This window comes from Pseudophryne corroboree, chromosome 5 (genome assembly GCF_028390025.1).
Source record: "Pseudophryne corroboree isolate aPseCor3 chromosome 5, aPseCor3.hap2, whole genome shotgun sequence".
Classification (NCBI taxonomy): domain Eukaryota; kingdom Metazoa; phylum Chordata; class Amphibia; order Anura; family Myobatrachidae; genus Pseudophryne; species Pseudophryne corroboree.
In genome coordinates, this window is record NC_086448.1 from 791,421,130 (window position 1) to 792,574,562 (window position 1,153,433).

The 1,153,433-nt window shown below is 46.0% G+C and overlaps 1 protein-coding gene and 1 long non-coding RNA gene across 2 annotated transcripts in view; both read left to right on the top strand.

Moving 5' to 3' along the window:
• The first annotated feature begins 69,042 nt into the window (after positions 1-69,042).
• DGKB (diacylglycerol kinase beta) lies at positions 69,043-972,160 on the top strand. Its single transcript, XM_063924421.1, has 24 exons — positions 69,043-69,271; positions 133,972-134,048; positions 202,915-202,935; positions 205,585-205,738; positions 216,504-216,647; positions 218,796-218,845; positions 221,732-221,806; positions 232,120-232,239; positions 270,962-271,079; positions 308,318-308,406; positions 308,487-308,603; positions 357,881-357,979; positions 426,946-427,062; positions 474,219-474,292; positions 477,088-477,162; positions 485,135-485,220; positions 487,485-487,574; positions 488,290-488,450; positions 522,897-522,961; positions 713,474-713,564; positions 759,175-759,370; positions 890,658-890,778; positions 895,015-895,075; positions 964,965-972,160. The coding sequence occupies exons 1-24, from the start codon at positions 69,193-69,195 to the stop codon at positions 965,070-965,072; spliced, it is 2,388 nt and encodes a 795-aa protein (XP_063780491.1). The 5' UTR covers positions 69,043-69,192; the 3' UTR covers positions 965,073-972,160.
• Positions 972,161-999,814: 27,654 nt separating this feature from the next.
• Positions 999,815-1,153,433, top strand: part of LOC134929473 (uncharacterized) — a 181,922-nt gene continuing 28,303 nt past the window's right edge. Inside the window, exon 1 of the long non-coding RNA XR_010178578.1 lies at positions 999,815-1,000,482. This is a non-coding gene — a long non-coding RNA (uncharacterized LOC134929473). The remainder of the gene's footprint in view (positions 1,000,483-1,153,433) is intronic.

The following is a 1,153,433-nucleotide window of genomic DNA, read 5'->3' on the forward strand; positions in this document are numbered from 1 at the left end:
CGCATGCGCAAGGTTCGCAGAGCGCGTGCGTTTAGTTATTTTACACAAAAGTTAGGCATTTTACTCACGGCATAACGAGGATTTTTCATCGTTCTGGTGATCGTACTGTGATTGACAGGAAGTGGGTGTTTCTGGGCGGAAACTGGACGTTTTCTGGGCGTGTGCGAAATAAACGCTGGCGTTTCTGGGAAAAACGCGGGAGTGTCTGAAGAAACGGGGGAGTGTCTGGGCGAACGGTGGGAGTGTTTGTGACGTCAAACCAGGAACGAAACTGACTGAACTGATCGCAGTGTAGGAGTAAGTCTGGAGCTACTCAGAAACTGCTAAGAAATGTCTATTCGCAATTCTGCTAATCTTTCGTTCGCAATTCTGCTAAGCTAAGATACACTCCCAGAGGGCGGCGGCTTAGCGTGTGCAATGCTGTTAAAAGCAGCTAGCGAGCGAACAACTCGGAATGAGGGCCCTGGTTAGGTTGGTGTTGCTATCCTCTGTTCTGGTTAGCGCTCTCCTTTTGTTTATCGTTGTGTGTTGGCTTGTTGCCTCACCGCTGTTGTATTCTTTCTTCTCTCATATTATGTCCGTCTCCTCGGACACAGTTTTCCTAGACTGAGTCTGGTAGGAGGGGCATAGAAGGGAGGAGCCAGCACACACATACACACACTAAAGGTTTTAAAGTGCCAGGCTCCAGTGGACCCGATCTATACCCCATGGTACTAAAGTACAAGACCCCAGTATCCACAACGGACTAGGAGAAAAGGAATTACCGGTAGGTATTAAATTCCTATTTTTACAAGCTTTAGTAAATTGACCCTATAAAGTGTAATGGTGTGTACACACGGTGAGATTTTTCTAGAGATTTTGACTATATAGTCAAAATCTCAAGAAAAGGTAGTGCAGATCGCAAGGTGAAAGTCACCTTGCGATCCTGATGCGCGGTCCCGCCAGGTCGGCATCGCAAGAAAAGATAGACTGTGCAGGCAAGTCAATCCTTGCTAGATCGGTGTACTATCTAGTTCATCTCACATGTCAATGACATCTCACATAAGCCAAAATCTCACATAAGCCAAAATCTCACATAAGCCAAAATCGTAAGCACACATAGTACAGATCTCAAGAAAAGTTAGTCAAAATCTGTCCTATCTGGCCTCCGGGGAGTTCAAGGGAAATCGCAAGTAAAAATAGGACATAGCAAGGATCTCACCGTGTGTACACACCCTAACTTTCTCAATTTTGCTTCCGATGTGAAGAGCCGCCCAGAAAGGAAAAAGGCACCCACCGATGCATTCACAAATGTACGTATGGCTGCAGTCGCATAATTACGATGCATACACAAAAGTTGAGCACCAGCGGCAGTTGCAGTTGACCCAGGCCTAATTAGAATAATGAGAATGCAGTCGCACCCGTGCCATGTTTTTAGTTGCAATCCATTGCAATTGACATCAGACGCTTCCTGGCAATCGCTATGCGATTGCACGTTGCTGGGCCTGTGATCGCATTGTGGCTCTGATGCATGAGCAGTGCTTATGCAGAGCATCATAAGCGTGCACAGGACATTTTATTAGGGGGTACACGATTAGAAGGGCGTGTTTAGCACCGCCTATTGGGCATGGCTAACACCACCTATCAGGTGTGTCTACCTCCGCATATTGGCACTCAGTGCAAACGAAATAATATAGAGAATTGATGCACAGATTTTATATATATATATATATATATATATATATATATATAAATAAATAACTCTGTTTACTATATGTTAAATTTGTATATTGTATTACAATAGATTATACCCTAATCTCTCGAAAATATATATTGATATTGAATTTGAACTTCTCCTCCAAGAGGAATGCTGTATTCTGTGGCATTGGCGTGGCACATGATGAGGAGAGAGAGAGCGTGGGTGGGAGCATGAGCGGGTATGTGCGTGGCATACCATCATCACAACACATCACACAGGTTAGAGGAACTGGGAGTAGGATTACGTCAGTGATGCTGCACCCATACAAATGAATCATTAACCGTCCCGGGTGTCCGGGCAGCCAGGCTGAGCAGAGGGGGTGGCGGGCGCAACGGACAGAGGACAGGAATGAGCACACTCTGTGATCGCCGATCACTGCAGCAGCAGGCGTGTGTGAGGGGGTGACAGACATTAGGGGGTGCCTGTGCGCACCAGGAACCCCCCCTGCGCATGCCTATGCAGAGCATGTGCAGTCGTCCGATAATCGTCCGATTTTGCTAAATTACAGCTGAAGCTGAATAAGGCCCTTAATTGCAACTTCGGACACATCATATGGTGCTTGCAAACACTGTTACTATTAAGATGCATTTGCAGTCAACTCAAAAATTGGTAATGCGTCCGTTTTCCCAGATGTGTCAAGCAGAGAATCAGGCCTGTTATGTAGTTTGGGTTCTTGGTCAATGAATGTGTTGATTTAGTAGCAATTTTTCTGTATTTTTATTAAAAACCTGTATATTATAGATGGTTTCTTCATGTCCTTGAGATTATACTTTATCACTTTTACAGTTACATTTTTTTGCACGTTTGAGCCTTTTTTTTTTATTTTGTTTTGTTGGTTTTTTTACTTTTTTTTTATTACTTGGCATTTCCTTTATGTAACAGCAGCTGAAGAATTTAATTGTCAGTATTTCTATCATTAATATATGCTTATCAATTAACAGCGCGCCATTTTATTTTATTTTTTGGCTCTCTATTTTTGAAAACCTAAGCAATTTTCTTACCTATCAATTTACTGAGGCCTGAGGCATGCAGTGCCTCTACATACAAAATCTCACTCATTCAGAGTAAAACAATCAGTATCACGGTAGAGGTTACTGTTGCTGCCTTACAGCCTTGTGGTCATGAGTTCATTTCCTGGCAAAGGCTGTAGCTGTGTGGACTCGCTAAGGGGGTAATGTCCTTCTTTCAGTATTCAACAAACAGCGGTAAACTATTGGTGGCAATGGGAACCAGCACAGCCTTCCATAGTATTGCCGAGACCCCGCCGGTGAAACAGTCATGCACATGTGCAGAGTGGCTGTTGCGCATACGCATGACACAGAAGCCTGTCACTAGCAGCGCTGCACAGAGGAGGACATCGCTGAGGAGGGGGATGCCGCTAGACTGAAATAACGCACCTCACAACTTTTGTGAAATGTTGATCAAACCTCTGTGTATCGAAGAGTCTGGCACCTGCGACTCACGCCCCCTTCCTCCTCGTTTTCGTCACCCCCATTGTCAGAGTCGGGAGCTGTTGGACATGCCTCCAGGCCCACTATCTACAGAATAGATGTGCACGTCATCTATTCGCCGCTTCCTCAGCAGATGAGAGGGGGCCTTCTGACGCCCATCCCCCCACATGGTACACTGTGGACACTGCCAAATAATGGGCCTGTCCCACCAAAATCCTTATTTTTGGGAGGTATGAAATAATCTCAGTAAAGTCAGTTCAGGGTTAGGACATACTTGCCTACCTGACCCTCTCCATGGGGATCATTCCGAGTTGTTCGCTCGTTATTTTTTTCTCGCAACGGAGCGATTAGTCGCTAATGCGCATGCGCAATGTCCGCAGTGCGACTGCGCCAAGTAAATTTGCTATGCAGTTAGGAATTTTACTCACGGCATTACGAGGTTTTTTCTTCGTTCTGGTGATCGGAGTGTGATTGACAGGAAGTGGGTGTTTCTGGGCGGAAACTGGACGTTTTATGGGTGTGTGCGAAAAAACGCTACCGTTTCTGGGAAAAACGCGGAAGTGGCTGGAGAAACGGAGGAGTGTCTGGGTGAACGCTGGGTGTGTTTGTGATGTCAAACCAGGAACGAAACTGACTGAACTGATCGCAGATGCCGAGTAAGTCTGGAGCTACTCAGAAACTGCTAAGAAGTGTCTATTCGCAATTCTGCTAATCTTTCGTTTGCAATTTTGATAAGCTAAGATTCACTCCCAGTAGGCGGCAGCTTAGCCTGTGCAAAGCTGCTAAAAGCAGCTTGCGAGCGAACAACTCGGAATGACCCCCCATGAGGGAGAAAATGCTCTGTTCCTGGACTTTCCTGGTAATGTATGATTGCCATCACCTGTGGTGAAACACCTTTCTTATCAATTACCTAGCTCACCACAGGTGATGGCAATCATACATTACCAGGAAAGTCCAGGAACAGAGCATTTTCTCCCTCATGGAGAGGGTCAGGTAGGCAAGTATGGGTTAGGACGCTGTCACCAGTAGACACGTGAGAGTAACATGGTTAGCTGCTCCTGGTTGGCTGTAAGAACAGATGTATTTCACAGTCTCCGAACTGACCTCCCCCCCGCTGATTTTCAATCACGGATATCAAAGTGCAATCCTGAGGGCTGACAAGCAGCTCACAGCATACCCGCTGCGGTATCCAAAACATCATTTTGTTTTACTAGACGGCTAGGTGCCCGCACACCGGAACCTTCACTTCTCATAAATTGTTTTCTCTTGGAAAACAAGGTAACAAGAATCTGTTATGATACAGAATAAAGCCTGAGACATTTTTTTATTTTGTGGTTGAGGACACTGTGACAGCGCATTGAATGGCGTAGAAGAACACATAGGGCCTCAGTTGGAACACAGCGTTGTGGAACACAGCGGAGAAATGTTTTTCTCCTACAGGCGTCTGAGTCACACTGTGCATGCATCCCGATTTCGTTTCTATGCAGGGTAGCAGAAATGTAAGGAACGGGGAGGTGGCTAAACAGTTGCACGGAGATGCTTCGTCTTATGGGAATGTTGCATTCCTGCCATGGGCATGGGGGGTCATTCCGAGTTGATCGCTCGCTAGTAGTTTTTAGCAGCCATGCAAACGCTATGCCGCCTCCCACTGCGAGTGTATTTTAGCTTAGCAGAAGTGCGAACAAAAGGATCGCAGAGCGGCGGCAAACTTTTTTTGTGCAGTTTCTGAGTAGCTCAAAACCTACTCAGCGCTTGCGATCACTTCAGACTGTTCAGTTCCTGTTTTGACGTCAAGAACACGTCCTGCGTTCGCCCAGCCACGCCTGCGATTTTCCTGGCACGCCTGCGTTTTTCCAAACACTCCCTGAAAACGGTCAGTTGACACCCAGAAACGCCCTCTTCCTGTCAATCACTCTGCGGCCAGCAGTGCGACTGAAAAGCTTCACTAGACCCTGTGTGAAACTACATCGTTCGTTGCAGTTGTACGACACGCGTGCGCATTGCGGCGCATACACATGCGCAGAAGTGTCATTTTTTGCCTCATCGCTGCACAGCGAACGAATGCAGCTAGCGATCAACTCGGAATGACCCCCATAGTGCCTAAAGCAGTTGAGTACAAAGCCAATGAAATGCTCACACAGGAGGTCATACTCAGATCGGGAAACGGTGCCCACCATAGGGATGATGGAAGTTTCGATAGTGTGAACGATGGTGCGTGGAAGGGCCCACCAAGGGTTCTACAAACGCTGACAGCGGGCCTCTTAGTCCTTGCATGGATGCTCACCAGGGAAGGGTTTTGTAGTCCATTAGCATAAAGACACAGGTGCAGTCTTGTCTCTGTCCGGCTCAGAATCAGCCCCAAGGCTTCTGCCAATCAGCTGTTTGGTTTTTTTTTATTCATGGAATGAGAGATTGTTACTACAGTAAGAATAACAAGAGTTTTCTTTATGTGACATTGGACATGTAGTATTAGTATATATTATTAGTGAGGTGCACTTTGATGGTCGCGTTCAGCAGAGATGATGCAATATGTTGCTGATATGTTAGTGACTGTAATGAGCAGGTGTCTGACACGTTTCAGCCTCATTGATGCGTTACATAATTCATGACTCATCACAGATTTACATTTAGTTTCTATTCATCCGTTATTCGCTCACATGCAGTGTTTATTTTGTCGTAGAAATGTTGACTAAAAGTTTATTTTATGACTAAATTGAATACTGAGATCCACTGACTAAATCTTGACTAAAACAAAGCAAAACAAGTGACTAAGGGGGACATTTACTAAGCAGTGATAAGAGCGGAGAAATGAGCCAGTGGAGAAGTTGCCCATGGCAACCAATCAGCACTGAAGTAACATCTATAATAATATGCATACTATAAAATGATACAGAGCTGCTGATTGGTTGATGGGGCAACTTGTCCACTGGCTCACTTCTCCGCTCTTATCACTGCTTAGTAAATATCCCCCTAAGGGCCTTATTCAGTAAGGATTGCAAAATTGGCGATTCACAATCCGGCTGATTATTGAACAACTGTGCATGTGCAGCGTTTGTATTGTGCACGCGTGAGCAAAAATAGCTTCAGAAATTGCGTACAGATTGTGATCGCAATACAGCCGCAGTTTGACTGACAGGAAGCCGGCATTTCTGGGTGGAAACCTGCGTTTTCTGGGTGTGTCTGAAAAAACGCAGGCGTGCCCAGGCATTTTTAAGGAGGGCCTCTGATGTCAGCGATGACCACTTCCAGCCTCGATGTTCCAGGAATTGCGTATGGTTTTGCGATCAGCCTGCATATTGCGATGCATTCGCAATTCTTGCAAAGGGCATTTTTTCTCAATTTCTAGGCGACAACTTTTTGAACGCAGTAACTGCAATAGGCAAAACCGTGTGCACGGCAGGGGGGGGGGGGCAGATGTAACATGTGCAGAGAGAGTTAGATTTGGGCGGGGTGTGTTCAAACTGAAATCTAAACTGCAGTGTAAAAATAAAGCAGCCAGTATTTACCCTGCACAGATACAATGTAACCCACCCAAACCTAACTCTCTATGCACATGTTACATCTGCCCCACATGGGGGGTAATTCAGATCTCTCGTAGATGTGCTAAATTGAGCACATCTACGGTCATTTACTCTGACATGCGGGGGGACGATGCTTTTGCACACGTGCGTGGGGGGGGGGAGCAGAGTCAGACATACGGGGAGGACTAGCATGTCTAAGAAACTGATCGTAGATGTGCTAAATTTAGCATGTCTACGATCAGATCTGAATTAGGCCCCATATTGCACTGCAGGGGGGGCAGATGTAACATATGATTTAGATTTAGGTGGGTTATATTGTTACTGTGCAGGGTAAATACTGCTTAATTTTGCATGGGTGTGGTATTGAAGGTAGATAGTAACTAGGTCGACAGTGTCTAGGTCAACCACTGTTGGTCGACATGTTCTAGGTCAACAGGGTCTCTAGGTCAACATGTTCTAGGTCGACAGGTCAAAAGGTTGACATCAGTATTTATGTTTTTTTTTGTTTCGTTGTCTTCGTAGAGTGACCGGGAACCCCAATTAGTGCACCGCGTCCCCTCGCACTCGGGCAAGGTGCCTCGCTCCCCTACCGCTGCGCTCGGCACAGGTTACCGTTCCCAATTGTAGTCCACGTGGATCGCTAAGTATGAAAAGGTTCAAAAAAAGAGAAAAATTGTGAAAAACTCATGTCGACCTTTTGACCTAGAACATGTTGACCTAGAGACCCTGTCGACCTAATTACTGTCGACCAATAGTGGTCGACCTAGTTACTGTCGACCTAGAAACCGGATCCCCTTTTGCATGTAGCCCACTAATGTTAGCTTTATTTTTACACTGCAATTTAGATTTCAGTTAGAACACACCCCACCCAAATCTTACTCTCTCTGCACATGTTACATCTGCCCCACCTGCAGTGCACATGGTTTTGCTCAGTTGTGTGTTTTTTTCAATAAGATATTCCATTTGGTGTGCCAGTCCTATCTGTGTTTTTTCTTTTTTGCTAGGGAGCCCTAGCTGCCAGGGCATACTGGCACTTGTGGTTCACCAAATATCAGTATGCCCTGGCAGCCATTAAAATTGGTGCTGACTGGGTTTGCTGGGACATGTAGTACTTCAGTAAATTTAAATATTATTTCTAATATAAAATTTTGTTTACAACCCCAACACCCTAAGCCCAGAGGTGTTGGGATGAGTGCATTCAGCACAGGGCTGTTTTATCGTAAGGTGGGGGTGGGGTGGTCTGCATGTTGCTGGCAGTTATAATGCATCCCGGAAATGCTGCCCTGCGCTTCTGATAAAATAGGAAAAAGAAAATGATTCCACTTTAGTGCAATAAGACGAATGTGTCCCTCTTTCTTTATAAAAACACGGTTACAGAGAAGATTCCCTTAGGGTTTGCAAAAGTAAGGAGTGCCAGTGGGGTCAGGTTTATATATCTATATATCTGTATAGTATATAATGCAGTGTATGTGACCAGCTAGGCCAAATACAACATCTGTAGAGGTTACTGGTTGCTCAGCTGGTGATTTTGCACAGAGACAAGACGTACTGTAAATAGTAATGTGGACGTTAATTATTATATCTCTGTAATCCAAAGGATCTTGGTTTTTATCCCTTGGTTCGGCTCCAGCTTATTAACACCGTAAATCAGTAGCTGTTCCAGGGTGGTGTTATCTGTCCATAAAAACTTCAAAACAGACCTGAGAGACGCACAAATCTCTGGCAGTGTGATGTGCACATTGAGCACAGTAGGACTCTCATCCAGAGCAAATGCTCAAACTGGGAGCTATTTACTAAAGTCAAATGAGCTGCTGCTATCTGATTATACAACAAAATACGGCAGCAGGTCCTACTGACATGACCGCCCAGCAATGCTTAAAGGGAACTTGGCACCAGAATCTACATTGGCTTTTAGTTTATTGCATAGCCCCCCTCCCCCCCCCCCCCCCAATGCAGTGTCTAATAAGCAATACAATTAGTGTTCCCTTGTAATTGCCGCAACTAGGGGGGCCCTAAGGGGGCATGTGCCCCGGGTGCAGAATCTGAGAGGGTGCTGGAATGGGTACTCGGCCTTCCTTCCCTCCTCTTCTCAGCCCTGAGGGCTACCTTTTGTCTGGTCCCAGAACACTTGGTGCAGGTCCCCGCTACCCAGCACCACCAATGTGGACTTCTGGAAAACCCCCCACCCCAACCCCTGGCTACTGGAAGGCTAATGAATGGTGCAGGGGCGGGGTCAGCTCCTGTGCCTGTATAAATGATGTGTGCCCCTGACCCTGTTCCCCAGCGCTGGATATGAGGGAGCATGTTCGCAGCAGCTCTCACCCTATAATAAATCTCTGTCTCTCCATGCTCCATCCTACCTCTCTCCGCCCTGCAGCCTATGTCTCTTTCCTGCTCAGGGCCCCCCGGGACCCCCACACTGCTGTAACTGCCCTCACCTGCCCACATGCATGTACTTGCACAGGGGAGCAGCAGCAGGCTCCCAACAATTATCATCTGACATCTGCCTCCGGCAGTCACCAGGGTATGGAGGAGGAGTTTCCGGTTCAAGTGTGAAAGTGGCTGGTATACGCAGGGCTGTTTCTAGGCAATTTGGCTCCCAGTGCGAGATTTAAAAATGCGCCCCCCCCCTAAGATCTAAAAACAAAAAATGTGCGCGCCTGAGGCGCGCGCGCTCCCGACAAGGGTGTGTGGCCTCATTAAAATGGGCGTGGTCTCATTAAAATGGCCGTGGCCTCATCTGATATCACGGCCACCACAGGAAAAAAAAAAAGACCACATTTTACACACTACGGCAGGCAAGAGTCCCCATTTTACACATTACGCATGCACATGTCCCCATTTTACACAGTAGGCAGGCAAGAGTCCCCATTTTACACAGTAGGCAGGCAAGAGTCCCCATTTTACACATTACGGCAGGCAAGAGTCCCCATTTTACACATTGCGGCAGGCACGTGTCCCCATTTTACACAGTAGGCAGGCAAGAGTCCCCATTTTACACATTACGGCAGGCAAGATTCCCCATTTTACACATTGCGGCAGGCAAGAGTCCCCATTTTACACATTGCGGCAGGCAAGAGTCCCCATTTTACACAGTACGCAGTCAAGAGTCCCCATTTTACATATTGCGGCAGGCAAGAGTCCCCATTTTACACATTGCGGCAGTCAAGAGTCCCCATTTTACACATTGCGGCAGGCAAGAGTCCCCATTTTACACATTATGGCAGGCAAGTGTCCCCAATTACACAGTGCAGCAGCCAAGTGTCCCCAATTACACAGTGCAGCAGGCAAGTGTCCCCAATTACACAGTGCAGCAGGCAAGTGTCCCCAATTACACAGTGCAGCAGGCAAGTGTCCCCAATTTACACATTACGGCAGGCAAGTGTCCCCGATTACACAGTGCAGCAGGCAAGTGTCCCCAATTACACAGTGCAGCAGACAAGTGTCCGCAATTACACAGTGCAGCAGACAAGTGTCCGCAATTACACAGTGCAGCAGACAAGTGTCCCCAATTACACAATGCAGCAGGCAAGTGTCCCCAATTACACAGTGCAGCAGACAAGTGTCCCCAATTACACAGTGCAGCAGACAAGTGTCCCCAATTACACAGTGCAGCAGGCAAGTGTCCCCAATTACACAGTGCAGCAGACAAGTGTGCCCAATTATAAAGTGCAGCAGGCAAATTTTACACAGCGTGGCAGCTGGCAGGCAAGTGTCAAGTGGGGGGGAGGAAGGGAGAGAGAGAGACAACTTACATATGAAGGATCTTCCCGCTCTTCGGGTTGGCCGTCTCTCCTTCCTCGCGCCTCCTCCTTCCAGCCCTCCTCCGTCTTTTCGAGTACTCCTGCTTGGGGGGCGGAGTTTCGCGGAAAGACGCGATTGCGTCGTGACGTCACGACGCAACCGCGTCATTCCGCGAAACTCCGCCCCCCAAGCAAGAGTACTCGGAAAGACGGAGAACAGGGAAACCGGGACCTGCAAAGTGCCGCGGCGGGCGCCCTGTGCGGTTGCTCGCCTCGCCCGCCGCAAGAAACGGCACTGGGTATACGTCTCCCAGGTGCTGCTGCTGTATGGTGAGCAGCCTTTGCCGCACTCAGCAAATGGAGTTGTAAAGGCAGACAGTGCCTCCGTGTGGGTTGCCGGCAGCAGCCACAGACCACAAAAAGGAGAAGAGCGGGAAAGAGGGGACGAAGAAGATGACTGCATATACCACAGCCAGGAGTCTGATGAGGGTGGTTTAGTGGCAGTGCCCCTTGTGTGTGTGACAGTGTGCCTATCTCCCTGCAGTCAGTGGTATATGCTGATGAACAACAGCAGGGCCGAAACTAGGATTTTTGTCACCCGGGGCAAGGTAGTCATTTGACACCCCCCCCCGCAAAAAAAAAAATTTTTTTTACAATAAATAAAAATAATAAAATAAAATAGAAAAAATAAAAAATAAATGAATAAAAATATTTTTTATATATATATATATATATATATATCTCTTTCAGAACTTTTTTACCTGAGAAACTGCCTTTTCTAACATAAATTTCATATCCAGGAAAAAGTGTCCCCATTTTACACAGTACGACAGGCAAGTGTCCCCATTCCCCATTTTACACATTGCGGCAGACAGGTGTCCCCATTTTACACATTGCGGCAGGAAAAAGTGTCCCCATTTTACACATTGCGGCAGGAAAAAGTGTCCCCATTTTACACATTGCGGCAGGCACAGGTCCCCATTTTACACAGTACGCTGGCAAGTGTCCCCATTTTACACATAGCGGCAGGCACAGGTCCCCATTTTACACATTGCGGCAGGCACAGGTCCCCATTTTACACATTGCGGCAGGCACAGGTCCCCATTTTACACAGTACGCTGGCAAGTGTCCCCATTTTACACATTGCGGCAGACAGGTGTCCCCATTTTACACATTGCGGCAGGAAAAAGTGTCCCCATTTTACACATTGCGGCAGGAAAAAGTGTCCCCATTTTACACATTGCGGCAGGCACAGGTCCCCATTTTACACAGTACGCTGGCAAGTGTCCCCATTTTACACATAGCGGCAGGCACAGGTCCCCATTTGGCAAGTGTCCCTATTTTACACATTGCGGCAGGCACAGGTCCCCATTTTACACAGTACGCTGGCAAGTGTCCCCATTTTACACATTGCGGCAGGCACAGGTCCCCATTTTACACAGTACGCTGGCAAGTGTCCCCATTTTACACATTGCGGCAGGCACAGGTCCCCATTTTACACAGTACGCTGGCAAGTGTCCCCATTTTACACATAGCGGCAGGCACAGGTCCCCATTTTACACAGTACGCTGGCAAGTGTCCCCATTTTACACATAGCGGCAGGCACAGGTCCCCATTTTACACATAGCGGCAGGCACAGGTCCCCATTTTACACATAGCGGCAGGCACAGGTCCCCATTTTACACATTGCGGCAGGTGGTGGAGGGAGAGAGAGAGAGAGAGGAAGGGAGAGGGGCTGACTTACATTTGAAGCGGTTCTCGCCGCTCTTCAGCCGCCTCTCCCTCCTCGTCTGCGCGGCTCCGGGCTCCCCCTTCTCCCTCCTCCGGCGGGGTTTCGTGGAATGACGCGTTTGCGCCGTGACGTCACGACGCAATCGCGTCATTCCGCGAAACCCCGCCCCCCGAGCTGGGCACTCGGGAGAAGGGGGTTTTTAAAAGTAAGTGCCGCGGCGGGTGTTAGGGGGTCTCGGCGCCCCCTCCAATCTGGCGCCCAGGTCGCCTGCCCCCCTAGCCCCCCCCTAGTTTCGGCCCTGACAACAGGACTAGGCTGCAACCTGCAACTAGGCCGCAATATATATTTTTTATATCATAAAAATAGCTAAAGTCACAGAATTTGGGGGTAATTTTGTTCCTACGGTATTATTAACCCAAATAACATTCATTTCCACTCATTTCCAGTCTATTCTGAACACCTCACAGCTCACTATATTGTTTTTATCCAGGTTAGGCCAAAAGGTTGCACCGAGGTAGCTGGATGACTGAGCTAAGCGACACAAGTGTGTGGCACACCTACACCTGGCACATCTAGGAGTGGCACTGCAGTGGCAGACAGGATGGCAGTTTAGAAACTATGCCCAAAAAATGCTCCAAAGAACACATAATGCAAAGAAATAAAGTGCAAGATGGAATTGTCCTTGGGCCCTCCCGCCCACCCTTATGTTGTATATTAAACAGGGCATGCTCAGTTTAACAAACCCATCATTTCAGCAACAGGGACTGTCACTTGTGGCCAGAGGCCTCACTTCCCTCTTATGTACCTGGTACGGCAGCAGGCGTGGCTTCGCGTGCTGACCCATGGGAGGACGTGACTTCGTGGGAGGGGCATGGCTAAGCGCCCCGACCAGCATTTTCATCACTCCGGGGGTCCAGGAGTTGCGGCATGCCTCTGGAGAATGGCGTGTTTGCAGTTCCAGCTCCTACGTGGTGACAGGAGCCGGGTTGCTGCTCGTAATATTACAGTGCAGCACCCGGCTACTGTCACCGAGCAGGAGCCGACTCTTTGGTGTCACCCCTCAGCGGATGACGCACCCACCTTGTGACGCCACTGCTTGTGGCTGAAATGATTGGTTTGTTTGGGCCCCCACAAAACTATTTTTTAGAAGGACTTCCTCCATTAAGTAATTAAGTATGTTGATGATAGGCGTTAATCTCCTATATATTAGCCTAAGTCTGTGACTCTGTGCGTGCCCGTAACGCTAGGCGGAGTCACAGTGGCTGCATGCAGGCCAGGAACAGTCCCCTCCCTCGGTCCGCCCATCCCCGCCCCGTCTCCGCCCAGTGCCCTGTCTCTCTCCTCCCCGTACACTCCCTGTGCGTACCCTGGTGATCCTGCAGCCGGGGAGCGGGGACTGTAAGCCGGACGCGCCGTCACCGCACAGTCCAGAGGAGAATGCCAGTGTGCTGCCTCCCCTCCCACAGCATTCACCCCCACCCGTGGCGCACGACGCACGGCCCTCCTTTCACCCGCGGCACACACCGCATCCCACCCGCGCCGCACGGCCCTCCTCCCACCAGCGGCACACACCCCTCACCCAACAACTGCACTCCCGCCCCTCCCCCACCTGCTGAACCCCCCACCCGCGGCACCCCCGCACCACCCCCATACCACTTCTCCCCCCCCGCACCCTCCACCCCACACTCCCCTCCAACACCCGCAGCACTCCCGTCCCCTCCGGTAGCACCCCCCTGCCCCTCCCCCACCCGCAGAACCCCCCCCTACCCCTCCCCCACCCGTGGCACCCACCACATCCATCCCCCACCTGTAGCACCCACAACCCAAAAAACCCGCAGCACCCCCCCTACACCCATCTCCCCCCCACCTACACCCACGCACCCTCCACCCCACCTGCGCCGTACGGCCCTCCTCCCACACGCGGCACCCCACCCGCGCCGCACGGCCCTCCTCCCACACGCGGCACCCCACCCGCGGCGCACGGCCCTCCTTCCACCCACAGCATCCAACACATCAGCCCCCCACCCGCGGCACACGGCCCGCGCCCACTTGCACCACACGGCCCGCGGCACCCCGCACCCTCCCACCCGCGGCACCCCGCACCCTCCCACCCGCGGTACCCACAGCATCCACCCCACCCGCGGCACACACCCCTCACCCAACCACTGCACTCCCATCCCCCTCCCCCACCTGCTGCACCCCCCCACCCCTCCCCCACCCGCGGCACCCCCGCACCACCCCCATACCACTTCTCCCCCCCCCCCCCGCACCCTCCACCCCACACTCCCCTCCAACACCCGCAGCACTCCCGTCCCCTCCAGTAGCACCCCCCCCCGCCCCTCCCCCACCCGCAGAACCCCCCTACCCCTCCCCCACCCGTGGCACCCACCACATCCATCCCCCAACCGTAGCACCCACAACCCAAAAAACCCACCCTCTCTCTCCCCCACCCGCAGCACCCCCCCTACACCCATCTCCCCCCCCCCTACACCCACGCATCCTCCACCCCACCCGCGCCATACGGCCCTCCTCCCACACGCAGCACCCCACCCGCGCCGCACAGCCCTCCTCCCACACGTGGCACCCCACCCGCGGCGCACGGCCCTCCTTCCACCCACAGCATCCAACACATCAGCCCCCCACCCGCGGCACACGGCCCGCGCCCACCCGCACCACACGGCCCGTGGCACCCCGCACCCTCCCACCCCGCGGCACCCCGCACCCTCCCACCCGTGGTACCCACAGCATCCACCCCACCCGCGGCACACACCCCCTCACCCAACCACTGCACTCCCATCCCCTCCCCCACCTGCTGCACCCCCCACCCCTCCCCCACCCGCGGCACCCCCGCACCACGCCCCATACCCACTTCTCCCCCCCCCCCTGCCCCCCACCGCCCCTCCCCCACCTGTGGCACCCACAGCATCCACCACATCCGCGACACCCGCGGCGCACGGCCCTCCTTCCACCCACAGCATCCAACACATCAGCCCCCCAACCCGCGGAACACGGCTCGCGCCCCCCTCCCACCCGCACCACATGGCCTGCGGCACCCCGCACCCTCCCACCTGCGGCACCCCGCACCCTCCCACCCGCGGTAACCACAGCATCCACCCCACCCGCGGCACACACCCCTCACCCAACCACTGCACTCCCGTCCCCACCCCCACCTGATGCACCCCCCACCCTTCCCCCACCCGCGGCACCCACAGCATCCACCACATCCGCGGCACACGCCCCTCCACCACCCGCAGTACTCCCCGCCCCCTCCTGTAGCACCCCCCCCCGCCCCTCCCTCACCCGCAGAACCCCCCCTACCCCTCCCCCACCCGTGGCACCCACCACATCCATCCCCCACCCGTAGCACCCACAACCCAAAAAAAAAACCCTCTCTCTCCCCCACCCGCAGCACCCCCCCTACACCCATCCCCCCCCCCCCTACACCCACGCACCCTCCACCCCACCCGCGGCACCCCCCTTATCCACCCCACCCGCCGAACCCACACCATCCACTACATCCGCCCCCCCACCTGCGGTACTCCCCCCTCCTTCCCGCTGCACTCCCTCCCCCAACCGTAGCACCCCCCCCCCTCCCCCACCCACAGCACCTCCCCCCATACCCACCTCTCCTCCTCGCTACACCCACACCCCACCAGCCCCCTCCCCCACCCGCAGCATCCACGACATCCGTCCCCCACCCGCGGCACACACCCCTCCCCCACCCGTAGCACCCACACCCGCAACACCCCTCCCCCACCCGCAGCACCCCTGCACCTCCCCCCCCATACCCACCTCTCCCCCCGCATGCTCCACCCCACCCGGCCCTCTCCCACCCGCGACACCCACAGCATCCACCACATACGCCCCCCCTCCCACCCACAGCATCCACCACATCCACACCCCACACACGTCCCTCCAACACCCATGGCACTCCCACCCCCTCCCCCATCCGTATCACCCACACCCGCATCACACCCCTCCCCTGCCCGCAGCGCATCCGGACCCCCCGCAGCCGCCACTTCCTCCAACCACAGCACCTCCGGCCCCCTCCCCCACCCACACCTTCCCTAGAGCCGGATTAAGGGGGGGGTCCCGTGGATACGTATCCCCGGGCCCCCCTTTCCAAAAGGGCCCCCTGCCACACCACAGATCGGATCTCTCTTCCGATCCGATCTGTAGTGCTGTAGAGATGTGACCTGTGTTCCAGGGCACATCAGAGCTCCAGGGTGCAGGGGATCTGCGTCCCCTGCAGAGGACAGCGCCTGTCAGTAAGCGGTGGGTGTCCGGTGCAGGGACCAGGTGTTTCCCTGCACCAGACTGGAAGTGGCGACGGGCAGCGGCGCTTCAAACTTGGCGCCGTTTTGCCAGCCAATCTGAAGCGCTGGCGGCGGGAGTTCAAATCCGGCGCCGTCCGCGAGTAAATCATGGCTCACGGGGCGCCGGCCAATCAGATTGTCTCACCGGGTCATTGGCCCCGCCCACGGCATCTGACGTCAGATGCCGGGCGGGAGCCGAAGAAGACGACCGCGCGGAAGAGCGCAGAAGACACCGAGCGAGAGCCGAAGAGGGAGGCCGCGCTGAAGAGCGGTGAACAGCCGGATGGAGGGAGAAGAGCTCCGGTGCCCGCTGAAAAGGCCGGAAGACGCCGTGCTCCTGATGGAAGATGACCCGGACCAGGTGAGGCCTCAGTGAGGTGGTTTCTCACTCACCCCCCCCTTTCCTCCCTAGACCCTCAGGGATCGGGCACTAGGCCCATAGGTACAGTCAGGCCCTCCCGGCCTGTGGGTATGTAGTCGGGCCCTCTCGGCCCGTGGCCATTTATAGTCGGGCCCTCCCGGCCCGAGGTGCATGGTGGGCATTAGGCCCCGTTAATAGGTGCACCCCCCACCCCTCTCTTCAATAGGGACCCCACTGTCTAAAGCACCCCGGGGCCCCCATGGTCTTAATCCGGCTCTGCCTTCCCCCATTCGCGGACCTACCACACCTTCCCCTTCCCCACCCGCAGCACCTCTTGACCACCTATCTACTGGCCTGTGTATGTTCAAAGGCGTGCAGGGGTTAAAGGGGCGTAGCCCCAACCGACGGTGAGAAGAGCGCCCGTAGGGCGCGATGAATCACCTAGTTACATTATAATCTTGTACATTAAATGTCATGTCTTTGTCGCAAATGACTTAACATGGAGGAGGAGCCTAGATGGCTAACGTTCCTACCTCTACTAAATGTGACCTCACAAATGGAGCAGATGCCTTGACAAACATTGTCAGGATTGGGGTAAAAATAATCCCACACCCAAGAGGTGGCTTTTTTGGTCTTATGCCCAGGCATTGCAATGGCTTTCTTTTTTTATCATGGTCAACTGCAGTCACTGTTGGCTGACTTACACAAACAAAATCATCAACATCTTCAGTGTCAGATAGTTCATACATTACCCCCTCATCCTGTCCCACTTCCACACATGAATCCTCAATTTGTATTATGTCCTCCTCATCATATTCATCATCACCAAATTACTTGTACTGCTCCCAACATGTTCAGATGGTTCAGAAATGGTGGAAGGAGGTGAAAGAGGCTTCTCCATGATGACAGTGTGAGAAATGTCAGGTGACGTGGACAACCCTAAACGTTCCTTAAGAATGTCTGATGGTTCTGGTTCTGAATGCGCAGTTTTTCTTATTGCCTCTGCAGCTAACTTTCCTTTTTCTTTTTCTTTGCCACACTAAAATTAAATCATTTTACATACCCTGGCCTAAGCCCTCTATGCCCCTGGGAATCTGCCTTAGCAGATGAAATTGACGGACTTGCATTGTCAATGTCATGACTAGTGGCAGCACTAGTAGTAACCTCCATTATCAACACAGAGTGGGGTTGACCTTCACCGACAGAATTGCACAAATTAGTCAGAAATATATATATTAAATAATTACACACTGCGGTTGACTTCACAGACAGCGTTGCACAAATGAGTCAGAAATATATATTATAATAATTACACACTGCGGTTGCCTTCACCGACAGCGTCGCACAATACGTGTATGAGTAGAAAATACTATACTGCGGTCTGACTGGCAGTGTCACAGTACTTATGAAAATAAAATAAAAACTGTATAGTACACTGGGGTACAGCACATACCAAAAATATAGCGATTTTTTTTATAATTATAATTTTAGGCTTTTTGTTTTTAGCCTTTATTATTTTCATTTTACACTGGGCCAGAGTCCATGGATGGACGGACATATCACCTCTTTCAGATACAGCAGACATAGCACCCCTTTTGAATACAGCTGACAGAGAGACTACCCCTTTTTGAGATACAGATGACAGAGAGATAGAGCACCCCTTTCAGAAACAGCAGACAGAGAGAGAACCCCTTTACAGATACAGCAGACAGACAGAGCACCCCTTTTTCAGATACAGCTGACAGAGATAGATCACCCCTTTCCAATACAGCAGACAGAGACCTCTTTACAGATACAGCACACAGACAGAGCACCCCTATTAAATACAGCAGACACACACAGTGCATCCCTTTTTCAGATACAGCTGACAGAGAGAGCACACCTTTACAGATACAGCTGACAGAGAGAGCACACCTTTACAGATACAGCTGACAGAGAGCACCCCTTTTAAATACAGCAGACAGAAAGCACCCCTTTTTCATATACAGCAGACAGACAGAGCACCCCTTTCAAATACAGGAGACAGAGAGCACCCCTTTTCAGATACAGCTGACAGAGAGAGATCACCCCTTTTCCAGATATAGCTGACAGAGAGAAAGCACCCCTTTTTACATATACAGCAGACAGAGAGAGCACCCCTTTTTCAGATACAGCTGACAGAGAGCGTACCCGTTTTTCTGATACAGCACACAGGGCACCCCCACCCGCCGCATGCCATGCCATGCAGTACTGAGACGGACGCGTCCGTCCAGTACACTCTCCAATACCGGAGTGAAGATGGCGCCGATAAACGGGGACTTATAAAGAATCCAAAAGCCGCGAGAATCCGACAGCGAGATGATGACATTTTGCCTGGATGACGTCATCGAGGTGGGTGGGAAAACCCGAGCCAGGCTCGAATCACGACTCGGATCGCAAAGTTCGGGGGGTTTTGGTTCTCAGGGAACCGAACCTGTTCATCTCTACTAAAGACTGACTTGCGAAAAGTAGAGGTCAGCGCTCTTTTATTGGTTCATGTCTAACACAGCGCAAAAGTAGGGCTCCTATATTCTGGATTGTCGTGGCGCAATTTTGCCTTAGGATAGATCATCTGCTCTTTTCTTCATTTTAGATTCCAAATTAATTGAAACCTTTATAGGAAACTATTCTCCTTCTATTCATTTAAGGGTTGACAGGAGACTGACTTATGGGACAGTACGAGAGATCGGACAAACAGAAAACCAGCACACACTGGAGCCTGCATGCAGAAACCCGCGCTGCCCATAGATTTTATACCGGCTGTCACAACAGTCATCGTAACATTTGCTCTTGCATCCGCCTATGCTAGGAACAAGAGATCCTTCAGAAATAGACGTCACTTTCCCATACGTACTAGTCACGCGGAGCATGAGATACACGCCCCCCATGACACTCACAAGACACGCCCACAAGTCAGGGTAGTTTCATCCTATTGTCACCACCCATTTTCCGCCCGGAAACATCCTATTTCACAGAAAGACAGATCCTTCCAAGATCGGATGGATATATACATAGATGCATAAATTTGCATTTGCACCTGCGCTCTGCACATAAATTAAATTCGCCATTTGCGTCCATGAACAGAGATCCCCATTGTGAGGACCCCTGAGCTCCGGCAGGTGTCACAAACAGCTATACTGTCATCTGGCAGAACCCCGGAGCAGAGAACACGGATCACATTCAGCAATATACTGTATAGTAATTCATGGACCATATTGTGTTGTTTGTTGGAAGAAAAAGCGTAACATTTCACTTCAATTGCCAGTTTCTACAAACTGCTCTCGTTGATCTTGTGCTTTGTCAAATGTGTGCGGAGAACGGTTGCTGTACCATTTGGCAGGCTACTGTACAAAAGAGCAACATCTGCTACAGTGAATGGGGAACATTCCGCTTGTCAGAGTAACAGTGTATACATAACATATACACTAGGCGTCATCCATATCACATAACAGATATTAATGTTGTGCCATTGATAAGGAAAGCTGCAAAGACTTTGGGGTATGGCTCGCTGGATTTAGAAGGGACATAATAGCAAATGCAGAACTACTGTACGGTACAGTAGTTATGCTTTTGATATTAATGCCCTTTAAAAATCTGCATGTGGCGATTTTGAAAAAACACTGCTTAGTAAATATCCCCCCTTATTATGGATTTTAAATAAAACATATCATTCGTCATGGAAATAGAGTGGGAAAGAGCAAACAGAGGTAAAACTTGGTTACTTGCTAAAGATCAATCTTAACACCAAATTTAGTAATTTGTGCTACCTAATCAGAATGAATTAGTATCTACTATTTTACTGGCTTAAAACAAACAGTAGGAGGTATGATCAAAGGCGATAACAAAAAGAAAAATAAGGATGTGAAAATACGTAACTTGTATAGTATGGAGTCCTTTTCAGGTAATTATCTCTCTTTTGATCGTCTCACAGCATCCAAATTTTATACATGTAAACAAGAAAAAATACACACACATGGGTGGTATTGCATGATATATAGATTATACAGCCCGTGAATGTCCAGAAAGGAAAATTCTGAAGTGCTAGAACCAGATTTTGTAGATGATAGGGATAGTATCTCGCCACCACTACACTCTGCTTAATTGACGTACTGAGACTCACATCAAAACTGGCAGGACCAGGTGTGTAAGGGTATCTTTAATACTTTATCCCACGTGATATAGAACAGGAAACGGAGCTACTACGGGTAACGTACCCAACTCACTTGTCAAAGAGGATTATTCCACATATAAAGGTATCTTTAAACCAGGATCATGAAGATAGCATCCAAAAATGATTCAACAGAATTTATTCATAAAAAATGTATAAAACAGCATTCTGCTACTTTTCTGTGATAATTCCACATTCCAGATTGTACAATAGCATATAGGTCAGATATAACAGACAAAAACAGGTGTAATCCGGTTTTACACCAGTACTGTAATGTAGAGTACGCTTCTAAAGTAGTGTCCACATGAAAAGAACAGAATTTCAATAAAAATGGTCAATAAAAATGGTAAAAAAACCTCACTGCCTGGTGGCACCAACGGCGTTTCGACGACTCGGGTCTGTTGAATCATTTTTGGATGCTATCTTCATGATAATTACCTGAAAAGGACTCCATACTATACAAGTTACGTATTTTCACATCCTTATTTTTCTTTTTGTTATCGCCTTTGATCATACCTCATACTGTTTGTTTTATGTTAATATTTGATCTGTTATTTGGGCAGATTTGTTGAGGTTATAGATTGGGCTGACAACTTTGCGCCAGAATTTACACTATCCCCTTTTTTTGTTGTATTTTACTGGCTGTTTAAATGACTGATGCTGATTATTTATAATTGTCAGAACTTTAAATCCAATTTTTTATTTAAACTGAAGCCGGATGCTGACACTTGACATAACTGTCATATGTCAGCATCAACCAGACATCACTTGAAGAATAATTGCTCTCTTGAACAGCGATGGATGTTTTCATGCATTCGTTATCCAGAGATTATGGGGGGTGAGGAGGAGGAGGGGGGGCATGGTTGGGTAAGGAGAAGTTGTGAAAAAAATGGGCAATCCTGTTTTGTTACTACAATCAAATATAAAGTAGCATCACAAACAGTGGCGTATCTTTAATAGTGGCAAGGTGTGTTGTGCACACAGGGCTTTAGGTCCAGGGATGACCGCTTGATACACACTGCACCATTACTTACCCCTCCGGAAACCTGCGCAAGTAGTGGCAGCTCTGCAAAATCATGCACACCAGAATCTAGCGTGGTGCTAGAGTCTACTAAAAACAAACACACACATCTATATTAGGGGTGTGCACTGACCCTCCTGTTTTGGTTTTGGATCTGTATTATCTTTGTGTTTTGGATCTTTATTAACTTTGGGGGTCATTCCGACCCGATCATGCGCTGCACTTCCTCGCAGCTGTGCGATCGGGTTGGAACTGCGCATGTGCAGCGGCCGCGTTGCGCAGGTATGTCCAGGCGTTTGGAGGGCGGATGTCCGACGTCAATTCTGGGACCTGCAACGCTGAATGGATCGCACAGGGTAAGTAACTCTTACCCTGGTCTTTTACATAAAACTTTTTTTGCATAGCAGGGCTGCACAAGCGTTCACAGCCCTGCTATGCAGAAATACACTCCCCCATAGGCGGCGTCTAGTTGATCGCACGGGCAGCAAAAAGTTGCTACCTGCGATCAACTTGGAATGGCCCCCTTTGTGTTTTGGTTTTGCCAAAACCACCCTGATGTGGTTTGTTTATAGTTTTGGATCATTATTTAAAAATAAAATAATAATAATAATTTTATATATATATTAGAGATGTGCACCGGAAATTTTTCGGGTTTTGTGTTTTGGTTTTGGATTCGGTTCCGCGGCCGTGTTTTGGATTCGGACGCGTTTTGGCAAAACCTCCCTGACAATTTTTTGCCGGATTCGGGTGTGTTTTGGATTCAGGTGTTTTTTTTTCAGAAGCCCCTCAAAAACAGCTTAAATCATAAAATTTGGGGGTAATTTTGATCCTATAGTATTATTAACCTCAATAACCACATTTTCCACTCCATTCCAGTCTATTCTGAACACCTCACACCTCACAATATTATTTTTAGTCCTAAAATTTGCACCGAGGTCGCTGGATGACTAAGCTAAGCAACCCAAGTGGCCGACACAAACACCTGGCCCATCTAGGAGTGGCACTGCAGTGTCAGACAGGATGGCACTTAAAAAAATTGGCCCCAAACAGCACATGATGCAAAGAAAAGAGAAAAAGAGGTGCACTGTGGTCGCTGGACGGCTAAGCTAAGCGACACAAACACCTCAATATCACAGGAATGATTTGTTCTAATCAATGGTATTATTGGTCCAAATCACTGGAAGAAAATGACAAAATCACTGGAATTATTCGTTCTAATCAATGGTATTATTGGTCCAAATCACTGGAAGAAAATGACAAAATCACTAGAATTATTTGGCAAGATCACTGTAATTAATAATTATAAATCACTGATATTAATTGGTAAAATCTCGCTATCGCCTGCCTAGTGAAGTGGAATCTAGATGGGATTTTGTACCGGGGACACAATAACTTCATCAATTGTCTAAATCCCACTGCACTAATGGCGTAAAACGGGCACACGTCTAACAGCGCACTGATTATACTGAGCACTGATTATACTGATCAATCACTGATTATACTGAGCACTGATTTTACTGAGCACTGATGATACTACGGAGAACTGACACTGAGCAGCGAGAACAGCACTGGACTATTGTTCTGTAGTATACTGGTCACCACAATGCAGCACTGACACTGAGCACAGATATTAAGCACTGATCAGGATACTAGAAGTGACACAAAGCTGCAAGATACAGCAATGGCCTACTGTACTGTACTACTATATACTGGTGGTCACCACAATGCTGCACTGTACTACTATATACTGGTCACAACAATGCAGCAGATATTGAGCACTGATCAGGATACTAGAACTGAGTCTGACACGGAGCTGCAAGATACAGCAATGACCTACTGTACTGTACTATATGTATACTGCTGGTCACCAAAATGCTGCACTGTCCTACTATATACTGCTCACAACAATGCAGCACAGATATGGAATGGATACTTGCAGTGACACAGAGCCTGCAAGATACAGCAATGGCCTACTGTACTGTACTACTATAATTTAGAGATGAGCGCCTGAAATTTTTCGGGTTTTGTGTTTTGGTTTTGGGTTCGGTTCCGCGGCCGTGTTTTGGGTTCGACCGCGTTTTGTCAAAACCTCACCGAATTTTTTTTGTCGGATTCGGGTGTGTTTTGGATTCGGGTGTTTTTTTCAAAAAACCCTAAAAAACAGCTTAAATCATAGAATTTGGGGGTCATTTTGATCCCATATTATTATTAACCTCAAAAACCATAATTTCCACTCATTTTCAGTCTATTCTGAATACCTCACACCTCACAATATTATTTTTAGTCCTAAAATTTGCACCGAGGTCGCTGGATGACTAAGCTCAGCGACCCTAGTGGCCGACACAAACACCTGGCCCATCTAGGAGTGGCACTGCAGTGTCACGCAGGATGTCCCTTCCAAAAAACCCTCCCCAAACAGCACATGACGCAAAGAAAAAAAGAGGCGCAATGAGGTAGCTGACTGTGTGAGTAAGATAAGCGACCCTAGTGGCCGACACAAACACCGGGCCCATTTAGGAGTGGCACTGCAGTGTCACGCAGGATGTCCCTTCCAAAAAACCCTCCCCAAACAGCACATGACGCAAAGAAAAAAAGAGGCGCAATGAGGTAGCTGACTGTGTGAGTAAGATAAGCGACCCTAGTGGCCGACACAAACACCGGGCCCATTTAGGAGTGGCACTGCAGTGTCACGCAGGATGTCCCTTCCAAAAAACCCTCCCCAAACAGCACATGACGCAAAGAAAAAAATAAGGCGCAATGAGGTAGCTGACTGTGTGAGTAAGATAAGCGACTCTAGTGGCCGACACAAACACCGGGCCCATTTAGGAGTGGCACTGCAGTGTCACGCAGGATGTCCCTTCCAAAAAACCCTCCCCAAACAGCACATGACGCAAAGAAAAAAAGAGGCGCAATGAGGTAGCTGACTGTGTGAGTAAGATAAGCGACCCTAGTGGCCGACACAAACACCGAGCCCATTTAGGAGTGGCACTGCAGTGTCACGCAGGATGTCCCTTCCAAAAAACCCTCCCCAATCAGCACATGACGCAAAGAAAAAAAGAGGCGCAATGAGGTAGCTGTGTGAGTAAGATTAGCGACCCTAGTGGCCGACACAAACACCGGGCCCATTTAGGAGTGGCACTGCAGTGTCACGCAGGATGTCCCTTCCAAAAAACCCTCCCCAATCAGCACATGACGCAAAGAAAAAAAGAGGCGCAATGAGGTAGCTGTGTGAGTAAGATTAGCGACCCTAGTGGCCGACACAAACACCGGGCCCATTTAGGAGTGGCACTGCAGTGTCACGCAGGATGTCCCTTCCAAAAAACCCTCCCCAATCAGCACATGACGCAAAGAAAAAAAGAGGCGCAATGAGGTAGCTGTGTGAGTAAGATTAGCGACCCTAGTGGCCGACACAAACACCGGGCCCATTTAGGAGTGGCACTGCAGTGTCACGCAGGATGTCCCTTCCAAAAAACCCTCCCCAATCAGCACATGACGCAAAGAAAAAAAGAGGCGCAATGAGGTAGCTGTGTGAGTAAGATTAGCGACCCTAGTGGCCGACACAAACACCGGGCCCATTTAGGAGTGGCACTGCAGTGTCACGCAGGATGTCCCTTCCAAAAAACCCTCCCCAATCAGCACATGACGCAAAGAAAAAAAGAGGCGCAATGAGGTAGCTGTGTGAGTAAGATTAGCGACCCTAGTGGCCGACACAAACACCGGGCCCATTTAGGAGTGGCACTGCAGTGTCACGCAGGATGTCCCTTCCAAAAAACCCTCCCCAATCAGCACATGACGCAAAGAAAAAAAGAGGCGCAATGAGGTAGCTGTGTGAGTAAGATTAGCGACCCTAGTGGCCGACACAAACACTGGGCCCATTTAGGAGTGGCACTGCAGTGTCACGCAGGATGTCCCTTCCAAAAAACCCTCCCCAAACAAAATAAAAGAAAATAAAGAAAAAAGAGGTGCAAGATGGAATTGTCCTTGGGCCCTCCCACCCACCCTTATGTTGTATAAACAGGACATGCACACTTTAACCAACCCATCATTTCAGTGACAGGGTCTGCCACACGACTGTGACTGAAATGACGGGATGGTTTGGACCCCCACCAAAAAAGAAGCAATTAATCTCTCCTTGCACAAACTGGCTCTACAGAGGCAAGATGTCCACCTCATCATCATCCTCCGATATATCACCGTGTACATCCCCCTCCTCACAGATTATCAATTCGTCCCCACTGGAATCCACCATCTCAGCTCCCTGTGTACTTTGTGGAGGCAATTGCTGCTGGTCAATGTCTCCGCGGAGGAATTGATTATAATTCATTTTAATGAACATCATCTTCTCCACATTTTCTGGATGTAACCTCGTACGCCGATTGCTGACAAGGTGAGCGGCGGCACTAAACACTCTTTCGGAGTACACACTTGTGGGAGGGCAACTTAGGTAGAATAAAGCCAGTTTGTGCAAGGGCCTCCAAATTGCCTCTTTTTCCTGCCAGTATAAGTACGGACTGTGTGACGTGCCTACTTGGATGCGGTCACTCATATAATCCTCCACCATTCTTTCAATGGGGAGAGAATCATATGCAGTGCCAGTAGACGACATGTCCGTATCCGTAATCGTTGTCAGGTCCTTCAGTCCGGACCAGATGTCAGCATCAGCAGTCGCTCCAGACTGCCCTGCATCACCGCCAGCGGGTGGGCTCGGAATTCTGAGCCTTTTCCTCGCACCCCCAGTTGCGGGAGAATGTGAAGGAGGAGATGTTGACAGGTCGCGTTCCGCTTGACTTGACAATTTTCTCACCAGCAGGTCTTTCAACCCCAGCAGACTTGTGTCTGCCGGAAAGAGAGATCCAAGGTAGGCTTTAAATCTAGGATCGAGCACGGTGGCCAAAATGTAGTGCTCTGATTTCAACAGATTGACCACCCGTGAATCCTTGTTAAGCGAATTAAGGGCTCCATCCACAAGTCCCACATGCCTAGCGGAATCGCTCCGTGTTAGCTCCTCCTTCAATGTCTCCAGCTTCTTCTGCAAAAGCCTGATGAGGGGAATGACCTGACTCAGGCTGGCAGTGTCTGAACTGACTTCACGTGTGGCAAGTTCAAAGGGCATCAGAACCTTGCACAACGTTGAAATCATTCTCCACTGCGCTTGAGACAGGTGCATTCCACCTCCTATATCGTGCTCAATTGTATAGGCTTGAATGGCCTTTTGCTGCTCCTCCAACCTCTGAAGCATATAGAGGGTTGAATTCCACCTCGTTACCACTTCTTGCTTCAGATGATGGCAGGGCAGGTTCAGTAGTTTTTGGTGGTGCTCCAGTCTTCTGTACGTGGTGCCTGTACGCCGAAAGTGTCCCGCAATTCTTCTGGCCACCGACAGCATCTCTTGCACGCCCCTGTCGTTTTTTAAATAATTCTGCACCACCAAATTCAAGGTATGTGCAAAACATGGGACGTGCTGGAATTTGCCCATATTTAATGCACACACAATATTGCTGGCGTTGTCCGATGCCACAAATCCACAGGAGAGTCCAATTGGGGTAAGCCATTCCGCGATGATCTTCCTCAGTTGCCGTAAGAGGTTTTCAGCTGTGTGCGTATTCTGGAAACCGGTGATACAAAGCGTAGCCTGCCTAGGAAAGAGTTGGCGTTTGCGAGATGCTGCTACTGGTGCCGCCGCTGCTGTTCTTGCGGCGGGAGTCCATACATCTACCCAGTGGGCTGTCACAGTCATATAGTCCTGACCCTGCCCTGCTCCACTTGTCCACATGTCCGTGGTTAAGTGGACATTGGGTACAGCTGCATTTTTTAGGACACTGGTGACTCTTTTTCTGAGGTCTGTGTAAATTTTCGGTATCGCCTGCCTAGAGAAATGGAACCTAGATGGTATTTGGTACCGGGGACACAGTACCTCCAACAAGTCTCTAGTTGGCTCTGCAGTAATGATGGATACCGGAACCACGGTTCTCACCACCCAGGATGCCAAGGCCTCAGTTATCCGCTTTGCAGTAGGATGACTGCTGTGATATTTCATCTTCCTCGCAAAGGACTGTTGGACAGTCAATTGCTTGGTGGAAGTAGTAAAAGTGGTCTTACGACTTCCCCTCTGGGATGACCATCGACTCCCAGCAGCAACAACAGCAGCGCCAGCAGCAGTAGGCGTTACACGCAAGGATGCATCGGAGGAATCCCAGGCAGGAGAGGAATCGTCAGAATTGCCAGTGACATGGCCTGCAGGACTATTGGCATTCCTGGGGAAGGAGGAAATTGACACTGAGGGAGTTGGTGGGGTGGTTTGCGTGAGCTTGGTTACAAGAGGAAGGGATTTACTGGTCAGTGGACTGCTTCCGCTGTCACCCAAAGTTTTTGAACTTGTTACTGACTTATTATGAATGCGCTGCAGGTGACCCATATCCTCCTCATCCTGGTGTACTTCAACACTGACATCTTCAATCTGACTATCAGGAACTGGACTGCGGGTGCTCCTTCCAGCACTTGCAGGGGGGCGTGCAAATGGTGGAAGGCGCATGCTCTTCACGTCCAGTGTTGGGAAGGTCAGGCATCGCAACCGACACAATTGGACTCTCCTTGTGGATTTGGGATTTCGAAGAATGCACAGTTCTTTGCTGTGCTTTTGCCAGCTTGAGTCTTTTCATTTTTCTAGCGAGAGGCTGATTGCTTCCATCCTCATGTGAAGCTGAACCACTAGCCATGAACATAGGCCAGGGCCTCAGCCGTTCCTTGCCACTCCGTGTGGTAAATGGCATATTGGCAAGTTTACGCTTCTCCTCCGACAATTTTATTTTAGGTTTTGGAGTCCTTTTTTTACTGATATTTGGTGTTTTGGATTTGACATGCTCTGTACTATGACATTGGGCATCGGCCTTGGCAGACGACGTTGCTGGCATTTCATCGTCTCGGCCATGACTAGTGGCAGCAGCTTCAGCACGAGGTGGAAGTGGATCTTGATCTTTCCCTAATTTTGGAACCTCAACATTTTTGTTCTCCATATTTTAATAGGCACAACTAAAAGGCACCTCAGGTAAACAATGGAGATGGATGGATACTAGTATACAATTATGGACGGACTGCCGAGTGCCGACACAGAGGTAGCCACAGCCGTGAACTACCGTACTGTACTGTGTCTGCTGCTAATATAGACTGGTTGATAAAGAGATGTCGTAGTATGTATGTATAAAGAAGAAAAAAAAAAAAAACACGGTTAGGTGGTATACAATTATGGACGGACTGCCGAGTGCCGACACAGAGGTAGCCACAGCCGTGAACTACCGTACTGTGTCTGCTGCTAATATAGACTGGTTGATAAAGAGATGTCGTAGTATGTATGTATAAAGAAGAAAGAAAAAAAAACCACGGGTAGGTGGTATACAATTATGGACGGACTGCCGAGTGCCGACACAGAGGTAGCCACAGCCGTGAACTACCGTACTGTACTGTGTCTGCTGCTAATATAGACTGGTTGATAAAGAGATGTCTTAGTATGTATGTATAAAGAAGAAAGAAAAAAAAACCACGGGTAGGTGGTATACAATTATGGACGGACTGCCGAGTGCCGACACAGAGGTAGCCACAGCCGTGAACTACCGTACTGTACTGTGTCTGCTGCTAATATAGACTGGTTGATAAAGAGATGTCGTAGTATGTATGTATAAAGAAGAAAGAAAAAAAAAACACGGTTAGGTGGTATACAATTATGGACGGACTGCCGAGTGCCGACACAGAGGTAGCCACAGCCGTGAACTACCGTACTGTACTGTGTCTGCTGCTAATATAGACTGGTTGATAAAGAGATGTCGTAGTATGTATGTATAAAGAAGAAAGAAAAAAAAACCACGGGTAGGTGGTATACAATTATGGACGGACTGCCGAGTGCCGACACAGAGGTAGCCACAGCCGTGAACTACCGTACTGTACTGTGTCTGCTGCTAATATAGACTGGTTGATAAAGAGATGTCGTAGTATGTATGTATAAAGAAGAAAGAAAAAAAAACCACGGTTAGGTGGTATACAATTATGGACGGACTGCCGAGTGCCGACACAGAGGTAGCCACAGCCGTGAACTACCGTACTGTACTGTGTCTGCTGCTAATATAGACTGGTTGATAAAGAGATGTCGTAGTATGTACGTATAAAGAAGAAAAAAAAAAAACCACGGTTAGGTGGTATACAATTATGGACGGGCTGCCGAGTGCCGACACAGAGGTAGCCACAGCCGTGAACTACCGTACTGTACTGTCTGCTGCTAATATAGACTGGTTGATAAAGAGATGTCGTAGTATGTATGTATAAAGAAGAAAGAAAAAAAAACCACGGTTAGGTGGTATACAATTATGGACGGACTGCCGAGTGCCGACACAGAGGTAGCCACAGCCGTGAACTACCGTACTGTACTGTGTCTGCTGCTAATATAGACTGGTTGATAAAGAGATGTCGTAGTATGTATGTATAAAGAAGAAAGAAAAAAAAACCACGGTTAGGTGGTATACAATTATGGACGGACTGCCGAGTGCCGACACAGAGGTAGCTACAGCCGTGAACTACCGTACTGTGTCTGCTGCGACTGGATGATAAATAATGATATAAAATATATATATATATCACTACTGCAGCCGGACAGGTATATATATTATATAATGACGGACCTGCTGGACACTGTCTGTCAGCAGAATGAGTTTTTTATAGAATAAAAAAAAAAACACCACACAAGTGAAGTCACACGACGAGTGTTTAACTTTTTCAGGCAATCACAATATAGTATACTACTAACTATACTGGTGGTCAGTGTGGTCAGGTCACTGGTCAGTCACACTGGCAGTGGCACTCCTGCAGCAAAAGTGTGCACTGTTTAATTTTAATATAATATGTACTCCTGGCTCCTGCTATAACCTATAACTGGCACTGCAGTGCTCCCCAGTCTCCCCCACAATTATAAGCTGTGTGAGCTGAGCACAGTCAGATATATAATATATACATAGATGATGCAGCACACTGGGCTGAGCAGTGCACACAGATATGGTATGTGACTGTCTTGTACTCCTGGCTCCTGCTATAACCTATAACTGGCACTGCAGTGCTCCCCAGTCTCCCCCACAATTATAAGCTGTGTGAGCTGAGCACAGTCAGATATATAATATATACATAGATGATGCAGCACACTGGGCTGAGCAGTGCACACAGATATGGTATGTGACTCAGTCACTGTGTGTATCGTTTTTTTCAGGCAGAGAACGGATATATTAAATAAAACTGCACTGTCTGGTGGTCACTGTGGTCAGTCACTAGTAAACTCTGCACTCTCTTCTACAGTACTCCTAAGCTCCAGTAAATCAGGTCAATCTCTCTCTCTCTCTCTCTCTCCTAATCTAAATCACTGTACTCCCTAACAGCTGCTCCCCGTCCCCAATCCTCCCCACAATTATAACTAAGTCACTCAGTCTTTACTCTTTTCTACTATAACGGAGAGGACGCCAGCCACGTCCTCTCCCTATCAATCTCAATGCACGTGTGAAAATGGCGGCGACGCGCGGCTCCTTATATAGAATCCGAGTCTCGCGATAGAATCCGAGCCTCGCGAGAATCCGACAGCGTCATGATGACGTTCGGGCGCGCTCGGGTTAACCGAGCAAGGCGGGAAGATCCGAGTCGCTCGGACCCGTGAAAAAAAACATGAAGTTCGTGCGGGTTCGGATTCAGAGAAACCGAACACGCTCATCTCTACTATAATTATATACTGGTGGTCCCCACAATGCAGCACACTGAGCACAGATATTACCAGGTGTATCTCACACATCGCTCAGTACAGATTACAGGATGTATAATCACCAGGTCTATAAAACACATCGCACAGTACAGTAAATAGGGTGTATAATCCCTAGGTGTATCTCACACATCGCTCAGTACAGATTACAGGATGTATAATCACCAGGTGTATAACACACATTGCTCAGTACAGTATATAGGGTGTCTAATCCCCAGGTGTATCTCACACATCATTCAGTACAGATTACAGGATGTATAATCACCAGGTGTATAACACACGTCGCACAGTACAGTATATAGGGTGTATAATCCCCAGGTGTATCTCACACATCGCTCACTACAAATTACAGGATGTATAATCACCAGGTGTATAACGCACATCGCTCAGTACAGTATATGGGGTGTATAATCCCCAGGTGTATCTCACACATCTCTCAGTACAGAATAGATTACAGGATGTATAATCACCAGGTGTATAACACACGTCGCACAGTACAGTATACAGGGTGTATAATTAATTACCAGGTGTATCACACACATCGCACAGTACAGTTTATAGGGTGTATAATCCCCAGGTGTATCTCACACATAACACAGTACAGTATATAGGGTGTATAATTCCCAGGTGTATCTCACACATCGCTCACTACAGATTACACGATGTATAATCACCAGGTGTATAACACACGTCGCACAGTACAGTATACAGGTTGTATAATCCCCAGGTGTATCTCACACATCACTCAGTACAGTATATAGGGTGTATAATCCCCAGGTGTATCTCACACATCGCTCAGTACAGATTACAGGATGTATAATCACTAGGTGTATAACACACGTCGCACAGTACAGTATATAGGGTGTATAATCCCCAGGTGTATCTCACACATCGCTCATTACAGATTACAGGATGTATAATCACCAGGTGTATAACGCACATCGCTCAGTACAGTATATAGGGTGTATAATCCCCAGGTGTATCTCACACATCGCTCAGTACAGATTACAGGATGTATAATCACCAGGTGTATAATACACATTGCACAGTACAGTATACAGGGTGTATAATTAATTACCAGGTGTATCACACACATTGCACAGTACAGTATATAGGGTGTATAATCCCCAGGTGTATCTCACACATCACTCAGTACAGATTACAGGATGTAAAATCACCAGGTGAATAACACACGTCGCACAGTACAGTATACAGGGTATATAATCCCCAGGTGTATCTCATACATCACTCAGTACATTATAGGGTGTATAATCCCCAGGTGTATCTCACACATCGGTCAGTACAGATTACAGGATGTATAATCACCAGGTGTATAACACACGTCGCACAGTACAGTATACAGGGTGTATAATTAATTACCAGGTGTATCACACACATCGCACAGTACAGTATACAGGGTGTATAATCCCCAGGTGTATCTCACACATCACACAGTACAGTATATAGGGTGTATAATCACCAGGTGTATAACACACGTCGCACAGACCAGTATTCATACTGGTCACAACAATGCAGCAGATATTTAGCACTGATCAGGATACTAGAAGTAATGGCCTACTGTATTGTACTATATGTATACTGCTGGTCACCAAAATGCTGCACTGTCCTACTATATGCTGCTCACAATAATGCAGCACAGATATGGATAGTATACTTGACACAGAGCTGAAGATACAGCAATGGCCTACTGTACTGTACTACTATAATTATATACTGGTGGTCCCCACAATGCAGCACACTGAGCACAGATATTTGCAGCACACTGAGCACAGATATTTGCTGCACACTGAGCACAGATATTTGCCGCACACTGAGCACAGATACGGAGCTTTTCAGGGAGAGAACGCAGCCACGTCCTCTCCATTCAATCTCCAATGCACGAGTGAAAATGGCAGCGACGCGCTGCTCTTTATATAGAATACGAATCTTGTGAGAATCCGACAGCGGGATGATGACGTTCGGGCGCATTCGGGTTAACTGAGCAAGGCGGGAAGATCCGAGGCTGCCTCGGACCCGTGTAAAATAGGTGAAGTTCGGGGGGGTTCGGATCTCAACGAACCGGATCTCGCTCATCTCTAATATATATAACCTGTTAACATCATATAATTTGTGCCTTTTTCGTTTACTACGGTAGTATTAACATTAAGTTCCAGTTATTTCCTCACAGCTCATAATATTGTTTTTACCAATATTGGAAAAGGCTGGTTACTAAGTGGCAGTGCAGCAGCACAAACAAAAGGCAGTTTAAAGCACATCTATGAAATCCTGCCACTCAGCAGTGGCAGAAAAGAAAAGTGGGAGAAAGGACAATTCCATATTGTTGGATATTAAAAGTAGGACATACACAATTTAACTAACCAATCACTACAGGGACTACCATCTTTGTGGCTACAGTGCTTGGTTTGTTTGGGGCTCCACACATTTTATGGAAGGACTACCACTGATTACTAATGAGGAGGTTTATGATGAGTGTGTTAATAACATTATAATTTTGTAAAATAAATGTAATTAACTCGCTGCATGTGACGTAACATGGAGGAGGTGCCTAGACGGCTGACGTCATTACTTCTACTAACTTTGGCCTCACAAATGGAGCAGATGCCTTCACAAACATTGTCAGGATTTACTGGTGATTTCTGCAGTGCTGTTGATGACATGGGACTACGGAGGGTAAGTATTAAAAGTAAATCGGTGCAGGGTCTGCATTGGGGCTCCCCAGGACCCCAGGGGCCCATGTGCAATGCACATACCCATTATAAATATGCCAGTGACTACACAATTATCCCCCTTTTACACATTAGGCATGTAGAGTCCCCTTTTACACATTACGGCAGCAGAGTTCCCCTTTTTACAAATGAGGCAGGCAGAGTCAGAGAGAGAGAGAAAGTATTATACTATTATATAGCAAGTTACGGCCCTGGGTGAAGTTATTATAAATATTATAAATTTAAAGGGAGTGAGGCATAGAGAGGAAGGGGTTTATACTCCCCACCCTCCTAAACTCCCTCTCTATGCCTCCCTCTATCTAAATGTATAACTTTACCTCTCATATTTAATAACCCTCCTCCCTATGCCTTTTTCATTTTCTTTCATTTATAACCTAACCTTCCTTGATACTTCTACCGCCCCCCTCTCCCCCACCAATCACTTATAATGATATTTATATACAATAAAAATTTATTTTATATACCACTCACTACCCTCAAGTGAGGGAAGGTGAGGGAAAGGTCACCTGAGCACCTTTTTGCAGCACACTCTGTGCCTTTGCTGCGTTGGGCTGCTGCTGCAGGGTTAGAGTGTATGAGGTAGCGAATGAGCTGAATGACATGTACTGACTCCTCCCCCAACTAAAGCAGCAGCAGCTCCTCACGGTGCAGGGCAGTGTGGGAAACAGCTGGTAGAGACGTCATCATGTCTATCTCAAGTCTGTGGAGGCACGGGGGGAGGGGTTGCAGATATTTGGATACTGCCTTGGCAGTATTGCAGTCCCAGAAGGACTCACTTGCAGCAGAGGCGGCCGGCGGGAGTGAGTGTCAGTGTACCATAGCGTATCGGCTGTGTGGGTGTGCTGCCAGATGGTGCGCCCTCAGTGCATTTGCGCTGTGGTCAAGGCACCATTGGCACACACCTAGTTATGGCCCTGGCCCGGGTGACACTGCCCTCCCCCCTTCCCCATTTCCGACAGTTGCACAGTGTTGAGCAGCCTCTCTCCTCAGCCCAACACACGGAACATGCTGCTGTGTGCTAGGGATGTCAGTCTCCACTTCTTCTCCCTGCATGATGACAGGAAGTGGCGCAATCACGTCTGACTAACCACCTCCGCTGCCGCCCACTGGTTCTGACACCGGCGCTCGCTACATGGATGCACAGAACTTAAATTTTTAAAATATTTTGGATGAGCGGGGTCTGGCCACACCTCTGCATAGGCCACGCCCCCTCTCATTACCAGGGCCTTGCAGAGCTGTCAGCTCCCCTCTCCAGGTTACAGTGCTCTGGGCGATGGCCCTGACTGTAGTCAAGTAATTCACATTAAAGCTATGCCATTTATTATTACATTTGATATTGTCCTACAATGGACTTGTTCCACTTAGAGTGTCACATGACTCATTATGAAAGTTGTATCACTTGTTTAGCTGCACCAGGGCCGTAACTAGGTGTGTACGGAGGGGGCACCGCACATAGCGCTGCAGGTTAGGGGGCGCTGTTGGCGGAACTTGTCAGTTATCTATTTTAATTACTTTCACTTGCAACTTCCCCCCTTTTTGAAGACCAGCATCTCCTGACAGCCCCTGTCTCCTACCCTGACCCCTTCTGTCACTGATACCTATACAACATACATGAACTCACTTTGAGATTTCTTTGTTATTCAGTCACACTGTCCTTTATTACATTTCAAGATGCTGACATATCCGGGATTCTAACCCATTGCCTTTGCATTGCAGGCAGACAATCTATTCATTGAGCTATCTGTCTTTACATAGAAAGGTAGATCATTCTAACTATTTGAATCTTACCTTGTACTTTGTGAATAAATTATCAGCATTGCAGCTGAGCAGATCTATGTAGTATGTGGCTGGAAGGATTGGATGTGTGGCTGCACACTACATAGATCTGCTCAGTTGCAATGCTGATTAGTTATTTACAAAGTACCAGCAGCTTCATATAGTGTTCATAGTTTTTATGCAGAATCAAATAGCTCAATGAGTAGGGTGTGTGATTAGAATTCAACAGGTTATAGGTATGAATCCTGGGTATGGCAGTATATTGAAATGTGTTATTTAATAAAGAGTATTGTAACTGAATAACAATGAGCTCTCAAGTTACTGTAAGTGCATGAATGTGGTATAAAGAGGATTTGTGTCCAAATCCATTTTCTTGCAGTGGTCTATAAATGTATGTGCATTATAAAAATGTGGGAAGGTGCATCATAGCATGGGCTTTCTCTGGGATCAATCGTGTCATGCCCCTTCCCCATGAGGTATGCGCCTTATGTCCCTATTGGAAAAATGGGGGGGCAAATTCTTTCTCTGGCACAGGGCACCAAAAAGTCTAGTTACGGCTCTGAGCTGCACAGTCCAGCAGTTACCCAATCTGTGGGGGCGTTTTCGCACAGCAGGCAATCAGCAATAGACTGCGTATGCACCGCAATGTGCATGCACGTCGCAAACAACAACAGGCATTGCCGGACAGTGACATGCTGGTGCGAAAATTTAAATCGTATAGCCATTCGCAAGCTGATTGACATAAAGAGGGCGTTTGTGGGAGGTAACTGACCGTTTTCTGGGAGTGTCAGGGGAAACACAGGCGTGCCCAAGCGTTTCCTGGGAGGGTGTGTGACGTCAGCTCCGGCCCCGATCAGCCTGTTCTCATGGCACTGTAGGAGTAAGTCCTGGGCTGCGCACACACTGCACACAGTGGTAAAACCATTCGATGGTGAGTGAGGTGCGAATGGATTTGCAGCTGTCCGCTGACTGAGGGATATTTTGCAGCTCGGCGTACAAATGCGATCGCACACTTGCACGACGAATATACACTACCCCTTGGGCGGCGACTATCTGATCACAGGAGAACAATTTTAGCAGCCCAGCGATCAGGTCTGAAACACACTATGGGGGTAATTCCAAGTTGATCGCAGCAGGAATTTTTTTAGCAGTTGGGCAAAACCATGTGCACTGCAGGGGGGGCAGATATAACATTTGCAGAGAGAGTTAGATTTGGGTGGGTTATTTTGTTTCTATGCAGGGTAAATACTGGCTGCTTTATTTTTACACTGCAATTTAGATTGCAGATTGAACACACCACACCCAAATCTAAATCTCTCTCTGCACATGTTATATCTGCCTCCCCTGCAGTGCACATGGTTTTGCCCAATTGCTAACAAACTTGAAGCTGCGATCAACTCAGAATTACCCCCTATGTCCGCCTGAGAAGGCAATCTGCACATGATGAATACCGATCCCGTTTCTTCTTGCACTTTTGCCTGTGAATAGTAATAGTTCTTATTTATTTACAGCCGTGTACGCATATTTCATAAATAATTCCCAAATAAATAATTGTGTTTCTTTAAATGAGATGTAATATTATAAACTTTGTCCGCAGTTGTGTCTAATAGTGCTCACAGACTGTACATTGATTCGCACCCTGAAGCAGGGACAATGATTTGCTGTCAAAGCGCGCATAACTGACATGTTGTGCTTTATCATTTGAGCTGTTTTTCCTGTATGACATCACCTTGTGTCTAATATGGAAAAAATAGCAAAATATTTCATTACATTTAATGTTTTAACAAAAGTGCAGCGGAAAGTTCACTGAAACTAAGAAAACCATACGAAATGTCTGTAATTGACCCTGTTGTTTATAAAGTTTCACAAAATGAGACTTTTCTAAATCTGTTAATTAGAAAGTCAATGACCATGAGAGCGAGTCATCGTCTATGATCCGGATGTGGTGATTATATTATGCTAATCTGTTGCCTAGGTAGAAGATTTTAAGTTATTTTGCATATAAATAGCAGCATTACAGGACTTTAGAAACCACATTACTCGCCTCCACATCTTGAAAGCAAACTGCTATTAAATAAAAAGTACTCATTAGTAATGCAAAATAAATAACAAATGTTAATAATAAAATCACATTTATTGCATTGGAAGTTGGAAGTAGTATTTATTAATAATTTATAATGTATCAAAGAAGATTTCTAACTCTCTAACAATAAAAGAAAACGATGCTATGGAACCTGGCAGACACCCACACCCAGGGGCGGATTCAGAAGAAAATGAAAGGGGGGGGGGGCACCATGATAGGGTAACGGTAATAGTTATATTTACATGCATCTAAGGCACGTGTGCTCCCAGATAAGGGGTGTGGTATCACAGGGGGTGTGGCCTCACAGAATAAGCCATCAGGTAATGAATGGCTGTAGGAGCGCATCCTGGTTTATTGCCAATGTTTCACCCTGATGAAAAGACTGATTGGGCCTTGAAATGTTGGTCACCTGTTCCATTAGTTATGGGAGCCTGGACGGCACCCCAGCACAATATAATTATTATAGTTTTTAGTTGGTGGTGGCAGGTGCAGCATATCTTGTTCTGGGCACTGCAGTGAGACTCAGACTGCAGGACACGAACTGCCCATCTTTGATTAGCAGAAGCAGCCAGCTGGATCTCTAACAAGCAGCATAAGACATCTGCAGGACAACCCTGTCACAAGTACACAGGCCGCCTTCTCAAAGCTGGGCCTGAGTGTGACTGCACCTAGCATGGTGGTAAAGGAAGTGGAGGAGGAAGTGCTGGGAAACTGTGCGGTACAGTGAGGGCTAATGAAGCCTTCTGCGCCGTCATAAGTAACAGTCTAACTCGATGCTGGCATTTGAACCCCGCCTGGCAGTGGGGTAGGTAGGTTGCGGCGTGAGAAGGGGGAGGCTGGAGCTGCAGCTACAGCCTCCCCATTGGTTACCACACGGACTTGCTGTTAGAGCCGTGGTGGGTCCTAGTGCCTGCTGGCTCTTTTATCAAATCTGACTGACGGAAATAGCAGTAGTGCTGCTGCTGTTCTCCTTTTGAAAAAAAAGAAGTCAGAAATGACAGGGGGGGCACGGGCCCGAGTAAACTCCCCCTGGATCCGCCTATGCCCACACCCGCCACCATCAATTAGTGGAGACCCCCAGAACTTTGTTGCCCTGGGCCCCCACAAGCCTTAATCCAGCCCTGGCAATGTGCAATTTCTCCACTGGTCCATATCTATGCCTTGCTTCCATTATTCTCATAGTGGTTAAATATTCTCTGCGGAGCAGCTTTGGGTTTACATTTACCATAGGGCACACAGCATACCATTCACCCGAATCACATGTACAGAATCAACCAATCAGCGCCTGACAGTTTCAAACACAGCTTGTAAAAAGACAGTTAGGAGCTGATTGATACTTTATCTCTCTCGACTTTATGTCTCTCCATGCTCTCATAAATCTCTCCCTTTATACCAGTTTCTCTGTAATTTCACCTGGGTTTACAGAGAAGAGCATGGATTTCCAGGGGAGCAAAATTTGGGATCATGGGAAGAGATGGGCGTACATTGCTGAGTCCAGTTTAGATACAAGAGGGCACATAGTGTTGCAGAAACAAGATTTTGGTATGAGGTACCAGATTATTTAGATGTGACACAGGGGTTCAATAGACACATTTATATAGGGGTGTTTTAGTGTTCATTCTAACACCCTGCACCACAGGGGCGTGTCAAGAGAGGAGAAGGCCCATGTGCAGACTCCGTCTGGGCCCTCCTCCACTCTTGCCAGCAGCGTTGTAGACTCTGGGCACTAGGGTCCCAGAGTCTAGTGCATATACGAGGTCTCTGAGAAAATGGCACGGTGGCCATTTTCCCAGAGATTTTCTTACTGCGCATGCGCAAAACCCCGGGAAAATGGCCACTGTGCCATTTTCCTGGTAATTCCAGCAGTGCTGCTGCTGCCAACACGGCACCCATTATAATTACACCACTGCTGCACCTGTCACAACCCGTGAAGTTCCTCTTTCCTGTCTGAGGTGAGGCTTTCTGCTCTGGTGCTTCTAGCACACTTTGGTCTGTATCTCAGCACTGAGGCACAGATCAGAGTTTAAAAAGAAAAAATGGGAGACTGCGCTCACTGGTGGGGGAGGGAAATGTAGGGAATTGGTGCTGCTAGACCTGGAGGTGTCCAACCTCCTACTGAATTATGAATTGGATATGGTCAGTGCACTCAGATGTGAGGATGTGTGTGAAGATTTGAAGGCTGAGAGGAGGGGGAGGGGGGGAGGAATATCCAACGCAGTGACCAACGCGTTTCAGCAATAATGACTTTGTCAGCATTATTGCTGAAACGCGTTGGACACTGCTGGACACTGCAACACAATTATTTACCACACTTTACAGCTCTCTCCCCCGGCTGGAGAACGAGGACTGCCCGAGAGATCCCGCACCAAGTGACGCATCACGTGACGCGGCTACCAGGAAGTGACCAACAGGACCCTAAGCAGGCGAGTGCAGCGTCTGCTGCACCGCACGGTGTTCAAGACACCACGGACTGGTAGACAACAGCACTGGAGGATACAGGCACGGAAGCTGAGCCGGCACAGGCGCGCTGAACGCACCCCCGGCGGTAAGTAAAAGAAACAAGCCCGTAACCTGTTTTCCTCATAGTGGTGCACATAGACATCAGCAATACAAGGGTCAGACTAGCGGGACGCCGCAACAGTCTCATACCCCACGAACACTGATAAACTATTATACTCATACTAAATACATAGGTCATATCCACCTATAGTAAAGGTGCCCTAACAGGAACACCTGACATTCACCCATCAGGGGTCACAAAGGGTGGTCTGCATGACACACCTGATAGAGACTTTTTTACCCACAAATAAATATCAGATCTCAAATCAGTACAAACATAGTCCTCATTTCGTTAATCATTTCACACACAGTCATTGACTAAATCAATATTCCCCCCCCCCCCTCCCCCCTCCTCTCAGCCTTCAAATCTTCACACACATCCTCACATCTGAGGGGGTCATTCCGAGTTGTTCGCTCGTTATATTTTTCTCGCAACGGAGCAATTAGTCGCTAATGCGCATGCGCAATGTCCGCAGTGCGACTGCGCCAAGTAAATTTGCTATGGAGTTTGGTATTTTACTCACGGCATTACGAGGTTTTTTCTTCGTTCTGGTGATCGTAATGTGATTGACAGGAAGTGGGTGTTTCTGGGCGGAAACTGGCCGTTTTATGGGTGTGTGCGAAAAAACGCTACCGTTTCTGGGAAAAACGCGGGAGTGGCTGGAGAAACGGAGGAGTGTCTGGGCGAACGCTGGGTGCGTTTGTGACGTCAAACCAGGAACGAAACTGACTGAACTGATCGCAGATGCCGAGTAAGTCTGGAGCTACTCAGAAACTGCTAAGAAGTGTCTATTCGCAATTTTGCTAATCTTTCGTTCGCAATTTTGATAAGCTAAGATTCACTCCCAGTAGGCGGCGGCTTAGCGTGTGCAAAGCTGCTAAAAGCAGCTTGCGAGCGAACAACTCGGAATGAGGGCCTGAGTGCGCTGACCATATCCAATTCACAGATCAGAGTTTGCTAGACACAGCAGAGCATAGAACGACACCTCAGGCAGGAAGAGAAGAGGAACTGCACGGGTTGTGACAGGTGAAGGGTGCTAGAATAAACACAATTGATCCCTGCTTCATGGGAGGACACACAGATGTTTCCTCTCTGCAAAAGTAGTTTAATTTTCTGGCACAGGAGGATATGTATCAAGCCTTGCATAGAGATAAAGTGGAGAGAGATAAAGTACCATCCAATCAGCTTCTAACTGCCATTTCACAGACTGTTGGGTCTATTTACTAAGCTTTAGAGAGAGATAAAGTACCAGTCAATCAGCTTCTAAGTCTAACTTCTTTCACAGACTGTTGGGTCTATTTACTAAACTGTGGAAAGAGATAAAGTGGAGGGAGATAAAGTACCAGCCAGTCAACTCGATTGGGTGCTACTTTATCTCTCTCCACTATATCTCTCTTTAGTGCTTAGTAAATAGACCCCTGCATTTGAAAAATGGCAGTTAAAAGCTGATTGGATGGTTCTTTATCTCTCTCCAGTTTATCTCTCTCCAAGCTTTGATACATCTCCCCCACAAGATGATACTTGAAATCTGATGCATTTTGCTGCTTCCGGGTGCTCCTCTGCATGAAAGTGAATTTCTATGGCCGATTGTTACCAAGGTTACAAACCCCTTCAAAAACAACAAATAAATGACGCATGCAATAAATACTCAATGTCCCCTCACTCTTATGAATAATGTAAGACATATAAAAGGCTAAACTGTGCATTATTTAAAGATAATAAATGAAAAATGTGAATGAATAAAGAGTATCAGAGAAATATCACGTAGAAGGAATTGGTTAGTGAGAATTGCTTGGGATTTGCTTTATTCCATGGTTAAATGATTTCAGACCTGTCATGTAGCAAACATGACGTTTGGGAAGTGCTCTCTGCGAAGGCATGAAAAACAGGACAGGAATAGAACGTTCATGTGTGATAGTACAAACCTGGGACGGAATAACCAGTTCTACATTAATGACTTTCAATGTTTTAAAACATCTTCCACAAAGTAACAAAGAAAGTGTCTTTTACTCTACAACAATAGCAGATACGTCGTAGTGTCCTTGCTGCTTTACAAGTTGCCACACTAGATCCTCGACACATGTATTCTCCCAGAGATTGGTCATTAAAGAGCCTATTTATCAAATAATGGGCATAATTCAGACACGGGGCCTAATTCTGAGTTGATCGTAGCAGGAATTTTGTTAGCAGTTGGGCAAAACCATGTGCACTGCAGGGGGGGCAGATATAACATGTGCAGAGAGAGATAGATTTGGGTGGGGTGTGTTCAAACTAAAATCTAAATTGCAGTGTAAAAATAAAGCAGCCAGTATTTACCCTGCACAGAAACAAAATAACCCACCCAAATCTAACTCTCTCTGCACATGTTATATCTGCCTCCCCTGCAGCGCACATGGTACGATAATTTTCCCGGTGATTTCTCTGGAGAGGTAAATAAATATAATGTATGGGCACAGGAGGACCCAGCACACACTGCATATGCGCAGGTCTTGGGGAGCAAGTTGCCTAGATCATGTCCCAGATGATATCTTTAGTGCGCACAGGCAGATATTCTGGAATATGGCGGCTACACCATTTTCCCGGTGATTTCTCTGGAGAGGTAAATAAATATAATGTATGGGCACAGGAGGACCCAGCACACACTGCACCCATTAAAGCTACGCTCATGGGGTTGGTCATGCAATAAGGTCTACTGGCAGCAGATATGACGCTGACAGACATTCATTGCACCACGAGGCAAGAGGAACACTCTTTGCAACCTTATTCTACCTAAAGTGCCCCCATGGAAGACAAATCCATGGATAATATTGATCAATGATCGGAAACCAATAAACTGGTCCAGGTAACAGGGCTATAGAGTCGTTATGCAAAACTTACAACTACAACTCTGAAACTTCTATTTTACTACTGTCCAACTGCACAGCCCTGCCAGGGATAATGGGGGTCATTCCGACCCGTTTGCACGCAGCGGTTTGTCGCTGCGGTTCGAACGGGTCTGTAATGCGCATGCTCGGCGGGCGCACTGCACACGTGCGTCTTTGCCCGGCAACAGGTGTCGACGGGTTACGCCGCGTCCTACGAAGAAAGCAGTCGCAGAGCCGACCGCAAGAATATTGACAGAAAGAAGGCATACCTGGGCGGATCCAGACCGTTTTCGGGGAGGACAGAAGAAAACGCAGGCGTGTCCAGCAGAACGGAGGGCGGATGTCTGACGTCAAAGCCGGCCCCAGCATCGCAGAGATCGTCGCACAGGGTAAGTCTGTCCAGGCCTAGTCTACTTTTGCTTGAAATTTTTTTCGCTTAGCAGGACTGCACAAGCGATCGCAGCCCTGCTAAGCCAAAATACACTCCCCCATAGGCGTGGACTAGTTGATCGCAGCAGCAGCAAAAAGTTGCTGGCTGCGATCAACTCGGAATGACCACCAATAACCCGTCACAGCTATCACACACATCTAACTGGTCAATAAGGGAAATAGGTCAAAATCATTCCAATTTTCCTGCATACACTGCAGCTCGGTTTCAAAATACACGTACAATGTTATTCAGTGCAAGTGAGTCATGTAAAAGCATATATTAAATGTCTTTGTCTTGTGCTTATCCCTAAGGGATTCATATGACTTGTACTTACATAAAAGGAATAACTCTTTTCAGCAGCAATGTTTGTGTGGCTCTAAGTATATGGCAGCTGTGCTGTAAATATAACTATTCTCGCAGAGCTTCTAAAAGCCGCATATTGAAGTTTAGATTCAAGGACAATTGCGATCAGGCTTTGAGTTCTGACAAAAGAAGCCGCCTTGAACTCAGCTTGTTCTCTCGGTAGCGTCTAAATGGATAATGGGGGTAATTCCAAGTTGATCGCAGCAGGAAATTTTTTAGCAGTTGGGCAAAACCATGTGCACTGCAGGGGGGGCAGATATAACATTTGCAGAGAGAGTTAGATTTGGGTGGGTTATTTTGTTTCTGTGCAGGGTAAATACTGGCTGCTTTATTTTTACACTGCAATTTAGATTGCAGATTGAACTCACCACACCCAAATCTAACTCTCTCTGCAAATGTTATATCTGCCCCCCTGCAGTGCACATGGTTTTGCCCAACTGCTAAAAAAATTCCTGCTGCGATCAACTTGGAATTACCCCCAATGTACTGAGTCTCTCCAGCAAGCCATTGTGTACATTGGCACCTATGTCTTCTTAGTACTTTATGTCCGTGTTTCCTGCTCTGCTGGTTGCCCCGTGCTTTACACATTTTACGGAATATAGTAATTCATAAATCCAGGAAAACATGGAGGAGGAAAACACACGTGTCTCGCTTTTGTAAAATAAAATTTAGAACCGTAATGTTACATTTGTTTCTTAAAGATCAACTGTCGGGATAAGTGAACATTTTTAGATTTAAAGCAACAATTCCAACACAAAAGCTCTGTTTCTTTTTTATGCATCATATTTCTGAGCTGTCTTTCTAAAAATCATTATCTCCTTTTTAAAATCTCTCCAGAGAGAAATGTACAGTTCCACAGACTCACAGATCTCAGCATGACACGTGAGTGAGTTGTTTTGAAAGTAGGCAGAACAGAAAGAGCTTAGTGGAATGTTTCAAAGACCCTCTGCTAGCTGCATCATGTGTCACGTGACTGTGGTTTCCATGGTAGTTTATAACACTACTATACTCCTACAATGCCCTTGACTGGCCGCATGCACAAGAGGCACCAACTCACTTTGGACATGCATCCATGCTTGACTACTTTTAAAAACTAGTTTCAGGGAGATTACAGTTGGTAGTACAGTAGAATGTACTGTGCAAAGTTTGGCGCATCGTTGAGGGGTTGTGTCATGCTCTGCGCAAAGGGCACGTCCAGCTCCACATATGGGCATATTTATGCTTAAATGCTAAACCTCACACGTCAGATGCATCCGCGCGCCACTCAAGCACACTTATCTTATAAAATAAAGACACAACAACTGTAATTGGCGTGAAAGGGGTCAGCTTTTATTTTCTGACTGATAGGGAGGCCTATTAAATACTAAAACTAAAATGCAGACTTCCCTATCTAACTAAGGTGGCGGGGAGAAGAACGGTTAAGCATGATAAACGTAACATGGGTGATCAATGTTATAATACAGAAAAACAAGCAATAAAAAACATATGTGTGAGGGAGCCTTCTGCCCCAGATGTTCCGGGATCGGCCTCCTGCCTCCATCCCAGACATCGAAAATCAAAAATCCAAGGACAGGGGTCGGCCTTCTGCCACTACCCCTGCCCCACCAACAGTTGCAGGGACGGAGGTACGCTCCGCCCCTACATGGTAAAAATTGGGCCACCGGCCCCGCCATCCACATATGTTTATACCAGTTATATGGACCCACTTGGTAAAGCGATGCCCGTAAACTAATTATAAAACTATAAAATTTACCTAAAAGTACACCCAAACTTACTAACCTTGAACTCATAATTAAAATTAAGTAACCGTTCAGAAACCGGCCACCAAAAGCCGACACAATGAACCCGACTGTAGAACAAAATTAAAATAAAAACCAAAACCAAGTCCCCAGGGCGGGAGGGCGGGTCATGAGAAGAGCTGAAAAGAGGGAGGAAGTACCCTGTCAGCAGCCTATATGTATGACAGGCCAGCCCCTATACATGATCCAGCCAATCAGCACCTCGGACCCTCTCCACGTTCCTCCCACCACAAAACATTAACCCCTTCCAAGCCAAGGTGATGCACTGAGCGGCGCTGCGGAAGCCCCGACGGTTCGTTTATGCTGCTATGGTCACAGTATGTTCCCTACGCAGTCTTAAACCTCACACGTCAGATGCATCCGCGCGCCACTCAAGCACACTTATCTTATAAAATAAAGACACAACAACTGTAATTGGCGTGAAAGGGGTCAGCTTTTATTTTCTGACTGATAGGGAGGCCTATTAAATACTAAAACTAAAATGCAGACTTCCCTATCTAACTAAGGTGGCGGGGAGAAGAACGGTTAAGCATGATAAACGTAACATGGGTGATCAATGTTATAATACAGAAAAACAAGCAATAAAAAACATATGTGTGAGGGAGCCTTCTGCCCCAGATGTTCCGGGATCGGCCTCCTGCCTCCATCCCAGACATCGAAAATCAAAAATCCAAGGACAGGGGTCGGCCTTCTGCCACTACCCCTGCCCCACCAACAGTTGCAGGGACGGAGGTACGCTCCGCCCCTACATGGTAAAAATTGGGCCACCGGCCCCGCCATCCACATATGTTTATACCAGTTATATGGACCCACTTGGTAAAGCGATGCCCGTAAACTAATTATAAAACTATAAAATTTACCTAAAAGTACACCCAAACTTACTAACCTTGAACTCATAATTAAAATTAAGTAACCGTTCAGAAACCGGCCAACTGCCAGGTTACCAACCTGCCACCGCCACCTACTCCGAAAAGACTAATTAAAAGGGATCTAAGAACTGAAGCAGAACAAAACTAACTAAAGAGACATAAAAGTAGAATACGGACTAATGCAACGAAACCCAAGAAAAACTACCTAAAGGTACCTAAGAATGTGAATAAGGTCCCCCAAGAAGATCAGTATACCAACCGCAGGCCATCCCCGGCGGAGGCCTCTACGCCCCCACCAGCGAACAGACCGCAGCTTTGGCCGGGCCAGCCCAGACACGAACAGCCCGTAGATGTATGAATGGCCGTCAAATCATATAAAGTGCGGACCTAACCGCCGTCCTGCAAAAGAAGGGTGTGACGCGGGTTAATAAGCAAAATAAATATAGTATGAGTAGTAGATGGGCAACCTAACTGCGTCCCTAACGGGGAGGGGGTTTTGGGGGGAAGGGTCGCCCAATTTGACTTGAGGCAAAAACACAAAACTTCGTTAGCCGGCAAAAGCCGTAATTAAAACCAACGATAAAACAAAAATTCCTCAAGGCCCCCGCAATCGCAAAGTGCAACTGCGGCGAGCGGCTAGTCCTCAAAGGGGCGCACTGGGAGGAAAAGGCCTGATATAGCGTATGACTGCACCAGACCTCCACCTACCCAGTGCCCGGACTTCGACTTCGGACCAACCCGCCGCAGCGGCTGCTGGCGCAGCGCCGTTGCGGAAAGAGTGAGTCCCAGTGTCGGCCGGAGATAGACCCAGGTACAAAAAACAACGTTCCAAAACCGACCGGGAGTGATATCTGGACAACGGGGAACCGTCACGATGGACGAGCTACCCGGTGGGCGTTGGAGGCCGAAGGGACGAACAAGCCCGGGCCGCGGGCACTGGACAAATGCCCCGCGCATGAGCCTGACACATTCGAACCCACAGCCCCCTGCCGACTACGTCCGTCGTGGAGCGCTGAATCCGACACCACAAACCGTCGGGGCATATGACGACGCAGGCTGCCAGCACGGGTGAGGCTGAAGTCTGAGAGACGGACCCCAGCTCACCCACCCTGAACGTACCGTGGAAAGGACATCGTAAAGGCCACCATGAAGAGGCGAACCCGTATCCCCAATATCGTATCCCCGTATCGTGAGCGCTGAATCCAAAATCCCAAACCTTCGGGGCGTGCGTCGACGGCCTTTATTGACTGAAAGGAAGGCCTATTAAATCTAAACTTGTATAAAAAAAAAAAAAAAAAAAAAAAAAAAAAAAAAAAAAAAAAAAAACTCCCTGTCTAACTAAGGGACGGTTGAAAATATTTATCACACCTAGCAGGAAGCAGACAGCTCAGGAAAATAAAATATCTCAAATCATAGTTGAAATAATAACCTAAATGTTGGAGGGCCTTCTGCCCCGATGTTCTGGGATCGGCCTTCTGCCACCATCCCTAAGGGCCTGCTACCCTAGATGTTCTGGGATCGGCCTTCTGCCACCATCGCCAAGGGTCCGCTACCCCGATGTTATGGGATCGGCCTTCTGCCACCATCCCTGAGGGCATGCTACCCAGATGTTATGGGATCGGCCTTCTGCCACCATCCCTGAGGGCCTGCTACCCAGATGTTATGGGCCACATAGCAGACAGCAGACATCTCAGGAAAATAAGATATCGCAAAATCATAATTGAAATAATAACCTAAATGTTGGAGGGCCATCTGCCCCGATGTTCTGGGATCGGCCTTCTGCCACCATCCCTAAGGGCCTGCTACCCTAGATGTTCTGGGTTCGGCCTTCTGCCACCATCGCCAAGGGTCTGCTACCCCGATGTTATGGGATCGGCCTTCTGCCACCATCCCTGAGGGCATGCTACCCAGATGTTATGGGATCGGCCTTCTGCCACTATCCCTGAGGGCCTGCTACCCAGATGTTATGGGATCGGCCGTCTGCCACCATCCCAGCCATCCCGAATCCAAAGCAACTATGGGCCATCTGCCTTGTGAGGGGTCTTACCCACTATGGCCCCTCTCCAGAAGGTAGCGCAGGAGCCAAAGACCTGTGGGTTAAATCCTCCAATCCGCACACAGAAGCAGGACAGAAGTCCCCTTGGATTAAAGTTGCAGGAGCTAACTGCCGAAACCACTGCCAGTCGCCGCGAGAAAGGGTATCATCAATTTCGTTGCGCTCGGCTGGGACATGCTTGTCTCGCAACGTAATGTTGTTCACCCAGCATAGCAAGACTATCTGCGCGAAGACCCGCAGTCCAGCAAGGATGTGGACTCCTGCCTAATGATGGCAAAAAACCACGCCCAAATGGTCGCACCAGAAGACCACCTGTCTGTTATGCAGTGCATAGCGCCAGAGCGCCACTGTGCCCAATATGGGAAAAAACATCCAGCAACAGCAAGAATCGCAAGCACCAGAGGCGTCCGTGAAAAACTCCAGAGAGGAGGGGAAACGAACTAGAAAACCGTCCAAATACGTAAATCCCGTGAGTGCTAACTAAGAAAATGATGGGGGTGTCCAATCCAAACTGTCGGCCATTCCAATTTCCCACAGCAAAACTCTACCCATTGGGATAACGTTCCAAGCAAAAAGAAACAGGCCCAAGAAGGATTGCGCCTGTTGTAGAGTAAGCTTGTCCACGGTGAGCTCATAGAGGAAACCATCGGGAAGACGCAACACCGTGTCCCCAAGGAGCCTTCAGAGGCCCCCGACCGTATCCTTCTGAATCCTGAGGTAAACGGAGGGACCCTGCCAACGGCCACCGCAGCAAGACGACGCAGCGAACAGAGCCAGGTGGGCCGAGCAAAGAAATCATCCAGGTAGTGCGACATACCCCGCTGGCCCGCCGCTTGCTGAGGACCCCAGTGGAGGAAAGAACTGCACCTTGCAAAGTCAGCGCACGAGAGAGAAAAAACCCCACAGGGAGGCAGCGATGGATATAATAGCCATCATCCAGTTGAAAACCCATAATCGAAAGGCGAAAGGGTGCAGCGGAAGGAGCGAAATGCTGACGCGATGTCCAATTACACATAGCCGCCCCCGGACCAAACGACCGAATGGCATCTATGGTCGAATCAAACTTACAGATAGGTAAACGACCCTACCTGATAATAGGGATAGCCTTATTAACAGATGACCCGAGAGGACAGGTAAGATGGATGACAAAGCCTATCATCCCGGCCAACGACAAAGCGGCCGCAACCTTAAGCCAGAGCACACCCGGAAACTACCGAGCCGAATGCAAGTTCGTACTAGCCCCGTGATCCGCCAGACCATGCATCGGCAAGAGGCAACTAGGTGCGAAAACCCGAGGTAAGAATAGGGCGTCCACCGGCCGCGTGAGCCGTCACAGCCAGGGTATGAGCGCTCGAAGTCTAATTGTGGAGGGGGCTGTGGCCAACGCTTGGGGCCGCAGGAGCGCGGCTCAGCGGGCCGGAATTACCCCTGTGCCGTGTACTGGGGCAGTCCTTGATCCCGTGCCCTACGCCACAGCTGATGCAGGAGTGACGAATGCGACACCCCCGCCCCAAACCGCATTGGGCAGGATTGAAAGTGAAGAATTAACCACGCCCCCGCGCCCCATGAACCACCGCAAAAGCTGGCAGAATGAGAGGCCGGTCGTGGAACCCGTTGTTCCTGCTGTACTCCCATATCCTTTTTACCGAAGGTATAGATCTGCCGCCCATGCTGTTTGCCCCGGAAGTTCCAGTAGTAACGCCGCCAAGTATGGTACAGCACTTGTATAAGGAATTGAAGGCGCACGATGTTCATGTGTTCGACCAGGCGCGACTCTGAGTAACACGCCGCCAAGATCAACATGCACCTAACTCAAGTCGTGTAGGAGCGCAAAGCGTCCTCGCTGTTCCGGCCCTTTTGCTTAGCCGAAAGCAAGGCTATACGAACATCACTAGTAAGAGCAAAATATAAGCAGATAGGCCCTTACGGGTCCGGTCCCAGACCGGGGCCGGAGACCACGGTGCACTGCCGTGTTGGCACAGAGAACAGTGTACTACTCCCCCGACACTTGCGAGGCGGAATAGGTTGAATGCCGTAGCTCGCTGCGTTTTTGACCCTGCAAACTGTCGCAGGAAGGGGACACACCCTACGCGGATGTGGAGGCAAGGGAAGAGTCCGTGCCACTGCGCCTATCGCGCTTGCCGGTACCCCTGCGCGCACTGTTGCCGTTGCGAGAGGAGCGGGACTGAGTACTAGTTCCCCCCCCCCCACTACGGGGGTAACTGCGCTCCCGTCGGACCAGTCAGGGCCCGATGAAGACTCACCAGTAAGAGGGGGAACTCCGTCCGTCCCAGCAGCCGCCGTACTCTTGTAGATGCGTCGACTGACTACATTCCTGGCCCGGCGTCTGCGGCTGGGGAAACAAAAGCGACAATGTTCCCCCGTTCCCCAAACGGACCCGCAGCCGCGGGGAGTGGAGCAGGCGGGGCGACCGTCACGCCAGAGGACAGGAGAGATTGCGCATTGTTATCTGTCAAAAGGCGGCGGCCCATCCCGGTCTCCCGGGTACGGAGGATAACAAGGGAGCTACCGTCGACACGGCAGCAGCACAAATAGCGGACAAGGTGGTGGCGTTCACCACGGGATCAGCCGCCGTGACAGGGGCTCTAAAATCAGACGCGTCACGCGATTCGCGCGCCCCACGGGAGGTACACAAACCTCCCGTCGGGAGAAAGGCCCCGGGAGGCGAAGCCGGAGAGTCGCCAGAACTAGAAAGAGGCGGCTCAACGTCGGCTGAGTGCTGTCCGCTGCACCTACGGAATTAGACATCTGGACGCGGGGAGGGACTGATCGCTCGCCTACTGTCGTCGCCCGCCGCCCCCGTATGAAACCGGTAGGGCTGCAAGTTGACGGCTGGCGGCAGTACAAAGCGGGCCACTAGCCGGCGGGAGGGGCCGGCATCACGGGTCCAACCACGGCAGGAGAGGTCAGGAGGGCTGCAGAACGCCCTCTTCTAACCGGCCCTGCCCTATCCGCAACTGGTAACGGGGGATGTAAAACCGCAGAGCGGGGGCGACACCCCGCTCTGTCGGGGGAGGGCTCAGGCCGGACCTGACCGGCCGAAAGGGGGGGGGGGGGCGGCGGCCAGATGTGTCTGGCCTCATCGGGCCCCCCAGCTGGCAGTATGAGAAGCCGCACACAGACGCTGCCTAGACTGCATGTGTCAGGCAGCCACGCGACCCCCCGCCCGGTAACCCCAGTAGTGGAGGTCCGTGGGTTCCCCCCACCTTTTTATTTATTTATTTAATTCTTTTTTATTATTATTATTTATTTTTTAGATTTTATTTATTTTATTTTATTTTATTTAAAATAAACATTTCGGGCACAGTAGCGCCCCCTGGTGGCAGCCAGCCGCCGATCCACGGGCCGGGAGCTCAGTCCTGGCCCCACGTGATCGGAGCTGCTGCTGGTGGCGCCTAGCGACGGGCTCAGGGACGGCAGAGCACCGTCCCTGGCAAGCCGCCGCGTGCGCCCTCTATCCCCCGCGCTCCGTCCCCCGCCGCGGCTAGCAGCGGGGACGGAGAGCGCACTCGCGGGGGAGCACGGGCGGGCCGCTGAGGCCGGCCGCACGCGCCCAGAACCTCTCCGGCAGCCGCAGCAGGCACTCCCCGGGCTGGCTGGACCTCAGGACGTCCAGGAGCCGGGCGGGGGGCAGCGGTGCGAGCTGACATTCTGGCGGCCATACGGGAGGCACAGAGCAACTATTAACCCAGGTAAGAATAGAAGGGTAAAGAAGGAGAAGTGGGAATATAGACAGTAAAAGAACAGAGGAGAGGGAGTGAAAGAAGCAGAAAGGGATATGTTAGAAGTATGGTAGAGAATAAAGGTATAGGATATATTAAATGAGATCAATACTTACAGTCATGAGAAGAGCTGAAAAGAGGGAGGAAGTACCCTGTCAGCAGCCTATATGTATGACAGGCCAGCCCCTATACATGATCCAGCCAATCAGCACCTCGGACCCTCTCCACGTTCCTCCCACCACAAAACATTAACCCCTTCCAAGCCAAGGTGATGCACTGAGCGGCGCTGCGGAAGCCCCGACGGTTCGTTTATGCTGCTATGGTCACAGTATGTTCCCTACGCAGTCTTTCTGTGAATCTTGCCAGGTTGACTGAAACTATGTTGATAAGTATTTTTATTTTTTTTGGTGTATTAAATGTTATTTCATTGTGAACATTGGACCACCTGCTACTTGTAAGCCCCACCTATTATTTTCCATACCTTTATACTATCTTCCAGATACTAAATAGTTTAATTAAACCCCACTTACTCCAGTCGGAGGAGTTGATTGTTATATGTAATACTACAGCTACATTAAATATACTTCCTTTCAAAATCACGCTTATCAAGGTAGCCATTATTATGATGTTCTATTTGAGAATCTGTATATAGTGTTATACTACCTTTGAACATATATTTTGCTTAAAAACCATTGATTTACCATATATGATAAGAGATGACAGATTTACTTTAATGATCATCACAGTACAACGTTTTGTTAGAGATGTGCGGCGGGCACTTTTCGTGTTTTGTGTTTTGGTTTTGGATCTGGATTGGATTAGCCAAAACCACCCTTTTCGTGTTTGGATCTGGATGATTTTTGAAAAAACAACAACACAAAAACAGCTAAAATCATAGAATTTGGGGGTAATTTTGATTCTACTGTATTATTAACCTCAATAACATTCATTTCCACTCATGTCCAGTCTATTCTGAACATCTCACACCTCACAATATTGTTTTTAGGCCAAAAGGTTGCATTGAGGTGGCTGTATGACTAAGCTAAGCAACCTAAGTGGGCAGCACAAACACCTGGCCGATCTAGGAGTGGCACTGCAGTCACAGACAGGGTGGCACTTTTAAAAACTAGGCGCCAAAGAGCACATCATGCAAAGAAGAAAAGAGGTGCACCGAGGTCGCTGGGTGACTAAGCTAAGCGACACAAGTGTGCGGCACAAACACCTGGCCCATCTCGGTGTGGCACTGCAGTGTCAGACAAGATGGCGCTTTTAAAAACTAGGCCCCAAACAACACATGATGCAAAGAAAAAACTAAGCGGTGCAAGATGGAATTGTCCTTGGGCCCTCCCACCCTTACCTTGTTGTATAAACAGGACATGCACACTTTAACAAACCAATCATTTCAGCGACAGGGTCTGCCACATGACTGTGGCTGAAATTATTGGTTTGCTTGGGCCCCCACAAAAAAAGAAGAAATGAATTCCCTCACCAAAAAAGAAACAGTTCATCTCTCCTTGCTGGCAAACTGGCTCTACAGAGGCAAGATGTTGTCCTCATCCTTCGATTCCTAACCCCTTTCAGCATGTACATCCTCCTCCACCTCACAGATTATTAATTTGTCCCTACTGGAATCCACCATCACAGGTTCCTGTGTACATTCTGGAGGCAATTGCTGGTAAATGTCTTCCTGGAGGAATTTAGAATTAATTTTGATGAACATCATCTTCTCCACATTTTCTGGAAGTAACCTCCTACACCAATCGCTGACAAGGTGAGCGGCTGCACTAAACACTCTTTTAGAGTACGGACTGTCTGACATGCCTACTTGGAAGCTGTCACCCATATAGTCTTCCACCATTCTTTAAATGGTGACAGCATCATATGCAGTGACAGTAGACATGTCAGTAATCGTTGGCAGCTCCTTCAGTCTTAACCAAATGTCAGCACTTGCTCCTGACTGCCCTGTATCACCGCCAGCAGGTGGGCTCGGAAATGTCATCCTTTTCCTCGCAGCCCCAGTTGCACGAGAAAATGAAGGAGGAGCTGTTGAAGGGTCACGTTCCGCTTGAGTTGACAATTGTCTCACCAGCAGGTCTTTGAACCTCTGCAGACTTGTGTCTGCCGGAAAGAGAGATACAACATAGGCTTTAAACCTAGGATCGAGCATGGTGGCCAAAATGTAGTGCTCTGATTTCAACAGATTGACCACCCGTGAATCCTGGAAAAGCAAATGAAGGGCTCCATCCACAAGTCCCATATACTTACCGGAATCGCTCCATCTTAGCTCCTCCTTCAATTTCTCCACCTGCTTCTGCAAAAACCCGATGAGTGGAATGACCTGAGTCAAGCTGGCAGTGTCTGAACTGACCTCACATGTGGCAAGTTCGAAGGGTTGGAGAACCTTGCACAAGATGCAAATCATTCTCCACTGCGGTTGAGTCAGGTGCATTACCTCTCCTTTGCCTATATCGTAGGAGGATGTATAGGCTTGAATGGCCTTTTGTTGATCCTCCATCCTCTGAAGCATATAGAGTGTTGAATCCACCTCGTTACCACCTCTTGCTTCAGGTGATGGCAGGGCAGGTTCAGGAGTGTTTGCTCCAGTCTTCGGCACGCAGTGGCTGAATGCCGAAAGTGGCCCTCAGTTTTTCGGGCCACCGACAGCATCTCCTGCACGGCACTGTCATTTTTAAAAAAATTCTGCACCACCAAATTAATTGTATGTGCAAAACATGGGACGTGCTGGAATCTACCCAGATGTAATGCATGCACAATATTGGTGGCGTTGTCCAATGTCACAAATCCCCAGGAGAGTCTAAGTGGGGTAAGCCATTGTGCGATGATGTACTTCAGTTTCCGTAAGAGGTTGTCAGCGGTGTGCCTCTTACAGAAACCGGTGATACCAGTGGCGGAACTAGCGAGCAGTGGGCCCAGGTGCTACAAAATGCTTTGGGCCCACCCTCATTCCATCCAAGTCCACCCCCTCGCCCCTGGAGAGGATCTGGTGAGGGGGACCTGCTCAGGGCCAGAGAAATGGATACCTAGCAACAGTGCCGTAACTAGACATTTTAGCACTGTGTGCAAGAAACGGCATCGGAGCCCCACCCCTGCATGTAAACAGGGGCAGTGCGCGCCTTAGGCACGTGCAAAAATACATAGGGGCGTGGCTTCGTGGGGAAGGGGTGTGGCCACAAAATAATACCAATTCATAAAACGGTGCACAGTAGTCTCCATTATTCAAATTACGCCGCTCAGTAGCACCACTACACCAGGTAGAGACCCTTTTACACCTTACGGCGGACAGATTCCACTTTTTACACATTACGGCAGACAGCGTCCCCTTTTTACACATTACGGCAGACAGCGTCCCCTTTTTACACATTAAGGCAGACAGCGTCCCCTTTTTACACATTAAGGCAGACAGCGTCCCCTTTTTACACATAACGGCAGACAGCGTGCCCTTGTTACACATAGCGGCAGACAGCGTGCACTTTTTACACATAACGGCAGAAAGCGTCCCCTTTTTACACATAACGGCAGACAGCGTGCCCTTGTTACACATAGCGGCAGGCAGCGCGCACTTTTTACACATAACGGCAAACAGCGTGCCCTTGTTACACATTACGGCAGACAGCGTCCCCTTTTTACACATTACAGCAGACAGCGTGCCCTCGTTACACATTACGGCAGACAGCGTTCCCTTTTTACACATTACGGCAGACAGCGTGCCCTCGTAACACATTACGGCAGACAGCGTCCCGTTTTTACACATTACGGCAGGCAGATTCCCCCTTTTTACACATAACGGCAGACAGCATGCCCTTGTTACACATAGCGGCAGACAGCGTGCACTTTTTACACATAACGGCAGACAGCGTGCCCTTGTTACACATTACAGCAGACAGCATGCCCTTTTTACACATTACGGCAGACAGCATGCCGTTGTTACACATTATGGCAGACAGCGTCCCCTTTTTACACATTACGGCAGACAGCGTGCCCTCGTTACACATTACGGCAGACAGCGTCCCCTTTTTACACATTACGGCAGGCAGATTCCCCCTTTTTACACATTACGGCAGACAGTCTCCCTTTTTACACATAAAGAAAGAAAGAAAGAATTATACTTACTCTCTCCGCTGGCTCAGGCTCCTCGGTGCAGCTTCTCCAGAGACCCCGGGCAGGAGAGCAGGAGGAGGAGGGAGGTGGAGGAGGGAGCCGCAGCAGCGCAGTGTTATTGGTGGAGGCGCTGCTGCTGCTCTCCCAGTCCTTCCCCATAGGCTGTTCTCCGCCGCTGTGAATGCTGGGATGCGCTTCACAGCGGCTGAAGACAGCCTATAGTGAAGCAGAGGGACAGCAGCAGCAACTCCTCCACCAGTAACAAAGCGCTGCTGCGGCTCCCTCCTCCACCTCCCTCCTCCTCCTTCCCCCCGTGTCCGCTGCGCTCCTCTCCTCTCCAGGCGGCTGTGTGCTGCGGGCAGCAGTTGCCCGCAGCACACAGCGGCATGTTATGAGTCAGTTTGACTCATTACATGCTTTGGGCCCATGGACAGTGGCGGGCCCCAGTGCAACGTACTGGTTGCACTGGCGGTAGTTCCGCCTCTGGGTGATACACAGCGTAGCCTGCCTAGGAACTTACCCAAAGTTTCTGAACTTGAGAATGACTTCTGATGAATGCGCTGCAGGTGACATATAAGAGAGGATGTTCCTAGGTGGTTAACGTCCTTAACCATACTTATTACGGATTGACAAAGGCAACACACGGCTTGACACATGTTGTCCGGATTTGTGGAGAAATAATTCCACACCGAAGAGGTGGCTTTTTTGGTATTTTGCCCAGGCATGACAATGGGCTTATTCATCCCACGGACAACAGCTGTCTTCCCCGGGGCCTGATTTAAACAAACCACATCACCATCATAATCCTCCTCGTCAACTTCCTCCTCAGCGCCAGCAACACCCATATCCTCAGCCTGGTGTACTTCAACAGTGACATCTTCAATTTGAATATCAGAAACTGGACTGTGGGTGCTCTTTCCAGCACTTGCAGAGAGCGTGCAAATGGTGGAAGGAGCCACCTCTTCCCGCCCAGTGTTGGGAAGGTCAGGCCTAGACATCGCAACCGCGGACACATTTGGACTCTCCTTGGGGATTTGTGATATCTCTGAAGGAAAGCACAGTTGTTTTTTCTTGTGCTTTAACAAGCTTAATTTATTTTTTTTTCGAGAGGGAGGAGGGCTTCCATCCTCATGAGAAGCTGAGCCACCAGTCATGAACATAGGCCAAGGCCTTAGCCTTTCCATGCCACTTCATGTCGTGAATGGCATATTGCCAATTTTACGTTTCTCATCAGATAATTTCTCTTTTTTGCTTCTTGGATTTTACAAGCCCTCTATGACATTGGTCATCGGCCTTAGCAGACGACGTTGATGGAATTGCATCGTCAATGTCATGACTGGTGGCAGCAGCAGCTTCAGCACTAGTACTAGGAACTATAAGTGGTTCCTGACCTTCCACAATTTTTTCCTCCAAATTATTGTTCTCCATTTCACAGGACCACACCCCTTTATTATTACAGAACACAGAACAGTGCCCATTTATTTTCACAGTGCCCCTGTATTCTTACAACATACAGGAACAGTGTGCTTTTTATGTTTAACTGCACCCAAACTTTTATAGCAGACAGGGCCAGTGTAATGTTATTAAGACATCAGCAGCACCCCTATATTTTATAATGCCCCTGCCCCCTGTACAACACAGTGACAGCCAGGACAGTAACACACATGTACAGCTGCAGCACCCGGCAATAACACCAGTGACATCCAGGAGAGCAGTGACAACCAGGACAGCACCTCTAACACAGCACAGATACACCACAGTGACTGCAGCAGCACCCCTACAGAGCACACACTAACCCCACGCCACCACCCACAGAGAGAGACAGAGGTCTGTCTCCTTCACTCTCCAAGTCCAGAGTGAAAATGGTGGCGATGCGTGGCTGTTTATATGGGATTCAAAGCCTGGGAGAATCTGACAGCGGGATGATGACGTTTTGCCTCGTTCTGGTTTCCGAGTCTGGCAGGAAGTCCCGAGCCTGGCTCGGATCCGGGCTCGGGACATGAAGTCCGGTAGGGTTTGGTTCTCAGAGAACTGAACCCGCTCATCCCTAGTTTTGTTGTATTGTACTTTTTGTGTGTTCACATTGATGAAATTCTCTGTTCACTCACATTATCAGTAATTCCTCCCCCTGTATTTTAACTAGAGATAGCTTTCCTAGCCAGGCTCCGAGTCCAGCTCAGGTTTTCCCGCCTGACTCCCAAGACGAGGCAAAACGTCATCCTCCCGCTGTCGGATTCTTGCAGGTTTTGAATTCTATAAAGGACCCCGGTGAATGTTCCATCTTCACTCCAGCTGTGGAGCGTGAATTGAACAGATGTGTCTGTGTGGTGTCCATCCAGGGGTGCTGTATTGTCCATCCAGGGGTGCTCTGCTGTGTTGTCCATCAAGGGGCTGCTGTGTCCATCTAGGGGTGACCTGTCCATCCATGAAGGGGCTGATCTGTCCTAGAGATGAGCGCCTGAAATTTTTCGGGTTTTGTGTTTTGGTTTGGGTTCGGTTCCGCGGCCGTGTTTTGGGTTCGAACGCGTTTTGGCAAAACCTCACCGAATTTTTTTTGTCGGATTCGGGTGTGTTTTGGATTCGGGTGTTTTTTTCAAAAAACACTAAAAAACAGCTTAAATCATAGAATTTGGGGGTCATTTTGATCCCAAAGTATTATTAACCTCAAAAACCATAATTTACACTCATTTTCAGTCTATTCTGAATACCTCACACCTCACAATATTATTTTTAGTCCTAAAATTTGCACCGAGGTCGCTGTGTGAGTAAGATAAGCGACCCTAGTGGCCGACACAAACACCGGGCCCATCTAGGAGTGGCACTGCAGTGTCACGCAGGATGTCCCTTCCAAAAAACCCTCCCCAAACAGCACATGACGCAAAGAAAAAAAGAGGCGCAATGAGGTAGCTGTGTGAGTAAGATTAGCGACCCTAGTGGCCGACACAAACACCGGGCCCATCTAGGAGTGGCACTGCAGTGTCACGCAGGATGTCCCTTCCAAAAAACCCTCCCCAAACAGCACATGACGCAAAGAAAAAAAGAGGCGCAATGAGGTAGCTGACTGTGTGAGTAAGATTAGCGACCCTAGTGGCCGACACAAACACCGGGCCCATCTAGGAGTGGCACTGCAGTGTCACGCAGGATGTCCCTTCCAAAAAACCCTCCCCAATCAGCACATGATGCAAAGAAAAAGAAAAGAAAAAAGAGGTGCAAGATGGAATTGTCCTTGGGCCCTCCCACCCACCCTTATGTTGTATAAACAAAACAGGACATGCACACTTTAACCAACCCATCATTTCAGTGACAGGGTCTGCCACACGACTGTGACTGATATGACGGGTTGGTTTGGACCCCCCCCAAAAAAGAAGCAATTAATCTCTCCTTGCACAAACTGGCTCTACAGAGGCAAGATGTCCACCTCATCTTCACCCTCCGATATATCACCGTGTACATCCCCCTCCTCACAGATTATCAATTCGTCCCCACTGGAATCCACCATCTCAGCTCCCTGTGTACTTTGTGGAGGCAATTGCTGCTGGTCAATGTCTCCGCGGAGGAATTGATTATAATTCATTTTAATGAACATCATCTTCTCCACATTTTCTGGATGTAACCTCGTACGCCGATTGCTGACAAGGTGAGCGGCGGCACTAAACACTCTTTCGGAGTACACACTTGTGGGAGGGCAACTTAGGTAGAATAAAGCCAGTTTGTGCAAGGGCCTCCAAATTGCCTCTTTTTCCTGCCAGTATAAGTACGGACTGTGTGACGTGCCTACTTGGATGCGGTCACTCATATAATCCTCCACCATTCTATCAATGTTGAGAGAATCATATGCAGTGACAGTAGACGACATGTCCGTAATCGTTGTCAGGTCCTTCAGTCCGGACCAGATGTCAGCATCAGCAGTCGCTCCAGACTGCCCTGCATCACCGCCAGCGGGTGGGCTCGGAATTCTGAGCCTTTTCCTCGCACCCCCAGTTGCGGGAGAATGTGAAGGAGGAGATGTTGACAGGTCGCGTTCCGCTTGACTTGACAATTTTGTCACCAGCAGGTCTTTCAACCCCAGCAGACCTGTGTCTGCCGGAAAGAGAGATCCAAGGTAGGCTTTAAATCTAGGATCGAGCACGGTGGCCAAAATGTAGTGCTCTGATTTCAACAGATTGACCACCCGTGAATCCTTGTTAAGCGAATTAAGGGCTGCATCCACAAGTCCCACATGCCTAGCGGAATCGCTCCCTTTTAGCTCCTTCTTCAATGCCTCCAGCTTCTTCTGCAAAAGCCTGATGACGGGAATGACCTGACTCAGGCTGGCAGTGTCTGAACTGACTTCACGTGTGGCAAGTTCAAAGGGCATCAGAACCTTGCACAACGTTGAAATCATTCTCCACTGCACTTGAGACAGGTGCATTCCACCTACTATATCGTGCTCAATTGTATAGGCTTGAATGGCCTTTTGCTGCTCCTCCAACCTCTGAAGCATATAGAGGGTTGAATTCCACCTCGTTACCACTTCTTGCTTCAGATGATGGCAGGGCAGGTTCAGTAGTTTTTGGTGGTGCTCCAGTCTTCTGTACGTGGTGCCTGTACGCCGAAAGTGTCCCGCAATTTTTCTGGCCACCGACAGCATCTCTTGCACGCCCCTGTCGTTTTTTAAAAAATTCTGCACCACCAAATTCAAGGTATGTGCAAAACATGGGACGTGCTGGAATTTGCCCATATTTAATGCACACACAATATTGCTGGCGTTGTCCGATGCCACAAATCCACAGGAGAGTCCAATTGGGGTAAGCCATTCCGCGATGATCTTCCTCAGTTGCCGTAAGAGGTTTTCAGCTGTGTGCGTATTCTGGAAAGCGGTGATACAAAGCGTAGCCTGCCTAGGAAAGAGTTGGCGTTTGCGAGATGCTGCTACTGGTGCCGCCGCTGCTGTTCTTGCGGCGGGAGTCCATACATCTACCCAGTGGGCTGTCACAGTCATATAGTCCTGACCCTGCCCTGCTCCACTTGTCCACATGTCCGTGGTTAAGTGGACATTGGGTACAACTGCATTTTTTAGGACACTGGTGAGTCTTTTTCTGATGTCCGTGTACATTCTCGGTATCGCCTGCCTAGAGAAGTGGAACCTAGATGGTATTTGGTAACGGGGGCACACTGCCTCAATAAATTGTCTAGTTCCCTGTGAACTAACGGCGGATACCGGACGCACGTCTAACACCAACATAGTTGTCAAGGACTCAGTTATCCGCTTTGCAGTAGGATGACTGCTGTGATATTTCATCTTCCTCACAAAGGACTGTTGAACAGTCAATTGCTTACTGGAAGTAGTACAAGTGGGCTTACGACTTCCCCTCTGGGATGACCATCGACTTCCAGCAGCAACAACAGCAGCGCCAGCAGCAGTAGGCGTTACACGCAAGGATGCATCGGAGGAATCCCAGGCAGGAGAGGACTCGTCAGAATTGCCAGTGACATGGCCTGCAGGACTATTGGCATTCCTGGGGAAGGAGGAAATTGACACTGAGGGAGTTGGTGGGGTGGTTTGCGTGAGCTTGGTTACAAGAGGAAGGGATTTACTGGTCAGTGGACTGCTTCCGCTGTCACCCAAAGTTTTTGAACTTGTCACTGACTTATTATGAATGCGCTGCAGGTGACGTATAAGGGAGGATGTTCCGAGGTGGTTAACGTCCTTACCCCTACTTATTACAGCTTGACAAAGGGAACACACGGCTTGACACCTGTTGTCCGCATTTCTGGTGAAATACCTCCACACCGAAGAGCTGATTTTTTTGGTATTTTCACCTGGCATGTCAACGGCCATATTCCTCCCACGGACAACAGGTGTCTCCCCGGGTGCCTGACTTAAACAAACCACCTCACCATCAGAATCCTCCTGGTCAATTTCCTCCCCAGCGCCAGCAACACCCATATCCTCCTCATCCTGGTGTACTTCAACACTGACATCTTCAATCTGACTATCAGGAACTGGACTGCGGGTGCTCCTTCCAGCACTTGCAGGGGGCGTGCAAATGGTGGAAGGCGCATGCTCTTCACGTCCAGTGTTGGGAAGGTCAGGCATCGCAACCGACACAATTGGACTCTCCTTGTGGATTTGGGATTTCGAAGAATGCACAGTTCTTTGCTGTGCTGCTTTTGCCAGCTTGAGTCTTTTCATTTTTCTAGCGAGAGGCTGAGTGCTTCCATCCTCATGTGAAGCTGAACCACTAGCCATGAACATAGGCCAGGGCCTCAGCCGTTCCTTGCCACTCCGTGTGGTAAATGGCATATTGGCAAGTTTACGCTTCTCCTCCGACAATTTTATTTTAGGTTTTGGAGTCCTTTTTTTACTGATATTTGGTGTTTTGGATTTGACATGCTCTGTACTATGACATTGGGCATCGGCCTTGGCAGACGACGTTGCTGGCATTTCATCGTCTCGGCCATGACTAGTGGCAGCAGCTTCAGCACGAGGTGGAAGTGGATCTTGATCTTTCCCTAATTTTGGAACCTCAACATTTTTGTTCTCCATATTTTAATAGGCACAACTAAAAGGCACCTCAGGTAAACAATGGAGATGGATGGATTGGATACTAGTATACAATTATGGACGGGCTGCCGAATGCCGACACAGAGGTAGCCACAGCCGTGAACTACCGCACTGTACTGTGTCTGCTGCTAATATATAGACTGGTTGATAAAGAGATAGTATACTCGTAACTAGTATGTATGTATAAAGAAAGAAAAAAAAACCACGGTTAGGTGGTATATACAATTATGGACGGGCTGCCGAGTGCCGACACAGAGGTAGCCACAGCCGTGAACTACCGCACTGTACTGTGTCTGCTGCTAATATATAGACTGGTTGATAAAGAGATAGTATACTCGTAACTAGTATGTATGTATAAAGAAAGAAAAAAAAACCACGGTTAGGTGGTATATACAATTATGGACGGGCTGCCGAGTGCCGACACAGAGGTAGCCACAGCCGTGAACTACCGCACTGTACTGTGTCTGCTGCTAATATATAGACTGGTTGATAAAGAGATAGTATACTCGTAACTAGTATGTATGTATAAAGAAAGAAAAAAAACCACGGTTAGGTGGTATATACAATTATGGACGGGCTGCCGAGTGCCGACACAGAGGTAGCCACAGCCGTGAACTACCGCACTGTACTGTGTCTGCTGCTAATATAGACTGGTTGATAAAGAGATAGTATACTCGTAACTAGTATGTATGTATAAAGAAAGAAAAAAAAACCACGGTTAGGTGGTATATACAATTATGGACGGGCTGCCGAGTGCCGACACAGAGGTAGCCACAGCCGTGAACTACCGCACTGTACTGTGTCTGCTGCTAATATATAGACTGGTTGATAAAGAGATAGTATACTCGTAACTAGTATGTATGTATAAAGAAAGAAAAAAAAACCACGGTTAGGTGGTATATACAATTATGGACGGGCTGCCGAGTGCCGACACAGAGGTAGCCACAGCCGTGAACTACCGCACTGTACTGTGTCTGCTGCTAATATATAGACTGGTTGATAAAGAGATAGTATACTCGTAACTAGTATGTATGTATAAAGAAAGAAAAAAAAACCACGGTTAGGTGGTATATACAATTATGGACGGGCTGCCGAGTGCCGACACAGAGGTAGCCACAGCCGTGAACTACCGCACTGTACTGTGTCTGCTGCTAATATATAGACTGGTTGATAAAGAGATAGTATACTCGTAACTAGTATGTATGTATAAAGAAAGAAAAAAAAACCACGGTTAGGTGGTATATACAATTATGGACGGGCTGCCGAGTGCCGACACAGAGGTAGCCACAGCCGTGAACTACCGCACTGTACTGTGTCTGCTGCTAATATATAGACTGGTTGATAAAGAGATAGTATACTCGTAACTAGTATGTATGTATAAAGAAAGAAAAAAAAACCACGGTTAGGTGGTATATACAATTATGGACGGGCTGCCGAGTGCCGACACAGAGGTAGCCACAGCCGTGAACTACCGCACTGTACTGTGTCTGCTGCTAATATAGACTGGTTGATAAAGAGATAGTATACTACTAATATTATATATACTGGTGGTCAGGTCACTGGTCACTAGTCACACTGGCAGTGGCACTCCTGCAGCAAAAGTGTGCACTGTTTAATTTTAATATAATATTATGTACTCCTGGCTCCTGCTATAACCTATAACTGGCACTGCAGTAGTGCTCCCCAGTCTCCCCCACAATTATAAGCTGTGTGAGCTGAGCAGTCAGACAGATATATAATATATATAGATGATGCAGCACACTGGCCTGAGCCTGAGCAGTGCACACAGATATGGTATGTGACTGACTGAGTCACTGTGTGTATCGCTTTTTTCAGGCAGAGAACGGATATATTAAATAAACTGCACTGTGTGTCTGGTGGTCACTCACTATATAATATATTATGTACTCCTGGCTCCTGCTATAACCTATAACTGGCACTGCAGTAGTGCTCCCCAGTCTCCCCCACAATTATAAGCTGTGTGAGCTGAGCAGTCAGACAGATATATATAATATTATATATAGATAATAGATGATGCAGCACACTGGCCTGAGCCTGAGCAGTGCACACAGATATGGTATGTGACTGAGTCACTGTGTGCTGTGTATCGCTTTTTTCAGGCAGAGAACGGATTATAAATAAAACTGGTGGTCACTATCAGCAAAACTCTGCACTGTACTGAGTACTCCTAATGCTCCCCAAAATTAGTAAATCAAGTGTCTCTCTAATCTATTCTAAACGGAGAGGACGCCAGCCACGTCCTCTCCCTATCAATCTCAATGCACGTGTGAAAATGGCGGCGACGCGCGGCTCCTTATATAGAATCCGAGTCTCGCGATAGAATCCGAGCCTCGCGAGAATCCGACAGCGTCATGATGACGTTCGGGCGCGCTCGGGTTAACCGAGCAAGGCGGGAAGATCCGAGTCGCTCGGACCCGTGAAAAAAACCATGAAGTTCTGGCGGGTTCGGATTCAGAGAAACCGAACCCGCTCATCTCTAATCTGTCCTCCAGGGGTGCTCTGTCCATCCATCAATGGCCTGCTCTGTCTTCCAGGGGTTCTCTGTCCATCCATCAATGGGCTGCTGTGTCCGACACGGGGCTGCTGTGTTCTTCCAAGGAGTGCTCTGTCAATCTAGGAGTGCTCTGTCGGTCCATCAAGGGGCTGCTGTGTCCTTCAAGAGTCTTCTGTCCATCTAGGGATGCTCTGTCCATCCATCCAGCAGCTCTGCCCCAGGGTAAAAAAAATAAAAGCTTAAAATATATATATATGCCCCAGTGTACTATACTATTATTTTTCTGCGACACTGCCGGTCAGACTGCAATGTAATAATCATACATGTATTGTGACACTGCAGGTGGTACCCCAATTTCATCCACGTATTGTTGTGAGACTTTAAGTCATACCGCAGTGTAATATTTATACAAGTAATGTGACACTGTAGGTCATCCCCCAGTGCATTTACATAAGCAGAGTGACTCCGCAGTGTCATTTGTGAACAAAGTTTAGAAAAAAAATGTTGTTCAAATTGTGGTGTGTGCTTGTTGATATGGAGGATGATCATTTGTGAAGAGAGCAGGAACCACATACTAGTGCTGCAGCTGCTGCCATCAGTCCTGACGATAGAAGTCCTTCACAGTCATTTACTAAGGCCGATGCCCAAGGGCATAGAGGGCTTAAGTTAGGGCATGTAAAATCAAAGAAGCAATATAGTTTTACAGTGGTAAAGAAAATCCTCAAAAGGAAAGTTAGCTGCAGAGAAACATAAAATTTTGAATATGTCATTCACAACACGAAGTGGCAAGGAAATACAATATTTCAAAGTACCTGGAATAGCTCACCGATGTACTCTGCATGTAAGAACTCAGTAGTGTTTGAGAGGATTTTCTCCAGCTTTACTTGTAGCCTGATAATAATCCAAGCCAAACTAAAGTAGCACAATAGAAAGGGGAATGGGGCACACTTTTTGTAGTTACAAAACATAGGAAATTGTTGTTGTCAAGTTTGGCTTTTACACCTGCGTTTTTAGCTTCAACAGTTCTTTAAGAATTCATGCTTATTTGTAGTCTATAGTATACAGCACCTTGTAGGGATATTTATTAACCTAATTATCTAAAAAGAAACAAGGAAAATTTGAAATTTGTGTTTTATGGAGATGGAGATAGTTTGTTTAAAAAAGAGATAAATATCTTTTCTCCAGTGGCAGTTGCAGCGCAGTCCAAAATTTAAATAGGGGAGCCACGCCAACTGCCAGTGAGTCCCGTCCGGCGATGTTTGGCAGCGATTGGGGTGGCAGTTGGTATGGCTCCCCTAGTTTTCATTCCCAATCGTAGTCCACGTGGATGGTAAAGTATGAAAAAGGTGTAAAAAATACAAAAAAAACCTTTAAAAGTGGTGTTGATATGTGTCATCCTTTCGCGTGTCGACCAATGACATGTCAACAATTTAAACCTGTTGACCTTTTGTACCTGTCGACCTTTTCCAATGTCATCCTTTTGTCAGTGTCGATCTAATGCGTGTTGACTTTAGGTCAGTGTCATCCTAATGCATGTCGACCATATGGGATCGACCTAATGACTGTCGACTTAGACATTGTCTGTCTATACATTGGAACCCTTACAGTTAAAAGCCAGATAGAGCAGATAACAAGTACATAAATGGATTGGGTAATGTGGTTATGGATCAAAGGGTCGATAGTCAGAAGGTCAACAATGCCTAGGTTGACACCAAATGGTCGACATGCACATGGTCAACATGGACAAAAGTTCGACATGAAAAGGTCGATATGAGTTTTTGATGTTATTTTGGTGTCAAAATTATCTTGCCATCACGTGGACCACCAATTAGTGTACGGCGTCCTCTCGACATGGCTCGATTCACTCGCATTGCTTCGCACAAGATGCCTCACTGAGCTACCCCTGCGCTCGGTACAGGTTACCATTCTTAATTGTAGTTCACGTGGATGGCAAAGTATAAAAAAGTCCTGAAAATGAAAAAAAGCAAACCATGAAGCCCATATGCTGTGTCGACCATTGCCAGTGAAATTGTGTTTCCGGTTGTCTCTGAATAAGGCATACAGTTAGCGGCAAAACTTCCAAAGATTAAGGTTTAAAATACTTCTGGGTGATGGACAGTATCAAGCAGGGAAAAGACGGTATCCGGTCTCTAGGTCAACAGTAACCAGGTCGACAGTGTCTAGGTCGACCACTATTGGTCGACAGTAACTAGGTCGACAGGGTTCCTGGTCACTGTACGGAGAAAGCAACACCAAAAAAAAAAAAACCTCGACATTTTGTCCTGTCAACCTAGACCATGTCGACCTACAGACCCTGTCGACCTAGCATCCCTGTCGACCTAGTTGCTGTCGACCAATAGTGGTCGACCTAGACACTGTTGACCAAGTTACTGTCGACCATCTATACCACACCCGAAAAAGAGTGGAGATGTGTACCAGAAGCTGATTAGTTATTTGGGGCAATTTTGTTTTGGGAACCTTCTCCACTGGTCACTTCTCCAATCCCCTCCCCGGTTGATACGTCAACCCATTAGACTGTCCCTGCGAATTGGTGACTGAATGTGCTGTTAATGCGTAGTGGTAAATATATATTTCTGCACAGTTGTCATCATGACGGGTATTTACTGTGTCCATGTGTAATTGCAAGAAATAAATGACAAGAGCAATTCCGCCAGAAATCTTTTTGTATATATTTAATTGTACTTTCTTTCCGTTTCAGAGTATTAAACGCACAATGACTTCATAGAGGTTTTCATCTCTGTAATTATCCCTTCACTGTGGACTGAAGACTCTCGGGGATTGGAAGGAAATTATATCAATTATTTCTGCCTTCAGACTGTCACACTTGTCCTCTCTGCAACTGGAATCTCTATGACCATAATGACTAACCAAGAAAAATGGGTCAATCTCAGCCCTGCAGAATTCTCTCAACTTCAAAAGTATGCAGCATGTAAGTACCGCTTGCTTTGAATATTTTAATCTTCACACTTAATTTCCAGAGAGCAGTAGGCACGATTAGGAGTGAATGCATTCAGAAACCAAGTTCTACCTTTGGGACATATGAATCTACTGTGTATCTTTTATTCCTATCTTGTGATTATAAGGGTCATTTACTAAGGTCACCTGCAGACGTAGCTGTGCCGTTAACTTGTTTGCTTGAGTGGGTCGGCATGTTCTCGTGCTTATTTGCCCGCCTGCAATGTGGACCAATCATTTTAATGCATTTTAATGTCATAACAAACTTAGGGGGAGATGTGTCAGTTTGGCAAGAGCTAAAGCACTAATCAATCAGCTTCTGCCATTTTACAGGCTGTTCGGATCTGATTGATTGGTACTTTATCTCTCTCCACATTATCTCTCCAAGCTTTGATAGCTCTCCCCTTACTCGTGTATGCTGTACTTCTTCTCTGTATACTACCCTACCAATTTAATGACTTTTGCATAACAGTTGTAGCTCTTAAATAGTGTGTGCTTTACAGTAGGTCAGAAATGATGGTCTTTCAAAATACGTTAAAGGGTCAAAGGTGATAAGACCTCATAGTTGTTGAGATTGGCATGTAGATTTTCAAGTCTGATTGGCTGAAAATCAAGTGTGCGGTTTAAACGACAGCTGATCCAGGTAGACCTCTGTTGACCCACAAATATGACTCCTACATGACCCAAAAAGCAGGCTGGTATCTATCCAATTTCTAATCACATTAATCATACACCATTAGACATAAACACTTTAGTCGTGTAACACTGAGAATACAATGCAACTCCCAACATACTGTAGAGGACATTGAAAATATAAAATCCAAGGTTAAATTGGAGTACTGTATCTCATTTTTTATTCGCCCTCTTTCTACTTCTGTTCATATTGGATGATCGTGACCTGACTGCATGTGTGGGACATAAATACCATGTAACAAAGCCCCCACATGCCTCCTAAGGTTTTATGTGCCATCAAAGTCCCCAATTCCCCTTAATACAGTATATCATGCCCACTCATGCCCAGTTGTCTGCTATTTAAAGCAGCTCCATGTGCTCCTATATGACATCAGACAGTCCAGAGCTCCCTTATGCCCCTTTGTATGTCATCTGCAGCTGCTCCAGGTGTCCTATATGTCCTGAGACAGTCCAGAGCATTTTATCCCATTGTATGCCATCAGAGCCAGCCCCCGAGCCCCCTCACCATGTGCTTGGCTTGGCTTCTGGTCTACCCTTGTTATGATTTGGAGATTGGAAAGATAGTATGTGGGATATCCCCTGGAAACACCCATTTTAGGGGATTTGGTAGGCACCTATAAATGTTAAGAATTACGTGGCTGTATCTAGGAGGATTATGCATTTCTCAATGTAACATATCAACAGCTCTGACTGGTAAAAGTGTTGTTATTGCATCCGGACCAGCAGTTTCTGTTTCATAGTTCTCATACCAGAGTTAGCGAACGGCTCCCTTTGAGCAATTGCAGAGACACTCAGTCAACACTGAGCTTCATAGTTTGTGAAAGTGCCTCCTTTCCCCCAGACTATTACGAGCACCAACACAAGCCTGGCCAGGGAAGATTACGAGGTTAACATGTTTTGCTACGGGTCTTATTCTCTGAAGGTTATATACTGTATATTACTGGACTTATTTACCTGTAGAATCATTGTTTACTTTGCATTGCATTGCTTATATTAGATGTTATTTATTACGTTTAGTGTGCATTCATTATTACTGCATCCTCAGGTACTGTACCTATGTGTGGTTAAGTATATTCTAGTTATAGTATACAGTAGTTCCAGCCGTTCCAGTGCTTATTGCTGTTGAACCTTTTAGTCATGTGACATTCACTTGACATAATTGTACTACAGTAAAAGTTTAAGGCGAGAGGTGAAGTTAATATTGAGGTATTATTAGCATTTATAATACCGAAGTTAAGGCCTTTTAGGGTTGCCAATGGCGATGACCAAGGTTAAGAATTTTAGTGAGATATTGCATCATTACCCATATTGAAGTTTATATTGTACTGCATGTGTTGTTTACCTTTTTGCGTGAACAGACCAAAAGTGACAGAGTGATCCCATGCATTAAACCAAACATCACTTTACCACTTGTGTCATCATTGTGTTGGGGATTTAAGGGGTTCTCTATCTCTCTGTCATGCCGTAACAAGAAGAACAACAAGGAGCAGTGTGTATTATCCAGACCGTAACACAAACATACACCCCTAGGGGTGTAACATATGGTGGCACTGATCCGCGGTGAGCTAAGCTTACGTTCCTGGATCCATGCGCCAGTATTAGTGGTTAGTTAGTAGAGATGTGCGGCTGGTACTTTTTCGTGTTTTGGTTCTAGTTCCACTTTCGTGTTTTGGTTTTGGCTTGGTTTTGCCAAAACCACCCTTTCGTGTTTTGGTTTTGGATCTGGATGATTTTTGAAAAAAACATAAAAATAGTTAAAATCACAGAATTTGGGGGTCATTTTGCTCCTACGGTATTATTAACCTCAATAACAATAATTTCCACTCATTTCCAGACTATTCTGAACACCTCACACCTCACAATATTGTTTTTAGGACAAAAGGTTGCACCGAGGTAGCTGTGTGACTAAGCTCAGCGACACAAGTGGACAACGCAAACACCTGGCCCATCTAGGCGTGGCACTGCAGTGGCAGACAGGAGGGCAGATATAAAAAAAAAAGGCCCCAAACAGCACATCATGCAAAGAAGAATAAGAATTGCAATGAGGTAGTTGTATGACTAAGCCAAGCGACACAAGCAATTGGCCCATCTAGGCGTGGCACTGCAGTGGCAGACAGGAGGGCAGATATAAAAAAAGGCCCTTAACAGCACATGATGCAAAGTAGAAAAAAAAAGGTGCATTGAGGTGCTGAATGACTAAGCCAAGCGACACAAACAATTGGCCCATCTAGGCGTGGCACTGCAGTGGCAGACAGGAGGGCAGATATAAAAAAGGCCCCTAACAGCACATGATGCAAAGAAGAAAAAATGGTGCACCAAGGTTGCTGTATGACTAAGTCAAGCGACACAAACAATTGGCCCATCTAGGCGTGGCACTTTAGTGGCAGACAGGAGGGCAGATATTAAAAAAAGGCCCCTAACAGCACATGATGCAAAGAAGAAAAAAAGTGCACTGAGGTTGCTGTATGACTATGCTAAGCAACACAACCACCTGGCCCATCTAGTAGTGTCACGCAGTGGCTGAATGTCGAGAGTGGGCCGCAATTGTTCGGTCCACTGACAGCATCTACAGCAGCTCCAGTCACTTTCTAAAAAAATCTGCAATTGGTGGACTTATACAGCAGTACCCCAGGACTAATACTGCAGTACCCCTGGACTCATACGGCAGTGTCACACAGGATGGCACTTTCAAAAACTAGGCCCCAAACAGCACCTCATGCAGAGATGTCGAAGAGGTGCAATGAGGTAGCTGTATGACTAAGCCAAGTGACACAAACAATTCCAACTGGAATTATACGTCCAAATCACTGGAAATAATTGGCAAGATCACTGTAATTATACGTCCAAATCACTGAAATTAATGAGCAAAATCACTGTAATTATACATCCAAATCACTGGAATTAATTGGCAAAATCACTGTAATTATACGTCCAAATCACTGGAATTAATTGGCAAGATCACTGGAATTAATAATTATACATCCAAATCACTGGAATTAATTGGAAAGATCACTGTTATTAATAATTATACGTCCAAATCACTGGAATTAATTGGCAAAATCACTGTAATTATACATCCAAATCACTGGAATTAATTGGCAAGATCACTGTAATTATACGTCCAAATCACTGGAATTAATTAGCAAAATCACTGTAATTATACATCCAAATCACTGGAATTAATTGGCAAAATCACTGTAATTATACGTCCAAATCACTGGAATTAATTGGCAAGATCACTGTAATTAATAATTATACATCCAAATCACTGGAATTAATTAGCAAGATCACTGTAATTAATAATTATACGTCCAAATCACTGGAATTAATTGGCAAAATCACTGTAATTATACGTCCAAATCACTGGAATTAATTGGCAAAATCACTGTAATTAGTAATTATACATCCAAATCACTGGAATTAATTGGTAAAATCATTGTAATTATACGTCCAAATCACTGGAATTAATTGGCAAGATCACTGTAATTAATAATTATACATCCAAATCACTGGAATTAATTAGCAAGATCACTGTAATTAATAATTATACGTCCAAATCACTGGAATTAATTGGCAAAATCACTGTAATTATACGTCCAAATCACTGGAATTAATTGGCAAGATCACTGTAATTAGTAATTATACATCCAAATCACTGGAATTAATTGGTAAAATCATTGTAATTATATGTCCAAATCACTGGAATTAATTGGCATGATCACTGTAATTAATAATTATACATCCAAATCACTGGAATTAATTGGCAAGATCACTATAATTAAAAAATATATGTCCAAATCACTAGAATTAATTGGCAAGATCACTGTAATTAATAATTATACGTCCAAATCACTGGAATTCATTGGCAAAATCACTGTAATTATACGTCCAAATCACTGGAATTAATTGGCAAGTTCACTGTAATTAGTAATTATACATCCAAATCACTGGAATTAATTGGTAAAATCATTGTAATTATATGTCCAAATCACTGGAATTAATTGGCATGATCACTGTAATTAATAATTATACATCCAAATCACTGGAATTAATTGGCAAGATCACTATAATTAAAAAATATATGTCCAAATCACTAGAATTAATTGGCAAGATCACTGTAATTAATAATTATACGTCCAAATCACTGGAATTCATTGGCAAAATCACTGTAATTATACGTCCAAATCACTGGAATTAATTGCCAAAATTTCGGCATCGTCTGCCTAGTGAAGTTGAATCTGGATGGGATTTGTTACCTGGGACACAATACCTCCATCAATTGTCTAAATCCCACTGCACTAATGGCGGATACCGGATGCACGTCTAACACCAACATAAGTGTCAAGGCCTCAGTTATGAGGGCTTCCATCGTCATGTGAAGCTGAACCACTAGTCATGAACATAGGTTAGGGCCTCAGCCGTTCCTTGTTACTCCGTGTCGTAAATGGCATACTGGAAAGTTTACGTTTCTCCTCAGGCCTTTTAAATTTCTTTTTTTGGTCTTTTTACTGAACTTTGGCTTTTTGGGTTTTACACGCCCTCTACTATCACATTGGGCATCGTCCTTGGCAGACGACGTTGATGGCATTTCATCATCTATGTCATGGCTAGTTTCAGAAGCTTTAGCACTAGGAGGAAGTGGTTCTTGATCTTTCCCTATTTTATCCTCCAAATGTTTGTTCTCCATTATTTTTCTGGAGTTATACAACACAATGGGGGTGATTCCGAGTTGTTCGTTCGCTAGCTGCTTTTAGCAGCATTGCACACGCTAAGCCGCCGCCCTCTGGGAGTGTATCTTAGCATAGCAGAATTGCGAACGAAAGATTCGCTAATTTTCTCGTAACGATTACCCCGCAGTTTCTGAGTAGCTCCAGACTTACTCTGCCATTGCGACCAGCTCAGTCCTTTTCGTTCCTGGTTTGACATCACAAACACACCCAGCGTTCGCCCAGCCACTCCCCTGTTTCTCCAGAAACTCCCACGTTTTCCCCTGAAACGCCTGCGTTTTTCCGCACACTCCCAGCAAATGGCCAGTTTCCGCCCAGAAACACCCACTTCCTGTCAATCACACTACGATCATCAGAACGATGAAAAAACTTTGTTACGGCGTGAGTAAAATACCAAACTTTTGTGCTAATTTACTTGGCGCAGGCGCACTGCGTACATTGCGCATGCGCAGTTTGCGACTAATCGCTCCGTAGTAAAAAAAAATAACGAGCGAACAACTCGGAATGACCCCCAATATGCGTCACAAGAGAGCGTACCCCTACACCTCACAGGGCAAACCCTGTAAAAATTATTTGGATTAAATATTAATAACCCCTTTATTTGGAGTAAATAATAGGATTTTAATACCTACCGGTAAATCCTTTTCTCTTAGTCCGTAGAGGATGCTGGGGACACTTCAAGAACCATGGGGTGTAGACAGGATCCGCAGGAGACATGGGCACTTTAAGACTTTAAAAGGGGTGTGAACTGGCTCCTCCCTCTATGCCCCTCCTCCAGACTCCAGTTATAGGAACTGTGCCCAGGGAGAAGGACATTTCGAGGAAAAAGGATTTATTTTGATTTAAACTAAGGTGAGATACATACCAGCTCACACCTCAAGCATGCCGTACAACATGGCATTTAACCCAACGCATGCAACGGCATGAATAACGACAGCAACATGCTGACTATAAACGCAACACAACACGTGTGTAACCATAACCAATAACTGCTGATACAGTACGCACTGGGACGGGCGCCCAGCATCCTCTACGGACTAAGAGAAAAGGATTTACCGGTAGGTATTAAAATCCTATTTTCTCCTACGTCCTAGAGGATGCTGGGGACACTTCAAGAACCATGGGGTTTATACCAAAGCTCAAGAACGGGCGGGAGAGTGCGGATGACTCTGCAGCACCAATTGACCAAACAAGAGGTCCTCCTTAGCCAGGGTATCCAACTTGTCAAACTTTGCAAAAGTGTTTAAACCCGACCAAGTAGCTGCTCGGCAAAGCTCTAATGCCGAGACCCCCCCGGGCAGCCGCCCAGGATGAGCCCACGTTTCTGGTAGAATGGGCCTTCACCGATTTCGGTAACGGCAATCCAGCCGTAGAATGAGCTTGCTGAATCGTATTACAGATCCAGCGTGCATTAGTCTGCTTGGAAGCAGGAGCCCCAATCCTGTTGGGATCATACAGGACAAATAGAGCCTCTGTTTTGCTAATCTGAGCCATTCTGGCTACATAAATTTTCAAAGCTCTGACCACATTAAGTGACTTTGATTCCGCTAAGGCGTCAGTAGCCACTGGCACCACAATAGGTTGGTTCATGTGAAACGAGTTCTCAACTCTGCTCTATCTTCATGGAAGATCAAATAGGGGCTCTTGTGAGACAAAGCCGCCAATTCAGACACCCGCCTTGCAGAGGCCAAGGCCAACAGCATGATCACTTTCCAAGTGACGAATTTCAACTCTACCTTACGTAAAGATTCAAACCAATGAGATTGCAGGAACTGCAACACCACGTTAAGATCCCATGGTGCCACTGGGGGCACAAAGGGAGGTTGGATGTGCAGCACGCCTTTCACGAAAATCTGAACTTCCGGAAGGGAGGCCAATTATTTTTGAAAGAAAATTGACAAGGCCGAAATTTGTACTTTAATTTAGCCTAATTTTAAGCCCGCATCCACAGCTGCTTGCAGAAGATGGAGAAAACGGCCCAGCTGAAATTCTTCCGTAGGAGCCTTCTTGGATTCACATATTTTCTCCAAATATGGTGATAATGTTTTGCCGTTACTTCTTTTCTAGCCTGAAGAAGTGTGGGAATGACTTCACTGGGAATACCCTTTTGGGCTAGGATCCGGCGCTCAACCTCCAAGCCGTCAAACGAAGCTGCGGTAAGTCTTGCTACACATACGGCCCCTGCTGTAACAGATCCTCTCGTAGAGGAAGAGGCCAGGGATCTCCTACGAGCAATTCCTGAAGATCTGGATACCAGGCCCTCCTTGGCCAGTCTGGAACAATGAGGATTGCATGAAACCTTGTTCTTCTTATGATCTTTATCACTTTTGGAATGAGTGGAATCGGAGGGAACACATATACCGACTGAAACACCCACGGTGTCACTAAGGCGTCCACCGCTATTGCTTGAGGGTCCCTCGACCTGGAACAATATCTCGGAAGTTTCTTGTGGAGGCGAGATGCCAACATGTCTATTTGAGGATTTTCCCAATGACTTGTCACTTCTGCAAAGACCTCTTGATGAAGACCCCACTCTCCTGGATGGAGATCGTGTCTGCTGAGGAAGTCTGCTTCCCAGTTGTTCACACCTGGAATGAAGACCGCTGACAGAGCGCTTACATGTCTTTCCGCCCAGTGGAAAACTGTTGTGGCCTCTGCCATTGCCGCTCTGCTCTTCGTTCCACCCTGGCAGTTTATGTACACCACTGCTGTTATGTTGTCCGACTGAATCAGGACGGGCAGAGTGCGAAGAAGATGTTCCGCTTGTAGAAAGCCGTTGTAAATGGCCCTTAATTCCAGAATGTTTATGTGTAGACAAGCTTCCTGGCTTGACCATTTTCCCTGGAAATTTTCCCCTGGTGTGACTGCACCCCAGCCTCGGAGACTCGCATCTGTGGTCACCAGGATCCAGTCCTGGATCCCAAACCTGCGTCCCTCTAGGAGGTGAGAGCTGTGCAGCCACCACAGGAGTGAGATTCTGGTCTTGGAAGACAGGATTATCTGTCGGTGCATGTGCAGATGGGACCCGGACCACTTGTCCAACAGGTCCCACTGCAACACTCTGGCATGGAATCTGCCAAACTGAATGGCCTCGTAGGCCGCCACCATCTTCCCCAGCAACCGAGTGCATTGATGAATCGACACTCTTGCTGGTTTCAGAATCTGTTTGACTAGGTTCTGAATTTCTAGAGCCTTTTTCACTGGAAGAAAAACTCTCTGTAATTCCGTGTCCAGAATCATACCCAAGAACGACAGACGTGTCGTCGGAACCAACTGCGATTTTGGCAAGTTTAGGAGCCAACCATGTTGTTGCAGAATTGTCAGGGAGAGCGTAATGTTCTGCAGTAATTGTTCCTTGGACCTCGCTTTTATCAGGAGATCGTCCAAGTATGGGATAATTGTGAATCCTTGCTTGCGCAGGAGAATCATCATTTCCGCCATTACTTTGGTGAAAATTCTCGGAGCCGTGGACAGACCAATCGGCAACGTCTGAAACTGATAATGGCAATCCTGCACTGCAAACCTCAGGTAAGCCTGATGTGGAGGAAAAATGGGAACATGCAAATAGGCATCCTTTATGTCTACCGACACCATAACATCCCCCTCCTCCAGACTGGATATCACTGCCCGGAGAGATTCCATCTTGAATTTGAATTTCCGTAGGTAGAAATTGTGGGATTTGAGGTTCAGGATCGGTCTGACTGAGCCGTCTGGCTTCGGGACCACGAACAGGCACGAATAGAAGCCTTCTCCCTGTTGCGACAAAGGAACCCTGACAATGACTTGATTTTGACACAATTTCCGTATTGCTTTGCATACCACCTCCCTGTCCGGAGGAGAAGCTGGTAAGGCCGGTGAGGGGGAACGTCTTGAAACTCTAGCTTGTACCCCTGGGACACTATTTCCAAAACCCATAGGTCTAGGGCCGAACGAGCCCAGAACTGACTGAAGAGTTTGAGACGTGCCCCCACCGGTGCGGACTCCCGCAGAGGAGCCCCAGCGTCATGCGGTGGATTTGGCAGAAACCGGAGAACACTTCTGCTCTTGGGAACTTGCCACAGCCGGTGACCTCTTTCCCTTTTCTCTTCCTCTAGAAGCAAGGAAGGAAGACCCTGACCCTTTTTTGAATTTATTGGGCCGAAAGGACTGCATCTGATAGTGGTGCGGTTTCTTTTGTTGTGTAGGAACATAAGGTAAAAAGGATGACTTACCCGCGGTAACCGTAGATACCAGGTCAGCGAGGCAAACAAGACACCACCTTTATACGGCAGAGACTCCATTGCCTTCTTAGAGTCAGCATCCGCATTCCATTGATGAATCCACAATGCTCTCCTAGCTGAGACTGCCATGGCATTGGCCCTTGATCCCAAAAGGCCAATATCCCTCGCAGCTTCCATTAGGTAGGCTGCAGCATCCCTGATATAACCCAGCGTCAAAAGAATGCTATCCCTATCCAGGGTATCTATCTCAGATGACAAGTTATCTGCCCACTTTTCAATAGCGCTACTCACCCACGCCGATGCAACGGCAGGTCTGAGCAGCGTACCCGTAGTGACATAAATGGATTTCAATGTATTTTCCTGCTTACGATCCGCAGGTTCCTTTAGGGCTGCCACGTCAGGGGACAGAAGCGCTACCTTTTTTGGACAGCCGTGATAGGGCTTTGCCCACAGTGGGGGGTGACTCCCACTTTTCCCTATCCCCAGAGGGGAACAGATATGCCACCGGAATTCTCTTGGGAATCTGAAACTTCTTGTCAGGATTTTCCCAAACTTTTTCAAAAAGAGCGTTCAGTTCATGAGAGGGGGGAAACGTTACCTCAGGTTTCTTTCCTTTAAACATACAGACCCTTGTATCAGGAACAGCAGGGTCCTCCGTGGTATGTAACACGTCTTTTATCGCCACAATCATGTACTGAATGCTTTTAGCCAGTTTTGGATTTAATCTGGCATCACTATAGTCGACACTGGAGTCAGAGTCCGTGTCGGTCTCTGTATCTGCTAACTGGGTAAATGAACGCTTTTGTGACCCCGCGGGGGTCTGAACTTGTGACAGCACATCCTCCACGGATTTTTTCCATGCCTGGCTCTAAGAATCAGATTTATCTAATCTCTTATTTAACAAAGCCCCATTCACATTCGAAGCACTCAAAACATGTACCCAATCAGGAGTCGGCGGTGCCGACAGGGTCACTCCCACAGCCCTTTCTTTCCCTAATCCAGTCTCCTCCTGGGAAGAGCACTCTGCCTAAGACATGCCGACACACGTGTACCGACACCCACAAACACACTGGGCATAGAGGGGACAGACCCACAGTAAAGCCTGTTAGAGAAACACAGAGGGAGTTTGCCAGCTCACAGCCCAGCGCTTATCCTGGTTCTGAAATCCCTTATATAAAGCCTCAGACCCGTTAGCGCTTTTATAATTACATATACAGCACCAAAATAACTGTGCCCCCCCCCCCCCCTGCTTTGCACCGTTACTTGTACAGCAGTGTAGAGGAAGGACCAGCGTCTCTGCAGCTCTGTGAAGAGAAAATGGCGCTGATGAGAGCTGTGAGGGCTAAGCCCCGCCCCCTTAATGGCGCGCTTCAGCCCCGCTATTTTTTTAAAATATTTATACTGGTGGGGGTTCGGATTTAGTGCCTAGGCACTTAAAAACCCCATTGCCAGTCCATATTGAGGATTTTTATGCTGCCCAGGGCGCCGCCCCCCCCCCCCCCCCCCACGCCCTGCACCCTGTAGTGCCGTCTGTGTGTGGGAGCATGGCGCGCAGTGCGGCCACTGTTCGGTACCTCAAAGCCATCACTGAAGTCTTCAGATCTTCTTCTACTCACCCGTCTTCTGACTTCTGGCTCTGTAAGGAGGGTGACGGCGGGCTCTGGGAACGAGCATCTAGGCGTACCTAGCGTTCAGACCCTCAGGAGCTAATGGTGTCCTGTAGCCAAAGAAGCAGAGCCTTGAAACTCACAGAAGTAGGGCTGCTTCTCTCCCTTAAGTCCCACGAAGCAGGGAGACTGTTGCCAGCAGTTCTCCATGAAAATAATAAACCTAACAAAAGTCTTTTTCAGAGAAACTCAGGAGAGCTCCTCAGAGTGCATCCAGTCTCACTGGGCACAGAATCTAACTGGGGTCTGGAGGAGGGGCATAGAGGGAGGAGCCAGTTCACACCCCTTTTTAAGTCTTAAAGTGCCCATGTCTCCTGCGGATCCCGTCTATACCCCATGGTTCTTGAAGTGTCCCCAGCATCCTCTAGGACGTAGGAGAAAATATACAGCACAGGACAGCACCACTGAATTTATATGGCAGCACCACTGGACTGGATTTATACGGAATTATAAGGATTTATATGGAATTATACGGCAGTATCACAGGAATTATACGTCAATATCACAGGAATTATATGCCAGTATCACGGGAATTATACGCCAGTATTCCGAGAATTATACGGCAATGTCACAGGAATTATACGCCAGTATTCCGAGAATTATACGGCAATGTCACAGGAATTATACGGCAATGTCACAGGAATTATACGGCCAGTATTCCGAGAATTATACGGCAATGTCACAGGAATTATACGGCCAGTATTCCGAGAATTATACGGCAATGTCACAGGAATTATACGGCCAGTATTCCGAGAATTATACGGCAATGTCACAGGAATTATACGCCAGTATTCCGAGAATTATACGGCAATGTCACAGAAATTATACGGCAATATCATAGGAATTATACGCCAGTATTCCGAGAATTATACGGCAATGTCACAGAAATTATACGGCAATGTCACAGGAATTATACGGCAATGTCACAGGAATTATACGGCCAGTATTCCGAGAATTATACGGCAATGTCACAGGAATTATACGGCCAGTATTCCGAGAATTATACGGCAATGTCACAGGAATTATACGCCCAGTATTCCGAGAATTATACGGCAATGTCACAGGAATTATACGCCAGTATTCCGAGAATTATACGGCAATGTCACAGAAATTATACGGCAATATCATAGGAATTATACGCCAGTATTCCGAGAATTATACGGCAATGTCACAGGAATTATACGGCAATGTCACAGGAATTATACGGCAATGTCACAGGAATTATACGGCCAGTATTCCGAGAATTATACGGCAATGTCACAGGAATTATACGGCCAGTATTCCGAGAATTATACGGCAATGTCACAGGAATTATACGGCCAGTATTCTGAGAATTATACATCAATGTCACAGGAATTATACGGCAATGTCACAGGAATTATACGGCAATGTCACAGGAATTATACGGCCAGTATTCCGAGAATTATACGGCAATGTCACAGGAATTACACGGCCAGTATTCCGAGAATTATACGGCAATGTCACAGGAATTATACGGCCAGTATTCCGAGAATTATACGGCCAGTATTCCGAGAATTATACGGCAATGTCACAGGAATTATACGCCAGTATTCCGAGAATTATACGGCAATGTCACAGGCAGGGCCGGTGCTAAGGTGTTCGGCGTCCACAGGACTGGATTTATACGGAATTATAAGGATTTATATGGAATTATACGGCAGTATCACAGGAATTATACGTCAATATCACAGGAATTATATGCCAGTATCACGGGAATTATACGCCAGTATTCCGAGAATTATACGGCAATGTCACAGGAATTATACGCCAGTATTCCGAGATTATACGGCAATGTCACAGAAATTATACGGCAATATCATAGGAATTATACGCCAGTATTCCGAGAATTATACGGCAATGTCACAGGAATTATACGCCAGTATTCCGAGAATTATACGGCAATGTCACAGAAATTATACGGCAATATCATAGGAATTATACGCCAGTATTCCGAGAATTATACGGCAATGTCACAGGAATTATACGGCAATGTCACAGGAATTATACGGCAATGTCACAGGAGTTATACGGCCAGTATTCCGAGAATTATACGGCAATGTCACAGGAATTATACGGCCAGTATTCCGAGAATTATACGGCAATGTCACAGGAATTATACGGCCAGTATTCCGAGAATTATACGGCAATGTCACAGGAATTATACGCCAGTATTCTGAGAATTATACGGCAATGTCACAGGCAGGGCCGGTGCTAAGGTGTTCGGCGCCCCCCTGCAAACTATAAATTTGCGCCCTCCCATACTTTAAAAGGGACACCCAAAATGGGGTGTGGTCTTACAAGGAAGGGGTGTGACCACACAAAATGACTCCCATTTCAAATTACGCCACACAGTAGTAGTGCGCTTATGCATAATGTCCCCAGTAGTAGCGTCACTTATGCATAATGTACCTAGTAGTAGTGCGCGTATGCATGCATGATGTCCCTAGTAGTAGCGTCACTTATGCATAATGTCCCTAGTAGTAGCGTCACTTATGCATAATGTCCCCAGTAGTAGCGTCACTTATGCATAATGTCCCCAGTAGTACCGTCACTTATGCATAATGTCCCCAGTAGTAGCGTCACTTATGCATAATGTCCCCAGTAGTACCGTCACTTATGCATAATGTACCTAGTAGTAGCGTCACTTATGCATAATTTCCCTAGTAGTAGCGTCACTTATGCATAATGTCCCCAGTAGTAGCGTCACTTATGCATAATGTCCCTAGTAGTAGCGTCACTTATGCATAATGTCCCTAGTAGTAGCGTCACATGCATAATGTCCCTAGTAGTAGCGTCACTTATGCATAATGTCCCTAGTAGTAGCGTCACTTATGCATAATGTCCCCAGTAGTACCGTCACTTATGCATAATGTACCTAGTAGTAGCGTCACTTATGCATAATTTCCCTAGTAGTAGCGTCACTTATGCATAATGTCCCCAGTAGTAGCGTCACTTATGCATAATGTCCCTAGTAGTAGCGTCACTTATGCATAATGTCCCTAGTAGTAGCGTCACTTATGCATAATGTCCCCAGTAGTAGCGTCACTTACGCTAGGTCGCCACTTAGCCCGCAGCGTGGCGAGCGCAGCGTGGCGAGCGCAGCGAGCCCGCAAGGGGATAGCTGCGCTCACCACCACCCCGGCGGGATTCCGCTGCCGGAGTCCCGGCGTCGGTATGCTGACCGTCGGTTTCCTGTCTGCCGCTCACGCATACCACACCCATCCACAGAAGTGCCACTTATACACATAATGGCTAAACAGATTATTTTTTTCCCTCCAACATCTCCCCTACTTACTGTACTGTTTTCTGTATATATGCAGCCATGAGCACCCACAGAAGAGGGAGGGCTGGAAAAGAGATGCCAGGAGGACTGAGGAGGCAATCACAGGCAGGCAGAGGCAGTATGAATACTGGAGTGGGAGGAGAGTAGGGTAGAGATGGGACACAGGAGAGGAGGGACCAGTCTGGATAGGAGCACAGCTTATTGGTGGCTGGTCCCAGGGGAGGGGCCAGCAACTAGTTGGGGGTTGTGCATAACACAGGAACGATCCTGAATGAAAGCCAGACAGCAGCAGTGCGTACAATCTGTACACACAGCTATATGACAGGAGCCCAATGCCCAAACACCTGCAGCTTCATCACAGGCAGCAGCAGTAGAGAAAGTAAGGAACATACTGCATATGCAGTTACCCGTCCGGCTCCGCCCCCGAAACGCCGCCGCCTCTCTACGTTCCCACTGTAGTTCACTGCAGTGTGTTAAACTTTCTGTCATCAGTGCGGCCGGGAATCGGGAGTTCACGCTGCGTGTCTGACCACTATGTACATTAAAAGCCTGGCAACAGGGGAGACCCGCGCAGCAGCTGGATGCAGAGCAGGGAGAGCACCTATCGAGCCCGGCACCTACCTGCTTTGCATCCCTTTGCTGAGCGGGTAGCGCCAGGCCTGGTCACAGGAATTATACGGCAGTATCACGGGAATTATACGGCAATATCACGGGAATTATACGCCAGTATCACGGGAATTATACACCAGTAACACTGGATATATGGCAGCAGAGGACACCACGACTGTGACTGGTCACTGGACTGATGCTGCACAAGAGAGACACTACCCCTGGTCTGATGCAAGACAACACAGCAAAACTGCAAGGGACTTATACAGCAGCCAGCAGCACTGGGGATATATAGCAGCAGAGGACACCAACACTGTGTCCGGCTGGACTGATGCAGCATAAGACACTGACTACACTGGACTGGACTGAGCAGCACAACAGAGCACAAGACTCGCCACCCCACTTTCCCGCCCGCACACAGACACTGAGAATGGAGACACGTCCTCTCACTACACTCTCCGAGACTGGAGTGAAAATGGCCGCGACGCGTGCCTCCTTATATGGAATCCAAATCCCGTGAGAATCCGACAGCGGGATGATGATGTTTTGCATCGTTCGGGTTTCCGAGTCAGGCGGGAAAACCCGAGCCGGGCTCGGAACCAGGCTCAGAGCGTGAAGTTCGGTACGGTTCGGTTCTCTGAGAACCGAACCCGCTCATCTCTGTTAGTTAGTGGTTATGTTTTATGCGGCTCCCCTCTTGCTAGTTGTGGTCTCCAGCCTCAGTCTGTAACCTCCACTGGTGGGAACCCTAACTAGTTAAATAATATTATTTTATTGCATCCAGAAGCTAGCAGTACATAAAGGTCTATGGCAGTTAGAGAAGCTTACAGAAATGGCGGAGGGTAGTTAGAGAAGTTCCTAGAAGCATCTAAATGTCAGTAAGAGTCGCATAGTGCAGTGTTTCTCAATCCCAGTCCTCAGGACTCCAAACAGTTCACAATGACCTGGAAAATATGAACTGTTTGGGGTCATGAGGACCGAGTTTGACAACCTCTGGGACATGAAAACAGCGGCCCAGAGTACAACTGAACAAAAACAGAAAAACTAAAAGCCTAGGTACACCAAAAAACATCAAAACACGTATTGAACTAAAACTCAATGCTGTCCTGAAATTCTGCAAGGTACAGTATGGTTCCAGACATTATCTGGCCAGAAGTGGAGCAAGAATTACTTAAGTTAGTAACCTTTCTTCTGTAGCATGGGGTGAGTGGGCCAAACCGATAGTACCAGGTCCCAAAAAGGGGAATTCAGGAAGCATCTGTGGAGATTTCAAGATGACGTTAAATTCAGTGGTGCACATGCTGCATATCCCCTGCCAAAAATCAAGGCTATATTTGCGAAGAACTATTACACAAAAAAAAACCTGGCACAAGCATATCTGCAGATGGAGATGGAGGAGTTTTCATAGAAATACCATCCCATAAATACACACAAAGGACGGGTAGAGTCATAGCGTCAGATCCCGTGCTCTTGCAAAGAGCAATGGACCAGGCACTAGAAGGAAGAACAGGTACTCAGTGTTATCTAGAAGATATTATTGCCACTTGCAAGAATGATGCTGAACACCTCGACAATTCAACCAAAGCCCTTCATCGAAATAAGGGACTAGGGCTGATTATGACTGGGATGCAATGCCGATTATCAAACAGAGATCAGTCTAATTTTAGATCTGTTGCACCAAGGATAGAGCTGGGGCAAGTCCAAAATACACATTTATTCTGTAGCCGCAATGCCTATCATGCCTATTATTTAGAGAAGTACGGCTGGCACTTTTCGTATTTCGGCCCTCATTCCGAGTTGTTCGCTCGCTAGCTGCTTTTAGCAGCAGTGCACACGCTAGGCCGCCGCCCTCTGGGAGTGTATCTTAGCTTAGCAGAATAGCGAACGAAAGATTAGCAGAACTGCTAATAAATAATTATTTGCAGTTTCTGACTAGCTCCAGACCTACTCACAGATTGCGATCAGCTCGGTCCGTTTAGTTCCTGGTTTGACGTCACAAACACGCCCTGCGTTCGGCCAGCCACTCCCCCGTTTCTCCAGACACTCCCGCGTTTTTCCCTGACACGCCTGCGTTTTTTAGCACACTCCCGGAAAACGCTCAGTAACCACCCAGAAACACCCACTTCCTGTCAATCACTCACCGATCAGCAGTGCGACTGAAAAGCGTCATACGAACAACAGCAAAACTGCTAAGTTTTGTGTTAAATAACTTAGCGCATGCGCTCTGCGTACCATGCGCATGCGCATTTACCAGCAAATCGCAGCATAGCGAAAATCGGCAACGAGCGAACAACTCGGAATGAGGGCCTTTGTGTTTTGGTTTTGGTTCTAACTCCAGTTTCGTGTTTTGGTTTTGGCTTGGTATTGTCAAAACCACCCTTTTGTGTTCTGGTTTTGGATCTGGATGATTTTTGAAAAAAACATAAAAACAGCTAAAATCACAGAATTTGGGGGTAATTTTGATCCTACGGTATTATTAACCTCAATAACATTCATTTCCACTCATTTCCAGTCTATTCTGAATACCTCACAATATTGTTTTTAAGCCAAAAGGTTGCACCAAGGTAGCTGTATGACTAAGCTAAGCGACACAAGTGTGCGGCACAAACACCTGGCCCATCTAGGAGTGGCATTGCATTGGCAGACAGGATGGCAGATTTAAAAAATAGGCCCCAAACAGCACATGATGCAAAGAAGAAAAAATAAGATTTTACACACTGGTAAATCTTTTTCTCGTAGTCCGTAGTGGATGCTGGGGACTCCGTAAGGACCATGGGGAATAGACGGGCTCCGCAGGAGACTGGGCACTCCCTTTGAAAGATTTAGTACTACCTGGTGTGCACTGGCTCCTCCCTCTATGCCCCTCCTCCAGACCTCAGTTAAGGAAACTGTGCCCGGAAGAGCTGACATTACAAGGAAAGGATTTTGGAATCCAGGGTAAGACTCATACCAGCCACACCAATCACACCGTATAACTTGTGATAACCTTACCCAGTTAACAGTATGAACAAACAACATAGCATCAACCAAAGGATGCCAATATAACATAACCCTTTATTAAGCAATAACTATATACACGTATTGCAGAAAGTCCGCACTTGGGATGGGCGCCCAGCATCCACTACGGACTACGAGAAAAAGATTTACCGGTGAGTAAAATCTTATTTTCTCTAACGTCCTAGTGGATGCTGGGGACTCCGTAAGGACCATGGGGATTATACCAAAGCCTCCAAACGGGCGGGAGAGTGCGGATGACTCTGCAGCACCGAATGGGCAAACACAAGGTCCTCCTCAGCCAGGGTATCAAACTTGTAGAATTTTGCAAAAGTGTTTGAACCCGACCAAGTAGCAGCTCGGCAAAGCTGTAATGCCGAGACCCCTCGGGCAGCCGCCCAAGAAGAGCCCACCTTCCTTGTGGAGTGGGCTTTCACTGATTTTGGATGCGGCAATCCTGCCGCAGAATGAGCCTGCTGAATCGTGTTACAGATCCAGCGCGCAATAGTTTGCTTTGAAGCAGGAGCACCCAGCTTGTTGGATGCATACAGGATAAACAGCGAGTCAGTCTTCCTGACTCCAGCCGTTCTGTTAACATAAGTCTTCAAAGCCCGGACCACGTCCAGCAACTTGGAATCCTCCAAGTCACGAGTAGCCGCAGGCACCACAATAAGTTGGTTCAAATGAAACGAAGACACAACCTTTGGTAGAAATTGCGGACGAGTCCGCAATTCTGCCCTGTCCATATGAAAAACCAGATAGGGGCTTTTACATGACAAAGCCGCCAATTCTGACACACGCCTAGCCGACGCTAAGGCCAACAGCATGACCACTTTCCATGTGAGATACTTTAGCTCCACAGTCTTAAGTGGCTCAAACCAGTGGGATTTCAGGAACCCCAAGACCACGTTAAGATCCCAAGGTGCCACTGGTGGCACAAAAGGGGGCTGAATATGCAGCACTCCCTTAACAAACATCTGAACCTCAGGCAGTGAAGCCAGTTCCTTTTGAAAGAAAATGGATAGGGCCGAAATCTGGACCTTTATGGACCCTAATTTTAGGCCCATAGTCACTCCTGACTGTAGGAAGTGCAGGAATCGACCCAGCTGGAATTCCTCTGTAGGGGCCTTCCTGGCCTCACACCAAGCAACATATTTTCTCTGACGTCCTAGTGGATGCTGGGAACTCCGTAAGGACCATGGGGAATAGCGGCTCCGCAGGAGACTGGGCACAAAAGTAAAGCTTTAGGACTACCTGGTGTGCACTGGCTCCTCCCCCTATGACCCTCCTCCAAGCCTCAGTTAGATTTTTGTGCCCGGCCGAGAAGGGTGCACACTAGGGGCTCTCCTGAGCTTCTTAGTGAAAGTTTAGTTTTAGGTTTTTTATTTTCAGTGAGACCTGCTGGCAACAGGCTCACTGCATCGAGGGACTAAGGGGAGAAGAAGCGAACTCACCTGCGTGCAGAGTGGATTGGGCTTCTTAGGCTACTGGACACCATTAGCTCCAGAGGGACCGAACACAGGCCCAGCCTCGGAGCTCGGTCCCAGAGCCGCGCCGCCGGCCCCCTTACAGAGCCAGAAGCAAGAAGAGGTCCGGAAAAATTGGCGGCAGAAGACATCCTGTCTTCACCAAGGTAGCGCACAGCACTGCAGCTGTGCGCCATTGCTCCTCAGCACACTTCACACTTCGGTCACTGAGGGTGCAGGGCGCTAGGGGGGGGGGGCGCCCTGAGCAGCAATAAAAACACCTTGGCTGGCGAAAATACATCACATATAGCCCCCAGGGCTATATGGATGAATTTTAACCCCTGCCAGATTCCACAGAAAAACGGGAGAAAAGGCCGCAGAGAAGGGGGCGGAGCCTATCTCCTCAGCACACTGGCGCCATTTTCTCTCACAGCTCCGTTGGAGGGAAGCTCCCTGGCTCTCCCCTGCAGTTACTACACTACAGAAAGGGGTTAAAAAAGAGAGGGGGGCACTAATTAGGCGCAGTATAACAATACAGCAGCTATAAGGGGAAAAACACTTATATAAGGTTATCCCTGTATATATATTTATATATATATATATATATATATATATATATATATATATAGCGCTCTGGTGTGTGCTGGCATACTCTCCCTCTGTCTCCCCAAAGGGCTAGTGGGGTCCTGTCCTCTATCAGAGCATTCCCTGTGTGTGTGCTGTGTGTCTCGGTACGTTGTGTCGACATGTATGAGGAGGAAAATGAGGTGGAGGCGGAGCAATTGCCTGTAACAGAGATGTCACCCCCTAGGGAGTCGACACCTGAGTGGATGAGCTTATGGAAGGAATTATGTGACAGTGTCAGCTCTTTACAAAAGATTGATGACATGAGACAGCCGGCGACTCAGCCTGTGCCTGTCCAGGTGTCTCAAAAGCCATCTGGGTCTCTAAAACGCCCGTTACCGCAGATGGCAGATACAGACGCCGACACGGATACTGACTCCAGTGTCGACGATTAAGAGACGAATGTGACTTCCAGTAGGGCCACACGTTACATGATTGAGGCTATGGAAAATGTTTTTACACATTTCTGATAATACCAGTACCACTAAAAAGGGTATTAGGTTGGGTGAGAAAAAACTGCCTGTAGTTTTTCCTGCATCTGAGGAATTAAATGAAGTGTGTGCTGATGCGTGGGTTTCCCCCGATAAAAACTGTTAATTCCTAAAAAGTTATTAGCATCATACCCCTTCCCGCCAGAGGATAGGGCACGTTGGGAAACACCCCTTAGGGTGAATAAAGCGCTCACACGCTTGTCTAAACAGGTGGCACTACCGTCCCCGGATACGGCCGCCCTTAAGGAACCTGCTGACAGAAAGCAGTAAAATATCCTAAAATGTATATACACTCACACGGGTGTGATACTGCGACCAGCAATCGCCTCAGCCTGGATGTGCAGTGCTGGGGTGGCTTGGTCGGATTCCCTGACTGACAATATTGATGCCCTAGATAGGGACAGTATATTACTAACTATAGAGCATTTAAAAGATGCATTTCTATATATGCGTGATGCACAGAGGGATATTTGCCGACTGGCATCAAGAGTAAGTGCGCTGTCCATTTCTGCCAGAAGAGGGTTATGGACAAGACAGTGGTCAGGTGATGATGATTCCAAAAGGCATATGGAAGTATCGCCTTATAAAAGGGAGGAGTTATTTGGGGTAGGTCTAACAGACCTGGTGGCCACTGGAAAATCCACATTTTTACCCCAGGTAGCTTCTCAACCTAAGAAGACGCCGTATTGTCAGGCGCAGTCCTTTCGGCCCCATAAGACAAGCGGGCAAAAGGCGCCTCATTTCTGCCCCGTGGCAGAGGGAGAGGAAAAAGGCTGCAGCAAACAGCCAATTCCCAGGAACAAAAGCCCTCTCCCGCCTCCGCAAAGTCCTCAGCATGACGCTGGGGCTTTACAAGCGGTCTCAGGCACGGTGGGGGCCCGTCTCAAGAAATTCGAGACGTCTCCCCCTCGCCGTTTTCATAAAGTCTGCTTTACTGACGTCTCCCTCAGACAGGGAGACAGTATTGCAAGCCATTCACAGGCTGTATTCCCAGCAGGTGATAATCAAGGTACCCCTCCTGCAACAGGGAAAGGGGTACTATTCCACACTATTTGTGGTACCGAAGCGGACGGCTCGGTGAGACCATTTTTAAATCTAAAATCCTTGAACGCTTACATACAAAGGTTCAAATTCAAGATGGAGTCACTCAGAGCAGTGATTGCAAACCTGGAAGAAGGGGACTATATGGTCTCTCTGGACATCAAAGATGCTTACCTACATGTCCCAATTTACCCTTCTCCAAGGGTACCTCAGGTTTGTGGTACAGAACTGTCACTATCAGTTTCAGACGCTGCCGATTGGATTGTCCACGGCACCCCGGGTCTTTACCAAGGTAATGGCCGAAATGATGATACTCCTTCGAAAGAAGGGAGTTTTAGTTAGACGATCTCCTGATAAGGGCAAGATCCAGGGAACAGTTGGAAGTCGGGGTAGCACTATCTCAGATAGTGCTGCGGCAGCACGGTTGGATTCTCAATATTCCAAAATCGCAGCTGATCCCGACGACACGCCTTCTATTCCTAGGGATGATCCTGGACACAGTCCAGAAAAAGGTGTTTCTCCCGGAGGAGAAAGCCAGGGAGTTATCCGAACTAGTCAGAAACCTCCTAAAACCAGGCCAAATGTCAGTGCATCAGTGCACAAGGGTCCTGGGAAAAATGGTGGCTTCCGACGAAGCAATTCCATTCGGCAGATTCCACGCAAGAACTTTCCAGTGGGACCTGCTGGACAAATGGTCCGGATCGCATCTTCAGATGCATCAGCGGATAACCCTGTCACCAAAGACAAGGGTGTCTCTCCTGTGGTGATTGCAGAGTGCTCATCTTCTAGAGGGCCGCAGATTCGGCATTCAGGACTGGGTCCTGGTGACCACGGATGCCAGCCTGAGAGGCTGGGGAGCAGTCACACAGGGAAAAAATTTCCAGGGCTTGTGGTCAAGCCTGGAGACATCACTTCACATAAATATTTTGGAGCTAAGGGCCATTTACAATGCCCTAAGCCAAGCAAGACCTCTGCTTCAAGGTCAGCCGGTGCTGATCCAGTCGGACAATATCACGGCAGTCGCCCACGTAAACAGACAGGGCGGCACAAGAAGCAGGAGGGCAATGGCAGAAGCTGCAAGGATTTTTCGCTGGGCGGAAAATCATGTGATAGCACTGTCAGCAGTGTTCATTCCGGGAGTGGACAACTGGGAAGCAGACTTCCTCAGCAGGCACGACCTCCACCCGGGAGAGTGGGGACTTCACCCAGAAGTCTTCCACATGATTGTAAACCATTGGGAAAAACCAAAGGTGGACATGATGGCGTCCCGCCTAAACAAAAAATTGGACAGGTATTGCGCCAGGTCAAGGGACCCTCAGGCAATAGCTGTGGACGCTCTGGTAACACCGTGGGTGTACCAGTCAGTGTATGTGTTCCTTCCTCTTCCTCTCATACCAAAAGTACTGAGAATTATAAGACGGAGGGGAGTAAGAACTATACTCGTGGCTCCGGATTGGCCAAGAAGGACTTGGTACCCGGAACTTCAAGAGATGCTCACGGAGGACCCGTGGCCTCTACCTCTAAGAAGGGACCTGCTCCAGCAAGGACCCTGTCTATTCCAAGACTTACCGCGGCTGCGTTTGACGGCAGGGCAGTTGAACGCCGGATCCTGAAGGAAAAAGGCATTCCGGATGAAGTCATCCCTACCCTGGTCAAGCCAGGAAGGATGTAACCGCAAAGCATTATCACCGCATTTGGCGAAAATATGTTGCGTGGTGCGAGGCCAGTAAGGCCCCGATGGAGGAATTTCAACTAGGTCGATTCCTGCATTTCCTGTAAACAGGAGTGTCTATGGGCCTAAAATTGGGGTCCATTAAGGTTCAAATTTCGGCCCTGTCAATTTTCTTCCAGAAAGAACTAGCTTCACTACCTGAAGTTCAGACGTCTGTAAAAGGGGTACTGCATATACAGCCTCCTTTTGTGCCTCCAGTGGCACTTTGGGATCTCAATGTAGTTTTGGGGTTCCTAAAGTCACATTGGTTTGAACCACTTGAATCTGTGGAGTTAAAATATCTCACATGGAAAGTGGTCATGTTGTTGGTCCTGGCCTCGGCCAGGCACGTGTCAGAATTGGCGGGCTTTATCCTGTAAAAGCCCTTATCTGATTTTCCATTCAGACAGGGCGGAATTGAGGACTCGTCCTCATTTTCTCCCTAAGGTGGTTTCAGTGTTTCATCTGAACCAACCTATTGTGGTACCTACGGCTACTAGTGACTTGGAGGACTCCAAGTTGTTGGACGTAGTCAGGGCCTTGAAAATATATGATTCCAGGACGGCTGGAGTCAGGAAATCTGACTCGCTGTTATCCTGTATGCACCCAACAAGCTGGGTGCTCCTGCTTCTAAGCAGACTATTGCTCGTTGGATTTGTAGTACAATTCAGCTTGCACATTCTGTGGTAGGCCTGCCACAGCCAAAATCTGTAAAAGCCCATTCCACAAGGAAGGTGGGCTCATCTTGGGCGGCTGCCCGAGGGGTCTCGGCGTTACAACTTTGCCGAGCAGCTACTTGGTCAGGGGCAAACACGTTTGCTAAATTCTACAAATTTGATACCCTGGCTGAGGAGGACCTTGAGTTCTCTCATTCGGTGCTGCAGAGTCATCCGCACTCTCCCGCCCGTTTGGGAGCTTTGGTATAATCCCCATGGTCCTTACGGAGTTCCCAGCATCCACTAGGACGTCAGAGAAAATAAGAATTTACTTACCGATAATTCTATTTCTCGTAGTCCGTAGTGGATGCTGGGCGCCCATCCCAAGTGCGGATTGTCTGCAATACTTGTACATAGTTATTGTTACAAAAATCGGGTTATTATTGTTGTGAGCCATCTTTTCAGAGGCTCCTCTGTTATCATGCTGTTAACTGGGTTCAGATCACAGGTTGTACGGTGTGATTGGTGTGGCTGGTATGAGTCTTACCCGGGATTCATAATCCTTCCTTATTGTGTACGCTCGTCCGGGCACAGTATCCTAACTGAGGCTTGGAGGAGGGTCATAGGGGGAGGAGCCAGTGCACACCAGGTAGTCCTAAAGCTTTACTTTTGTGCCCAGTCTCCTGCGGAGCCGCTATTCCCCATGGTCCTTACGGAGTTCCCAGCATCCACTACGGACTACGAGAAATAGAATTATCGGTAAGTAAATTCTTATTTTCGCCATATACGGTGATAATATTTTGCTGTCACGTCTTTCCTAGCCTTTATCAGCGTAGGAATAACTTCATCCGGAATGCCCTTTTCCGCTAGGATCCGGCGTTCAACCGCCATGCCGTCAAACGCAGCCGCGGTAAGTCTTGGAACAGTCAGGGCCCTTGTTGTAACAGGTCCTGTCTGAGAGGCAGAGGCCATGGGTCCTCTGTGAGCATTTCTTGCAGTTCCGGGTACCAAGTCCTTCTTGGCCAATCCGGAGCAATGAATATTGTTCTCACTCCTCTTTTTCTTACAATTCTCAGCACCTTGGGTATGAGAGGAAGAGGAGGAAACACATAGACCGACTGGAACACCCATGGTGTTACTAGTGCATCCACAGCTATCGCCTGAGGGTCCCTTGACCTGGCGCAATACCGGTTTAGCTTTTTGTTGAGGCGTGACGCCATCTTGTCCACCTGTGGGAGTTCCCATCGATTTGCAATCAGCGTGAAGACTTCTTGATGAAGTCCCCACTCTCCCGGGTGGAGGTCGTGTCTGCTGAGGAAGTCTGCTTCCCAGTTGTCGACCCCCGGAATGAACACTGCTGACAGTGCCTGCACGTGATTCTCCGCCCAACGAAGAATCCTGGTGGCTTCTGCCATCGCCACCCTGCTTCTTGTGCCGCACTGTCGGTTGACATGGGCCACTGCAGTGATGTTGCCTGACTGAATCAGCACTGGTTGGTCTCGAAGCAGAGGCTCTGCTTGGCTTAGGGCGTTGTATATGGCCCTTAGTTCTAGGATATTTATGTGCAGACAAGTCTCCTGACTTGACCACAGCCCTTGGAAGTTTCTTCCCTGAGTGACTGCCCCCCAACCTCGGAGGCTTGCATCCGTGGTCACCAGGACCCAGTCCTGTATGCCGAACCTGCGGCCCTCGAGGAGGTGAGCCCTCTGCAGCCACCACAGAAGAGACACCCTCCGATGCATCTGAAGATGCGATCCGGACCACTTGTCCAACAGATCCCACTGAAAAATCCTGGCATGGAACCTGCCGAAGGGAATGGCTTTGTATGACGCCACCATCTTTCCCAGGACTCGCGTGCAGTGATGCACCGACACCTGTTTTGGTTTCAGGAGGTCCCTGACCAGAGTCACGAGCTCCTGAGCCTTCTCCTCCGGGAGAAATACCTTCTTCTGGCCTGTATCCAGAATCATGCCCAGGAAGGGCAGACGCTTCGTAGGGATCAGCTGCGACTTTGGAATATTCAGAATCCAGCCGTGCTGCCGCAACACTTCCTGAGAGTGTGCTACGCTGATCAGTAATTGCTCCCTGGACCTCGCCTTTATGAGGAGATCGTCCAAGTATGGGATAATTGTAACTCCTTGCTTCCGAAGGAGCACCATCATCTCCGCCATCACCTTGGTAAATATTCTCGGTGCCGTGGACAGGCCAAACGGCAGCGTCTGGAATTGGTAATGACAGTCCTGTACCACAAACCTGAGGTACTCTTGATGAGGCGGATAAATGGGGACATGCAAGTAAGCATCCTTGATGTCCAGAGACACCATGAAATCCCCCTCTTCCAGACTTGCAATGACCGCTCTGAGCGATTCCATTTTGAACTTGAATTTCCTCAGATAAATATTCAAGGATTTTAAATTCAAGATGGGCCTGGCCGAACCGTCCGGTTTCGGTACCACGAACATAGTGGAATAGTTAGTAACCCCTTCCCTGTTGAAGGAGGGGAACCTTTACTACCACCTGCTGGAGGTATAGCTTGTGAATTGCCGCCAGCACTACCTCCCTTTCCATGGGGGAAGCTGGCAAGGCCGATTTTAGGTAACGGTGAGGGGGCGTCACTTCGAACTCAAGCTTGTATCCCTGAGACACAATTTGTATAGCCCAAGGATCCACCTGTGAGCAAACCCACTGGTGGCTGAAATTTCGGAGACGCGCCCCCACCGCTCCTGGCTCCGCCTGTGGAGCCCCAGCGTCATGCGGTGGATTTAGTGGAAGCCGGGGAGGACTTTTGTTCCTGGGAACTAGCTGCATGGTGCAGCTTTTTTCCTCTACCCCTGCCTCTGGCAAGAAAAGATGCCCCTCTGACTTTCTTGCTCTTTTGCGAACGAAAGGACTGCATTTGGTAATACGGTGCTTTCTTTGGCTGTGAGGGAACATATGGCAAGAAATTTGACTTCCCTGCCGTAGCAGTGGAAACTAGGTCCGAGAGACCGTCCCCAAATAATTCCTCACCCTTATAAGGCAAAACCTCCATGTGTTTTTTAGAGTCGGCATCCCCTGTCCATTGCCGAGTCCATAAGACCCTTCTGGCAGAAATGGACATTACGTTTATTCTAGAGCCCAGCAGGCAAATGTCCCTCTGGGCATCGTGCATATATAGGACAGCGTCCTTGATATGTCCCAGAGTCAGTAGAACAGTGTCCCTGTCCAGGGTATCTATCTCCTCCGAGAGATTATCAGTCCAAGCTGCTACAGCACTACACATCCAGGCCAAAGCAATTGCTGGCCTCAGTAGAGTACCAGAATGTGTATAAACAGACTTCAGGATAGCTTCCTGCTTTCTATCCGCAGGATCCTTTAGGGCGGCCGTATCCTGAGACGGCAGGGCCACCCTCTTAGATAAGCGTGTCAACGCCTTGTCTACCCCCGGGGAGGATTCCCAGCGTAACCTGTCCGTTGGCGGGAAAGGATACGCCATCAGTAATCTCTTGGAAATTACTACTTTCCTATCAGGGGAATCCCACGCTTTTACACATAATTCATTTAATTCATGTGAAGGGGAAAAGTCACTTCTTGCTTTTTCTCCCCATACATATAAACCCTCTTGTCAGGGACAGGGTTTTCCTCTGATATGTGCAATATATCCTTCATTGCTATAATCATGTAGCGGATGGCTTTAGTCATTTTAGGCTGCAACTTTGCAACATTGTCATCGACACTGGAATCAGACTCCGTGTCGGCATCTGTGTCAACCATCTGGGATAGTGGGCGCTTGTGAGACCCTGACGGCCTCTGCATTGTAGGATCAGGCATGGGTTGAGACCCTGACTGTCCCAAGGCTACAGCTTTATCCAACCTGTTATGCAAGGATCTTACATTATCATTTAACACCTTCCACATATCCATCCAATCAGGTGTCGGCACCGTCGGCGGCGATACCTCATTCACCTGCACTTGTTCTGCCTCCACATATCCTTCCTCATCAAACATGTCGACACTGACGTACCGACACACCGCACACACACAGGGAATGCTCTGACTGAGGACAGGACCCCACAAAGGCTTTTGGGGAGACAGAGAGAGAGTATGCCAGCACACACCCCAGCGCTATATAACCCAGGGATTACACTGTACCTTAGTGATTACCCAGTAGCTGCTGTTTGTGATCGTTTTGCGCCTAAATTTATGTGCCCCCCCTCTCTTTTTACCCTTTTTGCACCTGGATACTGCAGGGGAGAGCCTGGGGAGCATCTTTCCAGCGGAGCTGTGAAGAGAAAATGGCGCTGGTGTGCTGAGGAAGAAGGCCCCGCCCCCTCAGCGGGGGGCTTCTGTCCCGCTTCTATGTGTAAAAAATGGCGGGGGCTCGAACATATATCCAGTGCCTGACTGGATATATGTATTATTTTGCCAAAAGGTACCTTAATTGCTGCCCCTGCGCCCTGCACCCTACAGTGACCGGAGTGTGCGGGTGTGCTGCGGGAGCAATGGCGCACAGCTGCAGTGCTGTGCGCTACCTTAAGTGAAGACAGGAGTTTTCTGCCGCCGATTTCGATGTTTTCATGCTTCTGCTGCTTCTGTACTTCTGGCTCTGCGAAGGGGGCGGCGGCGCGGCTCCGGGAACGGACGATCAAGGTTAGGTACCTGTGTTCGATCCCTCTGGAGCTAATGGTGTCCAGTAGCCTAAGAAGCACAACCTAGCCACAGTTAGTAGGTTTGCTTCTCTCCCCTCAGTCCCACGTAGCAGAGAGTCTGTTGCCAGCAGAAGCTCTCTGAAAATAAAAAAACCTAAACTAAAATACTTTCTTCTTAGCAAGCTCAGGAGAGCCCACTAAAAGCACCCAGCTCTGGCCGGGCACAGATTCTAACTGAGGTCTGGAGGAGGGGCATAGAGGGAGGAGCCAGTGCACACCAGGTAGTACTAAATCTTTCTTTAGAGTGCCCAGTCTCCTGCGGAGCCCGTCTATTCCCCATGGTCCTTACGGAGTCCCCAGCATCCACTAGGACGTTAGAGAAAGAGGTGTAATGAGGTAGCTGGATGACTAAGCTAAGCGACACAAGTGTGCGGCACAAACACCTGGCCCATCTAGGAGTGGCACTGCAGTGGCAGACAGGATGGCAGATTTAAAAACTAGTCCCCAAACAGCACATTATGCAAAGAAGAAAAAGAGGTGCAATGATGTAGCTGGATGACTAAGCTAAGCGACACAAGTGTGCGGCACAAACACCTGGCCCATCTAGGAGTGGCACTGCAGTTACAGACAGGATGGCACTTAAAAAAACTGGTCCCCAAACAGCACATGATGCAAAGAAGAAAAAGAGGTGCAAGAAGGAATTGTCCTTGGGACCTCCCACCCACCCTTATGTTGTATAAACAGGACAAGCACACTTTAACAAACCAATCATTCAGCGACAGGGTCTGCCACACGACTAAGGCTGAAATGACTGGTTTGTTTGGGGCCCTACCAAAAAAGAAGCAATCAATCTCTCCTTGCAAAAACTGGCTCTACAGAGGCAATATGTCGACCTCATCCTCTAATTCCTCACCCCTTTCACTGTGTACATCCTCCTCCTCACAGAGTATTAATTCGTCCCCACTGGAATCCACCATCACAGGTCCCTGTGTACTTTCTGGAGGCAATTGCTGGTAAAGGTATTCCCGGAGAAATTTATACTGTAATTAATTTTGATGAACATCATCTTCTCCACATTTTGTGGAAGTAACCTCCTACGCCGATCGCTGACAAGGTTACCGGCTGCACTAAACACTCTTTCGGAGTACACACTGAATGGGGGGCAACTTAGGTAAATTAAAGCCAGTTTGTGCAAGGGCATCCAAATTGCCTCTTTTTCCTGCCAATATACTTACGGACTGTCTGACATGTCGACTTGGGTGCTGTCACTCATATAATCCTCCACCATTCCTTCAATGGTGACAGAATCATATGCAGTGACAGTAGACATGTCAGTAATCTGCATCACCGCCAGCAGGTGGGCTAGGAAATATTATCCTTTTCCTTGCAGCACCAGTGGCGGGAGAAATTGAAGGAGGAGCTGTTGACGGGTCACGTTCCGCTTGACTTGATAATTTACTCACCAGCAGGTCTTTGCACCTCTGCACACTTGTGTCTGCCGGAAAGAGAGATACAACGTAGGCTTTAAACCTAGGTTCGAGCACGGTGGCCAAAATGTAGTGCTCCTATTTCAACAGGTTGACCACCCTTGAATCCTGGCAAAGCGAATGAAGGGCTCCATCCACAAGTCCCACATACTTTGCGGAATCGCTCTGTCTTAGCTCCTCCTTCAATTTCTCCATCTACTTCTGTAAAAGCCTGATGAGGGGAATGACCTGACTCAAGCTGGCAGTGTCTGAACTGACTTCACGTGTGTCAAGTTCGAAGGGTTGGAGAACCTTGCACAAGACGGAAATCATTCTCCACTGCGCTTGAGTCAGGTGCATTACCTCTCCTTTGCCTATATCGTAGGTGGATGTATACGCTTGAATGGCCTTTTGCTTCTCCTCCATCCTCTGAAGCATATAGAGTGTTGAAATCCACCTCATTACCACCTCTTGCTTCAGGTGATGGCAGGGCAGGTTCAGGCGTGTTTGATGGCGCTCCTTTCTTCGGCACGCAGTGGCTGAATGCTGAAAGTGGCCCGCAATTTTTCAGGCCACCGACAGCATTTCCTACACGCCCCTGTCATTTTTCAAAAAATTCTGCACCACCAAATTAATTGTATGTGCAAAATATGGGACGTGCTGGAATTTGCCTAGATGTAATGCAAGCGCAATATTGGTGGCGTTGTCCGATATCATAAATCCCCAGGAGAATCTAATTGGGGTAAGCCATTCTGCAATGATGTTCCTCAGTTTCCGTAAGAGTTTGTCAGCTGTGTGCCTCTTACGGAAACCGGTGATACATAGCGTAGCCTGCCTAGGAACGAGTTGGCGTTTGCGAGATGCTGCTACTGGTGCCGCTGCTGTTGTTGCTGCGGGAAGACATACATCTACCCCGTGGGCTGTCACAGTCATATAGTCCTTAGTCTGCCCTGTTCCACTTGTTCACATGTCCGTGGTTAAGTGGACAGTGGGTACAACTGCATTTTGTAGGATACTAAGGACACTTTTTCTGACGTCTCTGTACATTCTCGGTATCGCCTGCCTAGAGAAGTGGAACCTAGATGGGATTTGATACCGGGGACACAGTACCTCAAACAATTCTCTAAGTCCCACTGCACTAATGGCGGATACCGGACGCACGTCTAACACCAACATAGCTGTCAATGCCTCAGTTATCCGCTTTGCAAAAGGATGACTGCTGTCATATTTCATCTTCCTCACAAAGGACTGTTGGACAGTCAATTGCTTAGTTGAATTAGTACTAGTGGTCTTCCGACTTCCCCTCTGGGATGACGATTGACTCCCAGCAGCGGCAGCAACAGGAGGCGTACCACTCAAGAATCATCCGGCGGAATCCCGGTTAGGAGAGGACTCCTCAGTCTTGACAGTTACATGGCCTGCAGGACTACTGCCATTCCTGACTGAGGAGGAAGTTGACGTTGAGGGAGTTGGTGGTGTGGCTTGCAGGAGCTTGGGTACAGGAGGAAGAAGGGATTTAGGTGTCAGTGGACTGCTTACGCTCTTACCCAAAGTTTCACAACTTGACGCTGATGAATGCGCAGCAGGTGAAGTATAAGGGAGGATGTTCCTAGGTGGTTACCCCTACTTATTACAGATTGACAGAGGCAACAGATGGCTTGACGCCTGTTGTCCGGATTTGTGGAGAAATAATTCCACACCAAAAAGGTGGCTTTTTTGGTAGTTTGCCCAGGCATCACAATGGGTTTCTTCATCCCACGGACAACAGGTGTCTCCCCCGGTGCCTGACTTAAAAAAACACACATCACCATCAGAATCCTCATTGTCAACTTCCTCCCCAGCGCCAGCAACACCTATATCCTCATCCTGGTGTACTTCAATAGTGACATCTTCAATTTCAATATCAGGAACTGTACTGTGGGTGCTCCTTCCAGCACTTGCAGGAGGCGTGCAAATGGTGGAAGGAACCACCTCTTCCCTTCCAGTGTTGGGAAGGTCAGGCATCGCAACCGCCGACACACTAGGACTCTCCTTGGGGATTTGTGATACCATCTCAGAACGCACAGTTCTTTTCTGTGCTCTTTCCAGCTTAACTCTTTCAATTTTTCTAGCGGGAGGATGAGGGCTTCCATCGTCATGTGAAGCTGAACCACTAGTCATGAACATAGGCCAGGGCCTCAGCCGTTCCTTGCCACTCCGTGTCGTAAATGGCATATTGGCAAGTTTACGTTTCTCCTCAGACCATTTAAATTTGTTTTTTTGGGTCTTTTTACTGAACTTTGGCTTTTTGGATTTTAAATGCCCTTTACTATCACAATGGGCATCAGCCTTGGCAGACGACGTTGATGGCATTTCCTCGTCTATGTCATGGCTAGTGGCAGCAGCTTCAGCACTAGGAGGAAGTGGTTCTTGATTTTTCCCTATTTTATCCTCCAAATGTTTATTCTCCATTATTTTTCTGGAGTTATATAACACAATATGCGGCACAAGACAGCATACCCCTACACCTCACAGGGCAAACCCTGTAAAAATTATTTGGATTAAATATTAATAACCCCTTTATTTGGAGTAAATAATATACAGCACAGGACAGCACCACTGAATTTATATGGCAGCACCACTGGACTGGATTTATACGGAATTATATGGATTTATATGGAATTATACGGCAGGATTACTGGAATTATACAGCAGTATCACGGGAATTATATGGCAATATCACAGGAATTATATGCCAGTATCACGGGAATTATACGCCAGTATTCCGAGAATTATTTGGCAATATCACAGTAATTATACAGCAATATCAAAAGAATTATACGCAAGTATTCCGAGAATTATACGGCAATATCACAGGAATTATACGCCAGTATCACAGGAATTATTTGGCAGTATCACAGGAATTATACGCCAGTATTCCGAGAATTATACGGCAATATCACAGGAATTATATGCCAGTATCACGGGAGTTATACGCCAGTATGCCGAGAATTATATGGCAATATCACAGGAATTATATGGCAATGTCACTGGAATTATACGCCAGTATCACGGGAATTATATGGCAGTATCACAGGATATATACGCCAGTATTCTGAGAATTATATGGCAATATCACAGGAATTATATGGCAATGTCACAGGAATTATACGCCAGTATTCCGAGAATTATATGACAGTATCACGGGAATTATACGGCAGTATTCCGAGAATTATACAGCAATATTACAGGAATTATACGCCAGTATCACAGGAATTATACGCCAGTATCACGGGAACTCTATGGCAGTATCACAGGAATTATACGCCAGTATTCCGAGAACTATACGGCAATATCACAGGAATTATATGCCAGTTTCACAGGAATTATACGCCAGTATCACGGGAATTATATGGCAGTATCACAGGAATTATACGCCAGTATTCCAAGAATTATACGGCAATATCATAGGAATTATACGCCAGTATTCCGAGAATTATACGGCAATGTCACAGGAATTATATGCCAGTATTCCGAGAATAATTCGGCAATATCACAGGAATTATACGGCAATATCATAGGAATTATACGCTAGTATTCTGAGAATTATACGGCAATGTCACAGGAATTATACGGCCAGTATTCTAAGAATAATACGGCAGTATCACAGGATTTATACGGCAATGTCACAGGAATTATACGCCAGTATTACGGGAATTATACGGCAATATCACGGGAATTATACGCCAGTATCACGGGAATTATACGGCAGTAACACTGTATATATGGCAGCAGAGGACACCACCACTGTGACTGGTCACTGGACTGATGCTGCACAAGACACTACCCCTGGTCTAATGTAGGACAACACAGCACCACTGAAAGGGATTTATCTAGCTATACTGGAAATATGGCAGCAGAGGACACCAACACTGTGACTGGCTGGACTGATGCAGCACAATACACTGACTACACTGGACTGGACTGAGCAGCACAACACAGTACTAGACTCGTCACCCCACTTTCCCGCCCTCACACAGACACTGAGGACGGAGACACGTCCTCTCACTACACTCTCCGAGACTGGAGTGAAAATGGCCGCAACGCGCGGCTCCTTATATGGAATCCAAATCCCGCAAGAATCCTGGATGATGACTTTTGCTTCGATCGGGTTTCCGAGTCAGACGGGAAAACCCGAGCCTGGCTACGAACTGGACTCGAATAGTGAAGTTCGGTACGGTTCGGTTCTCTGAGAACCGAACCCGCTCATCTCTACTATTATTTATTGCTTTCACATGAAATAAGAATAATTTATTATTTATAATAATAATAATAATAATAACTCATATGTTCCAAAACACCAAAGGCCTGATTCTGAGTGGCACACAAGACCGAATAAGGCCACAGCAGACCCCAAGGTATCTGCATTTGGCTTGCATGATGCAAGGAATGGCACCCTGCAGTTCTGCTGCAAATTTCCACACTCTGCATCTTCTAGAGCCGCCTGAAGCATCCTAAAGACCCTAAAGGCAGTGCTCTATTTCCCAGTGCCGGCAGCCCCCCCGTACATGTATTGCCATTACGTCACGCAGAGAAGGGGCCAACCCAGAGCCCTCCTCCGGCACTTCCTGCACAGCTTGTTAGTTATTCGACTCCCCCATGGAGGTGTTGAGAGGAAATACTTGAAGCTATATGGTTATGTGTGTGTGTATGTGTGTGTCCATTATGTGTGTGTGGGTCCTGATTAACTTAGTGCTCTAGGCAAGATTCTAGCTGGTGCCCTCCCCCCTCCTCCCACGGTGGCACTGAGTAGGATGTGGCCTCATGACAATGCGTGACTAGGCAGGCAGAGGGTGTCAGTGTCTCCATCCATCAATTATCTCCCACTTGTGTCTCCAACTATCAAATCTCCCAACACCTTGTGTCTCCAGCCACCAAATCTCTCCCCCATGTGTGTTTCCAGCCATCCCGTTTCCCAACACCTTGTGTCTCCACCCATCAAATCTCTCCCCAATGTGTGTCTTCAGCCAACACGTTTCCAAACACCTTGTGTCTCCAGCCATCAAGTCTCTCCCCCTTGTTTCTAAAGCAATCAGATCTCTCCCCTTTGTTTCTCCAGCAATCAGATCTCTCCCCCTTGTTTCTCCAGCAATCAGATCTCTCCACCTTGTGTGTCTACAGACATTAAATCTCCCCCATGTGTTTCTCCAACAATCAGAATTCTAGGGACCTTCTAGCAGGGTTGGGTGGTTATCATACAATCAGTGGCGGATCTTGCCACGGGCAAGCAGGACTTTTGCCCGGGGCGCCGCCTTCCGGAGGGCGCCGGCGCCATCCGGAGGGCGCCGCACCATGGCAAGATCCTCCACTGTCAGTGTGCGCCCCAGCAGTGTCCCCCCGCTGTGCCCCCCCTCCCACTGTGAGAAGGGAACCAGACGCTATGCGTCTGGTTTCCCTTCGTGGCGCTGGTCCTCCCCCGCTCTGAAGGGAATCAGACGCTAAGAGTCTAGTTTCCCTTCATGGAGAGGACCTTTGGTGTGCGGTGCGCGATGACGTCATCGCGCACCGCACAGCATTGTGGCATAGACGCTAGGGGTCATAATTGACCTCTAGCGCTTATGCTGTGCTATGGGAGAGACGTCATGACTGACGTCTCTCCCATAGATCCGAGGAGAAGAGCGGCGCCGGTCTGCAGGGTCTGGAAACAGGAGCGGGGTACAGTAAGTATACTTTTTTTTTTCATTTTTTTTTCAGCGGCGCTACAAATGGAGGGCGTGACTGACCACGCCCCCATGTTAAGCCACGCCCCTAACTTTTGCCCGGGGCGCCGCAAGGGCAAGAACCGGCCCTGCATACAATCAGAGCCTCGAGGCAGCATTCTCTACCTGCCTTCCAGCCAGACAGTGAACTGATTTCAGCATGCTGATTGGTGGATGGCTGGAACTATCCACCAATCAGAATGCTGACAGCCATTCACTGTATGGAAGCTTTTGGAGTGAGGGTTGTGGGACCGTAGGAGGGGCAAGTTATGATTTATTTTTTATATAGGTTTCCATGAATGAGTGTGTTGGGACCCCAGTGCATTGCTTTGCCCAGGACCTACAATGCTGTTAAGACTAGCCTTGTTGAGACCCTAAATTTAGCCAGATCTCTTGCACTCTTGTAACTGCCAATAGCTCTCACCGATGGGCATATACTTGTATTGACATCCTATTCCCATTCCATTTGCAGCGGTCGTCCATGGGGGGTCATTCCGAGTTGTTCGCTCGTTATTTTTTTTCGCAACGGAGCAATTAGTCGCGAATGCGCATGCGCAATGTCCGCAGTGCGACTGCGCCAAGTAAATTTGCTATGCAGTTAGGAATTTTACTCACGGTTTTTTCTTCGTTCTGGCGATCGTAATGTGATTGACAGGAAGTGGGTGTTTCTGGGTGTGTGCGAAAAAACGCTACCGTTTCTGGGAAAAACGCGGGAGTGGCTGAAGAAACGGAGGAGTGTCTGGGCGAACGTTGGGTGTGTTTGTGACGTCAAACCAGGAACGACAAGCACTGAACTGATCGCAGATGCCGAGTAAGTTTGAAGCTGCTCAGAAACTGCTAAGAGGTGTGTAATCGCAATTTTGAGAATCTTTTGTTCGCAATTTTACTATGCTAAGATTCACTCCCAGTAGGCGGCGGCTTAGCGTGTGCAAAGCTGCTAAAAGCAGCTTGCGAGCGAACAACTCGGAATGAGGGCCATAATTGCTTTTGCAGTACATGCGACTCAAAATCAGATTCCAAATATTTACCTTCCAGTTTATTTAATTTATGCACAATACTTTTCCAGTTGTGCACAGTGCAAGGTAGGAGAGACACCTGGAGAGGGGGGGAGAGACGAGAGCTACGCACTTGAAGAGAGCTGCTAGACTGAGGAACGCTTTTATGATCTATTACACATGAGTCATAATCATTTTAATCAAAATGCTTCACATTATCCTAAAGCTAAACACTGAATCACAAGAGACCTTGTAAAAGACTTAGGCAAAGTCCCGAGGGGTTTGAAGAGATGCTTTTGAAAAATTAAATAAATCCTCAAAATAAATGTATATGGAAATAAGCTCAAAGTTCTGAACTATGTATAAAATTTTGCTTTGCCGAAGCTTAACTAATTCAAGAATGAAAAAAGAAACAGAATCTACAGTATGTTTATTTTTAGAAAAATATATTTGTATGGAGCAGGGGCGCTTTAAGAGAAGAGGAGGCCCGTGTTCAGCCTCCTCCATTCGGGCCCCCTCCTCTCTGCCCGGAGCGCTGAGAGTCTGAGCACTAGAGGGCTCAGACTCTACTGCGCATGCACAGATCTCCAGGAAAATGGCGCGGCGGCCATCTTCCCTGAGATTTCTCTACTGCGCATCCGCAGAACTCCGTGAAAATGGCTGCTGAGCCATTTTCACTGTGTTTTAACAGTGCTGCGGATGTCGGTGCGGGCAGGGCCGTCTTAACAGCAGTGTAGGCCCCTGGGCGCAGCAATGCACTGGGGCCCCTACCCATCCTCCAGTGGTAGGGGTGCTATTAGCCTCTGCATTGATGTCCCGCGGGCAATAGGTGTTGTTCTATGTGCCACTCAGCATGTAGGACCTGGAGCAGTAATTTCTGCTAATTACTCCTATACTGCACAGATGGTGGGAGATGGGGCGGGAGGGAGAACACTAAACTATAGAAGGGGGCATTGGGATGAATGAAGGGGCGGCAGGGACTACTACATCACTGCCGTCATTGGGCTGTTAACAAACGGAGCAAACGGAGCCCTCCTGGTGAGCGCACTTTATATGTGATCTATCCTACCCCTCTGGACATTCTATCCCAGTACACATCACCCGGGGCGGTGGCAGCCTCACCACCGGGTGAGAAGGGGAAAAAGACGCTACATCAGCAAGAGGAAACAGCGGTAACTATAAAGCAGCATTTATATTACCAGTTTGAAATGTATACATTGTAGCCGGGACGCCGGCATACCAAGTAACCATACCCTGTGTGGACCAGGTGCAAAGAACATATCGCTACAGTTGCTATATAACTTTAGCAACCTAACTGTTACACATGCATTCAGAGAATAAATTACTAACAAATTAACAATATATTTATTCACATGCTGATTAGGAAAAGTTCTTCTTGTTCTTGATTTGAAAGCTATGTATGCATATTAGATTAGGATTTTAGTCTTTGTTTTTAACATGTATTATGAAATAAATGTATCTATGTGCTAATTACGGAAGTCTCCTGACCTCATCTCTGATATATATACAGCCACTTTATATGTTTATTTACATATTTAGATTATTTATATTTGGTTTATTGAAATAACAAATAAATACTCCACAGCGCGGTGTTTTAACTCTTTATTTTATCAGCTGCTTGAAGGCTTATATCTTCGGTTCTGGGCATAGTAGAAACAAGCTGCCAGTGTCCACTGAAAGGGGGCAGTCCAATCTTTTGGAGAATACCCTCAAAAACACTGTAAGTCAGACAGAACCCGAGATATCTGGCTGGGAAGAGCAATTATTAGTCTTGGATGGGGACCACTGCTTCGAAGTCAGATATCTCCGGTTCCCCCAGGCCGATTTTAAAAAATCTGGTACCCCTGGAAAGAGGAGACCCTCAGCTATCAGCCTATGACCTTTAGACTCCTGGGGCCCTTGGGCAAGAGCCCATTGAGCCCATACGAAAAGACGACCCTGGGTGTGGGACTCCGAAGGGGTGAGTATTTTAAAAATGGGTGCAGCGTGCATGGTGGGGGCCCCCTCTGGACTCAGGGGCCCATGTGCATCGCACACACTGCACCCAATATGGAAATGCCAGTGGTATGGAGGAAAAAAGTAAAAAACTGGATAATGCTGACATTATCAAACTTTATGAGAAAGTTATACAGGTACTTTTGGGTAACAAAAGATACAGTAAATTGTTAGTGTATTTTGTTGTTCACAATAACGTCTTAGAATTTAAAGGGCCTATTTATGAAAATGCTTCTCTCAATATAAGAGGTTAACACTAATTAACATATGGTGACCTATAATTGTGCTTTTTACTGCTGTCCTCATAGACCTCTATGGAGGTGGCGGTCTGAGTCAGTTTTCCAGCAGGCGACGACCACATGGAATACTGTTGGAAATGTCTCTTCCAAAATGACCCCCGCCTCAGAAGAGACAGTTCTGAAGGATGCTAGAGGAGGTGGCGGCCATTTTGGGAAGGACATTTACTAGAGCAGGGAAATAAGGGATCAGGGAAATAAGGCAGGCGCAAACAGCAGTCCCCTGGAGTGTCAGTAATGCTGACTCACGCATGCAGGGGTCGGATGTCAGAATGAAGCTGCTGTAGCTGGGGTGGCTGGAGGAAACAGTCAAAACCCCTGACAATGAGCAGGTAGTTTGGCATTGGCATAATTTATAAAGAGGTATGGTCATTACTATGTAAGGCATACTGTAATAATAATAAGGCATCAGAGACATTACTGTGTGGGGAATAGCTTAATATGGTGTCAGGGGTATTACTATGTGAGGCATAATATGATGTGAGGGCCATAACTGGGGCATAATATGGTGTCAGGGGTATTACTGTTTGGGACATAATATGGTGTCAGGGGCATTACTATGTGAGGCATAATATGGTGTGAGGGCCATAACTGGGGCATAATATGGTGTCAGTGGTATTACTGTTTGGGACATAATATGGTGTCAGGGGCATTACTATGTGAGGCATAATATGGTGTGAGGGCCATAACTGGGGCATAATATGGTGTCAGGGGTATTACTGTTTGGGACATAATATGGTGTCAGGGGCATTACTATGTGAGGCATAATATGGTGTGAGGGCCATAACTGGGGCATAATATGGTGTCAGGGGTATTACTGTTTGGGACATAATATGGTGTCAGGGGCATTACTATGTGAGGCATAATATGGTGTGAGGGCCATAACTGGGGAATAATATGGTGTCAGGGGTATTACTGTGTGGGATATAATATGGTGTCAGGGGTATTACTGTTTGGGACATAATATGGTGTCAGGGCCATTACTATGTGAGGCATAATATGGTGTGAGGGCCATAACTGGGACATAATATGGTGTCAGGGGTATTACTGTTTGGGACATAATATGGTGTCAGGGGCATTACTATGTGAGGTATAATATGGTGTGAGGGCCATAACTGGGACATAATATGGTGTCAGGGGCATTACTATGTGAGGCATAATATGGTGTGAGGGCCATAACTGGGGCATAATATGGTGTCAGTGGTATTACTGTTTGGGACATAATATGGTGTCAGGGGCATTACTATGTGAGGCATAATATGGTGTGAGGGCCATAACTGGGGCATAATATGGTGTCAGGGGTATTACTGTTTGGGACATAATATGGTGTCAGGGGCATTACTATGTGAGGCATAATATGGTGTGAGGGCCATAACTGGGGCATAATATGGTGTCAGGGGTATTACTGTTTGGGACATAATATGGTGTCAGGGGCATTACTATGTGAGGCATAATATGGTGTGAGGGCCATAACTGGGGAATAATATGGTGTCAGGGGTATTACTGTGTGGGATATAATATGGTGTCAGGGGTATTACTGTTTGGGACATAACTTGGTGTCAGGGCCATTACTATGTGAGGCATAATATGGTGTGAGGGCCATAACTGGGACATAATATGGTGTCAGGGGTATTACTGTTTGGGACATAATATGGTGTCAGGGGCATTACTATGTGAGGTATAATATGGTGTGAGGGCCATAACTGGGACATAATATGGTGTCAGGGGCATTACTATGTGAGGCATAATATGGTGTGAGGGGCATAACTGGGACATAATATGGTGTCAGGGGCATTACTATTTGGGACATAATATGGTGCCAGGGGCATTACTATGTGAGGCATAATATGGTGTGAGGGCCATAACTGGGGCATAATATGGGGCCAGGGGCATTACTGTGTGGGGTGTAAGGTAGTCTTTTCCTGCAAGGTCTCACTCCTTGCAGCAAAGCCATGCCGACTGCAGTGAGGCGCATGCAAATTAGTGATGTGCACCGGACATTTTTCGGGTTTTGTGTTTTGGTTTTGGATTCAGTTCCGCGGTCGTGTTTTGGATTCGGATGCGTTTTGGCAAAACCTCCCTGAAAATTTTTTGTCGGATTCGGGTGTGTTTTGGATTCGGGTGGTTTTTTTTACAAAAACCCCTCAAAAACAGCTTAAATCATAGAATTTGGGGGTCATTTTGATCCCATAGTATTATTAACTTCAATAACCATAATTTCCACTCATTTCCAGTCTATTCTGAACACCTCACAATATTATTTTTAGTCCTAAAATTTGCACCGAGGTCGCTGGATGACTAAGCTAAGCGACCCAAGTGGCCGACACAAACACCTGGCCCATCTAGGAGTGGCACTGCAGTGTCAGACAGGATGGCAGATTTAAAAAATAGTCCCCAAACAGCACATGATGCAAAGAAAAAAAGAGGTGCAATGAGGTAGCTGTGTGACTAAGCTAAGCGACCCAAGTGGCCGACAAAAACACCTGGCCCATCTAGGAGTGGCACTGCAGTGTCAGACAGGATGGCAGATTTAAAAAATAGTCCCCAAACAGCACATGATGCAAAGAAAAAAAGAGGTGCAATGAGGTAGCTGTGTGACTAAGCTAAGCGACCCAAGTTGCCGACACAAACACCTGGCCCATCTAGGAGTGGCACTGCAGTGTCAGACAGGATGGCAGATTTAAAAAATAGTCCTCAAACAGCACATGATGCAAAGAAAAAAAGAGGTGCAATGAGGTAGCTGTGTGACTAAGCTAAGCGACCCAAGTGGCCGACACAAACACCTGGCCCAACTAGGAGTGGCACTGCAGTGTCAAACAGGATGGCAGATTTAAAAAATAGTCCCCAAACAGCACATGATGCAAAGAAAAAAAAGAGGTGCAATGAGGTAGCTGTGTGACTAAGCTAAGCGACCCAAGTGGCCGACACAAACACCGGGCCCATCTAGGAGTGGCACTGCAGTGTCAGACAGGATGGCAGATTTAAAAAATAGTCCCCAAACAGCACATGATGCAAAGAAAAAAAGAGGTGCAATGAGGTAGCTGTGTGACTAAGCTAAGCAACACAAGTGGCCGACACAAACACCTGGCCCATCTAGGAGTGGCACTGCAGTGTCAGACAGGATGGCAGATTTAAAAAATAGTCCCCAAACAGCAAAGAAAAAAAATAGGTGCAATGAGGTAGCTGTGTGACTAAGCTAAGCAACACAAGTGGCCGACACAAACACCTGGCCCATCTAGGAGTGGCACTGCAGTTTTCTAGCGAGAGGATGAGTGCTTCCATCCTCATGTAAATCTGAACCACTAGCCATGAACATAGGCCAGGGCCTCAGCCGTTGCTTGCCACTCCGTGTCGTAAATGGCATATTGGCAAGTTTACGCTTCTCATCAGACGCTTTTAATTTTGATTTTTGGGTCTTTTTACTGAACTTTTGTAGTATACTTGATGACACAGAGGTAGAGCAGTGGACTACTGTACCGTACTGCTATATATTATATACTGGTGGTCAGCAAAATTCTGCACTGTCCTCCTACTATATATACTGCGCACAACAACTAAAATGCACCACAGGTATGGATGGATAGTATACTTGACGACACAGAGGTAGGTAGAGCAGTGGCCTACTGTACCATACTGCTATATATTATATACTGGTGGTCAGCAAAATTATGCACTGTCCTCCTACTATATATACTGCACACAACAACTAAAATGCACCACAGGTATGGATGGATAGTATACTTGACGACACAGAGGTAGGTAGAGCAGTGGCCTACTGTACCGTACTGCTATATATTATATACTGGTGGTCAGCAAAATTATGCACTGTCCTCCTACTATATATACTGTGCACAACAACTAAAATGCACCACAGGTATGGATGGATAGTATACTTGACAACACAGAGGTAGGTAGAGCAGTGGCCTACTGTACCATACTGCTATATATTATATACTGGTGGTCAGCAAAATTATGCACTGTCCTCCTACTATATATACTGCACACAACAACTAAAATGCACCACAGGTATGGATGGATAGTATACTTGACGACACAGAGGTGGGTAGAGCAGTGGCCTACTGTACCGTACTGCTATATATTATATAGTGGTGGTCAGCAAAATTATGCACTGTCCTACTATATATACTGCGCACAACAACTAAAATGCACCACAGGTATGGATGGATAGTATACTTGACGACACAGAGGTAGGTAGAGCAGTGGCCTACTGTACCATACTGCTATATATTATATACTGGTGGTCAGTAAAATTATGCACTGTCTTCCTACTTTATATACTGCACACAACAACTAAAATGCACCACAGGTATGGATGGATAGTATTCTTGACGACACAGAGGTAGGTAGAGCAGTGGCCTACTGTACCATACTGCTATATATTATATACTTGTGGTCAGCAAAAACATGCACTGTCCTCCTACTATATATACTGCGCACAACAACTAAAATGCACCACAGGTATGGATGGATAGTATACTTGACGACACAGAGGTAGGTAGAGCAGTGGCCTACTGTACTGTACTGCTATATATTATATACTGCTGGTCAGCAAAATTATGCACTGTCCTCCTACTATATATACTGCGCACAACAACTAAAATGCACCACAGGTATGGATGGATAGTATACTTGACGACACAGAGGTAGGTAGAGCAAAGGCCTACTGTACCGTACTGCTATATATTATATACTGGTGGTCAGCAAAATTATGCACTGTCCTCCTACTATATATACTGCGCACAACAACTAAAATGCACCACAGGTATGGATGGATAGTATACTTGACGACACAGAGGTAGGTAGAGCAGTGGCCTACTGTACCATACTGCTATATATTATATACTGGTGGTCAGCAAAATTATGCACTGTCCTCCTACTATATATACTGCGCACAACAACTAAAATGCACCACAGGTATGGATGGATAGTATACTTGACGACACAGAGGTAGGTAGAGCAGTGGCCTACTGTACCATACTGCTATATATTATATACTGGTGGTCAGCAAAATTATGCACTGTCTTCCTACTTTATATACTGCACACAACAACTAAAATGCACCACAGGTATGGATGGATAGTATTCTTGACGACACAGAGGTAGGTAGAGCAGTGGCCTACTGTACCATACTGCTATATATTATATACTTGTGGTCAGCAAAAACATGCACTGTCCTCCTACTATATATACTGCGCACAACAACTAAAATGCACCACAGGTATGGATGGATAGTATACTTGACGACACAGAGGTAGGTAGAGCAGTGGCCTACTGTACTGTACTGCTATATATTATATACTGCTGGTCAGCAAAATTATGCACTGTCCTCCTACTATATATACTGCGCACAACAACTAAAATGCACCACAGGTATGGATGGATAGTATACTTGACGACACAGAGGTAGGTAGAGCAAAGGCCTACTGTACCGTACTGCTATATATTATATACTGGTGGTCAGCAAAATTATGCACTGTCCCCCTACTATATATACTGCGCACAACAACTAAAATGCACCACAGGTATGGATGGATAGTATACTTGACGACACAGAGGTAGGTAGAGCAGTGGCCTACTGTACCATACTGCTATATATTATATACTGGTGGTCAGCAAAATTATGCACTGTCCTCCTACTATATATACTGCGCACAACAACTAAAATGCACCACAGGTATGGATGGATAGTATACTTGACGACACAGAGGTAGGTAGAGCAGTGGCCTACTGTACCATACTGCTATATATTATATACTGGTGGTCAGCAAAATTATGCACTGTCTTCCTACTATATATACTGCACACAACAACTAAAATGCACCACAGGTATGGATGGATAGTATACTTGACGACACAGAGGTAGGTAGAGCAGTGGCCTACTGTACCGTACTGCTATATATTATATACTGGTGGTCAGCAAAATTATGCACTGTCCTCCTACTATATATACTGCGCACAACAATTAAATGCACCACAGGTATGGATGGATAGTATACTTGACGACACAGAGGTAGGTAGAGCAGTGCACTACTGTACCGTACTGATATAATACTGGTGGTCACTGGTCAGAAAAATTCTGCACTGTCCTCCTACTATATACTACAATGCAGCACAGATATGGAGCATTTTTCAGGCAGAGAACGTATAATACTGGTGGTCACTGTTCAGCAAAACTCTGCGCTGTCTTCCTACTATATAATACTGGTGGTCCCCAGTCCCCACAATAAAGCAGTGTGAGCACAGATATTTGCAGCACACTGAGCACAGATATGGAGCGTTTTTCAGACAGAGAAAGTAGATATTTTCAGCACACTGAGCACCGATATTTGCAAGCACACTGAGCACAGATATTTGCAGCACACTGAGCACAGATATTTGCAGCACACTGAACACAACTGAGAGAATGCTGCACGTCCTTTCCCTATCATCTCCAATGCACGAGTGAAAATGGCGGCGATGCGCGGCTCCTTATATAGAATACGAATCTCGCGAGGATCCGTCAGCGGGATGATGATGTTCGGGCGCGCTCGGGTTAACCGAGCAAAGTGGGAGGATCCGAGTCTGCCTCGGAACCGTGTAAAATGGGTGAAGTTCGGGGGGGTTCGTATTCCGAGGAACCGAACCCGCTCATCACTAATGCAAATGTGCCCTTTTTGATATGTCTCAACTCCGTTTCTGCACCATCTGCACATGTGGGGAGCAACACAAGTAAAGACGGTGATGTGGACATAATAGAAATTGAGAATGCTTGTGTGGAAGTGGAACATGATGAGAGGCATATATGTGTACTACTACTGTCTGACACTGAGGATGAGGATGTTGTTGATGTTGTTTGTGTAAGTCAGCCACCAGTAGTTGCAGTTCTTGCCCATGATAAAAAGAAAGTGATTGTGATGATAAGATCAAATGGAGCAGATGTCACAAACATTGAGCCTAATTCAGATCTGAGCGCAGCAGCAAATTTGTTAGCTGATGGGCCAAACTATAAAACCATGTGCACTGCAAGGGGGAGACGGGGGGACGGACGACAGATATAACATGTGCAGAGAGAGCTAGACTTGGGTGGGATGTGTTCAAACTGAAATCTAAATTTCAGTGTAAAAATAAAGTAGCCAGTAATCCAACTCTCTCTGCACATGTTATATCTGCCCCCCCCCCCCCCCCTGCAGTGCACATAGGCCCTCATTCCGAGTTGTTCGCTCGGTAAAAATCTTCGCATCGCAGCGATTTTCCGCTTAATGCGCATGCGCAATGTCCGCACTGCGACTGCGCCAAGTAAATTTGCTATGCACTTAGTATTTTTACTCACGGCTTTTTCATCGTTCTGGCGATCGTAATGTGATTGACAGGAAATGGGTGTTTCTGGGCTGAAACAGGCCGTTTTATGGGCGTGTGGGAAAAAACGCTACCGTTTCCGGAAAAAACGCAGGAGTGGCCGGAGAAACGGAGGAGTGTCTGGGCGAACGCTGGGTGTGTTTGTGACGTCAAACCAGGAACGACAAGCACTGAACTGACCGCAGATGCCGAGTAAGTCTGAAGCTACTCAGAAACTGCTACGAGGTGTGTAATCGCAATATTGCAAATACATCGTTCGCAATTTTACTATGCTAAGATTCACTCCCAGTAGGCGTAGGCTTAGCGTGTGCAAAGCTGCAAAAAACGGCTTGCGAGCGAACAACTCGGAATGACCCCCATAGTTTTGCCCATTAGCTAACAAATTTGCTGCTGTGATCAGATCTGAATTAGGCCCAATGTTTGTGATGGCATCTGCTCCATTTGTGAGGCCAAAGTTAGTAGTGGTATTGATGTTAACCATTTAGGTACCTCCTCCATGTTACGTCATTTGTGGCGAGTTCATGAAATTTATTTTGCAAGATTATAATGTTTTTAATACCTTCATCATCAACCTCCTCATTAGTGATCAGAGGTATTCCTTCCAAACAATTGGTTTGTGGGGGCCCAAACAAACCAAGCACTTAAGCCATAAAAGTGGCAGTCCCTGTCGCTGAAGTGCTTAGTTAGTTTAACTGTGCATGTTCTAGTTTTCAATATTCAACTTAAAAGTGGGTTGGAGGGCCCAAGGACAATTCCATCTTGCACCACTTTTTTTCCATTATGGGCTGTATATTTTGGGGGCATTCGTGACGGCTTATTTTGCAGAGACAAACATTTTTATTGGTTATTTCTCCAACATTACTAAGTATTTTGTAATAAGAAATGTTCCTCACACGTGTTAATTTCAATCAATCAATCAATCAATCAATCAATCAATCAATCAGTCTATCTTGTATTTTATGGCCTTTGTTTCCCAGCAGAAAAGCCTCACAAATGTTCATTGATAGATCAATAATTTTTGTATTCTTCTTTTATTGCCTTTTTGTCTTTTTGCTGGTAGGCCTCACAGAGAATATTTAGTCATTCACATCAGTTTCTGTCCAAGTGGACCATACAATTGCCTACCACAATCAATCAGTCAATCAATCAATCAATCAATTATTTTTTTCTTCTTCTTTTATTACCTCCCCTTCCCTGTACCTCCCTTGGGTCACTGAGCTAGATCTTAATTAATGAAAACATTCTTGGTTACTTTCTATGGGGTCGTATAGTTTATTAAACTGCCATCCTATCTGCCACTGCAATGCCACTCTATATCCTAGATGTGCTATATTTGAAGTTGAACAGCCACATACTGTATGTGTGCCGACAACTGCTGTCACTTAGCTTACTCAGCCAGCTAGCTCAGTGCAACCTTTTGGCCTGAACTGGAAGAAACCAATATTGTGAGCTGTGGAGTGCTCAAAATTGGCTGGAAATGACTGAAAATTAATATTATTGAGGTTAATAATACTACAAGAACAAAAAACAAAAAAAAGGCCAAATTATGTGATTTAAGAAGTTTCTATAATTTTTTGAAAAAAAAATACAGATCCGGAACACGCAACGGTGGTTGCGGCAAAGCCAAAAACATGAAGTTAATGCAGATACTGTACAAAACCAAAACCCAAGGGTTCGACACAAATCTCTAGTTTCTTTTGTGTAGTTTTGGTTATCTTAATTCAACTTGGAAGATCACCCACTGAGCACGTCCCATAACCTGACCAACAGTTACTCTAATAGAAGCCACCAACTATCTCTTGAAGTGAGTGGTTCGGGAGTGATACCATAGTAAAAGTTGATGAAAGTGGAGATGGCCTTTAATATAGACACAATGCTTATTCCCATACTTTCTTCTTCAAGAAAACAATGAGTGTGCTTTATACAGTAGATTGTCCAGAATTATCCAACAGTTCTATTTGAGTAAAATCCCTCCCCACTTCCCCCACTTAATTTATCAGTAGTTTATCCGTGGTCTATGAACGTGACACATCTTGGAAAAGGCTAATAATGTCACTTACATTCAGCATTGCAGTACACCAATCGCCATAGCAACTGGGAATTGTGTAGTTGTGAACAGACATGAAGATAATATTATAATAATAAACTGTATATACAGTAATAAGCTTTGTGATTTTCTACAAAACAAAATAATATGGGGGGGGGGTATGCAATCAGCTCCGATCATTTCGGAGATAATGAATTTGCCTCACTGAGTATTCAATTAGGGCCGTTTTCGTCCATTTTGAAGGCATTTTCAACAATGCCTTATCACCTTTTTTTAAGTGAAAAGGCATTTGCGAAAAATGCCTCAAAACCGGCCATTTTCGAGAGAAACCACGTGGATTTGCCAATCCACGTGTTTTGCCGTCTCAGCTGCAATTTTTGCCTATGCGAAAATCCGGTCCTGCTATTGCATAGAGCGAATCCATAAAAATAGCTAAAAGCTCAGTTTTTTGCCTAGGCGAAAAAAACGGAGCTAATAGAATACCTATATATATATATATATATATATATACTCCCATTCCACCAATCCAGTAATGTTTAAATAGACAAAAGCTAGAATTTATCTGAATTAAGATATTAAGATTGATTAAATATTTAGTTTATCATCCTAAACACTAGCCACAAGCTGCCATAATAAAATGATTAATATTTAATGTCTGTGCATCTGTTTATGGCTATATCCCTCAGTAGTCCACTAAACATAATATGCTGAACAAAGTATTTAACACTTTGCACATTTGTGAAAATAAATAAATTATACATTGTAATATAATGACAAAATATAACATTTTAGCATATTCACGTTTTGCCCTACACAGGGATGGTTTCAGGTTAGGATTATGGTACTCAATGTTTTTGAAAGTATAACAGAAAGGAACAGTCCGGACTCCTGTCCTAATAGAAGTGAGGTTGTGTCTGGAAGTCTACCAGCCAGTGAGAGCGACAAGGGTAGGAAGGGAGGGGGAGGGGCCTCCTTAGGAAGGGAGGGGGAGGGGCCTCCTTGCAGCTAGACACATGCTCAAGTCTAAGAAATGATATGATATATCATTGTCCGCTTTGGTCACAGCATATCAGCGCCCTCTAGTGGCCATCACCCAGAACAGTAAGCCAGTCCCGACTATACACTGTGGGAAATTAATGCACGCTACCTTTTTTGCAGCGGTGCAATCGGGTCTGAACTGCGCATGCGTATGCTCCGCAATGCGCAGGCACATCGGCAGCGGGCGACGGGGATCGCCGGACAGCGATAGATTTCACAAAGAAAGCGATCGCTCCGGTGATCGCAAGAAGATTGACAGGAAGAGGCCGTTTGTGGGTGTCAACTGACCGCTTTTAAATAGTGTCAGGGAGAACGCAGGCATGTCCAGCCGTTTTAAAGGAGGGTTCCTGACGTCAGCTCCAGGCCGGATCTTCGCAGCGGCTGAGTAAGTCCTGAGCTGTGCAGAGACTGCACAAACTTTTGTTTGTGCAACTCTCTGCACATGCATTCGCATCCCTGCTGCACAGCAGGACAGCAATTACCCCCTCCCCCTGTAGGCGGCGACTACCTGGTCACAGAAGTGCAAAAAAACGCCTGCGTACGACCAGGTCTGAATTAGGCGCACAGTCTCAGTAAATTATCTTGTCAGTAGGATTTCATGCACCTTTTTATATTTAACATGGGTATCAGCTCATCACCCTGCTTCCTTTAACACTGACCCCTTTCTTGTATTATAGATTAAGTAGCATTTAGTATTAAAGAACTGCGTAATGGGTGACACTGTGTCTACATTATACCTTCTGGAACTATTTGCTGCTGCACAATTCCAGGCCAGTTGCTATGACGATTGGTACTGCAGTGCTGAATGTATGTGACAGTATAACACTTTATAACTTATATAGACCATTGATATTGTACTCATACTATATATGTCATAAAAAAAATATTTTATATATTAAAGGTAAACAAAAAAGGCATAGACTCACAAATCTTAGACATACACTCCTGTCTCCGAGACATACAGTACACTCCCGTCCCCGAGAGGGTATGGGCAGTGTCGGACTGGGGCGTGAAGGGGCCACCGGGGGAATGCAGCTATAGGGGCCCATACTTAGGGGTGTGGCCAGCCTACAAAGGGGGTGTGGCCAGCCTACACAGAGGCTTGAAATACACAATAGTTTAGTGCAGTGTAATGCAACATATCTACCATGTATAATACAAGTGCACAGTCTGGAACCTGATCCCTAGAGGAAGGAGTGGGCCCTCAGGCAGTGGGGCCTACCGGTGGTTTCCCTGGTACCCCTGTGGACCAGTCCGACCCTGGGTATGGGTCATTAGGTCGACAAGATTTAGGTCAACAGTCATTAGCATACCTCCCAACTGTCCTGATTTCAGTGGGACAGTCCCGCTATTCTGACACTGTCCCGCTGTCCCTCCAGCCGGTTGCAGTGTCCCGCGGGCGGGGGGCAGTTGGGGGAGGCTTTGATCACCCGCTGCTACGCTCAAAGCAGCAAGTGATCTCTGAATAGATGCTGTGCACACGCGCACAGCATCTATTCAGTGCGGGGAGTGAAGCGGGGGCTGCCCAGCTGCTCAGGGAGCGCTGGGCACCCCCCCAAAATGACTGAAAACGGATCCTCGGTGCGTGGTCACGCCCACTCAGATGTAGCGTCGCCCCTCCCACCGAGGTCACGATCCTTTTTCCAGAACCGTCTTGATTCACAAAAATTAAAAGTTGGGAGGTATGATCATAGGTCGACCACTATTGGTCGACATACATTAGGTCGACATGATCATTAGGTCAACTTGTACTAGGCCGTCATGAAAAAAGGTCGACATGAGTTTTTTTTTGTTTTTTTTGTGTCGTTTTCTTCGTAAGGTGACGGGCAACCTGAATTAGTGCACCGTGTCCCCTCGCATGGCTCGCTTCGTTCGCCATGCTTCGGGCAAGGTGCCTCGCTGCGCTCAGCACAGGTTACTGTTCCCAATCGTAGTCCACGTGGATCGGAAAGTATGAAAAAGTGTAAAAAAAATTAAAAAAGTGAAAAACTCATGTCGACCTTTTTCCATGTTGACCTTTTTCCATGTCGACCTAGTACATGTCGACCTACTGACCATGTCGACCAAATGCATGTCGACCAATAGTGGTCGACCTAATGACTGTTGACCTAAGTCTTGTCGACCTAATGACTGTAAGCCATCCGAGACATACACTCATATCTCTGAGACATATACTCCCATATCCAAGACATACATATACTCTCATATCCGAGATATATATACTCCCATATCCAAAACATACGCTCTCATATCCGAGACATACACACCTATCTCAGAGACATACACTCCTATATCCGAGACATATACTTCCATATTCGAGACATACACTCCTATCTCAGAGACATGCACTCCTATATCCGAGACATATACTCCCATATCCAAAATATACGCTCTCATATCCGAGACATACACACCTATCTCAGAGAAATACACTCCTATCTCAGAGACATACACTCCTATATCCGAGACATACACTCCCATATCCGAGAGATACACTCCTATCTCAGAGACATGCACTCCTATATCCGAGACATATACTCCCATATCCGAGACATACACTCCTATCTCAGAGACATATACTCCCATATCCGAGACATACACTCCTATCTCAGAGACATATACTCCCATATCCGAGACATACACACCTATCTCAGAGACATACACTCCTATATCCGAGACATATACTCCCATATCCGAGACATACGCTCCTATCTAAGAGACATACACTCCTATATCCGAGACATATACTCCCATATCCGAGACATACACTCCTACCTAAGAGACATACACTCCTATATCCGAGACATATACTCCCATATCCGAGACATACACTCCCATATCCAAAACTTACACTGTCAAATCTGAGACATACACTCCTATCTCCATGACATACACTCTCATATCCGAGACATACACTCCTGTCTCAGAGACATACACTCCTATATCCGAGACATACACTCCTATATCTGAGACATTCAGTCCTATCTCTGATACATACACTCTCATATTCGAGACATGCGCTCCCATATCTGAGTCATACACTCCCATATGTGAGATATGATAACATGTTAAGGCCACGTAATGTATCACATTTATGTAACTGACCACTAAAGACACTGTTTCACAGGATTGTATGGCCACGAAAATAATGTGACAGTTCTGGTACAATAACAGACATGCGCCAGCTTAGAGTGAACATGAACACAAGTGTCATACACTGAACATGTCCTCTACTTATTTATGTAACGCAATTCCCTGGGTGAAGACGATACAATCCAACAGATTTGGTTGCAGTTGTGTCAAGGAGTGGATATGACTTTTTAAGATGAATATTTATCACAGCAATTATGCATGCATCCAGTGTGTACGGCTCTGTGTATGTGTTTAAGTATTGTCAAGGTTGTAGACAGACATGAATATTTGATCCCTTTGTTCTCTGCTTTGGTAACTGAAGAGAACATTCTACAAGGGCATTTCGTATTGCAAAATAAAACTTAAAGTACACAGAAGACGTTTTAATTTATGAGGGTATTCTGAAGAATTGCGCAGTATTAATGTCAGACATTTACGATGCTGGAGAACCATCGCGGTTTATCAGATGTCACAGCGTCACTTCTGTTTAGAGTCACTGTGCTGAGACATTGAGGCTTATGTGGCAATCACCGGCTTTCCTGTTCTTCTGCTTTCATTTGCAACAACCTTTTACGGTGTCCACCTTGATTTTCATTAATTGGCTTATAATAATAATAATTATTATTTTATTTATATAGCGCTCTTTCTCCAACAGGACTCAAGGCGCTTTACAGACATCAAAAACAATACACATGATACAGAGGATTTAAGTAATACAGCAATAGATAAGCAACACAGACATAAAAGAACAACCTTAAGCCCACAGAAAGCATAACGCAGGATTGGTGCAGGCATTTTGGGTAATAACTTCCAAGGGTTGTGTATTCCACCCTCACAGGTACCAAGTGCGGCAGCCATCTTGGGCGCTCAGCGTAGGATTACCCAGGGTGGAATAGTCTACCCCTAGAAGAGATGACACAAAATGGGGGTGATTTCAGAGTCCTACAGTTTAGAGTAGGGTTCCAACAAAACCACAAGGTCCATGTATTTTTCATCCCATCCACAAGTGTACCACATAGGGCAGCCATGTTGGGCGCACTTTGAAGGTTACACTGTGGGAGGTGAGCCATACAAGGGCCAAGTTCATATATGGGAAAACTGATGCTTATGTCGTAGTATGTACCCTGCATGTAGGGCGTAATGGCAAGGTGTGCATTCAGTGGAGGTTAACATTACAGGAAAAACACATGGTGGGGTGGAAGCGAGCTATTGAAGGAGAAAAAAAAAAAAGTTATACATGCCCTTTTACAATGCTTACAAGATACATCGGGCTAAATCCAATTAGCTGTGAGTTCATAAGTGCGGCTGCATATAGGGCTGCGTACACAAATCTGCCAGCCAGGGGTGAGATTGGGCCGTGAGGAGGGTGTGTTGCTGTGCCGTTGTCTGCGTTTCTACGCCATTGCAATGGCGACTTGCCCCATTTGCAGCTAATTGGATTGACCCCTTTGGCTCTCATGCTGTGTTGAATTGAAACCAGTTTGCCTAGTGTGAAAGTGTGAAAATTGTGCAAATTAGAGAACTCACGCATATGGAAAGCTTCACACATCTGACACTTGTGCTTACATCCTTGCGCATAAGTATAAGGACCAACAAACAGTTTGGTCACGCTAGTACCTGCGGAGGCCTGTACGGCATCATCTTAATAATTCTGTAGACCACCCAGTTAGGCTATAGGGACCACCCCTACTCACTGGATAAATGTCTTGTATAAAGAATTTGACAGCCGGATAACAGGGCAATATAGGTGTGTATTCAATTGATGCCTGATCCTTTCTGATGAAAAGGATCCGACATTTCAGTATTCAATTAGCGGCCAAATCCAACAGCATTTGGCTTTTCGCTGAGAATGCCAATCCGATTTATTTTAAAGTCGGATTGACATTGTCGGAAACGGGGCTAAAAACTGTTGGATTGGGCCGCGAATCCGACAAAGCACCTGGATCCACGGCTAATTCGCCAATCTACGTGCTTTCCGACTTGTCGGATTTTCCTGACTATAAATGGGAGTTTGATTGAATAGGTCGAATCTGGATTCGACCTTTAACGCCCGTTTATCCGACAAGTCGGGAAATCTGACTTGAATTGAATACAGCCCATAGTCATACTTTTCCCACTTCCTTCTGTGGATGGCAGCTCAGCCCTTCAGTTAGCCGGTAGGTAGAATGGCAAGAAATCTAGAACAACGTTCGGTTCCGTGCCACTGATGGTGGTGCCCATAACTCTCTCTAATCCTCCTAATAGACCTTTTACCATTAACCCTGAAGAAGCCACAACTTGGTGAAACGTGTTGGTTACATACAGTACTCACCACAACCTACCTTTGTTATGAGAGACAATTGAGATCTCTCTATTGGACCTCGATACTGACCTCCATCATTTGTTCTACAGATAAGCAAAAATTTCCTCTTTTCTTCGTTGTTTCCTATGTATGTTTTTATTTGGAATAAATGCTTTTATATTATACAAACTTTCTGCACTATGGGAACTTTCTATCTGTACTGAGGTTACACATTGGATGAAGCAGAGGGTGTTTAACTTCCAGTCTAGGATGGAGACATTATAGGAGAAAAGAGCCCCCTACTGATACGCTATTATTTAGTGATCACGTTTTGCGGCCAGCTGTGCGTCAAGCCGTGAGTAAGGGTCCATACTAAGTATCTTCCCATGGAAGAGCTATTTGTAGTTGCAGTGCTGTATTTGACAGAAGCCGTTGTCTGGATACAGTTGTATCCGATCCGGCAAGTGCAGCAGAGGATATATATTCATGTCCAGGGACGGCCGTGGCAACACATAATTAGCTGCAAGACAATAGATAATAAATGGTTGCAAAGCACTTAAGGAGCCATGAACCCATCTGTTGGCTAAAATGTGCAGGAGAAAATTTATAAGGCAATAAATGAAAGACATCTGAAGGTTGATAACTCATTTAAACTAGAGATGAGCGGGTTCGGTTCTCCGAGATCCGAAACCCCCCGAACTTCACCTATTTTACACGGGTCCGAGGCAGCCTCGGATCTTCCAGCCTTGCTCGGTTAACCCGAACGCGGACGAACGTCATCATCCCGCTGTCGGATTCTCGCGAGATTCGTATTCTATGTAAAGAGCCGCGCGTCGCCGCCATTTTCACTCGTGCATTGGAGATTGAACAGAGAGGACGTGGCTGCGTTCTCTCCCTGAAAAGCTCCGTAATCTGTGCTCAGTGTGCTGCAAATATCTGTGCTCAGTGTGCAGCAAATATCTGTGCTCAGTGTGCTGCAAATATCTATGTTCTCTGCCTGTAAACGCTCCATATCTGTGCTCAGTGTGCTGCAAATATCTGTGCTCAGTGTGCTGCATTGTGGGGACTGGGGACCACCAGTATATAATTATAGTAGTACAGTACAGTAGGCCATTGCTGTATCTTGCAGCTCTGTGTCAAGTATACTATATCTGTGCTGCATTATTGTGAGCAGTATATAGTAGGACAGTGCAGCATTTTGGTGACCAGCAGTATACATATAGTACAGTACAGTAGGCCATTGCTGTATCTTGCAGCTCTGTGTCAAGTATACTATCTCTGTGCTGCATTATTGTGACCAGTATGTATACTGTACTGTGCGACGTGTGTTATACACCTGGTGATTTTATACATCCTGTAATCTGTACTGAGCGATGTGTGAGATACACCTGGGGATTATACACCCTGTATACTGTACTGTGCAACGTTTGTGATACACCTGGTGATTATACACCCTGTATACTGTACTGAGCGATGTGTGAGATACACCCTGGGATTATACACCCTATATACTGTACTGTGTGATGTGTGAGATACACCTGGGGATTATACACCCTATATACTGTACTGTGCGATGTGTGTGATACACCTGGTAATTAATTATACACCCTGTATACTGTACTGTGCGACGTGTGTTATACACCTGGTGATACTGATTATACATCCTGTAATCTGTACTGAGCGATGTGTGAGATACACCTGGGGATTATACACCCTATATACTGTACTGTGTGATGTGTGAGATACACCTGGTGATTATACACCCTGTATACTGTACTGATCGATGTGTGAGATACACTTTGGGATTATACACCCTATATACTGTACTGTGCAACGTTTGTGATACACCTGGTGATTATACACCCTGTATACTGTACTGAGCGATGTGTGAGATACACTTTGGGATTATACACCCTATATGCTGTACTGTGTGATGTGTGAGATACATCTGGGGATTATACACCCTATATACTTTACTGTGCGAAGTGTGTGTGATACACCTGGTAATTAATTATGCACCCTGTATACTGTACTGTGCGACGTGTGTTATACACCTGGTGATACTGATTATACATCCTGTAATCTGTACTGAGTGATGTGTGAGATACACCTGGGGATTATACACCCTATATACTGTACTGTGTGATGTGTGAGATACACCTGGGGATTATACACCCTTTATACTGTACTGAGCGATGTGTGAGATACACCTGGGGATTATACACCCTATATTATTATTATTATTATCCTTTATTTGTAGGGTTTCGGCAGCGCCCAATTACAGAGTACATATATAATCAAACAGGAAAACAGCAATTTACAGTTGATGACAGTATAGGACAAGTACAGGGCAAATAAACAGTTACATCAGCAGATGACACTGGAATAAGTATCAGGTGGCAGAAGACTGCTGGATTTGGTGCAGTTGAAGATTATTAAAGTAAGACAAAGGATAAGCACATGAGGGAAGAGGGCCCTGCTCGTGAGAGTTTACAATCTAAAGGGGAGGGGTAGACAGACAGGGGTGACACAGATGGGGTACATAGAGAACGTGGAACAGAGGGTTAGGATGAGATTTGGCTGGGTTTGGTGAAGAAGTGGACCCCCAGAAGGCACAAGTCAATACTTAACATTGCAACATTTTACTAGAGATGAGCGGGTTCGGTTCCTCGGAATCCGAACCCCCCCGAACTTCAGCCTTTTCACACGGGTCCGAGATAGACTCGGATCTTCCCGCCTTGCTCGGTTAACCCGAGCGCGCCCGAACGTCATCATCCCGCTGTCAGATTCTCGCGAGGCTCGTATTCTATCGCGAGACTCGGATTCTATATAAGGAGCCGCGCGTCGCCGCCATTTTCACACGTGCATTGAGATTGATAGGGAGAGGACGTGGCTGGCGTCCTCTCCGTTAGAATAGATAGAGACACTTGAGTGGATTTACTACTAACTTAGTAATTTTGGGGAGCATTAGGAGTACTCAGAGTGCAGAGTTTTGCTGATAGTTACTAGTGACCACCACTAGTTTTATTTATTATTTAATATAATCCGTTCTCTGCCTGAAAAAAAACGATACACAGTCACATACCATATCTGTGCTCAGCCTCAGTGTGCTGCATGATAATATCATCTATGTATATCTGACTGTGCTGAGTGCTCACTGCTCACACAGCTGAATTGTGGGGGAGACTGTGGTGCAGTTATAGCAGGAGTACAGTGCACACTTTTGCTGCCAGTGTGACTGACCAGTGACCACCAGTATATTGTCTGCCTGAAAAAGTTAAACACTCCTGTGGTGTTTTTTTTTTTATTCTATAAACGCATTCTGCTGACAGTGTCCAGCAGGTCCGTCATTCATTATATTATATAAATATTTACCTGCAGTAGTGTTATATTTTTTTTGTTCATCTCTATCATCTTTATCATCTCTATATTAGCAGACGCAGTACGGTAGTCCACGGCTGTGGCTACCTCTGTGTCGTCAGTGCTCGTCCATAATTGTATACCTACCTGTGGTGGGGTTTATTTTTCTATCTTCTTCATACTAGTAGTTTAGGAGTCTGCTGACAGTGTCCAGCAGGTCCGTCATTATATTATATATACCTGCAGTAGTGATATATATATATTTATTATATCATTATCATCCAGTCTATACTAGCAGACGCAGTACGGTAGTCCACGGTTGTAGCTACCTCTGTGTCGTCAGTGCTCGTCCATAATTGTATACCTACCTGTGGTGGGGTTTATTTTTCTATCTTCTTCATACTAGTAGTTTAGGAGTCTGCTGACAGTGTCCAGCAGGTCCGTCATTATATTATATATACCTGCAGTAGTGATATATATATATTTTTTATATCATTATCATCTCTATACTAGCAGACGCAGTACGGTAGTCCACGGCTGTAGCTACCTCTGTGTCGTCAGTGCTCGTCCATAATTGTATACCTACCTGTGGTGGGGTTTATTTTTCTATCTTCTTCATACTAGTAGTTTAGGAGTCTGCTGACAGTGTCCAGCAGGTCCGTCATTATATTATATATACCTGCAGTAGTGATATATATATATTTTTTATATCATTATCATCTCTATACTAGCAGACGCAGTACGGTAGTCCACGGCTGTAGCTACCTCTGTGTCGTCAGTGCTCGTCCATAATTGTATACCTACCTGTGGTGGGTTTTTTTTTTCTATCTTCTTCAACCACCACCAGTTTTATTTATTATTTAATATAATCCGTTCTCTGCCTGAAAAAAAACGATACACAGTCACATACCATATCTGTGCTCAGCCTCAGTGTGCTGCATGATAATATCATCTATGTATATCTGACTGTGCTGAGTGCTCACTGCTCACACAGCTGAATTGTGGGGGAGACTGGGGTGCAGTTATAGCAGGAGTACAGTGCACACTTTTGCTGCCAGTGTGACTGACCAGTGACCACCAGTATATTGTCTGCCTGCAAAAGTTAAACACTCCTGTGGTGTTTTTTTTATTTTTTCTATAAACGCATTCTGCTGACAGTGTCCAGCAGGTCCGTCATTCATTATATTATATAAATATTTACCTGCAGTAGTGTTATATTTTTTTTGTTCATCTCTATCATCTTTATTATCTCTATATTAGCAGACGCAGTACGGTAGTCCACGGCTGTAGCTACCTCTGTGTCGTCAGTGCTCGTCCATAATTGTATACCTACCTGTGGTGGGTTTTTTTTTTCTATCTTCTTCATACTAGTAGTTTAGGAGTCTGCTGACAGTGTCCAGCAGGTCCGTCATTATATTATATATACCTGCAGTAGTGATATATATATATTTTTTATATCATTATCATCTCTATACTAGCAGACGCAGTACGGTAGTCCACGGCTGTAGCTACCTCTGTGTCGTCAGTCACTCGTCATCCATAAGTATACTAGTATCCATCCATCTCCATTGTTTACCTGAGGTGCCTTTTAGTTGTGCCTATTAAAAATGGAGAACAAAAATGTTGAGGTTCCAAAAATAGGGAAAGATCAAGATCCACTTCCACCTCGTGCTGAAGCTGCTGCCACTAGTCATGTCCGAGACGATGAAATTCCATCAACGTCGTCTGCCAAGGCCGATGCCCAATGTCATAGTACAGAGCATGTAAAATCCAAAACACAAAATATCAGTAAAAAAAGGACTAAAAAATCTAAAATAAAATCGTCGTAGGAGAAGCGTAAACTTGCCAATATGCCATTTACCACACGGAGTGGCAAGGAACGGCTGAGGCCCTGGCCTATGTTCATGGCTAGTGGTTCAGCTTCACATGAGGATGGAAGCACTCAGCCTCTCGCTAGAAAAATGAAAAGACTTAAGCTGGCAAAAGCACAGCAAAGAACTGTGCGTTCTTCGAAATCACAAATCCACAAGGAGAGTCCAATTGTGTCGGTTGCGATGCCTGACCTTCCCAACACTGGACGTGAAGAGCATGCGCCTTCCACCATTTGCACGCCCCCTGCAAGTGCTGGAAGGAGCACCCGCAGTCCAGTTCCTGATAGTCAGATTGAAGATGTCAGTGTTGAAGTACACCAGGATGAGGAGGATATGGGTGTTGCTGGCGCTGGGGAGGAAATTGACAAGGAGGATTCTGATGGTGAGGTGGTTTGTTTAAGTCAGGCACCCGGGGAGACACCTGTTGTCCGTGGGAGGAATATGCCTGGTGAAAATACCAAAAAAACAGCTCTTCGGTGTGGAAGTATTTCAACAGAAATGCGGACAACAGGTGTCAAGCCGTGTGTTGCCTTTGTCAAGCTGTAATAAGTAGGGGTAAGGACGTTAACCACCTCGGAACATCCCCCCCTTATACGTCACCTGCAGCGCATTCATCATAAGTCAGTGACAAGTTCAAAAACTTTGGGCGACAGCGGAAGCAGTCCACTGACCAGTAAATCCCTTCCTCTTGTAACCAAGCTCACGGAAACCACCCCACCAACTCCCTCAGTGTCAATTTCCTCCTTCCCCAGGAATGCCAATAGTCCTGCAGGCCATGTCACTGGCAATTCTGACGAGTCCTCTCCTGCCTGGGATTCCTCCGATGCATCCTTGCGTGTAACGCCTACTGCTGCTGGCGCTGCTGTTGTTGCTGCTGGAAGTCGATGGTCATCCCAGAGGGTAAGTCGTAAGACGACTTTTACTACTTCCACCAAGCAATTGACTGTCCAACAGTCCTTTGCGAGGAAGATGAAATATCACAGCAGTCATCCTGCTGCAAAGCGGATAACTGAGGCCTTGGCATCCTGGGCGGTGAGAAACGTGGTTCCGGTATCCATCATTACTGCAGAGCCAACTATAGACTTGTTTGAGGTACTGTGTCCCCGGTACCAAATACCATCTAGGTTCCATTTCTCTAGGCAGGCGATACCGAAAATGTACACAGACCTCAGAAAAAGACTCACCAGTGTCCTAAAAAATGCAGTTGTACCCAATGTCCACTTAACCACGGACATGTGGACAAGTGGAGCAGGGCAGACTCAGGACTATATGACTGTGACAGCCCACTGGGTAGATGTATTGACTCCCGCCGCAAGAACAGCAGCGGCGGCACCAGTAGCAGCATCTCGCAAACGCCAACTCTTTCCTAGGCAGGCTACGCTTTGTATCACCGCTTTCCAGAATACGCACACAGCTGAAAACCTCTTACGGCAACTGAGGAAGATCATCGCAGAATGGCTTACCCCAATTGGACTCTCCTGTGGATTTGTGGCATCGGACAACGCCAGCAATATTGTGTGTGCATTAAATCTGGGCAAATTCCAGCACGTCCCATGTTTTGCACATACCTTGAATTTGGTGGTGCAGAATTATTTAAAAAACGACAGGGGCGTGCAAGAGATGCTGTCGGTGGCCAGAAGAATTGCGGGACACTTTCGGCGTACAGGCACCACGTACAGAAGACTGGAGCAACACCAAAAACGCCTGAACCTGCCCTGCCATCATCTGAAGCAAGAAGTGGTAACGAGGTGGAATTCAACCCTCTATATGCTTCAGAGGTTGGAGGAGCAGCAAAAGGCCATTCAAGCCTATACAACTGACCACGATATAGGAGGTGGAATGCACCTGTCTCAAGCGCAGTGGAGAATGATTTCAACGTTGTGCAAGGTTCTGCAACCTTTTGAACTTGCCACACGTGAAGTCAGTTCAGACACTGCCAGCCTGAGTCAGGTCATTCCCCTCATCAGGCTTTTGCAGAAGAAGCTGGAGACATTGAAGGAGGAGCTAACACTGAGCGATTCCGCTAGGCATGTGGGACTTGTGGATGGAGCCCTTAATTCGCTTAACAAGGATTCACAGGTGGTCAATCAGTTGAAATCAGAGCACTACATTTTGGCCACCGTGCTCGATCCTAGATTTAAAACCTACCTTGGATCTCTCTTTCCGGCAGACACAAGTCTGCAGGGGTTCAAAGAACTGCTGGTGAGAAAATTGTCAAGTCAAGCGGAACGCGACCTGTCAACATCTCCTCCTTCACATTCTCCCGCAACTGGGGGTGCGAGGAAAAGGCTCAGAATTCAGAGCCCACCCGCTGGCGGTGATGCAGGGCAGTCTGGAGCGACTGCTGATGCTGACATCTGGTCCGGACTGAAGGACCTGCCAACGATTACGGACATGTCGTCTACTGGCACTGCATATGATTCTCTCTCCATTGAAAGAATGGTGGAGGATTATATGAGTGACCGCATCCAAGTAGGCACGTCAGACAGTCCGTACGTATACTGGCAGGAAAAAGAGGCAATTTGGAGGCCCTTGCACAAACTGGCTTTATTCTACCTAAGTTGCCCTCCCACAAGTGTGTGCTCCGAAAGAGTGTTTAGTGCCGCCGCTCACCTTGTCAGCAATCGGCGTACGAGGTTACTTCCAGAAAATGTGGAGAAGATGATGTTCATTAAAATGAATTATAATCAATTCCTCCATGGAGACATTCACCAGCAGCAATTGCCTCCACAAAGTACACAGGGAGCTGTGATGGTGGATTCCAGTGGGGACGAATTGATAATCTGTGAGGAGGGGGATGTACACGGTGATGAATCGGAGGATGATGATGAGGTGGACATCTTGCCTCTGTAGAGCCAGTTTGTGCAAGGAGAGATTAATTGCTTCTTTTTTGGTGGGGGTCCAAACCAACCCGTCATTTCAGTCACAGTCGTGTGGCAGACCCTGTCACTGAAATGATGGGTTGGTTAAAGTGTGCATGTCCTGTTGTTTATACAACATAAGGGTGGGTGGTAGGGCCCAAGGACAATTCCATCTTGCACCTCTTTTTTCTTTCATTTTTCTTTGCGTCATGTGCTGTTTGGGGAGTGTTTTTTGGAAGGGCCATCCTGCGTGACACTGCATTGCCACTCCTAGATGGGCCAGGTGTTTGTGTCGGCCACTTGGGTCGCTGAGCTTAGTCATCCAGCGACCTCGGTGCAAATTTTAGGACTAAAAATAATATTGTGAGGTGTGAGGTGTTCAGAATAGACTGAAAATGAGTGGAAATTATGGTTATTGAGGTTAATAATACTTTGGGATCAAAATGACCCCCAAATTCTATGATTTAAGCTGTTTTTTAGGGTTTTTTGGGAAAAAAACATCCGAATCCAAAACACACCTGAATCCGACAAAAAAAATTCGGTGAGGTTTTGCCAAAACGCGTTCGAACCCAAAACACGGCCACGGAACCGAACCCAAAACCAAAACACAAAACCCGAAAAATTTCCGGTGCACATCTCTACATTTTACTGGGCTGTGCAGGAGAAAATTAAAAATAGGGGAAAATAAAAATAAAAAATAAAGAATAACTTCAATACCATTGATTAGAACGAATAATTCCAGTGATTTTGTCATTTTCTTCCAGTGATTTGGACCAATAATACCATTGATTAGAACGATTAATTCCTGTGATATTGAGGTGTTTGTGTCGCTTAGCTTAGCCGTCCAGCGACCACAGTGCACCTCTTTTTCTCTTTTCTTTGCATCATGTGCTGTTTGGGGCCAATTTTTTTGAAGTGCCATCCTGTCTGCCACTGCAGTGCCACTCCTAGATGGGCCAGGTGTTTGTGCCGCCCTCTTGGGTCGCTTAGCTTAGTCATCCAGCGACCTCGGTGCAAATTTTAGGACTAAAAATAGTATTGTGAGGTGTAAGGTGTTCAGAATAGACTGGAAATGAGTGGAAATTGTGTTTATTGAGGTTAATAATACTATAGGATCAAAATTACCCCCAAATTCTATGATTTAAACTGTTTTTAAGGGGTTTTTGAAGAAAAAAAACACCCAAATCCAAAACACACCCGAATCCGACAAAAAAATTTCAGGGAGGTTTTGCCAAAATGCGTCCGAATCCAAAACACGGCTGCGGAACCGAATCCAAAACCAAAACACAAAACCCGAAAAATTTCCGGTGCACATCTCTAATTTAAACTAACAAAACATTTCAAAAATTGTAATCACTGTCTTCTGTTTTCCTCTCTTTCTTCAAGATTCAACAAAGAAACTTAAGGATGTGTTAGAAGAGTTTCATGGCCATGGAGTATTGGCGAAATATAACCCTGAAGAGGTAATCCTTCCGTCTGTTTGTCTATATTGATATTGTCACCTTCCATTGTTTAAACTGACGTATATAATATAAATAGGTCGTCTATGAAAAAGGTTCCTTATAAAAGTGACAGCTTAAGGACAGCACTTGTCTTAGTAACAATCTAGATGTTTTAGAAGATTTGTGCAAAGTTATTTAGATTGAAAAAAAGATATACAGTATATATCAACTTGTCAACCTCCTGGTTGAGCTGGATAATTGCAACAAAACTCCTGTGAAAGCACAAAGGTGTAAAAAGAGGACAAATATTCCTTGAATTGATATTAGCAATTAGACTAATCTTTGATCGACAAATAGGAATAAATTTACTATGTGGCGATTTTCAAAGCTTCCGTGTCTTTGGCACTTTCTGTTGCTGGATTTGAAAGGGCAATTATATTTAAATCAAAACCAGGAGTGTTTTTTGAATTGACTGTAGTTGCCCCTTTAAGTAAAGTCACTGAAACTGCTTAAGGGGGGTAATTCCAAGTTGATCGCAGCAGGAAATTTTTTAGCAGTTGGGCAAAACCATGTGCACTGCAGGGGGGGCAGATATAACATGTGCAGGGAGAGTTAGATTTGGGTGGGGTGTGTTCAATCTGCAATCTAAATTGCAGTGTAAAAATAGAGCAGCCAGTATTTACCCTGCACAGAAATAAAATAACCCACCCAAATCTAACTCTCTCTGCACATTTTATATCTGCCTCCCCTGCAGTGCACATGGTTTTGCCCAATTGCTATCAAAAATCCTGCTGCAATCAACTTGGAATTACCCCCAAGATGCGTTGACTTTGAAAAGCATCATAGAACATTTATCCCATAGTTTTATTAAGGATTGCAGTCCTATATATTGTTTTTTTTAAAAGCAGATGTCCAATTATGTATTCTATGTGTGGGCAGTGTCTATAGCTTGTTAGAGTATCTTCCGTGCTGTTACTGTAAAGAACTCTTGGTGCCCATACACCTAAAGATTTATCTTCCAATCTGGCTGGTTGGAAAGAAAATCTGGTAATGGTTGGGAGCAAAGGACAGTTGACCATTAGGAATGGTAAACTGTCATTTGCTCCCATCCATGTCATTTGCTGACATCCATTACCAGATTTTCGTTCCAACCAGCCAGATTGGAAGATAAATCTTTAGATGTATGAACATGAAAACCCTGACTGTCTGTTTTGTTCTCTTGGTGTAAATATGGAAGAATGGGGAATGTGAGAGCTCTTCTCAATATGAATTGCGATATGTCGATTGAAATTATCCTTTTCCAATAGATAGATTAGAAACAACTTTAAAGATGACCAAATTTCCACCATTAGGCACCTTTAAAGTTGATAAAAAATATTCCAAAATAATTGTAAAACTTTGGGAACTGAGCGACAGTAAATGATGTTGTTACCATTAAACTAGGGTCTCTCTAACTGTGGACCTGATTCAGACCTCTGCGAATTAGCAGAGGTTTGCGATCACACAATCGCCGACCCAAACAGAGTGAATACCCGCCCTGTGCAAGTCTGCGTACGCTGTGCAAAAAGTTATGCGTACGCCGGTCGGCTGCAAATCCGCTCACAACTCACTCACCATCGAATGATTTTTCCACTGTATGCAGTCTGTGCGTAGCCCAGAACTTATTCCTGCAGTGCGATACAAACAGGCTGTTCGGGGCAGAAGCTGACGTCACACACCCTCCCTGAAAACGCTTGGGAACACCTGCGTTTTTCCTGACACTCCCAGAAAACGTCCAGTTACCACACCCAAGTGTCCGCTTCCTGTCAATCAACTTGCGTACGCCTAGCGATCACAAAAGACGCTGAATTCTTTTGCAGTTTGGCCTCGCATATGCGCACTATGATCCATAGACATGCGCAGTCGATCGATAATCGTCAGCCCTGCGAAAACGCGCAACAGTGGTCAGGTCTGAATCGGGCCTTGTATTCAGTTCTTCTAGGATGTCCTCAGTTTTTAAAAGAAACAAAAACTTGTAGTTAAAAAGAACATTTAAAATGCACACAGCATCACAGAGTAGTTCAGACAGGCCCGGGAAAGACAGGGGGCGGGACTATATTCTGAGACGTCACTTAACGGGTGAAAAAACTATGAAAAATACTACAAGACTGGAAGTGAGTGGCCCTGCGAGCTGTGAAAGAGGAGGAGTGAGCCCCCGCGCAGCGTGCGCACTGCAGAGGGGGATATTTCTCCTAGTATACAGCTTGCCGAGCCCTTCACACAATACTGCATCCATGTAATAATTACCCACTCCCCTTCACTCTCTGAGCCACTGATTCTATGTCGAATCGAGGCGTGGGGACGGGGGGGAAGGCACGATCAGGGAGGAGTTACACAACGCGGATGGTATAGGATATTCTGGAAACTGTTTTGCAGATTTCCTTCCATGTAAAGTGTAAACATTTTGGAATGGGATTATCTCGTCAGCAGGGGCAAGTACTGAACATTCTCTATTCGCCTGTGTTGCTGGGAGCTTTTTATATTCCTCTGTAACTATCATTTTGTGCTAGAATTAAATGATACATACTGTACATAAACCTTAAAGTTCTGATAACAATCTGATGAGCAAAGAAAAGACATAAGCCCTGTAATCAGTTAATTACATTAGCAGAATTAATTCATTTCTTAATTACAGCACATCACCCATCTAAAGCAATCACATTACTTTAAATTGCCTAATGCATTTATACAAGAACCTAAAACAACATTAACTGTGTAAATTAAATAGAGACGTCTTCATCGCCTGATGATCTGTAGGTTGTAGGTCCCCACTTTTTAAATGGATGGAAACTGAACAATCTGTTAACTAATGAGAGCGCCAGGAGATGTCTAGATGGGGATGTAGTTAATACACCGGCTGTCGGGATCCCGGCGTTCAGGATCCCAATGCCGGAATCCCGACAGCCGGTAAAATGCCGACGGTCGGAATACCGACCGCTCCCCGGTAGTCTCACTGGAGTGATGGGGCCACGCAACCACTCGACGGAGAATAGAACCGGTGGCGAGCATGTGTTAGTATACTTATCGAACAGTTGTCGAGATCCTGCGCATTGGGATGCCGCTATTGGTATTCTGACCGCTGGCATCCCAAGCACCTAGATCCCGTTACCAACCCCCCTGAATGATGTGCTCCGGCTCACCACCTATCAGGGTGCTGAATACCCACTAGATGGGAGTTCCCAACCGCGATCTTCAAAGCACACTAACAGTCCAGGTTTTCAGGCTATCCATACATCAGCTCAGGTGACTTAATTAGTATCTCAGTTATTTTGATGTAACCATCTGTGCTTATACATGGATATCCTTAAAATGTGGACTGTTAGCGTGCCCTGGGGATGGTGTTTGGGAAACACTGCACTACAGTAGATGGTCCGCTTTGCCTGCAGGAGGCTGCGGAAGTCTTGTGATCTCAGGATGAGAATGACGCCACAGTCTGAGAGAGAGAGAAGATTGAGCAGCACACACCGTTTTCCTCTTCTTGCATCAGTGTGACAGGAAATTGATGTGATTACATTTAATTTGCTTAAAATATATGAATTCGCTGCAAGGGGTTGACCTAAATCGAATAAAAGTGACAGTGTGCTTTGTGTGGGAACATGATTTCAACTATTTTTTCTTTCTCTGACGTCCTAGTGGATGCTGGGGACTCCGTCAGGACCATGGGGAATAGCGGCTCCGCAGGAGACAGGGCACAAAATTTAAAAGTTTGACCACTAGGTGGTGTGTACTGGCTCCTCCCCCTATGACCCTCCTCCAAGCCTCAGTTAGGTTTTTGTGCCCGTCCGAGCAGGGTGCAATCTAGGTGGCTCTCATAAAGAGCTGCTTAGAGTAAAAGTTTTGATAGTTTTATTATTTTCAGTGAGTCCTGCTGGCAACAGGCTCACTGCAACGAGGGACCTAGGGGAGAAGAAGTGAACTCACCTGCGTGCAGGATGGATTTGCTTCTTAGGCTACTGGACACTAGCTCCAGAGGGACGATCACAGGTACAGCCTGGATGGGTCACCGGAGCCGCGCCGCCGACCCCCTTGCAGATGCCGAAGTAAGAAGAGGTCCAGAAACCGGCGGCTGAAGGCCTTTCAGTCTTCATGAGGTAGCGCACAGCACTGCAGCTGTGCGCCATTGCGCTCAGGCACACTTCACACCGGCGGTCACTGAGGGTGCAGGGCGCTGGGGGGGGCGCCCTGGGCAGCAATGTTAATACCTTTCTGGCTAAAAAGAATACATCACATATAGTCCATGAGGCTATATGGATGTATTTCACCCCTGCCAGGTCTCAGAAAAACCGGGAGAAGAGCCCGCCGGAATAGGGGGCGGGGCCTATCTCCTCAGCACACAGCGCCATTTTCCTACACAGCTCCGCTGCTAGGAAGGCTCCCAGGCTCTCCCCTGCACTGCACTACAGAAACAGGGTAAAAAACAGAGAGGGGGGGCATTTTTTGGCGATATTATATATATTTAAGCAGCTATAAGGAAACAACACTTATATAAGGTTGTTCCTATATAATTATAGCGCTTTGGTGTGTGCTGGCAAACTCTCCCTCTGTCTCCCCAAAGGGCTAGTGGGGTCCTGTCTTCTATCAGAGCATTCCCTGTGTGTCTGCTGTGTGTCGGTACGTGTGTGTCGACATGTATGAGGACGATGTTGGTGTGGAGGCGGAGCAATTGCCGGTAATGGTGATGTCACCCCCTAGGGAGTCGACACCGGAATGGATGGCTTTGTTTATGGAATTACGTGATAATGTCAGCACGCTGCAAAAGTCGGTTGATGACATGAGACGACCGGCAAACCAGTTAGTACCTGTACAGGCGTCTCAAACACCGTCAGGGGCTGTAAAACGCCCTTTGCCTCAGTCGGTCGACACAGACCCAGACACGGACACCGAATCTAGTGTCGACGGTGAAGAAACGAACGTATTTTCCAGTAGGGCCACACGTTATATGATCACGGCAATGAAGGAGGCTTTGCATATCTCTGATACTGCAAGTACCACAAAAAGGGGTATTATGTGGGGTCTGAAAAAACTACCTGTAGTTTTTCCTGAATCAGAGGAATTGAATGACGTGTGTGATGAAGCGTGGGTTAACCCTGATAAAAAACTGCTAATTTCAAAGAAGTTATTGGCGTTATACCCTTTCCCGCCAGAGGTTAGGGCGCGCTGGGAAACACCCCCTAGGGTGGACAAGGCGCTCACACGTTTATCCAAACAAGTGGCGTTACCGTCTCCTGATACGGCCGCCCTCAAGGATCCAGCTGATAGGAGGCTGGAAAATACTCTAAAAAGTATATACACACATACTGGTGTTATACTGCGACCAGCAATCGCCTCAGCTTGGATGTGCAGTGCTGGGGTGGCTTGGTCGGATTCCCTGACTGAAAATATTGATACCCTGGATAGGGACAGTATTTTATTGACTATAGAGCAATTAAAGGATGCATTCCTTTATATGCGAGATGCACAGAGGGATATCTGCACTCTGGCATCAAGAGTAAGTGCGATGTCCATATCTGCCAGAAGAAGTCTATGGACACGACAGTGGTCAGGCGATGCGGATTCCAAACGGCATATGGAAGTATTGCCGTATAAAGGGGAGGAATTATTTGGGGTCGGTCTATCGGATTTGGTAGCCACGGCAACAGCCGGGAAGTCCACCTTTTTACCTCAAGTCCCCTCCCAGCAGAAAAAGACGCAGTCTTTTCAGCCGCAGTCCTTTCGTTCCTATAAGAACAAGCGAGCAAAAGGACATTCATATTTGCCCCGAGGCAAAGGAAAGGGTAAGAGACTGCAGCAAGCAGCCCCTTCCCAGGAGCAGAAGTCCTCCCCGGCTTCTGCAAAGGCCTCAGCATGACGCTGGGACCTTACAAGCGGACTCAGGGGCGGTGGGGGGTCGCCTCAAGAATTTCAGCGCACAGTGGGCTCACTCGCAGGTGGACCCCTGGATCCTGCAGGTAGTATTTCAGGGTTACAGGTTGGAATTCGAGAAGTCTCCCCCTCGCCGGTTCCTAAAATCTGCTTTGCCAACGTCTCCCTCAGACAGGGCGACGGTATTGGAAGCCATTCACAAGCTGTATTCTCAGCAGGTGATAATCAAGGTACCCCTTCTACAACAGGGAAAGGGGTATTACTCCACGCTATTTGTGGTACCGAAGCCGGACGGCTCGGTAAGACCTATCCTAAATCTGAAATCTCTGAACCTGTACATACAAAAATTCAAGTTCAAGATGGAGTCACTCAGAGCAGTGATAGCGAATCTGGAAGAAGGGGATTTTATGGTGTCCTTGGACATCAAGGATGCTTACCTTCATGTCCCAATTTGCCCTTCACACCAAGGGTACCTCAGGTTCGTGGTACAAAACTGTCATTATCAGTTTCAGACGCTGCCGTTTGGATTGTCCACGGCACCCAGGGTCTTTACCAAGGTAATGGCCGAAATGATGATCCTTCTTCGAAGAGAAGGCGTATTAATTATCCCTTACTTGGACGATCTCCTGATAAGGGCAAGATCCAGAGAACAGCTGGAGGTCGGAGTAGCACTAACTCAAGTAGTGCTCCAACAGCACGGGTGGATTCTGAATTTTCCAAAATCCCAACTAATCCCGACGACACGTCTGCTGTTCCTAGGGATGATTCTGGACACTGTTCAGAAAAAGGTATTTCTTCCGGAGGAGAAAGCCAGGGAGTTATCCGAACTCGTCAGGAACCTCCTAAAACCAGGGACAGTGTCTGTGCATCAATGCACAAGAGTCCTGGGAAAAATGGGGGTCTCTCTGCTATGGTGGTTGCAGAGTGCTCATCTGTTAGAGGGCCGCAGATTCGGCATACAGAACTGGGTCCTAGTGACCACGGATGCCAGCCTGAGAGGCTGGGGAGCGGTCACACAAGGAAGAAACTTCCAGGGCGTGTGGTCAAGCCTGGAAACGTCTCTTCACATAAATATACTGGAACTAAGAGCAATCTACAATGCTCTAAGCCTGGCAAAACCTCTGCTTCAGGGTCAGCCGGTGTTGATCCAGTCGGACAACATCACGGCAGTCGCCCACGTAAACAGACAGGGCGGCACAAGAAGCAGGAGGGCAATGGCAGAAGCTGCAAGGATTCTTCGCTGGGCGGAAAATCATGTGATAGCACTGTCAGCAGTGTTCATCCCGGGAGTGGACAACTGGGAAGCAGACTTCCTCAGCAGACACGATCTTCACCCGGGAGAGTGGGGACTTCATCCAGAAGTCTTCCACATGATTGTAGTCCATTGGGAAAGACCAATGGTGGACATGATGGCGTCCCGCCTCAACAAAAAACTGGACAGATATTGCGCCAGGTCAAGAGACCCTCAGGCAATAGCTGTGGACGCTCTGGTAACACCATGGGTGTACCAGTCAGTGTATGTGTTCCCTCCTCTGCCTCTCATACCCAAGGTACTGAGAATTATACGGCAAAGGGGAGTAAGAACGATACTAGTGGCTCCGGACTGGCCAAGAAGGACTTGGTACCCGGAACTTCAGTAGATGCTCACGGAAGATCCGTGGCCTCTACCTCTAAGAAGGGATCTGCTTCAGCAGGGACCGTGTCTATTCCAAGACTTACCGCGGCTGCGTTTGACGGCATGGCGGTTGAACGCCGGATCCTAAGGGAAAAAGGCATTCCGGAAGAGGTCATCCCTACCCTGGTCAAAGCCAGGAAGGAGGTGACTGCACAACATTATCACCGCATTTGGAGAAAATATGTTGCATGGTGTGAGGCCAGGAAGGCCCCGACAGAGGAATTTCAACTGGGTCGATTCCTACATTTCCTGCAAACAGGATTATCTATGGGCCTCAAATTAGGGTCCATTAAGGTTCAAATTTCGGCCCTGTCGATTTTCTTCCAGAAAGAATTGGCTTCAGTTCCTGAAGTCCAGACTTTTGTAAAAGGAGTACTACATATACAACCCCCGGTTGTGCCCCCAGTGGCACCGTGGGATCTCAATGTAGTTTTGGATTTTCTCAAATCCCATTGGTTTGAGCCACTCAAATCGGTAGATTTGAAATATCTTACATGGAAAGTAACCATGCTACTGGCCCTGGCTTCAGCCAGGAGAGTGTCGGAATCGGCGGCTTTATCGTATAAAAGCCCATATCTGATTTTCCATTCGGACAGGGCAGAATTGAGGACGCGTCCTCATTTTCTGCCTAAGGTGGTATCAGCGTTTCACCTGAACCAGCCTATTGTGGTGCCTGCGGCTACTAGCGATTTGGAGGATTCCAAGTTGCTGGACGTTGTCAGAGCATTGAAAATATATATTTCAAGGACGGCTGGAGTCAGAAAATCTGACTCGCTGTTTATACTGTATGCACCCAACAAGCTGGGTGCTCCTGCTTCTAAGCAGACGATTGCTCGTTGGATTTGTAGCACAATTCAACTTGCACATTCTGTGGCAGGCCTGCCACAGCCTAAATCTGTCAATGCCCACTCCACATGGAAGGTGGGCTCATCTTGGGCGGCTGCCCGAGGGGTCTCGGCATTACAACTCTGCCGAGCAGCTACGTGGTCAGGGGAGAACACGTTTGTAAAATTCTACAAATTTGATACCCTGGCTAAGGAGGACCTGGAGTTCTCTCATTCGGTGCTGCAGAGACATCCGCACTCTCCCGCCCGTTTGGGAGCTTTGGTATAATCCCCATGGTCCTGACGGAATCCCCAGCATCCACTAGGACGTCAGAGAAAATAAGAATTTACTCACCGGTAATTCTATTTCTCGTAGTCCGTAGTGGATGCTGGGCGCCCATCCCAAGTGCGGATTGTCTGCAATACTTGTACATAGTTATTGTTACAAAAAAATCGGGTTGTTTATTGTTGTGAGCCATCTTTTCAGAGGCTCCTACGTTATCATACTGTTAACTGGGTTCAGATCACAAGTTGTACGGTGTGATTGGTGTGGCTGGTATGAGTCTTACCCGGGATTCAAAATCCTTCCTTATTGTGTACGCTCGTCCGGGCACAGTATCCTAACTGAGGCTTGGAGGAGGGTCATAGGGGGAGGAGCCAGTACACACCACCTAGTGGTCAAACTTTTAAATTTTGTGCCCTGTCTCCTGCGGAGCCGCTATTCCCCATGGTCCTGACGGAGTCCCCAGCATCCACTACGGACTACGAGAAATAGAATTACCGGTGAGTAAATTCTTATTTTTTTCCTTACCAGTCGGTATACAAAACAAATATACTCCATTTGGAAGTATACTGTGGTAATAACACTCCTTCATTCTATAGAGCCTCCTGTGATATACACACCCACGGTGCACGAGCAGGGTTTATTTTCCTGTAGAAGGAAGCGGCAGAGGATTTCATTCAAACATCATCATTCTCCCGAGTCAGAGCACAACCTGAATGGCCGGGCAGCTGTCTAGTTAGCTCTCCTGACACAAGGCATGTTATATATGGCCGCTGAACTGCGCGTGTTAAACTACGATTTTAATTCTGGGATGAGGTCTCCCTTAAACCTTAAACCAAACCTGATTCAGATTTGTATGGAATGTACATGTTGCACACAGTGGACTGATTATTTGCCACTGCCAGGGCTTTAAGTGGTCCTGGAGAGGTGGGGGAACTCATTTTCCCCGCCACCCGCGTGCGCGCTGCAAAATGGGTGTGTGGCCTCACTAGGAAGGGGCGTGGCCACACAATAGTACCCCCAATTCAAAATAAAGCCTCACAGTAGCACAATCTTATTCACATTGCCCCACATATTAGTGTCCTTTACACACACAATTCCCACAGTAGCAGTGCCACTTACACACACAATACCCACACAGTACCAGTGCCGCTTACACACACAATACCCACACAGTACCAGTGCCGCTTACACACACAATACCCACACAGTAGCAGTGCCGCTTACACACACACAATACCCACACAGTACCAGTGCCGCTTACACACACAATACCCACACAGTACCAGTGCCGCTTACACACACAATACCCACACAGTAGCAGTGCCACTTACACACACAATACCCACACAGTAGCAGTGCCGCTTACACACACAATACCCACACAGTACCAGTGCCGCTTACACACACAATACCCACACAGTACCAGTGCCGCTTACACACACAATACCCACACAGTACCAGTGCCGCTTACACACACACAATACCCACACAGTACCTGTGCCGCTTACACACACAATACCCACACAGTACCAGTGCCGCTTACACACACAATACCCACACAGTAGCAGTGCCGCTTACACACACAATACCCACACAGTAGCAGTGCCGCTTACACACACAATTCCCACAGTAGCAGTGCCGCTTACACACACAATTCCCACAGTAGCAGTGCCGCTTACACACACAATACCCACACAGTAGCAGTGCCGCTTACACACACAATACCCACACAGTAGCAGTGCCGCTTACACACACAATACCCACACAGTAGCAGTGCCGCTTACACACACAATACCCACACAGTAGCAGTGCCGCTTACACACACAATACCCACACAGTACCAGTGCCGCTTACACACACAATACCCACACAGTACCAGTGCCGCTTACACACACAATACCCACACAGTACCAGTGCCGCTTACACACACAATTCCCACAGTAGCAGTGCCGCTTACACACACAATTCCCACAGTACCAGTGCCGCTTACACACACAATTCCCACAGTAGCAGTGCCGCTTACACACACAATGCTCACAGCAGTCCCCCCCTCCCAATTTTAGATGTGGTGCGCAATGTAGCAGGATATGTTAAACAACCTTTGCTCACCTCCCTTATGTCTTCCATGTGTCCCTTCCGTTTCCTATGTCTGTCACTCTCCTCATGTGTGCATATCTTCATATTAGGTAACCCTCTTACTCCCTATATATTCTCCTTTGTGTCTGATCACCTTCATGTTTCTCTCCTTTACTTACCCCCTACACCTCTCACTCCCTGCTTGGGCATGCCTGCGTTTTTCCAGACACTCCCAGTAAACGGCCATCCACAAACGGCCTCCTCCTGTTAATCACCTTGTGAATGCCCGTGTGCAGAGCCGGCGTTACCCGCTCAGCAAAGGGATGCAAAGCAGGTAGGCGCTAGGCTAGAGAGGCGCTCTCCCTACTTTGCATCCCTCTGCAGTCTGTTGGTGCGGCAGTCGGCAGCTTTGTGAATATGGTCACAGTGCAGCCACAGCGTATACTTTGTTTATTGCAGTCACGATATAGTACAGCAGCAGTGGTCTTCCGGAAGTTAAATAAGAGTGTGCCAACGTGATTGCAGCAAGCTCCACCCCCTTATTCCCCGCAGCGCCTCATACTATTGTTGCTGCTGCGGCCATCCACGACGTGCTCTTCTGCGGCCACCATGAAGTCCCCGGAGTCCTGACAGCTGCGGTCATCAGCGCTCCTGGCCCCCCAGTGAGTATACCAGCATTGTGGCCACCATGGGCAGAGACAGGCAGCGCTCAGCCAGAAATCCGGCATCCCTAGCCGGCGGTCGCGGCTCTGAGCGCTGCACAGCAGTTCAGGTAACAGAGCAGAGGGAGCGAGGGCTGGGTCTGCAAATGGCGCTGAGACGTTAGGATCTTGTGATGTTCAGAGTCAGAGACCCGGACAGTCCCGATGTATCCCCCCCCCCCCCCCCCCGTGCTCCCTCCCCCCTGTTCTGTCAGTGACATCCCCCCAGTGTTCTCTCAAGTGTGTCTCCTCCCCAGTGTTCTGTCAAGTGTGTCACCCCCCTAGTGTTCTGTCAAGTGTGTCACCCCCCTAGTGTTCTGTCAAGTGTCACCCCCCCAGTGTTCAGTCAGGTGTCACCCCTCCAGTGTTCTGTCAAGTGCGTCACCCCTCCCCAGTGATCTGTCAAGTGTGTCACCCCTCCCCAGTGATCTGTCAAGTGTGTCACACCCCCAGTGTTCTGTCAAGTGTGTCACACCCCCACCAGTGTTCTGTAAAGTGTGTCACCCCTCCCCAGTGATCTGTCAAGTGTGTCACACCCCCAGTGTTCTGTCAAGTGTGTCACCCCCCCACCAGTGTTCTGTAAAGTGTGTCACTCCCCCAGTGTTCTGTCAAGTGTGTCACCCCCCCCAGTGTGCTGCCACTTTGTCATCCCCCCCAGTGTTCTGTTAGTGTCACCCCAGTGTTCTGTCACTGTGCCATCCCTCCAGTGATATGTCATTGTGTCACCCCCCCCTCTGTGTTCTGTTACTGTGTCACACCCACCGCTGTGTGTTCTGTCCCAGTCACTGTGTCAGACCCCCCCGCTCCCCCCATCTGTGTTCTATCCCAGTCACCCCCTTCCCATGTGTTCTGTCACTGTGTCGCACCCCGTCTGTGTTCTGTCACTGTGTCACACCCCGTCTGTGTTCTGTCACTGTGTCGCACCCCGTCTGTGTTCTGTCACTGTGTCACACCCCGTCTGTGTTCTGTCACTGTGTCACACCCCGTCTGTGTTCTGCCACTGTGTCGCACACCGTCTGTGTTCTGTCACTGTGTCACACCCCGTCTGTGTTCTGTCACTGTGTCGCACCCCGTCTGTGTTCTGTCACTGTGTCACACCCCGTCTGTGTTCTATCCCAGTCACAATGTCACTGCCCCCTGTGTTCTGTCACTGCATCCCCCCCCCCCCCTTCCCCTCTGTGTTCTGTCCCAGTTCCTGTGTAAACCAGCCACTGTGCTCTCCACCCCTGGATTCCAGTTTCCTGCTGGTCACTGATCAGTGCGGGTACAGGTGCCTCTCATTCCTTCCCCTCCACGCTGCACAGGTCAACCTGCCTTACAGGCACCGTGCAGAAGCAATGCCTGGCATGCGCCGTCTCTTCGGCATGCACTGTCCCTTTGTGAAGGGAGGGAGGGTGCAAATTTATCATTTGCAGGGGGGCACCGAACACCCTAGCACCGGCCCTGCCCGTGCGATCAGATTTTTCGCACCATCCCGTCGCTGACTGGCGATGCCAGTTGTTGTTGTCCGACATGCATGCGCATTGCGGTGCATACGCATGCGCAGTTATGACCTGATCGCCCGCACAGCAACGATCAGGTCTGAATCAGGCCCATTGTGCGTCCGTTTTTCTGCTTTTGCATGTAAGCGGAAGATGTGAGCCGCCGGCAGTGGGAGTCTCTAAGCAAGAGACGCATCTGGGTCATTAGCATATTTTCACAACTGCTCAACGAGCAAAATCACATCTGTGAATGCATTTACGCAATTCTCTAAAGCAGGCCCTCTATATAAAAAAAAGAACAAACTGAAAGGACCTTTCCCGTGCAGGGTAAGTTTGGGTTGTAAGAAAAAGCAATAGTGTTACAGTAGTAAAGTTTTGGCATCTTAAATACATTGGCTTTACCAACAGCAGAGATAAAAGGCGCGGGCACCAAACCGCGAAGAATAAGACTCACAGCTGAATTATTTCCTACAGCTGGAACTAAAGCTGCACTATGGTCTTTACAGTAAACAAAGTGGATTTGAAAATTAGAACATTTGACATGATATTGTTTAAAAAGAAATGACCCCACTGAAGACTTGTGGCTGTCTGGTAAAGCCAGGGCGGCTGCGTCAGTGCTTGTTGCCACTCTGAATCTGAAATTGGATGTGGCTATTTGGCCAGGGAATCACTTTGTTCCATTAAATTTTATGGGGGAGATGTATTATGGTGAGAGATAAAGTGGAGAGATAAAGTGCCAACTAATCGCTCCTGTCATTTTTCAATGGCAGTTAGGAGCTGATTGGCTGGTACGTTATCTCTCTCTGATTTATCCCTTTCCAAGTTTTGATACATCTCCCCCTGTGTTTGAAGAAGGGGGGAATTCAAGTGTTTTGCACGCTGGCAGCCACTAGATGGTGCCCGATGGAGCAGTTCTTGAGCGTGGCTCAGGAGGAGGCTGACAGATATCTGACAGTGAAGGGGGTGTGTGTGTGTGTGATTGTGGTGGTGAGGGCGGCCAACAATGTGGTGCCTAGGGGCGGACTGACCCTTAAATCCGCCACTGCCATTAACTGTTTCACTACTACTGTGGGTGTCCTGTGTGTCATGACTACTGTGGGTGTCCTGTGTGGTACGACTACTGTGGGAGTTCTGCATGGCACGACTACTGTGGGAGTTCTGCATGGCATGACTACTGTGGGAGTTCTGCGTGGCACGACTACTGTGGGCGTTCTGCATGGCACGACTACTGTGGCTGTTCTGTGTGGCGTGACTACTGTGGGTATTATGTGTAAGGTGCGCTTTTACTGTAGGCATTATGTGTGGCACTATTACTGTAGGCCTTCTGTGTGGCACTACTACTGTGGGTATTCTGTGTGGCACCACTACTGTGGGTGTTCTGTGTAGCACCACTACTGTGGGTGTTCTGTGTAGCACTACTGCTGTTGGCGTTCTGTGTGGCATGAATACTGTGGGCATTATGTGTAAGGGGCACTATTACTGTGGGCATTTTTTGTGGCAATATTGCTGTAGGCTTTCTGTGTAGAATGACTACTATGGGCGTTATGTTTGGCACGACTACTGTGGGCGTTCTGTGTGGCACAACTACTGTGGGCATTCTGTGTGACACTACTGCTGTGGGCATTATGTGTTGCATGACTACTGTGGGCATTATGTGTAAAGGGCGCTATTACTGTGGGTATTTTGTGTGGCACTACTGCTGTGGGTGTTATGTGAAAGGGGCACTACTACTATGGGCATTATGTGTAATGGGCACTATTACTGTGGACATTATGTGTGGCACTACTACTGTAGGCATCTGTGTGGCATGACTACTATGGGCAAACCGTGTGGCACAACTACTGTGGACATTCTGTGTGGCACAACTACTGTGGGCATTCTGTGTGGCACAACTACTGTGGGCATTATGTGTTGCATGACTACTGTGGGCATTATGTGTAAAGGGCGCTATTACTGTGGGTATTTTGTGTGGCACTACTGCTGTGGGTGTTATGTGAAAGGGGCACTACTACTATGGGCATTATGTGTAATGGGCACTATTACTGTGGACATTATGTGTGGCACTACTACTGTAGGCATCTGTGTGGCATGACTACTATGGGCATACCATGTGGCACAACTACTGTGGACATTCTGTGTGGCACAACTACAGTGGGCATTCTGTGTGGCACTGCTGTTGTGGGCGTTCTTTGTGGCACGACTACTGTGGGCGTTATGTGTATAAGGAACTCTACTGTGGGTATTGTGCATAAGGAGCGCTGCTGTGTGTCGTACCGTGAATTAGGTACACAACTATTTGGCGCAGTATGAATCAGGGGCCCTGCATGCGGTATCATTTGAATAAGATTGTAATACTGTGTGGCGTAATTTGATATCGGGATACTATTGTGTGGCCATGCCCCTTCCATGTGAGACCAAGCCCCTTTGGTGCACACTGTCCCTTTATTACATATGGCAGGGAGAGTGCAAATTTATTGTTTGCAGGGGGCGCCAGACACCCTAGCACCAGCACTGACTACCAGGCAGTCTACAGCGACGAGAGCCTACAGTGAATTGGTAGGGCTCCATATTCACTTGTCTGCAGCATGCAGAATCAGCATTCACTGGTGGGTCCCATCTCACAGTACAGTGGCAGGTGCACCATCACTTGCTACAGTGCAGGCTGAGCACTATCAGGCTGGTACCTACCTGTCCCCTTTTGCAAGTGTAAGCAGGGCTCCTGGAACAGAGCCGATTAACTCTGCTGCTGTAGCAGGTGCGCTGCAGAGCTCCATTGGAAGAGCAGCGGTCACACTTGTATCCCACTGTGAACCACACAGGTGCTGCTGCCCATGCAGGTGCCCCTTCAGGGCTTGGAGCCCGGAGGCAGGTGTCTCCATTGCCTCTGGGAGTTACGCCCCTGTGCAGGTGTGAGAAGGGGGGACCCCAATGGAGACTGCACACAGCCCCCCTCCTCTGTTAAAATCAGGACCGTCTTTTCGTATGGGCTCAATGGGCTCTTGCCCAAGGGCCCCAGGAGTATAAGGGCCCTAGGCTGATAGCTGAGGGTCCCCTCTTTCCAGGGGTACCAGATTTTTGAAAATCGGCCCTAGGGAACCGGAGATATCCGACTTCAAAGCAGTGGTCCCCATCAGAGCCTGTTAATTGCTCTTCCCAGACAGATCTCTAGGGCTCTTTCTGACTTAAGAGTTTTTCTGAGGGTATACTCCAAAAGCTGGGACTCTCTACTTTCGGTGGACACTGGCAGCTTGTCTCTATTTTGCTCAGAACCAGAGATATCAGCCTACCAGCAGCTGGTCCCTGCTCCAGCTCCACATGCCTAATACGCAGTTTTATATATTCGTCAGGGGATTGCTCTGGCTCCTGAACTCTCATCCCCTAGTCCCCAGATCCTCCTGATAGGTTAGACTCTCTAATTTTTTTATCCCATTCAAAGCTAAGAAATGTTTTTCCAGGAACTTGAAATATCTGCAGTCAAGCAAGCTGCCCTCCCACCAGAAAATGATTAATATTTACCCAACTTCACTATCGACCCCTCCCCTACGTATTAAACACCCTATACCACCAGGGGTGTTGGAACGTATTTTGGTTTCCTTATACACGTTACACCGCAGAGGAGACGCTTACACACGTTACACCGCAGAGGAGACACTTACACACCTTACACCGCAGAGGAGACACTTACACACGTTACACCGCAGAGGAGCCGCTTATACACGTTACACCGCAGAGGAGACACTTATACACGTTACACCGCAGAGGAGACACTTATACACGTTACACCACAGAGGAGACGCTTATACACGTTACACCACAGAGGAGACGCTTATACGTGTTACACTACAGTAGAACCGCTTATACACGTTACACCACAGTAGAACCGCTTATACACGTTACACCACAGAGGAGACACTTACACACGTTACACCACAGTAGAACTGCTTATACACGTTACACCACAGTGGAGCCGCTTATACGCGTTACACCACAGAAGAGCCGCTTATATGCGTTACATCACAGAAGAGCTGCTTATACGCGTTACACCACAGTAGAGCCCCTTACACGCGTTACAATATGCGTTACATCACAGAAGAGCTGCTTATACGCGTTACACCACAGTAGAGCCCCTTATACGCGTTACACCACAGAAGAGCCGTTTATACACGTTACACCACAGAGGCGATGCTTATACCCGTTACACCACAGAGGAGACGCTTATACCCGTTACACCACAGAGGAGACCCTTCTACGCGTTACACCACAGAGGAGACGCTTATACACGTTACACTGCAGAGGAGTCGCTTATACACATTACACCACAGAGGAGACGCTTACACACGTTACACCGCAGAGGAGTCGCTTATACACGTTACACCACAGTAGAGCCCCTTATACGCGTTACATCACAGAAGAGCCGCTTATACGCGTTACACCACAGAGGAGACGCTTATACCCGTTACACCACAGAGGAGACACTTATACACGTTACACCACAGAGGAGACGCTTATACACGTTACACCGCAGAGGAGACGCTTATACACGTTACACCGCAGAGGAGACACTTATACACGTTACACCACAGAGGAGACGCTTATACACGTTACACCACAGAGGAGACGCTTATACGTGTTACACTACAGTAGAACCGCTTATACACGTTACACCACAGTAGAACCGCTTATACACGTTACACCACAGAGGAGACACTTACACACATTACACCACAGTAGAACTGCTTATACACGTTACACCACAGTGGAGCCGCTTATACGCGTTACACCACAGAAGAGCCGCTTATGGCCCTCATTCCGAGTCGTTCGCTCGGTATATTTCATCGCATCGCAGTGAAATTCCGCTTAGTACGCATGCGTAATATTCGCACTGCGACTGCGCCAAGTAATTTAACAATGAAGATAGTATTTTTACTCACGGCTTTTTCTTCGCTCCGGCGATCGTAATGTGATTGACAGGAAATGGGTGTTACTGGGCGGACACACGGCGTTTCAGGGGCGTGTGGTTAAAAACGCTACCGTTTCCGGAAAAAACGCAGGAGTGGCCGGAGAAACGGAGGAGTGTCTGGGCGAACGCTGGGTGTGTTTATGACGTCAAACCAGGAACGACAAGCACTGAACTGATCGCAGATGCCGAGTAAGTCTGGAGCTACTCTGAAACTGCTAAGTAGTTTGTAATCGCAATATTGCGAATACATCGGTCGCAATTTTAAGAAGCTAAGATTCACTCCCAGTAGGCGGCGGCTTAGCGTGTGTAACTCTGCTAAAATCGCCTTGCGAGCGATCAACTCGGAATGAGGGCCTATATGCGTTACATCACAGAAGAGCTGCTTATACGCGTTACACCACAGAAGAGCCGCTTATACACGTTACACCACAGAAGAGCCGCTTATATGCGTTACACCACAGAAGAGCCGCTTATACGCGTTACACCGCAGAGGAGACGCTTATACACGTTACACCACAGAGGAGGTGCTTATACCTGTTTCACCACAGAGGCGATGCTTATACCCGTTACACCACAGAGGAGACGCTTATACCCGTTACACCACAGAGGAGACCCTTATACGCGTTACACCACAGAGGAGACGCTTATACACGTTACACCGCAGAGGAGTCGCTTATACACGTTACACCACAGAGGAGACGCTTACACACGTTACACCGCAGAGGAGTCGCTTATACACGTTACACCACAGTAGAGCCCCTTATACGCGTTACATCACAGAAGAGCCGCTTATACGCGTTACACCACAGAGGAGACGCTTATACCCGTTACACCACAGAGGAGACACTTATACACGTTACACCACAGAGGAGACGCTTATACACGTTACACCGCAGAGGAGACTCTTATACACGTTACACCGCAGAGGAGACGCTTATACACGTTAAACCGCAGAGGAGACACTTATACGCGTTACACCACAGTAGAACTGCTTATACACGTTACACCACAGAGGAGACACTTATACACGTTACACCACAGAAGTGCCGCTTATACACGTTACATAGATTGCATAAAGGGCACACTGACACACACACATATATATAGCAGCCACCAGAGGCACACTGACACATTGTATAGGGGGCTGCACATACCTTTGATCTGTAGGTCATAGCTCCAGCTCCCCCCGTTAGTAGACGCTGTACTGTCTCCCTCTCCCTGTTCCCTGGAGCGCTGTGGAGACAGAACAGTCACTCGGTACGCGGATCATTGCAGGTCTCCTCTGTGCGCTTGTCAGAGGAGCCTGCATGTTACTGTCCATGGTGTAATGCGGGTGGTGAGCGCCGCGGCGGGTGGAGAGAGGTGAGCGGCTGTAGTGAGAGATGAGTGGCGGTCGGCAGGTGGTAAGAGGTGAGCGGCGGGTGGGGAGCAGCAGGATGCGGGCGGTGTATGGCAGAGAATGAGTGACTTCATCAGCGCCAGAGTGCCCTCATAGTTCCAACGCTCTACGCAGCCGCGTAATCGGTATATGCATAGGGCCGGGCCTGGGTACAGCACCATGGGATAGCCGTAGTGAGTCCGATGTCCGGCCGCAGGGACCTTGGGGAAGCAGCTGCAGGACCCACTGCACTACGGAGGAGGAGGTGGCGTAAGGTGCAGCAGCGGCATTTCACCTGACCGCTCCCCTGCTCCTCCAGTATCAGCGCCTCTCTCATATTTGGGGGGAGCGAGCTGCCCCCTTGCCCCCCCCCATTCCGACGCCCCTGTATACCACCCTGGTAGTCATGTACCGGGGCCCCTTCATTTAGCCCAATGCCCCCTTCTACAGTTTAGTGTTCTCCCTCCGTCCCTATATGTGCAGTAAAAGAGTGATTAGCAGAAATTACTGCTCCAGATCCTACATGCTGAGTGGAAGATAGAACACCCCTTACCGCCCACAGGACATCAAAGTTGCCACTGATAGCACCCACCACCCCTACTGCTGGAGGATGGGTAGGGGCCCCAGAGCATTGCTCTGCCCAGGGACCCACACTGCTGTTAAGACGGCCCTGGTTAAAATGCACCTGCTAGGAATAACACCAGGCACTTGGTTCATACAATGCTCATGCACTCTGGCAGAATCTAGGCAAAGTGTGGGCAGAGGCATAACTAGTCAATTGTGGGCTCCATAGAAATGTGGGGCAGACTATGCGGTAGGTCGCGCAAGTGCAAGTGTTAAGGGGGCGTAGCCCCTTACGACGGTGTGAAGAGTGCCCATAGGGACGCGATGAATCACCTAGTGTATATATTATATAAATATATATATATATTGTAACACTGTAAGGTTGCAAGGTGCCGTTTCTTGGGGTATATGGCAGCAAGCAGCAGCTGAGGAACAACACAAGTCCAGTTTCTGGTACAACTGGCCCAGCCAGTTTTATTGTACAGAAAATAAAACAAACACCAAAAGAAAATACCTTGCCTGTCCGGCACTAACTAAACACAAGATGTTCCTAACTATCACTAAACAAAAACACAGAGTTCTCCAGTAAACACTGTATAGCTCACTTGTATCAGGAAGCGTGTTTCTCTCACAGAGATCCTGCAGTCTTCCCAGGCAGTCTCCACACCCTAATCAGGCCAGCAGCTCTATAACACTCTTACACAGCTGAAAGCCTGATTAGCCTTGTGTGAGGCCAAAGACCCGAACTGGGCCCAATGTCTGGAACTTGCCCCATCTCTCTTTCCGGGCCCTTACCCAGCTTTTCCAACAAACTGAAAAGGTTCTAACAAAACAAAACATATTCCTAGAAGTTTTCATTTTTCTAACACATGTAAGACAAGAACCTGGACAAACATACCTGCCCTCAAACACTATCCCAGTGTTCTTGTCACATATCCCCCTCCCCTGTTTCGACCTAGGGGCCGGAACACTTGTAGCCCCCAAACAGAAGATGCGGGACAATGCATCTGCGTTGGCCAATTGTGTACCCGGTCTATGTTCGACAGTAAACTTAAAATCCTGCAACGCTAGAAACCATCTAGTTACACGAGCATTCTTGCCTCTATTTATGTACATCCATTTTAAAGGGGCATGATCCGTCACTAGTCTGAATTGTCTACCCAAGAGGTAATATCTCAAGGTATCTAGTGCCCACTTAATGGCCAAAGCCACCTTTTCCACAATGGCATACCTTTTTTCATGCTCATTGAGTTTCCTACTCAAATAAATGATAGGGTGTTCGTCCCCATCTCTGGTTTGGGACAGCACAGCGCCTATCCCTACCTCTGAGGCATCTGTCTGTACCACAAATTCTTTTGAAAAATCTGGTGTTATCAATACCGGTTGTGAACACAAAGCCACTTTTAACGCTTGGAACGCTTTTTCTGCATCAGGGTTCCATTTCACCATATTTGACTGCTTCCCTTTGGTAAGGTCTAACAACGGCACCGCTGTGGTCACAAAATTGGGAATAAACCGTCTATAGTACCCAGTTATTCCCAAAAAAGCCCTTACCTGTTTTTTATTCACTGGACGAGGCCAGTTTTGAATAGCATCAATTTTATTCAATTGGGGCCTAATTAGACCTATGCCTATGGTGAAGCCCAAGTATTTGACCTCCTCCATTGCGAGGCAGCACTTCTTTGGGTTAGCAGTTAACCCTGCCTCTCTGATTGAGTCCAGTACTGCTTGTACTTTAACCAAATGGGATCCCCAGTCTGTACTGTGAATTACCACATCATCCAAATAGGCAGCTGCATATTTTCTATGGGGCCTCAAAATTTTATCCATCGCCCGTTGAAAGGTTGCTGGAGCCCCATGCTACCCAAAGGGTAACATCTTATACTGGTACAGCCCCTCCGGAACCGAAAAGGCTTTTTTTTCTTTTGCGCTATCAGATAAAGGTATTTGCCAGTAACCTTTGGTCAGGTCCAATGTGGTGAGAAACCTGGCTGTTCCCAGCCATTCTATAAGCTCATCCACACGGGGCATGGGGTACGCGTCAAACTTGGACACCTCATTTAACTTACGAAAGTCATTACAGAAGCGTATGCTACCGTCGGGCTTCGGGATGAGAACTATGGGACTGGACCACTCACTGTTAGATTCCTCTATGACTCCAAGTTCTAACATGGTTTTAACTTCTTTAGTAACAGCTTCTCGCTGAGCTTCAGGAATCCTATACAGCTTTAAATGAACCCTGACCCCTGGTTCTGTGACAATGTCATGTTTTATTTTGGTCGTTCGGCCAGGCAGCTCTGAAAATATCTCCCTATTTTGGATGAGAAATTCTTTAACCTGATTGTTCTGATCAGCTGATAATGTCTCTGACACCTTTACTGCGGGAAGCAACCGAGGTGAAGACACCGAAGGGCAAGGCTCCGCTGACAGAGACAACCTATCTTTCCAGGGTTTGATTAAGTTAACATGGTAGATTTGTTCCGGTTTTCTCTTTCCCGGCTGGTATACTTTGTAATTAACCTCATTCACTTTTTCCCTAATCTCAAATGGACCCTGCCATTTAGCTAGGAATTTGCTTTCCACAGTGGGTACCAAAACAAGAACTCTATCTCCAGGAGTAAATTCCCGTATCTTGGCACTCCGGTTATAGACCCTCTGTTGAGCACTTTGGGCCTGTTCCATGTGCTCTCTGACAATAGGTACCACGGCTGCAATCCTATCCTGCATTTGTGATACATGTTCAATAACGCTTCTATAAGGAGTGGGCTGTCCTTCCCACGTCTCTTTGGCAATGTCCAACAGCCCCCTGGGGTGTCTACCATACAACAAATCAAATGGAGAAAACCCCGTAGAGGACTGAGGAACTTCTCTGATGGCCATTAACAAGTAGGGCAACAAACAATCCCAGTTTTTCCCATCTCTCTCAACAACCTTTTTTAACATACTTTTTAATGTTTTATTAAACCTTTCCGCCAACCCGTCTGTTTGGGGATGGTAGATGGACGTCCTGAGGTGAGTGACCTTAGATAATTTGCACAATTCCTTCATGATCCTTGACATAAATGGAGTACCTTGGTCAGTCAAAATTTCTTTTGGTATTCCCACTCTACTAAAAACCTGCACCAGCTCCCTAGCTATTGCCTTGGTTGTGATAGTGCGTAAAGGGACAGCCTCAGGATATCGAGTGGCATAGTGCATAATTACCAGGACATACTGATGGCCCCGAGCAGACTTTAACAAGGGCCCCAGAAGATCCATGGCTATTCTGTCAAATGGGACCTCTATAATAGGCATGGGAACTAGTGGGCTCCTGAAATGGGGTCTAGGGGCATGATACTGGCATTCAGGACAGGAAGAACAATATTCAGACACTTCTTTATAAACCCCTGGGCAAAAGACCCTTTGTAAAACTCTTTCAGTGGTTTTTTCTGCCCCTAAATGTCCTGCGGTAACGTGACTATGAGCTAAATCTACCATTCTCCGATAAGGCTGGGGAACTACCAGCTGTTCCACCACATCCTCACCCCTTTTGACAATGTGGTACAAGAGCTCATTACAGATGGCCATGTGGGGATACGTAACCCTGTCACCTGGTACCACAGGTTCCCCATTAACAACCTTAACATTCTCCCTAGCCTTTATTAAGGTAGGATCCTTTAACTGTTCAGACGCAAACAGATCCTTCTTTACCTCCAGGTCAGGCACGCTTTCAGTTCTAACTACTATGTCTCTGTTCCCAGCAAGAGGGTCCTCACTGGACTCCCCATCTGTCACTTCCCCAGCCAAACTAGCAAAAGGCAAAGGGTCAGAAAGTTCCGAAGACACACGTACATCCATAAAATCACCGGTATTATCAACTGGCTCTTTACTTCTCACATCTGTTGACAACCGTGATTCCCACAGTTTCCAAAAATGAGGAAAATCCCTCCCTATTATGGCCTCACGCACCAAGGTGGGGACCAGTCCTACTTTAACAATTGCTGACCCACAACAAGTTTCTATATTCACTTCAGCAGTGACATAATGTTGGGTATCCCCATGTATGCAAGTTACCCCAATAGGTATTTGCTGGACCTTTAAGGGGTTCACTAAACCAGCTTTCACGAGGGTAACTAAACTTCCTGAATCTAGCAAGGCCTCTACCCGGTTACCCTCTAAGAACACATCACACATTTGTTTTTCCAGCTCAGGTGAAGGTACCACAGTACAGGCTAACCTAGCAAAGAAAGACATTCTGCGACATTCAAAGGCAGAATCACATTGCATGGGTTCTTGCGTGACTGGGCAATTGGCAATAACATGACCTGGCATACCACACCTAAAACATTTAACCACACGATTATCAACCCGTTTGGGCAGCATAGACCGTTCTAGCCCCATTGGCCTGTCTCCAGGGCCAGTGTTTACAGTCTCTCCAGCCTTGCGTTCTCTTATCCGCCCAGCAACATTTTCCCAAGGAACAGTCTTACCAGTCTTTACTGAAGGGCGCTGTCGAGGATCTATGGGTTGCTGGGTGGTCATCAGTACTTCCTCTGCTGACAAATACCTCTCTACCATGTCCACTAATTGGTCAGCAGTACCCGGGTTTCCATAGCTCACCCACTTGCGCAAGACCATGGCCAAAGATCTCAAGTAGCGGTCCATGACGACTCTTTCAACCATCTGGGGACCAGTTAATGTCTCTGGCTGTAACCATTTTTTTGTTAGCTGAATAAGGTCGTGCATCTGGGAGCGAGGAGGCTTCTCCATGGCGTACACCCACCGGTGCACCCGTTGTGCTCGTACTGACAGCGTGACTCCCAGGCAGGTCAGGATCTCAGTCTTTAGTTTATCATAGTCCCGAGCCTCAGCAGGGCTTAAATCAAAGTACGCTTTTTGGGGCTCACCTGACAGGAAAGGTGCCAGCAGACTGGCCCACTGTGCTTTCGGCCAGTTCTCACGCTCGGCAGTCCTTTCAAACGTGGTCAGGTAGGCCTCCACATCATCAGCCTCTGCCATTTTCTGCAGGAAGTGACTGGCCCGTATAGAACTAGAGCTGGTCGGAGCACTGACAGCCACATCTCCAATCTGGGCTGCAAGGCTCTGCAACACTTCTGTTAAGGCCTCTCTATCCTGACGCTGTTGCCTGTAAAGTTCGTCAACAGCTGCCTGCTGTTGTCTCCTATTTTCCTCCATTGCCACCTGCTGCTGTCTGTTGGCATCCTGCTGTAGTCTCCAATTTTCCTCCATTGCCACCTGCTGCTGTCTCCTATTTTCCTCCATTGCCACCTGCTGCTGTCTCCTATTTTCCTCCATTGCCACCTGCTGCTGTCTGTTGGCCTCCTGCTGAGCTGCTGTAGCTTGCAGCAAGGCTTTAAGCAGTTCCTCCATGTCGATAGATTTTTCAGGCGGCTTTGTAGCTGCTTTCACCCAGGACATATATCAAACCCTCAGGGGTGAGTCTCAGCAACTTCACACTGGGCTGTATCTGCATAAACCACCGTTTTCTGCAGGCCTCATAAAGCTGCTGCTTTCACTTATGCGCAGAACGGACTGCTCGCATTCTCCACCAAGTTGTAACACTGTAAGGGTGCAAGGTGCCGTTTCCTGGGGTAATCACATTGCATGGGTTCTTGCGTGACTGGGCAATTGGCAATAACATGCAGCAGCTGAGGAACAACACAAGTCCAGTTTCTGGTACAACTGGCCCCAGCCAGTTTTATTGTACAGAAAATAAAACAAACACCAAAAGAAAATACCTTGCCTGTCCGGCACTAACTAAACACAAGATGTTCCTAACTATCACTAAACAAAAAACACAGAGTTCTCCAGCAAACACTGTATAGCTCACTTGTATCAGGAAGCGTGTTTCTCTCACAGAGATCCTGCAGTCTTCCCAGGCAGTCTCCACATCCTAATCAGGCCAGCAGCTCTATAACACTCTTACACAGCTGAAAGCCTGATTAGCCTTCTGTGAGGCCAAAGACCCGAACTGGGCCCAATGTCTGGAACTTGCCCCATCTCTCAGGGCCCTTACCCAGCTTTTCCAACAAACTGAAAAGGTTCTAACAAAACAAAACATATTCCTAGAAGTTTTCATTTTTCTAACACATGTAAGACAAGAACCTGGGACAAACATACCTGCCCTCAAACACTATCCCAGTGTTCTTGTCACAATATATATATATATATATATATATATATATATATATGAATGTAAGGATGGTTGTGCAATCAATATCCTCAGTTTTTTTAATTTTATTGCTCCGTGAATATACTGATGCGAGTGCAGGCACTTCAAGTAAACAGCGTAACCACAGCTGTATAATTCCAATGTGCACTAAAAAAGAGTGAAGGCGCACTCAATGAGCAAGTATAGCAAGTAATTTAATACAATGGTAAAAGCTCACATGCATCTTAGTTTAAAACAGCAAGCTCACGAACGGTTCTCTAGTGCCTAGTGCCTCCGGATAGCAGCTGGAGACTTGTTCCACACAGCTTGGTAAGCAATAAATCTCCTCGGCGTTTGCGCTCACGGACTTGATATCAGACTACAGCGAGTCATCCACGTCCTTCACGGCCACGCCCAACGCGTTTCGTCACTGTCGGACTTCGTCAGGGGGTGTGGTCTTAGTCCCTTTGGCTTACATTTTTATAGCAAATGTCCCAATCAATTAATTATCAATCAAATCCATACATATCACAATTTACTCATAAATATAACCATTATAAAATACAGTTAGAACATACTAAACACAAATGTTAATACTATCTTATAATACGCTAAATCATCTCAAGTTCGAGAAACCGCAACCACATTTCTCAATACAATAAGTTTATTACTATTTAAAATTGAATTATCCATTAATAGACGCCTAATTGGCTGCTGTTTCTCAATCCCGAAACATATATGCCATAAGAATTCATCTCATAAACAATTTATACTCACTATGTACCTCATCTTACATTTTTTATATACATATACTTCATAAAAATCATTAACTTTAGCTTTATCATAGGGAAAAGAAATAATCCATATATATATATATATATATATATATATATATAGGTATCTGACGCGAACGGACTCGATGTCAATCGCGCAGGGCCGGAGCAAGGTTTCTCAGCATCCTAGGCAAAATTTCAGCCTGCTGCCCCCCCCGTTCACCCCGCCGTTCATCTACTGGTAATACCAGCGATGAAGCAGGAGCGCGCATCAGCGCTCACCGCTCATCGCCGGGGGCATATACACGGGGCGGTTTTGAACTGAAAGCAGCTCAACACACCAAAAGTGACCTGCTTTCAGCTCCAAATCACCCAGTGTGTATGGGCCTTAAGTGGGAACTTCAGGACAGATTGCTGCTGTAATGCTACAGGCGTTCTACCCAATGTGCGCAACAACTGCTAGACCAGGGCTGGATTAAGCCTTCAGGTGGCCCAGGGCACCTTGGGGGGGGGGGGGGGGGGTCCTTCAGTGTAGTAGGACCCCTTATACTATCTAGTACTGATGCCCCTTTCACTTTATACCACACAGTATGAGACGATATTCACATTATATCACACAGAATGAGCCGAAATTCACATTAAAGCACATGGTATGAGCCAAAATTCACATTATAGCACAAGGTATGAGCCAAAATTCACATTATAGCACACGGTATGAGCCAAAATTCACATTATAGCACACGGTATGAGCCAAAATTCACATTATAGCACACAGTATGAGCCGAAATTCACATTATAGCACAAGGTATGAGCCGAAATTCACATTATAGCACATGGTATGAGCCAAAATTCACATTATAGCACACAGAATGAGCCAAAATTCACATTATAGCACACGGTATGAGACGAAACATGGGGGACAGGGTGTCACACACGCTGGGGGTGTACAGAGCACCATAAGGGCACATGTTGTCATCACACAGGGCAACAAGGGTAGGGGAGCACTGGGTGACACACACACATAGGCAGCGGGGGGGCAGGGGGGCACAAGGTGTCATACACAGAGGCAGGGTCCACACACATGGGGAATGGGAGGGGGGCAGGAGGGCACAGGGCTCTCCAGCAGTCACTCACCGCCACCATGTCCAGTCAACCTTAGCTTGAGCTGCAGGGTGTCACTGTCAACAAAGGAGTCCCGCGGCGTGGATCCAGGCACAGCCCGAAGAGGAGGCCGGCAGCAGCAGGATCCGAGCGCCAGCTTCTATGCAGCCCCATGGTGACGCGGCGCCCGGTTGAGTAATTGGAGGAATCGAGGCACTCTGCACGAGCGGCTGCTGGAGGAGGGAGGGGGAGTGTGTGTCCGCCGTAACTGCTGGGGAGTAGTGTGGCTCACAGCTCCGGCACCAACCGCCGTGACTGGGAGCAGCGGTGGGAAGAACATGAGCACGATCGGCCATAGCAGGAGTTGATTTAAAAAAACAACAACTTCCTGGTCTGTGGAGAAGTACCGGTATGCCATACTGCCGCATACCGGCCCACTTCGACCACTCTATATACATATATATATATATATAAACACCCACTATGTAATAAAATACCAATGCTGCTCCTCACCTGTGCTTGCATGCTTGCGGTGACTATATAGTGCACACAGCCACCGACACTGACATTACAGTTACAATGTTCCGTAATTTTATTCTAGCGTATTTTATATATATATAAGATGTCATTATTTTCCCCCTTCCAGCAACCTCTACCTCTTATATATTTAAATTTCCCCCCTCACCCCCCCTTCACTTTACTGTATAAATGTACTGCTCCCCCACCCTGATCCTTTATACATACATCCTTTTAACATTTAAGTTCTTACAATTGCACGGGGAGTTCGTGCTTCGTGGCAGTCTGTTTTTTGTGGTGCGGGGCGGGAGTATGACAGGCGTTACCACAGAGGAGCGGAAGACAGTTGCTATAGCAACTGTAACAATATCCGGCAGCACTGCTTTTTACTCTATGTGCATAGAGCCGCTGCCGATGGGTTACACAGCCGCTCACACTGTCCGTGCTAAAGGGATGCTGCGGCGCGCAGCCGCCCAACTGTTATCAGCCGCAAGCACGGACAGTGTGAGTGTACGGACCCCATCGGCAGCGGCTCTATGCATATAGAGTAAGCAGCGCCCTGACGGATATTGTTACAGTTGCTATAGCAACTGTCTTCCGCTACTCTCCGCACTAATGCTCGTCAAGCATTCATCGGCAGCGTGAGCTGCCGCCCGCAAGTGGCCGGCGCCCATAGGCAGCTGCCTAAAGCTGCCTAGTGGTGGCGCCGGCCCTGCAATCGCGGCTCCACTAGAACCCGCGTCCTCTCGCGATACCAGCACATCCGCCGGAAGCTCCGCTGATACATCGATTGGACACAGAGGCTCCGTAGAGCCACGTCAGACACCAGCTGTATTCTACATACACTCAATCAATTCCATCAGAGTAATAATACCTATAAACATGATTTTACATAACCTAACCTAGAATCATATATATGTCTACAACAACCAACTACTGTAAAGAAGAAGAAAGACACAAAAAAGACATTAATTATTAGCATAATTTACGGACTCAAATCTTAGTGCAATTATATAGTTTCTCTTGTATTTTATTAATATATATGTATAATTAATGTATAATTAATGTAATCAACCTTTCTACCTTAATCGTTTAAAAAGGGTATAATGTCATATGTCTCATTTAGCCCATATGGAGCAATGGTATTTAATCTATGAATCCAAAATGTTTCTCTCTAGCTTAATTGTTTTAGGACATCTCCACCTCTTTCTGTCAATACAACGTGTTCTAAAGCTTTAAACGTAAATTTATCTAAAGATGAGTTGCAACATTTAACAAAGTGTCTAGGGACACTATGATTTGTTACTCTAATGAAAATATTACTAAAACAGGTTTAAAATCCAAATCTACCTATTACCCGATAGAATCCCGAGGGAGTTATGTAGAAACATTTTCTAATCTAATACAGTAAGATTTTGAAAAATTATGTACCAACTCTAAGAAAGGCATGGATAATTTAGACAGAAGAGTAAGAAATGCTATAAAAACCTTGGAAAGTAACTATGAAGTTATAATAAAAATGGCTGATAAAGGGGGGGGGGGGGTATTGTAGTACAAAATAAACAGGAGTATATGGAGGAGGCATTTAGACTCTTAAATGATGAAACAACATATGCCAAATTAGATAGTGAACCTAGTACTAGAATAATAGATGATTTAAAGTCTCTTTTAGATGGTGGAATGGATAGAGATTGCATTAATCGTGAAGATACAATTATATCTTTAACCCTCATCCAAGGATAGCACAATTCTACCAATTGCCTAAGATTCACAAGAGGTTAGAAAAACCTCCAGGGCGGCCAATAATATCTGGAATGGAGTCCGCTACTGCAAGGCTGTCAGAATTTGTTGATATATATATATTAAAAAATATGTGAGCAGATTGAATTCATATGTAAAAGTTTCAACAGCTGTATTAAAATGTTTGGATACTTTTGTGTGGGAGGAGGGTTATAGCTGGTGTACAATAGACGTAGAGTCTTTGTACACCAGCATACCCCACCTTAAAGAAGTTGAAGCGGTTAAATACCTGGATAGAGATGAAACCCTCAATTGTGAACTAAGAGAATTTATCCTTGATTGTATTTTATTTGTTTTGAACTGCACAGTTGAGATCTCCCCAGAGTGGCTCAATGATATTGAGACTGAGATGGCCACTCCAGAACCTTCACTTTATTCTAGAGATGAGCGCCTGAAATTTTTCGGGTTTTGTGTTTTGGATTTGGGTTCGGTTCCGCGGCCGTGTTTTGGGTTCGACCGCGTTTTGGCAAAACCTCACCGAATTTTTTTTGTCGGATTCGGGTGTGTTTTGGATTCGGGTGTTTTTTTCAAAAAACCCTAAAAAACAGCTTAAATCATAGAATTTGGGGGTCATTTTGATCCCATATTATTATTAACCTCAAAAACCATAATTTCCACTCATTTTCAGTCTATTCTGAATACCTCACACCTCACAATATTATTTTTAGTCCTAAAATTTGCACCGAGGTCGCTGGATGACTAAGCTAAGCGACCCTAGTGGCCGACACAAACACCTGGCCCATCTAGGAGTGGCACTGCAGTGTCACGCAGGATGTCCCTTCCAAAAAACCCTCCCCAAACAGCACATGACGCAAAGAAAAAAAGAGGCGCAATGAGGTAGCTGACTGTGTGAGTAAGATAAGCGACCCTAGTGGCCGACACAAACACCGGGCCCATTTAGGAGTGGCACTGCAGTGTCACGCAGGATGACCCTTCCAAAAAACCCTCCCCAAACGGCACATGACGCAAAGAAAAAAAGAGGCGCAATGAGGTAGCTGACTGTGTGAGTAAGATAAGCGACCCTAGTGGCCGACACAAACAACGGGCCCATTTAGGAGTGGCACTGCAGTGTCACGCAGGATGTCCCTTCCAAAAAACCCTCCCCAATCAGCACATGACGCAAAGAAAAAAAGAGGCGCAATGAGGTAGCTGTGTGAGTAAGATTAGCGACCCTAGTGGCCGACACAAACACCGGGCCCATTTAGGAGTGGCACTGCAGTGTCACGCAGGATGTCCCTTCCAAAAAACCCTCCCCAATCAGCACATGACGCAAAGAAAAAAAGAGGCGCAATGAGGTAGCTGTGTGAGTAAGATTAGCGACCCTAGTGGCCGACACAAACACCGGGCCCATTTAGGAGTGGCACTGCAGTGTCACGCAGGATGTCCCTTCCAAAAAACCCTCCCCAATCAGCACATGACGCAAAGAAAAAAAGAGGCGCAATGAGGTAGCTGTGTGAGTAAGATTAGCGACCCTAGTGGCCGACACAAACACCGGGCCCATTTAGGAGTGGCACTGCAGTGTCACGCAGGATGTCCCTTCCAAAAAACCCTCCCCAATCAGCACATGACGCAAAGAAAAAAAGAGGCGCAATGAGGTAGCTGTGTGAGTAAGATTAGCGACCCTAGTGGCCGACACAAACACCGGGCCCATTTAGGAGTGGCACTGCAGTGTCACGCAGGATGTCCCTTCCAAAAAACCCTCCCCAATCAGCACATGACGCAAAGAAAAAAAGAGGCGCAATGAGGTAGCTGTGTGAGTAAGATTAGCGACCCTAGTGGCCGACACAAACACCGGGCCCATTTAGGAGTGGCACTGCAGTGTCACGCAGGATGTCCCTTCCAAAAAACCCTCCCCAATCAGCACATGACGCAAAGAAAAAAAGAGGCGCAATGAGGTAGCTGTGTGAGTAAGATTAGCGACCCTAGTGGCCGACACAAACACCGGGCCCATTTAGGAGTGGCACTGCAGTGTCACGCAGGATGTCCCTTCCAAAAAACCCTCCCCAATCAGCACATGACGCAAAGAAAAAAAGAGGCGCAATGAGGTAGCTGTGTGAGTAAGATTAGCGACCCTAGTGGCCGACACAAACACCGGGCCCATTTAGGAGTGGCACTGCAGTGTCACGCAGGATGTCCCTTCCAAAAAACCCTCCCCAAACAGCACATGACGCAAAGAAAAATAAAAGAAAAAAGAGGTGCAAGATGGAATTGTCCTTGGGCCCTCCCACCCACCCTTATGTTGTATAAACAGGACATGCACACTTTAACCAACCCATCATTTCAGTGACAGGGTCTGCCACACGACTGTGACTGAAATGACGGGATGGTTTGGACCCCCACCAAAAAAGAAGCAATTAATCTCTCCTTGCACAAACTGGCTCTACAGAGGCAAGATGTCCACCTCATCATCATCCTCCGATATATCACCGTGTACATCCCCCTCCTCACAGATTATCAATTCGTCCCCACTGGAATCCACCATCTCAGCTCCCTGTGTACTTTGTGGAGGCAATTGCTGCTGGTCAATGTCTCCGCGGAGGAATTGATTATAATTCATTTTAATGAACATCATCTTCTCCACATTTTCTGGATGTAACCTCGTACGCCGATTGCTGACAAGGTGAGCGGCGGCACTAAACACTCTTTCGGAGTACACACTTGTGGGAGGGCAACTTAGGTAGAATAAAGCCAGTTTGTGCAAGGGCCTCCAAATTGCCTCTTTTTCCTGCCAGTATAAGTACGGACTGTGTGACGTGCCTACTTGGATGCGGTCACTCATATAATCCTCCACCATTCTTTCAATGGGGAGAGAATCATATGCAGTGCCAGTAGACGACATGTCCGTATCCGTAATCGTTGTCAGGTCCTTCAGTCCGGACCAGATGTCAGCATCAGCAGTCGCTCCAGACTGCCCTGCATCACCGCCAGCGGGTGGGCTCGGAATTCTGAGCCTTTTCCTCGCACCCCCAGTTGCGGGAGAATGTGAAGGAGGAGATGTTGACAGGTCGCGTTCCGCTTGACTTGACAATTTTCTCACCAGCAGGTCTTTCAACCCCAGCAGACTTGTGTCTGCCGGAAAGAGAGATCCAAGGTAGGCTTTAAATCTAGGATCGAGCACGGTGGCCAAAATGTAGTGCTCTGATTTCAACAGATTGACCACCCGTGAATCCTTGTTAAGCGAATTAAGGGCTCCATCCACAAGTCCCACATGCCTAGCGGAATCGCTCCGTGTTAGCTCCTCCTTCAATGTCTCCAGCTTCTTCTGCAAAAGCCTGATGAGGGGAATGACCTGACTCAGGCTGGCAGTGTCTGAACTGACTTCACGTGTGGCAAGTTCAAAGGGCATCAGAACCTTGCACAACGTTGAAATCATTCTCCACTGCGCTTGAGACAGGTGCATTCCACCTCCTATATCGTGCTCAATTGTATAGGCTTGAATGGCCTTTTGCTGCTCCTCCAACCTCTGAAGCATATAGAGGGTTGAATTCCACCTCGTTACCACTTCTTGCTTCAGATGATGGCAGGGCAGGTTCAGTAGTTTTTGGTGGTGCTCCAGTCTTCTGTACGTGGTGCCTGTACGCCGAAAGTGTCCCGCAATTCTTCTGGCCACCGACAGCATCTCTTGCACGCCCCTGTCGTTTTTTAAATAATTCTGCACCACCAAATTCAAGGTATGTGCAAAACATGGGACGTGCTGGAATTTGCCCATATTTAATGCACACACAATATTGCTGGCGTTGTCCGATGCCACAAATCCACAGGAGAGTCCAATTGGGGTAAGCCATTCCGCGATGATCTTCCTCAGTTGCCGTAAGAGGTTTTCAGCTGTGTGCGTATTCTGGAAACCGGTGATACAAAGCGTAGCCTGCCTAGGAAAGAGTTGGCGTTTGCGAGATGCTGCTACTGGTGCCGCCGCTGCTGTTCTTGCGGCGGGAGTCCATACATCTACCCAGTGGGCTGTCACAGTCATATAGTCCTGACCCTGCCCTGCTCCACTTGTCCACATGTCCGTGGTTAAGTGGACATTGGGTACAGCTGCATTTTTTAGGACACTGGTGACTCTTTTTCTGAGGTCTGTGTAAATTTTCGGTATCGCCTGCCTAGAGAAATGGAACCTAGATGGTATTTGGTACCGGGGACACAGTACCTCCAACAAGTCTCTAGTTGGCTCTGCAGTAATGATGGATACCGGAACCACGGTTCTCACCACCCAGGATGCCAAGGCCTCAGTTATCCGCTTTGCAGTAGGATGACTGCTGTGATATTTCATCTTCCTCGCAAAGGACTGTTGGACAGTCAATTGCTTGGTGGAAGTAGTAAAAGTGGTCTTACGACTTCCCCTCTGGGATGACCATCGACTCCCAGCAGCAACAACAGCAGCGCCAGCAGCAGTAGGCGTTACACGCAAGGATGCATCGGAGGAATCCCAGGCAGGAGAGGAATCGTCAGAAATGCCAGTGACATGGCCTGCAGGACTATTGGCATTCCTGGGGAAGGAGGAAATTGACACTGAGGGAGTTGGTGGGGTGGTTTGCGTGAGCTTGGTTACAAGAGGAAGGGATTTACTGGTCAGTGGACTGCTTCCGCTGTCACCCAAAGTTTTTGAACTTGTCACTGACTTATTATGAATGCGCTGCAGGTGACGTATAAGGGAGGATGTTCCGAGGTGGTTAACGTCCTTACCCCTACCTATTACAGCTTGACAAAGGGAACACACGGCTTGACACCTGTTGTCCGCATTTCTGTTGAAATACCTCCACACCGAAGAGCTGATTTTTTTGGTATTTTCACCTGGCATGTCAACGGCCATATTCCTCCCACGGACAACAGGTGTCTCCCCGGGTGCCTGACTTAAACAAACCACCTCACCATCAGAATCCTCCTGGTCAATTTCCTCCCCAGCGCCAGCAACACCCATATCCTCCTCATCCTGGTGTACTTCAACACTGACATCTTCAATCTGACTATCAGGAACTGGACTGCGGGTGCTCCTTCCAGCACTTGCAGGTGGCGTGCAAATGGTGGAAGGCGCATGCTCTTCACGTCCAGTGTTGGGAAGGTCAGGCATCGCAACCGACACAATTGGACTCTCCTTGTGGATTTGGGATTTCGAAGAATGCACAGTTCTTTGCTGTGCTTTTGCCAGCTTGAGTCTTTTCATTTTTCTAGCGAGAGGCTGATTGCTTCCATCCTCATGTGAAGCTGAACCACTAGCCATGAACATAGGCCAGGGCCTCAGCCGTTCCTTGCCACTCCGTGTGGTAAATGGCATATTGGCAAGTTTACGCTTCTCCTCCGACAATTTTATTTTAGGTTTTGGAGTCCTTTTTTTACTGATATTTGGTGTTTTGGATTTGACATGCTCTGTACTATGACATTGGGCATCGGCCTTGGCAGACGACGTTGCTGGCATTTCATCGTCTCGGCCATGACTAGTGGCAGCAGCTTCAGCACGAGGTGGAAGTGGATCTTGATCTTTCCCTAATTTTGGAACCTCAACATTTTTGTTCTCCATATTTTAATAGGCACAACTAAAAGGCACCTCAGGTAAACAATGGAGATGGATGGATACTAGTATACAATTATGGACGGACTGCCGAGTGCCGACACAGAGGTAGCCACAGCCGTGAACTACCGTACTGTACTGTGTCTGCTGCTAATATAGACTGGTTGATAAAGAGATGTCGTAGTATGTATGTATAAAGAAGAAAGAAAAAAAAACCACGGTTAGGTGGTATACAATTATGGACGGACTGCCGAGTGCCGACACAGAGGTAGCCACAGCCGTGAACTACCGTACTGTACTGTGTCTGCTGCTAATATAGACTGGTTGATAAAGAGATGTCGTAGTATGTATGTATAAAGAAGAAAGAAAAAAAAACCACGGGTAGGTGGTATACAATTATGGACGGACTGCCGAGTGCCGACACAGAGGTAGCCACAGCCGTGAACTACCGTACTGTACTGTGTCTGCTGCTAATATAGACTGGTTGATAAAGAGATGTCGTAGTATGTATGTATAAAGAAGAAAGAAAAAAAAACCACGGTTAGGTGGTATACAATTATGGACGGACTGCCGAGTGCCGACACAGAGGTAGCCACAGCCGTGAACTACCGTACTGTACTGTGTCTGCTGCTAATATAGACTGGTTGATAAAGAGATGTCGTAGTATGTATGTATAAAGAAGAAAGAAAAAAAAACCACGGTTAGGTGGTATACAATTATGGACGGACTGCCGAGTGCCGACACAGAGGTAGCCACAGCCGTGAACTACCGTACTGTACTGTGTCTGCTGCTAATATAGACTGGTTGATAAAGAGATGTCGTAGTATGTATGTATAAAGAAGAAAGAAAAAAAAACCACGGGTAGGTGGTATACAATTATGGACGGACTGCCGAGTGCCGACACAGAGGTAGCTACAGCCGTGAACTACCGTACTGTGTCTGCTGCGACTGGATGATAAATAATGATATAAAAAATATATATATATCACTACTGCAGCCGGACAGGTATATATATTATATAATGACGGACCTGCTGGACACTGTCTGTCAGCAGAATGAGTTTTTTATAGAATAAAAAAAAAAACACCACACAAGTGAAGTCACACGACGAGTGTTTAACTTTTTCAGGCAATCACAATATAGTATACTACTAACTATACTGGTGGTCAGTGTGGTCAGGTCACTGGTCAGTCACACTGGCAGTGGCACTCCTGCAGCAAAAGTGTGCACTGTTTAATTTTAATATAATATGTACTCCTGGCTCCTGCTATAACCTATAACTGGCACTGCAGTGCTCCCCAGTCTCCCCCACAATTATCAGCTGTGTGAGCTGAGCACAGTCAGATATATAATATATACATAGATGATGCAGCACACTGGGCTGAGCAGTGCACACAGATATGGTATGTGACTGTCTTGTACTCCTGGCTCCTGCTATAACCTATAACTGGCACTGCAGTGCTCCCCAGTCTCCCCCACAATTATAAGCTGTGTGAGCTGAGCACAGTCAGATATATAATATATACATAGATGATGCAGCACACTGGGCTGAGCAGTGCACACAGATATGGTATGTGACTGAGTCACTGTGTGTATCGTTTTTTTCAGGCAGAGAACGGATATATTAAATAAAACTGCACTGTCTGGTGGTCACTGTGGTCAGTCACTAGTAAACTCTGCACTCTCTTCTACAGTACTCCTAAGCTCCAGTAAATCAGGTCAATCTCTCTCTCTCTCTCTCTCCTAATCTAAATCACTGTACTCCCTAACAGCTGCTCCCCGTCCCCAATCCTCCCCACAATTATAACTAAGTCACTCAGTCTTTACTCTTTTCTACTATAACGGAGAGGACGCCAGCCACGTCCTCTCCCTATCAATCTCAATGCACGTGTGAAAATGGCGGCGACGCGCGGCTCCTTATATAGAATCCGAGTCTCGCGAGAATCCGACAGCGTCATGATGACGTTCGGGCGCGCTCGGGTTAACCGAGCAAGGCGGGAAGATCCGAGTCGCTCGGACCCGTGAAAAAAAACATGAAGTTCGTGCGGGTTCGGATTCAGAGAAACCGAACCCGCTCATCTCTACTTTATTCTGCTGTAGCCAATGACAGGTCGACTTGGCCTTGTGTTTTGGATCATTGTCATGTTGGAACGTCCAAGTACGTCCCATGCGCAGCTTCCGGGCTGATGAGTGCAAATTTTCCTCTAGTATTTTCTGATAACATGCTGCATTCATCTTGCCATCAATTTTGACCAAGTTTCCAGTGCCTTTGTAGCTCACACATCCCCAAAACATCAGCGATCCACCTCCGTGTTTCACAGTAGGAATGGTGTACCTTTCATCATAGGCATTGTTGACTCCTCTCCAAATGTAACGTTTATGGTTGTGGACAAAAAGTTCAATTTTGGTCTCATCACTCCAAATGACTTTGTTCCAGAAGATTTGAGGCTTGTCTCTGTGCTGTTTGGAGTATTGTAAGCGGGATGCTTTGTGACATTTGCGTAGTAATGGTTTTCTTCTGGCGACTCGACCATGCAGCCCATTTTTCTTTAAATGCCTCCTTATTGTGCATCTTGAAACAACCACACCACTTTTTTTCAGAGTCCTGTATTTCAGCTGAAGTTATTTGTGGATTTTTCTTTGCATCCCGATCAATTTTCCTGGCAGTTGTGGCTGAAATTTTTGTTGGTCTACATCAGGGCTGGCCAAACCAGTCCTCGAGATCTACCAACAGTTCACATTTTCCAGACCACATTTTCCAGACCATCAACTGCACAGGTGTAGTCATTACTAATACGATGTGCTGCATTCATTCCTAACTGACAATTCTACAGATCTCCAGGAGGCCTGGAAAACATGACCTGTTGGTAGATCTCGAGGACCGGTTTGGCCAGCCCTGGTCTACATGATCGTGATTTTGTTTCCACAGAATCCCTCATTTTCCACTTCTTAATTAGAGTTTGAACACTGCTGATTGGCATTCTCAATTGCTTGGATATCCCTTTCCTGTTTTATACAGTTCAATTACCTTTTCCCGCAGATCCTTTGACAATTATTTTGCTTTCCCCATGACTCAGAATCCAGACACATCAGTGCAGCACTGGATGAAAGATGCAAAGGTCTTTCAGGAGTCCAGAAACTCACTGACCTTATATACACACACACTGATTACAAGCAAACAGATCACAGGTGAGGATGGTTACCTTTAGTAGCCATTCAAACCCGTTTGTGTCAACGTGTGTGCATGTTATCAGGACAAAATCTCCAGGGTATGTAAACTTTTGATCAGGGTCATTTGGGTAGTTTCTGTTGTCATTATGATTTAAAAAGAGTAAACACAGTTGTTTGACAATAAATGGCTTCACCCAACCACTAACCATGAGTGAAAGAAAAGTTTGTGAGTTATCATTCATATTCTCTGACAAATGGCCAGCAAATCACAAATTCTGCTAGGGTATGTAAACTTATGAGCACAACTGTGTATATATGTATATATATATATATATATATATATATACTAGCTGAACACCCGTGCTTCGCTATGGAATTTAAAGAATAATGCCAATCTTTGTCAGGCCGCACCTCTGGGCTTCCCCGGATTGATGCTGTCAAAATTCTGGTGCTGAGGAGAATAATCCGCCTCCGTCTCTGCCCTGTCCCCCCTCTGATGCTGTCCTGCTCAGTGCTGTAAATGCTGGGACAACAGGCCAAGCTCCGCCCCTTGTATGTTATAAATGTCAGGTTTGCAGGCTGACTATGTCATAGGGCCCTAGGTCTCCTTGCTTAGCTGCGACACTAAAGTATGCCTCTGCCCCCACCCGTGTGTGCCTCTGCTCATACCCGTGTGTGCATCTGCCCTTACCCGTAGGTGTCTCTGCCCTTACATGTGGGTGCCTCTGCCCCTGAGGGTGCCACTGCCCCTACCCATGTGTGCCTCTGTGTAAATTGCTCTAGGCATTCCAGAGTTATGCCGAAAACTATGGATTTTTACATGTCACCCCCTTCCCACCCCCACCCCTAGGAGTTCTAGGGGTGTCTAACCCCCACAGTATTTCTTTCCAGATTGTAAGGCATATGTGTACCAAGTTTGGTGTAAATTGCTCCAGGCATTCCAGAGTTATGCTGGAACATATATATATATATATATATATATATATATATATATATATACATACATACATACATATGATGATAGATAGATAGATAGATAGATAGATAGATAGATAGATAGATAAGCATCTATTTATACAGCACAGCAAACTGTACTCCATAGTTACAACTTACAATAATAAGATTCGGTTTTAGAGGTGGACGCAATTGTTTTCACAACTGAGTTTTGTAAGTACAAAGACGCATCATCGATCTCACCATCAAAGTTGAACGAATGTCTGTAGGAACAATAAGCCACCGGAGCCACTGCAACTGTGCACACGGTCGGCGACTGTGGCACGCCCATGAATTGCTGGCATCACACCCCAGTTTAACTAGCCTGTTACCCCCCGTTAACGCACACTGACTTTAAATCACTTTGCATCCAAATTCTCACTGTCACCACCATCGATAATCAATCGCCGCACATGACCTTAAGCACTGTCAACCTTTAATCTATCGATTTTTTGGTAACTGTCGACCTTTTGTACTGCATATCGACCACACGCTGTCATCCTAATGACTGTCTACCTAGAGAGTGTCGATCTATTAATCCGCATCCCCTGTCTGGATGCTTACAGCCTACAGGAGTTTTAGCACAGAAATATGACACATTAGAACGGCAGCACTCTACATGCATAAGTAATGTGCACAGGACGGTATCACTTTGTTATGCACAAGTATTAGCATCTATTATATGACATCTTGTTTTATTTATTTATGCATTTTCATTTTTCCTTCTAGCATGGTAAGGCCTTCTGTCCTCCGGCCTCATAATACATTATTTTACAAGTGTCTGTAAAGCCTGCGCAGTGCATGCAAATGTGAGCGGCTACCTAACCTACATACAGTACAGTACTGTGCCGGCTGTCCATTTTCTGGCTTACAGTACGCAAGTGTACCCAGAGGTCTGTCGCGCCTAAGTACAATGGAAGGGTGTGGCCAAGCTAGCATACGGGCGGCAGTACACCAGCGTGTCCCGCTGTCAGGACGATCGGGATGCCGGTGTCACATTACCGACAGCGTCGGCATGTAGACTTGTATTGCTTGATCATATAATGGAGGCTAAGTATAACCTGTTTATCCTTCTTTACTTAAATAAATACATTGTGAGTTGGTTTCACATGTAGTACTATTTATTTATTAGATAAAAGAAGACCCATTGTAAATACACAGGTTTGCAGCGAAAGAGCTTACAATCCAGTTGTAGGTGTCTGGGACACAATGAGAAACATTAACTTTCTCAAGGAGCTCTCACCAGGACTCCAACGCACCGTGGGGGAATATCTGGCACTGAGGACATATGTGGCACTGGGAGCACAGCCCTAGCAACAAGCACTACCCCCTAGCAATGAGCATGACACCCAGTGCATGAAACCCCTGGCAACGAGCATGACACCGAGTGCATGAAACACCTGGCAATGAGCATGACACCCTGAGCATGAAAACCCCTGGCACCGTGCATGGAACCAAGAGCATGAAACCCCTGGCAACGAGCAGGTAATTTAAAAGTAATTAGAAGCCTTAATGTAGGACTTAATGTGTAATGGGCATTACGGTGTGTGGCATAATGTATCACGGACATTGCGGTGTGTGTCAGAATGTGTCACAGGCATTACGGTGTGTGGCAAACTATATCACGGGCATTGTGGTATGTGGTATAATGTCTCAGGGGCATTGCAGTGTGGCATAGGGTATAACGGGCATTGCGGTATGTGTCACAGGCATTACGGTGTATGGTATACTAGATCACGGGCATTGTGGTATGTGGTATAATGTCTCAGGGTCATTGCAGTGTGTGGCATAATGTATAATGGGCATTGCGGTGTGTGGCATAATGTGTCAGGCATTACGGTGTCTGTATACTATATCAAGGGCATTGTGGTATGTGGTATAATGTCTCAGGGTCATTGCAGGGTGGCATAATGTATAACGGGCATTGCGGTGTGTGTCATAATGTATCACGGACATTGCGGTGTGTGGTATACTATATCATGGGCATTGTGGTATGTGGTATAATGTCTCAGGTTCATTGCAGTGTGTGTCATAATGTATCACGGACATTGCGGTGTGTGTCATAATGTATCACGGACATTGCGGTGTGTGGTATACTATATCATGGGCATTGTGGTATGTGCTATAATGTATCAGGGGCATTGCAGTGTGTAGCATAATGTATAACGGGCATTGCGATTCCTGTCATAATGTGTCACAGACATTACGGTGTGTGGCATAATGTGTCGGGGGCATTACGGTGTGTGCATATTGTGTCATGTGCATTATTGTGTGTGGCATAATGTCTGAGGGCCTTTGCAGTATGTGGCATAATGTATACTGGGCATTACTATAAGGAGGTAAAATGACAAATAATGGAAGGGGCATGAATCAGGATTATTTTTCTTTCCTGTGGTGGCTAACGTCTGGGCGTGCAGGTTGCAAAACTGGGGTATAAGGTAGTCTATTCCTGCAATGCCACGCCTCTTTATGCGAAGCCGCGCCCATTTAAACAAAACCACGCCCCTTTTTGGCGCCGCGCGCCTTCGGCGCGCACATGTTTGTCCCTTTCCTAGTGCCAATTATGGGGGGGGGGGGGGGGGGGCGCCGAAGAATTTTTTGGCTTGGGGGAGAAAAATTTCTAGTTACGCCACTGACTCCAAGAGTCCTTAGTATGTCCAGTCTTAATGCATCACAAGTCATTATTATTCACCTTTAATAACATATTCAAGTCTATTGATATATATTACGGTTAATAATATAACAAATGATTCCAGTGTAGCGCCATGTGCTTCCTCGCACAATGACAAATCATTAGCTTGCATTTATGTCATTTTATGTTTAAATTAACAATTGTCCTTTTGTGCCTACTGTAACAGGTAGTGATCGAGCTTCAATACAGTCCTGTCCAATTAGCTGAATGGTAATTTATCAACAATCTGTAATAAATCAGCACTTGTCTGTATAATAAATATCTATCTCCATCAGGGAGTTTATGGGTTGTGCAGCACAACCCCCGACCTTCCACCACCCCTCCCTTACCATGTAGCGGCACCCCCCCATACCGGTTCTGGTGGCGCAATCTTTCCGGAGATATACAGTATCAGAAAAATAGTGCATGCACAGGAAACAGCTCTGGAAAAGTTCTAGACTTTTTGCTTCTCATTAGTGGAGCCATTACGATCTACTCGGAATGACCCCCTACAGTCCTGGTGATTTCTGCAAGGTAAGTATAGTCTGTGGGTACAGGGTGAAAGGTATGGTCCCCCTTTGACTCAAAACTACCCCTAGACTCAGGGTGGAGGCCATCTGCCTACATATACCGATAGCGTGCAATCGCCAAAATGTTCTGTTATAATAACTTGTAGAAATATAATTCTCCGCAGAGTCTGAACAAAACTTCCAATCTCTGGGCGTATCGTGTTCATTGGTCACTAAACTATGTGTGAGGGGTCTATTTACTAAGCCTCAGATGGAGATAAAGTAGCCGGAGATAAGGTACCAGCCAATCAGCTCCAAACTGCCATGTTACAGGCTGTGGTTGAGAAATGACAGTTAGGAGCTGATTGGCTGGTACTTTATCTCCGTCCACTTTATCTCCACCTGAGGCTTAGTAAATAGACCCCTGAGTTCTACAAAAAAGCATTACAAGAAAAAAACGGTTTCAATCCTATTCAAGCTATTGGGTGTGAGGTTTAATACAGGTTGAGTATCCCATATCCAAATATCCGAAATACGGAATATTCCAAAATACGGACTTTTTTGAGTGAGACTGAGATAGTGAAACCTTTGTTTTTTGATGGCTCAATGTACACAAACTTTGTTTAATACACAAAGTTATTAAAAATATTGTATTAAATGACCATCAGGCTGTGTGTATAAGGTGTATATGTAACATAAATGCATTCTGTGCTTAGACTTAGGTCCCATCGCCATGATATATCATTATGGTATGCAATTATTCCAAAATACGGAAAAATCCCATATCCAAAATACCTCTGGTCCCAAGCATTTTGGATAAGGGAGACTCAACCTGTATACAGTACAGTACCTTTAAGAGTCAGTTAAGATGGGATGCAAGTGTTAGTGGGGCAGATGCAGTTGTGGTTTTCCATCTGATTATCTGATTCTACCTGATTACAACCTGCAACGGTCAACTAACAAAGAGAAACTACACCTCTCATCTGACTATTCAGTAATGTAACCCGCAGCTTTTTCTCTCTACAGTATGTCCCTAGCCTATTCTCAAACCCCCATCATGCCAGTGACGTTCGGTGAGGGCAGGTACTGGTGAGGCACTGGTGCCACCTCCCCCCCCCCCCCCCAATACGAAAACACAAATAAAAAAAACAAAAAAAAACATAGGGTTCCCCTTATATTAGCAAAACGAGCACTAGGCTGAACCAGCCAGGGGTATTATGCCATAGCAGGGGAGACACTCAGTGCGGGGTCCTCCTGCCATAACATTAAACATCCCCTCACACCAGTCAGCCCAGAGCTGGAATTCCTCGGAAAGTGGGGACCCCAAAACTTAAAATGGGGTCCCTCCTCCCGAGCAACAACCAGCCCCAGTGCTATGCCCCGCACCCCCGGTGGCGGTGGGTGCGGGGTTCATGGCATACTAATATTGTTCTTTACAGTCAGCCTACAGGTCCCAGCAAGCCTGCCCAAGCATGCCGGCACTTGGAGAACCACAAGTGCAAGCATGCCCGGACTTTAAGGGGCTCGCTGGCACCCATAGTCTGCCTGTAAAGAAAATATTAAAATAAAAAACACCACACCTAATGTTTAAATAATTTATTGTGCTGGACCTTCACCTGGGGGAGGCGGCCTTTAAGCTCTTTTTCATGGCCGCCGCCTCCCCAGGGCTTCTGGCGTCTTCTGTCTTGAGGAGCTCTTGCCTGCTCCCTCCCTGCCGCCGGACTGACCTCCGCTGCCTCGCCGCTGGCTTATATAAGCCAATTGAGGGGGCGGGGCGATGACGCGGTGAGCCGTGATTGGCTCGCGCCCGCCATCTTGAATTTCAAAAATTCAGCTGAGGCGCCATTTTTGAAATTGGAAGCCACTCTCTGCTGCCGAACTCTGCAGAATGGCTGGCAGGGACTGGATTCTCTTGGATCCAGGTCCGCCGCCAGCCATCCTTTCTCCGCCGGGTCGCGCCACCGCATCTGCCCGCTGGCCAGCGGATCCAGTGGATCCGCTGGTCCAATCATATCTGGGGGATTGACAGGGGCGTGCATTCATGTGGGCTGAATGCACGCCCCTGTCATTGAGGCACCAGTATAGGTGCCGCTTCCCCATATATTTTCAATGGGCTTTTACAGCCCATGGCTTCGCCCTGCCCACTGCCCGCCCCCCGCTACCTGAATTTTAATATGTTAGCAGCGGGAGGCACCTCTCCCGCTGCCTCCCACCCCAATATACAGGGGGAAATTATTAAAATAATAAAGGAAGATATTTATCACAGAATCTGTGTTATAAATATCTTCTTTATATTATTTGAATCATTAATGACAGGGGAGGCACTGCCTCCCCTGACTGCACGTCCCTGCATCATACTGTATCATACAAGGTTTACCATTCTTATCTTACTACAGTATATAACATCCTTGATCCCCAACTCCCCTTGTATCACACCATTTCATTCATAATGACCCTCACTACTGCACTCCCCTCTATTTAACACATTTCCCATACACTTAATTTCCCTGTTACTTTCATAATCCAGTCAATGTGGTCTGTTGAATGTATCTTCTGCTTGTGTCAAACTAACCTCCATTAGTGAACTCTATCTTGAAAGCAACCTCAACTCTATCTTGAAAGCAACCTTCTGGAGGCTACCAGAAACATGGCTCCCACAATCAGACACTGCTTCTTCTGTAGGTCTCCAATACCCCTTTCACACCACACAAATAACCCGGTATCGACCCGGCATATTGCCGGGTTGACATGGGTCGGCGTGCGGTGTAAAAGGGGCATAGCCGAAATCGCGGGTCACCTGACCCGGCAATTCAACCCGGGAATAAAGCAGTGTTATACCCGGGTTGAATACCGGGTCAGTGGCTGCGTAAACGGGCTCCCGGGTCGATGCGTCCCGGGACACGTTCACTACAGCAGGAAGAGGCAGTGCGGAGATGATCTCATCTCCCAGCGCCGCCTCCACCTCCGCCCCCACCGCCGGCTCCACCACCCGCTGCTATGGCAACCCGCCCGGCATATTGCCGGGTCGGGGAAGCCCGCAGCAGCTGCCAATGCCATATCCCACCCGGGAAGGACCCGTTTCCAATTCCCGGGTGGGATACGGTATTGTCAGTGTGAAAGGGGTACAACACAGTTGTCTCCACTTTACCCACATCCCCAGGCTTGGAAGCAGATGAGGAGGCTTGCTTGGTCTTCTTTCTTTTAAGTTGCACATTCACAGTTCTAGCAACTATACCATTATTCACATTTTTCGTCTTTTGAAGTATGTTCTATCCAGCTTTTCAACCTCTTCTCGCTACGTGTTGCTGTGAACTATCATTCTCCTGGACCAGGTCATCAATTCCTGATCTTCATCAAATCTCTGCCTGGCTAACTTGTCCTCTGGTGTCCCCACCAACAACTTAGGTGATATCAGCATCCAAAACATGACCTCAATTTACTCTCTCTTTACCACTCTCCTCGCCTGTCCCAGGGGGCTGACTCACCGTGATGGTCATTACATTGATCGTTTTCTCCCGCCAAGTAGAATTACATTGGTGAAAGAATTTTCTGCTGCGGGGTACACTGGACTCCACAGGGAATGACATTGGGGTGTAGAGTAGGATCTTGATCCGAGGCACCAACAGGCTAAAAGCTTTGACTGTTCCCAGAATGCATAGTGCCGCCTCCTCTATAACCCCGCCTCCGTGCACAGGAGCTCAGTTTTGTAGTTGGTGCCATGCAGTGCAGGCATACAACAGGGGTGCAAGTGAAAAATGAAGACTTCAAGGGCTGCAGCAGAGGCACTCTGAGTGTTCGATGTCAGTCAGACATCTCCTGCTGCAGCTCCATTACCTCCCCCAGCGGCGCTGTATACTCTCGCGCCCTGGTTGCTGGGTACTTACAGCGGAGGCTCCAGTTTTTCTACGTCAGTCACACACACCACCGCTGCTCTCCAGGATCGCGTGGCCGCACTCAGGAAGGAGGTAAGAGAGTCCCCCTGGCGGGACCCGCTGGAAACCGTGATCCAGCGCGGCCGGTGGGCGGCGCGCGCTGGCTTGGACACTGTAGCAGTACAGGGACCCCAATAGACCACCAGGACAAGGGCACAGGTCGGTTTGATTAAAAACCGTTTATTATATGGCCCACAGTACCCGGTGGTGAAGTTCAGCAGGGGGATAAGGCTTTGACCTGTAGCCCCTCCCCCAGCCACAGGGCGCCATTTAGAGTAAATGTTCCCACCCTGGAGCTGCATATCTCTCTCTCCCTCACTCCCTGTCAGCGTTTGGGCACCATTAGGACAAGCTGAGCTGATCCTGGGACTGTTTGGGCAAATCCTCCTCTGTAAAGCTGCCTGCATGTCAGCGCTGTGCATTTTACAGGACACTTAAGTATTCTACATGTCTGCTGACAGTGTTAGTTAAGAAAGAGTGCATTTAATCAGGGTTATGTAGTACAAGTACCCTGTGATATACATCCAGTCTTCACTGTGCATTGTTATATCTATTGTTTTTATAGCCATAATTAGTTAGTATTACTCTGTATTGCTAGTCCAGTGCAGTTTCATTGCATGTCATAATTTCTGCATTGTACAATGTGACTATGTGTGTGTGTGCTTATAGCTGCTGTGTGACCTCCATTTTGTGTATCTCACTCAGATTGCTATCCCTATATTCTATAACCTGAGGGGGCTAAGTGCGTCAGGGTTATTATTTAATATAGGTGTTTCACAAGATATACTTTTTGTGTATTTTTCTCTGTGATTTTTGGTCACCATATACCTCTGGAATTCTCTGTGCTAATACACTACACAGGGGGTTCTTGTCAGGTATTGTGCTGCTGATATTGTACTGGGTTGCCTTGAATTGAGCTTTTAGATATGTCAGCTACAAGGAGCGACGGAGCTGGGGCTGATCCCACAGTGCGTGGTGGTGATGCTGCAGACACATTTGAGGATAATATAGCAGGTTCTGGGGGTTCCTTACCCCCCAGTGGGACCATAGCAACGGGGGTTCAAAATGACTCACCTTGGGCTACTTTTTCCACGCTATTGAATACACTGGTAACCTGACTTATGCCCCCTATGAGACCTCCTGTGCCGGTACAACCGCTTGTGGTCCTTGCGGTTAATCCGCCATGGGCAGATCAACTGTTCACTCAGTTACAGCAATTGAACCATTCACTGACAAACAGAAATCTAACCCTCGCCCGCCTAAGACCAAGGGGTCCTCTAAACGGGCCATTACTTCCTCACAATCCACCAATGTCCCAGACACCTCGTCTGATGAGGATGGCGTATATACTGACCCCACTGATTCTGATCCTGATACTTCTGATGGGGAATCTGTTTCACAGGTGGATGTTCCTGAATTGTTGGAGGCTATCAGGCTGATTCTTCAAATTACTGATGACCCAGAGCCTGATGCTGCCCCTAAGAAACTGGACAGATTTAAACGTCAGAAAGTGGTTAAACAAGTTTTACCTCATTTTGACCATTTAGTTGACATACGTCAGGAATCCTGGGAAAATCCAGGAAAGAAATTCACGCCTCACAAGAAGATGCTGGCTCGCTATCCCCTCGCGGCGGAGCTAAGTAAAAATTGGCAGACACCCCCGCCAGTGGATTCGCTGGTGGTGCGGCTGGTGGTATCCTCAGCTCTGCCTGTAACTACCATCACGTCCCTGAAAGAAACAACGGATAAGCGTGTGGAGGGTTTTTAAAGGTGATTTACACCCTAGCTGGTGCTGTGCTTAGGCCCACCATTGCAGAAACTTGGGCTGCAGAGGCCATTGAAGCGTGGGCTCAGGAGTTGGAAGCTGAGATGCCTTCCAACGTCTCTGATCATGCTAGACAATGTCTTTCGTATATTGTCGCTGCTTCTCATTACATTAAGGAGGCGGCTTCTGATGCTGGTATTCTGGCAACCAAGGCTTCTACTACGTCCTTTTTGGATCGCCAGATTCTCTGGTTGCGGTCCTGGTCTGTGGATCTGGACTCTAAGAAAACCCTGGAGGTGCTCCCTTTTAAGGGAGACATTCTTTTTGGAGAAGACCTGAACAAGATAGTGGCTGACTTAGATTCTGCTAAAACAGCAGGTCTACCTAGTACTGCTCCTCCAGTGCTGAAGGCTAAGAGTACTCCCTTTCGCTCCTTTCATCCTTCAGGGGAAGCAAAGGGTCAGGCGTACCCGAAACAGGCTCATACTTCCAAACCCACTAAGCCCAAACCTAAACGGGCCTGGGCTGCCTATCAGCCTGCTTCCAAAACTGACAAGCCTGCTGCATGACGGGGTGGGCCTGCCTCTGGGGGATCCCAGGATGGGGTGCCGACTTCTAGGGTTTACCCAGGAATGGTTGAAGACCACTTCAGATGCCTGGGTATGGAAGTCGTCACTCGAGGTTACGCCGTATCCTTCAAGAATTGTCCCCCTCATTGATTTTGCCTGACAGACGTCCCTTCGGATCAGGTGAAGGCAAAAAAACTTCATTCGGTGGTACAGTCCCTCCTGGACACAGGAGTAGTAGTACAGGTGCCTCTGGCTCAGAGAGGCAAGGGGTACTATTCACCGCTGTTCCTAGTCCCGAAACCGAATGGGTCCTCTTGGCCCATTCTCAATCGCAAGTGCTTGAACAAATTTGTGAGGGTCTCCATGTTTCGTATGGAAACTCTTCGCTCTATTGTTCTGGCCTTGGAACCTGGGGATTATATGGTCTCCCTGGACATACAGGATGCTTACCTGCATATTCCCATTGCAATGTCGCATCAGCAGTACCTGAGGTTTGCGGTTGGCAATCTCCATTACCAATTTCGGGCATTACCTTTTGGTTTGACCATGGCTCCGCGAGTCTTCACCAAGGTCATGGCGGTAATGACGGCTGTACTCCGCCGTCAAGGGGTCAGGGTCTTACCATATCTGGACGACTTGTTGATCCTGGCAAATTCCCCAGAAATTCTCCTACGCCATCTGTATCTTACTATCCGGTTTCTGCGAGCCCACGAGTGGCTCATCAACTGGAAGAAATCTTCCCTGGTCCCTGCTCAGAGCATGGTGCACCTGGGGGCATTGTTGGACAGTCACAAATAGTGGTTGTTCTTGTCTCAGGAGAAAGTCCTGAAGCTTCAGGACAGGATTCGATGCTTCCTATCTCGTCCGCAAGTGTCGATACATTCGGCGATGCTCAATTCCATTCCCGCCCTCTGCAGAAACTGATTCTTGCCAACTGGGACGGCCTGCCTCACCGGATCAAGTCTCAAATGATCTCCTTGTCTCCGGAGGTCCATCTGTCACTAAGCTGGTGGCTGCAGGACCATCGATTGAGCAGGGGTCGTCCCTTCTGGATCTCCAAATGGGTCCTTCTGGCAACGGATGCCAGTCTGAGAGATTGGGGCGTGGTGTTGGAGCAACACTCCCTTCAGGTTCGGTGGACCAGGGAAGAGTCTCTCCTCCCAATAAACATTCTGGAACTGCGGGCAGTGTTCAACTCACTGAACTTGGCCCAGCATTTAATACAGAACAGACCTGTTCAAGTACAGTCGGACAACGCCACCACGGTGGCAGACATCAATCATCAGGGCGGCACTTGAAGCCTCATGGCAATGATGGAAGTATCAAGGATTCTTCAGTGGGCGGAACGCCATCTGCCAGCCATATCAGCAGTATTCATTCCGGGGGTCCTAAACTGGGAAGCGGACTTTCTCAGTCGTCAGGACATACACGCCGGAGAGTGGAGCCTCCATCCAGAAGTGTTTCAACTCCTCGTGGACAAGTGGGGCCTTCCAGATGTGGACCTGATGGCATCTCGACACAATCACAAGGTTCCAGTCTTCGGAGCAAGGACAAGGGATCCTCAAGCAGCGTTCGTGGATGCACTGGCAATTCCATGGAACTTTCAGCTGCCATGCGTGCTCCCTCCGGTGTCACTCCTGCCCAGAGTAATAAGGAAGTTCAAGCAAGAAGGAGGAATCCTACTTCTGATCGCTCCCGCGTGGCCCAGACGGCATTGGTTCTCAGACCGTCAGGGTCTCTCGATAGAGTGTCCCCTTCTACTTCCACAGCGCCCAGATCTCCTCGTTCAGGGCCCCTGTGTATATCAGGATTTAGCCTGGCTGGCTTTGACGGCGTAGCTCTTGAAGCTTCCATCCTGAGGGCTAAAGGATTTTCTGAGGCGGTCATTCAAACCATGTTGAAGGCCCAGAAACCGGCTTCTGCTCGGATTTATCATAGGGTCTGGAATTCTTACTTTGCTTGGTGCACATCTAACAATCATGACTCTTACAAGTTTAGTACAGCCAAACTTTTGGCCTTTCTACAACAGGGCCTGGACTTGGGCCTTCGTTCTGCCTTGTCGGTGTGGTTCCAGAGAAAAATTGCGACTTTACCTGATGTTCATATGTTCACTCAGGGTGTGTTGTGGATTCAACCTCCTTATGCCCCGCCTGTGGCTCCTTGGGACTTGTCGGTGGTTCTTGAGGCGTTGCAAGGGTCTCCGTTTGTGCCTCTTGAATCTGCAGACCTTAAGTGGCTTTCTCTTAAGGTATTGTTTCTGCTGGCTATTGCCTCTGCTAGACGGGTGTCGGATTTGGGTGCCTTATCTTGTAGGTCCCCATATCTGATTTTTCACTGTGACCGGGCGGTTCTTCGAACACGTCCCGGGTACCTACCTAAGGTGGTATCTTCTTTCCACCTTAATCAGGAGATCGTGGTTCCGGCTTTTGCCTCTCCTGACTTCTCTTCAAAAGAGCGGTCTTTGGATGTGGTATGGGCTCTCCGTATCTATGTGAAGAGAACGGCGTCCCTTCGGAAGTCTGATTCTCTCTTCGTACTGTTTGGTTTTCACAAACGTGGCTGGCCTGCTCACAAGCAGACCCTGGCCAGATGGATTAGAATGGTTATTGCACATGCTTATGTACAGGCTGGCCTTCCAGTTCCTGCTACCATCAAGGCCCATTCTACTTGGTCTGTTGGACTTTCTTGGGCGGCCCGCAGTGGTGCAACCCTTGAACAATTGTACAAGGCGGCTACGTGGTCCTCAGTGAACACGTTCAAAAGGTTTTATGCCTTCGATACTTCCACCTCCCAGGATGCTTCCTTTGGACGCAGGGTTCTTGTGCCCACTACAGTGCATCCACTCCCATGGGGAACTGCTTTAGGACATCCCCAATGTCATTCCCCGTGGTGCCCAGTGTACCCCGCTGCAGAAAACAAGATTTATGGTAAGAACTTACCATTGTTAAATCTCTTACTGCGAGGTACACTGGGCTCCACAGGGCGCCCACCCTGACGCACTTAGCTTCTTTGGGTTTGTATGGCATTAGCCGCTGACACTTTCTCCTGTCGTGAGAGTGTGGTGTATGTGGCTACTAACAGTTGTCGTCTCTTTTACCTGCTACTGCATTGGACTGGTTAACAAAAACTGAGCTCCTGTGCACAGAGGCGGGTTTATAGAGGAGGCGGCGCTATGCATTCTGGGAACAGTCAAAGCTTTTAGCCTGTTGGTGCCTCGGATCAAGATCCTACTCTACACCCCAATGTCATCCCTGTACCAGTGTACCTCGCAGAAAGAGATTTAACAAGGGTAAATTCTTACCATAAATCTCGTTTTACTTCTCAAAACTTCATATTAATCACTCCTATCAGAATGCTGTGGACACTGGCAAACGGATATCTCTCATTATTGCTCATGCTTATAAGATTGAAAATATGTACTGCGTTTAAATCTCTTCTAAATCACTGTTGTGATTTGGTTTTGGCAAAACCACCCTCAAGTGTTTTGGTTTTGCATCTGGATTTGTAAAATATTGTCAAAAACAGCTAAGACCATAATTTGGACCTGATTCTGTTCCTACAATATTATTAACATCAATAGCCTTCATTTCCAGTCATTTCCAGTGTGAAATTGCACCTGAAATCATGAAGGAGGGACTTACATCCAAAACACGTGAGATTTGAGCAGAGCCGGCCTTAAGCAATATGATGCCCTAGGCAAGATTTTGGCTGGTGCCCCCTAGCACCGCCGCTAGTTCTGCAGGAGATGTCTGGCATGAGTCAGCTGGCAGCTCTGCTAACGTCGGGCTCCTTTTGTTTATGAAAATGCATCATATTTGCATTACTATGTGGCTAGGATGCGCAAACAGCTTCTGCTGATTAAAATGATATGCAGCATGCCTATATTCTGTGTGCGACTGTGGCTGTATCTGCATACGAAATTCTACATTACAGTGATTTCCAGAAATACACTGCAATATAGCATATTGTATGCCGATACAGCAGCAGTCACACACACAATATAGGCATGCCGCATATCATTTTAATCAGCAGAAGCTGCTGGTGCCCCTAAGCATGCCAAATGCCCTAGGCATTTGCCTAGTTTGCCTATGCCTAAGGCCGGCTCTGGATTTGAGTTTAGGTCCGAGCAGGGCCGGCTCCAGGCCTACTAGCACCCTGAGCGAGAAAATGTAAAAGCTCCCCCCAAACCCTATGGCGCTTCGGGGAAAGTGGGCGTGGCCTCCTGGGAAAGTGGGTGTGGCCTCCTGGGAAAGTGGGTGTGGCCTCGTAACTTCATATAATTAAACTATAAATAAATATATTTTTTCACACCCCCTCTATGCACACAATTAGCAGCCTTACGCAGAACAGCCACAGTAGTGTTCCTTACACACAATGTCTCCAGTGTAGTGCTAGATACACATGACATGCCCCGCAGCAGTGCCAGCTACACATGACATGCCCCGCAGCAGTGCCAGCTACACATGACATGCCCCGCAGCAGTGCCAGCTACACATGACATGCCCCGCAGCAGTGCCAGCTACACATGACATGCCCCGCAGCAGTGCCAGCTACACATGACATGCCCCACAACAGTGCCAGCTACACACAATAGGCCCCCCAGCAGTGCCAGCTACACATGATAGTGTTCACGTTTTAGGGCAGGGTGCTGATCACAAGGAGGGCACATTTTTAAGTAAGGAGGGCAAAATGATGTACATACTGTAATGCTTGGTGCTCCTCCACCCACATGCTGAAGCAGGGACAGTGCGCGCCAAAGGCGCGCAGCAAAAATTTAGGGGCGTTGCTTCGTGGGGAAGGTGCATGACCACAGAATAGTGGCAATTCGCATTACACCACATAGTAGTGCAGCTAATACACATTGCACCAGGTAGAACCTCCTATACACTTTGCGCCAGGCAGAGCACGATAGACACTTTGCACCAGGCAGAGCACATTAGACACTTTGCGCCAGGCAGAGCACATTAGACACTTTGCGCCAGGCAGCGCACATTAGACACTTTGCGCCAGGCAGCGCACATTAGACACTTTGCGCCAGACAGCGCACGTTAGACACATTGCCTAGCCACAGACGCCTAGTAGATACACTACATGATATGCCCCCCAGCAGTGCCAGCTACACGTGACATGCCCCCCAGCAGTGCCAGCTACACGTGACATACCCCCCAGCAGTGCCAGCTACACGTGACATACCCCCCAGCAGTGCCAGCTACACGTGACATACCCCCCAGCAGTGCCAGATACATAAATGGCCACACAGTGCAGATATGCCCCCAGTGCCAGATACATAAATGCCCCCACAATGCCAGATACATAAGTGCCCCCACAGTGCCAGATACATAAGTGCCAGATACATAAATGCCCCCAGTGCCACAAAACATAAATGCCCCCACAGTGCCAGATAAATAAATGCCCGCCGTGCCACAAAACATAAATGCCCCCACAGTGCCAGATAAATAAATGTCCGCCGTGCCACAAAACATAAAAGCCCCCACAGTGCAGACATGCCCCTACAGTGCCAGAAACATAATGCCCCCACAGTGCAGATATGCCCCCACAGTGCCAGAAACATAATGCCCCCACAGTGCAGATATGCCCCCACAGTGCCAGATACATAATGCCCCCACAGTGCAGATATGCCCCCACAGTGCCAGAAACATAATGCCCCCACAGTGCCAGAAACATAATGCCCCCACAGTGCAGATATGCCCCCACAGTGCCAGAAACATAATGCCCCCACAGTGCAGATATGCCCCCACAGTGCCAGAAACATAATGCCCCCACAGTGCAGATATGCCCCCACAGTGCCAGAAACATAATGCCCCCACAGTGCAGATATGCCCCCACAGTGCCAGATACATAATGCCCTCACAGTGCAGATATGCCCCCACAGTGCCAGAAACATAAACGACCCCACAGTGCAGATATGCTCCCACAGTGCCAGATACATAATGCCCCCACAGTGCAGATATGCCCCCACAGTGCCAGATACATAATGCCCCCACAGTGCAGATATGCCCCCACAGTGCCAGAAACATAATGCCCCCACAGTGCAGATATGCCCCCACAGAGCCAGAAACATAATGCCCCCACAGTGCAGATATGCCCCCACAGTGCCAGAAACATAATGCCCCCACAGTGCAGATATGCCCCCACAGTGCCAGATACATAATGCCCCCACAGTGCAGATATGCCCCCACAGTGCCAGATACATAATGCCTCCACAGTGCAGATATGCCCCCACAGTGCCAGATACATAAACGACCCCACAGTGCAGATATGCTCCCACAGTGCTAGATACATAATGCCCCCTACAGTGCAGATATGCCCCCACAGTGCCAGATACATAATGCCCCCACAGTGCAGATATGCCCCCACAGTGCCAGAAACATAATGCCCCCTACAGTGCAGATTTTAACTTACATGTCACTGCAGACTGCGGTTCTGGGAGCCGGGAGGGGGGAGTACTGCTGTGGGCGCGGGCGGGTGGGCTGACACAAGCGGCCGGGACACACACACAGATTGAAGGCTGGCTCCAGGCAGGAATATGGCGGCCGCAGCGTGCGGCGCCCTATAAGAGTGGCGCCCCGCGCGGCCGCTCTAGTCGAAACATGCCTGGAGCCGGCCCTGGGTCCGAGATCTGAACCTAATGCGATCACCCAAGCCGGGACCCGGTTCGACTCAGAACCCCAAAGTTTGGGTGTGTTCTGTTTTCAGCAAAACCCAACCGCTCATCTTTAGTATGACATATTACTAATTTTCCAGAGCAAAAACCTGCTCAGTCCATTCGTTTCATCTAGTTTATTCTACCATCTGTCCAGTCAGGGCTGTAATGAAGGATGTGCATTCGGTGGCGCCGCCCATTGTGCAAGACTGAGTGTATTGTACAGTTGATGACCTGGCAGCACCCAATTACAGCATGACGGAACCTGGGAAATGCAGGGCTCTCGTCTTCCATCTCCCACCCCCCAGGGCTTGTTATGTGATGTCATAATGTCGAGTGCACCAGGGACGGGGAGTACTGGCACAGTGTGCCTCTAAGCCCTGTTATAGCACTATGTCCAGTTGATCATATTCCATACTTGCCTACTTTCTTGGACTCCACTCCAGGAGAAGCCCGGAGAGGAAACTCTGCAGACAACGCCAGAGAGGGTGGGGGGAGGGAGGGGGGGGGCAGGGCCTGATGATCACATAATTAGGGGTGGGACTAAACTATGCTAATTTGCTTCATTTAACCCTGCCCCTTCAAAATGGAAATTACAATTCCCAGTTTTTTCTCCCACATTCTGCCCACTTGACTAGGAAGCGGGTGGCCACTCTTCCGGGGGTGCTGGGGACTGCCTGAAAAGACTAGGTATAAATGCCATATTCCCTCACAAATCAGTAAATTCTTTCTGATGTGCTTATTATTATTCAAGCATAGGATCATTGCTACTATCTTGGAAAAAATTTAATAAAAAATTCTGACCCAAACTCTCAGCTCCCCATCCCATGTCTCACCTCCCGTGCCCCTTCAAGCTGCCGAGGGACTCACGGAGGCTTGCATCTTGCGCTTCCCATACCCACACAGCCTGTTGGGCCACCGTCAGTCAGGCTTTCATTCCCAACACTCCGCAGAGACGTTCTGACACCGTAATAGAATAGATTATTTTAGGAGCCAGCAAGCCAGGAGCTGAGTGGTGTGATTTATGAGGGTGATTATAAGTTTGGATAGTACAATATACAGAGTTACATAATGTGATAACTCTTTCTGCTTGGTGCTGTAAATAATGATGATTCAGCCGGTATCTGTAAAGATCATTTGTAACTGTTATGAACACATCATCCTGATGCCCAATTATTGTTTATTAAAGTTGGGTAAGTTTCAGAAAAATGAAAACTTCACAAAGCTATTACTCTGCAATAAAAAATGTGTTGGACTTTCTTTTATAGTTGAAAGTGTAAAAACGTTAGAGTAAAAGAGTAAAAACAATGTATTAAAAATAGTTTGGGCAAGGAAATATCTTTTATTACAGCTGAAGAAATTGGGTAAATGCCTTTTCGATGTACTATATCTATCTATCTATCTATCTATCTATCTATCTATCTATCTATCTATCTATCTATCTGTATGTAGTCAACTGGCTTCTTATAAATAAGAAAGAGGGCGGCACTCCAATATTCATGTGCAAAAATTCTTTAGTGGATACTCATCTGTGTCGTCGTCAACGTTTCAAGTAGTCATGTGCACCGGAAATTTTTCGGGTTTTGTGTTTTGGTTTTGGATTTGGTTCCGCGGCCGTGTTTTGGATTCGGACGCGTTTTGGCAAAACCTCCCTGAAAATTTTTTGTCGGATTCGGATGTGTTTTGGATTCGGGTGTTTTTTTTACAAAAAACCCTCAAAAACAGCTTAAATCATAGAATTTGGGGGTTACTTTGATCCCATAGTAATATTAACCTCAATAACCATAATTTCCACTCATTTTCAGTCTATTTTGAACACCTCACACCTCACAATATTATTTTTAGTCCTAAAATTTGCACCGAGGTCGCTGGATGACTAAGCTAAGCGACCCAAGTGGCCGACAAAAACACCTGGCCCATCTAGGAGTGGCACTGCAGGGTCAGACAGGATGGCACTTCAAAAAAATAGTCCCCAAACAGCACATGATGCAAAGAAAAAAAGAGGCGCAATGAGGTAGCTGTGTGACTAAGCTAAGCGACCCAAGTGGCCGACACAAACACCTGGCCCATCTAGGAGTGGCACTGCAGTGTCAGACAGGATGGCAGATTTAAAAAATAGTCCCCAAACAGCACATGATGCAAAGAAAAAAAGAGGCGCAATGAGGTAGCTGTGTGACTAAGCTAAGCGACCCTAGTGGCCGACACAAACACCTGGCCCATCTAGGAGTGGCACTGCAGTGTCAGACAGGATGGCACTTAAAAAAAATAGTCCCCAAACAGCACATGATGCAAAGAAATAAGAGGCGCAATGAGGTAGCTGTGTGACTAAGCTAAGCGACCCAAGTGGCCGACACAAACACCTGGCCCATCTAGGAGTGGCACTGCAGTCTCAGACAGGATGGCACTTCAAAAAAATAGTCCCCAAACAGCACATGATGCAAAGAAAAAAAGAGGCGCAATGAGGTAGCTGTGTGACTAAGCTAAGCGACACAAGTGTCCGACACAAACACCTGGCCCATCTAGGAGTGGCACTGCAGTGTCAGACAGGATGGCACTTCAAAAAAATAGTCCCCAAACAGCACATGATGCAAAGAAAAAAAGAGGCGCAATGAGGTAGCTGTGTGACTAAGCTAAGCGACACAAGTGGCCGACACAAACACCTGGCCCATCTAGGAGTGGCACTGCAGTGTCGGACAGGATGGCACTTCCAAAAATAGTCCCCAAACAGCACATGATGCAAAGAAAATGAAAGAAAAAAGAGGTGCAGGCATCGCAACCGACACAATTGGACTCTCCGTGGGGATTTGTGATTTAGAAGAACACACAGTTCTTTGCTGTGCTTTTGCCATCTTAACTCTTTTAAGTTTTCTAGCAGGAGGATGAGTGCTTCCATCCTCATGTGAAGCTGAACCACTAGCCTTGAACATAGGCCAGGCCCTCTGCCGTTCCTTGCCACTCCGTGTCGTAAATGGCACATTGGCAAGTTTACGCTTCTCCTCAGACGATTTTGATTTAGATTTTTGGGTCATTTTACTGAGCTTTATTTTTTTGGATTTTACATGCTCTCTACTATGACATTGGGCATCGGCCTTGGCAGACGACGTTGATGGCATTTCATCATCTCGACCATGGCTAGTGGCAGCAGCTTCAGCATGAGGTGGAAGTGGATCTTGATCTTTCCCTATTTTACCCTCCACATTTTTGTTCTCCATTTTTTAATGTGTTGAATTATATGCCAGTAATATATCAATAGCAATGACCTACTACTATATATACTGCGCACAACTGAAATGCACCACAGGTATGGATGTATAGTATACTTGACGACACAGAGGTAGTTAGAACAGTGGCCTACTGTACCGTACTGCTATATAGTATATACTGGTGGTCAGCAAACTGTGCAAAACTGCTCCGGAAAAGGGGGCGTGGCCACTCAAAGGGGGCGTGGTCTTCAGTGTAGTTTACCACACCATACACCCCTTATGCGCATTATGCACCACAATAGTAGGACCCCTTATACTATCTAGTACTGCTGCCCCTTTCACATTATACCACATAGTATTAGCCAAAATTCACATTACAGCACCCAGTATGAGCCGAAATTTACATTATATGCCCCTGATAGTGCAGTGCCAGGTATACAAATGCCCCCACAGTGCCAGGTATACAAATGCCCCCACAGTGCCAGATCCACAAATGCCCCCCACCGTGCCAGGTATACAAATGCCCCCACAGTGCCAGGTATACAAATGCCCCCACAGTGCCAGATCCACAAATGCCCCCACGGTGCCAGGTATACAAATGCCCCCACAGTGCCAGGTATACAGATTCCCCCACAGTGCAAGATATACAGATGCCCCCACAGTGCCATGTATACAGATGCCCCCACAGTGCCAGGTAAACAATTGCCCCCACAGTGCAAGGTATACAAATGCCCCACAGTGCCAGCCAATTACCCCCACAGTGCAAGGTATACAGATGCCCCCACAGTGCCAGGTATACAGATTCCCCCACAGTGCAAGATATACAGATGCCCCCACAGTGCCATGTATACAGATGCCCCCACAGTGCCAGGTAAACAATTGCCCCCACAGTGCCAGGTATACAAATGCCCCACAGTGCCAGCCAATTGCCCCCACAGTGCCAGGTATACAATTGCCCCCACAGCAGCCAGTGCTGCAGCTGCTTACCGATGCTGCACTGCTGCTGCTGCTGCTGCTCCTCCGGGCTGTGAGGGACGGGGGTGAGAGTGCCGGGCGGCCCGCCAGCGTGGCTGTGTCTGGCGCGGCAGCGTATAGCGTTCAAACCAGCCGCCGGTTCGTGAGCCAATCAGAGCTCGCGGACCGGCGGCTTCTGATTGGCTGCCGGTCCGCGAGCTCTGATTGGCTCACGAACCGGCGGTTGCTTTGAAGTCCGCTATACGCGCTGCGCCAGACACAGCCGTGCTGGCGGGCGCCCGGCGCTCTCACCCCCGTCCCTCACAGCTCTCCAATCCTGACAGCTGAGACGCGCTGCCGCTCAGTCCGGCGGCAGCGCGTCTCAGCTGTCAGGATTGGAGAGTGACCGCTGGACCGGCCCACGTGGCCATCGGCCCTTCTGGCATTTGCCAGAAGTGCCAGATGGCCAGTCCGGCCCTGATGGATAGTATACTTGACGACACAGAGGTAGGTAGAGCAGTGGCCTACTGTACCGTACTGCTATATATTATATACTGGTGGTCAGCAAACTGTGCAAAACTGAAATGCACCACAGGTATGGATGGATAGTATACTTGACGACACAGAGGTAGGTAGAGCAGTGGCCTACTGTACCGTACTGCTATATAGTATATACTGGTGGTCAGCAAACTGTGCAAAACTGAAATGCACCACAGGTATGGATGGATAGTATACTTGACGACACAGAGGTAGGTAGAGCAGTGGCCTACTGTACCGTACTGCTATATAGTATATACTGGTGGTCAGCAAACTGTGCAAAACTGAAATGCACCACAGGTTTGGATGGATAGTTTACTTGACGACACAGAGGTAGGTAGAGCAGTGGCCTACTGTACCGTACTGCTATATAGTATATACTGGTGGTCAGCAAACTGTGCAAAACTGAAATGCACCACAGGTATGGATGGATAGTATACTTGACGACACAGAGGTAGGTAGAGCAGTGGCCTACTGTACCGTACTGCTATATAGTATATACTGGTGGTCAGCAAACTGTGCAAAACTGAAATGCACCACAGGTATGGATGGATAGTATACTTGACGACACAGAGGTAGGTAGAGCAGTGGCCTACTGTACCGTACTGCTATATAGTATATACTGGTGGTCAGCAAACTGTGCAAAACTGAAATGCACCACAGGTTTGGATGGATAGTTTACTTGACGACACAGAGGTAGGTAGAGCAGTGGCCTACTGTACCGTACTGCTATATAGTATATACTGGTGGTCAGCAAACTGTGCAAAACTGAAATGCACCACAGGTATGGATGGATAGTATACTTGACGACACAGAGGTAGGTAGAGCAGTGGCCTACTGTACCGTACTGCTATATAGTATATACTGGTGGTCAGCAAACTGTGCAAAACTGAAATGCACCACAGGTATGGATGGATAGTATACTTGACGACACAGAGGTAGGTAGAGCAGTGGCCTACTGTACCGTACTGCTATATAGTATATACTGGTGGTCAGCAAACTGTGCAAAACTGAAATGCACCACAGGTATGGATGGATAGTTTACTTGACGACACAGAGGTAGGTAGAGCAGTAGCCTACTGTACCGTACTGCTATATAGTATATACTGGTGGTCAGCAAACTGTGCAAAACTGAAATGCACCACAGGTATGGATGGATAGTTTACTTGACGACACAGAGGTAGGTAGAGCAGTGGCCTACTGTACCGTACTGCTATATATTATATACTGGTGGTCCGCAAACTGTGCAAAACTGAAATGCACCACAGGTATGGATGGATAGTATACTTAACGACACAGAGGTAGGTAGAGCAGTAGCCTACTGTACCGTACTGCTATATAGTATATACTGGTGGTCAGCAAACTGTGCAAAACTGAAATGCACCACAGGTATGGATGGATAGTATACTTGATGACACAGAGGTAGGTAGAGCAGTGGCTTACTGTACCGTACTGCTATATATATAGTTATACTGGTGGTCAGCAAAATTCTGCACTGTCCTCCTACTTTATTCTACAATGCAGCACAGATATGGAGCGTTTTTAGGCAGAGAACGTATAATACTGGTGGTCACTGGTCACTGGTCAGCAAAACTCTGCACTGTCCTCCTACTATATAATACTGCTGGTCCCCAGTCCCCACAATAAAGCAATTAGCACACTGAGCACAGATATTTGCAGCACACTGAGCACAGTCAGATATGGAGCGTTTTTCAGGCAGAGAACGTAGATATTTGCACTTGCAGCACACTGAGCACAGATATTTGCAGCACAATTTGCAGCCCACTGAACATAGAAACTGAGAGGACGCCAGCCACGTCCTCTCACGATCATCTCCAAATCACGAGTGAAAAATGGCGGCGACACGCGGCTCCTTATATAGAATAAGAATCTCGCGAGAATCCGACAGCGGGATGATGACGTTCGGGCGTGCTTGGGTTAACCGAGCAAGGCGGGAGGATCCGAGTCTGCCTCGGACCCGTGTAAAATGGGTGAAGTTCGGGGGGGTTCAGATCCCGAGGATCCGAACCCGCTCATCACTAGTTTCAAGGCACACAGGCCTTTTCGTCAGGACGCATATAACTGTGTCAAGTGGATACGGAGCATATAACACAATTGCCATGAACGTACCTTTATACGATGTGGATGTCCCCAGGTGCTGGCGTCCATCGTTAATAAATTTTGGGGTAAATTTGATTTCTTTAGAAATCAAATTTATTAACCCATGGAGGTCTGGATTTGGAGTCACACTCACAATTAAAGTGGAAAAACACACTACAGGCTGATCCAACTTTGATGTAATGTCCTTAAAACAAGTTAAAATGAGGCTCAGTAGTGTGTGTGGCCTCCACGTGCCTGTATGACCTCCCTACAACGCCTGGGCATGCTCCTGATGAGGTGGCGGATGGTCTCCTGAGGGATCTCCTCCCAGACCTGGACTAAAGCATCCGCCAACTCCTGGACAGTCTGTGGTGCAACGTGGCGTTGGTGGATGGAGCGAGACATGATGTCCCAGATGTGCTCAATTGGATTCAGGTCTGGGGAACGGGCGGGCCAGTCCATAGCATCAATGCCTTCATCTTGCAGGAACTGCTGACACACTCCAGCCACATGAGGTCTAGCATTGTCTTGCATTAGGAGGAACCCAGGGCTAACCACACCAGCATATGGTCTCACAAGGGGTCTGAGGATCTCATCTCGGTACCTAATGGCAGTCAGGCTACCTCTGGCGAGCACATGGAGGGCTGTGCGGCCCCCCAAAGAAATGCCACCTCACACCATTACTGACCCACTGCCAAACCGGTCATGCTGGAGGATGTTGCAGGCAGCAGAACATTCTCCTTGGCGTCTCCAGGCTCTGTCACGTCTGTCACATGTGCTCAGTGAGAACCTGCTTTCATCTGTGAAGAGCACAGGGCGCCAGTGGCGAATTTGCCAATCTTGGTGTTCTCGGGCAAATGCCAAACGTCCTGCACAGTGTTGGGCTGTTAGCACAACCCCCACCTGTGGATGTCGGGCCCTCATACCACCCTCATGGAGTCTGTTTCTGATCGTTTGAGTAGACACATGCACATTTGTGGCTTGCTGGAGGTAATTTTGCAGGGCTCTGGCAGTGCTCCTCCTGTTCCTCCTTGCACAAAGGCGGAGGTAGCGATCCTGCTGCTGGGTTGTTGCCCTCCTACGGCCTCCTCCACATCTCCTGATGTACAGGCCTGTCTCCTGGTAGCGCCTCCATGCTCTGGACACTACGCTGACAGACACAGCAAACCTTATTGCCACAGCTCGCATTGATGTGCCATCCTGGATGAGCTGCACTACCTGAGCCACTTGTGTGGGTTGTAGACTCCGTCTCATGCTACCACTAGAGTGAAAGCACCGCCAGCTTTCAAAAGTGACCAAAACATCATCCAGAAAGCATAGGAGCTGAGAAGTGGTCTGTGGTCACCACCTGCAGAACAACTCCTTTATTGGGGGTCTCTTGCTAATTGCCTATAATTTCCACCTGTTGTCTATTCCATTTGCACAACAGCATGTGAAATTGATTGTCAATCACTGTTGCTTCCTAAGTGGACAGTTTGATTTCACAGAAGTGTGATTGAGTTGGAGTTACATTGTGTTGTTTAAGTGTTCCCTTTATTTTTTTGAGCAGTATATATATATATATATATATATATATATATAAATATATATATCCTGGTTTCTGGACCGGCACTCCTCTCTCATCAGTAATGCTGCTCCGGTGCCTCCAGTGACGTGAGGTATCTACCAATGGAAAAAATCTGCGGCACTCTGAGTCTTTACTGCAAAAAGTGTGTATTTACACAAACATCCCAGGTTGGGATGTTTGTGTAAATACACACTTTTTGCAGTAAAGACTCCGAGTGCCGCAGATTTTTTCCATTGGTATATATATATATATATATATATATATATATATACGACTGGTGGTCCGGCACTCCATGTATGCATTAACTTCCCCCGTTGCCTTCACAGGTAAGGAGATATATGGCTAGATGCACCATCACTTGGAAAGGGATAAATTGGAGAGTGAAAAAGCACCAGCCAATCAGCTCATAACTGCCATGTCACATGCTGTGTTTGAAATATGACAGTTAGGAGCTGATTGGCTGGTGCTTTTTCACTCTCCATTTTATCACTTTCTAAGCGATGATGCATCTGGCCAACACAGTGCAATGGTGCGGCATTCAGGATTGTAAATAAAGAAGACACACACAGGTGTAATATCAACGTTTCAATCCTCTAAGAGATTGGCATCAGGATACAGCAAAAACAAGTACAAGAACATTACTCACCCATACTTGTATCCATCACCAAGTGCATGCAGGTCCGACATTCGCGCCAGATCCCCGGTGGCGTCCCGCATTGATGACGTCATCGGGCATAGACGCGATGCACGTCCACCATGACAGTGTACTGTCACCATAGCAACTGAGCAACAAAAACCGCTCTGTAATAGCAATATACAATGTACAATACTGCTGTGAATTATACAAATCAACTACATAAATGCAGCCACTTACAGATAATGCATCATTACAACCCAATAAAGGGAATAACGTCATTTACATAACGGTGAAAGCAACGGATATTTAAAAACAAGAAAGAGATAACATATCATTGGATTACATCCAAACGGTGTATCAACTCACTTTCCCTTTTAATGAGCAATGCATCACGATCATCCCCTCTTTTACTAAGTGGTATATGGTCAATCATGCGGTAACGTAAGCAAGGAAGGCTATTGCATGCCTTAAGAAAATGTCGAGCGACCGGTTGATCACTATAGCCGCTCTCTCTCTCTCTCTCTCTCTCTATATATATATATATATACACACACACACACACACACACACACACACACACACACACACTCACACACAGGATTCTAGGGTGTGTTAATTATAAATAAATGTTGAAAAATTACTTAAAAGTCCATATGAAAGACTTTATTGGTTCTTGGCATCACTTGGTGGCTTTCTTGTAGTATGTTCAAGGTAGACAATGGAGGAAAATCCTGTAGAGATACCCTCTCACCATAAGGAATCATCCAACAGGCAAAGGCCAAGTGGCCAATTAGTAAAAATATACTGTACCATATTTTCTCAATTAAAAATACATATATCAATATATAGGGATTATATCCAAGTACATAAAGTCAGTCAACCAATGCCCACATAGGAGAGATGTTATAAAACCCCACCATCACCTTATTTAAGTGTGTGGGGTCATCACAAAACTGGACAATGGGTAATGGTTTGAAACCCTATATGCGTTTCGTCCATAGGACTTCTTCAGGGGTAGGTAGCCACGAATAGCTCTGAGTTGAGACTCAAATGGAATTTGTCCCATAATATTAAGTTCAAAGTATTTGTGTTTACTTCTCCAGGTAACAACTGGATCTTAAAAATGGGAAAAATGAGTCCCTGCTGGTATAAATGAATCAATAGTATTCCAACGGTATACTGCCAACACTTTCAGTCCAACTGGACCCTAAAAGATCCTAAAATCTATTTTTGATGTTGTTAAAACATGACAATACCCAATTTATTGGATTATGTAGAATCCACTTATATGTCCTATTGAAATAAAAAGGATCTGGATGCTCTCTTAAAGGTATGTGTAACAAAGAGGAAATACAGTAGTCACCACATCAGAAATACATTTTAGGATCTTTTAAGTTGATATTTATTCTTATAATAATAGCAGGGTCCACCAGGCAAAGAACAGGGAAAGTCACCTGGTGAATGGCAGAAGGTCCTTTGCAGGCACATAACACAGGAGATCCACAAACACTGATGACTCGGCAATGAATGCTGGGACCAGACAGGCTTAAATAGTCAGGTGTCAGGTGAAATCCATGCTAGTAATGATTAATCAATTACCTGTCACCTGGCCAGAGAGGAAGCTTAAAAGAGCAGCACCTCTGGCACCTTCCAGGACTACAGCTCATAAAATAAGATGCCTGGTGACCCATTATGACATGGAATCATTGTACAGGAAACCATAACAGAACAGAGTTCTAATAGCCTGTGTCTGATGTGGCTATCTACATATGGTGGGATGATGTCCAGGCTACTGGATGTCCACTTGTGTGTCTTTTATTGCATCTACCTGTATGAACAAGATACTTTGGTGATATTTAAAGAGCGAAGAGAGTGCATTAATGAAGACATCACCTGATTAGTTGGGGCCGTACATCCTTACAAAGTCTTGATTTTTTTTACTAGCCTAGCCAATATAATCCAAATACAAAAATATACTGTACACTAATGACACAGGTAATGAAGACAGTCTCAACGATGACCTCGCTTTTACAATTATTTAATGACAGAAAGGAGAAAGGAATTCATTGTATCTGACAAAAAAATGTAAAGTAAAATGTTAAAGTTGTAATTCATAAAGTGATTAGCTGTAAAGTGCTTGTAGTATGAAAGCTTAATTGCCTTTTTCACGGGCAGGTGTAAAAACGGGAATATGGTGTACCACTGTATACTGCATGTGCCACATAGAACAGGGGCCTTAACAAGAGATAAAGGGGTCTATTCAATTACTGGCGGATTGTTAAAAAAGTCGGAAAAACGTCACTTTCCAACTTTTTTAGGTCGAATTTAGATTCAACCTATTCAATTATAGTTCAGTTTTTCCGACTTTTTAAAAAATCCGACTTGTCGGAAAACACGTGGATCGGCCGATTAGCCGGCGATTCCGACAATTTTTTGGCTTGTTTTCAACAATGTCAATCCGACTTTAAAAAAAAGTCGGTTTGGCATTGTCAAAAATGGGCAAAAACCTGTCGGAATTGCCCGCAAATTGAATACTGAACTCTCGGATCCGTCGGAGAGGATCCAACAGGCATTGAATAGACCCCAAAGTGGAGACGGATAAAGAGTGATAAATGACCAGCCATCCAGCTCCTAACAGTCATGTCACTGGCTGTGTTTGAGCTGGTTGTCTGGTCATTTATCTCTCTTTGGGCCTTATTTATTAACATTATTTTTACTAAAATAATGTGAAAAAGGGTGTTTTCTGTTTTCACACCCTTCTCACATTATTTTAGTATCACCTAAATGTATTAAAGGGCATTTGGAGCAGTTTTCAGAAAAAACTGCTCCAAACCCTTTAATTCACTTTTTTTTAGTAACCCACAGCACATTCCCCATACTTATAATGGGAGATGTGATGTGGCCAAATTTACAAAAAAAATAAAAATGTGAAAAAATTCCGCAGTGTGCCCTGTGATAATCTCACCAGCTCACGCTGATGAGATCACAGGGCAGCACTGCGATAATGTGGCATTTGCCCTTGGCAGAGAAAGCTGAGCGGGGACCCGGCAGAGTGGTCAGCTATTTATGTCCGATGGACACACAAGCTGATCACAGTGTTAAAATAAAAAAGATTAAAAACCAACAACATACTCACCTGTCCAGGGAGCCGGTGTCCGCTGCTCCGGTGAGCGCTGCCGGGCGCCGGGTCCCCCATATGCTGCAATGTGACCCCGGTGCAGTAAAGTGACGCTGCAAAATGGCAGCGCACTTCACAGCACCGGGGATCACAGCGCAGGAGAAGGACCTTGCGCCCAGCAGCCTCCTGAAGACTGGCTTCCTGGACAGGTGAGTATATTATCCTGCTGGGGTGGTGTCCGCAGCGCGCGGGGGTAGTCGCGCGGGGGGGGGGTGTCGACCGGGCGGGGGCGGCGCATGCGCAGCAGGACATCGGGGTATTTTTTATGAAAAATACCCCGATGATGCTGCAAAGAGGCATCGTAGGGACAGCGCTTGACCACAAGCTCTGTCCCTGCATGCGATAATTGATACATCCCTGCGATGTAATCAATTATCGCAGTGCGAGTTTGGTCGATTTTATCATCTGTCATCCGCATCCTGGATGCGGATGGTGATAAATAGGCCCCTTTATCCGCCTCCACTTCATCTCTTGTTGAGGCTTAATATATTTGGGTCCAGGATGCCCAATAACCACACAGCTCAGTGAGTCACTGGCACAAATGGGCAGCAAGAACCACTGGCAGAGTGTGATTGGAGATGTCCTGTAGTCAGCCCAGCTATGAAGACTGCATGTGGTTTATTCCTCCAATGTAGAACGTAGTGCAACGTGTCTGAGCAGAGTAATAGAATTCACAGTACAAGTATAGTGTGTGCAGAATGTGTCATACTAACATGTATTTCTCTTCTGTTACATGTGAGCTAGAAGCAAGACATTCTGAAACAAGTACGTATGGAATTTTATTTTATTTTTAAGTTTTTTTTTACCCTGCAACATTATTTATAAATCTATAGAAAACAAGATCGATCTCTATCTATCTATCTATCTATCTATCTATCTATCTATCTATCTATCTATCTATCTATCTGTCTGTCTGTCTATGGCATACTTGCCTACCCTCCCGGAAAGGCCGGGAGGCTCCCGAAAAACGGGTGACCCTCCCGGCCCCCCGGAAGAGCAGGCAAGTCTCCCGATTTCCGGGGGTCACCCCCTGCCCGCCACCCACTTAGCGAGTAAAGTGGGCGTCCCAGGCAGGCGATGACGCGATTCTTGTTGAATCGCGTCATCATAACCACGCCCCCTGCTGTATAATGCCGGTAATAGCGGCATTACACCGCGGGGGGGGGGGGGGGGGGCTGGCTTAAATGACACGATCCAGAAGCCACGCCCCCGTTACGCCTCTGGCCCACCCCCATTATGCCTCTGGCCCGCCCCCCTGTCACGTCACCTAACTGACCGCCCCCCCCTCCCCCCTGCTGAGCCGACCGGCTGCTCTCTCCCGGAGAGAGCAGCCCAGAAGTCGACAACTATGATCTATGGCAGTGGCGTCACAAGCCGGGTGCGGCCCGCACCTGGGTGTGACGCCTACTAAGGGGTGATACCACACTGTGGGCTCCTCCGCAGTGACAGGAGCCGAGCACTGCAGTGTGAAAGTCTGCTACAGTACCCGGCTCCTGTCATAGAAGAGGAGCCGACAGTGCTGGTAGACTGTCTCCGGGGGCAGCTCAGTACAGCCCAACATCTCCAGAGATGTTGGGCACGCCCCCGGAGTGACGCCCCAGCGAGGCCACGCCCATTTGTTGTCAACCACGCCCCTTTTTTGCCGCGAGCGCGTACCGGGTGTCACCACACCCGGTGACGCCACTGATCTATGGTACTGCAGATGCTAGTTCGAAATGGCTAAAGGACCTCTGACGTCATAACTATGGCAGGGGGGAGGAGCAAGGTTGGTGGGCTAGCAGTTTCACTATCCATGTCAACATATATTCCCTTTTGTAACCTGGTGGTGAGTAAAGCGGAGCGAGACACCGGGGGTACATTTGGGCTCCCATGTTCCCACCTAGCTCCTCCCCATGCTGTTGCAGGTCACGTGGTTGTGACCAGTGTCGGACTGGAGCATGAGGGGCAACAGTGGGTATGCAGTGGTAGGGGCCCATGATTAGAGGTGTGGCCAGCCTACAAAGGGGGTGTGACCAGCCACCACAGAGGTTTGTCTAACCATTATAGAGTACCTGGTCTGGACTCCTTGATAATTTATATAGTAATTAATGCTAGTGCATGCATGATAATGTGCCAGATTAATGACAGCAACGTACTGTAGAGAATACATCCTAATCCTGTGCAGTATAAGGTAACATATGTACATTCTTGCCTACCTGACCCTCTCCATGAGGGAGAAAATGCTCTGTTCCTGGACTTTCCTGGTAATGTATGATTGCCATCACCTGTGGTGAGCTAGGTAATTGATAAGAAAGGTGTTTCACCACAGGTGATGGCAATCATACATTACCAGGAAAGTCCAGGAACAGAGCATGTTCTCCCTCATGGAGAGGGTCAGGTAGGCAAGTATGCATATGTATAATATGTCATTCAAATGCACAGTCTAGAACCTGATCCCTAGAGGAGGAGGTGGGCCCCCAGGCAGTGGGGCCTACCGGTGGTTTCCCCTGTACCCCTATGGGCCAGTCCGAGCCTGGTTGTGACATCACAGGTCCTTTAGCCTGGTAGAATTTAGCCTTAACTTTGAGCACTGAGGACAGGGGTGGGAGGAATTTAAACGTTTTTACCCTTTTGGACAATCAGATTGTTGGGGGCAGCCATTATTGTTTACATGGAACTGAGGGTGAGTTAGAGGGAAGACCTGCCACTAACCCATGTTCAACTTGCGGTGTGAATGTGGGTTTCAATCCGCTGTGACGTGGACCCGGGTTTTTGGTGAAAAAGGGGAATTACTAATCTGCTTTATCAAAGCAGCGCACCAGTTTTTTAAAATGTTCAAATCTTACCAAAGCTTGCCTAGAACAGTGACGTGCGGTGGGGTGAGGCCGGTGAGGCAGAGCCTTTCCTGTCATACTAAGGTTTGTGCCAGAGTTTTGACTGTATAAAGTATATGAAAAATACAAAGAATATGTTTGAAATATCTTTTTTGCATTATTCTAATAATTTTTTTAGCCAGAGCTCTGGAGTAAAAAGTCTATGGCAGGAGAGGCAGTGTCTCCCCTGGCTAACTTTTCCGCACATCTCTGATCAAAACTCACCAAATTTCCAGGAGTTTATACTGCTGCCCCTGTGTATAATGCCCAGATGTACGCTTTGGTTCATATATTGCATGTAAATCTGGTTCTGGTACAAACCAGTGCCTCCTGAGCTATTTAGCTCACCGCACGTCCCTGGCCTAGAAAGCCCTATTTAATTTACTCACACAATAAACTACAGGGCCGAAATGTTTACTACAAACTATAATGTAACGTGGGAACCAGTCGTGAACTTTACACTGCAATCTATTGGTCTACTTAATTCACCTGGCGCAGGTGATGAGAGTCTGCGGCAGGGAGAACTTTATGCGTCCTATCTAAATGTAACTGTTATTTTTAGGCAATCGACTTTGAAGGTTTCCAGCTATTCATGAAGACGTTTCTGGAGGTGGAGCTGCCGGATGAGTTCTGCAAACACCTATTTATGTCCTTCAGTAACAAATTCCAGCACCCCAGCCCCTCCATGCAGAGCAAAACTCAACTACTGTCTGGAGGTAGGTTGTGGCCGTGTCCGTCAGAGGGAGACATTGCTATTCAGTTGCTGCTGGTTTTCTTATGAACTGATTATTTGTGTTTGAGTTACAATCAGTGGTGCAAGTAGAAATAGTGTCGAAAAATGGGCATGGTCATGTGTTATGAGGGGGGCGTGACCACATGCTGCTAGTGGGAGTGGCTACATGACACTAGTGGCATGGCCACACGATAGCCCCTTTTTTGGGGGGAATCTGGAGGCAAGGCTAAAAATATATAGTTATACCTCCAGTATAATAGAAATATATAGTAAAGCCCCCAATTTAATAACAATATATAGTAATGCCTCCATTATAACAGGAAAATACAGCTACTGTGGCACTCCCAGTAACCCTGACAAAGTGGGAGGAGCCGTCATGCTGCCAAGCACCATGGTCTTGTTGCTTTGTGTCACATTATAATTGTGGTAATGGCAAAGTGTGTGGCAGGTGGTACTGCGTACCCGCTGCCAAATTCTTAAGGGTACTCCGTACCCGAGCATACACGCATACTTGCACCACTGGTTACAGTATAATGTGTTTATTTATGCCTATCTGAAGTAAACCTAGAATCAGGGGCGCTTAAGAGAGGAGGAGGCCCGTGTGCAGCCTCCTCAGTTCGGGCCCACTCCTCTCTGCTGGCAGATCGGGCGATTCTGAGCACTAGAGGGCTCAGACTTTACTGGAGCAATAAAGGTATTCCGGGGGCGTTATAGTCAGTGGCAGCTCCAGAGCATTCCAAACTTCATATAGGGGAGCCACACCAACTGCCACTCCAAATACTGCCAAACATTTTCGTCCGAGACTCACTGGCAGTTGGTGCTGCTCCCCTATTTAAATTTTGGACTGCACTGTAGCCCCACCTCTAGAGCCACCACTGGTTATAGTGCACCTGGTGGTATTGGAGCCTACACCATAATAGTATAAACGGTGGAGACACAGCGTATTTTAGGACCACAGGGGCCTTGTATGGCTCCGTTCTGTAATGCAGAACTCCAGAGAAGCCGTGCATGTCCAGTAGCACATATTAAAGATCAGACCTTCTGACCGAGCCACAGCAGGTCCTAGAGACCGCCAGTCTTTACCTGCAAGGCTGCAGGCAGGGCAGAGTGCTCCCCATCCGACAATAATTGTCTGGGATGTACAGCATTAAGGGGTTCATGACCCCGTCCTACCCTGCGCATGCGCCCGCATTTAATGCGGGTGACCCGCAGTAGTTGCGAACGCCTCTGCCTGATTGACGAGGCGTTTGCGGGGTGGCAACACTCCGTTTTCTAGGCAGAAACGGAGCGTTGCGGGGAGGCGCTTAACCAACAGGGGTGCGGCAGCGCGAACGGAGGGAATGTCGTTGGCAATTTCGGGGCAGTTGCGTGTCATTACACATAGCCGCTCAAAACTAAAAAATGGGGGCGGGTCTCCTGCGCAGGAGGAATCCACAATTTCAGCGATCACATCGCAATTGCGGCCCCTAGCATGCAATTCAAAGGTTTGCAAATTTTGCAAAAAAGCAGGATTTGCAATCCTTACTGAATAACCCCCTTCGCAGCCGTGCGATCGGGTCGGAACTGCACATTCGCTGTGGCCGCATTGCGCAGGCGCGTCATTGCCTGGCAACGGCCGTCACCGGGCAGCGATGTCGCTAGCGAAGAAAGTGGTCACAGCGGCGACCGCAGGAAGATTGACAGGAGGAAGGCGGAACCGGGCGTCAACTCATCGTTTTCTGGGCGTGGAGATCCAAACACAGGCGTGTCGAGGCATTTGGAGAGTGGATGTCTGAGGTCAGTACCGGGACCGGCAATGCTGGATTGATCGCACAGGGGAAGTAACTCTTACCCTGGTCTTGTTCTACACAAAACTTTTTTTGCATAGCAGGGCTGCACAAGCGATCGCAGCCTTGCTATGCAATAATACACTCCCCCATAGGCAGCGTCTAGTTGATCGCACGGCCTGCAGAAAGTGATAGCGTGCGATCAACTCGGAATGAGGGCCATAATTCTTTCCAGTGTCTCTCTGCAAATTGAGCTATAGAACTGTCAGGCCAGTACTGTCAGCTGCACAATCCTAAAAGCGCTGTTTTTATGGTGATAGCTCTGGGGAGCCAGAAACTATTTTGTTTGATTAGTTGCTTCTTAGCTCTACAAGAATAATTCCAATCTGAGTCCTGTTTCCGTATGGATGTGCCTGACTGTCTCCGCTTTATAGAAAGTTCCATTGATGTCTCATCTAACACTACAGTAACTGTTATTTCTGTTACTTTAGATCATACCTGCCAACTGTCCCATAGTGACAGAAAATGGGGGTGTTGCTCGCGATTGCAACACTCCTGCGAAGCCATGTCCCCTTATCTTTAGGTCGCGCCCCTTTCGGACGCGACGCAGCTTTGCCACGCCTGGGAGTCCCGCTTCCCCATCTCCCGATGTTGGGAGGTATGCTTTAGATCACAGGTTCTCAAACTCAGTCCTCATGACCCCACACGGTTCATGTTTTGCAGGTCACCTGTAGATTTTTAAAATGTGACATTTGGTGATACACCTTGCACCTGCTGGGTGACCTGGAAAACGTGAACCGTGTGGGGTCCTGAGGACCGAGTTTGAGAACCACTGCTTTAGATGATGAGAATAGTGATGAGAATTCAAAAAAACCATATTGCAGTCTTATTACTTAAGGTCTCCCCTATGGGTTGAATATGATATCCCGGTGGACGGGATGCTGACGCTCAGAATACAGATGCCGGTATCCCGATATTTGAAATCCTGACAGGGGGGAAAGTAAGTTTGTTCCCCCCTCTACCATAGCCTGTGCTTCTCGCAGCCTAACCCTAACTACCCCCTTAGTACCTAACCCTAACCTCCCCCGGTGGTGCCTAATCCTACCCCCCCTCGCCATCTAACCCTTCCCCTGTCTAAACCTAACCTCACCCAGTAGTGCCTAACCCCCCTCCCCGCAGCCTAACCCTCCCCTCCCCAAGCAGCCTAACCCTAACACCCCTGGGTGGCGCATAAACCTAACCCCCTGTGATGTTAGTGTATTAATATTTGTAGACACTCCCTTACTAATAGGTGTAAGCCTGAATCTTTAGTGATGGTCCCTGGGACCAGGGGGATGCTGGGAAGTGGGTGGTCCAGTGTGCAGTGTGCCTGGAGTTGGATGGAATAAACAGCACAGCAGTGAACTCACATGTCTCTGTGTCCTGATGACTGGATTTACAAACGTGTGAACAAAACATGGTGTCAGAAGAAGTTTAACTTGGACTGCTAGTGCTCTTAGAGTGTGACAGAATCTTGCAGAAGTCTGTAAGGCTGTGATAGTGTCTGCAAAGCCTGCCGTGTGCTCCTCTCTTCAAACAGTGAGTAACCATGGATAAACTAGCTCCTCCAACCGGCATGCTGATGTCTGGTAACTTGTCTGAAAACTGGAAAAGACTTAAGCAAAGGTTTAATATATACCTTGCTGCATGTGGAGCTGATTCAGAGGCTGACAAAACGAAGGCATCCATTTTCCTCCATGTGATAGGAAAGGATGTGCAGGACATTTATAATAGTTTTCAGTTTGATGAGGGGCAGAATATGGTGCTATCTTCTATAATGCAAAAGTTTGAAGATTACTTTGTGCCAAGGAAAAATGTGACATATGAAAGATATAAGTTTTTCACATGTGATCAGAAGTCTGTAGATGGATTTGATCAGTATGTTACAGAGCTGCAATCACTCAGTAACACCTGTGAGTTTGGTGATTTAAAGGATTCACCGATTAGAGATCGTATTGTCTGTGGAATACATGATAATGGACTCAGAGAGAGATTGCTGAGAGAGCAAGACCTAACACTAGAAAAGGCAGTGACTATATGTAGATCTGCAGAAATAACTAGATTTCAAGCCAAAAAGTTACACAAGGAAGCTGATGTGCATGTAGTGCAGAAAACAGAGCCATGCAAACCTCCATTCTCAAGAATGAAGCTGTCTAAGCCACAGTCTAATAAGGAAATGTGTAGTAGATGTGGAAATGCTCACAATCCTAAAATGTGCCTTGCTTATGGTAAAACCTGCATGAAATGTGGTAGACTTAATCACTTTGCCAAATGCTGTAAAATTAAAAGTAAAACAACCAAAGTGCATGCTGTTAAACAAACAGATGGCTTCTTTGTGGATTGCATTGAACTTTGCAGTGCAGATAAGAAAGAATGGATTGTCCCTTTAACTGTGAACGAGATTGTCATTCCCTTTAAGCTTGATACTGGTGCGCAGGTGAATTTAATATAATTTCAAGACTATAAGACTTTTGGAGTAAAACCTAAAATTCAACCAGCCAAAGTGAAAGTTACAGGGTACACTGGGGAGGAAATTCCTGTGAAAGGTACATGCTTAGTGACACTGAAATATAAGGGACAACAGTTTAAAACATCTCTACTGATTGTGGATAAAAATGTGCAACCGATTCTAGGATTAAGTTCCTGTGAGAAACTAAGCTTGCTAAAGAAAGTTTTTATGGTGACATCACAAGTAGAAGATGACTGCAAATCGATGTTTACAGAATACAGAGACTTGTTTGAAGGTCTAGGTTGTTTGCCTGGAGAGCATAAAATAAATATAGACACGCAAGTTTCTTCAGTGATACACCCCTGTAGAAAAGTGCCGTTTGCGCTGAGAGAAAAACTGAAACAAGAGTTAAATCGCATGGAAGCCTTGGATGTGATACAGAAAGTTGATGAGCCTACTGAATGGGTAAGCTCCTTAGTAATTGTTGAAAAGAAAAATGGACAACTCCGAATATGTCTAGACCCCAGAGATTTAAACAAAGCTATTAAACGAGAACATTACAAACTACCAATCAGAGATGAAATCATGTCGCAATTTGCGGGAGCAAAATGGTTCAGTAAATTGGAGGCATCTTCAGGATTCTGGCAAATGAAGCCAGATGAGGCCAGCTTAAAGCTTTGTACATTTAATACACCAGAAGGTCGATACAGATTTCTTCGACTACCATATGGAATATTGTCTGCTCCAGAAGTATATCACAAAAAGATACACATGATTTTTGAACATATTCCAGGTGTTGAAACAATGATGGATGACATTATTGTCTGGGGATCTACAAAGGAAGAACATGATTCTAGATTGAGACAAGTAATGGAACTTGTCAAGAAAGTGAATCTAAAGCTAAACAAGGACAAATGTGAATTTGGCTTTATGGGCGACGTGGTCTCGGATCAAGGTGTAAAACCAGACCCAAGGAAAATATCAGCCATAGTGAACATGGAACGTCCTAACAACAAAGACGACGTCAGAAGATTCCTAGGAATGATAACTTACTTAGGAAAGTTTATTTCTCAACTCTCTGAACGAACAGCCTCTCTTAGATGGTTGTTGGACAAAGATAACGAGTGGATGTGGTCACATGAATAAGAAGAAAGTTGGCAAAACTTGAAACAGATCATTACAGAGCAACCAGTGCTAAAATTCTTTGATCCTGCGAAAAGAATAAGAATTTCAGCAGATGCTTCACAATTTGGCCTAGGCTCAGTGCTGTTACAAGAACATGAGGATACATGGCAACCAGTAATCTATGCATCAAGAGCACTGACAAGTGCTGAAACAAGGTATGCTCAGATAGAAAAAGAACTTCTAGCGATCACATATGCATGTGAGCGATTTCATCAGTTTGTGTATGGTCAAACATTTACAGTGGAAACTGACCACAAGCCATTGTCAGCTATCATGACTAAATCATTACATGACTGTTCCATGAGAATTCAACGAATGCTTATCAGACTACAGAAATATGATGTACACTTGCTGTACTGTCCCGGCAAATACATGTGCATTGCTGATACACTTTCTCGTGCTGTGGACAAAAGTGAAGGTTCCAAAAGTCTGATGGATGAAGAGATAGAAGCCTATGTTAATTTGATCGTAGCTTCTCTACCAGTGTCTCTTGCAAGACAAGAACAGATTAGGAAAGAAACTGAGACAGATGACACAATGAAAGTGTTGAAAGATATCATTCTCAAAGGTTGGCTAGCAGAAAACATGCATGCCCGCTGTCTATCCATGATTATTGGATGTACCGCAGTGACCTTACAGTTGTCGATGGTATTATTTACAAAGGCAATAGGTTTGTCATACCTGCACGACTAAGAAAAGCTATGCTGTGTAAGATACATGAAGGACACTTAGGAGAAGAAAAATGTAAGCGGAGAGTGCGTGAAGTTATGTATTGGCCAAGAATGAACCAAGACATAGCACAGACTACAACTACATGTGAATTGTGTCTTACGTATAGATCGAAACAAGTCGAGCCACTGAGTCCTCACGCAGTGCCAGAGAGACCGTACCAGAAAGTTGGCTCAGATTTGTTTGATTGTAATGGGAAAACGTACATTGTCGTGACTGATTATTACTCTAACTACCCTGAGGTGAAGACACTACATACAACTACTAGTAAAGCCGTAATCAATTGCATGAAGTCAATCTTTGCAAGGCATGGTGTGCCTATGGAAGTGTTCACTGACAATGGTCCTCATTTTTCCAGTGCTGAATTTAGACAATTTGCTGATGAGTGGGAATTTGTCCATACTACGTCAAGTCCCCACTATCCACGCTCAAATGGGTTGGTGGAAAGTTCAGTAAAAACTGTAAAGAGTCTCATAAAAAAAGCTCAAGAAGGTAAAGAAGATTTCTACAAAAGTCTTTTAATCTACCGCAGTACACCTTTACAGAATGGACTTTCTCCTGCACAAATGCTGATGGGAAGGAGGATTAGAGCAAATCTCCCGATACATGATGAACTGCTTAAAACACATAACTCAGCGTTGGTCAGACTGAGTAAGGAACGTCAACAGGCGAAACAGAAACTGTTCCATGACAGGCGAGCAAAAAGCTTATCTGATATAAAATCAGATGACCAAGTCCATCTCAGAGATCACGAGAAAGGTATTTGGGTGCCGAAAGGTATTGTGCAAGCACAAGTAGCACCAAGATCTTATACTATACGTACAGAGCATGGAACGGAAGTAAGAAGAAATCGGGTGGATTTAAGATCTCAACCTAACCATAATGAAGACAACATGACCGAAGAATACCCTTCATCTGACATGTATGATGATCCTGATAATGGTGAACAAACCACGATTCTAGAAAGGTCCAACATGGTCGATGAAACACAGACTGTATGAAAACACCTAAAAGGGAAATACGCAAACCTGAGAGACTCATTGAAACGTGTTAGATGATGTTCTTAATATGACGTTGTTAATTGTTGCATTGAAGCATACAGGGCTTATCTTTAAAAAAAAGAGGATGTGATGTTAGTGTATTAGAATGCTTAATATTTGTAGACACTCCCTTACTAATAGGTGTAAGCCTGAATCTTTAGTGATGGTCCCTTGGACCAGGGGGATGCTGGGAAGTGGGTGGTCCAGTGTGCAGTGTGTCTGGAGTTGAATGGAATAAACAGCACAGCAGTGAACTCACATGTCTCTGTGTCCTGATGACTGGATTTACAAACGTGTAAACAAAACATCCCCTACCCCCTCGGCCATAACCCAAACCCGCCCGCTATATTTACGGTCAGGATCCTGGTGTCAGTCTCCTGACCAGGTCGGGATTCCAGTGTGGGCATTCTGACGTCTGTCGGGACTCCGGCTACCAGGATACCCACAGCCGTCATCTTAACCGCATCTCTCCCCTATAATATATATTTTACTGACTGCAAATATGTCACTGATCCTGTTTACCAGCTTCCCAATAAGTAAGATGGGAATAAAGAGTTAAAGGATCAATACAATGCAAATATAAACACAATCGCAGGTGCTGCATGTAGAATCTGCTGTTCAGTGCGACCCTAAAGGGTTTTCTAATGAGCTTAGGGGGACATATACTAAGCAGTGATAAAAGTTGAGAAGTGAGCCAGTGGAGAAGTTGCCCATGTCAACCAATCAGCTGCTCTGTATACTTTTATATTATGCAAATTATAAATGTTACGTCAATGCTGATTGGCTGCCATGGGCAACTTCTCCACTGGCTCGCTTCTCCACTTTTATCACTGCTTAGTACATGTCTCCCTAAGTCTTTAACTCCCTCAATTTCAGTATCCTGAGTTTGCACATAAAAGGCAGCAGGTGATTTATAGTCAGCATAAGTATTTCTTATGTAAAACATACAGCGGGAGACATGAGTCACTGTTGCTACAGTATTCTCCTATTGTATTTGCTGCGGCAATTATTCTATTCTGCCAGCGACGTTGCTGCATTTATGACTCTGGCTGATAGACAGGTTGTCACTGAAAACTTTATTTGCGGGGTGTAAATCTGTAATTACTGATCTATGCTATTCCGTCATGAAAAGAAGCTGAAGACTACCAGTTGTATATCAGTATTCCCGGACCGATCCGGGCGCATCATGTAGCTGCGAATAGTGGCTGTGCATGACAATGTGATGTGAATGGCAGAATGAATGAGAATGTTTTTGTTCTAATCCAAATATTTAAGTCTAGAACAATGATGGCATTAATTTCCCTTCTGCATGATATATATATTTATATTTCCATGATGGATTCTATGTCTTTGGTTTCACACATCTTTTATTCCAATTCTGTTAAATATTCAAGGGGAAATGTACTAAGTTTTGAAGAGTGATAACATGGAGAGAGATAAAGTACCAGCCAATCAGCTCCTAGCTGCCATGTTACAGGCTGTATCTGAAAAATGACAGGAGGTGATTGGTTGGTACTTTATCTCTCTCCACTTTATATCTTTCCAAGGCTTAGTACATTTGCCCCAAAGTCTGTTTTGTACTCCCAGGAAACCAGGAACTTTCTGTTAGGGACCCCAGCCAGTAGGGACACATCCTGGTTGCCAACTTTTGGCATAGGGCAGGGCCGTGCAAGTGGAGCAGAAACTTTTGGGGTAGCACAGTAGTCCCGTGGCCCCTGCATCTGCTGCTGCAGTGCCGCTTGGAACATCTAAAGAATGCTACAGGAATCCACCCAGAGTTCAACAAGCTCTCTACATTTACCTGCCATGGCCCCGCTCCCTCGCACAACACCATCCGTTCAGGGGGCAGCCGCTCCGCCCCCTCCCGTTCAGTTATACTTGCCCCCTGTTCCCGATCAACTCTTGTCCCTTTGCTGGGACGTGCACATGCTCCTCTGCCGTCATTAGGTAATCTCTCAAATATAATGAGTGCATGAATGAATGTTTTGCAGTGTCTTGTGTGAGATATGGAGTGTTCTGGATTTATTAGATGTATGTAACAGGGGGCCTGTCTCAGAGCCAGATGCTAGTGAAACATCAGGCGCTGATGCATCTGAGGCACACTTCGCATGCGTCCAGATGGTCACCACTGGCTGACGCAGATCAGAACTGCATGGAGATCCATGTATTTCAGAGAGGCGTTACAAGGCGGTGACAGGGGAGCTTGGCTCAAGGCGACAGGGGTGTCAGGGGCGCTGGTGTCACAGACTGCGTCGGAAGATGCAGTTCTTCTAACCCCCGCAGCCAAATTCCGACAGACATTCTGAGCAACCTTTGTGAGCACCAGGGAGGATTAGTGCGGCAGTTGGTGGGCGTATCGACAGACAGACGATTGGCTGCGTCATTAGCATCAATTTGCAGTAGCAACTGCAACAAAAGTCGCTACTGCTGCTGCTTTGTGTCCACCTACAGTATAACTCACCCCCAAGGATTTGGAAATTAGGAATGGGGAACAAGCTCACAAAAGGATTAGGGTTTCAGTCCTTCCCCTCACAACATTTGTGGGTGCAATTTTACACATTTCTCAGGCAGAGTTTGGCCATAAGTGTTCCAATGGGACTTCCAGACTGACTCCCTCCCCGACCTCGACAGAGGGCCATCGCCCCAATTCAGGAACTGGTGGGGACTCTAGGGACAAATGAGAGGTATGGGTGAGAGATTTCAAGTCCCTCTATTTCCCCAACCACAGGACATAGAAAGATGGGGCAGATGGGGCATCCAGCTACAAAATTATATGGCAACTTAGAAGCTTTTGTCTGGTGATCGCCAGTCAATAAAAGTAACATTTTCCATAGGGGGGCACATTATGCCCTATAAACCCCATACTGGCTGTACACATGTTTTGTTTGAAGGAAGTGAGTCTAAAACCAAAACACATGAGGGCGGTTTTGGCAAACCCAAAACATTACAAGTTGCTGTAATACAGTTCCAAAACCAAAACACAATGGCTGGCGCTCTCTAATATCTATCTCTGTCAGGTAGTTGGTGTGGCGGGTAAGTCCAGCTGCCCCTGAGGGGGCGACATTCAGTAAGTTAGGGGCGCCAAATTGAAATTATATCTTGCCCCACCTAAAAACACTGTGGTACCCCTGACTTATATCAATGTATATTTAAGTCTACCAAGGCTTTTCAGTGTGTCGTTCATGTTAGAAAAACAGTGCAGTGTACACTGCTGACGGTAAAAGATTTCCATGGAACCAGGGCTGGGTTTTTAGTAGCAGCGTGAAAGGTCACCAGCCGAGGACGAAAATACACTGAAGACCCTTCAAAGTCATATTTAATAGGTGCAATGTAACTCAGTGCCTTTCATACCAGAAATTCCTCTCAGCGTATAGTAATAAGTGTTCCACAATAACCTTTCCTGCCTTTTCCTACATGAATTGGTCAAACAAGTAATACTGTTACGCTACAATACCGGGTTTGTTTTGTCTGTTGTCTTTGTATTACATTGTACTAATTTGTAATACAACTGTACAAATTATGACTATTTTCCCCCTTTAGGTCTTCGTATGAATTACAGAAGTAACAGTTCCTCGCGATCTTCTTCCCCTGTGTCTCTGCGACCTCCTGACGTTATCCAGCTGAAGGACATTGTTTGTTATTTATCACTGCTTGAAAGAGGAAGACCGGAGGACAAGCTGGAATGTGCGTATTAGCTTCATATTTGCATTCTGCTCAAATTCTATTCATTTTATTATCATTTTGGCTGTTTTATTTAGTAGGGTTATGACACCTTTCAACTGCCCCGATTTTCCCGCGGATCGCAGTGTCCTGTGGTGGTGTGTGTGTGTTTGTGTGTGTGTGTGGGGGGGGGGGGGGGGGGGGCAATTGGGAGACCCTATCTCACCTGCTGCAGAGTGGGGTGAGGAATTAATGTTCGCTTCCCCTCTGCTCAGACGCGGCTGTTAGGAATATTCATGTAGTCTGCGGAGAAACAAGGCGTCCAGCCGGCCGGTTTCAAAAGATGAAGCAGCTGAAGCCTGTGCAAGCCTATCCACGAGCCACCCCTGCGTCATGACTTCCTCTTGTCTAGGCCCCTCCCACATCACTTACGAACTCGTGCAAGCGAAGTCTGGATTTCTGACGGGGTACTGAGGAACGTAGGGGATTTTTCACTTTGTGGGGCAGCGGGAGTCTCCCAGTGAACTGGGAGACTCCTGCAGGATGCGGGATGGTAGGCAGCTACAGTATGTTATGTGTACATGTGATTGGGAGCATAGATTGTAAGCTCTGCTGGGGCAAGGACTGAAGCGCTGTGGAACATGTGCACTACATAAATGTTAATAAATAAATAAATAATAATAATAATAATCCAATTCTGCTTACTTTCCATTAACAAAGATAATAAATGTGTCATGTATTTAAGCAGTGACATACTGTACTGTCTCTAGCATCAAGCTCGAAAGACATTATGGGGGAGATTCAAATGTTTTAAAAGTCAGTTGGGAGTCTGTTTTTTCCTATCTAATAGACAGGGGAAAAACAGACACCCAACAGACTTTTCAAACATTTGAATCTCCCCCTATGGCTCAGATTTATCAAGCCATTTATCATTCTCCAAGACTTGAAAAATCTGGGCCTATTTCTGGTAAGCTTCTCTCCGATGTCAGACTGCATGTGCAAGTACTGTACAGTAACTGAAATGACGCTATGGGTCCTGATTCATGATTGGAAGCGGCCGTGCAATTCCATGTCATTAAAATTCGAATGCAGCAGGAGGAGTCTGTAGGAGATAGATACCACCTGTTAACACTTATGAGATCCGAGTACTGTGTCTGAGCCCCGAATCACCATCATAACCATTGCAACCATTGGTCGCCATTTGTGATGGTTACAGACACTGGCCAGCCTGCGTAAACTGACGACGCAGACCCTGGATCCGTCGCGCCGTCAAAATGTTTTTTTTAAAGAATGTTGCCAGGTGCCAAACGCCGCAGCGTGCTAACCAGGCTACAGCTGACGGGGCTGCAAACGATATTGCGAGACCCGTTCTGCACAGGCGCAGACCTCCAAACATCGTATTTGTACGAAAACCATCGGGTTTTCATACAAATATGAATTTGCAGAACTTTCATGCTTGAGAGAAAGATGCACATTTATGAGAATAAAGTACATGTATGAGAGGAAACAGCCTTTTGCATATGCCAGTAATAGTCATATCCTCTTCTGCAGACACGATCATTACTGGGACAACGTCGCCCTCTGCTGGAGAACTTAAGTCATTACAGCATATGTCATCTGTATTCAGTATGTAATTAATTGTAAAGTATTTCTGTGAATTGACCAACATATAAGAGTGAGTCAACTCTGGCCTTTTGCCACTGTGTGGTTTATGAAATTAATAAAGACAAGGCCAACCCTAGTGTTCTGTATTTCTATTTCTACCAGTTAGCGTATTTTAGTCTGTAGAAACCAATCACGCATTTGCTTTCATGTTACTGAATATTATTAGAAAAATTACTGTTGTGTAATGTGGTTGCTATAAGTTCAAGTGATTACTGGCACCAGGCCGTGGTTAGACAGAGAAACTGCACCTGCCTAAGTATGGGGCTCTAAAGACGCACCGAGACAGACACACCGCCGCAAGATGCTGCAAGTATTTGATAAATCGGTCACGGAATTAGCATAAGTCGCAGGCGTGGGTGTGGCAAGAGACTCAGCCACGCCTGCATTTAACTCACAATCAGGCAGGATATGTTTTACAAAATCCCGTTAAAATGGAATTGATTAATGATGTCTTTTTTTTCTAAACTACTTAATAAATGTTTTCTCTCCTTTGTCTTAATATTTCAGTTATGTTTCGGCTATATGACACAGATGGGAATGGTTCTCTGGACAGCACGGTAAGCAGCATATAGTTCTGTATGTAGCATGTGTGTCTACTCAGTAGCGGATCTTGCCACGGGCAAGCAGGACTTTTGCCCGGGGCGCCGCCTTCCGGAGGGCGCATGGCGCCGCACCAGGGCAAGATCCGCTGCTGCTGTGCCCCCCGCTGGCCGCCTGCCCCCCGCTGCCGCTGTTAAGGGAAACTAGACGCGTACGCGTCTAGTTTCCCTTCGTGGAGAGGACCTTTGCTGTGCGGTGCACGATGACGTCATCGCGCACCGTACATCATTTCAGTCTGTACAGGGGGCGTAAATGACCATGCCCCCTGTACGAAGCCATGCCCCCTATTGTCGCCCGGGGCACACAGCGCCCAAGAACCGGCCCTGTGTCTACTAGTAGAAAAATGAATAGAGAATGTTTCGCTGGATCATCGGATTAGCTTATTATCCTAAATAATATGATTTATCATGATGTTTTACAGTAGCTGCCCCACTAGTCTATATATCGTATTTGCCGTGGGCAAAGCAGTGGGCAATGCAGGGGTGTGGCTTGGCATAAGGTGCGGGGGAGGGGCGTGAGGTAGCGCAGGAGGCTGTGGTTGGGGTGTGGCAGCACAATCAAGTCATCATGGCAACGCGCTCTGCTATACAAGGCTCAGATTGTCGGTATTGTACTGTGGGGGTGTGGCTAAATCGTGTCATCGGAAGCCAATTGGGAGACTTGACCACTCTTCGAGCCTCAGGAGCCTCCCAAACGTTTTGGGAGAGAGGGCAAGCATGCTATATATGGGGGTTATTCAGACCTGATCGCTCCTCTGTGAATTTGCAGAGGTCTGTGATCAGATAGCCGCCGCCCAGACAGAGTAAATACCCGCCCTGTGCAAGTCTGCATACGCCTTGCGAAAAATCTCGGCGTTTGCCGGTCAGCTGCAAATACGTTCGCAACTCAATCACCATTGAAGGATTTTTCCTAGCCCAGGACCTACTCCTACAGTGCGATAGAATCAGGCTGATCGGGGACGGAGCTGACGTCACACACCCTCCCTGACAACGCTTGGGAACGCCTCTGTTTTTCCTGACACTCCCAGAAAACGTCCAGTTACCACCCAAAAACATCGGCTTCCTGTCAATCACTTTGTGTACGGCTAGCAATCAAAAAAGTTGCATGATATTTTTTTGCTGTTTCGATCATTAATCGGCCGGCTGGTGAATTCACACCACAGCGATCCGGTCTGAATCGGGCCCTATGTCTGCTGTTTATAAAGAAACTGCAGGTGTTACACGACCTCAGATGTTTCACTTACTGTACCACAGCCAGGCCAGACAGCCAACTGGTGTATCCAAACAGTGCACCTAGATATAGCGCTAGGGTCCCCAAATATACAGAGACGCCTTGAAGCGGCTTTGGGACTTAGTCACACATTTGCGCAAATATGTGTAACCAAGATCTCTGAATTCTAATATTATGTGGGATTTATATCTAGTTACTGTTATCATTCAGGGTGCTGGGGGAAACAATGTGTCCAAAACAGTACCAAGCAGTGAAAGACTGGAGTAGTTGACCAGCAAAGAAGTTACCTATACCAACCAAACAACTTCTACCTAACAATTTATAGCGTGTACTTGATGAATGCTACCTGGACTTTAATTGGTTGCTATAGGCAACTCCTCCACTCTTTTTACTTCTTGATATTGTACATCAACCATATATCGGCTCAGCAGTGAATCCTAATATAGAAGATGGCATGATGATGTCAGTCCATAATGATAGTTCCCATTGTTGTCAACCTGAGATTAGCACCTTGCGCCAGAGGTATGGTTACAGCTCGGCATAATGAGTTTGGGGATTTAGGATGCGGAATTTTTCAGGGCAGCACATTTTTTTTTTTTTTTTGTAAAATGCAGTTTTGCTGGCTGTAAATTGCTTCGTTATTTTTTTATTTCTTTTAGGATTTTGTTAACTCTGATAAAGTAATGATTAGGGCCATATTCAGTTGAAGGCAGTATTTTTTCCCCATAGTGCGCAAACTTCGGACAGTTGCAGGGATTTTGGTATTCAATTTTAACCACAGTAATTTCTATAGGCAATGGAATTAGCACAGATTTTCCTCACAGCCCCAGAAAAGGCGCAAACTTTGGAAAATTATTTTTTAATGTAAACATGACAGAACTTGGTTCAGAACCCCTTGGATACCCCCCGTCAGGCAGAGGCGGTAGCGGGGTGGGGGGCTAATTAGCAGAATTTGCAATCCTCACTGAATTAGGCCCGATATCTGCATTCATTTTTGTGGCAAAAACATTGTGCTTAATTGTATATACCCTTAGTGTTGTAGTTGTATACAAATGTTATACAGGTTGAGTATCCCATATCCAAATATCCGAAATACGGAATATTCCGAAATACGGACTTTTTTGAGTGAGAGTGAGATAGTGAAACCTTTGTTTTCTGATGGCTCAATGTACATAAACTTTGTTTAATACACAAAGTTATTAAAAATATTGTATTAAATGACCTTCAGGCTGTGTGTATAAGGTGTATATGAAACATAAATGAAATGTGTGAATGTAGACACACTTTGTTTAATGCACAAAGTTATAAAAAATATTGGCTATAATGACCTTCAGGCTGTGTGTATAAGGTGTATATGAAACAAACGCATTCTGTGCTTAGACTTGGGTACCATCACCATGATATCTCATTATGGTATGCAATTATTCCAAAATATGGAAAAATCCGATATCCAAAATACCTCTGGTCCCAAGCATTTTGGATAAGGGATACTCAACCTGTATTAGCTTTCAATGGGAATGGCACCATTTTGCTTTCTAATATATAAAATCGGTAAAGGAGTTTGGAAAATGGTGAAAGTTTTGCCCAACATCCTGTGTCCTGTTCCCTTTCAGGAGCTGGAAAGTATAATCACCCAGATGATGCACGTTGCGGAATATCTGGAATGGGACGTCACCGAGCTGAATCCCGTGAGCAAGCATTCATAGAAAATATGTGATACCTGTGTTACGCCTCATGGGGTCTATTAATGAAGCAGTGAAAACAGTGGAGAAACAGACCAGTGGACAAGTTGCCCATGGCAACCAATCAGCATCTCCCTTACATTTTATAAAATGTACTTGATAAAGGCTTCCTTCAAAGCTGATTGGTTGCCATGGGCAACTTCCCCACTCATCCTTTTCTCCACTCTTTTTACTGCCTTATGAATAGATCCCTATGTCATATATTACTGTACACTTATTTTCTGCTGCGGGGTACACTGGGCTCCACAAGGATTGGACAATGGGGTGTAGAGTAGGATCTTGATCCGAGGCACCAACAGGCTCAAAGCTTTGACCTTCTTCCCAAGATGCATAGCGCCGCCTCCTCTATAACCCTGCCCCCCAGCACAGGAACTCAGTTTGTCAGTTGGTGCTGCAGTAAGCAGGCACTTAACAGAGGGGCTGCTCCAAGCAGCCCTAAGAAAAGCTTTTTATGAGGTAAAAAGTGAAGACTTCAAGGGCAGCAGCGGTGGTAAATGTCTTGTGACATTCACTGATGCAGCTCCAGCTCTCCCCAGCGGCGCTGTACACTCCTGAGCCCTGGTTGCCGGGTAACTACAGCGGAGGCTCCGGTTTTCTTCATGTTATACACACACGGCTGGGGTTCTCCAGGATCGCGTGACCGCGCTTCGGGAGGTGGTAAGTGGGTCCCGCTTGCGGGACCCGGTCTTTATCGCGATCCGGCGCGGTCAGTGGGAGGCGGGCCGCGCGTGCTGGCGGTGGACACTGTGGCAGTACAGGCGATCCTACTAGATCACCAGGGCATGGGCGCAGGTCAGGTTTTCTCTCTAAACCAATTCTTATATCGCCCACAGTACCCGGTGGTTTTGTCAGCAGAGGGGATAAGGCAAGGACCTGAAGCCCCTCCCCCAGCCCCAGGGCGCCATTTCTAGCAAGTGTTCCCGCCCTGGAGCTGCATATCTGTCTTTTCCTCGCTCCCTGACAGTGTCTGGGTGCCATTATCCCTCAGCTCACTGTTCCTTGGAATGCTTGGGCAAATCCTCCTATGTAAAGCCGCCTGGTTGTCAGTGCTGTGCCTTTACATGACACTTAAGTATTCTACCTGCCTTTTTAGACAGTGATAGTTATAGTGCATTTAGTCAGGGTTTTATAGTACAATTACCCTGTGATATACATCCAGTTCTTACTGTGTACTGTTATATCTATTGTTATATAGCTGTGTAAGCTAGTCCAGTGCAGTATTATTGTCAGTAATAACCTCTGCATTGTACAAACTGTGACTTTCTGTGTGTGCATTTGATAGCTGAGTGGTGTCCGTTTCGTGTCTTTCACTCAACCTGCGGTTTAGAGGTATAGTGCTGCTGATAATTGTACTGTGTTACCTAATACTGCAAGTTATATCATGTCTGCTTCTGAGGGAAACGGTTCTGGGGCTGAACACACTGCCGGTTGCTGCTGAAGCCGCAGATAACTATGAGGAGAATATAGCAGCTTTGGGCTCTGGTTCTGGGGGTTCCTTGCCCCCCAGTGGGACGGTGGCAACGGGGGCAAATAATGACCCGCCGTGGGCCGCTTTTTCCATGCTTCTGCATACTCTAGTTCATAAACTGACACCCCCTATGGGACCCCCAATGCCGGTACAACTGTATGTGGTCCCTGCAGCTAACCAGTAGCGGATCTTGAAACGGGCAAGCAGGACTTTTGCCCGGGGCGCCGCCTTCCGGAGGGCGCCGGCGCCTTCCGGAGGGTGCCGCACCATGGCAAGATCCACTGATGCTGTGGTGCCCCCCGCTGCCCCACCGTCCGCTGTGAAGGGAAACTAGACGCTACGCGTCTAGTTTCCCTTCGTGGGCTGCCCGCTGCGAAGGGAAACTAGACACTACGCGTCTAGTTTCCCTTCCTGGAGAGGACCTTAACTGTAATGATGTTCGGTGCGCGTTGACGTCATCGCGCACCGCACAGCAAAGGTCCTCTCCACGAAGGGAACTAGACGCTTAGCGTCTAGTTTTCCTTCGTGGAGAGGACCTTTGCTGTGCGGTGCGCGATGATGTCATCGCGCACCGCACATCCTACTACAGTACAGGGGGCGTAACTGACCACGCCCCCTGTATGAAGCCACGCCCCCTAATGCCGCCCGGGGCGCAAGAAGCCCCGGAACCGGCCCTGCAGCTAACCCGCCATGGGCGGACAATTTATCTGCTCAATTAAAGAAGTTGGACCAGTCCTTGACTACTAAAAAGTCTGACCAACGCTTGCCTAAGTCCAAGAGGTCCTCTAAGCGAGCGCTTATCTCCTCACAATCCACTGTTGTCACTGACACCTCGTCTGATGAAGACGGCACATATACTGACCCCTTAGGTTCTGACTCAGATACGGCTGATGGGGAGGGTAGTTCACATGTGGATGTTCCTGATCTTTTGGAGGCTATTAAGTTAATTCTGCAGATTACGGATGATCCCGAGCCATCCGTCCCTCCTAAGAAACCAGATAGGTTCAAGCATCAGAAAGTGGTTAGACAAGTTTTACCTCTCTCTGACCACCTAGTGGATATACGTCAGGAACCCTGGGAAAACCCGGGTACGAAGTTTGTGCCTCAAAAGAAGATGCTGGCTCACTATCCCCTCGCGCCAGAGCTGTCTAAAAATTGGGAAACGCCTCCTCCAGTGGACTCACATGTGGCTAGGATGGTGGTTTCCTCAGCTCTACCTGTCACTACCATCACGTCTCTAAAAGAGCCTACGGATAAACATGTGGAGGGTTGTCTGAAAGCAATTTACACCCTCACGGGTGCTGCACAAAGGCCCACTATCGCAGCTACACGGGCTGCAGAGGCTATTGAAGCATGGGCCTTGGAGTTAGAAGCTGAAATCTCTTCTGACCATGCTAGACAATGCTTGTCATATATTGTCACAGCTTCTCGATATATTAAAGAGGCGGCTTCTGATGCCAGTATCCTAGCAGCCAAGGCCTCTACTACGTCAGTCCTGGCTCGCCGGATATTGTGGCTGAGATCCTGGTCTGTGGATCTGGACTCTAGAAAAACCCTGGAGGTACTCCCTTTCAAGGGATATATTCATTTTGGGGCGGACTTATATAAGATAGTGGCTGACTTGGCTACTGCCAAAACTGCCTGTCAGCCTAATACCGCTCCTTCTGTGTCGAGGGCTAAAGGTACGTCCTTTCGCCCCTTTCTTCCTTCAGGTAAAGCAAAAGGTCAGGTGTACCATAAGCAGGCCCGCACTTCCAAACCTGGTAAGTCGAAGCCCAAAAGAGCCTGGGCTGCCCGTCAGCCAGCTGCCAAGACCGATAAGCCTGCCGCATGACGGGGCGGGCCTCCCCCTGGGGGATCCCAGGGTGGGGGGCCGGCTTCTAGGGTATACACAGGAATGGTTGAAGACCACTTCAGATGCCTGGGTACGGGAAGTCGTCACTCGAGGTTACGCCATAGCCTTCAAATACCGACCCCCTCATCGATTTTGCCAGACAGACGTCCCTTTGGACCAGACAAAGGCAAAAACTCTACACTCGGTGGTACAGACCCTCCTGGATACAGGAGTCGTAGTACAGGTGCCTCTTGCTCAGAGGGGCCGGGGGTACTATTCTCCGCTGTTTCTAGTCCCGAAACCGAATGGGTCCTCCCGGCCCATTCTCAACCTCAAGGCATTGAACAGGTTTATGAAGGTTTCCAAGTTCCGTATGGAAACCCTTCGCTCTATAGTTCTGGCCTTGGAACCTGGGGACTACATGGTCCCCCTGGACATACAGGATGCTTACCTGTATATTCCTATAGCAGTGTCACATCAACAATACCTGAGGTTCGCTATTGGCAACCTACATTACCAGTTTCGGGCGTTACCTTTTGGTTTAACAACGGCTCCGCGAGTCTCCACCAAAGTCATGGCGGTGATGACGGTGGTACTCCGCCTTCAAGGGGTCAGGATACTGCCGTATCTGGACGACTTGTTAATCCTGGCAAATTCCCCAGATCTTCTCCTAAGTCATCTGGATATGACGGTCTGGTTTCTACAAGCCCACGGGTGGCTCATCAACTGGAAGAAATCCTCCCTGGTCCCTGCTCAGAGCATGGTGCACCTGGAAGCGTTGTTGGACACTCACAGCCAGAGGTTGTTCTTGTCTCAGGAGAAAGTCCTGAAGCTTCAGGACAGGATTCGTTGCTTCCTTTCTCGTCCGCAAGTGTCGATACATTCGGCAATGCAGGTGCTGGGCCTAATGGTATCAGCATTCAACATGGTGGAGTATGCTCAATTCCATTCTCGCCCCCTCCAGAGGCTGATTCTAGCCAAGTGGGACGGCCTGCCTCACCGGATCAGATCTCAAATGATCTTATTGACTACAGAGGTCCGTCTGTCGCTACACTGGTGGCTCCGGGACCAACAATTGTGCAGGGGTCGTCCCTTCTGGATATCCAACTGGGTCCTGTTGACGACAGATGCCAGTCTAAGAGGTTGGGGCGCAGTGCTGGAGCAACACTCCCTTCAGGGTTGGTGGACCAAGGAGGAATCTCTCCTCTCGATCAACATTCTGGAATTGCGGGCGGTCTTCAATGCGTTGAACCTGGCCCAGCATTTAATTCAGAACTGTCCTGTTCAAGTACAGTCGGACAACGCCACCACAGTGGCTTACATAAATCATCAAGGCGGCACTCGAAGCCGTTTGGCAATGAAGGAAGTCTCACGGATTCTACGTTGGGCGGAACGCCATCTACCGGCCATATCGGCAATATTCATTCCGGGAGTCCTGAATTGGGAAGCGGACTTTCTCAGTCGTCAGGACGTGCATGCCGGCGAGTGGGGCCACCATCCAGAAGTGTTTCAACTCCTCGTGGAAAAGTGGGGTCTTCCAGACGTGGATCTGATGGCGTCTCGACACAATCACAAGGTTCCGGTCTTCGGAGCAAGGACAAGGGATCGTCAAGCAGCATTCGTGGATGCGCTGGCGGTGCCAAGAGGTTTCGGCTGCCGTACGTGTTCCCTCCGGTGTCACTCCTGCCCAGGGTAATTCGGAAGTTCAAGCAAGAAAAAGGAAATCTGCTTCTCATAGCTCCGGCGTGGCCCAGACGGCACTGGTTCTCAGACCTTCAGGGTCTATCGTCAGAGCGTCCAATTCTACTTCCTCAATGCCCAGACCTCCTCATTCAGGGCCCCTGTGTCTACCAGGACCTAGCCCGGCTGTCTTTGACGGCGTGGCTCTTGAAGCTTCCGTCTTGAGGGCTAAGGGTTTTTCTGAAGAGGTCATTCAAACTATGTTGCGGGCCTGGAAACCGGCTTCTGCTCGGATTTACCATAGGGTCTGGCATTCCTACTTTGGTGCGCATCTAACAATTATGACGCTTCCAAGTTTAGTACAGCCAAGCTTTTGGCTTTTCTGCAGCAAGGCCTAGAGTTGGGCCTGCATCTGGCCTCCCTAAAGGTTCATATTTCTGCCTTGTCGGTGTGGTTTCAGAGAGAAATTGCGACTTTGCCTGATGTGCATACTTTCACTCAGGGTGTGTTGCGTATCCAACCTCCCTATGTCCCGCCTGTGTCTCCTTGGGACTTGTTGGTGGTTTTGGAGGCGTTGCAGGAGCCTCTGTTTGAACTCTTGGTTCAGCTGACCTTAAGTGGCTTTCCCTTAAGGTGGTGTTCTTGCTGGCTATTGCCTCTGGTGTTCTTGCTGGCTATTGCCTCTCTGCCTCTAGAAGAGTGTCGGATCTGGGTGCCTTGTCTTGTAGTTCCCCATATCTGATTTTTCACAGTGATCGGGCGGTTCTTAGGACTCATCCAGGATATTTACCTAAGGTGGTTTCTTCGTTCCACCTTAATCAGGAGATTGTGGTTCCGGCATTTGTCTCTCCTGATGTGTCTCCCAAAGAGCGGTCTTTGGCTGTAGTACGGGCTCTCCGTATCTATGTGAAGAGAACTGCTTCTATCCGAAAATCTGATTCTCTTTTTGTTGTTTGGATTTCACAAACGTGGCTGGCCTGCTCACAAGCAGACCCTGGCCAGATGGATTAGAATGGTGATTGCACATGCTTATGTGAAGGTTGATCTCTCTGCTCCTGTTCACATTAAGGCCCATTCTACTCGGTCTGTTGGACCTTCTTGGGCGGCCCAACGTGGTGCGACCCTTGAACAATTGTGCAAGGCGGCTACGTGGTCTTCCGGGAACACGTTCATAAGGTTCTATGCCTTCGATACTGCCGCTTCCCAGGATGCTTCCTTTGGACGCCGGGTTCTTGTGCCCGCTACAGTGCGTCCCCTCCCATAAGGAACTGCTTTAGGACATCCCCATTGTCCAATCCTTGTGGAGCCCAGTGTACCCCGCAGCAGAAAACGAGATTTATGGTAAGAACTTACCTTAGTTAAATCTCTTTCTGCGAGGTACACTGGGCTCCACAAGGCGCCCACCCTGACGCAATTAGCTTCTTTGGGTTCGTATGGCATTAGCCGCTGACACTTCTCTTGTCGTGAGAGTGTGGTGTATGTGGCTACTAACTGTTGTCGTCTCTTTTCCTGCTACTGCATTGGGCTGGTTAACTAAAAACTGAGCTTCTGTGCTGGGAGGCGGGGTGATATAGGAGGCGGTGCTGTGCATTCTGGGAACAGTCAAAGCTTTGAGCCTGTTGGTGCCTCGGATCAAGATCCTACTCTACACCCCATTGTCCAATCCTTGGGGAGCCCAGTGTACCTCGCAGAAAGAGTTTTAACAAAGGTAAGTTCTTACCATATAACTCGTTTTTTTGTATAACATTTCAATTTACAATGTGAGATTTCTTTCCTGTAATTTTCTTTTGTTTTTTGTTGTTGTTTTTACTTTGTTTTCTGCTTTAACTGTAGTTTTGTTTCAGAAATATTAGGAAAGTCTGAATTTGCATTCCGTGATCAATCTGAATACACTGGAAATTAGTTTAGTTAAGGAAATTAATTTTAAAGTGCAATAAAAAGTTACCACAATACAGACTATTATCGATGACCAGTAGATGGAAAGGATATCTATAACTGTATAAAATGGAACGATAAAGAAGAGCAGTAATAGTAGTTAGCAGGGCTTAAAGTGGTCCTAGAGGGGTGGTCCTGGGGGGTGGAACTCATCTCCCCGCCCCCCACCATCACATTACGTGTAGCTACTCTGCACTGGTGCCTTGCCACCTCCAGAAGCACAAATAGGGTGAGTGTGAGAGTTGTACAGAACACATCCAAAGATACAGATGGCTGCAAACAGAAGCTCATATAACTGAAGCGTTTCAGTAACAACACTGCTTTGTAAAATACAGTATGACACTCCCATTATCAACAATGTAAAGTGGTATTTCAGGAAGCAGGTCCCCAGTAGGAACATGGCTGGTTCCAGCTACTGGTCCTGCAGCTTCTGTGCTGTCCAGTCAGTTGTCACGGCAGCTACTGGCCCCTCTCGGTGGTATACAGTAGTTGGCTGCTGCTGGTTCCTGGATACATGTATGGCCATACGTGTAGTACAGCAGTAGTTGGTCGATGCTTGCATGACACTTTGGAGGTGTTTGTAGGATAGAGACTTAAGAGCAGTCTGGATAATGTTTAGTTGCGGTGTTATATGTGCATGCAGGTTTGTACTGGATGCTTTTCCATGTTGCACACAAACCCTGGTCAACTACGCTGTGATTTAGAGTTGTGCTAGGATGCTACAATTGTATCCTCCTTTTACATTTCCCCCTGCTGCAGTCTTCCCGATCTGACTAATTTGATCTAACTGCTGAAGGCGGTGAGATGACAGATAAAAGTAAATTTCTGACAGCATCAAACATAGTATTCCCAGTGTCTGGCTTGAGATCATGTTCCTCATATCTATTATGCCTCCTGGTCCTTTTACAATCCTTACTGATGCCAAACAGTTCTCTGTATGAAGGCTGACTGTGGACTCGTGAAGGGAGAAGAAATCTGTCACAGGTACATACAAAAGGATGGGATACATACAGTATATTCTCCTGACTGAAAGGCAGATGTTTCCACCATGTCTCAACACCAGTCAGACCACATGTTAAACCCGTAGTGTACCCCAGTAGGATGGCCTGTGCCCAATTATGGAACAACAGAGTTCTAAGTTTAGGTGACTGATCAGTAGATGCAGCCATGGCAGGCGATATTCCTGGTGGCTTCAGGACGTTGTATACTGTAGGTCAGTGCAGTACATTGTTGAAAAGACAAGACGAAACGCGTCAGCGTACTGTACATAGACTTGCTGACTTTAATCTCCTGTGTGATTAGAGAATTTGAGTGACTGCACTGTATGGTTTAAACTGAGAGGATGATAAAGAGGAACGCTGCACAGGAAACTCTCTTACATCAGGTGTCTGACTCTCGTCTTGAAATCTATTTCCTCATGTTGGACTGTTATTCCGGGTACCGTACTTTGGCTATACAGTATAATACCAGTATCAGCCGTCTTAAGAGACATTTATTTTGTACCCTTTATTGGCATACATTGATTAAGTCAGTGGCTCCAAAACTGTGTGCCTAGGCTGGAGTTCCTCAAGGTACTTGCAGGGGTGCCTTGGTTTGGTGGTCCAGGACCAATTCAAATTCTTTATGGCCAATGTAATAGGCAAAATCAATGCTTGTGGCTTCCCATCAGAAACTGTGTGGACAAACAGAAGTGAATCCAGCCCCTCACCACACAAATAACCCTAAGGATGACATATATGCACAGTTTACTTCATTTAATTTTTTTATTTTTTTTATAAATTTCTCTATAAGAATCATTTGGCCTGGGGGTGCCAGGAAATAATTTCTGAAACTCTAGGGCGCCGCAACTCAAAATAGTTTGAGAACCACTGGATTAGGTGGTTGTAACTTACAATACTATGGGTAAACCAGTCGCAACTATGGTCTTTTTTATATTCTACAATATTTTGTATATTGTTACATATATATTGTAGCATTATTTCTATATTATTACACTGGATGCTTGGTGTGATTTTTTTTCTTGCTCTATTGAACAGTTAGAATGAACAAATAATAGAGTTTATTTATATTACGCTTATATCCATTATTTTTATTTGTTTTTTTAGCTGTCATTTGGTGAAAGGGTGACACACACCTTGCCTATTTTTTATTTGACTAAAAATCACTGATTAAACATCATTATATTCCTTCATCTTTCTATATTAGCACATTTAAGAGGTACAGTATGTAAGCTGTTTCCGCATTTTTAAAGGGCAGGATGGACTAATTAATGGGCCTCCTAGTGACAGTCAAAACTCCGCAAATTGACCCCAACCAGAAATGTGTCAGCCGTAAAGCTTTATTTTATATGTGATTCTGAGCTGGCATTACTGATCATTGCATTTACATATTTCCTGTATACTTATTACTAGTGCTGCCCAAAAAAAAGACAAATTTTGACCTTTTTGGGGAGTATGACTCTTTGGCTGGTTCGATTTTTGTTCAGCAGCCAAATGTTTAGTTCCAAGATAGAAGACAAAAATAATTACAGTACACAACGTTACTTGTACAAGCCCAAATAGCTGTTTGATTCAGCCATTCACATAAACAATCATTAAAAAATACTAGCTTGGGGAAACTCACGCGAGCATAGGGAGAATATACAAACTCCACACAGTTAGGGCAATGGTGGGAGTCAAACTCAAGACTTCAGTGCTATGCGGTAGTAACGCTAACCATCACAACATCTGTGTTGCCCTCACCAAGACTTGGAAAATGGTTACAAATGTTCTGATTCAGAGTCGCACTTGACAGTGGCTGCATCTGCAGATCTTCGTACTGTACAAGTAGCTGAGGACATCAGAGGGATCTGGTACGCATCTTAGTGGTTCTGCGAGTTCTTCAGAGTTGCACAAAAAGTGATCCAATCTCCACGTGCAACTAAATGACTGTGACTGGGGGGCAACGGTGTGCTTGCAGGTAGGATAAGTGCGCTGTGGGTGTTTCATAGGCCTGTAGATGTCACTGCGGCATATTCAGAGGTGAGCAAATGCAGAGATTCGGGTGATGTCAGGCAGATCTCTAGCACCCAGGGTACGGCTGGTGAAATTCGTATAGATAATGGTGAAAGATTCTTTCCCAAGTGGATGTATACGGGCGATGCGGCCCCTCCTGGTGCGACTGCCTCCGAATAAGGGCGGAGATCTGCATTTATATTATTGCCCGCAAAGAAGCTACAAACTCAGACACAAATTGAGAAACGCAATAAAGGCAAAAACAAAAAAATAAAATTGTGCCAAAATATCCTTTAGATAAATGACTTGAACACCTGTAAAGGTTTCGCTTTCCATCCTCTGCTCCTAGATTCTCCATGAAATGATGAAAGAAATTGATTATGACCATGATGGCACCGTGTCACTAGATGAATGGATTCAAGGAGGAATGACAACGATCCCACTCCTGGTTCTACTCGGGCTGGAAAATGTGAGTTTTTATACATTTTGCATGTACTGAGATTACAGTATGTCCCACGGAAATCCTGTGACAATTAAACTAGAGTTAAGGCATTCTCCCGAAGGGCCCGTTTATGATTTGGGGCCAGTAGTTCTATTCTCAGCAAATCTGCTACCTATTCAATTATCGTCATCATTGGTTCAGACAAAATAAAAGTAAAAAAAGTTGTTAAAATGTTATATGAATTTATTTTGATGTTTTTTGAAATATAAGTTTTTTTTTAAATAATGTCCCAAAGCAGGATTTAATTACTGTAGATCATTTGTGCTAAATTCGGAATTCTCTTCAGTGACACCTTTGAGAACTGATTATCTTGCTCTGGTGTGGTTAAAAAAAAAAAAAGCCCTTTTTGGAGATAGTACGTATTAAATGTTGTGTATAACCAAAATTAATAATATGAAAACGCAAGTGTTTATTGCAGTGAATAAATATCATGTTCCTTTCTCCCGGAATGGCCAGGAGGCTCCCGATCAGTGGGCAAGTCTACCGGCGAGACGCCCCTCACCCGCATCCCCAGAAGTCCCCAGCAGTCTCCCGCAGTTGTTACTGTCCAGCAGGGTGTCTGATGATGTGATCCCTCTGTCTCATGCCCTGGTCTCACCCCCATTTAGGTCACGGGCAGGGCCGGTGCTAGGGTGTTCGGCGCCCCCCTGCAAACTATAATTTTGTGCCCTCCTATACTTTACAAAGGGACAGCACACGCCTTTGGTGCACTTAGGTGTGGTCTTATACGGAAGGGGTGTGGTCTTACACGGAAGGGGCATGGCCACACAATAGTACCCCCATTTAAAATTACGCCACAGTAGCACAAGCTTATTAACATAACACCGCACATAGTAGTGCTACTTATTCTCAAAATCCCCCCTGTAGTAGTGCCGCTTACACAAAATCCCCCCTGTAGTAGTGCCGCTTACACAAAATCCCCCCTGTAGTAGTGCCGCTTACACAAAATCCTCACTGTAGTAGTGCTGCTTACACAAAATCCCCCTGCAGTAGTACCGCTTACACAAAATCCCCCCTGTAGTAGTGCTGCTTACACAAAATCCCCCCTGTAGTAGTGCTGCTTACACAAAATCCCCCTGTAGTAGTGCCGCTTACACAAAATCCCCCCTGTAGTAGTGCTGCTTACACAAAATCCCCCCTGTAGTAGTGCCGCTTACACAAAATCCCCCCTGTAGTAGTGCCACTTACACAAAATCCCCCTGTAGTAGTGCTGCTTACACAAAATCCCCCCTGTAGTAGTGCCACTTACACAAAATCCCCCTGTAGTAGTGCCGCTTACACAAAATCCCCCCTGTAGTAATGCTGCTTACACAAAATCCCCCTGTAGTAGTGCCGCTTACACAAAATCCCCCCTGTAGTAGTGCCGCTTACACAAAATCCCCCCTGTAGTAGTGCTGCTTACACAAAATCCTCACTGTAGTAGTGCTGCTTACACAAAATCCCCCCTGTAGTAGTGCTGCTTACACAAAATCCCCCCTGTAGTAGTGCCGCTTACACAAAATCCCCCCTGTAGTAGTGCCGCTTACACAAAATCCCCCCTGTAGTAGTGCCGCTTACACAAAATCCTCACTGTAGTAGTGCCGCTTACACAAAATCCCCCCTGTAGTAGTGCTGCTTACACAAAATCCCCCCTGTAGTAGTGCCACTTACACAAAATCCCCCTGTAGTAGTGCCGCTTACACAAAATCCCCCCTGTAGTAATGCTGCTTACACAAAATCCCCCTGTAGTAGTGCCGCTTACACAAAATCCCCCCTGTAGTAGTGCTGCTTACACAAAATCCTCACTGTAGTAATGCTGCTTACACAAAATCCCCCTGTAGTAGTGCCGCTTACACAAAATCCCCCCTGTAGTAGTGCTGCTTACACAAAATCCTCACTGTAGTAATGCTGCTTACACAAAATCCCCCCTGTAGTAGTGCTGCTTACACAAAATCCCCCCTGTAGTAGTGCTGCTTACACAAAATCCCCATGTAGTAATGCCGCTTACACAAAATCCCCCCTGTAGTAGTGCCGCTTACACAAAATCCTCACTGTAGTAGTGCTGCTTACACAAAATCCCCCCTGTAGTAGTGCTGCTTACACAAAATCCCCCCTGTAGTAATGCTGCTTACACAAAATCCCCATGTAGTAATGCTGCTTACACAAAATCCCCCCTGTAGTAGTGCCGCTTACACAAAATCCTCACTGTAGTAGTGCTGCTTACACAAAATCCCCCCTGTAGTAGTGCTGCTTACACAAAATCCCCCCTGTAGTAATGCTGCTTACACAAAATCCCCATGTAGTAATGCTGCTTACACAAAATCCCCCCTGTAGTAGTGCCGCTTACACAAAATCCTCACTGTAGTAGTGCTGCTTACACAAAATCCCCCCTGTAGTAGTGCCGCTTACACAAAATCCCCCCTGTAGTAGTGCCGCTTACACAAAATCCTCACTGTAGTAGTGCTGCTTACACAAAATCCCCCCTGTAGTAGTGCTGCTTACACAAAATCCCCCCTGTAGTAATGCTGCTTACACAAAATCCCCATGTAGTAGTGCCGCTTACACAAAATCCCCCCTGTAGTAGTGCTGCTTACACAAAATCCCCCCTGTAGTAGTGCTGCTTACACAAAATCCTCACTGTAGTAGTGCTGCTTACACAAAATCCCCCCTGTAGTAGTGCTGCTTACACAAAATCCCCCCTGTAGTAGTGTTGCTTACACAAAATCCTCACTGTAGTAGTGCCGCTTACACAAAATCCCCCCTGTAGTAGTGCTGCTTACACAAAATCCCCCCTGTAGTAGTGTTGCTTACACAAAATCCTCACTGTAGTAGTGCTGCTTACACAAAATCCCCCCTGTAGTAGTGCCACTTACACAAAATCCCAGCGTAGTAGTGCCACTTAGACAAAATGCCCACGTAGTAGTGCCACTTACACAAAATCCCCCCTGTAGTAGTGCTGCTTACACAAAATCCCCCCTGTAGTAGTGCCGCTTACACAAAATCCCCCCTGTAGTAGTGCTACTTACACAAAATCCCCCCTGTAGTAGTGCTACTTACACAAAATGCCCCCTTGTAGTCAGTGGCGTAACTTCATCCTAGTTGCCCGGAGGCAAGATAAAATGCTGTGCCCCCCCCCAACTAAAAAAAAATGTATTTTAACTGACTCCTTTATACTTGCCACCACATCACCGACCCCTCTATACCCTACATTAAATCACTGACACCTCTATACCCTAAACTATTGACCCATTTACAGTACACCTTACCTGACAATATTATTGACCCCTCTGTACCCTACACTATATTATCGACCCCATTGTACCCTACACTACATTGCAGACCCCATTGTAGTTAAAAAACACAGACACACACGTTGGCACAGATAGGAAAAAAACACACACATTGGCACTCATATAAAATAAAGCACATAGGCCACCACAAAAAGCACATAAGCCCCTGCAGGAAAATAGTAAAACACATTGGCACTGATAGAAAAATAATACAGAACATAGGTAACCACAGCGTAAATAATAAAACACATTGGCTTCACATAAAAAATAACAAACACGCCGATAGGAAAATTAAGACATACTGTACAAACTTAATTACTGTATCACACTGTGTCAATGTCTCAGGCTGTGGCGTCCCTCACATGAATGCTTGGCGGGTCTCTCTCTTTTATTATAACTAGGGGACCCTGTGTTGTCCCCCCTCCCTTGGCCCCTGTGTGAGCCATGTCTCATTCCTTCCCCCTGTGAGAGCCATATAACACCTTCCCCTGGTCCATATGTGAGCCATGTCCCCATTCCCCCTGTGTGAGCCATTTCCCCCCTTCTCCTGTGTGAGTCATGTCCTTATTCCCCCGTGTGAGCCATGTTCCCCTTCCCCCAGTGCCCTCGTTTTTATCATGCTCTCACCACGATACAATGGGTGACCCAAGGGAGAGACAGTGGGTGATGTAGAGGATGACGGGTGAGGCAGTGGATGACAGTGAGAGCTGACAGGGAGAGATAGTGGGAGACGGAGAGGCAGTAGGTGATGCCAGGGAATGGATGACATGGAGATGCAATGGATAACACCAGGGGGAGTCTGTGGATGATGTAGAGGATGATGGGGAGAGGCATGCATTGCATGACAGGAAGAGGCTGACAAGCAAGAGAGCGGTGACGTGGATAGATAATTGGAGACAGAGTGGCATTGGGTGACAGGGAGTGGGATACTGTGAGAGGCAGTGGGTGACGCCACAGAGAGGATGACGGGCAGTGAGGGAGAGTCTGTCAGGCAGATTTCCTGCTAGGTCTGAGGTGCAGGAAAAAGGGGGCATCTGGTGCAGTCAGAGGCCAGTGCCTCAGAGACATAGGGAGCAGTCAAAGGTGTGTCGGGGCATAGGGATCAGTCACATACATAGGGAGCAGTCATGGGGAATAGGGAGCAGTCAGGGGGCATAGGCAGCAGTCAGGGGGCATAGGGAGCAGTCAGGGGGCATAGGGAGCAGGCAGGGGGCATAGGGAGCAGTCAGGGGGCATAAGGAGCAGTCAGAGGGCATAAGGAGCAGTCAGAGGGCATAGGTAGCAGTCAGGGGGCATAAAGAGCAGTCAGAGGGCATAGGGAGCAGTCAGAGGGCATAGGGAGCAGTCATGGGGCATAAGGAGCAGTCAGAGGGCATAGGGAGCAGTCATGGGGCATAAGAAGCAGTCAGGGGGCATAAAGAGCAGTCATGGGGCATAGAGAGCAGGCAGGGGACATAAGGAGCAGTCAGGGGACATAAGGAGCAGTCAGGGGGCATAGAGAGCAGTCAGGGGGCATAGAGAGCAGTCATGGGGCATAAGGAGCAGTCAGAGGGCATAGGGAGCAGTCATGGGGCATAAGGAGCAGTCATGGGGGATAGGGAGCAGTCATGGGGCATAAGGAGCAGTCATGGGGGATAGGGAGCAGTCACGGGCCAGCAGGTGAGAGGTCTGGGGTGCAGCATTTCGCAGGACATGAGGCTGGAGCTGTAACCTGCAGGTGTACACAAGGCAAGCAGACAGTGACTGACCTGCAGAAGAAGCAGCAGCACCAGCCCCGGTGCCCACGGCCTCCTGTGTCCCATGCTGGGGTTCCTGTGATGTCCGCTTCCCGATGGAAAGCCTGTGATGCGCAGTACTTGCAGCGCAGAACCCTCTGTCTGACATCCAGGATTAGAACAGCTGAGGCGGCCGCTGGTCCCAGGGAAGTGGCCAACCACCCGCAAGTGTATATTAAGATGCTGGAGGCAACCCCAGCGATGAGTCCTGGAGCCAGCTGCAGTCTACGGCCGGGCCAGCCAATCTGCCCGTGGCTGCTGGTGACTCCTGGTGGCGGGCAGGCCTGCTGAGCTACGGGGTAAATTATTCTAAATTACAAAGCCCCCCTCCTTGATTCCTCTTTGCATGCGTCCTCAGTCTGCAGGGTGGGCCGGCTGCTCAATGAAAGGTCAGTCAGCTGTCAGGACGTGGTCCTCCGCGACCACACACAGCACAGCCGACAGCCGCGCTGATGCTGATCGGCGCTCCGCCTCCGCTCGGTGGGTAGCTCTTTTATGGAAGTGATGGCAGGAAGTGCATGGTCAGGGGACAGTGTTGGAGCCAGGTGCCCCCTTCAGGGCTTACACAAAATGCCCCCTTAGTAGTGCCGCTTACACAAAATCCCCCTGTAGTAGTGCCGCTTACACAAAATCCCGCTGTAGTAGTGCCGCTGACACAAAATGCCCCCTTAATAGTGCCACTTATACAAAATCCCCCCTGTAGTAGTGTCGCTTACACAAAATGCCCCCTGTAGTAGTGCCGCTGACACAAAATGCCCCCTTAGTAGTGCCACTTATACAAAATCACCCCTGTAGTAGTGCCGCTTACACAAAATCCCCCCTGTAGTAGTGCCGCTTACACAAAATGCCCCCTTAGTAGTGCCGCTTACACAAAATCCCCCCTGTAGTAATGGCGTTTACACAAAATCCCCCCTGTAGTAGTGCCGCTTACACAAAATCCCCCCTGTAGTAATGCCGCTTACACAAAATCCCCCTGTAGTAGTGCCGCTTACACAAGATCCCCCCTGTAGTAGTGCTGCTTACACAAAATCCCCTCTGTAGTAATGCCGCTTACACAAAATGCCCCCTTAGTAGTGCCGCTTACACAAAATCCCCCTGTAGTAGTGCCGCTTACACAAAATGCCCCCTTAGTAGTGCCGCTTACACAAAATCCCCCTGTAGTAGTGCCACTTACACAAAATCCCCCCTGTAGTAGTGCCGCTTACACAAAATGCCCCCTTAGTAGTGCCGCTTACACAAAATCCCCTCTGTAGTAGTGCGCTTACACAAAATCCCCCTTGTAGTAGTGCCGCTTACACAAAGTCCCCTTAGTAGTGCCGTTTACACAAAATGCCCACTTAGTAGTGCTGCTTACACAAAATCCCCCCTGTAGTAGTGCCGCTTACACAAACCCCCCCTCCCCTGTAGTAGTGCAGCTTACACAAAATCCCCCTGTAGTAGTGCCGCTGACACAAAATGCCCCCTGTAGTAGTGCCGCTGACACAAAATGCCCACTTAGTAGTGCTGCTTACACAAAATCCCCCCTGTAGTAGTGCCACTTACACAAACCCCCCCTCCCTTGTAGTAGTGCAGCTTACACAAAATCCCCCTGTAGTAGTGCTGCTTACACAAATTCCCCCCTGTAGTAGAGCCACTTACACAAAATCCCCCTGTAGTAGTGCTGCTTACACAAATTCCCCCCTGTAGTAGTGCCACTTACACAAAATCCCCCTGTAGTAGTGCCGCTTACACAAAATCCCCCTGTAGTAGTGCCGCTGACACAAAATCCCCACTTCGTAGTGCTGCTTACACAAACCCCCCCCTGTAGTAGTGTCGTTTACACAAATCCCTTTGCATCCCTTTGCTGAGCGGGTAGCACCGGGCCTGGTCATGGCCCAATGCTACGCCCCTCTATGCCCCCTCATGCCACAACATGCCCTCCACTTTGCCGACCTGCCTGCCACCTCCTGGAGGGGGTAGCCAGAATGTTGGCATGTATGCTTTATACACAGCCAGGTGTCATGTTACCAGGGAGGGAATTCTCTGAGTAGGCAGTGTGTGACATACTGGCTTGTAGACTTGTTCTTCAGAAACGTAAAGGGAAATTTACTAAGCTCCTGATTTGATTTGAGAATGCATTTTCCTATGAAAATACAACTCAGAAATGTACTAAACACAAATCTCGGCCATGTTGGGGCAATTCGTACTGAGATACACAGCCGTCCACACAAATATGAATCATTAGACCATCGGCCAAACACGGTTGTTTGTTCACATACACCTCATACAACACGGGAATTCGTATTCTCAATCACTGCTGACAATGGGGGTCATTCCGAGTTGTTCGCTCGTTATATTTTTCTCGCAACGGAGCGATTAGTCGCTAATGCGCATGCGCAATGTCCGCAGTGCGACTGCGCCAAGTAAATTTGCTATGCAGTTAGGTAGTTTACTCACGGCATTACAAGGTTTTTTCTTCGTTCTGGTGATCGTAATGTGATTGACAGGAAGTGGGTGTTTCTGGGCGGAAACTGGACGTTTTATGGGTGTGTGCGAAAAAACGCTACCGTTTCTGGGAAAAACGCGGGAGTGGCTGGAGAAACGGAGGAGTGTCTGGCCGAACGCTGGGTGTGTTTGTGATGTCAAACCAGGAACGAAACTGACTGAACTGATCGCAGTTGCCGAGTAAGTGTGGAGCTACTCAGAAACTGCTTTGAAGTGTCTATTCGCAATTCTGCTAATCTTTCGTTCGCAATTTTGATAAGCTAAGATTCACTCCCAGTAGGCGGCGGCTTTGCGTGTGCAAAGCTGCTAAAAGCAGCTTGCGAGCGAACAACTCGGAATGAGGGCCAATAGCCAAACACTGCCGGAAAAGCATGGAGTTCGTACAGAAATAGAACTTTCATGTAGACCTGCTTCTGGCTGGTGTGTTTCGAGAATCATGCACGGATCAGTGAGATCTGTGCATGCTTCTCTGTGTAAAAGTGTAGTAAAGCGTTATATAAAAAAAAAATACAAAAATTAAAAGATTATAAAGTTCAAAAAATGAAAAAAAAAATTGAAAAACGCATGTTGACCTAGTGACCATGTCGACCTAATGCATGTCGACCTAATGATTGTTGACCTAAGTGTTCTCCATGTAATGCCCGTATCCCCCAATAAGTGTCAACCATTTTTTTGTGTGTGGACTGTTGTCATGTCGACCCTTTGACCTATCGAACTTTTGTCCATGTCGACCTTTTCCAGTGTCAACCTTTTATATGTCGGCCTTTTGTCCATGTCAACCTTTAGTCTGTCAACCATCTGAGGTCGAACTAGTGACTGTAGACATAATGCATGTAGATCTTGAAGGCCCATATAATCACCAGCACATCAATATATTCAGTATAATTCACCCACCAAAAATATGTATACTGCATGATTCCACGGACACAGACTAATACCGCATTCAGATCGCAAATGCCGGATCCCACCCGGTAAAAGAAACGTGTACTTACCGGGTGGGATCCGGCATTTGCTCCCCTCTGCTGGCTTTCCGACCCGGCAATATACCGGGTCGGTATATTGCCGGGTACCCGGGTTGAATACCGGGCGGCTCCCATTCACACTGCACCTGACCCGGTATTCAACTAGAGATGAGCGCCTGAAATTTTTCGGGTTTTGTGTTTTGGTTTTGGGTTCGGTTCCGCGGCCGTGTTTTGGGTTCGAACGCGTTTTGGCAAAACCTCACCGAATTTTTTTTGTCGGATTCGGGTGTGTTTTGGATTCGGGTGTTTTTTTCAAAAAACACTAAAAAACAGCTTAAATCATAGAATTTGGGGGTCATTTTGATCCCAAAGTATTATTAACCTCAAAAACCATAATTTACACTCATTTTCAGTCTATTCTGAATACCTCACACCTCACAATATTATTTTTAGTCCTAAAATTTGCACCGAGGTCGCTGTGTGAGTAAGATAAGCGACCCTAGTGGCCGACACAAACACCGGGCCCATCTAGGAGTGGCACTGCAGTGTCACGCAGGATGTCCCTTCCAAAAAACCCTCCCCAAACAGCACATGACGCAAAGAAAAAAAGAGGCGCAATGAGGTAGCTGTGTGAGTAAGATTAGCGACCCTAGTGGCCGACACAAACACCGGGCCCATCTAGGAGTGGCACTGCAGTGTCACGCAGGATGGCCCTTCCAAAAAACCCTCCCCAAACAGCACATGACGCAAAGAAAAAAAGAGGCGCAATGAGGTAGCTGTGTGAGTAAGATTAGCGACCCTAGTGGCCGACACAAACACCGGGCCCATCTATGAGTGGCACTGCAGTGTCACGCAGGATGTCCCTTCCAAAAAACCCTCCCCAAACAGCACATGACGCAAAGAAAAAAAGAGGCGCAATGAGGTAGCTGTGTGAGTAAGATTAGCGACCCTAGTGGCCGACACAAACACCGGGCCCATCTAGGAGTGGCACTGCAGTGTCACGCAGGATGTCCCTTCCAAAAAACCCTCCCCAAACAGCACATGACGCAAAGAAAAAAAGAGGCGCAATGAGGTAGCTGATTGTGTGAGTAAGATTAGCGACCCTAGTGGCCGACACAAACACCGGGCCCATTTAGGAGTGGCACTGCAGTGTCACGCAGGATGTCCCTTCCAAAAAACCCTCCCCAATCAGCACATGATGCAAAGAAAAAGAAAAGAAAAAAGAGGTGCAAGATGGAATTGTCCTTGGGCCCTCCCACCCACCTTTATGTTGTATAAACAAAACAGGACATGCACACTTTAACCAACCCATCATTTCAGTGACAGGGTCTGCCACACGACTGTGACTGATATGACGGGTTGGTTTGGACCCCCCCCAAAAAAGAAGCAATTAATCTCTCCTTGCACAAACTGGCTCTACAGAGGCAAGATGTCCACCTCATCATCACCCTCCGATATATCACCGTGTACATCCCCCTCCTCACAGATTATCAATTCGTCCCCACTGGAATTAGAGATGAGCGGGTTCGGTTTCTCTGAATCCGAACCCGCCAGAACTTCATGGTTTTTTTCACGGATCCGAGCAGACTCGGATCCTCCCGCCTTGCTCGGTTAACCCGAGCGCGCCCGAACGTCATCATGACGCTGTCGGATTCTCGCGAGACTCGGATTCTATATAAGGAGCCGCGCGTCGCCGCCATTTTCACACGTGCATTGAGATTGATAGGGAGAGGACGTGGCTGGCGTCCTCTCCATTTAGATTAGGGTTGAGAGAGAGAGAGAGAGAGATTGACCTGAGGCTGTGATACTGTAGAAGAGAGTGCAGAGTTTAGTGACTGACGACCACAGTGACCACCAGACAGTGCAGTTGTTTGTTTTATTTAATATATCCGTTCTCTGCCTGAAAAAAACGATACACACAGTGACTCAGTCACATACCATATCTGTGTGCACTGCTCAGCCCAGTGTGCTGCATCAATGTATATATATATCTGACTGTGCTCAGCTCACACAGCTTATAATTGTGGGGGAGACTGGGGAGCACTGCAGTGCCAGTTATAGGTTATAGCAGGAGCCAGGAGTACATAATATTATATTAAAATTAAACAGTGCACACTTTTGCTGCAGGAGTGCCACTGCCAGTGTGACTAGTGACCAGTGACCTGACCACCAGTATATATAATATTAGTAGTATACTATCTCTTTATCAACCAGTCTATATTAGCAGCAGACACAGTACAGTGCGGTAGTTCACGGCTGTGGCTACCTCTGTGTCGGCACTCGGCAGCCCGTCCATAATTGTATATACCACCTAACCGTGGTTTTTTTTTCTTTCTTTATAGTCATACTAGTTACGAGTATACTATCTCTTTATCAACCAGTCTATATTAGCAGCAGACACAGTACAGTGCGGTAGTTCACGGCTGTGGCTACCTCTGTGTCGGCACTCGGCAGCCCGTCCATAATTGTATATACCACCTAACCGTGGTTTTTTTTTCTTTCTTTATACATACATACTAGTTACGAGTATACTATCTCTTTATCAACCAGTCTATATTAGCAGCAGACACAGTACAGTGCGGTATTTCACGGCTGTGGCTACCTCTGTGTCGGCACTCGGCAGCCCGTCCATAATTGTATATACCACCTAATCGTGGTTTTTTTTTCTTTCTTTATACATACATACTAGTTACGAGTATACTATCTCTTTATCAACCAGTCTATATATTAGCAGCAGACACAGTACAGTGCGGTAGTTCACGGCTGTGGCTACCTCTGTGTCGGCACTCGGCAGCCCGTCCATAATTGTATATACCACCTAACCGTGGTTTTTTTTTCTTTCTTTATACATACATACTAGTTACGAGTATACTATCTCTTTATCAACCAGTCTATATATTAGCAGCAGATACAGTACAGTGCGGTAGTTCACGGCTGTGGCTACCTCTGTGTCGGCACTCGGCAGCCCGTCCATAATTGTATATACCACCTAACCGTGGTTTTTTTTTCTTTCTTTATAGTCATACTAGTTACGAGTATACTATCTCTTTATCAACCAGTCTATATTAGCAGCAGACACAGTACAGTGCGGTAGTTCACGGCTGTGGCTACCTCTGTGTCGGCACTCGGCAGCCCGTCCATAATTGTATATACCACCTAACCGTGGTTTTTTTTTCTTTCTTTATACATACATACTAGTTACGAGTATACTATCTCTTTATCAACCAGTCTATATATTAGCAGCAGACACAGTACAGTGCGGTAGTTCACGGCTGTGGCTACCTCTGTGTCGGCACTCGGCAGCCCGTCCATAATTGTATATACCACCTAACCGTGTTTTTTTTTTCTTTCTTTATAGTCATACTAGTTACGAGTATACTATCTCTTTATCAACCAGTCTATATTAGCAGCAGACACAGTACAGTGCGGTAGTTCACGGCTGTGGCTACCTCTGTGTCGGCACTCGGCAGCCCGTCCATAATTGTATATACCACCTAACCGTGGTTTTTTTTTCTTTCTTTATACATACATACTAGTTACGAGTATACTATCTCTTTATCAACCAGTCTATATATTAGCAGCAGACACAGTACAGTGCGGTAGTTCACGGCTGTGGCTACCTCTGTGTCGGCACTCGGCAGCCCGTCCATAATTGTATATACCACCTAACGTGGTTTTTTTTTCTTTCTTTATAGTCATACTAGTTACGAGTATACTATCTCTTTATCAACCAGTCTATATTAGCAGCAGACACAGTACAGTGCGGTAGTTCACGGCTGTTGCTACCTCTGTGTCGGCACTCGGCAGCCCGTCCATAATTGTATATACCACCTAACCGTGGTTTTTTTTTCTTTCTTTATACATACATACTAGTTACGAGTATACTATCTCTTTATCAACCAGTCTATATATTAGCAGCAGACACAGTACAGTGCGGTAGTTCACGGCTGTGGCTACCTCTGTGTCGGCACTCGGCAGCCCGTCCATAATTGTATATACCACCTAACCGTGGTTTTTTTTTCTTTCTTTATACATACATACTAGTTACGAGTATACTATCTCTTTATCAACCAGTCTATATATTAGCAGCAGACACAGTACAGTGCGGTAGTTCACGGCTGTGGCTACCTCTGTGTCGGCACTCGGCAGCCCGTCCATAATTGTATATACCACCTAACCGTGGTTTTTTTTTTCTTTCTTTATACATACATACTAGTTACGAGTATACTATCTCTTTATCAACCAGTCTATATATTAGCAGCAGACACAGTACAGTGCGGTAGTTCACGGCTGTGGCTACCTCTGTGTCGGCACTCGGCAGCCCGTCCATAATTGTATATACCACCTAACCGTGGTTTTTTTTTCTTTCTTTATACATACATACTAGTTACGAGTATACTATCTCTTTATCAACCAGTCTATATTAGCAGCAGACACAGTACAGTGCGGTAGTTCACGACTGTGGCTACCTCTGTGTCGGCACTCGGCAGCCCGTCCATAATTGTATATACCACCTAACCGTGGTTTTTTTTTCTTTCTTTATACATACATACTAGTTACGAGTATACTATCTCTTTATCAACCAGTCTATATATTAGCAGCAGACACAGTACAGTGCGGTAGTTCACGGCTGTGGCTACCTCTGTGTCGGCACTCGGCAGCCCGTCCATAATTGTATACTAGTATCCAATCCATCCATCTCCATTGTTTACCTGAGGTGCCTTTTAGTTGTGCCTATTAAAATATGGAGAACAAAAATGTTGAGGTTCCAAAATTAGGGAAAGATCAAGATCCACTTCCACCTCGTGCTGAAGCTGCTGCCACTAGTCATGGCCGAGACGATGAAATGCCAGCAACGTCGTCTGCCAAGGCCGATGCCCAATGTCATAGTACAGAGCATGTCAAATCCAAAACACCAAATATCAGTAAAAAAAGGACTCCAAAACCTAAAATAAAATTGTCGGAGGAGAAGCGTAAACTTGCCAATATGCCATTTACCACACGGAGTGGCAAGGAACGGCTGAGGCCCTGGCCTATGTTCATGGCTAGTGGTTCAGCTTCACATGAGGATGGAAGCACTCAGCCTCTCGCTAGAAAAATGAAAAGACTAAAGCTGGCAAAAGCAGTAGCACCGCAAAGAACTGTGCGTTCTTCGAAATCCCAAATCCACAAGGAGAGTCCGACTCCAATTGTGTCGGTTGCGATGCCTGACCTTCCCAACACTGGACGTGAAGAGCATGCGCCTTCCACCATTTGCACGCCCCCTGCAAGTGATGGAAGGAGCACCCGCAGTCCAGTTCCTGATAGTCAGATTGAAGATGTCAGTGTTGAAGTACACCAGGATGAGGAGGATATGGGTGTTGCTGGCGCTGGGGAGGAAATTGACCAGGAGGATTCTGATGGTGAGGTGGTTTGTTTAAGTCAGGCACCCGGGGAGACACCTGTTGTCCGTGGTAGGAATATGGCCGTTGACATGCCTGGTGAAAATACCAAAAAAATCAGCTCTTCGGTGTGGAAGTATTTCACCAGAAATGCGGACAACAGGTGTCAAGCCGTGTGTTCCCTTTGTCAAGCTGTAATAAGTAGGGGTAAGGACGTTAACCACCTCGGAACATCCTCCCTTATACGTCACCTGCAGCGCATTCATAATAAGTCAGTGACAAGTTCAAAAACTTTGGGTGACAGCGGAAGCAGTCCACTGACCAGTAAATCCATTCCTCTTGTAACCAAGCTCACGCAAACCACCCCACCAACTCCCTCAGTGTCAATTTCCTCCTTCCCCAGGAATGCCAATAGTCCTGCAGGCAATGTCACTGGCAATTCTGACGAGTCCTCTCCTGCCTGGGATTCCTCCGATGCATCCTTGCGTGTAACGCCTACTGCTGCTGGCGCTGCTGTTGTTGCTGCTGGGAGTCGATGGTCATCCCAGAGGGGAAGTCGTAAGCCCACTTGTACTACTTCCAGTAAGCAATTGACTGTTCAACAGTCCTTTGCGAGGAAGATGAAATATCACAGCAGTCATCCTGCTGCAAAGCGGATAACTGAGGCCTTGACAACTATGTTGGTGTTAGACGTGCGTCCGGTATCCGCCGTTAGTTCACAGGGAACTAGACAATTTATTGAGGCAGTGTGCCCCCGTTACCAAATACCATCTAGGTTCCACTTCTCTAGGCAGGCGATACCGAGAATGTACACGGACGTCAGAAAAAGACTCACCAGTGTCCTAAAAAATGCAGTTGTACCCAATGTCCACTTAACCACGGACATGTGGACAAGTGGAGCAGGGCAGGGTCAGGACTATATGACTGTGACAGCCCACTGGGTAGATGTATGGACTCCCGCCGCAAGAACAGCAGCGGCGGCACCAGTAGCAGCATCTCGCAAACGCCAACTCTTTCCTAGGCAGGCTACGCTTTGTATCACCGCTTTCCAGAATACGCACACAGCTGAAAACCTCTTACGGCAACTGAGGAAGATCATCGCGGAATGGCTTACCCCAATTGGACTCTCCTGTGGATTTGTGGCATCGGACAACGCCAGCAATATTGTGTGTGCATTAAATATGGGCAAATTCCAACACGTCCCATGTTTTGCACATACCTTGAATTTGGTGGTGCAGAATTTTTTAAAAAACGACAGGGGCGTGCAAGAGATGCTGTCGGTGGCCAGAAGAATTGCGGGACACTTTCGGCGTACAGGCACCACGTACAGAAGACTGGAGCACCACCAAAAACTACTGAACCTGCCCTGCCATCATCTGAAGCAAGAAGTGGTAACGAGGTGGAATTCAACCCTCTATATGCTTCAGAGGTTGGAGGAGCAGCAAAAGGCCATTCAAGCCTATACAATTGAGCACGATATAGTAGGTGGAATGCACCTGTCTCAAGCGCAGTGGAGAATGATTTCAACGTTGTGCAAGGTTCTGATGCCCTTTGAACTTGCCACACGTGAAGTCAGTTCAGACACTGCCAGCCTGAGTCAGGTCATTCCCCTCATCAGGCTTTTGCAGAAGAAGCTGGAGACATTGAAGGAGGAGCTAACACGGAGCGATTCCGCTAGGCATGTGGGACTTGTGGATGGAGCCCTTAATTCGCTTAACAAGGATTCACGGGTGGTCAATCTGTTGAAATCAGAGCACTACATTTTGGCCACCGTGCTCGATCCTAGATTTAAAGCCTACCTTGGATCTCTCTTTCCGGCAGACACAAGTCTGCTGGGGTTGAAAGACCTGCTGGTGACAAAATTGTCAAGTCAAGCGGAACGCGACCTGTCAACATCTCCTCCTTCACATTCTCCCGCAACTGGGGGTGCGAGGAAAAGGCTCAGAATTCCGAGCCCACCCGCTGGCGGTGATGCAGGGCAGTCTGGAGCGACTGCTGATGCTGACATCTGGTCCAGACTGAAGGACCTGACAACGATTACGGACATGTCGTCTACTGTCACTGCATATGATTCTCTCAACATTGATAGAATGGTGGAGGATTATATGAGTGACCGCATCCAAGTAGGCACGTCACACAGTCCGTACTTATACTGGCAGGAAAAAGAGGCAATTTGGAGGCCCTTGCACAAACTAGCTTTATTCTACCTAAGTTGCCCTCCCACAAGTGTGTACTCCGAAAGAGTGTTTAGTGCCGCCGCTCACCTTGTCAGCAATCGGCGTACGAGGTTACATCCAGAAAATGTGGAGAAGATGATGTTCATTAAAATGAATTATAATCAATTCCTCCGCGGAGACATTGACCAGCAGCAATTGCCTCCACAAAGTACACAGGGAGCTGAGATGGTGGATTCCAGTGGGGACGAATTGATAATCTGTGAGGAGGGGGATGTACACGGTGATATATCGGAGGGTGATGATGAGGTGGACATCTTGCCTCTGTAGAGCCAGTTTGTGCAAGGAGAGATTAATTGATTCTTTTTTGGGGGGGGTCCAAACCAACCCGTCATATCAGTCACAGTCGTGTGGCAGACCCTGTCACTGAAATGATGGGTTGGTTAAAGTGTGCATGTCCTGTTTTGTTTATACAACATAAGGGTGGGAGGGCCCAAGGACAATTCCATCTTGCACCTCTTTTTTCTTTTCTTTTTCTTTGCGTCATGTGCTGTTTGGGGAGGGTTTTTTGGAAGGGCCATCCTGCGTGACACTGCAGTGCCACTCCTAGATGGGCCCGGTGTTTGTGTCGGCCACTAGGGTCGCTAGTCTTACTCACACAGTCAGCTACCTCATTGCGCCTCTTTTTTTCTTTGCGTCATGTGCTGTTTGGGGAGGGTTTTTTGGAAGGGCCATCCTGCGTGACACTGCAGTGCCACTCCTAGATGGGCCCGGTGTTTGTGTCGGCCACTAGGGTCGCTAGTCTTACTCACACAGTCAGCTACCTCATTGCGCCTCTTTTTTTCTTTGCGTCATGTGCTGTTTGGGGAGTATTTTTTTGAAGGGCCATCCTGCGTGACACTGCAGTGCCACTCCTAGATGGGCCAGGTGTTTGTGTCGGCCACTTGGGTCGCTTATCTTAGTCACACAGCGACCTCGGTGCAAATTTTAGGACTAAAAATAATATTGTGAGGTGTGAGGTGTTCAGAATAGACTGAAAATGAGTATAAATTATGGTTATTGAGGTTAATAATACTATGGGATCAAAATGACCGCAAATTCAATGATTTAAGCTGTTTTTTAGTGTTTTTTGAAAAAAACACCCGAATCCAAAACACACCCGAATCCGACAAAAAAAATTCGGTGAGGTTTTGCCAAAACGCGGTCGAACCCAAAACACGGCCGCGGAACCGAACCCAAAACCAAAACACAAAACCCGAAAAATTTCAGGCGCTCATCTCTAACTGGAATCCACCATCTCAGCTCCCTGTGTACTTTGTGGAGGCAATTGCTGCTGGTCAGTGTCTCCGCGGAGGAATTGATTATAATTCATTTTAATGAACATCATCTTCTCCACATTTTCTGGATGTAACCTCGTACACCGATTGCTGACAAGGTGAGCGGCGGCACTAAACACTCTTTCGGAGTACACACTTGTGGGAGGGCAACTTAGGTAGAATAAAGCCAGTTTGTGCAAGGGCCTCCAAATTGCCTCTTTTTCCTGCCAGTATAAGTACGGACTGTGTGACGTGCCTACTTGGATGCGGTCACTCATATAATCCTCCACCATTCTATCAATGTTGAGAGAATCATATGCAGTGACAGTAGACGACATGTCCGTAATCGTTGTCAGGTCCTTCAGTCCGGACCAGATGTCAGCATCAGCAGTCGCTCCAGACTGCCCTGCATCACCGCCAGCGGGTGGGCTCGGAATTCTGAGCCTTTTCCTCGCACCCCCAGTTGCGGGAGAATGTGAAGGAGGAGATGTTGACAGGTCGCGTTCCGCTTGACTTGACAATTTTGTCACCAGCAGGTCTTTCAACCCCAGCAGACTTGTGTCTGCCGGAAAGAGAGATCCAAGGTAGGCTTTAAATCTAGGATCGAGCACGGTGGCCAAAATGTAGTGCTCTGATTTCAACAGATTGACCACCCGTGAATCCTTGTTAAGCGAATTAAGGGCTCCATCCACAAGTCCCACATGCCTAGCGGAATCGCTCCGTGTTAGCTCCTCCTTCAATGTCTCCAGCTTCTTCTGCAAAAGCCTGATGAGGGGAATGACCTGACTCAGGCTGGCAGTGTCTGAACTGACTTCACGTGTGGCAAGTTCAAAGGGCATCAGAACCTTGCACAACGTTGAAATCATTCTCCACTGCGCCTGAGACAGGTGCATTCCACCTACTATATCGTGCTCAATTGTATAGGCTTGAATGGCCTTTTGCTGCTCCTCCAACCTCTGAAGCATATAGAGGGTTGAATTCCACCTCGTTACCACTTCTTGCTTCAGATGATGGCAGGGCAGGTTCAGTAGTTTTTGGTGGTGCTCCAGTCTTCTGTACGTGGTGCCTGTACGCCGAAAGTGTCCTGCAATTCTTCTGGCCACCGACAGCATCTCTTGCACGCCCCTGTCGTTTTTAAAAAAATTCTGCACCACCAAATTCAAGGTATGTGCAAAACATGGGACGTGCTGGAATTTGCCCATATTTAATGCACACACAATATTGCTGGCGTTGTCCGATGCCACAAATCCACAGGAGAGTCCAATTGGGGTAAGCCATTCCGCGATGATCTTCCTCAGTTGCCGTAAGAGGTTTTCAGCTGTGTGCGTATTCTGGAAAGCGGTGATACAAAGCGTAGCCTGCCTAGGAAAGAGTTGGCGTTTGCGAGATGCTGCTACTGGTGCCGCCGCTGCTGTTCTTGCGGCGGGAGTCCATACATCTACCCAGTGGGCTGTCACAGTCATATAGTCCTGACCCTGCCCTGCTCCACTTGTCCACATGTCCGTGGTTAAGTGGACATTGGGTACAACTGCATTTTTTAGGACACTGGTGAGTCTTTTTCTGACGTCCGTGTACATTCTCGGTATCGCCTGCCTAGAGAAGTGGAACCTAGATGGTATTTGGTAACGGGGGCACACTGCCTCAATAAATTGTCTAGTTCCCTGTGAACTAACGGCGGATACCGGACGCACGTCTAACACCAACATAGTTGTCAAGGCCTCAGTTATCCGCTTTGCAGCAGGATGACTGCTGTGATATTTCATCTTCCTCGCAAAGGACTGTTGAACAGTCAATTGCTTACTGGAAGTAGTACAAGTGGGCTTACGACTTCCCCTCTGGGATGACCATCGACTCCCAGCAGCAACAACAGCAGCGCCAGCAGCAGTAGGCGTTACACGCAAGGATGCATCGGAGGAATCCCAGGCAGGAGAGGAATCGTCAGAATTGCCAGTGACATGGCCTGCAGGACTATTGGCATTCCTGGGGAAGGAGGAAATTGACACTGAGGGAGTTGGTGGGGTGGTTTGCGTGAGCTTGGTTACAAGAGGAAGGGATTTACTGGTCAGTGGACTGCTTCCGCTGTCACCCAAAGTTTTTGAACTTGTCACTGACTTATTATGAATGCGCTGCAGGTGACGTATAAGGGAGGATGTTCCGAGGTGGTTAACGTCCTTACCCCTACTTATTACAGCTTGACAAAGGGAACACACGGCTTGACACCTGTTGTCCGCATTTCTGGTGAAATACCTCCACACCGAAGAGCTGATTTTTTTGGTATTTTCACCTGGCATGTCAACGGCCATATTCCTCCCACGGACAACAGGTGTCTCCCCGGGTGCCTGACTTAAACAAACCACCTCACCATCAGAATCCTCCTGGTCAATTTCCTCCCCAGCGCCAGCAACACCCATATCCTCCTCATCCTGGTGTACTTCAACACTGACATCTTCAATCTGACTATCAGGAACTGGACTGCGGGTGCTCCTTCCAGCACTTGCAGGGGGCGTGCAAATGGTGGAAGGCGCATGCTCTTCACGTCCAGTGTTGGGAAGGTCAGGCATCGCAACCGACACAATTGGACTCTCCTTGTGGATTTGGGATTTCGAAGAATGCACAGTTCTTTGCTGTGCTGCTTTTGCCAGCTTGAGTCTTTTCATTTTTCTAGCGAGAGGCTGAGTGCTTCCATCCTCATGTGAAGCTGAACCACTAGCCATGAACATAGGCCAGGGCCTCAGCCGTTCCTTGCCACTCCGTGTCGTAAATGGCATATTGGCAAGTTTACGCTTCTCCTCCGACAATTTTATTTTAGGTTTTGGAGTCCTTTTTTTTCTGATATTTGGTGTTTTGGATTTGACATGCTCTGTACTATGACATTGGGCATCGGCCTTGGCAGACGACGTTGCTGGCATTTCATCGTCTCGGCCATGACTAGTGGCAGCAGCTTCAGCACGAGGTGGAAGTGGATCTTGATCTTTCCCTAATTTTGGAACCTCAACATTTTTGTTCTCCATATTTTAATAGGCACAACTAAAAGGCACCTCAGGTAAACAATGGAGATGGATACTAGTATACAATTATGGACTGCCTGCCGAGTGCAGACACAGAGGTAGCCACAGCCGTGAACTACCGTACTGTACTGTGTCTGCTGCTAATATAGACTGGTTGATAAAGAGATGTCTATGTAACTATGTATGTATAAAGAAGAAAGAAAAAAAAAGCACGGTTAGGTGGTATACAATTATGGACGGACTGCCTGCCGAGTGCAGACACAGAGGTAGCCACAGCCGTGAACTACCGTACTGTACTGTGTCTGCTGCTAATATAGACTGGTTGATAAAGAGATGTCTATGTAACTATGTATGTATAAAGAAGAAAGAAAAAAAAAACCACGGTTAGGTGGTATACAATTATGGACGGACTGCCTGCCGAGTGCAGACACAGAGGTAGCCACAGCCGTGAACTACCGTACTGTACTGTGTCTGCTGCTAATATAGACTGGTTGATAAAGAGATGTCGTAGTAGTATGTATGTTTTAAGAAGAAAAAAAAACCACGGTTAGGTGGTATATACAATTATGGACGGGCTGCCGAGTGCCGACACAGAGGTAGCCACAGCCGTGAACTACCGCACTGTACTGTGTCTGCTGCTAATATATAGACTGGTTGATAAAGAGATAGTATACTCGTAACTAGTATGTATGTATAAAGAAAGAAAAAAAAACCACGGTTAGGTGGTATATACAATTATGGACGGGCTGCCGAGTGCCGACACAGAGGTAGCCACAGCCGTGAACTACCGCACTGTACTGTGTCTGCTGCTAATATAGACTGGTTGATAAAGAGATAGTATACTCGTAACTAGTATGTATGTATAAAGAAAGAAAAAAAAAACACGGTTAGGTGGTATATACAATTATGGACGGGCTGCCGAGTGCCGACACAGAGGTAGCCACAGCCGTGAACTACCGCACTGTACTGTGTCTGCTGCTAATATAGACTGGTTGATAAAGAGATAGTATACTCGTAACTAGTATGACTATAAAGAAAGAAAAAAAAACCACGGTTAGGTGGTATATACAATTATGGACGGGCTGCCGAGTGCCGACACAGAGGTAGCCACAGCCATGAACTACCGCACTGTACTGTGTCTGCTGCTAATATATAGACTGGTTGATAAAGAGATAGTATACTCGTAACTAGTATGTATGTATAAAGAAAGAAAAAAAAACCACGGTTAGGTGGTATATACAATTATGGACGGGCTGCCGAGTGCCGACACAGAGGTAGCCACAGCCGTGAACTACCGCACTGTACTGTGTCTGCTGCTAATATAGACTGGTTGATAAAGAGATAGTATACTCGTAACTAGTATGTATGTATAAAGAAAGAAAAAAAAACCACGGTTAGGTGGTATATACAATTATGGACGGGCTGCCGAGTGCCGACACAGAGGTAGCCACAGCCGTGAACTACCGCACTGTACTGTGTCTGCTGCTAATATAGACTGGTTGATAAAGAGATAGTATACTCGTAACTAGTATGACTATAAAGAAAGAAAAAAAAACCACGGTTAGGTGGTATATACAATTATGGACGGGCTGCCGAGTGCCGACACAGAGGTAGCCACAGCCGTGAACTACCGCACTGTACTGTGTCTGCTGCTAATATATAGACTGGTTGATAAAGAGATAGTATACTCGTAACTAGTATGTATGTATAAAGAAAGAAAAAAAAACCACGGTTAGGTGGTATATACAATTATGGACGGGCTGCCGAGTGCCGACACAGAGGTAGCCACAGCCGTGAACTACCGCACTGTACTGTGTCTGCTGCTAATATAGACTGGTTGATAAAGAGATAGTATACTCGTAACTAGTATGTATGTATAAAGAAAGAAAAAAAAACCACGGTTAGGTGGTATATACAATTATGGACGGGCTGCCGAGTGCCGACACAGAGGTAGCCACAGCCGTGAACTACCGCACTGTACTGTGTCTGCTGCTAATATATAGACTGGTTGATAAAGAGATAGTATACTCGTAACTAGTATGTATGTATAAAGAAAGAAAAAAAAACCACGGTTAGGTGGTATATACAATTATGGACGGGCTGCCGAGTGCCGACACAGAGGTAGCCACAGCCGTGAACTACCGCACTGTACTGTGTCTGCTGCTAATATATAGACTGGTTGATAAAGAGATAGTATACTCGTAACTAGTATGTATGTATAAAGAAAGAAAAAAAAACCACGGTTAGGTGGTATATACAATTATGGACGGGCTGCCGAGTGCCGACACAGAGGTAGCCACAGCCGTGAACTACCGCACTGTACTGTGTCTGCTGCTAATATAGACTGGTTGATAAAGAGATAGTATACTCGTAACTAGTATGTATGTATAAAGAAAGAAAAAAAAACCACGGTTAGGTGGTATATACAATTATGGACGGGCTGCCGAGTGCCGACACAGAGGTAGCCACAGCCGTGAACTACCGCACTGTACTGTGTCTGCTGCTAATATAGACTGGTTGATAAAGAGATAGTATACTCGTAACTAGTATGACTATAAAGAAAGAAAAAAAAACCACGGTTAGGTGGTATATACAATTATGGACGGGCTGCCGAGTGCCGACACAGAGGTAGCCACAGCCGTGAACTACCGCACTGTACTGTGTCTGCTGCTAATATATAGACTGGTTGATAAAGAGATAGTATACTCGTAACTAGTATGTATGTATAAAGAAAGAAAAAAAAAACACGGTTAGGTGGTATATACAATTATGGACGGGCTGCCGAGTGCCGACACAGAGGTAGCCACAGCCGTGAACTACCGCACTGTACTGTGTCTGCTGCTAATATAGACTGGTTGATAAAGAGATAGTATACTCGTAACTAGTATGTATGTATAAAGAAAGAAAAAAAAAACACGGTTAGGTGGTATATACAATTATGGACGGGCTGCCGAGTGCCGACACAGAGGTAGCCACAGCCGTGAACTACCGCACTGTACTGTGTCTGCTGCTAATATATAGACTGGTTGATAAAGAGATAGTATACTCGTAACTAGTATGTATGTATAAAGAAAGAAAAAAAAACCACGGTTAGGTGGTATATACAATTATGGACGGGCTGCCGAGTGCCGACACAGAGGTAGCCACAGCCGTGAACTACCGCACTGTACTGTGTCTGCTGCTAATATATAGACTGGTTGATAAAGAGATAGTATACTCGTAACTAGTATGTATGTATAAAGAAAGAAAAAAAAAACACGGTTAGGTGGTATATACAATTATGGACGGGCTGCCGAGTGCCGACACAGAGGTAGCCACAGCCGTGAACTACCGCACTGTACTGTGTCTGCTGCTAATATAGACTGGTTGATAAAGAGATAGTATACTCGTAACTAGTATGTATGTATAAAGAAAGAAAAAAAAACCACGGTTAGGTGGTATATACAATTATGGACGGGCTGCCGAGTGCCGACACAGAGGTAGCCACAGCCGTGAACTACCGCACTGTACTGTGTCTGCTGCTAATATATAGACTGGTTGATAAAGAGATAGTATACTCGTAACTAGTATGTATGTATAAAGAAAGAAAAAAAAACCACGGTTAGGTGGTATATACAATTATGGACGGGCTGCCGAGTGCCGACACAGAGGTAGCCACAGCCGTGAACTACCGCACTGTACTGTGTCTGCTGCTAATATATAGACTGGTTGATAAAGAGATAGTATACTCGTAACTAGTATGTATGTATAAAGAAAGAAAAAAAAACCACGGTTAGGTGGTATATACAATTATGGACGGGCTGCCGAGTGCCGACACAGAGGTAGCCACAGCCGTGAACTACCGCACTGTACTGTGTCTGCTGCTAATATATAGACTGGTTGATAAAGAGATAGTATACTCGTAACTAGTATGTATGTATAAAGAAAGAAAAAAAAACCACGGTTAGGTGGTATATACAATTATGGACGGGCTGCCGAGTGCCGACACAGAGGTAGCCACAGCCGTGAACTACCGCACTGTACTGTGTCTGCTGCTAATATAGACTGGTTGATAAAGAGATAGTATACTCGTAACTAGTATGTATGTATAAAGAAAGAAAAAAAAACCACGGTTAGGTGGTATATACAATTATGGACGGGCTGCCGAGTGCCGACACAGAGGTAGCCACAGCCGTGAACTACCGCACTGTACTGTGTCTGCTGCTAATATATAGACTGGTTGATAAAGAGATAGTATACTCGTAACTAGTATGTATGTATAAAGAAAGAAAAAAAAACCACGGTTAGGTGGTATATACAATTATGGACGGGCTGCCGAGTGCCGACACAGAGGTAGCCACAGCCGTGAACTACCGCACTGTACTGTGTCTGCTGCTAATATATAGACTGGTTGATAAAGAGATAGTATACTCGTAACTAGTATGTATGTATAAAGAAAGAAAAAAAAACCACGGTTAGGTGGTATATACAATTATGGACGGGCTGCCGAGTGCCGACACAGAGGTAGCCACAGCCGTGAACTACCGCACTGTACTGTGTCTGCTGCTAATATAGACTGGTTGATAAAGAGATAGTATACTCGTAACTAGTATGTATGTATAAAGAAAGAAAAAAAAACCACGGTTAGGTGGTATATACAATTATGGACGGGCTGCCGAGTGCCGACACAGAGGTAGCCACAGCCGTGAACTACCGCACTGTACTGTGTCTGCTGCTAATATAGACTGGTTGATAAAGAGATAGTATACTCGTAACTAGTATGACTATAAAGAAAGAAAAAAAAACCACGGTTAGGTGGTATATACAATTATGGACGGGCTGCCGAGTGCCGACACAGAGGTAGCCACAGCCGTGAACTACCGCACTGTACTGTGTCTGCTGCTAATATATAGACTGGTTGATAAAGAGATAGTATACTCGTAACTAGTATGTATGTATAAAGAAAGAAAAAAAAACCACGGTTAGGTGGTATATACAATTATGGACGGGCTGCCGAGTGCCGACACAGAGGTAGCCACAGCCGTGAACTACCGCACTGTACTGTGTCTGCTGCTAATATAGACTGGTTGATAAAGAGATAGTATACTCGTAACTAGTATGTATGTATAAAGAAAAAAAAAAAAAACACGGTTAGGTGGTATATACAATTATGGACGGGCTGCCGAGTGCCGACACAGAGGTAGCCACAGCCGTGAACTACCGCACTGTACTGTGTCTGCTGCTAATATATAGACTGGTTGATAAAGAGATAGTATACTCGTAACTAGTATGTATGTATAAAGAAAGAAAAAAAAACCACGGTTAGGTGGTATATACAATTATGGACGGGCTGCCGAGTGCCGACACAGAGGTAGCCACAGCCGTGAACTACCGCACTGTACTGTGTCTGCTGCTAATATATAGACTGGTTGATAAAGAGATAGTATACTCGTAACTAGTATGTATGTATAAAGAAAGAAAAAAAAAACACGGTTAGGTGGTATATACAATTATGGACGGGCTGCCGAGTGCCGACACAGAGGTAGCCACAGCCGTGAACTACCGCACTGTACTGTGTCTGCTGCTAATATAGACTGGTTGATAAAGAGATAGTATACTCGTAACTAGTATGTATGTATAAAGAAAGAAAAAAAAACCACGGTTAGGTGGTATATACAATTATGGACGGGCTGCCGAGTGCCGACACAGAGGTAGCCACAGCCGTGAACTACCGCACTGTACTGTGTCTGCTGCTAATATATAGACTGGTTGATAAAGAGATAGTATACTCGTAACTAGTATGTATGTATAAAGAAAGAAAAAAAAACCACGGTTAGGTGGTATATACAATTATGGACGGGCTGCCGAGTGCCGACACAGAGGTAGCCACAGCCGTGAACTACCGCACTGTACTGTGTCTGCTGCTAATATATAGACTGGTTGATAAAGAGATAGTATACTCGTAACTAGTATGTATGTATAAAGAAAGAAAAAAAAACCACGGTTAGGTGGTATATACAATTATGGACGGGCTGCCGAGTGCCGACACAGAGGTAGCCACAGCCGTGAACTACCGCACTGTACTGTGTCTGCTGCTAATATAGACTGGTTGATAAAGAGATAGTATACTCGTAACTAGTATGTATGTATAAAGAAAGAAAAAAAAAACACGGTTAGGTGGTATATACAATTATGGACGGGCTGCCGAGTGCCGACACAGAGGTAGCCACAGCCGTGAACTACCGCACTGTACTGTGTCTGCTGCTAATATAGACTGGTTGATAAAGAGATAGTATACTCGTAACTAGTATGACTATAAAGAAAGAAAAAAAAACCACGGTTAGGTGGTATATACAATTATGGACGGGCTGCCGAGTGCCGACACAGAGGTAGCCACAGCCGTGAACTACCGCACTGTACTGTGTCTGCTGCTAATATAGACTGGTTGATAAAGAGATAGTATACTACTAATATTATATATACTGGTGGTCAGGTCACTGGTCACTAGTCACACTGGCAGTGGCACTCCTGCAGCAAAAGTGTGCACTGTTTAATTTTAATATAATATTATGTACTCCTGGCTCCTGCTATAACCTATAACTGGCACTGCAGTGCTCCCCAGTCTTCCCCACAATTATAAGCTGTGTGAGCTGAGCACAGTCAGATATATATATACATTGATGCAGCACACTGGGCTGAGCAGTGCACACAGATATGGTATGTGACTGAGTCACTGTGTGTATCGTTTTTTTCAGGCAGAGAACGGATATATTAAATAAAACAAACAACTGCACTGTCTGGTGGTCACTGTGGTCGTCAGTCACTAAACTCTGCACTCTCTTCTACAGTATCACAGCCTCAGGTCAATCTCTCTCTCTCTCTCTCAACCCTAATCTAAATGGAGAGGACGCCAGCCACGTCCTCTCCCTATCAATCTCAATGCACGTGTGAAAATGGCAGCGACGCGCGGCTCCTTATATAGAATCCGAGTCTCGCGAGAATCCGACAGCGTCATGATGACGTTCGGGCGCGCTCGGGTTAACCGAGCAAGGCGGGAGGATCCGAGTCTGCTCGGACCCGTGAAAAAAACATGAAGTTCGTGCGGGTTCGGATTCAGAGAAACCGAACCCGCTCATCTCTATATTCAACCCGGGTATAATCCTTCTTTTATACCGGGTTGAATTACCGGGTCAGACGACCCGCTAATTCCGGCAGAGTGCTTTCACATCGCACACTGACCCGTGTCGATACCGGGTTATTTTTGCAATGTGAAAGGGGTATAAAGGTCATATCTATCAAACCCATTTTTCATAATATTGTGCAGAAACTAGTCAGGGCCGTCACTAGGGGTGGTGAGAGGTAACGTTGTCCAGGGCACAGTAGTATGTGGTGCTACTGCAGATGGACTCCCCGGCACACACCCTACAACCTGTCCCCCAGGTGTGATGTCATAGCGCCATGGGTTCAGGGTCGGGTCCGGCACCAGGTGGCATAAAGCCCTGCTCCGGCCTTGATTTTATGTATCACCGCTATGTAACAACAGCCTAACGCAGGAGATTTCACAGACAAAAAGGCTAACTAGTGATGCAGATTGAAGTCCCCATTATCCTCATGGGGACTGCAGTCTGATCCCTATGTACCAAGTTCCAGAAACAGCTAGTACTATGAAGGTTCTGTTATTACAGCTAGTATATTACCTCCCGGCAACACTCACTGCGAGAGTGCGCCTCTGTGGCAATGATTCAGAGGGTCTGTTCTCACAGAAAATAGTAGGCTTCTGCCTTTAATGGACGGTATGTGGAGACCAGCTGTGCTTGACTATTATGGTGATGGTCAGGAATAGGATAGGGCTGATATGTTTCTCCATCGCTTAGAAGGGACGTATTCATCAAAGGTGTGCCCAATCGTAACAGACCATTACTTTCCGAATATATGGGAGGAGCTTCAGCTGTCTGTATTTGGGTGGGGGTAGTGACACCTAACGTTCTCCTGGGGCGACAATGATATGTCAGGGTCACACTGAAAAGCGTATTCTACACTCATGGTTGGCATTTGAATATTTCCATTTTATGGTTTAGTGATTCTGTATGAAATTCTTTTTACTTATATCAATAGTAATAGGGAGGTCATTGCTATGTAATGCTAGATATAAAATGTAAATTAATAATACATGTAAAGTCTGCCCATGTGTAAGGTGTCTTATTCCATTTACTGATGATTTGTAAATAAGGATTTTCTCACAAACGGGTGCTATAGGCAGATAGTGTATATAGTATATAATTGGGATATGTTATAATCTTGCGTTGTTATTAAAACCACGTTATCTAAGTCACTATCACTGCAAATACTGTATAAAGGTAATGGAACTCCTGAGTGATCGCTAATATCCATATTACTTACAGTGCGGGGTACATTAGCCAATAGATACTATGTTATGATTTAGTAAGAACGGACTCTGTTATAGATAAATGAATCTGTCTAGATTCAGTACACAGGTCATGGTTGCAGACAGTAATTTAGTAAGACAAATGTCCAAAAGTAAAAATATATTCTACTTTGTGACCACTAGATGGCAGGAGCAGAGCATGGAAAATACTGATATACAGTAATACCGGTCTTCACTTAAATGAGAATGTTGTTTAAAAGTTTTTTTGTACACTTTCTCCGGGTATGGGTCATAGGGTCGAGCATACTTAGGTCAACCACTATTGGTTGACAGTAAGTCGACGCCCAAAATAGATAGACACAATCATTAGATCGACATGTGCAAGGTCGACATGACTAAAGATCGACATGAGATTTTTAATTTCTTTTTTGGTGTTGTTTTCTTCGTAGAGTGACCGGGAACCCCAATTAGTGCACCGTGTCCCCTTACATGGCTCGCTTCGCTCGCCATGCTTCCCAATTGTAGCCCACGTGGATCGTGAAGTATGAAAAAGTTAAAAAAATTAAAAGAATTGTGAAAAACTCATGTTGACCTTTTGTCTTGTCGACCTAGAACATGTCAATTTAGGGACCATGTCGACCTAGAAACCCTGTCGTCCTAATGCATGTCGACCAATAGTAGTCGACCTAATGACTGTCGACCAGTGCCGTAACTAGACGTTTTAGCGATGTGTGCAAGAAACCGCATCAGCCCCCCCACTTAAAACAGGGCCAGTGCGCGCCGTAGGTGCGTGTCAAAAATAAAAGGGCGTGGCTTCATGGGGAAGGGTTGTGGCCAAAAAATAATATCAATTCATATTATGCTACACAGTAGTCTCCATTATTCAGATTACGCCACACAGTAGTGCCACTTAAACACATTACACCAGGTGGAGCCCCTGTCACACATTACGCCAAGTAAAGTACGTTTTACACATTACGGCAGGCAGAGTCCCCTTTTACGCAGTATGGCAGACAGTCCCCTTTTACACATTACGGCAGGTAGAGCCCCCATTTACATATTATGGCAGGCAGGGGCGGATCCAGAAAAAAAATAAAGGTAGCACTAAACCTAACCCTCCCTCCCACAGCCTAACTCTAACCCTCCCTTCCCACAGCCTAACCCTAACCCTCCCACCTCATAGCCTAACCCTAACTCTCCCACCCCACGGCCTAACCCTTACCTCCCCTCCCACAGTCTAACCCTCCCTCCCGCAGCCTAACCCTAACTCTCCCTTCCCGCAGCCTAACCTTAACCCACCCTTCCCACAGCCTAACCCTCCCTCCCACAGCCTAACCCTAACACCCCTCCCACAGCCTAACCCCCCCTCCCGCAGCCTAACCCTAACCCTCCCTTCCCGCAGCCTAACCCTAACCCCCCTCCCACAGCCTAACCATAACCCCCCCTCCCGCAGCCTAACCCTAACCCTCCCTTCCCGCAGCCTAACCCTAACCCACCCTTCCCATAGCCTAACCCTCCCTCCCGCAGCTTAACCCTAACCCCCCTCCCACAGCCTAACCCTAACCCCCCCTCCCGCAGCCTAACCCTAACCCTCCCTTCCCGCAGCCTAACCCTAACCCCCCCTCCCGCAGCCTAACCCTAATCCTCCCTTCCCACAGCCTAACCCTAATCCTCCCTTCCCACAGCGTAACCCTAACCCCCCCTCCCGCAGCCTAACCCTCCCTCCCGCAGCCTAACCCTAATCCTCCCTTCCCACAGCCTAACCCTCCCTCCCGCAGCCTAACCCTAACCCTCCCTTCCCGCAGCCTAACCCTAACCCTCCCTCCCACAGGCTAACCCTCCCTCCCGCAGCCTAACCATAACCCTCCCTTCCCGCAGCCTAACCCTAACCCCCCTCCCACAGCCTAACCCTAACCCCCCCTCCCGCAGCCTAACCCTAACCTCCCCTCCCACAGCCTAACCCTAACCCTCCCTTCCCGCAGCCTAACCCTAACCCCCCCTCCCGCAGCCTAACCCTAATCCTCCCTTCCCACAGCCTAACCCTAATCCTCCCTTCCCACAGCGTAACCCTAACCCCCCCTCCCGCAGCCTAACCCTCCCTCCCGCAGCCTAACCCTAATCCTCCCTTCCCACAGCCTAACCCTCCCTCCCGCAGCCTAACCCTAACCCTCCCTTCCCGCAGCCTAACCCTAACTCCCACAGCCTAACCCTCCCTCCCGCAGCCTAACCCTAACCCTCCCTTCCCGCAGCCTAACCCTAACCCCCCTCCCACAGCCTAACCCTAACCCCCCTCCCGCAGCCTAACCCTCCCTTCCCGCAGCCTAACCCTAACCCCCCCTCCCGCAGCCTAACCCTAATCCTCCCTTCCCACAGCCTAACCCTAATCCTCCCTTCCCACAGCCTAACCCTAACCCCCCTCCCGCAGCCTAACCCTAACCCCCCTCCCGCAGCCTAACCCTAATCCTCCCTTCCCACAGCCTAACCCTAACCTCCCCTCCCACAGCCTAACTCTAACCCTCCCCTACATACTTACGTTCGGAATTCCGGCATCAGCATTCTGACAGGTGTCGTGATTCTGGCGCCGGTCTTCTGACCGCCGGCATCCCATCCATTGGGATGCCAACTACCTCCCACTCACCGCACTTCACCCCCTTCAATGTCCTGCTCACAGTACTCCCCCACAGGCCCTTTAAATGTCCACACCGCAGTACTCTCATACCCCCCAGCCGCTTAAATGTCCACAGTACTGCCCCCGCCACAGCCCCTTCAATGTGCACTGCACACTCTCCCCCTCCCCCTTCAATATCCAGAGCACACTCTCCCCTTCCCCTTCAATATCCAGAGCACACTCTCCCCCCTCCCCTTCAATATCCAGAGCACACTCTCCCCCTCCCCCTTCAATATCCAGAGCACACTCTCCCCCTCCCCTTCAATATCCAGAGCACACTCTCCCCCCTCCCCTTCAATATCCAGAGCACACCCTCCCCCTTCAATATCCAGAGCACACTCTTTCCCTCCCCCTTCAATATCCAGAGCACACTCTCCCCCCTCCCCTTCAATATCCAGAGCACACTCTCCCCCTCTCCTTCAATATCCAGAGCACACTCTCCCCCCTCCCCTTCAATATCCACAGCACACCCTTCCCCTTCAATGTCCACAGCACAGTCCCACCTACTTTAGTGTTCACTTCACAACACAGACCCCCCCCCCCCTTTATTGTCCACAGCATGCTTACCCCCTCCTCAGCCCCTTCATTGTTCACAGCACACTCTGCCATGCTTCAAACTACACAGCATGGCTACATCCCTCAATATGTCCACCGCAGGCTGCTGCTGCTCTCTGCTACTACAGTAGTGCACATGATCACGGACAGACCAGCTCTTATAGCCGCGCGGGTCCTAGTGCCCGCCGGCTCTATTGAACCAGACGGGCTCTCCTTTCCTTTAGGGAATGGGGATCAGTGGCCTGTGTCTCTCCCTCCCTTCCTGAATGCGCCACTAGCTGCCAGTGTTTGACGCTGAGCCCGGGCTGGTACACACACAGCAGACGCAGCCCAGCCCCTGTGCTCACCTGCCTCCGCTCCGGAGCTGCTGCCAGCTGCCTCTCCCACAAGTGTCCCGGCTGACACAGCAGACATGTGGGGCCCTGCCCTCAGCGGAACACTTCTCCTGCAAACAGCGCAGCGGGGGACTCGCCAGCGCTGCCACGATGGACAACAACCAGGGCAGCCAGTCGGGGACACAGCGCCAAATGCGCTCCCATCACAAGTGCGCTGTGTGCAACGCACACTTTGCACACACCAGTAGTTACGGCACTGCTATTGACCTAAGTGTGGTCAGCCTAATATATACCCTTTCTCCATACGCTGCCCCAACCAGGGGGTGCTCAGTGTCTTCTCCACCATGAGCTCAGTAAATCAGGGCTGTGGTATTTAGTCCTTATACCTTTATGTGCAAATGGCCACATTATTATCATTGTTATAATATTATCCTTTATTTACCATGAGTGATCGGTAGAACCTTACATAGCACATAAATAACAATAGCGCAAACATAACAAGAAAAAGGTGGAAAAGACTTACAGTACAATACGGTGCAGAACATGGGATACAGGCAGTGTCATAGCTAGGAGTGGACGAGCAGTGCCGCCACCCAGGGTGCGGGACTTGTGGCATAATCACTCTCCCGTAGCACGCTGGTGCCACAGGGGAGTGACACTCGGTTCCATGGGGAGTGACACTCCCAGTGTTCTCCTACTTCCTGACCCAGTGACTTTGCTTGTGATGTCATGATTCCCTGCTAAATTCTTGGATACAAGCCACTGGCGTATCTATAAAGGGTGCAGTGTGGCTGCACCCATATTTTTTTAGTACTCATCCCTCTGGAGTCCCGCCCCAAAGTCACTGGCCTTGTTAAAACCCAGTAAAAATGGCGCAGCGGACATTTCAACGGAGTTCTGCGCTTGTGCAGTAAAGAAATCACTAGGAAAATGGCAGCCGCGCCATTTTCCTGGAGATCTGCGCATGCGCAGTAGAGTCTGAGCTCTCCAGTGCTCAGATTCCACAGCACTCCCGGCAGAGAGGAGGGGACCCGAACGGAGGAGGCTGGACACGGACCTCCTCCTCTCTTAAAGCGCGCCTGATACAAGCCATGTAACCATTGCTGCACATTCAGGTGGAATAGCCACATCTATGTATTAGAGATGAACAGTTTAGTTTTGATGAAATACAAACACACTTGACCTTTGGGGTTCCGAGAAGAGTCAAGTCCCGGCTCGGGTCACTTTGGGGTTCTGAGTAGAACTGAGTCTCGGCTTGGGTCATCTCTTTACTTACCTACCATCCCAGCTGTATTGCGCATTGAGATTTGTGGCGCTAATTGTTACTTGTCCTCCATTTTAGTTTTGGGGGGGGGGGGGCAGCTCCCCCTCCCCCCCAAAAATAAATAAATAAATTGAGAGTTGTCAGACAAAGTAGTGGGTCGCGGGGCTTAGTACAGCTGCTGTCTACAGTTAATATGGGCAGTGTCAGGATGGAGATAACACACTTTCCGGCTGCTGTACCTCCTCACAGCCCTTCTCTGTTTGCCTCAATGGATCTTCTCCTCCCTCCATCCAGCTCCAACCCTTGTACTCTTAAAATGTTTGTAAATATCCCTTGAAAGTATTACAGGGGTTCCGCAGCAGATATTAAAGATATGTGCTGCACTGCAATAGTGATGGCATAAGCAATTGTAGTCTATGGGGGATTTCAATTGTTCTGCCCCTGTTCTGCAATTGTTCTGCCCCTGCTGGGAGCCTTTAGCAATGGGCGTCTATTGGAGCTATTCAATTGTTGTTTTAATATACTTTAATATGGAGTTGGTCCCTCTTTTGCAGCTATAACAGCTTCCCCTCTTCTTGGAAGGCTTTCCACAAGATTTTGACGTATTTCTGTGGGAATTTGTGCCCACTTATTCTGTGAAACATTTATGAGGTCAGGCACTGATGTTGGGCGAGAAGGCCTGACTCACAATCTCCGTTCCAGTTCATTCCACAGGTGCTCGATGGGGTTGAGGTCAAGGCTGTGTGTGGGCCAGTCAAGTTCTTCCATAGTGAACTCATCAAACCATGGGGGTAATTCAGACCTGATCGTAGATGTGCTAAATTTAGCACAGCTACGATCAGTTACTCTGACATGCGGTGGGACGCCCAGCACAGGGCTAGTTCATCCCGCATGTCAGTCCCTGCCCCGTCGCACAAGTACAAAAGAATCGCACAGCGGTGATACTTTTGTACTTCAGGAGTAGCTTCTCGTCGCTGCCCGGGTCGCAGCGGCCGCGCATGACATCACGCAGCTGCCATGGCCGCCCCCCCAACAGTCTGGGCACGCCTGCGCCTGGACCGCGCCCCCCTATACGGCGGCTAAATGCCGCAGGCCCGCCCCCCCTGTTAATCAGGCAGAGGCGATCGCAGGGCTACAACAGGTGTCAGCTGTCTGGCATGCGTTGGTGCATGCGCAGTTCAGACCTGATCGCTGCTGTGCAAAAACGCACAGCTCCGATCAGGTCTGACTTAGCCCCCATGTCTTTATAGTCCTTGCTTTATAGTCCTTGTTTTTTTATCCCAATCCGCCCCGGGGAAGGTCCTTCTCTATTCCAACAGTCATGTTAGAATAGAGAAGGGCCTTTCCCCGGGGCGGATTGGGATAAAAAACCAGCCCGGGAAATGTCTTGAATCAGCCCTAATAGGGATGGGGTCTGTTGAGGGCGTGGAGTCTGTGAAGTGGGTGGGATTATTGCTCAGAAGGCCTAACTAAACGCATGCAGGGAAAGTGCAGCAAAAATTTAGGGGCGTGGCTTCATGGGGAATGGGCATGGCCATGTAATAGTGCCAATTCACATTACACCACACAGTAGTGCCGCTTATACACATTATACACGTTGCACCAGGTAACGCACATTATACACATTGCACCAAGTAAAGCACATTATACACATTGCACCAGGTAAAGCACACTATACATATTGCACCAGGCAGAGCACGTTATACACATTGCACCAGGTAAAGCACATTATACATATTGCACCAGGCAGAGCATGTTTTACACATTGCACCAGGTAGAGCACGTTATACACTTTGTGCCAGGTAGAGCACCTTATACATATTGCACCAGGTAGAGCACGTTATACACTTTGCGCTAGGTAGAGCACCTTATACACATTGCACCAGCTAGAGCATATTATACACTTATAACGTGAGCCCTCTCATTTTTTAATGGCTTCCACTGTTTGAGCACAAAGAGGTCAGTGCCACCCTACACACCCACCCACACACACACACACACACACACGCACGTCACCTACACACATAGTGGTCAGTGCCACCCTACACACACACAGGTTACCTACACACAAACACAGGGGTCAGTGCCACCCTACACACACACACACACAGGTCACCTATACACATGTCAGTGACAGCTTCCCCCCTCCAACTGATCAGTGACAGCCCACAAAAACACGACAAAGGACAGTACTAGGAGCCTACACAGTGTCAGCCTATGAAGCTGCTGAGATTTCCTTGGGACCGGCCACTCCTTCTCCTCCTCCAGCCTCTCCTATGAGCTCCTAGCTGCCCCGGGCTGTCAAACTCCCCAGCAAAGTTGCTTTCCACGTCAGCTCCCCCATTACACCGCCTCCTGGATGTCACTGCACGTTGAGCTGCTCCCAACGGGGGTGGGGAGAAGAGAAGGTGAGGGATCCGCCGCTGCTTCCACGGCCGCTCTCCACAGCCGCTCTCCAGGGTGGCTTACAGGGCTGTGCTGGGCTGATGCTGCCATGATCGGAGCTAGGGATGACGGCGGCCACTGAGGAGACGCCCGGACCAACCCAACGGAATCTGGTCCGGCATCCCAATCCACCGCCGGCCTTGCCCAAACTGTTACCACAAAGTTGGAAGCTTAGTATTGTCCAAAATGTCATGGTATGCTGAAGCATGAAGATTTCTCTTCACTGGAGATAAGGGGCCTCGTCCAAACCCTGTAAAACAGCCCCATACCATTATCCTTCCTCCACCAAACTTCACAGATGGCATAATGCAGGCAGGCAGGTTGCGTTCTCCCGGCATCTGCCAAACCCAGACTTACCCATCTGACTGCCAAACAGAGCAGCGTGACTCGTCACTCCACAGAACACCTTTCCACTGCTCCACAGCATTGGACTTGGTGATGTGAGGCTTGCATGCAGCTGCTTGGACATGGAAACCCTTTCCATTAAGCTTCCACCGCACAGTGTTTGTGCTTACATTAATGCCAGTGGAAGTTCAAAACTCTTCAGCTATTGAATCTGGCGACTGTTACGCACCATGCGCCTTAGCAGTCATTGACCCCACTCTGTGATTTTACGTGGTCTTCCGCTTCATGGCTGAGTTGCTGTTGTTCCTAAACCCTTCCACTTTCTGATAATATCACAGCTGACCATGGAATGTCCAGCAGGGATGAAATTTCTTGAACCATCTTATTGCAAAGGTAGCATCCTATCACAGTACCACGCCTGAAGTCACTGAGCTCTTCAGAACAACCCATTTTGTATCACAAACATTTGCAAATGGAGACTGCATGGCTAGGTGCTTGATTTTATACACCTGTGGCAACGGGTCTGATTGATACACCTGAATTCAATAATTAACAGGTGTGGCCAAATACTTTTATCCATATATTGTATCTGTGTCATCAGATAGGTGGTATGGAGGGTAACTCCAGCTGTCCCTAAGGGAGAGACATTCTGCGATATAAGGGTGCCAAAATGAAATTATATCTTCTCTATTGCACTATGTTCCCGGTGACTTCTCTACTGCGCTATGTTCCCGGAGACTTCTCTACTACGCTATGTTCCCAGAGACTTCTCTACTGCGCTATGTTCCCAGAGACTTCCCTACCTCACTATGTTCCCAGAGACTTCTCTACTGCGCTATGTTCCCAGAGACTTCCCTACCTCACTATGTTCCCAGAGACTTCTCTACTGCGCTATGTTCCCAGAGACTTCCCTACCTCACTATGTTCCCGGAGACTTCTCTACTGCGCTATGTTCCCAGAGACTTCTCTACCTCACTATGTTCCTGGAGACTTCTCTACTGCTCTATGTTCGCGGAGACTTCTGTACTGCGCTATGTACCCAGAGACTTCTCTACCTCACTATGTTCCTGGAGACTTCTCTACTGCTCTATGTTCGCGGAGACTTCTCTACTGCGCTACTCAGGTTGGAATGACCCCATAGTGCAGTAGAGAAGTCTCCGGGAACATAGTGCAGTAGAGACTTCTCTGTCAGTAACAAGCTTCCCTTCCCCATGCACATCTCAGAATCACACGGAGCTTTAGCTAAACGTCCGCAACACTCCAATAAGTCAGGGTGGTTCCGTCCAATCACTTTGCCGCCATTTGGTTCCAGTCCTGAAACTCCCTATTTCATGGAAGACAGATCCTTGCAAGTCCTGCCCAACTAAGAATAGAGAAAATGCAGGCACTCTAAGTACTAAAGCACTAAACACTACTAATCAGAATAATTATAGTAAACTCTGCAATATAACATAGAGTAAATGTGAGGTGATTAGCATCATTTTGGCTAAAAATATGGGACCACCAACCGCAACTCAGAATAGAACAGAAAAATTTTAAAATACATAGTCACCTCTACGCATGCACTTCTACGCAAAATCTTGCCATGTGGGTCCATGAAAAACAATACGTGGGACTCTGAATCAACCTCATTGTGTTATACTTGTCATAGGCAAACACAGGGGGTGGGAGTGGGGGGGGGGGGTTCTGGTTGCTTGGAAAGCCCCCTTCTCTTGGCCAGCAGCTCAAATTATGACCACAATACGTTTACTATAGCTGCAACAACAACATACAGTTTGAGGGACAGAGCAGTGCTGTTGCGCATGCCCAGTGTGGCAGCTTCTTCTGCCAAGTTTGCTGTGTGTGTGGATCTGAGCGCTCAATCAGTGCACTGGACCAGAGAGCAGCTGCCAGGAAGAAGAGACAGACGTCTTAGTTACCATGTGGTGGGAGAATGTGTGCTTATAAAGTGTGGCTCTGTCTCCTACTGGTTCTATTATAATTATGTATGTATTTATTTATCTATCTATTTATTATGGGATGTTTAACATTTTCAGTTCGTTTGATACAGCCTATACTCTATACTATCTATAGTGTTAATTATTAAAACAGTATTTCTTACACTATCCAGTGTATAAAAAGACGAATGGGTACCTCTATATCCAGGGTTGTTACTAGGTTCTTCCACCACTCCCTCAGACTCCTGCACAATGTTCTGCAGAGCAGGATATTGTGGATTGCATTTGGAAACCCCCTCTAGAAATCCTGCGTTTGCCCCTTCTTGTAATGGATCCTAAAAGAGAATCACACATTGGCTTACAGACTGATTTTCCAGTACTTAACCTTTAGCATTATTATCCACAGAATGTAAAGGACGATGGACAACACGTGTGGCGACTAAAGCACTTTAACAAACCGGCCTACTGCAACCTCTGCTTGAACATGCTGATCGGCCTGGGAAAGCAAGGACTGTCTTGCTCATGTAAGTAGCACAAAACCTTAATGTTTATTAGAAGTCACTGCACATAGTAGCATACACTGTCTGGTCTCCAGGCATCACTACGTAACGTTCTCCTGCACACAGCGGGCGCAGCTATATATGGACTATATACATGACAAGGCAGCCGATAAATCAGTGTTAGTGACAACCATGAGGCCACTGGGATGTGACTAGTTCTTACTGATTTGATGCAGGAAAGATAGAAAGTTTGTTAACACTTAAAAATTTTCTGGATTCCCCCAAAATGTGTTCAGATCTTCATCTAGGTCATAAAACAACAGATGTGTCCTTATTTTCCGACCAGTTTTGCACTATATGGCGTGTGAGTCATGGCGTGACTTTGATGGATAGCTAGCTTTGGACTAACGCACTCTAGTGTGTTTTTCACATCTCAGCTGCACGCAGACAGGATTGTATTGTACTAAGGGCTTAGAATGTGTGCATTTCTGAAAACCCACCAATTCATCAAAGTGTACCCCTCCGACGCATAACCTAGTCCTGAGGCCGCTCCTCTATCCCCCTGCCCCATGCCTTGACCATCTCTGCTTTGCTTACACCCTGCCATCAGGCTACCTCCCGCCTGCTTGCACCTCATGTCATCTGACTGTCACCCCTTCCTACTAGATTGTAAGCTCTTCAGAGCAGGGCCCTCTTTCCTCTTGTTGTCTAAGCCCTCTTCTCGACACATTTCACCCAGTGACCATCTTTACCTGCTCTTTCTCCTGCTGGTAAAGGCTCATCTCTATCTATGGCCACCAGCCCCAAGTAATACGGTGATTACTCCCTCGCTACTTACATCTTAGCTGTATTATGTATAGAGATGAGCGGGTTCGGTTTCTCTGAATCCGAACCCGCACGAACTTCATGTTTTTTTTCACGGGTCCGAGCGACTCGGATCTTCCCGCCTTGCTCGGTTAACCCGAGCGCGCCCGAACGTCATCATGACGCTGTCGGATTCTCGCGAGGCTCGGATTCTATCGCGAGACTCGGATTCTATATAAGGAGCCGCGCGTCGCCGCCATTTTCACACGTGCATTGAGATTGATAGGGAGAGGACGTGGCTGGCGTCCTCTCCATTTAGATTAGGGTTGAGAGAGAGAGAGAGAGATTGACCTGAGGCTGTGATACTGTAGAAGAGAGTGCAGAGTTTAGTGACTGACGACCACAGTGACCACCAGACAGTGCAGTTGTTTGTTTTATTTAATATATCCGTTCTCTGCCTGAAAAAAACGATACACACAGTGACTCAGTCACATACCATATCTGTGTGCACTGCTCAGCCCAGTGTGCTGCATCAATGTATATATATATCTGACTGTGCTCAGCTCACACAGCTTATAATTGTGGGGGAGACTGGGGAGCACTGCAGTGCCAGTTATAGGTTATAGCAGGAGCCAGGAGTACATAATATTATATTAAAATTAAACAGTGCACACTTTTGCTGCAGGAGTGCCACTGCCAGTGTGACTAGTGACCAGTGACCTGACCACCAGTATATATAATATTAGTAGTATACTATCTCTTTATCAACCAGTCTATATTAGCAGCAGACACAGTACAGTGCGGTAGTTCACGGCTGTGGCTACCTCTGTGTCGGCACTCGGCAGCCCGTCCATAATTGTATATACCACCTAACCGTGGTTTTTTTTTCTTTCTTTATAGTCATACTAGTTACGAGTATACTATCTCTTTATCAACCAGTCTATATTAGCAGCAGACACAGTACAGTGCGGTAGTTCACGGCTGTGGCTACCTCTGTGTCGGCACTCGGCAGCCCGTCCATAATTGTATATACCACCTAACCGTGGTTTTTTTTTCTTTCTTTATACATACATACTAGTTACGAGTATACTATCTCTTTATCAACCAGTCTATATTAGCAGCAGACACAGTACAGTGCGGTAGTTCACGGCTGTGGCTACCTCTGTGTCGGCACTCGGCAGCCCGTCCATAATTGTATATACCACCTAACCGTGGTTTTTTTTTTCTTTCTTTATACATACATACTAGTTACGAGTATACTATCTCTTTATCAACCAGTCTATATATTAGCAGCAGACACAGTACAGTGCGGTAGTTCACGGCTGTGGCTACCTCTGTGTCGGCACTCGGCAGCCCGTCCATAATTGTATATACCACCTAACCGTGGTTTTTTTTTCTTTCTTTATACATACATACTAGTTACGAGTATACTATCTCTTTATCAACCAGTCTATATATTAGCAGCAGACACAGTACAGTGCGGTAGTTCACGGCTGTGGCTACCTCTGTGTCGGCACTCGGCAGCCCGTCCATAATTGTATATACCACCTAACCGTGGTTTTTTTTTCTTTCTTTATACATACATACTAGTTACGAGTATACTATCTCTTTATCAACCAGTCTATATTAGCAGCAGACACAGTACAGTGCGGTAGTTCACGGCTGTGGCTACCTCTGTGTCGGCACTCGGCAGCCCGTCCATAATTGTATATACCACCTAACCGTGGTTTTTTTTTCTTTCTTTATACATACATACTAGTTACGAGTATACTATCTCTTTATCAACCAGTCTATATATTAGCAGCAGACACAGTACAGTGCGGTAGTTCACGGCTGTGGCTACCTCTGTGTCGGCACTCGGCAGCCCGTCCATAATTGTATATACCACCTAACCGTGGTTTTTTTTTCTTTCTTTATACATACATACTAGTTACGAGTATACTATCTCTTTATCAACCAGTCTATATATTAGCAGCAGACACAGTACAGTGCGGTAGTTCACGGCTGTGGCTACCTCTGTGTCGGCACTCGGCAGCCCGTCCATAATTGTATATACCACCTAACCGTGGTTTTTTTTTCTTTCTTTATACATACATACTAGTTACGAGTATACTATCTCTTTATCAACCAGTCTATATATTAGCAGCAGACACAGTACAGTGCGGTAGTTCACGGCTGTGGCTACCTCTGTGTCGGCACTCGGCAGCCCGTCCATAATTGTATACTAGTATCCAATCCATCCATCTCCATTGTTTACCTGAGGTGCCTTTTAGTTGTGCCTATTAAAATATGGAGAACAAAAATGTTGAGGTTCCAAAATTAGGGAAAGATCAAGATCCACTTCCACCTCGTGCTGAAGCTGCTGCCACTAGTCATGGCCGAGACGATGAAATGCCAGCAACGTCGTCTGCCAAGGCCGATGCCCAATGTCATAGTACAGAGCATGTCAAATCCAAAACACCAAATATCAGTAAAAAAAGGACTCCAAAACCTAAAATAAAATTGTCGGAGGAGAAGCGTAAACTTGCCAATATGCCATTTACCACACGGAGTGGCAAGGAACGGCTGAGGCCCTGGCCTATGTTCATGGCTAGTGGTTCAGCTTCACATGAGGATGGAAGCACTCAGCCTCTCACTAGAAAAATGAAAAGACTAAAGCTGGCAAAAGCAGTAGCACCGCAAAGAACTGTGCGTTCTTCGAAATCCCAAATCCACAAGGAGAGTCCGACTCCAATTGTGTCGGTTGCGATGCCTGACCTTCCCAACACTGGACGTGAAGAGCATGCGCCTTCCACCATTTGCACGCCCCCTGCAAGTGATGGAAGGAGCACCCGCAGTCCAGTTCCTGATAGTCAGATTGAAGATGTCAGTGTTGAAGTACACCAGGATGAGGAGGATATGGGTGTTGCTGGCGCTGGGGAGGAAATTGACCAGGAGGATTCTGATGGTGAGGTGGTTTGTTTAAGTCAGGCACCCGGGGAGACACCTGTTGTCCGTGGTAGGAATATGGCCGTTGACATGCCTGGTGAAAATACCAAAAAAATCAGCTCTTCGGTGTGGAAGTATTTCACCAGAAATGCGGACAACAGGTGTCAAGCCGTGTGTTCCCTTTGTCAAGCTGTAATAAGTAGGGGTAAGGACGTTAACCACCTCGGAACATCCTCCCTTATACGTCACCTGCAGCGCATTCATAATAAGTCAGTGACAAGTTCAAAAACTTTGGGTGACAGCGGAAGCAGTCCACTGACCAGTAAATCCCTTCCTCTTGTAACCAAGCTCACGCAAACCACCCCACCAACTCCCTCAGTGTCAATTTCCTCCTTCCCCAGGAATGCCAATAGTCCTGCAGGCAATGTCACTGGCAATTCTGACAAGTCCTCTCCTGCCTGGGATTCCTCCGATGCATCCTTGCGTGTAACGCCTACTGCTGCTGGCGCTGCTGTTGTTGCTGCTGGGAGTCGATGGTCATCCCAGAGGGGAAGTCGTAAGCCCACTTGTACTACTTCCAGTAAGCAATTGACTGTTCAACAGTCCTTTGCGAGGAAGATGAAATATCACAGCAGTCATCCTGCTGCAAAGCGGATAACTGAGGCCTTGACAACTATGTTGGTGTTAGACGTGCGTCCGGTATCCGCCGTTAGTTCACAGGGAACTAGACAATTTATTGAGGCAGTGTGCCCCCGTTACCAAATACCATCTAGGTTCCACTTCTCTAGGCAGGCGATACCGAGAATGTACACGGACGTCAGAAAAAGACTCACCAGTGTCCTAAAAAATGCAGTTGTACCCAATGTCCACTTAACCACGGACATGTGGACAAGTGGAGCAGGGCAGGGTTAGGACTATATGACTGTGACAGCCCACTGGGTAGATGTATGGACTCCCGCCGCAAGAACAGCAGCGGCGGCACCAGTAGCAGCATCTCGCAAACGCCAACTCTTTCCTAGGCAGGCTACGCTTTGTATCACCGCTTTCCAGAATACGCACACAGCTGAAAACCTCTTACGGCAACTGAGGAAGATCATCGCGGAATGGCTTACCCCAATTGGACTCTCCTGTGGATTTGTGGCATCGGACAACGCCAGCAATATTGTGTGTGCATTAAATATGGGCAAATTCCAGCACGTCCCATGTTTTGCACATACCTTGAATTTGGTGGTGCAGAATTTTTTAAAAAACGACAGGGGCGTGCAAGAGATGCTGTCGGTGGCCAGAAGAATTGCGGGACACTTTCGGCGTACAGGCACCACGTACAGAAGACTGGAGCACCACCAAAAACTACTGAACCTGCCCTGCCATCATCTGAAGCAAGAAGTGGTAACGAGGTGGAATTCAACCCTCTATATGCTTCAGAGGTTGGAGGAGCAGCAAAAGGCCATTCAAGCCTATACAATTGAGCACGATATAGTAGGTGGAATGCACCTGTCTCAAGCGCAGTGGAGAATGATTTCAACGTTGTGCAAGGTTCTGATGCCCTTTGAACTTGCCACACGTGAAGTCAGTTCAGACACTGCCAGCCTGAGTCAGGTCATTCCCCTCATCAGGCTTTTGCAGAAGAAGCTGGAGACATTGAAGGAGGAGCTAACACGGAGCGATTCCGCTAGGCATGTGGGACTTGTGGATGGAGCCCTTAATTCGCTTAACAAGGATTCACGGGTGGTCAATCTGTTGAAATCAGAGCACTACATTTTGGCCACCGTGCTCGATCCTAGATTTAAAGCCTACCTTGGATCTCTCTTTCCGGCAGACACAAGTCTGCTGGGGTTGAAAGACCTGCTGGTGACAAAATTGTCAAGTCAAGCGGAACGCGACCTGTCAACATCTCCTCCTTCACATTCTCCCGCAACTGGGGGTGCGAGGAAAAGGCTCAGAATTCCGAGCCCACCCGCTGGCGGTGATGCAGGGCAGTCTGGAGCGACTGCTGATGCTGACATCTGGTCCGGACTGAAGGACCTGACAACGATTACGGACATGTCGTCTACTGTCACTGCATATGATTCTCTCAACATTGATAGAATGGTGGAGGATTATATGAGTGACCGCATCCAAGTAGGCACGTCACACAGTCCGTACTTATACTGGCAGGAAAAAGAGGCAATTTGGAGGCCCTTGCACAAACTGGCTTTATTCTACCTAAGTTGCCCTCCCACAAGTGTGTACTCCGAAAGAGTGTTTAGTGCCGCCGCTCACCTTGTCAGCAATCGGCGTACGAGGTTACATCCAGAAAATGTGGAGAAGATGATGTTCATTAAAATGAATTATAATCAATTCCTCCGCGGAGACATTGACCAGCAGCAATTGCCTCCACAAAGTACACAGGGAGCTGAGATGGTGGATTCCAGTGGGGACGAATTGATAATCTGTGAGGAGGGGGATGTACACGGTGATATATCGGAGGGTGATGATGAGGTGGACATCTTGCCTCTGTAGAGCCAGTTTGTGCAAGGAGAGATTAATTGCTTCTTTTTTGGGGGGGGTCCAAACCAACCCGTCATATCAGTCACAGTCATGTGGCAGACCCTGTCACTGAAATGATGGGTTGGTTAAAGTGTGCATGTCCTGTTTTGTTTATACAACATAAGGGTGGGTGGGAGGGCCCAAGGACAATTCCATCTTGCACCTCTTTTTTCTTTTCTTTTTCTTTGCGTCATGTGCTGTTTGGGGAGGGTTTTTTGGAAGGGACATCCTGCGTGACACTGCAGTGCCACTCCTAGATGGGCCCGGTGTTTGTGTCGGCCACTAGGGTCGCTTATCTTACTCACACAGCTACCTCATTGCGCCTCTTTTTTTCTTTGCGTCATGTGCTGTTTGGGGAGGGTTTTTTGGAAGGGACATCCTGCGTGACACTGCAGTGACACTCCTAGATGGGCCCGGTGTTTGTGTCGGCCACTAGGGTCGCTTATCTTACTCACACAGCTACCTCATTGCGCCTCTTTTTTTCTTTGCGTCATGTGCTGTTTGGGGAGGGTTTTTTGGAAGGGACATCCTGCGTGACACTGCAGTGCCACTCCTAGATGGGCCCGGTGTTTGTGTCGGCCACTAGGGTCGCTAATCTTACTCACACAGCTACCTCATTGCGCCTCTTTTTTTCTTTGCATCATGTGCTGTTTGGGGAGGGTTTTTTGGAAGGGCCATCCTGCGTGACACTGCAGTGCCACTCCTAGATGGGCCCGGTGTTTGTGTCGGCCACTAGGGTCGCTTATCTTACTCACACAGCGACCTCGGTGCAAATTTTAGGACTAAAAATAATATTGTGAGGTGTGAGGTATTCAGAATAGACTGAAAATGAGTGGAAATTATGGTTTTTGAGGTTAATAATACTTTGGGATCAAAATGACCGCCAAATTCTATGATTTAAGCTGTTTTTTAGGTTTTTTGGAAAAAAACACCCGAATCCAAAACACACCCGAATCCGACAAAAAAAATTCGGTGAGGTTTTGCCAAAACGCGGTCGAACCCAAAACACGGCCGCGGAACCGAACCCAAAACCAAAACACAAAACCCGAAAAATTTCCGGCGCTCATCTCTAATTATGTATGAGAATTGTGGTGCTCCTTGTTACCTGTACTCTATTTCTGTTATTTATTTACTGTAATGTTAAGTTTTGTCTCCCTGTACTGTCCTTTGTACGGCGCTGCGAAACACTTGTGGCGCCTTATAAATAAAATGTAATAATAATAATAATTTCTCACAATTGCTGCAGTATAAGATCACACAATGATGCATGGCAGGAGGCATGGCGCGGCTCAGTCCTGTTGTTCCCCAGTCTCTTGCCTTTTTTCTCAGATTAGCGTCATTGTCGCACTGTCATAGTACGCACATCCACTAGTGGTGTACGGGGTACGGGAGCTTTGTGCTGCCATCACATTAGCAGAGCAAAACAGGTGCTAATTCAATAAAGAAAAATACTGAGCAACAGGACGCATGATGCGGCATAGTCACATTTTTTGTAGCACACATAACGGAGCGCTGCAAATAGCACGGTCAGCTGCTGATTATATTTGTATTAAGATTTCTGTCCATTCACTTGTCACTCTAAAAAAAAAGTCCCCCCCTCATGCCACTTTATATGCCATCAGAGGCACCTCATGTCACTTTATATGCCATCAGAGCACACTCATGCCACTTTATATATCATCAGAGGCACCTCATGCCACTTTATTTGCCATCAGAGGCCCCTTATGCCACTTTATATGCCATCAGAGGCACCTCATGACACTTTATATGCCATCAGAGCCCCTCATGCCACTTTATATGCCATCAGATGCACCTCATGCCACATATATGCCATCAGAGGTACCTCATGCCACTTTATATGCCATCGGCCCATCAGAGGCACCTCATGACACTTTATATGCCATCAGAGCCGTTCATGCCACTTTATATGCCATCAGATGCACCTCATGCCACTTATATGCCATCAGAGGTACCTCATGCCACTTTATATGCCATCAGAGGCACCTCATGACACTTTATATGCCATCAGAGCCCCTCATGCCACTTTATATGCCATCAGATGCACCTCATGCCACTTATATGCCATCAGAGGTACCTCATGCCACTTTATATGCCATCAGAGGTACCTCATGCCACTTTATATGTCATCAGAGCCCCCTCATGCCACTTTGTATGACATCAGAGCCCCCTCATGCCACTTTATATGCCTCAAGGCCCCCTCATGCCCTTTATATATGCCTCAGAGCCCCTAATGCTTCTTAATATGCCATCAGAGCCAGCCCAGTCCCTCATATACAGTATACTTATTTGTACATTGACATAAAGCTCAGTCTGTTAGTAAAGATCATTGTGCAGCATAGAAGGAGCCTTTACCCACAGTCCCTTTCAAACAATACATACAATTCCATGGATCCAGCAGACAGCATTAGGTGAGTGTAAGTACTGATACTATTAATGACAGGAAAACGTTGGGCAGCGCGGCCTGCAAGGTGATAACACACCAGCCAATCAGCTCCAATATGTAAATTGACAGTTAGGAGCTGATTGGCTGGTGCATTATCTCTTTCCACTTATCACTGCTTTATCACTTCTCCAGGCTTCATACATCTGCCCCGTTTTGATTGAACAACTGGAAAGTGTTCCTAAACTGCAGCTGGATTTTGACATGAAATTAAACATTTTCACACAATTTACACATTTCCAGCTGTACCCTCAATTCCCCAAAAGTATGATCAGGCCATTTTTATTTTATTTTTTTTGCATAGTACTTGTTCTGGTTTGGGAGTGACCGGCCAACTTTCATTAGACAGATAATAGATTTCTGATTTGCACCTGTAAGTGACCTTGGTAAATAACCCTTGGTGTTTTAGAAAGCTCAATGGCTTCTGATCTGAGCAAATACCACAACCCACTTACTCTTCCCTGCCATAGACAAGCAATGAATATTATCACTTTATGCCGTAAGAGTGAGTTATAGAAGCTGAGCCAAAATCCCAATCCTCCACCACAGGCATCTTCTGATGTGAGATGACAGAGTAACCAGCCAGCATTAAATAATGGAACAGTTATATTTATTACTCAAGGAGAAAGTAAAGAGACAGAGAGATGGATAGATGAGGAAGCAATGCTGAAAGTTTTATTCCTGCTAATGCAGGCAGACAATACGCATGAAACTGTGCAGTAAGCATCCATACGATGCATTGGGAAATGTATTAAAGGGACACTGAGGACTAGTGTCAGGGGCGTATTAAGAGAGGAGGGGAGTCGTGTGCAGTCTACATCTGGGGCCCCTCCTTTCTATCTGGCAGTGCGGTAATTACTGAGCCCTAGGGTCACCTTAGGGAGAACCTCAGTGGCAAACGCAGGATCTCTAGAGGGGGGTTTCCAAATGAAGTCCACAATCTCCCACTCTGCGGAACATTAGAGCAAGTGCGGGAGCAGAAGCAGAACCTAGTAACAACCCTGGACATTAATGTAGACATTGGTCTTTTTATTCACTGGATACTGATGGAATACAGTATTAATATTTAACACTATAGATGGTATCTAACTATAGATGGTCTATAGAATAGGCTGTATCAAATTTAAATAATATAAATAAGTGGTCAGGAAAAGGATAAACATACCATAATAAATGAATATAAAAACACAACAGAACCAGTACTGCACTTTCTAAGCTCACATTCTCCCACCTCATGGCAAGGCTCCTGTCTCTTCTTCCTAGTAGCTGCTCTCTGGTCCAGTGCACTGACTGAGGACTCAAATCCACACACACAGCAAACTTGGTAGAAAAAGCTGCTACCACTGGGCATGTGCAGCAGAGCGTTCCTTAAACTGCATAATGTGGCTGCAGCTCTTGTATTATATACCATTGCTATTGTTATAATTTGAGGCACTTGCTAAGAGAAGGGGGGTTTCTGGGCAACCGGAACCCCCCCCCCCCCCCCCCCCTGCATTTGCCTGTGAACCTAACACTGTGTAAGAAACTAGTGTGCATGCCGTCAAAATGGGCTTCGCAGCGGTTTCCCGGCGAATTGTGCAGCGCTGCTGCCGCTGACCTGGGACTCCGGACATACTGACTAGTGTTTTTCAGTGCTGTTTTTTCAGTTGTATTCCACAGCGATGGGTATGAGACAGGGGCGTAACTAGAACTTTATGGGCCCCGTAGCAAGATCTGCAGTGATGTGTAGCAGCAAAAACGTCCAATGCATGACAACCCTGCGCACTGATGCTGGCATCGCATGCAGTTGCTATTTACAAATAAGGCACTAACCTGGGTAAGGAGGCAAAAGACTGGAAACAGATACGGATGAGCCGCGCAAAGCACTGTGCGTCGGTGCGCCTTTATACCAATGCCTAGCAGCAGAAATACTAATGGAAAGTATAAGCAATCTTGGCTGTGGCTACAATGTGAATAAGACGCTAAATTCAGAAATAAGTACAAAGGTACGGGAATCGCTTCTCGTGGTGGAACACCAGGGCCGGGCCCTGCGTCATGTGCCGTATGTTGCAATCAGTGGCTCCTTTTGGTTCTCCATGGAAAATCCTGCACCTCTGTAACGGTTTCCTTTACTGCACCGGCAACCTAGCACTGCCAGCAAATCGTCACGGTGAAATGCGTAGGCTGAGTCACACATCCCGCATTGCCGGGTGTGGATAATGTCATCGGAATATGGAGTAACCTAGCAGTAGAAAGAGAAGATGCAAACTGGGAAAAAAGTGTATTTTCACTTACTGTACATCCATCTCTGCATAGTGCGCAGTTACACGAGCACGCGCTCACTGGACTGTGCCTATGTGAGAACGCCTTATTACAGTTCAGTTCTGCCTCTTTGCCCATAAGTGTAGATGTGATCAAACTGGCTGCACAACAGGACAAAAAGGAGAAGCTTCATAAAGCAAAAACTTGGTTTAACCACTTGCGGAGCGTGGATACATCAGCTGTGACCACACTGGGCTTTCCCTGACACGGTCGCCTCCTTGTCGGAAAAACATCTGCATCGGCTGCTAGAAGGCCTCTGGGCTCAGCACCTGGCCGGCCAGTCTGTTGCTGCAGCAATCTCCTCGCCAGTCTCCTCATCCCTAAAAGGCGTCCCCACCTGCGAATGAAGAAAGGCATTCTTCCTGCAGTCTGAGCTCAGGAAAGCTACATCTTCCCTCCTCTTCCTCGGCGACTGTGATTGACTATCCGAATGAAATTGTCCACCATCTGGGCTGACAGCAGTGCCCCCTCCGCGCGTCTTTGTCCCTCTCCCAGACAGCAGGGGTGGGCGATCTTAGGAACCCCCATACCCTGCTGCTGGCTTCTCCTCTTGGATGACATTCCCGTGTTGTATGGAAGGTGGCTGCAGACTTTTAGGGGTAAATTTGCTAAGAAGGGAGTTCTATTTAAGATGGGATGTTGCCCATAGCAACCAATCAGATTCTACTTCTCATTTATCTAGCACCTTCTAGAAGATAATACCTGGAATCTGATTGGTTGCTATGAAATAGAACTCCCATCTTAGTAAATTTACCACATAGTGTCTGATTTATAGTCAGATGGATATTCTGTGGACTGTAAAGAAAGACGTTCGTCTGATAATGTCAAGGCCCGTACACACTGGCCGAAATATCGGGCGTTCTCTTGAACGGCCGATATATCGCGGGACCGTCGGCCTGTGTGTATGGACCATATGTCTGTGAACTCCGTCGTTCACAGACGTATTGCGTCGGCCCCGCAGCACAGCCGACGGCCAATATATCTACCGATATATTGGCGCATCGCTGTGTGTGTACGGCGGTCGGCCGACCGCCCGTACAAATGCTACGGCGGCTGCCGGTGATTGACAGCTGAACTGGGCGGGCGTGTGTACACGCCCACCCAGTTCATGACGTCAGTCCCCGACGGATCGGGCAGTGTGTATGTACAGCACACTGCCCAATCTGTCCATAGATATATCTGCCGATCAACTGATCTGCAGATATATCTTTCACTAGTGTATACCCACCTTTAGTGATAGAGATAGAGCTTAAAGTGACTGCATACCAAAACTATATTGAACATTGGCCCTCATTCCGAGTTGTTCGCTCGGTATTTTTCATCGCATCGCAGTGAGAATTCTCTTAGTGCGCATGCGTAATGTTCGCACTGCGCATGCGTCAAGTAACTTTACTAAGAAGAAAGTAATTTTACTCACGGCTTTTTCGTCGCTCCGGAGAACGCATTGTGATTGACAGGAAATGGGTGTTACTGGGCGGATGTACGGCGTTTTAGGGGCGTGTGGCAGGAAACGCTACCGTTTCCGGAAAAAACGCAGGCGTGTCTGGAGAAACGGTGGGAGTGCTTGGGCGAACGCTGGGTGTGTTTATGACGTCAGCCGGGACCGAAAAGCACTGAATTGATCGCACAGGCAGAGTAAGTCTGGAGTTACTCAGAAACTGCTAACTCGGTTTTGATCGCAATATTGCGAATACATCGGTCGCACATTTAAGATGTTTAGATTCACTCCCAGTAGGCGGCGGCTTAGCGTGTGTAACTCTGCTATAATCGCCTTGCGAGCGAACAACTCGGAATGAGGGCCTATGTGGACGGAATTCCCAAATCATATAAACAAAGAGGATGACACAATAGTGTAATATTGTTTGAATCACACGATGAAGAACAACATATGATTGGTAGACGGCATGCCAGAAATTGTGTGATAAGAGAGAGTCCTGCGAGTCGTTCTCATAGCGAACTCGCACCGCAGGTTTACGCTTCCAATCCACTTCCAAACTTGCATTGATTTTCTAGATGAAATGTGTGTTTATTTGTGGTCACCCCCTCCCCTGGAAAATGTAAAGAAAAACATTAGTTTAAGGTAAAAATGTCAGGGCAGAGTGCAGTACCTCTGGTACACACCTCCTAATCATAGGCACCGCTATGGGAGGTGCAATAGGGCGACTCACCCATCCTCACACATTTGAGAGGCTCCAGTCAATGTACTGGCCCGTGGGATGCATCCACCATCTAGGGTTCCCACGGGCAGTGTAAAGTGTAAACATAGTGATAATACCCTAACTGGCTTCTCCGCTTCCTCCCTCGTCACCCCCTTTTCAGGCCGCCTCCAGGGTCCCCCCCCCCCCGCACTCAGCTTCATCCCTACAGTGTGTGGCTAGTTACTGTGGATGGGCCCTCCTCTAGGACCAGCCCTGCGCCCTTCTCACCTCCCTTTTCATATGTTCCTCAACCCTTCCCCCTTAGCTCCCCCTTCATCCTCTCTCTTTCCCAGACCACATAGGAGGTTGTGTGGAGGAGGTGGTACGGGGGCATAGTGATGCGATTGCGTCATCGTAGCCCCACCCCCACTTTACAATGCCCCCATTACCGGAATTGTAAAGCGGGGTGGGGCTACGTTGACGCAATTTAGCAGGAATCGCATCATCTCCCCGCCCCCTTCTATGTGACGGGTTGCCGCAGTGAGCGGGGGATGCGATGAGCGGTGGGGTGTGGCAGTCGGTGAGCGGCATGCGGTAGACTTGCCCACCTCCCCGAGGGGTCGGGAGTGGCACCCATATTTCGGGAGCCTCCCAGCCTTTCCGGGAGAGAAGGCAGGTATGCCTTGAATCCATTTTCCTCCCCCCCCCCCCCCCTCCCCACCTCAGGACACCGCTACCCCCCTTGTGGCATTCCCTGTGTCCTTTATACTGTTTTTAGCATAAATGTCTGCGTATGTGTGTATATGCACTTATAAATAGAGATAGGTCCTAATAAATAATTATGCACTTGGAGAGATTAACCTTAAATAGCATAATTTGCTTAATAAAGACCTGTCAGTTTTAAGGTTAATTTCTCTGATAAGCTAAAAGAACCTGGAGGTGTTGTAGTGATGGGAGGGGTTTCTGAACTTGCAGATGAGAGGTAAAAGTGTTTATTCCAACTTTATGCAAACTTGTATAAAAGACTGAAAAATTACTATACAGACATTTTCCTGTAGCCCAGCATGCCAGAATGTCTATAGTTTGATGAAAAACACTTCATCATTAATTAACCATTTGACACCTTTTAAAACCCTCCATCACTTTCCTTATGGTCACTAACAGCCTTCTATATGGTCCTGCTATCTCAGTTGACACTTTTTTGGGGTCCAGGATGGTTTCCCCATTTTATTCATGTCCTTTTCCCAGGTCACATTTTGTAGACAATTTGCACAACCTTGCAGCAAGTACCGCAAACCGATATTTATAATTGGATCTTGCATTTCTTAGGGGCTTTCACGCAATGTATACAAGTTTTATGAAGCAATCTCACACCTAATTGGACTGATCACTTAGGGTGAGATCAAACCTTCTAAAGAGTGAACAAGAGGGCAAATCTAGAAGTTGCCCATAGTAACCAATCAGCTTTTAACTATCATTTTATAGCATGTAATAGATAAATAATAGCAAGAAACTAATTGGTTGTAATAGGCAACATCTCCACATCTCCACTTGGTAGAAGGTTTAAGACATTTCTTCCATAACCACTTGCCTGGCATGGTGGCATCAGATGTTCCCTCTGCCTTCCAGCCCCCCAGTGGTTAAAGACTTCTCTCCATGGGCTATATTTATGAAGATGCAGCATTTGTAAGCCTTCAGTTCTCGGTGCTTGGAGCTGTACATTTAAAGTGGCACTAACATTCATTGTACAGCCGAATATAATTATTATATAACGCATAAACACATATATACTAGAGATGAGCGCCTGAAATTTTTCGGGTTTTGTGTTTTGGTTTTGGGTTCGGTTCCGCGGCCGTGTTTTGGGTTCGACCGCGTTTTGGCAAAACCTCACCGAATTTTTTTTGTCGGATTCGGGTGTGTTTTGGATTCGGGTGTTTTTTTAAAAAAACACTAAAAAACAGCTTAAATCATAGAATTTGGGGGTCATTTTGATCCCATATTATTATTAACCTCAAAAACCATAATTTCCACTCATTTTCAGTCTATTCTGAATACCTCACACCTCACAATATTATTTTTAGTCCTAAAATTTGCACCAAGGTCGCTGGATGACTAAGCTAAGCGACACTAGTGGCCGACACAAACACCTGGCCCATCTAGGAGTGGCACTGCAGTGTCACGCAGGATGTCCCTTCCAAAAAACCCTCCCCAATCAGCACATGACGCAAAGAAAAAAAGAGGCGCAATGAGGTAGCTGACTGTGTGAGTAAGATAAGCGACCCTAGTGGCCGACACAAACACCGGGCCCATTTAGGAGTGGCACTGCAGTGTCACGCAGGATGTCCCTTCCAAAAAACCCTCCCCAATCAGCACATGATGCAAAGAAAAAAAGAGGCGCAATGAGGTAGCTGACTGTGTGAGTAAGATTAGCGACCCTAGTGGCCGACACAAACACCGGGCCCATTTAGGAGTGGCACTGCAGTGTCACGCAGGATGTCCCTTCCAAAAAACCCTCCCCAATCAGCACATGACGCAAAGAAAAAAAGAGGCGCAATGAGGTAGCTGACTGTGTGAGTAAGATTAGCGACCCTAGTGGCCGACACAAACAGCGGGCCCATTTAGGAGTGGCACTGCAGTGTCACGCAGGATGTCCCTTCCAAAAAACCCTCCCCAATCAGCACATGACGCAAAGAAAAAAAGAGGCGCAATGAGGTAGCTGACTGTGTGAGTAAGATTAGCGACCCTAGTGGCCGACACAAACACCGGGCCCATTTAGGAGTGGCACTGCAGTGTCACGCAGGATGTCCCTTCCAAAAAACCCTCCCCAAACAGCACATGACGCAAAGAAAAATAAAAGAAAAAAGAGGTGCAAGATGGAATTGTCCTTGGGCCCTCCCACCCACCCTTATGTTGTATAAACAAAACAGGACATGCACACTTTAACCAACCCATCATTTCAGTGACAGGGTCTGCCACACGACTGTGACTGATATGACGGGTTGGTTTGGACCCCCCCCAAAAAAGAAGCAATTAATCTCTCCTTGCACAAACTGGCTCTACAGAGGCAAGATGTCCACCTCATCATCACCCTCCGATATATCACCGTGTACATCCCCCTCCTCACAGATTATCAATTCGTCCCCACTGGAATCCACCATCTCAGCTCCCTGTGTACTTTGTGGAGGCAATTGCTGCTGGTCAATGTCTCCGCGGAGGAATTGATTATAATTCATTTTAATGAACATCATCTTCTCCACATTTTCTGGATGTAACCTCGTACGCCGATTGCTGACAAGGTGAGCGGCGGCACTAAACACTCTTTCGGAGTACACACTTGTGGGAGGGCAACTTAGGTAGAATAAAGCCAGTTTGTGCAATGGCCTCCAAATTGCCTCTTTTTCCTGCCAGTATAAGTATGGACTGTGTGACGTGCCTACTTGGATGCGGTCACTCATATAATCCTCCACCATTCTTTCAATGGTGAGAGAATCATATGCAGTGACAGTAGACGACATGTCCGTAATCGTTGTCAGGTCCTTCAGTCCGGACCAGATGTCAGCATCAGCAGTCGCTCCAGACTGCCCTGCATCACCGCCAGCGGGTGGGCTCGGAATTCTGAGCCTTTTCCTCGCACCCCCAGTTGCGGGAGAATGTGAAGGAGGAGATGTTGACAGGTCGCGTTCCGCTTGACTTGACAATTTTCTCACCAGCAGGTCTTTCAACCCCAGCAGACTTGTGTCTGCCGGAAAGAGAGATCCAAGGTAGGCTTTAAATCTAGGATCGAGCACGGTGGCCAAAATGTAGTGCTCTGATTTCAACAGATTGACCACCCGTGAATCCTTGTTAAGCGAATTAAGGGCTCCATCCACAAGTCCCACATGCCTAGCGGAATCGCTCCGTGTTAGCTCCTCCTTCAATGTCTCCAGCTTCTTCTGCAAAAGCCTGATGAGGGGAATGACCTGACTCAGGCTGGCAGTGTCTGAACTGACTTCACGTGTGGCAAGTTCAAAGGGCATCAGAACCTTGCACAACGTTGAAATCATTCTCCACTGCGCTTGAGACAGGTGCATTCCACCTCCTATATCGTGCTCAATTGTATAGGCTTGAATGGCCTTTTGCTGCTCCTCCAACCTCTGAAGCATATAGAGGGTTGAATTCCACCTCGTTACCACTTCTTGCTTCAGATGATGGCAGGGCAGGTTCAGTAGTTTTTGGTGGTGCTCCAGTCTTCTGTACGTGGTGCCTGTACGCCGAAAGTGTCCCGCAATTTTTCTGGCCACCGACAGCATCTCTTGCACGCCCCTGTCGTTTTTTAAATAATTCTGCACCACCAAATTCAAGGTATGTGCAAAACATGGGACGTGCTGGAATTTGCCCATATTTAATGCACACACAATATTGCTGGCGTTGTCCGATGCCACAAATCCACAGGAGAGTCCAATTGGGGTAAGCCATTCCGCGATGATCTTCCTCAGTTGCCGTAAGAGGTTTTCAGCTGTGTGCGTATTCTGGAAACCGGTGATACAAAGCGTAGCCTGCCTAGGAAAGAGTTGGCGTTTGCGAGATGCTGCTACTGGTGCCGCCGCTGCTGTTCTTGCGGCGGGAGTCCATACATCTACCCAGTGGGCTGTCACAGTCATATAGTCCTGACCCTGCCCTGCTCCACTTGTCCACATGTCCGTGGTTAAGTGGACATTGGGTACAACTGCATTTTTTAGGACACTGGTGAGTCTTTTTCTGACGTCCGTGTACATTCTCGGTATCGCCTGCCTAGAGAAGTGGAACCTAGATGGTATTTGGTAACGGGGGCACACTGCCTCAATAAATTGTCTAGTTCCCTGTGAACTAACGGCGGATACCGGACGCACGTCTAACACCAACATAGTTGTCAAGGCCTCAGTTATCCGCTTTGCAGCAGGATGACTGCTGTGATATTTCATCTTCCTCGCAAAGGACTGTTGAACAGTCAATTGCTTACTGGAAGTAGTACAAGTGGGCTTACGACTTCCCCTCTGGGATGACCATCGACTCCCAGCAGCAACAACAGCAGCGCCAGCAGCAGTAGGCGTTACACGCAAGGATGCATCGGAGGAATGCCAGGCAGGAGAGGACTCGTCAGAATTGCCAGTGACATTGCCTGCAGGACTATTGGCATTCCTGGGGAAGGAGGAAATTGACACTGAGGGAGTTGGTGGGGTGGTTTGCGTGAGCTTGGTTACAAGAGGAAGGGATTTACTGGTCAGTGGACTGCTTCCGCTGTCACCCAAAGTTTTTGAACTTGTCACTGACTTATTATGAATGCGCTGCAGGTGACGTATAAGGGAGGATGTTCCGAGGTGGTTAATGTCCTTACCCCTACTTATTACAGCTTGACAAAGGGAACACACGGCTTGACACCTGTTGTCCGCATTTCTGTTGAAATAGTTCCACACCGAAGAGCTGATTTTTTTGGTATTTTCACCAGGCATGTCAACGGCCATATTCCTCCCACGGACAACAGGTGTCTCCCCGGGTGCCTGACTTAAACAAACCACCTCACCATCAGAATCCTCCTGGTCAATTTCCTCCCCAGCGCCAGCAACACCCATATCCTCCTCATCCTGGTGTACTTCAACACTGACATCTTCAATCTGACTATCAGGAACTGGACTGCGGGTGCTCCTTCCAGCACTTGCAGGGGGCGTGCAAATGGTGGAAGGCGCATGCTCTTCACGTCCAGTGTTGGGAAGGTCAGGCATCGCAACCGACACAATTGGACTCTCCTTGTGGATTTGGGATTTCGAAGAACGCACAGTTCTTTGCGGTGCTACTGCTTTTGCCAGCTTGAGTCTTTTCATTTTTCTAGCGAGAGGCTGAGTGCCTCCATCCTCATGTGAAGCTGAACCACTAGCCATGAACATAGGCCAGGGCCTCAGCCGTTCCTTGCCACTCCGTGTGGTAAATGGCATATTGGCAAGTTTACGCTTCTCCTCCGACAATTTTATTTTAGGTTTTGGAGTCCTTTTTTTACTGATATTTGGTGTTTTGGATTTGACATGCTCTGTACTATGACATTGGGCATCGGCCTTGGCAGACGACGTTGCTGGCATTTCATCGTCTCGGCCATGACTAGTGGCAGCAGCTTCAGCACGAGGTGGAAGTGGATCTTGATCTTTCCCTAATTTTGGAACCTCAACATTTTTGTTCTCCATATTTTAATAGGCACAACTAAAAGGCACCTCAGGTAAACAATGGAGATGGATGGATACTAGTATACAATTATGGACGGACTGCCGAGTGCCGACACAGAGGTAGCTACAGCCGTGAACTACCGTACTGTGTCTGCTGCTAATATAGACTGGTTGATAAAGAGATGTCGTAGTATGTATGTATGAAGAAGAAAGAAAAAAAAACCACGGGTAGGTGGTATACAATTATGGACGGACTGCCGAGTGCCGACACAGAGGTAGCCACAGCCGTGAACTACCGTACTGTACTGTGTCTGCTGCTAATATAGACTGGTTGATAAAGAGATGTAGTAGTATGTATGTATAAAGAAGAAAGAAAAAAAAACCACGGGTAGGTGGTATACAATTATGGACGGACTGCCGAGTGCCGACACAGAGGTAGCCACAGCCGTGAACTACCGTACTGTACTGTGTCTGCTGCTAATATAGACTGGTTGATAAAGAGATGTCGTAGTATGTATGTATGAAGAAGAAAGAAAAAAAAACCACGGTTAGGTGGTATACAATTATGGACGGACTGCCGAGTGCCGACACAGAGGTAGCCACAGCCGTGAACTACCGTACTGTACTGTGTCTGCTGCTAATATAGACTGGTTGATAAAGAGATGTCGTAGTATGTATGTATAAAGAAGAAAGAAAAAAAACCACGGTTAGGTGGTATACAATTATGGACGGACTGCCGAGTGCCGACACAGAGGTAGCCACAGCCGTGAACTACCGTACTGTACTGTGTCTGCTGCTAATATAGACTGGTTGATAAAGAGATGTCGTAGTATGTATGTATGAAGAAGAAAGAAAAAAAACCACGGTTAGGTGGTATACAATTATGGACGGACTGCCGAGTGCCGACACAGAGGTAGCCACAGCCGTGAACTACCGTACTGTACTGTGTCTGCTGCTAATATAGACTGGTTGATAAAGAGATGTCGTAGTATGTATGTATAAAGAAGAAAGAAAAAAAACCACGGTTAGGTGGTATACAATTATGGACGGACTGCCGAGTGCCGACACAGAGGTAGCCACAGCCGTGAACTACCGTACTGTACTGTGTCTGCTGCTAATATAGACTGGTTGATAAAGAGATGTCGTAGTATGTATGTATGAAGAAGAAAGAAAAAAAAACCACGGTTAGGTGGTATACAATTATGGACGGACTGCCGAGTGCCGACACAGAGGTAGCCACAGCCGTGAACTACCGTACTGTACTGTGTCTGCTGCTAATATAGACTGGTTGATAAAGAGATGTCATAGTATGTATGTATAAAGAAGAAAGAAAAAAAAACCTCGGGTAGGTGGTATACAATTATGGACGGACTGCCGAGTGCCGACACAGAGGTAGCCACAGCCGTGAACTACCGTACTGTACTGTGTCTGCTGCTAATATAGACTGGTTGATAAAGAGATGTAGTAGTATGTATGTATAAAGAAGAAAGAAAAAAAAACCACGGGTAGGTGGTATACAATTATGGATGGACTGCCGAGTGCCGACACAGAGGTAGCTACAGACGTGAACTACCGTACTGTGTCTGCTGCGACTGGATGATAAATAATGATATAAAAAATATATATATATCACTACTGCAGCCGGACAGGTATATATATTATATAATGACGGACCTGCTGGACACTGTCTGTCAGCAGAATGAGTTTTTTATAGAATAAAAAAAAAAACACCACACAAGTGAAGTCACACGACGAGTGTTTAACTTTTTCAGGCAATCACAATATAGTATACTACTAACTATACTGGTGGTCAGTGTGGTCAGGTCACTGGTCAGTCACACTGGCAGTGGCACTCCTGCAGCAAAAGTGTGCACTGTTTAATTTTAATATAATATGTACTCCTGGCTCCTGCTATAACCTATAACTGGCACTGCAGTGCTCCCCAGTCTCCCCCACAATTATAAGCTGTGTGAGCTGAGCACAGTCAGATATATAATATATACATAGATGATGCAGCACACTGGGCTGAGCAGTGCACACAGATATGGTATGTGACTGTCTTGTACTCCTGGCTCCTGCTATAACCTATAACTGGCACTGCAGTGCTCCCCAGTCTCCCCCACAATTATAAGCTGTGTGAGCTGAGCACAGTCAGATATATAATATATACATAGATGATGCAGGCATGCAGCACACTGGGCTGAGCAGTGCACACAGATATGGTATGTGACTGAGTCACTGTGTGTACCGTTTTTTTCAGGCAGAGAACGGATATATTAAATAAAACAACTGCACTGCTGGTGGTCACTGTGGTCAGTCACTAAACTCTGCACTCTCTTCTACAGTATCAGCCTCAGGTCAATCTCTCTCTCTCTCTCCTAATCTAAATGGAGAGGACGCCAGCCACGTCCTCTCCCTATCAATCTCAATGCACGTGTGAAAATGGCGGCGACGCGCGGCTCCTTATATAGAATCCGAGTCTCGCGAGAATCCGACAGCGTCATGATGACGTTCGGGCGCGCTCGGGTTAACCGAGCAAGGCGGGAAGATCCGAGTCGCTCGGACCCGTGAAAAAAAACATGAAGTTCGTGCGGGTTCGGATTCAGAGAAACCGAACCCGCTCATCTCTAATATATACTGCATATAACACAAACACATATCTATACTTATAATAGAGCTGTAATGGTTGTGTCTGTACATAGAAGTTTTTTTGAGAAATGTTCTCCTTGGGACTATGGGGGTCATTCTGAGTTGATCGCTAGCTGCCATTGTTCACTGCGTAGCATTCAGTGAAAAGAACAGCTAATCTGCGCATGCGTATGCACCGCAATGCGCACACGCGTCGTACAGGTATGAAGTCCATTGTGGTTTTGCACAGGTTCTAGTGATGATTCCAATCGCACAGCCGATCGCAAGGAGATTGACAGGTAGAAGGCGTTTATGGGTGTTAACTGACCGTTTTCTGGGAGTGTTTGGAAAAATGCAGGCGTGGCCGGGCGTTTGCTGGGCGGGTATCTGACGTCATTACCGTGTCACTCATCGCAGCAATCATCGCACAGGATAAGTAACTACAGGGCTGGTCGTTTTGCACAAAATATGTTTGCAGGCGCTCTGCTGCACAGGCGTTCGCACACTTGCAAAGCGAAAACACACTCCCCCGTGGGCGGCGACTTTGCATTTGCACGGTTGCTAAAAACTGCTAGACAGCGATCAACTCAGAATTACCCCATGTGTATGAACTACGGAAACACAAAAAAAATCAGAATTTTTGTTTGCTTGTTTGTCTCTTCGTTCTGGCATCACACAAAAACTACGGGATAAATTTGGATCGTGTTTTCACTATTGTATAGTTTAGTCACCCACAAAGGTAGGTATTATCTCAATGTGACATCAGGGAGAGGAGAAATAAGTAAAAAATAGACGTTTGACCCTCGGCGCGAGCAGTGCTCCTCAAGCCAAAAATTACTATGGGGTAAATTTACTAAAAATCGTATTTTTCCGAATGAGGTTAAAGTTCACGAATGACATCGAAAGTGTAAATTTGCAACTTTTTGAATTTTTTACGACTAATTTACTAAGCTGTCGTGTTCTGCATTTTCGTATTTACCGATGTCGATGTCATTCGTATTTTTTGGCAGTGTTTTACGGGAGTGAATTGTAAAACACTGCCGACTTTAACACAATGAATCTCGGCCGGATCTGTGAGATCCGTGCTGGGCTTCATTGTGCACCTTTCGTAAAAAATCAAGCATTGTTAAAAATAAAAAATAAAATGCGTGGGGTCACCCCTCCTAAGCAAAACCAGCCTCGGGCTCTTTGAGCCGGTCCTGGTTGAAAAAATATGGGGGGAAAAGTGACAGGGGTTCCCCCATATTTAATCAACCAGCACCGGGCTCTGCGCCTGGTCCTGGTTTTAAAAAATATGGGGGACAAAAAGCGTAGGGGTCCCCCGTATTTCTGAAACCAGCACCAGGCTCCACTAGCCAGGTACATAATGCCACAGCCGGGGGACACTTTTATATTGGTCCCTGCGGCCCTGGCATTACATACCCAACTAGTCACCCCTGGCCAGGGTACCCTGGAGGAGTGGGAACCCCTTAAATCAAGGGGTCCCCCCCTCTAGCCACCCAAGAGCCAGGGGTGAAGCCCGAGGCTGTCCCCCCCATCCAAGGGCGGCGGATGGGGGGCTGATAGCCTTTTTGACAAAATGTGAATATTGTTTTTAGTAGCAGTACTACAAGTCCCAGCAAGCCTCCCCCTCAAGCTGGTACTTGGAGAACCACAAGTACCAGCATGCGGAGGAAAACCGGGCCCGCTGGTACCTGTAGTACTACTACTAAAAAAATACCCCAATAAAAACAGGAGACACACACCTTGAAAGTAAAAGTTTATTACATACATCCACACCTCCAAACATACACACTTACCTATGTTCACACGAGGGTCGGTCCTCTTCTCCATGTAGAATCCATGGGGTACCTGTGGGAAAAATTATACTCACATAATCCAGTGTAGATCGGTCCTCTTCTGTTCTTTTTGTAATCCACGTACTCGGACGCTCATGTACAGTAATTGCATTTCAAAGGCACAGTATTTTCCATCGTCTCCCCCCTACCCCCATCGCCCTTCCCCCCTGGGGGCCTGCACAGGGAGGAAATTCAGGTCCTGTGCAATACACAAACGCTGAAGATCTACTGTACAGTACTGTTTTGCTCAGTTGGTAGCGTCAGAATACACTCATTTCATTCCCGCTGTTTAGGTGCATTTAGCGTAAAGAATCGCTCCTGCAGATGTACTTTGATTTATGTGAAACCTGTGTGCATCCTTCCATTGACTGTCTTACAATGTAAATAAAATAATACAGTGCATTATTACAGAAAAAAAAAAAAAAAAGAAAGAAAGCACATCAGCTCTCGAACCCTGGACTCCCAGCGAGGGAGGTGGGAGCCTTCACCCCTAGCCCACGACGCCTCATGAGAGATTTCCAATTTCATGTGTGAAAGTACTGCAAACAGCGCCCGGCCCCCGCCCCATTGCTGTTGGTTTATGCCTTAGAGGACTCGGACGCTCGCATTTGTAAAGCACGGTGTTTTCCTCCGCCTCCTGCTAGCCTGTTGCCCTTCCCCCATGGGAGCCTGCACAGATCATGCAGTAGACAGGGAGGGAATGCAGGTCATGTGCAATACACAAACGCCCACTGTAGTACTATTTTGCTCACTTACAGTACCGTACTGTACTGTAGGTTGCATTTAGCGTAAAGAATCGCTCCTGCAGATGTACTTTGATTTATGTGAAACCTGTGTGCATCCTTCCATTGGATGTACTGTATTGGAGATAATTTTTTTTTTTTTAAAGTGAATGTCACGGGAACACATTAAAAATAAGGTTGGCACTTCCTTCCCATTGGTGTTGGTTTACAGTATGCCGTAGTGTACTCGGACGCTCATGTACAGTAATTGCATTTCAAAGGCACAGTATTTTCCATCGTCTCCCCCCTACCCCCATCGCCCTTCCCCCCTGGGGGCCTGCACAGGGAGGAAATTCAGGTCCTGTGCAATACACAAACGCTGAAGATCTACTGTACAGTACTGTTTTGCTCAGTTGGTAGCGTCAGAATACACTCATTTCATTCCCGCTGTTTAGGTGCATTTAGCGTAAAGAATCGCTCCTGCAGATGTACTTTGATTTATGTGAAACCTGTGTGCATCCTTCCATTGACTGTCTTACAATGTAAATAAAATAATACAGTGCATTATTACAGAAAAAAAAAAAAAAAAGAAAGAAAGCACATCAGCTCTCGAACCCTGGACTCCCAGCGAGGGAGGTGGGAGCCTTCACCCCTAGCCCACGACGCCTCATGAGAGATTTCCAATTTCATGTGTGAAAGTACTGCAAACAGCGCCCGGCCCCCGCCCCATTGCTGTTGGTTTATGCCTTAGAGGACTCGGACGCTCGCATTTGCTAGTCCTCCATTCCCATTATGCATTAGCGAACTCAGACGCTCATATATTTTAAAAGCACGGTGTTTATACATTGTACTGTACATTCTTCCTTTTACACAATTACTGTAGTTGCGTCTCCATACACATACTGTACAGTACTCCATACTTTTTTCCACCGCCTCCCGTTACGCCTACAGTATTGCCAGAGCTGTAGATCAATCCGCCGCTATACTGTACGATCGAAAGTACTGGATTAGTGGAGCATTAGCGACACAGTGGTGGAGATGTGTAATGCATGATGAGTATTTAGATCGTCTCAACGCGCCTGCCTGTGATGAAACTCAGCTATCGCATTAGCGTGGCTAGACGCCCGTCTCGGCGGAGAAACAGTCAAGATAAAGGTGGCTACATCTGTATGTACATAAGTACAATTTTTGGGGGAAAACATACTTCTAGGGACTGTTTATGAACTATGGAGACAATTAATTTTTTTTGTGTGGAATTTGCACAGGGTACTCAAGTCCAAAATGTATAGAAATAAATATATTCAATATATACATATATTGCCTGCCCCAAATGCGGACAGTTATACTGTATATGTATGCATATAAAATACATCAATAGATAGTATATCTCAAGATCTGTTTCACAGGAACATCCAACTATGATATATTAATCACTAATTAGGCAGCTTATCTTGACAAATGAAGTTGAAGTATGCATGTATTTTTAAACTTACCTCAATTATATAAAAAATACTTTGGAAGGTTTGGGAGGGAAAAAAACATGTGTTGGCATTCATTTTACCTTATATGATTTCCAAATGGTTTCCAATTTTATAGAATGCAGTATGGCTTACAGCTAAAGTTATATTTTAGAGCCACTTTTACTCCTTTGTCAGTCTGATGTGCCCCATACATCTGAAATAAATGCCGCAATTCCCCATTCTGCCTGGGAATTGGGGAAATCCAACATGGTGATTTCCCTGATCTGATGATTCAACAAAAAACAAACAAAAAAGATCGAGGTGATTGCAAAAAAAATTCCTGCTGTAATTTGTGGTAACGGAATCACCACATTTTTGGTAACAGAATCACATTACAAATGTTTCCTCTTACAACTATCCTCAGTATGCCTGATGTGAGCGATTGTTCAGGTACAAAGATGCGAAAAACACACCCAGCACTAGAAAAGTCACATGGGACCTGGTGCACCCAGCGGGGCTGTTTGGCGTGACTGCATCAATAATGTATGAGGACACATCTGTTGGTTGCTCCTTTGATCCGGAAGTAGATCTAGAGAGGAAGTACAGTACCACCATTTATACAGCTGAGCTCAGTCAATTGGGTTTATTTACTAAGGTGGGAGTTTTTTTAGAACTTGTGATGTTGCTCATCGCAACCAATCAAAGTCTACTTAACATTTATCTGGCTGATTTTAGAAGATAATAGAATCTGATTGGTTGCTGTGGGCAAAATCCCCTATTCTAAAAAACTCCCACTTAAGTAAATTTACCCCACTGATTACACAGATTGCACTAAACAGTGTACTGAGAAATTTTTGAAATAATCCTGAACAAGAGTGTTTTATAATATTGTCAATAAGTTTCATCATATTTCTGGTGGGTTCCAGAGGCTCAGTAAAGGCTGAACTTCATGAATGTACTACTTAATTAGTCTTGATTTTGTTTTGAATGTACTTATTTGTAGTTGATATTAATGATTTGCACATCTTTGTATCTGAATCTATAGCCCCGTACACACTGGGTGACACACTAGACAATATGAACGATAACGATTTAAAAAAATATCTATTGTTCATATCGTCTAGTGTGTATGCTGAACGATGAGCGATGCGCCCACAGGGGCGTCGTTCTTGTTCAGTCATTATCTCCCGAAAATGCAGCTCAATTTTAACTATATCATTGAGCTGCATGTTCGGGGAGTGCGGGGAATGACGTCACTGAACAATATCGTTCATCGATATCGTTCAGAGTGTATGCACCGGCGATCTCCCCTAATTTGCGATCAGCGATATAGCACTGATTTCTAACTAGGTAAGGTCGCACAGTTCATACCCGGCTTTTGTTTGAATGTTTATGTCAATTTTTATTCACAAGTATTCCAAGTATTGAGCCATGTTGATACTAGTGATGTGCACTGGACATTTTTCGGGTTTTGTGTTTTGGTTTTGGATTCGGTTCCGCGGCCGTGTTTTGGATTCGGACGCGTTTTGGCAAAACCTCCCTGAAAATTTTTTGTCGGATTCGGGTGTGTTTTGGATTCGTTTTTTTTTACAAAAAACCCTCAAAAACAGCTTAAATCATAGAATTTGGGGGTCATTTTGATCCCATAGTATTATTAACCTCAATAACCATAATTTCCACTCATGTCCAGTCTATTCTGAACACCTCACACCTCACAATATTATTTTTAGTCCTAAAATTTGCACCGAGGTCGCTGGATGGCTAAGCTAAGCGACACAAGTGGCCGACACAAACACCTGGCTCATCTAGGAGTGGCACTGCAGTATCAGGCAGGATGGCACTTCAAAAAAATTGTCCCCAAACAGCACATGATGCAAAGAAAAAAAGAGGCGCAATGAGGTAGCTGTGTGACTAAGCTAAGCGACCCAAGTGGCCGACACAAACACCTGGCCCATCTAGGAGTGGCACTGCAGTGTCAGACAGGATGGCACTTCAAAAAAATAGTCCCCAAACAGCACATGATGCAAAGAAAAAAAGAGGCGCACCAAGGTCGCTGTGTGACTAAGCTAAGCGACACAAGTGACCGACACAAACACCTGGCCCATCTAGGAGTGGCACTGCAGTGTCAGACAGGATGGCACTTCAAAAAAATTGTCCCCAAACAGCACATGATGCAAAGAAAAAAAAGAGGCGCAATGAGGTAGCTGTGTGACTAAGCTAAGCGACCCAAGTGGCCGACACAAACACCTGGCCCATCTAGGAGTGGCACTGCAGTGTCAGACAGGATGGCAGATTAAAAAAATTGTCCCCAAACAGCACATGATGCAAAGAAAAAAAGAGGCGCAATGAGGTAGCTGTGTGACTAAGCTAAGCGACCCAAGTGGCCGACACAAACACCTGGCCCATCTAGGAGTGGCACAGCAGTGTCAGGCAGGATGGCACTTCAAAAAAATTGTCCCCAAACAGCACATGATGCAAAGAAAAAAAGAGGCGCACCAAGGTCGCTGTGTGACTAAGCTAAGCGACCCAAGTGGCCGACACAAACACCTGGCCCATCTAGGAGTGGCACTGCAGTGTCAGGCAGGATGGCACTTCAAAAAAATTGTCCCCAAACAGCACATGATGCAAAGAAAAATGAAAGAAAAAAGAGGTGCAAGATGGAATTGTCCTTGGGCCCTCCCACCCACCCTTATGTTGTATAAACAGGACATGCACACTTTAACAAACCCAACATTTCAGCGATAGGGTCTGCCACACGACTGTGACTGAAATTACTTGTTGGTTTGGGCCCCCACCAAAAAAAGAAGCAATCAATCTCTCCTTGCACAAACTGGCTCTACAAAGGCAAGATGTCCACCTCATCATCATCCTCCGATTCCTCACCCCCTTCACTGTGTACATCCCCCTCCTCACAGATTATTAATTCGTCCCCACTGGAATACACCATCTCAGGTCCCTGTGTACTTTGTGGAGGCAATTGCTGCTGGTGAATGTCTCCACGGAGGAATTGATTATAATTCATTTTGATGAACATCATCTTCTCCACATTTTCTGGAAGTAACCTCGTAAGCCGATTGCTGACAAGGTGAGCGGCTGCACTAAACACTCTTTCGGAGTACACACTGGAGGGAGGGCAACTTAGGTAGAATAAAGCCAGTTTGTGCAAGGGCCTCCAAATTGCCTCTTTTTCCTGCCAGTATACGTACGGACTGTCTGACGTGCCTACTTGGATGCGGTCACTCATATAATCCTCCACCATTCTTTCAATGGTGAGAGAATTATATGCAGTGACAGTAGACGACATGTCAGTAATCATTGGCAGGTCCTTCAGTCCGGACCAGATGTCAGCACTCGCTCCAGACTGCCCTGCATCACCGCCAGCGGGTGGGCTCGGAATTCTTAGCCTTTTCCTCGCACCCCCAGTTGCGGGAGAATGTGAAGGAGGAGATGTTGACGGGTCACGTTCCGCTTGACTTGACAATTTTCTCACCAGCAGGTCTTTCAACCTCTGCAGACTTGTGTCTGCCGGAAAGAGAGATACAACGTAGGTTTTAAATCTAGGATCGAGCACGGTGGCCAAAATGTTGTGCTCTGATTTCAACAGATTGACCACCCGTGAATCCTGGTTAAGCGAATTAAGGGCTCCATCCACAAGTCCCACATGCCTAGCGGAATCGCTCTGTTTTAGCTCCTCCTTCAATGTCTCCAGCTTCTTCTGCAAAAGCCTGATGAGGGGAATGACCTGACTCAGGCTGGCAGTGTCTGAACTGACTTCACGTGTGGCAAGTTCAAAGGGTTGCAGAACCTTGCACAACGTTGAAATCATTCTCCACTGCGCTTGAGTCAGGTGCATTCCCCTTCCTTTGCCTAAATCGTGGGCAGATGTACAGGCTTGAATGGCCTTTTGCTGCTCCTCCATCCTCTGAAGCATATAGAGGGTTGAATTCCACCTCGTTACCACCTCTTGCTTCAGATGATGGCAGGGCAGGTTCAGGAATGTTTGGTGGTGCTCCAGTCTTCGGTACGCGGTGGCTGAATGCCGAAAGTGGCCCGCAATTCTTCGGGCCACCGACAGCATCTCTTGCACGCCCCTGTCGTTTTTTAAATAATTCTGCACCACCAAATTCAATGTATGTGCAAAACATGGGACGTGCTGGAATTTGCCCAGATGTAATGCACGCACAATATTGCTGGCGTTGTCTGATGTCACAAATCCCCAGGAGAGTCATTCTGCGATGATGTTCCTCAGTTTCCGTAAGAGGTTGTCAGCTGTGTGCCTCTTCTGGAAAGCGATGATACAAAGCGTAGCCTGCCTAGGAACGAGTTGGCGTTTGCGAGATGCGCTGCTACTGGTGCCGCCGCTGCTGTTCTTGCTGCGGGAGGCAATACATCTACCCAGTGGGCTGTCACAGTCATATAGTCCTGAGTCTGCCCTGCTCCACTTGTCCAAATGTCCGTGGTTAAGTGGACATTGGGTACAACTGCATTTTTTAGGACACTGGTGACTCTTTTTCTGACGTCTGTGTACATTTTCGGTATCGCCTGCCTAGAGAAATGGAACCTAGATGGTATTTGGTACCGGGGACACAGTACCTCAATCAAGTCTCTATTTGCCTCTGAATTAACGGTGGATACCGGAACCACGTTTCTCACCGCCCAGGCTGCCAAGGCCTGAGTTATCCGCTTTGCAGCAGGATGACTGCTGTGATATTTCATCTTCCTCGCAAAGGACTGGTGGACAGTCAATTGCTTACTGGAAGTAGTACAAGTGGTCTTCCGACTTCCCCTCTGGGATGACGATCGACTCCCAGCAGCAACAACAGCAACGCCAGCAGCAGAAGGCGTTACACTCAAGGATGCATCGGAGGAATCCCAGGCAGGAGAGGACTCGTCATACTTGCCAGTGACATGGCCTGCAGGAATATTGGCTTTCCTGTGTAAGGTGGAAATTGACACTGAGGGAGTTGGTGGTGTGGTTTGCAGGAGCTTGGTTACAAGAGGAAGGGATTTAGTGGTCAGTGGACTGCTTCCGCTGTCATCCAAAGTTTTTGAACTTGTCACTGACTTCTGATGAATGCAGTCCAGGTGACGTATAAGGGAGGATGTTCCGAGGTGGTTAACGTCCTTACCCCTACTTATTACAGCTTGACAAAGGCAACACACGGCTTGACACCTGTTGTCCGCATTTGTGTTGAAATAATTCCACACCGAAGAGGTGATTTCTTTTGTATTTTGACCAGGCATGTCAATGGCCATATTCGTCCTACGGACAACAGGTGTCTCCCCGGGTGCCTGACTTAAACAAACCACCTCACCATCAGAATCCTCCTTGTCAATTTCCTCCCCAGCGCCAGCAACACCCATATCCTCATCCTGGTGTACTTCAACAGTGACATCTTCAATTTGACTATCAGGAACTGGACTGCGGGTGCTCCTTCCAGCACTTGCAGGGGGCGTGCAAATGGTGGAAGGCGCAAGCTCTTCCCGTCCAGTGTTGGGAAGGTCAGGCATCGCAACCAACACAATTGGACTCTCCTTGGGGATTTGTGATTTAGAAGAACGCACAGTTCTTTGCTGTGCTTTTGCCAGCTTAAGTCTTTTCATTTTTCTAGCGAGAGGATGAGTGCTTCCATCCTCATGTGAATCTGAACCACTAGCCATGAACATAGGCCAGGGCCACAGCCGTTCCTTGCCACTCCGTGTCGTAAATGGCATATTGGCAAGTTTACGCTTCTCATCAGACGCTTTAAATTTTCATTTTTGGGTCATTTTACTGAACTTTTGTTTTTTGGATTTTACATGCTCTCTACTATGACATTGGGCATCGGCCTTGGCATACGACGTTGATGGCATTTCATCGTCTCGGCCATGACTAGTGGCAGCAGCTTCAGCACGAGGTGGAAGTGGATCTTGATCTTTCCCTATTTTAACCTCCACATTTTTGTTCTCCATTTTTTAATGTGCGGAATTATATGCCAGTATCAATAGCAATGGCCTACTACTATATATACTGCGCACAACTGAAATGCACCACAGGTATGGATGGATAGTATACTTGACGACACAGAGGTAGGTACAGCAGTGGCCTACTGTACCATACTGCTATATATATTATATACTGGTGGTCAGCAAACTGTGCAAAAATGAAATGCACCACAGGTATGGATGGATAGTATACTTGACGACACAGAGGTAGGTACAGCAGTGGCCTACTGTACCATACTGCTATATATATTATATACTGGTGGTCAGCAAACTGTGCAAAACTGAAATGCACCACAGGTATGGATGGATAGTATACTTGACGACACAGAGGTAGGTACAGCAGTGGCCTACTGTACCGTACTGCTATATATTATATACTGGTGGTCAGCAAACTGTGCAAAACTGAAATGCACCACAGGTATGGATGATAGTATACTTGACAACACAGAGGTAGGTACAGCAGTGGCCTACTGTACCGTACTGCTAAATATTATATACTGGTGGTCAGCAAACTGTGCAAAACTGAAATGCACCACAGGTATGGATGGATAGTATACTTGACGACACAGAGGTAGGTACAGCAGTGGCCTACTGTACCGTAATGCTATATATTATATACTGGTGGTCAGCAAACTGTGCAACACTGAAATGCACCACAGGTATGGATGGATAGTATACTTGACGACACAGAGGTAGGTACAGCAGTGGCCTACTGTACCGTAATGCTATATATTATATACTGGTGGTCAGCAAACTGTGCAAAACTGAAATGCACCACAGATATGGATGGATAGTATACTTGACGACACAGAGGTAGGTACAGCAGTGGCCTACTGTACCGTACTGCTATATATTATATACTGGTGGTCAGCAAAATTATGCACTATCCTCCTACTATATATACTGCGCACAACAACTAAAATGCACCACAGGTATGGATGGATAGTATACTTGACGACACAGAGGTAGGTACAGCAGTGGCCTTCTGTACCGTACTCCTATATATAATATACTGGTGGTCAGCAAAATTATGCACTGTACTACTACTATATACTGTCTACAATGCAGCACAGATATGGAATGTTTTTCAGGCAGACAACGTATACTGGTGGTCACTGGTCAGCAAAACTCTGCACTGTTCTCCTCCTATATAATATTATACTGGTGGTCCCCAGTCCCCACAATAAAGCAGCACACTGAGCACAGATATGGAGTGTTTTTCAGGCAGACAACGTATACTGGTGGTCACTGTCAGCAAAACTCTGCTCTGTACTCCTCCTATATAATATTATACTGGTGGTCCCCAGTCCCCACAATAAAGCAGCACACTGAGCACAGATATGGAGTGTTTTTCAGGCAGACAACGTATACTGGTGGTCACTGTCAGCAAAACTCTGCACTGTACTCCTCCTATATAATACAGCTGCTCCCCAGTCCCCACAATTAAGCAGTGTGAGCACAGATATATGCAGCACACTGAGCACAGATAAGGAGCGTTTTTTTCAGGCAGAGAACGGATAAAACTGGTGGTCACTGATTAGCAAAACTCTGCACTGTACTCCTCCTATATTATACAGCTGCTCCCCAGTCCTCCCCACAATTAAGCAATAAAGCACAATCAAGTTCAACAATAAACGGAGAGGACGCCAGCCACGTCCTCTCCCTAACATTTCCAATGCACGAGTGAATTATATTATTATAATATATATTATTATTATAAGCGGCTGCTTATATAGAATCCGAATCTCGCGAGAATCCGACGGCGGGATGATGACGTTCGGGCGCGCTCGGGTTAACCGAGCCATACTGGAGAATCCGAGTATGCCTCGGACCCGTGTAAAATAGGTGAAGTTCGGGGGGGTTCGGTTTCCGAGGAACCGAACCCGCTCATCACTAGTTGATACATTCCAAATTTTGTAATTTTGTCCTTATATAATTTGTGAAACATAGTAGGAAATATAAGTATAGATTACAGTCTTGCAAGCAGGGCCTTCCTACCTCTATGTCTGTCTGTCTGCTTTTACACAGTTTTGTTCTATTACTATCGTTCTAATTGTAAAGCGCAACGGAATATGCTGCACTATATAAGAAACTGTTATTAATAATAATAATAAGTAGTAGTAGTAGTAGTTGCATTAGTAGGTAGCGAACATATTGTAATCAGTACACTTTACCATGCTCATTACTCACTTGGTGATTCCGTTACCACAACTGGGTGATTCCGTTACTTTATTAATTAATGTAACCGGGTTACAAAATTGTCACACTTTTACCAAATGTATGTACACATATTCCCAGGATGTCCCCTTGTGCAAAAAATTGTGGAAATTTAGAATTAACTCTGGTAGCTGTATTTATTAATTTTGTGTGCACACATATAGGCACATACTGTATGTATTAACGCTAAGAAAGTGACAAAGTGGAGACAGATAAAGTACCAACCAATCAGCTCCTAACTGCCATGTTACAGGCTGTGTTTGAAAAATTAAATTTAGGAGCTGATTGGTTGGTTCTTTATTTCTCACCTTTATCATTCTTCAGTCGTTGATGCATATGCCCCATAGTATGAATAGTCTCATGAATGGTGATTCCGTTACCGACTTTGAAAGTACATTAGGCTGATTTATCAAGAATAACCTACACAAGATAGCACTCGAGGGCATAGCTACCATAGGTGCAGGCAGTGCAGCTGCTATGGGGCCCAGAGCTGAGAGGGGCCCACCTTCCCTGTCACAGTTACAAGTGTTATATACATTTTTCGCCATTGGGTGGCACGTAGGGGTCCTTTCAAACTGTTTCCTTGGGGCCTGCTATATATCTAGGTATGCCCCTGGACCTGCTCATTGTAGTGTAGTATAAAATGAACTGGAGGGCATTTTAATGTTATATAATATGAACCGGGGCACTGTAATAAGGCACAATATGAACGGGGAGCACTATATATCATAATGTGAACTGAGGGAGCACTATATATCATAATGTGAATTGAGGGTACTGTGCGGCATAATGTGTACTGGCAGCTCTGAAATGTGACACAGGGTGAACTTAAGCACTACTACGATTCATAAAAGAGACATTAAATAAGGCACTATTATAGTTCATAAAATGAGCTAGGGCATTATTATAGGGCATACAATTAACAACTGCTGCAGAGAAGTGTCTCTCTAGAAGCACTGGGATAGGGGCCCCTTCAAAATGTTGCTATGGGGCCCACAAAGTTCTGGCTACGCCCCTGATAGCACTTAAGCTATTTTTAGTGTTTTTTTATAGGTGGTTTATTGTAGGCTGTAGCGTTATGATTTGTTCAAATTCGTAGTGACAGTTGTATGATGAATAGAGTTTATCGCTATAAAAAAGTATTTCCATTACCGGTAGAATTGCCCTTACTGTAGGTATTTTCTGCACCATCGCATTCAACACTCAAACCCACCTCACTGTCCTTCCCGCTAAAACTCTCTCATAAGACAGTAGAAAGTAATTCTAGATACAGCTGTTAGAAGTGGGTGGTTGAAAGTTTTATCATTCACATATTAGAGAAGGTTTGAAAAAACAGTTTGAGCAATGGTAGTAAGTTAAATCTGTTTGTCTAAATGGCGCTTGTAGCAGGCATGTTGAAATGAAAAATGGTTAGTGTGTTAGTACTTATACCTAGAACGTTTGTTTAAAAAACAGCTACATGAAAGATTATCCATTCTAAAGGTGAGTTACTTACTGTACAGGTTTTGATTTCTTTAGCACTGACTTTCCAATAGGCTATATATTTGTACCAGTGGTCACCTTAAACCTAAACTACACTTCTCCATTATTGGTTCAGCCGTTATATTTTTTTGCTTGTTTCTTTAGGGCGCTCTCATTATGTCTTAATGTTAAAAACAACTTTTTTTCCCTCTTTCACTTGTTTTTCCCTTAAATGTATAAGAAATCATCCCCAACATGTCTTCTTTGTAGGACCTTGGTTTCAAATGGTGCCACCTCCTCACCAATTTTGTTAAAACATTTTTTTTTTACCAATTTCAGTGATTGTTATTTATTTTTTTATAACAAACAAACAAAAATATTTTTTAATTGGGATTTAATTTCTACCGCAATAATTATTCTTGAAAATTAAAATGGTGAAAGTCCAGTAGGCTCAGATGAGTAGGCCTCCGCAGTAGATAGAAAGATATCACTGGGCCTCCCTTACTTCCAGGCTCCTTGGCAGCCTAATAGGATGCATTGATGGTAGTTATACCCATGGTTGAAACCTGCGGTAGAAGGTTGATGGTAGAAGGTTGACAGTGAATGGGAACCAAGAATAAGAGGAGGAATAGCAAAACAGAGAGTTGGAGAGTAGGGTTTTCCAAATCCCAGGTATATTTGTAAAAAGGTATGGGATTTAGTATAGATCTAGTAACAGTCAACATTAGGCAGACATCAGAGGCTAATACAAATATAAAGACCAGGCCTCAAAAATTTTACCGAAGTACTCTCAACTAGGGAATGCTACTAAGTCTACTAAGTCTACTATTCATAATCCAGTTAAACATATATTTTACAAAGTATGTGTTGACAATATTGCAAATGTTTATTTTAAATTTCCAAGTGTATTGGATGTGTCTTTTCATTGACACACACACATACTCACAAAATGTTTTGTTTTTCTTGTGATGACATGGATACTATGATGCCTAATGTGCCTGGAAAATCAAATGTTCAAAGCAGATGGTGTATTCCGGAAAGGCAACAAATTTACGCAATGAAGACATAGTGTTGTTGTAGGTTACAAATGAACTTGTGCTGAGTACATGGCATCTATGACAACACTTGCTATCTGGAAATGGACTAATCAGCTATTTAAGGATCGGATAAACCAATATACGGAACATCATAAACTCATATGGCTTTTACTTTCATGCTTGCCAGCTGCTCATAAGCTTATATTTTGGAAAATGTAGATATTTTATTAACAAATGACACAAGTCCATTTGGCTGCCATTAATTTGTCTTCAAAGTACTTGTCATTTGGGGGGGGTCATTTTTGAAAAAAATTTAGTTGGGACTGATTGGATTAAGCATTTCCTGCCCTGCTCTGATCAGGTTTTCTTGTTTTATATGCATAATGTTTCCTGTAATTATTGACCTTCTGAAATTACTGAAACAGCCGAAGTTGTGATTTATTGGGAGCTACTGTCGTTGTCTTATCTGGAAATGTGCTTGTGTTTCTCCTGCTAGAACTGAAAACAAAAGTTCAATAACCTACTATTTTTATTTATTACTCTTTTTAATTCTGTCTTTCAATACATTACTTTGTTTTTCCAGTTTGCAAATATACTTGCCACGAACGTTGTGTTGCCAGAGCACCACCATCTTGCATTAATACCTACGTGAAGTCAAAAAAGAACACAAATGTAAGTACTGTGCCTCTGTCTTTAGACTTTGATAGACCAAAAATGATGATTTATCTTATAAATTCTCAATTTTTTTCCAGGTTATGCATCATTTTTGGGTGGAAGGGAACTGTCCGACAAAATGTGACAAATGCCATAAAGCCATTAAATGTTATCAAGGCCTCACCGGACTACATTGTGTGTGGTGTCAGATTACGGTAAATAGTTGCATCTCTTGGTCCCTTTTTAGAAAAACTGGGTAATAAGAAAAGTGGTGATGTCCATATCAACCAATCAAATTTCATATTTGTGTAAGGCTGTTTAGAAAATGAAAGCCAATTTATGATTGGTTTCTATTAGTAACGCCATCTTAGTCTACATCACTACACTTCTAAATGTTTAGACTTTTACTGTACTTATAGAACTGGTGTAATTTATAAAAAAAACCTGTACAAAGCTAACAGCAAAAGAAATGTTTGGTAACCCATAACAATCAATCAGGCGTTTGTCTTAATTTATTATTGTTATTTTTTAAAAATCTGGACCAGAAAATAATTTAATTTGGTTCCAAAGGCTTACAGGACAGTTCATGCACAGTTAAATGTATCATTCCAATGTTTAGAAGAAATAAACATACCAGCCACTCTATCTTTATTACTGTATATTTCTGCTTTATTGAAAAAAAATATTGATGCTGAGTACTACTTTATTTTGCCCGGCCTAAAACATTCCAGCCAGATGGCACATGATATTTTCTAAAGTAAAAGCATATTTGAAGATAACTAATATAGTCTTTATTTGCTATTTAGGGGGTTTAGATTATGCAGAATTTCTTTTGGAAAAAAAAAGTTGCAAACGTTGAAAGTACAGTAAAAGTTTGATTAGCGTCAAATTATCACATTTACTTTAAAACAACTATTGTTACATTTCTATGAGATTGTTCTACTGTGTGTTATCGGTAAATGAATTATTATCCTGTCAAAGTAGTACATAAATGGTTGTTAAAAAATTTGTTAAGATTTTAAGTTTCAATTTAATTTTTTTTTTTTTACAATAGTAAGACAATTTTATGAAGTTTATTTTTGGAGTGATGTTACTTAACTTTCATTTTTAATATCAAACACCATATGTAACTATTTTTTTCTATGTCTGCGCTGCTGCACATTTATAAAATAACCCTACATTGAGCTGAACAATAGGCCAGTCTTTAATAAAAATATTTCTGAGAGGTCTTAATTTTTCAGATTGTTTTCAAGATTGTTTTCAAATAATTATTTTGTCATCATACAAAAAAACTATATTGTCTTATATAACTGGACCAAAAAGTATTATTAAATATAAGAATATTTTTTTAATTCATATTGTGTTTAAAACAGGTATAATTGGCAGAATATTTTTTTTTAAATACAGATTGTGTTTTAAAAAAAAATATAGTTTATAATCTCTATAAACAGTAATCTGTGTTTGAGTTATTAGATAACACTTAGAAATTGGATTGCTCAAAAATGTACACTACATAAATGGAAATTAGAATAGTAATATATTGTCATGTTAAACATCAATATGTGATCGACAAAAGGCTTTCAGAAGAATTCTATTATTGAGTTTTACCAAAGATGTATATGTCAAATTTGTAGATATCTAAATACAATTTACTTGAAGCCATTTAAATCCATTTGAAAACTTTCTACGGTTAAATGTAATTGAAAAGAAATATTATATATATACATTTTATCTCTGAAGTTTGCAAAATAATTATTATTGATTAATTTTCCAACTCTAATATCATTTTGCTAAAACACATTTTTCTTGCTATGTATTTTTGTTGTTTTTCTTTCACTTTCTCTGATCAATTTACCATTAGATGTCTTCTGAAGCGGGGATATTTGCGTACTCTAGCTATATCATTTTGCAGAAGTGCTGTGGGTTATTTTAATTCAACATATTTTTTTTATTCAACATATTTCTGATGTTTAGTATGTACTTATAACAATTTACAGCAGTATTGCAAATTATATATACAGTCTACCTGAGGTTTATAAAGAGAAGTCTATAAAAGTGAGTTTTCTCATACACTTTGGCCCAAAATGTCTACAACACCCGCATTTAGTGATTAGAGTTATATTTTGCAAATAGTATAAGCTATTTTGGCTTACAGTTCGCTCACCTAAAGGGAAAACTGAGAATGCTGCTTTTACATTTATAGCAAAATGAGTCACTGTATATTTTAAAAAAAAAATGTCACCGTGAAAGCTTAACAAAATAGTTACTCACACTTTACATAGACTCTAATACAAATATTACAAATTACTAGCTTAGATGTCTGGCGGTGTCTGCCGTCAATCTGGTTATGTATCTTGATATGATATTACTGAAGTCATGACTCAAGATGAGTCATGTGACGCAAGGGAGCAGGACATTTAACAAATAGGCAGAGAGAATGGCAGGTAAAATGTTCCCATTTCATCTGAAAAAATCCACCGACAGCAGATATAGCATATACATGGCCCCAGGGGAGTGCTATGCGCTTCTGAAGGTTCAAGATGCCCCTAATCCAGCTGTCTAAACACACCAGGGCATTAGTTGTTATTTATATCGCACATACTGTATATTACCCAGAGCTCTATTACAGGAGCCCTTACCCTGCCTTTCCTCCAGTGCTCTGTGGACTTACAGTGACAGGGTCTATTACAGGAGTCCTTATCCTGCCTTCCAGTGCTCTGCGGTTTTACAGTCACAGGCTCTATTACAGGAGTCTTTATCCTGCTTTCCAGTGCTCTGCTGTTTTACAGTGACAGGCTGTATTATAGGAGCCCGTACCCTGCCTTCCAGTGCTCTGCGGTTTTACAGTGACAGGTTCTATTACAGGAGCACTTACCCTGCCTAACCTCCAGTGCTCTGCTGTCTTACTGTGACAGGCTTCATTACAGGAGTCCTTACCCTGCCTAACCTCCAGTGCTCTGCTGTCTTACAGTGACAGGCTCCATTACAGGAGCTATTATCCTGCCTCCCAGTGCTCTGCGATTTTACAGTGACAGGCTTTGTTGCAGGAGCCCTTATCCTACCTTAGCTCCAGCGCTCTGCGGTTTTACAGTGACAGGCTTAGTTGCAGGAGCCCTTATCCTGCCTAACCTCCAGTGCTCTGCTGTCTTACAGTGACAGGCTCCATTACAGGAGCTATTATCCTGCCTCCCAGTGCTCTGCGGTTTTACAGTGACATGCTCTATTACAGGAGCCCTTATCCTACCTTACCTTCAGTGCTCTGCGGTTTTACAGTGACAGGCTCTTTTACAGGAGCCCTTATCCTGCCTTACCTCCAGTGCTCTGCTGTCTTACAGTGACAGGCTCTATTACAGGAGTCCTTATCCTACCTTACCTTCAGTGCTCTGCGGTTTTACAGTGACAGGCTCTTTTACAGGAGCCCTTATCCTGCCTTACCTCCAGTGCTCTGCTGTCTTACAGTGACAGGCTCTATTACAGGAGCCCTTATCCTACCTTACCTTCAGTGCTCTGCGGTTTTACAGTGACAGGCTCTTTTACAGGAGCCCTTATCCTGCCTTACCTCCAGTGCTCTGCTGTCTTACAGTGACATGCTCTATTACAGGAGCCCTTATCCTACCTTACCTTCAGTGCTCTGCGGTTTTACAGTGACAGGCTCTTTTACAGGAGCCCTTATCCTGCCTTACCTCCAGTGCTCTGCTGTCTTACAGTGACAGGCTCTATTACAGGAGTCCTTATCCTGCCTCCCAGTGCTCTGCTGTCTTACAGTGACAGGCTCTATTACAGGAGTCCTTATCCTGCCTTACCTCCAGTGTTCTGTGGTCTTAGTTTTACAGTGACAGGCTCTATTACAGGAGTCCTTATCCTCCTGCCTTACCTCCAATACTCTGTGGTCTTACAGTGACAGGCTCTATTACAGAAGCCCATACCCTGCATTCCAGTGCTGTGCGGTTTTACAGTGACAGGCTCTATTACAGGAGGCCGTACCCTGCCTTCCAGTGCTGTGCGGTTTTACAGTGACAGGCTCTATTACAGGAGCCTGTACCCTGCCTTCCAGTGCTCTGCGGTTTTACAGTGACAGGCTCTATTACAGGAGCCTGTACCCTGCCTTCCAGTGCTGTGCGGTTTTACAGTGACAGGCTCTATTACAGGAGCACTTACACTGCCTAACCTCCAGTGCTCTGCTGTCTTAGGATGTGTACACACGGTGAGATATTTTCTTTCGATTTTGACTATATAGTCAAAATCACAAGAAAAGTTAGTGCAGATCACAAGGTGAAAGTCACCTTGCGATCCTGATTCGATCCTGATGCCAGGTCGGCATTGCAAGAAAAGATAGACTGTGCAGACAAGTCAATCCTTGCTAGATCGGTGTACTATCTAGTTAATTTCACATGTCAATGACATCTCACATAAGCCAAAATCTCACATAAGCCAAAATTGTAAGCACACATAGTCCATATCTCAAGAAAAGTTAGTCAAAATCGGTGGTGCTGGGCTCCGGGGAGTTCAAGGGAAATCGCAAGTGAAAATCGGGCATAGCAAGGATCTCACCGTGTGTACACACCATTAGTGCTCTGCTGTCTTACAGTGACAGGCTCTATTATTACAGGAGCCCTTATCCTGCCTCCCAGTGCTCTGCGGTTTTACAGTGACAGGCTTAATTCCAGGAGCACTTACCCTGCCTTACCTCCAGTACTCTCATCTAGCCCCAGCAGTAAATCAAAGGCACCTGCATTAAATAGTCCTCTTTCTCTGAAATCATCATTAATAGTATTCACATTTAATAAATATAACTATTTCCCCTAAATATAGCAACATGAAATTATTTGCATTCAGGTTTAATACAAAAATAAAAAATAACAATCCCCCCCCCACTATACCGCAACATTAAATTATTAGTATTGTCATTTAATAAACTTTCCTATTTCTCCCAGTCATTAAATATTATGAAACCCTGCCCAGATCAATAGCGAGTGGCAGCACTGCAGCCTGGAGCTGGATAACACTGGTCAGGATCAAACCATTGGCATTTCTATAATGTGTGGGCTTCTAGGTCCAAAGGGAGCCCACACAGCACCCATTGCACCCATAGAGTATACTTACCCCTCCAGAGTCCCGCGGCAGTGGTTCTGCAGTCCGGGCACAAATCACTTGGAAAATGGCCACCGCGGCCATTTCAGAGTGATTTGCTCATGCGCATTGGAGGTGTCTCCGGGAACAAGGGGTGGGTGCCATACTTCCGGAGACCTGTGCATGCGCAGTAGGCTCTGTCTTTAAGCAAGAGTCTACTAGCTTCCAGAGAGGAGGGGGCCCGCGAGGGAGGCTGCACGCTGGTCCCCTCCTCTCTTAAAATGCTCCTGGATCAAACAATAAAAGGATACCTGCAGTTTGGATTTCCCATGAGAACAGGCCTAAGAGCCACTGGAAAAGGGGGGTGGGAGGAGTTTGTTTGACCCGAAGAAGGCTTATCTGTCTCAGTTTAGTCCAATGTCTTTTTTTGGGCCAATTGCCTCTACAGATGGAGCCTCCCTCATTGTTGCCGTCTCTCCGCCTAAATGGAGGATTAGTCACGCCTAAGCGATAGTTCAGGTTATTCAGTTGTTTCACGGACAGGCGCGTTGAGGCATGACTACATACGCAGCATGCAATACACATCTTCACCACTGGGTGGCTAATGCTCCAGTAATCCAGTACTGTAGAGCGAATAGTGGTGGATTGACAAGCTCTGGCAAATGGTCAGTGACGACTGTAATGTTATTGTATGCTGTACACACAGACCAATGGTCAGATGGAGAGAATCAGTTTGAAAAAAAAGAAACCAATAAATCAATCAATAAAATTAGTGTATACAAATGCAAACAAACGTGTTAAAGCAATGGTCCATTGACGTTAGGCATACAGTACTGTATACGAGCGTCCAAGTCTCGTAGCAAATACAGCAAAACCCATGGGAAGGGATCACCGCTTACATTTACACATGAGCTTATGTCTCTATCACCAGGCATCGTGGACAAGCGGTGAAGTGTCCCGCACCCCATGCCCAGAGTGCCAGGTTCAATTCCCAAAGTGCGAATGTCTTTTTTTTTCCTCTTGACACTTTATAAAAATTTTTTTATAACATTCATATATTTAAGAACCTTACATTCAATAGAATTATGCAAACAGGAAAAGACCTGTTTCCATAACTAACTGTCATGGCGTCTGACATGCAAATCCATAGCACATTACTGTACTGTTTAATGTACATTCACTCTGGCCCTCTCTAGTCCTTTACCCCAACCAAAGTGACTGTAGTATCAGCCCTTCAATTACATACTGTGTTGGCCTCTTTGTCTGAAAAGATCAGTCTCTCAGGGAGGGGGTAAGGGTGAGGGGGGAGGTGGTGAGTTCAGAGACGCTGTCGAAAATATTCATTCTTTGTTGGGACCCCCAAAAAAGAAACCAATAAATCAATAAATAAAAATATTGTATACAGACGCAAACAAACGTGTTAAAGCAATGGTCCATTGACATTAGGTTTATGTGAGCTATAAAATTCAATTAAATTAAAATGGGCTTAAAGCTTAATATCTCCTGTTCTAGGGGTCCAATCGGCTCAGAAATGGGTTGCTAAGGAAGGGGAGACGATTAGTTACCAAAGGATACTGACCTCAAGTATCTGTGACTCCCACAAGGCTAACAGCAAGCATCGGAACCCATGGTGGGTCTGAATTAATGGGCCCATATAGTCTATGGGAAAATGGGTCCACAACTGGAAACGGCAGTATTTTCTATTTGAGTACTAAGTAGCACGAACAGCTTGTAACTTACTCTGCTCTAAAGGCTACAGCGACAAGTGTTATCTTTATAAGTATAATGGGGAGAGATAACAGCTCCTCCCTAAGTTTATCTCTCCCCATTATACTTATAAAGATAACACTTGCCACTGTAGCCTTTAGAGCAGAGTACGTTGCAAGCTGTTTTTGCTACTGTACTTAGTACTCAAATAGAAAATACTGTACAGAGATGCTAAGCATGGTGATTTGGCATACAGGAACTTAGGGAGGAGCTTTTATCTCTCCCCATTATACTTATAAAAATGATACTTGCCGCTGTATCCTTTAGAGCACAGTACGTTACAAGCTGTTTGTGCTGCTGTACTTAGTACTCAAATAGAAAATACTGTACAGAGATGCTAAGCACTGTGTTTTGGCATACAGGAATTTAGGGAGGAGCTTTTATCTCTCCCCATAATACTTATAAAGATAACACTTGCCGCTGTAGCCATTACAGCAGAGTACGTTACAAGCTGTTCGTGCTACTTAGTACTCAAATAGAAAATACTGCAGTTTCCAGTTGCGGACCCATTTTCCCATAGACTATAATGGGCCTGTTAATTCAGACCCACCATGGTTTCCAACACTTGCTGTTAGCCTTGTGGGGTACATAGAAATTTCCATGACAACCCATTTCTGAGCCGGTTGGACCCCCAGAACTGGAGATATTAAGCTTTAAATCCATTTTAATTTAATTTCATTTAATAGCTCACATAAACCTAATGTCAATGGACCATTGCTTTAACATGTTCGTTTGCGTCTGTATACACTATTTTTTTTTATTGGTTTGTGTATGGGACCTCATTTCCGCAGTGTATTTTAAATAGCGTAATGATACGCGTGTACAGCATTTGCCCATACAGTGTACAGTAAAGTAGTTCTTGCGCTATAGTGTATTGTATTTCAATGTAGACCACATGCATGCGCAATGGTGATTTTAAAAAGCGACATCTGGTGGATGATCACAGGTATTACACTCACTGGTAACACCAAACACCATGATAAGCTATGTGATCCTCCCTACAACTAGGCACGCCGCCTTGCGCCCAGGCACGCTGCGACTCCGTGATTGGTACTAATGCCATAGACAGCATAGATGAGCGAAGTTCCATCTGTAGGTTCTTTATTTCCAACAAGACTGTGCTATGGATGAAGATTCACTTTGGACTTGCTGCTTAATAAATTGGTGAAAGAGGGGTGTCATGGTGTCTTTATTTAAACTAAACTTCTGCAATTTCATATTACACGTTGACTGGAGAAACAAACTATCAAAATCCAAGTCCTTTTTTTTCTCTTCAATATTGACTTCATATTGTATATAATACTGATTTCCTATAACTTTTAGGAAATTAGATAATTATATCATTAATCTACCGTATTTGTTGGCAGTTTAAAATAGTATTGCAAAAAAATAATTAAGAAGAGTCACACTGAATTGTGGCCCTTAAGATAAGAGACTCTTTGATGTGTGGGACCCTTATCACTTGTTGTATTTAGAATCCTGCTACCTATATATACCTCTTTGGGCAGTACGGATGGTGTAATGGTTTGCATTACTGCCTCACAGCACTGAGGTCATGGGTTCGATTCCCACCATGGCCCTAACTATGTGGAGTTTGTATATTCTCTCCATGCTTGTGTGGGTTTCCTCCGGGTAGTCCAGTTTCCTCCCACAATCCAAAAATATACTGGTATATTTGACTCCTAAGAAAATTAACCCTAGTGTGAATGTGACTGCGTGTATATGAGATAGGGAATATAGATTGTAAGCTCCACTGGGGCAGGGACTGATGGGAATGGCCAGATATTCTCTGTAAAGCACTGCGGAATATGTGTGCGCTATATAAATAACTGGTAATAAATAATAATAATAATATAGATTGTAAGCTCGTAAGTGCTTTTCCTTCCTTTACTTGTACCATCATCACCTCCCCATTTTCAAAAGTGGCACCAAATACTGGCACTGCTTTTGTGGGTATTATGACTACATGTGCCACAATGGTTACATAGTCTCTACCCCATATTACGAAATGTTTTAGTCATTTGCATTTTTTATTTTATTTTTTTATTTTGTTTGCACTGCATCTGTTTATGTACTTTGTAAGGCGCTGCAGACCCCTTGTGGCACCATATAAATAAAGGATAATAATAATAGTAATTATTAGAGATGTGCGGGTTCAGATTTACTCGGTTCTTAACGCCAAAATTAACCCAAGTTCAGATTAATCTGGATTTTTCTTATTGGCTAGCCAAAACACGTAACATCCGAGAGCCAAAAAGATGCTGTTTTGATATCCGGGTAACTCCGAACCAGCACATCTCTCGTAATTATGCCCCAGCTTTGTGTGACTTGCATTTACAATATTAAATTTTGCCATTACTAAAATGTAATATTGCTATCGACAAGATAGAAAACAGTACCATCAATGTTGCATTTTTGTAACATAATTTGTCCCTATGGAAAGAATGTGTCCAGTGGCAAGATTCTAGAAGCAACAGTGACAATAAGAAAATACAGCTTATAAATTTCAGGGCCGTTACTAGGGCGGTGCGGACGGTGCTCAGCACACAGCACATATGCTTATTGGCGGAGAACCGGCCACATCCACCCACGATCGCCTATGTACTATGCTGTTCTGCCAGCTGCAGAACTGCCCGCTGTAATGTATGTAGCGATGCGCCGGGTTCATTCTCTGCCAGGCTTCCCGATACATACATTACAGTGAGCAGTGCTGCAGCTGCCAGCCCATGTGATCCACCACCTCCTTGCTCCCCCGTCGCCTGCAGTGTCTCTTGGGACTGGGAGATGTCCTAATGTGTCTCCCAGCCCATTCCCACAATTGTATAACATAACCTTCCTTATTATTAAGAAGGTTATGTTAAAAATGAAAGAGAGGCATAGGGAAGGTTTGTTTGTTTTTTGTTTGTTTTTTGGGGGGGTTATTAATGGGCAGGTCAATTTAGAAAGATTGAGGCATAGAGTGGGGTTTGGGGTGGAGTAATAACGGACACTACTGTGCGCTGTAATGTGAATTGATACTATTCTGTGCCCATGCCCCTTCCCCATAAAGCCACGCCTCTATATTTTTATGGCACATGCCTTAGGCGCACACCATTTTGAATGGGTGGGGGGCAATTCTCTTTCTGGCACAGGACATTAAAATGTCTAGTTTCGGCTCTGATAAATCTATACATGTTTACATAGTGCACCACACCATAGAATAACCTACTTTCAAAACATACTGTACATATACAGTATATGTTTTTTTTTCTTCAATATTAATTTTTATTATTTTGTAGTTGAACAAAAGCAAATGGGAATGGGGTACAGAATAGAAAAAAGGGTGGGGTGGGGGGTACACAGACTCTTCAACAAGTACATAATTGTGTAGAGAAGATTAAGAAAATCAACAAACAATAAAACCACGTTACGCCGAATACATCAAATCCATCAAAACATCAGTTACGTGTAAGCTTGTCAAACGAAGTTTCTATGTGTCGTGTATGTGTATGACAGCTGGCGATCGGCCATGCCAGTAGTTAGACCACGAAAGCCAGCGAAGAAGAGGACAGGATGGGGTAGAGGAATAGGCAACTCCTGCGGTTTCAAATTCACAATGAGACTGTATAGCCATTTCTATCGCCGTTATATGTGGGACCCCGGGGGAACGCCACTGACGGGCAATTAGAAGTTTGGTGGTGATAAGTATATGGCCCAGGACATATCGATCGCCCGGCGACAAGTCGCCATAATAGAGGTGAAGGAGGGCTAGTCGTGGATGTGGAGTTAGATGATGGCCTAACACCAAGCCTATAAGGTAGAAGACAGAGTTCCAAAGCTGGGCAAGCACTGGGCACTCCCAGAAAATATGTAATAAAGTTCCGACATTACCACAGTTGCGCCAACAGAGATTAGATGCGGAGGGTTGTATCGCATGTAAGCGGGACAGGGTGAAATACAAATGATGGAGGAGTTTATAAAATAATTCTATATGTGAAATACATTTGGATACTTTACAGCAGGTTTAAAAACCGTCTCCCATTCCTCCTCCGAGATGGAGCATCTAAGGTCCGTCTCCCATTTCAATTGAAAGGGGGCTTTCTCTAGTGGTTGGGGGTTGATAATATTAGTTATACCATTTAGTGATGCCTCCCCTGCCCTCCCCAGTATCAAGGAAACTCTGGATAAGCTTAGGCAATGGGGACATGGTGTGGGGGGAGTAAGAAGCCCCGTGAAGCCAATGTCTAAGTTGCAAATATTTATAAAATTCCCTATGCGGCAATGAGAATCTTTCCTGTATTTGGCCAAAAGAAAGTAGGGTGTTGTCTACCATTATATCATGTAAGCAGGGCCGGTTCTGGGGCTCTGTGCGCCCCGGGCGGCATTAGGGGGCGTGGCTTCGTAGAGGGGGCGTGGTCATTTACGCCCCCTGTACAGACTGAAATGATGTGCGGTGCGCGATGACGTCATCGCGCACCGCATAGCAAAGGTCCTCTCCACGAAGGGAAACTAGACGCGTAGCGTCTAGTTCTCTTCGTGGAGAGGACCTTTGCTGTGCGGTGCGCGATGACGTCATCGCGCACCGCACAGTAAAGGACCTCTCCACGAAGGGAAACTAGACGCGTACGCGTCTAGTTTCCCTTCACAGTGGCAGCAAGGGGCAGCGGGGGGCACAGCAGCAGCGGATCTTGCCCTGGTGCGGCGACCTGCACCCTCCGGAAGGCGGCGCCCCGGGCAAAAGTCCTGCTTGCCCGTGGCAAGATCCGCTACTGCATGTAAGGACAGGATTCCCCTGGATATCCAGGAATCGATCCTCAGATCAGGAATCAGGGAAGCTATGCCTGTCAGTGAGAGGGCAGGGGTGGGAAGGATTATATTGTTCCCTCTAAGCACCACTTCCAACCAAGCCTTCCGAGTAGATTGGACAGTGAGAGATCTAGCGATTAGTAATTTGCCCTCAGTCTTCGGGAGCAGCAAAATATCTGTCAGGGGAAGTGAGGCAAAGAGCCCTTGTTCGAGGTGAACCCATGATTTATGTGCGGAATGTGAGTACCAAGCTCCTATTTGTGCTAGTCTGCATGCTAATTGATAGGCATGTATATCAGGATAGGCCAGACCTCCTTCTCGTTTGGGCCGGATCATCATTTTCCTGGCTAGTCTCGGTTTCCTACCTTTCCATACATAGGAGTTGAATATAGCATTAAATTTAGACAGAAGATAGTTAGGTAGAAGAATGGGGATGGCCCGAAATAGATACATAAGCCTGGGGAGAACCGTCATCTTCAGTGCAGCTATCCGTCCTAACCATGATACATGTTGCATCATTCAGTCGGAGACCAGATTGGTAAATTTACGTAATAGCGGGGGAAAGTTTGCGGAGATCAAATCGTCCATCTTCTGGGTAATATGAATCCCCAGACATTTGAGGCTTCTATCCTGCCAGGAATACGTATAAGTAGCTTTCAATGCGGATAAAAGGGGGGGCGGAAAGTTAATAGGGAGCGCTTCCGTCTTGGTATTATTAAGTTTATAATAAGATACCACAGAATATTCAGTCAAGAGTGTGTGTAAAGCTCGCAGGGAGATAGCGGGATTGGTGAGTGTCAAGAGGACATCGTCCGCAAAGAGACATATCTTATGTGATTGTCCTGCATAATCCATGCCTTTAATTAGGATCGAAGATCTGATTTTCTCAGCTAGAGGCTCTATTGCCAGAGCGAACACTAGCGGGGACAGGGGGCACCCTTGGCGCGTGCCATTCGTGATCCAAAAGGTAGAGGAGAGGAGTCCATTCACACACACTCTTGCCGAGGGGTTAGAGTATAAAGCTAAAATGGAGGTGAGTACTCTGCCAGTAAGTCCAAACTTACGTAGCACAGCCTGAAGATATCCCCAATGGAGGCGATCGAGCGCCTTCTCCGCGTCCAGCGAAAGCAACAATAAAGGAGCGTGTGAAGTAGTGAAGGCGTCCATCACATTTATTACTCGTCTAGTGTTATCGGGGGATTGTCTGCCAGGGACAAATCCCACCTGATCACAATGGACGAGAGAGGGGAGGAGAGGGTTGAGTCTGTTGGCTACTAGTTTTGCATAGATTTTTAAATCTGTATTTAGTAGAGCTATGGGGCGATAGTTAGGCATCATAGCGGGGTTCTTCCCTGGCTTGGGAAAGGCAACTACACGAGCCTCTAACATTTCCACCGGAAGTTCCCGACAGATGAGGCGTGATTATAGACTGTGTCTTTGAAACATTTATAAAATTTATTTATGAACCCGTCAGGGCCTGGCGCTTTATCCAAAGGGAGCGAGTCAATCACTTGATTAATTTCTGTACGGGACCATGGTCGGTTTAAAGCCTGCAGGGGAGATGCATATCCTTCAAAAAGGCCGCAATATTAGCTGGCGTGGGTTGAGGGATAGATGCGTCGTCTTTTTAAGTTGTAGAGGGTGGAGTAGTATGTGGCAAAGGCATCAGCAATAGCAGACGGGACTGTTATTTTGATGTTATTCAAATTGATAATAGACTTCACCCTCTCCTTAGCGGTCTTCCCCCTCAACTTGCGGGAAAGCATTCTACCAGCCCTATCCCCTTGCATATAAAACCTTTGTCGCAATCAAAAAAGATTTTTGTGAACCTCAGTTAGGGTAATTTATTTATCTCATCTCTGACAAGAATTAGGTCACAATATATTTTCTTATTAGACGGGTTCGTCTTAAGTTGATTTTCTAAATCTTTAAGGCGGGTTTCGAGCTCTATCTGTTGTTCCCGGGAAGTTCTACGGATATAGGCAGCTGCCTGAATTGCTGCTCCCCTAACCACCGCTTTAAGGGCACACCAGTGCGTAAATATGGACGTGTCAGCCGGGATATTGGTTTCGATATATAGGGAAAGGGCCTGCGTAATAGATCGTTTAGCTTCCGCATTCGTCTCCAAGACGCCATAGGGTAGGTGAGGTCCTAGTGCGTTGGAGGTTCCAATGGATAGAGAGGGCAGAATGATCAGACCATGATACTGGCAGGATAGAAGCCTTCGATACCTGTTGTAGGGTCCATTTATCCGATACTGCTAGGTCGATCCTAGTGAAAGAGCCATGTACCGGGAAGAAAAACGAGTAATCCCTACAGGCCGGATTTTTGGCTCTCCAGACATCGTAGAGATCATACTCGTGTAAGATATTCCGGAAGGAATGGGAGTTGTCTCGGAGCGAGCTTGCACTGGAGGTAGAACGGGTCGAGGATCTGTCTACCGTGGGGTCAGGGACCATATTAAAATCCCCCAGCAATATCAAAGCACCCGATAGGTGCGTCTGAAGGGTCTTAAAGAATTTCCTAATGAAGGGTATCTGTTTGGTGTTAGGTGCATACAGTGTGGCTATGGTGACCGGCTTGACCTCCAGTTTACCTGTCAGGATGAGGTATCTACCTTCCTGGTCCGAAATTTGATGGTCTAGAGAGAAATTGCATGCAGAAAATAAAAAAGCCACCCCTGCTTTTTTCTTAGGGCCAATGGACATATAGCAAGTGGGGAATTTCCTGTTCATAAGGGAGGGTGGTGAAATAGACATGAAGTGGGTCTCCTGTAAGGCTGCTATGTGTGCTTTACATTTTGGGTGAATTCAGCCCTTTCACGTTCAGGGAGAGAACGTTAACCATTATGCATCTCAGACGACAATGCTATAATCAATCTACAAACATAAACTTTATAACGAGATAAACGAGAATACATGTGTACCAAAACTTGGAAAGACAGGAAGAAGGGAAAGGAAGAATAGTAAAGGATAGTAAAGGAAGAAAACATAGTAGGCACCACATGGATGCCATACAAGGTTGCCTAAAGGCAACACATGGGGTCGTGGTGTCGGGAAATACCCTCCCTCACTCCTATAACAATCAGCATATAACAGCAATATCAAAGAGACATAGCATAAATGCAATTTACCGGACAATGCATGGAATCATCGTAGGGGCAGGTGAGTCCCGCACGCTCCTCCAAAAAAAAAGAAAAAAAACTGGGATTGTGCGCGAGAAGCACCCACAACTAATAATGGAGATAGTGGTAGAAGAGACAAGGATAAAAATATATGGGCTTAGCTAATCTGGGAGAGAGAAAGACAAAGGTAGCCCGTAGGGTGTTGGCAGTAGAAGATTAAAGGCATACACGGGTCAGTAAGGCCATGGAAAAGAGTATACAACCTTAACAAAACTCATACCTCACGTATATATGTAGAAATACCTTGCTCAGTAACCACCAAAATCATTGACCGGGAGAAGAGAATAACGGCCTACATCAATACAGAAATGAATGAGGAAATCAAGTCCAGCATTGACATACGACCTGGTTGTAGCAGCGGTTCTTCATAATGAGTTGCCGGCAATTGTCCACTCTTGAGCCAATTTGAGGGTTTTAGGAGCCTTTTCGGAGGTATCCTCCAATTTCCAAGTGTCCAAAACTTTCAAACCAGCCTCCGGCGTGGTTATTGTATTTGTAACGCCTTTCCGTCTGACAAGTAATTTGGTCGGGAATCCCCAGCGATAGAGAATATCAGCTCTCGATAGTGCCGCGGTCACCGGATAGAATGAGTGTCGCATAGCTAGAGTAGCCGCTGAGAGGTCTCTGTATACTTGTAGATTTCCCAAGGTTGAGGCCGGCAGATCCGGTCGCATAGCCACCCGTAGGATTTGTTCCTTGACATGGAAATAATGCCTCCTCATCAAAGTGTCTCTTGGAGCGTCCTTCAGGGCGTTTTTAGCCTTCGGAAGGCGGTGGATGCGATCAATGAGGAAATCATCAATGGAGTTGGTAGGAAGGAGATTCATGAAGAGATCCTTCGCAAATTGTTTGAGGTCCGAGTTGGGGACCGTTTCTGGGATGCCGCGGAGCTTTATGTTGTTACGGCGTGACCTGTCCTCAAGGTCACAGGTCTTCCGTCGCAGGTCCGCGACCTCAGCCTGTAACTCTTCAAGTTGAGTGATCACTTCATTGTGGGACCTCACTACCTCCTCACACTTATTCTTGAGGTGATCTGTGCGCTGGCCTATGGCATCGACCATTTGCTGGCAGCACTGTAGCGCCGTCTTAACTTCCATCGTTATATCATCCTTGAAAGTAGCCAGAAGTTGCCGCATAGAGCCGAGTGTGAGGAGTGCATCGTCATCCAGTTGTGAGAGTTTCGTTTGACTTATACGGGGAGTCGCTGACATGTCGTCATGCTCTGGGGAGTGCCTGGAGTGGGAATCTGATATAGTAGATCCTTTCAGGCTCTGGGAAGCGGGAGATTGTTTGAAGAAAGCAACCGGGCGAACCAGGGTCTGGTCTTTCTAGCGTTTAGGCGGCATAATACCGGAAAGGTATACCCCACCGCGGTAGTTGTGGACGAGATAAATTGGAAACTGGAGGATAAACAAACTTATGCCGGCTTGATAATTGCTAGGAGCGGTATCACAGCATCAGGAGCGAGGGAGAGATCAGAACATCACGCGGGTGGTTACATCATCTCGGCCCGGAAAGGGGAGGGTCTCCCTGTGTCCCCCAACAATCGGGTGCAATGAAGAAAAAAAAATCAGATATAGATGAAGGGTGAAGACAAGCTCCTAGGATTTCCAGATAGCGATGCCTGACATTCCCCTTTAAAACGGCACAACAGTTACTGAGGGGTGGAGGTACAGAGGGAATGCCTCAAATGCAGAGAATAACCAGTAGGAGAGCAGGGTAGGATTGTATAGACTGAGCCTGGAAAGCAGGGCAATTGCGCCCCAGAAAGCAGTAGCTCCTTATATAAGCAGTTTGCCAGGTCACAAGATGGCGCCGCCAGGCTCTAGCCCCAGGCCTCAGCAGCGCTGGTACCTGTGTTCCCTTCAATAGCTTTGGTGGAAGTGGTGATCATCCCGGCAGCCACGGGTCCCCTGCGTACTGTATGGCAGCGGAGAGTTGGGGACGGATGGTGGATGCAGCGCCCGCTGCGGCCAGCTCAGAGGACGCAGCCGCGCACTCACCCGCTGCACGGATCCTCACAATGGGCGCCACAGCTAGCAGTAGGGTTGCCGCACAGGCAGGTCAGACACAGAGCAGGTGAGGGGGCTCCAGAGGGAGCAGAAACAGGCCCGCCGCCGTCCGCTGTCACTATCGAGGCCCCGCCGCGTCACTTCCGGTCCGGTGCAGAGTCCAGCGCGAGTCCCCGGCTCCCACCAGGCAGGTAGGCCGCAACCCGCACGGGCACAGGGGGCACCTGCCGGCTCCGCAAACCCACCTACCCAGTGCAGGGGAGCCTTAGTGATCGAATGATGGGTCCCGAGGAGCAGGTAAAAGGGCAGGTGAGGGCTAAATAGCAGGTCTTATGCAGGAGCCCGGGCCCAGCACACCTATCTCCTCTCACAGCTAAGCCACGCCCCCCAGTATATGTTTTTTTAATATATATTAAAGGGAATTACTGACCCCATGTACAGTATAACAGATGTAACTACGGTAACTGATACTTAGGGGAATATCCAATTAGCTGCAGGATTTAATGTATGGGGAAAGCCACAGGTTACCAGTTGCCCCCCAAGAAAAATAAATCTTTAAAAATGGATAAAACGCATGGAAAAAGCTAGGACATTTAATAATTACACATTTAATATCTGAAAACGTGTAACAATTTTACAAATTATTTGAAGTGTTATTTCAGTTTGCACATTATACTGTCGCAACAGTCTCCCTACCTAATATACCTACTGTGACATGTTTCATGCAAAGTTTTTACAATTTCTAATGTGACAAACTTTTAAATAAACATGACGATTTCATGTGATGTTTCTCCTTTTCTCAATTTAATGTGTGATACTTTCCAAAAAGGTGTAGTATGTAAATTCATTGTAAAATGCTGACAAAATAAAGAACTCTGTATAATTTAATTTCAATGCATTGAATAAAGGGCTGTAATAATTTCCATGCAGGGTTTAATAATTTACACACACGCACACACATAGAGGCCTACATTTTTCTGATAGGGAGGCTAATTAGTTTCATAATTTAGTTAATTATACACTTGCGATTTTTTTTTTTACAGGATACGTTAATTGATATTTTTGAATTGTATTCTCTCCTATTGTTTTTCAGTTCAGCACTTTAGCATTAGTCAATGAATAACCGTACAGCATAGCGTATATTATTTTTATATTCAGTATTTTTACATCTAACGACTGTACATACTGTAATAGATACTGAACAATAACATGCAGATATTTATATCTGTGTGAGCAATTTATTGTTAAATACCCCTGCTGTAGGTGTTATTTACAATGCTCCAAAACCTATTTTTGACTGCTGAGTCTTAATTCGTCAGACCCATTTTCCTCAGTAGTCTGTGATGTCTGTCTTCTTCATCCACTTCTGTCCATCTTTTGGCTTCAGATTCTGAAAGATCCTGTCTTCCCAGGATGTGGTTTCATGTAAACTAATTGCACTTGCTTTCAGCGGTGGCTCCCACCTATGTGGAGGAGGGAGGCTTGCCAGCTGCTGCTGCCTGGTCCGCCGGAAGAGGAAGAGATCCCCTGCTGCAGCTGGCCGGGTCCCGGCACCTGCAGAATGAAGCTGACAAGAGCCGGGACTGGCGCATGCACACAAGCGGCAGCTTGACTGCGCTTGCGCAAAATCATGGCTACTATGGGCTGCATCAGCTGCAGTCCATACAAACCAACTAGGGCTAACAAGGCAGGGAGCTGGCTTCCTACGGGAAGCCATCTATCTGCCTATCACAGCCTTTTCTGGCAGTCCCGGAGGGAGGAAACACCTCCCAATGGGACTGCCTGTAGCATTTGTGACTGGCAGGTAGGACTTCCAATAAGAAGTCACTGCCAGACACAATGAAGCCAGTGCATTCTCACGGACTGCATATGGCTTCACTGGCAGTGAGCAGGGTGGTGGATTTTACCTGGGGGGGGGGGGGGTAAGGGGGGGAGCTGTAGTCCTGCCACTACTTGCTTTGTATGTTAGATGTACTTGGTGGTGTGCCCCATCTAGTTGGATAAGATCTTGGTTGCAGGATAGGAAACAAAGCGTTATAGTAAATAGAGTGCATTTAAGGAGAGAAATGTTACCAGTGGAGTACCCTTGGCTCTGTCTTTGGACCAGTGCTTTTAAATATCTTTATTGATGACATTGCAAGTGGCATTGAAGGGAAAGTATGCATTTTTGCAGATAACTCAAAGGTATGCAACAGGGTAGGCATACCAGGAGGGGTAAATCAAATGATTGATGATCTGGGTTGACTACAGGAATGGTTAAGAACGTGGCAACTACAGTTTAATGTCAAGAAATTAAAAATCATACACTCGGGTCTCAAAAATTCAAAGGCTAAATATAGTATTAAAGGCACTATAATGGAAACTACAGAGGAGGAAAGGGACATAAACGCAGGTAAGCAATGTAGCAAAGCAATGAGGAAGGCTAGTCGGATGCTTGGTTGCTTAAGGAGAGGAATCAGCAGCAGAAAGAAAGAAGTAATAATGCCACTGTATAGGTAATTGGTACGGCCTCATCTGGAATACTATGTCCAGTTCTGGAGGCCATAGCTCCAGAAGAACATACTGTAAATACATTGGAGACTGTACAAAGAAGGGCAACTAAAACGATGCATGGCCTACATCACAAAACTTACCCGGAAAGACTAAAAGATTTTAACATGTATAGTTTGGAGGAGAGAAGGGAAAGGGGGGACATGACAGAGACAGTCAAATATGTCAAGGGTATAACAAAGTCCAGGAGGGAAACGTTCTTCAAAGGAAGAGAAGTATTAGAACAGGAGGACAGTCACTGAGACTGGACAGGAGGAGGGGGGGGGGGGGGGGGGTTCAGGGGAAATTTTAGGAAAATTACTTTCCAGAAAGGGTAGTGGACATGTTGAATAGCCTCCCATCAGAGGTGCTAGAGGCTAATAAAGTAGAGCAATTTCATTATGAATGGGATAGATATCAGGATATCCTTACAAAGAAAAAAGTATCAAATAGGGTTTGAGGTAACAATATGGTAAATAAGGGACAGACTAGATTGGCCAAGTGGTTCCTATCTGCCGTCACATTCTCTATTTCTATGTTCTTTTACAGTGTGGGATGCCTGTGTCAGTGGCAGAAGTAGTGAGCGGTGGGCCCAGGTGTAACAATATGATTTGGGCCCCTCAGGCCCCCAACTATTCACTGCACATCCGCCCACCCCAGTGGATAGAAGTCACCCTTTACCTACTGTATGACTACCATATACTGTAATACAGACAGTATCACCATATAAAACAATGATCACAATATAGTGCAGACAGCATTAGTGACCCCCATATACTACGAACAGCATTAGTGACCACTGTATAATATAGATAACAATAGTGACCACCATACACTATAGATAGCATTAGTGGGGCAGCCATATAATGCAGAAAGCAAAAGTTAAGGACAGTGTCAATCTCCTAATTACATCCCCAGGCTCATAAAAAAATCTTAAAACAATAATGTGTATATATATATATATATATATATATATATGTGTATAGTCAAAGAATGGAGAGGGCACTCGTAAATGTATAAAAAGTAACAACCTTTACTTAAGACATATGCTCACATACATAGAAGTTAAAATTCATCAGCAATGGTGTTTCCACCGCGACTTCGTCACCCCTAGGACGAAACGCGTTGGGCATGGCTGACTGACGTGGACGCTGTGACGTCATCCTCCGGAAGCAGAGCCGGTGTGGATACGAGCCAGGAATTTGAATACCTGGACGGCTAAGTCGCGGTGGAAACACCACTGCTGATGAATTTTAACTTCTATGTATGTGAGCATATGTCTTAAGTAAAGTGTCACGATCCGGGTATCTGGACGCCATTTCTTACCCATCAGATGCCTCCTAAGGCTGGCTCAGCGCTCCAGGACCGGATCCCATCTGTTATCCTAATGTTCACATTCCTGCATCCTCTCCTGTCTCTCTGAGACGCTGTCACAGTAACGCCTTATTACATCTGGCATGGCGTCTCCCGCGGCCTCCGCCGCCGTCCCTGAGCTTCTGCATGCAGAGTGTCAGAGTGGCGATTACGTCAGCCGCGGCCTCCGCTGTGTCCGCGTGGTTGGATGTGCACTTGTCAGCCTGGCGTCTCCTGTCTCCAGTGGCCGGCGCCGCCATTACTGTTTTCATTACCACATAGATTACAAACCAAACTTCCCTCCAAGTGTCTGCATGGGCGCAGCCATCTTGGATTCTGTCAGCTGATCATTTCCTCCAATCTGTTGTCAGTATTGTTAATCTGCATAATTGCCTAGCCAATCCCTTCCTTGCTGCAGGTATAAATACACTGTGCCTGAGCAAGGAAGGCGTCAGTGCTTTGGTTGTCAAACCTAGTTCCTGTTTGTCTCTCTCCTGTGATTGTCTTCCAGGTTCCAGCTCCTGTCTCAAGACTTCCACCATAGAGACCCGCACCAGCATTCCACCTGCGGTGTAGCCTGACTCTCCAATCCATTGTGGATTCATCTGTTTCCAGCTACAACATTACCTGCTTCCAGCTCAGCTTCCAGCAGAGTACAGCTTCCCTTAAAGGGCCGGTGTCCTTTCTACACTTTACCACTCTCCACCGGTATTATTATTTCTCCGCTCTCAAGTTCTACATTTCAGTTCATATTTCATCGCTCCCAAGTTCATTTATTATTTAACTGGTTCCAGCCAGTATCCACTCCGTGCTAACAACAGTCTGGTTCCAGCCAGTATCCACAGCAGCTGTTTTACCTTCAGCAACCCAGCTTTTCCTGGAACACCAGCTGGCACAATCCTTGGTTATCTCCATTGCTACAGTCGGGCCTGGTAAGGACTTTCCATCTAGAAGATCATAAGAACTATCTCACACTACCAGTGCCCTGTGGCTCCTGCCATCCTGTAGTACCCAGGAACTGTATTTATTATTTGCTGACTTTTACGTTTTCTTTTACTGCTGCTGTGTTGCGGAGTTGTCATAATAAACATCATTGACTTTTATCTAAGTTGTCGTGGTCACGCCTTCGGGCAGTTATTATTCATGTTACTTACATGTCCAGGGGTCTGATACAACCTCCCAGGTTCCGGTACATCTCAGCCCCTACAACTGAGGCTGCCTCCCGTCAGCTCAGGCCCTCAGTTGTGACAGTAAGCACTGACCTAATGAATCCAGCCGGAGACCAGGATCAAGCGGCCAGGCCGATGCAAGAACTGGCAGCCCGACTAGAACATCAGGAGGCTGCACAGGGCCACATCATCCGCTGTCTCCAGGATCTCTCTACTCGGCTGGATGGGATTCAGACAACTCTCCGTGGATCAGGCGCATCTGGTGCGTCAACCACAGTGACTCCAGCTATAACCCCACCCACCTTACCCATTTCTGCTCCACGTCTTCATCTTCCAACACCAGCAAAATTTGACGGATCTCCAAGATTCTGCAGGGGATTTCTCAACCAGTGTGAGATTCAGTTTGAGCTACAACCTGGCAATTTTCCCAGTGACCGTACAAAAATTGCCTACATCATCTCTCTTCTCAGTGGCTCCGCCCTTGACTGGGCATCACCGTTATGGGAGAGGTCCGACACCCTGCTATCTTCTTACACTGCATTCGTGTCAACATTCAGGCGCATCTTCGACGAGCCAGGCCGGGTAACCTCAGCTTCATCCGAGATTCTCCGTTTACGCCAGGGGTCACGTACTGTAGGACAATATCTGATACAGTTCCAGATCCTGGCATCCGAACTGGCATGGAACGACGAGGCCCTGTATGCTGCATTCTGGCATGGCTTATCTGAGCTTATTAAAGATGAGTTAGCTACCAGAGACTTACCTTCTAAGTTAGATGAGCTAATCTCACTCTGCACGAAAGTTGATTTACGTTTCAGAGAGAGAGCAACTGAGCGTGGAAGATCATCTGCTCCAAAATCTTCTGCTCCTCCTCCTCGTCAACTGTCACCATCTAAAGATGAGCCCATGCAAATTGGCCGTTCCCGTTTAACTCCTGCTGAGCGCCGAAGACGTCTCTCTGAGTCTCTTTGTCTTTACTGTGCAGCTCCGTCTCACACCATCAATGCCTGTCCCGAACGTCCGGGAAAACTCCAAACCCTAGCTCGCCCAGGAGAGGGCCGGCTAGGAGTAATGATCTCCTCTCCATCTCCTCATGATTGTAATCTCCCAGTCTCGCATCAAGTTGCTCAACGTTATCGGAACGTCATTGCTCTCCTTGATTCCGGAGCAGCTGGGAACTTTATTACTGAAGCCTATGTTAAACGGTGGTCCCTACCCACCGAGAGACTTCCTTCCTCCTTTTCCTTAACTGCCGTGGATGGCAGTAACATTTTTGATACTGTTATTGCTCTAAGGACTCTACCAGTTCGTCTGAGAGTGGGAGTTCTTCATTCCGAACTTATTTCACTTTTAGTGATTCCAAGAGCCACACATCCTGTGGTCCTGGGCCTTCCATGGCTCCGTCTTCACAATCCTACAATTGATTGGACGACTACGCAAATCCTGGCATGGGGTTCCTCCTGTGCAGAGACATGTTTGTTTAAAGTATTGCCTGTCTGTTCTTCCTCCCCCAGGTCGTCTGATGTTCCACCTCCTCCATATCAAGATTTCACGGATGTGTTCAGTAAAGCTTCTGCTGATATCCTTCCTCCTCATAGAGAATGGGACTGCCCGATTGATCTCGTTCCAGGGAAGGTTCCACCTCGAGGCCGAACTTATCCGTTGTCTCTGCCTGAGACGCATTCTATGGAGGAATACATTAAAGAGAACCTAGCAAAGGGGTTCATTCGACCTTCTTCTTCCCCAGCCGGCGCAGGCTTCTTTTTTGTAAAAAAGAAAGATGGTGGTCTGCGGCCGTGCATCGACTACAGAGGTTTGAACGACATTACCATCAAGAACCGTTATCCTTTACCCCTGATTACTGAGCTCTTTGACAGAGTTAGCGGAGCTACCATCTTTACAAAGCTGGACTTGCGAGGTGCATACAATCTCATCCGGATCCGTGAGGGTGACGAGTGGAAGACCGCCTTTAACACCCGTGACGGACATTATGAGTACCTCGTCATGCCCTTCGGATTGAGCAATGCTCCAGCTGTCTTCCAGCATTTTGTCAATGAGATTTTCAGAGACATTCTATACCGTCATGTCGTGGTCTATCTAGACGATATCCTCATTTTTGCCAACAATTTAGAGTAACATCGTTTTTGGGTTAAAGAGGTTCTGTCCCGTCTCCGTGTCAATCATCTCTATTGCAAATTAGAAAAATGCGTCTTTGAAGTCAAGTCCATTCCGTTTCTAGGGTACATTGTGTCCGGTTCCGGACTAGAGATGGATCCTGAGAAACTACAAGCAATTCAGAATTGGCCGGTACCCTTAACCCTCAAAGGGGTCCAGAGGTTCTTAGGGTTCGCCAATTATTACCGAAAGTTTATACGAGACTTTTCCACCATTGTGGCGCCTATTACTGCTTTCACCAAGAAGGGTGCTAACCCGTCCAAGTGGTCTGAAGAAGCCATGCAAGCTTTTCATCTTTTAAAACAGAGGTTCATCTCTGCGCCTGTCCTGAAACAGCCTGACATCGACTCTCCTTTCATCCTAGAGGTGGATGCCTCCTCCGTTGGAGTAGGAGCGGTGTTATCTCAGAGGGCTAAAGATGGCCATTTACATCCTTGCAGTTTCTTCTCCCGGAAGTTCTCCCCAGCTGAGCGCAACTATGCCATTGGCGACCAGGAGTTGCTAGCCATCAAGCTCGCTCTAGAAGAGTGGAGGTATCTGTTGGAGGGAGCTTCTCATTTAATCACCATACTTACAGACCACAAGAACCTTTTATACCTGAAGGGCGCACAATGTCTCAACCCTCGTCAGGCCAGATGGGCACTTTTCTTTTCCAGGTTCGACTTTAAACTCCAGTTCTGTCCGGGCTCTCAGAATCGCAAGGCCGATGCCCTTTCCCGCTCATGGGAGCAAGAAAATGAGTCAGAGTCTTCAGACAAGCATCCTATTATAAATCCGTTGGCATTCTCCACGGTAGGGATGGACTCTACGCCCCCATCAGGGAAAAGTTTTGTGAAGCCGATGCTAAGGAAGAAGCTCATGCATTGGGCCCATGCTTCCCGTTTTGCCGGACATACAGGTATCCAAAAAACCCTGGAGTTTATCTCTAGGTCCTATTGGTGGCCAACTCTGAAAAAGGACGTCTTGGAGTTTATTGCATCTTGCCCAAAGTGTGCCCAACATAAAGTATCCCGCCAGTCACCTGCGGGGCAACTGGTTCCACTATCCGTTCCCCGTCGACCATGGACCCACTTGTCGATGGATTTCATTACAGACTTACCCATGTGCAACAAGTTCAATACCATCTGGGTGGTAGTTGACCGGTTCACCAAGATGGCACACTTCATTCCTCTCACCGGTCTTCCGTCAGCTTCCAAGTTGGCTCAAGTATTCATACAAGAGATCTTCCGACTCCACGGTCTTCCTGAAGAAATTATCTCAGATCGAGGAGTTCAATTCACAGCCAAATTCTGGCGAAGTTTATGTCAAGTCCTCCAAGTCAAGCTAAAGTTTTCCACGGCTTACCATCCTCAGACCAATGGTCAAACCGAGAGGGTGAATCAGGACTTGGAGGCCTTCCTCCGCATCTATGTGTCCTCCTCTCAAGATGACTGGGTTCAATTACTTCCCTGGGCCGAGTTCTGTCATAACAACCAGTATCATTCTTCATCTGCTTCAACACCATTCTTCACTAACTTTGGATTCCACCCTAAAGTTCCTGAGTTCCAACCGCTTCCAGCAACTTCTGTTCCCACAGTGGATATCACCTTGCATCAGTTTGCCAATATCTGGAAGAGCGTACGATCAGCTCTGCTCAAGGCATCGTTCAGGTACAAGAAGTTTGCGGATAAGAAGCGTCGAGCAGTTCCTGCTCTCAAGGTGGGTGATCGGGTATGGTTATCCACGAAGAATTTGAGGTTAAGAGTTCCCAGTATGAAGTTTGCACCTCGCTATATCGGTCCTTTCAAGATTGAACAAGTCATCAATCCTGTTGCTTACAGACTCCAGTTGCCTCCCTTCTTAAAAATACCCAGGACATTCCATGTTTCCCTGTTGAAACCGCTGATCTTGAATCGGTTTCATTCCTCACTTCCTCCAACTCCGAAAGTCCAAACTCAACGAGGCGTTGAGTATGAAGTGGCCAAGATCCTGGACTCACGTCACCGTTACGGTCAACTACAATATCTTATTGACTGGAAGGGTTATGGTCCTGAGGAACGTTCATGGACCAATGCTTCTGATGTCCATGCTCCTGCCTTGGTCCGGAGATTCCATTCCAAGTTTCCTCAAAAGCCAAAGAAGTGTCCTGGGGCCACTCCTAAAGGGGGGGGTGCTGTCACGATCCGGGTATCTGGACGCCATTTCTTACCCATCAGATGCCTCCTAAGGCTGGCTCAGCGCTCCAGGACCGGATCCCATCTGTTATCCTAATGTTCACATTCCTGCATCCTCTCCTGTCTCTCTGAGACGCTGTCACAGTAACGCCTTATTACATCTGGCATGGCGTCTCCCGCGGCCTCCGCCGCCGTCCCTGAGCTTCTGCATGCAGAGTGTCAGAGTGGCGATTACGTCAGCCGCGGCCTCCGCTGTGTCCGCGTGGTTGGATGTGCACTTGTCAGCCTGGCGTCTCCTGTCTCCAGTGGCCGGCGCCGCCATTACTGTTTTCATTACCACATAGATTACAAACCAAACTTCCCTCCAAGTGTCTGCATGGGCGCAGCCATCTTGGATTCTGTCAGCTGATCATTTCCTCCAATCTGTTGTCAGTATTGTTAATCTGCATAATTGCCTAGCCAATCCCTTCCTTGCTGCAGGTATAAATACACTGTGCCTGAGCAAGGAAGGCGTCAGTGCTTTGGTTGTCAAACCTAGTTCCTGTTTGTCTCTCTCCTGTGATTGTCTTCCAGGTTCCAGCTCCTGTCTCAAGACTTCCACCATAGAGACCCGCACCAGCATTCCACCTGCGGTGTAGCCTGACTCTCCAATCCATTGTGGATTCATCTGTTTCCAGCTACAACATTACCTGCTTCCAGCTCAGCTTCCAGCAGAGTACAGCTTCCCTTAAAGGGCCGGTGTCCTTTCTACACTTTACCACTCTCCACCGGTATTATTATTTCTCCGCTCTCAAGTTCTACATTTCAGTTCATATTTCATCGCTCCCAAGTTCATTTATTATTTAACTGGTTCCAGCCAGTATCCACTCCGTGCTAACAACAGTCTGGTTCCAGCCAGTATCCACAGCAGCTGTTTTACCTTCAGCAACCCAGCTTTTCCTGGAACACCAGCTGGCACAATCCTGGGTTATCTCCATTGCTACAGTCGGGCCTGGTAAGGACTTTCCATCTAGAAGATCATAAGAACTATCTCACACTACCAGTGCCCTGTGGCTCCTGCCATCCTGTAGTACCCAGGAACTGTATTTATTATTTGCTGACTTTTACGTTTTCTTTTACTGCTGCTGTGTTGCGGAGTTGTCATAATAAACATCATTGACTTTTATCTAAGTTGTCGTGGTCACGCCTTCGGGCAGTTATTATTCATGTTACTTACATGTCCAGGGGTCTGATACAACCTCCCAGGTTCCGGTACATCTCAGCCCCTACAACTGAGGCTGCCTCCCGTCAGCTCAGGCCCTCAGTTGTGACATAAAGGTTGTTACTTTTTATGCATTTACGAGTGCGCTCTACATTCTTTGACAGTCTTTACAGTTGTTCCAGTGGCGTGGAAAGGATTTGAAGCTGCACTCATTTGGGACTTAACTCTGGATACAGCAGATCTCGTTGCGCTTTACTGAACTTTGTGGAGAAAAAAATAAAAAAAAATAAAAAAAATATATATATATATATATATATCTATCTATCACAAACACATCCAACAATCAGCGGCAGTCAGAGTCCATAAAAATTGCAAATCACTATATATATATATATATATATATATGCAGTGCAGTAGCACTCACAGTACTTTTGAACACATATAAAAGACTCCAATGTATTAAAATGTCTTGAAACGTTGTAGATGTGGGTCGGGTACAAAACCCGACAGTCAGAAGGCTGACAGCGGGATCCCGACAGTCAGATCCCGGTAAGTATTTGCACTGTACTCCTAATACTACCCCTAACACTAACCTTCCCCTCCTGCAGCTTAACCGCTCCCTCCGCCTAACTCTAACTGCTCCCCCCACCCCTGCAGCTTAACCCTAACCTCCCCGATCCCGCAGCCTAAACCTATCCCCTGTACTTGCCTCCAGGATCCGTTGGGATTCAGCTGTCAGTCTCCCGACAGCCAGGATTTTGGATGCATCCTATATATATATATATACTGTATATATAATATATATGTACACACACACAAACTCCAGCAAGGAACACAGCATTCAAGGGGACATATACAGCAGTCAAAGAGCCATAGTGCTTTTAATGTCTACATTTCAGGGCATACCATCCCTTCGTCAGGACACACTCAAGTACACTTTGACTGCTGTATATGTCCCCTTGAACGCTGTGTCTTACTTGGGTTTTTGTATGTATACTAACACTGGCACACCAGCAGAAGCTGTATTTATGTGGAACAGTGACGGCAAATAAACTTTGTTTATATTATATATATATATATATATATATATATATCTCCATATCCCCTATATAATAGCCCAGCTCTGTGACTTTGTGCCTGTGTGTATAACGCATCTCTCATTGGGTTAATGGCAGGTCTATCACACCCAGTCCACAGCTGATTGGGCGAGAAACGCCCTCCCACACAGGTTACATCCAATGGGAGGCTCTGCTCTTTGCCTGCTGTGTGTTCCCAGAGCAGGATTAGCAATGGGACTGATGGAGCTGCAGCTCCAGCCCCACACCCCAAAATAGTCCCCCTGCATCTGCAGCAACATACCCTCCAACAATTTACACATAAAAATTGATAACATTCGAAAAAGGGTGTGGCCACGGGTACAGTCGCGTGGCCATGCCCCCTTTTCCTATACTTTCAATGGAAGCTTGGAGAGTCAATAATCGGTACAGACCATAAAAAAAGGGACTGTACCTGCCAAAAAGGTGCAGCTGGAGGGTATGCCACTGCATCTGCAGCAAGTCTCTGCGCTGCAGATAGGGGGGGGTGGGGGGGGGGGGAATCCTTTTACTGCAGCGTCCTATGTCCTGCTGCCAGTCTGCCTACCCCCTCCAGCATCAACAATCCCCACTCCCTAGCCGCAGCGCAGGTGGAACAAAAGCTGTTGCAGCCACCGGCATAGATGTGTATGAAAGCGGCGCAGCAGAAGGCTTTCATAGCCCTCCCTGCGTCGCATACTCTCTGAGCCCCAGAGCCTCCTCTGCGTGTGATGTCACAGAAGTGCCTCCCAGCCACAGCCTTGCCCAGATCCCCAGAGGCCCTGACTCCGCAACACAGCACCTGTGCTGCCGGCCTGGAAGCCTCGAGATGGCTAATGTAACGGATAGAGTGGGTGATATCACGGAGGGTAATGTCTGGACGCTGAATCAATGGAAAAGGTGACAGTGCTGTGCAGTGGGTGTGCAGTCAGGGCCGGTGCTAGGGTGTTCGGCGCCCCCCTGCAAACTATAAATTGGCAACCTCGCATACTTTACAAAGGCACAGCGCACATAATACCCCCTGTAGTAGAGACACTTACACATGTAACGCCCCCTGTACCAGAGACGCTTACACATGTATTGCTCCCTGTACCAGTGACGCTTACACATGTAATGCCCCCCTGTACCAGTGACGCTTACACACGTAACGCCCCCTGTACCAGTGACGCTTACACACGTAACGCCCCCTGTAGCAGTGACGCTTACACACGTAACGCCCTCTGTACCAGTGCCGCTTAGACACGTAACGCCCTCTGTACCAGTGACGCTTAGACACGTAATGCCCCTGTATCTGTGCTGCTTAGACACGTAACGGCCCCTGTACCAGTGATGCTTACACACCTAATGCCCCCCTGTACCAGTGCCGCTTGAACACGTAACGCCCCCCTGTACCAGTGATGCGTACACACGTAATGCCCCCTAAACTACAGCTCCCAGCAGCCCTTAGCGCCGAAGCATTCCGGCCCTTAGGGCTGCTGGGAGCTGTAGTTTATTGAGTGCATCTTTTTCCCTGTAATGCGGCGCGTTGGGACACTGGCCCTAACAATAGTGACTGGCTGCTGTGCGAGTCTCCGGGAGAGCCACTGCCAAATGGAGGACAGCAGCTTAGCTGCTGACAGGAGGAGAAGCGGGATAAGTATTACCCGCCCCGCCCCCACTCACAGTACCTCCGGGCCCCATCCGCGGCACCCCCACACACCCCCTCCAGCACCCGCGGTAGCTCCGGACCCCCTCCCCCACCCGCAGCAACCCCGCACCCGCCCCTCCCCCCGCACCACCGCATTCGCCCCTCCCTCACTAGGGGCAGCCCCGCAACTGCTCCTCCCCCACCCGCGGTGGCTCCGGACCCCACCTGCGGCACCACTGCACCAGCCCCTCCCCCACCTGCAGCACCACCGCAACCGCCCCTCCCGTGGCACCCCGGATCCCATCCGCGTCTTCCCCGCACCCGCCACTCCCCCAACCAAAGCACCTACTAGGTGATTCATCAGGCCCTGTGTGCGCTGTTCACGCTGTTTGCAAGGGGCTTCGACCCCTTAACCATCGCACGCCCTTTGTCCGTGCAATATTTAACCGCTCACACAATTATGATTGGAGGTAATGCTCCATATAATAAAAATATTGCACGCCACAAGGGTGTGCAAGGGTTAAGGGGGCGTAGCCCCTTACGACGGTGTGAAGAGCGCCCGTAGGGCGCAATGAATCACCTAATATATATATATATATATATATATATATATATATACACACACACACACACACACGCGCGCGCACACACACACACACACACACTATAGGGGAGCACTCACCAGACTTCTTAAAAGCAAATCCTTTATTCAGAACATGGAATGGTAAATCACATCAATGTTTCGTTCCTGTAGTGGACCTTTGTCAAGACCGAAATGTTGATGTGATTTACCATTCCATGTTCTGAATAAAGGATCTGCTTTTAAGAAGTCTGGTGAGTGCTCCCCTATTCATGGATATATTGGAACGATGACCTGTTGGTTGTTTTTCATTGGAATGCACCCCAGCAATAACACTGGAAACGTGAGTGTGGATCACTTGGATTTATATATATATATATATATATATATATAATATCCATGGACCGGCACTCCGATAATAATGGATTCCACTGGTGCCTTTAAATACACTTTAAGTACATACATACGTTCACTGCAGTGTGGCACTCGGCATAATAAACAGTCAGCAGACTTACATGTAGAAAACAACGTTTCAGTGCATCTTTTATTGCACTATCCTCACCATTAACCTGATGACAGTGATTACGAAATGCATTGAGGTGGGGCTTACCAGGCGATTCCTGTTCCACATGAGCTGTCATCCCCGACTTCACCCCGTACAGGTGTCCTGACGGATCGGTCGCTGAAGCTGGTGCAATGCGTGGTCCCAGATCCAGGTGCAGCGGGCTGCAGCTTTTGCCTTGTGGTTTTACTTTTCATGTGATACACAGCCCACAGAGTGGGCTATCAGGGTACCAGTCCACTGCTATTCATTTGACCTATCCTGTGTGTATATGTGGTTTATGAATTAAATTGATTTGCATTATGAGCGCATTCTCCTTCTTTTGCTATTTCCAGATACTTTGCTCTTGAGAGTCAGAGCTATGGCCCTCATTCCGAGTTGTTCGCTCGCTAATTTTCTTCGCATCGCAGCGATTTTCCGCTAATTGCGCATGCGCAATGTTCGCACTGCGACTGCGCCAAGTAAATTTGCTAAGAAGTTTGGTATTTTACTCACGGCATTACGAGGTTTTTTCTTCGTTCTGGTGATCGTAATGTGATTGACAGGAAGTGGGTGTTTCTGGGCGGAAACTGGCCGTTTTATGGGAGTGTGTGAAAAAACGCTGCCGTTTCTGGGAAAAACTGGGAGTGGCTGAAGAAACGGGGGAGTGTCTGGGCGAACGCTGGGTGTGTTTGTGATGTCAAACTAGGAACGAAACTGACTGAACTGATCGCAGTGGCAGAGTAAGTCTCAAGCTACTAAGAAACTGCAAAGAAATTTCTATTCGCAATTTAGAGAATCTTTCGTTCGCAATTTTGCTAAGCTAAGATTCACTCCCAGAGGGCGGCGGCTTAGCGTGTGCAATGCTGCCAAAAGCAGCTTGCGAGCGAACAACTCGGAATGAGGGCCAATATGAGGAGAACTGCTGCGTTGTGAATATACTCCGGTGCTACAGCCCAGTGTTGTGCTTTTACCTGTGGACTGAGACTAACTAATCACCAGCGCACCTGTACACATCTCTTTTCTGTGGACATATATATATATATATATATATATATATATTACAGATGAGCGAGTTCGGTTCTCTGAGAACCGAACCGTAATGAACTTCACGCTCTGAACCCGATTCCGAGCCCAGCTCGGGTTTTCCCACCTGACTCGGAAACCCGAACGAGGCAAAACGTCATCATCCCGCTGTCGGATTCTCGCGGTATTTGGATTCCATATAAGGAGCCGCGCGTTCCCGCCATTTTCACTCCAGCATGGGAGAGTGTACAGAGAGGACGTGTCTCCATTCTCTCAGTGTCCTCAGTGTCCGTGGTTTGTGCTGAATCTGTCCAGTCACAGTGCTTGTGTCCTCTGCTGCCATATGTCCAGTGCTGCTGTATAGGGTGCTCTGTTGTGCTGCATCAGTTCAGGGTGGTGTATTGTGCTGCATCAGTCCAGTCACAGTGGTGGTGTCCTCTGCTGCCATATGTCCAGTTCTGCTGTTTAATAAGTCCCTTACAGTGTTGCTGTGGTGTCCTGCATCAGACCAGTGGTAGTGTCCTGGGCATCAGTCAGTCCAGTGACCATTCAGCAGTGGTGGCGTCATCTGCTGCCATATGCCCAGTGCTGCTGTGTAATTATCTGTGTTGTCCTGCATCAGACCAGTGCTAGTGTCCTGTGCATCAGTCAGTCCAGTGACCATTCACAGTGGTGGTGTCCTCTGCTGCCATATGTCCACTGCTGCTGTATAATAAGTCCCTGTATAATAAGTCCCTTACAGTGTTCCTGTGTTTTGCTGCATCAGACCAGTGGTAGTGTCCTGTGCATCAGCCATCAGTCATTCCAGTGACCAGGCAGTCACAGTGGTATACGCTGCTGCTATATGTCCACTGCTGACGTATAATAATAATAACAACAACAACAAGTCCCTCACAGTGTTGCTGTGTTGTGCTGCATCAGACCAGTGGTAGTGTCCTGGCCATCAGCCATCAGTCATTCCTGTGCTGCATATTGGCCCTCATTCCGAGTTGTTCGCTCGCTAGCTGCTTTTAGCAGCATTGCACATGCTAAGCCGCCGCCCTCTGGGAGTGTATCTTAGCTTAGCAGAATTGCGAACGAAAGATTCGCAGAATTGCGAATAGAAAATTCTTAGCAGTTTCTGAGTAGCTCCAGACTTACTCAGCCATTGCGATCAGTTCAGTCAGTTTCGTTCCTGGTTTGACGTCACAAACACACCCAGCGTTTGCCCAGACACTCCCCCGTTTCTTCAGACACTCCCGCGTTTTTCCCAGAAACGCCAGCGTTTTTTCGCACACGCCCAGAAAACGGCCAGTTTCCGCCCAGAAACACCCACTTCCTGTCAATCACACTCCGATCACCAGAACGATGAAAAATCCTCGTTATGCCGTGAGTAAAATACTTTACTTTTGTGTAAATTAACTAAGCGCATGCGCTCTGCGAACCTTGCGCATGCGCAGTAAGCGACTAATCGCAATATAGCGAAAATCGGCAACGAGCGAACAACTCGGAATGACCACCATTGTGTTATATAACTCCAGAAAAATAATGGAGAACAAACATTTGGAGGATAAAATAGGGAAAGATCAAGAACCATTTCCTCCTAGTGCTGAAGCTGCTGCCACTAGCCATGACGTAGATGATGAAATGCCATCAACGTCATCTGCCAAGGCCGATGCCCATTGTGATAGTAGAGGGCATGTAAAATCCAAAAAGCCAAAAGTTCAGTAAAATGACCCAAAAAAATAAATTTAAATGGTCTGAAGAGAAACGAAGTAGCGCTTCCTGATTGGCTGAAGGGACCTCTGTGACAGGAGTCACGTGGGGTCCCGGCATTCGGGGAAAGGGGTCCCATGTGTAAACATGGGACCCCTTTCAGTCCGTTTGGTCCGGGTGTTCGTTTTCTTTTTTTGCCAAGTACGAGGATTTATATCTGGACACTGGATTGAGGTGAGTATAATTTTATTCACAGGTACCCCGGATCGTCGGATCAGGAGACGTGGCAGTCGGCGGGTCAACATAGGTAAGTATGTGTGTGTCGGCAGGTGTGAAATAAAGTTTTACTCTCAAGGTGTGTGTCTCCTGTTTTTATTTGGGTATTTTTTTCCCAGTAGTACTACAGGTACCAGCGGGCCCGTTTTTCTCCCGCATGCTGGTACTTGTGGTTCTCCAAGTACCAGCTTGTGGGGGAGGCTTGCTGGGACTTGTAGTACTACAGGAAAAAACAATATTCTTGTCATTTTCTCAAGGCTATCAGCCCCCCATCCGCAGCCCTTGGATGGGGGGACAGCTTCGGGCTTCACCCCTGGCCCTTGGGTGGCTGGGGGGGGGACCCCTTGATTGAAGGGGTCCCCACTCTCCCAGGGTACCCCGGTCAGGGGTGACTAGTTGGATATTTAATGCCACGGCCGCAGGGCGCTGTATGAAAGTGACCCCCGGCTGTGGCATTATCTGTCCAGCTAGTGGAGCCCGATGCTGGTGTAAAAAATACGGGGGACCCCTACTCTTTTTGTCCCCCGTATTTTTTGCACCAGCACCAGGCGCAGAGCCGGTGCTGGTTTTAAAAATACGGGGGATCCCCTGTCCATTTTTCCCCCGGATTTTTAGAACCAGGACCAGCTCGAAGAGCCCGAGGCTGGTTATGCTTTGGAGGGGGGACCCCATGCAATTTTTTTTCGGTTTTTTTCCCGTTTTTCCCCTTTTTTTAAAAATCGGAACAAAATCCGTCAAATTGGCCGTTTTTCGTCAGCGGGACTGTCGAATCTGTTTTTTATTGAATATGGTCAATTTCGGTACCCACTTGCCGAAATTAGACGGTCGAATTGTGTCGATTTAAAAAACGGCCGAAAAATTGCCGCAATTCGCCGCTAATTGCATATACCCCATAGAGAGAGATGGTGGTGGGAGGACATAGAATGGTGAGAAATGCAAATTATATGTGAATGGGTAAGGATAGGCAGTGTGTTACATAGAGTATAAATATAGGCAAAGTCATACAGAAGTACAGAGTGTAAGCAACTGTGGTGATGTGTGTGAAGTATTTGTGTATGAATGATGGCCAGTATAAAGTTGTAAAGTCGTCATTTGTAGGAAGGGTAAAGGGATTGTGCAGGTGAAGTGTGTTGTGTTCATTGTGGTGAGGTAAATATTTTGTGGTAGGGTATGATGAGAAATGTAGTGTTTTCAATCGTGATAGTGTAGGTGGTAGACATTTCCATTGTCATCTGTTGAAAACACTGTATTCAGAAGGGAAAAGATGTGTGCTGTACTAGATCAAATAGGTCATGGTTTGTAGAATGTGTGTGTAGAAAAGTGGGTAAAGTGCGTTGGCCATAGTTAGCTTAGGGCCTAATACACACAATGGTACAGGTAGCACAGGAGCTGTTGGACACAATACCCATTGGTAACACAGCAGTGTATGCACAGCACAACAAACGTTGTATAGCGGCCTATACACACAGTGTCCACAGGTAGTAGTGGCAAGTATAGACAGAGTGGGCACAGCTACCCCTGTGGTATGTACAACCTGTGTTGACTGGTTGGGTGGATACATACTGTATTGAGGGGTAGCCAGGCCCGGCGACAGGGGGGGTCAAAGGGGACACCCGTCCCGGGCCCCGTCATTGTGAGGGGCCCCAAGGTCCAGCGGTGGCAGCATATCATAATAAATGTACATAATTCTATAACTCGCGGCACCGCACCAGCCGCGTGCGGCCCGCTGTGTGGTTGAGTTGTTGTTTTTTGCGGCAGCACCCCCCCATCCCCCCAAGCCGTGTGGTCACCCCCTCAGTGCACAGCCCCAGCCAGGTCAGCTGTCAGCCTGAGCCAGCCAGTCCCCGGCCGTGCTGTATGCTGTGCAGTGCACTGACGTTGCGCCAGTCACACACGATGACGCCCGTCCGGACCGCCCCTCCTCTTCGAGTCCTCACCGCACGCCTCCCTGTCTCTGCTGTGTGAGCTGTAAGGAGCCGGAGCGCCAAGCAGGAGTGGCCCAGGACAGTACTGCGGGATTCTGAGCCTGGTCAATTAGCGGCGCCGGCAGCTGTGTGTTGCTGCTGGTAAGGCTCTCCAACTCCAGAATGTTTAGGGATTTGGGTTTGGTTTGGGGCTTTGGGATTGGTTTGGGTTGGGCTGCGGGCAGGCAGGCACATTATGCATGCAGCATTCTGCACATATAGATGCATCTGCATGCATGCATGTCAGATGAGATCAGAGCAGAATGTCTGTGTGGTGGTGACTGGTCTTTCAGGCTCATCTGCTGCTCAGCACAGACAGTACAGAATGCCTGGCCATTGTGTGTCTGGGAATCTTCATTTTGGAAAGAGATGATCCCAATATATCAGTATTGTATTAGGCAGGCGGGGTTGGGATCGGGTGACCGGCGGTTGGGATCCCGGTGGTCAGCATACTGACGCCGGGATACCCACAAGTGGGAATATGGCTGGGCCCCCTGCCGGCATTCTGGCGTCCGGGATCCCGGCGTCGGTATGCTGACCACCAGGATTCCGGCTGCCGGGATCATAACTGCATCCCAGGGAGGTGCATGTGACGGTCGTGGGGAAGAACATAGTGCAGACAATGTTTTTAGGGCCGGGTGGGGGGGCCCGCAGAGATATTACTGTACCGGGCCCCAAGATTTCTGTTGCCGGCCCTGGGGGTAGCACAGTGGCTTATACGCAGTGGTCATAGGTAGCAGTGGGGGTATGAAGCGTAAAGGGCAGAGTGTGTTGGGTCACGTATACAGACAATGCTGTCAGCAACGGAACTTGGTTATACAGAGTGTGACCAGAGGTAGGAAAGCAGGTTATACACAGCGGGGCCACAGGTTGTACAGCCGTTATATTGCCACTGTGCACAGTTAGGAGTGTGAATAAGCACACAATGGTCTGAGTTCACAGGGACAGGTAGACACACAATGTTAAGTGGTAGCAGTAGTGGTTATACACATCATTGGCAGAGATTAGGGAAGTATGAGGGTGAGTGTATATGATGTCTGCTAGGGGTGAGGGTTGTTTGTGTGGGTTGTAGGTGTTGTGTTTGGTTGATGTGTGGGGTGGGGTGGTCAGGGGTATGGTGTAGGGTGTCAGCCGGTGCCATAAGTGGTGGAGGTCCATATGCTGTGTGTGTCGGTGGATGGGGTAGCTTATGTAGGGGGGTGTTGTGTGCAGGGGAGTGTGGAGGAGTGGGAAAGGTGAATGGGTGAGGTAGTGTTGAAGTGCAGGGTGGGGTTAGGTGGTGATGGTTGTGGGGAAGGTGGGTGCGGGGTAAGAAAATTGTTTGGGTGGTGGATGTACTTGTGAGTGTGGTGGGGTGGGTGTTGTACAGGCGGGTGTATTGTTATTGAAGGTAGCACCAGCAAATATTGTTTCATTTGATTGTGAAAGGTACTGGTTGCAGTGAGGTGGTGGTGTGTGGGGGTGTTGTTGTGACCGTGTGATCTAGCGTGTTGCTGCTATTAGGGAGGGGTGTTGTTAAATGTGTTGTGTGTGGTGGATGGGTGTGTGTAAAAGGTTTGTGTGGATGGGGGTGTTGCGTCATAGGTTAGTTACATAATGGGAGCTGCGCATGCGGTGAGTGGGTAAGGGTTGGTTGTGGGGGGCATGTAAATGGGGGTGGAGGAAGTGCTCTGTGCCGTGTGAAGTAGGAAGGGGTGTTGGAGAGGTGTTAGCGGAGGGGTTTTAGTGTCCAAGAGAGGTTGTTTTTAGTTAGTGGTGTGAGGCTAGGTTTGTGTGGCTTATGGTTAGGGGTAGAGGAAGTATGTGATAGGTGGTGTTGGGATTTTGTGTGGATTGTGGAGGGTGGTGAAGATAGTGTGGTTGGTGGAGTGTTGGTTGTGAAGGGAAAGTGGTGTGTGCAGTGGGTTCCCGATATGGAGTGGGTGGTGGATGCGTAGTGTTTGTGTGAGGATGGGTGGGGTTTGCTGTATATGCAGGTTGCTAGAGGGGAGAGATGGTGGAGGGGACATGAACTGTAAAATTGTTTTGAGACTTTATGGTGTGGGGGTAGTGCACTTCAAGTGGGCGAGGGCTTAGGGCTGGCCTAGGAGGTAGGAGATGTTGACCTTGGGGGTTTTGTGGTTGTGTGGGTGTGGGGGATGGGTGAGGGTGTGTGAAGGTTAGTGTTCACTCTAGGAGTGAAAAGGGGCAGGGCGCCGGACTCCGGGGGCACATGTGCGCGCCCGAAACGGGGGCGCGGCCACGCAAATTAGGGGGCGTGACCACGCCTACGTCATTTTAGGGGGCGGTGCGGCCCACAGACGCTACTATAATGAGCGTCTGTGGCCGGCGACATCACTGTTGGGGGCGTGCCCAGCACCTCTGTCGGTGCTGGGCTTCCCCCAGCCCTCTCCCAGTGCGTGAATGGATGCCGCGCACATGCGCACGGCATCTATACACGCCAAGAGGGCAGGAAGCGGGCGGCTGTTCTAGCAGGGCGCCGCAAAAGGGGCAGGGCGGGTTTTGCCTGCTAAAAAACGGGCAGGGCGCGGCGCCCTGCTAAAACAGCCTAGAGTGAACACTAGAGGTGGTATGGTCAGTGGACGTACACAGGGATAGTGTTGTTGAAGGGTGGAGTGTAGTTGGGGTGTGGTTTGTGTAGGGTAGGGGTGGGGAGTGTTGCAGGGGGATGGGAAAGGATGTGTATAGGGGCGGAAGTATTATGTGTATAAGTGTTGTGTTAGGTATGGGGTTTGTTTATTTTGTGAATTGCATTGTGAGATGTTGTGGGTGGTGGGTAGGCATTTGCATTGTGGTTGTGGGGCAACTGGGAGTAGTGTGTTTGTTGCATGTGAAATGTGTGCGTGTGTTGTAGGTAGTGAGTGTTTTTGGTGTGGACTGCTGTTTACGGCGGTGTGTGTGGTGAATAAGTGTTTGTGAAAAGGTGCTGTGCATGCTGGATGTGTTGTAGAGGTAATGTAGAAAAAGGGGAAGGTACACGTTGTGATTGGTAGAGGGTTAGGTCTGGTCCGTATGTAAATGGTGGAGAGGGGAGAGAGAGTGTGTGTGTGAGGGAAAGAGGGTTGTGGGTCATGTGATTTTAGAGGGTGGGGAGGTTATGGCATAGGGGGTGTGTAGGGTATTTTTTGGTGGGTAGTGGGGGATTGTTGTTGGTATACAGTGAGGGTTGGAGGATGTATGTGTTAAGTATTGTTGGGTTGTGTGTTGTATTGTGGAGGCTGATGAAGGTGCTGTGGTTGTGGGTGGGCTAGTTGTGAGGGGAAAGTGTTGGTATGGGGGAGCTTTGTAGTAGTATAGTTAGTGGTGGGGAGTGGGGTAGGTGGAGTGTGATGGTTTTGTTGATGTATAGGGATAGGTGGAGCGGTGGTGTATTGGAATAAGCGGTGTGTCAAGTATGGGGTGAGGGTTTTTGTTGGCTGTTAATGTGAGGGGTTGTGGGTGTTAGCCATGTGAGTGTTGTGTGACTGTGGGGCAACAGTGTACATGGTGTGTTGTTTGAATGTGAAAGGGGAATGGGTGTAGTGATGTGGAGGTGTGTCTGTGTTGGTGTAGACCTGTGAGTGAGGTATTGAATGGGTGTGTGGAGGGTTCGTGTTGTAGGTGGTGCGTGTGGTGAACGGTTGTTTGTACAATTGTATTGTGTATGGGGATATTGGTGCAGAGGTGGTATTTTTAATGTGATATGTGGATGTTGTGAGTGTTGGAGGGTTGGTAGGGGCTTTATGGATCTGTAGAAGGGGTAAGGGATGTAGGGGGGTGTGAGGGAGGAACGTTGGGTGTGTAGGTGGGTTAAGAGGGTGTTTTGGGATTGTCATAAGTTGTTAGGGGGTGTTGTGGTGTGGTGGTGTGGTTAGGGTTTGAGGATGTATGTGTTAGGGAGAGTGGGGGTTGTGTTAGGAGTGTTGATGGTGGTCAAGGTAATGTGTTTGGTGTGGTGGTGTGTGTGTGAGTAGGGTAGGGGTGTAGGTTGGTAATATGGTAGGAAGGGTGAATGAGCATGTATGGCCGTAACTGTGGATGGTGTCTGGTGACTGTGTATACAGGGGGCAAGGGTTAAGGGATGGTGTAGGTGCTTGGAGGAATTGTATGTGTTGGATGTGAGTTTGTGGGGGACAGGAGGACAGGGTAGGGTGTTGGAAGGTGGGATGGGTGGGGAAGTTGTACATGGGAAGTGTGTTGTGATGAAGGAGGGTATTTGGGGTAGTGTGTTGTAATTTTGGAAGGTGGGGTGGGGATTGTTGTATGGGGATGATGATTGGCGTGGTGAGGTGCATGGGGTAATGGCTGGGTGGTGTATGTGTGGACGGAGGGTGTTTGGTTGTATGGGGTTGTGTTTGTGAGGTGCAGGGGGTGTACTGAAGGTGGGTGAGTTGTATGTGTGGGTGGGGTTGTGTTGATGGGTAGGTGTTTGTTTGTGACGTTAGTGTGTAGGTAGTGTAATTATGCAGGGAGGGATGGTATTCTGTGGTGTGGATGTGGAGGAAGCTTGTTTGGGAAAGGGGTGTGTGGATTGGGAGGATGTTATGCAGGGGCTGAAGACAAAGTGTTGTGTACATGATGTGAGTGGTGTGTGATTATAATTGAAGGGGGAGGAAGGGTTTGCAGACAGGTATTTTGTGAGCGGGTGTAGGTTGTGTGTATGGCATGTTGAAGGGGGAATTGATGGGGGTGTAGGGTGTGGGTGGTGGTGTATGAGGCGTAAGGGTAGGTAGAATGTTTGGAATTAATGGGTGTAGGTTGGGTTTGTTCTGCATTGTTAGCATGGGTGGAAGAGGTGTACATAGGATGGCCGGGTGGATGGTGGACTGTTTTGTGGGCTCTGTGGTGTGTGCAGGGGAAGAGATGGGAGGGTAGGGAAGGGAAGGGAAGGTTAGGGAAAGGGGGGTGTGGGTTAGTCATATGGGTAATGTGGTGGAGGAGTGTAGGGGGTTTTGTATTTGTGGCGAGTGTGTTGCGGATATGGGGTTATTGGGGGTGGGTAATGGTATTGTGGTGGGGTGGTGGTTGTGTAGTTGTGGCTATGTGTGTTAAATGTAGTGTTGGTGTGTTTATTGTTTAGTTGACCCTAGTTGTCTGAGGGTGATGACTGCAGGAGTGGTGGTTTTTGGGTGGTGGTTTAGTCAAGATGGTTAAGGAGTTTTGTGTGTGGAGGGGGGAGAGGTAGGTTAAGGCACATGTGTTTGTGGGGGGGGGGGGCAGCAGACACTGGCGGCTGGTAAATATGCAGGTGGGGATGGTGTGCGGCATGTAGAGTAATGTGTTGGTCTGGTCCACAGCAGCCTTTGGCTGTGGCTCCTGGGCAGTGTGTACATGTGGGAGGTGTGCAGGGGGGGATGCAGAAGGAGTGTGTGGTGGTGCGGGTGTGTTGCGGTTCCAAACAGCGTTGTATGTGAAAGGCTGGAGGTGGGCGCTGGGGAGTTGTGTTTATGGAGGCATCCTGTGCTGGATTGTGGTGCGGGTTTATTAGGCCTTCAGTCCTGGGCTTCATGCGAGAGGCTGGAGGTGGGGAGGGGGGGGGGGGGGTGGAGGCAGGCAGCGTTGATGCGGGGTGCGGGTGTCTTGCGTCTCCCGTCCCCCGCCTTCATGTGAGAGGTGGGAGCTGTGGAGGGGGGTTAGGGGAGGGTGGGTGTGGTGGGTGGGGGTGCGGGCGGCTGCCGTGGTGCTGTGATGCGAGAGGCTGGAGGTAGGAGATGGGGAGGGGGATTAGCGGAGGCTGGCTGTGTTGGGTCGGTGTGCGGGTGGCTCCCGTGTTGAGGGTGATGACAGGCTGGAGGTGGGAGCTGGGGAGGGGGTTAGCAGAGGCTGGCTATGGTGGGTCGGGGTGGTGGGTGCGGGCGGGCCCGGTGGTGCGGGTGATGACAGGCTGGAGGTGGGAGCTGGGGAGGGGGGTTAGTGGAGGCAGGGAGCATTGGTGAGGGTGGCCCCCGTGCTGCGGGTGATGAGAGGGTGGGGATGGGATTTGGAGAGGGGGATTAGCTAAGGCAGCCTTTGGTGGGTAGGGGTGGGGGGTGTGGGTGTTTCCCGTGCTGCGGGTGATGACAGGCTGGAGGTGGGAGCTGGGGAGGGGGGGTTAGCGGAGGCTGGATGAGGCGGGGTGGGGTGCGGGTGGCCCCCATGCGGTGGGTGATGAGAGGCTAGAAGTGGGAGCTGGGGAGGGTGGTTACCGGAGGGTGGATGTGGTGGGTGGATCTGGGGGGTGCGTGCAGGCCTCGTGCTGGGGTTGATGAGAGGCTGCAGGTGGGAGCTGGGGAGGGGGTTTAGCGGAGCGTGGCTGTGGTGGGTGCAGGGTGTGGGGGGTGCTGGGTTCTGGCGTGCTGCGGGTGATGAGAAGCTGCAGGTGGGAGCTGGGGAGGGGGGTTATTGGAGTGTGCCTGTGGTGAATTAGCGTTCGGGGTGCGGAGGGTTGCCGTGGTGCGGGTGCTGACAGAGTGGAGGAGGTTGCTGGGGAGGGAGGGTGGCGGAGGCAGGCAGGCAGCGGTGGTGGTATTTGCGGCGCTGCTTTGGTGCCCGTCCTCCGGCTGCATGTGTGAAGGTGGGGAGGGGGGTGAGTGGAGGCTGCCAGTGTTGGTTCGGGGTGGGGGGTTTGGGCGGCTCCCGTGCTGCGGGTGGTGAGAAGCTGCAGGTGGGAGCTGGGGAGGGGGGTTAGCGGAGTGTGGCTGTGGTGGGTTGGGGTGCGGGGTGCGATTAGCAGCTGTCATTAGGGGTGTGAGTGGCTGTGTGTGGCGGGGAAAGCAAGGGAGGGGTGTGTGGTACCGTGCTGAGTGGGGTGTCCGTCCAGTGGTGGTTCCCTGTGATGATGGTGGCTGGATTGCGTGGCTCTCCATCTAGGCACTGGTCAGAAGTAGGTGGGTCCGCCCCGGCCAGCCCTGTGACTCCACCCAGCGTTACGGCCAGGCACAGAGTCACGCACAAGTATATATATAAAATGGCAAAACACACACATGTATACACTGCTCAAAAAAATAGAGGGAACACTTAAACAACACAATGTAACTCCAAGTCAATCACACTTCTGTGAAATCAAACTGTCCACTTAAGAAGCAACACTGATTGACAATCAATTTCACATGCTGTTGTGCAAATGGAATAGACAACAGGTGGGAATTATAGGCAATTAGCAAGAAACCCCCAATAAAGGAGTTGTTCTGCAGGTGGTGACCACAGACCACTTCTCAGCTCCTATGCTTTCTGGCTGATGTTTTGGTCACTTTTGAAAGCTGGCGGTGCTTTCACTCTAGTGGTAGCATGAGACGGAGTCTACAACCCACACAAGTGGCTCAGGTAGTGCAGCTCATCCAGAAACAGACTCCATGAGGGTGGTATGAGGGCCCGACGTCCACAGGTGGGGGTTGTGCTTACAGCCCAACACCGTGCAGGACGTTTGGCATTTGCCAGAGAACACCAAGATTGGCAAATTCTCCACTGACGCCGTGTGCTCTTCACAGATGAAAGCAGGTTCTCACTGAGCACATGTGACAGACGTGACAGAGTCTGGAGACGCCAAGGAGAACGTTCTGCTGCCTGCAACATTCTCCAGCATGACCGGTTTGGCAGTTGGTCAGTAATGGTGTGGGGTGGCATTTCTTTGGGGGGCCGCACAGCCCTCCATGTGCTCACCAGAGGTAGCCTGACTGCCATTAGGTACCGAGATGAGATGGTTCCTCCTAATGCAAGACAATACTAGACCTCATGTGGCTGGAGTGTGTCAGCAGTTCCTGCAAGACGAAGGCGTTGATGCTATGGACTGGCCCGCCCGTTCCCCAGACCTGAATCCAATTGAGCACATCTGGGACATCATGTCTCGCTCCATCCACCAACGCCACGTTGCACCACAGACTGTCCAGGAGTTGGCGGATGCTTTAGTCCAGGTCTGGGAGGAGATCCCTCAGGAGACCATCCGCCACCTCATTAGGAGCATGCCCAGGCATTGTAGGGAGGCCATACAGGCACGTGGAGGCCACACACACTACTGAGCCTCATTTTGACTTGTTTTAAGGACATTACATCAAAGTTGGATCAGCCTGTAGTGTGTTTTTCCACTTTAATTTTGAGTGTGACTCCAAATCCAGACCTCCATGGGTTAATAAATTTGAATTCCATTGATAATTTTTGTGTGTGATTTTGTTGTCAGCACATTCAACTATGTAAAGAACAAAGTATTTAATAAGAATATTTCATTCATTCAGATCTAGGATGTGTTATTTTAGTGTTCCCTTTTGAGCAGTGTATGTGTGTGTATATATATATATATATATATATATATATATTTATACAGTACGTTCCCATCGGCGGCACTCCAGACGCATAAGAATACTCGGAAACAGCTTAATTAGCAACGTTTCAGCGCTTGGCTACGCTTTTATGAAGCCATATATAAAAAGGACTACACTCACCGGCTTTATACATCCCGCCACCATCGCCCGCAGTACACGCTGAACTTCCGCTTCCGGTCACTGCTCAGACCTTACAGGAAGTGACGGCGGACTCCATGGCAACTATAACAACCAATACACCAGCGTGGCATAATTACAAAACACATACATTTAAAAACATATAAAAACATAGGGGGTAATTCCAAGTTGATCGCAGCAGGAAATTTTTTAGCAGTTGGCCAAAACCATGTGCACTGCAGGGGGGCAGATATAACATGTGCAGAAAGAGTTAGATTTGGGTGGGGTGTGTTCAATCTGCAATCTAAATTGCAGTGTAAAAATAAAGCAGCCAGTATTTACCCTGCATAGAAACAAAATAACCCACCCAAATCTAACTCTCTCTGCACATGATATATCTGCCTCCCCTGCAGTGCACATGGTTTTGCCCAACTGCTAAAAAAAATTCTGCTGCGATCAACTTGGACTTACCCCCATAGAGCACAAGCGATCACAATTACAAACATGTAAATCGAAAGGCATATATGTATAATTAGTACTACTACCTGGCATATCAAACCAGTATTTTCTCACTTGCACATGTATCAATTATTTTAACCACTTGCATGCATTTCTAGACAGCTGACTGACAACAATCAGACTAACCTCATATCTACAGTGTGGTAACAAGTTATGACACAAAAAGTCAATACATACTGAATAGTAAGTGTATACGAGATGAATCTATAACTAGCCCTGATTCTGCAAATACATCATATGAATATCTGCATCCCCAAATGTTCGTTGATGCCGTGTGGAGCCACCGTATCTAACCGCATGATCCATTCGCATTCTCTCTGCAATAACCGGTCAGACCTATCACCACCCCCTTGACAGGCGGGGGACATGGTCTATGATACGTTACCGCAAAGATGACAGATTACGTCTGGCTTCACAAAAGTGATGTGCAACCGGTTGCACACTGGTGTATTAGGTATGTGGTGTTGTGCCATGCGCTCGCGAAATGTAACCTCCGTTTTGCAAATGTACATTTTTGAACATGGACAAATTATGGCATACACCACAAAACGGCTAGTGCATGTCAAACGGTGTCTATTGGTGTATTTAACCCCTGTATACGGAGGATGGAACGAGGGCCCTGTCAATAGGAACCCACATGTAGTACAATTGAGGCGCTTGAAATATCCATTTTTCGGTTTTTCACAAAATGTGGAAAAAGTGAAGCTCTGTGAATGAGGGGTATAGGAGCACTAATGTCAGTTGAATGTGTATACCTGCAAAGTCCAAAATAGGTTAAAAACAATTATATAAGCAATTTATTTGACACTGCTGCACTGCAGAATGTTTACACTCTTTTCAGAGTATTTGTATTGGAAACCGGGTTGCCGGTATGGAGATGTGTTAACGTCCGAGTTCCATATCCTTGCGGGCGGGAGGTGGGTACCCTAGCTGTCTGTCCCTATCCTACCTTCCTTTCCCGCGGCGCTGGTCACTCGTCCTCACAGTCTTTCTCCTTTCCTGGCGTTCTGCACGATACCGGAAGTGCTCTTTCCGTGACTTCCGGTGAGGCGTGTATCCGGTTCCCAGCATCCAACGCGTTTCGTGACGTTGCAACGTTTGTATCACACTGTAGGAGTAGGTTCTGGGCTACGCACAGACTGCACAGACTGGGAAAAAACAGATGGTGAGTGAGTTGCTAACGGATTTGCAGCTGACCGGCGTATGCAGAGAGCTTCTCGCACGGCGTACGCAGACTTGCACGGGGCGGGTATTCACTCTGTTTGGGCGGTGACTATGTGATCGCAAACCTTTGTAAATTCACAGAGGAGCGATCAGGTCTAAATCGGGCCCATTGCTGCTTTAACCAGAATTTTCTGATCATCTGCATTGTCTGTAAGCATGCCTTGGAGCCTTCAGTTTTTCCATTCTGCTGTCCTATATTGTTCTGGTATACATGAGACTATATTTGATGCTCATTACTGTGTTGTCTTGAGACGTTCTCTATTTTATGACCTGTAAATTCACCTCAATTTTCACTCTGTTCTTAATTGGACAAGTAACTATATATCTTGAATTCTTGAACGTGTCAGACTTTGTCGAGTACTTACAGGGTCAGACATAGCTGTGTCCTGGAGTTTAGGTCTGCTGATTGTTCCTGAGTGTCTCCTTGTCTGCTTGAGGCTCTTATACATCATCCTCCCTATAGGGGAAGGGCCGCACACCTCCTTGCTACCTATACCTTCAGTCATGTCTCGTGTGTTGATTTAGCCTATCAGGATGGTGGTCACAATAACGGTATAGTGGATGGGACAGTGACTGAAAGTCCCTAACCAGGATGGTGGGATAATTTGTGATAATTTGTCTCACCTCAGGAGATAAGTACTGTGTGTCTGCACAGCAGTGTATCACTGTAGAGTACAAATGGCTGCACTTTGCACATGTGCAGTAGCACATCAGGTTGGAGGTCGCACTTCCCTGCAGACTTCGGGTCCTAGTGCCCGGAGTGTATGAAGCATAGGAGTCAGCACAGAACACTGCTCTCCCAACAATGTACAGTAATTGCTGATGTCACTGGAGGTGGGCTGGTGTATTATCTCGCCCCATACATCCGTGTGGGGTCCCTGGTGAACACTACAAGTATTGTATAGATCAGATCTTTAATGTGACACTTCTGCTATGTAAATGAGTCCCTTATTCTACATAAATGGGAGCCAAGCAATACACAGATGTGTCCACGCTTATTCATACTGCGAATGGTCACGGGTGCGAAATTTGCCGCAGTTGCAATTATTTGCACCCATTAGCGCCAAATTTGCGAGACGGTGCATACCATGCGATCCCATGGATTGCGGGTGAGCACGCAGTGTCAGCAAATGTTCGCAGGCACGCTATTCACCTTAAACGACCCACGATTGCTGCAAATAATAGGTAAGCTGAGCCTGGTAACATCTATAGGACAGCTAAAGCTAGAGATGGTCATTCCGAGTTGTTCGCTCGTTGCCGATTTTCGCTATGCTGCGATTTGTTGCTAATTGCGCATGCACAAGGCACGCAGGGCGCATGCGCTTAGTTAGTTAACTGAAAACTTAGTAGATTTGCTGGTGTTCGTGCGGCGCTTTTCAGTCGCTCTGCTGATCGGTGAATGATTGACAGGAAAGGGGCGTTTCTGGGTGGTAACTGAGCATTTTCCGGGAGTGTGCTAAAAAACGCAGGCGTGTCAGGGAAAAACGCGGGAGTGTCTGGAGAAACGGGGGAGTGGCTGGCCGAACGCAGGGCGTGTTTGTGACGTCAAACCAGGAACTAAACGGACTGAGCTGATCGCAATCTGTGAGTAGGTCTGGAGCTACTCAGAAACTGCAAGAAAATATTTAGTAGCAATTCTGCTAATCTTTTGTTCGCTATTCTGCTAAGCTAAGATACACTTCCAGAGGGCGGTGGCCTAGCGTGTGCAATGCTGCTAAAAGCAGCTAGCGAGCGAACAACTCGGAATGAGGGCCTGAGTCAGTACTTATGATGTCAGTGGTCAAACACCCTCTGACCCAAACATGAAATCTGGGCTGCAACTGGAAAATAAAGGGATGATCCAACAAAAATGAATAATAAATTAAAAAAAAAGTACTTTTGTTAACTAGATTAATGGCATCATAATACAATTCAGTATTGTCATGAATAAATATCATTTTATATAACATTAATTTTACTGTGGTAGACATCAATGGTTAGAAGAATAATTAAAGAATACCAATAATTAAAAAAAAAATAGTTAAAATACAGTATCACAAGTTAAAAATAAGGCATAAAAATAAAGCATAAAAGAAAAATTAAACTATCACTTCACTTTGCCAATGTAAATTGTATATTGAGTATTTCATCAATTAACTGTTAAATATTGTAGTATTTTTTACTTAAGTACATGACCATTAAAATATAAAGATAAATGCTGAATGGCAGATATATATATATATATATATATATATATATAACACAGGGGGGTGGGGGATATAGCGACCAATGGTGTCTTAGAGAGATTCAATAAAAGCAAGTAGATAAAAAAATAATAATAATATTGTGATTAAAGAATAATCAAACTGAGTAGATCTAATAAATTTATTAACAAATACAAATAAGAATAGAATTAACAACTATGATAAAATTTGAGCAGCAAATCTCTAAAAAATGGGATAAAAACAGTATACACAATACAATATAGTACCAGTTAAAATATGTAAAAAGATTTTTGCTTAACTTGGTATGAGGTCACTGCCAGGTTTCCAACGCGTTTCGTCATTCAGACTTCATCAAGGGGTATCTTTTTACATATTTTAACTGGTACTATATTGTATTGTGTATTCTGTTTTTATCCCATTTTTTAAAGAGATTTGCGCTCAAATTTTATCATAGTTGTTAATTCTATTCTTATTTGTATTTGTTAATAAATTTATTAGATCTACTCACTTTGATTATTCTTTTATCACAATATTATAATTTTTTTTAATCTACTTGCTTTTATTGAATCTCTCTAAGACACCATTGGTCGCTATATCCCCCACCCCCCTGTGTGTTATTAATTTCTTGCTACAGGGAACCACCATCCCTGTTTTTGGGGGCCAGCTGACGCTCTGTATTAGCCTTTAGGGAGTGTCATTTATTTTTATTTTTTGGGTATATTTATACCTTTGGTTCTTAAATTGCTGTTGTTTTACACAAGTGGCGCAATAATCTCTTTCTATTCATATATATATATATATATATATATATATATACACGTTTATGTATATGAATACGTATACACACGTATATATGTGTGTGTGTGTGTGTGTGTGTGTGTGTGTGTGTGTGTGTGTGTGTGTGTGTGTGTGTGTGTATAATTTTGGAAATTTATATATTATTATGCTTTAATAACTCTGTATTGTCCCCAACAGCTGCACAATAAATGTGCATCACATCTGAAACCTGAATGTGACTGCGGACCGCTGAAGGACCACATCTTACCCCCCACATCCATCTGTCCGGTTGTGTTGGTGAGTTCATCATTGGATGGGTTTAGCAGCCTGATCTGAGCGCATGGCATACTGTAAATCCGCACGTATTTCACTTGACCACTTGTTAGAAATGTATTTTTCTTAATATACTGCTTTCCCATTAAGATGACAATGAAGTTTCATCAGGATGGGCAATAACGGAGGCTGAGTCAGACTTTATTACTTATATAGTACTTACCAGAAGCGGGAGAGCAGGTCACTTTTACATTTTACGTCTTTTAAAGATCCAGCTTCCCAGAAAGCTGAAGGTATTCTTATGGTCAGTACTTGCTAGGGATGTACGCTGCAGATCTGCAATGCAGAGGTCTCTCATCCAGAGGTTATTCTGAATGATTGCACTGTCCACAGAGCATATTACAGTTCTTACTGTGAGGCACGGAAATGATCTTTCACTATGGCAAACTGAATGGGTCGTTGATTGTCCCCAAATGAATGTGGTAATCTATGAGAAAAACATACTTATCTGTCAGCATTTGTCTGCCCATGTACAAAGTACAGTATTCTATCTATCTACAGTATCTATCTATCTATATATCTCATATCAGTCTATTATATATATATATATATATATATATATATATATTGTCATATCTATCTATCTATCTATCTATCTATCTATCTAGTGTATATAATATCTATCTATCTATCTATCTATCTATCTATCTATCTATCTATCTATCTATCTATCTATCTATCGTATATACTATTTGTCATATCTATCTATCTATCTATCTATCTATCTATCTATCTATCTATGTATCTAGTGTATATATTATTTTGTCATATCTATCTATCTATCTATCTATCTATCTATCTATCTATCTATCTATCTATCTGTCTGTCTGTCTGTCTGTCTGTCTGTCTGTCTGTCTGTCTGTCTATCTATCTATCTATCTATCTATCTAGTGTATATATTATTTGTCATATCTATCTATCTATCTATCTATCTATCTATCTATCTATCTATCTATCTATCTATCTATCTATCTATCACCCTGATATCAGTTTATCAAGTGTTTATTTATCATTGTCATATCTATCTATCTATCTATCTATCTATCTATCTATCTATCTATCTATCTATCTATCTATCGATCTATGTAGTGTATATATTATTTGTCATATCTATCTATCTATCTATCTATCTATCTATCTATCTATCTATCTATCTATCTATCTATCTATCTATCTATCTATCTATCTATCTATCTATCGTATATACTATTTGTCATATCTATCTATCTATCTATCTATCTATCTATCTATCTATCTATCTATCTATCTATCTATCTATCTATCTATCTAGTGTATATATTATTTGTCATATCTATCTATCTATCTATCTATCTATCTATCTATCTATCTATCTATCTATCTATCTATCTATCTATCTATCTAGTGTATATATTATTTGTCATATCTATCTATCTATCTATCTATCTATCTATCTATCTATCTATCTATCTATCTATCTATCTATCTATCTATCTATCACCCTGATATCAGTTTATCAAGTGTTTATTTATCATTGTCATATCTATCTATCTAACTATCTATCTATCTATCTATCTATCTATCTATCTATCTATCTATCTATCTATCTATCTATCTATCGATCTATGTAGTGTATATATTATTTGTCATATCTATCTATCTATCTATCTATCTATCTATCTATCTATCTATCTATCTATCTATCTATCTATCTATCTATCGCCCTGATATCAGTTTATCAAGTGTTTATCATTGTCATATCTATCTATCTATCTATCTATCTATCTATCTATCTATCTATCTATCTATCTATCTATCTATCTATCTATCTATCTATCTATCTATCTACCTGCCTGTCTGTCTGTCTGTCTGTCTGTCTGTCTGTCTGTCTCATATTAGTCTATCAAGTATATACTTATCTTATTCATATCTATCTATCTATCTATCTATCTATCTATCTATCTATCTATCTATCTATCTATCTATTTATTTATCTCACATATATATAATATATATATATATATATATACAGTATGTTACATCTATTCTTTATCACGCCCCCCCCCCCCCACACACACACACATACGTCTGTCCCCTTTCTTCGTGTTTGTCTCAGTCTTGGCTGTTTGTATAACTTCTCTGTCTCTCTATCAGATTTCATAGTATATTGCCTTAATTCTGCATTACACATGTACAGTATATTATATTGTAAAAAACAAAACAATAGTTGATAATTCCTGGGCTTCTGTGACTGTCGGAGATCTGGCACAGATAACATCGTAAATGTTACTGATGTTCACAGACAATTTGCTAATCACTTCTAAAGCTCTGTTTTCGCTTAATTCAGTTTCAGAATTTATTTAGAAATCCAATAGAAATAAGTCTAACAATGTCATGTCGGAGGCAGCAAATCTCGGTGTTAGAGTCCATGTGTGGTGGTGGGGGATGACATGTCTCACCGTTCCGCTGTCAGCGAGATGCGGCACGTGTCCTCAGCAGAGACCCCGGCTGAAGTCACTGGACGGCTGATTCAATAAATACATACGTGACACGAAGCTCTTTGCCTATCTGGATCTCATTGTGTTTTATTGAAAAAGAAAAACAGAGGAAGTAATTTTAATTTCTAAATTCTATTAGTTTTCTAGATGTATTTTTTTCCCCTTCATAACCAACAACAGACTTTCTGAGACTCCGAATAATTAGCAAGACATAGGCGACTGTTATAGCTTTCAAAATTTAATACAAGTAATTTTGTTTTCTGGCATTAAAACAATAAGTTATTTTTAAATGTACTTATTTGAAGTTGGAATAAGGTAAAAGTTTGGCAGCATATTGCTCAATATTGATAATTTTATAATACACGGCAGATGTTTATGTACGAACCTGCGTAACTTTTTAAAAGGCAAGTATTAATGTTGTAATAGTAATAATAATAATAATAATAATAACAATAAAAATATTGAGAGATGAGCAAATAATCTTTGCAAAAATCTTAATATTAGGATTTCCAGTGTAGTAAAAAAATGATAAAAAAAAACAAAACTAATAAAAAAGTAATGTGCATATTAAATGTGAATTATATATGTTTCCCATGGGATGTAGTTATGTTAACGGCGGTCAGGAGACTGCCGGTCACAATACCAACACCTACATCCTGCCCCACTCGCTATCCAGACTATCGGCATGCTGACCAACAGGGACTATTCCCGCTCGTGGGTGTCCACAACACCCATAGAGTGGGAATTGCGAGCGCGGCACTAAGCCCCGAAGGGGCTTCATTGCACCCACACCAGTCATCTAAATGCCGGGATCCTGCCATCTAGACAGCAGACCGCAGGCTGAATGCTTTAGTACTTAGGGTGCCGCCAGGTCTTAAACCTCTAGCAGTAAGGGTTTATGCAATTGGCTAGACAACCTCTAGATGATTGGCTGGAGTAAAGTGACAAAGCATAGGTAAACGCAGGGGGAGGGTTCCAGTTGCCCAGAAACCCCTCATCCGCTTTGGCATCATCTCAAATTTTGGCCACAATAGTAACAGTATATAATACGATTACTAGAGCTGGGTTAACTTGCAGAGCAGATTTGAAGTACAACAGCAGCAGGTGGAGCAGTGTGAGGGATTGAGCAACTGACCACAGGGAGTTGGATATGGTATTTTGCAGGTGTTGCTGTGGAAGAGAGGCACCACAGAAATACTGCAGCAATGATGAAACACAGGTAACAAGAAGGCAAAAGGAACTGGGTTCCAGGCATAGCTGTAGTTTCCAAGACACTGGCACGCAGAGCATTCACAGGAACGTCACCAAGATACAGGAATTCAGGACACAGACCAGCACCTTACAGAGCAGCCAGAATGGGAAGGTCCTCTAAATAAGTAATTCCTTGCGGCTGCTGTGCTGCACATAGCCCAAGTGTCTCGGCTGCTAGGTAACCACAGGCAGCATAGTTGTCTAGCGTCCCGGCTGCCTAGCAAAGCAGCAAGACCATCGGACATTGTGGCTTGATGATGTGGTGTTTAAGTTGCCTAGCAACATACAGGACCCACCTGGGAGATGAGCCGCAGAGGTTGCTTATATAATTTTGTCTTGCAGTACCTCTGTGAAGGCGACATTTAGCAAGCTGCGGAGAGAGAGATAAAGAGGAGATGTTGTCCATGGCAACTTAATGAGTACTAAAGAGATGACATCAAAACTCACAGTTTTTGCAGAGATTATTTGTAGATGTATGCTATACAGTCAGGGCCGGTTCTAGACCTTGTGGCGCCTGGGCCGAAAGTTTACTTTGGTGACCCCCCTACGGCAGAACAGGGTTAGTGCACGCCAAAGGCATGTGTAAAAAATAGGGGTGTGGCTTCATAGGGAAGGGGCGTGGCCCCTGTAGTTGTGCCCCCTGTAGATTTGCTCCAGTAGATGTGCCCCCAGTATATGTGCCCCCAGTAGAGATGCCCCTTTAGTTATGCCCCCCTTAGATGTGCCCCCTGTAGATTTGCCCCCATTAGATGTGCCCCCTGTAGATTTGCGCCCATTAGATGTGCCCCCAGTAGAAATTCCCTCTGAGATGTGCCCCCAGTAGAGATGCCCCCTATAGATTTGCCCCATTAGATGTGCCCCCAGTAGAGATGCCCCCTGTAGATTTGCCCCATTAGATGTTCCCCCAGTAGAAATGCCCTTAGATGTGCCCCCAGTAGATATGCCCCCTATAGATTTGACCCCATTAGATGTGCCCCCAGTAGAGATGCCCCCTGTAGATTTGCCCCATTAGATGTTCCCCCAGTAGAAATGCCCTCTTAGATGTGCCCCCAGTAGATATGCCCCCTATAGATTTGACCCCATTAGATGTGCCCCCAGTAGAGATGCCTCCTGTAGATTTGCTCCCATTAGATGTGCCCCCAGTAGAGCTGCCCCCTTAGATGTACCACCAGTAGAGATTCCCCCTGTAGGTTTGCCCCATTAGATGTGCCGCCAGCAGGGCCGGATTAAGCCTTGGGGGTGCCGGGGCACTTTAGACAGGGGGCCCTAATGGAAGGGGGGGGGGGTATATTGGATTGTGCATACCTCCCAACATGATCTATTCCAAGAGGGACAAAATGCTCTTTACATGGACTTCCCTCTTAATATATGATTGTTGTCACCTGTGTTAAACTACAGTATTTAATTGATAAGAAAGGTACTTCGATACAGGTGATTGCAATCATAATTTAATAAGGAAGTCCAGGTAGAGAGTATTTTGTCCCTCCTGGAATGGGTTATGGTAGGAAGTATGGATTGTGTATATTAAATTTAGCCCAATGGTGTACTGTATATTTGATTTTCTCTGACGTCCTAGTGGATGCTGGGAACTCCGTAAGGACCATGGGGAATAGCGGCTCCGCAGGAGACAGGGCACATCTAAAGAAAGCTTTAGGATCACCTGGTGTGCACTGGCTCCTCCCCCTATGACCCTCCTCCAAGCCTCAGTTAGATTTTCTGTGCCCGACGAGAAGGGTGCACACTAGGGGCTCTCCTGAGCTCTTTGTGAAAGTTTTAGTTTAGGTTTATTATTTTCAGTGAGACCTGCTGGCAACAGGCTCACTGCATCGAGGGACTAAGGGGAGAAGAAGCGAACTCACCTGCGTGCAGAGTGGATTGGGCTTCTTAGGCTACTGGACATTAGCTCCAGAGGGACGATCACAGGTTCAGCCTGGATGGGTCACCGGAGCCGCGCCGCCGGCCCCCTTACAGAGCCAGAAGAGCGAAGAGGTCCGGAAAAATCGGCGGCAGAAGACTTTCCTGTCTTCAGATAAAGGTAGACGCACAGCACCGCAGCTGTGCGCCATTGCTCTCAGCACACTTCACACTCCGGTCACTGAGGGTGCAGGGCGCTGGGGGGGCAGCGCCCTGAGACGCAATAAATCGATAGAAAACCTTTTATGGCTAAAATAAATGCATCACATATAACTCCTGGGCTATATGGATGCATTTAACCCCTGCCAAAACATACAAGAAAACGGATGATAAGGACGCCGAGAAAGGGGCGGAGCCTATCTCCTCAGCACACTGGCGCCATTTTCCCTCACAGCTCAGTTGGAGGGAAGCTCCCTGGCTCTCCCCTGCAGTCACTACACTACAGAAAGGGGTTAAAAAAGAGAGGGGGGCACAAATTAGGCGCAGTATAAACAATACAGCAGCTATAAAGGGAAAAACACTTATATAAGGTTATCCCTGTATATATATAGCGCTCTGGTGTGTGCTGGCAAACTCTCCCTCTGTCTCCCCAAAGGGCTAGTGGGGTCCTGTCCTCTATCAGAGCATTCCCTGTGTGTGTGCTGTGTGTCGGTACGTTTGTGTCGACATGTATGAGGAGAAAAATGATGAGGAGACGGAGTAGAGTGTCTGTAATAGTGTTGTCACCCCCTGGGGGGTCGACACCTGAGTGGATGTACTGTTGAAATTGCGTGACAGTGTCAGCTTTGTATAAAAGACAGTGGTTGACATGAGACAGCCGGCTACTCAGCTTGTGCATGTCCAGACGTCTCATACAGGGGCTCTAAAGCGCCCGTTACCTCAGATACAGACGCCGACAGACTCCTGTGTCGACGGTGAAGAGACAACCGTGATTTCCAATAGGGCCACACATTGCATGATTGAGGCAATGGAAAAAGTTTACACTCTTCTGATAATATAAATACCACCAAAAAAAAGGGGTATTATGTTTGGTGAGGAAAAACTTCCTGTAGTTTTCCTGAATCTGAGAAATAAAATGAGGTGTGTGATGATGCGTGGGTTTCCCCCCGATAACAATTGATAATTTCTAAAAAGTTATTGGCAGTATACCTTTTCCCGCCAGAGGTTAGGGTGCGTTGGGAAACACCCCCTAGGGGGGATAAGGCGCTCACACGCTTGTAAGAACAAGGGCTCTACCCTCTCTGGAGATGGCCGCCCTTAGGGATCCTGCTGATAGAAAGCAGGAGGGTATCCTAAAATGTATTTACACACATACTGGTGTTATACTGCGACCAGCAATCGCCTCAGCCTGGATGTGCAGTGCTGGGTTGGCGTGGTCGGATTCCCTGACTGGAAATTTGATATCCTAGATAAGGACAGTATATTATTGCCTATAGAGCAATTAAAAGATGCATTTCTATATATGCATGATGCACAGCGGAATATTTGCCGACTGGCATCAAGTATAAGTGCGTTGTCCAATTATACCAGTAAAGTGGTCAGGTGATGCGGATTCCAAACGGCATTTGGAAGTATTGCCTTAAAAAAGGTCGCCTCTCAAAATAAGACGCCGTATTATCAGGTGCAGTCCTGGTTGGCAAGCGGACAAAAGGGTTCCTCTTTTCTGCTCGTGACAGAGGGAGAGGAAAATGGCTACAGAGATCAGCCAGTTCCCAGGAACAGAAACCCTTTTCCGCCTCTACCAAGCTCTCAGTATGACGCTAGGGCTTTACAAGTTCAGGCACGGTGGGGGCCCGTTCTCAATGAATTTCAGTGCGCAGTGGGCTCACTCGCAAGTAGACCCCTGGATCCTTCAGGTAATATTTCAGGGGTACAAATTGGAATTCGAGACGTATTCCCCTCGCCGTTTCCAAAAGTCTGTTTTACCGACGTCTCCCGCGGACAGGGAGGCAGTTTTGGAAGCCATTCACAAGCTGTATTCCCAGCAGGTGATAATTAAGGTGCCCCTCCTGCAACAGGGAACGGGGTATTATTCCACACTATTGTGGTACCGAAGCCAGACAGCTCGGTGAGACCGATTTTAAAATCTAAAATCTTTGAACACTTACATACAGAGGTTCAAATTCAAAATTGAGTCACTCAGAGCAGTGATTGCAAACCTGGAAGAAGGGGACTACATGATGTCTCGGGACATCAAGGATGCTTACCTTCATGTCAAAATTTACCCTTCTCACCAAGGGTATCTCAGGTTATGGTACAGAACTGTCACTATCAGTTCAGACGCTGCCGTAGGGATGGTCCACGGCACCCCGGGTCTTTACTGAAGTAATGACCGTAATGATGATATTCCTTCGAAGGAAGGGAATTTTAGTTATCCTTTACTTGGACGATTCCCTGATAAGGGTGAGATCCAGGGAACAGTTGGAGATCGGTGTAGCACTACCTCAGGTAGTGTTGCGGCAGCACGATTGGATTCTCAATATTCCAAAATCGCAGCTGGTTCCGACGACTTGTCTTCTGTTCCTAGGGATGATCCTGGAAACAGTCCAGAAAGAAGGTGTTTCTCCCGGAGGAGAAAGCCAGGGAGTTATCCGAGCTAGTCAGGAACCTCCTAAAACCGAACCAAGTCTCAGTGCATCAATGCACAAGGGTTCTGGGTAAAAATGGTGGCTTCCTACGAAGCAATCCCATTCGGCAGATTCCACGCAAGACTTCCCAGTGGAACCTACTGGACAAATGGTCCGGGTCGCATCTTCAGATGCTTCAGCGGATAACCCTGTCACCAGGGACAAGGGTATCCCTCCTGTGGTGGTTGCAGAGTGCTCATCTTCTAGAGGGCCGCAGATTCGGCATGCGGGACTGGGTCCTGGTGGCCACGGATGCCAGCCTGCGAGGCTGGGGAGCAGTCACACAGGGAAGGAATATCCAGGGCTTATGGTCAAGCCTGGAGACATCACTTCACATAAATGTCCTGAAGCTAAGGGCCATTTACAATGCTCTAAGCTTAGCAAGACCTCTGCTTCAAGGTCAGCCGGTGTTGATCCAGTCGGACAACATTACGGCAGTCACCCACGTAAACAGACAGGGTGCCACAAGAAGCAGGAGGGCAATGGCAGAAGCTGCAAGGATTCTTCGCGGGGCGAAAAACCATGTGATAGCACTGTCAGCAGTTTTCATTCCGGGAGTGGACAACTGGGAAGCAGTTTTCCTCAGCACGACCTCCACCCGGGAGAGTAAGGACTTCACCCAGAAGTCTTCCACATGATTATAAACCGTTGGGAAAAACTCGACAGGTATTGCGCCACGTCAAGGGACCCTCAGGCAATAGCTGTAGATGCTCTGGTAACACCGTGGGTGTACCAATCAGTGTATGGGTTCCCTCCTCTGCCTCTCATACCCAAGGTACTGAGATTGATAAGATGGAGAGGAGTAAGCACTATATTAGTGGCTCCGGATTGGCCAAGAAGGAATTGGTAACCGGAACTTCAAGAGATGCTCACGGAGGATCCGTAGCCTCTACCTCTAAGAAGGGACCTGCTCCAGCAAGGACCTTGTCTGTTCCAAGACTTACCGCGGCTGCGTTGACGGCATGGCGGTTGAACGCCGGATCCTGAAGGAAAAAGGCATTCCGGATGAAGTCATCCCTATCCTGATCAAAGCCAGGAAGGATGTAACCGCAAAACATTATCACCGCATTTGGCGAAAATATGTTGCGTGGTGCGAGGCCAGTAAGGCTCGACGGAGGAAATTCAACTGGGTCGATTCCTACATTTCCTGAAAACAGGAGTATCTATGGGCCTGAAATTGGGGTCCATTAAGGTTCAAATTTCGGCTCTGTCAATTTTCTTCCAAAAAAGAACTAGCTTCAGTCCCTGAAGTTCAGACATTTGTTAAAGGGGTACTGCATATACAGCCTCCTTTTGTGCCTTTAGTGGCACTTTTGGGATCTCCAGGTGGTTTTTGGGTTCCAAAAGTCACATTGGTTTGACACACTTAAATCTGTGGAGTTAAAATATCTCACAGAAAAAGTAGTCATGCTGTTGGCTCTGGCCTGGGCCAGGCGCGTGTCAGAATTGGTGGCTTTATCCTGTAAAAGCCCTTATCTGATTTTCCATTCGGACAGGGCGGAATTGAGGACTCGTCCTCAGTTTCTCCCTAAGGTGGTTTCAGCGTCTCACCTGAACCAAACCTATTGTGGTGCCTGCGGCTACTAGGGACTTGGAGGACTCCAAGTTGCTAGACGTTGTCAGGACCCGGAAAATATATGTTTCCAGGACGGCTGGAGTCAGGAAATCTGACTCGCTGTTTATCCTCTATGCACCCAACTAGCTGGGTGCTCCTGCTTCTAAGCAGACTATTGCTCGTTGGATTTGTAGTACAATTCAGCTTGCACATTCTGTGGCAGGCCTGCCACAGCCAAAAATCTGTAAATGCCCACTCCACAAGGAAGGTGGGCTCATCTTGGGCAGCTGCCCGAGGGGTCTCGGCTTTACAACTTTGCCGAGCAGTTACTTGGTCGGGAGCAAATACGTTTGTAAAATTCTACAAATTTGATACCCTGGCTGAGGAGGACCGGGAGTTCTCTCATTGGGGGCTGCAGAGTCATCCGCACTCTCCCGCCCGTTTGGGAGCTTTGGTATAATCCCCATGGTCCTTACGGAGTTCCCAGCATCCACTAGGACGTCAGAGAAAATAAGAATTTACTTACCGATAATTCTATTTCTCGTAGTCCGTAGTGGATGCTGGGCGCCCATCCCAAGTGCGGATTGTCTGCAATACTGGTACATAATTATTGTTACCAAAAAATTTGGGTTATTGTTGTAGTGAGCCATCTTTTCGAGAGGCTTCTCTATTATCATGCTGTTAACTGGGTTCAGATCACAAGTTGTACAGTGTGATTGGTGTGGCTGGTATGAGTCTTACCCGGGATTCAAAATCCTTCCTTATTGTGTACGCTCGTCCGGGCACAGTATCCTAACTGAGGCTTGGAGGAGGGTCATAGGGGGAGGAGCCAGTGCACACCAGGTGATCCTAAAGCTTTCTTTAGATGTGCCCTGTCACCTGCGGAGCCGCTATTCCCCATGGTCCTTACGGAGTTCCCAGCATCCACTACGGACTACGAGAAATAGAATTATCGGTAAGTAAATTCTTATTTTTACTATTAGTTTAATAATGCCTAGGGACTGTTTATAGCTCCACCTAATTGAAAGACAACTATTTTATAAAATGTTCTCGTAATGGAGCAAAGACAATTTAAACAACCTTAAAATAAACATAGAAAAATAAAATCTATAATTTATCTTGTCACATTTAAAAATAGCAGCAGCCTCTGTACTACTTACACATTGGGACAGGACTCAGGAGGACTGTGTGTGTGTGTATCTAGACCCTCATTAGATAGGAAGTTACACAGGACTCAGACACCCAGGTGTGCAGAGAGCTGCAATTGACCCACCCTGTGTCACTTATAACTCTCTCCACCTTCCTACAGATGGAGCCCTGCTCAACTATCCCTTTAATAGGATTTACTGAGCCTGTGCTGTCGGACTTATTCCCCTTCTGTAATGACTTAATCCCCTGCTGTATTGTTCTCTGTATTGTATTGCAGCTGAGAACAATAGATTAAAGGCTCATGCTAATGAGCCTTGGTGCACCAGAGAAGGCTAGATGAGCGAGGCTCCATCTGTATCTCTCCTCTGGTTGGGAAGCTCCGTCGATAGTTCATGAAATCTGATACTCCTGTGCCTCTGCCTGCACTGCATTCTGTCCTGCTCACATTCTGGCTGTCTGGTTCTGCTGCTGCATTAAAAGGGAAAGCTAGTGATGTCAGTGTGCTCTGGGTGGGGGGCCCCCTGACAGAGGGGAACCCGGGGTACTGTATGCCCTGCACCCCACCTAATCTGGCTATGGGCTTCAAACACAAACAACAAAAACCAAAACAATTCTCACCAGCCCCGCTCCTGCTACCTGACCGCTGCTGCCGCTGCTGCACCGTCTCTGGCCGCCGCCGGCTCCTCTCTATGGGAGAGACGTCATGACGTCTCTCCCATAGCACCGCACGGACACTAGAGGTCAATTATGACCTCTAGTGTCTGTCTGACAATGAAGCCGGCTGCGGCGGGTGCCCACACTGCCCATGGCGCTTGCTGCAGCCGGAGTGCGGGTGCAGGCGCCTGCGGGGTAACTGCGGCCCGTGGCGCCACGAGCGCCAGCCTTGACTTGAACCTGCACCACTGCACCACTTGGACCTGCATGACTGAGAAGCTACCACTGTTTGTCTGCATGTGTGAGAAGGCATTGAATGGGAGACGCATTTGGAAGGCATGCTGGTCCTTGTAGTGCCAAAGGGAGATCTTAGAGGTGGCTCTCAGGTAAGCTAGCCCTCAGTCTAGATGCAGTGTTGTATGAGCCTTTACCATGAGGCCTTACTGTAGACAAATCATATGGCCCTATGTGAACACTGCTAATATGTAGTGTTAGGACTGCTGAGATCGGAGAAGCCTTGGTGGGACTCAGCAGCTAAACATGTCTTTGCAAATGCATGTGACCAATTCTTTGACATTCTATTACCAGATACTGTAGGTTCAAGTATTGTTACAGGTAATAGTCAGTGTGGATTTCCCTATCCCTCGAGACTGTCTGTGCACAGGGGAGCTCCTCGACGGCTGCTGTCACCAAATAGCTTAACCGCAGAACGAAGCCTTTTGATTCAATACGTAGTGTGTGAGGTCCCTAATGTGTGTGGGTCCCCGGAACAGCCGCCCCTGTTGACTCTCCCTTATTCTGTTACAGGTCACACTGTCTTACACCCATACATCTGTTTTTTGTTATTTATGTTGAAAAAGGGGGTTGTAGATGTATGCTATATGTGGATGGTGAAAGTTGCAACATTGCCATCCACTTGTTACAGTATACAGGAAGTGTTTGTTATACCGGACGTTATACAGGAAGTCCTCTGCAGCCATCTACACTGCTGCTCTCCAGAATCCTGTGGCGATTTGCACAAAGATTACTTTTTGTACCATATATTTATAGATACAGTATATTAGCTTCACCCGTGTATTATGTAGTAAACGACTTTCAATACTCTTATAACATCTTTTCACTTGATAGTTGATACTAGCTTGTTTAAACGGGATGGGGTTACATTGCCGGCAATCGGGATCCCTGGCGACCATACCCAACCCGTTTAAACCACTAAAAAAACTGTTTGGAAACAAATTTTCCCTAAAACTTAACTAAGCTACAGGAGCTTCACTCATTTTCATATATGTATCATAAATAATAAGGGTGGTCATTCCGAGTTGTTCGCTCGTTGCCGTTGCCGGAAAATGCGCATGCGCATGGTACGCAGCGCGCATGCGCTTAGTAATTTAAAACAAAACTTGGTAGATTTACACAAGCTCGAGCAACGTTTTTTCAACGCTCGAGTGATCGTAGTGTGATTGACAGGAAGTGGGTGTTTCTGGGCGGCAACTTGGCGTTTTCAGGGAGTGTGCTAAAAAACGCAGGCGTGCCAGGAAAAAACGCAGGAGTGGCTGGAGAAACGGGGGAGTGGCTGGACAAACGCAGGGCGTGTTTGTGATGTCAAAGGAACTAAACAGACCGAGGTGATCGCAATCTAGGAGTAGGTCTGGAGCTACTCAGAAACTGCAAGGAATTATTTAGTAGCAGTTCTGCTAATCTTTCATTCGCTATTCTGCTAACCTAAGATACACTCCCAGAGGGCGGCGGCCTAGCGTGTGTAATGCTGCTAAAAGCAGCTAGCGAGCGAACAACTCGGAATGAGGGCCAATATGCAACCTAATTTACATTATAATGATATTTACAGCAATCTCTAAGGGGGTCTTTCCGAGTTGATCGCTCGCTAGCAGTATTTTTCAGCCGTGCAAACGCGAACGCCTGTGCAGCAGAGCAGCAGCAAACACATTTTGTGCAAAACAAGACCAGCCCTATAGTTACTTATCCTGTGCGATGATTGCTTCGACGAGTGACACGGTAATGACATCAGATACCCGCCCGGCCACGCCTGCGTTTTTCTAAACACTCCCAGAAAAACGGTCAGTTGACACCCATAAATGCCCTCTTTTTGTCACTCTCCTTACGAACGGGCGTGCGATTGGAATCGTCGCTAGAACCAGTGAAAAACCACAATGGACTTCGTACCCGTATGACACGCGTGCGCATTGCGGTGCATACGCATGCGCAGATTAGCTGTTTTTTTCACTGATCGCTACGCAGCGAACAACGGCAGCTAGCGATCAACTCGGAATGACCCCCTAAGTTGTTAACTGCTGACTTCATACCATCACAAACCTCATTGTTTATTTTTCAGATCCTTATAATTGACAATGTTCAGTCATAAATCCAGTTAAATTCATGTTATGATCCATAGGTTAAAACTGTATCATGTTTTTTGGTTGCAGAAAAATATTTTGTCTTACGTCCTAGGGGATACTGGGATCCATTTAGTACCATGGGGTATAGATGGGTCCACTAGGGGGCATGGGCACTTTAAGAATTTGATAGTGTGGCCTGGTTCCTCCCTCTATGCCCGTCCTACCAGACTCTGTTTAGAAAATGTGCCCGGAGTAGCCAGTCACGTCTCTGGAAGCTCCTGAAGAGTTTTCTGCATTTATTTTCTATGTTTGTTATTTTCAGGCAGGACTGGATGGCACCAGCCTGCCTGCTTTGTGGGAGTTAGGGGGGGTATGGCCCAACCTCTTGAAGAGTTAATGGTCCCGTTCCCCGCTGACAGGGCACTAGCTCCTGAGGGAACTATTCGCAAGTCCCATCACGGTGAGCGTACATTCCCGCAGCATGCCTCCACCCCTAACAGAGCCAGAAGAAAGAAGAGTGGGGAGTACTAAGCCGGCGTTCTGGTCAGCGGGTCGCCGGCCATGAGGGTACGGAGACGCACGGCTTCTGAACGGGGCGGACTGTGTCTCCTGCTGTATAAGGACACAGATGCTGAACAGACTGGCAACAAAGCCATAAAAGGAGTCCGTCTGCATTTTATGCCCTCAGACACAAACAGCCAGTATAAAAAAGAGCGGGAAGACCGCACGCCATTGGAGGGGCGGGCTTCACCATGAGCGGATCCAACAGCTCACCAGCGCCATTTTCCCTCTGCATCTGACACAGCTGACTGACAGGGACGCGCAGCTCCTCCGGAGAGACTCCAGATTACCTCAGTGGTACCAGGGGATCATAGCAGGGGGGAGCTAGCTTTTTTGCAGCGATGCAATAAGGTGTGAACTGCGCATGCGTATGCTCTGCAATGCGCAAGCGCGTTGGCCGCCAGCGTCGAGGATTTCCGGACAGCGACAGATCTAACAAAGAAAGTGAACGTACCAGCAATCGCAAGACAGGAATAGGCCGTTTGTGGGTGTGTTCGGAAAAACGCAGGCGTGCCCAGCCATTTGGAGGGAGGATGTCACACGCCATAGGCGGCGTTCACCGCGCTTACCCCTGCGTGCTTGTTGGTCTGTGTTGCGGCCTCCGCCTTCGGTGGTCCACGGGCTCCGGCGTCTGGCTGGCGCGGCTCCTGGCGGTTCCCCGGGGCAGGGGCGCCGCCATGACACCCGGCATCATGTGGGCGGGGAGCAGGTGACATCATCAGACTGTTCCGCCAATCCAGCGGAGGCTCGAGATTCAAAGTCAGACGCCGGGCAGAGCCTCGGCGCCTGAGTATCGTCTTTTCCCTTGACGTGGATGCCAGTGCTCCTGTTCCTGACGGATCTCTCTGCAGTCGTACCCCAGTGTCTCCGGCACTTCCAGATGCCAGTTGCTGCACAGTTCAGCGTATACTGCGGCTGGTGTGTTCCTCTGCAATCCAGTCACCAGTGCTTCTTGGAGTCAGCGTGGGCTGCGGGCTAAACGCCGCTCTCAAGTTCTACAAATCATCAGTGTCTTTAATCACCGCTCTCAAGTCATACAAATCATCAGTGTCTTTAACCACCGTTCTCAAGTTCTACAAGTCATCAGTGTCTTTAATCACCGCTCTCAAGTCATACAAATCATCAGTGTCTTTAATCACCGCTCTCAAGTTCTACAAATCGTCAGTGTCTTTAATCACCGCTCACAAGTCATACAAATCATCAGTGTCTTTAACCACCGTTCTCAAGTTCTACAAATCATCAGTGTCTTTAATCACCGCTCACAAGTCATACAAATCATCAGTGTCTTTAACCACCGTTCTCAAGTTCTACAAATCATCAGTGTCTTTAACCACCGCTCTCAAGTTCTATAAATCATCTGTATCTTCAGTCACCGCTCTCAAGTTATACAAATCATCAGTGTCTTTAACCACCGCTCACAAGTGTTCCAAATCATGAGAGTCTTTAATCACCGTTCACCAGCTCTTCAAAACACCAGTATCTTTAAAAACATCACTTACAAGTTCTTCAGTCATTATTATCTTGTACCAACACTCACAAGTACTTCTTTTCCTGGAATCCTTAGCATTGCTTACAAGTTCTCCTATAGGCCTGGACATTTCCCCATACGTTCCTTCTCTGCTATGTGACATTGTGTTGCTCTCTTCCTGCAATAAAGTTCTTTAATATTTTCACCAAGCTTTACTGTCAGAGTCCTGTATGAGGAAGACCTATATTAAGCCATCCCTGTTCCGACCCAACTGTGGTTCCTCTCCCCTACTATCGGGAGAACCCCTGAGTTCACAACACCCCCAGCCTAGGTCGGTGACAGTATACTCAGGCCTCATGGACTCGGGGGATCGGAGCCCAGAGGCAAGTGCCATCCAGGACTTGATTTCTCGAGTACAAAGTCAGGAAGCAGCACAGGGCCAGGTGATGCATTATCTCCAGGAACTATCTGGCCGGCTGGCTCAAATTCAGACTTCTCTGGCTTCAGTAGTACCGGCCCCAGCTCCAGTACCTGCTCCAGTGGTTGTCTCTAGTAATGTTCCATCCTCCTCTGGAATCAGGTCACGTCTTCAGCTCCCTACTCCTTCTCGCTATAATGGGAATCCAAAGAACTGTCGTGGTTTTCTCAATCAGTGCGAGGTACATTTTGAACTTCTTTCATATAACTTCCCTACTGATCGGTCCAAGGTGGCATACATTATTTCTTTGCTCGAGGGTTCAGCGTTGGATTGGGTGTCTCCGTTATGGGAGCGATCTGATCCATTGGTTTCTAGTTACACCAATTTCATTACGTCATTCCGGAGGATCTTTGATGAGCCAGGCAGGACGACCGCTGCCTCTGCAGACTTGCTTCGTGTCCGACAAGGCTCTCGTTCAGTGGTACAGTATGTGATTAATTTTCAGACCATAGCCCCAGAACTGCGTTGGAATAATGATGCCCTTCGGGCTGCCTTTTGGAACGGGCTCTCCGATCGTCTAAAGGACGAGTTGGTCACTAGAGATTTGCCGGATTCTTTAGAACAGTTGATCTCGCTCTGTGTAAAGGTGGATCTTCGCATGCAGGAACGAGGTGGCGAACGTAGTCGGTCAGATCGATCAAGGGTCCGATCTTTTCCGTCTAAGCAAACGGTTATTCCAAGTCCTGATGAACCCATGCAGATTAATCGATCTCGGCTGTCCGAAAGAAGAACGTCAGCGTCGCCGTGAGGGTAGACTCTGCCTCTACTGTGGAGCCGCGGATCATTTTCTCAAGTTTTGCAAGTCTCGTCCGGGAAACGGGCAGTCCTAGTTTGTTCCGGAGGAGTCGAGCTAGGGGTTTCTTCTAAACCTTCTCCGTTAGTGGACTGTTTACTCTCCGTGTCTCTGTTCTCCGAGTCAATAGCCAAACCCGTTAAGGCTCTGCTGGACTCAGGGGCTGCAGGAAATTTTATCTCCCTTTCCTGTGCTCAGAATCTGGGTTTTCAGCTACGGTCGGTCGAACGACCTATTACGTTGACTGCTATCAATGGTACCCAAATTTCTAACGGTCTGATTTCAAGTTGTACAGTACCAATCAAACTGCAAGTGGGAGCTCTGCATCAAGAACATCTGGAGTTCCTAGTGATTCAGGAGATGCCCCACGATCTGGTTCTTGGCCTTCCTTGGCTTAAACTTCACAACCCTCACGTCGACTGGAGTTCGACACAAATAACATCTTGGAGTCCTTTTTGTCATTCGAATTGTCTCACCCCTGTCTATCCGCTCCATGTATCTTCCAAGTCAGATGAAGGGCTCATTCCGGAGGCCTATCGGGAGTTTTCTGACATGTTCTCGGAGCAAGCGGCCGATCTGCTACCACCGCATAGACCCTGGGACTGTCCCATTGAGCTCATTCCGGGGGAAATGCCACCTCGGGGTCGCACTTATCCCTTATCATTACCCGAGACCCAAGCTATGTCGGACTATATCAAGTCTAATCTGCAGAAAGGATTCATCCGCCCCTCTACCTCCCCGGCGGGGGCGGATTTCTTTTTTGTGAAGAAGGACGGAGGGCTAAGATCATGTATTGACTATCGTGGTCTAAATTATGTCACCATTAAGAATAAGTATCCTCTGCCGCTCATTACGGAGCTCTTTGATAGAGTTCGCGGAGCCTGAGTTTTCACCAAGCTTGATTTAAGGGGAGCTTATAATTTGATACTTATCCGACAGGGAGACGAATGGAAGACGGCCTTCAATACCAGGGACAGGCATTACGAGTACCTGGTAATGCCGTTTGGCCTCAGCAACGCCCCTGCCGTCTTCCAGGGATTCATTAACAAAGTCTTTCGGGATATGCTATACCTAAGTGTCGTGGTATATTTGGATGACATTCTGATATTTTCTAAAAATCTCACAGACCACAGAATACAGGTCTTCGATTACGAGAGAATCATCTTTATGACAAGATTTCCAAATGTACCTTTGAGGTTTCTTCTATTCCATTTCTTGGTTACATCATTTCGGGCATGGAGCTTCGTATGGATCCAGAGAAACTCACTGCCATCCGGGACTGGACTCAGCCTCTTTCTTTGAAAGCGGTACAACGATTTCTGGGCTTTGCAAATTACTACCGGAAATTCATAAAGGGATTCTCTACCATCGTGGCACCTATTACTGCCCTAACCAAGAAGGGTTCTGACCCAAGTCATTGGTCCTCTAAAGCTGTAGCTGCATTCGCTCAGTTAAAGGCAGCCTTTATGTCCGCTCCAGTACTTCAGCAACCATAATTTTCATAACCATTCTTTTTGGAGGATGATGCTTCCACGGTAGGCATAGGTGCGGTGCTTTCGCAGTACGCTCCAGATGGGAAGTTACATCCATGTGGTTTCCATTCTCGCAAATTCTCTCCTGCGGAACAGAATTACACCATTGGAGACAAAGAACTTTTGGCAATAAAATCTGCCTTGGAGGAATGGAGATATCTCTTGGAAGGTGCTAAACACCTAATTACAATTTTCACTGATCATAAGAATTTGCTGTACCTCAAGACGGCCCAGTGCTTGAATCCCCGTCAAGCTAGATGGGCGCTCTTCTTTACTCGGTTTTCGTTTGTCATTAAGTACCGGGCTGGGACTTTTAACACCAAGGCTGATGCTTTATCCCGTTCCTTAACAGCTTTGGATGAGGAGAATTACATTGAGAAGGCTTTGATTCTCAGTCCAGTTTCTATGTCGGCGGCTCCCACCGCTCTGGGTCCTCCTCCTGGGAGAATGTCTGTGCCAGCTAAATTTTGACCAAGGTTGTTGCAGTGGGCTCATATTTCCAAGTTTTCTGGTCATCCTGGAGTTCAAAAGATGTGGGAGTTTCTACGAAGGTCTTACTGGTGGGACACTATGAAGAAGGATATTCAAGATTATGTCAACTCATGTCCTCAGTGTGCTCAGCACAAAATTCCTAGTTTGCCTCCTGCGGGGTTGTTGCATCCACTGTCCATTCCTCAGATGCCTTGGACCCATATCTCTATGGACTTTGTCACTGAATTGCCCCTCTCCAAGGGTCACAATACTGTCTGGGTAATTATCGACCGTTTCTCTAAGATGGCACATTTTGTACCTTTGACCGGGTTACCATCAGCTCCCAAGTTGGCTTTGTTATTTATCCGAGAACATTTCCGCCTGCACGGCTTACCTCAGGAAATCGTCTCTGACTGGGGGGTACAATTCACTGCAAGATTCTGGAGAGCTCTTTGTACGGCCTTACAAATAAAATTCAAGTTTTCATCCGCTTACCATCCACAGGCCAACGGGCAAACTGAACGCGTCAATCAAGATTTAGAGACTTTTCTCCGTGTTTATCTCTCTCCCTCACAAGATGATTGGGTGGAACTGTTGCCATGGGTCGAGTTTGCCCATAATCATCTGTACCACTCTTCGACTGGTGAGTCCCCATTTTTCATTAATTATGGGTTCCATCCTCAAGTTCCTGAATTACCCATTTGTACTCCGGAGGATGTTCCTGCTGCAGCCTCTACTCTTCGGCACTTCAGTCAAATTTGGAGTCGAGTTCACGCTAATCTCAAGAGAGTCTCCGGCCGCTATAAGTTCTTTGCAGATAGGAAGCGAAGAGCAGCTCCCCAATACATGGTTGGTGACAGGGTATGTCTCTCCACCTGCAACCTCCGGTTAAGGGTGCCCACTATGAAGTTCGCCCTAAGGTTTATTGGTCCTTACCCCGTGTTACAAGTCCTGAATCCGGTTGTCTGCAAATTGGGATTGCCTTCCCACCTCCGGATACCAAACTCCTTTCATGTTTCTCTCCTTCGCCCCCTTATTTTAAACCGGTTCCATTTAAAATCCCTGAGTCCAACCTCTGCAGAGTCTGAAGCTGGAACGGACTTTGAAATCAAAGCTATTCTTGACTCTCGTTATCTTCACAAGAATCTACAGTATTTAGTGGAGTGGAAAGGTTTTGGCCTCGAGGAGAGGAGCTGGGTCAAGGCTACTGAAGTTATGGCTCCCCGACTGGTGTGGATTTTCCATTCCAGACATCAAAAAAAAAACCTGTAAAGTGTCCGGGGGCCACTCCTGGAGGAGGGGGTACTGTCACACACCATAGGCGGCGTTCACCGCGCTTACCCCTGCATGCTTGCTGGTCTGTGTTGCGGCCTCCGCCTTCGGTGGTCCACGGGCTCCGGCGTCTGGCTGGCGCGGCTCCCGGCGGTTCCCCGGGGCAGGGGCGCAGCCATGACACCCGGCATCACGTGGGCGGGGAGCAGGTGACGTCATCAAACTGTTCCGCCAATCCAGCGGAGGCGCGAGATTCAAAGTCAGACGCCGGGCAGAGCCTCGGCGCCTGAGTATCGTCTTTTCCCTTGACGTGGATGCCAGTGGTCCTGTTCCTGACGGATCTCTCTGCAGTCGTACCCCAGTGTCTCCGGCACTTCCAGATGCCAGTTGCTGCACAGTTCAGCGTATACTGCGGCTGGTGTGTTCCTCTGCAATCCAGTCACCAGTGCTTCTTGGAGTCAGCGTGGGCTGCGGGCTAACCACCGCTCTCAAGTTCTACAAATCATCAGTGTCTTTAATCACCGCTCTCAAGTCATACAAATAATCAGTGTCTTTAACCACCGTTCTCAAGTTCTACAAGTCATCAGTGTCTTTAATCACCGCTCTCAAGTCATACAAATCATCAGTGTCTTTAATCACCACTCTCAAGTTCTACAAATCGTCAGTGTCTTTAATCACCGCTCACAAGTCATACAAATCGTCAGTGTCTTTAATCACCGTTCTCAAGTTCTACAAATCATCAGTGCCTTTAACCACCGCTCTCAAGTTCTATAAATCATCAGTATCTTCAGTCACCGCTCTCAAGTTATACAAATCATCAGTGTCTTTAACCACCGCTCACAAGTGTTCCAAATCATGAGAGTCTTTAATCACCGTTCACCAGCTCTTCAAAGCACCAGTATCTTTAAAAACATCACTTACAAGTTCTTCAGTCATTATTATCTTGTACCAACACTCACAAGTACTTCTTTTCCTGGAATCCTTAGCATTGCTTACAAGTTCTCCTATAGGCCTGGACATTTCCCCATACGTTCCTTCTCTGCTATGTGACATTGTGTTGCTCTCTTCCTGCAATAAAGTTCTTTAATATTTTCACCAAGCTTTACTGTCAGAGTCCTGTATGAGGAAGACCTATATTAAGCCATCCCTGTTCCGACCCAACTGTGGTTCCTCTCCCCTACCATCGGGAGAACCCCTGAGTTCACAACACCCCCAGCCTAGGTCGGTGACAGAGGATTGCTGACGTCAGCTCCTGGCCGGATCATCGCAGCGGCTGAGTAAATCCTGAGCTGTGCAGAGACTGCACAAACTTTTGTTTGTGCAGCTCTCTGCACAAGCGTTCACACCGCTGCACATAAACTACCCCCTCCCCCTATAGGCAGCAACTACCTGATCGCAGCACTGAAAAAAAATGCCTGCGTGCAATCAGGTCTATCTTACCACGGCTACGTTTAATGGCATGGAAGTTGAATTACTGATTCTAGCCAGGAGAGGGATTCCTGACAAGGTCATCCCAACTATGATCCAAGCCAAGAATGGGGTAACGTCCAGAAGTATGTCTCTTGGTGTGAAAGCAGACAATATTCTGTGGTGGAATTTCATCTGGGACGTTTCCTGCTTTTTTCTGCAGTCGGGAGTGGATGTGGGCCTACATCTAGGCTCCATTAAAGTCCAGATTTTGGCCTTGTCTATTTACGTTCTGAAACAATTGGCTTCTCTCTCTGAGGTCCAGACCTTCTTGAAGGGTGTTTGCACATCCAACCTCCCTTTGTGCCTCCCACGGCGCCTTGGGATCTCAATTTGGTTCTGCACTTCCTCCAATCGGACTTGTTTGAACCGTTACAAGAGGTGGACGTAAAGTACCTTACGTGGAAGACCGTCACACTGCTGGCCTTGGCTTCAGCAAGATGTGTGTCGGAGCTGAGGCCATTGTCTTACAAGAGCCCCTACTTAATTTTCCATGAGGACAGAGCTGAATTCAAGACTCGTCAGCAATTTCTTCCTAAGGTGGTGTCCGCATTTCATATCAACCAACCTATTGTGGATCCGGCTGTGATGGACACCTCTGCTACTTCAAAGTCTTTGGATGTTGTGAGCGCTTTGGAGGTGTTTGTACAGAGGACAGCTCATCACAGGAAATCGGACTCGCTGTTCGTTCTTTATGATCCCAACAAAATTGGGTGTCCTGCTTCAAAGCAGTCAATTGCACGCTGGATCAGGCTCACTAACCAGCATGCTTATTCCACGGCAGGTTTGCAGGTTCCAAAATCTGCACAGGCCCACTCTACTAGGTCGGTGGGTTCTTCTTGGGCAGCTGCCCGGGGTGTCTCGGCTTTACAGCTCTGCCGAGCCGCTACTTGGTCAGGCTCGAACACGTTTGCAAAGTTTTACAAGTTCGATACTTTGGCCTCTGAGGACCTTCAGTTTGGTCAATCAGTTCTGCAGGAACCTCAGCACTCTCCCACCCGGTTTGGGAGCTTTGGTACTTCCCCATGGTACTAAATGGATTCCCATTATCCCCTAGGATGTAAGAGAAAATAGGAATTTAATTACCTACTGGTAAATCCTTTTCTCATAGTTTGTAGGGGATACTGGGCACCCGCCCGGTGCTTCGTTCTTCCTGCACTGTTACTTGGTTCAGTAATGTTGTTTGGTTCAGATGTTGCTGTTCCTGGTTTCAAGTTTGGTTAGCATGGCTTTCCTGTTGTTTTGTGTGTGCTGGTTCGTAATCTCACCACTTTCTCACCGTTTCCTAGACTGAGTCTGGTAGGAGGGGCATAGAGGGACACAATCAAATTCTTAAAGTGCCCAAGGCTCCTAGTGGACCCGTCTATACCCCATGGTACTAAACGGATTCCCAGTATCCCCTATGGACTACGAGAAAATGATTTACCAGTAGGTAATTAAAATCCTATTTTTGCACATACTGAACAGTAGTGCACAAATACTGAGCAGTTTAATACTGTGATGTAGAGGTAAACTAGGCTACCCCACTACCCAGGGGCGTTTCAAGAGAGGAGGGGGCATGTGTGCACCACCGGGTGGGCCCCCTCCTCTGTACGGTGCTGTAGACTACGGCATTGTGCCGGAGTCTACTGCGCATGCGCAGATCCGGAGACCAATTTGGGTACCGCACATGCTCAGTGGCCATTTTGGTGGCAATTTCTGCCGCGATCGCAGCGCCCTAAGCTGGACTCTGGAAAGGTAAGTATTAAATGGGTGCAGTGTGTATGATGTGGGCCCCTCTGGACCCAGGGGCCAGTGTGCACCGCAAAACTTGCACCCATTATAGAAGTGCCAATGCATCTACCCCAGAAACTCTAAAGGGGCATAATTTACTAATATTCAGCAACTGGTGCACATAATTAAAATTTGCTATCACCACATTTGATAAACATGCCCTTAAATTTGTGTCCACATTTACGTTTTCTCCACCACCACTGCAATGCAATGTCGTTTTGCTAAGTTGCAAAGCTGCACTTTCAAGCTAGATTTACTCTTAATTATAAATTATGCCAATGATGATTATGACAGCAAGATGCATTCTTTATTAGTACCAGCAGAGGGAGCCTAATTCTTATTTTTCAACTACCATTAATTTTACACTATGTAAATTTTGTATTTTATTTTTGAAACGGAGACAAAAGTAGGTGAACGAATATATATTTAAAAAATAATCAGTCAGTATATTGTAGTAAGTCATTACTTTTATATGCAATTAATTGAAGATTGACAAAGTGTAATTACTGTTTGTTAATTGTGCTACAAGACTCTTAGGGAAACTAATTACAATATATGATATATTTGTATTTAATTGCAATATGTTTGGCAACTGTAAATATATATACTGCTAGTCAGCAGAAAATAAGTCTAATATTAATAATAGAATAGGAAATATATCAAATTTTTATTAAAGTAAAAAAATATTTTCAAAGGTTTCTATCAGTGGATACTGCTGTACTGTGTCTCACAATATACTTCTATTGGAAGACACAGATGAAGGCCATTTAAAACAATCCTGTCACATATTTATCTATGTATCTATCTACTGTATCTATCTATCTATTTATCTATCTATCTATCTATCTATCTATCTATGTCATATCTATCTATCTATCTATCTATCTATCTATCTATCTATCTATCTATCTATCTATCTATGTTATGACTAATATCTATCTATCTATCTATCTATCTATCTATCTATCTATCTATCTATCTATCTATCTATCTATCTATATATCTATGGCATATCTATTTATTTACAATATGTTATATTTATTTCATATCTATTAATCTATGTCATACAGTATCTATCTATCTATCTATCTATCTATCTATCTATCTATCTATCTATCTATCTATCTATCTATATTGTTATCTATCTATCTATCTATCTATCTATCTTTGTCATATCTATGTCATATCTATCTACTGTATCTATGTAATATCTATCGATCTTTCTATGTGTGTAACTATCTATCTCTGTCACATCTATCTATCTATCTATCTATCTGTCTGTCTGTCTGTCTGTCTGTCTGTCTGTCTATCTATCTATCCATGTCATAAAGTATATATGACACTATCTATGAAATATCTATATATTGATCTTTCTATGTATGTCGCTATCTATCTATATATCTATCTATGTATGTCATATCTATTTATCTACAATACGCCATATCTATTTCATATCTATATATTTATCTGTTTGTCTATGTCATACAGTATCTATCTATCTATCTATCTATCTATCTATCTATCTATCTATCTATCTATCTATCCATCTATGTCATATCAATTTATCTACAATATGTCATATCTATTTCACATCTGTTTATCTGTCTATATCTATGTCATACAGTATCTCTCTATCTATCTATCTATCTTGTTATCTATCTTTGTCATATCTATCTACTGTATATATGTAATATCTATTGATCTTTCTATGTATGTAATTATCTATCTTTGTCATGTCTGTCTGTCTATCTCATTAGAGAGACGGAAGGGGTGTGACCAGTGCTGCATGGGTGTGGCCAGTGCCATGTGGGAGTGTACACTCCTACACTAAAAGCCCCAATGTCCACCTAAATATGTAAGATTATGAAACCATTAAAAAAAATAAAAAAATTATGTGAGGAAAATAAGATTTTAAACCTACCGGTAAATCTTTTTCTCCTAGTCCGTTGAGGATGCTGGGGACTCCGTAAGGACCATGGGGTATAGACGGGCTCTGCAGGAGACATGGGCACTATAAAGAACTTTAGAATGGGTGTGCACTGGCTCCTCCCTCTATGCCCCTCCTCCAGACCTCAGTTAGAGAAACTGTGCCCAGAGGAGACGGACAGTACGAGGAAAGGATTTTGTTAATCCAAGGGCAAGATTCATACCAGCCCACACCATTCACACCGTATAACTTGGAATATACGAACCAGTCAACAGTATGAAACAAACAGCATCAGTCAAAGACCGATCAAAACTGTAATATAACCCTTTTGCAAGCAATAACTATATACAAGTCTTGCAGAATGTTGTCTGCACTGGGACGGGCGCCCAGCATCCTCTACGGACTAGGAGAAAAAGATTTACCGGTAGGTTTAAAATCTTATTTTCTCTTACGTCCTAGAGGATGCTGGAGACTCCGTAAGAACCATGGGGATTATACCAAAGCTCCAAAACGGGCGGGAGAGTGCGGATGACTCTGCAGCACCGATTGAGCAAACATGAGGTCCTCATCAGCCAGGGTATCAAACTTGTAGAATTTTGCAAAGGTGTTTGAACCCGACCAAGTCGCCGCTCGGCAAAGCTGTAATGCCGAGACGCCTCGGGCAGCCGCCCATGAAGAGCCCACCTTCCTAGTGGAATGGGTCTTTACCGAATTTGGTAACGGCAATCCAGCCGTAGAATGAGCCTGCTGAATCGTGTTACAGATCCAGCGAGCAATAGTCTGCTTAGAAACAGGAGCGCCAACCTTGTTGGCTGCATACAGGACAAAGAGTGCCTCTGTTTTCCTAACCCGAGTCATTCTGGCTACATAAATTTTCAATGCACTGACCACATCAAGGGACTCGAAGTCCTCCAAGTCCCGCGTAGCCACAGGCACCACAATAGGTTGGTTCATATGAAAAGCGGAAACCACCTTAGGCAAAAATTGAGGACGAGTCCGCAACTCAGCTCTATCCACATGGAAAATCAGATAGGGACTTTTGTGAGACAAAGCCGCCAACTCAGGCACTCGCCTTGCCGATGCCAAGGCCAACAACATGACCACCTTCCAAGTGAGATACTTTAATTCCACGGATTGAAGAGGCTCAAACCAGGGAGACTTACGGAATTGTAATACCACATTAAGGTCCCAAGGTGCCACTGGAGGCACAAAAGGAGGCTGGATATGCAGCACTCCCTTCACAAAAGTCTGGACTTCTGGGAGAGAAGCCAATTCCTTTTGAAAGAAAATGGATAGGGCCGAAGTCTGAACCTTAATGGAGACTAATTTTAGGCCCATATTCACTCCAGTCTGTAGGAAGTGGAGAAAACGGCCCAGATGAAAATCTTCCAGAGGAGCATTCTTGGTTTCACACCAAGAGACATACTTCCTCCAGATACGGTGATAATGTTTCGCTGTCACCTCCTTCCTAGCCTTTATCAGAGTAGGGATGACCTTGTCCGGAATGCCCTTCCCAGCTAGGATCTGGCGTTCAACCGCCATGCCGTCAAACGCAGCCGCGGTAAGTCTTGGAACAGACAGGGCCCCTGTTGTAACAGGTCCTCTCTGAGAGGAAGAGGCCACGGATCTTCTGTGAGCATTTCCTGCAGATCCGGATACCAGGCCCTTCGAGGCCAATCTGGAACAATGAGAATTGTCTGTACTCCTTGTCGTCTTATGATTCTCAATATTTTTGAGATGAGAGGAAGAGGAGGGAACACATAGACTGACTGAAACACCCACGGTATCACCAGGGCGTCCACTGCTACTGCCTGAGGGTCCCTTGACCTGGCACAATACCTCGGAAGCTTCTTGTTGAGGCGTGACGCCATCATGTCTATTTGAGGAAGTCCCCACTGACTTGCAATCTCTGTTAAGACTTCTTGATGAAGCCCCCACTCCCCTGGATGGAGATCGTGTCTGCTGAGGAAGTCTGCTTCCCAGTTGTCCACTCCCAGAATGAAGACTGCTGTCAAAGCGCTTACATGATTTTCCGCCCAGCGAAGAATCCTGGTGGCTTCCGCCATCGCCACTCTGCTTCTTGTTTCGCCTTGGCGGTTTACGTGAGCCACGGCTGTGACGTTGTCTGACTGAATCAGAACAGGCAGGCCGCGAAGAAGAGTCTCCGCCCGACGTAGGCCGTTGTAGATGGCCCTCAATTCCAGTACGTTTATGTGTAGACAAGCCTCCTTGCTTGACCACAGTCCCTGGAAGTTTCTTCCCTGTGTGACTGCTCCCCATCCTCGGAGGCTCGCGTCCATGGTCACCAGAACCCAGTCTTGAATGCCGAACCTGCGACCCTCTAGAAGGTGAGCACTCTGCAGCCACCACAAGAGAGATACCCTGGGCCTGGGGGACAGGCTGATCTTCTGATGAATATGTAGATGGAACCCGGACCACTTGTCCAGAAGGTCCCACTGAAAAGTCCTCGCATGGAACCTGCCGAAGGGAATGGCCTCGTAAGACGCCACCATTTCTCTAACGTCCTAAGTGGATGCTGGGGACTCCGTAAGGACCATGGGGAATAGCGGCTCCGCAGGAGACTGGGCACATCTAAAGAAAGCTTTAGGACTATGTGGTGTGCACTGGCTCCTCCCCCTATGACCCTCCTTCAAGCCTCAGTTAGATCTCTGTGCCCGAACGAGAAGGGTGCACACTAGGGGCTCTCCTGAGCTTCTTAGTGAAAGTTTTAGTTTAGGTTTTTTATTTTCAGTGAGACCTGCTGGCAACAGGCTCACTGCATCGAGGGACTAAGGGGAGAAGAAGCGAACTCACCTGCGTGCAGAGTGGATTGGGCTTCTTAGGCTACTGGACATTAGCTCCAGTGGGACGATCACAGGCCCAGCCTGGATGGGTCCCAGAGCCGCGCCGCCGGCCCCCTTACAGAGCCAGAAGGCAGAAGAGGTCCGGAAAATCGGCGGCAGAAGACGTCCTGTCTTCAACAAGGTAGCGCACAGCACTGCAGCTGTGCGCCATTGCTCTCAGCACACTTCACACTCCGGTCACTGAGGGTGCAGGGCGCTGGGGGGGAGCGCCCTGAGACGCAATAATAAACACCTTGGATGGCAAAAGAATGCATCACATATAGCTCCTGGGCTATATGGATGCATTTAACCCCTGCCAAAATACATAGAAAAACGGGAGATAAGGCCGCCGATAAGGGGGCGGAGCCTATCTCCTCAGCACACTGGCGCCATTTTCCCTCACAGCTCCGTTGGAGGGAAGCTCCCTGTCTCTCCCCTGCAGTCACTACACTACAGAAAGGGTTATAAAAGAGAGGGGGGGCACTAATTACGCGCAGTATTAAAGATACAGCAGCTATAAGGGGAAAAACACTTATATAAGGTTATCCCTGTATATATATAGCGCTCTGGTGTGTGCTGGCAAACTCTCCCTCTGTCTCCCCAAAGGGCTAGTGGGGTCCTGTCCTCTATCAGAGCATTTCCTGTGTGTGTGCTGTATGTCGGTACATTTGTGTCGACATGTATGAGGAGAAAAATGATGTGGAGACGGAGCAGATTGCCTGTAATAGTGATGTCACCCCCTAGGGGGTCGACACCTGAGTGGATGAACTGTTGGAAGGAATTACATGACAGTGTCAGCTCTGTATAAAAGACAGTGGTTGACATGAGACAGCCGGCTACTCAGCTTGTGCCTGTCCAGACGTCTCATAGGCCGTCAGGGGCTCTAAAGCGCCCGTTACCTCAGATGGCAGTTATAGACGCCGACACGGATACTGACTCCAGTGTCGACGGTGAAGAGACAAATGTGACTTCCAGTAGGGCCACACGTTACATGATTGAGGCAATGAAAAATGTTATTACACATTTCTGATAATACGAGTACCACCAAAAAGGGGTATTATGTTCGGTGAGGAAAAACTACCTGTAGTTTTCCTGAATCTGAGAAATTAAATGAGGTGTGTGATGATGCGTGGTTTTCCCCCGATAACAACTGATAATTTCTAAAATGTTATTGGCATTATATCCTTTACCGCCAGAGGTTAGGGTGCGTTGGGAAACACCCCCTAGGGTAGATAAAGCGCTCACACGCTTGTAAGGGCTCTACCCTCTCCTGAGATGGCCGCCCTTAAGGATCCTGCTGATAGAAAGCAGGAGGGTATCCTAAAATGTATTTACACACATACTGGTGTTATACTGCGACCAGCAATCGCCTCAGCCTGGATGTGCAGTGCTGGGTTGGCGTGGTCGGATTCCCTGACTGAAAATATTGATACCCTAGATAGGGACAGTATATTATTGCCTATAGAGCATTTAAAAGATGCATTTCTATATATGCGTGATGCACAGCGGAATATTTGCCGACTGGCATCAAGTCTAAGTGCGTTGTCCATTTCTACCAGTAGAGGGTTATGGACACGTCAGTGGTCAGGTGATGCGTATTCCAAACGGCATTTGGAAGTATTGCCTTATTAAAGGGAGGAGTTATTTGGGGTCGGTCTTTCAGACCTGGTGGCCACGGCAACAGCTGGGAAATCCACGTTTGTACCCCAGGTCGCCTCTCAACATGAGAAGACGCCGTATTATCAGGCGCAGTCTTTTCGTGGACAAGCGGGCAAAAGATTCCTCATTTCTGCCCCGTGACAGAGGGAGAGGAAAAAGGCTGCAGAAATCAGCCAGTTCCCAGGAACAGAAACCCTCTCCCGCCTCTGCCAAGCCCTCAGTATGACGCTGGGGCTTTACAAGCAGAATCAGGCACGGTGGGGGGCCCGTCTCAATGAATTTCAGCGCGCAGTGGGCTCACTCGCAAGTAGACCCCTGGATCCTTCAGGTGATATCTCAGGGGTACAAATTAGAATTCGAGACGTCTCCCCCTCGCCGTTTCCTAAAGTCGGCTTTACCAATGTCTCCTTCTGACAGGGAGACTGTTTTGGAAGCCATTCACAAGCTGTATTCCCAGCAGGTGATAACAAGGTACCCCTCCTGCAACAGGGAACGGGGTATTATTCCACACTGTTGTGGTACCGAAGCCAGATGGCTCGGTGAGACCGATTCTAAATCTAAAATCTTTGAACACTTACATACAGAGGTTCAAATTCAAGATTGAGTCACTCAGAGCAGTGATTGCGAACCTGGAAGAAGGGGACTACATGATGTCTCGGGACATCAAGGATGCTTACCTTCATGTCAAAATTTACCCTTCTCATCAAGGGTACCTCAGGTTTATGGTACAGAACTGTCACTATCAGTTCAGACGCTGCCGTATGGATGGTCCATGGCACCCCGGGTCTTTACCAAGGTAATGGCCGAAATGATGATATTCCTTCGAAGGAAGGGAATTTTAGTTATCCTTTACTTGGACGATTCCCTGATAAGGGTAAGATCCAGGGAACAGTTGGAGGTCGGTGTAGCACTATTTCAGGTAGTGTTGCGGCAGCACGATTGGATTCTCAATATTCCAAAATCGCAGCTGGTTCCGACGACTTGTCTTCTGTTCCTAGGGATGATCCTGGACACAGTCCAGAAAAAGGCTTTTCTCCCGGAGGAGAAAGCCAGGGAGTTATCCGAGCTAGTCAGGAACCTCCTAAAACCGAGCCAAGTCTCAGTGCATCAATGCACAAGGGTTCTGGGTAAAATGGTGGCTTCCTACGAAGCAATCCCATTCGGCAGATTCCACGCAAGAACTTTCCAGTGGGACCTGCTGGACAAATGGTCCGGGTCGCATCTTCAGATGCATCAGCGGATAACCCTGTCACCAAGGACAAGGGTGTCTCTCCTGTGGTGGTTGCAGAGTGCTCATCTTCTAGAGGGCCGCAGATTCGGCATTCAGGACTGGGTCCTGGTGACCACGGATGCCAGCCTGCGAGGCTGGGAAGCAGTCACACAGGGAAGGAATATCCAGGGCTTATGGAGACTGGTCTGGAGACATCACTTCACATAAATATCCTGAAGCTAAGGGCCATTTACAATGCTCTAAGCTTAGCAAGACCTCTGCTTCAAGGTCAGCCGGTGTTGATCCAGTCGGACAACATCACGGCAGTCACCCACGTAAACAGACAGGGTGGCACAAGAAGCAGGAGGGCAATGGCAGAAGCTGCAAGGATTCTTCGCTGGGCGGAAAATCATGTGATAGCACTGTCAGCAGTATTCATTCTGGGAGTGGACAACTGGGAAGCAGACTTCCTCAGCACGACCTCCACCCGGGAGAGTGGGGACTTCACCCAGAAGTCTTCCACATGATTATAAACCGTTGGGAAAAACTCGACAGGTATTGCGCCAGGTCAAGGGACCCTCAGGCAATAGCTGTAGACGTTCTGGTAACACCGTGGGTGTACCAGTCAGTGTATGTGTTCCCTCCTCTGCCGCTCATACCCAAGGTACTGAGATTGATAAGATGGAGAGGAGTAAGCACTATATTCGTGGCTCCGGATTGGCCAAGAAGGACTTGGTAACCGGAACTTCAAGAGATGCTCACGGAGGATCCGTGGCCTCTACCTCTAAGAAGGGACCTGCTCCAGCAAGGACCCTGTCTGTTCCAAGACTTACCGCGGCTGCGTTTGACGGCATGGCGGTTGAACGCCGGATCCTGAAAAGGCATTCCGGATGAAGTCATCCCTATCCTGATCAAAGCCAGGAAGGATGTAACCGCAAAACATTATCACTGCATTTGGCGAAAATATGTGCGTGGTGCGAGGCCAGTAAGGCCCGACGGAGGAAATTCAACTGGGTCGTTTCCTACATTTCCTGCAAACAGGAGTGTCTATGGGCCTGAAATTGGGGTCCATTAAGGTTCAAATTTCGGCCCTGTCAATTTTCTTCCAAAAAGAACTAGCTTCAGTCCCTGAAGTTCAGACGTCTGTAAAAGGGGTACTGCATATACAGCCTCCTTTTGTGCCTTCAGTGGCACTTTGGGATCTCAATGTAGTTTTTGGGTTCCAAAAGTCACATGGGTTTGAACCACTTAAATCTGTGGAGTTAAAATATCTCACATGGAATGTGGTCATGCTGTTGGCCCTGGCCTGGGCCAGGCGCGTGTCAGAATTGGTGGCTTTATCCTGTAAAAGCCCTTATCTGATTTTCCATTCGGACAGGGCGGAATTGAGGACTCGTCCTCAGTTTCTCCCTAAGGTGGTTTCAGCGTTTCACCTGAACCAACCTATTGTGGTGCCTGCGGCTACTAGGGACTTGGAGGACTCCAAGTTGCTAGACGTTGTCAGGGCCCTGAAAATATATGTTTCCAGGACGGCTGGAGTCAGGAAAACTGACTCGCTGTTTATCCTGTATGCACCCAACAAGCTGGGTGCTCCTGCTTCTAAGCAGATTATTGCTCGTTGGATTTGTAGTACAATTCAGCTTGCACTTTCGGTGGCAGGCCTGCCACAGCCAAAAATCTGTAAATGCCCACTCCACAAGGAAGGTGGGCTCATCTTGGGCGGCTGCCCGAGGGGTCTCGGCTTTACAACTTTGCCGAGCAGCTACTTGGTCAGGAGCAAATACGTTTGTAAAATTCTACAAAATTGATACCCTGGCTGAGGAGGACCTGGAGTTCTCTCATTTGGTGCTGCAGAGTCATCCGTACTCTCCCGCCCGTTTGGGAGCTTTGGTATAATTCCCATGGTCCTTACGGAGTCCCCAGCATCCACTTAGGACGTTAGAGAAAATAAGAATTTACTTACCGATAATTCTATTTCTCGTAGTCCGTAGTGGATGCTGGGCGCCCATCCCAAGTGCGGATTGTCTGCAATACTGGTACATAGTTATTGTTACCAAAAAATCGGGTTATTGCTGTAGTGAGCCATCTTTTCTAGAGGCTCCTCTGTTATCATGCTGTTAACTGGGTTCAGATCACAAGTTGTACGGTGTGATTGGTGTGGCTGGTATGAGTCTTACCCGGGGATTCAAAATCCTTCCTTATTGTGTACGCTCGTCCGGGCACAGTATCCTAACTGAGGCTTGGAGGAGGGTCATAGGGGGAGGAGCCAGTGCACACCACATAGTCCTAAAGCTTTCTTTAGATGTGCTCAGTCTCCTGCGGAGCCGCTATTCCCCATGGTCCTTACGGAGTCCCCAGCATCCACTACGGACTACGAGAAACAGAATTATCGGTAAGTAAATTCTTATTTTTTCCCAGAACTCGAGTGCATTGATGGACCGACACCCTTTTCGGCTTCAACAGGTCCCTGACCAAGTTCTCGAGTTCCTGGGCTTTTTCCATCGAGAGAAAAACCCTTTTTTGTTCCGTGTCCAGAATCATGCCTAAGAAAGTCAATCGGATCGTTGGAACCAACTGTGACTTTGGCAGATTGAGAACCCAGCCGTGCTGCTGCAACACCCTCAGGGAGAGTGACACGCTTTTCAGCAACTGTTCTCTCGATCTCGCTTTTATCAGGAGATCGTCCAAGTACGGGATAATTGTGACTCCCTGCTTGCGCAGGAGCACCATCATTTCCGCCATTACCTTGGTGAAAATCCTCGGGGCCGTGGAAAGCCCAAACGGCAATGTCTGAAATTGGTAATGACAATCCTGTACAGCAAATCTCAGGAACGCCTGATGAGGAGGATATATGAGGACATGAAGGTATGCATCCTTTATGTCCAGTGACACCATAAAATCCCCCCCCTCCAGGCTGGCGATGACCGCTCTGAGCGATTCCATCTTGAATTTGAACCTTTTTAAGTATAGGTTTAGGGATTTTAAATTCAGAATGGATCTGACCGAACCGTCCGGTTTCGGGACCACAAACAGGGTTGAGTAGTACCCCGTCCCCTGTTGAAGCAGGGGAACTTTGACCACCACTTGTTGAAGACACAGTTTTTGAATTGCATCTAAAACTACCTCCCTTTCTGGGGAAGAAGCTGGTAGGGCCGATTTGAAAAACCGGCGAGGAGGCACATCTTCGAATTCCAGCTTGTATCCCTGGGATACAATTTCTATTGCCCAGGGATCCACCTGTGATTGAACCCAGACGTGGCTGAAAAGTCGAAGACGTGCCACCACTGGGGCGGACACCCTCAGCGGAGCCCCAGCGTCATGCGGTGGATTTAGTAGAAGCCGGGGAGGACTTCTGCTCCTGGGAACTAGCCGTAGCTGGCAGCTTTTTCCCTCTGCCCTTACCTCTGGCGAGAAAGGAAGATCCCCGTACTCTTTTGGACTTATGCGACCGAAAGGACTGCATCTGATAATGTAGCGTTTTCTTTGGCTGTGAGGAAACATAAGGTAAAAAAGTAGATTTACCTGCAGTTGCTATGGAAACCAGGTCCGTGAGACCTTCCCCATATAAGTCCTCACCCTTGTAAGGCAAAACCTCCATATGCCTCTTGAGTCGGCATCACCCGTCCATTGGCGGGTCCACAGGGCTCGCCTAGCAGAAATCGCCATGGCATTGGCTCTTGAACCCAGTAGGCCAACGTCTCTCTGAGCATCTCTCATATATAGGACAGCGTCTTTAATATGACCCAAGGTCAATAAAATGGTATCCTTATCCAGGGTATCAATTTCAGCAGACAAGGTATCTGTCCAAGCTGCTACAGCGCTACAAACCCAAGCCGACGCTATCGCTGGTCTGAGCAAGGTACCAGTATGTGTATAAATCGACTTCAAGGTAGTCTCCTGCTTGCGATCAGCAGGATCCTTGAGGGCTGCGGTATCTTGAGATGGCAGCGCCACCTTTTTGGATAAGCGCGTTAACGCCTTGTCCACCCTGGGGGAGGATTCCCACCGTATCCTGTCCTTAGCCGGGAAAGGATACGCCATAAGAATCCTCTTGGGAATCTGCAGTTTCTTGTCTGGAGTTTCCCAAGCCCTTTCAAACAACTCATTTAGCTCATGAGAAGGGGGGAAAGTAACCTCAGGTTTCTTTTCTTTAAACATGTGGACCTTCGTGTCAGGGACAGAGGGGTCATCTGTGATATGCAACACATATTTTATTGCAATAATCATATAATGAATACTTTTTGCTGTAACCTCGCATCATTGTAGTCGACACTGGAGTCATAATCCGTGTCAGTATCAGTGTCTGCTACTTGGGATAGTGGGTGCTTCTAGGACCCAGAAGGGCCCTGTGACATAGTGAAAGGCAAGGATTGACTCCCTGCATTTTCCCTGGACTCCGCTTTGTCCAACCTCTTATGTAATAAATTCACATTTGCATTTAAAACATTCCACATATCCAACCAATCAGGTGTCGGCGTTGCCGACGGAGACACCACACTCATTTGCTCCACCTCCTCCCTAGAAGAGCCTTCCGCTTCAGACATGCCGACACACACGTACCGACACCCCCACACACTCAGGGAAATATCTAATCTGGAGACAGTTCCCCAAAAAGGCCTTTGGAGAGACAGAGAGAGAGTATGACAGCACACACCCAGCGCCAAATGACCCTGGAAAAACAATTCCCAGGTACACAGCGCTTTTTTTATATATATATTCAATATACACTCACTGCGCCAAATATATGCCCCCCCCCCCTTTTTAAGCCCTCTGTCACCGTGTTCAGCAGAGGAGAGTCCGGAGAGCCAGCTTCTCAGCAGCGTGCTGTGGAGAAAATGGCGCTGGTTAGTGCTGTGGAATCAAGTTCCGCCCCCTCAGCGGCGGGCTTCGGTCCCGCTCAAATATATAATACTGGCGGGGGTTCGTATATCTAATGCCTCTGCAGTATATATACTTCATATTGCCAGCCAAGAGGTTTTATTGCTGTCCAGGGCGCCCCCCCCTGCGCCCTGCACCCATCCGTGCCTGTAGTGTGTGTGTGTGTGTGTGTGTGTGTGAGCAATGGCACGCAGCGTTACCGCTGCGCGTTACCTCAGTGAAGATCAGAAGTCTTCTGCCGCCTTTGAAGTCTTCTTTCTTCTTATACTCATCCGGCTTCTATCTTCCGGCTCTGCAAGGAGGGCGGCGGCGCGGCTCTGGGACGAACGGCTAAGGTGAGACCTGCGTTCCGATCCCTCTGGCGCTAATTGTGTCCAGTAGCCTAAGAAGCACAGCCTATCAGTTAAGTAGGTCTGCTTCTCTCTCATCAGTCCCACGATGCAGGGAGCCTGTTGCCAGCAGAGCTCCCTGAAAATAAAAAACCTAACAAAATTATTTTTTCAGAGAAACTCAGGAGAGCTCCCCTGGGCACAGGATCTAACTGAGGTCTGGAGGAGGGGCATAGAGGGAGGAGCCAGTGTACACCCATTCTAAAGTTCTTTATAGTGCCCGTCTATACCCCATGGTCCTTACGGAGTCCCCAGCATCTTCTAGGACGTAAGAGAAAATAAAATACAATTTTGATACTTATTGAATTCCAACAGTGTGCCCAACTGCTGCCAATAATCATGAATAAGGACGCATTTACATGTGGAGGCCTAGGGCTATATAGACTCATTCACCCCTATGTTAATCTGGCCACGGCCGCTTCTCTGCCATGTCAGCGGCCGGCTGCCAGGGGGCGCTGTAGGGACGCTATAGCACTCCATCAGTGACGTCATGTATCTCATCCAGTGTATAAGGTATCTTCTCACCACTGACGCCTTAGACAACTGCCTTGATTGACCTGATGGTAGCCCCGGCTCTGCCTATCAGGGAATGCTCACCCTATCCTCCCTCCACTGGCACCGGGTGCACCACTGAAGCTTTGCCAAGTCATCAATATATTATAAGTGCACACTGCAATGTTTTCCTTTAGAAATCTCTAGCATTATCAATGTGGAGAGGAGACCCATACAAATTCAGTTTGGGTGTGATACTGTAGCTCCTTGTTACGTGACTCCATACTTTGGCTATTTGGTGCCTGAGGATTTGCTAGGAGAACAAATGACAATGATGATAATATTAGGTATACAGTAGGTCTCACTATGCCCATTCACAATTGGGGAACGCTGACATTTTGCTTTGCAAAAAAATAATAATCTAAAATGAATATGATTTAAAAAATGTATTATATTATCCAGCCAGAGTTTCTCAGTTCAGAGGAAGTGAAGGCTGCAGCTTGGATGTGTTCCAGTTTTGAGTGGGTTAATTAGTCATAGTTAATGTCCAAAATAATATATAGAATTAACCTGACAAAACACCAGCTTTACACCTGTAATCCTTATCCAGCTGTCAGGAGCAACCGCGTCTAGCTGTCACGCTTACACGAACCAAAGTATGTCGTCTGTAAGTCGGGTTAATTGGCGCACTAAAGGTTAACGAGCGTGAGTCTAAAACGTGTCTCTTAGTTGCTCTTCAGACAACATCACGCAGCTTCTTCAGGTGCTTTCTCGTTATATTTCACCATTTAATTCCATTTCCAATATTATTTTTTTACATGCATTATGGGAAAGGAGCAAAAGTTCCATGGGAATGAATTGTAGTAAGAAAATGCTGTCCGGATTTGTGTGCTTATTTCCTGCATTATTACCCCCTAGCTGCGTGTAGGAGCATGGAAGAGACATCACTTCAAGGGCCGGATTAAGCCTGGGGGGTGCCTGGGGCCATTAAAACAGGGGGGCCCCGATGGAAGGTGGGGGATGTATATTAGATTGTGCATAACTCCCAATATGCCCAATTCGAGGAGGGACAAAATGCTCTCTACATGGACTTCCCCCTTAATATATGATTGATGTCACCTGTGTTGAACTATTTAATTGATAAGAAAGGTGTTTCAACACAGGTGTTTGCAATCATAAATTAAGAAGGAAGTCCATGTAGAGAGCATTTTGTCCCTCTTGGATTGCATCATGGTGGGAGGTATAGATTGTGTATATTAAATTTAAACCAATGGAGTATATTAGTTTTAAACTAATACTTTAATAATGCCTGGGTACTGTTTATACAGTAGCTCCACTTAATTGAAACACAACTATTTTATAAAATGTTCTTGTAGTGGAACAACGACAACTTAAACAACCTTAAAATACACATAGAAAAATAAAATCATTTATCTTGTCACATGCAAGAATAGCAGCAGCCTCTGTACTACTTACACACTGGGACAGGACTCTGGAGGATTGTTTGTGTGTGTCTCTATCTGTAGACCCAAATGGTTTAGTTGCATAACAGTTTACACAGGACTCAGACACCCAGGTGAGGAGTAGCTGGGATCCCTGTGTCACTTACAGCTCTCTCCACCTTCCTATCTCTCCTCTGGTCAGAAGGCTCCGTCGGTAACTCATAAAGATGATACTCCTGTGTCTCTGCCTGCACTGCATACTGTCCTGCTCACATTCTGGATCTCACATAAAGAGGGAAAGTTAGTGATATCAGTGTGCTCTGGCCAGGGGGCCCCCTGACAAAGGGGGACCCGGGGTACAGTATGCCCTGCATCCCCCCCCTTAATCTGGCTATGCAGCACTTCATTGCTGTACTGTACAATAGGACCAATCTCAGCATAGATACTTTTACTTTCTTGCGTTTTCGGTTTTGTCTTGGAAATTGACGTAACGCTTATTGTTTGGATCCACTGATTGTTATCTGAGTCTTGTCAGAGTATTTCAGGGCTATTGACCTCTTGCCTGCGTCTGTCGTTCTTCTGCACTTTCTGCTGCACCTCTCCAGCCAGAAAGAAACATTTACTAACGCTGCATTCAGGGTTTATTATTATTATTATTATCCTTTATATGGCGCCACAAGGGTTCCGCAGCGCCCAATTACACAGTACATATGCACATAATCAAAACAGGAAAACAGTGACTTACAGCTGAAGACAATATAGGACAAGTACGGGGTAACTATTAACTACACCAGTAAACGACATAGACATAAGTTCCAAAAAACTGCAGGATTTGGGCAGTTGAGGATTATTAAAGTAAGAAAAGGATAAGCACATGAGGGAAGAGGGCCCTACTCGTGAGTGCTTACATTCTAAAGGGGAGGGGTAGACAGACAGGGGTGACACAGATGGGGTACATAGAGAGCGTGGAACAGAGGGTTAGGATGAGATTAGGCTGGGTTTGGTAAAGAAGTGGGTCTTAAGAGCCCGTTTGAAGTTTTGTAGAGAGGTGGAGAGTCTGAGGGGGAGAGGTAAAGAATTCCAGAGAAAGGGAGCAGCATGTGAAAAATCTTGGAGATAGGAGTGAGAGGAAGTAATCAGAAGACAGGAGAGTCGGCGTGCATTAGCAGAGCGAAGAAAACGCCTGGGAGTGTAAAGGGAGATAAGGTCAGAGATGTAGATGGGAGAGGAGTGGGTGAGTGCTTTGTAAGTGAGTGTGAGAAGCTTGAATTGGATTCTGAAAGGGTAGGGAAGCCAGTGAGGGCCTGTAGGAGAGGGGAGGTGTACGTAGTGCGTTTGGTGAGGAAGATAAGCCGGGCAGCAGCATTGAGGATAGATTGGAGTGGAGAGAGGTAATTGTCAGGGAGGCCAGTTAGGAGGAGATTACAGTAGTCCAGTCTGGAAATAATCAGTGAGTGAATAATGATCTTAGTGGCATCCTGGGTGAGAAAAGGTCTGGGTTGGCCCTAGCTTAGTTATTTTGGTAAGCGAATATATATTTTGGCGCCCCTTGATGGGATAAACTCTATAAAAAGACAGGCATGCACCGCAAAAAGGGGTGTGGTCTCACAATGAAGGGGCGTGTTCACACCTTCAATTCAAATTCCGCCACACAGTAGTGCAACCTTATTCACATTACACAGCGCGTGTCTGTATATATATATATATATATATAGCGTGCTATGTGTGCGCGCGCAAAACTTGTTTATCTGGAGAGATCTACATACCACACTAATCATAGTAACCCCTTTGTGTTAGGCACACAATGATACTATGACACAGGGGACATAGCTAATACAGTGGCAGCCAGTAATGAGTGTAATGGGGGAGGAAGGGCAATGGGCACAGTGCTGGTATAACACAGGTGGTGTAGGCATGAGGAGGGCATGTCCTGTGCACAGAGACTCCACACATGTAGCAGAATATGGGAGCTGTATTCACACATTGCTGCCAGCTGGGAGGGATGCGGAGTGGATCACTGGGTGACGCCAGTCATCACAACCTGCAGTCCCGACACCCGTCCCAGGCAGAGAGAAAGTTTCACGCGATCCAAGGTAGCGGCATCATGAGACACACATTTAATTATTTATTACCAGTTTCTTATATAGCGCAGCATATTCCGTTGTTCTTTGCACATGTCGATAACCTGTCAGGCTGCCAAGGCTTCCTAAATATAGAGGCTTGCACGAAGTAAGAACCCCTACTTCTTATGGCAATGCTGAGGGCAAAAGTGCCAGGACTTAGCTGTCCCCAAGCATGCCTGTCTGACAGGGGCGCTTTAAGAGAGAAGGAGGCCCATGTGCAGCCTCCTCCGTTCGGGCCCCCTCCTCTCTGCCGGCAGCGCTGAGAGTCTGAGCACTAGAGCGCTCAGACTCTACTGCGCATGCGCAGATCTCAGGGAAAATGGCGCGGCAGCTTTTTTCCCTGAGATTTCTCTACTGCGCATGCGCAGAACTCTGTGAAAATGGCCGCTGGGCCATTTTCACTGGGTTTTAACACCGCCGTGGACGTCGCCGCGGGACTCTGGAGGGGTGAGTATTCAGAAAATGGGTGCAGCGTGTGCGGTGGGGGCCCCCTCTGGACTCAGGGGCCCGTGTGCACCACACACACTGCACCCATTATAGAAACGCCAATGCTGTCTGGTTTCTACTAGTCATGACTTCCACCCTCCTCCTGTCCTTTCACCTGATGTGTGCGGCTCCTCTCAGCCACCCGCTGATAACAAAATCTCAGTGGGTGCCCGGCAAATTGAGAAGGCAGTAGCGCCGCCCTTCGCAGTGTGGCGCCCTACGCGGCTGCTTTCCCAGCATACTGGTCGGGCCGGCCCTGGCTGCATGTAGTATAGTCATGGCCACTAGGCGAGTCCAGGTGGTTGCTTAGAGTGCCAAGGTGCAGGGGGTGCCTAAAACACTGAATGAGTGGCATAAAATTACTCATATAGTGACTTGTGTGTTATTACTGGCCATTATTGAGCTGGAGGGCTTATGAGTAGGCAGCAATGTGCCATTACTGTATTACTGAGTATTAATTCTACAGATGGCATGCTAATTGGCATCGATGGAATTTTACTGGACACTAAAGGGCATATTTATCACAATCTGCATCTCAGATGCGGATGGAATGGAACAAAAACGACCAAATCTGAATGCAATATTTTAATTAATCTCAGGGATGGATCAATTATCGCATGCAGGAACAGAGCTTGCAAGAAAGATCTGTTCCTGCGAAACCACTTACCGCAATTCTCAGGGCATTTTTAGTAAAAAAATATTTTTTCTAAAATAGATTGATAAACTCTTACAATTAACATGGAGTACAAGTAAAGTTCTTAGCACAAATTTGGCCAAAACTGTGGGCCCATCCACCACATCCAGGTGAACTTCATCAGATGGGTCCCTTACATCCCTAATACTAACACATGATGTCAATTTATCCAGGTCTTACCTTTAACTAGAGCCCATTCTAATATGAAATAAACAATGCAAGATCATGTACTAATTAAAATCACTTGAGTGTAGATGGGAGGGGCGCTAATACCGAAATGAAGGAGCCTCACATTCAAGTGTACAATATATACAGAAATATAAAGGAGAAAACTTGGACTGCGCACCATAATTTTAAACATAATAAGATGTGCTACCATGCTGAGGCTTCTAGTACCGTACAGGGAAGAAAAAAAAAAAATGCAGGTGCACACTCTAACACCAGGAATACTGATAGTCAAAGTTATTTTGATAAACTCTTACAGGTAACGTGAAGCACTGTAAATGAAGTTTTTAGCACAAATGTGGCTAAAAAGTCAGGTCTTACATTCTCGTGATGCTAAAAAATGTGAAAAGATCATTTTTCACATTATTTTCGTAGAAATAATTTTGATAAATATGCCTGTAGTCTGCTGGCAGCATACGGATGGTGTAATGGTTAGCATTACTGCCTCACTACACTGAGGTAATGGGTTTTATTCCCACCTTGGCCCTAACTGTGTGGAGTTTGTATATTCTCCCCGTACTTGCGTGGGTTTCCTCCGGGTACTCCGGTTTCCTCCCACAATCCAAAAATATACTGGTAGGTTAATTGGCTCCTGACAAAATTAACCCTAGCATGTATCTGTGTGCGTGTACATGTGGTAGGGAATATAGATTGTCAGCTCCACTGGGGCAGGGACTGAAGTGAATGGCCAAATATTCTCTGTAAAGCGCTATGGAATATGTGTGCACTATATAAATAACTGGTAATAAATAAATATTGTAAGTCACCAATACAGCTGCCAAAGGATGGGGATCTACTAATAGTGGTCACATCAGGCCTATTATAGAGATGTACACAACCCCAATGGGTTACGTACACCTTTGATGTTTGTCGTTCTGCGTATGCACAGAAGCTGATCCAGGGCTGCAACGTCACTCGGTGTGCCTCAAATGTTGCAGTGTGATTGACATGTTGCTGGGGGCAGCAACAGGGAGCGTTGCAGAAAATGGGGACGTCTCGGTCCCATTTCACGTGCATGCTAATGCCAGTGGCTGCATTCTCCTCGTACGCAGCGTCACTGACTCCAGCAGAGTAAATTCCCCGGTTATCCTGAGGGTTACCCAGATTATTATTTCTTATCCTTTATTTATATGGCGCCACAAGGGTTCCGCAGCGCCCAATTACAGAATACATAAACAAATAATCAAACAGGAAAACAGCAACTTACACTTGATGACAGTATAGGACAAGTACAGGGTAAATAAACATAGCTACATCAGCAGATGACACTGGAATAAGTATCAGGTGGCAGAAGACTGCTGGATGTGATGCAGTTGAAGATTATTAAAGTAAGACAAAGGATAAGCACATGAGGGAAGAGGGCCCTGCTCGTGAGAGCTTACATTCTAAAGGGAAGGGGTAGACAGACAGGGGTGACACAGATGGGGTACATAGAGAACGTGAAACAGAGGGTTAGGATGAGATTTGGCTGGGTTTGGTGAAGAAGTGGGTCTTGAGAGATCGTTTGAAGTTTTGTAGAGAGGTGGAGAGTCTGAGGGGAGAGGTAGGGAATTCCAAAAAAGTGGTGCAGCACGTGAAAAATCTTGGAGGTAGGAGTGGGAGGAAGTAATCCGTAGGCAGGAGAGTTGGCATGCATTAGCAGAGCGAAGAGGACGGGTGGGAGTGTAAAGGGAGATAAGGTCAGAGATGTAGATGGGAGAGGAGTGGGTGAGGGCTTTGTAAGCGAGTGTGAGAAGCTTGAAATGGATTCTGAAAGGGAAGGGGAGCCAGTGAAGGTCTAGTAAGAGAGGAGAGGTGGACGTAGTGTGTTTGGTGAGAAAGATGAGCCGGGCAGCAGCATTGAGGATAGATTGGAGTGGAGAGAGGTATTTGTCAGGAATGCCAGTCAGGAGCAGATTACAGTACTCCAGTCTGGAGATGACCAGTGAGTGGATAAGAGTCTTGGTAGCATCCTGGGTCAGAAAGGGTCTGATCCTGGAAATATTTTTTAGATGAAAATGGCAGGTTTGTGAGAGGTGCTGAATGTGTGGTTTGAAGGAGAGGGAGGAGTCAAGGATTACTCCAAGACAGCGCACTTGGAGGCTAGAGGAGATAGTCGTGCCATCAATAGATAATGAGATTGATGACTGATGTTCACGCAGAGGGATCCGATGGTGTGTCTTAGGAAGCAGCAGCGGATCAGAGTAGCTGGCAGGAGGCGTCTATTACATAAGACTCCTCGTGCAGCATTAATGCCGGAATCCCAGAAAGCCGGCATTTTACCGACGGACAGCAGTCCGACACCCGCCTGGTATTCTCACTCGGTTGGTGGGTCCATGGAATAAAACCGAGTGGGAATAGAACCTGTGTCGAGCCACCGGGCCCTAAGTGTGGTGAGCACAGCAAGCCCATGAGGGGACTCGCTGCCGGGATTCTGGCAGATGGGATGCCACTGTCGGTATACTGACAGCCGGCATCCCGTCTGCCGGTATATCGGGAGTGGTGTGGAAGGTAGATAGTAACTAGGTCGACAGTGTCTAGGTCGACCACTATTGGTCGACAGTTACTTGGTCGACAGGGTCTCTAGGTCGACAGGGTCTTTAGTCAACATAGTCTAGGTCGACATGAGTTTTTTTATGTGTTTTTTGTGTCGTTTTCTTCGTGGAGTGACCGGGAACCCCAATTAGTGCACCCTGTCCCCTCGCATGGCTCGCTTCGCTCGCCATGCTTCGGGTAAGGTTAAAAAAAATCGTGAAAACTAATGCCGACCTTTTGACCTGTCGACCTAGAACATGTCGACCTAGAGACCCTGTCAACCTAGAAACCCTGTCAACCTAGTTACTGTCGACCAATAGTTGTCGACCTAGATAGTGTCGACCTAGTTACTGCCGACCTAGAGATCAGATCCTGGTATATCATACCGGATTCATTACCACTTACCAATCGTTTCTACTCCTGCTTTGCATATTAAATATAATCACTGCTGTCACACCGCTTCTGCTCTGGCCTGGTGGGAAATTAGAATGCAGTTAGAGAACATTACACACGTTAGAGGTCTTGTTACTTTACTTATTGAACCTCCCTCGTTTTTGCAACACTCGCATTGCAACTATGTTTGCCCAGGAGCAGCCAGTTACTTGATCTTTCTTACTTTATTCCCAAATCAGAATCGGCCCATAGTATTTAAGTAAAGGCCTGATTCATATTTGTAAGTGAAGCAAGCAACTGGGCAAAACCATGCTGCACTGCAGGTGGGGCAGATGTAACATGTGCAGAGAGAGTTAGATTTGGGTGGGGTGAGTTCAAACTGAAATCTAAATTGCAGTGTAAAAATAAAACTGTCTAACATTTGTGGGGTACATGCAAAAGCAGCCAGTATTTACCCTGCACAGAAACAATATAAATGTATTTGCTCACCTTGCGTAGCAACATGGTTTGCTCCAGACACAAAGTTACTTGCTTTTTTTTTGCTTTACTTACAAAAATGAATCAGGCCCAATGCCCTGTGCTGTCCTTGGACTCTGAGGACTGTAAGCAACATGTATGTCTACCAAACCGCTGTTACAGATACCATTACCTTTGGCAATTATATTTTGTAATATGATTCTAAAAATTGTTTATTTTTTTCAATTATTGCCACAAATGCGTTTTTCTGGAAAGTTGGTTCTATACTTATTCATATTATATTAAAGGTGAAAGAAATCTAACTGATCATTACGTAAAAAAAAAAAAACTTTATCAATCACAGTGGGCAGAATTCAATTGTTTACTACGCCCGATCTCCCGTCTAAAGTGACAGGAGATCGTGTGGAGAAATATTCAATTGTTCCCCCTTATCACACTGATCATGCTCATATCAGTGGAGTTTAGCCGCATAAAGTGGCTAAATCCGACCACATTTCAGCATGCCACCCCGGGGGTAGCGAGTTGAAAAGATATCGCGTCCTTCGGCAGAAACATTTAAATAGATGCCGGAGGGTGTGATCGGGGGGCCGGAGGGCAGGAAAACAATTGAATTCCGCCCAAAATGTGGTTCTAACTAGTGTCATTTAAATGATACAGATGTATGTCAGAAATGTTTGTCATTTAGTAATAGATGTATTAAACTGACTTATTAAAGGGAATTAAAGGGAATTGATCCCCCACCGCACATCACAATTAGCAGGGGATATAGCATCAATGAGCGTACCTGGGTAAGATGATGTGACCTGATCATGTGACGCTCTCCTCCAGTCCTTGGATATCCTCTTCCACCAGGTTATTTTATTCTGCTGCTGATTAATTAAATGTGACAATTTTCTCATCTATAAATGCTGGATAGAGTAATTATAGATTAATTAGTTTATTTATTTTAAGTTAAATTTATATAGTGCACGCATACTCCGCAGTGCTATACAGACAATGGGGCAGATGTATTAACCTGGAGAAGGCATAAGGAAGTGATAAACCAGTGATATGTGCAAGGTGATAAAGGCACCAGCCAATCAGATCCAAACTGTTAATTTACATATTGGAACTGATTGGCTGGTGCCTTTATCACCTTGCACACATCACTGGTTTATCACTTCCTTATGCCTCTTGCAGGTTAATACATCTGCCCCAATATTTCAATCATTCACATAAATCCCTGCCCCAGTGGAGCTTACAATCTATTTTCCCGCTCACACATACAGTACACACTAGGGATAATTTTGGGGGCAGAAGCCAGTTATCCCACCAGTATGTTTTTGGAGCATGGGAGGAAGCCAAACCACCCAGGTGAAATCCACACAACAACAGAGAGAACATGGAATCTCTGGACAGAAAGTTCCGTAGGCATTAATTAATGCTAACCAGTACACCAACCATGCCGCTAGTTTCCCTTGCCCCAGAAAACATATTAACAAATGCAGACAGGACAGCACAGGGGTTGAATAATAAAATAAAGCAGAGGCTACCCACAGCCGTGTCCTTTTCATGTTTTTTGATAGCACATTCAGCTTTCAGAGCCAATTCATGCTACTTCTGACTATAGAGTCAGCTATCACGTTCCCTAATAAATGTCATCTTTATTGCCATCTCCCTGATTCCAGTAACATTTTAATTAATTCATACTGATTGAATAAATGTACATTTAGACTAGTTTCTTAATGAGGGCACGTTTAGTGGAAAGGTTTTACATCATCCTGATATCCTGTGGGTAATTATATCCTAATTATATGGTGAGAAAAAGAGTCTATAACTCAGGGCGGCTATTGTTCATTGGACCCAATTAAGAATTACATGCGGATAATAAAAGTTCATGATGAGGTTGACTGTCAGTCAATTTAAAAATCTTTATAGCAATCGAACCTTAGAACAAGACAAGTGTGCGAGGCGCTAACCAGGTTAAGAGCTGTAGCATTTACTGTCAAGTGGCTCGCGGAATAAATTATGACAGCGTAACGCTGGTAAAATATGCCGATCCAGTCCCTACTTATGTTTCACTATTGAAAAGAAATATTGTTGTCCTGTCATCTCATCTCACTGTCGTTACTGGACATAGCGAATAGGGACTATTTATCACATTATGTACAATTAACTTATAGGCATTAATAATGATGTCTCTTTTAAGGGCGTGATTATAAGGACCACATTTTAGCCCTGAAAATTATAATTTTTCATTGCAACATATCGCAGCAATAAGAAACTATTTATCAAGTCTGTTTATTAAAATGTTCATGCAGAGACAGTGGGCTACAGGGAGAACTTGTCAAGAAGTAAAGTGATAGACTAAGGGGGAGATGTACTAAACAGGGAAAAAAGTGGAGAAGTGAGCCAGTGGAGAAGTTGCCCATGGCAACCAATCAGCATTGACGTGACATTTATAATTTGCATACTATAAAAGTATACAGAGCAGCTGGTTCACTTCTCCACTTTTATCCCTGTTTAGTACATGTCCCCCTAACTTCCGGTTTTATCCATGGCTGACAGTTCACTCCACACCTGCAAGCTGGAATTACCGGAGAGAGATCTTTAAACAATGTGCAAAATACAGCCCAATGGTGTTAGCTTATTGGGCAAAGCTCCAAAGAGTTAAGGTTTTTAAATCCAGCTTTTACGTAGTCCCCTATAGGGACTGCTACAGGGACTGCATTTGTAATCCTTAACAGGGGGGGCAGAGCAACATGTCAGATAGTCACTATGTTACCCCCTTCATATAGCCCAGATGCCCAAAAATGTGTCAGTCCACCAAAAACAGCCATATTTGGAGGAATGACAGTATGGATCATATGCAAGCACCTAGAACATTCTTGAAAATAAGTTTGACATATTCCTGCAAGTACAGGGGTTAAGGTTTGAGCATACAATGGGTACTTACTTATTTCTTGCCGGCTACTGTCAATTCTGAAATAAAACTCTTCCGATCAATAGATTTTTATTTTCTTCTTAAGAACACCGGGACGGGGATACAGTCAGGATCCTGGCTGTCGGGATCTCGGCATTCAGAATACCGACACCGGAATCCTGGCAATATTTGGAATGCCGACACTGGCATCCCGAATAGGTACACATCCCGGCGCCAGAATCCCGACAGCTGGGATGCTGAATGTCCAGACACTGCAGCGCTGGAGAGGTAAGCCACGTGTGTGGGGGGGGTTTAGGTTTAGGCTGCGGGGGGGGGGGGGTTAGGGTTAGGCTGCGCCCCCAGGAGGGTTAGGGTGCGGGCAGGGGGGTTTGGTTAAGGCACCCCCCTCCAAAGGTTAGGGTTAGGCTGCCGGAGGGGGGGGGGGGGGTAAGGGGGGGGGGACACTTGGAGAGGAGGTATAACAACATTTACTCACCCTTGTCAGCTTTTTCACGATAGGGATCTTGACGTCGGTATTTCAAACATCGGGATCCCATGCGCCGGATTTTCCTACTAAACCCCGGGGACTATATGGGGTTAATATATTATACCTGCACGTATCATGCTGGTATAGTGCTTCCTGCGTCACCTCTTTACCAAGGTGAAGCAGGAAGCAATAGCACTGAGCGGCGTTATCATCTCAGCTGCCTGCCGGACAGGGCAAGTGATCCCTTTCATATCCCCCACAGCACATCAGCCTAGTGCTGTTGCACTGTTTCTTACCCCTGGCCGGCTCACTGGGCACGTGCGAGATCTCGCTACTATCACAAGATATCACACAGAGCCAGCAGCCGCCACAGCCATGGACAGCGCTGTCTCGATGCTGCAGGTGTCGGAATGGTGAGTGCCACTGACTCTCCCTGCACATCGACGTATTGTCATACAGATAGCAGTACCGATATTGGCCCTCATTCCGAGTTGTTCGCTCGCTAGCTGCTTTTAGCAGCATTGCACACGCTAGGCCGCCGCCCTCTGGGAGTGAATCTTAGCTTAGCAGAACTGCGCACGGAAGATTAGCAGTTCTGCTATTAAATATTTTCCTGAAGTTTCTGAGTAGCTCCAGACCTACTCCTAGATTGCGATCACCTCAGTCCGTTTAGTTCCTGCTTTGACGTCACAAACACGCCCTCCGTTCGGCCAGCCACTCCCCGTTTCTCCAGCCACTCCTGAGTTTTTTAGCACACTCCCGGAAAACGCTCAGTTTCCGCCCAGAAACACCCACTTCCTGTCAATCACTCACTGATCAGCAGAGCGACTGAAAACCGTCGCTCAGACCTGTGTAGAATTTCTTAGTTTTGTGTGAAAATACTTAGCGCGTGCGCCCTGCGGCCCATACGCATGCGCAGAATCGCCCATTTTTCGCCTGATTGCTATTCTGCTAAATCGGCAGCGAGCGAACAACTCGGAATGACCACCATAGACAGGGGTTCATAGTGCCCTGTCATTAAATACACATCGGCACTTTCATACATGGGGGAGAAGCGGTATAGCACACATAACGTGCGCTGATACCACTTCTCCCCCATAACGACCCCATAACGATGAATAATACATTTAACCCTTTGTTTTTTTTATATTTTTAGACTGAATAATTGTATGTTTTAGCTTTTTTTTCTCTTCGTGTTACTGTATGTATGAGAAGGTGCACTTCTTGTTATGTATAGGTGGTGCACTTCTTGTTATGTATGGGTGGTGCACTTCTTATATTTCATAAACAATAGTCAAGACTTACAAAGCCCTCACCCACTCCTCTCCCAGTTACTCTGACCTTACTGTATCGCCCTTTAAACCAGTGGCGGATCTAGACTTAACTTTTAGGGGGGGCGGTTTAAGAATGATGACTCCTCCCCCTAATCATAGCCCCTCCCACTTAGTAATGCCCTTCCCGTTCGCTTCTAAAATTTCCTATTGTTGCCATTACTAATAAAATGTTGCCAGTTAGTGGAGAGAACCCTGCGCACTGGTGATACAGACTAGCGAATCACCATTCCTTCCATCAGGGGTGGTAGAGGCTAAGACAGTAGGGCAATTTAAACATGCATGGGATAGACATAAGGATATTCTTACAAAGAAATAAGGATCAGATAAGGTTAGAGATAAAAATAATGTAAAAAAAAAAAAAAGGGGCAGATTAGATGGGCCAAGTGGTTCTTATCTGCCGACAAATTCTGTTTCTACAGCACACAGAATGAGCCGAAATTCACATTATAGCACACTGTATGAGCTGAAATTCACAATGTAGCACACAGTATGATCCGAAATTCACATTATAGCACACTGTATGAGCTGAAATTCACAATGTAGCACACAGAATGATCCGAAATGCACATCATAGCACACAGAATGATCCGAATTGCATATCATTGCACACTGAATGATCCGAAATGCACATAGCACGCAGAATGATCCTAAATGCACATCATAGCACGCAGAATGATCCGAAATGCACATCATAGCACACAGAATGATCCGAAATGCACATCATAGCACACTGAATGATCCGAAATGCACATAGCACGCAGAATGATCCTAAATGCACATTATAGCACGCAGAATGATCCTAAATGCACATCATAGCACGCAGAATGATCCGAAATGCACATCATAGCACGCAGAATGATCCGAAATGCACATTATAGCACCCAGAATGATCCTAAATGCACATTATAGCACGCAGAATGATCCTAAATGCACATTATAGCACACTGAATGATCCTAAATGCACATTATAGCACACTGAATGATCCTAAATGCACATTATAGCACGCAGAATGATCCTAAATGCACATTATAGCACCCAGAATGATCCTAAATGCACATTATAGCACGCAGAATGATCCTAAATGCACATTATAGCACACTGAATGATCCTAAATGCACATTATAGCACACTGAATGATCCTAAATGCACATTATAGCACGCAGAATGATCCTAAATGCACATTATAGCACACTGAATGATCCTAAATGCACATTATAGCACGCAGAATGATCCTAAATGCACATTATAGCACACTGAATGATCCTAAATGCACATTATAGCACGCAGAATGATCCTAAATGCACATTATAGCACACAGAATGATCCGAAATGCACATCATAGCACACTGAATGATCCGAAATGCACATAGCACGCAGAATGATCCGAAATGCACATCATAGCACGCAGAATGATCCTAAATGCACATTATAGCACCCAGAATGATCCTAAATGCACATTATAGCACGCAGAATGATCCTAAATGCACATTATAGCACACTGAATGATCCTAAATGCACATTATAGCACACTGAATGATCCTAAATGCACATTATAGCACACTGAATGATCCGAAATTCACATCATAGCACACTGAATGATCCGAAATGCACATTATAGCACGCAGAATGATCCTAAATGCACATTATAGCACACTGAATGATCCTAAATGCACATTATAGCACACTGAATGATCCTAAATGCACATTATAGCACACTGAATGATCCTAAATGCACATTATAGCACGCAGAATGATCCTAAATGCACATTATAGCACACTGAATGATCCTAAATGCACATTATAGCACACTGAATGATCCTAAATGCACATCATAGCACACTGAATGATCCTAAATGCACATTATAGCACGCAGAATGATCCTAAATGCACATTATAGCACACTGAATGATCCTAAATGCACATTATAGCACACTGAATGATCCTAAATGCACATCATAGCACACTGAATGATCCTAAATGCACATTATAGCACACTGAATGATCCTAAATGCACATTATAGCACACTGAATGATCCTAAATGCACATTATAGCACACTGAATGATCCTAAATTCACATCATAGCACACTGAATGATCCGAAATGCACATTATAGCACGCAGAATGATCCTAAATGCACATTATAGCACACTGAATGATCCTAAATGCACATTATAGCACACTGAATGATCCTAAATGCACATCATAGCACACTGAATGATCCTAAATGCACATTATAGCACGCAGAATGATCCTAAATGCACATTATAGCACGCAGAATGATCCTAAATGCACATTATAGCACACTGAACGATCCTAAATGCACATCATAGCACACTGAATGATCCTAAATGCACATTATAGCACGCAGAATGATCCGAAATTCACATCATAGCACACTGAATGATCCGAAATTCACATCATAGCACACTGAATGATCCTAAATTCACATTATAGCACACTGAATGAGCCGAAATGCACATTATAGCACACTGAATGATCCTAAATGCACATTATAGCACACTGAATGATCCTAAATGCACATTATAGCACGCAGAATGATCCTAAATGCACATTATAGCACACTGAATGATCCTAAATGCACATTATAGCACACTGAATGATCCTAAATGCACATTATAGCACGCAGAATGATCCTAAATGCACATTATAGCACACTGAATGATCCTAAATGCACATCATAGCACGCAGAATGATCCTAAATGCACATTATAGCACACTGAATGATCCTAAATGCACATTATAGCACACTGAATGATCCTAAATGCACATTATAGCACGCAGAATGATCCTAAATGCACATTATAGCACACTGAATGATCCTAAATGCACATTATAGCACACTGAATGATCCTAAATGCACATTATAGCACGCAGAATGATCCTAAATGCACATTATAGCACACTGAATGATCCTAAATGCACATTATAGCACACTGAAGGATCCTAAATGCACATTATAGCACACTGAATGATCCTAAATGCACATTATAGCACGCAGAATGATCCTAAATGCACATTATAGCACACTGAATGATCCTAAATGCACATTATAGCACACTGAATGATCCTAAATGCACATTATAGCACGCAGAATGATCCTAAATGCACATTATAGCACACTGAATGATCCTAAATGCACATTATAGCACACTGAATGATCCTAAATGCACATTATAGCACACTGAATGATCCTAAATGCACATTATAGCACACTGAATGATCCTAAATGCACATCATAGCACGCAGAATGATCCTAAATGCACATTATAGCACACTGAATGATCCTAAATGCACATTATAGCACGCAGAATGATCCTAAATGCACATTATAGCACGCAGAATGATCCGAAATTCACATCATAGCACACTGAATGATCCGAAATTCACATCATAGCACACTGAATGATCCGAAATTCACATTATAGCACACTGAATGAGCCGAAATGCACATTATAGCACACTGAATGATCCTAAATGCACATTATAGCACACTGAATGATCCTAAATGCACATTATAGCACGCAGAATGATCCTAAATGCACATTATAGCACACTGAATGATCCTAAATGCACATTATAGCACACTGAATGATCCTAAATGCACATTATAGCACGCAGAATGATCCTAAATGCACATTATAGCACACTGAATGATCCTAAATGCACATCATAGCACGCAGAATGATCCTAAATGCACATTATAGCACACTGAATGATCCTAAATGCACATTATAGCACACTGAATGATCCTAAATGCACATTATAGCACGCAGAATGATCCTAAATGCACATTATAGCACACTGAATGATCCTAAATGCACATTATAGCACGCAGAATTATCCTAAATGCACATTATAGCACACTGAATGATCCTAAATGCACATTATAGCACGCAGAATGATCCTAAATGCACATTATAGCACACTAAATGATCCTAAATGCACATTATAGCACACTGAATGATCCTAAATGCACATTATAGCACGCAGAATTATCCTAAATGCACATTATAGCACACTGAATGATCCTAAATGCACATTATAGCATGCAGAATGATCCTAAATGCACATTATAGCACACTGAATGATCCTAAATGCACATTATAGCACACTGAATGATCCTAAATGCACATCATAGCACACTGAATGATCCTAAATGCACATTATAGCACGCAGAATGATCCTAAATGCACATTATAGCACGCAGAATGATCCTAAATGCACATCATAGCACACTGAATGATCCTAAATGCACATTATAGCACGCAGAATGATCCGAAATTCACATCATAGCACACTGAATGATCCGAAATTCACATCATAGCACACTGAATGATCCTAAATTCACATTATAGCACACTGAATGAGCCGAAATGCACATTATAGCACACTGAATGATCCTAAATGCACATTATAGCACACTGAATGATCCTAAATGCACATTATAGCACGCAGAATGATCCTAAATGCACATTATAGCACACTGAATGATCCTAAATGCACATTATAGCACACTGAATGATCCTAAATGCACATTATAGCACGCAGAATGATCCTAAATGCACATTATAGCACACTGAATGATCCTAAATGCACATCATAGCACGCAGAATGATCCTAAATGCACATTATAGCACACTAAATGATCCTAAATGCACATTATAGCACACTGAATGATCCTAAATGCACATTATAGCACGCAGAATGATCCTAAATGCACATTATAGCACACTGAATGATCCTAAATGCACATTATAGCACACTGAATGATCCTAAATGCACATTATAGCACGCAGAATGATCCTAAATGCACATTATAGCACACTGAATGATCCTAAATGCACATTATAGCACAATGAATGATCCTAAATGCACATTATAGCACACCGAATGATCCTAAATGCACATTATAGCACGCAGAATGATCCTAAATGCACATTATAGCACACTGAATAATCCTAAATGCATATTATAGCACACTGAATGATCCTAAATGCACATTATAGCACGCAGAATGATCCTAAATGCACATTATAGCACACTGAATGATCCTAAATGCACATTATAGCACACTGAATGATCCTAAATGCACATTATAGCACACTGAATGATCCTAAATGCACATTATAGCACACTGAATGATCCTAAATGCACATCATAGCACGCAGAATGATCCTAAATGCACATTATAGCACACTGAATGATCCTAAATGCACATTATAGCACGCAGAATGATCCTAAATGCACATTATAGCACGCAGAATGATCCTAAATGCACATTATAGCACACTGAATGATCCTAAATGCACATCATAGCACACTGAATGATCCTAAATGCACATTATAGCACGCAGAATGATCCGAAATTCACATCATAGCACACTGAATGATCCGAAATTCACATCATAGCACACTGAATGATCTGAAATTCACATTTTCTCTATCGTCCTAGTGGATGCTGGGGTTCCTGAAAGGACCATGGGGAATAGCGGCTCCGCAGGAGACAGGGCACAAAAAGTAAAGCTTTAGGATCAGGTGGTGTGCACTGGCTCCTCCCCCTATGACCCTCCTCCAAGCCAGTTAGATTTTTGTGCCCGGCCGAGAAGGGTGCAATCTAGGTGGCTCTCCTAAAGAGCTGCTTAGGAAAGTTTAGCTTAGGTTTTTTATTTTACAGTGAGTCCTGCTGGCAACAGGATCACTGCAACGAGGGACTTAGGGGAGAAGAAGTGAACTCACCTGCGTGCAGGATGGATTGGCTTCTTGGCTACTGGACATCAGCTCCAGAGGGACGATCACAGGTACAGCCTGGATGGTCACCGGAGCCTTGCCGCCGGCCCCCTTGCAGATGCTGAAGTAAGAAGAGGTCCAGAATCGGCGGCAGAAGACTCCTCAGTCTTCTAAAGGTAGCGCACAGCACTGCAGCTGTGCGCCATTTTCCTCTCAGCACACTTCACACGGCAGTCACTGAGGGTGCAGGGCGCTGGGAGGGGGGCGCCCTGGGAGGCAAATGAATACCTATTTTGGCTAAAAATACCTCACATATAGCCTCCGGAGGCTATATGGAGATATTTAACCCCTGCCAGAATCCGTTAAGAGCGGGAGACGAGGCCGCCGAAAAAGGGGCGGGGCCTATCTCCTCAGCACACAGCGCCATTTTCCCTCACAGAAAGGCTGGAGGGAAGGCTCCCAGGCTCTCCCCTGCACTGCACTACAGAAACAGGGTTAAAACAGAGAGGGGGGGCACTAATTTGGCGATATGCTTATATATATATTAAGATGCTATAAGGGAAAACACTTATATAAGGTTGTCCCTATATAATTATAGCGTTTTTGGTGTGTGCTGGCAAACTCTCCCTCTGTCTCTCCAAAGGGCTAGTAGGTCCTGTCCTCTATCAGAGCATTCCCTGTGTGTGTGCTGTGTGTCGGTACGTGTGTGTCGACATGTATGAGGACGATGTTGGTGAGGAGGCGGAGCAATTGCCTGTAATGGTGATGTCACTCTCTAGGGAGTCGACACCGGAATGGATGGCTTATTTAGGAAATTACGTGATAATGTCAACACGCTGCAAGGTCGGTTGACGACATGAGACGGCCGACAAACAATTAGTACGGTCCAGACGTCTCAAAAACACCGTCAAGGGTTTTAAAACGCCCGTTTACTTTAGTCGGTCGACACAGACACAGACAGGGACACTGAATCCAGTGTCGACGGTGAATAAACAAACGTATTCCTTATTAGGGCCACACGTTAAAGGCAATGAAGGAGGTGTTACGTATTTCTGATACTACAAGTACCACAAAAGAGGGTATTATGTGGGATGTGAAAAAACTACCATAGTTTTTCCTGAATCAGATAAATTAAATAAAGTGTGTGATGATGCGTGGGTTCCCCCCGATAGAAAATTATGGGCGGTATACCCTTTCCCGCCAGAAGTTAGGGCGCGTTGGGAAACACCCTTTAAGGTGGATAAGGCGCTCACACGCTTATCAAAACAAGTGGCGGTACCGTCTATAGATAGGGCCGTCCTCAAGGACCAGCTGACAAGGCTGGAAAATATAATAAACACATACTGGTGTTATACTGCGGCCAGCGATCGCCTCAGCCTGGATGTGCAGAGCTAGGGTGGCTTGGTCGGATTCCCTGACTAAAAATATTGATACCCTTGACAGGGACAGTATTTTATTGACTATAGAGCATTTCTATATATGCGAGATGCACAGAGGGATATTTGCACTCTGGCATCATGAATAAACGCGATGTCCATAACTGCCAGAAGATGTTATGGACACGACAGTGGTCAGGTGATGCAGATTCCAAACGGCACAGTATGGCCGTATACAGGAAGAGGACTTGTTTGGGGTCGGTCCATCGGACCTGGTGGTCACGGCAACTGCTGGAAAATCCACCGTTTTTTACCCTAAGTCACATCTCTGCAGAAAAAGACACCGTCTTTTCAGCCTCAGTCCTCTCGTCCCTATAAGATCATATCTGCCCAGGGATAGAGGAAAGGGAAGAAGACTGCAGCAGGCAGCCCATTCCCAGGAACAGAAGCGTTCCACCGCGTCTGACAAGTTCTCAGCATGGCGCTGAGACCGTACAGGACCCCTGGATCCTACAAGTAGTATCCCGGGGGTACAGATGGGAATGTCGAGACGTTTCCCCTTCGCAGGCTCCTGAAGTCTGCTTTACCAAGTCTCCCTCCGACAAGGAGGTAGTATGGAAAAAAATTCACAAGCTGTATTCCCAGCAGGTGATAATTAAATTACCCCTCCTACTACAGAAAAGGGGTATTATTCCACACTATATTGTGGTACTGAAGCCAGAAGGCTAGGTGAGACTTATTCTAAAAATTTTTTTTTTGAACACTTACAAAGGTTCAAATTAAGATGAAGTCACTCAGAGCAGTGATAACGAACCAGGAATAAGGGGACTATATAGTGTCCCGGGACATCAGGGATGCTTACCTCTATGTCCCAAATTTGCCCTTCTCACTAAGGGTACCTCAGGTTCGTGGTGCAGAACTGTCACTATCAGTTTCAGACGCTGCCGTTTGGATTGTCCACGGCACCCTGGGGTCTTTACCAAGGTAATGGCCGAATTGATGATTCTTCTTCGAAGAAAAGGCGTCTTAATTATCCCTTACTTGGACGATCTCCTGATAGGGGCATAGTCCAGGGAACAGTTGGAGGTCGGAGTAGCACTATCTCGGATACTGCTACAATCAGCACGGGTGGATTCTAAATATTCCAAAATCGCAGCTGATCCCGACGACACGTCTGCTGTGCCTAGGGATGATTCTGGACACAGTCCAGAAAAAGGTGTTTCTCCCGGAAGAGAAAGCCAGGGAGTTATCCGAGCAAGTCAGGAACCTCCTAAAAACAGTGCATCATTGCACAAGGGTCCTGGTAAAAATGGTGGCTTCCTACGAAGCAATTCCATTCGGCAGATTTCACGTAAGAACTTTTCAGTGGGATCTGCTGGACAAATGGTCCGGATCGCATCTTCAGATGCATCAGCGGATAACCCAATATCCAAGGACAAGGGTGTCTCTCCTGTGGTGGTTATAGAGTGCTCATCTTCTAGAGGGCAGCAGATTCGGCATTCAGGATTGGATGCTGGTAACCACGGAGCCCAGCCTGAGAGGCTGGGGAGCAGTCACACAAGGAAAAAATTTCCAGGGAGTGTGATCAAGTATGGAGACTTTTCTCCACATAAATATACTGGAGCTAAGGGTAAATTTATAATGCTCTAAGCTTAGCAAGACCTCTGCTTCAAGGTCAGCCGGTATTGATCCAGTGGGAAAAACATCACGGCAGTCGCCCACGTAAACAGACAGGGCGACACAAGAAGCAGGAGGGCAATGGCAGAAACTGAAAGGACTTTTCGCTGGGCGGAAAATCATGTGATAACACTGTCAGCAGTTTTTCATCCCGGGAATGGAAACTGGGAAGCAGACTTCCTCAGCACGACCTCCACCCGGGAGAGTGGAAACTTCATTGAGAAGTTTTTTCCACATGATTGTAAACCGTTGGGAAATACCAAAGGTGGACATGATGGCGTCCCGTCTGAACAAAAAACGGGACAGGTATTGCGCCAGGTCAAGAGACCCTCAGGCAATAGATGTGGACGTTCTGGTAACACCGTGGGTGTACCAGTCGGTGTATGTGTTCCCTCCTCTGCTTCTCATACCTAAGGTGCTGAGAATTATAAGACGTAGAGGAGTAAGAACTATACTCATGGCTCCGGATTGGCCAAGAAGGACTTGGTACCCGGAACTTCAAGAGATGCTTACAGAGGTCTTATGGCCTCTGCCGCTAAGAAGGGACTTGCTTCAGCAGGTACCATGTCTGTTCCAAGACTTACCGCAGCTGCGTTTGTCGGCATGGCGATGGAAAGCCGGATCCTAAAGGAAAAAAAAGGCATTCCGGAAGAGGTCATTCCTACCCTGGTCAAAGCCAGAAAGGAGGTGACCGCACAACATTATCACCACGTGTGGCGAAAATATGTTGCGTGGTGTGAGGCCAGGAAGGCCCCACAAAGAAATTTCAACTCGGTCGTTTCCTGCATTTCCTGCAAATAGGAGTGTCTATGGGCCTCAAATTGGGGTCCATTAAGGTTCAAATTCGGCCCTGTAAATTTTCTTCCAGAAAGAATTGGCTTCAGTTCCTGAAGTCCAGAAGTTTGTCAAGGGAGTATTGCATATACAAACCCCTTTTTTGTGCCTCCAGTGGCACTGTGGGATCTCAACGTAGTTCTGGGATTCCTCAAATCACATTGGTTTAAAACCAGTCAAATATGTGGATTTGAAGCATCTCACATAAAAAGTGACCATGCTCTTGGCCCTGGCCTGGACCAGGCGAGTGTCAAATTGGTGGTTTTTTCTCAAAAAAGCCCATATCTGTTTGTCCATTCGGACAGGGCAGAGCTGCGGACTCGTCCCCAGTTCTCTCCCTAAGGTGGTGTCAGTGTTTCACCTGAACCAGCTTATTGTGGTGCCTTGCACCTACTAGGGACTTGGAGGACTCCAAGTTGCTAGGAGTTGTCAGGGCCCTGAAAATATGTTCCAGGACAGCTGGAGTCAGAAAATCTGACTCGCTGTTTATACTGTATGCACCCAACAAGTTGGGTGCGCCTGCTTCTAAGCAGGCGATTGCTCGTTGGATTTGTAACACAATTCAACTTGCACATTCTGAGGCAGGCCTGCCACAGTCTAAATCGGTTAAGGCCCATTCCACAAGGAAGGTGGGCTCATCTTGGGCGGCTGCCCGAGAGGTCTCGGCATTACAACTCTGCCGAGCAGCTACGTGGTCAGGGGAGAACAGTTTGTAAAATTCTACAAATTTGATATCCTGGCAAAAGAGGACCTGGAGTTCTCTCATTCGGTGCTGCAGAGTCATCCGCACTCTCCCGCCCGTTTGGGAGCTTTGGTATAATCCCCATGGTCCTTTCAGGAACCCCAGCATCCACTAGGACGATAGAGAAAATAAGAATTTACTTACCGATAATTCTATTTCTCGGAGTCCGTAGTGGATGCTGGGCGCCCATCCCAAGTGCGGATTATCTGCAATACTTGTACATAGTTACAAAAATCGGGTTATTATTGTTGTGAGCCATCTTTTCAGAGGCTCCGCTGTTATCATACTGTTAACTGGGTTTAGATCACAAGTTGTACGGTGTGATTGGTGTGGCTGGTATGAGTCTTACCCGGGATTCATAATTCCTCCCTTATTGTGTACGCTCGTCCGGGCACAGTACCTAACTGGCTTGGAGGAGGGTCATAGGGGGAGGAGCCAGTGCACACCACCTGATCCTAAAGCTTTACTTTTTGTGCCCTGTCTCCTGCGGAGCCGCTATTCCCCATGGTCCTTTCAGGAACCCCAGCATCCACTACGGACTCCGAGAAATAGAATTATCGGTAAGTAAATTCTTATTATAGCACACTGAATGAGCCGAAATGCACATTATAGCACACTGAATGATCCTAAATGCACATTATAGCACACTGAATGATCCTAAATGCACATTATAGCACGCAGAATGATCCTAAATGCACATTATAGCACACTGAATGATCCTAAATGCACATTATAGCACACTGAATGATCCTAAATGCACATCATAGCACACTGAATGATCCTAAATGCACATTATAGCACGCAGAGTGATCCTAAATGCACATTATAGCACGCAGAATGATCCTAAATGCACATCATAGCACACTGAATGATCCTAAATGCACATTATAGCACGCAGAATGATCCGAAATTCACATCATAGCACACTGAATGATCCGAAATTCACATCATAGCACACTGAATGATCCTAAATTCACATTATAGCACACTGAATGAGCCGAAATGCACATTATAGCACACTGAATGATCCTAAATGCACATTATAGCACACTGAATGATCCTAAATGCACATTATAGCACGCAGAATGATCCTAAATGCACATTATAGCACACTGAATGATCCTAAATGCACATTATAGCACACTGAATGATCCTAAATGCACATTATAGCACGCAGAATGATCCTAAATGCACATTATAGCACACTGAATGATCCTAAATGCACATCATAGCACGCAGAATGATCCTAAATGCACATTATAGCACACTAAATGATCCTAAATGCACATTATAGCACACTGAATGATCCTAAATGCACATTATAGCACGCAGAATGATCCTAAATGCACATTATAGCACACTGAATGATCCTAAATGCACATTATAGCACACTGAATGATCCTAAATGCACATTATAGCACGCAGAATGATCCTAAATGCACATTATAGCACACTGAATGATCCTAAATGCACATTATAGCACACTGAATGATCCTAAATGCACATTATAGCACACTGAATGATCCTAAATGCACATTATAGCACGCAGAATGATCCTAAATGCACATTATAGCACACTGAATGATCCTAAATGCACATTATAGCACACTGAATGATCCTAAATGCACATTATAGCACGCAGAATGATCCTAAATGCACATTATAGCACACTGAATGATCCTAAATGCACATTATAGCACCCAGAATGATCCTAAATGCACATTATAGCACACTGAATGATCCTAAATGCACATTATAGCACACTGAATGATCCTAAATGCACATCATAGCACGCAGAATGATCCTAAATGCACATTATAGCACACTGAATGATCCTAAATGCACATTATAGCACGCAGAATGATCCTAAATGCACATTATAGCACGCAGAATGATCCTAAATGCACATTATAGCACACTGAATGATCCTAAATGCACATCATAGCACACTGAATGATCCTAAATGCACATTATAGCACGCAGAATGATCCGAAATTCACATCATAGCACACTGAATGATCCGAAATTCACATCATAGCACACTGAATGATCTGAAATTCACATTATAGCACACTGAATGAGCCGAAATGCACATTATAGCACACTGAATGATCCTAAATGCACATTATAGCACACTGAATGATCCTAAATGCACATTATAGCACGCAGAATGATCCTAAATGCACATTATAGCACACTGAATGATCCTAAATGCACATTATAGCACACTGAATGATCCTAAATGCACATTATAGCACGCAGAATGATCCTAAATGCACATTATAGCACACTGAATGATCCTAAATGCACATCATAGCACGCAGAATGATCCTAAATGCACATTATAGCACACTGAATGATCCTAAATGCACATTATAGCACACTGAATGATCCTAAATGCACATTATAGCACGCAGAATGATCCTAAATGCACATTATAGCACACTGAATGATCCTAAATGCACATTATAGCACGCAGAATGATCCTAAATGCACATTATAGCACACTGAATGATCCTAAATGCACATTATAGCACGCAGAATGATCCTAAATGCACATTATAGCACACTGAATGATCCTAAATGCACATTATAGCACACTGAATGATCCTAAATGCACATTATAGCACGCAGAATGATCCTAAATGCACATTATAGCACACTGAATGATCCTAAATGCACATTATAGCACACTGAATGATCCTAAATGCACATCATAGCACACTGAATGATCCTAAATGCACATTATAGCACGCAGAATGATCCTAAATGCACATTATAGCACGCAGAATGATCCTAAATGCACATTATAGCACACTGAATGATCCTAAATGCACATCATAGCACACTGAATGATCCTAAATGCACATTATAGCACGCAGAATGATCCGAAATTCACATCATAGCACACTGAATGATCCGAAATTCACATCATAGCACACTGAATGATCCTAAATTCACATTATAGCACACTGAATGAGCCGAAATGCACATTATAGCACACTGAATGATCCTAAATGCACATTATAGCTCACTGAATGATCCTAAATGCACATTATAGCACGCAGAATGATCCTAAATGTACATTATAGCACACTGAATGATCCTAAATGCACATTATAGCACGCAGAATGATCCTAAATGCACATTATAGCACACTGAATGATCCTAAATGCACATCATAGCACGCAGAATGATCCTAAATGCACATTATAGCACACTGAATGATCCTAAATGCACATTATAGCACACTGAATGATCCTAAATGCACATTATAGCACGCAGAATGATCCTAAATGCACATTATAGCACACTGAATGATCCTAAATGCACATTATAGCACGCAGAATGATCCTAAATGCACATTATAGCACAATGTATGAGGCGAAATTCACACACACACACACACACACACTCACACACACACCTGACAGTGAATGGAGGCCGGGTCCCGCCGCGGTATTGGGAACGGGGCGGAGAGCGGTGCAGCGCGGCGGGGGACGGGGAGAGAGAGAGAGCGCCCTGACGCGCGTACAGGGAGGAGGGGGCGTGGTAAAAACAGAGGCCGCTGTACGCGTGTCAGGACGCTCTCTCTCCCATTCCCCCGCCGCGCTGCACCGCTATCCACCCCGTTCCCACCACCGCAGCGGGACCCGGCCTCCATCCCGGTGCCGGTACATGTAGGGGGGGCGTTCGCCCTAATCGCCCCCCGCTAAATCCGCCACTGCTTTAAACTCCCGCTCATCCTCTTCGCTCCGCTAATGCACGCCGCCTCTCCTGCCTACTGATGACCTCCTCCCACTCCTACCTCCAAGATTTTGCACGTGCTGCTCCCTTTCTTAGGAATTCTCTACCTCTCCCCCTCAGACTCTCCACCACAGTTGCCTACTCTCCCTCATTCTGCAGGAGACTCCCTGAAATAGTAGCAATCTCCCTGACTCCATAAATAGACCATCAATCTCCCTGATTACACTTTATCCCCATTATGCAGCTGTTACATAATTGGGGAAATAAATGGGATCAGCAGTGCCATTTCCCTGCATTAGTTATAAGGCACAATGATCCCTATGGCTACATGCATCTTAAACAAGGTTTCTCGTGGCCACTTACAGTATATGGAACCTCTGGTAAAATACAATACACAAACAAATCCTGCAAAATATCAGTGTGTTTTCTTCAAGAAGTAGAACTTTGGGGCTAATTTACATTTGGATGTAAGTCATTTTTATAACACGCCTCTCAGATGTAGCGGTATACACCCGCGCTGATAGGTGTTACTTTCACATCTCCCTGAAATGCTTTTTCAAAAGTAGGCACGTATGCTCTCCACCTGTCTACAAAACATCAAACGGGCTCTCAAGACCCACTTCTTCACCAAACCCAGCCTAATCTCATCTTAAACCTCCTTTCTACGCTCTCTGTCACCGCTGTCTGTGTGCCCCTAGAATGTAAGCTTTTACGAGCAGGGCCCTCTTCCCTCATGTGCCTTTACGTCTCTTACTTAAACTTTCTTCTTTTCAATACTCCCTTTGACGGCACCAAATCCCTGGGTTTTCTGCCGCCCTGATACTTATTTCAGTGCTGTTTACTGACGCAGCTATGTTTATATACCCTGCACTTGTCCTATATTGTATTGAACTGTAAGTCACTGTCTTCATGTTTTGCTTATTTGTTTACTCTATAATTGGGCGCTGCGGATCCCAAGTGGTGCCATATAAATAAAGGATAATAATAATAATAATAAGATATTGTGTATAATAAAGAAGACAATACATAAGTCTGCCAATAGAACTGAAATCTACATGTCACTGTGTGCCAGCTGTATAAATCCTTTGTGAATGCCTGAGTCCCTTAGTGTCCCTGCCTTAGTGCAGTAGGTGGGATATTCCCTCTTATACTGGTAAGAAGCCTGGACTCTCTATTTCACAATTACATGTTCCAAGGCCCGTACACACTCGTTGATAAAGTAAACGACATCGCTCATAGGGGGTCATTCCGACCCGATCGCTTGCTGCAGTTTGTCGCAGCGCAGCGATCGGGTCAGAACTGCGCATGCGCCAGGGCGGGAGGGGGCTGAACGGCGGCATTAAGCCGCCATTTAGGGGGAGCGGTCCGGCCAACGCAGGCGTGGCCGGAGCGTTGGGGAGGCGGGCCGCTGCAGCCAGCGGGTTTGACGAGCAACTCCCGGCCAGCTGCAGGAGCTGCGCTGGCCGGGAGTTACTCCTCAAATACAAAGGCATCGTCACTGTTGCGATGCTTTTGTATTTGTGCGGGGGGGGGGGGGAGCGGCGCACTGACATGCGGGGTGGACTAGCCCTGTGCTGGGCGTCCCCCCGCATGTCTGAGTTAACGTTCGTAGCTGTGCTAAACTTAGCACAGCTACGATCAACTCGTAATAACCCCCATAGTGGGGCAGATGTATTAAGCCTGGAGAAGAGATAAAACATTGATAAGTGGAAGGTGATAACTCACCAGCCAATCAGCTCCTAACTGTCAATTTGCATATTGGAGCTGATTGGCTGGTGCGTGATCACCTTGCACTTATCACTTCTTTATCACTTCTCCAGGCTTAATACATCTGCCCCTCTGACCGTTCCTGAGCGATGTCGCTTACTCTATGCTGTAAATGATGTGCGTACTCTGTAAATGACGACCGCCCTATGCATATGCCCGCCGTCGGGCGGCCAGGCCCAGGAGGGGGACACACTAGGCGATGTCGCTCACCGAGCACATCGCCTAATGAGTACCCACCTTAAGAGCTTACTTCTGCTATACTTCATGCTAAAGTTAGGAGAGACCCTGAGCTGAGAGCTGACACATGGCTTCAGAGACAAAGGGGGTAATTCAGACCTGATCGCTAGCACGCGATTTTTGCACTGCTGCGATCATACTCGCCGCCTACAGGGGGAGTGTATTTTAGCTGTGCAAGTGTGCGATCGCATGTGTAGCAGAGCTGTACAAACAGATCAAGTCTCTGCACAGCCCAGGACTTACTCAGCCGCTGCGATCACATCAGACTGTCCGGGACCAAAATTGATGTCAGGAACCCTCCCTGCAATCGCTTGGACACGCCCGCGTTTTTCCAACCACTCCCTGAAAACGGACAGTTGCCACCCACAAACGCCCTCTTCCTGTCAATCTCCTTGCGAACGCCCGTGAGAATGGATTGTTTGCACAATCCCATCGCTGAGCGGCGATCCGCTTTGTACCCGTGTGACGCACCTGCGCATGGCAGTGCATACTCATGCGCAGTTTAGACCTGATCACCCGCTGTGCAAAAACGCAGCCTAGCGATCAGGTCTGAATTACCCCCAAAGAGCTAGAGTTTAACAAAAAACCAACTGATATTTTTAATTCAACACCCATTCAAAATCAGAGATCCTCCGTGCACCCAGACTTATTCGCCCCTTACGGAATACATTCAGACTTTCAGTGCTTTAATATATACAAATCTGACTTTTATAGCACGTTGAACAGCTGTTTTTTGATGTACAAACACATCTTCACTAATGAGTCCCCCAGACACGTAGACCTCAAACACTTTGATAAATAGGACCCCTTAGGGTCTGTTTAAGCGCAAAAGCAATTAATATACATAAACATATAGGTAAAAGTAGTTCATTTAAAAATAAATAGCTTGAGAAACATTTAGAAACAAAACAAAGAAAAAAACTGCTTAAAGTAATAATGATATATAGGTAGAATTTGTATGTAACATATAAAATATACTGTTTTTTGGGAGATGTAAATATCCTGGTTTTCTCAAATGCATGTGGTGTTAACAAGCCCTGATTGCCCCCCATTACTTTGTTATCCTGCTACCTGCAAGACCAATGTACTGGAGCAATTCGGTATTGCAGAAGATTGTGGTGGTCATTCCGAGTTGTTCGCTCTGTAAATTTCTTTGCATCGCAGCGATTTTCCACCTATTGCGCATGCGCAATGTTCGCACTGCGACTGCGCCAAGTAAATTTGCTAAGAAGTTTGGTATTTTACTCACGGCATTACGAGGTTTTTTCTTCGTTCTGGTGATTGGAGTGTGATTGACAGGAAGTGGGTGTTTCTGGGCGGAAACTGGCCATTTTATGGGAGTGTGTGAAAAAACGCTACCGTTTCTGGGAAAAACGCGGGAGTGGCTGAAGAAACGGAGGAGTGTCTGGGCGAACGCTAGGTGTGTTTGTGACGTCAAACCAGGAACGACAAGCACTGAACTGATCGCACTGGAAGAGTAAGTCTCGAGCTACTCAGAAACTGCACAGAGAAGTCTTTTCGCAATATTGCGAATCTTTCGTTCGCAATTTTGATAAGCTAAGATTTACTCCCAGTAGGCGGCGGCTTAGCGTGTGCAATGCTGCTAAAAGCAGCTTGCGAGCGAACAACTCGGAATGAGGGCCTGTATCAGTTCCTTCAAGCAAGCTCCAAAAACTTTCACTGTTCATTTTAAGGAGTAGACCCAGGGCCGGCACCAGAAATCTTGGGGCCCGGTACAGTGATATCTTTGGGGCCCCCTTGGAATTTGCTGCGCTACATAAGAAACGGTTACTAAATAAAAATATATATATTTATATTTATATACACATACATAAATCTCTCCTTCCTCCCACACACCCAAAATCTGTCTCCCCCATGCTGCAATCCCAGCTCCGCCACCACATCCCAAAGCTCTGTATCCCCTCACCAAGCCACACTTACCCTGGGGAGAGACTCCCCTGTGCTGCGCTACCCCACACCAGACCCCAGAAAGACGAGACAGATACAGGGCACGGGAATCCTGGGAAGCGGAGCTGCTGCCATGTACCGTAACTGCCTGCAACAGAGCAGAACCCGGAAGAGCGGGCGCACACTCGTGCCACACAGTCACTGTGTGTGAGAGGCTCCTGTCACTCTGAGACCGCGCCCACACCGCCTACAGCTTGCTGCCCTATTTGGACAAGACGGCTCACATCCCTACCAGGCACTATGTAGCATATCCTTGGGGCCCGGTACAGGTGTCCCCATTGACCCCCCCCTGTTGCTGGCCCTGAGTAGACACCTAAGTATTCAAGTGCCACATTAAAGACAGTGAACACTTATTATTTGTGGGTGTTTTCTGGGGATATCCCACAAATAATAATAATAATTGATAAATATGCTATAAACTAGGATGCTAGAAAGACAAAGTACTGCAATCAGTAAGGTTTGCACAAACCAATGTTTTTAGATCAAATAAATTTTGACTATCCCTTCAAATGTTATGCTGGCAAAATGATAATAATTATTATGGTGTATATTCTCTTGAAGGAGAGGCAGTCGACGGTGAAGAGGGAGAAGAACTGTTCTCAGCAGGGAAACAAATCAGGAGAGAGGACTAAGATGCAAAGGGCAAACTCTGTCACGGTGGACGGACAAGGCCTTCAGGTTTGGATATGCCATTTTTATATTCTTGCTGTGATGCCTTCGGAAACATTATGGGGGGAATTCAATTGTTTGAAAAGTCAGTTGTTTTTTTCTGTCTATTAGATAGGAAAAAAACAGGCACCCAACTGAATTTTCAAACAATTGAATACCCCCCTATCTGTTTATACCAGTGGCGGCTCCAGAGGGGAGCCACACCAACTGCCACTTCAAACTGACACTGGCAGTTGGTGTGCCTCCCTTATTTGAATTTTGGTCTGCGGTGCATCCCCACCTCTGGAGCTGCCAATGGAACCTACGGTCATTGCCTAAGCTTTGGGCAGCAGTTGGTCATAATTTGAGGCTGGGTAGAACTGTGGGGTACGTAACTTCCATGGTAGGAGCAAAGTTATGTGTTGCTGATTGTCATCTACTTTATCAGTTGTTTTATTGCACGATCGACAGAGTTCGCCATAATCTATAGTTACTGCTTTAGAGTGAATTTGTTGATTCTACCGTATGTCGTCTTTCTGTCTTTAAATAAAGTTCTATTTAAAAAATAATAATATTTTTTGTTTTTAATGGTCATTTTAATAAAACATTCAATACATTACACTTTTTTTTTATTTGACACTTTACGCACAATAAAAAAATTTAGCCATCCAACTTCATTATAGTGTATCATGATCATAACTTTGTATTTATTTATTTTAACCTTTTTAGTTTGTGCGCGGCTGTTCATGTTTACAATATTATAATAGAATTCTCCCAACAGTTTCAAAAATACAGAATACACCAGTTACTACTGTAGCTGCTGGTTCAATTTTAAAAATCCAATATACAGTAAGGACGCTGAGAAAAAGAAAATTCATTTGTTTTGGGTATTAAGCCAGTTTATGCCACAGCACCAAATTGGATGCGTTACAAGAACCTGGGTAACAGAGCAGAAAACTGGGATCATGTGTATATGGTGGGGTCAATTTAATTAAGTGCGAGTTGGGTCCTGTGAGGCGTTCTCACAATCGAACTCGCACCACGAATTACATTTGCAACCAGGGCCGGACTGGCCATCTGGCACTTCTGGCAAATGCCAGAAGGGCCGATGGCCACGTGGGCCGGTCCAGCGCCCACTGAGACACGCTGCCGCTCAGTCCGGCGGCAGCGTGTCTCAGCTCTCAGGGGAGGAGAGCGCGCCAGCGCTGCTATGTCTGGCGGCGTATAGTGGACTTCAAACCAGCCGCCGGTTCGTGAGCCAATCAGAGCTCGCGGACCGGCAGCCAATCAGGAGCCGCCACTGCCGGTCCGCGAGCTCTGATTGGCTCACGAACCGGCGACTGGTTTGAAGTCCGCTACACGCCGCCAGACATAGCAGCGCTGGCGCGCTCTCAGCTCATAACAGCCTCAGTCACATCCCAGCCGGAGGAGCAGCAGCAGCGGTAAGCAGCTGCAGCACTGCTGTGGGGGCAATTGGTTGGCACTGTGGGGGCAATTGTGTACCTGGCACTGTGGGGGCATTTGTATACCTGGCACTGCGGGGGCAATTGGCTGGCACTGTGGGTGCAATTGTTTACCTGGCACTGTGGGGGCATTTGTATACCTGGCACTGTGGGGGCATTTGTATACCTGGCACTGTGGGGGCAATTGTTTACCTGGCACTGTGGGGGCATTTGTATACCTGGCACTGTGGGGGCAATTGGCTGGCACCGTGGGGGCATTTGTATACCTGGCACTGTGGGGGCAATTGTTTACCTGGCACTGTGGGGGCAATTGGCTGGCACTGTGGGGGCATTTGTATACCTGGCACTGTGGGGCATTTGTGGATCTGGCACCTGGCACTGTGGGGGCAATTGGCTGGCACTGTGGGCCATTTGTATACCTGGCACTGTGGGGCATTTGTGGATCTGGCTCTGTGTGGGCATTTGTGGATCTGGCACTGTGGGGGCATTTGTGGATCTGGCACTGTGGGGGCATTTGTATACCTGGCACTGTGGGGGCATTTGTATACCTGGCACTTTGGGGGCAATTGTGGATCTGGCACTGCACTATTGGGGGCATATATCTGTGTATCACGTCCCATTTTAATTGGCCACACCCATATTTTTGACAGTACCTCTATGGGACACTATCTGTCTGATTGGTCGCCACTTAGCCCCGCCGGGAGTGCACACAGACGCTCTCATTTTAGTGAATGGGGCGCGTGCGTGTCCACGTCCCTTTTCTGGAGCGCGCGCGCACTTAGTTACAACCTTTATTTTTCCATACCCCCACTTCAACATTTCCACTTCAACCAATGGTTGTGTGTATTTTAATACAGAATCATGTACACTTGTATGTTGTTATAACATTAATTATATTTGTAAGAGCATAGACTAAGAAGTAGGAGGAGTCGGGAATAGTAAGGGGAGGAGTCAGATGCTGACACCGAGGTGGGCCTGTGTGCTTCAAAAATGCCAGGGCCTATTTTTGGTCCCAGTCCTGCCCTGTTTGCAACCCAATTCCAAGCTGGCATTGCCTTTTCTGAGGAAAATCATATTTATTAATGTGTACCGCCCTAAGTTGGTGAAAAGGTAGGGAAAATCTTTAATATTAGGTAAAAATGTCAGGACACAGGGTCTGATTCATGTTTGTAAGTAAAACAAAAATAGCAAGTAACTTTATGACTGGAACAAACCATGTTGCTATGTAAGGGGAGCAAACAAATATACATTTTTTCTGTTCAGAATAAATACTGGCTGCTCTTGCATGTAGCCCACAAATGTTGGACAGCTTTATTTTTACACTGCCATTTAGATTTCAGTTTGAACACACCTGCCCCCCCCCGCAGTGCAACATGGTTTTGCCCACTTGCTTGCTGTTTTGCTTTGCTTACAAACATGAATCATGCAAACAGTGCAGAACCTCTGATATCTGATATATTCCTCCCAATGAGCACTGACAGAGCTTTTGGGCGGCCCCTGACTCCCCACCCGCACTGTGTAGGTGCCGAGCTCATGCGCATCTATTCACCTGCTAAAAAGTGCTCCCTCCATCCTGGCTGCAAGTTGGAACCAGCGGAACCTAGCCTGAAAAGCGGGATTGTCCCATCCAAAGTGAGATGATTGGGAGGATATACTCACATAATGATTTAAACATAGTATAACTATTTATATTTATAGAATATGAGTGCTAATGTATCTTTCCATGACACGTTTACACATTATTTTAGCTCCTAAGTCTGTGGGTGAGATGTATCAAGCATTGGAGAGATATAAAGTACCAATCAATCAGGCTGTGTTTGAAAAATGACAGATACTGATTGGCTGGCACGTTATCTCTCTCCAAGGCTTGCTACATCTCGTCCACAAACTAAGGAGTTAATGCAGCTAAGAGATAGAGACAAAATTGCGATGGCATCTGGAAACACAATGCCAGCGGTGCAAATGCAGTTTTGCTCAGGTAAAATACTGTGTTTGCATGTAGCACATAAATACCCCTATTGAGAGTAGCGGACAAAGGGGGTCATTTCGAGTTGTTAGCTAGCAGATTTCAGTTGCAGCGCAGCGATCAGGCAAAAAAACGGCACTTCTGCGCATGCGTGGCGTACTATTACAACGAACGATGCAGTTTCACACAAAGTCTAGCGAAGCTTTTCAGTCGCACTGCTGGCCGCAGAGTGATTGACAGGAAGAGGGCGTTTCTGGGTGTCAACTGATCGTTTTCAGGGAGTGAGCGGAAAAACGCAGGCGTGCCAGATAAAAACGCAGGCGTGGCTAGGAAAACGTAGGCGTTGCTGGCCGAACGCAGGTCGTGTTCGTGACGTCAAAACAGGAGCTGAACAGTCTGAAGTGATCGCAAGCGCTGAGTAGGTCTGGAGCTACTCTGAAACTGCACAAAATTATTTTGTAGCCGCTCTGCGATCCTTTCATTCGCACTTCTGCTAAGCTAAAATACACTCCCAGAGGGCAGCGGCTTAGAGTTTGCATATCTGCTAAAAGCAGCTAGCGAGCGAACAACTCGCAATGACCACCAAAGTCAGATCTCAGATTCTGGTAATGAGGTGGCATGCATAGGCAAACGCAGGGGGGTTTCCAGTTGCCTGGAAACCGCCCTCCTCTTGGAAATTGGCTCAAAATAGGAGAATAATAGCAATGGTATATAATTACTAGTGATGTGCACCGGAAATTTTTCGGGTTTTGTGTTTTGGTTTTTGGTTCGGTTCCGCGGCCATGTTTTGGGTTCGAACGCGTTTTGGCAAAACCTCACCGAATTTTTTTTGTCGGATTCGGGTGTTTTTTTCAAAAAACCCTAAAAAACAGCTTAAATCATAGAATTTGCGGGTCATTTTGATCCCATAGTATTATTAACCTCAATAACCATAATTTCCACTCATTTTCAGTCTATTCTGAACACCTCACACCTCACAATATTATTTTTAGTCCTAGAATTTGCACCGAGGTAGCTGTGTGACTAAGCTAAGCGACCCAAGTGGCTGACACAAACACCTGGCCCATCTAGGAGTGGCACTGCAGTGTCAGACAGGATGGCACTTCAAAAAAATATTTCCCAAACAGCACATGACGCAAAGAAAAAAAGAGGCGCACCAAGGTCGCTGTGTGACTAAGCTAAGCGACACAAGTGGCCGACACAAACACCTGGCCCATCTAGGAGTGGCACTGCAGTGTCACGCAGGATGGCCCTTCAAAAAACTACTCCCCAAACAGCACATGACGCAAAGAAAAATGAAAGAAAAAAGAGGTGCAAGATGGAATTGTCCTTGGGCCCTCCCACCCACCCTTATGTTGTATAAACAGGACATGCACACTTTAACGAACCCATCATTTCAGCGACAGGGTCTGCCACACGACTGTGACTGAAATGACTGGTTGGTTTGGGCCCCCACCAAAAAAGAATCAATCAATCTCTCCTTGCACAAACTGGCTCTACAGAGGCAAGATGTCCACCTCCTCCTCATCGTCTGATTCCTCACCCCTTTCACTGTGTACATTTCCCTCCTCACAGATTATTAATTCGTCCCCACTGGAATCCACCATCTCAGGTCCCCGTGTACTTTCTGGAGGCAATTGCTGCTGGTGAATGTCTCCATGGAGGAATTGATTATAATTCATTTTAATGAACATCATCTTCTCCACATTTTCTGGAAGTAACCTCGTACACCGATTGCTGACAAGGTAAGCGGCGGCACTAAACACTCTTTCGGAGTACACACTGGAGGGAGGGCAACTTAGGTAGAATAAAGCCAGTTTGTGCAAGGGCCTCCAAATTGCCTCTTTTTCCTGCCAGTATACGTACGGACTGTCTGACGTGCCTACTTGGATGTGGTCACTCATATAATCCTCCACCATTCTTTCAATGGTGAGAGAATCATATGCAGTGACAGTAGACGACATGTCAGTAATCGTTGGCAGGTCCTTCAGTCCGGACAAGATGTCAGCATCAGCAGTCGCTCCAGACTGCCCTGCATCACCGCCAGCAGGTGGGCTCGGAATTCGTAGCCTTTTCCTCGCACCCCCAGTTGCGGGAGAATATGAAGGAGGAGATGTTGACGGGTCTCGTTCCGCTTGACTTGACAATTTTCTCAAGAGCAGGTCTTTGAACCTCTGCAGACTTGTGTCTGCCGGAAAGAGAGATCCAACGTAGGTTTTAAATCTAGGATCGAGCACGGTGGCCAAAATGTAGTGCTCTGATTTCAACATATTGACCACCCGTGAATCCTGGTTAAGCGAATGAAGGGCTCCATCCACAAGTCCCACATGCCTAGCGGAATCGCTCTGTTTTAGCTCCTCCTTCAATGCCTCCAGCTTCTTCTGCAAAAGCCTGATGAGGGGAATGACCTGACTCAGGCTGGCAGTGTCTGAACTGACTTCACGTGTGGCAAGTTCAAAAGGTTGCAGAACCTTGCACAACGTTGAAATCATTCTCCACTGCGCTTGAGACAGGTGCATTCCACCTCCTTTTCCTATATCGTGGGCAGATGTATAGGCTTGAATGGCCTTTTGCTGCTACTCCATCCTCTGAAGCATATAGAGGGTTGAATTCCACCTCGTTACCACCTCTTGCTTCAGACGATGGCAGGGCAGGTTCAGGTGTTTTTGGTGGTGCTCCAGTCTTCTGTACGCGGTGCCTGTACGCCGAAAGTGGCCCGCAATTCTTCTGGCCACCGACAGCATCTCTTGCACGCCCCTGTCGTTTTTTAAAAAATTCTGCACCACCAAATTCAAGGTATGTGCAAAACATGGGACGTGCTGGAATTTGCCCAGATGTAATGCACGCACAATAATGCTGGCGTTGTCCGATGCCACAAATCCCCAGGAGAGTCCAATTGGGGTAAGCCATTCTGCGATGATCTTCCTCAGTTGCCGTAAGAGGTTTTCAGCTGTGTGCGTATTCTGGAAAGCGGTGATACAAAGCGTAGCCTGCCTAGGAACGAGTTGGCGTTTGCGAGATGCTGCTACTGGTGCCGCCGCTGCTGTTCTTGCAGCGGGAGGCAATACATCTACCCAGTGGGCTGTCACAGTCATATAGTCCTGAGTCTGCCCTGCTCCACTTGTCCACATGTCCGTGGTTAAGTGGACATTGGGTACAACTGCATTTTTTAGGACACTGGTGAGTCTTTTTCTGACGTCCGTGTACATTCTCGGTATCGCCTGCCTAGAGAAGTGGAACCTAGATGGTATTTGGATTCGGGGGCACACTACCTCAAGCAATTCTCTAGTTCCCCGTGAACTAACGGCGGATACTGGACGCACGTCTAACACCAACATAGTTGTCAAGGCCTGAGTTATCCGCTTTGCAACAGGATGACTGCTGTGATATTTCATCTTCCTCGCAAAGGACTGTTGGACAGTCAATTGCTTACTGGAAGTAGTACAAGTGGTCTTCCGACTTCCCCTCTGGGATGACGATCGACTCCCAGCAGCAACAACAGCAGCGCCAGCAGCAGTAGGCGTTACACTCAAGGATGCATCGGAGGAATCCCAGGCAGGAGAGGACTCGTCAGACTTGCCAGTGACATGGCCTGCAGGACTATTGTCTTTCCTGGGTAAGGAGGAAATTGACACTGAGGGAGTTGGTGGTGTGGTATACTGTATAATAATAACGGACCTGGTGGACACTGTCAGCAGACTGCTAAACTAGTATGAAGAAAAAAAAAGCCACCACAGGTATACAATGTAGATGGATGGATAGTATAGTATTATATTACTTATGGACGACGAGTGCATTGACGACACAGAGGTAGGTACAGCCGTGGCCTACCGTACTGCTATATATATATATATAATATACTGTATAATAATAACGGACCTGGTGGACACTGTCAGCAGACTGCTAAACTAGTATGAAGAAAAAAAAAGCCACCACAGGTATACAATGTAGATGGATGGATAGTATAGTATTATATTACTTATGGACGACGAGTGCACTGACGACACAGAGGTAGGTACAGCCGTGGCCTACCGTACTGCTATATATATATATAATATACTGTATAATAATAACGGACCTGGTGGACACTGTCAGCAGACTGCTAAACTAGTATGAAGGGAAAAAAAGCCACCACAGGTATACAATGTAGATGGATGGATAGTATAGTATTATATTACTTATGGACGACGAGTGCACTGACAACACAGAGGTAGGTACAGCCGTGGCCTACCGTACTGCTATATATATATATATATATATATAATATACTGTATAATAATAACGGACCTGGTGGACACTGTCAGCAGACTGCTAAACTAGTATGAAGAAAAAAAAAGCCACCACAGGTATACAATGTAGATGGATGGATAGTATAGTATTATATTACTTATGGAGGACGAGTGCACTGACGACACAGAGGTAGGTACAGCCGTGGCCTACCGTACTGCTATATATATATATATATATATATATTATACTGTATAATAATAACGGACCTGGTGGACACTGTCAGCAGACTGCTAAACTAATATGAAGAAAAAAAAAGCCACCACAGGTATACAATGTAGATGGATGGATAGTATAGTATTATATTACTTATGGAGGACGAGTGCACTGACGACACAGAGGTAGGTACAGCCGTGGCCTACCGTACTGCTATATATATATATATAATATACTGTATAATAATAACGGTCCTGGTGGACACTGTCAGCAGACTGCTAAACTAGTATGAAGAAAAAAAAAGCCACCACAGGAGTGTTTTTCAGGCAGACAAACGTATACTGGACTAGTGGTCACTGTCAGCAAAACTGTGCACTGTACTCCTGCTATAACTGCTCCCCAGTCCCCACAATTAGGCAGTGTGAGCAGTGCACTCAGCACAGATATATCATGCAGCAGTGCAGCACACTGAGCACAGATATGGTGGAGCGTTTTTTCCAGGAAGAGAAACAACGGATTAAACTCACTGGTGGTATTATAATCAAAACCCTGCACTGTACTCCCTAACAGCTGCTCCCCGTACCCAATCCTCCCCACAATTATAACTAAGTCACTCTTTTCTACTATAACGGAGAGGACGCCAGCCACGTCCTCTCCCTATCAATCTCAATGCACGTGTGAAAATGGCGGCGACGCGCGGCTGCTTATATAGAATCCGAATCTCGCGAGAATCAGACAGCGGGATGATGACGTTCAGGCGCACTCGGGTCAACCGAGCAAGGCGGGAAGATCCGAGTTTGCCTCGGACCCGTGTAAAAAGGCTGAAGTTCGGGTGGGTTGGTTTCCGAGAAACCGAACCCGCTCATCACTAATAATTACTAGAGCTGCTGCCACATCATGCAGGTTAAGAGACAGAGCAGAGCTGCTGCATATGCCCAGTGATAGCAGCTTTTTCTACCAAGTTTGCTGTGTGTGGTTTTGAGCAGTGCCGTAACTAGACATTTTAGTGCTGTGTGCAAGATTGGGTATCGGTGCACCCCCTCTAAGGAAAAAAAGGGACGGTGCACGGGAAAAAATAATAGGGGCATGGCTTCATGGGGAAGGGGTGTGGCCACAAAATAATACTAGTTCATATTACATATTATAGTAGTCTCCATTATTCAAATTACGCCGCACAGTAGTGCCACTACACCAGGTACAGTCCCTCTTACACATTACGGTGGACAGATTCGCCTTTTTACACATTACGGCAGACAGCGTCCCCTTTTACACATTACGGCAGACAGCTTCCCCTTTTACACATTACGGCAGACAGCTTCCCCTTTTTACACATTATGGCAGACAGCGTCCCCTTTTACACATTACAGCAGACAGAGTCCACCTTTTACACATTACGACTGACAGTGTCCCCTTTTTTACACATTACAGCAGACAGAATCCCCCTTTTACACATTAGGTAGACAGATCTATAGATCGATATATAGATAGATAGATAGATAGACAGACAGACAGACAGACAGACAGACAGACAGACAGATAGAATAGACCGGGGGCAGGGGGGAAGGAGGAGGAGGGAGGGGGAGGAGGGAGCCGGAGCAACGCAGTGTAATTGCTGGTGGCGCCGCATGCAGCTGTCCCTCTCCTTCTGCATTGGCTGTCCGCCACAGCTGTGAATATAGGGATGAGGGAAGCGCATCCCAGCATTCACAGCAGCAGCGGCCAGCCAATGCGGAAGGAGAGGGACTGCTGCATCGGCGCCACCACCAATTACATAGCGCTGCTGCGGCTCCCTCCCTCCTCCCCCTCCCTCCTCTTCCTTCTACACTGCTCCCTCTCCTCCTCTGGCACAGGCGGCTTGTAATGAGTCAATTTGACTCATTACAAGCCGCTGACTTTTGGGAATGGGGGCCGTTGCGCCCTCAGTGCGACTGCGCTGTGTGCCAGGCACACCTGGCACACACGTAGTTACGACACTGGTTCTGAGTCCTAAATCAGTGCACTTTACCAGGGAGTAGCTGCCAGGAAGCAGAGACAGGAGCCTTATCATGAGGTGGGAGAATGTGTGCTTAGAAAGTACAGTACTTGTTCTATTAGGTTTGTATATTTATTATAGTTTATTAACCTTTTCCTGACCACTTATCTTATTTATATTATTTAAATATAACAGACAAATAAAAAAATACTCAAATATGAGCGCTCAGTGTAGTTTCATAAAACAAAGATACTTAATGTCCATATGTAAATATATGAAATAGTCCAACTCCAAGATGGCTCCTCCTGTTGTGATGTAAATACGGTCAAATCTTCAACTCCATGAAATGTTTCAGGATGATATACAATAGAAGCAAAAATAGAACATCATGGTATAGTACGTCTTAAAATATTAGAAGTGATGCATAATACTGGCAAAAACGGAGTTCTCTATGGAATGTGGATGTGGCAGGTTTCCACGTATAAAGGTATCTTTATATTTATCGTACCATTACTCACTCAGAAAAAAGCGCTGATCCTCATGTAACGGTTTCTTTGTAAACTGCTCCAAAGATGATAATAAAAGTGGTAATATAAATAAAAACACTTTACTTGAAATAAAATCGGCAGGGGACCTGACATTCAACAACTCAGGGGCGGAAAGTGAACAACTGGTATGGCCGTCGGACGAAAACGGCACTGACCAGCTAGATGTAGTACCACAATTCCAGCCTCAAGAGGAGAGATACTGCATATGCAGGAACCACCTGTCAGCACTCTCCCAACGCGTTTCTCCTTATCGGGGCTTTTTCAAGGATCTTTGGAGCAGTTTACAAAGAAACCGTTACATGAGGATCAGCGCTTTTTTCTGAGTGAGTAATGGTACGCAGCGTATGTCACGTCCTATATATGCAATAGAGATAAAGATACCTTTATACGTGGAAACCTGCCACATCCATTGTGAGTGGGGTATGCCATCTATTTCCATAGAGAACTCCGTTTTGCCAGTATTATGCATCACTTCTAATATTTTAAGACATACTATCTCATGATGTTCTATTTTTGCTTCTATTGTATATCATCCTGAAACATTTCATGGAGTTGAAGATTTGACCGTATTTACATCACAACAGGAGTGTCAGGTCTCTGGTTTTGTCTGTCCCCGGCGGGGGCGCTAGTGGGTCAGTGTTGGTGCGATGTACAAAGCGGGGAGGCAATATGAAAGTCCTGCGCATAAGCGCTGATGTTTATTAATGCAAAGCAGATGGTATAATACTGAATACACTGAAAACCGGTAATGTGGAATACAATGACAGGTAACTGAATCCAAACAACTTAAAAGTATCTTGCAGCAGAACGTAAAATAACTCAATACTGAATGCAGGTGAAATAACAGAACTCCAATATATATTAGAAACTCACAGTCTCTGTAAAGCATAAGTCCATATAGCCACACTTAGGCTAAAGCAGGAGACAGTCTCTAAGCAAATAGATGTTATTACTGCTGAGTTGCACAGATGGTACGCTGACAATTAGTGCACAGGTAAGGTAATGAGAAGGAACACCTGAGGAGAGTCTCTTACTGCTGATGGGTTTGAAGCTGGATGTAGCTGAAGTCCGGAGTAACAGGAGAGCTGTAGAGATGGTAACTGGAACTATGAAGATAACCACAGGGGAACGCTGGAAACAGGAACACAGGAACTGGGAGAACTAGACACAAGGTAGTGACTCGTTGTCCGAGGCGATGTGAGTGAGCCCCGGACAGGAACTTATACCCCTTGCTCTGCAGTGATTGGTCACAGGGGCCTGGCTGGAAACACAGCGCTGGATTGGATGCCGGGATCAGCTGAGTGCAGGTGTCATGGCAGCGTCCATACAGGCCAAATGCCGGCACACAGCGGAACATACACACAGGACCAGACTCAGGGGCACTCAGCGACACGGGACATGACGCTCGCGGTCAGCGCATCCATGCAGCCGCAACTGGGGCCATGACCTCCGGAGGCCTGCACACCAGCGCGCTGGTAAGTGAGACGCAGCTGACCGCCGATTCCTGACAAGGAGGAGCCATCTGGGAGTTGGACTATTTCATATATTTACATATGGACATTAAGTATCTTTGTTTTATGAAACTACACTGAGCGCTCATATTTGAGTATTTTTTTATTTGTCTGTTGTATTTTATGAGGGTAAAGTAGCCCTCACTTTCTCAAATAGCTGCATAAGTGAGTTTTGCGCCTAGGGTTTCTGATTATATTTTTCTGATATTATTTAAATATGTTTGATACAGTCTATACTATAGACCATCTATAGTTTTAAATAGCAATACTGTATTCCATGTTCTGCAGAGTGAAATCCTGCGTTCGCCACTGGGACGAGGGGGCATATCTGCTGCACATGTTGGAGCATTTATAGTTAATGACGACTCCATGACAGATGGCGTTGCTCTTTAATAAATGAATGGTGCAGCCATAATGGTGAAGAAAAGGGTTACTTGTAACGCAGGGTCAGGCCAGAGAGATGGCAAAGTGACAAATATAAGCTAATTTCTCTTTCGATTAAGAACTAATAGAACGTGTAAAGGAAAAGAGCTCAGGCTGAGGGCTGACATATTGGACGTTGTAACATTATCTAGACATTATGATAACATCCAGTGCTCAGTGTGAGGCTCTAATTATGAGGCAATAAAATTTGATGGTTTGGCAAAGTCCCTTGGTCATTATTTGGCAATGGCGTGCTAAGTACAGCTCGCAGAAAGATTTATTGCAATTAATGTCTCTCTAACATTTTATAGCAGGATTAAAAACTGATATCCACAGCTCTCGTACAGAGCATTGTCTTCTAAGCAGATCAGCAATGGGCCAGAGGAGTTTCTTACTAACAGCAACGTTACTAAGTGCATGCCAGAATTAGGGTACAGCAGACCACCTTATTTCATGCTTGTTGTCCTTATCTCATGTGTTCTCCTTCTTTTCTCATAACAGGTCACTTAAGGTCATTCCAGAACACATAACTCATGTCACCCCCATATCTTATGCCTCCCCCTCTTCTCATGTCCCCCCTTTATATTATGACTCGCCACTATCATGTCTCCGCCCTTATCTTTGGTCTCCACCTTATCTCATATCTCTATTATCAAATATGTCTCCCCTTATCTTGTTGCCCTTATCTCATACCTCCACCCAATGTCATATCTCCCCCCCTATTTCATGTCTTCAACCTTATCTCATATCTCTACCCTGATTTCATGTATCCCGGTTATCTCAAGTTTCACCCTCGTCTCATGTCTCTCATCTAATGCCCCCCCCACTTATCTTATGTCTCCCTTTTTATCTAATTTCTCCCTTTATCTCATGTCTCTCTTCGGTTAGTCCAGGAGAGAACAGTAGTCCATTAACATCTTGTAGTCCATTAACATCTTCCCTCCCTGCACGTTAAATAACCCTTCTGGTCACATCATACTATGGCGTGACTCGGTAGCACTGAACGTCTTTACGTGCAACTTTTTCCATTAAAATGCATCTTCTTCACAAAATGATGTGAATAATAAGCAGTGTATGCTGATTAAAATGATATGCAGCACGCCTATATTCTCTGTTCAACCGCGGCTGTATCTGCATACGAAATGCTACATTACAGCCTCTTCCTGGAATACACTGTAATGTACCATTTCGTATGCAAATACAGGCGCAGATACACAGATAATATAGGCATTACACATATAATTTTAATCAGCAGAGTCTGCTTGCGCGTCCTATTAGCATAGGAAATAACAGGACCTGTCAGCTCACTCACACCAGGCATCTCCTGCTATGTGGTATATTGATGCAAGATGTATAAGGACACATCTGTATATGTGCCTGGGTTACACCTGGAGAGAACAGTATTATTTGTGCCTGGGTTACAACAGGAGAGAGCAGTAGTATATGTGCCTGGGTTACACCAAGAGAGAGCAGTAGTATATGCGCCTGGGTTACACCTGGAAAGAGAACAGTAGTATATGTGACTGCGTTACACCTGGAGAGAACAGTAGTATATGCGCCTGGGCTACACCAGGAGAGTACAGCAGTATATGTGCCTGGGTTATACCAGGAGAGAAGAGTAGTATACAGTGCCTTGCTAAAATATTCACCCCCCTTGGCTTTTTACCTATTTTGTTACAGTACAACCTGTAATTTAAAAAAACGGATATGCACAAAATAGTTGGTGAAGTGAAATGAGAAAAAGTTATATAAAAAATTGAAAATTGGCATGTGCATATGTTGGTGAGAAGATATCACTGCAGGACTTTGGGAGAGATCAACGCGATGACAGCAATTTGGCACATGCCTTTGAGACTGTTAAAGTAGTTAACAGCAGGGTAGTTGATGCTTTACCATCAGAGGGTGTACCATATTTTGTGTTGAAAAATTATTAGCTGTATCGTGTCGCTACTTTACAAGGGAAATGGGTAGATCAGCTCTTGGTTCCCCGAAAACTGGAGTGGTTGGTGTTAGAAGCTGCCCATACGCATTTGTGGGGTGGCCATCTAGGGGAGGAGAAAACACTCCAACGCATCCAGTTAAGGTTCTTTTGGCCTGGCATCTATGCTTCCGTTAAGAGGTATTGTCAGGAATGTCCAGTCTGCCAGAGGACAGCCCCACGGACAGAGTTTAGAGCTCCACTGGTACCCCTCCCTATCATTTCCGTACCTTTTGAGCAGATTGGTAGAGTGGAAAAATCTGCTCGGGGGCAACAATACATATTAATGGTAGTTGATTATGCCACCAGGTACCCAGAGGCTATACACCTGCGCAATATGAAATCTAGCACTATTGCCAGAGAACTACTAACCATGTATACCCGGTTAGGAATACCGAAAAGTCCTAACGAATCAAGGTACACCTTTCGTGTCTAAACTCATGAAACATTTATGTCGGTTGCTAAACGTAAACAGGATTGCCACCTCGGTGTACCACCTGCAGACAGATGGCCTTGTAGAAAGATTTAATAAAACCCTTAAGCAAATGATAAAGAGGGCATTGTCACAAGAAAAACGAGATTGGGATCTGCTCCTACCTTATTTGATGTTTGCGGTCAGAGAGGTACCCTAACCCTCTACAGGGTTTAGTCCCTTTGAGCTCCTCTATGGGAGACAGCCCAGAGGAATTCTAGATCTCTTAAAAGAAGAGTGGGAAGAACAACCATGCCAGGAGCCTAACATCGTTCAGTTTGTGGCCTAGTTATACAGCCGTCTAAGGCAGATTGCGCCACTACTGAACGAACACATGGAAAGGGCCCAACAACGTCAGAAACAGAGGTATGACATCACCTCAGTTAACCGGTCCTTTAATCCGGGAGATAAAGTGTTAGTGCTGGTGCCCACCACAGAAAGCAAGATGTATGCACAATGGCGGGGCCCCTATGAGATCATCGAGGCAGTGGGACCGGTCAATTACACGGTCCGATAGGAGGGTAGAAGGAGGGAGGTACAAGTCTACCATGTAAACCTGTTAAAACCCTGGAAGGAAACTGCCAATCGGCCCACTTTGGTAGCTAAGATTTCAGAATGCCAGGTACCCATGGAAGTCACGCTTACTCCTGAACAGAAACTGGAAGTGGTGTACTTGACGAAATGCTACCAAGATGTGTTTTCTGCCATTCCGGGAAAGACACAGATCATCCAACATGATGTTGTGACTCCACCCGGGGTGGTCATTAAACAGAGGCCATATCGCATACCTGAAGCAAAGCGGGCAGCGGTAAAGCAGGAGGTGGAAGAGATGTTATGCCTAGGGGTTATCGAGGAATCCACCAGTGAGTGGAATAATCCAATTGTCCTAGTACCGAAGCCTTCAGGTGCCTTACGGTTCTGCAATGACTTCCGTAAATTAAATCAAGTGTCACGGTTTGATGCTTACCCTATGCCCCGGGTTGATGAGTTGGTAGAAAATTTAACCAATAGTCAATATCTCACTACACTTGATTTGACAATAGGTTATTGGCAGATTCAGTTAACAGAAGTTGCTAAAGCAAAAACGGCCTTCTCTACCCCAGAAGGCTTATTCCAATATAAAATGCTCCTGTTTTGTTTACATGGTGCCCCAGCAACCTTCCAGAGAGCTATGAATAAGTTGCTGCGGACCCACAGGGAATATGCGGCTGCATATTTAGATGACATCGTTATTTTCAGCTCTGATTGGGAGTCACACCTACCAAAGGTACTGTAGAAGCCGTTTTACAGTCTATACGGGCACACGGGTTTACCGCCAACCCCGAGAAATGTGCCATTGGTATGATTCAGGCCAAGTATTTGGGGTACATTGTGGGCAGAGGACAGGTTAAACCTCAGCCTAGTAAAGTAGAAGCAGTCCTCACCTGATCCAGACCTAAATGTAAATCACAACTTAGAACATTTCTCGGTTTGGTCGGATATTATCACAGGTTCATTCAAGATTTCGCCACTAGAGCGGCTCCACTAACCAAATGTCTTAAAAAACAATTCCCAGACAAGATAACGTGGTCTGGACCAGTGGAAACAAGCTCCTGACTTTAAAAAGAAATTTGTGTTACAAACGGATGCCTCTGGGACAGGATTAGGAGCAGTCCTACCCCAAGAGGTAGATGGAGAGGAGAAGCCCATCCTCTATCTTATCCGTAAATTATTGCCCAGGGAGCGCAGGTACTCAACTGTAAAGCAGGAGTGCTTGGAAATTAAATGGGCAGTTGAGTCATTAAGGTATTATTTATTGGTATGAGAGTTTTTGTTGGTCACAGACCATGCACCCTTACAGTGGATGCATACAAACAAAGAGGTGAATGCTCGTGTGACCTGTTGGTTTTTGGCTTTGCAGCCATTTAAGTTTGAGGTGAGGCATCGTCCGGAGAAACAGCACCTCAATGCCGATGCCCTTTCCAGGAGGTTTGTAGGTCCTGTTCCTCCTAGCAACCCTATGGTGAAGCTAGGGGAGTAGGAAGAAGGTGAGGTTGGTGACCTCTGGAAGGTGATGGAAGGCTGTGTACCTGGGCGGATGACACAGGTGGGGGTGGGCAAGGCAGAGAGCTCGCCTGAAAATAGTGTAGCTTCACCAGGGCGGTTGAAGCTAAGGGGGGAGGAGTGTGGCAGAGACAGCAGTTTTCCATGTGAAAGTAATGTGGAGGATCCAGACCAGGTTTTGGAAGCAGTAGCAGAATCCCAGGTGTGTGATCAGCAGCATCTTGGATTTCCTGATATAAGGGTTTCCAGGGCAGAGTCACATTCCTCTCGACGGTGGAATAGCTACCCGAGTGATAGGCCGGGTTTTGTGGGTTAGACTAGGGTCCACTGGAGCCTATCAAGAGTCTGCTCTACTGTGAGTACCTGTATGCTACTGCCTGTAATACCGACGTTATGGAATCAACTTGCTATGTGGTGACCTGCTGTGCAAAATAAACACCAAAAGTGTTCATCTAAGTCCCCATGTGTGTGATCTTTGTCACAATATATATATATATATATATATATATATATTACATTGATTGTATCATTTGAACTGGGGGAGTATCAGGTAGTTAAATTATTTATTTCATATACTGTATATATACAGGTTGAGTATCCCATATCCAAATATTCCGAAATACGGAATATTCCGAAATACGGACTTTTTTGAGTGAGACTGAGATAGTGAAACCTTTGTTTTTTGATGGCTCAGTGTACACAAACTTTGTTTAATACTCAAAGTTATTAAAAATATTGTATTAAATGAACTTCAGACTGTGTGTATAAGGTGTATATGAAACATAAATGAATTCTGTGAATGTACACACACTTTGTTTAATGCACAAAGTTATAAAGAATATTGGCTAAAATGACCTTCAGGCTGTGTGTATAAGGTGTATATGAAACATAAATGCATTCTGTGCTTAGATTTAGGTCCCATCACCATAATATCTCGTTATGGTATGCAATTATTCCAAAATACAGAAAAATCCGATATCCAAAATTCCTCTGGTCCCAAGCATTTTGGATAAGGGATACTCAACCTGTATATATTAGTGATGTGCACCGGACATTTTTCGGGTTTTGTGTTTTGGTTTTGGATTCGGTTCCGCGTCCGTGTTTTGGATTCGGACGCGTTCTGGCAAACCCTCCCTGAAAAATTTTTGTCGGATTCGGGTGTGTTTTGGATTCGGGCGTTTTTTTACAAAAAACCCTCAAAAACAGCTTAAATCATAGAATTTGGGGGTCATTTTGATTCCATAGTATTATTAACCTCAATAACCATAATTTCCACTCATTTCCAGTCTATTCTGAACACCTCACACCTCACAATATAATTTTTTGTCCTAAAATTGGCATCGAGGTCGCTGGATGACTAAGCTAAGCGACCCAAGTGGCCGACACAAACACCTGGCCCATCTAGGAGTGGCACTGCAGTGTCAGACAGGATGGCACTTCAAAAAAATAGTCCCCAAACAGCACATGATGCAAAGGAAAAAAAGAGGCGCAATGAGGTAGCTGTGTGACTAAGCTAAGCGACCCAAGTGGCCGACACAAACACCTGGCCCATCTAGGAGTGGCACTGCAGTGTCAGACAGGATGGCACTTCAAAAAAATAGTCCCCAAACAGCACATGAAGCAAAGAAAAAAAGAGGCGCAATGAGGTAGCTGTGTGACTAAGCTAAGCGACCCAAGTGGCCGACACAAACACTTGGCCCATCTAGGAGTGGCACTGCAGTGTCAGACAGGATGGCACTTCAAAAAAATAGTCCCCAAACAGCACATGATGCAAAGAAAAAAAGAGGCGCAATGAGGTAGCTGTGTGACTAAGCTAAGCGACCCAAGTGGCCGACACAAACACCTGGCCCATCTAGGAGTGGCACTGCAGTTTTATAGCGAGAGGATGAGTGCTTCCATCCTCATGTGAAGCTGAACCACTAGCCATGAACATAGGCCAGGGCCTCAGCCGTTCCTTGACTCTCCTTGTCATAAATGGCATATTGGCAAGTTTACGCTTCTCCTCAGACGCTTTTAATTTTGATTTTTGGGTCATTTTACTGAACTTTTGTTTTTTGGATTTTACATGCTCTCTACTATGACATTGGGCATTGGCCTTGGCAGACGACGTTGATGGCATTTCATCGTCTCGGCCATGACTAGTGGCAGCAGCTTCAGCACGAGGTGGAAGTGGATCTTGATCTTTCCCTATTTTACCCTCCACATTTTTGTTCTCCATTTTTTAATGTGTGGAATTATATGCCAGTATCAATAGCAATGGCCTACTACTATATATACTGCGCACAACTGAAATGCACCACAGGTATGGATGGATAGTATACTTGACGACACAGAGGTAGGTAGAGCAGTGGCCTACTGTACCGTACTGCTATATATTATATACTGGTGGTCAGCAAACTGTGCAAAACTGAAATGCACCACGGGTATGGATGGATAGTACACTTGACGACACAGAGGTAGGTAGAGCAGTGGCCTTCTGTACCGTACTGCTATATATTATATACTGGTGGTCAGCAAACTGTGCAAAACTGAAATGCACCACAGGTATGGATGGATAGTATACTTGCCGACACAGAGGTAGGTAGAGCAGTGGCCTACTGTACCGTACTGCTATATATTATATACTGGTGGTCAGCAAAATTATGCACTGTACTCCTACTATATACTACAATGCAGTACAGATATGGAGTGTTTTTCAGGCAGAGAACGTATAATACTGGTGGTCACTGGTCAGCAAAACTCTGCACTGTACTCCTCCCAGGGGCGGAATTCTGGGAGGCAGTGGAGTCAGTTGCTGCCGGACTCCTGGCCTCAAGGGGGCACATCTCCTCCACTGTCTCCCACTGCCGCTCACCGCGCTGCTGCTGCTGTCTGTGAGGGGAGGAGAGCGCAGCGTGCGCCTCCCCTGCCCCTCACTCTCTGGCGGCGGCGCGCTTCAATTCAGCGCCGGTCCGTGAGCCAATCAGAGCTCGCGGACCGGCAGCTAAGGCTGCCGGTCCGCGAGCTTTGATTGGCTCATGGACCGGTGCATAATTGAAGAGGGACACAGCTGCCGGAGAGTGAGGGGCAGGAGAGGCGCATGCTGCGCTCTCCTCCCCTCACAGACAGCAGCAGCGCGGTGAGCAGCACAAGGGATGGGGGGGGGGGGGTCATGTATATCTGGCACTGGGGGCATTGCTGGCACTGTGGGGACATGTATACCTGGCACTGGGGGTCATATCTGGCACTGTGGGGACACTGGCATTGGGGGCATAGCTGGCACTGTGGGGACATATATTTCTGGCACTGGGGGGCATATCTGGCACTGTAGGGACACTGGCATTGGGGGCATAGCTGGCACTGTGGGGACATATATATCTGGCACTGGGGGGCATATCTGGCACTGTGGGGACACTGGCATTGGGGGCATAGCTTGCACTGTGGGGACATATATATCTGGCACTGGGGGGCATATCTGGCACTGGGAACACTGGCATTGGGGGCATAGCTGGCACTGTGGAGACATATATATCTGGCACTGGGGGCATATCTGGCACTGGGGGCATAGCTGGCACTTTGGGGACATATATATCTGGCACTAGGGGCATAGCTGGCACTTTGGGGACATATATATCTGGCACTAGGGGCATAGCTGGCACTGTGGGGACATATATATCTGGCACTGGGGGCATATCTGGCACTGGGAGGTCATGTGTATCTGGCACTGTGAGGCATATATGTATCTGGCACTGTGAGGCATATATGTATCTGGCACTGTGAGGCATATATGTATCTGGCACTGTGAGGCATATATGTATCTGGCACTTTGGAGCATATATGTGTCTGGCACTGTGGGGACATATGTTTCTGGCAGTGTGGAGGCACCCATTTTTTGACATTTTTAAAAGTATGTGGCACTGTACAGGGGCATTATGGGTGGTCTTCAGGTTGCCAACTGTCGGGATCCCGGCGCACAGTATACCGGCGCCGGAATCCCGACAGCTGGCATACCAACAGGTTTTCTCCCTTGTGGGGGTCCACGACCCCCCTGGAGGGAGAATAAATAGCGTGGCGCACAGGGCCTCTAAGGATCAAGTTCCAGACTATGCACTTGAGTTATATATATGTCTATACTGCACAGGGCTATCATATATTCCCTACAGAGCAAGGGGCTCATTTGCGCTCGCCACACTGTCGGTATGCCGGCGGTCGGGCTTCCGGCGCCGGTATGCTGGTCGCCTGGAGCCCGGCCGCCGGCAAACCATACCTCACCCGGGCATTATATGTATTTGGCACTGTACAACATGATTAAAAACGGAGTTATGACACAAGGACATACTCCTACAAACGTCATAACAAAAGGTGTGCGCACAAAATGGGGAGTGGCTTTGTGAAAACTAGACCATGCCCCCATTTTTGCACACGCGCCTTCGGCGCGCGCATGATACTGGCTCTTGCCCTTGACTACAGATCTTTTCTGGCACTTTGTATCTGACTGGTTGGCCACCCCTGTCCTAATATATACAGAGAGCTGGCTGTGGCTACAGCTAGGGGGAGCTCCAGAACGCAGCTCCTGCCAGGCCCTTCCAGATGAGCTGGCCAAGTGATGCTCTTTGTTCTTCCGTTGGGCTGATAGCAGCAGGTAGGCACTGGCAGCACTTGCCTCAAGCTGCACTGTGAGGTGTGTGTAGTTGGAAAGGGGAGGGGTGCTGGGGGGTCTTTAATGAATGTTGGCTGCACTGTGTTTTATGTGTACACGTTTAAGCGAGGTGTGTGTGTGTGTGTGTGTGTGTGTGTGTGTGTGTGTGTGTGTGTGTGTAAGTGAAGGAAGCATGTGTTTGTTTTTGTGTGTGTGTGTGTGTGTGTGTGTGTACGTGTAAGGGAGACGTGTGTGTGTGTGTATGTGTATGTGTGAGAGAGGCATGTGTGTGTAAGTGAAAGAGGCATGTTTGTGTGTTTAAGTAAAGGAAGTGTGTGTGTGTGTGTGTGTGTGTGTGTGTGTGTGAGTTTAAATGAAGGAGGCGTGTGTGTGTGTGTGATTTTAAGTGAAGGAAGCATGTGTAAGTGAGAGGCGTTTATGTAAGTGAGAGGCGTGTGTGTGAGAGGTGTGTGTGTAAGTGAGAGGCGTGTGTGTAAGTGAGGATTGTGTGTGTTTAAGCGAAGGAGGCATGTGTGTGTTTAAGCTAAGGAGGCGTGTGTAAGTAAGAGGTGTGAGTGTAAGTGAGAGGTGTGTGTGTTTAAGTGAAAGAGGCGTTTGTGTGTTGTTATATATATATATATATACTGTATATCGGCACACCACTGCGCCATAGCATCTACATTGTGACACACTGTTGGGTGAGGGAGTACTGTAGGTGTGCTATAAAGGTATGCTGGTGTCTATTTTATTGTGATGACTGACTTGGAGTGCCGTCCACTTTGTATGTGTATCTATATTACTATTTGGAAAGGCACCTGAGCACGCTACTACTGTTCAACATGAGTGCCGGATAGCTACATATGAAGGGTGTGTATGTATACAGTATGTAGGGGGGGCACCAACATTTATCATGCCTCCGGGCGACTGGGGCGAACTTACGCCACTGACTCCTCCTATATAATACTGCTGATCCCCAGTACCCACAATAAAGCAGTGTGAGCACAGATATATGCAGCACACTGAGCACAGATATGGAGCGTTTTTCAGGCAGAGAACGTATAATACTGGTGGTCACTGGTCAGTAAAACGCTGCACTGTACTCCTCCTATATAATACTGCTGGTCCCCAGTCCCCACAATAAAGCAGTGAGCACAGATATTTGCAGCCACCTGAATAAAACTGAGAGGACGCCAGCCACGTCCTCTCACTATCATTTCCAATGCACGAGTGAAAAATGGCGGCGACGCGCGGCTCCTTATATAGAATCCGAATCTTGCGAGAATCCGACAGCGGGATGATGACGTTCGGGCGCGCTCGGGTTAACCGAGCAAGGCGGGAAGATTCGAATCTGCCTCGGAACCGTGTAAAATGGGTGAAGTTTGGGGGGGTTCAGATTCCGACGAACCGAACCCGCTCATCACTAATATATATATATATATATATATATATGTATATAACTATATACACATATATACATATATATATATATATATATATACACATACTGTGTATACATACATATGGGTTGGGTCTGATAAGCTGGCGGTCAGAACATTGACCGTGGCATCCAGATGGTGAGAATACTGACAGTGGCAAGGTTAGTATACTTACCTTTCCCCAATGCCCCTTTGACCCCAATTCTCCCTTCCCGCAGCCTATACTTAACCCTCCGTGCCCCCTCCCCCCCCCCCAGCCTAATCCTAACCCTCCCAGAGGGGCCTACACCCAACCCACCTGCCCGCAGTCTATACCTAACACCTTGCCTCTCCGGCGGCCCAGCGGGGTAGTGGAGGTTGGGATTTTGGCACCAGGATTGTGATCCTAGTCAGAATGCCGGCGCTGGTATTTCGAACAGTGTTGGGATTTCGTCATTGGATTTTGGTTTCCGGTATCCTAACCAGATCCCATACTTATATATATCTACACTGCTCAAAAAAATAAAGGGAACACTAAAATAACACATCCTAGATCTGAATGAATGAAATATTCTTATTAAATACTTTGTTCTATACATAGTTGAATGTGCTGACAACAAAATCACACAAAAATTATCATTGGAAATCAAATTTATTAACCCATGGAGGTCTGGATTTGGAGTCACCCTCAATATTAAAGTGGAAAAACACACTACAGGCTGATCCAACTTTGATATAATGTCCTTAAAACAAGTCAAAATGAGGTTCAGTAGTGTGTGTGGCCTCCACGTGCCTGTATGACCTCCCTACAACCCACACAAGTGGCTCAAGTAGTGCAGCTCATCCACGATGGCACATCAATGCGAGCTGTGGCAAGAAGGTTTGCTGTGTCTGTCAGCGTAGTGTCCAGAGCATGGAGGCGCTACCAGGACACAGGCCAGTACATCAGGAGACGTGGAGGAGGCCGTAGGAGGGCAACAACCCAGCAGCAGGACCGCTACCTCCGCCTTTGTGCAAGGAGGAACACTGCCAGAGCTCTGCAAAATGACCTCCAGCAAGCCACAAATGTGCATGTGTCTACTCAAACGATCAGAAACAGACTCCATGAGGGTGGTATGAGGGCCCGACGTCCACAGGTGGGGGTTGTGCTTACAGCCCAACACCGTGCAGGACGTTTGGCATTTGCCAGAGAACACCAAGATTAGCAAATTCGCCACTGGCGCCCTGTGCTCTTCACAGATGAAAGCAGGTTCTCACTGAGCACATGTGACAGACGTGACAGAGTCTGGAGACGCCAAGGAGAACATTCTGCTGCCTGCAACATCCTCCAGCATGACCGGTTTGGCAGTGGGTCAGTAATGGTGTGGGGTGGCATTTCTTTGGGGGGCCGCACAGCCCTCCATGTGCTCGCCAGAGGTAGCCTGACTGCCATTAGGTACCGAGATGAGATCCTCAGACCCCTTGTGAGACCATATGCTGGTGTGGTTGGCCCTGGGTTCCTCCTAATGCAAGACAATGCTAGACCTCATGTGGCTGGAGTGTGTCAGCAGTTCCTGCAAGACGAAGGCATTGATGCTATGGACTGGCCCGCCCGTTCCCCAGACCTGAATCCAATTGAGCACATCTGGGACATCATGTCTCGCTCCATCCACCAAAGCCACGTTGCACCACAGACTGTCCAGGAGTTGGCGGATGCTTTAGTCCAGGTCTGGGAGGAGATCCTTCAGGAGACCATCCGCCACCTCATCAGGAGCATGCCCAGGCGTTGTAGGGAGGTCATACAGGCACGTGGAGGCCACACACACTACTGAGCCTCATTTTGACTTGTTTTAAGGACATTATATCAAAGTTGGATCAGCCTGTAGTGTGTTTTTCCACTTTTATATTGAGGGTGACTCCAAATCCAGACCTCCATGGGTTAATAAATTTGATTTCCATTGATAATTTTTGTGTGATTTTGTTGTCAGCACATTCAACTATGTAAAGTACAAAGTATTTAATAAGAATAATTCATTCATTCAGATCTAGGAAGTGTTATTTTAGTGTTCCCTTTATTTTTTTGAGCAGTATATATATATATATATATATATATATATATATATATACATACACACACACACATTTACCTCCTTATTCCCTGCAGCCTGCGTGCTCAACCAGTCACTGATCTGCAGGCTGCAGCTTGACATCCTATTGGGCAGCTTAGATGTTATACAGCAACCAGCCCAGCAAGCTCTGCAGTGCTGGCATCTGTGAGAATGGCGGCTGGGCTGTCAGTGGGGAGCGCTGGGCTGTCAGTGGGGAGCGCTGGGCTGTCAGTGGGGAGCGCTGGGCTGTCAGTGGGGAGCGCAGCACTGCGTATCTGATTAGAGAGCCGATCTGTGTCGGGTGGGCCTTTCAGACATGGGGTCCCCGGGGTACTTACCCGTGGAGCGCCCCCATCCCCTCTTAATCCGTCTCTGGTCCTATTGATAGAGATTATTGCCATTACATATAAATTTACCACAGCTTGACTGTAAGGTACAATGAAACGACTTCAAAACAGGAATTTGAAGAGTTTGGTACAGGTCGGCAGCCTGGGAAGAATATTCATCTTCACTGCCATTTGCTCATGTTCTGAACTAGGAGTTGAGCAGCTGGAAGAAGCAGGTGGATATGCATACTGTATTTCATGAGGTCCACACGGGACACGTGAATATGTCTTTACTGTACTTTAGATGCCTATACACATATATCCAACTGCCATTTCCTTCTCTCTATGTGTAATTGGTCTTATTCACAAAATGCATCCAATTCTCCCTATATATATGGATAAACGTCTATTATTTTGTTGAGCACATGTGCAGTTGTACAAAAGAATGTACAATTTGTGGGAAACAAAATATAAGTTTTGTTTGCATCCAACTCTACCTGAGCCATCTGATTGGTGGATTGCGGCAAAGTAACATTTAAAGTTTAATTTAGTCTATCTCATCTAAGTCCACTTTCTCCTATGTACATAGGGATGACATAATACTGTATTTCGTTTGTATCAGACAGTTGCATAGATGAAGGAATAACTTCTATAAAGCAAAACAGAGATACATGAAACCCTAGAATTTATACTTGCACCCATATACAGAACCAAGGAAAATCCCTGAAAATGCATATTTTCACCACTTTTTCCCATTTTAACACATTTGTATTTTGCAGTTTAATATCTTTTAGAACCCAGCCTCTACACAGAATATTTATCTATTATTGTTCTTGTGAATCCTAAGTTCCTGCATTACTGTGTTCCTGTGTTCCTGCATTGCTGCATTCCTATGTGCCTGCATTGCTGTGTTCCTGCATTACTACATTCCTGTGTTCCTTTATTGCTGAATTCCTGCATTGCTGTGTTCTTGCGTTGCTGTGTTCTTGCGTTGCTGTGTTCCTGTGATTCTTTATTGCTGTGTTACTGTGTTCCTGCCTTCCTGTGTTGCTGCGTTGCTACATTTCTGTGTTACTGCATTCCTGTGTTCCTGCATTGCTACATTTCCGTGTTGCCACATTCCTGTATTCTTGTGATTCGTGTGTACTGTGTTCCTGCATTGCTGCGTTCCTGTGTTCCTGCATGGCTGTGTTCCTGCGTTGCTCTGTTCCTGTGTTCATTTGTTGCTGCGTTCCTGTGTTTCTGCATTGCTGCATTCCTGTGTTCTTGCTTTGCTGTGTTCCTGTATTCCTGCAGTCCTGTGTTGCTCCATTCCTGTGTTCCTGCATTCCTGCGTTTCTGCATTGCTGCTTTCCCGTGTTCCTGCATTGCTGCATTCCTGCACGGCTGTGTTCTTGCATTCCTGTGTTCCTTTGTCCCTGCATTGCTGCATTCCTGTGATTCCACTGTCAGCACTGGACGCAGGTTCACACAATATACTAGAATCTGGGCATCATAGAGTAGTAGTGGAAAATTTCCTGGGCACTAGTCAAGCTTCTTCTGTTAATATTCTAGTGGATGACAATCCGGCAGTAGTACCATGGGGCAATCCTGAAGATTTCATTTTCAATATGTTTCATTATTGTTTATATATATATATATATATATATATATATATACTAGGTGCTTCATCGCGCCCTACGGGCGCTCTTCACACCGTCGCAAGGGGCTACGCCCCCTTAACCCTTGCATGCCTTTCTGGGGTTTAATATTTGTATTATATGGAGTATTACCTGCATTCCTTTGTTAGTGGTTAAATATTGCACAATGAAAGGGCGTGCGATGGTGAAGGAGGCGCAGCCCCTTGCGACGGCGTAAACAGCACCTGCAGGGCACGATGTACAGAATGTAGCGGGTGCGGGGGGGGACTGCGGATGGTGTCTGTAGATGCTGCGGGTGGAGGGGGGGCAGAAGTGGGGGTGGGGAAAGTTCGGGAGGTGCTGCGGGTGGGGGAGGGGCAGAGGAGTGGGGGATGCAGATGGGGGAGGGGTCCGGAGGCACTGCAGGTGGGGGAGGGGCAGGGGTGCCACGGGTGGGAGAGGGGCAGGTGTGGGGATGTTGTGGATGGGTGAAGGGTTCCGGAGGTGCTGTGGGATGGGAAGGGACGGGAGTGCCGGGGGTGGGGTAGGGGACCGCAGGCACCATGGGTAGGGTAGGGGCAGGTACGGGTGGTGCGGCGGATGGGGAAGGAGGTCCGGAGGTGCTGCAGGTGGTGGAGGGGCAGGTGCGGGGGTGCCATTGGTGGGGGAGGGGTGGGTGAGGGGGGGACCGCGGATGGAGGAGGGTGTCTGCAGATGCTGCGGGTGGAGGGGGGCAGGTGTGGGGGGAGACATATAAGGGGGGTGAATGGTGGAGGGGGCCTGGAGGTGCTCTGGGTGGTGAAGGGGCAGAGGAGTGGGAGCCGCGGGTGGTGTAGGGGGTCTGGAGGCACGGCATGTGGGGGAGGGGTGGAGTGCCGCATGTGGTGGAGGGGAAGGTGCGGAGGTGTGGTGCATTGGGGAGAGGTCTGGAGGCGCTGCAGGTACTGTACCTGCCAAAAAGGTAGTTGGAGGGTATGCAGTAACAGGGCCAGGACAGGGGTGACAGGGTCAGAACAGGGTTGACGGGGCCAGGACAGGGGTGACAGGGTCAGAACAGGGGTGACGGGGCCAGGACAGGGGCGACGGGGCCAGGACAGAAACGACAGGGACAGGATAGGGGTGACAGGGCCAGGGTAGGGGCGGCAGGACAGGGACAGGGGTGACGGGGCCAGTATAGGGTTGACAGGGCAAGCACAGGGGTGACAGGGCCAGCATAAGGTTGACAGGGCCAGGATAAGGGTGAAAGGGCCAGGATAAGGGTGAAAGAACCAGGATAAGGATGGCAGGGCAAGGCCAGGGGTGACAGGGACATGACAGAACACAGGACACGGGAGAGATTGGTATTAGGGACAAAACAGTGGTGACAGACAGATGTGTCTTACCGGAGTCACTGCTGCTGGCTGCTGCTGTTCCACTCCAACCTGTTGGGATCTGCTGCTGGTGGAGACCTGGCATGGCTGACTCTCTCAGGCTGGAGTCCTGCTTCCTCTGCCCGTCCGCATCCCTCCCCCCCTCCTCAGTCACACACCGCAGACCTCGCGCAGCTGCCGGGCACTGTGGTAAGGGGAGACTGGAAATGACTGGTTAGCCCCCAGGAGATGCTGCGGCTGGAGGGAGGAGGGGGTCATAGCATGCACGTGGTGCGGACCTCGCGGCTGCCGGGCACTGTGGTAAGGGGAGACTGGGAGTGACTGGTTAGCTCCCAGGAGACGCTGCGGCTGGAGGGAGGAGTAGGTTGGAGCCTGCAAGCAGCTCGGATTTCTGCAGCGCTACCCGCCAGCTAAAGTGTGTGAATGAGCTGGGCGCACCTCACTGCGGGTGGCAGCGCTGCAGCTAGCGGTGGGGTTGCCGGGGCTGGAGATAACAGAGGCAGTACGGAACCAGCACAGCGGCAAGTGCCCCACAAAACTGCAGCTAAGAAGCGTGGAGTGTGCCAGAAAGTGACGCTCCTCCGCGCCAGAGAGACCCTGCTGAGTATGCCGATGTGGGGGGTCAAGCACACAGTGAGCCGGTGCCCGTCTGTCTGTATGACATACCCCTCACACACACCCATACCTCCCAAATGTCCCGATTTTCGCGGGACAGTACCATTTTTTGGGGTCCGTCCCGCTGTCCCACCTGCGGGTCGCAGTGTCCCGCGGTGGGGGGGCAGTTGGAAAGCTCCTGTACTCGCTGTTCTGCTTAGCAGAGCAGCGGTGAATAGTGGAGACAGAGGGAGAGGGGGCATCAGGGGGTACGGATTAAGGGGGGGTTCCAGCAGCAGAGCCGGATTAAGGGGGGGGGGGGGGCAGGGGGTACGTACCGTTGGCCCCACAGTTTTAGGGGGGCCCCCGGCTGGAGTAGCTCTGTCCCAGCTCAGAAGCTCCCCCCCCCCCGTCCTGCCAGCAACATCAGCAGCATTGTGCTACAGTCAGCACACGCTGCTGCGTGTTGGCAGGTCTGTGGTGTTGCAGGGAGGCAGCAGTCTCCCTGCTTTCTTCTACCTGTGCGGGTGTGTAGGGGGGAGCGACCACCTCCTCTGGATTTAGCCCTAGCTGAGGGGCCAAAATTCCATATAAAAATAAAAATTCGGAATTTGCATAAGGGGGCGTGGTCACGCGGACGCGATTAGGCCACGCCCCCAACCCCCACAGCAGGCACAGCAATGAGATAGGGCTCCCCTGTCTCAAGTGCCCTGGGCCCCCTGGACTCATAATCAGCCCCTGGGGGCATGCCAGCAGCTCACAGAGTGCTGGGCATGCCCCCTCACTGACGAAAACGGGGGCCCTCCCGTGAAGCCACGCCCCCTTTTCGTCAAGTGTGTGTCCCTCCTTCTGCCTGAAGAAAGCTCCTGCAGAAAGCTGGGAGGTATGCACCCCTGCCTGTGCCATGCCCATACTATCTGCTTCTGCTCCTAGTCTCCTATAGATTTGGCCAGATCTGTGACTCATTTGACTAACTCCGCCCACTGTTTTGACTCCGCCCAGCGTTAGCAAATGAAGCACAAAGTCACAGATCTGGGCTATTATATAGGAGATATATATATAATAGTGATGAGCGGGTTCGGATCCTCGGGATCCGAACCCTCCCGTACTTCACCTTTTTTTGCACGGGTCCGAGCAACTCGGATCCTCCCGCCTTGCTCGGTTAACCCGAGCGCGCCCGAACGTCATCATCCCGCGGTCGGATTCTCGCGAGATTCGTATTCTATATAAGGAGCCGTGCGTCGCCGCCATTTTTCACTCGTGCATTGGAGATGATCGTGAGAGGACGTGGCTGGCGTCCTCTCAGTTTCTATGTTCAGTGGGCTGCAAATATCTGTGCTCAGTGTGCTGCAAATATCTGTGCTCAGTGTGCTGCAAATATCTGTGCTCAGTGTGCTGCAAATATCTGTGCTCAGTGTGCTAATTGCTTTATTGTGGGGACTGGGGACCAGCAGTATTATATAGTAGGAGGACAGTGCAGAGTTTTGCTGACCAGTGACCACCAGTATTATACGTTCTCTGCCTGAAAAACGCTCCATATCTGTGCTCAGTGTACTGCAAATATCTGTGCTCAGTGTGCTAATTGCTTTATTATGGGGACTGGGGACCAGCAGTATTATATAGTAGGAGGACAGTGCAGAGTTTTGCTGACCAGTGACCACCAGTATTATACGTTCTCTGCCTGAAAAACGCTCCATATCTGTGCTGCATTGTAGTATATAGTAGGAGGACAGTGCAGAATTTTGCTGATCACCAGTATAACTATATATATAGCAGTACGGTACAGTAGTCCACTGCTCTGCCTACCTCTGTGTCGTCAAGTATACTATCCATCCATACCTGTGGTGCATTTCAGTTTTGCACAGTTTGCTGACCACCAGTATATAATATATAGCAGTACGGTACAGAAGGCCACTGCTCTACCTACCTCTGTGTCGTCAAGTATACTATCCATCCATACCTGTGGTGCATTTCAGTTTTGCACAGTTTGCTGACCACCAGTATATAATATATAGCAGTACGGTACAGTAGGCCACTGCTCTACCTACCTCTGTGTCGTCAAGTATACTATCCATCCATACCTGTGGTGCATTTCAGTTTTGCACAGTTTGCTGACCATCAGTATATAATATATAGCAGTACGGTACAGAAGGCCACTGCTCTACCTACCTCTGTGTCGTCAAGTATACTATCCATCCATACATGTGGTGCATTTCAGTTTTGCACAGTTTGCTGACCACCAGTACAGTATATAATATATAGCAGTACGGTACAGAAGGCCACTGCTCTACCTACCTCTGTGTCGTCAAGTTTACTATCCATCCATACCTGTGGTGCATTTCAGTTTTGCACAGTTTGCTGACCACCAGTATATAATATATAGCAGTACGGTACAGTAGGCCACTGCTCTACCTACCTCTGTGTCATCAATATACTATCCATCCATACCTGTGGTGCATTTCAGTTTTGCACAGTTTGCTGACCACCAGTATATAATTGATAATGTCTATATTATCTTAAACCATAAAGCTATACCTCTAGATACACTTTTACCTGAATACACGCGCTACGCACTTTGTACGCTATTTGCGTACAGAGTCCCGTACGTGGTACGTACTTGGCGTACACACGCCGCGCTGAGTGTACAGAGTACGCACAGCGCGCGCACACACAATTGATAACCTTTAAACCTTATTAGTAATACAATGTAATAATATGGTTACACTTTAAACCTCTATGCAGCAAAGCACTGCAATGATGTTATACCTTAAACCTTAAGTAGCGCTGACGGTATAAAGTACCCGCAGTGCGTACACCTTATCAATACTTATAAACCTTATACAGTTAAATACGCTTTAAACCCTAGCAGGGAAATGAGGACACAACACCGATATGTAGTTGAACCACAGGGTTCTAAGGCCACAGTGGATTATTTCAAAAGGTAAAACAGTACAAATTATACACTACAGGCTAACAAGATAAATCTACAACAGAATAATGGCTACAGTCAATGTACATACGTGAGAATGTTCGCAAGGGCAACCCGTCCGGTCCTCCGCTTGTCAGGTAGAAAGCGTTCAGAGTCTTCTGACCAGCCAGGCAGCAACAGGCTTTTTTTATACACTACTTCCATATACAATACAATGGTCACTGTAATCCCTTTGTCTATTGGACACAGAGATGTATCTTTACATTACAGGAGAAGTCAGAGGTTGATTTGAAAAGGTGGGCGATGTCTTTCTCAACTGCTCTTGTGGGTGGTCTCCTCTGGATTCCCCCCCCCCCCCCCCGCATACATAATATACAGTAAATACAGTTTAAACCTATATTCTGCTTCTGCATCTAACTATCCTCAGGAACATGCGATCTTCCTCAAACCAACACCAGAATGTTTACCTTCAAATACCCTACAGCTGGATACCAAACACCACCTTGTAACCTTGTTCTGTCCCCTCCTATACTGTAAAGGTGAATCCCTTTGTTCTGTTACCATTTTAAACAGCTATTTCTTTCTGATGTGGTGCAGGGGGCTATGTGTACAATGTGCACTATTTGGGTTAAATATGTAATGTTCAGATAACCCTCTATGCGCTCACAAACTCCGCCGTAAAACCCATACCACGCGCATGATCGCAGGAGCGATCCTACGCAAATTGCGGATATGTGCACGCACGGCGGAATAAGTGCTCGTGCAGCGGGCATGTGTATGGGGTTAGTACATGGTGTATGCATTGGCAATATTTTTCAACTTTGACAGTCCACCCTTTGGCAGTCAACACTAACTGCCACTATCTAAACATTAAACAGAAAAATATACAATACAATGTCTACAGATGATTGGATAAAAATATACAATACATTATCCACAGATGATTGGATGGTAGGAGGAGAGGTGTAGGCGGGAAATGTATGACCTAGTGGGATAGTAAAAGCATGTATGTATGAAATCCATGTCTGAGGGGCATGTATCATCGTGCCGTATATGTTCTAGGTAAGCTTCGAGGTATTGCGAAGTATACATTAAATCCTTCTCATCCCATATTAAGGGTTTGTAAGTGGGCCAACAAACACTACCGAGCTCTTTTCGGCTTCTTGTTCCAACAAATGGGGTGCACATTTAGATGATGATACATGGAGGGGGAACATATGTGAGTGCTAATATATGTGGATATCACCTGTTGACTATGTGTGCCACTAACTGAAGGTTGTAGTGATGAAGATAAGACACATATGTACAATACATTCACATAACATTTGCGTAATCATTCTTGGGTGTTGATCGAAGTCTCTTCCGGATGGGTGTATTTTTTGCTGAAACACAGGAAAAACGGGTGAAAGAAACGGGCCGTGGAATTCATTTTCAATCCTTATCACAACATCGTTTCTATAGATGGATCATAAATTAAATCTGCTGCTGTAGCAATGCCCCCGCTCCTTAAACTCATCACTTTTGTACTGCGCTTGCGCCGCGTTAAAATTCGAACACATCTAAATATCAAGCCAATAATTATGACGACTCCCAGGATACAAAGGAGAAACTTTCCTACACTCATTATAACATTTTGAGCCCATTCTCCTAAACCTGAGAACCAATTGCGTGGGTTCAACCATGAGACCCAGCCGGTCAGTTCATTACTCACAGCAGTCAGGGTAAGGTTGTGTCTCCTTCGGAACTCCCACTTCAACTGCAAGATATCGTCCATCTTTTGATCAATGATCTCAGTTGGGTCGTCAGTGCTGTCTGTAATATACGTGCAGCACTTCACACCATATTGAGTTGCCAATGTGACACAGTACCCGCCTGTCACCGCTGTGATATAATTGAGGACCATACTGTGCTGGATCAGTTCCGTTTTGTAAGCTAGCAACTCCCTTCCCGTATACCTGAAGGTGTCGTCATACATCTCATTGATATTATCTATCAGGTTTGCTAGCGCATGGATGTACCTATAATTTATAATTCCTCTGGCAGTACGGGTGATATCTAATGCGAGAAGGAATTGAATCCCGGTGGATTCGTGGATCAAATCAGAGGCTACGTGCTCTGTCCTATCTATGAGGTGTCTCTTAACGATGTGTTCATAATGAGTACGAGTATAAGGAGCTTGAACACTGCGGTGGACGTCTTTCATCTTTTCATGGGTTATGGTCATAACCTCTGGCAACACTCTTCCAATGTAACACAATCCCTCTGAGTTTGGGGCAAGCATCATCGGGGAGAACATATGGGACAGAATATGACATTACCATATTGCAAACCTTCCAAGTGAAAAATCCTATCCCTAACTCTCTCATCTGTTCAGTACACGTATCAGGCTGTATGATATGCGCACAGTACCCTGGTGATACTTCTCCAACCCGCATGGTCTTACTTCCTTGAGTATACCTGTACCGAAAATACCTTCCACTGTTGGCTATTTGGCGTATAAGTTCAGAATCTACAGGTATCCTATCAGCTCTGTGCGAAAATGCCATGGTTTGGTTATTCCATGTCACCTCCCAATTTCCCGGCTTTCGGGAATTGGAAATGTTGAAACATACTAAGGATCTAAATAAAAATGGTCTGGCGCTATGGTTACTGTAAAAAGTGCCTGCTGCTATGTTCAAGGTTTGGTTCTTAACCTAAAAATAGAGAAAATGCAAAAAAAGAAGAAGAACAGCGCTGGCACTTTTACGCTAAAAAATATATTTAATTAATGAATGTAATATCACATATTAAAATGCATCCTTCATATCTATATCATATAAAAACAATTATAATATATGTTAATTGAGCTAATTCCCCCACAGGATATTTCGCTCTATATACCGGGCCAGAGAAAAACCGTTCCTCATTAGTTTTATATGATTATATACAACTTGAATATTAAGGCTGGATATTATTTCCTTATATATTTTCAACAATAAATCATGACCGCATGGATGTTATTAATTGATACAAATGTCCAGCTGATAGATAAACTTCCTCAGTGATTATAATGAGTACTTGTCCGGTCAATTAATACACCTGGATTATTTGCATGGATTGCAGTTCCCTTGGTAAACGCATACAGCCAATAATTTATGCTTTCCGAGTAAACTTACTCACACTATTAGATTTCCAACCAGTGTGATTATGATTTTTTATATATAAGACTGATTAGCTGTGCACAAATGTTCAGCTTTGCACATGTCATATAGATCGTGTTATATCATGTAGATACCTCTCCCGGCTGTCGCTTCCATAAACAGCCTTATCCGGAGTCCACTGCCTGGTGGATAGCAGGTATAAACACAGGTGTTGTCCGTAGGTATTGGTGTCTCTGGCCGGCCAGTAATGAGTGAAGGTGTCTCGCCAAAAAGCTCTTTAGCAGTGCATCCGACAAACGCGTTTCCCCGCTTGAATATACGGCTCAGCGGCTTCCTCAGTGTCTATGATAGACACTGAGGAAGCCGCTGAGCCGTATATTCAAGCTGAACATTTGTGCACAGCTAATCAGTCTTATATATAAAAAATCATAATCACACTGGTTGGAAATCTAATAGTGTGAGTAAGTTTACTCGGAAAGCATAAATTATTGGCTGTATACGTTTACCAAGGGAACTGCAATCCATGCAAATAATCCAGGTGTATTAATTGACCGGACAAGTACTCATTATAATCACTGAGGAAGTTTATCTATCAGCTGGACATTTGTATCAATTAATAACATCCATGCGGTCATGATTTATTGTTGAAAATATATAAGGAAATAATATCCAGCCTTAATATTCAAGTTGTATATAATCATATAAAACTAATGAGGAACGGTTTTTCTCTGGCCCGGTATATAGAGCGAAATATCCTGTGGGGGAATTAGCTCAATTAACATATATTATAATTGTTTTTATATGATATAGATATGAAGGATGCATTTTAATATGTGATATTACATTAATTAATTAAATATATTTTTTAGCGTAAAAGTGCCAGCGCTGTTCTTCTTCTTTTTTTGCATACTAAGGATCTATCTACATGGTACTGGTGGAGCTTCAAACTAGGTGGCCTAGAAATATTAAATTTCTTGTCCACCGGTCTCCCACCCCGTAATTCGAGTACCTCCTCTATTGCTAAAGGGTACGGTAGTAAGCCTGACTTGCTCTGACCTTGAGGTACTTGTGAGCACACCCAGCATTCTGTCTGGTTTAAGACCTTACCCACTAGTGAGTGGTAATCACTCAATGGATGACGCTCCATGTTGATATTAAGGCTGGAGTGACATCTCTGGATGCACCCATCCTCAACTATGTTTTCACAATTCCTACAGATGCAATCTTCCTCAGCCAATAACCCTTCACAGTGCCTCCTAGTTTCCTGACTACCAGATCGTTTTCTGATATTCGCCTTTGCTCAATGGATGTGTTGCTCTTGGAATTCTACAAATCCGTCCTTGCCATCAGAACCCATTCCAGATCCTTTCTCGACCTCTCTGGTACTCTCACCGAAACAGACTGCTCTGGTCAACAACAGGGTCAACAGGAAAACCCGGAACGCAGTCTCTTGGGGTAAGTCCATCTTGTTAGGGGGAGAGAAAAGGGAACAAGAAGGGGGAGGAAAGGAGGGTAATGGGAGATGGAGAAAATAATAAAAAGGAAAAAGAAAACTGGTGCGACAACCGCCTCTGGTCTTGTTGTTCTCCGCGCTCAGGTGCCGTCTCAACAGTACTGCCTCTCAACCTTCCCGGAACAGACACTCCAGCGATACGATGTTCTCTCCGAGTCAGCAACCTTTCTGTAGGGAACATAAATCTTGCATTACAATGTGTTTAACTGTTGTGTGAAGTAAACCATCCGTGGAAAATGAAAAAGAGAGAGAGAGAGAGACAGTAATAAAAAGAAAATTTGTCAGATTTGCGTTCACCATCAGGCTGTCACACCATCATGTCTATCGGTATCTATGCACAGTCTCCCTTCACCAGTATTTCCACTCTCCACCCTTTGTGCATGGCCAGGCACAGTGATACTGGTGAGATATACTGGTTTTGGGCAGACCTCTGAAAAGACCGAGTAGACATGTGACGTTTGAGCTGTAATTCTGTCGGTGAACGTCAGAGATGAAGAGGAAACTTTGAAGACAAATCACAGAGTTTAGTAACAAAGAAGATTTTACAAAGTTTGACGTCTGGATTGGGCACTACGGGGAATGATTCCTTAATCAGGCTGTTCCCTTAAAAAAAAATTCTATGTGTGTTATATCTCTACTGGGACTATCCCAGCCATCAATCCAGTGTCTTGTCCATTCTAAGTTCATAGGGAACCCGGTATCTTTGAGATAATTTCCTCTACCTGTGATGGACATGCTTCTAAAACAGTGAAATGCAATATTAGTCTTCGTGGGTATTTTAACATATTTTGTGCTTCCTGGGTGGGAGCACTCTATATGTATACAATCTCTAACAAAACTCCTGTTAAATTACTTAGAGGTCACTTCTGCTAGAGGGAGAGAAGCAGAAGTTTAGAAGCCTCCTCCTAATCTCCGTAAATTCTGTCAAAAGGGTAAAGTTGCATTTATTCTGTTCTTCCCATTAACCAAATCTGTGTTTTTCTATACTGCTCGTGATTCCTTACTATATGTCCCTTGATCCCGTCTATGTGTTTACTAACGTGGCTTATTTATTCTGTCTAGGGGTCTATATTGGCTATGTGCTCTACTACTCTTACAATTTCTAGCAAAATGTCCTTCATTTTTTACAAATGTAACATATTATCGGTCTTTTGTTACTACTAGGGTTTTGGGGTTTGGGCTGATGAGACTTTGGTGTAAGAGCCTGCATACTTTCAATCCTCAGCCTCTCCTCTTGCAGTTTTCTACGCCTAGCAATATTCCTATGGTGTTCAATTGCGCACTCTCTAAGGCAAGCTACTGTGACCCCTCTCCAATTAGGCAAAGATTTTTGTACTCTGTCCCTCACTGCCTTATCGAGTCCGTCCATCAGCGCAGAGACAACCACCTCTCTGTATTTTTCATCGTTCCCTGCATCTAATACCCCCATGTATCTGTCCATTTCCTCCAGTGCTCGGTGGAAATAGTCAGATGTCATTTCATTTTCCCTCTGTTTTTTGGAGAAAATTCTTCTCCACTCAGTGGGGAAACAAAACTCTAGTTGCCTATTAATTTGTTTATATTTTCCTGATTGTTTCTGTCAGTCATAGGACTATCCGACTCTAATCTACAATCAGTGATGAATTTTTGGGTGTTAATATTAGGGGGTAGGCATGCTTTCAAAAATGTCCGCCAATGTTGGTTTGTCAGCTCATAAACATTACCCAGATCTCTGATAAATTTCTGACATCTGGCTAAATGCTTCCGAGGGTCGGGGAATTCTGAAATGATTGATCGCAGCTCATCTCTGGGCCACGGGCAATACATTGCATTATTCCTGGTGAGGACTACTTCCTGTCTATCGGTTCCCCCATTGGGAGTTACTATTCCCAAGACAGGGTGTAATCCTACCATTCCGTTCCTAATCTGTTTACTGTGTGGTGTTGTTGTTTCTGTGCAATGAACTTACCGGTAGCTGTGACCTCACCCGTTCTTTCATTGGGAAATATTGTTACTGCACTACCTGGTTGGACAGGTCCCACCTGAGTTTCCTGCAACATGACTGCTTGGAGGAGAGCTGCGATTTGGCTGACTTCTTCATCTTCCTGTGACCTAAAACCTTGGAGAGACTTCAAAACAGGATACATTTTGCAAAAGTTAGGGTTAATACATTGCTCTTTCATATTACTATCATTTACGGATGTATCATTGACTGTAGCCTTCTGTCCCCCTTCGACCTGTGCCGACAATGGTGTGTTTGTGTTCTCATTCCCGCTAGGTTTGGAACCGATTGCATATGTTAATTTCTCTTGCATATAGCCCTCTTGCTGCCATAAATTTAAACAGTTTGTGTGTCTGACCCTTTTCTTTTGGGACTTTATTAGACATATCCTACTCCTTAAATTCTGCAATACCTCTGGTTCAAAACGACCTATTCCGGGAAATGATGCTTTATCCCCCACAGTCATTCGTGTCCATTCATCACAAAAGGTCTCAGTGTGGGGACCATACTTCCCCCACATTACTAACCGAGCTGACCCCCTGGGTCTCTTCTCTGGTGTCTGAACCCTGACTGAGGAACGTCCCTGTGTTGTACACTCGGCTCCCATTGTGGACCCTTTTAACACGGGAAAACTTCCTAAAATGCTCCAAACACAGTAGTCTACCGGTGGAAGTCCTCAAAGTTCTTCCACTAACTTCTTCTGCTCCGAGTATCACGGATCCGCCTTTTTTTTTAGCAGACACGTTTAGCCGTTGCAGGCCCTACTTCGGCCTATATCCCCTGGGCCTTTTACCCAGTGAATATCTGCCTCTGGAGGGACCAGCGAAAAACTCCCTAAACCTTTATTTTACACAAATCACACTTGCATGTGCTTCACACAACGCGTATGATGATGAGATTTACACACAAATATGCAAAACTTCGTATCACGTTGCGCCACGTATTGCCCACACAACCGTGCGGTCCAATCGTACCGCTCATAGACACTTGCTATCTATAAGTGGTAGGATCACTGGAGTCTTCACACTGTGCTCCAAAACAGCCGGAGTGTAATACCACGAAAACTTTATCACACTCCGTTGCACGTATTCACCTAGACCGTGCTCACCACGTTTTCACCTAGACCGTGCTTCACCAAGATCACCAAGTTCACCAAGCGGGGTTCAATACATTCACACCTTTTTCAGCCCACACTAACATTATATAGTTTTCTGATCAGAAAAATATCTTTTCCTGTTAACTGATAGCTTTCCCCAGAGGTAATACAGTAAAAAGGTTTTATTTAAACTAAATCTTGGACACTGATCAATTTGTGCTATTACCGCGTGGCTACCGTTTCACGCCTAAACTAAACAATGCTATTGTGTAATTTGGACTTAGCGGTCGTATCTTTATGCACGTTGCGTAAACACGCGATTGTGCGTACGTATTTACGTTGCGTACGCAGTCCCGTACTTTGTCCGAGACACGTGTACAAAGACCGTACGTCCGCAATAGTACAAATCCCACACTTCTATAAATGTAAGCGATATTAACTATAATCGCTCACTTAACACAGCACACAGTTTCTTCTGTATAAACCTTTACAACTAGGCCAGGCTGCGTGTGCGTCTTACACTTATTTCTTAAATATTTACTCTATATTTTAACTAAATAGCAACAAATTTCTCAGCACAGGTCATAATGAATCTAATAATCATCAATAATTCAAATGGTATGATTCAGATTGGATAGCTATCTTGCAGAACATACACTGATATAAATATACACATAATTATAATATTATATATATGTACCATTCACTGGTCTCCTGAGACTCATTTACCCATTAAGTGCTTCTAATTTGCATATGAATGCTATGTGCTATTGGCTGCCTGTAAAGGTGGGTTTTTTTCACTGCTAGGAAAAAGCAGTTACACAGGTTAATTTGCATTTCAATGGCTATCTTATAGCAAGCAGAGTTAACTGAATCTTAGAGAAAAAAAAACTTTTTTTTTAATCTGTGTGTACTTCTTACATCAAATATTCATCTTACTATTAACTTTTCACTAGGCTCAGCTGAAACTATTTGTAATTGACTATGGCATGGGTTAAATAAATGCATTGGTAACTCATAAATGGTGATTTCTTTTTGACCAGGGAGGGCTGATTATTCTGGGCAGTGAAAATCAGCCATTTAGAAAAAATGACCTTCCCAACATGGCCACTGCTCCTCCCCCTTCCACATCCATGAGGGTTACACAAAATGGTGGACAAGCCACGTGGCTAGTCCAAAATGGAGGACAGACCATGCGGCTTCCTTTGTCACAAAGAAATCACACACCATGCAAGCCCCTGAAGTTATTTTAGGCCAGCTGCTACCTATAATTGTATATAATGCACTTGATAAATGTTACCTCAAAGCTGATGTGCATACCCACCATGGGAAGCATGCGCTTTACAAATTCTCAACTCAGAATCGGTCCCAATTTTGGAGTAGAAATTTATAGAGGAATATCACTTTAAACATAAGGAGGTTCTGGAAATGAAAAACTCCTTCACTAGTGTAGAATGAATGAACTGAAATGCAATCAAACAGGCAATGCTGATCTATATTCTGTGCACACAATTATGCTCCTTCTAGAAAATGCCCCCCCCATTGTACAGCATTCACAAAGTGTTGCAGAATACTATTTTGTCCAAGCATTAACTTGCATGGAAAAACTGTGGACTAAACTTTGATTTGACCAGTACATGTAAAACTTTATAAAATACCATACTGTAACATGGGGGATTACCAACAAGATTTTGGAAGACTGTTCATTAAAACAATCCAGAGAGACTACACAATGAAAACTTAAGACACAGCACCACCTACTGTCCCTCAAGTAAAGCATCCCAAGCAATACTCAATTAGTATCACAGTCATTTTTATTTAATCATCTGTGTTCAAGCATAGTTATCCTTAATACCTGAACTGTTAGGGTGCCTTAGGACCATGTTTAGGACACCTTGCCTTAGTTCAATCGTGGAAGTATGAGTGTTCAAGGCTTCTTTTTCTAAGGCTTTAAACTTCAGACCAGTCATTCTTAAACTGTGTGCCATGGCTCCCTCGGGTGCCTCGGGTTACTTGCAGGGGTGCCCTGGGTTGGTGGTCCAGGACCAATTAAAAAAATTTATGGACAATGTAATAGACAAAACCAGTGCATGTGGCTGACAACCATAAAATATGTGGACAAACCAAAACAAATCTTGTCCATCACCACATAACTGACCCTAAGGATGACATATAAATACAATTTACTTAACTGAACATTTTTTTCTAAATTTCTCAATAAGAAACTTTTGGCCATGGGGTGCCGAGAAAAAAATTCTCATACTCTGGGACACCGTGGTTCAAAAAAGTTTGAGAACCACTGCATCAGACATTTACTAATTCTTGCTGGCTATCTACAGTAGTTAACATTCCATGCACTGTGATTGGCTTAATTATCCAATGGGCTTTGTCTGGCAAAATCGGCAAATCAGAAACAATTGGTTAATCTGAATTGGTTTGGCCATCTCTACTAGAGAGTACTGTGAGTAGTGTGTCTGAAAGCGTTAGTATCCAACACACTGATGGTTCGGACAGAACACAACTTTTTGGATGGCTGTGGCCAGATTCCTATATTCTGGAAATCACTTATCTAAAAGTGGGCTGGATCTCAGCACAGAGGATTCAGTTAGAATTTTTTTAAAAATATGAATTTGTTTATAATTATATTTCATGTAATGTTTTGATGCATTTTCATTTCCCACACAATAGTAGCATCGAAACAGGTTTAAGCAGTGGTGTAAAGTATGGGGACATCATTAAAGAAAAAAACAACAACAAAAAAGCCCACTAAATAGAATTCATACTATGTAATTGTCTCTAACAAATTATAAAATGTGCAAATTGAACAATAACATTTTTAGATAATTGTTTTACTTTAAATGAAGAAAATTCATTGACACATACGGGTTAATTCATTTCACATGTGCAAAATGAAAATGTGAAACAACTTCTTCACAGTTTAAATACTGTATCTAAGGCTGCGATAATCTGAATTTATTCTTTTCTATTATTATTAATCATACTTAAGCACATTCATCTTATTTCATTCTAGCTAACCAGAATAATGATCATGATTATTACTTCTAATTAGAGGAAGTAATAGATCATGTATAACCTTAGGATGAGTCTCATTAATTAACCTGAGTCCATAGGGACGTTGGCTACAAGTAGATAAAGTACTTTATCTTTGTCACGTTAAGTTTAGTTTATCCTTCTCTACAATAGATAGTCTTATGGTTATTGAAATTGAAATAAATAACAAAAATTGATTAAATATGATAAACCCAGAGCATCAAAACCTTCATAATATGCATTTGCAATGAAAAAGGGTGAGCTGTGAAACATGTAATCAATTTTAATTAGTTTCAGAATTGTATTAAGCGGCAAAAACATTTTAGTGAATGTATTACTTACAGTATATGTTTGACAACTGCAATTATTATTGTGGATAATACTTTATATTTCAAAGAGCTGAAGTATTTTGTGGAATATTCTCTATGTATTTTTTTTACTTAGTTTTTTTTAATGTAAAATGTTTATAATTTTAACTAATTCTAGGGAAATAAATTTCCATTGTGAACTTTAATTTTTAACCCTGAGTCTTCATGAACACACCTTTTGTTTAACCTAGTGGTTCTCAAATTGTGTGGCGAGGCACCCTGGAGTTTCTTGGGGTACTTGAAGGGGTCCTCTGGGTTAGTGGTCCAGGACCAATTAAAATTATTTATGGTCAATGTAATAGGCAAAACCAGTGCTAGTGGCCACCAATCATAAAATATGTAGACAAACAGAAGTGAATCTTGTCCCTCACCACATAACTGAACCTAAGGATGACATATAAACACAATTTCCTTAATTTAATAATTTTTCTTGAATTTCTCAATAAGAAACGTCTGGCCTAGGGGTGCTGTGAAAACAATTCTGATACTCAAGGGCGCCGTGATTCAAAAAAGTTTGGGAACCACTAGTTTTACCTATTACAAAAGTTGTGCATTCTGCTAATAATTATTTTTATTTGTTAATGCTACACAAGTATATCTTTATATAAAATACAAGTACTGTTAATTAGTTTTATCCATTACCAAGATGTGATAAAATAAGTTTCGTAAACATACAAATATATATTGTCTACAGGTGACAAAACAAAAACGTAAAAAAAATCATCTATAAGCATAAAATTAGAAAGAAAATAGCACTTCCATTGCACTTTACAAGTGGAAATAAAAAAGTAATACAAATAGACTTGGTGATATCAGATAGACAGAGAGGTGAAAGGGCCCTGTTTGCAAGGGATGCGGTTCCAGCAGTCAGGATGCCGGCAGTCATGTGAGCGGCGCTGGAATCCTGGCGCCGAAACACCGACCGCTGACATCCCAAAGGTAATTATCAGGGTGACTGTTGGGGTTAGGGCCTGGGGGGGGGGGGGGGGTTAGGGTTAAGAACTATATGGGTGGGAGTTTTCCATAGCAGCCACCCCACTGAATCTTAGCCCTACTTGCCACCCCTTGCGGGTTAGGGTAGGGGACAGGGGAGGTGAAGTAATTACCCTGTCGGCATTGTCATTGTTGGCATGACGGTGTCAGTCATGTGACCGCCAGCATCCGGACAGCTGGGTTCACATACCCAACCCGTTTGCAAGATTACACTCTATAAGGGAAATGGATTATTATTATTTTATTATCAGTTCAGTGTACACTACTCCCAAAATTATATTTCAGAAAATAATTACAGCAATGAGTTTAGTAGATTGATATTTACTGAATCAACATCAGATCCATTAAATAATTACTTTTTTGGCTGTCCAATGAGCAAACATAGTCCATGGAGCTTTGTCAATTGATCTGAGATCTCTGAAGCAATTTAAAACTTGGCTAATTAATTCCCTCATCTTTAAATTATTTGCTACCTCTTTTATTTATTTTTTATCCTTCGTCAATGCATTGGTCTTGTTGTGGGATATCGTTTTACAAAGAAAAACTTAAATAATCTTTAGGTTCTGTTGAATTTCTGGGAATAGCTCTCAATGACCGCTAATAAAACTCAAGTGTAGAGGTAAGTTAAGAAACATACAAAAGCAAACTTCAAGAACTAAACACACTTTTTAAGCTGTGTAATTGCTTTGCTGTTGGAGTATAAATAGGAACATTCAATGACTGGATATATTTTTGGGGGGATGTAAGCTATGTTGCAAACTGAATCCATTTTTTCATAGGAAATTGCATCCTCTTCAGTGGCAAAGTCGCTGAGACGTCAAAGGAAAAAAAAGAGACATCTTGAAATTCAGGGTTAGCTTGTGGTTTGAAACTCAGATAAATTGAATAATTCCTGTCTGGGATAAACGCAATTTTTATATTGTATCTAGTAACCCAAAACGAGTCCCTTTGCCAGAGCGAAAGGAATAAAAGCCAAGGTCATTGTATGCAGTAGTGAAAAATAGATAAATAAGTTGAAATCAATGTACACTGGCAATTAAGGAAAGACAGTCAGAGACTAGTCAGTTCTGTACAGAGGTAGCAATAGCTACAATAGTAGAAGGGCAAGATGTGGAAGAAATCTAAATCTGGAGGCTTTCATAAAGTGAGAATAACTACAGTCAGGTTTAATTATAATCAGGTTTATACAGTATGTAAAGGGATTCACACCAGGATAGATTTACCAGACACGTAACAAAACACCCCCACATGTTGATGTCATTTCTATTCTATCTGTAGTGATGGTTGCCAGGGGAACTTCACTAGCATCTTCCCTTATCTGCCCTGAACTTCTCTGCCCCGGCGTAGTGGTACTGTGCTCATTGACATAGCTCAGCTTGTTGGTTATATAGCTTGCTTAGTTGGTCACCAACTCCTGTGATAGCTCCTGCTTGACTGTAGTGTTCTATTCTCTGGAGATCTCCTCATTGTTTGCTGGACCTGGTTTATGTATATCCATTACTATTTTTGGGTATCCTGACCTCAGCTATTCATATAACCACAATTTGTTTGCTGCCAGCCCTGACCCAAATTATATTCTGTTTGTCTCCATTTGCTGACCTTGGCATGCACAATTGGATTTAATTACCATTAGTTTGGACTTATAAGTCTATATTTTTACTCTATCTGCATTCAAACATTACCATTGGTGTAAACAGTATATGGGTTAAGTTTATTGGCAGCCAATTACCTACCAGTATATTTTTGGATTGTCGGAGGAAGCTGGAGTACCTGGAGGAAACCCACACAAGCACTGGTGGAGTGTTTTGTGCCATACTGTACTGCCCCATATAGTTCAAAAAGAATGGGTTAGTGAGGACATATCTGTATAAAGCTGTCCACCTTTTAGACTCCTGTTAGCCTCCTCTGACGTCTACTGCTCTCTGTCATTCCATCTTCACTGTCAAGCCATCTTCACTCACTGCATCCTACCTCTGGAATTCTCTCCCTCTGAAGATTCACTAGATGACTTTTGCAACAATATAATACAAAAGAGTGGTCTACAAGCGCTGTTAATTTCAGCCAGTAAGGAATTCTGTCGCTGTAGATGCCACAAAGATGTCCTATAATTCTCTGGAAGCCAGAGAGATGACAAGAAATACTGTTATTCATTAGTATCCAACACTTCTCCTTATGGTTAAGAGAACCTCTGGACTCACCAGAACTTAGTGAGATGCATATACATAAAGGTATCTTTTACACTTCACCTCTTATGCCGTCTGCATTCCTACAGGAGCAACACTCACCTAGTGTTCAGCAGCTACGTTCCCCAAAAGGTATCTGTCTTGAATCACCCAGTTGGATAGCTACCAGGACAGCCAGGACATTGATCCCATGGGATGTCACCATCCCGGCAGTCGGGATCCCGGCATTCAGCATATCGACACTGGGATCCTGGCCACCAGAATGCCGGCAGGGGGCCGAGGACTATTCCCACTCGTGGGTATCCACGACACCCATAGAGTGGAAATAGATCCTGTGGTGAGCGCAGCGAGCCACCAAGCCCACAGGGAGGCGAGCACAGTGAGTCCGCAAGGGGCTTTGTTGCGCTCACCCCCTCCTGGCAGGCAGGATCCCGGCGTCGGTTTGCTGACCACCAGGATCCCAACCGCCAGTCACCCATACCCAACCTGATGCCACTGGTCTTATCAAACTTTTTAGCAGCAGAAGTGGAAAGTAGGATTTGAGGTCTTTCACTAAGTATCTTAAAAGGATATGTATTCATACACCATAAAAATAGATCCATTAAAAACCCAAAAAATCATCACAAGATAAAAATGTATAAAAAATAGTCCATGTAAAACAGTAAAAACAACAACAATGAGGCCTGGAGACAAAATCATCTCACCTCTCTGATCCCAAAAAACAAGCAATAGGGACCAAGCTACAAAAAGATGTTAAGTATCAATGGTATAGTATATAATAATGGAAACCAAACCTGGGGCCCTCTAAATCACCTACACCTTTCAGAATATGCTTGCTTCCTCATGGTGTCTGAGGAAGGAAGCCTATTCCGAAACGCGTTGTGGAGAAGTACAATGCAACCACAGACTACCTGTAGAAGACGCTGAAGAAAATAATTCATCTTTTAAAATAAAGGTATTCGAATGGAGATAAAAATAAATACAGTAGATAAAAAGAATAATCATGTTCTTTATTTGTTATTAGTCTACAATCCTTGTTAAAATAGTTTTTATAGTTACACATTATTTTCTTTCATTTCTGCAGATTACACCAGTTCCAGGGACTCATCCACTTTTAGTTTTTGTAAATCCAAAGAGCGGAGGGAAACAAGGAGACAGGTAAGTTCTGCCCTAATACAGTGCCTATATATTTATTTGTTATAATATTGTTGGTTTATCTGGTATATGTTTGAAATGTTGACATTCAGAAATTTGACATGGACTGAATTTTGACATTCGCAATGTCAATAATGACAGAATGTCGACATGACAATGTTGTTGTTTTTTTGCCAATGTTACGGTTAGGGTTAGACTGCGATTAAGGTTAAGGTTAGTCTGTGGAAAGGGTTAGACTTAGGCTTATGGTTAGGAATACTTACGTCGTCAATGGAAAAACACATGGTCAACACGCCAACTGTCGACATTCACAGTGTCGAAATTCAAAAAGTGTCATCATTATGTCAGCGCCGACATTGCTGATGTTTGACATGTCGTGCTCCAGTCTATGTCAGCATTCAAAAATTGTTGACATTCTAGTGTCGACATTCTGAACGTCAATATTTTGTACAACACCTGTTTATGGTCATCCGACTGTACTGGATATGAATGTTATACCAATAAAATGAAGTCTGACTGCATGTGACTGATTATACAGCATTGTTCTGCGTTTTGGCGACTGTCTACATAAGGACTATGGTTACAGTAATGTGCCAGCAATCAGAAGTTCTATGCAAATATCCGCCTGTATATATTCACATTAAATTAGTCCTTACAATTAAGTAGCTAATTAGGGATGTCTTGATTATGCAATCTTTTACTCTACTGTACGTTTGCCACATCTAAACTTAGAGCATCGTTAGAGAACATTTAGGTGTCAGGTTTGCCCTGGGCACAATATTATAGTGTTCCCCACTCACCCCCTTCAAAACTGCCCAACAGCAGTCATGGCTGTAATTAGTGGTGCAGGGCTCTGCTGGCAGCACCATTGCCACCCTTTGGCCCTTGCGTGTGCCTAGCAGGATGCCATTCAGCCAAGATCACTGCTGCAGAGCCGCCCATTGCATCCAAAGAATGCTCCGGGCAGTGCTGCACTTCGTGGTGCTGCAGCTCCGCCCTCTTTGCATGATGTCATGATGTTATATGCTATGAGGCAGGGCCAGATTAACAATGGGACAGCTCCAGGCCTGCACACAAAAATAGACTTATCACCATGGCAGCATGATGATTTCTATCCAATGGCTGGCCACATGGTCATCCATAAATCATAACTATTAAGAATGCATTTCTATTTTTCTCACAAAATTATGCAAATGTTTATATTTTTACATATTTAGGGCGACATTGGAGCTGATAGTGTACGCCCACATGGCTCTCACCACACCCACACAGCACTGCTCACACCTCCCCCATTTTTCACAATAGGCCCTTGAAAATGTTCAGCTCCAGGCCCAGGTGGCCAGTCCGGTCCTGCTCAGGGGGCCAGTCCGGTCCAGGCCACCCCATTATTCCACCCAGCAGCAGTGACAGCCAGCCCTGCATAGATGTCATGAAAGTGTTACAGCTGGCTCATGCTCCGCCCCCTCAGTGATGGCTGTTGAAACCTCCTTGCAGACAGCAATTTGGCACATAGCCCCAACCTCTCCCACACCTTCTGCATGCAAATTTCCCCTGCGGAACCACCTTCACCGCTGGTGCTTCATAAAATAAGGATCTGCTGCAAAAATTGTGCTAAAATTCACTATTGCAATGAGATATAAATTCAACAGTGTACAAATACAACACCTACTGTATCCTTGTGTATACATGCCTATTTCCCTAGAGATTGTAAGCTTGCGAGCAGCACCTTCCTACCTCTATGTCTGTCTGTTATTACCCAGTATTGTTCTATTACTGTTGTTATAATTGTAAAGTGCAACAGAATACGCTGCTCTATATAAGAAACTGTAAATAATAAATAATAATACAAAGTAACTGGATATAGGGGGTGCTTCCGAGTTGTTCGCTCGCTAGCTGCTTTAAGCAGCATTGCACACGCTAAGCCGCCGCCCTCTGGGAGTGTATCTTAGCTTAGCAGAATTGCGAACGAAAGATTAGCAGAATTGCGAAAAGAAATTTCTCAGCAGTTTCTGAGTAGCTCCAGACCTACTCACAAATAGCGATCAGTTCAATCAGTTTCGTTCCTGGTTTGACGTCACACACACGCCCAGCCACTCCCCCATTTCTCCAGACACTCCCGCGTTTTCCCCTGAAACGCCTGCGTTTTTCCGCACACTCCCAGAAAACGGCCAGTTTCCGCCCAGAAACACCCACTTCCTGTCAATCACACTCCGATCAGCAGAACGATGAAAAAACTTTGTTACGTCGTGAGTAAAATACCAAACTTTGTGCTAATTTACTTGGCGCAAGCGCGCTGCGTACATTGCGCATGCGCAGTTTGTGACTAATCGTTCCGTAGTGAAAAAAAAATAACGAGCGAACAACTCGGACTGACCCCCATAGTGGATTGCATACTGAACACTTGTCTTTTTTGCGCTAACTTTTACATTTACTCCTAATTTATTGCTCAGACACAGCATTTGCCCTTCCACAACTTTTATCATATTCCTAATTTTACAACTCATTATTTTATATATGAACCGTGAATGTAATCAACAGGGAGCGTTCAGTTTTATTTTACTGTACTGTTATGAAAAACATTTTTCACTCTTACAATTTCCATCACATTAATGAATTATTTATCAAGGATGAAAAAAAATAAATGATAACAAAAAAATTGTATATTAGCGGAGATTAACAAATATACAAAGAATGAGCGTTATGTCTTTATTGCACCATAAAATGCCTATGTTTCTTTTTGTCATTCCAAAAGCCAGTAGTTTGTTTTATTTCATTATTTGTATTTTTTTTATCTGCAGGATACACAGCAAGTTTCAGTACCTTTTAAATCCAAGACAGGTTTATAGTCTTGCTGGGATTGGACCAATGCCGGGGTAAGAACTTAATCTTGTGAATAATTTAAAATTTACTTACATTATTTGCTCAGAAATGTCTGCAGGTGATCTCTTTTTTTTTTTCACGGAAAATTAATATTTTAAATTTGTAATCTAATTTAACAAACGCAACGTGAAACTAAGTTACGTTATTTAAAAACAAAATCCTTTTTTGTCTCTTGATAGTACGCTGTGATTGAACAATTTATCAGCGCACGTCAAACTGCATTTAAAACATTTATGAATGACATAATTAAACAGAGAATGGAATATTAGCTATATTTCTGCATTCTACAGTTACGGGGAATATTTCGGGATTTTTTAACACTGCAGTAATCCGTAACAACCTTTCAGGAAGTTTGGTAAAGTGAAAGATAGATTAATAAGGGCAAATTTCTGATTGGTTGTTTTGGGTCTGCACAGTCTGAAAAGTTGACATTCCGAATGTCGACACTAGAATGCCGAAAGGTTCTTAATATTGACAGATTATCAACAAAGACATTAGGTCGACTTGCAATATATTGACATTCACAAATGTTGACATGGTTAAACGTCGACATGTCCATAATGATGGCATTTAACATGTCGATAGACGAATGTCAACATACAGTTTTTATGCATATCTTAGACTAACCCTGAACCTAACCCTAAGCCTAAAAATAACGGCATTCTGGTGTCAACAAAGCAACATTATGAACATGTCAACATTTTAACTATGTCACCATTTGTGAATGTTGACTTTTTTTCTTGTTGGCCTTATGTCCGTGTCGACACTCTGTCCTAATCCTTGTCTGCAGTTTACAGGGTATCACAATAATTGTGGGACTTTGAAAGTAGCTTGGTTGTGGCAAAGGTTGCACTGCTGGGAATTTTACGTATTAAAAATTTAATTAGTCTACCAAAAATGGGCTATCACCTAACCAACATCTAGCCATCCTTTCATTAGAAGTAAACTGATGCAGACGAATCTTGTAAAATAATTTATTAAGCAGTTAGAGCAGGGCTGGCCAAACCAGTCCTCGAGATCTACCAGCAGTTCATGTTTTCCAGGCCTCCTGGAGATCTGTAGAATTGTCAGTTAGGAATGAATGCAGCACATCTTAATTAGTAATGACTACACCTGTGCACCAGCTAGGTGGTCTGGAAAATGTGAACTGTTGGTAGATCTCGAGGACTGGTTTGGCCAGCTCAGAGTTAGAGGAATGACTGTCACCCAACAGCGATACTGAACTAGGTAGGTCAGGATTCACCACTCTGTACAGCTTGTCATAGATGGGGTGTAGCAGCAGTGGATCTCATCCAGTTCCACTGGTGTCCGTGAAAAACAAAAAGGTTGGTTGGTTGTAGTGAGCTAAAAAAAACCACATTGGAATTGGAAAAAGGCTCATTGGTTTCTGTCATTTTACACTGGTGGGAGAACAAGGATAAAGTAAAAAGTCCATTGAGCCACCAATCCAGCTTTCACCGATACAGATTAGTTTGGGTAATGGCTCAAGCCTGCACAATAGAACTGAAAATGCTTTATTTCAATAAGAAATCATTTTCTCTATCGTCCTAGTGGATGCTGGGGTTCCTGAAAGGACCAAGGGGAATAGCGGCTCCGCAGGAGACAGGGCACAAAAAGTAAAGCTTTAGGATCAGGTGGTGTGCACTGGCTCCTCCCCCTATGACCCTCCTCCAAGCCTCAGTTAGATTTTTGTGCCCGGCCGAGAAGGGTGCAATCTAGGTGGCTCTCCTAAAGAGCTGCTTAGAAAAGTTTAGCTTAGGTTTTTTATTTTACAGTGAGTCCTGCTGGCAACAGGATCACTGCAACGAGGGACTTAGGGGAGAAGAAGTGAACTCACCTGCGTGCAGGATGGATTGGCTTCTTTGGCTACTGGACATTAGCTCCAGAGGGACGATCACAGGTACAGCCTGGATGGTCACCGGAGCCTCGCCGCCGGCCCCCTTGCAGATGCTGAAACAAGAAGAAGGTCCAGAATCGGCGGCATGAAGACTCCTCAGTCTTCTTAAGGTAGCGCACAGCACTGCAGCTGTGCGCCATTTCCTCTCAGCACACTTCACACGGCAGTCACTGAGGGTGCAGGGCGCTGGAAGGGGGGCGCCCTGGGAGGCAATGAAAACCTATTTTTGGCTAAAAATACCTCACATATAGCCTCCGGGGGCTATATGGAGATATTTAACCCCTGCCAGAATCCGTTAAGAGCGGGAGACGAGGCCGCCGAAAAAGGGGCGGGGCCTATCTCCTCAGCACACAGCGCCATTTTCCCTCACAGAAAGGCTGGAGGGAAGGCTCCCAGGCTCTCCCCTGCACTGCACTACAGAAACAGGGTTAAAACAGAGAGGGGGGGCACTAATTTGGCGTTAGAAATATATAAAAAAGATGCTATAAGGGAAAACACTTATATAAGGTTGTCCCTATATAATTATAGCGTTTTTGGTGTGTGCTGGCAAACTCTCCCTCTGTCTCTCCAAAGGGCTAGTAGGTCCTGTCCTCTATCAGAGCATTCCCTGTGTGTGTGCTGTGTGTCGGTACGTGTGTGTCGACATGTATGAGGACGATGTTGGTGAGGAGGCGGAGCAATTGCCTGTAATGGTGATGTCACTCTCTAGGGAGTCGACACCGGAATGGATGGCTTATTTAGGGAATTACGTGATAATGTCAACACGCGGCAAGGTCGGTTGACGACATGAGACGGCCGACAAACAATTAGTACCGGTCCAGACGTCTCAAAAACACCGTCAGGGGTTTTAAAACGCCCGTTTACTTTAGTCGGTCGACACAGACACAGACAGGGACACTGAATCCAGTGTCGACGGTGAATAAACAAACGTATTCCTTATTAGGGCCACACGTTAAGGGCAATGAAGGAGGTGTTACATATTTCTGATACTACAAGTACCACAAAAGAGGGTATTATGTGGGATGTGAAAAAACTACCGTAGTTTTTCCTGAATCAGATAAATTAAATGAAGTGTGTGATGATGCGTGGGTTCCCCCCGATAGAAAATATGGGCGGTATACCCTTTCCCGCCAGAAGTTAGGGCGCGTTGGAAAACACCCCTTAGGGTGGATAAGGCGCTCACACGCTTATCAGAACAAGTGGCGGTACCGTCTATAGATAGGGCCGTCCTCAAGGAGCCAGCTGACAGGAGGCTGGAAAATATCATAAAAAGTATATACACACATACTGGTGTTATACTGCGACCAGCGATCGCCTCAGCCTGGATGTGCAGAGCTGGGGTGGCTTGGTCGGATTCCCTGACTAAAAATATTGATACCCTTGACAGGGACAGTATTTTATTGACTATAGAGCATTTAAAGGATGCATTTCTATATATGCGAGATGCACAGAGGGATATTTGCACTCTGGCATCAAGAGTAAGTGCGATGTCCATATCTGCCAGAAGATGTTTATGGACACGACAGTGGTCAGGTGATGCAGATTCCAAACGGCACAAAGGTGTATTGCCGTATAAAGGAAGAGGAGTTATTTGGGGTCGGTCCATCGGACCTGGTGGCCACGGCAACTGCTGGAAAATCCACCGTTTTTTACCCTAAGTCACATCTCTGCAGAAAAAGACACCGTCTTTTCAGCTTCAGTCCTTTCGTCCCTATAAGAGTCATATCTGCCCAGGGATAGAGGAAAGGGAAGAAGACTGCAGCAGGCAGCCCATTCCCAGGAACAGAAGCGTTCCACCGCTTCTGACAAGCTCTCAGCATGACGCTGAGACCGTACAGGACCCCTGGATCCTACAAGTAGTATCCCAGGGGTACAGATTGGAATGTCGAGACGTTTCCCCTGCGCAGGCTCCTGAAGTCTGCTTTACCAAGGTCTCCCTCCGACAAGGAGGCAGTATGGGAAACAATTCACGAGCTGTATTCCCAGCAGGTGATAATTAAATTACCCCTCCTACAACAAGAAAAGGGGTATTATTCCACACTATATTGTGGTACTGAAGCCAGAAGGCTAGGTGAGACCTATTCTAAATCTAAAAAAATTTGAACACTTACAAAGGTTCAAATCAAGATGGAGTCACTCAGAGCAGTGATAACGAACCGGGAAGAAGGGGACTATATGGTGTCCCGAGACATCAGGGATGCTTACCTCCATGTCCCAAATTTGCCCTTATCACTAAGGGTACCTCAGGTTCGTGGTACAGAACTGTCACTATCAGTTTCAGACGCTGCCGTTTGGATTGTCCACGGCACCCCGGGTCTTTACCAAGGTAATGGCCGAAATGATGGTTCTTCTTCGAAGAAAAGGCGTCTTAATTATCCCTGTGGATATAAAGAAAAAACACCCTAGGGTGGATTTACTCCAGGCGCTGATGAGGGAGATGCACCACAGCAGCTAAAACACATGGGGTTGGTCAGACCCTCAAAACACAAATGGATAAGGAAAATTAAAGCGCTAATTGGTCACATATGAGAGCAGAAGGTCACATGAAATTACACATTTATTGTATGTAAAAGAATTAAAAGGTTAAAAAATAGTAACAATGTATGAAATATGCAATGAAGGCCACAAAATAGTGTCGCTGTGTATCTCTCAGTCCTGATAGGAGTGTATAGACAGTTCACACCTGTTCCAAAAAACAGTCCCTTAATTGATATGCTCAAGGTATCCCGTCACTGTTCCATCATGTATAATAGTTACCACCAGCAGTTGTCCAAGGTGTTTAAGCGGATAGGCATCCGCAACGGCTTGTCCCTTGTTTAGCTGTGGGTGATGGCTGTTCTTCAAACGGGTCCGCAAATTGAGCCAGTGATGGGGACCTGGTCCAGGTGGAGAGTCTTCAGGAAAGAGTTGTAGATGGTAGGCACACACAGCACCAATCGTCTTAATTATCCCTTACTTGGACGATCTCCTGATAAGGGCAAAGTCCAGGGAACAGTTGGAGGTCGGAGTAGCACTATCTCGGATACTGTTACAACAGCAGGGGTGGATTCTAAATATTCCAAAATCGCAGCTGATCCCGACAACAAGTCTCCTGTGCTTAGGGATGATTCTGGACACAGTCCAGAAAAAGGTGTTTCTCCCGGAAGAGAAAGCCAGGGAGTTATCCGAGCTAGTCAGGAACCTCCTAAAATCAGTGCATCATTGCACAAGGGCCATGGTAAAAAAATGGTGACTTCCTTCGAAGCAATTCCAGACGGCAGATTTCATGCAAGAACTTTTCAGTGGGATCTGCTGGACAAATGGTCCGGATCGCATCTTCAGATGCATCAGCGGATAACCCTATATCCAAGGACAAGGGTGTCTCTCCTGTGGTGGTTACAGAGTGCTCATCTTCTAGAGGGCCGCAGATTCGGCATTCAGTTTTGGATGTTGGTGACCACGGAGGCCAGCCCGAGAGGCTGGGGAGCAGTCACACAAGGAAAAAATTTCCAGGGAGTGTGATCAAGTCTGGAGACTTTTCTCCACATAAATATAGCTAAGGGTAAATTTATAATGCTCTAAGCTTAGCAAGACCTCTGCTTCAAGGTCAGCCGGTATTGATCCAGTGGGATAAAACATCACGGCAGTCGCCCACGTAAATAGACAGGGCGGCACAAGAAGCAGGAGGGCAGTGGCAAAAACTGCAAGGACTTTTCGCTGGGCGGAAAATCATGTGATAGCACTGTCAGCAGTGTTTCATTCCGGGAATGGAAACTGGGAAGCAGACTTCCTCAGTAGGCACGACCTCCACCCGGCAGAGTGGGAACTTCATGGGGAAGTTTTCCACATGATTGTAAACCGTTGGGAATTACCAAAGGTGGACATGATGGCGTCCCGTCTGAACAAAAAACGGGACAGGTATTGCGCCAGGTTAAGAGACCCTCAGGCAATAGCTGTGGACGTTCTGGTAACACCGTGGGTGTACCAGTCGGTGTATGTGTTCCATCCTCTGCTTTTCATACCAAAGGGACTGAGAATTATAAGACGTAGAGGAGTAAGAACTATACTCATGGCTCCGGATTGGCCAAGAAGGACTTGGTACCCGGAACTTCAAGAGATGCTCACAGAGGACTTATGGCCTCTGCCGCTAAGAAGGGACTTGTTTCAGCAAGTACCATGTCTATTCCAAGACTTACCGCAGCTGCGTTTGACGGCATGGCGGTGGAACGCCGGATCCTAAGGGAAAAGGCATTCAGGAAGAGGTCATTCCTACCCTGGTCAAAGCCAGAAAGGAGGTGACCGCACAACATTATCACCACATGTGGCGAAAATATGTTGCGTGGTGTGAGGCCAGGAAGGCCCCACGAAGAAATTTCAACTCGGTCGATTCCTGCATTTCCTGCAAACAGGAGTGTCTATGGGCCTCAAATTGGGGTCCATTAAGGTTCAAATTTCGGCCCTGTCGATTTTTCTTCCAGAAAGAATTGGCTTCAGTTCCTGAAGTCCAGAAGTTTGTCAAGGGAGTATTGCATATACAACCCCCTTTTGTGCCTCCAGTGGCACTGTGGGATCTCAACGTAGTTCTGGGATTCCTCAAAACACATTGGTTTAAAACCAGTCAAATCTGTGGATTTGAAGCATCTCACATGAAAAGTGAACATGCTCTTGGACCTGGCCTGGACCAGGCGAGTGTCAAATTGGTGGTTTTTTTCTCAAAAAAGCCCATATCTGTTTGTCCATTCGGACAGGGCAGAGCTGCGGACTCGTCCCCAGTTCTCTCCCTAAGGTGGTGTCAGTGTTTCACCTGAACCAGCTTATTGTGGTGTCTTGCGCCTACTAGGGACTTGGAGGACTCCAAGTTGCTAGATGTGGTCAGGGCCCTGAAAATATAGGTTCCAGGACGGCTGGAGTCAGGAAAACTGACTTGCTGTTATCCTGTATGCACCCAACAAACTGGGTGCTCTTGCTTCTAAGCAGACTTTTGCTAGTTGGATGTGTAATACAATTCAGCTTGCACATTCTGTGGCAGGCCTGCCACAGCCAAAATATGTAAATGCCCATTCCACAAGGAAGGTGGGCTCATCTTGGGCGGCTGCCCGAGGGGTCTCGGCTTTACAACTTTGCCGAGCGGCTATTTAGTCAGGGGCAAACACGTTTGTAAAATCCTACAAATTTGATAAGCTGGCTAAGGAGGACCTGGAGTTCTCTCATTCGGTGCTGCAGAGTCATCCGCACTCTCCCGCCCGTTTGGGAGCTTTGGTATAATCCCCATGGTCCTTTCAGGAACCCCAGCATCCACTAGGACGATAGAGAAAATAAGAATTTACTTACCGATAATTCTATTTCTCGGAGTCCGTAGTGGATGCTGGGCGCCCATCCCAAGTGCGGATTATCTGCAATACTTGTACATAGTTACAAAAATCGGGTTATTATTGTTGTGAGCCATCTTTCAGAGGCTCCGCTGTTATCATACTGTTAACTGGGTTCAGATCACAGGCTGTACAGTGTGATTGGTGTGGCTGGTATGAGTCTTACCCGGGATTCATAAATCCTTCCTTATTGTGTACGCTCGTCCGGGCACAGTATCCTAACTGAGGCTTGGAGGAGGGTCATAGGGGGAGGAGCCAGTGCACACCACCTGATCCTAAAGCTTTACTTTTTGTGCCCTGTCTCCTGCGGAGCCGCTATTCCCCTTGGTCCTTTCAGGAACCCCAGCATCCACTACGGACTCCGAGAAATAGAATTATCGGTAAGTAAATTCTTATTTTTTTCCATTTAACTTCTTCTGTCATTGCCATCTAGAGATGGTGATACAAAAAACCCAAACAACGTGTTCCTTGTTAGATACTGTTCCCCATACAAGGAATTGTACCTCCGGTGGGATCTACCACCAGTGATAGCACTGTCATGGCCAGTGGTGACCCATTGATAGATAGGGAGATGCCCTCTCTTTGGCGAAAATACTCTGTAGTAGATTTCAATGGCAACAGGAAGCCCACTGACAAATTATACTTTTCCACCATTTTCAGACATTTTAATGTTGGAACTGTTTAATATTTAAAATATAACGAACACTTTTTATTCCTTAGGTTGAACTTCTTCCGTGATGTTCCAGACTTCCAGGTTCTCGCCTGTGGCGGTGATGGAACAGTGGGCTGGATTTTAGATTGCATTGGTAAGAAACAGCTTTGGATTATACTTGCAATATATATATTTGTATGTAAATATTTTGAAATGTGATTGTATTTGCTGAAAGTACACAGTATTTTAAATATATATTATATAGCCAGGCGACTCGCAAGGAAAATCTGTACAACAATGATAAAGAATGATGTAACACCTATGATATAAAGGGGTAAATGTACTAAGGTGGGAGTTTTTAGAACTGGTGATGTTGCCCATAGTTACCAATCGGATTCTATCTATTATGTTCTAGAAGCACTAGATAAATGTTAAGTAGACTGTAATTGGTTGTCATGAGCAACATCACCAGTTCTAAAAAAAACTCCCACCTTAGTAAATTTACCCCAAAGAGAAAATGCGTGGGACTGGCGAATAACAAGGAAATGGGTCAATACAAACTACTATCTCATATAGTGGAGGCTGCTTCCCTTATAACACCAGCACACCTTATACAGGCAATCAATGTTTTAATAGAGAGAAAGTCAGAAGCACATTCATTGTCTTCTCTTATCAGTTACGGTGTATTGTCAACAACATGTTATTTAGTGACTTCCTCACTTCTTTCTAAGAGGACTGCCGAAATGTATGGCTACCCAAGTGAAATATTCCAACTGGATTTCATCTGGTTAGGAATTTGCAGATAACATTATACAGATATGGACATGGCACTAAAGCATTAGCATGTCCACATTCTGGCCTTTAGAACTGCCACCAGCGATGGACTGGGGCCTTAATTCGGCCCTGGCACTCCTGAACGCCTACGCACACCGTAGGCGTGCCGTGCGCGTCATGGGGGGCACGCCGCATGACGTATGGTGGCGTGCTATGAGTCATGGGGGCGTGGACTTGTGGCATGACCCCATTACCATGGCGACAGATGCTGGGGGGGCGGGGGCGCGCCATGAGTCTGGGGGCGTGGACTCGTGGCACTCCCCCATTTCCATGGAGACCATGGAACCAGCGCTGCCTTCCCTGCTCTCTGAGTGACTAGTTCGGCACACCTGCCCATCGGCCCTTCTGGCGCGTGCCAGAAGTGCCAGATGGCCAGTCCGGCCATGGCTGCCACCATGAAAAAGCTCTGCACAATTATTTGCGAGTTTGTGTGGCCAATTGGAAGGAGGACAAAGACGCCAGATCAAAATCCAGCATAACACCCTTGAGGACCAACTTCTTCAAGCATTTCAGTTGATCCATTTTTTTCTATCACAATGCTTCTCAGCCCCATCTTTGGGTTGTCCTTATTCCATGTATCACCTTAATGTGTTTGAGGGCAGGATGCATCAAGCATTGCATTTTGCTTGCTGTGCATCCCGCCACTCTTCGTTAGCATAACGGCATTTATTAACACTGTATGCATGAAGAGAGTCCCAAAGAACAGCTTTTGTGGTAAGAGCCATCCTTTGTGATGATAAGACTTCTGGGTTAATGACCCAGAGTCCTATCTGCGCATGCGTGGCCTGGTGCGCGCACTGCAGGGGGTGTTGGGAGGGATCTGATTGGATCCCTCTCAGTGGGGAAACGTGATAGAAGCCCATAGGCTTCTCTAGGGTACACACATCCAAGCTCTGGAATCTATTGCATTCTGGGGCTTGGTGCATATGCAGTAAGCGCCCAAACCTCTGAAAACTGCATTTTCAGAAGTTTGGCCACATTAACCTTTAACCTTGGTGCATCCAAACCTGAATGAAGCCATAGTGTGCTTTCCCATAAAATATTCACCCAGAAGACAAAAGAATGTTCCATAGAAAGTACATATCTTGGTGTCCACCACCTCCAATGACATCCAAATATCAACGTTGTTTTGCAGAGAACAAAAAAATTATTAATAATAATAATAATAATAATAATAATATTATAAAAAGTCAACAACTGCTGTTTAATCTCAAAAATTTGTTTATATTAATAAGGTTAATAAAGGTGATCATGAAATATTTCCCAATAAAATTATGAACAAATTTGAGGATATTTGATGTAACTATTGTTGAGCTGCAATCTTTGGAATGTGTCTAAATATATAACATATCTGTATTCAAACATACACGTAACACAAGCCAAATGTAACCCTTGCATTACTCCTTCATGGTGGTGGTGCACCTGTGTGTCTGGATGCTTAGATTGCTCAGGTTCTGTTAGTGTTGAAATCAATGTATAGAAATATAGAAAACGTACAATAAAACTTTCTTTCATGTGTATAATAGATGCCTGTAATACACGTTTTCAGTGCATAATAAAAGTGTGTTTCTTTGTTTTCAACAGATAAGGCCAATTTGACAAAGCAACCTCCAGTGGCTATCCTACCTTTGGGTACTGGAAATGATCTGGCACGATGTTTGAGGTGGGGTGGAGGTAAAAGAATGCTGACTTTATTAATTGTTTTTAATATTTACCTTGTACCTTAAATTTATCATGCTAATCTAAGGTTTTATTCCATAAAGATACTCTTGGTAGCCAGTTGTGTGTAAACATCTGTGAAATGTTAAGGGCTATTATTAGAAATATTGCACCAACACACATCCTAATAATCAGGACCCCCCCTCCCCACCCCCATCTGCACCACTGGTGACTACAATACAGTTTAGTTTATAATGCGTAGCACCCGCGGAGCTTGGCTGCCGTGCAGCAGAGTGTTACGTACTTTGGAAAGATTGAGCACCCTTCTCTCAGCTTTGCTCATCCCCCTACTCTGCTCCCTACTTTTCCTCCATGATGGCAGCATTAATTCTGCTAGTGATTATGTTTTAATTGCCCTTTATATCCTAAAGGGGAGATTGGCATTTCCCAACAGTATGTTCTTATGAATAGGAGTACTGTAGATTACCTGTATATATGCGTACGTTGGGTAGTTTGAAGGAAAGTCTTGGGTATGGTCCATTTCATGCCATTGATTTGAATTCCTAGGGAGTAAATCATGAACTCTAGAGGTAACTATAGTAAAGTAACGCCTTGACATTTTCCAGAAGTCTAACCTCCTACATAGCTCCTAAATATCCAAAACATCCAAAATATGTGAAAATCCACATTGGTGAAAGGCATATGATTATTTTCCCCATGTACTTTGTAGGTTATGAAGGAGAGAACCTACTGAAGTTTCTCAAAGACATAGAAAACGGCACCGTAGTTCTGTTAGACCGATGGAAAATTGAAGTTATTCCAAATGATAAAGATGAAAAAGGAGACCCAGTGCCTTACCCCATCATCAATAATTACTTTTCTATTGGAGTGGTGAGAAATATTTTGTTACTTATACTTATTTAGTACAATGACATTGAGTTGGTGCTTTGGTTAGTACAATGTAGGTCAGGAACCTTCTCACAAACTAATCCACATGCTCATTGTAAAAAGTGTATCTTTTTCAAAAACAAAAAATTGGCTGATTTTTTTTAAATTATTTGATTTCGTAACGAACGTCTTAAAAACGTATTTACCTATTTTAGTGAAAAGAAATATTTATGGAGGTGTCCATATATCTTCATAGAAAGATTGCTCCCTAGTCTTCCACTCATCGGACTGCAAAACCCTCTTGCTAATACAATGGGATAGTCACTTTAATTTCAATCTACTTGGCAATATTTCCGTCATTGCTGGTTATTAATCTAGAATATTCCCCAATTGTGCACATTGAGATTATTAATTGTTTGGAATGTGATTAGTTCCTTATTGACTTTTATGCGTTTGGTCCTTGACTTTTCTGAGGAACCATTCATATACTATTGATATCATTGATTTTTAATACTTCTTATATTTATTTTGTTTTTTAAAATTGTCTATATAACATAAATAAATATAAATTATTCTTAACCAAGATGTATTTATATGGATTTCTATTTCTATAGTCATAAGTTTCATATTATTATTGATACCTACTGTTTAACCACCATTAGCGCGGCTCATCCTTTTTTCTATATTGTTTTTAATTGGGATGTTAGTATGTTGTTGTGGTTTATAGATAAATAGCTGTTCTACCCGTTCTTTGCACGGGAGTTTCTGTTTTTCACGGTTGTAAATATAAATGAGTGTTAAAAATTTGGTAAATCTATAGAGATATAAATTTGAGACGTCTTAATGTAAGTAAATATTAATCCTTGGTTCTTGGCATTACCAAAGGAGCAGCCGTAGCAGATACAGTAAAAAAATTTTTTTGTAGTTTATTCAATTCTATACACTGGAGGTGCAATCCAAATTTTGATCCGATTGTCTGTTTGGGCGTTATCATTCACGCAATGCAAGCCACGCATCGGTAATTACGTCATTATGTCACCCTCTTTTCATCTCCTAAGGGGATGTTTAATAAAATTCTGATTACGTTGTTTTCCTATTTCCTACCTGAAGAACACCTATGTTACATTTCAGCATCCCAACATATCAGGAAGTAAGAGAATTAGTGGTGAGTCAGTCAGTGAGTCAGTCAGTGAGTCAGTCAGTCAGTCAGTCAGTCAGTCAGTCAGTCAGTCAGTCAGTGAGTGAGTGCTTTCACATTTATATAGATAAATTGTTGTTTCTTACATCTACTTATAGAACAGTCACAGTTTGCAGTACATACACAAGATCTATTTTTTTTGTAGGAAATAAATGTAAATATTTGTCAGTTTGGAAATGTGACTAGATGGGTAAAGTATATATTCACACATACAGTATATACATATACAGTGTAGGGCTGATGCAGAGTTAGTACTAAAATAAGAGTTACTCCTAAAATAAGTGCTTGCATACATTGTGTATTTACGCACATATGTAGATCGGTACACACTTCCCGATACATGCAGAAAGTCTCTATGTTGGCAGCGTATGCGCTTAGTTTACAGCAAGTCATCATCATATTTGTGTTTACACTTGCCCTGTAGCGGGTGCAACAGACACGCCCCTAACAGGTGCAAAATTGCTGGTCTGCATGAGCTAATATGCATGGACATGTGAGAAGTCCCCCTCACACCCCTGTAGCCTGTGCAATAGACACGCCCCCCTAACAGGAGGTATAACTGGTGGTCTGCATAAGCTCAATTTGCATGGACACGCCCACCCTGACCTGTGGCTACGTGACAATTCTCCTTTAAACCCCAGTAGCGTGAGCAACAGACACGCCCCCCTGACAGGTGCATAATTTCTAGTCACCATGAGCTGAATTTATATGGGTACGCCCTCCACCGACCTGTGCCTACGTGAGTCTAAACCTTTCCACCCCTATTCCACCTCTCCGTTACTAAGGTGTCATACGTGCAAAATGTATAGGAATCTAGAGTTGTGCATTTGCGTGCTGTACTTTCACTTTGTAAAGTCACACAGGATTTGCTAAGCTAACTGGTGCAATACTTATCTACATCAGCCCCTATGTGCCTATCCATAATAATAATAATGATTAGGGATAGTTTACGGTATACTGCATATGTTTCCTGTTGGGCATTGACTCCCATTGGAGAAAAGCGCTATAGAAATGAAATTATTATTCAGTTATTAATTAGTATGTGTCAAGAATGTACCAGTGGTTACCTGACAGGACCCACACTACTGGCATACTGTAACAAACTCTAAATTAATATAAAAGTAAATTAAATATATCAACTTGATAATACATTTGAACATATGATCAAATAATACTTAATATTAAAGTTGTTTTATTTTTAAATCCATTACAGTTTACAGCAGTACATCCACTTGTTCACTGAATAAAAATTTATACTACACACAGAATTAAAATATACTTGTACAGAGGGAAGACAAACATTGTCTGGTTTGATCCAATATTCAGCCTAGAGTCTCACAGGGAACTACTGACGTCATGGAACCACGAGGCACATTAAGCCTCATACCTCAGTAACCTCACTCATTACTTGTGACTTCAGACATCAGTCTCATGGATAGTGTTTCAGCCCACAAAGTAATTGCATCCCCTGTGTGGGGGTGACGGGTACACAATAAGTAAATGTTTATGGCAGAAACAGATACATACACTATTAGTGCAGTTTATGCTCCATGTTTTTATTCTACGTTTTAACTTGTTTCATTTGCTTGTTAGTGGAAAAAACAGATCGTTGGGTTTTTGACAGTTAGTCAGATTACTGCGTTAAAAAGTTCACGGCTCAGTTTAATAATCCAGTTGTGGTCTTGAAAATACAAAGTGAGATTTAACGAGAATACGTCTTACCTGTTCTGGGCATAAAAAGTTTCTCTACAAGTCTATGTACGGATCATGTGTTGCAAAAAAGCACGGGTAATATTAATACCTCCTTTACAACATATTAAAGTGTCAAATGCAAAATGGGACCTCAAGGTCTCATTTGCACTAGAGAATGTTTTTCAAAAGGAAATATAAAGCCTATGACCCAATTCCCCAGCTCACATCATTGTGATATTTCATCTTAATAGACATAGGATAAATGCCAATTATATACCGAAAAATATTTTTATCTTCACATTTTTGTATTTTGTCTCGCTATGCAGATTACAACCTGGCTTTTAAAGCTTACTTAACATTTCGCTAAAAACGCTGTGAGGAAATATTGAAATGGATTGTCTTTGTTCATCTCTTATTACCAGAAAGTAGGGACATATTTCCACGCTAACAGCCAATTGAAAAATAGGCCAGTGGATATACTCTCTAATGCTTAAATGGATGTACATCTCTTCTTCAGTACAGAAATGTAGATTGGCTAAAGCATTCAAACATTAATTTGATTTTTTACATTATTTTATCTTGTTTGACCTAAATATTGATACTACTGATATCTGGAGAAATGTCCTCCCCTGCAAAGTGTTACTTTTTATACTAATGATTTGGAGAGTTAGTGTACCAATCTGATTTACACTGCAAACTGGTTCTTCTCCCACCACCTATTTACAGACATGTTTTAATCCGATTATACTGTACATACCATGCTTAGAAAACGATTGGTCGGTATAACTTTTTAATTCATATACTTCAGCAGCATTTAAAAAGTAACTACATTAACTTTTTATTTGTTTATTATACCATATGATACTTTGTGCACTGTGTAATAATAAGCAGAAAATATTTGTTTAATTCAAATAAAAATAAAAACAGAAAACCACCCAAAGCTTTACAATGGCATATTATTATTATTATTATTATTATTATTATTACAGTCAAATCTGGTTAAGTGGGATCTCAAGGGACAGCACATTTGGGGGTATATTTACTAAAAGTCGATTTGGGTCGATTTTGTTTATTGATTTTGTATTGCAGGGTCTAAATCACACATTTACTAATACAGTAGATGATTTTTTTACATCCTTTTTTTTTTAAATCAAGGTTCGACGATGATTGGTCGATTTTGTATTTCATGGTCTAAATTCCACATTTACTAACAGATGATTTTTGAATTTTTTTTTTAAATGATCAAAAATCATCAGTTGGTAAATGTGTGATTTAGACCCTTAAACAAAAAATGTATTAAAAAATCGGCCAAACATCGACCAAAGTCAACATTTAGTGAATATACCCCTTAGTCTCACTTAAAGGGGTATCTCACTTATCTGGTTCTCACTTGCTAGTAAGCTCTGTCCCTGCGATGCAACTCCACAGCATTATCAAAGTATTTTTTGTAAAAAAACAAAACAAAACACAATGCCCTGCCGCATATGCGCCACCACTGCCAACATCACTGCTACCGCCACCACTAGGTGGACTCCCCCCACCGTGACTAACCCCTCATGCTACAGACCCCCTCCCCCCAACGGTGATCATACTCACCAACATTCGGGAATCGTTGATCAGAGCTCCTATTCGGCTGCCAGACATCAGGGCTCCCTGCTGCTGTGACCTCCAGTGCTGTAAAGTGAGCTGCCGCTTTGCAGCTTCACTTTACTGCACAAGGGGTCACAGGAGCAACAGGAAGCCCCGATGACCGGCAGCCCGCACCGTTGTCACGATCACCAGACCCTGGGTAGGTGAGTATATATTTGTTTTACTTGATTTTTTTTTAAACACAGTGATCGGCTTGTGTGTCCATCGGACACACAGAGCTGATCACACTGCCGGCTCCCTGCACAGATAAAGCTGATAAAGCTGTACAGAAGTACAGGATCAGCAGTAAGCCCTGTGATTATGCCATCTGAAGATGACGGAATTATCACAGGGCTCACTGCAGTGTATTTTTTGACTTTTTTTTTTGTAAAACTGGTCAGATCTTGCTTACTAAAAAAAAGTGAATGAAAGGGTTTGGAGCACTTTTCCATGAAAAACTGCTCCAAAAGCCCTTTAATACATTCAGGTTATACTAAAATAATGTGAAAATGGTGTTAAAACACACAATTTTTCCACAGTATTTTAGAAAAAAAAAGGTTAAAAAAGATGCCCCTTTGTCTCTCTCTGGGCTTCTTCTGCTCCACCCCAGCATCCTCTTTTAGTTTCACTTTCATTCTTTGGCTGTGCACATGTTGCTTACTGTACATTTGTCAGCTTCTGGGTCCTAAATTCCTGCCACTCAGTGGCTCTATGAAAGTCATGTGTAAAGGGGATACCCCTGTAAGTCCAGGAACAGGGTACTTTAGTGGGGTATCACATAAAGACTTGTCAAAGACTCAAAACCTGTACTAATCCCAGGTACAGAGGTTCTAAAAGTGGTCATCTCATTTATAGTAGTTAATAAACTGCACCAATCTCACTTAAAGAGGTCCTAACAGCAATCATCTCAGTTATAGAGGTGATTATACCTAATAATCAAGAAAAATCAGTCTCAGTCAAAGCATACTTCCCATCTTTTGAATGACTCTTTGCGGGATCTGCCGGGAGTCACAGCAGTGGCCAGAAAGGGGGCAGGGCATTAAAAGAATGGGCAGGACTTCAGCAGAAGGGGCAGGTCCTTGCAGCACGACTCCCCGTTTTTTCGTAATTTTGGGTGGGGTGGGGGCAGCGCTGAGCAGCTGGACAGCCCCCGCCTCACTCCCTGCACTGTTGCACATGGCTTCTAATTCAGTGATTACCGACTGCTTTGCAGAGCAGAGCAGCCTGATCACAGGATCTCCCAACTGCCCCCCCTGCCTGCGGGACACTGCGACCTGCGGGTGGGACAGCGGGACAGTGTCCGAATAGCAAGACTGTCCTGCTGGAATCGGGACAGTTGGGAGGTATGGTTAAAGAGGTTTGACAGTCTCACTAATAGAGGTTTTTTGGTGCAAAAATGCCGGGACCTCACAATTATCCAGGTCCTACTTATCCAGGTACGACTGTATTATTATTAGAGATGAGCGAGTTCGGTTTTACTCGGATTTACTCAGTTCTCAAAACGGCATCTTATTGCTCACGGATGTCACGTGTTTTGGATAGCCAATAGAAAAAATCCGGATAAAACCGAACTGGAGTTAATTCTGGCGTTAAATCCGAACCCGCTCATCTCTAATTATTATTATTATTATTATTATTATTATTATTATTATCATCATTTTTATTGCTGTTATTGCTGTTTGTCTACTGTATACAGTGCCATCAAATTACATCATATAGTGGCATCATATTACATCATAAAGTGGCATCATTTTACATCATATAGTGCCATCATATTACAAAGGTATGCCACACATTTTGCATTTCAAGTCACTGGTGTTTGTGCATCTTCACCGTTGCACTGCACATACGCTGGATCCTGCATTATTCATCTGTTGAAGCAGATCCAGTCCCAGTGCTATACGCAGTCCTGCTTGGCGTTTTAAAACACCCATGAAACGTGTATAAAAAGTACAGTATGTAAGTGTTTCTGAAGCGCGTTTCATGTGTTCAGTAGGATTCCATTCAACTGTACTGAGCCAGGCCATTCGCTGAACTGAAGGATCCGCCTGTAGGTTCCACCTCAGCACCCTGCTGCTCATCGTCTTACATATGAAACTTATTGCATATGTGTGTATGCAAAAATGCCAAGATTTTGAGGGCTAGCACGTACAAAGTATTAGGTACATAGGGCTGGTCAGACAGGTGCAGCCATGAGACCAGTATGGTGTTGCCATTCCCCATCAGCAGCAGTGCAGTATGTTTGCATATGTAGATCCCAAAATTCACAATATATGGTGTGATGATCATGTCCCCTTTTTACAGGGTCCTGACATTTACCCTGATGGCATTGTATGTATGTCTATAGGCAATCCCTACCTCTAGCTTGTTTTACCAAGGTTCACTCATTCCCAGTATTAGACACAGTAACATATAGTACTGTAATATACTTTGGGGGACATTTACTAAGCAGTGATAAAAGGCGGAGAAGTGAGCCAGTGGAGAAGTTGCCCCATCAACCAATCAGCAGCTCTGTATCATTTCATAGCATGCAAAATATAGATGTTAGTTCAGTGCTGATTGGTTGCCATGGGCAACTTCTCCACTGGCTGACTTCTCCACTCTTATCACTGCTTAGTAAATGTTCCCCTTAGTTACATAGTTACGCAGTTAGTATGACTGAATAAAAGACAAAGCACCTTCGAGTTCTTGCCTTACTTTTGCCTTTGAGTTTCAATAAAACGTTTTGTAAGAGAGCTAGAAAAAGTTTTAGAAGAGCAAAGATCAGCTCCGAGAAGCAGTGAAGCTGCCAGACGGGGTACATGCGCTCTTACATAACAGAGCACAGACCAAATGGAAGCTTTAAAAAAAACAGACGCTCTTGCAAGTACTGTACATGCAGTACAGCAATTCGGGGGAATAACACGCAATACTGTGCTTCAACTGGAACGGATTGTACAGCAGATATTATGTGAAAAGCGAGACCACTTACATTGTTAACATTACAGGACAGATTTTATTGCAAAATACTGTACGTAAAAAAAGAAAAGAAAAAAAGCTTACCAAAAATGATAGCTGGATTGATAGGGATAGGGGGCCTGATGCGGACTTCAATGCAATTCCGCCATAGAGTCTGCTCCAGAATGTTTTTTTACTACTAAATAACCAGAACAAAATACTGGGTAACTGAACAATAAAGTAATAAAAAACTAAAATATTTGCAGAAGACGACGAGAAAGATGATATTTTTTATGTGTATTTTGTCATCGGTATTTACAACAATTCATCGTTTTATTTAACTTTTTTTTTAAATACGATAAGTACAGTAGGCCATGTGTCCTTAGTTCCTTTGCTTTGGATTACTTCCCAGGTGTGCAGGGACCTGATATGATTACTACAATTCTATTTGCAGACAAAGGGGCTGATTCTGGGTCACATGCGCAGTGGCTGTAGGTGCGGGCTGGCGCGGAACCCTGATTTATCACTTCGTGCTAATGCAATAATCCATTCAAGTAATGCAGGGGGATAGTGCATGTGCAGGTAGAAACCAGTGTTGTCCATAGATTTTATACCGGCTGCCGCATTAGTGTATCTGTAATGGGTCCACCCTGCACCCAGTACCATATAATTATACTCACCTCTCTGGAGTCCCACACCAGCACTGAAGCAATTGCAGCAGAAATCACTGGGAAAATGGCAGGAACATGACATGGGCGCCATGTTCCCGTAGACCTGCTCATGTGCTGCAGACTCTCACACTAGAGCCTCCAGGCTGCTGCAATTGTCATCAGCCCTGTGCAAGGTACAAGAGAGCCATCAGACACTGGCTTCCCTTCTCTGTACGTACCAATCATTGAGCTTTTAAAATACATTCAAGTTAGTTCACCTCAGATCTACACAAGGAAAAAAAACCTGGAGATAATTGACCAATACCCCGTGTGATGTTTGGGCCCTTGTACTAGGACTCTCATCCATTACTCGCACTGAGAAGCCTGGTACATAATTTAGTTCAGGCAGCATTCTAGCCTGTATATTCCAGACTGTACTTTCTGCATATTTTCTGCACATCCCTTCTGGACTACAGACTGCACAGGGCTGCCATCAAAAATTGTGGGGCCCGGGACTGACAAAATAGACAAGAACCCTCCCCTCAAAGAAAAGATTCTGCCACACTGCTCCTCCCCTATGTGATGTCATACATTGTGACACTGCGGACCTATAGGAACGGTTCACAGAGAGCTGAGGCAGGGAAGGCTTGTTTTAAGAAGTCCTCCCTGTGCATCAGCCCGCTGATGTTTCACGGCCTGGTGCAGCTCTCCTGGTATTGATAGTAGGAGCCAGGTGTGCCCCCCCCCCTCTCTCTGTAAGGGCCTGAAACATCAGTCCCCATAGTCCCCCCCTGATGGCTGCCCTGGACGTGTGGGTCATATTGTTATAGAGCCCCTAACTCAGACTTGCCTACTCTCCCGGAATGGCCGGGAGGCTCCCGAAAATCGGGTGACCCTCCCGGCCCCCCGGAAGAGCAGGCAAGTCTCCCGATTACAGGGGTCCCCCCAAGCCCGGCCGCCCACTTAGCGAGTAAAGTGGGCGGTCCGGGCAGGCGATGACGCGATTCTTGTTGAATCGCGTCATCGTAGCCACGCCCCCTGCTGTATAATGCCATAATAGCGGCATTACACAGCGGGGGCGGGGCTTACACGACACGATCCCCGTAGTCACGCCCCAGTCCGCCTCTGCCACGCCCCCGATCCGCCTCCAGCCCGCCCCCCTCTGCACACACATCGCAGCCCGCCCCCCTGCCAAACCGACCTGGCTGCTCTCTCCCGGAGAGAGCAGCAAAAAAGTCGGTAAGTATTCCCTAACTACATCATCTTGTCTCTGTGCGATGCCCTTTCCCATCACACTGAGATATAAAGTCATTTCATCTTGTCTCATGTCCTCAGTTCTATATAATTATCACTGATATATAGAAAACAGGGTGCAGGATTAGTGTCCTTCACAAACAGTGATAAAGCAACATGTTCATAATCTGACATGATTGTGGCTATGTAGCCAAGAAGGGCCTTATACGGAGAACTATACCTTTTGTGGCTGCAAGTTGCATTTCTTCACGTGTACATAATTTGCAACTGGGCGCGGCTAGGGGCCAAGATCAGGGCTGGAATGAGTGTGGAGACATGGGCAGCGAGTGTGAGTACTCTAGCAGGGGCGTGTACATGCGGCCACAGTGGGGACATGTTGCGGGAGTGCGACTAAATTGGGCGGGGAAAAGTTTTCAACAGAGCCCCATGGGGCCTGAGTTATAGCTGCTCAGTTAGTGCAAGCGTCTATAATTTGGGCTGGTGGTATCTACCATTATAACTGTTGTTAGGGTCTCCTGCCCTGTGCTGCCACGTCGTCATGGCAACCGGGAGACAAGTGCTAGCGGAGTAACCTGAGCGCAGCTGATACTCCGGTTCGGGTCTTTTGCTGTGCAGTGGTTACAGGCATGGGATCCGGTGCTGGTTTTTGTGCTCACAGTCTGTGAGGTCTGAGTGGGGCGTGGACAGCACCTGCTATATAAACCCTCTTCTCAGGTTAAGCAGATGCTGCTGAATCTTTGTTGGTTAGTCAGTTCCTGAAAGTTAGCCAGTACTGTGTAGCTTTGTATTTGTTTGTTGCTTACTGCAAATAGGCCTTGGGATTTGGTACTACACTCTGCCAATCCAGACCTAGCAGTAAGACTGGAGTCAGTCGTTTAACTTGCTGGGGTTCTTTTGCTACTCTGTGAACTTAGCAAGTTTGCGGCTGTATTCTCAGACTTGCCTGTCTAATCCTGTCTCACTGTGCTAGGTGTCAGGGGTCAGTTTAGTGGCAGTAAGCTGAACCAGTGCACTGCAAGTGAGGACTAGGATTGTGGAGACTCTACTTGTGTCTATTATTCCATCTCTGACCAAGGAGCTTACTGCCACACCCGTTGGTAACCCTTTAGGGTTTTGCTGTTGCCCTTAGCAACAGCATTTCGGGTTCTCTACGTATTAAAACACAACATCTCGCTTCTTTCCATCTGAGCATTCCTAATACTAGGGAGACACCCAGTTTCTTAGCCTCTGGGTTTCTCTGTTCACTTTGTGTTTATTTTGTTACCCTATCACCTTCTGTGTACATAATGTCATATTCCCCAGTCTGTCTGTGAGTTCATTTGTTTTGCATCCCTCTCCGTTCAGACACCAGTACATTCCTGCAGGCACTGGTGTGCATAACAACTGTATACAATATTAAGTAGCCATTTCCACTGTAAGACCAAGAAGCAAGCTGGGATTCCTGATCCTGGAGAAATGCGGTATCCTCGGGAAGAGGTTCATCATGCAGTAACCAGAGGGAGATGTCAGCCGCCCAGATATTCGCGCTGGTGGCCTGTTCATGATGTGTGCCACTCTCTTATATTCACTTATAGGCCAGTGGTCCTTGCCGGGAAATGGCACGGCACTCACAGGAGAGTTGAACACGAATGAGTGATTATCATGTATGTTTTTTGTTATACAGGTATTTTGTCCATACATTTGTTGTCCACCGCCATACTAACTTTAATTATTATTAACGTTTCAAGACCAATGATCATCTTGGCCTCTCTGCTGCGACTAGGCGCACTGTGGTTTATTAGCATAAACTCTTCATCTATTGTTCTCAGCTGCAATACAATACAGAGAGAACAATACAGCAGGGGATTAAATCATTACAGCAGGGGATTAAGTCCGACTGCCCGGGCTCAATTACGCCTACTAAAGGCCAAGATGAAGATGGCTCCATCTGTAATTGGATAATGTCAAAATAAATTTGACCTAAATGAATCCTGATTATTTAGCATTAGAGGTAAACTGTGAGAAATGAATGGACATTTTACTTTGTTTATTGGTAAATTGATTTGTTTTTGTTTTGTTTTTTTTAAAAAGAGGTCTACACAGGTTTTAAATAATATCTGGCAATATGAAATTATTGCTATTAACTTTTCTACAGAAAATACGCAATTATTAATGTTGGTGCTATCCTATCTAATTGTGAGCTGGAAATTTTACAACTAGAATGTATCAAAAGTTTTTCTTTGGGGGGGGGGGGCTTGGACTGTACACACTGTTTGTAAACATGATGAGAGGTAGCAATGATGGGGCAATTGGCTTGTGCTGGACTGGGGAATTCCGTGCCCCAGACTTGAACTTTAGTGTTAAGGACCCACCAGATGAGTTAATCTGATCACGGTTGGTGGGTCCATATTTAGTATGCTAAACACCTCAATTTTGCTCTATGTTATATTGCAGAGTTTATTATAATTATTCTGATTAGCAGTGCTTAGTATTTAGAGTGTGCACCTGCATTTTCTCTTTTTTTATGTATCAAAAGTTGAAAGATAATATTCTGTCCCACTGTCCGCTCTCTTCCCTATTTACTACAATACAACTGGCAGGTTGCCAAGGTATACCGTACTTTACATTGTAGCAACAATGTTGCAACAGTTTATAAATCAGTTAACTCTTATTTTCTACCATGTCGATGGAGACACTGCTTTCCAAATTAGGTTGAGGTAATGAGAGTGAGAGAGAGAGAGAGAGAGAGAGAGAGAGAATGACTATCCTCTTTAAGGGACACGTATGAAGGGTAATCTCTCTGTGGTGCAGATCTACCGGAATAGGATTTAAAATAACATTGTGTGACCTGTGTTATATATAGATAAATTCTACTATAATAGAATAGATGGATACTCACCCTCTGTTATGGGAGTACGGTTCCTCCACAGGGATGGTGATTCTTTTGTTTTGGAACATTTATTATTGTAGTTCAATACAGTATGAATTGGTATAACAATTGATTTTTTGTTAGATAAAAACACATTACAACAGGATGCGTTCAGGATAACGTCGTACGGCATCCTGGCAGTCAGAATACAGACGCCGGTATCCCAACATGGATCTATATACCGGTGCTGGGATACCGAATGACCTCCACCGGGAGTCCGCACTGGTAAGCCCCGAGGTTAGGTTTAGGCTTCGGGGGGAGAGTTAGAGTTAATCTGGGGGGGGGGGGGGGGGTAGGGTTAGGCTGCAGGAAGGGGTGTTAGGTTTAGGCTTCGGGGGGAGGGTTAGAGTTAATCTGGGGGTTAGGGTTAGGCTGCAGGAAGGGGTGTTAGGTTTAGGCTTCGGGGGAGGGTTAGAGTTAATCTGGGGGGTAGGGTTAGGGTTAGGCTGCAGGAAGGGGGGGGTTAGGTTTAGGCTTCGGGGGGAGGGTTAGAGTTAGGCTGCAGCGAGGGTTAGGTTTAGGCTTCGTGGGGAGGGTTAGAGTTAGGTTGTGGGGAGGGTAAAGGTTAGGCTGCAGGAAGGGGGGGTTAGGTTTAGGTATCCTTGGGGAGGGTTAGGGTAAGGCTGTGGGAAAGGGAGGGTTAGGTTTAGGCTGCTGGATGGAGAGGTTAGGTTTAGGCACTTCTGGGGAGCGTTAGGGTTAGGATGAAGGAGGGTAACGTTAGGGATAAGCTGTGGAAAAGGGGGGTTAGGGTTAGGAGGTAGAGGGGGAGGGTAAGTATCTCAGTATCGGGATGCCGGTGTTGGCCATATGACCGCTGGCATTCCATCCACCGGGGAAACGTATGTATTCCCATTAAAACATAGGAGAATTGCAATTATTTAGCTAAGACAAAGAGTTGCGGAACATATCACCTTCGTCATCATCATCATTGTACAGTATGAGTACATCTGGCTTTATGAGCACAAACACATAAGCTTAGCATATGCATAGCACCTCATAGTGTACATTTTTTATAAGTGCACATCCGCCCAAAAGGTACCAACCAGGTAGGATCATTTCAGATATTAAGTGGAAATATCCTTTAATTAATTAATGCATTTGGCTGTTATTAAGCTTTTAGAAATCTGCTGACGTAATCTCCTCTTATAACGAGTCATTTCCAGATTTACACCGTAGATGGCAATCACGTGACTTCCATGTATTCTAATGGGTTTGTTTGTGCTATCATTAAACCAACTGTCATTTCAACAAGCTGTAAAATTTCCACGCGTTTCTTAACTAACTGAGAGCAGCAACACCGCACAGCCAGGCATGCAGCCCCTGAAGCTTCCCCTAATGCACAGGTTCTCAAACTCTGTCCTCAGGACCCCACACAGTGCATGTTTTGCAGATCTCCTCACAGAATCACAAGTGAAATAATTAGCTCCACCTGTGGACCTTTTAAAATGTGTCAGTGAGTAATTAATACACCTGTGCACTTTCTGGGTTACCTGCAAAACATGCACTGTGTGGGGTCCCGAGGACCGAGTTTGAGAACCACTTCCCTAATGTTTTATGTATTCGGTGTTTAACTGAACATGACAATACATTGTGATCAGGATCATGAAATGTGTAATTTTTTTAACAATTTATGTTATGTTAACATTATGTTTCCCCATTTATAACCTTCCCCCAAATGTGGGTTCCCATCTTAAAATGTTTTCAAAAATTTTACAAAAGAAAGGTGCCTTTAATCATATAAAAATGGTAAAATTAATTTAAATATTTAAAACAGTAATTCTTACAGTTATCAATAGCTTCAGCAATGCAGTAATGTGATTAAATGAGTGTTTCCAGTTAAATCAGTGGTTCTCAAACTCGGTCCTCAGGACCCCACCCAGTTCATGTTTTCCAGGTCACCTGAGGATCTATGAAATGTGACAGTTGGTCATACACCTGTGCCCAGCTAGGTGACCTAGAAAACGTGAACTGTGTGGGGTCCTGAGGACCGAGTTTTGAGAACCACCGGGTTAAAAAATCTATGTTAAACATCTATGTGCCTGATTCAGATGGCTTGTGTACTACTTAGATGGCAGATGGGCTGGGCATGGGCAGAATAAGTCCTGCGTTGTCGCATGCAGTGCCCCCAAGATGCAGCATGATTGACAGGCTAAGGACAATTTTGGGGTGGAGCAGGGGCAGCAACGTGGACGTTTCTACTAAATGGGGACGTGTCATCCCCGTATTGTAGGAATGCTAAGGTCAGCATCTGTGTCATCCAGTGCAGATTTATTGTCCCCAGCAGAGGGGTTCCGGCAATCATTCTGAGTAGCCTTAGGCTTACTCATACAGCCAATGGCTGCCGATGGTTATCCGAAGTTGCATCTTTGCAGTACTCAGACCTGTGACGCTGGAAGGAGGCAACTTTTTCTTAAACACCTCCTGCAGCATTAGCATATTACTTGTACTGTATTGCACAGCCGCAGTGGTGGGCAATACTGTACATTTATGAATCAGGCCCCATGTGATAAAACGAGGGATTCCAGTTATGGGTTAAATCAGTGGTCCCCAAACTGTGTGCCTAGACACCCTGGAGTGCCGCGAGGCTCTTGCAGGGGTGCCTCGGGATGGTAGTCCAAGACCAAATCAAATTATTTAAGGTTGAAGTGATAGGCAAAGCTAGTGCTAGTGGATGCCAATCATAAAACATGTGCACAAACAGAAGCACAACTGTGCACCACCACAAAGCTGAACCTAAGGATGACAGGTAGGCACAATTTACTTCATTTAATATTTTTGAAAATGTATCAATAAAAAACTTTTATACTAAGGGTGCCATGAAATACTTATTAGACGTCTATGGCCCTCATTCCGAGTTGATCGCTCGCTGCCATTTTTCGCTGCGCTGTGATCAGGTCACTACTGCACATGCGTATGCACCGCAATGCGCAGGCGCATTGTACGGGTACAAAGTGGATTGATGCTGAGCGATGGGTTTAACGAAGAATCCATTCGCACAGCTGATGGCAAGGTGATTGACAGAGAGAGGGCGTTTGTGGGTGTCAACTGACCGTTTTCTGGAAGTGGTTGGAAAAACGCAGGCGTGTCCAAGCGTTTGCAGGGCGGCTGTCTGACGTAAATTCCGGGACCAGACCGGCTGAAGTGTTCGCAGTGGTTGAGTAAGTTCTAGGCAACTCAGAAACTGCACAAAACTTTTTTGTCCCGCTCGGCTGCACAAGCGTTCGCTCACTTGCAAAGCGAAAATACACTCCCCCATAGGCGGCGACTATCTGATCGCAGCGCTGCAAAAAATAGCTAGCGAGCGATCAACTCGGAATGAGGGTCTTTCACAGTCTGTTTTTGTGTATCCTCAATATTGCTCCTACTGTAATAGTAAAACCATGAGTACAGAACCACACGTAGGCAGACTGTGCTACTACAACTTCTAGCCTTCTGTAGCCTAAGTTAGACCATTTTGCAGCTATAATATATTGCAATGTAATTTGAAATAAAAGAATTATAGGACGCAGTTGGCATGATAAGTATTGGAAAAGAAAAAGCACATGGGAGGAAATGTACTGTAATCTTGTGTAATTATTATCATATCTAATATAAATGAGAAAATGTACGTTTTACATTTGTTCGTAATGAAATATAGCTCAGATAAGGGACTCAACCCATTCAGCCAGTGTTGGAATATAGGATAATAAAATGTAGATAGTGTCTTAATCACTCTGCATTATTAAACATTAATAGAAAATCATTAATAGCATCTCTGTTACCGCGTGTGTCATTCAGTTCTCTGTCTACGATGAGCTCTTCTGTTCTAGGATACTTACTGTGCATTAGTGAATTTCTGACCTCTCCATTAACTGCTTCAGCTCCATTGCTGCTCGGGAGCTGGTCACTGGCCCTTATTGCCCTCTCAGTTACTGCCCACCTTTGTTATAATTTGGCTAATCATACATACAGTATGCTGCACTGTTTGACTTATAGCTGCATGCATGCAACAGGGAAACGTTCCAGCTAATCAATACAATACGTAACCTATGCAATTTTCATCTATCATTGCCCAACTGCGCTACGACTGGGTTAAGAAAAATTATTATTATTATTACTTTTATTTATAAGGTGCCACAAGTTCCGTTGAATAAAATAAAAAGCACGTGAACCCTAGAAGTCCAGTAGGGACAGTTGTGCCTCAAGACAGGACCTGTGTAAATTCTGGGAGCAGGTGTAATCCTACATACGAGAGCATGTGCAAATCATACAAGTGACGTAATGATCATTTACAGATTTAACAGCCCTCATCGTGACTAGTGTGCCTGCGAACGTGCGTGGGCACTGCCCAGTGGCAAACGCAGGATTTTTAGAGGGGGGTTTCCAAATGCAGTACACAATCTCCCACTCTGCGAAACATTGGAGCAAGGGGGTCATTCCAACTTTATTACTCGCTGCAGTCGTTCGCAGCGCTGCAATCGGGTCGGAACTGCACATGCGCCGGCGCCGCAGTGCGCCGGCACATGCCAGACGGCCTAAGGCCGTTGTTCCCTTCTGATCGCCTCTGCCTGATTGAGAGGCAGAGGCGGTCGCTGGGCGGGAGGGAGTGACACGGCGGCGTTTGGCCGCCGTTTTGGGGGCGCAGTCCGGCCAAAGCAGGCATGGCCAGACCGTACGGGGGAGGGCCGCAGCGGCTGCGTGACGTCACACGCAGCCGCTGCGACCAGGGGCAGCGACGAGCAACTCCCGCTGTGCGATGCTTTTGTACTTGTGTGTGTGTGTGGGGGGGGGGGGGGGGCGGACAGACATGCGGGGAGGACTAGCCCTTTGCTGGGCGTCCCCCCGCATGTCTGGGAACATGATCGTAGCTGTGCTATGATCAACTCGGAATGACCCCCCAAGTACGGGAGTCTAGGGAAGCAGTAGAAGAACCTAATAACAACATTGGCCTTTTTATACACTGTATAGTGTATAGAAAGCAGTATTAATATTTAACACCATAGATGGTCTATATATTATAGGCTGTAGCAAACATTTAAATAATATAAATAAGTGGTCAGGAAAAGGTTAAATATACCACCATAATAATAATAATAATAATAATAATAAATACACAAACATAATAGAACCAGTACTGCACTTTCTAAGCACACATTCTCCCACCTCTTGGTAAGGTTCCTATCTCTTCTTTCTGGTAGCTGCTCTCTGGTCCAGTGCATTGCTTGAAGACTCAGACCCACACACACAGCAAATTTGGTAGAAGAAGCTGTTACCACTGGGCATGTGCAGCAGCTCTGATCTGTCCCTTAAACTGCATGATATGGTGGCAACTCTAGTAATCGTATTATATACCATTGCTATTGTCATCATTTGAGTCACTTGCCCAGAGAGGGGGGTTGCCGGGCAACCGGAACCCCCCCCCCTTGCGTTTGCCTATGGCACTGCCTACTGCATGCACCAGCAATACATAGGATTGTATGGTGCGTACACTCCCGTGAATGGGACGCAGGCAGGTGTGAGTAATCGCAATTGTGTTGCATTCCACCCGCAGCCCATTTGCGGCAAAGGTGAGGGCCGTCACACAGGGGCTGGTTTGCAGGGGGGCAAGGTGCCATCTTCCCCTGGGCCAGTGCAATATAAGTGTTGTAGGGCCACCTGACTGCAGATTCCCTGTGAAAAGCTGGGCCGCTTGCTTGAGTCTGCCAACCAAACTGAAAGTTGCCAGCCAGCCCCTGCCGTCACATCTGTAGTGAAGAGATAAAACAAAAAATGGCCACTTGTAAGGTGACGTAAGGTTTCAGGAGGCCTGCCCATGAGAGATACAGTGTACAGGTCAAGAGGTGGGATATACAGTATTTGGCAACAAGTGAACAGTCAGTTCTTGCAGTTAGATGCGTTAGAAGTAGAAAAAATGGGCAAGCATAAGGATGTGAGCGACTTTGACAAGGGCCAAATTGTGGTGGCTAGACGACGGTAAGTGCATTTCCAAAACGTTCGGTTTTCTGAGGTGTTCCCAGTATGCAGTGGTTAGTACCTACCAAAAGTGGTCCAAGGTAGAACAACCGGTGAACTGGTGAGTCATGGGCATTCCATGGTCATTTATCTGAGGGGGGAGCGAAGGCTAGTCTGTCAGGTCCGATACTACAGATGAGCTACTGTAGCACAAATTGATGAAAAAGTTAATGCTATGATATAAAGGTGCCAGAGCGCACACAGTGCATCGCATCTTGCTGCATATGGTTATGTGTAGCCACAGACCGGTCAGAGTACCCATGCTGACCCCTTTCCGCCACCGATAGCGCCAACAATGGGTACCTGTGCATCAGAACTGGATCATGGAGCAATGGAAGAAGGTGGCCTGGTCTGTCACAATGGGTTTGCTTTTAAATCATGTGGATGGTCAAGCCCACAAGTGTTATATACCTGGGGACCAAAATTGTTCAGGAGTGGTTTGAGGAACATTACAAAGAGTTCAAGGTATTCATTTGACCTCCCAATTCTCCAGATCACAATCCAATCGAGCATCTATGGGATGTGCTGTAAAAACAAGTCTGAGCCATGAAGGCCCTACCTGCTGGCACCCAGGATCCCGGCGGTCAGCATACCGAACACGGGTTCACAGCAGCAGAATGCCGGTGGAAGGGGCTATCACAGCAGAGTGGGTGCAATGGCTCGCTGCACTCGCCACAGGTTTTATCCCCACTCCATGGGTGTCTTGGACGGGTGTGGTATGTTAGGTAGATAAGACTTAGGTCGACAGTGAGTGTCTAGGTCGACCACTATTGGTTGACAGTAAGTAGGGCGACATGGTTTCAAGGTTGACAGGGACTCTAGGTCGACATGAGAAAAGGTCGACATGAGTTTTTTAACTGTTTTGGGTGTCGTTTTCTCAATACAGTGACTGGGAACCCCAATTATTGAACCATATCCCCTCGCATGGCTCGCTATGCTCACCATGCTTCGGGCAAAGTGCCTCGCTGCGATCGGCACAGGTTACCATTCCCAGTTGTAGTCCATGTGGATCGTAAAGTATGAAAAACTTCTAAAAAAAAATTTTGGGGAAAAACTCATGTCGACCTTGTCATGTCAACCTAGAAACTAATGTCAACCTTATGTCATGTCCCTGTCGACCTAGAAACCATGTCAACCTACTTACTGTTGACCGGTAGTGGTCGACCTAGACATTTTCGACCTACTTACTGTCGACCTAAAGACCGGATCCCCTCGTGGACACCCACGAGTGGGAATAGATCCGAGTGGGAATAGTGTGTCGGCACTCCCGAGCGCCGATCACATGACCGCATCCCATGTATACCAGTAAAACCTTGCACAACTGTAGCAATAATGTAGATGAAAGTTGTATGTTCATGTTGTATCAAGAATACTTTTACTGTAAGTCATTTGTAGTAGATAAAGAAAACTCAAAAACATTGTGGCTGAGCTATCACTTACTTGCCAATTACACCGCCAGAGAGGGAAATAAGGTATTTAGATGTCTATCACTCGGTAATATCTTTTCCTTGTGCCCGCGGTATCATGTTTTTTTTCTCCTGAAATCGATAAAAAGTAGAATTTCTTTCATTTAACATTTAAATATCATACGACTGCTGCAAAAAAGTGATTCTCATACAGTCAGGAGAAACAAATTGCCTACTAAACTAGATTTAATGGCTGTAGCCAAATTATACACTTATGCATTAGTCTGTAGTCATTGCTATTTTTGCAACATAAAGCAAAATACATTTGTGCGTTGTCGGAAAGGTCAGCATAGAAACATAGAATACGACAGAAGATAGGAGCCTACCGGCCCGTCTACGCTGTCTATTTTCCCATCTGCTGCTAAGCCTCAGACATATTTAATTATTGGACTTATTTCATATTCTGGATAGACTGATGACTTGTATCTATTGATTGGTTTTAATATTAACTCTGAATTACACCTTGCTGAACAGATTGTCTTACCAGGACCATTTCCATTTGGCCCAAATGGGATGGGGTGACCGGAATAAGCATTTACCCACCATTTGCCTGTTGCACGTACTTTCTGGAACTCAGAGCCGCCAGTAGAAATGTTGGACACTGATACAAACGGGGCATGGCCACATATATACGGTGAGCAGGGTCACACACCCCTTTAGGAAGATCAGCCCTATTAATTCAAGCCATTGTTGAAGGGGTCATGCCCACACCATTTTGGAAGCATCTTGTTGACATACATAGAGTGACATTTGCGCATAAATGGTACGGTAGCACACATGTAGCATACCCTCCAACATGACCCATTCCACTAGGTACAAAATGCTCTATTCCTGGTTTTTCTTGCCAGTGGCAGTTACAGAGGCGGGGTTGCAGCACAGTCCAAAATTCAAACAGGGGAGCCAAACCAACTGTCAGTGAGTCCTGGCCAGTGATGTTTGGCAGTGTTTGGGGCAGCAATTGGTGTGGCTCCCCTATTTGAATTTTGGACTGTGCTGCAGCCTCATCTCTGGAGCCAAAACTGGAAGAAAGTCCAGGAACAGAGCATTTTGTACCTAATGGAATGGGTCATGTTGGAGGGTATGATGTCGGTAGGGCAGGGAATTTTCCTAGACGCCCAAAGATGGCACACACTGTACCTCAAAGCAACTCTCGTTATCATTTCTCTGATAATTTCTGTATTACAGATGATATAGATGATATACAATCGATCCGTATGGCTTCACACGGGAAGCTCTGCCCACAGTGTATTTCCGTCCACAGTCACTCCTGTCACCAATGGTGTCAGTACGTGCACCTGCCCCCTGCTAGGAGCAAGAGATCCCTCAGAAACGGCTTCCCTTCCCTGTACGTACGACAATACGTAGCTACAATATTCTCCCGACACATCCATAAGCCAGAACAGTTCTGTACGATCTCATTATTGCCAACAACAGCGTGTTACGAGAGGAGGGGGACTGTGTGCATTCTACGTCAGAGTAGTAGACTCTGAGCACTAGGGTCACTAGGAGACCCTAGTGTTCTCCCAGAGTCTAGTGACCATGCGCAGGTATCTGGGAAAATGGCACAGCTGCCATTTTCCCAATGATTTTCCTACTGTGCATGCATGAAATGCTGGGAAAATGGCCACCGCTCCGTTTTCCCTGTGATTTGCTGCCAACACGGGATTCCAGAAGGTTAAGTATTTAAAAATTGGCGGAAGGGTATGCGGTGTGGGCCCCCGTGGACCCAGGGGCCAATGTGCACCGCACATCCTTCACCCATTATAGATACGCCAATGGATGCCACTCATTTTGCACCCTGAAATACCCATTACAAGGCAAGCGCGATCCGGCATAGACCCGTCTGACTTGGGGCCTAATTCAGATTTGCAAATTTGCAGAGGTTTGCGATCGGATAGTCATCGCCCAGGCAGAGTGAAAATATGCCCCGTGCAAGTCTGCGTATGCCTTGTGAAAAGCTCTGCAAACGCCGGTCAGCTGCAAATCCGTTTACAACTCACTATCGAATGTTTTTTCCAGTCTGTGCGTAGCGCAGGACTTACTCCTACAGTGCGATAGAAACAGGCTGAACGGCTGGAGCTGGCGTCACGCACCCTCCCAGAAAACGCTTGGGAACGCCTGCGTTTTTCCTGACACTCCCAGAAAATGCCCAGTTACCACCCCCAAACATCCGCTTCCTGTTTATCAACTTGCATACGCCTAGTGATCAAGAAAATCGCTGGATTCTTTAGCTGTTTGGTCTGTACGCATGCACAGTTGATCGATGATCGTCCACCTTGTGAATTTACACAACAGCGGTCAGGCCCGAATTAGGCCCTTGGATCAAGCTACGCTAAAGATGTATATTTGCTTCATGTGCTAAAACTCGCTATTTGGGAAAAGGGATGCGTCGGAATTAGACCCTAACCATGCAACCTGCAGATGTGACATCTTAGACTACAGTATCTCATCCGGCTAACCAAAATGTCATTGTTATGATTTGCTGAAAACATTGCAATGATACTGTGGCCAGTCGGTATTCAGCGGACCATGCCGTGATTCTGAGAGGAACAGCCAGCGCCATCCTGACGCATGAACTGGTAGGCGCACACAAGCATGCAGGTGCCAGGGAACAGACACAGGTGCCTGAGGAGACGCAGTACTTGCTCTGCAAATTGCCATTCTTCTGCGTTTGAAAATGACCCTTTCTGCCCTCATTTGTCTTCTCTCTGTTTTTCATAACTGTTATTGGGGAGAAAACTGTACATTTAATTATATATTATTTCAGCATATTTTCTAAAATATGTATTCATGTTGAATATACAATCTTTAAAAAAAAAACAAAAAAAAACATTCTCCAGATGTTTGCAATTCTTTATTTTTAAATTGTTGATGCTGTTCTCTGAATGATCCATTTCTTCACTCTCAGGCTGCTAGAATTCATTATAATGGAATTTGTGAAGAAGATAGTTAGTAGGTAACGCGTATTCAGTGTCGATGTAAAATCCAGCTGATTGAGCCGGCAGCTGTGGGGCTTCATTATGTTTTGAAAGGCGGCATGTCACGCCAGCTGTCCCATTCTAAGGGCACGGCTCCGTCTTTTACTGTACTAGTCATAAATGTGAGAATTGTGCATCGACAAAAAGTGTCAGCTGAGCTTTAACTGGTTTTTAAACAAGAACGAGGAACAGTCGCTCAGGGAAACAGCCCTATGAGACCGAGACAGGAAGGAGAAAGATATATGTACAGGATGGGCGGTACAGAGCAATGGAAGGAGGCCAAGTGAGTAGTGGGTGCATAGTTATGTGGATACGGTATAGGAAGAACGGGTCTTCTCGAGACTTAAAGAATACAGGAAATTGCCCATAGCACCCAATCAACCCTTTAAAACTCTTAAGTGACTGTACTTCCCCTCAAAGTTATGTTCATATTTGGAAAATGAAGGTGAAAGTGACTAAGCCAAAGGCGCTCTACAATGTAATATGTAAAGAAAATACCCTAATAGATCAATTATATAAAGGTTTCATTATACATAGGGAGAACTCAGATAACGATAGGCATACCCCGCTCACGGATAATAAATCAGTAGGACACACCCTTATATCATAGATGCCTACCCTCCCGTATCCTGCGGGAGGCTTCCCTTACAGCCATAAATCTCCTGCTGTCCTGCTTTGTAGGTCAGTTCTCCCAGATTCTTCAGATTCTGCCAGGGGTGACACTAAGGAGTTTCTTTGCAAGAACAGTGATTTGCTGTAGCTGCTCAGGAGTCACTGCTGGCGATTCTCATTATCCCCCCCCTTGTGGGAACCCCTGACACTGACAGGAGAGAGACAGCAGCACATGATCAGACACAGGGTCTTCAGTTCTTATGGTGCACTGACCCACAGCCTATGCTTCTGCTGTTAGGGTAAGAATCTTTCTTTAGTTACACATTTGTTTAATTAGAGGAGTTGGTGTCTGGAATGATTTGGTTAATGCTGTAATGTTATAGAAAACAGCACATCCAATAAATATAGGTAGTGCCTACAGGATACAGACCAATATTCACAATAAAATAACATCTAATACACAAAAATCATAACTTACTTATATACTCAGGGATGAATTCACACAAGGTCATATTGCATTTAGAATTTATTACATAGGCATCACATTTACCATGTATATTGTGCTGAGTGAGAAGAGAAGAAAATAAATATCACAGCGAATACATATTGCAAACAAGAAACACTGTATTACAGACAGCAATGTTAGTATAAATTAGAGATGTGCGGCGTACATTTTTCGGGTTTTGTGTTTTGGTTTTGGATCTGGATGCCTGCTAGTGTTTTGGATCTGGATTGGTTTTGCCAAAACCACCCTTTCGGGTTTCGGTTTTGGATCTGGATGATTTTTGAAAAAAAGCATAAAAACCGCTAAAATCACAGAATTTGGGGGTAATTTTGCACCTACGGTATTATTAACCTCAATAACATTCATTCCACTCATTTCCAGTCATTATAGGGGAGCATCCATGAAATGATGTGGCAAAGAAAAGACATGCAAGATGGAATTGTCCTTGGGCCCTCCCACCCACCCTTATGTTGTATAAACAGGACATGCACACTTTAACAAACCAATCATTTCAGCGACAGGGTCTGCCACATGACTGTGGCTGAAATGATTGGTTTGTTTGGGCCCCCACAAAAAAATAAGCAATTAATCTCTCCATGCACAAACTGGCTCTACAGTGGCAAGATGTCGTCCTCATCCTCAGATCCCCCCCTCCCCACTTCAGTGTTTACATCCTCATCCTCACAGAGAAATACTATTCAAACAAACAAACCACATCATTTAGGTGTCAGTGGACTGCTTACGCTATTACCCAAAGTTTCTGAACTTGACAATGACTTATGATGAATGCGCTGCAGGTGACGTATAAGGGAGAATGTTCCTAGGTGGTTAACATCCTTACCCCTACTTATTATTGATTGACAAAGGCAACAGATGGCTTGACACCTGTTGTCCGGATTTGTGGATAAATAATTCCACACCAAAGATGTGGCTTTTTTGGTATTTTGCCTAGACATGACAATGGGCTTTTTCATCCCATGGGCAACAACTGTCTCCACTGGTGCCTTATTCAAACAAACCACATCACCATCAGAATCCTCATCGTCAACTTCCTCCACAGCGCCAGATACACCCATATCCTCCTCATCCTGGTGTAATTCTACAGTGACAGCCTCAATCTCAATATCAGCAACTGGACTGGCGGTGCTCCTCCCAGCACTTGCAGGGAGCGTGCAAATATTGGTAGGAGCCTCCTCTTCCCATACAGTGTTGTGACGGTCCGGCTTAGACATTGCAACCGCAGACAGCGCCAGCACCCCTGTATTTTCACAACACCCCTGTAATTTTACAGCATACAAGACAAGGCCAATGTATATTTATTTTCACTGCACCCCTGTATTTTTACAGCATACAGGACCAGTGCACTTTTATTTTAAAAACAGCAGCCCTGAATTTTTACAGCATACTGGGTCAGTGTACATTTATTTTCACTGCACCCCTGAATTTTTACAGCATACAAGACAGGGCCAGTGTACATTGATTTTCACTGCACCCTAGAATTATTACAGCATACAAGACATGGCCAGTGTACATTTATTTTCACTGCACCCCTGAATTTTTACCACATACAGTACAGGGCCAGTGTGCATTTATTTTCACTGCACCCCTCAATTTTTACAGCATACAAGACAGGGCCAGTGTACATTGATTTTACTGCACCCCTGAATTTGTACAGCACACAGGGCCAGTGTAATGTTATTTTAACAGCACCCCTTTATTTTTTACAGCATACAGGACCAGTGTGCTTTTAATTTTTAAAAACAGCACCCCTGAACTTCTACAGCATACAGGGCCAGTGTAATGTTATTTTAACAGCAGCACCCCTATATTTTTACAGCATGCATGACCAGTGTGCTTTTAATTTAACAACTGAACCCCTGAATTTTTACAGCATACAGGGCCAGTGTAATGTTATGTTAACAGCAGCACCCCTATATTTTACAGCATACAGGAGCAGTGTGGCTTTTAATTTTTAACAACTGCACCCCTGAATTTTTACAGCATACAGGGCCAGTGTAATGTTATTTTATCATCAGCACCCCTATATTTTACAGCATACAGGAGGACAGTGCCCCTGCACCCTGTACAGCGCAGTGACAGCCAGGAAAGCGACACCCATGTACAGCTGTAGCACCCATAACAGCACTTGAAACACCAGTGAAGGCCAGGACAGAACCCCTAACACAACACAGGTACACCACAGTGACTGCAGCAGCACCCCTGCAGAGCACACACTGACCCCACCCGACGCCACCACCCACAGAGAGACAGAGGTCTGTCTGCCTCACTCTCTAAGTCCGGAGTGAAAATGGCGGCGACGATCGGCTGCTTATATGGACTCCAAAACCCTCAAGAATCCGACTGTGGGATGATGATGTTTTTCTACGTTCTGGTTTCCAAGTCTGGCGGGAAGCCCCGAGCCGGCCTCGGATACCGGCTCAGAGCGTGAAGTTCAGGGGGGAGGGAAGGGTTCGGTTCCCTGAGAACCGAACCCGCTCATCTCTAGTATCAATACTTGCAAAACTTCCCAAAATATATTGTTACTAACGTTATATAGAAATATCTCACAACAGCAAGCATTTAAGCATGGACACGCTCATTTGTGGAACTAGCCACGCCCTTTGGCCAGAGTATGACATGCCCCCTCGACAGCGCGGTGTGCTTCGCATGGCACATCCTACTGTAATCTCCCTGATTCTGGTTTTCAATTGTAAGCAAGTATTCTTTAAATACTTGATATATCCTGCATAAGAGTGAGTGGGTTACGTCCATTGCTTATTCACTGAATGCCGCTGAAGGGTGAAGGACACTAGTGGAAATCCATAAAGATACTTTTATGTGCAGAGTTCAACACTTACAGTGTCAGTGGGGTACACTTATCTCTAGTCACCTCCCTACAGCATATTTTATCACTGAGTGCTACTATATTAAAACTTAACTAATGTACTACATAGTGAAACATTTTTACGTTTTTGGTTTCCTCTAAATTCACCATGAGGATAAGAAGTCCGTGAGAAGCAGAGACAAACTAAGCAAAACAGAAAGGACCATCCAGAAACTCTGAAAAGGAATGTGTTGTATATACAGTGTATATATATACACACATATATATATGTTTATATATATATATGTTTATATATATATATATATATATATATATGTTTTTATATATATATATATATATATATATATATATATATATATATATATAAATAGGCAAATAGGCGGCACTCCCGGGCTTCTCAGAAATAACACTCGAGATCACTCAAGGTTAGTTGCTTTACGTTTCGGTTTATTAAACCGTCATCAGAAGATAATCTATCTTCTGATGACGGTTTAATAGACCGAAACGTAAAGCAACTAACCTTGAGTGATCTCGAGTGTTATTTCTGAGAAGCCCGGGAGTGCCGCCTATTTGCCTATTTGTATACTACTTTGTGTCTGGAGGGCACCCGGCAGGCTGTTCATCTCCATCGCAGTGGAGTGCCGAATATCCTTTTTCTCTCTCTCTCTCTCTCTCTCTCTCTATATATATATATATATATATATATATATATATATATGTAGTTGAATAGTGTATTTCATTTACAAATTACGTTGTATAGCGCCTTCGGCTCCAACTCTTTCATTTTCCATTTGTGCTTTTGAAATGTGACATTTCAGGAAGTGACAGAACTTTGGCCGGCTTGTTTGGGACATTGGTTGCGAATCCTCAGTTTTATACAGTACCTGTAAGATTATATTACATAATGGCTGACTTTGCCGGGTTTTCCCCCTAGAGAGTGTCAGAGAGGACAATCATGGCCAAAGTCCAGAGGTGCGTAGTGCAATTGCATTATCATGACTGCTGCTGTTCAAAGCCGCAATTGGCTGCATTTTATTGAGTGTGTCAGTGCCTTGATTATGTATTACAAAGCAAATTACTTCATTAAACCCCCCAGGGAGTCTGGACCACTCTTTTGGGAGTCTGGGAGAGCCCTCTGAACTTCTGGACACTCCCAGACATTTTAGGAGAGTTGGCAAGCATTCTTTAGCAGGTGCCTCTCTCTGTCCTTCGTCTTGCCCATTCCCTGTGATTTAAACTGCTGCTTCAGCACAGTGCGCCTGGTGTGGATGGTTTGTTTTCTCTCTATAATTGTAGAATTGCAATGTGGTACCGGCCTTCCAAGAATCTAGCCTTTCACAAGAGGAAGCTTCATTGAACGTGGTGCATGCTCTAAGGATCTATGCGGACCCCTCGGGTCCAGGAAGGCCCATACCGCACATGCTACACCCATTTCTTCAATTCTCACCTCTCCGGAGTTCCATTAGGAAAACAGATTCATTATTCATTCTCTATGGATTCCACAAGCGGGGCTGGCCAGCCAATAAACAAACGTTGGCATGTTGGCTCCGCATGACCATCTCACAGGCTCACACGCGGGCTATTCTTCCAGTTCCAAGTACAGTCTTTGCTCACTCTACTCGCTCTGTGGGTCCTTCGTGGGCATCCCGTCGTGAAGGGTCTGCTGAACAACTTTGCAAGGCCGCTACATGGTCTTCTACCCACACGTTTCTTAGGTTCTGTGCCTTTGATACGTTTGCCTCTCAGGATGCATCCGTTGGCCGCAATGTCCTCCTTTCAGCTTAGGAGCATTCCCTCCCTATATCATCTGCTTTGGGACTTCCCAAGGTTAAGGATTAACCCTATGGAGACCATGGACTCTGAAGAAGAAAATAAGAGTTATGGTAAAACTTTCCCTTGTTAACTCTTTTTCTTCGAAGTCCATGGGATCCACAGGGCGGGTCAAATCCCTTGACCCACTTATTTGATTCTACCCAACAAAGAGGTTAATAAACTGTTATTTGTAAAATAAAAAGACACTAGAATAACAAAAGTAAACTGATTATTTTATTAAAGGGTTTTATAATATAGTCTGTTGGAAACCAAAACAACTGTGTGACTCGGAGTGTGGATAGACTTTCATATGACTATCACAATGGGGGTCATTCCGAGTTGTTCGCTCGCAAGCTGCTTTTAGCAGCTTTGCACACGCTAAGCCGCCGCCTACTGGGAGTGAATCTTAGCTTATCAAAATTGCGAACGAAAGATTAGCAGAATTGCGAATAGACACTTCTTAGCAGTTTCTGAGTAGCTCCAGACTTACTCGGCATCTGCGATCAGTTCAGTCAGTTTCGTTCCTGGTTTGACGTCACAAACACACCCAGCGTTCGCCCAGACACTCCTCCGTTTCTCCAGCCACTCCCGCGTTTTTCCCAGAAACAGTAGCGTTTTTTCTCACACACCCATAAAACAGCCAGTTTCCGCCCAGAAACACCCACTTCCTGTCAATCACATTACGATCACCAGAACGAAGAAAAAACCTCGTAATGCCGTGAGTAAAATACCTAACTGCATAGCAAATTTACTTGGCGCAGTCGCACTGCAGACATTGCGCATGCGCATTAGCGACTAATCGCTCCGTTGCGACAAAAAAATAACGAGCGAACAATTTGGAATAACCCCCAATATGCACTGAGCAACCTCTAGAAGATTTGCAGAGTATACAGTACATTTATCACATTCACAATTAATACTAGACATTTCACCTTTCTCTAGAAAATGGAAATATTTGAATGGGTTAAGGTTTAATTCCACTTTAATCCAGTGATTTGTTGAGATGTGGCATCACACAGGTTAAGATTAATACTAAAATAATATTGTTGTTCCTACAGCACAGTGAATAAGCCATTTGCACGTTGTAGCTGTCCTTAGTAATCTATGTCATTTGCTCACAAATCTCCAGCGCAAAATGCTTCCTGTTTCGGAGACAGTGTATTAATAACAAATAATGCATGAATGAAACCCTTCCTTTGTCTGGGAAGATATTACTGCGTGGGGAATAGCGATATGGATTTTTTAGTTTCAATTGGAGCTGGAGCTTTTGGATGAATATTTTCAAGCTATTTGTCTTGAGTAAAAGTGTTTCACTGCTCTAGTGGACGTTGCTAGTTGTCCCGTCACAGTTAGATGGCTTAGTGCAGTGTGTTTGAATCAAAGTATTGCACAGTACTGATATGCACATGCAGGGCCGGCAATAGAAATCTTGGGGCCCTGTGCATTGATATTTCTGGACCCCCCTCAGATTATATTTATATATTAAAGTGCAACGGAATTTGCTGCGCTATATAAGAAAATGTTTATGAATAAATATATATATTTATCTATACACATACAGTATATAAATATGTATATCTCTCCTTCCTCCCCCACACACACCACAGTCTGTGTCTTCCTCTCTGCTTCCTCCCTCACACCCCACAGTCTGTCTCTCCCCAATGACTCTATGCTGCATTCCCGGCTCCTCCAGCCCATCCCAAAGCTCTGTATCCCCTCACCAATACACTCTTACCCCGGGGAGAGACTCACCTGCTCTGCTCTCCCCAGTATCCAGACCCAAACAGGTACCATACGGCCCTACATCCCACCAGAAGAGGTCGGCACAGGGAACGGAATCCTGCCCAGCAGGGCTGCTGCAATGTCCAATTACTGCCTGCAACAGAGCTGGACCCATAAGAGCGGTTGCACACTCGCGTCATTGAGTGTGAGAGGCTCCTGTGCCCACACTGCCTATAGCTCACTGCCCTATTTAGACAAGACTGCTCACATATCTGCCGGGCACTAACTGGCATATCCTTGGGCCCCTCTAATCCTTGGGGCCCAGTACAGGTGTCCCCTTTGACCCCCCCTGTCGCCGGCCCTGTGCACATGTAGTTAGGGGATCAGAGCCGAACAGAGTACTGATTTGGGGCTTCCTTCGTGTGGGAACTCGGAATTAAGATCTGAATCTTGGGTTTGGATTGCTTGTAAGTTGCTTCCTCGTGATTTCAGATCAGAATACGAGCCAAAAAAGTTGAGGGCGTTTTTTCCAAAACTCGAAAAACAAAAACAAAATACGAGGGTACGAACAGATCGATCTCTAGTAGAGAGGGCCCGATTCAGAGCTGATCGTAGAATTAGCACATCTACGATCAGAATCATTGACATGCGGGGGGACGCCCAGCATAGGGCTAGTCTGCCCCACATGTCAAGCCCTAACCACCCCACCCCCGCAGAGGGGCGAAAGCATCGCACAGCGGCGATGCTTTTGCACCCGGCAAGTAGCTCCTTGCCTACACTGTGCAATGCTGCAATGCTGTCGCACCCGGCAAGTAGCTCCTTGCCTACGCAGCCTAGCAACGATCTGGACACGCCTGTCTTGTCCGGACTGTGCCCCCCCCAACGGCACTGAAACGCCGCTGGCATGCCCCCTCCCACTCCGCGACCGCCTCTGCCTGTCAATCAGGCTTAGGCGATCGCATCTCACTGTGTGCACACGTGCAGTGCGGCCACTGCGCAAGCATACTACACAAAGGGCTTCAGGCTGCGATCGCTGCCGTCGAAGCGATCGGGTCTGAATGAGGCCCATAATACGGTATATGCAGGGGCGTATTAAGAGAGGAGGTGGCCCATGTGCAGTCTTCAACTGGGCCCCCTCCTTTCTCTAATACTGGCAGCCGGGCAGCATAGTCAGTGTCACTCTGAATGACAGTACCAGGCACTAGTAGGCGCTAGAGCGGAATTAGAGTCTATTGTGCATGCTCAGGACTTCGAGAAAATGGCATGGCAGCCATTATTCTGGTGATTCCTCTACTGCACATGCACAAAACTCCAGTAAAAATGGCTGCTGCTGCCATAGCAGACTCTGGACTCCAGAGAGGTGAGTATTGTAGAAATGGGTGCAGCATGTGCACTGCACCAATTATAAATACTGTATGCCAGTGGATATACTGTATGTCTCTGTAAGGAAAGTATAATTCATATAACAATAGAACATAGGATGTACCTCAATTAATATTTGGTGACAATTAAAAGTCTTTAGTTTATTGTTACTGCAAGTGCGCAAAACTCCAAAAAGACTCCTACGGGGCATACGTTACCCAGTGTATGTACAAAGGTGATGTTGCAATTATAAAGCATGGTATCAGAAATGTCTTGGAAAAATTCTGGGTGTTTCTGGGCCCACCTCATGCCTGCTATAGGAGTGTCATGGATGCCTCACTGAAGTGTTTGTGTACACAGTCGCTCAGTCACTTTCAAAGACACAGACTGAAAATCATTACCTGCCATGGGGCTGGTGAAAATTTAGATGGCGCGAAGGATGATGGTGTCTTAAGACGCACCAGGTGGTAATATAGATTCTATTGGGTGTCACAGTCCTTGGACATTCATACTCATGGCTGTACACCAGGGAAGGGATTCACATAGAGTCGCAGCAGACCCACGATTAGCAGTGCCCTGCTGCTGTGCTTGATTTGTCTTTCCCTATAACTAGAGGCTTCTAGGTCAGTTATAAACAGCACTACAGGGCCACATGGACAGCCCTCTAATGTCCAAAAGGGCCTCACATTAGCCATAATCCTGGTAATGAAAGACATGTCATCTGTCTGTAATAACACATCAACAGGCATGTTGTACGAGTGTTAAAAGCCGTCATAAATCTGACAACAAACAAGGATGAAGCTGGGAGGACACAGGTGAAGGCTCTGGTGATCGCAGGTAAAGGCTCAGAGAAGCACCTGCAGCACAAGGCAATATCTATCTTGTATACAAGACGTGCAGTGCTCCTGGACCCATTGTTCCGGGGGGGCCCGCACTGCACACCCTGCCCACAAGACTATCCACTGTGCAAGGGCTTATTAACATAGGAGGGGGCCAGTGTGCAGTCTCCCACAGGCCACCTCCTCTATAACTGGCATCCAGGCATCACATTTGTGAGAAAACTTTGGCGCTGTGCCAGTCCTTTGTCGCTGTGCCAGTGTATACTGCTCATGTGCAGGTCTCCAGTGAAAAGGCATGGTGGCCATTTTCGCTGAGATTCTTCTACTGCACATACACGGAATGATAGATTAATGCCCGCTGCGCCATTTGCCCTTTGATTTGTGACACAGGACTCCAGAAGGGTAAGTTTTGAAGAAATGGGTGAAGGGTGGGTGTGCCCCCCCCCCCCCACTCCACACCATGCACCCATTATAGATACGGCACCACCACTGTGCCTGCCTATGCAATGCGCCTCCTCTCTATGCTCATACAGTGGCCCATCTTTCTTATGATATATTCAGCCAGATGGAACCATACAGGAGCTTGCATGGCATCTGGCAGGGGCAGGATCCGGTGTGTGGGGGCATTCATGGTGGCTGGACCTGCTGCACGTGGGTGCCCAGCTCACAATGCACACAAAGGGCTTTATATTGCCCATCATTGCTCTATGAACTGATGTTGAAAATGAGTATTTTTGTTGTGAAAATGTGTGTATAACATTTCTGTGGAAACGCAGCTTTCTTTCAGTGCCATAGGATACATTTAAATATATGAAAACAAAAGTTATATAAACTTAATAACAGAACAAGTGACCCCTGGTTAGGGCTAAATAATGAAGATGAAAGTCAATGTAAACGATCTGATGAAGTTTCTTCAAGGTTCGATCTGATGAAGTTTCTTCAAGGTTCGATCTGATGAAGTTTCTTTAAGGTAATCTCCTGGGTGTTTCCGTTCCTAAATTTTCAGTACTTCGAACAAATGGAAATGCCTCTTATACCCCTTTCACATCGCACAAATAACCCGGTATCAACACGGCATATTGCCATGTTGACACGGGTCAGTGTGCGATGTGAAAGCACTTTGGCCGAATTAGCGGGTCGCCTGACCCGGTAATTCAACCCGGTAAAAAAGAAGGGTTATTACCGGGTTGAATACCGGGTCAGGCGTAGTGTGAATGGGAGCCGTTTCGATGCGACACGGCTCCCATTCACAGCATAGGGAGAGGCGGCGCAGGTGAAGAGATTATCTCCCAGCACCGCCTCCACCCCCACCCCTGCTGCTGCTGCGCGCCCCCCCCCCTTCCTGCTGCTATGGCAACCGACCCTGTATATTACCGGGTCGGAAAGCCACCAAAGCAGAGAAAATGCCGGACCCCACCCGGTAAGGACACGTTTCTCTTACCGGGTGGGATCCGGCATTTGCGATCTGAAAGCGGTATTACTGTATTGTGTATATATCATCACTGCTGCCAAGAGGGGGGGGCTTTATAAAAGCTGTCTTTCAATGACTTTCTCCTTCATTATTTAGCCCTGACCAGGGAGCGCTTGACCTATTATTGGGTTTACATGTTTTGCCGCGGTGGGTGATCACCATGTAAGAATTGAGCAGCACTTGGATTGGAGCATAGGAGATACATATTTTCTTTATTGACCTAAATGTTGGGCAATATTTGTTAGTACATAGGTATATTTTTGTAAATAATGTATGTTATTATCTTATCATCTATAACATGCAGTTTTTCACTTACCTGTGAACAGTTCTGAGTGCATCCATTTGTCATCCTACATGTAGTGATACATTTATACAACACTACGTGCCATTAAAACAGGAGATAAAAGCAGTAGATAATTTTACCATAAGAAACAATGAGCCATAGCTTAATATCAGTGTACTTTGCAGTCTCCATTTGGTAAAGGGAACACATCTCAGCCGAAGGATCTCCAACTATGTGGAAAATCTGTGGAAGTCATTGTTTCTGAAATGATGAGTGCTTTTTTTTCCCGTAGGATGCGTCCATTGCTCACCGATTTCATATGATGCGGGAGAAACACCCTGAAAAGTTCAACAGTCGGTAAGAGAAATGTAAACTACTAGATTCCAGCTGACTATTTTTACACAAGAAATTTCTTGTTATTTGTGGTTTCTAAATGTTTACTTCTTAAGTTACTAAATGTTCTTTTTTATTTTGTTTACTATTTGTGTTTGCAAACATCTGTGTGACTGAATTATCCTATCTACTCTAAAATAGTGCAACTTCTAGTGACCCCATAGAACTGAAATGGATTTGTCTAAAGAGTTTATTTCCCTACAGTACATTTACCCCCATAGTTGCCTCAGATAGTATTTGGTGTTGTGTAAAACTAATGAGCCTACTAATGTGGCAAATATGAACCCCGGTCCTCCTGACATCCTTCTATCACTATACCGTTGCCTATAAACATTTAACCAACACAGTCTGACTTTCGGTGGGTCCTCCAAGATGTGCCTCATAATGCATGTTACCCACTTGTTTCTGCTCTGACCCTCTCCTGTCTGCCATAAGTCCACATAGTGGAGCAAACCTAGTCCTCTGCCGAAGTTACATAGACGACATCATTTTTATATGGCATGGAGACGTCTATAGACTCCAGCAATTTTTGTGATACATTAATCACAATGAAAACAATTTAGTTTTCACCACCGAATACAGCAGAAATATGGTAAATGTCCTAGATGTTACCATTTTTACAGATGACCAACATCTATGCACCAAGACATACCATAAAAGTATAGATGTCAATTGTTATATTTTATCTACTGGTGGACACCACCTAATTGGTTATGAAACATACCCTTGGGCCAATTTAAATGAATTAGATGGAATTGTCCCAAAGTAGAGGACTTAGAGACACAAGGAGTACTACTCAGACAACAATTCCTTGATAAAGCTTATGAGGAAGAAAAAGTTGATGCTGATTTCTAATCTAACAAAACAAAGAAAACTGAAGAACTAATAACAAATGTGAGTCACTTCTCAGATTACTCACCTCCTGATTGTTCCATCTGATTAAATAGCACGGAACTACCTTACTTGGACAATTCAAAAAACATCCATTTCACCTACAAATGCTTGTATCTGTATTATTGTAATTTTGTTTTTTAAGCACAGCTGCACCAATGCAATTTTATCTGCAAACACTTAAGACATCTAACATAATTACCATCGCTTCTTAAACCTCTCACAATCCTTTCATTTCTAACACTCCAGATACATTTCTGCAACCACTTTATCTACGCTTTTGACTCATTTCATACGAAATCTACACCCATTAAGCCTACACTGCTTTTCTCACCTGCATTTCTGCAATTCTTCTGCTCGGATTCCCTTACACTCTCCTCTCCTACTTCCACTTTCCCTCAACCTATTTACCTACTTAACACTATGTCAAGGCTTTCTTATACTCCCCACATCACTCAGTGTCTACCTAATAATGTATCTTTATCCTTCCCCCCTAGTCTCCTACACCTCCTACTCCCTCCCCTCCTCTGTCTCCCCTCCATCCCTCTGTTTCCTTCCCCCTCCTTTCCTGTTACCCCACTTTCATTCACCTCTGCCCCATGGTCCTGCTACCCCACAACTCAGCCCTGCTCCCTCTCTCCCTTCCCTGTCACCTCCCCACACCCCCATCCACATCACACTGACCTCCCTCCCTGCCCACCTTCCCCTCCTAGCTCAGGCACCCGCACCATTACCACTCTCTCATCATCCCTGCCCTCAAAGTTAATCTCACCTCATCGCTACAGCAACCCTGATAATCTCATTCACATCTCTCCCACAAACTCATACCCCCTATCCTGTGCCCTCTGGAATGCCAGATCTGTTTGTAACAAACTTGTCCCCACTCATGACCTTTTCATTTCCAACTCCCTACGCACTCTGACACTACTTCTCCTGCTGCTCTCTCTGCTGGGGGCCTCACATTCACACACACACCCCGACCTGGGGGTCGCCATGGGGGTGGTGTTGGGGTCCTTTTACCTTCTAGTTACTCCTACCAACTCATACCACCAGAACCATCCCTTACATTCTCTACATTTGAGGTCCATACTATACGCCTCTTCCAACCAGTACATCTTAGAGTAGCTGTCATTTACCGCCCCCCTGGCACTGCTTCCAAATTCATCGACAACTTTGCTTCCTGGCTTCCTCACTTCCTCTCTTCTGACATTCCCTCCATTATCCTAGGTGATTTCAACATCCCTATTGACATCCCCACACAATCCCCTGCCTCTAAACTCCTTAACCTCACCTCTTTACTTGGTCTCTCCCAGTGGACCTCCTCACCTTCCCATGTGAATGGGAGCTCACTGGATCTGGTCTTCACTCACCGCTGTGATATTTCTGATTTTTCCAACTCCCCATTTCCCCTCTCTGACCACCACTTGCTCTCCTTTAACCTATCTCTCTCGACTTCCCCATCTCTACCTCCTAAGGCTACCATCACTAAGCGTAACATTGAAGCTATTGACACCACATTCCTTTCCTCCTTGTTTGACTCACTTCTCTCTCCTATTCTCTCTCTCTCATGCCCTGAACAAGCCACTTCCACATACAATGCATCCCTTACTTCTGCTCTTGACTCTGTTGCTCCACCAACCACTATTCACCCTCGCAATATTATGCAACAACCGTATATAGTCAGATCCTTCTTGGGATTCGCTGTTCAAAAATATGGTCAAAAAATCCTGTCAGCTATATGATTGTGTCACCTCATGGCATGGCTTACTTCATCCTCCTGCATCACATCCAGGATGTGATGCAGGAGGATGAAGTAAGCCATGAGGTGACACAATCATATAGCTGACAGGATTTTTTGACCATATTTTTGAACAGCGAATCCCAAGAAGGATCTGACTATATACGGTTGTTGCATAATATTGAACTACTCAATGGGTGGCCTATTCACAAGCTTCCTTACAACAACCCTAGAATCTGTGTCCACACTTTCTACAGGCCTGGGACGGTTATCACAAAGGACTCAAGGGCATCTACAAAAATCTATGTGATCAAAAGTAGGTCTATCCGTGTATTAAAATCTATGACAACTCCGAAGACGCGCCCACTTAAGAGTCCCCATAAGAGACTACTTTTTGGAGGACGTCACAGAGGACACCTACAAACACTCTACAAAGGGATTACAAGGGGACTTTCTCACATTCATCTATATCAGATGTAAGGACTCTCTTATATGTGTTTTTGCGCCTATCACTTTCCATTTTCCTGTGTAAAAGTATGCAATGACCTCCATGCTGCTAAATCTAAGGGACACTACTCTCTACTTATTCTACTGGATCTCTCTGCTGCTTTTGACACTGTGGACCATCCTCTCCTACTGCAAATCCTTCACTCCATTGGTCTGCGTGACACTGCCCTTTCTTGGCTGTCCTCCTACCTTTCTGACCGTTCATTCTCTGTCTCCTCTTATGACTCTGCCTCCCCCTCACTTCCACTAACTGTAGGGGTACCCCAAGGTTCTGTCCTTGGTCCTCTACTCTTCTCTCTCTACACGTCCTCACTAGGTAAGCTAATTAGTTCTTTTGGTTTCCAATATCATCTCTATGCTGATGACACTCAAATCTATCTTTCCTCTCCAGACCTCTCCCCTGCTCTCCTCACTCGTATCTCCAACTGTCTCTCTGCTACCTCTTCCTGGATGTCCCAGTGCTTTCTTAAACTTAACATGTCTAAGACCGAGCTGATCATCTTCCCTCCCTCCCGCATAACCTCACCTCCTACAATCTCATTATCTATTGATGGCACTACTATCTCCTCTAGCCCCCAAGTGCGCTGTCTTGGAGTAATCCTTGACTCCTCCCTCTCCTTCAAACCACACATTCAGCACCTCTCACAAACCTGCCGTTTTCATCTAAAAAATATTTCCAGGATCAGACCTTTTCTGACCCAGGATGCTACTAAGACTTATCCACTCACTGGTCATCTCCAGACTGGACTACTGTAATCTCCTCCTAACTGGCATTCCTGACAAATACCTCTCTCCACTCCAATCTATACTCAATGCTGCTGCCCGGCTCATCTTCCTCACCAAACGCACTACGTCCACCTCTCCTCTCTTACTAGACCTTCACTGGCTCCCCTTCCCTTTCAGAATCCATTTCAAGCTTCTTACACTTGCTTACAAAGCCCTCACCCACTCCTCTCCCATCTACATCTCTGACCTTATCTCCCTTTACACTCCCACCCGTCCTCTTCGCTCTGCTAATGCACGTCGACTCTCCTGCCTACGGATTACTTCCTCCCACTCCTACCTCCAAGATTTTTCACGTGCTGCACCACTTCTCTGGAATTCCCTACCTCTCCCCCTCAGACTCTCCACCTCTCTACAAAACTTCAAACGGGCTCTCAAGACCCACTTCTTCACCAAACCCAGCCAAATCTCATCCTAAACCTCTGTCCCACGCTCTCTACGTACCCCATCTGTCTCACCCCTGTCTGTCTACCCTCCCCTTTAGAATGTAAGCTCTCACGAGCAGGGATCTCTTCCCTCATGTGCTTATCCTTCTCTTACTTTAATAATATTCAACTGCACCAAATCCAGCAGTCTTCTGCCACCTGATACTTATTCCAGTGTCATCCACTGATGTAGCTATGTTTATTTACCCTGTACTTGTCCTATATTGTCAACTGTAAGTTGCTGTTTTCCTGCTTGATTATGTGTTTATGTACTCTGTAATTGGGCGCTGCGGAACCCTTGTGGCACCATATAAATAAAGGATAATAATAATAAAATAATAATAATTTCAGACGATTTTCAGTACACAGTACAGAAAGACAGTAGCCGTTTAGAGAAAATCTTAAATCAACTCTGGAACGTCCTTCTAGAGCATGAAATATTAGCTGATATGCTCCCAGAGAAACCCAAAGTTGTCTATATGAAGGCACCAGATACTAGAAAAACAACTAACACATAATCACTTGAAAAAGAAAGATATGGTACAATCTACACTTACAGGGAATACTGTACACTCAACAAAGGTTTTTTTTTTCTATTGTGGAATAATCTATCAAAGCACTTTAAAGAACAGCACAAGCAAGACCTGACAGGGTAAAAATGTATGGGTATTAATTTAGTCTCCAAGAATTGTACAGGAGGAGATTTCTGCAAGAAAATAAATAAAGAGGAATTAGAATGGATTTTTACTTTAAAGACAGTGAGACCCTCTGGTTTGAATGTAGATAAAATAAATGCAGTCATTATGGGCTAGTTTCTGTTTATATTTATTTAAACCAAAATAGTCTGCTAAAAATCGTCAAAATCTGCTAAAAATGCCAAAGATACACTATGACACAACTTGATTCTATATAGAATATATCTTTCCCCTATAGCCTATTGACCTTTTAAAACAATCTATCTTGGTTATTCATACATAAGTAGGAAGTTTTGGCAATATTGCGTTGCCTAGCAACATATTATAGAGAGGACACTCTCACTAGAATCTGGTGAGCACAGTTACCATAGCAACACACTACTAGTGAGGAAGACACTCCCACAGTGATGTCACAACTATAGGGCATTTAATGCCCAAATTCAAGATGACTGACAGACTCTCCGAGGAAGGGCCCAACGGGCTGATACAGGTACAGTAGGAGCACTACCACCTCATACACCATACATTTAAACAATCTACTGGTGGCTACATATCTCCAAAGCCAGAGCACACACCTGGGACTCCAGCCACCAGTCTTTGGGAATTACTGTCACGTGACCACCGTTAGGAGACCTGGAAGAACCACCAGGAAGATGGGCGCCCACGAGAACAGCTAATGAAGGGAAACCAGGTACAGTAAGACTCTTTAGTAGAGGAGGTGCCTAGCAGCAGGTCCTTTGTGAGCCCAATCAGGTTACACCTCCTCCCCAGATGAGAGATTGTTCCCGAAGGGCTCTATGTACTGGGGGATGTCTAGACCAAGGCGTACCACTGGTAACATATATCTGGGGGAGTATAGCCAGTGCGGAGTCCCAGTTTCCCAGGTACATGTAGCAGGTCTGGATCCATCTGTACACATAGGGCTACCCTAAAGATTACTAGGTGAATATCATTGGGCTGAATGCCATCGGGACCACTACTGTAAGAAATGGGTATTTTTAACATTTATTAGACTCTAATATACTTTTTCTTCTCAGAGACTATCTCTTAATTAAGCAGGATGACACTGTCTAAGGACACTGACCACAAATGCAATTTCATTGTTTGGTGACAATACTTCATTTTAACAACTTTAACTAATGAACCGCATCACACACCTTTTGTTATTTGCTCCTATTTGTGAGTTTTTTTTGTATATAATACAGTAAAGGCTTTATACTTAATCATCATGTTAGTGCATTTGGGCTGCTCAATGCCTTAGTTATTTTTCCACACATGTTGTACAGTAATTGTGGGCTAATAGTCCATCTCAGGCGCAGGCTATACCTTCCATTTCTAGCTTATCACATAGAATTTTAGTGTCACACATAGGTCCTTTTTTCACCTAACTGCTACCTTTACAACATTTAGGGACCTATGTATCAATATTTGTGTGATATCCCCTGAAAATGGGATACCCAAAAATATTAAGTATCCCTTAAATGTAGATCTCAGAGATTGGAGATATCAGTCCCCCATTTTTGATCACAAAAGCAGCCCCTATAGGTTTCTGGGTGTTGCTTTATTACCAAATTTACCATGTGGAATTCTGGAACTTGGCCCCGATAGCTAATGCTATAGAAAGATGCAATTAGTCACTGTAGCCTATAGGCTACGGTCCCCAAAAAGTAATAAATGAGCCCCTTACCGCTGTCTTACTGGGCAGAGTCAAGCGATACTTCAATCTGTTCAGTCCATAATAACAACATTTTACTATATTAATAAAGAACAAATAAATACAAAAGAATGGAGGTTAAAATGATGGAATGCGAAGACTAGATATTGCTCAGAATAGAAAGACAAATCTGATATATATAGATATATAGACAATTCTCAGACTATTATTCATTGGTGAGGTTTTTTTGCATAGAGGCAAAAGAGGACTGTTTTGGTGTCTCTCTGGGGCACACTTTTTATAAATTAACTTATTGATGAAGATAGAATGTTGTGAAATGTAATTATAAGGATAAAACGTAACTTTTATAATATTATATTTATATTATTCAGTGGTATAAAGTATCTTTCTAGCCATGTGCAGTTGTAGGTTGTGTGCAGCTCATTGTAATGAGCACCCCTGTGGGGTTGCGAGGTAATGTAAGCGATGTTGCCCTATCGTAATGTTATAGTCCTAATGTGCCGCTGTTACGAGTGTTCCTACATCATTCCATTGGCGCATCACGTTCATCACTCGGCAGAAATTCTGCCCCAACATGTCAGTCTAATCGGTTTGAAAGTAATTTAGCTACATTACGGAAGTACACAACATACTGTATGTTTCTTTTTTTGGGAAATATACAACATTTGAATAAAGAATATCTACTTTAAAGGGAAAGTATGTTACTTAGGATAACCTTTTTTATTTACCTAACAATTTAAATTATTTAAGACCTCAAAGAACGGTTTTTAAAATTTGTTAAAACATGATACATTTTAGCGTAAACATTTTTAACACCATTTTTTTCTCATAAAATTAGCTAGTCTAAAAATGCCAATAAAATATTACCATGTGTATTATATACATAGTCATATTTTATTAGTATTTTTAGACTACAATTAAAATGGAAACTTTTTTTCCATTATAGATATACATGTTTGTTTTTTTAGAATCATACTATCCCTCAATTTGCTAGTGTATGAGAAGAAAGACGTGTTTAAATTAGGAAAATAACTTGTAAGTGAAATTTAGTAAATATATTTCAACTGTGTATTTACTATTTAAAATGCATTATCCAAAACATTCCTTTCAAATCATTAGGTGTTGTATATTTTTCTTGCGATTTAAAAAAAAATTAACTCAGGAAGGAATCAAAACTAGTATAAAAATGACCCACTTTTTAATAAAAATTCATTAATCTTGTAAATGATCGATTAGAAAACACAATTTCATAATCATTTAATGTTCACTTTTAAAATTTGCCATTTATGCACTCAATGAATAATATAATTATTCACATAAAATGCAAAGCAAAGACAATTAAAATGCTATGTGTCGTACAAACAAAAAAATTGTATATTTTATTTTCCAGTCACATTAAAATGATGTTTATACCTTGTTAATTTTTAATATATCTCCATCATTTTATTTACAATTATTTCCCATTTTACTCTAATTAGAGGATAAATAATCAGTCTATAATCTCTATAACATGGCTGTGTATTTCTTTCTTTTTTTTTGTGATGTATTGAAATTGTATAAGCACCAGGGAGTAATATGGAAGCAACTTTGAATGCTTGAATATATAGTAAATGGCATCAAAACAATTATATTTTATTTACATGAGAACAAAAGAGGAAACAAGTAATCTGATCTGTTAAACTTCTGTGAGACTGTATAAAATAATTCAACAAGATTGTTTATTTTTACTAATGTATATTTTTATTACTAATATATTGAGACTGGACATGATTGATATGTAGTTCATTGTAGTAAAAAAATATATTTTTGTTTGTCTAATTAATTTAGTTATAAATCTAAATTATTTTTGGAAAATGTTGGTAAATTATATTTTTACATAATATTGCATGAAAAACATTTATACAGTCAGAAAATAAAAATCTGTCAATTATCAAGAATGAAAAACATTATTAAAACATAACTTGTTCTTCAAAGGCTGTTTAGTAGCATTACAAAGTTTAATAATCTGTTATATGATAGAATTAGAGATATTTTTTTCAGATAAGCTTATACTGTTTGCAAAACCAGGCAAGATTAATTTTTCTTTCAATACTTCATTTTCTGAAGAGGAGATCGAAATTGACCTGCTGTATTTAATTACTTGTATCAAAACATCTAGGAAACATAATAAACAATTTTATTTTTTTAAGTTTATTTAAACTTTTATTGAAACCACTGTTAAAGGAACATATCCTAAATGTTAAAGTTTTAAATGCACAATATGAAGCTGGTGCAGAGTTGAGTGGGTGTCAGTGGTAATTGCTCCTGTATTGGGTGTATTTGCCTATATACAGAGCTGAATGCATCTCTGGCCAGTGGCCACCCCTGTCTGTATGATTGGTTTGATACTGGTATAACAACTGCCTTGACATTGCTGCTGGCACCCAAAATGGCTGCCTCACCTTTTGCATGCTCCTGATCATCTCCATAAAACAGCTTAAATTCACCTCAACTGACCTATGAATCATCATAAATATCCAAGAACTTACCTTTAACTTGTACTACTCTACACGGACATCTCATCAAAACCAACGGATTGCATTCCTGCGCTGAGATACACACTGGATTGAATCCTCTGCATCCCTCCACTGAGAAGTCCTTTAGTTTGGCATCTACTGTGCTCTGCATTGGACATCCCAGACAAGGTACTGTGGACTAAAACCTATCTTTGGCTCCACCCATCCCCTCACTTAAACATCATCCACCTCTGTTCCCTGAGCAACAAATAACTGTGACTTCTTGCATTAATCAACTAATATCAGTATATTCAAGCTCTGAATTTCTGCAGGGTCACTGTTCACTTCAAATTGTAGGATCCATTTCCCAGGACACATGTTATCACTGCTCACACAAGAAATCTACTTCAAGGGCCTCTCGCATTGAGACTTTTCACACCTACACAATAGGAATTGGATTCTAACACCTTTCCACAAGCCTGCTCTGTCCTGGAATAATTGCCTAAATCAGCAACAGAAAAAGCAAAGTTATTTTATTTATCACTTGTGTCAAATATACCCATCGTATTAAAGAGCAGCAATATGGTATAGCAATAACTCTGTTCATAAACCCGTTATAATTTTTGGATCACATACCGAATTGGGGAATAAAAACCACACCAAAAAACAACAACCCACTGCTTTCTCTCCCTCTCTCATCATCATATGCAGCTCATAAGTATAGTAATCTGTCATTGATGACGCAATGTATACGTATTCCTCCAGCTTCATTCTTTCACTCTGCCCACCACGTTCCGCAGTTCCTATTACACCATCGCAGGCTTCTATTCTCCAATCCCTTGGCATTTAAAAAAAACCCACAGGCTCATTCCTGGGAAGCGAGAAGGCTGGAAATGTATTTTCCCTGGTAACCACCTAAGTCCTATGCCCATCTGCTCACCCCAAGCTTCAAAGAGCAATCAAATAGAAGTGATACCCAAAAGACGGCCCTGTGCTTGGAAGAACAGAACTGTCAACTCTCGCTTTGTGACGCCCATACCCAGACCTCCTGCACTTAACATAAAGAAAACTGAAGGCACTCTGGTATGCCCAATCAGGTCAGTCCTTTGTAATGCCAGATCTATAAGAAACAAGACTGCACCAATTGCTGACCTTATTGAATCTGCAGATATAGCCTGTATTACAGAGACCTGGCTAGATGAAAATGCACCACCTATATTGGAGGCTGTGGTCCCAACAAATTACTCTGTCATCCACAACCCAAGACTGGACCGCAGGGGTGGCGGGGTGGCTATCTGCCTCAAAAAAGAACTTAAACTTAGGGTCCACCCCATTGAAATTACTCACTCATTCGAGTGCATTGCTGCTCAGAGTTTGACAGGATTAGGTTTCAGAGTACTTCTCATTTACCGGCCCCCTGGAGATGGCAAGATATTTCTACAAGAAATTGCAGACACTGTTGCTGGCCTGGTTCTGGAACATCAAAGATGGCTCATCCTCTGGGATTTCAATGCATTGGTGGATGATGAGCTCTCATGCCTTGGCCAAGACCTCCTGTGCACAATGAATGGTCTGGGCTTCACGCAGGTCATTCCTTCTGCCGCACATAAAAGTGGTCACACTCTTGATCTTGTCTTTCAGATTGTATTAGAAGTCACTGACCTAAATATAAGTCGTCAGACCACCACTCCCTTTGGTTCTCAGTTGCAACCCCTCAAATAAGATCTCTGACCATGGAGTTGACCAGGTATCATCCAAGGAGAGGTATGACTCCCCAGGCTCTTGCAGCAAATCTGGATCTCTCTGCTATACTGGGTGCCTGTGAAGATCCCTGTTCCCTAGTCCGTTATTATAATAGGGATGTTATGGCTTCAATTGATATTATTATGGCCCTGTGCGAATGAGACCTCGAAATCCACAACGTCGAGCTCCCTAGTTCAACAACAGTGTTAGTAAGCTCAAGAAAAGGGGGCGTAGACTTGAAAAACGATGGAGGAAAGCTAACATAGTGGATGACAGAATAAAACTAATAAAGTATAATGAAGAATATCAATCGACAATCACCCGTAAGAAATCACAGTTCCTGTCAAATGAGATCACGGCAGCAAACAATAGGCCAGCTCAACTTTTTCGCACAGTGGAGATGCTTTGCAAGCCAGTATGCCTGCAGACTGATGAAACCCTCTCCCAGGCAAGATGCAACGAGTCTGCAAACTTCTTTGCAGATAAAATATCCACCATCCGTGCTGGAATCTCCACAGTGCCATCAAAGGAGTGCCAAACTACAAAGCCTGCCAATATAAGCCACCTGCCTTCATGGACCAGCTTTAACCCAGTGGATATAAAGGACACTGCTGAAATTGCTCGGATTTTGCGTCCCACCACCTGTGATCTGGACCCGGCCTCAACCAAGCTTCTAATAGGTTGTATGGATATAATTGGTCCTGTCTTTGCAAAAATTGTTAAATGCTCTTTGCAGACAGGCATTTTTCCTGGACCCCTAAAGGAAGCAATTGTTAGACCTCTTCTTAAAAAACCTAATTTAGATCCCTACTGCATGACCAACTACAGGTTGGTATTAAACCTTCCTTTTCTAGGAAAGGGTATTGAGAAAGTGGTTGCAAATAAACCGGAAACCCACCTGACAACCCATGATATTTATGATCCATTCCAATCAGGATTCAGAAGAAAACATAGCACTGAAACAGTCCTGGTGTATGTGTGTGTTAAATGATCTTCTGATGGCAAGAGATAGAGGTGACTGATCAATATTAATCCTTCTAGATCTCTCTGCAGCATTTGATACCATGGACCATGGGCTCCTGATTGAGCGACTGATACATTTTTGTGGACTGGATGGGACAGTCCTAAGCTGGTTCAAATCATTTCTCACAGGCAGGTCACAGAGAGTATCGTCTGGAGTACACTCATCACCATCAGTGCCATTGCCATGTGGTGTCCCACAAGGTTCTATACTATACCCCATGCTTTTTGCAGTATACATGCTCCCGCTGGGTGAAATAATCAGGGACCATGGCCTGGTCTACCACTGCTGTGCAGATGATACACAACTGTACTTGTCCTTTGCTCGAGGCACTGATAACCCAATAGCAACCCTAAATGGCTGTCTAGCTGAACTCCAGGAGTGGATGAGCGACTGAACCCGGATAAAACAGAAGTCCTTATGATAGGACCGCAACATCAAATGACAAGACTGCAGCATAGCCAACCAACTGGACTTACACTCGGAGATTCAGAATTACAAACCACTGATCGTGTGCGCAATCTTGGCGTTGTCCTGGATGGTGTCTTGACACTTAAACATTAGATATCAGCCACAATCAAATCCTCATTCTTTCACCTGAGGAACATAGCTAGAATCAAGCACTTAATTCCTTCAGATGACCTGCCAAAAGTCAAACAGTACATGCATTTGTATCATCTCAATTAGACTACTGTAATGCCCTCTACCTTGGTCTCCCAACAAAAGAATTGCAACGCTTACAGTTGGTGCAAAACACAGCTGCCAGGCTGTTAACCAACCAGCCCCGTTCTAGCCACATAACACCCATCCTCTACTCCCTCCACTGGTTGCCTGTAAGATGGCAATCATCTTCAAAATTGGCTTACTGAGTTTCAAAGCACTACATGACCAGGGCCCAAGGTACCTGAAGCAGCTTCTGATCCCATACTGCCCCACTCAATTACTGCGATCTGTAGATGAAGGACTTTTAGCAGTACCTAGAATCTCCCGTAATTCATCTGGGGGTCGAGCTTTTAGTCATGCGGCTCCGACTCTATGGAACTCACTTCCCCGCACAGTGCGAGAGGCCCCAACTATAGAATCCTTCAAAAGTAGACTCAAGACTTTCCTGTTTACTCAAGCATTTCCATAGTGTCCCTTTTAGTATCTTCATGCTTCTGTATTTTATGAAAATGTACTTCATTATTTTCTGTACTATATTATGCTATGTATCTGTTAAGCTCCTTGAGTCTTATTGGAGAAAGAGCGCTATATAAATAAAATTATTATTATTATTATTATTTCATAGTATATAGAGAGAATTAAAAAGTGGCCACTTTTCAATACACATCTAGTCAGTACAGAATATTCGTTAGTAACAAACTATTGATTGAAGAGGCATATTGGCTACAACGATGGTAGAGATTTTCACTACTGTCTGCAAAAAACAAGAAGGCGCTATTGTATTAGACTAAGGAACACAAACTTCTGGATATTGGAGTACTGAAATACTGTAGGACCTGGTCTAGTGAGTCCCACCTACTTCACAGTAACGGAGGTCCAAAATATGATGAAAACTAATGAACCCTCAGATTCATCCAAAAACATGTTAACTCGATTGAGATCTAGTGACTAAAAAAGCCATGCATGAAGCTGAACTCTCAGTTATGTTACAGGAAACATTCTAGGACTTCCGTAGCATAAGCATGCACAAGTGCTGGGCACGGGGTGTACGCATGGAACAAATCTGTCTCGTATGAGTGTCATGGCCTGTAGGTAGACTTCCGCACTCACTTGGAGCTTGTGGGCAGAGATGGGACGCCTGTTTCTGACAGATCATTTGCGGTTGGGAAATCATAAGATCAATCCCTAGTGCACCACCATAGCGCAAATGGTAGTTTTGCCCATGGCTTCAAGATAAGAAGTTTGTTACATATCATCAACAGTGGGCTATCTTTTACACCCAGTATTAGGATGGGTGTAATAGTGAAGACAGCTGAAGATAGATAAACAGTGGGTAGTGCCCAGTGATGGCTAATCACGATAGACGGGCAAATACTCGCATTAGCATAAGGAAGTAAGCGGGATGCTAAGGCTAAACAGAAAAGTGATGCAGGTGCATCTGACTCAGAATCAGGTCATGTCTGTCTCCCCTATGACTAATCTGCATGTAGCCCAGTTGAACCAGCTGATAAGTTCTGCTCGCACTGAAGGTACAGTAGCACGAATGAAGTTAGAACATGGAGAGCAATAGTTAGGCTACACAATGTTGTATGTGGGATGCAGTCAGGATCCCGGCTGTTGGTTTCCCGGCAGTCAGAATATCAACGCCAGAATACCGACCCTATTCTGAATGTTGGCACCGGCATCCAGAATGGGTACACCGTCCCGGCGCAAGAATACCAACAGCCGGAATCCCGAATGAGAACACACCACGCTGCAAGTCAAGTAAGCCGCGAGGTGGGGGAGGTTAGGGTTAGGCTGTGGGGGGAGGGTTAGGGTTAGGCTGCGTCCCGGGGGTGAGGGTTAAGCTGCATCCTGGGGGGGTTAGGGTTAGGCTGTGGGAGGGGGGTTAGGGTTATGCTGCCGGGGGGAGGGTTAGGTTAAGGCAGCGGCGACAGGGGTTAGGTTTAGGCACCTTCGGGGGTGGTAAGGGTTAGGCAACAAGGGGGAGGTTAGGGTTAGGCTTTGGGGAGGGAGGGTTAGGGGTTTAGGGAGAGGGGGGAACACCCCTTACTCACCCCTGTCGGTTTCTCAAATATCGGGATCCCAACGTCAGTATTACAACCGCCGGGATTTTGTGCACCAGCCAATCATACTGATCCCTTGTATGTTACCAAGTGTAATAAAACCAAACAGGCTCACCAGTCAGTGTTGCACCTTCTAAGCTACTTTAGGCCTCAACATTGTTATATTGCCAAATACATGTATATTTAGAATTTAATGGCTTCAATTCAGTCTTGATGACAGTAGCAATATCCTTTAAAAAATGTATTCACTTTAATTGGTCAGTTGGATGTTAGCTTCTAAAAGTAAAATGTAAAAGTCTCTAAATGTTAGCTGAATGAAATAAATAAACAAGTTTGTGGTTCATCGCCTTCAATTGTTGATAATATGAAGAGGTGATGGGCAGGATCATCTTAACATAGAGGCACACTGGGCAGCTGCCTAGGTGCCCATAATTCTAGGGGCCTTTAAGTAAGGGCAGGCTGAGCTTCTTGAGAGGCAGATAGATAATGCTCTCCAGCTGCTCTGATTGTGAATTACACCCAATCAGAGTGGCCAGGCAACATTCTCTACCTATCTCCCAGCCTGCAGCCAGACAGTGAATGGCTATGAGCATGCTGATTGGTAGATGGCCGTAACTAACCACCAATCAGAGTGCTGATAGCCATTCACTGTAAGGAAGCATGCAGAGAGATGGTGAAGGACTGCAGGAGGAGTACTGTAAGTAATGATTTCTTTTATTATTTATTCCCGTGAATGGATGGGTAGGGGACTCAGTTAATTGATTTGCCCAGGGCCTACAATGCTGTTAAGATTGCCCTGGTGGTGGCCCATATATAAATGAGATTCCTCCACTTTCCAAAACAAAGATTCACCAATGGTAAAAAATATACATGTCAGACAACATGTACCTCAAGCGGGCATAGATTTCAAATGCTCAATAAGGCTGACTTAGTGAAAGACAAGTGGGCATTGTGATACACAAGAATGTAAGGGCACCTTCTTCAGGTGAGCTAATTGAATTTTATAACTGAGGAGTATTGATAATTATGCACATTTTTTTATTGCATTAATACTTTCTTATCTTTACATGACCACAATGCAATTTAGGGAGATATGTACCTTCTAGATGAAATACATGGGTTCAACCACTAGTGGGGGGGGGGATTAATTTGTGGGCAAAAAATTGCCTGATATTTTTTTTTCCGCCCAATTCAATTGCATCCAAAAAAAACTCATTTTCGGACGAAAACACGTAGGATCCGGGATAAGTTCCCAGATCCATGTGTTTTCGCAGCTGCGATCGCAAAAACGGGTCAATCATCTGTGATTTTTTTCTTGCCTCCAGCTAGGTGAAAGAACTCCATGATAGTGCCAGTTCTTGGGACTAAATTGATAGCCCCCGGGGGATCAATTAGCCACAGTAAGTTACCGCTGCTAATTGAATTCCCCCAAAGCCACTAAAAGGACCACCAGCAACATATCAAAATAAAAACTGCATCACATTCTACATAAACCTTTTTCTGAGAAACACAATGCTGACTGCACATCTACAGGGGATCATTCCGAGTGGTTCGCTTGTTGCCGATTTTCGCTATGCTGCGATTTGTTGCAAATTGCGCATGCGCAAGGCACGCAGGGCGCATGCGCTTAGTTATTTAACACAAAACTTAGCTGTTTTGCTGTGGCTTCTGCGGCGCTTTTCAGTCTCACTGGTGTTCGGTAAATGATTGACAGGAAAGGGGCGTTTCTGGGCGACAACTCAGCGTTTTCCCGGCGTTTGCTAGAAAACGCAGGTGTGTCAGGGAAAAACGCGGGAGTTGCTGAGAAACGGGGGAGTGGCTGGCCAAACGTAGGGCGTGTTTGTGACGTCAAGCCAGGAACTAAACGGACTGAGCTGATCGCAATCAGTGAGTAGGTCCGGAGCTACTCAGAAACTGCAAAGAATTATTTAGTAGCAGTTTTGCTAATTTTTCGTTCGCTATTCTGCTATGCTAAGATACACTCCCAGAGGGCGGCGGCCTATCGTGTGCAATGCTGCTAAAAGCAGCTAGCGAGCGAACAACTCGGTATAAGGGCCAAAATTGTGTGGTATTGGAACAGTCCCCATAGTCCTGGAGGTTGGTAAACTGGCTTTTGCGTAAGCATGAAACATATTGCATCTATTCTTTAAATGCATTTTTACCCACAGGGTTTACCAGCTGTTTTGATGTTAATGTGTTTTAGATTGCTAATAATCATGCAGCTTCTGCTTTTTATATGGCATTTTATGCTAATTTGCTTTATTTGGTTTTTATATTCATTTAGAATTTTCCATTTAATGATATGTATAGTTTGGTAACAGCATTTCTAGTTATTTCTAGTTTCATTTTTAGTAATCAATTCAATTATTATCTATCATTGAATGTATGTCATGCCAGTTGTATGGCAGACAGTCACCATTCCTCCAAAGTGCATAGCAAGGAGGACAATTTGGGGGGAATTCAATAACCGGTTTTCACATGAAAAGTTTTAACTTTTCATGAAAAGTGGATATCGCCCAATTCAATTGCTGGTAACGTTAACGCACTATAATTCTCCATAGGATTTAATGCAAAAATGTTTCTTACCCCCTCCTGAGCAGGTGAAAGTTGAGGAAAATCCCTATTTTAAGTTAAAAAGTGGGACTTGGTTCAGAACCACTTGGATACCCTCCCTAATGATTCATTAGCCACTTAGAATTTTTTAATTATCTTTATTTGGCGAATAATTACATAATTTTTGGGGTGAAAATGTTACACTGTAATGCCCATTCCCCATTATGCCACACACTCGTAATGCCCATTCTACATTATGCCATACCCCATAATGCCCATTACACGTTATGCCACACACTGTTATACCTATTACAATTTATGCCACACACTGTAATGCCCTTTCCACATTATGCCACACACTCGTAATGCCCATTCCACATTATGCCATACACCATAATGCCCATTACACGTTATGCCACACACCGTTATACCTATTACAATTTATGCCACACACTGTAATGCCCATTCCACATTAAAGATGGAGCTGCCGAGTGTACACAGACGCTCCCATTCAAAGTGAATGGGGTGCGTGCGCGTCTACAATGCACACGTGTCCCGCTCGTTCCCGACAGTGTGCCTGGCAGGGCGCACCTAGTCGCAGATGGAGCCACGATTAGTGTGACTCCATCTGTATGTCACACACCGAAATGTCCATAACACATTATGCCACACACCGTAAAGCCCATTACACGTTGTGCCGCACACCGTAATGCCTATTACAACTTATGCCACACACGGTAATGCCAGTTACACGTTATGCCACACACCTTAATGTCCATTATATGTTATGACACAGACCGTAATGCCCATTTCATATTATGCCACACCCCTAATGCCCATTACACATTATGCCACATACAGTCATGCCCCTGGCACCATTTTATGCCCCACACACAATAATGTCCCTTACAAATTATGACCCACAGTAAGGCTTCTAATGCTCTGGGTTCCATGCTCGTTGCCAGGGGTCTCATGCTCATTGCCAGGGGTCTAATGCTCATTGCCATGGGGTGCATGTATCACTACCTGCCCGCACCCCGGCTGCAGCAGGCATCGTGGGCTGCGTGGGCGCCCGCTGCAGCCGACACCATTGAGGGAGACAGTCAGATGCGAGAGGTCCCACTTGACCTCCACCGTCTGGAGGAGAGCAGGGTGCTGGGCGTGGGGTGCGGGCGGGCAGCTTGCTCCTGAGGGGTTACTGTGGTCATGCCCTCAGGCCGCAGTACCCAGGGTGCCTGCCCTGCTTGCCGACACCTAAAACCACTCCTGAGTACTTACAGGCATTTGTATGCACACCTAATTAAGTAGAGCATTTATGTTGCAGAAAAACACTTGCTTTCTATAATTTTTTCATTGTTTTAGAAAATGCTTATGACAGGCATTTGACACAGTTTAAACCCCCCAAAACTTTTATTATGGCCACTAATAGATTTCTATACTGTTATCCAATATTAGTTTGTCTTTTTTTGGGGTACAGGCAGATTCCCCCTTTTTTACCTATATGTAACACGTGCAAAACCAGCAAGAATTATCGGATAAAACACTTAACTTCCATTTTCTAATTGGATTGCACCATAAGTTAAGACCTGATAACAGGCCAGAAAACGGTCAGTTGACACCCATAAACGCCCTCTTTCTGTCACTCTCCTTGTGTTCGGCTGTGCGAATGGAATCTTCGCTAAATCCATCGCCCAGCACCGTTCCTCTTTGTACCCGTACAACATGCCTGCACATTGCGGTGCATACGCATGCGCAGTTTTGCCATTTTTTCTCCTGATCGCTGCGCTGCGAAAATCGTCAGCCAGCAATCAACTCGGAATGACCCCCTATAACTCTACACTAAAAAGGTCAACAGTTAATAGGTCTACCATGGTAGACATGCATTAGGTTGACAGAGTCAAAAAGTCAACATGTTAAAAGTAGACAGTTCAACAGGTTGACAAGGCCAAAAGGTCAATATGACAATGGTCGACACATATGGTAGACAAGTTTTTTTTATTTTTTCATTTTTTTTCAACTTTTTCATACTTTACCATCCACGTAGGCTACGATTGGGAATAGTAACCTGTGCCGAGCGCAGTCGCTCGCCATACGAGGGGACACGGTACAGCCCAAAAAACAAAAATAAGACAGTGTAGACCTTTTGACCCTGTCGACCTTTTAATACCGTCGACCTTTCCTACTGTTTACTTATTCTATGTCAACCTTTTAACCTTGTTGACATAATGCATGTCCACCATTAGTGGTAGACCCATTGACTGCAGCTCTTTTCAGTGTAGATCTAACAATCCACACCCCCTTATGTACCAGGTGCATGGGTGATATGCTATAAGAAAAGCACTGTTGCCCCAAAGAAAATGGGAGGGGGAGGGGGGGGGGAATGCTTTGTGCAACATCACAGTGACTGCCATATCATGCAGACACTATCACAGTGTCCCCCACACGCACAGAGAATACAGAGACCACCGCATAATGCATAGAACATCACAGTGACTGCCATATCATGCAGACACTATCACAGTGTCCCCCACACGCACAGAGAATACAGAGACCACCGCATAATGCAGAGAACATCACAGTAATCAGCATACAGTATAAGGCAGAGAACCTCACTGTAACCACCATATAAGGCAGATAACATCACAGTGACCAACATACGATACATAGAGTATAACCATAGGCATGCGCAGGGGGGGTGCCTGGTGCGCACAGGCACCCCCTAATGTCTGGCACCCCGACCTCACATGCCTGATGCAGCGATCGCCAAGCAGGCTGATTACTGTACCCTCTGCGTTGCACCGTCTCAGGACTGCATTACTGACCGGACGCCTGGGTTAATCAAGGGTGCCACTGCCATCAGCTTTCAAACTCCCGGCTCCACCTCAATGTACAAAAATAGCGTGATGTGACATGATGATATCATGCTGCTCGCACGCCCACCTGTCACACGCCCACCTCACTCCTTCTATTCTATGCCAACGCCAGTCACTGATGAGGAAGACAAATTCAATACCGGCAGGCGATTGGCAGCAGCATTGACACGTAATGCGTTTTTGCAGCAGTAACTAGTCTGAGACTGTCAGGGTCAGTGAGTGACTGCAGCTTGCAGGGAAAAGGGAGGGGGAGCCAGACCAGGCTGAGGAGGAGCAGTGTGATTGCAGTGAGTGCCATCAGGGGTGTTTGTTTGGTGCACACCACAACATCTGACAATGTATCTGCATTATTAGGATTGGTACAAGGGTGGATATTTTATATTACGTTGACCGTCAATAGATGGTGCTAGACACGCCCAAAAGGCGGTGCTAGACACACCACTCTGACAGTGCACCCCCTAATAAAATGTGCTGCGCACGCCTATGAGTATAACGCTGACTGCCATACAATACAGTTAGCATCAGTGACCACCATACAATACAGAGAGCATCACTGACCTCCAGACAATACCAATAGAAACATCATTGTCATATCGAAATCTAAATTTTGTTGTAGGGTGTGACTACATACTGTTCCACCACTGGCCACAGTATATTCAAAAACACCTGCAGTCTAACAATATCTGCTAAGAAGCAACAGTCTATAGCTCATGCCTTGCTTACCATGTGGACTAGTTCTATGCAAAGACAGACCGCTCTGAGAGACTGAGAATCTTAGAGGCAAGTTTCAAATGTGGTCTATCACTGTATGGTAATATCGGAAGTGTATAAAGTTCCTGTGTAAAGTAAAATGACTGATCAAGCGACATTAGTAATTTGTTCACACACATACAAAGTTACACTTGTATAATATTATTTTAAAGAAAGCATTCAATACATGAAGGTGAGGATTCAATTAGACACAATGAAGTGTTAAATTTTTAAATATTAACTTATTCGAGTGTTTGGGAAAACGCAGGAGTGTCCAGGCGTTTGCAGGGCGGGTGTCTGACGTCAATTCCGGCACCAAAAAGACTGAAGTGATCGCAGCGGCTGAGTAAGTCCAGAGCTACTCAGAAACTGCACAAAATGTTTTTGCTGTGCTCGGCTGCAAAGGCGTTCGCACACTTGCAATGCGAAAATACACTCCCCCGTGGGCGGCGACTATGCGTTTGCACGGCTGCTAAAAGTAGCTAGCCAGCGATCAACTCGGAATGACCCCCATAGTTGGAATACCTACATAAGGACTGATACCGAGATCCAGTGTCGGACTGGGGCATGTAGGGCCCACCGGGGGAATGCAGTGGTTAGGGTCCCATGTTTAGGGGTGTGGCCAGTCTCTAGAGGGGGTGTGCCCAGCCACCACATTGGTTTGCCTAACCATTTTGCAAGTGTTGGCCCCCTAGATAAATATATACAGTAAATACTGTAGTGCATGCAAGATAATGTACTAGATTAGTAACAGCACAGTCTGGAACCTGATCCCTAGAGGAGGGGGTGGGCCCCCAGGCAATTGGGCCCACCGGTGGTTTCCCCTGTACCCCTGTGGGCCAGTCCAACCCTGCCGAGATCTGAGCTTTTATGTTTAAGAGCTTCTGCCGCAGCATGTTACATAGGATTGCACCATTCAATAAAGACTAATACGTACTGTATCTGTATGTAAATGAACCATTCATGTTTTTTGCGTGACCTTCTGTAAATGTTTTTTTTCTGTATCATTTATACAATGTAACATTTTACAGTGCAGTTCTGTCTGTGTATGGTACCTGTTTAAAAGCACACAAGCCATAAAAAAGCTTAGCTACAGTAACGTCCTTTACTAGAGATCACAATATACTGACATATATTTTCAGCATTAAGTTACACAGGTATGACATGTAAATCAGGCACTTTCCATTGAAACAACAGACGCATATTTAAGAGTCTAGTTCAGAGTCTTGTGATTTTATTTTGCATATGTGAAACTTGTGTATTTGCTGTTTCAGTCATGTATCACTTCCATGCAAATAAACTGCACGATGGCAAGTTTATCACCAAACACTTAATAATAGTTTATAGTCTCTTGGTTTTGCATATTGGCGTAGTACATGCAAAATTCAATGGCCTTCCTATCATGCAGCGATATCACTTTATTACTTCTGGCTAATAAAATATTTAAAATATTTTAACAGCATTCACAGGGTCAGGGGGAAACCCTAATTTTGTGTTTACAAACTAACAGAACACTATGTGCTAAGACATAAAGTAATAGAATAACAGAGGGCATAGTGTCCTATTATCATTAACCGCATATGCAATGCGAAATGAGTGAGATATTTACCGGTTATGCGATTTTACCGGGCCAGTGTATCATTGTGCACCCGTAGGGACACGGAGCCTGTCCCTGTGATGCCTGGGATGGCACATATGTGTGGTCCCGCTGAAAGCACATGCACGGAGGCCATTTCCAGCAGAGGGTTCCGGGGGAACCCTTTGGACCTACATTTGTGATGTGTAGCTCATAGGCTACAGTGGGCAACCGCCATCTTCATATGGCGGTAGCTGCAGGGTCAAACACTGGAATACTCCAGAATTGATCAATCCTGCAGCATCGCATTCATCGCATAGAAATGTATGGGGGATGCACACGAGTGTATCTAGAGAGGAGGGGACCCGTGTGCAGTCTCCATGTGTGAGCCCCCACCTCTTCCGTCCCATAGCCGGCAGCGGTGGGAGGCGGCACTGTTAGCACTTGCTGTGAAAGAGCACTAGAGTCTCTGGCACAGTGCCAGAGTCTACAGCGCATGCACAGGTCTCCGAAAAAATGGCGTGGCGGCAATTTTTTAGGAGACCTGGGCATGTGCTGTAGACTCTGGCACTGTGCCAGAGTCTCTAGTGCTCTCTCAGAGCGCTAACAGCGCTGCTGGCTACGGGACCAGGGAGAGGGGGGCCCACACACGGACACCAGAAAGGTAAGTATAGGAGAAATGGGTGCAGTGTGTCCGGTGTGACCCCCCTCTGGACCCAGGGGCCGTGTGCACCCATTATAGATACGTCACTGGGGATGCAGCTGCCTGCGGGAATAGAGGGATCTAAGCAAGTATTGGAGATATCTGCGGCGGTCCCTCCTACATACATTTGGGGGATACTTCAAATTTGCGGCAAGCCCACATTTTGGGGGAAATAGATGCAAATGTTTTTTGGTAAATGGGCCCCATGGAAACATGACAGAACAGCTCTGTGATAATACTTACTGGTGTAGCCTCTTACATTCTGAGCAGAAGACACTATCCCGCACTGACCAGCCCTAACAAGAGTGAATCGGTCTGTGTTGATATGAAGGATTTAAGCCTCAGCAGATACAGCGATGATTTAGAGGGCCGACCTGGGTGTAACATTGCTTAGAAGGCTGTTATTCTGAATTGCAGTGGCTGAATACCCTCCTTAGCCCTCTTCCAGGTTTCAGTGACATTTACCATGTTTTTTTGTGCATGCAGTTACGAATAAACATAATTCTGTTTTGTTAAGATTCATAAAATTATCCTTGTTTTAATAAATCGGTTCGGACACAGGGTTGGACTGGCCCACCGGGTTGCAGGGGAAACCCCCAGTGGGCCCCACTTCCTGGGGGACCACCTCCTCCTCTAGGGATCCTGTTCCAGACTGTGCATGTGAGTTTTACACTATACATAGATTACATTATACTGCACAGATCTATGGTGTATTTTCTACAGGGCATTCCTGTCATTAATCTGGTACATTACCCTGCATGGACTAACAATATTTATTATATATATTTATCAAGGGGCCCTGACCATGTGCTCTATAATGGTTAGGCAAACCAATGTGGTGGCTGGCCACACCCCCTCTGGAGATTGACCACACCCCTAAACATGGACCCTACCATTGCATTTCCCCGGTGGGCCCTTCATGCCCCAGTCCAACACTGGCCGGACATGTATCTAAAACGCTTGTGTTCAGAGTCCATGTATACAGAGTCACAGTTGCAATGGAGGCGCAGGTCTTGGGTTGCCACTGTTCAAAAATATCAGGGCTGCACATGCTTACACAACTAAGGTGCCTGGCCCAAAGCGCATATGCAGCACATCTGCTCTGTGTGTGGAGAACTGTCTGGTACCACCTGTGCCATACTTCTGTCTCTCATGCACCACCACTGCCCACACTAGCTGCAGCACTGCCCGCTGTAATGTATGTTGCAGAGTGCGCCCGACTCCTTCTGTGCCAGATGCACTGCAACATACATTACAGCGGGCAGTGCTGCAGCTGCCCGCTTGTATGCCCCGCCCTCTCCCGACTCCCCCATGTCCGGCTGCATCATCTCCTGGGATAGACATCATGACATCTCTCCTAGTCCTACCCCATTCCCACAGTGCCCTGCATGGTGAGGAGCAACTGCCTTTTTTTGGGAGGGGCACTGAGCAGAACAGGCTGACTGAGAGAGTCAGGACAGGTCCAGGTCAGACAGCCCAGCCCCCCAGCAGCAGGTCCAGCCACTGATGTCAGCGTGCTTGTGCACTCTCCTTCAGGATAATGATATGTTCAGCAGACACCAGAGATTGTGCGTCCCATACTTCAGACCTCTGGGATTCTGCTAGCCAGCGGGAGGGAATCGTACACAATAAGTTTATGTTCAGTGTAGGGTTTTTTTGTGGCAACACTAAAAAGCGCAAGTGCCCACCAAAATCCTGCTGTTGGTCTAACTTGAGAAGCACCGGCATAATACCCACTAGAGTACAGTAACATTCAGTTGTGACTCTAGCAGCACTTTGACTAGCTTATAGGATCATAGAGTTTTTGTCTTAAGACTTAAAAGGTGCCAATATTACAATATATCCCCATGAAGCCACGCCCCTTCCCCATGAATCCACATCTTAAGATTTTTGGTGCGCGCCTTCATTGCACGCTGTCCCTATTTTGATCATGGGGGGTGGGGGTATCAGTTCTCTTTCTGGCACAGGGCACCAAAATGTCTAGTTACAGCTCTTGGTATGCAGACATGAAGTCACAAAGGAATCTCTTCATGAAGCAGCGAAAAAAGTGGAGAAGTGAGCCAATGGAGAAGTTGCACATGGCAACCAATCAGCTTTTAAGTAACATTTGCCAAGTGCATTCTATAAAATTATACGTAGCAGCTGATTGGTTGCCATGGGCAACTTCTCCACTCCACCCAAAACTTGTTGTACAGCTGGTTCTTATTCCGGTTTAGGTTTAGTTTGTCTGCAAGTTCTGAAACATATCTCCACTGCAGACAAAGATCTCCCTCATGTTCTTTAAGTGAAAGATCGGCAAGAAGATTGAACACATTATTTATTTTCAGTAAAATCATAGTTTTTGGTCAGATAATTGATGCACTGTTCCAAGAAACATTCTACCTCTCTTCCAAAACTTGAACTCTCAGTATGTGAGAAAATGTAGGTAGCGCTCAGGAAGTGAATGGTCACCTTCATCGTCATGCTCTCCGTCTGGGGATACAAACTGCCAGATTAATCTTGAACAGCCTTCTTCACCCCTCGACAAAAAATTGCAGTATTTCCTTGAGCCGCATTTCAGCAAAGTTATCAAATTCTTTCAATGACTCAACATTTGACGCTGAAGAACCAAACTAACTATAGATCTTGAGGACCAAAGCTTCAATGTCATAGTGACATTTTTTAAGCCCATGTTTGATGGTGTTGTTGATGACATGGTAGTTGCGGTTAGCTTTCAGGATGGACGGATTTTCTTTTTTTAGTAACTGAAATTCACAGGTGTCATAAATCACAGGTGCATTGTCAGGTTCAGGTGAAAGCCATTGGACTCTGTTATGTTCTTCACTGCACAGAAAATGTCTTTTTGAGATTCTTTGGGATCTTCATAAAAGTAACGTACTCTCTGGCGTATTCCATGTTTCACATCAAAATATTGCACCGCATATGGGAAAGTATAATACTGCCTCAGTTTGATGCATCAGAAGACACAGAAAAGTAGAACGATTTGTGAAGTTCTCCTACGAGGATGTCTTGACTGTATGAACCAAGAACATTTTGAGAGATAGCGGTTGCCTCGGTTCTTCCACACTAAAATGTTGCTAGTATCTTACTGTTAGGAAACAAAGAATGGTTCAATTTCATTTGCAATCCAATTAGTTGTAACTTTGACCATGTTTCACATTGTAATACACAGATGTAACTTCAGCTCTTCTGTACCAGGTAAGTAGTCATAGTTTGGTTTTGACATCGTTGCAGTTCTGACAGAATGTGTTTTTGGGACCTCTGATGATTAGCTATAACTTTTCTTTGTTGAAGAAGAAATACCTAAATCGTCTACATCTTCCACAACTGCGAAAGGACTACTAAACAATGAGTTTAACCATACATGGTGCACAATTACGAAGGCACAGCAAAATTACAAAGGACACGCAACAGTGTTGCCGATACAACCTACTGTGACACTGAGCCTCAGTGACTGAGGGCAACATGGCGCAGGGCAGAAGGTGGTCATGGTGGTGGATGGCAGGCACGGCATAGATTCAAGCAGATGCAGGGGTCCTATGTGTTTTACAGTCACTGTAAAATCAACTCCCCATGCACTGCAGCATAAGCGCAAGCACGTATAGCCACAGCCTCCAGCCGGCACCCACACTCAGCCATTCTCTGGGCCTGGTGGCCAGGCCTGTGCGCAGACCTCTCCTCTCCGTCAGGTGGTCACCATGGCACAGGTGGTCCCAGACTCAGTAAAGCAGGCAGGTGGCAGTAGTGAGTCACAGTTGTCAGCACCACAGCCAGTAGTATTAGGACTCCTCCGGCTCTGATCACAGTGGTGAGAACACTCCCAGGGCTAGCCAGCCATATCCAAGATGGCACCAGCCGCTGTGTGCCTGCAGTGAGTGGATCTGCGATCCCGGGAATAGGAGAACTGCAGCCTGGAGCAACGGAGCAGGTTTAGAGAGCTCACAGGCAGCCACACAGCAGGATCACTGGTGGTTTAGTGGCTAGAACTTTCAAAATCAGCATAAGACGGGACAATTTGCCCTTTGTCCGGGATCCGGGACAATATGTTAAATTCCTGGACAGTCCCACCGAAAGCAGGTGGTAACCCTACACAGGTCTCATAAATTGCTTACATTTTGGGCGTTCCTTGATGGTGACAAGTGGATGACAGGGAGGTGGTTATGTGGGCGCACATAGATGTACAGTATTATGGGTGTGTTTTTTGAGTGTCGCAGGCATACCACTAAAGTGATTTCATACTCAACACTCATTCAGTCACATTGGAGGCCATTCTCAGATGGAAAATCTGCACCTCGCATACGGCTGGTGCAAGTTTAGATAATGCAACAGGTGGTTGCATCTAAAGATACACCAAGCGTCTAAAGAAACTCAAAGTGAGCGTCTCAGTCCTTGCACATTCAGACACATGGCTGTACAACAGGAGACGGCTTGTAGCGGTATTCGCATAATGTTGCAGAAACAGTACCGGCAAAAGATGCACGTGCAGATGCTGCAGCATCCTACTCAGCCCCAATGTGTTAATGTGTCTATACACATCGGGAAATCAGACTGATCAATACTGAATTAGTATCGCTCCAAAGCCTAAACTATCATTAATGCATATGTGTGGTCAGTACAGTAAATTGGGCCAGAAAAGAGAAGTACAAGTACGGACGACCATTCTCTCCATACTGTCTTGGTTGCAAGTCTAAAAGACAGGTGCGTCCTGCAATTTTCAGTGGACTGTACATGCACCGCAGGAAGCAATCGTAGACTACTCATACACTGCAAAATGTATGCACACTTTGACGGAGGATACCAGAGTGGACTGTTTGCTTTGTGCATGGCTGTTTCTCTTTATATCTTAAAAACTTCATTTTCTGGGTGTCAACTGGGAGTTTATTGTGTAGACACATAGAAGAGATTTGACTCATGCAGGGCCGGACTGCCCATCTGGCATTACTGACAAATGCCACAAGGGCCTATGGCTCGATGGACCCATCCAGAAATGCAAAGAAACCTACGCTGACCAGTTAGCACAGCCTCTTGGCACTCTGCTTGGCTGCCCGCATACAGAGACACAGGGAAACCTGAGCTGGCCAAGCAGCGCAGCTTCTCGGTACTCTGCTCGGCCGACTGCATACAGAAAGACAGGGGCGCACTGCGAGGCCAGGCTCCCTTGACGCATGACACGCCCCCTTAAGCCGTGACTGTGTCCCTGTTCCGTGCGCACATGCATGGTACACTGCCCAGGCTGATTAAGACGGGGGGTCAGTCCCTGGACTTGTAGGAATGTCATTGGAATGTCGTGGGTATGTAGGCCGACATCCATGCTTGTCTGGACAGAGATTGGATGTTTGGTTCAGATGGATCATTTGCACCCAGCATTGGGAGAAGGCGTGCCAAGAGTAGTGATGGCGGCTGAAGCTATTGATGAAAATCAGTGGGCGGGGCGACCCTACACATGAAGACAGACAGATACTGTCACTTTGGGCCACTTTGGTCCGACTAAGAATCAGGTCCCATAAGCGTAATATTATTACATGCAGTTTGTACTCGCAGTTTTGGCGCAAACGCAATGCCAGAGGGAAAACAGTCCAAGGCAAGCTAACGATCTCTGCAGGTTAGGTCTTCCTATTAGTCAGGGAGAATGAATGTAAATGAGCTGGAAAGGCTACTTTTTGTTTCAAAACTTTAAGCACTTAAAAATCTATCAGTATATGCAAAATATGAGGCATGCAAATGCACAATGAGATGATGAATGTATGTATGATAAACACCGAATAGAATGAATGCATAATAGACACCTAATTATGATGACATGCTTTACAATCAAAATGTATTCATCCAGAATCATTGATGACCTTGCATACTTGTTATAAGTAAAGTGTGTCTGCAAGTGATGATCACCATGTAATAAAGAGAGAGAGAGAGAAAAAAACAATACGGGGAATCCCAGATCAGATGCTGCGACGTTAAGAAAAAATGTGTCTGATTAGCATCTATGAAAATGCTGAATAATGTCAAAAGTATTTAAAAAAAAAAGTTCTAACGGCAAATAAACAACAGCAGATTATCTGCATTGAAAGTTGTTTTTAAAAAAATGATAATAAATCTTAAAGGAAAGGCCCATCCAAACACTTACATTACATCTGCCCCCCCCCCCCCCCAAATGTATGACTACAACTAGTGTTTGGTGCCAGAGATCCCCCTTTCCTAAAGGTCTGGCGCCGTGGCACGCAGCCACGAAAAGGGAGCGGAATTGCATGCTATCCCCCCATTGCACTGACGTGTTGGGGTGGTGACCATGCATCACGCACCCTATTCACGTGGGTTCATGGAAATCAAAATACATGTTAGGCTGCAAGTTTGCAGCTGTAAAGTTACAGGGTGCAAAATGATGGTCTATTCCTAATGAGGCCACTGGTGGGCACCAGAGGTAATAATTCTTCAGTTGTTACTAGTGATGAGCGGGTTCGGTTTTACTCGGTTTTACTCGGTTTTACTCGGTTCTCAAAACGGCATCTTATTGGCTCACGGATGTCACGTGTTTTGGATAGCCAATAAGATGCCGTTTTGAGAACCGAGTAAAACCGAGTAAAACCGAGTAAAACCGAACCTCGCTCATCTCTAGTTGTTACCCTTTCTGAAAGAAGGTGCACAGCCAGAACAGTGTGTCTTTGCGCACAGAGATATATTGTGGCATATAAGGACATTGATCCATTAAACACAGCTCAATTCTTTCATAGGGGCTAAATATGGATTAAATATGTTGTACTGTTATATGGCATATACATGATACCATGAGAACTGAGCACTTGAGACGTGTTTAATGTTCTTCAAAAAGTGAACAAAATTGGCAGTGCCATGCCTACTGTTTGGCCCGGATGGCACTCTCCAGGGGCACTGGTTAAGACGTGGTATGCTTCCCATCTTAACTACCCACAAATGTTAAACCCCGGGGTCCCTATAGCACCCGACACTGGGAAAGTCTCCACGCAAATTTCCCCAGTCTTGCCTCTTGGACTGAGTTCCTGCCTTTGGGCTTCATCACTGAGCCAACATGATGTTGTGCCCCAGATGTTTAACCTATGTAATGTCATGATATGGCAATGCAGCTGACTAGTAGTCCATAGTTGCCTACCCTCCCTCATTCTGCAGGAGACTCCCTGAAATAGCAGCAATCTCCCTCACTCCCTGAATAGTCCAGCAATCTCCCTGATTGCACCTTATCCCCATTATGCAGCTGTCACATTCTTGGGTAAATAAAGAAATCAGAGATACATATATTCAAATGGGATCATCGGTGACATATCCCTGCATTGGTTAAGGCACAATGATCCCTATGGATACATGCATTTTAAATAAGATTTCTCGTGGCCATTTACAGTATATGGAACCTCTTGTAAAACACAATACACAAACAAATCCTGCAATATATCAGTGTGTTTTCTTCAACAAGTAGATCTTACTAACTTTGGGGCTCATTTACATTTGGATGTAAGTAATTTTCTTGACACGCCTCTCAGATGTAGCAGTACACGTCCCCGCTGATAGGTGTTACTTTCACATCTCCCTGAAATGCTTTTTCAAAAGTAGGCAAGTATGTAGTAGTCATGCCTTTCACTTTGCAAGGGGGGACCCCTACATACAGTACTGTAAATTGGTTCTCATTTGTTTTTATTGTATGCGCAGAAAGTCAAGCAAAGCAGTTTTTACAGAATGAAAAATGGCATCCAGCTGGCATTGTATATTACATAAAGGGCTTATACAGTAGCTTCAGTTTATACCTTTACTTCTCTGTCGGAATCATGTGCAAATACCTGACGGTACATTTACCTAAAGTGCAGGTTTACAAAGTGAAGATGTTGCTCATAGCGTTCAATCAGATTCTGTCTAGAACAGGCCTGGCCAACCTGTGGCTCTCCAGCTGTTGTAAAACTACAAGTCCCATCATGCCTTGCCACAGTTTTGCTATTAGGGAATGCTAAAACTGTGGCAGGGCATGCTGGGATGTGTAGTTTCACAACATCTGGAGAGCCACAGGTTGGCCAGGCCTGGTCTAGAAGATATAATCTGATTGGTTGCGAAGAGAAACATCCCCATTCTTGTAAACCCGCACTTCAGTAAATATACCCCCTTGCATCTTGCACATAGTGTGACATCGATTCACATAAATAATATGAAAGGTCACATGGCAACTGGTTTGGTCAATGCGTAGTTACTGACAGATTCATCCTTATGGGGATTACCAGTGTAGGATACAGGGGAGGCATATTGACGCCGGAATCCCGACACCAGCTGAAATACCGGCGGTCGGGCTGGTTACCCCTGTTGGGTGGCGGTCCACGCCACCACCCGGAGGGGAATAGAACCCTGTGGCGACCGAAGGATGCCACCGGGCCTGAAGCGTGGCAAGCACCGCGAGCCCGCGAGGGGTCACGCCGCCCTTGCTGCCGGGATCCCGGCTGACGGGCTCCTGGCGTCGGTCTCCTGACCGCCGGGATCTCGTACTGATCTCGCATACAGGTTCTGCTTGGCTTGAAGTTATTATTACTCTGAAGTTCCCTTTGGCAGCTGAACAGTGTGTCAGTCCAAAATCAAAAATATAATTACTGACGCACTTAAAATCTAAATCCCAGTATGAAAGGCAGTTCGTTAGATCATCTTTAAATATTAACACTTAGGGTTAAACAACAATGTGACATGTTGGCATCTGAAAGGCTGGCATTGCTTGCATGCAATAGGCAAATCATATTTTGCAAATGACTTCAATGAGGTTTGCATGCTGGGTTTGCAATATACATAATACTGTATTATTTAGCAAATCCAGCGTGTTCCCATCAATAGGAGGATATTTGATCGCATTTACATTGTAGTCACACGAAAATGTAATCAAAATTGTTTCCAGTGGAACTTAACACTTAGCAGTGCGTAACTAGATGTCTGAGCGCCCCTGGCAGAGTGACCTGCCCAGGAAAGCAAAGATATCAGCTGGTGCTTTTGCTCTTCACCATAACCTGACTCATTGCTACAGTGACACAGACCTACACATACCTGTAGGGGCAATTCAATTGACCACATTGAGTGCCTAATTCAGACCTGATCGCAGCAGCAAAATTGTTCTCTAATGGGCAAAACCATGTGAACTGCAGGTGGGGGTATATATAACATGTGCAGAGAGAGTTAGATTTGGGTGGGGTGTGTTCAAATTGAAATCTAAATTGCAAATAAAGCAGCCAGTATTTACCCTGCACAGAAACAACATATCCCACCCAAATCTAACTCTCTCTGCACATGTTATATCTGCCCCACCTGCAGTGCACATAGGCCCTCATTCCGAGTTGTTCGCTCGCTAGCTGCTTTTAGCAGCATTGCACACGCTAGGCCGCCGCCCTCTGGGAGTGTATCTTAGCTTAGCAGAATAGCGAACGAAAGATTATCAGAATTGCTACTAAGTATTTTCTTGCAGTTTCTGAGTAGCTCCAGACCTACTCACAGATTGCGACCAGCTCAGTCCGTTTAGTTCCTGGTTTGACGTCACAAACACGCCCTGCGTTCGGCCAGCCACTCCCCCGTTTCTCCAGACACTCCCGCGTTTTTCCCTGACACGCCTGCGTTTTTTAGCACACTCCCGGAAAACGCTCAGTTACCACCCAGAAACGCCCCTTTCCAGTCAATCACTCACCGATCAGCAGAACGACTGAAAAACGCCGCAGGATCCACAGCAAAACTGCTAGGTTTTTAGTTAAATAACTAAGCGCATGCGCAATTAGCAACAAATCGCAGCATAGCGAAAATCGGCAACGAGCGAACAACTCGGAATGACCAGCCATGGTTTTGCCCATTAGAGAACAATTTTGCTGCTATGATCAACTCTGAATTAGGCCCTGTGTTAAGATTTTATTATTGGATGACTTAATGCACATATAGCGACCTTAAACCTTGATATTGAAAGAGAAAATGCTTAACGTGGCACCTGCATAGTAATTCTACAGTGCACGACTTGGGGATCTACAGACAGGGCCAAATTAAGGCTGGTGGGGGACCGGGGCAACAAAGTTGTGGGGGCCCCCACTACTAAATAGCTGACAAACAGCCCTGACCCCCCCCCCCCCCCACACACACACACCTTCTCTCTCTGATACACACACACTGAAACACCCCCCCCCCCCCCCCACCCCCTTTTCTTTACCCGGACAGAACAGTGTGGGTCCGCTGTGTGCGGAGTGCCCGGGTCTGATCACTGCTGCAGGGAGCGGCAATGTGAGAGCGGGTACCAGAGGAGGTAGAGGCTGCAGCGCGTACAGCAGCGGATGCCGGTTCCGCTCTCCCCCCCCCCCCTCCTGCTTATTCTACCGCATCTGGGCACCGCACCTGTGACCTGGCACACACTGCTACAGTGGAATCCGCACCCTGAGCCGCTGGAGGTGGACTACTTAGTTGCAAACAGCTGTATATAGGGGCCCCCTAATCTTTGGGGGCTTTGGGGACAACCGAACCTGTCACCCCTCCCTTATTATTTCGGCCCTGTCTACAGACCCCCAGAAACGTGGCAAGTATTACTGGATAACAGTATACAAGCCTATTAGTGGCCATAAGCAAAGTATTTGTGGTTTTCAAAATGTGTTGATTTATACCTTTTTTTTTTTTTTTTTTTACAATGGAAAAAATATAGTAAGCAACTCCCATCTGCAAGTTGAAAAACACATGTCCCTCCTATATAACACCCCAAAATACTTCCCACATAATGAAACACAGTTTTGTTCTTTTTACAAACAAAAAACACCTGAGAAATGACATGTTTATTGGCCAAATTATGCTAATGAAATGCCTCTGAGTTCATGATTATGCATTGGGAGGGATGGCACCAGAGATTCTGCACTGAGGACCTTGGGGGTCATTCCGAGTTGATCGCTCGCTAGCTATTTTTTGCAGCGCTGCGATCAGATAGTCGCCGCCTATAGGGGAGTGTATTTTCGCGTTGAAAGTGTGTGAATGCTTGTGCAGCCGAGCGGTACAAAAACATGTGTGCAGTTTCTCAGTAGCTCTGGACTTACTCAGCCACTGCGATCACTTCAGTCTTTTTGGTCCCGGAATTGACGTCAGACACCCGCCCTGTAAACGCTTTGACACGCCTGCGTTTTCCCTATCACTCCCATAAAACGGTCAGTTGACACCCACAAACGCCCTCTTCCTGTCAATATCCTTGCGATCGGCTGTGTGAATGGATTCTTCATAAAATCCAGCGCCCAGCACCGATCCACTTTGTACCCGTACGACGCGCCTGCCCAATGCGCTGCATACGCATGTGCAGTTTTGCCGAGTTGTGACCCGATCGCAGCGCTGCAAAAAATAGCTAGCGTGCGATCAGGTCGGAATTACCTCCTTTATTCAGTGAGGATTGCAAATTTTGCGATTCGCAATCCGGACGATTATCGAATGACTGCGCATGTGCAGAATTCGCATTGCACACGCACAAGTAAAAATTGCACAAAAGCACACTAATGGGCAAAACCAAGGGGGTAATTCCAAGCTGATCGCAGCAGGAAATTTTTTAGCAGTTGGGCAAAACCATGTGCACTGCAGGGGGAGGCAGATATAACATGTGCAGAGAGAGTTAGATTTGGATAGTTTATTTTGTTTCTGTGCAGGGTAAATACTGGCTGTTTATTTTTACACTGCAATTTAGATTGCAGATTGAACACACCCCACCCAAATCTAACTCTCTCTGCACATGTTATATCTGCCTCCCCTGCAGTGCACATGGTTTTGCCCAATTGCTAACCAAATTCCTGCTGCGATCAACTTGGAATTACCCCCCATGTGCACTGCAGGTGGGGCAGATGTAACATGTGCAGAGAGCAGAGGCAGAACTCTGGGAGGCAACGGAGTCAGCTGCCGCCGGGCTCCTGCTTTGAAGGGGGGCACCTCTCCTCCTGTTCTGTGTGTTCAGCAACATTAATCAATTAAGTTAATTGACAACAGCCGGTAACTCTTCTGTAGCCAACTTCCCCACTAGTCACTGCACCTTACAAATCACACCCTCTTTATTATAGATATACTGGAAGCAGACACCTTACTGATGAAGCTATTTGCTCCTATAAAGGAAGCATGAGAATTCTAACTACTTGAGGTTATTTCTCTGACGATTACAAGTAACTTCATATAGTTAGAATTCTCATACTTCCTATGCAAGAGAACATATCTCCATCAGTAGGGTGCATGCTTCCAGTGTAATAGGTTGTGGGTTCTAATCCTGGATATGACACTTGCAAATTAATTGTCAGAGAAATAATCAGCACTGTGAGTGACTGAGCAGATCTATGTAGTGTGTGGCTGGACCCGTACATAGATCTGCCTAGTTGCAATGGTTTTGTAGTAGCTTCATATAGTTAGAATCTGCAGGCTTACTATGCAGGAGCAAATTATATACATGGGGGAGGGGGGGGCACCAATATTTTTCTTGCCTCCGGGCAACTGAGACAAACTTACGCCACTGGCAGAGAGAGTTAGATTTGGGTGGGGTGTGTTCAAACTGAAATTTAAATTGCAGTGTAAAATAAAGCAGCCAGTATTTACTCTGCACAGAAAAAATATAACCCACCCAAATCTAACTCACTCTGTACATGTTATATCTGCCCCACCTGCAGTGCACATGGTTTTGCCCATCAGTGTGCTTTTTTTGGTTTGCTAACAAACATGAATAACCCCTTTGTCCCCACAGCAATTCCCCAGGCATGTTAGTTCTGTTTTTACAAGGAGAAAACAATAAAAATGAGAAACTGAGTTTTAAGTTTCTGTTGGTTATTCATTTGTTGGTGCCTTTTCATGCATTTTACCTTATACGGCGAACATATCGAAGAATTTTCTCTTTTTTTCCATAGATTCCTTCTCCGCATGCCTTAAATAGTATACTTATTGGCCGGGATGAGATGAAGTCCGAGTTTGGCAGCCGAACGGGATGCCTGCTGAACTCGGACATTTTTTTAAAGGGGCAATCACGTACAGGTACAAGGCATGGTTTAGTCTTGGACATGATTGCCCCTTTAAAAAAATGTGGAGGTGTGGCTTTGGGTTCTGGTATGAATGGTCAAGGTCGACATTCATTAGTCGACCACTATTGGTAGACATGGTCGATGTGGCGTAATTGTCGACACATGAAAATGATCGACACGGGGCAGGTCGACAAATGAAAAAGTCAACATGGATCTTTTTTACTGTTTTAACTGTTTTTGGTGTCATTTTTTCCGTAACATGACCAGGAACCCCAATTAGTGTACTGCGTCCCCTTGCAAGGCTCGCTTGTCTCGCCATGCTGCGGGTTACCTACCGTTCCCAATCATAGTCCATGTGGATGGTACAGTATAAAAAAGTAAAAAAACGAAAAGAAAAAAAAACAGAAACAGTGTCGACATTTTCATGTGTCGACCTGCCCCGTGTCGGACATTTTCATGTGTCGACCATGTCAATGTCGACCAGTAGACTGTCAACCTTCACATGGTCGACCATCCAAACGGATACCGTGTGATTTTGCATTTTTTGAAAATATTATTTATATTCTCTTATTTCTTCGAGATCCAATGTCTCAAACTGCACTGTGGATCTATACTGAGCCCCATTTACTGTAAGTCCTTTAATTTCAATGCTTTCCTTCTAGGTGGCCGCGCCCGGGCTGCCTGTGTGCAGTGCGTTATGTGCTTTGCAGTTGTACACAGGACTATTTATGATAAACATGACAGTGGCCAATTACTATTAATGCAGTCCTGTTGTAAGGGGACGGGTGTGTTCTGGTGTTCACATCCTGCTGTGTCTCAGAAAATACAATCAATGTCTCTTTATAATTAAGGACTTTGAAGGTCTGTCATCTAAATGTCACATTAAGCAGACAAGTGATAACCTTACTACTGTGTAGATTGAATTTAATATTTTCATGCGTGTATACAGTATTTATGAAGATACGTGCTCTGCCACCAGATACAGGAGGTTTTACAACATATGCTGAAAAACGTGTTTGTTACTGTAATTATCCAGAATAAAAACAAGATACCATACTACAGCATACTTACCATCACTCCCAGAATGTCCGGGAGATTAATCTCCCCGAGCTTTCCCAGACATTCCACTTCTTAATTCTACAAATCATGGACCTGCAATGTTGAAACAGGTGATGCCATGACACCCGGATGTTCCTGTCAGGTTCTCCCAGAGGGCACATGAATACAGGGGTGCCAAAAAGGGGCGAGGAGTAACTACTAATTACCCACGTCTGAGCTTGTTGGAGGGGCTCGACAGGGGAGTGATTGAGACAGCTACTAAGGGGGACAAATGTTCCGCTGTGTAACCATTTTTACATTTTTAGGGGGCTTGGCCCATGTTGGGCCATACACCCCTCAGTAGCCAGGGCATTGGCTGCTCTCGGCAAAGTAGATAAGTATGTTCTACAGTCTATATTCACTCATGAACAAAATAAATTGGAATTATTACACTTAGCACAGAAGCTGTACTTTGAGACATACAGTAAGGATGATGTTAAGCCTGAGACTAGTTAAACCTCAAGGTTGAGTGGTGAGTTCACCCTTTATGAAAATTTGGAGGGACATTTTGTAGTTGTTTCAGTTGCTAGATTAGTTATTAGTACAGTATATTCTATAGTTGATGGGCGGAGTTTTAAATTGGCTTTATTGGAGGGTGTCAGTTTGGAGAACGGGTGTTTTGGTGAATGTGCTATATCACATTAGTTGGGGTGCATTTTCCTCACAAATGACTCTGAGTTTTAGGTTATGTCCATCACATCCGGGAATGCGAATGTGTATCGAGGAGAGTTGAACAACAACGATTGTGTTATTGTACTGTATGTGTGTTGTTGTTTTGTTTGTCTTCATTCTTTTCCCTGCCACCATTCTAATACTATAAATTCATTCAAACAGCCGGTTGGCTGTTACTTTATCTCCATCCAGTTTATCTCCATTAAGGCTTAGTAAGTAGACCCCTTAGTGACTGATTTTGGAGTGGGCCCCCTTCGCCTTGTGGGCCCCTGGACATTTGCTAATCTAGTCACCCTGTAGTTACGCAACTAAACTGACACGATCTCCAAATAGCATTGTTTCTTGTAGCCCCACTCCTTTTTGGAGCATCGGTCCATGCCACGAAGCAATATTGAATTGGTCCAGTAGTGTGGAATCCACCACTGCAGCTCCTGGTGAGATGATTACCTAATTGACAGGAACGGGGGTGGCTGGGGGCCCACAATGCTTAATATGTCCCCGAATTTCCTGTATCTCTTGCAACAATAGCTCTAATTTGTCTTCCAATCTCTCACCAGAAGTGGCTTGTTTGCCTCCCTTTTGGATCTTCCTCTCACAATCCCATAGAGAGAATAACTAAGGAGCAATTGCTGGGGAGGACATGATGGCATGAATTTGCGTCATTGTGTTCCCACTCCCCACTGCATTGTGTTGCAATGTATTACTTGGCTTGAGTGAGGAATAGTGAACTCTCATTGCGCAGAAGGGGATAGACTGTTCTTCCCAGAACATTTTGCCAGCTGGGTGTTATTATGAAGTCGCCTGGTGGGGACAATGTCATACAATCATGAACATTTTTAAAATACTTATATTGATTTAAATTCGAGATTAATAACTTCAAATTAAATAATGAAATCATTTTTAAATACTCTTAGAGATATTGCCCACTTGCTGACTGCTCACAGATATAATTGCGTCCAGCAATGCACAATGAGATACAGTGCATGTCTGTACTCTTCATCTACCTTCTCTACAATGTGTCCACCATCCAAACCCAGCCATGCCTCTTAAAGACAGGGGCACAGATTTATCAAGCCTTGGAGAGTCATAAATTGCACGGTAATAAAGTACCAACCAATCAGCTCCCAACTGTCATTTTTCAAACACAGCTTGTAAGTTTAACATGGCAGTGCCATGTTACAGGCTGTGTTTGAAAAATGACAGTTGGGAGCTTGTTGGTTGGTACTTTATCATCAAGCAATTTATCACTCTCCAAGGATTGATAAATCTGGGCCAGGGGTGGGATGTCTGTTATTGTAACGTAAGTGCAGCGCAACTATGATTTTGTCCGTCAGACCCCTGGAGCAGGATAGTGTCATGTGGCAGAAGCCATATGGAGCGCCTGTGAAACTTATCTGGGGCACGCTTACCAACTTTCTGACTGCCCTCTCAGAGGGCAGCCAGGTTGGCACAAAAGGGGGCGCGGCATCAAGATGCGTGGGTGGAGCGGGGGCGTGGAGGCGCGATTGCATCATCGCGGTACCACCCCCCACTCTACAATGACCAGCTACCGGCTTTGTAGAGCGAGGTTGGGGCTACGATGACGCAATTCGCGCCATTGCCCTGCCCACTTGCTATAGGTAAGCGGTGGCTCCGGGGGTATACAGGCGGCTGGGGGAGCTGGTCAGCTGGTGTGAGCAGGCTCCAGGAGACTTGCCCTCCTTTCTGGTGGGGAGGGGAGGGGGCGGGAGTGCCACCCGATCTTCAGGAGCCTCCCGGCCGTTCCGGGAGGGTAGGCAAGTATGTCCTGGGGGCAAATTGCAGCATTTATAGCACTGATCACTTATCAAGAAAGAGAAGCAGGATCCAGGAGGTTGGCCTAGTCTTCCGGGAAGTTTGTAAGCCTCCTGGACTTTACATGAGGGTAGGCAAATATACTATGCTGTAGAGTAGCAGTACCTTTCAGGTTCATTTATCATTTAAACAGTCTTTGTTTACCAGAACCCACTTTGATAGTTTTCAAAATGTGTAATATAATTTGTAAATCGCACAATTATTATTATTATTATTATTATTATTATTATTATTATTATTATTATGTTAAAATTGTTAGCATATTATTTTTTTTCTTGTTTTTTTTCCTCCTTCATATAATTGAAGCTTAGACCAATTCTTTTTGAAAAGAAGATCATTTATGAAAGTAACAAACTGCCCTACTGATAGGTTACATTAATTTGCTTCCAAAGCTTTCCCTTGTACTTTATAAGAAGGTGATAATTAGGTTTGCAGATTACAATATAATCAGAACGCTTGTATGCCTGCTTGTTAAAAATATATTTTTCTTCTTTTGATGGGTCCTAAAATAATTAACCCATGTTAAACAGAAAAACAATTAAAATGTATATATATTGTAGGTCTGAGTTTTTCATGGAGCATGTCATACTCACAAAACCACTTTGGAGGTTAAAAGCTAAAAAAAAAAAGGAAAGATAAAGGTATGAAGCAGATGAATTTACGTAATAGCAGCAGGTTTTTCTAGAACACCTACAAAACAGTTCTCATTCATATCCTGATTTAATTTAGTTCCTTGTCATTACCCGTTCTACATTTAATCTCCTATAAATCACACATAAATATCCCATGCATGTTATTTAACACCCGGCATTTGCAATGTTTCTTAAAAAATAAAAAAATGAAAAAATAAAAAACGCAATAAAAAAAAAGGTTTAATTTAATGAAGTCTGCAAACAAAGTACCATCTGACCGCTTTACAGCATTTTAGCCCTCAGTACTGGTGTAGAAAGAAGACTTATTGAGAGCTCTGTAGACTAAAAACTGATTCCACTTGACGTTTTTTTATTAAAATCTGTACATTTGAGTGCATTTTTTCTGTTAGGTATAACCACCTAAAATCTAATATTCTAACTAACATTTTGCATTCCCCGTCTTGGAAACCTTGTTAGGAACAGATATTTGAACACCCCCTTCTTAATCATTATCCAGTCTGAATGTCGACACCAGATTGTTGACATTCTATGAATGCAGTCAGATGTTGACAATATGGTCTTAATGTTGACATGTTCATTATGTTGTCATTGTGAATGTCAACAGTCACAGTGTCAACAGTAAATTTTAGTGCTAGGCTTAAGTTTAGGGCAAGGCTAAAATAGTGAAGAAATGCTATGTCGACAGTCACACTTTTGAAATGCACAATGTCGACATACAGTAATGAACATATCATTATGACCATGTTGACATTGCTGTGTGTCACATAACATATCGCACCCTCTTAATCAGCTCTGCTCACTCATATATCACATAACGTAAATGAGAGAACCGGATGGTACACCTGATTCATAGAGTTGGCTAGACACGTTTATACTTGGATATAAAGCTTTAATAGAGATCAGTGGACAAGCTTCAGTAGAGTATGGTTATGAAACCATAGCTCTGCCATCGATGGTCAATTAGTTAAGACCATCAGTTATAAACCATCAGTGGCTATGTTGTTGACTATTTAACTTCAAACATGTGCAGACCATGGCAAGCATTCACCAAAGGAGTCCACCAATAATGTACACTTTAATTGATAGTAAAAAAAAAAAGTTACCATCAACATGAGACCATCAATGGTTGCTAATCATCAGTGGTCAATGGACAACCCTACAGTAGAAGTTTATCGTAGGGCGATGGAAGGACTGGGTTTTCCAATTTGGGTAATTCAAATAATTTTGTACATTTTCCTACATAAGCTGGTTGGTTGGTACTTTATCACCATAGGTACTTTATCACTGTGTAATTTATCACTCTCCAAGGCTTGATAAATCTGGGCCATAGTCACAGATGCGACTATGGAGAAAGATGCTACAGTGGAGGCAGCAGCAAACCGCTATGTACTAAGCCTTAGAGAGTTATAAAAAGGAGGGAATTAAAGTATTAGCTCCTAACTACCGTGTGTATGAAAAATGACAGTTAGGAGCTGATTGCCTGGTACTTTATCTCCGCCCACTTTACCTCTCTCCAATGCTGCGTACATGCACCCCTGAGACCCTTGAAGCTGTATCTGTGGTACACGCAAGCAGGCAGACCATTACGGCAAGCACAAACAGTCCTTGATATTGCCAAAAACCCTAGAAAGAAAGAACACGGAGGGCATTCGCATATGACAGTAGTGTCATAAACCTCCCGGCTATGTGTGCTCAAGCTTCTGTTAGGCACACCAGGGGTTAAGGATTTGTTGGGAGGGGTTAAATGAGTTGTCAAGGGGATTTCATTGGTTCTGATCGGGTAAAGGTGGTACCCTTGATGTTTAAGTTAGTATGTTTGAAAGTAGGTGGTCTCTTTTCTTCAGGACGTTACCCTCCCATCCATCCCTTGTTTGTTGGTTTTGTTGTTTGTGTCAGCTTATTTTTGGTACGGGTGGCCGGTCTCAGAACGGCTTATGTTGGATGCTTGGTACTGTAGGATAGGTAATTTTTCCCTGGGGGACAGTTCAGTCATAGAGGAGTTTAGGCATGAACAACAGTCTCAGACAAGGGGCACCACCGGACAAGGTGGGCCCATTTCTCCTTGTACGTGGCTGCACTGTCGCCATCGATGCTGATGTGAGCAGATGGCCTCATCGATTATGGTGTTGTCCCCGCAAGGATTGGGCGTCCGGCTCTGGCTTTGCGAGTCGGATGGGCAAGGAAGGTGGCAGTTGGCCTATCCTTGCCTTTCGGGCAGTTGGCCCTGTTTATATGTTTAGTGCTAATGCTTACGCTTAAGCTAGGCTGTTCTTATCCTGCCACCATACTTTTTTTTAAACCCTCTCAATAAAAAGATGACCCCTTTCAGTGTGTTTATTTTAGATAAGTTGGTGTGCATGAAGTGTGAGTGCATCGGCCGTGGAGAGTTTAAGTGATCAACACAACTGACGATGATAAACTAATGCACAATAATGATTTTTATAAAAATGTTCCCTTTGTTACAGTATGCTCATTAGAAATATTTTTGCGTACGACAGCAACGCTTTTGAAATGTATTTACTTTCTGGTCTAAGCACGCTGTATCGCTACCCTCCGAGGGAATAAAGCAGCCGAAAACTACAAACAAAGCGCAATTCAAGGTATTGCTTTGCAGATGTAAAATTAATCTCAATCACAGCAGTGCGCTGACAAGTATAATCAGGAGGCAAATCAAGCACACATTAAATTTTACTTGTTTTGCATTTGTTCTCAAATGAAAGCTTGACAAGCAACCTCTGCACTGAATATACACACAGTAGATTAAATCAATAAATAAACCTGAAAACATGCCTTTTAGTTCTAAAAGTAAAAAAGGCAAATTTCCAGCAGCTTACAACCTTTTCCATAATGAAGTAGAGTCTGCTCGGTTCGTGTATTTATTTGCGGAAAAAAATAATAATAAAAAAAAAGATTTATGTCTGTATCCAACCAAAATTTATGTTTACAGGGATTAAAAAAAAAAGACATGAAATGTTGTTTCTTTTTTTCTTGATAATTTTATGTAAACTCCAAAGATTTATTAATTCTAGAAAATTTTAATTGAATGCAAATGAATTAATTTTTTTTTCTTGCTGAATTTAAACTGTCAAAATGAGTTGTTCAATGTACATGGGTAAAAAAAAGTTGAAACGTTATTCGTTATGAATAATATACTGACTGTAGGGTATGCGGTCAGCATAACGATGGACGGGATCCCAGCTGTCACAATACCGATGCCAGGATCCCGCCAGTGTCACCATACGCCCGCCGGAAAACCGGCAAGGTAGGTGATTCCCCATCTGTGGGTGTCTACGACACCCATAGAGGGAGAATAGAACCTGTGGCGAACAAAGCTCACCACTGAGCCCGCAAGGGGCTTCTCTGCGCTCAACTTCCCTGCCGGCATTCTAATGACTGGGATCCCAACGTCGGTATAATGACCGCCGGGATCCCGGTCGATAGGATCACATACTGATCCCGACTATAGACCCCGGAATGTAAGGATGCACAGTGTTACTTACATAAATCTATTTTTTTAAAATTGCCTACTTTTGTATTAAGCCCCTCCCCATTTCCCCTACAGTTTTATTAAGCCCCTCCCCATTTTCCCTACAATTGTATAAAGCCACTTCCCATTTTCCCTACAATTGTATTAAGCCCCTCCCCATTTCCCTTACATTTGTATTAAGCCCCTCCCCATTTCCACTACATTTGTATTAAGCCACTTCCAATGTTTCCTACATTTGTATTAAGCCCCTCCCCATTCCCCCTACATTTGTATTAAGCCCCCCATTTTCCCTACAATTGTATTAAGCCACTTCCCATTTTCCCTACATTTGTATTAAGCCCCTCCCCATTTCCCTTACATTTGTACTAAGCCCCTCCCCGTTTCCCTTACATCTGTATTAAGCCCCTCCCCATTTCCACTACAGTTGTATTAAGCCCCACCCCATTTCCAGTACAGTTGTATTAAGCCCCTCCCCATTTCCACTACAATTGTATTAAGCCATTTCCCATTTTCCCTACAATTGTATTAAGCCATTTCCCATTTTCCCTACAATTGTATTAAGCCATTTCCCATTTTCCCTACAATTGTATTAAGCCATTTCCCATTTTCCCTACAATTGTATTAAGCCATTTCCCATTTTCCCTACAATTGTATTAAGCCATTTCCCATTTTCCCTACAATTGTATTAAGCCATTTCCCATTTTTCCTACATTTGTATGAAGGGCCGGATTCAGAGTTGTACGCAATGCTGAGTTTTCCGCAGCTGAACGATATATTTGGATATTTACGCGCAGCAGCTGCGAATGCATTGACGCACAACTCTGAGTGAGACCCTACTGTGAGATAAAAAGGGAGTGCGGTGTAAATGTGTAATAGTGACTGTATAATGCACTGCTAGGTCAGTATATACACATTTTTACAGTGATTAAAAAGTGCCGTTCGTGTTAATCTAAATTCTATTTAATAAGTTTCCTGAAATGTCAGCGATCCCCTGCAGCCATCTGCCGCGTGGGCGCTGTCTCGGAGATCTCACAAGTCGCTGACATAACATTGTTACAATTAATAGCAATATTATACTTATGCTTTATAACGCTAACATATACCATGACGCTGTACAAGGAGAATGTTCTATTTATGCATATCAGTCCCAGACAGGCGCTTTACAATTTGTGTTCCCACCAACACAGGTGAAAGAAATGTCATACATTATATTTGGGCTTAAAGTTCACAAATAACAATAAATGACGTCACACTTTATACGTTGAATCGCAAAAGACTATCACAGATAAAAACAAAACAAAAAGGGGAATACCCCTTTAACTCAGAACATGTGTGTGGCTGCAGGGTGTACGGTGTATGGGGGGGGCACACTCTGCACCCATACATTATACTTAGTCCGGGCCAGGCAGCCCTTCTGGCCAATGCCAGAAGGGCCATGGCTTTATGGGTTGGTCCAGCCACACAGAGAAATCGGGGCTGGCTGAGCTCTGTTTGGACATTGTGGGGTGCCGCGAGGCCAGGCCCCCTTGGCTCATGACACGCCCCTTAAGCCGTGACCCCGCCCCCCATTTTGTGCACAGTACATAAAGATCCCCAGTTCCAGTACTTATCGCTCTGATTCTGCAGAAATCACCGGGAACATAGCAACACCACCCCCTGCACCACTGTAGTTGTGTGATGTGGTATGAAATGTCAACACCATACTGTCAACATTTTCTGAACGTCGACATTCAGGATGTCAACATTCAGACTATGTTGACATTATGGTGTCGACAGGATCTTAATGTTTGTTGACAAGTTAAATATTGAATCTCTGAACAGGTCGACATACCAAATGTCTACATTCAGGCCATGTTGACATTACGGTGTTGACATTCTGACCGTCGACATTCTGACTGCAACCCCTATAGTAATGCCCCTGCTTTTAGTAAAACAATCATAGAGAAGGATGAATGGTGTTAGATAAGCTCTAAGGGGGGAATTCAAATGTTTGAAAAGTCGGTTGGGTGTCTGTTTTTTCCTGTCTATTAGATAGAAAAAAACAGACACCCAACTGACTTTTCAAACATTTGAATTCCCCCCTAATAGTCTTCCTTTGTTTAATTGTATGAAAATGTTCTCGCATTGGTAATGTAGCAGATCATTAATAAGCTGCGCTTAGTCCGCCTTCATGAAGCCCCATAGTATTGACAACCTATCAGAAACTGAATGCAATGAGATCATACATTAGGTGAAACTGAGACATTGGACAGTGATGGATAAGTAATGTGGTTATTCCGTTAATATTATTCTTTTCTAATTAATCATAAAATAATTATACTTTATGGATTTTAATCCTTCCTAAATTAAAAAGCCATCTAACGTGTTTGCGTGATGATTTGAGATGTAGTTATCTATTGCTCTTTGCGTGATTGCTAGTTTGTACATTTTATATAGGGGCATAAGATCTACCTGTATCATATAAAATGCTTGGAACCAGTTTTCTGCATAAGGGCTAAGGGGTTCACTACGGCTGGCCGGCGGTCGGGCTCCCGGCGACCAGCATCCCGGCGCCGGGAGCCCGACCGCCGGCTTACCGACAGCGTGGCGAGCGCAAATGAGCCCCTTGCGGGCTCGCTGCGCTCGCCACGCTACGGCACGGTGGCGCGCTACGCGCACCACACTATTTTATTCTCCCTCTATGGGGGTCGTGGACCCCCACGAGGGAAAATAAGTGTCGGTATACCGGCTGTCGGGCTCCCGGCGCCGGTATACTGAGCGCCGGGAGCCCGACCGCCGGCATACAGAAGACCACCCGGGCTAAGACCTAAAATGACTTAAATACATTTAATAAAGTTCTGTCTTCACACACACTGCCCTGCTATTCTGACTACTCATTGGTGGTCATTCCGAGTTGATCGCTCGCTAGCTGTTTTTAGCAGCCGTGCAAACGCTATGCTGCCTCTCACTGGGAGTGTATTGTAGCTTAGCAGAAGTGCGAATGAAAGGATCGCAGAGCGGCTACAAAGTTTTTTTGTGCAGTTTTAGAGTAGCTCAAAACCTACTCAGCGCTTGCGATCACTTCACACTGTTCAGTTCCTGTTTTGACGTCACAAACACACCCTGCAATCGCCCAGCCGAGCCTGCGTTTACCTGGCACGCCTGCGTTTTTACGAACACTCCCTGAAAACGGGCAGTTGACACCCAGAAACGCCCACTTTATGTCAATCACTCTGCGGCCAGCAGTGCGACTGAAAAGCTTTGCTAGACCTTGTATGAAACGATATCGGCCATTGTAATAGTACGTCGCGCGTGTGCATTGCGCTGCATACGCATGCGCAGAAGTGCAGTTTTTTAGCCTCATCGCTGCACAGCGAACAAATGCAGCTAGCGATCAACTCGGAATGACCACCATTGTACTATTTAACAGCGCTCCTCAAATTAACTGGAGGGGGCACTTGGGGCCCATGTTGGTGTGTAGAATTAACCATCTTTCGTAGCAGTGCTCCTCACAGTGGGGGTCATTCCGAGTTGATCGCTCGCTAGCAACTCTTTGCAGCGCTGCGATCAGATAGTCGCCGCCTATGGGGGAGTGTATTTTTGCTTTGCAAGTGTGCGAACGCTGTTGCAGCCGACGGCACAAAAAAGGTTGTGGCAGTTTCTGAGTAGCTCTGGACTTACTCAGCCACTGCGATCACTTCAGTCTTTTTGGTCCCCGGAATTGACGTCAGACACCCGCCCTGCAAAACACTTGGACACGCCTGCGTTTTTCCAAACACTCCCAGAAAACGGTCAGTTGACACCCACAAATGCCCTCTTTCTGTCAATCACCTTGCGATCGGCTGTGCGAATGGATTCTTCGTTAAATCCATCGCCCAACACCGTTCCTCTTTGTACCCGTATGATGCGCCTGCGCATTGCGGTGCATACGCATGTGCAGTTTTGACGAGATTTAATCCTGGTTGCAGCGCTGCAAAAAGTTGCTAGCGAGCGTTCAACTCGGAATGACCCCCACTATTATCTTAAAGCTTGGTGAATGCTGCCACACCTTTAAACTTGGTGGTGCTGGATAGACATGAAATAAACAATAGGTTTGACCATGCGTAATGCTAACACAACTCTGGACACCCACTGTAAACAGAATACGAATATAAAGTAAACTGAATTCTAGTGCGACTCACGTTCTAAAGCGTACACATTTATTCCATCGCACCACCCTATCTTCTATACGAGAGAGGCACCGTCACCATTACCACTTGTACCTACCCCATGCTACACCAGAGGTGCATAAGATGTTACTGTAAATAACGCCCACAATGCATACACGCAATTCTCCCTGACACAGCCACGAAATAGATCTTTTTGCGGGATCCGGTCTGAAGATCGACAGTATCTAGGTCGACAATGTTTAGGTCGACCACTATAGGTCGACAGTCACTAGGTCGACATGGATGGAAGGTCGACAGGGTTTCTAGGTCGACATGTGCTAGGTCGACAGGTCTAAAGGTCGACATGAGTTTTTCACATTTTTTTTCTTTTTTTGAATTTTTTCATACTTATCGATCCACGTGGACTACGATTGGAACGGTAATCTGTGCCGAGCGAAGCGGTAGCGGAGCGAAGGCACCATGCCCGAAGCATGGCGAGCGAAGCGAGCCATGCGAGGGGACGCGGTGCACTAATTTGGGATCCCGGTCACTCTACAAAGAAAACGACACCCAAAAAAAAAAAAAACTCATGTCGACCTTTAGACCTGTCGACCTAGCACATGTCGACCTAGAAACCCTGTCGACCTTCCATCCATGTCGACCTAGTGACTGTCGACCAATAGTGGTCGACCTAAACATTGTCGACCTAGATACTGTCGATTTGATGAACCACACCCCTTTTTGCATGCATTCGCATAGTTGTTAGTGCCCAATTGCTACCCACAAACGCTGACTTAGAGGGACCATATATCATACCTCCCAACTGTTCCGATTCCAGCGGGACGGTCCCGCTATTCGGACACTGTACCTCTGAGCCACAGTGTCCTGCAGTCAGGTTGGGAGAGCCTATGGGGGTCATTCCGACCCGTAAGCACGCACAGGTTCTTCGCTGCGGTGTGAACGGGTCTGAACTGCAAATGCTCGGCACCCGCAATGCGCACATGCGTCGTTGCCCGGCGACAGCCGTCACCGGGCAACGACCAGACGAGAGAAGAAAGTGATCACTAGCGCGAGCGCAAGAATATTGACAGCACGGAGGCGTTCCGGGGCGGATACTCACCGTTTTCCGGGCGTGGAGATCCAAACGCAGGCGTGTCCAGGCGTTTGGAGGGCGTATGTCTGACGTCAATCCCGGGACCTTCGTCGCTGGATCCGTCGCACAGGGTAAGTAAGTCTGACCCTGGTATTGTTTTGCAAGAAACTATTTTAGCATAGCAGGGCTGCACAAGCGTTCGCAGCCCTGCTATGCTAAAATACACTCCCCCATAGGTGGCATCAAGTTGATCGCAGCAGCAGCAAAAAGTTGCTACATGCGATCAATTCGGAATGAGGGCCTATGATCAATGCTGCTCTGCTCTGCAAAGCAGCCGGTGATCACTGAGTATACTGTATGCGTATGCGCATGGCATCTTACAGTGCAGGCAGGTGAATAGGGGGCTACCCAGCTGCTCACGCCCCCAAAATGATGACCACGGGGGTTGTGAGGCAAGGCCACACCTCTCCACCAGATGCCACGCCCCCTCCGGTCGAGGTCACATACCCTACTCAGGCATGCAAGGTCACAATTTCCCTGCTTAAAAAATTTGGGGATATGCATATATAGTAATAAAACAAGCCTGCGTAAAAACAGACAAAGAGGGTAGAGGCAGAGCCGGCGCTAGCCGCTCAGCAAAGGGATGCAGTGGAGGGAGGCGCCAAACTGAAGAGGCGCTCAGCCTCTCCCTGCTGCTGCCAGTTGCCGCTGCGCCTGTCACACTGGATGACAGGTAGCGGCGCTGGCACCTGGCAGCGAGCAGCGCGGCTCACCACCCTTCTCCTCCTTCCCAGACAGCGTGCACGCAGTATGCGGCCTCGGCCCACACACAGTGCCGCTGCCACTGACATTCAGAGTTGCCTAGCGGGTTGGGGGCGTGGCCTAAATGCGGCGCCGTGGCCACGCCCCTTTATAGGGAAAAATCGTTTTCAAAACAAGTATTTGCTGTACAGAGCATGGTAGGTGTACTCCCTGAGCCCCTCAGCCAGGGTCAGTTCGAGGGGGGAGTGTGATCACAATCCCCCCACCCACCCATACAGGAACAATAACAATAGCAGCAGCCTCTCTGCAGCACAACACACTGTGCAGTATGTGCTGTGCTGCCAACATGAGAGCTGCTGCTGCCCAGTAAGGTGGGAGGGGGTTGGGAGTGCAGGGGACCAGGGCCCCTCTGGGCCCCTCCATCAGTCCCAGGCCTGGGTAATTAGTACCCACTCCCTCCCCCTCTCGGGGTCACTGACAACATCCTACAGAGCCACTGGAGTAACAGATCCTGTGAGAAACCGGAGAAGAAGGGAGAGGAGGAGCAGCGCCCGAGCCGGGACCTCCTGCAGGTACCGGGGCCGCACTGTGGAGGGAATGAAGGCTGTACCTGGAATAGGGGGTCATTCAGAGATGAACGCAGATCACTGCATACGCATCCGGATCTACGTTCCTCTCTGCACATGCTCAAGGCTGCCCAGCCGGACACTACTGTGCGATGTAATGTGACTAGCGGACACTACTGTGCTGTGTAATGTGACTAGCGGACACTACTGTGCTGTGTAATGTGACTAGCGGACACTACTGTGCAGTGTAATGTGACTAACGGACACTACTGTGCAGTGTAATGTGACTAGCGGACACTACTGTGCGGTGTAATGTGACTAGCCGACACTACTGTGCAGTGTAATGTGACTAACGGACACTACTGTGCAGTGTAATGTGACTAGCTGACACTACTGTGCGGTGTAATGTGAATAACGGACACTACTGTGCAGTGTAATGTGACTAACGGACACTACTGTGCGATGTTATGTGACTAGCGGCCACTACTGTGCAGTGTAATGTGACTAGCGGACACTACTGTGCAGTGTAATGTGTCTAACGGACACTACTGTGCTGTGTAATGTGACTAACGGACACTACTGTGCGGTGTAGTGTGACTAACGGACACTACTGTGCAGTGTAATGTGACTAACGGACACTACTGTGTAGTGTAATGTGACTAACGGACACTGCTGTGCGGTGTAGTGTGACTAACGGACACTACTGTGCAGTGTAATTTGACTAACGGACACTACTGTGCGGTGTAATGTGACTAACGGACACTACTGTGCTGTGTAATGTGACTAACGGACACTACTGTGCGGTGTAGTGTGACTAACGGACACTACTGTGCAGTGTAATGTGACTAACGGACACTACTGTGCAGTGTAATGTGACTAACGGACACTACTGTGCGGTGTAGTGTGACTAACGGACACTACTGTGCAGTGTAATGTGACTAACGGACACTACTGTGCGGTGTAGTGTGACTAACGGACACTACTGTGCAGTATAATGTGACTAACGGACACTACTGTGCGGTGTAATGTGACTAATGGACATTACTGTGCGGTGTAGTGTGACTAATGGACACTACTGTGCGGTGTAGTGTGACTAACGGACACTACTGTGCGGTGTAGTGTGACTAACGGACACTACTGTGCTGTGTAGTGTGACTAACGGACACTATTGTGCAGTGTAATGTGACTAACGGACACTACTATGCAGTGTAATGTGACTAACCGACACTACTATGAGGTGTAATGTGGCTAACGGACACTACTGTGCTGTGTAGTGTGACTAACGGACACTACTGTGCGGTGTAATGTGACTAACGGACACTACTGTGCAGTGTAATGTGACTAACAGACACTACTGTGCGGTGTAGTGTGACTAACGGACACTACTGTGCAGTGTAATGTGACTAACGGACACTACTGTGCAGTGTAATGTGACTAACGGACACTACTGTGCGGTGTAGTGTGACTAACGGACATTACTGTGCAGTGTAATGTGACTAACGGACACTACTGTGCGGTGTAATGTGACTAACGGACACTACTGTGCTGTGTAATGTGACTAACGGACGCTACTGTGCTGTGTAATGTGACTAACGGACGCTACTATGCAGTGTAATGTGACTAACGGACGCTACTATGCAGTGTAATGTGACTAACGGACACTACTATGCAGTGTAATGTGACTAACGGACACTACTATGCAGTGTAATGTGACTAACGGACACTACTATGAGGTGTAATGTGACTAACGGACACTACTGTGCGGTGTAGTGTGACTAACGGACACTACTGTGCAGTGTAATGTGACTAACGGACACTACTGTGCAGTGTAATGTGACTAACGGACACTACTGTGCGGTGTAGTGTGACTAACGGACATTACTGTGCAGTGTAATGTGACTAACGGACACTACTGTGCGGTGTAATGTGACTAACGGACGCTACTGTGCTGTGTAATGTGACTAACGGACGCTACTATGCATTGTAATGTGACTAACGGACACTAATATGTAGTGTAATGTGACTAACAGACACTACTGTGCAGTGTAATGTGACTAACGGACACTACTGTGCGGTGTAGTGTGACTAACGGACATTACTGTGCAGTGTAATGTGACTAACGGACACTACTGTGCGGTGTAATGTGACTAACGGACACTACTGTGCTGTGTAATGTGACTAACGGACGCTACTGTGCTGTGTAATGTGACTAACGGACACTACTATGCAGTGTAATGTGACTAACGGACACTACTGTGCGGTGTAATGTGACTAACGGACATTACTGGGCAGTGTAATGTGACTAACGGACACTACTATGAGGTGTAATGTGACTAACGGACACTACTGTGCTGTGTAATGTGACTAGTGGACACTACTATGAGGTGTATTGTGACAAACGGACACTACTATGCGGTGTAATGTGACTAACAAAATGTCTAGTTACAGCTCTGAGGAAGAGATCGGTCACATTTGTATTTGTAGATAGGCACAAAATTGATAGGTTGCAGGAGGGCGCTGTACACCCTAGCACCGGCCCTGGGTAGAGGGCCCTGCTTTCAATCTTACACTCTATAGTTATTTTATTACAAAGCAAGTAAATCTATACAGATAATAAAACTGTAAGGGTTTTGTATGTACATATCAAATTTTTTTTAGAAATATACAGTACTTCTACACTCTTACCTCGCTGTCTGTCTGTTATTGCCCAGTTTCATTTTATTACTGTCTTTTTCCCAATTGTAAAGCGCAACAGATTATGCTGCCACCATATGTATATCAATGACACTGCTATTAGCCTATCTTGTAGAATATCACGTATACTTCTTCCAGTAACAATTGCAAGATTTCAGATATATTTAATCTTATTGGGAATCGTAATTCTATAAACTTTTCCCTTCACCCAGGACTATTTGCACGGTATACGGTCATTAGGTCGACCGCACTTAGGTCGACAGTCATTAGGTCGACCACTATTGGTCGACATGATCACTAGGTCAACATGGTCGCTGAGTCAACATGTACTAGGTCGACATGGAAAAAGGTCGACATACATTTTTCACATTTTTTAAAAAATGTTTAGCTTTTTCATACTTTACGATCCATGTGGAATATGAATAGTGACCTGAAGTGGGTATCCGGTTGTTAAGTCGACAGTAAGTAGATCGATATGGTTTCTAGGTCGAAAGGGACTCTAGGTCGACATGAAAAAAGGTCGACATGAGTTTTTCACTTTTTTTTTGTTCATTTTTTGAACTTTTTGATACTATACGATCCATGTGGACTACAACTGGGAATGGTAACCTGCAGTAGCGAAGCAAGGTACCTTGCCCGAAGCATGGCGAGTGAAGAGAGCCATGCGAGGGGACACGGTGCACTAATTGGGGTTCCCGGTCACTTTGCTAGAAAACGACACCAATAAAAAAAAAGTAAAAAAACTCATGTCAACCTTTTTCCATTTCGACCTAGTGACCATGTCGACCTAATGCATGTCGACCAATAGTGGTCGACCTAATGACTGTCGACCTAAGTGTGGTTGACCCTATGACCCATACCCATTTGCACAGACAGCAGTCTGTCTGCGAGTGTCTATTATTCGGCTTCTAGGTCAGGGAACAAGATACAGAGGCCATTTAGGGAGAGCTGCTCATTGTACTCTGGGGGTCATTCCGAGTTGATCGTAGCTGTGCTAAATTTAGAACAGCTGCGATCATCTTCCCTGACATGATTGGGGACGCCCAGCACAGGACTAGTCCGTCCCGCATGTAAGTCCGACCCCCCCCCCCCCCCCCCCCCGCAGAAGTGCAAAGGAATCGCACAGCGGCGATGACTTTGCACTTCCAAAGTAGCTTCCGACCAGCGCAGCTTTGGCATGCTGGGTGGGAGCTACTCATCGTTCCCCGGCCAACAGTGGCCCGCCCCCCTTCGGCCGTCTGGCATGCGCAGTAGGGACCCGTTCGCTCTGCTGCATTAAAACGCAGCGAGCGAACGGGTCAGAATGACCACCCCTGTCTTCTAGAATCTGTTCATAGTAATATCATATGGTGATAGAGATCAGGAACTGAGTTCTCATCATCCACCAGTTTTTAATAAACTCAATTCCAACAATATTTACTTGCTGCGATGATCTAAATTTATTGCTGTAAAACTATATATCTGCCTCTGGACAGTTGTATTTTGTTAATTTGTTTGGCTTAGAAATGGTCAGACTGACATTAGTGTTATTGGTAATAGGTTGTAGGTTGTGCTACAAAGGCTGCATGACTAGGCACATCAGAATGCAGACAGTACAGCCTGTCTCACCCCTTCTCATACCTGATCAAGGTTACACAGTATCCAAACTCCAGGTTAAAACATAGAAACATTGAATTTGACGGCAGATAAGAACCACTTGGCCCATCTAGTCTGCCCCTTTTTCTATCCTTTAGGTAATCTCAACCGTTTTTGAATCTTAATTCTTTGTAAGGATATTCATATGCCTATCCCAGGCATGTTTAAATTGCTCTACAGTCTTAGCCTCTACCACCTCTGATGGGAGGCTATTCCACTTGTCCACTACCCTTTCTGTGAAGTAATTTTTCCTTAAATTTCCCCTGAACCTGCCTCCCTCCAGTCTCACTCAGTGCATGTCCTCGATTTCTAATACTTCTCTTCCTTTGAAGAATTTTTCCCTTCTGAACTTTGTTAAAACTCTTGGTATATTTGAAAGTTTCTATCATGTCCCCCCTTTCCCTTCTCTCCTCCAAACTATACATGTTTAGATATTTTAGCCTTTCCAGGTAAGTTTTGTGATGTAGGCCATGCACCATTTTAGTTGCCCTTCTTTGTACACTTTCTAATGTATTTATATCCTTCTGGAGATATGGTCTCCAGAACTGGACACAGTATTCTAGATGAGGCCGTACCAATGACCTAAACAGTGGCATTATTACTTATTTTTTCCTGCTACTGATTCCTCTCGCTATGCAACCAAGCATCTGACTTGCCTTTCTCATTGCTTTGTTGCATTGCTTTCCTGCCTTTAAGTCACTTGTAATAGTGACTCCTAAATCCCTTTCCTCCTCAGTAGTTTCCATTATAGTACCCTTGATACTATATTTAGCCTTTGGGTTTTTGAGACCCAAGTGCATGATTTTGCATTTTTTAGCATTAAACTGTAGTTGTCACGTTCTTGACCATTTCTCAAACTTAGCTAGGTCATCAATCATTTGTTTTACCCCTCCTGGTGTCTACCCTGTTGCAAATATTTGTATAATATGCAAAAAGGCATACTTTCCCTTCAATACCATTTGCAATGTCACCAACAAAGATATTAAAGAGAACTGGTCCAAGTACAGATCCCTGGGGTACTCCACTGGTAACATTTCCTTCCAAATATTGCACTCCATTTACTACAAATGTCTGTTTCCTATCCTGCAACAAGGTTATTAACCATTTAACTGTTTAATAACCCCCCAACGCTTTCAAGTTTAGTTAGCAGTCTGCGATGTGGGACAGTGTCAAATGCCTTACTAAAGTCTAGATATGCTACATCTACAGCTCCCCCTTGATCTATTATTTTCATCACAGAGTCAAAAAAGTCAATAAGATTTGTTTGGCATGATCTCCCACCAGTAAATACATGCTGTTTTGGATCCTGTAAGTTGTTTGATTTAAAATATTCCACAACTCTTTCTTTTAACAGTTTTTACATTACTTTCCCTACTACTGATGTAAGGCTTACTGGTCTGTAGTTACTTGCTTCTTCCTTGCTTCCACTTTTGTACAGTGGAACTATGTTTGCTCTTTTCCAGTTCCCTGGAATGGCACCTGTATTTAGTGACTGGTTAAATAATTCTGTTAATGGTGCCACCAGAACATCTTTTATCTCTTTTATTATCCTTGGGTGTGTCCCATCTGGCCCCATTGATTTATCCACTTTTAGTTTTGAAAGTTCTGTTAGGACCTTCTCCTCTCCTTATGTAGTTTCATCTACCTTATTTTTATGACTGTCCTTGCAGCTTAGAAAGATATGTAACAAACCAGTGATGCGCAGTGGAAAAAGACCCGCTTCCTGGATACACCTCTGGGGGGAGAAAAAACACTATTTCTCTACAAATGGAATACTGGAGTTTTGTAGAGGGTACCCCTGGCGCTTGGTCTTTTAAAGATGATTACAAATATATCTCAACGAATGATACCTTGTATCAAATGCCAAATATCTCTATAAGGACAGTATTACTGATACATATAACTCAATGTATGAAAGGCAATTTTTATAGAGTTAAAAACAGGCAACATGTGTACATAATCCATTAACAATAAAACAAAGTGACTCGTGCATCCAGTTATGTACCGGATCAACTGATATATAGGATCCTGCCGAGGGGATACTACCACAATGGATAGTTTCCTGGTGAGTGCCACGACTGGTCACCTTAGACCTGATTAAAGTGCAGTGATGGTTGAGGTCTCTGTGCAAAAACAGGCAAAAAAGTGACTTGGTGCGTGCGTGGAAATATAAATCTCTCACCGTTAGGTTCCCGTGCGGTGGGCTGGTTTAATTTAAACAAGTGGGTCCAAGGCTGATGGGCCTGGCACCACCGCCACGGGTTTTATCAGCAGGAAATCCTGGAAGTGTGCAGCTCCTTCTCCAAATAACGCGTTTCGGTCAAAGATGGTGACCTTTCTCAAAAATGGATAGAGAGCTGTGGTCCTTGTGCTTCTTTTATATCCTAACTAAACCCTTAATGATTGCATAATTTCATACAGGCGTGTATCCGGGGTCATGTGGCCGGAAACACATAGATGCGTTCCAGCGGTTACTTCCGTCCCACCAGTGTCCTCAAACAAGCATGTATCTGGAGTCATGTGACCGGAAACACATGAATGCGTTCCAGCGGCTACTTCCGTATTACCAGTGTCCGTGCAAGCCGTACTTCCGGAATTACGTTGTCAAAGTCACGTGGTTGCGTTCCAGCAGCTATTTCCGGTTTTGCTGGATCTTCTAACGGAAGTGACACGGCCGTTTCTTTTCCTCACATACTTTGTACATATAACCAACGTAGCTCCCTGATGGTTCAGCGGACATCTTACTTGAGGGAAAAGTTTTCTATTTGCCCAAATGGTTTTTCACGTATATTGATCCCCACACCTGACCAAACTAGATGGTACTTCGTATTCCCATCGTGTCCATCCCTTATTACCCGGGTGGGGATCTTAAATTCCTCAAACAAGTGCATTGAAGATCAAAGGCGTATGTAATATAGAAGAGAAGAAAAATAATTTAAGATTAATACACATATCAATAATCAATATTTACATATCATGATTTCAACCAACATTTTAAAATTTACATGGATGAAATATTTAATCAAGAAACCATCGTAACTCGAAATCAACATTGTGGCCTTTGGGTTTTAGCGTATCGAGATCATATATCCATCTCATTTCACTTTGCGCTAAGCGCTTTTCCAGATTTTTATTACGCCAATTGGGTTTTATTTGTTGTAAACCAATAAAACGTTTGATCTGTCCCTCACACTTATTGTGTTTTTTACTAAAGTGTTCAGAGAGGGGATGAGTCTCTAATCCCTTACGGATATTGTAGATATGCTCCGCTGATCTCGTTTTTAGTGGCCGTGATGTTTTTCCAATGTAAATTTGGCCGCAGTTACATTCCAATAGGTAGATTACATTCCTGGAATGGCAAGTTACAAAATCTTTTATAACATATTTCTTGCCATTCACCTCAAAGTCGGTGATCTTTCTGGCTATGTCTTTTTTCGTGGTTGTTCTGCACATTAGGCAGTCCCCACATCTGTGGAACCCCTTGGTGCATGTCCTTCCTATGGTGTTGTCTTTTAAACTGCTATTGACTAATTTATCCTTCAGAGATCTGGCCTTTTTGTATATGAACATGGGCCTTGTCGGTAGTGAATTCCCCAAGACAGGATCATCCAGTAGTATTCGCCAGTTGTCTCTAAAGACTTTTTCAACCTTCTTATGGTACGCACCGTACTGGGTTATAAAAGCCCATTCATACGGGTTTTCTTTCAGTATGGGTTTTTCCTTCTCTATTAGGAGCTCCTTTCTATCTATCTGGTGTACCTTATCTTTAGCTTTTTTCAATGTGGACTCCTCATATCCTTTTTCCCTAAATCTTTCTGCCATTTCTTCAAGTTGTGTGTCCAGGATTTTGGGGTCTGAGCAATTCCTTTTTACTCGTTTGAATTGCCCTACTGGTATGTTTTCTAGCCATTTCTCATGGTGCTCACTATTAATGCTTAAATAGGCATTAGAGTCCGTCGGTTTTCTATGAGTCTGGGTATTAATTCTCTCATTCTCTATATAGATTTTGAGGTCCAGAAACACTAAATCTTTCTTACTTGCCGCAAAAGTTAAAACAATATTAAAATCATTGGAATTGAGTTTTTCAAGAAAATGAGACAAGGTATCACTCTCTCCTCTCCAGATAAAAAGAACATCATCTATAAAACGCCACCAGGACACCAGGTTTACTCCCAGTGCCCGTAGGGAATCCACATACTGGACTTCCCAATAGGCCATGTACAGATTTGCGTAACTGGGAGCAAACCTGGTGCCCATGGCTGTCCCTCTCATCTGAAGATAATAGGATCCATTGAAATAAAAATAATTGTTCTTTAGAATAAAATCAATGGATTCCAATAAAAACAGTTTGGTCTCCTCTTTATATTCACTTTTATTGAGGAAGTACTCTATAGCCACTTTCCCTTTGCAGCTTAACTGTGGCCCCTTTCCTTCTCCTTCTGTAGTAAATACTGAGCAAAAATAATTATTTAGGTGATCTGCTATTGCCTTGTCTCCCTCCACCAAATTCTCCCTCTCTGTCTTAAGTCTTATTATTCCTCCATTTGATTTTCTCCTTTCAATTATATACTTTAAAAAAGTTTTGCCCCCTTTACCTACTGACTGGGCCATTTTCTCCTCAGCTTCTGCCTTTGCACGTCTGATCACTTTCTTAGCATCCTTCAGTCTGCCCAGATACACCTCTTTGTCGTTATTATTTTGAGTCTGTTTGTATTTCCTAAAAGCCATCTTTTTTTGCTTTCACACCAGTTGATACTTCTTTTGTGAACCACACTGGCTTCCTTTTCCTGGTGCTTTTCCTAACCACTTAGTATTGCTCTTTTCAGTTTTTCCCACCTCTCCTGCACCCCAAGTCCCTCCAGTCCGACAATGAATCACTTAAACATCTCCCCATTTTTGCAAAGTCAGCATTCCTAAAATCCAACACCTTTGTTTTTGTGTGACAGGAGTTGGATCCTGTCTTTATACTAAAACACACTGCTTGATGATCACTGGATCCCAGTTGCTCACCCACATATATGTCTGATATCCTGTCACCATTTGTGAGAAATAAATCTTATATTGAGTCCTTGCGAGTGGGCTCTCAATTTACATCAGGTAATTTAAAGTCTCCCATGATTATGACTTCTCCCTTTAAAGACATTTTAGTGATGTCCAAAAATAGGTTCCTCTCCAAATCCTGCCCCTGGCCTGATGGTCTATAGATCACCCCAATGCGAATAATATCCTTCTCCTCGATTTCTGTGGTGACCCAAAGGGCCTCAGTTTTGTCTTTAATATTATGTATTAAAGTAGCATTTATGCTTTTCTTCACATACATTGCTACCCCTCCTCCTATTCTACCCATTCTATCCTTCCTAAATAAATTGTATCCTGTCCCAGTCATGATTCTCATTGCACTATGACTCTGTAATTGCCACAATATCCAGGTTATCCCTTGTCATTATTGCATTTAGCTCTGGAATTTTGTCTCCTAAGCTCCTAGCATTTACACACATAGCTTTAAGAATTTTGCCTTTGCATCTGTTACTAGTAGCCATGTCGAGAAAGAACAAAAAAAATGACAAGTTAAAAGTTGAAATTACCTGTTTGGTGATGTTGCTCAGTGTTTGGTATTTGTTTTCTTTTACTAATCAGTAATCACACTCTGTCCTTTACACCACGACTACACCTCACTAGATATAAAAATATAGTATATCTGACCACAAATGTCCAAATGATCAAATGACTGGTAAACAACAGTCAGCATGCAATAATAAACTGTTTCCCTGAGCAACTTCCCCACACATGCATTGACAATTACAAGCAAATCATTACATCAAAAAACATACATGAGTTTGTATAAGAGAGAACTGTACTGATCAGATTGGGGATGCCTTTTTATAGGTTAAAAAGACATATAACATGCATAAGATGAATTACATACTTTTGAGGCATTAAGGCAGTCTATTTGTGGTACTTTTGGTGCTTTGATGTTTCCCTTCTGTTTTCCTTCGGTTTAATGCAGGAATAACGCTAATTTTATAATTACTAGTGATGAGCGGGTTCGGTTTCTCGGAAACCGAACCCCCCCGAACTTCAGCCTTTTTACACGGGTCCGAGCCGTACTCGGATTCTCCCGTGTGGCTCGGGTAAACCGAGCGCGCCCGAACGTCATCATCCCGCTGTCGGATTCTCGCGAGACTCGGATTCTATATAAGCAGCCGCGCGTCGCCGCCATTTTCACACGTGCATTGAGATTGATAGGGAGAGGACGTGGCTGGCGTCCTCTCCGTTTATATAGTTATAGTAGTTAGTTGATCTGATTGCTACTGCTTAGCTTATTGTGGGGAGGATTGGGGAGCAGCTGTTAGGACTCAGGAGGAGTACAGTGCAGAGTGTCACGATCCGGGTATCTGGACGCCATTTCTTACCCATCAGATGCCTCCTAAGGCTTGCTCAGCGCTCCAGGACCGGATTCCATCTGTTATCCTGATGTGTACATTCCTGTATCCTCTCCTGTCACTCTGGGACGCTGTCACAGTAAACGCCATATTACACCTGGCATGGCGTCTCCCGCGGCCTCCGCCGCCGTCCCTGAACTTCTGCATGCAGAGTGTCTGAGTGGCGATTACGTCAGCCGCGGCCTCCGCTGTGTCCGCGTGGTTGGATGTGCATCTGTCAGCCTGGCGCCTCCTGTCTCCGGTGGCCGGCGCCGCCATTACTGTTTTCATTACCACATGGATTACAAACCAAACTTCCCTCCAAGTGTCTGCATGGGCGCAGCCATCTTGGATTCTGTCAGCTGATCATTTCCACCAATCTGTTCTCAGTATTGATAATCTGCATAATTGCCTAGCCAATCCCTTCCTTGCTGCAGGTATAAATACACTGTGCCTGAGCAAGGAAGGCGTCAGTGCTTTGGTTGTCAAACCTAGTTCCTGTTTGTCTCTCTCCTGTGATTGTCTTCCAGGTTCCAGCTCCTGTCTCAAGACTTCCACCATAGAGATCCGCACCAGCATTCCACCTGCGGTGTAGCCTGACTCTCCAATCCATTGTGGATTCATCTGTTTCCAGCTACAACATTACCTGCTTCCAGCTCAGCTTCCAGCAGAGTACAGCTTCCCTTAAAGGGCCGGTGTCCTTTCTACACTTTACCACTCTCCACCGGTATTATTATTTCTCCGCTCTCAAGTTCTACATTTCAGTTCATATTTCATCGTTCCCAAGTTCATTTATTATTTAACTGGTTCCAGCCAGTATCCACTCCGTGCTAACAACAGTCTGGTTCCAGCCAGTATCCACAGCAGCTGTTTTATCTTCAGCAACCCAGCTTTTCCTGGAACACCAGCTGGCACAATCCTGGGTTATCTCCATTGCTACAGTCGGGCCTGGTAAGGACTTTCCATCTAGAAGATCATAAGAACTATCTCACACTACCAGTGCCCTGTGGCTCCTGCCATCCTGTAGTACCCAGGAACTGTATTTATTCTTTGCTGACTTTTACGTTTTCTTTTACTGCTGCTGTGTTGCGGAGTTGTCATAATAAACATCATTGACTTTTATCCAAGTTGTCGTGGTCACGCCTTCGGGCAGTTATTATTCATGTTACTTACATGTCCAGGGGTCTGATACAACCTCCCAGGTACCGGTACATCTCAGCCCCTACAACTGAGGCTGCCTCCCGTCAGCTCAGGCCCTCAGTTGTGACAGTAAGCACTGACCTAATGAATCCAGCCGGAGACCAGGATCAAGCGGCCAGGCCGATGCAAGAACTGGCAGCCCGACTAGAACATCAGGAGGCTGCACAGGGCCACATCATCCGCTGTCTCCAGGATCTCTCTACTCGGCTGGATGGGATTCAGACAACTCTCCGTGGATCAGGCGCGTCTGGTGCGTCAACCACAGTGACTCCAGCTATAACCCCACCCACCTTACCCATTTCTGCTCCACGTCTTCATCTTCCAACGCCAGCAAAATTTGACGGATCTCCAAGATTCTGCAGGGGATTTCTCAACCAGTGTGAGATTCAGTTTGAGCTACAACCTGGCAATTTTCCCAGTGACCGTACAAAAATTGCCTACATTATTTCTCTTCTCAGTGGCTCAGCCCTTGATTGGGCATCACCGTTATGGGAGAGGTCCGACACCCTGCTATCTTCCTACACTGCCTTCGTGTCAACATTCAGGCGCATCTTCGACGAGCCAGGCCGGGTAACCTCAGCTTCATCCGAGATTCTCCGTTTACGCCAGGGGTCACGTACTGTAGGACAATATCTGATACAGTTCCAGATCCTGGCATCCGAACTGGCATGGAACGACGAGGCCCTGTATGCTGCATTCTGGCATGGCTTATCTGAGCGTATTAAAGATGAGTTAGCTACCAGAGACTTACCTTCTAAGTTAGATGAGCTAATCTCACTCTGCACGAAAGTTGATTTACGTTTCAGAGAGAGAGCAACTGAGCGTGGAAGATCATCTGCTCCAAAATCTTCTGCTCCTCCTCCTCGTCAACTGTCACCATCTAAAGATGAGCCCATGCAGCTTGGCCGTTCCCGTTTAACTCCTGCTGAGCGCCGAAGACGTCTCTCCGAGTTTCTCTGTCTCTATTGTGCAGCTCCGTCTCACACCATTAATGCCTGTCCCAAACGTCCGGGAAACTCCAAATCCTAGCTCGCCAAGGAGAGGGCCGGCTAGGAGTAATGATCTCCTCTCCATCTCCTCAAGATTGTAATCTCCCAGTCTCGCTTCAAGTTGCTCAACGTTATCGGAACGTCATTGCTCTCCTTGATTCCGGAGCAGCTGGGAACTTTATTACCGAAGCCTATGTTAAACGGTGGTCCCTACCCACCGAGAGACTTCCTTCGTCCATTTCTCTAACTGCCGTGGATGGCAGCAAAATTTTTGATGCAGTTATTTCTTTAAGGACTCTACCAGTTCGTCTGAGAGTGGGAGTTCTTCATTCCGAACTTATTTCTTTTTTAGTGATTCCAAGAGCCACACATCCTGTGGTCCTGGGCCTTCCATGGCTCCGTCTTCACAATCCTACAATTGATTGGACGACTACGCAAATCCTGGCATGGGGTTCCTCCTGTGCTGAGACATGTTTGTTTAAAGTATTGCCTGTCTGTTCTTCCTCCCCCAGGTCGTCTGATGTTCCACCTCCTCCATATCAAGATTTCACGGATGTGTTCAGTAAAGCTTCTGCTGATATCCTTCCTCCTCATAGAGAATGGGACTGTCCGATTGATCTCGTTCCAGGGAAGGTTCCACCTCGAGGCCGAACTTATCCGTTGTCTCTGCCTGAGACGCATTCTATGGAGGAATATATTAAAGAGAACCTAGCAAAGGGGTTCATTCGACCTTCTTCTCCAGCCGGCGCAGGCTTCTTTTTTGTAAAAAAGAAAGATGGTGGTCTGCGGCCGTGCATCGACTACAGAGGTTTGAACGACATTACCATCAAGAACCGTTATCCTTTACCCCTGATTACTGAGCTCTTTTACAGAGTTAGCGGAGCTACCATCTTTACAAAGCTGGACTTGCGAGGTGCATACAATCTCATCCGGATCCGTGAGGGTGATGAGTGGAAGACCGCCTTTAACACCCGTGACGGACATTATGAGTACCTCGTCATGCCCTTCGGATTGAGCAATGCTCCAGCTGTCTTCCAGCATTTTGTCAATGAGATCTTCAGAGACATTCTATACCGTCATGTCGTGGTCTATCTAGACGATATCCTCATTTTTGCCAACGATTTAGAGGAACATCGTTTTTGGGTTAAAGAGGTTCTGTCCCGTCTCCGTGTCAATCATCTCTATTGCAAATTAGAAAAATGCGTCTTTGAAGTCAAGTCCATTCCGTTTCTAGGGTACATTGTGTCCGGTTCCGGACTAGAGATGGATCCTGAGAAACTACAAGCAATCCAAAATTGGCCGGTACCCTTAACCCTCAAAGGGGTCCAGAGGTTCTTAGGGTTCGCCAACTATTACCGAAAGTTTATACGAGACTTTTCCACCATTGTGGCGCCTATTACTGCTTTCACTAAGAAGGGTGCTAACCCGTCCAAGTGGTCTGAAGAAGCCATGCAAGCATTTCATCTTTTAAAACAAAGGTTCATCTCTGCGCCTGTTCTGAAACAGCCTGACATCGACTCTCCTTTCATCTTAGAGGTGGATGCCTCCTCCGTTGGAGTAGGAGCGGTGTTATCTCAGAGGGCTAAAGATGGCCATTTACACCCTTGCAGTTTCTTCTCCCGGAAGTTCTCCCCAGCTGAGCGCAACTATGCCATTGGCGACCAGGAGTTGCTAGCCATCAAGCTCGCTCTAGAAGAGTGGAGGTATCTGTTGGAGGGAGCTTCTCATTCAATCACCATACTTACAGACTACAAGAACCTTTTATACCTGAAGGGCGCACAATGTCTCAACCCTCGTCAGGCCAGATGGGCACTTTTCTTTTCCAGGTTCGACTTTAAACTCCAGTTCTGTCCGGGCTCTCAGAATCGCAAGGCCGATGCCCTTTCCCGCTCATGGGAGCAAGAAAATGAGTCAGAGTCTTCAGACAAGCATCCTATTATAAATCCGTTGGCATTCTCCACGGTAGGGATGGACTCTACGCCCCCATCAGGGAAAAGTTTTGTGAAGCCGATGCTAAGGAAGAAGCTCATGCATTGGGCCCATGCTTCCCGTTTTGCCGGACATACAGGTATCCAAAAAACCCTGGAGTTTATCTCTAGGTCCTATTGGTGGCCAACTCTGAAAAAGGACGTCTTGGAGTTTATTGCATCTTGCCCAAAGTGTGCCCAACATAAAGTATCCCGCCAGTCGCCTGCGGGGCAACTGGTTCCACTATCCGTTCCCCGTCGACCATGGACCCACTTGTCGATGGATTTCATTACAGACTTACCCATGTGCAACAAGTTCAATACCATCTGGGTGGTAGTTGACCGGTTCACCAAGATGGAACACTTCATTCCTCTCACCGGTCTTCCGTCAGCTTCCAAGTTGGCTCAAGTATTCATACAAGAGATCTTCCGACTCCACGGTCTTCCTGAAGAAATTATCTCAGATCGAGGAGTTCAATTCACAGCCAAATTCTGGCGAAGTTTATGTCAAGTCCTCCAAGTCAAGCTAAAGTTTTCCACGGCTTACCATCCTCAGACCAATGGTCAAACCGAGAGGGTGAATCAGGACTTGGAGGCCTTCCTCCGCATCTATGTGTCCTCCTCTCAAGATGACTGGGTTCAATTACTTCCCTGGGCCGAGTTCTGTCATAACAACCAGTATCATTCTTCATCTGCTTCAACACCATTCTTCACTAACTTTGGATTCCACCCTAAAGTCCCTGAGTTCCAACCGCTTCCAGCAACTTCTGTTCCCGCAGTGGATATCACCTTGCATCAGTTTGCCAATATCTGGAAGAGCGTACGATCAGCTCTGCTCAAGGCATCGTTCAGGTACAAGAAGTTTGCGGATAAGAAGCGTCGAGCAGTTCCTGCTCTCAAGGTGGGTGATCGGGTATTGTTGTCCACGAAGAATTTGAGGTTAAGAGTTCCCAGTATGAAGTTTGCACCTCGCTATATCGGTCCTTTCAAGATTGAACAAGTCATCAATCCTGTTGCTTACAGACTCCAGTTGCCTCCCTTCTTAAAAATACCCAGGACATTCCATGTTTCCCTGTTGAAACCGCTGATCTTGAATCGGTTTCATTCCTCACTTCCTCCAACTCCGAAAGTCCAAACTCAACGAGGCGTTGAGTATGAAGTGGCCAAGATCCTGGACTCACGTCACCGTTACGGTCAACTACAATATCTTATTGACTGGAAAGGTTATGGTCCTGAGGAACGTTCATGGACCAATGCTTCTGATGTCCATGCTCCTGCCTTGGTCCGGAGATTCCATTCCAAGTTTCCTCAAAAGCCAAAGAAGTGTCCTGGGGCCACTCCTAAAGGGGGGGTGCTGTCACGATCCGGGTATCTGGACGCCATTTCTTACCCATCAGATGCCTCCTAAGGCTGGCTCAGCGCTCCAGGACCGGATTCCATCTGTTATCCTGATGTGTACATTCCTGTATCCTCTCCTGTCACTCTGGGTCGCTGTCACAGTAAACGCCATATTACACCTGGCATGGCGTCTCCCGCGGCCTCCGCCGCCGTCCCTGAACTTCTGCATGCAGAGTGTCTGAGTGGCGATTACGTCAGCCGCGGCCTCCGCTGTGTCCGCGTGGTTGGATGTGCATCTGTCAGCCTGGCGCCTCCTGTCTCCGGTGGCCGGCGCCGCCATTACTGTTTTCATTACCACATGGATTACAAACCAAACTTCCCTCCAAGTGTCTGCATGGGCGCAGCCATCTTGGATTCTGTCAGCTGATCATTTCCACCAATCTGTTCTCAGTATTGATAATCTGCATAATTGCCTAGCCAATCCCTTCCTTGCTGCAGGTATAAATACACTGTGCCTGAGCAAGGAAGGCGTCAGTGCTTTGGTTGTCAAACCTAGTTCCTGTTTGTCTCTCTCCTGTGATTGTCTTCCAGGTTCCAGCTCCTGTCTCAAGACTTCCACCATAGAGATCCGCACCAGCATTCCACCTGCGGTGTAGCCTGACTCTCCAATCCATTGTGGATTCATCTGTTTCCAGCTACAACATTACCTGCTTCCAGCTCAGCTTCCAGCAGAGTACAGCTTCCCTTAAAGGGCCGGTGTCCTTTCTACACTTTACCACTCTCCACCGGTATTATTATTTCTCCGCTCTCAAGTTCTACATTTCAGTTCATATTTCATCGTTCCCAAGTTCATTTATTATTTAACTGGTTCCAGCCAGTATCCACTCCGTGCTAACAACAGTCTGGTTCCAGCCAGTATCCACAGCAGCTGTTTTATCTTCAGCAACCCAGCTTTTCCTGGAACACCAGCTGGCACAATCCTGGGTTATCTCCATTGCTACAGTCGGGCCTGGTAAGGACTTTCCATCTAGAAGATCATAAGAACTATCTCACACTACCAGTGCCCTGTGGCTCCTGCCATCCTGTAGTACCCAGGAACTGTATTTATTCTTTGCTGACTTTTACGTTTTCTTTTACTGCTGCTGTGTTGCGGAGTTGTCATAATAAACATCATTGACTTTTATCCAAGTTGTCGTGGTCACGCCTTCGGGCAGTTATTATTCATGTTACTTACATGTCCAGGGGTCTGATACAACCTCCCAGGTTCCGGTACATCTCAGCCCCTACAACTGAGGCTGCCTCCCCGTCAGCTCAGGCCCTCAGTTGTGACACAGTTTTGCTAGTTTTTTTTTATCCGTTCTCTGCCTGAAAAAAACGCTCTATACCATATCTGTGCTCAGCCTCAGTGTGCTGCATGATATATCTGACTGTGCTGAGTGCTCACACTGCTTAATTGTGGGGGAGACTGGGGAGCAGCTATAGCAGGAGTACAGTGCACAGTTTTGCTGACAGTGACCACCAGTATACATTTGTCTGCCTGAAAAACACTCCTGTGGTGTCTTTTTTTCTTTATACTATAAGTATAAACGCAGTCTGCTGACAGTGTCCACCAGGTCCATTATACTGTATATAGCAGTACGGTAGGCCACTGCTGTACCTACTAGAGATGAGCGGGTTCGGTTTCTCTGAATCCGAACCCGCCCGAACTTCATGTTTTTTTACACGGGTCCGAGCGACTCGGATCTTCCCGCCTTGCTCGGTTAACCCGAGCGCGCCCGAACGTCATCATCACGCTGTCGGATTCTCGCGAGGCTCGGATTCTATCGCGAGACTTGGATTCTATATAAGGAGCCGCGCGTCGCGGCCATTTTCACACGTGCATTGAGATTGATAGGGAGAGGACGTGGCTGGCGTCCTCTCCGTTTAGAAATTAAAATAGATAGGAGAGTGAGAGTGAGACACTTCATTTACTTACTGGAGCTTAGGAGGAGTTATACTAGTGACTGATGACCAGTGACCTGACCACCAGTGCAGTTTTATAATTTATTATTATTTAATAATCCGTTCTGTTCTTGTTCTCTGCCTGAAAAAAACGATGCACAGTGACTCAGTCACACTCACATACCATATCTGTGCTCAGCCCAGTGTGCTGCATCATCTATGTATAATATCTGACTGTGCTCACACAGCTTAATTGTGGGGGAGACTGGGGAGCAGTTATAGGTTATAGCAGGAGCCAGGAGTACATATTAAACAGTGCACACTTTTGCTGCCAGAGTGCCACTGCCAGTGTGACTGACCACTGACCACTGTGACCAGTGACCTGACCACACTGACCACCAGTATAGTATATATATTGTGATTGAATGTCTGCCTGAAAAAGTACACTCGTCGTGTGACTTGTGTGGTGTTTTTTTATTCTATAAAAATTAAAAAACTCATTCTGCTGACAGACAGTGTCCAGCAGGTCCGTCATTATATAATATATACCTGTCCGGCTGCAGTAGTGATATATATATATTTTTTATATCATTATTTATCATCCAGTCTATACTAGCAGCAGACACAGTACGGTAGTTCACGGCTGTAGCTACCTCTGTGTCGGCACTCGGCAGTCCATCCATAATTGTATACCACCTACCCGTGGTTTTTTTTTTCTTTCTTCTTTATACATACTACATCTCATTATCATCCAGTCTATATTAGCAGCAGACACAGTACAGTACGGTAGTCCACGGCTGTAGCTATCTCTGTGTCGGCACTCGGCAGTCCATCCATAATTGTATACCACCTACCCGTGGTTTTTTTTTTCTTTCTTCTTTATACATACTACATCTCATTATCAACCAGTCTATATTAGCAGCAGACACAGTACAGTACGGTAGTCCACGGCTGTAGCTACCTCTGTGTCGGCACTCGGCAGTCCATCCATAATTGTATACCACCTACCCGTGGTTTTTTTTTCTTTCTTCTTTATACATACTACATCTCATTATCAACCAGTCTATATTAGCAGCAGACACAGTACGGTAGTTCACGGCTGTAGCTACCTCTGTGTCGGCACTCGGCAGTCCATCCATAATTGTATACCACCTACCCGTGGTTTTTTTTTTTTTCTTCTTTATACATACATACTACATCTCATTATCATCCAGTCTATATTAGCAGCAGACACAGTACAGTACGGTAGTCCACGGCTGTAGCTACCTCTGTGTCGGCACTCGGCAGTCCATCCATAATTGTATACCACCTACCCGTGGTTTTTTTTTTCTTTCTTTTTTATACATACTACATCTCATTATCATCCAGTCTATATTAGCAGCAGACACAGTACAGTACGGTAGTCCACGGCTGTAGCTACCTCTGTGTCAGCACTCGGCAGTCCATCCATAATTGTATACCACCTACCCGTGGTTTTTTTTTCTTTCTTCTTTATACATACTACATCTCATTATCAACCAGTCTATATTAGCAGCAGACACAGTACAGTACGGTAGTCCACGGCTGTAGCTACCTCTGTGTCGGCACTCGGCAGTCCATCCATAATTGTATACCACCTACCTGTGGTTTTTTTTTTCTTTCTTCTTTATACATACTACATCTCATTATCATCCAGTCTATATTAGCACCAGACACAGTACAGTACGGTAGTCCACGGCTGTAGCTACCTCTGTGTCGGCACTCGGCAGTCCATCCATAATTGTATACCACCTACCCGTGGTTTTTTTTTTCTTTCTTCTTTATACATACTACATCTCATTATCATCCAGTCTATATTAGCAGCAGACACAGTACAGTACGGTAGTCCACGGCTGTAGCTATCTCTGTGTCGGCACTCGGCAGTCCATCCATAATTGTATACCACCTACCCGTGGTTTTTTTTTTCTTTCTTCTTTATACATACTACATCTCATTATCAACCAGTCTATATTAGCAGCAGACACAGTACAGTACGGTAGTCCACGGCTGTAGCTACCTCTGTGTCGGCACTCGGCAGTCCATCCATAATTGTATATCACCTACCCGTGTTTTTTTTTTCTTTCTTCTTTATACATACTACATCTCATTATCAACCAGTCTATATTAGCAGCAGACACAGTACGGTAGTTCACGGCTGTAGCTACCTCTGTGTCGGCACTCGGCAGTCCATCCATAATTGTATACCACCTACCCGTGTTTTTTTTTCTTTCTTCTTTATACATACTACATCTCATTATCATCCAGTCTATATTAGCAGCAGACACAGTACAGTACGGTAGTCCACGGCTGTAGCTATCTCTGTGTCGGCACTCGGCAGTCCATCCATAATTGTATACCACCTACCCGTGGTTTTTTTTTTCTTTCTTTTTTATACATACTACATCTCATTATCAACCAGTCTATATTAGCAGCAGACACAGTACAGTACGGTAGTCCACGGCTGTAGCTACCTCTGTGTCGGCACTCAGCAGTCCATCCATAATTGTATACCACCTACCCGTGGTTTTTTTCTTCTTTCTTCTTTATACATACTACATCTCATTATCATCCAGTCTATATTAGCAGCAGACACAGTACAGCACGGTAGTCCACGGCTGTAGCTACCTCTGTGTCGGCACTCGGCAGTCCATCCATAATTGTATACTAGTATCCATCCATCTCCATTGTTTACCTGAGGTGCCTTTTAGTTGTGCCTATTAAAATATGGAGAACAAAAATGTTGAGGTTCCAAAATTAGGGAAAGATCAAGATCCACTTCCACCTCGTGCTGAAGCTGCTGCCACTAGTCATGGCCGAGACAATGAAATGCCAGCAACGTCGTCTGCCAAGGCCGATGCCCAATGTCATAGTACAGAGCATGTCAAATCCAAAACACCAAATATCAGTAAAAAAAGGACTCCAAAACCTAAAATAAAATTGTCGGAGGAGAAGCGTAAACTTGCCAATATGCCATTTACCACACGGAGTGGCAAGGAACGGCTGAGGCCCTGGCCTATGTTCATGGCTAGTGGTTCAGCTTCACATGAGGATGGAAGCACTCAGCCTCTCGCTATAAAACTGAAAAGACTCAAGCTGGCAAAAGCACCGCAAAGAACTGTGCGTTCTTCGAAATCCCAAATCCACAAGGAGAGTCCAATTGTGTCGGTTGCGATGCCTGACCTTCCCAATACTGGACGTGAAGAGCATGCGCCTTCCACCATTTGCACGCCCCCTGCAAGTGCTGGAAGGAGCACCCGCAGTCCAGTTCCTGATAGTCAGATTGAAGATGTCAGTGTTGAAGTACACCAGGATGAGGAGGATATGGGTGTTGCTGGCGCTGGGGAGGAAATTGACCAGGAGGATTCTGATGGTGAGGTGGTTTGTTTAAGTCAGGCACCCGGGGAGACACCTGTTGTCCGTGGGAGGAATATGGCCGTTGACATGCCTGGTGAAAATACCAAAAAAATCAGCTCTTCAGTGTGGAGGTATTTCAACAGAAAAGCGGACAACAGGTGTCAAGCCGTGTGTTGCCTTTGTCAAGCTGTAATAAGTAGGGGTAAGGACGTTAACCACCTCGGAACATCCTCCCTTATACGTCACCTGCAGCGCATTCATAATAAGTCAGTGACAAGTTCAAAAACTTTGGGCGACAGCGGAAGCAGTCCACTGACCAGTAAATCCCTTCCTCTTGTAACCAAGCTCACGCAAACCACCCCACCAACTCCCTCAGTGTCAATTTCCTCCTTCCCCAGGAATGCCAATAGTCCTGCAGCCCATGTCACTGGCAATTCTGACGAGTCCTCTCCTGCCTGGGATTCCTCCGATGCATCCTTGCGTGTAACGCCTACTGCTGCTGGCGCTGCTGTTGTTGCTGCTGGGAGTCGATGGTCATCCCAGAGGGGAAGTCGTAAGCCCACTTGTACTACTTCCAGTAAGCAATTGACTGTCCAACAGTCCTTTGCGAGGAAGATGAAATATCACAGCAGTCATCCTGCTGCAAAGCGGATAACTGAGGCCTTGACAACTATGTTGGTGTTAGACGTGCGTCCGGTATCCGCCGTTAGTTCACAGGGAACTAGACAATTTATTGAGGCAGTGTGCCCCCGTTACCAAATACCATCTAGGTTCCACTTCTCTAGGCAGGCGATACCGAGAATGTACACGGACGTCAGAAAAAGACTCACCAGTGTCCTAAAAAATGCAGTTGTACCCAATGTCCACTTAACCACGGACATGTGGACAAGTGGAGCAGGGCAGGGTCAGGACTATATGACTGTGACAGCCCACTGGGTAGATGTATGGACTCCTGCCGCAAGAACAGCAGCGGCGGCACCAGTAGCAGCATCTCGCAAATGCCAACTCTTTCCTAGGCAGGCTACGCTTTGTATCACCGCTTTCCAGAATACGCACACAGCTTAAAACCTCTTACGGCAACTGTGGAAGATCATCGCGGAATGGCTTACCCCAATTGGACTCTCCTGTGGATTTGTGGCATCGGACAACGCCAGCAATATTGTGTGTGCATTAAATATGGGCAAATTCCAGCACGTCCCATGTTTTGCACATACCTTGAATTTGGTGGTGCAGAATTTTTTTAAAAACGACAGGGGCGTGCAAGAGATGCTGTCGGTGGCCAGAAGAATTGCGGGAGACTTTCGGCGTACAGGCACCACGTACAGAAGACTGGAGCACCACCAAAAACTACTGAACCTGCCCTGCCATCATCTGAAGCAAGAAGTGGTAACGAGGTGGAATTCAACCCTCTATATGCTTCAGAGGTTGGAGGAGCAGCAAAAGGCCATTCAAGCCTATACAATTGAGCACGATATAGGAGGTGGAATGCACCTGTCTCAAGTGCAGTGGAGAATGATTTCAACGTTGTGCAAGGTTCTGATGCCCTTTGAACTTGCCACACGTGAAGTCAGTTCAGACACTGCCAGCCTGAGTCAGGTCATTCCCCTCATCAGGCTTTTGCAGAAGAAGCTGGAGACATTGAAGGAGGAGCTAACACGGAGCGATTCCGCTAGGCATGTGGGACTTGTGGATGGAGCCCTTAATTCGCTTAACAAGGATTCACGGGTGGTCAATCTGTTGAAATCAGAGCACTACATTTTGGCCACCGTGCTCGATCCTAGATTTAAAGCCTACCTTGGATCTCTCTTTCCGGCAGACACAAGTCTGCTGGGGTTGAAAGACCTGCTGGTGAGAAAATTGTCAAGTCAAGCGGAACGCGACCTGTCAACATCTCCTCCTTCACATTCTCCCGCAACTGGGGGTGCGAGGAAAAGGCTCAGAATTCCGAGCCCACCCGCTGGCGGTGATGCAGGGCAGTCTGGAGCGACTGCTGATGCTGACATCTGGTCCGGACTGAAGGACCTGACAACGATTACGGACATGTCGTCTACTGTCACTGCATATGATTCTCTCAACATTGAAAGAATGGTGGAGGATTATATGAGTGACCGCATCCAAGTAGGCACGTCACACAGTCCGTACTTATACTGGCAGGAAAAAGAGGCAATTTGGAGGCCCTTGCACAAACTGGCTTTATTCTACCTAAGTTGCCCTCCCACAAGTGTGTACTCCGAAAGAGTGTTTAGTGCCGCCGCTCACCTTGTCAGCAATCGGCGTACGAGGTTACATCCAGAAAATGTGGAGAAGATGATGTTCATTAAAATGAATTATAATCAATTCCTCCGCGGAGACATTGACCAGCAGCAATTGCCTCCACAAAGTACACAGGGAGCTGAGATGGTGGATTCCAGTGGGGACGAATTGATAATCTGTGAGGAGGGGGATGTACACGGTGATATATCGGAGGATGATGATGAGGTGGACATCTTGCCTCTGTAGAGCCAGTTTGTGCAAGGAGAGATTAATTGCTTCTTTTTTGGTGGGGGTCCAAACCAACCCGTCATATCAGTCACAGTCGTGTGGCAGACCCTGTCACTGAAATGATGGGTTGGTTAAAGTGTGCATGTCCTGTTTATACAACATAAGGGTGGGTGGGAGGGCCCAAGGACAATTCCATCTTGCACCTCTTTTTTCTTTAATTTTTCTTTGCGTCATGTGCTGTTTGGGGAGGGTTTTTTGGAAGGGACATCCTGCGTGACACTGCAGTGCCACTCCTAGATGGGCCCGGTGTTTGTGTCGGCCACTAGGGTCGCTTATCTTACTCACACAGCTACCTCATTGCGCCTCTTTTTTTCTTTGCGTCATGTGCTGTTTGGGGAGGGTTTTTTGGAAGGGACATCCTGCGTGACACTGCAGTGACACTCCTAGATGGGCCCGGTGTTTGTGTCGGCCACTAGGGTCGCTTATCTTACTCACACAGCTACCTCATTGCGCCTCTTTTTTTCTTTGCGTCATGTGCTGTTTGGGGAGGGTTTTTTGGAAGGGACATCCTGCGTGACACTGCAGTGACACTCCTAGATGGGCCCGGTGTTTGTGTCGGCCACTAGGGTCGCTTATCTTACTCACACAGCTACCTCATTGCGCCTCTTTTTTTCTTTGCGTCATGTGCTGTTTGGGGAGGGTTTTTTGGAAGGGACATCCTGCGTGACACTGCAGTGCCACTCCTAAATGGGCCCGGTGTTTGTGTCGGCCACTAGGGTCGCTTATCTTACTCACACAGCTACCTCATTGCGCCTCTTTTTTTCTTTGCGTCATGTGCTGTTTGGGGAGGGTTTTTTGGAAGGGACATCCTGCGTGACACTGCAGTGACACTCCTAGATGGGCCCGGTGTTTGTGTCGGCCACTAGGGTCGCTTATCTTACTCACACAGCTACCTCATTGCGCCTCTTTTTTTCTTTGCGTCATGTGCTGTTTGGGGAGGGTTTTTTGGAAGGGACATCCTGTGTGACACTGCAGTGCCACTCCTAGATGGGCCAGGTGTTTGTGTCGGCCACTAGGGTCGCTTAGCTTAGTCATCCAGCGACCTCGGTGCAAATTTTAGGACTAAAAATAATATTGTGAGGTGTGAGGTATTCAGAATAGACTGAAAATGAGTGGAAATGATGGTTTTTGAGGTTAATAATACTTTGGGATCAAAATGACCCCCAAATTCTATGATTTAAGCTGTTTTTTAGGTTTTTTGGAAAAAAACACCCGAATCCAAAACACACCCGAATCCGACAAAAAAAATTCGGTTAGGTTTTGCCAAAACGCGGTCGAACCCAAAACACGGCCGCGGAACCGAACCCAAAACCAAAACACAAAACCCGAAAAATTTCCGGCGCTCATCTCTAGTACCTACCTCTGTGTCTTCAGTCACTCATCGTCATACATAAAGTATACTATCCATCCATCTACATTGTATACCTGTGGTGTCTTTTTTTCTTTATACTAAAAACGCAGTCTGCTGACAGTGTCCACCAGGTCCATTATACTGTATATAGCAGTACGGTAGGCCACTGCTGTACCTACCTCTGTGTCTTCAGTCACTCGTCGTCATACATAAAGTATACTATCCATCCATCTACATTGTATACCTGTGGTGTCTTTTTTTCTTTATACTATAAGTATAAACGCAGTCTGCTGACAGTGTCCACCAGGTCCATTATACTGTATATAGCAGTACGGTAGGCCACTGCTGTACCTACCTCTGTGTCTTCAGTCACTCGTCGTCATACATAAAGTATACTATCCATCCATCTACATTGTATACCTGTGTTGTCTTTTTTTCTTTATACTATAAACGCAGTCTGCTGACAGTGTCCACCAGGTCCATTATACTGTATATAGCAGTACGGTAGGCCACTGCTGTACCTACCTCTGTGTCTTCAGTCACTCGTCGTCATTCATAAAGTATACTATCCATCCATCTACATTGTATACCTGTGGTGCCTTTTAGTTGTGCGCATTAAAATATGGAGAACAAAAATGTGGAGGTTAAAAAAATAGGGAAAGATCAAGATCCACTTCCACCTCGTGCTGAAGCTGCTGCCACTAGTCATGGCCGAGACGATGAAATGCCATCAACGTCGTCTGCCAAGGCCGATGCCCAATGTCATAGTACAGAGCATGTAAAATCCAAAACACAAAAGATCAGTAAAAAAATGACCCAAAAAATCAAAATTAAAAGCGTCTGAGGAGAAGCGTAAACTTGCCAATATGCCATTTACGACACGGAGTGGCAAGGAACGGCTGAGGCCCTGGCCTATGTTCATGGCTAGTGGTTCAGCTTCACATGAGGATGGAAGCACTCATCCTCTCGCTAGAAAAAAGAAAAGACTTAAGCTGGCAAAAGCACAGCAAAGAACTGTGCGTTCTTCGAAATCACAAATCCCCAAGGAGAGTCCAATTGTGTCGGTTGCAATGCCTGACCTTCCCAACACTGGACGGGAAGAGCTTGCACCTTCCACCATTTGCACGCCCCCTGCAAGTGCTGGAAGGAGCACCCGCAGTCCAGTTCCTGATAGTCAAATTGAAGATGTCACTGTTGAAGTACACCAGGATGAGGATATGGGTGTTGCTGGCGCTGGGGAGGAAATTGACAAGGAGGATTCTGATGGTGAGGTGGTTTGTTTAAGTCAGGCACCCGGGGAGACACCTGTTGTCCGTGGGACGAATATGGCCATTGACATGCCTGGTCAAAATACAAAAAAAATCAGCTCTTCGGTGTGGAATTATTTCAACACAAATGCGGACAACAGGTGTCAAGCCGTGTGTTGCCTTTGTCAAGCTGTAATAAGTAGGGGTAAGGACGTTAACCACCTCGGAACATCCTCCCTTATACGTTACCTGCAGCGCATTCATCATAAGTCAGTGACAAGTTCAAAAACTTTGGGTGACAGCGGAAGCAGTCCAGTGACCACTAAGTCCCTTCCTCTTGTAACCAAGCTCCTGCAAACCACACCACCAACTCCCTCAGTGTCAATTTCCTCCTTACCCAGGAAAGCCAATAGTCCTGCAGGCCATGTCACTGGCAAGTCTGACGAGTCCTCTCCTGCCTGGGATTCCTCCGATGCATCCTTGAGTGTAACGCCTACTGCTGCTGGCGCTGCTGTTGTTGCTGCTGGGAGTCGATCGTCATCACAGAGGGGAAGTCGGAAGACCACTTGTACTACTTCCAGTAAGCAATTGACTGTCCAACAGTCCTTTGCGAGGAAGATGAAATATCACAGCAGTCATCCTGCTGCAAAGCGGATAACTGAGGCCTTGGCAGCCTGGGCGGTGAGAAACGTGGTTCCGGTATCCATCGTTAATTCAGAGCCAACTAGAGACTTGATTGAGGTACTGTGTCCCCGGTACCAAATACCATCTAGGTTCCATTTCTCTAGGCAGGCGATACCGAAAATGTACACAGACCTCAGAAAAAGAGTCACCAGTGTCCTAAAAAATGCAGTTGTACCCAATGTCCACTTAACCACGGACATGTGGACAAGTGGAGCAGGGCAGACTCAGGACTACATGACTGTGACAGCCCACTGGGTAGATGTATTGCCTCCCGCTGCAAGAACAGCAGCGGCGGCACCAGTAGCAGCATCTCGCAAACGCCAACTCGTTCCTAGGCAGGCTACGCTTTGTATCACCGCTTTCTAGAATACGCACACAGCTGAAAACCTCTTACGGCAACTGAGGAAGATCATCGCGGAATGGCTTACCACAATTGGACTCTCCTGGGGATTTGTGGCATCGGACAACGCCAGCAATATTGTGCGTGCATTACATCTGGGCAAATTCCAGCACGTCCCATGTTTTGCACATACCTTGAATTTGGTGGTGCAGAATTATTTAAAAAACGACAGGGGCGTGCAAGAGATGCTGTCGGTGGCCAGAAGAATTGCGGGCCACTTTCGGCATACGGGCACCGCGTACAGAAGACTGGAGCACCACCAAAAACACCTGAACCTGCCCTGCCATCATCTGAAGCAAGAGGTGGTAACGAGGTGGAATTCAACCCTCTATATGCTTCAGAGGATGGAGGAGCAGCAAAAGGCCATTCAAGCCTATACATCTGGCCACGATATAGGCAAAGGAGGTGGAATGCACCTTACTCAAGCGCAGTGGAGAATGATTTCAACGTTGTGCAAGGTTCTGCAGCCTTTTGAACTTGCCACACGTGAAGTCAGTTCAGACACTGCCAGCCTGAGTCAGGTCATTCCCCTCATCAGGCTTTTGCAGAAGAAGCTGGAGACATTGAAGGAGGAGCTAAAACAGAGCGATTCCGCTAGGCATGTGGGACTTGTGGATGGAGCCCTTCATTCGCTTAACCAGGATTCACGGGTGGTCAATCTGTTGAAATCAGAGCACTACATTTTGGCCACCGTGCTCGATCCTAGATTTAACACCTACGTTGTATCTCACTTTCCGGCAGACACAAGTCTGCAGAGGTTCAAAGACCTGCTGGTGAGAAAATTGTCAAGTCAAGCGGAACGTGACCCGTCAACATCTCCTCCTTCACATTCTCCCGCAACTGGGGGTGCGAGGAAAAGGCTACGAATTCCGAGCCCACCCGCTGGCGGTGATGCAGGGCAGTCTGGAGCGAGTGCTGACATCTGGTCCGGACTGAAGGACCTGCCAACGATTACTGACATGTCGTCTACTGTCACTGCATATGATTCTCTCACCATTGAAAGAATGGTGGAGGATTATATGAGTGACCGCATCCAAGTAGGCACGTCAGACAGTCCATACGTATACTGGCAGGAAAAAGAGGCAATTTGGAGGCCCTTGCACAAACTGGCTTTATTCTACCTAAGTTGCCCTCCCTCCAGTGTGTACTCCGAAAGAGTGTTTAGTGCCGCCGCTCACCTTGTCAGCAATCGGCGTACGAGGTTACTTCCAGAAAATGTGAAGAAGATGATGTTCATTAAAATGAATTATAATCAATTCCTCCGTGGAGACATTCACCAGCAGCAATTGCCTCCAGAAAGTACACAGGGACCTGAGATGGTGGATTCCAGTGGGGACGAATTAATAATCTGTGAGGAGGGGGATGTACACAGTGAAAGGGGTGATGAATCGGACGATGATGATGAGGTGGACATCTTGCCTCTGTAGAGCCAGTTTGTGCAAGGAGAGATTGATTGCTTCTTTTTTGGTGGGGGCCCAAACCAACCCGTCATTTCAGTCACAGTCGTGTGGCAGACCCTGTCGCTGAAATGATGGGTTCGTTAAAGTGTGCATGTCCTGTTTATACAACATAAGGGTGGGTGGAAGGGCCCAAGGACAATTCCATCTTGCACCTCTTTTTTCTTTCATTTTTCTTTGCGTCATGTGCTGTTTGTGGAGTATTTTTTGAAGGGCCATCCTGCGTGACACTGCAGTGCCACTCCTAGATGGGCCAGGTGTTTGTGTCGGCCACTTGGGTCGCTTATCTTAGTCACACAGCTACCTCATTGCGCCTCTTTTTTTCTTTGCGTCATGTGCTGTTTGGGGAGTATTTTTTTGAAGGGCCATCCTGCGTGACACTGCAGTGCCACTCCTAGATGGGCCAGGTGTTTGTGTCGGCCACTTGGGTTGCTTAGCTTAGTCACACAGCTACCTCGGTGCAAATTTTAGGACTAAAAATAATATTGTGAGGTGTGAGGTGTTCAGAATAGACTGAAAATGAGTGGAAATTATGGTTATTGAGGTTAATAATACTATGGGATCAAAATGACCCCCAAATTCTTTGATTTAAGCTGTTTTTTAGGGTTTTTTGGAAAAAAACACCCGAATCCAAAACACACCCGAATCCGACAAAAAAATTTCGGTGAGGTTTTGCCAAAACGCGTTCGAACCCAAAACACGGCCGCGGAACCGAACCCAAAACCAAAACCCAAAACCCGAAAAATTTTCGGTGCACATCACTAATAATTACACTTTTATTTCAGCACTTCTATGGAAGCACTACCAGCCGACGGCTACCAGCCTTATACTAGACTTTAAATAGGAAAAAGCAAGCCTCTGTTACCAGAAAGCTACACACACACACACATATATATATATATATATATATATAAATATATATATATACCGTAGAAAGCTCCAAAGTGTTTGGAAGGTGCACTCTCACAAATAAATAATCGTTGATAGTTCTTCATAAAATCACCAATTGCTTTTATTGTCGACGTTTCGGTTTTGTCTCATGCCTTTATCAAGATAGGTGATGCATCGTATCATCAGTTGACAATTAAGGAAAACATGAGAATAATCTGCAAATGAACAGTAATATACAGTCACAAGCAATAAGCCTCACCGGCCCCTATGGGTGCCTACTGGCTACAATAATGGACCCACCACCATAAACACCTGTTAAGAAGTGCCATCAAATGTATTTTCCATCCAAGGGATGAAAAAATTACCTGGGGAACCTGTAGGTGTCCACACAGAGCATATCTCTCATATTAGGATATTAGGACATGTAGAACACATTGGAATTACACTTAAAGCGTACTCCATGCTGCCAAAAAAATAAATAATTGACAACTTTGAGCTACAGTGTACAACCACTTGTGAAACTCATATCAAAAAGCCTAAACCCATACCTAATTAGAGTAGCCATAGAATACACACGCAGCGGTGCAGGTGGTTGAGCATATAAAGTAATCCAACCTGCTGAAACAAAGTCAACAATTCAATAAAAAAAATCCCACTGTAGATAAAGGATAGAGAGGTAATCACATATTGTAGAGATAATCACTACTCACTTTAGCCAGGGGACAGAGCAAACATCGCTGCACGCTGCCCCCGTGCACGAGTGAGCTATTTAAGGAGTTACTACCAGATGTGACGCCCGTTCCGGAAGCCACACCCCCAACAAGATTCTAATAGTAATTAAAGCACAACTAGAGCTCTATTGAATCTCTACAACACCCGAAGACAAAAAGGGAACACCACACCTGTGGGGCACACTATATAGCTATGTAAGCGCCGGCTCCGGCCAGCTGCAGCGCTTCAGTGTAGACCGCTAGATGGAAACGCATCATCATGCGTTCCAGCGGCTACACTTCCATTTGGTTCAGCGGACGGAAGCGGCTGCACTGTTTCTAAGCAATAGAGACGCGCTACTCAGCGCGTCCCAGCAATTAACTTAGTCATACAGTGCACCTGTAGTTGGTCTACAATTTACCTGCAACAAAGAAGATGTGGAATATGAGATCATACTAATGCTATCATCACTACACACCGCTCTTAGTCTAGTGTGGGCACACTTATACCAGGCTCCGCTGTTTCTCATTAGAAATTATAAATCAGTCACAGTTGAACAGTAATAATTCAATAGATATTACTCAAATCAACAGCTAGAAAGATCAGCACTATAACAAGTGCATACCTAACTATAGATCATCCAGCACATATCCCTATGCTAGTATATATATAGGTCTATACCTTTCAGGTCCAAAAGAATGCCAGTTACCCAAGAGGCCGGTGAGTCAATCACAAAAATGGTCCTAAAAGTTGCACAGATATTTAACAAACAAATCTCTACGTATAAATATTAGTTAGATTGATAAGCAACCATTAACTAGCAGAATTTAGTCGCCCCTACCATGTACCGTATTTCGGGAGGCCTACCCTAAAAACAGAGTCTCTCATGTAGATGGTCACTATATGAGGAAAAATTATCAGAATAGAGGACTGGCTGTTATAGAAAGGGGTGCAATGTATTTGCTTCATTAAGACCCCTGGGTGCAACGGTGTCGAGAGTGTGTATCCAATAACATTCTCGTTGTTTAAGAGCCAAAGTTTGGTCACCCCCAATCAAGTTGGGGGGATCCAATCAATGATTTTACACTTGAGACTCGCCACTTGGTGCCTAGCTTCCAGAAAATGGCGAGCTACTGGCTTATCGGTCTTACCCGTAAGGATCGCCATGTGTATTGATGACCTGTGGTTAGCCATCCGGTCACGAAACATTCGGGTAGTAAGGCCGACATAATACAGCCCACACGGGCATTTCAACATGTATATAATGAAATCAAGATGACAATGCAGATGGTATTTCAATCGGATAGTTCTTCCAGTGTGCGGATGACTAAATGTGGGTCCAGTAATCATGGACCGGCACGTAGTACAGCTCCCGCATGAAAAGCACCAAGGTTTAGACTGCATCAAAGCAGTCCATGCGGTATTAGTTGTTTCTTCCTCAGGAAATAATCTCGGTCTCATAAGTAGCTGTTTGAGATTGGCTCCCCTTCTATACGCCATCATCGGTACCCCTGTTTTAGTAAACGGTAAAGTTTCATCTGATTTAATAATCGGCCAAAGATGATGTAACGCCTTTTTCATCTTGGCAGAATTAATATCAAACTGGGTAGGGAAGATCAAACGATCTTGGGTTCTCTTCTTAGGTTTAGAACCCGTGAAAATCTGTTCAGCTTTTTGTCTACACGCCCATAGTTGTTTTGGGGAATAGCCACGCTCTAAAAAGTGTGTGGTAATCTCATTGCATTGATCATTTCTATGCGTAGGTTCAGAATTCAACCTCATTACCCTCAAATATTGTGAAGTCGGTAGACTCTCTTTTAAAGCTGAAGGATGATGGCTGGTGGCTAATAATAACTGATTGCGGTCTGTTGGTTTCTGAAAGAGGGTGAAACTGAGCTGTATACCCGTATTAATGAGAGTAACATCAAGAAAATAAATTTCTGAATAGGAGCTAGTATGCGTAAATTTTATGGGGCTAGCCAGTGCATTCAACTCCTCCACCATCATGTTGAATTCAACCTGCGTACCTTGCCACAATAGGAAGATATCATCGATAAATCTTCGGAAAAAAATTATATCGTGCCCATACTGCGGAAAGATGTGTGTACTCTCGTACCATTCCATAAACAAGTTTGCGTATGCCGGTGCCAAATTTGACCCCATTGCTGTACCGGCAATTTGCATATATTTATTATTTATTTATTAGCAGTTTCTTATATAGCGCAGCATATTCCGTTGCGCTTTACAATATAGAAATCCTTTTTGTACAAAAAATGATTCTGTGTTAATACCAGTTCGGTCAACTCTAAAAGAAATTCTGTGGGGTACTCGGTACATGGTGTGCGTTCAAATGCTGATCTTAAAACTTCCAATCCTGCCTGATGGGGTATTACGGTGTAAAGTGAACAGACATCAAGGGTTGCCAAAAGAGTTCCATTGGTTACCTTGATGTCTGTTACATGCTGGAGGAAGTCACCAGTATCCCTCAAATAACTAGGGATTAAGTGAACCATAGGTTGTAGTAGGCTATCCAGAAAGATGGCGAGTGGTTGAAGGAGAGACCCCTCAGTGGCAATGATGGGCCGTCCCGGTGGCTGTGTGAGTGTTTTGTGTATTTCTCTAACGTCCTAAGTGGATGCTGGGGACTCCGTCAGGACCATGGGGTTTAGCGGCTCCGCAGGAGACAGGGCACAATAATAAAAGCTTTAGGATCAGGTGGTGTGCACTGGCTCCTCCCCCTATGACCCTCCTCCAAGCCTCAGTTAGATTTTTGTGCCCGGCCGAGAAGGGTGCAATCTAGGTGGCTCTCCTGAGCTGCTTAGAATAAAAGTTTAAGTTAGGTTTTTTATTTTCAGTGAGTCCTGCTGGCAACAGGCTCACTGCTACGAGGGACTTAGGGGAGAGAAGTAAACTCACCTGCGTGCAGGATGGATTTGCTTCTTAGGCTACTGGACACCATTAGCTCCAGAGGGAGTCGGAACACAGGTCTCACCCTGGGGTTCGTCCCGGAGCCGTGCCGCCGACCCCCCTTGCAGATGCCGAAGTTGAAGAGGTCCAGAGGTCCGGAAACAGGCGGCAGAAGACTTTCAGTCTTCATAAGGTAGCGCACAGCACTGCAGCTGTGCGCCATTGTTGTCAGCACACTTCATACCAGCGGTCACTGAGGGTGCAGGGCGCGGGGGGGGGGGGGCGCCCTGGGCAGCAATGTATTATACCTTTTTTATGGCTAAAATACATCACATATAGCCCTTGAGGCTATATGGATGTATTTAACCCCTGCCAGATCTCACAAACTCCGGGAGAAGAGCCCGCCGTTTTAGGGGGCGGGGCCTATTCTCCTCAGCACACGGCGCCATTTTCCTGCTCAGCTCTGCTGTGAGGAAGGCTCCCAGGCTCTCCCCTGCACTGCACTACAGAAACAGGGTTAAAAACAGAGAGGGGGGGCACTTATTTGGCGATATGATTACATATGTGAAAATGCTATAAGGGAAAACACTTGTATAAGGGGTTGTCCCTGTATAATTATAGCGTTTTTGGTGTGTGCTGGCAAACTCTCCCTCTGTCTCCCCAAAGGGCTAGTGGGGTCCTGTCCTCTATCAGAGCATTCCCTGTGTGTGTGCTGTGTGTCGGTACGTGTGTGTCGACATGTAGGAGGACGATGTTGGTGAGGAGGCGGAGCAAATTGCCTGTATTGGTGATGTCACTCTCTAGGGAGTCGACACCGGAATGGATGGCTTATTTAGGAATTACGTGATAATGTCAACACGATGCAAGGTCGGTTGACGACATGAGACGGCCGGCAAACAAATTAGTACCTGTCCAGGCGTCTCAGACACCGTCAGGGGCTTGTAAAAACGCCCATTTACCTCAGTTGGTCGACACAGACACAGACACGGACACTGACTTCAGTGTCGACGGTGAAGAAACAAACGTATTTTCCTTTAGGGCCACACGTTACATGTTAAGGGCAATGAAGGAGGTGTTACATATTTCTGATACTACAAGTACCACAAATAAGGGTATTATGTAGGGTGGGAATAATCTACTTGTAGTTTTTCCTGAATCAGATAAATTAAAGTGTGTGATGATACGTGGGTTTCCTCCGATAGAAAATTATTGGAGGTATACCCTTTCCCGCCAGAAGTGAGGGCGAGTTGGGAAACACACCTTAGGGTGGATAAGGCGCTCACACGCTTATAAAAACAAGTGGCGTTACCGTCTCCAGATACGGCCGCCCTCAAGGAGCCAGCTGATAGGAAGCTGAAAAATATCCAAAAAAGTATATACACACATACTGGTGTTATACTACGACCAGCAATCGCCTCAGCCTGGATGTGCAGCGCTGGGGGGGCTTGGTCGGATTTCCTGACTGAAAATATTGATACCCTTGACAGGAACAATATTTTATTGACTATAGAGCATTTTAAGGATGCATTTCTATATATGCGAGATGCGCAGAGGGATATTTGCATTCTGGCATCAAGAGTAGATGTGATGTCCATATCTGCCAGACGATGTTTATAGACACGACAGTGGTCAGGTGATGCAGATTCCAGACGGCACATGGAAGTATTGCCGTATAAAGGGGCGGTCCATCGGACCTGGTGGCCATGGCAACAGCTGGAAAATCCACTTTTGTTACCCCAAGACACATCTCAGCAGAAAAGGACACAGTCTTTTCAGTCTCAGTCCTTTCGTACCCATAAAGGCAGGCGGGCAAAAGGCCAGTCATATCTGCCCAGGGTTAGAGGAAAGGGAAGAAGACTGCAGCAGGCAGCCCATTCCCAGGAACAGAAGTCCTCCACAGCTTCTGCCAAGTCCGCAGCATGACGCTGGGGCCATACAAGCGGACTCAGGTGCGGTGGGGGGTCATCTCAAGAGTTTCAGCACGCAGTGGGCTCACTCGCAAGTGGACTCCTGGATCCTACACGTAGTATCCCAGGTGTACATTGGAAATTCGAGACGTCTTCCCCTCACAAGTTCCTGAAGTCTGCTTTACCAACGTCTCCCTCCGACAGGGAGGCAGTATTGGGAAAAAATTCACAGGCTGTATTCCCAGCAGGTGATAATCAAAATACCCCTCCTACAACAAGGGAAGGGGTATTATTCCACACTATATTGTGGTACTGAAGCCAAACGGCTCGGTGAGATCTAAAAGATTTGAACAATTACATACAAGGGTTCAAATCAAGATGGAGTCACTCAGAGCAGTGATAGCGAACCAGGACGATATGGTGTCACTGGATATCAGGGACGCTTACCTACATGTCCAAATTTTGCCCTTCTCACCAAGGGTATCTCAGGTTCGTGGTACAGAACTGTCACTATCAGTTCAGACGCTGCCGTTTGGATTGTCCACGGCACCCCGGGTCTTTACCATGGTAATGGCCGAAATGATGATTCTTCCTAAAAGAAATATGGACGCTTTCCTGATAAGGGCAAGGTCCAGAGAACAGTTGGCGGTCGGAGTAGCACTATCTCAAGTAGTTCTACGACAGCACGAGTGGATTCTAAATATTCCAAAATCGCAGCTTTTTCCGACGACACGTCTAATGTTCCTAGGAATGATTCTGGACACAGTCCAGAAAAGGATGTTTTCTCCCGGAGAAGAAGGCCAGGGAGTTATCCGAGCTAGTCAGGAACCTCCTAAAACCAGGAAAAGTATCAGTGCATCATTGCACAAGGGTCCTGTGAAAAATGGTGGTTTCTTACAAAGCGATCCCATTCGGTAGATTTCACGCAAGAACCTTTCAGTGGAATCTGCTGGGAAAATGGTCCGGATCGCATCTTCAGATGCATCAGCGGATAACCCTGTCTCCAAGGACAAGGGTGTTTTCTTCTGCGGTGGCTGCAGAGTGCTCATCTATGAAAGGGCCGCAGATTCGACATTCAGGACTGGGTCCTGGTGACCACGGATGCCAGCCTGAGTGGCTGGGGAGCAGTCACACAAGGAAAAAATTTCCAGGGAGTGTGATCAAGTCTGGAGACTTCTCTCCACATAAATATACTGGAGCTAAGGGCAATTTACAAGGCTCTAAGCTTAGCAAGACCTCTGCTTCAAGGTCAGCCGGTATTGATCCAGTGGTACAACATCACGGCAGTCGCCCACGTAAACAGACAGGGCGGCACATGAAGCAGGAGGGAAATGGCAGAAACTGCAAGGATTCTTCGCTGGGCGAAAAATCATGTGATAACACTCTCAGCAGTGTTAATTCCGGGAGTGGAAAACTGGGAAGCAGACTTCCTCAGCAGGCATAACCTCCACCCGGGAGAGTGGGGACTTCAGCGGGAAGTCTTCCACATGATTGTAAACCGTTGGGAAAAACCAAAGGTGGACATGATGGCGTCCCGCCTGAACAAAAAACTAGACAGATATTGCGCCAGGTCAAGGGACCCTCAGGCAATAGCGGTGGACGCTCTGGTAACACTGTGGGTGTACCAGTCAGGGTATGTGTTCCCTCCTATGCATCTCATACCAAAAAGTACTGAGAATCATAAGAAGGAGATGAGTAAGAACGATACTCGTGGTTCCGGATGGGTCAAGAAGGACTTGGTACCCGGAACTTCAAGAGATGCTCACGGAAGAACCGTGGCCTCTACCTTTAAGAGAGGACCTGCTCCAGCAGGGGCCTTGTCTGTTCCAAGACTTACCGCGGCTGCGTTTGACGGCATGACAGTTGAACGCTGGATCCTGAAAGGGCATTCCAGATGAAGTCATCCTTACCCTGGTCGAAGCCAGGAAGGATGTAACCGCAAAACATTTTCACCGCATTTGGCGAAAATATGTTGCGTGGTGTGAGGCCAAGAAGGTCCCTACAGAGGAATTCCAACTGGGTCGTTTCCTACATTTCCTGAAAACAGGACTGTCTATGGGCCTAAAATTAGGGTCCATTAAGGTTCAAATTTCGACCCTGTCGAATTTCTTCCAGAAAGAACTGGCTTCAGTGCCTGAAGTTCAGACGTTTGTAAAAGGGGTACTGCATATACAGCCTCCTTTTGTGCCCCCAGTGGCACCTTGGGATCTCAATGTTGTTTTGAGTTTCCTAAAGTCACATTGGTTTGATCCACTCACCACTGTGGAATTAAAATATTTCACATGGAAGGTGAAGATTCTATTAGCCCTGGCTTCAGCCAGGCGTGTGTCAGAATGGGCGGCTTTATCATATAAAAGCCCTTACTTAATTTTTCATTCTGACAGGGCAGAATTGAGGACTCGTCCTCAATTTCTCCTTAAGGTGTTTTCTGTTTTTCACATGAACCAACCTATTGTGGTACCTGCGGCTACTAGGGACTTGGAGGACTCCAAGTTACTTGACGTTGTCAGGGCCCTGAAAATATATGTTTCCAGGACGACTGGAGTCAGAAAATCTGACTCGCTGTTTAGCCTGTATGCACCCAACAAGATGGGTGTTCCTGCTTCTAAGCAGACGATTGCTCGCTGGATTTGTAGTACAATTCAGCTTGCACATTCTGTGGCAGGCTTGCCACAGCCAAAATCAGTAAAAGCCCATTCCACAAGGAAGTGGGCTCATCTTGGGCGGCTGCCCGAGGGGTCTCGGCTTTACAACTTTGCCGAGCTGCTACTTGGTCAGGGGCACACCCTGACTGAGGAGGACCTGGAGTTCTCTCATTCGGTGCTGCAGAGTCATCCGCACTCTCCCGCCCGTTTGGGAGCTTTGGTATAATCCCCATGGTCCTGACGGAGTCCCCAGCATCCACTTAGGACGTTAGAGAAAATAAGAATTTACTTACCGATAATTCTATTTCTCGTAGTCCGTAGTGGATGCTGGGCGCCCATCCCAAGTGCGGATTGTCTGCAATACTTGTACATAGTTATTGTTACAAAAATCGGGTTATTCTTGTTGTGAGCCATCTTTTCAGAGGCTCCTTCGTTGTTATCATACTGTTAACTGGGTTCAGATCACAGGTTGTACGGTGTGATTGGTGTGGCTGGTATGAGTCTTACCCGGGATTCAATATCCTTCCTTATTATGCACGCTCGTCCGGGCACAGTATCCTAACTGAGGCTTGGAGGAGGGTCATAGGGGGAGGAGCCAGTGCACACCACCTGATCCTAAAGCTTTTATTATTGTGCCCTGTCTCCTGCGGAGCCGCTAAACCCCATGGTCCTGACGGAGTCCCCAGCATCCACTACGGACTACGAGAAATAGAATTATCGGTAAGTAAATTCTTATTTTTAGGCAGTAAATATATAATGGGGCACCGTGGATGTTCAACACTGAAAAATCGTGCTAAATCATCAGAGATCCATCTCTGTTCAAGGCCTCTTCTGATAGTAGCATCAATCTTCTGTTTTACAATTGGGACAGGATTTATGCTAAGTTTTGCATAGGTTGTGGTGTCGGAGAGCTGCCTCATGAACTCACGGTCATAATCACACCAGTCCTGCACCACAACCGCTCCGCCATTATCAGCAGGCCTAATCACCAGGTGGTTTGCCTCTTTAAGTTGATTCAAGGCTGTGCGCTCGGAGGGTGAGAGATTGTCATACAATCTTTTGGGTTTTTTACATTTAGTATCACGTTGCACCAAACGTAGAAATGTCTTGATGCTTGAATTAGTAGACGGTGGGTCAAATGTAGATTTTGCTTTAAATTTAACTAGTTCCTTATCAGGAAGTAATCTTTGAAGAACTCGCGTAAACGCATAGTCCTTCCAAATTTGAATTGATCAATAGTTTGTCTAAAAGAATTGACTTCGCAAGTCGGTACAAAGGAGAGCCCTTTAGAGAGGTGTCTCAACTGTGCCTCATCAAGGACCGTGGTTGATAGATTGAAAACCATATTCAATTCCGTCTCCGACGGCCCCTTCTTCGGGCAGTACCCCCCTCGCCGCGTGTGTGGTCTATGCCGCTTCGAAGCGGCCGGCTGTGTAGGGTATAATGATCTACATTTTGTTCTAAAAAATTAGATTCATATTGTCCCTCATTATAGTCAGTGTTGGAAGTGGAAGCAGAAGAGCCATAATCTCTCGACACCGGAGTAACTCGTTGTCGCCTGTTAGGTCGGTTTTGTCTCTCATTTACATTATTGCCTAATAACCACCTATACACAGCATGGTTTGTATAGTCCTTGGCAACAGTTGCAAGTTTTTTCCGCTTAAAAGAAATAAGATCCTGTTTATATTTGTCAATTTGTGTCTGTAACCTCTCGGTCCAGTTTTGGGACTTATCCTTCATAAGCGTAGCTGTATTAACCTTAACCACAGTTTCTGCATCAGTCCGTAGTTTTTAAAGCTCCTGCCCCACTTCTTCCACCACTAGAGCTATAAGGTCTAATGAACACTCATTTAGTACCCCGCACCAGCGGCTACAAAAAACGGGGGTTGTTTCTACCCAAAGTAGGTATATTGCTTATTCGGAAACCACGCGGTATTTGTTTTTTTCCGCAAGTATTCGGATAAAAATTGCCCATGCAGGGTAAGGTCAACCTCTCTTTGTCTGTGTTTTAACAATTTATAAAAGATGTCTGCCGATGTCTCGGCTGGTAATGCCTCGAAGTCAATTTTATCAAACAATAATTTTTCTATTTCGTCATCCGTAAAGGAGACCATCTCTATCTCAGCCTTAGCTAAAAGCCCACTGTCCATTAAATACACACCTCCTTGTGCAATATTGGTTACCCAAAGTCAAACTGATCGCACTAATGGTGTGCAATCAGCTTCACACATGTAGGAACATATCAATCAGCTTCACACATGTAAGAACATATCATAAAAGGAAACTTATATCAATATATGAAAACAGACCATTTATAATGTGAATGCCTGTAAGTTGCATAAACTGTCCATGATTGGGGAGATGGGTGTCAGGAAATAAGAGCTACGATTGGTAGATCTCACATAAACAAACAACGATAATCCTGCATTCTCATCAAAATAAAAGTTCATCAGGTGGTGGGTGCTCCTAATGGACCGGTTAGGTCCACACATGTACCGTAGAAAGCTCCAAAGTATTTGGAAGGTGCACTCTCACAAATAAATAATCGTTGATACTTCATAAAATCACCAGTTGCTTTTATTGTCGAAGTTTCAGTCTGGTCACAGGCCTTTATCAAGACAGGTGATGCATCGTATCATCACTTCACAATTAAGGAAAACATGAGAATAATCTGCAAATGAACAGTAATATACAGTCACAAGCAATAAGCCTCACCGGCCCCTATGGGTGCCTACTGGCTACAATAATGGACCCACCCACATAAACACCTGTTGAGAAGTGCCATCAAATGTATTTTCCATCCAAGGGATGGAAAAATTACCTGGGGAACCTGTAGGTGTCCACACAGAGCATATCTCTCATATTAGGATATTAGGACATGTAGAACACATTGGAATTACACTTAAAGCGTACTCCATGCTGCCCAAAAAAATAATAATTGAGAACTTTGAGCTATAGTGTACAACCACTTGTGAAACTCATATCAAAAAGCCTAAATCCATACCTAATTAGAGTAGCCATAGAATACACACGCAGCGGTGCAGGTGGTTGAGCATATAAAGTAATCCAGCCTGCTGAAACAAAGTAAACAATTCAATCAAAAATCCCTGAAGGAAAAACTGCAAATATTGTTTACAAAATAATTTTGTGATCAAAGGGGTCGATTCAATTCACCGACAGTTGAAAAGCGCCGGGAATTAGGCGCTATTCAATTCAGCTCAAGTTAAGTCGGCGAATGCCCGTTCTCCCGGACTTAACAGGTTGATTTGTCGGGAGAACGGGCATTCTCCGACTTAACTCCCCGTCGCGATGCTGATTCCTGACAGAATCAGCCTCGCCTGGCCGCGCGGCAGCACTTTTGTCGTATTTCGTCTCTCATCCCTCAGGGGGTGAGAGAAGAATTCCCGACAATTGAGGGTCACTTATCGCTGTATTGAATAGCACCAGGAGCTAATTCCCGGTGCTATTCAACTGTCCGTGAATTGAATCGACCCCCATGTGTACAATACAAAATACAGATGCTCCTCATTTAACGACTGAGTTCTGTTCCTACGACTAGGTCACGAAACGAAGTGGTTGTTAAGTGAGAAGCCTATAGTTAATGCAGGTAATTGTTTTTATTTATACTGAATAAAAAATATGTTTAAACGAAAATTTCAACTTGATCAGATGGTTTTACTTTGCATAACTCTTACATAACGTACAATATTACAGAACATAAAAATACAATAATTGAAAATTATAAAAATGATTAAAGTGCCGTTTCCAGCTGGTCAGAATGCCGTTTGCAAGTCCGAGTGGTTGTTAAACAGGTAGGTTATTAAGTGAGGAGCATCTGTATACACCACAATATTAGATGGCACTGCTGTCTGTGTAAAATTAGTTCTGCTGAGCATCCACGCAAGCAAAGCCATGGGTAATCGCTTATATATATATACATATATATACAAGCAAAAAATGGGAGCACTCACCAGTCTTCATTAAGTAGAATTTTAATTACAGTCTCATACCAGACAGAGTCGTATCAACGTTTCGGTCCTCGTTTGGACCTTTGTCAAGATCTTGACAAACGAGGACCGAAACGTTGATACGACTCTGTCTGGTATGAGACTGTAATTAAAATTCTACTTAATGAAGACTGGTGAGTGCTCCCATTTTTTGCTTGTGTATTGAACTGGTGACCCTCAATAGGTCTCCAGTGTTGGATGACACCCCAGCAGAAATCCTAAGACGTGAGTGTGGACCCAACGTCTGGTATATATATATATATATATATATATATATATAAAAATAGATATATATATATATATACTCGTTATACAGTATTTATATGACTATAGGGGACTATAGGGAATACTGGCACACAGGGGCTATTCCCACTTGCGCTCGTCCCGCCGCCTGCATTCTGGCGGACAGGTTGCCGCTGTTTGGATCGTGACAGCTGGCATCCCGCCTGCCGGTAAATAATATGTAATCTGACTATAGTCACAGATATACAGTATACACATATATATTCCACTGAACAAGGATTGCGACCCTTCCCTACAGTGTGTTTTGGAAAGAAATATCTTTTGTCTTTAGCCGCGTCATTTTGTAGCAGCATAACTGCAGCCTTCTGACCTCCCGTAATGAACTGCGCCGTGTCACTGGCTTTTAATAATGCATTCAGCCTACATCTCCAATTATATTAATGCTAACACGGAAATTCATGCAGCACATGTCTTAGTGTCAGCCACGCTCTGATGGGAACCCCTTTTGTAAATGAGCCTACAGAATCTAGCATTTAGGTCACATTAAATCTTATTTAATAGCGTGTTTTAATAAGTGTGGTGTAATCTGTGGTAACCACAAAGTTCCGTTCATTAGTGTATCTTGCACTCACCAAGGCTAACAGATAATTGGCTGCTACAGGCTACAGAACGCGCTATTTGTACAACGTTATTAAAGTACAATGTTGATAGAATATAATCTCACCCCGCCCCCATAGAGATCTCTTAAAATCTTTCTCATGGCCCCAAATATAGACAGCTGAATAAACGTATGTATTAGGAACAAGAGCAGCCACTACTAGAGACAGGCAGTTTGTTCCTGTGAGCCTAAAACTAGCTTTATTCGTCAATAATTGAGCAAGCAAAACAAAAAATCTAACCCAAGGGCTTGCGTAATGTTTGGACACCTGATTATGGACCTTTGTGATATACTGATCAGTTCTTTGACGGCCCTATGCATCTCCACCATAATAATTTTGACTGTGCCGACCTGGTTGGGTATAATTTGCTGACGTTCAGGATGCCGACAGCGGCATCCCAAAGATTAGAATCCCAACAGGGGAAGGTAAGTATACTTCCCCCCTAGCCTCCTAAATGTAACCCGCCCTTTCTGTAGCCTAAACCTAACCCTCCTCCCCCCCCCCCCCACGCAGCCTTACCCTCCCCAGTGGTGCCTAAACCTAACCCACTCCTTCCCACAGCCTAGCCATAACCACCCCCCGAAGCCTACCCATACCCCTCCATGGGGGGTGCATAAACCTAACACCCCTCCCCACAGCCTAACCCTAACCCCGGGGCACAGCCTAACCATAACCCTCCCCCCGCAACCTAAACTTAAACCCAGCCCCCCACCCTGCGGCTTACGTCTCTGGCGTGGCGGTGGCTGGTCATTCGGGATTCTGACTGTTGGGATTCCGCCACTGGGCTGGATGCCCTATTTGGGATGCCAGAGTCGGCATTCCGAATAGTGTCAGAATTCCAGTGTCGGTATTCTGACTGCTGGGATCCCTACCGCCGGGATCCTGACCGGATTCCTGTTGACCTATTGTACATGACGACCTTTTGTGGTGTCTACCGTTTTCTTGTAAACCTTTTGACCCAGTTGATCTACTTCATGTCAACCATATGGGGTTAACCTATTGACTGTCGTCCTATTTCTGGTTGACCCATTGATCCATAACCCTGCTAGCCAGCCTGTTAGCTATTTGGGACACCAGAAGGCCCCACCTAGTCCTAAAGGACTAGAGTCTTGCCACTTTCTCACCATCTTTCCTTTCAGTGTTCCTTAAACCTATAAACCTATGAAAGAGGCAGCTGATTTCCGGGACTAAAACTCAGTGGCGCTTTAAAAAACAAAAAATGTGAGACAGAAACTTTTGGCTCACATATACTGTACACAAATCAATGGTGCATTTTGCGTTATATGAAGGCAGGGCTGGATTAAGCCTTGGGGGTGCCCGGGGGTTTAAGACAGGGGGCTGTGGTGGAAGGAGGGGTGTATAGATTATGCATACCCACATTGCAGGAGGGACAAAATGCTCTCTACCTGGACTTCCCTCGTAAAATATATGATTGGCGTCACCTGTGTTGAACTATTTAATTGATAAGAAAGTGTTTCAACACAAGTGATTGCAATCATAAATTAAGAAGGAAATCCAGGTAGAGAGCTTTAGTCCCTCCTGGAATAGGTCATGGTGGGAGCTATAGATTGTGTATATTAAATTTAAACCAATGGTGTATATTAAATGTAAACTAATAGTTTAATAATGCCTGGGTACTGTTTATAACTCCACCTAATTGAGAGACAACTTTTTTAGAAAATGTATTGTAGTGGAAGAAAGACAACTTAACCTTAAAATACTCATAGAAAAATAAAATCTATAATTTATCTTGTCACGTGCAAGAATAGCTGCAGCCTCTGTACTACTTACACATTGGGACAGGACTCAGGAGGACTCTGTGTGTCTCTCACTCTAAACCCTCATTAAATTACAGGTTACACAGGACCCGGACACCCAGGTGGGGAGGAGGAGAAGCTGGGATCCCTGTGTCACTTACAGCTACCTTTCTAACTCTCCTCTGTCGGAAATCTGCATAGGTAGCTCATGAAAGCTGATACTCCTTTGTCTCTGTCTGGACTGCATACTGTCTTGCTCACATTCTGGCTGGGGTGCCCCCTGACAAAGGGGGGCCCTGGGTACAGTATGCCCGGCATCCCCCCTTAATCTGGCTATGTATGAACGGTGGGATATTCACGGAAGGCACTTGAACAAAGCCAAGTCGAAAACTAATGCAATTGTTATTTACATTTTATGTATTACTATTTCTTTCGCATTTGACTGTGCGTTTGTGATATTGCTATTTAAATTTTCTTGGAATATATAGATATTCTGATGCTATTAAAAGCAACCAGTTTTATTTTTAGTATAGATTCACATATAGAACCATGAGAACACATACTGTACCGTCATGAATAAAATATAATACAGTACATTAAATGCAATGATGTTTATGTATGAGTCCTTGATTATACATCTCCATGTCAGCATCCAATCACAGCCAAAGATCTATCTGATAGATGTAAATGAAAGACGGAAAAAAGAGAGAAACAGTGAGGTGCTATTAAATAACGAGCAGCCTATAATGACAAATATATATATATATATATATATATATATAAATATATATATATATACATCAAACAGATGAATCGTTAGCTTATGCGAGTGAGCTACCTATGAGTTCCTCAGGTAATAGTGACACTTGTGACCTAGAAAGCATCCATGAATCACCTCATCATGGTGTAGTATTAAAAAAATAAACTTTTGTAAACTAGAATTAAAAACTTGTATTTGTGAACTGAATAGAAGCATATCTGAAGGTTGAAATAGAGATCGGTGGAAGTCCTTTATAGCTGTTTCGACTAAAACATTTTTTTGATTCAGGCAAACAATTTTCACCATGGGGGTCATTCCGAGTTGTTCGCTCGAAAGCTGCTTTTAGCAGCTTTGCACACGCTAAGCCGCTGCCTACTGGGAGTGAATCTTAGCTTATCAAAATTGCGAACGAAAGATTAGCAGAATTGCGAATAGACACTTCTTAGCAGTTTCTGAGTAGCTCCAGACTTACTCGGCATCTGCGATCAGTTCAGTCAGTTTCGTTCCTGGTTTGACGTCACAAACACACCCAGCGTTCGCCCATACACTCCTCCGTTTCTCTAGCCACTCCCGCGTTTTTCCCAGAAACGGTAGCGTTTTTTCGCACACACCCATAAAACGGTCAGTTTCCGCCCAGAAACACCCACTTCCTGTCAATCACATTACGATCACCAGAACGAAGAAAAAACCTTGTAATGCCGTGAGTAAAATACCTAACTGCATAGCAAATTTACTTGGCGCAGTCGCACTGCGGACATTGCGCATGCGCATTAGCGACTAATCGCTCCGTTGCGAAAAAAAATAACGAGCGAACAACTCGGAATGACCACCCATGTTTGAGCTTAAGGGACTAAGGGGGGTATTGTTAATGCGATCTGGGCGGGATCTTACAATCCTCCTATCACCTGAATGTATGATTGTGCACCTGAATTTTTGATTGTGCCCTGGCTGGGGAAAGAGGCTGTTGCTGCTGATAGGTACACCAAAGGGCCGGGGGAGGGGGGGACATGGAGATGTATAATGAAGGACTCATACATAAACATCATTGCATTTAATGTACTGTATTATGGGGGTCATTCCGAGTTGATCACTCGCTAGCAGTTTTTGGCAGCCATGCAAATGCATAGTTGCCGCCCGCTGGGGGGTGTATTTTTGCTTTGCAGGAGTGTGAACGCCTGTGCAGCAGAGCGCCCGCAAACACATTTTGTGCAAAACAAGACCAGCCCTGTAGTTACTTATCCTGTGCGATGATTGCTGCGACGAGTGACACGGTAATGACATCAGATACCCGCCCAGCACACGCCCGGCCACGCCTGCGTTTTTCCAAACACTCCCAGAAAACGGTCAGTTGACACCCAGAAACTCCCACTTCCTGTCAATCTCCTTGCGTTCGGCTGTGCGATTGGAATCGTCGCTAGAACCAGTGCAAAACCACAAAAGACTTTGTACCCGTACAACGCGCGTGCGCATTGCGGTGCATACGCATGCGCAGATTAGCCGTTTTTTTTCACTGATCGCTATGCAGCGAACAACGGCAGCTAGCGATCAACTCGGAATGACCCCCTATATATTATTCATGACGGTACAGTATGTGTTCTTATGGTTCTATATGTGAATCTTTACTTGTAAAAATGAAACTGGTTGCTTTTAATAACATCAGAATTTCTACATATTACAATAATATTTAAATAGCAATATCACAAACGCACAGTCAAATGCGAAAGAAATAGTAATACAAAAAATATAAATAACAATTGCATTCATTTTCGACTTGACTTTGTTCAAATGCCTTCCGTGAGTATCCCTCCGTTCAAACATAGCCAGATTAAGGGGGTCTGGATCGCAGTGTGCAATCCAACCAGAATTATTGAGAAAAAGATGCGGGTGCATGTGTAGCGCCTGTCCTATGCATGTGCCCGCATTTTCTGTGGGGGGGGGGGGCAGAAAATGTGATCGCCCCTGCCTGTCAATCCGGCAGAGGCAGTCGCGAGGTGGACAATTCTACGCTTCCAGGGAGAAGACGGAGCGTTGCGGTGGTGGAGCCAGATGAACGGGGGCGGTGCGGAGCGAATGGGGGCATGTCGGGGGCATGGTCGCGGTGGCTGCAAGACGTCACATGCAGCCACCGCGATCAAAAACCTCCTCTAACTCTCTCTGCATGTGTTATATCTGCCTCCCCTGCAGTGCACATGGTTTTGCCCAACTGCTAACAAAATTGCTGCTGCGATCAACTCAGAATTAGGCCCTGTGAGCGGTAAATTGGTGCAATATAATGCTAGGTGAATTTGGACTCATCTCTATTGTAAAGCATGAACAAACAAAAAGAAATAGGGAACTTCATGACAGTGTTATGTTAAAACTTTTTAATGTTGGTAGCTATAAAGACGGATTATGGGGGTAATTCCAAGTTGATCGCAGCAGGAATTTTTTTAGCAGTTGGGCAAAACCATGTGCACTGCAAAGGGTCGGGGGGGGGCAGATATAACATGTGCAGAGAGCATTAGATTTGGGTGTGGTGTGTTCAAACTGCAATCTAAATTGCAGTGTAAAAATAAAGCAGCCAGTATTTACCCTGCACAGAAACACTATAACCCACCCAAATCTAACTCTTTCTGCAAATGTTATATCTGCCTCCCCTGCAGTGCACATTGGGGGGTAATTCCAAGTTGATCGCAGCAGGAATTTAGTTAGCAATTGGGCAAAACCATGTGCACTGCAGGGGAGGCAGATTTAACATGTGCAGAGAGAGTTAGATTTTGGTGGGTTATTTTATTTCTGTGCAGGGTAAATACTGGCTGCTTTATTTTTACACTGCAAATTAGATTGCAGATTGAACACACCCCACCCAAATCTAACTCTCTCTGCACATGTTAAATCTGCCTCCCCTGCAGTGCACATGGTTTTGCCCAACTGCTAAAAAATTTCCTGCTGCGATCAACTTGGAATTACCCCCTTAGTTGTAGGAAAATGTATTTTGTTCATAGACTACAGTATAGTAATATTTATTGAGCATTGCTGTACTGTACATATGTCTTACAGTAACTTTCAGGGCAAGGGTTTGAAGCTCACATTAAAAATCTTCTTCTCATCAAGACATTTAATTGTTGTTTATGCTCAGTACCTTCCTAAGAAGGTTCAAGGATATAGTTATTGCCGTCTTTACGTCTTTGCTACAAATATATAAAATAAAATACAGTGTCACAGCCAGAGATTTAGTCTGTTGCACCGTTTTTTTTAATAAGATTATCAGTGAAATATACTATTTCTTTTGACAAGGAGCTAATTTGTAATAAACATTGACATGGAAATCCCACAGAGCCACCACTGTGATTTGAACTTAAGCATGACAACGTTTGTGTGACTATTTCCAGGCTGAAATGATGTTTGTCCTCATCGAAGGAAGAGACATTTGTAAATTGTAAAGAACATTGCATGATTAAGGCTATCATTTTTATGCATGAATGCTTAATAACTCTCGCTGGCTGTATTTTTTTTTTTTTTTTAGTAGTCAAATGGGAAAAGTCTTTTATAATTGTGTACAGCCAATTTCATCCTCCATAGAAAGCTTTAATGCCGCTATTCTGCAATGCATTTCAGATTCATATTTGCACTTAAATAAAAGTGTAAATTTTAAAAAACAGTCCCAGTAAGAAGCTATTAGTAGTATAATTATTATCCAGTAGTTATAAAGTGCTACCAGTTTACATAGCTCTGTGAGAATTCAGAGATGCTGAAACATTACGTATTAAATTTAGGATGAAGGGAAATTGAAGGGTCATGTGGGCCCTGATTTGGAAAGTGAACAATCAAAAAGTTCTTGAACCATACTTGCCTACTCTCCCGGAATGGCCGGGAGGCTCCCGAAAATCGGGTGACCCTCCCGGCCCCCCGGAAGAGCAGGCAAGTCTCCCGATTCGCGGGGTTCCCCCTGCCCGTCCGCCCAATTAGTGTGTAAAGTGGGCGTTCCGGGCAGTTGATGAATCGCGTCATCATAGCCACTCCCCCTGCAGTGTAATGCCGGTGATCGCGGCATTACAGAGCGGGGGCGTGGCTTAAAGGAGGCATCACAGTGATCCCGCCCTTGCTCCGCCTCCACCTGCCCTTGCTCCGCCCCCACCCTGCCTCCGGCCCATCCCCTCCTCTACTTCACAGCCTCCCCTGCCCGCCCTCTGAGCCGACCTGGCTGCTCTCTCCCGCAGAGAGCAGCCAGAATGTCGGTAAGCATGTCTTGAACTCAAAATATCAGTGGCAAACGCAGGATTGCATGTGAATTGCATTTGAACTAGAGGGGGGGGGGGGGGGGTTCAAATGCAATCCACAACCTCCCACTATGCGGAACACTGGAGTCTGGGGGAGTGGTAGAAGAACCTAGTAACTAACGACCCTGGACATGTAGACATTGGTCTTTTTATATATTGTATACTGTATGGAACACAGTATTAATAATTAACACTATAGATGGTCTATAGTATAGGCTGTATCAAACATATTCAACTAATATAAATAAGATAACTGGTCAGGAAAAGGTTAAACATACTATAATAAATAAATACACAAACATATTAGAACCAGTACTACACACATTCTCCCACCTCATGGTAAGGCTCATGTCTCTTCTTCCCACCAGCTACTCTCTGGTTCAGTTGAGGACTCAGATCCATACACGCAGCAAACTTGGTAGAAGAAGCTGCTGCCACTGGGCCTGTGCAGCAGCTCCGCTCTGTCCCTTGCACTGCATGATGTGGCGGCAGCTCTAGTAATCATATTATATACCATTGCTATTGTTGTCATAATTTGAGCCACTTGCTAAGAGGTGGGGGATTTCCGGGTAACATGACACCCCTCCCCTTCCCCCTCCTCCTGCGTTTGCCTATGTACTGTATGGTAAAACTCTACTAGTTTAGTAAATCTATAATAAAGAACTAATGGTCTTTTGCTTAGGATTTGGCCAAGATAATCTGAACCATTCTATTCAGTTTGCATAATTGCAGTTTCTAGAACAACAGTAAAACATATATAATAACATTTTGCCTTGCTTTAGGGGGTAATTCAGACCTGATCGCTAGGGTGCGTTTTTTGCATCCCTGCGATCAGGTAGTCGCCGCCTACAGGGGGAGGGGAGATTCGCTGTGCAGGGGTGCGATGGCATGTGCAGGACAGTTTGTGCAGTCTCTTCACAGACCGGGACTTACTCTTCCAGTGCGATGATCGGGGCCAGAGCTGACATCAGAAACCCTCACTCCAAACGCCTGCTCCCTCCTGCGTTTTTCCGGACACTCCTCTAAAACGATCAGTTGCCACCCACAAATGGCCTCTTCCTGTCAGTCACCTTGCAATCGCCCATGCGATTGCTTTTTTCGCACCATCCTGTCGCTGCCCGGCGCTCCCCATCGCTGCGGACTGTTGCGCCTGCGCATTGCGGTGCATACGCATGTGCAGTTCAGACCTGATCGCCCGCTGTGCGAAAACATAGCAGCGATTAGGTCTGAATCAGCCCCTACGTCCCCTACACTTAATATGGTTTGGTTGAGACTTTCAGCTGAATTGTGGAATAGTGATACACTCAGTATATTTGTACTTCTAAACCGAATGGGCGGTCTATTTATTAAGAGGTGATTTTCATTGCGTCTCTTGCAATTTTAGCCGCTGGAATAAAAGGGACAAAAAATATAAAATACAAGATGCTCCTAGTTTTGTATGTTATACACTCACCCTTCTAAAACCAGCAGCTGAAACTGCAGAATGCGCACAACTTTGAAAAGCGCCACTTAGTAAATTTATCCTGTATAGTCAATAATTATGATATGATTTTATCAGGCAATTCTATATTGTTACCAAAAAGAAAACAGTGGGACCTGGTGCTATATAAAAAAAAAAAAATAAAAAAAAAAATATGAGCATACTGTAAGTCCACGGAGTTTAGAAAGTGATGGAATTCTTGAATAAACAATTCTTTTCTTTCTATAGGAATCCGTAAATAGATATAGATTTTACTCACCAGATCAAGGTGAGATTCTGGCTCTTAGAGGGATACTCTGTCCCTCTTTTTTCATCTGATCGTCTGTTTATTCCGGAATTCCAGCACTTTCAAAACTCTCAAAACCCTGTGGACTTATGCTCATATTTATTTGAGGACAGGCAACATGTTGACTTCCTTAGAATGTTGACATGTTCACAATACTGACATCTGCAATGCCAACATTTTCAAAATGTCGGTATTAGTGTTAGGCTGCAGGACAGGAGGGTTAGGCACATGGGAGAGGGTTCGGAGGTGGGGAGTGGGGGATTCTTAGGGTTAGGCACTAGGGGAAGGGTTCGGGATAGGGGAAGAATACTTACTGGAACAACTGCTCCGTCAGTGGTCTGTTCCAAAACTGCTCCAAACGTGACCGCTGGGACCTGGAAGAAACCACTGGAGACAACACTGCCACTGGGAGCAAGAAAGTCAAAACTAGGCCACCAGGGATGGTTTGTTGACATTCTGTCGTGTGGACATTTCAGCAGTGTGTCCACTTCATGAGTGTCAACATGCTGCATGTTGGCAGTTCTGCCATGTCGACATTAAACCAAGTTGACCTTAAGAATGTCAACATTGAGATTGTCGACCTTACATGCCACCTTCCAGCCGCCTATATCATATGTGTCGGACATACCTCTACCAAGATAACTGGGACAAGGTCCTAGATATAAAATAACGCCCCATCAGGAACAAGTAATCAACAGTAGGTAAAATACCACACACAAGTTGTTCCATCACGTTCCGGGAATGATGAAGTTTTGGGGCAATTCTGCTTAATTGCGAAAGTTCTAGCTAAGAAATAAAGTCATAAGTTAACTTGGCTTTTTCACACCAGCGAGAAGACAGAAAACAGCAACGCTAGCTGTCACTTCCCGTGACAGGCAGATTAGTCATTCCCCATCACTTCCAACAGAGCCACCACTGTGATCTGAACTTCAGCCTGATAATGTCACCGTGTCCGGCCTGATATGGCATTGTCACTTTCAAAGTAGGGAACAAAACATTTAAATTCTGTAGAATTGGACACGATACAGATCAGCATTTGTATTCATATTCCTCTGTCTTTCTTACTGGAAGTACTATCCAATTACTGTGGCCAAATAATTGTTCTTCTGCCACAAGTCTCAGACAGCCCTCCCCCTCCCCCCCCCCCCCCCCACACACACACACTTGCAAAAATTAATTTTATATTTATGCTGTCTCCATTTATAGAAAAAGGAACGACTGATATTGAAATGAAATACATGTATTTGGCATCTGCTGGAGTTTTGGGGAATACCAGGAGGGATATATAGGTCTATTTACTAAGCCTTGGACAGAGATAAAGTGGATGGATATAAAGCACCAGCCAATCAGCTCCTAACTGCCATGTTACAGACTGTGTTTGAAAAATGACAGATAGGAGCTGATTGGCTGGTACTTTATCTTCATCCACTTTATCTTCGTCCAAGGCTTAGTAAATAAACCCCATAGAAGCCTAATGTTAACCACCACCTACACTGTGCTACTTGTGTCATGAGTCATGAATCATGGTACGGCCATATTGGGGCATACTGTCTCAAATCTCTGCAAGTCTCATCTTCAAGCCCCCAAACTGCCCCTGCACTGGGCAAGAGGGTGGCATCTGGTAAGTGAGTGTTCCCTCCTCAGAGCATGTGACAGTTCCCTGAAATTCAGGAGTCTCCGGGAGAGTAGACAAGTGTGCCGGTGGGAGATGAGCATTGTAGATAGTGTACAAAACTTCAATTCAAAGTACAACTTACTACATCTTAATGACCATCCCTTTGTTAAATGAATCTTCAGGTTCTCTCTGAATACACAGCTTCCCACACCTTCATTTACTGTATGCCTACATCCCAACTCTACCGATTTTGGTAGGGTCAAAGCTGGATTAGGGCTTTGGGGGCCTAGGACGCTGAAGCCCTAAAGAACATAATTTGGGACATGGGACTCTGGTCCTTGTGTTTAAGTATTTGGCACGCACGCAAAAGGAGGCGTGACCACACGTGACACGTCACACTCCCCTTTATTGTCTGTCTTCATACATAAAGACAGACAATATGGTGTCCCCCTGCTCGGACTCCACCTTCCCTGTCCTTTTCAATTTCTACAGCTTGCAGGGCAATCCTGCACTGGAGCTGAAATCAAAGGCTGGGGGACCTGGATAGGGCCTTGTGCCACCCCTCTCCACACCACCAATTCAGCTCGGGGGGAAGTGGGAGTGGGGGAGATTGGAAAGTCTCCCTCTCACCTGCTGCTATGTGACTGAATGCCATGTGCGTGCACACGGCATCCATACACTAGTGTGAGGGGCTGGGGGCAGCCCAGCAACTAGGAAAAGCATTGGGCATGTCCCTAGTGTAAAAAAAAAATCTCAAGGCTAAACCCCTGAACAGAGAGGTCACGCCCCTGTACAGTGAGGCCACGCCCTGTACTGTGAGACCATGCCCCTTTTTCATGCACACGCAGAAAGTCCCTCTCCTCCCCACTGTTGCGACGCAGGTATGATTTTTGTCATAAAGAAAATGAATCATAAGAGTAATAGGACGTCGGGAGGGTCTTTCCAACATGTGACACAGTGACACATCTGTGTGTTTGAATATTTTTATTACATGATTGTGCAAATGCATTTCTCTGCATTCAATACTCCTAGATAGTAAAAAAAAAAAAGGCATCTCATAAGTTATGCATTTTGGGGAAATAAAACACACATGCATTCTACACTCTAGATGGGGAAAATCTAGGGGTAACTATGGTGGAAAATGATTTGGGGGTCCTCATAGATAATAGGCTTAATAACCAGTACACAAACTCAAATTGCAGCAAAGAAGGCAAGTAAAGTGCTTGGGTGCATTAAACAGGGCATTGAGACAAGGGATGAGGATGTAATCCTGCCAGTGTATAAATCATTGGTTCATCCACACCTGGAATATTGTGTTCAGTCCTTGGCACCGTATTATAAAAAAGATATCGGGGAACTAGAAAAAGTTCAAAGAAGAGCTACTAATGATTAAAGGGATAGAGACACTGGAGTACGAGGAAAGGCTTACTAGGTTAAATATGTATTCACTAGAAAAGAGGCAATTAAGAGGAGACATTATTAATATCTTCAGATATGTAAAGGGTCATTACAAGGAGTTAGCAGGGGATTTGTTTATTAAAAGAACTCTGTATAGGACACGTGGGCATTCGCTGAGGCTAGAGGAGAGAAAATTCTGCACACAACGTAGGAAAGGGTTCTTCACGGTAAGGGCAATAAAGATTTGGAACTCCCTGCCGGAGAGGGTAATAATAGCAGACTTTGTAAATGTATTTAAAAGCGGATTGGACAAATTTTTAACAGCAAAATGTATCCAGGGCTATAGCATTTAACATATTGATATTACATTATCTGGGAGTGGTAAGAATCATAGTTGTCAATTGGTTCTAGACCATTACTCCAGCAGGTGCATTATAACATGAACAGCTTAACACAGAATACAGGTTGAACCCAATGGGCAGTTTGCCTCTTTTCAACCTCACTGACTATGTAACTATAAAGGCCCATATAGACGGGCCGATGCAGGAGAGATATGTGCTGAGCGAACCGCTCAGCACACATCTCTCCCGCCGCTCAGCACAACGCGATCTGTGCTGAGCGTGCGGGGGGAGACGGGGGGGCCGCTCACTTCACCCAGCGGGTGAAGTGAGCGACCCGCTAGATTGGCCTGCATGCAGACCAATCTAGCAGCAGCGATAGCGATGCGCGGGGCTGCGCATCGCTATCGCTGTTAGGGCTACACACACACGGAGCGATCTTGCTGAAAATCTAAGCAATCTAGTCAGATTGCTGAATATCGCGTGAGTACCCCCCTTTAGTATGTGGGAACTGATTGCTGCCTGCACCAGCATCTGCTATGTGTATAGACATATTCGTGCATGACGGTAAATGGACGGCAATTCCTGGGCAACTTACTACTTTTATTCTGAAGAATTCCGGAACTCACACTTACTGCCTGTGCTAGACTGTGATGGAATGAAGCAAATATGCAGCAATCGTACAGCAATTTCTATCTTTTTGCTTTGTCATAGCTTCCACCTTACAGATCCAGACTGCCTGTTCCTCTCAACATTTACCAGATCACCCTCCTAATCTGCCCAGCCATGTTCCAGTGATAGGGGTAGATGTATGAAAACTTGGAGACAGATAAAATACCAACCAATCAATCAGCATCTAGCTATCATGTTACAGGTTGTGTTTGAAAAATGACAGGATATGATTGGTTGGTTCTTTATCTCTCTCCACTTTATCTCTCTCCAAGCTATGATCCATTTTCCCCATAAGGAGAAAGTCACAATTGATATCACTATACCACACTCTGGTCCTAACTCTGATCTGATCGTAGCAGCAAATTTGTTAGCAGTTGGGCAAAACCATGTGCACTGCAGGGGGGGGGGGGGGGGGGGGCAGATATAACATGTGCAGAGTGAGTCGGATTTGGGTGGGTATTTTGTTTCTGTGCAGGGTAAATACTGGCTGCTTCATTTTTACACTGCAATCAACTCTGAATTACCCCCAAAGCATACCTCCAAACATGACCCTCTCCAGGAAGGACACAATGCTCTGCTTCTGGACTTTTCTTTCACTGTATGATTGCCGGCACCTGTATTGAACAGGTTAATGGATTAGAAAGGTGTCTCACCACAGGTGATGGCACGCATACATTAAAAGGGAAGTCCAGGAGCAGAGCATTCTGTCCCTCCTGGAGAGGGTCATGTTGGGAGGTATGCCCAAAGATAGGCTTATCAAGTATCCCTTTAAATCGGAACAGGTTCTGTGGCTGATTAAAACCAGGTGAAATGCAGGTTTGAAGTCGGCCAGCCACAGAACCTGTGTAATTCATAAACATCCTAGTGATATCTGGTGGACCCCCTTTCTTCAAAGTAAAGCATTCGTTACCTTCAACCCAGAAATAAAGACACGAAGACTTGAATTTTGGCAGAAAAATTGCTAGCTATTTATTTGACCCTAACCAATAGCAAACCTGTAATAGAAAGTTTTTATTAAGATGCCGATCCAGCCGGCATATGGTGGCAGAAAAAAGAACGGCTCTATTAACTAGGGATGAGCGGGTTCGATTCCTCGGAATCCGAACCCGCCCGAACTTCATGTTTTTTTACACGGGGCCGAGCGACTCGGATCTTCCCGCCTTGCTCGGTTAACCCGAGCGCGCCCGAACGTCATCATCCCGCTGTCGGATTCTCGCGAGGCTCGGATTCTATCGCGAGACTCGGATTCTATATAAGGAGCCGCGCGTCGCCGCCATTTTCACACGTGCATTGAGATTCATAGGGAGAGGACGTGGCTGGCGTCCTCTCCGTTTATAGAGAAGAGAGTGAGACAGTAGAGAGAGACACAGTAGTAATTTTGGGGAGCATTAGGAGGAGTACTAGTTACTTGCTGAAGTGATAGATAGTGTGACTGTATATTATCTGACTTGTGGGGGAGACACTGACAGTGGGGAGCAGTTAGAGTCTGAGAGCAGGACTCAGGAGTACATATAACGTACAGTGCACACTTTTGCTGCCAGAGTGCCACACTGCCATTGTGACCACACTGACCACCAGTATAATATATATTGTGATTGTCTGCTTAGGAGTACTACTTGCAAGTTGCTGATAGTGTGACCAGTGACCTGACCACCAGTCACCACCAGTTTAATATATATATATATATATATATATATAAAATTGTATATAATATATATATAATATTGTATACCACCTACCCGTGGTTTTTTTTTTTCTTTCTTCTTTATACATACTACTATAGTAGCTTACTGTAGCAGTCTGCGGTGCTGCTGAGCTGACTGTGTCCAGCAGGTCCGTCATCAGTCATTACATAATAAATATATATACCTGTCCGGCTGCAGTACTAGTGATATTATATATATATATATATATTGATTTCATCTCATTATCATCCAGTCTATATTAGCAGCAGACACAGTACGGTAGTCCACGGCTGTAGCTACCTCTGTGTCGGCAGTCGCTCGTCCATCCATAATTGTATACCACCTACCCGTGGTTTTTTTTTTTCTTTCTTCTTTATACATACTACTATAGTAGCTTACTGTAGCAGTCTGCGGTGCTGCTGAGCTGACAGTGTCCAGCAGGTCCGTCATCAGTCATTACATAATAAATATATCTACCTGTCCGGCTGCAGTACTGGTGTGATATAATATATATTGATTTCATCTCATTATCATCCAGTCTATATTAGCAGCAGACACAGTACGGTAGTCCACGGCTGTAGCTACCTCTGTGTCGGCAGTCGCTCGTCCATCCATAATTGTATACCACCTACCCGTGGTTTTTTTTTTTTCTTTCTTCTTTATACATACTACTATAGTAGCTTACTGTAGCAGTCTGCGGTGCTGCTGAGCTGACAGTGTCCAGCAGGTCCGTCATAAGTCATTACATAATAAATATATCTACCTGTCCGGCTGCAGTACTAGTGATATTTTATATATATATATATATATATATATATATATATTAATTTCATCTCCTTATCATCCAGTCTATATTAGCAGCAGACACAGTACGGTAGTCCACGGCTGTAGCTACCTCTGTGTCGGCAGTCGCTCGTCCATCCATAAGTATACTAGTATCCATCCATCTCCATTGTTTACCTGAGGTGCCTTTTAGTTGTGCCTATTAAAATATGGAGAACAAAAATGTTGAGGTTCCAAAATTAGGGAAAGATCAAGATCCACTTCCACCTCGTGCTGAAGCTGCTGCCACTAGTCATGGCCGAGACGATGAAATGCCAGCAAAGTCGTCTGCCAAGGCCGATGCCCAATGTCATAGTACAGAGCATGTAAAATCCAAAACACCAAATATCAGTAAAAAAAGGACTCCAAAATCTAAAATAAAATTGTCGGAGGAGAAGCGTAAACTTGCCAATATGCCATTTACCACACGGAGTGGCAAGGAACGGCTGAGGCCCTGGCCTATGTTCATGGCTAGTGGTTCAGCTTCACATGAGGATGGAAGCACTCAGCCTCTCGCTAGAAAACTGAAAAGACTGAAGCTGGCAAAAGCACCGCAAAGAACTGTGCGTTCTTCGAAATCCCAAATCCACAAGGAGAGTCCAATTGTGTCGGTTGCGATGCCTGACCTTCCCAACACTGGACGTGAAGAGCATGCGCCTTCCACCATTTGCACGCCCCCTGCAAGTGCTGGAAGGAGCACCCGCAGTCCAGTTCCTGATAGTCAGATTGAAGATGTCAGTGTTGAAGTACACCAGGATGAGGAGGATATGGGTGTTGCTGGCGCTGGGGAGGAAATTGACAAGGAGGATTCTGATGGTGAGGTGGTTTGTTTAAGTCAGGCACCCGGGGAGACACCTGTTGTCCGTGGGAGGAATAGGGCCGTTGACATGCCTGGTGAAAATACCAAAAAAATCAGCTCTTCGGTGTGGAAGTATTTCACCAGAAATGCGGACAACATTTGTCAAGCCGTGTGTTGCCTTTGTCAAGCTGTAATAAGTAGGGGTAAGGACGTTAACCACCTCGGAACATCCTCCCTTATACGTCACCTGCAGCGCATTCATAATAAGTCAGTGACAAGTTCAAAAACTTTGGGCGACAGCGGAAGCAGTCCACTGACCAGTAAATCCCTTCCTCTTGTAACCAAGCTCACGCAAACCACCCCACCAACTCCCTCAGTGTCAATTTCCTCCTTCCCCAGGAATGCCAATAGTCCTGCATGCCATGTCACTGGCAATTCTGATGAGTCCTCTCCTGCCTGGGATTCCTCCGATGCATCCTTGCGTGTAACGCCTACTGCTGCTGGCGCTGCTGTTGTTGCTGCTGGGAGTCGATGGTCATCCCAGAGGGGAAGTCGTAAGCCCACTTTTACTACTTCCACCAAGCAATTGACTGTCCAACAGTCCTTTGCGAGGAAGATGAAATATCACAGCAGTCATCCTGTTGCAAAGCGGATAACTGAGGCCTTGACAACTATGTTGGTGTTAGACGTGCGTCCGGTATCTGCCGTTAGTTCACAGGGAACTAGACAATTTCTTGAGGCAGTGTGCCCCCATTACCAAATACCATCTAGGTTCCACTTCTCTAGGCAGGCGATACCGAGAATGTACACGGACGTCAGAAAAAGACTCACCAGTGTCCTAAAAAATGCAGTTGTACCCAATGTCCACTTAACCACGGACATGTGGACAAGTGGAGCAGGGCAGGGTCAGGACTATATGACTGTGACAGCCCACTGGGTAGATGTATGGACTCCCGCCGCAAGAACAGCAGCGGCGGCACCAGTAGCAGCATCTCGCAAACGCCAACTCTTTCCTAGGCAGGCTACGCTTTGTATCACCGGTTTCCAGAATACGCACACAGCTGAAAACCTCTTACGGCAACTGAGGAAGATCATCGCGGAATGGCTTACCCCAATTGGACTCTCCTGTGGATTTGTGGCATCGGACAACGCCAGCAATATTGTGTGTGCATTAAATATGGGCAAATTCCAGCACGTCCCATGTTTTGCACATACCTTGAATTTGGTGGTGCAGAATTTTTAAAAAAACGACAGGGGCGTGCAAGAGATGCTGTCGGTGGCCAGAAGAATTGCGGGACACTTTCGGCGTACAGGCACCACGTACAGAAGACTGGAGCACCACCAAAAACGCCTGAACCTGCCCTGCCATCATCTGAAGCAAGAAGTGGTAACGAGGTGGAATTCAACCCTCTATATGCTTCAGAGGTTGGAGGAGCAGCAAAAGGCCATTCAAGCCTATACAATTGAGCACGATATAGGAGGTGGAATGTACCTGTCTCAAGCGCAGTGGAGAATGATTTCAACGTTGTGCAAGGTTCTGCAACCTTTTGAACTTGCCACACGTGAAGTCAGTTCAGACACTGCCAGCCTGAGTCAGGTCATTCCCCTCATCAGGCTTTTGCAGAAGAAGCTGGAGGCATTGAAGGAGGAGCTAAAAGGGAGCGATTCCGCTAGGCATGTGGGACTTGTGGATGGAGCCCTTAATTCGCTTAACAAGGATTCACGGGTGGTCAATCTGTTGAAATCAGAGCACTACATTTTGGCCACCGTGCTCGATCCTAGATTTAAAACCTACCTTGGATCTCTCTTTCCGGCAGACACAAGTCTGCTGGGGTTCAAAGACCTGCTGGTGACAAAATTGTCAAGTCAAGCGGAACGCGACCTGTCAACATCTCCTCCTTCACATTCTCCCGCAACTGGGGGTGCGAGGAAAAGGCTCAGAATTCCGAGCCCACCCGCTGGCGGTGATGCAGGGCAGTCTGGAGCGACTGCTGATGCTGACATCTGGTCCGGACTGAAGGACCTGACAACGATTACGGACATGTCGTCTACTGTCACTGCTTATGATTCTCTCACCATTGAAAGAATGGTGGAGGATTATATGAGTGACCGCATCCAAGTAGGCACGTCAGACAGTCCGTACTTATACTGGCAGGAAAAAGAGGCAATTTGGAGGCCCTTGCACAAACTGGCTTTATTCTACCTAAGTTGCCCTCCCACAAGTGTGTACTCCGAAAGAGTGTTTAGTGCCGCCGCTCACCTTGTCAGCAATCTGCGTACGAGGTTACTTCCAGAAAATGTGGAGAAGATGATGTTCATTAAAATGAATTATAATCAATTCCTCCGTGGAGACATTGACCAGCAGCAATTGCCTCCACAAAGTACACAGGGAGCTGAGATGGTGGATTCCAGTGGGGACGAATTGATAATCTGTGAGGAGCGGGATGTACACGGTGATATATCGGAGGATGATGATGAGGTGGACATCTTGCCTCTGTAGAGCCAGTTTGTGCAAGGAGAGATTAATTGCTTCTTTTTCGGTGGGGGTCCAAACCAACCCGTCATTTCAGTCACAGTCGTGTGGCAGACCCTGTCACTGAAATGATGGGTTGGTTAAAGTGTGCATGTCCTGTTTATACAACATAAGGGTGGGTGGGAGGGCCCAAGGACAATTCCATCTTGCACCTCTTTTTTCTTTCATTTTTATTTGCGTCATGTGCTGTTTGGGGAGTGTTTTTTGGAAGGGCCATCCTGCGTGACACTGCAGTGCCACTCCTAGATGGGCCAGGTGTTTGTGTCGGCCACTAGGGTCGCTTATCTTACTCACACAGCTACCTCATTGCGCCTCTTTTTTTCTTCTTTGCGTCATGTGCTGTTTGGGGAGTTTTTTTTGGAAGGGCCATCCTGCGTGACACTGCAGTGCCACTCCTAGATGGGCCAGGTGTTTGTGTCGGCCACTAGGGTCGCTTAGCTTAGTCATCCAGCGACCTCTGTGCAAATTTTAGGACTAAAAATAATATTGTGAGGTGTGAGGTATTCAGAATAGACTGAAAATGAGTGGAAATTATGGTTTTTGAGGTTAATAATACTTTGGGATCAAAATGACCCCCAAATTCTATGATTTAGCTGTTTTTTAGGGTTTTTTGAAAAAAACACCCGAATCCAAAACACACCCGAATCCGACAAAAAAAATTCGGTGAGGTTTTGCCAAAACGCGGTCGAACCCAAAACACGGCCGCGGAACCGAACCCAAAACCAAAACACAAAACCCGAAAAATTTCAAGTGCACATCCCTACTATTAACCTAAACTAACCGTAAAATACAAAAAATTCGAAACCCTCCTAATTTTACTACAACTATCAAAAACCGGTAATAGGTGACAACTCAACCCCCACAGTGACTACCCACCCTGATGGGTGCCCTGCCGCTGCCTTCCCGGACGGGTGGTCAAGCGGCCAATAAGTCGATGGAGGTGAGTGCACCTAAACCATACCAAACTGTAAAACACTACAGCTTACCATACAAATACAAACTGCCGTTCTTTTCCGCCAATAAATAGCCAACGATAAACCAGCCAACAATTTAACGCCAAGGCACCACGTGCCAGAACCTCTGACAAAAAGGGGCGGGAGGGTGGGAAGGCAAATCACCACAAGAGAGAACTAAAATGGCCTCACCTTCCCTATATATATTAACCCCTCCCCTTCAAGAAGGCTGTACTTTCCTCACAGCTAGGTCCACCCCTCCCCAGATGTTTAACTCTTTCCTTTCCTATGCAGTCAATTCTCTCTCCTAAACATCCTAGTGATATCTGGTGGACCCCCTTTCTTCAAAGTAAAGCATTCGTTACCTTCAACCCAGAAATAAAGACACGGAGACTTGAATTTTGGCAGATAAATTGCTAGCTATTTATTTGACCCTAACCAATAGCAAACCTGTAATAGAAAGTTTTTATTAAGATGCCGATCCAGCCGGCATATGGTGGCAGAAAAAAGAACGGCTCTATTAACCTAAACTAACCGTAAAATACTAAAAATTCGAAACCCTCCTAATTTTACTACAACTATCAAAAACCGGTAATAGGTGACAACTCAACCCCCACAGTGACTACCCACCCTGATGGGTGCCCTGCCGCTGCCTTCCCGGACGGGTGGTCAAGCGGCCAATAAGTCGATGGAGGTGAGTGCACCTAAACCATACCAAACTGTAAAACACTACAGCTTACCATACAAATACAAACTGCCGTTCTTTTCCGCCAACAGCGAAAGACTCATCCCCAAAGTCTTCGCACCGGCACCATAACCTACCCTAACTCCTGCAAAACGAAACCCAGATCCTGCAGAAAAAACATCATCCCCTCATTGGATAGATGTACCACATCAGGCCGAAAAAGGTGACTGTCTCTGAACCGAATCCTAGGGTGGCGAACTACCTTGCCTCCGTGGGACAGTACCCACTTCGCCACCGCCCCATTCACCTTTTTCCGGGCCTCATCAATCTGGCGACCATCCGCCACACCCCTCCAACTCAACCTTGGCACCATCAAGGAGAAAACCAACACACAATTGGTCCATGCTGCGGCCACACTTGCCAGATCCTGCATCATGGCCCACCGCAGATCCAAGGATGTCCTCTTCCCTAGGTCGTTGCCACCTAGATGGACAACCAAGACCCTAGGGACTCCATGCTTGCTGGCCTGACTGACTAGCCTACTCTTCAGCTCGCTCCACATCATCCCTCGCCAGCCAAGCCATCTAACACCCTGCGCTCTAGGCAACATCTGAGCCCCCTCCGAGGCCACAAACTTGGCGGCCCAGTATACATAAGAGTGGCCGACCACCCAAATAGCCAAATCGTCTTCAAACCAACCTGAAGAGGGGGAAAGAAGGGGGTAAAATTGATTACTAATAAGCTTCATTAGTTGCTTTCACCTGAAGGATCTGCCAAAAAGAAAAACTTTTCGTTCTCGATATTGCAGTAGTCACGGCCTAGCCGATCTGCACCATGCTTCTAGCCAATTTGAAGCGAACATAAACACACAATGGGGAAGTTCAAATTAAATTCAACAAAATTAAAACAGGGGGGGGGGGTATAAAATGGGAAACACATGTAATAACTCAGCTGGAGGTGAAAGCGTAAAGACCTGCTGAGGGTCTCTGATTAGAACAGATTAGCCGAATTGTGGATTAGAATTCAGTCCGTCAAGTCAGGCAAAAAATCGCAAAATAACTCCAGACCCCCGCTGCCGGCTCATGCCAGCAACGGCGAGTAGCTAATCCCTGAGTAGGATAAAAAAAGGGGGGGACAAACAAACGCACAATACCATAACTCACAGAACTGTAACAACATGATATAAAATGCAAATAACAAAACACCACGCGCAATCCGACCTCTCATGCAACGGGGCGAATATATCGTCTGTAACTTGACGACTTCCATCGCCCCACCGCCTGGATTTCAGTCCTGGACAGACCCGCCGCCGCAGCCGACGTCGCAGCGCCTATGCGAAAGGAATGGGTACCGAACGCAGCGGGTGGGAGGCCCAAGGTCGCCAAACAACGACCCAGCATCCAACGAAATTGGTATTTCGTCACCGGCAGCCCGTCATAATGCAGTAGCCATGACCCCCTCCTAACGGGTCTCACCGCCACATATTGCACTGCCAAACCTACTGGGCAAACGCTCTCCTCATGCGCCGGAACCAAAGTGACCCAACAACCTCTCCCCACTTGGTCCGTCTTAGAGCGCCGCAATCTGCATAGTAAGGACCTCTCCCCCACCACCACGTCTCCGACCAGCATTCGCGACTCTGCTCTCTTGGAAGGCGCTACCAACTCCGAAACCCTAAACGCCCACGTGGTAAGCCATTGAGAACGCCAAACTGAACAGGAGCGTCTCAAACCTGGACGACGCGACTCGCCCAACCGCCGCAATGACGGCCGGCAACAAAGCCGCATCGATGGGCCGCCTCCTGTCAGGTGGCGTCGGCGTGACTCGTGCCCATCCTTTCATCGCCTTCCGCAGAACATCGCTTTTTGTCACGTCGGGGACGCCCCGCAGTTTGCTGAAAAACAAGACACCAGCCAAGTACCGGGATACCACCGCTCGGGACCTACCCGAAACATACAGCTGCCAAATAAAAGAAAGCATCATCCGATGCCTGCTCTTACCTTGTTGCTGACATCCTTGAACAAACTCCTCCCACTCGCTCCAAGCTTGTCCGTAAGCCTTGAGCGTGGCTGGCGCGACTGACCGCAACTCTAGACCCTCCAGTCCGGCCCGATCACCTGCCAAACATAACCGGGACAATGAAAACCTTGCTCGTCGGCCTCGGGTGCCAACAACCAAAACCTTTCCCACTGCCCTCGCGACAAAGCGTCGGCAATTCCGTTCTCCAGACCGGGCACATGCTGCGCACGGAACCACAGGTTCCTACGCAAGCATGTCAATAGCAACTGTCCCAGCACCCGCAGAACCACCAACGACTTTGCCCTCTGGTTATTAATCGCATGCACAACGCCCAGATTATCGCATCTAAACAAAATGCTGCGATTAGCCAGCCGATCGCCCCAGACCTCCAATGCCACCATAATGGGGAAAAGCTCCAGAAGCACCAGGTCCTTAGTTAGACCTTCGCTATGCCATTTCGCCGGCCAGGATGCCGCGCACCAAGATCCCTCCAGAAAGCAACCGAATCCAGAGGCACCTGCTGCGTCGGTGAACAGCTGCAACCGCTCGCTGTCCACCGCTGGCGCCTGCCATATACACACCCCGTTGAAATCCTCCAGGAACGAGGCCCATACGGCCAAATCCCTTTTTATTTCGGAGGACAAACGCACCAAATGGTGTGGTCTGGCACACCCCGCCGTCGCCCTTTCTAGCTTCCGGCAGAAAACCCTGCCCATCGGTATTACCCGACAAGCAAAGTTCAACATGCCCAGCAAGGACTGCGCCTGCCGCAGCGTGACTTTACGCGACCCCTCGAACCGGCAAATAGCGTCGCGGAGCTTCGAAACCTTGTCCCGAGGCAGTCGACACTCTCCCGCCACCGTGTCAATTTCAATCCCCAAAAATGACAAACAAGAGGCCGGACCCTCCGTTTTATCCACGGCCACGGGAACACCGAAGTGGTAAAACAGAGCTCGGATGCTAAAAAGCAAGTCGCCGCAGCGTGGAGAATCAGCCGGACCTGCACACAGGAAGTCATCGAGGTAATGGGCGACCCCGTGACCCCCTGACGAAGACTCCACGCACCAATGCAGAAACGTGCTAAAACGCTCGAAATATGAGCATGAAACGGAACATCCCATCGGCAAACATTTGTCGATGAAATACTCCGCCCCAATCCGGAAACCCATAAAACAGAATGAGTCCGGATGCAACGGCAATAACCTAAAAGCTGACTCAACATCAATCTTAGCCATGAGGGCCCCAGTCCCGTAGCTGCGGACCATCCCTAACGCTTCGTCGAATGACTGATACACCACCAAGCAATGAGCCGGCGGTATTGCGTCATTGACCGACGCTCCCGACGGGTAAGAAAGATGCTGAATGAGCCGGAAAGTGCCTGGAGTCTTCTTAGGGACCACCCCGACCGGAGAGATGACCAAGTCATCCACCGGGGGTGACATAAACGGTCCCTCCATCCTGCCCAACCTGACCTCTTTATCCACTTTCTCCCGTAGCACTACCGGCAAGGCTCGGGCAGATTGGAGGTTCCTCTGTGCCCGCACGGACACCTCGCTCGCAACAGGCAAGCGAAACCCAAACTGAAAACCGGAAAACAAAAAATTTGCACCCTCCCTATTCGGATACAAGTCCAACCACCGGCCCATAGTCTCCAATTTAATTGGTGTTGGAGCTCTGCAGAGCGGTCCCGCTCGCGGCCTGTCTGGGGTAAGTTTGCTTACCCCGCGCCCCCTGCCGACCGCCTTTGAAGCAGGAGGAGGCTGGGTGGGATCCGCCACACTGCAGGCAGGAGTGTCGAAAACGACACTGCTTGCCGAAGGAACATGTCGCGCTGTTAAACGCGAAACACTTTCCTCTTGTGGCGGCTCGCCCCCCTGCACGGACGGCCGACCCACCTGCTTTGGCCAATCCACCGTCCGCGCCGGACCCCTGGGCGGACGACCCTGCGCGGCGCCCGTCCGCCCCCGGTTTCCGGGGTTCCTCAGCCTGCTGCGAGGCCCGGGTTAATTTGAGCCAGACCTCCACATCCTTGAACCCGAAGTCCATGACCCGCAACCCGTCCTGCTTTTCCCTAAACTCCTGGTCATACCGACGCCACTCAGAGCCCGAGGATGTGCGCTGCATGTCGTGTACGAGATGCAGGTACCGGATTACATTCATGTGCTCCTCCGGCCTGTCCTCCAGGTAGCATGCCGCAAATACCCAGAAACCGGCCAGCCAATTATCGAAGGTCCGGAATGCCTCAGCCCCGATGCCCTTCTTCGCGGCCGCCGCCTTATAATCCTTCTTCGCGGCCTTCGTCAATACGAAGACATCCACGAAGTCACCCCTGCGAATCTTCTTGCGGCAGCTATCCCGCAGCCCTCGCATTACGGCGGTGTAGTCGCAGCGAACGACCCCGGGCAAATCGCGGCGCTTCTTGGCCCTCCAAGCCTCCTCGCTAAGCCGCTTGCGCCTCTTCCGCCTCTTCTGCTGAACCGCTGCCCGCTTGGCAAATTTCGCCGCCCTCTTCTTCGCCCTAGTAGTGCTACTTACTTCGGACGCCTGCGACGACAGAGAAGATGAAGAGGAGGAAGAAGAAGAGCTACGAGAACTAGAGCTCGTGGGGGAACCCGATACCGACTGCACCACCTCACCTGATGCCGTCGACCGCTCCGACATGGAATCCTCTGGCGCGTCCACCTCAACGTCTTCCTCCATGGAGTCTGCCATCTCTACTTCTTCGTGGTCCCCTATAAAAGATAAAGAAGAGGGGGACCCGGCCCGTACTCGCGGCGCATGCCGAGCCCTAAGTGGGGGGGGCGCTGCGGGCGCGCGCCCCTGCCCATCCTGTCCCGGACCTAGCTCCAATTCCGCGGCGGCCGCTCCAAGCTCCCGGCAGGCGCGTGCCACCCGCTGCGCCGCTGAGGCCCTCCACCTGCCGGACTCGCCTGCCCCCGCAGACGCGCCGGAACTTGCCGCCGCCCTCGGGGAGGCCACCGCGGCTAGCGGCCCCAACGCCTCCACCACCGTTGCCAGGGCCGACGCCAGCGCCCGGAAGGGTCCCGACCGCCGCAGATCCCGGCAATGGACCCCGAAGGACCCCTGTCCAGAGTCTGGGCACGATCCCGCGCCCGTCGCCCGACAGTCGCGACCCGGGCACCCGCCGCCCGCCGCCCCAGCGGGAAAGCGGGGGCACCCCTGTCGGCGCCCTCACTCTCCCCTTCCGCATACGCTTCCTCCCCTTGCAGATCAGAACCATTCCCCGATCCTGGGGAGGACCCGCCGCCATGCCACGCAGCACGTGCTGCGGCCCTGCGGCCACTAACCCATTCCCTGTCCCCCCTCCTCCCCCGAAAGCCGCTGTATCCCGGCTCCGGTGGAGTGTTATGGGGAGACAGGGAAAACCGCGGTGCAGCTGCGCGCGGTCGCGCGCGCACTGCACCGCCCGCGGTGGGCACGCGCGCATCCCGTGCGCGAGCCCGATCACCGCTCACTGCCGTGTCCCCATTTGCCTGCCTTGCCCTCTCCTGCCCAGCGCTGTCTCTTAACAGACATTGCTGCACCCCCCTGCTCCTCCCCCCCCCCCCGGCCCCTGCCGGACTCCGGCAGCCGGGGAGTTATGAGTGGGGACAGAGATGCTGGCGGCGCCGCTGCGCGTGCCCGTGCACGGCTGGCGCCGCCTGTGTGCGCGCGTCCCACTGCTTCCCGCCACGGAGCTCCCGGCCGCCGAATCAATCACCGCCGCCGCGCGAGGCTCCGAGACAGGCCCCGCGCAGCGACCACACGATCCCCGTCCAGCCCTCTCCCCCCGCCCGGCACTTCCACCCGGCCGCGGCAAGGGGGGAGCGATAGAGGCCGGGTCCGGACGCACCGCCCGGCGCCCTCCGCGGCGCGCATGCGCGCGCCCGCGGGCGCCCGACGCCGCCGCTGAATCCGCCGCTCCCGGAGGCGAGGGCCGATGCCCGTCAACCTCCGGGCGGCCTGAACGGACCTCCGGCCCCCCCCGCCGCCCGCGCCTGGCCGTCAACGCCGGCCCGGCCCCCAGCGGCGAGGCCGACCTGGTCCGCCGCATTGTGCTCCTGCCCGCGCTCGTGGTGGCCCCGGGGGACGAAGCCCCGTCCCCCAGGCCACCCAACCCTTCCCCTGGCCCAGCTCCACCGCCAGAAACGCGGTACCGAGCTGGAGGCCCGGCGGAACGTTGAGGGCGGGCAGACATGATCTTGCAGGAAGGATTAAACAGGCAGAGGGGACAAAGTGGCTGTATAAAAATACTCTCACAAGTATGTGGGAAAAATTTCTGCACTGCAGCACTCACCCACAAGGCAAATCACCACAAGAGAGAACTAAAATGGCCTCACCTTCCCTATATATATTAACCCCTCCCCTTCAAGAAGGCTGTACTTTCCTCACAGCTAGGTCCACCCCTCCCCAGATGTTTAACTCTTTCCTTTCCTATGCAGTCAATTCTCTCTCCTTAGTTTCCCAGTTTAAAGGGATAGTATGGCAAGTCTAGACAAAGACAGAATCCTGTGCTTTTCAAACAGATGTAGGCCGGTTATTCTGGGACTTCCAGTTCTACAAACCGGAGGGCCATCCTTTTTGCATTTGAGATCCCGTTATTCGGGTAGCCCAGTGGTTCTCAATCTCAGTCTTCAAGGACCCATAACAGTTCATGTTTTCCAGATCACCTAGCAGGCACACAGGTGCGATTCTTTGAAGAGACCTGGAAAATGTGAACGGTTGGGGGATCTTGCGGACGGAGTTTAGGAACCCCTGGGATAGATTGTGTAATGTGCACAAGCTATGGATTATTATTTTATACACAGTTTACACGTTTACGTTCTCTTGTCATTGAAGTCTGTTTTATAATACTGGTGGCTGGTGGGCAGCTGCAGTGCATACATGGAATAATTTAGAATAAATGTGTGGGAATAAGTGTAAATAATTAGACTTTCCTTTCTTGTCTTTCAAATACACTGAAAGGTAAAATAAATCGTAAAGCAGACTTTCATCCTCGATCAAACTGACAGCCACATATTCAGGAAATTCCCATATTCCAGATTAGTTCATACAATTACTTTGTACGCCAACTGGTTTGATAAAAAAAAATCCTTTCACGCTTTGGATATATATTAATGATGCGTCTGCCTGTGTTTTGTAATAAATGATTGATTAGGGGACATTAGATGGTTAATGCGGTTAAATGTATATGGGAGAGAATTTATATTCCTGTATATGGGAGGGAATTTATATTCCTGTATATGGGAGGGAATTTATATTCCTGCATATGGGAGGGAATTTATATTCCTGCATATGGGAGGGAATTTATTTTCCTGTATATGGGAGGGAATTTATATTCCTGTATATGGGAGGGAATTTATATTCCTGCATATGGGAGGGAATTTATTTTCCTGTATATGGGAGGGAATTTATATTCCTGTATATGGGAGAGAATTTATATTCCTGCATATGGGAGGGAATTTATATTCCTGTATAAGGGAGGGAATTTATATTCCTGTATATGGGAGGGAATTTATTTTCCTGTATATGGGAGGGAATTTATATTCCTGTATATGGGAGGGAATTTATTTTCCTGTATATGGGAGGGAATTTATATTCCTGTATATGGGAGGGAATTTATATTCCTGTATATGGGAGGGAATTTATATTCCTGCATATGGGAGGGAATTTATATTCCTGCATATGGGAGGGAATTTATTTTCCTGTATATGGGAGGGAATTTATATTCCTGCATATGGGAGGGAATTTATTTTCCTGTATATGGGAGGGAATTTATATTCCTGTATATGGGAGGGAATTTATATTCCTGCATATGGGAGGGAATTTATTTTCTTGTATATGGGAGGGAATTTATTTTCCTGTATATGGGAGGGAATTTATTTTCCTGTATATGGGAGGGAATTTATATTCCTGTATATGGGAGGGAATTTATTTTCCTGTATATGGGAGAGAATTTATATTCCTGCATATGGGAGGGAGTTTATATTCCTGTATATGGGAGGGAATTTATTTTCCTGTATATGGGAGAGAATTTATATTCCTGTATATGGGAGAGAATTTATATTCCTATATATGGGAGAGAAACCCTCCCTCCCCTGTCTTCCTGGTGGCACTTGTAAGTGATTAATAAAAGTTTACTTTATTTTAATTATAGTATATATATCCATGTGCATACATATACTGTATACACATGTATATTCATACTGTACATATAAACATACACACATGTGTATATATACGTGTACGGGTGGTCTTCAGTGTTCCGGCTGTCGGGATCCCGGCGCTCAGTATACCGGCGCCGGAATCCCGACAACCGGCATACCGACACTTATTCTCCCTCGTGGGGGTCCACGACCCCTTTGGAGGGAGAATAAAATAGTGTGGAGCGCGTAGCGCGCCACCATGCCCGCAGCATGGCGAGCGCAGCGAGCCCGCAAGGGGCTCATTTGCGCTCGTCACACTGTCGGTATGCTGGCGGTCGGACTCCCGGCACCGGTATGCTGGTCGCCGGGAGCCCGACTGCCGGCATACCATACTACACCCACGTGTACTGTATGTATATATATATAGATATAATATATATATATATATGTATGCATGTTTAATATGCTATGTATATGTGTATATGTATGTATATATATATTTATATAAGTGTATATACAGTATATATATATGTGTAGATATGTATGTAGGTATGTATATATTAGTGATGAGCGGGTTCGGTTCCTCGAGATCCGAACCCCCCCAACTTCACCCATTTTAGACGGTTCAGAGGCAGCCTCGGATCTTCCCGCCTTGCTCGGTTAACCCGAGCGCGCCCGAACGTCATCATCCCGCTGTCGGATTCTCGCGAGATTCGTATTCTATATAAGAAGCCGCGCGTCGCCGCCATTTTCACTTGTGCTTTGGAGATGATAGCGAGAGGACGTGGCTGCGTTCTCTCAGTTTCTGTGTTCAGTGTGCTGCAAATATCTGTGCTCAGTGTGCTGCAAATATCTGTGCTCAGTGTGCTTGCAAATATCTGTGCTCAGTGTGCTGCAAATATCTGCTCAGTGTGCTGCAAATATCAGTGCTCACTGTGCTTGCAAATATCTGTGCTCAGTGTGCTGAAAATTTCTACGTTCTCTGCCTGAAAAACGCTCCATATCTGTGCTGCATTGTAGTATATAGTAGGAGGACAGTGCAGAATGTTGCTGTGACCACCAGTATATATATAGCAGTACGGTGCAGTAGTCCACTGCTCTACCTCTGTGTCGTCAAGTATACTATGCATCCATACCTGTGCTGCATTTTAGTTGTGCGCAGTATATAGTAGGAGGGGACAGTGCAGAATGTTGCTGTGACCACCAGTATATATATATATAGCAGTACGGTACAGTAGTCCACTGCTGTACCTCTGTGTCCTCAAGTATACTATGTATCCATACCTGTGCTGCATTTTAGTTGTGTGCAGTAAATAGTAGGAAGGGACAGTGCAGAATGTTGCTGTGTCCACCAGTATATATATATATAGCAGTACGGTACAGTAGTTCACTGCTCTACCTCTGTGTCGTCAAGTATACTATGCGTCCATACCTGTGCTGCATTTTAGTTGTGCGCAGTATATAGTAGGAGGGGACAGTGCAGAATGTTGCTGTGTGCACCAGTATATATATATATATATATATATATATATAGCAGTACGGTACAGTGGTCCACTGCTCTACCTCTGTGTCATCAAGTATACTATGCATCCATACCTGTGCTGCATTTTAGTTGTGTGCAGTATATAGTAGGAGGGGACAGCGCAGAATGTTGCTGTGACCACCAGTATATATATAGCAGTACGGTACAGTAGTCCACTGCTCTACCTCTGTGTCGTCAAGTATACTATGCATCCATACCTGTGCTGCATTTTAGTTGTGCGCAGTATATAGTAGGAGGGGACAGTGTATAATGTTGCTGTGACCACCAGTATATATATATATAGCAGTACGGTACAGTAGTCCATTGCTCTACATCTGTGTCGTCAAGTATACTACAAAAGTTCAGTAAAATGACTCAAAAATCAAAATTAAAAGCATCTGATGAGAAGCGTAAACTTGACAATATGCCATTTACGACACGGAGTGGCAAGGAACGGCTGAGGCCCTGGCCTATGTTCATGGCTAGTGGTTCAGATTCATATGAGGATGGAAGCACTCATCCTCTCGCTAGAAAACTGCAGTGCCACTCCTAGATGGGCCAGGTGTTTGTGTCGGCCACTTGGGTCGCTTAGCTTAGACACACAGCTACCTCATTGCACCTCTTTTTTTCTTTGCATCATGTGCTTGTTGGGGACTATTTTTTAAATCTGCCATCCTGTCTGACACTGCAGTGCCACTCCTAGAAGGGCCAGGTGTTTGTGTCGGCCACTTGGGTCGCTTAGCTTAGTCACACAGCTACCTCATTGCACCTCTTTTTTTCTTTGCATCATGTGCTGTTTGGGGACTATTTTTTAAGTCTGCCATCCTTTCTGACACTGCAGTGCCACTCCTAGATGGGCCAGGTGTTTGTGTCAGCCACTTGGGTCGCTTAGCTTAGTCACACAGCTACCTCATTGCACCTCTTTTTTTCTTTGCATCATGTGCTGTTTGGGAACTATTTTTTAAATCTGCCATCCTGTCTGACACTGCAGTGCCACTCCTAGATGGGCCAGGTGTCTGTGTCAGCCACTTGGGTCGCTTAGCTTAGTCACACAGCTACCTCAATGCACCTCTTTTTATCTTTGCATCATGTGCTGTTTGGGGACTATTTTTTAAATCTGTCATCCTGTCTGACACTGTAGTGCCACTCCTAGATGGGCCAGGTGTTTGTGTCGGCCACTTGGGTCGCTTAGCTTAGCCATCCAGTGACCTCGGTGCTAATTTTAGGACTAAAAATAATATTGTGAGGTGTGAGGTGTTCAGAATAGACTGGAAATGAGTGGAAATTATGGTTATTAAGGTTAATAATACTATAAGATCAAAATGACCCCCAAATTCATGATTTAAGCTGTTTTTGAGGGGTTTTTGTAAAAAAAACACCCGAATCCAAAACACACCTGAATCTGACTAAAAAATTTCAGGGAGGTTTTGCCAAAACACATCCGAATCCAAAACACGGCCGCGGAACCGAATCCAAAACCAAAACACAAAACCCGAAAAATTCCAGTGCACATCACTAAATATATATATAATAAACTGACATAGTCTTTACCGCTGTGTATGCCTGCTTGAGTGCCGCCTTCACCACCATTCTATATATATATATATATATATATATATATATTAGTGATGAGTGGGTTCGGTTTCTCGGAATCCGAACCCCCCCGAACTTCACCCATTTTACACGGGTCCGAGGCAGACTCGGATCCTCCCGCCTTGCTCGGTTAACCCGAGCGCGCCCGAACGTCATCAACCCGCTGTCGGATTCTCGCGAGATTCGTATTCTATATAAGGAGCCACGCGTCGCCGACATTTTCACTCGTGCATTGGAGATGATAGGGAGAGGACGTGCAACGTTCTCTCAGTTTCTGTGTTCAGTGTGCTGCAAATATCTGCTCAGTGTGCTGCAAATATCTGTGCTCAGTGTGCTTGCAAATATCTGTGCTCAGTGTGCTGAAAATATCTACGTTCTCTGCCTAAAAAACGCTCCATATCTGTGCTGCATTGTAGTATAGGAGGACAGTGCAGAATTTTGCTGACCAGTGACCACCAGTATTATATAGCAGAACGGTACAGTAGTCCACTGCTCTACCTACCTCTGTGTCGTCAAGTATACTATCCATCCATACCTGTGGTGCATTTTAGTTGTGCGCAGTATATATAGTAGGAGGACAGTGCAGAATTTTGCTGACCACCAGTATATAATATATAGCAGTACGGTACAGTAGTCCACTGCTCTACCTACCTCTGTGTCGTCAAGTATACTATCCATCTATACCTGTGGTGCATTTTAGTTGTTGTGCGCGGTATATATAGTAGGAGGACAGTGCAGAATTTTGCTGACCACCAGTATATAATATATAGCAGTACGGTACAGTAGGCCACTGCTCTACCTATCTCTGTGTCGTCAAGTAAACTATCCATCCATACCTGTGGTGCATTTTAGTTGTTGTGCACAGTATATATAGTAGGAGGACAGTGAAGAATTTTGCTGACCACCAGTATATAATATATAGCAGTACGGTACAGTAGGCCACTGCTCTACCTACCTCTGTGTCGTCAAGTATACTATTTATCCATACCTGTGGTGCATTTTAGTTGTTGTGTGCAGTATATATAGTAGGAGGACAGTGCAGAATTTTGCTGACCACCAGTATATAATATATAGCAGTACGGTACAGTAGGCCACTGCTCTACCTACCTTGGTGTCGTCAAGTATACTATCCATCCATACCCTGTCGTGCATTTTAGTTGTTGTGTGCAGTATATATAGTAGGAGGACAGTGCAGAATTTTGCTGACCACCAGTATATAATATATAGCAGTACGGTACAGTAGGCCATTGCTATTGATATATTACTGGCATATAATTCCACACATTAAAAAATGGAGAACAAAAATGTGGAGGGTAAAATAGGGAAAGATCAATCCACTTGCACCTCGTGCTGAAGCTGCTGCCACTAGTCATGGCCGAGACGATGAAATGCCATCAACGTCGTCTGCCAAGGTCGATGCCCAATGTCTTAGTAGAGAGCATGTAAAATCCAAAAAACAAAAGTTCAGTAAAATGACCCACAAATCAAAATTAAAAGCGTCTGATGAGAATCGTAAACTTGCCAATATGCCATTTACGACACGGAGTGGCAAGGAATGGCTTAGGCCCTGGCCTATGTTCATGGCTAGTGGTTCAGATTCACATGAGGATGGAAGCACTCATCCTCTCGCTAGAAAAATGAAAAGACTTAAGCTGGCAAAAGCACAGCAAAGAACTGTGCGTTCTTCTAAATCACAAATCCCCAAGGAGAGTCCAATTGTGTCGGTTGCGATGCCTGACCTTCCCAACATTGGACGGGAAGAGGTGGCGCCTTACACCATTTGCACGCTCCCTGCAAGTGCTGGAAGGAGCACCCACAGTCCAGTTCCTGATAGTCAAATTGAAGATGTCACTGTTGAAGTACACCAGGATGAGGATATGAGTGTTGCTGGCGCTGGGGAGGAAATTGACAAGGAGGATTCTGATGGTGAGGTGGTTTGTTTAAGTCAGGCACCCGGGGAGACACTTGTTGTCCGTGGGACGAATATGGCCATTGACATGCCTGGTCAAATTACAAAAAAAAATCACTTTGTCGGTGTGGAATTATTTTAACAGAAATGTGGACAACATTTGTCAAGCCGTGTGTTGCCTTTGTCAAGCTGTAATACGTAGGGGTAAGGACGTTAACCACCTAGGAACATCCTCCCTTATACGTCACCTGGAGCGCATTCATCAGAAGTCATTGACAAGTTCAAAAACTTTGGGTGACAGCGGAAGCAGCCCACTGACAACTAAATCCCTTCCTCTTGTAACCAAGCTCCTGCAAACCACACCACCAACTCCCTCAGTGTCAATTTCCTCCTTACACTGGAAAGTCAATAGTCCTGCAGGCTATGTCACTGTCAAGTCTGACGAGTCCTCTCCTGCCTGGGATTCCTCCGATGCATCCTTGAGTGTAACGCCTACTGCTGCTGGCGCTGCTGTTGTTGCTGCTGGGAGTCGATCGTCATCCCAGAGGGGAAGTCGGAAGACCACTTGTACTACTTCCAGTAAGCAATTGACTGTCCAACAGTCCTTTGCGAGGAAGATGAAATATCACAGCAGTCATCCTGCTGCAAAGCAATTAACTCAGGCCTTGGCAGCCTGGGTGGTGTTAAACGTGTGTCCGGTATCCACCGTTAATTCACAGGGAATTAGACAATTTATTGAGTTAGTGTGTCCCCGGTACCAAATACCATCTTGGTTCCACTTCTCTAGGCAGGCGATACTGAGAATGTACACAGACCTCAGAAAAAGAGTCACTAGTGTCCTAAAAAATGCAGTTGTACCCAATGTCCACTTAACCACGGACATGTGGACAAGTGGAGCAGGGCAGACTCAGGACTATATGACTGTGACAGCCCACTGGGTAGATGTATTGCCTCCCGCAGCAAGAACAGCAGCGGCGGCACCAGTAGCAGCATCTCACAAACGCCAACTCGTTCCTAGGCAGGCTACGCTTTGTATCACCGCTTTCCATAAGAGGCACACAGCTGACAACCTCTTACGGAAACTGAGGAACATCATCGCAGAATGGCTTACCCCAATTGGACTCTCCTGGGGATTTTTGACATCGGACAACGCCACCAATATTGTGCGTGCATTACATGTGGGCAAATTCCAGCACGTCCCATGTTTTGCACATACATTGAATTTGGTGGTGCAGAATTTTTTAAAACGACAGGGGCGTGCAAGAGATGCTGTCGGTGGCCCGAAGAATTGCGGGCCACTTTCAGCATTCAGTCACCGCGTGCCGAAGACTAGAGCACCAGCAAACACTCCTGAACCTGCCCCGCCATCATCTGAAGCAAGAGGTGGTAATGAGGTGGAATTCAACCCTCTATATGCTTCAGAGGATGGAGGAGCAGCAAAAGTCCATTCAAGCCTATACAGCTACCTACGATATAGGCAAAGGAGGGGGAATGCACCTGACTCAAGCGCAGTGGAGAATGATTTCAACGTTGTGCAAGGTTCTGCAACCCTTTGAACTTGCCACACGTGAAGTCAGTTCAGACACTGTCAGCCTGAGTCAGGTCATTCCCCTCATCAGATTTTTGCAGAGGAAGCTGGAGAGATTGAAGGAGGAGCTAAAACAGCGATTTCGCTAGGCATGTGGTACTTGTGGATGGAGCCCTTAATTCGCTTAACCAGGATTCACGGGTGGTCAATCTGTTTAAATCAGAGCACTACATTTTGGCCACCGTGCTCGATCCTAGGTTTAAAGCCTACGTTGTATCTCTCTTTCCGGCAGACACAAGTCTGCAGAGGTGCAAAGACCTGCTGGTGAGACACTTGTCAAGTCAAGCGGAACGTGACCCATCAACAGCTCCTCCTTCACATTCTCCCGCAACTGGGGCTGCGAGGAAAAGGCTAAGAATTCCGAGCCCACCCGCTGGCGGTGATGCAGGGCAGTCTGGAGCGAGTGCTGACATCTGGTCCGGACTGAAGGACCTGCCAACGATTACTGACATGTCGTCTACTGTCACTGTATATGATTCTGTCACCATTGAAAGAATGTTGGAGGATTATATGAGTGACCGCATCCAAGTAGGCACGTCAGACAGTCCGTTTGTATACTGGCAGGAAAAAGAGGCAATTTGGAGGCCCTTGCACAAACTGGCTTTATTTTACCTAAGTTGCCCCCCCTCCAGTGTGTACTCCGAAAGAGTGTTTAGTACAGCCGCTCACCTTGTCAGCAATCGGCGTACGAGGTTACTTCCAGAAAATGTGGAGAAGATGATGTTCATCAAAATGAATTATAATCAATTCCTCCGTGGAGGCATTCACCAGCAATTGCCTCCAGAAAGTACACAGGGACCTAAGATGGTGGATTCCAGTGGGGACGAATTAATAATCTGTGAGGAGGGGGATGTATACAGTGAAAGGGGTGAGGAATCGGAGGATGAGGAGGAGGTGGACATCTTGCCACTGTAGAGCCAGTTTGTGCAAGGAGAGATTGATTGCTTCTTTTTTGGTGGGGGCCCAAACCAACCAGTCATTTCAGTCACAGTCGTGTGGCAGACCCTGTCGCTGAAATGATGGGTTTGTTAAAGTGTGCATGTCCTGTTTATACAACATAAGGGTTGGTGGGAGGGCCCAAGGACAATTCCACCTTGCTCCTCTTTTTTCTTTCATTTATCTTTGCATCATGTGCTGTTTGGGTACAATTTTTGGAAGTGCCATCCTGTCTGACACTGCAGTGCCACTCCTAGATGGGCCAGGTGTTTGTGTCGGCCACTTGGGTCGCTTAGCTTAGACATCCAGCGACCTTGGTGCACCTCTTTTTTTCTTTACATCATGTGCTGTTTGGGGACTATTTTTTAAATCTGCCATCCTGTCTGACACTGCAGTGCCACTCCTAGATGGGCCAGGTGTTTGTGTCAGCCACTTGGGTCGCTTAGCTTAGCCATCCAGCGACCTTGGTGCACCTCTTTTTTTCTTTGCATCATGTGCTGTTTGGGGACTATTTTTTTAAGTGCCATCCTGTCTGACACTGCAGTGCCACGCCTAGATGGGCCAGGTGTTTGTGTCGGCCACTTGGGTCGCTTAGCTTAGCCATCCAGCGACCTTGGTGCACCTCTTTTTTTCTTTGCATCATGTGCTGTTTGGGGACTATTTTTTAAATCTGCCATCCTGTCTGACACTGCAGTGCCACTCTTAAATGGGCCAGGTGTTTGTGTCGGCCACTTGGGTCGCTTATCTTAGCCATCCAGCGACCTTGGTGCACCTCTTTTTTTCTTTACATAATGTGCTGTTTGGGGACTATTTTTTTAAGTGCCATCCTGTCTGACACTGCAGTGCCACTCCTAGATTGGCCAGGTGTTTGTGTCGGCCACTTGGGTCGCTTAGCTTAGCCATACAGCGACCTCGGTGCAAATTTTAGGACTAAAAATAATATTGTGAGATGTGAGGTGTTCAGAATAGACTGGAAATGAGTGGAAATTGTGGTTATTGAGGTTAATAATACTATGGGATCAAAATAACCCCCAAATTTTATGATTTAAGCTGTTTTTGAGGTTTTTTTTTGTAAAAAAACACCCGAATCCAAAACACACCCGAATCCGACAAAAAATTTTCAGGGAGGTTTTGCCAAAACGCGTCCGAATCCAAAACACGGCCGCGGAACCGAATCCAAAACCAAAACACAAAACCCGAAAAATTTCCGGTGCACATCACTATATATATATATATATATATATACACACAGACACACTAGTTTTACGGACCCAGCATATACTGGGTCACCTCAGTCCCCACCCCCGTGCTTGGCTCCACCCAGTTCTGGAAACTTCCCCTTGCAAATCCTGCGTTTGCCACTGGGGAGGGAATTTATATTCTTGTATATGGGAGGGAATTTATGTTCTTGTATATGGTAGGGAATTTATATTCTTGTATATAGGAGGGAATTTATATTCTTGTATATGGAAGGGAATTTATATTCCTGTATGTGGGGGGGAATTTCTATTCCTGTATATGGGAGGGAATTTATATTCCTGTATATTGGAAGGAATTTCTATTCCTGTATATGGGAGGGAGTTTATATTCTTGTATATGGGAGGGAATTTATATTCCTGTATATGGGAGGGAATTTATATTCCTGTATACGGGAGGGAATTTATATTCCTGCATATGGGAAGGAATTTATATTCTTGTATATGGGAGGGAATTTCTATTCCTGTATATGGGAGGAAATTTATAGTCCTGTATATGAGAGGGAATTTATATTCCTGTATATGGGAGGGAATTTTTATTCCTGTATATGGGAGAGAATTTCTATTCCTGCATCAGGGCAGTTTCTTGGGGCAGGCGAGCAGTGCAACCGCACTGGGAGCCCACCGTGGCACTAACTGTGGCTCCCTGCTTCCCCCTCCTATTTCTCCCAGAGTAACCTGTTCAGGGGGGCGGAGTTTCACGGAATGACGCGTTTGCGTCGTTACGTCACGACGCAACCCCGTCACTCCGCGAAACTCCCCCCCCCCCCCCGAGCGGGGTACAGAGGGGAATCCAAGTTAGGAAGAGGGAAAGGCCGGCGCGAGGAGCGACTGGTGAGGCGGGCCGAAGAGCGGTAATCGCCTCTGTAAGTATTCTCTCTCTCTCTCTCAATGTGTAAAATGGGGACACCTGCCGTAATGTGTGAAATGGGGACTCTTGCCTGCCGTAGTGTGGGGATTTAATGTATCAAGGGCATTGCGGTGTGTTGCATAATATGGTGCAGGGGGCATTACTGTGTGGGGCTTAATATGGTAGAATTTTTTTTTCTGTGGTAGTCGTGATCTGTTGGAGCAGGGTCAAAAACTGGATTGTGAGGTAGTCTTTTCAGACGAGGCCATGCCCATTTAAATGAGGCCACACCCATTTAGATGAGGCCACGCCCCCTTGCCGGTTGCGCGCGCAAGTTTGTTTTTTTCTCTAGCTGTGTGTGGTGGGGGGGCACATTTTTTTATGTCATGGGGGGGGCACATTTTTAAATCTCGCACTGGGAGCCAAATTTGCTAGAAACTAGAGATGAGCGGGTTCGGTTTCTCTGAATCCGAACCCGCACGAACTTCATGTTTTTTTCACGGGTCCGAGCAGACTCGGATCCTCCCGCCTTGCTCGGTTAACCCGAGCGCGCCCGAACGTCATCATGACGCTGTCGGATTCTCGCGAGACTCGGATTCTATATAAGGAGCCGCGCGTCGCCGCCATTTTCACACGTGCATTGAGATTGATAGGGAGAGGACGTGGCTGGCGTCCTCTCCATTTAGATTAGGGTTGAGAGAGAGAGAGAGAGATTGACCTGAGGCTGTGATACTGTAGAAGAGAGTGCAGAGTTTAGTGACTGACGACCACAGTGACCACCAGACAGTGCAGTTGTTTGTTTTATTTAATATATCCGTTCTCTGCCTGAAAAAAACGATACACACAGTGACTCAGTCACATACCATATCTGTGTGCACTGCTCAGCCCAGTGTGCTGCATCAATGTATATATATATCTGACTGTGCTCAGCTCACACAGCTTATAATTGTGGGGGAGACTGGGGAGCACTGCAGTGCCAGTTATAGGTTATAGCAGGAGCCAGGAGTACATAATATTATATTAAAATTAAACAGTGCACACTTTTGCTGCAGGAGTGCCACTGCCAGTGTGACTAGTGACCAGTGACCTGACCACCAGTATATATAATATTAGTAGTATACTATCTCTTTATCAACCAGTCTATATTAGCAGCAGACACAGTACAGTGCGGTAGTTCACGGCTGTGGCTACCTCTGTGTCGGCACTCGGCAGCCCGTCCATAATTGTATATACCACCTAACCGTGGTTTTTTTTTTCTTTCTTTATAGTCATACTAGTTACGAGTATACTATCTCTTTATCAACCAGTCTATATTAGCAGCAGACACAGTACAGTGCGGTAGTTCACGGCTGTGGCTACCTCTGTGTCGGCACTCGGCAGCCCGTCCATAATTGTATATACCACCTAACCGTGGTTTTTTTTTCTTTCTTTATACATACATACTAGTTACGAGTATACTATCTCTTTATCAACCAGTCTATATTAGCAGCAGACACAGTACAGTGCGGTAGTTCACGGCTGTGGCTACCTCTGTGTCGGCACTCGGCAGCCCGTCCATAATTGTATATACCACCTAACCGTGGTTTTTTTTTCTTTCTTTATACATACATACTAGTTACGAGTATACTATCTCTTTATCAACCAGTCTATATATTAGCAGCAGACACAGTACAGTGCGGTAGTTCACGGCTGTGGCTACCTCTGTGTCGGCACTCGGCAGCCCGTCCATAATTGTATATACCACCTAACCGTGGTTTTTTTTTCTTTCTTTATACATACATACTAGTTACGAGTATACTATCTCTTTATCAACCAGTCTATATATTAGCAGCAGACACAGTACAGTGCGGTAGTTCACGGCTGTGGCTACCTCTGTGTCGGCACTCGGCAGCCCGTCCATAATTGTATATACCACCTAACCGTGGTTTTTTTTCTTTCTTTATACATACATACTAGTTACGAGTATACTATCTCTTTATCAACCAGTCTATATTAGCAGCAGACACAGTACAGTGCGGTAGTTCACGGCTGTGGCTACCTCTGTGTCGGCACTCGGCAGCCCGTCCATAATTGTATATACCACCTAACCGTGGTTTTTTTTTCTTTCTTTATACATACATACTAGTTACGAGTATACTATCTCTTTATCAACCAGTCTATATATTAGCAGCAGACACAGTACAGTGCGGTAGTTCACGGCTGTGGCTACCTCTGTGTCGGCACTCGGCAGCCCGTCCATAATTGTATATACCACCTAACCGTGGTTTTTTTTTCTTTCTTTATAGTCATACTAGTTACGAGTATACTATCTCTTTATCAACCAGTCTATATTAGCAGCAGACACAGTACAGTGCGGTAGTTCACGGCTGTGGCTACCTCTGTGTCGGCACTCGGCAGCCCGTCCATAATTGTATATACCACCTAACCGTGGTTTTTTTTTCTTTCTTTATACATACATACTAGTTACGAGTATACTATCTCTTTATCAACCAGTCTATATTAGCAGCAGACACAGTACAGTGCGGTAGTTCACGGCTGTGGCTACCTCTGTGTCGGCACTCGGCAGCCCGTCCATAATTGTATATACCACCTAACCGTGGTTTTTTTTTCTTTCTTTATACATACATACTAGTTACGAGTATACTATCTCTTTATCAACCAGTCTATATATTAGCAGCAGACACAGTACAGTGCGGTAGTTCACGGCTGTGGCTACCTCTGTGTCGGCACTCGGCAGCCCGTCCATAATTGTATATACCACCTAACCGTGGTTTTTTTTTCTTTCTTTATACATACATACTAGTTACGAGTATACTATCTCTTTATCAACCAGTCTATATATTAGCAGCAGACACAGTACAGTGCGGTAGTTCACGGCTGTGGCTACCTCTGTGTCGGCACTCGGCAGCCCGTCCATAATTGTATATACCACCTAACCGTGGTTTTTTTTTCTTTCTTTATACATACATACTAGTTACGAGTATACTATCTCTTTATCAACCAGTCTATATTAGCAGCAGACACAGTACAGTGCGGTAGTTCACGGCTGTGGCTACCTCTGTGTCGGCACTCGGCAGCCCGTCCATAATTGTATATACCACCTAACCGTGGTTTTTTTTTCTTTCTTTATACATACATACTAGTTACGAGTATACTATCTCTTTATCAACCAGTCCATATATTAGCAGCAGACACAGTACAGTGCGGTAGTTCACGGCTGTGGCTACCTCTGTGTCGGCACTCGGCAGCCCGTCCATAATTGTATATACCACCTAACCGTGGTTTTTTTTTCTTTCTTTATACATACATACTAGTTACGAGTATACTATCTCTTTATCAACCAGTCTATATATTAGCAGCAGACACAGTACAGTGCGGTAGTTCATGGCTGTGGCTACCTCTGTGTCGGCACTCGGCAGCCCGTCCATAATTGTATACTAGTATCCAATCCATCCATCTCCATTGTTTACCTGAGGTGCCTTTTAGTTGTGCCTATTAAAATATGGAGAACAAAAATGTTGAGGTTCCAAAATTAGGGAAAGATCAAGATCCACTTCCACCTCGTGCTGAAGCTGCTGCCACTAGTCATGGCCGAGACGATGAAATGCCAGCAACGTCGTCTGCCAAGGCCGATGCCCAATGTCATAGTACAGAGCATGTCAAATCCAAAACACCAAATATCAGTAAAAAAAGGACTCCAAAACCTAAAATAAAATTGTCGGAGGAGAAGCGTAAACTTGCCAATATGCCATTTACCACACGGAGTGGCAAGGAACGGCTGAGGCCCTGGCCTATGTTCATGGCTAGTGGTTCAGCTTCACATGAGGATGGAAGCACTCAGCCTCTCGCTAGAAAAATGAAAAGACTAAAGCTGGCAAAAGCAGTAGCACCGCAAAGAACTGTGCGTTCTTCGAAATCCCAAATCCACAAGGAGAGTCCGACTCCAATTGTGTCGGTTGCGATGCCTGACCTTCCCAACACTGGACGTGAAGAGCATGCGCCTTCCACCATTTGCACGCCCCCTGCAAGTGATGGAAGGAGCACCCGCAGTCCAGTTCCTGATAGTCAGATTGAAGATGTCAGTGTTGAAGTACACCAGGATGAGGAGGATATGGGTGTTGCTGGCGCTGGGGAGGAAATTGACCAGGAGGATTCTGATGGTGAGGTGGTTTGTTTAAGTCAGGCACCCGGGGAGACACCTGTTGTCCGTGGTAGGAATATGGCCGTTGACATGCCTGGTGAAAATACCAAAAAAATCAGCTCTTCGGTGTGGAAGTATTTCACCAGAAATGCGGACAACAGGTGTCAAGCCGTGTGTTCCCTTTGTCAAGCTGTAATAAGTAGGGGTAAGGACGTTAACCACCTCGGAACATCCTCCCTTATACGTCACCTGCAGCGCATTCATAATAAGTCAGTGACAAGTTCAAAAACTTTGGGTGACAGCGGAAGCAGTCCACTGACCAGTAAATCCCTTCCTCTTGTAACCAAGCTCACGCAAACCACCCCACCAACTCCCTCAGTGTCAATTTCCTCCTTCCCCAGGAATGCCAATAGTCCTGCAGGCAATGTCACTGGCAATTCTGACGAGTCCTCTCCTGCCTGGGATTCCTCCGATGCATCCTTGCGTGTAACGCCTACTGCTGCTGGCGCTGCTGTTGTTGCTGCTGGGAGTCGATGGTCATCCCAGAGGGGAAGTCGTAAGCCCACTTGTACTACTTCCAGTAAGCAATTGACTGTTCAACAGTCCTTTGCGAGGAAGATGAAATATCACAGCAGTCATCCTGCTGCAAAGCGGATAACTGAGGCCTTGACAACTATGTTGGTGTTAGACGTGCGTCCGGTATCCGCCGTTAGTTCACAGGGAACTAGACAATTTATTGAGGCAGTGTGCCCCCGTTACCAAATACCATCTAGGTTCCACTTCTCTAGGCAGGCGATACCGAGAATGTACACGGACGTCAGAAAAAGACTCACCAGTGTCCTAAAAAATGCAGTTGTACCCAATGTCCACTTAACCACGGACATGTGGACAAGTGGAGCAGGGCAGGGTCAGGACTATATGACTGTGACAGCCCACTGGGTAGATGTATGGACTCCCGCCGCAAGAACAGCAGCGGCGGCACCAGTAGCAGCATCTCGCAAACGCCAACTCTTTCCTAGGCAGGCTACGCTTTGTATCACCGCTTTCCAGAATACGCACACAGCTGAAAACCTCTTACGGCAACTGAGGAAGATCATCGCGGAATGGCTTACCCCAATTGGACTCTCCTGTGGATTTGTGGCATCGGACAACGCCAGCAATATTGTGTGTGCATTAAATATGGGCAAATTCCAGCACGTCCCATGTTTTGCACATACCTTGAATTTGGTGGTGCAGAATTTTTAAAAAAACGACAGGGGCGTGCAAGAGATGCTGTCGGTGGCCTGAAGAATTGCGGGACACTTTCGGCGTACAGGCACCACGTACAGAAGACTGGAGCACCACCAAAAACTACTGAACCTGCCCTGCCATCATCTGAAGCAAGAAGTGGTAACGAGGTGGAATTCAACCCTCTATATGCTTCAGAGGTTGGAGGAGCAGCAAAAGGCCATTCAAGCCTATACAATTGAGCACGATATAGTAGGTGGAATGCACCTGTCTCAAGCGCAGTGGAGAATGATTTCAACGTTGTGCAAGGTTCTGATGCCCTTTGAACTTGCCACACGTGAAGTCAGTTCAGACACTGCCAGCCTGAGTCAGGTCATTCCCCTCATCAGGCTTTTGCAGAAGAAGCTGGAGACATTGAAGGAGGAGCTAACACGGAGCGATTCCGCTAGGCATGTGGGACTTGTGGATGGAGCCCTTAATTCGCTTAACAAGGATTCACGGGTGGTCAATCTGTTGAAATCAGAGCACTACATTTTGGCCACCGTGCTCGATCCTAGATTTAAAGCCTACCTTGGATCTCTCTTTCCGGCAGACACAAGTCTGCTGGGGTTGAAAGACCTGCTGGTGACAAAATTGTCAAGTCAAGCGGAACGCGACCTGTCAACATCTCCTCCTTCACATTCTCCCGCAACTGGGGGTGCGAGGAAAAGGCTCAGAATTCCGAGCCCACCCGCTGGCGGTGATGCAGGGCAGTCTGGAGCGACTGCTGATGCTGACATCTGGTCCGGACTGAAGGACCTGACAACGATTACGGACATGTCGTCTACTGTCACTGCATATGATTCTCTCAACATTGATAGAATGGTGGAGGATTATATGAGTGACCGCATCCAAGTAGGCACGTCACACAGTCCGTACTTATACTGGCAGGAAAAAGAGGCAATTTGGAGGCCCTTGCACAAACTGGCTTTATTCTACCTAAGTTGCCCTCCCACAAGTGTGTACTCCGAAAGAGTGTTTAGTGCCGCCGCTCACCTTGTCAGCAATCGGCGTACGAGGTTACATCCAGAAAATGTGGAGAAGATGATGTTCATTAAAATGAATTATAATCAATTCCTCCGCAATTGATTATAATTCATTTTAATGAACATCATCTTCTCCACATTTTCTGGATGTAACCTCGTACAGACGATTGATGACAAGGTGAGCGGGAGGGCACTAAACGACATCTTTCGGGAGTACACACTTGTGAGGAGGGCAACTTCGGTAGAATAAGCCAGTTTGTGCAAGGAGAGATTAATTGCTTCTTTTTTTGGGGGGGGTCCAAACCAACCCGTCATATCAGTCACAGTCATGTGGCAGACCCTGTCACTGAAATGATGGGTTGGTTAAAGTGTGCATGTCCTGTTTTGTTTATACAACATAAGGGTGGGTGGGAGGGCCCAAGGACAATTCCATCTTGCACCTCTTTTTTCTTTTCTTTTTCTTTGCGTCATGTGCTGTTTGGGGAGGGTTTTTTGGAAGGGACATCCTGCGTGACACTGCAGTGCCACTCCTAGATGGGCCCGGTGTTTGTGTCGGCCACTAGGGTCGCTTATCTTACTCACACAGCTACCTCATTGCGCCTCTTTTTTTCTTTGCGTCATGTGCTGTTTGGGGAGGGTTTTTTGGAAGGGACATCCTGCGTGACACTGCAGTGCCACTCCTAGATGGGCCCGGTGTTTGTGTCGGCCACTAGGGTCGCTAATCTTACTCACACAGCTACCTCATTGCGCCTCTTTTTTTCTTTGCGTCATGTGCTGTTTGGGGAGGGTTTTTTGGAAGGGCCATCCTGCGTGACACTGCAGTGCCACTCCTAGATGGGCCCGGTGTTTGTGTCGGCCACTAGGGTCGCTTATCTTACTCACACAGCGACCTCGGTGCAAATTTTAGGACTAAAAATAATATTGTGAGGTGTGAGGTATTCAGAATAGACAGAAAATGAGTGGAAATTATGGTTTTTGAGGTTAATAATACTTTGGGATCAAAATGACCGCCAAATTCTATGATTTAAGCTGTTTTTTAGGTTTTTTGGAAAAAAACACCCGAATCCAAAACACACCCGAATCCGACAAAAAAAATTCGGTGAGGTTTTGCCAAAACGCGGTCGAACCCAAAACACGGCCGCGGAACCGAACCCAAAACCAAAACACAAAACCCGAAAAATTTCCGGCGCTCATCTCTACTAGAAACAGCCCTGTCCTGCATTAAAAGGTATTTTGTAATAATGACAAATACAGTTGGATCATTATAATTTCATAGAAGACGGGGACCTACCTCTAGTTTTAATGCCAAACCTGCCATGCAGAACTGGTATCAAATTCAAACTAATCTCATTTACCCAAACAAGGGGTTATCAGAGATTCGCACTATGGTCAATGTTTTTCGAATACGTCAGACATGTATTGGTAAGGCATTGAGCACCTAATTGAATCCCCCCCTTACTGTACATTGCAGGCCATGCTCTGACATTATGCACCTTCAGCAGTAGCACGGAGAAGGTGCAAGTTTCCATAGTGCATCCCATGGAACACAAAATGAGCATCCCAGTCCTCAGGACAGCATAGGACTTGTTTGCATCCAGGCATTGCAGTGGGCATGGCCTAATTGTGGGCACTCCGCAACACCCTCTTAGGAATTTTTTTTATTTTAAGCACTGCCCGCTGAACAGGGGGGCCCTATTAGCCTCTCAGCCAGGGGCAAATCGGGGGAGGGGGGTGATCAGTGTGAGTTGGGAGAGTTTGGAGCAAGCAAAAACAGAGTAACTTTGCAGCTGGATAAACCATGTTGCACTGCAAAGGATGCAAATACATGTCATTGTATTTATTTATTTTGCATGCAGGGTAAATACTATCTGCTTTTGCATGTAGCCCACAAATACTGGACAGCTATATCTGTACACTAAATGTAATAGGCCCCTAACAAATCTTATTCTCTCTGCACATTTTATATTTGCCAACCTGTTTGGTATCAGAGCTTTTTTTTTCCCCCTTTGACTTTGCTCCCAAATCGGAAACAGCCCCAGATCAGTTTGTATATTCTCTCTGTGCATGCGTGGGTTTTCTCCAGGTACTCCGGTTTCCTCCCACAATCCAAATATATACTGGTAGGTTAATTGGCTCCCTACAAATTAACCTTAGCGTGAATGTGTACGCGTGTATGTGTTGTAGGAAATATAGGCCCTCATTCCGAGTTGATCGCTCGCTAGCTGCTTTTAGCAGCAGTGCAAACGCTAAGCCGCCGCCCTCTGGTAGTGTATCTTAGCTTAGCAGAAGTGCGAACGAAAGGATCGCAGAACTGCTCTAAAATATTTTCAAGCAGTTTCTGAGTAGCTCCATACCTACTCCTACCTTGCGATCACTTCAGACTATTTAGTTCCTGTTTTGACATCACAAACACGCCCTGTGTTCGGCCAGCCACTCCCCCGTTTCCTCAGGCACGCCTGCGTTTCTATCTGACATGCCTGCGTTTTTCAGCAAACTCCCTGAAAACGACCAGTTACCTCCCAGAAACGCCCCTTTCCTGTCAATCATTTAGCAGTCAGCAGTGCGACTGAAAAGCGTCGCTAGACCTTGTGTGAAACTGCATCAGCTTTTGTGAAAGTACGTCGCACGTGCACACTGCGCCCCATACGCATGCGCAGAAATGCCGCTTTTTTACCTAATCGCTGCGCTCCGAACGAAAGTAGCTAGCGAACAACTCGGAATGACCACCATAGATTGTAAGCTCCACTGGGGCAGGGACTGATGTGAATGGCCAAATATTCTCTGTAAAGTGCTGCGGAATATGCGTGTGCTATATAAATAACTGGTAATGAATAAATTAATTAATTATAACATAACAGCAATAAATCAGCTACAATCATTTTATATCACTTGTCTTTCCTTCACCTACCCCCCACTGTAGCCGGTAGTGGCAGCTGAACTCCTACAGCTGTTTGCTTACATCTAATTTGATAATCTGTGAGGAGGGGGATGTACACGGTGATATATCGGAGGGTGATGATGAGGTGGACATCTTGCCTCATAACACATCATAACAGGTTAGGGTAATCCAGGCCCCATAGAGCCCACTGGACCTAAGGTAGGAGTCAGGGGTGGATAATGGAAAATGATGAGTTTCAACTGACTTTATTTACGGTTTATAGTTAACATAATGTAATTAGTAAATTAAAAGTCACAGAGGAGGTGCATGACCATGAGTTCTGCTTTAATACAGGTCATGGATCCATAATAATTTGCAATATGGGGAGCATTGTTACACCCAAGTTCCGCTTCTAAACACTTATAGGTCAGCTCCATTAGGTTCATGCTCTGGAATGTGTTCCTACAGTACGTTGCACCTACGTTGCTCCCATAGAGGGGCACACCAAAAAATAACAGGTACATTGTCTATGGCAAATATACTTGCACCCCTCCCCCCCCCCCCCCCCCCCCCCGTCGCCGGCATCTTATCTGCCACTTGACTTGACCCATTTGATTATAAACATTGACATCAGAACTTGCCTTATGATCCTCTGATAAAGATATGCTATATGGAACGAAAACTTTTAACATTTGGACTCTTGATGCTGTTTGGCGGACTGAAGCTCTTTGGACTATTGTGGCAGATCAGTTTGTATTCTAAGGACCTCAGGGGCTATTATGCAACACTTTCCTGACTAGCATAGCATTGTGGGATAGCCTAATATTGGACAGGTCAGGTTGCTTTATCCTATTATAATTTATTATCATCATTACATTACTCCAATAATTTCTCTATGAGGAGCTATAGCAGGATATATTTTTTTTTTGGGGGGGGGGGGTTCCAAATGTTTGATTTTAGAGAGATTGTCGCCAGTCCATGAAGGATGCATAACTAGCAAGCTAACAAGTTAACATGTAACAAGCAATTGTCTGCCTCAAACATAGTGCAGTGTATGTTATACAGTACATCAGACATATGAAGGCCCAATGCTTAGATCCACACACATAGCAGACTTGGTAGGAAAATCTGCTGCCACTGAGCACGTGCAGCAGTTCCATGCAGCATTATACGAGCACGTGCAGCAGTTCCATACAATATTATACTGCTTGTAGTAGCCGCTGATCAGGCTGAGGGGAAGGGCAACTGGAACCCCCCCCCCCCCCCCCCGACCCCTTCCCCCTGAGTTTGCCTATAATAGGCTCCAGGTTGTTCTAATCCTACCTGCTCCATCATGTTCAATGTGTCAAAAGTTTGGAAGAAGAATTGTATTGGATTAATTGACCTAAGCCAAGCATATCTAAAATGTATGTAAGGAAAATTATAATACTGCAGTTGCTCCATCTCAGCTTGTATTATTTGTTTTCTGTTCTTGTATATCAGCTGGTATTAAAGGTGTTATTGTGACCTTTTTTGTATCTATCAATCTCCAGGGCATCTATCTATCTATCTATCTATCTATCTATCTATCTATCTATCTATCTATCTATCTATCTATCTATCTATCTATCATCTCATATCCATCTCATATCCATCTCATATCTTTCATCCCCTCTTTTATCCATCTATTAAGCAGAGTGAAGGCACCGTTTTGTCTGTGAAACCCATCACATGTTCATACATAGCTATAGATCTTCATTAAGAGAAAATAAAACAATATTATTATTACAATGTATGTGAGGGAAGGGAAGAGGCATCATATGACAATAAAATCCTCATCAGCTGATGCCCTTGATAGAGAGTCTCAGTGTTCCTGTCATCCGTATCTGTCGTAAACAAACCACTGATGAGACAATGACAGTAATTAGCACCAGCCGCAATAGTACAAAAAGACTCTTATTTTTCAGCTAGAGTAAGCTGAATGATTGCCAGTCAGTACACACGGAGGACAGAGCACTGTGTTATTACTCCTCTGCTCATCCTGATAAAGGCCACTAATACTAATCTAGATAACTAACATTATAACAGTACTGCCGAACATTTTCCGTTCTGCTCCCAGTATCCTGAAATAAGAAAGGGGCATCTCTCAATATTTTAAAACTGTTCTGCCAAAGTATTTTCATAAGTGACACAATGAAAAGAAATACAGTTCCTATAAATATAACTCGCCGGTATGTACATTGGTTAAAATCTAGGGGACTATTTATCATTCAGTATTTGCGGTATATCTCCCTGCAAATATTAAATATCACCCCAATGTACCGATATCTGCTGTGGTCCCTGTATTTCCAACAGCAGCCACAGCCCCCTTAGTTTTCTATGGGGGTTGCAAAATTGTCAGATTTACCAAGTTTGGCCAATGCCATCTGAAGATGGCGTTATCTGCTGTGGCCCAGGGTCGGACTGGCCCACAGGGGTACCAGGGAAACCACCGGTAGGCCCAACTGCCTGAGTGCCCACTCCTTCCTCTAGGGATTTGGTTCCAGACTGTGCACTTGTATTATACATGGTAGATATGTTGCATTACACTGCACTAGACTATTGTGTATTTCAAGCCTCTGTAGATGCTGGCCACACACCCTTTGTAGGCTGGCCACACCCTTAAGTATGGGCCCCTATCACTGCATTCCCCCGGTGGGCCCTTCATACCCCAGTCTGACACTGCTGTAGCCTATGGGCTACATTTGGCAAAACTGCTGGGGGAGGTTTCCTGTCCCTACATGTGATCACTGGTACATCCGGGCGGTACTTAATTTATTTTCGTCATAAATATCGGCGATGACAAATTACAATTACCGAGTCTGAAACTTGATAATCAGTACATATGCCCCCCTTCCTGTTCCTTTTCTCTGTCTCACCACCATCTCTCTCTTTCTCCCCCTATTGACCTCATATCATGCAGCAGCAGGCTGGATGTCTAAGGTGGTTTAAGTGTTCAAAGAAAAGGTCAGCAGGTCTTGACCAGGCCTGCAGTGATGTTAGGGGCAGGATAGCAAACAATGATGTTACTTAACACATCAATGTTTTGGGCTGATGGCTACCTTCCACCAGTAGGTCCGTGTTGGATTGTGCTACCCTAGCTCTCAGAGGTAGAAGAAGGAGGCAGCACCTGGAGAGGTAAAAGGAACCATCTTCTGCTAACAGCACATGTTGGTGACAGTCGTTTTAGCAAATTATATGATAGATTATAAATATGATTATATACAACTGAGTTCACACTGTTGACCAGCCAGAGAAACATAACAAAATATATTATTTTTAACTTATGTAGTATATCAGTATACTGATCTTTTGAACAAGTGACACCTGGAGGAGAGGGTGGAACCTTTATTAGATTACATATATGTTGAGGGCAGATAAGCATTATAGAAGGCAGTCTAGGATAAACCAAAGTGGTGACCACACCTGGTTACATCTCCTGCATTACTGGGCCACTGCCGAAGCTGGTCCTGAATACTCTCTGGTAATCCGCTCCGCCTCCATCTTGCTGCTCCTTACAATGGGGAGTTTATACTTCACAGAGCTGCAGTGGAAAGTCACGTTTACATCATATTTTACCATCATGATTCATATCTAAAACGGCCAATTTGGGGGTTTATTGGTCATTAAATATAGATTGTCATGATCAGCTGAGATTCACACCCATGCTCTTTCCATTATATGCTCTTCTGCGTTGCCTCTTTATTATTTGAAGAAATTCCATGTTCACATCACTATTTTGCCCTGTCTTTGCTGCCTAACCTTCTGTCTGTGTTTCATTTCTGGCTGCTAATGAGTTCCAGCTGGAACTCATTACAAGTCTCTCCAAACCTCCAGTCCTATTTCAGCACAGACAGTGCTGGATCCATCAGACTTGTCCCTCCAGCTGACTCTTCCTGATTCTATTATGACCTGGCTCTGTGGCCTCTTGAACTTCTCCTGTTTGGGTCCTTGTCTGTTGCATTCCTGATTTATGTCCTGATTCTGTCCTTGTCTGTTATTGGCTTCTGCGTGTGCTGTACTATAGATTTGCTCTGGGTTTATTGTCTCATTCTGCTGTTATTTTTATGTTGGTGTTGTTTCACTGTCTTATATTGAATACTAGATGTCTGCATCACTGTTTGCATCTATCTGTCTGTCTGTCTGTCTGTCTGTCTGTCTGTCTGTCTGTCTGTCTGTCTGTCTGTCTATCTATCTATCTATCTATCTCTCCTCCTCTATCTCTTCAGTGCCTACCCTCTATTTCTCTTCCTCCTCTCTCTCTTCAGTGCCTACCCTCTATTTCTCTTCCTCCTCTCTCTCTTCAGTGCCTCCCCTCTATTTCTCCTCCTCCTCTCTCTCTTCAGTGCCTCCCCTCTATTTCTCCTCCTCCTCCTCTCTCTCTTCAGTGCCTCCCCTCTATTTCTCCTCCTCCTCTCTCTCTCTCTTCAGTGCCTCCCATCTATTTCTCCTCCTCCTCCTCTCTCTCTTCAGTGCATCCCCTCTATTTCTCCTCCTCCTTTATCTCTTCAGTGCCTCCCCTCTATTTCTCCTCCTCCTCTATCTCTTCAGTGCCTCCCCTCTATTTCTCCTCCTCCTCTATCTCTTCTGTGCCTCCACTTTATTTCTCCTCCTCTCTCTCCCCTCATTGCCTCCCCTATATTTCTCTTACGTCCTAGAGGATGCTGGGGACTCCGTAAGGACCGTGGGGTATAGACGGGCTCCGCAGGAGATATGGGCACTCTAAAGAACTTTTAGTATGGGTGTGCACTGGCTCCTCCCTCTATGCCCCTCCTCCAGACCTCAGTTAGATTCTGTGCCCAGAGGAGAATGGGTGCTCTACAGGGGAGCTCTACTGAATTTCTCTGATAAAAGAATTTTGTTAGGTTTTTTATTATTTCCAGGGAGCAGTGCTGGCAACAGGCTCCCTGCATCGTGGGACTGAGGAGAGAGAAGAAGACCTACTTACATGATAGGCTCTGCTTCTTAGGCTACTGGACACCATTAGCTCCAGAGGGATCGGAACGCAGGTATCTCCCTGCCGTTCGTCCCAGAGCCGCGCCGCCGTCCTCCTCGCAGAGCAGGAAGTTAGAAGCCGGGTGAGTATAAGAAGAAAGAAGACGTCTAAGGCGGCAGAAGACTTCTGATCTTCACTGAGGTAAGCGCACAGCGGTAACGCTGTGCGCCATTGCTCCCACACGTTACACACGCGGCAGGCACTGATGGGTGCAGGGCGCAGGCGGGGCGCCCTGGGCAGCAATATATACTTCTTTTCTTTGCATGATAAACACATATGGGCTGCGGAGTCAGTGAATATGTTTACCCCCGCCATTATTTGTAAATTTGAGCGGGACCAAAGCCCGCCACTAGAGGGGGCGGAGCTTGGTCGCACAGCACTAACCAGCGCCATTTTCTCCACAGTGTGCTGAAGAGTAGCTGTCTCCCCGGACTCTCCCCTGCAGAACGGTGATACAGGGCTGAAAAAGAGGGGGGGCGGGCACATTTTGGCGCAGTGACTGTATTACACGATTGACATGTTATAAAAGCGCTATATCTGGGAATTGTTTCCAGTGTCAGTTGGCGCTGGGTGTGTGCTGGCATACTCTCTCTCTGTCTCTCCAAAGGGCCTTGTTGGGGACCTGTCCCCTTATAGATAGATCCCTGTGTGTGTGTGTGTGTGTGTGTGTGTGTGTGTGTGTGTGTGAGGGTGTCGGTACGCGTGTGTCGACATGTCTGAAGCGGAAGGCTCATCCAAGGAGGAGGTGGAGCAGATGATTGTGGTGTCTCCGTCGGCAACGCCGACTTATGATTGGTATGATATGTGGAATATTTTAAATGCTAATGTGACCTTATTACATAAGAGAATGGACAAAGCTGAGTCCAAGGAATCAGCAGAGAGTTAATCCGCGGAATTGGCTGGGTCACAGGGCCCGTCAGAGTCTCAAAAGCGTCCCTTATCACAAATAGTAGACACTGATACCGACACGGATTCTGACTCCAGTGTCGACTATGATGAGGCAAGGTTGCACCCTAAGGTGACCAAAAGTATTCATTATATGATTGTGGCAATAAAAGATGTTTTGCATATTACAGATGACCCCTCTGTTCCTGACACGAGGGTACACATGTTTAAGGGGAGGAAACCTGAGGTAACGTTTCCTCAATCTCATGAACTGAACGAATTGTATGAAAAAGCTTGGGAAACTCCAGACAAAAAACTGAAGATTCCCAAGAGGATCCTTATGGCGTATTCTTTCCCTGCAAAGGACAGGGTACATTGGGAATCCTCGCCCAGGGTGAACAAGGCATTAACGCGTCTGTCCAAAAAGGTGGCGCTACCGTCTCCAGACACCGCGGCCCTTAAGGATCCTGTGGATCGTAGACAGGAGACTACCTTAAATTCTATTTATGCACATACAGGGGCTTTACTCAGGCCGGCAATAGCATCGGCGTGGGTCTGTAGCGCTCTTGCCGCATGGACAGATATCTTGTTGGCTGATGGTCGGGTGATGCCAACTCAAAAAAGCATATGGAGGTTTTACCTTACAAGGGTGAAGTTTTATTTGGGAATGGTCTCGCGGACCTGGTTTCCACTGCTACCGCGGGTAAATCTAAATTTTTACCTTTTGTTCCCCCACAGCAAAAGAAAACCCCACAATATCAGATGCAGTCCTTTCGGTCGCATAAGTCTAGAAGAGGTCGGGGCTCCTCTTTCCTCACCAGAGGTAAGGGTAGAGGTAAGAGAACACCTGCTTCGGCTAGTTCCCAGGAGCAGAAGTCCTCCCCGGCTTCTGCTAAATCCACCGCATGACGCTGGGGCTTCACGGAGGGAGTCCGCACCGGTGGGGGCACGTCTTCGACTCTTCAGCCAGGTTTGGGTCCTATCGGGGCGTGGATCCTTGGGCGTTGGAAATTGTGTCCCAAGGTTACAAACTGGAGTTCGAAGAGGTGCCCCCTCGCCGATTTCTCAAGTCGGCTTTGCCAACTTCTTCCCCGGAGAGGGGAGTGGTATTAGATGCAATTCAAAAGCTGTGTCAACAGCAAGTGATTGTCAAGGTTCCCCTAGGCCAACAGGGAAAAGGGTACTATTCAACAATATTTGTGGTTCCGAAGCCGGATGGTTCGGTCAGACCAATTTTGAATCTAAAATCACTAAACCTTTACTTGAAAAAGTTCAAATTCAAGATGGAATCACTCCGGACTGTGATATCCAGTCTGGAAGCACGGGATTTTATGGTGTCACTGGACGTGAAGGATGCCTACCTTCATGTCCCCATATTTCCTCTTCATCAAGAATACCTACGTTTCCTGGTACAGGACTGTCATTACCAGTTTCAGACGTTGCCGTTTGGGCTTTTAACGGCCCCGAGGATTTTCACCAAGGTAATGGCAGAAATGATGGTGCTCCTGCACAAGCAGGGTGTCACGATTATCCCGTACTTGGACGATCTCCTGATAAAGGCGAGATCAAGGGATCAATTGCTGAAAGGCGTGTCACTCTCCCTGAGAGTGTTACATCAACACGGTTGGATTCTCAATCTGCCAAACTCACAGTTGCTTCCAATGACTCGACTATCTTTCCTAGGCATGATTCTGGACACGGAACAGAAGAGGGTTTTTCTACCAATAGAAAAAGCCCAGAACATCCAGAACATGGTCAGGGACCTGCTAAAACCAAAAAGAGTGTCGGTGCATCAATGTACTCGTGTTCTGGGAAAAATGGTGACAGCCTACGAGGCCATTCCCTTCGGCAGGTTCCATGCGAGGACTTTTCAGTGGGACCTTCTCGACAAATGGTCAGGGTCCCATCTACACCTTCATCAAAAGATAAGCCTGTCCCCCAGGGCCAGGGTGTCTCTCCTGTGGTGGCTGCAGAGTGCTCACCTTCTAGAGGGTCGCATGTTCGGCGTTCAGGACTGGGTTCTGGTGACCACGGACGCGAGCCTTCGAGGATGGGGAGCAGTCACAAAAGGAAGACATTTTCAGGGGATATGGTCAAGCCAGGAGGCTTGTCTGCACATCAACGTACTGGAATTGAGGGCCATATACAACGGCCTTCGACAAGCGGAGTATCTTCTTTGCGACCTACCGGTTCTGATTCAATCAGACAACATCACAGCAGTGGCTCATGTAAACCGCCAAGGCGGGACAAGGAGCAGAGTGGCTATGGCGGAAGCCACAAGAATTCTGTCCTGGGCAGAAAATAACGTAAGTGTTCTGTCAGCAGTCTTCATACCGGGAGTGGACAACAGGGAAGCAGACTTCCTCAGCAGACACGATCTCCATCCAGGAGAGTGGGGACTTCATCAAGAGGTCTTTACAGAGATAGCAAGTCTTTGGGGACTTCCTCAAATAGACATGATGGCGTCACGCCTCAACAAAAAGCTTTGGAGGTATTGTGCTAGGTCAAGGGACCCTCAGGCAGTAGCGGTAGACGCCCTAGTGACACCATGGGTGTTTCAGTCGCTCTATGTGTTCCCTCCTCTTCCTCTCATCTCAAAAGTGTTGAGAATCATAAGACAAAACAGAGTACAAGCAATACTCGTCGTTCCAGCTTGGCCTCGAAGGGCCTGGTACTCGGATCTTCAGGAAATGCTCACGGAAGATCCGTGGCCTCTTCCTCTCAGGGAAGACTTGTTACAGCAGGGGCCTTGCATGTTCCAAGACTTACCGCGGTTGCGTTTGACAGCATGGCGGTTGAACACCAGATCCTAGCAGAGAGAGGTATTCCAGAGGAAGTTATCCCTACTCTGATAAAGGCTAGGAAGGAGGTAACGGCGAATCATTATCACCGTATCTGGAGTAAATATGTATCTTGGTGTGAAACCAAGAATGCTCCTACGGAAGATTTCCATCTGGGCCATTTTCTCCACTTCCTACAGACGGGAGTGGATATGGGCCTAAAATTAGGCTCAGTTTCAGGTACAGATTTCGGCCCTATCTATATTTTTTCAAAAAGAATTGGCTTCTCTCCCAGAAGTCCAAACTTTCGTGAAGGGAGTGCTGCACATCCAGCCTCCTTTTGTGCCACCAGTGGCGCCATGGGACCTTAACGTGGTGTTACAGTTCCTTAAGTCACACTGGTTTGAACCTCTTCAAACGGTGGAATTAAAATTTCTCACCTGGAAGTTGGTTATGTTATTAACCTTGGCATCTGCAAGGTGGGTGTCGGAGTTGGCGGCCTTGTCTCACAAGAGCCCCTACTTGATTTTTCATGTGGATCGAGCAGAGTTGAGGACTCGTCCTCAATTTCTGCCTAAGGTGGTCTCTTCTTTTCATTTGAACCAAGCTATTGTGGTGCCTGTGGCTACGGGTGACTTGGAGGACTCCAAGTCCCTGGATGTGGTCAGGGCCTTGAAAATTTACGTAGCCAGGACAGCTAGGGTTAGGAAAACAGAGGCTCTGTTTGTCCTATATGCAGCCAACAAGGTTGGCGCACCTGTTTTTAAGCAGACTATTGCTCGCTGGATCTGTAACACGATTCAGCAGGCTCATTCTACGGTTGGATTGCCGGTACCAAATTTGGTAAAGGCCCATTCCACTAGGAAGGTGGGCTCTTCTTGGGCGGCTGCCTGAGGCGTCTCGGCATTACATTTGTGCCGAGCAGCTACTTGGTTGGGTTCAAACACTTTTGCAAAATTCTACAAGTTTGATGCCCTGGCTGATGAGGTCCTCGCGTTTGCTCAATCGGTGCTGCAGAGTCATCCGCACTCTCCCGCCCGGTTTGGAGCTTTGGTATAAACCCCATGGTTCTTACGGAGTCCGCAGCATCCTCTAGGACGTAAGAGAAAATAAGATTTTAAACCTACCGGTAAATCTTTTTCTCCTAGTCCGTAGAGGATGCTGGGCGCCCGTCCCAGTGCGGACTAAATCTGCAAGGCTTGTATATAGTTGTTGCTTACATAAGGGTTATGTTACGGTTGAGATCGGTCTTTGACTGATACTGTTTTTTGTTCATACTGTTAACTGGTTGCGTATATTCCAGGTTATACGGTGTGGATGGTGTGGGCTGGTATGAATCTTGCCCTTAGATTTACAAAATCCTTTCCTCGTACTGTCCATCTCCTCTGGGCACAGTTTCTCTAACTGAGGTCTGGAGGAGGGGCATAGAGGCAGGTGCCAGTGCACACCCATACTAAAAGTTCTTTGTAGTGCCCATGTCTCCTGCGGAGCCCGTCTATACCCCATGGTCCTTACGGAGTCCCCAGCATCCTCTACGGACTAGGAGAAAAAGATTTACCGGTAGGTTTAAAATCTTATTTGTCCCTCCTCTCTCTCCCTCTCTTAATTCAGCTCTCTCTTCTTCCCTAATCTATTTCCCTTATCAGTATTTTATTTTATTATATAGCTTATCCTTAGCATTACCTTTTTTTCATTTATATTATCATACTTTTTGGGACTTCATCAACTTTTTCTTCTGTATAGACTGGTTTGTATGTGGCTGGTGCATCCCTGTGTTCCTTTTTTCTTTCTTCTATACCGTTAAATATTATTGGCTGTGGATAATGTAGTGATGCTGTTTTGGGTTATTATCAGGAGTGTTTGGGTCTTCATCATGAGGTAGTATGGGATGAGTAACAGATGTGTGCAATGCAGTAACTCTCTGGAAGTTACATCACTAACACAAATGGGAGGGGTCAAGAGTTGAGAACATCTGTCATTACATGATAACGTGATGACATCACTTTTATCAGCAATAGATTTTATTATATTGAAGACCTGGTGGATCTTGAGAACTGGTGGAGTCTTCCCAAAGGATAATGTGACTACAAAGGCTGTGTGCGAGATGAGAGGCAAAATGTTGTAAATATTCAGAGATTACCACATCGCATATGGATCCCCATATTTTTAAATGAGGCTGTGATGTGGCCACATGTATCAAGCTCTGAAAAGAATAACTTTGTTCCCAGTAGCTATAGCTAACTCCATCATTAGATGGCGTAGGCTATTGAAGCCTACTGTATGGGCTGCTTTACATTAAATTCTTTCCATCAATGGCCGGAGCCCAGAAGTAACTGCACTGCATCAATAGCTCTATATCGGAAGAGCTGTCCCGGCAGAGGATAATACATACCAGTGATCAAAAACGGCCGTATAGAATGCTGATGATGACAGGGGGAGATGATGGCAAGATATTTGCGTTAAATGCTCTCACGAGCAGGGCCCTCTTCCCTCGGTTTTCCCTCGGTTTTCTGCTACCGTGATACTTATTTCAGTGTCATCTGCTGACGCAGCTATGTCTATATACCCTGTGTTTGTCCTCTGTTGCCTTGAATTGTAAGTCACTGTTTTCTTGTCTTGCTTATTTGGTTATGTACTCTGTAATTGGGCGCTGCGGATCCTATGTGGCGCCAAATAAAGGATAATAATAATAAATTAAAAGAATAATAATAAATGATAAATCTCCCCCTGATACCGGTAAGCAAGTTCCTGCTACCAGTTTGGATTTTATAAGTTTCCTTGTACATGAAATTATTGAAATCATTTGGGGTGTCATTTATTTAGGGTCATTTTTAGGATCACAAGTGGGGCCAATTTGTACCAGTTTTTTTTTTTTTTTACAATGTTGGAAATATTGAAAAGTAGGCATGAAGAATATCACTGGGAGAAAGTCAGACATGAAAGGATGTATCAAGAACCATAATTGGTATCCCGTCTCTAGGTCGACAAGACTTAAGTCGACAGTGTCTAGGGTGACCACTATTGGTCGACAGTCAACAGTAAATAGGTCAACAGGGTTTCTAGGCTGACAGGGTCTCTAGGTCGACATGTTCCAGGTCAAAAGGTCGACATGGTATTTTCACTTTTTAAAATATTTTTTCATACTTTACGATCCACGTAGACTACGATTGGGAACGATAACCCGTGCTGAGCGCAGTGAGGCACCTTGCCCGAAGCATGGTGAGCGAAGCAAACCATGCGAGCGGACACGGTGCACTAATTGGGGTTCCCCGCCACTTTATGGCGAAAACTACACCAAAAAAGATTTAGAAAGTCATGTTGACCTTTTGACCTGTCAACCTAGAGACCATGCCTACCTAGAATCCATGTCGACCTATTTACTGTCGACCAATAGTGGTTGACCGTGACACTGCTGACCTGTAATATACACAAGATTTTAATTTTATTATTTTCTCTGACGTCCTAGTGGATGCTGGGAACTCCGTAAGGACCATGGGGAATAGCGGCTCCGCAGGAGACTGGGCACAAAAGTAAAAGCTTTAGGACTACCTGGTGTGCACTGGCTCCTCCCCCTATGACCCTCCTCCAAGCCTCAGTTAGATTTTTGTGCCCGAACGAGAAGGGTGCACACTAGGGGCTCTCCTGAGCTTCTTAGTGAAAGTTTTAGTTTAGGTTTTTTATTTTCAGTGAGACCTGCTGGCAACAGGCTCACTGCATCGAGGGACTAAGGGGAGAAGAAGCGAACTCACCTGCGTGCAGAGTGGATTGGGCTTCTTAGGCTACTGGACATTAGCTCCAGAGGGACCGATCACAGGCCCAGCCATGGATGGGTCCCAGAGCCGCGCCGCCGGCCCCCTTACAGAGCCAGAAGACAGAAGAGTCCGGGAAATCGGCGGCAGAAGACGTCCTGTCTTCAACAAGGTAGTGCACAGCACTGCAGCTGTGCGCCATTGCTCTCAGCACACTTCACACTCCGGTCACTGAGGGTGCAGGGCGCTGGGGGGGGGGGGCGCCCTGAGACGCAATAAAAACACCTTGGTTGGCAAAAAATGCATCACATATAGCTCCTGGGCTATATGGATGAATTTAACCCCTGCCAGAATACACAGAAAAACGGGAGATAAGGCTGCCGAGAAGGGGGCGGAGCCTATCTCCTCAGCACACTGGCGCCATTTTCCCTCACAGCTCCGTTGGAGGGAAGCTCCCTGGCTCTCCCCTGCAGTCACTACACTACAGAAAGGGTTAAAAAAAAGAGAGGGGGGCACTAATTACGCGCAGTATTAAAAATACAGCAGCTATAAGGGGAAAAACACTTATATAAGGTTATCCCTGTATATATATAGCGCTCTGGTGTGTGCTGGCAAACTCTCCCTCTGTCTCCCCAAAGGGCTAGTGGGGTCCTGTCCTCTATCAGAGCATTCCCTGTGTGTGTGCTGTGTGTCGGTACGTTTGTGTCGACATGTATGAGGAGAAAAATGATGTGGAGACGGAGCAGATTGCCTGTAATAGTGATGTCACCCCCTAGGGGGTCGACACCTGAGTGGATGAACTGTTGGAAGGAATTACGTGACAGTGTCAGCTCTGTATAAAAGACAGTGGTTGACATGAGACAGCCGGCTACTCAGCTTGTGCCTGTCCAGACGTCTCATAGGCCGTCAGGGGCTCTAAAGCGCCCGTTACCTCAGATGGCAGATATAGACGCCGACACGGATACTGACTCCAGTGTCGACGGTGAAGAGACAAATGTGACTTCCAGTAGGGCCACACGTTACATGATTGAGGCAATGAAAAATGTTTTACACATTTCTGATAATACGAGTACCACCAAAAAGGGGTATTATGTTCGGTGAGGAAAAACTACCTGTAGTTTTCCTGAATCTGAGAAATTAAATGAGGTGTGTGATGATGCGTGGGTTTCCCCTGATAACAACTGATAATTTCTAAAATGTTATTGGCATTATATCCTTTCCCGCCAGAGGTTAGGGTGCGTTGGGAAACACCCCCTAGGGTGGATAAAGCGCTCACACGCTTTTAAGAACAAGGGCTCTACCCTCTCCTGAGATGGCCGCCCTTAAGGATCCTGCTGATAGAAAGCAGGAGGGTATCCTAAAATGTATTTACACACATACTGGTGTTATACTGCGACCAGCAATCGCCTCAGCCTGGATGTGCAGTGCTGGGTTTGCGTGGTCGGATTCCCTGACTGAAAATATTGATACCCTAGATAGGGACAGTATATTATTGCCTATAGAGCATTTAAAAGATGCATTTCTATATATGCGTGATGCACAGCGGAATATTTGCCGACTGGCATCAAGTCTAAGTGCGTTGTCCATTTCTGCCAGTAGAGGGTTATGGACACGACAGTGGTCAGGTGATGCGGATTCCAAACGGCATTTGGAAGTATTACCTTATTAAGGGGAGGAGTTATTTGGGGTCGGTCTTTCAGACCTGGTGGCCACGGCAACAGCTGGGAAATCCACGTTTGTACCCCAGGTCGCCTCTCAACATAAGAAGACGCCGTATTATCAGGCGCAGTCCTTTCGTGGGCAAGCGGGCAAAAGGTTCCTCTTTTCTGCCCCGTGACAGAGGGAGAGGAAAATAGGCTGCAGAAATCAGCCAGTTCCCAGGAACAGAAGCCCTCTCCCGCCTCTGCCAAGCCCTCAGTATGACGCTGGGGCTTTACAAGCAGAATCAGGCACGGTGGGGGCCCGTCTCAATGAATTTCAGCGCGCTGTGGGCTCACTCGCAAGTAGATCCCTGGATCCTTCAGGTGATATCTCAGGGGTACAAATTGGAATTCGAGACGTCTCCCCCTCGCCGTTTTCCTAAAGTCGGCTTTACCGACGTCTCCCTCTGACAGGGAGGCAGTTTTGGAAGCCATTCACAAGCTGTATTCCCAGCAGGTGATAATCAAGGTACCCCTCCTGCAACAGGGAACGGGGTATTATTCCACACTGTTGTTGTACCGAAGCCGGACGGCTCGGTGAGACCGATTCTAAATCTAAAATCTTTGAACACTTACATACGGAGGTTCAAATTCAAGTTGGAGTCACTCAGAGCAGTGATTGCGAACCTGGAAGAAGGGGACTACATGATGTCTCGGGACATCAAGGATGCTTACCTTCATGTCCCAATTTACCCTTCTCACCAAGGGTACCTCAGGTTTGTGGTACAGAACTGTCACTATCAGTTTCAGACGCTGCCGTTTGGATGGTCTACGGCACCCCGGGTCTTTACCAAGGTAACGGCCGAAATGATGATACTCCTTCGAAGGAAGGGAGTTTTAGTTATCCCTTACTTTGAAGATCTCCTGATAAGGGTAAGATCCAGAGAACAGTTGGAGGTCGGTGTAGCACTATCTCAGGTAGTGTTGCGGCAGCACGGTTGGATTCTCAATATTCCAAAATCGCAGCTGGTTCCTTCCGACGACTCGTCTTCTGTTCCTAGGGATGATCCTGGACACAGTCCAGAAAAAGGTGTTTCTCCCGGAGGAGAAAGTCAGGGAGTTATCCGAGCTAGTCAGGAACCTCCTAAAACCGAGCCAAGTCTCAGTGCATCAATGCACAAGGGTTCTGGGAAAAATGGTGGCTTCCTACGAAGCAATCCCATTCGGCAGATTCCACGCAAGAACTTTCCAGTGGGACCTGCTGGACAAATGGTCCGGGTCGCATCTTCAGATGCATCAGCGGATAACCCTGTCACCAAGGACAAGGGTGTCCCTCCTGTGGTGGTTGCAGAGTGCTCATCTTCTAGAGGGCCGCAGATTCGGCATTCAGGACTGGGTCCTGGTGACCACGGATGCCAGCCTGCGAGGCTGGGGAGCAGTCACACAGGGAAGGAATTTCCAGGGCTTATGGTCAAGCCTGGAGACATCACTTCACATAAATATCCTGAAGCTAAGGGCCATTTACAATGCTCTAAGCTTAGCAAGACCTCTGCTTCAAGGTCAGCCGGTGTTGATCCAGTCGGACAACATCACGGCAGTCACCCACGTAAACAGACAGGGTGGCACAAGAAGCAGGAGGGCAATGGCAGAAGCTGCAAGGATTCTTCGCTGGGCAGAAAATCATGTGATAGCACTGTCAGCAGTGTTCATTCGGGAATGGACAACTGGGAAGCAGACTTCCTCAGCAGATCAGGCAATAGCTGTAGACGCTCTGGTAACACCGTGGGTGTACCGGTCAGTGTATGTGTTCCATCCTCTGCCTCTCATACACAAGGTACTGAGAATTATAAGATGGAGAGGAGTAAGCACTATATTTGTGACTCCGGATTGGCCAAGAAGGACTTGGTAACCGGAACTTCAAGAGATGCTCACGGAGGATCCGTGGCCTCTACCTCTAAGAAGGGACCTGCTCCAGCAAGGACCCTGTCTGTTCCAAGACTTACCGCGGCTGCGTTTGACGGCATGGCGGTTGAACGCCGGATCCTGAAGGAAAAAGGCATTCCGGATGAAGTCATCCCTATCCTGATCAAAGCCAGGAAGGATGTAACCGCAAAACATTATCACCGCATTTGGCAAAAATATGTTGCGTGGTGCGAGGCCAGTAAGGCCGACGGAGGAATTTCAACTGGGTCGATTCCTACATTTCCTGCAAACAGGAGTGTCTATGGGCCTGAAATTGGGGTCCAGTAAGGTTCAAATTTCGGCCCTGTCAATTTTCTTCCAAACTTCAGTCCCTGAAGTTCAGACGTTTGTAAAAGGGGTACTGTATATACAGCCTCCTTTTGTGCCTCCAGTGGCACCTTGGGATCTCAATGTAGTTTTTGGGTTCCAAAAGTCACATTGGTTTGAACCACTTAAATCTGTGGAGTTAAAATATCTCACATGGAAGGTGGTCATGCTGTTAGCCCTGGCCTGGGCCAGGCGCGTGTCAGAATTGGCGGCTTTATCCTGTAAAAGCCCTTATCTGATTTTCCATTCGGACAGGGCGGAATTGAGGACTCGTCCTCAGTTTCTCCCTAAGGTGGTTTCAGCGTTTCACCTGAACCAACCTATGGTGGTGCCTGCGGCTACTAGGGACTTGGAGGACTCCAAGTTGCTAAACGTTGTCAGGGCCCTGAAAATATATGTTTCCAGGACGGCTGGAGTCAGAAAATCTGACTCGCTGTTTATCCTGTATGCACCCAACAAGCTGGGTGCTCCTGCTTCTAAGCAGACTATTGCTCGTTGGATTTGTAGTACAATTCAGCTTGCACATTCTGTGGCAGGCCTGCCACAGCCAAAAATCTGTAAATGCCCACTCCACAAGGGAGGTGGGCTCATCTTGGGCGGCTGCCCGAGGGGTCTCGGCTTTACAACTTTGCCGAGCAGCTACTTGGTCAGGAGCAAATACGTTTGTAAAATTCTACAAATTTGATACCCTGGCTGAGGAGGACCTGGAGTTCTCTCATTTGGTGCTGCAGAGTCATCTGCACTCTCCCGCCCGTTTGGGAGCTTTGGTATAATCCCCATGGTCCTTACGGAGTTCCCAGCATCCACTAGGACGTCAGAGAAAATAAGAATTTACTTACCGATAATTCTATTTCTCGTAGTCCGTAGTGGATGCTGGGCGCCCATCCCAAGTGCGGATTGTCTGCAATACTTGTACATAGTTATTGTTACAAAAATCGGGTTATTATTGTTGTGAGCCATCTTTTCAGAGGCTCCTCTGTTATCATGCTGTTAACTGGGTTCAGATCACAGGTTGTACGGTGTGATTGGTGTGGCTGGTATGAGTCTTACCCGGGATTCAATATCCTTCCTTATTGTGTACGCTCGTCCGGGCACAGTATCCTAACTGAGGCTTGGAGGAGGGTCATAGGGGGAGGAGCCAGTGCACACCAGGTAGTCCTAAAGCTTTTACTTTTGTGCCCAGTCTCCTGCGGAGCCGCTATTCCCCATGGTCCTTACGGAGTTCCCAGCATCCACTACGGACTACGAGAAATAGAATTATCGGTAAGTAAATTCTTATTATTTTGTTCTATTTGTAAGTTGCCGCAAAGGTTCATTAGCAGCATAGAAAGGCGGTAGAGAAACATCACGTAGCATTATTACAAACTGATACAGACAATTTTACATACATAAGTACATAATAATTACCATGTTCAGCTAACATAAATGTACAGAAACCAAAGAGGAAGGCCCCTACCAACATTTAGGGTGAAACGCAGGAGGAGGTGGCAGAGTAGAAGAGGACAGAGACTGCAGAGTAAGGCGGAGGGGTGGTAGGCTAGAATGAAAAAAAAAAGAGAGGTACACAGAATGCCTAATCGAGCATGGGAGAGCAGAGCCGGCCATAACCAATATGATGCCCTAGGCAAGATTTTGTCTGGTGCCCCCTAGCACCACCGCTGGTTCCGCCTCTGACCTTGCACCTCTTTCCCAGCACCATCACCCCTCACCCATAACAGTCCTTATTTTGGTGTTTGTACCCCCTATATTTTAAATAGGAACCGTTCGCACATTTGATGCACAGCCCAAAAAGGGGTGTGTTTTTGCTGGCAAGGGGCATGGCCACACAATAGTAACCCCAATTCCAATTACGCCACATTTGGGGTGTCTGCACAGTACTGCAACTTTATTCACATTTTATCATGCGATATTGTCCATAATTCATATTACATCCCACAGTAGTATCAATTTACCTTATAAAAGTTACTCCTCACAGTAGAGCCCCTTATTCACATTACATCACACTGAATTGCTCCTTATTCACATTACACCACACCCTATTGCTCTTTATTCACATTAGACGACACAGTAGCGCCCTTTCCATATGCAACGCCAAATAGTAGAGCACCTTATACACATAATCCCACACATTAGTAATGCATTTATACACAATTCCACACAGTAGTGCCCCTTACACATATGAGACACATTAATGTCCTTATAAACATAATGTGCCTTACACATTATGACAACCTTTATTAATGACCTTTTACACATAATGTCCCTTACACATATGCCGCACATTATTAATGCCCTTATACACATAATGACACACATAGTACCCCCTACACATTTGCTGCACATTATTATTGCCCCTATACACATAATGACATACATACAGTAGTACCCTGTTACACATATGCCGCACATTATTAATGCCCTTGTACACATAATGACACACATAGTGCCCCTTACACATTTGCTGCACATTATTAGTGCCCCTATACACATAATGACACACATACAGTAGTACCCTGTTACACATACGCCGCACATTATTAATGTTCTTATACACATAATGACACACATAGCGCCCCTTTACACATATGTTGCACATTATTAATGCATTTTTACATGACACACATAATGCTCCTTACACATATTTCGAACACTACTGCACAACCAACCGACTCACATGCACACAGCACTCACACTGCCACTAACACTGTGAAATCTTGCCTCAATACTAACGTCGGGAACCTTTTTTTTTATGAAAATGCATCTTATTTGCATTGCTATGTGGCTAGGATGCACAAGCAGCTTCTGCTGATTAAACTGATATGCAGCATGCCTATATACTGTGTGAGACTGTGGCTGTATCTGTATATGAAATGCTACATACAGAATATAGGCATGCCGCATATCATTTTTATCAGCAGAAGCTGCTGATGCCCCTAGGCATATCAAATGCCCTAGGCAATTACCTAGTTTGCCTATGCCTATGGCCGGCTCTGTGGGAGAGCATCCCAGAGATTGGGAGCAGCCCAAGAGAAATATTGAAGGCGAGAGTGGGATGTGGTGATCATGGAGGAGGTAAGGCATAGATCATTAGTAGAGCGAAAGGGGCCAGATTATCAGTGGGGCAGATGGGACTACAGCTCCAGGCCTCAATCTATAAGTAGGCCCGTTTTCACAACATGATGGCATGAAGCAAACCATGCGAGCGGACACGGTGCACTAATTGGGGTTCCCCTCCACTTTATGGCGAAAACTACACCAAAAAAGATTTAGAAAGTCATGTTGACCTTTTGACCTGTCAACCTAGAGACCATGCCTACCTAGAATCCATGTCGACCTATTTACTGTCGACCAATAGTGGTTGACCGTGACACTGCTGACCTGTAATATACACAAGATTTTTATTTTATTATTATTTTGTTCTATTTGTAAGTTGCCGCAAAGGTTCATTAGCAGCATAGAAAGGCGGTAGAGAAACATCACGTAGCATTATTACAAACTGATACAGACAATTTTACATACATAAGTACATAATAATTACCATGTTCAGCTAACATAAATGTACAGAAACCAAAGAGGAAGGCCCCTACCAACATTTAGGGTGAAACGCAGGAGGAGGTGGCAGAGTAGAAGAGGACAGAGACTGCAGAGTAAGGCGGAGGGGTGGTAGGCTAGAATAAAAAAAAAAGAGAGGTACGCAGAATGCCTAATCGAGCATGGGAGAGCAGAGCCGGCTATAACCGATATGATGCCCTAGGCAAGATTTTGGCTGGTGCCCCCTAGCACCACCGCTGGTTCCGCCTCTGACCTTGCACCTCTTTCCCAGCACCATCACCCCTCACCCATAACAGTCCTTATTTTGGTGTTTGTACCCCCTATATTTTAAATAGGAACCGTTCGCACATTTGATGCACCGCCCAAAAAGGGGTGTGTTTTTGCTGGCAAGGGGCATGGCCACACAATAGTAACCCCAATTCCAATTATGCCACATTTGGGGTGTCTGCACAGTACTGCAACTTTATTCACATTTGATCATGCGATAGTGTCCATAATTCATATTACATCCCACAGTAGTATCAATTTACCTTATAAACGTTACTCCTCACAGTAGAGCCCCTTATTCACATTACATCACACTGAATTGCTCCTTATTCACATTACACCACACCCTATTGCTCTTTATTCACATTAGACGACACAGTAACGCCCTTTCCATACGCAACGCCAAATAGTAGAGCACCTTATACACATAATCCCACACATTAGTAATGCATTTATACACAATTCCACACAGTAATGCCCCTTACACATATGAGACACATTAATGTCCTTATAAACATAATGTGCCTTACACATTATGACAACCTTTATTAATGACCTTTTACACATAATGTCCCTTACACATATGCCGCACATTATTAATGCCCTTATACACATAATGACACACATAGTACCCCCTACACATTTGCTGCACATTATTATTGCCCCTATACACATAATGACACACATACAGTAGTACCCTGTTACACATACGCCGCACATTATTAATGTTCTTATACACATAATGACACACATAGCGCCCCTTTACACATATGTTGCACATTATTAATGCATTTTTACATGACACACATAATGCTCCTTACACATATTTCGAACACTACTGCACAACCAACCGACTCACATGCACACAGCACTCACACTGCCACTAACACTGTGAAATCTTGCCTCAATACTAACGTCGGGAACCTTTTTTTTTATGAAAATGCATCTTATTTGCATTGCTATGTGGCTAGGATGCACAAGCAGCTTCTGCTGATTAAACTGATATGCAGCATGCCTATATACTGTGTGAGACTGTGGCTGTATCTGTATATGAAATGCTACATACAGAATATAGGCATGCCGCATATCATTTTTATCAAATGCCCCTAGGCAATTACCTAGTTTGCCTATGCCTATGGCCGGCTCTGTGGGAGAGCATCCCAGAGATTGGGAGCAGCCCAAGAGAAATATTGAAGGCGAGAGTGGGATGTGGTGATCATGGAGGAGGTAAGGCACAGATCATTAGTAGAGCGAAAGGGGCCAGATTATCAGTGGGGCAGATGGGACTACAGCTCCAGGCCTCAATCTATAAGTAGGCCCGTTTTCACAACATGATGGCATTTTTTAAAGTTTTAAAGTTTTTCATATTTATGGAAAAATTGGGTCTGACAATGTAGAGGATGTACACACCCACATGACACTGACCACACCCACATAGCAGTGTTGAGATGCACATGACATTAGTCACACCCACATGGCACTGATCGCACCCACATAGCGACCCGATGACCATCCGTACACTGGCTGAAGGGGCAGACATCACAGCTGGGTGGGCAAATTCAAATGCCCACCCAGTTGTGACATGTGCACAGATACAGTACAGTATATTGAGCGACTGATTGGTAAGTGTGTATGCTTACTAAATTTTCCACCATGCCAGCTCCATAGGCAGTCAATGGATAAGTCTGAGTAGCGTGTATATCCAGCCTTAGTTCTTGAACTATAGTACAGATGTGTCCTCCTACACCTGGTGTCTTTACTCCATACGGCGTAAGATGCCCGGGGTGACTGAGACCCTCCAAGTGGAGTAGCAGACAATCTATTTTGCATATTAATTGCATCGCAGAAGCAGCAAAATACCACTCATGTACTTATGATGCTGGGCTACACAGTAGCTGGTTTTGCACATTTACAAACTTGCAAATGAAGCACAGCAGAACTTGACATGAGGAAAAGCCGCAGCTTCTCGCATCAGACCCCATTTTACACAGACTCAGTCACAGACAGGTGTACAAATGTTGCACACCCCAGTGGTCTGTGTATGCTAGCAATGGAATGTTGTTACCACTGGCATATCTATAATGGGTGCAGTGTGTGTGTGTGGTGCACACGGGCCCCTGAGTTCAGAGGGGGCCCTCACCGCACACACTGCACCCATTTCTCCTATACTTACCTTTCCGGAGTCCATTGCTGACCATGTGTGGGCCCCCTCCTCTCCTGTAGCCGTCACGCCGCTGCTAGCGCACTGAGCGCTAGAGACTCTGGCACAGTGCCAGAGTCTACAGCGCATGCGCAATACTCCGGAAAAATGGCGCAGCGGACATTTTTCGGGGTCCTGCGCATGCACTGTAGACTCTGGCTCTGACAGCGGCGGACATCGGCGGTGATGGCTACAGGAGAGGAGGAGGCCCACACACGGAGACCGCACCTCCTCTCTAGAAACGCCGCTGGTTGTTGCTTCTAATTGTCTTACTTAGGGGGTCATTCCAAGTTGATCGCTAGCTGCCGTTGTTCACAGCGTAGCGATCAGGCTAAAAAAAATCGGCATTTCTGCACATGTGTACAGGCCGCAGTGCACACACGCGACGTACTTTCACAAAAAACTATGCAGTTTCACACAAGGTCGAGCGACGCTTTTCAGTCGCTCTGCTGATCGGTGAATGATTGACAGGAAGTGGGTGTTTCTGGGTGGTAACTGACCGTTTTCCAGGAGTGTGCTAAAAAACACAGGGGTGTCAGCTAAAAACGCAGGCATGCCCGGGGAAACGGGGGAGTGGCTGGCTGAACGCAGGGCGTGTTTGTGACGTCAAAGCAGGAACTAAACCGACTGAAGTGATCGCAAGGAAGAAGTAGGTCTGCAGCCACCCTGAAACTGCTTGAAAAAATTTCAACACTGTTCTGCTAACCTTTCGGTCGCACTTCTGCTAAGCTAAGATACACTCCCAGAGGGCGGCGGCTTAGCATTTGCACTGCTGCTAAAAGCAGCTAGCGAGTGATCAACTCGGAATGAGGGCCATAGTTTTAGTCAAAAATAGTTACACAACCAAGTGTCGCCGCCTATAGGGGAGTGTATTTTAGCTGTGCAAATGTCCGATGGCTTGTGCAGCCGAGTGGTACAAAAAAGTTTTGTGCAGTTTCTGAGTTGCCCAGAACCCGCTGTGATCACTTCAGCCTGTCCGGGCCCGGAATTGACGTCAGACACCCACCCTGCAAACGCTTGGACACGCCTGCGTTTTTACAAACACTCCCAGAAAACGGACAGTTGTCACCCACAAACGCCCTCTTGCTGTCAATTTCCTTGCGATCGGCTGTTGTGCGAATGGATTCTTCGTAAAACCCATGGCACAGCAACGATCCGCTTTGTACCCATACGACGCGCGTGCTTATTGCGGTGCATATGCATGCGCAGTTCTGACCTAATCGCAGCACAGCGAAAAAACCTAGCGCGCGATCAGGTCTGAATGACCCCCAATCCGTTATTTGTCAAATAGCCTAATGATGGGTAGGGTGACACAGGATTATTATAATGTGCGGCCTCGTGTGCAGCTGTGCATCGTGTCACTGGCCACTCCCGTGTTCCACCTTTGTTCACACCTGGATGGCTGGGGACCTCTGTTTGCCGATAAGTACCCATACTTCTCTGGGGTGAGAAATAGACTGAGCTACCGTGTGGTTCACCTGACAGCAGTGCCCGGTGCAGTAGGTGCCAGGCTGGACCAGATAACACAAATTTGCAAACCAGGGCTACCTACCTATCTAACATTCGGATATCTACCTGTGCATTTTTCACGATGACGATGAAGCATAAACTCTTTCCAAAATAACATTTTAGAGGACAGAAGCAGGAATTATAAAATAATTATTTTTATTATGCCGTTTATGTCTTCAGTCAGCATGAGGCTGATGATGACAGCTAATTAGACAGTTAATACTGATGCAGAAGGAGAGCGTCCTGATTCCCAAGCAACAGGCCTTGTTTCTGAGTGCACTTGGCAACTTACTTTATAACAGAACCCCCCCTTCCCCTCCCAACCCCCACCCAGAGATGTTATTATTGTTGCGATTTCTACTATATACATTCAATGTGTTATGCTTTCAAGATTTTTTGCGAGTTGTGTTTTCCTACTTTCATTCTGTTTATATTTGTAAGAAAATACATTACAGGAAAAAGATTCACTTAAAATGGAACCAATCGAGGTCAGGGTTTATCTAGGGGCAATAATTGTGTTTCCAGCTATAACGGGGAAATGTTGATAAGAGGTTAATGCATGCCACTTGGAGAACCACAAGTACCAGTATGCGGGAGAAAAATGGGCCCGCTGGTACCTGTAGTTCTACTGGAAAAAAAATACCCAAATAAAAACAGGAGACACACACTGTGAAAGTAAAAGTTTATTTCATACATGCCGACACATACATACTTACCTATGTTGACCCGCCGACTGCCACGCCCCCCTCGTCACTGAAGAATCCGGGTTACCTGTGAATAAAATTATACTCACCTGATCCAGTGTCCGGATTTTTTTAAATAATCCTCGTACTTGGCAAAACAACAAAACGGCAACCCGGACCAAACGGACTTAAAGGGGTCCCATGTTTACACATAGGACCCCTTTCCACGAATGCCGGGATCCCACGTGACTCCTGTCACAGAGGGTCCCTTCAGCCAATCAGCGAGCGCAACGTCGTGGCACTCTGCTGATTGGCTATGCGCGTCTGAGCTGTAAGACAGCGCATCGCAAAGCCTTACCATTATATTCAATGGTGGGAACTTTGCGGTCAGCGATGAGGTCACCCGCGGTCAGCGGCTGACCGCGGGTAACCCCACCGCTGACCGCAAAGTTCCCACCATTGAAACTAATGGAGGGAGTTGTGCGATGCGCTGTCTGCCAGCAGACGCGCATACAGCCAATCAGGAGAGTGCCACGAAGTGGCGCTTCCTGATTGGCTGAAGAGACCTTTCTGTGACAGCAGTCACGGGGGGGTCTCTGCATTCGGGGAAAGGGGTCCCATGTGTAAACATGGGACCCCTTTCAGTCCGCCTGGTCCGGGTGTTCGGTTTTTTTGTGTGCAAAGTACGTGGATTATAATAAAAGACCACAGGACACTGGATCAGGTGAGTATAATTTTATTTTCAGGTACACCGTGGATTCAACTTGGACAAGTGGACAGAGGTCGGCGTTTGAACATAGGTAAGTATGTGTGTGTCGACATGTGTGAAATAAAGTTTTACTCTCACGGTGTGCGTGTCCTGTTTTTATTTGGGTATTTTTTTCCAGTAGAACTACAGGTACCAGCGGGCCCATTTATCTCCCGCATGCTGGTACTTGTGGTTCTCCAAGTACCAGCTTGCGGGGGAGGCTTGCTGGGACTTGTAGTACTACTGGAAAAAACAATATTCTTTCAATTTTCAAAAGGCTATCAGCCCCCCATCCGCAGCCCTTGGATGGGGGGGACAGCCTCAGGCTTCACCCCTGGCCCTTGGGTGGCTGGAGGGGGGGACCCCTTGATTGAAGGGGTCCCCACTCCTCCAGGGTACCCCGGCCAGGGGTGACTAGTTGCGTATTTAATGCCACGGCCGCAGGGCGCTGTATAAAAGTGACCCCCGGCTGTGGCATTATCTACCCAGCTAGTGGAGCCCGATGCTGGTGAAATAAATACGGGGGACCCCTACGCTTTTTGTCCCCCGTATTTTTTGCACCAGCACCAGGCGCAGAGCCCGGTGCTGGTTTTAAAAATACGGGGGATCCCATGTCAGTTTTTCCCCCGGATTTTTAGAACCAGGACCGTCTCGAAGAGCCCGAGGCTGGTTATGCTTAGGAGGGGGACCCCACGCATTTTTTTTTCTGATTTTTACCATTCCATTTAAAAAAAATAAAAAAAATAATAATAATATTTATAAAAAGATATAAATAATACTTGTGCCTTCAAAATAGACAAACCAAGTACCTAATCCCTTCTAATATAAATAGATATGCTATTACCAATAAAAAAAAACACAAAAAAAAACATGTTTTTAAAAAATTTTATTAGATTCCGCCAGCAAAGTGTGGCGGATTGAAAATGACGAATTTACTGTCTAAAAGCACTGTTGTCGAATTTACAATCTTCAATTGAATATACTTTTGTCGAATTGCCGCATTTGTACCATTGCAGAAATGTCGAATTTGACAAATGTCGAATTTCAAAAAGTCGAATTTTGAAAGTCCGTTTTGTTGACGAAAAGTACTGAATTGCATTGTCGAATTTTTTTTTGGGGCGAAAATGTCCAGTTTTTCGACATTTTCGGGAATTCGACCGCAATTGCATATACCCCTCTGTGTTAAAGGCACATGGGAACTGCCTGAGAGGAGCTGGCCGGGTGAGGAAGTCACTCTGCAGCTCCCTTTACGTTTAGTCAGCCCAGCCTCCATATAAGTCTAAAGAGGTTGCAATGTACACACACAGCCTGTCTTGCCACCCGGACTGAAGCTTCTCCGTCTCTTGCCCCCCCCCCCCCTCCTCCCCCCCGTGTGCATATCGCACCACACTCCGTGAAGAAAGTGAAAGTAACCTACAGCTCCCAGCAACTGCCGGGAGCTGTAGTTTTTCACTTCTTCATTGCGGTGCCGAACTCAGGCACCTGTTCCTGCCTACTGCGCGATCCTCCAGCCAAGGTGATGCCACTACTAAGTGAGTCCACCCATTGGCAGAGGCTGGCACTGCCGAGTGGCGCCCCCTCCTCGGCTGGCGCCCCTGGCGAGTGCCATCCTGGCCAATGGGTAGATACACCCCTGCTTGTGTGCTAGATGCTGCTGACCTGTCTCCAGTTACCAGTGTGAACTTGGTGGACAATACAGAGCTGTTTTATAAGGGATCCAGGAAAAAAGGAGGGGGCACCTGAACTGTTCACCCTAAATATAAACATAGAAAGGTGTGCTACCATGCCGAGACTTGTAGTGCCATATAAAAAAATAAAATGCAGGTGCACATTCTAAGCACTAAGTACTCTGATAATCAAAACAATTATGTTATCCTGGAGTATAAGTGAGGTTCTTAGCACATGTTTGGCCAAAAATGCATGCCCATCGAACACGTCATGGTGAACCTCATCAGCCTTATGCTAACACAGAATATCAATTTATCCAGGACTTGCCTATAATAGTGCCCATTTTAATATGTACATAGCAATGCAATTATCCGTAGTAATTAAAATCCCAGGGCTGGCAGAGGATGTTATTCCGTGACTATACGATTTGTCAATCTTCCTTGTGTCCATAGGCGCAGCAGACGTCGGTTACAGGTGGGCATCATAATGTCAGATGTCCGCTCAACTTTATTATACTGTAGACGTTTGCTGGCTTTTTGCAGGAAGTGTTCGTTATTAAAAACGCAAACGCCAGATGCCCATCTGACCTTTCTACGCGTGCCAGCAAAAAAACAGAAGTGATCTATATAGTTGGCCGCACATGTAATTTTATATTTACGGGTATATATTTTGTTGTACCCCATACCTCTCCACTTACCTTGGTAAAAAGGGTTTATACTACTGAAACGCGTTGCTTCAATGGAGGAGCAGCTGTTTACTTCCTATTAAACGAACACCTATCATCTGTGAATAGGACTCCTTACCCGGGTTCCATCGGGAGTGCTTTGCATTGTGATTTGTTGTTCTGTAGGAAATGATTTCCACTATCACCTGATGTTATCTGATGCGCCATTTTATTTTTATTGAATGTGTTTTGCAGGAAGTGATTTCTGTGTTGTTTTTACTCAGGAGTTTATCACATCTTAATTATTTTAGAATGTTGACTGGCTGGTGAATACCACAGCCTAAAGTGCAAGATTGGCTTGCGCAAGCATTACATTGAGGGGGACACGACCCAGTATTTTATTATGTGCACTGCCTTTTTTCTTAACTTGATATGGCCTGCGGCCAGTGGTGCCAAGGAAGGGGGGGGGGATGCAGATAAAATTTACTGAGGCCTAGGCCTGATGGAGGGGCCCAGATGGGGCCCAAGTGCACTTCCCCCTTACCTGGCAGCAGCAGCTGCAGCTCTTCTCCTCAGCCCAGCAGTGTGGCCAACGAGGTGTTTAAAATGCAATTTATTCAGTATTTTTTCCTAAGGGTCAGCACGAATCACGAGTCCCCTCAGAACACCCACTTGCACTCAGTCGTTGGTGGCTGAGAGGGAAGTGGGGGACTGTGGGTGGCTGGCAGGGAAAGCGGGATACTGGCCCACCTTTCGGGGTCTGGGAGGGCCACCCAATTTTCGGGAGCATCCCGGCCGTTCCGGCAGGGTAGACAAGTATGTTTAATGTTAGCATAGCAAACTCCATACAACCCTTATTTACTACCATTCACTCAGGTGTGCTGTTAACCTGTACTGAATCTGTTTTTGTCGTCACAATTGTGATCCCCCCCCAAATCGCCATAGTCATACCTGTTTTCCAGCGCAGAGCACAATCTCTTTTGAAACAAACATTGTCGACCTTGACAATGGCTGGAGGATCAATATAATATTGTAATAATTGATACAGTACACGTTCCTCGATGAACCTTTATCCTGCTGCAGTGAGACCAGAGGTTGAAAGTCAATGTTTCTCTTCAACGGCTTGGCTTTTCTTTTTTTAATAAACAGAATCAACTAATTTGGCCGGTAAATAACGGATGAACTCACTTAGCTGCCTTTATAGATTTTCTCAGAGCTTTTTTACACCACAATTTGTTTTTGATTCTTAATTCAAGGTTGTCTGGTGGGAAATGTTGCCAACAGTTCTACAGTGAAGACGATGCCAGTTGCTCAGAGACCGTTATTCAGAGCGGAGATGCGGTGGCCATAATTCAAGTTGTTTTGATGGTTGTGTAAATATATACTGTACATCATAAACCTTAGCTCCTAATGATTTTATTTGCTTGTTCTGCCATCTAATGGATCATACAGCATTAGTATATATAGGCCTGATTCAGATGGTTGACGTATAACTCCGCTGTTGAGCGATCTGTGCATGCCCAGATGCTGCACTCCTCATGCAGAACAAGATCACACGCAATGCCCTCAAGCATGATTGAGCATGACTGACAGGCATCGGCCGTTTGGGGGTAGAGCAGGGGTGGCGATGGGCTGCATTGGAGAAAACAGGGGCTTCATGTGCACCAAAAATTCTAAAACATCTTTAGCCATGTGGATTTAGATGCAGATTAGGTTTACAATTAAGGTGGCCCGGACAGGTGTAGGAGGGGCATGTAGATGTGTTAGTATAGTGAGAATGTGGTCACACACAATACACCCAGCATTGACCACTTTACATACACACATGAGCCTGTTTTCCGATGGATCCTTTGCTAGTGCTCAAATTGATAATGATTCGGATCGGCAGACGCATCCGATTGGCTGAATCAATCTATTTTTATGTTAATAGCATAGAGAGTTTGCCACTCTGATCCATTCACATGTTCTGCCTGCTGCAATAAAGTACATTTATTTCCATTCCATTTCATCTTCTAAAGGGGAAAGGAACTGTGGTGTGTATTGATATGTACTTACATTTTGTCATTGATTGGATCATTTCTTATTTAGTTCCTCAACCCCCCTTTTTTAATAATGCTATTTATTTTATATTTCACCTTTGTGTATAGATCATACGCATCTCATAGGTCACTGCTCCTGTCACTGGGTCCCCGTCACACCAATCTGTTCTCCAGCCCATAGCTGCTTATGCTAAGAAACTAGTCAGGAGAGCAAAGGTGTCATTGAATCAGTGACAGCACCAGGACCTAAATATCCAGCACAGAAACAGCCGTGAGGGCAGTTTTCTTCAATGATCTCTTTCTGAGACTTCAACAATTGTGGCCCCACGGTTTTTTCTCTGAATGTGAGAGTAAGAGTTCTCTATATGTCCTCTTTGGAAAGTTTGATACATGTCCCCCTAAGCAAGTTCACCATGCTACACCAGAGATGGCCATTGAAGGCTCCTCCATCGATGGTCACCATAGATGATGCCATCAGTGTTCTACATGGGTGTCAGGAAACCAATGACGATGACCCACCTTTTGTTTGTACAATTGATGACTATCTCCCTCACTGTGCTGGAAGCAACCGGAAGGCAAGGCACATGGGCAGAGGGCTAATCAGGGAAGGGTCCAGGGCTATGTGGGCCATATTGGGGGTGAAGCCACAGTGTTAGCATCAACTGGGAGGCAGGACATTTTAGCAGCAGGACAATCAGTGAAGAGCAGTGCTATGCCAGAAATAGGTGGAGCTAACCTCCATAAAACCCCAAGCTGAGGGAGAAAAAAACCACTGGTGCCTTGTATTCCATCAATGGCTGAGAACCAGCAGATCTTGGCTATCACTGGCAAACTCATCAGCCAGTGTGGCAAACCATTATGGATTCTAACCATCAATAGTCAATGGTCATCCCTGGGCTACATATAGTTGCTGATAACCACAAGAATGGCTGTGCATTGTTCTTGGAGCACAGCAGGGCTTTAGCAGCTCACTGGGTGGTGTTTGTACATATAAGTGGTTGCGGTGCAGGGTTACTGGAACAGCAGTGAAAGCAGGAAAATTGCAGGATCTCTCTGGAGCTGAGGGAGACGTCCATCTCCCTCTCCCTCTATGTTCCTCTATAGAGTAACAAGATGGCACCACATATACACAGTACTACCGTATCTTACTATCTTGGTAAAGGAATAAAGTTTTCCTGGAGGAACTAACTTGGAGCATGCACTGTAGCTCACTCCTATACCAAAATATCTTACGCCCAGTAAATGGAACTTTTTCCATTTATATATATGAATGTTAAATGATGTCCTTTAGTTTTGACTTAAAGTTTAGGCTTCATTGGCTCTATAATGCAAGTTGACAGGCCCTATCACAGTAATGTGGAGGAGGTTGAATATAAAATCATAATATCTTATATTTAACAAGGTCACCTGATGGATATGGTTCATAAACATTCACAGAAGAACTGGACCAGATAATGAATTTATCATTGTTCCTCGTGGGTTGTAGGTAATCCTTAAGGAGTGCGACGAGCCCGAGAAAATCCATACGTAATGGCTAAGCAATAGCCAGAAGGCCTAGCACAGATATTGATTAACTTTCTAGGACATTTAGGCCTTAATGGTGGAGAAAAATAAAGGCTTTATTTATTTTTCTGCCAGAATCGACCAAATAAGAAGCCTCTTTTACAGACTTTTGATTTTCCTTAGTTGTATTAAAGACAAGGTGACACATTTTGTAGGAAGCAGCCAATGAACTTTCAGCTTCTTTGGAATGAATGTGATACATACTATAAGCATCCTTAGAATAAACACAGAAGATATATAAAACAGCGCTTAAAAATGGTTATCATGTCAACCAGATGACAATAATAAAAAGTTTTAATATCAGAAATTAGTATAGTAGAGTAATATTTACATCAAATTATATATATAGTAAATATACAGTTCTGGAAAAAGACAGCACTCAAAGCTATTGTAAATCATTGGCAAGGTGGTGGTGCAGGGTAAAAGATATTAATAATGACACTCACTTTTTCAGCAATTCAGAAAAAGAAATGACCAGCACTCACGGTTTAGATGAACGTGAAAACAGTTTTATTCTTCAAGAAAAATCCATGTGAAGCACAATCTGGTAGCCGTGACCCAACAGCTGTTTCAACCAAAATGGTTTTCCTCAGGACTCATGGCTACCAGGTTGTGCTTCACATATATTTTTCATGAAGAATAAAACTGTTTTCATGTTCATCTAAATCGTGAGTGCTGGTCATTTCTTTTTCTAAATTGCTAAAAAAGTGAGTGTAAATATATATATATATATATAATACATTCACTGCCATGCATGTTGACACTGATATTGCTCAAATGAAATATTGGTCAGATATTGGACAGAACACTGGTAGCACAGAAGATCGCACAGGCACTCTGACCCAGTGCCAGAGTCTCGGGATCTTCTGCTCCTTCACCACCTCTCTGAATATATCAGCCGCAAGATTACCATCGGCATCAGGTAAAGAGGGGATGTCCGCTGCACAGCACACGGTAAGGGCTACTCTGGGTGTAGGTTGTGCGGCACAGAGCGAAATTAAATCACATGTCAGATGTGCCGATGTTCATGTAGATACAGTAAGTTATATTTTGCACATATGGAAAAAATCCTGAAACCCCTATGTATTACACCAAATGTATGCACAAAGATATTGCTTCGCTCGGGACGTACGGTATGAGAAATGTGGTGCGCGTTTCTTTACGGTGACTAGAAGTAAACGCAAGAAAAGTCCATCTCACAAGCGTTTTATGGGAATGTTACAGGCAGTGCCATCTTAACAGCATTGTAGGCACTAGGCAAGCAATGCACTGGGGCCATCTCTTCACCTTCCATACAGTAATTGGCTGCCAGCACTCTGATTGGTGGATAGCTCCAGTCATTCACCAATCAGCAAGCTGACAGCCATTCACTGTCTGGATGCATGATCACCGCCCACCTCTGCTCGAAGGCCCCTAGAACTGTGGGGCCCTGTGCAGCTGCCCAGTGTGCCTGTACGTTAAGTTGGCCCTGGTTTCAGGCATGTATGTGAATGCGTCTGCCTTCCACGATGCATAGTCGCAGCCACAGAGGCCATAATCAGATGGTGAAACTGCAGTAGTAAGAAGAAATTTACCGCCTCGCCGCGGAATCCAGGAGCTACACAGCCACGCACAGGCGTGATCCACAGGAGCACTGAGCTGGAAGCATAGACTTTTACTTTGTCAATAACACCAATGCTATGCTATGTTTAGTCTTAAAAGATGTCGGGTGTACATAAATGTATATAAAAAAATAAAGTTGTTTATTTGTATTGCCCGACGGTATACTTACTTTTTAAGAAAGCAACATATTTGGTTGATTGCAACATTAAAGTAGTATTTAGTATTCACCTATTTGTTCAGCTCATATGGCATCTTACTGTGGTGTAAAGTACAAATCAGGTTTGTAACATTTTGTTCAAGCACTTCAATTAGAACGCAGTTAGTAACCACGAAGAGCTTGTTAGGAACAGTTTTCCACTGGTGCTTAAGCTGGACTCTTCAATTATCAAAACACATGCTTGCCAAAAGCCACAAGACCAATTTAAAAGTAGAATTAGTTCATCAGCAACAACTGTTCTGAGACAGCTACATATATCAGCCTCCTGTGATACACAGAGGGTAGACGGCTGTACTGAAGATGCTTACGTCTTTATTCAAAGCAGCTTACCGCATCTTCACATATTAAATTCATTACACTTCTCATCTAAGCCTAAAGATGTTTTTTTAATCATTTTTACCCAATTTGTAACTTCAGGCTTAAAGGCGTATTACCCCCAAATGGACAGAGTGTTTTTGCTGCTCACTGTACTTTAGTGAATAATAACTTTAAGCTAGAGATGATCAGGGGCCGATTGAGATGGAAACCAGCCTGGGAAAATTATGGATGCAGTTCTAATGGAGAGGGGTGGGGGGAAGGGGTCTAGTCTGTCGAGGGAGCAAGTACCCTCCGGTTGGACCTGATTCCGAGTTGGGCGCAGTTGTGGCTTTCCTTGCGTCTTTTGCTGCAACTGTGTCTGCGACTTTATGCTAATACCGCTGCAAAGCCATTCCCTGATGTACATCTGTGCTTTCCAAATATGCCAAGACTGAGACGCCCACTGTTAGTGTGTACAGATGCTGCAATCATGCTTGGTGCGTCTTTATACGCCACCATCGGTCACACCATTGAAACTTTCACCCATCCTAAGCCAGGTGCAGATTATCCATCTGAGTATGGCCTCCAATGTGAGCAATTCAGCATCTCTATACGCAACCGCTATCAGCAACCTGCCTGTGCCACGCCAATAACACACCCATACTATGCTACATCTGCATCCGATGATCCAATCCCCTGTAACTGCCCAGAAACGTACAACTCATTACTGATACACTTCTTAAGTGTGTCTGTATGTAGTGCAACTCTATATGAACACCACTGAGACGCATGTGTGGTAAAAAAACATTGCACATGAAAAATAAAACCACATCGGCCCCCACAGGAAAAACAAAAAAACTACATTAGCCCCCACAGAAGAAAAAAAAAACATTGGCCCATACAAACAAAAAAATAAACACATTTACCCCCACAGTAAAAATAGAACAAACACATTGAACTTGTTAGGAAAAAAGATAAAACCCAATGGCACCGACAGGGAAAAAACACTTTGGCCCTCGACAGCAAAACATAAAAGACATTGGTGGTCATTCCTAGTTGATCGCAGCCAGCAACTTTTTGCTGCTGCTGCTATCAACTAGTCCACGCCTATGGGGGAGTGTATTTTAGCTTGGCAGGGCTGCGATCGCTTGTGCAGCCCTGCTAAGCTAAAAAAAATTTCAAGCAGATCAAGACTAGCCCTGGACATACTTACCCTGTGCGACGATCTCAGCGATGCTGGGGCCAGCTTTGACGTCAGACATCCGACCCTCCGTTCTCCTGGACACGCCTGCGTTTTCTTCTCCACTCCCCGAAAACGGCTGCCAACGGCCCGGAGACACCCAGGAACGCCTTCTTTCTTTCAATCTTCTTGCGTCGTCTCTGCGACCGCTTTCTTCATTGTCCACGTCGCCGGGCAACGACGTGCGTGCACAGTGCGGCCGCCGCGCATGTGCATTCCAGACCCGTTCGCACCGCAGCGACAAACCGCTGCGTGCGAACGGTCGGAATGACCTCCATTAGTCATCTATCTAGTTGCTTTGGGCAACTATTCCACTTTGTCTCTCTCCAAGGCTTGATACATCTCCCCCTACATCATTATATACGTTATCATAATTTTATTTTTAGAAAACTATTACTGATGAAGAGGAGAGGTCTGTCGCCCATCTTTTGGCTTATTTTTACCCGTTCTGTTATGTACCCCGCTAGGTTAAGTTGTGCATAGTATGAGTCAATGGATTTAGGGGCCTGTTTATAAAGCAGAGAAAAGTCCTGCTTTGTGGAAAACATGGCTTATCTCTGCTTCATGTTATTCGTAGAGCAGGTTACCATGGAGAAGTCCTTGGTGAGTGCGATTCATGAAGGAAGCGGACAGGACGGCGTAACTTGACCTGCGGTGCAGTAACTTCAGGGAAGCGCAATGCTTCCCTGCTCTCTTTCTGCACCCGGTACTGGCTCCACCCTCTGACCTCCAATCAGCCACTGCAGCCTTCCGGGAGGTCCGCCAGCGGCGCATGCCCAGAAGAACCTGCCAGCTGACTTCAAGACCACAGAGTAGCAACGCTGGAGAAGAGAGCATCGCTGGAGCCCGGGATACTGCATCGCATCATTGGAGAGGTGAGTATACGTGAATTGCTACTTATAACAGCTATACTGTACATCCCATCAAACCAATGCGATGTATAGTGATAAGTATCAATTGAAAGCAGGTGAGTAGTGGTGGTAGAGACAGGCTTGGACTGGCCCACAAGGGTACAGGGGAAACCACCGGTGGGCCCTACTGCCTGGGGGCCCACCTTCTGCTCTAAGGATCAGGTTCCAGACTGTGCAGTTGAATTATACATTATATATATATCTTACCTTATACTGGACTATGGTGTATTTTCTACAGTGCATTGCTGTTATTAATCTGTTATTAATCTGGTACATTATCATGCATGCAGCAGCTGAATTTACTGTATATATTTATGAAGGGGCCCAGACATTGCACTCTCTAATGGTTAGTCCAACCAATGAGGTAGCAGGCCACACCCCCACTGCAGACTGGCCACACCCCTAACATGGGCCCCTACCACTGCATTCCCCCGGTGGGCCCTACATTCCCCAGTCCGACACTGGGTAGAGACGGCTTCTGTCACTGTAAGCCTATGATCTGAACCTAAACTCTAGGTATATAAATACTCTCATAATACATGTGAATGGATGAATACATATCTAAGCTATATACATATTTGTATATTCCGGACTGGCAAATGCCCAAATCTTATTTTCACAAGGATGCAAGCTAGAAACCCTGCATCATACATGGCATTACTTGGTCCCTTGCGTGCAGCGGCAGCGATCGCAGTCTGAACTCCTTTGTGGAGTACGTGTGCGCACACCCGGGAGCCCAGTGAGATGCTAAAAGCATCTCTGGGCTGCAATCATGTCTGCCTGATTGACAGGAAGAGGCTGTTGCGGGGCGGGCCAATGGCGTTAGAATGGTGCTGGCGGGGTGCGATTCTGTCGAAGTCGAAAAATATTGCAGTACACAACTCACGTACAAACTACACACAGATGGCCTCCGTGCGCGTACTTGTTCTGTCGTGCGTGCGCATATTCGCAATTTGCGTATGATCGCTCCCGCGGTCCTGCGTATTAGCGTGTAGTATGAGTAATTACGGTAGTATTTGTAATCGCATGATAAAGCCATAAAAACACATTACATATTTAATCCAAATAGTGCACAATGTACACATAGTCTCTCTGCACCACACCAGCGAGTTACACTTGTTTAAATGGTATAAGAACAAAGGGATTCACCTTTACAGGACAGGAGGGGACAGAACTAGGTTATAAGGAGGTGTTTGGTATCCAGCTGTAGGGTATTTTAAGAGCAATATTCCGGTGTTGGTTTGCAGAAGATCGCACGCTCATGCGAATAGTTATGCGCAGGAGTAGAATATAAATATTAACTGTAATTACTGTACTCTTGATATTCGGCGGGAACCCAGAGGAGAACATCTGCAAGTGCACCTGGACCAGACATCGCCCACCTATTCAAACTGACCTATGACCCCTCCTGTACTGTAAATGACCATCCCTGTGTCCAATGGACAAAGAGATTACAGTTCCTATTGTGTTAGGTTTTGGACTATTGTATAAAAAGCCAGATGCATGCCCGGTCCCAGACAGACTCTGAAGGTCATCTACCTTGATGATTGAGGACCGGGCCGGGAAGCGCAGGCAAAACCAAACGTATGTACCATTGACTGTAGCCATTTTCTTATTGTATTGTATTGTTATTATTGTAACCCCCTGCTAGTAAAGAACCGTTGGTGGGTCAGATCCCAACATAGTCTTTGAAATACAATTTGGTGTCGTGTCCCATTTCCTTGCTAAGGTTTAAAGGGTATTTACAGCCACTCGGGCTGCTGCATTGTGCTAACAGCGTGTAGGCCTGTGTACGGAAACTGTGTTGTCAATACGCCCTTTCGGCGTGCGTACGCAGAGTGCGTACATGGTACAATCCTGTGTACGTAAGGTTTGTGAAAAATATAAAGGTGAAAGGTTATATACAGCGGCCCAATATTAAAGTGTATTAAGTGTGTTTAAAGTATAACTTTTAGTCCTGTAAGTAAATCGGCATTTACAATTCGGACAATGCAGGCTTGTCCGGACCGTTGGGGGGCAGGCCGCGGCAGCTGCGTGACGTCACAAGCAGCCGCTGTAACCCGAGATGCGGCGGGTAGCAGCCTGCCAGCACGCAGGAGCTGCGCTGGCAGGGAGCTGCTCGCAAGGTGCAAAAGCATCGCCGCCATGCAACGCTTTTGCACGTGTGTGTGTGTGTGTGTGTGTGTGTGTGTGTGTGTGTGTGTGTAAGGGGGTGGTAGGGTTGACATGCGGGGCAGACTAGCCCTGTGCTGGGCATCCCCCACATGCCAGAGTAAATGATCGTGGATGTGCTAAATTTAGCACATATACGATCAGATCTGAATTACCCCCCATGTGCACTGCAGGGGGGGCAGATGTAACATATGCAGAGAGAGTTAGATTTGGGTGGGGTGTGTTCAAACTGAAATCTAAATTGCAGTGTAAAAATAAAGCAGCCAGTTTTTACCCTACACAGAAACAAAATAACCCACCCAAACCTGACTCTCTCTGCACATGTTATATCTGCCCCACCTGCCGTGCACATGCTTTTGCCCATTAGAGGAAAATGTTGTTTTGCAATCAACCTTGAATTAGGCCCTTGGATCATAGTTCTGCCCGATGTGATCCACAAAGCCCCTCCCCTGAATCTGATTGGCCTGCTGCCTGGTGAGTAATAGAGCAGGTTGGTGAAACCATTGATGAAAACCCCCAATCAATGGTTTTATACCATCAAGGTTAACCATGACTGGTACCATCAAGCACACCCTCTACCTCCCAAGTATTATTTATTTTCGCATTAGGTGAAGTCTTTTTGTTTATTTTACGTTGTTATTACAAGTGCCATTTGGCAAGATACACTGCAATGCCACCCAAATGCAATGTCCACAGTGAACAATTACATTGTAAAGAGCTTATGTTGGTATGCAGTGAATACGTTTTTAGCAAAATGCCTCCCAGTCATGAATGCTTCTCTCTTATGCAGGTAAAATAAAGTAAAAATAATAGTGAATAAATGTAGTCAAAACGAGTACAGAGGAGCTAGTTTCCCAGTGGACAGTTCAAAGGACAATTGGTGATAGACAATAATTTTATTGTGCAGTGAATTTATTCACAAATCTTGGATCAAACAGTGAATTGTGCTTCCAAATTGACAATAAAAAACACAGAGAAATGCTCCAAAATGTAATTTTTAAAAAACAAATTTGTTCTGAATTCTACATGGACTCAAAATCATATGATTTGAAATTTGACAAAATGTTTTTTATCTTTATCAGTGAGTTCTCAGTACAATATAATTTTAACAAGGGGTTATAATAGTAACGTCTGTCTATATGATTTCTTTTTTCTCAATAATTAAAATAAATACAATTGCAATTTGAATTTAAAAAAAAAAGAACATAATTTCTATTATTACTATTATTTGAATACAGTATGCAGACTAGATGGGCCAGGTGGTTTTTATCTGGTGTCAAATTCTACGGGGCAAATTTACTAAGGTGGGAGTTTTTTTAGAACTGGTGATGTGCGCATAGCAACAACCAGATTCTATCTATTATCTTCTAGAAGCAGCTAGATAAATGTTAAGTAGAATCTGGTGGCTATGAGCAAAATCACCAGTTCTAAAAAAAAACTCCCACCTTAGTAAATTTACCCCACTGTTTCTATGTTTCACAGCCCTGAATTGAAAAAAAAAAAAAAAAGTTATATATCTGGACAAGTTAAACTCCCTGAGATGTATGATATACTATTTATTGTGGATAGTAATAAATTGGCTCTAGACATGTGTAATGAAATATGTGTCCTGCTAGAACCCAGAGGGAACGTTCCTTCTTAAAAACCTCACTCTCTCAGTGAACCTTAGCCGTGTTTACTTTTTCATGCTGTAACAAACTCATAGTAAGCAAGGCTAATAAAGGAAGCCATTCATGCTCGCCGATGAACTGTGTCCAATTTTCCAAACACACCAGCGTCCTTTATCCATAAGTAGCTTTTAAACTGTCCCGGAGTATTAGAGGTGCAGTTTATGCTCAGCTGAACAAAAGACCATGTAAGAGGCCTGTGTGCTATTATTTCTTACAGAGTTGAGATGAGATTTGCAATATTACATGTGTGTGTTTTATACTATATATATATATATATATATATATATATATATATAAAATCTTATTCACACACCCATGGCCATCGGGGCCAGGAAGGAGCAGAGAGCCTGGATCATAGTAAAGATGTTCAGGGCAGCTGCCTAGGGACTCCATGCTATCCTGAGTCCTGCATACCGGTAAGAGAAGATCTCTGGCATGGGAATGGTGGAAGGGGTTCAGTATGATTTACCGACGGACACAATTCCGATGTCCAAATAGCGACATGAGTTTTTCTGGGTTTTTCGTGTCAATGTCGATATGGACACTGCCTAATTGTACCGCGTCCCGCATGTCGGCATTTTGACATGTCGGCATTTCAAATGTCGGTACCCTGACTGTCAGCATTTTGCACATGTCGGCATAACGAATGTCGGTATTTTGACCATGTCAGTATTTTGACTGTCAGTCAATGGCTGTCGAGATTATGACGGTCGGTATTGTGTCCGTCGGTAAATCAACTGCTACCCGGTGGGAGTGCCCATATTAATGATGACAGTCTCGGCTGTGGATGGAAATGCAGTGCCTTCTACATCATCACACAAACACAGCCACTTTCCATCCAGCTCAGAATCTGCTGCATAATGAAGGGGGGGGGGGGGGGGAGGGGGGTTATCAAACCTTGGAGAGAGAGAAAGTGGACAGAGATAAAATACCAACTAGGGAGGCCAATCCCGGGAACGGGATCGGCGGGATCCTGGGATTTAGGCCCCAAAATGGCCGGAAGTCAATCCCGGGATTGGAAAATCCAAACCTGGGATTGAAGAGAGAAGAAGATGTTTCCCATCCGCCCGCCCTGGATGTATGGTGAGTTATGAGGGCGGTGTGAGCGGGGCAGCCACATAGGGGAAAGCCAATCTCGGGTATCTCGGGATTGACCATTTTTCAATCCCAATACCCGGGATTGAAAAAAATGGCCTGGGATTGGCCTCTTTAGTACCAACCCATCAACTACTGTCATTTTTCGCACATAGCCTGTACTATGGTAGTTAGGAGCTGATTGGCCGGTACTTTATCACCGCTTTATCTCTCTCCAAGCAATGATAAATCTTCAGAATGTGTGCTGACACCTATAACATTCTCCAAACTATTGGCAGTATATCCAGTAGTATCTGTGCCCTGTTGTCACAGGGATTTCAATGGTAATGTCAAGAGACAGTTATCTCTGCAAGGAGCTAAAATACAGATTATGTCTATGCAAGCTTCCACTTCTAACTTCATTTGGAAACTAGGTAACAGATTTCGTACTCATATAATAACAGATGAATTTGCTGTATTCAATTATCGGTGATGTGCGGCTGTACATGTCACCACGTCATACGGTATCCCAACAGCACTCCTCTATAGTGTGTGCGGAACAATCTGTGCTATTGGTGGACACAAGGTGGTGAAGAAATGGTCAGATTATCAGCATCTTGCGGCCATTGCCGCTAATTGAATACCCCCCATAAACTTTTGCACAAACTGCACTTTGTATGTAAATAACTCCTCACTGACCTTCATGAGTCATAATGATCATGTAATTTATCTGTCCAACAAGGACTAATTGCAGTGGCAAATTCCATATGTTCTCATGACTTACTGCCGTAACAATGTCTAATGTGAATTACGTACTTATTGATTATTTTGAGTAACTGCTATTGTTCTACTTTACAACAGAAATGAAACAATATATCAATCCCACATCAGTAGAACTTAAATATATAAATGTAATAAAATGCAATAAAGAGGCTGAACAAGCTGACAAGCCGAACAATAAAAATACTCTCCCTAGACAACCTATTGGATCTCATTTACATAATAGGGAACAATTACTCAAAGTAAAATTTTCTATAGTTCAAACGGTTGTAAATAAATAAAAAGCTTTTACAGTACTTCTCTACGTGATTTGCAACCCCACCCGTCCAAGCTATCCAATAATATTTCTCAACAATCATTTGCTTAACTATCAATTTTGCGAGCATTTAAGAGCTTAGAGCCTTAAAACATGGGATAGAGAGTCGCTTTGTACGTTTTTCAGAAGTTGCTCAATGCACGTTATCATATTTCTGTAAATGTCCACACCACAATCAACCAGTCATTAGTAAATTGGTACCTGGTACTGTAAACGGGTAAGAAACAAGCAAGGTTTAATATAAATGGTCTGCATAAGCCCGTAAAAAGGAGCACAGTACATTTATAGCTGGGTCTTAGTACATATCAGGGATAGCGCTCATACTTTATGCCAGTCTGGAGTGGACGATATGTATGGTTATGATAATTTTTTCGGTGTTTCCTTTCATTGTACTGTATGCTAAAGCGCAACTCCAGCAATGTATATTTTTTAAGGCCCCTATCCCAAAAATCAGCTGAACCGTGGGGTACAGTAAGCAGTGCTTGCATTTATGGTTGGGCGATAATGGATTATGGTACATCATGGGCATAGCCAGAGCTTTGTAATCCCCATAGAAGCATATTGAAGGCTCTTCCTCACCCTTCTAGAGAGAGACACCTCTTTGCACAACAGTTGTTAATGTTTTGCCCCATAACAGTGCCCTAGTTCATTTTATGAGCCATAGTTGTTCCCTAGTTAATGTTATGCTCTATAGTAGTGCCCCCTAGTTCACTTTACACCACACAGTGACCTTAGTTCATGTTACATCACATTGCAGTTCCCAGTGGCACCGAAGGGAGGGGGCTGATACTCTCTCTCCTTCCACCCTCCACCAATCCGGTAATAGACAGTGGCTCGGTACTTTCGGGCAGGGAGAAAGAAGTGACTTCTACTACAGCAGCCCAAGTCCTGCACACATAGTAGTGGTCAGTCCTCTGTCTCCCTAGGTGATGTGCAGCAGCAGAGGGGAGAGCGATTGCACTCACCACCCCACTCCTCCCCTCATCTACTGGCCACCAACTAGCACCCACCCTGTGCGGTGCGCATGCCTGCACACAGTCTATTTTTTTTTTTTTTTGTATAGCGGGCTTGGCCACACCTCCCCGAGTTGACCGTGCCCCAAGGGCATAGCTACCATAGGTGCAGGCAGAGCAGCTGCTATGGGGCCCAGAGCTGAGAGGGGCCCACCTTCCCTGTCACAGTTACATGTGTTATATACAGGATGTAGCTACCATAGGTGCAGGCAGAGCAGCTGCTATGGGGCCCAGAGCTGAGAGGAGCCACCTCCCCTGTCACAGTTACATGTGGTATATGCAAGGGCGTAGCTACCATAGGTGCAGGCAGAGCAGCTGCTATGGGGCACAGAGCTGAGAGGGGCCCACCTTCCCTGTCAAAGTTACATACATTTTTTTCTCTATCGTCCTAGTGGATGCTGGGGTTCCTGAAAGGACCATGGGGGGGAAGCGGCTCCGCAGGAGACAGGGCACAAAAAGTAAAGCTTTAGGATCAGGTGGTGTGCACTGGCTCCTCCCCCTATGACCCTCCTCCAAGCCTCAGTTAGATTTTTGTGCCCGGCCGAGAAGGGTGCAATCTAGGTGGCTCTCCTAAAGAGCTGCTTAGAAAAGTTTAGCTTAGGTTTTTTATTTTACAGTGAGTCCTGCTGGCAACAGGATCACTGCAACGAGGGACTTAGGGGAGAAGAAGTGAACTCACCTGCGTGCAGGATGGATTGGCTTCTTTGGCTACTGGACATTAGCTCCAGAGGGACGATCACAGGTACAGCCTGGATGGTCACCGGAGCCTCGCCGCCGGCCCCCTTGCAGATGCTGAAACGAGAAGAGGTCCAGAATCGGCGGCAGAAGACTCCTCAGTCTTCTTAAGGTAGCGCACAGCACTGCAGCTGTGCGCCATTTCCTCTCAGCACACTTCACACGGCAGTCACTGAGGGTGCAGGGCGCTGGGAGGGGGGCGCCCTGGGAGGCAAATGAAAACCTTTTTTGGCTAAAAATACCTCACATATAGCCTCCGGGGGCTATATGGAGATATTTAACCCCTGCCAGAATCCATTAAAGAGCGGGAGACGAGCCCGCCGAAAAAGGGGCGGGGCCTATCTCCTCAGCACACAGCGCCATTTTCCCTCACAGAAAGGCTGGAGGGAAGGCTCCCAGGCTCTCCCCTGCACTGCACTACAGAAACAGGGTTAAAACAGAGAGGGGGGGCACTAATTTGGCATTAGAAATATATAAAAGATGCTATAAGGGAAAACACTTATATAAGGTTGTCCCTATATAATTATAGCGTTTTTGGTGTGTGCTGGCAAACTCTCCCTCTGTCTCTCCAAAGGGCTAGTGGGTCCTGTCCTCTATCAGAGCATTCCCTGTGTGTGTGCTGTGTGTCGGTACGTGTGTGTCGACATGTATGAGGACGATGTTGGTGAGGAGGCGGAGCAATTGCCTGTAATGGTGATGTCACTCTCTAGGGAGTCGACACCGGAATGGATGGCTTATTTAGGGAATTACGTGATAATGTCAACACGCTGCAAGGTCGGTTGACGACATGAGACGGCCGACAAACAATTAGTACCGGTCCAGACGTCTCAGAAACACCGTCAGGGGTTTTAAAACGCCCGTTTACTTTAGTCGGTCGACACAGACACAGACACGGACACTGAATCCAGTGTCGACGGTGAATAAACAAACGTATTCCTTATTAGGGCCACACGTTAAGGGCAATGAAGGAGGTGTTACATATTTCTGATACTACAAGTACCACAAAAGAGGGTATTATGTGGGATGTGAAAAAACTACCGTAGTTTTTCCTGAATCAGATAAATTAAATGAAGTGTGTGATGATGCGTGGGTTCCCCCCGATAGAAAATTATGGGCGGTATACCCTTTCCCGCCAGAAGTTAGGGCGCGTTGGGAAACACCCCTTAGGGTGGATAAGGCGCTCACACGCTTATCAAAACAAGTGGCGGTACCGTCTATAGATAGGGCCGTCCTCAAGGAGCCAGCTGACAGGAGGCTGGAAAATATCATAAAAAGTATATACACACATACTGGTGTTATACTGCGACCAGCGATCGCCTCAGCCTGGATGTGCAGAGCTGGGGTGGCTTGGTCGGATTCCCTGACTAAAAATATTGATACCCTTGACAGGGACAGTATTTTATTGACTATAGAGCATTTAAAGGATGCATTTTCTATATATGCGAGATGCACAGAGGGATATTTGCACTCTGGCATCAAGAGTAAGTGCGATGTCCATATCTGCCAGAAGATGTTTATGGACACGACAGTGGTCAGGTGATGCAGATTCCAAACGGCACAAAGGTGTATTGCCGTATAAAGGAAGAGGAGTTATTTGGGGTCGGTCCATCGGACCTGGTGGCCACGGCAACTGCTGGAAAATCCACCGTTTTTACCCTAAGGCACATCTCTGCAGAAAAAGACACCGTCTTTTAAGCCTCAGTCCTTTCGTCCCTATAAGAGTCATATCTGCCCAGGGATAGAGGAAAGGGAAGAAGACTGCAGCAGGCAGCCCATTCCCAGGAACAGAAGCGTTCCACCGCTTCTGCCAAGCTCTCAGCATGACGCTGGGACCGTACAGGACCCCTGGATCCTACATGTAGTATTTCAGGGGTACAGATTGGAATGTCGAGACGTTTCCCCTTCGCAGGCTCCTGAAGTCTGGTTTACCAAGGTCTCCCTCCGACAAGGAGGCAGTATGGGAAACAATTCACAAGCTGTATTCCCAGCAGGTGATAATCAAATTACCCCTCCTACAACGGATGCTGCTACAACAGCACGGGTGGATTCTAAATATTCCAAAATCGCAGCTGATCCCGACGACAAGTCTGCTGTGCCTAGGGATGATTCTGGACACAGTCCAGAAAAAGGTGTTTCTCCCGGAAGAGAAAGCCAGGGAGTTATCCGAGCTAGTCAGGAACCTCCTAAAATCAGTGCATCATTGCACAAGGGTCCTGGTAAAGATGGTGACTTCCTACGAAGCAATTCCATTCGGCAGATTTCACGCAAGAATTTTTCAGTGGGATCTGCTGGACAAATGGTCCGGATCGCATCTTCAGATGCATCAGCGGATAACCCTATATCCAAGGACAAGGGTGTCTCTCCTGTGGTGGTTACAGAGTGCTCATCTTCTAGAGGGCCGCAGATTCGGCATTCAGGATTGGATGCTGGTGACCACGGAGGCCAGCCCGAGAGGCTGGGGAGCAGTCACACAAGGAAAAAATTTCCAGGGAGTGTGATCAAGTCTGGAGACTTTTCTCCACATAAATATACTGGAGCTAAGGGTAAATTTATAATACTCTAAGCTTAGCAAGACCTCTGCTTCAAGGTCAGCCGGTATTGATCCAGTGGGAAAAACATCACGGCAGTCGCCCACGTAAATAGACAGGGCGGCACAAGAAGCAGGAGGGCAATGGCAAAAACTGCAAGGACTTTTCGCTGGGCGGAAAATCATGTGATAGCACTGTCAGCAGTGTTTCATTCCGGGAATGGAAACTGGGAAGCAGACTTCCTCAGCAGGCACGACCTCCACCCGGCAGAATGGAAACTTCATCGGGAAGTTTTCCACATGATTGTAAACCGTTGGGAAATACCAAAGGTGGACATGATGGCGTCCCGTCTGAACAAAAAACGGGACAGGTATTGCGCCAGGTTAAGAGACCCTCAGGCAATAGCTGTGGACGTTCTGGTAACACCATGGATGTACCAGTCGGTGTATGTGTTCCATCCTCTGCTTCTCATACCTAAGGTACTGAGACTTATAAGACGTAGAGGAGTAAGAACTATACTCATGGCTCCGGATTGGCCAAGAAGGACTTGGTACCCGGAACTTCAAGAGATGCTCACAGAGGACTTATGGCCTCTGCCGCTAAGAAGGGACTTGTTTCAGCAAGTACCATGTCTGTTCCAAGACTTACCGCAGCTGCGTTTGACGGCATGGCGGTGGAACGCCGGATCCTAAGGGAAAAAGGCATTCCGGAAGAGGTCATTCCTACCCTGGTCAAGCCAGAAAGGAGGTGACCGCACAACATTATCACCACATGTGGCAAAAATATGTTGCGTGGTGTGAAGCCAGAAAGGCCCCACGAAGAAATTTCAACTCGGTCGATTCCTGCATTTCCTGCAAACAGGAGTGTCTATGGGCCTCAAATTGGGGTCCATTAAGGTTCAAATTTCGGCCCTGTCGATTTTCTTCCAGAAAGAAGTGGCTTCAGTTCCTGAAGTCCAGAAGTTTGTCAAGGGAGTATTGCATATACAACCCCCTTTTGTGCCTCCAGTGGCACTGTGGGATCTCAACGTAGTTCTGGGATTCCTCAAATCACATTGGTTTAAAACCAGTCAAATCTGTGGATTTGAAGCATCTCACATGAAAAGTGACCATGCTCTTGGCCCTGGCCTGGACCAGGCGAGTGTCAAATTGGTGGTTTTTTTCTCAAAAAAGCCCATATCTGGTTGTCCATTTGGACAGGGCAGAGCTGCGGACTCGTCCCCAGTTCTCTCCCTAAGGTGGTGTCAGTGTTTCACCTGAACCAGCTTATTTTGGTGCCTTGCGCCTACTAGGGACTTGGAGGACTCCAGGTTGCTAGATGTTGTCAGGGCCCTGTAAATATAGGTTCCAGGACGGCTGGAGTCAGGAAAACTGACTTGCTGTTATCCTGTATGCACCCAACAAACTGGGTGCTCTTGCTTCTAAGCAGACTATTGCTAGTTGGATGTGTAATACAATTCAGCTTGCACATTCTGTGGCAGGCCTGCCACAGCCAAAATATGTAAATGCCCATTCCACAAGGAAGGTGGGCTTATCTTGGGCGGCTGCCCGAGGGGTCTCGGCTTTACAACTTTGCCGAGCGGCTATTTAGTCAGGGGCAAACACGTTGGTAAAATCCTACAAATTTGATACCCTGGTTAAGGAGGACCTGGAGTTCTCTCATTCGGTGCTGCAGAGTCATCCGCACTCTCCCGCCCGTTTGGGAGCTTTGGTATTATCCCCATGGTCCTTTCAGGAACCCCAGCATCCACTAGGACGATAGAGAAAATAAGAATTTACTTACCGATAATTCTATTTCTCGGAGTCCGTAGTGGATGCTGGGCGCCCATCCCAAGTGCGGATTATCTGCAATACTTGTACATAGTTACAAAAATCGGGTTATTATTGTTGTGAGCCATCTTTTCAGAGGCTCCGCTGTTATCATACTGTTAACTGGGTTCAGATCACAGGTTGTACAGTGTGATTGGTGTGGCTGGTATGAGTCTTACCCGGGATTCAAAATCCTTCCTTATTGTGTACGCTCGTCCGGGCACAGTATCCTAACTGAGGCTTGGAGGAGGGTCATAGGGGGAGGAGCCAGTGCACACCACCTGATCCTAAAGCTTTACTTTTTGTGCCCTGTCTCCTGCGGAGCCGCTTCCCCCCCATGGTCCTTTCAGGAACCCCAGCATCCACTACGGACTCCGAGAAATAGAATTATCGGTAAGTAAATTCTTATTTTAACATTATGTGGTACGTAGGGGTCCTTTCAAACTTTTTCCTTGGGGCCTGCAATATATCTAGGTATGCCCCTGGACCTGCTCATTGTAGTGTGGTATAAAATGAACTGGAGGGCATTTTAATGTTATATAATATGAACCGGGGGCACTGTAATGAGGCACAATGTGAATGGGGAGCACTATATATCATAATGTGAATTGGGGGTACTGTGCGGCATAATGTGTACTGGCAACTCTGAAATGTGACATAGGGGGAACTTAAGCACTACTGCGATTCATAAAAGAACCTAGGGCACTACTATGGGGCATCACATTAAATAAGGCTCTACTATGGTTCAGAAAATTAACTAGGGCACTATTATAGGGCATAAAACTAACAACTGCTGCAAAGAAGTGTCTCTCTAGAAGCATTGGGACGGGGGCTCCTTCAAAATGTTGCTATGGGGACCACAAAGTTCTGGCTATGTACCTGCCCCTCACCGTACTGGGTCCCAGCAAAAGCGGTTGGTGGTCCCGGTAGTGCTCCATGTTAGCAATATACCTCATTATGCCATGCAGTGCATAGCAGGTAAACTCCAGGAACTAGATAGACCTCTTTATGACCTGGGTGCAGTTAATCAGGTCAAGTCTCTGGGCTCCAGTCCATTGAATCTGTAATGATTTCACTTGCAACAAATGAAAATCAGTAGAGCAGGTAGCACCATTAGCATAGGGGTGGGGGGACGATGACTACTAATTAAGTGAGCCTTGGCTTGTTGGATGGTCCTCCATGATGTCACTCCATAGAATTAGTCACTGATCCAACCCACCCCCCACCCCCCATTTGTGCAGCACACGCAATTAGTATTTTTGTCAATATTTATTTTAGAAGACATCATCACGCCCCCTGTCAGGCCACGCCCGATCAGTACCTGGGCCTGGAGCTGCTCTGTATAGCTCTAGGTAGCACCCCAAAAAATAGAGACATTCCAGAAATATACTCAAACGCAAGTAGACTCGTATGTATGTGTGAGGTCCATTGCCATCCCCGTTTACATTGTACTTCAGTAATAAGAATCCATATTAAAAGCATTAAATATTCCACCAGTCAATAAGAGGCCTGACAGTCATGTATTTTGTAGGATAGCTATTAGTTTTCATACAAGTTAAATAAAACGTATGCCAGGTACAGGAGTAACTTTACATTATAGCTTAAAACAGCAGCTTGCTTAATAAATATTATAATTTAATTTTCATGAAACTTTATACTTTTGTATGTTCTGTTTTTTTCCCTTTTGCCGTTTTGTAAATTGCCTACTAATCCTCTACATATTGTACTATACTCTTTGTCCACTGTACAGTAGTTTGATGGAGAATTTTTTGAAGAAATAATAATAATAATAATGATGTGGTTTATAAAGTTTTACATAAAATGTACACCTACTATATATGTTGGATTATGTCATAAAAATATGTAATACTTACTATGCATTATAAAAGTGGAATTATACAATTTGATGTTATTCTTTTTGTATGTCTAAAAAAAACCAAGAAGTCCAATGACCAATGAAAAAAATTCCATTTAAAACAAAAACATTGCTATTGAGTTGCTTTTCGTGGTTTCACTCTACAGTTGATGCCAAACGAATGTTCTTGGGTAAAAATCAGAGATTAAAAAATAAAAACATAACTTATTCTTTTCATTTCAGAATGAAGAATAAATTTTGGTACTTTGAATTTGGCACGTCTGAGACATTCTCTGCAACTTGCAAAAAATTGCACGAAGCAATTGAAATTGAAGTAAGTATACGGCAATTTGAATCTTACAAACTGTACATTATGGGGGGTATTCAGACTCGGCCGCAATAGCGTCCCGCAGCACAGTTTGCCGGTTTGCAGCAAACTGCGCATGCGTGCGCGGTCATATACATTGCTGTCGCATCCCTGTTGCAGGTGACTGCGATGTGATTGACAGATGCGGCCATTACGGGGCAGAGGTTCAGCGTTGTGGAGGCAGCGGCATGATAACGGGGACAGTCCGGGACCGTTTCCGGCGCGGCTGCTGCCACTCAAAAAAAAAAAGGCCATTGACCGTCTGACAGTGCGGCCAGTAGAGATGAGCGGGTTCGGTTTCTCTGAATCCGAACCCGCCAGAACTTCATGTTTTTTTTCACGGGTCCGAGCGACTCGGATCTTCCCGCCTTGCTCGGTTAACCCGAGCGCGCCCGAACGTCATCATGACGCTGTCGGATTCTCGCGAGGCTCGGATTCTATCGCGAGACTCGGATTCTATATAAGGAGCCGCGCGTCGCCGCCATTTTCACACGTGCATTGAGATTGATAGGGAGAGGACGTGGCTGGCGTCCTCTCCATTTAGATTATAAGAGACTGAGAGAGATTTACTGGAGCTGACTAGGAGGAGTACTGTTACTGTAGAAGTGTAGAGACTGAGTGGAGAGAGTTTACTAGTGAGGACAGTGCAGTTTACTTTATAATCCGTTCTCTGCCTGAAAAAAGCGATACACAGCACACAGTGACTCAGTCACATACCATATCTGTGTGCACTGCTCAGGCTCAGGCCAGTGTGCTGCATCATCTATTATCTATATATAATATTATATATATCTGTCTGACTGCTCAGCTCACACAGCTTATAATTGTGGGGGAGACTGGGGAGCACTACTGCAGTGCCAGTTATAGGTTATAGCAGGAGCCAGGAGTACATAATATATTATATAGTGAGTGACCACCAGACACACAGTGCAGTTTATTTAATATATCCGTTCTCTGCCTGAAAAAAGCGATACACACAGTGACTCAGTCAGTCACATACCATATCTGTGTGCACTGCTCAGGCTCAGGCCAGTGTGCTGCATCATCTATTATCTATATATAATATTATATATATCTGTCTGACTGCTCAGCTCACACAGCTTATAATTGTGGGGGAGACTGGGGAGCACTACTGCAGTGCCAGTTATAGGTTATAGCAGGAGCCAGGAGTACATAATATATTTTCTCTATCGTCCTAAGTGGATGCTGGGGTTCCTGAAAGGACCATGGGGAATAGCGGCTCCGCAGGAGACAGGGCACAAAAAAGTAAAGCTTTTACCAGATCAGGTGGTGTGCACTGGCTCCTCCCCCTATGACCCTCCTCCAGACTCCAGTTAGATTTTGTGCCCGAACGAGAAGGGTGCAATCTAGGTGGCTCTCCTAAAGAGCTGCTTAGAGAAAGTTTAGCTTAGGTTTTTTACTTTACAGTGAGTCCTGCTGGCAACAGGATCACTGCAACGAGGGACTTAGGGGAGAAGTAGTGAACTCACCTGCGTGCAGAGTGGATTTGCTGCTTGGCTACTGGACACTAGCTCCAGAGGGACGATCACAGGTACAGCCTGGATGGTCACCGGAGCCGCGCCGCCGGCCCCCTTGCAGACGCTGAAGAGAGAAGAGGTCCAAAATCGGCGGCTGAAGACTCCTGAGTCTTCATAAAGGTAGCGCACAGCACTGCAGCTGTGCGCCATTTTCCTCTCAGCACACTTCACACAACAGTCACTGAGGGTGCAGAGCGCTGGGGGGGGCGCTCTGAGAGGCAAATAAAAACCTTATTAGAGGCAAAAAATACCTCACATATAGCCCACAGAGGCTATATGGAGATATTTAACCCCTGCCTAACTTCAAAAATAGCGGGAGACGAGCCCGCCGAAAAAGGGGCGGGGCCTATCTCCTCAGCACACAGCGCCATTTTCTCTCACAGAAAAGCTGGAGAGAAGGCTCCCAGGCTCTCCCCTGCACTGCACTACAGAAACAGGGTTAAAACAGAGAGGGGGGGCACTGATTTTGGCGATATTGTATATATATAAAAGATGCTATAAGGGAGAAACACTTATATAAGGTTGTCCCTATATAATTATAGCGTTTTTGGTGTGTGCTGGCAGACTCTCCCTCTGTCTCCCCAAAGGGCTAGTGGGTCCTGTCCTCTGTCAGAGCATTCCCGGTGTGTGTGCTGTGTGTCGGTACGTGTGTGTCGACATGTATGAGGACGATGTTGGTGAGGAGGCGGAGAAATTGCCTGTAATGGTGATGTCACTCTCTAGGGAGTCGACACCGGAATGGATGGCTTATTTAGAGAATTACGTGAGAATGTCAACACGCTGCAAGGTCGGTTGACGACATGAGACGGCCGACAATCTATTAGGACCGGTCCAGGCGTCTCAGAAACACCGTCAGGGGTTTTTAAAAAACGCCCATTTACCTCAGTCGGTCGACACAGACACAGACACGGACACTGAATACAGTGTCGACGGTGAATAAACAAACGTATTTCTCATTAGGGCCACACGTTAAGGGCAATGAAGGAGGTGTTACGTGTTTCTGATACTACAAGTACCACAAGAAAGGGTATTATGTGGGAGTGAAAAAACTACCTGTAGTTTTTCCTGAATCAGATAAAATAAAATGAAGTGTGTGATGATGCGTAGGGTTACCCCGATAGCAAATATTGGCGTTATACCCTTTCCCGCCAGAAATTAGGGTACGTTGGGAAACACCCCTTAGGGTGATAAGGCGCTCACACGCTTATCAAGTGGCGTTACCGTCTCCAGATACGGCCGCCCTCAAGGAGCCAGCTGATAGGAAGCTGGAAAAATATCCTAAAAAGTATATACACACATACGGTGGTTATACTGCGACCAGCGATCGCCATCAGCCTGGAGATGCAGTGCTGGGTTGGCTTGGTCGGATTCCCTGACTGAAAATATTTTATTCATGTACAGCATTTAATAGGATGCATTCTATATATATGTATGTGAGATGCACAGAGGGATATTTGCTCTCTGGCATCAAGATAAGTGCGTTGTCCATATCTCCCAGAAGATGTCAGGGACACGACAGTGGTCAGGTGATACAGATCCCATACGGCAGATGGAAGTATTGCTGTATAAAGGGAAGGAGTTATTTGGGGGTCGGTCCATCGGACCTGGGGACCACAGCAACAGCTGGGAAATCCAACCTTTTTTACCCCAAGTTACATCTCAGCTAAAAAAGACACCGTCTTTTCAGCCTCAATCTTTCCTTTCCCATGAGGGCATGCAGGCAAAAGGCCAGTCATATCTGCCCAGACATAGAGGTAAGGGAAGTAGACTGCAGCAGGCAGCCCTTTCCCAGGAAAAGAAGCCCTCCACCGCGTCTGCCAAGTCCTCAGCATGACGCTGGGGCCGTGCAAGCGGACTCAAGGTGGGGGGGTAGTCTCAAGAGTCTCAGGGCGCAGTGGGATCACTCGCAAGTTGACCCCTAGATCGTACGAGTATTATCCCAGGGGTAAAGATTGGAGAGTCGAGACATCTTCTCCTCGCAGGTTCCTGAAGTCTGCTTTACCAACGGCTCCCTCCGACAGGGAGGCAGCATTGGAAACAATTCACAAGCTGTATATCCAGCAGGTGATAATCAAAGTACCCCTCCTACGACAAGGAAAAGGGTATTATTTTTCCACACTATATTGTGGTACTGAAGCCAGACGGCTTGGTGACACATAGTCTAAATCTAAAATGTTTTGAACACTTACATAAAAGGTTCAAATCGAGATAAAGTCACTCAGAGCAGTGATAGCGAACCGGAAAAAAGGGGACTATATGGTGTCCCTGGACATCAAGGATTACCTCCATGTCCAAATTTTGTCCTTCTCATCAAGGGTACCTCTGGTTCGTGGTACAGAACTGTCAATATCAGTTTCAGACGATGCCGTTTGAATTATCCACGGCACCCCGGGCCTTTTTACCAAGGTAATGGCCGAAAAGATGTTTCTTCAAAGAAAAAAGGCATCTAAATTATCCCTTACTTGCACGACCTAAAAAGGGCAAGTTCCAGAGAACAGTTGGAGGTCGGAAGAGCACTATCTAAAGTAGTTCTTCGACGGCACGACTGGATTCTAAATATTCCAAGAATCGCAGCTGTTTTCCGACGATACGTCTGCTGTTCCTAGGGATGATTCTGGACACGGTTCAGAAAAAGGTTTTTCTTCCCGAGGAAAAAGCCAAGGAGTTATCCGACCTGTCAGGAACCTCCTAAAACCAGGAAAGGTGTCTGTACATCAATGCACAAGAGTCCTGGGAAAAATGGTGGCTTTTTACGAAGCAATTCCATTCGGCAGATTCCATGCAAGAATTTTCCAAAGGGATCTGTTGGACAAATGGTCAGGGTCGCATCCTCAGATGCACCTGCGAATAACCCTGTCGCCAAGGACAAGGGTATATCTTCTGTGGTGGTTGCAAAAGGCTCATCTATTGGAGGGCCGCAGATTCGGCATACAGGATTTGATCCTGGTGACCACGGACGCCAGCCTGAGAGGTTGGGGAGCAGTCACACAAGGAAGAAACTTCCAGGGGGTATGGACGAACCTGGAAAAGTCTCTTCACATAAACATTCTGGTACTAAGAGCAATCTAAAATGCTCTAAGCCAGGCGGAACCACTCCTGCAAGGAAAACCGGTGTTGATTCAGTCGGACAACATCACGGCGGTCGCCCATGTAAACAGACAGGGCGGCACAAGAAGCAGGAGTGCAATGGCAGAAGCTACCAAGATTCTTCGCTGGGCGGAGAATCACGTAATAGCACTGTCAGCAGTGTTCTTCCCGGGCGTGGACAACTGGGAAGCAGACTTCCTCAGCAGACACGATATTCACCCGGGAGAGGGGGGTCTTCATCCAGAAGTCTTCCACATGCTAGTAAACTGTTGGGAAAGACCAATGGTAGACATGATGGCGTCTCGCCTCAACAAGAAACTGGACAAGTATTGCGCCAGGTCAAGAGATCCACAGGCAATAGCTGTGGACGCACTGGTAACACCTTGGGTGTACAAATCAGTATATGTGTTTCCTCCTCTGCCTCTCATACCAAAGGTATTGAAGATTATACGGTGAGGAGGAGTAAGAACAATACTAGTGGCTCCGGATTGGCCAAGAAGGACTTGGTACCCGGAACTTCAAGAGTTGGTCACGGACGACCCGTGCCCTCTACTTCTGAGAAGGGACCTGCTACAACAGGGTCCCTGTCTCTTTCAAGACTTACCGCGGCTGCGTTTGACGGCATGGCGGTTGAACGCCAGATCCTAAAAGGGAAAGGCATTCCAGAAGAAGTCATTCCTACCTTGATTAAGGCAAGGAAGGAAGTCACCGCGAAACATTATCACCGCATTTGGCGAAAATATGTCGCGTGGTGCGAGGATCGGAGTGTTCCGACGGAGGAATTTCAACTGGGTCGTTTCCTACATTTCCTACAATCAGGATTGTCTATGGGTCTCAAATTGAGATCTATTAAGGTTCAAATTTCGGCCCTGTCAATATTCTTCCAAAAAGAATTGGCCTCAGTTCCTGAGGTACAGACTTTTGTTAAAGGAGTACTGCATATACAGCCTCCTGTGGTGCCTCCGGTGGCACCGTGGGATCTAAATGTAGTTTTAGATTTCCTCAAATCCCATTGGTTTGAACCATTGAAAAAGGTGGATTTTAAATATCTCACATGGAAAGTGACTATGTTACTGGCCCTGGCTTCCGCCAGGAGAGTATCTGAATTGGCGGCTTTATCTTATAAAAGCCCTTATCTAATCTTCCATTCGGATAGGGCAGAACTGAGGACTCGTCCGCATTTTCTCCCTAAGGTGGTATCAGCGTTTCACCTGAACCAACCTATTGTGGTGCCTGCGGCCACTGGCGACTTGGAGGACTCCAAGTTGTTGGACGTTGTCAGAGCCTTAAAAATATACATTTCAAGGACGGCTGAAGTCAGAAAATCTGACTCGCTGTTGATACTATATGCACCCAACAAGTTGGGTGCCCCTGCTTCTAAGCAGACGATTGCTCGTTGGATTTGTAACACAATTCAACTTGCTCATTCTGTGGCAGGCCTGCCACAGCCTAAATCTGTTAAGGCCCATTCCACAAGGAAGGTGGGCTCATCTTGGGCGGCTGCCCGAGGGGTCTCGGCATTACAATTCTGCCGAGCAGCTACGTGGTCGGGGGAAAACACGTTTGTAAAATTCTACAAATTTGATACCCTGGCAAAAGAGGACTTGGAATTCTCTCATTCGGTGCTGCAGAGTCATCCGCACTCTCCCGCCCGTTTGGGAGCTTTGGTATAATCCCCATGGTCCTTTCAGGAACCCCAGCATCCACTTAGGACGATAGAGAAAATAAGAATTTACTTACCGATAATTCTATTTCTCGGAGTCCGTAGTGGATGCTGGGCGCCCATCCCAAGTGCGGATTATCTGCAATACTGTACATAGTTATTGTTAACAAATTCGGGTTATATTGTTAAGGAGCCATCTTTAAGAGGCTCTTTCTGTTATCATACTGTTAACTGGGTTTAGATCACAAGTTGTACGGTGTGATTGGTGTGGCTGGTATGAGTCTTACCCGGGATTCAAATTGCCTCCCTTATTGTGTACGCTCGTCCGGGCACAGTACCTAACTGGAGTCTGGAGGAGGGTCATAGGGGGAGGAGCCAGTGCACACCACCTGATCTGGTAAAAGCTTTACTTTTTTGTGCCCTGTCTCCTGCGGAGCCGCTATTCCCCATGGTCCTTTCAGGAACCCCAGCATCCACTACGGACTCCGAGAAATAGAATTATCGGTAAGTAAATTCTTATTATATAGTGAGTGACCACCAGACACACAGTGCAGTTTATTTAATATATCCGTTCTCTGCCTGAAAAAAGCGATACACACAGTGACTCAGTCAGTCACATACCATATCTGTGTGCACTGCTCAGGCTCAGGCCAGTGTGCTGCATCATCTATTATCTATATATAATATTATATATATCTGTCTGACTGCTCAGCTCACACAGCTTATAATTGTGGGGGAGACTGGGGAGCACTACTGCAGTGCCAGTTATAGGTTATAGCAGGAGCCAGGAGTACATAATATATTATATAGTGAGTGACCACCAGACACACAGTGCAGTTTATTTAATATATCCGTTCTCTGCCTGAAAAAAGCGATACACACAGTGACTCAGTCAGTCACATACCATATCTGTGTGCACGGCTCAGGCCAGTGTGCTGCATCATCTATATATATTATATATCTGTCTGACTGCTCAGCTCACACAGCTTATAATTGTGGGGGAGACTGGGGAGCACTACTGCAGTGCCAGTTATAGGTTATAGCAGGAGCCAGGAGTACATATTATATTAAAATTAAACAGTGCACACTTTTGCTGCAGGAGTGCCACTGCCAGTGTGACTGACCAGTGACCTGACCACACTGACCACCAGTATAGTTAGTAGTATACTTATATTGTGATTGCCTGAAAAAGTTAAACACTCGTCGTGTGACTTCACTTGTGTGTTTTTTTTTTTTTATTCTATAAAAATAAAACTCATTCTGCTGACAGACAGTGTCCAGCAGGTCCGTCATTATATAATATATAATATATACCTGTCCGGCTGCAGTAGTGATATATATATATTTTTTATATCATTTATCATCCAGTCGCAGCAGACACAGTACGGTAGTTCACGGCTGTGGCTACCTCTGTGTCTCTGCACTCGGCAGGCAGTCCGTCCATAATTGTAATACCACCTAACCGTGGATTTTTTTCATTCTTCTTTATACATACATAGTTACATAGACATCTTCTCTTTATCAACCAGTCTATATTAGCTGCAGACACAGTACAGTACGGTAGTTCACGGCTGTGGCTACCTCTGTGTCTGCACTCGGCAGGCAGTCCGTCCATAATTGTATACCACCTAACCGTGGTTTTTTTTCATTCTTCTTTATACATACATAGTTACATAGACATCTTCTCTTTATCAACCAGTCTATATTAGCTGCAGACACAGTACAGTACGGTAGTTCACGGCTGTGGCTACCTCTGTGTCTGCACTCGGCAGGCAGTCCGTCCATAATTGTATACCACCTAACCGTGGATTTTTTTCAGTCTTCTTTATACATACATAGTTACATAGACATCTTCTCTTTATCAACCAGTCTATATTAGCTGCAGACACAGTACAGTACGGTAGTTCACGGCTGTGGCTACCTCTGTGTCTGCAGTCGGCAGGCAGTCCATAATTGTATACTAGTATCCATCTCCATTGTTTACCTGAGGTGCCTTTTAGTTGTGCCTATTAAAATATGGAGAACAAAAATGTTGAGGTTCCAAAATTAGGGAAAGATCAAGATCCACTTCCACCTCGTGCTGAAGCTGCTGCCACTAGTCATGGCCGAGACGATGAAATGCCAGCAACGTCGTCTGCCAAGGCCGATGCCCAATGTCATAGTACAGAGCATGTCAAATCCAAAACACCAAATATCAGAAAAAAAAGGACTCCAAAACCTAAAATAAAATTGTCGGAGGAGAAGCGTAAACTTGCCAATATGCCATTTACCACACGGAGTGGCAAGGAACGGCTGAGGCCCTGGCCTATGTTCATGGCTAGTGGTTCAGCTTCACATGAGGATGGAAGCACTCAGCCTCTCGCTAGAAAAATGAAAAGACTCAAGCTGGCAAAAGCAGCACAGCAAAGAACTGTGCATTCTTCGAAATCCCAAATCCACAAGGAGAGTCCAATTGTGTCGGTTGCGATGCCTGACCTTCCCAACACTGGACGTGAAGAGCATGCGCCTTCCACCATTTGCACGCCCCCTGCAAGTGCTGGAAGGAGCACCCGCAGTCCAGTTCCTGATAGTCAGATTGAAGATGTCAGTGTTGAAGTACACCAGGATGAGGAGGATATGGGTGTTGCTGGCGCTGGGGAGGAAATTGACCAGGAGGATTCTGATGGTGAGGTGGTTTGTTTAAGTCAGGCACCCGGGGAGACACCTGTTGTCCGTGGGAGGAATATGGCCGTTGACATGCCAGGTGAAAATACCAAAAAAATCAGCTCTTCGGTGTGGAGGTATTTCACCAGAAATGCGGACAACAGGTGTCAAGCCGTGTGTTCCCTTTGTCAAGCTGTAATAAGTAGGGGTAAGGACGTTAACCACCTCGGAACATCCTCCCTTATACGTCACCTGCAGCGCATTCATAATAAGTCAGTGACAAGTTCAAAAACTTTGGGTGACAGCGGAAGCAGTCCACTGACCAGTAAATCCCTTCCTCTTGTAACCAAGCTCACGCAAACCACCCCACCAACTCCTTCAGTGTCAATTTCCTCCTTCCCCAGGAATGCCAATAGTCCTGCAGGCCATGTCACTGGCAATTCTGACGAGTCCTCTCCTGCCTGGGATTCCTCCGATGCATCCTTGCGTGTAACGCCTACTGCTGCTGGCGCTGCTGTTGTTGCCGCTGGGAGTCGATGGTCATCCCAGAGGGGAAGTCGTAAGCCCACTTGTACTACTTCCAGTAAGCAATTGACTGTTCAACAGTCCTTTGCGAGGAAGATGAAATATCACAGCAGTCATCCTACTGCAAAGCGGATAACTGAGGCCTTGGCATCCTGGGTGGTGAGAAACGTGGTTCCGGTATCCATCATTACTGCAGAGCCAACTAGAGACTTGTTGGAGGTACTGTGTCCCCGGTACCAAATACCATCTAGGTTCCATTTCTCTAGGCAGGCGATACCGAAAATGTACACAGACCTCAGAAAAAGAGTCACCAGTGTCCTAAAAAATGCAGCTGTACCCAATGTCCACTTAACCACGGACATGTGGACAAGTGGAGCAGGGCAGGGTCAGGACTATATGACTGTGACAGCCCACTGGGTAGATGTATGGACTCCCGCCGCAAGAACAGCAGCGGCGGCACCAGTAGCAGCATCTCGCAAACGCCAACTCTTTCCTAGGCAGGCTACGCTTTGTATCACCGGTTTCCAGAATACGCACACAGCTGAAAACCTCTTACGGCAACTGAGGAAGATCATCGCGGAATGGCTTACCCCAATTGGACTCTCCTGTGGATTTGTGGCATCGGACAACGCCAGCAATATTGTGTGTGCATTAAATATGGGCAAATTCCAGCACGTCCCATGTTTTGCACATACCTTGAATTTGGTGGTGCAGAATTTTTTAAAAAACGACAGGGGCGTGCAAGAGATGCTGTCGGTGGCCAGAAAAATTGCGGGACACTTTCGGCGTACAGGCACCACGTACAGAAGACTGGAGCACCACCAAAAACTACTGAACCTGCCCTGCCATCATCTGAAGCAAGAAGTGGTAACGAGGTGGAATTCAACCCTCTATATGCTTCAGAGGTTGGAGGAGCAGCAAAAGGCCATTCAAGCCTATACAATTGAGCACGATATAGGAGGTGGAATGCACCTGTCTCAAGTGCAGTGGAGAATGATTTCAACGTTGTGCAAGGTTCTGATGCCCTTTGAACTTGCCACACGTGAAGTCAGTTCAGACACTGCCAGCCTGAGTCAGGTCATTCCCCTCATCAGGCTTTTGCAGAAGAAGCTGGAGACATTGAAGGAGGAGCTAACACGGAGCGATTCCGCTAGGCATGTGGGACTTGTGGATGCAGCCCTTAATTCGCTTAACAAGGATTCACGGGTGGTCAATCTGTTGAAATCAGAGCACTACATTTTGGCCACCGTGCTCGATCCTAGATTTAAAGCCTACCTTGGATCTCTCTTTCCGGCAGACACAAGTCTGCTGGGGTTGAAAGACCTGCTGGTGACAAAATTGTCAAGTCAAGCGGAACGCGACCTGTCAACATCTCCTCCTTCACATTCTCCCGCAACTGGGGGTGCGAGGAAAAGGCTCAGAATTCCGAGCCCACCCGCTGGCGGTGATGCAGGGCAGTCTGGAGCGACTGCTGATGCTGACATCTTGGCCGGACTGAAGGACCTGACAACGATTACGGACATGTCGTCTACTGTCACTGCATATGATTCTCTCAACATTGATAGAATGGTGGAGGATTATATGAGTGACCGCATCCAAGTAGGCACGTCACACAGTCCGTACTTATACTGGCAGGGAAAAGAGGCAATTTGGAGGCCCTTGCACAAACTGGCTTTATTCTACCTAAGTTGCCCTCCCACAAGTGTGTACTCCGAAAGAGTGTTTAGTGCCGCCGCTCACCTTGTCAGCAATCGGCGTACGAGGTTACATCCAGAAAATGTGGAGAAGATGATGTTCATTAAAATGAATTATAATCAATTCCTCCGCGGAGACATTGACCAGCAGCAATTGCCTCCACAAAGTACACAGGGAGCTGAGATGGTGGATTCCAGTGGGGACGAATTGATAATCTGTGAGGAGGGGGATGTACACGGTGATATATCGGAGGGTGATGATGAGGTGGACATCTTGCCTCTGTAGAGCCAGTTTGTGCAAGGAGAGATTAATTGCTTCTTTTTTGGGGGGGGTCCAAACCAACCCGTCATATCAGTCACAGTCGTGTGGCAGACCCTGTCACTGAAATGATGGGTTGGTTAAAGTGTGCATGTCCTGTTTTGTTTATACAACATAAGGGTGGGTGGGAGGGCCCAAGGACAATTCCATCTTGCACCTCTTTTTTCTTTTCTTTTTCTTTGCATCATGTGCTGATTGGGGAGGGTTTTTTGGAAGGGACATCCTGCGTGACACTGCAGTGCCACTCCTAGATGGGCCCGGTGTTTGTGTCGGCCACTAGGGTCGCTAATCTTACTCACACAGTCAGCTACCTCATTGCGCCTCTTTTTTTCTTTGCGTCATGTGCTGTTTGGGGAGGGTTTTTTGGAAGGGACATCCTGCGTGACACTGCAGTGCCACTCCTAGATGGGCCCGGTGTTTGTGTTGGCCACTAGGGTCGCTAATCTTACTCACACAGCTACCTCATTGCGCCTCTTTTTTTCTTTGCGTCATGTGCTGTTTGGGGAGGGTTTTTTGGAAGGGCCATCCTGCGTGACACTGCAGTGCCACTCCTAGATGGGCCCGGTGTTTGTGTCGGCCACTAGGGTCGCTAATCTTACTCACACAGCTACCTCATTGCGCCTCTTTTTTTCTTTGCGTCATGTGCTGTTTGGGGAGGGTTTTTTGGAAGGGACATCCTGCGTGACACTGCAGTGCCACTCCTAGATGGGCCCGGTGTTTGTGTCGGCCACTAGGGTCGCTTATCTTACTCACACAGCGACCTCGGTGCAAATTTTAGGACTAAAAATAATATTGTGAGGTGTGAGGTATTCAGAATAGACTGAAAATGAGTGTAAATTATGGTTTTTGAGGTTAATAATACTTTGGGATCAAAATGACCCCCAAATTCTATGATTTAAGCTGTTTTTTAGTGTTTTTTGAAAAAAACACCCGAATCCAAAACACACCCGAATCCGACAAAAAAAATTCGGTGAGGTTTTGCCAAAACGCGTTCGAACCCAAAACACGGCCGCGGAACCGAACCCAAAACCAAAACACAAAACCCGAAAAATTTCAGGCGCTCATCTCTAGCGGCCAGTGGTCAACCTTAGATCCGATGCATTCACAATTAGATTGCGGACGCATCGGGAGGCGTCCCCACACAAGCTGGGCTGCCTTGCCCTGTGCATGTGCAGAGATGAATGGAGATCTGGCTGCGTATGTAGCCATCTGCGTTCACCTCTGAATAACCCCCTCCCTATATGTTATGCAAAAAGCTAATATTACAGTAACAAGTTAATAACCATGTTTCATATAGGAGTGTGACAGGAGCCTCACATCACAGCTGTGTGCTGTTGGGGGACCCTGCTCCTTCCACCATCTAACTCTCTATCTGTGACTTCCTACTGTCTCCGTTTCTTTCATCGCATCACATATTTCACACATTTTAACTTTGTTATTCCATGCACGCTGCTAAAAAAGGGGCATGTCAGCGGAACACACGGGTGCACAGCTGTAGCATGTTGGGGTGTACCATATTTGGGCGTGCCAAGTTCCCCAAAGGTGTGTCTAAGACTCTACGATTTTTGCTGCGGCTGCAGCGCTCTGTTGAAATCCCCCTGGTGTGTATATGACATGTGTTTGAATGAGGCAGACCCGGCTTGTATCTGATAGGGGCTGACCCAGGAACTTCTCAGATCTCAGGTGTAGTGTGAATTTGAAATGGGGTCTTGAGCAAAAACCCGTGATTTTTCAGAGGTGAAAACCTGGGTCTGAGCAGGGAAATTCCCGCGTCGTATGCCAGAGACATACGCACAGACCGCCAATAATCACTCACCTGTGAACAGTTCGTAGGTTGGGGTCCATCTCTGAGCCAGGCATAACAATTATTCGCTCACATTAACTTAACGATGCCCAAATACATCACCACAGAGGCTTTTACAATACCGTATCATTCTGTCACCCTGTCAACACCCCATCACCCGTCTACCCTATCTACTACTTGCAAAAGTGCACACTAATCTTTGTGTGCGTGGTGTTAATGAGAGGTCCTCTCGCTAATTGTGGAAACTAACTAGTCTAACCAGTCACAATGGGGTGCCAGTGCCGAGCTGAATAATTGCCTTATTGCACTTCCCGCTGTGCTCAGTATTGAGTGAAAATAGGAGCCGATACATCCTCACCCCTATCCTACCCGTCGCCACCTATTTAAATGATTCCAGTCAGTTTGGGACTCCAGACCTTTATAAATGAACAGCAGGAAAATACCAAAGGTGGCAGATTGCATATTTATCATCTTTTTTGTGTAATACTTAAATATGTATTATGAAGTGACTGACATAAATTAGGCAGATTTCAGAATCCACAGGCCGTGGCTTGTCGAGGAACCCCTGCTGCCTGACATTTCATCCTTGTCAAAGATCAAATTATTTTAATTTAGGCTGTAAATTATAAGGAATGAAGACTTCTTTGTGGGAATTCCCTGTGGTAATCTGACTTTTGTTGTTACTGCTGCTTGTCAGTGTGCAAAAAATATAATATGCATGCAAATAAGGTTAGAAAATGTGTACTATCTAATTATCCAGCCAGCACATTCCACTTGAAGTCAGTGGGACGCCTGACACACAGTATGTGTTTGATTCATTCAGGCCTGCAGGGGTATTTACACAAGATTACTTTTAATTATGAAATTAATATCTCTTTATCTGAAATGTATAGAAGTTAGCAAAGGCATGAGGGGAATTTTTATCAAACAATCTCCATTTTTTACGACATAAGTTAAATTAAAAAAATAATATATCAGCGCTGGTTTAACAGCAAAGTTATTTGTTTGGGCTGGATAAATGCAGACAAATTACATCATTTACAGTAGGGGTCAATGTGTTTTCCAATATGGTTTGCGGGATGTTTTTAAGTGGACCTGTAGTCGGGTAGAAATTTTATGAGCAAAAACATGAGAATACAACCCTTCTGTTAATAGGAGCTATATATATATATATATATATATATATATACATGTATATATGTATGTATATATATATATATATATATATATATATATATATGCGGAAGCCCTCACTCACTCACTCACTCACTCACTCACTCACTCACTCACTGACTTGACTGACTGACTAATTCTCTTACTTCCCGATATGTTAGGAAGCTGAAATTTAACATAGGTATTCTTCAGGTGGGAAATAGGAAAACCACGCAATTTGAATTTTAATAAACCTCCCCTAAGGGGATGAAAAGGGGGTTGACATAATGACATCATCACCGATGTGTGGCTTGCGTTGCGTGAACGATAACGCCCAAATGGACAATCGGATAAATATTTTGATTGCACCTCCAATGGGTAGAATTTCATAAACGACAAAAATGGTCCTGCACTTTTTACCGTATCTGCTATGGGTGCTCCTGGGGTAACGCAAAGAACCATGGATTAATATTTACTTACATTAAGACATCTCAAATTTACATCTCTATAGATTTACCTAATTTTTAACACTCATTTATATTTAAAATCAGAAACTCTCGTGTGAAGAACGGGTAGAACAGCTGGTATTAAATATTGGTTCTGACTGCAAAATGGCCACCTACTCTTTGCGAACCTTCCAGCCATTCTGGTATGGGCAGTGCAGCCTCAATTTGATGGGACGGTTCCTACTCGCTGGAGGTTGGGTGGCATGTCCGTTATGAGCTGGTGCACACACAGTGGAGGTAGGTGCCTCCAGTGTGTGTGGCAAGTGCTTTGAGAGGAGACGGTAGGTTGGAGGCACTATGTAAGAGCTAAGCATGAGGAAAACAATCTGACATCCTCAGTTGGCGCTGGAATCCTTAGTTTCCCACAGATAAGTGGGTGTAAGTACTAATAGAGGATGCTAAGGAACTTTACACAATATCAAAATAAGCTGCACTCCACTGGGAATTAGGTATATACAGTATTAAAATGTTATCTGTTAAACGATTATAAAAAATAGAGATTTGTGGATGACATCTAAACGCTAATAAATTTATTAAATTAAAATAAAACAATATAAAAACTCAGAAGCTTAAACTGGATAAGCACTGGAGCGTTAATCGTTCCGACTTTACTGACAATTTCCCTTGAGCTCAGAACAAGCGAATATTGGGGGTAATTCAGAGTTGATCGCAGCAGCAAATTTGTTAGCAGTTGGGAAAACCCATGGTGGTCATTCCGAGTTGTTCGCTCGTTGCCGATTTTCGCTATGCTGCGATTTGTTGCTAAATGCGCATGGTATGCAGCGCGCATGCGCTTAGTTATTTAACTAAAAACTTAGCAGTTTTGCTGTTGTTCGTGCGGCGCTTTTCAGTCACACTGCTGATCGGTGAGTGATTGACAGAAAATGGGGCGTTTCTGGGTGGTAACTGAGCGTTTTCCGGGAGTGTGCTAAAAAACGCGGGAGTGCCTGGAGAAACGGGGGAGTGGCTGGCCGAACGCAGGGCGTGTTTGTGATGTCAAACCAGGAACTAAACGGACTGAGCTGATCGCAATCTAGGAGTAGGTCTGGAGCTACTCAGAAACTGCAAGAACATTTTTAGTAGCAATTCTGCTACTCTTTCGTTCGCTATTCTGCTAAGCTAAGATACACTCCCAGAGGGCGGCGGCCTAGCGTGTGCAATGCTGCTAAAAGCAGCTAGCGAGTGAACAACTTGGAATGACCACCAATGTGCACTGCAGGTGGGGCAGATATAACATGTGCAGAGAGAGTTAGATTTGGGTGGGTTATATTGTTTCTGTGCAGGGTAAATACTGGCTGCTTTATTTTTACACTGCAATTTTGATTTCAGTTTGAACACACCCCACCCAAATCTAACTCTCTCTGCACATGTTATATCTGCCCCGCCTGCAGTGCACATGGTTTTGCCCAACTGCTAACAAATGTGCTGCTGTGATCAACCCATTGAGCGTACACACACTGCAATGTTGCTAACGACCAAACAATATGTTGCATCGTTTGGTCGCAAGCAATTTATTGTTGTTCCTGTACACACTAGAACAACCTTCATGCCTCTCCGTTCTATGGAGTGGTATGAAGGTGATGTCAAATCGGTCTGACATATTGTTTGTCATCCGGTTCATCGTACACACTGCACGATATGCATAAAATCTCTAGAGATATCACTAGGTTTGATGTGCAGCGCAGATGACCAGCGACAGTCGCTAGTGACCAGCGGGAGCAAGCAATCATGCGTACACACTGAACTATGTAGGAGATATGTCGTTAGAAGATGGCATCTCGGCCCGACATCGCTCCATTGTGTACCTAGCTTTAGTTTCTTCCCTTGTATCTATATGTTGCAGGACAAGGAACCAATTGGCAATAAACGCATGACCAAGCAATTTCCACCATAAAAAGCAGTTTCCGTCACCCGCCGGGTGAAATGAGCGGCCCCCCCGTCTCCCCCCGCACGCTCAGCACACATCGCGCCGTGCTGAACGGCGGGAGAGATGTGTGCTGAGCGGTTCGCTCAGCACACATCTCTCCCGCATCGGCCAGTGAGTACTGGCCTTAAAGGTGTGTACACAGGGAGAGATTCTTGCTATGCCCGATTTTTGCTATGCGATTTCCCTTGAACTCCCCCAGAGCCCAGATAGCACAGATGGCACAGATTTTGACTATCTGTACTTGAGATTTTGTCTATGTACGATTTTGACTTAGGGGGACATGTACTAAGCAGTGATAAAAGTGGAGAAGTGAACCAGTGGAGAAGTTGCCCATGGCAACCAACCAGCTGCTCTGTATACTTTTATAGTATGCAAATTATAAATGTTACGTCAATGTTGATTGGTTGCCATGGACAACTACTCCACTGGCTCACTTCTCCACTTTTATCACTGCTTAGTACACTAGACAGTCAAGACTGACTTGCCTGCACAGTCTATCTAGCCTTGCGATACCGTCCGCGCGGGAGCGCTCATCGGGATCGAATCGGTATCTGAAGCTGCCTAACACCTTGAGATATGCACTAACTTTCCTTAAGATGTTGATATAGATATAGTCAAAATCTTATAGATTTATCTCACCGTGTGTACACACCTTAAGAGGAGAGCAAGTGTATCAGTAGAGTAGCAGATTCAGCATAATATTGGCAGAGAAATTGTTATTATTTTTAATATTATGGCACAAAAATAATTTTTTAGATATGTATATATATATATATATATATATATATATTTATTGTTAATCTTATACTGTATTTGAGCCTAAGCAACAGAACAATTCCTGACATATGGTAAGAAGTAAAATACAAGATAATCCCTGGCGCTATTTTTAGTGTCTATACATGTGACTTGGCGTAAACACCCTAATTGTGGATAAATAGTGCCCTGTACGACCAGAACTTTGTCAGTCTAATGGACAACCTCTCCCTTTACTAGCTTTACGTGATCTGTGCACAAGGCCGCCATCAGGGGGAGACTGTTGGGACAGGGGTCCCGGGCCCAGACAAAGAAGGGGACCCACCGCTGGCTCCTACCGCCAGGGCCCCAGCTTAATAGCCAAGCTAGTCACGGGGATTGCTGAGTCAAACTGTGAGGCGGGGGCGGGGGGGGGGGGGGGTGCCTATTTTGTCAGTATCAAGCACCACAATTTCTGATGGAAGCCCTGGCTGTGCACACAAGAAAAGGAGAATTGTCCACTATAGTAGTTTAGGTGTGAAAGAAATAGTGTCTCCATTACAGCCCATCAAACTACAACATAACAGTAAAGGGCCCCATACACTAGAATGATAGTGCCGATCTCATCCAATTTTGGGCATTCGGTCCGATATATCGGGTGAAATCGGGCATTTTGGAGGTGTATCCGATCCGATCCGATGCGCGTTCCCGTGAAGGTCGGATGGGCTCCCCTAGATCGTTAGTGCTGCACTCGTGATATGTCGGTTCCCACAGGCATGGCTGGTATCGCATACGATATATCGCATGCAAAATGTACCAAATCGTATGGAGTCGTATGGAATCGTATGGAACCACTCCCAGGAAGCTCCCGGGAGAGTTCAAGGGAAATCGACTCCGACTTCAGCCTCAGACATATAGTTGTAGTGTATGGGGCTTTTTATGTCAGCGCTGGACAGCTGTGTGCGCGAAAATGGAGCAACACTTCAATTGCTCCATCGGGCGCCATCTAATGGCCGCCATCACATAAAACACTTGAATTCCCCCCATAAAGCTGTGGAGCTGCATTAACCTTCTATTATATAGGATGATACAGTACATAAAATACAAATTTATCTTGGAACTTGTCAGTTCCTATAACAGACCGTGACAATTAAACGAAATAAAATACATTGAACTAGGCTGTTGGCACTAAAAAGTCACATCATAAATACAAACACTTAAAAATGCGAATAAATGAAGAAAAAAAAAAAAAAAACATAAATTAATAAAAACAGAATGAGTATCACTTATTTGGAATCTTGCAGCATGTTTCACAGCTCAACGGCTCCCGCGGGGGGAAATGTATCAAAGATTGGAGAGCGATAAAGTGGAGAGAGATGAAGTAGAAACCAATCAGCTCTTAACTATCATTTTTCAAACACAGCCTATAACATGGCAGTTAGGAGCTGATTGGTTGGTACTTTGCCTCTCTCCACTTTATCTTTCTCCAAGCTTTGATACATTTCCCCCAGATACTGAATGATACCGTACTGAATATACAGCAGTACGTGACTTCTGGGCCCCACATGTAACTCACACTCCAGCTTCTGTTCTAAACATGGGGAGCTGATGAGATATTAGCAGAGGTTGTGAAGTCGCAGCTAACGATATTTGCACAGATGTCATTAGATTCCCAGTGCCCCTGAAAAGAAGACCTGTATTTTCACGCAGAGCAGTTTTTATGGTGGTCGTTAATATTATGTCGGCTGGGCAGATTTGAAGTGCGCTCAGTGGTCATTTCTTTCAGAAGGGAGTTTAGGTTGGAATGTGTCCATGAAATATCTCCAATATTACACAGTATTTGTGTCTAATTCAGAGGTGTTTTAGAAGGTGCTTTCGCCATAAGGGCTGTTCTTCAGTGCAGAACATGTTGGATGCTGGCCGATCGGTGAAAGCAAATGTTACCGGATTTACAGTTCGTCATGCCGCATTCAATCACAGCTCTGGCTGTGTCAGGGAAGTCTTGTTTTACCAAGGTTAAAAGGCCAGTGGTCTAGCAATTTGGTGAGGACGCTTCCAGCTGTCAGGTCTAAAGTATCACAACTCTCAACCGTAGACTCTGGGAATGATAGAGAGTATGCCGGACTGATATTTAACTCATCAATCATTTTAAAGCCCATCAGAGACCTCCCTTTCGCAAACACCTGCGCATCCCGATTGCATATAGGCGTGATGATATGCTATTAAGTGAATCATCATGCTATTGATGCCCCAAATAAATATTTAACAAAACAACATGGTCCCTTCCCCTAGAGCAGGGGTGGGAACCTTTTTTCTACCAAAGGCCATTTGGATATTTATAAAATCCTTCAGGGGCTATACAAAAGTTATCAGCAAAAAATTAGCCTGCCCCCAGTAGTAATACCCCCAGTCATTAGTTATTCCCCCAGTAGAAATGCCCCAGTAGTTATGCCCCCAGTAGTTATGCGCCCAGTAGATATGCCCCCAGTAGTTATGCCCCCAGTCAGTAGTTATTCTCCCAGTAGAAATGCCCCAGTAGTTATGCCCCCAGTAGTTATGCGCCCAGTAGATATGCCCCAGTAGTTATGCCCCAGTCAGTTGTTATGCCCCAGTAACATAGTAACATAGTAATTGAGGTTGAATAGAGGCAAAATGCCCATCGTGCTCAACCTGTATTAAGTTCAGTTGATTATAATGTCTCTGCTGATGTAATGTTTTATGACTAGTTAACAACTATAAATCATGTTACACTCGGATTATCAACGTCAATATTGTTATAACCTTGGATATAATTTTCAATCAGAAATGTATCCAATCCTTTTTTAAATGCAGTTACAGAGTCCGCCATTACCACCTTCCCTGGCAGGGAATTCCAAATCCTTACCATAACAGTAAAGAACCCTTTCCTCCGTTGCGTATGGAATTTTCTCTCCTCCAGCCTCAGCGAGTGCCCACGTGTCCTAAACAGAGTTCTTTTAATAAATAATTCCTCTGATAACTCTTTGTAATGTCCCTTTACATATTTGAAGACATTAATAATGTCTCCTCTTAGACGCCTCTTTTTCAGTGTATACATATTCAACCTAGTAAGCCTTTCCTCGTAATGCAGTCCCTCTAGCCATTTAATTAATATAGTAGCTCGCCTTTGAACCCTTTCGAGTTCACCGATGTCTTTTTTTTATACAGTGGTGCCCAAAACTGAACACAATATTCCAGGTGCGGACGTACCAATAATTTGTACAGCTGCAGGATTACATCCTCGTCCTTTGTCTCAATTCCCCGTTTTATGCATGCTAGCACCTTACTTGCCTTCTTTACTGCGCTTTGACATTGTATACGGTTATTAAGCCTATTATCAATGAGTACCCCCAAATCTTTTTCCAATACTGTTACCCCTAGACTTTCCCCATTTAATATATAGGATGCAAGTTTGTTTTTAGTCCCGAAATGCATAACCTTGCATTTTTCTATATTGAACCTCATTCTCCATTTATATGCCCAGATTTCAAGTTTAGATAAATCATTCTGCAGAGACTCCACATCTATTTCCGAATTAATTATCCTCCACAATTTAGTATCATCTGCAAAGATTGACACTGTGCTTTCCAGGCCTATTTCTAGATCACTGATAAATATGTTGAACAGTAGTAGCCCGAGTACGGACCCTTGTGGTATTCCGCTGACTACTGAGGTCCAGCTTGAGGATATCCCGTTGACCACTACTCACTGTACCCTGTTATCCAGCCAGTTACTTATCCATGTACAAACAGTTTTTCCTAGGTCAAGCTCCTTTAATTGGATGTTCAGTCTCCTGTGGGGCACTGTATCGAAGGCTTTTGCAAAATCTATGTAGACCACATCCACTGCTTTTCCCTGGTCAAGATTATCGCTCACTTCCTCGTAGAAGCTAATTAAGTTACTTTGACATGATCTGTCCCTCACAAACCCATGCTGGTTCTTGCTAATAATCTTAGCGGTCTGTAGATAGTGATACCCCTGTATGCTATGCCTTAGAATTCCTTCCAATATTTTCCCAACTATAGACGTCAAACTAACCGGCCTGTAGTTACCCGGATGATTTTTGGATCCCTTTTTAAATACTGGCACTACCTCTGCTATACGCCAATCCTTCGGTACCATGCCTGATCTAATTGAACTATTGAAAATTATTTCCCATTAAATATGTCCCCAGTCAGTTGTTATAATAATAATAATAATAATAATAATAATAATAATAATTAATAATTTTATTTGTATAGCGCTCTTTCTCCAACAGTACTCAAGGTGCTTTACAGACATCAAAAACAATGCACATAATACAGAGGAACAAGAAATACAGCAATAGATAAGCCACACAGACATAAAAGAAAACCTTAAGCACACAGAAAGCATAATGCATGATTGGTGTAGGCATTCTGGGTAATAACTTCCAAGGGTTGTGTATTCCACCCTCAAAAGGTACCAGGTGCGGCAGCCATCTTGGGCGCACTGTGTAGGATTACCCAGGGTGGAATAGTCTACCCCTAGAAGAGATGACACAAAATGGGGGTGATTTCCTAAAGTTCAGAGTAGGGTTTCAACAAAACCACCAGGTCCATGTATTTTTCATCCCATCTACAAGTGTACCAGATGAGGCAGCCATGTTGGGTGCACTTCGAAGGTTACACTGTGGGAGGTGAGCCATACAAGGGTCCAGTGCATGTATAGGAAAACTGACACTTGTGTAGTAGTATGATGTACCCTGTATGTAGGGCGCAATGGCTGGGTGTGCAATCAGTGGAGGTAAACATTACAGGAAAAGCACACAGTGGGGTGGAAGAGAAAAAAAAACACAACAGGGGGGAAAAAACATTTGCAGGTAACCAGTGGAAGAAGGAAAATTGGGATAAGATTATTTTGATAAGATCATAGTATGGGTGGGTAGGAGAATGTGGGGAACACACTCAGGACCAATAGAGATGTCCCTGCTGAGCCTGGTCCTGGTGCTCTGCCCCCACAGTTCCCTGCTCAACTTGAGGGTTAGGCCCAGGGGCAGACTTGATATTCTCAGCCAGAGAGGTGGTAAGCCTGGTCCTGGAGTTCTCATGGTAGAGGTGAGGGGAGGCCACATAATGATCCTGAGTTTTGTGTTTGTAATGCAGTCCTTCTGTTTTATTGTTGGTTTGTTTGCCTTCTGATTCCCTTCGGTTTAACACAGGTATAACACTGCCATTGATTTTAGCTGCCACTTTATAACTAGCCACTTCATATATACCCCATTAGATATGTCCCCAGTCACTTGTTATGCCCCATTATATATGCCCCCAGACACTTGTTATGCCCCATTAGATATGCTCCCAGTCACTTGTTATGCCCCATTAGATATGCCCCCAGTCACTTGTTATGCCCCATTAGATATGCCCCCAGTCACTTGTTATGCCCCATTAGATATGCCCCCAGTCACTTATTATGCCCCATTAGATATGTCCCCAGTCACTTGTTATGCCCCATTATATATGCCCCCAGACACTTGTTATGTCCCATTAGATATGCCCCCAGTCACTTGTTATGCCCCATTAGATATGCCCCCAGTCACTTGTTATGCCCCATTAGATATGCCCCCAGTCAGTTGTTATGCCCCATTAGATATGCCCCCAGTCACTTATTATGCCCCATTAGATATGCCCCCAGTCACTTATTATGCCCCATTAGATATGCCCCCAGTGACTTATTATGCCCCATTAGATATGCCCCTAGTCACTTATTATTCCCCATTAGATATGCCCCCAGTCACTTATTATGCCCCATTAGATATGCCCCCAGTCACTTATTATGCCCCATTAGATATGCCCCCAGTCACTTGTTATGCCCCATTAGATATGCCCCCAGTCACTTGTTATGCCCCATTAGATATGCCCCCAGTCACTTATTATTCCCCATTAGATATGCCCCCAGTCACTTATTATTCCCCATTAGATATGCCCCCAGTCACTTATTATGCCCCATTAGATATGCCCCCAGTCACTTATTATGCCCCATTAGATATGTCCCCAGTCACTTGTTATGCCCCATTATATATGCCCCCAGACACTTGTTATGCCCCATTAGATATGCCCCCAGTCACTTGTTATGCCCCATTAGATATGTCCCTAGTCACTTGTTATGCCCCATTAGATATGCCCCCAGTCAGTTGTTATGCCCCATTAGATATGCCCCCAGTCACTTATTATGCCCCATTAGATATGCCCCCAGTCACTTATTATGCCCCATTAGATATGCCCCCAGTCACTTATTATGCCCCATTAGATATGCCCCCAGTCACTTATTATTCCCCATTAGATATGCCCCCAGTCACTTATTATGCCCCATTAGATATGCCCCCAGTCACTTATTATGCCCCATTAGATATGCCCGCTCTAGTAGCGCCGCTTACGCAAACACATAAAAAAAAAAACCAACATAATACTAACCAGCCCCGCTGCTGCTTCCGGACTACTGCATTATGCCTGGCGGCCTGCTCCTCGGAACTATGGGAGAGACGTCATGACGTCTCTCCCATTGCGCCGCCCAGCGGCACACTGCCTGGCTCCGGCTTTCGGCTGCTGCTGAGGGGAAGAAGCCGGGTACTCGCTGGTAACACAATCTCAGCGGGCGACCTGCATCTTCCTCGGTTAGGTGAGCCTGGCCGGATCAAGTGGCTTTGCGGGTCTTATAGGGCCCACGGGCCGGACGCTCCCCACACCTGCCCTAGAGGAAGCTAGCCCCGTGCAAAAAGCATTATGGCTCATCCTGCATCCCTGGTTAATTAATTTTTCTTTCTAGCACACTAGTGGTTCCAGCAAGCCCCGGAATGCCTAACGTGTTTGTGTATGCTGATAATTGTAGAACTTGCTGAACTACAGCTGGTTACTGAATGCTGACGCTCTGACCACTGTAGGAAGACCTCCCTGGGTCTCACTATAGGGGAGATGTACTAAGCCTTTGAGAAAGGAACGTAGACGAAGATAAAGTCCCAACCAATCAGCTCCTAACTGACATGTCACAGGCTGCGTTTGAAAAATGACAATTAGGAGCTAATTGGCTGGTACTTTATTTCTCTCCACTTTATCACTCTCCAACTTAGTACATGTCTCCCTATAAGAGTTAAGCTCCAGGAGTTAGTATTATGCTTCCACAACTCGCACAATAACACATCAATTATTCCGGGATACGGCATTAGGTCGACAAGACTTAGGTCGACAGTCATTAGGTCGACCACTATTGGGTGACATGTACTAGGTCGACATGGAAAAAGGTTGACATGAGTTTTTAATTGTTTTTTTATTTTTTTTTAACTCTTTCATACTTTACGATCCACATGGACTACGATTGGGAATGGTAACCTTGCCCGAAAGAGGCGAGTGAAGCGAGCCATGTGAGGGGACACGGTGCACTAATTGGGGTTCCCCGCCACTTTATGAAGAAAACGACACTAAAAAAAGTCTTAAAAAACCTGCGTCGACCTTTTTCCATGTCGACCTAGTACATGTCGATCTAATGACCATGTTGACCTAATGCATGTCGACCAATAGTGTTCAACCTAATGACTGTTGACCTAAGTCTTGTCGACCTAACAACCCATACCTCTAACTTTCCCTATATGACCATTTTAATTTAAAATTGGATACACCCCGCCCTCCCCCGCCCCTCCGCCCCTTCGAAGCCCAAGTCAGTCCAGACAATTTCCTTGTTACGTCCAGCAGAGACTGGCTAAGGAATACTGGGGCTGATAGGGTATGCCGCACTGTTGCAGCATACACTACTACTTCCTATTTTACTTGTCGCAGTAGGGGGGGTCATTCTGAGTAGATCGCGCGCTAGCTACTTTTAGCAGCCGTGCAAATGCATAATCACCGCCCACGGGGGAGTGTATTTTCGCTTTGCAAGTGTGCGAATGCCTGTGCAGCCGAGCGTGACGAAAGCGTTTTTTTGCAGTTTATTAGTAGCTCTGGACTTACTCAGCCCTTGCGATCACTTCAGTCTTTTTGGTCCCGGAATTGACGTCAGACACCCGCCCTGCAAACGCCTGGACACGCCTGCGTTTTTCCAAACACTCCCTGAAAATGGTCAGTTGACACCCAAAAATGCCCTCTTCCTGTCAGTCTCCTTGCGTTTGGCTGTGCGAATGGATTCTTCATTAAATCCATCGCCCAGCAACGATTCACTTTGTACCCGTATGACGCGCCTGCGCATTGCAGTGCATACGCATGCGCAGTAATAACCTGTTCACTGCGCTGCGAAAAACATCAGTGAGCGATCAACTCGGAATGACCCCCTATGTCAGCACCAACTTTCTACTACCACTCAACTGCCCAAAATAAACCTTCACTATAACGCAACATAAAACCCACCGCCATCATAATACACACTACGCCCAATACGCTCAATGATCTGCTTGCCGCAGCTCACTATAGGCTAATGTAACAGGAGTCACCCTGCTCTTTGTCACTCTTTCATTAATACAAAGTGCGTGCATTCATGCATATCCCTACACAACGCCTGTAAATGGCCACAACAAAACTGCCCTCAATGGCTTAGGAACCTCATTCAGGATGTAACGCAGAAGTCTGAAAATCGCAATTGCGCATTTCACAGTGCGATCGCGGTCTACTCGAGGGGGCTCCGTGAATCTGACTTTAGGCAATTACATTAGTGTCTTAGTGGAATATTGGGGGCAGTTTAGTGAATACGTGGATGATATATGTGTGACCCGTACCATATTTATACATATTTATCGCTGTTCATCTTCACACCATTACCCATGGCAGTAAGGAACTGAACGCTTTGCTACTTTACACAGAACACGGCATCAATCCTCAACTCATCCATATGTTTAATTTATGCGACTGGTGCCTATCATTGCTTTCAACTGTTGTCAACACACTAATGTATTGGGAGATTGAGGAAGTAACCGTCTTTCCTTGTTGTACAGAACATTCTGTCGGTCATTTCCTTAAATGCATTTCTAACTATCAGAATTCTTCCTGGCACTTTGATTACTATGATCTGTAGTCTATATATACCCAGGTGTGTGGCTGCTCATTATATATCGAGTTGCTGCTGGTATTTATATTTAACGAACCACTCTGCTACAGAGTTGAAATTTCAACTAAGAGAATCAGAGGTAAAATATCTAGTTCAGCGCTGTATTACCTCCATAACAGACAGCTGAAGCTATTTCCAAATATCTAGTGTCCCTATGATATCTCATATAACACATGTACAGTAACTGTGACAGGGAAGGTGGCCTCTCTCAGCTCTGGGCCCCATAGCAGCTGCACTCCCTGCACCAGTGACGTGCAGTCCTGAGCCATTTAGCTCACCGCACGTCCCTGCCCTGCACCTATTGTAGATATGCCCCTGTATATAACACATGTAACTGTGACAGGGAAGGTGGTCCTTCTCAGCTCTGGGCCCCATAGCAGCTACACCCCCTGCACCTATGGTAGCTACGCCGCTGTATATAATACATGTAACTCTGACAGAGAAGGTGGGCCCCCCTCAGATCTGGGCCCCATAGCAGCTGCGCGCCCTGTACCGATGGTAGATACATTCTTGCATACAGGTCAAAAAGCAGAGGTTGCAGCCAGTTGAGCTACTGTGTCATTACTAACTCTTGTGCATGTACAAATGCTTCAGTTTTATGATAATACACAGCTGTTCATGTATATTAATCTTAGTTACTTTACTTGGGCATAAAGTAATGTAAAATATAGGGGGAAATATACCAACATACTTGACTGCTTTATTCCTCTCCTCTCTGGAAGAGGCCCAGAGAGGAGATGCTACAGAGAGCTTTGGGTGTGGGGACCACATCATGAGGCCCCACCCCCATTGCAGCAAAATGCACCGATTTGTAGGTCTTCAGGGATGGTCGGAGCTAAAGTAGAATGATTTGTGGCATTTTAGCCCCGCCCCTCCCTATGATCACGTGTTTCCACATATTATTCTCATTTCAGGATGCAGGAGATCTGTCTAATCTTCTGGGGGTGCGGGGGACTACCTAAAAAAAATCAGGAGTCTCCCGCAACTTCCTGGAAAATTGGCAAGTATGTTTATCAAACTTTCTGAAGACTGGAGAAGTAGAGAAGTTACCCTTAGCAACCAATTAATTACAGTAGCTGCGATGTGCCGCTCACTGACTTTGGCAACAAATGGGGTTTCTCCCCACTTTATTTAAAAACAATTTCCATTTCCACCTTTGCGGCTAGTTTTCACAAATCTGTTTGTGACTTTGAAACTTGTTTCATATCTGCTCTAGGCTTTCATTTAAACCTAGCATCAAGTACAGCAGCACCCCTGGACTTATACAGCATAGACAGCACCCCTGGAATGATGTGGCAGACAAAGAAAGGACGTGCAAGATGTAATTGTCCTTGGGCCACCCACCCTTATGTTGTATAAACAGGACATGCACACTTTAACAAACCAATCATTTTAGCGCTCAGGGTCTGCCACACGACTGTGGCTGAAATGATTGGTTTGTTTGGGCCCCCACCAAAAAAAGAAGTAATTAATCTTTCTTTGCACAAACTGGCTCTACAGTGGCAATATGTCGTCCTCATCCTCAGATCTCCCCCCTTCCCCTTCAGTGTTTACATCCTCATCCTCACCACATCATTTAGGTGTCAGTGGACTGCTTACGCTATTACCCAAAGTTTCGGAACTTGACAATTACTTATGATGAATGCGCTACAGGTGACGTATAAGGGAGGATTTTCCAAGGTGGTTAACGTCCTTACCCCTACTTATCATGGATTGACAAAGACAACAGATGACTTGACACCTGTTGTCCGGATTTGTGGAGAAATAATTCCACACCGAAGAGGTGGCTTTTTTTATATTTTGCCCAGGCATGACAATAGGCTTTTTCATCTGATGGCCAACAACTGTCTCCACTGGTGCCTTATTCAAACAAACCACATCACCATCAAAATCCTCATCGTCAACTTCCTCTGCAGCGCCAGCTACACCCATATCCTCCTCATCCTGGTGTACTTCTACAGTGACATACTCAATCTCAATATCAGCAACTGGACTGGCGGTGCTCCTCCCAGCACTTTCAGGGGGCATGCAAATGGTGGTAGGAGCCTCCTCTTCCCATACAGTGTTGTGAAGGTCAGACCTAGACATTGCAACCGCAGACAGTGCCAGCACCCCTGTATTTTCACACATTTTACAGCATACAGGAGCAGTGTGCTTTTAATTTTTAACAACCGCACCCCTGAATTTTTATAGCATACAGGGCCAGTGTAATGTTGAACAGCAGCACCCCTATATTTTACAGCATACAGGAGCAGTGTGCTTTTATTTTTTAACAACTGCACCCATGAATTTTTACAACATACAGGGCCAGCAGTACCCTTATATTTGAAAGCATACAGGAGCAGTGTGCTTTTAATTTTTAACAACTGCTCCCCTGAATTTTTACAACATACAGGGCCAGCAGCACCCCTATATTTTCCAGCATACAGGAGGACAGTGCCCCTGCACCCTGTACAACACAGTGACAGCCAGGACAGCAACACCCATGTACAGCGGCAGCACATGAAACACCAGTGACAGAAAGGGCAGCCAGGAAAGCACCCCTAACACAGCACAGGTACACCACAGTGACGGCAGCAGCACCCCTACAGAGCACACACTAACCCCACCCAACGCCACCAGCCACAGAAAGAGACAGAGGTCTGTCTACCTCAGTCTCCAAGTCTGGAGTTAAAATGGCAGCAACGCGTGGCTGTTTTTATGGGTTCCAAAACCCGAGAGAATCCAACAGCTGGATGATTAAGTTTTGCCTCGTTCTGGTTTCCGAGTCTGCCGGGAAGTCCAAAGCCGGTCTCGGATCCGGGCTCGGGACGTGATGTTCGGGGGGGTGGGTTCGGTTCTTAGGGAACCGAACCCGCTCATCTATAGCTTTAATACAATAAACTGTGATCCTTTATGCAATTGAAATACATACTTATTTGCAACTAAATGGAAGTATAAGTTCTTATATTATTTAATTTAAAATAAATTATTAAAACATACTGAATTCAACTGTAGTTTCTGTCCATCCAGAACATAATAAAGAGAGGTATTAGATGTGGGATCCGGTCTGAAGATCGACAGTGTCTAGGTCGACAATGTTTAGGTCGACCACTATAGGTCGACAGTCACTAGGTCGACATGGATGGAATGTTGATGGGGTTTCTAGGTCGACATGTGCTAGGTCGACAGGTCTAAAGGTCGACATGAGTTTTTCACATTTTTTTGGGGGGGGGGGATTTTTTCATACTTAACGATCCATGTGGACTACGATTGGAACGGTAAAGTGTGCCGAGCGAAGCGGTAGCGGAGCGAAGGCACCATGCCCGAAGCATGGCGAGCGAAGCGAGCCATGCGAGGGGACGCGGTGCACTAATTTGGGGTCCCGGTCACTTTACGAAGAAAACGACACAAAAAAACACAAAACCTCATGTCGACCTTTAGACCTGTCGACCTAGCACATGTCGACCTAGAAACCCTGTCGACCTTCCATCCATGTCGACCTAGTGACTGTCGACCTATAGTGGTCGACCTAAACATTGTCGACCTAGACACTGTCGATAAAACAAACTGCACCCATTAGATGTACATGTATGTATTATAATGTCACTAATTAAAACTTGATTAAGGGGGGTGCAAACATTTAATAAATATATGGGGCACCATTATTATTTTTAATTATTTTATTATTAAGGGCAAATTAATAATAAGTGATAAAAAATTTTTATAACCTGAGCAGTATAATATTAAATAAAAATTAAGAGCCAATATTATTTATAAATTAAAAAACAGGAGCAGTAATATTTATATATTAATTATAATCTTAACTATAAAAGTGCATGCATGTTGGGAACCAAGTGTTTAATATAAATGGTGCTTCCATCATTAATTGATTAGCATGGAAAGAATTAATATAAACATTTTATTGCCCCTCTTACTATCTAAAATTTCATTGCCCACTATTTTTTATTATTATTATTATTATTATTATTATTAATATTTTGAACCCAATAATAAATTCATTAAATAATTGTTCCTTATAAATATATATTTTTGATTGGTTGGATTTCTTTCATAAGGATTAATTAGTGACAACCAGTACTTTTTTTTAATGAATAAATGTATCAGTAAACAGGAAAAAAGTGTCAGTATTCACTTAAAGTTGTTATAAGATTTATAGTAGCTTCCATACTCTGAACAAGTCTTCCGATGCTTATTTATTTCTTAAATTATTTCACGGATTTCTTCCTGTTTTCAGAACTCGGTACTGTATAACAATTAAAAATTTATGCCACAAAGAAATTATCGGTATTGTGTACCATTGAGTACCATCAAAAACAAATCACTTGTGACAACTTAATACCTACAGTAGAGTATGTTTAAATTCCCTAAGTTCTAGCTGGACCAATAGCTCAAACTGCACGTCTTTTTTGGTGGGTATTTTTTTTTTTGGCTTATTCAACAATATTTGAACTTGCATCTTATTGCATCAGCTGAATTATATTTAAAGCACTGAAAAATTTGGGATGGAGAGTTACTGTATATGCTTGAAAATCACAGTTTTTTGGTGCCTCTATTACATTTCTCCTTAGAGTGGTGTTTTGGGAATTTTTGCTTTATAAATATTTCTACACTAATTAAGGCCACTATTTCATTGTGGCATTTGTAGGATCTTAAACTGGCAAAGTAATCTATAAACAGCTGGGATTAATGCTAATAAAGACAATTATGATAATAATTATAATTATAATTAAAACAGTCTTACTTCAAAAACCTCATCTCCTCCCAATCCTCAAACCCCTGGCGCCTCTTTGCCACTGTCAACTTGCTCCTCTGCCCACCCCCGCCTTAACTCCCCTCTTCGCTTTCTGCTCTTGACTTTGCCACCTACTTCACATCCAAAATTGACTCCATTCATCAGGACATAACATCCCACCAGAACCTGAGCAACCTCCCTCCTCCATTTCTCAACCCCCCCTCCCTCTCCTTCCCTCCTACCAACCCTGACATCTTTCTTCCCTGTATCTGGAGAGGAAGTCATGGTCCTCATCCGGTCCTCACCCCCCTCCACCTCTCCACTTGACTCTATTCCCTCCCGCCTTCTCCACTTCCTCTCTTCTTCTGCCTGTTCCCATCTTGCCCATCTACTCAATCTCTCACTATCATCAGGCACTGTCCCTTCTGCCTTCAAGTATGCACTTGTCTCCCCTATTCTTAAAAAACCTACCCTTGATCCAACCAATCTCTCCAACTACCAACCCATCTCCCTTCTTCCTTTTGCCTCCAAACTCCTTGAGCGTATTGTCTACAACCGCCTCACTGTCTTTCTTTCTTCCCACTCACTGCTTGACCCTTTCCAGTCTGGTTTCCGTCCTCAGCACTCCACTGAAACTGCCCTCACAAAAGTCTGCAATGACCTTCTTGCTGCGAAATCCAGGGGCCACTACTCTCTGCTTATTCTCCTTGACCTCTCTGCTGCTTTTGACACTGCAGACCACCCTCTCCTCCTGCAAATCCTTTACTACCTTGGTTTGCGTGATACTGCTCTCTCCTGGCTGTCCTCCTACCTTTCTGGCCATTCCTTTTCTGTCTCCTCTCATGACTCCACCTACCGCCCACTTCCTCGACCAGTAGGTGTCCCCCAAGGTTCTGTTCTTGGGCCTCTCCTTTTCTCTCTCTACACATCCTCATTAGGTGAGCTCATTAGCTTTTTTGACTTAAAATATCATCTCTATGCTGATGATACTCAAATCTACCTTTCCTCCCCTGACCTCTCCCCTGCTCTCCTCACTCGTATCTCCAACTGTCTCTCTGCTATCTCCTTCCTGGATGTCCCAGCGCTTTCTTAAACTTAACTTGTCTAAGACTGAGTTGATCATCTTCCCTCCCTCCTGCATAACCTCACCTCCCACAATTTCATTATCCATTGATAGCACAACTATCTCCTCTAGCCCCCAAGTGCGATGTCTTGGAGTAATCCTTGACTCCTCCCTCTCCTTCAAACCACACATTCAGTACCTATCAAAAACCTGCCATTTCCACCTCAAAAACATCTCCAGGATCAGACCCTTTCTCACCCAGGACGATACTAAGACCCTCATTCACTCACTGGTCATCTCCAGATTAGACTACTGCAATCTCCTCCTATCTGGCCTCCCTCAAAAATGCCTCTCTCCACTTCAATCTATCCTCAATGCTGCTGCCCGTCTCATCTTCCTCACCAAAAGTACTACAGTACATCCACATCCCCTTTCCTGCAGGCCCTTCACTGGCTACCCTTCCCATTCAGAATCCAATTCAAGCTTCTCACACTCACCTACAAAGCCCTCACCCACTCTTCTCCATCTTACATCTCTGACCTTATCTCTCTTTACATTCCCACCCGTCCTCTTCGCTCTGCTAATGCTCCTGCCAACTAATTACCTCCTCCCACTCCTACCTACAAGATTTTGCACGTGCTGCTCCCTATATTTGGAATGCTCTACCTCTTCCCATCCGACTCTCCACCTCTCTACAAAACTTCAAACAGGCTCTCAAGACCCACTTCTTCACCAAACCCAGTCAACTCTCCTCCTAACCCAGTGGTTCCCAAACTGTGTGCCGTGGCTCCTGGGGTGCCTCGGGACACTTGCAGGAGTGCCTTGGATTGGTGGTCAAGGACCAATTCAAATTATTTATGGTTAATACAATAGGCAAAACCAGTGCTGGTGGCTGTCAGTCATACAATATGGGGACAAACAGAAGCAAATCTTATAAATACAATTTGATGACATATAAATACAATTTACCTAAATAAATATTTATTTCTAAATTTCTCAATAAGAAATTTTTGGCCTAGGGGTGCCGTGAAAAAAATTCTGATACTCTAGGGCGCCGTGATTCAAAAAAGTTTGGAAACCACTGTCCTAACCCTCTTCTCTATGCCCATTGTCTACCCCGTCTGTGTCGCTCTGGTCTGTTAGCCCATTACCTTTTAGATTGTAAGCTCGCAAGAGCAGGGACTTCTTTCCTCATGTGCCTTTCCTTTTCTTACTTACACTTATACTCCATACTCCCTTTGATGGCACCTAACCCCGGGATTTCTATTTTATTATGTACTGCGTAATGGGCGCTGCGGATCCCTTGTGGCGCCATATAAATAAAGGATAATAATAATAATTATGCTATATACAGTATTATAAGGTTCTCTGTTTTGTATGGTCTTTTCCAGATTACATGAAAAAACAACACCAAACTTTCTTTCTTTTTAGAATTAGGAGCGATTAACATTAGAACCACGGTAACATGGCATATGATGTAGGGTGCATTTGGAGCCTTATAGGAGAACCCTGTCATTCCTTTTCCATCCCATGACCACCAAGCAGATTGGCGACTGACTGACTCAAAGCAATTGACCAGGTGAAACTCTCCTGGGAATAAGCAGAAACCAAATATTTTCCAGGAGAGAGGCAGGGCCAGATTAACAATGGGGTGGAGGGAGCCACAGCTCCAGGCCTCCACCTAAAAATAGGCCTATGATAATGGCAGCATGATGATGATCAGCCACCCATCTGGCCAAAAAGTCAGCCATAAATCATAAGTATTCAAATAGTTTTTCTAGCAATTTAAAATATTTTTATGTACATAGTGAAACAATAGAGCTGATAGTGTAGGAGGTGTACACAGTGTGTACCCACATGGCTTCGGCCCCACCCATGCCCGCACTGATTGCAGCTCCTCCGCACCTCACAGTAGGCCCTTGAACCTTTTTAGCTCCAGGCCCATGTGGCCCATAATCCGGCCCTGACATAGGTGCCGTACTCTGACAGCGAATCTACACCTAGTATGGGACAAGCGCAAGTTTCAAGGATGTGTCTGATGGAGGCATCTAAAGATGCACCAAAGTGGGATTGTTGCGTCCAAAGATGGACAACGCGGGCGTTTCAGTCCTTGCATATTCAAATGTATGCTTGCACACCAGGAGATGGGTTAATAATACTAGCACTAGGTAAAAACCTGTGCTACGCTACGGGATGAGGATGGTAAATTAGAATTACAGTTGTTCGTTAATTTATGTTGGTTAGAGACAGCGACGGACTGGGCCTCTATTTCGGCCCGGGCATTTGTGTATGCGCGCAATATAGGCAAACATTGCTTCCCTGACCCACTATGGCCCTCATTCCGAGTTGTTCGCTCGCTAGCTGCTTTTAGCAGCAGTGCAAACGCTAGGCCGCCGCCTACTGGGAGTGTATCTTAGCTTAGCAGAAGTGCGACCGAAAGGATCGCAGCGCTGCTACAAAAAAAGATTGTGCAGTTTCAGAATAGCTCGAGACTTACTCCTAGCTAGCGATCACTTCAGACTGTTTGGTTCCTGTTTTGACGTCACAAACACGCCCTGCATTCGGCCAGCCACGCCTAAGTTTTTATCCGGCACGCCTGCGTTTTTACACACAATTCCCAAAAACGGTCAGTTACCACCCAGAAACACCCACTTCCTGCCAATCACTCTGCAGCCAGCAGTGCGACTGAAAAGCGTTGCTAGACCGTGTGTGAAACTGCATCGGCTTTTGTGAAAGTACGTCACACGTGCGCAGTGCGCCCCATACGCATGCGCAGAAATGCCAATTTTTAGCCTGATCGCTGCACTGCGAACAACAGCAGCTAGCGATCAACTCGGAATGAGGCCCTATGTGTAGTGTCCGGACCCATTTTTGGTCCCCCAAGGGACCCTGCTCTTCCCACTATACAACTCTCAGTCTGTGGCTTCCTGCTGCCTCCATTCCCCTCCTCACATGATGTCAGTGCCCCTGTGAAATTATCGATTTATTTACAGTTTCTTATATAGCGCAGCACATTATGTATCTCCCGATATACTCTGTGCTGCTGGAAAACCTTGCTACTTCCACTATATAACTCTCAGTGTGTGGGTTCGTGCTACCTCCATTCCCATCCTCACTGACACATCACTCATCTCCTGATATACTCTGTGCTCCTGGGGACCCTGCTCCTCCCACTATATTACTCTCAGTGTGTGGCTTCCTGCTGCCTCCATTCCCCTCCTCACATCATGTCACTACCACTGTCACATGCAGCCCTGTTGTCACTGACATATCATGCATGTCCTGATAGCGTCTGTGCTGCTGGCCCACCCCTAGGGGTGATAGTGGTGTGTTACCCCCACAGTGTTTGTTTCCAGATTGTAAGTCATATGTGTACCAAGTTTGGTGTAAATTTCTCCAGGCATTCCAGAGTTAATCAGTCTGCTGAATACTCTGTGGTGCTGCCTCACCCCTAAGGGTGCTAGGGGTGTCTTGCCCCCACAATGTTTGTTCCCAGATTGTAACTCATATGTGTCCCAAGTTTGGTGTAAATTGGTCCTGGCATTCTGGAGTTATGCTGTCTGTTGAAATACTCTGTGGTGCTGCCTCACCCCTAGGGGTGCTATGGGTGTCTAAGCCCCACAGTGTTTGTTCCCAGAATGTAAGTCATATGTGCACCAAGTTTGGTGTAAATTGCTCCAGGCATTCCAGAGTTATGCTGTGTGCTGAAATACTCTGTGCTGCTGCATCACCCCTAGGGGTGTCTTCTCCCCACAGTGTTTGCTCCCAGATTGTAAGTCATATGTGTACCAAGTTTGGTGTAAATTGGTCCAGGCATTTCAAAGTTATGCTGTCTCCTGATATACTCTGTGCTGCTGTCCCACCCCTAGGGGTGCCTTACCCCCACAGTGTTTGTTCCCAGATTGTAAATCATACAGTATGTGCATCAATTTTTGTGTACATAGCTCCAGCCATTCTGGAGTTATGCTATCTCCTGATATACTATGTGTGGCTGTCACCCCCCTAGGGGTGCTAGGGGTATGTTACCCCCACAGTGTTTGTTCCCAGATTATAAATCATACTGTATGTGTACCAAGTTTGGTCTAAATGCTGCAGGCATTCCAGAGTTATGCTGGGACATAGATATACTAGAGATGAGCGGGTTCGGTTTCTCTGAATCCGAACCCGCCAGAACTTCATGTTTTTTTTCACGGGTCCGAGCGACTCGGATCTTCCCGCCTTGCTCGGTTAACCCGAGCGCGCCCGAACGTCATCATGACGCTGTCGGATTCTCGCGAGGCTCGGATTCTATCGCGAGACTCGGATTCTATATAAGGAGCCGCGCGTCGCCGCCATTTTCACACGTGCATTGAGATTGATAGGGAGAGGACGTGGCTGGCGTCCTCTCCGTTTAGAATAGATTAGAGAGACACTTGATTTACTAATTTTGGGGAGCATTAGGAGTACTCAGTAGTGTACAGTGCAGAGTTTTGCTGATAGTGACCAGTGACCACCAGTTTTATTTATAATCCGTTCTCTGCCTGAAAAAAGCGATACACAGCACACAGTGACTCAGTCACATACCATATCTGTGTGCACTGCTCAGGCTCAGGCCAGTGTGCTGCATCATCTATTATCTATATATAATATTATATATATCTGTCTGACTGCTCAGCTCACACAGCTTATAATTGTGGGGGAGACTGGGGAGCACTACTGCAGTGCCAGTTATAGGTTATAGCAGGAGCCAGGAGTACATAATATATTATATAGTGAGTGACCACCAGACACACAGTGCAGTTTATTTAATATATCCGTTCTCTGCCTGAAAAAAGCGATACACACAGTGACTCAGTCAGTCACATACCATATCTGTGTGCACTGCTCAGGCTCAGGCCAGTGTGCTGCATCATCTATATATATTATATATCTGTCTGACTGCTCAGCTCACACAGCTTATAATTGTGGGGGAGACTGGGGAGCACTACTGCAGTGCCAGTTATAGGTTATAGCAGGAGCCAGGAGTACATAATATTATATTAAAATTAAACAGTGCACACTTTTGCTGCAGGAGTGCCACTGCCAGTGTGACTAGTGACCAGTGACCTGACCACCAGTATATATAATATTAGTAGTATACTATCTCTTTATCAACCAGTCTATATTAGCAGCAGACACAGTACAGTGCGGTAGTTCACGGCTGTGGCTACCTCTGTGTCGGCACTCGGCAGCCCGTCCATAATTGTATATACCACCTAACCGTGGTTTTTTTTTCTTTCTTTATACATACATACTAGTTACGAGTATACTATCTCTTTATCAACCAGTCTATATATTAGCAGCAGACACAGTACAGTGCGGTAGTTCACGGCTGTGGCTACCTCTGTGTCGGCACTCGGCAGCCCGTCCATAATTGTATATACCACCTAACCGTGGTTTTTTTTTCTTTCTTTATACATACATACTAGTTACGAGTATACTATCTCTTTATCAACCAGTCTATATATTAGCAGCAGACACAGTACAGTGCGGTAGTTCACGGCTGTGGCTACCTCTGTGTCGGCACTCGGCAGCCCGTCCATAATTGTATATACCACCTAACCGTGGTTTTTTTTTCTTTCTTTATACATACATACTAGTTACGAGTATACTATCTCTTTATCAACCAGTCTATATATTAGCAGCAGACACAGTACAGTGCGGTAGTTCACGGCTGTGGCTACCTCTGTGTCGGCACTCGGCAGCCCGTCCATAATTGTATATACCACCTAACCGTGGTTTTTTTTTCTTTCTTTATACATACATACTAGTTACGAGTATACTATCTCTTTATCAACCAGTCTATATATTAGCAGCAGACACAGTACAGTGCGGTAGTTCACGGCTGTGGCTACCTCTGTGTCGGCACTCGGCAGCCCGTCCATAATTGTATATACCACCTAACCGTGGTTTTTTTTTCTTTCTTTATACATACATACTAGTTACGAGTATACTATCTCTTTATCAACCAGTCTATATATTAGCAGCAGACACAGTACAGTGCGGTAGTTCACGGCTGTGGCTACCTCTGTGTCGGCACTCGGCAGCCCGTCCATAATTGTATATACCACCTAACCGTGGTTTTTTTTTCTTTCTTTATACATACATACTAGTTACGAGTATACTATCTCTTTATCAACCAGTCTATATATTAGCAGCAGACACAGTACAGTGCGGTAGTTCACGGCTGTGGCTACCTCTGTGTCGGCACTCGGCAGCCCGTCCATAATTGTATATACCACCTAACCGTGGTTTTTTTTTCTTTCTTTATACATACATACTAGTTACGAGTATACTATCTCTTTATCAACCAGTCTATATATTAGCAGCAGACACAGTACAGTGCGGTAGTTCACGGCTGTGGCTACCTCTGTGTCGGCACTCGGCAGCCCGTCCATAATTGTATATACCACCTAACCGTGGTTTTTTTTTCTTTCTTTATACATACATACTAGTTACGAGTATACTATCTCTTTATCAACCAGTCTATATATTAGCAGCAGACACAGTACAGTGCGGTAGTTCACGGCTGTGGCTACCTCTGTGTCGGCACTCGGCAGCCCGTCCATAATTGTATATACCACCTAACCGTGTTTTTTTTTTCTTTATTTATACATACATACTAGTTACGAGTATACTATCTCTTTATCAACCAGTCTATATTAGCAGCAGACACAGTACAGTGCGGTAGTTCACGGCTGTGGCTACCTCTGTGTCGGCACTCGGCAGCCCGTCCATAATTGTATATACCACCTAACCGTGGTTTTTTTTTCTTTCTTTATACATACATACTAGTTACGAGTATACTATTTCTTTATCAACCAGTCTATATATTAGCAGCAGACACAGTACAGTGCGGTAGTTCACGGCTGTGGCTACCTCTGTGTCGGCACTCGGCAGCCCGTCCATAATTGTATATACCACCTAACCGTGGTTTTTTTTTCTTTCTTTATACATACATACTAGTTACGAGTATACTATCTCTTTATCAACCAGTCTATATATTAGCAGCAGACACAGTACAGTGCGGTAGTTCACGGCTGTGGCTACCTCTGTGTCGGCACTCGGCAGCCCGTCCATAATTGTATATACCACCTAACCGTGGTTTTTTTTTCTTTCTTTATACATACATACTAGTTACGAGTATACTATCTCTTTATCAACCAGTCTATATATTAGCAGCAGACACAGTACAGTGCGGTAGTTCACGGCTGTGGCTACCTCTGTGTCGGCACTCGGCAGCCCGTCCATAATTGTATATACCACCTAACCGTGGTTTTTTTTTCTTTCTTTATACATACATACTAGTTACGAGTATACTATCTCTTTATCAACCAGTCTATATATTAGCAGCAGACACAGTACAGTGCGGTAGTTCACGGCTGTGGCTACCTCTGTGTCGGCACTCGGCAGCCCGTCCATAATTGTATATACCACCTAACCGTGGTTTTTTTTTCTTTCTTTATACATACATACTAGTTACGAGTATACTATCTCTTTATCAACCAGTCTATATTAGCAGCAGACACAGTACAGTGCGGTAGTTCACGGCTGTGGCTACCTCTGTGTCGGCACTCGGCAGCCCGTCCATAATTGTATATACCACCTAACCGTGGTTTTTTTTTCTTTCTTTATACATACATACTAGTTACGAGTATACTATCTCTTTATCAACCAGTCTATATATTAGCAGCAGACACAGTACAGTGCGGTAGTTCACGGCTGTGGCTACCTCTGTGTCGGCACTCGGCAGCCCGTCCATAATTGTATATACCACCTAACCGTGGTTTTTTTTTCTTTCTTTATACATACATACTAGTTACGAGTATACTATCTCTTTATCAACCAGTCTATATATTAGCAGCAGACACAGTACAGTGCGGTAGTTCACGGCTGTGGCTACCTCTGTGTCGGCACTCGGCAGCCCGTCCATAATTGTATACTAGTATCCAATCCATCCATCTCCATTGTTTACCTGAGGTGCCTTTTAGTTGTGCCTATTAAAATATGGAGAACAAAAATGTTGAGGTTCCAAAATTAGGGAAAGATCAAGATCCACTTCCACCTCGTGCTGAAGCTGCTGCCACTAGTCATGGCCGAGACGATGAAATGCCAGCAACGTCGTCTGCCAAGGCCGATGCCCAATGGCATAGTACAGAGCATGTCAAAACCAAAACACCAAATATCAGTAAAAAAAGGACTCCAAAACCTAAAATAAAATTGTCGGAGGAGAAGCGTAAACTTGCCAATATGCCATTTACCACACGGAGTGGCAAGGAACGGCTGAGGCCCTGGCCTATGTTCATGGCTAGTGGTTCAGCTTCACATGAGGATGGAAGCACTCAGCCTCTCGCTAGAAAACTGAAAAGACTCAAGCTGGCAAAAGCACCGCAAAGAACTGTGCGTTCTTTGAAATCCCAAATCCACAAGGAGAGTCCAATTGTGTCGGTTGCGATGCCTGACCTTCCCAACACTGGACGTGAAGAGCATGCGCCTTCCACCATTTGCACGCCCCCTGCAAGTGCTGGAAGGAGCACCCGCAGTCCAGTTCCTGATAGTCAGATTGAAGATGTCAGTGTTGAAGTACACCAGGATGAGGAGGATATGGGTGTTGCTGGCGCTGGGGAGGAAATTGACCAGGAGGATTCTGATGGTGAGGTGGTTTGTTTAAGTCAGGCACCCGGGGAGACACCTGTTGTCCGTGGGAGGAATATGGCCGTTGACATGCCAGGTGAAAATACCAAAAAAAATCAGCTCTTCGGTGTGGAGGTATTTCACCAGAAATGCGGACAACAGGTGTCAAGCCGTGTGTTCCCTTTGTCAAGCTGTAATAAGTAGGGGTAAGGACGTTAACCACCTCGGAACATCCTCCCTTATACGTCACCTGCAGCGCATTCATAATAAGTCAGTGACAAGTTCAAAAACTTTGGGTGACAGCGGAAGCAGTCCACTGACCAGTAAATCCCTTCCTCTTGTAACCAAGCTCACGCAAACCACCCCACCAACTCCCTCAGTGTCAATTTCCTCCTTCCCCAGGAATGCCAATAGTCCTGCAGGCCATGTCACTGGCAATTCTGACGAGTCCTCTCCTGCCTGGGATTCCTCCGATGCATCCTTGCGTGTAACGCCTACTGCTGCTGGCGCTGCTGTTGTTGCCGCTGGGAGTCGATGGTCATCCCAGAGGGGAAGTCGTAAGCCCACTTGTACTACTTCCAGTAAGCAATTGACTGTTCAACAGTCCTTTGCGAGGAAGATGAAATATCACAGCAGTCATCCTACTGCAAAGCGGATAACTGAGTCCTTGACAACTATGTTGGTGTTAGACGTGCGTCCGGTATCCGCCGTTAGTTCACAGGGAACTAGACAATTTATTGAGGCAGTGTGCCCCCGTTACCAAATACCATCTAGGTTCCACTTCTCTAGGCAGGCGATACCGAGAATGTACACGGACGTCAGAAAAAGACTCACCAGTGTCCTAAAAAATGCAGTTGTACCCAATGTCCACTTAACCACGGACATGTGGACAAGTGGAGCAGGGCAGGGTCAGGACTATATGACTGTGACAGCCCACTGGGTAGATGTATGGACTCCCGCCGCAAGAACAGCAGCGGCGGCACCAGTAGCAGCATCTCGCAAACGCCAACTCTTTCCTAGGCAGGCTACGCTTTGTATCACCGCTTTCCAGAATACGCACACAGCTGAAAACCTCTTACGGCAACTGAGGAAGATCATCGCGGAATGGCTTACCCCAATTGGACTCTCCTGTGGATTTGTGGCATCGGACAACGCCAGCAATATTGTGTGTGCATTAAATATGGGCAAATTCCAGCACGTCCCATGTTTTGCACATACCTTGAATTTGGTGGTGCAGAATTTTTTTAAAAACGACAGGGGCGTGCAAGAGATGCTGTCGGTGGCCAGAAAAATTGCGGGACACTTTCGGCGTACAGGCACCACGTACAGAAGACTGGAGCACCACCAAAAACTACTGAACCTGCCCTGCCATCATCTGAAGCAAGAAGTGGTAACGAGGTGGAATTCAACCCTCTATATGCTTCAGAGGTTGGAGGAGCAGCAAAAGGCCATTCAAGCCTATACAATTGAGCACGATATAGTAGGTGGAATGCACCTGTCTCAAGTGCAGTGGAGAATGATTTCAACGTTGTGCAAGGTTCTGATGCCCTTTGAACTTGCCACACGTGAAGTCAGTTCAGACACTGCCAGCCTGAGTCAGGTCATTCCCCTCATCAGGCTTTTGCAGAAGAAGCTGGAGGCATTGAAGAAGGAGCTAAAAGGGAGCGATTCCGCTAGGCATGTGGGACTTGTGGATGCAGCCCTTAATTCGCTTAACAAGGATTCACGGGTGGTCAATCTGTTGAAATCAGAGCACTACATTTTGGCCACCGTGCTCGATCCTAGATTTAAAGCCTACCTTGGATCTCTCTTTCCGGCAGACACAGGTCTGCTGGGGTTGAAAGACCTGCTGGTGACAAAATTGTCAAGTCAAGCGGAACGCGACCTGTCAACATCTCCTCCTTCACATTCTCCCGCAACTGGGGGTGCGAGGAAAAGGCTCAGAATTCCGAGCCCACCCGCTGGCGGTGATGCAGGGCAGTCTGGAGCGACTGCTGATGCTGACATCTGGTCCGGACTGAAGGACCTGACAACGATTACGGACATGTCGTCTACTGTCACTGCATATGATTCTCTCAACATTGATAGAATGGTGGAGGATTATATGAGTGACCGCATCCAAGTAGGCACGTCACACAGTCCGTACTTATACTGGCAGGAAAAAGAGGCAATTTGGAGGCCCTTGCACAAACTGGCTTTATTCTACCTAAGTTGCCCTCCCACAAGTGTGTACTCCGAAAGAGTGTTTAGTGCCGCCGCTCACCTTGTCAGCAATCGGCGTACGAGGTTACATCCAGAAAATGTGGAGAAGATGATGTTCATTAAAATGAATTATAATCAATTCCTCCGCGGAGACATTGACCAGCAGCAATTGCCTCCACAAAGTACACAGGGAGCTGAGATGGTGGATTCCAGTGGGGACGAATTGATAATCTGTGAGGAGGGGGATGTACACGGTGATATATCGGAGGGTGACGATGAGGTGGACATCTTGCCTCTGTAGAGCCAGTTTGTGCAAGGAGAGATTAATTGCTTCTTTTTTGGGGGGGGTCCAAACCAACCCGTCATATCAGTCACAGTCGTGTGGCAGACCCTGTCACTGAAATGATGGGTTGGTTAAAGTGTGCATGTCCTGTTTTGTTTACACAACATAAGGGTGGGTGGGAGGGCCCAAGGACAATTCCATCTTGCACCTCTTTTTTCTTTTCTTTTTCTTTGCATCATGTGCTGATTGGGGAGGGTTTTTTGGAAGGGACATCCTGCGTGACACTGCAGTGCCACTCCTAGATGGGCCCGGTGTTTGTGTCGGCCACTAGGGTCGCTAATCTTACTCACACAGTCAGCTACCTCATTGCGCCTCTTTTTTTCTTTGCGTCATGTGCTGTTTGGGGAGGGTTTTTTGGAAGGGACATCCTGCGTGACACTGCAGTGCCACTCCTAGATGGGCCCGGTGTTTGTGTCGGCCACTAGGGTCGCTAATCTTACTCACACAGTCAGCTACCTCATTGCGCCTCTTTTTTTCTTTGCGTCATGTGCTGTTTGGGGAGGGTTTTTTGGAAGGGACATCCTGCGTGACACTGCAGTGCCACTCCTAGATGGGCCCGGTGTTTGTGTCGGCCACTAGGGTCGCTAATCTTACTCACACAGCTACCTCATTGCGCCTCTTTTTTTCTTTGCGTCATGTGCTGTTTGGGGAGGGTTTTTTGGAAGGGACATCCTGCGTGACACTGCAGTGCCACTCCTAGATGGGCCCGGTGTTTGTGTCGGCCACTAGGGTCGCTAATCTTACTCACACAGCTACCTCATTGCGCCTCTTTTTTTCTTTGCGTCATGTGCTGTTTGGGGAGGGTTTTTTGGAAGGGCCATCCTGCGTGACACTGCAGTGCCACTCCTAGATGGGCCCGGTGTTTGTGTCGGCCACTAGGGTCGCTAATCTTACTCACACAGCTACCTCATTGCGCCTCTTTTTTTCTTTGCGTCATGTGCTGTTTGGGGAGGGTTTTTTGGAAGGGCCATCCTGCGTGACACTGCAGTGCCACTCCTAGATGGGCCCGGTGTTTGTGTCGGCCACTAGGGTCGCTAATCTTACTCACACAGCTACCTCATTGCGCCTCTTTTTTTCTTTGCGTCATGTGCTGTTTGGGGAGGGTTTTTTGGAAGGGACATCCTGCGTGACACTGCAGTGCCACTCCTAGATGGGCCCGGTGTTTGTGTCGGCCACTAGGGTCGCTTATCTTACTCACACAGCGACCTCGGTGCAAATTTTAGGACTAAAAATAATATTGTGAGGTGTGAGGTATTCAGAATAGACTGAAAATGAGTGTAAATTATGGTTTTTGAGGTTAATAATACTTTGGGATCAAAATGACCCCCAAATTCTATGATTTAAGCTGTTTTTTAGTGTTTTTTGAAAAAAACACCCGAATCCAAAACACACCCGAATCCGACAAAAAAAATTCGGTGAGGTTTTGCCAAAACGCGGTCGAACCCAAAACACGGCCGCGGAACCGAACCCAAAACCAAAACACAAAACCCGAAAAATTTCAGGCGCTCATCTCTAAGATATACACATACATACATACATACATACATACATACATACATACACACATGCATTTTTTGTGATTTCCGTGGATGGACAGTGACATTTTTAAAACCAGTTCTTAGCAAGCACCTGGGACCTAAGGAGAAGCTACCTGCCAAGTTTCAAGATTGTAGGCCTTCTGGTTTAAGAGATTTCGTGATGAGTCAATCAGTGTGTCAATCTCCTTTTTTGCCTTTTATATATATAGAATAGTATAATGTGGCAGTTGCGGATTCGGAAGCAGCTGTGGTGCGTGTTTGCATTTAGGCTTCAGCCACATCTACTCCATGTTATATAATAATTTGGTGTACATAAATCTTGCAACACTATTTTAACACAATTTATTGACAATGAAAAGACTGAGAGTGATAACGGGTGTGTTCCTTACAGTGTGACGGCATTCAGATGGACCTGGGGAATATCTCTCTTGAAGGGATCGCTATTCTCAATATTCCCAGCATGCATGGTGGATCAAACCTCTGGGGGGAGACAAAAAAGAGGAGGAGCAATCGAAGAACTGAGAAGAAGACCACAGACAAGCGCAACACAGTCACTGATGTCAAAGAGCTGAAATTTGCAGCACAAGGTGTAGTAAATCCTAACGATCTCGTATTAAATGTAACGTTATGTTATTTAGGAGAAACAAATGTCATAAAATAACACTGAATACCAGCAGAAACATGAATAAATCCACTCATAATCATTATTATACAGGTATTATTTATAATGCGCTATACTTAATGTTATGCTGGTAAGGGTTGTTTAATCATTTGGAGCACCATGCACCAAATTCTATAACAATGGGGGTAATTCCAAGTTGATCGCAGCAGGATTTTTGATAGCAATTGGGCAAAACCATGTGCACTGCAGGGGAGGCAGATATAACATGTGCAGAAAGAGTTAGATTTGGGTGGGTTATTTTTTTTCTGTGCAGGGTAAATACTGGCTGCTTTATTTTTACACTGCAAATTAGATTGCAGATTGAACACACCCCACCCAAATCTAACTCTCTCTGCACATGTTATATCTGCCTCCCCTGCAGAGCACATGGTTTTGCCCAATTGCTAACTAAATTCCTGCTGCGATCAACTTGGAATTACCCCCCATGTGCACTGCAGGGGGGGCAGATATAACATGTGCAGAGAGAGTTAGATTTGGGTGGGGTGTGTTCAAACTGAAATCTAAATTGCAGTGTAAAAATAAAGCAGCCAGTATTTACCCTGCACAGAAACAATATAACCCACCCAAATCCAACTCTCTCTGCACATGTTATATCTGTCTCCCCTGCAGTGCACATGGGCCCTCATTCCGAGTTGGTCACTCGTTATTTTTCTTTTGCATCGGTGCGATTTTCTGCTAACTGCGCATGCGCAATGTTCGCACTGCGGCTGCGCCAAGTAAATTTGCTAGGAAGTTTGGTATTTTACTCACGGCATTACAAGGTTTTTTCTTCGTTCTGGTGATCGTAATGTGATTGACAGGAAGTGGGTGTTTCTGGGCGGAAACTGGGCGTTTTATGGGTGTGTGTGAAAAAACGCTGCAGTTTCTGGGAAAAACGCGGGAGTGGCTGGAGAAACGGAGGAGTGTCTGGGCGAACGCTGGGTGTGTTTGTGACGTCAAACCAGGAACGAAACTGACTGAACTGATCGAAGTGGCTGAGTAAGTGTCGAGCTACTCAGAAACTGCTAAGAAATTTCTATTCGCGCCTGCAGAGCTGAGTTTATGTATGTATGTGTGTAAGTATGTATGTATGTATGTATGTATGTACAGCATGTATGTGTATGTACAGTATGTATGTATGTGTATGTATGTATGTGTGTGTGTGTGTGTGTGTATGTGTGTGTACGTACGTACGTACGTACGTACGTAAGGTATGTGTGTGTGTGTATAGTATGTATGTACAGTATGTATGTATATATGTATGTATGTATGTATGTACAGTATGTGTGTGTGTACGTATGTACGTACAGTATGTATGTATGTATGTATGTGTGTACAGTATGTGTTTATGTATGTACAGTATGTATGTATCTAACATAAATAAATACTGTGCATACCTATTACCAAAGTGACTAATGCTGGCCTTACATCAGGTCGCTATCATGTACAAATACACAATATCAATGCGTGCACATCATGCATGTTTTATGCACGATCAGTGTCGGTCTGCGACATGAAGGGCCCACCGGGGGAATGCAATGGTAGGGGCCCATGTTTAGGGGTGTGGCCATTCTCCAAGGGGTGTGGCCAGCTGCCACAGAGGTTTGGCTAATCATTCATAGTATGGGTCCCTTGATAAATATATATACCTGTAGCAGTGGCGTAACTACTGTCCCCGCAGCCCTCGCGGTGGCTTGGGGGCGAGGGGCTGCGGGGGCGCCACTGATTTACAGCAGACTGACATGCGGACGAGCGTCCGCATGTCAGTCTGCAGTCTCCTTCCCTCCGCCGCTTTTTGGAGGGACACGGAGGGCACAGCTCACCTCTCCTGTGTCCCTCCTGCTGCATCATCTCCGGCGGCCGGGGGTCTAATAGGGGAAAGTGCCGTCCGTGAGCTCTAATTGGCTCACGAACCGGCACTTCCCCCTATTAGACCCGCGGCCGCCGGAGATGATGCAGCAGGAGGGACACAGGAGAGGTGAGCTGTGCCCTCCGTGTCCCTCCAAAAAGCGGGGGGGGGGGGATATCTGGCACTGGGGGCATATATGGCACTGGGGGGGGAATATCTGGCACTGGGGCATATATGGCACTGGGGGCATATTTGGCACTGGGGGGGAATATATGGCACTGTGGGCATATGTGGCACTGGGGGGGCATATGTGGCACTGGGGGGGAATATCTGGCACTGGGGGCATATATGGCACTGGGGGGGAAATATCTGGCACTGGGGGCATATATGGCACTGGGGCATATCTGGCACTGGGGGCATATATGGCACTGGGGGCATATATGGCACTGGGGGGGAATATCTGGCACTGGGGGCATATATGGCACTGGGGGCATATATGGCACTGGGGGGGAATATATGGCACTGGGGGCATATCTGGCACTGGGGGCATATGTGGCACTGGGGGGGAATATCTGGCACTGGGGGCATATGTGGCACTGGGGGGGGGGATATGTGTACCTGGCACATGGGGGGGGGCTATATTTGGCACTGGGGCATGTGAGTACCTGGCACCGTGGGGGAATATCTGGCACTGGGAGCACAGCCCTAGCAACAAGGACTACCTCCTAGCAACGAGCATGACACCCAGTGCATGAAACACCTGGCAACGAGCATGACACCCAGTGCATGAAACACCTGGCAACGAGCATGACACCCAGTGCATGAAACACCTGGCAACGAGCATGACACCCTGAGCATGAAAACCCCTGGCACCGTGCATGGAACCAAGAGCATGAAACCCCTGGCAACGAGCATGACACCCAGTGCATGAAACCCCTGACAACGAGCAGGTAATTGAAAAGTAATTAGAAGCCTTACTGTAGGACTTAATGTGTAATGGGCATTACGGTGTGTGGCATAACGTATCACGGACATTGCGGTGTGTGTCATAATGTGTCACAGGCATTACGGTGTATGGTATACTATATCGCGGGCATTGTGATATGTGGTATAATGTCTCAGGGTCATTGCAGTGTGTGGCATAATGTATCACGGACATTGCGGTGTGTGTCATAATGTGTCACAGACATTGTATGTGCTATAATGTATCAGGGGCATTGCAGTGTGTAGCATAATGTATAACGGGCATTGCGATTCCTGTCATAATGTGTCACAGGCATTACGGTGTGTGGCATAATGTGTCACAGGCATTACGTTGTGTGGCATAATGTGTCGGGGGCATTACAGTGTGTGCATATTGTGTCATGTGCATTATTGTGTGCGGCATAATGTCTAAGGGCCATTGCAGTATGTGGCATAATGTATACTGGGCATTACTATAAGGAGGAAAAATGACAAATAATGTAAGGGGCATGAATCAGGATTATTTTTCTTTCCTGTGGTGGCCAACGTATGGGCGTGCAGGTTGCAAAACTGGGGTATAAGGTAGTCTTTTCCTGCAATGCCACGCCCCTTTATGCGAAACCACGCCCATCCCAACGAAACCACGCCCCTTTTTTGGCGCGCGCCTTCATATTTATCCCTTTCTTGCTCCCAATTATGGAGCATGAAGGGAGGGGGGCGTGGGCGCCGAAGAATTTTTTGGCTTGGGGGAGAAAAATTTCTAGTTACGCCACTGACCTGTAGTAAAATACTGCTAGTACATACATGATAATGTACGCCATAGTCTTCTGCAGTATAAGGTAACATGTGTATGATATATAATTCATGTGCACAGTCTGGAACCTGAACCCTAGAGGAGGAGGTGGGCCCCCAGGCAGTGGGACCCACCAGGGGTTTCTCTTGTACCTCTGTGAGCCAGTCCGACCCTGTGCACGATTATGATGCGATGCAGCAAATGATCATACGTGCTGCCTATATTATCCGCCGTAATCGTATGCACATCGTACCATGGGCCCGATTCAGACCTGATCGCTGTTGTTCGAAATCGCACAGCGGACGATTGTCAAATGACTGCGTATGCACCGCAATGCACAAGCGCCATTGGCGTTTCTATAATGGGCGCAGTGTGTGTGTGGTGCACACGGGCCCCTGAGTTCCGGGGGGCCCACACCACACACACTACACCCATTCCTACTATACTTACCTTTCCGGAGTCCATCGCTGACCGTGTGTGGGCCTCCTCCTCTCCCGTAGTCGTCGCGCCGCTGCTAGCGCACTGACCACTAGAGACTCTGGCACAGAGCGCATGCGCAGGACTCTGAAAAAATGGCGCGTCGGCTATGGTTATGTCTGACAGCTCTCATTGTGCACCAACACAGCCTGCATGTGTACCATCCCGGGTTATGTCTGACGGCCCTCACTGTGCACCAACACAGCCTGCATATATACCATCCTGGGTTATGTCTGACAGCCCTCATTGCGCACCAACACAGCCTGCATGTGTAGCATCCCGGGTTATGTCTGATGGCCCTCATTGTGCACCAACACAGCCTGCATGTGTAGCATCCCGGGTTATGTCTGATGGCCCTCATTGTGCACCAACACAACCTGCATGTGTAGCATCCCAGGTTATGTCTGATGGCCCTCATTGTGCACCAACACAGCCTGCATGTGTAGCATCCCGGGTTATGTCTGATGGCCCTCATTGTGCACCAACACAGCCTGCATGTGTAGCATCCCGGGTTATGTCTGATGGCCCTCATTGTGCACCAACACAGCCTGCATGTGTAGCATCCCGGGTTATGTCTGATGGCCCTCATTGTGCACCAACACAGCCTGCATGTGTAGCATCCCAGGTTATGTCTGATGGCCCTCATTGTGCACCAACACAGCCTGCATATGTACCATCCTGGGTTATGTCTGACGGCCCTCATTGCGCACCAACACAGCCTGCATGTGACTATCGGATACATCATGCCGGATGTAAAAAAAAACGCTTGGACGTTATTTTTAAAGCGGCAATCATGTACAAGACTAAACCATACCTTGTACATTATTGCCTCTTTAAAAAAAAGTCAGAGATTGGCCGGCATTCCACACGGCCGCAAATTAGGGCGCTATTACATCCGGCCCATCTTCTTTGTATTTGAATCCTCTTGCACTGCTTTCGGTGCACTAATTCTGAATTTAGGGCCTAATTAAAACCCGGTCGCTCCTCTGTGAATTTGCAGAGGTTTGCGATCGGATAGTCACTGCCCAGACAGAGTGAAAATCCGCCACCTTGCAAGTCTTCGTATGCCGTGCGAAAATCTGTACGAACGCCGGTGAGCTGCAAATCCTTTCGCAACTCACTCACTAGTGAATTATTTTTCCAGTGTGTGCAGTGTGCGCGAAGCCCAGGACTTACTCCTACAGCACGATACAAACAGGCTGATCGGGGCCGGGCTGACGTCAATCACCCTCCCTGAAAACACTTGGGCACATCTGCGTTTTTGCTGACACTCCCAGAAAACGTCCAGTTACCACCCCAAACACGCCCGCTTCCTGTCAATCAACTTGCGTACGCCTAGCAATCAAAATAATCGCTGGATTTTTTTTGCAGTTTGGCCTCGCTCGTGTGCACTACGATCCATACGCATGTGCAGTTGATCGATAATTGGCCACCTTGTGAATTTGCACAACAGCGTTCAGGTGAATTAGGCCCTTAGCTCCATCAGCCATCAAACTCCAGCTAAACGCACTAGGGGGGTCATTCAGATCTGATCACAGCAGCAAATTTGTTACCAGTTGGGCAAAACCACGGGCCCTATTCAGATCTGTTCGCTCGCTTAGCTATTTTTTGCAGCGCTGCAATCAGATAGTCACCGCCTATAGGGGAGTATATTTTAGCTGTGCAAGTGTGCAAACACATGTGCAGCCACCTTGTACAAAAACAGCTTGTGCAGTTTCTGAGTAGGTCTGACCTTACTCACCCACTGCGATCACTTCAGCCAGTTCGAGGCCGGAATTGACGTCAGACACACACCCTGCAAACACTTAGACACGCCTGCGTTTTTCCAGACACTCCCTGAAAACGGTCAGTTGCCACCCACAAACGCCCTCTTCCTGTCAATCTCCTTGCGATCGGCTGTGCGAAAGGATTCTTCGTTAAATCCACCGCACAGCGACGATCCGTTTTGTACCCACACAGCGCGCCTGCGCTTTGCGGTGCATACACATGCACAGTAGTACCCAGATCGCTGCACAGCGAAAAACGCTAGTGAGGGAACAGATCTGAATTAGGCCCCATGTGCACTGCAGGTGGGGCAGATATAACATGTGCAGAGAGAGTTAGATTTGGGTGGGGTGTGTTCAAACTGAAATCTAAATTGCAGTGTAAAAATAATGCAGCCTGTATTTACCCTGCAGACAGAGAGAGGGGGTGCTTTTTTTCCCCCTGGTATCCCCCCAGCACCCTATAAATGATCTGTAACCATATCTGAACCTATCTGGTAATAGCATTTCAGAGAAATTGGTCGCATGCGTTTGCAAAGACCCGTTTAGCTGCACAGAAACTATATGACCCCCCAAATCTAACTCTCTCTGCAAATGGGGGTAATTCAGAGTTGATCGCAGCAGCAAATTTGTTAGCAGTTGGGCAAAACCATGTGCACTGCAGGGGGGGGGGGGGGGGCAGATATAACATGTGCAGTGAGAGTTAGATTTGGGTGGGGTGTATTCAATCTGAAATCTAAATTGCAGTGTAAAAATAAAGCAGCCAGTATTTACCGTGCATAGAAACAATATAACCCACCCAAATCTAACTCTCTCTGCACATGTTACATTTGCCCAACTGCTAACAAATTTGCTGCTGCGGTCAGATCTGAATTACCCCCTAGGTCTGAGCAAGTTGTTTGGAGCAAAGCGAAAAGAGCAAATAACTTTGTATCCATGTTCCAACCATGTAGCAATGCAAGAAGTGGAAATACATTTATTTATTTTACATGCTGGGCAAATAGTGGCTGCTTTTGCATGTAGCCCACAAATTAGCAAAAGTGTAATGTACACATAGCTGGTTACATTTTAGTTGGGACGCACCCCTCTCACATCTCTACACATTGAAAATCTCCCTCACCTGCACTGCAGCATGGTTTTACCAAAGTGCAAAGTGACTTGCTTGTTTTGCTCTTCAGCTGAAATGGATCGCGCCCGTCGGCAGTAACATTAGAATACTGCCGGCGGGCGCGATAGGGGGAGGGTTGAACATTTGAATCCAGCCCTTTGAATCAGCTCCATAATCAGATTCAGCCAATGAGAAGTGAAAGACAAATATATATTTGCACATGAAACTTCTATATGTACTCTTGACTTCCTATGAGATGCATTATCATTAACAATTTCAATGAAAGGTTTAGTTTTTGTTCTTCTGTTGTCTCCCCCTTTAAATCCTGTTATTTGTGCTCTTCAGTGAGGTCCAAGGGTCAACAGAGAATTATCTGTTCATTGTTCTACAGAAAAAAATCCCCTGATTAGAGGTTGTAAGATCCCATTCTATGCACAATAACACTCAGAGATTGGGAAATGTTAACATTGTATCCATTAACATGGAGAGTAAAATGTAACATCTGATTGCCTCTTGGAAAGAGGGAACAGTCAGAATCTGCCAAACACTTCTATTTCAGTCTGGTTTCCCCGCTGCCTCTCCAAAACAGCCAAGGTTATTGTGAAACAAATTTAATGGTATACTATTCTTCATCTATTGAATGCGCTGATGCTGAATGTATCTCCTCATCTTTATACACGTAGCCACAAAAAAGATGGGCGTGTGTTTATTCTAAATAGAATGTATTCAAGTTATTGATTTATCACTTATTTTCATTTATACCAAACAAGAACAACATGTTCAGAGTGATATGAAAATGAACACATTGCCAATGTACTAGAAAACATTATAGGAAAAGTTAATAGAAAACCTTTTCATATGATACAGTGGAAGTGATAAACCAGTGATAAATGCAAGGTGATAAATTCACCAGCCAATCAGCTCCTAAGTGTTAATTTACATATTGGAGCTGATTGGCTGTTGCGTTTATCACCTTGCATTCATCACTGCATTCATCACTGGTTTATCACTTCCTTATGCCTTCTCCAGGTTAATACATCTGCCCCAGTATGATTTAAAGTACAGTATGGTTACATGTGCACCAACGCCTGTAGTATGGTATACCGGCGGCCGGGCTCCCAGCGACCAGCATACCGGCACCGGGAGCCCGACCACCAGCATACCGACAGCGTGGCGAGCGCAAGTGAGACCCTTGCGGGCTCGCTGTGCTCGCCACGCTGCGGGCACGGTGGGGCGCTACGCGCACAACGCTATTTATTTTCCCTCCAGGGGGGTCATGGACCCCCACGAGGGAGAATATCTGTCGGTATGCCGGCTGTTGGGATTCCAGCGCCGGTATACTGTGCGCCGGGATTCCGACAGTCGGCAACCTGAAGACCACCCGTGCACCAACAGCTAAGAACACAGTCTAAAACTGGTGTTATAGCAAGTGTGGCTCTATAAAGAGTGTTAGATAATATGGACCTAATTTGCTTTCATTTACTTTGTCCAGAGAGTAGACTTATTGGTTATTACATCAGTTCCTGCCCCTATGGAGTTTGCAATCTATTTTCTCAACACATGGCCACACATAAACACTAGGGTAAGGGGTCTATTTACTAAGTCTTGGATGTAGATAAAGTGGACAGAGATAAAGTACCAGCCAATCACCTTCTGTCATTTTTCAAACCCAGCCTGTAACATGGCAGTTAGGAGCTGATTGGCTGGTACTTTATCTCTGTCCACTTTATCTCCATCCAAGGCATAGTAAATAGACCCTTTAGTTTTTGTTAAGAACCTACTTTGGAGTCTGGGAGGAAACCAGAGCACTAGGAGGAAACCCACGCAAACACTGGGAGAATAAAAAAAAATTTGCATGGAAATTATAGTTATAAGCAGCGGAGATTTTTTTTTTTGGTGTGGCATCTTGAGGAAATTACAGTTCTTTGAACCACGATTTTATTTTTCTCACAGTTAGCCTCCAGAAATTAGGCAGAGGTTCCTTGCTGAGTAAATCTTATTCTACGAAACACTGAAACTAATCAAAATATCTTTAAATAAATATATTTTTATAATGATATTAAATTGCAATTTTATTCACTGCAATCAGATGCAGTTGAAGGGGAGGAGCTAGTGAGCGGAAGGTGGAGTGGGGCAGAGAATAGGGCGGGGCTGTATAGAGGGGGGGCGGAGTGGAATGGACAAGATTACAGATACGGGGACGGGACCCCGGTCAGACTGAGGTGACCCATGTCCCTTTACTAGTATATGATATATCCGAAAAGTTCAATATAGTGTTTTTACTAAGCCATGATTCTGTAAAGTTTCCCCACATGCTGCAATTTTATTGTCCACTTTAATCCAAGATGGCTGGAGAGAGAACACGCATCGTAGCAGAAAATTATACCGCCGGAGGAGCTCTGCATCCGTTAGCCAGCAGAATACATGCCGGAACTATTCAATGCGGAAGACAATAAAAGTTGGCTTTGTTTAATTACTAATGAATTCCGTAGACACTGCAAGCATTTGGGATGCAAAAACTAGGTTTCATGGCAGGACAAAGGGCCATTGTATAACAAAGCTTGATGCTTTGATGGAATTAGAATACCAGTAATCATATCGTCTACAGTATATGCAATAATTCCATAACTTGGTAGATATGGGATCAAAGATATTCTTATCAGAATGCTATCATTCCTGTTAGAGGAGAACAATTGTTGGTGTGTTTGCTTGTGTTTATGCATTGGTGGTCATTGTATGATTGAACCCTTGTGTTTTATGGTGGCATGGCTCGGCTGTTGATTGGCTAATGTCCGGGTCGTGGGATCGGGAATATTAAATATATTTAATTTCCCAATTCCCCGATGGAACGCCGGTCCTCACTGGCTGTCGATCGGTGGATCTAGTTGGTGGATCGGCAGAGCCGGTGAGTTGGGGAATTGGGGAAATCTGGCTGGGGATACATGAGGGCCATAAGTCTAAGAAACTAGATAATCAAATTACTGAATTTTAGGTTGAAAAATCACCTAATGTAACGTCAATCTAGTCTCTAATAGAAGAGCCATAACTACTGTATTATTGATATCCGTTGATGTGGAATAATGAATCTGTAGTAACAAAATAATAAGATTTTACTTGCCGATAAATCTATTTCTCGTAGTCCGTAGTGGATGCTGGGGACTCCGTAAGGACCATGGGGAATAGACGGGCTCCGCAGGAGACATGGGCACTTTAAGAAAGAATTTAGATTCTGGTGTGCTCTGGCTCCTCCCTCTATGTCCCTCCTCCAGACCTCAGTTAGAGAAACAGTGCCCGGAAGAGCTGACAGTACAAGGAAAGGATTTTGGAAATCCAGGGCAAGATTCATACCAGCCACACCAATCACACCATATAACTTGTGATAAACTTACCCAGTCAACAGTATGAACAACAACAGAGCATCAGTTCAACCCTGATGCAGCAATAACATAGCCCTTATTTAAGCAATAACTATATACAAGTATTGCAGAAGAAGTCTGCACTTGTGACGGGCGCCCAGCATCCACTACGGACTACGAGAAATAGATTTACCTGTAAGTAAAATCTTATTTTCTCTAACGTCCTAGTGGATGCTGGGGACTCCGTAAGGACCATGGGGATTATACCAAAGCTCCCAAACGGGCGGGAGAGTGCGGATGACTCTGCAGCACCGAATGAGCAAACACAAGGTCCTCCTCAGCCAGGGTATCAAACTTGTAGAACTTTGCAAAAGTGTTTGAACCTGACCAAGTAGCCGCTCGGCACAGCTGTAGTGCCGAGACCCCTCGGGCAGCTGCCCAAGAAGAGCCCACCTTCCTAGTGGAATGGGCCTTAACTGATTTTGGCAGCGGCAATCCAGCCGCAGAATGAGCCTGCTGAATCGTGTTACAGATCCAGCGAGCAATAGTTTGCTTTGAAGCAGGCGCACCAAGCTTGTTGGAAGCATACAGGATAAACAAAGAGTCTGTTTTCCTGACTCTAGCCGTTCTGGCTACATAAACCTTCAAAGCCCTGACCACATCAAGCAACTCGGAATCCTCCAAGTCAGTAGTAGCCACAGGCACCACAATAGGTTGGTTTATATGAAAAGATGAAACCACTTTTGGTAGGAATTGTGGACGGGTCCGCAACTCTGCTCTATCCGCATGGTTCAAACCAGTGGGATTTCAGGAAACTCAACACCACGCTAAGATCCCAAGGTGCCACTGGAGGCACAAAAGGGGGCTGAATATGCAGCACTCCCTTCACACACGTCTGAACTTCAGGTAGAGAAGTCAACTCCTTTTGAAAGAAAATGGATAGGGCCGAAATCTGGACATTAATGGAACCCAATTTTAAGCCCAAAGTCACTCCCGACTGTAGGAAGTGAAGGAAATGGCCCAGCTGGAATTCCTCCGTAGGGGCATTCCTGGCCTCACACCAAGCAACATATTTTCGCCATATACGGTGATAATGTTGAGCTGTCACGTCCTTCCTAGCCTTTATCAGCGTAGGAATGACCTCATCCGGAATGCCTTTCTCCGCTAGGATCCGGCGTTCAACCATGCCGTCAAACGCAGCCGCGGTAAGTCTTGGAACAGACAGGGCCCTTGTTGCAACAAGTCCTGTCTTAGAGGAAGAGGCCACGGGTCCTCTGTGAGCATTTCTTGCAGAACTGGATACCAAGTCCTTCGTGGCCAATCTGGAACAATGAGTATCATTCTCACTCCTCTTTTTCTTATTATTCTCAGCACCTTGGGTATGAGAGGAAGAGGAGGAAATACATAGACCGACTGGAACACCCACGGTGTCACCAGGGCGTCTACAGCTATCGCCTGAGGGTCTCTTGACCTGGCGCAATACCTCTGTAGCTTTTTTGTTGAGGCGGGATGCCATCATGTCCACCTGTGGCAGTACCCACCGACTTGCAGTCTGTGCGAAGACTACCTGATGAAGTCCCCACTCTCCCGGGTGGAGGTCATGTCTGCTGAGGAAGTCTGCTTCCCAGTTGTCCACTCCCAGGATGAACACTGCTGACAGTGCGCTTACGTGATTTTCCGCCCAGCGAAGAATTCTGGTGGCTTCCGCCATCGCTACCCTGCTCCTTGTGCCGCCTTGTCGGTTTACATGAGCCACTGCGGTGATGGTGTCTGACTGAATCAGAACCGGTTGGTCGCGAAGCAGGGTCTCCGCTTGACGTAGGGCGTTGTATACGGCCCTTAGTTCCAGGATGTTGATGTGAAGGCAAGTCTCCTGACTTGACCACAGACCTTGGAAATTTCTTCCCTGTGTGACTGCTCCCCACCCTCAGAGGCTTGCATCCGTGGTCACCAGGACCCAGTCCTGAATGCCGAATCTGCGGCCCTCGAGAAGGTGAGCACTCTGCAGCCACCACAGGAGAGACACCCTGGCCCTGGGGGATAGGGTGATTAACCGATGCATCTGAAGATGTGATCCGGACCACTTGTCCAGTAAGTCTCATTGAAAGGTCCTCCCATGGAACCTGCCTAAGGGAATGGCCTCGTATGATGCCACCATCCTTCCCAGGACTCGAGTGCAGTGATGCACTGACACCTGTTTTGGTTTTAATAGGTTCCTGACCACTGTCATGAGCTCCTTCTATCGGGAGATGAACCCTTTTCTGGTCTGTGTCTAGAATCATGCCTAGGAAAGGCAGACGAGCCGTAGGAACCAACTGCGACTTTGGAATATTTAGAATCCAGCCGTGTTGCCGTTACACTTCCGGAGAAAGTGCTATGCTGATCAGCAACTGCTCTCTTGATCCCGCTTTTATGAGGAGATCGTCCAAGTATGGGATAATTGCGACCCCTTGCTTCCGCAGGAGTACCATCATTTCCGCCATTACCTTGGTAAATATTCTCGGTGCCGTGGAGATACCAACGGCAACGTCTGAAATTGGTAATGACAATCCTGTACCCCCAATCTGAGGTACGCCTGATGAGGTGGATAAATGTGGACATGAAGGTATGCATCCTTTATGTCCAGAGGCACCATAAAATCCCCCCCTTCCAGGCTTGCGACGACCGCTCTCAGCGATTCCATCTTGAACTTGAACCTTTTCAGGTATATGTTCAGCGATTTTAAATTCAATATGGGTCTGACCGAACCGTCCGGTTTCGGGACTACAACATGGTCGAATAATATCCCCCTCCTTGTTGAAGGAGGGGAACCTTGACCACCACCTGTTGAAGATACAATTTGTGAATTGCAGTTAACACTATTTCCCTCTCGTGGGGGGAAGCCGGCAGGGCCGACGGTGAGGGGGCATCTCCTCGAAGTCCAGCTTGTATCCCTGAGACACAATATCTATTGCCCAGGGATCCAACAGGGAGTGAACCCACTTGTGGCTGAAATTTCGAAGACGTGCCCCCACCGGGCCTAGCTCCGCCTGTGGAGCCCCAGCGACATGCGGTGGATTTTGTAGAGGCCGGGGAGGACTTATGTTCCTGGGAACTAGCTGTGTTGTGCAGCTTCTTTCCTCTGCCCCTGACTCTGGCAAGAAAGGACGCACCTCGGACTTTCTTGTTTCTTTGTGATCGAAAGGACTGCATTTGATAATGTCGTGCTTTCCTAGGCTGTGCAGGAATATAAGGCAAAAGATCAGAATTACCAGCCCTAGCTGTGGAGACCAGGTCCGAGATCCCTTCTCCACATAATCCTCAGCCTTGTAAGGTATACCTTCCATATACCTCTTAAGTCGGCATCACCTGTCCATTGCATGTTCCACAGGACACGTCAAGCAGAAATCGACATAGCGTTGACTCTAGAACCCAGTAGACTAATGTCTCTTTGGGCATGTTTTATATATATATATCTAAGACAGCATCTTTTATATATATATATATCTATATATATACATACATATATACATACTAGGGTCTCAATCTCTGCTGATAAGGTATCTGTCCACGCTGCTACAGCGCTATAAACCCATGCCGACACAATCGCCGGTCTGAGTAGTGTACCAGAATGTGTGTAAATGGACTTCAAAGTACTTTTACTGCATGCTATCTGCAGGATCCCTGAGGATAGCTGTTAAGTCACCGCAACCTTTTGGGCAAACGTGACACCCTAGGGGAAGATTCCCATCGTATCCTGGCCCTAGTAGGGAAAGGATACTCCCTGAGAATTCTTTGTGGGAAACTGCAGTCTCTTGTCTGGAGATTCCTGCTCTTTTTCTTCCTGAGAGGAGGTAAATTTACCTCAGCTTTCTTCCCCTTAAACATGTGTACCCTTGTGTCAGGGACAGATGAGTCATCAGTGATATGCAAAACATTTTTTATTACAATAATCATATATTGAATACTTTCCTGCCATTTTGGCTGTAACTTTGCATTATCGTAGTCGACAATGGAGTCAGACTCCGTGTCGGATATCAGTGTCTATTATTTTGGATAGTGAGCATTGAGAGACTCTGAAGGTCTCTGCGACATAGGGACAGACATGGGTAGATTCCCTGTCTGTTCTCTAATCTTTTGTGCAATAAATTTACCTTAGCACTTAATTTCACCTATCCAAACAGGTGTCGGCGTTGTCGACGGAGACACCACTCCCACACACATTTGCTCCATCTCCTCCTTAGGGGAGCCTTTTACCTCAGACATGTCGACACACACGTACCGACACACCACACACTCAGGGAATGCTCATCTGAAAACAATTCCCCCACAAGGCCCTTTGGAGAGACAGAGAGAGAGTATGCAAGCACACACCCCAGCGCTATAAACCCAGGAATAACACAGTAACTTAATGTTAACCCAGTAGCTGCTGTTTATATTGATTTTTGCGCCTAATTATGTGCCCCACCCCTCTCTTTTTACCCTCTTCTACCGTGTATCTGCAGGGGAGAGCATGGGGAGCTTCCTCTCAGCGGAGCTGTGGAGAAAAATGGCGCAGGTGAGTGCTGAGGAAGAAGCCCCGCCCCCTCGACGGCTGGCTTCTGTCCCGCTTAAATATACATTTTCTTGGCGGGGGCTCATACATATATACAGTGCCCAACTGTATATATGAGTACTTTTGCCAACAGAGGTCCATATGCTGCCCAGGGCGACCCCCCTGCGCCCTGCACCCTTACAGTGACCGGAGTATGTGAGGTGTGTTTGGAGCAATGGCGCACAGCTGCAGTGCTGTGCGTTACCTCATGTGAAGAACGGAATCTTCTGCCGCCGATTTCGAAGTCTTCTTGCTTCTCATACTCACCCGGCTTCTGTCTTCCGGCTCTGCGAGGGGGACGGCGGCGCGGCTCTGGGATCGGACGACGAGGGTGAGATCCTGTGTATGATCCCTCTGGAGCTAATGGTGTCCAGTAGCCTAAGAAGCAGGACCTAGCTTCAGTGAGTAGGGCTGCTTCTCTCCCCTCTGTCCCACGATGCAGGGAGTCTGTTGCCAGCAGAGCTCCCTGAAAATAAAAAACCTAACAAAATACTTTCTTACAGCAAGCTCAGGAGAGCTCACTGAACAGCACCCAGCTCGTCCGGGCACAGATTCAAACTGAGGTCTGGAGGAGGGACATAGAGGGAGGATCCAGAGCACACCAGAATCTAAATTCTTTCTTAAAGTGCCCATGTCTCCTGCGGAGCCCGTCTATTCCCCATGGTCCTTACGGAGTCCCCAGCATCCACTAGGACGTTAGAGAAATATATATATATATATATATATATTTTTTTTTAATTCTTGTTCAGCAGTCCCACCAGGCAAACACCTGTTGTGATTTTTGTACCTATATTTGCATGCTTTATAGAACTGCTCTCGTTATACAGTCTGATGGAAAGAACCAGGCTGATTGTGTGTTTCCTTGATGATTCTAGTATAGCCACATGAATGCATTTGATTCTGTGGACAAACACACACACACACACACACACACAATATTCTTATAGACAGTAGCGGATCTTGCTACGGGCACACAGGATTTTTGCCCGGGGCGCCGCCTTCCGGAGGGCGCCACCGCCGTGGCAGGATCCACTACTGGTGGTGCCCCCCCGGTGCTGGCTGTCACTGCTTTTCGGTGCGTGATGCCGTCATCGTGCACCTCATGGCATTGTGGAACGGCACATAGACACGGTATCCGTTCACATGGTCGACCATGTTATGGTCGACAGTCATTAGGTCGACCACTATTGGTCGACATTGACATGGTCGACATGTACGCATGGTCGACACATGAAAATGGTCGACACATGAAAGGTCGCCACATGAAAAGGTCGACATGAGTTGTTTAACTTTTTTTTTCTTTTGGGGAACTTTTCCATACTTTACGATCCACGTGGACTACGATTGGAATGGTAATCTGTGCCGAGCGAAGCGGTAGCGGAGCGAAGGCACCATGCCCGAAGCATGGCGAGCGAAGCGAGCCATGCGAGGGGACGCGGTGCACTAATTGGGGTTCCCAGTCACATTACGCAAAAAACGACACCCAAAAAAAAAAAAAACAACTCATGTCGACCTTTTCATGTGTCGACCTTTCATGTGTCGACCATTTTCATGTGTCGCTCATGTGTCCATGTCGACCATGTCAATGTCGACCAATAGTGGTCGACCTAATGACTGTCGACCATAACATGGTCGACCATTCATACCGGAACCCATAGACACCAGGGGTCATGATTGACCTTTAGTGTCTATGTGGTCATGACGTCTCTCCCATAGATCAGAGGGGCGGCGCCGGCGGCCGGAGACAGAGGGCAGCTGGCATCAGCGGTCGGGAATCAGGAGCGGGGATGGTGAGTATTAATATAAAATTTTTTTTTTACATTTGTTTATGTTTTAGTAAACGGCGCAACTAGGGGGCACAAACGGAGGCACAACTGTACTGGGGGCAATACCACTGGGGGCACAAACGGGGCACAACTGTACTGGGGGCAATACCACTGGGGGCACAAACGGAGGCACAACTGTACTGGGGGCAATACCACTGGGGGCACAAACGGAGGCACAACTGTACTGGGGGCAATACCACTGGGGGCACAAACGGGGCACAACTGTACTGGGGGCAATACCACTGGGGGCACAAATGGGGCACAACTCTACAGGGGGCATAACTGACCACGCCCCTTTATGAAGCCACGCCCCTATTTTTGCCTGGGGCGCCACAAGGGCTAGAACCGGCCCTGCTTATAGACTACAGAGGGTGACAATTGCATCCTTTTTGCTGAAGGCGATCAGATGACAGGCGTTAAATTGTAAGTGGTACAGTAACTTTATTATCAATAATATCCACTTACAATATAAAATAAAGGTATTTCTGATGTCCCCTTACTATCACCACTTCATGACCAGAATGTCGCCCCCTAAAAGATAAATGCCAATGGGGCTATTCAGAGTTGGTCACAGAATTTGCTCTTGCAGCAATATCTGCGACCATATACTCACATGCTGGGGGCCGCTGCCTGCGCCGCATGGCTGCATAGGCAGGGGTCCCGCCAGCATGTCACCTATCGTTTCCCAATCTCCTCCCCTCTAATGCCGCGTTGCCGCCAGTGGACGCTCGTCGCCTGTCAATCACCACGCAATCGCATCCTTCTGGGATGTGATTGCATGGTGAAGGGGGGTGCACGCGCAGTATGGTGGTGCACATGCGCAGACCCTATGGACACAGCGCAGCGGCCGCATCAATCTAAGCATGAGGCCAAATGTTTTTACATCTGGGGTGCATCAGTTAAATTGTGCATAACTACTTTTTTAAGTTTATAAACTGTTTTTGGTTTTGTATTGTAGTGATAGTGTGTTTCTTTTGATAGCATATTAGACTAAATTTACGTTTTTTTTTAATTTGTATAGTGTAAAATAGAAAAAATTACAGAAAAATCCATTTTTTTTTCAAGATTCTCCTTTTTGTAACTGGTACACAGTTAGTGCAAGCTCATTAATTCACCTAGAAAAGTAATTAGCTAGCTCATCCGAGGAAAGCCATACCTAATGTGTGTTTTTTTATTGAAATATAAATTAGCGATATAGCTGTAAAGGAGAGAAGTACATTTTACATTTTTTATGTCATTTTCTTTTTCTTGTAATTGATTTTTTCCTTTATATTCAACTGGGGGAGACCTAGGCTTGTTTGATGACTCTCCCCATTTGTCATAACTTTTGCTGCCATTGAGAGTACGGTTGAAGGGATTTATGGGGCTTAAAGGCAAACTATGGGCGTGTCCTTGTGATGTCACTGCGGTGACATCAGGGAATTTCTCCTGTCATTTTAAAACGCACCGAGGAAATGGTATCTGTGCTTGTAATGACAGAGGAGCCAGAAAGAGGGCTGAGGACTGTGCTATTTGCTTCGTGACAGCTTTTCTGAACCCCTGGCTGCCATTCAGTGCCTTAGGGGGACATTTACTAAGCAGTGATAAGAGCGGAGAAGTGAGCCAGTGGAGAAATTGCCCCATCAACCAATCAGCAGCTCTGTATCATTTTATAGTATGCAAATTATAGATGTTACTTCAGTGCTGATTGGTTGCCATGGGCAACTTCTCCACTGGCTCACTTCTCCCCTCTTATCACTGCTTAGTAAATGCCCCCCTTAATGCCATATTCCACCTGCATGTAAGCACTGATGCATGCTCAGTTATACCCCTTTTCCACTAGCTCAAAAAACACAGGAAAATGCACGGGGACGCACATTTACCCGTGTTTTTTGCAAGTGGAAAAGGGTCCCCCCCGCAAAAACCCAGATCAAGTAACCAGTGAATCCTACCCGGGTAAATTCCAGGGTAGGACACGGGAATGATCCGGGTAGGGTTGTAGTGTAAACGGAAGCCGTGTCGATGCAAGACGGCTCCCGTTTACACTGTATGGAAGGGCGGCGCCGGGAGATCTCCCAGCGCCGCCCCTGCCGTGTCACTAGCAGCGTCACCAACCCGGCAATATGCCGGGTTGGTGACTGCTGATGGCAAAGGGGGCTGAGCACGGGCCGCAGCCGGGTAGCACCCATGTCAGGCTCCTGGGTGCGAGATGTGCTCATGGGTGGAAAAGGGGTATTATAGGTGTAAATGCCTATTACTCTGCATCACCCGTGCTTGTGTGCGCACAGTCCTGAAACATACAAGGGGGAGATTTATCAAAGCTTGGAGAGAGATAAAGTACCAACCATTCAGTCCTAAACTGCCATGTTACAGGCTGTGTTTGGTACTTAGTTCCGTTTCTTGCGGCGGGCGAGCCGTGCAACCGCACGGGGCGCCCGCCGCGGCACTTCTTTAAGACTTTCAATCCCCTCTCCTCTCGAGTGCCCAGCTCGGGGTCGGGGTTTCGCGGAATGACGCGATTGCGTTGTGACGTCACGACGCAATCGCGTCATTCCGCGTAACCCCGCCCCCCGAGCTGGCACTCGGGAGGAGGGAGAAGGGGGAGCCAAGCCGGCCGGCGGCGGTGCCGCGTAGACGAGGGAGAGGCGGCTGAAGAGCGGGAAGAACCGCTTCAAATGTAAGTCAGCCCCTCTCCCTCTCTCTCTCTCCCTCCCTCCCTCCCCCCCCCCCACCACCTGCCGTACTGTGTAAAATGGGGACACCTGTCTGCCGGGATGTGTAAAATGGGGACTCTTGCCTGCCGGAATGTGTAAAATGGGGACGCAGTCTGCCGGAATGTGTAAAATGGGGGCACGTGCCTGCGTTAATGTGTAAAATGGGGACACTTGCCTGCCGGAATGTGTAAAATGGGGACACTTGCCTGCCGGAATGTGTAAAATGGGGATGCAGTCTGCCGTACTGTGTAAAATGGGGGCACGTGCCTGCCGCAATGTGTAAAATGGGGACACTTTCCTGCCGCAATGTGTAAAATGGGGGCACGTGCCTGCCGCAATGTGTAAAATGGGGACACTTTCTGCTGCAATGTGTACAATGGGGACACTTGCCTACCGTGCTGTGTAAAATGGGGACACTTTCCTGCCACAATGTGTAAAATGGGGTCGCGTGCCTGCTGTAATGTGTAAAATGAGGACTTTTTTTTTTATCCTGTGGTGGCCGTGATGACGAGATCAGATGAGGCCACGCCCATCTTAACAAAGCCACGCCCATTTTAACGAGGCCACGCCCCCTTGCCGGGAGCACGCGCGCCTTTGGCGCTCGCATGCTTTTACTCTTTATATCTATGGGGGGGGGGCGCATTTTTTTAATGTGAATGGGGGGGGGGGGGCACATTTTTAAATCTCACACTGGGAGCCAAATTGGCTAGAAACGGCCCTATTGGTACTTTATTTTTCTCCAAGCTTTGATACATATACCTCCATTGAGAAAACATGCAAGATACGGTCCGCAAATAGGAGAACAGTATAATATAATAATACAATATATAACCTTAATGCTGCACATGGTCACACTAGCAAGGTAACAATTTTAGTGGCACAATAGAGGTAGGTACCTGTGTACATCCATGATAGACAGGTGGGTAGTAGTGTATCAATAATGCAGCGCACATGGGCCCCAATGGAAGTGACCCGCCCCCACTGCCTCCACCCATTTCCACTAGAGCGGCCGGGTGTGGATAGTTGGGTCGACATCAACTAGGTCGACAGTCATTAGTTCAACCACTATTGGTCAACAGTGACTAAGTCGACACCTGAAATAGGTCGACATGGTCATTGACCGTGTCGACATGGAAAAGGTCATCATGGGAAAGGGTCGACGTGAGTTTTTAAAAAGAAAAATTCTGTTGTTTTCTTCATAAAGTGACCGGGAACCCTAATTAGTGCACTCATGTCGACCTTTTCATTTGTCGGCCTTTGCCACGTCGACCTAGTGACCATGTCGACCCAATCGCCACGTCGACCTAATGCATGTCGATCAATAGTGGTCAACCTAAAGACCGGATACCGCTGCCGCCTGCTACACAAATGAGCACAAGAACTAAATTAGCACACGGGACCACTGGTTTAGATGCCCCTGCAGTTGTGCAAACACATGCATTGCTCATCCCAGGGGGCAAACGCAGGATTTCTGGAGGGGGTTTCCAAAGAACAATTGTCGCCGGCCTATGAAGGACGCATAATTACAGTAGCTTGTAACAAGCTACAGTCTGCCCCAGGCAAAGTGCAGTATATGTAATAGAGCAGGGGTGGCCAACCAGTCAAAGACAAAGAGCCAAAACATCTTGTTAGGTACGTCAAAGAGCCGACATCAAGCCGAAGGCGCGTGTGCAAAAATGGAGTGTGGCCTTGTGCCTGCTAGGCCACACCCCTGGTATAAAATACAATGAAAATGCCAGATCCACATAAAATATATTTTAAAGCCAGATCCAACATAAAATACATTGAAAAAGACACTTACACATAAAATAATTAAAAAAATCCAGATCCACATAAAATATATTGAAACAGCCATATTCACATAATACACTTCAGCTCCTCCATGTGTCACTCCAGTCAGCACACTCCTGTGTCACTCCAGCAAGCCCATGTGTGAATGTGTCACTCCTGTTAGTACCCTCCTGTGTCACTCCAGTGAGCTCCCCCATGTGTCACTCCTGTTAGTACCCTCCTGTGTCACTCCAGCCAGCACCCTCCTGTATCACTCCAGTGAGCTCCCCCATGTGTCACTCCTGCCAGCTCCCCCATGTGTCACTCCTGCCAGCACCTTCCTGTGTCACTCCTGCCAGCACCCTCCTTTATCACTCCAGTCAGCTCCCCCATTATGTCTCTCCTGCCAGGATCCTTCTGTGTCACTCCAGCCACTCCCCCTCGTGTCACTCCAGCCCATACTTGCCTACCCTCCCGGAATGGCCGGGAGGCTCCCGAAAAAAGGGTGACCCTCCCGGCCCCCCGGAGAGCAGGCAAGTCTCCCGATTTACGAGGGTCACCCCCTGCCCGCCGCCCATTTAACGAGTAAAGTGGGCGGTCCGGGCAGACTATGAAGCGATTCTTGTTGAATCGCGTCATCGTAACCACGCCCCCTGCTGTATAATGCCGGTAATCGCGGCATTACACAACGGGGGGCGTGGCTTAAATGATGTGATCCAGAAGCCACGCCCGTTCCTCCTCCGGTCCGCCCTCGTTCCGCCTCCGGTCCACCCCGTTCCGCCTCCGGCCCGCCCCCCTTGCACGTCACCTGACTGCCAGCCCCCCCTGCTGAGCCGACGGGCTGCTCTCTCCCGGAGAGAGCAGCAAAGAAGTCGGTAAGTATGCTCCAGCCCACCCTCATATGTCACTACAGCCCAGTATCTGGCTCCCTCAGTTTTCAGTCGCCGTAGTGCTGCTGTGTGTCTGGCTGGAGTGCACCGGTTTCCAGGATCTGTTGTGGTCAGGTGACTTTGAGTGTTGGGAGCCACATTTGAATAAAGAAAGAGCCACATGCAGCTCAAGAGCCATGCGTTGGCCACGGCTGTAATAGAGTATGTCAGTTACCAGATTCTCTCTCTGGTGCGATGATTGAACACTCAGATTCACAGACACACACACAGCAGACTTGGTAGGAAGATCTGCCACTGGGCATGTGCCGCAGCTCTATCCCGTCCTTTATACTGCATGTAGTGACCGCTGGCCAGGATGTGGGGAAGGGGGTTTCTGGGCAACTGGAAACCCCTCTGCATTTTTTGTTATAATCCCCAAAGTTTGATTCATAATTGTGACCAGAATCTGAACGCAAATAATGATCAACATTAAGTATTTTTGTTGTCTTTTATGGTTCTTAATTTTTTATTTTTTTTGTAACTGAATGTGAAAAAAAAATAAGATTTTACTTACCGGTAAATCTATTTCTCGTAGTCCGTAGAGGATGCTGGGGACTCCGTAAGGACCATGGGGAATAGACGGGCTCCGCAGGAGATCGGGCACCTTAAGAAAGCTTTGGACTATGGGTGTGCACTGGCTCCTCCCTCCATGCCCCTCCTCCAGACCTCAGTTAGGGAAACTGTGCCCAGAGGAGATGGACAGTACGAGGAAAGGATTTTTGTAAATCAAAGGGCGAGATTCATACCAGCCACACCAATCACACCGTATAACTTGTGATAAACTACCCAGTTAACAGTATGAACAACAACATAGCCACGGTTCCACCGAAAAACTATAACATAACCCTTATGTAAGCAATAACTGTATACAAGTCTTGCAGAAGAAGTCCGCACTTGGGACGGGCGCCCAGCATCCTCTACGGACTACGAGAAATAGATTTACCGGTAAGTAAAATCTTATTTTCTCTAACGTCCTTGAGGATGCTGGGACTCCGTAAGGACCATGGGGATTATACCAAAGCTCCCAAACGGGCGGGAGAGTGCGGATGACTCTGCAGCACCAATTGAGCAAACAGGAGGTCCTCCTCAGCCAGGGTATCAAACTTATAGAACTTTGCAAAGGTGTTTGTCCCCGACCAAGTAGCTGCTTGGCACAACTGTAATGCCGAGACCCCTCGGGCAGTCGCCCAAGAAGAGCCCACTTTCCTAGTGGAGTGGGCCATAACCGATTTCGGTAACGGCAATCTTGCCGTAGAATGCGCCTGCTGAATCGTGTTACAGATCCAGCGAGCAATAGTCTGCTTTGAAGCAGGAGCGCAAACCTTGTTGGCCGCATACAGAACGAACAAAGCTTCAGTCTTCCTGATTCTAGCCGTTCTGGTCACATAAATCTTCAAAGCCCTGACTACATCCAGGGACTCAGAATCCTCCAAGTCCCGTGTAGCCACAGGCACGACAATAGGTTGGTTCACATGAAAAGATGAGACCACTTTTGGCAGAAAGTGAGGGCGAGTCCTCAACTCTGCCCTATCCACGTGAAAAACCAAGTATGGGCTTTTATGTGATAAAGCCGCCAATTCGGAAACACGTTTTGCCGAAGCTAACGCCAACAACATGACCACTTTCCACGTGAGGTATTTCAACTCCACAGTTTTGAGTGGTTCAAACCAAGGTGACTTGAGGAAACGTAACACCACGTTAAGATCCCAAGGCGCCACCGGAGGCACAAAGGGAGGCTGAATATGCAGCACTCCCTTCACAAAGGTCTGTACTTCAGGAATAGAGGCCAATTCTCTTTGAAAGAAAATGGATAAGGCCGAAATCTGGACCATTATGGACCCTAATTTAAGGCCCAAAGTCACTCCTGTTTGAAGGAAGTGAAGTAGACGGCTCAAATGGAACTCCTCCGTAGGAGCAGCTCTGGCCTCACACCAAGAAACATATTTCCGCCATATACGGTGATAATGTTTTAACGTCACGTCTTTCCTAGCCTTGATCAGGGTAGGAATGACTTCCTCCGGAATCCCTTTTTCCGCTAGGATGCGGCGTTCAACCGCCATGCCATCAAACGCAGCCGCGGTAAGTTTTGGAACAGACAGGGCCCCTGCCGCAGCAGGTCCTGCCTTAGAGGAAGAGGCCACGGATCCCCTGCGAGCAACTCTTGCATCTCCGGATACCAAGTCCTCCGTGGCCAATCCGGAACAATGAGTATTGTTCTGACCCTGCTTCTTCGTATTATTCTCAACACCTTGGGTATGAGAGGAAGAGGAGGAAACACATAGACCGATCTGAACACCCAAGGTGTCACCAGAGCGTCTACCGCTACCGCCTGAGGGTCCCTTGACCTGGCGCAATACCGCTTTAGCTTTTTGTTGAGACGGGATGCCATCATGTCGATTTGAGGCAGTCCCCAACGATCCGTGATCTGTGTGAAGACTTATTGATGAAGTCCCCACTCTCCCGGATGCAGGTCGTGCCTGCTGAGGAAGTCTGCCTCCCAGTTGTCCACCCCCGGGATGAACACCGCTGACAGCGCGCTTACATGGCCTTCCGCCCAGCGTAGAATCCTGGTCGCTTCTGCCATGGCCATTCTGCTCCTTGTTCCGCCTTGGCGGTTTATATGAGCCACTGCCGGGACATTGTCTGACTGAATCAGAACCGGTTTTCTCCGAAGCAATTCCTCCGCTTGATGCAGGGCGTTGTATATGGCCCTCAACTCCAGGACGTTGATGTGGAGACAAGACTCTAGGCTTGACCAGAGACCTTGGAAATTTCTTCCCAGTGTCACTGCTCCCCAGCCTCGGAGGCTTGCGTCCGTGGTCACCAGGACCCAGTCCTGAATGCCGAACCTGCGACCTTCTAGTAGGTGAGCACTGTTCAGCCACCACAGGAGAGATACCCTGGTCCTGGGAGACAGGGTGATCCTTTGATGCATTTGTAAATGGGACCCGGACCACTTGTCCAAGAGGTCCCATTGAAAAGTCCTCGCATGGAACCTGCCGAAAAGGGATGGCCTAGTAGGAAGCCACCATCTTCCCCGGGACCCGCGTGCAATGATTCACTGAAACCTTTTTTGGTTTTAATAGATTCCTGACCATGGCTATGAGTTCCTGAACCCTTTCGATCAAAAGAAAACCCTTTTTCTGGTCTGTGTCTAGAATCAGCCCCAAAAAGGTCAGACGCGTTGTAGGGACTAGCTGGGACTTCGGTATATTGAGAATCCAGCCGTGTATCTGCAACGTCTTCATGGACAGAGACACGCTGTCCAGCAACCTCTCCCGAGATCTCGCCTTTATGAGGATATCGTCCAAGTATGGGATAATTGTGACCCCCTGCCTGTGCAGGAGCACCATCATTTCCGCCATTACCTTGGTGAAAATTCTCGGGGCCGTGGAAAGCCCAAACGGCAACGTCTGAAATTGGTAGTGACAGTCCTGCACTGCAAATCTCAGGAACGCCTGATGCGGGGTGAATATCGGTACATGAAGGTAAGCATCCTTTATGTCCAGGGACACCATCCAATCCCCCCCCTCCAGGCTGGCGATGACCGCCCTGAGTGATTCCATTTTGAACTTGAACCTCTTCAAGTACAGGTTCAGAGATTTCAGGTTTAAAATGGGTCTGACCGAACCGTCCGGTTTCGGGACAACAAACAGGGTTGAGTAATATCCCTCTCCTTGCTGGAGATGAGGAACTGTGACAATCACCTGTTGAATATACAATTTTTGGATTGCTGCCAACACTAGCTCCCTCTCTGACGGGGAAGCCGGCAGAGCCAATTTAAAAAATCGGCGAGGAGGCAAGTCTTCGAATTCCAGCCTGTATCCCTGAGAAACAATCTCTAATGCCCAGGGATCCACCTGCGAGTGAACCCAGACGTGACTGAAAAACCGAAGACGAGCATCTCCCATCCATTGTCGGGTCCACAAGAGCCGCCTAGCAGAAATAGACATAGCATTTATTCTGGAGCTTAATAAACAAATGTCTCTCTGAGCATCCCTCATATACAAGGCAGCATCTCTGATATGCTCTATGGTCATTTGAATGGCGTCCCTATCTAAGGTGTCAATTTCCGTAGATAAGGAATCTGCCCATGCCACAACCGCACTACAAACCCAGGCCGACGCCATAGCCGGTTGAGCAATAGTACCGGAATGATTGTAAATGTGCTTTAAGGTAATTTCCTGCCTGCGATCAGCAGGTTCCTTGAGGGAAGCCGTATCCTGAGAAGGCAGTGCCACCTTTTTGGACAAACGTGTCAGCGCCTTGTCAACTTTTGGCGAAGATTCCCAGCGTATCCTATCAGTTTGTGGAAAAGAATACGCCATGAGAATCCTTTTGGGAACTTGTGGTCTCCTATCCGGAGATTCCCAAGCCTTTTCGCACAAGTCACTTAATTCAAATGAGGATGGAAAAGTGACTTCAGGCTTTTTCCCTTTATACATGTGTACCCTCGTGTCAGGGGCAGGGGGTTCCTCAGTAATATGCAAAACCTCTTTAATGGCAATAATCATGTACCGTATACCCTTAGCCACCTTCGGCTGTAATTTTGCATCTTCATAGTCGACACTAGAGTCAGTATCTGTTAGTGATGAGCGGGTTCGGTTTCCGAGAAACCGAACCCCCCCGAACTTCAGCCTTTTTACACGGGTCCGAGCCATACTCGGATTCTCCCGTATGGCTCGGTTAACCCGAGCGCGCCCGAACGTCATCATCCCGCTGTCGGATTCTCGCGAGATTCGGATTCTATATAAGCAGCCGCGCGTCGCCGCCATTTTCACACGTGCATTGAGATTGATAGGGAGAGGACGTGGCTGGCGTCCTCTCCGTTTATATAGTTATATACTACACAGTTGATCTGATTGCTTAGCTTATTGTGGGGAGGATTGGGGAGCAGCTGTTAGGAGGAGTACAGTGCAGAGTTTTGCTAATGGTGACCACCAGTTTTTTATCCGTTCTCTGCCTGAAAAAAACGCTCCATACCATATCTGTGCTCAGTGTGCTGCATGATATATCTGTGCTGAGTGCTCACACTGCTTAATTGTGGGGACTGGGGAGCAGCTATAGCAGGAGTACAGTGCACAGTTTTGCTGACAGTGACCACCAGTATACGTTTGTCTGCCTGAAAAACACTCCTGTGGTCTTTTTTTTTTATACTATAAACGCAGTCTGCTGACAGTGTCCACCAGGTCCATTATACTGTATATAGCAGTACGGTAGGCCACTGCTGTACCTACCTCTGTGTCATCACTCGTCGTCTATAAGTATACTATCCATTCATCTACATTGTATACCTGTGGTGTCTTTTTTTCTTTATACTATAAACGAAGTCTGCTGACAGTGTCCACCAGGTCCATTATACTGTATATGGCAGTACGGTAGGCCACTGCTGTACCTACCTCTGTGTCGTCACTCGTCGTCCATAAGTATACTATCCATCCATCTACATTGTATACCTGTGGTGTCTTTTTTTTTTATACTATAAACGCAGTCTGCTGACAGTGTCCACCAGGTCCATTATACTGTATATAGCAGTACGGTAGGCCACTGCTGTACCTACCTCTGTGTCGTCACTCGTCGTCCATAAGTATACTATCCATCCATCTACATTGTATACCTGTGGTGTCTTTTTTTTTTATACTATAAACGCAGTCTGCTGACAGTGTCCACCAGGTCCATTATACTGTATATAGCAGTACGGTAGGCCACTGCTGTACCTACCTCTGTGTCGTCACGCGTCGTCCATAAAGTATACTATCCATCCATCTACATTGTATACCTGTGGTGCCTTTTAGTTGTGCGCATTAAAATATGGAGAACAAAAATGTGGAGGTTAAAAAAATAGGGAAAGATCAAGATCCACTTCCACCTCGTGCTGAAGCTGCTGCCACTAGTCATGGCCGAGACGATGAAATGCCATCAACGTCGTCTGCCACGGCCGATGCCCAATGTCATAGTACAGAGCATGTAAAATCCAAAACACAAAAGATCAGTAAAATGACCCAAAAATCTAAATTAAAAGCGTCTGAGGAGAAGCGTAAACTTGCCAATATGCCATTTACGACACGGAGTGGCAAGGAACGGCTGAGGCCCTGGCCTATGTTCATGGCTAGTGGTTCAGCTTCACATGAGGATGGAAGCACTCATCCTCTCGCTAGAAAAAAGAAAAGACTTAAGCTGGCAAAAGCACAGCAAAGAACTGTGCGTTCTTCGAAATCACAAATCCCCAAGGAGAGTCCAATTGTGTCGGTTGCGATGCCTGACCTTCCCAACACTGGACGGGAAGAGCTTGCGCCTTCCACCATTTGCACGCCCCCTGCAAGTGCTGGAAGGAGCACTCTCAGTCCAGTTCCTGATAGTCAAATTGAAGATGTCAGTGTTGAAGTACACCAGGATGAGGATATGGGTGTTGCTGGCGCTGGGAAGGAAATTGACAAGGAGGATTCTGATGGTGAGGTGGTTTGTTTAAGTCAGGCACCCGGGGAGACACCTGTTGTCCATGGGACGAATATGGCCATTGACATGCCTGGTCAAAATACAAAAAAAATCAGCTCTTCGGTGTGGAATTATTTCAACACAAATGCGGACAACAGTGTCAAGCTGTGTGTTGCCTTTGTCAAGCTGTAATAAGTAGGGGTAAGGACGTTAACCACCTCGGAACATCCTCACTTATACGTCACCTGCAGCGCATTCATCATAAGTCAGTGACAAGTTCAAAAACTTTGGGCGACAGCGGAAGCAGTCCACTGACCACTAAATCCCTTCCTCTTGTAACCAAGCTCCCGCAAACCACACCACCAACTCCCTCAGTGTCAATTTCCTCCTTACCCAGGAAAGCCAATAGTCCTGCAGGCCATGTCACTGGCAAGTCTGACGAGTCCTCTCCTGCCTGGGATTCCTCCGATGCATCCTTGAGTGTAACGCCTACTGCTGCTGGCGCTGCTGTTGTTGCTGCTGGGAGTCGATCGGCATCCCAGAGGGGAAGTCGGAAGACCACTTGTACTACTTCCAGTAAGCAATTGACTGTCCAACAGTCCTTTGCGAGGAAGATGAAATATCACAGCAGTCATCCTGCTGCAAAGCGGATAAGTGAGGCCTTGGCAGCCTGGGCGGTGAGAAACGTGGTTCCGGTATCCATCGTTACTTCAGAGCCAACTATAGAGTTGATTGAGGTACTGTGTCCCCGGTACCAAATACCATCTAGGTTCCATTTCTATAGGCAGGCGATACCGAAAATGTACACAGACCTCAGAAAAAGAGTCACCAGTGTCCTAAAAAATGCAGTTGTACCCAATGTCCACTTAACCACGGACATGTGGACAAGTGGAGCAGGGCAGACTCAGGACTATATGACTGTGACAGCCCACTGGGTAGATGTATTGCCTCCCGCTGCAAGAACAGCAGCGGCGGCACCAGTAGCAGCATCTCGCAAACGCCAACTCGTTCCTAGGCAGGCTACGCTTTGTATCACCGCTTTCCAGAATACGCACACAGCTGAAAACCTCTTACGGCAACTGAGGAAGATCATCGCAGAATGGCTTACCCCAATTGGACTCTCCTGGGGATTTGTGACATCGGACAACGCCAGCAATATTGTGTGTGCATTACATCTGGGCAAATTCCAGCACGTCCCATGTTTTGCACATACCTTGAATTTGGTGGTGTAGAATTATTTAAAAAATGACAGGGGCGTGCAAGAGATGCTGTCGGTGGCCCGAAGAATTGCGGGCCACTTTCGGCGTTCAGGCACCGCGTACAGAAGACTGGAGCACCACCAAACACACCTGAACCTGCCCTGCCATCATCTGAAGCAGGAGGTGGTAACGAGGTGGAATTCAACCCTCTATATGCTTCAGAGGATGGAGGAGCAGCAAAAGGCCATTCAAGCCTATACATCTGGCCACGATATAGGCAAAGGAGGTGGAATGCACCTGTCTCAAGCGCAGTGGAGAATGATTTCAACGTTGTGCAAGGTTCTGCAACCCTTTGAACTTGCCACACGTGAAGTCAGTTCAGACACTGCCAGCCTGAGTCAGGTCATTCCCCTCATCAGGCTTTTGCAGAAGAAGCTGGAGACATTGAAGGAGGAGCTAAAACAGAGCAATTCCGCTAGGCATGTGGGACTTGTGGATGGAGCCCTTCATTCGCTTAACCAGGATTCACGGGTGGTCAATCTGTTGAAATCAGAGCACTACATTTTGGCCACCGTGCTCGATCCTAGATTTAAAACCTACGTTGTATCTCTCTTTCTGGCAGACACAAGTCTGCAGGGGTTCAAAGACCTGCTGGTGAGAAAATTGTCAAGTCAAGCGGAACGTGACCCGTCAACAGCTCCTCCTTCACATTCTCCCGCAACTGGGGGTGAGAGGAAAAGGCTAAGAATTCCGAGCCCACCCGCTGGCGGTGATGCAGGGCAGTCTGGAGCGAGTGCTGACATCTGGTCCGGACTGAAGGACCTGCCAACGATTACTGACATGTCGTCTACTGTCACTGCATATGATTCTCTCACCATTGAAAGAATGGTGGAGGATTATATGAGTGACCGCATCCAAGTAGGCACGTCAGACAGTCCGTACGTATACTGGCATGAAAAAGAGGCAATTTGGAGGCCCTTGCAGAAACTGGCTTTATTCTACCTAAGTTGCCCTCCCTCCAGTGTGTACTCCGAAAGAGTGTTTAGTGCCGCCGCTCACATTGTCAGCAATCGGCGTACGAGGTTACTTCCAGAAAATGTGGAGAAGATGATGTTCATTAAAATGAATTATAATCAATTCCTCCGTGGAGACATTCACCAGCAGCAATTGCCTCCAGAAAGTGCACGGGGACCTGAGATGGTGGATTTCAGTGGGGATGAATTAATAATCTGTGAGGAGGGGGATGTACACAGTGAAAGGGGTGATGAATCGGACGATGATGATGAGGTGGACATCTTGCCTCTGTAGAGCCAGTTTGTGCAAGGAGAGATTGATTGCTTCTTTTTTGGTGGGGGCCCAAACCAACCAGTCATTTCAGTCACAGTCGTGTGGCAGACCCTGTCGCTGAAATGATGGGTTCGTTAAAGTGTGCATGTCCTGTTTATACAATATAAGGGTGGGTGGGAGGGCCCAAGGACAATTCCATCTTGCACCTCTTTTTTCTTTCATTTTTCTTTGCATCATGTGCTGTTTGGGGACAATTTTTTTGAAGTGCCATCCTGTCTGACACTGCAGTGCCACTCCTAGATGGGCCAGGTGTTTGTGTCGGCCACTTGGGTCGCTTATCTTAGTCACACAGCTACCTCATTGCACCTCTTTTTTTCTTTGCGTCATGTGCTGTTTGGGGAGAATTTTTTTGAAGGGCCATCCTGCGTGACACTGCAGTGCCACTCCTAGATGGGTCAGGTGTTTGTGTCGGCCACTAGGGTCGCTTAGCTTAGTCACACAGCTACCTCATTGCGCCTCTTTTTTTCTTTGCATCATGTGCTGTTTGGGGAGTATTTTTTTGAAGGGCCATCCTGCGTGACACTGCAGTGCCACTCCTAGATGGGCCAGGTGTTTGTGTCGGCCACTTGTGTCACTTAGCTTAGTCACACAGCGACCTTGGTGCACCTCTTTTTTTCTTTGCATCATGTGCTGTTTGGGGAGTATTTTTTTCAAGTGCCATCCTGTCTGACACTGCAGTGCCACTCCTAGATGGGCCAGGTGTTTGTGTCGGCCACTTGGGTCGCTTAGCTTAGTCACACAGCTACCTCATTGAGCCTCTTTTTTTCTTTGCATCATGTGCTGTTTGGGGACAATTTTTTTGAAGTGCCATCCTGCCTGACACTGCAGTGCCACTCCTAGATGGGCCAGGTGTTTGTGTCGGCCACTTGTGTCGCTTAGCTTAGCCATCCAGCGACCTCGGTGCAAATTTTAGGACTAAAAATAATATTGTGAGGTGTGAGGTGTTCAGAATAGACTGGAAATGAGTGGAAATTATGGTTATGGAGGTTAATAATACTATGGGATCAAAATGACCCCCAAATTCTATGATTTAAGCTGTTTTTTAGGGTTTTTTGAAAAAAACACCCGAATCCGACAAAAAAATTTCGGTGAGGTTTTGCCAAAACGCGTCCGAATCCAAAACACGGCCGCGGAACCGAACCCAAAACCAAAACCCGAAAAATTTCCGGTGCACATCACTAGTATCTGTGTCGGTATCTGTGTCATCGATCTGTGATATGGTGCGCTTCTGAGCCCCGAAGGACCTGGCGCCCCAGGGACAGGCATGGACTGGCTACCTGACTGATCCCTAGCTTCTGCTTTGTCTAATCTTTTATGCAATAGATTGACATTTGCATTCAAGACATTCAGCATATCCACCCATTCCGGTGTCGGCTTTGCCGACGGTGACCTGACATTCAAGCACTCCCCCTCCACATTAAGCGAGCCTTCCTCGTCAAACATGTCGACACGCATACCGACACACTTCACACACACACACACACACACACACACACACACACACACACACACACAGGGAACCCCTTTCCTGAAGACAGTATCCCTGTCAAGGCCCTTTGGAGAGACAGAGAGAGAGTATGCCAGCACACACCCCAGCGCAATAACCCTGGAGACCAACACAAAATGTTTTTCCCCAGCAGCGCTGTATAATATGTAAACCGCCAATTATGTGCCCCCCCCCCCCTCTCTCTTTTAAGCACCCTTTCACCGTGTGTAAGCAGGGGAGAGTCCGGGGAGCTTCCTCTCAGCAGTGCTATGTAGAGTGAAAATGGCGCTGGTGAGTGCTGAGGGAGAAGCCCTGCCCCCTCGGTGGCGGGCTTCTGTCCCGCTCAAACTTAGTAAAATATGGCGGGGGCTCTTTTATATACATGTACAGAGCCCACCTGTACATGTATATAGTCTTTTTGCCATGCAGAGGTTTATATTGCTGCCCAGGGCGCCCCCCCCTGCGCCCTGCACCCTTACAGTGACCGGAGTATGTGAGGTGTATGGGAGCAATGACGCACAGCTGCAGTGCTGTGCGTTACCTCAGTGAAGCTGAAGGCTTCTGCCGCCTGACGACTTCTGTCTTCTGTACTTCTAGCTCTGTGAGGAGAACGGCGGCGCGGCTTCGGGGGTGGACGCCCAGTACTAAGAACCTGCGTTCACCCCCTCTGGAGCTAATGGTGTCCAGTAGCCGAGGAAGCAGAGCCTATCTTTGACAAGAAGGTCTGCTCCTCTCTCCTCAGACCCTCGATGCAGGGAGTCTGTTGCCAGCAGTGCTCCCTGTGAAAAAGTAGTAAAAGGTAAAAAAAAAAAATCCAAACAAAAATGCTTCTTGGCAGAGAACTCTGGAGAGCTCTCTGCAGTGCACCCATCTTGCTCTGGGCACAGTGTAAAACTGAGGTCTGGAGGAGGGGCATGGGGGGGGGGGAGCCAGTGCACACCCAGAGTCCAAAGCTTTCTTAAGGTGCCCTATCTCCTGCAGAGCCCGTCTATTCCCCATGGTCCTTACGGAGTCCCAGCATCCTCAAGGACGTTAGAGAAATACAAAACATAAAACACAAGATAAATATCACATAACCACTTCTGTGAATGCACCTATTTGTATTTGGAGAAATATACAGTATATATATAATTTTACCCACAGAAAACAGGAAAATCTCTAGCATTGGCTGTTTGTGGAAAATTGTTCTAGTTTTGAAATATCGCCATTAATGTAAACGCTTTAGTCACCTCTGTAACAACAATTGAGGTGGTTACCTTAAAAGACTAAAATAGCATTACCCCCTCAAATCTCATGTTCTCTCCTGAATTTGTTTTGGCATATAAAGACACTAATGCACCTGCAGATCAAATGTTCCCGTCAATAGATGACATCTGGAATGAAGACAAAAGCGTTGCGTGTCATTAGACATACTGTAGTACAGGGCCTAACTGGGGATGACAGCTGCTTTCCAGAGCTGGCATCGCAGTGTGAAGTCATAGATTTCTGAAGCAACTTTAAAATAAGTTATTAATTGGATGTACAAACTGTAATGTGCAGCTCACACTACAAGCAATGTCCATGGGCCTTCCTTCCATGAGGCGGGAGTGAGAGCCCTATATCAGACATCACCATTCCAGGCACAGCATCCCCAAGCGCCTCGGCCCTCGGTGCTCAGTGACCGTCATGACTTCCCTGCACCGTCTGCAGGAATAAATACAAGGTGACACATAAATCTATGGGAGGAGGCCGGTAACCGTGGTGACTGGCAGAAGTAGTGATAAGGGGAATGGAGGTCATTTCTTCCCTGTCCCCTGTACCTGCATTGGTCACTTTGTCAGTCACTGAACGTCTCACTGATGGCCCGAGGGCCAGAGGCAGAGTTGGAAGTAAATTGGGCATGTGTTTTCCCAAATAGTGTTCCCCCCGATTGCAGAGTCCTATGTATCTTGAGATGCAACTGCATATACTGTAAGTGAACATTGGTTTGCTATTAGTCATCGTCAGTGGTGCAAGTAAGGTGTTACAGGGGTGGTATGGAATACCATTAAGAAATTAGTAGCTGGTCAGCTGTACCACCTACCACCTTCAAGGCTGCCAAGAGAAATCCTGGGCCCCGGTACAACAACTTACCGGGCCCCCCTGCCTCCACTACAGGGGGTGTAACCACAGCATGCTGAGGGCATAGCCACACCTCTTTGGGGGCGAATCTAGCACATCAGCAGCACCCACTCACAGAAGCATGGCATGCCTCCCAGCCAGGGTAGTAGAGAGCCTGGCTGGGCCCAGATACTTTTGAGGGGGCATGGCCTCTGATAGAGGGGCCTCCACTGGGCCCCTCTATCAGACCTGGGCCCAGGTAATTTGTACCCTCCCCCCCTCTCTCACTGCGACACTGACCACCTTACCACTGGCACCATAATGGATGCATGGCTTCGCCCCGTGACCTATGTCCAAAGGACATACAGTATGCACATATCATACTGCTACAAATCTCAATCTACTTGCACCATTGGTCATTGTCATCGGTGTGCACTTTCACCTCATTATGCTAGGCACTAAAGATACACCCAGAAACAGAGTTGGCAATGCCCAAAGTTCATACTTACCTACTCTCCCGGAAGGTGCTTATGACTCCTGATTACTTGGGAGTCCCCTTAACCCCCAGAGGAGTGGGTGAATCTTCCACATACCTCCCGTGAGCAGGGTGGGGAGATAACACCAGAAATTGTGGGTCCGAAGGGAGGGGTCGGGGCTAAAAATTTTAGAATTGCATAGTTTTAGTCCCGACCCTTCTCATGGACCTGCATTTTGCTGCAACAGGGGAGGAGCCCAATGTCGCAGAAGTGGATGCTACGGAGGAGAAACATAAAGCCTATACCTATACCCAGCCATGAATAGCAACAAATAACTTGGCTACATAATATATACATTTTCTGCAATGTGTACTAATTGTGTACTATATTTTTGAGCATGTGTGTGGCCACAGTGAAGCCACGCCTCCTGTCCTATTTCAGGCGAATCTGTTCCTGTTACTTGCATGAGAGGGAGGCACATTTGCTACCTACAGTACACAAGGTCTGTTGTATACCACCTTTGTGGCCAATTCTGCTTAGGTAACGTAATACAGTTTTCTTGGGGTGGCATATGACGTTTTCTCTTAGACACATATTGCCACCAACCCTGAATGAGGTTCTTTATTACTTAAATCTATTACTAACTTGACATCATAGAAGAGGGGAGTTGGGAGCTGGAAGCTGGGAGAGAAAGGCCCCGGGCACCCCACAAGCAGGAGATTAGCTGCACACAAGCAGGAGATTAGCTGCACACAAGCAGGAGATAGCTGCAACTGGGACAGCGTGGATACTGGTGGCACACCTCTAGTAACAGATTTCATTTGGCAATGGACATAATTAGAGATACATTACAATACTGCATTATTAGTGGCCTTTTTTATTTTATGTATGGGCATTACTAAGCCTGCACTATTTATTAGAGTGACATTCTTGTTGTCTTTTTCTGATAATACTCTTCTCTACGCCCAGAGCTCTCCTGTCAATCTTATTTATGTGTGATAATCTCACAATAGTATAGATTGAGGCTGTAATCTATTAGCTAGCAATAGGTATGGCATGAATGGAGGAATGGTATGACATCACTGAGTCCGTGGGGTATATTTACTAAGGTCCCAATTTTTTCTGAGTTTGTATTTTTCTTCTTAGTGTGATGACGGGAATTTACTAAACACAAATTTCGGTAGTGTTGGGGCTATTCGTATTGTTTTTCCCGGCAGAGGTCACAAATACAAATGAATAGACCATCGGTCAAACGTGGCTGTTATTTGATACAACTTGGTAATTTACTAAGAATTTGTATTCTTAATCACTGCCGACAATAGCCAAACACTGCCGGGAAAGCATAGAATTTGTTAAAAAAAGCAGTTTTAAAATAGACCTGCTTTTTGGTGGCGTGTTTGGATAGTCCTGCACGGATCAGTGAGATCTGTGCATGCTTATCTGTGGGAAAGAGTCTGAATGGCTTAAATGTGTCCAAAAAAAATTGCGTAGGGTCCCCCCTCCTAAGCATATCCAGCCTCGGACTCTTTGAGCCGGTTCTGATTGTTAAAATACGGGGGGGAAATGCACAGGGGTTCCCCCATATTTATACAACCAGCACCGGGCTCTGCGTCCGGTCCTGGTTATAAAAATATGGGGGACAAAAGATTTAGGGGTCCCCCGTATTTTTAAAACCAGCACCGGGCTCCACTAGCCAGAGAGAAAATGCCACAGTCGGGGACACTTTTATACTGGTCCCTGCAGCCGTGTCATTACCCCCCCAACTAGTCACCCCTGGCCAGGGTTACCTGGGGGAGTGGGGACCCCTTAAATCAAGGGGCTGTCCCCCAATCCCTGGGCGGTGGATGGGGGGCTGATAGCCTTTGTTTGTGTAAAATAAAGAATATTGTTTTTTGTTGTGGAACTACAAGTCCCAGCAAGCCTCCCCTGCAAGCTGGTGATTGGAGAACCACAAGTACCAGCATGCGGGGAACTAATGGGCCCACTGGTACCTGCAGTTCTACAACAAAAAAATACCCACATTTTATTCAAACACACTTACACACTCATACATACTTACCTACATCCCAAGCCGAGAATCAGGTCCACTTGTCCAGTAGAATCCACAGAGTACCTTTAAGGAATAAAATTATACTTATGAACCATCCAGTGAAGCTCGGTCCTCTTCGGTCCTGTAGTAATCCAAAGGGTAGAATTAAAAAAAAAACTAAATCCCAGTCCACGCAACTAAAGGGGTTCCATGTGTACACATGAATCCCCTTATCCCGAATGCCGGGACCCCCGTGACTGCTGTCACTGGAGATCCCGCCAGCCAATCAGGTAGCGCCACGCCATGGTGCTCTCCTGAATGGCTGTGAGCTCCTGGCCTGTCAATCAGGCAGAGCGCTCCGGCTAGAATGGAGCTTAGCGCAGCTCCATTCTAGCCTATGATGGAAACTGTGCGGTCTGCGGCTAACCGCGATGTTAAGTGGGGTCACTCTTCTGGGTGACCCCAATTAACTTTGCGGTTAGCCACAGACCGCAAAGTTCCCATCATAGTCTAGAATGGAGGACGCGATTCTCCATTCTAGCCACTGCGCTCCGCCTGATAGACAGGCCAGGAGCGCACAGCCAATCAGGAGAGCGCCATGACGTGGCGCTTCCTGATTGGCTGGCAGGATCTCCAGTGACAGTAGTCACAGGGGGTCCCGGCATTTGGGGAAAGGGGATTCATGTGTAAACATGGAACCCCTTTAGTTGCGTGGTTTGGGATTTCGGTTTGTTTTTTTATTTAACCCTATGGATGCTACATGGACAGAAGAGGACCGAACTTCACCGGATAATAGGTGAGTATTTTGGGCATTTTTTTATCAGGTACCCTGTGGATTCTATGTTGACAAGGGGACCGAGGGGCTCCGTGGGACACTAGGTAAGTATGTGTGAGTGTGTAAGTGTGCATGTATGTTAATTAAAGCTATACTGTCACGGTGTGTGTGTGTCTTGTTTTTATTTGGGTATTTCTTTTGTTGTAGAACTACAGTTACCAGCGGGCCCATTATTTCCCCACATGCTGGTACTTGTGGTTCTCCAAGTACCAGCAAGCGGGGGGGGGGGGGGGGGGCTTGCTGGGACTTGTGGTTCCACAACACAAGACAATATTCTTTTTTTTTACACTGCAAAAGGCTATCAGCCCCCCATTCACCACCCATGGATGGGGGGACAGACTCGGGCTTCACCACTGGCCCTTGGGTGCCTGGAGGGTGGGGACCCCTTGATTTATGGGATCCCCACTCCTCCAGGGAACCCCGGCCAGGAGTGACTAGTTTGGGTGGTAATGCCACAGCCGCAGGGACCGACATAAATGTGTCCCCCAGCTGTGGCATTATCTTCTCGGCTAGTGTAGCCCGGTGCTGGTTTTAAAAATACGGGTGACCCCTACATCTTTTGTCCCCCGTATTTTTGGAACCAGAACCTGATGCAGAGCCCGGTGCTGGTTGTATAAATATGGGGGAACCCCTGTGCATTTTTTCCCCTGTATTTTAACAACCAGGAACAGGCTCAAAGAGCCCGAGGCTGGTTATGCTTAGGAGGGGGGACCCCACACATTTTTTTTTTCATATTTTTAACTGCCTTAACTCTTTTCATACTGTACACAATGCAGCCCTGCACGGATCTCACTGATCCGGCCGGGCTTCATTGTGTTATTTCCAGCAGTGTTTTACTCATCACTCCCGTAAAACACTGCCCGACAATACGAATAGCATCGACATCGGAAAATACGAAAATCTAAAACTCGGCAGCTTAGTAAATTCCAGTTAATGATTACAAAAAGTTGCAGAAAAATACGTCCGATAAAATTTGAGTTCAAACTCCCACCAATTCGGCTGAAACCCGAATCTTAGTAAATATACCCCCAGGTCGAGAGTCTATTAATAACAATATTAGCATTCCCCTCTTCTAGGTACAGTGACAATCTCAGAGGTGACTTTAATCATCTACATCTTTAAAGTTGTACCCATCATATCTTTTTGTAGGGACAAATTAAGGGCATGGAAACGCTGGAATACGAGGAAAGGCTTGCAATGCTAGGCATGTTTACACTGGAAAAGAGGAGACTAAGAGGGGACATGATCAACATCTACAAATATATAAGGGGACAATACAGAGAGCTTGTGCAGGACCTGTTTTTTGTAAGATCAGAACAGAGGACACGTGGACACTCGCTTAGGTTAGAGGAGAGGAGATTCCGCACAAAGCGGCAAAAAGTTTTTTTCACAGTAAGGACAATACATGTTTGGAATTCCCTGCCTGAGAGAGTAGTAGTGGCGTACTCAGTCATCACCTTTAAGAATGGGTTAGATAAATTCTGAATGGATAAGGATATCCAGGGTTATGGTCACGCACTATAGTTATTTAAAAAAGAGGAATAAAACACAACGGCTGACATCAGCATCAGACAAAAATAGTGCAAAAATAATACTGCTTAGGAGACCACAAATAGGTTGAACTCGATGGACAAATTGTCTTTTTTTCAACCTGCGATACTATGTTACTATGTTACAAACTTATCACAATCCGCATTAAAATGATGTAATAATTATTTTTTTAAATATGCAAAGTAAAAATGTATATTTTCTTTCAAATTTACTATGTGTCTCTTGCCAGTAGACAGGCTCCAATAAAAGCTCATCCTGGGTCTTTTCACACTTTATCCGGGTTCAGATCCACAGCAGACAATGCGTATGCAAAGCCGTTGTCCGGCGCATGCGCCACAGGGGGTGGCAACCAAGAGGGCGGCTTTATGCTACCTCTCTGTAGAAGCTTGCAAATTAGTAGACCATAGGCTACTGTAGGGTAATGACACCTTGAGATAATGTTATTCTGTCAGGGCCAATGGTTTTATCCTATCGGGGCCAATGGCGTTATCCTATCAGGATCAAACTCCCAAATGCTTTGCTTTCCCAAGCTTGGTGAGTGCGCCAGCTTTGCAGCCCCCATAAAAAAATGTTAGGGGCTACAAAAGCAGTTGGAATTGGAGGGACCACAGCAGATACTGGAGACATCTGCTGGAATCACCTCATGGTACATCTGGGGGATACTAAATAATGGTAGGTACCCGCCCAAAAAATGGCAGGTTTCAGGTAATATCTCACAAATATTTAGTGATAAACAGACCCCACAGCATTTACAATCATGTCATTTTTTTATTCCCACTGTAGAATGGTGTGGTTTTGCTATTAAATATCAGAAGAAGACACTTGAAATTTTCTGTTGTCGTTTTTATTTAGAATACATTTGTCTTATTTCTGCTCCTTGAAGGTCATGCTTTGTAGTTAAAAGTTTCACATTTTGTGTTCGGCTCTTACCTGTACTCCTTGACTTTTGACTCTAGTACATCATGTCTGGCACATCGCAGGATGTAAATAATACAAAATGTATTTAAATGCATTTGTCTGTCGATGTGTACAATTGTACTTATGCATTCCGCGCTCCATAATTTTGTTGATTACTTCACTGAAGCGTTGTTTCTTTAAATGTCAAGAGTCTCTTTTCCGTCGACGACTTCCATTGTCTGACTGGGATCCTTGGCTTACTTGCTTTTAGCACTTGATAAATTAGTCATGTTGTACAGTTGCGCTGCTCTGAGACTCACGTGCCCTTTGTTTGTAAAATGTGGTTTGATGCTGAAATGTACATGTTACAATCTATTTGCTGCCCAATTACCGGTATTCATTTAGAATAAAGTTATTTTCCTTTCCCCATGCCGATGATGTATTTGAACAAGTATAATATTGGAAACAACTGGTTCATTTGGGTTCACATATTAGTCTGTTGCTGTTGTTGAAATTTTAGATTTCTATAAGAAATGATAAAATGTGAGGTGGCACCATGGGGGGGTCATTCCGACCCGATCGCTCGCTGCAGTTTATCGCAGCGCAGCTATCGGGTCGGAATTGCGCCGGCGCATGCCGGACGGCCAAAAGCCGCCATTCAGTAGCGATCGCCTTTGCCTGATTGACAGGCAGAGGCGGTTGCAGGGCGTAAGGGGGCTGGACGGCGGCATCAAGCCACTGTTTAGGGGGGCGCGGTCCGGCCAACGCAGGCCCGACCGCCAGTGGCAGCGACTATCAACTCCCAGCCAGCAGCAGGAGCTGTGCTGGCTGGGAGTTACTCCACAAATACAAAAGCTTTGTATTTGTGCGGGGGCGGACTGACATGCGGGGCGGACTAGCCTTGTGCTGGGCGTCCCCCCCCCGCATGTCAGGGAAGATGATCGTAGCTGTGCTAAATTTAGCACAGCTAAAGTGAGAAGTGAGGTGGATGGTTTCTACCTGGCATAATGTGTGTAAGTGGCTCTACCTGGAATAATGTGGGTAAGGGGCTCTACCTGGTATAATGTGTATAAGGGGTTCTACCTTGCATAATGTGTGTAAGGGGCTCTACCTGGCATAATGTTTGTGAGGGGCTCTACCTGGCATAACATGTATAAGGCGCTTTTCTCTGATTTAATGTGTGTAAGGGGCTCTACTGTGGTGTAACGTGTATAAGGGGCTTTACTGTGGTGTAACGTGTATAAGGCAGAGCTTCTCAAAAGCGGTCCTAAAAGCACCCCAATGGTCCAAGTTTTTGGTATATCCATGGGTCAGCACAGATGGTTAAATCAAATTGGCTGAGGTGCTAATTAAGTCACCCGTGGTGAAGCATGACTATACTTAAAACTTGGACTGTTGGGGTGCCTTGAGGACCGCGTTTGTATACCTTTGGTATAACTATAAGTGGCCATACAGATTCTCTTTTTTAATTGTTAGTAATTGTTTTAAATAAATAGCTAACCTTTTCTCCCAAATCTTCCTATCTTTTAGTCTTTAATTAGTGTATTAGTTTATTAACAATGTACATATCATGATCATCAACCTATAAAAGGTTTAAAGAAGAACAGTGTGATGTAATTTGGTGGGGCACACTTTAAAAACACAGTACACCATGCTATGGGGGGAAGGGTCAATAATAATATGCCTAAAGGTGGCCTGACCCCCAAATTCGCCCCTGCTTTGGTGTGATGACTACACTTGTGCACTGTGCAGAGGGGTTAGGTAGGAATGGTCGACAGTGACAATTTCGACATCATGTTGACAAGGATGATAGAAATATTGGCATGAAGTACTGTCGACAAATGCTCACCGGTTGTCTTTTGGTCTAGTGGTGTCTTGCCTTGTCCCGACGGCTGCACCTGTTCACACGTCTTCTCACGGGTCCCGGTGATCATGTGAGCATCAGTTCTAGAGCAGACATTTCAGGAGTGGCATTCTGGTAAGTCGTTCTCACCCTATCCCTGACGCTTAACTCTAACCCTAACATCCTCCTGTTGCCTAACACTAAATCTCAGAGTGGCACCTAACCCTAACTGTCCTCATACTGTCGACATTTCGCATGGCGACATTTCGGTTGGTGACATTGTGAACCTGTCGACAGGTGAGCGTGTTGACCTGGTGCCTGTTGACAGTTTGAACTATGACATTCTGATGTCAACACTGCGGTATCAACATTATGAATGTCTACATGTAACGGATGACCTTCTGTACAGATACCATGCGATAATTTGTCTTCGCAGAGAAGATGCATGAGCCTTGATTTGTGCTGGACCATCAAGGACCATCTCAGTTGCACTATATAAACCAGGCATGTCCAAACTGCGGCCCTCCAGATGTTGCGAAACTACATATCCCAGCATGCCCTGACACAGTTTTGCAGTCAGATAATTCTAAAGCTGTGTCAGAGCATGCTGGGATGTGTAGCTTCTCAACACCTGGAGGGCCGCTGTTTGGACATGCCTGATATAAATGATCTCCACAGATATAAAATGCCTTACTGATGGACATTATCTGCGTTGAGAAAGTTCAGCGTTCACCCTTAGAAGAGGCTCCATTTTTATTGCCTTAATATATCCTACAGCTTTGATATATGGTAACAGCTGAGCATGTCATTAGTCTCATTACATGTGCTCACATAACCTCAGAATCATTGACATTTGCTCTCTTGCTCTGCCACTCTCCCCTGCCTCTAGGAGGGCAATACGCACAGTAGGTGGCGGCAGGTAAATGACAGTATTTGTTTAGTTAACAGGCAGAACGTAATCTTTGTGCTGGGGGCTGCAGATGAGGAGGTCTCAGGATTTGTCTCATTTGTAGGTTCACAGCTAAAAATGTCGTTTTCACGTATCAATATTTGCATCCTCTATGACTGTTCTGTCAGGGATGCAATAAAAATAGCTTTTCTACCAGCTGTTCTCAGCATTATTTAATGCATCATTTAATCTGAACTTAAATTATAAATAGCAAAAATAAATCAGGTATATTTGTTTAAAAGCACCAACTGTGGATCTATGAAATGCTGTCTTATGAGCTAACCCTGTGCATTTAAAAAAATAAAATAACAAGGGAAATATGAAAAATGATTTTTAAGCTATTTTTAGTGCGCAATGAAACTTTTATTTAGCTTTTCATTCGGCGTGGTGCGTTTGTTACCTTTCAGCTCTGTAATGTTCGTCTGCACTTTGCTAACTTATATTGTTTCTGGAGAGTTCAGTACCTTTACAAGGGCTCTTGGTGTTTTGCAAAGTGCTTTTGGAAAAGGACATCATAAAATAAACAAAAATCTATCAAACAAGTTTATTTTTTATGCCTTACTAGTTTTGTTCATTTTCAAATCTCCAAACTAGAGTTTTTTATTTAAAGGTAATAAAACATATTGAGGAAACATAGAATCATAGAATTTGACGGCAGATAAGAACCACTTGGCCCATCTAGTCTGCCCCTTTTTTATCCTTTAGGCAATCTCAACAATTTTTGAATCTTAGTTCTTAGTAAGGATATTCATATGCCTATCCCAAGCATGTTTAAATTGCTCCACAGTCTTAGCCTCTACCACCTCTGATGGGAGGCTATTCCACTTATCCACTACCCTTTCTGTGAAGTAATTTTTCCTTAAATTTCCCCTGAACCTGCCTCCCTCCAGTCTCAGTGTATGTCCCCGAGTTCTAATACTTCTCTTCCTTTGAAGAATGTTTCCCTCCTGAACTTTGTTAAAACCTTTGGTATATTTGAAAGTCTCTATCATGTCCCCCCTTTCCCTTCTCTCCTCCAAACTATACGTGTTAAGATCTTTTAGCCTTTCCGGTTAAGTTTTGTGATGTAGGCCATGCACCATTAGTACTTGACATACACAGTTAAAGCTGGGGTCAAATCATAACCTTTCCTCCATTATGTGACTAGCCTACAGTACATTAATAATAGTGGCCCAACTGGTGAACAAATGCAATTGTGCCAATGCTGTAATTTATTTCAGACGTCTTGGGCAAGTGCCTCTGCTAGCGTTAGTTGTAATATACAGACCCAAAAGATAAAAGTAAGTGAATTTGAATATAAATACTGCAGGAACTACCAATATTTACAATGGTGTAGATTAGAAAATTTTCCTGATTGGTCTACACTATATATATATATATATATATATATATATACAATGATTCAGCAGGTGCCAGCTCTCCCAATCGCTCCAGATAACGCACCGGGTGCCCGCATGTGGGAATTTCAATACATGAGCAGATTGGTGCGGCACTCACGGCGACTTCCAATAAATAGACTTTAGACAGCAAGAAGTTAGCAACGTTTCAATGCTTTAAGCATTTTCCTCAGGCTTTGTATATATAAGGCATTGTATATATATATATATATATATATATAGATATAGTAACAAATATCCGTACCTTCTCCGGGTTCAGTATGAATGACCGTCGGACGGGATGCTGGAAGTCACAATACCAACGACTGCGTCTAGATCTGTGAAATCCCAACAGGGGTAAGGTAACTATGTTCCCCCCTCTCCCCTACCCGTCAACCCTCCCTTTCCGCAGAATAACCTTAACCTCCCCCTTGGTGCCTAATACTAACCTTCCCCTGGTGGTACCTAAACCTAACCCTACCTTCCAAGCAGCCTAATCCTAACCTCCCTCCAGTTGTGCCTAACCCTACCACCCCCCATCCTTGCAGCCAAACTCTAACCTTCCCCTTAGTGCCTTATACTAACCTCCCCCCACTGGTAACTAAACGCTAGCCCCCTTTCCCTGCAGCTTAACCCTCCCCTTAGTGCCTAACCCTAAGCTTCCCATAGTGGTGGCTAACCCTAACCCCCCCTCCCCGCAGCCTAACCCTAACCTATCCCCTTCTACTACAGCTTCACTGTGACTGGCAGCTTCCTACCTCCCAATCACCTGCAGGACAGGTAGTTCCATATGGAGGTCTTTCCTCACTCTGGGACTGCCAGACCGGGCTGCGATTAGCAGAGAGCTAGCTTCCTGTAGGAAGCCACTTCCTGCCTCGTCAGCCCAACCCGGATACTATGGGCTGCTACCGATGCAGTCCCCACTCAAACAGCCACTTGTGCACATTCACAGGTCCCGACGCCTGCCAGGTGGTCCATTGCACAAGTGCCAGGACCCGGGCTCTCTCATCTCCCTCTGAGGCATGGGCAGCGGCAGCCCCCCTGCACACAAAAGGTAGGAGCCACCGCTGTGTGTATATATATATATATATATATATATATATAAAATTACAGGCATAGATATAAAGTACTGTATATCAACTGGATTAAATAGTGGACCTATGCAGATGATAAAATAAATGGGGCGAGGGTCCTGCTCGTTAGCGGGAAGTGGAAAAGTTGGGGACAAGTCAATAAAAAAAACAGAGTGCACCCAGGCCTGAGATATGACTTGCAGGATAGCGATCTGTGTATTTAAGCCAATTCACAGTATTTGCTTTTTTGGAGTTTTGTTAATTTTTATTTATTTTTTTATAAAGTTTTATAGCCCAGATGAAAAATAGATATACAGTATGTTCCCGGAAGAGTTAAGGATGCTTCTCCAAAACTGACTTTCTTAACTGAGAATACATCAAAGACAAGACACTCAACCTGTCATAATGCCAAGAGTATTTTTATCAGTAGGTTTTTGTTTTTATTGCTTTCCTGAAAAGGTATAAAAGCTTTGTGTGGCCAATCATCACATCATCAAAATGATTCCAGATAGCTGTTCATCTCTATATTGTCATTGAGGTGTCCTTCACCTGACTTAATCCAATGAGCATCTACTGTATTTTCTTGTATCCTTAGCTTAATACGCTGCTTTATATTCTGACTTTTAAAATATTTTCAATATATTGTTGTACCCTTCTGTTTTTGAGGATAATGCAGATTTTGGAATATTGAATTACCGTCAAGAGTGTAGAAGGTTTATTATTAATTGATTATCCTGTATATTTTCCTTAGCACTGTACAATTAGAGAGCTTTATTCAGGCACATCAGTCCCTGGACCACTGGAGCTTGCAATCTATTATCCCTGCTGCCGCAGGCACAAATACACACATCCCAGAGCCAATTTAAGGTTAAAAAAAAACAAAAAAACAATTTAAATATCATGGGAAGCGTTCAGAATCCTGTCTGTCGAGATGCCGGCGATCATGTGACCGACGCCGGAATCATGTGACCGATGCCGGAATCACGACACCACTCAGGAGCCTGGCGATGGATCACCGACAGCAGACAGACGCCCACTGGAGCCATCGCAACGTCCTCTGCAATTGCATACTCATACACAGCACCGACACAATAATAAGGAACATCAAGTCCTAGGGTTGACCTATGGCTACGCAGACTGGTCACGGCAATAGTGACGCTGGCTCCATGTTTCTCGACGTACATGATCAGAGCTGACGGCAGATACGCGTCTCAAAAAATGGCCATGACACAAGTGTGTTTTTGCCACTTCTCCCACGCTAACTCCTCCAAGCGGACCCTTCCTACAGTAACAATCGCTCTGAGTATAAAATGTCAGTGCGAACACGATCGCAGCACTTACACAGTCTGCTGGTGATCGCTCCGTTGTCAAAAGCATCGGCATTGCTTATAAACATGAATTAGCCCACTGACTTATTTAGCGATGGAAACTCCTGAGGAGCCGTTTGGGTCATTTCTAAGACTTTTTTTGTCCAATCACCAGAAGATTGGGACACATATTAAAAAGCTCAGCTCAATACTAAGAGGGCGAGAATTTTGTTTTTACGTAATTTCAAAACTATTGAAAGGCAAAACATCACAAACCACATGGAGATCAAGTTATCTTGCATTTCAAAACCACCTCGTTTTTCCACTGGAGTTTTTGGTGTGTTTTTTTCTGGCAATTTGACAAAGCGCACACTGATGAACTAAGGGTCTAATTCAAACCTGATCGCTGATGTGCGTTTTCGCATAGCAGCCGATCAGGTCTGAATTGCGGATGTGCCGGCGACGCAGTGCGCAGGCGCATGCCAGACAGCCGACGGACGTCTCAGCCCTGTGACCGCCTCTGCCTGATTGTCAGGCAGAGGCGGTCGCTGGGCAGGAGGGGGCGGGCCGGCGGCGTTTGGCCGCTCTTTTAGGGGCACGGTCCGGGCAACGCAGGCGTGCCCGGACCGTGCAGGGTGCGGCCCGCGGCGGCTGCGTAACGTCACACACAGCCGCAGCGACCCTGACAGCGACGAGTAGCTCCCTGCCAGCGCGCAGGAGCTGCGCTGGTAGGGAGCTACTTTTCAAGTTCAAAAGCATCGCCACCGTCCGATGCTTTTGTACTTGTGCGGGGGGGGGGGGGGTCGGGCCTGACATGCCGGGCGGACTAGCTCTGTGCTGGGCGCCCCCCCCCCCCGCATGTCTGTGTGACTGATCGTAGCTGTGATAAATTTAGCACATCTATGATCAGGTCTGAATTAGGCCCTAAGCACGTTGCACCTTTTTTCCCACTGGATTTTTTCATTGTAAAATACAGGATGGCTATTTTATAGGTGGAATAAAAACTAGTTTTATGGTTTTAAGGATTATGTTAGTTACATATATAATACTAGTAAAGGGTCCTGGTATATGCCAGGTCACCACAGTCCATCCCCTCCTGGTCTCATAGGCGTTTCTATAATGGTGCAAGATGTGCAGTGCACATTGGCCCCTGGGAGTCCCGCACTGTAGACCCAAATCACTTGGAAGATGGCCGCTGCGACCATTTGCGAGTGATTTGCACATGCGCCCTAGAGATGTCCCCGGGACCAGGCGCCTTGAGACCTGCTTGATCTACTCGATCTACTCAATGCCAGAGAGGAGGGGGCCCACGGAGGTTGCACGCAGGCCCTCTATTCTCTTAAAATGCCCCTGCTTGGCCCTATCCTGCACATGCCCCCTCTCTGCCCGCTTATCTGCCCCATTCAGATGCATTGTGTGCCACTCTGCCCCCTCCCTCCATGCTGGGCTGTCGAGAAGGAGTAGTGGGTAAAGGTGCCTGGTAAGGCCCCAGGTCAGTTGCTGAGGGTTACAGCACTGGACATGGTATTTTTTTTACATTTTTAGAGAACGTGGCCATGCCTCCCACATTTGCCCCTTCCCCCCAAGGTGCCCAGGGCTGGCAACAGAAATCTTGGGGCCCCATACAATGCTATCTCTGGCGCCCCCTCAGATGATAGATATGTATTTATTAATTAAAATGCAACAGAATTTGCACTATATAAGAAACTGTTAAAATATACTGTAATATATTTATATATTTATTTATACAAATATATAAACATGTACTGTATATCTTTCCTTCCTCCCCCACACACACCACAGTCTGTGTCTCCATCTCTCCTTCCTTCCATACCCAGCTCCCCCAGCCTATCCCAAAGCTCTGTATCTGCACACCAATCCACTCTTCCCCCGGGGAGAGACTCACCTGTGCTGCACTCCCCAGACCAGAACACCGCACAGCAGACCCTACCAGAAGAGGCCAGTGCAGAGCACGGGAATCCCGGCCAGCGGAGCTGCTGCCATAACTCGTAACTGCCTGCAACAGAGCAGAACCCGGAAGAGCATACGCACACTCGCGCCGCACAGTCACTGTGTGTGAGAGGCTCCTGTCACTCTGAGGCTGCGGCCACACCGCCTACAGCTCGCTGCCCTATTTGGAGAAGACGGCTCACATCCCTGCCAGGTACTTATCAGCATATACTTTGTGCCCCTGTGATTCTTGGGGCCCGGTACAGTTGGACCCTTTGGACCCCCCTGTCGCTAGCCCTGCAGGTGCCACACCGTTGTCAGCTCTCAATGACCCTGCTTCTTTGGTCCCGGCAATCTACCTCACCTGTGCGTGCATGTAGGAGATTGGACAGGCCTTAGAGAATTACTATATAGATACAGTATATAATATATTAATATATAAAATGATTTTTTTTTTATGGCATTGACTTGATATACTACAGTCTGGGAACACAAAGCATCATAGTAAGATGAAAGGTTACGTGCCTTCCCATGTACTAGACATCTAAGGAATACTGTAGTTTTAAATGAAATGAAAAAAAAAAAAATTATAATACAGTATAAGTATTTCCTATCTAGTGTCCTTCTAATAGTAATATGTCCTAATAATGGAATCAGATGTTTACCTTTTAAATGCAGGCACAATTGCGTGATTATAAAAATGTCTACAAAATGATAACAAGTAAATATGATATATATATATATATATATATATACATATATATATTTCTCTATCGTCCTAAGTGGATGCTGGGGTTCCTGAAAGGACCATGGGGAATAGCGGCTCCGCAGGAGACAGGGCACAAAAGTAAAGCTTTTACAGGTCAGGTGGTGTGTACTGGCTCCTCCCCCTATGACCCTCCTCCAGACTCCAGTTAGATTTTTGTGCCCGGCCGAGAAGGGTGCAATTCTAGGTGGCTCTCATAAAGAGCTGCTTAGAGAGTTTAGCTTAGGTTTTTTATTTTACAGTGATTCCTGCTGGCAACAGGATCACTGCAACGAGGGACAGAGGGGAGAAGAAGTGAACTCACCTGCGTGCAGGATGGATTGGCTTCTTGGCTACTGGACATGAAGCTCCAGAGGGACGATCACAGGTACAGCCTGGATGGTCACCGGAGCCACGCCGCCGGCCCCCTCACAAGGTCCAGAATCGGCGGCTGAAGACTCCTGCAGTCTTCTTAAGGTAGCGCACAGCACTGCAGCTGTGCGCCATTTTCCTCTCAGCACACTTCACACGGCAGTCACTGAGGGTGCAGGGCGCTGGGGGGGGGGCGCCCTGGGAGGCAAATGTAAACCTTTAAAAAGGCTAAAAATACCTCACATATAGCCCCAGAGGCTATATGGAGATATTTACCCCTGCCTAAATGTACTAAATAGCGGGAGACGAGCCCGCCGGAAAAGGGGCGGGGCCTATCTCCTCAGCACACGGCGCCATTTTCTGTCACAGCTCCGCTGGTCAGGAAGGCTCCCAGGTCTCTCCCCTGCACTGCACTACAGAAACAGGGTATAACAGAGAGGGGGGGCAAAATAAATGGCAATATATTAATATAAAAGCAGCTATAAGGGAGCACTTAATCATAAGGCTATCCCTGTCATATATAGCGCTTTTTGGTGTGTGCTGGCAGACTCTCCCTCTGTCTCCCCAAAGGGCTAGTGGGTCCTGTCTTCGTATAGAGCATTCCCTGTGTGTCTGCTGTGTGTCGGTACGTGTGTGTCGACATGTATGAGGACGTTATTGGTGTGGAGGCGGAGCAATTGCCAAATATGAGGATGTCACCTTCTAGGGGGTCGACACCAGAATGGATGCCTTATTTGTGGAATTACGGGATAGCGTCAACTCGCTTAAGCAGTCGTTTGCCGACATGAGGCGGCCGGACACTCACTTAGTGCCTGTCCAGGCGCCTCAAACACCGTCAGGGGCTGTAAAACGCCCCTTGCCTCAGTCGGTCGACACAGACCCAGACACAGGCACTGATTCCGGTAGTGAAGGTGACGAATCAACCGTATTTTCCAAAAGGGCCACACGTTATATGATTTTGGCAATAAAGGAGATGTTACATTTAGCTGATACTACAGGTACCACTAAACGGGGTATTATGTGGGGTGTGAAAAAACTACCAGTAGTTTTTACCAAATCAGAAGAATTAAATGACGTGTGTGATGAAGCGTGGGGTGCCCCGATAAAAAACTGCTAATTTCAAAGAAGTTATTGGCTTTATACCCTTTCCCGCCAGAGGTTAGGGAGCGCTGGGAAACACCTCCTAGGGTGGACAAAGCGCTAACACGCTTATCAAAACAAGTGGCGTTACCCTCTCCTGAGACGGCCGCACTTAAAGATCCATCAGATAGGAGGATGGAAAATATCCAAAAAGGTATATACACACATGCAGGTGTTATACTACGACCAGCTATTGCGACTGCCTGGATGTGCAGTGCTGGGGTAGTTTGGTCAGAGTCCCTGATCGAAAATATTGATACCCTGGACAGGGACAATATTTTACTGTCGTTAGAACAAATAAAGGATGCATTTCTTTATATGCGTGATGCACAGAGAGATATCTGCACACTGGCATCACGGGTAAGTGCTATGTCCATTTCGGCCAGAAGAGCTTTATGGACACGACAGTGGACAGGCGATGCGTAGAGGAGTTATTTGGGGTCGGTCTATCGGATTTGGTGGCCACGGCTACGGCCGGGAAATCCACCTTTCTACCTCAAGTCACTCCCCAACAGAAAAAGGCACCGACCTTTCAACCGCAGCCTTTTCGTTCCTTTAAAAATAAGAGAGCAAAGGGCTATTCATATCTGCCACGAGGCAGAGGACGAGGGAAGAGACAGCAACAGGCAGCTCCTTCCCAGGAACAGAAGCCCTCCCCGGCTTCTACAAAAGCCTCAGCATGACGCTGGGGCTTCGCAAGCGGACTCGGGGGCGGTAGGCGGTCGTCTCAAGAATTACAGCGCGCAGTGGGCTCACTCGCAGGTAAATCCCTGGATCCTGCAGATAATATCTCAGGGGTACAGGTTGAAATTAGAGACAGAGCCACCTCGCCGTTTCCTGAAGTCTGCTTTACCAACGTCCCCCTCAGAAAGGGAGACGGTTTTGGAAGCCATTCACAAGCTGTATTCTCAGCAGGTGATAGTCAAGGTACCTCTTCTACAACAAGGGAAGGGGTATTATTCCACTCTTTTTGTGGTACCGAAGCCGGATGGCTCGGTAAGGCCTATTCTAAATCTGAAGTCCTTGAACCTGTACATAAAGAAGTTCAAGTTCAAGATGGAGTCACTCAGAGCAGTGATAAGCGAACCTGGAAGAAGGGGACTTTATGGTATCCTTGGACATCAAGGATGCGTATCTCCACGTTCCAATTACCCCTCACACCAGGGGTACCTCAGGTTCGTTGTACAAAACTGTCACTATCAGTTTCAGACGCTGCCGTTTGGTTTGTCCACGGCACCTCGGGTCTTTACAAAGGTAATGGCCGAGATAATATTTCTTCTTCGAAGAAAAGGCGTATTAATTATCCCATACTTGGACGATCTCCTAATAAGGGCAAGGTCCAGAGAACAGCTAGAGATGGGTTTAGCACTATCTCAAGAGGTGCTAAAGCAGCACGGATGGATTCTGAATATTCCAAAATCCCAATTAATGCCGACAACTCGTCTGCTGTTCCTGGGGATGATTCTGGACACAGTTCAGAAAAGGTTTTTCTTCCCGAAGAAAAAGCCAAGGAGTTATCTGACCTGGTCAGGAACCTCCTAAAACCAGGAAAGGTGTCTGTACATCAATGCACAAGAGTCCTGGGAAAAAAAAAAAATGGTAGCTTCTTACGAAGCAATCCCTTTCGGCAGATTCCATGCAAAGGGATCTGTTGGACAAATGGTCAGGGTCGCATCTTCAGATGCACCTGCGGATAACCCTGTCGCCGAGGACAAGGGTATCCTTTCTGTGGTGGTTGCAGGAGGCTCATCTATTGGAGGGCCGCAGATTCGGCATGCAGGATTGGATCCTGGTGACCACGGGTGCCAGCCAGAGAGGCTGGGGAGCAGTCACACAGGGAAGAAATTTCCAGGGAGTGTGGTCGAGCCTGAAAAAGTCTCTTCACATAAGCATTCTGGAACTAAGAGCAATCTACAATGCTCTAAGCCAGGCGGAACCTCTGCTTCAAGGAAGACCGGTGTTGATCCAGTCGGACAACATCACGGCAGTCGCCCATGTAAACAGACAGGGCGGCACAAGAAGCAGGAGGGCAATGGCAGAAGCTGCCAGGATCCTTCGCTGGGCGGAGAATCACGTGATAGCACTGTCAGCAGTATTCATCCCGGGCGTGGACAACTGGGAAGCAGACTTCCTCAGCAGACACGACCTTCACCCGGGAGAGTGGAGACTTCATCCAGAAGTTTTCCACATGCTATTAAACCGTTGGGTAAAACCAATGGTGGACATGATGGCGTCTCGCCTCAACAAAACACTGGACAGGTATTGCGCCAGGTCAAGAGATCCGCAGGCAATAGCTGTGGACGCGCTGGTAACACCTTGGGTGTACCAGTCGGTATATGTGTTTCCTCCTCTGCCTCTCATACCAAAGGTATTGAGGATTATACGGCAAAGTGGAGTAAGACTAGTGGCTCCGGATTGGCCAAGAAGGACTTGGTACCCGGAACTTCAAGAGATGGTCACGGACGATCCGTGGCCTCTACTTCTGAGAAGGGACCTGCTTCAGCAGGGTACTTGTCTTTTTCAAGACTTACCGCGGCTGCGTTTGACGGCATGGCGTTTGAATGCCAGATCCTAAAAGGAAAAGGCATTCCAGAAGAAGTCATTCCTACCTTGATCAAGGCAAGGAAGGAAGTCACCGCGAAGCTTTATCGCCGTATTTGGCGAAAATATGTTGCGTGGTGCGAGCAGCGGAGTGCTCCGATGGAGGAATTTCAACTGGGTCGTTTTCCTACATTTCCTGCAATCAGGATTGTCTATGGGTCTCAAATTGGGATCTATTAAGGTTCAAATTTCGGCCCTATCAATATTCTTCCAAAAAGAATTGGCCTCAGTCCCTGAGGTCCAGATTTTTATCACAGGAGTACTGCATATACAGCCTCCTGTGGTGCCTAAGGTGGCACCGTGGGATCTAAATGTAGTTTTAGATTTCCTCAAATCAAATTGGTTTGAACCACTAAAGAAGGTGGATTTGAAATATCTCACATGGAAAGTGACTATGTTACTGGCCCTGGCTTCGGCCGGGAGAGTATCTGAACTGGCGGCTTTGTTTTATAAAAGCCCTTATTTAATTTTCCATTCGACATAGGGCAGAGCTGCGGACGCGTCCGCATTTTCTCCCTAAGGTGGTATCAGCGTTTCACCTGAACCAGCCTATTGTAGTGCCTGCGGCTACAGACGACTTGAAGGACTCCAAGTTGTTGGACGTTGTCAGAGCCTTAAAAATATACATTTAAAGGACGGCTGGAGTCAGAAAATCTGACTCGCTGTTTATACTGTATGCACCCAACAAGTTGGGTGCACCTGCTTCTAAGCAGTCGATTGCTCGTTGGATTTGTAACAAAATTCAACTTGTACATTCTGTGGCAGGCCTGCCACAGCCTAAATCTGTTAAGGCCCATTCCGCAAGGAAGGTGGGCTCATCTTGGGCGGCTGCCCGAGGGGTCTCGGCATTACTACTCTGCCGAGCAGCTACGTGGTCAGGGGAGAACACGTTTGTAAATTTTTACAAATTTGATACCCTGGCAAAGGAGGACCTGGAGTTCTCTCATTCGGTGCTGCAGAGTCATCCGCACTCTCCCGCCCGTTTGGGAGCTTTGGTATAATCCCCATGGTCCTTTCAGGAACCCCAGCATCCACTTAGGACGATAGAGAAAATAAGAATTTACTTACCGATAATTCTATTTCTCGGAGTCCGTAGTGGATGCTGGGCGCCCATCCCAAGTGCGGATTATCTGCAATACTTGTACATAGTTATTGTTAACTAATTCGGGTTATTGTTTAGGAAGCCATCTTTCAGAGGCTCCTCTGTTATCATACTGTTAACTGGGTTTAGATCACAAGTTGTACGGTGTGATTGGTGTGGCTGGTATGAGTCTTACCCGGGATTCAAAATCCTCCCTTATTGTGTACGCTCGTCCGGGCACAGTACCTAACTGGAGTCTGGAGGAGGGTCATAGGGGGAGGAGCCAGTACACACCACCTGACCTGTAAAAGCTTTACTTTTGTGCCCTGTCTCCTGCGGAGCCGCTATTCCCCATGGTCCTTTCAGGAACCCCAGCATCCACTACGGACTCCGAGAAATAGAATTATCGGTAAGTAAATTCTTATTATATATTAGCTTACTGATTAAAAATAAAATATATACACATATCCAGATATTCACAGGTAAAAGTACTTTTCTTCATCGGCCTGTAGACACAATAGTGCCAAATAGCAGGTTTCCTGGGAAAATTAAACATTATTTAAATTGTTCTCAAACAGCAAAGGAACGTCGCTCGGAATCAGTGAGGTCATTATAATAATTCACATTTGTTTTACTAGAGCAACAGATTCTCCCAAGCTTGCTCTTCAGGCGTGTTTATAAAGAGGTATCTTATACATCAGCAGGGGAATGGGTGGTCAGACTGTGTCATTTCTTGCTGAAAAGGGAGGCAATGGCGGATTTCCTATCTATGGCTATAATGAGTAAATAGCATATTGGGGCTGTACGACAGACCAATGAGATTGCCATGTCTGGGGACAGGAAGTATTGCTTCTCTGGGATCTTGTTTTACTTTTTACTAGATTAGCACATGGTCTAGTCAGAGCTGTTTGCTATAACGATTCTTATGAAGAGTTCCTATGTTTTATGTAACCTGATCTGACCATTCTAATTTACTATATTTTATCTTGGAAGTTACAAATATCTATGTATGGTATTCATTTTGTCATTTCCTCTCATTGACCTCGTCTCAGTGCTATCATTGTGGAGTCCACAGCCAGTTACTACACCCAGTAGCGGATCTTGCCACGGGCAAGCAGGACTTTTGCCCGGGGCGCCGCCTTCCAGAGGGCTCCGGCGCCATCCGGAGGGCGCCGCACCATGGCAAGATCCACTGCTGCTGTGGTGCCCCCCGCTGCCGCGGCCCGCTGTCCGTTGTGAAGGGAAACTAGACGCTACGCGTCTAGTTTCCCTTTGTGGGCTGCCCGCTGTGAAGGGAAACTAGACGCTACGCGTCTAATTTCCCTTCCTGGAGAGGACCTTCACTGTAATGATGTGCGGTGCGCGTTGACGTCATCGCGCACAGCAAAGGTCCTCTCCACGAAGGGAACTAGACGCTTAGCATCTAGTTTACCTTCGTGGAGAGGACCTTTGCTGTGCGGTGCGCGATGACGTCATCGCGCACCGCACATCCTACAACAGTACAGGGGGCGTAACTGACCACGCCCCCTGTATGAAGCCACGCCCCATAATGCCGCCCGGGGCGCCAGAAGCCCCGGAACCGGCCCTGACTACACCCTCCCACCTTCATACCTATCCTTCCCAACCCTCTGCTGTAGAGGGATGTTCCTAACTTCCTACCTTCATCATCTAGGAATTTCAAACTTTCCAAAAACCTCAACCTGCTGCAAAATGTCCCCGTCCCCCCTCCCCCTAATATAGCTAAATAACAAAAATATAACACCTACTCAAGATGTTAAAGGTTTGGCTACGGCACCTCCCACCATTGTCCCTATGTAAATTGTTTTAAAACATATGATTGTCTCTATGAGGTTAAATTGTATAGTAACAATTTACTCATTGCAGACCTCTTGAAGCCAAGTACTGAAACTCCCTACAACCGCCCTCACGATGAGGCATATATATTTATTTAGATTGTAAGCTTGTGAGCAGGGCCCTCCTACCTCTATATCTGTCTGTTTTTGCCCAGTTTGTTCTATTACTGTTGTTCTAATTGAAATGCGCAACTAAATATGCTGCGCTATATAAGAAACTGTTAATAAATAAACAAATAAATCCAGTTTCACGTCACTCTGACCATATGGATCCCCCACCCCATTAAGCTGATCACTAATATCCACAGAGGACAAAACCCCCAAAACAGATTTTCTCCATTCTGCAATATGACAAATATTCGGGAACTCATAGTGCTGTTTTGGCTATCAAGTCCCTAATCCTATTATCTGAGTCACGGAACCCACATATCTATAATGTAAACTTACAGCATGCTGCTTTCTGTTAGTTCATAATTTTACTTCCTGGATCCTGTCTTTAGATGGTCCCAGTTGGCACTAGACCTTTTTCCCTGCCAGCAATCAAGGCATGCCTATATTCTGTGTGCGACCGCACCTGTATCTGCATACGAAATGCTATGTTACAGTGTTTTATAGGAAAGCACTGTAGCATATCATTTCATATGCAGATACAGCCACGGTCACACACAGAATATAGACATGCCGCATATATTTTTAATCAGCAAAAGATGCTTATGCTTCCTATTTGCACTGTTTCGTAAATCCGATGCATTTTAATGGAAAAAGTATCATGAAATCCATTTGGTGCTACCAAGTCATGCCACGGCATGGCATGACTACAAGGGCTTTTAATGTGCAGGGAGTCTAGATGGAAGTGGACACATCTGTAAATATTTATTCATGTAATCATTAGGTTCTCATTTGATCTTGTCATCTCAGCATTCTGGCCTTAAAAGACCACCTCGAGCATCAATTAATCTCCATTATACAAGAAATCAGGAGGCAAATGCAAAATACTATTATGAAATACTTCATGTTTATTGCAATGGCTGATATTTCACACATGACTATGTGTAAAACATATAAAGAGATACCAAGGAACCACCGTGTAAGCATGGCCTTCTTGATAGACATCCTTGACAAAATTGTGGAATTAAATAAACAACTTCAAGACATGGTCCAACATAGGAGAAGTCCTGGTTGGAATATCCACCAAAAACCTAAAGATTGCACTGTCTCCTTCTGACCAACATGCAAACAATCTAAACTAGTTAAACAAAGATTGTACAGGTTCCTTGACTCCACATTAAGGAGTAGAAACTCTGGGCAATGAAAACTTCTAGGCATTTTGTCACATACTGTAACCTCAAATTATTTATTTAGAAATTTAGGATTTCTGCTCTAATTTATGTATCTTCTTTCTCACCACTAGTTTTCAATCTGCTCACTAACCCAAAGAAATATTAACGTTCTAATGCTAAACCTCCCAAACTTTACAAATAACTTATGGCTTCCCTCAATCTCAGTAGAGGAGATCACATACAGTAAGCAAAACTTGGTACTTTGGAACTGATATAATTAACCTGTCACACTGTATAATGCCACCAACTGTAGGTGCTGGAAAAAAAACTATGCCTTTGGGAGAACCGTCCTCCACATGTGGTGGGCATATCCATTCCTTTTTGGTATAAGGTAGGTACAGAATCTGCATAACTCAAAATTGGACCACCCTCATCGGTAGCTGGGTTTACCTTTACTGCTAAATTGTTTTTTCTAAATTCTCAATAACAATATAAACGACTTCCATAATTCCAACCGTTATTTGGCACACTTGAGTAGACAGCTCTCTATATTTCTTCCCCTTTTCTTCCTTCCCTTTCTCGTTTACTCCCTCCTTCTTTTCCCTATTTCCCTCCGCCTTTACCACTTTTCTCTTCTCTATTTTATTTTCCCTTTGGCTATTTACCCTGGTTTAAGTCTCGACTGAATATCTCTGTACAAACTAAAAGATGTATGCATTTCTTGGCATATTAATTACCTTCAACTCTTGATATAACTTTCTTAAAGGACAAATGTAGCACCAGTCAGTGTAACATCATGTAAGAGGCTGTTAACATTTATGTGAACCACCTGCTGAGGTCACCAAGGACTTGACCTTATCATAGCATCTCTTCGTCATTGCATCATGAAAGGTAGAGGACCAACATGTGCTGCCTTGTGATAGTGAATTGCGTACAGAATTGTCCAGCAGGGACATTTCATTCACTTTTCTGTTTAAAGAGCAAGTGATGTCAATATCTGGTAATTACTGTATATATAGCAAAGGTTAGGTACCATTCAGTGAACAATATATACTGTACATGACGTCACTTAATTAAGTGCTGTACATGACGTCACTTAACTACTACAAAACGATGCCGCGGTAAGGTGGAGTCACTTAGCTGACTCAGCAGGAAGTGGCTTGCAGACCTGCTCTGCAGAAATGCATTGCCTGAACTAGGGAAATTCAAACACGGGGCGGGGCTAATAATGTCACAGCAGCTTAACTTACTGCAATAGTACTTTTAAAGATGGAGAAACTGGTTCAGATGTAATCACTGGAGTGGAGAGGTCATTCTTTATTAAACTTTATGTTATAACAGAACTGCAAAGTGGTATGCCAGGTTCACACTCAACTAAGGTTATAATCTAAAAATGTAAAGTTTCGGAATCCGTGGTTCTGTAATTCTGTAATGTTTACATCCTTAAAGTTTCAACTAATTTTAATCTTTTACATGTTTAAAAACGAGGTAAGATTATCAGATTTCAAACTATGAAAAAATATTTAAGGGGACATAAAAGGAAGGCAACAATGAAACATAATTAAGATAACATCAAACTTAATTATCTTGTCACAATGTTTATGTCCAAATTAACCTCTTAGCAATTTTTGATCGCAATCTCGACATCAAAATTGTAATTCTTTTTATAAGGAAGTTTTCCCTCTAATGTACACATGCCTCTCCTTTTGTTTTGTCACATAAAATTTTATAGGTATTCAGAGCAAACAATTTAGCTGCAGGAAACTGGATAACAATATCAATAGGTACATAATAAAGAGTGTATTTTAGAAATTTGTATATGTGAAGCAAAAAGACGAGTAGGTAATAGAATTTTCCAACTTAGTTCTGACTTACTTTTAATTTCCAAATGACAGCCAGATTTGTGCCCAACTTCATGATGTAAAACACACCAGTTTTAACTCTTTATAAATATTATTTTTAGCCCTCACAAATCAATGGCTCTAATGTGGAACTTTTCAGTAATTGAAGTAAACTTTTAATGACTGTAAAAACTTTACTTATATTTTTAGAACTACTGAATGGAAACAGAATCTGATTTGGAAATGTCTCATAATTTCGGCTGATCTTGAGAATCGTTAGAACTTGTGTAGACTTTTATTTTTTTGGGTTGAAAGAAACACAGTATATTCCATGGGAATAAGGTGATGTGAATAATGGGTACTTAGAAAAGAGGTTGTAAATGCACTAATATATGTACAAAAATAATAATGTAATAATATGCATACAGTATCTGATAAGATACAAAAATGAAAATACATGAGAACACACTATTCAGTTTATGGTTGTTTATTAAAACAGAGGATACCTAAAATCTGGTTGACATTTCCTTAAAAATAAAATATACATCCTAAATCCGGAATTTCAGGATGGTAGGGCCTCAGTTCCCTTTACACCATGGATGGATATTGCGATTCCTTATGTTCATGCATTGGTTAGTACTGAAGATTATAGATCTTTACGAATTGCCAAAATTTTTACTGCATATAAATTACCCCAGCCTCACCTTTTGGCGATACATCAAGCACATTATGTGAGTTCGGTCATCCGAGTTCTCTCTTATGGGGGATATTCAATTTGGTCCGAAGAGACATCGGGAGTAAAAACCCCCGATGTTTCTTCGGGTGCTGCGGTCGGGCTATTTAATTTGCTCGGCCGGTAACAAGTCCTCTTACACCCGAAAACACACAGGTTCAGTGAAACCTGTGTGTTTTCGGGTGAAACAGCCCCGTTTTCGGTTGAAAACGGGGCTGTTATCGGGCATTTTGCTTCGCCTGCCGGAGGCAGGTGAAGCAAAACCCCCGATAAGCCGCGGCACGCGCCGGCTTATCGGGGCCAATTAAATAGCCCCCACCAGCCGATACTTATCACCCGGCACCCCGGGCCAAATTGAATATCCCCCTTTGAATGAGTGGTCCAACTCTTTAGATTTATTGCTTGCTAGACCTATGGGGTGGGGGGGGTGGGGTGAAGGACTATCTCCTTACTCTATTAGATTCTCCATACTCCATTAGACCATGAAGTTATTACTACGGGACTCTCTTCTTGGAGAGCAACATTTCCTCATATCCCTATTGGCAAATTGTTACGGTCATTGGGGGTCATTCCGAGTTGTTCGCTCGCTATCTGCTTTTAGCAGCATTGCACACGCTAGGCCGCCGCCCTCTGGGAGTGTATCTTAGCTTAGCAGAAGTGCGAACAAAAGAGTAGCAGAATTGCGATTAAATAATTCTTAGCAGTTTCTGAGTAGCTCGAGACTTACTCCTACACTGCGATCAGCTCAGCCCGTTTCGTTCCTGGTTTGACGTCACAAACACGCCCTGCGTTCGGCCAGCCACTTCCCCGTTTCTCCAGACACTCCAGCATTTTATCCTGGCACGCCTGCGTTTTTTCGCACACTCCCAGAAAACGGTCAATTTCCGCCCAGAAACACCCACTTCCTGTCAATCACACTCCGATCACTTCAATGATGAAAATTCTTTGTTCGGACGTGAGTAAATCTACTAAGTTTTGTGCTAAAATACTTAGCGCATGTGCACTGCGTACCATGCGCACTGCGTACCATGTGCATTTTTGCCTTAATCGCTCCGTTGCGAAAATCGGCATCGAGCGAACAACTCGGAATGACCCCCATTGTGTTATTCCCAATCCATTCTCTCTTTGAGTATGTATAGGGAAATGTTCTATAATATCTACCATTATGGGTATCTTTTCCCCCACCTTAGGTTCCTGATGGGTTTGTCTGACACTGACAGCTGCCCTAAATGTGGAGCGTCCAATGCCACTTTTGTCCATTGTATGCCCCTTGATACGGCAATTTTGGACTTCAGTTAACCGATTTGCTTCTACTTATCTAGTGAGCTACCTTCCACTTTCGGCAGAATGAGCTATACTGGGTATTATGCCTCCGACTATACCCAGTCCCGCAGAGAGAGGGGGGAGGGTACAAATTACCTGGGCCCAGGTCTGTTGGAGGGGCCCAGGTCCATGCCTCCTGTGATTAGGCCATGCCCCCTGAAAAGTACCCGGGCCCAGCCAGGCTCTCTACTGCCCTGGCTGGGAGGCATGCCATGCTCCTGTGCGTGGGTGCCTCTCATATGCTAGACCCCCCCAAAGAGGTGTGGCCATGCCCCAGCATGCTGTGGTCACACCCCCTCCAGGGGGGTATCAGGGGGGCCCGGGAAGTTATTATACCGGGGCCCAGGATTTCTCTTGGCAGCCCTGACTATACCAGCACAGGGTGAAAGTAAAAAATTGTTACTGGTAATTTCAGCGTTTGCACGTACCGGCATACTACAGATGTGGGCCAACACACAGCCTCCATCTCTCTCCCTATTTAGAAATAAATGATACTATGCCTTTCACATGGATTGCCTTGAAACTACTACACATAAAGAATTTAAGATGGCTTCCTTTTTTAAACTATGGGAAGGCTTTATAGATTCCCTAACCCCGGAACTTAAACGCCAAATATATAACTGCTTTCTATACACATCTTGGTATGAGACACGTATAGTGTTGGAGGACCCTCCGATTGCTTTGTCATCTCCAAGCTAAACTTTGCTCTTTTGGTGAATGGACCCGGAGTTGGAGCGGGGAGACTGCCAACCATGTCTAGGTAGGGGAACTGCATACTTTATACTGACCTATAGTATCGGCATATTGTTGTATTCAAATGGTTTCTGTGGTTCCTTTTTGAATTGTTGCCTCCCTCAAAGTATTCATGTACTCGATATTTGTACTACCATGTAATATGCCATGATATGCTCTGACGAATAAAGAAGTATATATATATATATATATATATATATATATATAGTCCCACAATCCGGCACTCCAATAGTAAAACAACCACCTGTGTGCCTAGAACCAGATAGGCAGGCGATAACATGTTTAAAAGACACGGCACGCCAGGATTTTGAAGAACTCAGGTATATTTAACACGGTGGTCCGGTATACATACAAGTCAGCTCACATGTCTTTAGAAATCCTTGTAAAGTCTACATTTCTAGGTCATAACAGACCCCGTCGTCAGGACCAAGGAGTAGGAGCCAACAGGTAATGACAAAAAGTTACATGTTCAGCCACAACGTAGACTTTACAAGGATTTCTAAAGACATGTGAGCTGACTTGTATGTAAACCGGACCACCATGTTAAATAAACCTGACTGTTTAAAAATCCTGGAGTGCTGTGTCTTTTAGACAGATTATCGCCTGCCTATCTGGTTTTTATATATATATATATATATATATATATATATACACACAAGAATTTATCCACAGGGGCTCTCCTCTCAAACATCCCTACTTTAAAGATTCTTAATCATTCTGTTAGAAAAGGTCAGCCGGGTCAATGTATCGTTTTAAAAATTGGGCAGCATGGTTGCATGGTGGTTAGGATAGCTATCTCACAGCACAGAAGTCATGAGATCAATTCCCATCCAGGTCCCTGCCTTTGACTAGTTACCATGTACTGTACTCCCAATGTTTACATGGAATTCCTCCAGGTGTTCCGGTTTTATCCAATACTGCACATAGATCAGTGTTCATGCTAGAGTGAACAGTGGGCAGGGCGCCATCCGTGGAAATCGGTCATTTCCGTGTTCGTTGAAGGAATGTGGCTAGCCGGTGAAGGGGTGTGGCCTCATATTCGTCACTGTGGGGGCTTGACTGGCACTTATGGAGATGCTAGGCTGCCCCCAAGCTCTCCCCACAAAGTGAATACATGCTGTGTGCGCTAAACCGCACCTTTTCCCACCCGCAGGACACTGCAGCCTGCGGGTGTTGTTGGCAGAGGGTAGGCCATTCCAGTGCTGTGCCCTGCTGAAACATCCTAGTGGGAAGACTATGCAAGTTTACTAAATTAGGGTTAGGCTGCAGTTAGGGTTAGGGTAGGTTTAGGTTTAAGTTTAGGGTTAGGCTGCAGCTAGGTTTGGGGTTCTAGCACTAGAAAAATGCTATGTTGGTATGCCAACTATCGACACAATGTTGCCATTCTTAATGACGACTAACATTCGACACCAATGGGGCAGAGACTGTTGTAAATGCTAATTGTTTCTGTACAGTGCTGCATAATTGGTGGCGTTATAGCAATGCACAATTATAAAACAATACTTTAGAGGTCTGTTATCTAACTCAATATACAAATGAATTTATGATGTACCAGAATCATAGGCAAAGGTGGAAACTGATTGTTGTTTTAGATTTGGGAAGGAATTTTTCTTCGTCTGAGGAAGTAACCTCAGTGAGCCAGGGGAGCAGCTTGGGGTGGGGAGGGTGAACAACTTGCTGATAAAGTCTAAAGATGGCACTTACACAGCTGGCCCTAGGGGCTGCAGTCTGCTCTCATGGAACTCTGCTACAGTTTGCCTTTTACCTGAAAATGTGAGTGCCATAATTGAAAAAAAAAAAAAAAGACCATGTCCCTCATGACGTGCTCTGGCCAATCAGCAGGTCCACTGTTTGTAGCCACCAATCTGAGTCTCCTAACATAGGCTGGCGTTGCTGGCCATCAAATCCGCAGAGGAGGAGGAGAAGCCTGTGGAGAGTTTGCCCTCCCGCTTTCCCTTCTGCTCCACAGCATAGTATCCAGTGCAAATGCTGCAGTATGGTGATTAGTGGGGGAGAAGCTTACCGGGTGGGTATCAGGAATGTTTGCAACATTGTAATGCAGTGAGCTCCAATTAAGCACCGTGTTCAGGCCAAAGAGAGGACAGAGACTGAATGAATCTGTTACTGCCCACTCGCTGGACTCTTGTGCTACCACTTGCAGCAGAGATGAATTAGTGCCACCATTACTGCCTGGCGTTAATCCACCTTGGCTCAGTCATGTGCCAACCTGCCCAACATATATACTGCGGACATTCCTAATCTGGATCATGTTTTTTTACAATAATATTAATTAAAATACTGTATTCTGTATGTTTGAAATGAACTTAAATCCATATATTTAAAGTGCTTTATTGTGTCCAATGTCTGTAATTTTTGCAAAGGAAAAGAAGAACATCCACTCAATCTGAAATTCTCAGTCTCAACTCATTTTGGTATAAAAAAAACTTTTTTCCAGTATAAATTACTGTAATACATTGTAGGAAGACATGTCTGTAAATTCCACACTGATTTATTTTTATATATATATATATATATATATATATTATTTTTTATTTTTTTTTTCATTTTTATTTGTGACTGTTAGTACTTTTACTGTAAGTACTTTGGGTCACCTATGTTTTTACTAACCTGTAGGTGGCGCAGTTGATACTGATGTCTGTTAAGTAGCTTTATCTTCTCTACAAAAAGAGTTCAATATTAATGTCTAGATTAATACTTCTATTTCAACTAAAGTTCTTTTTTGTAAGAAAAAAAAAATTCTATCTTCAATTATGTCATTTTACACAGTTAAAAAATACATATTTGATCACATAAAACATTCGGCAGAAAATAAGACTTTTATAGCGTAGGTGTATAGAAAATGTCTGCATTTCTGTGGGTAGGAACATGCAACTGAATACTAAATGTAAAATACTACTACCTACTAACATAAACAAAAGGTCTTCTTATATTATCTACAGTTTTTATTTCTTACCCCGAATACTCCACTGTCCTGTATCCTTAGACTACATTAATCCATTCCCTAGGCTGGGCCCTGCTGGCTCCGTGATTCAGTTCCAAAGAAACAGAAGATAAACAGTTTCTTTAGAACTGGGCATTCTGATTGGTTCCCAGTGCTAAATGTTTCACGTATTAGTGAATGGTCATTGTTCTCTTCCAGTCGGTACGTAGAGCCATTTTATATGTATGACAGTATGCTGACACTTTATATGCATCTGCTGATCATATGCATATCATTGGTTTACTTTCCACTTTAGTCATCTGCTAAACAACGCCCTTTTCCTGTACTCAACAGTGCACATTTCATGGAGGTACTGAGGGGTTATAAGGAGTGCCAGACTAGCCATCTGTCACTGCTAGCAAATTGCCAAAAGGTCTGATGGGTAGGTCTGGCCTGGAAGCCTTACCGCTCTCTATGCCTCCTAGCACTCTGCTTGACCGGCATGCAGAGATACAGAAGTGTGGAATGAGGCCACACCCTGGATGCATGGCCACGTGGCAGTAAGGTGTGACCACGTACGTCTTCCATGTGCGTACACATTTTATACCACTGTCTGATCCCAGCCATAGACGGCTTTCCGTTAATGTATGCAAAAACAATCACTTGATGCAGTATTGAGCCCTTCATTTGTTTCCTTTTAATAAGCTCTTGAGCACATTTTAAACAGAGAAGTTAATGTCAGATATTGATATTATCATATAGGAAGGAATGTGTTTTAATAACCTAAATAATACTAGATAGTGTGTATATTGACTAAACAGCACTATTCAAAGTTTTTGCCTGCAAAAATTTAAATAGCAATACTATTGAGTGTAAAAACAGATGTGTTTGACATTGTTTGAAAGTATTTTGTTTCTTTATCTGGCAATAGATTGAATCAGGAGGACAGAGCTTGTGTGGTCTCAAAGGTAACACAAATGCTCTGCATTGACGCATTTATACAAAAGGACAATGATGTCATAGCAGACAGTACTGGCATGGTGTTTTATGTCCAATATCAAGTGTTTTGTCGATATGAATTGAGTTTCAGCTGTCCTTCCTGCATATCCAGATTAAATGTGGTCACAGGGGATACTGTACCCCGGGACCCCGTCTGTCAAGCACACTGACATCACTAGCTCTCCCTCTTGTGCAGCAGCAGAACCAGGAAGCCAGAATGCAAGCAGTGCAGTATGCAGTGCAGGCAGAGACACATGTATAAGGTTTCATGAGCTACCGACAGAGCTTCCCGACCAGAGGAGAGATGGGAGGGAGAGAGATCTGTAAGTAACCCTGGGATCCCAGCTTCTCTTCCTCCCTGTCTGGGTGTCTGGGTCCTATGTAACCTGTTAACTAATAAGTGCATTCGTAACTAGAGAGAGACACACACAGAGAGCCCTCCTGAGTCCTGTCCCAGTGTGTATGTAGTACAGAGGCTGCTGATATTTTTGCATGTGACAAGATAAATTATAGATTTTATTTTTCTGTGTATTTTAAGGTTGTCTAAGGTGTCTTTGTTCTACTACAAGAAAACTTTAGAAATTGTTGTCTTTCAATTAGGTGGAGCTATAAACAGTACCCAGGCATTATTAAACTATTGGGTTCAATCTAATATACACCATTGATTTAAATGTAATATATACAATACATACATCCCAACATGACCCATTCCAGGAGGGACAAAATGCTCTTTACCTGGACTTCCCTCTTAATTTGTGTTTGCCATCACCTGTGTCGAAATACTTCCTTACCAATTAAATATCATTGTTTAAGAGGGAAGTCCAGGTAGAGAGTACTTTGTCCCTCCTGGAATGGGTCATGTTGGGAGGTATGAACACTCTGATACCATACCCCCCCCCCTTCTCCTTGGCCCCCTTGTCTTAAGTGCTGCCCCCCCCCCCCCCCCCCCCCATGCTTAATCTGGCCCTGCCTTGGTGGAGGGTAGAGGGGATTGCTGTACTCTAATGTAATATAACATGTTTACAGTATATAATTCCTAAATTGGAACCCACCATGCATTTTCTTTCTTTCTGGTTTTACTCTATTTATGTTTTTGTATTTCTAATACGAACACTAATAACAGAAAAATCTAAGGTGAAACAAAATGATCTCAATAGGTTAGTATTGGAAATTATGTTGTGCCAGTTGTTAATTATTTCTATATGTCAGTGATTATTATTAATCTATAAAAGCCGTGTAGCATTTATCTTTCCGTGTTGCTACTCTCTTGCTCTACTTCCTTTAAGATGATGAAATGATCAATAATTGCGGCTGCAGCTGGTTCATTGTGTTGGCAGAAAGCCGACCAGTCCCTTCAGCAGTCAAGACAAAGGAAAGCTTGCACACATTTCCCACTGATGATACATGGTGCAAGGCTTTGTTAACTGTAATACACAGACCTGCTGACTGTAGATACTCTAGTATACTGTAAGTAATACATGTATACATTTATATAGAAATATCTACATCTATCTATCTAGTTATTTATAAGTACAATATATATACCGTATATACTCCAGTATAAGTCGACCCGAATATAAGCCAAGGCACCTAATTTTCCCCCAAAAACTGGGAAAACTTATTGACTCGAGTATAAGCCTAGGGTGGGAAATGCAGCTCTAGCCGTACACAGCCCTCATAGTGCCAGATATGCCCCCACAGTGCCAGATATGCCCCCACAGTGCCAGATATGCCCCCACAGTGCCAGATATGCCCCCACAGTGCCAGATATGCCCCCACACTGCCAGATATTTGCCCTCATAGTGCCAGATATGCCCCCCAGTGCAAGATATGCCCCCACAGTGCTAGATATGCCCCCATGGTGCCAGATATTTGCCCTCATAGTGCCAGATATGCCCCACAGTGCCACATATGCCCTCATACTGCCAGATAATCCCCCACAGTGCCACATATGCCCTCATAGTGCCAGATATGCCCCTACAATGCCAGATATGCCCTCATAGTGCCAGATATGCCCCCACAGTGCTACATATGCACCCACAGTGCCAGATACCGTATGCCCTCATAGTGCCAGATATGCCCAGCCCCCAACTACCCCCCCCCAACACACCCGCTCTCACCCCCCCCCCCCCTCGCCGCAGCCTGTCTCTACTCACCATCTTTGAAGGGGCACGGGAGTGCAGGCAGCAGCAGGCGGTGCGGACAGAGGTGGCCGGCCTTGGGACAGAACGCAGCGGCTGAGGAGGCAGGCGGCACGGTGGTGATTCAGCGAGCATGGAGAGGGATGGCTGCAGCAGCATCACTGGTTGATGCACCAATTACAGTGCGCTGCTGCGGCTCCCGAGTCCCCCTCCCTCCTCCTACTCCTTCCCTCATGGCTGCTCCCTGCGCTCTGCTCCTGCACAGGACTCCGGGAGCATCACTCCAGTATAAGCCGAGGGGGGGCTTTTTCAGCACAAAAAATGTGCTGAAAAACTCGGCTTATACTCGAGTATATACGGTAAGTACACACACACACACACACACACACACACACACACACACACATATATATATATATATATATATATCTACTGTATATACAATCTAGTGTGTGTGTATATATATATATATATATATATATTTACAGTACTGTGCAAAAGTTTTAGGCAGGTGTGGAAAAAATGCTGCAACGTAAGAATGCTTTCAAAAATAGAAGTGTTAACAGTTTATTTTTATCAATTAACAAAAGTGAATGAACAGAAGAGAAATCAAAATCAAATCCATATTTGGTGTGACCACCCTTTGCCTTCGCAGCAGCATAAAGTCTTCTAGGTACACTTGCACACAGTTTTTGAAGGAACTCAGCAGGGAGGTTGTTCCAAACATCTTGGAGAACTAATCACAGATCTTCTGTGAATGTACAGTAGGTCTTCCTGAAATCCTTCTGTCTTTTCATGTAATCCAGACAGACTCGATGATGTTGAGATCAGGGTTCTGTGGGGGCCATATCATCACTTCCAGGACTCCTTGTTCTTCTTTACACTGAAGATAGTTCTTAATGACATTGGCTGTATGTTTGGGGTTGTTGTCCTCTTGCAGAATACATTTTAAGCCAATCAGACGCCTCCCTGATGGTATTGCATGATGAATAAGTACTTGCCTGTATTTCTCAGCATTGAAACACAAAGAAACAGGCAACGATGAGTACCATAGATGCAGTGGTCGGCCAAGGAAACTTAAGGTGGGTACACACTAGGCGACATGCTCTATGAGCGACATCGTCTAGTGTTTCCCCTCCCGGGCCGGGGCAGTCGGCGGCCTGGCATACACACACACTGAGCGATATGACGTTCATATAGCTCAGTGACGTCACGCAGCGGCTGGGCCGTGCAGGCAGCTCTTGGACGAAAGTCCAAATTGAGCTGCCTGCACGGCCGACAACGAGGGTCGTTAACGACCCACGGAGCCACGCATCGCTGGTCGGTGGCCGCATACACACTTTCCAAGAAAGTGAGCAACGTCACTCAGGAAGGGTGAAAATGAGCGACGTCACTAATTTTCTCAGCAAGTTTGTATGCACCTTTAGTGCATCAGATGAAATACACCTCGGGGGTCATTCCGAGTTGTTCGCTCGTTATTTTTTTCGCTACGGAGCGATTAGTCGCAAACTGCGCATGCGCAATGTTCGCAGTGCGCCTGCGCCAAGTAAATTAGCACAAAAGTTTGGTATTTTACTCACGGCCTAACAAAGTTTTTTCATTGTTCTGCTGATCGTAGTGTGATTGACAGGAAGTGGGTGTTTCTAGGCGGAAACTGGCCCTTTTCTGGGAGTGTGCAGAAAAACGCAGGCGTTTCAGGGAAAAACGCGGGAGTGGCTGGAGAAACGGGGGAGTGTCTGGCCGAACGCTGGGTGTGTTTGTGACGTCAAACCAGGAACGAAACTGACTGAACTGATCGCAATGTAGGAGTAAGTCTGGAGCTACTCAGAAACTGCTAAGAAATTTCTATTCGCAATTCTGCTAATCTTTCGTTCGCAATTCTGCTAAACTAAGATACACTCCCAGAGGGCGGCGGCTTAGCGTGTGCAATGCTGCTAAAAGCAGCTAGCGAGCGAACAACTCGGAATGAGGGCCATCATGCAAATGCGCCAGAAAGAGGCTGATGTCATCACAGAAATTCAAAAACATTTTTTCCCCAAATGCTGAGTTTCACACATCCTGGTTCTGCACCAATAGGATGTATCTGCCAAGTATATATCAGGCATACAGACACCCACATATACTGGATGTACACACAATCAGGCCATGAGCACAGGAAAGTACATTTGTTTTGATATAAAAAAAATGCATCTTTTATTAGTCTTCATATGATACAATGAACATAGTGTGAACAGGTGCTGTGCCAATTAAAAAATAAAAGTACTGAGAAAAAAAATCACAATACAGGTTGAGTATCCCATATCCAAATATTCCAAAATACGGAATATTCCGAAATACGGAATTTTTTGAGTGAGAGTGAGATAGTGAAATGTTTGTTTTCTGATAGCTCAATGTACACGAACTTTGTTTAATACACAAAGTTATTAAAAATATTGTATTAAATGACCTTTAGGCTGTTTGTATAAGGTGTATATGAAACATAAATTAATTGTATGTATGTACACACACTTTGTTTAATGCACAGAGTTATTAAAATATTGGCTGAAATTACCTTCAGGCTGTGTGTATAAGGTGTATATGAAACATAAATGCATTCTGTGCTTAGACTTAGGTCCCATCACCACGATATCTCATTATGGTATGCAATTATTCCAAAATACGGAAAAATCCGATATCCAAAATACTTCTGGTCCCAAGCATTTTGGATAAGGGATACTCAACCTGTACTTATTTATTAAGTTAAGAAAAATTAAAATAAAACCCAAATGTAATATCAATAGTACTCAAAAAATCAATAAAAAAAACTCGTGAAAAATATATTAAAAGAAAATTATACAAATTGACAATCTAAAAATACCAACAACATGTATATTAATTATCCAAAACTACGTAAAAAAAATATTCAGTACTTTTATTCATGTGATATTGATATAATACAGCAGATATAATATTCTGTCTGTTGTTAACTAAAAAATAGCCATTAGTTTTTTTTAGTAGACATTAGTTTTAAAATACACACATAATAATGGATCCATAATCTATCCACTTATCAACTTCATTGGTGAATTTGCAATTATCCATTTAAAAAGGACTTGCTAGTGCTTGATACATTGGTGTCACTCGAGCATATATGACGTGTAGTTATGTAAGGGGTGATCAAAAATTAAACCACCTGGCTGGTCTAAAAATTATTCAACTCATCCTAAATTGTATGTCACACTCACTAATAAACATCCAGTTTGGCCACCACTAAAATGTAATTCCTAAACTAATACCTTGATAAAGAATTCAGTTGCTCCCTGACATACTGTATTTCAAAATACAATCTCAGCCTTATTTAATCAGAGTTATTGTAACCCAACAATTATCTGTGTAACCCAACAATGATCTGCCTTAAGTGAACAACCAAGATTTTGTAAAGTGAAATATTTAATAACACAAATACAAAATGTTACTAAATTATTTTAATATGACAAAGAAAGTCACAATCCTTATTGCTTAAAAACAATTACACGCAGCAATACATATGCAGGAAAGTTTTTCTTGAAAATAAGCAAGAGTAACATGGAAACTGAAAATAAATAATGTATTTTCATGGAATCTACCAGCTGGAAAATAGACAAAACCTCATCAGCAGACTGATTCACAAAGTGATGATTTTTAAAATAATCACATTACTTAAAAAAAAATTCTCTGCTGTCCAAAAGCAGCCATTCCCTCACTGGGGGATCAATAAATGTGAGAGGAGGAGAATAAAGTAAAGATCAGGGCCGTTGATAGCCACACCGGATCCTGGCAAAGACCTGGAGGCGTGGCTTATTAATGGGCGTGACTATGCCTTTTAGTATAAAAATATGTGAATAATAAATACATAATTGCAGAGCCACTTGCACGCTCCACAAGGGGGGGGGGGCGCAGTTTTAACATAGGGGGTGCCATTTTCACATAGGGGGGCAGGGGGGATGGCACCCGCTTCCTACCTTACTTGATCTGGAAGCAGGTCAGCACCATCTTCCTAGTGATATTTGGGATGATTACGCAGGCCACTAGAGAGCAAAGACTTTGACACAGTGCCAGTCTTTGCTTTCTATGTGCGGCGCCATCTTCCCGAAGATATCACTGGGAAGATGGCACCGCCTCCGGCCGGCCACAGGAAAGGTATCCTTGTGGAGGGGGGGGGGATTTAGCTGGCTTGCACTGACACACATGGTGTGATCCCCTTAGTTGTACTGTACAAATCACGAAGCCTTGACATAGGTTCCATAATGAGATCAAAAAGTTGGCTACCTCTATGTGCATGCTAATAAACTTCAATGAACACATCTGACCTCAAAATCTGGAGAGTGCCTTTCTTTTACTACATGTAGTAAACTATCTGCTGTGATTATTGGGTCACCACATAATGTGTTCGCTCTAAAGGCACCCCATCGCATCAGTGGATACAAGGTGCGAGTGCTGGATTATAAATACTATATCTATAATTATATATATATATATATATATATATATATATATATATATATGTACAGTGTGCTGATGACATGGCCTTAAATAAAATCTTGATGGTGTACACACACGTGTAAAGTCACAACTACTGTTGGCCAATCAGATCCATGCAACAGGCACATTTCCCATATAGAGAATTCCTTCAAAACAGGAAATAGTTGTACTGCTAAAATGCATCGTCACATTCTCTGAGAAGATTGTTTGTCACTAGAACGGAACCCTCGTGTCATCTTTCGATGGTTACTAATCTCTTACACTACAGTACTGTATGTTTATCTTTAAATAGAGAATATAACATTATTGTGGCTTGCCGCACTATGTGTAACCTTTCTGCAGAACTAGTGCTCTCACTGAAGCCCATTGAATAATAAAGTGGATACTCTTATTGAAGCAGCACTTTGGCTGCTCGTGCTGCCCGCTCACCTGCATTTCTAGGCATCTGAATAACGTTGCTTTGATTATTTTAGATAGCTATCTTCACAAGCCTCTCTTTTTTGTCCTTGTAGAACCTTGTAGAATGAAACTCAAAGTGCATTGAGAAGTAGGTGAAATCAATTTAACCGTTTGTCACCGGCGAGACACCGGCGACTGAACATGTGCTGTCATCAGCAACATTCATGTTATACAATCACGCAAGTCATTATTTTGAAATTGCGCATTAAACTTATATTTTATCAAGTGTAAAATTCAGCTTTTATCTTTATGATAAATTTATTACTAGCGCTGCGCACTCCTCTTAAGTGTTCTATATACTCTTTCTACAATTTAGACATCACCGTTATAAAATCAAGTTAGTTCATCTTTTCAATAAGCTTGCATGAAATTAATTGCTAGTGTTTAAAATGTTCGAGAGAGAAAACAAAGAATCCCCCAGCCCCCCCCCCCAAAAAAAAAATCTGTTTAAATTTGTTCCTGGAAATTCACACAGTATTTTATATGCTTGTCAATTATTATAATTATTGAACTTTTTATTCAAATTGTGTTTGGAATAAAATTGAATGCTGTCCTCTTTGCAACCCTGGACCACCGTACCATAGATAAGAGTCACTTGACGGGTATCATTGCCGTCCGAAGAAGTTATTGATTATCGTTAGCAAACCTTTGCTGAATATTAGGTGGCCCAGTTGGGCCCCTATTAATGAATGCTCCCATTATTTTGTTGTTGTCAATAATTGCAATTTAAATTTGTCAATATTTAAGTAATTCCTCACTGGCAGGAAGTTCAGTAAAGATCAGGCGTTTTAAGGGCCCCATACACTAGAACGATAATGCTCGATTTCATCCAATTTCGGGCATTTGGGATGATATATCTGGTTAAATCGGGCATTTTGGAGGTGTATCCAATCTGCTCTGATGCGCGTTCCCGTGAGGGTCGGATCGGCTCCCCTAGATCGTTAGTGCTGCACTCGTGATATATCGGTTCCCGCAGGCATGGCTGGGATCGCATACGATATATTGCATGCAAAATGTACCAAATCATATGGAATCGTATGGAACCATTTCCGGGAAGCTCCCGGGAGAGTTCAAGGGAAATTGCCTCCGACTTCAGCCTCAGACATATCGTTGTAGTGTATGGGGCCCTTTACATTGAAGTCAATTATTCTTCACACTTTTTAGGATACAATATATCCACGGTCGTTTTGGATGTGTAATTTTATGCTAGTAAATAAACATGCAATGTTGATATTATTATTACATACAGTGTGCATTTTTTGTTAATGTTATATAGAAGATTGCATAGTAACAAATGCATTTAAATGTGGAAAATACAAATTTGGAACGAGCAGCGTCTCTTAAAGATGCAGGATTTGAGGAAATGCAAATGTGTATAGAATATACGTGGAACAATGATGAGGAGTCATTACATGCATTATAAATGCATAGAAAACACAATATCAAACACGGTTGTGGTATGGAAGGTAGATAGTAACTAGGTCGACAGTGTCTAGGTCGACCACTATTGGTCGACAGTAACTAGGTCGACAGGTCAAAAGGTCGACATGAGTTTTTACATTTTTTTATGTTGTTTTCTTCGTAGAGTGACCGGGAACCCCAATTAGTGCACCGTGTCCCCACGCATGGCTCGCGGAAAGGTGCCTCGCTCCGCTACCGCTTTGCTCGGCACAGATTACGGTTCCAATCGTAGTCCACGTGGACCGTTAAGTATGAAAAGGTTCAAAAAAAGAAAAAAATTGTGAAAAACTCATGTCAACCCTTTGACCTGTCAACCTAGAACATGTGGTCGACCTAGATAGTGAAGACCTAGTTACTGTCGACCTAGAGACCGGATCCCATCAAACACAGTAGTGTACATAGTTCCACTGTCGCCTCAATCCTTGGTATCAGTAAGGGATGCAGTCATAATGTTGACACCACAATTTCAGTGATGTCGACATTGTTAAAATGACGACATTGAACATGTCAGCATCTAAGAATATTGACTTTTTCACAATGTAGACGTGGCTCATAAGTAACTACTGTATGGGGCAAATGTATTAAGCCTAGAGAAGGTATAAAGAAGTGATAAAGCACCAGCCAATCAGCTCCTAACTGTCATTTTTCAAATCCGTAATGACTGGCTTGTGCATTATCACCTTCCACTTATCACTCCTTTATCACTTCTACATTCTTAATACATCTGCCCCCATATATCTAATAATGGGGCAGATGTATTAAGCCTGGAGAATCGATAAAGCAGTGATAAGTGGAAGGTGATAACACACCAGCCAATCTGCTCCAATATGTAAATTGACAGATAGGAGCTGATTGGCTGGTGCATTATCACCCTGCACTTATTACTGCTTTATCACTTCTGTGGGTGTGGTATGTTAGATTGAATAGTTAGGTCGACAGTGTCTAGGTCAACCACTATTGGTCGACAGTAAGTAGGTCGACATGGGTTCTAGGTCGACAGGGACTCTAGGTCAACATGTACTAGGTCGACATGAAAATAGGTCGACATGAGCTTTTTAAAGTTTTTTTGTGTCGTTTTCTTCGTACAGTGACCGGGAACCCCAATTACTGCACTGCGTCCCCTCGCTTCACTCGCCATGCTTCGGGCAAGGTGCCTCGCTTCGCTACTGCAGGTTACCACTCCCAGTTGTAGTCCACATGGATCCTATAGTATGAAAAAGATAAAAAAATGAAAAAAAATTGAAAAACTCATGTCAACCTTTTTTCATGTTGAGCTAGAGTCCCTGTCGACCTAGAAACCATGTCGACCTACTTACTGTTGACCTGACGACTTCTGTGCAGTGGATATTGGTCAGACCTGAGGGCATGACTGTGATAAATCTCAGTTGGTTGGTTTGTTAGTTTGTTTAGTTAAAACTGTTTTATTACTAGTCATTGCTGGGGGAGGGTTCATTGGAGTTTGGGGGTAATCAGTGTATTCACATGCTTGGTCCATTACTTAAAGAGCATCAGGACGGCTTAGGCCGTAGGCTTGTGGGCCATTACTTCAAAGGACATTATTCAAAGGATAACTACAAGTTTAAAAATAATTTCGACGTTACACCGACGTTAAACTGAAGGAAAACAAATGTGAGTCCAGATCCTCTACACATCAAACTACTCCAGCCTGAGTAACCCATACTTATAACTTAAATCTGTGATAGGAACGCTGCTAGACCTTTCCACTTCATCTGCAACTACTCAAATCTATGTCTATAGCTTACCAAAACCATCTGAATTCTCACCTGTACCAAATGTTATCTGTCTTTTTACACTATGAAAAGACATCCCCAAACTGCTCACTGCAGCTCTCTCTTATGCAAACTCATGTATGTTTTTTGATGTAATGATTGGCTTGTAATTGGCATTGCATGTGTGGGGAAGTTGCACAGTGAAACATAGTTTATTATTGCATGCTCTCTGGTGTTTACCTCCTTTGATCATTTGCTCATTGTGGTCAGGTGTACTATATCTTTACATTTAGAGAGGTGTATTCATGGTGTAAAGGACACAGTGTGATTCCTGATTAGTAAATATATATATATATATATATATATATATAAAACACTGAGCAACATCCCCAAACAGGTAATTTCTACTTTAAACTTGTCATTTATTTTGTACAGTCTGGACATGGCTACTAATAACAAATGCACAGACAAAAATCTTAAAGCTATGTGTGTAAATGCTAGGAGCTTAGGAGACAAAATTCCAGAGCTAATTGCGATAATGACAAGGGATAACCTGGATTTTGTGGCAATTACAGAGTCATGGTGCAATGAAAATCATGACTGGGACATAGCTATACCAGGATACAATTTATTTAGGAAAGATAGAATAGGAAGAATAGGAGGAGGGGTAGCAATGTATGTGAAAAAAGCATAAATGCTACTTTAATACAAAATATTGAGGCCCTTTGGGTTACCATAGAAACCGGGGAGAACGATGTTATTCGCATTGGGGTGATCTATAGACCACCAGGCCAGGGGCAGGATTTGGACAGGAACCTATTGTTGGACATCACTAAAATGGCTTTAAAGGGAGAAGTCATAATCATGGGAGACTTTAATTTACCTGATGTAAATTGGGAGGGGTCTTTTGCAAGTTCAGCTACAAGTGGCAAATGTCTACATTCCTTACAGGGAGCATCTCTCAAGCAATTGGTGACGGAGCCCACTTGCAAAGATTCAATATTAGATTTAATTCTTACAAATGGTGATAGGATATCCGACATATATGTGGGTGAGCATCAGGGATCCAGTGATCATCAAGCAGTATGGTTTAGTATACAGACAGGATCCAACTCCTGTCACACAAAAACAAAGGTGTTGGATTTTAGAAATGCTGATTTTGCAAAAATGGGGATATGTTTAAGTGGTTCATTGGCAGACTGGTGGAACTTGGAAGGAGTGCAGGAGAGGTGGGAAAAACTGAAAAGTGCAATACTAAGTGCAACTGATCTTTGTATCAAAAGGGTTAGGAAAAGCACCAGGAAAAGGAAGCCAGTGTGGTTCACAAAAGAAGTATCAACTAGTGTGAAAGCAAAAAAGATGGCTTTTAGAAAATACAAACAGACTCAAAATAATAACGACAAAGAGGTGTATCTTGACAGATGGAAGGATGCTAAGAAAGTGATCAGACGTGCAAAGGCAGAAGCTGAGGAAAATATGGCCCAGTCAGTAGATAAAGGGGGCAAAACTTTTTTTAAGTATATAAGTGAAAGGAGAAAATCAAATGGAGGAATAATAAGACTTAAGACAGAGAGTGAGCATTTTGTGGAGGGTGACAAGGCAGTAGCAGATCACCTAAATAATTATTTTTGCTCAGTATTTACTACAGAAGAAGGGATGGGGCCACAGTTAAGTTGCAAGGACATTCATAAAAATAAGGTAGATGAAAGTACATTTACAGAGGAGAAGGTCCTAACAGAACTTTCACAACTAAAAGTGGATAAATCAATGGGACCAGATGGGATACACCCAAGGATACTCAAAGAGCTAAAAGATGTGCTGGTTACACCATTAACAGAATTATTTAACCAGTCACTAAATACAGGTGCTATTCCAGAGGACTGCAAAAGAGCAAATGTAGTTCCACTGCACAAAAGTGGAAGCAAGGAAGAAGCAAGTAACTACAGACCAGTAAGCCTTACATCAGTAGTGGGGAAAGTAATGGAAAAACTATTAAAAGAAAGAGTTGTGGAATATCTTAAATCAAACCACTTCCAGGATCCAAAACAGCATGGATTTACTGGTGGTAGATCATGCCAAACAAATCTTATTGACTTTTTTGACTCTGTGACGAAAATAATAGATCAAGGGGGAGCTGTAGATGTAGCATATCTAGACATTAGTAAGGCATTTGACACTGTCCCACATCGCAGACTGCTAAATAAACTTGAAAGCGTGGGGGTGGATTATAAAACAGTTAAATGGATAAGAGCCTGGTTGCAGGATAGGAAACAGACAGTTGTAGTTAATGGAGTGCAATCTATGGAGGGAAATGTTACCAGTGGAGTACCCCAGGGATCTGTACTTGGTCTAGTTCTCTTTAATATCTTTGTTGGTGACATTGCAGATGGTATTGAAGGGAAGGTATGCCTTTTTGCAGATGATACAAAGATTTGCAACAGGGTAGACACACCGGGAGGGGTAAAACAAATGATTGATGACCTAGGTGGGCTTGAGAAATGGTCAAGAACGTGGCAACTACAGTTTAATGCTAAAAAATGCAAAATCATACACTTAGGTCTAAAAAACCCAAAGGCTAAATATAGTATCAAGGGTACTATAATGGAAACTACTGAGGAGGAAAGGGATTTAGGAGTCACTATTTCAAGTGACTTGAAGGCAGGAAAGCAATGCAACAAAGCAATGAGAAAGGCAAGTCAGATGCTTGGTTGCATAGGGAGAGGAATCAGTAGTAGGAAAAAAGAAGTGATAATGCCACTGTATAGGTCATTGGTGCGGCCCCTTCTGGAATACTGTGTCCAGTTCTGGAGACCATATCTCCAGAAGGATATAAATACATTAGACTAGAGAGTGTACAAAGAAGGGCAACTAAAATGGTGCATGGCCTACATCACAAAACGTACCCGGAAAGGCTAAAAGATCTTAACATGTATAGTTTGGAGGAGAGAAGAGAATGGGGGGGCATGATAGAAACTTTCAAATATATCAAGGGTCTTAACAAAGTTCAGGAGGGAAACATTCTTCAAAGGAAGAGAAATATTAGAACTCGAGGACATACACTGAGACTGGAGGGGGGGAGGTTCAGGAGAAATTTAAGGAAAAATTACTTCACAGAAAGGGTAGTGGATAAGTAGAATAGCCTCCCATCAGAGGTGGTAGAGGCTTAGACTGTAGAGCAATTTAAACATGCTTTGGATAGGCATATGAATATCCTTACAAAGAATTAAGGTTCAAAAAGGGTTGAGATTACCTAAAGGATAAAAAAAAAGGGGCAGACTAGATGGGCCAAGTGGTTCTTATCTGCCATCAAATTCTATGTTTCTATGTTTCTATGACCTGCTCTCACTATTATGGGTTCTATTAAATGAAAAAAAATAAAAATAAAGCAATGAAAAAAATGTAAAAAAAACAACAACAAACAGCTACTGCTAAAATCCATAAACGTGTCACTGAATGAGACAGTCACCTACTAAACCCTGACATTAACCCACCACCACAGTATCTGCCGTACCGGACCTGTCCTTACCCCTGTATCTTCCCCACCACATATTTGTATCTGTGTGCCAATGCAGCATTATCCTTTGTGCTGCCTGAGATCTCCTGATTATTTAACATCTCAGGTGACGAGGAGAAGATTTGTCCTACATCATTTTAAAACCTCATTTTTTAAATGTTTCCTTTTAACACACTTATCAGTAAATTTAATAAAACTTCTAAAACAGACAATTAGGGATGTTGCCTATTGCAACCAATCAGATGCTGTCTATCATTTTCTAAAAGGCAATAAAATTAGATTTGGGAGGGTTATATTGTTTCTGTGCAGGGTAAATACTGGCTGCTTTATTTTTACACTGCAATTTAGATTTCAGTTTGAACACACCCCACACAAATCTAACTCTCTCTGCACATGTTACATCTGCCCCACCTGCACTGCACATTGCTTTGCCCGTTAGAGGAAAATGTTATTTTGCAATCAACTTTGAATTAGGCCCTTGGCACACACTGTACAGTCTACTTTCTTTTTCATGTGACTGTATAACGGCCCAGAAATTACCAATACTCTTATTTTTCTTTAAAAGAAAAAATACTAGTGTTACTCAGGTCAAATACAATATTAGCAGGAGATACACTCCCCTGTAACACATAACAAAGAGATTCCAACAAGCTGCCATTCTATTAACAGACAGTACTGTCAGCTAATAGAGCGCCAGGGGCCATCTACTGGCACACCTACAGCTTATGAAGGATTTAGACATGGGGTAGGAGCAATGTATTCTACAGATGACCAGTGGTGGATTAACCATCGAGTATCACCATCGATGGTACCTTCAATGGTATAAAACCATGGACAGATAAACCATAGATGGTTTCACCCAGTGATGCTCTTCCCTGCTTTATTACTGCGGGACAATCAGAGGTACAGCTAGAGCTTAACAGGTCACATCAGGGGTGCGGAGCTAGCCTCTGTGTCCTGTCACCAAGTAAAAAACAAAATATTGGGGATCTCTGTACCATTAAGAGTGGAGAACCACTGGATCTCTGTCATCAATGGCGAAACCATCTTCCACTGGTGATTAACCATCAATGGTTTGTAACCATCAATGGTCAATGGCTAATCCTGGTGTTCTGGCCTGCTATCCAATGAGAACCTGCTGAAAGTATCTTCAATCCTGTAGGACTGTTAGAGCGAACCAATTTTGATTAAACAATATGTAAATAAAAATGACAAATTAACAGCCCTATACCTGGAGTCAGTTTTATTTGAATTTCACCAACTTCATACAATGGGGGATATTCAATTATCCGTAAATTCGCGGCAATTTTGCGCCCGATTTTTTTGCGCTCCGTTTTTCGACCTATTCAATTCCGACCGGGTTTCACGTGAAAATTCTTGCAGTGAAAAGTGCAGGTGAAAATGGGGAAATCAGCCTGTACCCCAAAAAATGCTAAACTAACATAGGAAAACAGAAGAGAAGTGTGTTAGAGATCACATTAGAGCGTTTTTGGGGACTTAAATTGTGTGAAAATAAGAATTTACTTACCGATAATTCTATTTCTCGTAGTCCGTAGTGGATGCTGGGAACTCCGTAAGGACCATGGGGAATAGCGGCTCCGCAGGAGACTGGGCACAAAAGTAAAGCTTTAGGACTACCTGGTGTGCACTGGCTCCTCCCCCTATGACCCTCCTCCAAGCCTCAGTTAGGATACTGTGCCCGGACGAGCGTACACAATAAGGAAGGATTTTGAATCCCGGGTAAGACTCATACCAGCCACACCAATCACAACGTACAACTTGTGATCTGAACCCAGTTAACAGCATGATAACAGAGGAGCCTCTGGAAAGATGGCTCACAATAACCCGATTTAGTTAACAATAACTATGTACAAGTATTACAGACAATCCGCACTTGGGATGGGCGCCCAGCATCCACTACGGACTACGAGAAATAGAATTATCGGTAAGTAAATTCTTATTTTCTCTGACGTCCTAGTGGATGCTGGGAACTCCGTAAGGACCATGGGGATTATACCAAAGCTCCCAAACGGGCGGGAGAGTGCGGATGACTCTGCAGCACCGAATGAGAGAACTCCAGGTCCTCCTCAGCCAGAGTATCAAATTTGTAGAATTTAGCAAACGTGTTTGCCCCTGACCAAGTAGCTGCTCGGCAAAGTTGTAATGCCGAGACCCCTCGGGCAGCCGCCCAAGATGAGCCCCCTTCCTTGTGGAATGGGCTTTTACAGATTTTGGCTGTGGCAGGCCTGCCACAGAATGTGCAAGCTGAATTGTACTACAAATCCAACGAGCAATAGTCTGCTTAGAAGCAGGAGCACCCAGCTTGTTGGGTGCATACAGGATAAACAGGGAGTCAGATTTTCTGACTCCAGCCGTCCTGGAAACATATATTTTCAGGGCCCTGACAACGTCCAGCAACTTGGAGTCCTCCAAGTCCCTAGTAGCCGCAGGTACCACAATAGGCTGGTTCAGGGGAAACGCTGAAACCACCTTAGGGAGAAATTGTGGACGAGTCCTCAATTCTGCCCTGTCCGTATGAAAAATCAGGTAAGGGCTTTTATAAGATAAAGCCGCCAATTCTGACACGCGCCTGGCCGAAGCCAGGGCCAACAGCATGACCACTTTCCATGTGAGATATTTCAAATCCACAGATTTAAGCGGTTCAAACCAATGTGATTTTAGGAACCCCAAAACTACATTGAGATCCCAAGGTGCCACTGGAGGCACAAAAGGAGGCTGTATATGCAGCACCCCCTTGACAACGTCTGAACTTCAGGAACTGAAGCCAGTTCTTTCTGGAAGAAAATCGACAGGGCCGAAATCTGAACCTTAATGGATCCTAATTTTAGGCCCATAGACACTCCTGTTTGCAGGAAATGCAGGAATCGACCCAGTTGAAATTCCTCCATTGGGGCCTTCCTGGCCTCGCACCACGCAACATATTTCCGCCAAATGCGGTGATAATGCTTTGCGGTCACATCCTTCCTGGCTTTGATCAGGGTAGGAATGACTTCTTCCGGAATGCCTTTTTCCTTCAGGATCCGGCGTTCAACCGCCATGCCGTCAAACGCAGCCGCGGTAAGTCTTGGAACAGACAGGGTCCTTGCTGGAGCAGGTCCCTTCTTAGAGGTAGAGGCCACGGGTCCTCTGTGAGCATCTCTTGAAGTTCCGGGTACCAAGTCCTTCTTGGCCAATCCGGAGCCACGACTATAGTTCTTACTCCTCTCCGTCTTATAATTCTCAGTACCTTGGGTATGAGAGGCAGAGGAGGGAAACACATACACTGACTGGTACACCCATGGTGTTACCAGAGCGTCCACAGCTATTGCCTGAGGGTCCCGTGACCTGGCGCAATACCTGTCCAATTTTTTGTTGAGGCGGGACGCCATCATGTCCACCTTTGGTTTTTTCCAACGGTTTACAATCATGTGGAAGACTTCTGGGTGAAGTCCCCACTCTCCCGGGTGGAGGTCGTGCCTGCTGAGGAAGTCTGATTCCCAGTTGTCCACTCCCGGAATGAACACTGCTGACAGTGCTATCACATGATTTTCCGCCCAGCGAAGAATCCTTGCAGCTTCTGCCATTGCCCTCCTGCTTCTTGTGCCGCCCTGTCTGTTCACGTGGGCGACTGCCGTGATGTTGTCCGACTGGATCAGCACCGGCTGACCTTGAAGCAGAGGTCTTGCTTGGCTTAGGGCATTGTAAATGGCCCTCAGCTCCAGGATATTTATGTGAAGTGATGTCTCCAGGCTTGACCACAAGCCCTGGAAATTTCTTCCCTGTGTGACTGCTCCCCAGCCTCGCAGGCTGGCATCCGTGGTCACCAGGACCCAGTCCTGAATGCCGAATCTGCGGCCCTCTAGAACAGGGGTGGCCAACCAGTCAGAGACAAAGAGCCCCCAAAAATGTGTTAGGTACGCCAAAGAGCCGACATCGAGCCGAAGGCGCACATGCAAAAATGGGGTGTGGCCTTGTGCCTTCTAGGCCACGCCCCTGGTATAAAATACATTGAAAACGCCAGATCCACATAAAATATATTGAAAAATCCAGATTCACATAATACACTTCAGCTCCCCCATGTGTCACTCCAACCTGCACCCTCTTGTCATCCCAGCCAGCACCCTCCTGTCACTTCAGTCAGCATCCTCCTGTCACTTCAGTCAGCATCCTCCTGTCACTTCAGCCAGCACCCTCCTGTCACTCCAGCCAGCACCCTCCTGTGTCACTTCAGCCAGCACCTCCTGTGTCACTTCAGCCAGCACCCTCCTGTCACTTCAGCCAGCACCTCCTGTGTCACTTCAGCCAGCACCCTCCTGTCACTTCAGCCAGCACCCTCCTGTCACTTCAGTCAGCATCCTCCTGTCACTCCAGCCAGCACCCTCCTGTCACTTCAGCCAGCACCCTCATGTGTCACTTCAGCCAGCACCCTCCTGTCCCTTCAGCCAGCACCCTCCTGTCACTTCAGCTTCCCCCAAATCATGCCACTGCAGCAGCCCCTTATGTGTCTTCTGTTTGCTGGTGGGTGTCTCATCTCTAGCATCTGACTCCCTCAGTTCTAAGTCCCCGTAATGCTGCTGCGTGTTTTTCTGGAGAGCAGTGGTTACCGGATCTGTTGTGGACATAAGAATTTGTGTGTTAGGAGCCACATTTGAAGAAAGAAAGAGCCGCATGTGGCTCAAGAGCCACAGGTTGGCCACCGCTGCTCTAGAAGATGAGCACTCTGCAACCACCACAGGAGAGACACCTTTGTCTTTGGTGACAGGGTTATCCGCTGATGCATCTGAAGATGCGATCCGGACCATTTGTCCAGCAGGTCGCACTGGAAAGTTCTTGCGTGGAATCTGCCGAAAGGGATTGCTTCGTAGGAAGCCACCATTTTTCCCAGGACCCTTGTGCATTGATGCACTGACACTTGGCCTGGTTTTAGGAGGTTTCTGACTAGTTCGGATAACTCCCTGGCTTTCTCCTCCGGGAGAAACACCTTTTTCTGGACTGTGTCCAGGATCATCCCTAGGAATAGAAGACGTGTCGTCGGGATCAGCTGCGATTTTGGAATATTGAGAATCCAACCGTGCTGCCGCAACACTACTTGAGATAGTGCTACCCCGACTACCAATTGTTCCCTGGATCTTGCCCTTATCAGGAGATCGTCCAAGTACGGGATAACTAAAACTCCCTTCCTTCGAAGGAGTATCATCATTTCGGCCATTACCTTGGTAAAGACCCGGGGTGCCGTGGACAAACCAAACGGCAGCGTCTGAAACTGATAGTGACAGTTCTGTACCACAAACCTGAGGTATCCTTGGTGAGAAGGGTAAATTGGGACATGGAGGTAAGCCTCCTTGATGTCCAAAGACACCATATAATCCCCTTCTTCCAAGTTCGCAATCACCGCTCTGAGTGACTCCATCTTGAATTTGAACCTGTGTATGTAAGTGTTCAAGGATTTCAGATTTAAAATAGGTCTCACCGAGCCGTCCGGCTTCGGTACCACAAACAGCGTGGAATAATACCCCTGTCCCTGTTGCAGGAGGGGTATCTTGATTATCACCTGCTGGGAATACAGCTTGTGAATGGCTTCCAATACCGCCTCCCTGTCGGAGGGAGACGTCGGTAAAGCAGACTTTAGGGGAGTGTCTGAGTCCGCTTGTAAAGCCCCAGCGTCATGCTGAGGACTTGGCAGAAACGGGAGAGGGCTTCTGTTCCTGGGAACTGGCTGTTTGCTGCAGCCTTTTTCCTCTCCCTCTGCCACGGGGCAGAAATGAGGAGCCTTTTGCCCGCTTGCCCTTATGGGGCCGAAAGGACTGCGCCTGATAATACGGCGTCTTCTTATGTTGAGAGGCTACCTGGGGTAAAAATGTGGATTTCCCAGCAGTTGCCGTGGCCACCAGGTCTGATAGACCTACCCCAAATAACGCCTCCCCTTTGTAAGGCAATACTTCCATATGCCTTTTGGAATCAGCATCACCTGACCACTGCCTCGTCCATAACCCTCTTCTGGCAGAAATGGACAGCGCACTTACTCTTGATGCCAGTCGGCAAATATCCCTCTGTGCATCCCGCATATATAGAAATGCATCTTTCAAATACTCTATAGTCAGTAATATACTGTCCCTATCCAGGGTATCAATATTGTCAGTCAGGGAATCCGACCAAGCCACCCCAGCACTGCACATCCAAGCTGAGGCGATTGCTGGTCGCAGTATAACACCCGTGTGAGTGTATATACATTTTAGGATATTCTCCTGCTTTCTGTCAGCAGGTTCCTTAAGGGCGGCCCTATCAGGAGACGGTAGTGCCACCTGTTTTGACAAACGTGTGAGCGCTTTATCCACCTTAGGGGGTGTTTCCCAACGTGCCCTATCCTCTGGCGGGAAGGGGTATGATGCTAATAACCTTTTAGGAATTATCAGTTTTTTAATCGGGAGAAACCCACGCTTCATCACACACTTCATTTAATTCCTCAGATGCAGGAAAAACTACAGGCAGTTTTTTCTCACCAAACATAATACCCTTTTTAGTGGTACTTGTATTATCAGAAATATGTAAAACATTTTTCATAGCATCAATCATGTAACGTGTGGCCCTACTGGAAGTCACATTCGTCTCTTCATCGTCGACACTGGAGTCAGTATCCGTGTCGGCGTCTGTATCTGCCATCTGAGGTAACGGGCGTTTTAGAGCCCCTGATGGCTTTTGAGACGCCTAGACAGGCACGAGCTGAGTAGCCGGCTGTCTCATGTCATCAACCGTCTTTTGTAAAGAGCTGACACTATCACGTAATTCCTTCCATAAGCTCAGCCACTCAGGTGTCGACTCCCTAGGGGGTGACATCTCCATTACAGGCAATTGCTCCGCCTCCACACCATTTTCCTCCTCATACATGTCGACACAATCGTACCGACACACAGCATACACACAGGGAATGCTCTGATAGAGGACAGGACCCCACTAGCCCTTTGGGGAGACAGAGGGAGAGTATGCCAGCACACACCAGAGCGCTATATATATATACAGGGATAACCTTATAGAAGTGTTTTTCCCCTTATAGCTGCTGTTTTATTTATACTGCGCCTAATTAGTGCCCCCCTCTCTTGTTTTACCCTTTTCTGTAGTGCAGGACTGCAGGAGAGAGTCAGGGAGACGTCCTTCCAGCGAAGCTGTGAGGGAAAATGGCGCCCGTGTGCTGAGGAGATAGGCTCCGCCCCCTTCTCGGCGGACTTTTCTCCCGCTTTTTGCTGTATTCTGGCAGGGGTTAAAATACATCCATATAGCCCTGGGGGTTATATGTGATGTATTTTCGCCAGCCAAGGTGTTTCTATTGCTGCTCAGGGCGCCCCCCCCCCAGCGCCCTGCACCCTCAGTGACCGGAGTGTGAAGTGTGCCTGAGAAGCAATGGCGCACAGGTGCAGTGCTGTGCGCTACCTTGGTGAAGACTGATGTCTTCTGCCGCCGATTTTCCGGACCTCTTCTTGCTTCTGGCTCTGTAAGGGGGCCGGCGGCGCGGCTCTGGGACCGGACTCCGAGGCTGGGCCTGTGTTCGGTCCCTCTGGAGCTAATGGTGTCCAGTAGCCAAGAAGCCCAAGCTGGCTGCAAGCAGGCAGGTTCGCTTCTTCTCCCCTTAGTCCCTCGATGCAGTGAGCCTGTTGCCAGCAGGTCTCACTGAAAATAAAAAACCTAAAACTAAACTTTTACTAAGAAACTCAGGAGAGCCTCCTAGAATGCACCCTTCTCGGCCGGGCACAAAAATCTAACTGAGGCTTGGAGGAGGGTCATAGGGGGAGGAGCCAGTGCACACCAGGTAGTCCTAAAGCTTTACTTTTGTGCCCAGTCTCCTGCGGAGCCGCTATTCCCCATGGTCCTTACGGAGTTCCCAGCATCCACTAGGACGTCAGAGAAATGGCTGTTATACGCATTTTTTTAAAAATGCAAAAAAATTATAGAAAGCAATTTTTTTTTAGCAAAATAAATGCTCTCATTAAATTTTGGGTACATGAAAATGGGTATAAGTATATATTTGGGTCATTTTAGAGTACTTTAAAAAAAAAAGTGGAAACAGACCGATTAATCCCATCTGCAAGCCTAAAAAACACCTGTCCCACTCATAAAGCACCCCAATATACATGTCCCATACCTTGAACCCCAATTTCCATGACTTTTTACTTTTTCACCCCAAAAATGACATGTCATTATTGGCCAATTAAAAATAATTAAAAACTTCAACGTGCCTAATTAGTCATTAAGGGGGGTGTCCCAGGAGTTCTGTACCATATCCAAACATTTTTACCTTAAAATAGTGACTTTTCCCAACTTTTCACCTGCTTCAGAGAAGGTGAAGTGAAATTAGTGAAAAAATTATCACCGATAAGTTTTCACGGAAAATTGAATAGGCTGTAATTGCGTTTCACGTGAAAAGTCAGTTTTTTCACCCGAAAACCGGACTTTTCACGTGAAAAGTTCGTTATCACTGCTAATTGAATATACCCCAATAAATGTTTTCTAAGTGACGCGTATAACTAAATAACTAAATATAGTTTCACTTTAACCACTTACTTTCATGTAATTAAGAAAACATTTGTTTAGCAAATATTTGTTTTCACCTTTGCTCAATATCAGGTTGAATATTGCTTTTAGTTACCTTAGCGCAGGCATGTCCAAACTGCGGCCCTCCAGCTGTTGTGAAACTACATATCCCAGCATGCCCTGACACCGTTTTTCTGTCAGAGAATGCTAAAGTTGTGTCAGGGCATGCTGGGATGTGTAGTTTCACAACAGCTGGAGGGCCGCAGTTTGGACATGCCTGCCTTAGCGAGATTAATTATATTGCGTGTAAAAGTGTAAAGCAAGTAATGAAGTGTCATGTGTCTAAGCTTTCCACATTGGAAAGTGTTTCCCAGGTCTTGTAGTGGCCGGTGAGCGAGTGAGATCTGCTGATACAGGCAGATGGTGGCAGTCAGGAATTACCCAGACTCTGCATATATTTTCTTTGCACCTGGCACTGAAGGTGTGAGCCGTGCCAGTTCCTTGCTCAACACAGATGTTCTTGTTTTACATTTTTTATGGAAGTGCAATATCTACTTCTCTGCTCGAAAAAATTGCCGCGCTAGACTGCTGGAACTGAAGTCTTGCACTTTATTAGAGCACCTGCATCTTTGGATTCACTTTCCAATAATGCTAGCACAGGATGTGTAGAATTGTGTAGTAGCAATACATAAAGTGGATACGTAAAAAATTACATATCTTCTCCTGTCCAAAAAATACAAATAAATATAACTATAAATAGTATAGCACTATTAGAGATGAGCGGGTTCGGTTCCTCTGAATCCGAACCCGCCCGAACTTCAGGTTTTTTACACGGGTCCGAGCAGGCTCGGATCTTCCCGCCTTGCTCTGCTAACCCGAGCGCGCCCGAACGTCATCATCACGCTGTCGGATTCTCGCGAGGCTCGGATTCTATCGCGAGACTCGGATTCTATATAAGGAGCCGCGCGTCGCCGCCATTTTCACACGTGCATTGAGAGTCATAGGGAGAGGACGTGGCTGGCGTCCTCTCCGTTTAGAGAAGAGAGAGACACAGTATTTTCGGGGAGCATTATTAGGAGGAGTACTACTGTATACTACTATACTACTTGCTGAAGTGATATATATAGATTAGATAGTGTGACTGTAAGTGTATTATCTGACTTGTGGGGGAGACACTGACAGTGGGGAGCAGTTAGAGTCTGAGAGCAGGACTCAGGAGTACATATAACGTACAGTGCACACTTTTGCTGCCAGAGTCAGTGCCACACTGCCATTGTTGTGACCACACTGACCACCAGTATAATAATATATTTTGTGATTGTCTGCTTAGGCCTCGGAGTACTAGTTGCAAGTTGCAACGTGACCTGTCCTGAAGTGACCACCAGTTTAATAATCAATCACCACCAGTTTAATATATATATATATATATATATATATATATATATATATATATATATATATAATTGTATATAATATATATATATATATATATATAATATTGTATACCACCTACCCGTGGTTTTTTTTTTTTTCATTCTTCTTTATACATACTACTATAGTAGCTTACTGTAGCAGTCTGCGGTGCTGTGCTGACCTGACAGTGTCCAGCAGGTCCGTCATCAGTCATTACATAATAAATATATAAAGTACCTGTCCGGCTGCAGTACTAGTGATATTATATTGATTTCATCTCATTATCAATAATTTATCATCCAGTCTAGACTCTATATTAGCAGCAGACACAGTACGTTAGTCCACGGCTGTAGCTACCTCTGTGTCGGCACTCGGCAGTCCATCCATAATTGTATACCACCTACCCGTGGTTTTTTTTTTTTCTTTCTTCTTTGTACATACTACTATAGAGTATAGTAGCTTACTGTAGCAGTCTGCGGTGCTGCTGAGCTGAAAGTGTCCAGCAGGTCCGTCATCAGTCATCATTACCTAATAAATATATTATCTACCTGTCCGGCTGCAGTACTAGTGATATTATATAAACATACATATATATATTGATTTCATCTCATTATCAATCATCCAGTCTATATTAGTAGCAGACACAGTACGTTAGTCCACGGCTGTAGCTACCTCTGTGTCGGCACTCAGCAGTCCATCCATAATTGTATACCACCTACCCGTGGTTTTTTTTTTTTCTTTCTTCTTTGTACATACTACTATAGTATAGTAGCTTACTGTAGCAGTCTGCGGTGCTGCTGAGCTGACAGTGTCCAGCAGGTCCGTCATCAGTCATCATTACCTAATAAATATATTATCTACCTGTCCGGCTGCAGTACTAGTGATATTATATATACATACATATATATATTGATTTCATCTCATTATCAATCATCCAGTCTATGTTAGCAGCAGACACAGTACGTTAGTCCACGGCTGTAGCTACCTCTGTGTCGGCACTCAGCAGTCCATCCATAATTGTATACCACCTACCCGTGGTTTTTTTTTTTTCGTTCTTCTTTGTACATACTACTATAGTATAGTAGCTTACTGTAGCAGTCTGCGGTGCTGCTGAGCTGACAGTGTCCAGCAGGTCCGTCATCAGTCATCATTACCTAATAAATATATTATCTACCTGTCCGGCTGCAGTACTAGTGATATTATATATACATACATATATATATTGATTTCATCTCATTATCAATCATCCAGTCTATATTAGCAGCAGACACAGTACGTTAGTCCACGGCTGTAGCTACCTCTGTGTCGGCACTCAGCAGTCCATCCATAATTGTATACCACCTACCCGTGTTTTTTTTTTTTTCGTTCTTCTTTGTACATACTACTATAGTATAGTAGCTTACTGTAGCAGTCTGCGGTGCTGCTGAGCTGACAGTGTCCAGCAGGTCCGTCATCAGTCATCATTACCTAATAAATATATTATCTACCTGTCCGGCTGCAGTACTAGTGATATTATATATACATACATATATATATTGATTTCATCTCATTATCAATCATCCAGTCTATATTAGCAGCAGACACAGTACGTTAGTCCACGGCTGTAGCTACCTCTGTGTCGGCACTCGGCAGTCCATCCATAATTGTATACCACCTACCCGTGTTTTTTTTTTTTCTTTCTTCTTTGTACATACTACTATAGAGTATAGTAGCTTACTGTAGCAGTCTGCGGTGCTGCTGAGCTGACAGTGTCCAGCAGGTCCGTCATCAGTCATCATTACCTAATAAATATATTATCTACCTGTCCGGCTGCAGTACTAGTGATATTATATATACATACATATATATATTGATTTCATCTCATTATCAATCATCCAGTCTATATTAGCAGCAGACACAGTACGTTAGTCCACGGCTGTAGCTACCTCTGTGTCGGCACTCAGCAGTCCATCCATAATTGTATACCACCTACCCGTGGTTTTTTTTTTTCTTTCTTCTTTGTACATACTACTATAGTATAGTAGCTTACTGTAGCAGTCTGCGGTGCTGCTGAGCTGACAGTGTCCAGCAGGTCCGTCATCAGTCATCATTACCTAATAAATATATTATCTACCTGTCCGGCTGCAGTACTAGTGATATTATATATACATACATATATATATTGATTTCATCTCATTATCAATCATCCAGTCTATATTAGCAGCAGACACAGTACGTTAGTCCACGGCTGTAGCTACCTCTGTGTCGGCACTCAGCAGTCCATCCATAATTGTATACCACCTACCCGTGGTTTTTTTTTTTTCGTTCTTCTTTGTACATACTACTATAGTATAGTAGCTTACTGTAGCAGTCTGCGGTGCTGCTGAGCTGACAGTGTCCAGCAGGTCCGTCATCAGTCATCATTACCTAATAAATATATTATCTACCTGTCCGGCTGCAGTACTAGTGATATTATATATACATACATATATATATTGATTTCATCTCATTATCAATCATCCAGTCTATATTAGCAGCAGACACAGTACGTTAGTCCACGGCTGTAGCTACCTCTGTGTCGGCACTCAGCAGTCCATCCATAATTGTATACCACCTACCCGTGTTTTTTTTTTTTTCGTTCTTCTTTGTACATACTACTATAGTATAGTAGCTTACTGTAGCAGTCTGCGGTGCTGCTGAGCTGACAGTGTCCAGCAGGTCCGTCATCAGTCATCATTACCTAATAAATATATTATCTACCTGTCCGGCTGCAGTACTAGTGATATTATATATACATACATATATATATTGATGTCATCTCATTATCAATCATCCAGTCTATATTAGCAGCAGACACAGTACGTTAGTCCACGGCTGTAGCTACCTCTGTGTCGGCACTCGGCAGTCCATCCATAAGTATACTAGTATCCATCCATCTCCATTGTTTACCTGAGGTGCCTTTTAGTTGTGCCTATTAAAATATGGAGAACAAAAATGTTGAGGTTCCAAAATTAGGGAAAGATCAAGATCCACTTCCACCTCGTGCTGAAGCTGCTGCCACTAGTCATGGCCGAGACGATGAAATGCCAGCAACGTCGTCTGCCAAGGCCGATGCCCAATGTCATAGTACAGAGCATGTCAAATCCAAAACACCAAATATCAGTAAAAAAAGGACTCCAAAACCTAAAATAAAATTGTCGGAGGAGAAGCGTAGACTTGCCAATATGCCATTTACCACACGGAGTGGCAAGGAACGGCTGAGGCCCTGGCCTATGTTCATGGCTAGTGGTTCAGCTTCACATGAGGATGGAAGCACTCAGCCTCTCGCTAGAAAACTGAAAAGACTCAAGCTGGCAAAAGCACCGCAAAGAACTGTGCGTTCTTCGAAATCCCAAATCCACAAGGAGAGTCCAATTGTGTCGGTTGCGATGCCTGACCTTCCCAACACTGGACGTGAAGAGCATGCGCCTTCCACCATTTGCACGCCCCCTGCAAGTGCTGGAAGGAGCACCCACAGTCCAGTTCCTGATAGTCAGATTGAAGATGTCAGTGTTGAAGTACACCAGGATGAGGAGGATATGGGTGTTGCTGGCGCTGGGGAGGAAATTGACCAGGAGGATTCTGATGGTGAGGTGGTTTGTTTAAGTCAGGCACCCGGGGAGACACCTGTTGTCCGTGGGAGGAATATGGCCACTGACATGCCTGGTGAAAATACCAAAAAAATCAGCTCTTCGGTGTGGAAGTATTTCAACAGAAATGCGGACAACAGGTGTCAAGCCGTGTGTTGCCTTTGTCAAGCTGTAATAAGTAGGGGTAAGGACGTTAACCACCTCGGAACATCCTCCCTTATACGTCACCTGCAGCGCATTCATAATAAGTCAGTGACAAGTTCAAAAACTTTGGGTGACAGCGGAAGCAGTCCACTGACCAGTAAATCCCTTCCTCTTGTAACCAAGCTCACGCAAACCACCCCACCAACTCCCTCAGTGTCAATTTCCTCCTTCCCCAGGAATGCCAATAGTCCTGCAGGCCATGTCACTGGCAATTCTGACGATTCCTCTCCTGCCTGGGATTCCTCCGATGCATCCTTGCGTGTAACGCCTACTGCTGCTAGCGCTGCTGTTGTTGCTGCTGGGAGTCGATGGTCATCCCAGAGGGGAAGTCGTAAGACCACTTTTACTACTTCCACCAAGCAATTGACTGTCCAACAGTCCTTTGCGAGGAAGATGAAATATCACAGCAGTCATCCTACTGCAAAGCGGATAACTGAGGCCTTGGCATCCTGGGTGGTGAGAAACGTGGTTCCGGTATCCATCATTACTGCAGAGCCAACTAGAGACTTGTTGGAGGTACTGTGTCCCCGGTACCAAATACCATCTAGGTTCCATTTCTCTAGGCAGGCGATACCGAAAATGTACACAGACCTCAGAAAAAGAGTCACCAGTGTCCTAAAAAATGCAGCTGTACCCAATGTCCACTTAACCACGGACATGTGGACAAGTGGAGCAGGGCAGGGTCAGGACTATATGACTGTGACAGCCCACTGGGTAGATGTATGGACTCCCGCCGCAAGAACAGCAGCAGCGGCACCAGTAGCAGCATCTCGCAAACGCCAACTCTTTCCTAGGCAGGCTACGCTTTGTATCACCGGTTTCCAGAATACGCACACAGCTGAAAACCTCTTACGGCAACTGAGGAAGATCATCGCGGAATGGCTTACCCCAATTGGACTCTCCTGTGGATTTGTGGCATCGGACAACGCCAGCAATATTGTGTGTGCATTAAATATGGGCAAATTCCAGCACGTCCCATGTTTTGCACATACCTTGAATTTGGTGGTGCAGAATTATTTAAAAAACGACAGGGGCGTGCAAGAGATGCTGTCGGTGGCCAGAAGAATTGCGGGACACTTTCGGCGTACAGGCACCACGTACAGAAGACTGGAGCACCACCAAAAACTACTGAACCTGCCCTGCCATCATCTGAAGCAAGAAGTGGTAACGAGGTGGAATTCAACCCTCTATATGCTTCAGAGGTTGGAGGAGCAGCAAAAGGCCATTCAAGCCTATACAATTGAGCACGATATAGGAGGTGGAATGCACCTGTCTCAAGCGCAGTGGAGAATGATTTCAACGTTGTGCAAGGTTCTGATGCCCTTTGAACTTGCCACACGTGAAGTCAGTTCAGACACTGCCAGCCTGAGTCAGGTCATTCCCCTCATCAGGCTTTTGCAGAAGAAGCTGGAGACATTGAAGGAGGAGCTAACACGGAGCGATTCCGCTAGGCATGTGGGACTTGTGGATGGAGCCCTTAATTCGCTTAACAAGGATTCACGGGTGGTCAATCTGTTGAAATCAGAGCACTACATTTTGGCCACCGTGCTCGATCCTAGATTTAAAGCCTACCTTGGATCTCTCTTTCCGGCAGACACAAGTCTGCTGGGGTTGAAAGACCTGCTGGTGAGAAAATTGTCAAGTCAAGCGGAACGCGACCTGTCAACATCTCCTCCTTCACATTCTCCCGCAACTGGGGGTGCGAGGAAAAGGCTCAGAATTCCGAGCCCACCCGCTGGCGGTGATGCAGGGCAGTCTGGAGCGACTGCTGATGCTGACATCTGGTCCGGACTGAAGGACCTGACAACGATTACGGACATGTCGTCTACTGTCACTGCATATGATTCTCTCAACATTGAAAGAATGGTGGAGGATTATATGAGTGACCGCATCCAAGTAGGCACGTCACACAGTCCGTACTTATACTGGCAGGAAAAAGAGGCAATTTGGAGGCCCTTGCACAAACTGGCTTTATTCTACCTAAGTTTCCCTCCCACAAGTGTGTACTCCGAAAGAGTGTTTAGTGCCGCCGCTCACCTTGTCAGCAATCGGCGTACGAGGTTACATCCAGAAAATGTGGAGAAGATGATGTTCATTAAAATGAATTATAATCAATTCCTCCGTGGAGACATTGACCAGCAGCAATTGCCTCCACAAAGTACACAGGGAGCTGAGATGGTGGATTCCAGTGGGGACGAATTGATAATCTGTGAGGAGGGGGATGTACACGGTGATATATCGGAGGATGATGATGAGGTGGACATCTTGCCTCTGTAGAGCCAGTTTGTGCAAGGAGAGATTAATTGCTTCTTTTTTGGTGGGGGTCCAAACCAACCCGTCATTTCAGTCACAGTCGTGTGGCAGACCCTGTCACTGAAATGATGGGTTCGTTAAAGTGTGCATGTCCTGTTTATACAACATAAGGGTGGGTGGGAGGGCCCAAGGACAATTCCATCTTGCACCTCTTTTTTCTTTAATTTTTCTTTGCGTCATGTGCTGTTTGGGGAGGGTTTTTTGGAAGGGACATCCTGCGTGACACTGCAGTGCCACTCCTAGATGGGCCCGGTGTTTGTGTCGGCCACTAGGGTCGCTTATCTTACTCACACAGCTACCTCATTGCGCCTCTTTTTTTCTTTGCGTCATGTGCTGTTTGGGGAGGGTTTTTTGGAAGGGACATCCTGCGTGACACTGCAGTGCCACTACTAGATGGGCCCGGTGTTTGTGTCGGCCACTAGGGTCGCTTATCTTACTCACACAGCTACCTCATTGCGCCTCTTTTTTTCTTTGCGTCATGTGCTGTTTGGGGAGGGTTTTTTGGAAGGGACATCCTGCGTGACACTGCAGTGACACTCCTAGATGGGCCCGGTGTTTGTGTCGGCCACTAGGGTCGCTTATCTTACTCACACAGCTACCTCATTGCGCCTCTTTTTTTCTTTGCGTCATGTGCTGTTTGGGGAGGGTTTTTTGGAAGGGACATCCTGCGTGACACTGCAGTGACACTCCTAGATGGGCCCGGTGTTTGTGTCGGCCACTAGGGTCGCTTATCTTACTCACACAGCTACCTCATTGCGCCTCTTTTTTTCTTTGCGTCATGTGCTGTTTGGGGAGGTTTTTTTGGAAGGGACATCCTGCGTGACACTGCAGTGACACTCCTTGATGGGCCCGGTGTTTGTGTCGGCCACTAGGGTCGCTTATCTTACACAGCTACCTCATTGCGCCTCTTTTTTTCTTTGCGTCATGTGCTGTTTGTGGAGGGTTTTTTGGATGGGACATCCTGCGTGACACTGCAGTGACACTCCTAGATGGGCCCGGTGTTTGTGTCGGCCACTAGGGTCGCTTATCTTACTCACACAGCTACCTCATTGCGCCTCTTTTTTTCTTTGCGTCATGTGCTGTTTGGGGAGGGTTTTTTGGAAGGGACATCCTGCGTGACACTGCAGTGACACTCCTAGATGGGCCCGGTGTTTGTGTCGGCCACTAGGGTCGCTTATCTTACTCACACAGCTACCTCATTGCGCCTCTTTTTTTCTTTGCGTCATGTGCTGTTTGGGGAGGGTTTTTTGGAAGGGACATCCTGCGTGACACTGCAGTGACACTCATAGATGGGCCCGGTGTTTGTGTCGGCCACTAGGGTCGCTTATCTTACTCACACAGCTACCTCATTGCGCCTCTTTTTTTCTTTGCGTCATGTGCTGTTTGGGGAGGGTTTTTTGGAAGGGACATCCTGCGTGACACTGCAGTGACACTCCTAGATGGGCCCGGTGTTTGTGTCGGCCACTAGGGTCGCTTATCTTACTCACACAGCTACCTCATTGCGCCTCTTTTTTTCTTTGCGTCATGTGCTGTTTGGGGAGGGTTTTTTGGAAGGGACATCCTGCGTGACACTGCAGTGACACTCCTAGATGGGCCCGGTGTTTGTGTCGGCCACTAGGGTCGCTTATCTTACTCACACAGCTACCTCATTGCGCCTCTTTTTTTCTTTGCGTCATGTGCTGTTTGGGGAGGGTTTTTTGGAAGGGACATCCTGCGTGACACTGCAGTGACACTCCTAGATGGGCCCGGTGTTTGTGTCGGCCACTAGGGTCGCTTAGCTTAGTCATCCAGCGACCTAGGTGCAAATTTTAGGACTAAAAATAATATTGTGAGGTGTGAGGTATTCAGAATAGACTGAAAATGAGTGTAAATTATGGTTTTTGAGGTTAATAATACTTTGGGATCAAAATGACCCCCAAATTCTATGATTTAAGCTGTTTTTTAGTGTTTTTTGAAAAAAACACCCGAATCCAAAACACACCCGAATCCGACAAAAAAAATTCGGTGAGGTTTTGCCAAAACGCGGTCGAACCCAAAACACGGCCGCGGAACCGAACCCAAAACCAAAACACAAAACCCGAAAAATTTCCGGCGCTCATCTCTAAGCACTATAGGGGTAATTCTGAGTTGATCGGAGCAGGAACTTTGTTAGCAGTTGGGCAAAACCATGTGCACTGCAGGGGAGGCAGATATAACATGTGCAGAGAGAGTTAGATTTGGGTGGGTTATATTGTTTCTGTGCAGGGTAAATACTGGCTGCTTTATTTTTACACTGCAATTTAGATTGCAGATTGAACACACCCCACCCAAATCTAACTCTCTCTGCACATGTTATATCTGCCTTCCCTGCAGTGCACATGGTTTTGCCCAACTGCTAACCAAATTCCTGCTGCGATCAACTCAGAATTACCCCCATTGTGTCAGTTGAGGGAAGAGTAATGATGCCCAATAGGCGAGTGAGGGACTGGCCTAGGGGTGTTACTTGCTACAAGCAGCACAGCAGCTTCCCCTGCATCAGAGCCCCGGTATGCCTCTGGCCTGATGGGGCCACCTGGGAGCTGAGTCATTCCTTTTTTTTGTCATTATTCATTATCCTTAATGGGCCACCAGACCAATTTAGAAGTGTGTACGCTTGTAATGACTGATCTGTTTCATTCTTCTTCCAATTTATCCCTGAGAGTGGCAGTTGGTCTGCCAAACATTGGAAGAGTGTGTACGGTGATACAATCCTTTATGCAGATTGTGTCATGCTTAACCATGTGAGGATTTTACCTAAATGGATGCAACAAGAATAAAGAGATTTACATACTGTAGTCAGTATAAAAAAAATCCAGGTGAACTGTGCAGGAGGCACGTGTCAGGAGATCAGGGCAACCAGTTGGAAAGGGAAATGGGCAGTACGGATGGTGTAATGGTTAGCATTACTGCCTCACAGCACTAAGGTCATGGGTTTGATTCCCACCATGGCCCTAACTGTGTGGAGTTTGTATATTCTCTCTGTACTTGCGTGGGTTTCCTCTGGGTACTCCGGTTTCCTCCCATAATCCAAAAACATACTGGTAGGTTAATTGGCTCCGAACAAAAATTAACCTTAGTGTGAATGTGTGTACATGTGATAGGGAATATAGATTGTAAGCTCCACTGGGGCAGGGACTGATGTGAATGGCCAAATATTCGCTCTATAAAGCGCAGCGGAAATTGTGTGTGCTATATAAATAACTGGTAGTAATAATAATAATGGGGAGAGGGCAGAGAATGTATTACGCTAGGGACAGTAGAAACGTAGATGTGGTAAATTTACAGTAATAAGTAAGTGAGATTAAGAACAATGGGGGTCATTCCGAGTTGATCTTAGCTGTGCTAAATTTAGCACAGCTACGATCATGTTCCCAGACATGCGGGGGGACGCCCAGCACAGGGCTTGTCCGCCCCCCCCCCCCCCACACACACACGTGCAAAACCATTGCACAGCAGCGATGCTTTTGTACTTGTTGAGTGACTCCCGGTCAGCTCCTGCGGCTGACCGGGAGTTGCTCGTCGCTGCACCCCGCACGGTCCGGCCACGCCTGCGTTGGCCGGACCGCGCCCCCAAAACGGCGGCCAAACGCCGCTGTGCTGCCCCCTCCCGCCCAGCGACCGCCTCTGCCTGTCAATCAGACAGAGGGGATCACTAGGAAACGACGGCATGCGCCGGCGCATGTGCAGTTCTGACCCGATTGCTGCGCTGCGAAAAACTGCAGCGAGCGATCGGGTCGGAATGACCCCCAATATGAGAATGTAACTCATGGATTAGTTAAACACTGATGCAGAAGAAGGAAGGATGATGGAAAAACATGACTGCATGGTTGGCATAGAGGTTAGCATTACAATCTGCACAGATGTCATGAGATCAATTCCTGACCATGGCATTATCTGTGTAGAATTTGTATGTACTTCCTGTATTTGCCTTGCTCTCTGTCTGGTGTTCCAGTGTGTGTGTGTGTGTGTGTGTGTGTGTGTGTTCCAGGGGGTGACACCAAAATGTCGGCTTCTCCGCAATGACAAGGAGCCAGATGCTGCACTGTGACATTATCAAGCAGCACCCGGCTCCCGGCACTGAGAAGGAACCAGAAGTGCAGGGGGAGTCTCTAGGGGGAGCCCAGCATCTTCAGGAACGCTGGGCATGCCCCCTGAGTGATATAAATGGGGGGGCTTCCTGCAAGGCCATCCCCTTCCACACAAAGCCATGCCCCTAGATTGAAGTAAATGTGGCCTTTCCATGAGGTTACACGCCCTTTTTGTCTGCGCATGTTGAGTGCATACAGGGGGCTATTTACCGCACTAGTTGGGATATTCAATTTGGCCCGAAGAGACATCAGGAGTAAAAACCCCCAATGTTTCTTCGGGTGCTGCGGTCGGGCTATTTGATTAGGTCGACCGATAAAACGTACTGTTTCACCCGTAAACACATAGATTCAGTGAAACCTGTGTGTTTTCGGGTGAAATGGCCCCGTTTTCGGGTGAAAACGGGGCTGTTATCAGGGATTTTGCTTCGCCTGCCGGAGGCAGGTGAAATAAAATCCCTGATAAACCGCGGCACGCGCCGGCTTATCGGGGCTAATTAGCTAGCCCCCGGCGGCGAGACTTAGCACGCGACTTACTGTCGGGGTAATTGAATATAGGTGTAGGTGTCACCAACCAAACTTGTGCCGCCACTGGCGAGGATCAGTAGAATTACTTTAATGTTCTTGTCTTTCCACCCTCGCGCCCCGGTTTGTGTTGTTTTGGTGGTGGTTTTATTGTTAATTGTTTTTCAGGCGGGAAAGAAAGGCGGGTCGCCGCTTTGGGTACAAATTTGGTTAAGTTGATTTAACCCCCCCACACACACACACACACACACACACACACCCACACCCACACCCCACCCACTCACCCATATCTGGCTATGGCTGTGGAGAATTTTGGTTTGTGTGCACCTTTGGCGATATCAGTCGCCATTGCAGGTTGTTAGTTGTTTAGTGCATTGTTGGATTGGGCTAAGTATAGCCGTCCTTTCTTTGCCACAATACTTTAGTTTGTTTTTAAATATTGTATCTTAATATGTTTTACATAAATTTCTAAGAAATTTTATACTGCCAATAGCATGTCTCCGAGTCTTTATTTATATCATTGTTTACTTATGAACGTGTTAATTATATGGTATATTCACATACCTCCCAACTTTCACTCGGAATGAAGAGGGACACGCGCGCGGCGAATTGGTTGTGGCCTATGAAAGGTGGTGCGGCTTCGCGGGAGGACCGCGATCGCGAGCCACGCCCCGTTTTCCTCACTGAGGGGGCATGCCCAGCGCTCTCTGAGCCGCTGGCATGCCCCCTCTCCCTCTGACTCCAGGGAATAGACGCTGTGCGCATGCGCACAGCGTCTATTCACCGCTGCTCTGCTAAGCAGGGCAGCAAGAGACAGAGACTCCCAACTGCCCCCCCCCCCCCACACCGCTGGACACTGTGGCCCGCGGGTGGGACAGCGGGACAGTCCCCCAAAAACGGGACTGTCCCGCGAAAATCGGGACAGTTGGGAGGTATGTATTCATGGGTCACCCCCCAGATGATTGAAAGTCTAAAGTTATGCAATGCTTTTAAATAGAAGATGAAGTTGTACTGAGTTTAATGATAAGGTCAAGCGTGTAGCTACAATAGGTACAGGAGGTGCGGCTGGCAGGAGGTGCGGCTGCTACGGGGCCCAGGCTGTCTCAGGGGCCCGGCCCTCCTCCTACACCTAGTTGCTGAGTCCCACTGGCTACTTCTATTTCTCAGCAACGTGCTGCGTACTGCAGCCACATCTGCTCTGGCGGCTGTCTCCTCCTTTCCCGAGGCCTAACTGATGCAGGGAGGAGGCATAGCTGAGCCAGCAGAGACATCCCCGGACTGCGGCTATACCTCCTTCCAGAGATGAGTCAGCGCTGACCGGGAGAGCAGAGGAGCACTGCTGATTAGTCCACGGGGTGGGGGGTGGGGGGGAGTCTGAGCTGTCAGCAAGGGGGGCCCCATGGAATTTGTGCTGTGGGGCCCCCTTTGGTATGGATACACTTCTAGTTAAGGCTGACTGGACTCTACACACTACAACATCTTGGTTGAAATATTCAGTAAGTGGTATCTAAAGTTTCAACTAGATGTGAGGGGGGGAATGAATGCAGAAGTATATTGGTGTATGGTGGCTACAAACCATCCTTCATGTTCTACATAGTCCTGTATGGGTCAAATGCAAGACCTCTCTGAGGGGTGGATTTTTCAAAGCTCAGAGATAGAGAGAGAGAGATAAAGTACAAAGCAATCAACTCCTGACATGTTACATGTTTTGTTTGAAAATGACAGTTGGGAGCTGATTGGTAGTTTGTCTCTCCACTTTATATCTCTCCAAGCTTTGATACATCCCCACTGTTACCGTTATTTATGAGGTACTAGCTCAGAATAGATTGACAGGCTTCATTCTCATGAATCTTAGGGGGACATTACTAAGCAGTGATAAGAGCAGAGAAGTGAGCCAGTGGAGAAGTTGCCCATGGCAACCAATCAGCACTGAAGTAACATCTATAATTTGCATACTATAAAAATGATACAGAGCTGCTGATTGGTTGATGGGGCAACTTCTCCACTGGCTCACTTCTCCGCTCTTATCACTGCTTAGTAAATGTCCCCCTTAGTCTGGTACACAAAATGGCAGCCTCCACTGTCTCTAGGCAACAGGTACAGTATAATAAACTATGGCTGAACAGGGCTTACTATCTAATTTAGCCATATTAATTTATTTATTTTATTACATTCCCCATTTTAAGAAACCTTACTTATACTAAATACATCCTTTGCTATCTGTAGAAGTTTGGTGAGCACAACCGAGTTGTAGTCCATAAAACAAAACAGCAAATCGTTGAGGATGTCAAACAATGAAAACTAATGTCTGACAGTGTTTACTAAACATGGTTGTTTTTATTTAGTCGATTCTTGGTAGATTTTTATCCAATGTCGATGTTGGTTGATTTTTTTTTCTAAGTCTAAAGTCAGTCAGTCAATTTCAATCAAAATGACTGCAAATAGACATAATAATCCACCAAAAATCAATCAAAATCGGCCAAAAATTGACTCCCACTATCTGCTGATTTTCTATTGGACAAAACATGCAACATGCACCTGCGTGGTTCCTCTAATTCTGGTTTGTGTACATCTCCAATGGTGGGATTCCTGCAATGGTTTGGGTACATCTCCAATGGTGGGGTGCCTGAGAGAGTTTCAATCATCTCCGATGGTGGGTCACCTGTTCAGGGCCCTCTGAGCTGTTTGATTCACCGGCAAACGCTATGGCGATCGCAGACACAATTGACCGAACTAAGGATGTGCAAAATTCTGCAAAAAGCCCAAGAGCCCTGAAAAGTACAGAGACACCTTCCAGAGCCATTGCAAAGGCATAGCAACTGCGTACACATTCCCAGCGCACATGCAGATCTTTCCATAATCATCAGCTTGAGTAAATCAATGGCCAAGCAGCATGGCAGCCTGAATAGAGATGACTAAACATGGCTGCGCCAGGCCTGCGTCCAATGCTCACAAATGGTCCCTGACTGCCAATTACTCTGCGTGAAGGTAAGTGCTGCGACCGGCATCGCTATTAGACTTTGGTGAATGCGCATGCACAATTTACTGATAACCATTCAATTGCAAAAACATCGGTATAGTGTTCGTCATCCTCACTTTCATACGTATCATTATGAGTGTTTAGGCAATAGATTGTGTTTTAGAACTGAAAAAATGCCTGTCATTCATTAGTCTATTTTGTGGTTGGTTTTCGGTCAATTTATTCGGTCGACTGTTCGAAAATCTCTGATTTGCTCTGAGCACAATTCGTTTTCAAATTATTTTTGTCTGATTTTGGTCGATATTTACCTCTAGTAAATCTCGGACATGCAAAATCAACCTAACATCGACACAAAATTGGTGGAAAACAAAAAACTGACCATTAGTAAATACCCCGAAATATCCTTAAAACCATTCTACAGGTAACTATGAAAAAAGATGGTTCTGTCCATAGCAGCCAATCAGACAGTAGCTGTCATTTGCATAACAGAATTTGAAAAATGACACTGGCAATCTGATTGGTTGGTCTGGGTAGCGACTTCTTTTCTATACAGTTACTTACCTGTAGGTGGCTCCCCCAAATGTTACTCTGTATATTTTCATTAATATCAACCATTGAAAAAAACAAAAATATATAAGCAGCCAAATCTGTATTATGGTAACAAATAATATAAGCATAATAGCAATAAGCTTCTTGAAATTGCTTTGAGAAAAGCTTTCACAGCATAAAGCAGAGCAATTATAGAGTTGTTTGATTGGCCTATCATGTAAAATAATTGGTTTGTCTTTGGATTTATTACAAAGAAAAGCGAAATGTATTATTATTATTATTATTATTATTATTATTATTATTTATCATGGTAGTAGTACTGATGGTGGTACTAGGGGTAATAGTGACTATTAGTAGTGAATATTAGCAATTATTATCATTATGTATTACATTAGTTTGTTATAGTTGGTTATGAGTTCACCTGTCTATACTGTGTGATTTGTATGTTTGAAAGTGAAGGGGGAGCTATTACCTTGTTATCCAAGACTAGTACATTGGTGTAGGCCACTCTTGTTGGACCAGAGCTGGACCACCGAGCAGGCAACTTCAGGTCCTGGTTAGGGATGAATAAGCTCTGATAGGCGTTAATTAATAAAACCTATTTTTATGTTTTTTTCCTTTAAAAGTCGAGGAAGGGAAGGGGGCCCAAACCAGTGCAACTGGTACTAACTTGACACTATGCATTGATACACTTGAACAGCAGATTCATGATTGACTGAGTGTTTGGCAATTCAATAAGGGACCTCAGATTTGGTAATAGGAGGACACATAATTCAAAAGGAGTGGCTTTAACAGGATCTTTAAATATGGAAAATGGTAGAGGAAAATATTATGCAGAGTTGCACTGAACATCAGATTCTTAAGCAGTCATTTATAGTTAACTTTTCTTTTTCTGTACTGCTCTTCTTATAGACAACATTACTTCTGTCCCAAAACTAAATACAATGGTTCTTCCTATGAAAGGTAACATATAACACTAGAAGATGACCAATTAACGCAAATTTGATTGATGACCTTTGTACTTTGCCATAAGGGCAGAGAGGCTACAGAAAGTTGTGTAGATGGTAAAATCCTCCACTTTCATTCTGACTGTAATCATTTGTTTGTCTAAAAGAGATGTAATAGAAAGGCTTGTGGTCTTACCGCATTGGATAGACATTATCTAGTCTTAACAAAAGCTGCAAATTCCATTATTTTAATTGTGGGTTTTTTTGGAAGTTGGCCTACGATCAAAAGGCTTCTTGGAATGTATAATAATACAGCTATCAACACCAGGATATTGATAAAGTACTTTCTTGGTGCAGCCCGAGCCCACTTGCTTGCAAAGATATTTTCACTATGCAAATATCTGACATGTTTATTGACCACTATTTATATAGAAATATTTCAAATAACAGATATTTTTAGCCCCGGTTTCTTGGCATAGTGATAATATCTATCCCTTTTTTGTTTCTTTAAGTGTGATTAGCATTTAGGACAAGATGTTAATTTAGAGTTTTGTGATCAGCGATAATAAAGCCCTATTTTAAAACCATAAGCATAAATAGATCCCACCCTAAACAGCGCAAAAGTATTGTTCATTTTGTCCGTGTCCTACAATTATTAGAGCTAGCAGTGTACTTTATAAAGTTACCACAAGTTCTATAGCAGCAGAGCCAAAGTCTAAAATACATTGGACACTCGGCGGTTATTTCCTAGAATAGAGTATGGAAGGATTACAGCTATTGTCCATCCAACCACATCCTGAATAACATTATTGTTTGATTAAACATCGCAACACTATATTTGAATAAACTGAAAGTTCCTGTTATCAATATTTTCTGCTCCCTCTTTGCTAAATGGTTCTAGAGATTTAAGTACTGGATGCGGCACAGTTTTATTGTTTCCTTTCTAGTTTATATTTATCGTTGCTTCCCTAAGTTTGAGAATAAAATGGAATGGAAAAAACTTTGGACTCAAGTTGTAAAATTATTTTGGCCAGGAATGGAAAATATGTGTTTTCCAGTTGCGGCATTTAAAAATAATGGGGGTCATTCCGAGTCGATCGCTCGCTTGCAACTTTTTGCAGCGCTGCGATCAGATAGTCGCCGCCTATGGGGGAGTTTATTTTCGCTTTGCAAGTGTGCGAACGCTTTTGCAGCCGACGGCACAAAAAAGTTTTTTGCAGTTTCTGAGTAGCTCTGGACTTACTCAACCTCTGTGATCACTTCAGTCTTTTTGGTCCCGGAATTGACGTCAGACACCCGCCCTGCAAATGCTTGGACACGCCTGCGTTTTTCCAAACACTCCCAGAAAACGGTCAGTTGACACCCACAAACGCCCTCTTTCTGTCAATCACCTTGCGATCGGCTGTGCGAATGGATTCTTCGTTAAATCCATCGCCCAGCACCGATCCTTTTTGTACCCATATGACACGCCTGCGCATTGCGGTGCATACGCATGCCCTGTTTTCCAGAGATTTAACCTGATTGCAGCGCTGCAAAAAGTTGCTAGCGGGCGATCAACTCGGAATGACCCCCCCAATGTTCAATAGTTGACATTGGCAGCCGCACTCTCTGTCACGGTGTCTTTAAAAAAGTTTGATGCTGTATATACGTTTATACAGACTAGGAAGATATGCAATATCAAATGCGTGAAGACTCTCAGGGCTAATCCTTTTATGCTGCCTACTACTTGCCTACTACCCTGGAAAGTCCAGATGACTGCTCAATTTTTGGGAAGTCTCTTGGAAGCCCAGAAAAGTAGTCAAACTCTTGCATCCCGACCTTTTCTTAGTTAAATAAACAGTATGTGGGGTATGATGAATCATTTGTCAAATACTCACGTCGTCATAGCCATGCCCCCTCTTCAGGTTTCTGCAGATAAGGTGGGGCTAAGGGCAAGAAGAGCTATGGCCTTGCCCCCCACAGTAATCTGCTGTACAGTATCTCCCTTCCAGAAACTGGCCAATATGAATTTCAACCACATCTATATGTCACCTGATACAATTATTTAGTTGCACTACCCTCCATCAAAATAGCAGGTTTGTGCAGCGTCAGGTTGGGTTAGAAATCCCGGCAGAAGACCGACAGTGGAATCTCGATGGACAGAATCTTTACACATCCTGGAAAATATTTTAATCCTACCCCCCTACCTAACCCTAACCTCCCCCTCTTGCTGCCTAACCCTAACCAAACCCTCTTGCTACCTAACCCTAACCATCTACTCCAGCAGCCTAACCCTCACCTCCCCCACCTTCGCACCCTAACCCTAAACGGTGGGTTGTGTCAAGATTCTGTCCATCGGAATCCCACTGTCGATCTTCTGACTGTCAGGATCCCGACCGCTAAGATTTTGTCCACATCTCTCAGTATCCTGGCATGATGCAGAAAGAACTAAGAATTGATGGCAACGTATGTATAAAAGTTGATAATGCGTGCACAGACCATATGTTAAAATAATCTTAAATCACCAGATATTCCAGTATGGCTACAAGAGGGTCACTCTTGTTCTGGACCTTGTGCAGTAACAATGAATGACCCAGCTAGAAGTGAGAGGTAAAGTTGCAGCATTCCCAATTGGCCGCATCTCGATATAGTTTTCTGCTACTGATGCACAATATAATGCATACCACCAAATATTGAGTTTCTACGATTATCCACATTTTGCAGTCAGGGAATCAGTCCAGGAACAAAGAGAAAAAAGAACTGAGCTTCCTCTATATCTTATGTATAAGTATGAGCTAAGCGATGAAAAAAGGCTTGCGGATATTCCCAAAGCAATGTGATATTGGATGTGGACAAAAAGACCAAGGCACTAACTACCGTGTATACCGCTTAGTTTATGGGGATGGTATGGGGATCCCGGCGCTTGGGATGTCAGTGGTCAGAATACCAACAGGGATTCTGGCTCTGCAATGTCATCCATGGGGTATATTTACTAATATTCGTGTTGTAGCCGTTTTGAAGGGTGTTTGAACTCGAATGGTATCGGGTGCATTTTACTGCAACTTTTTGAATCCTGATATGGTCATTTACTAAGCTGCCGAGTTTGCAACATTCGTCTTTTCCGATGTCGATGTGATTCGTAATGTCAGGCAGTGTTTTACGGGAGTTATGAGGAAAACACTGCCTGACAAAACACAAGGAATCCCGGCCGGATCTGTGAGATCCGTGCAGGGCTTCATTGTGCATCTTTAAAAAAAAATTTAAAGTGTTAAAAATCAAGAAAAAAATTGCGTGGGGTCCCCCCTCCTAAGCACAACCAGCCTCGGGCTCTTTGAGCCGGTCCTGGTTGCAAATATATGGGGAAAAATTGACAGGGGTTCCCCCATATTTTAACAACCAGCACCGGGCTCTGGTCCTGGTCCTGGTGCCAAAAATACGGGGGACAAAAAGCGTAGGGGTCCCCCGTATTTTTAACACCAGCACCGGGCTCCACTAGTCAGAGAGATAATGCCACAGCCGGGGGACACTTTTATATAGGTCCCTGCGGCCCTGGCATTAAATCACTAACTAGTCACCCCTGGCCGGGGTACCCTGGAGGAGTGGGGACCCCTTAAATCAAGGGGTCCCCCCTCCAGCCACCCAAGGTCCAGGGGTGAAGCCCGAGGCTGTCCTCCCCATCCAAGGGCTGCGGATGGGGGGCTAATAGCCATGTGTAAAAATAAGAATATTGTTTTTTGTAGCAGTGCTACAAGTCCCAGCAAGCCTCCCCCCGCAAGCTGGTACTTGGAGAACCACAAGTACCAGCATGCGGTGGAAAAACGGGCCCGCTGGTACCTGTAGCAGTACTACTACAAAAAAATACCCAAATAAAAACAGAACTCACACACCTTGAAAGTAAAATTTTATTACATACATGCACACCTACATTCACACATACTTACCTATGTTCACACGAGGGTCGGTCCACTTCTCCAAGTAGAATCCATGGGGTACCTGAAAAGAAAATTATACTCACAAAAATCCAGTGTAGATCGGTCCTCTTCTGAGCTTGTAATCCACGTACTTGGCAAAAAAACAACCCCTTTCCCTGACTGACGAGACCCCCCCTGACTCCTGTCACAGAGGGTCCCTTCAGCCAATCAGGGAGCGCCACGTCGTGGCACTCTCCTGATTGCCTGTGCGCTCCTGAGCTGTCAGTCAGGCTGCACACGGCAGAGATACAATGTAGCGCATAGGCGCTACATTGTATCCAATGGTGGGAACTTTGCGGTCAGCAGGTTTTTTTTAAAGTTTTTACACTAAACGACCCTTTCCCATAGATAACCATGCACAGATCTCACTGATCCGTGCATGATTATCCAAACTCGCCAGGAAAAAGCAGGTCTATTTTTTTGCTGCAATTTTTAACGATTCGCAAAAAAAAACACCCGCACTTGAGCATTCAGAGACTAACACCCAAATACGAATGAATAGTGAATACCCGTGTTGTATGAAATAACAGCCGCATTTGACCGATGATCTATTCATTCGTATTTCTGAACTTAGCCTTGAAAACCATTACGAATAGCCCAAACACTGCCGAGATTTGTGTTTAGTGTATTCCCGTGTTGGGATTTAGAAAAAAAAACACAAATCGGTCAAACTCGGATTATTAGTAAATATAGGCCCATGTCGGGATTCCGTGGGCGTATTAGTCAGTGCCCAGGATGCAAAAAGAAAAAAAATCAGCTTCTGTGGTAATTTTTGAGTCATCCAATCATAAGTGACTAGCTGGAGCTACCGGCCATTATCATCACCATTTTGTATTTGTATCACCCCTCAAGCATCGTCATATGGTTGCTGTCAGGAATATATGCGTCTGATATTTGCAATTACACAAACAGACCCTTACTATACCCTACCTGTGATTTCACACTCCATCCCTCTTTTGTTCCACAGGCAAGTAGGCACAAGTGGCATATCTGCATCTGCATGTAGGTTTGCATCGGTGAGGACTACAATCTTTAGTCTTGAGGAGAACTGTTTCATGGCTCGGCTCTGTAGCTGGCTGCGCAGTTCCTCTGTCTGATTGTCGTTCAGTACGGCATCATGCCCTTTTTCATATGCTTTTCAGCTCACTGTCGAGATAGCTGGAGTGCAGGGAACGTGAGTTATGTGGACATTACACAGTCCCTCTCAGTAGGGCTGGCGGTTATGTTTTTGGTATCTAAGGACTACATCGGCTGCAGCCATTAGAAGCAAGGTAAGGCTGGTGGATCAGAAGGCTAGTGGCTTCACATTGGAAGTTCTTTCTATTAATTATAGTCCTGACTGGCAGTTCCAGGGAGAGAAATCTCCTCACCTGGGATTAGGGTTGCTACCCATCCTAGATTCCTATAGACACTACAGAAATCAGCAGCACTGTCCAGAGTTTGTAAAATGCCTACTCCGGGAATCCCACAGTGGGTTGTGGTCCTGATGTCATCACTGTCAGTGCATTACCGCCTGGCAATTGGGCTCTGAGGCATATAAAGTGACTTGTCGATGCTCCAGTCTGGAATATAATGTAATAAAGGAGCTCTGAGTCATATAAAAGGGCATAAGGGGGATCTGAATTATGTAAAGAAGCATGATGAGGCTCTGGGCTGGAATATAAGGGTAAATGAAGGGGCATGAGGGGCCTCTGATGAAATATAAAGGGGCATGAGGGGCTGCTGATAGCATAGAAAAGTGCATGAGGGGCTCTGATGGTATATGAAGGGGCATGGGGGCCTATGTTGGCATATCAAGGGGTATGAGGGGGCTTTGATTGCATGTCAAGGGGCATGAGGGGATCTGATGGCATATAAAGGGCCATGAGGGGGCTCTGAATCATATGAAGAGGCATGAGGGGGCTCTTTATTAGAGTGGTAAAAAAATGGCCTGAAATCTAACAAATAAAATGGTTGTAACTTTACAGCAATTTTATCACTGGTGTACATCCAACTCAGTGTGAGGCCCAAAGTGAATAGATGTGCATTATATACAACTAAGCAGCAATCCAATATCACAAATACTGTAGTTTGGAGAACAGAACTTTGTTAGAGCCACTCATTCTGCTTTAGTCTACAGTGGACTTCATACAAGAGTCTCTTCTCTTTGGCTGACCATAATATCCCTTTAAACTTGGACACTCATAAATTACACAGGTTCTGTGGCTGGCTGACTTCAAGTCTGTATGTTACCTGGTTGTAGTCCTAGAACCTGTGTAATTTATGAGTGTCCCAGGGAAAAGGGATATTATGGTCAGCCTACTTCTCTAACCATGAGCTGTTCCTGAGAGCTTAGGAACACCACATGGAGAAAATCTGGAGTACTGTTTATCACAATGCCAAAGCCATGCTAACTTCTTTTTTTCTGCTTTAATAAATGTGTTTCCATTCACAGATTGATTAGTCAGTTAAAACCCTTTCCTCCCAAATTAACATAACATAGCCAACCAATTGTGTGATACTCACCACCATGAGAGGTGTTCTCTAATAGGCTATGGTCTTGTTACGTAATGCTGACCGCCTATGTTGTAATATTACAGAAGTTATCGGTCAACTGAACAGATAGCACAGTGTGACTATGATGCATGGTCAATGTTCTACCTAAATCATTCTGTGTGCTCAATCATCTTCTGACCATACTTAGGCTCAATTCTCCACTCTTTTCACTGCTTCATGAACAGACCCCAAAGTACCAACCAATCAGCTTCTGTCATTTTTCAAACACAGCCTGTTAAGTGACAGGAGCAGATGGGTTGGTAGTTTATCTCTCTCCACTTTGTCTTTCTCCAAGCTTTGATAAATGTGCCCCAGAATCTGGTGGGCACAGTCCAGGGTGGAATGCATGTACAATGGCTGAATAATACTTCAGATGCTGAATTGGTTTTGAGCAGGGTGGGAGGAGTGTAGGGGCCTCCTCGTTGACCTCACAAACCTTGACCTAGCCGATACGTATGGGGCTGGAGCCAATCAAGTGTGGGGAGGGCCTGTGTGCAGCCTCCGTTTGGGCCCCTTTGCCCTCTCTCGCTGGCCTTATTAGCAGTAGAGTCTACTGCACATGCACCAATCCCCAGGATAATGGTGCAGACACCATTTTCCTGGTGACTTCTCTGGTGCGTATGTACAGATCTTCAGAAACATGGCGCCAGACGTCTGTAGTGCATATTTCCAGGAGCACAACTCTTGTGCCATGTTCCTGGCGATACCTGTGATGCCGACGGAGAGTTAAGTATTTTAAATTGGGGCAGGATATGCGGTGTTGGACCAAGAAGCCCGTGTGCATCACACACCAAGCTCCCCTTATAGATACGCCTATGGTATAGCATATCAAAATATTGAGGTTTTCTAATAGCTATCAAATAAATATCTGTGTGTGGTAAGAGGGAGAGAGAATAATTTCAAATGAAACACCTTTATGATTCCTTGTCTAATTAAAGATGTTGTTGTCTTGACATACAGGTATAAGGCTAACATGATACCTTCACATTTTCAATTCCCAACTGTTAGATTGTAACACGTTAAAAATTCATCGTTCCACACAACTATTAGCTGCAGATGACCCTCGCTGATCTTAAACTTATTTCAGTAACTGTAACTGAATAGAGGGTTTTTCGTACAGCATGTTCTAATGGTACTTTGGCCTTTAGCCAAAAGGGACTGAATAAGCCTGTTTGTAAAACACAGAAACCGGGAACAGCTGCAGCAATCAAATTTGATAAAAACAGAGAACTTTTCTCTTTTATTTTTTTTCTTTTTACTTTCTGTTTGTCCGAGTTTGGTCTTTACAGGACCGGCTTTTGTTTTACACGTAGACGCACAGAAAAATGAACCAAGATTGCTTACAAATCAAACATATGTCTTTGTGTTGGGGACAATTTTTTTATTTTTTTGAGGATGTGGCATAAAAAGTACAACGTATGGCAATTTAGCGTAAATTCGCAAGCATGAACTGCGAATGCCAGCTAAAAAGGCTCATGTAGGGTTGCGTGCACCCAACACTTGGCGGCTGCTTGTGTCTAGAACAGCAAGAACGGGGAAAAGGGCAGTCTATCGCTGCCATGTGTACAGAGCCGGACTTAGGCATAGGGAAACTAGGCAAATGCCTAGGGCATTTGGTATGCTTAGGGGCACCAGCAGCTTCTGCTGATCAAAATGATGGGGGTCATTCCGAGTTGTTCGCTCGCAAGCTGCTTTTAGCAGCTTTGCACACGCTAAGCCGCCGCCTACTGGGAGTGAATCTTAGCTTATCAAAATTGCGAACAAAAGATTCGCAATATTGCGAAAAGACTTCTCTGTGCAGTTTCTGAGTAGCTCGAGACTTACTCTTCCAGTGCGATCAGTTCAGTGCTTGTCGTTCCTGGTTTGACGTCACAAACACACCCAGCGTTCGCCCAGACACTCCTCCGTTTCTCCAACCACTCCCGCGTTTTTCCCAGAAACGGTAGCGTTTTTTCACACACTCCCATAAAACGGCCAGTTTCCGCCCAGAAACACCCACTTCCTGTCAATCACATTACGATCACCAGAACGAAGAAAAAACCTTGTAATGCCGTGAGTAAAATACCTAACTGCATAGCAAATTTACTTGGCGCAGTTGCACTGCGGACATTGCGCATGCGCATTAGCGACTAATCGCTCCGTTGCGAGAAAAAAATAACGAGCGAACAACTCGGAATGACCCCTGATATGCGGCATGCCTATATTCTGTGTGTGACTACGGCTGTATCTGCATACGAAATACTACGTTGCAGTGTATTCCTGGAAATCACTGTAATATAGCATTTCATATGCAGATACAGCCGCAGTCGCACACAGACTATAAGCATGCTGCATATCATACTCATGCCAGGCATCTCCTGCAGAACTAGCGGCGGTGCTAGGGGGCACCAGCCAAAATCTTGCCTAGGTCATCATATTGGTTAGGGCCGGCTCTGCATGTGTATGCCTCAGAATATGGTCATAGAGGCACAATTTGTGCAAATTGCTATTTTAAGTTTCATTTTTAGACACATATACATGACCAGCCCCTTTATATGTCTTGTTACTGGTCAAGCATTTTGTTTATACTTTTATTTTATTTTTTATATCAGTCTTACTTACTCTCTTTTTCCAGATATATGATGACATGCCATTAACACATGTTGGTAATGTTTTTACAGTAAATTTTTCTGCACATTTAAGTCCACAAGAAAAATAATGCGCTTAAAAAAAATCTTGTTTGGGTTCCTTACTAAATATTATGAGACTTTTCACCTCATGATTAATTATACTTCATTAAGAAGACTTATGAGGTGAACTGGCAACAGCAGCTGACATAATGTTTAGAGCTCGGGGTAAGAACTTTTGTCATTTCTGAACTACTTACAAAGTTCTCTGAGTAAAAAAAATAAAAAATAGAATCGGTATAACGCGTTGTCATATTTGCCAATATTTTAAAATGTTGGCACTATTTAAATAAAAGACAATAATAATAATACATAATTTTCTAAGGGCTATCGCATCTTCAACATGCATGCACAGTAGGTGCAGACCGAGGTGTGCGCCGCCCGTCCAAGGGGAGATGGGACAGACCTAGTCACAAAAAAATGGGTAAGTATGGGAAGCGGGTGGGGGGGGGGGGGGGTGGAGGGGGTGACAGGAGAGATAGAGAATGGGGGGAGCACCAGTCAGAGCAGAGAGCAGAGCCACTGAAAGAAGTGGTGGAGCTGGACAGAGTGTGTGTCTGTGTAGTTGTATACCATTATAACCATTCTTTGATGCCATGCTGTGTACTGCGAGTTGTGAAAGGAGATTGAAGGGGTACATTATAAAATTTCATATACTACATGCAGGGCCTTAAGTAGTAAAGGAGCTACCCTGATGCCACCTGTATTTGGCTGGTGCCTAGAACAGTACCTGCAGCCTGGAGAGATGCCATAGACAGGGCCAAAACTAAGATTCTTGTCACCCAGGGCAAGTCAGTTATTTGCCCCAAAAAATAAATATATATATATATATATATATATATATATATGTCAGTGGCGCAGGCAGGGGGGTTTCCAAGTACCTGGAAACACCCCTGATGAGCTGAATCTTATGTTCTTGAGACGGAGACACAGCTGTCTCCGTCTCAGGTAAAAGCCGCGATTGCGTTCGCGACCGCGGAGCCGCTGCACTGCAGCAGCAACAGAGAGCTACCATAGCTCTCTACTATAGACAGTTTGGAGGGGTGAACGGGGAGCTGCTGGCTGCGCAAGTTCCCTCTGTCCTCACACTGCTGTCCGTCTGCTGCCAGCGCCTGGTGGAAGGGTATGCACATACTGTAACTGTGTGTATGTTTGTATTTGTAAAAATGTATGTATGTGTGTGTATGTGATTGTGTGTGTGGGTATGTATGTTTGTGTATGTATGTTTGTGTGTGTTTGTGTATATGTGTGTTTGTGTGTCACTCTGTGTGTATATGGTGCAGTAGTTCCCTGGGTGGAGACTGGCATGCACCCCTCCGTGCAGTGGAAACCAGGCGGCACTCAGCGGTCTCTGTGAGTAAATCAATGAATTAAAGTACAAAAGGCATAGTGTACCGACGTTTCAATGGGCGTTTTCTTCAAGGTGCTTTACTGTAGGCTTGAAGAAAAAAAACGATTTGTGTGGCGTTGAAACGTCGGTACACTATGCCTTTTGTACTTTAATACATTGATTTACTCACAGAGACCGCTGAGTGCCGCCTGGTTTCTACTGCATGGAGGGGGGCGTGCCACCTATTACATATAAGGAGGGCACCTCGGTATTGAGCAACATCTACAGTGAGTGCCTACTTTTTGTCATTGTATATATATATATAAATATATATATATAATATATATACATACACACACATGTACGTACGTACGTACGTACGTACGTACGTACGTACGTACGTACGTACGTACGATCTCTCTCTATCTCTCTCTCTCTATATATATATATATATATATATACACACACACACACACACACACGTACATGCACACATACATACATACCCACATGGAAACCCCCCTCACTAAATCCTGCATTTGCCCCTGTATATATATATATATATATGTATATATATATATATATATATATATATATATTAGGGAATACTAGGTAACTAGCACTGCAGTTAGTGAACTTTGGTGTTACTTTTCTTCAACGTGGTTCAATTTAGTAAAGAATGATACTTGATTTAGGGTATGTACGGCAGCACCCCACAGATTGGTCCTCTGCTTGAATCCATTAGATGGATATTGAACAAATTCTGTATTTTTCTATACGTTGGACACATTTGAAAGGTATTAACCAGTAGAGATTTATACAATTAGGCGCCCCCAATAGAAACCACTTTCATTTATATATTTATTTATTTATCACCAGTTATTTATATAGCGCAAACATATTCCGCAGCGCTTATACAGAGAATATTTGCCCATTCACACCAGTCCCTGCCGCAGTGGAGCTTACAATCTATATTGTATTATATATATTGTATTATATACATTATGTATTGTGGCACTAATGTGTGGCATATTATGTATTGGGGACACAAATGTGTGGCATATTATGTATTGGGGCACTAATGTGTGGCATATTATGTATTGGGGCACAAATGTGTGGCATATGTATTAAGGGCACAAATGTGGGGCATAATATGTAGTGGGGGCACACATGTGTGGCATATTATGTATTGTGGCACTAATGTGTGGCATATTATGTATTGGGGGCACAAATGTGTGCCATATTATGTATTGGGGCACAAATGTGTGGCATATTATGTATTGGAGGCACAAATGTTTTGCATATTATGTATTGGAGGCATTGTTGTGTAGCATAATTATGAAGTGGGGATATAGATGTGTGCCATATTATGAATTGCGGGGAAGTGTTATGAGATACATTATGAATGTTTGCGCTCTGCTATATGGCATACTGTAAATTGGGGACACTAATGCGTGGCATATTATGAATCGGAGGGAGCAGGGGCGGTGAGTGAAATGTTGCCTAGGCTGCCCGGAAACCTTGCACTGGCCCTAGGCGGCATAGTCCACGAAAAGTAGTACTGTTCTGTCAAAAGTGGAACGTTTGGGATGTATAATATTTATAAACATTTAACATAAATTTATTTAAGCTATGACTGTAACTATAAGGCCAGTGTTTGCGCAATTGAGCGTTTTTTTCTGCACTGCGCATACACGGCGTTTGATCAGCGACGGCAGACATTTATTCGCAAAGAGAGTGAGCAATTGTGGGAGGTAATGGGGGTCTGGCTAAAAAACCTCAGACATGTAACTGTTTTGGAGCCTGCAAGTTCATCTTTGGGCCTGATTCATGCTTGTAAGTAAAGCAAAAAAAAAAAACGCAAGTAACTTTGGGGCTAATTCAGATCTGATCGAAGCAGCAAATTTGCTAACTAATGTGCAAAGCCAGGGGCCTAATTCAGATCTGATCGCTGCTGTGCGTTTTGCGCACAGCGGGCGATTAGATCAGAACTGCACATGCGTATGCACCGTACTGAACCGGCGCGTCACACGGCTGCAACGGGCATCGGCGCCCTGTGACGGGAATCCATTTGCACGGGCGATCGCAAGGAGATTGACAAGAAGAGGCCGTTTGTGGGTGGCAACTGACCGTATTCTGGGAGTGTACGGGAAAACACAGGCTGTATCAAGCGTTTTCAGGGAGGGTGTATGGCTCCGTCTCTAAAAGCCACGATCGCGACCGCGTAGCTGCTAGAACAGGCAGCAGAGAGCTTGCTATGTGTAGCTCTCTGCATAGAGAATGTCCGGAGGGAGCTGCTGGCTGCGCATGCTCAGCCACAGCAGCTCCCTCCGTCCTCCAGCCTCCCAGCCCCAAGGCTTGTGGTACGCATAAAATATACAGTATGTAATTATGTATACTGTATATGAGGTTTTTGTATATGTATGTATTTGTAGTTACAGTATGTATGTATGTATGTTAGTATGTGTGTGTGTGCTTGTGTATGTATGTATGTATGTATGTATGTATGCATGTGTGTGTTTATGTATATACGAATGTGAGTGCTATACATGTATATACATATGTTTATGTTTATTATATATGTTTATGAAGGCTGATGTACAGTGGATCATGAGGCTGCATTTGATGAGTATATTATGGCAAAGTTCTTGCTTGATTAGATGAATATGCCCACAGCTACGATCTCTTTTGGCTGAAACTGCACTTTATGTGGAGATTTATAAAGGATTGTTTTTTTTTTTTGCATAAAATTGGATGTGCGTATTCTTTTACCTATACAAATTGACATTGTGGATCATTCCGACCTGTTCGCACGCAGCGGTTTGTCGCTGCGGTGCGATCGGGTCTGGAATGCGCATGCACAGCGGCCACACTGTGCATGCGTGTCGTTACCCCGGTGACAGGGGTCGCCGGGTTACGTTGCGCTATACGAAGAAAGCGGTCGCAGAGCCGACCGCAAGAAGAAAGAAGGCGTACCTGGGCGGATCTGGACCATTGGCGGCCGTTTTTGGGGAGTGAACAAGAAAACGCAGGCGTGTCCAGATGAACGGAGGGCAAATGTCTGACGTCAAAGCCGGCCCCAGCATCGCAGAGATTGTCGCAGACGCACAGTGTATGTAGGTCCAGGCCTAGTCTACTTTTTCTTGAATTTTTTTTAGCTTAGCAGGACTGCACAAGCGATCGCAGCCCTGCTAAGCCAAAATACACTCCCCCATAGGCGTGGACTAGTTGATTGCAGCAGCAGCAAAAAGTTGCTGGCTGCGATCAACTGGGAATGTTCTGCTGGACACGCCTGCGTTTTCTTCTACACTCCCCGAAAACGGTCTCCAACGGTCAGAATCCAGGCAGGTACGCCTTCTTTCTGTCAAACTTCTTTGTGGTCAGCTCTGCGACCGCTTCCTTCGTAGGATGCAACGTAACCTGTCGACCCCTGTCGCTGGGCAACGTCGCGCATGCGCACTGCGGCCGCCGCGCATGCGCATTCCGGACTCGTTCGCACCGCAGTGACAAACCGCTGCATGCGAACGGGTTGGAATGACCCCCTATATGTGTGCGGCTGTTTTCTTTCTTCACTACATACGTGTGTGTGTGTGTGTGTGTATATATATATATATATATATATATACATACCCACACACACCCCTATGGAAACCCCCCTGACTACATCCTGCATTTGCCCCTGGCACTGCAGGGGAGGCAGATATAACATGTGCAGAGAGAGTTAGATTTGGGTGGGGTGTATTCAAACTGAAATCTAAATTGCAGTGTAAAAATAAAGCAGCCAGTATTTACCCTGCACAGAAACAAAATAACCCACCCAAATCTAACTCTCTCTGCACATGTTACATCTACCACACCTGCAGTGCACATGGTTTTGGCCGTTAGCTAACAAATTTGCTGCTGCGATCAGATCTGAATTAGGCCCTTTGTGTCTGGAACAAACCACCTTGCCGTGCAAGGGGAGAAAATACATTTATATTTTTACTGTGCAGGGTAAATGCTGGCTGCTTTTGCATGTAGCCCACAAATGTTAGACATCTTTTTACACTGCAATTTAGATTACAGTTTGAACACACCCCACCCAAATCCAGACCTCTCTGTACATGTTACATCGATTCTGACCCACCTGCAGTGCAGCATGGTTCTGCCCAGTTGCTTGCTTTTTTGCTTTACTTCTAAACATGAATTTTGCCCTTTGTACGCAGTTGCAAAGGCTCTGGTGGCTTATTTGCGACGGACATTCTGAGCAAACATAAAGGGCCTAATTCCCACCTGATCGCTGCTGTGCGTTATTGCACAGCAGGCGATCAGGTCTGAACTGCGCATGCGCCGGTGCCACAGTGTGCCGGCGCATGCCAGACAGCCGACGGCCATCTCAACCCTGCGTTCGCTGGGCGGGAGGGGGAGGGCCAGCGGTGTTTGGCCACCGTTTTAGGGGTGCGGTCCAGGCAATGCAGGTGTACCCGGACTGTGCGGGGGGGAGGGCGGACCGCGGCGGCTGCGTGACATCACGCGCAGCCGCTGCGACCCAAACAGCGACAAGTAGCTCCCTGCCAGCACACAGGAGCGCCGCTGTACGATGCTTTTGTACTTGTGCAGCGGGGCAGAGCCAGACATGCGGGACGGACTAGCCTGTGCTGGGCGCTCCCCCGCATGTCTGAGAAACTGATTTTGCACGGCTACGTTCAAGTCTGAATTAGGTCTGAATTAGTCTGAATTAGGCCCAAAGTCTTTTTACAAACTCAGAGATACTGTTGATGAGCGTCTCTGTGTAAATTGTTGCCGCTGTGACATTACCATATTTTTGCAAATCAGCAGCGTTCAAATAAGCAGTTGCGAATGTGCTATTTTCACATTAAACTGCATTGCCAAGTTTTTTTTTTTTTTTTGGGGGGGCGGAATCCTTTTGCTTGAAGAGTAAACTTTAGATGTAAAGTTTAGGCATTGTCTTGAATGTTCAAACTTCGTCAGTCTCTTGTCTCTATGATAGCTGTCCAGCGCAATACTGATTTGCATGTAAATTGTGAGCAGGGCAAAATATGTTCAGTTACAGGCTGAAGAAAAAAAAAATATTATGCGGAGCCTCCACTTCAGATACTTAAATCTGCATAAAATTTAGACAAATTGATTCATTTCATTATGAAACTGTCCAGCTGGGAGTAGGCCTGTATTGTCATTAACAGATGTGCCTATGTACGAGTACAACGTCATATATTTGTATTATATCAAATTGGGTTTAGATTGTTCACTTAGAAGTTGTTATAATATTCATTGTTAACTGCATTAAACTGAGCCTTTCAATATTCTACTTCTATCCCAAGATTTCAAATTAGTCACCCATGCATAATTTCTCTTTTAATCAAAAATCAGTTTTTACAGCTGACTGGTTTTAATTATTTTCCATGTGTTACAATGGATTAAGGGGGAACTGTGCTGGAGAACATATGTTAAGCTTGATTATGTTTGTATAAAGTTGGATTTATGTACTCAAGTTCCAGTGTTTTGCTACTTTAAAGTGGGGGGGGGGGTGGAACTATTGTAGTTCCACCTCCTCCAATGCCCTCCACAGTAATTCCAACAGCAAAGGCCGCCCCTCAACCCACATCAATAGATGATGCAGGCAGGCAGTGCTAATTCCACTGACAAGCGGCAGCCGCCTCCCCCTTCCTCAGGTCCTGACAGCTCAATGGTCCTCCTGCACCTGCGTCCTGCCCCTCCTGGTACTCCCACGCGATATGTCTGTCAAGTCCCAACGGCTTCCTTTTCCGGTAACAGAGTATGGGATGTCATGCCGTCACTGCTGCTGAAGAGAAGAAGAGCCAAGAAGCGGAGCAGGCAAGATGAGAGAGGGCTGGAGGGACACAGGTCACGGAGCTGCTGCAGGGACACAGGTGGTGAGCTGCTGGAGTGACAGAGGCAGAGATGTGTACAAGGGGCACTGCTGTGGGCATTATGTGTATAAGGGGCACTACTGAGTGACATAACATGAATAAGGGGCATTACTATGTGGTGTAGTATGAATGAGGGGCACTATGTGTGCTGAATAAGATTGTGCTACTGTGTGGTGTAATTTGAATTGGGTGAGACCCTTCCCTGTGAGATCAGCCACCTTATAAAGTATGGGAGGTAGGGCACAAATTTAGAGTTTGAGGGGGGTGTAAAAAACCCCAGCACTGGGTCTGGCTACTCCTAATGGGAGGTGTGTGTGTGTGTGTGTGTGTGTGTGTGTGTGTGTGTGTGTGTGTGTGTGTGTGTGTGTGTGTGTGTGTGTGTGTGTGTGTGTGTGTGTGTGTGTGTGGGGGGGGTTGGGTAGGTATCCTGAGTAAATGAGTTCCACCACCTCTCCCACATTCTAGTTGAGTAATTAATGCCACTGATTCAGACTGAACGGAATTTGGAAGACATGGGGCGGGGCATGAAGTCATGCGCGGCCGTTGAACTCGGACTTCATTACATCTCGGCCAATGTCTGGTATAAACCAGTTTGGACTTGGTTTGGCCTTAAACTATCACTTAGATGACAAATCCCATTTGGAAGAACATTGTTGGTCACTTCTAGAGCACTTATACAATGGGGCTAATGTAGAGTTGGTCGTACAGATGACTTCCCATTCACCTAGAGTTTTTGCACCATGTGGTGCAAATTGGATGCCATGCCATGGATAGAAAGTTTCAGACTTTCGTACTTTGGGCCCTATTCTTCTTTGTATGGAATTGCACAGCCGCAAGGAAGCGACTGTGCAATTCCGTCTAATTATAATTGCATACGATGAATCTCTCTCAGACACCCGAGTCCAGGAAGTCTGCGCCCGTCAAAGCAGACTCTGGACGCGTCATGCCTCCAAAACAGGGTCAACACGCTGTCACTTTGAAGAACAGTGCCGGGCATGTCCCCGCTTTGTAGCAGCATCTACGTCTTTATGCCAATGCTGCGACCGTTTGCCAGCCTAAATGCTCACTGACAGCGGCGTTATTCCGCTGTGGCATGTACTAAGACGCAATACTGAAGAAGGCACCAGCTCTGTGGCAGGTGCAATGTTGACACTGCTGAACATGGCCCCCTGTGTCGGTACTACTGCGTCTTAAGACACAGTTGCTGTCAGTGACGCCCGCTTCTGTCTAGACTCTTGCCAGGAACGCCCACTAAAAATCAGTCTCTCTGCATACAGTTTCGGTCTGCGTCTCAGAGTGGTATCCTTGGACGCATGAACAGACTGAAAGCATTGGCCAATTACATCAGAATTACCTCTGAACCGTGCCCAAAGTGGGTGGGGTATAGAGGATCTACACTGTCTACAAAGACAGTCAATAGGTCGACATACATCAGATCTCAACAGGTATAAAAGGTCGATAGGTACAAAACTTTGACAGGTGAAAGGTCAACAGTGGTTACAATCGACAGTTACAAAAGGTTAACAGGGTCAAAAGGTTGACATGACAACGGTCAACTCGCGGGCTCGCTTCGCTAGTCACACTTCGGGCAACAGGTTACTATTCCCATTCGTAGTCCACGTGCATGGTAACTCAATCAAATGTTGGGGAAACATGTGAAAACCACAATAAATGTGTCGACCATTTGTGTCGACCATTGTCATTTTGCCCTTTTGAACGTTTCAACCTTAAGAACTGTCTGCCTTTTGTGCCTGTCGACCAAATGGGATGCGGTCAATTTACCCACAATCAAAATCCCGACGGTCAAAATACCGACTACCATTGATCGATTGGCAAAACCCTGACAAGGTCAATATCCCGATATGGTCAAAATCCCGACATTTAAAATACCGACAAGGTCAAAATACCAACATTTAAAATGTCGACAGGTCAAAAAGCCGACATGAGTTTTTCATGATTTTTTTCATTGAAACAGACTTGTTCATACTTTACCATCCCAGTGGACCTGAAGCGGGTAATATAATAGTGTGCCGAGCGCAGCGAGCCATGGGAGAGGAAGTGGTACACTTATACTGTGTCTATGTTGACATATGTCGACATACACACCAAATACAATGGAAAACGTGTCGACTTTTTGACCTGTCAACATTTTAAATGACGGTATTTTGACCTTGTCGGTATTCTAAATGTTGGTATTTTGACCATTGGTCAATTGTTGTCGGTATTTTGACTGTCGGGATTTTCATTGTAGGTATTTTACTAAACCTGACCTAATGCATGTCTACCATAACTAGACAATTTAGATCTATCATCCGGATCCCCAAAGTGTACAAGAGACACTGGGCCTAATTCAGACCTGATCGCTAGCGTGCGATTTTTGCACTGCCGCAAACAGATAGTCGCCGCCTACACGGGGAGTGTATTTTAGCTGTGCAAGTGTGTGAACGCATGTGTAGCAGAGCTGTACAAACAGATCAAGTCTCTGCACAGCCCAGGACTTACTCAGCCGCAGCGATCACATCAGCCTGTCCGGGACCGGAATTGACGTCAGACACTCGCCCTGCAAACGCTTAGACACGTCTGCGTTTTTCCAACCACTCCCAGAAAACGGTCAGTTTCCACCCACAAACGCCCACTTCCTGTCAATCTCCTTGCGATCACCTGTGCGAATGGGTTCTTCGCACAAACCCATCGCTGAGCGGCAATCCGCTTTGTACCCGTGTGATGCGCCTGCGCATTGCCGTGCAAACGCACGCGCAGTTTAGACCTGATCGCCCGCTGTATGAAGACGCAGCCTAGCGATCAGGTCTGAATTCGGCCCACTGTCCTGTGACTATAACTGTTTGGGGGCGACTAAAGCCACAGTGTATGAGCACACATCTGTATACGCTATACAGTGTAAAGTTATATAATACGTATTTTTTTCTCTAATGCATTAAATGCCGGCAATAAATACTTCTCCACTGTTTATACTGTAGCCATAAACTGCATCTATCCCTGTTGGATGATGTGTATTACAGTCACGGAGGAGAGGAAGAGAACTCTGAGGCGACTCCTGAGACTGCAGCTGAAGCGATAGAAGGAAGTGGGGCGGCCATCTCCCTAGTGACTTTTATCCCAACATCAAGAATGAGTGCAAGAGGTCAGATGCACTGTGTGCGCCGTTCACATTGTGCTGACATCAGGGCCTCGTTCATGAGAGCTTGCCTTGTTTACCCACGGCACTAATAGGAGGAGACACGTGAAGTAACTTCGTTTATGGAAGAGGGCAAAAGAGACACAAAGCTGTGAAAACATTCCCACACGCTGTAACCACTCATTGGCTGCAAAAGCATCATTCACAAAAGCTTCACAATCGTCTGCCTTAAAAATAGTCTGCGAATAGGGGCTTAAAGCGCCATTTACTGCAGTCGCCGGCCGGCCATCACTTTCTGAGTCACTCATGTGAATACATTTTTCGTTGCTGTGTGAGGTTGTTGGTGCATCTGAACCGGGGGAAAGCGGAGACCAGCGTTCTGCTGGGAATCCTAAGGCCTGCAAAACAATTCATTCTGTTAGGGAAAATGCGGCCAGTGGGGGTCATTCCGAGTTGATCGCAAGTAGCAACTTTTTGCTGTTAGTGCAATCAACCTGACGCCGCCTATGTGGGAGTGTATTTCTGCATAGCAGGGCTGCGATCACTTGTGCACCCTGCTATGCTAAAAAAGTTTCCTGCAAATCAAGACCAGGGTCAAACCTACTTACCCTATACGATGGATCCAGCAACGAAGGTCTCGGGATTGACGTCAGACATCCGCCCTCCAAATGCCTGGACACGCCTGCATTCGCCTCACCAAGCCTTGAAAACGGTCAGTTGACGCCCCGGAACGCCTTCCGCCTTTCAGTCTTCATGCGATCACCGCTGCGATCACTTTCTGGGCTGGCGGCATCGCGGTGGTCACCGGGCAACGATGCGCAGGCGCCGAGCAGCCGCAGTCCTGACCCGTTCGCACTGCAGCGAAGAACCGCTGCGTGCGAACAGGTCGGAATGACCCCCAATATACGGATAACCGTATACGGGGACTGGCGCACGGTGCGCACCCAGCCAGGCTGCATCATGTGATGTCTGTAGCGAATGGACTTCTGCGCAGATCTGCACGCACCTTATGAACAGTGAGACGGACAGGGGGTGGGAATGTGCAATCACACATAGCCACAGTACAGTGAGAGCAGAAACGTGACGCACGCAGACCGACCGTTATACATACTGATGGTGACTGGTTGCAGACTGGGCACATATGCTGCTGCCCATACAGATGCAGACACTCCGGACAGATGTGCAGCACTCGGCATACGCGCTCTATGGGGGTCATTCCGAGTTGTTCGCTCGGTATTTTTTTCTCGCAACGGAGCGATTAGTTGCTAATGCGCATGCGCAATGTCCGCAGTGCGACTGCGCCAAGTAAATTTGCTATGCAGTTAGGTTTTTTACTCACGGCATTACGAGGTTTTTTCTTCGTTCTGGTGATCGTAATGTGATTGACAGGAAGTGGGTGTTTCTGGGCGGAAACTGGCCGTTTTATGGGTGTGTGCGAAAAAACGCTACAGTTTCTGGGAAAAACGCGGGAGTGGCTGGAGAAACGGTGGAGTGTCTGGGCGAACGCTGGGTGTGTTTGTGACGTCAAACCAGGAACGAAACTGACTGAACTGATCGCAGATGCCGAGTAAGTCTGGAGCTACTCAGAAACTGCTAAGAAGTGTCAATTCGCAATTCTGCTAATCTTTCATTCGCAATTTTGATAAGCTAAGATTCACTCCCAGTAGGCGGCGGCTTAGCGTGTGCAAAGCTGCTAAAAGCAGCTTGCGAGCGAACAACTCGGAATGACCCCCTATATACATTATTTGCAAACACAATTTTTACACATGCTTTACGCCCATTTGCTGCCAGCCCTGCTCCAGCCCAAAAGCAGTGTCTAGAGAGGAACAATGACCCCACAATATCTATTCTTAAGGGGATCCGGTCTTTAGGTCGACTGTAGTTAGGTCAACACTCATTAGGTCGACCACTGTTGGTTGACATGGTCTATAGGTCAACATGGTCACTAGGTCGACATGGGAAAAGGTCAAAATGAGTTTTTTTTTTACTTTTTCATACTTTACGATCCACGTGGACTACGATTGGGAACGGTAACCTGCCCGAAGCATGGCGAGCAAAGCGAGCCATGCGAGGGGACACTGTGCGCTAATTGGGGTTCCCCGTCACTTTACAAAGAAAACGACACCATTTTTAAAAAAAAACTCACGTCAACCTTTTTCCATGTTGAACCTAATGACCGTGTCAACCTCTTTCAGGTGTCGACCTAGTCACTGTCGACCAACAGTGGTCGACCTAATGACTGTCAACCTAGTTACTGTCGACCCTATGATCCATACCCATTCTTAAGGGCCCCTGAGTTAGCCTGTAAGCAGACAGAGGAATGCCAGCGAGCAGTATATAGGGGTAGATGTATTATACCCGTGCGGATCGTGCCAGTATAGCGCGTCCTGTTTCCCCTCTTTACCAAGGCAAAGCAGAAAGCAGTAGCGATGAGGGGTGTGGTACAGAAAGTCGACAGTTATTAGGTTAGCAGTGTCTAAGTCAACCTCAAAAGGTCGACATGCAGAAGGTTTACACTGACAAAAGGTCGACATCAACAAAATGTTGACACTGGAATGGTCGACACGTTAAAAATTAGTTTTTTTGTAAATTTTTGTGTCATTTTGTCTGTATTAGCATGTGGAACCCCAATAAGTGTACCGCTCCGCTCGCCATGCGTCGGGCAAGGTGCCTCGCTCCACTACCGCTGCACTCAGCAAAAGTTACAATTCCCAATCACAGCCCACGTGGATGGTAAAGTATAAAAAAGTAAAAAAAAAAATAATTAATTTAAAAAAACTCATGTCAACCATTTGCTGTTTTGACCATTGTCATATTGACCTTTTGACAATTTTGACCTTATGTCAACCTAATGCATGTCGACCATATGGTGTCGACCTGTCATCCAGATCCCAGTGATGAGATGTTTGAGTAACTTGGATGTCGGCGATAACCGTCACAGTCCACATCGCATCAGCCTAGTGCTAACTGCCCGGCCGGCTTCACTGGGCCTGGTTCAGCAATGTCTTTTTAGTATGCACATGTGCTGCCATGGTCTGGATTATAGGCAAGGTGGGCACAGCAGTCATCCAAGGGCCCCCACACTTACACAGCCCATTCACAGCCCACTCAGCACCCTCCCTGGCCTATCCAGCTTTCTCCCAGCAGCATCGCAGACCCTCCAACTACAGGTCCTTCCCTACTCTGCCGCAGCCGAGATGGATGTGCTTGGCGGTAAGCCCACTCTCCCGGCTGTCCACTCTTCCGGCCCAGGCTGCTGCTCCTTTAGTGGCTCCAGCAGCCAAGGGCATGATCCACAACAGTCATGATCACCAGTGTCCTGAGAGGTAATGCATCGGTGCCCACACTCTCGTGTGTGTGTGTGTGTGTGTGTGTGTGTGTGTGTGTGTGTGTGTGTGTACTCTGTCCTCTCCCTGTCCATTGCAATGACAGCAACTATGATGCTAGGCTCCAGCCAGCAACCTGGCACTGCAAGATGGCACCTGGCTTCAAGACCACACTGCCCATGCCACCTGTCATGCCTATACCTGTATTGTTATTACTATCATGCAGGCTTATAATAGTGGTGGCTGCGCAGGTTGGGGGTGGGGAGCGGGATTTGGCATCAATTTTATTAGTGGGGGCTCCAACAATCTAGTTGCCCTTTAAGACACAGGAGTATCAGGTTTCATGAGCTACTTATGGAGCTTTCCAACAGAGGAGAGTTAGGAGGGTGGAGAGAGCTGTAAGTGACACAGGGATCTTCTCCTCCTCCCTGTCTGGGTGCCGAGTCCTGTGTTACCTGTTATCTATTGAGGGTCTAGAGCAGGCATTCCCAACCACGGTCCTCAAGGCACACCAACAGTGCAGGTTTTAGTGATATCCAGGCTGCAGCACAGATGGTTAAATCAAAATAACTGAGCTACTAATTAAGTCACCTGTGCTGAAACCTGGATATCACTAAAACCTGCACTGTTGGTGTGCCTTGAGGACCGTGGTTGGGAATGCCTGGTCTAGAGTGACAGACACACAAAGTCCTCCTGAGTCCTGTCCCAATGTGTAAGTAGTACAGAGGATGCTACTGAAAAGCGTCGCTAGACCTTGTGTGAAACTACATCGGCTTTTGTGAAAGTACGACGCGCATGTGCAGTGTGCACCACACGCATGCGCAGAAGTGCCGCTTTTTCAACTAATCGCCGCGCTGCGAACGAAAGCAGCTGGCGATCAACTCGGAATGAGGGCCTTAATCCCCTGCTGTATTGTTCTCTGTATTGTATTGCAGCTGAGAACAATAGATGAAGGGTTTATGTTAATAAACCATGTTGTGCCTAGGCGCAGCAAACTAGCCAAGATAACCATGGACCCATCTGTACTTACTGTCAACCAGTAGTGGTCGACCTAGACACTGTCGACCTAAGTCTAATCTACCTAACATACCACACTCGTGACAGGTACCAGGGAGGGAGCAGAAGTCTCTTACCACCTCCTTGTATCCTCTGCCCCCACTGTCAGTCAGAACCACCTGATTTTGTGGTTCATCAATACTATTTTCCGATGGACAGTGGTTGTCCATAACAATATGACAAAATATCATGCACAAAAGATACACAGTCACATTAGAGTTGCTGCGCTTAATTAAAATTTTAATTGTTATCCCTCCTTTTGTTACTACAATACAAATATTGGGTTCTAATAAACATTTACAGGAAGTGCACATATTGTATTGTTGACATACCTTGTATGGTATAGGAGATCTACAGTAATTAGACAGTCATTAGGTTGACCCTATATCTTCGACATGCATTAGGTCAACAGGGTTCAAAGGTCGACAGGCAAAATGTCGACTGTCTACAATCGACAGGTACAAAAGGTCAACATGAAAAAGGTAGACCGCAGAAAGGTTAAGAGGTACAAAAAGTCAACAGGGTCAAAGGTCAAAATGGAAATGGTGGACACAGAAAAGGTCAAGACAAGTTTTTTTGTTTTTAAATTGTGTCATTTTCTATGTTTCATAATATGTGACCACAATTATAGCATATGTAGACTCTCGCCAGGCTTCGGGTTCCTATTCCCAATCGTAGTCCACATGGATGGTAGATCAAGCAAAAATGTAAAAATATGTGAACCCCCCCCCCAAACTTATGTCAACCATAAGTGTGTCGACCGTTGTCATGTTGACCTTTTGAACCTAGCAACCTTTTGTACCTGTCTACCTTAAGCACTGTTTACATTTTGCCTGTCGTCCTTTTGACCCTGGCGACTTTATTCATGTCGACCATTTGGTGTCGACCTATTAACTGTCTGTCTAGACAGTGTAGCTCTATCATACATACGATGCAAGGCGTTCCTTTAGAAATATTGGTATGAACTAATTATCAACTATGATTTTAGATTCCCGCCTACTCAGTAACAATGAGGAACTGGAGACGTTTGCTTTAATATCCATTTAGCTCAAAATGCACATTGAGCTAATAGAGAAATGCATCTTCTACGATTCTTCATACTGTATAAGTTAAGGCTGTATGTCGGCAGTTAAGGACACATCCATTTTTGGATATGTTCTTTTTGGATGTAACGCCTGCCCCTCTCGTACATGTGTAGAAGGCTGTTTCCGTTCCCGAGCCCCCACCTTTTACACCAGGCTGTCTTCTGAAGAAACCGGTCACAGACCAGAGAGTACGTGATGTACCCAGGGGTGCCTACTGCTTGGCCTGTCTCCCATTGTGTCATCCTGCTACTTCATTGGCTTTGAAAGTCGATGGTGGAGACGTATCAAACTATCTGTAGAGGACAGATGGGAACCTGTCCCCAGCTTCTACCTATCTACTTTTAGAATTTATTAAGAAATGCTAGCTAGTAGCTTTTTTGTATGGCCAGTTTCCCTGCTTGTTCTCTTTAGAATGTTTGATACACCTCCCCCATTTCCACCCTCGCCGTGAGGTAGGTACAGCCACTGTGTACCACTAATGCACCTAAGTAGAAAGTAGGTAAGCAGGGAAACTCCACCTTTCTGTATTGCACTCATCTAAATCTTTGTTTCTGAGATGCATCTGAAAGTTTTGATTATTTTTTATCTTTACCCACAGCTCTGTGTTAGAAAATAACTTTTAATGTTTTAGTTATGCCTCAAACCAAAAACATTGCTGTGTATTGTCGTTCCAGATCTAAGCGATCAACTGTTAGAGGTGGTTGGCCTGGAAGGAGCAATGGAGATGGGGCAGATTTACACGGGACTGAAAAGTGCTGGAAGGCGTCTTGCACAATGTTCCTCTGTGGTTATACGGTATTGTTATTATTATTATTATCATCATTATTATTATCCTGTCCACCCCTCTGCTTCCTTTTCCCTTCTATCCTGTTACCCCATTTTCATTCACCTCTCCTCCACCATGGACCTACAACCCCACAACTAAGCCCAGCTCCCTCCCTCATCTCCCTGTCACATCATGTCGATCCACATCACACTGAACTATATCCCTGCCCACCTCCTGCAGTTTCTTTTCCAAGCTCAGGAGCCCGCACCATCATTACACTCTCTTTATCCCTGCCCTCACAATTCAATTCACCTCAATTCTACAGCAACCCTGATAATATCATTCACATCTCTCCCACAAACTCTGCCCCTCCTCTTGTGCCCCCTGGAATGCCAGATATGTCTGTAGCAAACTGGTCCCCACCCATGACGTTTTCATCTACAACTCCCTGAATCTCCTAGCGATTACAGAAATCTGAATTTCCCCTCTGACACCGATTCTTCCGCTGCCTTCTACTCTGGTGTACTCACATTCTCACATACTGATAGGCCCAGGGGTCACCATGGTGGTGGTGTTGGAGACCTCTATCCTCAAGTTACTCCTACCAGCTCCTACCCCCAGAACCATCCCTTACATTCTCTACATTTGAGGTCCATGCTATATGCCTCTACCAACCTATCCACCTGACCTTTGGTTAGCTGTCATTTACCATCCCAGTGGATCTCCCTACAAATTCCTTCACAACTTTTCATGCTGGCTTCCTCACTTCCTCTCTTCAGATCTACCCTCTATTATCTTAGGTGACTTGAACATCGAGATTCCTACAGAATCATCTGCCTCTAAACCACTTAACCTCATATCATTTGGTATCTCCCAGTTGACCTCATAACCTTCCCATGTGAGTGGGCACTCACTTGATCTGTTTTTCACTCACCTTTGTGATATTTATGATTACTCCAACTCCCCATTACCCCTCTCTGACCATCACTTGCTTTTTTTTAACTTATCCCGCTCTGCTTCTCCATCTCTACCTTCTAAGGCTACAATCACTAAGCATTGACACTGTTTCCTTATCCTCCATGCTTGCCCTGAACAAGCCACTTCCTTATACAATGCCTCCCTTGCATCTGCTCTTAATTCTGTTGCTCCACCAACCACTATTCATCCTCGCAGATTAGCACCTCAACCCTGGCATTCTAAATTCACCAGATATCTGCAAAAATGTTCATGAACCGCAAAACTACAATAGAGGAAATCATAATTTATGGCAGACTTCCACCATTTCAAAATTATTCTCTCATCCTACAATGCTACCCTTACTCTCTTTAAACATTTTTATTTCAAGAACCTCATCTCTTCCCAGTCTTCAAACCTCCAGAATCTCTTCGCCACTTTCAACTCCCTCCTCTGCCCACCCTTTCCTAGGCTTCCCGCCTCATTCTCTGTCCTTGACTTTGCTACCTACTTCACATCCAAAATTGACTCCATACATCAGAACATCACATCCCACCAGGCCTTCAGTAATCCACCCTTCCCCACCTATCTTACCAACTCTGACTTCTTTTTCCCCTGTATCTAGAGATGAAGTCATGGCCCTCATTTGGTCTCTCCACCACCACCTTCCCACTTAACAATATCCCCTTCCGTCTCCTCTGCTACCTCTCTTCTTTTACATTTTTCCATCTTGCTTACCTCCTCAATCTCTCCCTCTCAGGCACTATCCCCACTGCATTCAAGCATGCCCTTGTCTCCCCCATTCTTAAAAAACCTACACTTGATCCTAACACTCTTTCCAACTACCGACCAATTGCTCTCATCCATTTTGCCACCAAACTCGTTGAATGTGTTGTCTATAACCACCTTACTGTCTTTCATTCCTCCAACTCATTGCTTGACCCATTCCAGTCTAGCTTCTGTCCTCTCCACTCCACTGAAATGCCCTCACGAAATTGAGCAATGACCTCCTTGCTGCCAAATTCAAGTGCCAATACTCCCTGTTTATTCTCCTTGACATCTCTGCTGCTTTTAACACTGTGGAACACCCTTTTCTCCTTCAAATCCTTCACTCCCTTGGTCTGCATGATAGTGTCTTCTCCTGGCTGTCCTCCTACTTCTGTGACCATTTCTTCTAAGTCTACTCCCATGACTTCAGTTTCCCCTGACTTTCACTAATAGTAGGTGACCCACAATTTCTGTTTTGGACCTCTCCTATTATCCCTCTTTGCATCCACTTTAGGTGATCTCATTAGTTCGTTTGACCTTCAGTATCATTCCTGTGCTAATTATACACAGATATACTTTTCCTCCCCTGATCTCTTCCCCTCTCTTCTCACTTGTATCTCCAACTGTCTCTCTGCTATCTCTTCCTGGATGTCCCAGCACTTTCATAAACTTAAATGCCTAAGTTCATCTTCCCACACTCCCACACAACCTCACCTCCCTCAATTGCATTTTATATTGACGGTTTAACAACCTAGCCCCTAAGTACGAAGTTATCCTTGACTCCTCCCTCTCCTTCAAACCACACATTCAGTACCTATTGCAGTCATACCATTTCCATATCAAAAATATTTCAAGGATCATACTCTTTCTCAATCTGGATCCCCATCCACTCACTGGTCATCTCCAGATTGGACTGCGGTATTATTCTCCTATCTGGCCTCCCTGATTACTGCCTCTCTCCACTCCAGTCTGCCCTTCTGCTGTCCGACTCATCTTCCTCTCCAAATGTACTAGGTCTGCCATCCTTCTCTAGCAAGCCCTACACTCACCGTCCTTCCCCTTCAAAACCCAATTCAAGCCTCTCACACTCCTTTACAAAGCTCTTGCCCATTCCTCTACCATTTACATCTCTGACCTTTCTCCATTTACACTCCCACCTGCCCTCTTCACTCCACACATGCTGCCTCTTCTGCCTACAGATTACCTCCTCCCACTCCAACTTCCAAGATTTTTTCCGTGCAGGGGGTGGGCCGCAGCAGGTGCGTGACATCACAGGCAGCCGCTGCGACCCGGGCAGCGACAAGTAGCTCCTGGCCAACACGCAAAAGCTGCGCTAGCCGGGAGCTACTACTGAAGTGCAAAAGCATCACTGCTGTGCAATGCTTTTGCACTTCTGCGACGGGGCAGGGACTGACATGCGGGGCGGGCTAGCCCAGTGCTGGGTGTCCCCCGCATGTCTGTGTTCCTGATCGTAGCTGTGCTAAATTTAGCACAGCTATGATCAAGTCGGAATCACCCCCTTCAATGATGTACTGTATTACAATTGGAACAAAAGTTATGCCCATTGCAGTTCTCAGACTTTTAATTCTTCAAGAAGATGAAGCCTTGAAAATAGTTATATTATAGTAAAGTTAAATAGGAATCCTCTTTTCTTCCACTGTCTGAATGCAAATATTATTTAAGTACAACAAACAGATTGTTTCATATTATATTGCACCCACACTAATGAGTTATGTACAGTATGAGGGGCCCAAATGCTATCAACCAATCAGAACCATCATCATCGTCAATATCATCATCATTATCATCAATGGATATTTTAAACTAGGGGTAGTGCACCCACACAAGATGCTCCTCCTGAATGTGTAAAATACTGTATATCCTTAGGTTTCTGTGGCACAATATAGAATTAAAGGTAAAACACATACTATATTGGTTGATATGAAATAAACGTAATACAGGTTGAGTTTCCCTTATCCAAAATGCTTGGGACCAGAAGTATTTTGGATATCGGATTTTTCCGTATTTTGGAATAATTGCATACCATAATGAGATATCATGGCGATGGGACCTAAATCTAAGCACAGAATGTATTTATGTTACATATACACCTTATACACACAGCCTGAAGGTCATTATAGCCAATATTTTTAATAACTTTTTGCATTAAAAAAGTGTGTACATTCACACAATTCATTTATTGTTTTAAGGTAAACAGGTTATCTGGTAGTTCCATGATCTGTACAAAAGCAATCTTGTGCTTTATATGGTCACGTATCTCCCAAAATAGATTATTATAATGTGTTTGCTTGTGTGCGTTTGTGTAGCATGTACGTATGTTCTATACAGGGATTTGTCATGGTATGTTACCCTTTTTTTATAGCTTTTCAGATAAAAGTAGCACATGTACTATAATAATGGTTATTGCATGACTATTGTCGTGTAGATAAGTAGCACAACTGTGTGAGTTCCAAATCCACAGATTTGTTATTAAGATTTTCCTATTTATTTATTTGTTTTCTTCTTTTTTTTTTCATCCAAAGGACCAGCAAGTCCCTTCCTATGCAGATAGATGGAGAGCCGTGGATGCAGACACCGTGTACGGTGAGCGGCACATTCTTATTGCGTTGATGCAGTGTGTAGTATTGCACCTTACATATAGGAACAAATGCTGGGAAAACTGTTTTGTAAATACCTCCAGATGGCAGGATCAGTCACTCTCCATTCACGTGCAGGTTGTCCCCATTGCTTTTCCTTTTAATTACCCCTTTCAGACCGCCAGCAATAAGCCGGGTTATTGCACATGAATGCACAGCAACCCGGGATGCTGCGCAGTCTGTAAGGAACCAGTTGAAATAATCTGGGTCGAGCCGGATCAGACCATCCCTCTGAACGAGCCATGTACAAATCCCGAGTGCAACTTTAGTTAGTAAAAAATAATATGGGGTGAGGGCATATAATAAGAATTGGGGACACAGGGGTCTATTTACTAAGCCTTGGAAAGAAATACAGTGGACGGAGATAAAGTACCAGCCAATCAGCTCCTAACTGTCATTTTTCAAAACCAGCCTGTGACATGACAGCTAGGATCTGATTGGCTTCTACTTTATCTCCGTCCACTTTATCTTCATATAAAGCTTAGTAAATAGACCCCACAGTTTCATCATGTGAATTGGGAGAATACACTGTGTGCCATATAATGTGAATTGGCAGTATACTTTAGTGCAGACAGGAATGAAATTTGCTGGCGCCAGATACTTTATTAGGGAACAAGTTAGAAAAGAGATGTGTGGCCTTTCAACTGGGCTCCTTAAATAGTCAATAATGTAGGTAGGGTTTTATTCCAGTGTTCTATCTTTTCTCTCAATCATTTAGAAAATCTCCCAATGGATATGCCGGAATATGTGGGGAAAAAAGTTGTGACGACGGTGTGTGATGTAAATATATTTGGAACACCTGTAAAATAAGAATTTACTCACCGGTAATTCTACTTCTCGTAGTCCGTAGTGGATGCTGGGAACTCCGTAAGGACCATGGGGAATAGCGGGCTCCGAATGAGACTGGGCACTCTAAGAAAGAATTAGGACTACCTGGTGTGCACTGGCTCCTCCCTCTATGCCCCTCCTCCAGACCTCAGTTAAAGAAACTGTGCCCGGAAGAGCTGACACAATAAGGAAAGGATTTAGAATCCCGGGTAAGACTCATACCAGCCACACCAATCACACCGTATAACTCGTGATACTATATCCAGTTAACAGTATGAACAACAACTGAGCCTCACGAACAGATGGCTCAGAACAATAACCCTTTAGTTAGGCAATAACTATATACAAGTATTGCAGACAATCCGCACTTGGGATGGGCGCCCAGCATCCACTACGGACTACGAGAAATAGAATTACCGGTGAGTCAATTCTTATTTTCTCTGACGTCCTAGTGGATGCTGGGAACTCCGTAAGGACCATGGGGATTATACCAAAGCTCCCAAACGGGCGGGAGAGTGCGGATGACTCTGCAGCACCGAATGAGCAAACTCAAGGTCCTCCTCAGCCAGGGTATCAAACTTGTAGAATTTTGCAAATGTGTTTGAACCCGACCAAGTAGCAGCTCAGCAAAGTTGTAAAGCCGAGACCCCTCGGGCAGCCGCCCCAGAAGAGCCCACTTTCCTCGTGGAATGGGCTTTTACAGATTTAGGATGCGGCAGTCCAGCCGCAGAATGTGCAAGTTGAATCGTGCTACAGATCCAGCGAGCAATAGTCTGCTTAGAAGCAGGAGCACCCAGCTTGTTGGGTGCATACAGGATAAATAGCGATTCAGTTTTCCTGACTCCAGCCGTCCTGGAAACATATATTTTCAAGGCCCTGACTACGTCCAGTAACTTGGAATCCTCCAAGTCCCGAGTAGCCGCAGGCACCACAATAGGTTGGTTCACATGAAAAGCTGAAACCACCTTAGGAAGGAATTGGGAACGAGTCCTCAATTCCGCCCTATCCATATGAAAAATCAGATAAGGGCTTTTACATGACAAAGCCGCCAATTCTGACACACGCCTGGCCGACGCCAAGGCCAACAGCATGACCACTTTCCACGTGAGGTATTTTAGCTCCACGGTTTTAAGTGGCTCAAACCAATGCGACTTTAGGAAATCCAACACCATGTTGAGATCCCACGGTGCCACTGGAGGCACAAAAGGGGGCTGAATATGCAGCACTCCTTTAACAAAAGTCTGAACTTCAGGCAGTGAAGCCAGTTCTTTTTGGAAGAAAATCGACAGAGCCGAGATCTGGACCTTAATGGAACCCAATTTTAGGCCCATAGTCACTCCTGACTGTAGGAAGTGCAGAAATCGACCGAGCTGAAATTCCTCCGTTGGGGCCTTCCTGGCCTCACACCAAGCAACATATTTTCGCCATATGCGGTGATAATGTCTTACGGTCACATCTTTCCTAGCTTTAATCAGCGTAGGAATGACTTCCTCCGGAATGCCCTTTTCTTTTAGGATCCGGTGTTCAACCGCCATGACGTCAAACGCAGCCGTGGTAAGTCTTGGAACAGACAGGGCCCCTGCTGCAGCAGGTCCTGTCTGAGCGGCAGAGGCCATGGGTCCTCTGAGATCATTTCTTGAAGTTCTGGGTACCAAGCTCTTCTTGGCCAATCCGGTACCACAAGTATAGTTCTTACTCCTCTCCTTCTTATTATTCTCAGTACCTTGGGTATGAGAGGCAGTGGAGGGAACACATAAACCGACTGGTACACCCACGGTGTCACTAGAGCGTCCACAGCTATCGCCTGAGGGTCCCTTGACCTGGCGCAATATCTTTTTAGCTTTTTGTTGAGGCGAGACGCCATCATGTCCACCTGTGGCCTTTCCCAACGGTGTACAATCATTTGGAAGACTTCTGGATGAAGTCCCCACTCTCCCGGGTGGAGGTCGTGCCCTCTGAGGAAGTCTGCTTCCCAGTTGTCCACTCCCGGAATGAACACTGCTGACAGTGCTAACACATGATTTTCCGCCCATTGGAGAATCCTTGTGGCTTCTGCCATCGCCATCCTGCTTCTTGTGCCGCCCTGACGGTTTACATGGGCGACCGCCGTGATGTTGTCTGACTGGATCAGCACCAGCTGGTGTTGAAGCAGGGGTCTTGCCAGACTTAGGGCATTGTAAATGGCCCTTAGTTCCAGAAAATTTATGTGTAGGGAAGTCTCCTGACTCGTCCATAGTCCTTGGAAGTTTCTTCCCTGTGTGACTGCCCCCCAACCTCGAAGGCTGGCATCCGTGGTCACCAGGACCCAGTCCTGTATGCCGAATCTGCGGCCCTCTAGAAGATGAGCACTCTGCAGCCACCACAACAGCGACACCCTGGTCCTTGGAGACAGGGTTATCAGCCGATGCATCTGAAGATGCGATCCGGACCACTTGTCCAACAGATCCCACTGAAAGATCCTTGCATGGAACCTTCCGAATGGAATTGCTTCGTAAGAAGCTACCATCTTTCCCAGGACTCGCGTGCAGTGGTGCACCGACACCTGTTTTGGTTTTAGGAGGTCTCTGACTAGAGATGACAACTCCCTGGTCTTCTCCTCCGGGAGAAACACCTTTTTCTGTTCTGTGTCCAGAACCATCCCCAGGAACAGTAGACGCGTTGTAGGAACCAGCTGCGACTTTGGAATATTCAGAATCCAGCCGTGCTGTTGTAGCACTTCCCGAGCTAGTGCTACTCCGATCAACAACTGTTCCCTGGACCTCACCTTTATAAGGAGATCGTCCAAGTACGGGATAATTATAACTCCCTTTTTTCGAAGGAGTATCATCATTTCGGCCATTACCTTGGTAAATACCCTCGGTGCCGTGGACAGACCAAACGGCAACGTCTGGAATTGGTAATGACAGTCCTGTACCACAAATCTGAGGTACTCCTGGTGAGGAGGGTTAAGGGGGACATGCAGGTAAGCATCCTTGATGTCCAGTGATACCATGTAATCCCCTTCGTCCAGGCTTGCAATAACCGCCCTGAGCGATTCCATTTTGAACTTGTACCTTCTTATGTAAGTGTTCAAGGATTTCAAATTTAAAATGGGTCTCACCGAACCGTCCGGTTTCGGTACCACAAACATTGTGGAATAGTAACCCCGTCCCTGTTGAAGGAGGGGTACTTTGGTTATCACCTGCTGGGAGTACAGCTTGTGAATCGCCTCCAGCACCGCCTCCCTGTCTGGGGGAGTAGTTGGCAAGGCTGATTTGAGGAAACGGCGTGGGGGAGACGTCTCGAATTCCAGCTTGTACCCCTGAGATACCACTTGTAGAATCCAGGGATCCACCCGTGAGCGAACCCACTGGTCGCTGAAGTTCCGGAGACGGGCCCCCACCGCACCTGGATCCACCTGTGGAGCCCCAGCGTCATGCGGTGGACTTAGAGGAAGCGGGAGAGGACTTTTGTTCCTGGGAACTTGCTGTTTGGTGCAGCTTTTTCCCCCTACCTCTGCCTCTGGGCAGAAAGGACGCGCCTTTAACCCGCTTGCCTTTCTGGGGCCGAAAGGACTGTACCTGATAAAACGGTGCTTTCTTTGGCTGTGAGGGAACATGGGGTAAAAATGTCGACTTCCCAGCCGTCGCTGTGGAAACGAGATCCGAGAGACCATCCCCAAACAATTCCTCACCCTTGTAAGGCAAAACCTCCATGTGCCTTTTAGAATCCGCATCACCTGTCCACTGCCGAGTCCATAATACTCTCCTGGCAGAAATGGACATTGCATTTATTCTAGATGCCAGTTGGCAAATATCCCTCTGTGCATCTCTCATGTATAAGACTACGTCTTTAATATGCTCTACAGTTAGCAATATAGTGTCCCTGTCAAGGGTATCAATGTTATCAGACAGGGAATCTGACCACGCAGCTGCAGCACTGCACATCCATGCTGAAGCAATAGCCGGTCTCAGTATAATACCTGAGTGTGTATATACAGACTTCAGGATAGCCTCCTGCTTTCTATCAGCAGGCTCCTTTAGGGCGGCCGTATCCGGAGACGGTAGTGCCACCTTCTTTGACTAGCGTGTGAGCGCTTTATCCACCCTAGGGGATGTCTCCCAACGTATCCTATCCACTGGCGGGAAAGGGTACGCCCTTAGTAACTTTTTGGAAATTACCAGTTTCTTATCGGGGGAAACCCACGCTTCATCACACACTTCATTTAACTCTTCAGAAGGGGGAAAAACCACAGGTTGCTTTTTCTCCCCAAACATAATACCCTTTTTTGTGGTACCAGGGTTAATGTCAGAAATGTGCAACACATTTTTCATTGCCGTAATCATGTAACGGATGGCCCTATTGGAATGTACACTAGTCTCATCGTCGTCGACACTGGAGTCAGTATCCGTGTCGACATCTGTGTCTGCCATCTGAGGTAGCGGGCGTTTTTGAGCCCCTGATGGCTTTTGAGACGCCTGGGCAGGCACGGACTGAGAAGCCGGCTGTCCCACATCTGCTATGTCATCAAACCTCTTATGTAAGGAGTTGACACTGTCACGTAATTCCTTCCACACATCCATCCACTCAGGTGTCGACCCCGCAGGGGGTGACATCACATTTATCGGCACCTGCTCCGCCTCCACATAAGCCTCCTCATCAAACATGTCGACACAGCCGTACCGACCCTCCGCACAGACACAGGGAATGCTCTGACCGAGGACAGGACCCCACAAAGTCCTTTGGGGAGACAGAGAGAGAGTATGCCAGCACACACCACAGCGCTATAAATCACAGGGATGTACACTATAATGAGTGATTTTACCCTATAGCAGCTATATATATATATAGTATTTGCGCCTAAATTTAGTGCCCCCCCCTCTCTTTTTTACCCTATTGAGCCTGAAAACTGCAGGGGAGAGCCTGGGGAGCGTCCTTCCAGCGGAGCTGTGAGAGGAAATGGCGCCAGTGTGCTGAGGGAGATAGCCCCGCCCCCTTCACGGCGGACTTCTCCCGCTTTTTTTATGGATATATGGCAGGGGATTTTACACATATATAGTCTTAATGACTATATTATGTGTATTTTTTGCCAATGTAAGTAATCATATTGCAGCCCAGGGCGCCCCCCTCCCCCAGCGCCCTGCACCCATCAGTGACCGGAGTGTGAGGTGTGCATGGGGAGCAATGGCGCACAGCTGCAGTGCTGTGCGCTACCTTAATGAAGACCGGAGTCTTCAGCCGCCGATTTCCTGGACGTTCTTCTTGCTTCTGGCTCTGCAAGGGGGGCGGCGGCGCGGCTCCGGGACCGGACGACCGAGGCTGGGCCTGTGTTCGATCCCTCTGGAGCTAATGGTGTCCAGTAGCCTAGAAGCCCAAGCTAGCTGCAAGCAGGTAGGTTCGCTTCTCTCCCCTAAGTCCCTCGTAGCAGTGAGTCTGCTGCCAGCAGATCTCACTGAAAATAAAAAACCTAAATATACTTTCTTTTCTAGAAGCTCAGGAGAGCCCCTAGTGTGCATCCAGCTCGAGCCGGGCACAGATTCTAACTGAGGTCTGGAGGAGGGGCATGGAGGGAGGAGCCAGTGCACACCAGGTAGTCCTAATTCTTTCTTAGAGTGCCCAGTCTCCTCTCCTTCGGAGCCCGCTATTCCCCATGGTCCTTACGGAGTTCCCAGCATCCACTAGGACGTCAGAGAAATGTAAATATACCACCTCACCCTTGATTGGTGGTTAGGGCTGCCATTTTGAAAAAAATTAAGTCAGGGGCAAACGGGGGGCGTGGCCACAGCTAGGAGGCTCTGTGTTTGCAGAGAGAAGGGAGAAACAGGATGAACACATGACAGCTCTGCACCTCAGATTGATGCCCTGTCCTCTCGATTCATCCAGTCTTCTGTCCTCCCGAAACGTTAGGTCGATCCCTTCCCTTGTATAGGACTTAAGATGACTATGCTATCTGCGCTCTGCCTCACACTAATGGGAGTCCCTATGGGGGCAACACACATTTTTTACTTTCTTTTTAACCATTTATTTACATATTACACTAACAATCCTTCAATGATCATAGTAAGCTGTGCCGAGCTTCACTCAAATTCACCTGCCAGAGGTAGTCATATTGTTTGGTGGGTGGTTTGCCATCATTTTGGGATCAGTTTTTGGTTGGTTTTTGAAACGATTCTTAGTAAATCTCTGGTTTCTATACTTGTCTATGCCCAAAAAGTTGGTAGTTGCTTCAATGTTCTAAAGTCGGGTTTTCGGTAATTTTACGAATAATTTGGAATTTAATAAAATGATCGGTTTGCAATACAGACGGGAAAGCGACCAAAAACACCTTTAGTAAATATACCACCTTGGATCAATTGGGGAAATGCAGATAGCGCGTAAAGCTGTACAGAGCTGAGGTCTGCAAGAGAAGGGTCCTCTGCTCGCCTGTTTTCCACCGTGTTCTAAACAATTAGATAATTGTAACTCTCTTTACGAAGCCTCTGTCCTCTAAATGACCTTTACAAATAGAGAAAAATGGGTAACGTGATCCATATTGTAACACCAACATTGGGAGAGAGCAGAATGAGCTTACCCATTGTACTCTTCCTATAAATAATTCAAAATACACCTACTAAAAATACCTATTACTGTCATTAATTCTTATTAGGGAACATATTTATTAATTATCTTTTTCTAGACCCCATAAAAATACTTATCACCTGCTTATCGCTAGTGCGGTCACTTCACTTCCTTCAGCAGTGCAGCGATGTTCTTCTCATATGCGGTCTGCTGGCCTCGCATGTGTCCCGGGGGCGGGATCCCATGGGAGGTGATCCTATCTGGCGATGGAATTTAGCTTCCGGGGTTAAGTGGCTTAGTTAATTATGCAATTAAGCAACCTATGGGTGGTTGCTTCTGCAGACAAAAATGGGGGACTGCAGCAGATACCACCAAGCATGTTTTGTGGTGAGCGCAGCGAGCCAGAAAGGGGCTCCATTGCGCTCACCCCCACCAGCATTCTGGCGACCGGGATACCGTGGTTGGGATGCTGACTTCTGGATCCCGACCACCGGCATTTCAGCCCCAACCCATCCCTCATTGTCATCTATTAAAGCCGATGCCCAAGGGCATAAAGAGTTTAAGTCAGGGCATCTAAAATAAAAATATGCAGATATATATGAAGAATATATATAAAGAAAAAACACCTAACAAAGGGAAAGCTTGGTGCAGAAAAACATAAAATTGCCAACATGCCATTCACCACATGAAGTGGCAAGGAAAGGCCTTGGCCTTTATTTATAAGTGGTAGTTCTGCAACTGTCATGACTATGCAAGCCAGTCTCACTTGGAATCACAAAGAGGTGTAAAAAAAAAAAAAGTCAATCACTAAGGCAGTAGAACAAACTATGGCCCTCATTCCGAGTTGTTCGCTCGGTATTTTTCATCGCATCGCAGTGAAAATCCGCTTAGTACGCATGCGCAATGTTCGCACTGCGACTGCGCCAAGTAACTTTACTATGAAGAAAGTATTTTTACTCACGGCTTTTTCTTCGCTCCGGCGATCGTAATGTGATTGACAGGAAATGGGTGTTACTGGGCGGAAACACGGCGTTTCAGGGGCGTGTGGCTGAAAACGCTACCGTTTCCGGAAAAAACGCAGGAGTGGCCGGAGAAACGGTGGGAGTGCCTGGGCGAACGCTGGGTGTGTTTGTGACGTCAACCAGGAACGACAAGCACTGAACTGATCGCACAGGCAGAGTAAGTCTGGAGCTACTCTGAAACTGCTAAGTAGTTAGTAATCGCAATATTGCGAATACATCGGTCGCAATTTTAAGAAGCTAAGATTCACTCCCAGTAGGCGGCGGCTTAGCGTGTGTAACTCTGCTAAATTCGCCTTGCGACCGATCAACTCGGAATGAGGGCCTATGTTCAGAAACGTCACAAATCTTTGAGGAGTCTAGGCATGTCCTCGAGTGCTATGTGTGAGCCTGACCTTTCTGATACTGTACCCATAGAGATGTCTTCTTCTGTCATTTCTGTAACCTCTGCAAATGTGGGGATGAGCAGCACAAGTCAACATGCTTATGTAGAAATTGAGGATGCTACTGTGGAAGTGCAAGTGGATGGGGGGGATAATTGTGTAGCTGACTCCGGCATTAACGATCATGTTGATGAAAAAGATGTTGTTTGTGTAAGTCAGGCACCAGTGGACGCAGTTATTGCCTGTGATAAAAAGAAGACTATTCTCATTCCTGGACATAAGACCAAAACATCCACCTCTTATGTGGAATTATTTTTACCCAAATCCTGACAACACTTGTCAAGCCATCTGTAGCATTTGTACAACCACAGTAAGTAGAGGTAGGGACCTTAACCATCTAGGAACCTCTGACCTGTTGCGTCATTTGCAGTGAGTTTTTCAGCACTAGGCCCAGTGCTGCTGGTTTTGCTGCTGGGGTGGATCTTCATCCCAGAAGGGGACCAAGAAGACTACTATTTTAATAAAGCAATTGACTGTTAAGCAATTCTTTGCAAGGGGAAGCAAGTATGACAGCTCTCACCCAGTCGCAGAGCGGATAACTGACGTTATGATGGATATGCTGGTATTAGAGCTGCATCCAATATCCGCAATTAATGCAGTGGGTTTTAGACAGTTAATTGAGGACCTGTGTCCCCACTACTAAATTCCATCTCGGTTCCATTTTACTAGACAAGCAATTCCTTAGATGTACCAGGATGTAAAAAAAAATTAATTATTGGATTATAAAATGTCATTGTATCCACTAACCACTTAGCCACAGACATGTGGACAATGGGAACTGGGCAAACTAAAGATTACCAGACTGTGACAGCCTGCTTGGGTGAATCAATTTCAGCAGCAGGAACAGCAGCATCTAACAAACAATGCCAGCTCATTCAGAGGCAGGCTACTCTGTGGTGCATATTGCTGACAACCTGTTAGAAAAACTAAGGGATGTCATAGCAAAATAACTTACCCCACTTGGACTCTCCTCAGGATTTGTAATAACAATTATTGTGAAAGCATTACAGCTGGGTAAATTCCGACACGTCCCATGTTTTGCTGACACCATCAACTTGGTAGTACAAAAATGACAGGGGTGTGCAAAAGATGCTCTCTGTGGCCTGAAAAATGTTGGGACATTTTCCACACTTTACATGTTTCATGGAGGAACAGCAAAAGCCATCCGAAGGTACACAATAAGCCATGACATTGAAAGAGTAGGGGGAATGTACCTTAGTGCAGTGCAGTGGAGAATACCTTCTGTGTTGTGCAAGGTGCAGAAAGCATTTGAAGTAGTCAAATGTGAAGTGAGTTCAGACACTACCAGCTTGAATACGGTGATTCTCCTAATCAGTCTTTTGGAAAATCAGCTTAAGAAATTGAAGGAGGAGATGAAAAACAGTGATTCCACTAAGTATGTCACACTTGTAGATCAAGTCCTTTATTCGCTTCACCAGGATCCAAGGGTTGTCAATATCTTGAAATCAGATCACATTTTGGTGACCGTGCTTGAGTTTAGGTTTAAGTCATACATCATATCTTTCTTTCCAACTGACCCAGATGATGGAAATTGCTTCTAGTAAGTAAGTTGTCAGCTCAAGTGGCACATGACATGACAATGTCTCCTTCAGTTTCTACAGCAACTGCTGTTGCCAGGACTAAACTCCTGTTTCCCAAAAGACCCAGTGGTTATGCACAGGAGTCAACACAACATTTTGACAACTGGTTGTGTCTAAAAGAATTGCCCAAAATTAGTGACACCTCTTCCATAACTCCATCTAATATGGTCACCATTCAAAGAATGGTGGAGGATTATTTAAATTACAGCATTCAAATAGGCATGTCAGAGTCCCTTTGAGTACTGGAAGGGAAAAAAAGGCAATATGGAGGCCCTTGTACAAACTGGCTTTGCATTACTTTAGCTGCCCACCCTCCAGTGTGTACTCAGAAAGAGTTTTCAGCACAGCCAGGAACCTGCTGTGATCGGAGTAGGAGGCTACGTCCTCAAAATGTGAAAAAGATAATCATTAAAATGAACTGGAAATTCCACGAGGTAGAGACGGCCTTAACCAATTCGATCCTCATCCACAGTGCTGTAACCTAGACATTTTGGTGCTCTATGCCAAGAGCACTGGTGCCTCCACCCCCCATAAAAGGCACGTTGCATGCCCCCCAACTCAAATTATGCCATGCAGTAGTGCAACCTTATTCACATTACATCACACAATAGTGTCCCTTATTCATGTTATGTTACACAGTAGTACCCCTTTACCTTATACAGGTTATGCCTCACAGTAGTGCCCCATCATATATATATATATATATATATATATGTATATGTAAATGCCAAAGCCCTCACTCACTCACCCACTCCCTCACTGACTCATCACTAATTCTCTTACGTCCCGATATGTCAGGAAGTTAAAATGTAAGATAGATATTCTTCAGGTGGAAAATAGGAAAACTACGTAATCAGAATTATAATAAACTTCCCCTAAGGGGATAAAGAGTGGGTTGACATAATTACATCATTACTGATGCATGGCTTGTGTCAGAGCCGGCCCTAACCAATATGATGCCCTAGGCAAGATTTTGGTTGGTGCCCCCTAGCACCGCTGCTAGTTCTGCAGGAGATGCCTGGCATGAGTCAGCTGGCAGCTCTGCTAATGTTGGGCGCCTTTTGTTTATGAAAATGCATCTTATTTGCATTACTGTGTGGCTAGGATGCACAAGCAGCTTCCGCTGATTAAAATGATATGCAGCATGACTATATTCTGTGTGCGACTGCGGCTGTATCTGCATAGGAAATGCTACATTACAGTGATTTCCAGGAATACACTGCAATGTAGCATTTCGTATGCAGATACAGCCGCAGTCACACACAGAATATAGGCATGCCGCATATCATTTTAATCAGCAGAAGCTGCTGGTGCCCCTAAGCATACCAAATACCCTAGGCATTTGCCTAGTTTGCCTATGCCTAAGGCCGGCTCTGGCTTGTGTTGTGTGAACGATAACGCCCAAATGGAGAATCGGACCAAAATTTGGATTACACCTCCAGTGTGTAAAGTTTAATAAACTACAAAAATGGTCCTGTCACTTTTTATCGTATCTGCTACGGGTGCTCCTCCGATAACGGCAAGAACCATGGATTAATATTTACTTACATTAACACGTCTCAAAGTTACATCTCTATAGATTTACCAAATTTTTAAACTCATTTGTATTTCCAACCATGAAAATCAGAAATTCCTGTATGAAGAATGGGTAGAACAGCTAATATATATATATATATATATATATATATATATATATATATATATATCAGTGGCGTGCGGTGAGGTTAGTGGCTGGTGAGGCACTACAGCCATAATGCCCGCCGAATCCTGCCGATGACCCCTACCGCCACCGAGTCAATGCCCGCTACTGCCCCTGAGCCGATGCCCGCTGCCACCGCCAATGGCTTATAAACTTGCCCACAATCAACTGACCCAGCCCTCCGCCACTAATTTGCATCTCAGTCCGATGCCGCTAATGCCCGCTGCCTGCCTGCTCATCATACTTGAGATATATTGTACATTTTTATAGAAATTTTTTTATGTGTTTGGGAAGGGAGTGGGAGGAGAACATAAATGCAATTCTGTTGTCCAGGGCTTCCATTAACTTAATGGAGAAGGGGCTGAATGGGTTAAAAAATGTAAAAAAAAATTGTGTGGGGTCCCCCCTCCTAAGTATAACCAGCCTCGGGCTCTTTGAGCCAGTCCTGGTTGTTTAAATACTGGGAAAAAAATTGGACAGGGGTTCCCCGTATTTAGACAACCAGCACCGGGCTCTTAGTCTACTGGACAAGTGGACGTGACCGGCGTGACACTGCCTCCCCTGACTGCACGTCCCTGCTATATATATATATATATATATATATATATATATATACATACATACACACACACACACACACACACACACACACACACACACACACACACACGTGTGTTAAAGTATGGCCTTACGGGCTCCGTCACTTTCATCTGTTTTTCTTAAGACTCTTATGTATCCTTGTCCATGTTGGCCTGTGCTGCTTTATAATAATGTTGTTGTCCTCTTTTTTTCTTTTTTCTTTTTTGTATTAACATCATTTTTATATGCATCATAAGTACATTTGTATTCATTCCTAAACTGCTGAGAGTGCCTTCTAGTGCATTTATATGCATGCATTCAGAGCCCTCACATAATTTATTTTCTTTTTCACTCTTTATGCAAGATGGGTTTTTAGCCAAAAAACACATTAGACTGACTACTATCAAGGTACGCCATTCACGGGCCGCGTTCTGCCTGCCTTGGCAGCAGCCGAAAGTACAAGAGGCAAAGAATTTATAACCTCAGTCCCCTCTCCTCAATAAACCGGAACAATGTCAGAGTAGCAACAACATCGCAACGTTCACTTCATACAGAAGATTTTGCTGGTTTTGCTCCTGAAGAGAAGTTACTAAAGTAGATACTGATATTTGGGGCTGATTCAGAGGGTGACTCAAATGTCAAGGCCACTGTGTTGTTGGGTCTGTTCCATGAAGTAAGGCAAAAACAAAAAGTGACTTTCTGTATGGAACAAACCATGTTGCCATGCAAGGGGAGCTAATACATTTATATTGTTTCTGTGCAGGGTAAATACTGGCTGCTTTTGCATGCAGCCCACAAATGTTAGACAGCTTTATTTTTACACTGCAATTCAGATCTCGGTGTGAACACACCCCACTCAAATCTAACTCTCTCTGCACATGTTACGTCTGCCCCCTGCAGTGCAACATGGTTTTGCCCGGTTCCCTGCTTTTTTGCTTTAATGCCAAAAACTTTTTACGCAGCGGATCTTCAACAATATGTAAACTCCACAGAAGGTGTCTTGAGTACTGCGTCTGAAGACGCAGCATCGAATCAACATCGCAACCATTGCTCGCAGCATTGTACCCTCAGGTAACTCATGATAGCTTGCAAAGTCATGCAGCCACGGGCTTCAGCACGCCCAGAAAACAGGGCCGACACCTCCCAGTTTACTGAAACGCTTCCTGTTCCTGAAACTCATTCAGGAGCTGCAGCACCAGTGCGAGACATGCGGCTCCAGCACATGCGCTGTCCCAAAAACATTGGTCAATTGCGACTGAATCAGGACTGCATCCGGGGCTGAAACAAATTTTAAATGAAAACTATGTTCCCTTAGTGAATATTCTTCCATTTGTGTGGCTAACATTCACCACCATTTATCTGGTCTCTGTATGTCATGCCCCGTCCCGGAGTCTGCGGCTCTCACGGGTATGGATCACATGGTAAACCCTAATTAGGTCAACAGTCATGAGGACGGATATTAGTGGTCAACACGGCAAAGGTCAACATGAGGAAAATGTTGACATGTGAAAGGTCGACACTGAAAAAGGTCAACATGGACAAAAGGTTAACACAGGATAAAATCGACATGACAAATTGTCGACACAGAGTTTTTTTTTATGTGTCCCCTTTTTACCCTCACAGCACAGAGAACCCCAATAACTGTACCACTTCACTCTCTATGCTTAGGTCAAGGTGCCTCGCTCCGCTACCGCTGCGATTGGACAGGTTACTATTCCCAATCATAATCCACGTGGATGGTAAAGTATGAAAAAGTTACACCCCACAAATCTGTGTCGACCATATGTGTCGACCATTTGCACCTGTCGGCCTTTTGTACCTGTCGGCCATAAGCACTGTTGACCGTTTACATGTCGACCTAATGATAATGTTGACATAATGCGCGTCGACCATTAGTGGTTGACCTGTTGACTTGCCGACCTAATACCCAATTCAATATAGAACAAACTTGAGTTAATTTGATTGAAGTACGTTGCATAGAACTATGTTTACTTCTGATCTTTCATCATTACAGACATTCTTCTGTTTTCTTTTCCTTTAAGGATGGAAAGCCTATTAATTAGTTGTAGAGGGAATTCAAATAACCCAGAGAATGGCTCTGACATAAAAGATATTTATGGGCTCACGTGAAATCTCTACACAATATTAATAGTAATGAATCTTCAAAGTCCCTGAACTAAACGTGATAAACTTCTGACTTTAAGCCATTAACAGATAAGAACATTGTATAAGGAAAAATAACAATCCCTTTCCATTTTATTACTGACATTTAGCATTATGGATTTACCTAATTTAATCTACTTCTAATGTGAGGACGGACAGCATCTGGCACTGCAGCTCATTTAGAAGTACCGTATACCTGTACCACGTCTAGATATCAGTTACGTCATATCCTCTATTGTAAATTTGTAAGCCGGTCACACAAACCCAACCCGTTCTTAGAGATGTGCGGCTGGCACTTTTCATGTTTTGTGTTTTGGTTCTAATTCCATTTTCGTGTTTTGGTTTTGGCATGGTTTTGCCAAAACCACCCTTTCGTGTTTAGGTTTTGGTTTTAGATCTGGATGATTTTTTTTAAAAACATAAAAACAGCTAAAATCACAGAATTTGGGGGTCATTTTGCTCTTACGGTATTATTAACCTCAATAACATTCATTTCCACTCATTTCCAGTCTATTCTGAACACCTCACAATATTGTTTTCAGGCCTAAAAGTTGCACCGCGGTGGCTGTATGACTAAGCTAAGCGGCACAAGTGTGCGGCACAAACACCTGACCTATCTAGGAGTGGCACTGCAGTTGCAGACAAGATGGCACTATTCAAAAACTAGTCCACAAACAGCACATGATGCAAAGAAGAAAAAGAGGTGCAATTAGGTAGCTGGATGGCCAAGCTAAGCGACACAAGTGTGCGGCACAAACACCTGGCCCATCTAGGAGTGGCACTACAGTTACGGACAGGATGGCACTTAAAAAAACTAGTCCCCAAACAGCACATGATGCAAAGAAGAAAAAGAGGTGCAATTAGGTAGCTGGATGGCCAAGCTAAGCGACACAAGTGTGCGGCACAAACACCTGGCCCATCTAGGAGTGGCACTACAGTTACGGACAGGATGGCACTTAAAAAAACTAGTCCCCAAACAGCACATGATGCAAAGAAGAAAAAGAGGTGCAATTAGGTAGCTGGATGGCCAAGCTAAGTGACACAAGTGGGCGGCACAAACACCTGGCCCATCTAGGAGTGGCACTGTAGTGACAGACAGGATGGCAGATTTAAAAAATAGGCCCCAAACAGCACATGATGCAAAGAAGAAAAAGAGGTGCAATGAGGTAGCTGAATGGCCAAGCTAAGCGACACAAGTGTGCAGCACAAACACCTGGCCCATCTAGTAGTGACACTGCAGTTACAGATAGAATGGCACTTAAAAAAACTAGTCTCCAAACAGCACATGATGCAATGAAGAAAAAGAGGTGCAAGATGGAATTGTCCTTATGTTGTATAAACAGGACATGCACACTTTAACAAACCAATAATTTCAGCGACAGGGTCGGCCACACGACTGTGGCTGAAATGACTGGTTTGTTTGGGCCCCCACCAAAAAAGAAGCAATCAATCTCTCCTTGCACAAACTGGCTCTACAGAGGCAAGATGTCCACCTCATCATTATCCTCCGATTCCTCACCCCTTTCACTGTGTACATCCTCCTCCTCACAGAGTATTAATTCACCACAGGTTCCTGTGTACTTTCTGGAGGCAATTGCTGGTAAAGGTCTTCCTGGAGGAATTTATAATTCATTTTGATGAACATCATCTTCTCCACATTTAGTGGAAGTAACCTCCTACGCCGATCGCTGACAAGGTTACCGGCTTCACTAAACACTCTTTCGGAGTACACACTGGAGGGGGGGCAACTTAGGTAAAATAAAGCCAGTTTGTGCAAGGGCATCCAAATTGCCTCTTTTTCCAGCTAGTATACATACGGACTGTCTGACATGCCTACTTGGATGCTGTCACTCATATAATCCTCCACCATTCTTTCAATGGCGACAGAATCATATGCAGTGACAGCAGACATGTCAGTAATCGTTGGCAGGTCCTTCAGTCCGGACCAGATGTCAGCTTTCGCTCCTGACTGCCCTGAATCACCGCTAGCGGGTGGGCTAGGAAATCTTATCTGTTTCCTTGCAGCTCCAGTGGCAGGTGAAATTGAAGGATGAGCTGTTGATGGGTCACGTTCTGCTTGAGTTGACAATTTACTAACCAGCAGGTCTTTGCACCTCTGCGCACTTGTGTCTGCTGGAAAGAGATATACAATGTAGGCTTTAAACTAGGATTGAGCACGGTGGCCAAAATGTAGTGATTTCAACAGATTGACCACCCTTGAATCCTGGCGAAGCGAATGAAGGGCTCCATCCACAAGTCCCACATACTTTGCGGAATCGCCCCGTCTTAGCTCCTCCTTCAATTTCTCCAGCTGCTTCTGAAAAAGCCTGATGAGGGGAATGACCTGACTCAAGGTGGCAGTGTCTGAACTGACTACACGTGTGGCAAGTTCGAAGGGTTGGAGAACCTTGCACAAGATGGAAATCATTCTCCACTGTGCTTGAGTCAGGTGCATTACCCCTCCTTTGCCTATATCGTAGGTGGATGTATAGGCTTGAATGGCCTTCTGCTGCTCCTCCATCCTCTGAAGCATATAGAGTGTTGAATTCCATCTCGTTACCACCTCTTGCTTCAGTTGATGGCGGGGCAGGTTCAGGAGTGTTTGCTGGTGCTCCAGTCTTCGGCACGCAGTGGCTGAATGCCGAAAGTGGACCGCAATTTTTCGGGCCACCGACAGCATCTCCTGCACACCCCTGTAATTTTTCAAAAAATTCTGCACCACCAAATTAATTGTATGTGCAAAACATGGGTTATGCTGGAATTTGCCCAGATGTAATGCACGCACAATATGGGTGGCGTTGTCCGATATCACAAATCCCCAGGAGAGTCCAATTGGGGTAAGCCACTCTGCGATGATGTTCCTCAGTTTCCGTAAGAGGTTGTCAGCTGTGTGCCTCTTAAGGAAAGCGGTGATACATAGCGTAGCCTGCCTAGGAACGAGTTGGCGTTTGCGAGATGCTGCTACTGGTGCCGCTGTGGTTGTTGCTGCGGGAGGCCATACATCTACCCAGTGGGCTGTTACAGTCATATAGTCCTTAGTCTGCCCTGTTCCACTTGTCCACATGTCCGTGGTTAAGTGGACACTGGATACAACCGCATTTTGTAGGACACTGGTGACTCTTTTTCTGACGTCTGTGTACATTCTCGGTATCGCCTGCCTAGAGAAGTGGAACCAAGATGGGATTTGATACCAGGGACACAGTACCTCAAACAATTCTCTAAGTCCCACTGAACTAATGGCGGATACCGGACGCACGTCTAACACCAACATAGCCGTCAAGGCCTCAGTTATCCGCTTTGCAAAAGGATGACTGCTGTCATATTTCATGTTCCTCACAAAGGACTGTTGGACAGTCAATTGCTTACTGGAAGTAGTACAAGTGGTCTTCCAACTTCCCCTCTGGGATGACGATCGACTCCCAGCAGCAACAACAGAAGCGGCGGCAGCAACAGCAGGCATGCCACTCAAGGATCCTCCGGAGGATTCCCGGTTAGGAGAGGACTCCTCAGTCTTGACAGTGACATGGCCTGCAGGACTACTGACGTTCCTGACTGAGGAGGAAGTTGACGTTGAGGGAGTTGGTGGTGTGGCTTGCAGGAGCTGGGGTACAGGAGGAAGAAGGGATTTAGGTGTCAGTGGACTGCTTACGCTTTTACCCAAAGTTTCACAACTTGACACTGACTTCTGATGAATGCGCAGCAGGTGACATATTAGGGAGAATGTTCCACGGTGGTTAACATCCTCACCCCTACTTATTACAGATTGACAGAGGCAACAGATGGCTTGACACTTGTTGTCCGGATTTGTGGAGAAATAATTCCACACCAAAGAGGTGGATTTTTTGGTAGTTTGCCCAGGCATCACAATGGGCTTCTTCATCCCACAGACAACAGGTGTCTCCCCCGGTGCCTAACTTAAACAAACCACATCACCATCAGAATCCTCATCGTCAACTTCCTCCTCAGCGCCACCAACACTCATATCCTCATCCTGGTGTACTCGAACAGTGACATCTTCAATTTGAATATCAAGAACTGGACTGTGAGTGCTCCTTCCAGCACTTGCAGGGGGCATGCAAATGGTGGAAGGAGCCACTTCTTCCCGTCCAGTGTTGGGAAGGTCAGGCATCGCAACCGCCGACACACTTGGACTCTCCTTGGGGATTTGTGATACCGTCTCAGAACACACAGTTCTTTTCTGTGCTCTTTCCAGCTTAACTCTTTTAATTTTTCTAGCGGGAGGATGAGGGCTTCCATCGTCATGTGAAGCTGAACATAGGCCAGGGCCTCAGCCGTTCCTTGCCACTCCGTGTTGTAAATGGCATATTGGCAAGTTTACGTTTCTCCTCAGACGATTTACATTTCTTTTTTTAGTTCTTTTTACTGAACTTTGGCTTTTTGGATTTTTACATGCCCTCTACTATCACATTGGGCATCGGCCTTGGCAGACAACGTTGATGGAATTTCATCATCTATGTCATGGCTAGTGGCAGCAGCTTCAGCACTAGGAGGAAGTGGTTCTTCTTGAACTTTCCCTATTTTATCCTCCAAATTTTTGTTCTCCATTATTTTTTGGGAGTTATATAAGACAATATGCAGCACAGGAATGACTGGAATGACTGATAGACAGGACACTACCACTGGTCTGATGCAGAACAACACAGTAAGGGACTTGTGGTTGTTATTATACGTCAGCAGTGGACATATAGCAGCAGCGTATATCGTCACTTTAATGACTGATGGACAGGACACTACCACTGGTCTGATGCAGCACAACACAACAACACTGTAAGGGACTTGTGGTTGTTGTTATAATTATTATACGGCAGCAGTGGACATATAGCAGCAGTGTATATCGTCACTTGAATGACTGATGGACTGGACACTACCACTGGTCTGATGCAGAACAACATAACACCACTTTATACAGCTACACTGGATATATGGCAGCAGAGTACACCAACACTGTGACCAGTAGCGGATCTTGCCACGGGCAAGCAGGAGTTTTGCCCGGGGCGCCGCCTTCCGGAGGGCGCAGGCCGCCTTCCGGAGGGCGCAGGGCGCCTTCCGGAGGGCGCCGCACCAGGGCAAGATCCGCTGCTGCTGTGCCCCCCGCTGCCTGCTGCTGTGCCCCCCGCTGCCGCTGTGAAGGGAAACTAGATGCGTACGCGTCTAGTTTCCCTTCGTGGAGAGGTCCTTTACTGTGAGGTGCGCGATGACGTCATCGTGCACCGCACATCATTTCAGTCTGTACAGGGGGAGTAAATGACCACGCCCCCTGTACGAAGCCACACACCCTAATGCCGCCCGGGGCGCACAGAGCCCCAGAACCGGCCCTGACTGTGACTGGCTGGACTGATGCATCACAATACACTAACTACACTGGACTGGACTGCACAAAACAGCACCACTTTATACAGCTACACTGGATATATGGCAGAAGAGGACACCAACATTGTGACTGGCTGGACTGATGCAGCACAGTACACTGACTACAGTGGACAGCACAACACAGCACAAGACTCACCACCCCACTTTCCCGCCCCCACACAGACACTGAACACTGAGGACACATCCTCTTAATACACTCTCCGAGACTGGAGTGAAAATGGCCGCGACGCGCGGCTCCTTATATGGAATCCAAATCCCGCGAGAATCCGACAGCGGGATGATGACGTTTTGCCGCGTTCAGGTTTCTGAGTCAGGCGGGAAAACCAGAGCCAAGCTCGGAAGGCAAAGTCCGGTAGGGTTCGGTTCTCTGAGAACCGAACCCGCTCATCTCTACCGTTCATACATGGTGTAACCAGTAAGGACAGAGGCATAATGCGTACTTACAGTACACGATGGGCCGCTTTACATTTATCTAGCAGTGCAGCTACTTTATACTGCTGGGGAGATTTATCAAATCTTAGAGAGAGATAAAGTACAAAACAATCAGCTACTTACTGTCATTTTTCAAACTCAGGGGCAGATGTATTAATCCTGGAGAATTGATAAAGCAATGATAAGTGGAAGGTGGTAACGCACCAGCCAGTCAGCTCCTGTCATTTTTCAAACCCAGACCACTTTAAAATTGGAGCGCAGGGTTTAGAGTTCGCGGCGCTATTGTTATTATGGAAGTCATGGCCGAACGACGGTTAACGTAAGTAGAGGGGGATGAAATGCCTATCACATACACCTTATATGGATTATACCCAAGTTCTCATTTCTGCTCTTTAATAGACTATGGTGTCTATTCATGAAGCAGTGAAAAGTGTGGAGAAGTCAGCCAGTGGAGAAGTTGCCCATGGCAACCAATCAGCTGCTCCATAAAATTGTAGAGTATGCAAATGTTAAAGGTATTTCAATGCTGATTGGTTGCCATGGGCAACTTCTCCACTAGCTCACTTCTCCACACTTTTTACTGCTTCTTGAATAGACCCCACTGTATCTCTTAACCCTACAACAGCATTTGTATCATATACAGGTGTGCTGCAGAAAATCTACCGTGTCTAGGCAAACAGTCATTAGTTTGACCTCATATAGTCGACATGCATTAGGTCGACTGGGACAAAAGGTTGACAGGTAAAAGGTAGACAGTGGGTAAGGTTGACAGGTACAAAAGGTTGACAGTGCCCAAAAGGTCAACTTGATAATGGTTGACACAGAAATGGTCAACACGCATTGTTGCTGTTTTTTTGGGGTGTCATTTTGTTTGTTTCATGATCATATGTGACCACAATCAGTGGAAATGTGTATCCTCGCGGGCTCTCTACGCTACGGGCAGGTTACTACTCCCAATAGCATCCACATGGGAGGCAATCAATTTGCCGACTGGCGGGAACCCGACGGCCAGGATACCGATGCTGGAATTCCCACATCCGGCAATGCCGACAATCGGAATACTGGCTCACAGTATTCCATGACACCCATAGAGTGGGAATAGATCCTGTGGCGAGCGTGCCTTCAGCGTGGCGAGCACAACGAGTCCGCAAGGGGACTTGGAGCGCTCGCCCCGCTGCTGTCATTCTGGCGGGTAGGATGCCGCTGTCGGGATACTGACAGCCGGCATCCCGTCCACCAGGAATACATATGTATTCCGTCCACATGGATAGTAAATCAAGCACAAGTTAGGAAAACATGTAAAAAAACAACAACTTTTGTCAACCATTTTTGTGTTGACCTTTTGTAGCTGTCAACTTTAATGCATGTTGATCATATGGTGTCGATCTATTGACTGTCGACCTAGACACTGTCGACTTATCATCCAGATGCCACTTGACATGGGTCTCTGTGCCTTTCTGTCAGTTTTATTTGAGGAATCTGGCTTTAGAGGGTTAACGAATGCTGACGATAAAGGGCCTAATTCTGAGTTGATCGCAGCAGCAAATTTGTTAGGAGTTGGGCAAAACCATGTGCACTGCAGGGGGGGCAGATATAACATGTGCAGAGAGAGTTAGATTTGGGTGGGGTGTATTCAAACTGAAATCTAAATTGCAGTGTAAAAATAAAGCAGCCAGTATTTACCCTGCACAGAAACAAAATAACCCACCCAAATCTACCTCTCTCTGCACATGTCACATCTGCCCCCCCCCCCCCCCCCCTGCAGTGCACATGGTTTTGCCCAATTGTTAACAAACTTGCTGCTGCGATCAACTCAGAATTACCCCCAATGAACGGCGATGTCTGTTTAACTCTGCAACATTCCAATATAAAAATATAACCTCTCGGCTCTCTCCTTTACATACATCAATTAAATGTGTTTACCTGCTCCTAATGTCTTTTCATTTTACTACCATCAATATTGTTTTTGAGACGTGACAACACAATTTACTGCTTGCGTGCTCTCAATGTGGGGAAATCGGGCGACAGAGGTATAATGCACAGGCTTTTAAACCTGTGACTGGTAAGAGCAAAGATTTCTTGTGAGTAATTTCTAATTAATTTGGGATAATTAAGAGAAAAATTGCACATTTTAATTAAGCTTAAAATAATCCAAACTGTCATTTCCTGGTATCTGTGGAATATATTACTTCCACGGTCTGACACGGAATCTGTTACAGCGCGGAGCATGGCGCTCTTATTAATGTAAGGGCTCTGTGATACCTATTAGAACAAAACATGCAAAAATAGTATGAATCATTTACATAATGTTTTTCAGTTCTGTCATCCTCAATTTGGTTTCGGATTAATGATAGAGCCATTACATTCTCCTGTTTACCTGAACGAATGCAAGTGAGAGAAGGCATGAGAGAGGTACTGCGCACGCCGCGGCCGCGCTCAGACGCTGGGAAATTATTTATTTCATGGAGACACCGGGGAATGTTTGTTGAAGATGGCCATGAAAGGGTTTTGGGAAAAAGATGGTGAAGGTGAGAAGGTTTTTATACAAAGGGAAGTTTATGAGGAGAGGGCAGCCCCTTGTGTTGGCGAATGCGCTGGGGTAAACTCTGGCACTGTACTGTAGTCTACCATGCATGTACATACCTCTGGGAAAATGGCTCCGGCGCCATTTTGCTGGAGGCTTCTACTGAGGCAGAAGCCACATAAAGGTTGGGTCTGAAATGTTGACAGTCATAATGTTGACATGAGAATGTCAACGTGCCACAATGTCAACATGTTATAATGTCGACACTGACCATGTCAACATCCATCATGTAGACAGGGATGAAATGTTGATATGTTATAATGTCCTGGTGGTCCAGCAGTGACTTACCATCTCTTGGCGTATGCAGTGGCGTCTTCCTGGTCCAGGCGGTCATGTGACCATCACTTCCAGGCCAGATCTCCAATACTCCGGCATTCTGGTAAGTATTTGACCCCTAACCCTTAACCATACCCCTAACCCTCGCTCTAGTAGCTGACCCTAACCTACCCTCGCCACAGTCCAACCCTAAATCTCACCCCATAGCCTAACCCTAACCCTCCCTTCAGAGCCTACCCATCTCACCTGCAGCCTAATCCTAACATCGGCATTCCGACAGTGTCAATATTTCATCTGTCGGCATGTTGCTTGTCAACATTTTAACAATGTCATTGTTGACAATTTGACTACATCCCCCACATACTGAAAAGGTGGGTACACACTGGCCGATATATCGGGCGTTCTATTGAACTCCCAATATTTCTCTGACGTCCTAAGTGGATGCTGGGGACTCCGTCAGGACCATGGGGATTAGCGGCTCCGCAGGAGACAGGGCACAAAACTAAAGCTTTAGGATCAGGTGGTGTGTACTGGCTCCTCCCCCTATGACCCTCCTCCAAGCCTCAGTTAGGTTTTTGTGCCCGTCCGAGCAGGGTGCAATCTAGGTGGCTCTCTTAAGGAGCTGCTTAGAAAAAGTTTTTAGGTTTCTTATTTTCAGTGAGTCCTGCTGGCAACAGGCTCACTGCATCGAGGGACTTAGGGGAGAGAAGTTCAACTCACCTGCGTGCAGGATGGATTGGCTTCTTAGGCTACTGGACACCATTAGCTCCAGAGGGAGTCGGAACACAGGTCTCACCCTGGGGTTCGTCCCGGAGCCGCGCCGCCGACCCCCCTTGCAGATGCTGAAGATTGAAGGTCCAGAAACCGGCGGCAGAAGGCTTTTCAGTCTTCATGAAGGTAGCGCACAGCACTGCAGCTGTGCGCCATTGTTGTCACACACTTCACACCAACGGTCACGGAGGGTGCAGGGCGTTGCTGGGGGCGCCCTGGGCAGCAATGTATAATACCTTATTCTGGCTAAAAATACATCACATATAGCCCCTGGAGGCTATATGGATGTATTTAACCCCTGCCAGGTCTCAGAAAAACGGGAGAAGAAGCCCGCCGAAAAGGGGGCGGGGCCTATTCTCCTCAGCACACAGCGCCATTTTCCCTCACAGAAAGGCTGGTGGGAAGGCTCCCAGGCTCTCCCCTGCACTGCACTACAGAAACAGGGTTAAAACAGAGAGGGGGGGCACTTATTTGGCGATATGTATATATATATATTAAAATGCTATAAGGGAAAAACACTTATATAAAGGTTGTCCCTGTATAATATAGCGTTTTTGGTGTGTGCTGGCAAACTCTCCCTCTGTCTCCCCAAAGGGCTAGTGGGGTCCTGTCCTCTATCAGAGCATTCCCTGTGTGTGTGCTGTGTGTCGGTACTTGTGTGTCGACATGTATGAGGACGATGTTGGTGAGGAGGCGGAGCAATTGCCGGTAATGGTGATGTCACTCTCTAGAGAGTCGACACCGGAATGGATGGCTTATTTAAGGAATTACGTGATAATGTCAACACGCTGCAAGGTCGGTTGACGACATGAGACGGCCGGCAAACCAATTAGTACCTGTCAAGGCGTCTAAAACACCGTCAGGGGCGTTAAAACGTCCTTTTACCTCAGTCGGTCGACACAGACACAGACACGGACACTGACTCCAGTGTCGACGGTGAAGAAACAAACGTATTTTCCTTTAGGGCCACACGTTACTTGTTAAGGGCAATGAAGGAGATGTTACATATTTCTGATACTACAAGTACCACAAAAAAGGGTATTATGTGGAGTGTGAAAAAACTACATGTGGTTTTTCCTGAATCAGATAAATTAAATGAAGTGTGTGATGATGCGTGGGTTTCCCCCGATAGAAAATTATTGGCGGTATACCTTTTCCCGCCAGAAGTTATGGCGCGTTGGGAAACACACCTTAGGGTGGATAAGGCGCTCACACGCTTATAAAAACAAGTGGCGTTACCGTCTCCAGATACGGACGCCCTCAAGGAGCCAACTGATAGGAGGTTGGAAAATATCCTAAAAAGTATATGCACACATACTGGTGTTATACTGCGACCAGCGATCGCCTCAGCCTGGATGGGCAGCGCTGGGGTGGCTTGGTCGGATTCCCTGACTGGAAATATTGATACCCTTGACAGGGACAGTATTTTATTGACTATAGAGCATTTAAAAGATGCATTTCTATATATGCGAAACTCTGGCATCAAGAGTAAGTGCGATGTCCATATCTGCCAGACGATGTTTCTGGACACGACAGTGGTCAGGTGATGCAGATTCCAAACGGCACATGGAAGTATTGCCGTATAAAGGGGAGGAGTTATTTGGGGTCGGTCCATCGGACCTGGTGGCCACGGCAACAGCTAGAAAATCCACCTTTTTTACCCCAAGTCACATCTCAGCAGAAAAAGACATAGTCTTTTCAGCCTCAGTCCTTTCGTCCCCATAATATCTGCTCAGGGATAGAGGTAAGGGAAGAAGACTGCAGCAGGCAGCCCATTCCCAGGAACAGAAGCCTTCCACCGCTTCTGCCAAGTCCTCAGCATGACGCTGGGGCCGTACAAACAGGTGCGGTGGGGGGTCGTCTCAAGAGTTTCAGCACGCAGTGGGCTCACTCGCAAGTGGACCCCTGGATCCTACAAGTAGTATCCCAGGGGTACAGATTGGAAATTCGAGACGTCTCCCCCTCGCAGGTTTCTGAAGTTTGCTTTACCAACGTCTACCTCCGACAGGGAGGCAGTATTGGAAACAATTCACAAGCTGTATTCCCAGCAGGTGATAATCAAAGTACCCCTCCTACAACAAGTAAAGGGGTATTATTCCACACTATATTGTGGTACTGAAGCCAGACGGCTCGGTGAGACCTATTCTAAATGGAGTCACTCAGAGCAGTGATAGCGAACCAGGAAGAAGGGGACTATATGGTGTCCCTGGACATCAAGGATGCTTACCTCCATGTCCAAATTTGCCCTTCTCACAAAGGGTACCTCAGGTTCGTGGTACAAAACTGTCACTATCAGTTTCAGACGCTGCCGTTTGGATTGTCCACGGCACCCCGGGTCTTTACCAAGGTAATGGCCGAAATGATGATTCTTCTTCAAAGAAAAGGAGTCTTAATTATCCCTTACTTGGACGATCTCCTGATAAGGGCAAGGTCCAGAGAACAGTTGGAGGTCGGAGTAGCACTATCTCAAGTAGTTCTACGACAGCACGGGTGGATTCTAAATATTCCAAAATCGCAGCTGTCTCCGACGACACGTCTGCTGTCCCTAGGGATGATTCTGGACACAGTCCAGAAAAAGGTGTTTCTCCCGGAGGAGAAAGCCAGGGAGTTATCCGAGCTAGTCAGGAACCTCCAAAAACCAGGAAAAGTGTCAGTGCATCATTGCGCAAGGGTCCTGGGAAAAATGGTGGCTTCTTACGAAGCGATTCCATTCGGCAGATTTCACGCAAGAACTTTTCAGTGGGATCTGCTGGACAAATGGTCCGGATCGCATCTTCAGATGCATCAGCGGATAACCCTGTCTCCAAGGACAAGGGTGTCTCTTCTGTGGTGGCTGCAGAGTGCTCATCTACTAAAGTGCCACAGTTATGCATTCAGGACTGGGTCCTGGTGACCACGGATTCCAGCTTGAAAGGCTGGGGAGCAGTCACACAGGGAAAAAATTTCCAGGGAGTGTGATCAAGTCTGGGGACTTCTCTCCGCATAAATATACTGGAGCTAAGAGCAATTTACAATGCTCTAAGCTTAGCAAGACCTCTGCTTCAAGGTCAGCCGGTATTGATCCAGTGGGACAACATCACGGCAGTCGCCCACGTAAACAGACAGGGCGGCACAAGAAGCAGGAGGACAATGGCAGAAACTGCAAGGATTCTTCGCTGGGCGGAAAATCATGTGATAGCACTGTCAGCAGTTTTCATTCCGGGAGTGGACAACTGGGAAGCAGACTTCCTCAGCACGACCTCCACCCGGGAGAGTGGGGACTTCATCGAGAAGTTGTTTCCACATGATTGTGCACCGTTGGGAAAGACCAAAGGTGGACATGATGGCGTCCCGCCTGAACAAAAAACTGGACAGGTATTGCGCCAGGTCAAGAGACCCTCAGGAAATAGCTGTGGACGTTCTGGTAACACCATGGGTGTACCAGTCGGTGTATGTGTTCCCTCCTCTGCTTCTCATACCAAAGGTACTGAGAATTATAAGACGTAGAGGAGTAAGAACTATACTCGTGGCTCCGGATGGGCCAAGAAGGACTTGGTACCCGGAACTTCATGAGATGCTCACAGAGGACTCAGGGCCTCTGCCGATAAGAAGGGACTTGCTTCAGCAAGTACCATGTCTGTTCCAAGACTTACCGCGGGTGCGTTTGACGGCATGGCGGTTGAACGCCGGATCCTAAGGAAAAAAAAAAAAAGGCATTCCGGAAGAGGTCATTCCTACCCTGGTCAAAGCCAGGAAGGAGGTGACCGCACAACATTATCACCACATGTGGCGAAAATATGTTGCGTGGTGTGAGGCCAGGAAGGCCCCACGAAGAAATTTCAACTCGGTCGATTCCTGCATTTCCTGCAAACAGGAGTGTCTATGGGCCTCAAATTGGGGTCCATTAAGGTTCAAATTTCGGCCCTGTCGATTTTCTTCCAGAAAGAATTGGCTTCAGTTCCTGAAGTCCAGAAATTTGACAAGGGAGTACTGCATATACAACCCCCTTTTGTGCCTCCAGTGGCACTGTGGGATCTCAACGTAGTCCTGGGATTCCTCAAATCACGTTGGTTTAAACCGCTCAAATCTGTGGATTTGAAATATCTCACATGGAAAGTGACCATGATGTTGGCCCTGGCCTCGGCCAGGCAAGTGTCAGAATTGGCGGCTTTGTCTCACAAAAGCCCATATCTGATTGTCTATTCGGACAGGGCAGAGCTGCGGACTCGTCCCCAGTTTCTCCCTAAGGTGGTGTCAGCGTTTCATCTGAACCAGCTTATTGTGGTACCTGCGGCTACTAGAGACTTGGAGGACTCCAAGTTGCTAGATGTTGTCAGGGCCCTGAAAATATTGATTTCCAGGATGGCTGGAGTCAGGAAAACTGACTTGCTGTTATCCTGTATGCACCCAAAAAACTGGGTGCTCTTGCTTCTAAGCAGACGATTGCTAGTTGAATGTGTAGTACAATTCATCTTGCACATTCTGTGGCAGGACTGCCACAGCCAAAATATATAAATGCCCATTCCACAAGGAAGGTGGGCTCATCTTGGGCGACTGCCCGAGGGGTCTCGGCTTTACAACTTTGCCGAGCTGCTACTTGGTCAGGGGCACACCCTGGCTGAGGAGGACCTGGAGTTCTCTCACTCGGTGCTGCAGAGTCATCCGCACTCTCCCGCCCGTTTGGGAGCTTTGGTATAATCCCCATGGTCCTGACGGAGTCCCCAGCATCCACATAGGACGTCAGAGAAAATAAGATTTTACTTACCGATAAATCTATTTCTCGTAGTCCGTAGTGGATGCTGGGCGCCCATCCCAAGTGCGGATTGTCTGCAATACTTGTACATAGTTATTGTTACAAAAAAATCGGGTTGTTATTGTTGTGAGCCGTCTGTTCAGAGGCTCCTACGTTTGTCATACTGTTAACTGGGTTTAGATCACAAGTTATACGGTGTGATTGGTGTGGCTGGTATGAGTCTTACCCGGGATTCAATATCCTTCCTTATTGTGTACGCTCGTCCGGGCACAGTATCCTAACTGAGGCTTGGAGGAGGGTCATAGGGGGAGGAGCCAGTACACACCACCTGATCCTAAAGCTTTAGTTTTGTGCCCTGTCTCCTGCGGAGCCGCTAATCCCCATGGTCCTGACGGAGTCCCCAGCATCCACTACGGACTACGAGAAATAGATTTATCGGTAAGTAAAATCTTATTATTGCAGGTCCGTCAGCCAGTGTGTACGAGCAATATGTCTGTGAACGCCGTCGTTCACAGACATATTGTGTCGGCCCTGAAGCACAGCCGACGGCCAATATATCTAACATCGTGCTGTGTGTATGGGCGGTCAGGCAACTGCCCATACACTTGCTGCAGACGCCGGCGGTGACTGACAGCACAACTGGACGGGCGCATGTAAATGCCCGCCCAATTCGTGACCTCAGTCCCGACGAATCAGGGCAGTGTGTAAACTGTGTATGCACAACAGACTGCCGGTTCCGTCTGTAGATATATCTGCAGATATATCTACAAATGTGTACCCAACATAAGTATACTGAATGGGTGCATGGTGTGTAACCAATAGTTAAGGTCCACTCCATTCCATAGATAGCAGTGACATCACCAAGATACTGCAAAAAGTGATGTCACCAGATCCTACAGGACTAAAGTGATGGGTTGCACTTGAAGGCATATTGATATAACCCACTAGATGACTCAGATATTTTCTAACTCATATCCTCAAGTTTCCATCTGTATAAAAAGGTGTCAACCTGTGGCATAAGGAACCATTTGTCAGCTCACCTAAGGAGATCTCAGGAAGCAAACGTATATTTGAAACATAATTATCAAATCTTTCTAATTAGCAAAAAAAAAAAAAATCACATCACTAAAAAAAGTTTGAAAATCTGCTGCACCAACAAATACTGAAACTATCCTCAACCACATTCGCACAACAGTTCGAGGTGTCGGGCCCAGGAGATTTGCCAAAATAACCTTTCACACTTTCGTTTCTTCTCATTAAATTTTGTTTAGAGAAAGAAAAATGCTATTTTTGACAAAATCCCAAAATGTATGCATAAAATTTAAAGAAACCCTTAATATGCTAGGAAAACATCGTCACATCGACATATATTTTCTTAAATAGGCCATAAAATGCATTAGGGGTACCATGCTTTTGAAATGTCTACATATGTGTTTCTTAAAAGAGGTATTCATCATTTCACTTCTCAAAAGCACATTTTATGGCAGGAGACTAAGCTTGTTCTGAATACCTCGGCCATAGCATAAGTGTCAAAAACACTACATTATTTACAATTCTGCGGGGCTCGCTCATAAAGGAATATGTTGATTGAAAAAAGGCCTCCATTGATGAACATTCTCTGCCACGCCACTCCACCGCAGGTGTTCAGTCCAGAATTAATTAAGAAATTACCACTTATGGGATTACCAAATTACTAGTATCATTAATATACACTAGGCGGTAGAAACAACTCATTATAAGCCAACCGGAGGACCCAGTCGCAGCAGGGTGGTGGAAAGTACAAACATAGCGCTTTGTTTCAGGGCAGCAGTTCCAATAGTGGCTAGACACTAGACATGTTATAAAGGGGTTGTTCTACTAGAGTTATCGCATTATGCATATTTTCGTCTTTCTGTTGACTTGTGCTGTAGACAAGTACAATGAAAAAACAAAAATTCAAATAATGTTTTTGAAAAAAAATAATACTAATCATTTTTTCTAAGGGCCTGGGTGAGTCTGTACTGACTGTTTATAAAGCGAGGGGTGCACGGAGCCCCCTTGTGCAGAGTGCATAATGTTTTTTAATTTTATTTGAATGGAGCATTGCCACGCCTTCACAATTAGGCCACCCCCCATTAGTCTCCCGAAGCGGCCGAACTCATGACTTGGACTCATCCATAGATGCTCAGGATCAGAGCATGCTCAATGCTGAATATCACCAGATCCATTTGCAAATCAGCCCCATAGTCAGCACAATATCTACTAAGTGGGCCTAGGGTGATGCCAGGTCTGAGGTCAGCTAGAGAAGAGAGAAAAGATCACTTTTAAAAGCTACAAATATTAATGAAGTATTTAACAGCTGGTGGTAATGTCACATATGTGCCACATGGTATCCGGTCTTTAGGTCAACAACACTTACGTCAACACTCATTAGGTCGACCACTATTGGTCGACATGCATTAGGTCGACATGGTCATTAAGTCGACATGGTCACTAGCTCGATATGGCAAAGTTCGACACATGAAAAGGTCGAAAAGTGTTTTTCACATTGTTTTTCATCATTTTTTTTACTTTTTCATACTTTACGATCCTCGCGTACTACGATTGGGAAAAGTAACCTGTGCCGAACACTGCGGTAGTGGAGCGAGGCACCTTGCTCGAAGCATGCGAGGGGACACGGTGCACTAATTGGGGTTCCTGGTCGCTTTACGAAGAAAACGACACCCCAAAAAAATAAAAAACACCATTTCGACCTTTTTCCATGTCAACCTTTTTCCATGTCGGCCTAATGACCGTGTTGACCTATTTCAGGTGTCGACCTACAGTACCAGTCAAAAGTTTGGACACACCCTCTCATTCAGTCTACATTGTAGATTAATACTGACAACATCAAAACTATGAAAGAACACATATGAAATTATGTTGTAAACAAAAAAGTGTTAAACAAATCGAAATATGTTTTATATTTTAGATTCCTCAAAGTAGCCCCCTTTTGCTTTGATGACAGCTTTGCACGCTCTTGGCATTCTCTCAATCAGCTTCATGAGGTAGTCTCCTGGAATGGTTTTCCAACAGTCTTGAAGGAGTTCCCAGAGGTGCTGAGCACTTGTTGGCTGGTTTTCCTTCACTCTGTGGTCCAACTCATCCCAAACCATCTCAATTGGGTTTAGATTGGGTGATTGTGGAGGCCAGGTGACGCAGCACTCCATCACTTTCCTTCTTGGTCAAGAAGCCCTTACATAGCCTGGAGCTTTTTTTGGGGTCATTGTCTTGTTTTAAAACAAGTGATGGTCCCAGTAAGCGCAAACCAGATGGGATACCATGGCGCTGCAGAATTCTGTGGTAGCCATGCTGGTTAAGTGTGCCTTGAATTTGGAATAAATCACCAACAGTGTCACCAGCAAAGCACCCCCACACCATCACACCTCCTCCTCCATACTTCACAGTGGGAACCACACATGCAGAATCCATCCGCTCACCATCTCTGCGTCTCACAAAGACATGGCGGTTGGAACCCAAAATCTCAAATTTGGACTCATCAGACCAAAGTACAGATTTCCACTGATCTACTGTCTATTTCTTGTGTTTCTTGGCCCAAACAATTCTCTTCTTCTTGTTGTTCATGCTCAGTAGTGGCTTGCTTCTTCGCAGCAATTTGACCATGATTCATGCAGTCTCCTCTGAACAGTTGATGTTGAGATTTGTCTGCTACTTGAACTCCATGAAGAATTTATGTGGGCTCTAATCTGCTGTTAAGTAGCGGTTTCTGAGGCTGGTAACTCTAATGAACTTATCCTCTGCAGCGGAGGTTACTCTTAGTCTTCCTTTCCTGTGGCGGTCCTCATGAGAGCCAGTTTCATCATAGCGTTTGATGGTTTTTGAAATTGCACTTGAGGATACATTCAAAGTTCTTGAAATTTTCCATATCAACTGACCTTCATGTCTTAAAGTAATGATGGACTGTCTTTTCTCTATGCTGAGTTGAGTGGTTCGTGCCATAATATGGATTACAACAGTAGTCAAAAAGGGGTGTCCACTGTGTACTAACCCTACCTCTGCACAACACAACTGATGGTCTCAAACACATTAAGAAGGCAAGTCATTCCACAGATTGACTCTTGACAAGGCACACCTGTTTTTTCAAAACCATTCCAAGGAGACTACCTCATGAAGCTGATTGAGAGAATGCCAAGAGTGTGCAAAGCTGTCATCAAAACAAAAGGGGGCTACTTTGAGGAATCTAGAATATAAAACATATTTTGATTTGTTTTACACTTTTTTGTTTACAGCATAATTCCATATGTGTTCTTTCATAGTTTTGATGTCTTCAGTATTAATCTACGATGTAGAAAATAATTAAAATAAATAAAAACCATTGAATGAGAAGGTGTGTCCAAACTTTTGACTGGTACTGTAGTCACTGTCGACCAATATTGGTTGACGTAATGACTGTTGACCTAGTTACTGTCGATCCAACGATCCACACCCATCTGTGACCCTATGCGGCATGCATAGGGTCACAGAACTGCAGGGGCGTCACACAAGCCTGAGCCAAGGGCGTAGCTACCATAGGTGCAGGGAGCGCAACTGCTACGGGGCTCACAAAGCTCTAGCTACGTCCCTGGCCTGAGCACTGTACGTGTTATTTGTCATTTATTTTGTATCAGTTATTTGCTATGTAATTATCCTAGGGGTGTGGGACAGATGGCTTGGGAAGCACATTTCTGCCAAAATAATAATGCATGATCATTTTTATTTACTGGCAGCGATTTACTTGTTAAAGGTGGGACACGGTGGGAGTTATATGGTGAGTGGCGGCAGTAATGTACAGGGGGAAAAATTGGGTCATAGAGAAGACAGAGGATTTAAATCGCTCAGCGCCATCAACTAATGAACATAACAATTCTCACATAATGTAACAGTGTATGAACATTTGCAAGGAAACTTTAGACTAGTGTTTCATTTGACACATGAACCAGCGCTACTGAATGTGTTCCCCGCACTCTGGAGGATATAAACCACAAGTGCCTCCAATTGTAATGCTATTTTTATGCTGATAAACTGTTGGGTCTGGATTTACATCCGCATTAAGCCAAAATGTAAAATATGGATTCAGAGCCTGATTCAGCGATGGACGCAAATGTCGTAGCAGCTGAAATTTAGCGCGCAGCAGTAGTAGCCGCTCCCCCGTTACCTCCCACAAACGCCACCTGCCTGTCACTTTACAAAAACCGCTGCCGAGAGACCATGGCGACACGTGTGGAGTGTGACGTAGACCTGTGGGCACTAGCATAAAATTGCTCCACTGCGTATAACATCACCATTGCATGGTCTCTGAATCAGGCCCTTTGTGCCTGATACAAATATAGGTGTCTATTTACTAAGTCTTGGATGGAGATAAAGTGGACGGAGTTAAAGTACCAGACAATCAGCTCCTAACTGTCATTTTTCAAACACAACCTGTGTCATGGCAGTTAGGAGCTGGTTGGCTGGTACTTTGGGGGTCATTCCGAGTTGATCGCACGCTGGCGACTTTTAGCAGCCGTGCAAACCCATTGTCGCCGCCCACGGAGGAGTGTATTTTCTCTTTGCAGAAGTGTGAACGCTTGTCGAGCAGAGCGCCTGCAAAATAATTTTGTGCAAAACAAGACCAGCCCTATAGTTACTCCCCGTGTGCGTGGATTCTAACGACGGAGGGACGGCTTTTGACGTCACACATCCGCCCAGCGAACGCCCGGCCATGCCTGCGTTTTTTCTGCCACGCCTGCGTTTTTCTAAGCACTCCCTGAAAAACGGTCAGTTGACACCCAGAAACGCCCACTTCATGTCAATCTTCCTGCGTTCGGCCGTGCGACTGGAATGTTCGTTACACTCTGTGCAAACCCACAATTCTCATTGCAAAAACTCATTGCACCCGTACCACGCGCCTGTGCATTGCGGTGCATACGCATGCGCAGACATGCCGATTTTTAGTCTGATAGCTGCGCTGCGAACAACGGCAGCTAGCGATCAACTCGGAATGACCCGCTTTATTTCCGTCCACTTTACCTCCATCCAAGGCTTAGTAAATAGACCCCATAGATTCAAATAATATTCCCCTTTAAAATATTTAGATAACCTATTAAAAATTAAATATCTGTTAAACCCCCCCCTTCCATTACGCCTGCGTTGCCCAGACCACGCCCCTAAAAGGGTGGCCCAACACCGCCGGCCCGCCCCCTCACGCCCAGTGAATGCCTCTGCCTGTCAATCAGGCAGAGATGTTAAAACGCATCTCTGAATGCGCCAACGCACTGCGGCCTCGGCGCATGCACAGTTCAGACCTGATCGCCCGCTGCGTGATCAGGTCTGAATTAGGCCCTATGCGATGAGATGATGGGTGGTCGGTCAAACAAGACTCCAAATACATATGGGGGCAGATGAAGAGTACACGGATGGGGTGAAAAAGCAGAGATAATAAAATTGGAGTTAGAGGCAAGAGGGACGAAGGGAAAAGACTACATAAGAGGTAAACAAGAGGTAACAGAGCAGAGACTTAGGAGGAAATTTACTAAAGCTACAAAACAGGAAGTGAAGAAGTTGGCCAAAGTAACCAATCAAATTCTAGCTATCATTGATATATAGCTACAAGCTGATTGGTTGCTAAATGCAACTTCTCCACTTATCCTCTTTAGAAGGCTTGATGCATCTCCCCCATAGAGGAAGAAAATAGAACTGTGGAGGGAACTAAGGGGTCTATTCATGAAGCAGTGAAAAGTGTGGAGAAGTGAGCCAGTGGAGAAGTTGCCCATGGCAACCAATGAGCATTGAAGTAACATTTATAATTTGCATACTATACAATTGTACGAAACAGCTGATTGGTTGCCATAGGCAACTTCTCCACAGGCTAACTTCTCCAATCTTTTCACAGATTCATGAATAGACCCCAAAGTAAGGCAGGCAAGGAGGTAATTGGGAGTATTAAGTATCTCTTCTTCTCACTGCAGCCAGACCAGATCGCCCCACTTCTGAGCATTTGGATGTCTCCTATGATAAGAAACTTTATTCTGCAACATGATATGAAAGTTTCTTATATACATATAGGTTGTCCTCCTATGCCCCTGGCAAGTAAGGGAGCCATGCAGGGGATACAGAAATCAGGCACGGGGGTGTTCAGGGGAGAGGGAGAGATGGGGCAAAAAATATAAGTGGGCAGAAAAGACATGGGGGGTACAAGGGGTTTGGGGTGACAAGTAGGGCAAAGTGAACAATGGGCAAAAGTAACATAGAGAGGAAGAAGGTACAGCCCTGAGGTAACAGGGCAGGGATGGCCAGGTGGCACACTGTAATATGAGGAAAGGGGGCAGTATGATAAGTTAGTAGAGGAGGCAGCAGGCAGATGAGACGAGACAAGCAGAAAGGTAGACAGAGAGGGGACGGGAGGGAGAAATGCAGAACACGGTGACGGCAGAGATGTTAGAGACACACTGGAAATATAAAGCATCACAGGAAAATAGATGGGAATACTGTATAATAGGTATTCTGTGTTTTACATATGTACAGTGGTTGTAGTGGGGATAGGGTAATGGGCCTAATTCAAACCTGATCGCTAGCAAGCGATTTTTGCTGTCCTGCGATCAGATAGTCGCCGCCTACAGGGGTAGTGTATTTTAGCTGTGCAAGTGTGCGATCACATGTGTAGCAGAGCTGTACAAACAGATTTTTTGTGCAGTCCCTGCGCAGCCCAGGACTTACTCAGCCGCTGCGATCACATCAGCCTGTCCGGGACCGGAACTGACGTCAGGAAAACTCCCATGGACACGCTTGCGTTTTTCCAGACACTCCCTGAAAATGGTCAATTGACACCCACAAACGCCTTCTTCCTGTCAATCTCCTTGCGAACGTCCGCGTGAACGGATCCGTCGCACAAATCCATTGCTGAGCGGCGATCCGCTTTGTACCCGTGCAATGTGCCTGCGCATTGCAGTGCGAAAAATACACAGCAGCGATCAGGTCTGGATTAACCCCAATGTCCCATAGGAGCAGCAATAGGGGTTGCTGAGGTTACATGTACAATAGGGTCTGAGAAACACCACACTACTGGCTTCAAAATACCTCACTCCAAATATCACCCCCATGGTAACTGGTGTTGTCAGTGAGAGGGAAGGGAACCCAGCTGCTGGCAACCTGCTCTGTCATACAGTACTATCACTCTGGCTGTCTCTCACTGAGTGTTGCTTAACATCCAACTGGAGGTCACTGAATAAGATGCATGTCAATGGGCCAGGTTCAGAATGATTTCCCAATGGACAGGATGCTATCAGAATACCAACAGAGGCATCCCAACCATCAATATTCCGACAGCCCCCTGTAAAGTACCCTAACCCTCCCCTGCCCCCTACCCTAACCCTCCTTTGTGGGTGTCTAACCCTAACCCTCCCTTTTCCACTGCCTAAACCTAACCCTCCCTCCCTGATACCTAACCCTAGCCTTCCCGTCCCTGCACCCTAACCCCCTTCTCCTGCCTAAACCTAACCTCACCCCCGCAGCAGGACGCCAGCGTCCTACTGGAAAGACGATCGGGATTCTGGATGACGGTATTTTGACACCGGTATCCCGAGCGGCGTTGTTATTTAGTAGCCGGGCTTGTGGAGTCCTTTGGGATTCCGGCGTTGGTATATCGACCACCTAACTGCATCCCAATGGGCCCTAAAAGACAGCACGGTTCTGACTGGTTAGGTCTCTGTAATATCTACTGTGGGCAGAGAAGATTCTGCATTCCAAATATTAAGGGAGCATAATGAATACTAGCATTATTTGTTGTGTGTGGCATTAGCGATCACTTCACTTCTACATTGCAGGGAAAATCTCCTTTCTGAGCCTCAATCCCTGCGGTTGCATCTTCATATATACACAGGCATACATTAATTCCTTATTGCCGTAAATAAATATCTACCTAATTCTTCTCCGCTATGATGGATCTGACCACCGCTTCTTCAGGCCAGCTTCAAAAAGATTGCCAGACTCTCTAAAAAGTCCAACAGTACACCCACCTAGCTCTTCTGTTTCAATCACCTTGGCTCCCTAAGTATGGTGTAGGTCAGGGTTTGCTCTGCACTGTCATTTAGGTAAGGAAAACAGAGAGTTGTAGTAAATGGAGTGCATTCACAGGAGGGAAATGTTACCAGTGGAGTACCCCACGGACCAGTGCTTTTTAGTATCTTGGTGACATTGCAAATGGTATTGAAGGGAAAGTATGCCTTTTTGCAGATGACACAAACATATGCAACAGGGTAGACACACCAGTAGGGGTAAAACAAATGACTGATGATCTAGGTAGACTAGAGGAATGGTCAAGGGGGGATCGGTATGAGATCACGGTGTCACTATATTGACAGTGGCATCCTGTCTGTCAGAATGCCGGCAGCGGAACGAGCGCATCGAGGCCCCTTGCGCTCATTCCGCTGCGGGCGCGTGGCTCACTTCACTCGCCACAGGTTCTGTTCTCCCTCTGTGGGTGTTGTGGACACCCACAGAGGGAGAATCACCTACCTCGCCGGTATTCAGGCGGCGAGATTGTACCCCTGTCGGGTTTATGGCGTCAGTATTGCGAGCGACAGGTGGTAATTTAAACGCATACCATCAAGAGCATGGCAATTGCAGTTTAATTCCAAAAAGTGCAAAATCATGTACTTGGGTCTCAAAAATCCAAAGGCTAAATATAGTATTAACGGGATGATATTGGAAACTACTGAAGAGGAGAGGTATCTAGGCATTGGCGTTTCTATAATGGGTGCACGCACTGCACCCATATTAATACTTACCTTTCCAGAGTCCAGCTTCGGGCGCTGCGGTTGTGGCTAAAATCGCCCAAAAATGGCCACCACGCATGCTCAGTAGCCAAATTGGTCTCCGGATCATGGCGGGAAGGGCCGTCCTAACAGCATTGTAGGCCCCTGGGCAAAGCAATGCACTGGGGCCCCTACCCATCCTCCAGCGGTAGGGGTGGGGGGTGATATCAGCAGCAGCTTTGATGTCCCGCGGGGAGTAGGAGGGTGTTCTATCTTCCGATCAGCATGTAGGACCTGGAGCAGTAATTTCTGCTAATTACTCCTTTACTGCCCAGATTGGAGGTAGAACACTAAACTGTAGAAGATGGCATTGGGCTGAATGAAGGGGCCCCGGTAGATGACTTCCAGGGTGGTAGGGGGTGTTTAATACACAGGGGAGGGGCGGATAGTGGAGTGGGCTTAATATTCATCATTTTCCGGTGGGAGGGCAGCTTGCTTGACTGTAGATATCTCCAGTTTCTGGAAATAGATTTCTTAGATTTCAATTGAATAAAAACTAGAGCGTACATAACAAATAGATTATATGGTAATAATCATATTTTGAGAGCGCAAGTATATTTTGTAAAATAATTTGAATACATAAAATGTACGTAGTTACATAAGTATATAGAGCAATCACTGTCACTTTAAATATCACAATTAAAATCCATTGATTACACAAACATCCACAGTTCATATACTGTAGATTATTTAAGTGCACTTGTGATTTTATTAGAGATGAGCGGGTTCGGTTCCTCGGAATCCGAACCCGCCCGAACTTCATGTTTTTTTTCACGGGTCCGAGCGACTCGGATCTTCCCGCCTTGCTCGGTTAACCCGAGCGCGCCCGAACGTCATCATGACGCTGTCGGATTCTCGCGAGGCTCGGATTCTATCGCGAGACTCGGATTCTATATAAGGAGCCGCGCGTCGCCGCCATTTTCACTCGTGCATTGAGATTGATAGGGAGAGGACGTGTCTGGCGTCCTCTCCATTAGAATAGAGATAGATTAGATAGAGAGAGAGAGATTGTGCAGAGTCGCAGACAGAGTTAGTTTACCACAGTCAGTGACCAGTGCAGTTGCTAGTTAACTTTTATTTAATATAATATATCCGTTCACTTCTCTCTGCTATATCCGTTCTCTGCCTGAAAAAAACAACGATACACAGCACAGTCAGTCACACAGTGTGACTCAGTCTGTGTGCACTCAGCTCAGCCCAGTGTGCTGCACAGTCATCAATGTATAAATTAAAAGCTTATAATTAATTGTGGGGGAGACTGGGGAGCACTGCAGGTTGTTAGCAGGAGCCAGGAGTACAATTATATTAATTAACAGTGCACACTTTTGCTGCAGGAGTGGTGACCAGTGCCTGACCACCAGTATAGTATTGTTGTATACTACTAATATCTCTTTAAATATCAACCAGTCTATATTAGCAGCAGACACAGTACAGTGCGGTAGTTCACGGCTGTGGCTACCTCTGTGTCGGCACACGGCAGGCAGTCCGTCCGACCAGAATTGTATTATTTATTATTATATACCTACCACCTAACCGTGGTTTTTTTTTCATTCTTTATACCGTCATAGTGTCATCCTAATTGTTACGAGTATACTACTATCTCTTTATCAACCAGTGTACAGTGCGGTAGTTCACGGCTGTGGCTACCTCTGTGTCGGCACACGGCAGGCAGTCCGTCCGACCAGAATTGTATTATTTATTATTATATACCTACCACCTAACCGTGGTTTTTTTTTCATTCTTTATACCGTCATAGTGTCATCCTAATTGTTACGAGTATACTACTATCTCTTTATCAACCAGTGTACAGTGCGGTAGTTCACGGCTGTGGCTACCTCTGTGTCGGCACACGGCAGGCAGTCCGTCCGACCAGAATTGTATTATTTATTATTATATACCTACCACCTAACCGTGGTTTTTTTTTTCATTCTTTATACCGTCATAGTGTCATCCTAATTGTTACGAGTATACTACTATCTCTTTATCAACCAGTGTACAGTGCGGTAGTTCACGGCTGTGGCTACCTCTGTGTCGGCACACGGCAGGCAGTCCGTCCGACCAGAATTGTATTATTTATTATTATATACCTACCACCTAACCGTGGTTTTTTTTTTCATTCTTTATACCGTCATAGTGTCATCCTAATTGTTACGAGTATACTACTATCTCTTTATCAACCAGTGTACAGTGCGGTAGTTCACGGCTGTGGCTACCTCTGTGTCGGCACACGGCAGGCAGTCCGTCCGACCAGAATTGTATTATTTATTATTATATACCTACCACCTAACCGTGGTTTTTTTTTCATTCTTTATACCGTCATAGTGTCATCCTAATTGTTACGAGTATACTACTATCTCTTTATCAACCAGTGTACAGTGCGGTAGTTCACGGCTGTGGCTACCTCTGTGTCGGCACACGGCAGGCAGTCCGTCCGACCAGAATTGTATTATTTATTATTATATACCTACCACCTAACCGTGGTTTTTTTTTCATTCTTTATACCGTCATAGTGTCATCCTAATTGTTACGAGTATACTACTATCTCTTTATCAACCAGTGTACAGTGCGGTAGTTCACGGCTGTGGCTACCTCTGTGTCGGCACACGGCAGGCAGTCCGTCCGACCAGAATTGTATTATTTATTATTATATACCTACCACCTAACCGTGGGTTTTTTTTCATTCTTTATACCGTCATAGTGTCATCCTAATTGTTACGAGTATACTACTATCTCTTTATCAACCAGTGTACAGTGCGGTAGTTCACGGCTGTGGCTACCTCTGTGTCGGCACACGGCAGGCAGCCCGTCCGACCAGAATTGTATTATTTATTATTATATACCTACCACCTAACCGTGGTTTTTTTTTTCATTCTTTATACCGTCATAGTGTCATCCTAATTGTTACGAGTATACTACTATCTCTTTATCAACCAGTGTACAGTGCGGTAGTTCACGGCTGTGGCTACCTCTGTGTCGGCACACGGCAGGCAGTCCGTCCGACCAGAATTGTATTATTTATTATTATATACCTACCACCTAACCGTGGTTTTTTTTTCATTCTTTATACCGTCATAGTGTCATCCTAATTGTTACGAGTATACTACTATCTCTTTATCAACCAGTGTACAGTGCGGTAGTTCACGGCTGTGGCTACCTCTGTGTCGGCAGTCGGCAGGCAGTCCGTCCATCCATAATTGTATTATTATTATAATATATACCACCTAACCGTGGTTTTTTTATACCACCTAACCGTGGCAGTCCGTCCATAATTGTATACTAGTATCCAATCCATCCATCTCCATTGTTTACCTGAGGTGCCTTTTAGTTCTGCCTATAAAATATGGAGAACAAAAAAGTTGAGGTTCCAAATTAGGGAAAGATCAAGATCCACTTCCACCTCGTGCTGAAGCTGCTGCCACTAGTCATGGCCGAGACGATGAAATGCCAGCAACGTCGTCTGCCAAGGCCGATGCCCAATGTCATAGTACAGAGCATGTCAAATCCAAAACACCAAATATCAGAAAAAAAAGGACTCCAAAACCTAAAATAAAATTGTCGGAGGAGAAGCGTAAACTTGCCAATATGCCATTTACCACACGGAGTGGCAAGGAACGGCTGAGGCCCTGGCCTATGTTCATGGCTAGTGGTTCAGCTTCACATGAGGATGGAAGCACTCAGCCTCTCGCTAGAAAACTGAAAAGACTCAAGCTGGCAAAAGCACCGCAAAGAACTGTGCGTTCTTTGAAATCCCAAATCCACAAGGAGAGTCCAATTGTGTCGTTTGCGATGCCTGACCTTCCCAACACTGGACGTGAAGAGCATGCGCCTTCCACTATTTGCATGCCCCCTGCAAGTGCTGGAAGGAGCACCCGCAGTCCAGTTCCTGATAGTCAGATTGAAGATGTCAGTGTTGAAGTACACCAGGATGAGGAGGATATGGGTGTTGCTGGCGCTGGGGAGGAAATTGACCAGGAGGATTCTGATGGTGAGGTGGTTTGTTTAAGTCAGGCACCCGGGGAGACACCTGTTGTCCGTGGGAGGAATATGGCCGTTGACATGCCAGGTGAAAATACCAAAAAAATCAGCTCTTCGGTGTGGAGGTATTTCACCACAAATGCGGACAACAGGTGTCAAGCCGTGTGTTCCCTTTGTCAAGCTGTAATAAGTAGGGGTAAGGACGTTAACCACCTCGGAACATCCTCCCTTATACGTCACCTGCAGCGCATTCATAATAAGTCAGTGACAAGTTCAAAAACTTTGGGTGACAGCGGAAGCAGTCCACTGACCAGTAAATCCCTTCCTCTTGTAACCAAGCTCACGCAAACCACCCCACCAACTCCCTCAGTGTCAATTTCCTCCTTCCCCAGGAATGCCAATAGTCCTGCAGGCCATGTCACTGGCAAGTCTGACGAGTCCTCTCCTGCCTGGGATTCCTCCGATGCATCCTTGCGTGTAACGCCTACTGCTGCTGGCGCTGCTGTTGTTGCCGCTGGGAGTCGATGGTCATCCCAGAGGGGAAGTCGTAAGCCCACTTGTACTACTTCCAGTAAGCAATTGACTGTTCAACAGTCCTTTGCGAGGAAGATGAAATATCACAGCAGTCATCCTACTGCAAAGCGGATAACTGAGGCCTTGGCATCCTGGGTGGTGAGAAACGTGGTTCCGGTATCCATCATTACTGCAGAGCCAACTAGAGACTTGTTGGAGGTACTGTGTCCCCGGTACCAAATACCATCTAGGTTCCATTTCTCTAGGCAGGCGATACCGAAAATGTACACAGACCTCAGAAAAAGAGTCACCAGTGTCCTAAAAAATGCAGCTGTACCCAATGTCCACTTAACCACGGACATGTGGACAAGTGGAGCAGGGCAGGGTCAGGACTATATGACTGTGACAGCCCACTGGGTAGATGTATGGACTCCCGCCGCAAGAACAGCAGCGGCGGCACCAGTAGCAGCATCTCGCAAACGCCAACTCTTTCCTAGGCAGGCTACGCTTTGTATCACCGCTTTCCAGAATACGCACACAGCTGAAAACCTCTTACGGCAACTGAGGAAGATCATCGCGGAATGGCTTACCCCAATTGGACTCTCCTGTGGATTTGTGGCATCGGACAACGCCAGCAATATTGTGTGTGCATTAAATCTGGGCCAATTCCAGCACGTCCCATGTTTTGCACATACCTTGAATTTGGTGGTGCAGAATTTTTTAAAAAACGACAGGGCCGTGCAAGAGATGCTGTCGGTGGCCAGAAGAATTGCGGGACACTTTCGGCGTACAGGCACCACGTACAGAAAACTGGAGCACCACCAAAAACTACTGAACCTGCCCTGCCATCATCTGAAGCAAGAAGTGGTAACGAGGTGGAATTCAACCCTCTATATGCTTCAGAGGTTGGAGGAGCAGCAAAAGGCCATTCAAGCCTATACAATTGAGCACGATATAGTAGGTGGAATGCACCTGTCTCAAGTGCAGTGGAGAATGATTTCAACGTTGTGCAAGGTTCTGATGCCCTTTGAACTTGCCACACGTGAAGTCAGTTCAGACACTGCCAGCCTGAGTCAGGTCATTCCCCTCATCAGGCTTTTGCAGAAGAAGCTGGAGGCATTGAAGGAGGAGCTAACACGGAGCGATTCCGCTAGGCATGTGGGACTTGTGGATGCAGCCCTTAATTCGCTTAACAAGGATTCACGGGTGGTCAATCTGTTGAAATCAGAGCACTACATTTTGGCCACCGTGCTCGATCCTAGATTTAAAGCCTACCTTGGATCTCTCTTTCCGGCAGACACAGGTCTGCTGGGGTTGAAAGACCTGCTGGTGACAAAATTGTCAAGTCAAGCGGAACGCGACCTGTCAACATCTCCTCCTTCACATTCTCCCGCAACTGGGGGTGCGAGGAAAAGGCTCAGAATTCCGAGCCCACCCGCTGGCGGTGATGCAGGGCAGTCTGGAGCGACTGCTGATGCTGACATCTGGTCCGGACTGAAGGACCTGACAACGATTACGGACATGTCGTCTACTGTCACTGCATATGATTCTCTCAACATTGATAGAATGGTGGAGGATTATATGAGTGACCGCATCCAAGTAGGCACGTCACACAGTCCGTACTTATACTGGCAGGAAAAAGAGGCAATTTGGAGGCCCTTGCACAAACTGGCTTTATTCTACCTAAGTTGCCCTCCCACAAGTGTGTACTCCGAAAGAGTGTTTAGTGCCGCCGCTCACCTTGTCAGCAATCGGCGTACGAGGTTACATCCAGAAAATGTGGAGAAGATGATGTTCATTAAAATGAATTATAATCAATTCCTCCGCGGAGACATTGACCAGCAGCAATTGCCTCCACAAAGTACACAGGGAGCTGAGATGGTGGATTCCAGTGGGGACGAATTGATAATCTGTGAGGAGGGGGATGTACACGGTGATATATCGGAGGGTGAAGATGAGGTGGACATCTTGCCTCTGTAGAGCCAGTTTGTGCAAGGAGAGATTAATTGCTTCTTTTTTGGGGGGGGGTCCAAACCAACCCGTCATATCAGTCACAGTCGTGTGGCAGACCCTGTCACTGAAATGATGGGTTGGTTAAAGTGTGCATGTCCTGTTTTGTTTATACAACATAAGGGTGGGTGGGAGGGCCCAAGGATAATTCCATCTTGCAAGTCTTTTTTCTTTTCTTTTTCTTTGCATCATGTGCTGATTGGGGTGGGTTTTTTGGAAGGGACACCCTGCGTGACACTGCAGTGCCACTCCTAGATGGGCCCGGTGTTTGTGTCGGCCACTAGGGTCGCTAATCTTACTCACACAGCTACCTCATTGCGCCTCTTTTTTTCTTTGCGTCATGTGCTGTTTGGGGAGGGTTTTTTGGAAGGGACATCCTGCGTGACACTGCAGTGCCACTCCTAGATGTGCCCGGTGTTTGTGTCGGCCACTAGGGTCGCTAATCTTACTCACACAGTCAGCTACCTCATTGCGCCTCTTTTTTTCTTTGCGTCATGTGCTGTTTGGGGAGGGTTTTTTGGAAGGGCCATCCTGCGTGACACTGCAGTGCCACTCCTAGATGGGCCCGGTGTTTGTGTCGGCCACTAGGGTCGCTAATCTTACTCACACAGCTACCTCATTGCGCCTCTTTTTTTCTTTGCGTCATGTGCTGTTTGGGGAGGGTTTTTTGGAAGGGACATCCTGCGTGACACTGCAGTGCCACTCCTAGATGGGCCCGGTGTTTGTGTCGGCCACTAGGGTCGCTTATCTTACTCACACAGCGACCTCGGTGCAAATTTTAGGACTAAAAATAATATTGTGAGGTGTGAGGTATTCAGAATAGACTGAAAATGAGTGTAAATTATGGTTTTTGAGGTTAATAATACTTTGGGATCAAAATGACCCCCAAATTCTATGATTTAAGCTGTTTTTTAGTGTTTTTTGAAAAAAACACCCGAATCCAAAACACACCCGAATCCGACAAAAAAAATTCGGTGAGGTTTTGCCAAAACGCGTTCGAACCCAAAACACGGCCGCGGAACCGAACCCAAAACCAAAACACAAAACCCGAAAAATTTCAGGCGCTCATCTCTAGATTTTATATGCTTTTATAATCATAGCATTGCCCACCGCGTTTCTCCCCAATTGTCTCTTAGCAGTTTCCTCACCTTCTAAGGCAGGGGTGGGGAACCTCCGGCCAGCTGGCCGTATAAGGCCCGCGAAGCCGTTTGGTCCGGCCCACCCGCTCCTCTCAGTGAGACACGCCGCCGCACAGTCCGGCGGCAGCGTGTCTCAGCTGTCAGAACAGGGAGGAGAGCGCGGCTATTGTCGGGCGGCTGCGTGTAGGACTTGAAACCAGCCGCCGGTTCGTGAGCCAATCAGAGCTCGCGGACCGGCAGCCAATCAGGAGCCGCGGCTGACGGTCCGCGAGCTCTGACTGGCTCTCGAACCGGCGGCTGGTTTCAAGTCTTACACGCCGCCGCCCAACATAGCCGCGCTCTCCTCCATGTCCCCTACGAAAGGAGCGGTAAGCGGGACGGGGAGGGGGGGGGGGCATCTGTATACCTGGCACTGTGGGGGTCATCTGTATACCTGGCACTGTGGGGGCATCTGTATACCTGGCACTGTGGGGACATCTGTATACCTGGCACTGTGGGGGCATCTGTATACCTGGCACTGTGAGGGACATTTGTATACCTGGCACTGTGGGGGCATCTGTATACCTGGCACTGTGGGGACATCTGTATACCTGGCACTGTGAGGGGCATTTGTATACCTGGCACTGTGGGGGCATTTGTATACCTGGCACTGTGGGGGCATCTGTATACCTGGCACTGTGGGGGCATCTGTATACCTGCCACTGTGAGGGGCATCTGTATACCTGGCACTGTGGGGGCATCTGTATACCTGGCACTGTGAGGGGCATTTGTATACCTGGCACTGTGGGGGCATTTGTATACCTGGCACTGTGGGGGCATCTGTATACCTGGCACTGTGAGGGGCATTTGTATACCTGGCACTGTGGGGGCAATTGTATACCTGGCACTGTGGGGGCATCTGTATACCTGGCACTGTGGGGGCATCTGTATACCTGCCACTGTGAGGGGCATCTGTATACCTGGCACTGTGGGGGCATCTGTATACCTGGCACTGTGAGGGGCATTTGTATACCTGGCACTGTGGGGGTCATCTGTATACCTGGCACTGTGGGGGCATCTGTATACCTGGCACTGTGGGGACATCTGTATACCTGGCACTGTGAGGGGCATTTGTATACCTGGCACTGTGGGGGCATTTGTATACCTGGCACTGTGGGGGCATCTGTATACCTGGCACTGTGAGGGGCATTTGTATACCTGGCACTGTGGGGGCATCTGTATATACCTGGCACTGTGGGGGCATCTGTATACCTGGCACTGTGAGGGGCATTTGTATACCTGGCACTGTGGGGGCAACTGTATACCTGGCACTGTGGGGACATCTGTATACCTGGCACTGTAAGGGGCATTTGTATACCTGGCACTGTGGGGGCATTTGTATACCTGGCACTGTGGGGGCATCTGTATACCTGGCACTGTGAGGGTCATCTGTATACCTGGCACTGGGGGCATCTGTATACCTGGCACTGTGGGGACATCTGTATACCTGGCACTGTGGGGGCATCTGTATACCTGGCACTGTGGGGGCATCTGTATACCTGCCACTGTGAGGGGCATCTGTATACCTGGCACTGTGGGGGCATCTGTATACCTGGCACTGTGAGGGGCATTTGTATACCTGGCACTGTGGGGGCATTTGTATACCTGGCACTGTGGGGGCATCTGTATACCTGGCACTGTGAGGGGCATTTGTATACCTGGCACTGTGGGGGCAATTGTGGATCTGGCACTGCACTATTGGGGGCATATGTGTATCACGTTCCCATTTTAACTGGCCACACCCATTTTTTGGCACGTGCGGGGGCAGACTTGTATGGCCCCCGAAGGATTTTATAAATATCCAAAAGGCCCTCGGTAGAAAAAAGGTTCCCCACCCCTGGTATAGGTCATTGCGTCAGCCTCATCTAGAATACTGTGTTCAGCTCTGGAGGCCATATCTCCAGAAGGATATTAATATATTAGAGACTGTACAAAGAAGGGCAACTAAAATGGTGCATGGTCTATACCACAAAATTTACCTGGAAAGACTAAAATATCTTAATGTGTATAGTTTGGAGCAGAGAAGGAAAAGCCAGGGAATTATAGAGACTTTCAGATATATCACGGGTTTGAACAAGTTACAAGAAGGAAACTTTCTTCAAATGAAGAGAAGTATTATAGGAGGACATGCTCTGATACGGGAGAAAGGTTCAGGGTAAATTTGAGGAAAAATTACTTCACAGAAAGGGTAGTGGATAAGAGCAATTTAAACATTCATGGGATAGACATAAAGATATCCTTACACAGAAATAAGGATCAAATACGGTTGAGGTAACAATATGGTTAAAACAGAGGCAGACTAGATGCGCCAAGTGGTTGTTGTCTGCCGTCAAATTCTATGTTTCTAATGTCCCCCTTAGAAGCTGTCCCATGTCTGAGCTGGGCACCTCCAACAAGCATGGGCCTGGGTAATTAGTATACACTCCCCCCACCATCGATGCCCATGACCAAGATACAACCACAGAACTTATTGTGCCACCACTTTGCTCCACAAATAATGTACTTTTTGCAAGGTCACTGCAAACTGGAGCAAGTTACTGAGCATTGGTCTCACCGAAGAAGCTTGCTATAATTGTTCTAATTTGGTATGGAATATAGATTGTAAGCTCCACTGGGCACAGGGGCTGATGTAAATGGCCAGATATTCTCTGGAAAGCGCTGCAGAACATATGTGCGCTATATAAATAATTGGTAGCAAATAAAAAAATAATAATATCACTTGTGTATTATAACGTAATATAAAATATTAAGCACCACTTTCCAAGAGAATAAAACCCCTTTCACATCGCAATGCCGAGCCGCACCCAGAAAGGACCTCCCGGGTGCGACCCGCCATTAGACCCTTACACATTGCCTTCCCGCCCCAGCAATATGCCGGGTTGCCATCGAGGGGCTGGGGCCGTGGGGGCATTGGGGGCAGAGGCGGTGCTGGGAGATGAAATCATCTCGGCGCCGCCTCTCCCTATGCAGTGGACGGGTCTCGGGTCACATAGACCCAGCAACCAGTTCACGCTAGAGATGAGCGCCTGAAATTTTTCGGGTTTTGTGTTTTGGTTTTGGGTTCGGTTCCGCGGCCGTGTTTTGGGTTCGAACGCGTTTTGGCAAAACCTCACCGAATTTTTTTTGTCGGATTCGGGTGTGTTTTGGATTCGGGTGTTTTTTTCAAAAAACACTAAAAAACAGCTTAAATCATAGAATTTGGGGGTCATTTTGATCCCAAAGTATTATTAACCTCAAAAACCATAATTTACACTCATTTTCAGTCTATTCTGAATACCTCACACCTCACAATATTATTTTTAGTCCTAAAATTTGCACCGAGGTCGCTGTGTGAGTAAGATAAGCGACCCTAGTGGCCGACACAAACACCGGGCCCATCTAGGAGTGGCACTGCAGTGTCACGCAGGATGTCCCTTCCAAAAAACCCTCCCCAAACAGCACATGACGCAAAGAAAAAAAGAGGCGCAATGAGGTAGCTGTGTGAGTAAGATTAGCGACCCTAGTGGCCGACACAAACACCGGGCCCATCTAGGAGTGGCACTGCAGTGTCACGCAGGATGGCCCTTCCAAAAAACCCTCCCCAAACAGCACATGACGCAAAGAAAAAAAGAGGCGCAATGAGGTAGCTGTGTGAGTAAGATTAGCGACCCTAGTGGCCGACCCAAACACCGGGCCCATCTAGGAGTGGCACTGCAGTGTCACGCAGGATGTCCCTTCCAAAAAACCCTCCCCAAACAGCACATGACGCAAAGAAAAAAAGAGGCGCAATGAGGTAGCTGTGTGAGTAAGATTAGCGACCCTAGTGGCCGACACAAACACCGGGCCCATCTAGGAGTGGCACTGCAGTGTCACGCAGGATGTCCCTTCCAAAAAACCCTCCCCAAACAGCACATGACGCAAAGAAAAAAAGAGGCGCAATGAGGTAGCTGACTGTGTGAGTAAGATTAGCGACCCTAGTGGCCGACACAAACACCGGGCCCATCTAGGAGTGGCACTGCAGTGTCACGCAGGATGTCCCTTCCAAAAAACCCTCCCCAATCAGCACATGATGCAAAGAAAAAGAAAAGAAAAAAGAGGTGCAAGATGGAATTGTCCTTGGGCCCTCCCACCCACCCTTATGTTGTATAAACAAAACAGGACATGCACACTTTAACCAACCCATCATTTCAGTGACAGGGTCTGCCACACGACTGTGACTGATATGACGGGTTGGTTTGGACCCCCCCCAAAAAAAAGAAGCAATTAATCTCTCCTTGCACAAACTGGCTCTACAGAGGCAAGATGTCCACCTCATCTTCACCCTCCGATATATCACCGTGTACATCCCCCTCCTCACAGATTATCAATTCGTCCCCACTGGAATCCACCATCTCAGCTCCCTGTGTACTTTGTGGAGGCAATTGCTGCTGGTCAATGTCTCCGCGGAGGAATTGATTATAATTCATTTTAATGAACATCATCTTCTCCACATTTTCTGGATGTAACCTCGTACGCCGATTGCTGACAAGGTGAGCGGCGGCACTAAACACTCTTTCGGAGTACACACTTGTGGGAGGGCAACTTAGGTAGAATAAAGCCAGTTTGTGCAAGGGCCTCCAAATTGCCTCTTTTTCCTGCCAGTATAAGTACGGACTGTGTGACGTGCCTACTTGGATGCGGTCACTCATATAATCCACCACCATTCTATCAATGTTGAGAGAATCATATGCAGTGACAGTAGACGACATGTCCGTAATCGTTGTCAGGTCCTTCAGTCCGGACCAGATGTCAGCATCAGCAGTCGCTCCAGACTGCCCTGCATCACCGCCAGCGGGTGGGCTCGGAATTCTGAGCCTTTTCCTCGCACCCCCAGTTGCGGGAGAATGTGAAGGAGGAGATGTTGACAGGTCGCGTTCCGCTTGACTTGACAATTTTGTCACCAGCAGGTCTTTCAACCCCAGCAGACTTGTGTCTGCCGGAAAGAGAGATCCAAGGTAGGCTTTAAATCTAGGATCGAGCACGGTGGCCAAAATGTAGTGCTCTGATTTCAACAGATTGACCACCCGTGAATCCTTGTTAAGCGAATTAAGGGCTCCATCCACAAGTCCCACATGCCTAGCGGAATCGCTCCGTGTTAGCTCCTCCTTCAATGTCTCCAGCTTCTTCTGCAAAAGCCGGATGAGGGGAATGACCTGACTCAGGCTGGCAGTGTCTGAACTGACTTCACGTGTGGCAAGTTCAAAGGGCATCAGAACCTTGCACAACGTTGAAATCATTCTCCACTGCGCTTGAGACAGGTGCATTCCACCTACTATATCGTGCTCAATTGTATAGGCTTGAATGGCCTTTTGCTGCTCCTCCAACCTCTGAAGCATATAGAGGGTTGAATTCCACCTCGTTACCACTTCTTGCTTCAGATGATGGCAGGGCAGGTTCAGTAGTTTTTGGTGGTGCTCCAGTCTTCTGTACGTGGTGCCTGTACGCCGAAAGTGTCCCGCAATTCTTCTGGCCACCGACAGCATCTCTTGCACGCCCCTGTCGTTTTTTAAAAAATTCTGCACCACCAAATTCAAGGTATGTGCAAAACATGGGACGTGCTGGAATTTGCCCATATTTAATGCACACACAATATTGCTGGCGTTGTCCGATGCCACAAATCCACAGGAGAGTCCAATTGGGGTAAGCCATTCCGCGATGATCTTCCTCAGTTGCCGTAAGAGGTTTTCAGCTGTGTGCGTATTCTGGAAAGCGGTGATACAAAGCGTAGCCTGCCTAGGAAAGAGTTGGCGTTTGCGAGATGCTGCTACTGGTGCCGCCGCTGCTGTTCTTGCGGCGGGAGTCCATACATCTACCCAGTGGGCTGTCACAGTCATATAGTCCTGACCCTGCCCTGCTCCACTTGTCCACATGTCCGTGGTTAAGTGGACATTGGGTACAACTGCATTTTTTAGGACACTGGTGAGTCTTTTTCTGACGTCCGTGTACATTCTCGGTATCGCCTGCCTAGAGAAGTGGAACCTAGATGGTATTTGGTAACGGGGGCACACTGCCTCAATAAATTGTCTAGTTCCCTGTGAACTAACGGCGGATACCGGACGCACGTCTAACACCAACATAGTTGTCAAGGCCTCAGTTATCCGCTTTGCAGTAGGATGACTGCTGTGATATTTCATCTTCCTCGCAAAGGACTGTTGAACAGTCAATTGCTTACTGGAAGTAGTACAAGTGGGCTTACGACTTCCCCTCTGGGATGACCATCGACTCCCAGCGGCAACAACAGCAGCGCCAGCAGCAGTAGGCGTTACACGCAAGGATGCATCGGAGGAATCCCAGGCAGGAGAGGACTCGTCAGAATTGCCAGTGACATGGCCTGCAGGACTATTGGCATTCCTGGGGAAGGAGGAAATTGACACTGAGGGAGTTGGTGGGGTGGTTTGCGTGAGCTTGGTTACAAGAGGAAGGGATTTACTGGTCAGTGGACTGCTTCCGCTGTAACCCAAAGTTTTTGAACTTGTCACTGACTTATTATGAATGCGCTGCAGGTGACGTATAAGGGAGGATGTTCCGAGGTGGTTAACGTCCTTACCCCTACTTATTACAGCTTGACAAAGGGAACACACGGCTTGACACCTGTTGTCCGCATTTCTGGTGAAATACCTCCACACCGAAGAGCTGATTTTTTTGGTATTTTCACCTGGCATGTCAACGGCCATATTCCTCCCACGGACAACAGGTGTCTCCCCGGGTGCCTGACTTAAACAAACCACCTCACCATCAGAATCCTCCTGGTCAATTTCCTCCCCAGCGCCAGCAACACCCATATCCTCCTCATCCTGGTGTACTTCAACACTGACATCTTCAATCTGACTATCAGGAACTGGACTGCGGGTGCTCCTTCCAGCACTTGCAGGGGGCGTGCAAATGGTGGAAGGCGCATGCTCTTCACGTCCAGTGTTGGGAAGGTCAGGCATCGCAACCGACACAATTGGACTCTCCTTGTGGATTTGGGATTTCGAAGAATGCACAGTTCTTTGCTGTGCTGCTTTTGCCAGCTTGAGTCTTTTCATTTTTCTAGCGAGAGGCTGAGTGCTTCCATCCTCATGTGAAGCTGAACCACTAGCCATGAACATAGGCCAGGGCCTCAGCCGTTCCTTGCCACTCCGTGTGGTAAATGGCATATTGGCAAGTTTACGCTTCTCCTCCGACAATTTTATTTTAGGTTTTGGAGTCCTTTTTTTTCTGATATTTGGTGTTTTGGATTTGACATGCTCTGTACTATGACATTGGGCATCGGCCTTGGCAGACGACGTTGCTGGCATTTCATCGTCTCGGCCATGACTAGTGGCAGCAGCTTCAGCACGAGGTGGAAGTGGATCTTGATCTTTCCCTAATTTTGGAACCTCAACATTTTTGTTCTCCATATTTTAATAGGCACAACTAAAAGGCACCTCAGGTAAACAATGGAGATGGATACTAGTATACAATTATGGACTGCCTGCCGACTGCAGACACAGAGGTAGCCACAGCCGTGAACTACCGTACTGTACTGTGTCTGCAGCTAATATAGACTGGTTGATAAAGAGAAGATGTCTATGTAACTATGTATGTATAAAGAAGACTGAAAAAAATCCACGGTTAGGTGGTATACAATTATGGACGGACTGCCTGCCGAGTGCAGACACAGAGGTAGCCACAGCCGTGAACTACCGTACTGTACTGTGTCTGCAGCTAATATAGACTGGTTGATAAAGAGAAGATGTCTATGTAACTATGTATGTATAAAGAAGAATGAAAAAAAACCACGGTTAGGTGGTATACAATTATGGACGGACTGCCTGCCGAGTGCAGACACAGAGGTAGCCACAGCCGTGAACTACCGTACTGTACTGTGTCTGCAGCTAATATAGACTGGTTGATAAAGAGAAGATGTCTATGTAACTATGTATGTATAAAGAAGAATGAAAAAAATCCACGGTTAGGTGGTATTACAATTATGGACGGACTGCCTGCCGAGTGCAGAGACACAGAGGTAGCCACAGCCGTGAACTACCGTACTGTGTCTGCTGCGACTGGATGATAAATGATATAAAAAATATATATATATCACTACTGCAGCCGGACAGGTATATATTATATATTATATAATGACGGACCTGCTGGACACTGTCTGTCAGCAGAATGAGTTTTATTTTTATAGAATAAAAAAAAAAAAAACACACAAGTGAAGTCACACGACGAGTGTTTAACTTTTTCAGGCAATCACAATATAAGTATACTACTAACTATACTGGTGGTCAGTGTGGTCAGGTCACTGGTCAGTCACACTGGCAGTGGCACTCCTGCAGCAAAAGTGTGCACTGTTTAATTTTAATATAATATGTACTCCTGGCTCCTGCTATAACCTATAACTGGCACTGCAGTAGTGCTCCCCAGTCTCCCCCACAATTATAAGCTGTGTGAGCTGAGCAGTCAGACAGATATATAATATATATAGATGATGCAGCACACTGGCCTGAGCCTGAGCAGTGCACACAGATATGGTATGTGACTGACTGAGTCACTGTGTGTATCGCTTTTTTCAGGCAGAGAACGGATATATTAAATAAACTGCACTGTGTGTCTGGTGGTCACTCACTATATAATATATTATGTACTCCTGGCTCCTGCTATAACCTATAACTGGCACTGCAGTAGTGCTCCCCAGTCTCCCCCACAATTATAAGCTGTGTGAGCTGAGCAGTCAGACAGATATATATAATATTATATATAGATAATAGATGATGCAGCACACTGGCCTGAGCCTGAGCAGTGCACACAGATATGGTATGTGTGACTGACTGAGTCACTGTGTGTATCGCTTTTTTCAGGCAGAGAACGGATATATTAAATAAACTGCACTGTGTGTCTGGTGGTCACTCACTATATAATATATTATGTACTCCTGGCTCCTGCTATAACCTATAACTGGCACTGCAGTAGTGCTCCCCAGTCTCCCCCACAATTATAAGCTGTGTGAGCTGAGCAGTCAGACAGATATATATAATATTATATATAGATAATAGATGATGCAGCACACTGGCCTGAGCCTGAGCAGTGCACACAGATATGGTATGTGACTGACTGAGTCACTGTGTGTATCGCTTTTTTCAGGCAGAGAACGGATATATTAAATAAACTGCACTGTGTGTCTGGTGGTCACTCACTATATAATATATTATGTACTCCTGGCTCCTGCTATAACCTATAACTGGCACTGCAGTAGTGCTCCCCAGTCTCCCCCACAATTATAAGCTGTGTGAGCTGAGCAGTCAGACAGATATATATAATATTATATATAGATAATAGATGATGCAGCACACTGGCCTGAGCCTGAGCAGTGCACACAGATATGGTATGTGACTGAGTCACTGTGTGCTGTGTATCGCTTTTTTCAGGCAGAGAACGGATTATAAAGTAAACTGCACTGTCCTCACTAGTAAACTCTCTCCACTCAGTCTCTACACTTCTACAGTAACAGTACTCCTCCTAGTCAGCTCCAGTAAATCTCTCTCAGTCTCTTATAATCTAAATGGAGAGGACGCCAGCCACGTCCTCTCCCTATCAATCTCAATGCACGTGTGAAAATGGCGGCGACGCGCGGCTCCTTATATAGAATCCGAGTCTCGCGATAGAATCCGAGCCTCGCGAGAATCCGACAGCGTCATGATGACGTTCGGGCGCGCTCGGGTTAACCGAGCAAGGCGGGAAGATCCGAGTCTGCTCGGACCCGTGAAAAAAACCATGAAGTTCTGGCGGGTTCGGATTCAGAGAAACCGAACCCGCTCATCTCTAGTTCACGCTGTACCTGACCTGGTAATAATAAACCGAGAATAACCTTTCTTTATTCCTGTGTTGAATTACTGGGTCAGGCGACCCGGGAATTCGTCACTGACCACTTTCACGCCGCACAGCGACCTGTGTCGACCCGGCAATATACCAGGTCGATACCGGGTTATTTGTGCGGTGTGAATGGGGTATATCAGGTCAGTTTGCCGTTATTACACCATGCCAGGTTGAGTATCGTCAGAGGATAGAAGTGCCTCGTAATGCTTAGTGTTCACGCTAGGCTGTTTTAGCAGGGCGCCGCGCCCTGCCCGATTTTTTAAGGGCAAAATCCGCATTGCCCCTTCTGCGGCGCCCTGCTAGAACAGCTGCCCGCATCCTGCCCTCCCAGCGCGTAAAGATGCTGTGCGCATGCGGGCGGCATACATTCACGCTGTGAGAGAGCTTGGGGTAAGTCCAGCACCTCCGTAGGTGCTGGGCACGCCCCCAGAAGTGACGCTGCCGCCCCCTGTTTTAACGTCTGTGGGCTGAACCGCCCACTATTATTATGCAAATTGACAATTTTGCGTAGCCATGCCCCTTTTTCGGCGCGCGTGGTGACCCTCACAGTCCGGCTCCCTGCCCTGCCCAAATCCTAGAGTGAACACTAATGCTGGTGTTGCAGATACATTACCTTGACAAGAAAAGTGTATAAAAAAAGAAAAAAGTTTAAAGAAAAGAAAAATGTTCCCTTTTACATGCTAATGACAATCCAATGCATGACATACTTTCTTATTCAATACAGCTAATATATGGCACAAAAATGATATTAATTTTATATTGCAAATGTCAGGTATGTACTTTAAAAGAAATATATATTGCAGGTCCTAATGAAGTAGTCTTTCTACCCAGGGAAACGCTCGATCTGAAGCGCCGTGATAAACCTGACAACTGGTATTTAATAAACGTTGAATCTTATATTAGTTGTAGTTTCCTAAAGAAAAATGTCTCAACACTTTTGAAAAACTTTCCGTAGCACTAGCCCAAAGGCAACGTGTAACCTTTTTATTATATAATTAGGGACATCCATTATCTTACAACAATGTATCTTAAAGTCACAAGGAAAATGCCACTTTGATAATCACTTTCAATTAGCTTTGAGCTAAGCGTGCGCTCATAAAATGTCTTCCTTCTTTAATTTTGAATTAGGAAACATTGTAGACATAATCCCTCCAGACTGTGTATCATTTAAGGTAGTTTGTGCTAAAATAAATCAAAAATAGTATAATTGTCGTAATCCGTACAATGGCTTTCAGAGCGATTTCATTACCCACTCATTAGCAGATAGGATGACTAGTTCATCTCTGCTGACCTTTGCTGCAAGCTAACCTTTCTCAGTCTTTTCTACGTGTCTACTGGATGTATCACTGCGGGAGGAATTACTACACGGTGCTACTAGAAGGGCTGACGGAGTCAGGAGCAATACAAAAGTACTATTAACTTTTTACTGCACCAATTTACACATCGTTATATGGAAAATTGCTCATTTAATTCCTTCAAATTTGGGGTTAATGTGCACTTCATTGACCAGAACAGACTTTGTGGTTCTTCAATGAATGCTTTACCAGGGGTAACTATTTATATACTGTATATGTATTATATATCCTGCTTATAATTTATTTTTGATTTTTTTTTAAATATATTTTATTTTGTTAACGTATTAGAACGAATATATTTTCTTCCTCTTTTAACGAGGACCGGAGACCTTGCCAGCTCCTGTGCAGGTCCATCTTCCCGAATAGATCACCACTGGACAAGTATAGGGAGGTGCCCTCTTAGGCAGCCACAGTCACTGATTGGTCAGTCATGGGTGCTAGGTGACCCCTTGAACCCATTGGCCCATGTGCACTGTACATCCTACACCCATGATATACTCACCACTGTGCTGTTAGAAGATCCTGCTCCTTCTTCTAACTCTTGCTCTGTGACTTCCATTCCCCTCATATTAGGACATCTCCTCTTTCACCTTCATTTCTGATCTCAGTCACACAAGTGGACAGGGCACTGCCTCCTGCAAGACTAGAACTCTTGCATACAGTATTTACACATTATATGCGACCATATACAGTTGTGCTCATAAGTTTACAAACCCTAGCAGAATTTGTGATTTTCTGGCCATTTGTCAGAGAATATGAATGATAACTCACAAACTTTTCTTTCACTCATGGTTAGTGGTTGGGTGAAGCCATTTATTGTCAAACAACGGTGTTTACTCTTTTTAAATCATAATGACAATAGAAACTACCCAAATTAGCCTGATCAAAAGTTTACATACCCTGGAGATTTTGGCCTGATAACATGCACACAAGTTGACACAAACGGGTTTGAATGGCTACTAAAGGTAACCATCCTCACCTGTGATCTGTTTGCTTGTAATCAGTGTGTGTGTGTATAAAAGGTCAGTGAGTTTCTGGGCTCCTGAAAGACCCTTGCATCTTTCATCCAGTGCTGCACTGACGTGTCTGGAATCTAAGTCATGGGGAAAGCAAAAGAATTGTCAAAGGATCTGCGGGAAAAGGTAATTGAACTGTATAAAACAGGAAAAGGATATAAAAAGATATCCAAGCAAATGAGAATGCCAATCAGCAGTGTTCAAACTCTAATTAAGAAGTAGAAAATGAGGGATTCTGTGGAAACCAAATCACGGTCAGGTAGACCAACAAAAATTTCAGCCACATCTGCCAGGAAAATTGTTCTGGATGCAAAGAAAAATCCACAAATAACTTCAGCTGAAATACAGGACTCTGAAAAAAAGTGGTGTGGTTGTTTCAAGATGCACAATAAGGAGGCATTTGAAGAAAAATGGGCTGCATGGTGGAGTCGCCAGAAGAAAGCCATTACTACGCAAATGCCACAAAGCATCCCGCTTACAATACTCCAAACAGCACAGAGATAAGCCTCAAAACTTCTGTCACAAAGTCATTTGCAGTGATGAGACCAAAATGTAACTTTTTGGCCACAACCATAAACGTTACATTTTGAGAGGAGTCAACAAGGCCTATGATGAAAGGTACACCATTCCTACTGTGAAACACGGAGGTGGATCGCTAATGTTTTGGGGATGTGTGAGGTACAAAGTCACTGGAAACTTGGTCAAAATTGATGGCAAGATGAATGCAGCGGGATCCGGACTGAAAGTTGACAGTAACTAGGTCGACAATGTCTAGGTCGACCACTATTGGTCGACAGTAACTAGGTCGACAGGGTCTTTAGGTCGACATGTCAAAAGGTCGACATGCGTTTTTCACACTTTTTTTCTTTTTTTTAACCTTTTCATACTTAACGATCCATGTGGACTACGATTGGAACGGTAATCTGTGCGGAGCGAAGCGGTAGCGGAGCGAAGGCACCATGCCCGAAGCATGGCGAGCAAAGCGAGCCATGAGACGGGACGCGGTGCACTAATTGGGGTTCCCGGTCACTCTACGAAGAAAACGACACCAAAATAACATTAAAAACTCATGTCGACCTTTTGACCTGTCGACCTAGAACATGTCAACCTAAAGACCCTGTCGACCTAGACACCCTGTCGACGTAGTTACTGTCGACCAATAGTGGTCGACCTAGTTACTGTCGACTTTCAATACCACACCCGAATGCAGCATGTTATCAGAAAATACTGGAGGAAAATTTGCACTCATCAGCCCGGAAGTTGCGCATGGGACGTACTTGGACGTTCCAACATGACAATGATCCAAAACACAAGGCCAAGTCGACCTGTCATTGAATAAATTGAAGGTTCTGGAGTGGCCATCTCAGTCTCCTGACCTCAATATCATTGAGCCACTCTGAGGAGATCTCAAACGTGCAGTTCATGCAAGACAGCCCAAGAATTTACAGGAACTGGAGGCTTTTTGCTAAGAAGTATGGGCAGCTTTACCATCTGAGAAAATAAAGAGCCTCATCCACAACTGCCACAAAAGACTTCAAGCTGTCATTGATGTTAAAGAGGACAATAAACGGTATTAAGAACTGGGGTATGTAAACTTTTGATAAGGGTCATTTGAGTAGTTTCTGTTGTCATTATGATTTAAAAAGAGTAAACACAGTTGTTTGACAATAAATGGCTTCACCCAACCACTAACCATGAGTGAAAGAAAAGTTTGTGAGTTATCATTCATATTCTCTGACAAATGGCCAGAAAATCACAAATTCTGCTAGGGTATGTAAACTTATGAGCACAACTGTATATCTGGATGATCTGATTGGCTATAAGATTTCCTTTTCCTACAAGGGAAGCATGTGCTCCGTAGATGCAACCTAATTAGACTTGACTGCATCCCCAGATTATTATAAGGGGGCGATATTTTGTTAGTTCTTTTCAAATAAGTCACTACTTTAATAGTAACTGTAGAGTATGATAAGGGTACAACAGATTATGAATTATTTTATAAAGAAGCATACTATTTTCTATAATTACCCTGGTATCTACAGTACATGGATACCAGGAAGGGCCCAATGTCATTCAGCATTGCGTGGGTCATCTCTAGGTGGGGAAGCTATATGTTTGTTCAACACCTGTCCCCAAACCCCACCACCAGCACCCAACTTGATCACCAGACCTGATGCTGAATAGAATGGGTCTGTTACTGAAGGATGAGGGGTGTTTTTTCTTTTACATTTTTTTTTTCTCACCGTGAGATAGTCCAACCTGCAGATGTTGTGCCGGTTTTAAAAAATGCAGCATCTGGATGACACACCTGGCGATTGGGAGGCAAATTATCACCTTTAATTTGCCACTGGCTATTACATATTCTTCTAAATGTTGGAAACTTTGTTGAAAGTCACATTTACAAGAGCAAATGGTATCCCGTACGTATGGAAAGCCCTGTGCACAATGTATCTGGGTGCTAATACCATTACCAATTTTAAAGGTAAAACAAGGAATGAGAGGTCCCTTTTGCTACAGTACAATTGCTGTATCCCCTACATACTTACCGACTTCTGGGCTGCTCTCTCCGGGAGAGAGCAGCCCGTCGGCTCAGCAGGGGGGGGCTGGCAGTCAGGTGACGTGCAAGGGGGGCGGGCCGGAGGCGGAACAGGGCGGACCGGGGGCGGAACGGGGCGTGGCTTCTGGATTGTGTCATTTAAGCCACGCCCCCGCTGTGTAATGCCGCGATTACCGGCATTATACAGCAGGGGGCGTGGTTACGATGACGCGATTCAACAAGAATCGCGTCATCGCCTGCCCGGTCCGCCCACTTTACTCGTTAAGTGGGCGGCGGGCAGGGGGTGACCCTCGTAAATCGGGAGACTTGCCTGCTCTTACGGGGGGCCAGGAGGGTCACCCGTTTTTCAGGAGCCTCCCGGCCATTCCGGGAGGGTAGGCAAGTATGCCCCTACTACTACTGGTACAGCCTACACACTGACTGCATCATCTGTGCGGCTGAGTACTATTTCCATGCTAGCCTCTGATGGTGCAGTGGTTGGGAGAGGAAGACCAGGAATTAATCCAGAATGTAACCATAAAAATAATTTTTAAAGTATGTTCTGTAATATTAAATATACCCAAACTTTACTGTTTAAATAATGCATCATGCAAGAATTGGAGTGTCCTTTCTTTGGCCCTCATTCCGAGTTGATCGCTCGCAAGGCGATTTTAGCAGAGTTACACACGCTAAGCCGCCGCCTACTGGGAGTGTATCTTAGCTTCTTAAAATTGCGACCGATGTATTCGCAATATTGCGATTACAAACTACTTAGCAGTTTCAGAGTAGCTTCAGACTTACTCGGCATCTGCGATCAGTTCAGTGCTTGTCGTTCCTGGTTTGACGTCACAAACACACCCAGCGTTCGCCCAGACACTCCCCCGTTTCTCCGGCCACTCCTGCGTTTTTTCCGGAAACGGTAGCGTTTTTATCCACACGCCCATAAAACGCCGTGTTTCCGCCCAGTAACACCCATTTCTCTAACGTCCTAAGTGGATGCTGGGGACTCCGTAAGGACCATGGGGAATAGCGGCTCCGCAGGAGACTGGGCACATCTAAAGAAAGCTTTAGGACTAACTGGTGTGCACTGGCTCCTCCCCCTATGACCCTCCTCCAAGCCTCAGTTAGATTTCTGTACCCGACGAGAAGGGTGCACACTAGGGGCTCTCCTGAGCTTCTTAGTGAAAGTTTTAGTTTAGGTTTTTTATTTTCAGTGAGACCTGCTGGCAACAGGCTCACTGCATCGAGGGACTAAGGGGAGAAGAAGCGAACTCACCTGACTGCAGAGTGGATTGGGCTTCTTGGCTACTGGACATTAGCTCCAGAGGGACGATCACAGGTTCAGCCTGGATGGGTCCCAGAGCCGCGCCGCCGGCCCCCTTACAGAGCCAGAAGAGCGAAGAGGTCCGGAAAAAGCGGCGGCAGAAGACGTTCCTGTCTTCAATAAGGTAGCGCACAGCACTGCAGCTGTGCGCCATTGCTCTCAGCACACTTCATACTCCGGTCACTGAGGGTGCAGGGCGCTGGGGGGGGCGCCCTGAGACGCAATAAAACACGATTAAAATACCTTACATGGCAAAAAAAATACATCACATATAGCTCCTGGGCTATATGGATGCATTTAACCCCTGCCAGAATGTACAAAAAACCGGGAGATAAGGCCGCCGAAAAAGGGGCGGAGCCTATCTCCTCAGCACACTGGCGCCATTTTCCCTCACAGCTCAGTTGGAGGGAAGCTCCCCTGGCTCTCCCCTGCAGTCACTACACTACAGAAAGGGTTAAAAAAGAGAGGGGGGCACTAATTAGGCGCAGTATTAACAATACAGCAGCTATAAGGGGAAAAACACTTATATAAGGTTATCCCTGTATATATATAGCGCTCTGGTGTGTGCTGGCAAACTCTCCCTCTGTCTCCCCAAAGGGCTAGTGGGGTCCTGTCCTCTATCAGAGCATTCCCTGTGTGTGTGCTATGTGTCGGTACGTTTGTGTCGACATGTATGAGGAGAAAAATGATGTGGAGACGGAACAGAGTGTCTGTAACAGTGATGTCACCCCCTAGGGGGTCGACACCTGAGTGGATGTACTGTTGAAAATTACGTGACCGTGTCAGCTCTGTATAAAAAACAATGGTTGACATGAGACAGCCGGCTACTCAGCTTGTGCCTGTCCAGACGTCTCATAGGCCGTCAGGGGCTCTAAAGCGCCCGTTACCTCAGATGGCAGATACAGACGCCGACACGGATACTGACTCCTGTGTCGACGGTGAAGAGACAACCGTGATTTCCAGTAGGGCCACACGTTACATGATTGTGACAATGGAAAATGTGTTATACATTTCTGATAATACGAGTACCACCAAAAAGGGGTATTATGTTCGGTGAGGGAAAAACTACCTGTAGTTTTCCTGAATCTGAGAAATAAAATGAGGTGTGTGATGATGCGTGGGTTTCCCCCCGATAACAATTGATAATTTCTTAAAAAGTATTGGCTGTATTCCCTTTCCCGCCAGAGGTTAGGGTGCGTTGGGAAACACCCCCTAGGGGGGATAAGGCGCTCACACGCTTGTAAGAACAAGGGCTCTACCCTCTCATGAGATGGCCGCCCTTAAGGATCCTGCTGATAAAAAGCAGGAGGGTATCCAAAAATGTATCTACACACATACTGGTGTTATACTGCGACCAGCAATCGCCTCAGCCTGGAGGTGCAGTGCTGGGTTGGCATGGTCGGATTCCCTGACTGGAAATATTGATATCCTAGATAAGGATAGTATATTATTGCCGATAGAGCATTTAAAAGATGCATTTCTATATATGCATGATGCACAGCGGAAGATTTGCCGACTGGCATCAAGTATAAGTGCGTTGTCCAATTCTACCAGTAAAATGGTCAGGTGATGCGGATTCCAAACGGCATTTGGAAGTATTGCCTTTAAAAAAGGGACATTTGGGGTCGGTCTTTTAGACCTGGTGGCCACGGCAACAACTGGGAAATCCACGTTTGTACCCCAGGTCGCCTCTCAAAATAAGACGCCGTATTATCAGGCGCAGTCCTTTGTTGGCAAGCGGACAAAAGGTTCCTCTTTTCTGCTCGTGACAGAGGGAGAGGAAAAAGGCTGCAGAGATTAGCCAGTTCCCAGGAACAGAAACCCTTTCCCGCCTCTGCCAAGCCCTCAGTATGACGCTAGGGCTTTACAAGCTCAGGCACAGTGGGGACCCGTTCTCAATGAATTTCAGTGCGCAGTGGGCTCACTCGCAAGTAGACCCCTGGATCCTTCAGGTAATATCTCAGGGGTACATATTGGAATTCGAGACGTCTCCCCCTCGCCGTTTCCAAAAGTCGGCTTTACCGACGTCTCCCTCTGACAGGGAGGCAGTTTTGGAAGCCATTCACAAGCTGTATTCCCAGCAGGTGATAAGCAAGGTACCCCTCCTGCAACAGGGAACGGGGTATTATTCCACACTATTGTGGTACCGAAGCCAGACGGATCGGTGAGACCGATTCTAAATCTAAAATCTTTGAACACTTACATACAGAGGTTCAAATTCAAGATTGAGTCACTCAGAGCAGTGATTGCGAACCTGGAAGAAGGGGACTACATGATGTCTCGGGACATCAAGGATGCTTACCTTCATGTCAAAATTTACCCTTCTCACCAAGGGTACCTCAGGTTATGGTACAGAACTGTCACTATCAGTTCAGACGCTGCCGTAGGGATGGTCCACGGCACCCCGGGTCTTTACCATGGTAATGGCCGAAATGATATCCCTTCGAAGGAAGGGAATTTTAGTTATCCCTTACTTGGACGATTCCCTGATAAGGGTATGATCCAGGGAACAGTTGAAAGTCGTTGTAGCACTATCTCAGGTAGTGTTGCGGCAGCACGATTGGATTCTCAATATTCCAAATTCGCAGCTGGTTCCGACGACTTGTCTTCTTTTTCCTAGGGATGATCCTGGACACAGTCCAGAAAAAGGTGTTTCTCCCGGAAGAGAGAGCCTGGGAGTTATCCGAGCTAGTCAGGAACCTCCTAAAACCGAACCAAGTCTCAGTGCATCAATGCACAAGGGTTCTGGGTAAAAATGGTGGCTTCCTACGAAGCAATCCCATTCGTTAGATTCTACGCAAGAACTTTCCAGTGAAACCTACTGGACAAATGGTCCGGGTCGCATTTTCAGATGCATCAGCGGATAACCCTGTCACCAAGGACAAGGGTATCCATCCTGTGGTGGTTGCAGAGTGCTCATCTTCTAGAGGGCCGCAGATTCGGCATTCAGGACTGGGTCCTGGTGACCACGGATGCCAGCCTGCGAGGCTGGGGAGCAGTCACACAGGGAAGGAATATCCAGGGCTTAGGGTCAAGCCTGGATACATCACTTCACATAAATATCCTGAAGCTAAGGGCCATTTACAATGCTCTAAGCTTAGCAAGACCTCTGCTTCAAGGTCAGCCGGTGTTGATCCAGTCGGACAACATCATGGCAGTCACCCACGTAAACAGACAGGGTGGCACAAGAAGCAGGAGGGCAATGGCAGAAGCTGCAAGGATTCTTCGCTGGGCGGAAAATCATGTGATAGCACTGTCAACAGTATTCATTCCGGGAGTGGACAACTGGGAAGCAGACTTCCTCAGCACGACCTCCACCCAGGAGAGTGGGGACTTCACCCAGAAGTCTTCCACATGATTAAAAAACTCGACAGGTATTGCGCCAGGTCAAGAGACCCTCAGGCAATAGTTGTAGACGCTCTGGTAACACCGTGGGTGTACCGGTCAGTGTATGTGTTCCCTCCTCTGCCTCTCATACCCAAGGTACTGAGATTGATAAGATGGAGAGGAGAAAGCACTATATTCGTGGCTCCGGATTGGCCAAGAAGGACTTGGTAACCGGAACTTCAAGAGATGCTCACGGAGGATCCGTGGCCTCTACCTCTAAGAAGGGACCTGCTCCAGCAAGGACCCTGTCTGTTCCAAGACTTACCGCGGCTGCGTTTGACGGCATGGCGGTTGAACACCGGATCCTGAAGGAAAAAAGGCATTCCGGATGAAGTCATCCCTATCCTGATCTAAAGCCAGGAAGGATGTAACCGCAAAAACATTATCACCGCAATTGGCGAAAATATGTTGCGTAGTGCGAGACCAGTAAGGCCCGACGGAGGAAATTCAACTGGGTCGATTCCTACATTTCCTGAAAACAGGAGTGTCTATGGGCCTGAAATTGGGGTCCATTAAGGTTCAGATTTCGGCCCTGTCAATTTTCTTCCAAAAAAGAACTAGCTTCAGTCCCTGAAGTTTAGACGTTTGTAAAAGGGGTACTGCATATACAGCCTCCTTTTGTGCCTCCAGTGGCAATTTGGGATCTCAATGTAGTTTGGGTTCCAAACGTCACATTGGTTTGAACCACTTAAATCTGTGGAGTTAAAATATCTCACATGGAAAGTGGTCATGCTGTTGGCCCTGGCCTGGGCCAGGCGCGTGTCAGAATTGGCGGCTTTATCCTGTAAAAGCCCTTATCTGATTTTCCATTCGGACAGGGCGGAATTGAGGATTCGTCCTCAGTTTCTCCCTAAGGTGGTTCCAGCGTTTTCACCTGAACCAACTTATTGTGGTGCCTGCGGCTACTAGGGACTTGGAGGAATCCAAGTTGCTGGATGTTGTCAGGGCCCTGAAAATATGTTTCCAGGACGGCTGGAGTCAGGAAATCTGACTCGCTGTTTATCCTGTATGCACCCAACAAGCTGGGTGCTCCTGCTTCTAAGCAGACTATTGCTCGTTGGATTTGTAGTACAATTCAGCTTGCACATTCTGTGGCAGGCCTGCCACAGCTAAAATCTGTAAAAGCCCGTTCCACAAGGAAAGGGGCTCATCTTGGGCGGCTGCCCGAGGGGTCTCGGCTTTACAACTTTGCCGAGCAGCTACTTGGTCAGGGGCAAACACGTTTGCTAAATTCTACAAATTTGATACCCTGGCTGAGGAGGACCTGGAGTTCTCTCATTCGGTGCTGCAGAGTCATCCGCACTCTCCCGCCCGTTTGGGAGCTTTGGTATAATCCCCATGGTCCTTACGGAGTCCCCAGCATCCACTTAGGACGTTAGAGAAAATAAGAATTTACTTACCGATAATTCTATTTCTCATAGTCCGTAGTGGATGCTGGGCGCCCATCCCAAGTGCGGATTGTCTGCAATACTTGTACATAGTTATTGTTACAAAAATCGGGTTATTATTGTTGGGAGCCATCTTTTCAGAGGCTCCTCTGTTATCATACTGTTAACTGGGTTCAGATCACAAGTTATACGGTGTGATTGGTGTGGGTGGTATGAGTCTTACCCGGGATTCAAAATCCTTCCTTATTGTGTACGCTCGTCCGGGCACAGTATCCTAACTGAGGCTTGGAGGAGGGTCATAGGGGGAGGAGCCAGTGCACACCAGTTAGTCCTAAAGCTTTCTTTAGATGTGCCCAGTCTCCTGCGGAGCCGCTATTCCCCATGGTCCTTACGGAGTCCCCAGCATCCACTACGGACTATGAGAAATAGAATTATCGGTAAGTAAATTCTTATTTTCCTGTCAATCACACTACGATCGCCGGAGCGAAGAAAAAGCCGTGAGTAAAAATACTATCTTCATTGTTAAATTACTTGGCGCAGTCGCAGTGCGAATATTGCGCATGCGTACTAAGCGGAATTTCACTGCGATGCGATGAAAATTACCGAGCGAACGACTCGGAATGAGGGCCTTTATTCAGTGGGAATATATCCACATCTTGCAAAATAATTATACATGCCATTTAAAAAAAAAAAATGTCAGTCTTTTGGTTTCAGTTATGTTTGTAACTTGGGGGGTCATTCCGAGTTGTTCGCTCGTTGCCGATTTTCGCAACGGAGCGTTTAAGGCAAAAATGCGCATGGTACGCAGTGTGCATGCGCTAAGTATTTTAGCACAAAACTTAGTAGATTTACTCACGTCCGAACGAAGAATTTTCATCGTTGAAGTGATCGGAGTGTGAGTGACAGGAAGTGGGTGTTTCTGGGCGGAAACTGACCATTTTCTGGGAGTGTGCGGAAAAACGCAGGCGTGCCAGGATAAAACGCGGGAGTGCCTGGAGAAACGGGGAAGTGGCTGGCCGAACGCAGGGCGTGTTTGTGACGTCAAACCAGGAACGAAACGGGCTGAGCTGATCGCAGTGTAGGAGTAAGTCTCGAGCTACTCAGAAACTGCTAAGAATTTTCTATTCACAATTCTGCTAGTCTTTCATTTGCAATTCTGCTAAACTAAGATACACTCCCAGAGGGCGGCGGCCTAGCGTGTGCAATGCTGCTAAAATCTGCTAGCGAGCGAACAACACGGAATGACCCCCTTGGCCCATTATTTTATTATTATTATTATTATTATTATCATCCTTTATTTATATGACGCAACAAAGGGTCTGTAGCGCCTTTCAAAGTACATAAACAGAAACAGTATACACCAAACATGAAAAAAAGAGACTGACAGCACAAAACATTGCAGACATTTATTTATGTACTATTTATTACCAGTTATTTATATAGCGCACACATATTCCGCAGCTCTTATACAGAGAATATTTGCCCATTCACATCAGTCCCTGCCCCAGTGGAGCTTACAATCTATATTCCCTACCACATGTACACATACACACAGTCACACACGGGTTAATTTTGTTGGGAGCCAATTAAGCTGCAAGTATTTGAACTACAAGGGTTATACACATTGGTAACAAAGAATGTGTTCCGTGCCAGTAGAAGGATGATCGCCATAAGGTAAGGCGTATGCAGCCACTGTAGGAACTTCACTCAATAGAGTTCTGTGATTTGTAACCAGGACGGAGCTTAAGGTTGGAGAATGGTAGGAGCTACCATTATTACCCAATTTGGGTCATATTACCCTTATAATCTGCAACGGCTGAACACCAAGGTTTTGTGCCATTGTTGGCAGTGGGCAGAAGTATAAGTGGGAAAAGCACGTGAGGAAAGAGGGCCCTGCTCGTGAGAGATTAGAATCTAAAGGAGAGGGTCAGGACAGGGGAGACACAGAATGCAATCTGCTTTAGAATGCAAGCCCTCATGGGCAGGGCCCTCTCCCCGCATGTGCTTATTCATCTATTACCTAGACTACTTTCTACTCCATACTCCTTACAATGGCACCCAGCCCTCGGTTTCAGCCACCCTGATGCTTATTTTAGTTTCATGTCGGCTGATGCAGAAATGTTTATATACCATGTACTTATCCTACATTGTCTTGTACTGTAAGTCACTGTTTTTGTTTTGCTCAATTGTTTACTGTATGTACTTTTATAGGCGCTGCAGAACCCTTGTGGCGCCTTATAACTAAAGGATAATAATAATAACAATAAAAAATAATTATAAATTTTAGGAGATGTAAATACTAGTGTACTTCTCCTTGAAAGATTTTAAAAATTAAACAGATGATTACTGTATGATTAATAAAAAGAAATACCATAAAACAGTAACAATAGTAATGTAATATATTTTTGTCTTATTTTTTATTTATGTAGATCAAGATCACTCACAAGAATCAAGCCCCTATGCTGATGGGACCGCCCCCGAGGAACAGTCTTTTCACCTCTTTTATCAAGGGCACAATGAGCAAGAACAAGGAATGAATGTGGCTAACCACTCATACATTCAGTGGTATGACGTGTGTTGGTGGGGTTCCAAAATAGCAGTACATTGAATAATGAGATTGGTTGTACAGATTTTTTGGCGTTAAATTATCATTTTTATTTATTGTAAAAGTTTTTTTTTTTTTTTGTTTTTTAAGTTGTTTGGCATGTGCAGTTAGTGTTTATTTATATACAGTGACATGATGTTTATAATGTTTGCATGCATCTTATTCTCTGTTTAACACATCTGAATGCCGAAATCGTACCTGTCGTTTTTCTACGATGCATCCTCGATGGGATGCGGGAAAGACAAATTATTTCTAAGGGAAACATCCCAAATGTGAATAGAGAACTATCATCAAGATATACATTTTAATAGAGACTTTAGAGGAGAAAACGCCAAATCCTCTGATCAAGTTGGACCACTGTGCCAGTACACTTGTCCCATACTCGTTGTCCATCACCACTTCCGCTTAGTGTGTTCTCATGGACTACAGGTCTGGAGAACGGTCAGGGTAAGTGGTGGCTACCTCGGAACTGGATCTCAGCTGACTAGAGTTTCTCCAAATGGCTTGGTTTGAAAACAACGTGAGGTCAGATGAGATCTTTCTAAATCGCTCACTGCTCAATAGGGAGGATATTTATCAAAGTCTGGAGAGATATAAATTTGAGCTAAAGTACTAACCAATCAGCTCCTAACTTTCATTTTTCAAACACAGCTTGTAACATGGCAGTTAGGTCCTGATTAGTTGGTACTTTATCTCTCTCCAAGTTTTGATAAATATCCCCCCTAGTAGCCTGGAGAAAACACTACACTGGACGGAATGATTTGCGGGTCCGTATCCGACAAACAGAAACCCCGTGCCTCAACTACATAATGGAATGATAGATTAAAAATCGTTGAAATCGCCTTTAAATTGACATATTGCTCTATTTCCTGTATTTAAGTTTGTGTGATGTTTCAAACTGTCACTTGAATATAGTTTAGCTTCAAGCTCATTTTATACATAGCAAGGAACCAACCTTAGATGTACAGATTAGTAGACGGGAACAAACATACAGACTGAAGCCAAAATATTTACTTTTTTGTACAGTATTGGTTACTCCAGCAGAGATATACTTGACATACAGTAAGTGTATTTTTTATTCTGATGCAGAAATATTTTTATTTCTCTATACATCCTCTATCAAAGAAAAGTATACATGAATAATTTGTGTACAGTAAATCTATACAGGGACACAAAGAACCAATGTGATCTCTATAAACCACTTGCCTAATAAACTGTTTCCCGCCAAGGATTTACTGACTAAGACTTTAGAGTAATAGGTTAATGCATAATTAATCAAGGGCACTGAATGAAATTCACAGCCGAAAAAAAAAATGACAGTACTTTTGATTACCTTGCCAAATGCTGAGTTTAGACGCCTGCTGCATTAAATAAACTTAAAGAAATAAACTTCTGCTGTGTCTCTGGGTAAGAAATGCGGGTTCTCGACTCACTGTGGGGATCAACTATGAATCAGTCCAAATTGTCTTGTGCACTATAATGTGAACACAAATGTGTAAATAGTTGTAAAATATTGCAGTTGCATAGTGCAGACTAGGGTGTCCAATCCTGGGATTGGGATCGGCGGGATCCCGTTATTTAGGCCTAAAATTGGCCAGGATTCAATCCCGGGATTGCAGCTTCCAATCACTGGGATTTTGCGATTAGAAAGCACCCTTGTTTCTTCAATACCGGTCAGCATTGAGCTTTATCAGGAGGCTCAGACGCTGCCCAGCTCCCTTCGCCCTGCTCCCCCTGCCCCCAGCTGTGCACATTGCGCAGCGTGACGTGAAGTCAGAGGTCACACTGCGCATTCTGACGCCAGCCGCCTGTTCTGCTCGGACCGTACCTCGCCGCGTACCGCCTACAGCAAGTGAAACCACCCGCACTTCAAGAGGATGGTAAGTAGTTCTGTGAGCTGGGCGGGTCCGGGAGGGGCGCACTAAAGCTTTTAATTTTAAAATCTTCAGTCCAATCCTGAGTATCCCGGGATTGATCATTTTTCCATCCCGATACCCGGGATTGGCCTCCTTAGTGCAGACATGAATGCCCGTACACGTATTTTTGAGAATGATGGCATAAGACAAGAGATATAGACTCTATTTTGTAACAACCTACATGCAAACATGTAGTCACTATATATATATATGCAGCACTCTTCATGTAGACTCTCTTGGTCATTGTTGATGTAAGCGTCCAATGCAGATTTATGCTACGTCTGGGTAGGAGCCATAAACGGGACACCTGGTTCTGTGATCTCCTGATTGTCAGACATGCCGCACATTATATTGGAAAAGCCCCGTTTCAGGGTCCTAGATCAACAGCACACTAACACTTGGGGTCCTGGAACTACAATGCCTTGACAGTTGAGGTACCAGAACAATAGTACACTGAGATTGGGGGTCCCAAAACAATGGCATAGCAGGACAACTGGGTGCAGAAATATAGGTTTGGCAGCTGAAACAAAATAAGAGAAAGCAGCGTAATGAATAACTACTCTAGATCCCCAACAAAACTCCACATTTTATCAATAGAAACCATGTATAATAATTAGGCCTCCTTCACCACAAAACACCCCAAAATTGAATTTTTGCACATGGGGTACCTCGGGAAACTTGCAGGGGTGCCTTGGAGATAAATCCATGTAACTATGGGCAGCTTAACCATTCAACATATATAATATATATATATATATATATTAGTACTGTAGTGAGTAGTAGCATGCAATTTGCAAGGTTGTATTTGTTTGTTTTTGTTAATGCGCAACAGAGTTTCAAAATATTTTTGAAAGAAGAAATTACTTTCATCGGCTCAATGCTGCACTTTGAATTAATTTGCTTGCACTGTAATTAAAGCGTGCTGAAATGCAAATGTTTTTGTCAAGAAAACCGACCTTTTTGTCTCACAGTTGTGTGCCGTGTAACTATTTTTTAGGAGATGTTTATTATCCATTGTTTGCTGCATTGAAAAATTGTGTTAGGATAACGTTTAAAACAATAATTGCGGATATTGTAGGTAAGTACGGTTAGGATGCTTTCACACTGACAAGATGTACAGTAGGGTCTATGTGGATAAAAAGTGTATATGGAAATACAGAACGTATTTATTAAGTATAGGTACCTGATGCGATAACTATAATATCTTACGGCCTCTTATTGCTGTAATAAAAAATGAAGGATCACTGTGATTTGACAGTAAACATCATCAGGAGGAGAGGCTTTGATAGGAGCCCGTCCCTTTATAAGTAAATGATCTTTAATGCGACCAGTTTGCTTCCATGTTGCGCTGCTGTGCACTCATCGTCATCAAACTGCGCATTTGTAAGTGCCCATTACTGAGGAGGGATCCTGCAGATCCCTCTCCCGAAAACATTTGGGAAATGTATCCCATAGGCTATAATGGCTAACCGTTTGTCTCGGAACACTTTGCATGCACTGCCGTTACATATATTCTAGGGATTTGCACAATATCCCACTAAATATTTTTTATATACCGTACATGCCCACTGATGACTAATTAAGTCCTAATGTTGCAAGTCATTCTGGACACAAAGATACCGTTCTGTGGGCAAGGAGTTAGCGGTGCGGGTAATTGCTCCAACGGGTAGGCACACTTATTTAGGCAGGTGAGGACCACTAGTGAAAAAAGGTGAACTAGTTGAAATAGTGACTTGGGCACTATGGACCACTCAGAATAAGTTGCAAAAAAGCCACTGTTTTAAGATGAACTTTGCTTCCAACTCTGAATTAGTCCCTGGACAAAGTACATACTGTGGCATTCGTGTGCCAGAAGGTTCCGGTATGAATGGTCGACCATGTTATGGTCGACAGTCATTAGGTCGACCACTATTGGTCGACATTGACATGGTCGACATGGGCACATGGTCGACACATGAAAATGGTCGACACATGAAAAGGTATACATGAGGTTTTTTAACTTTTTTTGGTGTCATTTTTTGCGTAAAGTGACTGGGAACCCCAATTAGTGCACCGTGTCCCCTTCGCTCGCCATGCTTTGGGCATGGTGCCTTTGCTCCGCTACCGCTTCGCTCGGCACAGATTACCGTTCCAATCGTAGTCCACGTGGATCGTAAAGTATGGAAAAGTTCCCCAAAAGAAAAAAAAGTTAAAAAACTCATGTCGACCTTTTCATGTGTCGACCTTTCATGTGTCGACCATGTGTCCATGTCGACCATGTCAATGTCGACAAATAGTGGTCGACCTAATGACTGTCGGCCATAACATGGTCGACCATGTGAACGGATACCGTGCCAGAAATAGTCCCAAGTGAGAATCAGTGTCTTCTCATACTAAACCTAAAAAATCTCAAACGGATCTACCGTCATTGCCAGATTAAAAATGTTTTGACCTGCCCAATTTAAACACTGTTACTTCTATGCTATTCCAAAATCATCTCCCCTGTCCCACAGACCCTACAGTCCCTGGTACATAAAACAAATATATAGTACTGTAATAGAGATGAGCAACAAGCATGCAAATAAAATTTGCCAAGGTGAAATGTACTGGCAAAGTTCCAATTTTCTTTGTTATTCTGTATTTTATTGAATTTATTTTCTATAAAAAGGCATGTGGGGAGGACAGGACAGCTCTTTCTGCACTGTTGTGTAGTAGTAGTAGTACAATAAAGGAGATGTGTAGCCCAAAAAAAACAGTAAGAAGGGAACTATAGGTGGACCACTAAAGCCAGAATTCTGCCGAAGTAAGATGCAGAATTCCACAGGTACATACAGAATGGGGCAAATATTTTGCAGAAAAGTTTTTACATATTTGCTCACCCATGGTTATAATACAGCAGTTATCCAGCGCATGATTAAATGTTTGTAAAATAAAAATAATAGGTTATTATTTTACAAAACAGTGTCGTGCAATGTGAGCAGAGTGTCATCACCGCTTCTCAGCGACCCTGGGCATGAGGCTTTATGTCTTTCCCCAACATTTCATCGCTCCTTTGAGCGGTACAAAGATAATTATTTATAGCATTTTATGGAAATATCAGAAATTAGATTTTTTGCCTTAATCCAAAGATCTATGCTCATAGAATTTATGTAGAACATATAAATATATAGAATAGTACAGATACCTTAATATCAGTGTATATCTGAAACTAGATGAAATGTGACTGTGGAATTGTTAAGTCCCTCACTTTACAAGCCGCACGTAGCATTTTTGCTTTTTAAAATTATGTTTACTAGTCAAATGAATTAAAACAAAGTCTTATAAGAACAATGTAAATCTTTTTTTTTTTTTTTACCTATTCTTTACTGTGTTCTCTTATAAAAAAAATGTGCATTCCACTTATTGTAATAATTGAATTTCTAACGTATATCTTATAATGTATGGGTGTACGTAATGTTTGATAATTGTTGTCTTTTTTATTTTGCTGCAGTTTATGTTTCTATGATGCAGACAATGACCCCCTTCTCCAATGGATATAGTAAACGGAATAGGTTTCTTATTTGTGTAGTTGTGGTGTCTTCTAACCTATTGTATTTTTCATGCTCAAAAAGGTCTATGGCCAAATGTAAAATCCTGCGAGATGCGGCCAATGGCAGTATGTTGTATGGCCGAACCAATCAAAACTAGCCGACTACACCGTTGTGCTTTTGCCTCTGCCTGCATCTCGCAGACTATTACAATTAGGCCTATGTCTGGTTAATATGCTCAATCTTATATTAGCTGTGATGGTGTTCATTTTAGGATTTCCCTATCGTTCAACTGAATTTCCCATTGGCCATATTCCCATCAAAATGTGTGGCCCCTAAAATGATCATTGTAACCAAGCAACATGCAGTTCTATCTGGTTTTATCATGGCCTAGAAAAACTCAGTCTGTGTGTGGCCATGACAATCCAACCACTTAACGATTGGTTCTTCCCAATTAAGCCTTCACATATTGTCCCAGATGTGGTCTTTTTCTAGCAGGGCCAATTGACCCAAATACCCCATGTTATCCACAGCATCACATAGAACATAATGCATACAAGGTAGACGAAGTAACAAAATTACAGGGTAACCAGCACATAAGCACATAAACCCAAGTGTATATATAAATATTGGCATCGTTATGAGTATTATAGCGACAAGGGCTGAGACCAGAGGAAGGAGGGCCCTGCTTGTGAGAGAATATATTGTAAAGATCATAAACATGACTCCCTTCTTTTCTAGAAATGAAGGAGATAAGGGGATAAGGATTACTGAAGATCACTACCCAAAACATCATTGTACAATGCCAGCTTTTTTATTATTAACAGTCCTCTAGCTACCCTTTTTTTTTGGGGGGGGGGGGGGGTGCCCTTGGATATGATACAGATCTGCTTTGCATTTGATACATTTTTATCCAGGTGGCAGCTCTGTATTATATCAAAGGGCACAAAAATAAACAATACCAAAATAAATAAATAAAGTTTCATGAAGGCGAACACAATCCAATGAGTTAAAGTTTTCTTAACATGTGGAATCCTTTTAAAGAAACGCCATTCTGGCAAAGTTTTCTATTCAATGCAAAATGCATGACTGGTGCTGGAAACTGTAAGGGAATGAGGTAAGGGGTATTTATTTGGAAATGTTTCAGTCAAAGTCAGAGTATTATGTGAGAGAGGAGAAACATGTTTGGGGAGGGGGGGGGGGGGTGTATCAGAAGTGTGAGTGGATGAGTCCGGAGATAGATAAAGGAGGCACAGTAGGAGGAAAACAGATTGCAGATCACTGGTTCCTAAACGAACACCATCAACAACAGCTACTGTTGAGTTGAGACAATTAACTGCGTTGGCGCTAGTCGCTATCTGCTGCTTGTTCAGCCTTTTATCAGTGGAAACCTTGCATTGGGAAGCTTGCAGGCACAATGTGGCATATGGCATACTGCTATACAAGTAGAGTCCTACGATGTGGACCCAGCCAACATGAGGTGATGCTTTGTTGTAGTGCCTCACTGACTGTGAGAAATCCTGAAAGTGTGGTCTTTGTATGTTTTTTGCTTACTTTATTGTTACAATTCAACAGTAAATCCTGCACTTTCAAGGAAATCCGTGTCATGGCATTTATTTCACATAATAACAGATGTCACCCGTTTATGGCGAGCTCTGGAGGCCTGGCGCACACGGCCATTATATCATTCAGACACACTATGGTTTGTAACTAAGGGGTCTATTCACGAAGCAGTGAAAAGAGTGGAGAAGTGAGCCTGTGGAGAAGTTGCCCATGGCAACCAATCAGCTGCTCTGTACAACTGTGCAGTATGCAAATTATAAATGTTACTTCAGTGCTGATTGGTTGCCATGGGCAACTTCTCCACTGGCTCATTTTTCCACACTTTTCACAGCATCATGAATAGTCCCTAACAAATGCTGTACTTTGCTTCAGTTACCCCCGCTCTGTCTGTACAGAAGGGCCAGATTAAGCTTTTGGAGGGCCCACACCTCTCCGCTCCTCAGCCTCTAGTCGGCATCACCCCTACATATGATCCGGCCACAGTGACAGACAGATCTCCCTGACTATAGCGAGAGTGGGGGTATTAAAGTGGGGGGGGGGGTCACAGTGCCACAGGACTGCACAGTGGAGCAGTAGCACTGAGAGGGGGGACCTAGAGCACCATGCCTCCATGTCCCTCGCCTATCTCCCTTAATCTGTCTCTTCTGTACATGGTTTACTTACCCAAACGGAGTCTCAAGTATACAAAGTGGTGAGTGCTCTAGTGATCGGATTACAAAGCTGAGTCCATTCTGGTTACCAGGATACAGAGCAGTGACCAATATTTTCATATTTACAAGGGCCCTCAGTTCAATGGCATATATAAAAATGCATACTGTACCTCATTACGGTAGCAAGTACAACAGACAGACCTCATTCACGTGGCTAGTACAGAAAACAGACATCAATCTGGTGACTGATACACACATCTAGGGTAACCACCTCATCCCTTTAATTCTAGACACATATTAATTACACAGGTTCTGTGGCTGGCTGACTTCAAGACTCCATTTCACCTGGTTTTAATCAGCCACAGAACCTGTGTACTTAATATGTGTCCAGAATAAAAGGGATGAGGTGGTAACCCTACACACATCACAGACCAATATGGTGGCTAGTCTAAAAAATCATAGCCCAATCTGGTGGATAGAAGAAAAATCACAGACCAATCTGGTGGCTAGTATAGAATCACAGCCCAATCTGGTGGCTAGTAGAAAAATCACAGACCAATCTGGTGGCTAGTATGGAAATCACAGCCTAATATGTTGGCTAGTATAAAATCAGAGTCCAATATGGTGGCTAGTATAAAAAGCATAGCCCATTCTGGTGGCTAATATAAAAATCACAGCCCAATTTGGTGGCTAGTATAGAATCACAGCCCAATCTGGTGGCTAGTAGAAAAATCACAGACCAATCTGGCGGCTAGTATAGAATCACAGCCCAATCTGGTGGCCTGTAAAAAAAATCACAGACCAATCTGGTGGCTAGTATAGAATCACAGCCCAATATGGCGGCTAGTAAAAAAAATCACAGCCCAATCTGGTGGCTAGTATTCTAATCATTGCCCAATCTAGTGGCTGGAATCCAAAGCCCCCACATGCTTTCAGGTACACATTGCAGATCCCAGTGTAGAAGCTGGAACACAAAAAAAAAAAAAAAAAGACTCCAGATACAAAATACAGATTCCAATAGGCAGGCCGAGTTACGAAATAGACCTCTATGCTGTGGCTAGTAAACAAAACAGAGCCTGGTATAATTGTTAGCATATAAAGCAAAGCACTAATAGGGAGCAAGTATAACAAACAGACCTTAATCTGGTGACAGGTATATAAAACAGACTTCAGTCTCTGGTCAAATGCTCAGAATAAACCCATACAGTATCTTGTGACTAGTAAACAAAACATCCCAATGAACAGCAGCAAGAGGCAGCTCAGCTTCAGTGCTGGAAGACACAACTGGGTGCTGCCAACAATTCAATTGCAGATTTTTCCATATCGGGTCGGCCTCCTGCACTACCAACAGGAAGCACAGGCTGTTCCAGCTTGCTGTCACCTATATGGGTGTAGATCCAGCCTAGCAAAGGAGGAACAATATGAGAAGCATTACATAACCAAAGCCTGTTTCTCCTTACGTTCTCAGTCAGATGGTTTACTGTAATACGCCACCGTTTTATTAAGATACATTGTAATTTTTGCTGATCTGATCCCCAGAGGCACGGGGCACGAAACAGGTCTCACAATTTGTTCCAATTGCTGTCCAGTGAGAGGAAAGGGCTGCAATGTCCTCCTCTATTTAACATCTGTTTAAAAAAAAAAAAAAATCTCTTGTGGCCGTGCAAGCCACCTCTGACAAGCCATTTGTTCCACACAAGTTATCATTTCATGGGCAAATTTCAGGAAATGACTGTAGAAAAATGAAATAATGATGAGGCAATGTGTTTGCAAGCATACATCTATGCGCACACTACATCATGTGATTAATCCCAGTCATCTGGAGAAGACTCTGCTTTACAAAAAAAAAAAAAAACATTTTGTTTATCACAATATTGTTTTCAGTAGCAGCATAAGGCATTATTTAAGTGTCACTCGCAAATATATAACCAACATCTTCAGGACCTGAGTTTTGGGGACGAGAAGCAATCAGGTGTCCCTGACAGGGCCGGGAACAGAAAACTTTGGGCCTGGTACATTCATACATTTGGAGCCCTCTATCTCTCCTAGGTAGGTGCAGGCTAGTCAGCCATTGGCTTATACACCCCCCCCCCCCCCGTGTCTCTCCCCCTTATTCCTCACCTATATCGCTCCAGTCCACCAGCCTCTTCCTCACCTGTGGTTCACCAGCACCATCCTTCCCAAGTCTCTCAGCCCCTCCCCCCGCATTCCCCAGTGTCTCTTTGCCTCCCCATTGTCCTGTGCCACTCTGTAGAGGAGATTAGAATTATCGGTAAATGTGGCCTTACCCCGGGGATAGGCAGCACTGGGTTTCACAGAGGCGCTGCTGCATCCGGGACTCAACAATCGGCTTCACTTCTTCCTCTATAAGCCCGCCCCCAGACTCCAATTGGCTAGTTTCACAGGAGTCTCTGTTATATGTGTTACGTGTTTCTCTTCACAGTGGAAGTTACTTATAGCACAATACAGATCACCCAGTGATTTAATATAACTAAAAAATTTTAAGGTCCGCTAACCATTACCCCCATAAACCGGAATATATGCCTTCAAATCCTTGGGCACGCTGGAGGTGTCTGACTTCTGCGCAGTGACTTAGTAGTGCAGGCCACCAAATGTAAAATGGGTACTTGAAATAAGGACTTGGTAGGCAGGTTTTCCGGTAAAACAGTGTCTTTATTGAGAGCAGACACTGCACATAGCATACACAGGCTTGGGCCTGGTCACACAGGTACATACCTTAAAATTAACAAATGAAAGTTCAACAGCCATTCTGCTTCAATGACCTGCAGCCACCATACGCCATGTTCTCCTGGCACAGCCAACGCCCAAAGTTCCTGGCACAAGACTGCATCCTACTCGCTGGCCTCTAACAGGCATCAGTGCAATGTGCAGTGGGTGTGTGGGAGTTTTAAACTCTTCTCCTGCTTCTGACTTCCTGCTAGGTCTGGGTGAGCTAGAAGACTCAGAATTCTATTTTTCCACCTTGAGCTGTGCAGCCCATAAACCCCAAGAGCTCCATACTTCTACTGCAGGTGCAGAATGTGCAGGTCTTGTTTTCTTCTTCCTTGGAGGGAGCTGATCCCACAGAAATGTGGGCAATTGTGGTAAAACACAAGCCCTCTCACCAGAGGTATAACTAGAACTTCCTGGGCCCCAAAGCAAAATTTTAAGGGGCCCCCAACTCAGGTCTCCAGAAAGAGAGTGGCAGGAGGGACATAGAGACAGAGAGTGGCGGTAGGGACACAGAAAGTAGCAGCAGGGACATAGAAACGGGGAGTGGCAGAATGGACACAGAGAGTGACAGCAGGGACACAGAGACAGAGAGAGTGGTGGCAGGGACACAGAGAATGCCGGCAAAGACTTAGAGAAATAAAGAGGCAGCAGGAGCATAGAGACAGATAGAGATGCAGCAGGGACGTAGGGACAGATAGAGAGGCAGCAGAGATGTAGAGACAGATAGAGAGGCAGCTGGAACGTAGGGACAGATAGAGAGGAAGCAGAAACGTGAAGACAGATAGAGAGGCAGCAGTAACGTAGGGACAAATAGAGAGGCAGCAGGAATGTGGAGACAGAGAGGCAGCAGGAACGTAGGGACAGATAGAGAAGCAGCAGGAACGTAGGGACAGATAGAGAGGCAGCAGGAATGTGGAGACAGAGAGGCAGCAGGAACGTAGGGACAGATAGAGAAGCAGCAGGAATATGGAGACAGATAGAGAGGCAGCAGGAACGTAGGGACAGATAGAGAAGCAGCAGGAATGTGGAGACAAATAGAGAGGCAGCAGGAACGTAGGGACAGATAGAGAAGCAGCAGGAACGTAGGGACAGATAGAGACAGCTAGAATGTAGGGGCAGATAGAGAGGCAGCAGAGATGTAGAGACAGATAGAGAGGCAGCAGAGACGTAGAGACAGAGAGGCAGCAGAGATGTAGAGACAGATAGAGTGACAGCAGGAACATATGGACAGATAGATAGGCAGCAGGAATGTAGAGACAGATAGAGAGGCAGCAGGGATGTAGGGACAGATAGAGAGGCAGCCGATACGCAGGGACAGATAGAGAGACAGCTGGAATGTAGGGACAGATAGAGAGGCAGCCGATATGCAGGGACAGATAGAGACAGCTGGAATGTAGGGACAGATAGAGAGGCAGCCGATACGCAGGGACAGATAAAGAGACAGCTGGAATGTAGGGGCAGATAGAGAGGCAGCAGGAATATAGGGACAGAGAGAGGAAGCAGGGATGTAGGAACAGAGAGTCAGCAGGGATGTAGGAACAGAGAGGGGCAGCAGGGACAGAGAGAGGGGCAGCAGGGACAGAGAAAGGGGGCAGCAGGGACGTAGAGACACAAAGGGGGCAGCAGGGACATAAGAACAGAAAGAGGCAGCAGGGACGTAGGAACAGAGAGAGTCAGCGGGGATATAGGGATAAAGAGATGTGGCAACAGGGGCATAGGGACAGAGGAGCAGCAGCAGTGGTGTAAGTAGAAAACATTTCTAAGTGGAACTGTGTGTGTGTGTGTGTGTGTGTGTGTGTGTGTGTGTGTGTGTGTGTGTGTGTGTGTGTGTGTGTGTGTGTGTGTGGCCTATGAAAATGGGGGCATGTCAACATCACACAACATCCATTTCTCGTCACTTTGGGAACATTTCTTTCCATTCCAAATGCACCTTACCTATATGGTGGTTTCCCACAATGGGGAACTTCTGAAGAAACGTATCCTCCCTGGTCAGACAGCGTCTTCGGTCGGTATTCACTATTCATGTAGGAAATCACATGGTCCAGAAGATGCCTGTTTGTGTAGGAATATAACCAATGTCATCATCATACAACAGAGGTTCAACCAGACCAACCAGACTCATGCCACCTGTGTCACTTTCTACCTGTGTGTCTCCCAGCCAAAGCATCATCATCCCCATGCGTCCCTCAGCCACATCATCTTCTTCGCCCCTGCATTTCTCAGCCACACCATCATCTCCCCGTGCGTCTATCAGCTACACCATCACCTTCCCCCTGTCTCTCAGCCACACCATCATCTTCCCCCTGTGTCTCCCAGCTACACCATCATCTTACCCGTGTCTCTCAGTCACACCATCATCTCCCACCTGCGTCTCTCAGCCACACCTTTATCTCGCTGTGTGTCTCTCAACAATACCATCATCCCCTCCCTGCTACTCTTAGCCACATTGTCCTCTCCCACTTGCGTCTCCCAACCACACCATCATCTCCCCCCGCTACGCTTAGCCTGCCCCCTTTAAATCTGTCTTTCAGCCAATCCCTTTTTAATTATGTGTCTCTCAGCCTGCCCCCCTTCACTTTGTGTCCCTCAGCCTGCCCTCCTTCACTCTGTGCCTCTCAGCCTGTCCCTTCTCTCTGTTTCTCTCAGCCTGCCACCGCTTCACTCTGTGCACCTCTGCCTCCCACCTTCTCTGTGTCTCTCAGCCTGCCCCCCTTTCCTGTGTCTCTCAGCCTGCCCCCTTCACTCTGTGCCTCTAAGCCTGTCCACTTCTCTCTATGCCTCTCAGCCTGCCCCTTCACTCTATGCCTCTTAGCCTGCCCCCTTCTCTATGTATCTATGCCTGCCCCCCTCCACTCTGTGCCTCTCAGCCTGCTCTCCCTTCACTACGTGCAACTCAGCCTGCTCCCCCTTCACTCTGTGCCTCTCAGCCTGCTCCTCCTTCACTCTGTGCCTCTCAGCCTGCTACCACTTCACTCTGTGCCTCTCTGCCTGCTCCCTATTCATTCTGTGCCTCTCAGCCTGCCCTACCTTCATTCTGTGGCTCTCAGCCTGCCCCCCTTCACTCTGTTCCTCTCAACCTGCCCCCCCCCCTTCACTCTGTGTCTCTCAGCCTGCCCCCCTTCACTCTGTGCCTCTCAGCCTGCTTCCTATTCACTCTGTGCTTCTCAGCCTGCCCCCCTTCACTCTGTGGCTCTCAGCCTGCCCCCCTTTTCCTCTGTGCTTCTCAGCCTGCTCCCTATTCACTCTGTGCCTCTCAGCCTGCCCCCTTCACTCTGTGGCTCTCAGCCTGCCCACCTTAACTCTGTGCCTCTAAGCCTGCACCCCCTTCACTCTGTGCCTCTCAACCTGCCCCCCCTAAACTCTGTGCCTCTCAGACTTCACCACCCATTCACTCTGTGTCTCCCAGTACCAGTCCAATCCCCAACTTTTTTTTTTTTGGGGGGGGGGGGGGGGGGTTATTAATTTTCTTTCTGTTTTTGTCATACTTTACCATTCACATGGACTACGACTGGGAATAGTAACCTTTGCCAAGCACAGCGGAGCGAGACACCTTTCCCGAATGTGTGGGGGCGTGGTAAACTAATGGGGCTTGTTTGTGGCTGAAAAGTGACAAAACACCCCCAAAAAATAATTGTGAGCTTTTTTTTTGTCGACCATTTCCATGTCGATCTTTTACCTTTTCTATTCTATGTCGACCTTTTGACTCTCTCGACCTAATGCAGCCATTGGCTTATACACCCCCCCCCCCCCCCCGACTGTAGACCTTTTTAGTATGGATCTAATGGTCCACACCCTTGGTTGCTATGGGTAACTTCTCCACTTGAAAATATCTCCACTCTTTGATACAGCTCCCCTCATCCGGACTGGCCATTTGGCATTTCTGGCAATTCGGTGCTATGTTCGGCCAGACAGGGTGTGCTATGAGGCTTCTTCCCCATGATGTGTGGCCACCCCCCTTTTTCCATGTCCATTCCAGGGCCAAATTTTAACTCCTGTTTAACTCCATCTACAGATAGCATTGTTATCGCAGGGCTCCTCCCCCAGTATTTTTTCACAATTCCCCTTATTACAGTTCAATAGGATCGCATTTCCCATTACAATAATGGGAAATGCGATCTACTCACTTAAAATATGCAAATTAAGGGCTTGGAGTAGTTTTCACGAAGCATGCGCCAAAAGCTCTTTAATACATTCAGTGGAAGTAAAATAATGTGAAACGGGTGTGAAAATACCCATTTTCACATTATTTTAGTAAAAAATTGACAAATAGGGCCCTTAAAGTGTATGGCGCTAAATGTTCAAGAAAGAGAAGTGAATTAATACATGTCACAACCCGAATAAACACAGCTGGCAAGGAAGCAGTTAACACTAAATTACAAGTTAATGGTTTCCAGCTGAAACTTATCAAGAGATGCTGCATCATGTATAAATGACTCTGACTAACGACCTATTGGGAAAGCATCACAGCTAAGAACAACAGTGGTAGCCTGTGCCAGGCTGTAACATAATCTAACAAATCAGCTTTTGGTTCACGTATAAGTGTGGTTGGCAAGGTAACACTGTTCATATGGACCACGGACCAGGCTTCTTGCACAGTGCAATGGTTGAGGAAAAGTATATACTGTACTGCACGCATAGTACGATGCTGTATGATCTGTACTATACTTGCCTACCTGACCCTCTCCATGAGGGAGAAAATAAGAATTTACTTACCGATAATTCTATTTCTCGGAGTCCGTAGTGGATGCTGGGGTTCCTGAAAGGACCATGGGGAATAGCGGCTCCGCAGGAGACAGGGCACAAAAAGTAAAGCTTTAGGATCAGGTGGTGTGCACTGGCTCCTCCCCCCATGACCCTCCTCCAAGCCTCAGTTAGGTACTGTGCCCGGACGAGCGTACACAATAAGGAAGGATTTATGAATCCCGGGTAAGACTCATACCAGCCACACCAATCACACTGTACAACCTGTGATCTGAACCAAGTTAACAGTATGATAACAGCGGAGCCTCTGAAAAGATGGCTCACAACAATAATAACCCGATTTTTGTAACTATGTACAAGTAATGCAGATAATCCGCACTTGGGATGGGCGCCCAGCATCCACTACGGACTCCGAGAAATAGAATTATCGGTAAGTAAATTCTTATTTTCTCTATCGTCCTAGTGGATGCTGGGGTTCCTGAAAGGACCATGGGGATTATACCAAAGCTCCCAAACGGGCGGGAGAGTGCGGATGACTCTGCAGCACCGAATGAGAGAACTCCAGGTCCTCCTTAGCCAGGGTATCAAATTTGTAGGATTTTACAAACGTGTTTGCCCCTGACTAAATAGCCGCTCGGCAAAGTTGTAAAGCCGAGACCCCTCGGGCAGCCGCCCAAGATGAGCCCACCTTCCTTGTGGAATGGGCATTTACATATTTTGGCTGTGGCAGGCCTGCCACAGAATGTGCAAGCTGAATTGTATTACACATCCAACTAGCAAAAGTCTGCTTAAAAGCAAGAGCACCCAGTTTGTTGGGTGCATACAGGATAACAGCAAGTCAGTTTTCCTGACTCCAGCCGTCCTGGAACCTATATTTTCAGGGCCCTGACCACATCTAGCAACTTGGAGTCCTCCAAGTCCCTAGTAGGCGCAAGACACCACAATAAGCTGGTTCAGGTGAAACACTGACACCACCTTAGGGAGAGAACTGGGGACGAGTCCGCAGCTCTGCCCTGTCCGAATGGACAAACAGATATGGGCTTTTTTGAGAAAAAAACCACCAATTTGACACTCGCCTGGTCCAGGCCAGGTCCAAGAGCATGTTCACTTTTCATGTGAGATGCTTCAAATCCACAGATTTGACTGGTTTTAAACCAATGTGTTTTGAGGAATCCCAGAACTACGTTGAGATCCCACAGTGCCACTGGAGGCACAAAAGGGGGTTGTATATGCAATACTCCCTTGACAAACTTCTGGACTTCAGGAACTGAAGCCAATTCTTTCTGGAAGAAAAATCGACAGGGCCGAAATTTGAACCTTAATGGACCCCAATTTGAGGCCCATAGACACTCCTGTTTGCAAGAAATGCAGGAATCGACCGAGTTGAAATTTCTTCGTGGGGCCTTCCTGGCCTCACACCACGCAACATATTTTCGCCACATGTGGTGATAATGTTGTGCGGTCACCTCCTTTCTGGCTTTGACCAGGGTAGGAATGACCTCTTCCTGAATGCCTTTTCCCTTAGGATCCGGCGTTCCACCGCCATGCCGTCAAACGCAGCTGCGGTAAGTCTTGGAACAGACATGGTACTTGCTGAAACAAGTCCCTTCTTAGCGGCAGAGGCCATAAGTCCTCTGTGAGCATCTCTTGAAGTTCCGGGTACCAAGTCCTTCTTGGCCAATCCGGAGCCATGAGTATAGTTCTTACTCCTCTACGTCTTATAATTCTCAGTACCTTAGGTATGAAAAGCAGAGGATGGAACACATACACCGACTGGTACACCCACGGTGTTACCAGAACGTCCACAGCTATTGCCTGAGGGTCTCTTAACCTGGCGCAATACCTGTCCCGTTTTTTGTTCAGACGGGACGCCATCATGTCCACCTTTGGTAATTCCCAACGGTTTACAATTATGTGGAAAACTTCCCCATGAAGTTCCCACTCTGCCGGGTGGAGGTCGTGCCTACTGAGGAAGTCAGCTTCCCAGTTTCCATTCCCGGAATGAAACACTGCTGACAGTGCTATCACATGATTTTCCGCCCAGCGAAAAGTCCTTGCAGTTTTTGCCACTGCCCTCCTGCTTCTTGTGCCGCCCTGTCTATTTACGTGGGCGACTGCCGTGATGTTTTATCCCACTGGATCAATACCGGCTGACCTTGAAGCAGAGGTCTTGCTAAGCTTAGAGCATTATAAATTTACCCTTAGCTATATTTATGTGGAGAAAAATCTCCAGACTTGATCACACTCCCTGGAAATTTTTTCCTTGTGTGACTGCTCCCCAGCCTCTCGGGCTGGCCTCCGTGGTCACCAACATCCAAAACTGAATGCCGAATCTGCGGCCCTCTAGAAGATGAGCACTCTGTAACCACCACAGGAGAGACACCCTTGTCCTTGGATATAGGGTTATCCGCTGATGCATCTGAAGATGCGATCCGGACCATTTGTCCAGCAGATCCCACTGAAAAGTTCTTGCATGAAATCTGCCGACTGGAATTGCTTCGAAGGAAGTCACCATTTTTTTACCATGGCCCTTGTGCAATGATGCACTGATTTTAGGAGGTTCCTGACTAGCTCGGATAACTCCCTGGCTTTCTCTTCCGGGAGAAACACCTTTTTCTGGACTGTGTCCAGAATCATCCCTAAGCACAGGAGACTTGTTGTCGGGATCAGCTGCGATTTTGGAATCTTTAGAATCCACCCCTGCTGTTGTAACAGTATCCGAGATAGTGCTACTCCGACCTCCAACTGTTCCCTGGACTTTGCCCTTATCAGGAGATCGTCCAAGTAAGGGATAATTAAGACGCCTTTTCTTCGAAGAAGAACCATCATTTCGGCCATTACCTTGGTAAAGACCCGGGGTGCCGTAGACAATCCAAACGGCAGCGTCTGAAACTGATAGTGACAGTTCTGTACCACGAACCTGAGGTACCCTTAGTGATAAGGGCAAATTTGGGACATGGAGGTAAGCATCCCTGATGTCTCGGGACACCAGATAGTCCCCTTCTTCCCGGTTCGTTATCACTGCTCTGAGTGACTCCATCTTGATTTGAACCTTTGTAAGTGTTCAAATTTTTTTAGATTTAGAATAGGTCTCACCTAGCCTTCTGGCTTCAGTACCACAATATAGTGTGGAATAATACCCCTTTTCTTGTTGTAGGAGGGGTAATTTAATTATCACCTGCTGGGAATACAGCTCGTGAATTTTTTCCCATACTGCCTCCTTGTCGGAGGGAGACCTTGGTAAAGCAGCCTTCAGGAGCCTGCGCAGGGGAAACGTCTCGACATTCCAAACTGTACCCCTGGGATACTACTTGTAGGATCCAGGGGTCCTGTACGGTCTCAGCGTCATGCTGAGAGCTTGTCAGAAGCGGTGGAACGCTTCTGTTCCTGGGAATGGGCTGCCTGCTGCAGTCTTCTTCCCTTTCCTCTATCCCTGGGCAGATATGACTCTTATAGGGACGAAAGGACTGAAGCTGAAAAGACGGTGTCTTTTTCTGCAGAGATGTGACTTAGGGTAAAAACGGTGGATTTTCCAGCAGTTGCCGTGGCCACCAGGTCCGATGGACCGACCCCAAATAACTCCTCTTCCTTTATACGGCAATACACCTTTGTGCCGTTTGGAATCTGCATCACCTGACCACTGTCGTGTCCATAAACATCTTCTGGCAGATATGGACATCGCACTTACTCTTGATGCCAGAGTGCAAATATCCCTCTGTGCATCTCGCATATATAGAAATACATCCTTTAAATGCTCTATAGTCAATAAAATACTGTCCCTGTCAAGGGTATCAATATTTTTAGTCAGGGAATCCGACCAAGCCACCCCAGCTCTGCACATCCAGGCTGAGGCGATCGCTGGTCGCAGTATAACACCAGTATGTGTGTATATACTTTTTATGATATTTTTCCAGCCTCCTGTCAGCTGGCTCCTTGAGGACGGCCCTATCTATAGACGGTACCGCCACTTGTTCTGATAAGCGTGTGAGCGCCTTATCCACCCTAAGGGGTGTTTCCCAACGCGCCCTAACTTCTGGCGGGAAAGGGTATACCGCCCATATTTTCTATCGGGGGGAACCCACGCATCATCACACACTTCATTTAATTTATCTGATTCAGGAAAAACTACGGTAGTTTTTTCACATCCCACATAATACCCTCTTTTGTGGTACTTGTAGTATCAGAAATATGTAACACCTCCTTCATTGCCCTTAACGTGTGGCCCTAATAAGGAATACGTTTGTTTATTCACCGTCGACACTGGATTCAGTGTCCCTGTCTGTGTCTGTGTCGACCGACTAAAGTAAACGGGCGTTTTAAAACCCCTGACGGTGTTTTTGAGACGTCTGGACCGGTACTAATTGTTTGTCGGCCGTCTCATGTCGTCAACCGACCTTGGCGCGTGTTGACATTATCACGTAATTCCCTAAATAAGCCATCCATTCCGGTGTCGACTCCCTAGAGAGTGACATCACCATTACAGGCAATTGCTCCGCCTCCTCACCAACATCGTCCTCATACATGTCGACACACACGTACCGACACACAGCACACACACAGGGAATGCTCTGATAGAGGACAGGACCTACTAGCCCTTTGGAGAGACAGAGGGAGAGTTTGCCAGCACACACCAAAAACACTATAATTATATAGGGACAACCTTATATAAGTGTTTTCCCTTATAGCATCTTTTTTATATATTTCTAACGCCAAATTAGTGCCCCCCCTCTCTGTTTTAACCCTGTTTCTGTAGTGCAGTGCAGGGGAGAGCCTGGGAGCCTTCCCTCCAGCCTTTCTGTGAGGGAAAATGGCGCTGTGTGCTGAGGAGATAGGCCCCGCCCCTTTTTCGGCGGCCTCGTCTCCCGCTCTTAACGGATTCTGGCAGGGGTTAAATATCTCCATATAGCCCCCGGAGGCTATATGTGAGGTATTTTTAGCCAAAAAAGGTTTTCATTTGCCTCCCAGGGCGCCCCCCTCCCAGCGCCCTGCACCCTCAGTGACTGCCGTGTGAAGTGTGCTGAGAGGAAAATGGCGCACAGCTGCAGTGCTGTGCGCTACCTTAAGAAGACTGAGGAGTCTTCTGCCGCCGATTCTGGACCTCTTCTCGTTTCAGCATCTGCAAGGGGGCCGGCGGCGAGGCTCCGGTGACCATCCAGGCTGTACCTGTGATCGTCCCTCTGGAGCTAATGTCCAGTAGCCAAGAAGCCAATCCATCCTGCACGCAGGTGAGTTCACTTCTTCTCCCCTAAGTCCCTCGTTGCAGTGATCCTGTTGCCAGCAGGACTCACTGTAAAATAAAAAACCTAAGCTAAACTTTTCTAAGCAGCTCTTTAGGAGAGCCACCTAGATTGCACCCTTCTCGGCCGGGCACAAAAATCTAACTGAGGCTTGGAGGAGGGTCATGGGGGGAGGAGCCAGTGCACACCACCTGATCCTAAAGCTTTACTTTTTGTGCCCTGTCTCCTGCGGAGCCGCTATTCCCCATGGTCCTTTCAGGAACCCCAGCATCCACTAGGACGATAGAGAAAATGCTCTGTTCCTGGACTTTCCTGGTAATGTATGATTGCCATCACCTGTGGTGAGCTAGGTAATTGATAAGAAAGGTGTTTCACCACAGGTGATGGCAATCATACATTACCAGGAAAGTCCAGGAACAGAGCATTTTCTCCCTCATGGAGAGGGTCAGGTAGGCAAGTATGCTATGTTCTGTACGGCTCTATAAACATAAGCTCTTCCCTAAACACATAGGGCCTGATGGAATGTTATACTGTACTTACCGACTTCCTGACTGCCTCCTACTGGGGTGGGACAGATAAGTGGACTCAGCGGGTGGGAGGATGACATGTTGCAGGAAAGTGGGCAGGCCGGAGGGTGTGATGACGCAATTGCTTCAACGTGGCCCCATCCTGGTACGCAGTGCCACGATTACTGAGCAAATTGCGTCATTGGCTGCCCGTACCGCCCACTTCGCTCACGGACTGACACGCCCCAGACTCCCGCACTTGCTGCATTGTTCCGGCGAGGGCAGAATGTGGAATGCAGTTGGAGACCTCCTGGCCATTCTGAGTAGGCAAGTATGCGCCATGTACACACGTTCCCTGACTGTATATTGTGTATTTGGAATGCATATGCTCTGCAACTGAGCTCATGGAAATACAGGTGATGTGGAGTCACACACCTATTCATTGGTGACTGGAGGTGGTTACTGGGTATTCTCACATAGGTAAAGTTCAGTTGAAGGAACTGATCATACTGCCAACTGTGAGTAGTGGCATTGGGCTATGTACAGTGCCACAACCCGGCGTATCACCAATATGGAGGAGCAGCGGGTAAAACATACCTCCCAACACGCCCCATTCCAGGAGGGACAAATTGCTCTGTTCCTGGACTTTCCTCGTAATTTAGTATTGCTGTCACCTGCTTTGAAAAGGTTAATTGATAACAAATGTGTTTCAACAAAGGCGAGGGCAATCTTAAATTAAGAGGAAAGTCCAACAACAGAGCATTTTGGGGTCGATTCAGCATGACACCCTGAAGTGCGGAAATCGCTATTCGTCGATTTACACACTTCCGCGTGAGGACTTAAATTGTGATCGCATGCGATTGCGGTCTAAGTGCCGGGGAGGGGGGCGTTTTCTGGGCGTCGATGTGACGTTAGGGGAGTGCGGTCTGGTCAACGGAGGCGTGTCTGGACCATTTGCGGGGCATGCCATGGCGGCTGTGTGATGTCACATGCTGCTGCTATGACCCAAAACATGGCGGCCTGGCATGGGGCTACCCTAAAGTTGCGAGCACTTCACTGTTTAGCGAAGCACTTGCATTTTAGCGGGGAGGGGGGATGACTTGGCATGCGGGGCGGCCTTGCCCTCTGATAGGTGGAAGTTGAAGGAGTTGGTTTTCTGATTTTTTGCTATGTTAGTCCCTTTGTCCCTCCAGGAAAGGGTCAAGGGGGTCATTCCGAGTTGTTCGTTCGTTATATTTTTCTCGCAACGGAGCGATTAGTCGCTAATGCGCATGCGCAATGTCCGCAGTGTGACTGCGCCAAGTAAATTTGCTATGCAGTTAGGTATTTTACTCACGGCATTACGAGGATTTTTCTTCGTTCTGGTGATCGTAATGTGATTGACAGGAAGTGGGTGTTTCTGGGCGGAAACTGGCCGATTTATGGGTGTGTGTGAAAAAACGCTACCGTTTCTGGGAAAAACGCGGGAGTGGCTGGAGAAACGGAGGAGTGTCTGGGCGAACGCTGGGTGTGTTTGTGACGTCAAACCAGGAACGAAACTGACTGAACTGATCGCAGTTGCCGAGTAAGTGTGGAGCTACTCAGAAACTGCTAAGAAGTGTCTATTCGCAATTCAGCTAATCTTTCGTTCGCAATTTTGATAAGCTAAGATTCACTCCCAGTAGGCGGCGGCTTAGCGTGTGCAAAGCTGCTAAAAGCAGCTAGCGAGCGAACAACTCGGAATGAGGGCCCATGTTGGGAGGTATGGGTAAAATGGCAATGTCAGTGGCTGACGCGCAGTACAGAGGCACAATGGGGGTAAATAACATTACTTCATTCATGCACTAACTCATTCCTTCAGGGGGACACTTATCAAAATCTTCTAAATTGGAAAAGTGGATCTGTTGCCATTAGCAACCATTCACATTCTAGCTCTCATTTATCTAGAATGTATTAGATAAATGATAGGATCTGATTGGTTGCTATGGACAACAGATCCACTTTTTTTTGAAAGTTGATAAATATGCCTCTCTCAGGTGCCCTATAAGACCCTGGCAAGCTAGGTGACCGTCTACGATGCCAATGGCAGCACCACCTTCTGTACCTTTCCTTTGTAGCATTTGTCCAATGGGGTCTATATACAACACACTACAGGTACCTTCTCTTTACTGTAAGGTTTATATTTATATCTATATTTGTCTGCTTCTTATTTCCCCTTCCATTTAGCACGTATGCTCTCACAGGTAGGGCCCTCTGCCTTACATGTCCTTGTCATGTCCTAGGCTGAATTGGTTCTGTATGCATGCTGGTTAGGCTTCTTTCTAACTCTTATATTCATGCCTGCCTTCTGTGTCTTGTGCCAGACTTGTCCGTCTTCCCTGGGATTTGGTTGAAATTGCGTTCATTCATTTTTATTCCGCTCATTTGTAATCATAATGAAAAAAAAAACACATTTTGTCATTCTGTGTGCTCATTACTCACCTACCCTGCGGTGTTATACTGATGTTTTATACTAATGCTCTGCACCTTCTCTATGGTTACCTGTTGTGTATTATACTTACGTTCTGTAATTCTGATATGTTTACCCCGTTACATGCTGCTGCAGACACTGGGACTGATTCTGCTCTATATTCACAGATGCCTATGACGAGGTTCTGCATACAGCGCGTGCTCAGATGCAAATAATTTACAAATTTTTGTGTATCTCAGTCCAGGAGCCTTCTGTCTCTTCAGGGTCCCAGTATCTCACCAACCAGCCCCCCTTCTGTCTCCCCAGCCAACCCCTTCAGTCTTACCTGCCAACCCTCCTTCTGTCTCTCCAGCCAGCCCCCCCCCCCCCCCCCCCGCCCCCTTTCTGTCTCACCAGCCATCCCCCATCTGTCTCTTCACATAAGCAAATGCAAGGGGCGGGGTTTGTGGTGGTGGTGGTGGGGGGGGGGGGGGGGGGGGGGGTTCCAGTTGCCAGTGGCTCAAATTGTAACCACAGTAGCAAAAGTATATAATACAATTACTAGAGTTGCCTCCACAACATGCAGTTTAAGGGACAGAGCAGAGCTGCTGCACATGCCCAGTTGTAACATCTTCTTCTACCAAGTTTGCTGTGTGTGTGGATCTGAGCGCTCAATCATCGCACTGGACCAGAGAGTAACTGCAAGAAAAAAGAGACAGGAGCCTTACCCTGAGGTGGGAGAATGTGTGCTTATAATGTGCAGTTCTGTCTCCAACAGGTTCTATTATGTATGTGTATTTATGTATTATTTGTATTATGGGACGCTAAACCTTTTCCTGACCAATTATGCTATTTATATTAAATATGTTTGATACAGCCTATACAGTTGTGTCCGCACTGGTCTTACCTGCGATGCGTATGCATTGCAGTAATGCAGTCGTGGTAAGAGTGCCCGCGAACGGATGCATGCGTAAACTCGCACCCATATCCCATACACACAGCATTTTATAATCGCTGGTGCAACTATACGCAGCTTGATGCGGCTAATCTGACCTGCGATGCGTATGCACATGAGGATACATCTGTACTATAGACCATCTATATATGCAGTGTATAAAAAGACCAATGTATACATTACATATATGTCCAGGGTCGGTAGTAGGTTTGTCTACTCCAGACTCCCACACTTGCTGCATTGTTCCGCAGAGGGGAGAATGTGGAAAGCAGTTGGAAACTCCCCTCTAGAAATACTGCGTTTGCCCTTGCTTCAAGCTCCCAGTGTCTCACCAGCTAGTCCCGCGTCTGTCTCACCAGCCAGCCCCTGTATGTAGCCCACAGACACTTACCTTCTTCTGTGTCTTCTGGCTCAGTTATATTCACATGGTCGACCATGTTATGGTCGACAGTCATTAGGTCGACCACTATTGGTCAACATTGACATGGTCGACATGGACGACACATGAAAATGGTATACACATGAAAGGTCGACACATGAAAAGGTCGACATGAGTTTTTTAACTTTTTTTGTCTTTTGGGGAACTTTTCCATACTTTACGATCCACATGGACTACGATTGGAACGGTAAAGTGTGCCGAGCGAAGCGAAGGCACCATGCCCGAAGCATGGCGAGCGAAGCGAGCCATGCGAGGGGACGCGGTGCACTAATTGGGGTTCCCAGTCACTTTACGCAAAAAACGACACAAAAAAAAAAGTTAAAAAACTCATGTCGACCTTTTCATGTCGACCTTTCATGTGTCGACCATTTTCATGTGTCGACCATGTCAATGTCGACCAATAGTGGTCGACCTAATGACTGTCGACCATAACATGGTCGACCATTCATACCGGAACCCTTCTGGCTGCGGCCGGCTCCTCTGTCACTGACGTCATGTGCGCCTGTCTCAATAAAAAGAAACAAAAACTTTATTATGGCAGTCTCTGGAAGTGCAGTGAGCAGTGTGCAACTCAAGTCACATGTACGGGTAAGTGAAGCACCTAGTATGGGGCTCGTGCAAGTGCAAATACTGTACTAATGACGGTTGCGGGGGCTGCGGTAAAATCAACTGGCGGCACAGGTTTCCGCTTACATATACACAAACCAGGATACATATGATATCCCGGCAGACGGGATGCCGGCTGTCACTAAACCAACAGTGTCAACCCGGCAGTAAGTCCCCTCACGGGCTCGCCACACATCGGGCCTGGTGGATTGCTGCGGTCACCACAGGTTCTATTCCCACTCGGTTGGTGGCGTGAACCACAGACCGAGTGGGAATACCGGGCAGGTGTCAGAATTCCGTTTATCGGTAAAATGCAGGGGTGCCAGGATTCCGGCGTCGCTATCCTGAACACCGGAACCGCGACAGCCAGTATACTGACTGCATCCCCACAAACCCTATGGATTCCCACATATACCATAAAGTAGTCAGGCTTCTGCAGCTGCCCGCTAATACAGCCACGTTGTCTCTGACTCATGATCAGCACCACTTTGTGGCACCGTATAAATAAAAGATAATACTGTACATGAATTACATATACAAACAAAATAATAATCTGTAAATGTGCTGTATCCACCCCTGAAATCGCAGTAAAGTATCTCATCTTAAGGAAAACAAATTTCCACGTGGACGCACTACAAGGAGCAGGCGTGGATCTGCGCAGCACCTCTCACTGTCTGATGGACGCACCCCAAGCAGATGGCCCGATCTTGCTGTGCAGGTCCGTACAGGTCCTAGTATAAAAATAGGGCCATGAAGGTCACAACACGACTGTTGCACACTGTCTCTGCTGTATAGATCACCTTCACTGTGTTAAAATAAAAAAGTGTCCTTGTAGATTCTTAACTTTGTGTAGTGAACCAATGCACTACTAGTACCAATGCAGAACAGAACAATAGGCTATTGTGTCCCTTAGTAAACACTGCTCAGCTAACAAGGGTGTCAACTTCTAATTTTCCTCTTCTCTATATTAAGGTTCACACGCAATTATATTCAGAAAGGGAGGAGGTGTAGTATTCTCTAGGACATATTGGGTGAGATTTATCAAAGCTTGGAGAGAGATAAAGTGGAGAGAGTTAGCAATCAGCTCCTGTCATGTTACAGTCTATGGGGTAAATTTACTAACATATGTGTTGCAACTGATTTCAGCCAAGATCAATCTCGGCTGACATCGGCCGTCTGAGATTGCAACTTTTTGAAGAAAAAAAAAAACACGGTAATTTATTATACTACTGTATTTTTTTCACTTAGCGTTTCCCGATGTTGATGTAATTCATATTGTTGGGCAGTGTTTTTTACGGGGGAGATTAGTAAAATACTGCCGGACATAACACCATGAAGCTCGGACAGATCAGTGAGATCCGTGCAGGGCTTCATTGTGTACAGTATTTAAATAGTTTAGAAAAAAATAGCTTGAGGTCCCCCCTCCTGAACATAACCAGCCTCGGGCTCTTTGAGACGGTCCTGGTTGTTAATATACCGGGAAAAATTGCAAAAGGTCTCCCAGTATTTTAACAGCCAGCACCGGGCTCCTAGACCGGTGGATGTATTTGGATCGCGTTTTCACTATTGGATAGCTTAATGAACATGGGGGCATTCCGACCCGTTCACACGCATCGGTTCTTCGCTGCGGTGCAAACGGGTTGGAACTGCGCATGTGTGGCGTGCGCATTGCGCACGTGCGTCATTGCCCGGCGACGGACGTCGCCAGGCAACGGAGCGCCCAGTGAAAAAAAAGACGCAGCGCTGGACGGAAGAAGACTGACAGCGGAGAGGCATTCTGGGGCGGATACTCACCGTTGGAGGTCGTTTTCGGGGAGTGGTATGAAGAACGCAGGCTGGTCCAGGCGAACGGAGGGCGGATGTCTGACGTCAGGACCGGAACCTTCATCGATGGATCCGTCGCACAGGGTAAGTAGCTGCAGGGCTGGTATTGTTTTGCAGGAAACTTTTGAAGCATAGCAGGGCTGCACAAGCGATTGTAGCCCTGCTATGCTAAAATACACTCCCCCATAGGCGGGGATTAGCTGATCGCACCAGCAGCAAAAAGTTGCTGGCTGTGATCAACTCGGAATGACCCCCCCTAGAAAGAAACAGAGCTATGTACTATCTTGATGTGACATCAGGGAGAGGAGCAATAAAGGAAAAACCAGACATTGGTGGTCATTCCGAGTTGTTCGCTCGTTATTTTTTTCTCGCAACGGAGCGATTAGTCGCTAATGCGCATGCGCAATGCCCGCAGTGCGACTGCGCCAAGTAAATTTGCTATGCAGTTAGGTATTTTACTCACGGCATTACGAGGTTTTTTCTTCGTTCTGGTGATCGTAATGTGATTGACAGGAAGTGGGTGTTTCTGGGCGGAAACTGGCCGTTTTATGGGTGTGTGCAAAAAAACGCTACCGTTTCTGGGAAAAACGCGGGAGTGGCTGGAGAAACGGAGGAGTGTCTGGGCGAACGCTGGGTGTGTTTGTGACGTCAAACCAGGAACGAAACTGACTGAACTGATCGCAGATGCCGAGTAAGTGTGGAGCTACTCAGAAACTGCTAAGAAGTGTCTATTCGCAATTCTGCTAATCTTTCGTTCGCAATTTTGATAAGCTAAGATTCACTCCCAGTAGGCGGCGGCTTAGCGTGTGCAAAGCTGCTAAAAGCAGCTTGCGAGCGAACAACTCGGAATGACCCCCATTATTACTGGGGGGCATCTACTGGGGGCAAACTCCTGGGGGACATTATTACTGGGGGCATCTACTGGGGGCAAACTACTGGGGGACAAATGTACTTGCCCCTTCCATGGTGCCCCCCCTATCATTTTCTTCTGGATCCGCCCCTGCCCCCCAGTAATAATGTCCCCCAGCAGTTTGCCCCCAGTAGATGCCCCCCAGTAATAATGTCCTCCAGTAGTTTGCCCCCAGTAGTAATGCCCCCTAGGAGTTTGCCCCCAATAGATGAACCCCCAGTAGTAATGCCCCCAGTAGATGCCCCCCAGTAATAATGCCCCCAGTAGATGGCCCCCAGTAGCTGACCCCAATAGATGACCCCCCAGTAGTAATGCCCCCAGTAGATGCCCCCCAGTAATAATGCCCCCAGTAGCTGCCCCCCAATAGATGACCCCCCAGTAATAATACCCCCTACGAGTTTGCCCAAATAGATGACCCCCCAGTAGTAATGCCCCCAGTAGATGGCCCCCAGTAAAAATGTCCCCCAGTAGCTGCCCCCAATAGATGACCCCTCAGTAGTGATGCCCCCAGTAGATGCCCCCCAGTTTTAATGCCTCCAGTAGTTCCCCCCCCCCAGTAGTAATGCCCCTTGTTGATGCCCCCCCAGTAGTAATGTCCCCCGTAGTTTGCCCCCAGTAGATGCCCCCGCTGCATTAAGGAAGAAAAAAATAAGATTTTACTTACCGATAAATCTATTTCTCGTAGTCCGTAGTGGATGCTGGGGACTCCGTAAGGACCATGGGGATATAGCGGCTCCGCAGGAGACAGGGCACAATAATAAAAGCTTTAGGATCAGGTGGTGTGCACTGGCTCCTCCCCCTATGACCCTCCTCCAAGCCTCAGTTAGGATACTGTGCCCGGACGAGCGTGCATAATAAGGAAGGATATTGAATCCCGGGTAAGACTCATACCAGCCACACCAATTACACCGTACAACCTGTGATCTGAACCCAGTTAACAGTATGATAACAACGAAGGAGCCTCTGACAAGATGGCTCACAACAAGAATAACCCGATTTTTGTAACAATAACTATGTACAAGTATTGCAGACAATCCGCACTTGGGATGGGCGCCCAGCATCCACTACGGACTACGAGAAATAGATTTATCGGTAAGTAAAATCTTATTTTCTCTGACGTCCTAGTGGATGCTGGGGACTCCGTAAGGACCATGGGGATTATACCAAAGCTCCCAAACGGGCGGGAGAGTGCGGATGACCCTGCAGCACCGAATGAGAGACTCCATGTCCTCCTCAGCCAGGGTATCAAATTTGTAGAATTTAGCAAACGTGTTTGCCCCTGACCAAGTAACTGCTCGGCAAAGTTGTAAAGCCGAGACCCCTCGGGCAGTCGCCCAAGATGAGCCCCCTTCCTTTTGGAATGGGCTTTTACAGATTTTGGCTGTGGCAGGCCTGCCACAGAATGTGTAAACTGAATTGTATTACAAATCCAGCGAGCAATCGTCTGCTTAGAAGCAGGAGCACCCATCTTGTTGGGTGCATACAGGCTAAACAGCGAGTCAGATTTTCTGACTCCAGCCGTCCTGGAAACATATTTTTCAGGGCCCTGACAACGTCAAGTAACTTGGAGTCCTCCAAGTCCCTAGTACCCGCAGGTACCACAATAGGTTGGTTCATGTGAAAAACAGAAAACACCTTAAGGAGAAATTGAGGACGAGTCCTCAATTCTGCCCTGTCAGAATGAAAAATTAAGTAAGGGCTTTAAATATGATAAAGCCGCTAATTCTGACACACGCCTGGCTGAAGCCAGGGCTAATAGCATCGTCACCTTCCATGTGAGATATTTTAAGTCCACAGTGGTGAGTGGTTCAAACCAATGTGACTTTAGGAAACTCAAAACAACATTGAGATCCCAAGGTGCCACTGGGGCACAAAATGAGGCTGTATATGCAGTACCCCTTTTACAAACATCTGAACGTCAGGCACTAAAGCCAGTTCTTTCTGGAAGAAATTCGACAGGGCCGAAATTTGAACCTTAATGGACCCTAATTTTAGGCCCATAGACAGTCCTGTTTTCAGGAAATGTAGGAAACGACCCAGTTGGAATTCCTCTGTAGGGGCCTTCTTGGCCTCACACCACGCAACATATCTTCACCAAATGCGGTGAAAATGTTTTGCGGTTACATCCTTCCTGTCTTTGACCAGGGTAGGGATGACTTCATCTGGAATGCCCTTTCAGGATCCGGCGTTCAACCGCCATGCCGTCAAACGCGGCCGCGGTAAGTCTTGGAACAGACAAGGCCCCTGCTGGAGCAGGTCCTTTCTTAAAGGTAGAGGCCACGGGTCTTCCGTGAACATCTCTTGAAGTTTCGGGTACCAAGTCCTTCTTGGCCAATCCGGAACCACGAGTATCGTTCTTACTCATCTCCCTCTTATGATTCTCAGTACTTTTGGTATGAGAGGCATAGGAGGGAACACATACTCTGACTGGTACACCCACAGTGTTACCAGAGCGTCCACCGCTATTGCCTGAGGGTCCCTTGACCTGGCGCAATATCTGTCTAGTTTTTTGTTCAGGCGGGACGCCATCATGTCCACCTTTGGTTTTTCCCAACGGTTTACAATCATGTGGAAGACTTCCCGATGAAGTCCCCACTCTCCCGGGTAGAGGTCATGCCTGCTGAGGAAGTCTGCTTCCCAGTTTTCCACTCCCGGAATGAACACTGCTGAGAGTGTTATCACATGATTTTTCGCCCAGCGAAGAATCCTTGTAGTTTCTGCCATTTCCCTCCTGCTTCTTGTGCCGCCCTGTTTACGTGGGCGACTGCCGTGATGTTGTCCCACTGGATCAATACCGGCTGACCTTGAAGCAGAGGTCTTGCTAAGCTCAGAGCATTGTAAATTGCCCTTAGCTCCAGTATATTTATGTGGAGAGAAGTCTCCAGACTTGATCACACTCTCTGGAAATTTTTTCCTTGTGTGACTGCTCCCCAGCCACTCAGGCTGGCATCCGTGGTCACCAGGACCCAGTCCTGAATGCCGAATCTGCGGCCCTTTCATAGATGAGCACTCTGCAGCCACCGCAGAAGAAACACCCTTGTCCTTGGAGACAGGGTTATCCGCTGATGCATCTGAAGATGCGATCCGGACCATTTTTCCAGCAGATCCCACGGAAAGGTTCTTGCGTGAAATCTGCCGAATGGGATCGCTTTGTAAGAAACCACCATTTTTCACAGGATCCTTGTGCAATGATGCACTGATACTTTTCCTGGTTTTAGGAGGTTCCTGACTAGCTCGGATAACTCCCTGGCTTTCTTCTCCGGGAGAAAACATCCTTTTCTGGACTGTGTCCAGAATCATCCCTAGGAACAGTAGACGTGTCGTCGGAAAAAACTGCGATTTTGGAATATTTAGAATCCACTCGTGCTGTCGTAGAACTACTTAAGATAGTGCTACTCCGACCTCCAACTGTTCTCTGGACCTTGCCTTTATCAGGAAAGCGTCCATATTTCTTTTAAGAAGAATCATCATTTCGGCCATTACCTTGGTAAAGACCCGGGGTGCCGTGGACAATCCAAACGGCAGCGTCTGAACTGATAGTGACAGTTCTGTACCACGAACCTGAGGTACCCTTGGTGAGAAGGCAAATTTGGACATGTAGGTAACCGTCCCTGATATCCAGTGACACCATATCGTCCCCTTCTTCCTGGTTCGCTATCACTACTCTGAGTGACTCCATCTTGATTTGAACGCTTGTATGTAAGTGTTCAAATATTTCAGATCTCACCGAGCCGTCTGGCTTCAGTACCACAATATAGTGTGGAATAATACCCCTTCCCTTGTTGTAGAAGGGGTACTTTGATTATCACCTGCTGGGAATACAGCCTGTGAATTGTTCCCAATACTGCCTCCCTGTCGGAGGGAGACGTTGGTAAAGCAGACTTCAGGAACTTGTGAGGGGGAGACGTCTCGAATTTCCAATGTACACCTGGGATACTACGTGTAGGATCCAGGAGTCCACTTGTGAGTGAGCCCCCTGCGTGCTGAAACTCTTGAGATGACCCCCTACCGCACCTGAGTCCGCTTGTACTGCCCCAGCGTCATGCTGCGGACTTGGCAGAAGCTGTGGAGGGCTTCTGTTCCTGGGAATGGGCTGCCTGCTGCAGTCTTCTTCCCTTTCCTCTACCCCTGGGCAGATATGACTGGCCCTTTTGCCCGCCTGCCCTTATGGGGACGAAAGGACTGAGACTGAAAAGACTGTGTCCTTTTCTGCTGAGATGTGACTTGGGGTAACAAAAGGTGGATTTTTCAGCTGTTGCCATGGCCACCAGGTCCGATGGACCGCCCCTTTATACGGCAATACTTCCATGTGCCGTCTGGAATCTGCATCACCTGACCACTGTCGTGTCTTCGTCTGGCAGATATGGACATCACATTTACTCTTGATGCCAGAATGCAAATATCCCTCTGCGCATCTCGCATATATAGAAATGCATCTACAGTCAATAAAATCTTGTCCCTGTCAAGGGTATCAATATTTTCAGTCAGGAAATCCGACCAAGCCCCCTCAGCGCTGCACATCCAGGCTGAGGCGATTGCTGGTCGTAGTATAACACCAGTATGTGTGTATATACTTTTAGGATATTTTTCAGCTTCCTATCAGCTGGCTCCTTGAGGGCTGCCGTATCTGGAGACGGTAACGCCCCTTGTTTTTATAAGCGTGTGAGCGCCTTATCCACCCTAAGGTGTGTTTCCCAACTCGCCCTAACTTCTGGCGGGAAAGGGTATACCGCCAATAATTTTCTATCGGAGGAAACCCACGTATCATCACACACTTCATTTAATTTATCTGATTCAGGAAAAACTACAAGTAGTTTATTCACACCCTACATAATACCCTTATTTGTGGTACTTGTAGTATCAGAAAAATGTAACACCTCCTTCATTGCCCTTAACATGAAACGTGTGGCCCTAAAGGAAAATACGTTTGTTTATTCACCGTCGACACTGGAGTCAGTGTCCGTGTCTGTGTCAACCGACTGAGGTAAATGGGCGTTTTTACAAGCCCCTGACGGTGTCTGAGACGCCTGGACAGGTACTAATTTGTTTGCCGGCCGTCTCATGTCGTCAACCGACCTTGCAGCGTGTTGACATTATCACGTAATTCCTAAATAAGCCATCCATTCCAGTGTCGACTCCCTAGAGAGTGACATCACCAATACAGGCAATTTGCTCCGCCTCCTCACCAACATCGTCCTCCTACATGTCGACACACACGTACCGACACACAGCACACACACAGGGAATGCTCTGATAGAGGACAGGACCCCACTAGCCCTTTGGGGAGACAGAGGGAGAGTTTGCCAGCACACACACCAAAAACGCTATAATTATACAGGGACAACCCCTTATACAAGTGTTTTCCCTTATAGCATTTTTATATATGTAATCATATCGCCAAATAAGTGCCCCCCCTCTCTGTTTTAACCCTGTTTCTGTAGTGCAGTGCAGGGGAGAGCCTGGGAGCCTTCCTCACAGCAGAGCTGAGCAGGAAAATGGCGCCGTGTGCTGAGGAGAATAGGCCCCGCCCCCTTTTCGGCGGGCTCTTCTCCCGGAGTTTGTGAGATCTGGCAGGGGTTAAATACATCCATATAGCCTCAAGGGCTATATGTGATGTATTTTAGCCATAAAAAGGTATTATACATTGCTGCCCAGGGCGCCCCCCCCCAGCGCCCTGCACCCTCAGTGACAGTTGGTGACTGTTGGTGAAGTGTGCTGACAACAATGGCGCACAGCTGCAGTGCTGTGCGCTACCTTATGAAGACTGAAAATCTTCTGCCGCCTGTTTCTGGACCTCTTCAACTTCGGCATCTGCAAGGGGGGTCGGCGGCACGGCTCCGGGACGAACCCCAGGGTGAGACCTGTGTTCCGACTCCCTCTGGAGCTAATGGTGTCCAGTAGCCTAAGAAGCAAATCCATCCTGCACGCAGGTGAGTTTACTTCTCTCCCCTAAGTCCCTCGTAGCAGTGAGCCTGTTGCCAGCAGGTCTCACTGAAAGAAAAAAACCTAACTTAAACTTTTATTCTAAGCAGCTCAGGAGAGCCACCTAGATTGCACCCTTCTCGGCCGGGCACAAAAATCTAACTGAGGCTTGGAGGAGGGTCATAGGGGGAGGAGCCAGTGCACACCACCTGATCCTAAAGCTTTTATTATTGTGCCCTGTCTCCTGCGGAGCCGCTATATCCCCATGGTCCTTACGGAGTCCCCAGCATCCACTAGGACGTCAGAGAAAAACATATTTACCGAGCCCCGTTCCCGCTTCCAGGCCGCTGCAGTCCTCCTCCTCAGTCAGCACTATGAGAGAGACGTCATGACTGACGTCTCTCCCATAGCGCACGCCGCACAGTGACAGCGCCGGAAGCCGGAGCTCAGTACTGAGCTCCTGCCTCCGGCTGCCGCTGTGCAGGGTGACGGCCGCCCGCTGGTAACACAATCTCAGCGGGCGCCCGTCATCTCCCTGTGCGGTGCCGGGGGACAGAAGGCCACAAATGACAGGGGGGGGCACGGGCCCGAGTGCCCCCCCCCCCCCCCCCCTTGGATCCGCCACTGACTATATGTATATATAAATATACATTTTTGGGTAGAAATATACTTTTAGGGACTGTTTATGATCTATGAAGACATAAATTATTTTTTTTGGAAGACATCTACATGAGTGTAGCTGCGGGCAAACACTAGTGTATACTGTATATACAGTATATGGGCAATTCTCCTGGTGATACACGGGACAGCTACACAAATTCAAGTGATAGTACTTCTCCAAAACACCAAGATTTTAGTGGGTCTTAGGGTAAGCCAGGGGCGGATTGGAATGCCGGGACGTCGGATCAGTTTCCGCTTAGCCGGTCCCGACCTCCCCTTAGTAGCCTTCACTCACCCCTGTGTTGGGCCGGCTGCCGCGAACGGGCAGCATTGAGAAACAGTTTCTGCGCCTGAGCAGAGGCTTAAACAGGCTCAGATGTGCGGCGCTACCTCCCGTCCTTCTGCTCTCACAAGGCAGGAGGTCCCCACAGCCACGGCACTCCCTGTGTCCTGGGACCGGCTGCGGCGTCCACGGCATGACAACGTCACGGCAGCGCAGGCTCAGTGTCTGCCTGCGCTGCATGTAGCAAAGAAGAGGAGGGCCCCAGGAAGAGTAGTGCGGCCGGCGCCTGCCTCAGCCCTCCCACCATACTGAACAACTGCCGCCAAATTTCCAGGCTGCAGACATCTGCTTTTAAACATAAGATAGCTGTGCTGATCCTAGCTCCATTCAGCTTCTCCCTGGCTGTCTCTGTCTCCTGCAGGCGCTTTCAAAAGGAACCTGCCACTATGGAGGAACCGCCCCCAGCCACCATGGAGGAACCGCCCCCAGCCTTCCAACTAAAGGTAAATACACAGCTCTCCCCCCCCACTCAGATCCCAACACACAGCCCTACCCTCACACAGCCCCCCCCCACACAGCTCTCCCCCCCATTCAGATCCCCACACACAGCCCTACCCTCACACAGCCCCCCCCCCACAGCTCTCCCCCCATTCAGATCCCCACACACAGCCCTACCCTCCTCACACAGAAACCCCCACCGCTCCCCCCTTCAGATCCCCACACACAGCCCTACCCTCCTCACACAGAAACCCCCACCGCTCCCCCCCACTCAGATCCCCACACAGCCCTACCCGCCTCACACAGAAATCCCCACCGCTCTCCCCCCCACTCAGCCCTACCCTCCTCACACAGAATTCCCCACTGCTCCCCCCCCACTCAGATCCCCACAGACAGCCCTACCCTCCTCACACAGGACCCCCCCCCCCACAGCTCCTCCCCCAGTCAGATGCCCACACACAGCCCTCCCCCCCACAGCTCCTCCCCCACTCAGATCCCCACACACAGCCCTACCCTCCCCACACAGGACCCCCTCAAAGCTCTTCCCCCCACTCAGATCTCCACACACAGCCCTACCCTCCCCACACAGGACCCCCTCAAAGCTCTTCCCCCTTACTCAGATCTCCACACACAGCCCTACCCTCCCCACACAGGACCCCCTTTTGAACTTTATATCCACTTTCTGGAGAATCGCTCTGATAGATAGATTAGATTAGATTAGATAGATAGATAGATAGATAGATAGATAGATAGATAGATAGATAGATAGATAGATAGCAAAAAAAGTCCTGCATTCTCACCAGCACTCTGAGAGCAGGGCCCTCTTCCCTTATGTGCTTTTCCGTCCCTTATTTACTCAACTTCTACTCCATACACTTGAAAAAGGCACCCTTATGCTTATTTCAATGGGGGTCATTCCGAGATGATCGCAGCTGTGCTAAATTTAACACAGCTACGATCATTCACACTGACTATCCCGCCCCGCATGTCAGTGCCGCCACCCCCCACACACACACACAGAAGTGCAAAGGCATCGCACAGCGGCGATGCCTTTGCACTTCAAGTGTAGCTCCCGACCAGCGCAGCTTCAGCGTGCTGGCCGGGAGCTACTCATCGCTCCTCGGCCCGCAGCGGCTGCATGTGACGTCACGCAGCTGCTGCGGCCTGCCCCCCGTTCAGTCCGGCCACCCCTGCGTTGGCCGGACTACGCCCACGAAACGGCGACCATACGCCGCCGTTCTGCCCGCCTCCCGCCCAGCGACCGCCTCTGCCTGTCAATCAGGCAGAGGCGATCGTAGCGGCCTGACAGGCCTTCGGCCCTCTGGCATGCGCCGGCGCACTGCGGCGCTTGTGCAGTTCTGACCCGATCGCACCGCTGCGATAAACTGCAGCGTGCGATCGGTTCACAATGACCCCCAATGTCATGACAACTGGTGCAGCAATGTTTACATACCATGTACTTGTCCTGCATTGTCTTGTACTGTAAGTCGCTGTTTTCTTGTTTTGTTTTGACAATCAACCATTTGCCCCCAAAAGCCGGAAAACAGTCAAAAACGATCGTTCGTATAAGTTGGTTAAATCAAATGGATTTAACCAATTTGTCTGATCGTCCATTTTTGTCTGTTTTCCAGTGTTTGGGAGCAAATGGTCGATTGTCACTTGCTCCCATACATTATCAGATTTTGATTGCAACATAATCTTATAGTGTGTATCCAGCTTTAGAATGTGCAAGTAACTGTGCAGGTGGGGCAGATGTAACATGTGCAGAGAGAGTTGGATTTGGGAGGGGTGTGTTCAAACTCCGATCTAAACTGCGGAGTAAAAATAAAGCTGCCCCTTATTTGTGGGCAACATGCAAAAGCAGCCCGTATTTATTCTGCATGCAAAAACAGTGTATTTGCACCCCATGCGATGCAACATGATTTGTGCAGGTGCAAATTTTCTTGGTCTTATTTGCTTTATTCCCACCTCCGGCCAATTGTACCTTTAAAGTCACATTGTATAATAAATAATTATTAAAAGAAAGACAAAAGTCGGTGCAGTAAAAGCGCCTCTATATTAATGTGTTGGCCCTACAGTTATTCATGAAAAGCACACATCTTATCATTAATAATATTAATGACGAAGCAATGTCTGGGTAGGCCAAAGCCAAAAAGGCCACCACAGGTTGGATAATTATCAGTAGATAACGATGTAACAATGGGCTCGTTATTAATGTCCATAAAACTGCTTCTATTTGTTAGTCTGAGGTTATGTATTTCACATCAATAACAGAAAGAACACAAGGAAATATTGTTCCATAAAAGGTTCTAGAAAGTGACCACACATTACATTTCCTGTCCTTGCGGTGTGTCTTGGCTTTCAATGGCTTCATCAATCCAAAAAGAAAGTCTCTTAAGACGTGGAATGTGCGCTAGCTTATGGAGACAGGAGAGAAGTATAACACTGAGGAATGCACCGGCAGACCCATTATTCATGCTCCACGTATTATGATTCCTCTTTCTCCAGCGTGTGGTTTTCAGGATGAGGTTGACAAGAAAACGATGCAGGTGAGACTACTGGTCCCTCAGCACTAAACATATATTGTCTAGAGATGTGCGGCTGGCACTTTTCGTGTTTTGTGTTTTGGTTCTTATTCCCCGCTCGTGTTTTGGTTTTGGCTTGGTTTTGCCAAAACCACCCTTTAGGGTTTTGGTTTTGTACCTGGATGATTTTTGAAAAAAACATAAAAACAGCTAATATCACAGAATTTGGGTGTAATTTTGCTCCTACTGTATTATTAACCTCAATAACATTAATTTCCACTCATTTCCAGTCTATTCTGAAAACTGAACACCTCACAATATTGTTTTTAGGCCAAAAGGTTGCACCGAGGTCGCTGGATGACTAAGCTAAGCGACACAAGTGTGCGGCACAAACACCTGGCCCATCTAGGAGTGGCACTGCAGTGTCAGGCAGGATGGCACTTAAAAAAATAGTCCCCAAACAGCACATGATGCAAAGAAAAGAGAAAAAGAGGTGCAGTGTTGTTGCTGGATGGCTAAGCTAAGCGACACAAGTGGGCGCCACAAACACCTGGCCCATCTAGGAGTGGCAGACAGGATGGCAGATATAAAAAAAAAAGGCCCCAAACAGCATATCATGCAAAGATGAAAAAGAGGTGCAGTGAGGTAGCTGTATGACTAAGCTAAGCGGCAAAAACAATTGGCCCATCTAGAAGTGGCATTGCAGTGTCAGACAGGATGGCACTTAAAAAAAGTAGTACCCAAACAGCACATCATGCCAAGAAGTAAAAGAGGGCAATGAGGTAGCTGTATGACTAAGCTAAGCAACACAAGTGTGCAGCACAAACACCTGGCCCATCTAGGGTTGGCATTGCAGTCCCACTGCACTAATGGCGGACACCGGACGCACGTCTAGCACCAGCATAGTTGTTATGGCCTCAGTAATTCACTTTGCAACAGGGTATATATATATATATATATATATATATATATATATATCGTGAAGAATCAGCCCGGCACTCCTTTGAGAGTGAGTAATGGTTGCCCAGGTGCCCTCAGTGTTGGATTGAAATACGAGAAAAAGAACCAGCGGCACTCAGGGTCTTATGAGATAGTAATCTTTGTATTACAACATCAATGAAGAGAACATCGATGTTCTCTTCATTGATGTTGTAATACAAAGATTACTATCTCATAAGACCCTGAGTGCCGCTGGTTCTTTTTCTCGTATATATATATATATATATATATATATATATATAGCAGTATCAATGCAATTATATGGCAGTACCAGTGGACATATACGGCAGGATCACTGGAATTATACGGCAGGATCACTGGACTTATACGGCACGATCACTGGATTAATACGGCTGTACCACTGGACATATACGGCAGTATCAATGGACATATACGGCAGGATCACTGGACTTCTACGCCAGCACTACTGGAATTATACGGCAGGATCACTGAATTTATACGGCAGTACCGCTGGACATATACGGCAGTATCAATGGACATATACGGCAGGATCACTGGAATTATACAGCAGGATCACTGGACTTATACGGCAGTACCGCTGGACATATACGGCAGTACCGCTGGACATATACGGCAGTATCAATGGACTTATATGGCAGGATCACTGTAATTATACGCCAGTACCACTGGAATTATACAGCAGGATCACTAGATTTATACGGCAGTACCGCTGGACATATACGGCAGTATCAATGGGCATATATATACGGCAGGACCACTGGACATATACGGCAGTACCACTGGACATATACAGCAGCACAGGGACACCACCACTAGGCTGATGCAGGACAACACATCACCACTGCAATGGACTGGACTTATACAGCAGCACTGTACATATGGCAGCAGAGGACACCACCACTGTGACTGAACTGATGCAGCAGAACACACCACCATTGGACTGATGCAGGACAACACAGCACCACTGTACTGGACTTATACAGCAGCACTGGACGTATGACAGCAGAGGACACCACCACTGTGACTGGACTGATGCAGCACAAGACACGGACACTGAGGATGGAGACACGTCCTCTCTGTACACTCTCCCATGCTGGAGTGAAAATGGCGGGAACGCGCGGCTCCTTATATGGAATCCAAACCCCGCGAGAATCCGACAGCGGGATGATGACGTTTTGCCTCATTCTGGTTTCCGAGCCAGGCGGGAAAACCCGAGCCTGACTCGGATACGAGCTTGTGACGTGAAGTCCGGTAGGGTTCGGTTCTCTGAGAACCGAACCAGCTCATCTCTAATATTATCACGCCAAACAGTACTCCTCATGTAACTTCCCCAGTATAGTCTGACCAGCAGGAACAGGATAAGGGGAGATCATTCACATCCAACCTTTGTATAATACAGCACGGGTCTGATTCACATTTCTATGCAAACCCGATGGCTTGTGTACAAATCCGATGTCTGGGGGTCTGCGCAGGCACGAGTCCTGTTCTGAGCATGTGCAGAACGACTCTTGCGATATCGCCCACAGCCCTGTCAGCGGCAGCGTGACTGACATGCTGCAGTGTTTGGGGCGCCACCCGCCACTGTTCTTTAAAACGGAAGCATGTCGCCCCCCGTTTTTGAAGGCTTGACGGGTCCAGGGTCTGAGTCGTCGGAAGAAGAGTTCCTGGACCCCGTTGTCCTGATCCTACGACCAGCCAGCGTAAGCTTCAGCTTACACAGACTGGCCGGTGATGGTGGCGATGGTGATCTGAGGCTGCAGCTAAGGCTAACAGGAGCTGTCTATCTCTTACTGATGCCTCCTGCTGCATTAGATTTGTGATCACATGGAATTGCACAGCCGCTCCTTGCAGAGCCGGCCCTAGGTATAGGCAAACTAGGCAAATGCCTAGGGCATTTGATATGCCTAGGGGCACCAGCAACTTCTGCTGATTAAAATGATATGCGGCATGCCTATATTTGTGTGGAAATAACTTGAATGTAGCATTTCGTATGCAGATACAGTCACAGTTGCACACAGAATATAGGCATGCTGCATATCATTTTAATCCGCAAAAGCTGCTTGTGCATCCTAGCCACATAGTAATGCAAATAAGACGCATTTTCATAAATAAATGGCGCCCCAGCGTTAGCAGAGCTGCCAGCTGACTCATGCCAGGCATGTCCTGCAGAACTAGCGGCGGTGCTAGGGGGCACCAGCCAAAATCTTGCCTAGGGCATCATATTGGTTAGGGCCGGTTCTGGCTCCTTGCCACTGTCCAAATGAGTACCCCAGGGATCTGTACTAGGTCCAGTTCTCTTTAATATCTTTGTTGGTGACATTGCAGATGGTATTGAAGGGAAGATATGCCTTTTTGCAGATGATACAAAGATATGCAACAGGGTAGACACACCGGGAGGGGTCAAACAAATGATTGATGACCTAGGTAGGCTTGAGAAATGGTCAAGAACGTGGCAACTACAGTTTAATGCTAAAAAATGCAAAATCATGCACTTGGGTCTCAAAAACCCAAAGGCTAAGTATAGTATCAAGGGTACTATAATGGAAACTACTGAGGAGGAAAGAGATTTAGGAGTCACTATTTCAAGTGACTTGAAGGCAGGAAAGCAATGCAACAAAGCAATGAGAAAGGCAAGTCAGATGCTTGGTTGCATTGGGAGAGGAATCAGTAGCAGGAAAAAAGAAGTGATAATGCCACTGTATAGGTCATTGGTAAGGCCCCATCTGGAATACTGTGTCCAGTTCTGGAGACCCTATCTCCAGAAGGATATAAATACATTAGAGAGTGTACAAAGAAGGGCAACTAAAATGGTGCATGGCCTACATCACAAAACTTACCCGGAAAGGCTAAAAGATCTTAACATGTATAGTTTGGAGGAGAGAAGGGAAAGGGGAGACATGATAGAAACTTTCAAATATATAAAGGGTCTTAACAAAGTTCAGGAGGGAAACATTCTTCAAAGGAAAAGAAGTATTAGAACTCGAGGGCATACATTGAGACTGGAGGGGGGGAGGTTCAGGGGAAATTTAAGGAAAAATTACTTCACAGAAAGGGTAGTGGATAAGTGGAATAGCCTCCCATCAGAGGTGGTAGAGGCTAAGACTGTAGGGCAATTTAAACATGCTTGGGACAGGCATATGAATATCCTTACAAAGAATCAAGGTTAAAAAAGGGTTGAGATTGCCTAAAGGATAAAATAAAAAAGGGGCAGACTAGATGGGCCAAGTGGTTCTTATCTGCCGTCAAATTCTATGTTTCTATGTTTCAATTCCGTACACACATGAATCGGACCCTGTGTCATTTCTGAGCTGTCGCCTAGGTAACCAACTTATAAATGGTCGAGACATTTGAATATATCGATATATTAAATACATCCAATTACCGTACTGATATATTTGATCAAAATGCAAGAATTATCCATATAATTTGTATTTTATTGTTGTACGCTTCTTAGAGGATTTGTATTTTAAAAATATCTTAATAAATGTTACCTTTTATTCTCTCAATTTCAACCGTTTTCTTCTAATGAGTGTGCCAGAAAAGGGTCTTACTTTCCTCTTCTCTGTACAAAATTAGCCAGTAAGATATTACTGAACCCTTGATGCACCGCCAGCAGACTGTGGGTTATATTCAATTAAATATAAATCAAATATGAATGTATTTTAAACCTGTATTGATTTATTATATATATATTTTTATTGTATGCTGAAGCATTATATATATATATATATATATATATATATACATACATGCAAGGTAGTGTCCACACTCACGTGTTGCATATAAATTTGCTGGGGTGGCATCCAGATAGATGAGAAAAAGAACCCATTCTAACACAAATCCAAAAGAAAGCAGGAGCACTCACCAGTCTTCAAAGTAGCAAAACGTTTTATTATTCAGATCATCAGTGCAAGAATAAGATCAACGTTTCGGTCTATATGTAGACCTTTGTCAAGATGTTTATAGACTGAAAATATTACCCTTATATACCCTATATAAGCCCACCCACCAATTTATCAAAGCAACACCCCCACACCCCATACAGAGATAATAGTGATAATGAACATATCTCACATGCATATAAACGTATAGGAAACAACCATTAAAATGCCAGTCATCACCCTACCTAATTCCAGTCGTGATAATAAGCACCGATCGTGTGCGTACCATTGAAAGCACATTGATAGTCAAAGAACTCCAGCGTGCGTTCCACAGGCGTCCTCACTTCCTGCATGTGGAGCGCATCAGCTGACCGGAAGTCAGACGCTACCATAGCAACAAAGCGCCGAGACCAGATAGCACTGAATCCGATATACCCTCATAAGTATTAAGAGCACAGGCTCCCACACAAGATCAAGTGGTCTTAGCATTTATTAAAAATATCCTTACCACTCGTAGTAAAGATCATGAGGTTAAAATAATCAATCCGTCTACCGGAAGTAATACGTTGCTATAGCAACTAAACGGCATATAAGAAATATCAAAAATCTGGACTGGATAGGCAGGGCGAGATTGGTATCAGGGAGAACTACATAGTTATATATGTGCACGCATTAATGGGATGCTATAGATGCACGAATTGCACCACTTGCCGGAGTATGACAAGTGGGGAGTACTTTCACCATCCGCATACTGGTGCCAAAATATTTATCCGACACAGACTGAGCTGCACATCTGATTTTGTTGTCTACACTTTGACATGTCCTTGCTCCCTAGTCTATGTGGGCAAAACAATTCGCCCCTTTCGTGAAAGGATGGCAAACCACCGACTGTCTGTTAGAGAAGCTTTGACCAATGGTAACTCCGATAAACCGGTGGCCAGACATTTCTATGAGGCCCGCCACCCTCTTGCTACTCTGAAAAGTATGGTGATTGATAGAGTAGCACCATTGAGAAGAGGTGGAGATCGGGCAAAGCTCTTGCTGAAACGTGAGGCGGCCTGGATATATCGCCTAGACACCATAAGACCTCGTGGCCTCAATGATGCTATTCACTATGGCATTTTTCTGGAATAAACTATGACTTCGACTTCAGCACCATTTTTTCATTTTTTAATACATTTTTTTCCTTACTTTTTGCCTGTGATGGTGGCTTATCTGCGATTTATTATCCTTTTTTCTTTTTTATGTATTCTTAGACATGGTCTTTTTCTTTCCTATAACGATTTGAATATATGTGTGCTCTATTTTTGGAGCATTTTTTCCCTATAGAATTTTCCTATATGTTTAATCCAGTCCTGCTGGTTGTCTGTGTGTGCATTAATGCGTGCACATATATAACTATGTAGTTCTCCCTGATACCAATCTCGCCCTGCCTATCCAGTCCTGATTTTTTATATTTCTTATATGCCGTTTAGTTGCTATAGCAACGTATTACTTCCGGTAGACGGATTGATTATTTTAACCTCATGATCTTTACTACAAGTGGTAAGGATATTTTTAATAAATGCTAAGACCACTTGATCTTGTGTGGGAGCCTGTGCTCTTAATACTTATGAGGCTATATCGGATTCAGTGCTATCTGGTCTCGGCGCTTTGTTGCTATGGTAGCGTCTGACTTCCGGTCAGCTGATGCGCTCCACATGCAGGAAGTGAGGACGCCTGTGGAACGCACGCCGGAGTTCTTTGACTATCAATGTGCTTTCAATGGTACGCACACGATCGGTGCTTATTATCACGACTGGAATTAGGTAGGGTGATGACTGGCATTTTAATGGTTGTTTCCTATACGTTTATATGCATGTGAGATATGTTCATTATCACTATTATCTCTGTATGGGGTGTGGGGGTGTTGCTTTGATAAATTGGTGGGTGGGCTTATATAGGGTATATATAAGGGTAATCTTTGCAGTCTATAAACATCTTGACAAAGGTCTACATATAGGCCCTCATTCCGAGTTGTTCGCTCGCAAGCGGATTTTAGCAGATTTGCTCATGCTAAGCCACCGCCTACTGGGAGTGAATCTTAGCATCTTAAAATTGCGAACGATGTATTCGCAATATTGCGATTACACACCTCGTAGCAGTTTCTGAGTAGCTCCAGACTTACTCGGCATATGCGATCAGTTCAGCGCTTGTCGTTCCTGGTTTGACGTCACAAACACACCCAGCGTTCGCCCAGACACTCCTCCGTTTCTCCGGCCACTCCTGCGTTTTTTCTGGAAACGGTAGCGTTTTTACCCACACGCCCATAAAACGGCCTGTTTCCGCCCAGTAACACCCATTTCCTGTCAATCACATTACGATCGGCAGAACGATGAAAAAGCCGTGAGTAAAATTCCTAACTACATAGCAAATTTACTTGGCGCAGTCGCAGTGCGGACATTGCGCATGCGCATTAAGCGGAAAATCGCTGCGATGCGAAGCTTTTTACCGAGCGAACAACTCGGAATGAGGGCCATAGACCGAAACGTTGATCTTATTCTTGCACTGATGATCTGAATAAAAAAAAACTTTGCTACTTTGAAGACTGGTGAGTGCTCCTGCTTTCTTTTGGATTTCTATATATATATATATATATATATATATATATATAGGATTTTAATACCTACCGGTAAATCCTTTTCTCCTAGTCCGTAGAGTATGCTGGGGTCCACTTTAGTGCCATGGGGTATAGACGGTTCCGCAGGAGCCATGGGCACTTTAAGACTTTTCAAGGGTGTGAACTGGCTCCTCCCTCTATGCCCCTCCTCCAGACCTCAGTTATAGGAACTGTGCCCAGGGAGACGGACATTTCGAGGACAGGATTTACTTATAAGTTAACAGTGAGATTCATACCAGCTCACACCTCAACCATGCCGCACAACATGGCATTCAACATAATACATGCCAACAGGCATGAACAATTGCAGCAACACGCTGAAAATAACCGGAACACAACATCTGTGTAACTACAAACGTAATAACTGCAGGTACAGTACGCACTGGGTCAGGCGCCCAGTATCCTCTATGGACTAGGAGAAAAGTATTTACCGGTAGGTATTAAAATCTTGTTTTCTCATACGTCCTAGAGGATGCTGGGGTCCACTTTAGTACCATGGGGTTATACCAAAGCTACAGTACGGGCGGGACAGTGCGGATGACCCTGCAGCACCGATTGACCAAACTTGAGGACCTCATCGGCCAAGGCGTCAAACTTGTAAAACTTTGCAAACATGTTTACCCCTGACCAAGTAGCTGCTCGGCAAAGTTGTAATGCCGAAACCCCCCTGCCGTGGAATGAGCATGCTGAATCGTTCCTCTGATCCAACGCGCAATAGTCTGCTTAGAAGCAGGACACCCAATCTTGTTGGGAACATACAGGACAAACAGAGCCTCTGTTTTCCGTACCCGAGCTGTTCTTGCGACATAAATTTTCAAAGCTCTAACTACATCAAGAGACTTTGACGCAGCGAAGGTGTCAGTAGCCACTGGCACCACAATAGGTTGGTTCATATGGAAAGACGAAAGCACCTTTGGAAGAAATTGTTGGCGAGTTCTCAACTCTGCTCTATCTTCATGGAAGATCAGGTAAGGGCTCTTGTGGGACAAGGCCCCCAACTCAGACAACTGCCTTGCGGATGCCAAGGCCAATAACATGACAACTTTCCAAGTGAGGAACTTCAATTCTATCTCCTTCAGCGGTTCAAACCAATCTGATTGCAGGAACTGCAACACCACATTAAGGTCCCATGATGCCACCGGGGGCACAAATGGAGGTTGGATGTGCAGCACTCCTTTCACGAACGTCTGAACTTCTGGAAGGGAGGCCAATTGTCTTTGAAAGAATATTGATAAGGCCGAAATCTGGACCTTGATTGAACCCAATCATAGGCCCGCATCCACACCTGCCTGTAGAAAATGGATAAAACGTCCTAACTAAAAATCTTCCGTTGGAGCCTTCTTGGATTCACACCAAGACACATATTTTCTCTAAATACGGTGGTAATGCTTAGACGTTACTCCTTTCCTGGCCTGAATAAGTGCGGGAATTACTTCTTTTGGAATACCTTTTCGGGCTAGGATCCGGTGCTCAACAGCCAAGCCGTCAAACGTAGCCGCGGTAAGTCTTGATATATACGCAGGGCCCCTGCTGCAGCAGGTCCTCGCAAGGAGGAAGAGGCCGAGGATCTTCTAGGAGTAACTCCTGAAGATCTGGATACCAAGCCCTCCTTGGCCAGTCTGGGGCAATGAGGATCACTCGAACCCTTGTTCTTCGTATGATTTTGAGAACTTTTGGTATCAGTGGAAGTGGAGGGAAGACATAAACTGACCGAAACACCCACTGGGTCACCAGTGCATCCACTGCTATTGCTAGAGGATATCTCGACCTGGAACAATATCTCTGAAGCTTCTTGTTGAGACGAGATGCCATCATGTCTACTTGAGGAACTCCCCAAAGACTTGTCACCTCAGCGAAGACTTCTTGGTGGAGGCCCCACTCTCCTGGATGGAGATCGTGTCTGCTGAGGAAGTCTGCTTCCCAGTTGTCCACTCCCGAAATGAAAATTGCCGACAGAGCTCTTGCATGTCTTTCTGCCTAGAGGAGGATCTTTGTCAACTCTGCCATTGCTGCTCTGCTTTTCGTTCTGCCCTGACGGTTTATGTACGTGACTGCTGTTACATTGTACGACTGGATCTGCACGGGTTGATCTTGAAGAAGATGCACCGCTTGCAGAAGGCCGTTGTAAATGGCTCCCAATTACAGCACGTTTATGTGAAGACAGGTTACCTGACTTGACCATCTTCCTTGGAAGCTTTTTCCCTGTGTGACTGCTCCCCAGCCTCGGAGACTTGCATCCGTGGTTACTAGGACCCAGTCCTGAATCCCGAACCTGCGTCCCTCTTGTCAAAGTCAGAAAAATATCACGCTGCACATTGCCATATATGCACCTCATGCGTGTGCACGCTGCACGTGCATGAACCCTCCCGTGCGTGCGCACACTCGCCGTCAAGGGCGCACGGTGTGCGCATTTACGGTAGAGTTTGTGTGCGTCTAGCATGCGACACGATCGCTACATATTTAATCAAAATAATGTATTTTATAAGTTAATATTCCCCTGAGTCCAGCAGGTATCAGTGGGTCTCAAATGGCTCTTTGACCTTAGAGATTCCCCTTTGCATGTTGGGAGGGCTCCACATATCTTATGCATAGTTAAGCACAGGAATAGTAATTGAAGATTAATTGTATTCCGAATAAATTACACCTAAGACCAGTCTGTTTCTTTCCCGCAGACGGAATACAATAGCCTTTAATTACACTAAGCTTTGAGACTCAATGAAGAGGGCTGGCACTTTGTTTACGAATGGGGCTGGGTTTGTCTCCAGAAGAATGATTGCTGAGATGTCATTGTCTCAACTGAAAGTGGACAGTGAGACAGTATTCGCCAAACAATAGCTTCCCACAAGACAGGAATTTGAAACAAGTGTCATAACCAAGATCACATGGCCAGCTCAGCTCACTGATACAGCTAGCCCACATGCTGTGAAAGACACACCCACAGGTTGCATGCATACCTGAGAACTTGATATCAGAGCTCACTCTCCCAAAACCACAGATGGCAGATGTACTGTAGCTGCACACAGCTACCTAGCACCCAGAAGCATGGCTGGCTCGTCACCAGGACTGATCTCCTTACGAAGGCTAAGTATTGTATACACATGGCTTAATGGCATAGAATAGTTTAAATATGTGTTTGTGGTAAAGTAGTTGTGAAATGATTGGCATAGAATAGTTAGTTTGGAGATACAAATGGCTTAAGGTTAATGATGCTTGTGCAGTTGTGTGATTGTTGGGTGTTTGTGATGATACTCTATGAAATCTGTAATGAATTGGAACAGTAGACAATCTGTAGCATAGCATTTCTGGTATACATTTATGGATGGTGATTTATAACAGATTATAGTAGTTTTACATGATGCATCTTGCTGAAGGTTAGAAGTCAAAACATACTTCCTTTGGTTACTGTAGTCATGTGCTTGTAGCAATAGCAGGCTGATACTTGTGGGTACCTGGTATGGAGATACTGTGTTGGCTTGAAATTGTGAAAGGTGATTTAGATGGTTTGGAATTGTAAAATCAGCACATATGCATTATATTGAAGCTTAGACATTTTGGAATATAGTGGAGTCTTATGTCTTCTGCTATGTGATTATGGTGTAGCAAAGAATGCCATGTGTTTGGACTTGCAAATCTAAAATGGCTGCTGGCATTCCCTTTTGAACCATATGTTACAGACTTTGGAATCATGGGAGTTTTTCCCAAAATGGAGTCTAGCTTCTGTCCCATGCGGTATTTTAGGGACCATTGTGTTGTTGCTGTGTGTTGTGTATATAGGGACAGCCAGCCTGGGTGAGCTCAAGTTTCTCAACACAAAGGTTCTCAGCACTGACTAACTGCGCAGCGATCATTCCCACATGTGTAAATTCTCTGCAGACATTTTGTCTCTTATTAATGTTGTAAGCCATTCTCTCTCTCCTTCCCCTTAAATGTAATCGTGTCGTTATTGTATTTTATGTGTAGTAATTCGGTTAGGTATTTTATGTTATTTTGGTAGTGTATAACTTGTATTGTGTATTCTTTTGCAATTGAACGTTCATTCTCTCCCTTAAAGGTGTTAGAACCTTAGACCGGTATTTGAGTGTTTATTATATTGCTAAAGGGTTCTCAGAGCGTCACAGACGCTCATACAGCTTTTAAGCTAACAAGGTTACACTGCATTACATCTACACATTATCACTGCACAAAGGTTTACAGTATAAGTACATTCCGTAAGGTATAGTTATTAAAGTTTAATTCTGTGAGTATCTGCGACGCCTGTGTTCACACCCTGTGCACAGCGTCTGCTACGCTAAGGGCGTACCCTTGCGGTACTTTTTGCGCCAATTGCGTACTGTGTCTCCTAACCTTTTAGAGTGTTTTAAATAGGATAAATATATAGGCTTTATCACTCTAATAGGTGAGAACTGTGCAGCCACCACAGGAGCGAAATCCTGGCTTTGGAGGACAGGATTATCTTCTGGTGCATGTGCTGGTGGGATCCGGACCACTTGTCCAACAGGTCCCACTGGAACACTCTGGCATGGAATCGGCCAAACTGTTTGGCCTCGTAGGCCGCTACCATCTTTCCCAACAACCTAATGCATTGATGGATCGACACTCTTGTTGGTTTCAAAATTTGCTTGACCAGTCTCTGGATTTCCATAGCCTTTTCCACTGGAAAAAATACCCTCTGTACTTCTGTGTCCAGTATGTCAAAGTCAGAAAAATATCTCTATGCACACTACCATATTTGCACCTCACACAGCTCCGTGCTGCGCATGCGTACGCTCTCCCGTACGTGCGCATACTCACAGTCGCGGGCACCCGCAGGCGCACGGTATGCGTATTTACGGTAGAGTTTATGTGATCGTAGCGTGCGACTCAATCGTTACATATTTTCACTATATAATGTATTTTGTAGATCATGGTCCCTTTGATAGATTCTGAAAGTTTAGTTAATATAGCATGTTCCTGGACAGAGAGATCCCTCTTTGTATTGTACGAAGGGTCTAACAGGGGTCATACAGTGGTGTTTGGTACCCATCGGAAGAGTATTTAAATAGCAATATTCCGGTGTTGGTTTGGAGCGGATTAATCGCTCGTGCGAATAGTTATTGACATAAGAAGTTTATGTCCATTTACTATTATTTGCTCTTACTTAGTCATGCGGCGGGAAACCCAGTATCCCACCCACCTGAGCTGTTGGAAATAGTCACAGCCCACCTGTATGAATCAACCTATGACCTTTTGTTATAATGCGAGGAGGAATTCCTGTGTCCAATGAACAATGAGATTGTAGGGACCATTGAATTGTATTGTGTGTGGGGCATAAATAGACAAGCCGATCACATCCAGCTCTCACTCTTCAACGGTTATCATTGCTGAAAATCGGGAGCTGGATGTCCAGAGGCGCATGCGATCGTTTCCCCTTGTGCGTAAGTGTTTCTCCGCAACCATATTGTTCTTACTGTTATTGTGGGCCATTTCTCTCTCTCTCTCTCTTCTCCTCTTTCTCTCTTATTTTTCCCTTAAAACGTAATTGTATTGTATTGTATTTCCTGTGTAGTTATCTGGTTAGGTAGTCTATGTTATATTGTAGTGTATGACTTGTATTGTGTTAATTCTTTTGCAAGTATATCATTCATAATATATATTTATTAGGCGTTGGACCCTAAGCCCAGGTATCTGTGTATTTTTTATAGTGTTTAGTATTCTCAGAGCGTCGGTGACGCTCGAACAGCATTTGAGTTAATAAGGTTACACTGTGTTGCATTTACACTCTATCATTACACTAAGGTTTTACTGCACAATACACTGTTTATGGTTTAGATACAAAGGTTTAACATTGTTAGCGTCAGCGCCGCTGGTGATCTCCTCGTGGTCCCGAGCGTCCGCTACGCTATAGCGAATCATTACGTTAGTCAGCAGCCAATAGCGTGCCTGCCTGTGATCTCTTGGCCGTGAGCGAACGTGGCGCTTGAGCGTCTCGACTACGGCTAAGCGATTGCTACGCAACGTGCGTACCCTTACGGTACTCCATACGTAAATAGCGTACAGTGTTCTTAGACCTCATAAAGGGTTTTATATAAGATAAATATCTAGCTTTATCAAGTATCATCCCCAGAAAGGACAATCTTGTCGTTGGTTCCAATTGCGACTTTGGAAAATTCATGATCCAACCGTGTCGTTGGAGTACTGACAGGGAGAGTGCAATGTTCTGCACCAACCGTTCCTTGGATCTCGCTTTTATCGGGAGATCGTCCAGGTAAGGAATTATATTGACTCCTTGTTGCCGGAGGACCATCATCTCTGCCATCACCTTAGTCAATACCCTCGGTGTCGTGGAGAGTCCGAACGGCAACGTCTGGAACTGGTAATGGCAATCCTGTACCGCGAATCTCTGAAAAGCTTGATGAGGAGGATAAATGGAAACACGTAAGTAAGCATCTTTTATGTCTACTGACACCATGAAGTCTCCTTCCTCAAGACTGGAAATCACTGCTCTCACAGATTGCATCTTGAACTTGAATCTTTTCAGGTAAAGATTCAGCTATTTCAGGTTAAAAATTGGTCTGACCAAGCCGTCCGGCTTCGGAACTATGAAGAGGCTTGAATAAAACCCTTCTCCCTGTTGTGAGACGGGAACCAGGACAAAGACTTGATCCTGACATAATTTTTGAATTGCAGCTGTTACAACTTCTCTGTCCGGAAGAGAAGCTGGCAAGGTCGATTTGAAAAATCGGCATGGGGGGACATCTTGAAACTCCAGTTTGTATCCATGGGACACTATTTGCAAGACCCATGGGTCAAGGACAGATTGACCCCAGACCTGACTGAAAAGTTTCAGACGTGCTCCCACCCGAGCGGACTCCCGCAAGGGAGCCCCAGCGTCATGCTGCAGATTTGGCAGAAGCAGGGGTGGACTTCTGCTCCTGCGATCCTGGAGACGCTGCAGGCTTTTTTCCTCATCCTCTCCCTCTACCTGCAAAGAAGGGGTAACCTTTGGCCTTTCTGTATTTGTTGGGCCGAAAGGACTGCATCTGAGAGTGATATGTCTTTTTCGCCGGTGCAGGAGCATAAGGCAAAAATGTCGACTTACCTGTGATAGCCGCAGAGACCAACGCATCTAGCCCATCTCCAAACAAGGCCTCACCTTTACATGGGAGAGCCTCCATATTTCTTTTGGAATCTGCGTCAGCATTCCACTGGCGAATCCACAACGCCCTCCGAGCCGAGACTGCCATGGCAGCGGCTTTTGAACCTAAAAGCCGAATATCCTTCATGGCTTCTAGCATGTATGCAGCAGCGTCTTTGATATGACCTAACTTTAGGAGAATCTCATCTCTATCTATCGTGTCAGTTTCAGATGACAAGTTATCTGACCATTTTTCGATAGCACTACTCACCCAGGCACAAGTAATGGTGGGCCTGAGCAGTGTACCATTGGCCACATAGATTTTAACGTAGTCTCCATTTTGCGGTCTGCCGGCTCCTTTAGTGAAGCCGTCCCAGGAGCAGGGAGAATCACCTTTTTTGTTAAGCGTGACAGAGCACTGTCTAAAACTGGGGGTGACTCCCACCGTTTCCTGTCCTCTGCCGGGAAAGGATAAGCAACATGAATCCTTTTGGGAATCTGAAATTTCTTTTCAGGGTTTGCCCAAATTCCCTCAAAGAGAGTATTTAGCTCCTGAGAAGGAGAGAAAGTTACATTAATTTTCTTTTCTTTATAAAAATAAGCCTTTTCCTGAGGTACAGGTGGGGCCTCCGTTACTTCCAAAACCTCCCTTATAGCAACAATCATGTATTGAATGCTTTTTGCCAATTTAGGATCTATTCCCCTGGAATCACTAGTGTCGACACAGGAATCAGATTCTGTGTCGGTATCAGTTTGTACTATTTGTGCAAATGGTCTTTTATGTGACCCAGATGGGTCGCCTGCAGATGAAATAACAGAACCACTAAAAATCACATCTTCCACTGCTTTTCTCCAGTTTTCTGCATGAGACTCAGACTTATCTAATCTCTTACTAATATGATTCACACTATCACGTAATTCTTTCACCCATTCAGGCTCACGGTGTGCCGTCAGATCCACCACATTACAACTCTGTGTCCCTAAAATGGCTCCCTCAGGGGAAGAGCTCCCTGCCTCAGACATGTCACACACGTGCACAACCACACCACAGACACTCTGGGACTTATAGGGGACAGACTCACAGTAAAATCTGTCAGAAGGACACAGATAGGATTTGCCAGTTCACAACCCAGTGCCAGCAATAAAATGTCTGTGACACACAAAATGTCCACAGACCTGCAGCGCGTTTATGATGATAATTATACCATGTATAGCACCAAATTCCACTGTGCCCCCCCTGTTTTGCACCCTGATACTTAGTTCAGCAGTGGAGGAGGATCAGCGTTCTTCTCTGCAGCCTGGAAGGAGAGAAAAACGCCCTTAGCAGTGTGCTGGATGCCCGTAATGGCGCGTTTCCCCTCAGACTTAATGCTACTAATATTTACACTGGCAGGGGTAGGACTGTGCCACAGCAACTTATGCCCCTTATTTATGCCAGTGTACAAGGTTTCATGCTTCCCAGGGCGCCACCCGCGCCCTGCACCCTGCAGTGCCTGTGTGTGTGGGTAGCATGGCGCGCAGCGTTCCTGCCCGCTGCTCGGTACCTTTCAGCCATCACGATGTCTGAAGATCCTCTTCTTCTTACACTCACCTGTCTTCTGACTTCTGGCTCTATAAGGGGGGTGACGGCGGGCTGTGGGAGAGAGCACATAGCTGCAGCTAGCGTTCAGCATCCCTTCAGGAGCTAATGGTGTCCTGTCAGCCAGAAGCAGAACCATGAAACTTTTTAGGAAATTGGTTCCTACTTCTGCCCCCTAAGTCCCACGAAGCAGGGAGACTGTTGCCAGCAGTCCTCCCTGAAAATAAAAAACCTAACTTAAAGTCTTTCAGAGAAACTCAGTAGAGCTCCCCTGGAGTGCATCCAGTCTGCCTGGGCACATTTCTAATACTGAGGTCTGGAGGAGGGGCATAGAGGGAGGAGCCAGTTCACACCCTTGAAAAGTCTTATAGTGTCCATGGCTCCTGCGGAACCGTCTATACCCCATGGTACTAAAGTGGACCCCAGCATCCTCTAGGACGTATGAGAAATATATATGTCTTTTTGAATAAAAGATTTAATGTAAATCTGAATGATAGTCTCTATCGGCATAAGCAGCGCTCCTGATTTTGTACGGGGAGGTTTTTTTCGTCCCTGTGAGTAGTATATTCAATTAAAGTCAGATCTATTCCGACATGATTTTGTCAGAATGGATCCGATAGGACCTATTCAATGACCATCTCAATCCGACTTTTAAAAAATTCGGACTGAGATGAAGGTGCTGAGAGGGAGAGAGCAACGGGGAGAGCAGCGGCTACAGCAGCGTAGCCGGAGGATGTGGCACCACCGCCAGACCTCACGGCAGCTTCCACCCAGCTCCAGCAAGCGGGACCTTGCTTGATGGAGCCAGGAGGACGCTGCCGTGAGAGGCGGTGGTGCCCCATCCTCCAGCTAAGCTGCTGTAGCCACTGCTCTCCCCCGTCTCCCCGTTGCTCTCTCCCCGTTTCTGACAGAAGCACGCGGATCCACGTGCTTTCTCGAATTCCCCGACTTGTCGGATAAAAAAGCTGTGGATTGAATAGGTCGGAACCCCTTCCGACCTGAAAAAGTCGAAAACTGTTGTCTTTCCAACAAGACGGCAGTTTCGACAGCAATTGAATATACCCCTGTATAAAGACAATTTAGTCCACACAAATCACAGAAACGTTGGTATTTATCATTTTCACACTGTCTTTTTTCCAGTGCGGGAACACACCCACTACTTTAATGGTAACTTATAAATGGTCACAGTTTTTGTAATGGATTTCTCTAGGTTGTACAGTGAAACGATCTGAAAACTGATATATTGTTTCTCGTCTGGACACTGACTACTTGGCCATCCTATGGCCCTATCTGGACTTGTCTTCATCATCATCATCATCATCATCATCATCATCATCATCAGGACACGGGTAGAGTTCTTAAATCTTGGATATTGCCAGTATGACATATGTCAATATGAATTGTACAGCATGAAAGTCATTAGCTTTGTGTCCAAAACAAGTTGTGCCCAAAACCAACCGCAACAGAGTTTTTTGCTCTTCCCAATAATATTAGTAATTAGCTGCTAGAATATGTATCTAAAGGCCCATATACAAGGGAGAGATGTGTGCTGAGCAAACCGCTCAGCACACATCTCTCCCGCCACTCAGCACAGCGCGATGTGTGCTGAGCGATGCGGGGGAGGACGGGGGGGCCGCTCATTTCACCCAGCGGGTGAAATGAGCGACGTGCTAGATTGAGCCTGCATGCAGGCCAATCTAGCACCGGCGATAGCAATGTACGGGACCGCACATCTCTATCGCTATGGGGGATAGAGACGAGTGATCTGTGCTTAAAATCTAAGCAATCTAGTCATATTGCTTAGATTTTAAGCATGGATCTCTCCGTGAGTACCCCCTTTAAGGAATAATTGCAGAGACAGGATGTCTGATTTGTAAAAAAAAAAAAAAAAAATGTTCAAAAACTTTGGACATAAACTATGTTTTAAGAAATAAATATAAACCAAATAAACACATCATCCTAATATGCTGCGTTCTGTATCCGTAATGAAACTTGCATCCAGCGTCTTTGGCGTATATTTGAAACATATTTGTCTAACCTCTTTATATGCACATATAACTGTGCTATTATCCCCCAGTGCTGTAAGATATTTAAATACACAGTTGGATTTCGTAAAGGACAATTTTAACTAGCGAATCGTGCGTCGCAGGAAATTGTTGCTATTATAGGGAAGTACACTATGTAGAGATATACAAAGCATGTAAATCATTTCTCTGTTTGTTATTAACCATCAACTAGTAGAACGCTTTTCCCGTTTCATTTGTAACTATATATTTTCTTTATTAATGAAAATATATCTGCTGATTTTCATATATGAAAGAATTATGATGAAATATATTATTGTTATTCTGACTATATAATGCTTATTAAGTATTTCCTAAGACAATAAAGATTATTCATAAACTACAAAATGTGCATTTAATTTTGTCTGCCTCAGGCATCAGATTTTTCACGCCTACGTTTCGCTTTTAATAACCCCCTCCCCCTTTACTACAAGTGCCGTAGGACCACATCTGGCTTTGCAGAGCTAAGTTGACTATAATTGGTGCAGAGTATCTTGCATAATTTACAAAGCAATAGGCAAAGTGTAGCACGCCAGCTGCTGCAGAACTACACATCCCAGCATGCTGTTCCACAGGTTATCAGTTGGGGATGTTAAAACTGTGGCAGGGAATTCTGGGATGTGTAGTTTCACAGCAGCTGCAGTTACGCGTCGCCTACCCCTGTTTTAGGACACAATCACTTTATTCATTTTAAAGTTTCTTTTTACTGTTTTACCATATTAACACATACTATAGTAATACCCCTTTCATACCCCTTTCACATCACCAAAATAACCCGGATTATTGCTGGTTTGTTGCCGGGACGACCCGGGTCGGGGTTCAAAGTGCCAAAGTGAATAACCCGTGACGATCAACCCGGCATTTCAACCCGAGTTAAAAGAAGGGTTAAACACGTGTCGGACCCGGGTCGCTGTGCAGTGTGAAAGCCTCTGACCTGGGATATTCAACCCGGTTGTCAGAAAAAGGTGCTGATTGGTTGTTTATGTGTCTGCTCAGAGCAGGGCCGTAACTACGTGTGTGACAGGTGTGCCTGGCACACAGCGCAGTTTCCCTGAGGGCGCACGGCCAGCGGCTTGTAATGAGTCAAATTGACTCATTACAAGCCGCCTTTTCTGTGCTGTGTGCGCCCCGCTGGTGAAGAGCAGCAGCTTCGGAGGCAGGGAAGGAAGAGGAGGGAGGGGGACTGGAGCTGCAGCAGCGCTATGTAATTGGTAGTAGCACCGCTGCAGCAGTCCCCTCTCCTTCCGCATTGGCTGCCCGGCGCTGCTGTGAATGCTGGAATGCGCTTCCCTCATCCCAGCATTCACAGCGCCGGGCAGCCAATGCGGAAGGAGAGGGGACTACTGCAGCGGCGCTACTACCAATTACGTAGGGCTGCTGCGGCTCCAGTCCCTCTCCCTCCTCCTCCTCTCCCCTGCGGCTGCCCGGGATCTCTGCCAGCACGAGGAGCCTGACTGCCAGCTGGGAGAGATGGTAAGTATCTCTCTCTCTCTCTCTTTATTTCTGTCTCTCTCTCTCTCTCTCTCTCTCTCTCTTCCTCTCTCTCTTCTGCCACAATATGTAAAAGGGGGACTGGCAGCCGTAATGTGTAAAAAGGGGGACGCTGTCTGCCGTAATGTGTAATAAGGGGGACGCTGTCTGTCGTAATGTGTAAAAAGGGGGACGCTGTCTGCCGTAATGTGTAAAAAAGGGGACGCTGTCTGCCGTAATGTGTAAAAAGGGGGATGCTATCTGCCGTAATGTGTAAAAAAGGGGACGCTGTCTGCCGTAATGTGTAAAAAGGCACGCTGTCTGCTGTAATGTGTAAAAAGGGGGATGCTGTCTGCCGTAATGTGTAAAAAGGGGGACGCTGTCTGTCGTAATGTGTAAAAAGTGGGACGCTCTCTGCCATAATGTGTAAAAAAGGGGACGCTGTCTGCCGTAATGTGTAAAAGGGGACGCTGTCTGCCGTAATGTGTAAAAAAGGGATGCTGTCTGCCGTAATGTGTAAAAGGGGCTCTACCTGGCGTAGTGGCGCTACTGTGCAGCGTAATTTGAATAATGGAGACTACTGTGCACCGTAGTATGAATTGGTATTATTTTGTGGCCACGCCCCTTCCCCATGAAGGCACGCCCCTATATATTTTTGACGCGATTACGGTGCGCACTGCCCCTATCCTGCATAGGTAGGGGGACGCCAATGCCGTTTCTTGCACACAGCACTAAAATGCCTAGTTGTGGCACTGGCTCAGAGCATACTTGCCTACTTTGCTGCCCCCTCCTCCGGGAGGAGGCAGCGTTGTAGGCGCATGGGGGTGTGGCCGGCGGGTTGATGGACTGTTGGGGGGGCGTGGTCAGGGAATGTGGGCTGTCTGGGGGCATGATTACGGCGAAGTGGGCAGTCCGGGGGTGTGGTATCACTATGGCATCATCGTGGCTCCGCCCCCCACTATACCGTGCTGAGAAAATAGGCACTCTCTAGCAGGGGTGGAGCTACCATGACGTGATTCAACCCGAATCGCGTCATCAGATCCGCTCGGACCACCCACCTGTTCCTGCTGTGGGTGGCCGAGGCGGGGTGCGGAGGGCTTGACAGGGAAAACGAGCGGCTTGCCCACCTTTCCGGGGGTCGGTAGGGTGACCCAATTTTAGGGGTGCCTCCCGGCCATTCCGGGAGGGTAGGCAAGTAAAGCTCAGAGCAGCCCCTCCTTTTATTTCCTTTGAAAACTCATCAATGTGAGCCAGAAAAGTCCATTTTAAATCACATCACAGTGTTTAACATGGGTGACCCGGTTTCAGTGTGAAAGGCACCAACCGGGTCAAAACTGCAATGTGAAAGGGTCTGAGCCTGCTCGGACCTGGTTCGGACCGAGGTTCAAAAGCCTGGTCCAACCCGGGTTTGTGATCTGAAAGCGGTACACTGACAAAAATAACCTGGGTTATAGCACCGTGCACGTGAACGCGCAGCAACCCATGTTTTTGTGCAATGTGAAAGGGGCCTGGAGAAATAAATCGGGTCAAGCGACCCGGTATTTCAATCCGCGATTAAAGCAGGGTTTTACACGGGTGCGACCCGGGTTAAAGTGCAGTGTAAATGGGTTGCTGGGTCGATGCCTCCCATTAACTGTATGGGAGCAGGCGGCGCTTGGAGATCATCTGATCTTCAAGCTCCGCCTCCGCACGTGACGCAAATCAAGCATGATCAATTTCCCAAAGTGTGAGCCTGGTCTTATTGATTGATTTATTGATTGATGTATTAACAGTTTGGTATACAGCGCAGCAAATTCCGTTGCGCTTTACAATTGGTCCTCGCTTTCTAATCCTGGCTGTTGGACTGCAGGGACCAGCAGGGATTACTGACCCAAATGCCTGTATGTTACTCAGAACACTATGCCACATTCAGCGTCATGCAGGCCCAGCTACAGGAAACTTTAATGTCGCCATTGCAATTAATTACTTTGCAAATCGCATATTAACTACAGATGCGTATTATAACAGCGCACTCAGTACCAGATGGGTATTATATAACAGCACACTCAGTACCAGATGGGTATTATATAACAGCGCACTCAGTACCAGATGGGTATTATATAACAGCGCACTCAGTACCAGATGGGTATTATATAACAGCGCACTCAGTACCAGATGGGTATTATATAACAGCGCACTCAGTACCAGATGGGTATTATATAACAGCGCACTCAGTACCAGATGGGTATTATATAACAGCGCACTCAGTACCAGATGGGTATTATATAACAGCGCACTCAGTACCAGATGGGTTAGTTTGGTGTCTTTATAGAATACAGTATTTTTTTTTTTTTACCAGTTTCCATAAAATGACCATAAATACACACATAGTAATAATTGGGGAAACTCACTAAATCCATTTACACATTTTCATTACGGCACTAAGATGATGAAACCCAAACGCCACCAGTGTGTTCATATCTAATGCATCGCATGGACTGCAGATTAACCCCCCTCCCCCTCCCCCCCCTGGGAGATAGTTATATAGTAAGGGGTCCATGGTCCAGCACAGAGATGTGTATTATCCATTGGATGAGCTGCAGACAATGTTTGGCTTCAGAAGATCTCAAAGATCTAGCACACAATAGTAAGTGCCTGTAGCTCTGTGATAACAATCAGCTACAGATAACACTGTGTGGGAAAGCCAGTGTATAAAGTATACAATGTCACCAGTGTGGAGGGTCTGTGGGGTCTCCCAGGCGTCAGTCTCACTGCAGCGTCATCCCATGTAACTGAGAAACACTATTTCCCAACTATGCTGTGTTCTCCCTGAGTGTCATTTACATTAAGTTCCAGGCCTGATGGTGTCTAATTACATCAGTGTAATTATCCCCTTACATCTTTACCTATAGGATTATTCATTTATTAACAGTGATTTATATAGTGCACATCTATTATGCAGAGATGTACAGAGAATATTTCAGTTATTCACATCCTTCCCTATCCCAGTGGAGTTTACAATCTATATTCCTGACTGTAGTATGAAAAGTCAACATTCAGAAAGTCGACACCAGAATGTTCGACAAGGTTGACCAGCATTATATCAGCATTCACAATCATCAACATGGTTAAAATACTGATCGTCGAGATAATTTTTTTGCCATACTTTAACCTATCCCTTACCCCAAACCTAACCCTAATCCTATCCCTAAATCCTAAACCTAATCCTAACCCTAAACAGTAATCCTAACCCTAAACACTAATCCTACTTTATTGGCATACTTTATCCTATCCCTAATCCTAACCCCAAACCTAACCCTAATCCTATCCCATAACTCTAATCCTAACCCTAATCATAAACAGTAATACTAATCCTAACCCTAATCCTAAACCTAACCCTAATCCTAAACAGTAATCCTGACTCTAAACCTAACCCTAAACACTAACCTTAATCCTAACCCTAAACCTAAATCTAATCCTAACTTCATCCTTAACCCAACCCTAATCCTAACCCTAATCCTAATCCCAAACCTAACACTAATCCTATCCCTAATCCTAAACCTAATCCTAACCCTAATTCTAAACCTAACCCTAAACAGTAATCCTAACCCTAACCGTAATCCTTAATTTTATCCTAACCCTAAACACTAATCCTAACCCTAATCCTAAACATAACCCTAATCCTAAACAGTAATCCTAACCCTAATTCTAAACCTAATCCTAAACACTAACCTTAATCCTAAACCTAACTCTAATCCTAAACACTAATCCTAACCCTAATCCTAAACATAACCCTAATCCTAACCCTAAACACTAATCCTAATCGTAAACCTAACACTTAATCCTAACCCTAATACAAGACTAATCCTGATCCTATACCTAACCCCAAACCTAACACTAATCCTTAACACTAATCCTAGTCCTGACCCCAAACCTAACACTAACCCTAATACTAACCCTAAACACTAATCCTAACCCTAACCCTAACCCTAAACCTAATCGTAAACCTAACACTTAATCCTAACATTTATTCCTAACCCTAATCCAAATCCTAACCCTAAATGTAATTTTAACCTTAATCCTAATAATAACTAAAAAATTTAAAGTCGGCGACAAAAAGAGGCGGGGCGCAATGCTCTGCTGGCATTTACCACAAATACCGGCAAATACATATTTTTTTACAAGATCCAATTAACCTAAAAGTATGTTTTTGGATAGTGGCCCTCATTCCGAGTTGTTCGCTCGTTATTTTCCTTCACATCGGTGCGATTTTCCGCTAACTGCGCATGCGCAATGTTCGCACTGCGGCTGCGCCAAGTAAATTTGCTAAGAAGTTAGGTATTTTACTCACAGCATTGCAAGGTTTTTTCATCGTTCTGGTGATCGTAGTGTGATTGACAGGAAGTGGGTGTTTCTGGGCGGAAACTGGCCGTTTTATGGGTGTGTGTGAAAAAACGCTACCGTTTCTGGGAAAAACGCGGGAGTGGCTGGAGAAATGGGGGAGTGTCTGGGCGAACGCTGGGTGTGTTTGTGACGTCAAACCAGGAACGACAAGCACTGAACTGATCGCACAGGCAGAGTAAGTCTCGAGCTACTCAGAAACTGCAAAGAAAAATCTTTTCGCAAAATTGCGAATACTTCGTTCGCAATTCAGCTAAGCTAAGATTCACTCCCAGAGGGCGGCGGCTTAGCGTGTGCACTGCTGCGAAAAGCGGCTAGCGAGCGAACAACTCAAAATGAGGGCTCGTGTGAGGAAACCAGCGTAAACCCTTTTTTTTATATCCTTACAAAGAATTAAGGTTCAAAAAGGGTTGCCATTACCTAAAGGATAAAAAAAAATGGGCAGACTAGATGGGCCTAGTGGTTCTAATCTGCCGTCAAATTCTATGTTTCTATGTAACACAGGGATAGGATACAAACTCCACACAGATAGTGCCTTGGTGAGAAGTATACCCAAGACTTTAATATTGTAAGGCAGTAATGCTAACTACTACACCAACCATGTTGTCAGGATTGTATTGTATAATGTAAATTCAAATGGCCTTTCTTATTATTTACTACAAAAAAATGCATGTATGCACCAGGTGCTGTGTTTGCTAGAGATGAGCGGGTTCGGTTCCTCTGAATCCGAACCCGCCCGAACTTCAGGTTTTTTACACGGGTCCGAGCAGGCTCGGATCTTCCCGCCTTGCTCGGCTAACCCGAGCGCGCCCGAACGTCATCATCACGCTGTCGGATTCTCGCGAGGCTCGGATTCTATCGCGAGACTCGGATTCTATATAAGGAGCCGCGCGTCGCCGCCATTTTCACACGTGCATTGAGAGTCATAGGGAGAGGACGTGGCTGGCGTCCTCTCCGTTTAGAGAAGAGAGAGACACAGTATTTTCGGGGAGCATTATTAGGAGGAGTACTACTGTATACTACTATACTACTTGCTGAAGTGATATATAGATTAGATAGTGTGACTGTAAGTGTATTATCTGACTTGTGGGGGAGACACTGACAGTGGGGAGCAGTTAGAGTCTGAGAGCAGGACTCAGGAGTACATATAACGTACAGTGCACACTTTTGCTGCCAGAGTCAGTGCCACACTGCCATTGTTGTGACCACACTGACCACCAGTATAATAATATATTTTGTGATTGTCTGCTTAGGCCTCGGAGTACTAGTTGCAAGTTGCAACGTGACCTGTCCTGAAGTGACCACCAGTTTAATAATCAATCACCACCAGTTTAATATATATATATATATATAATTGTATATAATATATATATATATAATATTGTATACCACCTACCCGTGGTTTTTTTTTTTTTCATTCTTCTTTATACATACTACTATAGTAGCTTACTGTAGCAGTCTGCGGTGCTGTGCTGACCTGACAGTGTCCAGCAGGTCCGTCATCAGTCATTACATAATAAATATATATAGTACCTGTCCGGCTGCAGTACTAGTGATATTATATTGATTTCATCTCATTATCAATAATTTATCATCCAGTCTAGACTCTATATTAGCAGCAGACACAGTACGTTAGTCCACGGCTGTAGCTACCTCTGTGTCGGCACTCGGCAGTCCATCCATAATTGTATACCACCTACCAGTGTTTTTTTTTTTTTCTTTCTTCTTTGTACATACTACTATAGAGTATAGTAGCTTACTGTAGCAGTCTGCGGTGCTGCTGAGCTGACAGTGTCCAGCAGGTCCGTCATCAGTCATCATTACCTAATAAATATATTATCTACCTGTCCGGCTGCAGTACTAGTGATATTATATATACATACATATATATATTGATTTCATCTCATTATCAATCATCCAGTCTATATTAGCAGCAGACACAGTACGTTAGTCCACGGCTGTAGCTACCTCTGTGTCGGCACTCGGCAGTCCATCCATAATTGTATACCACCTACCCGTGGTTTTTTTTTTTCTTTCTTCTTTGTACATACTACTATAGTATAGTAGCTTACTGTAGCAGTCTGCGGTGCTGCTGAGCTGACAGTGTCCAGCAGGTCCGTCATCAGTCATCATTACCTAATAAATATATTATCTACCTGTCCGGCTGCAGTACTAGTGATATTATATATACATACATATATATATATTGATTTCATCTCATTATCAATCATCCAGTCTATATTAGCAGCAGACACAGTACGTTAGTCCACGGCTGTAGCTACCTCTGTGTCGGCACTCGGCAGTCCATCCATAATTGTATACCACCTACCTGTGGTTTTTTTTTCTTCTTTATTCTTTGTACATACTACTATAGTATAGTAGCTTACTGTAGCAGTCTGCGGTGCTGCTGAGCTGACAGTGTCCAGCAGGTCCGTCATCAGTCATCATTACCTAATAAATATATTATCTACCTGTCCGGCTGCAGTACTAGTGATATTATATATACATACATATATATATTGATTTCATCTCATTATCAATCATCCAGTCTATATTAGCAGCAGACACAGTACGTTAGTCCACGGCTGTAGCTACCTCTGTGTCGGCACTCGGCAGTCCATCCATAATTGTATACCACCTACCCGTGGTTTTTTTTTTTCTTTCTTCTTTGTACATACTACTATAGTATAGTAGCTTACTGTAGCAGTCTGCGGTGCTGCTGAGCTGACAGTGTCCAGCAGGTCCGTCATCAGTCATCATTACCTAATAAATATATTATCTACCTGTCCGGCTGCAGTACTAGTGATATTATATATACATACATATATATATTGATTTCATCTCATTATCAATCATCCAGTCTATATTAGCAGCAGATACAGTACGTTAGTCCACGGCTGTAGCTACCTCTGTGTCGGCACTCGGCAGTCCATCCATAATTGTATACCAGGCACCTACCCGTGGTTTTTTTTTTTCTTTCTTCTTTGTACATACTACTATAGAGTATAGTAGCTTACTGTAGCAGTCTGCGGTGCTGCTGAGCTGACAGTGTCCAGCAGGTCCGTCATCAGTCATCATTACCTAATAAATATATTATCTACCTGTCCGGCTGCAGTACTAGTGATATTATATATACATACATATATATATATATTGATTTCATCTCATTATCAATCATCCAGTCTATATTAGCAGCAGACACAGTACGTTAGTCCACGGCTGTAGCTACCTCTGTGTCGGCACTCGGCAGTCCATACATAATTGTATACCACCTACCCGTGGTTTTTTCTTTTCTTTCTTCTTTGTACATACTATAGTATAGTAGCTTACTGTAGCAGTCTGCGGTGCTGCTGAGCTGACAGTGTCCAGCAGGTCCGTCATCAGTCATCATTACCTAATAAATATATTATCTACCTGTCCGGCTGCAGTACTAGTGATATTATATATACATACATATATATATTGATTTCATCTCATTATCAATCATCCAGTCTATATTAGCAGCAGACACAATACGTTAGTCCACGGCTGTAGCTACCTCTGTGTCGGCACTCGGCAGTCCATCCATAAGTATACTAGTATCCATCCATCTCCATTGTTTACCTGAGGTGCCTTTTAGTTGTGCCTATTAAAATATGGAGAACAAAAATGTTGAGGTTCCAAAATTAGGGAAAGATCAAGATCCACTTCCACCTCGTGCTGAAGCTGCTGCCACTAGTCATGGCCGAGACGATGAAATGCCAGCAACGTCGTCTGCCAAGGCCGATGCCCAATGTCATAGTACAGAGCATGTCAAATCCAAAACACCAAATATCAGTAAAAAAAGGACTCCAAAACCTAAAATAAAATTGTCGGAGGAGAAGCGTAAACTTGCCAATATGCCATTTACCACACGGAGTGGCAAGGAACGGCTGAGGCCCTGGCCTATGTTCATGGCTAGTGGTTCAGCTTCACATGAGGATGGAAGCACTCAGCCTCTCGCTAGAAAACTGAAAAGACTCAAGCTGGCAAAAGCACCGCAAAGAACTGTGCGTTCTTCGAAATCCCAAATCCACAAGGAGAGTCCAATTGTGTCGGTTGCGATGCCTGACCTTCCCAACACTGGACGTGAAGAGCATGCGCCTTCCACCATTTGCACGCCCCCTGCAAGTGCTGGAAGGAGCACCCGCAGTCCAGTTCCTGATAGTCAGATTGAAGATGTCAGTGTTGAAGTACACCAGGATGAGGAGGATATGGGTGTTGCTGGCGCTGGGGAGGATATTGACCAGGAGGATTCTGATGGTGAGGTGGTTTGTTTAAGTCAGGCACCCGGGGAGACACCTGTTGTCCGTGGGAGGAATATGGCCGTTGACATGCCTGGTGAAAATACCAAAAAAATCAGCTCTTCAGTGTGGAGGTATTTCAACAGAAAAGCGGACAACAGGTGTCAAGCCGTGTGTTGCCTTTGTCAAGCTGTAATAAGTAGGGGTAAGGACGTTAACCACCTCGGAACATCCTCCCTTATACGTCACCTGCAGCGCATTCATAATAAGTCAGTGACAAGTTCAAAAACTTTGGGCGACAGCGGAAGCAGTCCACTGACCAGTAAATCCCTTCCTCTTGTAACCAAGCTCACGCAAACCACCCCACCAACTCCCTCAGTGTCAATTTCCTCCTTCCCCAGGAATGCCAATAGTCCTGCAGGCCATGTCACTGGCAATTCTGACGAGTCCTCTCCTGCCTGGGATTCCTCCGATGCATCCTTGCGTGTAACGCCTACTGCTGCTGGCGCTGCTGTTGTTGCTGCTGGGAGTCGATGGTCATCCCAGAGGGGAAGTCGTAAGCCCACTTGTACTACTTCCAGTAAGCAATTGACTGTCCAACAGTCCTTTGCGAGGAAGATGAAATATCACAGCAGTCATCCTGCTGCAAAGCGGATAACTGAGGCCTTGACAACTATGTTGGTGTTAGACGTGCGTCCGGTATCCGCCGTTAGTTCACAGGGAACTAGACAATTTATTGAGGCAGTGTGCCCCCGTTACCAAATACCATCTAGGTTCCACTTCTCTAGGCAGGCGATACCGAGAATGTACACGGACGTCAGAAAAAGACTCACCAGTGTCCTAAAAAATGCAGTTGTACCCAATGTCCACTTAACCACGGACATGTGGACAAGTGGAGCAGGGCAGGGTCAGGACTATATGACTGTGACAGCCCACTGGGTAGATGTATGGACTCCCGCCGCAAGAACAGCAGCGGCGGCACCAGTAGCAGCATCTCGCAAACGCCAACTCTTTCCTAGGCAGGCTACGCTTTGTATCACCGCTTTCCAGAATACGCACACAGCTGAAAACCTCTTACGGCAACTGAGGAAGATCATCGCGGAATGGCTTACCCCAATTGGACTCTCCTGTGGATTTGTGGCATCGGACAACGCCAGCAATATTGTGTGTGCATTAAATATGGGCAAATTCCAGCACGTCCCATGTTTTGCACATACCTTGAATTTGGTGGTGCAGAATTTTTAAAAAAACGACAGGGGCGTGCAAGAGATGCTGTCGGTGGCCAGAAGAATTGCGGGACACTTTCGGCGTACAGGCACCACGTACAGAAGACTGGAGCACCACCAAAAACTACTGAACCTGCCCTGCCATCATCTGAAGCAAGAAGTGGTAACGAGGTGGAATTCAACCCTCTATATGCTTCAGAGGTTGGAGGAGCAGCAAAAGGCCATTCAAGCCTATACAATTGAGCACGATATAGGAGGTGGAATGCACCTGTCTCAAGTGCAGTGGAGAATGATTTCAACGTTGTGCAAGGTTCTGATGCCCTTTGAACTTGCCACACGTGAAATCAGTTCAGACACTGCCAGCCTGAGTCAGGTCATTCCCCTCATCAGGCTTTTGCAGAAGAAGCTGGAGACATTGAAGGAGGAGCTAACACGGAGCGATTCCGCTAGGCATGTGGGACTTGTGGATGGAGCCCTTAATTCGCTTAACAAGGATTCACGGGTGGTCAATCTGTTGAAATCAGAGCACTACATTTTGGCCACCGTGCTCGATCCTAGATTTAAAGCCTACCTTGGATCTCTCTTTCCGGCAGACACAAGTCTGCTGGGGTTGAAAGACCTGCTGGTGAGAAAATTGTCAAGTCAAGCGGAACGCGACCTGTCAACATCTCCTCCTTCACATTCTCCTGCAACTGGGGGTGCGAGGAAAAGGCTCAGAATTCCGAGCCCACCCGCTGGCGGTGATGCAGGGCAGTCTGGAGCGACTGCTGATGCTGACATCTGGTCCGGACTGAAGGACCTGACAACGATTACGGACATGTCGTCTACTGTCACTGCATATGATTCTCTCACCATTGAAAGAATGGTGGAGGATTATATGAGTGACCGCATCCAAGTAGGCACGTCACACAGTCCGTACTTATACTGGCAGGAAAAAGAGGCAATTTGGAGGCCCTTGCACAAACTGGCTTTATTCTACCTAAGTTGCCCTCCCACAAGTGTGTACTCCAAAAGAGTGTTTAGTGCCGCCGCTCACCTTGTCAGCAATCGGCGTACGAGGTTACATCCAGAAAATGTGGAGAAGATGATGTTCATTAAAATGAATTATAATCAATTCCTCCGTGGAGACATTGACCAGCAGCAATTGCCTCCACAAAGTACACAGGGAGCTGAGATGGTGGATTCCAGTGGGGACGAATTGATAATCTGTGAGGAGGGGGATGTACACGGTGATATATCGGAGGATGATGATGAGGTGGACATCTTGCCTCTGTAGAGCCAGTTTGTGCAAGGAGAGATTAATTGCTTCTTTTTTGGTGGGGGTCCAAACCAACCCGTCATTTCAGTCACAGTCGTGTGGCAGACCCTGTCACTGAAATGATGGGTTGGTTAAAGTGTGCATGTCCTGTTTATACAACATAAGGGTGGGTGGGAGGGCCCAAGGACAATTCCATCTTGCACCTCTTTTTTCTTTAATTTTTCTTTGCGTCATGTGCTGTTTGGGGAGGGTTTTTTGGAAGGGACATCCTGCGTGACACTGCAGTGCCACTCCTAGATGGGCCCGGTGTTTGTGTCGGCCACTAGGGTCGCTTATCTTACTCACACAGCTACCTCATTGCGCCTCTTTTTTTCTTTGCGTCATGTGCTGTTTGGGGAGGGTTTTTTGGAAGGGACATCCTGCGTGACACTGCAGTGACACTCCTAGATGGGCCCGGTGTTTGTGTCGGCCACTAGGGTCGCTTATCTTACTCACACAGCTACCTCATTGCGCCTCTTTTTTTCTTTGCGTCATGTGCTGTTTGGGGAGGGTTTTTTGGAAGGGACATCCTGCGTTACACTGCAGTGACACTCCTAGATGGGCCCGGTGTTTGTGTCGGCCACTAGGGTCGCTTATCTTACTCACACAGCTACCTCATTGCGCCTCTTTTTTTCTTTGCGTCATGTGCTGTTTGGGGAGGGTTTTTTGGAAGGGACATCCTGCGTGACACTGCAGTGCCACTCCTAGATGGGCCCGGTGTTTGTGTCGGCCACTAGGGTCGCTTATCTTACTCACACAGCTACCTCATTGCGTTTTTTTTTTTCTTTGCGTCATGTGCTGTTTGGGGAGGGTTTTTTGGAAGGGACATCCTGCGTGACACTGCAGTGCCACTCCTAGATGGGCCCGGTGTTTGTGTCGGCCACTAGGGTCGCTTATCTTACTCACACAGCTACCTCATTGCGCCTCTTTTTTTCTTTGCGTCATGTGCTGTTTGGGGAGGGTTTTTTGGAAGGGACATCCTGCGTGACACTGCAGTGACACTCCTAGATGGGCCCGGTGTTTGTGTCGGCCACTAGGGTCGCTTATCTTACTCACACAGCTACCTCATTGCGCCTCTTTTTTTCTTTGCGTCATGTGCTGTTTGGGGAGGGTTTTTTGGAAGGGACATCCTGCGTGACACTGCAGTGACACTCCTAGATGGGCCCGGTGTTTGTGTCGGCCACTAGGGTCGCTTAGCTTAGTCATCCAGCGACCTAGGTGCAAATTTTAGGACTAAAAATAATATTGTGAGGTGTGAGGTATTCAGAATAGACTGAAAATGAGTGTAAATTATGGTTTTTGAGGTTAATAATACTTTGGGATCAAAATGACCCCCAAATTCTATGATTTAAGCTGTTTTTTAGGGTTTTTTGAAAGAAACACCCGAATCCAAAACACACCCGAATCCGACAAAAAAAATTCGGTGAGGTTTTGCCAAAACGCGGTCGAACCCAAAACACGGCCGCGGAACCGAACCCAAAACCAAAACACAAAACCCGAAAAATTTCCGGCGCTCATCTCTAGTGTTTGCCATTACACAAAGCCCAAATATTAAGTACAGAATAATAGGCCCTACACACTGGCCGACATCACTGCACGATATGAACGATCTCGTTCATTAATGAACGAGATACCGTTCATATCGTGCAGTGTGGAGGCACCAGCGATGAACGATGCGCGGCCCCGCGCTCATTCATCGCTGGTGCCCCGTCGGCTGTGCATGCCGGCCAATATGGACGATCTCGTCCATATTTGCCTGCAGTTCTATGGAGCCGTGTGACGGGGGGAGTGAAGTAACTTCACTCCCCCCGTCACTGCCCCCCCGCCGCCGGGTAACCCGTCGTCCGTATCGGCCATCGGGCAGCTCGGCGGCGGATCGGCCAATGTGTAGGGCCCATAAGGGTGACAGGGAATTAGGGACAGATGTATCAAGAGGATATTCACCTAAAAAAATGGTTTTAACCTTACTCAATATGCCTCTTGTTACATTTTGAGTAAGCTGAAGAACTTTTAAAAGACATCATTAATACATAAGTCTTGTACATTAAAAAGAAAAGAAATGGTTTCATTTGCCAAACAATCACATATTTATAAACTGGTGAATCTATTTTTAGGAAAACTGTAGTCAAGTAACATCGTGTGTTCTCCCAATACAATACAAGAAGTATGAATTATATTTAATATACAATAAATATTGAAGTGAGTGTCTTGCCTCAGGCAGGAGGGGGGGCTGATTTTTTATTAATTACCAAAAAAAAAGAAGATAATGTAACTTACTAAGTGTGTCAGCCTATATGACACAATCTTACGGTCATATTTTCCATGCTGCCAGCCATACGCTGCCCTTTATATATCCATGATGGCGCACAAAGGGGTGTTTCTGAGACTGAGCGCAATTCATGTCTGTACGCAATGCCGGTGTTCACACAACTGATTATCAGCAGACTGTGCACGCGCCAAGCTACCTGTGCGATGCTGCTCGTAGAGAGATTTGTAACGCAGAGTGATTGACAGGAAGGGACTGATCGGGGGAGGTAACAGGAAGTGGCAGCAAAAACGCGGACATGTCATGGCCATTCTCAGGGAGTGTATCTCCCTTCAGCTGTAATCATGTACGCAGAGAAAATGGCATTAGCGTGGCTACTGCCGCGTCCTGCCTGCGGGACCATAGACTCGGGTGGGGGAGAAGTGTTCTGGAGATAAGTGTGTGTGTGTGTGTGTGTGTGTGTGTGTATGTGTGTGGAGGGGGGGGGGGGGATTGAGGAGTCCCTGCATAGTTTTAGTCACTGGGGTTTGTGACAGGGGACATGTACTAAGCAGTGATAAAAATGGAGAAGTGACCCAGTGGAGAAGTTGCCCATGGCAACCAATCACCATGATGCAGAGCTGAACGTAAGTCGGATTTGATGACAGATCTCACACTCTGCGTGTCCTGTGGCCGAGCATGGGCAATCGCACATAAAGCCTGATTTAGGTCCGCTCAGTCCTGCGCCCATCACGGCAAAAAACCGATTATGGGTACTCTGTGCATGCGCAGGACCTGTTGTGCGTGAACTGGGCGTGCGACATAGGGCGCAGAGCGGCAGCAGACTGTTAGTGACAGTCTGCTGCCATATGAGGGGTGAAGAACGGACGCCATTTGTGAAAATGGAGGCGTGTCGCCGCTGTTTAGGGGGGTGGGAAGAGATCAGGGATCTCCACTGTAGGACGGAGATTTCCTGGCCTCTGTGGGGGACGGCTTGTGCATCTCCATGGATGCTGTAAGACGTTTGATGGTGACTGAGTGATCCGATGCTCCGTCCTAAGATGTAGGTGGGATCACTATTGTGCAGGAGGTGTCTGCTTGTAATAGACACCTCCTGCTACATTACCATACATCGCTATCACTGCTGCTTCCAAGGAAGTGATAGCAACTCCAAGCACATATGAATCAGACCCATATTTACTAAGGTGCAGGTCTATGGAAGAGGAGATGTTACTTATAGCAATCAGATTATACATATCACTTATCTAGCACCTTCCAGAAGATAATAGCTAGAATCTGACTGGTTGCTATGGGCAACATCTCCACTTCTAAAAACCCTCACTTTAGTAAATATACCACATAATACCCAGATAAGAAGCAGGGTGGCAGCACCCAATGGTTAGGGTCAGATGTAGGCAGTGGGGAGGAGATGTTGGTATAAGTGAGGAAAGAAAAAGCACATGAGGGAAGAGGGTCCTGCTCGTGAGAGCTCACAGTCTAAAAGGAAGGGGCACATAGATAGGGGGTCACATAGAGGGAAGAGACAGTGAGACAAGGGGATGTAGTCAGGATGCCGGCAGGAAATCCCGAGACACGGCCAAAATCCCGGCGCTGGCATCCCGACCGTAAGCATGCCGGGGTCTTCTTGATTTTAGCCGCAGTGGAGGGGGGGGGGGGGGTTAGGTCTAGGCTGTGGGGGAAGGGTTAGGGTTAGGTTGCGGGGAAGGGAGGGTTAGGCTTAGGTTGCGGGGAAGGGAAGATTTAGGGTTAGGCTGTGAGTAGGGGGGGTTAGGGTTAGGAACCCCTGGGGAGGGATAGGGTTAGGCTGCAGGAAGGGACGGTTACGGTTAGGCTGCAGGAAGAGGGGGTTAGGTTGAGGCTGCAGGGGAGGGGATGAGGTTAGGTTTAGGCTGTGGGGGGAGGGTTAGGTTGCGGGGAAGGAAGGGTTAGGCTTAGGTTGCGGGGAAGGGAATAGTTAGGGTGAGGCTGTGAGTAGGAGGGGTTAGGGTTAGGAGCCCCTGGGGAGGGATAGGGTTAGGCTGCAGGAAGGGACAGTTACGATTAGGCTGCAGGAAGAGGGGGTTAGGTTTAGGCTGCGGGGGAGGGGAGGAGGTTAGGTTTAGGCTGTGGGGGGGAGGGTTAGGTTGCGGGGAAGGGAGGGTTAGGTTGCGGGGAAGGGATGGTTAGGGTTAGGTTGCGGGGAAGGGAAGGGTTAGGGTTAGGCTGTGAGTAGGGGGGGATAGGGTTAGGAACCCCTGGGGAGGGATAGGGTTAGGATGCAGGAAGGGACGGTTACGTTTAGGCTGCAGGAAGAGGGGGTTAGGTTGAGGCTGCGGGGGAGGGGAGGAGGTTAGGTTTAGGCTGTGGGGGGAGGGTTAGGGGGGTAAGGACAAACATACTTACTTAATCCTGTGTGCATCGGGATGCCAGTGTCATTCATATGACTGCCGGCATCCCTTTCACCGCCATTTCTTATGTATTCCGAGCCAAGATCCAGGAGCAGTGTGTTAGGGTGAGATCTGGAAGTCTTTGATCAAAAAGTGTGCCTTGAAAGCCCATTTGAAATCTTGTAGAGAGGTGGAGGTGGAGTCTGATAGGGGATGGAGAGAGTTCCAGTGGTAAGGAGCAGCACAGGCAAAATCTTGGAGGCAGGAGTGGGATAAAGTAATTCATTTGGAGAAGAGATGACATTCATTTGTGGAGCCCCGTTCTATTAGATCTGTACCCACATTTTTGTATAGTGAGAGAATTGTAATGCAGTGACAAAAGCCGGTACACACTAAGGAGTCTATTTACGAAGCCTTGGATGGAGATAAAGTACCAGCCAATCAGCTCCTTACTGTAATTTTTCAAACACAGCCTGTGACATGGCAGTTGGGAGTTGATTGGCTGGTATTTTATCTCCATGCACTTTATCTCTATCCAAGGCTTTGTAAATAGACTCCTAAGCATTGTTTCGTGTGATATATCACTCTGATGCGGACTGGAATGATGTATCATACGCTGCGTATAGTGGGGGTAATTCAGAGTTGATCGCAACAGCAAATTTGTTAGCAGTTGGGCAAAACCATGTGTACTGCAGGTGGGGCAGATATAACATGTGCAGAGAGAGTTAGATTTGGGTGGGTTATATAACTTATATTGTTTCTGTGCAGGGTAAATACTGGCTGCTTTATTTTTACACTGCAATTTAGATTGCAGATTGAACACACCCCACCCAAATCTAACTCTCTCTGCACATGTTATATCTGCCCCTCCTGCAGTGCACATGGCTTTGCCCAACTGCTAACAAATTTGCTGCTGCAATCAACTCTGAATTAGGCCCAGTGCGTATGTCTGATGATGCGTGCACGTCGGTCATTCATCGCATCATCCCGACTGATATGCTGCATGTTAGATGGGACAATGCAATGAATAACGGCATTTAGGGCCTAATTCAGACTTGATCGCTGTTGTGCGAAATTGCAAGGTGGCCGACTATAGAACAACTGCGCATGCGTACAGATCGTAATGCGCAGGCGCGTGGCCAAACTGTGAAAAAATCCTGCATTTTTTTTTATCGCTAGGCGTACGCAGATTGATAGATAGATAGGAAGCGGGCGTTTGTGGGTGGTAACTGGCCGTTTTCTGGGAGAGTCAGGAAAACACAGGCGTGCCCAAGCGTTATCAGGGCTGGTGTGTGACGTCAGCTCCGGCCCTGATCAGCCTGTTTGTATCGCACTGTAGGAGTAAGTCCTGGGCTGCGCAAAGACTGCACAGACAAATCATTCGATGGTGAGTGAGTTGCGAACGAATTTGCAGCTGGCCGGTGTTTGCAAAGCTTTTCGCACGGCGTACGCAGACTGGCACGGGGCAGATTTTCACTCTGTCTTGGCGGCGACTATCCGATCGCAAATCTCTGCAAATTCACAGAGGAGCAATCAGGTCTAAATTAGCCCCATGGCTCTTAGTTACATGCATGCTGTTATGATACATTGCGCAGTCATACACCAGATCGTGGAGTGTGTACGTTACATCGTTTTAGTGTGTACCCAGCTTGAGGTTATAAAGATAGCGTTGGTAGGAATGAAAGGTTTTAGTGAATAGAAACAATAGCATTGGTCCTGTAACCAAACCAAGCACTGAAGTCAGTCTTTGGTCGGGATGTACTAAGCAGTGGGGGGTTTGGGTGCTGACAGGGATCCGATTTGCTCCTTCTCAGGGAAAACACAAAAAGAAGCCCATAGGCTTTTATTGGGTAATGTCATCGAAAGACGGCGTTACCCACCGGCTCCAAGCGCCGGAATGTATTGCATTCTGGAGCTTAGTACATATGGGAAATGCGGCCAAATTCCATTATCGGATTTTTGCCAGCATTTCCCTTTTAGTACATCCCTCCCTAAGTAACAGATTTATAGCAGCAAACTAAAAGTCACAAAGCATAATTATTATCAGAAATCAATTTTCCAAGTATTTCTTAGACAATAGAAATGGAAATAAAAATAGGATTTGCCATCCTTTCAATAAATGTTTTAATTTGTAGGTCACATCTCCTATATAATAGCCCAGATCTGTGACTCTGTGTCTGTGGTGGTCATTCCGAGTTGTTCGCTCGGTAAAAATCTTCGCATCGCAGCGATTTTCCGCTTAGTGCGCATGCGCAATGTTCGCACTGCGACTGCGCCAAGTAAATTTGCTATGCAGTTAGGAATTTTACTCACGGCTTTTTCATCGTTCTGGCGATCGTAATGTGATTGACAGGAAGTGGGTGTTACTGGGCGGAAACAGGCCGTTTTATGGGCGTGTGGGAAAAAACGCTACCGTTTCCGGAAAAAACGCAGGAGTGGCTGGAGAAACGGGGGAGTGTCTGGGCGAACGCTGGGTGTGTTTATGACGTCAAACCAGGAACGACAAGCACTGAACTGATCGCAGATGCCGAGTAAGTCTGGAGCTACTCAGAAACTGCTACGAGGTGTGTAATCGCAATATTGCGAATACATCGTTCGCAATTTTAAGAAGCTAAGATTCACTCCCAGTAGGCGGCGGCTTAGCGTGAGCAAATCTGCAAAAATCAGCTTGCGAGCGAACAACTCGGAATGACCCCCTGTGTGTATAACGCTGGGCGTGGCTAGGAGCTGTCATTGGTGTAGCAGCAGGTCTATCACACCCACACAGGTTACATCCAATGGGAGGCTCTGCCCTTTGGCTGCTGTGTGTTCTCAGAGCAGGATTAACAATGGGGCTGATGGAGCTGCAGCTCCAGGTCCACACCCCAAAACAGGCCCACTGCATCTGCAGCAACATACCCTCCAACAATTTACACATACAATTCAGTACAAATTTATAAAGGGGGCATGGCCACGGGTACAGTGGTGTGGCCACGCCCCTTTTCCTATACTTTCACATACCCTCCAACTGTACCTTTTTTTATGGTCTGTACCGATTTTTAGCTCTCCAAACCTCCATTAAAAGTATAGGAAAAGGGGTGTGACCACGGCCACGTCCCCTTCCCTAATTTGTACCGGTTTTTATGTGTAAAATGTTGGTGGGGTATACTTTCAATGGAAGTTTGGAGAGCTAAAAATCGGTACAGACCATTAAAAAAAAGGTTCTGTACCTGCCAAAAAGGTGCAGCTGGAGGGTATGCCACTGCATCTGCAGCAAGTCTCTGCGCTGTAGATAGGGAAAAAAATCCTTTTACTGCATTCCGGCGCTAAGGCCTGCTAGGAGCTGTAGTTTATTGAGTGCATCTTCTTCCCTGTAATGCGGCGCATTGGGACACCGGCGCTAACAATAGTGACTGGCTGCTGTGCGAGTCTCCGGGAGAGCCACTGCCAAAGGGAGGACAGCAGCTTAGCTGCTTCCAGGAGGAGAAGCAGGAGAAGCATTACCCGCCCCTCCCCCACTCGCAGTACCTCCGAGCCCCATCCGCGGCACCTCCACCCCCCCTCAACCATCCATGGTGGCACCAAACCCTCTCCCCCACCCGCAGCACCCCCGCACCTACCCCTCCACCACCTGCGGCACCCCGCATCTGCCCCTCCCCCACCCGCGGCACCAGTGGCGTAAGTTCGGCCCAGTCGCCCAGAGGCATGATAAATGTTGGTGCCCCCCTACATATACACACACATACCATATGTAGCTATCCGGCACTAAGGGTGAACAGTAGCAGCGTGCTCAGGTACCTTTCCCAATAGTAATATAGATACACATAGAAAGTGGACGCACACCAAGTCAGTCATTACAATAAAACAGACACCAGCATACCTTTATAGTACACCTACAGTGCTCCCTCACCCGCCAGCGGGTCTCGATGGAGATGCTTTGGCGCAGCGGTGTGCCGATATAACTAGTGTTCACTCTAGGATTTTTTTAGGGCAGGGTGCTGATCACGGGAAAGGGCACATTTTTCCATTCGGGAGGGCACATTTTTAAGTTAGATGGGCAAACTTAGGTACATACTATAATGCTTGGTGCTCCCATTCCTATAGGCCAGGCATTCCCAACCACAGTCCTCAAGGCACACCAACAGTGCAGGTTTTAGTGATATCCAGGCTGCAGCACAGATGGTTAAATCAAAATAACTGAGCTACTAATTAAGTCACCTGTGCTGAAGCCTGGATATCACTAAAACCTGCACTGTTGGTGTGCCTTGAGGACCGTGTTTGGGAATGCCTGCTATAGGCCAAAACATAGACAGTGCGCGCCGAAGGCGCACAGATTTTACTTACCGGTAAATCTATTTCTCGTAGTCCGTAGTGGATGCTGGGGACTCCGTAAGGACCATGGGGAATAGACGGGCTCCGCAGGAGACATGGGCACTTTAAGAAAGAATTTAGATTCTGGTGTGCTCTGGCTCCTCCCTCTATGTCCCTCCTCCAGACCTCAGTTAGAGAAACTGTGCCCGGAAGAGCTGACAGTACAAGGAAAGGATTTTGGAAATCCAGGGCAAGATTCATACCAGCCACACCAATCACACCGTATAACTTGTGATAAACTTACCCAGTCAACAGTATGAACAACAACAGAGCATCAGTTCAACCCTGATGCAACAATAACATAGCCCTTATTTAAGCAATAACTATATACAAGTATTGCAGAAGAAGTCCGCACTTGGGACGGGCGCCCAGCATCCACTACGGACTAGGAGAAATAGATTTACCGGTAAGTAAAATCTTATTTTCTCTAACGTCCTAGCGGATGCTGGGGACTCCGTAAGGACCATGGGGATTATACCAAAGCTCCCAAACGGGCGGGAGAGTGCGGATGACTCTGCAGCACCGAATGAGCAAACACAAGGTCCTCCTCAGCCAGGGTATCAAACTTGTAGAACTTTGCAAAAGTGTTTGAACCTGACCAAGTAGCCGCTCGGCACAGCTGTAGTGCCGAGACCCCTCGGGCAGCCGCCCAAGAAGAGCCCACCTTCCTAGTGGAATGGGCCTTAACTGATTTTGGCAGCGGCAATCCAGCCGCAGAATGAGCCTGCTGAATAATGTTACAGATCCAGCGAGCAATAGTTTGCTTTGAAGCAGGCGCACCAAGCTTGTTGGAAGCATACAGAATAAACAAAGAGTCTGTTTTCCTGACTCTAGCCGTTCTGGCTACATAAACCTTCAAAGCCCTGACCACATCAAGCAACTCGGAATCCTCCAAGTCAGTAGTAGCCACAGGCACCACAATAGGTTGGTTTATATGAAGAGATGAAACCACTTTTGCCAGGAATTGTGGACGGGTCCGCAACTCTGCTCTATCCGCATGGTTCAAACCAGTGGGATTTCAGGAAACTCAACACCACGTTAAGATCCCAAGGTGCCACTGGAGGCACAAAAGGGGGCTGAATATGCAGCACTCCCTTCACAAACGTCTGAACTTCAGGTAGAGAAGTCAACTCCTTTTGAAAGAAAATGGATAGGGCCGAAATCTGGACCTTAATGGAACCCAATTTTAGGCCCAAAGTCACTCCTGACTGTAGGAAGTGAAGGAAACGGCCCAGCTGGAATTCCTCCGTAGGGGCATTCCTGGCCTCACACCAAGCAACATATTTTCGCCATATACGGTGATAATGTTGAGCTGTCACGTCCTTCCTAGCCTTTATCAGCGTAGGAATGACCTAATCCGGAATGCCTTTCTCCGCTAGGATCCGGCGTTCAACCGCCATGCCGTCAAACGCAGCCGCGGTAAGTCTTGGAACAGACAGGGCCCTTGTTGCAACAAGTCCTGTCTTAGAGGAAGAGGCCACGGGTCCTCTGTGAGCATTTCTTGCAGATCTGGATACCAAGTCCTTCGTGGCCAATCTGGAACAATGAGTATCGTTCTCACTCCTCTTTTTCTTATTATTCTCAGCACCTTGGGTATGAGAGGAAGAGGAGGAAATACATAGACCGACTGGAACACCCACGGTGTCACCAGGGCGTCTACAGCTATCGCCTGAGGGTCTCTTGACCTGGCGCAATACCTCTGTAGCTTTTTTGTTGAGGCGGGATGCCATCATGTCCACCTGTGGCAGTACCCACCGACTTGCAGTCTGTGCGAAGACTTCCTGATGAAGTCCCCACTCTCCCGAGTGGAGGTCGTGTCTGCTGAGGAAGTCTGCTTCCCAGTTGTCCACTCCCGGGATGAACACTGCTGACAGTGCGCTTACGTGATTTTCCGCCCAGCGAAGAATTCTGGTGGCTTCCGCCATCGCTACCCTGCTCCTTGTGCCGCCTTGTCGGTTTACATGAGCCACTGCGGTGATGGTGTCTGACTGAATCAGAACCGGTTGGTTGCGAAGCAGGATCTCCGCTTGACGTAGGGCGTTGTATACGGCCCTTAGTTCCAGGATGTTGATGTGAAGGCAAGTCTCCTGACTTGACCACAGACCTTGGAAATTTCTTCCCTATGTGACTGCTCCCCACCCTCGGAGGCTTGCATCCGTGGTCACCAGGACCCAGTCCTGAATGCCGAATCTGCGGCCCTCGAGAAGGTGAGCATTCTGCAGCCACCACAGGAGAGACACCCTGGCCCTGGGGGATAGGGTGATTAACCGATGCATCTGAAGATGTGATCCGGACCACTTGTCCAGTAAGTCCCACTGAAAGGTCCTCGCATGGAACCTGCCTAAGGAAATGGCCTCGTATGATGCCACCATCCTTACCAGGACTCGAGTGTAGTGATGCACTGACACCTGTTTTGGTTTTAATAGGTTCCTGACTAGTGTCATGAGCTCCTTCTATCGGGAGATAAACCCTTTTCTGGTCTGTGTCTACAATCATGCCTAGGAAAGGCAGACGAGCCGTAGGAACCAACTGCGACTTTGGAATATTTAGAATCCAGCCGTGTTGCCGTTACACTTCCGGAGAAAGTGCTACGCTGATCAGCAACTGCTCTCTTGATAACGCTTTTATGAGGAGATCGTCCAAGTATGGGATAATTGTGACCCCTTGCTTCCGCAGGAGTACCATCATTTCCGCCATTACCTTGGTAAATATTCTCGGTGCCGTGGAGAGACCAAACGGCAACGTCTGAAATTGGTAATGGCAATCCTGTACCACAAATCTGAGGTACGCCTGATGAGGTGGATAAATGGGGACATGAAGGTATGCATCCTTTATGTCCAGAGGCACCATAAAATCCCCCCTTCCAGGCTTGCGACGACCGCTCTCAGCGATTCCATCTTGAACTTGAACCTTTTCAGGTACATGTTCAGGGATTTTAAATTCAATATGGGTCTGACCGAACCGTCCGGTTTCGGGACTACAACATGGTCGAATAATAACCCCCTCCTTGTTGAAGGAGGGGAACCTTGACCACCACCTGTTGAAGATACAATTTGTGAATTGCAGTTAACACTATTTCTCTCTCGTGGGGGCAAGCCGGCAGGGCCGTCGGTGAGGGGGCATCTCCTCAAAGTCCAGCTAGTATCCCTGAGACACAATATCTATTGCCCAGGGATCCAACAGGGAGTGAACCCACTTGTGGCTGAAATTACGAAGACCGGGGAGGACTTCTGTTCCTGGGAACTAGCTGTGTTGTGCAGCTTCTTTCCTCTGCCCCCGCCTCTGGCAAGAAAGGACGCACCTCGGACTTTCTTGTTTCTTTATTCGAAAGGCTGCATTTGATAATGTCGTGCTTTCCTAGGCTGTGCAGGAATATAAGGCAAAAGATCAGAATTACCAGACATAGCTGTGGAGACCAGGTCCGAGATCCCTTCTCCACAAAATCCTCAGCCTTCCATATGCCTCTTAAGTCGGCATCACCTGTCCATTGCATATCTACAGGACACGTCAAGCAGAAATCGACATAGCGTTGACTCTAGAACCCAGTAGACTAATGCCTCTTTGGGCATGTTTTATATATATATATATATCTTAAGACAGCATCTTTAATATATATATCTATATATATACATATACATATATACATACTAGGGTCTCAATCTCTGCTGATAAGGTACCCGTCCACGCTGCTACAGCGCTATAAACCCATGCCGACACAATCGCCGGTCTGAGTAGTGTACCAGAATGTGTACGCTATCCGCAGGATCCCTGAGGATAGCTGTTAAGTCAGGGCTACCTTTTGGGCAAACGTGACACCCTAGGGGAAGATTCCCATCGTATCCTGGCCCTAGTAGGGGAAGGATATTCCCTGAGAATTCTTTGTGGGAAACTGCAGTCTCTTGTCTGGAGATTCCCGCTCTTTTTCATCATGAGAGGAGGGAAATTTACCTCAGCTTTCTTCCCCTTAAACATGTGTACCCTTGTGTCAGGGACAGATGAGTCATCAGTGATATGCAAATCATCTTTTATTACAATAATCATATATTGAATACTTTCCTGCCATTTTGGCTGTAACTTTGCATTATCGTAGTCGACACTGGAGTCAGACTCCGTGTCGATATCAGTGTCTATTATTTTGGATAGTGAGCATTGAGAGACTCTGAAGGTCTCTGCGACATAGGGACAGACATGGGAAGATTCCCTGTCTGTTCTCTAATCTTTTGTGCAATAAATTTACCTTAGCACTTAATTTCACATATCCAAACAGGTGTCGGCGTTGTCGACGGAGACACCACTCACACACACATTTGCTCCATCTCCTCCTTAGGGGAGCCTTTTACCTCAGACATGTCGACACACACGTACCGACACACCACACACTCAGGGAATGCTCATCTGAAGACAATTCCCCCACAAGGCCCTTTGGAGAGACAGAGAGAGAGTATGCCAGCACACACCCCAGCGCTATAAACCCAGGAATAACACAGTAACTTAATGTTAACCCAGTAGCTGCTGTTTATATTGATTTTTGCGCCTAATTATGTGCCCCCCCTCTCTTTTTACCCTCTTCTACAGTGTATCTGCAGGGGAGAGCATGGGGAGCTTCCTCTCAGCGGAGCTGTGGAGAAAAAATGGCGCAGGTGAGTGCTGAGGAAGAAGCCCCGCCCCCTCGACGGCGGGCTTCTGTCCCGCTTAAATATACATTTTCTTGGCGGGGGCTCATACATATATACAGTGCCCAACTGTATATATGAGTACTTTTGCCAACAGAGGTCCATATGCTGCCCAGGGCGCCCCCCCCCTGCGCCCTGCACCCTTACAGTGACCGGAGTATGTGAGGTGTGTTTGGAGCAATGGCGCACAGCTGCAGTGCTGTGCGTTACCTCATGTGAAGAACGGAGTCTTCTGACGCCGATTTCGAAGTCTTCTTGCTTCTCATACTCACCCGGTTTCTGTCTTCCGGCTCTGCGAGGGGGACGGCGGCGCGGCTCTGGGATCGGACGACGAGGGTGAGATCCTGTGTACGATCCCTCTGGAGCTAATGGTGTCCAGTAGCCTAAGAAGCAGGACCTAGCTTCAGAGAGTAGGGCTGCTTCTCTCCCCTCTGTCCCACGATGCAGGGAGTCTGTTGCCAGCAGAGCTCCCTGAAAATAAAAAACCTAACAAAATACTTTCTTACAGCAAGCTCAGGAGAGCTCACTGAACAGCACCCAGCTCGTCCGGGCACAGATTCATACTGAGGTCTGGAGGAGGGGCATAGAGGGAGGAGCCAGAGCACACCAGAATCTAAATTCTTTCTTAAAGTGCCCATGTCTCCTGCGGAGCCCGTCTATTCCCCATGGTCCTTACGGAGTCCCCAGCATCCACTAGGACGTTAGGGAAATCTAGGGGCGTTGTTTTGTGGGGAAGCACTGAGGCACCCTGCACCAGGTAGAGAGCACTGAGGCACACTGCACCAGGTAGAGAGCAATGAGGCACACTGCACCAGGTAGAGAGCACTGAGGCACACTGCACCAGGTAGAGAGCACTGAGGCACACTGCACCAGGTAGAGAGCACTGAGGCACACTGCACCAGGTAGAGAGCATTGAGGCACACTGCACCAGGTAGAGAGCACTGAGATTGAAGTTTACAGCTGCAACATACTTACAAGGTTAATTTAGCCCAGGGGGACTCTCATGTGCTTATCGGGTCCGGCGGCGCACGGCTGGGTCCAGCGGCGTGGCGGGGTCCGGCAGGCAGCAAACGGCAGGGCTCACAAAAACGGGCAGGGTGGGATTCAGCTGTCTAAGGGGCAGGGCGCAGCGCCCCGTGAAAGACACCTAGCGTGAACACTAGATATATATAAAAAAAACACACAAACGCCTCATTCACCTAAACACACACGCCGCTTTCACACACACACCTCCTTTACTTAAAAACACACACGCCGCTTTCACTTAAACACACACACATGCCTTTCACTTACACACACACACACACACACACACACACACACACACACACACACACACACACACACACACACACGCCTTTCACTTACACACACATTCAGAACGGACACCCCTCCATATATTTATAAGGTAGTGTGTACCCAGACCAGGTGTGTGCTCTGTACATAGTCCTGTAGAAATGCTCAAATGCCTCCTTTAAACCTTTCCTCTCACACACAAACACACCTCTCACACACGCCTCTCACTTACACACACACACCTCTCACACACGTGCCTCTCACTTACATACACATGCCTCTCACACACACATGCCTCTCACTTACACGTCTCTCACTTACATACACACATGCCTCTCACTTACACACACATGCCTCCCACTTACATACACACATGCCTCTCACTTACACACACACATGCCTCTCACTTACATACACACATGCCTCTCACTTACACACACATGCCTCCCACTTTCACACACACATGCCTCTCACTTACACACACATACATGCCTTTCACTTACACACACACACACACATACATGCAGGGCCGGCGCCACCACTAGGCAGCTTTAGGCAGCTGCCTATGGGCGGCGGCCACTAGAGGGCGGTCACGCCATCTAGTGGCCGCCCTCTAATTTCCCTTGCAATATGTGGAGCGTTACCGCGGAGAGGAGAAGACAGTTGTTAGAAGCACTGTAACTATAGCCGTCAGGACGCTGCTTACTCTATGTGCATAGAGTATTAGAGCCTCTGCCCATGGGTTACATTCACACTGACAGCGCTGGCGGCTGATAACAGTTGGGCGGCCGCGGCATCTGTGCAGCGCTGTCAGTGTGAATGTAACCCATCGGCAGCGGCTCTATGCTCACCGCCGCGGCCACTGTATTCTCTCATCGCTGCTCTCCCCCTGGCCGTTTGGCGCAAGCAGAAGAAGGGGATGAGAAAGCAGACAAGGGAGCGGCGGGCAGCGGAGCGGGGAGTGTCAGAGCGCAGAGAAAAGTGGCGGAGGTTAGTACATCCTGCCCAGAGTAAGCAGCGTCCTGCCGGCTATTGTTACAGTGCTTATAGCTCCTCTCTACGGAAGTGATCCACATATTGCCGCCCCGCACCAGAGACTCCCGCGATCTCACCCTACGTGTTACACCTCCTCTCCACGATAACACCCCTCCCCCGCGCGCGATTGCATCATGAATATTACAGCCCCCTCCTCCCTTCCCCCGCCCTACCCTTCATGATCGCGACACAGACTGCGATCACTCACTGTGTATAACCTGCACCACCAGACATGGCAGGATTAAGGACCAGTGGCTCTTTGGGTAAGTGAGAGCTTCATTTAGGGGAGAGGGGGGGAAATACTTAAGGGGTGAGATTATTAAATCTGTACAGTAAAGGGCTGGAGGTGCTGAATTGCTGGAAGGGGGAAAGAGATTACATTTATTTACAGGACAGCTCCCGTCGCAGACAGTCTGAGTGCCGGAGGTATAGAGTATATATATATATATATATATATATATATGTACACACACACACACATGGAAGATATTCAGCACTCAAGGCACTCAAATTAGATGCAGCGAGCCTGGTGCCATCCAAAGCGTCCACATGCGGTATATACAAACAGATAGGCGGCACTCACGGACTTTTCAAAGCCAAAGAACAGACGTGACTCTGCCCTTCGCACTTAATGTTTCGGTTTATTTCAACCATCATCAGAAGCAACCGAAACGTTAAACACTAAGGGCAGAGTCACGTCTGTTCGTAGGCGGCACTCACGGACTTTTCAAAGCCAATCTGTTTATATATATCAGTGGCTGTGCACGCCCGGACGTAGCAACACTTGAACTGCTCAGTCAGGAGCCATATAGTGTCTGCCAGCGCGCAAAACACTTGAATTCCCCCCCCCCCCTCCCAAACAGGTGAGGAGCGGCGTTAGCCTTTTATTATACTGTCTTTTATTTTATATATATATATATATATATATATACACACACACACAGTCTCAAGAAAGTCCGGCACTTAAAGAATATTGCAACTGCCTTTATGCCTTTGGGAGTAATTCCAAGTTGATCGCAGCAGGATTTTTTTTTAACAGTTGGGCAAAACCATGGGGGTCATTCCGAGTTGTGCGTTCGTTATATTTTTCTCGCAACGGAGCGATTAGTCGCTAATGCGCATGCGCAATGTCCGCAGTGCGACTGCGCCAAGTAAATTTGCTATGCAGTTAGGTATTTTACTCACGGCATTACAAGGTTTTTTCTTCGTTCTGGTGATCGTAATGTGATTGACAGGAAGTGGGTGTTTCTGGGCGGAAACTGGCCGTTTTATGGGTGTGTGCGAAAAAACGCGGGAGTGGCTGGAGAAACGGAGGAGTGTCTGGCCGTACGCTGGGAGTGTTTGTGACGTCAAACCAGGGCCCTCATTCCGAGTTGTTCGCTCGCAAGCTGCTTTTAGCAGCTTTGCACACGCTAAGCCGCCGCCTACTGGGAGTGAATCTTAGCTTATCAAAATTGCGAACGTAAGATTAGCAAAATTGCGAATAGACACTTCTTAGCAGTTTCTGAGTAGCTCCACACTTACTCGGCATCTGCGATCAGTTCAGTCAGTTTCGTTCCTGGTTTGACGTCACAAACACACCCAGCGTTCGGCCAGACACTCCTCCGTTTCACTAGCCACTCCCGCGTTTTTCCCAGAAACGGTAGCGTTTTTTCGCACACACCCATAAAACGGCCTGTTTCCGCCCAGAAACACCCACTTCCTGTCAATCACATTACTATCACCAGAACGAAGAAAAAACCTTGTAATGCCGTGAGTAAAATACCTAACTGCATAGCAAATTTACTTGGCGCAGTCGCACTGCGGACATTACGCATGCGCATTAGCGACTAATCGCTCCGTTGCGACAAAAAAATAACGAGCGAACAACTCGGAATGACCCCCCAGGAACGAAACTGACTGAACTAATCGCAGTTGCCGAGTAAGTGTGGAGCTACTCAGAAACTGCTAAGAAGTGTCTATTCGCAATTTTGATAAGCTAAGATTCACTCCCAGTAGGCGGCGGCTTAGCGTGTGCAATGCTGCTAAAAGCAGCTTGCGAGCGAACAACTCGGAATGAGGGCCCATGTGCACTGATGGGGGGGCAGATATAACATGTGTTAGATTTGGGTGGGGTGTGTTCAATCTGCAATCTAATTTGCAGTGTAAAAATAAAGCAGCCAGTATTTACCCTGCACAGAAATAAAATAACCCACCCAAATCTAACTCTTTCTGCAAATGTTATATCTGCCTCCCCTGCAGTGCACATGGTTTTGCCCAACTGCTAAAAAAAAATCCTGCTGCGATCAACTTGGAATTACCCCCTTTGTCAAGTAATCAATACATAGCTGGTTTCCGAACGATGTCTCATTCAGAGCAGACACGACACTCCAGGTCTTTCATATAAGCAGATTTAACAGCCAAAATAGCAAAGCATGTATACATATATATCCAGGGTTGCAAGTTCAGGAGTGTATTTCATGTTTGGCATAAAACAGCAGTAACATCAGCACAAGCATAATCACAATGCAGCATTTCAGGCCACAGCGGGACCCTTCGTCAGGCTTTACAAGTGCTCAGTTAAGACCAACATGAACATAACACACAACATGAATCTCACCTAAATAGACCCCACAAAAAAACATATATATATAAAACATCCATGTTTAATATATGTTTTTTTCGTGGGGTCTTATCTCATGGAATTGTATGTTTTATCACAGTGTCCCCCTGTCCGGTCGCCAGCCTTGTGGCGGCGTAGGAGCGCCATGTGCTGCTGGGTTGCTATGGTTACTGACGCTTTTTGATGATGTCACTGTACTGCGCCTTCGGGAGACCGGAAGCTCCACGCCGGACCATGGACCTGAATGCCGGCATGGGGATGCTATTTAGGTGAGATTCATGTTGTGTGTTATGTTCATGTTTGTCTTATTTGAGCACTTGTAAAGCCTGACGAAGGGCCCCGCTGTGGCCTGAAATGCTGCATTGTGATTATGCTTGTGCTGATGTTACTACTGCTTTATGCCACACATGAAATACACTCCTGAACTTGCAACCCTGGATATGTATGTCGTGGCTATTAAATCTGCTTATATGAAAGACCTGGAGTGCCGTGTCTGCTCTGAATGAGACATTGTTCGGAAATATATATACACACAAGGTATTGGAGAAACAGCAGGCACGGGATGTAGTGCATCCCACCCCTTGGGGGGGAGGGGGGGCGCAGCAGGCTGAAGCATACCTCCCAACTGTCCCGATTTTCGCGGGACAGTCCCGTTTTTTGGGGACTGTCCCGCTGTCCCACCCGCGGGCCACAGTGTCCCGCGGTGGGGGGGTCAGTTGGGAGGCTCTGTCAATCGCTGCTCTGCTCAGCAGAGCAGCGGTGAATAGACGCTGTGCGCATGCGCACAGCGTCTATTCAGTGGAGTCAGAGGGAGAGGGAGCATGCCAGCGGCTCACAGAGCGCTGGGCATGCCCCCTCAGTGACGAAAACGGGGGCATGGCTCGCGATCGCGGGTCCTCCCGCGAAGCCACGCCCCTTTTCATAGACCACACCCCCTTCGCCGCGCGAATGTCCCGCTCCGCAAAACAGCAAAGTTGGGAGGTATGCTGAAGTTTTGCCTAGGGGGTCAAGAAACCTTACACCGGCCCTGCATACATGCCTCTCACACACATGCCACTCACATCACTCACACACACACACATGCCTTTTTTACTTGAATGCACAACTTTCCTTAAAAACACACACACACACACCTCACTTAAAAACAAGCACACACAAAACACAGTGCTTCCCCCGAAATCCACCTCTCCCCCACACAGTGCCTACCTTTGTCTATCATCAGGCTCACGGAGCACGGAGGAGCAGAGAGCTTCCCTCGGCTGGCTTACTTAGCTAGGAGGGCCCGAGAGGAGCTGTGCTCTGGAGCTCCCCCTAGCTGCAGCCAGTGCCATCTCTCTGTAAATACAGGAGGCAGCTTCCGTGTCACTGACACAGCTCCTCCGTCTGCAATAGCAGCGCGGTCCTCAGGCAGCGGGAGACAGTGGAGGAGATGTGCCCCCTTGCGGTCAGGAGCCCGGCGGCAGCCGACTCCACTGCCTCCCACAGTTCCGCCACTGCGCGGCACCCCTGCAACCGCTCCTCCCCCACCCGCGGTGGCTCTGGACCCTTTCCCCACCCGCGGCTCCACTGCACCAGCCCCTCCCCTACCTGCATCTCCCCCATCCGCATCTCCCCCGCACCCGCCACTCCCCTAACCACAGCACCTACTAGGTGATTCATCAGGCCCTGCGTGCGCTGTTCACGCCGTTGCAAGGGGCTACGAGACGTTAACCATCGCACGCCTTTTGTCCGTCCAATATTTAACCACTCACACAATTATGATTGGAGGTAATACTCCATATAATAAAAATATTGCACGCCACAAGGGTGTGCAAGGGTTAAGGGGGCGTAGCCCCTTACGCCGGTGTGAAGAGCGCCCGTAGGGTGCGATGAATCACCTCGTACTATAATATTGGTATTATTGTGCAGGATAACACTGACATAGATTGCAAGCTCCACTGAGGCAGGGGCTGATGCCAATGATTAAATATTTCCTGTAAAGCGCTGCACAAATAGCTGTTTATAAAGAAATAAAATATGTATAAATAAATAAACAAACAAACAAACAAATAAACTAATAAATGTATATTATTAGGTTGCTCATCTCAGTAAGTTGAATATAATACAGATCAATGGCCAACCTTGTTTCTGCCGATAAATGTAACATTTGGCTACGCAGGGTATACAACATGTTACTGCTGTCACTAACCCTGGATGAACATAAATCACCTTAAAATAACCTCGGACTGTGCGACTGATTTAAAGCTACCCATGTGATCTTGGATAATGTCAAGATAATCCAGCTAATGACTTTATCTGTGACATATGCACTTCCAGCATGACAAAAGGAAACAACATAAAAACCAACAGGTGCTGCGACATGACTGATAGCCGCTGTGAAATAATTCCCACTCGCGTTAATATATCCGATTTAAAATTAGACTACATCTAAGCGAATGCTGGCATTTTATTTTTATCTATTTAAATATTTCGTGAGCACACATTATTCTAAGCGGAAATTTTCCATTCGGGTCGGATTGCACAATCGTTTTCAAAATCATTAGAGAAGGGAAATAAAGGGATACTGTGATGAGCGCGTTGTTCCCGGGCTGGATTTTACAAGCAGCTGTTGTTGAATCTTTCAGATTGTTATGCAATCGTACTGTGAGGGCTGTTCTTAAAAACACACACTGGAAATAATGTAATGCCTATTATTACATCAATAAGCAGGGTTATTTTACATAGACAGATTCACAGGGAAAAGCTGCTGTTTATGGAATATCCGGCCAAGCGTCAGGCTGTACAATATCTGTATGAAGTAATAATCGGAGGCCTGTTACGTAGGAAACAATGTATCGATGTTACAGTGCGATGTACAGATGGGCACGAAAAATAATGGAAGGAAGAGAACGGAACATAATTTAAAATTAAATGCCCCTGATATAAACATATTGGGCCCAGTTCTGACAGAGGACCCTAGTCAGTAAGGATTGCAAATTATGCTTTTTAGCAGAATTTGCAATCCTTTGCTTCGCATGCTGTGGGGCGCCTATCGCAGGGCAAGGCCGCCCACCATGCTAACTGCCGCCCCCCCCCATCTGCGACCCGCACTAATTGCGATTGCGCCTCAATTAGTGCGTGGTCGCAGGAAGTAGGGAGGCCTCCTGCCGGCGTAGCCTGGCTGCAACGGCGGGAGGGCCGCCGCCATCTTTTTGATCGGAGCGACTGCGTGTGATGTCACGTAGCCACCCCTATCATGCCCACACCACGGCCCCCATTTGCACCGCCATACCTCTGTTTCCCCTGACGACGCCCCCGCTCCATTTCTGCCTTGCAAACAAAGCGTTGCGGCTCACCCTGCGAATGCCTCGCGTGTGTAATTACTGCGGTCACCAGCAGAAAATGTGGGCGCAAATGCAAAAATTCTGTTTGGATCGCGGCTTGTGTTCCAATCTGAATTAGCCCAAAAATGCGGACGCATCTAGAGACTATTGCAAATTGCGCATGTGATGCTGGTTGTGTCTTTGTGAAGTTGCGATAGGTTCAGTGTCATACGCTTTCTCTGGCTGCCAAATGGTTCACTCCGGGCAATGTGTGTATGGGTGTGCTGCGGGCCTGTAGCCAGAGTCACTCACTATTTTGAGTCATGCATGGGCAAAGAGGTCGTCAAATTCAGACATATATGCTGCACAGTAGCGGATCTTGGTACGGGCAAGCAGGATTTTTGCCCAGGGCGCCGCCTTCCGGAGGGTGCCACCGCCATATCAAGATCCGTTACTGGTGCCGGTGCTGTGCGCGATGAAGTCACCCGCACTGCATTGTGGGAGCAGCATATAGACGCTAGAGGTCATAATTGACCTCTAGTGTCTATGCGGTGCTATGGGAGAGACGTCCCATAGATCCGAGGAGCGGCGCCGGCGGATGGGGGCACAGTACTGATGGCACAACTCTACAGGGGGCACAGTACTGGGGGCAATACTACTGGGGGCACAACTCTACAGGGGGCACAGTACTGGGGGCAATACTCAAGTTCAAGTTCAAATTTATTGTCATCGGCCAAAACAAGTTGACAGACGAAATTACATTTGTACAGGGCATCAAGTAGTAGCAGGCGACAACATAAAACAAACATAAAAATGAATCATTCATTTAACATACGTACAGCAGATGGGATAAAACTAACCCTAAAACGGTTGGTACGAGTTAACAAGTACGAAACCTCTTTTGAGATGGAAGTTTGTCAAAAAGCATACGAAAAGGATGCGCACTATCTAATAAAATACACCTGGCTTTGCTTAAAACCCTACACCTATACAAATCATCAAAACTAGGCAATGACATACCACTGATTTTACTTGCCGTTTTCCTTATCCTTTCTAATGCCCATCGATCTTTTAAAGTGCAGCCTCCATACCATGCCACGATCCCATAACTAAGAATGCTCTCTATCGAGCACCTGTAAAAATTTAACATGGTCTGCGCACCAACACCTGCTGCCCTTAAACGCCGCAGGAAGAAAAGTCGTTGTTGAGCCTTTTTTCCTATCAGTAGCAGGTGCTCAGACCAAGTCAGACATGACGAAATCTGAATGCCCAAGATACGGAATGAAGTAACCATTTCCACGTCCTGATCACCAACAAACACTGGTGATTTCAGTGACTGCCTTCTTCTAAAATCAATAATCAGTTCTTTTGTCTTCCCACTATTTAAAAATAAATGATTTTCATTACTCCAATCGACTAGCTTCGCAACTTCCGTCCTATACGCCAGTTCGTCATCGCAACTAATTAACCCAACTACGACAATATCATCCGCAAATTTAATCAATTTAACTGATGCGTCCGCTGGTACACAGTCATAAGTGAACAGTGAATCTAAGAAAGGACTAAGAACACAGCCTTGGGGTACACCTGTATTAATTTGTGCTTCTCCGGACCTAATACTGCCCATTTTAACCACCTGAGGGCGATTTGTCAAAAATGCTAAAATCCAATTAGGGTGTGGTTCATCAAATCGACAGTATCTAGGTCGACAATGTTTAGGTCGACCACTATAGGTCGACAGTCACTAGGTCGACATGGATGGAAGGCCGACAGGGTTTCTAGGTCGACATGTGCTAGGTCGACAGGTCTAAAGGTCGACATGAGTTTTTTTTTCTTTTTTTGGTGTCGTTTTCTTCGTAGAGTGACCGGGATCCCAAATTAGTGCGCCGCGTCCCCTCGCATGGCTCGCTTCGCTCGCCATGCTTCGGGCATGGTGCCTTCGCTCCGCTACCGCTTCGCTCGGCACACTTTGCCGTTCCAATCGTAGTCCACGTGGATCGTTAAGTATGAAAAAATTCAAAAAAAGATTTTTTTTTTGAAAAACTCATGTCGACCTTTAGACCTGTCGACCTAGCACATGTCGACCTAGAAACCCTGTTGACCTTCCATCCATGTCGACCTAGTGACTGTCGACCTATAGTGGTCGACCTAAACATTGTCGACCTAGATACTGTCGATTTTCAGACCGGATCCCATCCAATTACAAGTAAAACAATCAAGGCCTAATGCAGATAATTTATTTATCAAGGACACTGGAATCACTGTATTAAAAGCTGAACTAAAATCAACAAATAAAATCCTAACATAAACATTGCTCTCTTCCAAGTGAGACAAAGTAAAGTGCAACAGTGAAATAATCGCATCATCAGTGCATCGATTTTGTCTATAAGCAAACTGGAATGGGTCAAATACTACTGTGGGCACAGCTACATGGGGCACAGTACTGGGGGCACAAATACTGAGGGCACAGCTACAAGGGGGCATAACTGACACGCCCCTTCTTCATGAAGTCACGCCCCTATTTTTTCACCCTGGGTGCCACAAAGTCTAGTTCCAGCCCTGATGCTGCACCTAGCATGGTGTGGGTGTGAGTGCCTGTGACAGTGATGGCGGCTGTTCTTGCAGATGGAGGAGTGGGGCGGTGTGATTGCATAGATGCACCGTTCTTCAAAACTGGGATCGAAGGTCTGACCTGTCACCGCTGGGCCACCAAGGAGTACATATCAACATTCTAACTTGTTTACATTTCAATGTTGACATTTTCAACTGTAACATTATGACCAAGTTGACATTCTTATGCCGACATGATTACTATCAACATTATGTCAACATGTATGTCAACATATCGTACCCAACATGTTTCCATTCAAAAGACATCACACTAATTATTGCCACTATGGATGGCTCTCTGGCAGCAGTCTAGGCTGCACCCTGCAAACCAAATGCCATGTGCCCTGGGTGGTGGCACCACTTGCCCACCCCTAGTTACGGCCCTGGTAGACTTTAATAAAGATATGAGTTTTAAGGGCACATTTGAAGGCTGGGAGGCTAAGCTCAAGTCTTATTAGGCGTGGCAGGGCAATCCAGAGGTTGGGAGCAGCACAGGAGAAGTCCTGAAGGTGACGGTGGACGGAGCTGGTCAGGAAGGAGGAGAAGAGGTGGGCAGTGGCAGAGAGGAGTGGGAGGGAGGCGGCATTTGTGGAAATGAGGCTGGAGAAGTGGGGAGGTGGCGAATGGTTGAAGCCTTTATAGGTGAGAGAAAGGAGCTTGAATTTCATTTTGAGTGGGGCAGGGAACCAGTGAAGCCACTGGCAGGGAAGGCAGAGTGGGTTGGAGTGGGGAGAAGGGGTCTGGGTAAGATATATTAATTACCTGACTGCCATATGAACTCCAGGACATTTCTAATAAATAAAAGTAAAAACAGGAACTTAACATTTGTGCAATACATTAGTCAATTCACTGTATATAAATGCAAAGAACACAGAAAATTGTTCCACTGATTGTGAGGTTTTTTTATTTCACTAATGTTAGTACATTGTAGTAAGCAGAGGCGGATTACAGATTTTGCCTAGTTCATCAATTATGCCACTAACACTGCCCTCTTTTGTAATAGGTCTAATTACACTATTAACTGCTGTTCTGATAGCGCCACCTATTGGTGGTGAGGTAAGGAGTAAGGGTGATTAAGACGTACAAAGTACCAAGCATTCACTAATCACATCATGCTATATTTAGAGATATGTAGTAAACAGCTGTGTAAGCCTTACAAGATAATCAGCATTACATTTTAATTAACCTCAAGTACTGTTGTAGATTTAGTGGGCAAAAATAGAGTGGAATGAAAGGGATTTGGTGCATTAGGTTGTATTTCTATGTAATAATCTTGATTTTTATTTTATTTATTTTTTCCCGAGTAATCACACATATTTAACAAATTGTCTTTTTTTTATTTTATTTTTTTTTGGACGTGGCTGGCGTCCTCTCCGTTATTGTTGAACTTGATTGTGCTTTATTGCTTAATTGTGGGGAGGACTGGGGAGCAGCTGTATAATATAGGAGGAGTACAGTGCAGAGTTTTGCAGATCAGTGACCACCAGTTTTATCCGTTCTCTGCCTGAAAAAAATGCTCCTTATCTGTGCTCAGTGTGCTGCATATATCTGTGCTCACACTGCTTAATTGTGGGGACTGGGGAGCAGCTGTATTATATAGCAGGAGTACAGTGCAGAGTTTTGCTGACAGTGACCACCAGTATACGTTGTCTGCCTGAAAAACACTCCATATCTGTGCTCAGTGTGCTGCTTTATTGTGGGGACTGGGGACCACCAGTATAATATTATATAGGAGGAGTACAGTGCAGAGTTTTGCTGACCAGTGACCACCAGTATATAATATATAGCATTACGGTACAGTAGGCCACTGCTGTACCTACCTCTGTGTCGTCAAGTATACTATCCATCTAGATTCTATACCTGTGGTGCATTTCAGTTGTGCAGTTTGCTGACACAGTGACCACCAGTATATATAGCAGTACGGTACGGAAGGCCACTGCTGTACCTACCTCTGTGTCGTCATTAAGTATACTATCCATCTACATTCTATACCTGTGGTGCATTTTAGTTTTGCAGTTTGCTGACACAGTGACCACCAGTATATATAGCAGTACGGTACGGAAGGCCACTGCTGTACCTACCTCTGTGTCGTCATTAAGTATACTATCCATCTACATTCTATACCTGTGGTGCATTTTAGTTTTGCAGTTTGGTGACACAGTGACCACCAGTATATATAGCAGTACGGTACGGAAGGCCACTGCTGTACCTACCTCTGTGTCGTCATTAAGTATACTATCCATCTACATTCTATACCTGTGGTGCACTTTAGTTTTGCAGTTTGCTGACACAGTGACCACCAGTATATATAGCAGTATGGTACGGAAGGCCACTGCTGTACCTACCTCTGTGTCATCATTAAGTATACTATCCATCTACATTCTATATCTGTGGGGCATTTTAGTTTTGCAGTTTGCTGACATAGTGACCACCAGTATATATAGCAGTACGGTACGGAAGGCCACTGCTGTACCTACCTCTGTGTCGTCATTAAGTATACTATCCATCTACATTCTATACCTGTGGTGCATTTTAGTTTTGCAGTTTGCTGACACAATGACCACCAGTATACTATATATAGCAGTACGGTATGGAAGGCCACTGCTGTACCTACCTCTGTGTTGTCATTAAGTATACTATCCATCTACATTCTATACCTGTGGTGCATTTTAGTTTTGCAGTTTGCTGACACAGTGACCACCAGTATATATAGCAGTACGGTACGGAAGGCCACTGCTGTACCTACCTCTGTGTCGTCATTAAGTATACTATCCATCTACATTCTATACCTGTGGTGCATTTTAGTTTTGCAGTTTGCTGACACAGTGACCACCAGTATAGATAGAAGTACGTTACGGAAGGCCACTGCTGTACCTACCTCTGTGTCGTCATTAAGTATACTATCCATCTACATTCTATACCTGTGGTGCATTTTAGTTTTGCAGTTTGCTGACACAGTGACCACCAGTATACTATATATAGCAGTACGGTAAGGAAGGCCACTGCTGTACCTACCTCTGTGTCGTCATTAAGTATACTATCCATCTACATTCTATTCCTGTGGTGCATTTTAGTTTTGCAGTTTGCTGACACAGTGACCACCAGTATATATAGCAGTACGGTACGGAAGGCCACTGCTGTACCTACCTCTGTGTCGTCATTAAGTATACTATCCATCTACATTCTATTCCTGTGGTGCATTTTAGTTTTGCAGTTTGCTGACACAGTGACCACCAGTATATATAGAAGTACGGTACGGAAGGCCACTGCTGTACCTACCTCTGTGTCGTCATTAAGTATACTATCCATCTACATTCTATACCTGTGGTGCATTTTAGTTTTGCAGTTTGCTGACACAGTGACCACCAGTATACTACATATAGCAGTACGGTACGGAAGGCCACTGCTGTACCTACCTCTGTGTCGTCATTAAGTATACTATCCATCCACATTCTATACCTGTGGTGCATTTTAATTTTGCAGTTTGCTGACACAGTGACCACCAGTATATATAGCAGTACGGTACGGAAGGCCACTGCTGTACCTACCTCTGTGTCGTCATTAAGTATACTATCCATCTACATTCTATACCTGTGGTGCATTTTAGTTTTGCAGTTTGCTGACACAGTGACCACCAGTATATATAGCAGTACGGTACGGAAGGCCACTGCTGTACCTACCTCTGTGTCGTCATTAAGTATACTATCCATCTACATTCTATACCTGTGGTGCATTTTAGTTTTGCAGTTTGCTGACACAGTGACCACCAGTATATATAGCAGTACGGTACGGAAGGCCACTGCTGTACCTACCTCTGTGTCGTCATTAAGTATACTATCCATCTACATTCTATACCTGTGGTGCATTTTAGTTGTGCGCAGTATATATAGTAGTAGGCCATTGCTATTGATACTGGCATATAATTCCACACATTAAAAAATGGAGAACAAAAATGTGGAGGTTAAAATAGGGAAAGATCAAGATCCACTTCCACCTCGTGCTGAAGCTGCTGCCACTAGTCATGGCCGAGACGATGAAATGCCATCAACGTCATCTGCCAAGGCCGATGCCCAATGTCATAGTAGAGAGCATGTAAAATCCAAAAAACAAAAGTTCAGTAAAATGACCCAAAAATCAAAATTGAAAGCGTCTGATGAGAAGCGTAAACTTTCCAATATGCCATTTACGACACGGAGTGGCAAGGAACGGCTGAGGCCCTGGCCTATGTTCATGGCTAGTGGTTCAGATTCACATGAGGATGGAAGCACTCATCCTCTCGCTAGAAAACTGCAGTGCCACTCCTAGATGGGCCAGGTGTTTGTGTCGGCCACTTGGGTCGCTTAGCTTAGTCACACAGCTACCTCATTGCGCCTCTTTTTTTCTTTGCATCATGTGCTGTTTGGGGACAATTTTTTTGAAGTGCCACCCTGCCTGACACTGCAGTGCCACTCCTAGATGGGCCAGGTGTTTGCAGAGCCGGCCATAGGCATAAGCAAACTAGGCAATTGCCTAGGGCATTTGATATGCCATGGGGCATCTGCAGCTTCTGCTGATTAAAATGATATGCGGCATGCCTATATTCTGTGTGTAGCATTTCATATGCAGATACAGCCGCACAGAGCCGTAACTACGTGTGTGCCAGGTGTGCCTGACACACATCGCAGTCGCCCTGAGGGCGCAACGGCCAGCGGCTTGTAATGAGTCAAATTGACTCTTTACAAGCCGCCTCTCAGGGCCGGTGCCACCATTAAGCAGCTGCCTATGAGCGCGGGCACTTGAATGATGGCGCCACTGAACGGAACAAAAAAATGCGCGCACTGAAAGGAACGTAAGGGCGGCTCACACAGCCGCTTCACGTTCACCCACTGACTGCTCTGCTGGTGCTACTGCTGGGCAGGGGCTGGAGTCAAGACGCATGCCTGGGTCCTGTCCCCGCCTCCCCCCTCTGCCTTGCTTGCTCCGCCCCTTCCTTCCCCTGACCCGATGACCAGGGAGAAGATCCGCTCCCTGTGCCGCCCTGGATTATATGCTAGCCACACAAGGAGCTGCTGAGAAGAAGGAGGACATGACTGGGGATGGCACTTTCAGCCAGGCGGCAAGGGCTTCCACAGCTACCACCCGATTTGCCCCCTCTTCATGCTAGCCCTGACCAGCAGCTACAATGTAGACCCCAACTCCAGCAGCCACTACCCCAGCAGGAGTGTAAGGTATGTGTAAAAAGGGGGATGCTGTGTGTCGTTATGTGTAAAAAGGGCACGCTGTCTGCCGTACAGTGTAAAAAGGGGACGCTGTCTGCCGTTATGTGTAAAAAGGGGACGCTGTGTGCCGTTATGTGTAAAAAGGGGACGCTGTCAGCCTTTATGTGTAAAAAGGGGATGCTGTCTGCCGTACAGTGTAAAAAGGGGACGCTGTCTGCCGTTATGTGTAAAAAGGGGACGCTGTCAGCCGTTATGTGTAAAAAGGGGACGCTGTGTGCCGTTATGTGTAAAAAGGGGACGCTGTCAGCCATTATGTGTAAAAAGGGGATGCTGTCTGCCGTACAGTGTAAAAAGGGGACGCTGTGTGCCGTTATGTGTAAAAAGGGGACGCTGTCTGCCGTTATGTGTAAAAAGGGGACGCTGTCTGCCGTATGTGTAAAAAGGGGACGCTGTCTGCCGTTATGTGTAAAAAGGGGGGCTGTCAGCCGTTATGTGTAAAAAGGGGACACTGTCTGCCGTATGTGTAAAAAGGGGGACTGGCTGCCGTAATGTGTAAAAGGGGCTCTACCTGGTGTAGTGGCGCTACTGTGTGGCGTAATTTGAATAATGGAGACTACTGTGCACCGTAGTATGAATTGGTATTATTTTGTGGCCACACCCCTTCCCCATGAAGCCACGCCTCTATCTTGCATAGGTGGGGGGGGGGCGCCAACGCCGTTTCTTGCACACAGCACTAAAATGCCTAGTTACAGCACTGCAGCCACAGTCTCACACAGTATATAGGCATGCTGCATATCATTTTAATCAGCAGAAGCTGCTTGTGCATCCTGGCCGCATAGTAAAGCAAATAAGATGCATTTTCATAAAAAAAGGTGCCCGACGTTAGCATTGAGGCAAGATTTATGAGGATACATCTGTATCCAAGCAGAGGCAGAGGTCATAGTGTTAGTGGCAGAGTGAGTGCTGTGTGTGGGTGGGTTGGTTGTGCAGTAGTGTTCAGAATGTGTGTAAGGAGCATTATGTGTGTCATGCAAAAATGCATTAATAATGTGCAACATATGTGTAAGGGGCACTATGTGTGTCATTATGTGTATAAGTGCATTAATAATGTGCGGCATATGTGTAAGGGACATTATGTGTAAAAAGGCATTAATAAAGGATGTCATAATGTGTAAGGCGCATTATGTTTATAAGGACATTAATAATGTGTCTCATATGTGTAAGGGGCATTACTGTGTGGAATTATGTGTATAAATGCATTACTAATGTGTGGCATTATGTGGCGTTGCATATAGAAAGGGCACTACTGTGTCGTCTAATGTGAATAAATAGCAATAGGGTGTGGTGTAATGTGAATAAGGAGCAATTCAGTGTGATGTAATGGGCTCTACTGTGAGGAGTAACGTTTATAAGGTAAAGTGATACTACTGTGGGATGTAATATGAATTATGGACACTATCGCATGATCAAATGTGAATGAAGTTGCAGTACTGTGTGGCGTAATTGGAATTGGGGTTACTATTGTGTGGCCATGTCCCTTGCCAGCAAAAACACACCCCTTTTTGGGCTATGCGCCAAATTTGCAAACTGTTCCTATTTAAAATATAGGGGGTACAAACACCAAAATAAGGACTGCTATGGGTGGGGGGTGATGGTGCTGGGAAAGAGGTGCAAGGTCAGAGGCGGAACCAGCGGTGGTGCAAGGGGGCACCAGCCAAAATCTTGCCTAGGGCATCATATTGGTTAGGGCCGGCTCTGGGTGTTTGTGTCGGCCACTTGTGTCGCTTAGCTTAGTCACACAGCGACCTTGGTGCGACTCTTTTTTTCTTTGCATCATGTGCTGTTTGGGGACAATTTTTTTGAAGTGCCATCCTGTCTGACACTGCAGTGCCACTCCTAGATGGGCCAGGTGTTTGTGTCGGCCACTTGTGTCGCTTAGCTTAGTCACACAGCTACCTTAGTGCGCCTCTTTTTTTCTTTGCATCATGTGCTGTTTGGGGACTATTTTTTTGAAGTGCCATCTTGCCTGACACTGCAGTGCCACTCCTAGATGGGCCAGGTGTTTGTGTCGGCCACTTGTGTCGCTTAGCTTAGCCATCCAGCGACCTTGGTGCAAATTTTAGGACTAAAAATAATATTGTGAGGTGTGAGGTGTTCAGAATAGACTGGAAATGAGTGGAATTTATGGTTATTGAGGTTAATAATACTATGGGATCAAAATGACCGCCAAATTCTATGATTTAAGCTGTTTTTTAGGGTTTTTTTTAAAAAAACACCCGAATCCAAAACACACCCGAATCCGACAAAAAAATTTCGTTGAGGTTTTGCCAAAACACGTCCGAATCCAAAACACGGCCGCGGAACCGAATCCAAAACCAAAACACAAAACCCGAAAAATGTCCGGTGCACATCACTAACAATAACTAACATGGAATAAGAAATGGAAAAATGCGAGATTTCCTTACTACAAAAAAAATGGTCATATTTCAGCACCAGTTATTAGGCTGAAATCTAATGTGACACTGACATTTGATAATAGCATTTTAAGTTATAATAATATGCACACTGTACAAGTAAGTCATAGGTTATCCCTGCCCCTTACTCTCTCTGATCTTGAAACTCTGAGCTTCACGATTACTGACACTGACTGTGAAATTTAAGAAGAGCTATTAGCTTCTTAAGGGTGACGTCAACCCAGCACTTTGCGTGCTTTTCCATCCAGGGCCTTCTTAACAGAATTGTAGGCCCTGAGTAAGCAATGTACTGGGGCCCCTACCCACCCATTCACGGGAATCAATAAATAACTAAAGAATAAAATACAACTTACCCCTCCTGTGGTTTCACGCCTTCTGTCAACATGCTCAACATCTCTCAACATGCTTCCATACAGTGAATGGCTATCAGCATTCTGATTGGTGGATAGCTTCAGCCATCCACCAGTCACCATGCTGACAGCCATTCACTTTATGACTGCAGGCTGGAAGGCAAGTAGAGAATTCTGCACTCTGATTGGTGGATAGCTTCAGCCATTCACCAGGCAGCATGCTGACTGCTATTCACTGTCTGGCTGCAGGCTGGGAGGCAGGCAGAGAGGCCCAGCCCACGCTTGCTCAAAGGCCTCTAGAATCGTGGGGCCTTGAGCAGCTGCCCAGTGTGCCTATATGTTAAGATGGCCCTGTTTCCATCTCTTCCCCCATAAAAGTGTTCACCTCTTTTTTGTAAGTGTTAGTGCTCCAGTGTGGAAACGGATGAGTGTGAGTGACAATGCTCACCTCACGGAACCTTGCACCAGAGTGCCCCTTCATTGACCCAGGTGCTGCACTGAGTGCAGAAGGGTGACAGGCAGGGAGACGTAGAGGGGCAGATGTATCAAACCTCTGAGAAAGATATAGTGGAGAAGTTGCCCTTAGAAATCAGCATGTGTGTGGTCACACGGCACTGTGCTGCAGAGGCATCAACAGACTTTAGGGATGGTCATCACTCATTAATGGTCAGCAACCATCGATAGTCTGGCAAAACTGATGTCAGAACTTCCCAAAGATACCAGTATCTTTCAGAGCATATAATGCACCATGCAAAGATGTATTATATAACACTACTTTCTGCTGACCTGTAGGGCCGCCCCCTGTACTTGTGTGACACTTATGTCTCCCACCAATAAACAGACTCTGGCGCTTGTGTGACATTTGTATATGGACCATGCTCTGGAATTTCTCCATACAAACCAGTAGAGCATTTTCCTTCAGCCTCGTTGCACACCTAAAGTGAAGCTGAAGGTATACCAGTAATAACTGACGGAACGGAGTTACAGCCCGAGCTTGATTTTGTTCTAATGTTTCATAATTAAGCCACGCTTAAAATAAGACATGCACATATAATAAATCTAATTACAGAACCGTAATTGGTGAATCATCAAACACAGATGGCATGAAAGGAGATAAATGTGTTGTACTTTAATTAAATTGTAGTCAAACAAGAAATACAAATGAATATATAAGCTAATTATTAAAGGTGTGAATATGTCTTGCAAATTGTACTGTGCGGAGTAATATAGTTACGTTCCCAGTATAGAAAAATTGATATCCTATAAAGGCCATAGCACATACAGTACTTCCCTTAAATAGCTATATGCTTGAGGTGCAGAAACTTTTTTATTCTGGGACCCTCTGTGACAATAAAAATGTTTACACGACCCCTGTGAGGGAGCAAGAGGTCAATGTCCTGTCCACTTCCCTTGTTTCCTACACACTTTATCACCCTTTAACATTATTCCCTCACCCCAATGGCCAATGATTACGAGGGGGGCGTGGTCAAATCCAGAAGGTGTGGCCATGTCCCCTACAGGAAAACAAGACCAATGGAAAATTCTATGCACAGTGCCAAGAAGGACATTTGCCCCCCCTCAGCTGCTGGCCCAGTCCCTTGGTAGGCCTGAGTAATGAGTACCTCCCCCCCATGTAGCATTACCCCACACTGCTGTAGCATTATTACCCCACTTAAATAATGACACCCCTCTTCATGCAGAACTCAATGGAGCATGTGATATCCCGCTCAGTCACCCCTGAACAGGAAGTATCAAGTGCCATCAAGTGTCATCATCGAACTGCATACTTTTTTTTCTCCCCAGAATGACAATCGCAATCAAATGTGACCCACAGTTTGAGAACCGCTGCTATATAGCAAAGATAATTCTAGATCTGCATGTTGGTTTGTGCAGCACCAGCACATGGATATAATAGATCATAGACGTACCTAAGGGTGCTCAACCTGCATTGCACTCTGCTTGAGTAGCGTTCTCCGAAACAGAATAAAATGAGCTCAAATAGAGGTTTAATAAAGGGAATCACTGATCCCTATGAGGACTGGAAGGGAGCACACAGTGAGAATGCTCAATAGGGCATCATAGATGGAGCTTGTAGATTGCACCAGCTAGCATTCACATTATATAGCTCCAAGTGTCTGCATGTTTTCCTCTAAAAGGGATACAGCACTGTATATTCAGGATTGAAGGGTTTTACACAGAGACAAAGCTGTTGGTATACAGGGCCTAATACAGACCTGATTGCAGCAGCAAATTTGTTCTCTAATGGGCAAAACCATGTGCACTGCAGGGGGGGCAGATGCATACTTGCCTCCTCTCCCGGAATGGCCGGGAGGCTCCGGAAAATCGGGTGACCCTCCCGGCCCCCCGGAAGAGCAGACAAGGCTCCCGATTTTGATGTTCCCCCCTGCCCAGCCGCCCACTTTGAGAGTAAAGCGGGCGGTACGGACAGTCGATGATGCGATTCTTGTTGAATCGCGCCATCGTAGTCACGCTCCCTGCTGTAAAATGGTGAGCAGCACTTGGGGGGGGGGAGCCACTGTGGGGACATGTGGATCTGCACTGGGGGCATAGCTGGCACTGTGGGGGCATGTGGATCTGCACTGGGGGCATAGCTGGCACTGTGGGGGCATGTGGATCTGCACTGGGGGCATAGCTGGCACTGTGGGGGCATGTGGATCTGCACTGGGGGCATAGCTGGCACTGGGGGGCAGGTGGATCTGCACTGGGGGGCATGTAGATCTGCACTGGGGGCATAGCTGGCACTGGGGGGGCATGTGGAGATGCACTGCGGCATAGCTGGCACTGGGGTCATAGCTGGCAATGGGGGCATGTGTATCTGCACTAGGGGCATAGCTGGCACTGTGGGGACATGTGTATCTGGCACTGGGGGCATAGCTGGCACTGTGGGGTCATGTGTATCTGGTACTGTGGGGGATGTGTATCTGGCACTGGGGGCATATATTTATCTGGCACTGTGTGGACATATGTGTATCTGGCACTGTGGAGGGGGGTATATGTAACTGGTACTGTGGAGGCACCCATTTTTTGGCATTTTTTTATGTATGTGGCACTGTACAACATGACTAAAAACGGGGTTATGTCACAAGGACATACTCCTACAAATGTCATACCGAAAGGTGCGTGCACAAAAATGGGGTGTGGCTTTGTGAAAACTAGGCCAAGCCCCCATTTTTGTGCGCGCGCCTACGGCCCTTTACTACGGATCTTTTCTGGCTCTTTGCCTCTGACTGTTGACCACCCCGGCACTAGGGGGAGGATTAGGACAAGGTGTTGGGGAGGTTAGGTTTAGGTGCTACCGGGAAGGTTAGGCACTAGGTGGAGGGTTAGGTACCGCCAGGAGGGTTAGGCTGTGGGGGAGGATAGTGTTAGGTGCCGCCAGGAGGGTTAGGCTGTGGGGGAGGTTAGTGTTAGGTGCCGCCAGGAGGTTTAGGCTGTGGGGGAGGTTAGTGTTAGGTGCCACCGGCAGGGTTAGGCTGTAGGGGAGGTTAGTGTTAGGTGCCGCCGGGATGGTTAGGCTGTAGGGGAGGTTAGTGTTAGGTGCCGCCGGGACGGTTAGGCTGTGGGGAAGGTTAGTTTTAGGTGCCGCCGGGACGGTTAGGCTGTGGGGAAGGTTAGTTTTAGGTGCCGTCGGGACGGTTAGGCTGTGGGGAAGGTTAGTGTTAGGTGCCACCAGGAGGGTTAGGGTTAGTCTGAGGGGAAGGTTAGGGATAGGCTGTGGGGTGGGGGTAGGAATTAGTGTTAAGCAATAGAGGGAGGATTAGGGTTAGGGATAGGGTAGGTACAGTATATTTACTGTAATGCTTGTGCATCAGATCACTCCACGGTCACTGACAGTCACATGATGACCTCCAGGACCCAGAAGAAGGTGCTGGATTACATTACAAAAGATACCAGAGTTAGAGGCTATGCAAATATAGGTCAAGAGAAAGAGAAGGTGCGCTATCAATAGCAGCTGGTATGGGGATGGTAAGTCCCCTGGGAAAATTGAACAACAAGAAAAAGAAAAAACTACCAGCGCTGGCTGATCATGTATGTAAAAAACACAATCTAATATCCAAAAGGCTTAATAGATAAAATGTCACATTTATTTCACATGTGTAGACATATAAAAGAAAAAAATATAGATATATTATTGTTCTAAATAAATGAGAATTCGATAGTAAATGCCACAAGGTGCCTGAATTATTGGTAAGTCCACATTTGGCAATTAGTAACACTCAAGGGGACCAAAGTCACTGGAGATGTCCATCACTAATCGGTTATTTTTTGCATAAACCGAAAGATTGCAGATGTGAGGTATTTACCAGTGATCCTGGAAGCAGATTGTGTCCACCTGTAGTATAGCTGGGTCAGTTGTCCTCTTTGTCATGGAGGGATAAGTCCAGAAAGGTGGATGCTGCTGAAAGAATGTCCCAAGTGTTGTACACCAGAGTGTCAGGAAAGCCAGTGGTAATGATGAATATCAGGACGAATAAGATAGCTCAACGTGTTTCGCTGGTTTAGATGATCTAGCTTCCTCAGGAGCAAGTAAAATAGTGGCTGACATAAAGCCCTTTTATACCTGATGTAAGTGGCAATGATTGATTACACATGTGGTTCACATAAGATTAAAATATATAAGCCTTTTGGAAAGTTCTGCTAATAATGCATGTGCTAAAATACCCATTGGTCCCACACACTAAATATAATAATACATTATCAAAACGATTATGCGCTAAATAGATATATAAGTTTTAAAAGTACACATGAATCCATAAGGCCCCGGTCACGTGACTGATGAGGTCACGTGATCGTCGTCCCGTCCAATGGAAGGGTGTCATCTGTGTCATGTGATATATCACATGACCTAAACAGAAATGGGTTGCTAGGTAGCGGATCTGAATAGAGCTATGTCCGGTATCGTGACGAGAAGTGTCACGTGACCGGACCAACAGCCCCGTGTTTATCGTATCCCGGCCGTCCCCGCACTGCAGATGACGGCTGACGACATGACGTGTCCAGCCTCCTGTATCGATCACATGACCGGGAAGGGTAGAGGGAGATTTATATAAAGGAAACCTCTATTGGAGGTTATGGTTCCTATGGCAACCCGTAAACCAATAGGGGGAGTTTCACCAATACAGATAATGACATTCATAACAAAAGAAGGAGAGAGAGCGAAGAGTAATAGATAAATAATCATATCCTTTAGAGAGACCATATCATATTTTATACAAAGATTAAATTACTGATCTAAAGAAATTCATCCTGACAAGGAAGAAATTGAACAATAATAAAAAGACATCGGATCTGTTAATATGGTGTTCCTTATATATATGAAAGTAAGTTACATCAAAAAAATATTTTTAAAAATAAAATAAGGTAAACTGGAATATTTAGCTAGATGACAGAGTTTAATTCCATAGTTTCACTTAAACCCACAGGATGCAGAGAGTTAAATTTCAGCATCCAGTATACCTCACGGCTACACAGTCTCTTGAATCTATCACCCCCCCTGGGAGTTGGGGAGATCTGTTCAAGGCATGTGACTGATAAACAGGATGGATTGGAATTAGGTTTTGAAAAATAGTGTCGTGAGACACTATGAGTTTGACATTTGTTTATGATATTTCTTCTGTGTTCCATGAAGCGAACCCGTAATTTTCTAGTTGTGCGTCCTATATAATTAAGTCCGCAACTACAGGTTAACAGATAGATAACAAAGGTCGTCTCACAGTTCATAAAGGTTTTTAGTTCATAGGTCTCATTAAAATATGGAATATTAATTGAGTTGGTCTTGCGTTGTATGTGCGAACACATCGTACATCTTGTCAAGCCACACTTTTGTGGAAACCCAATGGTTTTGTACTGAGCCATTCTACACCTTTCCGAGTACTAGGTTCTTTTATACTTTTTAGGTGACTAGGAGCCAGAATGTTTTTTAACGACCTATTTTTCCTATAGGTAATTTGTAGTTGAGTGGGCAAAATGGTATTGAGTATATTGTCTTGTTTTAGTATTTTATAGTTTCGTGACACTATAGATTTTATTTCTTGGGCACATCGATTATATTTACAGATAAAGGAGAATTCCCTGTTTCCCTGTTTTTCCACTTTATGTATGGATTTTTTCTTCTGATGGAGAAGATGTTGTCTATCCATATTATAAACCTCTGAATAGGCCTGTTGTAGTAATATCTCAGGGTAATCTCTAATCCTAAAATAATCTATTAATTCCTTGGCCTGTAAGGCGAATGTCTCGATGGTAGAACAATTGCGGCGTAGCCTCATAAATTGACCTTTAGGAATATTATCCTTCCAGGGTCTGTAATGTGAACTGGTATAGTGTAAATATGAATGAGTGTTCACCGGTTTAGTATAATTGGAAGTTACAATCTCATTATTAATTATTTCTAGTGTCAAGTCAAGGAAGTCCACACGGGTCCTACTAAACATGTGAGTGAAAGATAAATTGAATGAATTGGTGTTAAGAGTGGAAACAAAATGATTAGCAGATAACTCATCCCCATCCCAAATAATAAATAAATCATCAATGTAACGGCCATAGAAGACCAGGCACGCCCCCCATGGAACATTCCAAACAAGTTGTTCCTCAAAATCGCCCATGTATAAATTTGCATAACTGGGGGCGAACCTGGTCCCCATGGCCGTTCCCATCACCTGTAGATAATAACGATCTAAAAACGTAAAATAATTGTGAGTGAGAATAAACGTGATGCACTGTAAAAGAAACAATCTATGATCCACACTGAGATCACTATCCAATTCCAAACATCTGGAGATGGTATCACAACCCAATATATGAGGAATATGGGTGTATAGGGATTTAACATCAAGGGTCAGGAAAGCAAAAGAGTCCCGCCATTTTATGTCTTGTATTTTGGTAAGAAAGTCAGTCGTATCCTTTAGGTGTGATTTCAGTGTGGAAACTCGTGGTTGAAGGAAAGTGTCAACATAATGGGACAAATTAGATGTGAGGGAATCAATACCCGAAACAATAGGTCGACCGGGAGGGGAAGTGAGGGATTTGTGAATTTTTGGTAAAAAATAAAAAGTGGGAGTGATGGGGTATTGTGGTAGTAGGAACCGGTGTTCCTCCTTAGACAAGACACCTGATTCTAACGCAGAGTTAAGGAGGTATTTTAATTCCATTAAAAAGGTAGACGTAGGGTTGGCATCAAGAGTTTTATAGAAATTCTTATCTCCCAATTGATTAATGGCTTCCTTAACATAATCAGTACGATCCATGATAACGAGACCACCGCCCTTGTCGGCCTCTTTAAATATTAAGGAATTATCTTGTGTTAGTGTACGAAGTGCCCTATGTTCTTGTTTGGTTAAATTGGAAGGTGTTTGAAACTTGTTCTGGTTACGTTCTACCATTTCTTTAAAGTCATCTAACGTGATTCTATAGAATGCCGCTATACTACTGCTCTTGGCTGATATAGGGAAGAACTCAGATCTACATTTAAATGAACTGGATTCCCTCTTAATATCAAAGATTTTTTCCGTCGTCAGGGGTGCTCCATGTGAGGTATTATTTTCTTCCCATAGCTGTTCTAGCATTGATAACATAATATCATCTGTTCTGTTAAGAACAATGGGTATAGACTCATCATTTTTTTCACTTAGACTTTTCCTAGCAAAGTACCTCTTACGGCATAATGTGCGTACAAATCTATTGAGGTCAACATATAGCTCAAAAAGATTAGGGTCATTGGTAGGGGAGAATTTTAAACCTTTCTCTAATAATGATAACTCCGAACTAGTGAGAGTTTTACTAGAGAGGTTGAATACACTTGATTTTTTGTGACCTTGTGGGATATTTTTATTGACAGATTTTAGTGTCTTCTGGGATTTTTTCTTTCGGTTTCTACCTCCTCTAACTCCTCTAAGCTGGAACCTCTTCTTCTTTTGGGTGTTTCTCTTGGATTCCTGAAATTTGATCGCCACTGGGATGTCTTGGGGCGTGCCCCTAAAAAATCCCCCTTCTTTTCATGATGGTCGGAGGCATCATCATGGTATGGTCTTTTCTCTCTAAAGGATTGATATCTGTCCCTTTTTGAATAATTGGAGGAAGGTGACTGAAATGTCCTATCCTCATATTCTGTCAAGACTTCATATCTATTGGGGTGTGTATAATTCCCATGACTAAATTTCTGTGCTGTATTCTTATTGGATTTGGAATAGTCCCTACGAGGGGGTTCGGTATTATCTCTCCCTGTATTAGAATATCTCTCTATCTTCTCTCTCTGTCTAAAAGTACAGACTACATTATTTTCATAGTCCGACATGTCTCGTCTCATTTTGTTCTGTTTTATACTCATAATATTTTGTTCATACTTTACCACCTTTTCATTGATAACTCTATCTCTGCTGTTAAACTCCTCATCCTTGTCATATACTTCCATATGTTTCTTTAATAAATCAATTTCTTTTTCCAAGGAATCAACCTTGGAGACCCTATATCTGACAACCAATTTCATTAGTGCGATAGAGCACTCATCCAAAAGTTGTTCCCATTGTTTCTGATACTCTTCATCCTCTTGAAAGATGGATGGTTTATATAGCCTGAGATCTCTTGGTATCATTTTTTTATCAATGTATTGTTGTAAATTGGTGCTATCCAACCAGTTTCTTGACTCGGCTTTTAAGAGATTCTTTAATTTATAGAAATCTTTATACATATCAGGTTTGTCAGAGAGAGGGTCATCCAGAGTTGATTTATCAATGTGGGACCAATAGGATTCTCTCCTATTCATACGTTCATTAAAATTCATGAAACAGCTCATGATTGCAGCACCCGTGTACCAAAATTATAACAAATATAGGTCAAGAGAAAGAGAAGGTGCGCTATCAATAGCAGCTGGTATGGGGATGGTAAGTCCCCTGGGAAAATTGAACAACAAGAAAAAGAAAAAACTACCAGCGCTGGCTGATCATGTATGTAAAAAACACAATCCAATATCCAAAAGGCTTAATAGATAAAATATCACATTTATTTCACATGTGTAGACATATAAAAGAAAAAAATATAGATATATTATTGTTCTTAATAAATGAGAATTCGATAGTAAATGCCACAAGGTGCCTGAATTATTGGTAAGTCCACATTTGGCAATTAGTAACACTCAAGGGGACCGAAGTCACTGGAGATGTCCATCACTAATCGGTTATTTTTTGCATAAACCGAAAGATTGCAGATGTGAGGTATTTACCAGTGATCCTGGAAGCAGATTGTGTCCACCTGTAGTATAGCTGGGTCAGTTGTCCTCTTTGGCATGGAGGGATAAGTCCAGAAAGGTGGATGCTGCTGAAAGAATGTCCCAAGTGTTGTACACCAGAGTGTCAGGAAAGCCAGTGGTAATGATGAATATCAGGACGAATAAGATAGCTCAACGCGTTTCGCTGGTTTAGATGATCCAGCTTCCTCAGGAGCACGTAAAATAGTGGCTGACATAAAGCCCTTTTATACCTGATGTAAGTGGCAATGATTGATTACACATGTGGTTCACATAAGATTAAAATATATAAGCCTTTTGGAAAATTCTGCTAATAATGCATGTGCTAAAATACCCATTGGTCCCACACACTAAATATAATAATACATTATCAAAACGATTATGCGCTAAATAGATATATAAGTTTTAAAAGTACACATGAATCCATAAGGCCCCGGTCACGTGACTGATGAGGTCACGTGATCGGCGTCCCGTCCAATGGAAGGGTGTCATCTGTGTCATGTGATATATCACATGACCTAAACAGAAATGGGTTGCTAGGTAGCGGATCTGAATAGAGCTATGTCCGGTATCGTGACGAGAAGTGTCACGTGACCGGACCAACAGCCCCGTGTTTATCGTATCCCGGCCGTCCCCGCACTGCAGATGACGGCTGACGACATGACGTGTCCAGCCTCCTGTATCGATCACATGACCGGGAAGGGTAGAGGGAGATTTATATAAAGGAAACCTCTATTGGAGGTTATGGTTCCTATGGCAACCCGTAAACCAATAGGGGGAGTTTCACCAATACAGATAATGACATTCATAACAAAAGATGGAGAGAGAGCGAAGAGTAATAGATAAATAATCATATCCTTTAGAGAGACCATATCATATTTTATACAAAGATTAAATTACTGATCTAAAGAAATTCATCCTGACAAGGAAGAAATTGAACAATAATAAAAAGACATCGGATCTGTTAATATGGTGTTCCTTATATATATGAAAGTAAGTTACATCAAAAAAATATTTTTAAAAATAAAATAAGGTAAACTGGAATATTTAGCTAGATGACAGAGTTTAATTCCATAGTTTCACTTAAACCCACAGGATGCAGAGAGTTAAATTTCAGCATCCAGTATACCTCACGGCTACACAGTCTCTTGAATCTATCACCCCCCCTGGGAGTTGGGGAGATCTGTTCAAGGCATGTGACTGATAAACAGGATGGATTGGAATTAGGTTTTGAAAAATAGTGTCGTGAGACACTATGAGTTTGACATTTGTTTATGATATTTCTTCTGTGTTCCATGAAGCGAACCCGTAATTTTCTAGTTGTGCGTCCTATATAATTAAGTCCGCAACTACAGGTTAACAGATAGATAACAAAGGTCGTCTCACAGTTCATAAAGGTTTTTAGTTCATAGGTCTCATTAAAATATGGAATATTAATTGAGTTGGTCTTGCGTTGTATGTGCGAACACATCGTACATCTTGTCAAGCCACATTTGTGGAAACCCAATGGTTTTGTACTGAGCCATTCTACACCTTTCCGAGTACTAGGTTTTTTTATACTTTTTAGGTGACTAGGAGCCAGAATGTTTTTTAACGACCTATTTTTCCTATAGGTAATTTGTAGTTGAGTGGGCAAAATGGTATTGAGTATATTGTCTTGTTTTAGTATTTTATAGTTTCGTGACACTATAGATTTTATTTCTTGGGCACATCGATTATATTTACAGATAAAGGAGAATTCCCTGTTTCCCTGTTTTTCCACTTTATGTATGGATTTTTTCTTCTGATGGAGAAGATGTTGTCTATCCATATTATAAACCTCTGAATAGGCCTGTTGTAGTAATATCTCAGGGTAATCTCTAATCCTAAAAGAATCTATTAATTCCTTGGCCTGTAAGGCGAATGTCTCGATGGTAGAACAATTGCGGCGTAGCCTCATAAATTGACCTTTAGGAATATTATCCTTCCAGGGTCTGTAATGTGAACTGGTATAGTGTAAATATGAATGAGTGTTCACCGGTTTAGTATAATTGGAAGTTACAATCTCATTATTAATTATTTCTAGTGTCAAGTCAAGGAAGTCCACACGGGTCCTACTAAACGTGTGAGTGAAAGATAAATTGAATGAATTGGTGTTAAGAGTGGAAACAAAATGATTAGCAGATAACTCATCCCCATCCCAAATAATAAATAAATCATCAATGTAACGGCCATAGAAGACCAGGCACGCCCCCCATGGACCATTCCAAACAAGTTGTTCCTCAAAATCGCCCATGTATAAATTTGCATAACTAGGGGCGAACATGGTCCCCATGGCCGTTCCCATCACCTGTAGATAATAACGATCTAAAAACGTAAAATAATTGTGAGTGAGAATAAACGTGATGCACTGTAAAAGAAACAATCTACGATCCACACTGAGATCACTATCCAATTCCAAACATCTGGAGATGGTATCACAACCCAATATATGAGGAATATGGGTATATAGGGATTTAACATCAACGGTCAGGAAAGCAAAAGAGTCCTGCCATTTATGTCTTGTATTTTGGTAAGAAAGTCAGTCGTATCCTTTAGGTGTGATTTCAGTGTGGAAACTCGTGGTTGAAGGAAAGTGTCAACATAATGGGACAAATTAGATGTGAGGGAATCAATACCCGAAACAATAGGTCGACCGGGAGGGGAAGTGAGGGATTTGTGAATTTTTGGTAAAAAATAAAAAGTGGGAGTGATGGGGTATTGTGGTAGTAGGAACCGGTGTTCCTCCTTAGACAAGACACCTGATTCTAACGCAGAGTTAAGGAGGTATTTTAATTCCATTAAAAAGGTAGACGTAGGGTTGGCATCAAGAGTTTTATAGAAATTCTTATCTCCCAATTGATTAATGGCTTCCTTAACATAATCAGTACGATCTATGATAACGAGACCACCGCCCTTGTCGGCCTCTTTAAATATTAAGGAATTATCTTGTGTTAGTGTACGAAGTGCCCTATGTTCTTGTTTGGTTAAATTGGAAGGTGTTTGAAACTTGTTCTGGTTACGTTCTACCATTTCTTTAAAGTCATCTAACGTGATTCTATAGAATGCCGCTATACTACTGCTCTTGGCTGATATAGGGAAGAACTCAGATCTACATTTAAATGAACTGGATTCCCTCTTAATATCAAAGATTTTTTCCGTCGTCAGGGGTGCTCCATGTGAGGTATTATTTTCTTCCCATAGCTGTTCTAGCATTGATAACATAATATCATCTGTGCTGTTAAGAACAATGGGTATAGACTCATCATTTTTTTCACTTAGACTTTTCCTAGCAAAGTACCTCTTACGGCATAATGTGCGTACAAATCTATTGAGGTCAACATATAGCTCAAAAAGATTAGGGTCATTGGTAGGGGAGAATTTTAAACCTTTCTCTAATAATGATAACTCCGAACTAGTGAGAGTTTTACTAGAGAGGTTGAATACACTTGATTTTTTGTGACCTTGTGGGATATTTTTATTGACAGATTTTAGTGTCTTCTGGGATTTTTTCTTTCGGTTTCTACCTCCTCTAACTCCTCTAAGCTGGAACCTCTTCTTCTTTTGGGTGTTTCTCTTGGATTCCTGAAATTTGATCGCCACTGGGATGTCTTGGGGCGTGCCCCTAAAAAATCCCCCTTCTTTTCATGATGGTCGGAGGCATCATCATGGTATGGTCTTTTCTCTCTAAAGGATTGATATCTGTCCCTTTTTGAATAATTGGAGGAAGGTGACTGAAATGTCCTATCCTCATATTCTGTCAAGACTTCATATCTATTGGGGTGTGTATAATTCCCATGACTAAATTTCTGTGCTGTATTCTTATTGGATTTGGAATAGTCCCTACGAGGGGGTTCGGTATTATCTCTCCCTGTATTAGAATATCTCTCTATCTTCTCTCTCTGTCTAAAAGTACAGACTACATTATTTTCATAGTCCGACATGTCTCGTCTCATTTTGTTCTGTTTTATACTCATAATATTTTGTTCATACTTTACCACCTTTTCATTGATAACTCTATCTCTGCTGTTAAACTCCTCATCCTTGTCATATACTTCCATATGTTTCTTTAATAAATCAATTTCTTTTTCCAAGGAATCAACCTTGGAGACCCTATATCTGACAACCAATTTCATTAGTGCGATAGAGCACTCATCCAAAAGTTGTTCCCATTGTTTCTGATACTCTTCATCCTCTTGAAAGATGGATGGTTTATATAGCCTGAGATCTCTTGGTATCATTTTTTTATCAATGTATTGTTGTAAATTGGTGCTATCCAACCAGTTTCTTGACTCGGCTTTTAAGAGATTCTTTAATTTATAGAAATCTTTATACATATCAGGTTTGTCAGAGAGAGGGTCATCCAGAGTTGATTTATCAATGTGGGACCAATAGGATTCTCTCCTATTCATACGTTCATTAAAATTCATGAAACAGCTCATGATTGCAGCACCCGTGTACCAAAATTATAACAAATATAGGTCAAGAGAAAGAGAAGGTGCGCTATCAATAGCAGCTGGTATGGGGATGGTAAGTCCCCTGGGAAAATTGAACAACAAGAAAAAGAAAAAACTACCAGCGCTGGCTGATCATGTATGTAAAAAACACAATCCAATATCCAAAAGGCTTAATAGATAAAATATCACATTTATTTCACATGTGTAGACATATAAAAGAAAAAAATATAGATATATTATTGTTCTTAATAAATGAGAATTCGATAGTAAATGCCACAAGGTGCCTGAATTATTGGTAAGTCCACATTTGGCAATTAGTAACACTCAAGGGGACCGAAGTCACTGGAGATGTCCATCACTAATCGGTTATTTTTTGCATAAACCGAAAGATTGCAGATGTGAGGTATTTACCAGTGATCCTGGAAGCAGATTGTGTCCACCTGTAGTATAGCTGGGTCAGTTGTCCTCTTTGGCATGGAGGGATAAGTCCAGAAAGGTGGATGCTGCTGAAAGAATGTCCCAAGTGTTGTACACCAGAGTGTCAGGAAAGCCAGTGGTAATGATGAATATCAGGACGAATAAGATAGCTCAACGCGTTTCGCTGGTTTAGATGATCCAGCTTCCTCAGGAGCACGTAAAATAGTGGCTGACATAAAGCCCTTTTATACCTGATGTAAGTGGCAATGATTGATTACACATGTGGTTCACATAAGATTAAAATATATAAGCCTTTTGGAAAATTCTGCTAATAATGCATGTGCTAAAATACCCATTGGTCCCACACACTAAATATAATAATACATTATCAAAACGATTATGCGCTAAATAGATATATAAGTTTTAAAAGTACACATGAATCCATAAGGCCCCGGTCACGTGACTGATGAGGTCACGTGATCGGCGTCCCGTCCAATGGAAGGGTGTCATCTGTGTCATGTGATATATCACATGACCTAAACAGAAATGGGTTGCTAGGTAGCGGATCTGAATAGAGCTATGTCCGGTATCGTGACGAGAAGTGTCACGTGACCGGACCAACAGCCCCGTGTTTATCGTATCCCGGCCGTCCCCGCACTGCAGATGACGGCTGACGACATGACGTGTCCAGCCTCCTGTATCGATCACATGACCGGGAAGGGTAGAGGGAGATTTATATAAAGGAAACCTCTATTGGAGGTTATGGTTCCTATGGCAACCCGTAAACCAATAGGGGGAGTTTCACCAATACAGATAATGACATTCATAACAAAAGATGGAGAGAGAGCGAAGAGTAATAGATAAATAATCATATCCTTTAGAGAGACCATATCATATTTTATACAAAGATTAAATTACTGATCTAAAGAAATTCATCCTGACAAGGAAGAAATTGAACAATAATAAAAAGACATCGGATCTGTTAATATGGTGTTCCTTATATATATGAAAGTAAGTTACATCAAAAAAATATTTTTAAAAATAAAATAAGGTAAACTGGAATATTTAGCTAGATGACAGAGTTTAATTCCATAGTTTCACTTAAACCCACAGGATGCAGAGAGTTAAATTTCAGCATCCAGTATACCTCACGGCTACACAGTCTCTTGAATCTATCACCCCCCCTGGGAGTTGGGGAGATCTGTTCAAGGCATGTGACTGATAAACAGGATGGATTGGAATTAGGTTTTGAAAAATAGTGTCGTGAGACACTATGAGTTTGACATTTGTTTATGATATTTCTTCTGTGTTCCATGAAGCGAACCCGTAATTTTCTAGTTGTGCGTCCTATATAATTAAGTCCGCAACTACAGGTTAACAGATAGATAACAAAGGTCGTCTCACAGTTCATAAAGGTTTTTAGTTCATAGGTCTCATTAAAATATGGAATATTAATTGAGTTGGTCTTGCGTTGTATGTGCGAACACATCGTACATCTTGTCAAGCCACATTTGTGGAAACCCAATGGTTTTGTACTGAGCCATTCTACACCTTTCCGAGTACTAGGTTTTTTTATACTTTTTAGGTGACTAGGAGCCAGAATGTTTTTTAACGACCTATTTTTCCTATAGGTAATTTGTAGTTGAGTGGGCAAAATGGTATTGAGTATATTGTCTTGTTTTAGTATTTTATAGTTTCGTGACACTATAGATTTTATTTCTTGGGCACATCGATTATATTTACAGATAAAGGAGAATTCCCTGTTTCCCTGTTTTTCCACTTTATGTATGGATTTTTTCTTCTGATGGAGAAGATGTTGTCTATCCATATTATAAACCTCTGAATAGGCCTGTTGTAGTAATATCTCAGGGTAATCTCTAATCCTAAAAGAATCTATTAATTCCTTGGCCTGTAAGGCGAATGTCTCGATGGTAGAACAATTGCGGCGTAGCCTCATAAATTGACCTTTAGGAATATTATCCTTCCAGGGTCTGTAATGTGAACTGGTATAGTGTAAATATGAATGAGTGTTCACCGGTTTAGTATAATTGGAAGTTACAATCTCATTATTAATTATTTCTAGTGTCAAGTCAAGGAAGTCCACACGGGTCCTACTAAACGTGTGAGTGAAAGATAAATTGAATGAATTGGTGTTAAGAGTGGAAACAAAATGATTAGCAGATAACTCATCCCCATCCCAAATAATAAATAAATCATCAATGTAACGGCCATAGAAGACCAGGCACGCCCCCCATGGACCATTCCAAACAAGTTGTTCCTCAAAATCGCCCATGTATAAATTTGCATAACTAGGGGCGAACATGGTCCCCATGGCCGTTCCCATCACCTGTAGATAATAACGATCTAAAAACGTAAAATAATTGTGAGTGAGAATAAACGTGATGCACTGTAAAAGAAACAATCTACGATCCACACTGAGATCACTATCCAATTCCAAACATCTGGAGATGGTATCACAACCCAATATATGAGGAATATGGGTATATAGGGATTTAACATCAACGGTCAGGAAAGCAAAAGAGTCCTGCCATTTATGTCTTGTATTTTGGTAAGAAAGTCAGTCGTATCCTTTAGGTGTGATTTCAGTGTGGAAACTCGTGGTTGAAGGAAAGTGTCAACATAATGGGACAAATTAGATGTGAGGGAATCAATACCCGAAACAATAGGTCGACCGGGAGGGGAAGTGAGGGATTTGTGAATTTTTGGTAAAAAATAAAAAGTGGGAGTGATGGGGTATTGTGGTAGTAGGAACCGGTGTTCCTCCTTAGACAAGACACCTGATTCTAACGCAGAGTTAAGGAGGTATTTTAATTCCATTAAAAAGGTAGACGTAGGGTTGGCATCAAGAGTTTTATAGAAATTCTTATCTCCCAATTGATTAATGGCTTCCTTAACATAATCAGTACGATCTATGATAACGAGACCACCGCCCTTGTCGGCCTCTTTAAATATTAAGGAATTATCTTGTGTTAGTGTACGAAGTGCCCTATGTTCTTGTTTGGTTAAATTGGAAGGTGTTTGAAACTTGTTCTGGTTACGTTCTACCATTTCTTTAAAGTCATCTAACGTGATTCTATAGAATGCCGCTATACTACTGCTCTTGGCTGATATAGGGAAGAACTCAGATCTACATTTAAATGAACTGGATTCCCTCTTAATATCAAAGATTTTTTCCGTCGTCAGGGGTGCTCCATGTGAGGTATTATTTTCTTCCCATAGCTGTTCTAGCATTGATAACATAATATCATCTGTGCTGTTAAGAACAATGGGTATAGACTCATCATTTTTTTCACTTAGACTTTTCCTAGCAAAGTACCTCTTACGGCATAATGTGCGTACAAATCTATTGAGGTCAACATATAGCTCAAAAAGATTAGGGTCATTGGTAGGGGAGAATTTTAAACCTTTCTCTAATAATGATAACTCCGAACTAGTGAGAGTTTTACTAGAGAGGTTGAATACTAAAGATGAGCGCCGGAATTTTTTCGGGTTTTGTGTTTTGGTTTTGGGTTCGGTTCCGCGGCCGTGTTTTGGGTTCGAACGCGTTTTGGCAAAACCTCACCGAATTTTTTTTGTCGGATTCGGGTGTGTTTTGGATTCGGGTGTTTTTTTTTAAAAAACACTAAAAAACAGCTTAAATCATAGAATTTGGGGGTCATTTTGATCCCAAAGTATTATTAACCTCAAAAACCATAATTTACACTCATTTTCAGTCTATTCTGAATACCTCACACCTCACAATATTATTTTTAGTCCTAAAATTTGCACCTAGGTCGCTGGATGACTAAGCTGGGCGACCCTAGTGGCCGACACAAACACCGGGCCCATCTAGGAGTGGCACTGCAGTGTCATGCAGGATGTCCCTTCCAAAAAACCCTCCCCAAACAGCACATGACGCAAAGAAAAAAAGAGGCGCAATGAGGTAGCTGACTGTGTGAGTAAGATAAGCGACCCTAGTGGCCGACACAAACACCGGGCCCATCTAGGAGTGGCACTGCAGTGTCACGCAGGATGTCCCTTCCAAAAAACCCTCCCCAAACAGCACATGACGCAAAGAAAAAAAGAGGCGCAATGAGGTAGCTGACTGTGTGAGTAAGATAAGCGACCCTAGTGGCCGACACAAACACCGGGCCCATCTAGGAGTGGCACTGCAGTGTCACGCAGGATGTCCCTTCCAAAAAACCCTCCCCAAATAGCACATGACGCAAAGAAAAAAAGAGGCGCAATGAGGTAGCTGACTGTGTGAGTAAGATAAGCGACCCTAGTGGCCGACACAAACACCGGGCCCATCTAGGAGTGGCACTGCAGTGTCACGCAGGATGTCCCTTCCAAAAAACCCTCCCCAAACAGCACATGACGCAAAGAAAAATTAAAGAAAAAAGAGGTGCAAGATGGAATTGTCCTTGGGCCCTCCCACCCACCCTTATGTTGTATAAACAGGACATGCACACTTTAACCAACCCATCATTTCAGTGACAGGGTCTGCCACACGACTGTGACTGATATGACGGGTTGGTTTGGACCCCCACCAAAAAAGAAGCAATTAATCTCTCCTTGCACAAACTGGCTCTACAGAGGCAAGATGTCCACCTCATCATCATCCTCCGATATATCACCGTGTACATCCCCCTCCTCACAGATTATCAATTCGTCCCCACTGGAATCCACCATCTCAGCTCCCTGTGTACTTTGTGGAGGCAATTGCTGCTGGTCAATGTCTCCGCGGAGGAATTGATTATAATTCATTTTAATGAACATCATCTTCTCCACATTTTCTGGATGTAACCTCGTACGCCGATTGCTGACAAGGTGAGCGGCGGCACTAAACACTCTTTCGGAGTACACACTTGTGGGAGGGCAACTTAGGTAGAATAAAGCCAGTTTGTGCAAGGGCCTCCAAATTGCCTCTTTTTCCTGCCAGTATAAGTACGGACTGTGTGACGTGCCTACTTGGATGCGGTCACTCATATAATCCTCCACCATTCTTTCAATGGTGAGAGAATCATATGCAGTGACAGTAGACGACATGTCCGTAATTGTTGTCAGGTCCTTCAGTCCGGACCAGATGTCAGCATCAGCAGTCGCTCCAGACTGCCCTGCATCACCGCCAGCGGGTGGGCTCGGAATTCTGAGCCTTTTCCTCGCACCCCCAGTTGCGGGAGAATGTGAAGGAGGAGATGTTGACAGGTCGCGTTCCGCTTGACTTGACTATTTTCTCACCAGCAGGTCTTTCAACCCCAGCAGACTTGTGTCTGCCGGAAAGAGAGATCCAAGGTAGGTTTTAAATCTAGGATCGAGCACGGTGGCCAAAATGTAGTGCTCTGATTTCAACAGATTGACCACCCGTGAATCCTGGTTAAGCGAATTAAGGGCTCCATCCACAAGTCCCACATGCCTAGCGGAATCGCTCCGTGTTAGCTCCTCCTTCAATGTCTCCAGCTTCTTCTGCAAAAGCCTGATGAGGGGAATGACCTGACTCAGGCTGGCAGTGTCTGAACTGACTTCACGTGTGGCAAGTTCAAAGGGCATCAGAACCTTGCACAACGTTGAAATCATTCTCCACTGCGCTTGAGACAGGTGCATTCCACCTCCTATATCGTGGTCAGATGTATAGGCTTGAATGGCCTTTTGCTGCTCCTCCAACCTCTGAAGCATATAGAGGGTTGAATTCCACCTCGTTACCACTTCTTGCTTCAGATGATGGCAGGGCAGGTTCAGGCGTTTTTGGTGTTGCTCCAGTCTTCTGTACGTGGTGCCTGTACGCCGAAAGTGTCCCGCAATTCTTCTGGCCACCGACAGCATCTCTTGCACGCCCCTGTCGTTTTTAAAAAAATTCTGCACCACCAAATTCAAGGTATGTGCAAAACATGGGACGTGCTGGAATTTGCCCATATTTAATGCACACACAATATTGCTGGCGTTGTCCGATGCCACAAATCCACAGGAGAGTCCAATTGGGGTAAGCCATTCCGCGATGATCTTCCTCAGTTGCCGTAAGAGGTTTTCAGCTGTGTGCGTATTCTGGAAACCGGTGATACAAAGCGTAGCCTGCCTAGGAAAGAGTTGGCGTTTGCGAGATGCTGCTACTGGTGCCGCCGCTGCTGTTCTTGCGGCGGGAGTCCATACATCTACCCAGTGGGCTGTCACAGTCATATAGTCCTGACCCTGCCCTGCTCCACTTGTCCACATGTCCGTGGTTAAGTGGACATTGGGTACAACTGCATTTTTTAGGACACTGGTGAGTCTTTTTCTGAGGTCCGTGTACATTCTCGGTATCGCCTGCCTAGAGAAGTGGAACCTAGATGGTATTTGGTAACGGGGGCACACTGCTTCAATAAATTGTCTAGTTCCCTGTGAACTAACGGCGGATACCGGACGCACGTCTAACACCAACATAGTTGTCAAGGCCTCAGTTATCCGCTTTGCAGCAGGATGACTGCTGTGATATTTCATCTTCCTCGCAAAGGACTGTTGGACAGTCAATTGTTTACTGGAAGTAGTACAAGTGGGCTTACGACTTCCCCTCTGGGATGACCATCGACTCCCAGCAGCAACAACAGCAGCGCCAGCAGCAGTAGGCGTTACACGCAAGGATGCATCGGAGGAATCCCAGGCAGGAGAGGAATCGTCAGAATTGCCAGTGACATGGCCTGCAGGACTATTGGCATTCCTGGGGAAGGAGGAAATTGACACTGAGGGAGTTGGTGGGGTGGTTTGCGGGAGCTTGGTTACAAGAGGAAGGGATTTACTGGTCAGTGGACTGCTTCCGCTGTCACCCAAAGTTTTTGAACTTGTCACTGACTTATTATGAATGCGCTGCAGGTGACGTATAAGGGAGGATGTTCCGAGGTGGTTAACGTCCTTACCCCTACTTATTACAGCTTGACAAAGGCAACACACGGCTTGACACCTGTTGTCCGCATTTCTGTTGAAATACCTCCACACCGAAGAGCTGATTTTTTTGGTATTTTCACCAGGCATGTCAACGGCCATATTCCTCCCACGGACAACAGGTGTCTCCCCGGGTGCCTGACTTAAACAAACCACCTCACCATCAGAATCCTCCTGGTCAATTTCCTCCCCAGCGCCAGCAACACCCATATCCTCCTCATCCTGGTGTACTTCAACACTGACATCTTCAATCTGACTATCAGGAACTGGACTGCGGGTGCTCCTTCCAGCACTTGCAGGGGGCGTGCAAATGGTGGAAGGCGCATGCTCTTCACGTCCAGTGTTGGGAAGGTCAGGCATCGCAACCGACACAATTGGACTCTCCTTGTGGATTTGGGATTTCGAAGAACGCACAGTTCTTTGCGGTGCTACTGCTTTTGCCAGCTTGAGTCTTTTCATTTTTCTAGCGGGAGGCTGAGTGCTTCCATCCTCATGTGAAGCTGAACCACTAGCCATGAACATAGGCCAGGGCCTCAGCCGTTCCTTGCCACTCCGTGTGGTAAATGGCATATTGGCAAGTTTACGCTTCTCCTCCGACAATTTTATTTTAGGTTTTGGAGTCCTTTTTTTACTGATATTTGGTGTTTTGGATTTGACATGCTCTGTACTATGCCATTGGGCATCGGCCTTGGCAGACGACGTTGCTGGCATTTCATCGTCTCGGCCATGACTAGTGGCAGTAGCTTCAGCACGAGGTGGAAGTGGATCTTGATCTTTCCCTAATTTTGGAACCTCAACATTTTTGTTCTCCATATTTTAATAGGCACAACTAAAAGGCACCTCAGGTAAACAATGGAGATGGATGGATACTAGTACTAGCTAATAATACTAGTACTAATACTAGCTAATAATAATAGTACTAGCTAATAATACTAGCTAGATACTAGCTGCTAATATAGACTGGTTGATAATGAGATGTAGTATGTATAAAGAAGAAAGAAAAAAAAAACCACGGGTAGGTGGTATACAATTATGGATGGACTGCCGAGTGCCGACACAGAGGTAGCTACAGCCGTGAACTACCGTACTGTGTCTGCTGCTAGTATAGACTGGATGATAAATAATGATATAAAAAATATATCACTACTGCAGCCGGACAGGTATATAATATTATATAATGACGGACCTGCTGGACACTGTCTGTCAGCAGAATGAGTTTTTTATAGAAGAAAAAAACACCACACAAGTCACACGAGTCCACGACGAGTGTACTTTTTCAGGCAGACAATCAATAAATATAGTACTATAGTACTGGTGGTCAGTGTGGTCAGGTCACTGGTCACAGTGTTCAGTCACACTGGCAGTGGCACTAGTCTCTCTCTGGCAGCAAAAGTGTGCACTGTTTAATATGTACTCCTGGCTCCTGCTATAACCTATAACTGCTCCCCAGTCTCCCCCACAATTAAGCTGTGTGAGCACAGTCAGATATTAATGACGGACCTGCTGGACACTGTCTTTCAGCAGAATGAGTTTTTTAAAGAAGAAAAAAACACCACACAAGTCACACGAGTCCACGACGAGTGTACTTTTTCAGGCAGACAATCAATAAATATAGTACTATAGTACTGGTGGTCAGTGTGGTCAGGTCACTGGTCACAGTGGTCAGTCACACTGGCAGTGGCACTAGTCTCTCTCTGGCAGCAAAAGTGTGCACTGTTTAATATGTACTCCTGGCTCCTGCTATAACCTATAACTGCTCCCCAGTCTCCCCCACAATTAAGCTGTGTGAGCACAGTCAGATATTAATGACGGACCTGCTGGACACTGTCTGTCAGCAGAATGAGTTTTTTAAAGAAGAAAAAAACACCACACAAGTCACACGAGTCCACGACGAGTGTACTTTTTCAGGCAGACAATCAATAAATATAGTACTATAGTACTGGTGGTCAGTGTGGTCAGGTCACTGGTCACAGTGGTCAGTCACACTGGCAGTGGCACTAGTCTCTCTCTGGCAGCAAAAGTGTGCACTGTTTAATATGTACTCCTGGCTCCTGCTATAACCTATAACTGCTCCCCAGTCTCCCCCACAATTAAGCTGTGTGAGCACAGTCAGATATTAATGACGGACCTGCTGGACACTGTCTGTCAGCAGAATGAGTTTTTTAAAGAAGAAAAAAACACCACACAAGTCACACGAGTCCACGACGAGTGTACTTTTTCAGGCAGACAATCAATAAATATAGTACTATAGTACTGGTGGTCAGTATGGTCAGGTCACTGGTCACAGTGGTCAGTCACACTGGCAGTGGCACTAGTCTCTCTCTGGCAGCAAAAGTGTGCACTGTTTAATATGTACTCCTGGCTCCTGCTATAACCTATAACTGCTCCCCAGTCTCCCCCACAATTAAGCTGTGTATCGTTTTTTTCAGGCAGAGAACAAGAACAGAACGGATTATTATTTAAATATTAATAAATTATAAAACTGCACTGGTGGTCAGGTCACTGGTCATCAGTCACTAGTAGTATAATATAATAACTCCTCCTAAGCTCCAGTAAGTATAGTAATGAACGTGTCTCACTCTCACTCTCCTATTTTAATTTCTAAACGGAGAGGACGCCAGCCACGTCCTCTCCCTATCAATCTCAATGCACGTGTGAAAATGGCGGCGACGCGCGGCTCCTTATATAGAATCCGAGTCTCGCGATAGAATCCGAGCCTCGCGAGAATCCGACAGTGTGATGATGACGTTCGTGCGCGCTCGGGTTAACCGAGCAAGGCGGGAAGATCCGAGTCGCTCGGCCCCGTGTAAAAAAAACTGAAGTTCGGGCGGGTTCGGATTCAGAGGAACCGAACCCGCTCATCTCTATTGAATACACTTGATTTTTTGTGACCTTGTGGGATATTTTTATTGACAGATTTTAGTGTCTTCTGGGATTTTTTTCTTTCGGTTTCTACCTCCTCTAACTCCTCTAAGCTGGAACCTCTTCTTCTTTTGGGTGTTTCTCTTGGATTCCTGAAATTTGATCGCCACTGGGATGTCTTGGGGCGTGCACCTAAAAAATCCCCTTTCTTTTCATGATGGTCGGAGGCATCATTATGGTATGGTCTTTTCTCTCTAAAGGATTGATATCTGTCCCTTTTTGAATAATTGGAGGAAGGTGACTGAAATGTCCTATCCTCATATTCTGTCAAGACTTCATATCTATTGGGGTGTGTATAATTCCCATGACTAAATTTCTGTGCTGTATTCTTTTTGGATTTGGAATAGTCCCTACGAGGGGGTTCGGTATTATCTCTCCCTGTATTAGAATATCTCTATTTCTTCTCTATCTGTCTAAAAGTACGGACTACATTATTTTCATAGTCCGACATGTCTCGTCTCATTTTTTTCTGTTTTATACTCATAATATTTTGTTCGTACTTTACCACCTTGTCATTGATAACTCTATCTCTGCTGTTAAACTCCTCATCCTTGTCATATACTTCCATATGTTTCTTTAATAAATCAATTTCTTTTTCCAAGGAATCAACCTTGGAGACCCTATATCTGACAACCAATTTCATTAGTGCGATAGTTGGTCCCATTGTTTCTGATACTCTTCATCCTCTTGAAAGATGGATGGTTTATATAGCCTGAGACCTCTTGGTATCATTTTTTTATCAATGTATTGTTGTAAATTGGTGCTATCTAACCAGTTTCTAGACTCGGCTTTTAAGAGATTCTTTAATTTATAGAAATCTTTATACATATCAGGTTTGTCAGAGAGAGGGTCATCCAGAGTTGATTAATCAATGTGGGACCAATAGGATTCTCTCCTATTCATACGTTCATTAAAATTCATGAAACAGCTCATGATTGCAGCACCCGTGTACCAAAATTATAACAAATATAGGTCAAGAGAAAGAGAAGGTGCGCTATCAATAGCAGCTGGTATGGGGATGGTAAGTCCCCTGGGAAAATTGAACAACAAGAAAAAGAAAAAACTACCAGCGCTGGCTGATCATGTATGTAAAAAACACAATCCAATATCCAAAAGGCTTAATAGATAAAATATCACATTTATTTCACATGTGTAGACATATAAAAGAAAAAAATATAGATATATTATTGTTCTTAAATAGATGAGAATTCGATAGTAAATGCCACAAGGTGCCTGAATTATTGGTAAGTCCACATTTGGCAATTAGTAACACTCAAGGGGACCAAAGTCACTGGAGATGTCCATCACTAATCGGTTATTATTTGCATAAACCGAAAGATTGCAGATGTGAGGTATTTACCAGTGATCCTGGAAGCAGATTGTGTCCACCTGTAGTATAGCTGGGTCAGTTGTCCTCTTTGTCATGGAGGGATAAGTCCAGAAAGGTGGATGCTGCTGAAAGAATGTCCCAAGTGTTGTACACCAGAGTGTCAGCAAAGCCAGTGGTAATGACCTTTAGACCTGTCGACCTAGCACATGTCGACCTAGAAACCCCGTCGACCTTCCATCCATGTCGACCTAGTGACTGTCGACCTATAGTGGTCGACCTAAACATTGTCGACCTAGACACTGTCGATAAAACGAACCACACCCGTTTCATATGTCTGGCAGAATCTAAACTACTAGGCTGTGTCAGGATACATTTAGGAGCAACGGTTGAAAATTCAAACGGCGTTCCCTTTTTATGGTGTGAGTTGTGTAGTCCTATTACAATTAAGGGTTGAAGTTTTGGGGCTGAGTTGCTGGTGTATAATAGTGATATCCTGGTTGCTTCTTTGAAAGTTCCCACCCACTCACCCATATGTTGTCTGATTTATTGTTTTGTGGAAAAGACTGGTAATAGTGGATGTCTTGTTGTAGGTCTTAAGGTGCTCTCCCCATCAATACATGGGTTCATTCTGATCTACCCTACTGGGGACAGCAACACCACCGGAATTGGGGTGCCTTTTTGTGTCATTGGCAGGGGCGTTAGGTGATGGGCTGGCAGTTGGCCTCCATCTAAGCCACGAGTTGTTGTTGATTTGCTGGCAGTTGGCCTTTATTTAGGTATTGAGTTTCTAGTGATGGACTGACATTTGGCCCCCAACTAAGCCTAAAGTTGCTGGTAATGGGCTGGCATTTGGCCCCCAACTAAGCTTCAAGTTGTTGGTTATGACAGTTGGCCCCCATCTTCACCTTTTATTGAATTATTTGGGCAAGAAGCAATACAATGTGTAGGGACATTCTTTTTTCGCCACCACACCTTTTGATATTATCCATACACCTTTGTCATTCAGTGTGAGCGCAGAAAATAGGATTTTAATTACCTACCGGTAAATCCTTTTCTCGTAGTCCGTAGAGGATGCTGGGGTCCAAATTAGTACCATGGGGTATAGATGGGTCCACTAGGAGCCACTGGCACTTTAAGAGTTTAATAGCGTGGGCTGGCTCCTCCCTCTATGCCCCTCCTACCAGACTCAGTCTAGAAACTGTGCCCAAGGAGACAGACAACTTCGAGAGAAGGATTTTACACAGATAGTGGCGAGATTCACACCAGCTCACACAAACAAGGCAAACCAAGCTAACTAGCTCGAGAACTCAGCAACAGCTGAATAACATTACTGAACCAAGTAACAACGCAGTGCTTAACTAAGAACAAAGCAGTACTGAATTAAGTAACCACTGGAGGATAACGAAGCTCTCGGCGGGCGCCCAGCATCCTCTACGGACTACGAGAAAAGGATTTACCGGTAGGTAATTAAAATCCTATTTTCTCTTACGTCCTAGAGGATGCTGGGGTCCACATTAGTACCATGGGGGTGTTCGAAAGCTACCAGAATGGGAGGGAGAGCGCGGAAGCTCCTGCAGAACTGATTGACCAAACTTAAGGTCCTCAGAGGCCAAAGGATCGAACCTGTAGAATTTTGCAAACGTGTTCGACCCAGACCAAGTAGCCGCTTGGCAAAGCTGTAAAGCCGAGACACCCCAGGCAGCCGCCCAGGAAGAACCCACCTTACAAGTAGAGTGGGCCTTAACAGATTTTGGACACGGCAATCCTGCCGTAGAATACGCATGCTGGATAGTGAACCTAATCCAGTGAGAGAGCGTCTGCTTAGAAGCAGGACACCCAAGTTTCTTGGGATCATACAGGACAAACAGAGAGTCCGATTTTCTGTGACGAGCAGTCCTCTTCACATATATTTTAAGAACCCTTACAACATCCAAGGACCTTGATGGAATTGAGCAGTTAGTAGCCACTGGCACCACAATAGGTTGGTTGATATGAAAAGCCAACACAACTGCTGACGTGTCCGGAGATCAGCTCTATCTTCATGGAAGATCAAGTAGGGGCTTTTACAAGGTAAAGCCCCCAGCTCCGACACATGTCTAGCAGAAGCTAAGGCCAACAGAGTGACAGCCTTCCACATGAGAAACTTGACCTCAATCTCCTGTAGAGGCTCGAACAAATCCAATTGGAGGAACTGTAACACCACGTTAAGATCCCAGGGTGCAGTAGGCGGCACAAAGGGAGGCTGGATGTGCAGAACCCCTTTCAAAAAACTCTGAACCTGAGGGAGGGAAGCTAGCTGTTTCTGGAAGAAAATGGATAAGGTCGAAATCTGGACCTTTATGGATCCCAGCCTCAGGCCTTTATCCACACCTGCTTGCAGGAAGAGGAGAAACCATCTCAGTTGAAACTCCACCGTAGAAAACCTCTTGGATTCACACCAAGAGACATATTTTTTCCAAATGCGATGGTAATGTTTAGACATTACTCCTTTCCTAGCCTGTATCAGGGTAGGAATAACCTTGTTCGGAATGCCCTTCCGAGCTAATATCTGGCGTTCAACCTCCATGCCGTCAAACGTAGCAGCTGTAAGTCTTGATAAGCGGACAGCCCCTGTTGTAACAGGTCCTCCCAAAGAGGAAGAGGCCTCGGATCTTCCAGCAGTAGATCCAGAAGATCTGCATACCAAGCCCTTCTTGGCCAGTCCGGAGCAATGAGGATTGCCTGAACTCTTGTTCTCCTTATGAGCTTCAGAACCTTTGGGATGAGTGGAAGTGGAGGAAACACGTACACCAACTGGAACACCCACGAAAACACCAGACCATCCACCGCCACTGCTTGCGGGTCCCTCGACCTGGAACAATACCTCTGAAGCTTCTTGTTGAGGCGGTAGGCCATCATGTTGATTTGAGGAACCCCCCCAAATTCTTGTCACCTCTGTGAACACCTCTGGATGGAGGCCCCATTCCCCTGGATGGAGATCGTGTCTGCTGAGGAAATCCGCTTCCCAGTTGTCTACTCCCGGAATGAAAATTGCTGACAGCGCCAACGCGTGTTTTTCTGCCCAGAGGATGATTCTTGTCACCTATGACATTGCAGCTCTGCTCTTCATTCCGCCCTGTCGGTTTATGTAGGCCACCGTCGTTACATTGTCCGACTGCATTTGAATGGCTCGATCACGCAAAAGATCTGCCGCTTGAAGAAGACCATTGTACACGGCTCTTAGTTCCAGGATGTTTATTGGAAGACCGGATTCCAGGTTTGACCACCTTCCTTGGAAGGTTTTCCCTTGAGTGACTGCGCCCCAACCGCGGAGGCTTGCATCCGTGGTTAGAAGGATCCAGTCCTGGATCCCGAACCTGAGGTCCTCCAGAAGGTGAGACATCTGCAGCCACCAGAGTAGTGAAATCCTTGCTTTTGGCGACAGACGAATCCGCAGGTGCAAATGTAGATGAGATCCCAACCACTTGTCCAGGAGATCTAGTTGGAAGGACTGAGCATGAAATCTTCCGTACTGCAGAGCCTCGTAGGAGGCAACCATCTTCCCCAGAAGGCAAATGCACTGGTGAACCGATACCCGGGCTGGCTTCAGGACATCCTGGACCGTTGTTTGAATCACCAACGCTTTCTCCTCCGGCAGAAACTCCCTCTGCACTTCCTTGTTGAAGTCCATCCCCAGGAAAGACAATCTCCTTGTCGGCTCCAAATGTGACTTTGGAAGGTTCAGGATCCAACCGCAGTGCCGTAACTAGACATTTTTGCGCTGTGTGCAAGAAGCAGCATTGACGCCCCCCCCCCCCGTTTCATATTAAAAATTGGGCCAGTGCGCGCTGTAGGCATGCGACAAAAATATAGGGACATAAGAGTGAGAGCTTGGGGCTGAGGGCGATAGTTGGCAGATGCTCTGCTGCAGACAAAGCGCACAGGTGAGAGGGAGGAGCGGCCGTCAGCGGACCACATGAGAGAATAGGCGGCCAGTCAGGGTGACTATAGATGGTGTACCCACAGGGCACATGTGCACACCAGTAGTTACGGCCCTGGTCGTTGTGGAGAGCTGTGAGTGAAGTAGAGTGTAAGTAAAGGTGTAGGGAACAGTGAGGGTATCAAGCAGTGAGGGTGGGTGTAGGGAGCAGTGAGGGTGGGTGAGTGCAGGGAGCAGTGAGCAGAGCCGGCCCTAACCAATATGATGCCCTAGGCAAGATTTTGGCTGGTGCCCCCTAGCACCACCGCTGGTTCCGCCTCTGAACTTGCACCTCTTTCCCAGCACCATCACCCCTCACCCATAGCAGTCCTTATTTTGGTGTTTGTACCCCCTATATTTTAAATAGGAACAGTTCGCACATTTGGCGCACAGCCCAAAAAGGGGTATGTTTTTGCTGGCAAGGGGCATGGCCACACAATAGTAACCCCAATTCCAATTACGCCACACAGTACTGCAACTTTATTCACATTTGATCATGCGATAGTGTCCATAATTCATATTACATCCCACAGTATTTTTTTACCTTATAAACATTACTCCTCACAGTGGAGCCACATTACATCACACTGAATTGCTCCTTATTCACATTACACCACACCCTATTGCTCTTTATTCACATTAGACGACACAGTAGTGCCCTTTGTATACGCAACGCCACACATTAGTAATGCATTTATACACATAATTCCACACAGTAATGCCTCTTACACATTATTAATGTCCTTATAAACATAATGCGCCTTACACATTATGACAACCTTTAGTAATGCCCTTTTACACATAAAGTCCCTTACATATATGCCGCACATTATTAATGCCCTTATACACATAATGACACACATAGTGCCCCCTACACATTTGCTGCACATTATTAGTGCCCCTATACACATAATGACACACATACAGTGGTACCGTCCGTTACACATATGCCACACATTATTAATGCCCTTCTACACATAATGACACACACAGTGCACCTTACACATATGTTGCACATTATTAATGCATTTTTACATGACACACATAATAACACTATTGCACAACCAACCCACTCGCATGCACACAGCACTCACACTGCCACTAACACTGTGACCTCTGCCTCTGCTTGGATACAGACATGTCCTCATAAGTCTTGCCTCAATGCTAACATTGGGCACCTTTTTTTCCTTTTTGCATTGCTATGTGGCTAGGATGCACAAGCAGCTTCTACTGATTAAAATGATATGCAGTATGCCTATATACTGTGTGAGACTGTGGCTGTATCTGCATAAGAAATGCTACACACAGAATATAGGCATGTCACCTATCATTTTTATCAGCAGAAGCTGCTGATGCCCCTAGGCATATCAAATGCCCTAGGCAATTGCCTAGTTTGCCTATACCTATGGCCGGCTCTGGCAGTGAGTGACTGAAGCAGAGAGAGTGGGTATAGGGAGCAGTGAGTGACGGAAGCAGAGAGAGTGGGTATAGGTAGCAGCGAGGTAGGGTGTAGGGAGCTGAGTGAGGGAAGTAGAGAGAGTGGGTACATGGAGCAGTGAGGAAGGGTGTAGGGAGCAGTGAGGGTGGGTGTAGGGAGCAGTGAGGAAGGGTGTAGGTAGCTGTGAGTGAGGGAAGTAGAGAGAGTGAGTGTAGGGAGCAGTGATGGTGAGTGTAGGGAGCAGTGAGGGTGAGTGTAGGAAGCAGTGAGGGGAGCAGAGAGAGTGGGTGTAGAGAGCAGTGAGGGTGAGTGTAGGGAACAGAGAGAGTGGGTGTAGGGAGCAGTAAATGTGGGTGTAGGAAGTAGTGATGGTGGGTGTAGGGAACAGTGACGGTGAGTGTAGGAAGTAGCGAGGGTGGGTGTAGGGAGCAGGAGGGTAGAGTGTAGGAAGCAGTGAGGGGAGCAGAGAGAGTGGGTGTAGGGAAGAGTGATGGTGAGTGTAGGGAGCAGTGAGAGTGGGTGTAGGGAGCAGTGATGGTGAGTGTAGGAAGCAGTGATGGTGAGTGTAGGGAGCAGTAACGGTGAGTATAGAAAGCAGTGATGGTGAGTGTAGGGAGCAGTGATGGTGAGTGTAGGGAGCAGTGATGGTGATGGTAGGGAGCAGTGAGGGTGATGGTAGGGAGCAGTGATGGTGAGTGTAGGGAGCAGTGATGGTGAGTGTAGGAAGCAGTGATGGTGAGTGTAGGGAGCAGTGACGGTGAGTATAGAAAGCAGTGATGGTGAGTGTAGGGAGCAGTGATGGTGAGTGTAGGGAGCAGTGAGGGTGATGGTAGGGAGCAGTGAGGGTGATGGTAGGGAGCAGTGATGGTGAGTGTAGGGAGCAGTGATGGTGAGTGTAGGGAGCAGTGATGGTGAGTGTAGGGAGCAGTGAGGGTGATGGTAGGGAGCAGTGAGGGTGATGGTAGGGAGCAGTGATGGTGAGTGTAGGGAGAAGTGATGGTGAGTGTAGGGAGCTGTGAGGGGAGGGAGCAGAGAGAGTGGGTGTAGGTAGCAGTGATTGTGAGTGTAGGAAGCAGTGAGGGTGGGAAAGTGAGGGGAGCAGAGAGAGTGGGTGTAGATAGCATGTAGGAAACAGTGAGGGACATCAGTGTGGAGCCGCTGCCAGTTGTAACCTCCCCCCTCCTCTGTAACTCACCCCACACCGCTTCAGTCCGCTCTGGCGCTGCAGATCTTCCTCCGACAGTGGTACACGCAAGGGGGGGGAGAGCTGAGTACCAGGAAACTGCCCATGAAGTCCCAATTTTCTTATTTGAGAGACGGAGACAGCGGTATCTCCATCACAGCAGAAACCGCGATCGCATACGCGACCTTGGTGCAGCTAACAGAGAGTTCCTTGGCGCGGGTCCGGCTCCTAAACTTATGTGTACAATAGTGAGCGGGGGGGAGGGGGGGGGGAGCTCTGGTGCCTGACAGGAGATCTGACAGCTAAGCTGACCGCTTCGGTCCACTCCTGCGCTGTAGATCTTCCTCCGGCTCCTAAAGTCACTTGTAAGCCGCTGCCCAGAGCTCTGGAGCTCTGAAATAGGAAGCAGAGGGGGGGACAGCTCCGGTGCCTGACAGGAAATCTGACAGCCAAGCTGACAGAAAAGGACAGGTGAGCTGCGGGCAAGAGGGTGGGCAGATGGATTCAAGCGAGTGCGAGCTGCCACGGCTGCTTTGCGCTTGATGTGGCTGACTGCAGCGGGGGGACGGGGGGGGGGGCAGAGAAAGTGTGCCAGTTGCGCCTACAGTGCCTATGCGCTGTGGGCAGCGCACACTCGGCACATATGTAGTTACGGCCCTGTCCAACCGTGTTCCCTGAGCAGACGAGTCGTGAAAGCAATCGACTGCAACAACTTCTCCCTGGTCGATGCCTTTATCAGCAGATCATCCAGATATGGAATTATGTTCACCCCCTGTCTGCGGAGGAGAACCATCATCTCTGCCATCACCTTGGTGAACACCCTCGGTGCTGTGGAAAGGCCGAATGGCAGTGCCTGAAATTGATAGTGACTGTCTAACAGTGCAAATCTGAGATAGGCCTGGTGCGGTGGCCAAATCGGAATGTGGAGGTACGCATCCTTGATATCCAGGGATACCAGAAAACTCTCCCTCCTCCAGACCTGAGATCACCGCTCTCAGAAACTCCATTTTGAACTTGAACTCCCTCAGATAAGGATTTAACGATTTCAAGTTCAAAATCGGTCTGACTGAACCATCCGGTTTCGGTACCACGAAAAGGTTCGAATAGTAATCCTTGTGTTGCATATGAGGTGGAACTGGAACAATGACCTCTGACTTTTCCAATTTTTGGATGGCTTCCTGTAGGATAGCCCTGTCTGTCAGTAAAGCTGGTAAGCCTGATTTGAAGAATCGGTGAGCCGGGAGTTCTTGAAATTCCAGTCTGTACCCCTGGGATACAATATCCTGTACCCAGGGATCCAGGCCGCAAGACACCCAGATGTGGCTGAAATGTCTGAGCCTCGCACCCCCCAGCCCGTCCTCCAGGCTTCGCGGTCCACCGTCATGCTGAGGATTTTGAGGAACCAGAAGCAGGTTTCTGGTCTTGGGAGCCTGCGGGAGCAGGTTTTTTTGGATTTTGCACGACCATCTCTAAAGAAGGTGGTATGAGGCTTGGACTTTTTTGTCTTAGCGGTCCAAAAGGACTGTGATGCAGAGGAAGAAAATTGTTTCTTCGTAGAAGGCGTAGCTGAGGGAAGAAAAGGTGACTTACCTGCGGTTGCCGTGGAAATCCACGCATCCAATGCTTCCCCAAATAGAGCCTGACCTGTGTAGGGTAGGTTCTCCACACTTCTCCTGGATTCCGCATCTGCAGACTATTGGCGTAGCCAGAGTCCCCTGCGACCTGAGACAGACATGGAAGATATCCTTGCAGTCAGCGTACCCAGGTCGTTCATGGATTCCACCATGAACCCCGCAGAATTTTGTATGTTACGTAAAAACAGTTCGATGTCAGTTCTGTCCATTGTATCTAAGTCCTCTAGTAACGTGCCTGACCACTTTACTATAGCTTTAGAGATCCATGCACAGGCAATAGTAGGCCTCAACGCCACCCCTGAAGCAGTCAATCTTATGATCAGCCGGTTCTTTTAACGCGGTAGACCCCTGGGACAGGTAAATCCACCTTTTTTGACAGTCTGGAAACAGATGCGTCAACTATGGGTGGGTGTTCCCATTTTTTTTCTATCCTCCTAAGGGAACGGAAAGGCCACCAAAACCCTTTTGGGGTCTGGAATTTTCTCCGGGCTCTCCCAGGATTTTTCAAACAAAGCGTTTAATTCTTTAGACACATGGAAGGTTAGCGAAGGCTTTCTTATTATCTGTGAAGTAAGCCTCCTCAACCTGCTCAGGTGTTGTGTCAGAAATGTTTAACACATCTCTAATAGCCTCAATCATGAGCTTCACCCCCTTAGCCAGGGATGCCGCCCCCCTCACCACATCCCCATCACCGTTAGCCGTGTCAGAGTCGGTATCCGTGTCATCTTGCATAATCTGGGCAAGTGCACGTTTTTGTGGGTATATGCTAGGGGATTTTGAAGGAATAGGGACAGAACCTGACCAAACTGCCATAGACTTCTTTAATACCTGAGTTTCAGTCTCAGCATGAGCTACCCTAGTAGAGATCTGAGAGATCATTCCCTTAATAGAGGTCAACCACTCAGGCTCAGTAATAGGGATCTGAGACGAAACATTACATTCCTGTGTACATAGAATGGATTCCTCTTGAGAGGAAATGTCATCTGCAGCATAAGACACAGGGTCCCTAGACATGGCCATGTGAAAAACAAACACCCAGACACACACAGGAAAATGTCAGACACAGTTTCCCCCCAAGTATGCCACAGAGAAACACAGAGCTTGGAGCCAGCACACACAGCGCTTCCAAAGGTAGATACTGTATATACAACTACCTGGCGCTGACTGTGTACCTTAATAGACTACACAGTAATTTTAAAGTCTCCCCCGCTTCTACAACTCCCTGGTACCGCACAGGATAGCTGGAGTTGCTTGGAGGGACAGCTCACCCTGTCAGCATCTCTGTACTGGATCTGCAGGCAGAAAAATGGCGCTGAATGCTGATGGGTCTGCTCTGAGGAGAATCTCCGCCCCCTGAACATGGCGCTGCTTCCCGCTCTTCACTTCTTTATACTGGCCTGAGGAAATGTGCTGGCAGCGTTACCGAGGTCCCTGACAGCCTTGGTGACCAGTGTAGGGTATAGGCGCTGGCTCAGGGCGCCCCTCATACCCTGTACCACTGAGCCTCCAGAGAGCATTTAGTACTGCGCTCCCACCCTGTTGCCTCCATCTTCACACTGGCTCCCCGCTTGCTGTGGGGGCCGGTGACTCACTCGCCACTGAAATCTTCTGGCTCTGTTAGGGGGTGGCAGCATGCTGCGGGAGTGAGCGGTCGCCTCAGGCGGCTAACGATCATCACCCTCAGTGGCAAACGCAGGATTTGCATGGGGGGGTTTCCAGAACTGGGTGGAGCCAATCACGGGGATGGGGACTGAGGTGACCCAGTATATGCTGGGTCCGTAAAACTAGTGTGTGTGTGTGTGTATATATATATATATAACATATATATGCACACACACACACACACACACACACACACACATATACACACACACACACACACACACACACACAAATATGGAAAGGAGGAATGTAGATGTGTTGTTGAATACACTTTTTGCCTGTTTAAAGACGCAGAGTGGCGCTTCCTCCTTTCCGTATTTGTAAGTATTTGTTTCAAGAGGGCATCGGTGCTTACTATGGCCATCAGTGGGAGTGCCGATCCACCTCTCTATATATATATTATATATATATATATATATATATATATATATAAACTGTATATACACACATATATATATATATATTAAACATGCATACATATATATATATACACATACATACAGTATACGTCTACTGTATATACACATGTATATATATCATATGTGTGTGTTTGTGTTTATATGTATGTATGTATATATATACATGTGTATATATGTATGCACATGGATATATATGTACTATAATTAAAATAAAGTAAACTTTTAGTAAGCACTTACAAGTGCCACCAGGAAGACAGCAGGCTGCAGAGGACGCTAGACAGCCATTAATAATACTCATGCAGCAAAACAAAAAACAATTTTTTGTTTTGTTTTTGGTGGAGGGGGTTTCTGGGTGCTCGGAACCCCCCCTGGGTGCGCCACTGAGTCCCTCAGGAACTCAGTGTCCTGTCAACGGAGATAGTGGCCATTAAACTCTCAGGGTTGGACACTACTCCCCCACTAAGTCCCACGAAGCAGGGAAGCTGTTGCCAGCAGCCTCCCTGTGCCTAACTCTAAGAAAAAACAGCAAAACTAGAAAAACTCCTATGGAGTCTGGTAGGAGGGGCATGGAGGGAGGAGCCAGCCCACACTATTAAACTCTTAAAGTGCCAGTGGCTCCTAGTGGACCCGTCTATACCCCATGGTACTAATGTGGACCCCAGCATCCTCTAGGACGTAAGAGAAAGATGTCTATAATTTTCTGTTCCAGTACAGTTTGTCCCATTCCAGCATCCTGAATTTAAGGTCCTGAACCGTCCCACCAGATCTAGTTTGGCCACCTACCATTTAAGAATGAATCAAGCTTTTAAAAGTATTACTCAACATAATTAAGAATGTATAAATCCCTCTGAATGCTGCTCCTGCCCTAGTGGTAGGTAGAAAACAGTATGTTGCATTCTCAATGATTGCAGCTCCATTCACAACACTGCCCCTAGTGGTAGGTGGAAAACAGTATGTTGCATTCTCAATAATTGCAGCTCCATCCACAACACTGCCCCTAGTGGTAGGTGGAAAACAGTATGTTGCATTCTCAATGATTGTAGCTCCTTCCACAACACTGCCCCTAGTGGTAAGTGGAAAACTGTGTTGCAGTCTTGCTGAATGCTGCTCCTTCCACAACACTGCCCCTAGTGCTATGTAGAAAATATGCTTGTTTAGGGTAAACAACTGAATATATATTCAGCAACAAATGCATTGCATAAAAAAAACTCTTGTTTTTGCTATTTTAGTAATTAATCTTTCAGCACAGTATGGTGCTTTTTCTGTTTACAATGAACATTAATCTGTTTAAACCATCAGTAGGATCTCATTTACTAAGCACGCCCCCCTCCCCCGCAATTTATTTGCAGTGGTGTGGACGAAAGTCAAAGTTTGCAACTTCGTACCAGATTCATTTGCGAGGCCAATGTTTTGCAAATGTGCTTTATGTATTATTGCCAATACCAGAACCACAACTTATTATTAGAAACTACTGGGTGTACTGGGGTCAAACATGTTTTTTGTACCCAATGTGTTTTGAATATTATTTTGTTTTAGTCTCTGCAGTGTTCTATGGAGAAGCTTAAAGTAAAGAGGCAAAGCCAAACACAGTGTATATGAGCCCTAAAGATTATGCTACACACACTTATTGGGCTGGGTAACCATCCCTCATGGCTGGGATACAATATATAGCAACAGTTCCATGCAGTTTTATACATCAGACTCAAACAGGTCGTGGGGGTCATTCCGAGTTGTTCGCTCGTTATTTTTTTGTCGCAACGGAGCGATTAGTCGTTAATGCGCATGCGCAATGTCCGTAGTGCGACTGCGCCAAGTAAATTTGCTATGCAGTTAGGTATTTTACTCACGGCATTACAAGGTTTTTTCTTCGTTCTGGTGATCGTAATGTGATTGACAGGAAGTGGGTGTTTCTGGGCGGAAACTGGCCGTTTTATGGGTGTGTGCGAAAAAACGCTACCGTTTCTGGGAAAAACGCGGGAGTGGCTGGAGAAACGGAGGAGTGTCTGGCCGAACGCTGGGTGTGTTTGTGACGTCAAACCAGGAACGAAACTGACTGAACTGATCGCAGTGTAGGAGTAAGTCTCGAGCTACTCAGAAACTGCTAAGAAGTGTCTTCGCAATTTTGTTAATCTTTCGTTTGCAATTTTGATAAGCTAAGATTCACTCCCAGTAGGCGGCGGCTTAGCGTGTGCAAAGCTGCTAAAAGCAGCATGCGAGCGAACAACTCGTAATGAGGGCCCTTATACGTATGGAAGGAAAGACAAACAGAGGCTTCAGTTCCCAAGGAGTCAGTATTACAGTGGTGGACAGAGTCAGGTATGAGGTCCATGGTTGCTAACTGGGAGAAAGGTGACTAAGGGGGCGGGGGGGGGGGGGGGTAAATTTGCTAGCTGTTCCCCTGAAAAACATTATCGCCCAGGAGACATTCAAACGAGTTAATGGTATATGTAAAAACATTTATGTTGGTTTAGCTGCCAAGGGACCCTTGTGGGGACAGCAAATAGTTTCTGTCAACATCCCCTGAATCAGTCATTCACTGAGAGGAATGATTTAGGTTATAATCATCATATAATCCACATGCAGGAAGTGTGCAGTAGCAGATCCAGTCCCAATGTCCAGATTCAGTGCACCTGCCCAGACCCACCTATTCCCTCCCCCCTTTCAGGGACCCTTGATCAGACAGCTCATGCTAAAGCACCAAAAGAGGCCCGAGACCAGGTAGCTCCCATCAATGTACCATCAAAAGCACAGGACCGGACAGCTCCAATCCTAGTACCAACAAAGGCCCAGTGCCGGACAGCTCCAATCCTTGTACCAACAAAGGCCCAGGTTTTGGCAGCTTCCATCCTTGTACCAACAAAGGCCCAGGACTGGACAGCTCCAATCCTTGGACCAACAAAGGCCCAGGATTAGGCAGCTCCCATCCTTGTACCAACAAAGGCCCAGGACTGGACAGTTCCAATGCTTGTACCAACATAGGCCCAGGACGCAGACAGTTCCCATCCTTGTACCAACAAAGGCCCAGGACTGGACAGCTCCAACCCTTGCACCCACAAAGGCCCAGAACCGGACTGCTCCCATCCTTGTACCAACAAATGCCCAGGACCAGACAGCACCATTACTTGTACCAACAAAGGCCCAGGACCGGACAGCTCCCATCCTTGTACCAACAAAGGCCTAGGACCAGACAGCTCCCGTCAGCACATCAACAGGATTTCAGGGTCCAGACTCATTGCACCTGCCCAGACCCACCTATGCCCTCCCCCCTGACTCTCTGTCAAACTGTCTGTCTGCCTATCAGGGGCCCTTGACCAGACAGCTCATGCTAAAGCACCAAAAGAGGGCCGAGACCAGGTAGCTCCCATCAATGTACCAGTAAAGGCCCAGGTCTGGACAGCTCCAATCCTTGTTCCAACAAAGGCCCAGGATTGGCAGCTCCAATCCTTGTACCAACAAAGGCCCAGGACCAGACAAGCCCAATCCTTGTATCAACAAAGGCCGAGGACTGGACAGCTCCAATCCTTGTACCAACAAAGGCCCAGGACTAGGCAGCTCCCATCCTTGTACCAACAAAGGCCCAGGACTAGGCAGCTCCAATCCTTGTACCCACAAAGGCCCAGGACCGGGCAGGTCCCATCCTTGTACCAACAAATGCCCAGGACCAGACATCTCCAATCCTTGTACCCACAAAGGCCCAGAACCGGACAGCTCCCATCCTTGTACCAACAAAGGCAAAGGCCCAGGCCTGGACAGCTCCCATCCTTGTACCAACAATGTCCCAGGACCAGACAGCTCCAATCCTCAGCACATCAAGAACAGGCAGGAAGTCCCCCAGCAAAGCCCAGTCAGGGGCTCTACACCAGACCAGACTTAAACCAGCAGCAGTAAAGACTGAGGGCACAATTCTGAGAAGTGACAAATCCGATCATGGCCACTTTTAGTGATTTTTTAGCATAATGAGCATATGCTGTGTCTTGCATACACATCTCTAAGTACTTATAAGCGACTATGACCCATACGTATCTCAGTCTTTTCTGAGAAAATGTTCCATGGGTGTGTTATGGGTTTGTAGCCAAGTGTTGTGACTTATTCTGAGATGTACTGTACGTATGCACAGTGCACACCAATTTCAGTGGCACCTAGCATGGAGTAGGTGCAATTACCAATTATAGGGATGACAGGCAGCTGCTCTTAAAGAAGGAGAATGGAGCAGTGGGAACGCATAGATGCATATGGATTTACTGTGACATTAACATTCCATTTCACAGCAGATGTTGGCATTGAATCAGGACAGGAGAATCAATCTGCTGGGCAAACCACTTTTGGGTTTCAACATACTGTAGAATCTACCTGGGTAATTTGTGCTTACCTTTCTGGATACCACTAGGTATTTTCATTACACCTACTGTATATGAAATGGACATCCTCTCATTCCTAAAAGGCTCATTATTAAGTAAGGAAGACTGGCCAACAATAATGTTATAAATACTATATTGTGGTTTCAATATAGCACCAAGAAATAACCTAATACATGAGGAATTTTGACTCACTGTCTACCAGTCTCAATACATTTTGAAGTGTTAACAAGGAGACAAGGCCATGTGACCATGCTGCTGGAACCAGATCTCAGACTATTGTGACTAAAACAAAATCCTGACCCCAATTATGGTGGCATTGTTAAAATCCAGGCCTGAAACCGGGATTTTATTGGTATCCCGGCGCTAGGGAATGCCGACGGTCAGAAGATCTAGAGCGGCATCCTGATACGCAGAATCCGACACCTGCTAGATAAATATTCTATCCCATCTCCTCTACCCCCTAACATTCCCCCCCGCAGCCTAACCCTCCCTGTTTAAAGCTTAACCCACCCTCCTTGCAACATAGCCCTCCTCCCTTAGTCCCTAACCCTCCATTTTTGCCTAGCCCTAACCTTCCCCCCGCAGCATAGCCCTAACCTTTCCCCACCCCCCGCCCTAACCCTAACCCTCCCTCTAGTGCCTAACCTAACCCGCACCCCCTGCAGTCTAACCCTTACCCTTCCCAGCATACTTACGAGCGGGATGCCGACATCCGGGATGTCAGGATCCCGGCGACGGTCTTCTGACCAGTGTCGGGATTCTGCAGTCGGTATTCAGACTGCCGGCATCCCGAACACCGGTATGCTATCCGGAACCCCTGGAACTTTATGATTAGTTTTGCATTGTGCACTACAACTTCAAAGAGCTGCACAAAAGGCAGTGGTTCATAATACTATGACATATTTTGCTTTTCGAGAACTATCTAGAAGTGGCAGGTAGATCTTGGGATTCACCAGGCCACAACTGATTGCTCTTGTCTGCTGTGACTGAATTCTTCTGCAGTATACTTCTAAGATGCAAGAGAACTCAATCAGTGACTTGAAATTTCAGACTCTCACAGACATATGGCAGCGTGCAGTGAGATCTGGGCTGACTGCACGCTGAGCTGACCGGAAGAGCAGAGTACAGTACTGGCAGTGTGAAATGGAGGATTCACATTCTCTGTCACTGTGTGAATAGTGAGGACTCTAGTTAGTCATGCCCATGTTTACCACGCTCTCACACCAGCATAGATCTACAGGCATTTTAACCCCTAGAGCTGCGCAAAAACTGAGTTGTGCCAACTGTAAAGTAACAGAACATGTATAATTAGAGATGTGCAATGGACCATTTTTCTGGTTTTGGTTCTAATTTGTCATTAGGTTTTGGATTTCAGCCGTGACTGGTTTTGGTTTTGTATTTTTCCCAAAAATTAAAAAAAAAACCCTAAAAACACATCATTTAGACCCTTTTTTGTTTTGGAGTATTATTAACCTCAATAACATTAATTTCCACTAATTTCTAGTCAATTTTGACCACTTCACAGCTCACAATATTGTTTTCATCTGTTTAGTAACCAGCCGGCTGGTTACTAAGTGACAGAGCAGTGGCACAAACCGTCAGTTTATAGCATAGAAACATAGAAACATAGAATTTGACGGCAGATAAGAACCACTTGGCCCATCTAGTCTGCCCCTTTTTTATTTTATCCTTTAGGCAATCTCAACCCTTTTTTAACCTTAATTCTTTGTAAGGATATTCATATGCCTGTCCCAAGCATATTTAAATTGCCCTACAGTCTTAGCCTCTACCACCTCTGATGGGAGGCTATTCCACTTATCCACTACCCTTTCTGTGAAGTAATTTTTCCTTAAATTTCCCCTGAACCTCCCCCCCTTCAGTCTCAATGTATGCCCTCGAGTTCTAATACTTCTTTTCCTTTGAAGAATGTTTCCCTCCTGAACTTTGTTAAGACCCTTGATATATTTGAAAGTTTCTATCATGTCCACCCTTTCCCTTCTCTGCTCCAAACTATACATGTTAAGATCTTTTAGGCTTTCCGGGTAAGTTTTGTGATGTAGGCCATGCACCATTTTAGTTGCCCTTCTTTGTACACTCTCTAATGTATTTATATCCTTCTGGAGATAGGGTCTCCAGAACTGGACACAGTATTCCAGATGGGGCCGTACCAATGACCTATACAGTGGCATTATCACTTCTTTTTACCTGCTACTGATTTCTCTCCCTATGCAACCAAGCATCTGACTTGCCTTTCTCATTGCTTTGTTGCATTGCTTTCCTGCCTTCAAGTCACTTGAAATAATTACTCCTAAATCTCTTTCCTCCTCAGTAGCACATCTAAGAAACATTGCCACACAGCAGTGGCAGAAATGAAAAATGGTGCAAGATGGAATTATCCTTCCACCCTCATGTTGTATATTAAAAAGGACATGCACAGTTGAACAAACCAAGCACTTCAGCAACAGGGACTCCACTTTTGTGGCTGAAGTGCTTGGTTTGTTTGGGCCACCACAAAACAAACTACCAATAGGATTAAGGCAGCTATGATAACAGCTCTACAGTGGCAGGTTGTCTTCATCACTAGCATCCTCATCCTCATCAGCATGTACATCATCCTCACACAATATCAATTCATCCCTGCTGAATCCACCATTACAGAATATCTGTACTTTGATGTAAAGGTCTTTCTCATTGAATTTGTAGTTTGCAGTTGTAGTTCATTATAATGAACATTATCTTTTCCACATTTTGGAGAAGTAGCCTCCTACACCGATCGCTGATAAGGTTCCTGGTCGTGCTGAATACTCTGTGTACACACTAGGGGGTGGGCAGCTTGAGTAATGCAAAGATAGTTGGTACAAGAGCCACCAAATTGCCTTTTTTCTTTACAGTAGTCAAAGGGACTCTGTGACATGCCTATTTATATGGTTTCATGAAAATAATGGATGGTGACTGTATCAGGTGGAGTTACGGCAGAGATGTCACAAATGCTGGGTAACTCTTTTAGACCCGACTAGATGTCAAAATGATACAATATCTTTTTTTTCTTTTTTTAACTGGCAGCTTGGCTCACACTGTGTGGAGCCAGACCACTGTAACACACGTACACTGGGGTACACAGCATACTGGGGGGCAGCTTACTGGGGTTCAGTGTGAAGAACAGCACAAATTATACAATATATATATATTTTTTAACTAGCAGCTCAGCTCACACTGTGTGGGGACAGTTTTACGCATGTGCACTGGGGTGCAGGGCGCAGAACAGTACAAACAAATTTTATAACAATATATTTTTTATATTCATTTTTTATTTTTTTTAACTGCCAGCTCCGCTCACACTGTGTTGAGTCAGACTGCTTTTCTGCATATGCACTGAGGTACAAAGCATAGTGGGGTGCAGTGCACAGACTAGTACAAAGTACAGATGTGCAGCGGGCATTTTTCGTGTTTTGTGTTTTGGTTTTGGATTCGGACACGTTTTGGCAAAACCACCTTCTTGGGTTTTGGATTCGGATGTGTTTTGGATTCGGGTGATTTTTGAAAAAACATAAAAACAGCTAAAATCATAGAATTTGGGGGTCATTTTGATCCTATAGTATTATTAACCTCAATAACAATAATTTCCACTCATTTCCAGTCTATTCTGAACACCTCACACTATTATTTTTAGTCCTACAAGTTGCACCGATGTCGCTGGATGGCTAAGCTAAGCGACCCAAGTGGCCGACACAAACACCTGACCCATCTAGAAGTGGCACTGCAGTGTCAGGCAGGATGGCCCTTCAAAAAAATAGTCCCCAAACAGCACATGATGCAAATAAAAGAAGAGGTGCACCAAGGTTGCTGGATGGCGGTCGCTGGATGGCTAAGCTAAGCGACACACACACCTGGCCCATCTAGAATTAGACTCCAGTATCATGTGAATTATAAGGCAATATCACTGGAATTATTTGTTATAATCAATGGAATTATTGGTCCAAATCACTGGAAGAAAATGACAAAATCACTGGACTTAAATGGCAGTAATGTCGGGAAATATATCAAATGGCAGTACCACTGGACATATACGGAAGTGTCAGACAGGATGGCACTTTTAAAGAAAATAGTCCCCAAACAGCACATAATGCAAAGAAAAGAGAAAAAGAGGTGCACTAACACTGAGCACTGACCAGTGATTCTGAGCACTGATGATACTACTGAGAACTGACACTGAGCAGCACGATGCACACAAGACACTGTACTAGTATTAGTAATGTAGTATTACTGAGCAGCACAAGACAATGAGCAGTGATACTGAGCACTGATGATACTACTGAGAACTGACACTGAGCAGCACGATGCACACAAGACACTGTACTAGTATTAGTAATGTAGTATTACTGAGCAGCACAAGACAATGAGCAGTGATACTGACCACTGATGATACTACTGAGAACTGACACTGAGCAGCACGATTAGCACAAGACACTGTACTAGTATTAGTAATGTAGTATTACTGAGCACCACAAGACAATGAGCAGTGATACTGAGCACTGATTATACTGAGCACTGATACTACAAGGAACTGACACTGAGCAGCACGATTAGCACAAGACACTGTACTAGTATTAGTAATGTAGTATTACTGAGCAGCACAAGACAATGAGCAGTGATACTGAGCACTGATTATACTACTGAGAACTGACACTGAGCAGCACAATGCAGCACAAGACACTGTACTAGTATTAGTAATGTAGTATTACTGAGCAGCACAAGACAATGAGCAGTGATACTGAGCACTGATGATACTACTGAACACTGATACTGAGCAGCACGATGCACACAAGACACTGTACTAGTATTAGTAATGTAGTATTACTGAGCAGCACAAGACAATGAGCAGTGATACTGAGCATTGATGATACTACTGAGAACTGACACTGAGCAGCACTAGACACTGTACTAGTATTAGTAATGTAGTATTACTGAGCAGCACAAGACAATGAGCAGTGATACTGAGCACTGATGATCCTACTGAGAACTGACACTGTGCAGCACGATGCAGCACAAGACACTGTACTAGTATTATTATTATTATTATTATCCTTTATTTATATGGCGCCAAAAGGGTTCCGCGGTGCCCAGTTACAGAGTACATAAACAAAAAATCAAGCAGGAAAACAGCAACTTACAGTTGATGACAATATAGGACAAGTACAGGGTAAATACACATAGTTACATCAGCAGATGACACTGGAATAAGAGTCAGGTGGCAGAAGACTGCTGGATTTGGTGCAGCTGAATAATATTAAAGTAAGAAAAGGATAAGCACATGAGGGAAGAGAGCCCTGCTCGTGAGAGCTTACATTCTAAAGGGGAGGGTAGACAGACAGGGGTGAGACAGATGGGGTACATAGAGAGCGTGGAACAGTGGTTTAGGATGAGATTTGGCTGGGTTTGGTGAAGAAGTGGGTCTTGAGAGCCCGTTTGAAGTTTTGTAGAGAGATGGAGAGTCTGAGGGGGAGAGGTAGGGAATTCCAGAGAAGTGGTGCAGCACGTGAAATATCTTCGAGGTAGGAGTGGGAGGAAGTAATCCGTAGGCAGGAGAGTCAACGTGCATTAGCAGAGCAAAGAGGACGGGTGGGAGTGTAAAGGGAGATAAGATCAGAGATGTAGATGGGAGAGGAGTGGGTGAGGGCTTTGTAAGCAAGTGTGAGAAGCTTGAAATGGATTCTGAAAGGGAAGGGGAGCCAGTGAAGGTCTAGTAAGAGAGGAGAGGTGGACGTAGTGCGTTTGGTGAGAAACATGAGCCGGGCAGCAGCATTGAGTATAGATTGGAGTGGAGAGAGGTATTTGTCTGGAATGCCAGTTAGGAGGAGATTACAGTAGTCCAGTCTGGAGATGACCAGTGAGTGGATAAGAGTCTTAGTAGCATCCTGGGTCAGAAAGGGTCTGATCCTGGAAATATTATTTAGATGAAAATGTCAGGTTTGTGAGAGGTGCTGAATGTGTGGTTTGAAGGAGAGTAAGAAGTCAAGGATTACTCCAAGACAGCGCACTTGGGGGCTAGAGGAGATAGTAGTGCCATCAATAGATAATGAGATTGTAGGAGGTGAGGTTATGCGGGAGGGAGGGAAGATGATCAGCTCGGTCTTAGACATTGTAAGTTTAAGAAAGCACTGGGACATCCAGGAAGAGGTAGCAGAGAGACAGTTGGAGATACGAGTGAGGAGAGCAGGGGAGAGGTCTGGAGAGGAAAGATAGATTTGAGTGTCATCAGCATACAGATGATATTGGAAACCAAAAGAATTAATGAGCTTACCTAGTGAGGACGTGTAGAGAGAGAAGAGTAGAGGACCAAGGACAGAACCTTGGGGTACCCCTACAGTTAGTGGAAGTGAGGGGGAGGTGGAGTCATGAGAGGAGACAGAGAATGAACGGTCAGAAAGGTAGGACGACAACCAAGAGAGGGCAGTGTCACGCAGACCAATGGAGTGAAGGATTTGCAGTAGGAGAGGATGGTCCACAGTGTCAAAAGCAGCAGAGAGATCCAGTAGAATAAGTAGAGAGTAGTGTCCCTTAGATTTAGCAGCATAGAGGTCAATGCATACTTTTGTAAGGGCAGTTTCAGTGGAGTGGAGAGGACGGAAGCAAGACTGGAATGGGTCAGGTAGTGAGTGTGAGGAAAGAAAGGAAGTAAGGCGGTTGTAGACAATACGCTCAAGGAGTTTGGAGGCAAAAGGGAGGAGAGAGATGGGTCGGTAGTTGGAGAGAGTGTTTGGATCAAGGGTAGGTTTTTTAAGAATAGGAGAGATGAGTGCATGCTTGAAGGCAGAGGGGACAGTGCCTGATGAGAGGGAGTGATTGAGAAGGTGGGAAAGATGGGAACAAGCAGAAGGAGAGAGGTAGCGGAGGAGGCGGGAGGGGATAGGGTCAAGTGGGGAGGTGGTGAGGGGACAGGAACGAATGAGGGCCATGACTTCCTCTCCAGATACATGGAAGAAAGATGTCAGAGTTGGTGCAAGGGATGGGGAGGGTTGGTAAGGGATGGGAGAAGGCTGGTTACTGATGGTCTGTTGTGATGTCCTGACATATGGAGTCAATTTTGGATGTGAAGTAAGTGGCAAAGTCAAGAGCAGAGAGTGAGGAAGGGAGACGAGGTGGAGGTGGGCAGAGGAGTGAGTTGAGAATGGTAAAGAGGTGCCGGGGTTTGGAAGACTGGGAGGAGATGAGGTTCTTGAAGTATGACTGTTTAGCAAGAGAAAGGGCAGCACTGAAGGATGACAGCATAAGTTTGAAATGGAGAAAGTCTGCCTTAGAGCGTGATTTCCTCCAGTGTCGCTCAGCAGTACGTGAGCATTTTTGCAGATATCTGGTGCATTTGGTGTGCCAGGGTTAAGGTGTTAATTTGCAAGGGTGAATAGTGGTTGGTGGAGCAACAGAGTCAAGAGCAGAAGTAAGGGATGCATTGTATGTGGAAGTGGCTTGTTCAGGGCATGAGAGAGAGAGAGAATAGGAGAGAGAAGTGAGTCAAACAAGGAGGAAAGGAATGTGGTGTCAATAGCTTCAATGTTACGCTTAGTGATGGTAGCCTTAGGAGGTAGAGATGGGGAAGTCGAGAGAGATAGGTTAAAGGAGAGCAGATGGTGGTCAGAGAGGGGAAATGGGGAGTTGGAGAAATCAGAAATTTCACAGCGGTGAGTGAAGACCAGATCCAGTGAGCTCCCATTCACATGGGAAGGTGAGGAAGTCCACTGGGAGAGACCAAGTGAAGAGAGTGAAGAGGTGAGGTTAAGGAGTTTAGAGGCTGGGGATTGTGTGGGGATGTCAATAGGGATGTTGAAATCACCTAGGATAATGGAGGGAATGTCAGAAGAGAGGAAGTGAGGAAGCCAGGAAGCAAAGTTGTCGATGAATTTGGAAGCAGTGCCAGGGGGGCGGTAAATGACAGCTACTCTAAGATGGACTGGTTGGAAGAGGCGTATGGCATGGACCCCAAATGTAGAGAATGTAAGGGATGGTTCTGGTCGTATGAGTTGGTAGGAGTAACTAGAAGGTAAAAGGACCCGAACACCACCCCCATGGCGACCCCCGGGTCGGGGTGTGTGTGTGTGAATGTGAGGCCCCCAGCAGAGAAAGCAGCAGGAGAAGTAGTGTCAGAGGGCGTAATCCAAGTTTCAGTAATGGCTAGTATGTGTAGGGAGTTGGAAATGAAAAGGTCATGAGCGGGGGCCAGTTTGTTACAAACAGATCTGGCATTCCAGAGGGCACAGGATAGGGGGGGTGATTTTGTGGGAGAGATGTGAATGAGATTTTCTCTAACGTCCTAGTGGATGCTGGGACTCCGTCAGGACCATGGGGAATAGCGGGCTCCGCAGGAGACAGGGCACATCTAAAAAAGCTTTTAGGTCACATGGTGCGTACTGGCTCCTCCCCCTATGACCCTCCTCCAAGCCTCAGTTAGGTTTTTGTGCCCGTCCGAGAGGGTGCAATCTAGGTGGCTCTCCTAAAGAGCTGTTTAGAAAAGTTTTTTTTTAGGTTTCAATCTCAGTGATTCCTGCTGGCAACAGGATCACTGCATCGAGGGACTTAGGGGAGAGATTTCCAACTCACCTGCGTGCAGGAAGGATTGGAGTCTTAGGCTACTGGACACTTAGCTCCAGAGGGAGTCGGAACACAGGTCAGCCTGGGGTTCGTCCCGGAGCCGCGCCGCCGATCCCCCTTACAGACGCTGAAGAGACGGCAGAACGGAGGTCCGGAAAGCAGGCGGCAGAAGACTCCTCAGTCTTCTTGAAGGTAGCGCACAGCACGGCAGCTGTGCGCCATTGTTGTCACACGGCTCACTGACTCAGTCACGGAGGGTGCAGGGCGCTGCTGGGGGCGCCCTGGGCAGCAATATAATTACCTTTAGTGGCAAAATAAATACATCACATATAGCCATTAAGGCTATATGTGTGTATTTTAACCCAGGCCAGTTTCTTAAAAACCGGGGAAAAGCCCGCCGAAAAAGGGGCGGAGCTTATTCTCCTCAGCACTCAGCGCCATTTTCCTGCTCAGCTCCGCTGGTGAGGAAGGCTCCCAGGTCTCTCCCCTGCACTGCACTACAGAAACAGGGTAACAAAGAGAAGGGGGGCATAAATTGGCGATATTTATATATTAAGAGCGCATATATAGTAAACAACACCTTCTAGGGTTGTTTATATACATTTATAGCGCTTTTGGTGTGTGCTGGCAAACTCTCCCTCTGTCTCCCCAAAGGGCTAGGGGGTCCTGTCTTCGATTAGAGCATTCCCTGTGTGGCTGCTGTGTGTCGGTACGTGTGTGTCGACATGTATGAGGACGATGTTGGTGTGGAGGCAGAGCAATTGCCGATGATGGTAATGTCACCCCCTAGGGAGTCGACACCGGAATGGATGGCTTTAGTTATGGAATTACGTGATAATGTCAGCACATTACAAAAGTCAGTTGACGAAATAAGACGCCCGGCTAACCAGTTAGTACCGGTTCAGGCGTCTCAGACACCGTCAGGGGCTGTAAAACGTCCTTTACCTCAGTCAGTCGACACGGGTACCGACACAGATGAATCTAGTGTCGACGGTGAAGAAACAAACGTATTTTCCAATAGGGCCACACGTTATATGATCACGGCAATGAAGGAGGCTTTGCAGATCTCTGATACTGCTGGTACCTCAAAAAGGGGTATTATGTGGGGGGTGAAAAAACTACCTGTATTTTTTCCAGAATCAGAGGAATTGAATGACGTGTGTGATGAAGCGTGGGTTAACCCCGATAGAAAACAGCTAATTTCCAAGAAGTTATTGGCATTATACCCTTTCCCACCAGAGGTTAGGGCGCGCTGGGAAACACCCCCTAGGGTGGATAAGGCGCTCACACGTTTATCAAAGAAAGTGGCGTTGCCGTCTCCTGATACGGCCGCCCTCAAGGATCCAGCAGATAGGAGGCTGGAAACTACACTGAAGAGTATATACACACATACTGGTGTCATACTGCGACCGGCAATAGCCTCAGCCTGGATGTGCAGTGCTGGGGTAGTGTGGTTGGATTCTCTGACTGAAAATATTGATACCCTGGATAGGGACAGTATTTTATTGACTCTAGAGCAATTAAAGGATGCTTTCCTTTATATGCGAGATGCTCAGAGGGATGTTTGTACTCTAGCATCAAGAGTAAGCGCGATGTCCATATCTGCCAGAAGAAGTTTATGGACGCGACAGTGGTCAGGTGATGCGGATTCCAAGAGGCATATGGAAGTATTGCCATATAAAGGAGAGGAATTGTTTGGGGTCGGTCTTTCGGACCTGGTGGCCACGGCAACTGCCGGCAAATCCACTTTTTTACCTCAGACCCCCTCCCAACAGAAAAAGACACCGTCTTTTCAGCCGCAGTCCTTTCGCTCCTATAAAAAGCGACCAAAAGGACAGTCTTATCTGCCGCGAGGCAGAGGAAAGGGTAAGAAAGGGCAGCAAGCAGCCCCTGCCCAGGAACAGAAGCCCGCCCCGGCTTCTACAAAGCCATCAGCATGACGCTGGGGCTTTACAAGCGGACTCAGGAACGGTGGGGGGTCGACTCAAGATTTTCAGCAATCAATGGGTTCACTCACAAGTGGACCCGTGGGTCCTGCAGATAGTATCTCAGGGTTACATGCTGGAGTTCGAAAGGTCTCCCCCTCGCCGGTTCCTAAAGTCTGCTTTACCAACGTCTCCCTCAGAAAGGACGTCGGTTTTGGAAGCCATTCACAAGCTGTATTCTCAGCAGGTGATAGTCAAGGTACCCCTCCTACAACAGGGAAAGGGGTATTATTCCACACTATTTGTGGTACCGAAACCGGACGGTTCGGTAAGGCCTATTCTAAATCTGAAATCCTTGAACCTGTACATAAAGAAATTCAAGTTCAAGATGGAGTCACTCAGAGCAGTGATAGCGAATCTGGAAGAAGGAGACTTCATGGTGTCCTTGGACATAAAAGATGCTTATCTACATGTCCCGATTTACCCCTCACACCAAGGGTATCTCAGGTTCGTGATACAAGACTGTCATTATCAGTTTCAAACGCTGCCGTTTGGGTTGTCCACGGCCCCTCGGGTCTTTACCAAGGTAATGACCGAAATGATGGTTCTTCTACGAAGAAAAGGCGTATTAATTATCCCTTACTTGGACGATCTCCTGATAAGGGCAAAGTCCAGAGAACAGCTGGAAGTCGGTGTAGCGCTAACACAAGTAGTGCTTCAGCAACACGGGTGGATTCTAAATCTTCCAAAATCTCAATTGACCCCGACAACACATCTGCTGTTCCTGGGCATGATTCTGGACACGGTTCAGAAAAAGGTATTTCTCCCGGAAGAGAAAGCAAGGGAGTTATCCGAACTTGTCAAGAACCTCCTAAAACCAGGAACTGTGTCAGTACATCAATGCACAAGAGTCCTGGGAAAGATGGTGGCTTCGTACGAAGCGATTCCATTCGGCAGATTCCATGCACGAACATTTCAGTGGGATCTGCTGGACAAATGGTCCGGATCGCATCTGCACATGCATCAGCGGATAACACTGTCACCGAGAACAAGGTTGTCTCTCCTGTGGTGGTTGCAGACTGCCCATCTGTTAGTGGGCCGCAGATTCGGCATACAGGACTGGGTCCTGGTGACTACGGATGCCAGCCTACGAGGTTGGGGAGCAGTCACAAAGGGAAGAAACTTCCAGGGCGTGTGGTCAAACCTGGAGACGTCTCTTCACATAAATATACTGGAGCTAAGAGCGATCTACAATGCTCTAAGCCTGGCAAAATCGCTGCTTCAGGGTCAGCCGGTGTTGATCCAGTCCGACAACATCACGGCAGTCGCCCACGTAAACCGACAAGGCGGCACGAGAAGCAGGAGTGCAATGGCAGAAGCTGCAAGGATTCTGCGCTGGGCGGAGAATCATGTCGTAGCACTGTCAGCAGTGTTCATCCCGGGAGTGGACAACTGGGAAGCAGATTTCCTCAGCAGACACGACCTTCACCCGGGAGAGTGGGGACTTCATCCAGAAGTTTTCCACATGATTGTGAACCGTTGGGAAAAACCAAAGGTGGACATGATGGCGTCTCGCCTCAACAAAAAATTGGACAGGTATTGCGCCAGGTCAAGAGACCCTCAGGCAATAGCTGTGGACGCTCTGGTAACACCGTGGGTGTACCAGTCAGTGGATGTGTTCCCTCCTCTGCCTCTCATACCAAAGGTACTGAGAATTATACGGAAAAGAGGAGTAAGAACAATACTGGTAGCTCCGGACTGGCCAAGAAGAACTTGGTATCCGGAACTTCAAGAGATGCTCACGGAGGATCCGTGGCCTCTACCTCTAAGAAGTGATCTGCTTCAGCAGGGACCTTGTATGTTCCAAGACTTACCGCGGCTGCGTTTGACGGCATGGCGGTTGAACGCCGGATTCTAAAAGAGAAGGGCATTCCTGAGGAAGTTATTCCTACTTTAATTAAAGCCAGGAAAGAAGTGACCGCACAACATTATCACCGCATTTGGAGAAAATATGTTGCGTGGTGTGAGGCCAAGAAGGCTCCAACAGAAGAATTTCAATTGGGTCGATTCTTACATTTCCTGCAAGCAGGATTGTCTATGGGCCTCAAATTGGGGTCCATTAAAGTTCAAATTTCGGCCTTATCAATTTTCTTCCAGAAGGAATTGGCGTCAGTGCCTGAAGTACAAACTTTTGTCAAAGGTGTACTACATATACAACCCCCAATAGTGCCTCCAGTGGCACCGTGGGATTTGAACGTGGTTCTAAATTTTCTCAAATCTCATTGGTTTGAGCCTTTAAAATCGGTAGATTTAAAATACCTTACATGGAAGGTAACCATGCTGTTGGCCCTGGCTTCAGCCAGGAGAGTTTCAGAGTTGGCAGCTTTGTCATACAAAAGCCCATATCTGATATTCCATTCGGACAGGGCAGAATTGAGGACACGTCCTCAATTTCTCCCTAAGGTGGTTTCGGCATTTCACTTTAACCAGCCTATTGTGGTGCCTGCGGCTACTAGCGACTTGGAGGACTCCAAGTTACTGGACGTTGTCAGAGCATTAAAAATATATATTTCAAGGACAGCTGGAGTCAGAAAATCTGACTCGTTGTTTACATTGTATGCACCCAACAAGTTGGGTGCTCCTGCGTCTAAACAGACGATTGCACGTTGGATATGTAGTACAATCCAACTTGCACATTCTGTGGCAGGCCTGCCACAGCCTAAATCTGTAAAGGCCCATTCCACAAGGAAAGTGGGCTCATCCTGGGCGGCTGCCCGAGGAGTCTCGGCATTACAACTTTGCCGAGCAGCTACGTGGTCAGGGGAGAACACGTTTGTAAAATTTTACAAATTTGATACTCTGGCTAAAGAGGACCTGGAGTTCTCTCATTCGGTGCTGCAGAGTCATCCGCACTCTCCCGCCCGTTTGGGAGCTTTGGTATAATCCCCATGGTCCTGACGGAGTCCCAGCATCCACTAGGACGTTAGAGAAAATAAGAATTTACTTACCGATAATTCTATTTCTCATAGTCCGTAGTGGATGCTGGGCGCCCATCCCAAGTGCGGATTGTCTGCAATGCTTGTACATAGTTATTGTTACAAAAATCGGGTTATTACTGTTGTTGTGAGCCATCTGTTCAGAGGCTACTTCGTTTGTGTTATCATACTGTTAACTGGGTTCAGATCACAAGTTGTACGGTGTGATTGGTGTGGCTGGTATGAGTCTTACCCGGGATTCAAGATCCTTCCTTATTGTGTACGCTCGTCCGGGCACAGTACCTAACTGAGGCTTGGAGGAGGGTCATAGGGGGAGGAGCCAGTACGCACCATGTGACCTAAAAGCTTTTTTAGATGTGCCCTGTCTCCTGCGGAGCCCGCTATTCCCCATGGTCCTGACGGAGTCCCAGCATCCACTACGGACTATGAGAAATAGAATTATCGGTAAGTAAATTCTTATTATCAGGATTGCTGTAGCGATGAGGTGAGATTAACTTTGAGGGCAGGGATGATGAGAGAGTAGTGATAGTGCGGGTACCTGAGCTGGAAGGGGAAACTGCAAGAGGTGGGCAGGGAGGGAGGTCAGTGTGATGTGGATGGGGGTGTGGGGAGGTGACAGGGAAGGGAGAGAGGGAGCAGGGCTGAGTTGTGGAGTAGCAGGACCATGGGGCAGAGGTGAATGAAAGTGGGGTAACAGGAAAGGAGGGGGAAGGAAACAGAGGGATGGAGGGAAGACAGAGGAGGAGGTGTAGGAGACTAGGGGGGAAGGATAAAGACACATGATTAGGTAAACACTGAGTGATGTGGGGAGTATAAGAAAGCCTTGACATAGTATTAAGTAGGTAAATAGGTTGAGGGAAAGTGGAAGTAGGAAAGGAGAGTGTAAGGGAATCCGAGCAGAAGAATTGCAGAAATGCAGGTGAGAAAAGCAGTGTAGGCTTAATGGGTGTAGATTTCGTATGAAATGAGTCAAAAGCGTAGATAAAGTGGGTGCAGAAATGTATCTGGAGTGTAAGAAATGAAAGGATTGTGACATACCCTCCAACATGACCCGCCCCACTAGGTACAAAATGCTCTGTTTCTGGACTTCCCTCTCAATTTATTATTGCCATCACCTGTGAAGAAACAGCTTTCTTATCATTTAACTAGTTCAACCCAGGTGATGGAAATCATAAATTAAGAGGAAAGTCCAGAAACAGAGCATTTTGTACCTAGTGGGGCGGGTCACGTTGGAGGGTCTGTTGTGAGAGGTTTAAGAAGCGATGGTAATTATGGCCCTCATTCCGAGTTGTTCGCTCGGTATTTTTCATCGCATCGCAGTGAAAATCCGCTTAGTACGCATGCGCAATGTTCGCACTGCGACTGCGCCAAGTAACTTTACTATGAAGAAAGTATTTTTACTCACGGCTTTTTCTTCGCTCCGGCGATCGTAATGTGATTGACAGGAAATGGGTGTTACTGGGCGGAAACACGGCGTTTCAGGGGCGTGTGGCTGAAAACGCTACCGTTTCCGGAAAAAGCGCAGGAGTGGCCGGAGAAACGGTGGGAGTGCCTGGGCGAACGCTGGGTGTGTTTGTGACGTCAACCAGGTACGACAAGCACTGAACTGATCGCACAGGCAGAGTAAGTCTGGAGCTACTCTGAAACTGCTAAGTAGTTAGTAATCGCAATATTGCGAATACATCGGTCGCAATTTTGATAAGCTAAGATTCACTCCCAGTAGGCGGCGGCTTAGCGTGTGTAACTCTGCTAAATTCGCCTTGCGACCGATCAACTCGGAATGAGGGCCTATGTTAGATGTTTTAAGTGTTTGCAGGTAAAATTGCATTGGTGCAGCTGTGCTTAAAAAACAAAATTACAATAATACAGATACAAGCATTTGTAGGTGAAATGGATGGTTATTGAATTGTCCAAGTAAGGTAGTTCCGTGCTATTTAATCAGATGGACCAATCAGGAGGTGAGTGATCTGAGAAGTGACTCACATTTGTTATTAGTTCTTCAGTTTTCTTTGTTTTGTTAGATTGGTGTCCTTCTGTTTTCCTTCTTTTTCACTTCTGTTGAACGCTGATAGAACACTGCTGTTGGGTGTAGTATGGCTGACCTGCGGTCTCCTGACCGCCGGTCAGCTTACCGACACCGGGATCCCGGCGGGGGGTGGCTAGTGCAGCAAGCCCCTTGCGGGCTCAGTGGCGACCTATGGTCGCCACGGGTTCTATTCCCACTCTATGGGTGTTGTGGACACCCACGAGTGGAAATAGTCCCTGTTGGTCGGCATGCCGGCCATCGGGATAGTGGGGGTCAGGAGGCTGGAGGAGGTCATGTGACCGTCGGTCTCCCGACCGTCGGTCACATGAATACCACCCCCGGCTGTTATGTGCCAATTTTATCACGCTTTGATACAATGCACGCTTAGATAGTAAATGCACAGCCAAATGGCTTTGCACAGCTTACACCACTGAACTTAACTAGAGGACTACTACAAGTGAAACCAATAATTGAAATCTGTAGCCACACCCCACCCCCTCAAATGCCAAGCAGTAAATTACCTTACAAAAACAGCCGCAAGCCACTGCTTGTGAGACAGCAGTGTGTTGGACCTGCAGAGTCAGCGCAGTACCACTGAGATCGACACAGCACAGCCACTTAGATGGTCACAGCACAGCCACTTAGATGGACACAGTACAACAATTTAGATGGACACAGCACAGCCACTTGTGGATGGACACTGCACAGCCACTCTGAGATGGACACAGCACAGCCACAAGTGGATGGACACCCCAGAGACACTCTGAGATGGACATTCTGAGATGAACACCGCACAGTCACTCTGAGATGGACACTGCACAGCTACTCTGATATGGACACCGCACAGTCACTCTGAGATGGATACCACACAGCTACTCTGAGATGGTCACCGCACAGCTACTCTGAGATGGACACCGCACAGCCACTCTGAGATGGACACCACACAGCCACTCTGAGATGGACACTGCACAGCTACTCTGAGATGGACACAGCACAGCTACTCTGAGATGGACACTACACAGCCACTCTTAGATGGACACAGCACAGCTTCTCTGAGATGGACACCACACAGCCACTCTGAGATGGACACAGCACAGCCTCTCTGAGATGGACACTGCACAGCCACTCTTAGATGGACACCGCACAGCCACTTTGAGATGGACACTGCACAGCCACTCTGAGATGGACACAGCACAGCCTCTCTGAGATGGACACCGCACAGCCACTCTGAGATGGACACCGCACAGCCACTTTGAGATGGACACTGCACAGCCACTCTGAGAGGGACACAGCACAGCTACTCTGAGATGGACACCACACAGCCACTCTGAGATGGACACTGCACAGCCACTCTGAGATTGGCACAGCACAGCTACTCTGAGATGGACACCACACAGCCACTCTGAGATGGACACCGCACAGCCACTCTGAGATGGACACCACACAGCCACTCTGAGATGGACACCGGACAGCTACTATGAGATGGACACTGCACAGCCACTCTGAGATGGACACCGCACAGACACTCTAAGATGGACACCGCACAGCCACTCTGAGATGGACACTGCACAGCCACTCTGAGATGGACACCGCACAGACACTCTAAGATGGACACCGCACAGACACTATGAGATGGAAACAGCACAGCCACTCTGAGATGGACACCGCACAGACACTCTAAGATGGACACCGCACAGACACTATGAGATAGAAACAGCACAGCCACTTTGAGATGGAAACAGCACAGCCACTTAAAGCAGAGATGAGCACAGCATACAGCACCATGCCTGGACTGGAGTGAAATGGTGCGGAGTCCCGGCCACAGCCCCGTTATATCAAATCCAAAACCTGCAAGAATCCGACGCCGGGAGGATGACGTTCATCTCTATGTATAATAATAATAACTTGCAAATTACTGAGTTATCATGAGGAGGACATGCCTTTGTGAACAAATACGTTTTCTGTCAACTCTTTTACCGAGTTCAAAGTGTTAACACTTCTCCAGACTGCAGTATCATTATTAGTATGCATATTAATTGCTAAGACACTTTCTGTGGCTTTCATCAAGCAGTCACGAGAAGGAGAATGTAGCTGTCTGCCCACAGATGGAATGAAATAAATATAATTAAGTGCTCGCGTAACTAGTTCCCTTTCACAGCATGCTAGGGCATCTGTCCTTTTGATCTCCTGATTTAGTTAAAATGGAGGAACGGGGGTGGGTGCCTCGCCAGCTCTGTGTGTTACATTAGACTCGTGTAGCATTTTACAAGTCTGTGGTCTAAAACTTCGCTGTCTGTTCATTAATTCTACTATACAACACAAAATGTATTATTAGAATTTTTTTTATGGTACAAATGTATTCACGTATTGACTGTACATGGAGGTTCATCCAGTATATATATAGATATATATATATATATATAGTTATATATATATGTTCGAGCGAAACACCTGGACTGAATATTAGCTGTCTATGCAAGTTAATATAAGTGACCCAATGTGGATTGCATGGAATAATTGATTCAATGACACACAGAAGAGAAGCACAGACAGAGGGGGCAGAGAGAGCTGTCATACTTGTCTGTGCTTTTCGTGAATGACTCAGGGACAGTATAGGATATAAAACAAGGGGGAAATTTACATGGTGGGATTATGATATTTCCTGGTAGGTTAGCACCCTGCCAATTGCTAAACTCAAATGCACTGCAGAAACACAGCAAAACGACACACTTGAATAGAAAAAAACATCCAGACTTTTCCCCATTTTATGTATACAAAGTTACAAACTAACAGACTTACCAAGGGGTATTTGACAACATGTATGGTAGTGGGGATCCCTACAACTTCATTGCCCTTAGGCCCCCACCTGCCTTAATCCGGCCCTGGGCATACTCTATCTCGCTGCCTTGGAACCCTGGCTCGAAAATGTAGACTCTCTGAGTCATTTCCAGGATATTTCTTATCTCGTGGTACACATTAATTATGCCTTTTTCGCTGACGATGTTCTGCTCTTCATTACTGAGCCAGCAACTTCTTTACCTGTTTTACATACTATTGTAGACAGCTTTAGCACTGTCTCTTACTATAAACTCAACACTTCTAAATCTGAAGCCCTACTAATCAATCTTTCTCCATCTACATTGACTCTCCTACTTCAATTTAGGACATGTTTGAGGTGTACTGTACTTTTCCCTGCTCCTAAAGCAGTTTTCTGCCCTCATTGATGATTGGGGCTCATATGAATCTTGTGGTTGAGCCGTATATCCACTTTTAAAATGATTCTCCAACTTAAATTAATGTGCTTGCTTAAAGAGGTGGCTCTTACTTTTAGTATGGGGACTGCCGGTACCACCATGCCTGGAGAAGAGACAGCCACCCCTGGGTCATGGCACCTGCACAATGGATCAGCAGGTGCCGGGACCGGTGCATGCGCAGACACCACAGCGTGATTGCACAAACCCCTGGCTTTTATGGACTGCATGAGCTGCAGCCCATAGAACTCAGATAGGGCTGCGCAAGAGGAAGGGAGTGGCTTCCTACAGGCAGTTCCAGAGGAAATCACTGCAAGTCACAGTGAAGCCAGTGCAGTCACGGATTGCATATGGCTTCACTGACACTGAGCGCAGTGGCAGATTTTACTGGGGGGGCTGCAGCCCATAGGTAAAATTCACCAGAGTCCGTTATTTAGTACAATTTAAAAAAAAATTACGGACTCCTTTGTTTGGAAACTTAAATCACCTCGTCTGGTTGGCACATAATGTCAAAGTCGAAAAATATCATGTTGCACATTGCCATATATTAACCCCATGCACATGCCCGCTGCTCGTGCATGTAGTCTGCTGTACGTGCACATGTCCGCAAATTGCGTACGCTCGCTCTGGCGAGTACGCGCGGTATATGTGTATTTATGGTAGAGTTTATGAGCTTGTAGCGGGCGACTCGTTTATAGTATATTTAACCCACATAGCGTGTTTTGTAGGTAATATTCCCTTTAATAATATCTGTATGTTTAGTGTAACTGGTTCATGGACAAAGGAATTCCTCTTTGCATGATACAAAGGGTCAGACAGGGTCTGAGCGGGGGTGTTTAGTACCTAACTGAAGAGTATTTTATTAGAAACAATCCGGTGCTGGTTAGGTAGAGATTAATCGCTCCTGCGTATTGTTATGTTTAAAAGTAGTTCATGGACATTTACTGTATTTACAGTTCATTATCCATGCGGCGGGAATCCTGAGGATACCTCCCACCTTAGCAGTTTGAAATAGTCACAGCCCACCTGTTCAAATCCACCTATGACCTTTTGTTATAATGCAGAGGGACATTCCTGTGTCCAATGAACAATAAGATTGTAGGGCCCTTTGTAGTGTACTGTATGTTGTGTATATAAGGCAGCCAGCCTGTGCCAGCTCACTCACTTCTCTCCACAAGGTTTTCATCATTGATTAACTGAGAGCTGGTTTCCAGGACTGCGCTAGCGATCATTCCCACGTGTGTAAGTTTCTCTGTGACCATCTTTGTTCTCCGCCTGTGTTAGCCATTTACTCTTTCTCTTTGTATGTTATTGTTTATGATTGTGCCGCTATTGTATATTTATGTATAGTTATTATGTTTAGGTATTAATGTTAGTTTTGTAGTGTATAAGCTGTAACTGTTTTTCCACTTTTTACATACTAAAACCATCTAGATAAAGGTTTTGGAACCTTACAAGGTATCGAGTGTTTATCATTACATTGCTAAGGGTATACTGAGCGTCTCAGTCGCTCAAGCAGCTTTTATATTAACAAGGTTAAGAAGCGTTATATTATTACAGTATTTCAGTAGTAAGGTTTACAGTATAAGCTTAGCCTTTCAGTGTGTTGCATACAAGGTTTACTGTGTGTCATCCTGTGAGCGTCTGCGCCGCTCGTGTTCCTCTCGTGGGCACAGCGTCCACTACGCTAGTAGCGTAGCATTATGGTAGTCGGCCGCCTATAGCGTGCTCGATACCAAGCGTAAGCCATGAGCGAACGTGCCGCTCGTGCGTCTCGACCACGGCCTAGCGTCTGCTACGTTAAGTGCGTACCATTGCGGCACCTCATGCGCCTATTACGTATGTTGTCTTTAATTAGGAAATAGCTTGTGTTATAAGATAAATAATTAGCTTTATCAATTGAGGGCTCGTCCGTCCTCCACATATCCGCACTAGCGAACACAAGCAGACGTTATCTGTCAGCAAAGGGCGGGAAGGTAGTATCCCTTTGTATCCGTGTTGGTGGTTGGGGATACGGTAGTGCTGATCAGATAAGCGTCTGCTTCGCTTAGTTGTAGGAGTGCTGGTGGAATCCGGAACCGGAAGGTAAGAACAGTACGCTATTGTCTTTTAAAACTGTTTATTTCTGTTTAATACACATTGCATACGCAACACACGCACACACCTGCATTTTTCATTTGTGTATTTTCACATCTCACTTTCCTGTTTGCCATTTATCATTGATAACGTGCTGAGAAAGATTTGTTGCTATTGGTAGTTAAAAGTAAAATTAATACGTAAGGGAGTAATTTGTAAAACACGCACACGGCTTTGCCTAAGATACAAGGGAGAACTGTGTGGTGCTCGGTAAATGATTACAGTTAAATATAATTTGCATTGATAGAAACGTGTTACTTGTGTTACTGTGGACGTGTCTGGCCTGTGTACACGTGTCCCTAACAAAGGGCGGGACAAGCGTACGCGACACAAAGGTCGATACACGTAGCGTATATTACGCAACGGAGCGTACGGGTACGCCCACTTAATACAAAACACACGATAACATTGTTCTACTAAGGCGATACGGAAGCAACGTGATAATAGCGCAAGTTAATCTCAGTGTCCAAAATTTTAATCCTTCTCTAGTTGCAACTCCTCTGGGACTAGCCTGTGTTACCTGAGTGAAAGGAATTTTCTGTACAGAAAAGAAAGTAAAGAGTAAATGAGGTGAAAGAGTGTGTGCATATATATAAGTTTCTCATTTTGGTTGAACCCTAGGAAATCGAATTCTCGTGGAGGTACATCCGTGCGAGTGATAGCGCGTGGTGGCTTGGGAGGCATCCCTTGTTAGTCTTGTAATAAGAGCATTAGAGTATAGCGGATTAGGAGGTCTACTGTAGACATAGACCAGGAGGTCACAGACCAGGAGGTCCAGAGAGACAGACCAGCAGGTCTAGGTACAGCAGACTAGGAAGTCCGCTATAGATAGAGTATACCCATATAGGCCATCAAGCTCTAGCTGAAAGGAATTCGCAGCAGCAATTATCGATTCCGTTGGTCGTTCTGCGCATAAGATTAGTTGCTTGTACGCAGTACGATTGTACCGCATGTAATAGTGTGCATTAGTTTGTAACTTGACCCAGTACCATTTGCGTACGCTAGTGGGGTCATAAACGCTATTTGTACATTCTAACGTGATTTGTGTAATTTTTTTTATTTTAAGGGAGATTTGCTGATCACTCAGAAATTCTCCAGCAACTGATATTTACTGGGAAGGGTAAGTGCTCTGCGGATCACACCCACACGTTCCAGTAAATAGAGGTTCAGGTTGCAGGGGCCCTGGGTTGAGTACGCCAGCGCTATAGCAGCGTGTGGGCATATTGGTCGACGTGGGCGAGTGTGTGAAGGTACTCAGTAAACTTTCACCATCGGCCTACCCCGGGCAACTTGGTTTTTGTAAGGGTTCGCTGAAGACCCTGATTTGAAGGTCAGAGGTAGTGAAAGCAACACCTGCAAAGATGGGGGCCAGTTGTTCAGGTAGGGGGCGATCAACCCTGGTTCAGGTTGATTTAGTAAGCCGGCCAATAGGGTCGGCAAGGTATATCATGTGTGAAAAATACGGGTCACACAGAGGTTTTGTGCGATGAATGGGAAAGAATGACTGTGCATGACGGGGAAAAGTTCCCACGAGTAGGCAGTTTTAGTCCTGAGGTGTTACAAAATCTAAGGAAAAGGATATGTCTAATTAAATCTGCAAAGAGACGGATCAGACATTATGATTATTTACAACTATGGCAACAGGAGGGTGAAATAAAAAGAGGATTGGCTCAAGCGGCTGGTTCAAACCCTATCAGGAAACTGATAGCCACCGCACCACCACCACCACCATACTTAACAGGAGAGAAAGTGGTTACAGAGAATGGCACACTGGTGTATGATAAACATGCACTTAGTAAATGTATAGATGTTAAGAGTAACGTAAATAAGGTTATTGATGCTAATGTTAACCCGTGCAAGCTGTACCCTGTTTTAAACTTTCCCCAGGATTGCGACCAGGAAGATGAGCCCACCACAATATCGGCACTCTCTCTAGCAGCCACCATACAAGAGACTACAGTGGGCACGGCCCAACCAGTAAGAGTAGTATCAAAGGCCCCTAGTGGAGGGACAGGTGAGGTCGTATCAACTGGTAAGTACGGCACTGTACACTATGCAGAAACCATTACACCACATGCTGTAGAATCTACTCAGAATGACGTTATTGAACTTAATCCTGTCAGGGTTGACAATGCCTATTCTATACCTTGTACAAAACACGCTAAAAGGTTAAAGAACACAGTACGCAATTGGCGCACGAGGTACCGTAAGGGTACGCCCTTAGCGTAGCGGACGCTGTATCGGGAGCGAGCCGCTCGAGCGACACAAACGCTCGCGAGAATACGCTGTTGGTATCGGGCACACTATAGGTGAGCGACTACCGTAATGCTACGCTATCAGCGTAGCGGACGCTCGAGACCACGAGGAGATCACAAGCGGCGCAGACGCTCACAGACTTAAACCTTTATAACTATACCATAAACAATGTACTTATACTGTAAACCCTTGTGCAGTGCTAAGGTGTAAATGCAACACAGTGTAACCTTGTTAGTTTAAAAGCTGTATGAGCGTATGTGACGCTCAGAGAACCCCTTAGCAATGTAATAAACACTCAAATACCGGTCTAAGGGTCTAACGCCTTTTAAGGAAATGAATGAACGTTCAATTGCAAAAGAATAATACAATACAAGTTATACACTACCAAGATAACATAAAATACCTAACCGGATAACTACACATAAAATACAATACAGATACAATTACATTTAAAGGGGGGAAGGAGAGAGAGAGAATGGCTTATCACATAAAATAAGAGACAATATGGTTGCAGAGAACATGCGCCTTCTGGATATCCAGCTCCCGATTATCAGTGATGAGAACCGTTGAAGAGAATAGAGAGCTGGCCCAGATCGGCTTGTCCTTTTATACACTACACACAATACAGTACAATGGTCCCTATATTCTTATTGTTCATTGGACACAGGAATTCGTCTTCGCATTATAACAAAAGGTCATAGGTTGATTCATACAGGTGGGCTGTGACTATTCCTAACTGCTCAGGTGGGTGGGAAACTAGGTTTCCCGCCGCATGGATAATAAAGTGCAAATACAGTAAAAGTCCATAAACTTCTTATGTCCATAACTATTCGCACGAGCGAGTTATCCGCTTCAAACCAACACCGGAATATTGCTAATTAAATACTCTTCCGATGGATACTAAACACCACTGTATAACCCCTGTCCGACCCTTCGTATCAAACAAAGAGGGATCTCTCTGTCTATGAACATGCTACATTAACTAAACTTTCAGATTCTATCAAAGGGACCATAATCTACAAAATACATTATATGGTTAAAATATGTTACGATTGAGTCGCACGCTAGGCGTGCATAAACTCTACCGTAAATGCGCATACCGTGCGCCTGCGGGTGCACGCAACGGCGAGTATGCGCACGCACGGCAGGGCTCATGAACGTGCAGCAGGCACTCGCATGAGGTGCAAATATGGCAGTGTGTAGCGTGATATTTTTCTGACTTTGACAGTCCACCCTTTGGCAGTCACCAATAACTGCCACTTACTAAAACATTTCAAAAAGAGAAAAATATATGTCATGTATAATACATTTCTATGATTGGGTAGGGGAGGAGAGGAGAAGGTAGGAAAAGGGTATGACCTAGTGAGATAGCAGAAGCATGTGTGTATGAGTCCATGTTTGGGGGGTCATGTATCATCGTGCCGTACGTGTTTTAAATCAAGCTTCGAGGTATTGCGAAGTATACATTTGAATTCCTTCTTATCCCGTGGTACGGGTCTGTGGATGGGCTGTCAAACTTTACCGAGCTCTTTTCGGCTTTTGGTTGCAACAAAATGGGGGGGGGGCACATTTTAGTTGATGATACATGAATAGGGGAATATGTGAGTGCTGATATCTGTGCCTATATTCCCTATCGACTATGTGTGTTATTACCTGAAGGTTGTAGAGATGAAGATAAAGAACAATTATGGTAAATGCAGTGATAAACTATGTGAGTTTAATATACATTTGCCGATTGAGGTCTTGTCTTGTCTTGTCTTGTCTTGTCTCGATGTACATGTTGACTGTAGTCTCTTTGTGCTTTTGCCAATAAACGCAAGCAAAGCTTTATCAATGTCCATAGACTTACAAAAAGTGTTGGGCTAGCGTAAAATTAAAAGTACTAGGGATATGGGGGTCTATGGCATAGTCCATCAGTTGTCTGTGTAAAAGGTTGTCAAATTCCTCTTCCAGGCGGATGTCTTTTTACCTTGGAGGAAAACAAAGGAGAAACGGGTGAAAGAAATGGACCGTGGAATCACATTTTCATCACAACATTGTCTCTACCGTTGGGTCATAAATCAAATCAGTCGTTGTTATTACAGTATCTTCACTCCTTAAACTCATCACTCGGGCGCTACGTTTACACTTTGTTAAAACCCGAACGCATCTAAATATCAGACCGACCAATATGATGACACCCAGAATACACAAAAGGAATATCCCTACATCCATGATAATACCTTGGGTCCCTTCTCCTAAACCAGAGAACCAATTTCGCGGGTTCAACCATGACACCTAACTGGTCAGCTCATTACCCACAGCGGCAAGGGTGAGATTGTGTTTCCTTCGGAACTCCCATTTTAATTGCAAAATGTCATCCATCTTTTTGTCTATGACCTCGACCTGGTCCTCGGTGCTGTTTGTAATATATGTGCAGCACTTTATTCCATACTGAGTCGCTAGGGTAACACAATACCCGCCTGTCACAGCTGTGAGATAATTGAGAATCATCCTATGCTGAACCAGTTCTGTTTTATAAGCTTGGAGCTCCCTTCCGGTATACCTGAATGTGTCATCATACATTTCGGTGATATTGTCTAATAAATTTGCAAGCGCAGATATGTATTTATAATTTATCACTCCTCTGGCGGTACGAGTGATATCTAACGCGATTAGGAATTGAATCCCGGTGGATTCATTGATCAGGTCAGAGGCCGGATGCTCTCTTCTTTCTATCAGGTGCCGTTTGACGATGTGCTCGTAATGAGTGTGAGTATAAGGAGCTTGGGCACTGCGGTGAATATCCTTCATTTTTAGAGTGGGATACGGTCATTACCTCAGGCAGTACTTTTCCAATATAACATAACCCTTCTGAGTTTGGGGCAAGCCACTTATACGCCTTCCTCCCGCATATGAAATATGCATCATCGGGGAGAACATATGGGACGGAGTAGGACATTACCATATTACACATTTTCCATATGAAATCTCCTAACCCTAATTCTCCCATCTGTTTAGTACACGTATCGGTTTGTACGATATGTGCACAGTATCCTGGTGATACCTCTCCAACTCTCTTGGTCCTACTTCCTAGGGTATACCTATATCGGAAATATTTTCCACTACCGGCTATCTGGCGTATAAGTTCCGTATCTGTAGGCATTCTATCGGCTCTGTATGAAAAGGTCATGGTTTGGTTATTCCATAACACTTCCCAATTTCCCGGCTTTCGGGGATTGGAAATGTTAAAACATACTAGGGATCTATCCACATGATATTGGTGGAGCTTCAAACTAGGAGGACTGGAGATATTAAATCTCCTGTCCACCGGCCTCCCACCACTTAGCTCAAGTACCTCCCCTATAGTTAAAGGGAAGGGCACTAATCCTGATTTGCTATGGCCTTGAGGTACTTGAGAGCATACCCAACAATCTGTCTGATTTAACACTTTACCCACTAAGGAGTGATAGTCACTCAATGGATGCCGGTCCATGTGGATATTAAAACTGGATTGGCATTTCTTGATACACCCATCCTCAACTACACTGTCACAGAGTCTACAGATACAGTTCTCTTCAGCTAACAATCCTTCACAATTTCTTCTATTGTCAATGCTACCAGATCGTTTTCTGATACTCGCCTTTACTTGTTGGTTATGTTGTTCTTGGAAAACTACGCCTCCATCTTTGTCATCAGAACCCATTCCAGAACCTCTCTCGACCTCCATGGTACTCTCGCCGGAACAGACTGCTCTGGTCAACATCATGGTCAACAGGAAAATCCGGATCACAGTCTCTTGGGGCAAGTCCATCTTATAGGAGGAAATGGAGAAGAATGAGAAGGGGGAAAGAAATAATTGAGGGAGATGGGATGGGAAGTGGAGAAAAACAATAAAAGGGAACAGGGGATCGACAACTGCCTCCGATCTTATTATTTTCAATGCTCAGGTGCCGTCTCAGTCCTCCTGAAACAGACACTCCAGTGATACAACTTCCTCTACCGTCTGTTCTTTATCACGGGACCTCTCTGGATCAGCAACCTTCTTACAATGGGACGAATGGACCCAAGTCTCTCTCTCGGCAACCTTCAATGCTGTCGTGCTAATCAATAAGACTTGGTATGGTCCTTCCCATCTGTCAATAAGGCAACCTGAGCGTAGAAAATTCCGTATCATTACATAATCCCCAGGTTCAATGTCATGACAATTACTATCTGGCAAATCAGGAATCACTATCTTCAGATTGTCATTCTGATTCCTTAGCTGTTTACTCATGTTAACCAGGTATTTTACAGTCACTTCATTGTTACACTTCAAATCATCCTGAGGGTTAATCATAACATGCGGTTGTCGACCAAACAAGATTTCAAAGGGGGACAGATTAAGAGGGGACCTGGGAGTGGTTCTGATGCTGTATAATACAATGGGTAAAGCTTCTGGCCATGTTAATCCTGTTTCTGCCATAACTTTGCTCAATTTATTTTTAATAGTGCTGTTCACTCTTTCTACTTTCGCACTCGCCTGGGGGCGGTACGGAGTGTGCAGCTTACTATCAATTCCCATCAACTTACACATTCCTTGAAAGACATCTCCTGTAAAATGGGTACCCCTATCACTTTCAATTATTCTAGGGATACCGTATCTACACACAAATTCCTGTACAATTTTCTTAGCAGTAAACATTGCGGTATTTGTGGCCGCTGGAAATGCTTCAACCCAATTTGAAAACACATCTTTACAAACAAGTACATATTTCAAATTTCGACAAGGGGGTAATTGTATAAAATCAATCTGTATTACCTGAAAAGGGCCGCCTGTAGGTGGGATATGAGATGGTTCTGTTGGTATTGCCTTTCCGATATTCTTCCTCAAGCAGGTAAGGCATGACATTGCTCTCTTACCTGCATGGGATGAGAATCCTGGGGCGCACCAATATGCTCTTACCAACTTGCACATTCCTTCCTTGCCCAGATGAGTCAGCCCATGTGCTGCTTGGAAGGTATGCTCTGGGTGCCACTGGTTTACCCTGTCCATCTGTCCAGAGTCCTGAGGACTCCTGGCCATATCCCTTTGCCCTCCAAACTGCCTTTTCCTGTGTGGAACACAAATTTTGCATGTCACACAATTTCTGTGTGTTGACGGTATTAAATACCATCAGTTGTGTGGTGTCTGTCTGTCTGGGGGTACCAGCTGCTAACTTAGCAGCTTCGTCTGCTCGGCTGTTACCAAGTGATACTGGGTCTTGGCTATATGTATGTGCTTTACACTTGATAACAGCCACTCTGTCGGGTTCCTGTATCGCTGTTAGAAGCCTTTTGATGTGAGCTGCATGCACTACCGGTGTACCAGCTGCCGTCATGAAATTTCTGAGGTGCCATAGGGCTCTGAAATCATGGACTACCCCGAAGGCGTATCTAGAATCGGTGTAGATATTGGCTGACTTGCCCTTAGCCAATTCACATGCTCTGGTCAGGGCAACCAGTTCAGCAACCTGGGCTGAGTGAGGTGGGCCTAGCGGTTCTGCTTCTATGGTGCCTTGGTCATCTACGACTGCGTATCCAGTACACAAGTCTCCCGAGTCCGTCTGTCTGTGACAACTACCGTCAGTGTAGAAAGTAAGATCTACATCTTCCAGTGGGTTGTCACTGATGTCAGGCCTTGCCGTGAAGTTTTGGGTCAAATATTCCATACAATCATGCATGTCATTTCCTGTATTAAATCCTCCTTCCCCATCACTCTCATCCTCCACCCTTTGTGCCTGTGCAGGCACACCTGGGAGATACGTTGCAGGATTTAATGCACTGCATCTCTTTATGGTGATGTTTACGGGGGCCATTAATGCCAATTCCCATCTTGTAAACCGCGCTGATGAGACGTGCCTGGTTTGGGCAGAATTCAGCAAGGCTGACACTGCATGCGGTGTATGGATTGTGAGGTTGTGTCCTAGCACTACATCTTCGCTTTTTGTAACTAGCAATGCTATCGCTGCAACACTTCGCAAGCATGTGGGGAGGGATCGCGCTACCGTATCTAGCTGAGCGCTGTAGTATGCTACCGGCCTGCTGGCATCACCGTGTTTTTGGGTTAGGACTCCTGCCACGCAACCAGCACTTTCTGTTCCGTACAGCTCAAAGGGTTTCCCATAGTCTGGCATACCTAATGCTGGTGCCTGCGTTAGGCACTGTTTAAGTCTCTTAAATGCCATCTCGGATTCGTCTGTATGCGAAATCTGATCAGGTTTGTTTGATGAGACCATCTCCTGCAAAGGTAATGCTAGAATGGAAAAACCTGGGATCCAGTTACGGCAATACCCACACATTCCTAGAAATGTTCTGATCTGTTGCTGGGTTTGTGGCAGAGTCATGTCTCGAATTGCTTGAATTCTATCAGCGGTCAGGTGTCTCAGTCCTTGTGTCAGACAGTGTCCCAGATATTTTACTTTAGTCTGGCATAATTGCAACTTGTCTTTGGAAACCTTGTGTCCTGTGTCTGAAAGATGAAACAGGATCTGTTTCGTATCTTTCAGGGACGCTTCCAGTGAATCTGAACATAGTAGTAAATCATCCACATATTGGATCAATACTGATCCACTCTCTGGTTGGAAAGACTGTAAACAATCATGCAAAGCCTGTGAAAATATACTTGGGCTGTCTATGAAACCTTGTGGTAATCGAGTCCATGTGTATTGGACTCCTCTGTATGTGAATGCAAACAAATATTGGCTGTCAGGGTGCAGAGGTACCGAGAAGAAGGCGGAGCAGAGGTCAATAACAGTGAAACATTTCGCAGTGGGAGGGATTTGCATTAGGATGACAGCTGGATTTGGCACTACGGGGAACTGACTCTCAACTATTTTGTTAATCCCCCTTAGATCCTGCACTAGCCTGTAACCCCTCCCCCCACTCTTTTTCACAGGGAAGATGGGACTATTGGCAGTGCTGGATGTTCTTACCAGAATGCCCTGTTGTAGCAAGCGCTCTATTACGGGGTATACTCCTAATTCCACCTCTGGTTTCAGAGGGTATTGTGGGATTTTTGGAGCTATCCTACCATCTTTTACTTGCACAACTACTGGAGCTACGTTTGCCATTAATCCAGTGTCTTGTCCATCTTTAGTCCAAAGTGACTCTGGTATTTGGGATGTCATTTCTCCTACCTGGGATGAACTCTTATTTATCATAACGGTTTGTGACATTAATTTTGATGGGGAGTCTAGCATGTCTCGTACTTCCTGAGCGTGATTCTCAGGTATATCTAAGAATACACCTTCAGGAGTACAATAAATGACACACCCCATTTTACACAATAAATCCCTTCCCAGGAGATTAGTCGGTGCCGATGCAGCCAGCAAAAAGGAATGCTTGGTATGCAAAGGTCCTATTGTAATCTCTGCTGGTTTGCTAACAGGGTAGTGTTGTACTACTCCCGTTACTCCTATGGCTGGAATTGTTTTACCAGTGGTTCTCATGCCCACTGTCGAATTTATCACTGATTTGGCCGCCCCCGTATCTACAAGGAAATTTAATGATTTACCAGCTACATCAATTGTGATCTCGGGTTCACTTCCAAGACTTGCAATCAATTTCACTGGCTGCAGATTACAGGTGTGGCCACACCCCTATTGGGTATGGTGACCTCCCTGAATCGCGCTGGCAGCAATTACTTGTGGTGGGGGTAGATGGGAACTATCAGAGATTTGCCAGTCTCTTCTTGGGGGATACCTTTTTGTTTCCCCTGCATGTGGCTCATAGCTCCGCCCTTTCGGTCCTTGATCCCAATGTCTCGTGTCAGGTCGTTGTCTAGGGGATTGATATGAATTTTGCCTTTGTTTTGTTTTACAATCACGTGCTATGTGTCCCTCTCTGTGGCAATAATAACATGTTACACCAATTGACTTACCCACAGGGGTCACAGTTCTGGGCTGAGGTGGCCGGGTAGTGAGGGCCTGTATGCTCACAGCCATTAACTTATCACTCTGTGACTCCCTGTGTCTGATGATATTGCGATCATGCCCAGCAGCAGCCTCTCCCAATGCATCCACCGACATACCTCTCCAATCAGGCCTAGTGGTTTGTATCCTATTCTTTAAAACCTCTTTTAGACCGTCCATTAACACTGAAACTGCTACTTCCCTGTGGTGTACATTTGTTTTAATGTCATCTATACCAGTGTACCTAGCCATATCCTGCAGAGCCCGGTGAAAATACTCTGGTGTGGATTCACTTTCTTTTTGTTTTATTGTAAAGATTTTATTCCACTTTACTACTGCAGGGAAATATACCCCTAACTGTATGTTGATTCTCTTTACATTATCCTGATTATACTCATCTGTTAGTGGTACTTCCTCATCTAACTTGCAATCAGCGATAAACTTTAACGGATCAACACTGGGGGGTAAACATGCCCTCAAAACTGTCCTCCAATCTTTGTTATTTGGCTCTGCAGAATTTCCTAGCTCTCTAATATACTTTTGACATGCAGCTAAGTCTTTTCTAGGATCAGGGAATTCAGACATCATTGACCTTAATTCCGTTCGGGAAAAGGGACAGTGCATGGCGATGTTTCTGATAGGGGTTGCCCCTGAAGTATCAGTCTGCCCATTTGGCACTGCTATTACCCTAACGGGATTAAGTCTAATAACATCTGTCTGTGTAGATTCTACAATACTTGGTGAAATGGTTTCAGCGTAGTGCATGGTGCCGTACTTACCAGTCGATACGACCTCACCTGTCCCTCCGCTAGGGGCCTTTGATGCTAATCTTACGGGTTGAGTCGTGCCTACTGCTGTTTCTGATATGGTGGCTGCTAGGGAGAGTGCTGATATTGTTGTGGGCTCATCCTCTTGGTCACAATCCTGGGGAAAGTTCAAAACAGGGTACAACTTGCACGGATTAGTGTTAGCATTAATTACTTTGGTTACATTATCCTTAACTTCTACACATTTAACATGACCCTGAGTGCCATTCTCTGCAACCAATTTCTCTCCAGGTATGTATGGTGGTGGGGGAGCAGTGGCTATCAGTTTCCTGATAGGGTTAGATCCAGTGGCTTGCGCCAACCCCCTTTGTATTTCACCTTCCTGTTGCCACAATGTTAAATAATCATAATGTCTAATACGCCTTTTTGAAGACTTAATCAGGCAAACTCTTCTCCTTAAATTCTGTAACACTTCTGGATTAAAACTACCTACCCGGGGAAACTTTTCCCCGTCACGCACAGTCATCCTTTCCCATTCATTGCACAATGTCTCTGTGTGATGACCATATTTTTCACACATGATATACCTTGCCGACCCGATTGGTCGGTTTACCAAATCAACCAGAACCTGGGTTGATCGCCCCTTACCTGAACAAGTGGCCCCCATCTCTGCAGGCGTTGCTTTCACTACCTCTGACTTCCAATCAGGGTCTCCGGCAACCCTCACAGAAAACCAAAATGTCCGGGGTAAGGCTGCGGTGGGGGTTTTGCCTCGAGGTCCGCCCACTTAACTCCGCCCACGCTGGCCAATACGGCGACCAAAGTTCCCAGAGGTTCCGTACCCAACCTAGGGCCCCTACGTACGTCTACTTGCTCGGGCGTGTGGGAGTGTCTTACCCTCCCCAGCAAGTGTCAGTCGCTGGAATGTCCCCGAGTGATCAGGCTACTTCCCTTAAAATAAAAAAAATTACACAAATCACGTTAACAATGTGCAAGTAGCGTTCTTCTGAATTCAAGACACGCTAATGCACACAATCACATGCGGTACAATCGTATCTGCACACAAGCAACTAATCTTATGTGCGGAACGATCAGTGGAATTGAAAATTTCTGCTGCAAATTCCTTCAGCGATGAGCTTCTTTGGCCTATATGGGTCTCGCACCAACCCCTCTTCGGTTGTGCTCTCTACTTCTAGTCTGCTGTACCTGAACCTCTTGTTCTGTGACCTCCTGGTCTGTGACCTCCTGGTCTGTTACCTCCTGGTCTGTTACCTATGTACAGCAGACTCTACTGCTCATTAATGTGTCGAGTCTAACAAGGGACGCCTCCCAAGCCACCCCACGATATCACTCTCGCTGGTGTATCTCTTTCTACTGGCCTATGGTTCCCACTTCCGTAATAAAAGAGAAATCTTATATATACACACACTCTTACCACATGTACACTTTAATTTTTATTTCTGCGCAGAAATCCTTTCATTCGGTATTAGCTTAACCCAGAAGAATTGCAACAGAGAAAGTCTTTTTCTTTTAAACTTTTGGATTTGAGATAGATTTGTGTTATTTTCGCGTTATTTCCTTATCGCTTACTAAACTATCGTGCGGTTTGTATCATGTGGGCGTATCCGTACGCTCCGTTGCGTAATACACGCTCCGTGCATCGACCCTTGCTGCGTACGCCCTGCCCTTGTAAAGACACGTGTAGACAGACCAAGTACGTCCACAGTTACACACTACACGTTTATCAATGTGAATGATTTTTTTTTTTAACAGTAATCCTTCACTGACCACCACTCAAATCTCCCTTGTATTCTAGGCGAGATTGTGTGTGTGCCTTTTACAATTATTCCCTTAAATATTACTTTTAACTATTAATAACAACAAATGTCTCAACACGTTTATCACTAGTATGTGGCAATCAGTAGAATGAGGCACGAAAACAATACTAAACAAGAAATACAGATGTGTATGCTTATTGCTTATGCGTACGTTCGCAAAACAGAAACTAAACAGGTTTTAAAAGACAATAACGTACTGTTCCTACCTTTCGGTTCTGGATTCCTACAGCACTCCTTACTAAGCGAAGCAGACGCTTATCTGGTCAGCACTGTGAGGGATAGCACCTTCCCGCCTTTTGCTGATCGATAATGTCTGCTGAAATTACCTAGTGCAGATATGTAAAGAGCGGGCGAGTCCCCAATTGACAATGCCTATTCTATACCTTGTACAAAACACGCTAAAAGGTTAAAGAACACAGTACGCAATTGGCGCACGAGGTACCGTAAGGGTACGCCCTTAGCGTAGCGGACGCTGTATCGGGAGCGAGCCGCTCGAGCGACACAAACGCTCGCGAGAATACACTGTTGGTATCGGGGACACTATAGGTGAGCGACTACCGTAATGCTACGCTATCAGCGTAGCGGACGCTCGAGACCACGAGGAGATCACGAGCGGCGCAGACGCTCACAGACTTAAACCTTTATAACTATACCATAAACAATGTACTTATACTGTAAACCCTTGTGCAGTGCTAAGGTGTAAATGCAACACAGTGTAACCTTGTTAGTTTAAAAGCTGTATGAGCGTATGTGACGCTCAGAGAACCCCTTAGCAATGTAATAAACACTCAAATACCGGTCTAAGGGTCTAACGCCTTTTAAGGAAATGAATGAACGTTCAATTGCAAAAGAATAATACAATACAAGTTATACACTACCAAGATAACATAAAATACCTAACCGGATAACTACACATAAAATACAATACAGATACAATTACATTTAAAGGGGGGAAGGAGAGAGAGAGAATGGCTTATAACATAAAATAAGAGACAATATGGTTGCAGAGAACTTACGCACCAGGGGAAACAATCGCATGCGCCTTCTGGATATCCAGCTCCCGATTATCAGTGATGAGAACCATTGAAGAGAATAGAGAGCTGGCCCAGATCGGCTTGTCCTTTTATACACTACACACAATACAGTACAATGGTCCCTATATTCTTATTGTTCATTGGACACAGGAATTCGTCTTCGCATTATAACAAAAGGTCATAGGTTGATTCATACAGGTGGGCTGTGACTATTCCTAACTGCTCAGGTGGGTGGGAAACTAGGTTTCCCGCCGCATGGATAATAAAGTGCAAATACAGTAAAAGTCCATAAACTTCTTATGTCCATAACTATTCGCACGAGCGAGTTATCCGCTTCAAACCAGCACCGGAATATTGCTAATTAAATACTCTTCCGATGGATACTAAACACCACTGTATAACCCCTGTCCGACCCTTCGTATCAAACAAAGAGGGATCTCTCTGTCTATGAACATGCTACATTAACTAAACTTTCAGATTCTATCAAAGGGACCATAATCTACAAAATACATTATATGGTTAAAATATGTTACGATTGAGTCGCACGCTAGGCGTGCATAAACTCTACCGTAAATGCGCATACCGTGCGCCTGCGGGTGCACGCAACGGCGAGTATGCGCACGCACGGCAGGGCTCATGAACGTGCAGCAGGCACTCGCATGAGGTGCAAATATGGCAGTGTGTAGCGTGATATTTTTCTGACTTTGACAGGGTAATAGCGGTCCCAAATGGGAAAACTGACGCTTCGGGAGCCACTCCCGTCAGGAACATCGCCATGCATTGCCCTTTTTCCCGAACAGAATTAAGATCAATGATGTCTGATATCCCTGATCCTAGGAAAGATCTAGTTGCAAGCCAGAGATACATTAGAGAGCTAGGTAATTCTGCAGAGCCCAATAACAAAGATTGGCGGACATTGCTGAGGGCATGTTTACCCTTCAATGTCGACTCAGTGAAATTTATCGCTGACTGTAAATTAGATGAAGAGGTACCACTTACAGATGAGTACAACCAAGATAATGTAAAAAGAATCAATCTGCAGTTGGGAGTATATTTCCCAGCTGTTGTCAAGTGGAACAAAATTTTCTCCATCAAGCACAAAGAGGGAGAAATAGCTGCTGATTATTTTCATCGGGCACTGCAGGAAATGGCTAAGTATACAGGGATAGAAGACATTAAGACAAATGTGAATCATAGAGAAGTAGCAGTTTCTGTGTTAATGGATGGTTTAAAGGAAGTATTGAGGACGAGGGTACAGACCACCCAACAATGTTGGCGAGGTTTGTCGGTGGCTACTTTGAGAGAGGCCGCTATTGATCATGATCGGAACATCACCAGACACAGGGAGTCGCAGAGTGATAAGCTGATGGCCGTAAGTATACAGGCCCTTACCACAAGGCCAACTCAGCATAAGTCTCAGACCCCTGTGGGTAAGTCAAATGTGGTAGTTTGTTATCATTGTCACAAAGAGGGACATTTTGCACGGGAATGTAGATCAAGAAATACACAAAAATCATATCAAACCGCTAGACAACGACATGACATACGAGATTGGGATGAAGGACCGCAGAGACGGAGTTATGAGCCACACACGGGGGAAACAAGAAGGTATTCCCCAAGAAGAGACTGACAAGTCTCTGATAGTTCCCATTTACCCCCTTCACAGGTAATAGCTGCCAGTGCGATGCAGGGAGGTCACCACACACCATAGGGGTGGGGCCACACCTGTAATCTGCAGCCAGTGAAATTAATTGCGAGCCTTGGAAGTGAACCCGAGGTCACAATTGAAGTAGCTGGTAGATCTCTACCTTTCCTTGTAGATACGGGGGCGGCCAAGTCAGTGATAAATTCGACCGTGGGCATGAGAACCACTGGTAAAACAATTCCAGCCATGGGAGTAACAGGAGTAGTACAACACTATCCTTTAAGCAAACCTGCAGAGATTACGATAGGGCCTTTGCATACCAAGCATTCTTTTCTGCTGGCTGCATCGGCTCCAACTAATCTCCTTGGGAGAGATTTACTGTGCAAAATGGGATGTGTCATATATTGTACTCCTGAAGGTGTGTTCTTGGACATACCCGAGAACCACGCTCAGGAAGTGCAGGATATGCTAGATTCCCCAACAAAATTAATGTCGCACACTGTTGTTGTAAATTGGTGTCCGTCCAAGGTAGAGGAAATGATTTCCCAGATACCGGAATCACTTTGGACCATGGATGGACAAGACACTGGATTGATGGCAAATGTAACTCCTGTAGTAGTACAAGTAAAAGATGGTAATAGCTCCAAAAATCCCACAATACCCTCTGAAGCCAGAGGTGGAGTTAGGAGTTTACCCTGTAATAGAGCGCTTGCTACAACAGGGCATTCTGGTAAGGACGTCGTCCAGCACTGCCAATAGTCCCATCTTCCCTGTTAAAAAGAGTGGGGGGAGGGGTTACAGACTAGTGCAGGATCTAAGAGGGATCAACAAAATAGTTGAGAGTCAATTCCCTGTAGTGCCAAATCCAGCTGTCATCCTTATGCAAATCCCTCCCACTGCCAAATTTTTCACTGTGATTGACCTCTGCTCCGCCTTCTTCTCGGTACCTCTGCACCCTGACAGTCAATACTTATTCGTATTCACATACAGAGGAGTTCAGTACACCTGGACTCGTTTACCACAATGTTTCATTGACAGTCCAAGTATTTTCTCACAGGCCTTGCATGATTGTTTACAGTCTTTTCAATCTGAGAGCGGATCAATATTAATACAGTACGTAGATGACCTACTGCTGTGTTCGGATTCGCTCGAATCGTCCCTGAGAGATACGAAACAACTCCTGTTTCATCTTTCAGACACAGGACACAAGGTTTCCAAAGATAAGTTACAATTATGCCAGACCAAGCTAAAATATTTGGGACACTGTCTGACGCAAGGACTGAGACACCTCACCGCTGATAGAATTCAAGCAATTCGTGACATGACTCTGCCACAAACCCAGCAACAGATTAGAACATTTTTAGGAATGTTTGGGTATTGCCGTAACTGGATCCCAGGTTTTTCCATACTAGCCCTACCTTTGCAGGAGATGGTCTCATCAAACAAACCAGATCGGATTTCGCACACAGACGAGTCTGAGATGGCATTTAAAAGACTTAAACAGTGCCTAATGCAGGCACCAGCATTAGGTATGCCAGATTATGGGAAACCCTTTGAGCTGTACGGAACAGAGAGTGCTGAGTGCGCGGCAGGTGTCTTAACCCAGAAGCATGGTGATGCCAGCAGGCCGGTAGCCTAATACAGCGCTCAGCTAGACACGGTAGCGCGATCTCTCCCCACATGCTTGCGAAGTGTTGCAGCGATAGCATTGCTAGTAAGTAAAAGTGAAGATGTAGTGCTAGGACACAACCTCACAATTCATACACCACATGCAGTGTCAGCTTTACTGAATTCTGCCCAAACCAGACATGTCTCATCAGCGCGGTTTACAAGATGGGAATTGGCATTAATGGCCCCGGTAAACATCACCATAAGGAGATGCAGCGCATTAAATCCTGCAACATATCTCCCAGGTGTGCCTGTACAGGCACAAAGGGTGTAGGATGAGAGTGATGGTGAAGGAGGATTTAGTACAGGAGATGACACACATGATTGTATGGAATATTTGACCCAAAATTTCACGGCAAGGCCTGACATCAGTGAGAACCCACTGGAAGATGTAGATTTTACTTTCTACACTGACGGTAGTTGTCACAGACAGACGGACTCGGGAGACTTGTGTACTGGATACGCAGTCGTAGATGACCAAGGTACCATAGAAGCGGAACCCCTAAGCCCACCACACTCAGCACAAGTTGCTGAGCTGGTTGCCCTAACCAGAGCATGCGAATTGGCTAAAGGCAAGTCAGCCAATATCTACACGGATTCTAGGTACGCCTTAGGAGTTGTCCATGATTTCGGGGCCCTATGGCGCCTCAGAAATTTAATGACGGCAGCTGGCACACCCGTAGCGCATGCAGCCCACATCAAAAGACTCCTAACAGCGATACAGGAACCCGACAGAGTGGCTGTTATCAAGTGTAAAGCTCACACGTATAGCCAAGACCCGGTATCACTTGGTAACAGCCGAGCAGACGAAGCTGCTAAATCAGCAGCCGGTACCCCCATACAGACAGACATCACACAACTGATGGTATTCAGTACTGTCAATACACAGAAATTGTGTGAAATGCAAAATTTGTGTTCCCCACAGGAAAAGGCAGTTTGGAGGTCAAAAGGATATGGCCAGGAGTCCTCAGGACTCTGGACAGATGAACAGGGTAAGCCAGTGGCACCCAGAGCATACCTTCCAAGTCTAGCGGAAGCGGCACATGGGCTGACTCATCTAGGCAAAGAAGTAATGTGTAAATTGGTAAGAGCTTATTGGTGCGCCCCAGGATTTTCTTCCCATGCGGGTAAAAGAGCGGACATGTTTCACCTGCTTGAGGAAGAATATCGGAAAGGCAATACCAACAGAGCCATCCCATATCCCTCCTACAGATGGCCCTTTCCAGGTAATACAAATCGATTTCATACAATTGCCACCTTGTAGAAATTTAAAGTATGTATTGGTTTGTATTGACGTGTTTTCAAATTGGTTTGAAGCATTTCCCGCGGCCACAAATAACGCTGTGTTTACTGCAAAGAAAATTGTGCAGGAATTTGAGTGCAGGTATGGTATCCCTAGAATCATTGAAAGTGATAGGGGTACCCATTTTACAGGTGAAGTTTTTCAAGCAATGTGTAAGTTAATGGGAATTAATAGTAAGCTGCATACTCCGTACCGCCCCCAGGCGAGTGCGAAAGTGGAAAGAGTAAACAGCACTATTAAAAACAAATTAAGCAAGGTAATGGCTGAAACAGGATTGTTGTGGCCCGAAGCTCTTCCAATCGTATTATACAGCATCAGAACCACTCCCAGGTCCCCTCTTAATCTGTCTCCTTTTGAAATTCTGTTTGGTCGACAACCCCATGTTATGATTAACCTCAGGATGATTTGAAGTGTAACAATGAAGTAACCGTAAAGAATTTGGTTAAGATGAGTAAGCAATTGAGGACTCAGAATGATAATCTAAAGTTGGTGATTCCTGATCTGCCAGACAGTAATTGTCATGACACTGAACCTGGGGATTATGTAATGATACAGAATTTTCTACGCTCAGGTTGCCTTCTTGACAGATGGGAAGGACCATATCAAGTCTTATTAACCAGCACAACAGCATTGAAGGCTGCCGAGAGAAAGACTTGGGTCCATTCGTCTCATTGTAAAAAGGTTGCTGACCCAGAGAGGTCCCGTGATAAAGAACAGACGGTAGAGGTTGTATCACTGGAGTGTCTGTTCCGGGAAGGTTGAGACGACACCTGAGCTCTGAGAATAATAAGACCGGAGGCGGTTGTCGAGCCAGATTTCTTTTTCCCTTTTGTTATTTTCTCCAGTTCCCATCTCCCTCCTATTCTCCTCCCCCTTCTTATTTTTCTCCTTTCCCTCCTCTAAGATGGACTTGCCCCAAGAGACTGTGATACGGATCTTCCTGTTGACCCTATTGTTGACCAGAGCAGTCTGTTTCGGTGAGAGTACCATGGAGGTCGAGAAAGGATCTGGAATGGGTTCTGACAACAAGGATGGAAGCGTAGATTTCCAAGAGCAGCACAATCACCGAGTAAAGGCGAGTATCAGAAAGTGATCTGGTAGCATTGACAATAGAAGAAATTGTGAAGGATTGTTAGCTGAAGAGAACTGCATCTGTAGGCACTGTGACAATATAGTTGAGGATGGGTGCATCAAGAAATGTCAGTCCAGTTTTAATATCCACATGGACCGGCATCCATTGAGTGACTATCACTCTTTAGTGGGTCAAGTGTTAAACCAGACAGACTGTTGGGTGTGCACTCAAGTACCTCAAGGTCATAGCAAATCAGGACCAGTACCATTCCCTTTAACGACAGGAGAGGTACTTGAGTTAAGTGGTGGGAGGCCGGTGGACAAGAGGTTTAATATCTCTAGTCCTCCTAGTTTGAAGCTCCACCAGTATCATGTGGATAGGTCCTTAGTATGCTTTAACATTTCCAATCCCCGAAAGCCGGGAAATTGGGAAGTTTCATGGAGTAATCAAACCATGACATTTTCACATAGAGCCGATAGAATGCCCATAGATACAGAACTTATACGCCAGATAGCCGACAGTGGAAAATATTTCCGGTATAGATACACTTTAGGAAGTAAGACCATGCGAGTTGGAGAAGTATCACTAGGATACTGTGCACATATCATACAACCAGATACGTGTACTAGACAGATGGGAGAATTAGGGTTAGGAGATTTCACATGGAAAGTTTGTAACATGGTAATGTCATACTCCGTCCCATATGTTCTCCACGATGACGCATATTTCATATGCGGGAGAAAGGCGTATAAGTGGCTTGCCCCTAACTCAGAGGGATTGTGCTACATTGGAAAGGTACTGCCTGAAGTAATGACCCTGACTCATAACAATATGAAGACATTCACCGCAGTGCCCAAGCTCCTTATACTCACACTCATTACGAGCACATTGTTAAAAGGCACCTGATAGAGAGAACAGGGCATCCGGCCTCTGATCTAATCCATGAATCCACCGGGATTCAATTTCTACTCGCGTTAGATATCACTCGTACCACCAGAGGAGTGATACATTTTAGGTACATAAACGCACTTGCGAATCTGATAGACAATATCACTGAAATGTATGACAACACATTCAGGTATACTGGGAGAGAGTTACAAGCCTACAAAACAGAGCTGGTTCAGCATAGGATGATTCTCAATTACCTCACAGCAGTGACAGGCGGGTATTGTGTCACCCTAGTAACTCAGTATGGTGTGAAGTGCTGCACGTATATTACCAACAGCACTGAGGAGCCGATCGAGGTCATAGACCAAAAGATGGATGACATTTTGCAATTGAAGTGGGAGTTCCGAAGGAAGCACAATCTCACACTCGCTGCTGTGAGTAATGAGCTGACCAGTTGGGTGTCATGGTTGAACCCACGAAATTGGTTCTCTGGTTTAGGAGAATGGGCCCAAGGCATTATCATGGATATAGGGAAATTTATCTTGTGTATCCTGGGAGTCGTTATATTGTTTGGTCTGATATTTAGATGCGTACAGACTCTAACGAAATGTAAACGTAATACCAGAGTAATGAGTCTGAGGAGCGAGAACACTGTAATACCAATTGGTTTGATTTATGACCCAACGATAGAGACAATGTTGTGATGAAAATGTGATTCCACGGTCCGTTTCTTTCACCCGTTTCTCCTTTGTTTTCCTCCAAGGTACAAGGACATCCACTTGGAAGAAGAATTTGACAACCTCTTTTATGCAGACCATTGATGAACTGTGTCACAGACACCCAATACCTTTAGTGACCTTAACTATCTACTGGAAACCCAATACTTTAGAGACTGTAATTTTATGGACACTGGAAAAGCTTTTTGTTCACCACTTACAGCAAAAAGCATCGCGAGACACCAGACAACATGTACATCAGACAAGACATCAATCGGCGACTGTACATTAAAACTCACATAGTTTTATGACTGCATTTATAACGATTGTTTCTTATCTTCATCTCTACAACCTCCAGGTAGTAACCCACATGGACGACAGGTGATTTTCACATACTAGCATCCACATACTCTCCCCCTTCAAGTATCATCAACTAATGTGCACCCCATTTGTTGCAACCAAAAGCCGAAAAGAGCTCGGTAGAGTTTGACAATAAGAAGACATTACCTATGAGGTATGGTGGGCTTAAGCCTCAGATCTCCCTCTTTTCCAATGTATTATGGCACAACTAAAAAATTGTTTTTTGCTACTTGGGAAAAAGCCTTGGGTTGACTTTGAAGTTGCTACTCTGGTGGCATTTCCATCTGTAGACTTGCTCTGTCTTCCGAGAATAGTTTGCCCACTGCCTAAACATTGCCTTCTAACTATCATAGATGCTCTAATATTAAGGGACAGGTTGCACAAGCTGATTGGGCACATCTTTCTAGAAACCTATCTCGTCGGGCACTAGGTTACCAAATACCTAAACTGTGCTTTGATATATGGATATCAAAAGGTTTGTGTACCTCCAGGATCTCCTTCAAGGGAATGTCCTGTTATCTTTCAGTGATCTCCAGTTGAAATATGGCTTCCCCACTACCACTCAATATCAGTATCTTATAACTGCTCACTGGTTGAGGGCCATGTCTAAGTTGCTCAAAGCCCTTTCCTCAACACTTCATCGGTTTCTAAGTAAACTGACCACCTGTTCCTCTTGGAGAGACATTTCCTTTTGGTACCAGCATAACCAGATCGTGCCCCGCTGATAAATATTTGAATAAACAGCGCTGGCGTTCAGGTCTACATTGTACTTTCATAGCCTTGCAATGGGAAAGCATATACACTAATTCATTCCATTTGTACTAACCATATTGCGATGCATTATAAATGACATCACCAGCCATACCTGAGACTAGTTAAACATCACAAAATGTGGTCATCATGCCTGAAATATCAGTCAGTGTGCAGAGAAAAGTACACTCCTGCATATTTTCTTTGGGGCTGTCCTTTCCTTAGCCAATTCTGGGTTGAGGTTTTTGATCTATTGTTGATAGTAATTAAGGTTGCTGTTACCTGGGATCCAGCTCTCGCCCTCCTCTGCATTGGTGTTTCCCCTCTATTCCATATCCTGAACGCTGTTGGGCAGGTCAGATTGTACTAGCGGCTAAAGCCGCATTAGCTCATTGATGGAATCTCCCAATACCCCCACTCTAGCTAAAGCTATTACTAAAATCCAGTACAATTTTGGAATGGAAACTTTTGCATCTTCATATTCCATATTCTACAAAGCCTTCTTCTTCTTCTTCTTCTTCTTCTTCTTCTTCTTCTTCTTCTTCTTCTTCTTCTTCTTCTTCTGTAATTTACTGGCTCTCCTGGAATCTATATATCCCTGAAGGTGATGGAACTAGAATTGGCAGACTCTTGGCAGCCTGCTTATATAATGTACTAGCTGAATACCCGTGCTTCGCTACGGGATGAGGATGGTAAATTAGAACAATAGTTGTTTGTTAATTTACGTTGGTTGGAGATCTAGTATATAGGCATATCTTGCTTCCCTGACGCACTTTGTGTAGTGGCCGGACCCCTTTTTGGTCCCCCAAGGGACCCTGCTAATTCCACTATGCAACTCTCAGTCTGTGGCTTCCTGTTGCCTCCATTCCCCTCCTCACATCATGTCAGTGCCTCTGTGAAATTATCGATTAATTTACAGTTTCTTATATAGCGCAGCACATTATGCATCTCCTGACATACTCTGTGCTGCTGGGGGACCCTGCTACTTCCACTATATAACTCTCAGTGTGTGGGTTTGTGCTACCTCCATTCCCCTCCCCACATTATGTCACTGCCCTACATCATGTCACTACCACTGTAACATGCAGCCCTGTCATCACTGACATATCATGCATGTCCTGATATACTCTGTGCTGCTGGACCACCCCTAGGGGTGCTAGGGGTGTGTTACCCCCACAGTGTTTGTTCCCAGATTGTAAGTCATCTGTGTACCAAGTTTGGTGTAAATTGCTTCAGGCATTCTGGAGTTATGCTGTCTGCTGAAATACTCTGTGCTGCTTCCTCACCCCTAGGGGTGTTATGGGTGTCTTACCCCCCACAGTGTTTGTTCCCAGATTGTGATTCATACAGATGGAGCCTCTGTTATCTTGACCGGCCTAGTCGCAGGCGTGCACTCCCGGCGTGACTAGGTGATCCGCCCGCCTAGTCATGCCGGGAGTGCACAGAGACGCTCCCATTCAGAGCGTCTCTGTCCGGGTGCGTGGACGGAGACGCTGTCCATCCAAGTGAATGGGGCGCATCTCCATCTGGGTGTGCAAACCCATCCAGACGGAGATGCTCACAGTAACTAGGTGCGCCCAGGCGGGCACACATAGTCACAGAAACAACCAAGATAACGGAGGCCCCATCTGTATGTGTACCAAGTTAGGTGTAAATTGGTCCAGGCATTACGGAGTCATGCTCTCTCCTGAAATACATTGTGCTGCTGTCCCTCCCCTAGGGGTGCTAGGGGTGCCTTATCCCCACAGTGTTTGTTCCCAGAGTGTAAGTCATCTGTGTACCAAGTTTGGTGTAAATTGCTCCAGGCATTCCAGAGTTATGCTGTCTGCTGACATACTCTGTGCTTCTGTCTTGCCCCTAGAGGTGCTAGGAGTGTCTTACCCCCACAGTGTTTGTTCACTGATTGTAAGTCATATGTGTACCAAATTTGGTGTAAATTGGTCCAGGCATTCCGGAGTTATGCTGTCTCCTGATATACTCTGTGCTGCTGTCCCACCCCTAGGGGTGCTAGTGGTGTCTTACCCACACAGTGTTTGTTCCCAAATTGTAAGTCATATGCGTACCAATTTTTGTGTACATTGCTCCAGCCATTCCGGAGTTAAGCTGTCTCCTGATATACTCTGTGCTGCTGTCCCCCTAGGGGTGCTAGGGGTGTGTTACCCCACAGTGTTTGTTTCCAGATTGTAAGTCATGTGTGTACCATGTTTGGTGTAAATTGCACCATGCATTCCGGAGTTATGATGGAACATACATATACATATACATACATACATACATACATACATACATACAGTACATACATACATGCATGCATGCATACATACATACATACATACATACATACATACACACATGCATTTTTTGCAATTTCCGTGGATGGACAGTGACATTTATAAAACCGGTTCTTAGCAAGCACCTGGGACCTAAGGAGAAGCTACCTGCCAAGTTTTCAAGATTGTAGACCTTGTGGTTTAAGAGAGTTCATGATGAGTCAATCAGTGAATTAATCTCCTTTTTTGCCTTTTATATATATAGATATGTGCAGATACAGATGTGGCCCCCATCAGCTCACCTGCGAACGGATCACACATGCGGGAGTGTACGCACCCATGCAATCCAAAGCTGATGGCAGACATATCTTTATGTGACGCCTTGTATTACGTGCTTTTATGCATTCATGACTGTATTTTACATATTTTTGTCTGATTATTACCTAATATACAGTAGGTCTTTATATTGAGTTATTTAAATCCCTTCCTCTTTTTATTTTTGTACGTTCCTCCCCTTTTTCTTCTTTATGAAAAATTCCTTAATAAAAACTAACGCAGTTAAATTTTTGTTTTAAAATCATTTTATAAAAAGCATTTTTTTCAATATTAATGTTATATTATCCATGCTGTTTATAATTTTCTGCTCGATACCGTGAAGAAATCTTGTTACATTGGCCCTGACAAGAAAAAAAGATAAAATATTCCTCCAGCACACTCAAAAGGACCAGATTTGAATACTACATGATAATATAAATACAGAGATCTCAGTTTGCATATACAGATGAAGCCAAGCTCAGCTTGGCTGCTACTAGGCGCGTGTGCGACTTATTTGTAATGGTGCACGTTCGTAAGCCTATATTTGCACCCGCGATCCATAGACTTTACATTATGTGATCACAGGTGAGAATAGTCGCACCGTGATGTGTGCACTCATGCGTATGCATCGTGGGAAAGCTAAGCCCCGCTACATTTGTATTTGTATAGATATGAAAACAGAAAGAGGGGTGCTTTTTCCCCCCTGGTTCTCCAGCACACTAAATAGTACTTGCAACAATACTTGAGAACGATATGATAATAGAAATTCAGAGACATTTATTGTATATATTTGCAAATACATGGTAAGCTGCCGAGCCCCCTCACGCCTTCTCTGATTATCGGCAGTTCCTACACTGCATGATACCAGCGCCCACTTAGGGCCATGTAATTGTCTATTATAAGGCATGATAAAGGCACATACAGAAATACACCTAAATTGAGGGCTCGCTTACCTAGGAGCTACCCGTAGAATATCCAAGTAGCACTGCAGGAACCAGCATGCCTTCCAAATCCCAATCCCATACAACACCTCTCACACATAATAGCTGCTCAAAACAGAAAGGTGGGTACTTTTTCCCCCTGGTATCCTCTGCACACTAAATAGTACTTGCAACAATACTTGAGCACTATATTCTGAAGGGTTCGCAAACTTTCAAGCACCACTGTATAAGGTTCCTGTATGAACATGGAAAAATGTGCAACAATGCGCCTAGTGTGAAAATGGACCTTTTTATACAGGAAGTAGAACTGGGAGTCAACATGTTGAGAGTTACTGGGTGGGCAAACGTAGCATTTTCCGATGGGGAGTACTGGGTGA

Bases quoted from the DNA above. Each gene is read 5' to 3' on its own strand.
- DGKB (XM_063924421.1), top strand. From the start codon at position 69,193: ATGACCATAATGACTAACCAAGAAAAATGGGTCAATCTCAGCCCTGCA. The intron at 216,648-218,795 runs GTGCGTATTAGC...TTAATATTTCAG, and splicing joins ACCGGAGGACAAGCTGGAAT to TTATGTTTCGGCTATATGAC. The intron at 218,846-221,731 runs GTAAGCAGCATA...GTTCCCTTTCAG, and splicing joins ATGGTTCTCTGGACAGCACG to GAGCTGGAAAGTATAATCAC.